The sequence below is a fragment of the Ambystoma mexicanum genome, chromosome 10 (assembly GCF_040938575.1).
Source record: "Ambystoma mexicanum isolate Mex_15411 chromosome 10, UKY_AmexF1_1, whole genome shotgun sequence".
NCBI lineage: Eukaryota > Metazoa > Chordata > Amphibia > Caudata > Ambystomatidae > Ambystoma > Ambystoma mexicanum.
The window spans coordinates 1,453,242,136-1,454,395,568 of NC_090932.1; the positions used below are offsets into that span (position 1 = coordinate 1,453,242,136).

The window sequence follows — 1,153,433 nt, forward strand, 5'->3', positions numbered from 1 at the left end:
AGATGTGGGATATGATGCAACAATCTGAGGAAGTTTTTCCTGTTTAGTATGAGACCATCTTTCTCATACACCAACCGTTCTAGCCGTAACAAGAAGTTTGCAGATGTTTTTGCCTTCTTCTTGGTTTGTACATTCCGGGTATTAGCGGGGACTGCTTGGTTTTGTTCTGCGCTTTTCTTCCAACTATTGCGGTTGGTTAGATCAAATATCACTTTACTGGGTTGCAAAGCATCAGTCTTAACACATTCCTGGTCCTGCACATTCAATCTTTTTGTGGACACTATTTCGTTGGTGCAGATTGCACTTTGGTAGTGTGGGTTGCTTCAATTTTAGCTCTCTTCTCGTCCAGGGTAAGACTAATTCTAACATTACCGGCCTCAGATATGTCTTCTTGTGATTCACGGTTTTGCAGGGCTCTGGCTCTCACAATGTAGCATCTTCTACCACTTGAACCCTGATCTATAGGTTTTACAATCAGAGGACTAGGAGTGGGGTGGTTTTGCGGTTCTTCCTCACACACCATCCCAGGGTCAGGGGCGGATTTATTTTCATCTTCAGAATCACCTTCACTTGAGTCATATGTTGACATACCCATTAAATCAATTGAGATGCATTCTGCAGTAGAAGAGCTTTTATTCTCATCTTTTGTAGTTTCATTGGTAGCACTGGGTACGGCAGCTAAAACCGCTGGCTTAGTACTTGGCTTTTGCTGTGTGTTATCCAATAAGGCCCTGGCAGTGAATGCTTTAATATTTCGTAAGAAGGGTCGGGAGTTGTTCCTTTGAGTCATACGCCCCCTTTTCTGATTTTTAGTTTTCTTTAGAGGCACGTTGTTCGTAACAATTTTTTTATTAATCTCGTTGATCTTAGAATTAAAGATGGAGTATAGTACACTTTCAGTTGAGATACTTTGTTCATTTGAGCCTATTTGCTCTGCAGCCTCTAACAAGCTGTCAGTTGGAATAGGCAGTCTTTCAGAGACGTCCGTGTTTCCCATAAATCCCTCAGCATTCGCTGAGGTTGAGGGGATAGATTGGCTCCCGGAAACGTCTGGGTTTCCCACAAATCCATCACCATTGGCTGAAGTTGAAGGGATAGCAATTTCATCAGCTTTATCTCGCTCTTTCTGGGTTCTCTGTATGTCTCTTTTCTGCTGGTTATTAATATTCTCATTAATTTTGAACAAACAGTTGTATTTTTGAGTTGCAGTGTCACTGGATTCTCCGCCAGATTGTAAGTCATCTCTGAGATCAATTGTTACATTATTGGTTGGAGCAGTTTGCCCATCATTTTGATTAGCTCGGAAATCGTCATGCACAAAGTGTGAATCCACTGGCTTTCCACCCGGTATTGCTGCAGCCGTTCTTGCAGTTGGTTCATTGTCAAATTTTCTTGATTTCAATAGTGCTAATGCCTCCCAAGCAACTTCAGCTAATAGACGGTTATCATCTGCGCTGGTTTTAATTTGGTCCATCATGACTCTTGAGCTCGCATCCAATCTATTGCTTTCAATCATCAAAGCCTGTTTGTTTATCGCTATTTCATGTTCTACTGACATCATTTTTGTGTTTAAAAGGGCAATCAGCGTGTTCTGATCTTTTAAGTTTTCATTTAATTGTTCATAAAGATTTGTGAAGGGTGCCATTGAAATTGACAAGGCAGCCATTATTAAGGGATTTAGATCTTAGTCAATTGATCGCAAGGTTTCTGAAGAAGCTTCCATTTTGTCTTTCACCATTCTGCTTCCTATCGTGATACATACCACGTCTTCTTGGAATGTTACTTTCTTGCGTGACATATGAAGAATCAGAGGCTGAGCTGTCAGATGAAGCAGAGAAGTGATTTTCACTTACAGTTCGCATTCCTTTCTGTTGTATATATATATTTGATAGGTGTCTTTTTTGTGAGTAGCTCACATAATGTTTGCTACTAGATTCGGCCCTCTTTCGTTTTAATGGAGGCATCGGAGGAGTCTCACTTAGACTTGAATGCTGCTTGTCCTCCATTGGCTGCAAGTCCTGAACTGTTTCAGTTAGATGTAAATTGTGACCCCCCCTGTTGAGTTTAGAATTATATTGTGTTCAGATTCAGGTTCAGTTCCAGGTGTTTGTTGTTTCCTTATTTTAGAATTTAATATAGTGAAATAACGCAGAACCTTTTCAGCAATAGCAACAGAGTCTTGTCTCGGTACTTCGGAAGTGCTCATTTCACTTTCATTTTGCGCACTCCCAAGAGCAGCTGTAAATAGACTTATGTTTGGGGAGCATTCATTTTCAATCGTCAGTCCAAAAACCTCTTTATTTATGCTATTTTCACTGTTTGGAGTGTTATCTATATTTTCCTGCATTACATGGGTGCATGCACCTATAGATGTCATGACCACTGTGAGGGGGCACAAGTTGTGCCACAAGCAGGCTCCCACCAGAACCCTGAGGGTCTTAAAACCACTGCAAAAGGGCTCCTGGAGCCAGTCCTGGCGCCTTTGGGACCAGGCTCATATGTAGGAAGGAAGGGCTGTTCAAACTAGGCCCCATTTATGTACATGGGCCTTTAAATCCAACATGGAAGCACCCACACAGTCTAGTTCTAAGAACCAAGCCATGTGGTCTAGTGTTTTGGATGTGGCAGGCCTGGAACTACTTTCCCTGGTACTACTTTACCTGGGCTATATAAACCACACCCTGACTGCAGAACACGCTTCATGTTATTCTGCAACCAGCAGCGTGACGCTCACTGTGTCCAGCTTCTGGTCTTCAGCATCTTCCTGTAATCCCGCAAGAACAAGTTTATTCTGTTTTACCTGAGAAAACACCATCCAGCATTCAGCCTCTCAACTGGGCTGCAATCTGTGGAAACCGAGAGAAGAAGAAACATCACTCACCTGTGAGTACTAGCTTAAGGACTTCCGGAGAACCGCTACCACAGCTGCTGTTCGAACATTACGACCTGCAATAACGAGAAAGGGAAAAACAATATTAGAACGCGCGCTTCCAAAACATCAAATTCCATCAGTCTTACCTGAATTCCATCGCGCTACGCCACGCTTCCATCCGGAGTACCACAGCAACATCTGCAAAAGAAAAGAAGAGAAGAAGAGAAGAGACTTATTCAGGTTTGCATTCAATAATAAACAACCACACAGCGCTGTACTTACCTTAACAGATTCCGGGGGCCTGTTTTTCATCGCGCTCTCATCCACTCGCAGCACCACAGCGGCCTGTGAGGAGAAGAAGAAAACACAGACAAAGACAATAAAAGTGCTGCGCTTCGCGCTTTCTCTTACCTAGAAACATGCCTCTACATCCGGCACGCCAGCATCAAGACCTTCGCACCTGAAAAGAAGGAGATAAAGACATTAACGAATTCTCACCATAAACAGAACAAAAACGTACAATTAACAAACCTACCTGCCTACCAGCAGATTCTGGGTCACAACAGGCCTGGGCCCAAGGAAGGCGTACTGCACCAGTGAAGCAACTCGGGCAGCTCGCCAATAAAAGTCAAGCGCCCCTGCACAAGAAACGCAGGACGGATAGCTCACCCTAAAAATAACTAAGGTGAGAAAAGAACGCAGTGGGAAGGGAATCGGTCAGAGGGAGGTGGGAGATTCACCCATTAGAGACAGTTATCACAAATCCTCCCTTCTGTAATTGCAGATTCATTATTCAGCACTGGGCAACTACGCATCCAGGGTTCCAGATCTCGGAGCCTTCCAGACGCCCCCGGGGATATCAGGTGAGTGTAATAATAGATTTAACAGTGATATTGAGGCTTTTTTCAAAGTTACTGTCGCAGTTATATTCGTAAGTTTCATGACATCTCGTTTTCATAACACTCCTTTTTGCAGTGTCCAAAATGGAAAGTGAGTCCACCACACGCCACGCAAGGACGCAAAGTGATGGTATTCTGGGGTGTAAGACCTCGGGTATGAATAATGAGTCAAGCACATTAGAATTCAAAATACATCTTTTTGAGTTGTTTAGACTCAAGACGTTAGGAACATAGTTTTTTTTTTTTTTTTTTTTTTTTTTTTAAATTTCTTTATTGGTTTTACAACTTCAGAACAATCAATCATTAATCAGTGCAATATTCGTAGGCCTGAACAGCAGGTCTTAACTATCCCAACTATCCCGTCCCTCCCCCCCCCCACCGAGACCCCATTGGAACTCTCAAGAGGAAAGCGTCTCAGGCTCATATCTCGTCAGGGCCACTTGGACTGTTCGGGGTGCTATCCAGTGACACTGGGTGGAGTAATGGCATCGTTAAAGCCACCCATCGGTTCAAATCTGCGCTAGAGTCCAGTCTCTGTGTTTGGATTGCCGTTTCCCAAGCCGCCGTCTCAGCAGCTATCCATTTTTTGAGGTCATTCCACCAGAGGGCCCTGTTCGGTCCCCTTGCACTCTTCCAGCTCATGGCGATACGTCTTTTCGCTGTTATATATGCCAAGTCCTTGAGTTTATTTAGGGGCTTGTTCTTGCTGGTCCGTCGGTAGCTTCCCAATATGCAGGCTGCCGGCTCATCGGTCACCAGCTCGATCTCAGCGGTCCCCATTTTTTCCCTTACGCCGCTCCAGAACTGCTGAACTATCGGGCAGCTCCAGAACATGTGGGTCATTCCCGCCCTAGGCTCATGGCATTTGGGGCATGTTTGAATTGTGGCTCCCTTGAAGTTCGATATAACTTCGGGCGTGAGGTAGGCTCTGTTGGTGACATATAGTTGTATGAGTTGGAGGCGGGCATTCCTAGAGATTGCCTTGTGGTAGTGTGTTATTTTCCCCCATGATTTGTCCTCAAATTCGATCCCCAATTCGCTCTCCCATCTACTCTTGCTTTTCAATACGTCATTTGTCGTGCTCTGCAGGAGAGTTTCGTATATTCTGGAGGTTTCATGGCCTCCTTCAGCAGCGTTTAGCAACAGTTCGATAGCCTCGTTTTCCTGAAACCGATTGGCGGCCTCCGGCCATCTTTCCTTCAGGGCTGTCATTACTGCTCCATATAGCAGGAACTGGCCCGGTGGCAGGCCAGTGGATTCGCAGAGGTCGCCGAAAGCCACAAATTCTTGCTCTTGGATGAGGTCCCCAAGCACTGCTACACCATATGGTTCCCACAGCGTGCGTGTGTCCACGTGACCCCATGAGGATTTCGCCATGACAGCTGCGATGGGGATCTGTGGGGAATACGGGTCCGCTGCCCCTATTGCCTTGCAGGCCCTTCTCCAAAGCTGAGTCCCAAGTTTGATCAGGTAAGGGAGGCGTTGCGTGTTTCCCCATCTAACCCAGAGTAGGTCCCTGAGTAGCAGTCTCGGCAGGGCTGGCTGGAGGAGTCTAGTGTCAGCAGTGGTCTCATCTGCCATCCAGTGCATTACGTGCCTTAGTTGGCTAGCCAGGAAGTACAGCTCAAAGTTGGGGATTTTTAGTCCCCCCTTCTCGTAAGGCCTCTGGAGAATGTCTAGTGCCACCCTGTGCCTGCCGCCCTGCCACAGAAATCCCCTGCAGAGCTTGGACAGATCTCTAAAGAAGGTAGAGGGGATGTTAAAGGGTACATTGGTAAAGCAGTGCAGTAGGCGTGGGAGCGCCACCATCTTGAGGAGGCCCGCTCGCCCGGCCATTGAAAGTGGGAGCTTCCCCCAGAACCCCATGGATTTCTCTAGCGCGTCCTTTGCCCTAACCGTATTAAGAATGTGTTCAGTGTTTGGGTGGCGATGGATGGTGATCCCCAGGTATCTAAAGGACGTGGCTTGCCATTGGAGGGCTAGCGGAGGCAGGGAGCCGTACCCCTCACTGTGGAGAGCAGCTAGGGGGTAGAGACAGGACTTGTCTTTATTTATCTGTATGCCCGTAAGTGTGTGGAAGCAGTCTAGTGTCTCTAGGATGTAGGGCAGGCGGAGCTCGGGATCATGCAGGTAGAGCAGCATATCATCTGCGTACATAGAAATAAGGTGTGATACCCCATCTAGCTTGATGCCTCCGTCCCCGTACTCCTGGCGGAGGTACGCGGCCACCGGTTCTGCGGCTATGATGTAGAGCATGGGGGACAGGGGGCATCCTTGCCGTGTACCTCTGTGAAGGGGCCATTTACCGGAGTAGGTCCTGTTAGTACGGACCCTGGCAGTGGGGCGAGTGTAGAGCAATTGGGTCCATTTAAGGAAGGCAGGTCCAACCCCCATCTTGACCATGGTGGCGTACAACCAATCCCATCTGATCGAATCAAAGGCCTTAGTGGCGTCGAGTGATGCCACAGCGTACTTCTGGGGCTTCCCTTCGGTGCCATGTATGATGTGGTGCAATCTACGTAAATTTTCGGTGATGGAGCGTCCTGGCACGTATCCCGTCTGGTCCTGGTGGATCAGGAGGGGGAGTGCTCTGCGCAATCTGCTAGCTAATAGTGCCGCGAGTATTTTGCTATCGACATTTAGCATAGAGAGCGGTCTATACGCTCCACACTCCGTCCCATCTTTGCCAGGCTTTAGTATAGGAATTATTATTGCCTCGCTCATAGAATCCGGGAGGGAGCCCCGCTCAAAGGCCTCGTTGTATACCTGTGCGAGCAAGGGGGCGATGGTCTCCTCGTATGTCTTATAAAATTCCCCGGGAAGGCCGTCCATACCCGGCGTTTTACCCGAGGGTAGTGTTCTGATTATAGCCTTCACCTCGTCAGGTGTAATGGGGTCGTCTAGGGCTTCCGTCATCTGTGGATCTAATCTGGGCAATTGTATGCAGTCTAGGGCGTCTTCGATTCCGGTGGCCGACGAAAGGGGGGTCTGGGAGTAGAGGTCACGATAAAACTCGGAGAAAACCTCATTGATCTCTACCTGTGTGTGCGCAGTGCCGCCATCAGGTTTCCGCACGTGACAGATAGGGGCGCTGGGGGTCTCTCTTTTATATAGCCAGGCAAGGAGTTTGCCAGGTTTGTCTCCTAGGGCGTGTGACCTTTCAACGTGCTTAGTGTAGCTCAGTTTCCCGAGTGTCTCCCAGTGGGTCAGACAGGCCTGTCGCAGTTGAATCATTTCTCGCAGGCTCTCGGGGGTTACGTCCGCTTTGCTTTCTAGCTCGCCCAGTTTCCCCTCTGCCTCCGCCAGGGAGTTCGCGACAGTTCTCTGGGCTCCCCCCACTGCCATCAGCATGTCCCCTCTCATGACCACCTTATATGCCTCCCACGCGGTACCAATGCTGTCTACGCTACCCAGGTTAACCCGCCAGTATTCATCTGTGCTGTTCTGTATATGGTCCCGGAAGGCTACATCTAGCAGGGCCTCAGCTCGTAGTCTCCACGTGGGAACCGGGGGTCTAGGCGGGTGCATCTCCCATGTGACCATTAAGGGGGAGTGGTCCGACAGGACCCTAGGCAGGTACTGTGCATCGCTGAAAGTGGCCTGCCACTCGCAACTTACCATCATGTAGTCCAGCCTAGTGTAGACTTTGTGTGGTGGGGAGTAGAAAGAGTACTCACGCTTCTCCGGGCCCAGCTCCCTCCACAGGTCGCAGAGCGAGAGTTGAGTCATTAGCTTAAGCAACACTTTGGCTGGGGGGGACGGGCGGGAGTGTTTGGCATCAGATCTGTCCCTGAGCGGGTCGAGGGTGCAGTTGTGGTCCCCACCCCAGATCACCGTGGAGTTTGCATGAGGGCCTAGTCTGGTGTATAGGGAGTGGAAGAAGGGGGTGGCATCATGGTTTGGGGCATAGGTGCTAACCAGGCACAGCTCCCTCCCCTCCACCGTACCCCGCACCAGGGCCATCCTACCTTCATCATCCGTCTTGGTGTCCGTTATCCTGAAGGGGACGGTCGGGTCTATCCATATCAAAACCCCCCTTGCGTATGAAGAGTAGGAGGATCCAATCAGGGTCCCTCGCCATGTCTTGGCCAGGGCTTTTAGTTTCTCCTCTGTTAAATGTGTTTCCTGGATCATGGCAATCCTGACTTTACAGCGCCTTAAGTATGTGTGTATTCTGCGTTGTTTCACGTAACTGTTCATGCCTCTGACGTTCCACGTCATTATTTTAATCGTTCCGGCCATGAGCATGGTTGGGTCCAATGTTCCCCCACTGTCTCGGGCGGGGGGTTTAGTTGGCAATGTATCTGTGATAAGGATGTCCTGGGGTCTCGGCGTTTCCCTTTCAAAGTCCCAACGTGGGTGCAACTCCTCCGCAATTCCCTCCCCCCCAATAAACTTCCCAAACAAAAAACTGGTCTAACGGAGGGAACCCCGTCATGACTGTCCCGTTTCCGCTCCTTAGGACCAAACATGGTCGTCGGGTGCCCTACGGGCGGGTAAACGTACCCTAAAAGAGGAATAGAACTCCAGGGGGTTGAGGGAGCTGGTGCTTCGGTGTTCCGCGTGGTATGATCCGTTCAGTTGCTTGTAGGGCGCGATTCCGTGTCGTTGTGCATCTGTGGAAGAGCTCTTTTCGTTATAGTTACGATGGGTGGTTCAGTTCTGCTTACGTCTCTTATCTTCGATGTCTGGCAGTTGTTGCTCGTCCATCCAGTCACGAGCGAGTGCCGGGGTGTCGAACAGGAGGGCCCTGTTGTTGTGTAGTACCTTTAGCCTGGAGGGGTACAGGAGCATGTATTTCACCCCGGCCGCTTTCAATCTAGCCTTAGTGTATATGAACTGGGCCCTGTTCATCTGTACTTGGAACGTATAATCCGGGTAGATCGCAATCTTGGCCGAGTTCCTCTGGATCTGTCCTCCCGAGCGCGAGAAGGCCAGGATGACCTCGCGGTCTCTGTAATTTAGCACCTTCGCTATCATGGGCCTGGGTGGGGCGCCCGGTGGCGGTTTCTTAGCGAGTGATCTGTGGGCCCTCTCTATGGTGAATCCCTGTGAAAGTTTCCCCGCTCCGATCTCTTGTAGCAGGAGATTTTCTACGTAGTCGGTGGGGTCTGAGCCCTCTATGCCTTCAGGTAGGCCTAGCAGCCGGATGTTATTTCGGCGGGCCCTCCCTTCGGCCTCCTCCGCTCTGTCTTCCAGATTCTTAACTCTCTGCCGTAGGCCGTCTACATCGTGTAGGAGTTGGGCCTTTGCTTCAGTATTTTCTCGTACCTGGGTCTCCAACGTCTCGGTCCTGTCCGCTAGCGCACGGACGTCTTGGCGCAGGAGCCCCAGGTCGATGGCCACGGCATCTATCTTGTTCACTATCGTTGCTTGGAATGAAGCGATGGCCTCCATGAGTTGGGTATTGCTGGGTTCGGTCGGCGCCGCGGCGGGGCCCGGGTCCTTATTAGCCGTTGTTGCTTCGGGGCACCCAGGGGCTGGGTGGTCGTTAGCCGCATACACATCCAGGGTGGTCTGTCGCTGTTTAGATTTGGCTCCCCTGCCCGTAGATCTGTCCAGGCTGGCCATGTTTACAGGTCCCCGGCGGGAGGGCCGCGCGCCTGTGTTTTTCCCTCGTCTCAGCGGGCGGGCCCGGTTCACTCTCCAGTCCCCGTCGGACCCCACCGCGGGGCCACTATATATGCCCTCGCAGGGACCGTCTCGAACCCGGTGAGGCCTCCTTCGATCTTCCTCCGGAGCCTCTTCTCTCTCACTTGCGATGGGGGCGCGGATCTCCAGGCCAGCGCGGGGCTCCACGGGCTTAGTAGGATGCGGCCGCCATCTTGGTCTCAGATTACGCCGTTGTTCGCAAGCCGCGTTTAGGTCTTTTAGGGCCGCGATTTCCTTGTATGAGAAGTCCAAGGGCCTCCTGCAGGCTTCCACCACTCCTTCGATGTTTCTGCGGGCTCAAGTGTTGCTTAAGTGTCCCGTAAAGCAGCTTATCGATGTCCTTCGAGCGGAGCTCACCAGAGACGCGTCCACTCTACATGGCGGTTAGCCACGCCCCCCGCAGGAACATAGTTATTATCGTTCTGTGTCCACACATAAAAATCAATATGTTTACTGGAATCATTAGAAGCAGTTAGTGGGGGGACAACCAGGAGGCACGGATATGGCTTGACGCACCTTCGTCGGCTCCTCCACTGGGCCTGGATTATTGGGACTTGAGTCCACCTATACCCCCCAACAAAAGGTTGGTGACCCCTGGGGGTGTTGAGCAGAGCCCCCGCGCATCTGGTGGCCAAAACCCCAGGCTTCTGAGGTGGCGTAGACCCGGCAATCCGGACAGGTGGCCATTGGCGGTGTGCAGCGTAATGAGGCTCCCGCCAGCAGCTCCACGGTGACTGGGCCTCTCCCGCGGTGGGGGAGGGGTCCGAGTCCCGGCCTTCGGGAGCGTTATTGTGAGAGCCTGAGGGAATTCCTGCGAGGGCCGTGGCCGCTGCCTCCTCCCCAACCTGGTGGGATTGTGGGCCTCATGGGTTGTTGGGAGGGAGGCAGAGAGTGGTGGAGGCAGGAGCCGGGGCAGCGCTCTCATCTCAGAGCTCGGGCCGTGCTTGTGACAGGTCTGTGGTCTTCCGGCTTCCCACGGGTCTCTCTCTCCCCCGCAGTCTTGCCGTGCATGTGACTCTAGTGAGCCGATATACACAGCTTGGAGGACTTTGTGCCTTGGGAAGGTGAGCAAACACTGCAGCTCCAAGGTGACTGGGCCTCTCCCGCGGTGGGGGAGGGGTCCGAGTCCTGGCCTTCGGGAGCGTTATTGTGAGAGCCTGGGGGAATTCCTGAGAGGGCCGTGGCCGCTGCCTCCTCCCCAACCTGGTCGGATTGGTGGGCCTCATGGGTTGTCGGGAGGGAGGCAGAGAGCGGTGGAGGCAGCAGCCGGGGCAGCGCTCTCATCTCGGAGCTTGGGCCGTGCTTGTGACATGTCTGCGGTCTTCCGGCCTCCCGCGGGTCTCTCTTTCCCCGCAGTCTCGTCGTGCATGTGACTCTAGTGAGCCGATATACGCAGCTTGGAGGACTTTGTGCCTTGGGAAGGTGAGTAAACACTGCAGCGCTCCATGCTGGTCATATTAGCAGTGTGTCCTGCTTTCTCTTTCACCGCCCCAGAACAACAATCCTTGGAAGCCCATTACTTCCCGGAGGGACAGCTATTACAGGAGAGCGGGCTAACTGGACCGATGGCCCCTGACTCTCTTCGCGGAGCTGGTGGAAGTTTGGGGAAGCGAGGGGTTTTGTTCTGGGGCCTTGATGCGGGACCAATAGAAGTTTATGCAAACCCCTCGCTGGTTCAGGTGGTCGTGGGCGCTAGCTTGGGGGGTCAGACCGGCCCGATCTCCCCCTGCGCTACCGCTGGAGTTATTGGTTGTGCGCCCGGAGGATGTGGCCCTGTATGGTTCTTCTTGCCTGATTTGACTCTTTGAAGCTTTTTTGGGTCTCTTTTTGGTCCCGCCTCTGGTCCCAAATTGTGTGCCACATCTGCTCGGGGTCCCCTAAGAGTGTCTGGACGGTGTTCAAGAAGAGCGAGAGTGCGCATGGACTGGTTGGACTTCCTGCAGAGATTTCAACGCATTCCCCCTCGCTCTACGGAACGCGCTGAGATGGCGTCCTCTACTCAGTTGGAACCGGCAGATGCCAGTTCGGTCACCAAGGGTATGGCAGCCCTCCTGGAAGAAATCCGGGGCTTTGGAGCTGATATTACTGTAAGATTGGACTCATTGGATAAAAAGGTTGACTCCATTGATGACCGGGTACAAGCTCTGGAAACCACGTCAGCTTCAATTGATGTCCTTGAAACTCATTTCGACATGCGCCTGGCGGAGCTGGAGAGAAGAGAGGAGAAGTGTTCCCTGAAGCTGGACGATTTAGAAAATAGGGAACGCTGTTGTAATCTGAGATTTTTGGGTTTTCCGGAACGAGAGGGCGAAACGCAAGCAGCCATCACCAAATCCATCCATGCTGTTATAAGAGCTCTCTTCCAGGACGCCAATACAATTCAACCAACCATTGATAGAGCGCATAGGGCCGGTGCTTCAGTAGAGGACCTAGGTTGGTTCTCGTGCGATTCCACTATTTTACAGAGAAAAGTACAATGCTAGAGTTAGCCGACAGGAGAGGCCCGGTGGACTGGGAGGGCTCCCGCATCTCGATATATCAGGATCTGACAGCCTTTACTCTAGCAAGACGCCGGCTCTGCTCCCCGCTGACCGAGATGCTTCAATCCAAAGGTGTGCGGTATCTTTGGGGATATCCCTTTTTGCTCTCCTTCGGACTTGAGAGCCATGAGTATGCTCTGGTCACGGAAGATGACATCCATAGGGTGTCACAGGAACTCTTGGCGAACCGGCCAGGGAATCTGCTGATCACGATCAGGCTCGAGCTCCAGTTGGCTCTGCAGGGTCTAAGGCCTTAACGGAAAGGCGTATGGTTCGAGGCCATCGGAAATTCAGGAAGGTTGCCCCGTCATCGCCTAGCTCATCTAACACCTGATGTTTGTTTCTTATTCTAGTTTTGTGTTTGAAATCAATCTCCGTGCCTGGGGAATCCCAAGTTACTGTTCAGATTCCGTGTTTTTTGGGGGGCTGGTGTGGGTGGCTCTTTGTGGTTCGTGGTGAGAGTTGCATGAGTTTTCGGTTGCTCCCTGACCATGCTTCAGTTTTGGGGTGGGTGGCTCTTGTTATTGGTGCCATCGAAGAAGTATGTTGCCCGGTGGGGGGAGACACTGGTGGCCTGGTTCAGCGACGAGATGGGGTTGTTTGGTTTCCAGGCATTCAGGGGGTTAGAGGGAGGGGGGTGGGGTGAGTTCTTTGGATTGGTCTGAGGGATTTATGATTTAGCCACACTAAGTTATCAGGGAGTTGTTTGTTTTGCTGGATTCTTTGAAGGCATCGTTTGGGTGCGAAAGCGCAGTGGAGGAATTGTCACAGAAGGCCCCTTGAGGGGGTCCATGAGCCTTTGTTCACTGTCTTGGTGGATGATAAATCTAGTTTTATGACGGTGGGGTCATTGGCTTAATTCCCCCACTAAAAGATTGATGGTGGTGAGAGAATTTGTGAGGCTCAAGCTCCATTTCCTATTCTTGCAAGAACCTCATTGGGTAAAGGGCAAAGGACAGAAGTTCAGGGCCAAAACGGTGAAGCAGGTGTTTGGTTCCCCTTTTACTGCTAAAAAACTTGGGGTTGCCCTTTTGGTCTCGCCTAATGCTCATTTCACTCTTAAGGCCCAAAGGTCAGACCCGGAGGGACGATACATTATGGTCAAGGGGAAGTACAGGGCAGACTGTTCACCCTGGTGTGTATATATGCTCCCAACGAAGCACAAGATGCTTTTTGGGAAGGGATGATAGGGAGAATTGTGGCTTTCACAGAAGGCACTCTATTGGTGGGAAGGGATTTCAATATGGTGCTTTCTCCGGACCATGATAGGAAATCGACCAACCCTAGTCTCGACTCACGTCCCCAGAAGAATCTGGCTTCTGCCTTCCAGGGGATCAATGAAGAGCTGGGCCTGAGGGACTCACACAATTTTGAACAGGGACATGATCTGCACTTCACCTATTTCTCTAAGCCACATGCAACGTTTTCTCGGATTGATAGATTCCTCTCTTAGGGATGAGGTCACTGAGTCGGGGGTAGAAACTATACCGTAGTCAGATCACAATATGGTTGTGATCAAATTGGGTATCTCCCCTCCCCCCTCCTCCAGGACTCAATGGAGATGTAACGACTTTTTGTTGCAGGACAAGGAAGTGAGGCAAACGCTCCTAATTGCTATAAAAGAGTATTTCTCTATCAACGATAATGGGAAGGTGGGTATCATGGGAGTATGGAAGGCGTTCAAGGCCACTATTAGGGGTATCCTTATCGAAATGGGCTCGAGGAAAAAGAGGGAAAGAGACTGTGAAGAAAAAATATTGAGGGAGAACATTGGGGCTATTCAACCAGGTGGGAAACAGAAGACGCAGATGTACCCAGGTAGGTGGGAGGAGTTATAACAGCTGCGATCTAAATTAGCGACCCTTCTTATAGGGCGGACGGAAAGGAAGTTGTCCTTCCTGAAACAAAAATATATGGAGAGAGGGAAAAAAGGGGATAGAATCCTTGCTTAGAGGCTCCGGGAACTTAGGAATAGTAGGCAAGTGAACTCTATTCGCTCTTCTGAGGGGGAAAAGTTCCTGCGAGACGTAGCGATAGCAGAACAATTCAGGCGATATTATGAGCGCCTATACTCTGTGGAGTATCAAGGGGACAGTGCCGATGTTGAGCGGTTTCTGGACCCCCTCCCCATCCCCAGCCTCCCTCCTGAGAAAGCTGGCCTCCTGGAGCTTCCTATCACCCCGCAAGAGATAACTGATACCATTTCTTCCCTGAAGAGTGGCACGTCGCCCGGAGACAACGGTTTCACAGTTGGTTTCTATAAAGCTTTCCGCTCATCGTTGGCCCCGTTCATGTCTAAAATGTTTAACTTTGCCTTAGAAACAGGCTCTCTCCCGCACACTATGATGTCCGCCCTCATAGTGGTCCTCCCTAAGGAGGGGAAAGACCCATCCCAGTGCCAGTCCTACCGCCCTATTTCCCTTCTTAATACAGATGTTAAGATATTGGCAAAACTTTTGGCCAATAGATTGGCGAAGAACCTCCCATCCCTGGTGCATGGGGACCAGGTCGGTTTCATCACTGGTCGGCAGGGTTCAGATAATGTGTGGAAGACCCTGGACCTCATGTACGAGGTTTCGAGGCAGGGGGTGGAGGGCTATCTTCTTTCGTTGGACTCTGAAAAGGCCTTCGACCGTGTCGAATGGCCTTACATGGGAAGGGTACTCCGGAAAATGGGCCTGGGGGATAGATTTAGTGGGTGGTTCTCGGCACTATACAATGGCCCCAGGGCTAGGGTCCTGGTTAATGGCTGCACCTCAATCCCTTTGGCTCTTTCCCGATGTACCCGTCAAGGGTGCCCCTTGTCCCCTCTGTTATGTGCTCTGGCAATAGAGCCGCTCGCCATCGCGGTTAGGCTGGACAATGAGATTACCGGTGTGCGATGTGGCGATTGTGATTTCAAACTCTCTCTATTTGCCGATCATGTTCTAGCTTACTTGACCAACATTCAAGTTTCCCTTCCTCGGTTGCTTAATCTCATTGGTCTGTTTGGTTCCTTTTCAGGGCTTAAAGTTAATGTGTCTAAGTCGTGTATAATGCCAATGGGTGTCGGGGATGTTGAAATCGGGGAAGATTCCGAGATGCAGGGTATGAGAATAGAGTGGGAAATTACCACATACTTGGGCACCAAAATTCCCAGGGACCTGACGAAATTATTTCAACTTAATTTCCCCCCGATTATGTCTAGAATTATTAAGGATCTTAAATGTTGGGCCCCCCCTTACTCTTTCATGGTTCGGGCGAATGGTTACGGTAAAAATGAACATCTTGCCCCGTCTCCTTTACCTCTTCTCGGCTTTACCCGTGGTGATCCCAGAGGCCTTTTTTGATGGTCTGCAGTCTCAAATTCTCCACTATATCTGGAATGGTAAAAGGGCGAGAGTTAGGTATTCTACCCTAACTCTGCCGAAGTTATGTGGAGGCTTTGGCCTCTCCGACTTTAGATTATACCATAAGGCGGCTCAACTTTGGGTGATGTTGGAGCACATGAAGAATTAGTTGGGAACATACTCGACTTACATAGAGGACGTTCATTCCCATCCGAAAAAAGTAAGAGATTTACTATGGGCTCCCCCTAAATCTCTCCCCATGCATCTTAAAACTCACCCTACTCTCGCTGTTCTGTGGGCTTCTTGGAAACCGAATAAAGACAACAAGCAGCTCTCCTCCTGGCCGTCTCCCTTAACGTCGCTCTGTGGTCCCCCATTTAAACTGGGTTCCAGTGGTTTCCGTAATACCCAGTCGTGGTCAGATGGGGGCCTTGAGAGGGCAGCTCAACTCTTTCGCCAGGGAGTTTTCATCAATGTGGGCAAATGTCTGAGGCATTGGGGGATAGCTCTCCTCCTGTCTTCGAATACTAATGCCTGAAGGTGATTCTCGCTCACCCTCGTTGGGTCTCTGATTTGGTTCACCCTCTCGCCCCCTTTGAGAGAATCTTGGTTGAATCCACAACGAGGAAGGGCTCCCTTTCGAAGATCTACAATGTTCTTATCAAAGCTAACTTGGAGGGTAGGTAATCCTTTAGACAAACTTGGGAAGAGAGGCTGGGCATGTCCTTGGAGGAGTCGATGTGGAGGGCAGTCTTTAAATCCATCTTTTCCGGTTCACTTTATACCTCGGCCATGGAACACAGCTTCAAGGTTCTCCATTCTTGGCACCGTCCTCCAGGATACCCTATCCAAAATCTGTGTCAGAGAACCCCCTTTAATCTCTGCGGTACAGCCGTGCACCTATCCTACTTCTGGACCACGTTGATATGACTTTGCAGGACCTCTTCCCGATAATCGGCTTAAATATCACTAGCTTATTTCTGGCCTTTCTATCCGCTGCGCCATCAGTCTTCAGTCCAACGGAACTTGGTGTGCTTATGTGTTGGGGGGGCGGGTTTAGGAGGGGGGGAGAGTTTCAGTTACCTTGTTATGTTGTTGTTTCTATGCCAGAGGTATCTGGCTATTGTTTGTATACTCATGATGTTCAATAAAAATAAAGTAAAAAAAAAAAAAAAAAAACAAAGAAGCAGTTAGTGAGTTTCGATTTGTCATGGATATAGGGCTACCGGAAATGCAGTCCAAGAAAACACTGTTAACAGTGGACGCAGTGGAGCTACAAAGCCTGGCGCGATGCGCTTCTGCACTTACAGTTGGACGAGGTGCGGCGGCGGCGATCTTTTCCTCAGATCTCGCTGAAAGGCAACGTCGCTGATGCCGAGTTAACGGATGAGTTCCAGGCAAGTCGGCGGTAGCGGGCAAGGGAGAAGGGGGGGCAAGAGCAGGGCCAACAAGGCTTCGGATCTCAACCTGGCTCCTGTTAACGCTAGAGATAACGCCAGTTTTCTTTACAGGCAAACGGTCAGCCATAATTTTGTGTTTTCAGCCATTGTCGCCTTGCAGCACGTGCACCCCGAGCAACACGATCAACACTCCTGCAACTCTGCGACGCTGCTCGTCAGGAGCAGTCGTTTTGAATAGTTGGTGAAGACAAGCTCCTCCTCTCAAACAACGAGGTCGGGTGCTGCACAATCCACATTTCAGGATACAGTTCCACAGTAATTACAGGCAGTATCTCCACACAACCCACACTCCTGCACAATCCGTGCGCTCTGCGTCGGGAGCAGTCATTTAGAAAAGTTGGTGAAGACAAGCTCCTCCTCTCAAACAACGAGGTTGGGTGCTGCACAATCCAAATCAGGATACATTTCCACAGTAATTACAGGCAGTACCTCCACATGACCAACACTCCTGCACGCTCTGCGTCATGAGCAGTTGTTTTTAATAGTTGGTGAAGACAAGCTCCTCCTCTTAAACAATGAGGTCGGGTGCTGCACAATCCACTTTCCAGGATACAGTTCCACAGTAATTACAGGCAGTATCTCCACACGACCAACACTCCTGCACACTCTGCGACGCTTCGCGTCAGGAGCAGTTGTTTTGAATAGTTGGTGAAGACAAGCTCCTCCTCTCAAAGAACGAGGTTGGGTGCAGCACAATCCATGTTTCAGGATTCAGTTCCACAGTAATTACAGGCAGTATCTCCACACGACCAACACTCCTGCACACTCTGTGACACTCCGCGTCGGGAGCAGTCATTTTTAATAGTAAGTGAAGACAAGCTCCTCCTCTCAAACAACGAGGTTGGGTGCTGCACAATCCAAATCAGGATACATTTCCACAGTAATTACAGGCAGTACCTCCACATGACCAACACTCCTGCACGCTCTGCGTCATGAGCAGTTGTTTTTAATAGTTGGTGAAGACAAGCTCCTCCTCTTAAACAATGAGGTCGGGTGCTGCACAATCCACTTTCCAGGATACAGTTCCACAGTAATTACAGGCAGTATCTCCACACAACCAACACTCCTGCACAATCCGCGACGCTCTGCGTCGGGAGCAGTCAATTTGAAAAGTTGGTGAAGACAAGCTCTTCCTCTCAAACAACAAGGTCGGGTGCTGCACAATCCACATTTCAGGATACAGTTCCACAGTAATTAGAGGCAGTATCTCCACACGAGCGACACTCCTGCACACTCTGCGACGCTCCGCATCGGGAGCAGTCGTTTTGACTAGTTGGTGAAGACAAGCTCCTCCTCTCAAACAACGAGGTCGGGTGCTGCTCAATCCACGTTTCAGGATACAGTTCCACTGTGATTACCGGGAGTATCTCCACACGACCAACACTCCTGCACACATCTCTAATGGGTTTTAGCTTACTCACACTGAGAAGGCTAGTTCCCATTAGAGAAATGGCCCTTTTTACCCCTAGTGGTTAAGTCCTGCATAATGATGGGTTTTAGATTATTCTCACTGAGAAGGCTAGTTCCCATTAGACGAGAGGACCTTTCTGCCTCTCCAGGTCAGAGGACTGTTTCTCTAATGGGAAATAGCTACTTCAGTGTGAGTGGGCCAGTTCCCATTAGACGAGGGGACCTTTCTGCCTCTCCAAGTCGGAGGTCCGTTTCTCTAATGGGAAATAGCTGCTTCGATGTGAGTGGGCTAGTTCCATTAGACAAGAGGACCTTTCTACCTCTCCAAGTCAGAGGGCAGTTTCTCTGATGGAAAATAGCTGCTTCAGTGCGAATAGGCTAGTTTTCATTACACAAGGGGACCTTTCTGCCTCTCCAGGTCGGAGGGCCATTTCACCAATGGGAAATAGTAGCATCAGTGTGAGTGTGCTAGTTCCCATTAGACGAGGGGACCTTTGTGCCTCATCAGGTCTGAAGCCGTTTCTCTAATGGGAACTAGCTGCTTCGGTGTGAGTGGGCTAGTTCCCATTAGACGAGAGGACCTTTCTGCCTCTCCAGGTCGGAGAGCAGTTTCTCTGATGGGAAATAGCTGCTTCAGTGTGATTAGGCTAGTTTTCATTACACAAGGGTACCTTTCTGCCTTTCCAGGTCAGAGGGCTGTTTCTCTAATGGGAAATAGCTGCTTCCGTGTGTGAGTGGGCTAATTCCCATTAAACAAGGGGACCTTTCTGCCTCTCCAGATCGGAGGGCCGTTTCTCTAATGGGAAATAGCAGCTTCAGTGTGAGTGGGCTATTTCCCATTAGACAAGAGGACCTTTCTGCCTCTCCAGGACGGAGGGCCGTTTCTCTAATGGGAAATAGCTGCTTCAGTTTGAGTAGGCTAGTTCCCATTAGACGAGGGGACCTTTCTGCCTCTCCAGGTCGGAGGGCCGTTTCTCTAATGGGAAACAGCTGCTTCATTGTGAGCAGGCTAGTTCCCATTTGATGAGGGGGCCTTTTGCTCTCCTGTTGATCATCAATGTGTCCCAAATGTACTCTTTCTGATAATGTTCAAAACAACACTTTATAGCCAACCCTCACAGTGGGCCGTTTCTCTAATGAGAAATAGCTGCTTCGGTGCAAGTGGGCTAGTTCCCATTAGACGTGAGGACCTTTCTGCCTCTCCAGGTCAGAGGGGCGTTTCTCTAATGGGAAATAGCTGCTTCTGTGCGAGTGGGATAGTTCCCATTAGACGTGAGGACCTTTCTGCCCCTGCAGGTCGGAGCGCTGTTTCTCGAATGGGAAATAGCTGCTTCAGTGTGAGTGGGCTAGTTCCCATTAGACGAGAGTACCATTCTGCCTCTCCAGGTCAGAGCGCTGTTTCTCGAATGGGAAATAGCTGCTTCAGTGTGAATGGGCTAGTTCCCATTGGACGAGAGTACCTTTCTGCCACTCCAGGTCGGAGGGCTGTTTCTCTAATGGGAAATAGCTGCTTCAGAGTGAGTAGGCTAGTTCCCATTAGACGAGAGGACCTTTCTGCCTCTCCAGGTCGCAGGGCCATTTATCTAATGGGAAATAGCTGCTTCTCTCCAGGACCTTTTGCTCTCCTGTTGATCATCAACTTGTCCCCAATGTACTCTTTCTGATAATGTTCAAAACAACACTTTATAGCCAACCCTCACAGTGCGCCGTTTCTCTAATGGGAAATAGCTGCTTCGGTGCGAGTGGGCTAGTTCCCATTAGACGAGAGGACCTTTCTGCCCCTGCAGGTCGGAGCGCCGTTTCTCGAATGGGAAATAGCTGCTTCAGTGTGAGTGGGCTAGTTCCCATTAGACGAGAGTCCCTTTCTGCCTCTCCAGGTCAGAGGGGCGTTTCTCTAATGGGAAATAGCTGCTTCGGTGCGAGTGGGCTAGTTCCCATTAGATGTGAGGACCTTTCTGCCTCTGCAGGTCGGAGCGCCGTTTCTCGAATCGGAAATAGCTGCTTCAGTGTGAGTGGGCTAGTTCCCATTAGACGAGAGTACCTTTCTGCCTCTCCAGGTCGGAGGGCCGTTTCTCTAATGGGAAATAGCTGCTTCAGAGTGAGTAGGCTAGTTCCCATTAGACGAGAGAACCTTTCTGCCTCTCCAGGTCAGAGGGCCGTTTATCTAATGGGAAATAGCTGCTTCAGTGTGAGTAGGCTAGTTCCCATTAGACGAGAGTACCTTTCTGCCTCTCCAGGTCAGAGGGCCATTTCTCTAATGGGAAATAGCTGCTTCAGTGTGAGTAGGCTAGTTCCTATTCGACGAGGGGACCTCTTGCTCTCCTGTTGTTCATCAACTTGTCCCGAGTGTACTCTTTCTGATAATATTCTAAACAACACTTTATAGCCAACGCTCACAGTGTTGTAACAAACTCCTCAAACGTCTCGCAATATTTCTGTTGTCTGATGGCAAATTGATAACAAGCCAAAATGTTATTCCCCTTCATCTCGTAATGCTTGTCCATCTTGGCTATGTATATATGAAACTGAGTCGGTTGCCTCTCGATGCATTCAAGTAGTTTTAAGAAATTGTTGTCCATCCCGACCTCGACAATGAAACAGTGCCTCCTTCTTTTACTTAAATAATTAATACCATATACTGCCAACATATTTTTCTGGAATCTTTCTTTCCATTTAATAACCTAGGAATAACCCAGTGCCTGGTATATTTGCCATAATCTATTAATTTGTTTCTTTAATCTGTAATCTCCCTTTTTAGGTGCAATGAAAAAAACCTCTTAGATTAACAGCCAATTGTGCTACGGCATGCTCCCTTCTTTATGTGTGCAAGTGTTTCTTTCGGTCGCTATACTGTATGTGGAACGGGCACAGCATGGAGCGCAGTGCCCACAATGAAGGCCTTCAGCTTGTTACATAGCTAAGCAACAGACATGTCAACTCCTTATCATGTCTCAAATTGCCAGGTAACAACTTGCTACCGGGCAGTGTGTCCTTGGATCATGTGTTCTGTGGTGTGCATGCACAACTATGCTGCTAGGGGGCTTCCTGTGTTCTCATAGGCTCACGCACAGCCCAGATACTCCCCAATAAAGGCCTGGAGAGTCCCAATGAGCCACCATTCAACTGTGCAATTAAACCTGAACCTGCTCAGCCAGGGCAACCACAATCAATGGGAAGTGCAGGCTCTTTGTCATTGCCGCAAATATCACCAGTTAAGGAATTGAACAAGTATGTGGGACTTAATTTCTTTTTGGTTCATCTTTATGCGGTAATAACTCTCTCTGTCCTCACCCTTACACCAAACACTGTACTACTTGCCTTGCATTCTCTTCTAGTGTTCTCAGTTCACATTCCACACTCATAACATTCCCTGGCTGACATTCCTAACACCGTGAGGAGGCCCCCTTTCTTCTAGAGGACTTTATTCCCATGGCCACTTTCTGTATTCTAATATTACTCAACTAGAGTTGTATTGGCAAGTGTGAATGTTTCAGTTAGTACCCCTCTAGTGCTCTATATGAGCATGGGTTGACCTTCCTAGGATTGACGACGCATTGGTCCTATTAGGCATGAAGATTTGTTTGCTCTCCTGGCCAAAAAGACCATGTGTCTGTCCCGGGCATGAAGACGCGCTGGCACTCCTGGGCTTGAAGACAAAGATAGGCCCTTTCAGGGGCCGGAAACTGATGATGTGATGCATTGGCAGGGTCAGAAACTGAAGAGAAGCACCACTCAACTTGGAGTTGAGAGTTAAACCATGGTCAAGTTGGTTTACCCAGAGTGCTGCACTCCTCCTCGTCTTTCCACTACCGCTCTCTACTTTTGATGGGCTAGTTATTAGGTTAAGATGTACAACCAGGCATCAGCTAGCATACTTCTTTTTTTTTTTAATTCTCTTTATTGAGTTTTTCAACAACTTTAACAATTCCCATAACTCCCTCTCCCCTCGCCTCCCCCCTCCCTCTTGGTGCTGCTTTAAAGTTTCCCTGGCTCCCTGTCACCACAAAGTGTCTACTCGAGGTCATTCCAGGTCCAAAAGTCTTAATCATTGCAGGCGCCACCCGATCCTGAAATCGTCTCTGAGAAAGGAAAGGACTTCACCCCACTCGCCTGCAAAGTTCTGTATTGCATTGTTCATTGCGTAAGAGGCCCATTCCATTGCTACTATCTCCCAGACTTTACGCAACCAGTCTTGAAACATCGGTATGTTCGAGCTCTTCCATCTCTGGGTGATGATTGTCATTGCTGCCAGAGTGAGCATCACGCTCGCTCTTTCCCTGCCCCTTGAACCCGCCGACCCTTCTGCTGGCCTCAGGCCTAATAGCGACCATTCCGGGGGTATGCCTCCCTCTGACCCAAACACTTGTTCCATCGCCTGTTTAAAGTCTCCCCAGAACGGGGCTATTTTTGGGCATCTCCACCAAATATGTTCCGCAGTGCCCTCCTGGCCGCATCCCCTCCAGCAAGTTCCCAACGACTCTGGGTATATCCTACGCAGCCGAGCTGGAGTATAGTGCCACCCATACAATATCTTATACCAGGCCTCCCGGGTCTGCAAGGCTCTTGCTAGTTTAGGGATCTTCCTCCATAGACTTTCCCACTCCGTCTTCTCTATTTCCCTGCCCAGAATTTTTTCCCACCTTCCCATATATGCCCATTGCGGCCTTGGGGTAGCCTCATCCAAGATCTTATAAAGCTGCGAAATAAGGCCTTTCGAGCCATCGTTGGTCATCAGGAATTTCTCAAAAAGGGTTGGTGATCTAGTAGCCGCCTCCTTGTTTGTGGGGTATAGCAGCCAATGTCGCAGCTGTGAGTATCTCAGCCTTTCGCCTTCCCCCAGTGTGAAGTCCCTTTTACATTCTACAAAAGAGCTGATCTCCCCTCTTACAAACATGTCCCGCATCCAACGGCAGCCTCCCTTGAAAATGGGGGTGAAAGGGGATGGGTAGGTTGTGATTTCTTTGCGTTGGACCAGTCTGTCCCAATTATCTGCTACTAGTTTGGTGATAGAGCTCAGGTACATATGGCCCGGCCGGTGCTGTCTGGGTAGCCACAAAACCTTCCCCAAGTCCCCCAAGTCGTGTTGCGTGACCGCTCTGTCCATCTGAACCCAGTGTTTTCCTTCCCCCTCCCGCAGCCATTCCCTAATCACCCTTAGCTGAGCCGCTTCGTAATATTGACGGAAGTTGGGAAGAGCTAGTCCGCCCCCTTTCCTCTGGGCCATGAGTTGCTGCCTACTCACCCTTGCCCTTTTTCCCTCCCATATAAACTTGTTTGTTACCCCCTGGAGCTCCTTAAAGAAGCTGGCCGGAACTGCTTGAGGGATAGCCTGGAAGAGGTAGAGCAGCCTCGGCAGGGTGACCATTTTAAGTGCCTCTAGCCTCCCCAACCAGGAGATCCGCAAGTTCCGCCATTTAAGGAGGTCTTTTTAAATTCTTTGCGGAAGTGGGGGGTAGTTTGCTGCATACCATCCTCGAAGAGCCAGAGTGATTCTCACCCCCAAGTACGTAATTCTCCCCGTTCGCCAGGCAAAGGGCGTCATCCCCTTTAACTCCTCCCTCTCCTCCCTTGCCAGCATCAGGTCCATCAATTCGGACATATGCATGTTAATGCGTATTCCTGATGCTTTCCCAAAGTCCTCTAGTAATAGCCTGCATTGCATACTCGACTCTATGGGATTGGTCAGGGCAAGGAACATGTCGTCCGCGAAGGCCGCCACCTTGTGCTGCCTACCTCTAAACGGTATTCCCTGTATTCCTTCAGATTCCCGAATTGCCTGCAGGAGGGGCTCCAAGTAGATTGCATAGAGCAGGGGTGATAAGGGGCATCCCTGTTTTGTACCTCTTTGGAGTGGGAATTATCTAGACAAGGTCCCATTAACCACCACCCTCGCTCACGGACCCTCATAGTTCGCCTTGACCATCTGTAAATAAGCACCTCCTAACCCCATTTTCTCCATGGCCTTGAAAAGGAAGGACCATTCTACCCGGGCGAACGCTTTTTTAGCGTCTAAGGACAGAAGTGCTGGCGGGGTACGAGTCTTTTCCGCCTTTTCCACCAGGTGGGCCACCCTTCTAATATTGTCCGCTGTCTGTCTCCCCTTCACGAATCCCGCCTGATCCTGATGGATCAGATCTGGGAGAAGCCCCTCAAGCCTATTCGCCAGGATTTTAGTGTAGATTTTAGCGTCTACATTAATAAGCGCTATTGGCCTTCGGCCTATAGGAGGATCTTTAGAGAGGGTCCTTGCCCGCTTTCAGAATCAGAGAGATCTTGGCTTCTTTCATGGATGGAGTGATTTGCCCACTACCTATAAATGAGTTGAAAAGGTAAGTCAGCTGTGGAACCAGCACCCCGGCAAAGGTCTTATAAAAGGACGCAGTGTACCCATCAGGGCCAGGGGCCTTACCAGCGGGCAGCTTCCGAATAACCCCCCTCACTTCATCCTCCGTTATCTTTTATTGTAAACCAGTCTGGGCGTCCCCCTCAATTTTACACAGGTTAACCCTTTCCAGGAATTTCTCCTGGGCCTGGCCGCAGGGGTGCTCTGAGGCATACAAGGTCTCGTAAAATTCAGCCATGGCTTCATGAATATCTTCTATTCGAGTAACCCTTTCCCCCTATCTGAGTTTAGAACCGTGATTGTGTTCCTAGAGGCAGCTCCCCGAAGGAGGCGAGCCAACAGGGCATCCGCCTTATTCTCTCTTGCATAAAATGTTTGCCTCACGAAAAGCAGGGCCCCCTCTGCTTTTTTAGTCCGTAGGATCTCCAATTGTCCCACCGCCCTCCTGTAATCCTTCTGGTTAGTCCTACTGGGGTTCGCCGCTACCCTGTCTCGCGCCTCCTCAACTTCCGCCTCTAGCCGGGACTCCAAGGCCTGTAGCTGTTTCTTTCTTTGTGCCTTGACTGCTATAATTTCCCCCCTCAACGTGGCCTTAAACGCGCCCCATCTTATATCCTCACCCGTGTCCCCTCTCTTGTTGTTATCAAAGAACTCTCTCATCTTACCCTCTATCTCCTCCCTTATCAAAGAGTCCCTCAGCAGGTGTTCCGTGTATTTCCAACCTCACAGCCCCCTCCTCCTCTTTCCCAATTCCAGCTGCATTGACAATATTTTATGATCTGCTATTCCCATGGGCCCAACCTCTATCTCTTTGACTTTACCCACCAGATTAGCCGAGATCCAGATGTAGTCAATTCTGGACTGGGTCCCATGAACTTCGGAAAGGAATGTGTAGCCCTCCTCGTCCCCTTTCAATTCCCTCCAGACATCCCTGAACCCTACGCTCTCCACTTTGTCCCGCAGTCCCGCCGAGGCTACCGCCCCTCCCCCACGGCTTCTAATCCCCCCTGACCTGTCTTTAACCTTGTCCCATGCTATATTCATGTCCCCCATTATGATTATCTGGCCTCTTGCCCAGTCACCTATTGTCCCCATAAGGTCGCAGAGGAAGGAGTCCTGCCCTGTATTGGGCACATAAATAACCCCTATTGTATACATCTCCTCCGCGATTGTGCCTCTTACCATCACAAACCTACCCTCCTTGTCCTTTAGGGTGTCTCCCAAACGGAAGCTCACCGTGCCCCTGATGGACAGCGCCACACCCCCCGATTTCGTGGGACCCGACGCCTGAAACACCTGATCAAACCCTCTCAACCTTAAGCGACTCTGATCCTTGCGAAGCAGATGTGTCTCTTGTAAACCCAGAAAGTCCAGTTTTCCCTGCTTCGTAAATTGCTCAAGCTTTTTCCTTTTCAGCAGGGTGTTGAGGCCCCTAACATTATGCGTTACCCACTTGAATTGTGATTAGACACCCGCCCCCGCCATTCATGTCCCCCCAGCAGCTCCCCACCTCCACTCATTTGCCCCATGCCAGTTACCCAGGTGCATGGACCACTTTTAACTCGCCCCTCGGGCAGCACCTGAGGATCCCTCCCCCTCTCGTCCCCCTTTCCCCCGCCCCCCTCCCAACCCCTAATGACCTTAACACTAGGTCTTCCTGCCCCCCCCCCTAGGCTTCCTCGCCCTTGGTGATCCCATGATGTTTGCTCTTAGCACCCTCTCTCCTCCTTACGATCAAAAACAGCCTTTGTATCCACCACCCCCAAGATCACTCAAATACCAGATCAGTTCTCCTCTGCTCCGGATTACTCCACCGCTGCTGGCTCCACATCAACTCCCTTCCCGTCGCGCCTTGAAACACTTGTGTATAGGCGCGTTACAAATGCCATATCATATCATATTCCTCGGAGGCCTCCGCCGTGCGGGTCTCCTCCTTTTCCCCTCGCTGACCAGTGACCATTCCCATGGCCTGGTTCGAACCCCACTTCCCACCTCCGAAGAGCCACTCGGGCCCGCCACCCCCGATTCCCCAGACAGTTCTTTATCCAGTTCAATTTGAAGTATGTCTGCTCCTTCTTGCATCGTGGTTATCCGCTTCTGAGAACCGGCCCACTCGAAGACAAGCCCAACGGGGAAGGTCCACTTGTATCTAACCCCCTTTCCTTTAAGCTTCAGGGTGGGGGGGGGCTCCATTGTTGCCTCTTGCGCAGGGTACAGCTGGCGAGATCCTGGTACAGTTCAATACGTTGGTCATTAAAGGATAACGGCTCTTTTTGTCTAGCGGCCTTGAGTACTGCCTCTTTCTGGGCATATCATGTGAACGCAGCTAACACGTCCCGCGGACTAGACTTCGGATGCCTATTGAGGAAGCCCACGCTGTTAACCCTGTCCAGCTCGATCCAGTCAGGTAAGGGCTCGCCCAGTAGCTCCGCAAAAATCCCTTGAACCGTTTCCTTCAGGTCCCTATCTTGCACCGTCTCCGGCAGGAGCTTCAATCTGATGTTGATCCTCCGAGACCTGTTTTCCATGTCTTCCATTCTTATTTCTAAGTTCCGCGTTGCCGTGTCGAGCCTCTCGATTGCTTCACTATTCTCCGTAGCCTCTCTGCCTACCTCCTGCAGGCCTTTTTCAACTATGTCCGTTCTCTCCCGCAACGGACTCACTTCCTGCTTGATTTCGGCCAACGCCTGGTTGATGTCAGACCTCATTAATTGAAATTGCTCTTGGAAGGTTTTCCCCACGGATGCTTGAAGTGAGATCAGCTCCCTATGCAGATCCTGGCATGAGATTTGTGTGGGCGCTTCCGGGGTCTCAGCGTGCTCCTGCTCCATACTTCTCCCCCTGTGTGTCCCTGCGTTCCTCGGCTGCGTCCCGGGCTATGATGGGGCCTGGAGCGTCCGCCTGAGACTGACCGCTTTTATTCGCCTTACTCTTGTTTTAGTCGCCATAGTGGTGGATTATAGTCAGGAAGGTCCCCTCTGATCTTGCCCGTGCCTCCCCAAGGAGCTGCTCCTGACCAGGCCCGAGTCCCTTGCCTTGCTGTTCCTGACCAGGCCTGAATCCCTTGCCTTGCAGTGCTTAACGGTGCCTTAGGGCCTGGAGAGGTTGCGTGTTTTAAGTCAATAATTCAATGAGGCCGCGCGGGCCCGGGCCGGGCTCGCCTGGTATGTGTTGCCTGGCTCTGCATCAGATGGGGGGGAGCCGATGTCAGCCCAGCAGCCTAGCATACAACAGAGCCGCAGTCCACTGAGTCACTGGATGTTGCCGGGGAAGAGGCCTGTCAGGCCAGGAGAGGGTCCCCCCCCTTGAGGCTCAGCTCCAACAGACTGTGGGGGACCCCCCTGGTGCCCCTTGGGACCCCCGGGGGCCGATGTCACCCAGGGCCCTCCCCCCGCCGCTCACCGTACTCCACTGCTATTGTCCTCTTGCTGCCCGGGGCTGCACCCTCTCCACGGGCCGCTGTTCCAGCCCGGAGCTCGCCGCCGCTCCAAAGGACTTGTGTGGGCCTCCCGGCATGCACCCGGCTCCCGCTCGATGCTCCGTTGCTGGGCGGCACTCCAGTCCATGGCTCCGCAGCTGGGCCGACAGCTCCGCCGGTGTTCCCCGAGGGTGCCTCCTCTCCTAGGGGCCAGCCACTGGATCTCCTCCTCCTCCCTGGCGGGCCCGATCTAGGCAGCTCCCGAGGGGCACAGGCTTAACCAGCCGCACCCGCCCGATGGTCGGTGGGGGAGCCCGCTATACAGCCAAGAGCATGTCCTCTCCCCCGAAGCCGCACCACTCTGTCCGTCGCCCACGGGGGGACAGGATCGGGGCTGTGATCCCGTCCCGCCTACAGCCGCCCCCTCTCCTGCCCAGCACAGTAGGCCTGATGCATCTCCTTTCACCTGTGGGCCTCCGATGCGCACCGCAGTAATTTCCCCTTCTCCTGCTGGGTGCTATAACAGCTACGGGTGCTCAAAAGTATGGGGAAGTGCAGACGGCTGTTTTCCCGAGTTCCTCAACACATAAGGGGTGGTGGAACCGCTTAAGTGAGTTGGAGGTCCTGGAGCGCCGTCGACACACGTCTACCTGGTGTCGGCGGCCATCTTGGAATCCATATCAGCTAGCATACTTCTTAACGGATACAGGCCTTCTTCCACACTATTTACCTTATTTTCAGGGTCCACCTTCTGCACTTCTTCCTTCCTTCCTACACCTCCCTTTTCTTCCTCAGTACCTCTCCCCAAATATTCCTCCATCTGTAGCCCTCATCTTCCTACACCGATTTCGTCTGTACCTTTCAAACTGTTCTCCAAGTAATTTCCTGCTTTCTCTTGTGTCTCACCTTACATCTCCTTTTACCCCTTGCTAGTTTTCCCCTCTTCATGCTGCTCTCCCTTTCCCTTCATTGTGTGTTTGGCTGTGCAGGAGGCAATCAGGGACACAATGGGTGTATGTGGGTGGGTACGCTTGGGTGGTGGGGAGGTCCATTAGTGTTCTGGGGCCTGGTTGGGGATGGGAACGTGTCATGATGCCTACCCCCGGGGACCCAGACCAAGTCCAGCAACCCCGGAAGCAGGCATCCAGTTACCCAAAGCAAACCAACAACCCCCGCTAAGGGCTATTTGGGTGCAGTCCTGGCGCCTATGGCGCCAGGCTCATCTGGAGAGTCAGTCCTGGCGCCATAGGTGCCAGGCTCATAGATTAAAACTTACCTGATGCAGACCGTGCTGCAAGAGCTCCAAGCCAAACGAGGCTTGGAAGGGACTATTTTACCTAGGGACTATTTTTTTTACTCGGGTGGGGCTGGGGAGGAATACTTGCCTGGGACTACTTTGGAGGCTATTTAAATCACGCCCGAAGAGCAGCACACGCTTCGCGTTATTCTGCATCCAGCAGCGTAACGCTCACCGTGCCTGCAAGCCTGCATCCAGTCTTCTGCCACGCCCGCCTCTAGTTTGGAGCTCCTAGAAAAAGGGAGAAAGAAGGAGAAATGGTTAGAACAAGAGCAATACCTTTGATCCTTACCTGAATTCCCGATCCATCGCGCCTTCGAGCTGGAAGAAAGAAGTTATTTTATGCGCGTCGCCTCGCCTGCTGCAGCGCCGCGCTGAACTCACCGGCTTTCGCAGCATCTTCACATTTCACTGCATCCTCCTGCATGTTACCACCGCACTCCGGCACCTAAGGAGAAGACAAGAACAGCAAGGTGAGCCAAGGGAATACACAGAGGAATACCCCCCATAGACTTACCTGATTTTACCACAGGGGGTACTATTCTTCTTCACGGGTCGGCGCAGCTTCCACTGCATCCTAGCCGAACCCCGGCCCCTAAGGGGAAACAAAAGGACAGCAAGGTGAAACAAGGGACTAACAAGGGGAACCCTCCTCACCACAAAAGACTTACCTAATTTTCCCGCCGGAGGCATTATTCCCCGAGACTTCATACTTTCTCTCAGCGCCTGAATAAGGGAGAAAGCAACAGGTTACATATGGACATTATTTTATCGAACTGTGTTGGATAATACAAATCCTTACCAGAACATTACCAGTTGCCACGAGGAACTCTTCAGTAGGGTCAAGCTGCAACCTGCAAGGAATCGGACAAGAGTGAAAGTCAGGCATTTGAACTCTTACGAACTACATACTTACGGCGTCTTGCCGGGAATATCGGAGTCAATATTGTCCTGGAACTCACCAGTTCCTTCGAGCCAGTGAAGCAACTGGTTATCTACGCGCCCCTGTGCTCAATGCAGGATGGAGAGCTCATCTTTTCAAATCATCAGGTGAGACTATAAGAGGGAACATCCAAGGTGATCAGTGGGGAGAACAGCGGGGTGGGGGGATTTACGCTCAACTCCACGGGTGGTTAATTCCCTTTCTCCACTTGCAGAAGAATATTCCTACGGGCCAAGCGAATGAAGCTAGGTGGGCCAGTCCAGTCTGTCATCTCGGCCCTACGCGTCACATTGGTGGAGACCGCAGCAGTCCAGTCCAGATCGACACCTCTGTGGGAGCCAGGTGAGCATAACAGTACGTTTGAGTGGTGGGTGGGCATGGGTGTACAGCTTCCCTACACAATGCACCTTCTTTCCCGTTTTGTTTAAATAGATCACCTTTGAAAACTCTATAATGAGTGGACATCCGTCATTTCATTTGCAGTAAATCCATTTATTAACTGGCATTGTCATATCCATGCAATGGTGTCATTGTGCAGTCTCTCAAAAGTAAATGCAAATGAGTGTATCCCGTGCTTGTTGGTCATCTTGTGCACCCCTGGGAGGGAGTGGTGCCATCCCATCCCCCATCCCCATCCACATCTTCAACTCCATCATCATCCTCTGTGTCTGGGGGCAGCAAAATGTTCCTGCGCATGCACCGATTGTGCAGCATGGCACACACAAGCACAATTTTACCCTTCTTCACTGGGCTGTAGAGCAGTGATCCGCCAGATCTGCTCAAACAACGGAACCTGGCCTTCAGTAGGCCAAATGTCCTCTCAATCATGCCACGTGTGCAGACGTGTGCCCTGTTGTATGGCTCCTCGTGCCTGTTCCTTGGCCTCCGTACAGGTGTCATCAGCCATGGCGTAAGTGCATATCCAGCATCACCTACATGGGATATAAATGTGGGGGACATGTCAGTGTTGGTGGTATCATGTCTTGATCAGATGCAGTGCAATCTTGTGTCATCATTCATTCATCCATATGGGCCAAGCAGTGGTCGGACCGGTGGGTGGTTACCATTCCTGGGTCATTGTTGTCGACGTTGGCATTTGGATATTGCCCAAAGACTTGCTGCGCATATGTAGTTGCCCTTGCGGACAATAGTGGTTGGTAAGTATGGCATTGTGCAGTGATGTACACTCATGGAGGAGTCAATCAATAGACTGTGTTGATGTGGTCGATGCAGGATGTCTCATGTGCAGGCATCATGTGCATTGGGGGGCAGTGGTGCATAGTGTGGGTGGATGTATTGAGTGGCAGGAGTTGTATGGGCTTGTGGTGGTATTGGTTGTGTGTCTCATTTGGCAGGGTGTGTACGGGCACACTGTGGCAACTTGTCATATGTAGCTTTATGATGTGTGGGTTGTGCTGACTGTCCATTACATGGGCCGGGGGGGGTGATGCATGTGCAGTTGTAGCAGCCCACTCACACAGGTCATTGCCCTGGACACACACCCCCCTTCCACAGGGCCTGTGCATTGGCAGTTGTACTCACCCAATAGCCATGTGCTTTGTCCAGCGTAGTGTTCCATGTAACGTGGCAATGTCGAAATACGCAGTACCATTGAGTCATGTGTTGACCCCGGGTAACGTGCGCAGCAATGTGTTATCACTTGTCCGGTGTCACATACCATCTGTACATTCAGTGAGTGGTACAGTTTCCTATTGCCCTAAACCATCTCCATTGCACGTGGTACTGCCAGCTTTATGTGGGTGCAGCCTACTGCACCTATGCAATTTGGCATTGCCACAATGGCATGGAAGGCCAACTTGGTGGCAATGACCTGGGCAAGGGTACGGGGTAGGGTGATGTGTTCTGACACCTGTCGCAGCAGGACATCCAGTACCTGTCCCAATATTTTAGAAAAACAGGGTTGTGAGAGCCTGTGCAGTTCACCAACTGTGTGCTGATAAGTTCCCGTGCCAAGAAAATGCAGTACCGACACCACCTTCAGGAGGGGGGATTGAGGTCAGAATGCCAATGTGGCTGCTGATGTCATCCTCAATCATGGTGGTGATGTACATGATTGTTGGACGGTCCAGCCGGTATAATGTGTGGATTTGTCCTGGAGTCAGGTTCCAGGGTGAGGCCCTGATGCAGGGTATTGCAGGCTGCCTGCGGGGTTGTGCCAGCTGCACAATTGGGTTTGGCATGGGTGCAGGGTTTGCTAACTGCCGCCTGCGCTCCTCCTCTGCACCATTACTGCCACCATGTGCAGTGCTGTCTGTAGGTAAAATAGCCCCAGTCCCAATGCTGCTACAGCTGCTGCCTGCATAGTTGTGTTTGGAGTTGGTCTGGGTGTGGGTGTGGGCCTTTTGTAGACTCCCAGTGGCCTGCTGGGTCCATCTGGGCTCATTTGGTGCACCTGTGACCTGATTCAACTCACCAGGCACTGTTTAACGTCATGTTCGCGGTGGCGGCGATACCGCCACCGTGTCCACGGTTTTTCCGCCATTTTCATGGCAGTGTTTCAATGTCCGTGATAATCGTAATGCGCACGATGTTAGGTATTGCCGGTAACTGGAGGGTTTCCCTGGCGACACAGTTTACGGGTGCCTTAACTCCCTGGTGGCGGTTTATGGTGGTGGTATTTCTGGGATCGTAGGTCAGAATTTGTCGATCGCGGAAATGGTGCCGGTATGGTTATACCGGTAATGTTAAGTCCGGACCGGCGGACTTGTAATGAGGCCCATTGTCTCTTCTGCGTAACTCACCATCTTCAGATCTAGTGATTTGTATCAGTTATAAATTGTCAGCTGCCAACCTGAAATCAAGCAGCGCTATTAAGGTAGCTGCCTGACCCCACTATGGTGCCTCCTGCAGGCAGCTGCACAATAACTCTGCCTACCTCGAACCTCCTCATCTGCCAACTTCCTTGCATACCCTCAAGCTCAGGTAGGTCAGTCCAGCCTAGACTGTGTATTCAAATGTACTTTTAGTGGGATCAAAGACAATATCCACAGACCTTTTGGCCTTCTAATGCAGAGTTGTTCATTCTTCAAAATTCTACCAGTTCTTGAATTACAGACTGGTACCTGGCAAAGGATAAAGTGGGTATGGTAGACACCTTGGGAATACCTTATACACTGGCTATTATCTTTCTCAAGGTACTGGCCCCCAGGGTCTCGTAGCTCCATTCCCATGTGTCCACCTAGAAACATGGTCACAGTTCTCTCCTTTTTTGGGGGTTTGAGTGTTTTTTCAATCATTTTTGTTGATCAGTGTGTGCTATTGTGGTGGGTTTCTCTAGTGTTTTTGTGGCTTCTGGCCCTGTTTTTCTGTGCTGGCCTGCATCTAGAGTGTGCAGTCCCTGCGGGGTAGTCCTTTGTTTGTGTCTGGCCATTTCCCAGTCCCGTCCTCCACCTCCCCTGATTGGTACGTCCACCTGGTCATAACTGACCTTCCCAAGGCAGCCCTCTGCCCATGCAGCCTCTGCGGCTAAGGGCCCCAAGGCAAATGGCGGCTCCCACAGAGGTGACTACAGATTGTGTCTGCAGGTATCAACAGGGGAGGCCAGCGACCAGCCGTCGACCAGCCGCAACCACCAAGGTAGGTGTGGTCTAGGCAGGGAGTAGAGCAATCACTCTACTCCAGAAGCCCTGCCACTCTACCTGCCCTCAGACCATAGCAGACCAGGGTATTAACACTAACCTGCTTAACAACTAGACAGAATTGTGAACATTAGCCTAGATAGAAACACGATTATTAGCCATTGCCACATCTAGATAGAATAGCAAATATTAGCCATTGGCACATTTAGATATAATTGTGAATGCTAGCTACTTCGCATCTAGGCAGGATTTCGAAGGTGAGCCAGTGCCACATTTGGGTATAATTGTGAATATTGGCATGCGTCATATATAGACAGGATTGTGAATATTAGCCAGTGCCAGATCCAGATAGAAATGCAGAGATATTCATGCGCCACATATCACTTCTAGATAGTGAGGCCAATAACCAACCCACTAACAATTTCACCCCTCTGCATACACCTCTCAAACTATAACCAAACACAACCACAACCCTAAAGCACAACAAACCGCACAAACTTCAGTACACCACAACAACAAAACTAACCACACATCGCTTCGCACAACAGCACACGAAGGCTACTGACCAGAAAGCACCCTCAAGCTCAGCGAACAGTGTTAACCAAACTGAAGCTGTCAACAGCACACCACTGCCCTCTTGCACTTATCCCACTCGTTCCCACTAACTCAACCCCTGCCCCCTTTCCTTTTCAGATCCACCAGAGCACCAGGGGACCACTCCGGTGGTGATAGTGCGCGGTACAAATATCCTTTAACATTAACATAACAATCCAATATGACCTGACCCCAACCTACCATCTACCTTTGGTGGTATAAAGAATGTAAAGAAATTGAGAGAAGGGGCAAGGGATTTTCAACCAGTTTGGGTGGGGTGAGGGTCGGCCAAAATTCATGAACCTAAAATTATGCTGTTAACTGGTGTTATGGTCACTAATAGTCTTAATAAAAATATGCCCTAGGAAGGGGCAAATGTGTTTTTACTGGGGTGTGTGGGTCACTAGATCACCAGGGATGGCGGGGGTGGGGATGGTGATCAGAGCGTGATAGTTATGATTTGATTTTGCTGGGCTGAACATAGGTAATTCATGTTTTTTGTTTTGATTACAGGTTTTTTTACGCGAGGAGCTGCAACGTTATGCAAGTCTTTTTTTTTCTACAGGATTGGGCGGTCTGGGGAGGTATTTTGGTGGGCTGGGACACAAATGCAGGATCAGGACACAAATTGCACCCATGCCAGCAAAACATTGGTGTTTCCCTGGGAGCGGCTGTCTCCCATGTGTGTTGACTGTCCGCAAGCCCAGGCTGCACCTCTGGCTGTGCTGTGTTACAGATTTCACCTCCGGGGAGGAATAGAGATGCTACCGGGGCTCCTCGGAATTGCCACTGGACTAGGGGACATCACCCCCCACCTTCCTGAAGCTCTGGCTGGCCTGCGTTACAGCTTCTCCCTCCGGGAAAGGACAGGGACCCTGCCAGGGCTCCCTGGGACAGCCACTGTGCTTGGAGATGGTAGACCCACATGGGAAACGAATGCCCAAGGCCAGGGACAGCACCCCCAACCGTGCTAGAGCTCTGGCTGGGTTGAGTTACAGCTTCCTCCTCTGGGAAGGACGCAGACCCTGCCGAGGCTCCCTGGAACCGCTGCTGGGTTGGTGGACAGTCAAACCACATGCGGGACAGCCGTCCAAGGCCAGGGACAGCACCCCTGACCATCCTAGAGCTCTGGGCTGGCCTGCATTATACAATTTCGCTCCGTGAAAGGGACCCTTCCGGGCCCCCTGCGGCTGCCGCTGCACTTGGGGATGGTAGACTCACATGGAAGACAGATGCCGAAGGCCGGGGACATCACCTCCAGCAGTTCTGTAGTTTTGGCTGGGCTGCGTCACAGCTTTTCCCTTCGTGGAGGTATTGGCACACTGTCTGGGCTGCCTGGTGGGGAAATGCTGCCAGCCAGAGCTCCAAGGTGGTCGGAGGTGATGTCTGGGCAGCTGTTTCCCATGTGGGTCGACCCTCCCAAAGCATAGCAGCAGTCCCAAGGAGCCCCGGCAGGGTCACCAACTTTTCCCAGAGGGAGAAGCTGTAACGCAGGGCAGCCATAGCTCCATGATAGTCAGGGGTAATGTCCCTGGCCTTGGGCTACTGCCTCCCATATGGGGCAACCATCCATAAGTGCAGCGGCAGTCCCAGGAAGCCCAAGGTCCCCATCCCTTCTGTCAGATACCGAAGCTTCCTCCCCCAACTCCTCACCTGTTTCTTCCGGAATGGGTTCTGTAAGAGTAGCCTCTGATCTCTTCTGATCCCTCTTCCTTGTGGGAGTCTTGTCCTTTGGTGCTCGGGCCTTTTTATCGTACAGATAGGGTCTGTCCCCTCCGGAGGCCACCTTGGCAGAGATAATCCCTGACCGCGGGGATCCCCAGGGGGCCAGTCCTAGATTCAGGGAAAAAGCACTAAGGCAGAAAAAACCCTGTTCCCAATTGGGTTCTGCTGGGTGGCAATTAGAACTCCTCTCTTCCAATTATGAAAGTTCCATTTGCAGCAGGCAAGGAAGTCCGATAGACTTGAGAACAAACTCCTCCGCTGATGAATGCTCAGTGTATCCAGGAGAAGTGGAATAATAGAACAGGAGATATAAGAAGCTACTAGAACCAGTGGTTAAGACTAAACAGAATGACAGAGAAAAGTATTAGAAAGGATAAGTAGGTAAAGAATGAAAGAACCCATACAAAGCAGACCGCGAAGACGAACCATTAGGAAGAAGGAAGAAGTATAGAAAGAAACCCACTCACCAGTTTAGAAATGCTCCTTAAGGTCCCAGTGAGCAAGGCTAGCTCGCAAAAACAGAGTGACGGCACCGGTAGCAATATACCCCCGGTACCTACAAGAATTGAAAAGACCAAAAGTGCTCAAAGAATAAATGCAAGAGTAAGTAAGCACGGCACGGCCCAAAGCAAGCCGATACCGCGTATAGTGCAGTAGAATTTGGGCTGAGGAATACAGAAGGGAATCACACAGAAGGCGAAAATAGGAAGCCGGAACGGATGAATTTCACGAGAGAATCTCCACACGAACCGAGCGCTGGTAAACAGATACAACGCGTCGGTTTGTGGGAGGAGTCAGCCTATAAAGGGTCGGCGGCCATCTTGGGTGAGATCGGCGGCCATCTTGGGTGAGGACTGGAGAGTGATCGATCGGCGGCCATCTTGGGTGAGGACTGGAGCGTGATCAAAGCTTCCAGCGCTTCCACAGCCTCCAATTCCTGACAGTATACCCCCTCTTTCTCGGGGCGCCCCCGGGTTTGCCCGGATGGAGTTGATGGAACTTCTGCACCAGACGCGGGGCGTGTAAATGACCCACAGGTTCCCACGTCCTCTCTGCTACTGGATAGTTCTTCCAATGGACCAGATAGTACAACCGCCCTTTGCGGTACTTAGAATCCACCAGATGAGACACCTCGTATTCTTCAGGTGTTGGTTTCACTCGGGCTCGTGTACGGATTACAGGTCTCTTGAAAGGATCCTCCTTATGTTCTTTGAGAAGGGAGACATGAAAGACAGGATGTATCCTTCTGAGGTATTCTGGCATCCTGAGTTTATAAGCAACTGGATTGATTTGTTGTATGATGGAAAATGGCCCAAGGAAACGAGAGGAGAACTTCCCCCTATGAACCCACTTGGGTAGGAATCTGGTGGATAACCAGACTAATTGTCCCACCTTCCAGCTGGGATGGGCTCTCCGACCTTTGTCGGCCCATCTCTTTTGTGAAAGTTGACTTGCTTGGTGTGCCTCCTTAGCGAGTTTGTGAGCTTCTTGCAAGTCCTGTAGAATCGTATCCAGAGTTGGAATCTTGGTTGAAGGCGGACTGAGCCCGGGCAGGTGTTGAGGATGGTAGCCATAGGTACAATAGAAAGGACTCATCTGGATCGAGGTGTGAAGTGAGTTGTTGTAGGCGAATTCCGCTTGCGGGAGAAAGCGATACCATTCTTCCTGCTGGGGACTACAAAAACACCTGAGATACTGCTCTAGATTGGCATTGAGTCTCTCAGTTTGGCCGTTGCTTTGAGGATGGTATCCTGAGGAAAGAGCCTTATGAATCCCGAGAACCTGGCAGAGGGAAGACCAAAATTTTGAGGTAAATTGTGGTCCTCTGTCCGAAACTATGGTCTTAGGTAGACCATGTAGACGGACTATGTCTTGGAGAAATGTTGCAGCCATCTCTGAGGCCGAAGGCACTTGCTTGAAGGCGGAGAAATGTGCCAGCTTGCTAAAGGAATCAACCGTCACCATGATCGTGGTCATTCCGTATGAAGGAGGCAGATCCACAATAAAGTCAGTGGATAAGTGTTCCCATGGGCGATCCGGTAAGGAGTGTTGGTGTAATAACCCCAGAGGTTTTCCTGTTTGATGTTTGTTGGAAGCACATATTGAACAGGTAGAGACATACTGACCTACATCCCTTCGTAGGGTAGGCCACCAGAATCCTCTCCGGACCAAATCAAAAGTCTTCCTAATACCAGAATGCCCTGTCAGGGGGGTGTCATGACACCAAGAAAGTATCTGTTCTTGCAGCTTCTTTGTGGGGATATAGAGGGCTCCTTCATGATAAAACAACCCGTCCTTTTCCTGTTTAGTAGATAGCGGAAATTCCGCACACGTCTGATAATGAGGGATTAGATCTTGAAGAAACGAAACCGTAGAAGCCAACACAGTGAGATGTGGTAAAACCAGTTCATGTCCTATATAGGATCCGGATGGATCTCCTAGGCTTCTAGATAAGGCGTCTGCCTTCTTGTTTTCTGTGCCTGGTATGTAAGTCATCATGAAGTCGTATTGTAGGAAAAAATACGCCCATCTGGCATGTCTGGCGTTGGAACATTCCAATTGTTGTAAGACCCGTAGGTTGCGGTGGTCAGTTCGAATAGTGAAAGGATGTGTGGCTCCTTGCAGGAGGTGTCTCCATTCTTGGCAGGCCAGCTTTATTGCCAAAAGTTCCTTTTCGATAACCGAGTAGTTTCGCTCACTACTAGTTAAAGTCTTGGAATAGTATGCGATCGGATGTTCATAGCTGTCTTCTGCCTCTTGAAGTAATACTGCCCCTACTGCCCCCGTAGAAGCATCAGTTTCCAGAATAAAGGGCTTAGTCTGATCTGGTTGAACCAAGATGGGTGCTGTAGAAAAGCAATCCTTTAAAAAGTCGAATGCTTTTCGAGGTTCGCCGTCAAAAGCAAATCTAACACCCTTCTTCAACAAGGAGGTCAGAGGGAGTACTTTTTTGGAATAATTGGGAATGAACCTCCTATAAAAATTTGCCAAGCCTAGAAACCCTTGCAGTTCCTTGATGTTGGTAGGATCTTTCCAGTTTCTTATGGCCTTTACCTTATTAGCATCCATTTCAACGCCTTCCTTGGACAATACGAAACCCAAGTAGGACACCCTCTTGGATTCAAATGAACACTTCTCTGGTTTTACTAGCAGATAGTGAGACTGCAAACGTTGTAAAACTAGTCGGACCAATGATCTGTGCTCAGACAAGGACTTGGAGTAGATCAGGATGTCGTCCAGGTACACCACTACCGACACAAACAGCATGTCAGCGAAAACCTTGTCCATGTACCTTTGGAAGACGGCTGGTGCGTTTACTAGGCCAAAGGGCATCACACAATATTCATAGAGCCCGAATGGGGTGCGAAAAGCCGTCTTCCACTCGTCTCCTTGTCTGATTCGCAAGAGGTGATAGGCGCCTCTCAGGTCAAGCTTCGTGAAGTACTCAGCCCCTTGTACAGCCTCCAAGACGTCCCGAATCAAGGGCATGGGATATCTATCCCGGACAGTGACCTTGTTGAGACCCCTGTAGTCTATACAAGGACGAAGTTCTGTCGAGTCCTTTTTTGGAATGAAGAAAAGGGAGGCCCCACATGAAGATTTGGATTCTTGAATGAGTCCGTTCTGCAAATTTGCATCTAGATACTCTCTTAACGCCTTCCTTTCCGGTAGTGACAAAGGGTACATTCTTCCGAACGGTACTACTGCTTCCGGTATTAGATCGATACAGCAATCCTCTGTTCTATGGGGTGGTAGTTGTCTAGGAATTATGTCCATGAATACCTCTGAAAAGTCCTGGTAATGTAAGGGTACTGAGGCCACTGTGACTGGCTTCTGGATACTTCTCCTGCGGTCTATGGTGTGGGGAGCGTTACACAAGGTCATACAGTGTTTTTCACAGAACTTAGAATTGAAAGAAACTCGGTTTGCAGTCCAATCTATGTGAGGGTTGTGTCTTCTTAACCAAGGAATCCCTAATACCAATGGAAAATGAGCAGCTCGGATCTGATCAAACACCAGGAACTCTTCATGTTGACCTAACCTCACCCTTAATGGAACAGTTTCCAATGTGATGGGTCCGGAAGACAAGGGTCTACCATCAACCCCTTCTACCGGAATCGGGGTGATCTTGGTTTTGGCGGGTACCAAGTGCTCTGTAGCCCACTTGGAGTCGATGAAGTTTCCCGCTGCTCCACAATCCAACATGGCGAACACCTCTGTGGGAGCTTCTTCTGTTAACCATAGGTCCACTCTGAACACCATTAAACTGTTATCTTCCGGGGTATTCACTGCTCTTGTGTAGCTGCAAGGGTGCTTGTTACCTCCCCCGAGACTTCCCTTGCTAAAGATCGGGGGCGGAAGTTTCCCTGTCGACGAGGAGGGACTTCAGTGCATTCTCTCAACAAATGTGTCGAAGAGCCACAGTACATGCATAGACCTGCCTCTCTCCTCCTTCTTCTTTCTTCTGGCGTCAGAGGACCACGGGCAGCTCCAATCTGCATAGGCTCATCTATAGCAGGGTTGGCTCTAGGTGGAGGAGTAGGGTTAGGTTGTGAGAAGCTTCGGTTTCTTCTTCTCTCAGATCTTCTTTCTTGCAGACGAGATTCAATCTGAAGGGACAATGTCACTAGCTCCTGAAAAGATGCAGGACGGGCTACTCTGGCTAGTTCATCTTTGATCTCGTCCTGGAGACCTCTTCTGTAGATGGTTTGCTGGGCGGAATCAGGCCAATCTGCCTTGGCTGCTAGCCTCTGGAAGCGAGTTAAATAGGTTTGGACGTCTGTATTTCCTTGTTTGATGTCTAGGATTGCTTCCAAGGATGAATAGAATATTTCTGGCCTATCAAACCTTTCACTGAAAAGTTCCGTAAAACGGTCATAATCACTCAGAAGGGGATCGTTTCGGGTGACAATGGGTGTAGCCCATGAAAGAGCATTTCCGGTAAGATTGGCTATAATGAACCCAACCTTTGATCTGGCTGTCTCAAAGGCGTGAGGTCGGAAGGCGAAATACACCCTGCAAGCGTCAAGGAATTCCTTCAGATCTCCTGGATGTCCGTTGTATTTGCCAAAGGAAAAGGGCATCGTAGGCAGGTCCCCGCGATCATCCCGATGTAGCACCACTTGCTGTCGGAGGGCTACGTTCTCTGTTCGCAGGGCCTGCACCTCCATAGTAAGGTTCTGCAGAGCAGCTACCAACTCCTGATACTGCTCGAGCGACGCCATGAAGGATCTTGGGCGTTGTATTCTGTCAGATACCGAAGCTTCCTCCCCCAACTCCTCACCTGTTTCTTCCGGAATGGGTTCTGTAAGAGTAGCCTCTGATCTCTTCTGATCCCTCTTCCTTGTGGGAGTCTTGTCCTTTGGTGCTCGGGCCTTTTTATCGTACAGATAGGGTCTGTCCCCTCCGGAGGCCACCTTGGCAGAGATAATCCCTGACCGCGGGGATCCCCAGGGGGCCAGTCCTAGATTCAGGGAAAAAGCACTAAGGCAGAAAAAACCCTGTTCCCAATTGGGTTCTGCTGGGTGGCAATTAGAACTCCTCTCTTCCAATTATGAAAGTTCCATTTGCAGCAGGCAAGGAAGTCCGATAGACTTGAGAACAAACTCCTCCGCTGATGAATGCTCAGTGTATCCAGGAGAAGTGGAATAATAGAACAGGAGATATAAGAAGCTACTAGAACCAGTGGTTAAGACTAAACAGAATGACAGAGAAAAGTATTAGAAAGGATAAGTAGGTAAAGAATGAAAGAACCCATACAAAGCAGACCGCGAAGACGAACCATTAGGAAGAAGGAAGAAGTATAGAAAGAAACCCACTCACCAGTTTAGAAATGCTCCTTAAGGTCCCAGTGAGCAAGGCTAGCTCGCAAAAACAGAGTGACGGCACCGGTAGCAATATACCCCCGGTACCTACAAGAATTGAAAAGACCAAAAGTGCTCAAAGAATAAAGGCAAGAGTAAGTAAGCACGGCACGGCCCAAAGCAAGCCGATACCGCGTATAGTGCAGTAGAATTTGGGCTGAGGAATACAGAAGGGAATCACACAGAAGGCGAAAATAGGAAGCCGGAACGGATGAATTTCACGAGAGAATCTCCACACGAACCGAGCGCTGGTAAACAGATACAACGCGTCGGTTTGTGGGAGGAGTCAGCCTATAAAGGGTCGGCGGCCATCTTGGGTGAGATCGGCGGCCATCTTGGGTGAGGACTGGAGAGTGATCGATCGGCGGCCATCTTGGGTGAGGACTGGAGCGTGATCAAAGCTTCCAGCGCTTCCACAGCCTCCAATTCCTGACACCTTCTCTGAGGGAAATTCTGTAACGCAGCCAGCCAACACTCCAGGATGGTCAGGCGTGATATCCCTGGCCTTGGGCACCTGTCTCCTATGTGGGTCGACTGTCCCCAAGACCAACGGCAGTTCCGATGAGCCCCGGCAGGGTCCCAATTTTTCCTCAGAGGGAAAAGTAACGCAGCCCAGCCAGAGCTCCAGGATGGTCAGGGGTGATATCCCTGGCCTTGGGTGGCTGTCTCCCATGTGGGTTGATCGTCCTGCAGCGGTTCCAGTAAGCCCCCGGCAGGGTCCCACTCCCTCAGCGAAGGGGACCCTACAGGGACCCCCTGGGACAGTCGCTGCACTAGGAGATGGTAACCCCATATGGAGACAGTTGCCCAAGGCCAGGAACATTACTCCACAACTATCCTGGCGCTCTGGCTGGCCTGTGTTACAGCTTCTCTGTCCGGGAAAGGTCGGGATCCTGCCGAGGCTCTCAGGGAGTGCCGCTGCTCTTGGGGATGGTGGACCCACATGGTAGAGTCGTCCAAGGCCGGGGACATCACCTCTGACCATCCTGGAGCTCTGGCTAGGCAGCATTACAGAATTTCCGTCAGGGAATGGATGGGGACCCTGCCAGGGCTCCTTGGGACTGCCGTTGGACTTGGAGACGGTCAACACTTACTTTTTCACCCAGGTAGGTACACCCACACATGAGGTACTGTTTTCATCTGGACACCTGTGGGAAGGTGTCACGCTTACCTGAGTCTCTGCAGGAGCAATGGAGTCCTCCGGTCCCTTCTCTGGTTCTACACCACCCCTTGGTTAATAGGAAATCTGACCTGCCAAAAGAGTAAATGGTTAGGATTGTTTAAAGGTACTGTCTAACCATCCTCCTTCCCACAACCCCACTTAGATGCCTGATGTACTACAGTGCGTGTCCCACCTGTGTGATTAATGTGGTGCGCACTCCATCCTGCTCGTGCAGGGGCGCTAATCTCTAGGAGATGCCCGGAGGTTGCTGTTCTTGAGAACTGCCTTTAGCAGTTAGCGATTTGTGTCCACAGAGTTCGTGGTTGCCTAGTTGCTGCAATGGGTTTGTTTTGTTCAGGTAAGTGGTTTTGTCGCACCGTCGCTGCTAAAGTTTGTAGAGTCACCAAGTCTGTGACATCCCAGTTACCGCACTGGGGTTGTTTAATGCAAATATCTCTGTTCCGCTGTATCGCTTGCTGACTCGTGAGCCCAGTTACAGCACTGGATTGTAGCATTGGCTGTGAAGCGGAGATGACAATCGGAAGAGTTCTAATTGCTTTTCTCTTCCCTTGCAGGGTCCCCAGCATCGGGTGGAATTGTTGCAAGATATGATGGAAAATCTGGTTCCTGCTCCGAGCGAAGTGCAAGATAAGTATTTAAGTTCTGTCTTTAAGCGCGCAGGAGCGGGGATCTGCATGCGTGCGGAAACTCACTGCTAGACTGATTTGCCTTTCTCTCTTCTTCTCATTCCAGGATAAGAGCAATAACTTCAGCCGCGGAAAGAAACTGAATCGGGATCTGAATACTGGGAACTGGACGGCGGTAAGCATGTGCTGCAAGCTACAGAAAGCACACGAAACATGGGTTGATCTCAGGCGTGGCTTTTAAAGGCAGCCACGCTCGAAGACTAGAACGCACTGATTGCTTCAAAATGGCACACAATGTCCATATTAGAGTGGCAGGAAGTGAAGTAACCTCAAGATATAGAAGGAACCCCGGGTGTGTACTTAAGTGAGCAAATATTTAAGTACTACCTCTATGTAATTCCGGGTAGGGATTCAATATTCAAAACAAAGAAGATAGAGGCAAGTCTATTTAGGGGGGCAGACTGAACGTGAAATCACTTTCAGAGGTTAAAAACCCTTTTCATTTTTATACAGTTTAATACATAAACAAAGACAATTGACAAAAAAATGAGTATGTTAAACCACAAGCAGCAACATAGAAAATGCACAACCCGTACTATAGAAATCCAGATTGACATAAAGAAGGCTGCCCTCGAAGGAAACGAAGCCGACACAGTGCCGTGAGATAGAGAGATATGTGGGAAACGTGTACACAGTGCAGGTTAGTCCCCCGAGACAGTTATGTAGCGCATCATCTACCGGCCCAAATAGAAATAATAGATCTTATTGGCTACTTTTTCCAAATCTATTGCAGTTCAGCACCGAGTCGAGCGTATAGACGCTAGGAGACAACAGATTAAGGACAATCTCTAAAGGAAGCCGGGCAGCCACACACTTCCAGAATGCCAAGAGGAGACGAGAGTGTCCCAATACCAAGGTAATTCAAATTGCTGTATGTCTTTAAGAGCAGACACATAAGAGTTGAGAACCTTTGGTTTAGCCTAATGATAACAGACCTTTCCACACAATGTTCCTCGCTCCATCCATTACAGTGTAACATCACAATCTATTCCGATAAGCCTTCCACACCCCAATCGGCACCTTTTTCTGCGGGTGCACCACCAGGGTCCCCACCGCGATCCACACCACCTCGTAACAATAGGTCAGAACCTTTTCTATATTAAGCACCAGACTAATTGTTAATACGAACATTGGAGCCCAAAAAAAGGACATTATGACTATACATTAAAACTGAGATGTTATCACTCTAGTCTGTTTTTAGCGACACTAGAAGTATTAAAACTATATGCTTTTCTATTTAATAGGCCCAAGGAAGATCGCCATGAGCACCTCCCTCTTTGTTATATTGAACAAGGTCGCCCTCTCCTAATCCTACGCAGGTAATATTCCATACCTAAGGTAGGATTTCTTTCCCTCATTTAATTGGGAATACCTGGAAATCTGAGAATCCATAACTCACCCCAGTGCTTTGTGTTTTGTTTTTGTCTGTTAGGGGTTGACAGCACAAAACGTTTCTTCGACAATACATTAACACATGCCAGAAGCTTGTACAAATAGCAGGGTTTTACTCCTGATGAATGTTCTGGAATAATTACCATTAAGAACTGAAACATGTCGAGATGTTAAACTGTGTAATGTAAATATCATTGACAAAGTGGTATGCAGAACCTATGGTTGATAAAACGAAATGATTAACCACAGGCAATTAATTTTTAGTTTCAAAAACAGTTTGTGATTATACTCTAGCCACTAAAGTGGTCTTTTTGTACTTTTAAGTGTATTTGAGTGTTTTGATTGTTTCAACCTACACTTTGGTTTTTTAACATACACATTTTTTTGTCAATTGTGTTTGTTTATGTATTAAACTGTATGAAAATTAAAATGTTTTTTAATCACTGAAAGTGATTTCACTTTCAGTCTGCCCCCTAAATAGACGTGCCTGTATCTTCTTTGTTTTGAATAAGGAAGTGAAGTAAAACATGATTGAACAGGTAACAAGGTGTGTACTTCCCATGAAATAGAATTGTCTGTTCTGATTAGCTGATGTGAATGTTTTAACTGCCAGGCTTTCACCCACATGCCCCCTACCTGATTTCCCCACCTGCCCCCACGTGCTTGTGCTAAAAGAGAGGGGGGGGGTTCACATGGGAGCTCAAAGTTAGTAATCATAACAGAAGGCAGGAGATGTGTTGTTGGCAGTATGTTTCAGTAGTTTCCAGGTGGAAAATGTCTGAAAATTGCATTTTTCCCCTAAATGTCAGACTTTGACAGGCTTTAGGGTGATTTGCGCAAGTCAGACCTCTGTGGGTTCCCACAGCAGCCTGCTCTCCCGAAACACTTGGGTTACCAGTGGTTTAGCCTTTTCCCTTTGCACCCAGGTAGGTGCACCCCCATGTTTTATTTATTTATTGTATATAGCACACAGCGGCCCTGGGGCATCATGGCGCTTGTTACAGAAGGCTTAAAGATTGCAGTTTAAAAACATACAGCACTTGGTCAACATTTCCAGGAATACGGAGAAAGGTGCACGTTCCTTGGTTACAGTGGAACATTGAGTTAATAAGTATGCATACAGGCCATTTGAGCATAGACAGGTTATTTGAACAGATTTGTTTTCAACATTTTGCGGAAGACAGAATAAGACTTTTCATTTCTGAGAGCAGTGGGGAGGGCGTTCCAATTCTTGGGTGCTAGGTGTTGGAAGCTGGCGCCTCCTCCTTTTGCTCTTTTAAAAGAGGAAACGCAGATCTGGTTGGTGAGATGGATTCTCTTGGGTCTAGATGATGTATACGGGGTGATCCTTTCGGAAAGGTGGGGGGCATTGAGTGAGAGGCACTTGTGTGTGATTGCCAATGTTTTGAAGAGAATATGCTCTTTGACTGGCAGCCAGTGGGTGTCTTTTCTAGCTTGGGGTATGTGTTCCCTTTTGGGAATGTTCAAAGCTGCTCTCAAAGCATTATTTTGAGTTATTTGTAGGTTGTGAATGTTTTTTGCAGAGGTGCAGAAATATAATGCGTTGCAGTAGTCAAGTTTAGTGTCGACTGTGGTTCTGGCAATGGATAGGCAGTTTTGGGTAGATAGGAATGGTTTGACTGCATTGATGATTTTGGTGGTGAGTGCTGCGGAGGAGGCTATGGCATTGACCTGGCACGTCATGGAAAGGAAGGAGTCAATGTACACCCCTGGTGTTTTTACTGCTGAAGATACTTTGATGATGGTGTTGTCGACGGTAAAGGTGCTGTATTATGGCGAGTGTTTGTTGAGTGTTTCTTTCGTGCCAACCACAAGGATCTCTGCCTTATCCCCATTGAGACAGAGTCCATTGGCTGCCATCCAGGTTTGGATGGCAGCGTATATATTGTTAAGGGCTGCAGCATCTTGATCATGGATGCCAGTGAGGGGGATCAAGACTTGCGTGTCGTCGGCATAGTTGGTGTAGGCTATGTCACAACGGGTGAATTTGTTGTAAAGGGTGGGGGCAGTGCAGGAGCCTTGAGGAACTCCACAGTCTATGGTGGTGGGGCACATGTTGAGTCGGAGAATACTCTCATGAGTCTTCCGCTGAGGAATGAGGCGATCCAGGCTGCGGCTTGTGGAGAGAAATGTGCTGCGTTTTTTAGTTGCATGCTGAGAATGTTGTGGTTAACAAGATCAAAGGCAGCTGACAGATCTAGCAGGAGGAGGAGCGCCGGTTTGCCTTTGTCCATAATATCCCTAAATTGTATTTTTAGGTCGAGGAGAGCTGATTCTGTGCCATGACCAGGACGGAAACTGGATTACCTTTTCCCAAGAATTTCGTTTTCTTCTAGAAATTGCTGGATTTGGGTGTAGGCCACCTTGTCCAGAATTTTGAGCAAGAAAGGTACGATGGTAATGGGCCTGTAGTTATTGGCTAATTCAGGATCTAATATAGGTTTCTTCAGTAGTGGACGTACCCATGCTTCTTTTAGGCTGTCAGGGTCTGTGTTGGAGTTGAAGGAGGCATTGATAAAGGTTTTGATAAATGGGGAAAGGGTTTCGGCGCAGTCTTTGACTAGTTTAGCCGGACATGCATCCCCTTTACAGCTAGAAGGTTTGATTCTGTTGAATATTTCTATTACTTCTGGTATAGCGACTTCCCTGAAGGAGAATGATTTTATTTTTGGTGTGTTAGTCTTAGTGTCAGGGTGAGAGGTGAGGTTGATGTGTTTAGAGAGGTTTTTGTGATGTTCGGTAATCTTTTCTTGTAGGTGCTCAATTTTATTTATTAAGGCTGCTTGCACACTGGTGCACCAGGCTTTATCTTTGATGATATCTTGTGATTTGGTGGCTGGGGTAGATAGTTCCCTGAAAATGGCGAAGAGTTCCTTAGATGCAGACGTTGGTAATTCTGTTATTGTACGAAGAGGATTTGGCTGTAACTATAGCTTTTTTATAACTGGCAGCAATGGATTGTATGGATTGTATGCGGAGAACGTGGCTTGGTGTGGGGAGCCTTGCCATTTACTCGGTGCCTTCCATTTCAGTGTACGGAGTTCCTTGAGTTCAGTAGAGTACCATGTGTTGTGTTTGTTGTTTTTAGCTTTTTTGTTCTTTAGTGGTGCTATGGCATATATGGCAGTTTACATTATGGAATTGTAGGTTTCGGCCAGTACTAATGGGTCAGAGGAGGTGGGTAGGTGTAGTGTGGATATGTCTAGATATGGGAGGATCTTTTCCTTTGTGAGGTTCCGCACATTTCTGGCTAGTGCAGGGGGATGGGGTTAGGATTTTTAGGTGTGGAGGTGCAGGTAGGGATGAAGAAGTGGATGAGTAGATGGTCGGAACATGGAATGGGGGTATTGGAGCTGATATCTACTTCGCAGTTGTGGTCTACTACCCAGTCAAGGGTTGCGCCTTTTGCAATGTGTCGGTGTAAGGTTTCTTTGATGGAAGCCGAGTTCTGTAAGAGCTTGTGCTAGGGCGTTAGCTGAGCTGTCTTTGGGGTCATTGAGTCCCAAGTTGAGGTTGCCTAAGAGGAGTGTTTTGAGGTTTTCGCTTAGGAGATGCAATAGATTGTTATGGAAGTCGGCTATAGGGTTTGGAGGGTGATATATTAAGTGTTTGGTGAGGTGGCGATCTTGAGGTACCCTTTTCATTGGGACACCTGTGAGAAAGTAGGACATTTGTTTTCTCTTGGTTTTCATACATTTGCTCCTGCACTTTGTCACACAACCCGTTCATTTCCCAAATGTGAACTACATTTAGTTGCTGATTTAGGCACTGTATGCTTTTGTAACCTGCACAAGTCACCCACCCTTCAAAAATTGTACGCTTGCAATTCCTCACATTTATTTTCCTTATTTACACATGCTAAGTATGTCTGTTTAGGCCATCGGTATAAAAATCCTGTGTACCAATGGCTGTTTTTGGCTTGTAGTATTGCTTGTTTTGTGACACAATACAAAAAATGTGCGATTTCCTAACTGGAAGAGTCGCAGGGAATGTAGCGTGGCATTGCTTTTCTCAATATTCCCAGAAGCCATTACCTTACAGGTCCAACCATATCCTGCACATAACTTTGTCATTTTTCCAATTTTTCCCCAAACCATGGGAATTTTCCCTACATAGATGTTGCCTGATCTGTGCAAATCACCCTTTCCTAAACCTGGAATTTTGTCTACTTTTCAGAAATGTATGCCTTTCTGTCTTCCCATTCAGCTTTCCTACCCTCCTCTTCTATTCCGTCCACACATGGAATATTGGGAAAAAAAGGTAAAAATCACAAAATTGATGTTATTTGGTTTCCACTCAACCTGTTCTGGAAAGCCTGGAAAATGGTGAATTCAGCACAGCAAACCATTTGTTCCTAGCTCTTACAAGGAAAATAAACCACAGGCTTCTTTGTACATAATTTTATTGGCATTTTCTGAAAAAATACAAAATGTGCTCCCTTTTTGGTTATTTTCTCACACCCCATACAGCAAACTCGGATTCCCTGGTGGCGTTATGACCGCCTACATGTGGGAAGAAAGGGGGCCAAATTTGGCAGAGATATCACATGTAACAAAATTGTTACAAGGGATTGAATAGCAACATGCCAAAACCACCAAAAAGGGCTTGGCACAGGTGGGGGGGGGCATTAGCAGTTAAGGGGTTCAAAACGAATAACACATTAGCTTAAAGAAATAGACAAATGGGTAATCGAAGTGTTTTATTATGACAAGTCCTTACACAGTAAAGCAACAAATAGTACACATACATGTGTAGACTGGATACATACTATACATTACACAGTACATTTGGCAATTGCCTTTTTAAAACCAAAGATAGAATTGATGGAGCCATAGGGCGTGAACCTGCTTTACCTGGGGAGATTGGAAGAAAAAGAAGCCGAATAGTGAAACATTTGGGGAAAACCTATTCTCATAACTGCATATGAAAAGCTGCAAGAATATGATAACAGAAAAAGTAAACTTTATTATTTCAAATGTTCACAATCTTTTGTCACAATATATCCTGTAAGGGCTCAACAGATATCACAACTTTAATTCTTTAGCAGGGGCACGTTAGTACACAGTGCCAGAGGTTTGTGACACAATTATCGATCTATAAATTATTTGCTTTGCATAATGGTGCTGTAGTCTGAACAAGTACGTGTAAACTATAGACAATTTATGATCTCAGAAAGAACATTTCCAAGTTAAAAATGTCACTCGAGATATGGATTTATAGGACAGTGAGTTAAAATAACATGAAAAGGAACTCACACTGCCTAAAATTTAAAATGTGATTAGAGTGGAAGGAACTCAGAAACACTTGACAATTTTCTGAAGTGCACCTGGCACTTTTTGAATCCGTTATACTCTTTGGACTTTAGTCGGGCATTTCCAATATTTATGATTTGCCTTGGTGAAGTAATATGGTTCTGCGTTGACTTTATGACGCATTTTGTACTCAGCACATTTATATCGATGTATAATGTATTAGTATGTACAAGGCAGTTTTGTCAGTATTTAACATCAGGCATTCGCCAAGCGGAGTGGCCGAGCAGTGTACAGACAGAATTTGGCCTGTATATATACTGCCCCAGTTCCATAAAAGGCATGATGAACTAGATATTAGGCCTTGACCTGAACGGGCTTGGCCATGGGTAGCCAATGAAGATGTTGCTTAACTGGAGTAATGTGATAACTAGGTGTGTAAGTGGCTACTCTGGCTGCAGAGTTCTGCAGGACCTGAAGGTGCCTAAGAGGTAGACAGGTTGTGCCAGAAATAAGGTGTTGCAGTGGTCCATGGAGGACATAACAAGTGAGGACACAACAGGGGCACGTAACAGAGAAAGGAGTAAACAAAGAACCGTACTAAGGGTTTTCAGTTGAAAATAGCCCCTTTGACATACTGAACTTATCTAAGATTCCGCAGACAGAAAGCAAATATATTTACCTCTAGCAACGGCCTAAAAGAGGGGGGTCCAAAAGAGTATAGGAAGGAGAGCCCACCACCAACACCTCCATTTTTTCCCCATTCAACTTGATCCAGCTATTACACATCCATGCACCCACAGCGTCAAGGCAGGCTCTAAATCTGGTTGCTGTCTCGACACGAGAGAGCAATCTAAATAGACCAGGATCTGTGTCATCTGTTAAGAATAAAATTGGAAGCCGTGAGAGCAGATAAGCTCGGTAAGAGGTTGCATGTAGATGTTAAACAAAACCTGGAAGAAGGAAGAAACCTGAGGGACTCCACATGTCAAAGCAGTGGGCACAGAGTGAAAAGGGGGAAGGAAATTGACTGTTCGGTCAGAGAGAAACAAAGAAAACCAGGAAAGAACGGCACCAGAATGGCCGGCCCGGAAGAGCAAGATAACATGGTCAATGGTCTCAAAGGCAGCAGATAAGTCAATTAACAATAAAGCACTGACGCCGCCCGAGTCGTGCAGCCAAACCACATCTTCAACGTGGAGACCAGCACCCCCTCTGCGCCACGTCCTGGACGGAAACCGGATTAGGAAGTGTGGAAGAAGAAAGATTACTCAAGAAAGGGCAGACGAAGGCTTCAAAAAGCTTCATAAGAAGATTCAAGATGGCCGCCGTGACCACTCCACTGAGGAGTGAGCTCCTCCCCAGCGACCCGAAAAAGGAGCAATAAGCAGCATTAAAACCAAGACCCCAGGGCAGCAACAGCAAAGGGGACGACGGAGAACCAAGCGGTCCCCAAGAAAACTCCAACTGGAGCATTTGAAGGCAAAGAGGGGCCGAGTGAGAGGACCCGAGACCACCAGCAGCGATGCCTGCATGGGTACTCTGAACCGGAGGAGATCAGAGAGCAGGTGGTGCAGAAGATGCAGGGTGCCCGTTCACCCACGGCAACATAGGCGAGACTGGGGAGTGTGAGCAGACCACCGCAGATCCCCGTTGGCCGACCTGGGGGAGATGAGGCTGCCAGACCAGTGCGTCCACTGGAGCGGGCTGGCTAACGCACCGCCGCAATCCAGGAGAGCCGGCACGGCCTGGCCACCCAGATACAAAAGTAGAGAGGGGGGGCGGGTAGTATTCCCCTGAAAGTCTGCGCCCGCCACAGCCCCACACACCAAGCTCGGCTCCGTGCGGTGCAGGGCCCCCCCACCATGAGCTGTGATGCGCCCCAACTGGCAGAGGGTAAGCAGGCATAATTAAGGGAGTCGGCAGCCATGAAGCAAGTGCACGCAAGCCGCTCCCCTCCCAAACAACGGACATGGAGATTTATGAAAGCATCTGCCCCAACGCACCATAACCTACACTTGGAAGGGGACCCCCTACGGCAGGAGACCCGCAGCATATCCGGATCCAGGCAAAGGCCCAAACCCATACCATTTAAAAAAATATAGCAGGCACTCCTCTCCGGAAAGAACATGGCATGGTAACCTGTTCTGAGATGAGTTTGCAGCACAAACCCATACCATTCAGCATCATCAGATGCAAACTGCAGTAATAGAAGGGCGACAGTACCAAGTCTCCTGCAGCATCCCCCCCCGGCCTACGGCCAGGGAAGGAAACCGAGGGGGTGGCGAATGCTCCCAACCCCAGCATTATACTCTGCTGGAGAGCGCTGCTCTGCTCCACCGCCCACTCTCATGAAAATTCACCTTGCCATGCAAGATTAACCGAGAAGGAAACTACAGGGGGACAAGAGCATACCTAGAGGCCCAGGAGCGGTGGGAGCACGGAGGGCACCCCAGGAAGAAATTCAAGAAGTTCCTGGGCTCCGGGCCAGTGTGACACTGCGGCCTTGAGCACTTCAAGGTCACCTTTGAGCATACTAGCCCTACGGCCCCCAGGGGTCAACCAACCCACCTCTAAAGGGGAGCTAGACCCCTGCAGTGCACAGGAGGGAGAGAGGAGCATTCCCTTCCTACAGAACCGGCCAATACCCCGGGGTCAAGAGGAACCTCAGAGGCCTGGGGAGAAGCCCCCACAGTAAGGTTCAGGCAGGCACTCACCATCACCCGGCAATATCGTGCAACAGGCCCAAGGAGGCCAAAGAGGGCCCCCCCACCCCCAAGGGCCAAGATCGCAAAAAACCAGGAAGGGACACTCAAAGCCATGGAGAAAGGAGGTGGAAATTCTGATAGAATTCACTGCGTGGGTCCGCAGCGAAAAGAACCCGGGGCCAGGCCAAGAGAAGTGGCGATGGCTTTACAGCGATACGACCAAAAAGAAATCTATCCTCCAAGTGGCGAGGAAAGCAACCCTGATAAAGGTGAAATGGGAGTTCCGAACTTTCAAATGTACTACCGAGCAGCTCAATTGAGGGTCATCCGAGACTGGTTCAATGGGAATCCCGACAGCATCTGGCAAAGGATGGGTAGGGCAGTGGTGGGAAGGCCCCTGGATTCAAGACTTAGCTGTATTCGGTAGGGTGTCTTCCCATCTCCCTTGGATTCTTGGATTCAAAACCTTCCCATGGCCCTCTCCTCACCTTAATTCTTTAGAAGGCGTGCTCTCCGTCCTGCTCTTCGTGACAGGGGTGCGTAGTCTCGTGTGGGCGTGAGCGACCAAATTGCTTCACTGGTGCAAGCCCCTTTTGATAGTCTTTAAGGTAGGTCTTGCCGCTTTACACTCTTTGTATCCTATTTTGTTCTTTCCTTCCTTCCTCTTATTGTTATTAATGGCTTATTCCTCCTCTTTTAGGTGTGCAAGAGATTCTGGCCTTTTTCATGCTGGTTGGAGTTAAGCACGAGCCGGTAAATGAAGGCGCAGTGTGCGCAAAGCTGTCCGATAAGTAATGCACGATACGCAACGCTGTTTTGCCTTGTATATGCTAACCTGTGTCTTTCCCCTTCCTTCGTAGGTCGCGGTACTTTTCGCCGGTTGTAGTGATGTTCCGGAGCGATGCAAGAGGCGACTCACCAGGTATGAATCTTGTGGTTTTAGCTGTTGGCGTGGATTCGTGAGTATGCACTCACTTATGCTGTTCTTCTCTCTTCTTTTCAGGTTGCAGTGCTCTGGGAAGCATGCGGTGCCCTGAAGATGGAGTTCGCTGGATCGATTGTCTCCGGGTAAGCAGAATCAGGAGCTGACGATGGGCTGAAGACAGGATGCTACTCGCAGGTAAGATTCCAATAACGATGTTCTTTATCTCCCTGCAGGCACGCGGTTCCAAGAATAGCTGGCTCCAAAGAATGCTGCAGGCCCGACGGGACACGGTGAGCGTTACGCTGCAAACAGCCAAATAACGCGAAGCGTGTTCTGCTGTTTGGGTGTGGCTTAAATAGTCTTCAGGAAAGTAGTCCAGGTAAAGTAGTCCCAGGCCAATCACACCCTAAACACTAGACCGCATAGCTCAGTTCTTGGTAACTGAGCTATGTGAGTGTCTCCATGTTGACTGCAGCCCCAAAGAAAGTAGTCGAAGTTAAATAGTCCCAACTTAAAGGTGTTCTCCATGATGACTATGAGCCTGGTGCCAAAGGCGCCAGGACTGTCTCCAAGAGACTCTCAAATGAAGTTTTAAGGCCTTTGAGGCCATAATGGAACCCCAAAACCCGGCCCTACCTGGCAAGCTGACTTGCCAGTGGTGGTCAGGGATAGGGGTCACGACAGGTACTTGCTAACAAATTCCGGTGATAGACAAATGATTAGTAAAAAGGTAAAAATTATTCACTATGCCAGAGGCACAGGTCCAGTGGCCCTATATAAAACAATGGGCAGACACGCTGCCCCTCCCAAACTCTGACGAACAGTGGTGGGATGTATGGCAGCGAATCCCCAAATTGATAAGAGGGATGCAGATCAGGAAAATGAGGACCAGGATACTGGTGCAGTTCTACCCAACACCAGAGAAGCTACATAAAATATACCCCTCAGTATCACTGATGTGTTGGCGGGGCTGCAAAGTAGTAGGCATGTGGCTCCATGTCTGGTGGTCCTGCCCCATCCTAAAACTGCTCTGGGAAGTGGTCAACAAAAAAATGAAAGCCATCTTTGATCTCCAAATATGGGGAGAATATGGAGAAGCTATGCTGGGTGTTAGGCAGAAACCTGTGCAGTTCCCTTAGGGAACACTGCAAAAGATTTAGGACTACAGGTGTTAGCAGTAAACCCACTTGGTAGCAGTCTGTACCACCCAGATTTACCTGGTAGCTGTGGCTGAGCAGTCAGACTTCTCTCAAGAAGAGTTAGGCAGTATGCAAAGTATACACAATAGGCACTCAGACACACCAATACAAGCAAACACTGACCAGAGCTTTGGTATCAAAGTATATAATTATTTATTTAAAAACATACTGTTTGAAACACTCCAGCACTCTTGTTGTAAAATATTCTAAACACAGTTACTATTGTAATATATACACCCCTTTTTCCTTATCAGATAAGTCTTAGTAAAACACCACTTATTTTCATACAGAGGTGAGCGCTTAACTAGATGGCAATCCAATAAGTTTGTGAGAAAGGGAGGGAAAAAGACAGAATATGGAAAGGTACACCACTCTAAGATTCAGGAACACTGTTCGCAAGGCAGAAGAGCAAAAGTCACTGGTGAGCCAAAGTCCAAAGGCTGGGCCCACTCTTAGAGAGAGCAGAGCACAAATGCGCCCAAGATCACACAGTTACACTAGGCTTAGAAAGTCTTGCAGAGAGTTCAAAAAGAGTTTAGAGAGGCTCAGGAAAGTTTAGCCAGGGTGTCCCAGGCCAACCCAGGTTCGAAAGCCGGGGGCTAAATCTACCCCGTACAGTCGGTGGCAAGGGAAGCCAGGCGGGACCCGGTACCTTAAGTGGGAAGGATCCTCCAGCGGTGGCAGTTGTTCCTGGCAGTGGGTGCAAGTCGCGTCGTCGTCCAGGGGAAGAGAAGATCTCGACTTGGAGGAAAGATGAAGGTCGTTGCACTGCCAGGGAAGAAACCAGCCGCAGAGTTTTCCGGTTAAAGGTGGTACCTTTTTTTCACGGTCGTGGTAAAACGTGGTATCCCGGTTGCCGGGGTGCTTGGCACAGGCAAGGCGGCCACGAGGTACGTCGGGAAGGCGAAAAGACGGTGAAACTGGTTATCCCCACCAGTCAAAGGAAGAAGACTCTCCGGCGGGAGATCTCCTCTGTCGTTGGGAAAAGTGGTGAGACGGTCCAGCAGGGCTCCACCGGTGGTGTCGTTGTGGCAGGTCGGCTCAGCTTCTCCCTCGTCGGATTCTTAGGTCCTGTGGCGACTTCTGAAGTTCCAGTCCCCAAAGCCCTGCTTTTATGCAGAAAACCCCCATTCACTCAGCCTAGCTGTCACTCAAACATGCTAAGTACTTGGGCCAATCAGGACGGAGTGCGACTTGAGTTGCCTAGGCAACTCAGTCCAGGGTGCCTAAATCCCCCTCCACCCGTCCTGAGTACCCCAGACAGAGTGGCACCACTTTGGAGGGCTTCTGTGGAGAAGCCTGCCAAAAAGTGGAACAAAGGGCTCGACTTGGGTTGGAGTCACAGAAGAGAACACAAACGCCATTTTAGAATCAAGTTTTGGCAAAAAATACCAACCGGAGAATTAATATTAATTAAATAAACCGGCGGTATGTTTGAGGCTACCGTAAATAATTAAATAAAGATAGTAGCCTAAAACAATGGGAAATCCCATAGGAAAATATTCGCGGTTGAATATAAAAAGTAGGATCCACTGCCACCAGCCAAAACTCGATCAGGGGGGACGGAGACGTGCCCCCTCGACTAACAGACCACGGGGCAATTGAATTGCCCCAGCCAGTACTTCCACAATATGATGGTTTGTACTGGTTCTGTTCAGAATTTAAGACTAGTAAAGTCAATGGTGACTTTACATGCCCTGGGAGACAGTAGTCAGTCCCAGGGTATGGAGTCTATACTGGGGGGGTCACTATGACACCCCTGTGTTACTGCACTGAGGGTGCTGTGTAACACACATCACAAAAACACATGAAGCCCTATGGGGTAAAAGACCCCATAGCCCATTAAACACATCTAGATTCAAAGAAACACACTCAAATCATGCCCAAGAGTGAGGGTAAAAGAGTCTCACTCTTGGCAGGAGAAAATAAATAAACCCCAAAAATCCAGCAAAGCTGCTGGGGGGCTCACTAGGTTAGGAAATTCAGCCTAAACGGAGAATTCTCCCTAACACTGGGCCCGAGTGACATGCTCGACACACTCCTGACTAAACCACAGAGGAAAGCATATATGGTCCTAAGCGTGGCGGCCCTCTCCCTAATTACGCAAAAGGGGAAACAAACCATGATCCCCCACGAACAGGAATGGATAGCAAATATTTGGCATTACACTTCACTGGAATGGGTAACATACACTATCCAGGGGATTCAATAAATTCAATAACGGGTGGGACAGCATCCTGAACTTACTGCACAAAGACTACCGTGAACAATGGTGTCCTGAAAGGCTAAGACTATTGGATATACTATATACTACGACCCGTTAACCCTGTACATTCGCCTAAGAAGATACGCAGCGCAGTGATCCAGTGGGGGATTAGGGAGGGGGGGGAGGTCATCGGGGAAGGGGATTGTTAATGTTAATGTTCTAAACTTTAAAATGCCAATAAAAAAAGAACGTTAAAAACAAAAAAAAAGCTTCATAAGAAATTGAAGCAAAATGGGATGAAAATTAGCAAGGACAAGAGGCTCTAAAGATGTCAGCCCGAACCTGCCAGTGCAGGAGAGGCCAGGGGAAGAGGCAGTGCTCTTTGTCCTGCCTGCCGCAGTTAGACAGCCGAGCGCCCCGTCTAGCTTCCCCACTTGGGAGTTGGCCGAGACCATATGGGTTTCAAAGCAAAACAAAAACAATCCAGGCAGGCAGCACAGTGACAGGGCTTCCCACTGTGCTGAGGAAGGCCGCTCTGCCGCCAGCCCACCTGGCCTGATCCCGCTCATCCTTCCCCGATCCCCTCTGCTGCTCCCCTTTCAGGGGCCGGATGCAGAGGGGGGCCAGAGACAGCACATGCTGGGGGGCGGGTGGGATCGCTAGAGTCTTCAAACCCCAAACCAGCCGAATTGGGGCTGAGTGCCAGGTACCGGGGCAAGAGGGAAGGTTGCCTGCTGCGCTGGCGGGCCTGGCCATCGCTCTCCCAGAGAAGTGGGCGGCCGGAACCTCGAAGAGCGCCTGCACCATGGCTCAGGGCTTGCCCGGCATGACGGACCCCTGTCTGCCTGAGGAGGTGTCCCAAGAGAACGTCCGGGCTTCCCTCGGCTCCTGGCAGCTCCCACTCGGACTTCCCTGCCGACTGGGGTGCGCTCATCAACGCACGCCCGCTGGTGGGTCAGGGTGGAGGAGCGTGCACCCATCTGGGGCGGCAGCTCAGGGGCCAGCTCGGTGAGGATGGGGGCTGCTCGGGGCTCCCTCTCTACGGTGGGGGGGCGGGTGGGGATGTCCCCGGCAGGTTAACCCAACCCGTATGACTTTCACTTCCTCTAGATAGTCAAGTTTGATTGTCTTCTTGCCGCTCCGCCAGGGCAGTTGCCGACCTCAGCTGGGTTGTTCCCAGGACCTCACTAAACCATCCAATCGGTAGTAGCAACGGGCGGTGTGTACAAAAGGCAGGTACTTAATCAACGCAAGCTTATGACCTGCACTTAATGGGAATTCCTTGTTCATGGGAAATAATTGCAATCCCCAATCCCTATCACGAAAGGGGTTCAGCGGGTTACCCGCACCTGTCAGCAAAGGGTAGACACACGCTGATCTGTTCAGTGTAGCGCGCGTGTATACCCAGATATCTAAGGGAATCACAGACTGGTTATTGCTCGATCTCGTGTGGCTGAATGCCACTTGTCCCTCTAAGAAGTTGAACGCTGACCACTGGAGGTCAGGGGAGGGCGTGGGTTGCATAACTAGTTAGCATGGAGGAGTCTCGTTCGTTATCGGAATTAACCAGACAAATCGCTCCACCAACTAGGAACGGCCATGCACCATCACCCACAGAATCGAGAAAGAGCTATCAATCTGTCAGTCTTTTCTGTGTCCGGGACGAATGAGGGTTCCTGTGTTGAGTCAAATTAAGCAGCAGGCTCCACTCCAGGTGGTGCCCTTCCGTCAATTTCTACAAGTTTCAACCATACTCCCCCCCGGAACCCAAAGACTTGGCGGGTCATGGGAATAACGGCGCCAGATAGCTAGTCGGCATCAATTATGGTTGGAACTACGACAGTATCGCATCGTCTTCGAACCTTTGCTCTTGATTAATGAAAACATTCTTGGCTAATGCTTTCATTTTGGTTCATCTTGCGCCAGTCCAAGAATTTCACCTCTAGCGGTACAATACGAATGCCCCCAGCTGTCCCTCTTAATCAACGGCCCAGTTCCGAAAACCAACAAAATAGAACCAGAATCCTATTCCATTATTCCCAGCTGAAGTATTCAGGTGACCGGCCTGCTTTGAAAACACTACTTTTATCAAAGTAAACGCTTCAGACCGCCCTGGACACTCAGTCAAGAGCATCAAGGGGGCGCCGAGAGGCAGGAGCTGGGACAGGCGGTAGCTCGCCTCGCGGCGGACCGCCGGCTCGAACCCAAGATCCAACTACGGAATTTTTAACTGCAGCAACTTCAATATACGCTATTGGAGCTGGAAATTACCGCGACTACTGACACCAGACTTGCCCTCCAATGTGTACTCGTGTCATGCCTGCGCCATGGGCGCATCCATTTACGCTCAATTTGGACTATATGTTTATCATTTATTTACAACAGACTCTTGGATCCATCTATATTTACTTTGGGAACTTTATTTCCCATTTGCGAGACTTTGGTGCTTTATTATTATTTCCAACAGACTACGCATACCATAATGCTCCTGGCTACAAGCATCGATTCCTGGCTGTTCCTATTGGTTATCAAAGGAACTACACCCCCCAGAAGCCCTACGGACTTGCCCTGCTTCCTCCAGCTCAGGAACAGAAAGGGAGGTGGCCGATTGCCTGCAGGTGTGCTTCGCCAGGTGCAACCAATTAGCCTGCCTCTGTGCTAGGCTAGACAGTATAAAGGCTGCTGCCTGCAGTGGCTCGGCCTCTTGCATCTGAGAGTTCTTCCTCCACCTTTTGCATCTTTCTACGGATCTTGTATGCTGCTTACCTTCACTCCTGCTTGGACCCTGCCTTGTTGCTTGCTCCACCCTGCTGCCTCCAGCCATAGCCTTCCAGGCTCCCTGCCTCACAGCCCTGCTCCTCTGGGCTCTCCACACTGCAGCTGATCACGCTCTGCTGCCTTCCAGTCTCCGCCCTTGCCCTGCTGGGCTCTCCACATTGCAGCCGATCACGCTCTGCTGCCTTCCAGTCTCCGCCCTTGCCCTGCCGGGCTCTTCACATTGCAGCCGATCACTCTCTGCTGCCTTCCAGCCTTCGCCCTTGCCCTGCCGGGCTCTCCACATTGCAGCCGATCACGCTCTGCTGCCTTCCAGTCTCCGCCCTTGCCCTGCCGGGCTCTCCACATTGCAGCCGATCACGCTCTGCTGCCTTCCAGCCTTCGCCCTTGCCCTGCCGGGCTCTCCACATTGCAGCCGATCACGCTCTGCTGCCTTCCAGTCTCCGCCCTTGCCCTGCCGGGCTCTCCACATTGCAGCCGATCACGCTCTGCTGCCTTCCAGCCTCCGCCCTTGCCCTGCCGGGCTCTCCACATTGCAGCGGATCACGCTCTGCTGCCTTCCAGCCTTCGCCCTTGCCCTGCCGGGCTCTCCACATTGCAGCCGATCACACTCTGCTGCCTTCCAGCCTCCGCCCTTGCCCTGCCGGGCTCTCCACATTGCAGCCGATCACACTCTGCTGCCTTCCAGCCTCCGCCCTTGCCCTGCGGACCCTCTACATTGCAGCTGATCACGCTCTGCTGCTTTCCTTCCTCAGCCCTTGTCCTCTGGGCTCCCTGCCCTGCAGCCTGCCTCACTCCGGCTGCCTTCAGCCATTGTCTTCTGGGCTCCCCTGCTCTGCAGCCTGCCTCACTCCGGCTGCCTTAGCCCTTGTCCTCTGGGGCTCCCTGCTCTGCAGCCTACCTCTCTCTGGCTACCTACAGCCCTTGTCTTCTGGGCCTTCCTACTTTGCAGCTTATCACGCTCCGCTGCCTACTATCTACCTTTTCTGCTGGGTTCTCAGCCTAGCAGCTCTCTACAGTCCTCTGCTACCTTCTACGTTCAGCGGCCCTGTCCCTCAGGGTTCACTCCTTACTGCCCGGCCCTTACGGGATCCTTGCCGTGCAGTCTGCTTTACTCTGCTGCCCTGAGCCCTTTTTCCTCTGGGCGTTCTATCTTACACTCCTACTCCTGTGGGCTTACTCATTGCTTTCCTGCTCCTCTGAGCTCTCAACCTTGTTCCTTATTGTCCTCTGCTATCCTATCCTGTTACATGACTTTCCCTTCATTTCCTTCTGCTAGTTTGCTATCACCTCCTTTCCTGGATTTGTCTGTAGTATCTTCTCTTGTACTGTTTGTAGACCCTTTTGTACAGAGCTTGACTGTTGGTTCCCATCAGTCAACCTCTGCCCCTTCCCTTGTCTCGTTTCTACATTACAGACACCCATAGCTGCTGTTCCAAGTCACGAGCAAACAGCGTGGGCCTCTGTTATAGCAAACTGTGCAGAAGGCTAGAGTATTTCCAAGGTTCGTGGACTACTCTTTTCCTATATCTGCATACACCCCAAGAGGGTATTCATTCTGTATCTTTTCCCTTGCTACTCTTGCCTACTCTTCGTTCTCTTTCCTTTCCGCTGTGTGTGTTCTTGTCTGTCCACTTTATTTGGCACAACCACCCAAACCCTTTCTGGGTGTCCTGTGCCACTCTTAATAGAGTGCCACTCCTGACAGAATGCAAGAGCCAAAAATTTCTTGTTCCATAGGCCGGAAAGGCACACACAGAACAAAGATGCTTTCCTTTCGAGTTAAGAAACCTTTGCATTAACCTATGGTTTCCCTAAAGACGGCAAATAAGAACCTTATTCTAAAGGACAGTCTCGCCTTATTAAACAAAGATTTACAAGCACGGTACTATACTCACTGGCTACCTGACCCTTCTTCCATGTACAATTGTTATGACATTTGCGACTATGACCCGCAGTCCTTATCTGTTGCAGAGCTACAGCAAGATAATGAATTCTTACAGATCTTGTTAAACCAAACAGTGAAAAACACTCCTGCGTCTTCTGACAAGCCTTCTAATACCGCAACAGACAAGGATATGGCACTCATTGTGGGAGACTCTAAACCAGAATACGCTGTTGCCAGAGTGATATGCGCAAGATCAGCTTGGCAAGCTCCCCAGAATGCTGGAAACCCTTATTTTACAGGACAAGGCAGTCATTATCCTGAGGTTTGTGCATCTGGTCCTGGGTACAAAAGACCTATACTAACCATCGGTTGTCTTAATGCTTCCACAGTATCTACTAACCACAATAACCCTAAGGTCAGTCTTCCCATTGCTACAACCGAATTTTCTGCCACACCAGCTTCTGAAGCTTTAGATCAAACTAATGATACTTACCTGCTACACGAACAACTCCTACGCCTTAAAAGAAAGACCGAAGACCTCTATGATGACTTTGTTTATTTGCATTATAAGAATCTTATGAAGGGACACAAGTCACCAGACCATCTGACACAATGTCCAACACCTGACATCTTATCTTTAGAGATTGACATGATAAGGCCTGGAATGGCCATACAGAAAGGTATACAGACTTATACCAAGCAGATTGAAGACCTAAATATAGCATATGTATCCCTTCTAAAGACTGACACAGCTCTTTCACCATCCAGCAACAGAAACTCAGGTTGTTGTACTGACAGAAAAGAATTAACTCCTCCGGGGGGTCAAATCACACACAAAGCCATTACACCACAAAACAAGGGTGGTCTTCTGATTGGAAATCCCTCTGAGTCAAAGGATGGTTCCGCCCTCACCCTTGCCTATTGTCCAGTACTCACACTTACAACCTCTTCTGAAATGACAATGGCAGCTGAAGAGACTGGCGCAGTTCACACCGAGCATGCGGAGTTGGCAAGCGGGGCTTGCCAAAGTGTGGCTGTGCTATCAGACAACACTCTTGAGCAATCAACATCTTCAGTTTCTTCGATACCCCCTGAATCGCCAGTGGTTGTGGTACCCGATCCAGCAGTAGTTGCAACACCTGAACTGTCTGTAGCTGCTACAGCACCCGAACTTCCAACTGCAATTCATGATCTTCCTGCTGCTGTGGTTCCTAAACTCCCTGCCACATTTGAGACTCCTCAAGTCTCTGCTGCAAATCTTGAGGTTGCTATAACTACTGTGATTCCTGAAGCTACTGCTAATTCTGATGCTCCCGATGCCCAGATTTCTACTTCCTTCGCAGCTGTGCTCGCTGCAGCAGAATCCTCTGCTACACAACCTGATCCCTCAGCACCTTCTCTTCCTGATCCTACATCCGCCATGCTAACTGTTGCAAAGTCAGCAAAGGGTTTTCCTGTTAAGACTACTGCTCCAGTTGTTCCTGCTGGTGTATCTATGGCACTAAGACTGCCAGACTCTACTCTACCAGTCTCAGGTGCGTTCCAGCCCGCTGGCTCTCTCATGACACCCACACACCCAGTTGCTACAGGCTTGATACTCTCTACAGCCATTCAAGATCTCACTGCTGCTGTAACCTCTGATCTGTCTACTAATCATGGGAAAACCGCCGCTGTGACTCCTGAACTCTCTGCGGCTAACCCTAACGTTGTCATTGCTGCTCCGGATGTCTTGGAAAGCCTTCCTAAAGCTACCAACTCTGCTGTACCTATGGCTCCACTTTCCAGCACCATATTGTTGCCCGTCAAAGCAAAATCTATCATGGAGACTGCAGCAGTTTTTCGCAGTTCCTCTTTTCATGCACACACAGTTGGGGTCTGTGTTCCAAAGACTTCGTCTATTCTGATTGCTACATCAAAGGTTCTGAACATTGGTACTATCTCCGTCATTCAAGGCTCTCACCTTGCAACCCGTTTCTGGTGCTTCATGATGTGCCTTTTTGGATTAAGACTCTTGTACGGTGTGACAGACATTCTTCCTGTAGGTCGGTCTTCAGGGAGCCTGGAGAGGGGCCTGGAGAGGGGCATACTGTCATGCCTGCGCCATGGGCGCATCCTTTTACGCTCAATTTGGACTATATGTTTATCATTTATTTACAACAGACTCTTGGATCCATCTATATTTACTTTGGGAACTTTATTTCCCATTTGCGAGACTTTGGTGCTTTATTATTATTTCCAACAAACTATGCATACCATAATGCACCTGGCTACAAGCATCGATTCCTGGCTGTTCCTATTGGTTATCAAAGGAACTACACCCCCCAGAAGCCGTAGGGACTTGCCCTGCTTCCTCCAGCTCAGGAACAGAAAGGGAGGTGGCCGATTGCCTGCAGGTGTGCTTCGCCAGGTGCAACCAATTAGCCTGCCTCTGTGCTGGGCTAGGCAGTATAAAGGCTGCTGCCTGCAGTGGCTCAGCCTCTTGCATCTGAGAGTTCTTCCTCCACCTTTTGCATCTTTCTATGGATCTTGTATGCTGCTTACCTTCACTTCTGCTTGGACCCTGCCTTGTTGCTTGCTCCACCCTGCTGCCTCCAGCCATAGCCTTCCAGGCACCCTGCCTCACAGCCCTGCTCCTCTGGGCTCTCCACACTGCAGCTGATCACGCTCTGCTGCCTTCCAGTCTCCGCCCTTGCCCTGCTGGGCTCTCCACATTGCAGCCGATCAAGCTCTGTTGCCTTCCAGTCTCCGCCCTTGCCCTGCCGGGCTCTCCACAATGCAGCCGATCACGCTCTGCTGCCTTCCAGCCTTCGCCCTTGCCCTGCCGGGCTCTCCACATTGCAGCCGATCACGCTCTGCTGCCTTCCAGCCTCCGCCCTTGCCCTGCCGGGCTCTCCACATTGTAGCCGATCACGCTCTGCTGCCTTCCAGCCTTCGCCCTTGCCCTGCCGGGCTCTCCACATTGCAGCCGATCACGCTCTGCTGCCTTCCAGCCTCCGCCCTTGCCCTGCCGGGCTCTCCACATTGCAGCCGATCACGCTCTGCTGCCTTCCAGCCTTCGCCCTTGCCCTGCCAGGCTCTCTACATTGCAGCGGATCACGCTCTGCTGCCTTCCAGCCTTTGCCCTTGCCCTGCCGGGCTCTCCACATTGCAGCCAATCACACTCTGCTGCCTTCCAGCCTCCGCCCTTGCCCTGCCGGGCTCTCCACATTGCAGCCGATCACACTCAGCTGCCTTCCAGCCTCCGCCCTTGCCCTGCGGACCCTCTACATTGCAGCTGATCATGCTCTGCTGCTTTCCTTCCTCGGCCCTTGTCCTCTGGGCTCCCTGCCCTGCAGCCTGCCTCACTCCGGCTGCCTTCAGCCCTTGTCTTCTGGGCTCCCCTGCTCTGCAGCCTGCCTCACTCCGGCTGCCTTAGCCCTTGTCCTCTGGGGCTCCCTGCTTTGCAGCCTACCTCTCTCTGGCTACCTACAGCCCTTGTCCTCTGGGCCTTCCTACTTTGCAGCTTATCACGCTCCGCTGCCTACTATCTACCTTTTCCGCTGGGTTCTCGGCCCAGCAGCTCTCTACAGTCCTCTGCTACCTTCTACGTTCAGCGGCCCTGTCCCTCAGGGTTCACTCCTTACTGCCCGGCCCTTACGGGATCCTTGCCGTGCAGTCTGCTTTACTCTGCTGCCCTGAGCCCTTTTTCCTCTGGGCGTTCTATCTTACACTATCAAGCCTGTGGGCTTACTCATTGCTTTCCTGCTCCTCTGAGCTCTCAACCTTGTTCCTTATTGTCCTCTGCTATCCTATCCTGTTACACGACTTTCCCTTCATTTCCTTCTGCTAGTTTGCTATCACCTCCTTTCCTGGATTTGTCTGTAGTATCTTCTCTTGTACTGTTTGTAGACCCTTTTGTACAGAGCTTGACTGTTGGTTCCCATCAGTCAACCTCTGCCCCTTCCCTTGTCTCGTTTCTACATTACAGACACCCATAGCTGCTGTTCCAAGTCATGAGCAAACAGCGTGGGCCTCTGTTATAGCAAACTGTGCAGAAGGCTAGAGTATTTCCAAGGTTCGTGGACTACTCTTTTCCTATATCTGCATACACCCCAAGAGGGTATTCATTCTGTATCTTTTCCCTTGCTACTCTTGCCTACTCTTCGTTCTCTTTCCTTTCCGCTGTGTGTGTTCTTGCCTGTCCACTTTATTTGGCACAACCACCCAAACCCTTTCTGGGTGTCCTGTGCCACTCTTAATAGAGTGCCACTCCTGACAACTCGTTAAAGGATTTAAAGTGTATTAATTCCAATTACAGTGCCTCGAAAGGAGTCCTGTATGTTATTTTTCGTCACTACCTCCCGGAGTCGGGAGTGGGTAATTTGCACGCCTGCTGTCTTCCTTGGATGTGGTAGCTGTTTCTCATGCTCCCTAACCGGAATCGAACCCTGATTCCCCATTACCCATGGTCACCATGGTAGGCACAGAAAGTACCATCGAAAGTTGATAGGGCAGATATCCGAATGCATCGTCACTTTCACAGGGATGTGCGATCGTGCAGATGTTATCTAGAGCCACCAAAGCGGCCAGGCGAGCCCGATTTGTCTTGGTCTGATAAATGCATGTATCCCGGGTAGTCTGCGTTCGTCGGCATGTATTAACTCTAAAATTACCACATTATCCAAGTAACAGATGGAGCGATCAAAGGAACCATAACTGATTTAATGAGCCATTCACAGTTCACTGTACCGGCCATGTGTACTTACACGTGCATGGCTTAATCTGTGAGACAAGCATATGCTGGGGCATCGCGTGGGGCACACCCCCCACCCCCCGGCCGGCCAGGGGAGGTACAGTAGTTTCACCCTGGTTCCTCTCACCCCGTCTATAGGCATCCGGAGGAAGGTGACTAAGCTTTCTTATAATCTGTGTACCCAGCGTGACAGAGGGACCGCTAGGCAAAAGCGTCCGGGCTGCTTATAGACCCAACTGGAGAAAAATTTCAAATGGACACCCATCGGGACTTCCAGAGCAGCCCATCCATCTGGTCCTTGCAGTCATTCCAGACCCACACCTAGATGAACCATCCCTCACCTAGACACAGAGCAATGTCCCCCATCCCTCCCATGAAAGCCACACCAATGTGCCCCCATCCCCTCACCAATATGCCCCATGCCACCCTCCAGACCAACAGATGCCCCATACCTGTCTCAGACCAACACCAATGTGCCCCCATCCATTGCAGACTCCACCAAGATGCCAACATCCCTCCCTCCAGACCCACAGCAATATGCCCCATCCCTCCCCAGACCAATGTGCCCGTCCCTCCCATCAAACCCACACTGATGTACCCATCCAACCAAACCAGGATGCCCCATCCATCCTGCAGCCCCACACCAATGTTCCCTGTCCCTGCCCAGACCCACACCAATGTGCCCCATCCCTCCCATCAAACCGACACCAATGTGTCTCCATGCACTACCTCCAGAGCCACACCAAGATGCCCAGGCGGTCGTGTTTTACAGGGGTTTGAGTGACTTTATAAAGGACGCTCCTGCTGTGGTACCGTCCCTTCCCGCTCAGTATCCAGACCTAGTAGATCTAGCCCTTCAGGTAGACGCCCGACGGGCAGAATGCAAATCCGAGATGGAGAAGGGATCTGGCTTCTCAATTCCTCCCAGTCTCTCCCATACAGACACTACAGGGGAGCCCATGCAAATAGAGGGTGTTTGCAGCCCGATCACACCCACTGAAAGGGAACAACGAAGGGTGTCCAACGCCTGTCTTTACTGTGGGTTAAACGGCCACTTTCTGAAGGAATGCCCCAGGTGCCCGAGTGTCCCGATTGGGGCGTTCTCGCCCCCCTTCCTCCCTGCTCTCCTCACCTGACGAGATGATCTCTAGGTCCTCCGGGACAAAGTTCCTCTGGGTGCGGTAATCTCTATATTTCTTTAGCGGTAAAGACCTGCCGCGAAGGGAAGCCACAGTGACCGCTAGATGTACATAGCAGTCCTGGGACCCTGCTTCCGCAGACATGCGGTTAAGAAAGGGAAAAAGCCGGAAGGCGTAAAAAACCCTTTCGTCTGGATCGAAGCCTCGTAGAGGATGTTGTGGAGGTTCCGAGGGCAGGTGTGGTCCGGAGAAGAAAACTTCCGACAGCCAGGCGGGCGGAGATTCCGAGAGGGAGGATGATAGAAGTCAATGCAGGAGATTCCACAAAGAGAAAGGGGCGAGGAAAGGTAGGAATATGCTGGAGCAGGATCCCGGCCAGAGAGAGAGAGAGAGAAGAGACCACTCGGAAACGGTAGGCAGCGAAGGAAAAAGTACGAGAGAAAGAGTGAGGGAGCCAAACCAGCAGGGCGAGAAAAGAGTAGAGGCAGGGAGCGGCACAGAAAAAAGGCCGAAGAGGAAAAAAAACGTAGCGTCTTACCCAAAGGAAAGCAAGGCAATCTAAGGGGGTTGCAACGCAACGGCACGCCGGAAGTACACGGCATATATACTTCCGGGTAGCCGTTGGAAGCAACAACTAGACCTGTAAGCGGAGCTAAAGCCGCATCCTACCATGACGCAGACGCCAATGCGGAAGTAAGCCCCATCCGACGCGACGGATGACAGTATGCCCCCCTCCAGTGCGAAGGCAACCAGGTTTACCAGGGTGAAGCCTATGAAAACGACTCACCAAGCGGGGTGCATGGACATGAAAGGCAGGTTCCCAAGAGTCCTCCGACTCGGAGTACCCCTTCCATGAAACCAAATACTCCAAACGTCCCCGGTAACACAGAGAATCTCGGATGTGTGAAACCTCATATTCGTCCTATCTGCGAGTCTGAGTGGGGGATTGATTGGGAATCCTCCTTCGGAGGTCATCAGGGACATAAGGCTTGAGAAGAGAAGAGTGGAAGACCGGGTGAATGCGTTGGAGGTAAGGAGGAAGGTCAAGCCTGTAAGCAACAGGATTGATCTTAGAGCGAATGGTAAAAGGACCCAAGAAACGATTGACAGTTTAGAAGGATGAACCCATCTGGGCAGATATTTGGTAGAAAGCCACACTTTATCGCCTCGCCCCCAAATAGGACAGTCCTTGCGATGCCTGTCTGCTTGGTTCTTGTTTTGTCTTCTACTTTCCTCCAGGCATATTCTAGCAGAATGATGAGTCTCGCGAAGAGATTGAAGAATAGCTTCGGCTGTGGGAGAATTGGTAGGCCCAGGAAGAGAAGGAAGAAAAGATCTGGGGTGAAACTCGTAGGTACAAAAGAATGGAGAGTAACCTGTGGCAGAGTGCCTAGAATTGTTATAAGTCAATTCGGCAGTAGGTAGTAACGAGACCCAGTTGTCTTGGTATTTGTTGCTGTAGCATCGTACATACTGTTCTAAAGTGGCATTTAGCCGTTCAGTCTGGCCGTTTGACTGAGGGTGAAACCCCGAGAATAGTGCTCTTTCGATACCTAACCGAAGACAAAGGGCTTTCCAAAATTTAGAGATGTATTGACTTCCTCTATCCGAGATGATCTTCTCAGGAAGACCGTGGAGTCGAAATATATCCTTGGCAAAGGTCTCAGCCATCTCGGTAGCAGTGGGAAGTCCGGGTAACGGGGAGAAATGAGCCATCTTGGTGAAAGTATCGACCGTAACCATGATACAGGTGCAACCATTGGACACCGGTAAATCGACTATAAAGTCCGTCGATATGAGGCTCCACGGACGAGTGGGTATCTCACTTTGGGTGAGTAGTCCTAATGGTTTACCTGAGGGGTATTTGGCAGTGGCACATATTGGACAGACTTTGAGATACTCCTTGACATCTTTTCTGAGACCAGGCCAAAAGAATGATCTAGAAACAAGATCAGTAGTTTTCTGTTCTCCTCTGTGTCCTGCAGTTGGCAGATCGTGACACAAACTGATAACCCTACGCCGCCATACTCCGGAGGGAATGTACAATCGAGCTCCGTGAAAAAACAGACCCTCCTTCTCGGTGTAGGCACCGTCTTGTTGCCGTAATAATCGAGGTCTTTCAATAGCGAGAGCAGTCCTCATTTCCTGAAAAAAGGTTGCAGTAACCCCCAATATCCTGTTTCTTTGAAATATAGGCTCCCGATGGGAAGTCTCTTCTTCTTTAACCGTCATCTTTCTGGACAAAGCATTGGCAACTTTATTGTTAGCACCAGGGAGGTAGGTAATGAGAAAGTTGTATTGAGCGAAGAAGTACGCCCATCGTGCTTGTCTTGAGTTAACACACTCCATATTTTGTAGAACTCGTAAATTCTTATGATCAGTGTGTATGAGAAACTGGTGGCGGGCACCCAGAAGCAGATGTCTCCAGTCTTCACATGCCTGCTTGATGGCAAGTAACTCTTTTTCTACCACTGAATAATTAAGTTGACTGGGTGCCAGTGTTTTGGAAAGGTAAGCTACAGGATGTTCCAAACCATTGTTCTCTTGAAGCAGAACAGCTCCTATGGCTGAGGCAGATGCATCAGTCTCAACTATAAACTGTAGCTCCTGATCAGGATGTCGAAGAATGGGAGCCGAACAAAACATCTGTTTGAGCAAATTGAAGCTGCATTCTGCCTCTGGTGACCAACAAAAGGCTCCTGCACTCTGCTTTAGAAGACTTGTGATGGGTAATACAATCTCCGAGAAATTTTGAATGAATCTCCTGTAGTAATTTGCTAATCCCAGAAACCTTTGAACCTCCTTTATGTTTGTGGGTGAGGCCCATTCTATGATTGCTGATACCTTGCCTGGATCCATGGAGATACCATCCTTGGAGAGGATGTAACCCAAATAGGGTACTGAAGACACAGCAAACCTGCATTTTTCAGGTTTGACAAGGAGCTGGTAGTGACGTAGACGTTCCAGGACTTGCTGAACATGGTGCGTGTGGTCCGCTATGTCAGATGATAACACCAAAATGTCATCAAGGTATACGATAACGGAAACTGAAAGCAGATCCGAAAAAACCCGGTCCATGAACCGCTGACAAACCGTTGGAGCGTTGACTAGCCCAAAGGGCATGACTCGATACTCGTACAACCCGAATGGGGTACGGAAAGCTGTCTTCCATTCATCGCCCTTGGCGATGCGTAGCAAGTAATAGGCGTTCCGGAGATCGAGCTTGGTGAACACCTGGGCGCCTTGCACCGCTTCGATAATTTCAGTTATCAAAGGCATGGGATAGCGGTCACGTATGGTGACCTTATTGAGGCCCCTATAGTCGATGCAGGGCCGTAGTTCGTTGGAATCCCTTTTTTTGATGAAAAATAAGGATGCACCTGCCGGGGATCTCGAAGGTCTGATGAGACCGTTATGTATGTTCCTTTCCAAGTAGTCCTTAAGAACCTGCTTCTCTGCTTGCGTTAATGAAAACATGCGCCCAAAGGGAACCAAAGCGTTTGGCTCTAAATCAATAGTGCAGTCTTCTGGCCTATGAGGAGGCAAAGTAGCAGGAATCTTCTCCAGGAACACTTCTTGATAGGGAGCGCAGAACTGTGGCAAGGCATGTATGCCTACAAGATCGCTGGGGATAGTCTCAATACTAAGGTTGTCTTCTTTAGCTGTGGCTGGGAAACCATGCAGTCTGCAGTAGGGAGAGCTGAAACTGAGCTGATTGTTCGTCCAGTCTATCTGAGGATTATGTCTTCTAAGCCAGGTGACTCCAAGGATGATGGGGAAATGTGCAGCTCGGATGTCGAACTTGATGGACTCTGAATGTTGGAAAATGGTGATCGTGAGTACTTCTGTAGTATGTGTGATGAGTCCCGACGAGAGGGGGGAGCCGTCCACTCCTTCCACCTTTTGATTTTGATTGCGGGCCATTCGGTGAAGACCTATCTCCTCTACCCACAAAGTGTCCACAAAGTTTCCTGCTGCTCCACAGTCCAGAAGGGCTAAGGATTCTATGGATCTAGCGGGTAGCTTGATGAGCACCGGAATAACCATCAATCTGGAGTCTTCTTTAGTGTTAGGAGCTGTAACTGAGAGTGAAACATAGGGACTGAGTGAGTCACAAGGTGTACCCCGGTACCAAGTCCCTACTGGTACCGAGGATGACCGTTTCAGTGCCGCTTAGTTGGGACTTCCTGACAGTCCTTGATGAGATGCTGCTCCGATCCACAGTATGCGCACAGTCCCTTCACCCTCCTTCGTCTCCTCTCAGCTGCCGACAATGGACCTCTGGCGGAACCGATTTGCATTGGTTCGTCGGTGGAGTGGGAGGAAGAGGGTGTTGACGTAGGTGCAGCCCTGGACTCGGGAACATTGGTAACGATACGGTGTCTGCGACGTTCCATATGCCGCTCTTGTAACCGGTATTCTATTTGTAGAACTGAGGAAAGCAAATCAGGGAAAGTGGGAGGTCTCGCAGATCTGGCAAGCTCGTCTTTAATCTCTTCCCGCAGACCTCTTCTGAATATGGCATATTGGGCCTGCTCTGGCCAGCCAGCGCCTGCAGCCAAAGTCTTGGAAGTGTGTTATGTATGATAGAACGTCAGCAGCCTCTTGCCGTACATCCAGTAGATCTTCACAGGCGGTAAACGTTAATTCTGGCCGCTCAAACGTTTGTTTCAACAATGTCTGAAACCCCGTGAAGTCAAGCAGGATAGGATTAGCATTGGTGACCAGAGGTGTAGCCCATGACAGCGCGTTACCTGTCATATTAGAGATCAAAAACCCCACCTTGGATTGGTCCGTGGCAAACGACCGGGGTCTAAAGGTAAAGTACACAATGCACGCTTCCAAAAACTCCTTAACTTTTTTGGGTGAACCATCGAATTTCCCAGAGGGAAGAGGCATAGCCGGTAATTCCGCCAGATGACCCTCTCGTGCAGTAGCCATCTGTTTAAGGATGGCGTTTTCGGCTTTGACAGTCTGTATTTCTTGTGATAGGCCTTGCACAGCCTTCCACAATTCTTGAATCTGTTGTTCTGCAGACATCTTGTATTGGCGTTGCAATCTGTCCCGATTGGGGCGTTCTCGCCCCCCTTCCTCCCCGCTCTCCTCACCTGACGAGATGATCTCTAGGTCCTCCGGGACAAAGTTCCTCTGGGTGCGGTAATCTCTCTCTTTCTTTAGCGGTAAAGACCTGCCGCGAAGGGAAGCCACAGTGACCGCTAGATGTACATAGCAGTCCTGGGACCCCGCTTCCGCAGACAGGCGGTTAAGAAAGGGAAAAAGCCGGAAGGCGTAAAAAACCCTTTCGTCTGGATCGAAGCCTCGTAGAGGATGTTGTGGAGGTTCCGAGGGCAGGTGTGGTCCGGAGAAGAAAACTTCCGACAGCCAGGCGGGCGGAGATTCCGAGAGGGAGGACGATAGAAGTCAATGCAGGAGATTCCACAAAGAGAAAGGGGCGAGGAAAGGTAGGAATATGCTGGAGCAGGATCCCGGCCAGAGAGAGAGAGAGAGAGAAGAGACTACTCAGAAACGGTAGGCAGCGAAGGAAAAAGTACAAGAGAAAGAGCGAGGGAGCCAACCCAGCAGGGCGAGAAAAGAGTAGAGGCAGGGAGCGGCACAGAAAAAAGGCCGAAGAGGAAAAAAACATAGCGTCTTACCCAAAGGAAAGCAAGGCAATCTAAGGGGGTTGCAACGCAACGGCACGCCGGAAGTACACGGCATATATACTTCCGGGTAGCCGTTGGAAGCAACAACTAGACCTGTAAGCGGAGCTAAAGCCGCATCCTACCATGGCGCAGACGCCAATGCGGAAGTAAGCCCCATCCGACGCGGCGGATGACACCGAGACCCAAACCTGCGGTTTTTCAGAAGGCTCGCCCCTAGACCAGGGGGCACGGGCGAACCTGATCCCGACCTCTCCTGCACCCGCTACTAGCCTCACCAAGCCTATGGCTGTACAGGCACTCCTTTGCATTTCTGATGGGGTAAAACACTGCATCCAACTGGTAATTGACTCAGGGGCCACGTGTAATTACATAGACATTTCTCTGGCTGATACTCTCAACTTATCCCTACAGAACAAAAAGCACCCGGAACCCGTACAGGCAGTGGATGGGTCGTCACTGTTATCAGGACCAAAAAGGCAGCAAACGGCACTTCTCACCTTGACCATGTTTGATACCCATACTGAAGTAATTTCTTGACTTGATCACCATGCCACAATTTGGCCTCATCCTGGGAATCCCTCGACTTCGGGTGCATAATCCTGCCATAGATTGGGCTCTAGGTTGTGTTTTCTTTGAGTCTTCCTATTGCCAAACTCATGGCCTTACTCCTTCAGCAGGTGTTCTCTCACCATCCCAAGTCTTAGGTGGGCTCGCACACATGCCGCTTGATGACTCACAAGACATGGATCTAGACCCCCCCCAGGCCATGTCATAGGGGCAGTTACTACTAATATCCCTGCAGAATACCACAACTATGCCAATGTCTTCGATAAAGGGTGGGCTGAACACCTCCCGCCACATCGTCCATACGACTGCCCCATAGACCTGGTCCCTGGGGCAGTCGTGCCCCGTGGACGTGTTTATTCACTGTCTCCCACTGAAGATCTGGTTCTCAAAGAATACTTACAGGCCTCTCTTAAAATAGAGCACATTCGCCCATCACAGTTACCGGCCGCCAGTACCATTTTTTTGTGCCCTAGAAGGAGGGTGATCTGCATCCTTTGCGTGGACTACCGGTGGCTTAACCAGATCATGATAAAGAATAGATACCCCATACCCCTCATCAACCCTCTTCTTGACAGCTTCACCCATGCCTCCATCTTTAACAAGCTTGACCTGCGCGGAGCTTACAATCTAATCCGTGTCCGGAAGGGTGATGAATGGAAAACCGCTTTCTGCACCCGACACAGGTTGTTGGAGAACACGGTCATGCCCTTCGGCCTGTGCAACGCCCCAGCCACTTTCCAGTGCTATTTGAATGAGTTGTTCCATGACATCATTAACGTTTACCTTGTCGTCTACCTTGACGACATATTGATCTACTCATCAACGAGGCAGTCAAATATCACCCACGTCCGTGAGTGAGGTGCTTGCCCGCCTACAAAAACACTCCATATATGCCAAACCCGAGAAATGCCTCTTCCACATCTCAGCAGTCAATTTTCACATCACTCGTGGGGGTTGGGGTGGCTCTTCAAGAACTCCACGAAAGTCCACTGTACTCGATTGGCCTGTTCCTACATCTCTGAAATCCTTTCTTGGCTTTGCCAATTTCTATCGTAGCTTTATCCCTGGGTTCTCTACCATTGCTGCTCCTTTAACCAGGCTCACCAGTCCACGTAACCCGTGTCTCTGGTCCTCGGAGCAGCAAGAGGCGTTTGATGCCCTGAAAATGGCTTTAACAACTGCCCCCGTGCTCCAACACTCGAACAAGGAACATGCCTTCATAGTTTAAGCAGATGCTTCCTCTTTTGCACTAGGTGCAGCATTATCCCAGGTCTATCCGGCTACCGGTTTGCTCCATCCAGTAGCCTATCATTCCCGCTAATTCACTCAATGTATCGTCACCGAGAAAGAGCTGTTGGCAGTGAAGGACGCCATCATTTGCTTGGGGCGAAACACCAGTTCACAGTTTTCCGGTTCATCGGAACTGCCAGGATCTTGCGTCCTTGAAATGCGCCAACAGCTGACAAGTCCGTTGGCACCTTTTCTTCTCTTCTTACGACTTTGTTATCTGGCATCACCCTGGCACTATCCATGGCAAAGCTGATGCCTTATCACGCCTACCAGGGGGGGTTTGGCTCCCTGTCTTTCCGGAAACCATACTCGAAAGAAAACATGTGGTGTGCTTGTGCATACCGCCCACCTGCATGCTTTCCGACATCCGACAGTGGGTATCTAGTCATGAACGTGAATGGGATCCAGTCTTTCACGACGGTTTGCCCTTTGTACAGGGTAGATACTCCTGCCCACACACGATATCAGAACCCGCGCCATGGAATGGTCGCACGATGCCCCCATCAATGGACACCCAGGACAGAGACGTACTCTGGCCCTACTCCAGCGGTGGTGTTGGTGGCCTTCCATGCGTAGGGACGTAAACAACCATGCCAATAACTGTTCTATCTGTGCCCAATGCAAGACCTGCAAGGGCCGACCCTTGGGCCTCCTTCAGCCTCTACCGCTTCCCACTAAACCCTGGCACACGATAACCATGGACTTTGTCACTGACTTGCCAAGAGTATAAGGTTTTGACACTATATGGGTGGTAGTAGACTCCTTCACCAAGATGGCACGCTTTATACCCTGCTCTGGCGTTCCTTCCGCTCCTACTCTCGCCAATCTGTTCTTTCGCTCTGTTTTCTGTCTCTTTGGTCTTCCTTCTATTCTCATCATGGACCGGGGTTCCAAGTTCACTTCTCGGTTCTGGCGGGTACTCATGGCCCTATTAGGTATCAACGCCCGTTTGTCTTCTGCTTACCACCCGGAGACCGATGGCCAGACCAAGCGTGTCAACCAAACCCTTGAACAGTACCTTCGATGCAGGTCTCTGCAACATTCCTGGGTTAGGGTTTTGTACCTGGCTGAATTCGCTTATAACAACGCTCCTCATGCCTCCACAGGCTTTTCACCTTTTTACATTCTCTATGGGCAGAACCCACGGGTCTCACCCTTCCCTGAACTGCCTGCTTCGCCGACACCTGCGGCGAACGCCTGTCTTAGGGATCTAATCTCCATCCATGGTCAAACGATCACTCATCCGTGTGAAGCAAAGACCGTGATGCAGCTTGCTGCAAACAGAAATCGCTCCCAGCCACCATCGTATGTTGCAGGGGACAGGGTCTGGTTGTTCACCAGACATCTCCACCCTGGTTTCAGGAAGCTGCTTCCCCATTTTGTTGGTCCGTACAAGGTGGTGAAGGTGATAAACCCCGTCGCCTATCGTTTGTTTTTGCCTGTCTCATGGTGTATTCACCCTGCGTTCAACTCCTCCTTTCTGAAGCCCTGCCTTGCCACCACTCGAGTTATCCTGCCCCCGGCTCCCGTTTTGAGGAACGCCTCTGATTAATACGAGGTCAACGAGATCCTCGGGTCTCGTGTCATCAGGGGTAGCTTGTTCTATCTGGTGGACTGGGTGGGTTTTGGTCCCGAAGAAAGGTCCTGGGAACCAGCCTCTAACATTCATGCCCCAGCCCTTGTTTCCGTTTCCACCGTTCATATCCCCTTTGTCCACGTGGACGTGGGCCTTTGAGGGGGGGGCTCTGTCATGCCCTCTTCTGTCACACCCCCTCCAGGTAGTCATCTTGCTCCCATGCATACATCACACCCCGATCGTCAACACACTGGGTGGGATACATGTAGTATAAACCATTCACATCGAAAGACATATGCGGTCCAATCTCACAAGCAAATGCCTTGGCAGCTATGGCCACGCTGGCGGTTGCCGTGGTGATGCCAGAGTCACATGGCACAGGTCCGCCCACGTACGTCCGCCGTGCTGACGCGGTCCCATTTGCATGACGTGTCTCCATGACAACCGCATAAATGAACGCACTGCTAAGCGTTTGTTGCTTCTCAGAAGTGTTACTTCCTGGCGAGTGGCGTTTCTCTGTTTCCTAACACATGGATTTTGAAATTTTGCTCACGAATTCTGGACTGCTTTTGTCTCAACCCTTGGATATTATACACGTGGATCAGTCCGACCTTGGCCTTCTTTCACAGACTGATTGTGTTTTCTCCTTTGGCTACGGCGCTTCAATTCTTGCTCACATGGAAGACACTGACCTCGGCATTCATCACGGACTGTTATTGCTTCTAACCTCGGCCACGTCATATCCTGGACTACCAGCATCACGCGCAGTCTGTTAACCACACGGACTTCTGGAAATCTTGAACTTCGTTTTTTCTTATTGGATATTATCCGTCATTGTCCACAGCATCAATACCAAGAGGTGACACCCTGAGAGTGTCTCCGGGGACCTGCTTCATCTGGCTCCTCCCACACCAACACCTTTACACAGGGGGGAACAGACCAGCACCACACAGAGGGAACAGGACACATCTACTCCCTCAGGTATACATGCTCCCAAAGACCCATGGGTAGGTGCCTTTTCCCTATTCTGTATTATTGCATATTCCGATTGGTTTTTACTGTCTAATCCCTAGTGCATTACCCGTTTCCTTTGCAGCCACGGGAGTCCTGGTGTCCCTGTTCCAGTCACCTGTGGCCCCAATAACTGGTCAGCAAGTTATTTACTACCTCTCTGACTGGTACTTGGGGACGGAGGCATTCATAGTCATAGCGGATCTCGAGTCTTGACAATGGCCCATGCCACCCTCCAGACCCACACCCATGTGCCCCCATCCCTGTCCCCAGACCAAGCTGTCCCATCCCACCCTCCAGCCCACACCAATGTGCCCCATCCATATCCCCATTCCCACACCAATGTGCCCCAACCCTTCCTCCAGACCCGCACCAATGTGACCCAACCCTCCCTCCAGACCCACACCACTGTGTCCCTATCACTCCCTCCAGACCCACACCACTGTCCCTATCCTTCCCTCCAGACCCACACCACTGTGTCCCTATCCCTCCCTCCAGATCCACACCACTGTGTCCCTATCCCTCCCTCCAGATCCACACCACTAGGTCCATATCCCCCTCTCCAGACCCACACCAATGTGCCCCATCCTAAAACACGCCCTCATGAAACATGAAATTACTCTATTAGCCCCCTTTGATCAGTTAAACACCACCATCCACTGTCCCTGTTCCTTTTCTCAGCCCTCTATACCTTTCACATTGAATAGCTGAACATGACTTTTAAAGTAAATGAAATGCAGAGTGCTGCAGCCTGGCTACCTGGTTGGAGTGTTGCAGAGTCTGTTTACTCTGTTTATTCAAGCTAGTGGGTGGAACCACTACTAAAACCCTCCATATCTGCAGAGGTCTGCAGTCTGGCAGTCATGGCAGCTCTAGCAGCACCAGCGACGGCAGACCCCCGTTTACAGAGTTCCAAACAAGCTTCAAACAGCAAGGGGGGGTAGGGGGTTCAGCCGACTACGGGTTCCAGAAACCACCCTTTTGACTAAGGATTCTGCGGAAGAGGGAGGTAATGACGACCTTGGCAGCCCCTGCTTGACTGGTCTACCTTCTTCAGCTTTATCACTGGTTTGCTCAGACCTTAAGAAGCGAGCCATTCATCCGTTGAAAGATTCAACGGACAGTAAGCTAACTAAAAAAACTCAGAAAAGACAAATTGCCAGGCTCTCCCTGCCTGCGGAAATCCCCCTAAGCTTACCTGGGGCAGCGACCTCAGAAATAAGAGGGCTTGAGGTGGTGGGCGAACCGACTCCCTTGTCGAGGGTGGATTCAGCTCGGGTCGATGGGCTGCTTTTGCAGTCAGGCGCCCGGCTTTGCGACAAGTCAAGACAGGTCGCGACTAGCGCAGCCTCATTGGAGGAGGGCGGAGCTGGAGGAGAATGTTCCCCCGGTCTCCAGCTCACACCCCCTGCTTGCGAGGTCCCTGACAGTAGAGGGAGGAGCGGGATACACCTCCAGCGGGAGGGACCGTTGCCATCGTCTGATTTACAACTAGATTTATCACAAGCCGCACAAATCCCACAAGTCATACAAACTCAAACAAAACTAATAATTGAAGTTCACCCAGTAGTGGCGATTGATGATTTAAAAGAACCCTGTCGAGGATCTTGTGAACTCACCTCAAAAAGATCATTGCGAGGGGAACACGTTTGATTTTGGCGAAAAACACCTGGAGCTACTGATAACACTGCAAACTGACTTTCCTGGAAATAGTACTAACATGAAAGTACGGAAACCAGAACTAGTAAACTCAAAGTCAACTGAAAGTGTAATTTCTACACCAGAACCAAGGCTACAAGAACCCTCACAAATGCATTGCGACTCAGACGTAACATACAGTGACTCAGGAAAATGAAAACATAACACAAAAAAAATGGTTTATAGTGATTTTTTCCACAGTTAAAGTTTCTACATACAAAAGTTTCGACACAAAAGCATCGAAAAAAAAAGTTTTGATTGCATTTTTTTTTAATTTCTTTTTTTAATGGGGGGTTCCTTTTAAAAACAAACTTTTTTTTCTATACGGAACTAAAATAAAACCTGTAACATGAAAAACAATGCATTCGAAAAAATTATTTTTTGAATCTTTGTATTCAAAACTTTTGTATGTAGAAACTATTTTTTCGAAAATATAACTGGACACCCTAAAAAAAAAAAAAATCATACACCAGGGCGAGGACAGGTCTTCAACCTAAAGTTAAAAGACTTAATGTTAAAACAACTCGAAAAGCTACTGCTAGCTGTTGACTTTGCAAGAGGGAGGGGCCCCATAGGGTGACCAGGCTCGACGAGGCCGAATTTTTGGAAAAGTTTTTTTTAAAATGCCTTATAACGGGCACCAGCGGAAATTACATTTCTGACGCCAAAATCCTCAAAGGCAGGAAACTGCCCCCAGATTGTGGTGCCCATTGCGAAAAAGGAGACGCCAAAGGACATTGTTTCCTTGGTAGTAAACCCAAAAACAACGTTAGGAAAAACCTCAACTCCTATTAGATGGCACTTCGGGAAAGGACCATCCATCATAACAGCAAAACTGGCAAACCTGGATCAACACAGCCTTTGTCTGGACTCCAACTTGTTATCAACAACACTGTCGAAAGGAGAGGTCTTGAACGGCCACGGACTTATGGAAAAACATCTAGACCCGCCACCACCTGTCGCTATGACGGAGGAGCAAGGGAGAGTTGGAATGTTAGAAGTTCTAACGCCAACAGCTCACACTCCAACTACACAGGGGCCAAACACCAGATTAACAGGCCAAATCCATCTAAACGTATTTAAACGTGAATCAAGAGAAATACCACCTCGGCAACTAAACAAGAGGGATCAATTCAACTTTCCAAAACCACCTGCCATCCCAAGCACCGCAATTCAACTAAAGAGACAAAGCGAAACAATACTACCGCTAAAGAAAGAGACACCACAGAAAAAAGGACTTAATGACCATCATGTCAACTGTGACAATCGCTCTGACCCAGTTCAGCAAACTTTACAAGGCTCTCAACGAGCCATTGAAAGATCAGACAACAATGATAGCCTACATGCACACAAAGCTAATGTTTCTGGAGGGCTATATAACGGCCAGTGAAATGGGAAAGAACGATAAAAGAGATCTAACTCCGGATCCTCGAAGCAAATACACTGAAGAGTCGATCCTCAAGAAAAGTCAAGCACGTAATGTAAAGAGTTGTCGTATCTCAGTAGGACAACAGACAATGGAGGAGGAGCCAATAAAGAGGAGTGAATTGGAACTGCAAAACGGTGTCCAGGGGTCAACAAAAAATCTGTCAACCATCCTCAATAAAGACCAAAGTCATTCAAACTCAAACAGAGGACCCTCAGGGGGAAATCGAGCCACCTGAGGTAAACAAAATAGACCTAACGGCTGCATTATTATCGACTCCTTAGGATCTTCACTAGAGATGATAAAAAACGTTGAGTGTGCTGATAAACCAGGAAGCACAAACCCGAGAAACCCGTTTTGCTTAGGCATATTTAACCAACAAAAACCAGCCACAATGGGATGGACCATTTTGAAAATGACTAACAAGTCTAAATCACATACCAAATTAAAGAACCATGAGAAAGGATCGACCTATAGGAAACATTACTGTTGGTAGGAAATGAAAAAAAATAACCAACCTGAAGGAACCACCTATAGTGCCAAAGCAAACCATCACAGAGAACAAAGAGCCCCCTTTGACATTTGACCTGGGAAAAGACGACTCCCTAGACCTGATAGACCTCAGCATATTCGGTGGAAGCCTCAGAAACCAAATTGTTAAACTCCTTAGGCCTGAATAGGAAAATAGAGGACCTGGAGGGGAGCAACCCACGGAACGAGCAAAGTTCAAAGGTCGTGATGATTGACCATCCTTCCCCGACATTCGAAACACTTCAGGACAAGAGAGAAAAAATAACGCAGATTTTCACACGCAATCCTCTACTTGGTCCTCACCAAGAATCGTCACGAGGAAAGCACCAAAACGAGGATAATAACCCAACCACGTTAGACTTAAAAAGAAGTCTCCAACCTCAACGCATCGAAAGGTCACTGGGGCAAGACCTATAAGATCGAGCCCAAGATCAAGAGACCAAAATCATAGTGGAAAGATAATAACTCCTTCACCTGCCCGTCGAGACAGAAGCCATGATGCAAAAGCGAGAACCAAAAGACCCACCACAAAGCAAATCGAGAGTGCTTGTACTCAGACATAAATGTGACACTAACTACAAAAACTATGATCACCTTTTTCAGACATATTCCAAGCCTCGGACAATTGAATAAAGATCTGAAGATTGTGGAGCCAAGCGAAACGGTCGCTCTGACTGCTCGTATGTGCATATAGATTGAAAAGTCGTAAGAAACCTATTCTTGAAGGGAGCAGAAAGTCTCCTTATCCTGGGCTATGACTTGAGTGAAATAAAGCAAGAGACGTCACAATCAAAATCCTCTGACCTAAGAGAACCCAGACACTGTTCTGAAGCAAGCCCCGATAGGGACACTCGAAGGCCGAGACTTAATTATGAAAAGACAAGGAACCAATTAGCTTCCAAGTTGCTCCAGGAAGCAAGCCCAAACAAACGGAACAACAAGGCAAGAAAACTTCATCTTGATTATGCAAGGTCCGTCATGCTCAAACCTGAAATTGAAACCAAATGAACGGTCCATTGCGTGGAAGAAGAACCGTATTTCGATGACTCAAGAGATCCAGATAGGAGACCGCTTGGACCATTGAAGCTGAGAATATCAATTAACACAAGGAGTGACCCAAAAGATACAACTCAAAAGCAACGGACATAGATTTCATCGGCCCCCTCTTCAAACCCTCAGAATTAGCAATTAGGGAAAAAGTTGACAAACACACTCCCAAATACCAACTTGGCTTACCCCCCATTGACAGACAGGAAATCCATTCAAATGGGTCCTTGGAACACCAGCGGCTTTGGCCATCTAGCTGCAATAACCAATGTCAATTTGGGGAGGTTTGACAACTTGTGCTTACAGGAGGCTTGGCTGACCAGAAAACCACATTTAGATGGTTGCGAAATATCTTTCACCCCAGCGAAGAAAGGACTCAACTGGTCGCCCAACCGCTGGCCTATTGACGCCGATACGCTCAGGGAGTGACCTAGGGGTCTAACGGTACACCAGTATAACGGTATAATTACCATGAATCTCCTCGTTTAATCACAATAACCTTGACCTTGTCCATACCGGTTTACTGTGTGTTCAGCATCAAAGCACAGTTTTGTTTGTTTAAACGGCAACAGATCTGTCCACACAGACAGTGGAAGTTCTGACCACTTTGTTATTTTGTTTAGATTGCATGCAGCTGCCTCGCACCTTCCAGTAAGCTAGCACCCCCACTTAGCAAGACAGATCACCCTGAGTCAAAGTCGAAGCTGCAGTCACGAGGCTCCAGTGAAAAATGCATTGAAAGCTCCAGTGAAATATGCATTGCATGGGCCCTCTAGCACTGTGCTTTTATCTTCCATACAAAAATAAACACGTTCTGCGTAAAAAGCCTCCCATGTGCAATGCGGAAAGGGTTGTCCAAGGAGTGGGGCTCGGGATCCCAAATCGTCATGTTCAGAGCCGGTATGTGTCGAAGGTTTATTTTTCCCCATTTTGTTTTTCTTTCGTAGCTTAGTGAAAGAGACAGACAGCCAGGCCCTTTGCATAGCAACCACCCTGCTAGCAGGATCATAAAAGTTTCAATTTGGTCCAGGCCTTTTGAACACGCCACAAAAGACATTAGCTCCTGTCCTGCAGCAAACTTTGTAAAAGCACTTCAGTGCAAAAGCTCTCGAGTCAGAGTCTTCATTTTATAGCGATTTTGTGATTTGCAATAAAATCGCAAAATCAGCTGCTTGCCGCTACTCCTGCTAAACATGTGAATGGCTGCGAAAATGTACACATCAAACATTCCCCTCCAGGCTCTCTGGAGAGCGAGGGGTTAACAACTGCTTGCCATGTTTAGCATCTGCCTGTCTAGCTTCATTTGAAATTCAGTGCTACTTCATGTACTCTGAAAGGCAGCTCTGTGGACACATTCTTTTATTTGAAAGGTTAAGCGGCCACACAAAGGCCTTTGGTATTTTTACATTTCGGACGTAATCCAGTCTAAAATTCCCATGGTTTGAAACTTGTATGTGGTCACCTTGAAAAAGACGTTGGTAAATTATTTACACCAATGAAGCAAGTCTGAGTGTGTGAGTTTATGGGGAAAACCCCTGCCATATTTCTGAAATTACACACTCTATCACTTCAGCATAAAGGTTGACAGTGCATTCTAAATACGAATAAACGGCTGCCTACGGAAATAAAATACCCGTCAATGTCAACAACTTTCAGAGAATAACTGAAAGTATTCAATCTGAATCTGCTTTGACTCTGTTTTCAGCAGACCTCTGCTGACACAGGTCAAAAGTGAGCAGCCCCTCCCAGGCCTGTAAATCATATTGCTGGAAAATTCTATTTGTTTATTCCTCTGCCTGCTACACCTGCCCTCATCTCATCCTTTTGCATAGTCATACCCTCTCTCTTTCTAACAGTCTCCTGCTTACTCCTTTCCATCACATGAACACAGGGTCCCAGATTGTCAGTGTTGTCCATTCCCTTTGTTGCCACTTCCTTTCTTTCAGCTACCCTTTCCCATTTATTTCACACATTCTTCCCTTCACCTCCCCCCTTGCCAATATGACCCCCCATGTGCCAATTACGACACCTTACTGAGCTGCCCCCCTGTCCCTTTTTGCCTCCATCCTATGTGAGCTCCCCTCCCCAGGCCTGCCCATCCCATTACCAGCAATTTCTTGGCTCTTTCCTCTGTGCAATTTCCGTAGCCCTCACTTCACCCTGTTTACCTGCTCAAAGTCTCTATTCCCATATCACCAGTATCTATTTCCCCAACTGTCCCATATTCCTCTTGCTTCCCCCTTCGACTTTCTCAACCTTTCACTGTACTCCCTGTTGCAAATCTGAATGCCCATCTGCTTTCTAGCCCGTGTTTATTTTGACTCCCTTGTTTCTCTTCCATCGTGTCCACTTGTAAAAGCGAGCACTCTCGCACTGGCTCAGCATGCACACTGGCTCAGCATGCACACACACTCCCATTGCACTCACAATCTCTCACACCTTTGCACGCACACTCATCCTCTCAAACACTTGTACACACTTGTTCCCGGTGTGTAGCATGCATGTTCACTCACTCACATCTTTGCACGTACGTACCTGTTGTCTGCCACCATCACACACACCCTCACGCTAGCACTTTACACTGGTCCTCACTGTCAGAACTGGACCCATCAACACCACCACTCAGGACTGCAGTGGCCGCACCAGCACCCCTGGCAACAAAACCCCCACCACCCAGGGCCCAGTGCAACTAACACCATCGCCCAGGGCCTTACACGCTGCACCACCCCCAATCATGCCCTCCATGACGGTGCTACTGCCACAAACCATGCCCTCAGCAGTAGCACTGGCCTAACCAACATCACCTTAAGAGGAAGCACCACACTCACCAATCATTCTCTCAGCAGACATCACTCCCACCAACACTTCCACCCATGCGCTCTGTGCTAGCTCTAATGCTACCATCTTGTTCTACAGAGGCAGCACCAGCCCCACAACCAACACCACCACTGGATGCATTGCTGGTAGTGAAGCCAAACCCATCACCTTTGGGTCTAAGGAGCGTCACACGCCCCAGCCACACCACTACCCTGGACGTCGGTGGCAGCGCCAGCCACAGGATCAACACCACCACTGCTCCCACCCAACCTTGCTGTGAGTGCAACCAACACCAACAACCCTGAGAAGTAGAGGCAGTGCAACCCCCTCAATAATCACCACCAGGCAATTGAAAATGCGGCAATAAATGCAATTGTCTGCCGCAGAATTGGCATTTTTGTGCTGCAAAATTTGCATTTTTGTGCCACGATATCCTGGAGGGTCTGTCGAGTGGTGGTCCGGTGGCAGACTGCTTTGTATGGGCAAATGCCGTACAGCGAGTCTCGGTACTGTTGCCAAGGTTTGGAACGTGAACATTGCAGAGTAAAGTGCTGCATATAGGTTAAAAGAATGGTCCTATAGGTGACAAACCTAACAATAGTTCTTTGCGTCTGTCGCCCAACTAGCATTCTTGTCTACATTGGAGTGGGCTTGATGTGCATGACGGTATGTGGGTGGGGGAGTGGGGGTGGCTCAGACCTGCATGCCATCAGTTTACACCTATCAGAAAAGTCCAATGGAACACCATTTGCTGTATTGGCGCATTATAAATACCAAATAAATCAAATCGTACTGAAAAAGGCTTCTTTATAAGCGATCATGAGCTATGTTGTGTTCCTTTTAAATGGCAAACGTCTGCATTTCTCAGAAATTTCTGAAGTGCTGTTAAGCCTACAGCCTACTTCTATGGCATGCAGATCATCACAAAAGAGAAGTATGCGATTGCACAAGGTCCTTCCAGAACCATTTTAGTAAATAGAGTATGTCACAGTTTTCACCGGGGCTGACAGAGCATGCACTAAAGATTTAAAATGTTTGTGCGCATTCACACTTTCTCTGGCCCCACTTTTGAGATGATTGAGTGATTACCAGGAACTTTCCATTTACCAACTGTTTTGCTTTGGGATCTGGTTGAAGATGCACGATTGCCCAATTCAAAATGTTATTTGGGGAGCCCCATTCCCTACATCTGGAAAAAGTAGCCTGCATATGTTTTTTGGGCACACACAGTTTCAGGTGGTGCAGTTTGTACCTTTTCAAGCACATACCTGATCACAAAATCAGTACATTGTAAGGAATGAGAAGGAACTAGCTTATGCAGTATGAGTGGTATGTAAATTATTATAGATTATATAAATTACATTTTAGATTGTAACAGATTATAACGTAGAATGTGTTTTCTAATGCATACTACAACGGGTGAAGTCTCTGGTTTTATCAATGAATTTGAATAATAATCCCAAAATGTATCACTGCCCCACCACACCCACTAGCTGAAAGGAGGGTAAAATGGTCTGTGATTATTGATCACCTTTTGGAGCGATTTATATTTTGCCACCAAATATACATTTGAAGTGACACAGCCTCACCCTGTGCCTTATTTTGTGGTGTGTAGATTATCAAGGGAAGTTACCTGTCCTCTCCATTTCCGAAAAAAGAAAAGCAGCCTAGTTGTGGAGCTGAAACCCTAAATGACCACTTAAACAATGCTATAAGCTTTCTTTTAAATATTAACAGTGCCCCCAAAGACTTGGGTCGGGGAGGGTCTACTTCAATAGAAAGGGATGAAGTTCCGGCCTACCTATACTCTCGCTCAGACATTTGTCCAGCATGGGCACAGGGCTTCTTTTCCCTGGTGATATGTAGTCAGTGTTCGCTATGCACTCAGTGCGGCCAAAGTGTTCTCAGTAAATGGAGAAGGGAGTTTGGTGTTCCCAATTAACAGTCCTAAAAGACAAAGTGCCCACTTCTGTCACTTCTAGTAAAACACATTTATATACAAAAAAAGACTTCTTGTTTGTGGTGTAAGTCTGTTAAGAAAAGTAAAACACTGTGTCAAAGTATTATTTAAAGTTACTTTAATATGTGTGCTATACCGCGATAACCGTGGTATACCGTTACTTGGCAAGAAGGTTATCATATCGTCCAAAAATCCATACTGTGACACCCCTAGAGTGACCTTGAACTTATGAGTCAGTTGAGTTCATCATTACTGTTACAAGCTTCTTTTGGTCAACTGGAAACACCTAACGGGGCCAAATAACGAGGAGCTTGTGAGACCATCCTCGTAATTAACACATACTGGAATCCAAATGCAGTCTCGGATGATCAGTATTTGAAGTTAATGGAAACGGTCCTGGACGAAGCATGTACGACTCATCAATGTAATTACATGATAATCAATGGTGACTTAAATACGATATGTCTCGAGAAAGGAGACCAAAAACTACATCTACCAAGATCATCCCCGATTTTTGAGAGAGGCAGGAGATGGGAGGCCTTAGTGGTCGAAAGAGACCTGCATAATCTCCACTGGATGAGACAAAAATCATATCTATTGGTCCCAACCTGAGAACGACCAGACCAAAGCGGAACCATAGATCATACTTACGTCTCGAAAGAACTTCTAGCCCTGATGGACAATTTTGAAGTTAAAAAGGACACAAAACAGTGACCATAACCTCTTAGTCACCTCTTGGATAACGACACAACCTCCTCAACAACAAATAATTAAAGACATAGAACTAAACATGGGTGGCAACTGTGTAAAAATAGTGGCAACCGTGTAAAATGATCTGGGAAGACAACAACTGTCCTAACAATAACGACTCGGAAGTGGACTATGTCCCCCCCACTGACAACCTACACTATGAAGAAAACAAGCAAGGTGAACCAGACGTACTCTCATACCCACGTATATAACGTTCAGCTAGTAGAACAAAGACGAATTGTACGACAAAACAAAAAGGGCACTAAAAAAGATAAACTCACTGGAAACATTTAAGAAGATTCAAGGCAGCAAACATACTTTATAAAAACTGACTGACACAGCATCGCCTTGGACTATACCAGCAGGATTCAGAAACAATGCTACGAACAGTCTGCGGAAGGAATATAAAGGAGTTTTGTTCCTTAATAAAAGGAACTGCTATTAAAAACAATGACCAACTCCAAAATAACGTGGGTGAGTCTCAATGGGTTGAACACTTTTCAAAATTGTTCCAACTACCGACAAAAGCAACCCAAACACCTCAAAAAGACACCTCGCCAGTCGACACTTGGGAAATTCCGTGTGATGCCGAAGCCATCAGGATTAAAATCTCAAAACTGAAGAACTTGAGAGCTCCCAGCCCGTACGGGATTTCCAACAGGGACTTAAAACAATACACGGAAGACTGGGCTAACTTGATCTGCAAAATCTTCCACAATTGTAGTCAGGGCAAAACAATTCCACTGATGTGGAAGACTGCGAACATTGTCCCAATCTTTAAAAGAGGAGCGAAAGAAGATCTGCACCAATATTGGCCCATAGCACTCCTGGACGTCATTGGGAAAGTCTTCGGCTCTTTTGCCTTAGGCGCTTTCCAGACCGGGTTGGAAGATGCTGAATATATCAACCTGTTCCATACAGGATTTGTCAAAAATACAGGAACGACAACAAACATCCTCTTACTAAGTAGCTTAAAGGCCAAAGTCCAGCAGGGTGGACCCTCGATTTACATGCCCTTTGTTTACCTGGTCCAGGCGTTCGACTGGGTTGACGGGGCCCGTCTTTGGGAAAAACAAAACTATCTGCCACTCGTAACGGGAGTCCGAACAGCTAGAGCGGTTAAACAGGGGTGCCCCTTGGACCCTGCTCTGTATAATGCCTACATCGCCGATTTCACTGAATCTGAAAAAGACTTAAGAAGTTTCCCACCATTACTAGGAGACACAAGGATCTTGAGACTTGTGTACGCAGACGATATAATCTTGCTGGACTAGACCTCTGTCGGTCTGCAAAGGCAATTGAATAATTTGCTGATCTACATAGAGAACAACAATTTAGACTTGAACAAGTCAAAAACTAAAATCATGTGCTTCGGAAAAAACTCAAAAGAAAACAGAAAAATCAAAATGGTATAGCGAAAGGAGCTGGAGACGGTGACGACTTTTAAATATTTAGGAGTAATGTTAAACAACATACAGGAAACGCTGATGCAAGATTCGCTGTTTAACACATTGAAAATACTAACCAACCAAGCGATGGCGATTGATTTCGGTCGCTTCTCCTTGATCCCGGCAATTAAATTCTTCAGGGCCAAGGTGGTGCCTACTCCACTATACGGTACAGAAGCCATGCCACAAATTCCAAAGCAAGTGTGGACGAAATTTGAGGGATATTTCTGGAGATGAGTCCTTGGTTTACACCAGTCAACTCCAACACCTCTCATTAGGCGAGAATTATGCTTGACATTGCTAAAATCAACAAACGCCAGAAACTCACTGATGTTATAAAGAAAGGTCATTTTACAACCAAGACCAAAAATACTTGACATAGTAAAGAACAAAATTGACAGTGGCAAGAACCAGATGCTGACAAGTTGGGCCGTGGAAAATAGCAAACTCTTAGAAGATTTATGGATCACTGAAGAGAACTTGCTAACTAATCCAAACAAGGTCTTAAAGAAACGGATTGGAAAAAGACCCTAGAGTTAGCAGAGACATAAAATTTAACTAAGAACTTTCCAACGGCTCCAATGAAAGTTAACGAAGTGAGAGGATACCTGGGAAAATTCCCAGACAAAAACCAAGGCAAACTATTTCTTTGCTTCTGCCTGAATCTACTGAAAATCAATGAAATAATGCCAATACGAGGTCAATCTAAATCGAACAAATGACGCTTTTGTAAAGACATAGAAAAAGTAGAGACCAGCCGACATTTACTGTTATCATGCAGAGGAACACAGGTGATGAAATCCAGATACCTGGGGAAAATATTAAACTCGTTCACAACCAACACGACAAGGCATGGTGGTACTTACTAACAAGCGGAGAAAATGAGCACTGGGTCCTTGGAGTGGCGCTATTCATTAAACACATTAACTTGGAACAATTTAATAATTGAGGAGATGTATCTAGGAAAGGAAGAAAAAATAAATTAAAAATCTTTGCTATATTTGTAAAAATTGTTATAGAATAATCAAATAAAAAAGTAATTCCCCACCCTCCCCCTCAATCTGGCGTCATACAGGAAGGTTCACAGTATCCCGAATAAAATGCAAATTGTATTCTCAGCCAGCCAAGAGCACATAGATCGCTGCTGCTCCTGCAGCCTGGTAGCCAATGCCTTCTCGGTTCCCGCTCAGAAAAATGACGATGGACAAGATGAAGTCGGACTCTTCAAGGTCTTGCAGAAACGTTAGCGATATCCTGAAGAAAATGCCCACCACAACCGCCGCAAGCCAAAGGCACGCAGAGTCTGATTGCACTTGCACAGAAGCCAAAGCCTTCCCTCATCCCGCTCAATCCTGCTCTTTGAAAGTGCTCCGGATCCGCTTCATTGCTCCGGACAATCACACGGATGAGGCAAAAGTCACGTGAAGAAGAGTGGGAAGGCCGTTGCTATGGTCGGTTTCTGGGATGCGACCTAGTCACTACCGTTTCCGATTAGCGGATTGAAGATTTTGACGCGTCACATGACAGAGGTTTACGTCACGTTGAGCTTGTAGCACGAGGACGGAAGTGCTGTATACCACTGATAATAACAAACAGAGCCTCAGCACAGGTCTATAGCCCCCCCCCCCCCAAAGCAGTTTACCCCTTCACCCTTCTGTAGTTGGCGTGGATGTAGCCCGCCCTTGTAACTGCTCATTTTACTCCTTCCCCTTTTTTGTGGTAGGTTTCCCCCTCGTCCTGTCTAACTTATGAGTGTATCCCTGGTGGTGATTCGGCTGGAGCTCGCCGCAAACTCGCCCTTCCCGGTCGGCTTCCAGTACTGTGCAGGTGAGTGTATTCGGGAGATGAGGCGCTAAGAGGTGGGGCGATGGTACAGGAAGTAAAAGGCCAGCAAAGGACCCAGGAGTTCACCAAACTGGTGATAACACAGTAGCTCCGAGTGACCGCGTTCATCGGTAAGGAGAGGGGAGGGAGGCAGAAGCGAAGGTCACATATAGAATGGTTACTTCATGACAGTATACCCTTTTTGCAATGCAGGCATTTGTTACTGGTTTAAACAATGTTCAAGCCCGAATGTGCTGTATACTTAAGGGCCTATAGAGCGCAGCAATCTCAATTGACTAGAAATGCTGCACACTGGTGCCTTGCAAGTGCAACCATCTCCATGGAGAGCCCTGCTTTCTCTTTGTGTGGAATTTGGAAGTGCTGTTATCCTCAGGGACCGAAACTTGTACCGCTGTAGTGGCTGGTAGCGAGCTCCTCTAGATCCCAGGAAGCAATCTAGTGCCTGGAAGAGAAATCGTATCTCAACGCGGAGGGTTGGGGGTTAGGGTAAGACCGGGGGTTACTTATGTACAATACCCAAGAGTGCCATTTCCTACAGAGAAAGCAGATTTAAGTCTTGCCTTGCTAACATGCGCATTGAGCTGATCTTGAGGCTCATACTTGTCATTCCAGGCACTAAAATTCTTAGCCTCACTTAATTATCGTACATCTTAGCCTTAACTTGGCAACATAATACTATTTTTTGTTAGCGTTTTACATTAAATGAAATCGTAGCAGAGAAATATCAATTAATTGCTCCAGATAAGAATTTGAAGTTGGAATATTGTACTCCGTTTTTTGAAGTTTGAATTAAATTGGTTTAGAGCAGTAGTCTTCAAACTTTTTTGGCCAGGGCCCCCCTGAGCAAAATTTGGGCAGGTCGGGACCCCCCAGAAATGCCAAATGGACAGTATATATTGCGCGCCGTCACCTGCTCCCATCAAAGTCGCTGGGCTCCCTCATCCCACTCCTACCCAGTCGCTGGTCTCTCCCCACCCCATCACACACCCAGGGCTCTCCCCACTCTGCTCCCATCACTATCCCATGGTTCCCGCCCATTGTGCTCCCACCATAGTCCCTCGGTTCCCCCATCCCGTTCCCAACACAGTCTGAGGGCCAGTGGCGGCTGGTGAATCTTTTTTAAGTGGAGGGGCATTAAGGGGAGGTTAGGGGGGGGTTTCCCCCTGTGAATTTTTTTTTAAATAATAGGTTAAAATGTTGCATTGTAGAGCATACTTTTAACAAAAAATGGGTAAATAGCCAAACAGTTTGCAATTGTTGCTGGGAGTCCAGGGGGCAGGCATTGATATTTTATTTCTATCGCGCTCGTACACAAGTGTTTCAGAGCGTGACAAGGCAAAGGAGGGGAACAGAGGAGAATAAAACAGCGATCTTACTAGGCCCAGTGACATTGAGAACGCAGAAGTGTGAGGGGAAAAGTGCATGGAAGGGGGGAGAAGTGGAAAGTGCGAAGCATAGGACAAACAGATAAATAACAATAAATAAATAATAAAGGCAACAAACAGTGGTAGTGCAGCCAGCAATTTGCAAGTGCTACGTTTAAGGCAGCAGACAGGGTAGGTCTGATAAGTGCAGGAAGAAAGATGGTTCTCCTCAAGTTTTAGAGTGGCAGGGCGCTGTTCCAGAGGGAGGCCCCAGCCGAAGACGGAGATCTACCCCCAGCTCGTTTCTTTGATAAACGACTGACCCTGAGGGAGTTGGAGGTAGAGGAGTGAAGAGCTCGAGAGGGGAGGTATTTGCGGAGGAATAGCTGAAGGTATTTTGGACCGAGGCCCCAGAAAGCCTTGTGGACAAGGCAGAGGGTTTTGAATGATAGATGTCCGGTAAAAAGATACCATCCCTGTCCCCTGGGCCCCACTGGTCCTAACACAATGAACATGATTATGTGTATATGCAAGGCACTGCACATTCATACAGCAATCACTCTATCATTCACATGAGCATCCATCACCATACACTCACTCATAACGCATCCATACACATGTTTAAATAAAAACAATGAACATAAACGTACCTTCTGCATTGGCCTGTGTGTGGGTGCTGCTCCAGCTGCTCTGTCCGTATGTGCGAGGAGGCGCAGGAGCTCCCCCTCGGACATACAGACATGCAGTGCCCCAGCCAGCATTTCCAATGAGCTATGCAATGCTGGCGAAGCAAAACGCCCCAGCACTTGCATGGCTCAGTGAGCATGTGCGGCTGGGGAACTAAACTGAACTGTCAAAGGGAAACAGTGTTTCCCTTTGACAGTTCAGCCAGCCCAGGAGCACTCCATTAGCTGGATAAAGCAGCTGAGGGAGTGCTCACTGTTTCACTGGGCTGGCTCCTTAGCTCCTCCATAATGGGTGAGGGGCCACTATGCAGTTAGTAATGTTGACCATTGTTGCTGAATATATCACAATTTACTTACATTTTAACACAAAGCACCCCTTTGGGTACTATTGAAACAGTGGGCTTCATAACTACTCTGGCGGTAGCTGTGCCGGTAAAACCGGCACGGCTGCCACTGGAGTTGCATCCGGGTCTGGCACCCGCGAATGGGCAATTACTAGGTCATGCCGAGTTAGGCGGACATGATAATTGCCCTTTCGAAGGTGCCGGTAGATCCCCATTCCCATTTGAGCCCCATATGGCTCAAATGGGAAGGGGGAGCTCGGATGCACCGGCACCGTTAATAACGGTGCTGGTGCATCCGACGAGCTGAGGTCAGACCTGGCGGGGGCTGTCAAGCACCCACGAGCACAACTCTTACTATGGCGGAACGGTAGCAACGGTGCCGGTAGCTTACCAGCACCGTTGTTACTGGTCCGCCATAGTAGTAATGAGGCCCAGTCTGTGACTAAAGGAATGAATATCCATTTACAACTGTGGGCCACTTTTTCATTGTTGCCTGAGACAGTTTCATGCTTCAGCCCGCCCATGTGGGCCACCCCTGCCCATTTCTTCCAATCAAACAAAAAAAAAAAATCTTTTTTCATGCTGAGCTCTCAGGGCCCCCCTGGGATGCACCCGCGGACCCCTAGGGGGTCGCGACCCACAGTTTGAATACCACTGGTTTAGAGAGAACAACATTCCTGTTCGTAATGCGGATTTTTGTGCTAGTCAAATATATTTTAACTCTAAACGGATGTTTTACTGTAATCTAAACCACTTTCCCCAGCAATTCAGACTAGTTAAGATACAATGTTACCTCCTTGAGATCACGTCTTCTCATATTGGAGCTCCTTCCTGTGGCTTGTTTGTTCCACAGATCCAAACATATCCTTGGAGCTGTGAGTATAATCAATGGGCAGGCTTTTTATGTGTGTGTTGTTCCCTCCTTAGTTATTTTTGTATAGGGAGTATTTGCTTAGTTTTAGGGAGTAAAGGTGTCTGGTATGCAGTGGTCGAAGTGTACAAAAGAAGTAGTGGAACTATGTTCCCTGCTGACCTGCACCCACTCCCCACAATCCCCATCACCACGTCCCCTCCCACACACAATACACACACCCAAACACTTGCACCTGGTGTTTAAGGGAACGTGCAGTGCACTGAAAGTGCATGTTTCTTCTTTTCCTTCTTCCTTTTTCCTCCTTCCTTCTTCTCCATCTAAATAGATGATGTTCGCCAAGACTTCCCACAAATGGCGCTACAGACCTACCACTACCAATAAACCCACACCAAAAAATAGCCATCACACCTCATACATTCCCTTTACCCATTCAAATATTCCCTCGTAAAGCCAACAATACCCAAAAACTTCTCTGCCGCCCTAACTATAATCATCATTTTCTCAGTCTTACTCGGTGTCTGAAAAGAACAATTAATAACCTCAATCATGAACAACAAAAACATCTCCTTCGTCAACACCAATAAATCACCCACCACCAATGGCTGCACAACACCATCCACAGGAACAACTGAAGGGGGCAAGAGCCCATCCCCAGTTAGACAAACCTTCTCAACCTGATCCACACCAGCAGCTGGCAACCGCGCAACAGCCTCTGCATAAGACAAATTGTGGGACACTCTCACGGACTGTACTTGAACCTCTCGAACATACACAGGACACCCCTTGAACATAACACAGTGATCTCCACCACAGTTCCTACATACAGGTACCGTCTCACTTAAACACTCCTTGATATCATGTCTACCGTCACACTTCGCACAACACTGCTCCCCCCTACAAACACCGGCTACATGACCAAACTTCTGACACCGAAAACAATGCAAAGGAGGGGGCGCATATTTTGCCACTTGGAACCTCTCAAATCCAATCCACAAAAACCGGGGCACCTCCACAGACTGAAACAACACCAAAACAGTAGTCGAAACTACAACCCCATCCCCATTCCTAGGACCCAACCTACTTACCCCAACCACACCAACACCCTTAAGCACAGACATCAATAGGTCCAAATCAGTACTAGCCGGAACACCATGAACCACCCCTTACCACTAACCACACAAACAGGCGGAACAGAACACACCACCGGAATCCCCACCACCTTACGCAAACGCAATACGATCTCCTGCTGCTCAAAAGACACACAGCAAACTAAAAGCTTACCTCCACTCACTTTACGGATAGATCGAGGTGAATGAGCCCACTCCTCCACTGAAATCGCAATCTCCATCAGGCACACCTGCCTGAAATCCCGACCCTCCACAGTACTGGCCACAAGAACCACAAAAGCCCTCTCCTCCGAAGCATCAACCCCCTTACTTGGTACACAAGAACCAACATCAGACACCACACCACCACCCGCAACACCCACCACCTCAGAACAAAGAGGCTCTGCCTCTTCCTGCTCCAACACAGAGAACCTTGAAGACACAGTGACACCATTGCCAACACCCACCCGATCCACAGGAGACCGACTTCTAGAACACATCCCATGACTTACCCCGCTTCCTAGCAGGGACTGACTGCCACTCAGAACCAGAATCACTAGACCCTGAATCCTCCATCAACAAAAAATTTAGAATGCAACCCGACCTTTGCTGCGCCCATCAAACTCCTCTCACATGCCCCACCTGAGACTACCACTTGCCCAGTCAATCCATCCCAATTACCACTCACATACTGCGATAAATCAATTCCTGCCACAAAACAGGCATTCCTCCATAACTGCCTCACACGCTTCCCCCCATTCTCCGTCCTATGCACCCTTCATCCCTGCCGCGTCGCAAACATCGCACCCGACTGGCCCTCCTGTAGCAAGTTCCCCCCTATCCACCCCACTTCCTCAATGCCTTGCCTTCCGGCTTGAGCACAAAAGATCAGAGGACCAGTGCAAGTTTCAACTTCTTCCTACACTTTTATTTTAAAACGAAACCATTCCGGAACGGTTTCTTTTTAAAATAAAAGTATAGGAGCTGTAAAAGGTAACTAAAAAAAGTAGAGGAGCACCGCTCTCGCTCACTTCGACCACTGCTGGTATGGTGCTTATCTGTTGGTTAGCGATGGGATCTGCTACAGACGCGGCTTGGGTTTTGTTGGGACAGAGGGGGGATAAAACATGGCATATTGTGTTTGGTGCGAGCAGGCCAGTGGAACCCGGGTTTTGCTTGTAGGTATGCGTTTAGGTGACTTGTGGCAAGGGCACTACAGGTGTCTTTCCAGAAGGGGAGCCTTGTGTGCTTATAATGTGAAGAATGCATCATTTGGGATGGTTATCCAAGCTATTGGAGATATGTAGAGTTGTGTTGATTTTTGGTTGTGTTGGCAGGGGATGTTCAATTACTTTGTGTGAGTTGCTTAATCGATGTCCACAGTTTAATGTTGAAATCAGAATGTAAGTATGTTAGTAAAGGGAACAGGAGCAAAATCACTTTCACACGCTTTATAAATAGTGGGGGAAATAACCATAAGTAGTGGCACATTTTTCATATCTTCCCTTCTTTAGAGTGGAAGCCGAGTGCTTGCCGGACAGAGTTGGGCCTTTCTAAATGACTTGCTGTCATAGCTTCTCAAATGTTGTCTCAGTCTAGGAAAAAGATCTTACAGGTGAGGATAGTTTGTTGGGTTATACCTTAATCCATCTTTGTCTTACTTTTCCTTTAGCATAATACCTCTACTTCTCAACGAGGATTTTAGGAATCCCAGTAACTTCCATGCTATAAGTGGTTTCTTTGCCTTTAATAAAAAGATCAGAGCTGGATTACATTGTCTAAAATGTAAGAACTGCTGATGAGGCTTGTGTAAGCCGGTAAAAGAAGAACAAGTGTACCAGGCATTCCTTTGCTGCATTACAAATCCAGCATCTTTGATTATCATGTTTCTTGTCCACTTCGCAAAAATCCCATTCAACCAAATATTGTTGAACCTAGCTCTGGTGATAAGCACACGCTAATTTCTTGTCTTTGGTAATAACCGGACAAGGACCATCAAGCAGAATTATGAACATCCTATAGGCAGGGTTCACATTTTCCCAAAATTCCCTTTCAATGTTACTTAAACTCTTAAACGCATGTCACAAATCATTCTACCTGCCAACGTTTTCAAAAGTAACTTCCACTTACAATGGATCTTACAAACCAGTATAATAATAGAATCGGTTATTTCAACGGTTTAACCAGCCTAATCAACTGCGCCCCATTTCTGGGCTAAAAATAGCTACACAAAATGCAAGTGAACAGGCTTTAAACCGCGTCTCTTAAATGAACAGGTTAAAGAGAATCAACTTTTGAACTTAAGAACTTCTCTGTCTATAATCTTTTCCAAGTCACTGGCTGTTCTTCAATCCCTTATTTTTTTCATTTTTTTATTTATTTGTTTTGGTTTAAAAAAAAAAAAACCTTTACAAAGTTTACAGTCACAAAGCAGACAGGTTCTCTCAAGACACTGTATAAAACTTCAGGATGAGCAAAAGCCGATGTTAGAAGAAAAGGCAGAAGAAGAAGAAAAGAAAATGAGAAAAGGAAAAAGAAGAGTCCATATTATAAAACTTAAACAAAATCTTAGCCTTCAAATTGTGTGCCCCACTTCCAAAATGTTTAGAAATGTGTGTGCAAGCCCTGCCCCCACTCCTCAGCCGAGCCCGTTACTAGACTATTTTCAGAGCTGGCTCTTAACAAAACAATCCTTGCATCTCAGTTTAGCTCTGCTCCCTTCCAAGCTTCACAAAATGAAGAAAAAAAAACAATAATTGGGTTTTGCTCCATGTATCGCACTTTGCAATAATACTTCCGTCATCTGCAGATGGACTTGCCTCTCCTTGTGTGGCCTCGCTTGCCACAGCAGGATTACCACCTATAACGAAGTATCTCATTATCTCAGAAAAAGTGAATCTCTCTCAGTAAACAGAACGCTTCTTAATTTGTGTTGCTAATCGGCTAGGGGGCTGGCTTCTAGTGCCACTCTCCTCTGGCTGACGAGGAGTTTGACAATTCCAATGAAATAAAATTGGATTGACTGGAAGGTTGAATTTAGACAACTGAAATGTTCTAATAAAACACGTCCTTCCACCTGCGTTCTTTCTTTATAAAGAACGGAGTACACTCCTAGATATGTACAAAATCTGTGTTTATATCTGGCTGCATGAACCCTCGCTGACTTCTCATTATAAATTCAATTGGTAGTTGGTATCTGGCTAATTACTATCCTGCTTCCACGCTCACATACACATCCGATGACGTCATTAAAGGCTCCTCTCATTCTTTCAGTGCTTTATCCACGATTTGGAACTCTGGGACGAGCATCAATACTTATTCTAAATTAAACCTACTTCAATAGAGCGAATTGACCTCCTGAATCTTGGGTCTGTCTCACATTAAAATGCTGGATTTGTTTGCTTCTTGGAATTGCTACAGTGTTTCGCGTTTTTAATAAAGACAAATAAACTCCTAATATGGTTTCTAACCATGTGTGTTTTGATATAGAGGATCTTATTGGTTTTCATTTACTTTCTAAACCCCTCCTTCAGCAGTTTCAAAATAAGGTTGTAGAGGCTGTATGTATGCGCTATACTATTTTAATAATTCATTTCCTACACAAGCCACTGAACATGCTCTGCATTGAGGCAAATAATTTGTTTGCAGTAATAAAAACACGAATGTACACACATTAGCTTATTGTTTAATGAGCTTTCCAATAAATAATGGCATGAAGTGGTTGGTTCACCTACAAAATTGGCTGTGACGCATCAAATTACACGACGACAGATCAGTGGGGAGGACATAGGAGCCAATCGGACATGCCCATGTCCTAGTATGGGTGCAAGTAGTAGCAAAGTTGCTGAAAACAGCATTCAGGAGCAAATTGTAGTGGGAGAATCGCAGTGACCAGATCTAGGGGCAAATTGGTGAAAAGACGTGTTGGAGCAAATTAACTCTGGGTGACACCTTACAGTGGATCCGGTATTAATAGCGCTGCACCTTAGGACACGGTCCATTTAAAAGAATGCTGTGCAAGTTTCGTCTAGGGGAGGCTGTTTGTCTGGTTCTCCTTGGTTGAGCTGCCTCAAGCTGCCGTCCAGGGGAAGGGGTGTGGCGTGAGATTGTCTGAGGGAGATTCTATTTCTTTGTCTGGTTATCAGTAATCGACCTGACCTACCCTGGGGCTGGGGTTCTAGCTTGCAGTTTGGGGATCCAGTGGCCCACATGCTTTGGGTGCCGTCCAGGAATTAAGATTATTTGGTTCTGTCCAGCTCTCAACTGTAGTTGGATGGATCAGTTTGGTGTCAGGTTGGGTTGTTCTTGTTCATGGAACTGCCAGTGTTGTCCCGAAGTTTAGATGGTCTTGGATTATGCAAATTATCATCAGAGGTGAGTTCCAGAGTTCGGCTGTAACGTTGGAGTAAGCAGAGCTTCTATGCCTCTTTTGGATGCACTGTTTAATTTTTAGCAGCGTGTTTAGTGTGAAAATTAAGATGCAACTGGATACCATTGTGAATCACTGCATACCTTAAATTTCGAAAAAGGAGGGTATATCGTGTGTGTGTGTGTGTGTGTGTGTGTGTGTGTGTGTGTGTGTGTGTGTGATGACTTCAGCTCCGCTGCCCTGTCGGTGCATGTATGATGCTAAGCTCTTTAAAGTGTATTCCTTTCTTGGTTGGTAGCCAGTGGTGTATCAAAATTCTCAGTAAGATCGTCCTTGGTTGGTTCAAATCCTACCTTGCTAATCACCACCAGTCCGTACAAATGGATTCCTCCAAATCACCAACTCTACCAGTCACCTGTTGAGTCCCGCAAGGATCCATCCTCTTCCCCTGTGTTTTTCAATCTTGAAACCACTGTGAACTTTCCTTGCTCCCCACAACGTCCACATCCACCAATATTCAGATGACACACAAATATCCTCCTTCAAAGACCTTCACAGGCTCAAGGCCTGCCTCACGTTGATTCAGTCGAGGACGTCAGGAGCCAGAAATGAGACTCTGCACAAGGGGTACATGGTTTTGACCAAAGACTTTTATTAAAATAAAAGCGGGTTGGAAAATACCTCACTGTTCCTGCTCTAAGAGGTGTTTCCCTATGTAAAATCAAAACCTAGGGTCTGTCAATGTCCAAAGCAAAACCGTCCCTTGTCCAAAGTACTATTCTGGCCCTTACACTCTAAAAATCAACTGTAAGGTGAAAAGGGAAAATGTCTTTGGCCTTTTGTGTACACATGTTCAAAAAGGAAATGTTTCACTACAACACAAAAGTTCCAGAAGGATATAGTTAATTGTTCCAGAGAGTGATTCCCTCCCCCTAGATTTCTCTCTCAACAGCGCAACTGGTACTTAAAACAACTTGACTGTTATTCTTTATTTTGTTAGGATACCTGGTATACTCTTCTGCCAGGTTTTCTCACCCCTGTAATGGTTCCACAGCCTTGGGAAATGTATATTCCTCTCTGTGCAATTTGTTCTGCCTAGTATGTTTTCCTGCCTGGGCTTTCTCGCATGCAAATCTTCATAACTTGTATCTACATGGAACACTCTCACATATGCTTGGTACGTACTCCTGCCAGGGCTTTTCTCATCTGTGCTCTGTGCATACTCACAAGCTCGGCAGTCTCTTAAACTTGTTTTGTCTTCCCTTGAAAATCAGCCTGGTATACTTTCCTGCCAGGGCTTCTCTTAGGTGTACTGCACACACTCACAAACGTGACAGTCTCTTATGCTTATTCTGCTTTGCCTTTTTTTTTTAATCAACTTTATTTATTTAGGTTTTCAAGAGCATTGGTTACAAACATTTGAAAATACCCCCCCCCCCCCAAACAAAATATCCCAACATTCGGATGCGGTGTTGCATGTTTCAGCATCATGAGTCCTTCGGGCTGAATCACCTTCCAGCCCAGAATATGTGCTTTCAAAAAACCGGTATATTGCGGAGTAGTTTAGGCTTACAGTACATTTGTTCTTTTATCATCTGTAAATTCATGTAGTGGCATCCAGGTGTTCAAGTATTTTGTGTAGGAGCCGTAGGATAATGCAGTTATCTTTTCCATGGCCAACACCCCCCATAGTCTTACCCACCACATGGCCAGTATCGGCCCTTGTTTGTGCCAGGGTTATTCTAGCAGCACTCAGCATATGGGTAATGAGGCTAGCTTTGGTCCCTGAGTTTGCATAGCGTCCTTCGACTGCCAATCCCAGTAGGACCACCATTGTACCCCTGTTACCTCCTTGATGTGGCTCAAGATCTCCCTCCAATATATTTCTGCCACCGGGCAAGACCACCACATATCAATTAGGTCACCAGGGTGACCGCAGCCTCTCCAGTAGGAAATGGGGTAGTCTGGATTAATGGAGTGCATGCGTGCTGGTGTCATATACCACCTCAAACACATTTTTTATGCTGCTTCTTTGATTAAGGTGCATTTGGAGCTTTTATCGGCTCTTTTCCTTATTTTGCTCCACCAGAGATTGGCCACCATACATCAGCCTCCCACTTTTGCATATACAGGAGGGAATCCTCAGGATCTACCGCTCCCATTAAACTATACAGTTTCGGCACCCCTTTTTCAGAATTGGCCTTCTTTTATTGTGAGTTCTAGCCCCACTGGATCCCGGGTTGCCCCTTCCCGGACCCTCCTATTAGAAATCCAATGCCTAATTATAATTATGGAGTTGATTATAATGGAATCTCTCACTTTCGGGTATATTAAAGTTAGCCTTGCATCTCTCAGATGTTAGGGGCTTGCCCTCTTCATAAAGGTCTCCCATTGTCAGTGTCTTCTCACCCCCCCCCCATTGTGCCCAGAAGTCAGTCCGCATTCTGGAAGTAAAGTCCGGGTTGTGGGCAACCGGTGCTAAAGGACCCGCCCCCTGATTTTTACCTTTCTACCCCTCAGCTCTTTGTCCCAGTACCATAAGGTGGCCTTAGTTGATTTAAGTAATGCACCCTCTTTTCTTCTGTTTCGTTCCGCAAGGAAGACCAGGCTTCCCAGGGGGGCCTTAGTTGCTTCACCTTCGAGGGCAGCCCAACCGTTTTGATTATCTCTGGGTGACCATTGTAACATGGGAGCTATCTGCGCTGCCCATAAGTATCTACAGTTTTCCAGGACTCCCAATCCCCCCCGCCCTAACCCTTGTGGTCTAAACAGGACCTTTTTTGGGACCCTCGGTTTTTTCCCCTTCCAAAAGAAGGCCATCACCTCCCTCTGTAATTTTTGAATTGCTGTATTTGGGATGTGTATTGGCAGGGCCCCACCACGTATAGGAACCTGGGGAGCAGGGTAATTTTCACGGCTGTTATCCGTGCCAGCCATGACAATTCTTGCACCTCCCAACGTTTTAGGTCTCCTGCCAGTTCCTTCAGTAATTCCGGGATGTTGGCCCCATATAGTTTCCCATATCTGGAGGTCAGCTGTATTCCTAGGTATTTTACCACGTTCTGTTCCCATTTCAGCGGGTACCTATCCTCCCATTCTATCACTTGTTCTGCTCTCTCGGTAATATTAAGTGCCTTAGATTTAGAATAATTAATGTGGAACCCGGAGGCCTTCGAGAACTCATCTAGTAAGTCTGTTGCCCTTGGGAGGGAATGTATTCTATCTTTTAGAAACCTGAGAATGTCATCGGCGTAGAGAGCAATTTGTTGGGGCCCCCCAGCGCCTACCTCTACCCCCTGGATCTCTGGGTCATCGCTGGCTTTTTGTGCCAACGGCTCCATGGCCATGGCAAAGATCAGAGGCGACAATGGACACCCCTGCCTCATGCCCTTCTGAATGGGGACATTATCTGTGAGCCGTCCATTAACCACTAGCCGAGTCGATGGATATGCGAAATTGGCCATTACCATACATGTGAAGATTGGGCCACACCCACACTTTTCCAGAGTCAGCTGTAGGAAGCCCCAGTGTAAACTGTCAAAGGCTCGGAAGGCGTCTAACACCAGTACTGAAAACCGCTGTCCTGTTCTACGGCCCCAGTCAATTGTGTCTATGGCTCTGCGAATGTTGTCGTATGTGTGTCGCCCGGTACAAACCCCGCTTGATCAGGATGGATTATCCCTGGTAGAACCTCTGCTAGTCTGCGGGCCAGTACTGTTGAATAGATTTTTGCATCCCCGTTTAATAGCGATATGGGGCGATAACTCGCGCAGTCTATAGGGTCCCTGTCCGGTTTTAATAACAATACTGTGGTTGCCAGGCTCATGTCCCCAGAGATCCTCCCGAAATCCCAGATGGAATTAAACAACTTCGTTAGGGGGCCTGCTAGGGTGGTTCTAAATGTTTTGTAATATGCATTACTGAGCCCATCTGGGCCTGGGTATTATTCCTTTTTAATGCATTTATTACCTCTCCCACCTCTTCCTCTGTTATGGGTGCTTCTAGCATTTGCCTATCTAGATTGCTAATTTGTGGCAGGGATATCGTATTAAGGAATGCCACCTGCTCCTCTCTCTCCAGGTCCTCCCCTTTCAGGTTTTTGGTAAAGTATGAGTGTATCACTTCCTCTATTGCCTTTTCCCCCCGCACTAGGTTCCCTTCTCGATTTTTAAGTTGGGTTATGCGATTCCGGTTTCTCTGCTGCCTCAGTTTGGCTGCGAGGAATCGATTTGCCTTATCCCCTTTAATATAATAGAATTGTTTAGGTCGCATGAGGAGATGCGCCACTTTGTCCGCCAGGTGGGTTTCCAAGACCGCCCTGACTTTTTTCAATGCCCGCCATGCTTTTTATATTCCGCTTCGGCCTCTGCCACTTTGGTTTCCATGTCTCGTCTCACCCTTTCTTTTCTTTTAATGTAATTTGTTGTGTGTGCTATAAATTCCCCTCTTACCACTGCTTTACTCGCGTCGAAAATAGTGCCCCAGTTTATTCTGGTAGTAACATTTTCTTGGAAGTAATTCTTCAAGGCTTGGGCTATATCTTTCAAGAGGACCTCATTTAGACGCCATTGTTTGCGGGGCTGATACTGTGGGCTTAAGGATTCCATCGTTAAGAGAACTGGGGCATGGTCCGATAGGCACCTCACTCCAATCTCTAATCCTGTGACTTGTGGGATCAGTGAGTCCGAGATCAGCACCATGTCGATCTGGGAATGACCTCTATGCACCGCAGAGTAATGGGTGTATGCTTTATCTTGTGGGTCAAAATAGCGCCACATTTCAATTAGTGGTAGGTCTCTGAGGAATTTGGCTATGGCCTGTCTGAATGTGTGGTCGTTAGAGGAAGCCGGAAGAGTTTTGTCCATCCCAGCGTCCATTCCCCCATTAAAATCGCCCCCTATCAGGACCTGCCCCCTCCCCCACTGTGCAATGACCGGACGCACCTCCATCAGAAAACGGTCCTGCCCTTCATTTGGCGCTTAAATCGATACCAAATTTACCTGCTGCCCCATCAGTTTCCCTCCCACCAACAGATAGCAGCCCTCTGGGTTTTTCTTTACGAATTGTTTCTTTGTTCCACTAGAGGCAAAATATTGCGTAGGAAAAGCACTGTGCCTTAGCCTGTGTTCATCCTCCCGAAGTAGGTGCGTTTCTTGCATGCAGACCACTGAGGCCCGCATATCCCCAAGTCTAGTCGACATAGATTTGCGTTTAATTGGGGAATTAAGCCCCTGGACGTTTAGTGTAACAAATGTTTATTCAGCCATTCTTATGTTTTGATCTTATGCTTCTCTCAAACTACTTGAACCTTTCTGTGCCTTCAGGTAGCCTCTGTATGCCATATGTCACCGTCACCCTTGAAATTAAACTTTCTCCCCTTAGCCCACTAACCCCAAAACTTAAACTACCCCCCCCCCCCACCCCCTTTGAACACTCATGGTGGATTTACCACAACAGATGACCAGGTGCAGAATTTACCCAGGAAATTGGGGTCTGGCTCCCACCCACCCCCCTTCATTCTAGTGCTCGTAGACATTTTCAAGTGTTCGCCCTTACTGCTGTGAACAGTCCCTTGCACAAGTCATTGTTCTATTTAGTTTTCCTTCCCGACAGGGATCTCAGAGGAGCTCTTTGTTAACCTCACAAATAGCCTCTTCTTTGGTGGACTGATGTATGGTTCTGTCCATCTCCCTGATTGTCCTTAAGGCCTCCCCTGGTTTTGTCTCTCACCGGAATTAGTAATGGGTCCAGCTTGCATCCCCCCCCATACCAACCCCAGTCCCAGGACCCCATATTTACCCTCCATCTTGTTGGTGCTCGCCGTAGTTCGAGACCAAGCGTTTGATACCCGCCACCACTCTTCAGATGTGCCCATCGATGCCTTGAAGTCAGTCGATCATGTAGGATCCGTGATGTTGGCCTCCTTGTTGCGGCCCCTTGGGTGGGGGCGCACAGGTTGCCATTGTTCCCTTTCAGATGCGTCCTCCCTCCTTTTGCCTGCAGATGGAGTGCCGTCCGCGCCAGAATTTACTTTGCCTTTGTTGCCTCTCATAAGGTTCTCAATTTCTTCTTCTTTTGTAATCGTATACTGCTGGCCCTCCCATTCAAACCGGTGTCCGGTCGGGTATGCCATCGATAACGCACTCCTTTAGCCCACAGCTAGTTTGTTGCAACCCTTAATCGTTTCCTCTTGAGGAGGGTGGCCTGTGCCAGATCTTGATATAGTTGAATGGTTGCGGACCGGAAGTGTATAGGTTCTTTCTTTCTAGCGGCCCGCATGATGTCCTCCTTCAGCTGGAATAAGTGTATCTGGGTTAGTACATCCGGAGTCCAGATTTTTGCTGAGTTGATATGTCGAGTAGACCCTATGTGTCCGGTCCAGCACATGTCTCTGTTGTCCTCGGTATCCAGGATATGTCGAAACAGATCTATCACATATTGTTGTAGTTCGGGATCTGCCAGGGATTTTGGAATTCCCCAGATCCTTATGTTTCTCCTAGACCTGTTTTCGGCATCCTCCTGCCTGTTCTGAACTCGCTCCATCTGCTGTTCAAGTTCCTGCACCCGTTTTGTTAGTTCTTCATGCTCTTGCCCCTGTTCAGCCATTGTGTTCTCCACTTCGTCAAGCCTTCTTTCAACCGCTATGACCCCTTTGTTGAGATCCGCTATGGACTTGGCTAAGTCCGAGGCACTATCTTTAATGTCTTTTTTCAGCTCCTGAAGCAGTGCTAGGAGGTCTGATTTCCAGATTGGGGGGTCCACCGGCTCAACTGGGTCTTCCACCGGAGAAGGATGTATTTGGGCCGTAGCTTGAATCTGGCCACGATTTAGGGTCTCTGCCGCTTGCATCATCGCTTTGATATCTCCTGATGCTCCACCTTTCGATTTAGCGGACTGCTTGGACATATTTTGAGTAGGGGAAGGAGCGCTCTCCTCAGCTGTTCCAGGGCTGCACTCCGCCCCTGGTGTGCTCCAAATGGGAGCAAAATGCTATGATAGCAGATATGGGGAGTCATGCGATGGTTCCTCCTGCTACTTCAGTCAGCCCCTCTCCCCTGTGGTATTCGCGTCATCCGCGCTGGGGTGCGCCACTCTCCCGGGAGTCTCAGGCGGACCACTGCATGGGGCCACGACGCAAGTTTTTGTCGCCTTCTCAGCCTACTACCGGTCTTGCACCAGGCAGAGGCGTACTGGGATGGAGGCCCTACCCCAGCCGAGAGGAGGGGGGGAGAAGGCACGCCCGACCCGGCGCTCGATGTTTTGGAGCGCCTTCCCCTCCCTGCTCTGCACGTCCTCCGCTACCACTGCGGGCAGCTGCACACATTGTTCCCTCTCTCCCTGCACCTTCGGCCAGCCTCAGGCCCCACTGATTTTCAACGGGATGACTGACGCCGGCCCCAGCGCAACTCCGCTGCTGCTGCCCCGGGCGGACGAACATGTTGCCTTTCGCCCCTTATGCTTCACGCCAGCTCCGGGTCCTGCTAGTCCTGCTGGCCCTCCCATGGTCAGCGGTCTTGAGATGGGCCCCACCAGCCGCCGCATCACTTCGCCGACACTTCCCGGGGCGAACACAGCCAGCCCCAGTCCTATCCTTGCTGCTCCTCTCCAAATGGTGTTTCGTGGCAGCTTCCACCCGCCGCTTCGCTCCTCCGCCCTCACTGCTTCAGGTGGACGCCCTTGTTGCTCTCTACCTTCCGTTCACCGGGCAAGCTCCACTGTTCTCTCCGGGACCGGTGGGCATCAAATTTTCACTGTGGTATGGGTCGAGCGCCGATGCGTTTTGCTCGGCAGGGGCATTCCTCCCCCACCGCCTCAATCCTGGTTGGTGTGCTGCGTAGGGCGCCCGCTCTTCAGGGCCCGAGCCGCCATCTTGGTGGGAGGCTTGGATCATGCCGCTAAAATGTTCCGAACTTGCACATGGTGGCATCTCACTGTCTCCTCTTTCCCCAAATTCGCCCACTTTTAGGGGGAATCTGGGGTTCGTTGGGGAAGGGGTTCCCAGAGCCTACCTAGGAGCCATCCGTTCGGATCCTCGGCCGGCCACGCCCCCTCTGCTTTGCCTTTTTACAAGATATTAATTTAGTCGTTCTTCGTTATGTTATTTGGTATTTATGTAGCGCTCTATATATCATTGGTATGACCTCAAAGCGCTGGTAGGGTGAACGCCCTCGGGACCGTAGTCCAGGTCAGTTGAGAGAATACAGTGTTGTAGGGTTCTTGGGTGCTCCAGTATGTGTGCAGCTGGTGTGATTGCCTGATGGTAGCTGCTGCCTGATGGTAGCTGCATCCTAGCATGTAGGTGTGGTGTTCTTTATCAGTTGAATGTGTGCAGTCTGGCGGGTGGACATCAAGACTGTGTTAGGCATGTAGGACGCTTATGTGTGTAGCTAGGCCGGTTTGTCATGGGATATTGCTGCGTTTTATTAGAATGGTGAGGTGTTTATGGGGTAATGTTCTTATGTGAGCAGCTAGGCCGAATTTGATTGAGGGGTATAGCTGTACTCTAATGAGTGATGGTGTAGAGTAGAGAGTAAGCATAGTGATATGGGGGTGAGAGTTTGGGTTGAATTATGATCTAAGATATAGGTGTGGCATTTACAATTCTATCCAAGTGTGGCATGTGCTGACATTCAGAATTCCATCTAAGTGTGGTACTTGGTAACATTCATAAATATATATATAGATGCCACTCAGGCTAATGTTCACGGTTCTATCTAAATGTTTCACTTGCTATCATCCACAGTTCCATCAAAGTGTATTAATTTAGTATTGTATTTCATTTAGGATTATTCTGTTTTGACAGAGTTGTCTAAATGCCCCAGTGTCCCGGCTTCCCTTGGGTGTACTAACGGGTTCTTGTTGGCGTTTTTTGGTTCTTCTACTGAAAACCTGTGACGGCCGTACGTCTCTCCGCTCCCTCTCACTGTTTGTGGTTTTCAGCCTCTCTGTGTCTTGCGGCTCCCGCTCGCCTATTCCGTGTCTTCCCAGGCTTACTTGAAGTGGCGGTTGCTTCCTAATACTAGCGAACGCCCAGAAGCCTTGTGTCTGCTTCTGGTGTCCTCACCTCAGCAATCTGCTCCCCGCTTCTGTGTCGGTGAGCCGGTTGGCTCAGTGAACTTTGTATTAGCCCCACTGTATCTCGGACAGCAGAAAGAGAAGCAGCGTTCTACAGCCAGCATCTCTCAACATATTCAAACTTCCCACTTTGTTCTGTATTTCCCCAGTGAGAGAGCCTCCAGCTTTTCTCTGGCACACTACTGGTGCCCAGGGGTTCCCCCAGCGGTCTGCAGTTCTTAACTAGCCATTGGGGTGCAAGGGTTCCCCTTGCTCTTCTCTGGGATAGTAGTTCAAGTCAACTTATTCTGCTACGAATAAATCCTGCAGCCATGTCCTCCAGGGAAGGGCCTCTCGCACTTCCTGAGTCTTTCCTTGCTTTTTATATTGACTGTGGCCATCCTCACCTCCATTCTTCTACCCTGTCACAGTACCGATCTTATAACTCCCTTGTGAGTCATGGGGGATCTTCCTTGTCACAGTACTGGGAAAGGGATCTTTATTTAGGTAACTTCCCAGTAATTTTTAGGGGAATGGCAAGTTAAGTATACACTATGAGTCCATTAGGGAAGGGATTGTCCCTAGGTTTGTAGGGAGGGGTCTAGGGTCTCTTAATTGGCAGGGATACAGCGTTCCATCTAGCGAACCCCCTTTACTCCCTTGAGGGTTTTCTCCCCCCACGACCGATGTGGTCCTCCCTTGGGCAGCCACCCCCAGGGTTGGGATCAGGTAATGTATGCCCTGTGTGGTACATTTACCAGCCCCAACAGAAATTCCTTGCATCACAAAACTGCACTTCAGCAGTAAAAAAAACAAAAAAATAGAAAAATGTCTGCGCTGTGTCTGCTGAGCACATATGGGGCGAGAGTTAAACACAGCCACCCCAAAAATGGCAGCATTTTGTTTTCTACATGTGAACCCAAAGAAAATACCTTAAAGGCAGAACGGCTCTGCGCTGCTGGTCTGTCATCTCAAAAACTCAAAGCTGCACAAGAAAATGTCCTGTATTTAAAACGACCTCGCACTGGTACTATTTTCATTTTTAAACATCACACAGTTTTGTTCTAGTAAAAAACAGCGACCTCTTCAGACTGTCCCGCATTTCTACACCAAGGGGAACTAGCCCTTTCACAGAAAGGTTTGATTTCCTTTGACCCACTCCTCCGCTTCAACTGCCTAGGATCAAAGGGCGCCATAGTAACCCTGCTGGTCAGACTGACACAGAGGGGGGGCAGGCTGGCTGTAGCGATTTGAAGGACCGCTCAAACAGTGACAAATGCCATCCATAGACTTGAAGGAACTTTTTACATTAAGACATTTATTTCAATAATCTGAATAAGCAGTAATGTGAGATTGACAGTTTTAATGTAAATTTTGGACAAGCAGAATAAGACTGTGTGTCTTCCTGGCATGTGGTGGACATGAATGACAGTAAAAAGGCATTTCTGGGGAAAGCGTAACTGGCACAGATATTCAATTTGGAGGAAATATGCCAGACACTATTATGCTTATGTGTAGCCATTTGTAGAATTTTAGATAAAATGTTTCTTCTGAAAATGATGAAATGGTGCCCAAAGGGAGAAGCAGCATCGCACAGACTTGGTGTTTGAACTGGCATAGTCCTTGTGAAATATGGGATCTGCCTATCTAATTTGTATAATGGTGACGATTGTAAATATAAAGTTGTACTCCATAACTCCTTTTTCTGAAAAATTAGGCTTGTTGGACAATGGCCTGACCTGTCCTAAATCAAGAGGTATGTCTAGATTATTTCCGCCCACATTGTAAATTCTATGCTGTCATTCTGCCTATATAAGAGCTAGGCAGGGAGGCATGAGGGATTCATCATTCCAAATTCACCCTGCCAGACTCCAAGACTCCAGAACCAGGTCCAGAGGTAGCTCATCCAGATCCAGGCAGAATCTCCTATCCAGAACCTCCTATTAAGAACCATATTCATCCCAATAATTCAGGGAGAAAGGAGGAAAGGCTGCTGATCCCTTGGGGAGAACCCAGCAACTAGACCCTTTGCCTAGCTGATGCACCCCGCTGACATGATCTGAAAATATTCACCTTTCACAATTCCACAGCCCATAGAAATGGGCCCTTTCCTGAAAACATCAATGATGCTACCAATTTAGGCTGGCTGAGAACACATCATACTATTATTTTTATTATCATTATTGTCATCTGAGTATTTACTAATCGTCAACCGACCTCGAGAAGCAATAGAGCGCTTTACAATAATATGGGTGAAGAATACGGTGAAGGAAGCAGAGAAAGAGGAAGCGGGGAGCCAATAACAGGGAAGGGGAGGGGAGGGTGGTTCATCTGGCAGCAAGTAATCTACAAGCAATCGGGAGAGAAACAATGGGGAGCAGATAACCCAGCCTCAAGTAGGGTGGGGAGTTGAGAGTGTGCGGATTTAGGTGTTACAGAGGAGTCATGCCTTGAAGAGGAGTTTCCCGAGCTCCTTACTGAACTTTAAAAGTGAGGGGCATGTGGTGTTGATAGAGAGGAGGTCCCAGGAGTCTTGTGGCATAGACAGAGAAGACCTGTCTTCTGGTTATGATCTATTTTATTTGTATTGCGCTCATAAACAGGCGTTTCAGAGCATGACAAGGCAAGGGAGGACAAAACAATGATCTTACTAGGCCCAGTAACCTTGAGAACGTGCAAGTGCAGGGGAGAGGGGAGAGGGAAGGGGGAAAGTGTTAGGGGCAAGGGGGGGGGTGTAAAGTGCTGAACACGTGATGGAACAACAGGTAGTGCAGCCAGCAGGTGGTACATGTGAGAATAAGGTGTAGACAACAGGTGTCTAAAGTGCCGAAATGGGACTGTAGGGTTGCAGATACAGACCCAAGTGCAGGCGTTGCCTGGAGGCAGTGCGGGTGTGGGGCAGGGATCTGGGCCTGAAATCAGGGTAACCAGGTGCCCGGTGCCAAAGCAGACAGATTAGCAGGGGAGAGGAAGAGCAAAGACAGAGGCAAAGAGGAAGGTCTTGAGGTGCTTCGGAACTGAAGATGGTTCTCCTCAAGTTTCAGAGAGGCTGTTCCAGAGAGAGACCCCAGGCGAGGAAAGGGGTCTACCCACAACTTGTTGCTTGGAGAAGCAACTGACCCTGGGGGAGTTGGAGGTGAAGGAGCGAAGAGCTTGAGTAGGAATGTATTTACAGAGGGAGAGTTGAAGGTATTGTGGACAATACAAAGGGTCTTGCAGCCACTGGGAGCCAATGAAGAGATTTCAGGGCTGAAGAGATACGACCTCAGGGCTTGAGGCCAAGGATAAGTCTTGCAGTCCTGATCTGGGTGAGCTGTAGAGGACAGAGAGTGGTTGAAGGCAGATTTAGAAAGAGGCTGTTGCAACAGTCCAGCCTAGAGAGACCCAGAGGTATGGAGACAGTGAGCTTCTGGGGGGGAAAAGAGAGAAAAGGAAGAATACCTCTGAGAAGGTGCAGTTGGTAGTTAGACTTTTTTAAAACATCAGAGATGTGAGGAGAAAAAGGAAAGTGTGGAGTTAAAGATAACCCTGAGGTTCTTAGCCTCGCAAGTGGGACTGGGGAGAGGGCCATGGGAGGCCGGCCAGAGAGTGACAGGAAATGAAGGTGCCGTTGTGCCGATGAGGATGATCTCTATGAATGGCATTAAGGAAGAGGTAATTGGCAGTGCACCACTCCTGGATTTCAGACAGACAGAGATTAGAGAGGGAGAAGAGGCGGCAGAGGGGATCCTGAAAACAAGGTGGGTGTCATTAGCATAGCATTGAAAGTTTGAGCAGAGAGCAGCAATGCAGTGGGCGAGCGGTGCCAGGTATTGATTGAAGAGCCAGAGAGAGAGATTAGACCCCCGGGGGACACCACAGGTAGAAGGTGAGATAGAGGAAAGGGAGGACACAAGTCGGACCTGGGAGGGTAGGTTGGAGAGGAAGGAGGTCAGCCAGGCCAGGGCCTGATCTGATATACCCAGATTATCATGGAGGAGATTGAGTGGGATGACATAGTTGACCGTGTCAAAGGCAGAAGAATGATCGTAGGATGAGGACAGATGAGATATTAGAATCAAAGGTTGGAGAGCAGTTCTTCACGGATGTTCAGGAGAGCAGTTTCCGTGCTTCTGGCAGCTCTGAAGCCACACTGATCATGGAGACAACCAACAGAATCAGTGTGAAGATTAAGCTGGGAGACTGACAGCTTTTCCAGGAGTTTTCCCAGGAAAGGAGTGATAGAGATTAGGCAAGAGGGTTCCGCTGTGGGGTTTTTTAGAAGAGGGTGCACAAGAGAATACTTCAGAGGGGAGGGAAAGACTCCAGGGACAATGGAGCGGTTGCAGAAGTGGGCCAGAGCAGGAGCAAAGGCGTCAATGTAGTCCTTGATGGTTTTGGACGAACAGGGAAGAACCTGTTTTGACAAGACTTTCATAGATTGGACTTGTCTGGAAATCTCGTCAGGGGAGAACAAAGGAAAATATGAGAAATAGGGAGGAGAGGTGGCTGCAGGGGGGCCAGAGGCATCAGAGAGAGAAGGCGGAGTAGGAGCGGAGGGCAAGAGGGTGCACAGGATATCCTGGGTTTTTTAGATGAAATGAGAGGCAAGGGCCGTGCAGAGAGTCTGGGGGTTGTGACAGGAGAGGCAGAGACTGCAGCAGGGTTGGCCAGCTCCTTGCAGATTTTAAAGAGCTCGGCCAAGTCGTTAGATGCCATAGAGACGCGGGCTTGGATATAGGCTCTCTTCTTAGTGCGGACAAGGAGCCGGTATTGCCTTTGGAGCAGGTGGCATGGCATGCCAGTTTGTCAGAGGATGCACAAGAAGATCGCCATTTCCTCTCAGCCACCCTACACTTGTGTTTAAGGGTAACTAGGTCAGAGTCGTACCAAGAGTTGCACTTGGCTATGGGCTTCGAGCTGATCCTCATGTCAATATTTGTATTTTTATGTGGTTTGAGTTTCGGGTTGTTTCTGCTCATACATGAGATCCCTTGTGCAAGGTATCTTGTGAGGTCTGCGTCATTGTTGGTTGTGAGTCGGAGAAAATGAGCTTTGTCTCATCTTTGTAAATGTAGCAGATGATACCATGTCTGTTAAGTTTTTATTTTGATGTGCCGCCTATGTCCTATGTTGAAGAATGCATATGTTGATGAGGAGGTGTGATGGACTTTATCCTTATAGTGCACCACCGTTTCCCTGTGTTTGCTCTGTAGGATCATATCTGCGATAGCCTGGTGGTTTCTGCTTGTTCTTTAAGCTATGAGGTCATCCATTTTAGCACCATTTTCCTAGAGTCTTTGATTAGTGATGGGCTGGCTCATTGTGTTGAAAGATGTAGAGAAGACTGAGTATAAGGACTGAAGTGATGTTGCCATCTGCATTGGTGTTTAGGTCCTATATGCGTTTCTGGCCCGATCCTGTTCTCTCATTGATCTAAAGCTTAGTTGGGTGTAGTTTGGGATGTAGTTCGTCTCAATGTGTTCGAGAGATTGATTGTATACATGGCTCACCTTGATTTAAAGATTAAATGTTTTCTCCCTTGCTTGTCTTCTCAATTTTCGTCATGTTTTTGAGTAGTAGTTTGATAAAGTTTTTCTTGTAGTCTCGTGGTATTACTCAACATTTCAGACATCTTGAAATTTGAACTCTTCTCTAGTCAGAAATGTGTGCTGTGTTCGTGCCAGGGTGTGAGTAACTTTTTTTGTTCCTGGGTGCAATTTTTCTCATGCTGACAAACATTAATGACACTATTTCCAAATCTTTATATTTATTTTTCATTAAAAACAATCAACAAACATTTGATAACAAAACAATTAAAATTAGATAACCAATTTATTACGAGTGAAGACAAGGTGAAACCCAACATCTCTTCCCCACATTTCATGCTCCTTTTGGTCTGAGAGTCTTTACCTTTTTTGCGAATAAAAGTATGTGTCGGTTCATCTGAAAATTAAAAGAACTCAGTTTCTCATTAGTACTGGTGTGTGGGTTAAGTGTTCATGATGCATTAAGAAGTTTGTTACTGAGAGCCAAGAAGTATAAAAGGATTGATACTTGTCATTTATGAGCACTGCAGGGCCCGGAATTAAGTTTAGTAAATGTGACAAATCGCAGGATTCAGTCACTTCTCTCCAGGGAGGAGCCTTTTCCTGTGAGGCTAGGGAGGTGAGCCTGCTACGCGATACCCTTCCTCTGGGTAAAGGCAAGCAGGACCTCACTGGGAGAGTTCCACCCCCACCCCCCAATCCCTTTGGGGACAAGGTCTCCTGTTTCGAAGAGGAACTCCTTACGTTACTTACCCTCAACCTACAACCAACAACTTCTTCTATCAAAAGAAGACATGAGAACAAGTTGATGTTTGTTATTGTGATGTTGAAACCTTAAATCAATATGAGAAAGAAAATGAATACAAACTGAGAAGATTGTCTGAGTACTCAGACAACAGAGATAAAGACTTTGATGCTCTGCCACGGAAGATCCAGCTACGTGTCATAAATGTAGAAGGAGAAATCCTGTTGGAGGGAGATGCCCGGGAGGTTTGAATCGGCTGTGTGAGGAGAGCTGAACCAGACCAAGACACGCAGCTTCCAACAGTGTAAGAAAGCTGGTGATTGAAGGCGACGCATGGGAAGCTTGAAGTGAAAAGAGCTGATTGAAGGAAACCTGACAAGTTACTGAGTTCTAAGTGGTAGTGTGACCGAGAATCGGTGGACTGCTGAGTCCAACAACGAGGCCGAGACCACAGACCTGTTTACTGCATGTAGCGGTGTGAGAAACCTGAAGGTGTCTCCCTTGCTAGTCCCCGGGGTTCTGTCATCCAGGTGGCCAGGACATGGCCATCGCTATTGGATCCAGTTCCTGGGGGTGGACAATTGAGCGAGGATCACCTGCATGTGGGGTTCTTTTGGGGGGGGGGGAGTGGAAGTGGGACACTGACTGGTGAGACGCGGTATTCCCCCTTCTTATAACACCTTTTCCCCAACCTACCACGTAGGATAGTCCAACACTCTGCCCCCTCCCTCCTTTTCCGATGCAAACACTTTCACATATCACGAAGGATGACGGAAAAACACCCGAGCCATTTACCCGACAGGTCCCAACACAAAGGTCAGGCAATTGACCAGAACCGCACACACCTGATGGCCCTTTCCCTTCCCCACAGGGATAAAAGGTGGAGCACGTGAGCACAATATGAGCAAGGCAGATCGCACAATGAGAGAGCTACCTCAGCATGGCCTTTCAAGAGGAGAAAGGCAGCGCAAACCGAGGGGGTGACAAGGAGACCAGCAACATTGCCCTTTCTGACCAAGGTCTGTGAAACCTCAGCAGAAGGAATCGTAAAACCGCGAACAATAGCCAGCTGTGTTGTAGCAGATGTCAACGGTACACAGGACCCTCCTCTGCTGATAACGAAGCCAGGGAGAGACTCTTGTTTCCGTGGTACCAGCCTTGACTCCAGAGAGAAGAAAAGCCAAGCAGTTCATCACAACCGGTGAGTCAAGGTGAGAGTCGATAAGAAACCAAACTGTGTTGAACAAAAGTAGCCAACGGCTAATTGAACTGTGAAAGTACAAAGCACTGTTGATACTAGAAGTGGGGGGGGAACCAGCAACAGAGAGACGGGCACGAGGTCTCGGGAGGATCGCTCAGGGGCAACGTGCTCACCTTGGAAGCAAGACAACACGGAGCAACACAGGTTCGATCCCCAGGTCGTGCTTACAAACCACTGCGCGTTATAAATAACCAATTGAGCATCCACGTGGTGTAATTGTAATCAGGGAACTCTGGGCGATTACCCGATTGTTGAAACTACAATTACCAGAAGGCCTTGGGGAAAGGCGAGAAAGGGGTCAAAGTGGTCATACAGGGGTCCAGTAAAATCCCCTGTACAGTAAAGTCTTTGACCGACGGATGATTGTGAAGCTAAGGAAAGTGACTGCCGCACCGTAAGAACTTATCGAGAAAATGTGTGATTAGCAAAGTTGGCAAGAGTGAACCCGAAGGAGGGATCCTCATAAACAGGGGGTGAAGTCTAAAGTCCCGATATGTACAGTGTGTTCACCAGAGTGACCCTGGCAGAGGGATGTCCTCCGGGAACTGTTTAAAAAGATATTAAGATTTGTGAATGTCAGAGGAAATTGTGTTGAAAGCAGCAGTTAACCCGACAGATGGACGTTAACATTCGAGAAGGGTCTGAACCCAGAAAAGGTGGACCCAGGGGTGAAAAGGCATCACTCATCGTACAAGCAGAAAGTAATTTTTGGGTTATTTTTTTAAAATATATCTTTATTGGCATTTTCAAAAAACAATATCAACAGTATCAAGTCCCCCCCTAATACACTAAGGATGAGGGAATGGCCCGGCTGACTCTAAACCCATCATTGTATGTCCAAAACCTGTATATTCTGTGGGCACATAATCGCTTTTTTAATTTATTTTTTTTAATTTTATTTTTATTGGTTTGTTCAACCTTTAAAAGAAAAAAAACAATATGTATACAAGCCAACACATGCGTCTCTCTCGTGTAGATCCTTCTCATGTAAGTTCTCCTCTCCTCCATTCCACACTCCTCAATGGTAAATGATGTCAGAGTAAGTCAGCACATAATCGCTTTTCAAAAAAGGAGAGCACCTCTCCCACTTCTTTATGGAACTTCTCAGAGTCCCCTTGTATCTTATATGTAATCCATTCCATGGCCAGAATGTCCCATTTCTTTTTTATTTTGTTGTTTTTCTTTCCGTAGCCAGCTAATTTGCAAAGCTGGGTGCTTTGCAAAGCTGGGTGCTTTTGCTTCCAATTCTTTTCCTGCCAGGCCACTATAAGCTAAGTCATCAGAGCTCTCCTGCGGCTTCGGGGTGTCTTGTGGCTCCAGGTTGACCAGGCCACACATTTTCTCACCTAATGTAAGGGGGCAGATTTCTGGGGCCATCTCCTGCAAGGGCTCAGTGACTTCTTTCCAGAATTCCTTGATGTTGGGGCATCCCCACCAGATAAGTTCCCAGTCCCCAACCCCCCCTACCCTCCCAGCCTCTCCAGCAATCCCCTGAAGTGGATTTAATTTTTATTTTGGAGTTTGCTGGGGGTATAGTGCCATTGAAGCATCATTTTGTACCATGTCTCTCGGGTTTGCAGGATCCTGGTCATTTTTGGGATGTTCCTCCAAAGCCCCTCCAAGCACCCATCTGAAACCGCTACACCCAGCGTGCCATCCCAAGCTAACTGATAGGGTCACCACTTTTTATCTGCGCACTCTAATAGAATATAGATCTGAAACCAGGTGTTTATCCCCCGAATGCGTTGCCGTGAAGGACTCGAATTTAGTTAGAGGCTTGGTTGTTTCCTGCCTAATCTCCTTCTGACACAACCAGTGCCTCAACTGGATATATTCATACCTATCTTTCTCCAAGAGCCCGACCTGTGTCTTACAATCTTCAAGGGTTGCAGTTTCTCCTTCCCACACCATGTCTCGGATTTACACGCACCGACTTTCCTTGCACTGTCTAAACACTCCTCTTCCCATACCTGGGGAGAAGTCTGTGTTGTTAAACATAGGTGTAAATGGGTAGGGCATGGATGACTGGTGTCCCATTCTGAGCCATCTGTCCCAGACGTTGCACGTGACCTGGAGTACCCTACTATGCCTTGCACTGGGGGGCCTTTCCGTCCACAGCAGCCACAATAGCCCATCCAGAGGGCACTTTGCCACCGCTCTGTCCATCCAAGCCCATATTTTGACCTTGCTACCGGAGAACCATTCCTGCACTACTCTCAATTGGGCGGCTTCGTAATACCGAAGTAGATTGGGCAGCCTCAAGCCCCCCCTCTGTCTTGGAGTCATCAAGAGATCTAAAGCTATCCTCTGGCGTTTACCTTGCTAGATATATCTGGAGATTATTTAATTAATAGTACGGATAAACCCCTTTTGGGACCGCAATGGGGAGGGATTGAAACTTAAATAAAAGCCTAGGGAGGGGGTCACCATCTTTAGCGTGTTTTATGCGCCACAGCCACGATATTCGCAGCAGAGACCATTTGGCCAGGTCTGCTTGCGTCTTTTGAATTAGATCCGGGAAATGTGCCTGGTACAGCGCTGAGCCTACTGGTTGATTTAATACCTAGGTATGTTATACTACCTTCTGCGGGGCAAAAGGGTGAGCACCGATGAAGGGTGGAAGCCATCCCCTTGGAGAGGTGAACCTCTAGCAGTTCAGACTTGCCCATGTATATTTTTAGCCCAGGCACCCCTTTCCTGCTCCCTCAGCATTTCGACTAGGATTGGGATGGAGGAGACTGGCTCTTTCAGTGTCAGAAGCATGTCATCTGCATATGCAGCCGTTTTGTGCACCTCTCCTTCAAATGCGACCCCTTTAATTTCTTGGGATTGTCTGATTGTGGCCAACAGGGGTTCAAGATAGATGGTGTATAGATAGGGGGATAGAGGGCATACCTGTCTGGTTCCTCGCTACACTCTTATGGTATCGGAGATCCGTGCTTTCACTGCCAGCCTGATCGAGGGGTTTCTATAATTTGCCTCTACCATTTGTATGTAATCTGGGCCAAACCCCAACTGCTTCATCACCTGGAATAGATGGGTCCACTCCACCCTGTCAACTGCCTTTTCAGCGGCGAGAGAGATCAGGGCGGTCTGGAGTCGGTTCTTCTCTAGTTTCTCTTAGAGGTGAATCGCCCTTCTTGTATTGTCCCACGTTTGTCTCCCAGGGATAAAGCCTGATCTAGCCCGATAACTCCGGGCGGTACTCCTTTAGCTCTTTCTGCTAGAATTCCAGTGTGCATTTTCACATCTGTTGAGTAATGCAATGGGCCTGTATGATCCGCAGTTAGTGGGATCTTTGATTGGTTTTTCAAACAGCACTACCTTTGCTTTGGTCATTGTGCGGGTTACCTCCTCCCCTTCCCGGAATGAATTGTTTAGTCTTGTGAAGGAAATATTTTAACTCGTTGCAATATGTTTAATAAAAAATCCCTGAATAGCCGTTGGGGCCGGGTGCTTTGAGTGGGAGGCTTTTTATCATCCTTTCCTCCTCTTTTGAGATTTTCCCTATCCAGGTTTCCCTCTTCTCTGTTATCTTGTTGAGCTTCACCCTATCTAAGAAAGCCTTTATCCTAGACACATTTGGGTGCTCTGATGAGTAGAGTTGTTTGCAATATTTGGCAAAAGCCTGTAGCATCTCATCTGAGTTGGTGTTTATGGACCCATCTGGTTGCTTGATACCCTCTACATGGTGTTGCTCCCTCTGTTGTTTTAACAGCCTTGCAAACATCTTATTAGCATTATTGGCCCCGATATAGTAATGCTCCTTAAGACTCGGCTCTGACGTATCTGAATATGTTAAGTTGTCTTTAAGCTTCTTTCACTTGTTGGCCTTCTCCTTGCTCCTACCTTCTGCTAATTATTTTTGGCCCTCCCTCAAGTCTGCCTCAAGGTCTTTTTCCAATATCTTTCTCTTTCCTTTTTGCTGCTCTAATGGAGATTAGCTCCCCCCTTAATACAGCTTTAAAGGCATCCCAAACTGTGCACAGGGGGACTCCTTGCATGTCGCTTAATGTGAAATAGTCTGTAATTTTGTTCCTCACCGCTTCCTGTAGTACCTTGTCTCTGAGCTGCTCACTTGGAAATCTCCAGGACCTTAATGGGCTATTCGGTTTGAGTCCCCCGAGATAGATCTGCATGGGTATCGGATAGGGCGATCACGTCTACCTTAAAGTCTAAAAGTGCTCCTAGGATTCCCACGGAACCCCATGCGTAATCTATTCTGGAGAATGTTCGATGCACATGGGAGTAGCAAGTGCATCCCGATGCCCGCCCCATTTTCTCACGCCAAAGATCTCTCATTGCCATATCTGCCAATCAATCTCTTACTGCTTTAGATGGGTGGTGCCCTTTAGTTATGCCCCAGCTGCTCCTATCCCCTTCAGGCTACCAAGCTATGTTGAAATCCCCTGTAAGAAAGATCTCCCCTTCACTTTCTAGTTTCCCTAAGGTATGATGTAAGAACCCGTCTTGTCCCGAATAAGGGGCGTAAATAGTGCCTATCGTATTCGCTTTCCTCTCCAACGGGACGTGCAGAAAGATGAATCTCCCATTTGGGTCCGCTACTGTTTCCAGTACAGTAATCCTTCAAACCCAACAGTACCCCCTGCCGCCTTATTCCGCACGTTCGCCTGGTAGATTTGGGAAACTTAATATATATGCAGTTTATGGCAGTCCCCTTTCTTAATGTGCTTCCTGCAATGTTATGTCCACCCTGTAATGCCACCTTTTTCCTCCTTACAGGGGTGTTCAATCCCCTGACTTTGCGACAAGATTACAATGGTTTCACTGATAGTTTCCTCTCCTACAACTTATGCCCTTTCTCAAGTCCATCTTTATAGGCACACTTTCACTCCTGTGTTCTAGGAGGATGTAACCTTTCCCAGATGTGTTCCCAGGCCGTCTTCCCAGGTTTGCAAATATGAAGGTTTCTCTGAACAATCAGTAGTAGGGTCTAGTAGCTTGTGGCATCTGGCTGGCCGTCCTTTAGTGGACCCCTCTGGCACAGTTAATTCTACAGGGTTAGACATTGCTGGGAGCAATGTAGTGGCTGGTTATTGCTTAGGAGACTAAAGTTTTGCAACCAGCAAAGCTCTCCCTTGCCGCCAGCTCCTAAAGCAACATGGTTGTCTGCATGAGTAGATGCAAAATGGCTGCCTTACGCACCAGGAATGCAGTGACGCCGCCGCGCTTAATTATGTTACGCGTGCCGTGATGACGTCATCGCCTAACATAAGGACTATATATACCCCATTATTAGAAACAAATGTTGCGCAACACGGCCAGTTGGATCGACGCTTATCGGGGCACTCAGGACCACATCAGCTACATTAAAAAACTTGACAAAATAGAAGGTAAGCCACAACTAAAACCCCTTATATATTTAACATTCGAACTGCCACTGTTTCGAAGCCTTCTTTACAAAATACCTTGGTCACTATCCTAACATAGTCTTCTTTTTGCATATAGCTACTAAAATATCATGACCTTGAATTAATAGAAAAAAACCTATGGAAGCAACATAGTGGGATAAAAATCTTTGTTCCAAAACTTAAGTTGTATTAACAAAAAGGAAACAAAAATTAAGGCAATACTCAAATTATAGAGAAATAAGAATTTTGCAAGCAAGAACAGGGTGAGTCAGAACTTTTCCAAAACAATATCAGTGTTTGGCATGAAAGATCCTGATAAAACCGTTAGGATAATATGAATTATGGACACACACAGACCTGTTTATTAAACATTTCTATTTTCTTTACTTTCTCTTGTCAGATACACTCAATGGGGAAACGTGTCGAGTATTATCTGTGGAGCATTATTTGGATTACTATTTGAGAGCAATTAATATCATTTGAGGGTGATAAGAATGAAATGGTGTGATGCTAACACCAGCAATCAAACAAATATGTATGAATAAGAATTAAATGATTGTCAATGGCGTGAGGTTAACACCAGGAAAAATATGATGTGAAGCAAAGAATTCATTAATTAAAACATCATTTTTTTACCTTCAACATGGAGTCAAGTTTCTCGGTTTTCCACATTTTTTTCTAACAAGAACATTACTTTGTTGAAAGTACATTTGACTCACCAACCAAGCATTTTACAGTTTAGGTTTGGTGCATTTGAGTAACTTTCATTGCCTAGGAGAGCCTGGTTTGCTTGACACTAGAAGCTACCAGGAGCTCCTTTTGACTCCTAGGTCATCTGGGTCCACACATACATACCGACCGGACATTAACTCTTGTTAGTTTGCAAATGTTTATAATGGAACACTGTGACACAATATGCATAAAACATTAATAACATAATGGGTCACATGTAGTGAAAATAAAATTACGATTCCGTTTTGCATCACATGTAGAAGTTTAATTTGCGGCATAGTAGGTAGTAGCTCCTGCACACTCTGTGATCTGGATAACCAGGAGCTGCGTTTAGCTCCTGCTCATCAAATCCTTATTTCAATACCTGTTCTAACTCTTTAGGTTCCCTTCTTCTTGATTTCAACAGCGTTTCAGACCCAGAGTCTAAATTGTGTGTAATGAAATCTTTCAGCTTCAGTAATGGTAAATTTGGCTTTTTATTCCCCAAACGGAAGGGGGATTACGTTCCCACTCTTAGGGCCCACTCTTACTTTACCATTGCTCCAATGGTTTGCCTGTTCTGCTCTGGGTAAAGTTGGGGTTTAGCAGGACTGGGGACAAGGGGCCCAGTTCTATTATCGTGAGTCCTCAATCCCAGTGTGTGAGCAGCTTTAGCAGGGTTCGAAACTGAGGGAAGCTAAGAGCAATTTAGCTCCTAGGTATAGCCTAGAAGAACCTGTTAACTTGACACCAACAGCTGCCAGGAGCTGCATTTGACTCCCTATGCCGGCTGATGCCTTACAAGTGTACCTACGTGCATGGAGTGCATTAGGTAACCTCTAGCAGGTATTTAAAGCATACTGACTCATGTTTACTAGACACAGTCTTATAGTTTGCATCTCAAATGCAATTTTGCTTTGTGGCACCCTTTGTATTGGCCCTAATTCTGCAGCAGAGAAAGTGAGTGTTGTGGAATCCCGGAAAAAGATGTGACAGAGATACAAATTTGGCTGTAAAGAGACAGCAGCAGTGATTGAAAAAGTAATAGAGACGGTTGCAGTGGCAGAGTTAATGCAAATATAAGAAATTACTAAATTAGAGGTAGCAGCATGACAGAAGAATGACTAGAAAGAAATGGCAGGGGAAGTAAAAGTTAAGAAGTATAGAGCAACATGGCAAGAGACTGAATTAATACAAACGGGAATAAATCGAAAGACGCAATCTAGCAATAGAAAGAGGGATTATGGTGTATGCTATACAAATGCAGGCCAAAATTGAGGTGGAGCAAGCACGTCCAATCATTTTTTAGGCATTCCAGAGTGGCTAGTCTGACTTATGTTTTTCTCAATGATAACTCGTTCAGCAAAGCTACTTTTTCAACTTCTGAATTTCTTTTAACCTAGTTTTGCACTCATTTTATTTAAGTGTACTATTAACTAGTATCATGACACTAATCACTCCTTGGTTGTGATAACTCCTGGTGAAGAGGACATTCTCAACACCCAGGAGCTTCTTCCAGCTCCTCCTCCATATATATACCAATTACGCCCCCTGCTGCAGAGGGTTGTAAAAGGGGGCTTGCTTCTAATATAGCTTTGTGTGATAAAAAGGGAAGCTTCCTATAGGGAGGGAGGAGGCTCTGTTCTATGCAGTCACATTTCTTTGTGTTTATGATTCCAATTAAATAATGCATTTATCTGGGCTGTGCACAAGCATCTCTTTATAGGGGTAACTCCAGAACCTCCTGCCATGGCGAACAAAGGAGTGTTTTCTTAGCCACGCTTGGGTAGCTTTTTGCCCCAGATAAACTAAGCTGTTCTTGTAGTTTGTCAATGCCCTTTGATGGGATTTGTAGGGGTTGAGCATGAAAAGCATACAGCAATTTTTAGATATCAAAGGCATTTTTATAGTGAATATTCTGACTATCCATGAGATCTGTTGAAGATCCCATCTTTTTAGGTCTTAACATTCTCTGAGGAGGATTCGGACATTTGCTTTCTATACAGCTTTGTAGGTCGGTGTTGGAAGTGATTCCTCGATTATCTAATGTGTCTTTGGTCCACATAAATTAAAAGTTGGATCTGATCATGGCCCATTTAAGGCTGGATGTATTCGTATTCATATTCATGGCCACTGACGTGTCATGATTAATTGTAAAGCACAATATCTCCCCAAATCTTTGCCTGGTGGATACCGACCTCGGGTGCAAAGTCAATGTGTTTATGAGAAATAAAAGTATATCATCTGCATACAGAGCTATTTTAGTTGCTTTTCTTGACAGGTTATGCCATCTATCTTCCCTGAGGGTTCAAGTACCATGGCAAATATCAAAGGAGAAAAAGGACAGCCCAGGCAAGTTTCTCTTCTAATTTGAATGGGATCAGTGTAGTTTGGTTAACTCTGATTTTTGTGTATGGGAACCTTTGGCAAACCTGTAAGCGAGCAGGACATTTAAGTGAGATCAATTTAATCTATCGAATGCTTTATTCGCATTGAGTGATGGGATCACCACTTTCTGACTTTTTGATTGATATTTTATTTCTATCGCGCTGCTACACAAGTGTTTCAGAGCGCGACAAGGCAAGGGAGGGAAACTGGGGAGAACAAAACGGCGATCTTACTAGGCCCAGTGACATTGAGAACGCACAAGTGCATGGGAGAGGGGGAGGGGAAAAGTGCATGGGAGGAGGGAGAAGTGGAAAGTGCGAAGCAGAGGAGAAACATAAATAACAATAAATAAATAATAAAGGCAACAAACGGTGGTAATGCAGCCAGCAATTTGTAAGTGCTAGGTTTAAGGCAGCAGACAGGGTAGGTCTGATAAGTGCAGAAAGAAAAGGGGGGGCTGTATGGGTACAGATACAGACCCCAGTGCAAAGGGTGGCCCGGAGGCAGTGCGGGAGGGTGGCAGGGTTAGCAGGTACCTGGGCCCAAAGGACAGAGGGTGGCCAGGTGCACAGTGCCAAGAGAGAACAGATCAGCGGGGGAGCGAAGGCAGAAGAAAAGAGGAAGGTCTTGAGGTGCTTCCGGAACAGGAGATGGTTCTCCTCAAGTTTTAGAGTTGCAGGGAGGCTATTCCAGAGGGAGGCCCCGGTCGAAGACAGAGATCTACCCCCAGCTTGTTTCTTTGAAAAACGACTGATCCTGAGGGAGTTGGAGGTAGAGGAGCGAAGAGCTCGAGAGGGGAGGTATTTGCGGAGGGATAGCTGAAGGTATTTTGGACCCAGGCCCCAGAACGCCTTGTGGACAATGCAGAGGTTTTTTTTAATTTAATCCTTGCATCCACAGGGAGCCAGTGGAGAGATTTCAGAGCTGGAGAGATACGATCCCAGGGCTTGAGGCCAAGGACAAGTCTTGCAGTCCTGTTCTGGATTAGTTGCAGAGGGCGGAGAGTAGAGGCAGGTAGATTTAGAAAGAGGCTGTTACAATAGTCCAAGCTAGAGAGAACCAGAGCTTGGGATACCATGAGCTTGTGGGGGAAGGAGAGGAAAGGCAGAGTACCTCTGAGGAGGTGCAGTCGGAAATGTGACTTTTTAGAGACCTCAGAGATGTGGGCCGAGAAGGAAAGGGTGGAGACATAGATGGCCCCGAGGTTCTTAGCCTCGCAGGTGGGGGTAGGAGGAGGGCCAAGGGAGGCCGGCTAGAGAGTGAGGGGAAAGGATGGTGAAGGTGTGCCGATGAGGAGGATCTCCGTCTTGCTGGCATTCAGACAAAGATCATTGGCGGAACACCAATCTTGAATGGCAGTTAGGCAATCGGAGTTGAGAGAGGGAGAGGAGGTGGCAGAGGGCAGCATGAAAATAAGTTGTCGTCGGCGTAGCACTGGAAATTTGAGCAGAAAGTGGCAATGCAGTGGGCTCCTCTACCTCCAACTCCCTCAGGGTCAGTCGTTTTTCAAAGAAACAAGCTGGGGGTAGATCTCTGTCTTCGACTGGGGCCTCCCTCTGGAATAGCCTCCCTGCCACTCTAAAACTTGAGGAGAACCATCTCCTGTTCCGGAAGCACCTCAAGACCTTCCTCTTTTCTTCTGCCAGGTATTGGTTGTATAGGAGGATAGGTCCAAGAGACCCCCCCCCCCCTGCAGCCTCCCTCTTGTAGAGTCTCTGGCTCATCGGGGGGCACCCCTGCCACCAGGGCCCAGGTGGCGGGTGGACCACTGGCTGACACATTGACCAAACGTGCTGTATTAATGTAGCACCTGGAAACCATTTTTTACACCAGAACGACATGAGCCCTTGTACGCTGCAGCACGGCCCCCACCTTTAGAGAGTCCTCGCTTGTCCCTGTGGCCTTAGCTCCCTGGCAGATCCACTGAGAGCCCGTTCCCACGATCAGACGGACATGAGCTAGTGCTAGAAGCAAACACTGTAACATTCATCTTCCGCAGTGTATCACTGTCCACAGTATGACCCGGCCAGCAGGGCCGGGGTTGAAAATAACTGTAAAATGGTCCCCCGACAAAAGTAGAGACCCTAAATACCAATATGCAAACTGCCTGTGATGAAACTCTTTTCTCCATGACCTTTTGATAAAATATGTAAACCCCATGAAGATGGCAGAATGTGTGTTCATGTGGCATCCTAGTTGAAATGCCCATATCCCCTTAGCTATGCGCAAATGGTAGAAGTGTCCCAGGTTTTATGTATATGTTTCTCCGGGAAGAATGTACTCCAAGGCCCTATGCCATAACTGAACTAATGCTGCTAGAGTGCAACGGAAAACAAGTGCAACAGCATTGGGAGCTCATGTAAATTGTGTAAGGAAACGCATAGAATGTATTCGAATGTCCAAGCTCACCATGTGTCACTGCCATCAGTCTTATTGGCTAGTTGTTCCTGTGCGCTCCACCAACCTTAATACTACCTCGCTTATCGTGTATGCATAGAGTGTAACAAAATGTCGTGGTTGTTAAATACTATATAGTTATCAATAGCAACATTGGTATAGGTAACGCATTTGAAATGGCCATGTAAAGGCACTAACAATGTAGAAATGTAAGCTTTTAAAAAACTCATTGAGTATTGTACATTATATGAATGTTTATGCCTTTTCTATATCTGCAACACACAAGGAGAATACCATTGTGGGCATATCCAAGGCCATTTCCCCTCCCTCCCCATTGAAGCCTGCCAGACGAAAGGCAGAGCCGCTTCAAGCATTCACGTTCCCCCGCAGCTCACATGGCCACGGCCAGCCACCTGAATTATTTACAACCCAGCAGTAAACCCTGGCCATAAACGCAGGCCTGAGGTGCCCTGTCTTAGGCTCCACGACCCACCAGCTCATCCCAGGTTAATGGCCCCTGTAAAATTAGGACACCCAATATCATAGCAACACTGTAGGAACACATTCATAATGACTTCTAACGAGACATGAAAACTTGGACAGCTCACCCCTTGCCCTGAGACCCAACCTCGTGACCTATGATACCCGGCCAACAGGATGATGGTAACCATGTATTGATGTATCACCGAAGGACCCCACTCTAGGTGCATTCCTCCTGTGTTGCATTAACCTGTAGAATAACCTATTGTAGGATTTACAGGGAAAGATAATATTGCAGTATTGAATGAATGGGGTGTGCGTGGCCCTTAGGGCAGAAAGCCAAGGAAGACGTTCATCAATGACACTGGCCATGCCTGGCACCACAGCACCGCCCGGATGAGCCCAGATGACCTGCCCGCCCCACGTTGGCACCCAGTGACGTCCACCAACCATGGCGTAACACATTACAGCTGCACCTATAGTTAGTCGCCACCACCCAATCCCCTTGAACATGTGCCCCATATAGTGTGTAGGCTCTTATGACGCGTTTTGTAAATATATACGCCTGTCTTTGCTAGTGTCAGACAGAGCGCTCTCGGAGTTTGCAGAGTCCTTTGCATGCCCTATTTTTGACTTATATAAACTCCCATTAAGCTCACCCGCACTTTGTCTTAGCCTTATTCCCATCTTGGGAGAGTCCATTACTGCCTCTCATTGTGGGGAGGGTCATGCTGTCTGGGGACGCTCGCCTTCATGGTTGAAAAACCAGGGCGAGAGGTTAGACCCCCTGGGGAACACCACAGATATAGAGGAAGATAGATGAAAGGAAGGACCCAAGTTGGACCTGGGAGGGTCGATCTGAGAGGAAAGAGGTCAGCCATGCCAGAGCCTGATCAGTGATACCCAGGTTTTTACGGAGACTGTTGAGCGGGATGGTATGGTTGACTGTGTCAAAGGCAGAAGAGAGATCGAGGAGGATGAGGACAGAGGGAAGGTTGGAGAGCAGATCTTCTCGGATGTTCAGGAGAGCAGTTTCCGTGCTTCTGGCAGCTCTGAAGCCAGACTGGTGATCATGGAGACAGCCAACAGAATTGGAATGAAGGTTAAGCTGAGAGATGGCCAACTTGTCCGGTTGCCCCATTTATTGATCATTCGTCTGATATTCTCAAAGGTTGAACGGCTGCAAATGAAGCCTGTTTAGTCAGGATCTTTTACTTTAGGAATGATCTCTAGCAAGTGGTTGGTTAACATGTTAGTGAAGATATCTGCATCACTATTAAGCAGTGCAAATCTGTATTTGCAGTCTACAGAGTTCTCTTCACGCTTTAGGGCAAGTTTTCTTGGATTCCATCTTGGACTCCTACAACTTTCCTGATGTTGTGAAGAATTTAAGCAACTTTGTGAGGTGGCGAACCACGACTGAACAAAATGTTTTGTAAAAGAAATTTGGGAATGTGTCTGGGCCTGCCACTCAAAGTCTTGGAAGGGAGCAGATCACACTATCTACTTGATGTGATTGGCATTTCCAGATTATCCCTATCCCTATCCCTGTCCTGGCCTAGGAAATCATCGCATGCTGATTGAGTGCATTTGCATCCCGCCAGGAGGTTGCAGTAGAATGTTTATGCAGTATGGATCTTCTCTTTCTCATTGAAATGAATCATGCCTTCTGAGACTAAAACTGAGATGAGCTTACTATGTATATGTGTACACTTTTAGTTTTGCTTGCAGTAGCTTGTTGACTTTGTCCGCTTTGTGTAGTAAAATTGCTTGGTGTGCAGGAGGGATTGGGCTTATCGTGTGCTAAGTGTGTCTCTAACTTAGTCCCAGCTGTTTTTAAAGGCTCTGAGATGTTTTAGTGTATTGTTGTTATAGTCTTTCTTTTTCTTGAGTCTCAAGATCTTTTCCTCTCGCTTTCATACGTGCTACAGTCCTCCCATTAGTTCTCCACTGTATTACCGCCTAACCCGCGTCACACATTGGCCCCAGGTCTAAACTGCTCAATTCATTTACACTGAAACAATTTGTGATGACCTCTTTATGTGGTGTTTGATGGACAGGTCTTTTAGTGAAAGGCTATTCGATTTCCATTGCAATGTCTTTTGGGTTGAGGGGACGCGTTAGATCCTGTATTGTCATTGAGACCAGAGCGCGAACGGATATACTTGGGCTCTGTTTCTATCCAAGAGATTTTGGAGACTCGAAAAAAGGCTGTTAAAAGCATGTCATGTCTAGTCTTGAAAAGACCATATGGGCTCCAGAGAAATATGTATAGTTACTCACTCACCGACCTTAGTGGTAGAACTGCCAAGGCTGTAGGTTGTACGTGTGAGGTTTTGTCCATGTAAGGGTCTGCTATGCAATTGAAGTCTACCCCCAGGATCCTATCTCCCTTCATGAAAGATCTTCTAATCTGGATTAACTGAAGTAGGAATTGACCATTATTTTCGTTTGGCCCATACATCAACATCTGGGTATTCTTTATTCCAGCTAGAGTACTCTTAACCACAATATATATACCGTCCACAGCCACACATTTCCCCTTTAACCCAAACTGTATTTTGTTAGATAAACGGATGGCAACACCTCTTGTCGCCTGAGCTGGCCATGTGTTTGTGGGAGATAGATTTGTGCGACAGACGTTCCTCATCTTGAGGGACTAAATGTGTTTCCTGTAGCGGACCAATTACCCACTTTTGCTCTATTCATCTTTGTAGAATCGACTTTCTTTTTATACCTGATTTGATGCCCTGGACGTTCCAAGAGTAAACATGCATCTCTCCCATTAAACTAAGCTTTTACCCCTCTGCCAGGGGTTGCACTGTCCCTATGTAGTGTGGAGTTGTATAGGGTTAGTGGTTTGTAGTATGTGATGATGGTTATGAATTGAACTTGCAAATAAAATTATGCAAAATGTGAATGTGACAACAAGGAAAGGCATAACAAACCCCAGATCGTTTTCTAACCTACTTTTCATAATCTACCTTTTGGGCTATTTCCCTTTTTGCCAGAGCAGGCTGTAGGCATTCCGTGCCCTCCCCATCATCTATCATATCCCGCTGGGGCAGCCACAGTAACACTTTCATAATGTTTATCCCTAATGGTCCTCACTATACTAATTGGTAAATGCCACATTTCGTTTCCTTTGGACAGTTGGGGATCATGGCTGCATTGGGAAGTATTATCATCATTGTATTGTATATTTATATAGTGCTCTTTCCCCACTTGTGTGGCCTCAATGCGTGTTTTCCTTGGTTGAACGCCCTTGGTGACCGTAGTCGATGTGGTTGTAAGGTTCTAGGGGGTTTCATTTAGGAGATGGGTGTGTGCATGTTGCTGTTCTAGGACTTGGGTGGCTGGCAAGGCGCAACTAAGCAGCCTAAGAGAGGTCAGACACATGGGTGGGTGCTGGTGAGGGTTAGAGATAGCTTGCTATTGTTGAAAGAGTCTATGTGAGACCAGCTATACCAGGTTCCTTTCGGGTGGTAGTCGCTGTATGCTAGTGGCAGAGGTGTTGAGGTACGTCTGGTGTTTGTCTGGACAGTTATGTGTGCACTAGACTGGATGTGCTTAGCCGTAGGCATGTTCTATCGTGCATGGATGCTTGGCCGTGTCTGCAGCCCATATCAACGCTAGTGGTGTGAGTTATGCGTACCTTAGGCTATGATGTTGCCCCAGGTCTATACCAGAGGGGCCTGGCTTTCATAAAGTGGTAGGTATCTGCATATATTAAGCCGTGACAGGGGTTGCACCTGGAATTTGAGAATCCTGTCTATGGGAGAGAGGCCTGCCCCAACAGTGCATATTTGGATACAGGCAACATAAGAGTGTGCGACTAGACAGGGCCAGGCCCTAATCCTGTCAGTGTTATTTGTGTACAGGACTAAGCCAGGCTGGAGACCTAAACGTAACAGTGTAGATATAAGTACAAGACCAAGCAGAGCTAGAGCCTACAGCCAACAGGGGGATTGATTGCCCGTCCAAGGGCTGCTAGATTAGAGAGTCCTGCACAGTAGGATAGAGGAGCCGCAAAACCATGGAGCAACCTTTGGACACGACTCCACTCATATAATAGCAACAGATGGAGGCTACGTCTTGAGTTGGGAGTCCTGTGGAGTGGTTTCAATGCTGTCACCTGTTCACGATTCTGCCCACGTGTGGCACATGCCAAAATTTGCTGTTATGTAAAGGTGCGGCACATATCAGCATTCATAACTCCGTCCAAGCGCAGCACCTACCAATACTCCCAACTCCGCCCGAGTGAGGCACACACTAGTATTAACAATTATGACCATGGGCAGGACCTCCTAGTTTTTTACTGTCACATCTAGATGCGACGCAGGATGGTGAACACAATCATGCAGCCTTAGAGAATAGGGGCTAACGTTAATAATTCTTGATGCAATGTGGGACAAACTAGTAGTCCCAGTTCTGGGGTAGGGCAGTACAGGGTGGCAGGGCTTGTGTGAGTCGAGTAACCGCTCCAAGTCGTGACCATGCACCCCCCCCCCCCCCCCCGTTTGTCGGTTGCAACTGATTGATTGGTTGCTAATGGTTGATGAATGAATGGAGGGGACTACCCTTAGATTTGTGTCGGTGCATGGTGCTATGCTTGAGAGGCCATCCGTTTCAGCCTGTTGTATAGTAGATATCCGTGATGTCACAAGAATCGATGGTTTGTTGATCCTGGCTTTCGGAAGTAGGTTTGTGGGGGGCCACTGATCTCATTGTCATATGTCTCTCATGTGGTCTGATGGGCAGGGTCGGGGAGAGTTGGATGCGAGTGTCACCACATCGAAGGCTGCTGGCTTAGCACGGGTGCTTGATGTGTTTGGAATGTTGCTGTGGGTGGGGTGATGGTGGATCAGGAATGCCACAACGAAAGCTGCTGGCGTACCTGGAGTTCTAGTAGGCAGGCAGAGATGTTGAGCGGCGTTAGGTGGAGGTGTCAGGTGAGACCAATGCAAGAGCTGCCAGCCCCTGAAATATGATCGAAAGCAGTGGATTTTATTAATGGTGTATTAGCTGGGTGGAGGGGTTTAGGAGAGTATTGGGAAGAGCCAGGTTTTAAGGGCCTTCCTGAATTTCAGGTGGTTTTCAATGTTGCGAATGTGTAGGGGGATGGCATTCCAGATGATTGCCGCTTGGACAGAGAAGGAGGAGCTGCCAAGTCTTGTTGAGTTGTGCGGTGGGATCACTAGGCGAAATGATTAGCGAGATCTGAGGTTCCTGGAAGGTTGGTAAGGGCCAATTTTGTCTCGCAGGAATTCAGGGCTGTGTTGTGGATTGCACGATGGGTGATGCACATGGCTTTGAAGGTGTTGCGTCGAGCAATAGGGAGCCAGTGGAGGACTCTCAGGGTAGGGCTGATGTGCTCCCTGGGGGGCAGGTCAACGAGAAGGCGTGCTGCAGCATTTTGGATTCTTTGGATTTTCTGTAGTTCGGATGCGGGTGCTCCTATGTAGAGGCAGTTTGCGTAGTCAAGGCGGGAGAGAATGATGGAGTTGATGGCCGAGAAATGGTGGGGATAGGAGAGCTAGGGGAAAATCCTCCTGAGGATACTTAAGTGAAAGAAACAGGGTTTGGATACGCTGGAGGTGTGTTGTGTGAGGGATAGATCTGAGTCTAGTTGGCATCCAAGATATTTAATAACTTTATTCGCAAATTAATTCCATAAAAGTTATACATTGTGTCACAATAGAGAATACTACAAAAAATGATTGACAACATACAAAATAAAATACATCAAGAAGAGCAATACATATAGAAACCTCATGTGCAAACAATGCAGACATTCTCATAAAACCTTTTTATTGTGCTATCTTCAGGGGAGAGTCTCTCTTCTTCCTTGCGCGGGCTGTAAAGGCGGAGACTGCATAAATAACATAAGTGAATTTGGCACTTTTGCAAAGCTATTCAGCAGCAAACATTGTTATCATACCCTGATTTTGCAATCTGCGATTGTATGAAATGTCTGCTTTCCAAGGTTCAGGAAGCACTGGTCTATTTGGAGCGATTACGGTTTTGAGACAGGCATTACCAGGTTGGTCAGCTCCTATGTCCAATAGGCCTTTAGGTTTACCCTTTTTCCTCGATATTTTCTTTGTGGTTAATGGACTATTTTTTGGGTTCTCCTGCTGACCAGGTCTAACGTTGCTGTCATATTTCTTCCTGTTGAGTTCAAACATGAGTCTGCATGTGAACCCCCTTTTATAGGTGTTCTTTCTGTCTCTCAGCCACAAGGTAACCAGATGCAGGCATCTCCTTTTGAATGTAGTGGTTTGAGAAATGTCTTGGTATACTGCCAGATCCAGGTCTCTGAAAATGTTTCTCTGCATCCTAGCTGCCCGCATCATTTGCTCTTTTTGGCAGAAAAATTGACCCTTGTTTAGGATGTCTGGTAGCAGTGTATTCTTGTGTTGGTAGGTTGTAGAGACACTATTAGTGTGGTCAAGGATCATCTGTCTCCTCATGGCCCTGTAGGAGATGAAGGAAAAGGTCTGTTATGAAGCTCTCCAGTTCTTGTTCAGGGATATATTTCGGGATCCCTTGGATACTGATATTGCTATGGCAAGCTTGGTTTTCTGCGTCTTCTTGTTTCACCAGCATGCTTTCCAGTTGACGCTCTAGACTGTTCATTCGCTCTGAAAGGACCACTTGTTTTTGGGCTTTTTCACGTAACACATTCTCAGCCTCTTCCTGTCGAACCTCCTGCCTCACTGATGTGGTTGATCAGTTCTGTTTAAGATGCTGGCAGTTTCACACTGCTGTCTTGAATGTCCTTTTTCAGCTCTGACAACATAGATATTAAGTTGGCAATGGTTGCACGGGGGTCCATGGATTCTAGATGAGCTTGTCAGGAGGTCGGAGCGTGGACTTGAGTGTAAATCTGCAACGGCCGTTTCCTTTTTGTTTGCAACATCGTTTTGATGTTCTCAGAGCCTGAGCCCTTCGCTTTCGAGGATTGTGCCACTGTGTGTAGCGCTTGGGGATCTACGTGATCCGACCGCGGCTGATTTTACTGCGCCCGAAAGTTTGCATGTGAGATGTACGAACCACAAAAGGTTTGTACATTTGCCATGTGAACACACGTACAAAACCCCCACATACCCACACCCACGACACACCCCCAAAATATACAAACCCAACTTACCGTCTCTTCACGCTGTCTCCCTGCGGCGCCAGTTCCCTTTCACTTCCATGATCGGGAACCAGCACCGCAGGGTCCTTTTTACGGGGCCCCTGCATTTTTTTTTAATTTATTTATTTTTTTATACTTACCTACAATGCTACCACCAAAGGTTCGAACTTTTGGTGTTCTAACCTTTGGTGGTAGCATTTTCCAGGCTTTTTGTACGGTCAGACCTTTTTTGTTTTCGGTCCGATTGTACAATTCCAGTGCTTTCTGCTTCTTATGGCTAGTGTTGAGACTATCGGACCTGTGGGTTATTGCCACATACTCTGGTTTTGCAGGGATGCCTTGTTATTCACAAGTTTGTCAGAGGGCTGGAAAGTGTGTACGGCGAACGTAGTGTAAGGAACGCATGGTGGCAATAGTAAGAGACACAAGTGACTACATTTCAAGGGTGTTCATTGAACTTTTGCAAGGGTGTGAATCTAAACCTAAATTTACAGATGAGAGCAAGCTATGGCCATCAAATAATAATAATAATGCAGTCCTAGTGGAGTCTTGAAAGGGCCTATACTAAAAAGCCTATTGCCAATCCTTACCACTAAGTTACAAAATAATGTCTGGTAATGTTCATGAAAAAGAGAAGTGTTCACAGAATAATATGTCGCAGTGCTCGGGTTGTTTGCCTCCCTCCCCACGTTTTCAGCATGGGGCAAGGCGGGTCACTCGAGCAAAGCACACACTCTGGCTTCTGCTGCACAAGGATACAGTTCCATTTTCCCAGTTCAGGACCTTCTGTGTCCAAGTCTCTTACTTCTCGCAGGTCTCGACGCAGAGGGCCTGCTGTACCAGAAACAACACATCAATGTTCTCTTCAATATTCTGCATGGATGTTCACCCTGAATCCCCCTCTGCCGGTCTCATATCTGCTTCATAAACAAGGTTTAATCTGTCTCCCTCAGCTGGGCTCGGACCAATTTGGATTTACTTAAAACTATCGGAGACCTATTGCATGACCACTTCGATCTTAATATTTCTCTCCCACTCAGCATCAGTTGGATACCTAACAGACTTTCAAATGAGGAACCAAGTGATGCTGGACTACTCTGTGTATTGTATCTTTTCTCCGTTTCCCAAAGTTCAGTTATAAAGTTCAACAATTTCTTTTGGCTTTCAATTGTATTCGTGTCGCTTATCCCAAAAGCTTCACACACGGTCCTCTTTATACAATGTTGCCACTTGTAGCCTTGGTTCAAAACACAAGCTGGTTTGGTATCTGTCTCCGCCCCCCCATCCCCGACTCAGTGGCTGTGCTTTCTTTTCGGATGCCTCTTTGTTGTAGGAGCCAAGGATGGTACCACTGCGGCAATCGCTCCTCTCTGTCTTGGTTATTGATGCAGGAGAGCCCCAGGTATCTCTGACACAGTGTGCAGATTTGATCAGCTTTCGTTCCTGGTCTTCGGTTTCTTACTTTCCAAGATTCATGAAAGTAACGGTCTTTACAGGTCAAGGGTGCTTCCCTCCTTGCAACCCTCTCCGGTCTCGCTGTCTTTCTCCTTGTATTAAACTGCTGTCTTGGTACTGCTGTTTCCTTGTGTTTGTGTTTTTTTTTTTTTTTAAATATAGTTTTTATTGGCATTTTTTAAGGTTATTACAACAAACATATAATTTCAATTCAGTTCCATTCCCAGAAAAAACGTTCAATCAATAACCCATTTCCCCCCCCCCCCCCCCCCCCACCCTCCCCTAGCCAGTGAACAGGTGTCAATTTCAAACTTGTCATTGCAGGGACAGATTGTGCATTTTTTAAGTTCAGACTGTCAAATAGACTAGTGCACACAAAGTCTAGGGCTCAACCTAGCAGCACCCCGTGAGGGGGCGCGTGCCTCGTACAACAGATACCTATGAGCTCCCCAAGCTCCTCCTGGCCCAGAACCCGAACAGGCCAACAGATCAAGGGCTCACCCGTCAGGTCGGCCGCTCGTACTTTTCAAAGAAGGGGAGCCAGAGTTCCTCAATGTTAGATCTGGATTCATCCAGGACATGGGTTAGAAATTCCATATCGTATATCGCCCGAACCTTTGCAACCCATTCCTTCTCCTCAGGCATGTGTGGGTTTCTTCATTTCTGGGCCAAGCAGCACCTGGCCGCCACGAGCATGACCTGTAACATATGGCCCTGGGTGTCCTCCTGGTCATCTCCCACCTCAATGCCAAATAGAAGCAGCCAGGGGCAGAGGGGCCTAGTAATTCCGTCAACCCTCCTGATCCAGGATAGGACCTCTCCCCAATATGACTGCACCCTAGGGCAAGACCACCACATGTGCATGTAGTCCCCTTTTTCCTTTCGGCATTTACAACAGCGAGGGTCGTAACCCGGGCTCATTCTGGCTATCAACTGTGGGGATTAGTGCCATCGGTGTAGAACCTTTAGAGCTTGGTGTCTGTACTGGGGGAGGTCGTTGAGCGGTGGGCCCGGATGCACATTTTAGTCCACCTATTGTCATCTATTGCCATGCCCAAATCTTTTCCCCATTGTGTCCGTGCTGGTGGGGGATCTCTAGGTATCGAGAGCAAGAGGAGCTTGTACAAACGGGATATGACCCCCCTGGAGCCTCGTGTGGAGATGATTGTTTCCTCGAAGTCCGTGAGGTCCCTCCTGAGGGTGTCACCCCATGAGGGTTCGGAAAGGACTCCTTTCAGTTGAAGGTAGCGGAAAGGTGATAGCTTGCCCAGCCCCAGGGCTTCCTCCAGATCCAGAAGGGGCATGAAGGAGCCGCCCACCCACAAGTGGCATGCCCTAACGAGGCCCGCCTCGTACCGCCTCTGATATGCGGCAGGCTCCGCTACTTTGGCCAGGAATGGTGGCGCCCAAATACAACTCAATGGAGAGGGCCAGGTTGTGAGCGATCTGTAGTAGCTCCCCTCCTTCCAGACAGACCACAGAACACGCAGTACCGGGTGGTCCAGAACCCGCCTGGGGATGTGTGCTCTTGGGACCCACAACCACTCGTCGAGCGTGACCGGGGCGAGTAGCCTATTATCCAGTGCCACCCATTGCTTTTCTGACCCAGGGTTGAAATGGTCGACCAGAATCCTCAGCTTGGAGGCCCTGTAGTATGTGTCAAAATCTGGGAATCCCACCCCCCCGTCTTCCTTAGGCCTCGTTAGGACGTCGTAGGAAATCCTATGTTTCTTTCCTGCCCAGAGGAACCTGAGCAGGGTGCGTTTCATTGACTGCATGAACGCGGTGACGACCTGAGTTTGGAGCATCTGGAAGAAGAATAGAAATTTGGGAAGTACCACCATTTTGATCAGGTTGAGTCGTGCCATCCATGAGAACCCCGAGACCGCCCACCTCTCTACATCTCTCTTGACCTCTGTCCAAAAAGGGGCGAAATTGCTCGGGAAGAGGTCTTTTGGGTCAGGTGTGATTTGAATTCCCAAGTGTCTAAACCCCTCTCTCTGCAATTGGAAGGGGAGACCCTCCACATACTCCTTTTCGGTTTCTGATAGTTGGCCCCCCATGAAAGCCACAGATTTGCCCAGGTTAACCTTGTACCCCGAGAGGTTCCCATAACGCTCCAGTGCCCGCAACACATGAGGGATTGTCTGTGATGGTTTAGTGACCTAGAGGAGAGCGTCATCGGCGAACAAGCTGATCTTACAGTGAGAGCCGCCCATCTGAACTCCAGTGATAGCCTCATTATTACGCACCGAGATCGCCCAGGGTTCCATGACCAGGGCGTATATCGGGGGGGGGGGGGGGAGTGGACAACCCTGTCTCGTTCCTCGCCCTAGGGGGGAAGGCCTCTGATTCCTTCCCATTGGCGGCCACCCTGGCCATGGGGGCGGAATATAATGCCGCCATCCATCCCAACCACCTCTGGCCCATCCCCATTGCCGAGAGGACCTCCCCCATGAAGGCCCAACTCACCCGGTCGAAGGCCTTTTCTGTTTCCAGGGACAGCAGGAGGACCTCCTCGTCCCGGGTTTCCCTTGAATGCAGCACATGAAGGGTTTTGCGCATGTTGTCCGAGGCTTGTCTATTTAATATGAAGCCCGTCTGATCTGGGTGAACCAGGCGGGGCAAGCATTTCTCCAGGCGAGTGGCCAGGATCCTGGCAAAGATTTTAGCATCGAGGTTCAAGAGAGAGATGGGTCTATGGGTGCCACACTCTGTCTGGTCTTTTCCTGGCTTGGGGATTACCGAGATGAGGGCCTGCAGGAATGTGGGGGGGGATTGTCTCTTTGTTACGGATTTGGTTAAACAATTTGGCCAAGGGTTCCATCAGTATGGGCTGGAATTGTTTGCAGAAATCGGCCGTATACCCATCTCCCCTCGGGGCCTTCCCTGCTTTAAGTCTCTTGATGGCTGCCTCCACCTCCTCCACCGCTATATCCCCCTCCAGGCCCTGCAACTCAGCCTCCGTTAAGCGGGGCAGCCGGTGTTCCTCCAGATAAGCCCGGTTCGAGGGGATTGGGTCCTCCGACGTATTCCATATCTATGACATGTAATCACCACAGTGTGCTGCTTCGGAAACTTTTTTCGGCGTCTGCGTCCTGCGTCGATGCGCCGTCGTCGAGGACCTCCTCCGACGTCATCCGATGTGATAAGTAGGACGCACGACGCCCGTAGCCTCAGTTCTGTTTTTTCCGCGAACGTGTTGCTTCGTGTTTCTCGGTTAAACGCCTCGACTCTTTGGAGTTCTGTTCTTCTCGGTTCTTCGAACCTGTTCGTTTTTGTGAAAAAATCCTTCGTGTGAAGATGTCTTCTACTTCGTCTTCGACCCCGCGTCCGGGTTTCAAGAAGTGCGGGGAGTGTGGGTCCAAGATGTCGGTGACGGACTCGCACGACGCCTGCCTCTGGTGCCTCGGGGAGGCCCACGACACGGATGACTGTATCGGCTGCCAGTTGCTCACGTCCTAAGCCTTACGCGAACGTAAGAAGAAGTTGTCGGTAGGTCGGGGCTTTCGACGGATGATTCGAGGGGTGACTCTCCGCGTCATCGTCGGAAGTCTCGTGGGTCTCCTTCTAGGAGTCGGTCTCGCCACTCCTCGGCCTCTTCGAGGCATTCTCGGAAGCGCTGACACCGGTCGTCTTCCAGGTCCTCTTCGGAGGACTCTGCCCGGCACGTCGCTTACCCCACCAGCCGTGCGACGCCGGAGGAATGGGCTTCCTTCGGGAAGAAGATGCTGGCGATTCTTGAGTCGCAGGGTACTCAGCCGTCCGCGCCCCCGAGTGGGGTCGGTCGTGTGAGGTCGAGAGACACCGCTCGCAAGAGTGGTCGGCACGAGTCACGGGAGAGGTCCCGTTCGGACAAGGGGGACTCGTTCTCGACGTACCCGTTCCAGGTCCCGGTCCTCGACGCGTTCGAGACTGTATGCCCCTGTGAGGTCTTCAAAGAAGGCATCGACAGGCTTTCTCGAGGCTCCGGCTCCGAGGAAGTCGTCGGTGCCGTCGACGCTCAGGTCGTCGAGGGACACGCTCGGGGCTCCGGCCTCGAGGGCTGTGTCGACGCCGCCAATTCTGGAAGCGCTGCATCTGACGTCGACGCCGATTTCCTCGACGCCGATCCTCTCGGCTCCGATGCCGGTTCTCTCGACGCTGGCACCGATTCGCTCGACGCCATCAATGCCTTGAGTGTCGGAGGTACCCCGTGGCATGGGTGAACCCCCTAGGAAGGCTCTGGTTAAGAGCAAGCACTCTAGGGTGCCTTCTTTTCGCCACCTGGACTATATTTCAGAGGCGGTTGAGGATTCTGATGGCCTGGTTCCTAGTCAGGTTCCAAATGAAATTGTCTCGGGCCATAGTCAGTTTGACGAGTTGAGACAGTCACTGCATGATGCCAGTGGACTGGACACCTCTCCGGAGGTGGAGTTTTGTAGGCCTGAGCCTGGCTCTCCTGCCGATTCCTCGTACCGGCGCCTTATGGCTAGGGTTTCTGAGTACTTGGGATGGTCTGCTCCCCCAAGGGAGTTTGTGCAGGATGATCTGACGGACATCCTTGATGTTGGTCCCCCAACTGACCCGGTACTGCCGTTCCATATGGCTTTACAGAGAAGGGTGGCGGCGGCTTGGACTGCTCCGGAGAATCTCCCGGCGGTGGGCAGATCCTTGTCGCGAAAATACCGTCCAGCCAGTAGCGACCCCTGCTACTTGACCAGGCACCCCACTCCGGAGAGTTTGGTGGTGCAGGCGGCCACGGCCCCGGCAAAGCAGGCGTCGTACCCTACCATCCCTCCTGATAGGGATGACAAACGTTTTGATGGCTGGGCGAAGAAAGTATTTTCTTCTGGTGGTATGGCGCTTCAGGCGGCCAACTCCATTTGTGCCTTGTCTCGTTTCACGCACACTCTGTGGAACTGTGTTGCGTTAGCGGCTGAACATATTCCCGAAGGGGACGAACGGGATGGTTTCCTTGCTATGGTCCAGGATGGTAAGGATGCCATGTGTGAGTCCGTTCAGTCGGGTTTGGACTTAGCTGAATGCGTCAGTAGGTCCATGACGGCGAGCACCGTGATACGCAGGTTTGCGTGGTTGCGGAAGTCGGGGTTTGCTCCGGATGTGCAGTCCCGGCTCCTCAACATGCCCTTTGACGGTGAACACCTTTTTGGCAGCAAGGCTGACGAGAGCCTTGAGAGGTTGCAGACCTCAAAAGCTGCAGCGAAGTCGTTGGGCGCTGCAGTTCGCCAACCTCCGCCTTTTCGTCCTAGGGGACAGCAGTGGAGGGGTGGTTCCTTTCGCTATTACTCGTCCTTCAGTAAAGCGAGAGGAGCTGGCAGTCAAAGAGGCCAACGCAGGGGTACCAGAGGTGGACGACAGGGTACCCGTGGTGCCAAGGCTGCTCGGGCAGTTGCCTCTTTGCCCTCAGGTAACGCCGCAGCCGCTCCCACTCAGTCATGAGGCCATGTCCCATGGTTCGCCGGTTGGGGGAAGGCTGGCGCAGCATCTTGTAGAGTGGCAAGCCATTACTTCAGATGTGTGGTTTCTGGAGATCATAAGATCATAACCCACGGCTACTGTCTTCCCTTTCGGCACAGGCCTCGCGACAATCCACCGGGGAACCTCTCTTTGCGGTGTCCGGATCCGCTCCTTGCGCAGGAAATTCAAGCCCTGCTGGAGAAAGGCGCCATAGAACTGGTGCCTGTAGCGGAGAGGAACAAGGGATGGTATTCCCCTTATTTTTTGATTTCCAAGAAAGACGGGGGATTGAGGGTTTTCACCAAGCTCATGGTGGTGGTGGCAGCGCATCTCAGGCAAGGGGGGGATTCACGTCTACCCCTACCTGGACGATTGGTTGATCAGGGGGAGCTCTCCCGAGCAAGTCCTGGATCATCTATCCGTCACCTGTCACTCCCTTCACAGGCTGGGCTTCTCCCTCAATTTAAAGAAGTCCCATTTGACGCCAACACAGCGGCTCCAGGATATCGGAGCAGTGCTCGACACTTCCCTGGGGCAGTGTTTTCCTCCCCAGGTGAGGGCTCTTCACATTCAGCAGATGGTGCACAAGTTTCAGCATGCCCAGACGCTCCCAGCGTTCGAGTTCTTGAGGTTGCTCGGCCTCATGGCATCCTGCATTCTTCTGGTGCCAGAGGCTCGCCTGCGGATGAGATCTTTGCAGTGGGCACTCAAGACGCAATGGTTGCAGTCCTCCGGCAGGATGTCAGACTCGATTCAGGTGCCTTCTTCGGTCGCCCGGGACCTTCTGTGGTGGGCCGTCAAAGGCATCTTGATGAAGGGGGCTCCATTTTGGCTTCCCTGGCCGGAGGTGACGATCGTGACGATGCATCCCTCACGGGATGAGGAGCTCATGCCAACGGGCTGACAGTCAGCGGTCGTTGGTCTCCGTCGGAGTCCAGACTCCATATCAATCTGTTGGAGCTGAGGGCCGTCAGGCTAGCCCTGAAGGCTTTTCTGCCGACTGTTCGAGAGAAGAATGTCCTGATCCTGACGGACAACACAGTGGCCATGCACTACCTCAACAAAAAGGGGGGGCAGGGTCACTTCCTCTGTGCAGGGAGGCGATGCAGCTCGAGTTCTGGGCCATCCAGCAGGAAGTTTCGATCTCGGCAGTTCATCTGGCCGGAGACGAAAACGTGACGGCGGACGCTCTGAGCAGGCAGAGCGCGATCTCTCACGAGTGGGAGTTGGCTCAGGAGATTCTCCTGGAGATCTTCGCCCTTTGGGGGACCCCTCAAGTGGATCTCTTCGCCTCCAGTGTCAACCGGAAGTGCGAAAGGTTTTGCTCGCGGGAATTTCCTCCAAAAGGAGCCTTAGGAGACGCGTTCGTGGTGGAGTGGTCATTCCCGCTGCTGTACGCGTTTCCTCCAGTCCCCGTCTTCCCGCAAGTGCTGCGGAGGTTACGGAAGTTCGGTTCCCGGATGATCCTCATTGCTCCGGCGTGGGCTCGGAGGACGTGGTACCCGGACCTTCTCGACTTGTCCATCTGCCCTCCACGTCGTCTTCCCTACCGAGACGATCTGCTCTCACGGGAGGGGGGTCAGGTTCTCCATCTAGAGGTCAGATCCCTCAACCTTCACGCTTGGCTTCCAAGAGGTTGAGGTATAAGGATTGGGACCTCCCTGAAGACGTGATGGAGGTGTTGCTTTCGGCCCGAAGGCCAGCAACAAAGTCTCTGTACCGTTGGCGTAAGTTCTGCGACTGGTGCAGAGTTCAGAATGTGGATCCTTTTGCATGTGACATCCCCATGGTTCTGTCCTTTTTACTTTCTTTGGCCCACAGGGGCTTGCAAGTGGGTACCATTAAAGGTTACCTGGCGGCGCTGTCCGTCTTTAAGCGCTCGTCTGAAGAGTGTTCTTACTTTAAAATCCCTTTAATTTCACAGTTTCTGAAAGGGCTCACTAATGTGTTCCCTCCGTCACCTTTCCTGGTGCCCGGTTGGGATTTAAACCTTGTTCTTAGGTTTCTTATGGGTGCTCCGTTTGAGCCTTTACATTCTTGCCCTTTGAGGCTGTTAACTCTGAAAACTGTGTTTTTGGTTGTGGTTACTTCCGCTCGCAGAGTGAGTGAGTTACAGGCACTTTCAGTTAAGCCTCCCTTCACTGTATTTCACAAGGACAGGGTTGTCCTTCGTGTTCGTCCTTCTTTTCTTCCGAAGGTCGTGACGGAATTTCATTTGGCCCAGAAGGTTGTTCTTCCGGCATTCTATCCTCCTCCGCATCCTGGTAAGGAAGAGGAGAGGCTCCATAGGCTTGATCCTAGGAGAGCTTTAAGCTTTTATGTTTCACGCATGTCCCGGGTCAGAGTGGACGATAAACTCTTTATTGGTTACGCTGGGAAGCGTTTGGGGCAAGCTGTGACGAAACAGACTTTGTCTTGCTGGATTATTTTAGCCATCTCGGAGTGTTACCGCTTGGCGGGTAAGGACCCACCGGCTGGCTTGCGGGCCCATTCTACCAGGGGTGTGGCTGCATCTACTGCCCTGCAGAGGGGTGTTCTGATTCGCAACATCTGTGATGCAGCCACCTGGGCTTCAGTACATACATTTGTACGTCACTATTCCCTCGATTCCATCCGAGGGCAGGATCTGGCCTTTGGCAAGGCGGTCCTTTGCTCTGCTATTTGATTGGCTATTCTAAATTTTGATTCTAAATTCTTTCCCTCCTCCTTGCTCTGGTACTGCTTTGGGAGTCTGTCATAGATGTGGAATACGTCGGAGGACCCAATCCCCTCGAAGAACAAGTTACTTTCTTACCTGGTAACGTTCTTTCGATGGGATGGTCCGACGACGTATTCCATATCGCTCCCGCCCTGCCTTCCCCGCTGCAGAATTTCTTTTGCGATTGCAGCTTACGTTCCGTAAGGCTTTGTGTCTGACTGGCAGTTGACTTATGTCACACGTTCTGGGGGAAAAAACTACAACTGAGGCTACGGGCGTCGTGCGTCCTACTTATCACATCAGATGACGTCGGACGTCGGAGGAGGTCCTCGACGACGGCGCATCGACGTCATCGACGCAGGACGCAGACGCCGAAAAAAGTTTCCTAAGCAGCACAGCTGTGGTGATTACATGTCATAAATATGGAATACGTCGTCGGACCATCCCATCGAAAGAACGTTACCAGGTAAGAAAGTAACTTGTTCATCTCCACCAATGAGTCCCCATCTTGTTTTGTGTACTGGTCCCTATAAAAGTTTGCAAAGGAGCACACTATCTCTGCCTTTTTATTGAGGACCATACCCTCCCCATCTTTAATAGGCCTGACCCTCCTCTCCAGTCTGCAACCCCTGGCTCTACGTGCCAGTAAGGTCCCCACTCTATCCCCATTTTCGTAGTACCTTTGTCGCGTGTATCTCCGTTTCTTGACCACCTCCCCTATGAGGACCATGTGTAGGGCCTGGCGCTTCTCACGCATTTCCGATGGGAGGGATTCCCTGTCAGCCCCCTCCTGGGTAAGCCTTCCCCCGCAGGCTCTTGAGTTCCGCCCGTAACTTGGCCTCAGTGAGCCCCCTTTGCCTCTTACGCCTGGAACCCTCGGCTATGAGGAGACCACGAAAGGTAGCCTTCGCCGCCTCCCACACTGTCACCATAGCCGTCTCCCCATTGTCGTTCGTCTCGAAATACGCCTCCATTTCGCCTCTCAGGAAGTCCTTGAAGACCGGATCCCTCAGGAGCGTATCATTGCACCGCCACCGGGCTGACCTGGGGGACAGGGGGGAGCGACCAGTCTGCCACAAGAAGCTCATGGTCAGACCACAATATTGCCTCAACCAATGTTCCCTCTAAATATTTTTCTCCATGTGCGTAACTGGTTTGCTGTTCGCACATAATTTTCCATGTGCACAACTGACTAATGAGGTAAGCCACTTTGTGAGCATGCATATTTAGTGAACTACCATTGCAGAAGAGAGTTTGGAAAGGAATGTCCTATTCTGAGCCACTGCAGTTCTTGACAAATCCTACAACACCTTTTCCAAACACATAAGCTAAAATAAAATGTCATGTGATTAAACAGAAAACTCATAAACCAGTCCAAGACTTCAACATCTGCCACAGTACCTTTCAAACATTTTATGCCACTGGAAAATCACTAATATGTACTACAAAACACAAATATCTTTTGTCATACGCTAATGTGGCTGTCAAGAAATTCAGACAGAATTCAACATTTGCCAATGGATTAATGGCAATTAAAAGCAATGTGTCAAAAAACATGCTGATAGGAGGTCAAGTGCCACTTTACAGAAGTAATTCAAGGGCCAGGATACCATACTTCTAATAATGTGTGTAAGGATAATTGCATCAGAATAACTGCACCTCAGAATATGATCATCAAAAATTCATGTGCCTCTTCTTACTATCCACAGTACGTTGTCCTGTAGGTAGTGATAAAACCAGCCTTACAGCTAAGAGACATATACACCATCCATTTTTACTCCCTAAAAAAATGAAAATGTCCCCAACAAAAACGAGAAACAATGAAAATGTTGTTAGTGACAAGTAGAGCTCTAATAATATTAATGCCTGATCTTAACAGGAATTTTAAGGGGAAGAACATCTTTTAATAAGCAGAAAGTATCCCTTTTGGCAAAGCCAATTACTTTTTTACTCCCTAAAAACGCATTTGACTCAAAGTAGGAAGCAAAATTTGATTAGAGCGCTGCTTATACCCCTGACATAGGAAGTTAAATGTCATGTCACATAATAAAGTCTTACGTTTTGCCCACCCTTCCGCACTGCAGCCTAGATAAAATTAAATAAGTGCCTTAGTGAGGTTTATTATGGAGCTGTGCTGAAGAAAATCACATATATATGCCTTTTAATAGCATCACTTCATCAGAGATACAACTGATTGAGTGCCTTCTTCTGTAACTATGGAACCCTCTTCTGTATGTCTTTATCTGTTAAATAAGAGGCAGAGGGATGCTAGAGACGATACACACAGAACACATGGTAATATTGAAAAGCCTTCAGCAGCTGAGCATAGAAAGAAAAAGAAGGTGCTGTTGTCTAGATGGGTACTAGAATTTCCTATCCTTTAGCAAACAAGCAACACATTTCCTTTAGTGTACTGCCAAAATGTCTGACTTGATTTTTGAAATTTGATGCTTTGTTAATCTCCCGCAAGGAGTGATGACCTATGCTCTTCCACTCATACCCTTCACCCGCCCCTGTGCTAGCCGCCAGTACTGGTTGATAGAGCACTGTAAAAAGTGAGGGATTGTAGCAGTAAACACTCACTGCGATATTTGCAGATCCACAATACTTTGCAAGCAGGGCATATTTAATGCTTCAACATATGTGCATTTGAAGAATGTCATGACTCTACATGTACACAATTCTTTTGCAGTGCATACAAGATTGTTTGCAACATACCCCACCCGTATATCATTGTGTAGGATTACACAGTGCTCAGTGAAACCGTTTTTGTATAGCAGCGAGTTACCATATAATGTGTGGAGGTCTATGCCCAAGGGAACTCTGAACACTTGAAAACGAGGCAGTTTGTTTGAAAAGCATTCTTCTGTCTGAATATCCAGTGCCTTGATACTATGGACAAGTAATCCCAGGCATAGTCCATACCCATTATCTCTTGTTGGCAAAGTAAATGATATTGCAATGTTGCTCTCCACTTATAGGGTAAGGTTAGTAAAGCAACAGTAGGAGACACTGAGCATCACATTGGTCTTCTCAAAATCCTTACAGGGCAAATTTATATTGGTTTTATAATGCGTTTACTTCCAAGGGGGCTGGTTCAAAGCAATTGTGTGACATATGTACAAAGAAGAGGAAGCATGGGATAAGATTACATATCCAGGTAGCCTGCTTACTTACAGTCAGTATCCGATATTTGAGCTGGTAGTTCGAGTGTATTGTGTGGGTGACGCTTTTAGTAAGGCACAATGAGTTACAGAAATTCTGGCATGTGAACGTTATTCATATTACAACAAACATAAAACAAGTGGATCTAGGTACACGTCTGCTAACCTTTTGCAGAGCCAATAGAGGAAGAGTCAAGGTTGTCCGATACTATCTTAACGTGTTCTGGGGCAGAAGTTCGAGTGAGAAGGTAAATGTGTGGTAGAATCAATCTTAGGAGTCATGGGTGGGGAGGGAACATTATTTGGTTAATGTGTGCAGGCATATCTTGGCTAGATTCTTCTGTTCATGGAGCCAGTTTTTCATGTTAGTTTTTAACCTCTTATGTGTGTATTTTGCTGCTGTTCGGGATTTTAGGTGTTTACGGCCACCTTTGCATAGTAGTGTAATGCAAATAAGCAGAATATCAAGACAAGTTGCTTATTTTAAGAGAATGACAATTTCAAGTAATTGCTGTGGCTAGTGCCTTTTACATCTTTTTGACTAGGTGAGAATTGTCTGTGTGCGCTGCTAAAAATCTTCTGAGCGGCACCCAGAAGGAAGCTGGGCAAGCGCACATGCGCACAGCTTAGAGGCAACACTGGCCTCTACCCTTGGGGCTGTAGCTACCCCATTCCCCTCTTTAGAAGTTCAAAGGAAATCAATTCTGGTGTAGGTGTCGTGTAGGGGGGAGAAGAATGTGTATCCCCCGGGCTCCGGGTGTGTCACTCGCCAGACGTCCTCCCAGTATTGTTCCCTCAGGAGGGTCTGAAATGTTAGGTTATCTTTAGTTATCCCTTTCGGTTGCGTTGCCCTTGCCGTCCACCAATCCAGCCCGGGGTCTATTATAAGATTGAAGTCGCCCCCCAGTATCATGGCCCCTTCAGCCCATTCATCCATTACCCCTAGGATCTGGGTCAGGAAACCTATCTGGCCTGAGTTGGGAGCGTAGAGGGTGGCCAGGGTTATGCGTTCCCCTTCGTAAGTACCCCTAATCCCCAGGAACCTCCCCCCAAAGCCTCTCTTGGTTTCTGTATTAGTAAGGTGGAATGTTTTGCTGAAGACAATCCCCACCCCTTCCTCTTCGAGCTTCTGTGGGAGGCCCAGAAGTTGGCTCCAATTTCCCTCTCCCTGATCGGTGATTCCCTCCCCTGTCTGTAATGGGTTTCTTGGAGGAACAGCACCATTAGCTGTTGTTTGCGGAACATATTACTGGTCAGTGACCTCCTGTTTTGAGAGTTGAGGCCCTTGACATTGAGTGTGCCTATCTTGCCTTCTACCATTGTCGTCTTGGTAGTCCATCTCTAACTTCACCGTAGTGTAATGCTTGCGTGCGGCCTGCTGTAAAATAGAAGATTCTTGTTCAAACTGGCTAGTCCCCTCACCCCCCCCGCGTAAACCCCTCTAGGTGTTACCGTTTCGACCTTGATGATGGTCGTTCTCCCCCCTACCCCCCTGTACCTTTCCCCCTTCTCCCCCATCCCCCCCGTCTTGAGGCGTTTGTCCATGTCTCCCGATCTCCTTCAGTGACGGTCAACGAACCACCAACGACTCTACCCCAGCCCCGGGTAGTGTGAACATGTGAATAACCCATTCTCTTCAAATCAAAGTGTACATGTGTGAACCTTTAAGCAAACCTGTGGGGCATGACCTTGCTCCCGAGGTCCCCCACCTCCCCCCGTGCCCCCAGGCACGGACCCGACGCTCAGCTCCATCGAACAAGTCAATAGTCAATAAACATTGTGGAAAGAAAAACAGTGAACAGACCCAAACCCCCCCCCCCCTTCCTCCCCCGCGGGCCCAGCTCCTCCATGTGGCCCCCAGTCACCAGCCCTAGAGAGCCAGCGGCGTAGCCCCTCGCGACGGTGGTCACTGGGGAATCTCATGCTCAAGCGATGAGGTGATGTTGCTGTCACATCAGGTGGTCCTCGGAGGCCGATGATGGGTGCCTGTTTTTTTAGAACTTGCGCGCCCCCTTGTAACGCTCACCTGATTCCCACAGAGGCGCCGACCTGTTCTGGACTGCTATGACCTCTTCTAAGGTGATGCGCAGGACTCGGAAGAAGGACTGGACCGGACCCCCAAACCTCGCCTGTCTGGCCCGTAGAAGAATCCTTCTGTAGATGGAAAAGGGGATTAACTGTCTGCTGGATAATGTGTCGGATTCCCCCCTTCCCCCTCTCACACTCCTCGAACGCCCTCTGCGATTCCCCGTAGAGTCTCACCTTAGAGTCTGAAAGGACGAGCTCTCCATCCTGCTTCCGATGAAGGGGCGCGTTGATTTCCAGTTACTTCACTGGATCTCGGGTTTGGTGATTATTCAACTCCGCTTGACTTTTCCGATATGAGGCCGTAAGTATTCAGTTGCAAAAGTTCAAGCCTTAATTGTCTGTTGTCCTTTTCTCTATTTCAGATGCAGGATGAAGAATCCGCGTAGAGGAATGGATTCGCCGAAAGGTAAACTCTGGTGAGTCTTTTTGATGGATGGTTCCCTTAGTGATCTTGCTTTCACCCACTAAGGCGTGTGTCTTTTTCCCCTTAGGGGCCGGGGTACGAAAGTGCCAAAGAAGCGGCGCCGACCCGAGGTGAGGAAAGATTGTCCCAACAATAATCAGGTAAGTCTTAAGGTGGAAGAATCGGGCCTTCCTCAATCTGTTCCTTCGCTCATCTTTGTTTTGTCTCTTTTTCTCCTTAGGCGCTGAAAGGCGACGGATGGTGCCAATGGTCGCTGAAGAGCCCGAGGGCGCCTCGTGAAGGTGAGTGGAACGTGGCGCTGCAGCGAGCGATGTGATGCGCTTCTAAAAATAATGTCTTTTCTCAGGATCGTCGGAGTGATGGTTCCGGACTCCGGATGGAGGTAGGTAAAGTTCAATTATTCACCTTTCTCTCCTTTCCTTCCTTTACAGGTGTTCCAGGTTGCAGGCAGGCGTGGCTGGAGCCAGGATGCAGGAGCAGACACGGCGAGCGTCCAGCTGCTAGATGCAGAACAACGCGAAGCGTGAGCTGCTGTCTGGGCGGGGTTTAAATAGCCCCCAAAGTAGTTCCAGGTAAGTATTCTTCCTCAGCCACGCCCGAGTGGTAAAATAGTCCCTTAGGTAAAATGGTCCCTTTCAGACCTCAAGGAGGTCTGGATCCGGCAGCATGGTCTGCATCAGGTAAGTCCATCCAAGCACTCCCATAATGAGCCTGGCGCCTATGGTGCCAGGACTGATGCCTTCTATGAGCCTGGCGCCAAAGGCGCCAGGACAATATCCAAAGAGCCCGTATAAGTTGTTGCTGGGTCCCTCCCTGGGGACATGTCTGCTTTCGGGGACGCTGGGCCTGAACTGGCTTCCCGGGAGTAGGCATCATGACACCCCTTGACCCTGGTCTTGCCACTGGGTTGCCCCAGTCTGTCGGGGCCCCGCGGTGGGTTCCTGGCCTCACCCCCTGTCCGCCGGACGGACCAGCACTGTCTCCCACCAGGTCACCAGTGGCCCGCAGAATGTCCTCCTCCGTCACCAGGTGGTGTCTTTCCCCCGACCACTCGAATACCAAGTAGAAGGGGTGGCCCCAGCGATACCTGACCCCCTTACCCTGTAACCATCTGGTGAGGGCTCCGCATTTCTTTCTCATTGCGAGGGTGAGGGCTGAGAGGTCCTGGTAGATTGCCACCTTAGAGTCTCCATATTGGATATCACCGAAGTTCCTCGCTTTCTCCAGGATCCTGGCTTTGTCCTTGTAGTAATGCAGTCGGGCCAGCACCGACCTCGGGCCCCTGCCTCCTCTGCCGGCTCGATGCACCCTGTCGAGTTTAATCTCGGTGTCGGCCTCCGTCCCCATGACGACTCTTATAATATCATGAACCTTGCCTTCCAGTGCTTGCGGGCTCTCCCCTTCGGACTCCACAAGGCCAAAAATATGCAAGTTGTTCCTCCTTTCCCTGTTCTCCATGTCGTCAACCTTGAACCATAATTCCTCCTCCCTACGATGTACCTCTTGGAACCCGGCCTCCATTTGCGTCTCCAGGATCGCTGTGTAGAGCTGGTTGTTCTCGACTCCCTCCACGCGGTCTTCCAGGGTGGTGACTTTAGTGGTAAGGTTAGCCAACTTGGCACCCATGTCGGTCTGAATCCCACGTTTCTCCTCCAAGATCATCTTGATGTTATTTTGGATGGCTCCCAGGTCGGGAGGCGGCACTGAAGGAGACCCGGCGGCCATTTTGTCCCCTCCGGCCGCAAACTGGTACTTGGAAAGGGCCTCCTTCCAACTCATGGGGTGCTGGTTGCGGCAGAGTATGGCAACTATCCGCCACGGGGCCCACCGCCGCGATGTAGGGGGAGAGACCGGGAGAATCTGGAGATATCTACGGTGGGGAGGTGCCCTCGCAGTGACTGTCTATGGATGTGCCAGCCGAGTAACTCAAGGATTTCAGTGCCAGTGTGAGAGCGGGTATATCCCCCCCCCCTGTGGTTAGGGAAACCACTAGATGACTGGTCGTGGTCGGTGGGGTCCCCTGAGGCGGGGCATGGGGGGGGACCCTTTAGTCAAGCGGCGCTCATGGGGGCCAATTCATGAAGTCCTGGCCCAAGGGCCTCTCACCTGAAACGAGCCGTCTCCAGTGGCCCCCAGTCAGATGTAGTGTGGGCGCGCTCCCGCGACGGCCCGGGCTGGGGAGCTCTGGTGTGCGTATAGGCGGACCCGTCCAACTCTGCCTGTGAATGGGTAGAGTGCCGGGGCGATGCGGGTCCGCATTTAGCTCCTCCGGCGTCTTCGTTCAGTGTCGAGCGCATCCTCACGCCAGCCCCGCGCCTCCTTGCCACGTCCGGAAGCGGGGCACAGAGGCCTCGGGGCGCGGCGGAACCTCTAGGGTCCCCTGCCCCCGACTTCTCCTCGCTCCAAGTGGGTACGCCCCCCCCGCAGGCAGCCGCGGTGTTTCCCCGCTCCTGTACTCTGCTGCGGCCTTGGTGTTCCTTGGCGCGCACCGCCTGCGTGTTGCTCGGAACCGCGGGGGGAGGGGCCGTGGAGAGCCCGGGCAGCCGAACTCGGCCCGCGGGTGTCGTAGAAACTCCTGGTTTGGACCCCCTGGGGGGGGCAAGGGTTCACACAGCCTTTTTTGAGAGGCTTGTGAGGAATGGGCTGCTTCTTCCTGCTCAACTCCGCAAGTTTCCCGGGGCTGGGTGCAGAGCTATTGGCTCAGGCGGCCAATTGCCTGCGCCCCCTGGTGGCCTCTCTGTTTGTGTTTTGCCTTGCTCAGAGTGTGCTTTCATGCTCCGCTCTTTATCTGTGTGGGGGAAGTGTGATGGAAGTCAGGTTTGTGTAATGATGCAATTGCCTGACCAATGTGTTGGGACATGTCGGGTATACGGCTCTTGTGTTAGTCCGTTGTCGCTCAGGGTGAACTGTCCGTGATAAAGTGTTTGTGTCAGAAAAGGGGAGGGTGTTCAGTTCGTAGGTATCCTTCCTGTTAGGATACAGAAAAGGTATTTCAACGAAAGGGATACAGCGTCTCACCCTCGGGTGTCCCACTTACACTCCCAGAGGACACCTCATCCAGGTGATCCTCCTGCACTGGTCGACCCCCAGGAACTGGATCCAAAAGCAATGGCCGTGTCCTGGCCTCCTGGATGACGGATCCCCTGGGACTAGCGGGTGAGACCCCTTGAGGTTTCTCGGGGTAGATACCGAAGATTCAGCAGAGGTATGAGGAGTCACCTAGCAAATGCACCTTTCACTTGCAGCAGGTACTGCTTGGAAGTGCTCACATTGGTCCGTAAACGTAGATCCAGCAAGGTGTTTTTGCCCCTCACCTTTATCCGTGGGTCATTTTAAGTTTACTCTATCCAAGGGGGGGGGTTGAGGAGGCTAGTTATTTCTTCCTCTGCCAGCTGTATGTATGCTATGCTGGGGGTTCTCAAGGCCTCACCCCTTTCCGGATGTTATCTGCCACAGCTTCAGTTCCAGGTTCCCACTGCAATCTTGCGAGATCTCAGCTTTGCTCATGTGGCACAGGTCTGGCAGTAGAGACTCTCGGGACATCGACAGCAGGTGATCCGCTCCCGCTGGATATCGTCCTTTTCAGGGTTCATGCTGTGTGCTGATTGTTGGGGCACTCCATCTCTAATTCACCGCCATAGCTCATTGCGGCCGCCATCTTGGGAGCGTTGCTCGCTTTCCCATGCCGCCAGTGTTTACTTCCCGGTGTCTGCAGCGGTTAGGGCATGACTCCCTTTCTCCATACCGTAATTTGTGATGAAATCCGGGGAATTATTGCGCGCCATAGCCCTTCGCACTCGTTAGTCAAGAGCTCAGGGGAGCCTCGTCTTCATGTCTTGCAGCTTGGCCGTGCCCTGTCTTATTTATACTTTAACTCTCTGGTGTAGTTGAGGCAGACAGACCGCATGACACTACCATGAGAATTATGTAAGCCAGGAGCAGCACACTTGTCAGTACACTGAAAATGGTAAAAGAAGTAACCCATTCAGCCAGTCACCACATGTTACATTTTGTAATCAACACCACAAATCGCACCTTCTCAGTGCCCAACAAACATGCACCTAACGCCAGTCTATCTCTGGGAGGGTCTCAACACGTTAATGGAGGGTTACAAACCAAGCCTAGACGTTCTCCACATGTGGCCAAAGAAAGAAGTGCAGGCTTTTCACTAGTGGATTATGGACGAGACTAATATAGGGTGGAAGTTGATACTAATATCATGGTTCCTGGAAGTTACAGGGTTTGCACAACACACTAGAATGCCATTATTGGTTGGACTTGGTTAATGGTTATGAGCATCAACGTCTACAATAAACATGGACCTTGGAACCCAAACCCCTCCAGGGTTATGAAGCGTTTAATACTATAGCATGAAAGGGCAGGGGGTGAAAGACGCAATGGGCGGTCGGGGGGGGGTTAATGACGGGGGTGAAGGTCAATTTAAATGCTAAACGTACCTGCTTGGTGGTTGATTCACTAGATATCTTGGCTCTTAGAATGCAATTGCCATGCGACCTTAACGACCTTAATGCAGTTACCGGCGTGGTGGAGCCAGGAGGCTCACCAGCAAAAGATGAAGAGGCTGCTGTGCGAGAAGGTCACACTGCGGGAACGCCGGGAGCTAGCGAGAGACTCCTAGGCGTTTTCAGGTGACCGAGATCAGCGATTTACTTACCAGAGCCCGGAAAGAAGCAGACCTATTGAGTGGAAGCCGCAAGAGCTGAAGAAACCAAGAGGAAGCGGTCGTGAGATGGAAACGCTTCTCCGGTCGACCGCAAGAGCCAGTGAGTCCGCCCAGAATCAGTGGGGACCCCAGGGCGTATATCGGTGGCCACGTCGAATGCAAGTAAATGAACAGCAAGTAAGCGAGAGAATGCATGAACCCTATTAAAAGGGGAATTAAGTTGCAAACAAAACCCTTAAAAGCAGATGAATATAAATTGTGCTGACATAGGAGAAACCAGGACCGAAGGACCTATTTACAAACCAAGTATGTGTGCACTTTTGGGGAAGTGCAGAGAGCCTGTGTGAATACAAGAAGCCTTGGTAGAAGAACGTACCAGGCAACTAAACATATGTGTGATAAAGGTCCTGAGAGGAAAGATCAGGACTAGGAAAGGGATTAGAGTACATCATTGCAAGCCAGACAAGTTTGTACGTCAATACTGTTGTGGGCCAAGAAAGGCACAAGGAACGTGCCTTTATGTGAAACTTCAGAAAACAAAGAGGAATCCAGGTGAAGGTAACCATCCTCTGGAGCAATGACCTTTTTATCCTTGAGCATTTGTGTTGAAGCCATTCATTCTTCTTTTGAGAACACTTTTACAAACCTCCCAGGGTTAAATACATTTTCTGTTTTCACTTTCGAGTTTAGTTTTAGTGTATGGGTTAGAATAGAACTTTCGACACAGGACTTTTTTTTTTGTTTTGTTTTGGACATTCTGACACCGAAAGATCCTACGTTTTGGTTATAGGTCAGGAAATTCCTCTTAAAGCAGGGTCAGAGAGGCGTTTTCCCAAGTCTTTAGCCATGATTTTTGTTAACTTGTGTCCAAGTTTCATTCCTGACTCCTGCCTCAACAACTTGGACTTTTTTTGTGTTGGGAGATCTGAGCTTCCAATTGGAACCACATATCGGTTTAGGCGACCGGATTTAAAAATTAAGGTCCGATCTGGGGAATCCCAGTTCTGGTAATGCATCCTCCACGCTCCACTTATAGGAACACAGAACGGGTAGCCTCACTTTTGTTCTCTGAGGTTAAGGGCGCGCAATGGAAGATGGGTTGGTGATTGCCTTGCACACTATACCTTTAGAACCCAATAAAACATTTAATTGATAGACTAGATCCTAGTGGACATAGCTGCTACAAAATATATAACTGGTTTGACGGTATTAGAATGGCCAGAGAGTGATTATGATCCTATATATTGTACCCTACTGTGTCCAATGGGAGCCTGCACTAGTGAAGAAGGGGAAGTTGACCATATCATAAGACTTCTTGGTCTTCTAAATTGAATAAAAACAACCTCCCGTTTTCGTACACTGAACTATCACCTTGGTTAGAAAACTCTGCCCAAAACATTTAGGACATTGATCCTATGGCTTTTTACAATCCGTTGGTTAGCTTTATTTAAAATAAAAAAACAAGAGCTGCTCCAATCAAAATGAGTGGTCTGATGATGAATGCATATTGGCCAAACGTTTACTTTTTAATGAACTCAAAAAGAGGGAGAGCAGAGATTTTGACTGTCAAACGATTGAGGGGGGTTTACAGGGAACTAAATAAAGATTATTATTATTTTTCTTTTTGTAATCAAAATATTTGGATAGCCCTAAACAAAGTCTAGAAATACGGTAACAAAGTATTCTGGAAACTGGTGTATAGAGGTATGGCAGAGGAAAGTAATGCAAATGCAAATTATATATCAGAACACCAACAGGTGGATTACTATGAAGTCATTGTTCTGGATAGGCATCTTCCGTCTGTTATCAACTTCCTCCCTTCTCCTGCCACTCCTCCTTCTGCCACTTCTCTGGCTCCTCTGCCACTTCTACCGGGTGTACCACATTCCTGTACCACTCCTCGGAAGAGCTTCAAAAGTAGCAACCCTCTCCACTTAGCTACGTTTAACTCTCGCTCTGCCGTTACACACTCCTCTGACATCTGCCACCTCCTTTAAAACCTTGGCCTTGATGTCCCCGCTCTCACTGAGACTTGGTTCATGGCTAGCTCTGTCACAAGTTTTGACTTTCTCCTCTCGGAGGGCTACAAGATCATCTCTAAGCCCAGGCCTAAATGGTCCGGGGACTAAGTGGCCCTGATCTTTTCTGAATGGATCCCTGCTACTATCATACCCATTCAGCCCTACTCCTCCTTTGAATGACTCGTCTGCAAGCTTGATGTCTATCCTATCCTCTCGCTGACTCTTGCCACCATCTACAGGCCCCATGATCTGGTATCCCTCTCCCTCTTCTTCTGTGTGGTCTGTCCTCACCTCTTCTCTCCTGGTCTCCACCTCCAAGCGCTTCCTCCTCGAAGACTTCAATATTCACCTTCACTCCCCTGATGTAGCCTATGGACTCATCCGCAACCTCTGACTCTTTCCCTCTCCATTCTACCTTCCGGTCCCACACTCAGCCGTACACACCTTGAATGCTCTCATCTCAGCAGACATCCCAGACATCCCCATCTCCAACCCTCTCCCTACACCTCTCTCCTGTCCTCTCACCTGAACCTCTTGGATTCCCCCGGCTAAGCCCCCATCAGCACTGCCAGTCTGTTTTTTGACCAATGAAGCAAGTGCCCATTGCTGCTTTTGCCGCCACCTTCACCCCTCCCACTCCGGCCACTGACTCTGACACTGCCCTTCAACTCTCCATCTCCAGCACCTTGGACATACTTGCCCCCACTATGAGGCTCCGCATGAAGCCTGACTCCAAGCGCAACACCTGGTATGAGTCCGACCTAGCCTGTCTGAAACTCAAGTGCAGATCTGCTAAGCGGTAGTGGCAGGTTTCAAGCTATCCTCTGACGGGCCTGCCGCCTGCTCCAAAGGCAATACAGACTATCCTTCCACTCGAAGAAGAAGGCCTATATCCAAGCCTGCATCTCTAGGGCTACTAACCACACAGCTGAACTGTTCAAAATCTGCTACGAACTTGCCAATCCTACTGCAGTTTGCATTTCTCCTTTGCCTTCCCCAACCCTCTGCTCTGCACAAAGCCTCTCACTTCATTACTAAAACGCAGGACATCCTGTCCTCCCTCTGCTCTACACCACTCCCTTCTCCCTCATCCGCTCGCACGCCTCCCTTGGCCCGTCTTTCCCCTTCCCCTTCCCATCTACTCATCTTTCTCTCCCATATAACTTTGTGAGGTCTCTAGACAAGTCGACTCTATGAAAGTCTCATCCAAACAGGTGCTCCCCTGCTCATCCAGACTATCAAGGACAACATTGCCTCACTTGCTCCAGCTTTGGCTGATTTCTGCAATCACTCCTTCCCGCTACTCCTCAAGCACTCCCTTGTCAACCCTCTTCTCAGAAAGCCTTCTGCCAACCCCTCCTGTCTGGCTAACTAGCACCCGATCTCCCATTACCCCCCTCCTGTGCAAACTCTTGGAGAAGCTGGCCATCTCCCAGCTTATCCACCACACTGAGTTGGTTGTCTCCACGACCACCAGTCTGGCGTCAGAGCAGCCAGAGGCACGGAAACCGCTCTCCTGAACACTTGTGAAGACTTGACCTCTAATCTTGATTCAAACTCTCCTTCCATTCTCATCGTTCTTGACCTTTCCTCTGCCTTTGATATGGTTGATCATGCCACCATTATAAATCGGCTCTCTGATGCCGGCATCGCAGACCTGGCTCTGGACAGTTTGACCTCCTTCCTCACTGACCGACCTTCCCAGGTTCAACTGGCCCTGTTTCTCTCCTCCATCACTCTCCATCTGTGGTGTCCTTCCACATCTACCTTGCCCCTCTAGCCCATTTGATCTCTGCCTTCTCTTTTAACTTCCAGTGTTGCGGACGACACCCAGCTCTCCTTCAAGCTTCCATCCACTGCCTCCTCTTCTTCCTCTCTCATTCCTGACTGACTGTCTGCTATTCAGGCATGGTGCACTACCAACAATCTGCCTTAATGCCAGTAAGACTTTGATCCTTCTCATTGGGACTCCAGCTCCTTCCTTCCCTCCTACTCTCTGGCCACCCTCCATGGGCCCCCTCCCCTCACCCACCCGTGAGGCAAAAAACCTAAGTGTCATCTTCTCTCATTCTCTCCTCACATCACGGACCTTGCCAAGAAGGCCCACTTTCAGCTGCACCTCCTCAGAGGCATTCTCTCTTTCCTCACCTTCCCTCAGAAACTCAATGTTTCCACAGCTCTGATTCTCTCCAGGCTGTACTACTGCAACAACCTCTCCTCAATATTCCTAATTCCCCCCTTCACCCCATTCAACTAATCCATAATAGGACTGCAAGACCTATTCTTGGCCTCAAGCCCGGGGACCACATCTCTAGCTCTAGAATATCTCCAGTGGCTCCTGGTTGCTGTGAGGATCAAGTTCAAGACCCTCTGCATCTTCCACAAGGCTTATTGGGGCCTCGGACCCCACTACATTCAACCCTCTCTCCCCAAATACCTCCCTGCAAAGGCCTTCGTTCTTCTAGCTCCAATTCTCTGCAGATCAGACACTTTTCCAAGCAGAGAGTGAGGGTAGATCTCTCTCTTCTGCAGGAGCCTCCCTCTGGAATGGCCTCCCTGCCCCTCTCAGGCTGGAGTTGGATCTCCTTAAGTACCGGAAACCTCAAGACCCTCCTTTTCTCCTCTTCCTTCCCCCTCCCACTCCCCCTTCCATGCTTATGGACCCACCCACCCCCCACTCTGCCGCATTGTGTCTGGCTGTTTGGTTCTGTGTGATTCATACAGCATTACCCCAGCACTTCGTTCTCCCCGACACCCCCCACCACCCTCCCCACCCAACATCCCCAACCAGTGCTTTCCATCCCGGGCTCCCTCCCCTGCACTAGCCTGGCTGGGCCTACAGCACCTTGAGCCCTTTCAGCCCCGTCCTAGCACTTGCTTGTGGACCTTCACTCCCCTGCACTTCTGCATTCCCCTGCCTCTTGTCCACATTGCCTCTCCTTAGAGTTCGCCTAGTCCTGGAGCCCTCTTCCCCCCCCTTCCTATTCCTCTTCCCTCGCCCCCCACAGCACTTGCGTGTGCCCTACATTCTGACCTGCACTTCCTTTTCCCTACTTAGCACTAACACTTTCTACTCTAACCGACATCCGTTTCTTCCCCCCCACCCCTGCACCTATTTTGTTGTGCATTGAAACACCATTGCTGTATAGGCAACTATAAATACCCAATAAATAAAGTACTAAACCTCCTCCTAACAACATACTTGAGTGTTTGAATAGTATCCCTCTAAGTTCATCACCCTTCCAGGTATCTGAGGTTTTTATGCCCCTACATGCACAGAAAATTAGGAAAGCTCCAGGGCCTGATTTTTATCCACATTGTTATTTTTAAAGAACAACCTGATATATGGACTCCCTATTTAACTAAATTTTATAATTAACTCCTTCTAGTGGGACAGATCCCTCGTAGCTAGCTGAGGTAATTTTAATACGATTTGTAAGGGCTACCGTGATCTTCCACAAAATGATTACCCAATTTCACACATGGGAAGGTTTTCAGCAAATTGATTTAGCAAAGGTTGGAGTACTGGTGCGGGTTACATAGGCGGCTTTCCACTATGCATGCTGGTTTTAGAAAAGGTATTGCCAATATTGCTCAATCATTTAGATTATTATTAGTGTTGTAAACATTTGTGCTACTAAAATGGCAGCCAATCTATTTGGCATTTATGGATCTACCAGAGGCCTTTGACTTCATTCCACAAGTTAAGCTATGGCAGGCATTGGAAGAGCTCTTAACTCCAGGCGGGTTAGTTGCTTTTACACTGTTGATGACTACGCAGCAAGCGGACAAGGGAGAGGGTTTTACAACACCATTCAATATTAGAATTGGTGTAAGGCAAGGGTGTGTATTGGCCCCTTTTACTATTTTCAATATATATCAGTGGTATGATAGACGTCATCTTGAGGCCAGACACACCAAGTATGCAGGTGTATAAGATAGCAGCCCTCCTTTTTGCTGATGACGCAGTCCTGATTTAAAAAAATAAAAAAAAAGTTCACAAAAGCTAATTACGACCTTATGTAATGCTGTTAAGGATAAAGGTCTGAAATTGAATATTAACTAAACAAAGGCAATGGTATGTCACACACCAAGGATGAAGGGCGCCCGGCAGCCGTCATTTAAAGTAGATCATGTAAGGACGGCATGGTATCAAACAGTGAAGACAGACACAAGTGATCACAGTTCAATGGTGTTTATTGAACTTCAAATCGGTTGGTTGAACGCCTATCTAAACCTAAATCTAAGGATGGGAGCAAGCTACCAAATCAAATAATAATGCAATCATGTGGAGTCTGGCAACATAAAAGGTCCTATACTAATAAACCTATTGCCAATCCTTACTTCTAAATACAAAATGGTGTGGGACAACAATGTATGCAAAAGAAAAGTGTTCAAGAAATAGTATGTCAGGATAGTTGAGCAGTTGGTTTCCCTGCCGCATGTTTTCAGGATGGGGCAAGGCAGCACGTGTTAGCTTTACACACACACACACAGTCTGGCTTCTTGGCCACAAGGTAACCATACAAATAATGGGCATCAAAGCCCTCTGCCTAAATATCTCTCCCAATGACAGTCTCTTATTGCAGAGCGCCTGATGTAACAAACAAAATACAAACGTTTCTTTCCTTTGTCAGGGTTTTAACATTCCCAAGTTCACAATTGGTCTCCCTCGTTCCGACTCATATCCTCTTGATATTAGACTTGAAGACTGAATGTGTGATGGGTTTTGCTTAAACCATGGCAGGACCACTTCGCTTCACTTAACAAAATTGTTTTTCACATCAATCTTCTATTTTAGTTTCTCTTGGCAGGGTACCTTACAGAGGTCTTCGATTGAGCACATTCACGGTGCCAGACCACTCTGAACTTGAGAAGGAAAGATACAATACTGTTGACAAACATTCATCAGCAATTTAGCTTTACTCACATCTTTCATCACACACGTTTTAACAATGTTTGTTCCAGCGTTCGTTGTATAATGTTGCCTCTTGCAACCTTGACTTCAACACAGAGCGGTCTTGCATCGGTCTCCCCAACTCACCGGCTGTGTTGATCTTTGTTGCTTCTTTGTTCTTGGAGCCAGGGATGATACCAAGGCGGATGCTGCTCATCCCCGCCATGTTCAGAAATGCGGGAGGGTCTTCGGTATCTCTGACACAAAATGTAGGATTCTTCAGTCCATTTTCCTGGCCTTACGCCTTGAAGGGTTCTTGAAAGTAATAGTGTCTTGTCAGAAAGGATAAGGATATTTCCATTCTTACGAACACTGTGATCTGCCGTCTTTCTCCCCTCGTTCAGCTGCCGACTCAACCGCTGTTCCTTCGTGTGCTTTGCCTCGCACAGATTGTGCTCTTGTGCTCCGCCTTTTGTCCGTGTGGGGAAGTTTTTGGAAGTCAGGTGGGAGTGATTGTCAGTAATTGCCTGACCAAAGTAGTGGCCCATGTTTGATACACGGCTCAGGTGTGAGTCTGTTTTTTCCCAGAGCGGGCTGTCCGTGGGAAAGTGTTTGTGCAGGAAAAGGGGGTTAGGGGGATGAGTTTCTAAATATCCTATCTGGTACAATAGGGTAAAGGTGTTATAGGGATGGGGATACCACATCTCGCCATCTGGTGTCCCATTCCCTGAAGACCCCCTCACCCAGGTGATCCTCACGCTCTGGTCCAGCCCAGGGTCTGGATCCAAAGGCGATGGCTGTGCCCTGGGGGATGGGGTGGAGAAGAGATGTCCATCCATCTATTTAGATATCTCCGGGGACTAGCGGGTGAGACGGTTTATGGTCATAATACCGAATTTCGAAATCTCGAGAAAAAAAAATCTCGAAAAAAAGGCCGAAAAAAAAATGACAAATTTTTTTTATGACGTTTTTTATTCGAAATGGGGGGGTTCCCCCCAAACCCCCTTTTTTTATTTTTTTTTTATTTTACCCCCTTTTTTTACTTACCTGACCCCAAAAACACATATAAATAAATAAATAAATAATTAGATATTCTTTTTTCCGAGATTTTCTCGAGATTTTTGTAATTCGATCTTATTTTTTCGGCCTTTTGACTGACCACCGGGTGAGACACCTTCTGGTTTCTCACAATGGGTACCAATTAAAATGGTACATGCGTACGATTTATCTAAGCCCAAGAATAAATGGCTGTTTGCTGGAAGTCTGAAGTGGAGGAGAGTGGAAACATTTTAGTACGCAGAGGGGAAGCAGTTCTGAAATTCTCTAAAACACACGTTGAAAGGATTGCATCCAGTGCTATGCAGTTCTACAGGGTCCAGGCAGTGTCTGCTTCACTCTGACACTAACTATGTGGCCACTGTAAGCTAAACACACTGTAAATTAAAGAAAACAAAATGTTAGATATGTCGTGGCTTGAGGAAGTTCAGCTCCCCCTCAATGTCCTTAAGGTTGGAACTAGGGGTATTTGGTATTCCTTTTAGTGCTAGACTGAAACCCCTCATTTTATTTGACAATTTCTATACAGTTGTTGGCATCTTTAGTTACTGGAATTGTATTATCCTGGGCGTCTGCTGCTTTTCCATTTTTTTGATCGAAGAGCTGCTGTCTGTTTTTTGTCCTTCTAGCCTTCCATCTTACAGGTTTAAGCTCTCCCTTGGATCTTGAGTGATTCTTGTCTGGTCTTTCTGTGGATGACAGAAACTATAATCTTCATCTTCATAGTTGAGCCTTGGGAGGTGCGTGGTCGGGAAGGGGCATCACCATACATACATTAAAGAATGATTGAGCTTTGAATTTGACTCTGAGCAGCTGGCAAGCAGTGTAGGGTTTTTAGTGGTGGAGTGATATATGATATGAGATGGGATGTTAGCCAGAATCTGAGCGGCTGCATTTTGTATCACTTGGAGCCTTTGCATTCTCAAATGCAGGTGCTCCCACAAGCAATGTGTTGCCATAATCAAGTTTGCTCCATTAATAGCCCTAGCTATTGTAGCAGCATTAGTTCGAAATAAATGGTATTCTCTGACAAAGATAGTAGGGACTGGAGCTGTCAGTTGCTGAAACCTGTGCATGCATGTTCATCACAGTATTGCGGTAGTTACCCAAGGATTTAGCGTTTCTTCATGCTATTGGGGGTGACCAGCAGCAGTAATTCTGTCTTTTGATCATTCAGTTGTCACTCATCCATACGCTGATGACATTAAAGCTGTTGTTAGTATGATTGATGTGTCTTGGCGATCTCTCCAGATAGAATGAACTGCTGAGTATCATTGGCATAGTTTTGAAACATGACCTCACTGTTCTGCATAAGATCATAAAGCGGTTTTATGTATAGATTAAAAAGAAGGGGAAGCATACATGCTCCCTGGGGGACTCACTGCATTGTCAATCGGGAATGAGATGAAAACTGGGCCGACATCACTGAGACAGATCTTCCCCGTAAAAAAGAACTAATCCAATTAATGGCGAAGTGATCAGTGTTAAGGTCCCGTACAAGTCGTGACAATAAAATATCATGATCAAGCACATTGAACACCGCTGAGAGGTCCAATAATATCAGCAACCCAGCTTTGACATTCTGGAGGAGGGCAAATATGCCGGACTAAAAGTCCATCATAGAGGTGTCTGTACTATACGCTGGTCGAAAGCCCAACGGGTAAGTGCCCAATAAGCTATGAGTGCTGACAAAGCACTTCAGCTGTAATTAAACTATTTTGTCCCAAGATTGTAAGAAGGAAACTCACGTTGGAATAGGCCAATAAGTTACTGGAATAAGACGCTCCAAGTAGACCTTTTTTTAGGATCGGGTAAAGCAGGGTCTCTCAATGAATAGGGCATAAAGCCAGTCGGAAAACTCTCATTAACTATTGCAGTGATGGCTTGTACCAAAAGTCTGGCACGTTCTTTAGTAACTTAACTATAACCTACATCATTGGCACGATTTGAGGCTTTATGCTCCTAGATAACTCGATGGATACACGGGAGAACGTAAAGTGTGGAGTAGAGCTGACCGCAGCTTTCAAGGGCCCAGGAAAGAGCCCTAAGGGGAGCCTCAGGAGACCGTTGAATAGATCATTTAGCCCTGATATCCTTAATCTTGGTGATTTTTAAAGATCAAAATGTACCAAGTTTATTGCAGCTGTCATAATATGCAGTGGGGCCAGTAGTTATAAATATGACCATTCTCAAATGTGCATAATGGGCAAAAAAGTTAGTGGAATTTTTCACTGAGGATTTTATTGTTGTAGCTCTCCTTCTTGGCGGCAACACAAGCTGACCTATATTGGGCCTGTGCAATAGCCCAGTCTGTTTGTTTGCACATCGAGGCCAGACTTATGTAATTTATTTTCAACTTATTTGATTGTATGAAGATTTCTAATAGTGGGGCTATCCGTGCCTAGATTTCCTTATTTGCTGAACTCGGTTTTTAGCTTAAGTGGGGAAACTGTATCTAGGGCGTATGAAAACAAAGCATGGTAAAAGTCAACCTTCTGTTCCAGGGATTTTCTTCAAAAAGTGTCTTCTAACAATGGATTAAGCAAGGGGTCATTGTTTGAGGTGTAATTTTACTAAAATTGCAGCATAGGAATTTGGACGTGTTGGTGGCAATCGCCTTAGTATTACTAGACATTTATAGATTGAAGAATATAGTAGTCATCTGACAATGGACCAATAATGGGACAGTTATTACCAACTAGCCAATGAATAGTGCAACCCGTCTGATGGTGGGGCCTACGTCTAATTCAGAAAGGTTACGCTCAGCAAGAGTGGTTAAACACTAAAGTGACTCCTTGGGTCCGAGTATCATAATTTAGGATTCCCCAGGATAATATTAATTGAGGTATTAGTAAGGAAAGGTTCAGGTGCTTCGATCAGTGCATTTATAAACTTGGGCATATTGTTGGGAGGATGATATATGCATGAGAAATGGTATACCCCATTAGGATTTAAAGTTTAAAGGGTCTTAAATAATGGACACAATTATATCCTTGCACCTTATTTGGAAGTTAGATTTGCAGAACTCTTATGTACTACCTCCTTGTTGCCTAGTGGTAGCTCATGGGCATTGGTTGATATGATATGGCATTTATAGTGTGTCTAGGCGCGATAATGCTAGATACACAGGAGCTGCTTTTACCTCCTGCTTATCCAATTTGAATTTCGGTCCCTTTGTAGCCATGTCTTCGTCAGAACATAATTTCAATTCCGGATTTGCAAATAAGATCAGTCACTTAAGTGGAATGTTTCACAAGGGACGATGTGTTCAGAAGTGCACATTTTATGCGCAAGCATTTGTGCATTTTCTGATCATTATTAAGAGGAATGTTTGAAGAACAAGACTCAGCAATATCACCTAAGGGAGCCTCTAAGGTGGCAGGCATTATGGGTTCAATAACGTCGACTATAACGGTAGTAGTTGAATGATAAAATTCATAGTGTTTGGGGCACAGGGCTCAACAATGTCACCTGTAGGAGCATCTGGCATTGTAGTCATAATGGGCTCAATTGTATCAACTATAGAGGTGCCCATAGTAGTTTGTGTAGTGGTGACTGTATCGGGTTGATGCAGTACTTTACTGTCAAACGAGAAGTCAGGTTCAATAGATGGATAGAGTGTCTGATCTATGGGAGTAGTTGCCGGTATAAGTGATGCCACCGAGGCCATGGCGCACCTAGTAGTACTTATTTATTGTTGGTGTGTGAGGCGCTTATACACCTAGTGGTAGAATCAAGCTTTAGAATAGGCATGACTAAATTATATGCAGTCTTTGTGTATGGCAGTATCGGGTGGCATAGTGGATAAAGACGTTGGTGCCACACCAGGGCTTGCGGTATCCATTAAATCCAGCCATAAAGCATCAGAAAAATTAGTATCCAGGCATTCTCAACGTACCGTGAGAGGCTAGCCTTGTGCTTTGTCCTCTGCCTAGCTATCAAGGCTTCCAGTACGCCGAGTTCAGGCATAACGGAGCATGGATTTAAGTCAAGGGCCAAACTCATGGAACTGATAGTGCACCGACAGCCTGTCGGACAACTTTTGACAGTTGCCCAACCTCCCAGGTCGGAGCTGCGAGAGACTCAGCTGTGCAAATAACTTGCTAAAGGGAAGGACCTAATGACGACTGGCATCAAGCTGACACCATGCTCCGACGGCCGCTTCTGATACCACAGGAACAATGAGACCCTGTAGTGGGTACACATTTTTCTTTGCAAGGAGATTGCTCTGTTATGGTTGGTGCCATGAGCCCAATGATCTTGCTCTGTATAATGGGTAGGCTTGTATTGCATTGCCTTAGCCCTTTCCCTTGATTTGAGAAGTTAGTTCTGGCTCTGCAAATTTACTATAAGATGTTCCCTTTTCCTGCTTTTTTTTTCTTTTTGTTTTTTTCTAGATCCTTCTCCTGTGTGTCTGCCGAGATGATCTCTACCTAGACACTTGGTGTAGCTGATAAAATGTATCCAAGTTGGATCTTCCATTCTAGTTCATTAGAAAGTAAAGACTGTCTCCCTGCAACATCTCGCTTAGCAAGTTGTCTTTTAAGGAGTGGCACTATTCTCTCTTCTACCATGGTATCGTTTTCCCAGCTATGGCTAAGCCTAAACCCATTGCTGTGGATGGCCCAAGCCTGTTTGTTTGTCCAGGATATTGGTTAGTGCTGTGTTTGATTGGCGTTCTTATAACTATAACCAACTAGCTTCAGTTTTCCAATGGTGGACTGCATCCTGCTGACATGATCATGGAAAGTGATGTATGTCTTTTTGTGAAGTGGCCAGAGGAAATTCTGACTCAAATTGACTCTGTTTAATGGAGTATCATCTCGGTATCTCAATTTCCTTTGTTTTTCCTGAACCAATCAATCTTTTGGGGTACAGAATGGAAGTCCAACTCCCTCACTAGCTACAGCATGATCTGTTGCTGCTCCTAGAGTTGCTATCTCCATAACCCGTGCTCTGACTGTGTCAGTCTCCTTAAGATTATTTACTGTTGTCTAGTATAAGGATCCAGTATGCTTTATGTTTGAATAAACTCAGGCTTTCTAGTGCCAAGCCTTTTGATGTGAAAGGCCCATGTCCGTCCTACAAGTGCTGTTAATCGCAATTTGCACCCAAGCCAATTTTGATCGTATGTGTCCTTAGGCTCATTCAGTATACTTTCAAGGTACATGTGCTATTGGCTCTATATCGTATGCAAAGGATTTCAAATAAACGTCCTACTTCTGCAGCAGGTGTTTTCATGGAATGAAAAGTGTCCCCCAGACAAGCGACATGGTTGTGCCACAGTAAAATTAGTGTTAAAATTCATATCACCTGTCAGTTAACTAACTATACTCTCAATATGATGTGGTGGTTCCACCATTCTCCAGCATTGGATCTTTCATGGATTCACATGCTTAGAATATTCCCCGTCGACAGACTGGGAACCCTCGGTACGCTTATAAAGCCGTTTCCTATAGGAAAACTTTCGACACTTTTGTGTCCTATCTACGTCGTTTTTGGGGCCGCACACGCCTGCCCCACTAGGACGTAGTGGTATAAATGCCACGTCCCCGCGGCTCCCTTCAGATTTCAACCGTCTCCAAAGTAGTGGGAGCACCTTGTGTAGTCTACTATTTTGTCTAGGTTGTGCTGTTGGAGTTTCTCCTGATGTCAGGGAAAGCGCTGTTCCGCCCGTGCGCTACGTGCAGGTTGAAGTTGTATGAGGGGGACGGACATATGGATTGCATATATTGTCTACACCCTCATCATTCTGCAGACAAGTGCGACACATGTAAGGGCTTCTCCCAGAAGACTCTTAAAGATCGAAGACTTGTGGCATGGTTAAACGATGGAGCGGGGGAATACCCGCCTTCGGAGGTGGGCTCCACGCGCAGCGTGGCCTCAGTGTCAAAATCTTCAGGGGTCCCGGGCCGCTCGACATCGTCGGAACCCCTGGTGAAGAAATTACGACCGGCGGAGAAGAAATCATCGTGAAGCCATTCTAAGGAGTCTTCGCCGAAGAAAGCCTTGTCATCCTCATCTTCGACGAAGAAAGACAGAAAAGAAAAATCTAAATCCTCCTCGGGCGATCATCATAGATCGACCTCGAGTCGAGATGCAGAAAAGCGTAGGTCGAGTTCGGAAAAGGCGGGAACGCCTCAATGACCTGCACGACCACCGTCAACGGCAGGGCAGTCGTCGACCACTTCTCTGCCACTGACACAATTGGTCTCAACTGTTCTTGGACCGCAGACAGTAACGACGACGTCGAAGACGACGGGGCCAGCTTTAGCTTCGTCGACGGAGATCCCGCAAGAGGCCTGGCGACCAGAGGAATACGACCCAGTTTTGCCAGAGACACTACTGCAGCAAGAGGCCTTGCCAGTGTCCTCGGGAGATGAGGATGTGAGAGTAGCTGGCCCTGCAGACCTCGGGTTACGAGGGATTACCAGGCCTCTCTCCGGGAGCGTTCTGGGGTCTATCCCTCTTCTCAATCCGCAGTCACTCTTGTCCCTGGAGGTCTTATCCACGTTGCAAACGTTGCTGAAGACACTGGACGAGAGACTACCTCAAGCAACTCCGGCTAGGTTGGCCATCGACGACCTGGGCCCGTCTCGTCGGCCACCTCTGTCAACCCCCACGGCAGTGCCAGTGGGTGGAGACCTCTCAGCTCCACGCCACAAGGAAGGAGAGCTGATAGATTCGGACAGTAGGAGGGAGTTACAGACCATGCGCCACCCTTTCTCAGAACCTGCGATAAAAGGTCGTCTGGAGAAAAAATGTAAGGCCCCAGAGGCTACCCCCAAGTGTCTCTCCTCCCAACCAACTCCTGACTCAGTGGTGTCGTCAGCGGCGGCGAGAAAGGCGAGGGCCCAGCACAAGTGCACGACCCCCTCGGAAAGTGATGCCAGAAGACAGGATGCTTTCGGCAAAAAAGTGCTGTCGGTAGGTGCTACCACAGTGAAAGCGTCCAATTCTCTGGCCATAGTAGCCAGATACGACAGGGTGATGTGGCACCGACTGGCTCCTATGCTGGAGCATCTTCCGGAAGAACATCGTAAGGCCGCGATGTTACTGGTCACGGAAGGTGAAGAGGCCTCAATCATGCCATAAACATCGCGGTGGACCTCGCGGAATCAGGGTTTAAGTAGGTGAATAACCGTGTGGTTCTCCGAAGGCAAGCATGGCTGAAATGCACCAACTTCCGACCAGAGGTGCAATACAAGGTGCTGGATATGCCTTTTGAGGGGGACCTTCTGTTCGGCGAGAAGGTGGACGAGGCCCTGAAGGGCATGAAGGAGGACTCGGACACGGCGCGTTCCTTGGAGGCCCTCCAAAGTGGTCGAAATTTCCGGTCTTTTCGTCCCTTCAGGAGAGCATTGGGAAATTCCAGATTCTCGGCATCGAGAGACAGATCCTTCAGTAGGCCAGCATACCCCTCCCAGGGATACAGACAGGCTTCTCAAGCGGCGAAACGACGCCGGGACTACCAGGCCCCCAAGAAGAGAACAGGTTACTCGTCGTCGAGGGATAAGCAGACCAAGGACCAGCAATGACGGGCATCGGAACGTTCTGGGAGGCAGGGTATCTTGCTACGTCAACGAATGGGAGCAAATAACAACGGATCAATGGATGTTGGACACTGTAAGATACGGACATTCCCTGCAATTCAAAAGGAACCCTCCGCACATTCCACCAGTGTTTGTAGCTCAACCCCATCTGAGCGTGTTGCAGCAGGAAGTAGCACTTATGCTACAAAAAGGTGCTATAGAATTGGTTCCGTCGTCAAGGAAGGGTCAAGGGGTTTATTCCCGATACTTTGTGGTGAAAAAACCAAACGGAAAGTTGCGTCCCATTCTAGACCTGTGCGATCTAAACAAAACGTTGAAAAGCCTAAAATTCAAGATGCTCACGCTCCCAAGAAGTGATCCGTTCAGTTCAAGAAGGGGACTTTCTGGCATCTCTGGACCTGCAGGACGCGTACTTCCACATATCGATGTGTCGGTGACACAAAAAGTTCCTAAGGTTTGTGGTAGGGCGGACTCACTACCAGTTCACAGTACTTCCTTTTGGGCTGAAATCCTCTCGCAGAACATTGACGAAATGTTTGGCCCTGGTGGCGGCCTGGCTGAGAAGGCAAGGCCATCATGCATACCTGTATCTCGACGACTGGTTGGTGAGGGGGTTCTCCCCTATGTCGACTCGCACAAGTTTGCAGGCCACCATGCACCTCTTACAACGGCTGGGGTTTGCGGTAAACTTTGAGAAATCCTCGTTAACGCCGTCGAGAAGCTTGGTGTTCCTGGGCGCACAGTTCGAGACCCATTCAGGGTTAGTGAAGCCATCCCTCGACAGAATCACCAAACTCAAATCGATTGGCAGGTCAGCTGAAAATCAATACCAGACTGTCAGTGAGAAAATATGTCAATTCTGGGTGCTATGGCGTCCTGCATTCCTCTGGTGGGCAACTGCCGCCTTTTCATGAGGCGGTTCAAGAGTTTCTGGCGCACCGGTGGACGCAGGCCCAAGGGCTCCGGTCGGACAAACTGACCGTCGATGACGACGAGCTCCTACTAGCTTCTCAGTGGTGGCAGAGCTTCCAGAATGTATCCAGAGGAGTACCCCTACAGGAGCCGGAGTTTTGGCTAACCATAGTGACGGACGCGTCCCTGACAGGCTGGGGAGCACACATGGGCACTCTACAAACGCAAGGTTGTTGGTCTCGGAGGGAATCTCTCCTGCACATCAACATTCTGGAACTGAGAGCAGTGCGCTGGGCCCTGAAGTCATTCCTGCCGCACATCAGAGGGTCCATAGTGAGAATAGTGACAGACAATACGACGGCGATGTTTTACTTGAGGAAGCAAGGGGGCAAGCAATCCAGAACCCTTTCCACCGAGGCTCAGAAGGTGTGGCATTGGGCTCTGAAACCCGATATATCCATCGTAGCTCATCATCTTCCGGGTGTATGGAACGAGCAAGCGGACTCACTCAGCAGATATATGGACCAAATTCACGAATGGGAGATAGACAGCGTTCAGTTGGGTCTTCGAGAAATGGGGACGGCCTCCGCTGGATCTCTTTGCTACGAAGAGGAACAAGAAGTGCGAAATGTATGCCAGCAGGTGGCCACAGGAAGGCCCTCTGGGGGAGGCGTTCTCCTTCCCGTGGACGGACAAGTTCCTCTACGCCTTCCCTCCGTTCCCTCTAATACGGAGAACTCTGCAGTGGATATGCAGGTACAAGTGCCGGGTCATCCTAGTGGCACCGGGTTGGCCGAGGCAGCCGTGGTTTTCCGACCTGCTTCACCTGTCAGTGGATCAACCAATAACGTTCCCGAAGGTTTCCAATCTCCTGTCCCGGGACGAGGGAACAGTGTGGCATCACAATACAGACCGTCTCAGTCTCATAGCTTGGCTCCTGACTTTTCAGAATTTGGTGCCTTGAGCATTTCCTCAGACTGTCGGAAGAATCCTGCAAGCAGCGCGAGCCCCTTCCACCAACAAGTCGTACAAGTGTAAGTGGAGAAGGTTCTGTACGTGGTGTCAAGGGCAGATGGGAGTGCAACCTCTAAGGGTCACTTCGGAACAGCTTCTGCCGTATCTGCTACACCTAGCGAAGAGCGGATTATCTTTTTCATCATTAAAGGTACACCTGGCGGCCATCTCCAGATTCACGAGGAGAAGGAAGTCGTCTCCCTTGTTTAGTGACAGGTTGGTGAAACACTTCATGAGGGGTTTGTTCCGGACGTTCCCTCCGGTTAAACGTTTTCCACCAATGTGGAGCCTTAATATGGTGCTAGCAGGGTTAAGGAAACCACCCTTTGAACCAATGGCCACATCGTCGATGAAGTTCTTGTCATGGAAAGTGGCCTTTCTAATAGCTATAACATCAGCTAGGCGGATCACGGAGTTGCAAGCGTTGGTCATAGACCTAAGTTCTTTTAAGGACAAAGTTGTTCTGTCAACGAATCCTCGTTTCATTCCAAAAGTTCCTACGGCTTATCATAAGCACTCATCCATTGTCCTGCCCACCCTTTTCGCGACCCCCTTATCGCCTGCGGAAAAAGTCCTACATACCTTGAACGTAAAGAGAGCTCTTAAAAATGTTACCTTCATCGGACTCAGCAACTTAGATCTACGCAACAACTCTTCGTTGCGTATGGTCCTTCGGCGAAAGGAAAAGCAATTTCAAAGCAGGGACTGGCCCGATGGGTCTCGTCGACGATTGCCTTCCGTCATTCCAAAGCGGGAAAACCGCTACAAGGGCGTCCGAGAGCTCATTCCACAAGGGCAACTTCGTCGACGGCGTTGTGGGCAGGAATCCCGCTGACAGACATTTGCCAGGCGGCGGCATGCTCAGTGCCTCACACATTTACCCGCCATTACTGCCTCGAACGGTAGCATGCGGACGAAATACAAATGGGAAGAGCAGTCTTGCGCCATCTGTTTCAATAAGGTAAGCCCTTTTCAAGAAGGGTCTGTGCTTATTTGGACATGCGTACATATGGATGTATATAAGGATGTATGAATGTATATGTATATGTATATGTATATATATATATATATATATATATATATATATATATATATATATATATATATATAGCTATTGATCTGTGCATGTACTGTTGCGTATTTTAAATTGGCATCCTATGTAAGCGTGGTTTGCATTCACACCTCCTCTTTTTCAGGATCACTGCTGTGCTTTCTATTCTAAGCATGTGAATCCATGAAGGATCCAATGCTGGAGAAGGGAATAGTTTCTTACCTGTAACTCCATTTCTCCAGCATTGGTATCTTTCATGGATTCACATGCGCCCGCCGGCCTCCCCGGAATGCATTCGTCTTGTATATCTAGGTTTCACCCCATTCTGCTTTGCAGGGGTCGAAATCTGAAGGGAGCCGCGGGGCATCTATACCACTACGTCCCAGTGGGGCAGGCGTGCGCGGCCTCAAAAACGACGTAGATGGGACACAAAAGTGTTGAACGTTTTCCAATAGGAAACGGCTTTATAAGCGTACCGAGGGTTCCCAGTCTGTCGACGGGGAATATTCTAAGCATGTGAATCCATGAAAGATACCAATGCTGGAGAAATGGAGTTACAGGTAAGAAACTATTCCCTTCTAGTATTTCTCTAATGGACTTACTTTCTCATTCATTGTCAAGCTTGAAAACCCTAGTAGTCCTTCCAACCCTCTCCCTCAACGTGTTTTGGGAAGGAAAAAAGCAGTTTTATTAGTAGTTATAGATTTTAAGCTCCAGATATTTGTCTTCTATTTTATGGGTGCAGACTGCCATGGATACCCAAATCACATAACTGCTTTTACATGCAATGAGCACCAACTGTCATCTGTCATGGCAACTGTGGTAGGTCAGAAGAAGGAGACAGACCCGTTTTTGGCATTTCTTGAAACTCTTTTTATTAAAATAAGCGGAAAAGGCCTCACTATCCCTAATCTATTTATGTCCCTACCTTACCACACTAAGGTGCTCGTTGTCTTTTGTGAAGTCAAAAGGAAACAGTCTGTCCTCCGTCCAAAGCTAAGCTGCTCTGTCCCTACCACTAAGACAAAAATAATAAAAGAACAGGAGAGCGACTCCCTTCTCCTCGATAGGCTTCCTCAGCCTTAGTAGACAATCTTGAGGTACTTTTTGGCTATCTCTTGGATTCATTTATTTAGATCTTTTAGGAGCCTTTTACACATCTTTGGTTCCTCTGTTTGTTCTCTTTGTCCACTTCCTCTCAGCATTATGACCTTTGGAAACCCTTGTACAGTGGCTTTTTTGAATGCCTCTGAAAGTCTCTCATTCTCTCAGATTACTATGGATACAGAATCCCTCTTTATGTGGTTCTTGTTCTCTGCATTCCTGTAGTTGGTTAACTCCTTATAAATAAGACCTTGGATATCGTGACCCTCCCCCTCTGATCCAGTGTCTTTCTCCTTGAGATAATTATAGCAGACCCAATAGTTATTCTTCTTTTTCCAGTTCTTATATTACTGAGAATAAAAAGTTTTGTACTGGTTCTTATTCTTAACTTCTGACCAGTCACTGGGATGAGTAGATGGTGCTCCCAAATGTTTATCAATCTTCTTACTTTCAGACTTAACTGGGACAGTAGGCTGATGGTACTTTTTATCGCTGTGTTCCCTCCCGGGGTCTCCCCCTGTCCCCGTTACCTTGCCAGGGAAAGGCCATCGCTTTTGGATCCTGACTCCGGGGGTGGAGATGCAAGGAAGGATCACCTGGGTGGAAGGTCCTTAGGGATTGCAGAGAGGATGTCTGCAGATGAGCTGTGGTATCCCCCATTTTCCTTTTGAGCACCAACCTTAGCCTCCCCCTGCCTTTATAGACTTTTGCCAATCACTTCCCTTCCTTTCCCCTCATTCATACCACTATAGTACTGGGACGAAGAAGAAGCGACTACGAGTGGTACACACTAACATGTCATTTTACCACTCGGTACTGAGACAGGGAAGAGGCCTGCATACTGTTGGGTCAGACATATCCGGAGAAATCCACTAACTATGGTCCGGCAATGGGGCTTGAGGACTCTCACCTGCACCCTGTTATATGGTTGCAGATGCATAAAAGGTGGAGCCGACCATCCGAGAGCGGAGACCAGCAGGAGAGAAGCCATGCTGAGCATTTTGGGCCTGGTAGTGGAGAAATCCTGTGGAGGAGGCGCAGCAGAGGAGGGTCCTGTCTGGAGGCCAGGACGCTGGTAAATGTCCCAGAGGGACTGGCACCGAGGCCCCAGAGGGCTGTAAGAGTGCCACAGTGGTCGGAGCCTCCATTGTTGGGTGCCCACCGCAGGAGCTGGGGGGGCACGGAAGAAATCCAGTTGTGACTGCAAGCTACCAACAGCGTCCGCAAGATGTGAAGGGAGCTGCTGGCAACTCGCAGAAATAAGACCGGAGTGTGAGCGGGTCTTGCAATACGATGTGTGCGGAGCAGAAGAGCAAAGCAGCCACCGAGAGGCAGGGACCGGCGAGCAAACCAAAAGCAAAACTCGTACCGGTCCGCTCTTGGGGGGGGTATAAGGGGGGTGATATAGCAGGGCCAAAATAAGTAGTGAAAGGTTATAGTGATTAATATGAACAAGATGAACTGTGAGTGAAAGAATAAGAAATAAGAACTGTTGAATACCGAAACTAAAGGAAAGCTTTTGATATTCCTATGAATGGACGACAAGCTTGTGTGAAGATCACGTAATATATATTGAAAAGCAAAGAACAAATGTTTTGAAACACAATGAAAAGCAAGTAATTAATATTACGGAAGAGTGTGAAGGTAATGTGGTGAAGGAAAGGAGCACTACAGAGTGAACTGTATGAAGGAAAACATTGTGGCAAAGCCAAAAGGCTGGTGAGGAGGAAGCCAAGTGGATGTTTATCAGAACACAGGTGTAGTGACAGAAGAACCTGTGTGGACAAGAAAGCCTAGGGTTACTGGCTGCGTGACCTGTTATGGGTGGACCGTTTGGTCCGACAGCTGTGCCTAGACCGGGGATACCCCATCTGTGAAAGTAAAAAACGCAGAGAGCAAAGCCAAATTTATGAAAGAGATTGCTGAAGTGAAGCAGAAGAAAGTAATCTGTATAAAGCTGGCAAGGAATCGGAAGGATTGTAAAGCTGATCTGGTACTGGTTTTGAATCTTAACAGACTGAAACTGTCATGCCTGCCGGACATACCTCTGGACCAGGAACACCTTCTCCATACAAGATGAGTTACGCCCATAGAACCAGTAGACCTTTTTACTCAAAATGGAGGTTGTTCGATACATTGCCTGGAAAACGACGTCTGCATTTTTCACGTCGTTAGTTTTCACGTGACTTAGGTCCGCCACGTGTATCACGGCAGTGCATACATAAGCAGCGTGGAAACTCCATTCGCTGCTTCTGATTAAGTCAATTTTGGCGTTTGTAGCTGAACTCCGGACCTGCGTTCTCGCATTCCTTTCAGCAAACTTCTTTGGCCTAATTTGAGCTTGCTTTTCTCCACACGCTAATTCATGGGTTGCGTGTATCCTGTTCGCGTTCCAAATCTCCACGCGGACGCTGTCTGCAAGCGCGGCTGTCCTGAGCTGCGTGAATCCTATTTGCGTGCCAAATCTCCACGCGGACGCTGTCTGCAAGCGCGGCTGTCCTGAGCTGCGTGAATCCTGTTCGCGTGCCAAAACTCCACGCGGACGCTGTCTGCAAACGCTGCTGTCCTGAGCTGCGTGAATCCAGTTCGCATGCCAAATCTCCACGCGGACGCTGTCTTCAAGCGCGGCTGTCCAGGGCTGCGTGAATCCTGTTCGCGTGTCTAATTCTTCACGCGGAAACGCTGTCTACAAGCGCGGCTGGCTTGGCTGCGTGTATGCTGTCGCGTGCAATCCTGCACATGTTTTTCTGAACTACTTCGAACTTTTGGTACCTGTGACAGTCAACAGGTGAGATTCTTATTTTGTTCTTTGTGGGAAAGGAAGTATTTCATGAACTATTGGAAGGTGAATGTGCACAGTACATTGGACGCTATCCTGTGGTGCACCAACCCAGTATCTAGCGAGAGCCTCGTGCCGTTCGGGATAAGTCTCCCTTACTAATCTTCCCTTCCTTTGTCGTTGTTCAACTCTTGGGACTCTTCAAGAAACTGTCCTGGAATTCTTCAGTTTAGCCTTAAGGTCAGTGTCTGAATTAATCACAATTCTGTGTTTCTTAGTATTTAACTTGGGACAGTGTCTTACGATACTTATCTATTCTAGGCATACTTCCTGTACAATTCCCACGCCCTTTCCAGTGATCCATCTCTCTGCCTGTTTTATTCAGTCAGAGAGTTGTATCATTTGGAAGGTCTAATTTGACCTGCCTACAATCAAGTCGTGTGAAGATAGGATCCGGAAAAGCCCTACCAAATTGTATCCTTTTGTGGTTACTGTATCCTTTTCAGTTGATACTTTGGTGATTTATGACAGAATCAGAAGCCATGGAGGGTACGGATCCTATAACTGTTTTGACTCAGTTAATTTCTGACTGGAGAAATGAAATGATTACGGCACAGGATATGCTACGGCATCGAATGGATGTTATGCAAGATGCCATGCATGTCACTCCTCAGGGAGTACAGATTCCAGCGGCCATTGCATCTAGATCTGGGACTACGACACCATCATTATCACAGGAAACTCTTAAAGTGGTTATGCCCACACAATTTCCCTTGGCTCCTCCGGAAAGGTTCACAGGTGATCCTAAAACCTATAGAACCTTTGTTAATCAGTGCCGACTTCATTTCCTTTGCCGGCCTAATTCATTTCCTGATCTTACTACTAAAGCAGCATTCGTGCTTTCTCATTTGGGGGGTACAGCTGCTGCTTGGGCAAATCCTTTATTGGAGTCAAATAGCCCCTTGTTGTACGATTGCGATGATCTTCTGGAGGCTATGAACAAAGTCTTTGATATGCGCTATGCTACTCAAGCCACAGATCTGGAGTTGTTGAATTTACAACAAGGTACTCAACCTCTGTTGGCTTACATTGCGCGATTTAACCAATTAACGGCCGAAACCCGATGGCCGGAAGACAAGAAGACGGCTGTTTTCTACAAGGGTCTTTCAGAAGAACTCAAGGACGCTTTGTCCACGGTTCCAGTGGTTCCTACAGGTTTTTCAGAATTTCTTGATTTAATTTTACAAATTGATGCCTGAAGAAATGCCCGCAAAGGAGAGAAAAAAACTTTTCTTCCGGCACCAGTTTGTTCTGATACACCGGCACATTCTTCGAATGATCCTGAACCAATGCAAATTGGCGCGGTGAGAGGGCGATTGTCTAAAGCCGAAAGAGAAAACCGAAAGAGAAATAACTTATGTATGTATTGCGGTTCCTCCGATCATTTATTGGCGGCATGTCCTAAAAGACCAAATAAGCCTTTGGGAAACGCCAAAACTCGACAGTAGCAGGAGTCCCTGTGTCGAGTGTTACATCAGACTCCATTACATTTCCAGCTCATGCTCCGATAGCTGTTGAGATGATGTTACGTTTCAATGATCAAGACTTGGCTTCCAAGGCTATGGTTGACTCGGGAGCCACTAATAATTACATTGATATCACATATGCCAAGAAATGTTCTATACCCCTTATAGACAAGAACAAACCTGAAACTGTTAATACAGTGGATGGATCAATCTTGATTTCCGGTATGGTAACTCAGGAGACTGTACCTATTCAGATGACTTTATCAAATGGTCATTCGGAGGAAATAGTCTTCGATGTCATTGCGGCTCCTCATTACCAAATAATACTTGGACTCAATTGGTTGACTCTTCATAATCCCGCCATAGACTGGGTTACGGGATTGATCCAATATCCTTCAGTTTTTTGTAACGAACATTGCTTTACCAGTCAGGTGGTATCAAATAAATCACATATGTTGGCCTCTATTGAGGGAATCTCTGCTATCAATGTGATACATCAGAAAGGTACGCATATACCAAGTGAATATGCAGATTTTGCCGATGTGTTTGACAAAGGTCAGGCAGAACAGCTTCCTCCACATAGGCAATATGATTGTCCAATTGAATTGATTCCTGGAGCTAAAATTCCTACTGGTCGAGTTTATTCTTTGACTCTCAAAGAAGATGCTGTCTTGAAAGAATATATCGATAAAGCTCTGGATATGGGATTCATACGGCCATCTCAATCGCCGGCTGCTTCTCCTTTATTCTTTGTTCCAAAGAAGGAAGGAGACCTAGGGCCTTGCATTGATTACAGGGCTATTAATGACATCACCATAAAGAATCAGTATCCTTTACCATTGATTAATGTCCTGTTAGACCAATTAGGAACTTCCAAGTACTTCTCTAAATTGGATTTGCGCGGCGCTTACAATCTGGCTCGCATTCGTGAAGGAGACGAATGGAAGACCGCTTTTAAGAGGCGGTACGGCCTTTACGAATATTTAGTGATGCCTTTTGGTCTTTGTAACGCTCCCGCCACGTTTCAGTTCTTCATGAACGATATCTTCAAAGATATGATGGATCAATTCGTGGTGATTTACTTGGATGACATTTTGATATATTCATCATCCTTTCCAGAACATTTTAAACACGTCTCAGCTGTCTTAGAGAGAATAAACTTTTTGTTAAAGTCGAGAAATGTGTTTTTCATACACAAGAAGTGGAATTTCTGGGTTATGACATTACCAATCATGGTGTTCGAATGAGTCATTCTAAAGTGAAAGCTATATTGAATTGGCCTATCCCACACAATGTCAAGTCACTACAGTCATTTCTAGGATTTGCGAATTTTTATCGCAGATTTATTCGTTCTTTCTCCAAAACAGTGGCCCCATTGACCGCTTTAACTAGCTCTAAAATTCCATTCTGTTGGAACCAGAATGCTCAAGCTTCCTTTGAGAAGTTAAAAGAAGCATTTACAACTGCACCTGTACTTCAGCATCCTGATCCGGATGGTCAGTTTATCATTGAAGCAGACGCATCCAGTGTCGCTACAGGAGCGGTACTCTCGCAGGTTTGTGCAGAAACTAAGGAGGAGCATCCAGTTGCTTTCTTCTCACGTAAACTTACCCCTTATGAACAGAACTATACTGTCACTGAGCGTGAGTTACTTGCAATCAAAGATGCTTTCCGAGAGTGGAGACATCATCATCTTGGGGCCAAACATCAGGTGATGGTGTATTCCGATCATAGAAATCTTCAGTCATTTAAAACTATGAAATGTCTCACAGCTAGACAGGCCAGATGGCATGTTTTCTTTGCTCAATACGATTTTCAAATTACTTATCGCCCTGCCAGACAACATGTCAAATCTGATGCTTTGTCTCGCATCGGTGAAGAGGTGAAAGAAGAATCATCAGTACAAAATAAGCTGTTGGCAGATCATGTGATATGTAGTTGTTCTGCACAACCTTCTCTAAAAAACGACTTACAGGAGTGGGTGAAACTAAATCCACAATTGATCCAAGAATTGAACATTGATTTATACAATGGTTTGCCTTTTAAAAAAGGAGTACTTTATCTACCAACTGATACCATTCAGAAAAAAGCCCTCAGTTGGGGTCATGATTCTTTGATTGCCGCCCATCCTGGACAGAAGAAGACTCTAGAGCTATTGAAAAGATGGTGTTGGTGGCCGTCTATAACACAAGATGTTATAAATTATGTTTCAACATGTTCGGTATGCAGTCAATGCAAGACTACGCCTGGAAAACCAGTGGGTTTACTCCAGTCTCTACCAGTTCCCAAAAAACCATGGGACATGATATCAATGGATTTTGTGGTTCAACTTCCAAGAAATAAAGGCTACGATACCATATGGGTGGTGGTGGACTACTTTACAAAATTGGCGCTTTTCATTCCCTGTATTGGTGTACCAACAGCTGCTGGTCTGGCTGATCTATTCATCCGGCATATATTCCGTTTTTTTGGTCTACCTTCAGTGATCATCACTGACAGGGGATCCCAATTTGCGTCACGTTTTTGGAAGGCACTAAATTTGGCATTATTAATTGATGACAGGTTGTCTAGTGCTTATCACCCTCAAACGGATGGACAGACTGAGAGAGTCAATAGCACTATGGAACAATATCTGCGATGTTTGTGCTTGCAGTTTCAGTCAGATTGGCTCAATGTTCTGCCGGCAGCAGAGTTCGCCTATAACAATTCCCATCATAGTGCTATAGGTACTTCACCTTTCTATGCTTTGTATGGGCAACACCCACGTCCCATTCCTTTTGACTCCAGTTTGTCTTTGGATACTCCTGCAGCAGGACGTACTTTTAGGGATCTTAAAAGTCTACAGAAGAAAGTTGAGCAGCAATTGGAACAAGCTAAAAAACGAGACAAGTACTATGCCGACGCTCATAGAATTCCTGCACCTGTCTACAAAGCAGGAATGAAGGTATGGCTGTCCACAAAAAACTTGAGAATACCCGGCAAAAGGAAATTGTTACCTAAATACATTGGGCCATATGAAGTTCTCCAAGTTATAAATCCGGCTGCTGTCCGTCTGGCTTTGCCACAACGGTGGCGAGTGCATCCCGTTTTCCACGTATCGCTCATCAAACCGTGTTCGGATGCTACTAGATTACCTATACGGCCTGTTGCTATTTCAGTGAAAGGGTCAGACGAATATGAAGTGCATGCCATTCTGGACATTAGGTTACGGTCTGGAAAACCGTTTTATCTGGTATATTGGAAAGGTTATGGTCCCGAGGATAGATCCTGGGAACCTCTGTCAAACATTCATGCTCCTGCTTTATTAAGGCGATTCCACTCGAAAAGGGGAGAAGCTGCTCCTTTGGGGGGTGGCACTGTCATGCCTGCCGGACATACCTCTGGACCAGGAACACCTTCTCCATACAAGATGAGTTACGCCCATAGAACCAGTAGACCTTTTTACTCAAAATGGAGGTTGTTCGATACATTGCCCGGAAAACGACGTCTGCATTTTTCACGTCGTTAGTTTTCACGTGACTTAGGTCCGTCATGTGTATCACGGCAGTGCGTACATAAGCAGTCAATTTTGGCGTTTGTAGCTGAACTCCGGACCTGCGTTCTCGCATTCCTTTCAGCAAACTTCTTTGGCCTAATTTGAGCTTCCTTTCCTCCACACGCTAATTCCTGGGTTGCGTGTATCCTGTTCGCGTGCCAAATCTCCACGCGGACGCTGTCTGCAAGCGCGGCTGTCCTGAGCTGCGTGAATCCTGTTCGCGTGCCAAAACTCCACGCGGACACTGTCTGCAAACGCGGCTGTCCTGAACTGCATGAATCTTGTTCGCGTGCCAAATCTCCACACGGACGCTGTCTGCAAGCGCGGCTGTCCTGAGCTGCGTGAGTCCTGTTCGCGTGCCAAATCTCCACGCGGACGCTGTCTGCAAACACTGCTGTCCTGAGCTGCGTGAATCCAGTTCGCGTGCCAAATCTCCACGCGGACGCTGTCTGCAAGCGCGGCTGTCTTGAGCTGCGTGAATCCAGTTTGCGTGCCAAATCTCCATGCGGACGCTGTCTTCAAGCGCGGCTGTCCAGGGCTGCGTGAATCCTGTTCGCGTGTCTAATTCTTCACGCGGAAACGCTGTCTACAAGCGCGGCTGGCTTGGCTGCGTGTATGCTGTCGCGTGCAATCCTGCACGTGTTTTTCTGAACTACTTCGAACTTTTGGTACCTGTGACAGTCAACAGGTGAGATTCTTATTTTGTTCTTTGTGGGAAAGGAAGTATTTCATGAACTATTGGAAGGTGAATGTGCACAGTACATTGGACGCTATCCTGTGGTGCACCAACCCGGTATCTAGCGAGAGCCTCGTGCCGTTCGGGATAAGTCTCCCTTACTAATCTTCCCTTCCTTTATCGTTGTTCAACTCTTGGGACTCTTCAAGAAACTGTCCTGGAATTCTTCAGTTTAGCCTTAAGGTCAGTGTCTGAATTAATCACAATTCTGTGTTTCTTAGTATTTAACTTGGGACAGTGTCTTACGATACTTATCTATTCTAGGCATACTTCCTGTACAATTCCCACGCCCTTTCCAGTGATCCATCTCTCTGCCTGTTTTATTCAGTCAGAGTTGTATCATTTGGAAGGTCTAATTTGACCTGCCTACAATCCAGTCGTGTGAAGATAGGATCCGGAAAAGCCCTACCAAATTGTATCCTTTTGTGGTTACTGTATCCTTTTCAGTTGATACTTTGGTGATTTATGACAGAAACTAAGTATAAGTTGGCAAGCTGGACAAGCTGATGTCTTGGGGAAGGGAAACCAAAGACCTTATTTGTTGCCTTGAGGAAGGGACCCTCGAGGCCCCTTTTTTTGATCTGTGTTGTCTTCTTGGGGAAGGGAACCTCAAGACTTTGTGGAACTGCCTTGAACTTGGCTTGCTTTCCAGCTCCCCTTTCCCAAGAGCTGGAAGAAGCTCAGAACTTTATTTTGAACACTCTTTTATTGCTGACCTCCATACACATTGTTCAGCTTTAGTTGTGAGGGAAAGTATAGGTTTTGGACACAGACCGGCTTTTAAGTTGAACTTACTGACTCAGACTATCCTTAGTTTCTTTAGGTAGGGAAATCTTGGCATTTAAGTTAATACACTATTTTTCTTTGAACTTTAAATATGTTGTCTGTGTCTTTCTTCACAATGCCCTCAGTGTGTAGAAATTGCGGCACAGTAAAGCATAAAATCATTCTCTCAATAGTGGTGTTAGGATTAGCAAGACGGATGAGGCTATACATAGCCCCTGTAAATCCCATTCAATGGAAAGGGTTAAAAAGTCTGTGGCTTTTCAGAGCAGTTAACTAAGAACAACCTAGAAGCAATCTAAAGCCACCGGGATGAAGATCGTATCCTGCGCTCTTTCTCCTTTGCGCGCTCTTTCTCCTTTGCGCGCTCTTTCTCCTTTGCGCGCTCTTTCTCCTCCTTCCTTCTTTCATAGCGCGCAAAAGAGCAGAAAAATCGAAGTACAAGGCAAGACCTAATCATTACATTAATATCCCTTCCGAAGCTACCGAGAATAGACAAGGAAGAGCTTAAGGAAGATATTAGTGGAGGAAGTCATTGCTGCCATAAGAGAACTCCCATCGAAAAAGGCCCTGGGACCTGATGGCTTTACAGCCATATTTTATAAGAAATGTTCGCCCCCCCCCATTTGACATAATTGGGGATGTTACTGCTTCAATGGATGAGGTTAAATGGATGGCATTCCCAAAAGCGGGCAAGGACCCATCACGGTGTGGGTCATACCATCCATCTGCGGTAATGGATGCCAAAATATACACCAAGATACTAGCCACACGAATGGAGGATAGACTCCACGTGTTTATAGGGTCTGATCAAGCAGGGTTCATAAAAAACACCAGACCTTTTGATAATCTTAGAAGGGTTTGCCACCAAATTGAGAAAGTAAAACAGCGTGGGATCGCAGTGGCACCCCTCGCATTAGATGCCGAAAAGGCATTTGATCTGGTAGAGTGGCCCTTCTCTTTCAAACAATGAAGAAAATGGGGTTTGGCAAGCACTCTTTGCAGGCAAAATATCAAACCTCAACCCTCCTATCAATGGACAATTGTTGGGCCAGATTTTCATAGAGAGAGGTACCAAACAGGGATGCCCGTTATCCCCCTTGCTTTACGCAATATACATGCAACCTATCCTGCAACGCATACGGGAGACTCCGGGAGTGAAGGGGTTTCACTTTGGAGCGTCAGAACATAAAATAATGGCATTCGCCACTGACATGTTGGCCATATCGGACCCCGCAGAATCCATGAAAGTGATGCTTCGGAACTAGCATTATTTGGGGGCAGTCTAGGGATTCAAAGTCAATCCACATAAATCTAAAATACTTAGCCCCACACTGTCATAGAAGAAAACTGGGGATCCATCCAATTCCTATAGGCAGAAGAAAATGTTTTATATTTAGGGGTTTCAATTCCAAAATCTATGGTAACGCTGTACGAGGCAAACTACCCTCAATTGCTCAACGCTTTGAGAGGGGACGTGCAAAGATGGAACCCCTTATATATACCATGGCTGGGGCATATGGCTTTGATAAAAAATGGTGACTGTACCACGCTTTCTTTATTATTTTCAGGCTTTGCCTGTGGCTATTCCTAGGACTTCTTTAAAGTCACTCAATCGCATCCTATCCACTTTTATATGGCCGCATAGAAGACCCTGGGTGGCCCTGCAGACTTTAATGGCCCTTAAAGAATAGGGGTGGAATGGCCTCCCCAGACTTTAGGACCTGTTACTGGGCGGCCCAGCTGAGGGTATTGAAACAATGGCTTGCAGGAGATGATAAGTAAACATTGGTTTGCTATGGGTAGGGCAGTGGTGGGTGCTTCACTAGATGAGTTTCTGTGGCTACCTTGGGACAACCGCCCTCGGAGTATGAAGGCACTGCAAATAACGGCACTTGTGGACAGTGTGGGACGAAGTGTTGAATCAAAATCGCATAACCACGATTCCGGGTCCCTTCACACCAATATTTGGGAAACCCCAGTTCACTCCAAAGACTGAGACTAGAGCTTTTGGTAAATGGAAGGTGGGCGGTTGTACACGGCTAAAACCTCATACTAGGTCAAGAAATTAAAGCCTTTGAACAATGCAAACAATCCTTTGCACTCACGGAAAGGGACCGACTCAGCTATCGGCTTTGGCATAGGGTCTTGCACTCTTCGAACCCCCCCCCCCCTGGCAGGCAGCTTACTGCATTTGAGAAATATATTATATCGCACACAGGTGACACCCATCTTATTTCAACATTGTATGCCTTGTTTAGTGAGGGGGGCCCCCGGGAAAAGTGACTATATATGGTCAAATGGGAAGGTACCTTAGTTCATCAAATAGTTGAAGAGGAATCAGAGTCACTTTAGTATAATATCACAAAATTAACACGATCTATCCAACTAAGGGATATGTCGTTTAAAATTCTCATTCAATGGTACTGTACACCGGAGAGACTTAGTAAGATGTTTAAAGGCATGTTGCCGGACTGCTGGTGTAACTGTAGGGGGTTGAGTGGATTGGCTTCACCTATGGTGGTCCTGTCTTTGGCTTGCTACCATTCTGGGGCCAGGTCAAATAAATTCTATGGGCGGTATTTGGGGCTAATGTATCTGTGGGGGCAGGCAAATGCCTTCTGGGCCTTTGGACAAAAGATGTGACTCCACGAGACCGGGCACATAAAAAGGCATTTATGGTTTTAATTATGATGGGCCAACTTGTGATTGCATGGTACTGGAAAAAGGAGGCAGCCCAACTCGCCATGAGTGGCTATGCAAACTCTGGCAAGTCGTGGCCATGGAATGGGTTACGTATAATTAACAAGGGAAAATTGGAAGTTCAGGACTTATTGGGGTACACTGTTGGACTATTTGAAGGATGACTACCGAATTCAGCTGTGCCCACAGCATGTTCTGATTCTGGACATTGCCTAGCGTTGCATTACTATACAAAATTTAGGATGAATGCATTACTAATGTTTTATTTATTAAAGGGACTGCTGATCGAGCGGGATAAGGGGTGGGTGTAGGGGGTCAAGAAGTGGGGGAAATTGTTATGTAAACTGGTGAGATGCTAATGAAAAAGCAATAAACGCCTCCCGCCATGTAATGCGTGTGTGAAAATGAGTTAAGAAACAACATGGCGCCGGTGCACAGCCATTTTGGACATTCACTTCCAAACCGCAATGAAAGTCTACGTTTCTGTGAGCTCAGGTTGCAGACATGAGTTCTGCCACGGCTGCAATATTATATTATGAAGCAGATGAGCTCACTGTGGAGGATAGCTGTCAATAGGCATGAATGTGCATAGGTTCATTGCGTATGTATCTTGCTGTGGATTGTTCAGCTGTTGCATCACCAGTATGTTTATGTACAGTGTGTTTATGTAATCTGCGACAACAGGGTGGCATTTTAATTGTGACGGGTGGTTGGGTCAAAGACCTGATGATTTAACACAATAGCTCTTTCCATGAAAGTTGCCAAGAGTGGGTGGTGATCAGGCATTAGGTAACACCTTCTGCACTGAATGGAAGAAAGATCCTTTTCAGAGAAAGGGGCATACTTGTATGTTCCACCCCCTTTCCTCCATCCTTGTGGGTGTCCCCTCAACAAGGGGATGGTACCAGAACCTTTGGCAACAAAAAATTGAGCGGCCCATTTAAATTTAGTGTAACGCGCGGGGGCGCAGGAACGCCACACCCCAGTCAGTTTTTCCGCACGTTCGATGTCGGACCTGGCAGCCAGCACAGAGACCTTTTTAGCTTTCCGCTTGCTCCCCGTTTCGTATGTTCAATCTTATTTAACTTCCCTTTGGTGTCTCAACTCCCCGGCGCATGTCGGCTGCAGGAAGATTCACAAGATGTGCCTCATGTGACCGCTTGTTCCCGGCCTCAGATCTGCATGCACTCTGTTTTGAGTGGTTGGGGCCCGACCACTGCTGGGACACATGCTCTGCTTGCAGCGCTCTCGGTCACAGGGCATTGAAAAATCTGTTGCTGTGGACGGAGATCTTCCACACTTCTCCTCTGCCTCACCTTAAGGACTGTCTCCAGGACCTCTCGTCAAGACCAGATAGGCTCTCTGTTCAGCACGGCTCCACAGCGTGGTGACTCCTTCCCCGGGGTTCCCATGGATAGGTCTTCCGCAATTTCAGGTTCTGGGAGGCCCGAGGTCTGTAAGGCTACTGGCTCCCCAAGCCCAGTGTCCTGGGAGCTCTTGTGGTTGGTGCGGGGTAGACCTGAGGCCATCCAGGCTACTGGCTCCCAAGCTGAGGGGCCTACCAGGCTGTCTTCGGCAGGGCAATCCAAGTTTGTCCTCTTCTTAAAACCCAAGCGGTATGGGGATTGTCATGCCACCTCCAAGAGTCTGTCCTCGGCTCGATCCAGCACAGCTACTGGCACAGGTGCCGAGAGCGTCCAGCCTACCGGAGCTCACTCAGAAGTCGTGAGTCAGGGCGTTCCGACTACTGACCAGCCGGCCGAGGGCTCAGTGCCTATCAGAGGGATCTCTGAGGTCGAAACTTAAGCTTTGTGCAGGACCCGAGCAGTATTCCACTGTGTCTGAGGCCTCTTGGCGCAGGGCCTTCGTGGCCCTCCCGGCCAGGATGTTTCACAAGGCTTCAAAATGGCAGAGAGGCACGTGACGGAGCGTTCCAGGCTGACGGGCATCGTGGATCCAACTCCGGGCCTGCCCGTGCTTTCGCCCATTAATGTGCTTTGCCTGATGATCACAGTCCCCTCCCCTCTGGAAGCAACAGCAGATTGTACGGTACAGGCATCTGGTCTCCTGAGGGATACATCTACCCATCGCAGCCTTACGGCAACATGATTCGGGGCTTTGAGCAGGAGCGGAGGCCCAGTGCCTCGGAGAGCTGGGCACCTAGGGACCCAGCAGTTTGCGAGGACTGTTTCTTCGAGCGCTTCCTCTTACTCATGCGTTCCCCTCAGATGAAGGGGCTCCTGAAGAATATAGTGAAGGAGGTCATCCCGCAGGTGGCGCCTCCCCGGCCCTCTCCTCTAGGTACTCCTCCCACCCCCTCTGGCTCTGCCTGTTCCTGTGCCGGTCCCTCTCCGGGTCCAGGCCCTACCGGTTGTTCAGACTCCTCCTCCTCCAGCACCTCCCCACAAACAGCTGTTGGGGCGGTCTTTGGTGTTGCTTAGGGGAGGGAGACCCATTGGCACTTGTGTCCCATGGCCCGGATACCCATCTGTGAGTGGGGGACGATGACGACTAGGACTATGAACCATCGGCATCCGTTAAGACCTTTCATGACGACTTTCAGGGCCTGCAGGAGTTCTTGGGGTCCCTTTTTGTGCTAGCAGAGATCTTGGCTAAGCAATCCGGTCTGGCATCCCTCTTCAGAAGGCTGTCCTGCAGGTTGCGCGAAAGGTCTGGGAGAAGCCCAGGGCCAATGCTCAGATGTACAAGAAGTTGAACAGCAGGTTTAGGCTGACCGACTGGGAGAAATCCTCCTGGTATCCCACTCGCAGCTTCATTCTTCAGTGGTGGCTGCGGCCTCCTTGTATTCTAAACCATTGTCTTCGTCCACGGGAGCCACCTCCAGTTGTCTTTCCAAGGAGTACCAAGTCCTCGAGTCTCTGAGAAATCACTGTTAATCCATCTCAGGACTGTGTCTGCGGCCAGTCACGCTGACGCCCTCTTGGCTGCTGCTAACCAGAAGCTGTGGCGGGAGCTCAGGGAATTTCTACCTGCCCGCTCTTCGGACAAGCAAGCCAAGGCCGGTTTGGCAGATGCCCGGCCATTGCGCAGGTCCTCATTGAGTCTTTAGTCCCCCACATCAACACAGCCAGCAGAGAGCTGTGCCTTGGCATTGAGATGAGAAGGACGGTGTGGATGCACACCACCAAGTTTTCATCTGACGTGCAGGAGCAGATCCTGGATCTGCCCTTCGCGGACATGGACCTTTTACATTTGTCAACCGATGATGAGTTGACAAAGAAGAAAACCTCCACTCTAACCGAAAAAAGCCTTTGGCCATCCTGACAAAATCTGGACAGAAATCCTTCCCTCCGTCCCAGAGCAGGACCGAGTTCAAGCCCCACACTTTCTCTGGCTTAAAGAGGTTCTGGCACCGTGCCACACAGAGGCCCGACAGGTCTCCCAACAACAACCGGAGGTAGCAGCAGAGGACGTTGCACAGGTTTTCCTGCTCCCCCCTCCTCTGCCCCTGCCTCCGCCAAGAAGTAGTGACGTCAAAGTAGGGGAACACAACTCACCTGTGGGGGGCCGTTTGGCTTTGTTCCAGGACCTGGAAGCGTCCTTTCAGCAACCTGTGGATCCTATCCGTAGTCTCCACGGGCTTCAGCCTTCCTCTTCCTTTGCCTCGACCATCTTCTCTTTGTCAGATCGGGTCCCTGGCTCTTTTACGGGAGGTCCCTTCGCTCTTGGAGGTGCAGCCGATAGAGACGGTTTCTCTTGTAGACAGGGGCTCTGGGTACTATTCCAAGAATTTTGCAGTACGCAAGAACAACCAGGCTGGCCTGAGGGTTGTCCGGGATCTGTCATTTTGTCTTTACCGCTGGAATGCTTCATATTCCTGCACACATAGCCGAGACTCTGTCAGGGGTGCACAACAGATTTTGCCAGAGGGCCGAATGTACCCTACGTGCTGCCTATAGTGGGCCGAAAAGTAAATGCGGGAGGAGCAGGAGTGGTAGGAGTGTTTTTCAACCCTCCATTTTTATTAAACACATGGAAAAAGAATAAATGTTTAGGTGTGCCGGTCTTTTTTTGTATTTCAAACGTACATTTTTGTACTACAGATTTTCCATTTTTATAATTCATTTCTTTCATAAGGATATATTGGCAATAGTGGACAAAGTAGACAAATCAGGAGAAAAAAAAACTGCGCTCAAACATTTCCTGCATTATGCCGCTTTAGATTTGCAAGACACAAGCTTGTTATTTTGGACTGCTATACTTTGCTGTTTGAGTTGGCCATACTCTTGGGAATATGGCCTTCGTTAAGTCAGGTTTCTACAAAAGGCGGGAGGTACATCTCTTAACTGTGCCCAATTTAGCTTTATGATTGGGTTCACTCTTGACTGTGACACTGTGCCCCATGGCTCCCACCCTCCAACCAAACACCATGCCCCATTGCCCCCACCCACCAGCCAAACACTATGCCCAATGGCCCCCACCTACCAACCAAACACTATGCCCCACAACCACAATCCCACAACTAAAAACGGTGCCCCATGGCCTGCACCCCCTCACAAAGACAGTGAGCTAAATAGCATTGGCATCAACAAATGAAACGGTCTGCATCTCGGTTTCACTACTAACCAAAGTGTGTGATCCTGGGCAAATCATGTAATCGCACTGTGCCTTATCTGCAGTGATTCACTTCATAGTTTGTTAACATATCATGAGGTTTTAAAAAAACAAATTCTAATGACTATAGAGTTGCTGAAACATATAATAAGAATGCCATTTTACGTATTTTGCACCACAAAATTATTTGCCACTTGGCTTACTTATGGAGACCTATTCTAAAGTCGCTTCCATGCTGCCACCAAGTACCAAAGACTGATGATGCTCCTTGCAGCGTCCTTGTCTGTGAGGTCACTTCTGTTGGTGCAATCCGTATGCAAGTGTAGGTGTTAACATGCCATCTGCCACTAATGTTACCAACAAAAAGTTGATGGGAGGGAAAGCTGCTTAAATGAGGCCGTATGTATGGAATTGTGCACCCTGCATTTGAGGGTGGGGGGTGAAGTAGCAGGACTTTTTTTGCACCTCACCCAACCCACTGTTGCAGTGCTGGATACTCCACCGCCCACCCCCCAAACTCCTAGCACACACACAGCAAAAAACATTAGCGCGCCCCACTTAGCACCTGGATGTCGTTGCGCTGCAGCTGGTGTGGCAAGGCTGAAATGCCTTCCAGTAACAGTCCACGCCACGCCAGCTGCAGAGCTGACCCTCTATTGGTGGAGCACATGTACTAAGTGACTCGTAAGAGCCACGTAGTAAATGCAGTCCACCAATAAAGGGTCAGCATTTCCCGGCCCGGCAAGTAAAAAAAAAAGGCTTTCCTAACAGAGGACGCTCTAGCTGCTTGCGGGTGCCCTCCATTAGGAAAGTCTTTCATACTGGCGGGCCGGGAAAATCAATATGCCGGGCCGCACTTTGCCCGCGGGCCGCATGTTGTGCACCCGTACTCTATGTGCAGGGGACTGAATGTGTTCCCTGGACCGCAAGGATGCGTGCCTGCATGTTCCCCTCCACCAACCGCATCAGAAGTTCCTGTGGGTCACGATTATGTCATACCACTTTCAGTTCAAGGTGCTGATCCCTCTTGCAATGTTGGCCTCCCTCAGACGGGTTCACTACGGCCTTTCACTCAAATCGTATTGTTCAGAAGTCTCAATGTCTTTTTAAACCGCTCTCCATTGTGGACATCCCTCAGCCGGGTTTACACTTATCATAATGTTCATGGGTACATCACTGTTTCCTCTCAATTCGCAGGTATCTCTCTTGTCGGCTTCACGTTTGCCAGTTTCACAGTTCATTCACCTTTTTCCAATATGTCATTCTTTTTTTTATTTTTTTAATTCTTTTTTTTACTTTTTTTTTTATTGAATTGACAGTTTACCAGAAAAACAGAGGGAGCCACACGGCGCCAGCATTAAAAACACAAGCAGTACACCTATCATGCAATGCATATTGAGTAGGCCGAGGCAACATCGAGAATAGGCAATATACAAAGTATTAACAACTGTACCAGAGGAGTATGCAACTACGGGGAGCCCATCGGAGAGGAAGGGGCAGAATTTGATGGTGAAGCCATGGCAGTCATATCCCAGAATCTACGCCAAATGTCCCTTGGCCTGGAATGTGGATGTTGCATTGCGTTCCAGGACTGCTCCGTGTCATGAGCCCATGTGATTGACCTGAGCCACTGTGTATAGGTAGGCGCCCTAGGGCGGAGCCAGCAACGTAATATGCAGTGGACTGCCAACAGCATGCAGAGACCTGCTAGTTTCTTAGTCACGGGCCTATTGAGGGAAGTCATGGAACAAGCAGTGCAATGGGGTGGGAGCGATGGTGTTCCAGAAGGTCTGACAGTGTGGAGCAGATATCCAGCCAAAATTGGGTTAGGCGGGGACAGTACCATAGCATATGGATATAGGAAGCTTGATCCGCCACACCTGGGGCATGTGTGTAACGCTCACCTGAATCCCTCGGAGGCGCGGGTCTGGTCTGGGTGTTCTCCGAACCTTCCAGAGTCACTCGCAGGTCTTTGGCACCACCCTGGAAGGGCCCCCTCCTTACTGTGATCTTAATCCGGAGAGTGAGATGTCTGCGGGCAGAGAGGAAACAGGGGTTAACGTCTGCCTGACGGGGTTTCGGCCCTTTCCCCTTCCTGACACTCCTACGACTCCCCTAGGCCGCACGTGCTCACCTTAGGTAAGTAAAAGCGGCGCTCTCCATCCTGCGTCTGTGCAGGGGCGCTGTAGCCAGTTACTTCACTGGACGATAGTTCAGCCTTTTATTGCGGAGGTAGAGTCCAGAAGGCAAGACCGTCGTTAGCTGCACGAACGGTAAGTGCCTTATTTGAGTCTTTTATTGTCCTTTCAGAATCTTGCCTCTTTGCAGGTCCGGTATGTTGATCCGGTAAGTGGAAAAGTCCGGAGTTTTTTGCAGGCAAGCAAAAGGTTCATCTGAAGTTAAATGCACTTTTAAATGTCTTTTTCCCCTTTTCTTTCAGGTCGCGGTGCAACCGGCGATGAGGACTGATGCCGAAGGATCGTGCCGGAGGACCACTTGAGGCAGGTGAGTAGAAATGGAGTCCTGAGCTCTAATAATGTCCTTCTTGTATTTTACAGGTGCGGACAAATGGCGCAGAACGGAGCTCGCGGAGACCTTGGCACAGGTAAGCAGATATCATGGAGTTATCACTAACCTGTATTCTTTGTTGTTGCAGATGGCTGGAGAACGAAGAATCGCGGCACGGGGCCTTGGAAGGCGCCGACGGGTGGTAAGAGCAGCTCTGGTATTTTCTCGTGCTACTCTAATGTTCTCGTTTTCCTTTTCAGATGTCCCGGAAGGCTGGAGCTGGATTTCAGGAAGGTAAGTTGAAGATTGTCCTGTTTTCAGGTGCAGAAGAAGAAGATCAGCTGGAGCCGACACGGTGAGCGTCCTGCTGCTATTGCAGAATAACGCGAAGCACATGAAACCAATCGGGTGTGGTTTAAATGGCCTTCAGTAGTGCTTAGGCGTCTTCTTCCACAGCCTCCAGAGGTAAGAAAAGAGTTCCAGTATGTGGTTCTTGGGAGTGGTGCTGGCCCCACCCAGCAGTTAAAGTAGTCCGAGCAGGATTGGATGAAGAGTTCATCCTGCAGGTAGGAAGGCAGCATGGTCTGCAGCAGGTAAGTCCACCCGAGCACCAATCCCTTTTATATGAGCCCGGCGCTTCCAGTGCCGGGACTGGGTCCCTTTATGAGCATGAGCCTGGCGCCACTGGCGCCAGGACAAGGTCCAAAAGGCCCCTACGGGGGCCGGCTGGTGCCTGGAATGAGGATCATGACCCTGCTTCCAAGGATGTTGGGCTAGGTCTGACACCTTGGGGCCAGTGGTCATGACAATGTGGGAGGGGTGGTGTGGAACATGCAGTGAAGTCTCATTGGTGTATGGTGGTACCTGTGTAGAACCTTGAATTGGATTAGTTTAAATTTGGTGTTCTAGGACACCTCATGGGTACGAGCACACATTCGAGACCATCTCTCGTCAGTAATTTCAATCCCGAGATCCTCCTCCCACCTGCGCCTCAGCTTGGTGAAGGGGGGGGGCTGCTCTAGTCTGCAATAAGGAATAAAGTCTCAACACTTTGCCCCTAAAAGAGAGAAAGGAACAAAGCTCAGCGACTATAGGCTCATCAGGTGGCAAGGCGGGGAAATCGGGATACCTGGATTTGAGACTCTCCCGGAGTGAGGAGTATTGCAGCCACACCGAGGGCCGGCGTCTAAGTAAAGGAGGGAGATTAGGCCACTCGATAAAGCTTCCCTGTTCAAAGGCATCACGGAGCATGAGAAGGCTAGCATCCGCCCAGTGAGAAACCATTGATCGTGGAATGGATGGGATATCAGGGAGAAAGTTCCATAATGGAAGATCCCTGTGAAATGGATGAGGAGCGTTGACCGTTACCCAGAGTTTGGTTAATGCCAAGGATGTGCTAGGAACAGTGTCCATGGAATTTGAATCAGGGGGGGGATTGGCTTGAGGATCAGAGATCCAATCACTTGATCACTGACCGTTGGCTTCTCCAGGCGGACATGTGGGGGGGGGGTCAATGGTGTTGAACCAGTGTGCAGCAAATTGAGACTGGGCCACCACCCAGTATCTGATGAAATCGGGGGTGTTGAACCCACCCAACGCCTTTGGGGCGGTCAGTTTGGACAGTTTGAGGCGAACCGCCCCCGAGTGCCAGAGGAAGGTGTTGATGATGGAGCGCAGCGTTTGAAAAAAAGCATCACCAGGCCACACAGGCAGATTGGTAAATCGATACAGTAATTGAGGTAATACCACCATTTTAAGTATACCAATTCTGCCTGCTAGTGATACGGGGAGCCTAGACCAGTAGGAGTTTTTTGCCACCAGATTAGTGAGGTAACTCTGGTAATTGTCGTCCCGCAGCTGTGCCGTGTGTCGTGAGACCACCATCCCCAGGTAAGTGAAACCAGACGGAGACCAGTTGAACCCATGCAAGTCAGAGGGGGACGTGTCGAGTCTGTGAGTGGGAACAAGGTAGATTTTGAGCAGTTTACTTTCAATCCTGATATATCTCCAAAACGAGCCACATCTGCCAGTATGGGAGCAAGGTTGGTGTCAGGGGAACAGATGTACAGGAGGGCATCGTCAGCGTAAAGGGAAACCATGTCTGATTGGCCGGCGGTGCGTAATCCCCTGTGCAATTGCCGAACCATGTCAGCAAAAGGCTCTATGGCTACGGCAAAGATGAGTGGGGAAAAGAGGCATCCTTGGCGTGTGCCTCTGGATATCTGGAAAGGGACGGAGCATCTGTCTTCCGTACGGACCGTGGCCGATGGAGCGGTATAGAGCAGCTTTATCCAGGAACGGAAATTGGGGCCGAACTTGCATTTCTCGAGGACTCGCCATAGATATTTCCACGAGACCCAGTCGAATGCCTTCTGCATGTCTAGAGTAGCTGCAACCGCCTGTGTGGATGGGCTGATCCTTCTAAGCACATTAAATAGCCTACGCAGATTCAAAGATGTGGATCTACCAGGGACAAATCCAGACTGGTCAGGGTGGATGATGTGGGGCATGTATGGGGCTAAGCGGTTGGCTAGCAGTTTCGCATATATTTTAACATCACTGTTAATCAGCGAGAGTGGTCGGTATGAGCCGCACTGTGTAGGGGGCTTGCCAGGCTTAAGGAGAACTGTGAACAGTGCCTCACGGAGGGATGGGGGGGGGGGAAGTATCCCACTGTCACAATATTCCTTCCACAGGGCTAGCAAGTGTGGTGCTAGGAGAGATTTATATTGTTTATAGAAGTCCATAGGGAGACCATCCGGGCCAGGGGCCTTCCCAGATGCCAATAACTCAATGGCCTCGACAACCTCCAATGTGAAGGGTCTCTCAAGGGAGCTGCTTGCATCGGAGGACAGGACGGAAAGGGGAAGACTCTCTAAGTAGGAGTCAATCTCGGAAATCTGGGGCCCGTCAGCCTCCGAATACATGGAAGTGTAGAACGAGAGGAACTCGGAATTAATGTCCTGTGGGGAGGTAGCAAGTGAGCCGTCCGGTCTTGTTATGGCCGGGATATTGGGGGCTCCAAGCTCTCGGCACAATAGTCTAGCCAACATTCGGCCAGGATGTTCTCCTTCACCGTATTACCTTGCCAATTGGGGGGGGGAGTCCAGGAACTTAACCTCACGCTCGGCAAGGTCACGGAACTTGTCCAGCTCGGTGCCCAGTGCCGCTAGGGTGGCTGGGGAGTGATCTTCTGCATATTGGGATTCGTGGGCAGCCAGGGCCGATTCGCTGGTGGCAGTGTCGGCACGGATACCTTGCAGAATACCACAACTTTTGGAGATGGCGATCCCCCTCGCGTGTGCTTTGAAGGATTCCCAGAGTACAGCTTGTGTGGACACAGAGTTTGTGTTGATCTCAAAATATTCCTCCATAGAGGAAGAAGCGAGTAAGGACTCATCCTCCACTGCCTGGTTTTATTGACATCCGGTCCCCAGTTTAAGGAGATCAGCACCGGTGAATGGTCTGATGGTGTCCTGGGGAGTATAGCGAGGTGAGATAGGCATCTGACCAGCATGTCTGTAATGAGCCAGCTGTCTGTTCGAGAGTGGGAATCATGTACTGAAGAGTAAAAGGAGTATATACGAGATTCAGGGTTCATCAGACGCCAGGCATCCACCAGTGAGAGACGGGGGAAGTATGGTAAGGACAGCATACGCCGCCCTAGACAGTTGGCATGGTCTAGAGCCCGATCTATCCAGGGTGACGTCCAATATTGTATTAAAATCCCCACCCCATAGAATAGGGATACAGGGGTATCTTTCGAGTAGAGTGGCCAGGTGCAGGTAGAACTCGGGATCGTCAACATTGGGGCTATATATATTCAAGATGGCTACCTCCTGATGCTGTAGTGTGCCCGTGATCAATACATACCTACCAAGTGGATCTATATGAGCGTGGTGACATGTGAACTTCAGGCTCTTGTGTATTAAGGTGAGGGCGCCACGGCTTTGAGTGGAATAGTTAGTATAGAATCTCTGGGGTCCCCACTGTCTAGCGAATCGCTCACATTGCTCAGAGCGAGCATGGGTTTCCTGCAAGCATAAGATTTTAACTCTGTGACGCTCAGCATGGAGCTGGATCTGCCGCATTTTTTTGTAATTGCCTAGCCCCCGGACATTCCAGCTCATATAGGTTAGGGCAGCACTAGCCATACTGCAGGGGTGAGTGATAGAAGTGCCGTGACGGGGTAGTCAGCAAGTGAAGGATGTACAAACTGAGTGTGTGTGGCCTCATATCTACATATGTCAGATGGTATGCTATGGCGCGTGTGGCGCCTCCGGTGGCTGTCGAGACTTTTTTTTAACTATAACTTCCCTTACCCCCTCCCCCACCCACATCCCTCCCCCAAACAGAGGGATGAAACCCAACCCATAACCAAGCACAAACAATCAACTCGGCATCAGCACCTGGGGGGCTGTTAGCTGATCTAGCCGTGGCGCGACAGTCTTGACGAGGGCAAGTAGTGTGCAAATGCAGTTAGAACAGCAAGTATGTTTAGCTCAGGTTACATGCGTGGAGGAATTATGGTGGAGACGGATGGACTGCAGTCAAATGTTCATGGATTTCCATAGACTCCAACCCTGAAGCATCATAATCACAAACAGTTTATCGGCGCCGGCACACCAGCAGGGGATCCGGCCACAACCGAGCAAACCATAGAACCGGTCCAACTGTAAGGTATTGTTGATAATTAAGCATAGCAAGATCCTGTTACACAGTCGGACCAGGTAACAGGATTCAAACAACAAGAACAAAAACACAGATGAACAGCCAGCGTCGATGTGCATGTCATGGAGCATCATGAATGAGACTAAAACGGACCAATACTGACTTAAAGTATCATATGAGGAACCTAACAGACTGGGCCCGCGGCAGCCGCGGATCAGCCAGGGAAGTGCTTGTCAAGGAACTTAGAAGCCTCCTCAGGAATCGTGAAAAAGAAAGTTTTGTTGGAGTGCTCAATACAGAGTTTTGCGGGGAACAGCATGGAGTATTTGACTCCCAATTCACAAAGTCCCCTCTTCACAGCTGTGAAATATTGGCGCTCCCGCTGTACTGCCACAGAATAGTCCGGATAGAGGTGGATTCTATTCGCTCCAAGGAGAAGTTCTCCCTTGATCCTGGCTGCTCGTAAGAGGGCATCGCAGTCCCGGAAATTTAGGATCCTGGCTATAATGGGCCGTGGTGGAGCGCCCTGTCTGGGCTTTGCGGTCAAGGCTCGATGCGCTCTCTCTATGGCAAACTGTGGGGAGAGCTTGGGGGAATCGAGGAGTGTCATGAGGATGTGTTCCACGTAATCCGCCATGGGCTCTGTGATATTCTCCTCGGGAATTCCAGTTCCGCCTCGAGCGGGATTCAAGATCATCATTTTTCTTTTCCACCGCTGCCACCCGATTGGTGAGAGTGGAGACTACTGCGTGAAGCGAGCCCAGGTCATCTTCAGTAGCTCCTATCCTGGTTTCAACCCCAGCTACTCTACCGTCCGTCTTTTCGATATGGGCTTTTATGGAGGAGATTGCCCCATTCATATCGTCCAGTTTCGTGTGGAGTATAGTGAAGCCATCTCGTATGTATTCCAGCATCTTCTGAGAGTCGTCTGAAGCTGTTGAGGCAGAGGCAGCAGGTTGCTCCTCCGAGTCATCAGGGGCGGGCTTGGATGGTGTTTTAGTAAACATATTCAACTAGCTTTGCTTTTTCCCAACTCCAGTTCCCTTAGTCATGGTGAAGGACGGGCTCCAGGTCCAGGATCACAGGCAGAGGTAGGTAGTCCGAGGTAGAGAAGTGCTATCGCTACTGACCGCAACTCGGAGACATCTAGGGGTGTGGTATGTGGCCCACCGGGTCTGCAGGACGGCGTCTGACGTACAGCATGTTGTGCCCCCTACCTACAATTTAAGAGTTGTGTGCGCACCTCAAAGTTGAGGGCTAGTTACCTTGGTGGCCGCAGTGCGTGCATCCACCTCCGAGTAACATCGGCAGAGCCGAAGGCACCGATGATACAGCACAGCAGGTTCGGTATAGTAAGACACAGCAGGTCGGGCCCAGGGCGGCACCCTCCCACAGCGAGCAGGCGTTTAGCAGGTACCCAGGTGAGTGCTACACCAAATCTACAGGGAGGAGTTAGCCGACCCGGCGAATATACATTTCTGAGGGGCGCACACAGATGGAACCAGCCACAGGGGGGTCCACGCCACTCACAGGTCTTCCAGCAGAGCAGGGATCGCAAGGCGGGGAATCCAGGTCCGGGCACAACAAATCAGGAAAGGGATGAGTACTAAGAGGTGGTGCAGCTCTCCCAGCAGTGGCCGCGGACCAAGAACTGCCAGGTTTATGGCTGTGAAGCTCTATGTGCCGGCAGGACGCTGTACAGTTCGTGCTCACGGTATAAACCAAGCAGTCTCGCTAGGCCGCACAAGTGACCTATAATGTGCAGGGATCACACCAGTGGCGGCAACAGCGGGTGCACCCCGTGAAGGTGATGTTAGGGGATGAAAGCATCGCCGGCACAGGCGCAGCAGGACTGGTGTAGAATAGGGGGGGGGGAAGCAGGGTACCAGGCAGCACCTCCACCCCCAACGTATACACGGGTACTAGTCTGCAGCGGCACAAGGATGTGCAAGGCCAATCAGCAGGCCCGCCAGCCTTGAAATCCAGTGGGAGCCACCACAGCACAGGTGGAGCAACACTTAGTAGGATCCTCCGAAAAAGCAGGGAATGTGTCCTGAAGGACTCCCACGTAGGTACATCAAGAGGGATTTAATGTATGCAGCCTGGCGAGATGGGGGGGCCCAAAGTATGATCCAGATGGTGAGGGCGCTGGGTCCGGTGCCGATCCAGCAGGGCGCCCGGTTGGCGCAAGGCACAATCCGCTGCGGTGACGAGGCCGGCTGCCGCGGCCCGAACCACCCCGCAGCAAGGAGGAGAATTCCAGGGAAGTCCGTGGCCGCAGGGGCCAGATCCCAGTCACTGGGGAAGGAAGCTCACTCCCCGCTTCCCGGCCCCTTACCTGAAGCAAAATGCAGACTGGCCACCACAGGAGGGGGGGGATGGGGGAGGAGGGCAGGTACCGAGCACAGCAGCGCGGAGGCAGCCGCGGCAGACCGGGACGCCCATGGCTCAGGCCCCAACAGTGGTGAGCACAATCTCCGGTCCGGACAGCGGTCCGGGGCTGTGCAACACTGGCACAGGTCTGCAGGCTGATTAGGCGGGCAACACAGACGCGTGGCCAGCACACGCGCCCCAGTGCCCCTCCCCTGTACAGGCCGCCTGCGCTGGGGTGTCGAGTGGAATCGGCAATCCGAGCCTCACAGGGCTCAGTCACAGGTCGGGCCAGCAGTACACACCGACGCACTGTTGGTGAGGAAAGTGGGGTCTCTGGGTCCCAAAGTCTGCTCGGGTGCAGCCTATACACGGACCCCACCGCCGCTCCAGTAATAGATGATCCAGCTGCATCTACTGAAGTAAAAAAGGATTATATGTGCCCTCGTAGTCCGGAGCTGTGCACTCAGGCGGCCATCTTGCTTCGGCGCAACAGCGCCCCCCATGTCAAAGACATTCAAGTGTACAAGGGGTTTTGCTTCATCCTCGTAGGACCACTTTGTCACTTCTCTCCAGCGTCTCTTAAGGCCTCTTGGCTTTCGTAGTTTTGACAAAACAAAAAGTCCTTTGAATGTGTGCCCTGTGATGCCTGACCACTCAGCTTTTGAACCTTTTACTGGAGTTTCATTATAGTTCATTTACACAAGTTCTTTGTTCAACAAGGTTGCTGCCAACCACCTTGGGCCCAGCACATTTCAGTTTTACTATCCATCTTCTTCGACTCATCGGCTGTGCTGAACTGTGTGAGAATGTTCTTGTCTTGTGAATTAAGTAAGGCACCACGGCAGCAAGAACTTCCAACTTTGGCTATCACCTGTCACACCACATGCTGGCTGGTCTTCCCGGTCTTATGATTTCCCCTTTGGAGGCTTTGCGGGTCGGAGTTGAAAAGGGCAAGGGCAGTTCCCCCTTCGTTGTCCGTCCCAGGTCTCTTCACCTTTTTCGTCTGTTTGAACTGCTAGTCCGGTGTAGCTGTTTAATTTTGTGTTCGGCCTTGCTCAAAGTATGCTCTCTTGTTCCTCCTTTTATCCCTTTGGGGAAGGGAAAGGGCCGTCAGGTGTGCGTACTTAAGGTCAATTGCCTGACTCTACCTGACATTATCCAACACAACAGTCAGGCAAACTGCTCTGGTATTAGTCTGTTGTCTTTCACAGTGTAGGAAGTGTTTGTCGAAAAAGGGAGGGGGGTGGGGAATAGAGCTTCTAAGTGTCCTATGGGGTAGGATGGGGGAGGGGGGAAGGTGTTATAGGGAAGGGGTACTGCGTCTCGCTTATCAGTGTCCCACTTACACTGCCCGAGCAACCCCCCCCCCCCAACAAGGTGATCCTCCTTCCTTTGTGCTGCTGCTCTCTCTAGGTGAGTTTGCCCCCATGTGTGCTTGACCTTTATTTAGTTTTTGAGTGTATCTGCACCAAAAAGCCCAATCCTCCAGCCCCAGGCCCTGAATTCCACTGCCCGCAATCCTCGCTACCTCCCGCTTCCTGGTGCTTTCCAATCCTGCCTCCCGACCCGCCTCTGTACCCCGATTGGTCCTGACAAAAGATCATGCATTCATTGCTAGTCCTCCCTGGACAGCCCTCTGCCCGGCAGCCCCTCGGCTAAGGACGGCTCCTACAGTGACGGCTCCAGGTCGTATCTGCAGGTATCCGCAGGAGAAGCAATAAACCGACAATAAGTAAGTGTGGCAAGGGCGTGGACAGAGGCAATTACCTCTTGCCATACTACCCTACCACTCAGCCTAGGAACTAAACCATTGTAAAATCTCCATAGTGTGTTAGCATTACATTCTGAAGACCGCGTTTACAAACATGTCTGTGATATAGTTGCATTTATAAAGCACGAAAATAACCATTGAATCTAAAAGTGTACCCAATAGCCTCTCTGTCCTCTAGCTGACTTTAGAAGTCTGACTAATTAGCGTGCCCTGGCGAATTTAGAGGTGCACCCAATAGCATCTCTGTGAGAGTTGAAGTAGAAGTGTGCCCAATAGCCTCTCTGTCCTCATGCTGATTTTAGAAGTCTGACTAATAGCGTGGCCTGGCGAATTTAGATGTATGCCCAATAGCATCTCTGTGAAAAGTTGAATCTAAAAGTGTACCTAATACCCTCCCTGTGAAAAGTAGCATTAGAAGTGTGCCCAATAGCCTCTCTGTCCTCATGCTGATTTTAGAAGACTGACTAATAGCGTGGCCTGGCGAATTTAGATGTATGCCCAATAGCCTCCCTGTGAAAAGTTGAATTTAGAAGTGTGCCCAATAGCCGCTCTGTGGAAGTTGATCTAGAAGTGTGCCTGATATCCTCCCTGTGTAAAGTTGAATTTAGAAGTGCCCCTAAGAGCGTGCCTACCTGAATTAAGAAGTATACCTATTAGCGTGCCTACTTGAATTTAGAACTCTGCCTAATGGCCTCTGTCTGCAAGACCTGATTCCAGAAGTGCCTGCGCCCGATATCCTCCCTGTGTAAAGTTGATTTTAGAATTATGCCCGATAGCCACTCTGTGTAAAGTTGCATTTAGGAGTGCGCCTATTAGCATGCGCACTTGAATTTAGAAGCGTGCCTAATAGCCTCTCTGTGCTAAATTGAATCTTGAAGTGCGTCAAGTATCCTCTCTGTGCAAAGTTGAATTTAGAAGTGTGCCTAATTGCGTGTCCTAGCTGCATTTAGAAGTGTCCCTAATAGTGCGCCCTGGTGAATCTAGAATTGTGCCTATTATCATCTATGTTCAAAGTAGAAGTTAGAAGTGCGCCTAATAGCGTGCCCTGGTTGAATTGACAAAGTGTCCCTAATATCCTTCTGTGCAAAGTTTAATTTAGAAGCGTATCTACTATCATCTCTATGTAATGTAGAATTTAGAAGTGTCCCTAATAGTCTAATATCCCCCCTGTGGAAAAAATTGAACTTAGAAGTGTGCCTAAGTATCCCCTCTATCCAAAGTTGATTTTAGAAGTGTCCCTAATACCCTCTCTGCGCAAAGCTAAACTTGAAGTAGACCTAACGGCGCACCTTGCACAAATCTACAAGTGCGCCTGATAACGTGCCCTAGTTGAATTCACAAGTGTCCCGTGTTAGGGAGAATTCTCTGTAAAGGCTAATTTCCCAAACCTAGTGAGTCCCCCAGCAGCTTTGCTGGATTTTTGGGGTTTATTTATTTTCTCCTGCTAAGAGTGAGACTCTTAACTCCCACTCTTAGACATGATTTGAGGTGTTCCTTTGTCTTTCCATGTGTTTTATGGACTATGGGGTCTTTTACTCCATAGGGTTTCATGTGTTTTGTTGATGTGGGTTACACAGCACCCTCCGTGCCGTAACCCAGGGGTGTCGTAGCGACCCCCAAACATAGACTCCATACCCTGGGACTGACTACTGTCTCCCAGGGCATGTAAAGTCACTATTGGCTTTACTAGTCCCAAATTATGAACAGAAACCAGTACAAACCATCATATTGTGGACATACTGGTCGGGGCAATTCGATTGCCCTGGGGTCTGTTGTTCGAGGGGGCACGTCTCCGTCCCCCCTGATCGAGTTTTGGCTGGTGGCAGTGGATACTACTTTTTATATTCGACCGTGAATATATCTCTATGGGATTTTCCCATTGTTCGAGGCTACCGACTTTAATTATTCAATTCCTATAGCCTCGAACATACCGCCGGTTTATTTATTTAATATTAATTCACCGGTTGGTATTTTTTGCCAGAACTCTATTCTAAAATGGCGTTTGTGTTCTCTTCTGTGACTCCAACCCAAGTCGAGCCCTTTGTTCCACTTTTTGGCGTGCTTCTCCACAGAAGCCTCCAAAAGTGGTGCCACTCTGTCTGGGTACCACAGGGGTTGTGGGAGGGGGTTTAGGCACCCTGGACTGAGTTGCCTTGGCAACTCAAGTTGCACTCTTGTGTGAGTGGCCCGGTTCACCACTTAGCATGTTTGATTGACAGCTAGGCTGAATGAATGGGGGTTTGCTCCAAGGCTTTGGGGACTGGAACTTCAGAAGTCGCCACAGGACCTAAGAATCCGAGGAGGGAGAAGCTGAGCCGACCTGCAACGTCGACACCACCGGTGGAGCCCTGCTGAACAGTCTCGCCACTTTTCCCGACGACAGAGGAGATCTCCAGTCCGGAGAGTCTTCTTCCTTTGACTGGTGGGGATAACCAATTTTGCCTTCTTTTCACCTTCCTGGAGCATCTCGTGGCCGCCTTGCCCGTGCCAAGCACCCCGGCAACCGGAATACCACGGTTTACCACTACCGCGAATAGAAGGGGTAGTACCTTTTAACCAAAGAACTCCGCGGCTGGTTTCTTCCCTGGCAGTGCAACGACCTTCATCTTTCCTCCACGTCGAGACCTCCTCTTCCTCTGGACGAAACACCGACTTGCACCCGCCGCCAGGAACAACTGCCCCCGCTGGAGCGTCCTTCCCACTTAAGGTACTGTGTCCCGCCTGGCTTCCCTTGCGACATATCGCTCGGGGTGACATTAAAGCCTCGACTTTCTAACCTGGGCTGGCCTGGGACAACCTAGCTAACTTTTCCTGACTTTAATTTCATTCTTTGTGTGCGAACTATCTACAAGACTCTTTGGGCATAACCCCACTGTGTGAACCTCGACCCTTTCTGCTTGCTCTCTCCAAGAGTGGGCCTTGCAATTGACTTCCTTGCTCTCCAGTAGAACTCTGCCTATCCTGCCTTACTGTGGTTCTTTGAAAAGTATTGAAATTTGTGTGCTTCCATAACTCTGCCTTTTTCCCTCCCTTTTTAATAACTCACCTCTATCTGAAAATAAGTGTTGTCTAATAAGTAATTAGGGTTGTATATATATAATAGTGACTGTGTGCTGAATTTACTTACCTCTTTGTGCTAGTGTAATTTACAAGTGTGTCTTTAAATAATTATATACTTTTACACCAAAGCTCTGGTCAGTGTTTGCTTGTGCTATATACTGCCTAACTCTTCTTGAGGGAAGTCTGAATGCTCAGCCACAGCTACCAAGTGAATCTGTGTGGTACAGACTGCTACCAAGTGGGTTTACTGCCAAACACCTGTAGTCTTAAATCTTTTGCAGTGGTCCCTAAGGGACCTGCACAGGTTTCTGCCTAACAAAAACAGACACAGCATCTTTGACCTCCTCGCCTCTGACAAACCAGACCTGGTTTTCATCACCGAGACTTGGCTCTCTGACGACTTCGCCCCAATCGCCAATGAAGCCTTCCCCCCTGACTACCCATGAACCAACCCTCTAGAGGAGGGGGAATAGCATTCGTCTTCAAGTCTCACATCCACGCCTCAATCATAGACAACCAACCTTCCATTCCGTCCTGCGAATCACTCCTCGTTAAACTACCCCTCTCCCCGTTAATTTCACACAGTTTTCTAATAATCTACAGACCCCCTGGCTACGATAGACAATTCTCTAACAACCTCTGCGACTCTATTGCCACCCTTCAACTAAACCACTCCAACCTCAACCTTCTTGGAGACTTCAACATATGGCTTGACATTCCCACCAACCCTATGACTCACTCTCTGGTTGACGGTCTAGACGCAATTAACCTCCAACCCCACATAAACGGCCCTATTCACTATAAAGGACACACTCTTGATGCCATTTTTAGCTCCCACAACCTGATGCATCTAAACCCCTCCCCCCTACCCCTATCATATGGTCCGACCACTTCGTTTCTTTCGCCATTCGCTCACCTGACCCGCTTCCCGTACTCGAACCTGAACCTACGCAAATGCTGGAAAAAAACTAAAAATCGTTCCTGACCTAGCCGACGCACTCCTCCAGTCTCCTCCACCTATCTGCCAACTCAATAAACAACTAACCCCTGATGCCTTCGACTCATGGCTCAACACCTCAGTAATGTGGCTCACACCCTCTTGCAAACCAGCAGCACGACGTGGCCTCTTCCCTAGATGGTTCACACCTGATTTGAAGACCACTAAAGAACTATATAAATACCTAGAACGCAAGTGGCCGAAAGACAAAACTCAAGAGAGCAGAGCCACCTTGGCCTGACACCTTCATCAGTCCAAGGCCAAAATCCGGAAAGCAAAAAAAGCCCACTACAAGTCCAGAATCCTAAATTGCAAAAACCCCAGCAAAGAACTTCACAAATTCATCAATGAATTCACGAAACTGGCATGCACTACCACCGTCCCGACCCCCTCACAATCACTGTGCGACTCACACTCTCTCCACTTTTACGCCACGGCTCTCGAAAGAACAAATGCACTAACCACCAAACTGGCCCTCCTACATCCACCAGGCAACCCTCCCCCCCATACCGGCCAACCCACCACCTGCGACCACTGCGCAACCAACGTTCGACTCCTTTAGTCCAATATCACCCGACCAATTTCACAACTTCTCTCAGCTAGACCCCTGTCCGGCTTCAACCCTCAAATAAATATTCACCTCTTCCTGCGCAGGAGAACACGCAAGATCCATCATAAATGACTCCCTTTCCTCGGGTATTTTTCCCGATGCATTCAAAACGGTTCATGTCAAACCTCTAATAAAAAAAACCTTCTCTCGCGCCCAAAAACTACCGCCCCATTTCAAACATCAGGTTCCTTGCCAAACTCTTTGACCGAACCGCCTACACCCAACTAAATGCCTTTGTCGAAGCCAACCATCTCCTTGACCCCGCACAATCAGGTTTAGGAGCCCAGCACGGAACTGAAACCACCCTAACCTCAAGCTGGGATGACCTTAAAATCACGGCAGACTCCGCGGGATGCGTCGCATTAATCCTTCTCGACCTATTCGCCGCCTTCGACACGATCAATCACTCAATCCTCCTTGACCGCCTCCACTCCCTAGGAATTCGTGGAACCGCTCTCAAATGGACAGCCTCATTCCTCAAAGATAGGTACTAAATAACTATACTCTCCACCTATTCCTCCCAAGCCCGACCAGTCGACACGGGAGTTCCACAAGGACCATGCCTATCTGCCCTCCTGTTCAATCTCTACTTGAACACCCTCCCACCAATAATTCGCTCATACAACATCCTGTGGTACAACTATGCCGATGACACTCAACTAATTCTAAAACTCTTGAACTCAAAACCCAACCACCGACCTGACCTCGCCTCCTGCCTCCTCGACATAGAGCTCTGGATGACCCAAAGCCACCTCTTGTTAAACCCCTCCAAAACTGAAATCATGGTATGTGGCAACTCTGAACTTCTTCCACACCCACTACCCTGGCCACCTGCCCATGGGCAACTCACCGACTCCCTCTAACTCAGTAAAAAACCTTGGATGCACCCTTGACTCTGACCTAACTCTCTCGCGTCAAGTCAACGTCTCAAAGTCCTGCAACTACCACCTTAAAACTCTTCGGCGCATCTCTCCATATCTCTCCTTCCCCAACAGACTCTCTGCGGTCCAATCAGTTGTTATATCAAGACTGGACTACGCTAACCCTCTCTACCTTGGAATCCACACTTACCAACTGAATAAACTTCAAAGAGCACAAAATGCTGCTGCCAAACTACTTCTAGCGCTCGGCCCGAGCGACCACATCTGCAGCCCTTAAAACTCTGCACTGGCTTCCAGTTACCCGAAGGGTAACTTTCAAAACCTTATGCATTTCTCATCGAGCAGTGCATAGAACTGGACCTCAATATCTTCAAGATAAGCTAAAACCCTATCACCCTTCACGTACTCTTAAGATCAAGCTCAGCCGGCCTCCTAGTCATACCTAAAACAAACTCAGTCAGGTTAGGCTGATCATCATTCTCAGCCTTGGCCCCCACGCTGTGGAACGCACTCCCACCCCACATCCGCTTAACTGAAGATCTAATGTCTTTCCGCAAACTACTGAAAACTTGGCTCTTCCCCCAAAAAGCAACCCGTACGCAAACTAACCCAAACCTAGTATGAATAACAGCACCTCAATGACACCATCCCAACAAACTACTAGATCTTGAATAACAATAAGACAGATAACAATACAACATCAAGATCCAGGCGAGAAAGCGACAACTAATAACCTGCTAATGTAAACTAAAATGACAAACGGAATAAAACTACTGAAGTAGATCAAAGCAGTGAAGCGGATAAAAAGAATAAATCGTACAAAAAACAGTAATGAGACTTTAAATGGATGTAATGAATGCAATGGACAAATGAACAAAATGAATAAAGAGAAGAGGATAGAAATATGAATACAAAAGACTAATGAGTGCAACGGAAGGGATGAGTGCAACGGAAGAGATGAGAACGGATGAATGCGTTGAGCAGATGGATGTCGTGCCCGGATGAGTGTATAGAACGTATGAGTATGTTGTGTGGATGAATGTGTTGACCAGATGGGGGTAGAACGGACGAATGCATAGAGCGGATGAGTGCGTAAGTGTTGAGGAGTGTGTAGAACGCTGGCGTGCATAGAGCAGACGAATGTGCAGTGGGGACGAGTGCGTAGAGCGGACGAGTGCAGAGGGAACGAGTGTAGTGCAGTCGAGTGTGTAGGGCGGATGATTGCGTACGTGCGAAGGAGTGTGTAGAATGCAGATGAGTGTATAGAGCGGATGAGTGTTTAGAACGTGATAGGTGCGCAGAGCGGGAGAGTGTGCAGAGCAGAAGAGTGCACAGAAGAGGCCGCAGAGCAGAAGAGTGTGTAGAACGGAGGAGTGTGTAAAAACGATGTAATGTGTAGTGGATGAATGCGTAGAACGGACTAGTGAATGGAGCAGATCAGTGTGTAAGAGCGAATGAGTGCGTGAGAACGGAGGGTGCCTGCGTGCGAGAGGAGGGGTACATGAGCGTGCATGAGTGTGTAGAGCGAGTGAGTGCGTAGAGCGCAAGAGGACATAAAGCAGATGAGTGCGTAGAGCTTGCAGAGCGGATGAGTGCTTAGAACGGACGAGTGCCTAAAGCGGATGAGTACGTAGAGCGGATGAGTGCGTAGAGCGGATTACTACGTTTAACCATTGAGCGCCTTGAGCGGACGGAACGGGTGGAGTCTGTGGATGCAATAGGTGACGTATGTAGATAGAACAAGTGATGTATGCGGATAGAACAGGTGACGTATGTTGTTGGGATGTGCGATGTATGTGGATAAGAACCGGTGACATATGTGAATGGAACGAGTGACGTATGTGGATGAAACGGATGAAATATGTGGATGAAAGGGGTGAAATAGGTGGATGGATCCGATTAAGTACGTGGAACGGATGAAATACGTAGATCAAGTGCATAAAACAACTTAGAAATACTCTGGACGGATCAGAATGCATTGAGCAGACTGGAGGGCGTGGAGCAGACTGCAGTGCATGGAGCGGACTAGAGTGCATAGAATTGTGCAACTTTCATGGAAAGGTTTGGGATGCATAGAACGTCTGAAGAGCATGTAACCCACCATATCACATCACCACGCTTACTCTTCTTTACACCACCAGTCAACTAGAACACAGAGATATTATGACACCATTCGGTATAACTGTTCTCATACCAACATCTGCCTCATACGGCCCATCACTCGAACTAAACACTGCAGGCGTTCTCCTCAGGCCTAACACAGCCACAATCGGTCTGGATAAATCCTGCCAGAAAGAACACATACTCTTGATCTCTCAACCACCACACCTACCACTAAGAAGCAGCCATTACATGAATATCACACCAGCTGCACCCATATCCGGTGCTCACACGCCCCTTTTGACTCTTTACTCTCTCAACTGACCTGAACTTCGGTTCCCGAGGGCGTTCAATCTACCAGCGCCTTCAGACCATACCAATGGTATATAAGGCGCTATATAAATGCAAAGTAACATAACATAACATAACTTGTCCACCCCAAGGAACTGGATCCAATAGCGATGGCCATGTCCTGGCCACCTGAATGACAGATCCTCGGGGACTAGCGGATGAGACACCTTCAGGTTTCTCACAGCGGAGAAGCCCAATTACAAATCCCTGTTGAACATATTGGGAGAAGAAACCTTGAATAGTGGTCATGTTGTAGCCAGCAAATTCCATCTTCATTGTCCTTAAAGAAGACTGCGTGAAAGTTCTGCCATTTTAGCTTAAAAGTTGGGTTTGTGATTAATAGCTTCGGGCAGTTTTGGGTTCCTGTATAGTAAATGATGCCATTTAGGATATAGTTGGGAAAGTTAAATGCATTGTTACAAAGTGTTAAAAAAACAAACTTACTTTAAAAACGAATGATGCGCGTTGTGTTGAAAAAGGAAGCTTTCCAGGGTTTACTTATAAAATGTTGGTACTGGAATACTGTAATGGAGCTATTCATGTGTCCTTGGGAGGACAGTGTGCGGTTTGTGCCTTCAGTTTGATAGAGCTTCACAAATAATGCATGTTTCTCCCTAGCCTCTGAAATGTCTGATGAAGAAATCGAAGAAAAAACACTATGTTCCGCAACATCTGCTTTGGCTGGGAAGGCACCTGCAGAAAAGGACGCACTTTTGCATCAACACCTTGGCCGGAGGGAGATGACCGATGTGATCATTGAGACCATACACTCCAGTCCAGGTAAATATATGGAATCCTGAGGAAATATCTGCAAGTTACTATGGTGCTGATTTGTTTGCAAGATATCATGAAAAGAACCATTCCCATTCCAGCCTTTTCAAGCCTGTAGATGTAGCAGGTCGGCATTAGATTCCACAAAGGGTTGTGGCAATTGCATTTCATGGCTGCATCCAATAGATTCTCAAGAGGCTCTCGGGGATGCCCCGAGCTGCAGGAAGAGCTTCCCGGTGGTGGTACACTGATTGCCCAGAAACCCTCCACAGTTTCCATGGTGTGGCCCCTGTCTAGCACACCTGTGAGGTGGCATAGCGGGTTACAGTAGAGCACGCCTCTTAAGTGTTTTCAGGGCTCACCACTGCCGACCTTCTTGGAGTCAGAAGCTGAGGGATACAACTATCCTAGTGATCCAGGGAACCTCGCATGCAAACTCTTGAGCGAGCGCCGCTGTTTCGGTGCTCCAATATCTTTTCCTGCACACAACTGGAAAAGTGATTTGAAGCAGCTAGTTTTCATATAAGTTCACCCAGTTCCATCCTCAATACTTGCTGGTGCTGGAGAAATGGCTTTTGGATCACAAAGACCTTGTTAAAACTCTACTGCAAAACTGGTCAGGTCAGACACCTGGAACCTGTGCTGATTACGAGGCAGGCCGGGCACTTTCTTGTGTTGGCAGACTGTGACTTTAAGCCCTCGGCCAGCTTGCAAAGTCTTAACACTGAACCCTTTTATAAAATGTGTACAAACAGCTTGGGTAAATATAATGGGGTAGACACCTTGGAACGGCTAGTAGGGGCACAAAGCTGAACCGATTACAAGCCAAGAAGAGAAGGGGGGCACCAATCGTAGACCTTATTAGTTTATCAAGTCAAGCAAGAGTACTATGAAGACACACCATCAGAAGTGCAGAGCCGGTTAATGACCTGAAGGCAGGAGGAGGTAAAACTTTCTGAGAGCTATATCTCAGACACCAGGCGATTATGGAGATGGGGAAGAGGGACGGACAGCGAGCACATGGCACATGGACAGAAATTAACTGGGAGAGGGAGAAGGGTAAGGGAGTGAGCGAGTTGGAAACCAGGCTTTTTTTGGGTCCAAGATGGGGCGAGGGTTTGGGCTGCAGATGGATGGGATGGGATGGGATGAGATTGGGTGTGAGAGAGAAGAAAGCTTGCTGATGGTTACAGTGCAGACCTTTGGGAGACTAGTCCCAAAAGAGCGACAGCTGAAACCCTGTTGGGGGCAGTCTCAGATCCAGAAAAGAGAGCTGACAGCCTGGTAAGGGTTGTAAAGCAGACTTTGAGAGGTTCCTTGGTCTCACTTTAAAATAACACACCTTGACAAATACCCTAAGCAAGGTGGTGGGGTATGGTGGTGGAGACAAGATCTTGCTGGTAGGTATGTTAAAAGGTATCACTAATTGGCCCAGAAGGGCACTCCACAACCAGAAGGTGAGGATATTGACAAGGTAGTATCCCCAAGGCAAAGGTGCTGTGGTGGTGGGTTAAATACTGGTGCTGTGGTGGGTTAAATACCTGCTTTGTAGGAGTTGGTTTAAACACATGCTAGACTCTATCTCCTCCCTCTCCAACCAATACTGTTAAAGTAGGCAATCTTGAAATGTTGGTGGCCCAATAAATAGGCACTTGCATCTGTTTAAGTAAATTCCTCTTGCTATTTTTTAAAAATGTCATTCTTACTTTTGACTTTTAGGTGGACCCCAGTGTCCCTGTACATACAATAGGGGTTTGTCCCTCCCAAACCGTGGTTTCTATAAAAGGTGTGGAACTTAATTACTCCTACGTCTCGTCCCCTTTCCTCCATACTTGCCGTCCTGTGGGATGGGACCGGAGCACTTTGTAAAAAAGCATCCAATTTTTTTTCAAAAATATATCCCCCCCCACCTCTCTTTCCTGCGCGGGGCCCGGCACGTGGCCGTAACCCCGCCCACCTTGGCTCCACCCCGCGCATTGCCCATCAGTCCTTTTCTCCGCTCGATCGGGCCGGACGCACTTGCATCCTCGGAAGATTTTCTTCCCTTTTTTCCTCTCTTGCTCTCGCTAGCGTTCGTTTACTAGTCTGTCTATGTCTTTCAAATGAGACTTTCTAGATTGTTCATCGTGTCACCGTCGCTTCGCGAGGGTGGATCCCCATCCTCTTTGTTTAGAGTGTTTGGGTCCGGAACACGGTTGGGACTCCTGTTTTTACTGTGACTCCCTCGGTCCGGGCACTTCAATGTCGGTTGGAGCGGTGGGAGGTGTTCCGACGAATTCCTCCTTTGCATTTTCAGGCGTTCATTGACGAGAAGAAGAAACGCCCGGTAAGTTCTTTACTTTTCAGAGCACCTTGGCCAGGGGATACCTTTCCGGGTTCCTCTCGGTCCGGGAGGGGTGTTGATCGCTCTGTCACCGGGGTTCGCCCTGAGGTGCCCGTTGGGCCTAATAATTCTACCTGAGTTTTTTCCGAGGGTCTCCGTAAGGGGCCTGTGAACACCAGAGTACGCTCCGAGGCCCCTCCTGTGGGGGCTGTTTGTAGACCCAGTTCTACTGAATCGTGGGGTACCGGAGCTCGCTCTTAGGCCTCTCTGTCGGCTTCCTGCAAAAACAAGACCGAAGTGCGCCCCGAGGCCTTGGCTGTGCTGGTGGTTACCGAACAGATGTTCGAGGCCCGTGCAGATAAGGCTGTTACCGGGCCTGGGTCCGAGGTCCCTCGTTCAGAGGCTAAAGCTACCAACAGTTCTGAGAGGCCGGACAAGTCTTTGTCGGAGAACGTGGTTGCTCACTGTTCCCGCTCTTGTGGTGACACCGGATCTGTTGAGGGGGCAAAGAAGCAAAGTTTTTTTTTATTACCGGCAGTGCCGAGGTCCTTCCTTCGAAGGCTAATTTGGCGGTTGGTATGTCACAAAAACATTCCAGGCCTCATAGTACCGGCTCGGCCGAGGTTCCTTATGTTAAGGCTAAGATTAAGACCCCTGATCCATCGACGGGGACCCCTGCCTCACTTCCTCACGTGCCGCAGTTCCCCTCAGATGAGGACAAAATGGCGCCACTTCCCGCCACGACCACGGCGTCCATTTTAGGTGTTACCCCTACAACTACGCCATCGGCCTCTGGTGTAGGGCTCAGTCCCTTGGGTGAACCTAAGGTGTCTTGTGCGCATCCTTACCGGCCGGTTTATGATTGGAACGCCCGGATGCCTCTTCAGCACAATGTTTGGTTGCCCGCAAGGGTGGCTCCTTTGATTTATGTGGATACGTCGGTGGAGGGGCCGGTGTGGCCCCCTTCCCCGTTACATCCCTGGATTTGTCCACCTCATGAGAGGCCTCCTCAGGTTCCGAAGCAATCTCCTGAGGATGCTTTTTTAGGTACTTTTCAAGTGCTTATGCGCACTGACCCCATGAGGAAATATTTCAAAGGGCTTTTCAAGGAGATCTGTCCACCTGCGCCTCCGGCTCCACCCGTTCCTCCGGTGGTTCCGCCGGTGCCTCCCTTGCCTGTGGTGCCTCCCCCGGCTCTTCTGCCTGTGCCTCCATTGTCCCCAGTGGACAAGGCAGTGCCTGACACGGCTCAGCAGGATCTTGACCTGTCAGATGACCCTCAAGGCGATCAGGACAACGAGGACCTTCCCCGCTCTATCAGAGCCTTTCATGACCGGGTACTGGACATGATGAGTTTCTTAGATGTTCCGGTGCCCGAGGCACCCGCTCCGCAGGAGGGTGTGCTTTCTGGGGTGTTCACCCTGTCTCCCTTGGAGCGTACCGGCCTGTTCCTGCAGAAGGACGTTCTGGCCGAGGTCCGAAGAGTATGGGAAAAGCCACACTCGGGACTTTTTGTAAATAAAAAGATTGACGTGAGTACAGGCTGCATTCTTAGGAAGAGGTAGCCCTGTCGTCTTGTCTGCCTCCCTCCTCCACAGTGGTGGCTGCGGCTACGTTGCAATCCAGACCTGCAGCATCCTCTTCCACGACGGCTACTCAGGTCTTGGGAAAGGAGGATAAGCTCCTGGACTCCTAGGGAGGAAAATTTTGCCAACTCAGCCTTGCAGCTCAGACAGGCCAACGCTGAGTTGATATTGGCGGGAGCTAACATGCGGATGTGGCAAGGTCTGTCGGAGTTTGAGGAGCACATCCCGGTCGAGAAGCTGGAAGACTTCAAAGGAGGCCTTTCCGATGCCAGGGTCTTGGCCCAGGATCTCCTGGAGGCTGCGGCTCACCACATAGACACCTCTGCTCGGGGCCTGATGCTTGGGGTTGATGCCTCACGGCAGGCGTGGCTGCATGCCACAAAATCTTCTAAGAAAGTGCAAGACAAGGTGTTGGCCATTCCATTCGATGATAAGGAGCTTTTTCATTCTACTACTGATGTAGAGCTCACCAAGACCAAGGATAGCACTCAGACGGCTAAATCATTGTCTGTTCTGGTCAAAGCTCCTTTCAAATCCCAGAGACCGTTGTCGCAAGGTCGACCCTCCTCTGGTTTTAGGGGCTTCCTCGACCGCAAATCTCGCAGAGTGGATACTCCTGCAGGGAATAACCGCCGTAGACAAAAACGCACGCGGTTTTTCTCCTGCTCCTCAGCCTCCTCATCAGGTTCAGGTGGCACCGCCACCGATAAACCTGCCAAATGAGGGTTTTCAGCGCTCGCACGAGACCCCAGTGGGAGGACGCATTGCGTCTCATTGGGAGGCGTGGCAGACCATCACAGAAGACAGATGGGTCTTGTCAGTCTCTCGAGCGGGCTTCCGCTTACCTTTACCCCCTACCCACCTCTCAACCCTCTTTCAGCTGTTGCGCTCACCCTCCCTCAAGGCCGAAGTTCAGAAACTTCTCGACCTCAGAGCTGTGGAACCCCCCCCACCCCTTGGGGAGCGAGGGGAGGGCTTCTACTCCCGGCTGTTTAGTGCCCAAACCCAACCAGGCTGGTGGTTCCAGAGGCTTCTGGGCCTCATGGCCTTGTGCGTGCTGGCTCTTCCTCTTGCTTGTCTCAAGATGAGACGGACCCAGATGGCCCTTATGAGTTCATGGCGTCAGGCAGTGGATCCGGATTCCATGCGGATAATGATTCCGGATTCCATGAGAGTGGACCTGGATTGGTGGTCATCTCTCAGCAATCTGTCTGGGGGCGCGGAGTTTCAGGACCCGGTCCCCATGGTGACGATCCCGACGGACTCCTCCCTTCTAGGGCGGGGTGCGACGTTCGATCTTCTTCAAGTTTCGGACCTCTGGTCGCCTAAGGACAAGCTCCTGCACATAAATCATTTGGAGCTTCTGGCGATCTTCCTAGCAATCAGGGCGTTCAGACTGCTCATCGTCAACAAGGTGGTCCGCATAAGAACGGACAATGTGGTGTCAATGTATTACATAAACAAACAAGGCGCAAATGCTAGGGACCGCTCGCTTGATGCGCAAGCATAAAGCGGGCAGACCACAAAGGAATCTGTTTTACATGCTCCCTGCCATACATGTATGGCAGGGAGCGTGTACAATGACCATTCAAACCCTCCCTGACATGCTCGCTTGTCGAGGAGGGTTTAATTTCAATTGGGAGCAGGGTAAGCAGTATTACCAGTTGAAATGAAACTCTTCCCCCGAAGTGTGACAAACAAAAGTAAACCCTACCTGGTATGCCGGCAGGCAGCATTTACTCACTTTTTACTACGCAGTTCAAATGTGAAGGGCAAAATGCGGTGTACACATTTGTACGCCGCCTTTTACTCTTTACTTTTCCACCCCACAGTGCAAATGATAAAAACTTTGTGGCTACCTGCCGTCAAATTACTAATTTTGTAAAAAAATATCCACCTTTCCTTTTTTAAATCACATGACTGTCCTAACCATTTAAAAATAACACACATTTCCATTTCCCTTGATAGATCACAATAAAACCTCAAAGATTCAAGACACATTATCCAGTTCTGAGCAAAGTAAGAATGGTGATCAATGCGACCGACGGATGGGGGCTGCACCAGATTCTCCATCGAAGCAGCTCCCTGACCAGATCTCGTTTTTCAGTGGAAACCCATCTGTGGAAATTGTCCATGGGATTATGCACCTTTACAAAACAAAGTAAGGATTGATGGGTTCAATGTAGACAACCGCACTATTTGGGTTGCCTTGTTTTGGGACTTATCATGCATGCCTTTGACCTGGATGGTTCGTGTCATGGCATGGATTCTGATCAGTGAGGTGTTGGCATGTGGTTGAGCGATGCAATTTGGATTGCTGACTTAAGATGCATGCATACATGAGCTGTGTGGGTTGTTTTTTTTTCTTTTTTGGGAGCACTTGTTGGGGTTGCTGGCCTGGTAGTAGATGTGCAGGCGGGTATCTATTGGGGTGTATCGTCATGCGCCTACTTATGGTTTATTCCTAATTACAGGTAATGACAATGCTTCATTTTTAGTACTCGTGATTCCAGAGTGCTCTATAGTTCTAAAATCATAACAGATTGCCTTTTGGAAGCTATTCGTACTAAACCATTTCCTTTAGGCTTTATGATTTGTTTGGGACCCTTTGCTCAAGTCACTGATACACATTTGGCTATTTATGTAAATTATCTGATATTGTCATGCAGCAAGCATTTGAACATCTGCCTGAAGATAGTATGAAGTTATTGTTTGAGCACTAAATACATACCATTCCTGACAAATGTCTCTGGCACACATAATGCCCGCTTTACTCCCTAAAAACAGGCTGATATTCCTTAAAATGGAATTTCAGAAATGTAGGGGTCTTATCGCCTCAATCTGCATGACTCGTCTAATCTATTTAGAACAATGGCATTAACAGCACCGCTAGCCATAGAGGAGCGCTGCAATATTTGCTACTTGAAAAGAAATTGTCTTTTAAGGTAAACTTTAATTTCCTTGTGTAACTTAACTCTTGCAAAGAAAGCTTGTTCTTGTTCAAATAAAAAAACATTTTATTCAACTTCCAACAGCTTGAAATAGTCCCACTTCAGAATCCCATTCTGAGTGCTCTGTAAATGTTCAATTGTTTCGCCCTTCTTGTTGTTCTGCCTGAATTCATTTATTTTGAACAACGTTGTTACCTAGTCTCGTTTTGTGTCCCAATTAGATTGGAAAAAGAGTTAATGTGGTGTGTTATACTTGTCGATTAGTCGTGTTTTGATCAACTAATAGCGACTTTATGACAAATTAACCATTGTTCGTCTCTGTAGCAAGATGACCTCATTAAAGGATGATGTTCGGCGCAGTGCCATGCTGTGTATACTCACAGTCCCAGCTACAATGACCAGTCATGACCTCATGAAGTTTGTGGCACCATTTAACGAAGTCATCGAACACATGAAAATTATCAGAGACCCCACACCAAACCAGTACATGGTGCTGACAAAATTTAGTTCACAGGTAAGGAAAGAATTATGCGCTTCTCACTACCAGGATGCAAATAATATTTCATGTTCCACATTATGCACAGGCCCAATATCCTACAGGACCCATGATTTTGAGAGAAGGTGGTTCACTACACCCCAGGCACAATTCATTTCCAGCTGTCATTCTGTTACGAGCAAAACCATTCAGAAAAAAGTAATCAACCTTAACCTGCAGTTCAGGTAACATATTTCTGACTCAAACTACACTTCATGTGGAAGATTGAGGACCACGTAGTATTTTGCAAACAGAAGTCCTGCCTGTTCTGCAATGAAGTGTTCTAAAGTGTGACTTATATAGGTTGTCCAAAGGTCTGGTCTGGTTTTTTTTAACACAGAGAAACCATCTTTTGTTTGCACATTTTTTAAAAGACATATAAATAACCGATGGCCTACATTTACAAATAAAATGGTTTTGCTGCTACCAATGTTTCAGTTTGCAGTTGCTTCCTGTGACACTAAAATTGGCATAACTGGTTAAACGTATGCCTCTGGGGTCTCTCCTCCTCTTCTATCTTTACTTTTGCCACACTTGGCCAACATTAAAAAGCATATCTCTCAAATGACCTTCATCTTCAGCAAGAACATTTCCAAACGTACATCTGGTCACTGTATGTCACTGTAAAAATTGTTAGACCATAATTGATCAAAGTACCTTGACTCCAAAATCTCACAAACTTCACTACATTGCAATAACAAAACAAAAAACACACATAGACTCGCACAACAGTACACGACGACTACCGGCCGCAAAGACCCCAGGCCCAGCCAACTGACCCACCGGGCTGAGGCTGCCAACAGCACATCACTGCTCTCTTGCACTTTTCCAGCTTCTTCCCACTAACTCACCCTTCCTTTCCCCTCTTTCAGAGCCGCCAGGGGACCACTCCGATGGCGGATAGTGCGCGGTACAAATGTCCATTAACATTAACACACCCACTATGTATTGCATATGCACCAGGTTCTTATAATGTACCATTTAACTCATCATGTATTCCAAATGTGGGTGTAACTTAAAGTAATGCAAACGCCTCAATTCATGTAATGCCCTTCTCCTGCAATGCATTGTGCTGTTTATCATATATGTTTGGACTATGGTCTTGTAATTCTCACCCTGCAATGACCAGCCTTGGTCTACGGGATATGCATACAATATAACAGTTTGTCTTCTAAATCCACCTATACAGTGAAGCAAACATTGTCTGAGTCTCTGCTGACGATTTTTATTTATTTATTTTATTTATTTAAATTTTTGTACCGCGCACACAGGCCTCAGGGCGCACGATGTGGAGTGAAGCTTTCATCTAACGCTGCATTATTTCTGCCTAATCCTGTGTTCGGTGACCGTGTCGCCTGACTGCCTGAGCAGTTGCCTACAAAAACGGAATGCAGCTCATCAGCGCATGCGTCGAAGAAGTGTGGCAGTTAGTGTACAGTTGAGCCCACAGTGAAGCAGACATTAGCTGGGTCTGTACCGACGGTGCTGCCTAGTGAAACCATTGATGAAAAAGTAATGGAACATGATTTTCAGGCTGCTACCCTTGCAGAGGATGATTAGCTCAAAGGGGGAAGATCACTGCTTTCCTCCATGTTACCTCTACGGCAAGGGATTGTAAAATAATGCCTATGGATGACCCTGTAGTGGGAACGTCACCATCATTTGTGGAAGACTTACACAAACAATCCAACTTTGTTGATATTGATAACCATTCTTAGAATTATGTTACTTGCGGCAGCATTCTTAGAATTGTGTTACTTGCTGCAGCAGAGTATTGAAGCTGTTGTCGGCGTGCATGTGCTGCCTAGTGTGACTATTTCAAATGATGCAGAGAATTAGACCACGGGCGAGCCCCCATTTCCGAATGTTCTTATTCAGATTGTCAGCCTCTTTCCTCAGACTCGATTGATGTGTTAGATAACATGTGTGCAGGAAATGAGCCTTATGCTGAAATTCAGCCTTTTATGGTAACCATCCAATTCTTTATGAAGGTTTTAATTAAATTATGTGAAAAAATCCATGAGAATGTTAAAGATCATGCTTTACCTTTTTTTATTTATAATTGCCTGATAATTTGCCTGATAATGCGAGGATAAAAACACTGACCGTGCCCTCTGATAAATTGAGAAATACGGGCCCTACCAATTTAAGTGAAGGTGGTTAATCAAATACAGGTTGATAAAAATGTCTCCGTGGAGTCCGATTCTTCTGAAATTTACCTGACGCACAAACAGAGGAGGTTAGCTTCGCAAAAGAATCTAGCCTATTCCCAAGTGAAAGGAAACTTAATCAGTATGGTGAAAGCCGTGGTCCATACGAAATTGCCTGCTCTCGAGAAGCATTAAAAAAAGTAAGATGGAGGGAAAATCGTAGGAAAAAAAGATTGACAAAGAAAACTGGGACCTTGACAAGTTGGTTGTTAAATGAAAATGGGTACGAACCAGTATGGCCCAATTGGTTGATTCAGAGCAAACAATGGTGGAATTGGAAAATAAAAGGGTAAACCCAATGGAACACTGATCTACCCCTGAACGCTTGTACAATGACGTGGTTGGTGTGCAGGATGTTGCCAGCCTGCCTAAACTTGATACATTAAATGGAAATGATGCATTATTAAAGCTGCTGGTAATGCGCTCACAATAAAATGGTTAAACCAAAAATTTTGGGAATAGTGTTAATCATTCTGATTTAATGTTTCTGATGCTTGTTAATCTACTTAGAATCACATGCTGTGCATATGGTCCGACATCCAGTGGTAACTGCGGAGTATTGCATCTTGTCTTTCGGGAACCGAAAGAGGATGTGGGCATAGGCGTGTCTGTAACACTATCCCTATCGTGACGTGTAGTGTACCCAAAACCCTCACGTGCCGTGGTCCCTCAGATTGTTTTTTTCCACCCAGATAACTGGTCGCCCTATAGCGGAGTTCCTACATAAGAGACCTTGTTTATCTTATACTGACTTGGCGGTTATTCTTCGTTAAGTCACTTCGGTCACAAGAACAACTTCGACGAAGACTGCGGGGGGATTTGTCTATGACAGTGGATTTCACCGCCTAAGATCCGGCAGCCGGAGCTTCCACGTGGTCGAGCCCTCTGGCCAACCTTTGCAGTAGGGAGAGTGGGGTCGGGGTGACCATATTTTCGGTAGGTCTTTCCCCCTCTTTACCCTTTAGGTCTGGTCATCTTCCCCTTTTGCTATGGAAAGGACTCCTTTTAGGTTCTGGCCTAAGTGTATGGTCAGATATCCTTGGAAGGATGAACACAGGACGTGCAACGCCTATCTCCCCTTAGATCACAACGAAAAGCAGTGTGCGGCCTGTAAACTCCTTCGGCCTAAGACCCTTAAGGAGCACTGTGTAAAGCGGTGGGCCGCGTATGGTATGTCGCGGGTGGAATCCCCTTCACCCCCCCCACTGCCACACCCGCTGAGAGTGACAGGGTGTTAGGGAGAATTCTCATTTATGGCTAATTTCCCTCACCTAGTGAGTCCCCCAGCAGCTTTACTGGACTTTTTGAGAGGATTTTTTGAGAGCTTTCCCCCCCACTCTTACCTGTGTTTTGCTATGTGTTTCCATCTGTTTTTGTGATTGTGGACTCTGAAGTACACCACTTCAGTAGCTCCCTTCTTTGTGTGTGTCACACAGCACCTTCAGTGCCGTGGCACAGGGTTGTCTTTGAGACTTCCCTCAACTCCATTTATGAGGCGACTACTGTCCCCCAGAAAAGGGTAAAGTTACCATTAACTAAGGCGCCTGGGTGTCTAGGTGGGCTGAATGTGAGGGAGGGATGTAGTCACCCCCTGCACAGGGTATCCTAGGAAACCCAAGTCGCACTGTCATGATTAGCCAGGGCAGTTGTCTGGGCTGGACAACCCCCCTGCTGGGTGATTGACAGCCAGGCTGTGTGAATGGGGGTTTTTCGCATAAAAGGCAGGTCTCTTGGGCTAGAAGTCAGTCGCCACTGGAACTACAAGGAACGAAGAGTAGCGGAGAGAACGACGGCTGATGCAACTACCCCGTCCCGGTGAAGCCCTGCTGCAGTCCTGAGCTATCTGCCCTTCAACGACTGAGAGAAGATCCAGTCCGGAGTCTTCTTCCCTTGAGCATGGTGGGGATAACCAGCTCATCATCTTCAGCCAGAGGATCCTCTTACATGGTCGAAATTGCTGCACACTGCTGTAGTGGTCCGGATAGCCACCTGAAGAGCCTCTCCTGTTTTTAAGGAGCACACCTTTTATTCCGTGTCACTGCTGCCGGCCTCATCCCTGTCTGGTGCAGACCCCCTTCAGACGTCCTTTTTGACGAAGCTCCAGGAAGCGTGGGTCTGCGGGAAACCAACAAGAACAACTGCCAGGGCACCAGCTGGGTGAATCCCTTTTTCTTCATTTCCACGGCTTGACCTTGTCTTCCCTCCTTCTTATAACTTTTGCTTCCGAACATTGACAATATCGAAGTACTTTTGGCTCCGTTGAATCGTGAACTGTTAGACCGTGTGATCTTCGGCAACTGGCCCCGGTGTCTTTCGACCCTGGCTCCGGCCCTTTGACTTTTGAACTCCTGTCTCTGAGTGTTTCTTGATTCTGCCTGCCTAACCAAAATAGTGCCTGTGATTTTTTGCCTCCAACTCCCTCTCGGTATCTCAGGTGCTAAGCGAGTTTTTGCCCCGGTAGCATTTCATGTCACGGATACGCGTTTGTTTAGTAGACCGAACTGGCAAAAAGTGATTGCAACCGAATTCGCGGTAACGTGTTTTGTGCCTAACAACAGTTCATTCAAACACAGGGTACTTACCATGAGACTTACTGTACTAAGTGAATTGGTGTAGTATATTTAACGCGTGGTTTTATTGAAGTTTAATAGAAGTGTTGTGTTTATAACGAATGGTTTAAAAATAAATATACTTATATTTTTCTACCTGAAACCTTTAGTCACTGTTTGCTTGAGTCACAGTAATTGTGGTCCCTTTGTGTAATCTCTGCTACTGCTCATATACTCTTGAGATAGGCATGGCTGCTCCGCCATTGCTACCACTATGACCTATTAGTACAGGCTTGTACCAAAGGTAAAACTTGTATCACCACCTGTAGTCTTAATTGTGTGTAGTGGTCCCTAAGGGCACTGCACAGGATTCTGCCTAACACAGGGGCACCTCCAATGACCAAACATCCATTGCGGATGTGATAGACCTCGAGGTGGACACTTCTAGGTCCGCACGCCCGTCCCCGACCATTTAAGGCCTGACTCTGGTCTCGCTTCAGGGACAACACCCGGCGACTTGGGCGTACAAGCGCATTCCACTAAGCACACAACCCCTACACCTATTTCGACGGGCATGTGGAAAAAGGTGAAAACGCCAGCTGGGGCGTTGAAAATTTTGGCAGATTCCTTGGATCGTACAGATCCAAAGCCTTCACCACATCCGCAGCAGCGTCTTGCGACTGGGCATTCAAAACAAACAAGGGCGCTACCCCTAAAGGTTTACATGTCGAAGCGCGGAAATCCGACTGTCCCGAAGGCCGCGGAAGGCCCAAAGATCACGACTAGGCCTCAAGTCGAAAAACCGACTGGCAGGTGCTTTCACGCCACGGAAGGCAACAAACCTACCGATAGACCATCGGAACCACTATCTCACGCCGATTTGGCGATTATCGAAGACGGCATCGAGAGACTTACTTTGGCAGTTGGACTTATTCCTTTTCTGCTGAAAAGCATGGGGCAGGCCGCGGACAAATCTTTGGATACACCATGGTCCCCCCGATTCTCACAATACTTATGAGGACAGTCGAGAACTTCTTTCCAACACCCTGAGAGACCTATTTCGGCGCCGTAGGGCGGAAGACGACGTTTTTCCACCCGTAGGCCCTTCTGGGTCCTCTAAATGCACAAGGGAGAAATTTGAAGGGTGCATGGACCGTTTGGAAAGAATTCAGTTTTTCTGAACATCCTTCCCCGAAAAGGTAAGAGACTAACCTTCAATCTACTTCACATTTTCAAGAAGATCAGTCTTCTGTCCCCGTCCAGCATGACGACATCGTCCAGATGGACACTTAAAGGGACATTTACGATGAAGAGGAAGAAACTTCCTTTCTACAGAATTACAAAGAGGAACAGGCGGATGCCACGGACAATTGGGAAGAAACCCAGCAAGAGGGAACAGACCTATGGGTGCTTTCTCCATCAAGATCAGGACACAGATGTATTGTGCCTGGATTCCCCTCTGTCCACCCCGGCTCGCCAGGCCTCGCCTGTAGATGACCAGATGGCATTCAACTCCATGTTAAAGAAGGCAGCTGAACATTTTCAAATCTCTACTTCAGAGGCAGTGCCTGAGCAGGACTTTGTAGAAGATATTCTTAAGGAGAAACCTCCATCTAGCCAGGCCATTCCCCTCCTTAATTCCATCAAGAGACGATTGGCACCCTCCTTGGCATCACCAGCTCAAACCCGGGCAGTGAACCCAAGAGTTGAAAAGTTATTTCGGCCAGCTTCGGACCCACAATACATTAAACGACACGCCACCCCCAATTCTCTGGTAGTGACTACCACCCGGAAAAGGGCAGGAGTACCCCTTGCCACGGGGGAGGCACCTCCGGATAGGGAATTCAAGAGGCTGTATGCCTTATGCAAACAAGTCACCTCGGCTGTCACATATACCACGCGTATAGCAAATAATACTATGCTGCTGGTCGAGTTATGCTGACGCTCAGTGGAACCTACTTCAGGAAGGCCTCCAGGAGGTCCCAGAACCTGTCAAGTCCAAGCTTCTCTCTATTGTAGCCGAAGGAAGGCCAGAATGTGATCAAGAACACTCTGGACACGGCTGAAACAGCAGGCAGGTCTCTGGGCTCTATCCCGCAAAATGGGACGTCCGTCTTCTGGTCTCCTAACCCTGATTAAAATCGAAGAAAATATACGTATGGTGGATAGCATCAATATTTCACTGTGGATCCAACAAACCGTTATAGAAATTCTATCCACTAGTACGATAAATGGATGCGTACATCGAGGAACCACACAGAGGTTAGCGATATTTAACCTTTATTGGAACCAGGCGGCGATTGAAACAGATGAATTTATTGACATGCTGTTCTCTGCGATAGATAACCTTATTTTGGAACTGAAGGAGATTGAAATAATAGTATGTGGAGATCTCAATATCCATCTACTCGACAAGCAGGGTCGATTTAAGGACAAAACACAATTATCAGCGAGTGCAAGGATTTGGACCAAGGAAACCACCTTGAGGCAGCTCAACTGCTCTTACAAGTTGAAAGCCAGTTCTACATATATTACTTGGACGAATGGAAAATAAGCAGGAATTCTAGATTACATTTACATCTCGTCTAATCTAGCTCCTAAATTACAAGCGCAAGAGAATACAAGTTCTGTTAATAGTGACCATCACATTATCAGCATCCCCTGGAAAGTGCCGCACAGAGCAGGAGACAAAATCAACTTACCTCAGATGGAAACCAACATGGCAGTTGCTAGATTGCGCATCAATGATAATGAAATGGAAAAAATAATAACATACTTGTCCAATACACAGACTGACGGAAAACTAATAAATTACGAGTGGATACTCACTCCTTTTTCTACGGAAGATACACAATCAAGACCGCAATAGGAATACACATACGCACGCATACAATCCCCAACTCAGAGAAAAGAAAAAAGAAATGCAGAGAAAGATCTCGGAATGAAAAAAAATGAAATGTTTGAATATAGAAAGTGACATCCGCAAAGTTAAACAACGCTATAGGAATTGGACAAAGAACGCAAAAGCTTTGCTCGCTCAACACGATGCAGAAGCCATGCTAGCACAATTGAAAACGAATAATACGAGAGGATTGTGGAATCTCCCAAATCCGCAAATGGATACCCACCATAATATCATTCAAGGGATTTCTGAAGGTGTATGGATTAGTCACTATGAGTCGATTTACAAACTGTCTGCGAGTAAACAGCAAATTGGTATGAACCAGAGAGAAATGTCCCCATGGACAAATGCCTGGGCATTCGAATCCATCATCACAATAATAAAAAAGCTAAACACATCAAGAGCGCCTGGCCCTGATGGCCTGAGCAATTTCATTATAAAGAAATATCCTGAGGATTGGCCCAGATTCTGTTTACATCTATTCACCACCGTCGAAACCTGGAAGCAAATTCCACTTACCTGGACGAAAGCCATCTTGATACCAATATACAAAGCAGGGGATAGAAAACTGCCATCGTATTACAGACCGATCGCCCTTCTGGATCCGATTGGAAAAATCTTTGCAACACTTAAACTTAATATATGGATTAAAGAAAGTAAAAAATTTGACATCAGACAAACGGGATTCGCAAAAGGCACGGGAACACATGTAAACCTCATGATTTTGAATCTATTGAAACATGAAGCAATGGCTAACAAGTACAACACATATGCAGCATTCATTGATTTGCACATGGCTTTCGATATGGTGAATAGAACAACACTATGGGAAAAACTTAAAAAGTGGAATTGCCCGTCGATGGTACTAGAGCCAATTATACAATTTTATATAACAATACAACATTTAGAATTGGATTATCTCAACAAGGCCACTTATCGGCACCAATCAACGCTGAGAATGGTCTTAAACAAGGCTGTCCGCTTGCTGCAACACTATTTAAGCTCTATACCACCGACTTACCTGATGCTCCTCACTTTTTGAGGGCCAATCCACCTGAACTGAACAACCATCGGATTCAGCACCTAATGTATGCAGTCGATATTGTCATCCTGGACAAAACTGAGATAGGGTTACAAAGAAGCCTAGGGGAGCTTGAAAAATACATGATGGAAAACAAACTAGAGATAAATGTTGAGAAAACAAAAATTTTGGAACTAACGATAAGTAAGTCAAAAAAATAAAACATTTTCAATTCCATATGAATGACAAAAAATTGAGCACAGAGTCATCAATAAAATATCTGGGCCTCATAGTGAACCAGTCGAAAGTAGAAATACACTGGATAAATCATTTAAGAGCTAAAACTTTGTCATTGGCAATTCAAGGTTTATTCCTACACAGAAAATTTGGTCAATATTCGTTAAAACCGATTGTCATCTTCTATCGACAAAAAGTGACTCCCATTTTAACCTATGGTAATGAGTCATTGATAAACCTTGATCAATCAATTTGGGACCGGCTGGAGGGTTTTTTCTGGCTAAAAATCATGGCTCTACCAAAATCATTTCCAATCATAAGAATTAGACACAAGGTCGCCTTGCAATCGCTGCGATCAATAGTTGAGTGGAAAAAAATTGAGTTGTACAGAAATATGATTAATGAGGAAGACATTCCAGCATATCGAGTCTTTGAAGAAAGGAACGTCACAGTGGCTAATACAGTCCTAGCAACATGGAAAAACTCATTGAGTCCCATTAACAACATATCTTACGAGATGCTAATGAAGCGACCGCAATATGCAAAAAAAAGCATACAGCGAAATGATTGGATTCGCACTATGGCAGGAAAATCTCAATATCAGATTAATTTGACTTGCGAGATAGATATTCGTGCAATGAATGAACTGCCGTCATATCTCAAACCATTTCCAGACAGGAAAATCAGGGACCAATTTTTAAGATTACGATTGAATCAATTATCCACACGAGAACTCATGGCAAAAAACAGACTAATCTTGAAAGAAGCAGCCTTCTGTAGATTTTGTGAGAACAAACAGATGTTGGAGAATCTACATCATATCATAATGATCTGCCCTGCGCTAACAGACAAGAGAAATTGGTTTCGAGAAATGATCTCTACGACGGGGGATGAGCTAAATAGCGGTGATAGATGGAACCTCATCCTGTCGGGGAACAACAGGAGTTTGACAACAACCATCGTTCAATTTTGGAACTAGACCAGCGTCATACAAATTTCAGAGACAGAGGGCAGGTTGATCTCATAGCAGGAAGGTATACTGCAGCAATGAAGTATGAAGATTAACAGATTAAGGGAAGACAACATTTAAATTTAAATGGAATGTATTTTGCAAATGAAGGAAAGCATATTTGTTTTTTTTATATGTATAAATGAAAAGTTTCTTTGTAAAAAAAACTAAAGCATTTTAATAAAAAAAAGTCTCTGGGTCTCCTCCATTCTGTTCTAGATGTAGGGGGGACTATCATTCTGAAATATATTGAAATATCAGGCATCCCAATTGTGGGCGCTGCAAAACTTGAACAATCCCTTCTCTTCATAGACTGGGAGGGAGATGGAGGAGACCATTCAGATATGACATGACACCCACAAACGTTTTGACCGAGTGTGTTGTATGAACTCTCCTCCCTCAGAGCCCGTTTGGTGACCTAGGACTGGACTGTAACTGAATTAAATGTGACCACATACTCGGGCCTTCTTGCTCGATACCTTTTGAATCCAGATTTCTGCCAGGCTAATGTCGTGAACTCATTTAAGATTTGGAGGGATGTTGTGAGTTTGCAGTGCACCTGTTTCATGAGGGAAAATGGAGATTCGTTGAGGGTCACTGAAAGAGACTGCCTTATGTATTTGCTTGGGGCATTGGGTCCTATATGGGCCAAATGGAGCAGCTGCCTGTCACACATTTACTGCATCTAAAGAAAACTATAGTTACATCCTTCACATCGAAGGGTACAATTTCCAACTGCAATGAAAATCTCCTTGCTCAGTCTGATCAAACACCCCTCTTCCTACATGGAGGCCTGGTGGAGATATCTGGGAGGAAGCATTTCGGATGAGGCCTCGCTGGACATCAGAGTGTGCCCAATATGCAGAGCAGGGGTTTACGTTGCTATCTAGGTGGCACCTGATGCGGGACAGTGCTACGTTTTATTCTAAGATGGGTTTAGGGCTATGTTGGTGGGGTTGTGGGGGTGATGGCCTGTGCATGCAAATATGGTGGCACTGCCCTAAATCCTATCCTGCCAGGCTATGGGCATTGGGAGGGCTATTTAACGGTTTGTACATTGGGGATTGCATTGGCAGACTTTACATTAGAAGCCTAAAAGGTGTCTACTCTGGAAGTGGTTGATCCAGACAGATACCCTTAGTGGTGAGTGGTCTTATTGATCCACTTCAATGTTATGAGAAGATGCTCATTGGGTGCGGGCCACGACTGTGTTTGGGGGAGGGAGGTGGATGAGGAGGTGTGTTGTGTTTTTGTTTTTGATTGCTAATTTTACTTTTACATTAGTGTGGGCTTAATTTGGAGACATTGTTGTTCTAATCAATGTGTAAAATCAATAGAAATATGTAGGTTTAAAAAGAAGTAGAAATACAAGGGTTTAACAGGGTTAGGGAAAGGTGTAGTGCGGAAGGAAGTCCAAGTCCAACAGGAGTGTGTGTGAGTGTGGGGTGAGTACCCCCATAAAAGCGAAAGGAAGGGGTTTAAAAAGCACAATTCAATGTTAATGTTTGAGGCAAAGAGACATTTGGGAAGAAAACACAGATCTTCATAGCATAACATTCTAACCTGTCGCAACACTTGTTCTAGCAAGCTCTTTCTTGAGTAAATAAACAAACACAAAATTTGCAAAACTGAAAAATGCATTTGGGTACAAAATTGTACATGGGAAGGAAGAATTGAAATAAAACTGAAGGTTCGAACAGGGTTAAGTGTATATACTGTACACGAGGAATTGTAAGTCTTTGTGGGGATAGGATGGTGGGTGGCACCTCTACCCCCCACCCATTCCCCATCAAATCAAAAGGGAAGGATGTACATTGAAAAGCACAATTTCACTGTACGATTTCTGGCAAAGATGCATTTGAGAACAAAAGTCTGTAAAGAGACAGTTGCATAACATGTTGCAGCATGCACAGACGCATGTGCGTGCACACATGCCCATACTCTCGCACATTCGCTCACTCACTCACACTCATCTCACTCCAGCCTTTCCAGATTTGGAGATCTACTCCGCTACAGTTTGGCCGGTGGGAACAGAACCTATGCAAATATTTGTTTAGCCATCTTAAGTTGTTCACTGCAAGGGCCTCCTTGCATGTGTGCAATTTATTCTTTTTTGGGTTGTAGATGGTGGTGGATGATGGTTCACGTAGGCATGACTTTTTCATGTTTTTGGGTTCTAGGTTTTAGATCCATACATGTGAACACAAAGGTTAAAAGATAAAACTGATGCAGTGTGTTGGGCCTTGCATGCCACTTAAGATTGCTCATCTGATTGTAGGGATTTTGAAAAGACAATGTAGTAAAAAAATAATCTGAAAAGCATAGGCTAACCTAATAATGCAAAATTACCTCTGTTTTAAGTATGGAGAAATTCTTCTCCAATTTTGACATGTGTCTCAAAGTCATTGCCGCACTCTGAAACACTTGTGTACGAGTGCGATATAAATACAGTTTTAATTCAATCCTAATCTGCTATCCAGTCTTGCATGTCCCACCCCTTTAAATATGAAGTTCAATGTCATTCTTATTCTTTGGCATGCTTACTTAAATTGTGTTTTTGTTTGTCCAGACTGATGCTGATAGTTTCTACATGGCATGCAATGGGCGCCAGTTTAACTCTATAGAGGAAGACGTTTGCCAACTTGTGTATGTGGAGAGAGCCGAAGTGTTCAAATCAGAAGATGTAGGTTTTTCTTTTGTTTTTTTCAGAAATTGCTTTTCAAAACAAATGTACCAATCATTGTTCAACTTATTTCTATAACCAGAATTATTATGTGTGCTTCTTGGTAAGATTTTAAGGAACGTAGTTTGAGACTGTTGTGATTTCACCCCGTCCTTCTCACATTTGAGGTCTCTCTTAAAACCATTATTCTCAGCTTAAGTTTCATATGCAACAATTCTGTACTGTATGTAATTACTACTTCTTGATTAAATCGTTGCCTTGTAAAGTTTATTGGAAGAATAATGTTGGAAGTTAGCAACCAAAGAACAGTCCATGAACTGCACCTTCATTGTACAAAGGCACACACCAAATGTTTTCAGAGTAGAATATTGGATTTAATGTTTGCAGTTGTACATTATAAATTATTTTCTTGCCTTCTAATTTGAAGGGTGCCAGCTTACCCGTGATGGATCTGATTGAACTTCCTAAGTGCACCGTATGCTTGGAGCGAATGGACGAATCTGTCAATGGCATTCTTACTACACTCTGCAACCACAGCTTTCACAGTCAATGTTTGCAACGCTGGGAGGATACAACGTAAGAGTGAAGTTTGCAATAATTGAACAAAATTACTTGTTTGAGATGCCATGACCTTGCTTCTGTTTTGTTTTCAGTTTCCTTGAGTAATTACATTTCTATCGATTTTAAAAACTCCCTTTTTTATTACAGATGCCCGGTCTGCAGATACTGTCAAACTCCTGAACCTGTAGAGGAGAATAAATGTTTTGAGTGTGGAGTTCAAGAAGTAAGTAGGTTGCATTTGGTGATGCATAATAGACTTTTGTCACTTTTTCCTTCCTTTTTACTTAATATTTTTCGGTTACAAAAACATCTAAGCTCCAGCTTCCAAACACAACTGTCACTTGTTGTGCTTGCTTCATTTTCTATACACACAACATGTGCAACAGCGAAAAAGGCCAAAGTGCATATTAAACTATGACGTCTTTCCTGTTGCAAGCTTCCTTATTGAATTTGCATTGTATTGTAGACTCAGATATGTGTTAAAGTATACCTTGATTCAAAATCCTTGTTTAGTAAGCCATTGTTTCTCATCACATTACACGGTTTGCTTTGGTAGAACCTTTGGATTTGTTTAATTTGTGGCCATATTGGATGTGGACGATACGTGAGTCGGCATGCTTACAAGCACTTTGAAGAAACGCAGCACACATACGCGATGCAGCTGACCAATCATAGAGTCTGGGATTATGCTGGAGGTAATTGCTGATGTGTGAATTGTTTTTGTCAGATTGCCTAGTTTTTCAGTAATCTGTTGCACCCTATTTTGTGTCCATCACAAATCCTGTGATGATTGCTAACGCCTTTTGTCAAATTAAATGCATTTGTTTCTGGTCCAATTCAGAGTATAATTACGTATGAAGACAAAGTATAAATAAAATTGAAAAAAGCATTGATCAATAGTATTTTCTGTAATAGCTCTTTATCTCTCATTTGCCTTTGCTCTTTTTTTTTTAAACATCTCTTTATTGAATTTATAACATGAATATAAAATCCGAAGAAAAAACAATCCCCCAAACCCTACCACCCTGGGCAGTTTTTCCCCCCTTCTTTTCAGGGCCTCTCTTGCCTTAGGCCAGTATGTGAACCTTACTGCACGTCCAGCAGCCTGAGGTGTTGGGGGCACCAGATCACCCTACAATCGTTTCTCAAGAAGGCCAGCGTCTCTCCCCAGTCCCCGGCAAATTTCAACATTTCCCCGTTCATAGCATAGGTCGCCCACTCTAGGGCCAACCTATCCCACACTTTCCGCAGCCAGTCCTGAAAGGAAGGGACATCGGCACTCTTCCATCTCTGGGCGATTAAAGTCATAGCCGCGAGCGGCAATCGCCCTTGCTTGTTCTCTACTGCGAGGTTCTCCTGCTGCCCGGCCCTCTTGCATGGCCAATAGCGCCTGTTCTGAAGTTCTACTCCCCCTTTCTCCAAATGCCTGGTCTTGCGCCCGCTGCACTTTCTCCCAGAACGGAGCAATTTTCGGGCACCTCCACCAGATATGCTCAGCTGTACCCTCTCCAGCATTTCCCTAACACCTCTGGGTACATCCTGTGCAGAGTTGCTGGTGTGTAATGCCACCCATATATTATTTTGTACCAGGCTTCCTGTATCTGTGAGGCCCTAGCTAGCTTGGGGATTTTTCTCCATAGATTCGACCAATCCTCCATCTCCAAAGTTTTCCCCATTATCCGCTCCCACTTTGTCTTGAAGGGCCAGCGCTTGCGAGGGGTAGACTCCTCAAGGATCCCATAAAGGTTAGAGATTAGACCTTTAGCACCGTCATTAGTTAACAGAAATTTCTCGAAAGAGGTGACCTTCCTGGTAGCCGCCCGTTTATTTAACGGGTGTAATAGCCAGTGGTGCAACTTGGCATACCAGAGCCTCTCCCCTTCCCCTATTCCAAAGGCTCCTTTGCACTCTCTGAATGAGAGGATCTCACCCTTATGGAACATGTCCCGGATTCTCTTGCAGCCCCCCTCTTCCCATTTCCTGAAAGATCCCTTCTCAGTTCTGGGGGTGAAATCAACATTGTTAAATAGCGGTGTGAAGTGGGACGGGAAGGAAGTCGGTCCGAATTGTCTGCCATTAAACTCGTAATGGAGCTTTAATACATGTGTTTGGGCCTGTGTTCGTTCCTCAGCCATAATACCTCCAAAAGGTTAAATTTGGTTACCGCCCTATCCATGCCGACCCATATCTGTCCCCCCCACCCCAAACCACTCTCTAATAACCCTCAGCTGGGTTGCCTCATATTACTGTCTAAAGTTTGGAAGGGCTAGTTCCCCCTCCCTCCCGGAAGCCTCTAACAGGCATCTAACAATTCTGGCCCGTTTCCTTCCCAAATGAACTCCTTCGTCAAGGATTGAAGCTCCCTGAAGTATTTTTCCGGGACCGCCTGCGGTATGGCTTGAAAAAAGTAAAGCAAATGCGGTAGTGTGACAATTTTAATAGCGGCAATGCGACCCAGCCAGGATATGCACAGAGACCGCCATTTCCGAAGATCCTTTTTGATCCCTCCCAAAAGGGGGGGATAGTTTGCTGCGTACCAAGCCTTAAGCGTAGGGATAATCCTAACCGCCAAATACCTAATTCCCCCTGGAGACCAGACAAATGGAGTCTCATTTCTAACCCTGATGCTGACCTCTCTGCTCAGGGATAGGCTCAGTAATTCTGACTTTTCCATGTTAATGCGAAGACCTGAGGCCATGCCAAAAGCCTCCAAAACTTCCTTTACGGCACCTATTGATTCTACGGGGTTAATGACGGAGAGTAACATATCATCGGCAAATGCCGTAACTTTATGTTGCTTTCCCCCAAATGGAATGCCCTGCACCCTATCCCAATCCCCTATCGATTGTAGGAGCGGCTCCAGGTAAATAGCGTAGAGCAAAGGTTAGAGGGGACAACCCTCTTTAGTGCCCCTACTCAGACTAAAGTAGCGTGAAAGAGACCCGTTCACCATGATCCGAGTTCTTGGCTTCTGATAATTAGCCCTCACTATTTTTAGAAAGTTACCTCCCAGCCCCATCCCTTCCATGGTGCGAAATAGATACGACCACTCCACGCGGTCAAAAGCCTTCTCGGCATCCAAGGAGAGTAGGACCGCGGGAGTGTTCGTCTTCTGTGTTTTCTCCCCCTGGTGGGTAACCCACCTTATATTGTCCGCCGTCTGCCTGCCCCCAATGAACCCAGACTGATCTTGGTGGATTAAATCCGGGAGCAGTCCCTCTAGTCTGTTAGCCAAGATCTTTGTGTAGATTTTCGCATCAATATTGATCAAAGCTATTGGCCTATAAGACGTCCTTTCCAAAGGGTCTTTATGAGGTTTTAGAATCAGGGTCATTTTGGCCTACTCCATAGAGGGGGTTATACACCCAGTGAGTTTGAAAGAGTTATAAAGGTGGGTTAGGTGCGGTATCAAAAAAGCTGCAACTGTTTTGTAAAATGCTGCAGTAAAACCATTGGGGCCCGGGGCCTTACCCGGAGGGAGACTAGATATCACCCGTCTCACCTCCTCCTCCGAAATCTCTTGTCCTAAGGCTTCTTGGGATTCCCCACTGATTTTGCGTAGGTTGACTTTCTTGAGATACTCCTCTTGGGATTGTGCTGTGGGGCACTGTGATGTATAAAGCTTCTCATAAAATTCTACTAACTGCTCCTGAATATCCTCATTGCTCGTTACCTTCTCTCCCGCCTCTGACCTAAGCGCACCTATCACATATTTCGCTGCTTCTCCCCTCAGAAGTCGAGCAAGGAGACTATCTGCTTTGTTTACCTTTGCGTAAAATTTCTGCTGCACTGCCAACAGGGCCCCTTCCGCTTTCTTAGTTCAGAGGATACAGAGCTGCCCCTCAGCTCTCCTATATTCTCTCAGGGTGGCTCGTGTTGCCTCAGCTTTTCGTCTAGCTGTTTCTAACTCCCCCTCTGCCTCTCCAGCTCACCCATTTGCCTAGCTCGGTTGGCTTTCAATGCATCCCATCTTATATTCTCTGACGTATCCCCCCCTCTTATTTTCCTTTATGAATTTGTCAATTTTTCCTTCCACTTCTTCCGTGATCACCGGGTCCCTCATGAGAGCTGCAGGGTACTTCCAGCTCCACATCTCCCTTCGTCTCTCCCCTAGCTCCAGGTGCATGGAAATCATTTTGTGATCCGCAAAGCCGAGGGGGCCCACCTTAATGTCCTTTACCCATCAAAGGAGGGTTGCTGATACCCATATATAATCAATCCTAGATTGAGTCCTGTGTAATGTATATCCCTCCTCTTTCCCCCCCCCTTAGTTCGCGCCATACGTCCTTCAAGCCTAACCCCAGCATTCTTTCCCGGAGACCCGCCGAGATCGCTCTCACCGGACCCAGCAACCTCTTCCCAGATCTGTCCCGAGCCCCATCCCATGCCACGTTGAAATCTCCCAATAAAACCACAGGGCCCCTTGCCATTTCCCCTAAAATGTCCAGAAAATGTCTCAAAAATGCTTCCTGTCCCTTATTTGGGGCATATATAACCGCTGTTGTGTATACGGTACCCAGACACATGCCGCACACTATAAGGTATCTGCCTCCCCTTGTCTCGGACTTCACATTCTTTCCTGAAGTGCACTGAGTTTTTAAAGGCCAAGGCCACTCCTGCCGTTTTCGTGCTCGCTGAGGCGTGCAGAATTTGGTGAAAGCCCCTAAACTCTTTTGGTCCTTGGACAGTAAATGTGTTTCCTCCAAGCCTAATATATCTGGCCCCTCCTTCCTCGTAAACATCTCCAGTTTTTTTTCCTATTGAGGGGAGAATTAAGCCCCCTCACATTATGGGTAATCCACTTGAATTGTATTGACTACTCACAAGCGTATAGTAAACCCCCTCGCATATAGCTGCTACCCTTAGCCCTTCCGGCCTTTTAGCCCGCTTCCCCCAATGGTCAACCAAAATCTCTCGACCATACCCCTGTTGGTCCATGATGCCGCCCTTCTCATTCCCTGAAAGATACCGCCCTTGCCCCCCCCTTTCCCGCAACTGCCTCTTCCCCCCCCCTCTCCCCAACTATGGTTTCCCCTCCCCCGTCCCCTCTAGGGTCTCTTCTTCCCTTACCAATCCCATGATGTTTGCTCTTTGTTGCCCGATGCTCTTCTGAACGCTTCAGGGCCCACCACCCTTTCAAATCAGTACTTTGTCTTCAGGGTTTTGTGACTTTGGCTGTCAGCCCAACTCCATCAGATATTTCTCTGCCTTCACCCCTCCTCGGGGAGCCTCTCGGGGCGGGCCTCCTCCTCGTTTTCTCTCCTACTGTGGACCATTCAAAAGCTCTGGGCCTCTGGGGGTGATCCGCCCCTGGTGAACTCTCCAACCTCCCCGCCGGCTCATCCTGGTCCAGGTCCAAATGCAACAGGTTCACCCCCTCTTGTGGAGAGGCTATCCTCCTTTGTACTCCCTGCCAGTCAGAGAAGCCCGAAGGGGAATGTCCATTTATACTTGAGGTTCTTGGCCCTGAGTAGTGTCAGAATAGAGGCCATCTGCCGTCTCTTCACCAAGGTGCTGCTAGCCAGATCTTGATACAATTCTATTTTATGGCCGTCATGAATTAGAGGTTCCCTCTGCCTGTCTGCTCTCAAAACTGCTTCCTTCTGTGCGTATCTGGCGAAGGCGGCTAGTACGTCCCTTAGTTTGGCATTTGCTCCTTTGTTGATCCGGGCCACACTGTGGACTCTATCCAATTCGACGGATTCCGGGGGAGAGTTCTCGAAGAGCCCCGCAAAGATGTTTTGCAGCGTGCCTTTCAAGTCCCTGTCCTCAACCTCTTCCGGCAGCCATTTTAGCCTTATGTTGACTCTTCTGGACCTGTTTTCCATGTCCTCCATCCTCAATTCCAAATTCCTTGTAGCTATGTCCAGTCGTTCAATCGCTTCACTGTTCTCTGTCACCTCCTTGCCCACTTCCTGCAGACCCTTCTCGAGAACGTCTGTCCTCTCTTCTAACTGGCCCACCTCCTGTTTCAGCTCAGCCCGGACTTCGACCTCTTTCCCGGGCGTTAGCCTGCTCGTCGCTCTCCTCTCTGTGTTGCCATAGCGTCGGAAGGGTTCCCGGAGTCTCCGCTTGCGGCAGACCACCCTTGGTCTGTTTACCTTTATTATTTGAAGAGATTCTCGGGTGGGAGATATTGAACTATTGATCCCCTCTTCCTGCAAAGGCCCCAGGCCCGCTAGATCCGCAATGGTCCCAAGTCGCCAGGCCCTCCACTCCACCAATCCTCCCTGGCTGTGGTCTCCCCCTTCCGAGGTCTTCCTTTTTGGTGGAACAGGGGTCCGCCATGGGCACCCCACTTATAAGTAGCGCGCGTGGGGGATGCCAGACACTGCCACTTATACCCCTTTACTGTGTCCCACCTCTTCCGAGGTCGTTCTGCAACCCCTCCTCTCGCGCCAACCCTGCATCTTCAGGCTTGCCCTCCATGGCTCCTGATGGTGCGCCGCTGCCCCAATGGACCTCACTGATTCCCTTGGGGGGGCAGTCCCCTGGTGCCCCTTCCTCACTCAGGGTGATCCGGCTGAAGACATGGGGGGGGGCCTTGTCCCTGTTCCAGGGGACCATGTTCTGCCTCGATGCTGCTCCACGCCCCCTGACAGCTCCCGAGGGGGTAGGGGGGACCCACCGCTCCGCCCGTACGAGCGGGCTCCCACATCCCGCTCTCCCCCTACCGCAGACCTCTGGCAGATTCACCTCGTGGCCTCCTGGTTGCCGCAGCTTGCTCTGGCCGCCTGCTGCACCGAGAAGCTCGGGAGCCTGGGGTGTCTTCTGGTCTTCTGCTTCCGCGGCCACCAATGCACTCCTGTCTGCTGTCCTCCACGGAACAGCGGAACCTCCTTCTAGATTGCCGCTCTTCCTTGCTTGCTGAATGGGGGGGAGCTACCCCCTCTGCGAGTCGCTGATCCCCTGGCTAGCTCTGCTGGGAAGCGCGGCGTCACTGACGGGCTGCCACTTCTTCGACCCACGCGGTCTCCCTCCTCTGGTGTGCTCTGTTCGGGGGGAGGAGGTGCTACAGTTCACCCAGGCGCGCGTACTCCAGCTCAAACTATCACTCCGCCCAAATATACACCATGGGCTCCTTGCTGGCTCAGTGAATTGCACATTGGGTGGTGGGGCCGTTAAAATCTGCTAATGGGCTCCGGAGCGCCGTCAACACGTCTATCTAGTGTCGGCGGCCATCTTGGAATCCCGCCTTTTGTTCTCTTAACATGGCGCATTGCCGTAGTGGTTATAGCGAGTGAAGGCTGTTATTTTTGGTGGAAGCCCCTTTTTTGTGCTCTGGCTTCTTCATTATTTAAGCACATGTTTCTTTTCCTGTTATTACCTGGGAATAGTCTATGCTCAATTATGTGCTCAAATGTTAGGTCTGAACGGTTTTGTTTGCTTGAAACCTTTTTTAGGAAAGTGTGAATGACCAATCGCATCAGAGCAGTTTACATATACTTGAGGGGGTGTTTTGGGACTTGTAGTGCATACATCACAGCTTTTTGGTCTTGAATATGAAGAGAGCATATAATCAATTTGCAGTTGGCTATACTTTGGCCACCCATTTATTTTCCATCTCGGCCAACGTTTGAGGATTAAGTATATGTAATAACATTGTTTCTTGATATGATATGGCATTTATAATGCGCCTATACACAAGTTTTTCAAGGCGCGACGAGGCAAGGGAGGGGGAACAGAGGGAAGACAAAGACCACGATCTTACTAGGCCAGGTGACATTGAGATTGCGCAAGTGCAGGGGAGGGGGGAAAGGGGAAAATGTGTGGGGAGGAAGGGCAGTACAGTACATAGGATCAACTGTAAAAAAAATAGAATAAATAAGAATAATAGGTAAAAAGTGCAACCAGCTTGTGGCAAGTGCAGGGGTCTGTGCAGACATCAAGTGTCAAGAGCTGGTAGGGGACTGTAGGGATGCAGAAACAGCCCCAAGTGCAGGTGTTGCCCCCGGAAGGCAGTGCAGGTGTGCAACTGGTGGGGGAGAGGACCTGGGTCCGAGATCAGAGGGTAGCCAGGTGACCAGTGCAGTTTCAGCCAGGAGTTAAGCAGGGGAGAGGAGGGGAGAAAGCAGAAGCAAAGAGGAAGGTCTTGAGGTGCTTCCGGAACCGGAGATGGTTCTCCTCAAGTTTCAGGGAGGAAGGGAGGCTGTTCCAGAGGGAGGCCTCAGCCGAAGATGGAGATCTACCACTAACCCGTTGCTTGGGGAAACGACTGACCATGAGGCAGTTGGAGGCAGATGAGTGAAGAGCTCGAGAAGGAAGCTATTTAGGAAGACAGAGTTGAAGGTATTGAGGCCCCATGCCCCAGAAGGCCTTAATGCAGAGGGTTTCAGTCCTGGAGAGATACGATCCCTGGGCCTGAGGCCAAGGACAAGTCTCAGTCTTGTTTTGGATGAGATGCAGGGGACGGAGAGTAGAAGCAGGCAGATTTAGAGAGAGGCTGTTGCAGTAGTCCAGCCTGGAGAGAACCAGGAGCTTTGGAGACAGTGATCTTCTGGGGGAAGGAGAGGAAAGGAAGAATACATTTGTGGAGGTGCAGCTGGTAGTGTGACTTCTTAGAGTTCTCTGAGATGTGAAGAGAGAAGGAGAGTGTGGAGTTGAAGATGACCCTAAGGTTTTTAACCATACAGGTGGGAGCAGGAAGAGGGCCAAGAGAGGCTGGCCAGAGCGACAGGAAAGGAGGGGGCGGGTGTGCCGATGAGGAGAATCTGTCTTACTGGTATTAAGGCAGAGATCATTGGTGGCAAACCACACCTGGATAGCAGACAGTCTGAGATGAGAGAAGGAGAAGAGATGGCTGAAGGGCGCCTGAAAATCAGCTGAATCCTCCACATAGCACTGAAAGTTGGGGCACAGACCGGCAATGCGGTGGGCAAGAGTTGACCGGCATTGGTTGAACAGCCAGGCAGAGCGGGTGGAATCCTGGGGAACACTATAGGTAGAGATAGAGGAGAGGAAGGACCCAAGTTGGACCTGGGAGGGTCGATCGGAGAGAAAAGCGGTCAGCCAAGCCTGGGCCTGATCGGTGATACCCGGGTTATCACAGAGACGGTTGGGCAGGATGGCATGGTTGACTGTGTCAAAGGCAGAAGAGAGATCAAGTAATATGAGGACACAGGGGGGGGGGTATTGGAATCAACGTTGGAGAGCAGGTCTTCACAGATGTTTAGGAGAGAAGTTTCCGTGCTACTGGGAAATCTGCAGCCAGACTGATAGTCATGGCGACAGCCAACCAATTCAGTGTGTAGATTAACCTGGGAGATAGCCACCTTTTCCAGGAGTTTGCCCAGGAAAGGCGTGATGGAGATTGGACGGTAGTTAGCCGGGCAGGAGGGGGTCAGCTGAGGGTTTCTTAAGAAGAGGTTGCACAAGGGAGTGCTTAAGGGGGGGTAGGGGAAGACTCCAGTGGCGAAGGAGTGGTTGCAGAAGTCAGCCACAGCAGGAGCCAGGGTGTCAGTGTGGTCCTTCATGGTTTTAGAGGAAAAGGGGAGAACCTGGTATGACGAGACTTTCATAGATCAGACTTGTCTGGGGAGAACAGGGGAAAGGCAGAGAAGGAGGGACGAGAAGTGGCCACAGAAGGGCCAGAGGAAGAGCGGGGAGTAGAGGGAGGAGGAGCAGAGGAAGAGAGAGAGCGGACAGGATGTCCTGAGTTTTAGAGATGAAATGAGAAGCCAGAGCCGTGCAGAGGGCCTGAGAGGGGACAGGAAAGGCAGAGACTGCAACAGCATTGTCCAACACCTTGCAGATTAAGAGTTCAGCCGAGTTGTTGGATGCCGCAGAGACGCAGGCTTGGATGAGGGCTCTCTTCTTGGTGCGGACAGAGAGGTGGTATTGCCTTTGAAGCAGGTGGCAGGCCAGTTTGTCAGAGGTTGTACAGGAAGCGTGCCATTTCCTCTCAGCCACCCTGCACTTGTGTTGAAGGGTGACTAGGTCTGAGTTGTACTAGGAGTTGCACTTGGTTTTGGGCTTCAAGCGGATCCTCATGACCGGGGCAAGAACAAAGGGCTGTGTCAGGGTGTGAGTCAGCCAAGGGAGTGAGGGGGGCGGATGAGTTTGGCGGCGAAAGGCTCAACTGACACAAGCTTCATGGGTTGGATAACCGAGAAGGTAGGTGGCAGTGCTGGAGTTGGCTTGGCCTGAGGGGTGGAGAGAGTGAGCTGGGATTAAAAAAGAAAGTGATCACTCAAGGAAAGAGGAGTGGTGAGAGGAATAGAAAGGGAAAGGTCTGTAGGGATCAGAACATCCAGCGTGTGCCCTGCAGAGTGAGTCGGGCCAGTGAGGAGAGTTGGCCACAGAAGGGCCAGAGATTTATTCCATCTAAATAACACAAACCAGTCTTAAATGGAATTGGCAGTGAGTCACTTGTCCTGAGGCACCTAGCATGGTTGCACGATATTGTCTGCTTTCAACACAAACTCACAAGATAGTTTTGGTAACTTTCCAGCATGCACTTTCTTGTACATTTCTTTCTGCTCAGACTGCATTACACTCCTGCAGGCCTATACAACCAGTGACCTCCTTTATGCAGTTTTTTCATAGAGAATTCTTGTGCGTGAGGCAAGAATTCACTTATAATGTTTGGATCCATACACAAGTCAAATTGAACACATGCTCCCACTCATGTTTTTTCTCTCCTTTAGGGCTTTTACACCTGTGGATTTTGTCATTGTGCAATGTTCTTCTGTATATTTAGTGGCTTCATATCCAACCAGCGAGTGGTGACTTGGTGTCCATTGTCAGATATGCATTTGTATCATTTGAATGTCAAGAAATTGCCATTTCTACTGTTTTACATCTGTGACATCTCAATTACCTCAACGTTACCGTCTTGGAGCTCTGAATGTGATGGGGAATCTGAGTGCTACTGAAAACTATTTTGAAATCCGTCTTCACCCAGTGGATGATGAAAGGGTGGTGAATGTACCTGTTTTATCGGGGACATGATTGCCATAATCCTGAGAAAAAAGCGAAAAATACAGCCGTACCCGAACTCTAATTTAGCCTTAATACAATGGAGAATTACTTTCTTGCAAGCAGTGATGATGGGGTATCTGGTGTTAAGTAAAAGTTCATAATTATGATCTTCCTGACCTGTGTACATCCCAGCACCTTTTGCTTGGACTTGGGGATTATTTTCCCTAGGTGAATGGGAATCTTTTTCCCCTCTGACCTATTCTTATACTCTTTTTGTGGGTGAATCTGAGATAACAAGTGGGTTGTGGAGGAATGTAATAAAATAGGGGTTTGAAACTGTTAAGGGGCGATTGAAGGGGGGGCACGGCCAAGATGGAGCCCTGATCGTGCGCTCCCTGCTGCCCACTCTGATTGTTGTGCCAGCGACAGGTATTTAAGGCACCCAGACACCGCGGTTGGGGGTGAGTGCTAAGAGAAACCCTGACTGGGGTCTTGAGAGAAAGCCTGACGATGGGCTGGAAAAAAGGCAAGTGAATCCATCAAGGTGTTGCAACTAAGTGAACTGTGTTAAAATGTGAACCCGGCCTCAATATCTCGCCCACCTTAGAGAGGAGTTTGTGCATGTCTACCCATGCCCATATAGGTGGGGCACTAAATCGGTAAAATACCTGGGAGTACTGATCCTGCCCAGGCTATCGGCTCTATTTGGGTTTAACTACCCCTTACTGCTTCAGGGAATCAGGATGGACTTGAGTAGGTGGGGCCACCTCTACATCTCATGGTTCGGTAGAATGTCCGTAATCAAAATGAATATCCTGCCCAGGTTACTTTACCTTTTCCAGACCGTCTTCATACCCAATCCTAGGAAGACATTGGAGAAGGTACTGCTGCACCTCTTGTGTTTGGGGGTGGGGGGCATGCCTAGAGTTAACAGGAGCACCCTTTAATGCATCAAAATCAAAGGCATGGGGGTGGGGGTGGGGGAGTGTCTGTCCTTCCCTCAGTTTTGGAACTACTATAGGGCTGCTAAACTGCACCCCTTGGTTGACTTTGTCCAGGAGAATTCAGAGAAGAAATAGATGGAAATGGAGCAGGTGGTGGTGGGGCGTCACTTGTGGCCACAGATATGGCTCCCGCAGAGCATGAGGGCGCAGAGCCTGTACGTGAATCCCCAGACCTAAGTTTCACTGGAGATTCGGGATGGACTAACTAACAGCGCTGAATTCATGACATTCCCCTCGCCATTCACGCCTATAGTACACAACAGATTTCACTTGGGGGACTTAAGACAAGGGGTACCTGATCTGCACTCCTCATCTGCACAGAGGGCAGGAAGATGGGGGACATGTTTGTAGAAGGGAGGATTTGCACGTTTGAGGAGAGCAAGAAAAAAGGGGGGCAGGAGGAAAGTGGTGGGTTCTGCTATATGCAAGCCAGCCATTGGGTTCTCTGCAACCCTGCCCGCCCCAACCCCGAACGCAGAGGCTGCAATCGGTGAACTGACGGCCTTGGAGAGCATATTCCAGCTAGGGGCTCTCCAAACTCTATAAAGTCATTAACCTCACCACATCCCAACGCATCATATTGTGATGGCTGGGACGGAGCTGGGGGATGCATTTCAGATAGACAACTGCGACGAGGTCTGGGATTCTGCAACACAACCCCCAAGCCCACTATTTGCTGAAATCCAGCCAAAGATAAGGGCAAGGTGGTATGGGACGCCGGCCAGCCCGCATGCATGCAACCCCAAATTGCTGGAGTAACTGTGGGCGAGAGGGTACCCTATTGCACATTCTGTGGGAATGTCCAAAGATCCGGGGATTCTGGTTGGAGATTAGGTCCAGACTTAATCAAATCCTGGGGGTACAGATCTAGGACAACCCTAGAATTTATATCATAGGACTACGAAACTTGCATGGTTGAGAACTGCCAGGTTAGAGGCTTTAAACTGTTGTTAATATTACGGCGTGCTGCTAAATTGGTCATGTTGAGATTGTGGAAGAGCCCAGACTCTCTGACAATATAACAATGGTTAGGTAGGACCTGGATAATCCTAGCACTGGAGAAGCTAACCTCAAATATGAGAAGCCCCACAAATAACTGGTTCAATGTGTGGTCCCCATTCCTGGATTATATGAAGAAAGACTTCAATGCACTGTCCTGCCTGACAATACCGAAAGCACTAAACCTGATTCCCACCTCGTTGAAGGGCGAATTACAATTTGGGAGGCATAGTTGGAGCAGATTGGGAGATCCAAAAAAAGGCTGACAAGAGCGAGTCGGGCAGTGCAAAGGTCTGCTAAATGGAACTAGATAGTAACTGGAGGTTTCAGATGGTCCAGTCTGGCCCTAGGCATGCATTGGAGGTGGTAGCAGGAAATTGCTAGTGGCAAAGGGGGACCATTTTGTAAAGATGATTGTGGCATGGGTTGCTAGAACCAGGGAAATCTGTATGTTAAGAAAGATTTTTATTTTGCAACTTTCCCTCCATAGTTTTCCATGAAACCCCATTATTTTTGCCTTCATTTGACCCTGACCTGATTTTTTTTTTTTTTTCCCAAGTGTAGTTAAGTCTTCAAGTTCACTTCCCTTACTATGGGGAAACCGACTAGTCCTTCAGACTTAGTCCTGGGAAATGTTGTTTTCCTCTTGAATGCTTATAGTGCAGTGCAATGAGTATACTTTTGTATTGCCCTAGCTTTTTACACATGGGATATTTTGTTACTTTTATATGTGCTTAAAGACATGCTGGTGGCAGCAGTTATATTTTTACAGCTATATTGGTTAATTGGATTCATTAGCATGTGTCTGTAATCATTAATGTATCTCATGAAAATGGGGTCTGGCTGATGACTCTAAGCATTACAAAATTAATTTCACAGGATTTTAGTTCAAGTGGTATAGTTTTAAGGCGAATTCGCTCACCCAAACAAAATAATGATTAAGGACACATCATGCTAATGGACACATGCTAATGAATCCAATTAGCTTATATAGCTATATATATCAATTGCAATCTTATGAAGAAAAAAGATTATACTTAACTATAATTGTGGTTGCAAGTATAACTAATGGAGGCTTATACCTTTTTTTTCTCTTGTTTTATTGTTTTGAATTTCTTCCTTCTCTCAATGTCTCCTCATCTATTAACTAACACAACTCAGATTTGAAATGGTAATATCAATGGACGATTTATTTGTTCTCTATTTTATTTTGATGATCATGTTACTATTTCTCCATAACAATATTGTTAATTGACTGTATATAGAATAGCCTCGAACACGACTAGAGGCCGAAACGCGTGTCGGCGGTAGCAAACAGTCAAGAATATAATAAATGTGTGTAAATTTAACTTAAGGATAAGCGCATAGCCTAGAAAGTGTTTTCATTATACTTTAAACTTGTCTAGATTTAGGGGATAATCTCTACTTTCAAAGGTGTGCAGCTATCCAACCCTTTTTGAGATTATGCAACTCATATATATATACATTAACACCAAAGCACCTCTACAATCTGGTTTTTCCCTACTATACCCTTGCCTGTTGTTTCCAGATAGACTCATCTAGGTGACATAATTGTAATTAATTCAAAGGAATATAAAATGGCAGGATACTTATTGAATAGGGAAGAAGATTGTGCAGCATTACTTCGCCCCTAGAGGGAGCACTAGTAACCCATTTAGAACTGGTGCAAATACATCAGAGACTTTACGTCAGAAAATCCTAAAACTGGAAAGACTCTCCAAAAAAGAATTGGGAGAAAGCATCCATGGTCAATGATATAGAAAATGATAAAATTCCTAGAGGCCCGAGGGTCTTAATTTGTACGCACTTTAACAATAAAGAGTATCAAGATTTGGCCCAGAAATGGGAAGATAATTTAGTAAAAAGTTCTAAAGTGATGATGCAGTTGATAATGAACAGTGATTGAAATAGACCAAACCAAACATGAAATAGCAGAAATGGATGGTCTAGAAAGCACGAAGCAGAAGAATTTTATACAAAAATGTATTTTATTCTTAAAGAATATCAAGATGAGATGAAACTTGCAAAGCTGTCATGATGCATACTCCCGGGCATCCAGACCACGTCCATCAGCCCCGGGAGCAGGCATCATGTCGCCTTGAGAAAACCCAGCAATCCCTGCTAGGGGCTGTCTGGGTTCAGTCCTGGCGCCTATGGCGCCAGGCTCATAGGTGTACACTTACCTGATGCAGACCATGCTGCAAGAAGATCAAAGCCCATGTGAGGACTGGAAGGGACTACTTTACCTTAGGGACTATTTTGTTACTCGGGTGTGGTCGGGAAGGAATACCTACCTGGGACTACTTTGGAGGCTATTTAAACCACACCCGAAGAGCAGCACACGCTTCGTGTTATTCTGCATCCAGCAGCGTAACGTTCACCATGCCAGCAGCAGCATCCAGCCTTCTGCCACGCCCGCCTCGAACCTGGAGCACCTAGAAAGAAGGAAAGAAGCAAAGGTTAGAACAAGAGTATTACCTGATTTCTTACCTGATTCCGGATTCATCGCATCTTCAAACCAGAGGAAAGACTTTGTTTTAAACGCGCCGCATTGCCAGCAGCAGCGCCGTTCATATTCGCCGTTCCACACAGCATCTCTTCGATCAGGCGATGTCTCCATCTTTACATCGCCAAATCCCGGCACCTAAGGGGGACAAGAAACAACAAGGTGAGCAGAGAGAACAGACGGAGATAATTTCTTTAGCCGCCATATGCTTACCTGATTTTACTGCCAGAGGTATAATTCATCAGCACGCCACATCTTCTTTTGCCGCACCTGTAAGATAAGGAGAAAGCAGCAAGTTTAACCCTTGGCATTATTTACCGGACAGTGTTGGGTAACACAGACTTTTACCGGAGCGCTTTCAGCTGTCAATCTTCTTATTGGGTCAAAGCTGCAAGATAAAAGAGGAATTGGACAGGAGTGAATTCCAGACATTTTGAACTCTTACGAGCTATATACTTACGGCTCTTCGCCAGGACCTTTTGGAGTCAGGATTCGTCTACAACTCTTCCAATATCTTCAGGCCAGTGAAGTAATTGGTCATCAACGCGCCCCTGTGTGCTTCGCAGGATGGAGGGCTCATCCTTCAAGAATATAAGGTGAGATTGCTGAGAGGGCGCTTCAGAGGTGATTAGTGGGCAGGACAGTGGGGGTGCTATCACTTGACTCCACAAGTGGCTAAATCCATCTCTCCACTTGTAGGAAAATATTTCTACGGGTCAAGCTGACAAGATTAGGAGGGCAGATCCAGTCAGTCATCGCTGCACTACGCATCACGTGGGTGGAGGCCGCAGCAGTCCGGGTCCGACCGACGCCCCTGTGGGAGCCAGGTGAGCGTAACAAAGTTCAGGAAATATTTCAGGGATGACCTAAAGTCATGCTGGTGGCAGAAATTACATTTTACCATTTTTTGCTATATTTTCATTTGGCTGTGTGAAGGCATCCTGAAGTAACGCACAGACAACAGATTCACTTTTCTAAAATAAAAGGTTTTATTTCTCAAATGTCAGGGTCGAGTAAGGCCTACATTTCGCTATGCTAAGGTGAGATTTCCCTACCTAAAGAAACTAGGATAGTCTGTGTCATTAAGTTCAACTCAAAAGTCTATCTGTGTCCAAAACCTATACTTGCCCTCACAACTAAAGTTATACAATATGTAGGGATTTCAGCCACCAAAGAAACAGTGTTCAAAATAAAGTTCTGAGCGTCTGCCAGGTCCTGGCTTGCTTTTCAACTTCCCTTTCCCCAAGTTCAAAATTGTTCTGCAAAAAAGACCTCTGGGTTTCCTTTCCCAAGTTTAACACAGTTCCAAAAGGTCTTGGGGTTCCCTTCCTCAAGGAGGCAGCTCTCCTAGCTTCACAATTGCAGTTAATTCAACTTTCTCTGCTTTCACTATCGTTTCAAAATCCATTTTGTTGCTTTTCAGGCTTTTCAACAATTTACTTAGGTTGCTTTTCTCTAGCCCCTTTAACACTTGTTAGGCATAACTGATTTAGTCGCTTGACTTCCCTTAGTAGAGGTGACTCGGTCTAGGCGCAGTTGTTGTGCCACATGGTCCACCCATCACGGGTTACGCAACCGATAACACTTTGCACTTTGTAATGCTCATTGGACTTCCTTGCCAACACAGGCTTCCTCTCTGCACCTGTGTCTATAGTCATATATACTTTTGTTTCTCCTTGGCAGTCTCTTGACTCTGCCAACACGTTGACTTTCACACGACTCACTTCGTCGTGTTTTATTTCTTGTTACCACCTTGCTTTCACACTATCCAATATTGCTCATTTGCCTTTCACTTGCTTCACAGGCTCATTACTAGCTTTCACTTGACTTGTACTCTCACATTGTCCATGAATGCTTTTTATTGGTTTTCTCTTTATTCGTAAAGGCTCATCACTTTAATTCCACTTGTGCGGTATTTTTATATATCTTTTCCTTAGTTTGGTGTCCAATAACTCATTAAGTACTTTGCAGCTTGTTCGGTATTCAATATTTTCCATTCGGTCTCCAGACCCATTCATTACAAGTTATCACTCGATTGGCATCTTCCTTTGCCCACACCAAGCCCCTGGAGTGCCCCGGCATGAGTATTCCTTCTGTCACTCATTGGTGTACGGCCACTCCTCCGAGTGCTTTCGCTTTCCTCTCCAGCTTTCGCTCGCTCCTCTGTCATCTGGAGTTCTGGCGAGCAGCGCTCGCCTCTTCCAAATCTTCTTGCTGCTGCTTGCAACGTATTGGAGACTTCTGTGTCCCCCAGCTCCAGTGGGGGGGGCACATGGCTCGGGTTTTGCAGTGCTCTTGAACCTCTTGCAGATCTTTCTTGCTCTGCCTCTTTCTCGCTCTCCTGCAGCCCTCAATGTCTTTTTCACTAGTCTCTCTCCAGCCTACTCCACTTCGATCTGGCTTCCCAGGCGGTTCTCTCTTCCCAGGCGGGTCTCTCCTTTTTAATATGAACCTGCGGAGTGGCGGCGAGTGGCAGTCTCAAGCAGTCTATGGCTGCTAGGGATGTGGGGGATGCCGCCCCCCCTGCCTGTGCCTGTGTCCAAAAAGACGACTTGTTTTAATCCTCCGAGTACACAATTTTGATGTCATATCACCCCCCATTGACAGTCTGCCCTGCATCGATGTGTTGGTATGTAGCAAAACGATTAAGGCCACCAAGGATGACAGACAATTATATTTAACCAGTTTATTGTATAGAAGGAGCCGATCAATAGAGTCAAACGCGACCCTAAATTTGACAAGGGCCAAATATAAGGTCTGCTTTCGAGAAGCATGATCAGACAAGAGCATATTCAGGGTAATAATATTGGGGATGGTACCCAAACCGGCCACAAAAACTGACTGAAAGGGGTCATTATACTGAGCCAGTGAGGACCACTTGTGTATCTCTCTGGATTATACGAGAGAAAATCTTCCCCGGGGCGTCTAAAAGCGCTATTGGTCTGTAACTAAAGGGCTCTTTCCTGTCCCCCTTTTTATAAATGGGGACAATGATTGAATGAGTCCAAGTAGGTGGTAGGGTTTGCGTCTTGTTGATGATAGTAAAGATGTTAAACAAGATTTGCGCCCAAGTTTCAGGATGTTCTTTCAGCATTTTATTGGACACCCATCAGGGCCGCACGCTCTTGACTGGCTAGCTTTTTTGATGAATAATCGAATGTCATTTAAGTCAAAGTGTAGATGAAACTTGGAGGGGGTTTTGATGGATTCAAATGAAGCTCCCCCTACTGCTACTTTGTATAGATTGGTGAAATATTCGATCCAAGAGGATTCGGATACTTCATTTGCTTGGATGGCAACTTGAGGACCCACACTGGTTTGATTTAAGTAAAGACCAGATATTCGCTACATTCTTGTTTTGCACATTAGACAAGAGCAGCTGGCTATCTGTGTGAAATAGCTTAGCGCGCCTGAACTTGAGCCAATTTTTATATTTGGTTCTGATGTTTGAGGGTTCTGAATCTGATATTAACTGGAAGGTTCATCGTTTCCCTCTTCTGCAACCTATACAAGCTTTTCCTGTTTCTTAATTCCAGATCAAACACATGCAATTTGGCCATTCTGTCACCAGTATTTAAAGTGGTAGCAGGCACTGATGTCCGGAAAGCTTGCATCATGTCAGAGTAGAATACCTTATTAGACCCATTATCTGAGCATATTCTTAAGGCTTCATAATTCAAACGCGTCTGAAAATGATCCAGTGCCTTATCCGACCATCATAGTCTGTTGCCCGCATTGTTCACAATCAGATGACCTTGCGCGAGTTTGTCTCTCTAAATAGGGAACACTTTGATACAGCCATTTGGCTGTTAGTTGTTTGTGGTCAGTTGAATCCACAATTTCAAAATCCGTAAAGTCAGAGAAGAGATTAACATTAGTATACACATAATCAATGATGGACGAAGAGGCACCTCTCTGCCACGTCGAACCCGGGGGGATGTCGGACTTGAAGGCTCCATTTAATATAATTAGATTATAAAGTTTTACAAATTGAATCTATTTTTTTGTCCAAATTAATTATTTTTGTTACAACTGGTAATGCAGTCAAAATTTAAATCCCCTGCAATCAAATGTTTTTCTACAGAACCATCCAGTAGGATTATATTCAGCATATCGTTTAGCTCTTTTAAGGAAGCATTCGTCTGTGATCCCCACCGGGTTCCAGTACACATTTACAATGGCATACGATGTTACATGCAATTTCAAATGAGTCATTTGAATGTAGGCATTAGGAGAAGCCCATGGTGTAATGCTGATGTTAGTATTGGCTTGGATCGCTGTTAATAGGCCTGCAGAGGGTCGGTCTTCCACATTGTCCTTTTCCTGCCGAAATTATAAGAACATCATGACCGTCCCAAATGGGAACAGAAGTAACCATGTCTCTTGTAACAATATTAACTTGTATTTGCCTAGAGAGCTATAGTCGTTATTTAGCAAATGAGTGGCCCCTAGTGTTCCAGCTAATCAGGGTAAATTTGCTTGGGGCCGTAACTTGGGCTAGTTAGGGCTGAGCATTCGTCTTTTTTACGAATCGATTCCCTTTTTGACCATAGGATAGACTTTCGTAAGTGATTTGTTGGAGTAATTTAGAAGGGTTCTGTTGCTGTAAATCTTGAACATTGGAATCCGCTTCCACAGATGGCTCAAATCCAGTCAAAAAGATGTTTTTTTGAGAACCACAAAACATTCTGGATGACTCGAGATTGCATCCAAATTCTAACAGCATAAGGGTTGGATTAATTAAAAAACTCCACCAATGATAAGTCATGTGAACTGATGTCCTCCAGTTCAGGCACATCAGCAAAAATGGCCAGAATTGTATTACGATTTAGTACATATTGTATATGTGGTGCCGGTCGACATTTCAACAATAAAGAGTTAGAGTAGTTGGCCGGACGTTTTACTATGGGTCGAGTGATGGTAAGACCTTTTCTAGGAACAGATGGCACAGATGAATTGGAAGGTGCTAATTTAGAATCTTGGTGCATAGCAACTTGTAGCAACTCAAATAATGCAGGTACAAATTCGGCCAAGAGTGTCCGATGGTTCTCACAAGGAATCTCTTGGATCGAGTGCTGTTGTGTAACTTCAGCACTTTGTTTAGTTGTATTCAAAGTGGATTGTCAGGTTTAGCCATAACAGGCATGGGGGCCTGTGGCGCCTGTGTTGGGTGCCGTTGTAGGCGGTTCGCTAGATCTCTTATCGATCACACCATGACCTGACCTGTAAGCGTCAACAGCCTATCGAATTTCTTGACTGTGCAACTCAGTTATTGAACGTTCAGAAAGATCGTTTTTGGATTTGATGCTTATCCGAGGAACATTCGATGATGGGGAAGACTGAGAGGAACTGGATCACGCAGCTGCTTCAATCAAAGCATCAAGAGGAGCATATGGCAATGCAGGATTCAAGCCATGAGGGTTGTTTGATGGGGTACGGGAGTTAGCTAATTGATGATATTTTTCATACACTGCCGTTGAGGCAATAAGGGCACTTTTTTCGGGATTTTGAGATTACGAAGGACATTTTTGGTTTTCGAGGAATTATCCTTCTTATTAGCTTGTTGATTTTTCAGCCTTTTGCAAGGGTTCTTAGAGGAACATTGTAGGCCAGCTTTTTGAACATTTTTAGTAAAAAAAGTGTGTACGGAATACTCAGAGGCGTGGATACCTCCGGTTGTAAATCCGAGGAAGAAGCTATTGACACAACAGGGCAAGAAGGAACTGAATTATTCTTAATAATTCCTTCAATGAGCGGAACAGCCGAATTTGAAGAAAACCTTGGAAGAGAAAAGTCATTTTTTGGCTTGCTCTGGGCTACCTGAGCATCAACTGAAGTTTGGGTACCCAGAGACACCATTACAACTGGGGACCTTTGAGTGGGGTCGATGGGACAGGGGCCGGTCAATTTGTTTTGTAGCAGTAAGCTTGCATCAGCTTGCCAAGCTATAATTTTGACCAATTGTTGTGTCTGGACAAGAAATGTGTTATTCAAAGATTCAAAGAGCTTGAATAAAGTTTGCAAAGCTATATTCATGGAAGTCAGAGTAACATTTTTTCTCCACCACAGTATCTCTTTTACAGAGTGAGGGAGAGACTTGGAGGCGTCGAGGGTTTGGGGCAAGATAGGAGAAATCTCAATGGCAGGGCAGTTAAGTTCAATGTCTGAAACCATTATTGGAGATTGTGACAGATTTTGAGGCAAACCGTTAGAAAGTAAATGTTGTGAGAAACCAATTTTGCTCAAATCCAAATCAATTATTGCAATATCTGATGGCACACAGGATTCCACACTGATCTCCACATTTCAGGGGCCGACGCCGGCATATTATGCAACAACATACTATCAGACATAAAAACATGGGTAACAGAGCCAACATAAGGTCTGACGGAGTTTGCTGTTACTTCAACCACTATCGGGATTACAATCGCATCATGCATGGGCAAAGGCTTGCCCTTAATGCATTCACAAGGGGCACAATTGGACTGCATTAAGCTCACAGGCGTCCCAATATTAGGAACTTTGAGCAGATTTAAAGGGCAAACCTTAGAGAACTCCTTATAAAAATGCCAAATGCCAAGCAAGGGAGGACCTTTAAAACAAACCTTGGAACCTTTGAGCCCTCTACCCATTACCAGCGTGGAGCATAAAGCCCAACAACTGTTTCTTCTGGGCGTTCACCGACATGGAATTTCGGGAAAGTTTGTTACGAACAGGTAAAAAGTTTAGCAGCAGTCCCGTTTTTAATGAGGGGAGTAGGGATTGCATCTTAGAGCCTAGTAGAAAGGGTAGATTAGGTTAATAAGTTTTACAACCAAAGGATTTACCATTAAGGGAGTAGAGATCAAATTGCGGGGCCTCGCTGCTTGCTAGAAAGCTAGACAGCAACTCACTTCCGCAAGTCGCGCGCGCATTCGCGCGTACCAGGAGTTTTTAAAGTACGTTGTGTTGCCCAATGGGCGTTAACAGCAGGCTGTACAAAAACACATAAGTGATGGAATCAAGAAAAACTCGTCTTCAAAGAGTGTCCACTTTGATAATGTTGCGCTAATGTTGCGCTTCGCCTACCCAGTGAGGCCAATCCAAAGGAGTCAAGGGGGGAGTGGTTTAACACATAGCACGTCGCCCGAGCAAATGCACCATGACAGAAGAGCTGCTCACGATAGTCCCACAGCGAGACAGCAACACACTTCTGCAACTCACTTCCGCAAGTCGTGCCTAGGGAGCCTTTAACGAAGTCCCTGAACGCTTTCTACTAATTCTAAAGTGTGTACTTGTTGGACGAGACATCCCTGGAACTCTGACTTTGCTGCATCTGTACCTTATCCAGACCTGTCTACCAGTGCTCCAGATAAGATTTTGAGGTGGGAGTGTGTTACTTCCTGTTTTTAAACTTTGAGAGTAAATGTGATTTTAAGAGTAAAAATGACTGTTCTCCTTTGTAAGAGAGTAAAATGTATGTGACATCCAGCCAACGTGTGCAAAAACTGTATGGAAATCATTACTATGTGACAGATTTCTGTATTGTGACAGAATACACCTTTAATTTTTTTCTAAGATCTGCCCATTCTATCTCTCCAGTATATATTTAAATGTTGAAAACACAAAAACCTAGCCAAATAGATAGTAAAGAAGCATGAATTGTTTTGTGTGTTTTTGAGGTTCGAAAGCAGAATTGTCTTTTGATGTTTAATGAATGTCCTCATTTCCTGTAACTATTACTACCTAATGGTATGCCAATGTTATGATACAACAGTGCAGAGAGGCAAGGGCGCCATGCTAAATTCTATATCTAATCGAGGTCAAATGGAGATATATATATATATATTTATTAGATAGCGCTTTTGGCAAAACACTGTACATAGTACATATTTATCACAATTATCACCAAACCGAAGTCAGTACTCCTTTATCGACCTTGAAAGGATGAAAGGCTGAGTTGGCCTTGCCGGGATTGGAACCTGCAGCCTATAGATCACGCACGTATCGCAGCAATGAGTGTTCAACCGGCTGAGTTATCTTATTGTCGAACAACCTTCAGAGGTCGGTTAACAGAGTATCGACTGAGGTATAATAATCGCAGTTCCTAGATGTTGGACGACCCATGTATGAAACTCTACATAAAGTTAAATATCCATCTGAATTATCACAGGGATAGTTGCTGAGTTTCTATTTCAATTAGGAATGTAACTTACATTTTGTTTGTTTTTGAACAGCGCTTGCACTTCCTGGAGAGTCAGGTTTTGGATGTTTTAATTGTAGTCTTGAAGATTTGAGAGGCTAGAACACCTGTGATTTGTGTAATAACAATCACTCACCCTTGAACAAAGACTCTGCTGCCACTGACCATTTATAGTAATGCACCCCATTGACTGTATGGTTGAATGGATGGAAACTAGACCGTGCATAGTATCATTTTACATTGTTTTTATAATTGGAATGTAAATTAGCAGTGTAAAAATAACCTGCCTCTGCATGATTATGCACGCAGCACAGGAACTCAGAAAAATACAATTGTGCTATACTGGCTTGCTTTCACTTGGGAAAAAAACATAATTTGTTACAAACTATTAATTCTCAATTGCAATTTAGTGTTCCATATTATTAATTTTACAATCCTAAAATGCTAGAAAAATAAATACGCACAGTGCTTCTGTTTGCTCCATGAGCAGCAATACAACAGAAGCTGAATGGAAATAAACCATTCCTTTTATCACAATGTGCAGTTTCTTTTTTTGAAAGGCTTCAGAGAAATACATTTTGGCTTCTGTCAAGTAACCTGACCTTTGCACTGCCCTCTGCTCTAAACTGTTGTGTAAATGTACACAGTAAAATAAAATAAAAATAAAGCTGTCATCTTTACAAGATTCTCGTGTAAAAAGGCCTGGTACGCACCTTATCTGAAGGCATGTTGCCTACTGTTGGCCGCTGGACCTCCAGTGTCCCCCTTCTACCTCTCAGATCCCTCATGCCTTAGAATGGGGAAGGACATTTAAAGTATAGGACCCTGACTAGAAAATAGAACACATGTTGCAAAGTACTTACTTGCTATGTGTTAGTGCGTTACTAGTTATCTCTGAAATAGAATGTTATTGTGTTATTACAAAATTCTTACTTAACTTTGAAGTGTACACTGCCATTCTGAAAAGTAATTCATAAGTTATTGTGTTGCACTATTCTAAAAAGTAGCATAGGTGTAACTATATCATTGTTGGAAGAGGAATAAGTTACATATGTTAAGTACTTCATTGTAACTTTGGTATAACGATATTATTTCTGAAACTGAGTAAGTAACATAGTTAACTACCAATAGGGTCTGCTTACCGTGAATTACATACTCATTCTAAAAGGCTACTAATAGTGCTTTTACTCCCCTTGAATAGCGTACAGCCTTTCTAAGTAAGGTTTATACTTTGGTTTACTTGCCAACCTTTGGTTTACAATAAGTATTGTTTGTTTTTATAGTTGTTTCGTATAATAAGAAAATTCTGTTTACCTATGTACATATACATTAACCATTATTTTTACAGTAAATCAGTATATAGGTGTTTCTTTGGACCAAATCTACGCTACAAGTTCTTTGTATCTCTCTACAGCCCCCTCTCCCTCCTAAATTAAGCCTGGATGCTCTGTAATTGCTAGGGAAGAGTTTTCTGTATGCCCAAGGTATCGTTTTATAAAGTACCTTTGGCTGGACTTTGGAAAACTGTCCTAGCACTGAGGACAAATCCTGAAGAGGCCTAACGATCAACTCTTGCTGCTGCGCCAATGGGGCCTTGTCTGGCAGCTGATCATGGAAAAACCTTGCTGGTTCTTTGACCTCTTCCCATGGTCCTGCAACCTGGAGTCTTCAGAAGCATCCCTGGGCCATCCAACGGACTGACCCACTCAGTTTTAGGCTACCACGCCAGAAGCGTTGGCGTTCCGCGTTTTCACCAAACTTTGGTGGTCTCTAGCTAGTTCCATAAGATGGCTTTCTGCAAAGTTTCAGCGTCCCAGCATCAGAATGTCCTGCACTGCAAGGTTTTTGTTGAATGTGACTACTGAGACGCCTGATGTCGCTGTGTGCTGTGACTGTCGCTGGAACCGACCATCCCCTGTTTGGTAGAGTGCCTTGAAGAATCCGGCGTCCGTGCCTGCTGCGTTTCTTCACTGCAAAGGGTTGCACTCTGGTCCTGGACCTAACAGGAACATTGCTTGCACCCGCAGTTCATGGCCATCTGCTACTGGAACCAACAGTGGGAAAACCTACCCCAGCCACCATCATCCGACCTGCCAAGTCTGGCCGTAAGTTGGAGTACGTATGGTGAGTAGTCAACATACTTAACCTGTGCCCCCATCTCCTCCATCATAACGTTTGTGAAGACCATTAATTTGTTTTACAATACTTGGCTTTCACAACACTTCGGTGGTCGCCAGCTTGTGCCATAAGTCTCCGCCTCCTGAATTACCAGCTTCCTAACATCAAGGGAACCTGTCCTGGAGTTGCTTCTTTGACGGTGACTGGAAGGACGCCCGTCATCGCCTGCATTTTGACCTTCGCTCTTACCCTCTTTTCTCCATCCCATGAAGTGCCTTGAAGAGATCAGAATTTCTTTGGCTGGGCTTGCATCTTCCAGTTGCACCCGCCCGAAAGAGCTCTCGACCCTGCAACCCCTAGGCATATCTCACTTGAATAAAGGCCTGCGCTCCCAGCAGACATGGCCCCCGCCCCACACCCCCGCTGTTCACAATTTTTGCATTTTTCTGGTGTTCATTCACTTTTACTGCATATGGCTACTAAACGTGGCTATTGCCCTAAAATAGAGGTGCCACAAGAGTCTTCACTTGTTCTTTGGCCATATTATTGTTTGGCTTGCTTCCTGCCTTCTCAAGTCAGGAAAGCTGCTGCTTTTACATGCTAGTGATGCCTTTGTGTGTTCTTGGCCAAGGAAGCAGTGGGACTGTCTGATCCCACGCCACATCCGTGGTGCCAGTCTGGTTGGTTGTGTGGCATGAGTAAAACACACAGTTGTACCTCATTGAACCACTGCTGGCTGTTTGAATGGTGCAGATCCTTATTATTGGTGGGCTTCAACTTGCTTTTAGCCAGGTTTTAGGATAAGAGGACCCCTGCAGCCATTTCATCAGATTAACGTTGAAGCCAAGTATCCTGTGAAGACTAGGAGTCGTCCACAGATCTTCAGTGGGCTGCTAAAGAGTCCCCACATCCCTTCCTGTGTTTGGGAATTTGAAGCCCTGCTGGACTACCTGATCTGCGAAGGCACGGAGCTGTGCTCCAACCCTTGGACTGGTAGGACCAACAAGTCAACGCATTCCTGAGGATCCAGCCATCCTGAGCCATAGGAAGTGTCCTTGGACCACCCGGTGGACTGACCAGCTCTGCAGTGGGATACCTCGGTAGAATTGTTACCAGAACTTTGGTGGTCGCCCACTCGTGGGATAAGTCGCCTTCCTGCCTAATTTCAGCCTCCCAGCTTCAAGGGGTCCTGCTCTGGAAGGTCTTCCTCAACCCTGTGACTGTAAGGACACTGGCTGTCACCTATATGCGGTAGCTATTGCTGGAAGTCTCCTTTGCCCTTCTAGTGAAGTGTCTTGAAGATATTTGCATTGGTGCCTTCTGCATTCTTTCTTTGCAAAGGTTTGCACTCTGCTCCTGGATTTGGCCGGAAGAATCCTGTAGTACCTGGGCACCTCTCACTGGAACAAACGCCGGGAAAGCCTACCTCCAGAGACCCACAGTCATCTGAGAAAATCGGAGTTGGTGGTATTTGGGGTGTAAGTAATTGCAACACATTTACTCCCCCTGTTCTCCTTGGAATAAATGTTGGTTATTCCATTCCATCGCTTTTTGATCGTCTGATCTGAAAGCTTGTAACTGAAAGATAGCAAAATAATTGTACCTACCTATAGCTTTTTTGAACATCTTCTGAAGCATTTCACTGCCACAAGAACTCTTTCCACATCAGATCCCTCTCGTAAGAAGAAGCTTGTGACTTTTGGGCACAACACCTCATACATCCTAGGGATTAGATTTACAAAGTTGATTAAGAGAGATTGATCCGGTAAGGGTTTCAGGCAACCAGTCGACTGGAAGATCAGAGTGCCCCCTCCCCCCCCTCCCCATAAACACATCTAGCCTAAGGTTTGAGAAGCAGCAGGCCAGGAAGGTTGCAGAGGGAGCACAAGGCCCACTTCAGTTAAAGGAGATGAACAGTACAAGAGTAGGTTTCAGGATCAAGACTAGGGACTCTGCAGCTGCGACGGGAGCCCTGCAGAACTCAACACAGATCACAGGTCAGCCTGGGGAAGGAGGGTAGAGCTACCACAATAGCCAATGGCTGAATGTGACCCATGATGTCCCACAAGGGAGTTGCTGCAAACTACTGTGATTTCCAAGTCAGGACGACCAGGGGAGATCACCAATCTTAAGCACATTTTTCAGAAGGATGTGACCGGAGGTTCAGCATCTTTGGGCAAGGAAATTGGAGCTAAGACCCCTACGAAGAGGTGGATCCCGCTGAAGACCCAGACCTCGTTGTGTAGGGGAGGCATGGTATCACAAGTATGACCATCAGTCTGGCTTCAGAGCTGCCAGAAGCACAGAAACCGCTCTCCTGAACATCTGTGAAGACCTGCTCTCCAACCATGATTCCAACACCCCCTGTGTCCTCATCTTACTTGATCTCTCTTTTGCCTGTGACACGGTCAACCATGCCATCCTGCTCAATCGTGTCTGTGATTACCTGGGTATCACCGGTTAGGCACTGGCTTGGCTGACTTCTTTCCTCTCTGATTGAGCCTTCCAGGTCCAGCTTTGGCCCTTCCTCTCCTCTATCTCTATATGTGGTGTCCCCCAGGGGTCTAATCTCTCTCCCTGGCTGTTCAACCAATACCTGGCACTTCTTGCCTACGGCATTGCCGCTCTCTGCCCCAACTTTCAGTGCTATGTGGATGACACTCAGCACATTCTCAGGCTACCTTCGGCCTCCTCTTCTCCATCTCTCATCACTGACTGTGTGTCTGCTATCCAGGAGTGGTGTGCCGCCAACGATCTCTGCCTTAATGCCAGTAAGACTGAGATTCTCCTCATCGGCACACCTCCTCCCTCCTCCCTCCTTTCCTGTCTTTCTCTGGCCGTCCTCTCTTGGCCCTCTTTCTGCTCCCACTTGCGTTGCTAAAAACCTTGGTCATCTTCGACTCCACACTCTCCTTCTCTCCTCACATCTTGGACATATCTAAGTAGTCACACTACCAGCTGCACCTCCTCAGAGGTTTTCCGCCCCCCCCCCCCACAAATCCCCCACCACCAAGAAGCTCACTGTCTCCAGAGCTCTGGTTCTCTCTAGGCTGGACTATTGACTGTTGCAACAGCCTCTTTCTAAATCTGCCTGCCTCTACTCTCCGCCCTCTGCAACTCATCCAGAACAGGACTGCGAGACTTGTCCTTGGCCTCAAGCCCAGGGATCATATCTCTTCAGAACTGACATTTCTGCACTGGCTCCCAGTGGCTGCGAGGATTAAGTTCAAAACCCTCTGCGTTGTTCACAAGGCCTTTTGGGACTGCAATACCTCCAACTCTCCCTTCCTAAATCTCTTGCTTCTCGAGCTCTTGGTTCATCCGCCTCCAACTCCCTCAGGGTCAGTCGCTTCTCCAAGCAACGAGTTGGTGGTAGATCTCTTCGGCTGGGGCCTCCCTCTGGAACAGCCTCCCTGGAACTTGAGGAGATCCATCTCCGGAAGTGCCTCAAAACCTTCCTCTTTGCTTCTGCTTTCTCTCTTCCTCTCCCCTGCTGAACTCCTGGCTGAAACTGTACTGGCTACCTGGCCACCCTCTGATCTCGGGCCCAGGTTCTCCGCCAGTTACTCACCTGCACTGCCTCCCTGGCAGCCACCGCACTTCGGGACTGTTCTCTGTATCCCTTCAGTCCCCCACCAGCACCTGACACCTGATGTCTGCACTTACCCTTGCACTTGCCACCAGCTGGTCCTTCTCTCATTGTTTATTATTTTTTTACCATGTACTGCACTGTCCCCACTCTGCACTTTTCCTCTCCTCCCTTCCCCTGCACTTGAGCGATCTGAATGACACCTGGCCTAGTAAGATTGTTTCTCTGTCTTCCCTCTGTTTCCCCTTTCCTTGTCGCGTCGCGCCTTGAAACACTTGTGTATAGGCGCGTTATAAATGCCATGTCATGACACTGACACAATGGGTGCAATTTGTAAAACCTTTATTGAAATTGTTGGGGTTGGAAAAACTCTTACTTTGCCCTATACCTGAAATGGGAGCAGTCTCGAGCATCAAATAATAAATAACGCTGTCCTAGTGGAGTCCGTCAAATCAAAAATGACTTATGCTAACAAAACCTAATGCCTGCCCTATCTCTTGTACAAAAAGTGTAAAAAGAAGAAATGTATGCAAAAGGAAAAATCAGTGTTCAAACGAATAAATGTGGTTGAACAGGCTGTCCCTGTAGGCAGGATGACATACTCTGGCTTGGCTTACAAAACAATAAACCGTTCCAGACTGTGGATTGAGGCCGATCTGGCCTTCCACGTTTAATTCTTTTCTCTACTTCCAAAATAATGTTTCAACCAAAAATGTCACAAAGATCGCCCTCTGCTGGGCTCAGACCTACTCACAATAAGGTTCAACGCAAACTTGCAAAGGCGCTCCCTTCCCCAAGCTTCAGGTCTCACTCTGTCGGGCTCGCACCACTTTCGGATGTCGAAGACTTTTGAATGTGTGTGGTTTACTTTTCAGAGCAATGAAGGACCACTTTGATTTATAGTTCTTCTTTCACTTTCCCCTTCTCTAGGAGTTAAACTTCTTTTTCAATTTTGCTGTTCCTACACTTTATCGCTTCAAACAAATTACTTTTCACAGAGACTTTCGAGTGGGCTCCTTCCTTTCGCCGGACCACTCTGTTACTTAGTATCGCTGATTTCGTAGCTATCTTTTACTTCAAAGTTCATTCACAGGTCTGCCTTTCCTCGCGTCTCATCCACATGCGTTTGGCCTTCACTTGCGATATAATGTTGCTACTTCAAACTTTAACACACACTGGTCTCTCAGGTCGCTTGCCAACTCACCGGCTCCGTGCGTCTCTTTCTTGGTTTTGTGACATCCAATTCACGAGTCAAGGTTCATACCACAGGCTTGGCCTCGCCTCCCCAACTATGCCATTCACTCAGGAGGGTCGCTGGCGTCCTTGAAACGCAATGCAGTCTTTAATTGTGGGATCTGGCCTTCTCCACGTGTTTGCCACAGCCTGTTGGAGACAACGACCTCCTGTCGGGAACTTTTGGGGTCCTCTACCCGCTGCTCTCGCCCCTTGATCTGTCACTCTGCTCTGGTAGGTTTGCGGTTGTCCCGGAAGGGGTGCTCGTACTAGTGTTCCTCCTTGCTCAGTGTGTCTTTGGGTTCTGCCTTTTATTCGTGTGAGGAGAGCTAATCTGTATCGGGTGTATGCACTAGAGTCAAGTGCCTGACTTTGCCTGACTCCATTAGCGGGACATGTCCAGCATGATGTGTGAACGTTAATGTTGTTACTCTGTCACCCTCTTCCTCTGCCCAGTGTTTCTGTAAAAAGGGGTGGGGGGGTATTTGGGACCACGGTGAATTCTAACAAATAAGATGTGTTGGATAAACAGAATAGGTGGGAATGCCGCGTCTCTCCATTGGCTGCCTTAGTCCCACTCCCTGAGGACCCTTCACTCATGTGATCTGCACTGGTCCACCCCCAGGAACTGGATCCAAAAGCGATGGCTGTGTCCTGGCCTCCTGGATTAACAAGTCCCAGAGGACTAGCAGGTGAGACACCCTTTGGTTTCTCGTTTGTTACAGCCAACAAGCATTATCTGTCATCTGTTCTGACAAAACCTTGCACCTTTGCTGATCTCCAGAATACCTTTGTCAGTGCTTCGACCCTTGAACCGGTGGGAAATATCACTGTTAACCACAGCTTGAGGGTCATCGTGCCCTTGGAAGCCTTCGGAATTGTCCTGTATCCATCATGTGTGCTGGTCAACTTCTTTGTGGATTATCTTGCTACACCAGTTGTTAACCTGATTTCAGACTTGGGACTCTGCAGATCCTTGACTAAATTGTGAAATAAGTAGCCTCCCCGTTGAGTTGCAGCTCTCCAGAACCAAGAGGGTTATATAAGAGAGAACTTAACAACCAGTTCAAGATCTCAAGATCTGCCACAGTATCTAGCAAAAGTACTCCTGTGTAGAAAGAAATGTGTGCTTTATGTCACTGGAAAAACACTTGTGTCTATTACAAAAAACAAATATCGCTTTTCATAACTGATGTGGCTGTCAAAAAATCAGACGGGATACAATATTTGCAGATGGAATAGTGGCAAACAAAAGGAATGCGACAATAAAACATGCCAATAGGAGTTCATGTGCAACTTTAATGAAGTAATTCAAGGGCCAGGAGAACATACCTATCATAATTTTTGTAAGGATGAATATTGCATCACAATAACTGCATCATTTAATATGATGATCAAAATTCCCTGGCCTCTGACTACTAGCCACATTACGTTGTCATGTGAGTTGTGACAACGGTTACTCAAAACTAGCCATACAGCCAAGAGACACATACACTATCAGTTTTTACTCCCTAAAAATAGAAAGATTTGCCCAACAAAAACGGGAAACAATGAACACATGTTAGCCAACCTCTGGCTTCTGCCCACAAAGCTCCTCTGATATTCTTTCGAATCAGTGATCTGCATAGCAGTGGCATAGGAAGGAACTCTAATATTTTTGCCCAATCTCAAGATGGATTTTAACGTGAAAGAACATTTTTAATAAGCATAAAGTATCCTGGTTGGCAAAGCTAATTACTTTTTGACTCCCTGAAAAATCATTTCACTCCAAGTAGGAAGCACATTCTTATCGGAGCCTTGCTCATTACCCTGACATAGGAAGTAAAATTACAGGGCACATATTACTGCCTGTAGTTTCGCCCGCCCTTCCTCACCAAAGGCTAGATAAAAATTCAAAAGAGCCTTAATGGGGTTTCTTACAGAGCTTGGTCGGAGAAAATCACATATATATGCTTTTTAGGTTAATAGCATCAATGCCCAGAGGTACAGCAGCTTGAGTGCCTTATTCTGTAACTAGGGACCCCTCTGTTATTCATTTTTATCAGTTAAACAAGATGCAGGGGGATGCTAGAGTCAACATGTTTATATTGAAATGTCCTCAGCAGCTGAGCATAGAAAGACACAAAGTGCAGTTCTATAGACTGTTACTAGGGTTTCCTATCCTTTAGCAAACAAACACATTTATTTCACTGTACTGCCGAAACAACTGATTTGCTAATCACCCGCAAGGAGTGTTCTCCTGTGCCCTTCCACACATACCCCTCTCCGGCTCCCATGGTAGCCTCCATTACTAGTTGATAGGGCACTATAAAAAGGGAGGGGTTGCAGCAGGTTTGCAGACCCATAATACTTTTCAATTAAAACATATTTAGTGTCTCACCATGATATGATATGCATTTTAAGAAAGTGTAATAAATTTACATGTACACTATTATTTTGCAGTGCACACAAGATTGTTTGTCGTTTATCCCACCCTTATATAGTTGGGTAGGATTATACAACTGATAAGTGAAATGGTTTTTGTATAGAAGCGAGTTACAATATCATTTGTTGATGTCTATGCCCAATGCAACTCTAAACACTTGGAAAGGTTGCTCTACTACTATAAATTAGTAATACCGGGGTTAGCCCATACCCATTATCCCTTGCAGAACAAGTAAATGATATTCCAATGTTACTCTCCACCTTTAGGGTAATGTTAGCAATGCTAAAGTAGGAAACGCCGCGCGTGACATTTGTCTACTCCAAATCCATAGAGAGAAAATTCATATTTGTGTTTTATAATGCATTAACTTGCAAGGGCACCCGTTCAAAGTGCTTAAGTGACATATGTTCTAAGAATGGGATGAGGTTAGACATACAAGTAGCCTGCTTACTTGCAGTCAGTATACAATATGTAAGATGATAGTTGGGTTACATAGGGTAGGTGACACTTTTATTATTATTAGGGTATTTATTGAGCACGGACCTAGCTTCGGGAAGCAACCGAACGCTTTACAATGACAGTAAGGGAAGCAGAGAAAAAGGGAATGGGAGGTAACGGGTGGGCAATTTGCAACAAGGGATCTACAAGCAACCAGACTAGGAGACAGTGAAGAGCAGATCACAGTGTCAGTACGGTGGGGAGTGCAGGGTGTGTGGACCTATTTGTTACAGAGGAGTCATTCCTTTAAAAGGAAGGTCTTGAGCTCTTTCCTTAAGGGTAGAAGCAATGGGATGACTGTCTCGTTCTTTTCTTCCTGCGTCTTTGGAGTTCAAGTCTGCACATTTCCTGACTTCTAGTGGATCGCAGGCCTCTGGAGACACAGAGTTTCTCAGTGAGGTAACTTGGGGACTTCAGGGTGACAGCCTTGTTAGAGGCTTGCAGCAGGAGGCAGTTAAAGGAGGGTCAGAGTCGAATTTCCACAGTCCTTTTATGAGTCGTGCTGCAGCATGCAGAACACATTTTAGGGGTGCCAGTATAGTCAAAAGGGCACTTTCGATAAGGCACCCTTAATAATAGGTCTGTTGCTTGAACGTTATTTAAATTACAACAGCCATAAAACAACTGGATGAAGGTACAAGTCTGGTAATCTTTTTCAGAGCCAAGAGAGGAAGAGTCCTGGTTGTCTGGTAATATCTAAATAGGTTCTGGGGTAGATTTTAGAGGTCTGAGTAAATGAGTGGTAGAGTAAAGCATAGGAGTTATGGGTGAGGAGGGGGGACAGTATTTGGTTAATGTGTGCAGGCATATCTTCGCTAGATTTTTCTGTTTATGGAACAACTTTTTCATATTAGTTTTTACCTTTTGTGGCTGTATTCGATTTTTAAGGTCACGCTTGCTTAGTAGGGTAATGTAAATGAGCTAGACCAGAATATCATGACTAGTTTATTATTTTAAGTGAAAGCAAATGTAAGGTAATTACTGTGATTTACGCTTTATTAAATCGTATTGCACAGGTGAAAAATGTGTGCGCTGCTAATCTTCTGAGAAGCACCCAGAAGGAAACTGGGCAAGCGCACATGCGCACAGCTTAGAAGGAACATTGCCTACTACCATCAACTACTAATCATGCCACAATTTCAATATTCTTGAAAAAGGGAAAAGATCAGAATTTGCCGTCTAGCTACCGCCCTATTAGTCTGATCAATACAGATAACAAAATCTTGGCGAAAGCTCTGGCTATGGGAATTGAACATTTGTTGCCGACTTTGGTACCTGACAATCAGTCTGGTCTTGTTAGAAACCGAAGGACATCAAGTAATATACGGAAATTGATTCTAACAATGTCCCAGGCCCAAGACTCTATTGAGGATATGGTGATCTTTTCACTTGACGCTGAGAAGGCTTTTGACCGGGTAAACTGGGAATACCTCTTTTCAATTTTACATGATATGACCCTAGTTGAAAACTACATCTCTTGGATAGCTCTTCTGTATGCGCACCCAACAGCTGATGTTAGAACAAATGGATTAAGGTCAGAATCTTTCAATTTAGAGAGGGGCACCAGGCAAGGCTGCCCTTTATCTCCACTGCTATTTGTTTTAGCAATAGGGCCTTTGGCGATTGCACTTTGATCTGATCAAGGATTGAAAGGGGTTGGTTATCGTGGTGTTGAAAAGAGAATTTGCTTTTATGCGGACAATCTTTTATTGGTTTTACAAGATCTTGAAAGTTCATTAACTGTGTTGATGGATGTCTTGGACAAATTTAATGAGATGGCCGGATACAAAATTAATTGGCCCAAGTCAGAGGTTATGCCTATACATATAATAAGGCTTCTATCTTGGCATAGGGTTTCAAATGGTGCGGGAGAAGACTATGCTATCTGGGTGTTTGGTTAACACCAGTGGTCAGTGATATTGTGGGTGAGAATATGAGTGAAATTGTAAAGATTTCAAGATAAGTTTGGAAAGATGGGCTTTGTTGAACTTGTCACTTTGGGGCAAAGTGAATGCACTAAAGATGACCTCGGCCCTGAAAATAAACCATATTCTAAGCATGCTTCCACTGAAGATTAGACCTCATTATTGGAAAGAATTAGACGTTTTTTAAAATTATTTATTTGGGATCAGAAACCACCCAAGCTTAAGTTGCGGAAACTTCAACTTCCATTGAATAAACAGGGTCTTGGCACCCCTAATTTCCATGCGTACCACTTGGTGTTCTATAGTCAGTTTATTGTGCCATTTCTGAAAGATTCGCCAGATGACTGGACAATTGCTGAGATGAGTCTTACTGGCCCACTTACTCCCAGGGCGGTTTTAACAACGAAGAATTCGGTTGGAAGGAATGTTCCTACGATGGATTTCTTGCGAGATACTTGGCGGAATCTACACGGTATGTTGGATGCGGATGCACTTAAACCGCCTAATGCTTCTATTTGCTTTAATCCCAAAATTAAGGACGAGGGGGAAAATGTTGTTTTGGTCAGAATGGTTTGAGTGGGGTAAGCTGGATTTGAGATATTTGGAAAGACGGGAGATGGATTCCCGGGACTGACTTGAAAACGAAATGGGAAATTACACATTTTTCTTATGCAGACTATAGACAGCTGAAAAAAATCATTGGACAAGTTGAGTGGAGTAATTATGTGATTTCGCTGAACCTATGTGAGAGACTGAGGCAAATCAAAATAATGAATAGTCTACTGGTGCCCTGAACGATTGGAGAAGAGAGGTATGTCTGATTCGAGCAAATGTTGGGGTTGCTCAGGAGAGGTAGGAACATTGGAACACATGCTTTGGAATTGTGTGCGTGACTTTTAGTCTGAAGTATGCAGCGTTTGTTTGAGAATACTTGGGGAACATTTTGGTCTTGATTTCAAGACAATGATACTTGGTTGCGATGAAATATTGGATGAATTGTTGATTTCTCTGAAGAAATGGCTTCTCAGGGGAGCTATGATCTGTAAGAAACTATTTCTATATGGTTGGAAGTCTCGAGCTGCACCACAATTAGAAGATTGGTTTGAGGAGATGTATAAACTTGCGGACATGGAAAATACAATTTACAGATGGAAAATGATGACTTGGGGTACATTTGTGAATATGTATTCGTTCAAACTTGATGTTTGGTGTTAAGGGAAAGAGGGGGGGCTAGGGATGGGGCTTGAAAATGTTTTTGCATTAGTTTGATTTCTGATATGTCATTATCTTTATTTCAAGATGTATTTGTGTGTTTCTGTTCATTACTGCAGTTCTCATGTTATGTATGTTTTTGGGTATAAATAATCAAAGAACATTTAATAGGCCTTTGAATATGCTCTAAACATATGAAAACTTCAGGTTAGCATTTTTACTATTCTAATATCAAACTACATATATACATTCCCTGTTGGGGGATGGAGGGGTTCTGAATAGGTATCTTTGAGACCTAGAATTGGATGCCCATCCTTAGTATGCCCAGCCCTGATATGAAATGGCTCAGAGTGCCCAAAACTCACCCGTTCCACAAGTTATATTATTCAGATAGGTTTACTATTGGATATGAGCAATGCCAGTGGTTGTAGTTAAAAGTTCCAGACATTGGGAAAAGTTTGTCTCTCCCAGTCCCACCATGCTAGGAAAGGCCAAGGGGGGGAAATCTGTGAACAGGCCATCACCAATCTTAGTCGGGCAAGGGAAAGATGGGGACAGGACTTTTCGCCCATGCAACCTTATGGAGGGTGGACAGGAATAGGTAGTATAACTTTCCCACCCTTACTCCGTATCTTCCAGTGCAGGGACCGTTTCAGGGGCTGCTAGATCTGCTGGGCCCACTTACTTCCTCTTTTGGCTTTGAGATTGGGTCGGCTAGTACAAGGTTCAGGCTCCAATGATATGGTTCTGCAGACTATACCCCCTTGACACAGAGATACAGACTTCTACAGGTCACCTCAGGACGCCTCCAGGACACACAGATGGTGGGATTCTGCGACCAGGCAGCGACAGGCGATCTTGGATTGGAGAGCAAAGACTGGATGGCTGAAAATGGAGAAGCAGGCGAGTTGTAGCACAAGTTGAAGATCCTTCCAGTTCTAAGCACTCAGACCAGCAACAGCTGCAGCGTGGTAGGTCAGGAGAGAGCTGGTCAGTCCGCTGGGTGGTCCAGGGCCACTTTTGAAGGCTTGCAGGTGCAGATTCTCAAGCAAGTGTCGAATTGGTGTTGACCCTAGTCCAGCGGTACAAGCACTGATGGGTTTCTTCTTGGGAGCAGGCCTTCACCCGGACTGCACTGGAGTTAATGCTTGTCAAGTGCAACAGTTGTCCACATGTCTTGAGCGGACTTCCCTTCTTGTGTAGGGGCATTGGCTCCAACAATCTGTTGATTTGGCTGCAGGAGTTCTCCTTTCGTCCAGAATTGGATATGTTATATGATAAGTCATTTATAACGTGCCTGTACACAAGTGTTTCTGGACTGGAGAAGTCGCAAGGTCCACCAATGTCAAGGATCTGCACCATTCAAGCTGGCAGAGGCTATCCAATTATGCATACCCATGGGCCAAACATACTGCCTAGCAATACAAACCGTGGCACGGAAGTGCACAAGTAAAACATTCAAAAACACAAAAAAATATCTGCAGACATTAGCCCATCCTGGACATATTGCATTTGTAACCACAAAGTTTCAAAAGAAAGTTGTAAGGATACAAAGTACCCTAACCGCACTTGAAGATGTATGCAGCTTTCAAAATACAAGAAATCCACTAAGTGTGACCTAGTTTTAAGGGCTGATCAGTTTCCCACAATGCATGAGCAAAAAGCAAGAAAAATAACTTGGGGCTTCACTTGCCTCCAAAAAGTCACATCAGCCAGTGAACTATATAGCAAAAAGGGGTGTCCTATAGAAGTCTATGGGAGGAAAGCAGTAAAAAGAAAATCTTTCCTAACATAGTCACTCCAACATATCTGGTACATGAGGTAAGGCTGGAGTACCTACTGGCCTGCACAGAAATACCCTGGCATGCGGGGAGAAGAAATTGGGCCCTCTCTGCCACCTTCCACCTCTGGGCTGGAACTGGCTCTGGATCTTTTTTTCTGGCAGATCTCTCACCCCTGTCTATTCGTGCGACCAATCAAATCTTGACAAGGCCAGGTTATTGGCCTTGTCACAACATACTCCTCCAGAAGCACACACTGGCACAAGCAGTTCTTCTATGGTGCAGGCACCCCCAAGCGAAGGCAGAGACCTGGGCCTCACCCTACCTGAGGCAGGCATACAACTCCCAGACACAAACGGAAAGTCCAGGCGCAGGCAGACACCGTTCCCACTACACAGCTCCCACTGCCCCCCTAGACCCCCCACTACTAGATGCAGGCAGACACTGCTCCTCCCCCCACTAGATGCACGCACACTGCTCCTCCCCCACTCGATGCATGCAGACACCACCCTTCTGCCAGATGCAGGAAGGGCCCCCCCACTTTTCGCGGGCAGTACCTCTTCTCCCACAGCCACCCACTGATCACAACCATACCAAGTTGCAGGCACACCCATTTCCAGGCACACAGAGGGATGTGCAAGGTGTGCATATGAGCCACAGGCATGCACATGCTAAATGTAGATTGGGGAGTTTGGAGACCTTTTAAACTGGCGTAGGGAGTCCATGTCAGAAACCTGGAATTTTTGCCATGCCTTGTGTTAGGAACTTTTTTTTTCTTTTGACAATTTTCCCTCCATATTTTCTGGACCTCCAAACATTTTGCTTTTGTTTTTGCACCATGCCCTGACTTTTTACAGTGAAGTGAAGCCTTCAACTTCGCTCCACTGGCCTTTTGCTCATTGGTATGGGGAAACTAACTAGTCCTTCAGACCGTCAGTACTGGAAAACTTTCTCTCTAAGCCTTTTGACTTTTGTTGCCTGTTTGGGTAACCTTTTAACCTTGCACAATGCATTTTCCAATGCAGTGCAATGGGGTTTCTTTTGTATGCCCCTAGACTGCACTCAAAGGGATTTTTTTGGTTATCTAACATGTGCCCAAGGACAAATTGGTGGCAGGAGCAGCTACTTTTTCATATTTGTTACTGTATTTTTCTGTAACCTTACTCAGTGCTCCAGATAATATTTGGAAGTGGGAGTTTTTTTTAAAACTTATTTTTATTGGAATTTTAAGTAACTGAACACGCACACATTTAAACTCCCGCCTCACCCCATCCTGTCCCCTCAAACCTCCCCCATCACGCAATGAAGTAGAATACATGCATGTGCTGACTTCAGTTGTTGCCCAGAATGTGTAACCTTTGAGGGCAGTAGGCGTCCTTCAAGTCATCATGCAAAAAGTACTGGTTTGTTAACCATTCCATACAAAATTTGACTTTGTTCCCCTGAAGCGAATACGTAATCCTTTCAAGGGAGACCACATTCCAAACCTTGGCAAACCATTCCTGTTTGTGCAGAGGCTCCTTCGGCTTCCAGTTCGGCGCAATCACCAGGAGCGCTGCTAGACTCAAAATACTGTAGGCTTTCTGCCTGTGCTGTCCGGTACACAGATGCCCAGCAGACATTCCCTTATTCCACTGTTAGTCTGACTGCCAAAGATATGTATATTGCCATTTATTGACCTTCAATATCCCAGCAGTTTTGGGCAGCCACATCAAATATGCGCCCAGTCTCCTATCCTCTGACATTCTCCCCGTCAGCTCCAGCATACCTTGTTACTCATAAAGCGCAGGCGTGCTGGGGTGTAGTGCCATTGAGTCATCACCTTATACCAAAATTCCCTGATTTGTATGGCGCGCGTGAGTTTTTGAATATCCACCAATAGCTGCTCCCACTCCTCAAGTGCCAAGGCCATCCCCCAGTGTCTGTTCCCATTTGCGCATATAGATATACTGTGTTTTAGGGATGCTGACCACCAGTAGCTTGTGTAAGCTGGAAATAAGGTGTTTATCGCCTGGGTGTGAAATGAGATACATTTCAAACTGCGTCAGGGGTCTAGTAGCAGCCAGTCAATTGGAAGGGGCCATCAGCCAGTGTTGGAGCTGGAGTACCTCAATCTGTCTTCTTCCCTCAGCCTTAGCTCTACCTTGTATTGATTGAATGGTTTGATCTCATCCCCCTGGAACAAATCCCTCATCTTGATACATCCCGCTGCCTTCCAGCGATGAAAGGCGATACCTCTCTTCCCCGGAGTGCATTGCGGGTTGCGAAATAGTGTGAAGGAGGTAATTGCATATCGTGTGACCCCCTTGTGCCAAATGTCCTCTACCAGCCTCGTAATCGTTCTTGTGTGCATGTCTATTGGTCTATCCGGTCTGCTAAGCCATAGGACCCTCCCCCAGAGGAGCCCCCACCACCGCCCTATCGCCCTGTCCATTTGAATCCAGCATTTCTCAGACTCCCCAGTAAGCCAGTGTTTGATAACCCACAGTTGGGCCGCTAAGTAATAACAATGGAGGTTTGGGAAGCTCAACCCCCTTCATCGGTGGATGCCATCAGTGTTTTGAGTGCTGTCTGTGCAGAGATTTGTTATTCCATATGAGGGTAGAATTGTGGGCAGAACAACCATCTTGACTGAGTTTATTCCCCCCCCCCCCCCCAACTCCCAGTGTTTGTTATAGTCACCCCTAATCATCTGAGGAAGTGGGAGTATTTTAATCCCTATTTTTTTTTAAGTTGAGAGTAAAATACATTTTTATGGAGTACTAATGTAAGTCGAATTCCCAATGAGAGTATCTTATAAGTGAGTAAAAATATGTTTTAACTGAAAAACCGAAATGTTTTTGTACTCTTATTTTTCACCTAGTTATTTGTGCACATTAAAAGATGCCTGTTTACTTCTTCTGATCAGGCAGTTCTTCCTGTGGTACTATGTGCACTACGGGTCCAAACATATCCATGGAGCAGCGTGGGTGTAAAGAAGGAGCACAGGGTCCTTTTTGTTGGGAGTATTTTTACTCCCAGTGTTCTTTTGGCGAGTATTTGCCTATTTTTAGAGTAAAAGTGGCCAATATAACCCTAATCTGTAAGGCTGGCCTTACCTGGTTTACCACGCTTGGCTATGAACAATGGCTAATGTCCCAACATGGCTGTGCTACAGGGTTTTTCGTGTGTTCCTTGGCCAATTTGTCTTTTTGCCTTCTTCCTGCCCTGTCAGAAAAGTCCTTTTATGGCCATGCATTGGCTGGTAAAAGTAGTAATTTTCGTGGGCTAGTGCCTACATTGTGTGGTGGTTCCCAGGAAATGGGCTGGGACTGTCTGGTCCCAATCCACCTACTGCTGCCTGAATGTCTTGTGTGCATGCATGAGTCAGACTCAGTGCATGTGTGGGGCAGATCTCGCCATTGGAGGGCTGAGGCTGATCACTCACCTGACTTTGGGATATAGAGAGGAGCCCTGCAGCCATAGCAGCACATCTGAAGAGTAGCCAAATATCCGGAGTAGCCTAAAATCCGTGGAAGCATCCTGAAGAGGTCTGGCGACCAACTCTTGCTGCAGTCTCCCTGACTGGCTACTGATCTGTGAAGACCCTCTGGACCGGTGAGAACAACTGGTCCTGGCTGTGACCAGCTCCAGATTGGGCTACCGTGTTAGAAGTGCTGTCGTTCTGAGTTGCTGGCAAACGGAACAATATGACCGACTTTTTCAGGTCATAACTAATTTGGTCATTATGGGCCAATGGGGATTTGTGTAAAGCAGGGCTAATAGCGTGAACCTTGGAGAAACGTTTAGTGCCCGCATTAGGATGGAGATAATAAAATATTCCTTGGCAAATAAAGCATTGGATTCTGAAAAGGCTTTAAATTACATATTTTCTCTGGAAAATGCAGAAAATGGGTTTCGGGGACTACTCTCCCGTGTATGGGTGATCTATATTTGAACAATGAGCATCTATCAGGAGTATTCCTGCTGTAGCATGGCACAAAACTGTGCCCGTTTTCCTAATGTGTTTTCTTGCACTAGAGAACCCCTGGCTGAATGGACCTTCAAGCACCTGGGCATTCAAATTACTAGGGATAGACTGGAATTCTTCCATTGCATGCCTAATACCTATGATCAGAAGGTTCTTGGCTGTTGTGGGGCACTGGGAAACTTTGCCACTTTACATGGATGGACATGTGGCGATATTCATAATGTTGACAATTCACACATATTTATTGTTAGTACAGTGTTTCTGATGTCCAACTAAGGGCTTAATAAAACCTTACAACTGAGACACTACAAAACTCCTCTTGGTATAAGGCTGTACCACCCAAGTAAATGGTAGCGTAGACTGAGCAGAAAGGCTCATTTTAGGAGGGAGAGAGGGCTGTAGCTTGGCACAAAGAAATTGTAGCATTGATATGGTCCAAAGAAACTCTGAAACACTATGTATTGTAAAGATACATGGTTTATTAAATACAAGTAGGTCAAGATGAATCGTGGGTAAATCAGTACTATCACATTAAATATAAACACAATTCTAAAAACACAATGCTTTAAAGTACACAGACCAAAGCATAGACCCTGTTCAGAAAACTAACCGTATTTCTAGGGAAGTCAGGCTGTATCAAACACATTTAGCATAGGATACACCTATTCATGGGGAGTCAAACCATCAGTTTCTTTTAGATCATTTTACAGTAAGTCAAAGGTAGTAGACCCTGCCTGACAGTCATGCAGTGACACTCAGTTAAGGAATCCCTTAGTAAACCAACCCTGTTACCATGATATTTCTCTGAATAGTGGAACACAAATTCATGAAGCAGTATAAGCAAATAACTACCTTCAGGAGAACACAGTTATACCAGGTGAGTAAGACCTTCTGATGCAATACATAATTACAGTTGCTTTTCAGATCAATGGAACACAGACTAAGGCAAGCAATAACTCTCTAACTTAGTTTAGGATGGCCCAAGGCAGACCAAGGCAAGTAAAACCTATAATACGCTTAAGAATTGCACACGGCTATTCAAGGTAAGAACTCTGAGTGGCAGTTACCAACCAACTCTTTCACAAACAACTTTTAAACACTTGTAGGCAAAATCCTTTTCTTCTCCAGCATGGGGTCTGGCATGGATTCACATGCTCATGAATATTCCCCGTCGTCAGGCTGGGAATCCTCGGTAAAGAAAAAACCAGTATCAGTTTCGTTTCTGATCTGTCTTTCGTAGTAATAACCAATCACTGGTCTCTGCGTCATACTGACCACAGCCAATGACTGCCCTCTACCTAAGCACCGCCTCTGGCAGCCATCTTCAGATTTTTACCGCACGTTCATGTGTTGGGATCCTCGTGCTATTGCTCTCGAGCGTTAGTGCTATTTTTCACGTTTTTTTCTCAAAACTTCATTTTTTCCGGTCAAAAGAGCCTCAAGCTCCACCGACTCTCCATCCGATCAACGGGGACCCGTGTCGGATTCGTCTGCGCCCCTCAAGGGTGAAGATTTCGTCGAGCTACGTTTTGGAGGACTCCAGAAGCTTCTCCGGCCCGGACATGGCCCAGGAGAAGGGACGGTCGACGCCCGGAAAGCTGTTCAGGGTCTGCCCTGGATGCCAGCTGCAGAACGTCTTTAAGGAGGACGAACACTCCTTTTGTCTCTACTGCTTACATGAGGACAAGACGCACGTGGAGAAGGACTGTGCGTTTTGCGGCAATATGTCGGAGCGGACCATGAAGGACCGCCACCAACGCCTCGCCAACTGGCTGGAAGGAAAGAGCCCGTCAGGCGAGAAGAAGAGGAAGAAATCCGAGCGGTCTTCTAAGACCTTTGAGGACGCCCCGGCGACGGGGGTCCAACACAAGGCCAAGCACCGCGAGTCCGCTGGCACCGGGAGCGCCGAACGGTCGGGCTCTACGGGTGCCAGGCAGGGCGCACCCTCCCCGGCACCTTCAGCCACGAGCCAACGCTCTGGTTCGGGTAAGAGGAAGGGCGAGCACCCGGCGAAGCTCCTGGAGAGGCCCCGGTCGAGCTCGAAGGCCCCATCGGAGGGGGAGCGAGGCAGTGTCCCCCCCCCCCTCAAGGATAAGGCGGTGAAGGCCTTAATCCATCCGGCCAAGCCCTCTATCGATACTGTCGCGGCGGCCCTGGCTCAGCCTGTGGAGGCTACACCAGTGGTGGCGACCTCGGGGCTCAGAGTCTCCCTGCCACCTCGGAGGGAGTCCTCTTTTGTGCCCATCGATAGGACCCCCGTGAAATCCTTGGCGGGGAAGAAAAAGGGGGGGCAGGGCGTCGTCGTAGATTCGGCTTCAGAGGAAGAGCTGATCGAGGTCTTAAGCCACGGCCTTGGCGTGGATGAAGACCGGCCCGTCGGGATGGATCCCGACGCAGGTGACGACGACAGCGTCGAGGGTGCCGACGGGGCCCCTGATTGCCCGTCGGATTCCCCTCTGCCAGCGCCGCAAGACAACTCGGCGGCCATTTTGTTGGCTATACAGTCCTTATGCTCAGAGATAAGGACGAGACTACCGTTGCCGACGGAGGAACCTCTCCCGTCGGGGGATCCTGAACCGGGACATTCTGGTGTTCCCCCTCCCAAGAAAAGAAGGATTCACCCTCCACCTCCTTTTCAGCCGTCGCGACCCGTCCAGCCCTCCTCTCCGTCCACCCGAGGGGATGATACGGGGACTGACACGGCAGCGACGGGTACAGACGACGAGGTATACGACGAGGGTCTCCCGTCGTCACCTCCCACCAGGGCCTCTCCGCCCGACGAGATTGGATCGTTCCACTCCATGATCGCCAGGGCATCCGAGCTTTTCCAACTCTGCCCTGAGGAGAAGAAAAAGGAAGGATTCCTTTATCAACGGCGCGAGGCCAAGAGGAAGACGGTCCTCGCGGTGCCTCTACTGTACGACATTTGGGATGAGGGCCTCGCCCTCCTCAAGAACCCTTCCACGACGCGAGCTAGAAGAGACCGGTAGGAGAAGAAGTACCGGGTCCCGGACGCGGCCCCCCTGTGCCTCCGGGCGCAGCCTACCCCGGACTCCGTCGTCTCCGCGGCGGCCAGGAAGAAAGCGGGGGGGGGGGTGCGGCCTCCACATCGACTTCCCCCACCGGACGGCGAGGGAAAGAAATTGGACGCTATGGGGACGCAGGGTCATCTCGTCTGCAGCGACGACGATTAAATCGGCCAACGCCTTGGCTATCGTGGCCCGCTACGACAGGGAGCTATGGTACAAACTAGCTCCCCTGCTGGACTTCCTACCGGACGACAAGAGGGCGGATGCCCTGGAGATCCTACAGGAAGGTGAGGTGGCGTCGGACCACGCCATCACTATTGCGATGGACATCGCCGACACTGGGTTTCGCCAGTTGGGCAACGGCGTGTGCCTTAGGCGGCGTGGATGGCTCAAGGCTACGGACTTCCGTCAAGACGTACAGACCAGAGTCCTGGACATGCCGTTCGATGGGAACAACCTGTTTGGGAAAACAGTGGACGATTCCCTTCAGGCCATTAAAGCGGACAATGAGACGGCCCGGGCCCTTGGGGTTCTACAGCAACGACGGACGCCCTTTCGGAGCAGCGGAGGCAAGGGCGCCTCCAAAGGTTCCGGCGGCGGTTTCTCTACCTACCGTCAAGCGGCCCGCTCGTCGTCTCAAGAGGCCTACAGAGGACGAGGCAAGTCTGGAAGACCCCGCCGTCGTCGCCAAGGAGGTCAAGGCGGCAAAGCCTCGTCGAAACAGGATTGAACCGGCCGTGGGGTCGGGCCCCCACCGAAGCACCCCGGTGGGAGGCCGGCTGGCGAGCTTCGTCAGCGTGTGGAGTCCATCTCCACCGACCGTTGGGTGCTGGACGCCTTAGCCCGGGGCCACGCGCTCGAGTTTCAAAGAAGGTGCCCGCGCGTCCCCCCCGTGGCCAGGAGAGAGCTTCACGTCCCTCAGCTTCTCCTGGAGGTAAAGGCGTTGCTCAGGAAGGGCGCCATCGAACTCGTCCCAAAGAGGCTTCGGGGCTCCGGATTTTACTCGAGATACTTCCTCGTGAAGAAGAAGACGGGAGGATGGCGCCCCATCCTAGACCTGCGACGTCTGAACAAGTTCATCAAGGCGCAGAAGTTCCGGGTGGTCACCCTCTAGCACGTCCTGGGTCAGCTGGAGGAAGGAGACTTCCTGTCGTCGTTGGATTTGGAGGATGCCTACTTCCATATTCCCATCCTAAAGGGGCACCGAAAATTCCTCAGGTTTGTGGTCCAAGGGCGTCACTACCAGTTCAAAGCCCTCCCCTTCGGACTACGGTCGGCACCCAGGGTATTTACCAAGTGCCTTGCACCGGTGGCGGCGCAGCTGCGCCGCGAGGGGATCCACGTCTACCCCTACCTGGACGACTGGCTCATCCGAGCCAAGACGAGGGAGCTCGCCGTGGAGCACACGGCAAGGACCGTCCAACTTTTCACGGACCTGGGATTCTCCGTGAACTACGCCAAGTCCCACCTGGTACCCGCGCAAAACGCACTGTTTCTGGGAGCGAAGCTCGACACAGTGTCCCTTCTGGCCTCCCCGTCGGAGGAAAGGACCAGGTCCATCCTGGGCAAGGTACAGCGGATGTTGGTTTCCGACGCGGCCAAGGTGAGGTCCATCAAGTCCCTCCTCGGAATGATGTCCTCTTGCATCTACCTCATTCCCATGTGCAGGCCCCGGATGCGCCCGTTGCACGAGTTCCTGGACGCGCGCTGGATCCAAACGACGGGCGGCTTCGAGGAGAGGATCACAATCGACGAGAGTTTCCGCCGAGTGGTCCGGTGGTGGGGCACCCTTGCGCATCTGACGGCGGGCATGGACTTCCAGACCCCAGACCACCAGGAGACAGTGACCACGGATGCCTCCCTGGAAGGGTGGGGAGCGCACACCGAAAATCTGCATGCGAGAGGCCTCTGGCTCCCGACGGAGAAGTCCCCTCCATATCAACGTCCTGGAGCTCCGTGCAGTGTTCTGGGCCCTCAGGTCCTTCCTTCTGTCCCTCAAGGGCAAGGTGGTGAGGATCTTCACCGACAACACCACCACCATGTTTTACATCAGGAAACAGGGCGGAACCAGGTCCCCAGCACTGTCCAAGGAGGCGCAGGACCTGTGGCATTGGGCAGTCGCCCAAAGGATGTTTCTGGTGCCGTTTCATCTGGCAGGGATAAAAAACACCATCGCCGACTCACTCAGCAGGGAGCTGCGCTCGTGCCACGAGTGGGACTACGGCAGGATCTAGTGGATCGCCTCTTCCGACGGTGGGGCACACCCCAGATCGACCTGTTCGCGACGGCGACGAACTCCAAGTGCCGGAGGTTCGCCAGCAGGTTTCTCCAGGCGAGGAGCATGGGCGATGCTTTCTCGTTCCCCTGGGAGGGCCTGTTCCTCTACGCGTTCCCTCCTTTGCCACTGCTAATCCGGCTCGTCAACCAGCTCAAGAGGTCACGGTACAGGATGATCCTCGTCGCACCTGCATGGCCGAGGCAGATATGGTTCCCGGACCTTCTGGACTTATCAGCGTCCCCGCCAATCAGGCTGCCGGTGGACGCAGATCTACTCTCCAGGGAAGGAGGTGCCATCCTCCACCACGACCCAAAATCGCTGAACTTGCAGGCCTGGCTCCTGCAGCGCTAGAGTTTGGAGGATACGACATACCGGCCGACTGCAGAGAGGTTCTTGCAAAGGCCAGGGCGTCCTCGACTCTTAAATGCTACGGACACAAATGGAAGAGGTTCTCTGTCTGGTGCCACGCACAGAAGATCAACCCGCTACGGATTACGGCTCCCCAGGTACTGCCGTACCTGCTGGCGCTGGCCAAAGCTGGACTGGCACACGCGTCCATCAAGATTCATCTTGCTGCGATCTCCCGATACACCAGGACCACGGGCCGGACGTCCTTGTGGTCTCATCGTCTGGTGAAAGAGTTCATGAAGGGACTGTTCAGATTGTTCCCGCCGGTGAAGGCGCCGGCCCCGGCGTGGGAGCTCAACGTGGTGCTGACCAAGCTCATGGGACCTCCGTTCAAGCCTCTGCACTCGGCCCCGTTGAAGTTTCTGTCGTGGAAAACAGCGTTTCTTGTGGCCATCACCTCCGCACGACGGGTGGGAGAGATCCAGGCCCTTTCCTGCAAGGCCCCGTACTTGACTTTTCACGACACGAGGGTAGTGCTCAGGACGCACCCCTCCTTCATGCCCAAGGTACCGTCGGACTTCCATCTCAACGAACCCTTGGTGTTGCCTGTGTTCTTCCCGTCGCCTTCGTCGCCGGCTGAGAGGACTTTGCACTCGCTGGATGTGGCTAGAGCGCTGAAGTTCTACGTGGACCGCACGAAGTGTTTTCGGAAGACGTCACAACTCTTTGTGAATTTTGGACCTGTCAATCAGGGGAAGGCTCTCTCGAAGGCTTCCATTTCCAGATGCCTCTCCGGCTGTATCATGTACTGTCATCGGTTGGCAAACCGACCGCTGCCTGGCCGTCTGAGAGCCCATTCCACCAGAGCGATCGCAGCCACCACGGCGTTCCTTTCTGGTGTGCCCCTGCTGGACATATGGAGGGCTGCTACGTGGAGGTCGACGCACACCTTCACGAAATTCTACTGCGTCGATCGGGATTCCAGGGAGGAGTCCAGGGTCGGCCAAGCAGTGCTGCGCAACCTGTTCGCCTGAGGTGAGCCTGGTGAGGAGGTAAGATGCTTAATGTTGGGTTTGATGTAATGCTTAATGTTGAGCCTTTGCCACCTCCCGTGGTTGTGCATGTGTGTACTGCTATGTATTCTTTATTCATGAGCATATGAATCCATGCCAGACCCCATGCTGGAGAAGGAACAAGTTACTTACCTGTAACTGTTGTTCTCCAGCATGGGTCTGGCATGGATTCACATGAGAACCCTCCCGCCTACCCCTCTGCGGCTCTTCACTTGGTCATACTGCCACTTCATGTGCTTCCAAATCTGAGGATGGCTGCCAGGGGTGGGGCTTAGGGAGAGGGCAGTCATTGGCTGTGGTCAGTATGACGCAGAGACCAGTGATTGGTTATTACTACGAAAGACAGATCAGAAACGAAACTGATACTGGATTTTTCTTTACCGAGGATTCCCAGCCTGACGACGGGGAATATTCATGAGCATGTGAATCCATGCCAGACCCATGCTGGAGAACAACAGTTACAGGTAAGTAACTTGTTCCTTATCCAGTCCTTCCCTAGTGTATTGCATGAATTCAACTGAGACTAAAGAGTGACCCTAGCGGTCTGTGCCAGCTGTAGGCAGGGTGAGATAGGGTTCAGTTGCAGGGAAAGTCAGAGTTCCAGAGTTGCTGAAGTCTCTTCAAGCAAGGTTTTCACTTTAGAGTTAGTTTAGATCCAGGGACGTATGTGAAGACACCCTAGGAGATTCCAGCAGTGGGGCTGGAGGAAACTGGATGAAAGGACCCTCAATCACAAACTCCCCAAAGCTACACAGGAATCACAAAAGGCTTAAGGTGAGTAAATACCCCAGCCAACACAGTACCTCTGCTCTGAAGAAGATTTGCAGCAGGAAGACTTCAGGATTTTCAGCCAAAAACCTGGTCGATGGATTCCTTCGTCATGAAGGCTGAAGACGGGACACTGGAAGGGATGTTGCAACAGGGATCAACGGGATAGGCTCCAGGGAAGAGTTTCTTTGCAGCTGGATGCAGCTCTGTGGTTTTGGCACCCTTTTCAGGAGCCAGGAGAAGATTGAATATCACTGGTCGGATTCTCATATCTAATGTGGCCCACTCTGTTGAGGGGACTTCAAGGACTTAGATTGTGTCCCTGGAGAGCCAGGAGGAGGCCACCAAAGTTTCAGCTCGTCTTGAAATTGGGAGACCCATGCACTGCACGAGGGGTCGAGATCTCAGGGTATTGGGGTATTGCAGCCCCGCAAGGTCGCAGGACGACTTGGGATTTCTCAAACTGCAAGTCTTCTTGAGTCTAGTGGATCATACCCAGGTTCAGGGTCAGGGTCATCCTTTTCGGGATCCCTAGGTACATTGGAAGGAAGGTTACAGCAGGCTCTGGATACACAGCAGGCTCTCAAGTCGCTGTAAATCGCTACATCTGTCTTTTCTTCATCTTCCTCTTTGGTTTCTGCTCCAGTGGTCGACTTGTCAGCAACTTCCAGGTTCTGAGTATTTACCAGGAACTACAGCAGAACATCTGCAATCTCTCCCTGCAATTTACAGAAAGGGGTGGTGTGGCTGTCCAATTAGGACAGCCAGCCCCCCTTTGGGAGGGGGCTCCTTTCAGGCCAGGTGAAAGACAAGGGGCTGCAGAGTTTTGGACGCTTCCCTCACTTCCTGCCTTTTCAGCTACTCTGGATCCTTGGCAGGGAATACAAAGGATTCAGCCGAAGACAAAACTCCCACTGAGGTTGTTCCTTCATAGAATGGCAGGGGGGAAGACCTCAGAAAATGCAAGCAAGAAATGGTGAGAGAAGAAGGATCCCACTGTTTTAGAAAAATTGTGGCCCTTCTGTGCATTACCGAGGCTGAATTAATAGCCTGCAAGTAAAACTGACTAAAAGTCATAATGGTAAAACCACTCCCACCAGCCATTCAAGCAAACTTACAATTGTAACAAAAATGTTGTAGGTAAGTAAGAAAGGGGATACAATGTATACCCCCCCACCCCCTCCAGCAATTCATATAAGGTGGGATGTGCTGGTTCACTACATAAAATGTAAAGGGAGATGAGAATTCCTCTTTACTACTTGGAAACTGTAGTTCTCTCATGTACATGCAAGGGAAATTAACTGGTGAGCCCATAGGGGCAACTCTGCCTAAGCCCAAACGTTGTAGGAAACTATAACTTCAACCATACAATATGGAGAGCCATAAAAAGGTCACACTTAAAAATAGTAAAAGGATAGGTGAGAGGGGAAAGAATTCCCCTTCACCTAAGGAAAGGTAAAATAGTTACCTAGTCAAAGCAAAACGTTCTGCAGTTGACACAGGTCTGGAAGATTTATCATAAATATGAAAATCTTACCTAACAGTCATTCGGAATCTGTCATCCAGGTGGCCAGGACACGGCCATGGCTTTTGGATCCAGTACCTGGGGTTGGACCAGTGCAGCAAGATCACCTGGATGAGCGGTCTTCAGGGAGTGGAACACCGGATGGTGAGACACGGTATCCCCTTCCCTGCCAGCTGGATGACAGAACCCTGGGGGACTAGCTGGTGGGACACCTTCAGGTCTCTCAAAGATGTCAGTGAAAGATCATCTTTGAGGTACCATTCTCTGGTAATTCAGACATTCCCAAGGTAGATGACATAGGGAATACATTAGTTTGGAGGCAAGGCAGTTGAAGCCTTGAACGATCTTCTACAGGAGGGTGGACTCCTTAAAAAAAAAAAAAAAAAAAAAAAAAAAAAAAAAAAAAAATTTCTTTTAGGACATTAATGAGGATTCACTCCTTTGTTGTTTGCCGTTTTTATTTTTTTAAATTTCATTGAAGCAGTTTTGGCATGCACTACATGCAGTTCCACCAGAATCTTCATTTACTGGAATACATTCCGCTTGGGGCGAGTGTCATGGATGGAATGGCAAGAAGCCAAGGAGCTTCCAGACACAAACCGTGCAGACTGAGCATGTGGTGGGGCTCAGGCCTAGCAAAATGTGAAACTATTTGATTCCACTGCAATCATGGTAGGTAAAGGAGATTTGCAACTAGATGGGGGCTCATCTATGCTTCAATAGATTAGGATTGTCCAGTTTGTTCCTTGTAATAAGATTTTCTGATGCTTGTTAATCTGCTTAGAATCACATGCTGTGCATATAGTCCGACATCTATTGGTAACCGCAGAGTATTGCATCTTGTCTTTCGAGGATCGAAAGGGGACGTCGGCATAGGTGTCTGTATCACTATCTCTAACGTGTAGTGTACCTAGAAATCCTCGCGTGTCGAGGTCCCTCAACCGCCCTCCCAGCCTAAACACCTTCCCGTAATGCCGAGCATCAGCAAAAGCCTTGTGAAGATTGTCTCAGCGGCTGGTAAACACAAAGATAGTTCGAAAGACATATCATGACGCCCGGAAGGGCGGGATAGGCCCAAGAATACGTCGAAGGACACGCCAGAACGCCCAAAAGAGCGGCAGGACTTTACAGAGAGTCCCCAGCCTTTGTCTAAGACTCTCAGTGAACAATCTTGACGTTCTAGGCTACAGGATCCTCTAGAGGAATCCTTTCCCCCTTACCTCTGGGTAATCTAGAAGTACTAGGGAGAAATTTGAGGTTTGTATAAACAGGCTAGAAAAATGTCTAGATTTTTCAGAGAGTTTCACTTCAAGAAGGCCTTGTTAGGAGATCCCTTATGATTTACCCACAATAATTAAATACCAAAGGACCTCAGACCCTCTCCATGAGGAGGCCTTCGACCGATGGGACCCTAAAGAGGTTCCTCCTGACCCTTATGCACAGGGGGTTGACCCTTATGCACAGGGGGATGATCTTTTCGATGATCACACCCTGGATTGGGGAGATGACCAACCTATTGGTGAGAACCCACTTTGGCTATCCCCTATCCCTACCCCAGACCCCAATGCCATTTGCCTGGACCCTCTTGTGTCTACCCCTCTGCGTCAGGCTTCTCCTGTGGACGACCAAATGGAGTTTAACGCCATTCTTAGGAAGGCGGCTGAGCACTTCCAAATAGCCACACAGGAGACAGTGGTAGACTCAGATTTCGAGAAGCCTCCGGCTAGCCAAACTATTCCCCTTCTCAATTCCATCAAGGGGCGTATCGCGCCTCTTTGACACCCTCTGAAACCAGAGCTGTTAATCCTAGGGTGGAGACACTTTTTCCACCCTCCCCAACCGATGCCCTATTTCTGATGCTTGTTTATCTGCTTAGATTCACATGCTGTGCATATAGTCCGACATCCAGTGGTCACCGCAGAGTATTGGATCTTGTCTTTCGAGAATCAAAAGGGGACATCAACATGGGCATGCCTATAACACTATCCCTAACGTGACGTGTAGTGTACCCAAAATTCCTCGCGCGTCTAGGTCCCTCCAGATTTCTTTTTCTTCGACCTTTGGTTATATAATATAATTATTTCTGAGGCGTGTGGAATCTGCTTAGATTGCATGCTGTGCATAGGCCGACATCTAGTGGAAGCTGCAGAGTATTACAGTTTGTTTTTTCGAAACTCGGAAAGGGGCGTCGAACCAGGGCGTGCCAGTAATACTTTCCCTAGTGTGACGTCCCCTGTACCCATAATCCCTCACACGTGTAGGACCCTCAGATTGGTTTTTTTCGCCATACTAGTCGGACGCATGTTGCAGAGTTCCCTCAGCTCTTAGCCGTTTATACTTACAATTAGCGTTAAATACTTCCCCGTTCACTTCCACCGTACGCCAAGATCGACGCCAGTGAAGATCGAGGAAGCCAGCCGTTGAGGACTGCCACGACGGACTTTGGGCCTTGGAAGGCCTCTGTCCTCGGCCATGTAGAGTAGGGCGAGTGGGGGTGGTCATACAGGCTTCTTTCCCACCTTTTCATACATATACCCGCCCGCTGCTTTTTTGTAACATATGGAGAGTACTCCATTCAAATTCTGCCCTAAGTGTAATAGGAAGTTTCACTGGGTGGATAAGCACAATACGTGCAATCCGTGTCTCCCACGAGACCATCCCGAGGCTACCTGTCGAGCTTGCAAGCTCTTCAAGCCGAAAACCCTTAAGGACCGCTCAACTAAACACTGGGCCCACTACACCAGGCAGCTAGAAGCCATGGAAGTGGAGGGGACATTCAGCGATGGCAGCAACGCCGCCAAATCGGACGGCAAGGGCAAAGGGGTGACTTCGGACACCCATGTGCAGGCCCCCGACTCAGAAGTACTGGCCGGTGGCTATGTTGTGGGGACAACACCCGGCAGCAAGAGCGCTACACATACTACCTCCACTAGGCACATCGAGTAATCGGCAATGGAAGACACCAAGAGAGCGGTCCAACGAATCTGTGTCCTCTGGGCGTTCCTGTTCGCCTCATGACAAAGGCCAACTGTCTTCGGTTGATAAAGGTGTTGCACTACCAATAGTCCCCGAGGCCCGATCGTCAGATGACGATTCCACCCTCTATCCTCCACAGGCAAGCCACGTAGCGTCTGACTGTACACCCGAGATTCAACGTCCTTCCTCGAAACCCACCGCCAAAACTCGATGCGAGGCGTCAAACCCCTCGGAGGCCCCTAAAAACTCTGGGAAACACTCCTAGTCATGGGAAGGGGGATAAACAACATAAAGACATCTTCAGAATACCATGTTCATAAGGAGAAACATAAAGACCCTAAATCAATAGGTAAGTCCAAGGGCTCAGATCCTACCACTAAGGGTAAACTCATTACTCCCACTGCTCAGGATATGGGCACTGATGAGGAACCAGAACATGTTGTTGTTATTCCTAGCTCTAACGAATGGAACTCAGCTGACATTGATAGGGTCATGAGAAGGATGTCATTCATGGCAGACTTCTATGAAAAGGACCCCAATTACTCTCATAGTTACTCCAATACCCATGCTACCTCTGCCCCTTCGGGGTCTAAGGCAATACCTAAGTCCTCTCAGCCCCCTGCTAAGAAACTCTGTTCTGACGCCCAGCTCAGGACTTAGTCACAGACTCCTTTGTGGTTGAACCTTACCACCCTGATTCATATTGTGATGAAACAGAACATCAATTGGTGGATGACCAGACAGGGGTCTCTTATTATGGGGATGACGAGGACCAGGAAGAGGAGGAGGAGGAGGAGGAGGAGGCTGAAGCCTACAATCTTGACTCCCCGATTACTAAAGACCCCCCGGTGCATGAATTGCCTGTAGATAACCAACCACTCGTCAATGAGCTACTGGCTAAGGCAGCTGCCCATTTTCATATCAACACGCAGGGTGTCCAAGAAGACATGGATTTCGCTGAAGAAATCCTAGGATACAGGAAAGTAAAAGACTATATGCTCTGGGTAGAAAGGTTTCCTCCACTTAGGCCTATCAGGCAGTATTGCCAATAGTGCCACTCTTTTGGCAAGCTACAATTGCCATCAGTGGGAGGAGGTATTCGCTTTGGTATCCTCCGCACCCGAACCCTTAAAGAGCCAGTTGGCTCAACTGGCCGCAGATGGAAGGTCCGTATCAGAATGCATACTAAAGACAAACTTTGATGCAGCAGATGATGCTGGAAGGGTAATCGCCGAAGGCACTGTTATAAAGCGTCACGCTTGGCTAAGGCAGTCAGGGTTTAAACCTGAAACCCATGCCACCCTCATAGATATGTCTGTGGAGCCGAACGTACTATTCGGCAAGGCAGTGGAGGAAGCTTTAAAGTTGGCTAAGGATGAGTACAAGACATTAAAATCTCTTGGCCAACTCACCAATAAACCCTCTGGACAGAGGGGAAACAATTTTTGCCTCTTTCTGGGCGAAAGTTCCTGAAGGGGTTCAAACTATTACCAGAATCTGGGAACCTCATGGGGCAGCAATCGATCCCAATCCTCACAGGGCTTCCCCAGAGGGCAGCGCAGGGCCCGCACTAGGGGTAGAGACAGCCCTGCCAGAGGTGGTACGCCACCCAACAAACAGTGACGTTCCGCTTCAGTTCCCCTCCAATGCATCCCCAGTAGGGGGCACATTTCCATCTTCACCCACGGATGGGAGGGGATCACTTCGGACAGATGGGTGCTGTCCACAGTATCCGGAGGATACTAGGGCGCCCCAACGACCATCCTCCACGACGGAAGGTACACTCGCTGGAACATCAGAAGATCCTCCTCGAGGAGATCGCCATTCTGCTAGCAAAGGACGCCATAGAAGTCATCCCGGTCAGCCAGGTAAACAGGGGTATTTATTCAACCTACTTCCTTGTGCCAAAAAAAATCTGACAATGCGCCCAGTATTAGATGTGCGCCATGCAAACAAGTATGTCAAGCCACAAAAACTCTGCATGACTACACTACAAGAGGTAATCCCCCTACTAAAAAAGGGAGATTACATGGCAATATTGGATATGAAAGATGCCTATTTTCATATTTCAATGTTCCCAGCGCACAGAAGATTCTTGCGTTTCAAGATAGACAATCAGCACTACCAATTCAAGGTGCTGCCCTTTGGAATAGCCACGGCTCCAAGGTTGTTCACCAAGGTACTGACGGTGGTGGCGGCGCACCTAGGCAGGGAGGCAATCCCAGTGTACCCTTACCTGGATGACTGGCTCATTACAGAGGAGTCCCCCTTAATTTGCAGACTAAATATCCAAAAAACAATCGACCTCCTCTTCCAATTGGGCATCTCAATCAACAAGAAAAAATCAAGCCTGGTGCCAAACGCCTCAAAACAGCTGTCCTAAATACCCAAAAAAGGTTGGCCTTTCCATCAGAGGAAAGAATTCGAAATTTGTAGCTGTAAATTTCTCAATATCAGGCCGGTCGCCGAATAAGTGTGCGCAAAGCTATGCGTTTGCTAGGCACGATGGCATCCTGCATTTACCTGGTTCCCCACGCGCGCCTGCGACCCATGCAGGAATGGTTGGTGAAACAGTGGTCTCAAGCAAGTGCTCAGTGGGACGATCTAGTGGTCGTTTTACCAACACTAGTACAGAGTCTTTGCTGGTGGACAAGAGAGAATCTTACGAAGGGGAAACCCTTCTACGATCCAGAGATACAGGCCGTTGTCACAACAGATGCCTCCCTGGCAATGTGGGGAGCCCACTACCTTCACCGTACAGCTCAGGGTCTCTGGTCTCACACAGTGGCTCAGAACCACATCAATCTGCTAGAACTTCTGGCAGTCTTCAGAGCGCTTCAGGCATTTGAACCCCTCCTATCCAACCAGTCAAGTGCAGATCCTAACAGACAGCACGACTGCAATGTTTTACCTAAACAAACAAGGGGGCACTTGTTCTTCCAATCTATCCAAGCTTGCCCAGAAAATTTGGAAATGGGCACTCAAACGTAAGATTTACCTGTCATCCCAACATGTTCCAGGGGAACTCAACCCGCTAGCAGATGCTCGGAGCAGAGATCCCCTCCCAGAGGAACACGAGTGGTGACTACACAAAAAGGTCATAGGAGACCACTTCTCTCAGTGGGGTTTCCCCACTGTAGACTTATTCGCCACAAGCGAAAACAGGCAATGCCCAGACTTCGCATCCAGGTTCCCTCAGCCAGGCTCCAAGGGGAACGCCCTATGGATGAATTGGTCAGGGATATTTGCCTATGCTTTTCCACCGACCCCTCTGATGAGGAAAGTGGTGAACAAGATTCACAGAGAACCAATGACGCTCCTCCTGGTTGCTCCTATGTGGGTGAGACAACCATGGTATCCACACCTACGCAAACTGGCGGTGTGCAACCCCGTCAAACTCCTGTGCCGGTACAACCTACTATCCCAGCATGAGGGGCTAACGGCGCATCCTCAGCCCAACTCGATGAACTTGGCAGGTTGGCTCCTGAAGTCAGAGTTCGGACATCTCAATTTACCTCAAAGATGTATGGATATCTTGAAAAAGTCAAGAAAAACTAACACGAGGCACTGTTACGATGACGAATGGAAACGATTCATAATTTGGTGCCAGAATAAGCAAATCAACCCTGTTGATTGTACTCCTTCTAATGTTGTCAACTATATGCTCCACTTATTGGATCCAGGGTTAGTGTTCAACTCACTAAAAGTGCACCTGGCAGCTTTATTAGCCTACACCACTTCCCATAACAAGGTGTCATGGTGGAAAGTTCCAGTCGTCAAAGCATTTATGGAAGGGGTCAAGAGACTCCACCCTCCAATTTCTAACCCCCCACCAGGTTGGGACCTTAATGTGGCACTTGCTAAGCTCATGGGACCTGCCTTTGAGCCCATGCCCAAATCTAGTCTCAAACACCTTATTTCTAAAACTGCCTTCTTATTAGCCATCGCCTCCATAAGAAGGGTCAGTGAAATTCAAGCTCTGTCAGTGCAGGATCCTTTCTTTACTATTCATAAGGATAAACTGGTTTTGGGCACTCGCCCTAGGTTCTCACCTAAGTTTATTTCCAAATTCCATGTCAACCAGTCTATTGAGCTACCGGCCTTCTTCCAAGAACCCAAGAGCTCTGCTGAGGTGAAACTCCACACACTAGATGTGAGCAGGGCGGTCCTCTACTATGTAGACAAGACAAGACTGCTAAGAAAGACGGATCAGCTATTCGTCTCCATAGCTCCAGGTAAAGAAGATCGCATCTCTAAAAATGCCCTCTTTAGGTGGATAGTCAGATGTATCCAACTGTGCTATTCCCTTTCAGATAAACCACTGCCTTTTACGCCAAGGGCACACTCTACAAGAGGTACTGGAGCCACTCTTGCTTTCATTGCAAATGTACCCCTTGACAGCATTTGCAAAGCAGCTAAATGGAGCTCTATTCACACCTTTACTCAGTACTACTGCATTGACACTTATTCCAAGACAGATACTCAAGTGGGACAAGCAGTTCTAAGATATTTGTTCGCTCATGACCCTTCTCACATCCCACCTCCTTCTTCTAACACTGCTCGCTAATCTTTGCACAGCATGTGATCTAAGCAGATTCCACAAGCCTCAGAAGGGATACCTTACCATAATCTTATTTCTGATGCTTGTATCTGCTTCGATTCACATGCTCCGCCCTTCCTCCCCTCTGAGAGAAGGCGCATGGATGCTTGTAGGCTTATCTATCTTATCTGCTTGGATACTCTGTACTCGCGCTACTCCGCATGCTACCTCATGTCAGAAAAATTACAATCTGAGGGTCCTACACGTGGAGGGATCATGGGTACAGGGGACGTCACACTAGGGATAGTATTACTGGCACGCCCTGGTTCGACACCCCTTTTCGAGTTTCGAAAAAACAAACTGTAATACTCTGCAGCTTCCACTAGATGTCGGCCTATGCACAGCATGTGAATCTTAAGCAGATACAAGAATCAGAAATACGATTACGTATATATATATATAATTAATTTTTAATTTACCCTACCATCTCTTCCATTGACGGCTGTTTCCAGTTCTCTGCCGAAGACTGCTCCACAGATCTTCGACAGTGTTCCGGTCGGCGCTGCTGACCACGTGGCGAGGACTTCTGGCCGGCCTATACAATAGGGAGAGTGGGGCGGGGTGGACATTTAATTTCTCGGAGAAATCCCAAAGTATGTAGCCAGTCACGAGGTGATGTTACGCAAGGCCATGCGACTGTTTGGTATGATGGTGTCCTGTGTTTACTTGGTTCCGCATGCGCGTTTGCGGATGCACCCCATGCAAGATTGGCTAAACAGCCAATGTTGTCAGTCCAGCGGATTATGAGACGATCTAGTGGTTGTCTTGGTAGCCCTCGTTCTCTCTCTGAGGTGGTGGTCGAGGGAAAACCTCTTGAAGGGGAAAACCTTCACCACCCCGCAGTGGAAGCCACTCTGACGCATCCCTCACCTGGTGGTGGGCTCACCTTCTTCAATAAACAGACGGCGCACAGGGTTTGGCCCCCAGTGGTAGCTTCCAACCACATAAATCTGTTGGAGCTACTAGCGGTGTTTAAAGCACTGAAGGCCTTTCAGACGCAGCTACAGTGAAAGACTGTACTGGTCCTTACGGACAGCTCCACCACCATGTACTACCTGTAGCACTCATTCTCCAGGGCTGTCCAAACTATATCAGAACATTTGCAAGTGGGCTCTCCAACACAAGATGTTTCGGGTGAATGCTGCGCTCTACAAATTCATATGACATATTGTCTCAACACATTCCAGGGAACTCAATCTTCTGGCAGACTTGCTCAGCCGAGACTTCACACTGCCCTTAGAGTATGAATGGCGACTACAGGAAGACATCGTCTCCAACATTTTCGCCGAATGGGGTTTCCTAGAGATCGACTTGTTTGCAACTCTGGAGAACTCGCAATGCCCAGATTACGCCTCCAGGTACCCTCAGAACCAATCCAAGGGAAACGGTCTCTGGATAACATGGTCAGGGAGATTTGTTTGCGCTTTTCCCCCAACTGCTCTACTCAACAAGATTGTGCACAAGATGCACCAGGAACCAGTACTATGATTTTGGTGGCCCCATTATGGGCACGCCAACCCTAGTTATCCCTTCTGATGGAAATGTCTCTTTCCTCCAATGAAACTGCCTTTCCCGTACAACATTTTGTCTCAGGACAGGGGGGAAATTCTCCATCCATGCCTCAAACTCTCAACTTAGCGGCCTGGCTCCTGAAATCATAGAGTTTGGAAATCTCCAGCTTCCTCAGAGGTGCATGGATATACTTAAAGAAGCAAGGAAACCTAACACCCAGACATTGCTACTCCAATAAATGGAAACTCTTTGTCATATGGTGTAATACCAAGGGCATCAATCCCATTGAATGTTCTCATACACATATTGTGTTATACCTGACTCGCCTGCTGGACTCAGGTCTTGTATTCAATTCCCTGAAGGTTCACTTAGCTGCACTTTCAGCCTACACTACATCCCAGCAGAAAGTGTCATGGTGGAAGATCCCAGTAATTAAAGCTTTTATGGAGGTGGTTAAGAGAATGTATCCTGCCATTTCCAACCCGGCTCCCGGATGGGACCGAAATGTGGTATTAACCAGATTTATGGGGACTCTCTTTGAACCTATGCACAAAGCAGGCCTTAAAGACTCACTTACAAGACAGCCTTCCTAGTGGCAGTCACTTCCATACGAAGAGTTAGTGAACTGGACTCTTTTGTCACAATTCACAGAGATAAGGTAATTCTGCGCACTCACCCAAGGTTTGCGCCTAAATTAATTTCAAAGTTCCATGTGAACCAGTCTATAGAACTGCCTACATTATTCCAGAACGCTACCAACATGGCAGAGAGAAGCCTACACACATTGGATGGAAAGAACTAAACTCTAAGGAAAACAAACCAGTTTTTTGTTTCAGTGGCATTTGGTAGAGAAGGGGACCCTGTCTCTAAATCAGCCATCTCTAAATGGATTGTAAACTGCATCGCGCTCTGCTACACTTTTGCCAAGAGAGAATTGCCCTTCAAGCCTAGAGCACACTCTACTCTGGGCATGGGGGCTTCCATAGCATTAATTGCAAATGTTCCTCTTGAGTCCATTTGCAAAGCGGCAACCTGGAGTTCTGTACAAACCTTTACAAAACACTATTGCCTAGACAGTCACTCTAGGTCTGATTCTCGGGTGGGACAAGCAGTACTAAGACATCTTTTCACTACTGTTCCTTCTCACATTCCAACTCCGGGTACTGCTCGCTAGTCTATGCACAGCATGTGATTCCAAGCAGATTAACAAGCATCAGAAGACATGTATTACTTAACGTGATTGCATTTCTGATGATTGTATCTGCTTGGATTCACATGTGCCCACCCTTCCTCCCCGCTCGGATGGAAGGAACATAGATGTCTTACTACTTTTCTCTTTGTGTACTCACTCACGATAGTCCTAGGGCTCCCTCAAAGCAGAAAAAATACAATCCGAGGGACCTCGACGCATGAGGGTTTCTGGGTACACTACACGTCACGTTAGGGATAGTGTTACAGACACACCTATGCCGACGTCCCCTTTCGATCCTTCGAAAGACAAGATGCAATACTCCACGGTTACCACTAGATGTCGGACTATATGCACAGCAGGTGAATCTAAACAGATACAATCATCAGAAATGATATTAGGGTAAGTAATGCATGTCTTACAAAGGGTCAGCATTCAAGGGCTGGGTAATGACCTTTTCTTTTGATCACATTGAAACTGTACTCCACAGCAAATTAAAAGTGGAGAATCGCTGTGTACAAAGCTAACATAGCAGCTGTAGTATTTGTTCAGTGTTTTGTATTAATATACATAAAGGATGACAATCTGCAACAATCTCAACCTCTTATGTCCTAAGGCCAAGAAGAACATATACAGAAACAGAATAAGAACACACAAATACAAATGAAACCTTTTCGAAAGTGAATGCAGACCCAAAGCCCACTGCTTATAGTGTGAGAAACCTGAGGGCATTCTCACAATTAATCCCTGAGGATCCTTTGTTCAGGTGGCCAGGGGAGGGCCATCGCTCTTGGATCCCAACCCTGGTGGGGGCGGGAGAAGCGGGGGAGTATCATCTGGGTAGGGGGTCCTTGGGGGGGGGGGGGGGGGGGAGGGGGACTCAGGTGAGAGCGCCTGAAGGGGACACATGGTATTTCTACATTTCTTGCCACAATCCATCCTACACTCCCTCTACTTTCATGTGATATTGTCCTCCAGATCCCGTCCTACCCCATGACTTTCCCTCAAAAGGAAGGAAGATAGAGAAACCTTAATCTAAAAATGAACCCAAACATTTTTCCAAAACATGACGCTAACCTTTTCTTTCGTCCCTCAAAAGCTAGAGGGTATTCTGTAACACGATGTTCTCCTTCCAGGTTATCATCCTCTAATAAGACTCTTAAGACTAGGGAAACTGGACCAAGCACCCATTCATTACAACTACCCCAATACTCCCAATCAGAAGAAATTGGAAACACCACTCATTCAATATCATACACATTACTATAATTCAGAGGTGGTAAAGGGAGGCAAGATGTAGTATCCCAACAGGACAATAAGTGAGGAAGTAGTAGTTCCGGAAACATTTATGGGATATGTTGGTTCCAACATCCCTGATCCAGGCCTCATTAGCCCCCGAGCCAAGAGAGGACAAGAAAGGATATTATTATAGGAAACTAGGTGAGAAAAAAGATCCATTAAGACGAAGACATGGTCTTAAGGGAAATGTCCTTTCACCTGCCACTACTCTAGACCACAGGGATTTCTATCAAGTCCCAGGCTTGTATGCAAGTATGTCAGGGGTACAGAGTGACCTACCAAGAGAGGGAAGGCTATCCCTTTAAATAAAACCAAGGCTAGAGGACGTTTCTGTATCCCTGTCAGTCACCTACTGATGTTTCACCAGATACATCTAATCTACAGTCACATTTCATCTCCCCCTCCCATTTTCAACAAATGCTGAGAATAAGAAGATGCAACCAAGAACAATGAGTGATTACCCATAGGAAATAATATTGTGAGGCAGGACAGGGCCTACTACAACCTACCACTAGGCTGCCCCATTAATATAGCTAGGCAGGGCCAGGCACTTTATTCTGACTATTCACAACTGACTCCACTTGACTGTTTACACCAGTATAAAAGGTGTTATGTCAGAGTATGAGCGAGCTGGTGATGCTGACTGGACCAGAGGAGCCAAGGTGCAGTAAGCGGCAGGTAGAGAAGCATGGAGAGCCCAGAGGGGAGCGGCCTACCGAGAGGCTTAAAACCATTGTTATTGTTTTTATACACATAAACATTCCACTTTATTTTATTTATTTACTTATATAGCGCTCAGACAGCCCATGGGCATTGTGGCACTGTTACTTGCAGGAACTTAGTTACAGGGGGTGCAGGATCAGGATTGGTAGCAGTAGTTGGCACATTATGATTGCTACAAACATATTAGTCATTACAGCTCATGCATCTTTGGTTATTACATTACAGTTTATTGGCACACATGGTGCTGCAAAGACCTTATGTGAAGAGGGTGGTTTTCATAGCTTTCCGAAAGGCAGTGAGGGAGGGCTCGCCTCGGATTGTGGGAGGTAAGGCATTCCAGTGTGATGGTGCGAGATAAGGGAAGCTGGAACCTCCAGCTCTGGCTCTTTTTACTAGTGGTACTCAGAGCATGTTGGTCTATGGTGACCTGGTTGGCCTTGCAGAGGATACAGAGTGGATTCTTTGCGAGAGGTAGACCGGGGCGGTGAGTGGATGCACTTGTGGGTCAGTGTCAGAGCTTTGAAGACGATTCTTTCCCTTATTGGTAGCCAGTGGGCTAATTTTCTGGCCTCAGAGATGTGTTCTCTTTTCATAATACCTTGGGCAGCGCGGAGGGCATTGTTCTGTACGATTTGTAACCTTTCCAGGTTTTTGTTGGAGGTTCCTAGGAAGAGTACATTGCAATAATCTAGCCTAGAGCCGGTGATTGCTCTGGCTATGTTTGTGCAATTCTCTTTGGAGAGGAAGGGTCTGACTGCGTTGATTAGTTTGGCGTGGTACGCAGCTGAGGAGGCTATTGCGTTGACTTGTCTGTCCATGGAGAGGTTGGAATCCAAGTAGACACCAAGAGTTTTGACCGAGTCTGAGACAGGTATTTTAATGGAGTCGATGGTGAAATGACTAAATTGGGACTCTAGCTTTTTTAGCGTGTCGGGGGAACCTACCAGGAGGAGTTCTGTCTTGTCAGAGTTGAGGCATAGTCCATTATCTCCCATCCAGGCTTGGATGGTGTTGTAAAGGTTGTTGAGGGTCAGTGAGTCAGTGTCATAGTTGCCAGTGAGGGTGAGGAGGATCTGGGTATCGTCAGCGTAGTTGGTGTAGGAGATACCCATGGCGTCGAGGATGATGAAGAGGGGTCGTGTGAAGATGTTGTAGAGAGTGGGGGAGAGGCAGGAGCCTTGGGGCACACAGAGGATGATGGTGGGTGAGGCGGAGGCTAAGTCAGAGAATACTTGCATGGTTCTGTCTTGTAGGAAGGATGTGATCCATGCTGTGGCTTCAGGGGAGAATTTAGCGGTGGCAGAGAGGTGGTGGCATAGGACGTCATGATCTACAAGGTCGAAGGCTGCTGATAGGTCGAGAAGTAGGAGGAGTGCTGGTTTGCCCATGTCTCTGGCGTCGTCCATCTGGTTTTTCAAATCAAGTAGCGCAGTTTCAGTCCCGTGTTTGGGGCGGAAGCCAGACTGTCGGAGACCTAGGAGTTTATTCACTTCAATGAAATGTTGAACCTGCAGATAGGCTGCTTTGTCCAGTATTTTGAGGAGGAATGGGACAGTGGTGATTGGTCTATAGTTGTTGGGGGAGGTGGGATCAAGGGTTGGTTTTTTTAATAGAGGGCGGACCCAGGCTTCCTTGAGGGAGGCAGGGACTTTTCCGGTGGCAAAGGAGGCATTGACAAAGGCTGTAAGGAAAGGAGCTAGTGCTTCAGTGCAGTCCTTGAGGAGGGTAGCTGGGCATGCATCACCTTTACAGTTGGAAGGTTTGATATTCCTCATTATGTTGATGATGTCTTTCCACTGTATGGGTTTGAAAGAGAAAGGTTGGGGGGGGGTCAGGGGCTGGCGGGGGGGACAGGGATGTTTGTGTTAGGCATGGCTTGTTTAGTGGTTGATATTTTCTTTTGGGGATGTTCAGTTTGGCTTGCATGGCTGTTTGTATTTCGTCGCACCAGGCTTTGTCTTTGGTGAAATTCTGGGGGGCGGGAGTGGGCGTCTCTAGCTCCCTGAAGATAGCAAAGATTTATTTAGTGCTAGATTGGGCCTCCGAGATTCTAGATTCGAAGGATTTGGCCTTTGCTTGGGTGATTGCGTTTTTGTATTTGGTAGAGAGGGCTTTGAAGATTATCTTATCTTTGGCCGAGTGGGAAGTTTGCCATTGTGTGAGTGCAGCCTTTTTCTCATTGCGGAGTGTGAGAAGGTCTGGGTTGAGCCAGGAGTTGGAGTGGGTGGTGGGTTTGGATTTGCGAGGTTTCAGTGGGGCAATGGAGTTGATGGCTCCTTTGATGGCACTGTCATATGCTGTTGCAAGTATTTCTGGGTCTGTGTAGAAAGGAGGTCTGAAGGCTGGGCCTTGGAGGAAAGGCTGTAGTCTTTCCTTGGTGAGCTGCCGGGAGCTTCTTGCGAGGCAGGGTGGCAAGGGTTGGGGTGCCGCGGTGGAGGGGCAGGTGGTGGGGATGCTGAAGGTGATGATATGGTGGTCAGACCATGGGGTGGGCGTGTTACCAATGATGGTAAGTGGACAGTTGTGCTTTGCAATCCAGTCGAGAGTTCGTCCCTGGGTGTGGGTAGGGCTGAATCAGCTGATCCAACTCTGGATCAGTACAAACATTACAGATTCAGTTAAATGACTGTTTTCTCCCCACCCCCCCAACTCCCCTCTCCATCCCGGCCCAAGTCGCAACCCTCCTGTCTTGCCTCCCATCCTTAAGAACTACTTGCAACGGTATCATCGGTCTAAAGGTCTCTCACAATTCCTGAGCCCCCTGTACCGAGATGGCCAGATCAGCTACCAGTTGCCTCTAAACTTCCAATCCTCCCTCCTCCTGTTCTGTGTTTCTACCTCTCGCTTCTTGCCACACCACCGACTCCGCATTTGCCCATTTTAACATATCCCTCCGCCATACTTCCACTGCCGGTCGCACTTGTGCTTTCCATCCCATCGCTGTTCTGCTTTTTCCTATTATATATTTTGAATCCTTGAGTTTGCTCACATGTTTAGCTCTTTTAGGTCTCGGGAACCCTCCTAACAGACACGCCTTAGGGGATCTCACATCCAGGGTAATCTCTGCTTTTGCCATTGTCTGGGCTACTTCTCCCCAAAATCTGCCAATCTCCGCGCACGCCCAGAACAAATGTACCAAATCTGCATTTACCTCCCCGCACTTTGGGCATGTCCGTACTGTGTCTTGGTTGAACTTGTCTCTTTTGTCCGTGGTCAGGTATGCTCTGTGAGTAACGTACAGCAGGATCTGTTGTAGCCACGCATTCCTCGACGCCTTTTTGTGGTACCACCCCTTCGCCCTTCTCCACAACTCATCGGACATTGGCTCCCTTAATTAGGCCTCCCAAATCTGCCTAGTCTGTCCCATTCCATCTCCAACCCTAGACCTCAGTAGCTCATATATACGTGAGACTTTGTGCCCTCCTTCCGACACATCCTAAAAAGTCTCTATACTCATCGAGCTGTAGGGGCAACTCGGTCTCTGGCCACCTCCGCTTGAGGCTCTTCAAGAGTCGAGAATACGTGAGGTGTTACCCCCGGTGCTCCCGTGTGTCACCCTTCAGCTCCTCAAACTCCTTGGGCCTCACTTCTTTTACTATGTCTCCCACGGTTGCTACTCCCATGAGCTCCCACCATCGCCTCACACTCAGCCTGAGTTGATCATCTACCCCTTCCAGCGCCACTAGGGGTATCTGTGGGGAATACAGTGTTGTATTGAATTGATTGTTTATTTGTATAGCGCCTATACATAATGTGTTTCAAAGAGCTTCAAGGAGGGAGGGAACATGGGAGAAATACAGGCCTATTCTTAAAAGTCCTTAAAATAATTCAAAATGTGAAATAATAACTATCTTAATCAGGCTGGCAACATTTCAGTTAGTGCAAGGAACAACTAAGGTAGTCGGGGGTGGGGGGTGCGGGGGAGGGAATGAGACAAAACAAGCGGTTAAATTATTATGCCTGACGACAGTTGATGTAGTGCCGGAAAATTAACAGGAGCAGAGGAGGAGGGGGGAGGAGTGAGGGAGAAGAAGACCACAAGCAACTAAACATAATAGGTCTGACAACGATTCAGAGTAGTGCTGGAGCAGGGAAGTAGGAGGAGAAACAAGAAGGGATGGGGAGAGACAAACAAGCTGCTATCATAGGGTCAGGAGACAAATGATGGAGTAAGTGCTAATGAACAGTAATAGGGAGGGGGTGTGGATGAGAAAAAGACAGGCGGCTACAATTACTATGCCTGACAGCAATTGAGGAAGTGCCGGAATTTAACAAGAGGAGGGGAGGAGAGATGAAGGATGAGGGGGGAGGAGAAGGGCAAAACAGGCAACCAACGTATTCAGTCGGATGACCTTTCAGAATAGTGCTTGAGTGGAGGGGTGAGAGAAGCGCAAGAATAGGGTTGGGGCACAAGTAGGCAGCTATCGTAAGAGGCAAGTATGAAAAGCAAAGTACTAGCGAACGGAGAGGGGCGGCGAAGGGGGGTAACAACACACAATAAAGACTTTCCATAATAACTTACTAGAAAGTCTTAATTCTATTAAAGACACGGAGGCGAGCATTATGCTTCTCTTCCTTTATTACATATAAGGAAAAGCTCAGCAGCAAGATTATTTGTGCACCTTATACATTAAACATACTCATAATGAAGGTGCATCAAACATATAACAATACATTATAACAAAAAAATGTATCTCGTCCCATAACAGTTCCATAATAACAAAAAAACTCCATTCACATGATGCTCCCCAAAGGTCATCTAGTGTTCGTAGCCATGTGACACCAGTCCTCCAATGGGCCTATAGTTATCCCCATAAACTGTCCTGAACAAGAAGTAACTTCCTCTTTTGAGGCTGCGAACTTGGCTGTACATGAATGATGAGTAGAAAAACAACTGCGTTGAACCAGAAGAAGAGGCGTCGAGCTGTGTATTGAACAGACTTGTCTGTAGACGCTGTCAAGAGAAAAAATACATCATTACTTCATGCATATGGTAACCCTAGTTTGCGGGGTGGGAGAGAAAAGGGCATTATATTAGTGTACAACTGTGCATGGATTTCCAATTAACAAGTTTATTGCAATGCTTAAAATTACTCTAGACAAAAAGGGCTGTTGCGCAACAAGATGGCCGCCTAAAAGTGGAACTCCTCTCCGGCAAATAATCCTGTAAAAAAATATTCTATTTTTGGATCCCCCCGAACAACGAATATGACTGGACTGCCTTTGTGAGACATCCGGCGATCACCTGCCGAAGGAACGGGAGAAATCGGACACTGCACGCCTTAATCAGTGCGAGGGTCGCAGAGAAGCAGATACGGGCCGATCCACAGCTCCAAGAAGATCAACGCGAGGGCTGCGGCTCCGAGCTGTGCACAGGCCTCTCCGTGGGCAGAGCCGACCCTGCAGACGGCACGCATCGGAGACGACCGCGCCACCATCCTAGACCTCCCCGGGAGCTGGTAGCGCCCAGGAGCGGGCAACAGATGTTGGTGGCGAGGCCGGAGTGAAGAACGCACTGGTAGGAAACTGCCACCCTCCCGGGGCGCTCTCCCCAGCGAGTAACCGACAGTGCACCCCGGTCCGCCCTCCATCGGTGGGCTTCTCGTGTCCCCCTGAACGGACCGTTCCAAGTGCAGTGAACCCGCGGGGCATGGGGGGAGGCGATTCACGGAGCGGTGTCGGGCCGGGGTGGCCGCAACACAGCTGATCCCAGCCATGCCTCACTGGACCGCCCATACACCGTAGGTAGAACGCCCATACGCCAGCCACACACGCCACACATGTGGCCCAAAATCCAGCGGCGTCGCAGCCCGACAGTAAGAGCAGGACGCGGAAGGGGGGGGGGGCCCATACAGTACACAGCACTCGCGATACGTACCAGGCAAGCGGGCAACATACGCCCAGCAGACATTACTGAAAGGAGGAAGTGCTTTTTGGGACTCCGGGGCCCTGGCGGGTGTGACTGCCTAGGGGATGACGCTCCGATATCCTTGCTGAGGAGCGTGGAGAGGAAACTAGGTGACCCCCGCCCTTATTGTACCAAGATCATCAGGCCCCCTGCGCGCCAACACACAATGGACATACAGTGACACTGTGCAAAGCCACAACACATCCTGATCCAAACCCTTGGAGATACAGGGAAAGCCCACACCACGACCCCACCCCACCCCCCCCGCACGAGTGTGGAGACCACTGGCACCTGTCGGCAAACTGCACCTCCAAAACGGCCTGCCTCTACAGACATCATCACTGAGAAACGAATTTGTTCCCAACTTCAGTAAAATAAACCACAGTGCAGTACCTGCAGAGGACTTCGCATGTCCCTGTAAAAACACAACCCTAACAATGTGAGGACATGTGGGAGAGCACAGTCCACTCCAGCAGACACTGGCGGGACCGATCAAGCGAACTCCCTAGATACCAGTCAACACCATTTCAGAACTTCCCGGGACACCCTACCCTGGAGCCCCAATTGACCCGGTCATACCACCTTAAAGTCGTGACTACAGAGAAATTAATTAACTACCAAAGACCAAGAAAGGAAGAGAGGGATACGGGAACCCGCACTAGGGCACAGTCGGCCTGGAGCCCACTCCACTGACCAACCGGCACCCACGTCAACCCGCATCTTAGGTTGGACATCCCTGAACCTAATAGAACATCCGTGCTTAACATTTCAACCAAGAACAATCATAGCAAATAACCCTGAAATGCCCGGAATAAACGTAGTCAAAAGCAGGGAAACCGGAACAATGGATTCTTTCACGAACTCACAATCACCCTCCAAACGCCCAGACCCACCGATAGCCGGCACATCCTAATCTACTCATGACACGAAATTCAACCACCTCCTTACTACTGTGCAAAATGGGTTCCTGGCGATAAATGTTAAGTTGGATGCCATTGTCTCAACAATAGGCTCTCTCAAAGCCCGAGTAGACAAAGTGCCAGGATCACAGATACCGAAAACAGAATCAGTGCGAACGAAGACTCAACCCATCAAAACACCCACAACATCACACTCCTAAAAGGGGAAATGAATAAGCTCCGAGACAAGTGTGATGACTTGGAGTCGAGATCGAGACGGGACAATATACGCATAGTTGGACTTTCAGAATCCTTTTGTAAAGGCCCAATGGAATCTCAAATCAAAACTCTGCTTAAGTCTCTCCTGGGTGAAGACTCATTCTCCCCACAATTTCTGGTTGACAGGGCACATCGCAATCTTGCTCCACCACCCAAACCTGGGGCCCATCCCTGTACGATCATCATCAGACTGCTGAACTATATGGACAGAGATACATCCCTGAGGCTGGTACGGGAAAAGGGTCCCCTGAAACACAGTAACGACAACATCCATATATACCCCGACTTCACGGCAGGAGTCCAAACCCAGAGACGTTCCTATGAATCCATCAAATGTCAGCTGCGACTAAGAAAAGTGCCCTACTCTCTCTTCTTCCCAGCAAAGTTACGCATACAACATGGCGGACGGGCGCACTTCATTGAATCTCCCACAGCGGCACTGGCATACATAGAGGCCTCAATTCCTCTCCCTCTTGGAAGACATGAACATGATCAAAATGATCTGCAACAACCAGTATAAGCTTCTAAGACGTCCATCGTCTGATTACAACTCCATTATATCCCCACTTTGAACATATACAGTTAGTGGCAGAAAGGGGTATCACAGCCTCCATACTCCAAATGAAGCCGGATGAGATGCGCTAGACTACAGCATTGCAGCACTTGTCCCCCCCCCCTTCGGGAGAACCACAAGTTAGTAACAAAGGGATCATTGTCAAGTTGGGGCCGATGGTGTGGGCGGGGGGTGGCACGGACAACATGGGACTGTTCTATTGTTCAAAGACTCTGTTACTCCCTGTGGAAGCCCCAGTTGGGCACAAGGAGAAGTTGTTAACCGGTTTGTTTGAAGTTAAAAATGCAATCACTGTAGCACGTGCTGATCCCCCCGAAAAGATGATCTCCCCCCTAAAGCTTTGTTGGAACCCAGCGAAAGGCGCAGAAAAAAAAACACCTGCTGGATTAAAACTTAAATTGCTTACCTGGAATATCTGGGGCCTGAACAATAGGGCAAAAGCCAATAAAGTGGGAGCATACATCAATAGACATCGCCTGCACATTGCCATGCTCCAAGAGACTCCCACATTGAAGGGAACCAGTGAAAGTGTTTTGCGACAATGGGGTAACAGACATTACACCGAATATTCATCCCAGAACAGAGGTGTTCTTACGCTAATACACCCCTTGTTGGGATTTTCCACTGAAAAAAGCAAAATTGATCCACAGTGCAGATATGCTGTGGTCTGGGGCACGTTGGCTGGCAAAACATTGATACTGATCAACACCTACGGCCCAAATCTAGATGACCCCGAATTCTATGTCCATCTCTTTGTTGAAATTGGTTTGACAGGGGATGCATGGGTGTTGTGGGGAGGGGAATTTAACAGGATCCTTGATGTCTCATTAGACAGGTCTTCGAGTAGACAGAGGACCCTCACTAGATCGGCCACCATCATACAACAAGCCCTAGCGGAACTAACCCTGACCGATGCCTGGAGAGGGATGCATCCAACAGACGGGCAATACACGTTCTACTCGTCAGTACATGACACAGAATCCAGAATAGACTACTGGCTCATTTCCTCGTCCCCGATTAACACAGTAGAGCGTTGCGATATACTCCCCCCGCACCCTCTGGGATCACTTTCCGGTCATACTTAAGGCATCACTGCATAATATTAAACCACCATGTCAGCGATGGAGAATGCCTCTGAATATTTTAAAGGACCCAAGTGTGGCAGAGTCACTATATATTGAAATGGAGGAATTTTTCCAACGGAATAAAGTGTCAGTAGACAAGTGGGCCACAATATGGGAAACATTCAAGGTGTGGGTAAGAGGCAGCATAATGTCCAAAACCACCGGACTCCTTAGAACCGTCAGAGCTGAATTAGACAATACTGAAACACATCTAAAAACACTTGAAACCCAATATAGCACGACACATAATAAGCAAACGTTGGCCGACATCAACACACACCTCCAAGAATGTAATGACTTAGCAACTAAAGAACAACAATATATGGCCACGCCAACCAGGGCACACAGATACGGGGAGGGCAATAGGGCGGGACATCACCTAGCGCGTTTGTTGAGGAGTGAATATAACCATAGCCCAATCACAAGCATTTTGACAGGCGATGGAATAGCTGTACACGGGGAGGAGGGAATCAATGCTGTATTCACTGAATATTACAACAAACTATACGCAAACCAGGACACACGCACGCAGGAAGACATAAGGAAATGCCTGAATAAGATCTCTCTCCCTAGGCTCTCGCTAGAAGATAACTGGGCCCTCGAGCAGCAAATAACTAGCAAAGAGATTGCTGAAGCGATCAAATCACTGGCGGCCAGCAAAACCCTGGGCCCAGACGGCCTGAGCTCTGAACTCTATAAAGAATATTCCACAATATTAGCTCCAATACTAACTCTAGAGTGGGAGGAAGCCATGAGCTCTGGCTCACTTCCGGACACAATGACCGAGGCAGTGATAACGGTTTTACTGAAGCCCAGACGCCCCGCCATGAGCTCTCCTCCTATCGCCCCATCTCCTTGATTAACACAGATGCCAAGATTTATGCTAAAGTACTTGCCACTAAATTGTTACCCAAAATGACCAACCTAATACACCCCTACCAGTGCAGCTTTATTCCAACAAGGTCTACGGCCTTAAACCTGCGTAGACTATTCAGAATCATGGCTCAGATTAACCCAGAAGTACAGGCGGTAACTGTATCATTGGATGCGGAGAAAGCATTCGATTCGGTCTCATGGGCATACCTGTTCGAAGTGCTTAACAAATTTGGATTTGGCCCGTACTTTACACAGTGTGTCAGATGGCTTTATTCCTCTCCCAAAGCTAGGGTCCTAACAAATTGTACCCTATCCAAACATTTCACTTTACATAGAGGCACCAGACAGGGATGTCCCTTCTCTCCCATCCTTTTCGCTCTAACTGTAGAACCAGTAGCGGCCAGTAGCGGCTGCAATCAGATTGGAGCAAGAACTAAGGGGCATAAGAATGGCAGGTGTTTATCAATCCATTTCATTATATGCAGATGACGCACTGCTGTATATACGAGAACCAGAAAAGAACCTAGCCCCCATACTAACAGTGATAGGAGACTTCACTACACACTCGGGCTATAAAAAAACGCCACTAAATCTGAAATCTTCCTGTTCACACAAGTCTCTCTCTCTTTCTCTCTCTCTTTCTCTTTCTCTCTCTCTCTTTCTCTCTCTCTCTCTCTTTCTCTCTCTCTCTCTTTCTCTCTCTCTCTCTTTCTCTCTCTCTCTTTCTCTCTCTCTCTCTTTCTCTCTCTCTTTCTCTCTCTCACACACCCTTTTTTGAAAACCGACTACCTTCATATGGAATGGCGGAGCCAACAGGCTGAAATGGGATAAACTGGTGGAACCCTATGAAATGGGGGGGGGGGGATTTGCCGTGCCCGACTTTGAGCTATATTATCAAGTGGCACAGGCACAATACGCAAAATACTGGCAGGACCCCAACAGACAGAACACCTCATGTCCCCATTGAACGACACTCGGTCCGCCCAACAGACCTGAGATCCATAATATTCGCGAAGTCTCATAAAGATGATTGCAAATTCAACCCAGCATCCTGTACAATCGCAGCATGGGCTGCAATCAGTAAGAGGCTCCGCATAGACACTCCCTGCGATTCACAGGCCCCGCTATGGAACTTCCCGGGCATTAAGCCAACATACGAGATCAGCAGACAGAAGGCTTGGATCCCGGAGTATGAAAGCCATGTTCCCAAATGGGAGATTCGTAACCCCAGAAGACTTTGCGGACACAGAAGGGGGAAACCAACTTGTCACATTGCAATACCACCGTATGAAAGCGGCATTCAAGAAAAGATGGCCAACATTCCCAGTAGAACCGCCTGAACATGCATGTTATCAGTCTTTGTATTCACAAACTGACACAGGAGTATCCAGATTATACAACATAGTCCAAAGGCACACAAAATCATTGAACAACATCAAGGCTCCATGGGAAAAGGACATGGACACTACAATAGAAGAGGGGAAATGGGTCAGATACTGTCTCCTCTCTAAGAAAGTCTCCCTGAATGCGGGCCTAAGACTAATACAGTTTAAAATGCTGAACAAACTCCACTACACTCCAGTCAAAACGGCAAAGTTTCATAATTCCTGATCTGGAAATTGCTGAAATGCAACAACCCCCATGCAGACGCTTTCCACATGTACTCGGCCTGCCCCCTGATAGCCGGGTTCTGGAGTGAGGTGCCGATTATTTTGGAAGATAAGACACAAATTCCAGCACAGCTCAAACCCCAGAAAAACCTGTTCGACGACATGGGTAAAACCACAGAAAAAACCAGGAGACTGTTCAACGTCGCCTGCGCAATAGCCAAGAAGTGTATTCTTCAAAATTGGAAGAACAATCACGCCCCACGCATGGAACAATTTTTCGCAGCTCTAACATATGTCAATGAAAGCGAGGAAACGTACACAAGGATGCTGCCCACACCGTGCAGACCAAAAGACATCTGGTCCCCGTTCAGAGCATACCTACGTGGCACTCCTTCGGACATGGAGAACTCGGATACTGATTGAACTTACCATGAATCCCTGGTGCCCGGGAACCCTAATACAACCAAAACAATGCAAATTTACAAAGATGGAGTACGGTATGAACTATGAGGGGAGGAGGAAAGTCACTCTTTAATAAATATTTGTATTTCAATGTTGGAGGAAATTGAAGCGTATGTGATGTGATATGCAAACCAAAAATAAAGTAAATAAATAAATAAATTACTCTAAAGCGATATGCGCCCCTCTTTTCTTTCGCTTGGTGGGATAATGCTCGCCTCCATGTCTTTAATAGAATTAAGACTTTCTAGTAAGTTATTATGGAAAATCTTTATTCTATATCAAGACCAGAGGCTAACATTATGCTCGTTCAAAGCTTGCTTACCACAATCGAAGCAGGCTGTTCTACCAGTTTCAGGTAGAACTCTTTGAATATGGACTCTCCTGCCCAGTCCGCCATCCTTATGATGTCCTCTAGACTAACGCCAACCTGGAAGGCTTTGGAGGCCTTGGCTCCCCTCACAGAATGGGTGCCGAATTGAAGAGTATCTATCCCTGCTTGAGCTAGGGTCCAGCGCACCCAACGTGCTAAAGTAGGAGCTGAAACTGCTTTGTGGGGTTTGCGAATATCTATGTGAAGCTGACTGTTAGGTGAGGTCCTGAGGGGAGCAGTCACCACTTTGTGGGTTTTCAAACATTGTACTAAGCAAAGCTTGGGTTGTTCTCTGAAAGCTAGGTACGAAATCACTTTCGAGTCGCTCTTAGTTCTTCGTATGTGGAAAACCATACCATCAGGGGAAAAAGACCTGCCCGCTAGGTCTAGAGCTCTGACGTCCGAAACTTTCCTGCAAGAAACTAGACAAAGCAAGGTAATAAGCTTGCTGGAGAGAGCCATACGTGATCGCTCCTCGTTAGACAGCCACGAGAGAAAGAGATTGAGCACTTTAACATCCCACAAATTGTCATAATGGGAAGGAGGAGGCACTGTAAGTCAGACACCTTTAAGCAATCTGCAAACAAGATGATGCTCTCCGGCTGGGGCCCCTTGTATGAGGTCGTGGCCTGTGGAAATTCCAGAACGATAAGCGTTCACTGTTCTGTAGGCCAGTCCTCTCTCCACCAAAGAGGCTAAGAAATTGAGAATTTCCTCTAAAGGTGCTGCAACTGGGTGAAAACCCCAGTCGTGGCACCAGGCTCTCCAGGCGCTCCAGGAATTGGAATACCTCTTGAGGGTTGCAGGGGCCCAGCTCTCTTCAATGAGATGGACTGCTTTGAGGGACATTCCCGGAGTCTTCCATCTTGCCCTGAAATCCTCCACGCTGCCAGAGTCAGGTACCCGGAGAGGAGGAGGGGATGTGCTTGCCTCCACGGATTCAATAGAAGATCTTGCAAGTGGGATTAGAAGGATTGGAGAATTCATAGAAAGTTCCAGAAGAACTGGATATCGGGTGTGAGAAGTCCAGACTGGGGCTATGAGAACTAGTTCTGATTGGTCCTGACAGGCCTTTGCCAGGGTCCTCGCTATCATGGAAAAGGGAGGAAACGCGTAGTGAACGCCCTCTGTCCAGAGCTGTAAGAATGCATCTGTCGCTGATGCTGTTGGGTTGGGTCTCCAGCTGTAGAACACTGGGAGCTGAGTGTTCAGACAGGAGGCAAAGAGATCCTTGGACATTGGACCCCAGATCTGTTGCAGGTGGAGAAAAACGCCTCTGTTCAGTCTCCAGTCTCTGGAATCGGCATAATGGCGAGAATGCCAGTCCGCTATTACGTTCCTGAGACTTGGAAGATATTCTGCCATGACAGAAATCCGGTGATCCAGGCAGAAATGCCAAAAGTCCTTGGCTAGCTCTGCTAGTGGACGTGATTTGGTACCACCCAGATGATTGATGTATCTTACTGCGGATATGTTGTCCATCTTCAGCAAGATACAGCAGCTCACTTTGCTCCTGGCATAAAGAGCAAACTGCGAATGAGCCCGCAAGAAGCTCCAGACAGTTTATATGCAACTCCAACACCTGTGGGGACCAAGTCGCTCCCGTGGCTACTGAGCCACATCTCGCTCCCCAACCGGAACTACTGGCGTCTGATTCGATGATGTCTGGGGTGGAATGGAAGATGGCTCTGCCGTTCCAGGCCTCCATGTGCGTGAGCCACCAATTGAGTTCTGTTCTCGCTTGGGGGTACAGAGTCAGGCGCTGAGAGTAAGAGAGACTGCACCTTAGATGTTGGCCTTTCAGTCTTTGCAGTTCTCGGTAATGAAGGGAAATATTGCTTGGATAGACGAGGATAGAAGTCCCTTTACTCTCGCTAGTTCCTACAGAGAGATTCAATCCCTCTGTAGAAGCCTATGAATCTCCCGTTTGGGGGAATGTATTTTGGCAGCAGGGAGACAAAGTTGTGCACTTTGGGTGTCTACTACGAACCCCAGAAATTCTAGCTCCCTGGTAGGACAAAGAATTTACTTCTCCCAATTGATGAGAAAACCGAGACTGTGCAACAGGTCTGTGGCCAGTCTGCCTTGTTCTTGTACTAGCTCCTAAGATTGAGCCATAAGAATAATGTCGTTGTCCAGGTAGACTATCAGCCGGACGCCTTGTTCTCTGAGATGAGCCACCACTGGTCTCAACAGCTTGGTAAATGCCCAGGGTGCTGAAGAGAGTCCGAAGGGTAGACTCGTGAATTCCCATTTTTGTAGCCCCAAGAAAATCTTAGATAACTCACATGTGCCTGATGAATGGGCACTGCAAGATAGGCGTCCTTTAGGTCCAGGCGCACAAGCCAATCGTTGGGTCTCAAGATGTCCCTGAGCATGTGAATGCTTTCCATCTTGAAATGACGGTATATTACAAAATCGTTGAGCGCTCTAAGATTTTTTACGGGTCTCATCTTCTCCTTCCTGCGCACTAGAAAAATTGGGCTGAAGAAACCACCCGGACTCGAGCAGGGGCGAATCGCTTGCTTCTGATATAGGCTGTGAATTTCGTTGTCTAGTGCCCTGCAATCTATTTTGGACAGCGCCAAAGGGGCGGGGTCCCTGACCCAGGCGTCCCCTGATAAGACATCCCAAGCATTTGTAAAGAGCGCTACCCCCCCCCCCCCCAATGGGTATATGCGGTTCCTGCGCTGGTATGAGTAGACTGACCTGCGGGTTGGTGCTGGGCTGCGTTCTTAGCGGCTCTCCTCCAGACGTGGCCTCTGCCTCGTCCTCTTGACGGAAAGAAGGTATCTGTACGCTCCTGCCAGGCGTTGTGTTGCTCCTGCTGGTATTGAGGTCTTCTATCGAAAGAATGGTGGCCAGAAGAGTGACCTCGACCGGCCCTTGAGAACATTTTTGATGCAAAGACCCTCTTAATGGAGCCCTGGGCTTTGTCCAACGCGGTAAAGGTACCGACAAACTTAGACATTTCCTTCATGAAAGGATCCCCAAAGAGCAGGCCTTGAGCGGCAGCACCAGACTCTGCGTTTGCCAATTGCATAAGCTTTGAGTCAATCTTAAAGAGGATGACCTTACGACGCTCGGTAGAAACAGCGCAGCTTGCATTGCCCAGTAGACGGATAGCTCTCTGAGCCGGAAAGGATCACTGGGTCAATAGGGTCTGAAGAGTTGGAGGCTTCTTCTGCTAGATCTAAGAGCTTTGCAAGAGGACCGGTGACGTCCAGAAGCTTATCCTAGCAAGACTTCCAGGCTCGGTCGATGCCTTTCCTAGGATCTTTTACGTGCTTGCCCAAGAATGTGATCATTTTTTAATAGAGTTTCGGAGTCTGAGCCACTCCGTCTGGTATCTCTGGATGTGGGCATTCTGCCCGGAGTCTCACTCTGATCTCTTTGTCGAGTGGCTTGCGCAGCCTACTAAAAATGTAATCGGTCGTTCTGGCTGATGGCTCCCAGTCAGTGGATGTGGGGTGTATTAAATCTTCGGGAGCGAACATCCCCTTTCCAGGTGGCTGTTCGCCGGTGTCTTTCCTGGGGATGGGGGCTGCCGCAATCCCCGAGGTTGAAGGTTTCGAACCCCATATCTGAATATCTTCATCTGAGTAAGAGTGTGATAGATCACCATCGTATAATGTAGTACTTTGCTCATCTTCCATGCCCTGTTCATCTCCCTCTGGGCTTGAGGGTCTAGTACCCCTGTTTCCCTCCTCAGAGTTAGAGGGCCCTTCCAAGGAAGGGGTTACCTTCCTACTCGTAAAGGCTTTTTTCAGCTTGGAGAAGGCGTCGGATATGGCAGCAGTGGCAGGAATCGATTGGCTCGGGGGACTCAGAGAGCTTTTGCTCTTGCGAGACGGACTACATCCCCCTTGTGTAAGGTGCTTCCTCTCTGGGTCTTTTTTCTCCCTGCTGCAGATGCCCCTCACCTGCGCTCCTCCATATTGTCCAGGCGTTGTTGTATCGGCAGGAGCATGCCTGTCACAGCCTTCTTAATACTGTTCTCAACAGTAGATCCTAGTACCTTTTTAAGGCTTTTCTCCATAGCCACTTCGTCAATAAAGCATGAATCCGCCTTACCTTCATACCAAGCCTGATCTGATTGAGGGGAGTACTGCACTGCCATGATTATCGGCACCTTTTTCTACTGCTTTTGTTCTTTGTTTTTTTCTTACTGGGCTCACTGACCAGCTTCTCTCTCAGCCCAGTAGTTGTTAATGAATATATATATATTTCTGAGGATTGTGGAATCTGCTTAGATCACATGCTGTGCATAGGCCGACATCTAGTGGAAGCTGCGGAGTATTACAGTTTGTTTTTCAAAACTCGAAAATGGGCGTCGACACAGGGCGTGCCAGTAATACTATCCCTAGTGTGACGTCCCCTGTACCCATGATCCCTCACGCGTCTAGGACCCTCAGATTGTTTTTTTCCGCCATACTGGTCGGAAGCATTTCGCGGAGTTCCCTGGCTAAGCCATAATTTTGCAAAATATTGATAATTTTACCCCTTTCTCCACCCCAACGTCGAGATACCGAATTTCTACACTCGACGCCGGATCGGAGAGGATTTCGACCGTGGGCTGCACGACGGATTTGGGCCTCGAGGCTTCCGTCTCGGCCTGGGCCTGGGCCGCTGGCCTCGGCCTTGCAAGTAGGGAGAGTGGGGGGTGGTCATTATATATATATATATATATAGATCTAGAGAGATACACTTATATATTCCTACATTTACCAGCTACAATCGCAAATACCCTTGGGTCGACAGGCACGCCACATGCAACTTCAGCTTGCCGAGGGACCACCTCGAGGCAAATTGCAGAGCCTGTAGTAGGTGTAAGCCTAAAACACTTATGGACCGTTCAATCAAACATTGGGCCCACCACGCCAAGTGTCAAGAGGCCATGGCAGCGGAGGGCACCTTCAGCGATGCCAGCGACGCCGTACTTTCGGACGGCGAGGGCTTCATGGCGTCGAAAGACAGCCTAGCGCAAGTCCCCGACCTCGGATGGTCGACCGGCAGGCCGGCTATGGGGAACACCCCCGGCGGCACGAGCGCTTCCCATGACACTTCCACAAAGCACATAAAGTCCAACCGAGACTCGACGCGCACGTCGAGTTCTCGGAAAGAGGCACGTAAAGAACGGTCCGGATCGGCATCCTCTGGGCGCTCTCGATCTAGATTTCCGCACGACGCCAGGCAACCATCCACTATTGCCAAGAGTGCCTCGCTCCCTAAGGTCACGGAAGCTCGATCGTCGGAAGACGAAGCCGACTTCCACCCTCAGGCCGCACTCCAAGAGTCGGCGCCCGCAGACCCCATTACTATGGATCCCGAACCCCTACCTCCACGCTCGAAGGATAGGGTCAATACCCCCGAACCGCGACGCCAGGCGTCGAAAAGCTCAGAGGGCCCTAAAACACACGGGAAACACTCCTCCAGTCACGGGGAGGGAGGGAAACAGCAAAGGAAGCCGTCTCTACCCACTTCCAAGCCCATAGAACACTCCACTCCTCAAAAACAGAAAGACAAGTCCACGTCTTCAGATAACACCAAAACCCCTGCACAGGCTACCAAGCCTAGTCAGGAAAGGTTCGAAAAACTTCCAGAAAGGGTCATTCCCAGTTCCAGAGAATGGACCAGTGTTGACATAGATGGGGTAATGTCAAGAATATCATCTTTGGCAGATTTTTATACAAAAAACCCAGAACACTTTCTGGCTTATACTCCCGACGGGTCAGCACCTTCTGGCTCTAAGGATCCTATACCTACAAGGTCCCACTTTGAGACACCAACAGGGTCTTCAGACCCCTTCTACGTCCAGCCCTACTCTCGTTACCAGGGAGAGACATCCTTTGTTGAGGATCCAGATTTGGGCATGGTGGAGGAACAAACTGGGAGAGGCTACTATGGGGATGATGAGGATCAAGACAAAGAGGAGGAAGACCCCTACAGGGTAGATTTCCCAGTAGAAAGAGAGGCCCCGGTTACCGACTCCCCTGTCGACAACCAGCCGCTCCTGAATGAAGTGCTGTCTCGCGCAGCCGCACATTTCCACATTGACACCCAGGGTGTCCAGGAGGAAAGAGACTTCGCAGAAAAGTTAGTGGGGGAGAGGAGGCCTGTTGCTCAGGCCATCCCTATCCTAAAATCTATTCAAAGAAGAATAGACCCGTCTCTCTTCAATCCTAACCTCACCAGAGCAGTGAACCCTAGGATTGAAAAACTTTTCAAAGCGGCCCAATCAGACCCACTATATATAAGGGGGCATCTGAAGCCGGACTCCCTGGTTGTTACTAACACCCGTAAGAGGGCTGGAACACCCTTATCATCGTCCGAGGCTCCTCCCGACAAGGAGAGCAAAAAACTGTACGGGTTAGGCAGGAAAGTGGCCTCCACTTCCGCCTACCAGGCAAGGATTGCCAACTCCACCACCCTGTTGGCCAGCTACAACTGCCTTCAGTGGGAAGAGGTCGCGGCACTCATAGACTCTGCCCCAGAACCCTTAAAGAGCCAATTGGCACGAGTTTCAGCGGAGGGAAGAGCCGTGTCTGGTTGCATTTTAAAGGCAACCTTTGATGCCGCAGATAACGCCGGCAGATTAATAGCAGAAGGAACTGTTATTAAGAGACACGCTTGGCTACGCCAGTCTGGTTTCAAGGCTGAAACACAAGCGTCATTATTGGACAAACCGGTGGAGCCGGATCTGTTGTTTGGTAAGGCGGTCGAGGACGCACTAAAGAATGCTATGGACGAGTATGAAACACTCAAATCCCTAGGCCAGCTAACCACTAAACCCCCAAATCAGAGAGCGAATGGCAATTTTCGTCACCGATGCGGCCAAAATTCCCAGAGAGGTTCGAACTATTCCCAGGGGCAGGGTACACAGTGGAACAATAATAACCAGCAGTCTACCCAAGGTTACGGCAGGGGTAAGAAGAGAGGACGTGGTAGAGGTAGAGGCAGCCCCAATAAAGGAGGCGGCACGCCTCCACCGAAACAGTGACGCTCCGTTCAGGATCCCTTCTCACGCAACCCCAGAAGGTGGACGCATTTCCAACTTCACCCAAGTTTGGGAAGGGATCACATCAGAGAGAAGGGTGCTGTCAACAGTATCCGCGGGGTACTGTATAGAACTACTAGAGCGTCCCCGAGACCATCCTCCACGACAAAAAATACATTCTTTGGAACACCAGAAGATCCTCATAGAAGAGATCATCAATCTGCTAGCAAAGGACGCAATAGAACTCGTCCAGGGACACCAGGTAAACAAGGGTATTTATTCAACTTACTTCCTTGTGCCAAAAAAAGATTTGACAATGCGCCCAGTATTGGATTTAGGGCCTGCCAACAAGTATGTCAAGCCCTAAAAGTTTCATATGACAACTCTCCAAGAGGTAATCCCCCTCCTAAAAAAAGGGGGATTACATGGCAACATTGGACATGAAAGATGCCTATTTTCATATTTCCATGTTCCCAGTGCACAGAAAATACTTGCGCTTCAAGGTGGACAGTCGGCACTACCAGTTCAAGGTACTGCCCTTCGGGATAGTTTCGGCCCCAAGGGTATTCACCAAGGTACTGGCGGTGGCGGCAGCACACCTACGCAGGGAGGCAATCCCGGTGTACCCTTATCTGGACGACTGGCTCATCACAGGGGAAACCCCAGTAATTTGCAGAACAAACATTCAACGGACAATCGACCTCCTCTTCGAATTGGGCTTCTCAATAAACGAGAAAAAGTCAAGTCTAGTGCCAAGCACATCCAAACAGTTCTTAGGAGCTATCCTAGACACTCAAGAGGGGTTGACCTTTCCTTCAGAGGAAAGAATTCGGATTATACTGCTGCAAATTCCGCAATACCAGTCCGGTCGCCAGATAACGGTACGCAAAGCAATGCGTTTGCTGGGCATGATGGCGTCATGTATTTACCTGGTCCCCCACGCGCGCCTGCGTCCCATGCAGGAATGGTTGGCGAAACAGTGGTCTCAGGCAAGTGGTCAGTGGGACGATCTAGTGGTCGTTTCGCCAACACTGGTACAAAGCCTTCACTGGTGGACAAGAGAGAATCTTTCCAAGGGGAAACCCTTTTACGATTCCGAGATACAGGTGGTAGTCACAACCGATGCATGCCTGACGGGATGGGGAGCTCACCATCTCCACCACACAGCTCAGGGTCTCTGGTCTCACGCAGTGGCCAAGAATCACATCAACCTGCTAGAGCGTCTGGCAGTATTCAGAGAGCTTCAAGCTTTCAAACCATACCTGTTAAACCTGTCAGTGCAAATCCGGACGGACAGCACTACAGCCATGTCTACCTGAACAAACAAGGAGGGACTCGCTCGCCAAATCTGTCCAAGCTTGCCCAGAAAATCTTGATATGGGCACTCAGACGGAACATCTTCCTGTCATCGCAACATGTTCCAAGGGATCTCAATTCCCTAGCGGATGCTCTGAGCAGAGACCCCCTCCCAGAGGAACAAGAGTGGTGTCTACACAAAGAAGTCGTAGAAGACATCTTCTGTCAGTGGGGTTTCCCCACTATAGACCTATTCGCCACAAGCGAAAACAAACAATGCCCAGGATTCGCATCCAGGTTCCCACAACCAGACTCCCAGGGGAACGCCCTGTGGATGAACTGGTCAGGTATGTTTGCGTACGCTTTTCCACCAACTCCTCTAATCAGGAAGGTGGTCAACAAGATGAACAGAGAATCGATGACGCTCGTCCTGGTTGCTCCCATGTGGCCGAAACAACCGTGGTTCCCACACTTACGCAGACTGGCGCTGTGTGAACTCATCAGACTTCCGAGCTGGTACAACCTATTGTCCCAGCACCAAGGTCAAACAGTGCACCCTCAACCCAACTCAATGAACCTGGCAGCATGGCTTCTAAGGTCATAGAGTTTGGACATCTCAAATTACCAAAGAGGTGTATGGACATCCTAAAAGAGGCTAGGAAGCCCAACACGAGGCACTGCTACTTTAACAAATGGAAGAGATTTGTAATCTGGTGCCAGAGTAAGCAAGTCAACCCAGTTGATTGCACTCCTTCCACTATCGTTACTTACATGCTCCACCTGCTGGATGCGGGATTGGTTTTTAACTCACTGAAGGTACACCTGGCAGCCCTGTCGGCATACACCACTTCCCATAACAAGGTGTTGTGGTGGAAAGTACCAGTAGTTAAGGCCTTCATGGAAGGAGTAAAGAGACTTCACCCTCCTATTTCTAACGCACCTCCAGGATGGGACCTTAATGTGGTGCTATCTAAGCTCATGGGCCCCCCATTCGAGCCCATGCATAAGGGCAGTCTCAAACACCTGACTTATAAAACTGCCTTCTTAGTAGCTATTACCTCTATAAGAAGGGTCAGTGAAATTCAGGCTCCGTCAGTGCAAGATCCCTTCTTTACTGTCCATAAAGATAAACTGGTTTTACGTACACACCCTAGGTTCTCACCTAAATTTATTTCTAAATTCCATGTAAACCAGTCCATCGAGCTTCCGGCTTTCTTCCAAGTCCCCAAAAGCTGGGCTGAGGAGAAACTACACACACTAGATGTGCGTAGGGCGGTCCTCTACTATGTAAACAAGACCAGACCGCTAAGGAAAACAGAACAGCTGTTTGTCTCCGTAGCCACAGGCAGAGAGGGAGATCGCGTCTCTAAAGGTGCCATCTCTAAGTGGATTGTTTACTGTATCCAACTGTGTTACTGACTTTCTGAAAAGACTCTGCCTTTCACGCCTAGGGCCCACTCCACAAGAGGCATTGGGGCCACCCTGGCTTTTATTGCAAATGTACCCCTTGACTCCATTTGCAAAGCAGCTACTTGGAGCTCTATTCACACTTTTACTCAGCACTACTGCATTGACACTCATTCCAAGACAGATACACAAGTGGGACAAGCGGTTCTAAGACATTTATTTGCTCATGAGCCTTTTCACATCCCACCTTTTTCTTCAGGTACTGCTCGCTAATCTATGCACAGCATGTGATCTAAGCAGATTCCACAAGCCTCAGAAGGGATACATTACTCACCGTAATCGTATTTCTGATGCTTGTATCTGCTTAGATTCACATGTGACCCTCCCTTCCTCCCCTCTGAGAGAAGGCGCATGGATGCTTGTAATCTTACCTTTCTACCTTCTATCTGCTTGGACTATCTGTACTCGCGCTACTCCTCATGCTACCTCATGTCAGAAAAAACATCTGAGGGTCCTAGACGCGTGAGGGATCATGGGTACAGGGGACGTCACACTAGGGATAGTATTACTGGCACGCCCTGTGTCGACGCCCATTTTCGAGTTTCGAAAAACAAACTAATACTCCGCAGCTTCCACTAGATGTTGGCCTATGCACAGCATGTGAATCTAAGCAGATACAAGCATCAGAAATACGATTACGGTGAGTAATGTATCATATATATATATATATATTTCTTTTTTTCTGCAGGAGTATTTGATTTCACTCCTGTATTCTTACTCCTTTCCTATATGTGCTCCTTAATCAGGCTGGAGCAGCATAAATAAGAAGGATCCCTTCTCCGGTGTTTTTTTTTTTTATGTATATATCTCAATTTCAGGCACAAAGGTGAGGAAAAGGACTCCTGCACTTGCATCAACCGTTATTTTTGAACGGAAATGCTACCCGAGCGCCGGAGCCTAAAGAAAAGGACCAGGGAGAGCAGGAGCTCCCCCTGGTGGCTTGCAGGCGGTGCCGCACGCTTCCACAGGCTGTGCTGACTTCCCCGGAGCCCGCGGGACGCTTACCCGGGCCGGGGAAGGCAGCGCAGTCACAGCGGTATCCGCTGCAGCGCGTAAACAATAACGCTGCAAGCGGGAAAAACGCAAACAAAAGGTTCACTATCAATGCGGTCTCCGATGTCAGCAGGAAGTAGCTGCCTTCGGGAGAACAAGGAGAAACGCTCCCATCAAGAAAAACAAGTTAATTGCCAACAACACTACGTGATAGCAGATAAGCATCAATTACCATATAAACAAGGATATAGACAGATAACAATTAAGTTATAAAATCTACTCCAAACTACTACATAAACAGTAATGAACAAGAAGTGAACTTATCTCTTGCTGTGAGCAGCAAAGAAAGAGGAAGTTACTACTTGTTCAGGACTGTTTATGGGGTTAACTATTCCCATTGGAGGACTGGTGTCACATGGCTATGAACACTGGATGACCTTTGGAGAACATCATGGGAAATGGAGTTTTTTTGTTATCATGGAATTGTTATGGACTTGGGATACATTTTTTTGTTATAATGTATTGTTATATGTTTGCACCGTCATTATGAGTATGTTTAATGTATAAGGTGCACAAATATTCTTTCTGCTGAGCTTTTCCTTATATGTAATAATAAAGGAAGAGAAGCATAATCTGAGCCTCCGGTCTTGACATAGAATCAACATCACATTACCTATCAATCAACATGCCCTGTGCCATATCGTGCTCCCCAGGCGCAACAGTTGACTTTCACTGGTTGTTTGCGAATCAGGTAACCATATCATTTCATTCAAAAAGAACTGAGCACATTATGTACGTAGCATACTTGATTCCGATGTCTGTCCGTCTGCAAGCCATTTGGCCACAAATTGCAGCTGACTGGCCATAAAGTATACCTCGAAATTGGGCAACTTTATACCTACTCGCTCGTATGGATTCTGGAGTTTCCCTAGTGCCACTATGCGCCTTGAATTGTGCCATATGAAGCTCCCGCATAAACTATGCAGTTTCCTGAAGAACTTCTTAGGTATCGCAAACGGGACATTTGCAAAGTAATGTAGGAGTCTCGGCAGTACCACCATCTTCAATAAAGCTGCCCGCCCCATCATGGACAATGGTAGTCTAGACCAAAATGTCATGCAGTTCTCAATTTTATTCACCGCCTTCACCGTGTTATGGTTATGTTCTAGCTGTGGGTCGTAGTATATATCTACCCCTAAGTATCTAAAGGTCTCAACTTCCCACTTAATCGGTAGCACCGGGAACCTCTGTACAGGTTTCCCCACGTACACTCCCAGGGGGTACATACTCGACTTCTGGGAGTTAATGGTTATAACCAACAGTGCTGCATATCGTTCCATCACGTCTAGTACATATTGTAGGTTCTCCTCTGGGTACTGTGGGTATAGGAGCATGACATCTGCATACAGCAAGATCAGGTGCCTACCCCGCCCTTTCGATATTCTTCCCATAAATACACCGCTAGTGGTTCCAGTGCTAAAATAAAGGACATCGAGGACCATGTACAGCCCTGTCTCGTGCCCTTACTAAGCTCCCATTGCTCAAACTGCAGAGCCCGTTTTGACTCTTGCTATCGGCTCATTGTACAACAGTCTCACCCATTCTATGTATATGGTCCCCATACCAAATTCTTTCAGGACCGCTAGCAGCCGCGGCCATCTGATGGAGTCAAATGCTTTCACTGTATCCAGTGACACCACTGCCATCTCCTGTGTATCCCCCGTGTATAATCTATTATATGGTGTAATCTCTGTAAGTTATTCGTAATATTCCTGTGCGGGACATAGCCTGTGTGATCTGGGTGTATAAGTTTACCTTTGACCAGCCTGAGCCTCTTTGCCATGACTGCTGTAAGGATCTTGCCGTTTTGGTTCAGCAACGAAAGGGGCCTGTATGAGCTACATTCCGTATCGGGCTTATTTGGTTTGAGCAGTGGGATAATGCTCGACTCCCGCAGAGACCCTGGCAACTTACCCGTATCTAGTGCCTCTTTTAGCATTGCTAACAGTGGGGGGGGGGGAAGTATTTCGCCCATATATTTATAAAATTCTCCGGGGAGCCCATCCGCTCCTGGGACTTTAATAGTTGGTAGTTCTTTAATCACACTCTCCATTTCTTCTGCCATGATTGGGACTTCTAGGCTATCACTTTCTGCTTTATTTAGTCTGGGAAGATGCATCTCATTCAGTGCCTCTTGTATATTCACCCCCTCTACTTCCGCAGATTCATTATGGAGGTGCCTATAATAGTCATAAAAATATTTATTAACTCCTTGGGTCTCCCATAGCTTCCCGTCCATCCCCTTCACGGCTCTAATTGTTTGCCATGTGGCCTCACTCTTATACAGCCATGCTAACAATAAACCTGGCTTGTCCCCTTCAGCGTGTTGTCTCTCAATGCTTTTCTTGTAACTTAGTTTGCCTAATCTTTCCCAGTGTTCCCTGCACTCCTGCTGTAGGTGGGACACTTCCTTGGCTTCGTATGCAGATCTCTTTCCTGCTCGCATTATAGTTTCTAGCTCCCTCTCCACCTTTTGTAGATCCTGTGTTATATCCGCTTGCATCCCCTTTGATTTGGCCGCCCCTCTTATCACCACCTTAAAGGCTTCCCAAAGTGTACCGGCCGAATCTACACTGCCAGTGTTCTCAAAATATTCTCTCACCTCAGTCCTCAAGTGTTACCAGAATCCTATGTCTTTCAGTGCTTTGATCCTAAGCCTCCAGGTCACAAGTCACAATTTTGGCCCAGGAAGGGCAGGGGGATAGAGGGGGAAGAACCTGCCATGTAACAACTAGCGGGCTGTGAGCCGAGAGGACCCTCACCTCGTACTTGGTCTATCTACACTCATTCAGCATTTCCTCTCCCACAAACACATAATCCAGCCTTGTGTATAGGTTCTTCAGGGTGGTATAATGTGAGTATACTCAGTCTTGTGGGTACAATTTCAGCTAGCTTAAATGTATGCAACAGCGTGCCCAAAGCATTGGCTGAAGGGGTTGGGTAAGCAAACTTACTATCTGATCTATCCATCGTCTGGTCCAAAGTGCATTGAAAATCCCCTGCCCATATCACCACCCCATCTCTGTATGGACTAATTTTAGGATACAAAGATCTAAAGTAAGCTGCAGTATCTTGGTTTGAGGCATACATATTAATGACACATATTTTCTGCTTTCTACCAATCCCTTGATAATTACCATCCTGCCATCTCTGTCTAGATAGGTCTGGAGGAGCTTGAATGGGACTGTTGGTGCTAACCAGATCAGGACCCCTCTAGCATATGCCGAGTATGTTGAGCCACACTCCATTTTCATGGTATCATGGCTTGTTTCTCTTTGGTCAAGTGAGTTTCTTGCAGAAGCGCTATATCTATTTTCTGCCTTCTCAAATATGTCATAACCTGATTCCTTTTAATATTACTGTTCAAACCTCTCACATTCCAGGTTGCTATATTAAGTTCCCCCATATTTTCCGATCTCATCCCTTCCTGGCTCTCTCCTAACCCTTCTACTCTTACTTCCCTGTGTTTCTCGTAGGTCAACCTCTTGTAACTACCCCAACTCCCCTACCCTCCCTCCCTCCTCCCCAACTGTTCCCAACATTTGCCCAGCTCTGGTACCGAATCTCGGGCATCCCCGCATCTCGTTCCTTTCTCTGCCCATTGCTGGTACTCTGAGTGCAGCAGCGGGATACTGAACTACCAGTATCTTAACCAATCTAATCTAATGTGGGTTGTAGTATGATTCCTAGTGCAGCTTCCCCCTGAGCCTCGCCTATGTCTCCTGCATTTAGCTAACCGTAAAAAACAAATGTGTTGGTCTGCTTAAATGTCTCTATCGGATCGTTATGTGTCGGTCCCCATGCCACCACAGAGTACGTTAATCACAAAATGCAGCTTCACTCATCACTTCCATCTCCCGTCTGGTCCTGCTTCTCCGTCGACATATTTTGCGAGTCCATCCATTTGCTCACATCTTCAGGGGTCTCAAAGAACACAGCTCTATCTTTATGCAGGACCTTCATCTTCGCTGGATACAGCAACACATATCTGAGATTGGCGGCCCGTAACCTCCTTTTAACTGCTCCGTAGCACATCCTTTGTTTCTGCACTAAAAAAGTGCAATCAGGATATGCTATGAAGGACGCTGCTGCACGGTTGATCGTTCCACCTTTACGGATGTGTTCTAGGATTTTCTCCCTGTCTTTGTAATTTAATATCTTTGCAATTATCGGCTGTGGTGGGGTTCCAGGCAGCGGTCTCCTTGTTGGGGCTCTGTGCGCCCTTTCCACTGTAAATCCCTGGGTGAGGGTTCCTGCTCCTATTTCCTGCAAAAGCAGTTGGTTGGGTTCGGACCTTCCTCACCCTCTGGGAGTCCAATTATCTGTTATTTCTCTGTGCGTGCCCCTCTGCTGCCTCAACTGTTTTCAAGAGTCTGCACCTGTTGCTTCAGTATATAGACTTCCTGGGAGTTTTCATTCCAGCTACTTGTATTAGCCTTCACTTCCTTCTCCAGCACCCCTGTGCGTTCTGACCGTATTCCGACATCCTGTCTCAGGAGATTCACATCAATATTCATTGCATCTGTTTTAAATTCTAGTGTCGACTTCAGCTCTGCTATAGCATCCAGTATTTGCTGGTCCATTCGCCCCGGTATTTCTCCTTCACGTGCTCCTTGTGCTGTTGTCTTCGCCCCGTCCGTCATCTGAGTTGGTTTGGCAAATGCATCTATTGACGACTGTTTCCCTTTACTTTTGTTTGCTTTAGACGTCATTATAGTACTCCTCTGTTCCACTGCATACTTCCCTGCTCAAGTTAGTGTTACCGCTTGTCTCTCTCAGTGCTATGTTGGGGGAGTGTTACTTCTGTTAGTGTAGCATCCCGTTCTGCGTTCACTGTCTGCCGGGTCTTGCCTTTCGCACTCTTGTCGCACTCTTTAATCTGTGTCTCACTCTGACTTCCCTCGGGTTAGGGAGCTTTTGTAGTGCTGTATGCTTTGCATGTTCCTTGACTTTCAGTCTTTGTCTCGCGACTGGTGCTCCTGGGTCTGACGGTGGGTTCTCAGTATGTCATATCTGCCACTGCTTATCCTCTTCTTCCTTACGCCTGAGCGCCCCTCCGTGCAATCTATATGGTTACTGTATGTTCCAAACCGTCCAGACCGTTGTCTTCATCCAATTGTCTTGCATCCAGGTGGCTACTGTGCGTGCCACCAACTGGTCTGTGCTCTCGTACAGGCTGGACTGGCCTATGTCAGAGCTGGCCAGTGTTATGCAAGCTATGCCAGGTTCCTGCATTTTTATTTTGTATTCTCACTCCCCCTTTTCAGTTTCTTGTCGCCTGGCACCATGGCCGATTGTCAATATCTGGTGCTGTCGGCCACTTGCCTTTGTGGGTTCTGCGGGCCACTTAAGCAGTTGGGGAATGTATGGGAAGAGGTGCAGCTCGTGTCGCCACACGCCTGCAGGCATGCTTCATTCAGTACCTGTACTACAGCATCAGCAATTCCAATGAGCCCTTTTACGGCTTTTGGATTGTATTAGTCCTTCAGGTTCTTGGTTACTGCCCTGACATGGCTCAGGCCCCCTGTGTCGGTCCCTGCTGGCTGATTTCGTTTCATCTCCTTTAATTACTTGTCTTTTTCAGGGCCCTATTAGGTCGTTGCCTTCCACACTCTAATTATTAGGCCGTATTCTGTGACCTCATTTGCCCGTGGGTTGGGTTGTCGTGCGTTCCGTGGTTCTTCAGCTACATACCCCTTTTCAGCCCCCGCCGGGTGACTTTTTCGTAGCCCTCACGTGTCCGTGCTTCCCTGCGTGCTTCCGATGTCATTGCAGCTTGCCTGTTCTTACCCTTCTGTGGCCAACCTGCCCGTATTATGCATTAGATCTGCTTCCGTCGTACCAGAGAATCCTTCTCCCGCTGTTTGTATGTCAATTTCTCTGAATTAGCTTGCCTGCTCTCTGCGGCTCCTAGTTTGCGAGCATGTTTCCTCGCGCATAATCTGCTACAATGTCTCCGACATTCCTAAAGCATGCCACTTCGTAATCATCCGGCAACACCGTCATTGAGCTGCTTCTTTAGAGTGCTCCCAATTCTGTACTTTACTGTGTCACTCTCAGGCCTTCTAGAGGGTACTAGTTCCCCGGGGGCCGTACCCTGAATCCGCAATCGCAGTTTTACTTCTGGGCGATTTTGTGTGCTTATAAGCTCATTCTATTCTGCTGCCATTTCTTTCAGCGTTATTCAGTCTTTGTTCACCTTCCAGCGCATGGGCCTCGCTCTCCCTGACCTCCTGTCGCCGATGCAACGTATCTTCCAGCCGGCTCTCCACCTCGTCATAGCAGATGTCCAGTGTTCTGCAGATTTCCGCTTAGCCTCTGTCGCCTTTCCTCTCCCTCCGATTGCACTTACAGCGACCAGGTTCCGCTCCTGTTGGGCTGCAGCGCATATCTTTGTTCTCTGCCGGGCTTGCACACTTTTGCCGGCGGACAATCTTCTTCAGCTCCCAGTTTACTAACTGTGCTGCAATTTTCACCGGACTTCCAACCACTGTATGCTCCCGACAGTCATAGTCCCATGGTTTCAGAATGGCCTCTCACAGCCGGTTCAGAGCGCTTTCTATCTTTAGGATCGCTGGAGGATCAGCAGGAGCACATGGTAATCATGTCCTATTCTGTGGCCATGTAGCCCCACACCCTCGGTGCGGTTGAGGGGCTGCAGCGTGGCTAAGGAGCTGGCTCTCCAGAGAGCCGGAGTGAGGCAGACTGCGACCTGGTGGCCGAGTCAGGAGAGATTCTCATTCCCTTGGGACATGTGCCGGTCCCAAGGGTGCTTGAGGGGCAGGTGGTGAGACCCTGACCTCGACTCGTGTATTCCGACAAGACCGCTCGCTAGCACCACGCTACCTGGTGAGTTTTGTGAAAGTGAAGAGAGAAACTCTGGAGCGTGTGGGTTGCGGGAAAGGGAGTGGAAACAGACAAGATTTACAAGCGGCACAAAGGTAAAGGAAGCAGAAAACAAGAGAGAAAGTAAAGAGCGGACGTAAAGAGACATATGAGGATAGTGAACTTTACAGAATATAAGGAAAAGAGGGTGTGAGCAACCCGGCTGACTGAAAGTGAGTGAGAGAAAGCAAAGACAAGGCACAAGCAACCCGAAACAGGAAAGTGGGTAAGAGCGACCCGAAGGTTGAAAATGCAAAGTGCAAGTGACACAATAAAGAGAAAGGAAGGTGCAAAGGTGCACAACCAAAGGAGCAATGTGTGCCAGGGTCACAAAGATCAGGAGTGTGCAAGAGGCACTGCAAGATGAAGAGGGTGCAAGTGTGCACAATAGAAAAGGGGTGCAGGAGGCACAGAAAAGTAGAAAAGAACAGTCGAAGAGGCTTAGAAGGTAAAATGTGCTAGAAGAAAGGTACAGAGAATAAGGAGAGCGATTAGAGGTCAGAGTGGTTGCGCCTGGCAGGAGCAGAGTCCAGCATTTTCGAAAGTCTCTGATACTCCCCCCCCCCCCCCCCACCCCCGCCCATGTAACAACTGTACACTGAAAGGTACACCCTGACAAGGAGAACTTTGTTTGTTTGAAGACAAAAGGGGCCTAGGCTTGGAGAAGGGAACCCTGAGAGGCCAAACCAGAACTGTACAAGCGATTATTGTTGAACTGTGTAAAGAGAGGCCTAAACTTGGGGAAGGGAACCTCAAGGGACCCAGAAATATTGTGAACTTTATTGATGTACTGCAAGAGCCTGCATGGAAATATTCTGCACAGTCAGAACCACACCTATTGATAAGACTATCTGAAACCAGCTGTGGTTTACATTTCCTTGTTCTTGAACCACTACTTTCCTTTAAGAAGACTTCCCTTCACATTTCATTTTTTCAGAGAGTGAGGGCAAGCATAGGTTTAGACACACAGATTTTGGTTTTTGACTTGCAGACATCAACGGCCCTTAGAAATATCAGTTGAGGGAACAATCGCTTTAGAGTTGGGGCCGGTTAGGTACTTCACCAACCCCGGAACTTTATTAAATAAAGGTTTTTAAGACTGTTACCTTTTGAGTCTGTCTCTCTCTCTTGATACCATACCCGTCTCACAATAGTGTGAGAAACCGTAGGGTCTATTACCCACTAGTCCCCGGGGATCTCTCTGAGGTGTCCAGGCAACGCCCATCACCTTTGGATGCAGACTTTTGGGATATTACTAATACCATCATGCACCCCAATGTGAGCGTTTTGATAGCATCATTGAGTAAGTTGTTTGGGTCGACCATTTTAAGTTAATCTATGCAACGATTGAAACCAAAAAGACACTTTATTTTATTTTTTAATTGTGTATATAGTTATAAAAACTTTGACACAAGCAGAACAAACAATCATTACAAATATTTACAGACCAAAAGTATAAAGTACACAGACAGTCTATTATTCATCAAACAAATTAAAATTCAAATGAATCAAGACAGTTTAGGCTCACATCTAGTATAGGTAGACCTAAAACGAGCAAGGTTAACAAAACAAAAAAGAGTTGCAGCACTGTCCCATCCAAGGGCTACAATTTAGAGCTCCGCTACCAATTTTACATCCTCCTCAAATTATCTCAAGTGTTTATCAGCACACTTTCAAATCTGTGTGATGGCTATAGTCAGACTTCTATTTCCTGACAGCGCAGCCATAATGATTCAGAAGTTATGCATTTGAGATCTTCAACATGTTTTTAAAAATAGCATTCATATGCAAGCCTTCTGTATGAGCATTTTGTCAGAACGTGTCTTGCGGACTCCACTTCTTGTCTTATCAAGACAAGATTCTACATGACCTTTCATTTGCTGGCAAGCCAGTCCACGCACCTCTGATTTCCAGAACATTTAGACGGTTCAGTCTGATATTCATGAATATTCTTCTCGTAGTTGGTGAGGGTAAGAGCTTTAGGTATGTTTGAGGTTGTTTATTCATAAAAGAAAATCATTCAAGGTTTGCAAAGAACTCATGCTGGCCACTTTCTCTTGGCTGATTGAGTCATATTTTTGGGCACTGTTTTTTTTGTCATTTAAGTTTAGCACCTTCACCATGCTCCCAACGGGGGGGGGGGGGGGGAGTCCAACACAGTTTTACAAAGAATGGTTTATTTCTTAAAAGTTATTCATTACTGTGCATGTTCCACTCACCAGTACCGATCGGAGGACATACAGGAGAGAATTGGGTCCAACATGCATGATCTTAATATAGAGTTTAGCTCTATTAAACTGGATTAATGCAGATAGGGAAATTAGTCCCAGCTCCAGTCTGTCTCAATAGGTGTATAGTTTGTTAAACCCAATATTCTCCTCCAAATTAGTCCCTCAATTTTATCGGCCCAAGAAGACCAGTCACAATAGGAGGACTCTAATGCATAGAGAAAGGCTGCAGATAATTTCTGTGTGTAGATGTTACGAATACCATGCAGACTGTAGCCTGCAGTCCTTTTTGAGAAAGACAGAACGCCCATAGTAGACCTAACCTTGGTCTTCCTGTTAGACTGTAATAACTCATTCACACTTGCCTTCCCTGAGTTGACTTCATATCCCAGGTATTTGGAAGAAGACACCATTTTGATGGTACTCAGCAGCCAAGATATACTAGTCTTCTTACATTGCTTGCATCCAAAGTTGGCCATAAACAAATGCACATCCCTGTCTAACACCCATCCTAACTGCAATCGGGTCAGACATAAGGCCTTTATTATTCAGCCTAAGCCTTGTACTGTTGTCTTCTTACATCATCTTGCAGGCATACAAAAGATGAGCTGGCATACACATACATTCCAGTTTACCCCACAGCTTGATTATGTCTACTGTATCGAATGTGCTAGAAAAATCAACACATAGAATATACAAAGGAGGATTGCCAGAGCATTTAGCCTGTTCGATAAAGGTTCAACCAGTAGGATGTTATCATTGATAGCACATCCCTTTCGAAACCCAGTTTGGGCTCTATCCAAGGTGACATTTTTAGCTATCCAAACATTGATTTTGTTAAGGATGTGGGTACAGAATATCTTACTGGGCACATCTGTGAGAGCCAATAAGCAGTAGTTCTCAGGTAGGTTACGCTGACCATTTATAAACAAAGGAATGTTAACTGAGGTGCTCCATGACTTGGGAATAACTCCAGTATCTATTATTTTTTACCAAAGATTGTTACAAATAGGTCAGCACAGATATTGCAGATATCCTTAATAATGTTACAAAGGCCGTCAGGACTGGGGGCTCTAAGTTTTCAGTTTTTTAATAGTGGCCAAGATGTCAGCCTGATTAAATACAAGGTTTTTTTTTCCAAATATATTTTTATTGTGATCAACATGTACATCAACCAAAAAGCTTGAGAACAAGTAACAAACATGCCAATTTGATCAACAATTTTATAGTAATAAAGTTAAACATTGCAAGAAAGGAGTAGGAAAAAGAAGAGCGACCCCCTGCCACTTGACTGCTAAAAGCAGAAAATAGGACAGGGGAATGGAGAAGCAAGATTAGAAAAGGAAGAATGAGAGGGAACTAGGTAACAGTCAGAAAGAGAAGAGAAAGAGAACAGAAAGAAGAAGGGCCGCAGTCCTTATGCGGGCTTAGCCGAAATATCAAACCACTATCCAATGAGGAACGAGAGAAAGCCTCGTCTATTGGGGGCCTTCAGCTTGCTTCATAGCTAAGTCTATGCCTATTGGCCAAATTGCATGATAGGTAAGGTTCCGCAATGGCTGATGGTCCCCGATAGACTTGGGTGTGCCGAGTTTCGAGGATGTACAGGACGCAAGGACTTAAACTGTTGTCTAACTTCTCCCTCGACAGTAGCATTGAGATGTATGTCAGGCCTGGGCTATTCAACCCTTACTGATATATTGCAGGAACGGGAGCCAATGCTGGTATATGTGCATGTGGGACTCCATCATTAGAGCTGTTAGACTCTCCATGTCATAGATTTCTTTAGCTTTGCTTAACCAGTCCAATTTTGTAGGAAGGGTATATGCTTTCCACTTGATGGTGACACGGGCAGCTAATAGAAAGTTTCTCGGCATATGTGGGAGAAGCAGATATCTGTTTTAAATCTGTTCAATTCCAAAAAGGACCAGGAGGGGAGTTAATTCTCTGTGAATACCTTCAATCCTGTGGATCCACCCCAGAATGTCCTTCCAGAACAGCTGGATTTGGGGACAACTCCACCATTGGTGCCAGTATGAGCAGACCTGAGTACACCCTCTCCAGCAGTAAGGGGAGATGCCCTCATACATTTTTGCTAAGGGTTGTGGGGTCGGATGCCACTGAGTCAGAATTCTGCAATTGTGCATTTTATATTGCATCGCAATCAAGGACTTCCAGACTGCTCTATATAAGGCGTCCCAGCCTGCTTGGTTATCCTCCCATCCTAGTTCTTGGTTCTATTTGGCCTTGGTGCTTGGGGGGGGGGGGGGGGGGGAGAGAGATGGGCCCTGTCTATAAGCGCCCTGTACATGCAAGTTATGAGCCCCTTGGTACTAGAGTGCGTAATCAATACATTTTCAAATGGAGTCAAAGAACGCTTTAGCTGATCTTTCCATTTAAGATCCGTGAGGACTCCTTTTAACTGCAAGTATGGCAGCGGGTTGATGGTCAGGCCCTGCACTACTTCGAGTTGTTCTTTAGTCAGGAACAAGCCGTCCCTCCACAACTGCCCCGCTCTGACCAGTCCCTGTTCATTTTGGGCATTGGAACCGAAGGGGCTCCAGGATAGAATCCCTAATTGGTGGGGGCCAGATACAGCTAAGTGGGGAAGGCCGTGTCGTTTCTCCCACCATGCCCGGGTTTCTCCTATCCCATAATACCCAGAGTGCCTTGAGGACCGGATGTTCCCTTGCCTTACTCGGGATGGCCTTTCAGGGAGCCCACAAACATTCTCCTAGTGTAACTGGGGCAAAGAGACCATTTTCCAAAGTAACCCATTATTTGCTATTGTTTTCACGAATATGATCTACCAGAACATGGAGCGGGGGCGCAGCATAGTATGAGTGAATTTCCTTTGCAAGAATGAGAGTGCTGTATGCAATACACGGTCCCTTGTTGCCCCAGAGGAATGACAGCAAGGTTTTTTTGGCTGTGTTCAAGAAGGCACTAGGGAGTGCGATGGGGAGTGACTGGAAAAGGAGCCGTGGCAGGATGTTCATTTTGATAGCTGTGAGTCTACCGGCCCAGAAGAGATTGCGTATGCCACTCCTGAAGGTTCCTCGTGATTGTTAAGCCTAGATAACTAATGCTCACTTGCGCGACTCGGAGACCCCATGTCTGTGAGTACAGCGCAGATGACGGATTAGGATTCCTGAGAGGAAGGATTATTTTTTTTTCATATTTTTGCCAAACCTTGATTGCGCTCCTTACTCCTCAATGTCCTGTATAAGTGCTGGGATCGAGTGCTCAGGGTGGGAGACATAGGCCAGCACATCACCCCCAAATAGCGCTAGTTTATATTCTACGCCATATCTAAGGAGACCTCTAATTTGTGGATTCTGCCTAATATTTTGAGCTAGTGGTTTCATAATTAAGACAAATACAAGCGGGGAAAGGGGACACCCCTGTCTCGTACCTCTAGTTAGTGTAAACTGCCTGGAAGCAACTCCATTCACCACTACTTTCGCTCGGGTATTCCGATATAGAGCCTGGGCACCCCTGATCCAGCTTGGGCCTAGACTCGCTTTACACAGGACCTCCGACATGAACCTCCACTCCACTCGATCGAAGGCCTTTTCGGCATCGACTGACATCAGTGTAGACCCTACTTCCGAGACTGGGATGGAGGCCATGAGATCTAGAGTCTTGCGCACATTGTCCGAACCCTGTCTACCGGTGACATAACCTGCCTGATCATTGTGTACTAGACAGGGAAGAACAGCGCCCAACCTCTTAGCCAAGATGCTAGCATAGATCTTTGCATCTACATTTAACAGTGAGATAGGCCTATAGGAGCCACAGTCCATTCTGTCCTTCCCCTTTTTAGGAATCACTACAATCCTTGCCTCTGTAAACGAAGGTGGGGCAAATCCCGACTCCATAAAACTGTTACAGAGCAAAGTGAGGAATGGTGTTAGAGCGCCTTTGAACCTTTTGTAATAGACTGGGGTGAATCCATCTGAACCCGGAGCTGAGCCCGCCTTTAGGCCAGAATTGGCATGCTCTGCCTCCTGTGTAGTTATCGGGCTATTCAATCTCTCTCGGTCTTAATCGGTCAGTGTTGGGAACGCTACTTTTGACATGTATTTCTCTCTGCTCTCAGGGGTGGAGGGAGAGTCAGAGGTATAGAGCTCCTCATAGAATCGAGCAAATCTGGCTGATATGTCTATTGGGTTTCTCAGTACGGAACCAGAAGAGGTCCTGACCCTCAAGACTGCCCTATCCGTGCTCTCCCTTCTAAGCCTGGCTGCTAAGAGTGTATGCGCCTTATCTCCTTTCTCAAAATATCGCTGCTTTCCGAATCGAAGACTCGTTAGCACTTTACTTTCCCAGATCTCTTTTAGTTCTTTCCTAAGGGCCCTTATCTCTTCTCACGTCTCTGCAAGGTCTCCCTCCTCTCTAGCGAGGTATCCCTCCTTCTCAATGATTAAGCGCCTGACTTGTGATTTCTTTAGCATTCTCTGTCTCTTAACTGAGGAGCTTTGCGCTATGATTAGACCTCTTATCGTACCTCCCAGACGGTCTGAATAGCGATCTCACCAGTGTTGTTTCTCTCATAAAAGATGTGTATCGCTTCATCCAGGCTTTCCCGTAAAAGCCCATCTCTAAAGAGTATCATTGGATGTCCACCTTTTATCTACCACTATGTTCTGCTCCAGGTCTAAATCGAGTGTAACCGTGTCGTGATCTGACCATTCCACAACTTGAATGGACGCTTCAACGATCAAATGTTCGAGGCGCTCGAAATATATTGAAATATATAATCAATACGGGTAAAGGTTTGGTGAGGTGTTGAGTAAAATGTGTAAGTTTTGCCCTGTGTGTGTGGCTTTCCACGCATCTATAAGGTGGCGTGCTGCTAAAAGCTGCTGAAAAGCTCTGTTGTCTAGAGGAGGCAAAGCACCCGTGCGGTACAATCGCCAATCAAGATCTGAATTAGTGATTTGGTTAAAATCTCCACCACAAATAATGGTGCCACCCCCCTCTCCTTCTAGAGTCCTCAAAAAAGCCTCGCAAAAAGTGAATTGCTGTGTATTGGGACCATACACTGAACACAGCGTGAGTTCCGTGGAACCGACGATCCGTGTATAATGAGAAATGAACCCTTTGGGTCTTTGTGCAAACGTATTATTTGGAGGCCTAGGGAGGCATGGTACAGTGTGCCCACCCCACCTTTCTTATCCGGCCCCGACGTCCAAACTGATCCCGCTATACCTCCCCCTCTAACCTCAAAGTCCTCCCGTTGCCTATACTTGGTTTCCTGGGCAAACAAGATGTCGAGGTTGGCAAGTCTGAAGGAGCGTTTTAACATAGTTATTTTTTGGGGAGAGTTTAACCCTTTTACATTAAGGGAACCCAGTTTAATCGCATCACCCCCATCCTCCTTCATCAACAGACGTGCTATCAGACTTCAGGCCTGTTTCTTTCGTGCTTGCGACCCTAATCTGTTCATTATCTTAGGCATTTCTCTCATGATCTGGGAGCTGCGGTCAAGCCCTCCCTCCACCCCTCCTCCCACCCCTCCCAAACCCTCCCCCACCCCTGAAATGAGTGTACGGTAGTAAGAAAATGGAAAGTACAAAGGTACGTTGAACTGTGTTTTCTTTAACTGTGGAGACACCCTGAATGTTAACATGGGGTCACACAACGGGTGTTATCCCCGGAACCCTTCGGCAATCAACTACTTTGGAATGTGAATTCTAAGCAATCACTAAATAATCATTGTCAATGACGCCCAGCCTGGTTTCAGCTTGAGTTGAAGCTCTGTCAGGGGGTATTTAATCTTTGAAACTTCTTGCCCCTCTTGGACTTTTTTGGCACCAGGGGCCTGAAGGTGTTCTCACGAGCTCCGATGAAGAAGGCACCTCTTCCCCCTCTGTTGTATGTGACCTTGCTTGCAGGCTCTTGAGGACCCCCTCCGCCTCTTCCCTCGAGGTAACTCTATATTCTTCGTTTCCATACGAGAATGGTAAGGCAAATGGGTTATTCCACCTGTATCTTGTGCTCTTTTCTGGCAGCCATAGAGTCAGGGGACGGTATGCTCTCCTCTGCGCTAGGGTGGCGGCTGAGAGATCCTGGTATATTCTTACTCTGGAGTCCTCAAAGTCAATTGATTTCCGCTCTCCCGCTTTCTGGAGGATATCTACTTTGTGCTTGTAATGGTGACATCTCGCCAGGACTGATCTTGGTCCACCGGGGGGACCACCATCTCGGTGAACTCTCTCAAATTCAACTGGGGGTTAATAGGCTAGGGAAGCATGGAAGCTATGAAGGCTTCTTTGAGGCCTTATATTCTTATATTCGCCCTTCTTTTACGGTCCTCCAAATCTCAACTTTCGCTTCCAAGTCCCTTTTTTTCTGTTCAAGCTCTTGGAAACGGCCCTCCGTCCTCATTTCAATTATATCCACTGACTGCTGGTAGTTCTCCAAGGCTTCAACTTTATCTTCTGTCTTGTGAATCTTCTCTTGCAACACGCTGACAGTTATGGCCATGCTCGTCCTGAACGCACAGATTTCCTCCAGCAGAAGGCGAATATCGGCTTTGGTTGATAGCTCCTCGTCCCCAACTGAGATTGTGGCGTCATCTTGAAGCTCAGGTGAAGCCATATTTACGGACTCCCTATGGACTTTCTGCAATTTTTGGACTGAGGTGAGGCTTACTGCTAGCTGCATACGGGGTGGGGCTGGTGATTCATTCACTGCCGGGGTGCGAGCGTACACCCTACTCAAAGGAGGCGTTTCTCTGCTGATCACTGCTCGACAGAAGTGCTTCACCAAAGCTTTGGGTGGGGCTGCAGACCACTCAGTATGGTCCCAATCTTGCCGCCACTAACTCTGTTCCCCACTTTAGCACCTGAGGCTATAATTCTGTAGAATGGGCTCTCCAATCCTGAGTCTCCTTCTTAATGTGGCCCAAATCTGGAAGGAGAGTATTGCACTCTACTTGTGGACCAGACGCCGCTGTTGGCTTGCTTGTGGTGCATTCTTTTGGGAGGGGGAGGGTGCGAGAGCTCACCAGGTACCCCTGTCTTCACTGCAACGTGCTTGATGCTCCTGTAACAGTTCAGGGACTTTACGCCGCTGGTGCCCACTTCGCCTACTGTAGTATTGCAGCCGGGCTCACTTGATTATTCGGCGCTGCAATGCTGGGCCCGGATGACGGCACCACCAAAAGGCCTTTTCACGCTCCGTTGTCAAGTGCGCGTTGCACCCCGCCCCCCTACCGGCCACCCCCACCGTGATTCCCGAGGTGGGGGAGGCCCCGGGCACCACCCCCACTATCTCCCAATGCGGACGCAGCTCTCCCGATGGGCCACCGCGGGGATAGACACTCCATTCCTCTAAGAACAGGTCACCCTGCTGCAATCTTCACCGCAGACTCCTCTCCTGGGGTGCTCGGCCCGGCAACAGCAGTGGCGGCAGCTGGCTTCCAAGAAAGCTGATCATGGGCTCGCCTGCTACTGCGACCTCGGTGAGGAGGGCAAAAGCACCACCCCCAGTATTAAGATATACTGCAGAGACTGCAAGCTCCGCGGGGCTCAGGATTCACTTCCAACTGTACTCCGCAATCAGCCCTGCCTCCGATGGAGCGGCGCCACCAGGCGACTCAGTGCGGCTACCGTGCCTCTCCAATGGCGATCTCTTCTTCTGATGGGGGTGGGGGGAGCTACTTGTTTTGCAACGTTTTCAGAGTATGCCAATCCAAATCCCCTGGTAACTCGAGCTGGCAATGCCTGACTCCCTTTACTTCACTAGCATAGCGTTTTTAGTCATTAGAAGGCTGGGCAGACTTCCAAATTTCGCCATTTGCCGGTGGTTCACCGGGAGCTGAGCCTTCAGGCTTCCACGCAGTCTGCGCCTCCTGGTGGTCTCCTCCATTACAAGGTTTTTAATAGGCTTTTTACAAAGACTTACTACCACACCTTTAAACTTCTCAGACAGAAATGTAACCCAGATTTCACTGCCAATAGAGCAAATGAGTTCATGATTACCCCGATTTGTTACAGACCTAAAATGTGCCCAAACTTTTTTTTGTATCAGCTTCAATAAGGATACTCACCATATTTTGCCAGCTGGCATTATTATCTGAGACTCTATAGATACAAAGCCAATTCCTGTAGATGTTTTTAATCATACGCTTCTTAGAGCTCTATGCATTTTTTTTCTTTTCAAAGCATATTATCTTGTCAAATGGGGAACCATGGTGTAGGTCAGATTTAGAGGGAAGCAGTTGTTTTCCCATAGGCCTCATACCATGCATACACGTGGAGACCCACTCAGTGATTTCATCCGCAGAACATTTAACAATAGTCAAGATGAAAACCCCTACTCCAAGCATTTGCTTTGACTAAATTCCTGTCCGTCCAGCCCAGGCGGTTCCCCTTTCCAATCGTAACCACGTCCCTTATTTTATCATACAGTGACCCTGCCTTTGCGTTTAAAGCTTCCCTTACATTTTGAGCTAGAGTACAGGTAAGCAGGGAATGGTCACTGAAGGAATTAGGTTGTATGTGGAAATCAGCCAAGGAACCAAAGAGCTTATCACTGAGACCTACATAATCAAGAGCGGAGGAATACATTCCATTAGACCATTTTGTGCCCAGACCGGTCTTCATATTGCTCAGATGATTTAAAACCTGAAGTTCCACATCATAGAAGATCTTCCATCTCTTCTTTTTAGTATGACCTTTGTAACTGGAGTCATCCTTATACAAGTTAACATTAAGGTCACCACCTGCTATAACATTGACCTCAGCATAGGCGGCATACAAATTCAATTGTATATCCGCCGTACATTAGTCGCCTGGAGGGTCATAGATGTTGACCAATATTATTTTTAGGTCGCCCTCGAGCTGTATTTCTACCATAAGCACATTTGGGTTACTAGACCTTTCAAGACATTCAAACAAACAGATGTTATTTTTAACATGTGTGGCTCGTCCCCCAAATGGCCTTCCGCTCCCCCTTTCTTGGCATGGTTGAACTATGCAGTGTATCCATCAAATAAGGCGGAATGAAGAAGCCAAGACTCATGTAAAAAGATAATATTGATGCCTGCAACAAGACTATAGGAACCCGATGGTCCAAAAAAAATGACCACGGGTGTTCCACAAGACTATTGTTAGTTCTCCTCAATTGGGGTTTATAATTGGTGGCAAAAATTAGCACAACCATTCCCAATGGGACTTAACAGTCACCTCTTTGACCATAAGAGTTTTAGATTTGGCCTGTTGCGGAAACTCCATGATAGTTTTCCCTGTCACTTTTATTGAGCACATGTCCACCGTCTACTTCATACCCATTCTTTTTTAGTTCAACTTTAGAGTCTCTAATAAGAGACCAATGCCTCAGAAAAACAGTGTACCTTGGTTATTGCCTGCGAGCACTGCTCTACAAATTTAAAATCACTGCTTTTCACAATACTCGGCGATAATTGAGAATGTAATATTTCAAGCAGCCTGCTTCAATTAATTGGCTTTTTACATTTATTCGAAGCAGCCGAGATCGTGAATAGTTTCCTAGGCAAAGACCAATTTTTATTTCTTGGATTCATCTCTCTGGCCCTGCTTGGCTTCGAATTAGTAACAGGGAAGGACGACATTCTAGTCCAATCTTTGTGAGCTTTTTGAGAGAGATTATACTACTTTCGAGCATGGTGTTCGTCATCTCATTGGAGCTAGTACTGGACTCCTCATCCGAAACCAATGTAGCCTTAGCAGGCTCACTGGCCTTCCTCTTCTTTGACGACAAGCCCAGCAGCCAAGTAGTATGATTACTAGTTTTAAGGGTATGTATTTTTGCTTTTCTGGCAACTCCTTCTCGCTCGCTTGGAGGGTCGATGTTTAGAAGGGGGAACGGGGGGGGGGCATTGCAGGGCCAATCTCCTCTTCTAGGGGCAGATTAACTCTCAGATCAGAGGTAGGTTTTTGCTTAGTCTCTTTTGGACAAATGACACTGATCAATTCCCACCTCCTCATCTCCAGCCAAAATCTCAACCAATGTAGATTCATGGTTAATGGGAGGTAACCCTCCCTGACCAGTAGAGCTAAGCTTGTTAGTCAAAGGTGGCATTGACAAAGCCTTAGAGCCCTCTATATTTCACACACATACCTTTTAGCATATCTGAGTTCTTCTCTAGTATGCAAACAATATTATGAGACAATTTTAACAGAATTTTCAAGGCAAGGCTAGTGGACATATTGTGTACTTCCATGTCTTTAAGTTTGGTACTACAGGTCCAATTCACATTTGCATGATCGTCTGACAAAGACGATTACTCTTTACTTTCAGAGCACGGACCAATCTTACAATCCACCAGGGCCATGAGCCTAGGAGAACAAAGTCTATCAGAGGCAGGTAGAGCAATGTGTTCAGGTAGATCAATGGGAGCAATAAGCTCCTGACTAAGGGCAACATCACCTCCTATTGCTTCATCAGACAGACGGGCATCTTCCAGGTTAGATATTTGCCCTTCAGGGCTGTAACACAGATTAAGCAATGAGTTATCAAATTCCACAGGTGTAGATGTGGCTTCATATAATGCCCCAGCAAGGGCTGCTGATTCATCATGAATTTCGACCACCACAGGTTGTCCAGGGAAGAACTGTGTAATCTTTTGGTCTTTTACAGGCAAAGTCTGAGTACTTGCTTCACCGGTAATCATATTACCATTGTCCAATCCATGCTTTCGATTAGCTTTCAATTTACTTGGAAGTTTCATAATTCTGGAAACTGATGCAGGCATATGGCTCACAGTAAATCTTGCCTGATCTCCCTTGAGGCTCAAAGAGAAACTATGCAGTCGCCACTAGGGAGAAGAATTATTACCCACGAGGCTCAAAGATCACATATCCACAGTCGCCAATAGGGTAATGCAATGCAAGGTACTGCCAAATAACAATCATTAAACACAGAAGTACCCCTGATTGCTCAAAGAAGCACATTCCACAGACACCAAACAGGAGTAAGAAGTGTATATGTTGTGCCAAATAGATGCCAGGACAAGTCAATTAAGGCAAAACGTCAAGCAAAGGAAAACGTGACCATTTCTCCACTAACTCGGAGGGTCATTTCTTTAAATGTCCTTAGTAGATGTTGGTTGTGTTTACTCCCACTTAAACATATTGCAGCAACAAATCCAGATAGCTGAAATGTTTTAGGTATGGCCACAAAGTGGAGCGTAGACAGAGGCATTTACAGTAGATTGCAAATGCAGTATGGAATGCAGATGTAAATAAAAGGGCTCTTACCTACGGGATGGTTAACACTGATCCCCCGGCCGCCGCTCACCAAACACACTACAAGCACACTGCTCATGCGCAGTGTATTTTATCAAAAATGCCTTGCAAATGCAGGACATAGAAAGAGGACAAGCAAGAAGTCCTTCAGCTATGAATGGGTCCAGAGCTCGCTCAGGCAGCACCCCTCCTCACTGCCTCACCAATCACACTGCGAGCACACCGCACAACACACTTTATAGATTCTGATATACCAGTCTGACTAAATGGGAAGGGGGTTTTGCTAGGGGTGACATTTTGAATGGCGTTGTGAAGTCCAAAGCTTTGAGAGCACCGGACCCTCACCAGATGGTGCCAATTACTATTAAAAACCATGTTGAGCTCTGGTCTTCCATCTTAGACATACTATTTGTAAAACAAATATCAATGAGGATATTATTCCTACATCTAGGCACCTTTCATATATTATCCTTTTGTTTAAAAAAGGCGAGAGAAGTAACACAGCCAACTACCGCCCCATCGTGATAGTAAATGCTTCAAGTAGGATCTTCGCATCGCTACTTCTAAAGGAACTTGATCGATGGGTAGAAAAATGGGCCCTTATTCCTAAATATCAAATAGGAATTTGCAGGAGGCTGGGAACTTCACTCAATGGCCTAATACTTCATCTGATCTAAATGTAAATTTCATAAACTATTTACTAAGCATGGACGGGTCAAATTCTTTTGACCAAGTAGACAAACACTTTGGCACCAACCTGTAATGGGCTATACCTGAGGGATTGCTTAGGCTTATGTTACTTCAGAAGGGTACTCCAATTCAAGTAAGACCTTTGTGCACAATACCCATACTAAACAAAGAAACAGATGTATCCTAGCTCCAGTGCTTTTTAGTTTTTATATTGCTGATTTTATTGAATAATGGAATGATGTTAATTGTTTACCAGTCAAATTGGGACCATTAAGTCTGCTTTGGCTTGCGTTTGCATACGATTTAATGTATTTTGACCGCACTCTTCTTGGCCCACAGGGGAAATTGAATGCCTTGTCCTCCTATGCTCTTGACGACAATTTACAAATAAACTGTTCCCTATCGGAGATCTTTACCTTTTCTAATAAAGGAGCACTGGAAATTATTAATTGGTTAGTCAGTAATATTAATTTGGAAAGAGCTAATACACTTGTGTATTTGTGACTTCACTCTAATACTGCTAGCCATAATCAAATTATCTAGAAACTACAGGCCAATATTAAGCCACGCTAGGGCCAACTCGGACATATATGCACAAGCCTGTGTAAATTCTCATTACCTACCCTAGAGTTCTATTGCATGAAAATACTATCTGCCATAGTATATGGCTTGGACAGTCTTCTCTGATTTGAGTACATTCCTAAATTCTTTGGAGGGTAAGGTATGAAAAATACTTTTGGACCATCACAATCTATTCCCATCTGTGTTCTGCGTCATAAATTGGGCTTAACATAATTACATTGTAGGTTAATTTGGGAAAAACGGTCTTTGTACATGAAAATATTAGATCCCCCAGCTTATTCCTTTTGGTGATCTTAAATAGGCCATCATTGATACCTCTGTTCCTCTACTTTTAGATTTTGCCATGTCCCAAAATCAGTTGTTGGCCTAAATTGAATCAAGACATGTTGTTGCGTCACTGATCCAAGGTGAAAAAAGAAACTGGTTTGCGTGACTGGAGACTCCCTAAAAAAAACTGGTTCGAGTGACTGGAGACTACCTATTGAGCAATTGAGCTTTTACTCCCTCTACTTGGAGTAATCTAAATTATTTTTTAAAAAACAGGATCATTTATCCAAATACTTTGTTTTCTTCCTAGTTCTAATGTTAGAACAATATACATGGGATTCAAGCTCAATCCGGTCCTAGTTTGGAATGCCTAGGACCCAGAGCTGGACTAAAAAAGGAAGAATGTAGTCTTTGTATACCAGATACAGTTCTTGAAACTATAAAACATATACTTTTTTTCTTGCCCTGGAACGAATTACCGGTTTTAAAGTTATCTGATTTTTTTTTTTGTTTTTTTTGTTTTTCTTTTCACAATGCTTGTGAATGCTTATGGATTTGTTTTATATGGAGGGTGATAACATGTCTTCATTGCTTGCATTGGTTAGTTTTTTAAGAAACCTATATTAAAACAGGCCAGATATTGTTGCAGAAAAGATGTGGATTAATTAATTTAAAACCAATTCACAATACATAAATAGGTTAGAAAATATTTAAGTATACAAAGCATCCTAACTGCGCTTCACTGTAACGTGATGTGTGCAATTGTACAAATAAGAGTTCATAAAGATGGTCAGTTTCCCCCTAAAAATTATTAAAACAGGCCAGAGAGTAAAGCAGAAGGCTTTACTGATCACCAAAGTGCCAGGGCAGGGTTCAGAGTAAGCAAAATGAATTTGGCCCCCATAGGAATCTATGGAGCGAAATGTGCAAAAGGGAAATCTTCCCCAACACTGTTTTTGAAACGTTATTTGAAATGTCAAGTAAAATATTTATAGAAATGTATCGATACAATGTTAAGCATTGGCCAGATAAATGCTTCATAGGATTTAACCGGGATCAGTGCTAAAGGTGATTTAGTTCAGTGCACCTTATAAAAGATCCCATAACCACAAGCCTAAGTTTAGATAATCTTTTAGGAACTTAAAACTGACAAAAGGTGTACGCTAACTAACTGTGCAGGTTTTAAACTCATTACATAATAAAGCAGTTGGTATCTAATACAGTTACTTTATTTTTAATATTTTTTTGTTTTTTACAGATAACTATGTCCATCGACTAGTTGCAAGCAAAACAGATGGAAAGATAGTTCAGTATGAGTGCGAGGGTGAAACTTGTCAGGAAGAAAAGATTGATTCTTTGCAGCTGGAGGTAAGTCATGTTTGTATCGTCTGTTCTTTTGGATTCATGTTAGAGATGGGCTTTCAAGGTAATGCCAACAATAAATGAGCAATTAACAGCAGCTTTGATTTATTCTATTTTGTTTCTCCGTAACTACATTATCCCAATTTACTATGAGCTGATATATAGCTAGTCGCTGCCTGCGCAATATGTGACCTGGGCACAAATAGTATTTGCAGTGTCGTTATTCATTAAAGTAAAAAAATAAAACCATCTTACTGTTTTTACTATCTGTAGGCAAGTGCTAGTTCAGAAATAAGCCACTTAACCAATGTCAAACCTTTGCACTTGTAAAACCCCTGCCTTATATAATCCGGATTTAAGGAAGGGGGTGCTCCACTCCACCTCCCCCTGGAGAAGAAAATGATTATAACAAAATGCAGCCATTGTGTTTGCTGAATGTGAAATACGCCTTGTAGGTACCAAAATAAAAGAACAGGAATAAATGGAAAATGTAATGTTTTGATTTTACAACTTTTAGCACTTTTGTGACATGGCTTATTCTAAAGTAATAGTAGGTCACCCCCAATCCCTGAGAACCTGGACACTTCTGCTGCTCTGTCATCAGCTGATACAGGGTTGACGTATACCAGCATTTTGGCAGTAAAGAACGTTGCTCTAGATGAGCAGCATTTGTGAAGAGAAAGGTCTCCCGTCTGATCTTGGAATGTCCCTTGCCTCGAGGTCCTAACCCTTCCACACCTCTGTCTAGACATTACTGCCCTACTTCAATTTCTGTAATCTTGCCTGACACGTGTGCCACTCCGAGCTGTATCTCCAGGGGTTAAGCGGCACGACTGTGAGGGAAGGAACTGCTTCACCTGGCTTTCCAGCCTTTTTCTTGGTCTCACTCTGGTACCCACTGGTGAGATGGGAGCCAATCCACAGGGAAAGAAGCCAGAGGGGCATCCGGTCCGCATAACACTGACCGACGACTGACACAATGTTTCCTGAAGCACAAGCGCAGTCTTGCCCATTACCAGAGCCTGCGTTGAGGCACCACCTTCAGTTCTGCCAAGAAGTGTGACATGAGGTCAGGCTTAAAGGATGTCTTTCTGTGGGACCTGGAGCTGAACTAGTAAGCCAGCCACTGTATCTTACTTGGGGACCAACAATTTATTTCCAGGACCATGGTTGTCTGCCATCTACCATCTGCACTGTTTTTTCAAACTTAGATATTAAAAAGAGACACATGAGCTCTCCTACAGTAAGAGGACTGGAGTGTTAAAAAAATGGCTTTCTATGTTAATGCAGATATTTATAATAGTTTCACAGCAATTTCTGAGGAAACGGTAAACGGGAAATACAAAAGGGTTCTAATGTAGAGCGGATTTGTTTTAAAATAGGTGTAAAGGTTGTGAAGCATCCCTTTTTAGAAAGGTGTGTTCGTGTAATAGGTTTCTGACGGACCAACAGGTCTACCTGGTGTTTTAATTCCTGTGATCTAGCTGTTGTTTTTGTAACTTCTTTAAGAGACGTCGAAGATCCCCTTCCTCGTCTTCTGTTTCTTCGGAAAGAGTCACCTGCCCCACAAAACATAGCTCTCAGGCTGAGTGGGAGGAATTCCGTAAAAGGATGCTTAGCGTCTTCGAGAAAGCTGTCTCGACCCCCTCGAAGACAGCTGAGGGTGATACCCTCGGTGAAAGACCCGAAAAATTGAAACGCCGCGAGTCGTTGCACCCGGCGAAACAAACTACTCGAGAGCGTCACAAATCCTTGAGCAAAGGCACTGTGCCATCGTCGAAAGTCCCTTCGACGCATAAATCTGTGTCATTGACACCATTATCGAAGGGCTCATCGACGCATAGGTCGATCGAATCGACGGTCATGATGCCTACCCCCAGGCATCCGGACCAAGCCCATCAGCCCCGGGAGCAGGCATCTAGACATTTAGTAAAACCTCAGCAGCCCCGGCTAGGGGCTATCTGGGTTCAGTCCTGGTGCCTAAGGCGCCAGGCTCATAGTCATTACTTACCTCAGGCAGGCCATGCTGCAAATGACTCCAATCCAACATGAAGCCTGAAAGGGACTATTTTTCTACAGGGACTATTTTTTACTCGGGTGTGGTTCTCGGGACTTCTTACCTGGGACTACTTTTGGGGCTATTTAAACCACGCCCGACCAGCAACAACACGCTTCGCGTTATTCTGCATCCAGCAGCGTAACACTCACTGTGCCTGCAGCCTGCATCCAGTCTTTTGCCACGCCCGCCTCCAGTCTTCTGCCACGCCCGCCTCGAATCCGGAGCTCCTAAAACAGAGGAAAGAAAGGGACAAGGTTAGAAAACGAACTTATTTCTATTCCACACCTGATTCTGGATCCATCTTGTCTCCGGACCTGTAAAGAACAACATTTCTGCACGCGCTGCACCTCCAGCTGCAGTGCCGCGCCATACTCACCAGTCTTCACAGCATCCTTCGGGTCGGCGCTGCCTCCATCATTTCTTTGCTGAACTTTGGCACCTAGGAGACAAAAGAAAACCACAAGGTGAGCCGAGGGAACCAACAAATATAATTCTTAACACCATAGACTTACCTGATTTAGCACCGGAGGCATCCTTTTGTGACTCTCCATATTTTCACGTGCCACATCTGTAAAGAGAGACAAAACAACACGTTTTCCTTGTGCAACATTTACCGGACAGCGCCGGGAAATACAGACTCTTACCAGAGGGCCACAAGAGCATCTTTTCACAAGCCAGCTGCAAGACAAGAAAGGAAGGGGGGAACAAGAGTGAACATTGGACATATTGAACTCTATGAACTTAATACTTACTGGTCCTCACCAGGAACCTCTGAGTCAATACTCTCCGGAACTCTCCCGAGCCTTCAAACCAGTGAAGTAACTGGAATCAACGCGCCCCTGCAAATCCACGCAGGATGGAGAGCTCATCTTTCAAGAATATAAGGTGAGATTGCTGTGAGGGCATTTCAGAGGTGATTAGTTGGGGAGGACTGTCGGGGTGCCATCACTTGAATCCACAAGTGGCTAAATCATCTCTCCACTTGCAGGAGAATATTTCTACGGGTTAAGCAGACAAGATTAGGAGGGCAGATCCAGTCAGTCATCTCTGCACTATGCATCACGTGGGTGGAGACCGCTGCTGTCCGGGTCCGACCGACGCCCTTGTGGGAGCCAGGTGAGCGTAACATCGACGCCATCTTCGACGCTGACGTCGACGCCGAAAAAGAACAAACCCACGGCTCTCACTACCTCACAGCCAGTGGTCATACCCAGGGCCTCTAACATGACTTCGAGAATGTCATCGACAACCTCGAGTAGGATTCCGATCCTCTCGAGCTCTTCGAGGCCTCTTCCGATCTTCTCGACGCCTTTTTCAGTGTTTTCAAAGCCTTTAACGTCCACGTCGACGTTTTCTCAACCAATTATGACAAAATTGGCCCCTTCTGCTCTGGAAATGGGATTTAAGCCATTTCCAAGGTCTTATGATTTCAGACCTTTGTCTTCAATCTATGAAGAAGGTGAGGATTCGGATCAAGAAAGACCATTTGGGTTGCAGAGAACGGCAACACCTGAACCAGAAGAATTAACCTATGAGGAAAATAGGTCAAAGGATCTTCGAGAATCCTTAATTGAGGCAAGTGGGTTAGATACTTTCCCAGAAATAGAATTTGCCAAACCAGACCCAGGGGAACATGCCGAGACCCCTTACAGAATTTTAATGGCAAGGATTATAGAATTCATGGGTTGGTCTACACCTTCACCTGCATTCCAACAGGATGACCTTACAGACATTTTATTTAAAGGCCCACAGGAGGATCCTGTGGTTCTATTTCACGCTGCATTACAAAGAAAAATATTGGCTAACTGGGAAACTCCTGAGGTTATCCCGGTGGTTAACAAAAAGTTATCAGCCAAATATAGGGTATCTGCTACTGACCCTGAATTTTTGTCTAAACATCCAACTCCAGAGAGTCTGGTTGTTCAAGCAGCAACTGCATCAGGCAGTAGATCGGCATACCCTACTGTTCCACAGGACAGGGATGACATTAGATACGACTCTATGGCTAAAAGTCTTTTCTGCATGTAGCATGGCGTTGAAATCTATTAACGCTACTTGTGCGCTCGCAAGGTTCAGCCATACACTTAGGGAGTGTGCTTCATCAGCGGCTGACTGCCTCCCAGAGGGATAAGAAAGGAAAGCGTTTCTAAACCTCATTAAGGATGGTAAAGACGCAATGTGCGAATCCCTTAAAACTGGCATTGATTCTGCTGACAGTATCAGTAGGGCCATGACGGCATGTACTACAACCCGCAGATTTTCGTGGTTGCGAAAGTCTGGGTTTGCTTCAGATGTACAAGCCAGACTTTTAAATATGCCCTTTGACGGCTCTTCTTTGTTTGGTAAGAAGGCGGATGACAGCCTAGAAAAGTTAGACATCCAAAGCAGCAGCAAAATCCCTGGGAGCTGCAATCCATCAAACGCCATATCGCCCCTCAGGAACCTCTTGGAGAGGTAAGTCCTTTCGCTTTTATTCCGCATTCGTAAAAGGCAGAGGACAGTCGGTTCAAAGAGGTCAAAAAAGATTATATTTCTACCCCGTCCGAGGTGGACGGGGTAGAAATACAAAAGCCGCAGCAGCAGCAGCAGGTGCCTCTTTACCCTCGGCATCTGCATCAGCCACCTCTAAATCACTCTGAGGACTCTCCTCACAAGACATCAGTAGGGGGCAGGCTAACTCGACATCTGACGGAGTGGCAGGCTATTACGTCAGATGCTTGGGAATTGGAGACAGTTGCCCAAGGTTACGGCCTGCCTTTTCTACGCATTCCTCAGTCATCCACCGGGGAACAGCTCTCGGAAAGTTCCAGATCCGCTCCTCTTGCAGGAAATTGTAGACCTGCTGGAGAAGGGTGTCATAGAACCGGTACCTGTTGCGGAGAGGAACAAGGGCTGGTACTCCCCCCCCCCCCCCCCCCCCCTAGTTCCTAATACCGAAGAAGGACGGAGGACTGAGACCTATCTTGGACTTATGAGAATTGAACAAGTTCCTCTGGAAGGACAAGTTCAAGATGGTAACTCTCTCTCGGATCCTTCAGGCCCTCCAGCTCCAGGACTGGCTGGGATCTCTGGACCTTCAGGATGCTTATTTCCATGTGCCAATCCATCTCAAACACAGGAAATACCTAAGGTTCGCAATTGGCGGTTCTCATTATCAATTTCGAGTTCTGCCATTTGGGCTGACCTCCGCCCGAGGGTCTTCACCAAGCTAATGTCGGTAGTGGCTGCAAGTCTAAGGAGGGAAGGGATTCACGTCTACCCCTACCTGGACGATTGGCTGATCAGAGCTTTATCTCCGGAACAAGCTCAGATCCAGCTAGATTATGTCTGCCACTTCCTTCACAAACTGGGCTTCTCCCTCAATTTAAAGAAGTCACATATGATACCATCACAGAGACTCCAGTTCATTGGAGCGGTCCTGGACACTTCCCTGGGAAAAGCCTCGCCACCAGAGGTGAGGGCTCAAGATATTCTGCAGATGGTCACCAAGTTTCAAAATGCCCAACGTCTCCCAGCCTTCGACTTTTTAAGGTTGCTAGGCCTCATGGCATCCTGCATCTTCCTTGTGCCAGAGGCTCGCCTGAGAATGAGATCTCTTTAGTGGGCACTAAGAACTCAGTGGTCGCAATTCTCCGGGAGAATGACAGATCTCCTTCAGGTTCTGGACAAGGTGGCTCGAGACCTTGGGTGGTGGGCCTGTCAGAAGAACATTTTGAAAGGACAACTGTTTTGGCAACCATGGCCGGAGATAACAGTAGTCACAGATGCCTCACTCACGGGGTGGGGAGCCCATGCCAACGACTTGACCATCAGCGGTCGTTGGTCTCCATTGGAGTCCAGACTACATATCAACCTGTTAGAGCTGAGAGCAATCAGACTAGCGCTGAAGGCTTTTTTGCCATCTGTACAGGGGAAAAATGTCCTGATAATGACGGACAACACAGTGGCCATGCACTACCTCAACAAAAGAGGAGGCGTAGGATCACTGCCTCTGTGCAGAGAGGCGATGCAGCTCTGGTTTTGGGCAATCCAAGAAGGAATCTCTCTATCGGCAGTTCACTGAGCCGGAGAGAAAAACTTGCCGGCGGGCGCTCTGAGCAGGCAGAGTACAGTCTCCCACAAGTGGGAACTAGCTCAGGAAGTCCTTCAACAGATCTTCACCCTTTGGGGAACCCCTCAAGTGGATCTGTTCACCACCAGCATCAACAGGAAGTGCGATCAGTTTTGTTCAAGGGAATTTCCCCCGAGAGGAGCTCTAGGGGACGCGTTCGTAGTGGACTGGGAGTTTCCACTTCTGTACGGGTTTCCTCCAGTCCCTGTCATTCCTTAAATGATCAGGAGGTTGAAAAGGTTCCGGAAAGCCATGATCCTAATTGCCCCGGACTGGGCCAGGAGAACGTGGTACCCGGTCCTTCTGGACATGTCCATCTGCCCTCCAATTCGTCTTCCACTCAAGGAGAATCTTCTTTCGCAGAAGGGAGGTCAGGTTCTCCATCCAGACATCAGAACCCTCAACCTTCCCACTTGGTATCTGAAAGGTTGAGATACAAGGATTGGGACCTCCCAGATGACGTCATGGAGGTGTTGCTTTCGGCAAGAAGGCCAGCAACAAAGACTTTATACCGCTGACGTTGGAACAAATTTTGCAGCTGGTGTAGAGAAAAGAATATCAACCCCTTTTCATGTGGTACACCAACGGCGTTATCTTTTCTACTCTATTTGGCAAATTCGGGCTTTCAGTTTGGCACTATCAAGGGCTATCTCGCAGCGCTATCGATCTTCAAGCGCACTGCAGAGGAACCATCGTATTTCAAGTTGCCCTTAGTAATACAATTTCTGAAGGGATTAACCAATGTCAATCCTCCAAGACCATTCCAAGTTCCCTTATGGGACTTAAATTTAGTCTTACATTTCCTGATGGGTACTCCTTTTGAACCACTCCACTCTTGTTCGCTAAGTTTTCTCACCCTTAAAACTGTCTTATTAGTGGCATTGACATCTGCTAGGAGGGTGAGCGAATTACAAGCTCTATCTTGTAAACCTCCCTCATACAATTTTTCATAAAAACAAAGTTGTCCTATAAGTGAAGCCTAATTTCCTCCCAAAGGTGGTTTCTGAATTCCACATCACTCGGAAGATTACCTTACCTTCATTCTATCCCCCTCCCCATCCGGGGAAAGAGGAAGAAAGGCTACTTAGACTGGACCCAAGGCAGGCTTTGAGCTTTTACATCAGCAGACTTGCTAGGATTAGGCAAGCAGACCAACTGTTCGTAGGTTACTCAGGACACAAATTGGGATTACCGATAACAAAACAGACCATTTCCAGATGGATTATTTTGGCCATTCTGGAATGTTACAAACTGGCAGGGAAAGAGCCTCCTCACAATCTTGGGGCTCATTCAACCAGGGGTATCGTAGCCTCTTCGGCCCTTCAGAGAGGGCTGCCGATTCAAGACATTTGTGCGGTTGCCACATGGTCATCTGCACATAACTTCACAAGATTTTACAACCTGGCTTCCTCCTCTAGCCAAGAGACTAGATTTGGCAAAGCTGTGTTGCACTCCGTTCATTCTTGAAGGGAAACATGGCAATTTTACTCCCACCTCCAGTTACACCCCACTGCTATGGGAGTCTATCAAGATAAGGAATATGTTGGAGGACACAATCCCTTCGAAGAACAAGTTACTTCTTACTTGGTAACGTTCTTTCGATGGGATGTTCCTCCGACGTATTCCTTATCGCCCCTCCCATCCATCCCCTCAGTAAAACTTCCCTTGTGGTTACAACTTACGCTCCTTCAGGGTCAATACCCAATTCATGTAAAGCAACTGTTAACGTCAAAACGGAACTGAGCGAGTCTATTTATACGCATGATGACATCGGCGCCGATACGGAGGCTGTCGAGGGACATAGGCTCGAGGGACGTCGACGCGCAGCGCCCTCTACTGAAAAACAATTTCAGACGCCAGCAAGCTGGAGACGATCAAGATAAGGAATACGTCGGAGGAACATCCCATCGAAAGAACGTTACCAGGTAAGAAGTAACTTGTTTGTCTGTTGGAAGCCCTCCCTGTGCTGCTAAACCCTTCTGCTCCTTTGCCCTTCCCCCACATCTACTGAACTGCCCGCTGCTTTCTGCCATGCCTGGATCCAAAACATTACTATCATGCCTGCCTTCAAATCTGCCCTGAAATGTTAACTTCTCCAGCACCTAATTATTCCCCTATGCTCCTCCTACTTTCCTTGTCAAGTATAGTCCCGTTAGTTGTAATTGACACATTGTAATTACTGTATGTATCTGTTGATGTTGTCCCTGGTTAATGATACTCTGCTGCCACCCTGCTTCACCATCCAGATTTCACTCTACTTATGAACCATCGAGTCCTTATGTTGGCAGCTGCATGATGGCACTGCTCCAGTCACTTTTCTCGGGTATAACACGTTCAAAGTTCTACTTATTAATATTAATATCAATAGAAATATTGAAGACTGTTTCTTCAAAAGTTCTGAATTGTGGCTCTGGTTTGAGCCCCTTATTCTTTTTCCTTGGCCTAAATGGTTCAACAGATGTTTACTCTACTGATTCCTGATCCAAAGCCTCAGTAAGGGTGCAAGTCTGTTTATTTTGCTCCCTCTAAGACGGTGAGCTACTTCGAGTAGAGTGCCAAATACGTTCCCTGTAATTTCTTAGTAACCTGGCCTAGTTAGCCTCATTTGCCCCACCAATGATAAAAATAAGAATAAGTGGCAATTTGCCTAGACAAATGCCAGCCATTTTACATTAAAAGAGTACCTGATCCCTAGCACACAGGTGACGCTCGTGCATTGGTAATGCTGAAGGAGTTCCAAAGTTCAACTTGATTTCTTGTGTGAAAAGTAACTGATGCAGCCTTATATGGTATTGGCTATTCAGATTTTCAGAACCAGCCCTAAGTTAGTTTTCTGAGATTCCACCATTGTTGATGAACAGGGTAATAATTGATACATGGGTCTAGCCAAACTCTGTCAAAGTAGGTATGCTGAGCAGTAAGCCAGACTTCAGGAGCTATGGGGTGCTGTAATAGTACTACGAGAACTCAAATACCGTTGGACAGAGTTTCTAGGCTTTTAAGTTAAATCTAGGCAGGTAAAGTTGAGGGTAAAAAACTATTCTAAAATACCCCTATGAACACATGCTTACCCATTTGGTGATATCAGAGGGTGATCACCCACACTTAATAATAATAAACAGTAAAACAAAGTCATAATCAACAGGCTTTTACTTAACAGTTTGTCATTTGCCAAAATACATGCCAAACACCATCCTAAAATACACATGTAGAATCAATAAAATTGAAAAACATAGGAGATTAAAATACACACCACAACAGGAAAAACAAGAGGCAGCAACATCTGTAAGTGCATAAAATATGTGACCCCCAGGTTGATAAATTTTAGCAATACTGAATGCGGCGAGGATGTAAACATCCAAGTCTGTTTGAACTATGCATGATAGGATAACTACAATACTATATGGTACTAATGCAAATTGTGCAAAGATGTAAACATTCAAAACTTTACTAGCTCTGCATTATAGAGAAGGTACGGAATACACAATGCTTATTTTACAGATGTTCTAGTATCAAAAGGACTTGTGTCCGCACAACATTAAAATTGGCCCCAGCGCTGAGTCAATGATTTATTGTATTAACACTTGCTAATCTATACAAATGCTGCAGTATAATTTAATACAGGGCTGGATACAGATTTTTGGAAGTATAGGGGGTATCATGAGTCAGTATTTAAACCTCTGTCCACAAACTTCATTAGTCTTGATCTTTTGGGCCATTTTGAGCCAGGCCTGGTGAATGTAGCTGGCTACACAATGTATAATGTCATAATAATATGGCTGCCTTATCAGCGCAAGGGTTTGAATAACATGGCGCACATTCTGGGCAATACAGATGGGTTTCAAATGCCTCGATCAGATGATCGATGCCCTGCACAAATGAACAGGAAATGGCTTAATGTTTCTTTTGTTAAACCACATACTGGGCACAAGTCACTTCCGTCCGCAGACCGTATGTACGGCTTGCTGTGCTCAATTTATTTAGCTTCATTTTCAAGTACAGGTAGTGCACCAGAGGGGGAAATACAACGTCCAGGTATTTTTCAAATCCTAAGGAGTACTTGCCAGTTAAATAAAATGTGCCCTTGTGTAAGGTGCTGCAAGCATCAACAAGTTTGACGTCTGCTAGCTTGTGGGCCAATGTCTGGACTATTTCCACGCTTTCTTTTTTTGATCCTGGAGGGGTCATCCCATAGGTGGATTAGATTTAATTTGTCCTCAAATCATGGGCAATGATTTTCCACCCTCCAAGCATAGGACATGCTCTACTGCATTGCAATAGATCGCTCTGGAACTGTCCATACTCTCAGCCAGTACATTGCTGGGTGGAGGCCCACAACTCCATGATGGGCCTTAGACCCAGCTCCAAATAAAGGGGGGTGCTAGGACATGCAGAAGGCATTCCTAGCAAGTGCTTGAAGGTTCTTGTCGCCAACCGAATGGAAGCCTGATGCTGCAAATGGTGCTGCAGTACTGTTGGGCAGGTGGGAAGGATACAGGACACATGGACTACGGCATATGTAAGTTAATGAATATGTGCGAGTACACTTGCTAGTTGATTCTGCTGGTCAAGCAGCAATTGCCGCAGAAAATCTGCTCTGCGGTGTGCACTGCTGTGTGTTTTGCATGTTTTGTGCTTTTTGAGCCTCTTGAAAGTTGGGGGCTTCTTTGAAATTACGTACTGGAATGGACAACGAAGTTAGGATTATACGGCGGTAAGACAGGGAAGCTGGGTCCTCCCTCTTTCTTTTCCCATTTCTACAAAGAAGAGTTACGGTTATCACTACGATACATGCCTTTGAACCTCTGGAAAGTTAATCTTACTCTATTCAGCCTGGAACTCATTTGGAGTATTTACTACAGGTGCCGTGTAGCTTTCTACTTATTTACATAAAATGCTTGTTGCGTAGGACGTGACTGTGGGCAGTGGGAGGCCTCTGAATTCCACTGTGTTTAAAACATGGCCTGGTGTTGATGGCAAGGCTTGTACTATAATGCCATAGGAGTAGAAGGAGCATGTACCTTTCATCAACTGACAGGCAGTAACCACGCCCTAACCAGATGTCCCGCCTCTCTGGGGTGTCCATGGTACCGGAAGTCCTTCCTTACCGGAAGTCCCTCCTTACCGGATGTCCCTGTGCTGTAGGGACGTCCTATGTTGTGTTCAGGGGTGTGTAGGCGTAGGAAAGGGCGTTTCCCTGAAGTGATATCGTGGGTGAGCTATGATTTTGGGGGCTAGGTGTGTCCCAGCAGGGATGATGACATCACGGGTGTGGTCCTGTAGTTTCCCCTAAGGCCTAACTTAATAGTGACATCATGCGTTGTGTTGGGGGAAGGGCAGGCATAGGAAAGGGCGTTTCCTGGCCGTGATGTCGTGGAGTGAGCTATGATTTTGGGCTAGGCGTGGCCCAGCAGGGATGGTGGCATCCTGACTGTGTCAAGGTCCAGGGCTCTGGGGAAATGATGTAGGTATGAAGTATTGATGTCAGGGGGGCAGTCCGGGGGGTCATTGTGTGGGTGATGTAGTTATGTGCCCTCCCATAGGGGCGGAGTGTGGTGTATATATAGAGAAGGAGCTCTGGAGAGAGGTAGACGGCGCTCTTGGAGTCTGACTGTACTATTTGCATAATGCTAGCAATTACCCTGAATCATGAAGCGTTACAGCTACTACTCTAAGAATACCATAGGGAAAGACGCCTGCAACACAGCTGAAAGGTCCGATAGTCCTAGAAGTCCGACAACAATAATTCCTGTAGCTGATGAGGAATCGCAATGCCCCACTGGTAGTGGGATGGCGTATGAGGAAGTGTTGAGCCAGGGCCTTTTTTTTAATGAATCTTGGTGATCTGACACCTTCTTACCCTTTTATAGATGTTGATGTTGTAGAGGCTGGTATAATGGATGCAGACTATACAGAGGCTGATCTGAAGGCTATGGACGAATCTATGAAGACTCTTGAAGAGCCCTTGTATGCATATCTGGGGGTTTTGGACAAGCTGTTTCCAGAGGTGGCCATGACCCCAGAGTTGGAAACCAGTCCCGATGAAGATAGGCTGTTTACGGAGACAGCTGGTGCTGTGGAGGCCGGATTGTCTATGGATGCTGTTGTTGCTATGAGGTGGAAGCGGAGGGACCTGTTCTGTGCAATTTGGTATGTAGGAAAAGGGTGTGTTTGTGTGAACTATGTGTAAAAAAATATATATTGAAGTTACATTTCTTTCTTTTTTGAATTGCAGAAAACGGCAGATAAAGTTGACTGCGCAGAAAGTCAGCAGTCTTCATTTAATACCGTCAATTTTTACTGTGTGTGCTGTTAAAAAATGATCGAAAGTCCAGCAACACAAGCCCGTAATAAGTGTAAAAAGTGTGTTTGTTTAAAATGCTTTGAAAGTTCTGATGAAGAAGAAGAAGAAGAGGAGGAGGAGGAAACTATGACTTTTTTGGAAACTTCAGCTGTTCAGGCTTTTACGGGCTGTGTAGTGAAAATATGCTTGAAGCGTGATTATTACCGCTGGTGCTATGGACATAAATGCGATGACCCGCAACAGGATGCTCGTGACTGTTTACTTCCGAATTATCACGCTAGAGCAATACGTCGGATATGTTTTATGTTGAATTCATATAAAGCTTTTCAGTTGCTTAAAGCTGTATATAAAGGCATGGGCATGCGCGCACATGCTAGTGTGGAGAGTGTTTTATCTAAAACATGGATAGAAATATACCATTACTGCAATCCTGAGAAAAAATGATTTTTGTGACCTATACACTTTTGGGAATCCCCTGAAGCTTTGTGTAGCACGCCGGAAACTGTATTAAAGAGAGAAGAAATATCCTGAGTTTGTTTCTTATATGTGTATATTTGTTTCTAGGATAAGATTTCTGAAGGGCCAGCAAGGCGTGTGGATCGTAAACTGAAACCTGGCCGGCTATGTGTGGAAAAACTGTTATATGCTATGCTGAAAGAGCGGATATCGGAAATTGCCCCAGATACCCTGAAATATCTACAGATACCTAGCCCCCGACCAGAGCCGTTTTGTAAAAGTTTGATGTGTATAGATAACATATGTACCAACACTTGGCTCCCGGTATTGGATGAATACTGGCACCTGTACAAATATGATATGGGTTCTTTATACCTACACCCTAGAGAGGTATTGCATCAGCTTTTGGAGCAATTGTATGAACATTACTTTAGCATTGAAGGATACGTTTTACAGGACCGCGAATTGTATGAACTTTTAAATGCCTCAAGTGTTGTATGCATACAGAGTTATATGCGGGGGGAACGGGGGATTTTGTATAATGCTATTTATAAGGCTGCAGAAAAAATATCAGAAAGGGTGACGTTGTGCCAGACGCTATATGTTTAAGAGTTGTAATAAAATCATCTTTCACCCATTAAGCCTTTGTTTATTTTTTGAAGTGTTTCAGCGTTGAACAGCTCTTATTGAAGCATGCATGAAATCTATTATGATGAAAGCGGTGTTGGCAGTTAGGGGTTGTTGATGCTCTTTATACAAAACGACAACATGACAAGAAACCTATCACACGCGGAGCTGTTAAGGAGTGGTTATTTGGTGAAGAGGCATATAGTCGTCATAAAAATGCTAGAAAACGTTTTAAAAGAAGAACCATGGTTTCCCAAAGAGACCAAAAGTGGCAGTGTGATTTAATAGATATGCGCCCTATGGGAAGCAGAACGATGGGGCTCAGTACATCCTGACGGTTGTTGAAATTTTATCAAAATACGCCTTTGCCAAAGTTTTGAGGGATAAGACCGGATCAAGAGTGATGGCTGCTTTCAAGCATGTTTTTAGCAAAGGCCGGGTGCCTGTAAAATTACAAACGGATGCCGGCAAGGAGTTTTTAAATAGACCCTTCCAAAATCTTTTAAAACAACATAATGTGTATCATTTTATAAAGTACAATGAGGTTAAGGCTGCTATTGCTGAACGCTTTAATAGAACCTTAAAATCTTAGATTTGGAGATTTTTACAGCAAAGAATACGCATCGTTATGTGGATGTATTACGTTTTATAGAGGTGTACAACAATGGCTATCATCGATCTATAAAAATGACTCCAAATTCTGTAACGCCTGAAAATCCCCTAACTGTTTGGAAAAACTTGTATGTTGACATGATAGCGAAGAAGGTAAAAAAAACCATCCTTTCACGTGGGGGACCATGTCCGAGTTTCCAAGCTTAAAGGTGTCTTTACAAAGGGGTATCAGCAGTCATTTGCTGATGAAATATTTATAGTGACCAAAGTTTCTGTGAAAGAGGGGATTTACATCTACCAGCTGGGTGATTATGATGGTGAGGGCATGAGCGGTAATTTTTACACTGAAGAGTTACAGAAGGTCACCAATGAGCCCCAACGCTTTTATAGGATTGAGAAAATTCTTCAGAGTAAGGGTAAAGGAAATAAAAAACAAAGTCTGGTAAAATGGACAGGGTGGCCTGAGAAATTTAACAGGTTAGCGGCTCATCTCTTAAGGATCTACAAAGCAAAGGTGCTCCCTGAGAAGATGGAAAGCAGTGGCTTTTAGATCACCTTACCCAGTAACGCTTCTCTCGATACATTCCCCAACAATGAAATATCAAATTATTGTGTTAAAATGGCCAAACCCGTTGATTTACAAGGATTGTGGGAAGCGGGTCTAATCGAGATTCAATACCCCCATACCTGGGACACTGTGTCTAGAAGAGAGGCCAAATTTACCATCAAGTGTGAAGGTCCTATTGAACTGTTAAACGCCGGCTTTCCTCCTGGATTTTACAGCAGTATACAAGCTTTGTTAGAGGCTATCAATAAGTCTTGCAAACATTGAACGCTATTCTGATATACGGTTGTTTCTGGATAAGGTGCAGAGTAAAATATTTCTAAAATAGACTGATCTTACCACTGAGTTTATATGTATTGGGAAACTTTTTCGTGTTTTGGGAACCGTTCAACATGTAAAAAGTACTAAAGATTTGGACCAAAAACGTGCTGATATTGATGGGGGCTTTTACAGTCTTATGATCTACAGTGATATAGTAGAATATCAAAGGGTCGGTGACTCCTACGCCCCCCTAATGAGAACAGCCCAGGTGAAAGGTGAAAATGGCATTGTTAATATACAATATATTAAACCTGATTATATACCGGTTTCTAAGGGTCATTTTGACACCATCAATATACAGATAAGGGATGATCAGGGGGAGTTGGTGTCATTTAAATACGGGAAGGTCCTAGTTGAAACTACACCTCCGTTCTAGGAGAGAAAAAGACTATTAAAAACATGTTTTTTAAGAAAAACTATGGGGAGCCGTACATTTATAGGGATTATTACCGCGGACAAGCTGGTTATGGCAATCAACCTTACTTTCAAGGGACGCCCGTTATGTATGGTGCGGTTTTAGAAAGTATTTTTAGAAGCCTTATTCGAAGGGCTATGCCATTTCTACAAAAGGGGTTTGAATTAGCTAAACCACATGTGAAAACGGCAGCTACAAATATTGCTAAGGATGTGGTGTCTATGGCTACAACCTCCATCGCAAATCGTTTTAACCAACCACCGCAAGAGGGTTCTGATCTGGTTTATGTGAAAAAAAACACAAACAAAAGAAAAAGAAAAACATCGCACAGATGGGGGGCCTCCAGGGCCATATAAAAAACCAGGATCAGCAACGAAAACTGCTCAGAAGAGAAAAAGAACTCGTAGGAACAGATCGACCAAGAAAAATATAATTAGCCCCAGCATCAATATTTTCTAAAAGATGGCCTTTATTCATTGTGCGTCAGGGGAAGGTGTCAAATCTGAACTCGATCTGTTTGCTGTACCCCTATCTGTTTGCTGTAGCATCGAAAACAGCTTTTTCATGGAAGTGGCTCCCCTTGCTGCACTATCTCCGCTAGGGCCTATAGAGTTTTACATATCAGGCTCAACAGAGATTTACCTGGATTTAAATGACACGTTACTTTACCTCAATTGTAAAATTACAAAGGCTGATGGATCAGCTATCCCAGCAATGGCTAAAGGTGCTACAATTGGTTACCCCGTGGCTACCCTCTTTAATCAGGTGGATGTTACTCTAGGCGACCGTCTGATTACACAGAGCGACAACATGTACGCCTATATAGAAAGCATTTTGAACTACAGCAATGCCGCTTTGGACACTCAACTTACAGCGGGGCTTTTCTATAAGGACACAGCAGGCCATATGGAGGATTATGCTCTAGATGGGGCTAATGCCGGTTTTATAAAAAGAGCGGCACATGCCACAGGGAGCAGAAATTTTTATTTACTAGGCCGTCTACACTCTGATCTATTTTTCCAGGAGAAACTATTGGTAAACGGCGTTGATCTGAAAATTAAACTTTCTAGAAATAAAGATGCTTTTTGCCTCAACAGCGATGATGCTGAAGCCTACAAGCTGATTATAGTATCAGCTAGTTTATTTAATAAAAGGGTGAATGTGTCACCCACGGTCAGATTAGCTGATGCTCTACAAGTATCAAACTTAAAATATCCGGTGGAGCGGACATCTTTGAAAATGTTCAGTGTTCCAGCGGTTAGCCGTGTCGCCAGTCAAGACAACTTATTCCTTGGGCAGTTACTGAAAATAATCCTCATTGGTTTTGTGGACAACACAGCTTTTTCTGGGGCTTACGCCAGCAACCCTTTTCATTTTAAATATTACAACATCAACTACGCAGACCGGGTCGTTATGCCGTCTAAAGCCTACAGCCCCAGTTTTCAACAAAAAAATACAATTAGCGAGTATTTGGGACTTGTCTCCATCAGCGGTAAACACTTGCATGATAGAGGTTTAGTGATACCCTGTGACGATTATGATTTGAGACATGATAGTACATCAACCGGACATTATAATCTTTTTAGGAATGGTAATCTACGCATAGAGGTACCCTGCAAATTTACCCAACACTGTGAATCTAATTATTATGGCTTTATTTGACTTGGTTATGGAACTCAACAATCAATGACAAGTATTGTATGACTTGTAATGGATACTTACCAGATCAAACATTTTCTAAGTAAAGACAAACACGCTAAGAAAACATTCAAGGGTGTGTATTCATGTGATAACCTTCCAAGAGACATAAGTAATGAGCGACCCATTAGTCTTGTGGCGAACACCGATCCCCAAGATCAGGAAGGCACCCATTGGATAGGTATGTTTATAAACAAGGATACAATAACCGTATTTGACAGCCTGGGGTGTTTCCCAAGCCACCCCATCCAAGCCACCCCATATACAGAGGCGCAATCCTGGACTATGTGAAGGATATAGCTCCTGTCATACATTATAATAGAACACCTGTGCAACATCCTGAAGACATCACGTGCGGACAGCACTCCTGTTACTTTGTATCTAACATGTCTGAGGAACACTCTCTGATAACAGTTATGCAGACCTATTCACTGGACCTCCGGCAAAATGATGTCATGGTTACTGCTTTTGTGAATAAGAACAGCTTTTACGGAGATCCCCTGTAAATGTTTTTGATCATTGGCAAAAATGTACCCTTGTTACTAAACCTTAAAATTGTGTACACATAAAAATGGACACAATTTCATTTTAATTGAAACAGTCTTTTTTGTCTTATTTTTCATTTATTTAATATTTTATAAGCATGTTAGGCATGATCGAAATGATTAGACGTAACGCATTTGAAAGTATGAATAATGTTTTTATTGTAATAACCTTTTTTTTACAGAATGGAAAGGTAAAATTATTTTTTTTTAAAACATATACATGTATATACATATTTTATACATATTTTACAAAGGTTAAAGAATGTGTTAAAGAAAAAAGAGGTTACACGTTAAACCAAGTGGCGCGTTTGCTGGATTTTTTTTTTTTGATTGACATTTCAGGTGATTCAATAGCTGATGTTAAGGGTTTGATCTCAGAGTCTTTTAAATTTTCCAACAGTTCGCAATGTCCCATATTTCCAATTAAAGTTGCGGGCAGGTTCACATCGGCAGCTGCTTGCATAAACCGGTCCCACCCTCGAGGTTTTGTGTGTCTTCCAAAAGCCTGGGGATTGGTAATGCTGCGAACTAAATCGTGAACATTTGATCCTTTAACAACCGTTTCTTTATAAACAAATTCTCCCTTATTGTTCCATGTTGCCACATTTTTTTCACTTCCCATTTTGTTCAGCAAAAGTTCTGCATTTTTCCGATAACAGGGGTTAATGGTGTCCAAAACTTCCATTACAATAGCATCCGGGGCAGAGGTAGATGGGGAGGGTTTAGAGCTAATTGCAGGGTCTTCGGGGGTATGTACAACGTCAGTTTATTTTTCTCATTTTCGGCCTGTCTAAAGTATGTTAAGTATTTTTGTAGAATAGTTGAATAGAGCCCCACCTTATCATAGTCTGATAAATCATGCCATTTTAAAACCTTTGCATTTCAGAGTCAAGCCTTAAAGTGACGGATTTTCGGATATCTGCTTCTTCCAGCTTCGGAGTACTTATACCCTTCAACTGGTGTTTGTCAACCAAATACATCTTTTGGGCATGCTCCATTAACCACCCCCTAAAAGCCTAGTAATCAGAGGCAATTCCAAACCTAGTAGAGCGCCTATAAAACGCCCAGATTGTTTTAAAAGCTTTCTTTTGGTTTTTATAGACAACCTCTTGTTACTCAGCTTTTTAAGGAGGGTTTTTTCTTTTTTAAAGCGCCTAGCTGTTGGGTGGATAACGGAATGTTACCCTTGATAGTGTTGAAGGCAACCTCTGCTATAGCTGGTACTAGATCATCAGAGGCTGAGCACAAAATGGCCTTTCATTGTTGGGGTGGAGCTGTTACTAGCATTTTAAGAAGAGCAAAGTTCCTATGCTTACGGGCTGTCATGGTAGCTGGTCGCGGTCGCTAATGAGGAAAGATTGTTTTTCACCAGGGTTTTCTAGACGTCTTCTGTACGTAAAACACTGGTATACCCGGAGGGAAAACACCGGCCCTCAATCTGTAGTCTTCTGTTTGTTTTTAGATCCACCAAGAGTTAACCGTAAGGTTTTAAGGTAGCGTCTTCAAAAGCCTCCATTAAAAAAAAAAGTATTACCCGGGTCCATTTGTCTCGCTAGGACGGTTAGTTGGTGTTTATTTCTAGGGTTTTTAAGCAACACTATATAACTGGCGTTTAATGTTATCGAGCGGTTGCCCTTGCCGTGGTAGAGTACATTTTGAACAATGTAACAAATGCTAAGGTTCCGATGATGCGAGTATTGTGTAAAGGCTTTTTCGATTTCTGAGCTATGCCCTCCTTCCATCATAAGATCATCTACAATAATCATATGAACAAGATTTGGTGGTAGCAAGCGGTCGTCATTCAAAGAATTTGGTAAGCCCTCCACAAACTTCAGATGTGGTATTTTAGATGCCAATTCATTATACAAGGGCTGCCAGCAAGAAAAAAAACAGATCACATTTTCAGCAATCGTATTCATAACAGAGGGTGCATTTTCTAATAGCTGTTTAATAAAATAGCTTTTACCACAGCTAGAAGGTCCCGCTAACACGCATGAAAAAGGGTGTTGTAACCGGGTATCCATCGTATACGATGTTCCCTTTTCAATAACCATAAGGTAATGTCTTGTAATTAGCAGTGAGCACACGCTTATCAAATACTACCCTCAAGGATTTTTGTAGCATTTCACTACTAATCTCCCATTGTTTCTTTTTTCGCACTATTGAAGGTTGTTGAACTGTGATATTTCTGGTTATATTGTTTAAAGAGTACTCCTGCACCAGCTCCTTTAAACTGTCAAAAATTATTTTTATACTGTTGCTAACATTTAAAGTGAGACCCTCTACTTTCATACAGACAGCACACCGTTGGATGTCCTATAGGAATAGGTTTTGGGACCTGCAGAAACAAATTCTACAATGTGTTCGCCCGGAGCTAGTTTGCTTGTTAAATTACCTAGATAATCCCCCAGGGGCGGCTCCTCGTCACCGGGTGAGCTCACAAAAATACCAGGCAGTATTGTGGTACAAACGTTCTTGGAGGGTATCCATGACTTTATAGAGCTCCAAACGGGCAGGGGCTGTTGTAAAACATGCAATAAAAATGTTTGTTGTTGGAGCACGTTGGGTACTCTTTGCCATACTTCCAACAAAGACACGTTGTTTCCTCGTCTATAAACTGTAAGCTCAAAATGTCATACCCCAGGTCAAAAAGATAAGCAGTCAACTCTTCGGGGTCCGTTATAATGGTTGTGTTTGGAAGGTTGATTCTTTGCGCAAATCTACCCCATAAGGAATTTAAACACAGTTTAGCTAACTGGCGTCTAGAGGGATTGTTTTCAATAAACTCAGGTCTTAACCATATCCCTTGGTGTTTGTAATACTCGTCTATATATCGTTGCCGGGATTCAGCATCCTTGAAACTCTCGGGGTAACCCGACGCTTCCCGTTTGTCTCGAAGAAAAAGACAAATGTATTTTGTTAACAGCTCTACTGTAGCTTTCCCAAAGTGCCATATTTCATAAATCCTACCCAGCCGGTATCCTTTCTGCAAGTCCACTTGTAGCTCAACAGTGCACCAGGTACCAGTAATAGATCGTTCCTCATCACTGTGTGTGCTTTTTTCAGTTTGTTTTGTAGTGGCACAAGTCATACATAGCGGGAACATTAGTTTTCCAGAAACTCTTTGAGGTAGCACTGGAAAATAAAGTTTAGGTGGGTACACCTGAAATTTAATCAGCCCAAAATATTGTTTAACATCTCCAAAATCTTCATAGATAATTTGTGGGTGCCCTAATGGGTATGGTTTTGAATTTCTAACAAATGGGTAGAGACTGGTATAGTCCAAGTAATGTATCTTTTCACCAGGAGCGATCTCGTGGTAAAGTTTAACAGCATTAGTCCTTCCCCCAAAAAGAGCATTACGGGGTTCTAAGGGTTCTGCTAGATTTGTTTGTTTCAAAAAACTGTTTAGCCCCTCATCATTTTTTAGCATATCTGTCCATTCATGCTCTCAAAGTGTAATAACGCACAAACCACTGTTTTCAAGAAAATTCTTTTTAAAAGTGTTCTTTTATGTAGATGGTCATTAGTACAGCCCATCATGATGTTAGTCATTTTCCTTATAGCATCGGGGGCACCCATGAAAAAAAGAAAACGACCATTAAATTCGTAGGCCAATTCTTCCCCATTTAGACACGCATGACCATCTAAAAAATAGAGACCAATCTTTTTTCCCCCTCCACGCTGGCATTTTGTATAGGTATACCGTCTTGATGGGACACATACATCAACCACTGTATTGAAGGGGTAGAAAAGCGTTTTTGTTTTACATGGTACATGGGCTATTGTTTCAGGCTCTACAAACAGTTGCTTGTATATATGCATACACATGCTAGCTAGTGTGATAAAAGTGAATGGATCTACATACGTCACATATTTTAACTCCTCAGGAGTATCAGGTTTCAAAATGTGCTCCTTTTGGGTTAGCTCAATGATACCGTTTCTAAAAATGTTACAGGCTGTTCTCAAAATATTGACATCTTCGCGACAATACATTTTTAGCTCCCTCTTAAAATGAAAACATCTTTACGGGCCTCTGAGTACCATTTTAGAAATGCCTCCTTTTCTTCAGACATCATAAATTCTGGACCATAACACTCCACAGGGGGGATAGGGCCCACATAGTTTTGATTCTGCTGGGTATTAAAAAAATGTGGAAAATAACCTTTCGACCCTGGAAATCCAAAAGCTTTAGGCAACTTAAATTCATAGGCAAGAAATTCAAGCTGTCAATAAACCGAATTTTAAAGTCCATTACCTCTAGAAGTTTTAGTTTTGCACCTTGCATTATCAGTTTGACTGCTACTCGTTCTTTAATCATTTCATGTATCAAAAAGAAAGAATCATACCCTTGACTGTTGTGTGCCAAAAAGCTATACCCCCTAAATTTTTGATCCAAGAAATTAGTAATAAAACGCTTAATGCAGTCTATACCATAAACGGACCACGTCTGATCACCCGTCAAATGTTTGGCATAAACATAGTTTGGGATGTGTATGCCTGTCTCTTGCATACACTCTATATCAAACACAATGTAATCCTCAGTTTTAGCCACAGCTTTTGGAATGGTCATGTAACACAAATGGTCCTCCAGTAAAACAACTTAAATTTTACATCTAGGACATATCTTACCACGGCATTCATGATTAGCTTTTATAAAGCGACCGCATGAAACACAGTCAAAATTGGGCTTATCCCTGCACTGCTTTCTCAATGTGTTTGTCAAGGCATTCTTTAGACTGGGCAAAGTTTTTACACTTGGGACATTTAAACTTCGATTCATCCATCACAAGACACCCGTCTCTTTGACACATGTGACAATGAAATCTATATTTGTGAGACATTCGATTGTTGTATATATGACAAAAAGGGCATACATTCTGTACCCCTAGAAAACCTTGTAGATTTAAAATACCGTAATGGTGTTTCTCACCATCACTAGACAGTCTTTTTATTAAAAGTGTCACCCTGGGGAAAATATTTCCAAATCCGGTCTTCATTACACAAAATTTTGATCGGCACCCCAAAGTAATCTTCAAATAGACACACTTCATTAAAACCAACCGTGACATCGGGGGGTATACCCAGAGTCTGGTGAACCTCTAAAGCCTTTCTTTGTATGTAACCGTCAGTAACAGTTCTAGGCTCCAGCAGACCTATGATACTGGCAGCCATACATATATTTAAGTCCCCATCGTTAAAATCCAAAAGCCAACGCTTCTTCTTAGCCACAACCATACTGTAGAGTGTTTTCTTTAAAGGCCTGTACACGCCTCCCTCTCTAGATCTAACAATCACAGTTACAATTCATAAGAGCTCCATTACAAGAAGCTCCGCCTTACTTTGTAGAAAACGGCCAATGTTTTCTAAAAACTTTAAAACATCAAACACCTGGCGGTGGGATCATCTGGTAAAAAGAGGTCTGTTTAAAGTAGAACTGTCTAAACGGATCTGGACAAAGTTATTAGGACCAGCTGATTGCAAAATGTGGGAAACAAGCCTCTCAACCGATTCTGTTATCAGTAATAGTGCGTGACCTGTTGAGGTTATCCGATCTATATTCATAAAACGAAAAACTTCATAGTATTCAACACTTTTATATTTTGGTATATCATGATGGTATGTTGCCAAACTCTGTAAAAAAACAGTTTCTTTATCAGACGTGCCAGGTGTATTTGGAGAGTGAAGCTCTAAATCTTTCTTTGGCGGCGGCTAATGATAGCTTTTGCTTTTTTTAAACGTTTCAAAAACATTTTCCTCTGCCTTCTAGAGGGAAGCCATTTTAAACACAAGGCCTCTGTACCTTTTACAGGTAAATGTCGTAAGTCTACAGGCTGAGGGGGTGTATGCACATCTTCCAAACCATGCCCTGTGGTGCTAGGGGATGTCATTACATCTACACTGTTTGTGGACTTCCCAAGACCTAGCCCAGTCCTTAATGCGGTTATGGGGGTTGTCAACTGTTTTGTAGCAATCCTAGCTTTATTTTTTAAAGGCTGCTTTTTATAGTCTAGAGTCAATGCATTGGTTTTAGATTTCATGTTGAAAAAAGGATGTTTAGCTTTACCAACACGTCTGCGCATATCAATTAAAGCTTTTTTAGTACACTTATGCTTTAATCTATACCTCTGGCATCATAGGTTTACTTTCTTATGTAAAGCTGGTAAATGTTTTCCTTTTTTACTATTTAATACATTTACCTCAAATAACCGCTTAGCAGCGCCACCCCTTTTTATAGCCGGGAACCTTCACCTGGTCGGATGGCGTGTTAACATCTTTAAAGGTATGTAGGTCAGACAATGGTTTATTATCAGTCTTGTGAAATTGTTCACTGCACACACCCGTTTGTTTACACCATTTGGCCCTGTGCTTGAAAGATCTAGCGGCTTTGGGGGATCATTTAACCTACAAATAAGAGGCATATACAAATTCTTCACAATCTAATTTTATGTAGGAGTCTGAGTCGACTATAACAGGCTCTTTTATAAGGGATTTTACAATAGGCTCTTTTACAGGGGAGTCTATAATTATTATAACAGTTTCAGAAGCAGGGGCTGTTGGTATATCTGGTACCAACGAGCCCTGTTTTAAATTTTGGGAAATATCAGCATACCGCTCGCTGTTGGGGATTGTAGGTGAATACGAATAGGGTGGTGTATGGTCTCCACAATCCAGAGACCGCTGCCTAACGGTGTCCGGTATTGGGTCTAAAGCAGAAAAATCTCCAAGAGGTTCTTTTATAGTGGAGTCTATAATTATGATAACAGTTTCAGAATCGGGGTTATTGTTACGCTCACCTGGTATCCACAGGGACGCCACCCAGCCGGGTTACTCGCTGGTATGCTTCTCAGCTGTGCCCCGATGTGGTCTGCGGGGAAGCTTCTGCCTTGTGGTAGAATTAGGCGTGCTCTCCATCCTGCCTTCTTTGCAGGGGCGCGTTGTCTTTCATGGGCGAGTGCGGTCTGGTTACTTCACTGACGCCGGCCCGTTTGATATTGTTCAGGTAGGTCTTATTGCTGTTCTTTAGTTTTGTTGCTATCCTGCATGCCTTTCTTTGTTTAAAATTTCTTTTTTCTCCCTTAGGTATGCGAAGCTTCAGCGCGGCGAACTGGCTTGGTTGAGCCTGCTGGTAAATGATGGCACATTAAGAGCGCTATGATGCGGTAAGTAAGCGCTACGTGCAGCGCTGCAAAGTCTTGCCTTTGCTACCCTGTGTTTTCCTTCCTTGTAGGTCGCAGTGTTCTTCAGCGTGAGTGGAATGTCCGGAGTGGTGCCAGCCGAGAGGCGACCAGCCAGGTAAGCCTTTTGAGCAGTTCGTAATTTGTAAATGTCGCTACTGCTTTCTTTAATGTTGCCTCTATCTTCCTCTTTCAGGTCATTCTGTCCGGGAGGCGTGCAGATTCGAGGAAGCTGTTCTCAGTAGCTGCGAGTGTTTAAAGATGAAGACTTCAGGTAAGATGCTGCTGCTAATGATGTTCCTTTTGTCTCCTTGCAGGTTCTGCTTCTCCGAGGTTCGAGGGAATAGCTGGACACGGTGAGCATCACGTTGCAAGCTGCAAAGTAAAGCAAAGCGTGTTGTCTTGCTCGGGTGTGGTTTAAATAGCCCCAACAATATAGTCCAGGTAAAGTAGTCCCTAGGCTACCACACCCAAAAAAACTAGACTGCATAGCTTGGTTCTTAGCAACCAAGCTATGTGGATGGCTCCATGTTGGCTGACAATACAATAAAGTAGTTCCCAAGCACATTGTTTCTCATGGTGTATGAGCCTGGCGCCATAGGTGCCAGGACTGGCCCCATGAGAGCTTTTGAAGAGGATGCCAGGCTCTAGAGGCCCGAGTCCTGACTCCACCTGGCCAGTGGGTTTGCCAGAGGGGGTTTTGGGCGAGGGTCGTGACAGCTACACCTGGTATCACCGAGGCCTGTTTTAAATTTTGGGGAATATCCACATACCTCTCACTGTTGGAGATTGTGGGTGAATAGGTATGGGGCGGTGTACAGTATCCATAATCCGGAGACCGCGCCCTAGCGACGGCAGGTATTGGGTCTAAAGGGGTTCCGCCTTTAAAGATGAAAACGCATGAGGTGGGGTAATCTCGCCACAACCTATACTCTCCAGCCGCGAACTATCAGCTAATGGGTCGATTGGTGTTATAGCTTTTACCCGGGACTGTATATTTTTATCACAGCTAACAAACCGGGGCTGAGGGTTATCCGCCGGGGTGACCTGAATACTTGGAGCTTCCACAGTTTCAGAGTTAGTAACATTTAAAACATGTTGAACCCCTTTAAACCGTACATCTTTTTTCAAACTTAATTTACATTTTTTTTTCTATAAAATATTTTGGAGCCCCACACATTACTCATAACCCGTATCTGTTGTGTCACAGTGTTCTGTGTAGGGCTTCCCTGTTTTCTTCACACGTGTCGTTGGGGGGAACCGCAAAGGTCGTAAGCGCAACACTAGACCCTAAAAAGAAACATAATTTTTAAAAAAATAGATGCATAAAAGCAAAAGCCTATTCCTTATAAACATACACCATCCTAAAACCTAATACATGTTTCCTTTTAAAACATCCAAAACCTATAATAAAATACACCCTAGATACTTTTATATACCTTAAAGCTGCAAAAATATTTTGTTAGCAAACATAAATAACATACTGTGCGTAATGTCCCCTGAATAGGTCCTTTTCAAAATCCCCTCAAAACGCTCTAAGGTCTGGCCTGTTTTTTCACACGATCCGCTGCCTTGCCTCCAGAGGTAGCATGCACTAAGCCTTTAGCCTTCTGCACAACACCAGGCCCTAAAAAAAGGACCATAACATAATTAAATACAGATTTACAAAACTAGAAGCATGAGTCTGATTCCTTATAACCATACAACCTCATATACATGTTTCCTTCTAAATCATCCAAAACCCATAAAAAAACCTATAATAAAATACACCCTAGATACCTTTTATAAGCCTTAAAGCTGCAAAACTATTTCGTTAGTAAACATAAATAACATACCGTGCGTATCTGTCTCCAAACGTTTCCTTTTGAGCTGACCCTCAAAATGTTCTGCTCGGCCCACCATTTGTAAATCTATATAAAAAACATTATAAAATGAATCCAAAGTTACATAACACACACACACAAACACATGCACACACAATAAAATAAAAATGTTATTACATTTGGCACACTCAACTATAGCATTCATATGCTTTCTCTGCTTTGAAGCCTTTTTGCCATAGGCATGGTCTACTGTAATGTTAATACAAAAGCATATATTTTAATTCCTATGTCATTACACCTTAAATCCTGATGCCCTAATGCTCCAGGTGTTCAAAGAAAAACACTGTAAAATAGGATTTACAAAACGCCTTGTGTATTTACACAATAGAATAGCCACAGCACAACCCTACGCAAACTAAAAATGCCCTTTAAAGGTTGCACCAGCCTCTTTAAAACAAACCCATGTTAAACATCCTTGGTTCTACTACCGTTTAAAAAATCATATTTCTGCTCCGCTTCGAAATTAAAGAGGCATATTTTTCATAAAATCCAAGCATTTTGTAACCACAATAATTCAACTTAAAAGGTTTCGTAGTCCCTGTACATTTATACATTGCTGTACAATATTTATCCACGGTGTCCTGTTCAAAGAAAGAAATCAATATTATAGATTGGCTAGACAAATACCTCTTCTTTTTTTTTTTTTACATAGCGCGGGTCACCAGACACATGTTAAACCTTATTACTTCTAAAGTGTCGTATTGCTGCTTTTTGTTTGTTCATTCATTTCTAGAATAAATATATATATATATATATATATATATATATATATATATATTTTTAATAGGCTCAAAGAATCATCTTTCCACCCCTGCATTCAAATCTCTCGAATTCACGAGTCTAAAACATTTACTGCCTGGATCCTTTAGAAAAAAGCTCAAAGTCCTTTACGCTCCACCGCTGGTCTAACTAATCAATATTAGAGATTACCTATACAAATACCTTTTCCAGGGCGCCAAAGCAACAAACACATGTTAAACAGTTAAATTACCGCAAACTTCCTGATCTTTCGCAGGATCTATTATAAATAAAACCTATAGTGTAGCTTTATTAATCGCCATAAACTCCTATTCAGCCCCTAAATACAACTCTTTTGGTTTTGCAGACCCTTCTACGTTTACATTGTCTTTTTTTATCCACGCGACTCTTTTACGAACAAGTTAAAGTCCTTCCAACTGTAACATTAATTCAACACTTATGAAACAAAATACACATACCCTTATCTAATATTTTTTTGAAGTCAAATTCATCGTAAAAGGACGGTGCTTCGTATCTCTAAATAAAAGGAATCAATAATGATACACCTTAAAGCATTTTAAAACATAAAAAAAAAGAAAATGCTCTTACTTCGTTTCCAAATTCCATGACCCCTTTCTTTTAAAAGATAGGCGTAAAAGTGTAAAAAGAAAAGCGCACTTCCCCGTTACCGTTATATTTATATACTAGCCTGTTTAATATTTAGCCAGTCACCCCACATAATAACTATTTACATAAAAACGTATATCGTCAGAGACACTCACCTAGCCTCTTACATCTGCCGACGTGGCCTTTTCCAAATGGTACACGTACACTCTACAAATGTATACAATGAAACATCTTAAAATTCCATGCTCTATTCGAAGCGAAAGTAATGCTTGTTTTACAAACATGAGCCAAATGCTACACATCAGAGCGCAACCAAAATATTGATCGTTCCCACAACGTCACAAAGCTTCTATAAATACCCCAGTTAACTCTATAATGCCAGGCTGTTCCTTCCATAAAGCACCAAACTATTGTCACACATTTTACCACAACACAGCTCAACATTTATAACTTTTAAACTTTTTATTTTACCCTGCCTATCTCCTAAACACACACCTACACACACACACACACACACACACACACACACACCTACACACACACACTTACACTTTTAATACCCTATACCAAAACGTACACGTTATGGAAATATATTTATCAATTAAAAAAAAAAGCTCCACAGTCTACCCAAGCATATGGTCAGACCATGCATACTAGCGCAGACTCCAAGAGCGCCGTCTACCTCTCTCCAGAGCTCGTTCTCTATATATACACCACACTCCGCCCCTATGGGAGGGCACATATACATCACCCACACAACGCCCCCCGGTCTGCCCCCCTGACATCACAACTTCATACCTACATCATCTCCCCAGAGCCCTGGACCTTGACAGTCGGGATGTCACCATCCATGCTGGGCCACGCCTATCCCCAAAATATTAGCTCACCCACGACATCACCACCGGGAAACGCCCTTACCTACGCCTACACACCCCTGAACACAACACATGATGTCACTATTAAGTTAGGCCTTAGGGGAAACTACAGGACCACGCCTTACCTATGCCTACACACCCCTTAACACAACATATGACGTCACTACAGCACAGGGACATCCGGTAAGGGGGGACTTCAGGTACCATGGACACCCCAGAGAGGCGGGACATCTGGTTAGGGCGTGGTTACTGCCTGTCAGTTGATGAAAGGTACATACTCCTTCTACTCATAGGTACTGTTACACGTGGGGTTGGTACAATTGGGTTAAATCATTTAAAGAAGCTCTTTAGACCAACCCACCACTGCGCCAAAGTAGTTACACAAATGATTTGTACATTTGGCAGGAAAAAAATACCAATGAACCAAGAATTCCAAATTAAATATGTATTTAGTGAAGCAAACCAATATAAATGGGCAAATGCATTGAGTATCAACAAACCAATATGTACAGAAACAAATACAGAAAAAATGGGTTATTGGAATAATCTGCATACAGATATACAAATAAGTGATAAACTACAAAAAGGATAAGCAAGTAGAGAACAAGAAAAAAAAGTTATAAATTCCAATTCATTTGAAAGCCTAAAATAAGGAAAGAAACAAAAAAAAAGAAAGCAGCCTGTATGGCTGCTTAACAAAGGTATACATTATCTTGGTTATAACCTTTAGTCCTTCTAATATTATGAACGTAGGTTTATACACAAAATTCAATTCAGAATCCTACTGTCTAAAAAACATTAGTCTTGCAAGGATCCAATCTGTCCATATGCCTTCGAGTAAACCTTATCTTCCGAGGTGTGGTCTGCTTGTACTATAATGCCGGCAGCAAATAGAAGATATCCTCTTTGCACAAATGATCGTGCGGCATTCTTGTGGGTTCATACAGCTAGCTGAGTGTTAAAAAAGAAGGAAAACACTATTAAGCCAAACCAGCAATCGAAGGCAGTATTGGTTGGAATTGCTGATTCGATCCTGGATATTAATGAAATTGAAGCTTTAGAACGTGGTAAAATCACAGCACTTCTCAAACCCACAAAACAATTATTCATGGTGAGCTGACTGAGAACACTGCTTTGAAAGATTTTAGCGGTGTCATGAGTATTGAAAATAACGAGTCTAAGGAAAATCCTCTTGACAAAAATTCCGTGCTCCATTTGTGTTTAAATTTACAGGCAGTGTCTAACTCTAACTCGGGCGACTAGCATAGCGAACCAAATAATAGGGTATAAAGATCCTTGCTCTATTCCATCTACGGATTTAGCTAAATCCCCTAATCTAACTGTTCGTGCTATTAACGCTTTATTCATCTTCACCGAAACGCAATGTGAGCTTCTCCTCAAGTGATGCTTCCTCCTTGGATGACCCAACCATCGAACCTGAGTTCTTGATTTTGCTCAAAGCCTTGTTCTCTCTTTGCAACTCAACAGGGATCAGCAATTAATTAAAAAAAATCTAAATGAGATTGCAGAGATGTTATTCGCACTGCAGACCGCATTGAAGCCAGCATGGAATGCAGAGACTAATAATCCAGACATTAGTTATTACCATCCAGAATATGCAGGATAAGGAATGCATCGAGAACACTGCGGCCCAGGAGGTCAATAATGTGGCCACTCTATCGCGAGGAACAGGGGGAACTTGACATGCATGTGAAGAAGATGGCGAATAGCAATAAATGTGCAGCTAAAACCAAGAATTGTGTTGCAGCAAAGGAGAAGGCCCCTTGTAAAACAGGAGTCAGCAGACAAGCTCTGGCAGCAACCTTCCTCTAAGAACTTGAGCTGTCAAACAGTGAAGGGTTTCCATATTATCCCTAAGAAGGTCCAAATAAGCAGGAAGAAAACTATGCAGGGATATAGTCCTGGTTTTCAGTTGGAGAATGACTTGCCGCTCAAGCAAGATAGTTTGGGCATAAAGTCAATAAGATATACTTTTTTTGCTCTATAAATAATAAGAAAAAAGATAATAAGCTGCCTACCTAGTCAGTGGGGATTGTGCATAGGGGACCAGACTATGAATATGATGGGTATGTTATTGATGGCATAGATATTTCTGCCTTGATAGAGGAGGAAACTTGTGATATATTGGATCTCGATCATCTGTCTTCGCAAACAATTAATGTTGCCTCCTGTAAGATAAAAATAATTGTTTTATATGCTACATCTGCAAGCCCATTTCTAAATCGCTCAAATGTATTAGAATTATTCCATCAAGTGGCCTGACTGATAATGATCACTACCCATGACATAAAACAAGTTGTAATCCTGTGCCAAAACTGGGAATCTAATTGGGCAGTGATTGATTTTGTATCGCCGGCTATTACTGAAATAATTATGACGCAAGTCAACTACTTTTTGCAATTAGGATGTGAGATCATTAAGGAGATAAAGGTGAAACCTAAGGTAAAGAGTGTGTTAAAAGAAGCTAATGGGGGCTATTTTGTACCAGAACATGTAATTCATGATTTAGTGGCAAAGATATGCCACTATCTCCAACTGAAAAATCAAGCGGGTGTACAACATTCCTTTAAAAACATGGTTTCCTCGAATATGGAGGGGGCTGAGTGACTAAGGTACCCAAAGAAGCTATGAATTACATCCTGGAATTCTAGGGGACACCATTCCTTCTTGGATAATCCCTTGGGTATATTCTATCTAACAACGGCAGATAGCTTTCTTTTACAAGAAACCTGGTTAATGCCAGATTTGATTTTATACGGTTTTATGTTGTTTCAAAGGAAGGCCCGGAAGCATGAGAAAGGCCGTGCCTTCGGAGGACTGATTACTGTGGTTGCTAACCATTGAAGGGCTAAAGAGTTTCTTCCTCTAAAGTAATCGGAACAGGTCCTGGCAGTAGTGGTGGAATTGTCTTTAGAATCTGGAAATGCTCCTGTTCTTCTTTTGAACGTGTACAATACAACAGGAGATGACAAGCTAAATCAGATAATAGACAATTTGGAACTCCTGATTTTAGCATGGAGAGCGATCTACCCGGCTGGATTGTACTGCGTGAAAGGTGACCTAAATTTACATCGACCAAGATATAATGGAAAAGAAGTAACTGTTTGTCAAGATTACGGCTCTACAGTGAATAATTATGATGTATGGGCTTTGGGGTCCTTTAAGGAGGAAAGGTACACCATACTAGCTTCTGGCTTTTTTTCTTCCAAGCACATCAATGATTGCAAATAGTGAATGTTAATGGAGAAGAGGTATATTATACCTACTTGATTTTGTCTTATCTACTAATGATGGTTTTATGAATATTGGTAATTTTATTCTTTTCCCTAATGATCTTAGTGACCATGTTATTAACTGGAAAGTTTCAGATCAATAGCAGAGGAAATGGAAATTAGGTGGACGGAAAGTAATGTGAATCAGATTGGTATGAAGTTAATATCTCTCCTAATGAAAGGAGAGGAATTGAATTTTGAAAAGAGGCAAAAGCTCCATTTGGCAAATAAAACACATCACAAAGTGTATGATCATGAAGTTACGTTAAAGAAGAAGCAACTATCAAAATATATTCGCTGGATCAAAAGAAATGTTCAGGCGGAGGTGGTACAAATGTGTAGTATTAAAAAGCTAAGAGCTTATTTTTAAAACTGGTTCAAAATGCATAAAGTTACTATTACTTCTGCTCAGTGGAAAACTATGTGGGCAGTCCTTAGTGAAAAAGATACCAAATAGCTTTGGTATACCTTTAATAAATGTAATAATAATCATGCTGTAGTGAAAGAAATTAACCCAATATCGTCGGAAGGATGGATGAGCTATATATTAGCTGTTTATTTTAGAGAGAACGTAAAGGAACGGGACTTGTTTTATGAAACCTTGGAAGACAATGATGTTTTCAAATTAAAATGGATATTTAATTATTTTAAAAAATCTGAACCCCTCCAGAGCCCCGGTCCAGACAGCTTGCCGAATGTCCTATTTAAAGCTCATTCTGAAACATGGGCTCACATTTTGTTTATTATTTTTCAGAATATCTTGGTAACGGGCCAAATACCAGATTCTTGGAAGCAGTCCCAGTTAATACCAGTATTCAAAAAAGGTCCTAGAGATCTTCTGGGCAACTATAGAGTACTGGCCATGATTGATTCCAGTGCTAAGATGTTCTGTAAGCTACTGCTACAATATATTAATGCATGGCTAGATGAAGAGAATATCCTCAGCATCCAACAATCTGGAGTTAGAAGGGGTTTTAGTTCTAATACAAATTTATGGATTTTGATATATTTTATTTGTAGCTCTTGGAGGGTCTTGCTTCGATCACTCAATCTGTTTTATTGATTTTATGAAGGCATTTGTAACTGTTGACCATCACATTTTATGGGAAGAAATGAGGTTGGGGAAATTGCATAACCAGATTTTATTTTTGCTAAAGCACTTTATATGCATAACAGAGTAAAAATCAGAATAACTCAGGAAGGGGATTTAAGTGGGGATATCTGAGCCAATCATGGTTTAAAACAAGGTTGTACTTTGGCTCCCACCTTCATCAATATCTTTTTAGCTGACTTGGGTACTCACCTGCATAATTGTAATAAAATTCTGCCATGAATTGCGCAATGCCCTGTGGCTTGGCTTTCGTATGCAGATGAGTCATTTTTGACCAACCTGCATTGGGCCTACAGAATAGTTTAAAGGCTCTTGAAAGGTTCGCCCTGGAAAATGGTCTGTTCCTAAATTTGGGGAAAACCAAGATTGACGATTAAGTCGAATAGAAGAAATATAAAAAGATACAAATGCACCTTACAAGGGGAAGAAATTGTGGAGGCATTTAGTTATGCTTTCCTTTGTATTCTTGTCAATAATAACATGAACAAGGAGGCTGTCTCCAAATCTATTTCTGACCGGTTAACAACTAAGTTCAAAGCAATTGAACCTTTATACAAGGATCGGGAGGTCAATCCATTGACGGGCTGGTAGAGTGGTATGAATCTTGTGTGGTTCCAACCATTCTTTATGGTTTGGAGATATATACCTCTAAAGAAACTGCCTGGCTAAGTATTTTGGAGGGAAAATGATGGCGTATGGCATTAGGCCTGCTGCAGTGTGTCCCATTAGAAGCCATATGTGGTGAATTAGGCATTCTCTTCCTAGCTACTAGGAAAATGTTATTAACATGTAACCTTTATATTAGAATCCTGATGAGTCAGGATAGAACAAAAATTACTATATTCATATTTCTTAAATCAGCAGGGCGCTTTTATAAGTACAGCAGCTTTGAAAGAATGGAGAAAGGATATTAATGCCTTTCCTATGAATATAGGATGTATGTGTGAAGGCAGTGAAAATCCTGCCAACAAATTTAAAGAGTTAAAAAGTAAGGCTGCTACTTTGGGCAGCAATGAAAGGTGGATTTATCTCTCCAGGGAACATAGCTATGCGGAATTCTCAAGACAGGCTTTTCCTGTTAGTACTCCGTGTGCTTACATAAAAAATTTGCAAAACCAGGATGTTAAGATGCTTTCTAATGCTGTTAGTTAAATCAACACCCTACTCTTGCGATGTGATGCTTAGAAAAATATACCTTATGGGTAACGTAGCTGTAGAATTGGAAGTAGAAACTCCATGACATCTGCTTACTAATTGTTATAGTGGTAGAGAGAAAAGATGCTGGGTTCTAGGTAGTGAACACTCCTGTGCTGAGCTCTGTGAATAGCTTGCTTGGCATCTGTTTCTGCAAGGTCACAGGTTGTAGGAGGCAAACCCAATGCCTCTTGATAAGGTGGTTAAGCAAGATGTCTTGGTTATCTTGCAGGGAAAATATTATGACCCTTATATTTGAAAGGATCTCACTAGTTTCTGCTGTGGGTATTACATGTGTATTTTTATTTGCATTGGAACATAGTTTAGACCCATTGTCTATTAGGTGAAGGTCAGCCGACACGTGTTTCTACCCCTGAGGGTCTTTTTCAAGGCATTTGAGTAATGTTGTTGGGGCATAGTGCTTCATAATAGCCAATGGCTAAGAGGAAATCCAATTTGCATTAGGATTTATTAGGCTGTTTTCGGTCAGTTGTGCGTGCTACAAACGACGCGTACGGATCCACATGCATGAATGCCGGTGAATATACTGGCATTCATGCAAGTATATTCATTTTTAGCACGCTCAACTGACCGAAAAATCGTATAGAGTTCGACCAAGCATTATAGCACGTCGAATTTGAGTGACCACCTACGGCAAAACAAAGAAATATTTCCATTGCATGTCACCTCACTTGAATTACCAGCTTCGTGAATAGCAGACATAGTATGGTCTTGAAAGAAGGTAGGAAGCAGGTTATCATGCATGTACTATTGTGACTCAGTCCTCTCCTTACGAACCCCTAAATAAAAAAAAGAGGACATCCTTTCAATTGGCTCACTAATTTACCCTAAAGTGGGAGTAGGCCTGATGGTAATCTTAGAATCAATGGGTGGTTAAGTACGAAGCTTGATGATCAATAACCCCCCTCCACCAGAAATGTGTTTTTCAGAAACACCTCAATCATGTCTTCACCATAATCTGGGATTCTCCGTCTGACACACCTCACTATATTATCCCAGATAATGGAAATACACTCTTGTATGTGGCAAAAATAGTGTGTACACTTATTAATTAATGTTTCCGAACGTTCATGGATGTTACTGTGTAACCTAGCAACATTGTGTAGGGTTATGGATGGAAATTTCGTGGTCACCTCAGCAATGAAGTGGCCACTTAGCCTACTTTAGTTAAACCTAGGAGGATCACTCATATGCCGTGGTAAAAAGGGTATTCTATGTCCCAGTGCTGTGGAATTAACTGAGCTTACCCTAAATGAACTAGTGCTTAGATCTGTTGATTCATTTGGACTGAAACCTCTTTTATTCAAACTGATTCTTCCCTGATGATTAATAGTAACCCTACTGTGTACTAACGTAGCAGAGTCCTATGCCCTGGTTTGGCGGTCAATAAATCAGTTTTAAATGGACTGGAATTTAAATTTTGTGATTTGCATATGCTCTGGCCTCCAGTAATTTTGCCAGTTTTTTTGTGTTACTAAATAGAATTTTGTCAGTTGGCAGCACTTTGGTGCATCTATCCGCGCTAGCTGCGGTTTCTGTCTGAGGAGCTGGTGTACATTTTGAACAGTTTAAAGGATTCAATCAAGGTCCTTAGTTCCCCTCTAAATGCTTTAATGCCTTCTCCGTCTTTCTGTGTCGAACCCAGGGATGGCTCACCCATAAAGTCCGCCTGGGTCCCTACACTTATCCCTTGTAGCATGGCGGCCCCTAGTGCCCCTTACCCCCCCCCTCATGGGTGATGTTTGCACTTAATAACTTAACCTGGGTTTAAGTTTGTTTCGGGCATTGATGGCTTTTCTCCCGAAACTTGAAATATATATATATATATATATATTAGGTACATTCATTTGGATCGCATAGTCTTTCTCTACTCCAATAAGCAATGTGTGCTCAGTGGAATGACCAATCAACTCTGCCTGGTCTAAGCTTGCCAATTTAACTTCAGTGTTTCCATGGGCGGTAAGGGGACTCTGTGTTAGGAGTTTCAGTGCTAATACGCCAGGGTGGCTTTGATGTAACTCTACAATTTGGTCCGCCTCTTCATCTGGGTTTGTAGCTGGAATAAAAAAGGCTCCCCCTGGCCATCAAACTTCCCCATTTCATAATTATCCAAAGGATCTTTTAGCTTCCCATTGTGCTTTCCCAGATTTAATGTGGGGGTCTGATTAGGATTATGTACTACAGGGTCAGCAGATGTAATTTCCTAATCCTCTACCATGAATGCAGAGTTATAACGAGCAGTAGCCTGTTGATTACCATCAGTTATACTTAATTTATTAATACTCAACCCATCTTTATCGCTTATAAATTCTTAATCTCTGTTATGAGGACATTGACGTCCTTAATGGTTTCAAATAGTTTATGAACCCTTTACTCCCACCTTTTGGTGAAATGGACTGGGCAGCTTTCCTTTTGGAAATGTCAAAACACAATAGTAAAAAGTATGGGAAACGCAGTATCAAACTGTCTATTATAACCTGGGATAGACAAAGTTATACTATCTGCTGCAGATGAATTATCAAGCTAACTCCTACCTATTACAACAGCGTAAAATTCGTTTGGATCACTGGATTTTGTGCATAGAATAATTTCATACAATTTTAATCAAAATCAATGCAAATATTTTTTTTTATTTTGCTTTAGCCGATTCTTTTGACTTTTCACATACATGAACCGAATTCAGGACTGAGCGAAACATAAACATTTTCATATGCAACAATTTCTTAACATTAGATACTTCTAAAAGAAAAAAATAAAACAAAACCTAACACATTCAGCAAAAAAACAACATAAAAAGATCATAAAACGGAGCATAATGGAGAGACCACCAGTTTAGGGAAAATAATCACCACCCCACACTTAATTCCCGTCACACAAGAATCCAAGAGATCTGAGGACCTCCACAACCTGAATAGACGGGCACGTTTCATGACCAGAAACTAACCTCTCCCAGAAAGAATCTGAGCATGTCCATTCCACAAACCTACCCAACAGTCTGCACCTTAGTTCATAAGTTCTATTGCAGTCTAAAAGAATATGCCTCGATGTTTGAACAACCTTTTCTTTACAAATAATGCACCTGGTCTCTTTGTGCTGCTTTGTTCCTTATGGTTTTATTTCCCCAGGATTAGTAAAGTTCAGACGCAACCTTGATAAATCCATCCTCCAAGCTTTATAAGGGAACCTGGTCAAGTACTTTGGTATATAGCCACATGGTTTGCTGTATCGGGACAGTAACTTTGCTAGAGACAATTCTCGCAGCCGGTCGATTGTTTCTATCCAATCCATACGGAGAAGAGCAGTCTTAACAGCCATAGGATTGGTACTGGGGTCTTCACAGGATTTGCTACTTTGTTGTAATCTCACAGTAGCATAGTTTTTATTTTGGACTAGAGCGGGGCTTGTGCCTTTGCTCATCTCCTTATTGATTACTTCATACAGGGAGTCCCTCTGAGGGGTTATAATTTGTCTAAACATGAAAATAATTTTGGAATCCAAGTACACTTTCAAAAATTACAGACCAACTCTTATCTTAGACTCACTATGCACGCTCATAATCAAATTCAAAACTCTTTTCCAGGCCTTGCCCAATGTACTGCCTGTGAGTGTAATGATGTATCCAAGCCATAAAGTAGTGAAGGAACGATCTTCAATTTATAATCTCTTATCACAGGCATCATTGAGAACTTCAGACAAGAATTGAGGCGCTTTCTCAATTGTGCTACCAAAGACACCAGTGTAAATTATATATCCACCTCCAGCTGTTTAAGAAACATGGAGGAACATACTCTCAAACCCAAGTACGTAATTTCTTTTACACAGGGAACTGACAAACCCAAGAGTTGCCAGTACATTTTAAGAGCCATCCTTGATGGGTGTTTAAAGATAACAATGCTAGGTTATTTAGGGTTTACCAACAGATCATTTACAAGGGCAAATTTACAAAATGTTTTCAACAGACGTAATCCAATTTGAGAATGATAGAGTAAAACAGTATCATCTGCATATGATATCCAAATCCCTGATTGTCTGCTGATGGTAGGGCTAATCAATGAGATTTTAACAAAGGTCCTAAGTCAGCCATGTATAAGTTAAATAATGTTGGCACCACCATACAGCCTGGTCTGACTGCTCTTTTAGTACAGACCGCCCCTAATAAGGCTTGACTTTAAGATTAGAATTTGTGTGCATTCGAAAAAGTATGCCCAAAATGGAGCTGGGCATAACCCAACTTTCCAGTTTCCACCACAGCTGTTCCCTGTTAATAGTGTCGAAGGCCTGTGACAGATCTAACCAGACCCCATATAGTATGGGGCCTTTTTTTTCCCCCCCGAACACATTCAACACTACAGACATGATCAATCGATTTTAAAGTGGTGGAAAGACCTTTCCTAAAAGCAATCTGCTTTTTGGAAAGAATCTTGGCCTTACACGCCCAACTTTCCACCTCACGCAGTACCGCCCCAGCAAAAATGTTACTATCTGCATCCAACAAGGCGATCGGGCAGTAATTAGCAGGGACGGCTCAATCGCCTTTCTTATAAATTGGGATAACAATTCGCCAACCTTCCGGACAGTGGAATCATCCTTCTGTCTAGAATCTCTTTGAACATAAGCAGCATAATCCTTAACCACAACTGTGGATTGAGCTTAAATATGGAATTTGTCAGGCCATTAGGGCCCGAAGCTCTAGATGAGGACGATTATTTTATTAGATCTACAATTAGATCCTCATCCATGGGCAGTTCACATTTTACTTCGCAACTGCTATTAAGTACGTTCCCTGGAGTAGATTTGTACATATATTCCATGTACTTTCACGAAACTGCTTCTTGAATGACATTACTTTGCACTAGATTTTAAGTGTCATTTGTCGTATTAACTAGTGCCCAGAAACATTGCAAGTTTTTATCTAGCAGAGTGCTCATCGTTAATTCAGCATGGTTCTGCAGTTGAGAGTATTTTCTAGAACAAGCCCAACCTGTATAATTGTTCCTTTAGTATTCTAGACTCCCTATCATATTCTAAAGAGGTTCTGCATAGGAATTTCAGATTTCTTAACTTCTGTCTCAGTTCACACTTTTTTTGCCTAACCTCTTCGTTATAGGCATGACTACGGTTCTTTTACTTGGGGTTGTATAGGTTAGCTAGTGGATCTAATTCCCAAGTATAATTGATGAAATTCAATTGACTGCAAGGATCTCTAATTCAATTTCCAAGAGGGACTCGGTAGACCCTGTCACTTTTGCATTTAGACAGGTACTATTCTGTCTAAATTTCACAATTCTATTCTTATCCTGCGACCCTTTTATCATACACACCATGCACAATATTTAAATAGCCCACCAGAATTTCACTAAAGCCCTTATCAAGAACCCAAAATTCAAAGCTATCTGCGAACAAACTTCCTGAAAGTAGTCAATTGTGAACCCAGAATTCAAACAGGACCAGGTGAGTGAAGGCGGAATATATCTGCACACATTACCATTTGCCATCTGTGGATCCCAACTCGTCAAAAATGTCAACCACCTTTCACCAGTGGCGTTAGGATCCTTTGCAAATTTAAATCACCCTTAAGTATAATTTCCACAGGGCTATGCAACATCTTTAATCTTTGTGAGCAAATCGGGCAGGTCTGACTGAAATACAGCTAGATTGGACGAGGCAGTATTCCAGTAGACATTCATAATCGTACAGTAGGGCAAGGTGGTCCAGAAGGCCACTATGAACGACCAGCGCTAATGCCGATTGTTATGAATAAAAAAGGCAGCGTTCAACATGAAATTTTTGAGGGTACCTAGACCAAGAGCCCTCAGTAAGAAACAAAGTAAATGTGATCAGTGAACTGCGCCAATTTGCAATAAATACATCAAACAGTTGAGTTATATATAAAAATATAACTCAACTGTTTGATGTATTTATTGCAAATTGGTGCAGTTCACTGATCACATTTACTTTGACATTCATAATCACTAGTGATCCTATAAAGCCTAGGCCCTTCAAAGAAAACCAAACTGCCAATAAGCCCTCAGCCACAGATGGTATTATCTCATAACTTGAGGTTAAGGCTGATTTAATTGCTATAAGCAGTCCACCAACTGGGTGACCACTTGCTCCTCCAATATTAAAATTTGACAGAGTAAACAATAAGATACATTTGGAACCAAGTGGTAGCAAATGGCATACTCACTCTTAATGAAATACAGATGCTGATGAAATTAAAACACACAAGTTTGCTATAATACTGGAATGAAAATGCACACTATAGGAACTGTGCTCATAAGAAAGTGAAAAGGAAGGCCAAGGGAACACCCAGACTGCCTAGGTGGGCTGCCAGAGCCCGACTCCCATCCCCACTCCCCTTCTACTACCCTCCAATTCAATAGACCAGCAGGAAGGCTGCAGAGTAGCAAAAGGCTCAGGAACAAGCGTCCTTCACCCTTCTACTTGCTTTAGGGTTCGCAATTCCGCAGTCCTGAGCCAGGCCAAAGGTCATCCCCTTCCAGCTGCTTTCAATAGATCTCAGTTGTGAGAATCCCACAAGCCACGGATCTCAACCTCCAGGGTAGCTGAAATTAGGCACCGACACCCAACCCTTAATCCTTGCTGACAACAGCACTACCTCAATGTATGAAAGGCACTGAGACGGCACTGAAATAGGCTCACAAAAACTCTGGCATAGCCCTGTCACAGCTCACCCCACAGGGCACCACAGATGTGTTAATGCAAGCAAACGCAGGCTAAGCCAAGGAGCTACGACAAATACTCCAATCAGACATTAGAGCCGTGGCTGAGGCTAAGCACCATGGAAAAGTAAAATTGCATCCAGGAAAACACAGTAGAATTAACACAGGGAATTGCTCACTGTTAGGCAAAGTTTGAATGCAGTACGCTCTGGGAACACTATAAACAACTATGACTACAGTTATAGGCAACCCAATCTTTGGTATAAGCTTGTACTAGACAGTTTTTTTTTTAATTTTTTTTTTAATTTAACACATAAAAATTCTTCACAGGGAGAAACTGAAAAACGACCTCCTACATATTCACATTTGTTACACAGATGAAGGCTGCTCTTCCAAATGGTTAGATAACTTTGGTGCACTGCACATGGGTCAGCTTCTGTGAACACAACAATGTATGAATAAGGTTTACAAACATACTTTCCCATTCCCTTTATTCAATTTTACTCCCCTCCCCCCTCCAAGGACTAGGGAATCGTCACACAAGGGTGTTGTGGTTTCATGCTCTCGGTTTCATTGTTGTCGTGGGCTGAAGGTTTCCTTGAAGCATCTACAGGGTCTCATTGTAAGGGGGGTGCTTCCTTATGGTTCTTCTGCAGACTGAGAGGCAATAGGGAGTCGTCCTTGGAACACAAAGGTGAGCAAGATGACGAGCGGGGGGGGACCTGTTTGGGTTCTCTGCAAAGTGGGCGTCATTACTACACTATCTCCGATGAGGGTTTGCTTAGGAAGTCTGACCATAGGACTTCTCACTGGGTCGCTCTGCCGTGTAGCGACGCAGTAATCTTTCCATGGTGCATATATTCATTCATGACCCATTCGTTCTCAGTCGGGGTTGTGATTGATTTCCACTTGGTGGCTAGTAGAGCTCGGGCTGCGAGCAAAAGATGGAGGGGCTAGACCTCAAACTCTTTTCCACTCATCCTCGAGTTTCTCAAGGCCGAACAGGACAAGGTGGGGATCTGCTATTCTTTGGATCCCATCTAGATCCCTAATCCACCCCAGTACTTCATCCCAATAAACTCTGATTCGAGGGCAACCCCACCACATATGCCAGTAATCTGCAGTCTGTCCACATTCACGCCAGCATGAGGGGGAAGATGTTTGGTACATTTTAGATAGTTTATAGGGGTCATACTGCCAGCGGTGTAGGAGTTTGATGGAGTGTAGTTTGTATTGGCATGATATAGAGGTGCGTGTTGCCATGCGACACATTTCATCCCACGTGTGTTCGTCAATTTCCGCCCCCATGTCATTCTCCCATCGTGCCCTGAGATTATCCGTATTCCCTCTGCCCGCCTCTATCAGTAATTTGTACATGGCAGATATCAAGCCTTTCCTGTCAGTCTTAGAGTCCAGCAATTTTTCAAAAGGGGTAAGATCTCTACTCAATTTGTCCCTCCATTTTGCTGCCGTTAAGACTCCTTTGATCTGTAAGTAGTGGAATGTGGACAGTACACCTATATTTAGGGCCTCTGTTAGCTCTGAAAGCGTGATAAGAGTCGCTCCGGAGGAGTTGGCCTACCCTTTCTAGCCCTGCTTCATACCACGCTTGAAATCTCTCGACATTGGGGATGTGATCGTTTATGCCCGGAGACCATAATTGGCTCAGGGGAGACGGCCATGTTGTAATCTTTCTCATCTCTGGACCCTCTCTCCATATTTCCCAAATGGTGGCAAAGAGCGGGTGCCCCTTTGTCGTTTACAATATTCTCTTTCGTCCGACTCATAGCCACTCCGAAAGTGTTGCCGGGGTCAGGTAGTGATTATCCATCGCTATCCACTGTGGCTCTTTGTGATTGCTCAAATGAGGGATGAGTACCCGTAATTGGGTAGCCCTATAGTACTTTCTGAGATCTGGGAGGCCTACCCCGCCTTTGTCTTTGGGCAACGTCAAAATGTTGTAGGCAATCCTGGCTTTTTTCCCCTGCCACAGGAATTTTAGGGTAGCGTTTTTGATTTCTATGAAATATTGGTCTGGTATTTTGATAGGGAGCATCTGAAAGGGATACAGAAACCTTGGGAGACAAGTCATTTTTATTGCGTTGAATCGTCCGAGCCACGAAATTGTCAATTTGTTCCACCTGGCCAGGGCCGCATGAAATTTTTCTAGGAGTTTCGGAAAGTTCGCCTCGTATAGGGTACTTATTTGTTTCGTGATTCGTATCCCCAAATATTGTAGGGCGTCATGTTCAAGTGTTAGGCCAAGAAAGGAATATTTGGTTTCGTTTACCCCTGGGGACCCCTGAAGGGGAAACAATATCGATTTGGTTCGATTGACTTTGAATCCTGACAACTGACCATATTCTTCAAGGAGGGATATGTCTCGGGGAATGGATCTTTCTGGGTTGGTCACATATAAGAGTATGTCATCAGCATACAGGGCTATCTTGTATTCTATCTGCCCCAGGTGCATTCCTTCTATCCCAGTGTCTGTTCTTATCTTGTGTACTAGTGGTTCGAGCGACAAGGCGAACAAGGAGGCATCCCTGTCTGGTACCACGCTTCAGTTGAGACCACCTGGAGTATTCCCCGTTTACGAATACCGAGGCTTTAGGCGTCGTATAGACTGCCTGAATTCCTCTTCTAAGCTTAGGGCCCAAACCAATTTTGCGGAGAACGCTCATTAAGAAATCCCAGTCGACCCTATCAAATGCTTTTTCTGCATCTATGGAGAATAGTGAGGGATCGGTGTACAGATTGTGGGAAGCATGCACTAGGTGCAAAGTCTTGCGCATGGTATCGGCTCCCTGTCTACCCAATATGAAGCCTCATCAGGGGTGGATGAGGTGGGGCATATATGATTCGATTCTGGCAGCCAAAACTCTTGTATGCATTTTTGCATCTAGATTGAGCAGAGAAATGGTGCGATAGGATCCACATCTTTTTGGGTCTCTCCCCTCTTTCGGGATGACCGTTATAAGTGCCCTGACGAACGAGTCCGGAGGTTTTCCTGTTTCTAGGATTTCATTGAACAGTTTGACAAGAAAGGGAGTGAGCTGTGTGGCGAATGTCTTATAGAAACCTGCCTCCCGGGGATTTGCCAAGTGAGAGTCGTTTTGTGGCCTCCTGAATCTCCTCCTCAGTTATCAGGGCGTCCAGGCTCTCCGATTTAATACCCGTTAAGTTGGGCATGTTGATATCGGTTAGATAGGACTGGATGCTAGCCGGGTCTGGGTCTGCCTCTGGGGTACATAAAGCTTCGTAGAAGTCTGCGAAGGCTTCGGGGATGGTGGTCCTACTTATTTCTGTATTGGGCCCTCCAACAATTTCCTGAACCCTACGTTCTGCTTGCTGTTCTTGTAACCTGGCCGCCGGTAGCGCGTCCGCTTTGTCTCCTTTCTCATAAAATTTCTGTTTTAGCAATAGGAGTTTGCGAACTATGTGGTCATGTTCTAGGAGGCGGAGTTCCTCCCTCTTTGTCCTAGCTTCGCTGACTCTCACATGGTCTAATGCGTCCCCTTTTTTGGCCTCATTATCTAGTTGGGTGATTTCTTTACGGAGTTTGTTTTCAATCGGAGTTCTCTCTCTTTTTTTCTTGGCTCCCTCCCTCATGAGGATCCCCCTCCAGGTCGCTTTGCCAGCATCCCAAACCCCCTGTTTAGAGACTTCCCCGGTATCATTTAGTCGAAAATACTCAGTGATTTCGATTTCCATCTCAGACTTAAAGACGGGATCTTTCCATAAGGTCTCATTGCATCTCCATTTCCTCCCTCTGACTGGTAAGGATTCCCATTGTATGTCGGCGGTTACCATGTCATGATCAGACCATGTGACCAGTGTGATTTCTGTATGTGAGTGCGTGTGGGATAGGTCTTTAGTGAGATGCATTCGTCTCCACACATCATTCAGTCCATACAGTTCCATCATTTCCCTGAATTGAGTGTGATCATCTCCAAGTTTATCACATGTTCCTGGATTACCAGGTTTCCAGTCTAATGTGGGATCAGCCCATATATTAAAATCTCCCCCAAGGATGACGTGACCAGAAGATTCTAGCATGATTTTGGGAATTGTTTTGGAGAGGAATCTATCTTGACTTACGTTGGGGGAGTAGATTGTGGCAATCGTAGTGGACACATTTCCAATGGATCCTGAAACTAATAAGGCTCGGCCTTCTGCATCTGACCAGACTTTGGTAGTCTTGAGGCCTAACCCATTTCTGATGAGTATTCCCACTCCCCCTCTTCTCAGTGGCCCCGAGCCCCAAAATTCTACCCCCAACCGCTTCCTCAAGACTATCCTCTTATCCCCTTTCATATATTTTGTCTCTTGCACTAAAAGAATGTCAAGTTGCGATCTCCGGAATTCTCTTAACACCAGGGATCTCTTGGTCGATGAGTTGAGGCCCTTGACGTTCAGCGTACCCACCCTTATGGAGCCCCTGCTATAAGATTCAGCGGTCATCATAACAACAGAATCTGGGATTATACATCGCATTTGACCAGTACAACCCGTCCGTTTGTTGTTGAGTTGAGCATGATACTCCGCTACTTTTCACAATTCCTGATTTCGCCCTTGCATAAACAAATACCCCTGTCCTACTAACCCCCCCACCCCCCTCCCTCCCTGAGTTCGGTGGCATCCGATCGAGCCCAGTTGTATGCACTGGCCCGAGTTCGAACCACCAGTGGAGACCGTTACCTCACAGTCCCTTTGCAAAGATATTCATCAAAATAACCAATGAGCCCCCACTAACCTCCCCCCAGAGGGAGCACCTATCTTCAAACTGTGTGGAGGATTCAATCATGTCCCAACAATAAACACCCGTATTGTTCCTTCAAACAAATACCAATTCAAGCAAAATACGGCATACTTGTCAAGTGTCAACTACCCCCTTCAGGAGAGCCGTTGCCTCTGCAATATTTTCTCGAGCCTTTCACCTTCCTCCTCTTTGGGCCCTGGATCTGCCATTCCCTTCCATCTCTGGGAGCATTTTCTCGAACCTCCTCCTGGTCCTGTGGGCCTAACAGTTCGGATATGCATGCTTTAATTTGTTTCTCAGAGTTCAGTCTGATCTTTGTGCCTTCGTGTTCGAAAGAGAGGGAGAAGGGGTATCCCCATCTGTAGCGAGTATCACGTGTTTTAAGCCACGACGTAAGTGGTTTACACATTTTCCTCAGGGCCAAAGTCAAGGAGGAGAGATCCTGATATATCTTTATTTGGGCTCCGTTTAAGGTGATGTTGCCCTCACTTCTTGCCTTCTCCAACACCCTCGTCCTGTCTTGATATCGGTGAAACCGTGCCAGAACTGATCTCGGGCCTCCAGGTGGGCCTCCCGCCCTATGAATGCGCTCAGTCTTAGGTTCATCAATGTTTTCATCCGCCACTAGCAGTTTGATGATGTCATGGAGTGTCGTTTTGAGATCCTCTTCTGTTTCTCCTTCTTTCTCGGGAATCCCAAAAAAGCATACGTTTTTTCTCCTCTCCCGGTTTTCCAAATCATCCATCTTGAGTTTGAACTCTTGCTCTCTCTGTTCTAGATCAGATATTCTGTGGGCTAATTGTGTTTCCAAAACGTCAATGGAGGCTTGGTTGTTCTCAACGCCCTCGACCCTATCCTCTGTTATCCAGGCGCTGTGTCAGTTTGTCGATTTTTTTTTTTTTTATTTTTTTATTTTTTATTTTAATTTTTTTTTTATTTTTTTTTTCCCCCCCTATGTTGGCTCCCATGTTTCTTATTTCCGCCAGTAAATTTGCTATGTCCCCTTTTGTGGCAGCATTTTCTGTATTTGTGGTTGAGGTCGAAGCTATTTTGGGGTCAACTGAGTGTGGGGCTATTGGATCGTATTGGATCGTATGCGTAGATGGCAAGTTTCTGTTGGACGTTCATGCGCGTGCATCTTGATTTTCGACGTGGTGGGTGATACGGGTTTCTGCTACCACTGAGGAGGCACACGCCCCTTCTACCTCTTTCCTTCTTTTGCTTTGTTTTCTGAGGCAAATCTATTAGATTTGTCTCTGGGGGGCCTTACCCTCAGTGAGGTAGATGTGTCTGTCGTCGTGGCCTGTAGAGAGCCCTGTTCCCATGAAGAGGCCTGTAGATGGGCCTGTTGGAGACTTCGCCGTGTTCTATGGTTCAATTGTGGAGCTTGTCTTTCGCCCTTCGCCGTCTCCTTGGAGTGAGCTGTGGCTTCAAGTTTCCAGGGGGGTCGTGGCGACCCGGGGAGGGTGGGTTGGCTGGAGGCTGAATGGCCCTGCAGGGGTGATTTTTTTTTTCTTTTCTTTTTTCTTTTTTCTTTTCCTGGAAGGTGCACAGATCCCCTCCCTATCTTCCTCCTCACCGCGTTGAAGCAATGAAGTGTTTGCACTCTGCAATGTAATGTCAGCATGCAGTTAAGCTTGCACCCTCCTCCATATGTCCCTTTCCCATTGCAATGTTCACTCCTCCCTCAAGTGATCTTATGCCCTTCCTGTGTAAGATGGGTTCAGGAAATTGCAGAGAATATCCCCTGATTCCCTTGTGCGGGGTATCCAGTGATTGTGTACTGGAAAAGCACTCAGCGGGCGTGCTGGTTGCGCGCAGGGGAAGTTGATCCTTATGCGAGGGAAACCATATGTTCAATACGCGGATGTGTATGAATCGTCATGCAGCCGCGGCCCCGATCTCTCACTTTTCGGGATCTTGCCCTGGAACCTAAGATGTAAGCAGCGTGTGGGCCCCGCTGCGTCCCGCACAATTGGGGCCTCAAATTTGGTTAATTATTCGGGGAATATCGTCAGGGGCCACTTACTTCCATGCTCCCGGGGGAGAGTCAGCGCCACCTCTTGTGCCACCCAGGCTGCACCCCGGTCCAGCGCAGTCACCGCTCTGTCCGAACCGTCAGGGGTGCTGGATTAGGCTTGCAGCAAAGTCCTTCTTTTCAGGGAGGGGATGGGGCCCGTAGCTTCATTTCTCTCCGTCACGGATTAGGATGCCGGTGAAAGTGTTGCAGCTGTCGCGTGCGGGCACTGAAAACGTCCAAAGTACTCTTGCTGCCCTTTTGGAGTTCTACTGATTCACCGCCGGGTCCCCGTGCTTGAAAGCAGCATTGGGTGGACACAGGGGCACTGCCTCCAACATGCTAGTCACGGGGTCGTGGCGCAGTTGCTGTTCCTGGCAGTCTGGGCTTCGGGCCGCAGCCGGGTTCAATTCCAGTTTCGTTTTTGTTTGAGGGTTCTGCGACGATATTCGTGGAAAGCCGGGGCCGATTTAATTCGGGTTTTCTTCCGTGCGTGGCGGAGACCTTCACGCACTGCTGGTGTGAATTTGTTCCCTGGGGGCGTCTAAAAACAGGGGCTCATTCCGTTTTTCCGGACCTCAGGACGGGAGCTCACGCCCCCTGGTGGCCACCCTACACAGTTTTGTTAGCTTGTTGAGCAGCTAGGCTTATCTCAAGAGGGGAAATGTGAGCTGTAGTGGAGTTACACAAAGATTCACAGTTACAGGTATTCAAATAAACTCTTACACTCAGGGTTTCGTGCATAAACAATTATTAATTTATCCGTCAGTTATAAAGTCTTTAGAAGGGAGCAATTTACTGGTAACATATAAGTACACTTCAATACTGTACACTCTTGAGTTTCTGAATCAGACAAGACCCTTTTGGGATGGCCCACAGAAACAAGCTACACTCACAGGTGACTTCAATGACAAGTGTGCTGGGGTCATTAATATCTTACTGTTGGTATTCAGAACACTCTTAAAAAAGTGGTAAAAGGCAAAGGGTATTACACAAGAAATTACAAATATTCATAAGTAAGGCAAATACTTTCAGTGACCCTATTGTGCACAACCGAGACTGTGAATAGTCTGCAGTATAGGATAGCACAATAGTTGGTACAATGCATCCACTAGGTTGTCTATGTGACTAAAGAGTCACAGGAGCAGAGAGAAGGGGGGCTACTAGGTATCCCCTTAGCTCTCAACATAAGGCAGTGTGTGCTAATCTCATAGTATAAGGTTTAGGAATGATACAAAGTATCCCTCTATCCTTAGTAACTGTAGTTACTCAGGGATATTGAAAGAATCTCAAAGGAGAACCCAAAGGGCTTCCAGCAACACTGCACATAAGGTGCTGTGTGCTGCAAAAGTTAAACGGATACCGTTAAAGAGATATGGAGGAAAGCAGACTCTATAGCAAAGATAAAACACAGATAAGAGTTCCAAAAGTTAGAGCAAATATGAATGAGGGGAAAAAGGCTCCCCTCATTCATGATAGAAAAAAAAAGGTCCAGAAGTCCAGCAAAAAGTGCTGGTGGTCTCACTAGGAGAGGTGTTGAAGCATAACAATGATAAATCTCCCTAACACCTGGCCTTCCAAGTCAAAGTCCTAGATAAGTACCTGCTGCCGGGGTTTGAAAGTCTAGAAATTCACAGAGCAAGTATTGGCAAAATCAACAGGTAAGTGAATGTTCCAGAAGCAAAGCACTTAAAAGGGTATGAAGGTAAGTAAAGGATTTTAGGGGCACTCTCCCAATCCCACATTCTAGAGCTTAGTCTAGTTGGGGAGGGGATCCTTAGTCAGAACTCCATTGAACACGACCAAGCAAGTCTATTACGGAGTGGACTTAACAGACATATAATCCCTACAATGGGTGGTAGCGGAGACTGGGCATGCATCCTTCCACTCCTTTCTCCAATTCTCTGGGGGAGTCACCCCTTGGGCCCTCTGATTTGCTGAACGGTCCAGGGGCTGCGAGTGCAGTGGCTGTTCTCGGCTCTGCAATTAGGTCTGCCTAGATGGCAGTTATGTACTCTTGAGACAGCTCCCGATGTCTTGAAGCAGGACATCTAAGGCACCACAAGACAGCTGCCAGAGCAGGACCCACAACATCAGCATACCACCAGGGACAACAGACTGGCAGCAGCAATGAAGATCACCCCAATCGGGTAACACTCATGACGAAGAAGGCACAGCTCAAGGAAGGCCCTACTTCATGTAGTAGAGCAGCAGCTGCATGGATACGGGTGTTAGGCCATAAGTTGATTTCCTGCAGAGTTCCAAATTGCAACTCAGAATAGAATGGCAACCGATGCTCCAGAGATTAATTGGTTGAAGCTGGTAAGCCCACAAGATGGTCATGTGACACTTGAAGGCTTCTAAATGCAGATTCCCTGTGCAGGGTTTGATACTGCCCAAAAGCCCATTGTTGCAGGGAGGCAGCACTTCACAGGGACTTGGCTGGAGGCAATGCTAGGCATGTTCAGTGGCAGTCTTTGGGTGTTCAACGTATTGCTCTTCTTCATAGGGCTCTTGTCTCCAAATGAAGATCTGAGAAATGGCTACGGGACCTTTTATCTCAAATACAGCCTAGGAACTGCCACAGCCCACCAATGGGAAAGTTCAGCACAATACAAACTAGCAAGGGCTATCCAATCTTGGACTACCTCTTGTCCCTCCACAATTGTGCATCAACAGACCTCCCCTTGCATGGAATGTATATTGGGACAGCATAGATTCAACCCCCAGATCCAGCCAGAATGCTCACACTGCCACTTTGCCCAGGAAACTAGAGTACTGGGAAAGGGCTGACCAGGTAAGTTGGCCAAATGACTCAGTGAGAAAATGTGTGGCACGACAATTGGCATTATGCGGTAAAGCATAAAAGTGAACACAGTATAAAGGAAAAACATAGAAAAATATCCACTGCCACCAGCCCACCTTGGACTCATCAAAAAATAGAACAGTGTTACAAAGGAAAAGGGTCACAAAGTACCCCTACAGCATTTGACTATTAGGTTATGTGTGCTGCGATAAAAGAACAAGGGAATCTCAAAGTGGACATGGTTCCCCTGCACAGGTAGCCATTTGGCTGACCAGTACCCCCACAAGAGATTAGTCGAGCAAAAGTATCTGAGGTTGGGGTCTAGGCTCACACACTCACTTGTACCAATGCCTTCCTTATGTAACTTAACTTCGATAGGCAACTTAGTGCCTGCTTCATCATTCCCTAAAACGATGTCACTAGTCAAACCTAAACTAAATAACAATACTAAAGCTAACCCTAACAGAGACACCCCCTCGCCTAAACCAACACCTACCCGAAACGACCTCCAGACCAAGAAACTAACTAATATCAAGGGGGCACTTATCAATGCCAAATCAATGGTTGCCCATGCAACTGACATCGCTGACCTCATCATTGCCAATCAGTTAGACTTTCTGGCCATAACCGAGACCTGGCTTCACCCAGCAGCAGGACCTACCTTATCTCTAGTGGTACCTGAGAACTACTCTATCCTTAGGGTAGGTAGAGACACCTCTAGAGGAGGAGGCATTGCCTTTGTGGCCAAAACTAACCTGGGCTTAATCGCCCAACATCCTCCATTCCCGTCTGGTGAACTATTGTCAGTTAAACTCTCTTTAACAGCATCCCGTACCATTACCATGCACCTACTCTACAGACCGCTTGGCCCTAGCTCTACTTTCAATGAAGACATTACTACCTTACTGACCTCTAACAAAACCTGGCTCGGAAGTTATTATACTTGCAGACATCAATTTGGGTCTGAATGATCCTAACAACACTGCTGCCACTAGTATTTCCGAGATAAGCCTCACCCTTAGGATTAATGTGCCTACTCATACTAAAGGTCACACATTCGACTGGCTGGCTGATTTGAATTGCACAACTTCCGTAACCTCTGTCGAGCCATATGCTTGGACAGACATCTAATCTCCTGTAACATTCAAGATCGGCCCCAAATGAACTCTAGATCTCAAATGGCCCCCCGGCCATGGCTAGAAATAAACGTAACATAACTGTCAATAAGCTACTAGCTCTTCTCCACCCCATCACCATCACTTCCAATCTTAGCTCAGGCCCAGTAGCCCTAGTTGCGCTATATAATTCTACACTCAACCAGGCTATAGACAAAATCGCCCCCCTTAAATTTCGCAAAGAAAAACCAATAGCTCATCTGGTTTACTCCTAGACTCAAAGCCACTGGAAATGAAAAAAGGCAGCTAGAAACACTCTGGAAAAATAACCCAACCACCCAGAATAAAGAAATGGCAGAATCGCAAATGGGTACAAACTCGAAATCCTTCAAACAAAGAGACCCCTTCAACGATAGAATTGCCAAAGCCAACTCTTGGACAAGGGAACTCTTTACCATCTTAAGAAAATTGGAATCTCCTGATACCTATATAAAAAACAAAACTTGGTGCACTAACATCCAGGATGTTCTATACAATAAAATCTCCATGTTACGAGAAATAATTGCAACTAAAAAAAGCCACCCTTTCTCGTAAGGACCCAAATATCCAGGAAGCACCAGACCTTCACACGCAGCTAACCAATCAATTTCACTTCTCTCCTGTCACTATACCTGAAGTAGAAAAGCTCATATCTACATTTAAACCCTCTAGATGCCTTGGGGACTTCTGCCCGGCGACTACTCTCGGAGGCTGCTAGGGATCTAGCGCCTTTCATTACTAGGCTTATCAACTCCTCTTTTAAGACTAGCACAGTCCCCACTAATCTGAAAGTGTTCTGGGTCCTCCCTCTCTTAAATAAAACTAATCTAGACCCCACCGTCCCCACTTACTACAGGACAATTACAACAGTCCCTTTTTTTATTAAAAATTCTAGATAAGGCAGCCTACCTTCAGATTCAGGCCTATCTGGAAACTAATAATGTAATAGGACTCCGCCATTCAGGATTCAGGCTAAGACATGGGACTGAAACGGCACTGATTGATTTAAAAAAAAAACAGATGGATGCACTGAAGGACAAGGGGGAATTAGCCATCTTACTCCTCTTAGATCTGTCTGCCGCCTTTGATTTGGTGGATTACAAGGTCCTCTGAAACCATTTTACATCAGCCACACATTTTTCCAAGGAGGCAACTGCCTGGATCCAATCCTATTTAGACAACCAATCCATGAGTCGTCTCCTCCACAGATTCAGCAGACCCAGTACCTGTGACTTGTGGAGTACCACAGGGTTCATGCATCTCTCCCACTATGTAGAACATCTTCACTAAGCTTCTGTTTGACGACCTTGACAATCTGGGTCTCTCCTCCACTAATTATGTAGACGACACCCAGATTCTCATTCCAATCACAGGCGATTACAGTACGGATGTGGCTTGGATAAACAATCTACTGCGTCATTGAAGCTTGGATGGTGTCAAGATTCCTGCCCCTCATGTCCCCAGTCCTCCAAGATGTCAGGCTAGAGCCAGGCCACAATCGCCTACATGGCCCTCAAGGGCCTCTCCATCCCTCCAAAGACCCACTTGGAGTCAGACTTGGCGCTTGTGGCACCAGACTCACTCACTCCCATAGGATAACATTGGGGATTGGACTTGTAGTGCATTGATGGGGACAAGATGGATGCCCCCACATATTTCGGTTCCCAGAACTGCATGTGCAGTCTAGTCTTTTGGGTGTGGTTCAACCCAGAGACACCTGGGATACCCAGAGACTATTTAAGCCACGCCCATGCTGAGAAACATGCTTTGCGTTTTCTGCACCTGCAGCGTGACACTCACCATGTTCGGATCGGTCTCCAGTAGGCCTGCATCTTTCTTCTGTGCTCAGCTCCTGCAAGAACAAGAACACTGTTAGGAACAGCCTTACCTTGCGGCGCTTCTGCCCATCATTCATCGCTCCTTCTGTCCTGCGGGCATCTTCGGCGATGTCATTCCCATCCTGGCACGCCGCTTCCTATGGAAAAGAACAGAAAAAGGCATTAGTAAGCATTCAGACTGTACAAGCTTCAAACGCTCACCTGAATCCCAGCCGCTCTTTGGGAACTCTGTCTCCGGAACTTCTCACCCATCTGCAAGAGGGAAAAGACACTCCAGGTTAGCGTGGAAACATCTAGAGGCGCCGCATACCGCGCTTACTCACCACATTTCCTCTTCATAACCGGCATCTACGCTGAAAACATCGCGGCACCAAAAAGACACAGAAGAACCGCTCAGTTCAATACAGATAAGAAAGGGTCACATCGTGCTCTCACTCACCTTCAGCGCTACTCATCTCAGCAGCACGTCACCGTCCCCAGACGCCGGCCATCATCTAAGGAAGGAAAGGAACTAAGTTAGAGAACTGTCCAAAAGACTCATTATAGTTACCTGTCGGACTCTTGCCAGTGAAGTAACTAGGCAGCAACGAGCCCGCATCAATCAACGCGCCCCTGCACTGAAAGCAGGACAGAGATCACACCTCCCAAGAAAACAAGGTGAGCTGTGGATCAAAGGGAAGGGTTGGACCCCAGGGAAGAAGGGGTTCAAGCACATAGACACAATAGGGAGTTAAACTCTACCAATCCTATGTTTCAGGCCCAGTCTCCAGTCGAGTAGACTCCAGGGAAGGGTTTGAGGTTGTAAGAGGTCAGGACAGGCTGAGTGACGTCCCCATGGATACCAGGTGAGCGTTACAGATGGCTACACATGGGCTTTGTCCCAATGATGACAAGACGGAGCTCCTGATCATCGGCCCATCAACTAAACTTAATAAACTCAACAACCAATATACGATATTCAACATTGACAGCTTAAACATAGTCTCTAAAAGGGTAAAATCTTTAGGCTCCTACCTAGACACAGAAAAGGAAGTAGCAGACTTTCTCCAACACTTCAAACCAACAGTAAAGGAGACATCCGGCCCCCCAGCCATAATCAAACACTGCTCCTAAGCGTTAACCCCGATCATCACAGTATTTATCAAGGCTTCCTTCTCCACAGGTAGCGTACCACCGAGCATAAAAGTGTGGGTTCGCCCCCTCATAAAAAAAGCTGTCCCTAGATCCTACCTGCCCTAACAATTACCAACCCATCATCACAGTCCCCTTCCTTCTCAAACTCTTAGACAAAGCTGCCCACTCCCAAATCCAACACTACCTCGAATCTAACGCCATCCTAGGAAAAAGACAATCAGGCTTTCACAAAGGCCCTGAAAACGCCCGTTTAGATTTAAAAAAACAAATCACCAAAATAATACACAGGCAAACCAGCACTCCTATTACTCCTGGATCTCTGCGCCGTGTTTGATCTGGTTGATGACAACATCCTGACTTCCCACCTCTCCAACACAGCCCACTTCTCTACTAAAGCCACCTCATGGATAACTTCCTTTCTAGAGGGCAGAGCCATGAAGGTCTACTCCGATCAAGCTAATGCACCTCTCACCACCATCCACTGCGGAGTGCCCCAAGGGTCATGCACAGCACCTACCCTTTACAACCTATTCACGAAGCCTCTCTTCGACAAACTGGATTCACTCGGCATAGCCTACACGAACTATGCTGACGATACACAAGTACTTCTCCCGTTCTCTGTTTCATACGACCAGGACGCAGCAGCCCTCCTTCAAATCTACTCTATCATCCAAACCTAGATGGCAGCCAATGGACTCTGCCTAAATGGGGGAAAAAAACGAGATCATCCTCGTAGGCCCCAAGGAAATACTACCCAAACTTTAACAAAAATGACAATTTCACCATTGACAACGCCATCATACCTGTCTCCTCCTCCGTAAAGACTCTGGGAGTCTATCTGAACTCAAACCTCTCAATGACTCGTCAGGTCGGCGCCATTGCTTCAGCCTCTACTCACACCACCAAACTCATTAATAACATAAAACCCTTTCTGACCACGCAAAACTGTCTCTCCATTGCCCGGGCCACAATAGGAGCTAAACTAGATTACTGTAATGCTCTCCTTGCAGGCACCTCAAATCATAATCTCCACAGACTGCAAATAGTACAAAACAACGCACTTCGCGCAGCCCTCAGCATCCCCAAAACGGAACACCTCACCCAAGCTAGGCGAGCCGCCCGCTGGCTCCCAGTTAAGGAAAGGATCAACTTCAAGATACCCTAACGACAAATGCATCAACCTCACTGCCCCATCATCCTTAGCAGACACCATTACTAAAGACCCATCTACATGCCCCAAACAGTCATCACGCCAATCAACTCCGCATACCCCACCATCAAAAGAGCCAACGCAGGAGGCATCAGCTTCCCACACATAGCTCCCAAACTATGGCATGCCCTACCCAACGCACTCAGAGCTGAACCCGCACTCTCCACCTTTCGCAAAACCCTCAAAACCACCCTGTTCATATAGCCCTTTTAGCCCCGCTACCTCCCTCCTTACCCCATCCCTATCCACCTTGCCTCCCCCCCACCCCACTCTTGTAACTAAGTTAGGTATATGCATACTCTGTAAACAGCAGGATCATGTAATTAAGTACTGGATCTATACATACCCTGTTAAAAATAAGTCCTATGCTTTTCCTATGTAACCAGCAAGTATTCTCTGTAACAGCGCCACGATGCCTAAGGACTGATATGCACTCTATAAATGCTAATAAATAATTAAAAAAATAAATAGACTCAGCTCTCAACCTGAACAAACAAGTTAATGCTACAGCGTCCGCTACTAGTTACACATGCAAACTTATCAATGCATGTAAACCATTTCTATTCACCGACAGCTGCATTACATTAGCCAGAGCTCTCATCCTGTCTAAGCTAGTCTACTAAGTACAAGGCAGAGACCCAGTTGGCTACCCTTGGATGTAGCAATAGTCGGGGACTTGTAATCAAACCAGTAATGTGGAAGAAACCATCTTTCTAAACATATATCAAAGACAGTAGAAACCAGAAATATAGAAAAATACAATTTATTAAGAAGCAAAGTAAAAAGCCACCAAATAGTGGTCTTCAAAAAAGGATCAATTGGAGAAAATCAAACAAATATTTCATGTGTAATCAAATATACAAGGGACACATCCATTATTTTCATTTTTGTACAGTTGATCATATCATACAGTACTGGTCATAGTTGGTGGACGACACAATCCAATTTTTGTCAAATCCCACATCTACAAAAGTGGGTTTCTACCGTCTTTGATATATGTTTAGAAAGATGGTTTCTTCCACATTACTGGTTTGATTACAAGTCCCCGAATATTGTTACATCCAAGGGTAGCCAACTGGGTCTCTGCCTTGTACTTAAATTTTTTGTCCTCTCCCAGGTTGACCCCCTATATAAAAAAGAGGACCCCCTTATACATGCTTGTTTAAGCTATCTACTAAGCTAGACTACTGTAATGCACTGTACCTAGGGTCTAGCAAACAGAACATCAGTAAATTGCAAACCCTTCAGAATAACGCCTTCAGAACTGCATTAAGCAACCCTAGAATGCAGCACATCTCCAACGCTAGGCGCTCTACCAAATGCCTCGCCATTGAAGACGGAATTAAATTCAAAGCCCCCAACCTGACTTTCAAATGCATCTCTAACAAGGTTCCGAAATATTTGTTGGACAAATTTACTATGCACAACTCTGAATGCCTCATCGGATCCCTCTACGCACATTGCCTTAACGTACCTAACTATAAACTCAAGAAAGTAGGCGGAAGTAGCTTCCGAGTCATGGCAGCCCAACTTTGGAATTCCATGCCCGCAGCCTTAAGATCCGCTCCCACACGCCACACTTTCAGAAAATAAACTAAGACATGGCTTTTTTCACTGGACTGCTAAGTAATATGGCCGTCTAGTTTGGTGTACCAACATCTCTAACTTTTATATATGTATAGAACCTGGTATTATCTTGTCAATCTTACTTGAACCACTATATTTGGTTTGCCCTCATTGTATATACCTGCTCTTTTTGTAAAATGTTAAATAACCTTGTGGAATGTAATGCGCTCAGATACCCGTGGGTTAGGTGCGCTATATAAGTCAAATAAATAAACAAACACAAATACGTTACTTGCCTTCAAATGTCAGGAGAGGGTTCAAGCCATAACAGAAGTTGGGAGCGGGTTCTGTTAATGTTAATGGAGGGAAATCTGCAAGAGGAAGCTTTCCCAATGGCTGTCTTGAGCCTAGGAAGCCTGTGGCCAGAGCAGCCAACACCAGATCTGGTGACTTTGAGTAGGATTTCTGGATTCAAGGCTGAATCCACATAGTGATTTCTGTGAAAAGCTTGAATGTGGCAACCCCATTCGAAGGTTGGGCAGTTACCAAATGTTTGAAAGAATGCATAATTTGGATTAGAAGCAGAGTGCGCACTTTCACCATTAAGCCAGACTTAAAGCTATAGTTATGGTTTAAATTGTGTACGTTTCTAGTAATCTGACACCCAGATGTCTTCTATACCTAATGTGGTATCTTGAACAAGTAACTTAATCAGTTAGTATAGTTTTATGTAAGCATCAATTTTTTTCTCCTGGCCTATTCGATCGGCTGTTCACTGTAGCTGAATGATGCAAGGGGTTTGGAGCCCATTTATACTTTGCAGTAAAATGTAGTAATGAAACAATTAAGAGTGTTTAAATGAAACTATTGTAAAGGACAGTCCTCTAGCCACTTTGCCCAGTAATTTTGAAAGGTTGAAAGGTTGTGCACAATCTCAAGAATGGATCTATAAAATAGGAAAAAACCTGTAGTTTTCTTGGCTTGCCTTAATTTTAACTGGTCATATGAAACGTGGTCATTTAGTTATCGTTCAAACTCCTGATTTGCATTTCAGCATTTCACTCCACAAGATCAGCAGAGGACATAAGCCCTTGAATTCTCCAACTTTGATATTTGTGTTTTCATGTTTATTAATGATATACTTATAGCAAAGTTGGCTTTGTATATAAATATTACATTACAATACTTCATTAGCAATCTAAACAGTCCCGTTCCACAGTACCAACAAAATAATAGCACGTGGCGTTCCACTTTACTGGCCTACATCCTACTTTACACTGTATAAATAAGACATCAGTTGAAAGTTAAACGCCACCTGACAATTCATTTAAATTCTCCATGAAAAGTCACCTTAAAAGAGAACGTTTTTATCATTCGTTTCCATAAGTGTATGTCACATATCTGCTGTCTTAGTGCGGTCACATTTGTTACTGTAGGATTTTATCCATTTTACTCACAGGATGTTCAAGCTTTCACAGTCAACTAGGACATGCTCAGCAGATTCTATTATATTGATGCTGCATAGATGACGCAATATATCTGTTCTCCTTATGTGCGGCTTTTTGGGAATGCCATTATGTAGTTTGGCATTGAGACATGCCGCACGATATAAGCTATGAACCGTTTACTATTTACATTTGTTGCTAATTTAACAAGGTCTGCTTCATAGCTATAGGAGGACACTCTGTTTTAGCCACCTTTTACACGGCCCAAGGTTATTCATACTTCTATCACTCGTAAAACAGGTAAACCAGCTATTATAGATCTTTCAAATTTTCACATTTGAGCCCATGAGGGAGTACGATTCAATCAATGCATATGCTTTAAAGTAGCTCACTGTGATGGTTTTATTATCCAGTGTCAATAGTTTTGCGTACCAAAGAGTTACTCTAGATATCAATATTGCTCTTGTGCCCTTTATATTGAATTCAAGTCTGAGATATTCCACTGGCAAACTCATTGACATTCGAAATAGTTTCAAAATAAATATTTGCTTCAAAGCAGTTCATGTTGGATGTAAAATCATGGCCCCACACTTCGACCCATCCCAAGTACTGGGATTATCTTTGCAGTGTATAACATCATGACTGCTAGGATTGAAATTCCGGCCTGCCCACCAATAAAAGCGCTTAGGGCATGGATAAGACTCATGCATTTGTTTTGGGTTTCAGTCCAATGACATTTCCAAGTTAGTGTATCATCTATGGTCACCCAAGATATTTATGTTGTTTCAGACATTCAAGGGGCAATGAATCATAATTCCACACATAATTAGTGCCTATTTGGGAGGATTTTCCTCTGAAGACCATAGTTTTGGATTTACTTATATTCACTTTAAGACCATTATTTTTTGCATATTTATTCAGTCTAGTAGGTTTTGCAGCCATTTGGAGTTTGATCTAATAGTAATAGATCATCGGCGTAGCCCAGCCAATTTATTTTCTGCCTCCCAGTCTTAATTGGGACATTTTTAGAATCGAGAAATGCAGCTGGCTGGTTTGCTAAGTAAAGGTTGAAGAGTGTTGCCGCCAGAATGCAACCCTGCTTGACTCTTAGGTTGCCCTCGACATTCAAGCGTACATGTATACTAGTATCACGGTACAACAGTACTATCAGATGGAGTAAACCTCCAAGGCTACCCCACGCTATTTGGACCACAGCTTATTACGCATTAAAGTGTGAGTTTTGTCGAAAGCCAATCTGATTTAGGAGGAAGAATATTATTGGTGACAATCCATTCTGTGTGTTCAACTAAAATGACTTTTGCAAACAGTTTCGCTGGGATGTCCAGCATTGCTAACATCCTATAATTGGCAGGATTCGTCCAACCTTTCTTGTAGATTGGGAGAATTTTGCTTGCCCTCCACGAGGAGGGAAGTGTGCCGCTTCTCCTGATCTCCATAAAGAGTAGGCGAAGCACCTTGACCCAGAGCAATGGCGATTTTTTTAAAATTAGATTACATGTTCCGTCAGGGCCAGTTGCATGTGAAGATTTTAGTTTGCTAATAATCACTATGAGCTTGAGTTGGAGGTTCAATTATCATATCTAATGGAGTCCGACTATTCAGGGTAGCAGCAATGTGCTCAGACCATACATTCTCTGCTATGCCCTGTAGGGGTAATGCTCGTTTTGCAGCTCCTCTGATTACTGCCCAGACACCATAAGTATTTCCACTACGGGTTTGGATTGCCAACTTTTGCCAAATGTCTCTTGCACAGTTGAGATGGATTTTAGCCAACTCTTGTACAAGTTTTTCGCATTTCTGAAAGACATGTTTATTTCCCAATCTGCATTTGTTCTTGCAGATTTCAATATGTTTGAGATCTTAGCCCTCAGCTCTTTTTTTCGCCCTGTGTCTCTCACAATCAAAATGCACATTTTTAGTGCCTGACGGGTTCCAACGCTCATGAGGACTCTGTATTAGTGAGGTCAGCAAAATCTGCTATGATGGTGGAAACTCCTCTCACTTCACAGGTCTCATGTTGGGCAATACATTTCGGCAGTAGCTCCTCCACCAGAGCATTCACTTTTTCAAGGTTCTCCGGGTTCCACTGAATCCGATTGTTACCGTTATTGATATTGCCCATTCTTTGTCATAATCTTTACTTCGTGTTGGATTGATTTATTTCCATAGTGACGCAAAATGACATGTAATCGCTTCTTCCCGTGATATTATGGCCATGTCCAACGATATCAACATAGCGGCTGGATTCACAAGTACTTAATCAAGAGTGGAAGCACTTTTACCACCAATATGATATGATATGATATGGCATTTGTAACGCGCCTATACACAAGCTTTTCAAGTGTTTCAAGGCGCGACGAGGCAGGGAGGGGGAAACGGGGGAAGACAGACAATGATCCTACTAGGCCAGTTGTGCAGGGGAAGGGACAAAGCGCAAGGGGAGGGGAAGGGGCAAGTGCAGTACAAGGTAAGTATATATAATAAAATGAATAGGGCCAGCTGGTGGCAAGTGCAAGGTAAGTGCAGACAAGTGCTGGGAACGGGGGCTGTAGGGATACAGAGACAGTCCCGCAGAGCAGGGGTTGCCAGCGAGGCAGTGCAAGTGCAGAGTGGCTGGGCCCAGGACCGAGGTCGGCGAGAGTGGCCCAGTTGCAGATTCGGTGCAGATTCAGCGAAGAATTAGCAGGGGAGAGGGAGAGAGAAAGCAGAAGCAAAGAGGAAGGTTTTGAGGTGCTTCCGGAACCATAGATGGTTCTCCTCAAGTAATATGTGTGGAGGCTTTGGTGGGGTCACCACGGCAGTTACCATTAATTTGAGTTAGTGAGTAAGAGTGAAGAGTGACGGCCAGGCCTTTCCTTGGCGCTTCATTGCCTACAACTTGACAGGAGATGAGGCAGCTAGCCTATCAATAACAATTTCACTATTTTCTATATTGGCATTAAAGTCGCCTACAATTAGGAGAGGAACATTCAAACAAACCCGTAGCAGCTTTTGTTACGGTATTCACATTGTTTGTTGCCACTGCTCCTAGTGGATCATAGATATTTTATTATATTAAACACTTTGTTCTGATAAGATGCAGTGAAAGCCAACACCATTGAGGATGACACAGATAACTTTTTCAGGACCCACTGTAGGGGAGTGGATATCAACAGGCCACCTTTAGGTTGACCAATTGGGCCCTTAGTTCCTATTTGATGGATTGTACTTTGTCCATCAAATTCAACTGGCTCAAGCAGCCATGTTTCTTGCAAAGCCACTGTCCAGAATACCTCAATAATGGCTAATAGTCCTTCCTCTGTGCTAAGTGTGAATACCCCTTGTGTTCCAAGAACATAAGAAGCGTCATCGGGTTAGACTTGCAAAATTAGTCTTGAAATTGGCAACCACTGCCAACATCCTTCACCATTGGACTCCCTCTCCATTTTGGCATTAACGTTGTGAACTTCCTGTTGATTATTAGTATTTACTTCAGCAGTTTTTACACACTGGGGGCTTATTTCTTTTTCCAACATGCTTTTGCACAGCCTCTGGCTTGAGGTTGGATGGTTTAAGGGTTTTCTTTTTTTTTTTTTTTTTTTTTTTAGACTAAATTGTCACAATTTTACAACTGTAGCCCAGTATGTTTAATTCAGATGCATAATTCATTATATACTTTTAGGTAGCATCTGAATTGAACCAGATGTTTGAAAACGGATACTGGCGAGTGTTCATGCTGATCGACAATTTTGATGTCCTCAGAGCCGACTACTCTGAGGGCAACTACAGATTGCAACAGGGCAAGGATATATGCCTGATTCAGACGAGGAGTATATTCAGAGGTGGAAAAGGGACAAAGCTGTAGGGCTTTGATTTCATCCGCACCCATCACATCATCCCTATGTTTAGTAGTGCTATTGTTACTAGCAACGTCTTCTGTTATTCTCACTAACTGGATGTTCTATGGTATCATTACTTAACACCTGACTATCCTCACTCACAAGTAGGCATTCAAAATCTTCCAATGCACCATCAGGGTTAAGACTCAAACTGCTTTTATGTGTGTGTGCAGCCTGTTTTAGAATGCAATTTGGGGAAGTGCAGCTTCTGCTGTTTCATCTTTCCTGATGTAATATTTGTCCTAGTTACATTAGTAGTAGTCATCATGTGATCTTATTCATGTTACTTTGGCCTCCAGTAATAGGCATGTATTTGTAAGCCTAGTCCATTTTCTTCTTGCGACCTTTTTTCGCACATTTATTACAGCGTTGTTTATGAAGAGTTAGATCATTAGAGACATCCACATTCTGTATGCTGATACTAGCGTCGGCCACTAGTATATTAGCTGCCTCATTGGTGTTTATCCCTTGCTCTCTGTAAAATGTACACCCCCTATTAATGCTTTTGTGGAGTAGATTGTACTGAATATCAATTCTGTTTTCTAATCTTTCAACAACTGTCATCAGAAGATTTAAAAAAATGTTAAACATTGCAGAGCATGTCATGCTCACATTCACAGAGTTGTTACTATCGACATCTAGATCGACAGTCTCCAAAGGATTGTAAGGGTCTGTTGTATTGATAGACAGAGTGCTAGGCTCTTGGAGCAAAGAGACATCAATCTTGTCATTGGTTTCAGGTATTACTACTTGTGTCGATCTCTCTGTAGTGCATATTTCGTCAAGATAAACTTCATACATAATAGAGGACTCAGAAGTGGTGATGTCCACATTCGCTGGGGCGCTAGCGAGTGTTCTAGTAGTTGACATCAGGTCAGTACCATTTACCGTTTTTAGAGCATTAGGGGCCAACATCATATCCACTAGGAGCACACAGGTCAAGGGGTTGTGTAGCATAGCTTGAACACTAAGTACCTTATTGAGAGCAGTGTATTAAGCAGTTGACACAGCACTGCCAGTCCCTGGTTCCGGCTGTGCTGTACTTTTTCGGTACATGGGTAATGGGTAATTGCTGGGTACCGTAACAGCCATAGTTACGTGATCGCCTGTGATGGGAACTCCCTCTGTAACAAGATCATCCACACTTGGCTTGTTCACTGGTGACATAATGGGTCTCAGGTATTCGTCATTTGTCACAGAGGGTGTACCATTGAATCTCGTATCATTTGTGTCTTGCGGTACAGTAATAGTACTGATTACCTGGGCAATGAGCTTTGTACCCACATAACCAAGCGCTGTGTTAAGTAGAGCTACGATTTCGTCCATTGCTTCACTTTTTTTTATCTAAGAACTGCACATTTTTGGAAATAGGTTTTTATTTTCTTAGATTTGGTCGCAGGTTGAGGTTTTGCTATAATTTTGGGTGTGCACATTCTAAGTTGTCTGTGAAGATGACTGCGGTCTAAGGGAGTCTGGACGGCTCGGGAGAAGAGCTGGAACATGGAAGGTTCCTGTTTCAGCAGGTTACACCACGTTGCGGTATATTAGAAGAACGTAATCGCGGTTCTTGTGTGGCACGTGGTCTAGATAGGCAGACAAAGATTGCATACAAAGCTCACGAGCAGCAGGGAGGGGGGATATTGCTGGCTGGCTGGCAACTAACACGTGTTACACACTGCCTACACCGCTGCGAAACGAGGCGTGTACTGGGTTAACTCTGTTAGACCGTTAAAGCTACTGGCAACGGCTAGCTGCTATTGAAATGGAAACTAGGAACAAGGAGAGGTGAGGCACCGGACAGGGTGCCTTGCTTGCACACTGCTTACCGCAAACAGCAAAACAGCGTTCGATGCTGCACTCGCTTGATGCCCGCGTCCGCTGCCTTTTGTACACATCCGGGTCGGGGGCGTTGCTAAGGTTCTGTAGAGGGACAAGAAAGATAATTTTAGTTAAAATAATTGGTGGTAGAGAGTTGGAATAATAGATCTATGGCCCCTAGTGTGCAGTCATACCGCAATAGTCCAATGTAAAGTCCAGAAGAACTGGCAGAGTATCCTCGGCAGACAACAAAACCGCCCTCGATGCTGCACTCGCTTCCCCAAATGGTAGTTTATGACACACTATTGTATTTTGCCAGCTGCAACATTTTGTATTCCCCAATATGTTTGGCTTTCGTGTTTGTAAATGCATTGTGGCCAAGAAGTATGAAACCTAGTCCACAAAAAATAACATTCCCATTCATGTAGTAACTTTAATGGTCATTTCTTGAGCTCCAGTGTGGTCAAGAGGTTTTGCTTTAAAGTAGTTCATAGCTCCTGCAAGATTGGTTTTCTTTTGGCACTTGTAATATTGTTGAGAAATGTGTGTGCATAGCTGTCGTTTAATTTCATATTTTTCAAGTAATTGTTTTTCTTTTTTGTTTACATGGTTGTAGTATTCCTATTTATTAACGAGCCAGCTGGAATCACAACGCATCTACTGGGAAAACAAAATAGTGCGAATAGAGAAGGATACCGCTGAGGAAGTAAGTTATGCTTCCGTACAAAGGAGATTTTGATGCCTCCTATATTTCATAATAAAGGAAGTGTCCATTGTAATTTGCTTTGTACAGGTTGTGCATACTTTTGGTTACATCTACCTAATATCATTTACCCAGTTCCAATTCTTTTGGCAACATGTTTGTAGCACTCAACATTTGAACAAAGGCCTGCAATTTAAATTTGATAAATGTTTTGAATCTAACATTTGTCTCAAAGAACAGAAAATAATCTGTTATCTACTTGATAAAACTCCCCCCTGTTTTTGGGAACAGAATTACTTGGCCTGTACAATGTCTGGACAACTGCTCGTCCATCTGTTTCCACTGTGAGTTTGAAAGCCCTAAATCATACCCATGGCGAGAGGCTCTCCTTAGCTTTGATTCCACCTAGCCCCACTTGTTTACTGACCATTTTCCCTAATGAGTACTAATACAAACATCCTAAAAAGTACTAATACAAAGCCCCCATGTTGTTGGCCTCTGACGTGCCCCCTAGACCTCTCAGGGTTAGGTTGTGCCAAAGATACTCTGTTCAAGTAAGTTCACACAGTTGGCTATATGGACTACAGTGGTTGGTGGCAGACAACTCCTTTTCAATTGGTGAGAAACATCCTACTGCACCTTGAGGGTCCTCCTACATTTTTGAAATGCGGTACAGTGTTTCTCATTTTGCCTTAATGTATGAAATATTGTGTTAGGACAAAGTCTTATCTGCAACTGTGTCCCCTGTTAAATACATTTCTTCTCATGCTTAACCAAAAGAATCTAAATATTTCTGTTTTGCAAATAAAGACTGGGCTTCCTAAACCCTCTGCAGCGTTGTGCATGGGCCAGCACTTACCCATTTCCTGACTCATGCACATCCATGTGAAGGATTGGGGAGACCTACCATGATGTCGCAGCCTTCATTGTTCTAAACAGACGCTTGAAAATCTGTCCTGAGGACATTAAAACCAAGCTCCGGGCATGGTCAGAATGCTGCTGCTGCCTGATTCCTTAGCAATGTGATGTTGAAGGGAGTCCCCTGATCTGAATGCTGCTAATGATCACACATCCGTGACTCAAGCCGGGGTGTTTGCCAAAAAGGTGTGTTGTGCTCTTTTGAATAAGGGCTCACGTGTGTGTCTTTGAGTTGTGTATCAGGGGTTGAAATTAAGTTTAGGTAAGCAGGCGCTAAAGGTAGCTCCTGGGTATCCAGCATGAACTAGTAACCAGGGGAACGTGAAGCTAGCGCATGGGGATCTGCAAATCCAACTTTTCACCTAAGATGCAAACGGACCATTTTGTCGGTTATTTACGACCACTTGTGCTTTGAATGTTGTGAAGATCTGCCCTAAGGATCATTTATAGATTGTCTCTCATGCATGAGTTAAATTCACATGTGTGTGTATGGGTCCCCAAGCCTGCAAGTACCAATGTAGCTACTGGTAGCTCTTGGTATCAAGCTTACCAGACTTTTCTAGGCTACAAGCGGGAGTTAAATAGCTCACAGCTCCCCTCAATTTCAAACCTTGCAGTTTCTGATCTTTCCATGGTGTGTGGCAAGCCCCCACTTCTGCCATGAGTTTTGCGGGGAGCCTCATGCAGTTTGGTAATATTTTTCACTGACATTACTGAGTCTTTGGTATACTCTTACGTCCCGTCCCCTTTCCTCCATACTGCATGGGCGTCCCTTCCAAGGGACGGGAGACGCAGCCTTTTGCACCAGAAAAACATCTTCTTTAAATTTAGAGGCATGCAGGGGTGCGGCCCTGGGAGCCTGCGCTGCCCTGTCTCTGCCCTCCGGTGCCACACCGCAGTCCCCTTTTCAGCGTAGACGGAAACGGGCCGAATTCACCAGCGCTCCTGGGTTTGGCTTCGGCCATGTAATTCCACGCGCGGATACTTCTTCTGTCTTTTTATCATACAGGTACTCTGTCCTCAGCCGTCATGCTCCTCCCCGGCGCATGTTGACTTTCACAGGGTTCAGCAGGTGTCCATCCTGCGATGGGTTCTTCCCAACTTCAGACCCCCACGCCCTATGCCTATGTGGCCCAGACCATGGTTGGCAGGCTTGTACAGCGTGCAACGCCCTGTCATCGAGGTCTCTGAAGAACAGGCTAGCCAGGTCGAGGGAGCTCTTCCAGAAATCGCCTCCAGAGAACCTGAAGGACTTCGTCAAACATCGTTCCAGGCCCAAGGTAGGGCCTCTGTTCTCGATCGCACCCCGCAAAGGAGACTCCTTCCCAAGGATTCGCCTGCGCGGGACGGAGCGGCCAGGTTCTACTACCAGCACGTGCCCTGAGGCCTTCCCGGCTACCGGCTTACGGGTCGAGGGATCCTCCCGGTGACAGTGCTGAGAGACTGGAAGGTTCTTGTACCGGGTCTTCACCCGAGGGGCTATGCCCTAGTACTGGCAATATGTCCGAGGGGCCATGTCTTAGTACCGGCAATATGGCCAAGGGGGTGCCTAAACGCAGATCTACCGGCCACCCGGCCGAGGGTGTTATGCCTAACAGGCCTCGGTCTGAGGAGCAGGGTAGGCCTCATGATCCACACTCAAGAGTGCTGGAGGAGGCTGGGCCCAGCGAGCTGAGCAACACAACGCAGGCACGTGGAAGGCAGCTCGACAAGATAGTTGCCGTGCCAGACCTCAGCACCCGTCCGACGCTGCACCAGGAACGGGATTTCGGTGAAGAACGAATGTCATGGTGGGACCGGTGTCAACCAGGTACGTGGCCTACAGCCTATCCTTCATTTGCGCAGGGCAGGTTCCCGCTACGTCCATATGGGCAGGGTATGCAGCGCCTCCAGCAGCCGCCCACTACTATAGCCTCTATTTATCCTGTATGCTGTATGCTAATAACCCTGTACTGCACTTTCCCCTCTCCCTTTCCCCCATGCACTTTTCCCTTACCCTCTGCCCTTGCACTTGCGCGATCTGAATGAGACCTGGCCTAGAAAGATAGTTGTCTGTCTCCCCTTGTTCCCCCCCCGCCTCGTCGCGCCTTGAAACACTTGTGTATAGGTGCGTTACAAATGCCTTATCATATCATATCATACCATACCACCCCTCCAGCCTGTGAGGACAGGTTCTTTGAGAGGGTCCTCGGACTCATGAAGTCCCCTCGGATGGGGGTGATCTTCAGGCATGCCACCAGGGAGGTGCTCCCACCAATGCTTCCAGCACCTCAGGCTCCTCCAACGGCACTCCCGGCGCAGCCTTTGCCACCAGCTCAGGCCCCCCAACCGATTCCTCAGGTGGTTCTGTACCAGCCTCTGCCACAGCCTCCGGCTTTGGTCCCAGTACCCCAGCCTCTGGCTCCCGCCACTCCTCCACTGGTGCAGGATCCTCCTGACCCCCGGCGGACACGGCCGATGAGGAGGACCCCGACACGCCATTGACAGCCAAGGCCTTCCATGAACGTCTTGCAGGGCTGACTGAGTGCCTGGGCCTTCCTCAACTCGAGGTCGAGCAACCAGCAGAGGGGGGTCCTCGCAGAAGTCCTCATGCCACGCCCCTCTGCTAAAACGGAATTCCACTGCAGACCGATGTAGACGCCCTGGCCAAGAAGGGTTGGCTCAAGCCCCACTCTTTCTAGCCTGTCAATTGACGCTATCGGTCAATCCTCAGCCACACTCCTCAGTGATCGCTGCAGCATCACTATACTCCAAGCCTCAATCGTCCTCAGCCGCCTCCTCTGCAGCGCTGCTAGGCAAGGAGGAGATCATCTTAGAGGCATACAGGAAGAAACTCTATTCCAACGCGTCCTTGCATCTTCGTCAGGCTGATGCCATGCTGGCGGCCACTAACCAGAGGTTGTGGCGGGAAATTATTTCCTCGGAGCTTCCTACGCAAAGCCAATCCTGTTTCAAGGCGGGACTGGCTGAGGCCAAGCTGGTGGCGCAAGACATGGCCCACCGTGGCCCACATTGACACCTCGGCCCAGGCCATCTGCATCGGCACGGACATGAGAAGAACAGCCTGGCTCTGCAACTAAATTTAACCCAGACGTCCAAGAACGCATGTTAGACCTGCCATTCAAGGGGAGTGACCTCTTCCACTTCACCAGGGAAGAGGAGCTGGACAAAAAGAAAAACAGCTCCCAAATGGCCAAGTCTTTATCCATCCTGACAAAGACCACGCCCAAATCGTACACCTATTTACAGCAGCGTTCCGACAAGGGGCATACAGACGGAGGGTTCCGCGGCTTCCAACAACAGAGGTCCAGGCAGCTGGACCGCTCGCCGACTCCAAATCGCCGCAAGCAACAAAAAAGGGTGTGGGGGGGGGGGAGTAAGGGCTTTTTCCAGTCCCCCTTCCCTCTAACAGCCTCTGAGGGAAAGAAGGAATAACACGCTCCCCGGGTCCATGTGTCTCCAGTGGGGGGCAGGCTTGCTCTACATGCACATTTCTGGCGCCAGAATTTCATGGACCCCTGGATCCTCTGTAGAATCCACGTGGTACTGCCTACCCATCCTAGCCTCTCCTCCTCCCTCCTCCCCTCCACTCCCTCAAGTTGGGACAGCAACTCTTCTTACGGAGATCCGATCGCTCGTAGAGAACCAGGCCGTGGAGGGAGTCTCAGCCTCCCAGTGAGGACTGTGCTTCTACTCCAGGATTTTTTCGCCATTCAGAAAAAGAACCAGGCAGGCCTGAGAGATGTGCTGGACCTTTCCACCTTCAACCTCTCCTTACCTCTACAAAAATTCAAGATGGTTATGCCAGCTTTTATCGCGGAGACAGACTGGATGTGCTCCCTGGATCTGAAGGACGCGTATCTACACGTCCTGATATGGCAGCCCCATCATTCTTTCTTACGATTCAGGATCATGGGCTACCATTTCCAATAAAAAGTACTTCCGTTTGGTCTCAACTCGGCCTGCAGGGTCTTTACCAGACTCATGAGTCCCTCCTAAGGGCCTCCATATCTACCCATACCTCGCCGACTGGCTCGTCAGGGCTACATCGCCATAAGCAGTTCACCAAACTTCCCTGGCTCTTATGAACACACTGCACGATCTGGGCTTTTCGCTCAAGAAGTCGCAGCTGCAACCCACGCAGACTGACATTCTTGGGCTTCATCTGGGACACATGTTCCGAGAAGGTGTTTCTGTCGGAGGACAAGATCACAGCCATTAAGAGGGCCATTACAAACTTCCTCGGCAGAGAGGTGGTCTCGACCTGGTGGTACCAGCACCTCCTGGGTCTCTTGGCAGCGGTCCTATTAGCCGTCCCCCACACGAGACTCCGGATGAGGAGGATACAGCTGCACTTCGCGGCATCATGGAACCAGGAGCGAGTCTCTCAATCCGAGATGATCAACGTTCCTCCATCTCTCCATCAGGACCCCACATGGTGGTCCATGGACTGCAACCTATGGACAGGCAAGCCCTTCCTCCTTCCCACCCCGCAGGTCACCATGACCACGGACTCCTCTCTCGAGGAATAGGGAGCCACGCTGGACAATTTCTCGGTCCACGGCACCTGGACCCGACAGGAGCAGGAATACCACATCAATTGGTTGGAGGTGAACACCATTTGGCTAGCGCTCAGAGCATTCATCCCACTTATCAGGGGCAAAGTTGTCCTCATTCAGACAGACACCTCGACCAGCATGTACTATGTCAACGAGCAGGGAGCCACCAGATCCCCTTCCCGGTGCAGACTAGAAATCAGCATGTGGGAGTGGACCCTGGAAAACCTCTACCTCACAGCAGTCCACCTTCCTGGGGAATCCAACCTGGATGCGGACAGGCTCAGCAGGTTGGGAGCGGACAACTAAGAGTGGCAGCTAAACCACCTAGTTACTAAGGAGATCTTCAGCAGATGGGGTCGTCCCCAGGTGGATCTCTTTGCCACCTGGCACAACAAGAAGTGCCCTCTGTTCGCCTCTTGGCAGGGACAGGGCCCCGGCTCCCTCGGCGACGCATTTCAGATTCATTGGAACGGCATGCCAGCTTACGTCTACCCGCCCACTCCGCTGATCCACAGTGATTTACAAGATCAAGGAGTCTCGCCAGCTCAACGTCATTCTAATAGCTCCATGGTGGCCAGCCAGGCCATGGTTTTCGGAGCTGCTCAGCCTCTCGGAGATGCCACAGATTCACCTTCCGATGGGCCCAGCACATCATCAGGCGCAGCAGGGGGGCAGGGTCAGTGACGCTAAGACACCTCGGCCTCTTCCAGACTAATCTGGAGATCGTACACGGCGCAAGGAGCTAGGCTACCAGGGCCCAGTATAAAAGTAAATGGACCAGGTTCTGCCACTGGGCAGCCTCCAAGGAAATCAACCCCCTGGCATGTACTCTGGATGGTGTGCTCTCCTTCTCGGCACCTCACCCACTCAGACATGCAGGTGGACAACTGCTGCACTTACTTCACAGCCATCGGGGTGTACAGGAACTCTGAGGAGGGGGTCTTCTCCTCCTCTAATCCGATTGTCAAGATACGTTTGACGGGGTCGCAAGACTATACCTGCCCATCAAGATGCCACACCCCATGTGGGATCTGAACATAGTCGTGGGCGCCCTGGCGCACAAACCATTCAAACCAGTGGCATCTGCGGACATCGGCCTTGTCACCCTCAAGACGGCCTTACCAGTCGGCCTCCCCTCGGCTCACAGAGTCAGTGAAATCCAAGCGCTGGTCGCCTTAGAACCATATACTAACTTTCACAGGGACAAAGTAGTCCTGCGGACACACCCAGAATTTCTGCTTAAGGTGCCATCTGCTTTCCATTTAAACGAGGACCTAGTCCTTCCTATGTTTTTTGCCAATCCCAGGGATGAGGCACAGAGTTCTGCATTGCCTGGATGTCAGGCGTGCCCTGAAATTCTACCTGGACAGAACCTAGCGCTTCCGCAGATCAGACGCCCTATTTGTCACTTTTGGAGGTGCAAGACCAGGCTGTCAGGCCTCCATATCCTGCTGGATGGACTCGCCAATCAAAGAAGCATACAAGGATCAGCACAAGCCTCTTCCGGCACACATGCATGCCCATGCAGTCAGGGCCAAGGCAACGGCCATCGCATTCCAACGTCATCTCCCTTGGCAAGTCACAAGCATGGGCCACTCCCTCAGCTTTGTGCAAACATTACTATTTGGACGCTGGCTCTAGATCTGATGCGGCTTTCGGGCAGGTGGTTCTCAGGAACCTATTTGCTTAAGGAGGTTCTCCTCTATGCCCTGGGGCTATATTCAGTTGTAATCGCCCATGCAGAATGAAGGAATGGGGACGGGACATAATATAATTTACTCACCGTAGTGAAGTCCCCTTTCCTCATACACCCCACCATCCTCCCCCCTCTCCACCCCCTGATTATACTGGTGTCATTAGGCAATGTTAATCTATTGTTGACGTGGTGCCGGAGGGCGGAGTCACGGCAGCGCATGCTCCCAGGGCCGCATCCCCACGCGCCTCTAAATTTAAAGGGGAAGATGTTTTTTTCTGGTGAAAAAGGTTCCGTCTCCCGTCCGTTGGCGCCCATGCAGATGGAGGAAAGGGGACTAAGGACGTTGAGTAACAGATAATTTTTCGAATAATTGAATCCCTGTTGAGACTTTTGGAGTTAAGTAAAGCCTTTTTTGCTTTCCTTTCCTTGCTCGATCACTTATTTTGAGGGCGGTGGTCAGTCCCTAAGGTTACCAGAGCAGGGGGCTCTGTCTCCTTTTATAATGTCCCTGCATTGTTTAATGCAGCACACATTGCGTTACAGCAGGGGTCTGCAACCTGCGGCTCTCCAGATGTTTTTGACTGACTTCTATGAGCCCTCACCATTGGCTATGTGGACTAGGACTGATGGTAGTTGCAGCCCAAAACATCCGGAGAGCCAAAGGTTGCAGCCCATTGCCTTACAGTGAAGTGCTGCAGGGCTACTTTGTATCACTTTTTCTATAATAACATTTGTGTTACCTTGTGAATGTGCCTAGAACACGCTGGTGACTGCTTTTTTAAAATTTGTGTGTGCATGTTTGTCACCTCATATTGCCATTTTGAGTTCCATATATTAATAGTTGTATCATGTGGCTCATGCCCTGTCCTTTTGACCATATTGTTCTTTGGCCTTCTTCCTAACCTCTCCGGTCGGAAAACATCATATATGACATGCACTGTTACGGGATTCAGCTTGTATTGACTAGCAAAGTTGAGGGTGTGTGTGAGACATGGCTTGAAATGGGGGCTGGCTGACTGGTACCAAACCACACTTAGGCAGTGGGATCTCCATTGCCTGGCAGATGTGGGCTTTGAGGCTGTCCCTAATTGGACATTGATTACCTGTTTGATTGGTGCACATCCTTGCTATTGTTGGGATGGGGCAGTCCCCATTCCCAAGTGAGCCCTTATGTTTTTATGATCTTCATCATTGGGGCCATAAAGATGTTAAATGAGCAGTCAGAGGCTCTATTCTTGAACCCCACTAGATTTTGGTTTCAACTGAAGGGAGCAAGCCAAGGTATATCTTACCAGGGTTTTCAAATCGGACTGATGTACTGATGTATGAGTGTAAAAGTGGTGGGTTTTTTCTTGTGGCTATTCTGAAGTTGTCCCCTATGGATACCAGTGCTGATTCGCTGATCATAGGTCTAAAATAGAATTGAGCTAATGGGTGATTAGATTCTACCTTCTCCAAAATGTGCTGTATATGTCGCTTACTAGAAATGTGGTTGTGTTTGTTATGTTTGAAAGAGGTTGGTAATTGTAGGTGCCTTCTGCGTCTCCAGCTGTGTTTTCTTAAAAGTGGTTTGGTGAAGGCAGTCTTAAATTATTTTGATAAGATTCCTGTTTGAGCGAGTTCAGTAGTTTGCGTGCAGGTGTTCTTTTGGTGAGGTCTATTGATAACTGTGTGGGGTGGGGGTAGGGTGTTTTCATTTCTTTCTTCTGTGTTGATTGACTGCTGTATATTTGATACTTTATTCCTGAAGTGCTTGGTGAGCTGTTCTTAGATTTTCAGTTAGTTGGCGCTGTTCTGAAAAAAGAACGGATGAAGGGCCTGACCCGGTCAGAGTACTCAACTTTCTTTGCTTTAAGGATTTCTACTTTATAGTTGCGGAGCTGTCTTTTAGTATGCACGTTTTGCTTGTTGTTTAGGTTTGCTCCATGTTTTTCCAGCATTGGTTTTCTTTTTTATAGAGTCTTTAGGTAGGGTATGAACTGTCTTACTGCTGACTTTTTGTTTTTGTTTTTTTATTGTTCTTTTGAGATAGTGATGTATTTTGGTGCTGTGAGCATTCTATGTGCCTCATTTATCCAGTACTGTATTGTCGCAAAGATTTCTATCTTTAGTAACCAATCTGATTCATGGCGGTTGGGCTTAATCTTATATTCTACATACCTTCCACATTCCCACCAGCCCCCATCAAAATAAAATCTTTAATTCTTGACATGGCGCAACATCTACTAATGTTGAAACAAGGGTGATAATTCTAGTCTCAAGAGAATCTAGAACCATACAAATCTTAGGTGGCTGGTGTCGGTAGGAAGGGTTTACTCTGTAGGCCATTGGATCACCCAACACTAGAGAAGATAAGCAGGTGGGACTGAACCTGCTTACCAAGTTTTTCCAGTAGAAATAAAGCTGACTGCAAAAGTGGGCAAACAATGAACTTTCCACCTAATCATTTTCTGCTGCTTACTTTTTCACTGACCTGTTTAGAGGTTGCATTGTCTTCCCTGAAAAAGCAATGCAGTCAACTTCTGTTTATTTCTGAATTGTGGCAGCAACCTTGTGGCAGTGCTCTCATCATTTGCTGAACAAAGGGGACTACTTGATATGAGACGATTGAGCTTGGCTAGGTAGAGTAACTGCCATGGTATCCTAGTTTGCTGCGTCTTCCTTACTGGCTGAAGGGCCCCAGCTGCAACTCAAAGGATGATTTAGGTCACTTAAAGATCAAATGTATATGAACTTTGTTAGGGAAAATCAACTGGAATAAATACCCTACATTTCTAGTACTAGGTAATTTTTTTTTGTATTCCTACTTTTTATTTTCCATATAAAACAATTAATTTCACAGTGCAGTTAGAAAAATACTCATACAGCAACATATTACAACATATTTCTTGACTCATATATGTGCTCAACATGTGATCTTGCCATTACCATGGGTGAACCTTCCCTAAATGATATCACTTACAAAATATATGCTTGTGCTGGACCCCTTGTCGTTGCAAGTGTGGTCTAAGCAATGAGTAACTTGATCACCCCAGAGTGATCTATAGTTGGAGTGGCCCCTATAGCTCCAAGGACCTGTCAAGATCACTATAATTTGTTACCTTTTAGGACTTGACTACTGCGTTAAGTGTGATCATGCAACAAAATTTGGACGAATAGAAAAACAAGTTTACAGTAATTTAAAAGAAAGTGGCCAGACCGCTAGGGGATGCAGAGTTATGAGCTTCTAAGTTGTCTGCTCCGTCATCCCCCATGAGTTATTGGCGAGTATGCTGGTGGTGCGCGTCCGATTTGAGTGACATAAGCCTGCCTGCAGGAGTGTCGGAGGCTGTGCAGGGCTGATCTGTTGGCTTGGAGCCTGGGGCTGCCAGATCCGTTGGCCGTGGACTCGGGAGGCCTGGCTGGGACGAATGCTGGCAGACCCTGAGCTGGGCCTCCGTGGAGGGACCGCAGATGCGCCCGAAAAGGTGGGCTACCCCGAGTAAGGAGAGGGGGAAGGCTTGAGACACTGGGACCTCCGCAACGACCATGAGCTGTGTGGGATAGGTGACGGATCAGACTGGAGTGCACCTGTGGTGTGGGCGGATGCACTTCTAGCCTGCCACCGGCTGTTGCTGAGTGCTCCGGTGGAGGACACTGCATGGCTGTGGTGCAGGCGGGCTGGAACTGCAGCATGCAGCCAGGGGAAGGTCTGGAGATACGCATATGAGGTGGACAGTCCTAATTAATGAAGTGGGCTGCTTGGGTTAAATTGATCAGAAGTGCATGGAGGTGTTATGATATATTTTATTTGTATCGCGCTCCTACACAAGTGTTTCAGAGCGCGATTAGGCAAGGGAGGGGAATAGGGGAGAACACAACACAACAACGATCTTACTAGGCCCAGTGACATTGAGAACGCGCAAGTGCATGGGAAAAGGAAAAAGTGCTTGGAAGGGGGAGCGTGGAAAGTGCGGAGCAGAGGAGAGCAGAATAAATAATAATACATAAAAATAAATAGAACATTGAGGCAATAAACAGTGGTAGGCAGCAGACTAGGTAGTCTGATAAGTGCAGATAAAGAAGAAAAATGGGGGGGTGTATCGGTACAGATACAGTCTCCAGTGCAAGGGGTGGCTGGGTGGCAGTGCAGGAGGGTGGCAGGGTGACCAGGTACTTGGGCCCAGGGGACACAGGGTGGCCTGGTGCACATTGCCAAGAGAGAGCAGATCAGCAGGGGAGAGGGGGAGCGAATGCAAAAGCAAAGAGGAAGATGTTCGCCTCATTCATGAACTGGGCAGCCTGGGTGAAGGGCCCTAAAGCAGGTGGAGGTGATTGCCTCGTCCATGAGGTGGGCTGCCCGGGTGAAAAGCACGGGAAACTCGCAGAGGTGACGGCCTCCACCATGAAGCGGGCTGTCTAGGTGAACGACTTGTGATGCACAGGATGTGGTGATGGCCTCATGGTGGGAGAGAACAGTCTGGGCTAAACACACACTGAACTCAGGGTGGTGAGGGCCTCCCTGAGGAAGCGGGCCGCTGGGGTGAATGGCATGTGCAGTAGACCCCGTTATAAAAGAGAAGAGCGCGTGAGCGGCTCAAATCGATGGGCAGAACCACCTAGGTACCCCAAGAACCTACAATCCCTGGATAACCAGCGGTGAAGGCACCTATTAAAAGCAGCCCAAATTGTGTGGAACAAGGGTGTGAGTGGTACGGAGAGGGGACTGCCCCGAATCTCAGGTCAGCGACACCCTGGCATTCGGCTGATTCCTCCCTGTGGAATGTCACGGCCAGGTACACAGAGACCACTGAAGGGTGTGTCTGGCCCTACCAGCTCAGCTCGCTTGGTGGTCCGGCTCTGTGGGGGAGTAAGTAATTAAACACTGTCGGGCATTTCAGCGGCAAAGAACATTTCGAAGGGCAGTGCGAGGCTGAAGACTGGGTCGGGTGACATCAAGGCACTACTGGGGATCCAGGAAAGGGAGAAGGAAGCTAACCCCAAAGAAACAGTGGCTGAGGTCCATCCACCCCCAGCAGGAATGGCGACGAAAGAAGAGCTTGTGGAGATTCTCTCCCTGCTGAAGCAAGCCCTCACTAAAGAGATCAAGGATACAAAAACGATGCTGAAGACAGTGTTGGGCCTAAACTCCCATATGATGAGGCTGGAAACTAGGGTAAATAAAGTCGGGGACAGGCTCACGTTGGCTTAGAGGAACAAATGGAAATGATGTGGGCCAAACAGGAGGACCTCGTGAACTGCCCTCGATAACATCAGGATCCATGGAATACTGAGGGAAGTATCAGACCAGGACCTGGGGGGCTACGTGAAGGAACTGTTCCGGACACTGTTAGACATCCCAGAAACCGCAGTGTTGGAGTTGGACAGAACGCACAGTGTGTATACTGCGCAATAGCGTTGCAACCTCCTACCCGATGTGCTCTCTCGTGTCCACTTCTTTCAGCAAAAGGAACAGATCATGGCGGCGGTGAGGAGGATGGATCTGGTACATTTTCAGGAGAAGCAAGTCACACTATTCCAAGATCTGGCACCTCGAACCCTGGCAAATGGGCGGAAGCTGCACATTGTGACAGCCTGGCTGCAGGCACAGAGGATCAAATTTAGATAGGTGGTGGGGGTTCCCTTGTAAGGTAGTGTTTGAATACAAGAACCAAAAATACGCAATTGGATCTGTAGAGGAGGCAACAACATTAATGAATGGGCCACAAGAGGACTCAGTTCAAGGAGAAGTGCCCCAGAGCCAAGATGAGACTAACCGAGACAAATCAAGAAGGCTGAGACGGACGAAGTTCTTGGAGGCGGCACTCATCGCAGGCAAAGGTTGAGGGGGGACTCAAGTGACGACATAATTCACATCACCTGGGTGCTGGGCAGAATCTAGGGCCTTGGTTCTGGGCCTCTCAAAAGGCAAGGCCACCTCTGCACAGGGCATATGGGTGAGCACATACTCCACTTGATGAAGAACATTGGGCACGGCGAAGGGGGATGATATCGTGAAAGACGGGGGTCCAATTAACTGTCATCTTAACTGATGGATGGCAGATTAGTTAGTGTGTAGATGTAAGGACCTGTGCAAGTATGGTTGGTGTTTTGTTGGAGACATAACTTCTGGTTCATTGTTTTTTAGGGTTATTGTTTCTGGTTAACAGTTCACAGCCTTTCTCCCTGTGCACGAAAACAGAGTAAGAGGTTCTCTATCCACTGCCTTGGGTGGGCGCACCCGCACTTCACCGCAAAAGGGCACGGCCCACACAAAGGACACAATACACAATGGCTAACCCCAGTATAAAATGTTTGACCCTGGATTTGAGGGTCCTAAATTCCCCCCTAATGCGGAAAGCTATTCTCCAGAAGCTCACCTCCATGGAGTTACATATCGGATTTATCCAAAAGACCCACTTACTAAAGGAGGATGAAAAACGTATGATTGGGAAGGGATACACACAGGCATATTTCACAACGAGTGGGCAGAAGAAGCGGTGGGTGGCTATCATGATCCGTAAGGGGTTACTGTTACGAATACGGGACGTGTTGAGGGACACACAGGGGGAGGTACCTGTTCGTCAAAGAGGACCTGGGAAATCGGAAAGTCACGCTTGGGGCGATTTATGGGTCGAACGAGAAACAGGGGGGTGGGCGGGGGGGCCTGGGGGGTGAGTTCTTGAAAGGGCTTAATGGGACTGTCGGGGGGGGGGGGTTCATGGAGGGTGAGGTAATACTGGGAGGGGACTTTAATTGTGTGGCGGACCCAACCATAGATAAAACCCTGGGCCCGACCAACAACGACAAAACAAACTTTTATGCCATGATTACTTCATTGAGGGAATTAACACTGATCGAGGCATGACGGTTTGCTCATCAAGGGGAAAAGGTAAACACTTTCTTCTCAGCAGTACCTGGGGGGTTTCTCCAGATTAGATGTGTTTTTGGTCTCGCCTACCCTCATACTACTAGTCACCACTGTAGAGATCCTGCCGGGAGTGCTTTCAGATCACTCCCCGTTGATACTGGAAATGGACCTGGATTTAGAGACCCCAGGGGAAAAACCCCCCGTGGAGACTCAACAAGTGTATCCTTAGGGACATGGTTGGGAGAAAGGTGATGGAGAGAGCAATATCCCAATATTTCCAAGAAAACAAGACGTGGGGATGGGGGGGGGATAGACACCTGCACTGAATGGGGCACAGGGAAGGCAGTACTCAAGGTGGTCATTATTTGGCAGACAATAGCCTGGTACAGATACCAGTGGTTAATTTGCAATGTACTAGAAGAAACTGGACCAGACTGGTTCACCAATACATTTTATAAAACATTCACATGACAGTTGGCCCCACATCTCAACACTTTTTTATTCATTTTCCATCTCGGGAAAGGTGACAGAGTCTGTGGCGGAATCTACAACCACTTTTTTATTGAAGCCAGGGAAGGATCAGGAGGATTGCTCCTCCTTCCGTCCAATAGCTCTTTTGAACACGGACACTTAAATGTATAGCAGAATTATTGCGGCAAGATTGAAGGATGTTTTCTCACACCTTATAGATGTGGATCAAATGGGGTTTATTAAGAACAGAGGTGCTCATGACAATATTAGGAGGGTGATTCATTTAATATCTATGGCCCTACTGATATTCTGTGCATTCGACAGCATGGCCTGGGATTTGCAAGCTCTCTTACCAGTATATAGCTTTGGGCCGAATATGAGTAGGCTAATCTTCGCGAACTTTCATATCTGCTCCACTATGGTCGGGGTTAATGGGTACAACTCTCCCCCGATACCTCTGCGCAGGGGAACAAGGCAAGGGTGCCCATTGTCATCCTTGGTCTTTGCAATGGCCATGGAGCTGCTGGCACAAAGGATCTGAGATGGGACTCACATACAGGGCCTGGAGTGGGCTGGGAATACACATAAAGGAGCACTTTATGCAGATCATGTCACCTGCTTCATACAAGACCCCAAACAGTTGTTGCCTCCCCTGATTGACCACCTAGCAGAGTTCCACGGGGTCTCTGGGATCCACATCAACCACAAAACGTCAGTGGGCATGTAAATAGGTATACCGCAGGATGTTCAGTTGGAACTCTAGTCGGCCTTCCCCTTTAAATGGGTGGAGAATGAGTTTACCTACCTGGGGGTAAATATCGATAACGCATCTAGAGCCCTCCATGGGGCCAATGTCCCACAACTTTGGAAAGAAACAAAAGCCACCCTGAAAGGCTGGGAAATTCAAGAAATCTTGTGGCTTGGAAGGGTGACCGCAGTCAAAATGATGATCTTGCCCAGACTCTTATACACGTTTCAGGCCTTGCCAATCAACATCTCTGACAAAGAGCTGGTAGACCTGCAAAGGGCTATAGGGCAGTACATTTGGAAGGGGAAGCGTTGGGGAATCCCGCTTCAAACACTCCTCGGAACAAAGGAGCTAGGGGGACTGGGGATTCCCTCCCTGCATAGGTACTACCAAGCAGACCCGATTGCTCCTTTGTTCGCCTGGGGATCAGATGAAAACAAGCCATTATTGAAGGGGATAGAGCAAGGTTTGATTGACTTTCCGCTAGCCAACCTGCTCTTCTTAACTAGACAGGCCAGGGAGGGAGTTCTTGAATCCACAAGCACATCACTAGATATCTGGGATAGTGCCCGTGCAGGGTTGGGAATCAAAGCTGAGGTGGATTCATTAAAACCGGTATTGCAGAATCCAGAGTTCTCACCAAGCCTGGTAATGGAGGCATTCAACTGCTAGGAATCCCTGGGGCTTCTAAGGCTTAGATACTTATATAAAGATGGGCACCCCTTAACATTTATAAAATGCAAAACTAAATTCACACTCCCGGAATGCTGCATTTTAGATATGATCAGATTAGACATTGGGTCTCTAATCGGAAGATAAAATAGGCGAGTGCACGCCCTCCAAGGGAAATCGAGCTTCAACTAGCCGAAGGGCAAACTACTAGGAATTCCCAGTGCTATTGCTTACTTGACAAAGCCCAGCTGGGAGACAAGCTCTCCTATATGGAACAATGGGAGGATGATGTGGGGGCAGAGATTCCATCGGACTCTTGGCAACGCATATGGGCCCGAATCACCAAGAGTTCCAGGTGTACTGCACGGGGTATAAAGAATGTGTAGTTAAATGTTATGTTATGTTATTTTTTCTTATACCATGCCAAAACCCGTAGGCATCCATTTGGTGCTCTTTGAGATAGCTGTAACGTGAGCATCGCAATCTAGACTACTCTCCATGAACGTGCCTAACGTTTTAACTTTCTGCATGAATTTTATGTCACTGCCATCAATCCTAAAGCCTGAGTACACCTGGTCCAGTTTGGTTAATGCCTGGCGGAGTCCGAATAGCATGAACTCAGTCTTTGAGGCATTTATGCAGAGCCAATTAGTGGACATCCACTTTATCAATTGATACACCATGTGTACCAGGTATTGGTCAGTATCATGATTACCCGTGATGTCAAGGACCAATTGAAAATCATCCGCATAATTGCAAAAGAAAATCTGAAAGAGTTCCAATTCATTGCAGAGGGGAGGATGTAAATATTAAACAATAAAGGGGAGAGACATGCCCCCTGTGGAACTACACAGGTCAATAGTTGTGGTTCAGAGTCACAGTCCCCCCAGTATACCTGGAATCGTCGACCCTCTAAAAATTATCTCAGCCAGTCTATGGCATTTGCAGAGAGGCCCCCGACCGACTGCATTCTGTCAAGAAGGATGTTATGATCAAGCAGGTCGAAGGCCGCTGATAAGTCCAACAACATCAGCAGCCCAACCTACTTTTTTCAAGCTTGGAAAGCATAAAGGTCTGTAGGTCTAAAAGGGCACTCTCAGTGCCATGGTGACTTCTAAAACCTGACTGCTTAGTGTGAAGTATATCAGCCGTCTGTACATAGTCCTGCAGTTGGATGGTTGCTACCTTATCTATAAGTTTAAGTAGAAACTCTGCTTTAGGTGATACATGACACCGCAACGCCTACATGCAATATCAACATACTACTCGGGCCGCTGCTGGCATGGATGTGGCCCAGTGGGACTCTTTTTCACATGTGGTGGCAATGTCCAGCTATACAAACTTATTGGCAAGAAATTAGTCCAAGAATTAAGGACATTGCAGGAGGCTCGCTCCTGCTGTACCCCTGAGTCATGCTCCTGGGGGAAGTACCAGAAGATGGATTATACCCAGCATCAGGCTCTAGCGCTGAACTAATTACCCAACTTTTACTGGCAGCGAAACTTAATCGGGCGCAATTTTGGAAAACTAAGGAGGGGCTGGTGGCATCGTACTGGTGGGTTAAAGTCTGGGACATTCTTGCAATGGGGAAACTAACAGCACATGTAACAGGAAAGATGGTATGGTTCTCTCGCACCTGGGCCCCATTCTTTGACGTTGTGCAACATAGGGAGTAGAGATTCTTTCACCCACAAAGTCAGACATTTGCTACAGTGCTGATCGCCTTTGGAAAGAGTGCTACCGAAGCGGGAATGTCTGGGGAGGGGGTGGAGTGGGGAATCGCAGAATCTTGCTGAAGCTATCTGATGGAACCGGATTTTGATTCCTTTGGTATTGTATGTCTTTATTTACTCTGTTATGTTTATGGGGGTGTTAAGATTCATGTAATGCAAATGAGATTCTGTTGATTTATGGTAGACTTCTTGATGGCACCACAGTTGGCATTGTTAATTGAAATTCTAATAAAAAGATATACTGCAAAAAAAGAAAGTGACCATTCAGATGGATATTCCCAACCAGCTCTATGGGGGAGATTTTGAGTGGCCAAACTGGTATGGAAACATGTTTTTTGACACTTAGTCTAACCAAAGTCAATCTAGGTAATGTGAAACTGAGCAGTAAGGTTGATTCATTAGCTGTACGGGGTGGTTTCCAAGTGCAGTTAGCCACACGTTGACAGTCAAGTATTCCACACAAGTACAACATACTCATTTATTAGGCCTTAAAACACTGGGCGGGTAACATTTAAGAGAAGCTTATATCCCACAACACACTTGAATAAACTTATGTACACAGTTGGTAATCGAAGTGAGATTAACTAGACTTTATACTAAAGTACAGTAAAAGCAGTTCAGCAAAGGAAAACAAGGAAACAAGCAAGTAAAGTAAAAATAAATGCATTACCATAAATCATGTACCCTAAATATAATTCAGACTCCCAACTTTAGCAGTCCATCTCTATCACGCAAGTAGGACTGCTGCCTCAACAGCCAAACATTCGGGTAAGTACCTGAGGGGAAGGCGGGCAGGAAGTCTCAAAAGTTCCCCTATGCAAGCTTTGGCAAAACCAACAGGTTGGTAGAAAAATGTAGCTTAAATTCACCTTTTGGTTTTAACAAGTAAGAATTTCACTGGTAGAATCTCAAAGAACAACACTAGGAGTTAACCTACCAGGGATGCTTGACTTGGTCTCTACTGAACACCAGCAGGCAAGAGTGTTAGGGAATGATCTTTAAACCCATACAATGCCTATAGCATTGGGGGAGCACAAAAACAAGTGTATACTCCTACCCTTCCTCCTTTTTCTTTGAGTGGCCTCTCATGGGGTACTCTGTCGCTTGGGAATCTTTTTTTGCCGTTGGTTCCAGGGTTGCAGTGTCTGAAAGTGTGTGGCTTTTGATTCTGCTCTGCAGCTATTCTGATCTGAAGTTGGGGACTGCTGACAGACTTACAGTTTTACTATGATGGCATGTTGTTAGACTGGATTCCTGAAATCTGGCCAGGTGGAGAGATGTTTAGGAGGTCACCCTAGTTCTAGTGAGCAAGGGAACTCTCTTAGGAGGTCACCCTAGTTCTAGTGAGCAGGGGAACTCTCGGAACTTGGCCAAACCAATCCAAGGTAGCATGGAGACTGGTCAGGGCTGAGTCTCAGGAGAGGTGAATGTGGTCATGGGTCCACAATTAGTCCACACAATGAAGCAATCAAGGATTACACTTAGACAGGTAAAATAAAATACTCTATTACTGGCCAAAACACACGATATGGAAAATTAGTAATAACTGGTAGTAACATCACAGAATACTAAATAATAAAATATATTTCTGAGCCTTCTGGATCTGCTTAGAATCGCATGCTGTGCAGAGGCTAGTGGTAGGTGCAGAGTATTGCATTCTTGTTTTCGAGTTCCGAAAAGGGACGTGCTTGTGATGCTATCCCTGTCTGACGTGTATTGTACCCATGTTTCTTCAGATCGGAGTCCCTCAGATTGTTTTTTTTCTGCCATCGTGGTCCCTCGCATTTGCAGAGGTCGTAGCCTAGCTACAGAGATTGCAGTTTAACGATTATTACTATTGTTTGTATTTCAACAGTTGCCTCGGCAATCGATCATCCAACATCCAGCGAGTACCTTCTGAAGCTTCGACAAACGCCTCCTTGTCGACTGCCAGCTGCAACCTTCACCATGCTTTGTCCTTGCAGTAAAGTGAGGCGGGGTGGTCTCTATATTTACATTTCTTTATAGAATGCCTCTTTCAGCTTTCTTCTCTACTGATTTCTGTCTAGCTACAGCTAAATTCATACAATATTATGGACCGGATGCCCTTTAAATGTTGTCCTTAATGAAACAAAACATTTCCCTGGAAAGATACACACTTAGTGTGCAACAGTTGTCTTCCACGCGGTCACACCGAAAAGGGCTGCAATTCCTGTAATCTTTTTAAACCGACAACGCTTGAGGACAGGCACACCAATCGGTGAGCGGCCTACGCCATGCAGGCCAAATCCCTTTCCCCCACCAGCGCTGTTGGGTCGGACTGCTAGGCCATAAAGACCGCATTTGGAAACTAAGGCACAATAACCATATACTATAATGACACGTCAGACGCGAGGTTCATTTTCCAAACAAGTCTGGTTTTATTCAAAGTTTCTCAGCCGGCCGACTGGGTCTCAATGCCTCACGAATTGTGTTCCCATAAACCGTGAGATGCGAGAGAGCGCGAACGGCGCTCAAGCAGCAATATATATATACATTATACAGTATCTTTTGTTAAGGCAATTCGACCCGCCCTCATACATGTCATACAGGCTAGGGTTCAGTGATTGACAATTATGACAAGTCTTCATTCAGTCTAAACATAGTTATTCTAGCAAAGGCAGCAGAGACAGCTTTCTGTTATGGGGAACATGGAGCTCTGGCTCGCTAAGGATATCTTGTTTTTAGCAAAGAAACGTTCCATACATTGTTATCTGTGTGTTACGGCTCACAAGCTAAGGGTCAGATAGTTCTAAAGCAGAGAATACCTTCTACGCAAAGGAGCACTGCTAGGAGAATATAATTCATGTTTAACTGCCTTTTACAACAGTGCTTGCAAGACAAACCGGCACCTGGACTACTGATTAGATGAGGCTTCTGCTTGACTTCCAGGACTTGGTGAGAGAGAAAAACAATGTATTTCTGCACAGTTCGACATTCCTGTCTGCGTTAGCATTTCAGAGTTCAAGCCGTGGCCTCGCACTGTGTGTGAATCTAAAGCATAGAATATATTTGCAAAGCGTTTAACAAAAAAAGCAAATGGCCGACATTTCATAGAATGGACGCCCTTTGGTTATTTTGACGATTCTTGGATTGCGATGTTTGTCACATGATGCGATTTGCTTCTGGCCAACATACTATACATATATTTCGACTATGGGATAACTTTTCTGGTCTAACAGGACGAGGAAGAGCTTAGCAGCTACGGCTCCATTTCAGGATGCCGAAGACCTTCTTAGAGGAGTTGGTAGACTCCCGCGTGTCGGGTCCCAGCCCCACTAGGCAGCCCTAAAGCTCTTTATGGGGAGGTCCACTGGTGACAAAGGCACATACGTGCACTCACAAAAACATACAACCCCAGGCCAACATTTGATGGGAAAGTTTCATCGAAAGAGGTTGAAAACTCGTGTTCGAAGCCTGCTGCACATTCGCATTTGCTGCATGGCTCTAAATCTATGGAAAAATCAGTTGCCGGTCATAAGCACTAATCTACCACCAATTTGAACACATCGAAAGGGCTGTCAAAACCGGTTTATAAACGTAAAGAAAAACTCACTGAATCACCACCACCACCTCCCCCACGAGTCTCCCAGACTCGATCACTCTCCATCTCATGTCATCTGAGGACATTTCTAACTTCTTTCAAGATCATCAAGGTGATCTCTATTTGTTGCAAAACCAAGGTGATCCGGAGGGCACAGTGCGTACCTGTATTGATTACAGATCATTGAATAATTTGACAGTTAAGAATTGGTTCCCACTTCTGCTCATGTGATCCGGATCAGATTCTTTTGCAAGGGGATGCTGATCAGGGGGAGCCAGCCGTTGTTTTTAGCGATGGTGATCCTCTACAGCAGCCATGGGACTCCTTGTCCATTGACAACCAACTTCTTTTTAATAATCTGCTTCAAAGAGCAGCAGAGCATTTTCAGATGCAGTCACAGTGGAGTACTTCAGACCTTGACTCTAAAGGAGAAAAAGGCTGTGCCCCTCCTTCAGCACAAAAAACATAGGAGAAGAAATCGGAGATTTGGCGTGCCTGATGAACCTGCATGCCAGCATGCCATCAAGATATTTCCTTAGATGTTGGTTTTCTTCTTCAAGGCATAAATCCGACTACATGGGAGCTTTGCTTGTGGTTCGAGGTCAATGACGCAGCTATATAATCTATGAGGTGGCAATGTCTCAGCCTTTCACTTGTCAAACACCTCAGCAAATTCTCTGTACATAGCCCCCTCCACTAAAAAGGTAGTTGACCCAACCAAATCTTTTAAATGAGTATCACACTGTGTTGAACCAAAGGCTATCGTGCGTTCAACCCAATCGATAATAAGGTTATGCTTCACTAACTAGGGCATTCCAAGTATCGCCCCAAACTGTGGAGCCACGATCAAATCAAAAGTCAATATCTCCTCGTGTCCTGGTAAACACATTTTATTAATTGCTTGCTTGTTAGGTGCTTATACTGGAAGTAAATACGGTTTCAAAGCACCTACAGGGCAACAGGTAGGGACAAGGGAATGTGAAACAATAAATACATAAGAAATATTATATACAGTGGGTGGGAGGGCGAGCCTACTATGCCTTGTTAGTGTTCAGAATATGCTAGTGCAGAAGGGAGGGGTAATGGAATAGGTGCTGTGGTGCTCATGGGTGAGCAACAAGTGAAGTGTAGTGCAATGCAAGTTAAGTGCGAGCCTCCAGGGTGGAGGGTGAGCTGAGGCAAGTGCTGAGGATGGATAGAAGCTGGGGGAGATTTGGTGTGGGAGGTCAGGGCGCAGAAGGTGCATAAGGGCCCTGAACACCAAACAAGCAACTGTGCGATTAGCAGAGGAGAGTGGGGAGTGAGGAGGAAGTAAAGAGGAAAGTCTTGAGCTTCTGGAATATAAGAAGGTACGGCTCAAGATGGCGAGAGGGGGAGGCTCTTCTACAGAAGGGATCCAGCTGAGGAAAACGATCGACCTGCTGCCCTCTGTTCAGCAAAACGCTTTATACACAAAGAGTTAGTGCCAGAGGAGGGCAGGGGTCTAGAGGGGGAATATTTAGTAAGAGAGAGTTGCAGATAGTGTGGTCCCCAGCCCCAGGCTGCCTTGTGGGTGATGCAGAAGGATTTGAATGTAATTTGTGAAGCAACCGGGAGCCAGTGAAGACTTTTTATGGCAGGAGAGATACGGTCCCTGGGCTAGAGACCAAGGATAAGTCTTCCTGCCCTATTCTGAATTATCTGTAGAGTTTGCAGAATGGAAGAAGGATGATTTGGGAGGAGGCTATTGTAATAGTCAAGCTTAGAGAGAACCAGGGCTCAGGTAACATTGAGCTTCTGGGGGAAGGTGAGGAAAATGTAGAATTCATTTGAGAAGGATGAGCTGAAAGTGGGAATTCTTGGCAATGTCCTGAGTGTGAGGGAAGTAGGAGAGAGAGGGGTATTCGAAAGGGGAACAGCCCATGGGGGAAGGTCAGAGTGAAGAGAAGAAGCCAGGAGCAGGGGTCCCAATGGGAAGGATACTCGTTTGCTGGCATTGAGGTAGATATCATTGGAAGTGCACCAGACCTTGATGGCAGAAAGGAAGTCCGGGATGATGTAAGGTACAAGAGAGTGAGCAGGAAGTTTGAAGATGTGTTTACCGTCGGCATAACACTGGAAGTTGGGGGAGGAGGAGATGAGGAGTGCCAGCGTAGTAAGGTAGATGTTAAAGAGCCAAAGCGAGAGAATAGAGCCCTGGGGACCCCACACGTGGAGAAGGAAGTAGGAGAGAAGGTGGTACCCAGGATGACTTGAGGAGCAGTCAGTAAGGAAGGAGGTCCGCCAGTCCAGTGCCCGCTCCAAGATGCCAAGGGCGTTGTGGAGCCTTTGTATGAGGATGGAGCAGTTGACCATGTCAAATGCACAGGAGAGATCGAGAAGGATGAGGACAGCTGGGGAGTTTGAATCCAGGGATGCACGCAGTTCTTCACGGTAGTTCAGAAGAGCAGATTCCATGCTTCTGGATGCTCAGAATTAAGATTGATGGTTGTGGAGACCACCAACAAGACAGGGCCAACTTCTCCAGAAGTTTCCTCAGGATTTTCCCCAGGATGGGCGTTGGGGCGGTAGTTGGCTGGACAGGTAGGACTCCGCATAACGGAGTGCTTGAGGGAGGAGGGGGGAAAGAACCAGTAGCAATGGAGTGGTTACAGAGATCAGCAAGTGCAGGGGCAAGAGAGTCAATGTTGTCCTTGATGGTTCTTGAAGAGCAAGAGGGAACTTGTTTGGAAGAGATCTTCATGGAGCGGACAACTCTGGTGACTTCATCAGGTGAGACAAGGATGAAGGATGAAGGAGGAGGAGGGTGAGTGGCCAAGGGAAGCAAGGGGGTGAGGGATGTGGTGAGGTGAGTGGCAAGTGTGTTGCAGAGGGCCTGAGAGGGAGTAGGGAGGAGGATCCTGCAGAAGGGTTGGCTAGTTCCCTGCATATTTTGAAAAGTTCAGCCGTGTTGTTGGATGCGCCAGATAGCCGTGCTTGAACTTTTCCTGGTATGGGTAGAGAGTCTGTATTGCCTTTGGAGCAGGCAGCAGTCCAGTGTGTCAGAGGGTGCGCCTGAGGCTTGCCACTTAAGTTCTGCAGCTCTGCACTTTCGTTCTAGGGCTGCAAGTTTGGAGTCTGGGGCAAGAATGTCCATGGTGTTGGTGGTGAACCGGTGGAAGTTGCTGAGAGCAACGTTGGTGGTAGTCTGGGTTGGGGGTAAGGGAAGATAAAGGTGGAAGTGAAGGCAGCAGCTGACACTCGTTTCATCGGGCGGATGTTTGTAAACGAGGCCCTAGGGACCCAGGTGGAAGGAGAGAAGGGAGTGGTCTACCCAAGATAGAGGGGTGACCATGGGAGATGAGAGAGAGAGGGAGGTCTGAGTGGATGAGGCCGTCCAGAGTGTGTCTAACAGAGTGGGTTGGACCAGAAGGGAGAACTATAGAGCGGTGCAGAGGTCAATAAAAATGCTGGGACCGTCTGTGTAGTAATGGGACCTGAGATAAGGCAGGACCCATCCACTGGTTCAATCACTGCCCTGCCCTGTGTTGGAACCCCTAGCTTATGGACTAAGGCGATGTCCAAGAAATCCCATGTGGCTCTTGAGTCAACCATGGTGGATACTGTTTCCTTACGATCTGAAAAGCATAATGCCACCAGTATGTACACATGGGGTATCTTATTCTGTGTTGTGTTGGCAATGGAATTTGGGATCTGCTGTGCGGATGGGCTTGACAAGATAGCTCCCTCTACTGTCGAGCCATCTCTTTTCCCGCGTCCACCTTTCTGAGTGGCGTACGAGCGTGTTGGGACAGTTGTGAATGTAATGCCCTGCCTTTCCACAGTATAGACAGGTTATTTATTTTGTCTTTTCTCTCTCGGCCAACAAAGGACCTCTGATGCTGCCTATTTGCATAGCTTCACTTTCACACACTTGCAAACTTGTCTCTCTTCCCTTGTCTAGACAGGCAAAAGGAGGCATGTCAGGTTTTGTTTTTCTTTTTTTTTCTCCTCTCTTCACTCACTTATTCTGTGGTCTAGGCACAGCTCTAGATCTATCAGGGCACTACAAGATTCAGGTTGCCGTTCAACATGCGCTATTGCGTCTTTCAATTCCTCCCCAAGACTCTGGTAGAAAATGACCGCTTGCTTAGGCTGCGGCCAATCTGTCTCCACCACCAACCTATTTAAGTGGGTCACATATGTCACCAAATCTTTAGTACCCTGTTTGTGCTAACAATTCCTTATCCTGTGCAAGAGTGACTGTCTGGCGATCAAATATCCATCCAAACTCCTTTGTGTGGGATATATTGACCCAACTCAGCTGTACTTCCCCCACATCAACAAGCTGCGTTTTGCAGCGACAAAAAGATGGCTGCCCATCTTGCCAAGCACATATTGAGCAGGACAGATCAAGAGGGCACACTGAAGGAGCGTGCCAGTGTTCTTACATATACAAAAGAGATAGCGTGAAAAGGCAGCGCTGTTTTGCTGCCAGCCCCAAAGTCCCTATTGAAAAAGGGGTATTTTACCTTAAAATGATGCTGCTCTGATGCTATTTTGATCTGTTCTTCCTCAAACTACTGTTATTAATAATGCCCGGCCATGCCCATTCATATCCCCATTGTGCTTCAGCAAAACCAAATAGGACCCCTGAATGACGGGCTCTGTCAAACCAAATCTGACAAAAATCAACAAAGAAACTTAATTTTCCACCGCACGGGAAAAGCTTCACTTTTTAAGTTACAAAGTGTCAATGATCAGTAATTTAAAGAAACTCCATCTCTGGGCAATGGCAATTTTAGTGCATAGGTGGTTCAAATAAACTACTGCCAACAAGAAAATAGCTATGGCTGCAAAACAGTGTGGGAATCCAGATGGTAAGTCAAAAACCGAATTTGAAAGCAAAGTGCTAGCAGCTTCCACCACATGTGTAAAAGTGGGCTTTGCAAACTAAAGAAGAAAATAATTGTTTGAGAGTACTATGTTGAACAAAAACTCCCTCTTGCCTAGCAATGTGAAAGAGGATTGTACTGTGAAAATATAATGTATGAAATGGTTCTATTCAGCAGGTTTTCTTCCAATTCAGAACAAAAATAAATACTATTAAATCCAACTTCAGTGGCTGCAGGGGGGGATGTCCGCCAAAAACCGGGTTCCACTGTGAGGATGACAGAAACAAAAGGGGCCCTCTCAGTAGATACTAACACCCCAGTGATAATTACTAGGTTGGACAGAATCTGGTCTGGTGTGGTCTGGGCTGAGCCCTTTGACAATGGAATTTCCAGGACACGGAAGTGTGAAGTGGAGAAGGGGCAATAAACCTTCAATCAAGCTGGGAATCCCCCACCTTACTCTGGAGGAAATGACAATTGGTGGTAGCTGAAGACAAAAAAAATGGTCCAGTGCAGGACAAAGGACTGTTTCTGTTCCAGAGAGTATTTTATAAATACACTTTAAAGACTTTTATCTTTGCAGCGGGACTTGCCAAAAATATGAAAATTTAGCGATTTTAAATGTGATTTTTGTGGCTTTCAAATAAGAGGTCTTGGCTGTCAATAGCATGTATGGGACACGAACGCCAGAATAATGTGAATCATGGGGAAAGGACATATGATGGAATGTTAAAAATTAACAGAAATAGGCCCTACGATAGTATGTACGCCTGTGTAAAGTTAGAGTTTTAGGCCGAACATTTCACAATGAAAATGACCAAAGATTATTAAACATAAAAAAACGATGTCTCACAGATTGCAGAGTCGGACTGCAATGGTCTGCATAAAATATGTAACCTGTTTATGTAATTTGCTAAGAGATTTCAACTGTATAAATGTACCATTTGTGGCAAAATCACATTTTATCTAAAGTAATTGCGGGAGGCTTTTGAACATTGTAAAACTCAAAACATAAATCTGCCATCCTGCCCTTTCGACCCTACCTCTTGAGAGCGAGTTGAGAACTAGCATCTCTGGTCAATCCAGTGGGTTAGAGGTGTGTTTAGTTAAGCCTACCCAGCCATATACTTCTATGATGTCACTATGCATTATAAATAAGAGTCCATGACAGGACTATAGACACACATTCCTGAATTTCCAGCGCCTGCGTTCCTGATTTTCCACATTCAACCTGCCAGACTCCAGATTCCACTACAAGGCCAAAACAAAGCTGACCAGATTTCACTGCCAGGCCAAAGCATAGCTGACTCTACTCCAGCAAAGGCCTAGATTAAGAAAATCCCACTAAAATCCTATTAACAAAAAGGGGAAAGCAGTGGTACCTTTTGCAATCAGACAGGCTTGCTGCCCACTAACTGCTCGCCCACTGACTGCATTCAGCGGTACCTGTGCCATCCAATGACCCGAATTGCCCAGCTGTTCACTACCCGGTGACCAGACCTTGCCCAGCTGAATTTTGCCAGGTGCGCCGCCGTGTGGTGACCAGACCCTGTAGACTGTCCAAAAACCCCAAAACCAAAAAGTGCACTGAGTATAATCCCCACCCCATAGAAACACATAGCCTATCTTGTATTGCCTTTGTCCTTATCCCACTCTCTAAGTATTCATATTTATACCCTGGTAACTTGTTGAAACTGTTAGAATTATCCTTGCATCCTGTCCTTAATGTTTAAGTGCTAGCGTCTTCGCTTTTCAATTTTGTCTGGTGTAAATTATAAGCCCTTAGTTATATTTGGAGTAATCAAACTCATTTCCATATATTGTATTGTTGGGGTTGAGAAGTGGGGAGACAAGGTTGACCTCGCGAATCAACCTTGGAGTTTACTGTGCTCCTATTTAACAATATAGTCTAGATCATTTCTTTTTAAGTAAGCTTTGCCTTTCTTTTAAAACAGAAGTTTTCATTTTAACTGCTCTATTTCCTTAAAACTGAACCCCATTCCATCCCAGAAATCTCATCCAAATATTAAGCTACTACCATCCTTTCACTTCAGTAATACCCTAGTGATATACATCTATCCCCGAGCCCAAAAACCGCACTACAAATCAGAGTATTTTGCTCGTTTTTATTAAAAACCGTTTGGGTATTTTAAAGTGGGAATTGAGAAAATTGCAAGTTTTCCAACGTGTCCTTTGGCTGCAGCATGTTTGAACTTTCCACTAATTTTCGAATTGTATGCTTCTTGACCCATTGCCTTGTGATTACTAGCGTTTGTGCATTGTTGCCTTAGTGAGAAATCCTACCTACTTCAAAGTTTTAACCGCATATTAATTATTTGCCATTTCCGAGTGTCTTTTCCTGCTATTGCAAAGGGTTTATTTTGTGAGGGAAGTTCAGATTTTTATTCTGTTTTCTCCCCCTTATTCCCGACTACTTGCTGCTGCTGGTTTCTATCCACTCAGAATTTGATTATTGGTGGGTTGAGGGAACATTGCAGGGGGAAACCTTAACTTGGTTGCTATTTATCATAATTCAAAAAGTGCTCCTATTCATTTGTGCTTTGTATATATTTTACTAGAAGGTTAATCAAGCATATTGCTTCCATTTTCATTGTAATTATCACCCTATTGGTGATTTCTGCCCCATATTCAAAATTGTATGATTTCTTTTTTTTAATTTTAAAAATAAATAAAATATAGTATTTCACCAACTGGCCTGGTTCCTGGTCCATTGCGACCCAGGGTATTTGAAAAAAGGGTGTGTGATAAGAGTTGTGTACATCTCAAATTGAATTCACATAAAATAAGGAGAAAGGCATCTTAGTTGTGCGCTACATGCTAGGCTGAGACCAAGGTATGTCGCCTGATTGAAATCCTTAACATTTGAAAAATATCCCAGTTAAACAACGGTCATCTTTCTGCACCAAAGGTATCGCCCAGGCTGCTGCATCCCCTGACAAATAAAAAAGAACAAACACAGTTCTAGCCTGCGCTGCCTTAAATGCAGTCAGCTTGCAAAGAAAATGTAACTGGCACTGAGTTAAAAAGGTATTGGAGAATTCCAAGATGCCCGCTGTGACCACTCCACTGAGCAGTGCGCTCCTCCCCGGTGACCCCAGAAAGGTGCAATAAGCAGCGAGAAATATTGAACCCCAAGGTGGCATATGCAGGGGGAATAGTCGGGAAGACGATTGCTCCCCAGGAAGACGCCAACCAGAGCGACCTAATGCAGAGCAGGGCAGGGCGCGTCGAATGAAAAGCGTGGCGAGCTGTGCCTCCGTGGGGGCCGGTGGTGCGACGGTGAACCAGACCAGAGACCAGAGGGGAGATCCGACCTCCTACAACCGCCGCAGGAAGACACAGGTGGTGTCCATCCATATGTGACGACCCAACTGGGCAAGGGACCGCATGCGAGTCACGGCTGTCAGCCGCGCAGTCCAATCCTGGGGGGCTGGCGAGGCGACTGTATCCCTCACGTTCCTCAGGGCCCGCAGGCAGCTGTGCAACTTGCAACTCTGCAGACAGCTCGAAAAGCCCTGGGAAGTCGGCAACACAAGTAAGGAGGGGGAGTGGGCAAAGCTTCCTTCGGCATACCGGCGCCCCGGTCACCCCCACAGTAAAACTCAGCATGTCACAGTGCACAGCACCCAAAGAGCGGTGCCGCTCATCATCCGGCCAAATAGGCGATCCCTGGAGCAAGTGCTGCGGGACATACGTAGAGGGAGAACCGGGGTAGCCAAAGGAGCCGGTCCCCGCAAGGCATGTGCGCACAAATCTTCCCCCGACCTCCTGACATAGGGGTTCCAGCAATCTCTAACCTCAACGCACCAGGGCCTACACAGAGGAGTGGATCCATAACGGAGAAGGAACCAGCGCATCCGTACCCCGAGAAAGGGGCAGGCACATAGCACAAAGCAAAAACAAGACCGCCAGTAGCAAACTGAACTGCCGTCACATTAGGCCTCTTCCAACACCTCCGAACACTTTCTCAGGAGGGTGTCGGGGGGGTTGGGGGCTGGCGCTGGCAGCTGGGTCTCAGCATTGGCTCCCTCAGAAGTGCGCAGGTTCATGCCACCGCTTTGTTTTCCCACGAGAACTCGAAGCTGTTAGCACAAGGCAAGCGGGGAAGCACCCCGCACCGAAGTGCAAGTAGGCATTAACTGCCACCCTGCAATGTTGCGAAACAGGCCTAAGGACAACAAAGGATGACCCCCGGGGGCCAGGCCGTCTAAAAAACAGGAACGGCCCTCCAAATGTAATGGAGAAAGGAGGGGGGGGCCCTGGTAGAAGACGACCTAGTGTCGACAGAGCAGCAGGGGATGGAGGTACCCCCAGTGCTATCGCAGGAACAAGAGATCACGAACGAGGTGCTCCAACAATGCTTCAACAATGCTTCATGGCAATCAGCGACCAAATGACGGCAACCCTACAAACGCAATTAAGTCAAATACGCACAGAGCTGGCACAATCCCTGCAGGAAATCAAAGGCGACATTGTGGAACTGGAAAATAGAATTGACACCAATGAAACCACCATTCAGGAACTTACTGAAGACACCTGTAAGATGGATGCACTAATGTCCGTCCACACTAGCCCAAAACATATGGAATTGGGTGCTGAAATACATGTTCGTCCTGTCCAAACGTGTTCCAGGGGAACACAATCTTCTAATCCATCAGATGTCCTCTGCAGAAATGTACAACTTCCTGTAAAGCATGAAAGGCAGTTGCACAGCGACATTTTACACGTCTTCACAGAATGAGGATGTCTTTGTTGTCCTCAAGTCCAGTTTACATGACTGTTAAGCATGCTGTCCCCAGATCAGGGTCAACACTGCATCCATGTCTTCAAACGCTGAATTTAGCGGCCTGGCTCCTGAATGCATAGAGATTTGACCTTTTGAATCCTCCTCAAAGATGTACTGACATTCTTAAAGAGGCACTTAAACTTAATACCAGACACTGCTATTTCAATAATTGGAAACGCCTTTGTCATTTGATGTAGATCACGGTGCATCAATCCTATTGACTGCAATCCTTTTCACATTGTTCTATACCTACTTTACCTTCTCGATTCAGAGCTTGTCTTTAATTCACTAAGAGTACATCTAGCTGCTCTTTCTGCTTACACCACCTCGGTGAAAAGTCCCTGTCATTAAAGCCTTTATGGAAGGGGTCAAAAGATGACACCCTCCGATTTCAAATCCAACCAATGATGGGACTTGAATGTAGTCCTTAATACATTTATGGGCCCTCCTATTGAGCTAATGAATAAAGTGTCTTAAGTGCCTCACATATAAGAGTGCTTTTCTCATGGCCATTACTTCTTTAAGGAGGGTGAGTGAACTGCAGGGGCTCTCAGTTCGAGATCCATTTGTCACCAAGGAGTGGTTTTACACACACTTACAGGTTTCTCTCCTAAATTCATCTCCAAGTTCCATGTTAATCAGTCTATAGAATTCCTGGCTTTTTTTCCGAAACCCTACGTATTTAGTGGAGAGAAGCCTCCATACATTAGATGTCAGAAGAGCTGTAATGTATACTTAAATAAAAACTAAACCACTACGGAAAACAGACCAATTCTTTGTTTCTATAGCCACTGGTAGAGAAGGGGATCATGTCTCAAAGTTGGTTATTTGATAATGTATTGTAAAATGCATCCAGATGTGGTGTTCTCTTTCAAAGAGAACTTTATCCTTTACGCCAAGCACACACTCTACTTGAGGAACAGGGGATACTTTAACTTTCTTTGCAAATGTACCTTTAGATGCCATTTGCAAATCCGATACCTGGGGTTCAATTCACACCTTTACCCAGCATTACAACTTAGATACACATTCTAAGAGTGATTCACAGGTGGGTCAGATGGTGTTAAAACATATTTTTGTCGCTGTACCTTTCAACATTCCACGACTATCTCCTGGTACTGCTCGCTTGTCTTTGCACAACATGTGATTGTAAGCAGATGCACAAGCCTGAGGGGGGCATACAATTCTTACAGTGATCGTATTTGTGATGTTTTTATCTGCTTAGATTCATATGCGCCCGCCCTTCCTCCACTCTTGGAGTTGGATGCATGTGGACGGTTAACACCTTCTTTATCCTCTGTACTTGCACATACTTCATGACCCACTTGTCAGAAACAAATCAATCGGAGGGACCTTGACGCGAGAAGGTTCATGGGTGCAATACCTGTCGCACAGGGATAGTATTACAAGAACGCCCTGTGGACCTCCCTTTTCAAACTGGAAAACAAGAATGCAATACTGTGCATCTACCACTAGATGTCGGCCTATGCACAGCATGTAAATCTAAGCAGATACAAGCATCAGAAATACGATTACAGTAAGTAATGTATGCCATATACAGTCAGTTTGTCAGTGCCAAATAATCAGTTCATCCCCCAAAACCTGAAAGGGAAGGGAAGTAATTAACATATAAATTCCAACCCTAATTTGACTGGGGCTTTGTGCCCAAAAGTTCACAAGGTTTCCAAGAGTTTTAAGAGTGGGAGAAAGTTAGCAGGATGGTCCTGTGGATGTGTAGATGAGTCCAAAAGTCAGATGTGTTGTGTTTTTCTCTTTGAAAAATGCCAGATAGCTAAGGAATGCCGAACACCTACAGGGAGTACCCCCACCTGTAACTTTAGTCACAGAAGGGCCCTGGCAGCCTTCCTAACGACAGGCAGCATGGATTATAGAACGCAGATCTGAACAGACGTCTGTTATAAGCATAAAGAGGTTGTGCTCCCAGTAAAACTATCATTTATTTCATGGGTTCTTGAAGCCAGTCAGCATGTTATTGTATTTTCTCATTACTCATAAGGGTTATGATATCTAGCCCACCTTAAGCACATTCATTCAACCCGAAATGGGCACTATCCGCTTCTGACGGGCCTTTCACAATGTGGTACATCATTTAATATGCAGTGCGTTAAACGTGAACAACATAAATAGGATAAGATGGCATTTCAATTTCTCATTGCAGCGTAACCACAAATCTGAACTCAAGAAAATGGGCTGACTATTATCATTGTATTTTAATATATTTTATTATAAAAAATAAAGCATCCACTTCTCAGAAACCAAAATCCACTAGAGTCCAAGAAACATTTCTAATTCAATTAATTAGTTCACAGCATGCTAAACACAATCATCAAGCATAAAGCTTTCTCATCTCTTTAGCGCATATATCTTTCACAGTGTTAAATACAATGCAAAAGAAAACAATTATGACATTGTATAGTTCATAAGGCAGTTGCATTTACTAGTCAACGTAATAAACACCTAAAGCATCAACAATGATAAACAAGGTTTGTGCATCGCTTTCTATATCAAGTGTTTAGCAAATAAACAATGCAGGTTAATGCAAAAGCATTCAATATGTAAGGCAAAAATGCATTCACTAACATAACCAAAGCCACAGCATTGGAAACTAGAATCACTGCTCTGTTTTAGACAAGTTCTATTCAGAAATACAAAAATACAGGTTCATAATACAAAACTAATCTGTCGCAAGATAATGCAAATGAAAACCATTGCATCTAGTTAAAAATAAAGCTATAATATTTCCAGGAAATATGTCAATATTAGACATAGAATGATCCACTGATCCATTCAAGAACTACCCAACACTTAATGGGTGTTCCCAGATCTTATGCCAGGAGAGCCCTTAGGACTTCTTTGACCGATAAGGTCAATCCCTCTCAACTCGCCTGCCAGCCTCCAGAATGGATCTCCTGTCCAACTGTATACCTTCTTCTCCCCTCCCCCCCAAAACTGTATTTCTGATTAGTTGTGGCCGAAAACTGTCTGCTCCTGGTATCCCAATACAAACCGATGTGGCAGAAGCTCTGGCCCCCTGCCTTGTCCAAACTGTTACGCCCTTAATCCCAATAATTGCCCCCTGTATTTACAGTTTTGTTGTTTGAATCTCACTGATGTCACATCAGCTGACGTAAGCTCTGTCTGCACTTTTAGCCAGAGACGCCACCAAAGAATGTTCTGTATCCATGTCCCTGAAGAGATGTGTCGGGATGATATTGGATAGTACATGTTATCACCTCGCCACTCATTTTTCTTGAACGGAAGCCCAGGGCTAGGTCACACTGTTCCCTCTTGCTAGCTACAATAGAAATCCATTTTAGAAGGAATACATTAATGTTTTCCGGTTTCTGACAAGTGGGCTGCATGTTGCACGTTTTAATATTGCAGTGCAAAATGGACATTTAGAATGAAGAATATTTCATAAAAGGCCCAGGCTATTTCAGTGTGTGAAGTACTCTTCCAGAGTATAGCGCTTTCAGGGTTTTCCAGTCTGTGCATGCCACTATGGTACTTGTATTACTAGGCTTTTGATGTGCATAAATGATATGTTGATACAGATTTAGACACCGTGGTCATTCATTAGAAATGTTCAAGTCTGGTTGGGTGCAAAAAGAAGGGAAGGAATCCAGGAATATCACCTCATGCGCTCATTACCCCTCTTTCGGGCTACACTGGGTCAAATTACATGTCAGATGAAGATGTATACTGGTGAGTAAGAATGTTTCTAGCTTTAGGAGGGCTCTCTGCAACAAGTATTGCCAAAGCCAAACCCTTGTAAAACTATTCAAAAGTTTCTTAACTTGTTAAAACAGAGATAGGGGAGCAGGTAAGTACCACTGTACCTTACCCCCATACTGTGATTTTTCTCCAGACTTGGCAGGTCATTGGAGGTTTGTCTGAGGTAGGTTTTCCCGCCATTGATTCCGGTCAAAGAAGCCCAGGAGCTGTGGGTGCAAGAAAAGTTCCGGTTGTGTCCTGGAGCTGTGTGCATCTTCTCGTGGAACAATGCAGCAAGCACCGTAGAACTCTTCAGGATCTTCCCCTAGATGCGGGAAAGCCGATTTCACCGACAGTCCCTGATGCACAGTCGGCCCTGTCGAAGCTAGGAGTCTGAGATTTAGTTGCAGGACAAGCTGACAACCCCCGAGTTTCAAGCTAAAACACAGAGCGATGACTCTTCTACGGCTAGAGACAACACTGGATGGCCCAGGAATGCTTCAAAGACTCCCAAGTCGACAGCTGCCATGAAGAAGTCGAGAATGGTTGTTCCACCACTGCTACGGGTCGAATCACTGATGGAAGGTCTTCTAAGATCACTAGCCAGACAGGGCTCCACTGAGACTGCGGCAAACCTTTGTTGCCAGGCCTTCTCAGCATCGGTCCGCAAGTTTCTCGAAGTCTTCACAGCTATGTAGAGTACTTGGCCCCTCACAGGATCTCCGGAGAATGGCTGCAGGACTCCTCTTATGGAAAAACTCAGGTGGACACAGAAATTCAGCCCAACCAATGAAGATTTGCCCCTCACGCACCCCGCCAGTGGTAAATCGGGGACCACTGTTGGTGAAACTCATAAATGCACTCCAGACATACAGAAACCAGTTTGTGTATTGGGACCAGCCAGTCCCAACCCGCTTCCTGGCTTCCAACACACAGGCCCTGCACTAGCCCACGAAAGTACAGCTTCCCCGGGCAAATGTATGCCCATAAAGATTTTCCTTACCTGAGGAGAAAGCAGGAAGAAGGCAAAAAGAAAAGATGGCCAAAGAACAAGTGAAAACCTTGTGTCATGGCCATGTTAGGACACTAGCCACAGTTAGTAGCCAAACGCGGTAAACGTGAGTGAACTAAAATAAAAAAAAACAGTAAAAATAGTGAAAAATTAATTGCTGCCACCAGTTATTCTTCAGGGACATCTGAATGTAACCAAAAAATCTTCTGAGTGTAGACTAGGGTCATAGAAAAGTTACCCAAAATGGATAAGTCAAAAGACATACAGTTTCCCAGTACTGACAGTCTGAAGGACTGTTTCCCCATAAAATATGAGCAAAAGGCCAGTGGAGTGAAGCTGACGACCTCTGTGTAAAAAGTCAGGACCAAGTGCAAAAACAAAAGCAAAAGGTTTGGGGGTTGTGAGAAACCAGAAGGTGTCTAGTCACTGGGGGGACACTCTCTCTCAGGTGGCCAGGGCACGGTCATCGCCTTTTGATCCAGAGCCTGGGGGTGGACCAGTGCAGGAGGATCACCTGGGTGAGGGATTTTTGGGGAGTGGGACGTCTTATGCTATGATATGGCATTTATAACATGCCTATACACAAGTGTTTCAAGGCGTGAGATGTGGTATCCCTTTCCCTGCAACACCGTTACCCCATCCTACCCGGTAGGATATATGGGAACTCTGCCCCTACCCCTTTTCCTGCACGAACACGTTCACATGGACAGCCCGCTCAGGGAGAAAACACTCACACCCGAGCAGTGTGCCAGACATGTCCCACTACTATGGTCAGGCAATCACTGGTAACTATTCACACCTGATTTCAATTAAGCTTCCCCACACGGATAAAAGGCGGAGCACAAAAGCACACTCTGAGCGAGGCAAAGCACACGAAGGAACATCGGTTTCGAGATGGTAGCTAAACGAGGGAAAGAATGGCAAATCAAGAAGGGAGCGCAAGGAGGAACATAACCTTGACCTTTCCGACAGAAAACTGTTACTTTCAAACATACCGATTTTAAAAAGCATGAGGCCATGAAACCAGAAGAATCCTGCATTGTGTGTCTGAGATACCCGGGGCTCTCTTGCTCTGTTGACCGAGTCGGGGAGAAGCAGCAGCTGCTGTGGTACAGTCCTTGGTTCCATGATCAAAGAAAGATCACACAGCCGGTGAGTTGGGGAGACCGATGCAAGACCGGTCTGTGTTGAAGGCCAAGTTGCAAACAGCAACATTCGATAAATAACGCAAAGATTATAGATTGGTAACGCGTGTGATGAAAGACCCGAGGAAAGCCTAAAGGCTGTTGGATGTTTGAACTGTAGCAAAGAAGATACAATATTTGTGAGAGATTGTTCCGGCATCGTGAGTGTGCTCAATCGAAGGTCTCTGTGAGGTATTCAGCCAAGAAAGGGCAGAAGCGAAAGTGAAAGAATGAAAGATGAAGTTAATCGAAGTGGTCCTGCAACGGTTTAAGCAGAACCCATCGTACAATTGAGTCTTCAGTTTTTCGATAGAAAGGGGTATGATGGCGAATGCGGACGATCCGTGGTCCTAGCGAGGGAGATCAGTTGTGAACATTGAGCCAAAGGGGTCTGATCCCGAACGAGGGAGACCTGTGGTCCGAGCCTGAACGAGGGAGGTCAGGTGAGAACCTGTGAACTGTGAAAATCCTGATAAGAAAGGAACTTTGGTATTTGTTTGTCACGTCAGGCCCTCTGCAATAAGAGACTGTCATTGTGAGAGAGACGTTGGCAGAAGGCCCTGATGCCTGTGCTTTGAACTGTTTCCTCATGGCCAAAAAGTGTGTGTGTGTGTGTGTATTTCTTGAACACTTTTCTTTTGCCTACATTGTTATCCCACACCATTTGTATTTAAAAGTACGGATTGACAATAGGTTTATTAGTATAGGCCCTTTTATATTGACAGAGACTCCACTAGGACTGCATTATTATTTGATGGTCGTAGTTTGCTCCCTTCCTTTGATTTAGGATTAGTTAGGCATTTAAACCAACCTAATGAAGTTCAGTGAACACCCTTGAACTGTGATCACTTGTATCTATCTTCACTGTTTGATACAATACCATGCCTTCCGTACAGGGTCCTTAGAATATGGAAGCAAAGTTGCTCCAAGAAAGCTTTCTGAAGACATGGCTGTTGCTAGACATGCCTTACACCTCGGGCCAGCTGTCGCATCGGTCTCATGATGTAGAAAGATCTTCAAGACTCAACAGAAGCAGAGTGGCAGAGAACAAACTCGGGTTAGTGGGCAGGAATCGTGGCAGCGGTTAATATTTGGCTTTAGGGATGTAACACTTCATCCAGGAGAGCAAGAGCAGCAGCAGAGATAATCCTGGGCCACAAGTCGACGACCTGGGACAGTGACTGGTGCAACAGCAAGGCTGTGTTCAGATGGGCAACCCACAGGATGGTCCAAGGGTTGAAGCACCAACCAGAGTAGGGCTTCATCGGGAGAGGGGTTTGGCAATGCTGATTATCCTTTGCAGCAGTCTTCAGTGCAGGAAATGTGGCTCCAGTGGGATAACCTGAGATACGGTGGCAGGGCTTTTCTTCTTATCCCAAATTCAGGCCGGGGGCTTCCTTAGCCCAACAACAATGGCAAGGGCCTGCACCATTGAAACATGTAAGGGCTTTCCAGTCTGGACCTTCACAGACCACATATCTGCCCAGTACCAGACGTTTCCTGGCAGGGATGTATTTTGGCACCAGACAATCTCAAACTCATCCCTGACCAGTTCTCGGGAATTGTATTACCTTTTCTGAATCACATGCTGTGCATATAGTCCGACATCCAGTGGTAACCGCAGACTATTGCATCTTGTCTTTTGAGTGTCGAGGTCCCTCAGATTGTTTTTTTCTGCATGGTATACTGGTCGCCTTATGCGGAGCTCGTCCAGAGACATTTCTATTGTTATCCTCGACCTTTGGTCATATATTATTAGTTATTGAATTTTATCCTGCCGTCCCTTCCATTGACGGCTGTTTCCAGATCTCCGCCATAGACGGTTCCACAGATCTTTGACAGAGAGTGTTCCGGTCAGCGCTGCCGACCATGTGGCCGGAATTCTACCCCTCGAGGTTCCCCGGCCTCAGGCCAAAAATGACCCACAGATCCGGGTCCCCTCCCATCCTGCCCCGGTCCCTGCCAGCTAACATAATTTCTTCAAGCATGAGAGATAACTACAGACCAGTGGGTCCTCAAAACTGTTGCTCATGGGTACTGTATAGATTTCAGCCCCCCACCCCCATTCAGACCACCACGAGCAAGACGCCTGACGCCAGAACATCTGCACATCCTGTTACAAGAAGTCGAGACCCTGCAGGAAAAGGGCACCATAGAAGTTGTGCCTCATCTACAGGTAAACAAGGGTATTTATTCAGTATACTTCCTTGTACCCAAAAAGGATCTAACCATGCGCCCTGTACTAGATTTGTGCCCAGCGAACAAATTTGTCAAGCCCCAAAGGTTTTGCATTGTCACTCTGCAGGAAGTAATACCCCTGCTCACACAGGCAACATTGGGCATGAAAGATGCATACTTTCATATTTCAATGTTTCCGGCGCACAGAAAATAACTCTGATTCATGATACAGAACAAGCACTATCAGTTGAAGGTACTACCCTTCGCATTAGCCTCTGCACCAAGGGTGTTTACAAAAGTGCTGGCAGTGGCAGCAGCACACCTGCGCAGGTTATCCATCCCGGTTTATCCTTACCTCGATGACTGGCTCACAACAGGGGATTCCTACGAAAAATGCCTGTTAAATACCCAAAAGACAATAGACCTCTTATTCAGCCTGGGATTCTCCATCAACAAGAAAAAGTCCAGCTTAGACCCCAGTTAAGTCAAGCAGTTCCTAGGGGCTCTAATTTGAACAAAGGACGGCCTCGTCTTCCCCTCCAACGAGGGTCCAAAACATGCTGTTTCAGATCCCTCAATATGTAGCCAGTCGAGAGGTGACGGTACGCAAGGCTATGCGACTATTAGGAATGATGACATCAAGCATTTATTTGGTTCCTCACACGCGAATTTGCATGCATCCAATGCAGGAGTGGCTCAACAGCCAGTGGTGTCAGGCCAGCGGACAATGGGTCGATATAGTGGTTGTCTCACCAGCCCTCGTTCTCTCGCTATGGTGGTAGTCGAGGGAGAACCTCTTGAAGGGGAAATCCTTCACCACCACCACCGCAGTGGAGGCCACTCTCACTACAGACGCATCTCTCACAGGGCGGGGAGCTCACCTGCTTCAACAGACGGCGCACAGAGTTTGGTCGTCAGACATAAAATCCAACCACATAAACCTGTTGGAACTGTTAGCAGTATTCAAAGCACTGAAAGCTGTTCAGGCACAACTGCAGGGGAAGACGGCCCTGATCCTCACAGACAGCACCACAGCTATGTACTATCTGAAAAAACAGGGGGGCACTCGCTCCCCAGGGCTGTCCAAACTGTCTAAGAACATTTGGAAGTGGGCTCTCAGACACATGTTCCTGTTATCACAACATGTTCCAGGGGAACTCAAGCTTCTGGCAGACATACTCCGCAGAGATTTCCCACTACCAATGGAGTACGAATGGCGATTACCCGAAAACATTGTCTCCGTTTTCACAGAATGGGGCTTCCCAGAGATTGACTTGTTTGCAACTCTGGAGAATGCTCATTGCCAAGACTACGCCTCCAGGTACCCACAGAACCGATCCAAGAGGAATGGTCTCTGGATGGCATGGTCAGGGAAATTTGTTTATGCTCCCCCCCGCCGACTCAACCAGATAGTGCACAAGATGCACCAGGAACCAATCATCATGATATTGGTGGCCCCCATGTGGGCCGCCAACCCTGGTTCGCTCATCTGATGGAGATGTCTCTATCTCTCCCAGTGAAATTACCTTGCCCGTACAACATGTTGTCTCAGGACAAAGGGGTGACACTTCCCCCATGCCCGCAAACATTGAACTTAGCGGCCTTGCTCCTGAGGTCATAGAGTTCGGACATCTACAACTCCTTCAGAGATGCATGGACATACTTAAGGAAGCGAGAAAACCTAACACCCGATATTGCTATTCCAGTAAATGGAACCGCTTTATCTGGTGCAATACCAAGGGCATCAATCCCATTGACTGCTCTCCTACTGACATTGTACTGTTCCTGACTCACATGTTAGACTCAGGCCTGGTTTTTAATTCCCTTAAGGTTCACGTAACTGCTCTCTCGGCCTACACTACGTCACAACAGAAAGTGTCATGGTGGAAAATACCAGTTAAGGCTTTCATGGAAGGGGTCAAGAGGGTATCTGGTCATTGCATCTAATGCCATTCCATCAAATTTTCTCCATCTAAAAAATGCATCGAATGCATGTTTTTGGGGGTAAAGAGTTAATTTCTGTTCAGGAGGATTTTAAAGGGTAAAAAACAGGGTTTAGGGGGGACCCCCCCAAAAAATGCAGGAATTCGATGCAATGACCATAAACAGGTCATGAGGATTCACGCCCCTCCCCCATTTCTAACCTGCCTCCCGGATGGGACCTGAATGTGGTATTAACCAGGATTGGTGAACCTCAGGCCCTTTCAGTTCTAGACCCTTTCATTACAGTTCAGAGATAAGGTGGTTCTCACCCTCGTTTTGCACCTAAATTGCACCAAGTTCCATGTTAACCAATCAATAGAACTGCCTACTTTCTTCCAGAACCCTACTAACATGGCTGAAAGAAGCCTACACTCATTAGATTTGCGTAAGGCAGTCATGTTTTACCTGGACAGAACTAAACCACTGAGAAAGAAAAAACATTTTTCGTTCCAGTGGCAGCTGGTAGAGAAGGGGATCCTGTCTCTAAATCGGCAATCTCTAAGTGGATTGTTCAATGCATCACACTCTGTTACACTCTTGCTAGGAGAGAACTGCCCTTCAAGCCAATAGCACATTCTACTTGGGGCACTAGGGCTTTGTTAGGCAGAAACCTGTGCAGTTCCCTTAGGGACCACTGCAAAAGATTTAAGACTACAGGCGGTTGGCAGTAAACCCAATTGGTAGCAGTCTGTACAACCCAGAATTACCTGGTAGCTGTGGCTGAGCAGTCAGACTTCTCTCAAGATGAGTTAGGCAGTATATAGAGTATACACAATAGGTACAGAGATACAGTAGCACAAGCAAACACTGACCAGAGCTTTGGTGTAAATGTATATAATTATTTATTTAAAGACACGCTTGTAAATTACACCAGCACAAAAAGAGGTAAGTAAATTCAACACACAGTCACTATTATATATATATATATATATATATATATATATATATATATATATATATATATATACAACCCGAATTACTTATTAGACAAGTCTTGGTGAGAAACACCACTTATTTTCAGACAGAGGTGAGCGCTTAACATAAAATGGCACTCTAAAGTTATTTAAAAAGGGAGGGAAAAGGGCAGAGTTATGAAAGCACACAAATCTCAATACTTTTCAAAGAACCACAGTGAGGCAGGTTAGGCAAAGTCTACTGGAGAGCAAGGAAGTTCAAATGCCAGGCCTACTTTTAGAGAGAGCAAGCGAAATGTGTCCAGGATCACACAGTGGGGTTATGCCCAAAGAGTCTTTGTAAATAGTTCACCAAAGATTGAGATCAAGTCAGGAAAAGTTAGTTAACGGGCCCCAGGCTAACCGAAGTTAGAAAGTCGAGGATTTACTGTCACCCCGAACGATCTGTCGCAAGGGAAGCCAGGCGGGACACAGTACCTGAAAATGGGAAGAACGTTCCAGTGGGGCAGTTGTTCCTGGCAGCAGGTGCAAGTCGGTGTTTTGTCCAGAGGAAGAGGAGGTCTCGACGTGGTGGAAAGCTGAAGGTCGTTGCACTGCCAGGGAAGAAACCAGCTGCAGAGTTTCCCGGTTACAAGGTACCACCCTTTTCTTCGCGGTAGTGGTAAACCGTGGTATTCCGGTTGCCGGGGTGCTTGACACGGGCAAGGCGGCCACGAGATGGTCCAGGAAGGCGAAAAGACGGGCAAACTGGTTATCCCCACCAGTCAAAGGAAGAAGACTCTCCGGGCTGGAGATCTCCTCTGTCGTCGGGAAAAGTGGTGAGACGGTTCAGCAGGGCTCCACCGGTGGTGTCGTCGTTGCAGGTTGGCTCGGCTTCTCCCTCCTCGGATTCTTTAGGTCCAGTGGCGACTTCTCAAGTTCCAGTCCCCAAAGCCCTGCTTTTATGCAGAAAACCCCCATTCATTCAGCCTAGCTGTCACTCAAACATGCGAAGTGGTGAGCCGGGCGGCTCACCACTTGGGCCAATCACACAAGAGTGCGACTTGAGTTGCCGAGGCAACTCAGTCCAGGGTGCTTAAACCCCCTCCCACACCCCCTGTGGTACCCAGACAGAGTGGCACCACTTTTGGAGGCTTCTGTGGAGAAGCCCGCCAAAAAGTGGAACAAAGGGCTCGACTTGGGTTGGAGTCACAGAAGCGAACACAAATGCCATTTTGGAACCAAGTTTCGGCAAAAAATACCAACTGGTGAATTTATATTAATTTAATAAACCGGCGGTATGTTCGAGGCTATTTTTAAAAGTGGTAGCCTCGAACAATGGGAATATCCCATAGGAATATATTCGCGGTCGAATATAAAAAGTAGTATCCACTGCCACCAGCCAAAACTCGGTCGCGGGGGGGACTGGACAGTGCCCCCTCGAACAACAGACCCCCGGGCAATCGAATTGTCCCGACCAGTACGTCCACAATATGATGGTTTGTACTGGTTCTGTTCACAATTTAAGACTAGTAAAGTCAATGGTGACTTCACATGCCCTGGGAGACAGTAGTCAGTCCCAGGGTATGGAGTTTATGTTTGGGGGTCGCTACGACGCCCCTGGGTTACTGCACGGAGGGTGCTGTGTAACCCACCTATCAAAAACACATAAAACCCTATGGGGAAAAGGACCCCATAGCCCATAGAACACATACAAAGTCAAAGGAACACCTCAAATCATGTCTAAGAGTGGGAGGAAAAGAGTCTCACTCTCAGCAGGAGAAAAAATAAACCCCAAAAAATCCAGCAAAGCTGCTGGGGGACACACTAGGTTTGGGAAATTAGCCTTTACAGAGAATTTTCCCTAAGTGGCTTCCATAGCATTCATTGCAAATGTTCCCCTAAAGTCCATTTGCAAAGCGGCAACTTGGAGTTCTGTACACACCTTTACAAAACACTATTGTCTAGACACTCATCGTAGGTCTGATTCTCAGGTGGGACAACCAGTACTAAGACATCTTTTCAGTACTGTTCCTTCTCACAACCCACCTCCAACTCCGGGCACTGCTCGCTAGTCTATGCAGAACATGTGGTTCTAAGCAGATTAACAAACATCAGAAGACATGCATTACTTACCGTGAAAGCATTTACGATGATTGTATCGACTTAGATTCACATGCGCCCAACCTTCCTCCCTGCTGGGATGGAATGAACATGGACGTCTTATTACTTTCTCTCCCTTTTCTGTACTCACTCACGATAGTCATAGGCTCCCTCAAGGCAGAAAAAATACAATCGGAGGGACCTTGGTGCATGATGGATTTTGGGTACACTACACGTCACTTAAGGATAGTGTTACAGACACGGCCATGTCAAAGTCCCCTTTCGATTCTCGAAAGACAAGATGCAATACTCTGCGGTTACCACTGGATGTCGGACTATATGCACAGCATGTGAATATGAGCAGATACAATAATCGGAAATGCTTTTACAGTAGGTAATACATGTCATATAGAGATTCCTGACCCTAGCGGGCAAGATGGGCATAGAAACTACAAAAACATGGCACAGGCATTTTTGAGTATATAGCAGTCTAACAAAAATTCTGCCATGAGAAAAAGATGGTGCACGGTAGTGCACTCAAGCAAAAATCTGTACACTGCCACCAGCCTGGTTGTAGCCACAGCCAGACGGTAAAAACAATTTTGCAGAAAGCAAGTGATAAAAGGATATTAAGTACCCATGCAGCAGTTGACTGTAAAGTGATGTGTGCCACATCAAAACACAGGAAATCATGAAAGGTGACTGTCCCCCTGGACCGGTAACATAAGGGGCTGACCAGTGCCCCCAAAATAAAAATTAGTTGACCAAGTTAAGTGAAGCCAAAAATGGAAAAAGAAAACTCTTCAGTAACAGCTATTATAACCGGATGTTCAGGAAATGTCTCTCCTTTCTATTCTATTCTATTCAGTGAGGGCATCGGGACCGAATTGGTTTGTTTGTAGGCCTTTTTTATCTTGAGGCATGGCCCATTTTATGGTAATAGGTTCACAGAAAATCTTTTATTTGTATGGGCTGTTTTGGTGTTTTTGTTAATAAAAAAAATATATACTTTTAGGTTCTTTTCTTCAGATTTGCTGGTGCTATTTTTGACATGATTCTGAACTCATGAACAACTTCCAACCTTTTGTATTGAACATCAAATCTCTTTTTTTCAAAATGGTGATATGATGGCGGCAATAAGGAATCTCTCCTTTCTCTATAAAAACTGCTATCTTTAGGCACACATAGAAAGAGTCAAGTTTTTGCCTCTTAAACTGACACAATGAAAACTCAGATCAGGATCTTCTGAAGGAAGGAGTTGAAAATGCGAGGATACCTTCTTTCTCTGACAGGATTTGGACTGTGCTAAAACCTAAGAAGGGGACCAGTGGTGGATCGTACACTCACTGGTTAGCAAGGATGTACCGGAGCCTGGAGGGAGGACGCTGTGGCTGGCAGGTCAAGTAGAACCGGCACCAGAGCCGCCACCTGTGGGACGGATACCAAAGAGGACACCACCTAAGGGACAGGTACCGGAGCCAGTGAGGACACTGTCCGGAGGACTGGTTCCGGTGCAATGGAGGATGCTGCCGACTGCCAGGAACAAGCTAATGCGGCAGTCGCAAGAAGAGGAGGCAGCCAGTGAGGACAACTGCCTCAGCAGTCTTCCTTGCCATCTGGAGTCTATGGACTCCAAATCTTTTTGCTTTATTTTTTAACCTGTGTTGACTTTGTGAGGGGAAGTAAAGCGTTCAGTTTGAGTTCCCCCACCTTTTGCTCATTTTGTTATGGGGGGGGGACTGATCCTTCAGGCTATCAGTACTGGGAAACTTGTATTCCTTTTGTCTTTTATACTTTTATAACTTTTAACATTGCACACAGCATCTTACAATGCAGTGAAGTGGCATACCTTAGTATCACCATAGTCTTTTACACTTGGGATTTGTGGTTACTTTTATATGTGTTTAAAGCCAAGCTGAGGGAGAGGGAGAGAGACTAGGTGTGGCTCATGAGTGGACAACTACTGGTTGTGTGAATGGTGCAGAAATGGTGGATAACAATAGGATTCCTGCAGCCGTTTCTTCAGATCAGTGTTGGAGCCAAGAATCCCTCGTAGAAGAACAGCCAACTGAACATGACTCCCGGAGGGGCCCAGCATCCCTTCCTGTATCTGGCCCAGTGAAGTCCTGATGGACTACCTGATCTGTGAAGGCCCTGTGCGGTTCTCCATCCCCTGGACTGGTGGGACCAACCAGTCTGTGATCTCGAGGATCCAGCCTTCGGCAGTGTCCCAGGACCACCCAGTGTACTGACCTGCCCTCCAGTGGGCTACCTCCATAGAACCTTTTGGTGCGTTTGCAGCTGGAACTTCGCTGGTCGCCAGCTCGTGGTACAAGTTGCTTTCCTGCTGAATTTCAGCCTCCCAGCTTCAAGGGATCCTGCTCTGGAAGAACTTCTGCGACTGGACGATTGCCAGCCGTTGTCTGTGGGCGGTTGCCGTCGCTGGAACTCTCCTCCTCCTGTGAAGTGTCCTGAACAGAGCTGCATTGGTGCATGCTGCATTTCTCCATCCCCAAGGGTTGCGCTCTGCAACTGGACCCGGCCAGAAGAATCCTTGTACCTTCACCTCCTGGCCACCTCTCAACAGAACCAACGGTGTGAAATCCAACCTCCAGTGAAACCCCCCCGACGACCCCTCCTCCAAGTCCACCTATTCAGTCGTTCTGGGAATTTTAGAGTCTGGGGCAAGTAAACACCAAGCATTTGTCTCCTGTATGCAACCTGAAGGCGTCCTCTCTTCTTTTTCCCCAGAATCCCCCTCACAGGTGGGCAGGGAAAGGCCATTGCTTTTGGATCCCAACCCTAGAGGTGGATATGCAAGCGAGGATCACCTGGGTGGTGTGAACTTGTGGAATGGGAAGAGGATGTCTTTGTATGAGACACGGTATCCCCCTTTCCCCTTTAATAATGAGCCCTCTACCCCTAAAGCCTTTGTGGGATATCATCAACCCTTTCCCTTTTCCTCCTTCAATACTGGGTCCCCAGAAACAACACCTTAGTACTGGGCAGAGCATGAGACCAACTATGAGGACACATCCTCATTTCACTAACAGACACATGTATCGTAGACCAAACAGAGGTATAAATGCTTATTTTATTAAATTTGACAGTACCAAACACCACTCTGGTACTGAGACGAGGAAGAGGGCTATGGTGGCATACCAGAGGAGCAACCAGGCACGTCTGCCTAATGGAGTCCTCCAAAGTCAGGCAAGAGAATTCACCGAACCACACCTCGGGTCACTTAACAGATCTGAGGAATATAAAAATGCCTGCTGTTCTGAGACACGACAAACAGGCAGGAGGAAAGGACGCTGGAGACCCAGGTGGCTGGAGCAGTGCTATGCAGGAGAAGGGCACACCATAGCTGTGGTCAGCTGTGCGAGGGTCCAGAGGTAACGCTATCAATCGGAGCGGGTCTGGTGGGGAGAAGCCGCGGAGCTCCCTGTGAGAGCTTACTGTTGAATACTGGAACAAGTTATTGTCAAAAATTGAAAAAAATTGAAAGCACTTGTGAATGCCGTACAGAGTGAAAAGTCAATTGAATGCTCAGGAAGGGAGCGAAAGCCAATAGTGCATGATACTGAAGTCAAGGAATACCGTTTTTGAAACAAGTAGTGGCAAAGCCAAGAGAATACCAAGGAGAGTATACACTTTAGAAAATAAAGGGTGGTCCAAGTCAATAGGGGCCCCAGCATTGCAATCTAAAGACATGTGTTGGCAAGAGCCAGAGGAATACGAACAAGCATAATAAAGTGCATAGTGGCCCAGCTCGCCACGGGACAGTCTCTAAAGAAAGTCATACTGTGGAATCAACCAAGCATCACAGTTGGATGGAACCAGTGTATAGCTTTTGATGGAAGTAGAAGGAAGGGGTATCAGTTGCGTGACCTGTAATGGGTGGTCCGTGTGGTTTGACAACTGCGCCTAGACAGAGTAGCCTATTTGGAAGAAGCCAATGAAAGTAATTTTGAAGCCAGGTTTGTGTTGCCACATTCCTATATAAGAAAGTGAAGTTAAGAAACATAACTATGTTGATTGTGAAAGCTGGTAGACTTGAACTGCTGGGGAGGAAGGAAATCCCAATATTCTGAGAACCATTTTGAACTTTGGGAAGGGGAAGCTGATCTTAAGCCGAGAGCTAGAGGGAGCTCTGAACTTTCTGTTAACTATTCTTTTGAGGCTGACATCCCTACATCCCATATTGTATACAGTTAGGTGTGAGGGCCAGTTTAGGTTTTGGACAGATACTTGATTTGGACATCCTCACACAGACTATCCTTTTCTTTAGGTTGCAAAATCCCACCTTGGCTTAGCACAAGGTAGGCCTAACGCCATCCTACCTTTTATGTTCAATAAACATGTTTGAGTACGAATTTAATCTGTTGTCTGTGTCTTGCTTCATGATGCCCTCACACTTCCCATGTCCTCCATAGGATAACATTGAGAACAAGTCTCTTTGTAGGCTTCCAATCCACTGCTTTTTGTTTGTCGCACCTGAGCAGTAAAACCTGAAAGTTAAGAACACATTTTACTTGCCCAGTAACTTGGTTGCATCTCTCCTTTTGAACAATCACCAATACCAGTAACCTAGCTGCCTCATATAAGCTCTGGGGAAAGCATTGTGACTTTTGGGCACAAGGCCCACTAAGACTGCTGAAGCTAAAGTATATAACTTGGGACTTGGTTGCATCACGTTACTTGCCTCTTTTGTTGATTTAAGTCATTGAATGCCTTTGAAGAACCTATGGTGACTATATGTTTATTATTGAGTGTTGTGCCATATCACATGCTTGTTTCATTTTAGTGTGTGTTGGAGGCCTAGAATGAATACTGTATTTTTATACATTCCTGTTGAAATGTAATTGTGTGCTTCACTTTGTGGACACATTGTGGATCCCTGGCCCCACCCACTCTCCTGAGAATAGCCTTGACTGCTCAGTTGGTACCCTGATTGTGTTTTGGCTAACCTCGAAGTTCCGCTGTTCACTATACCTAGAGTGGCCTCCTAAAATCTGTCCACTGTGCCAAATTCTAGAAATTCATCCTAACAAATTGGAAGGTCTGGAGACAAGGAGGCCCGGGTCCCAATCAAGGAGGAATGAAAGGCGATGGCGGGGGGGCATTCTTTCTGACTTCGCGATGTTCCACAAGAGAGGCACGGCCAGGAAAGAACACAATTGGTCCACGAATCGGATCAAGGGATGAGTAGGGAAGGCCCATTGAGGAGAAAGGGTGGGTGATAAATAGGAGTAAGAATTCTAAAGAGTTGTTCATTATTCTTCTGTGTACAGGAGGCAGAGGAATGAGAAGAGGAACCAGAGTGTTAAACCTGGGTTTATGGAAAAGAGGAAGAGAGCCTAGAGGGACCAGAAGTGGAAGTCTCTTACCAGAATCTCACAGGACAGAAGGAAGAAGCTCCTTATCAAACCCCAAGGAACACAGGCTGGTTAAGAGGAACAAAAAATGCATTCTGACAAACATAAAAGAGAAAGACACAGGAATAGGTCTTAGGAAAGCCACAATCCCTCTTAAAGAAAATAATAAAAGGGTAATACCCTGCTCTCCCCTTGCTCAGAGGTGTGATCAGAAGAACACCATGGAAGCCCTCCAGGAGGGGTAGCAGCAGTTACAAAAAGCAGTCACACTGCATAACCAACAAACCTAGGCAGTCAGGCCTTTTCTGAGGCCTTCCAGGTGCAGCAGGCTCATCTGGCCGACTTTACCGCTAACGCCCGAAGTTATCCACCGGTACCCACCTTGGTTTTTAGATGTTTATGTCCGGAGAAGAGACCTCTCGTTTTTTTGTAAGCTTCGTTGGGGAAGCTAGAAACGCTCTTGCCACATGAAAGATTGGGCCGGTACATCAATCCTCTGATACCTTTCAGGCATCAAATCCAACCGGTTACGCACCATATGTGGACATTAAAAAAAAGCCATCTTGGAGAGGTTAAACCATACTGGATAAAATTGTGAGAAACATGGCTCAACCCCAGATGGACCCTGAAAGATCTAGCAGACAGGTGGCTACAACCAGGTGGCCACAACCAGCAACAACCACTGTGCCAGAATTGACAGACCGGCTACCAATAGGCACCACGACAGCAAGTTTAGGCAACTGGAGGGCAACCCCTCTTGCTGTTGGCGCACCCCCCACCACATTATTCAGCGATTGCTGCGGCTTCGCTATATTCCAACCCACAATCATCATCGGCTACATCAGCTTCTGCACTCTTGGGTAAGGAGGAAGAGATCTTGGAAGCCTATGGAAAGATCTATTCCAATGCTTCCCTCCATTTCTGCCAGTCCAATGCAGACGCCATATTGGTTGCTGTTAATCAAAGGCTCTGGCGAGAGATCGCTGATTTACTTCCTGAGCTTCTTGTGCAGAGCCAGACGCGCTTCAAGGCCTGGGCTGGCTGAAGCCAAAATAGTAGCGCAGGACATAAAAGGGTCTACGGTAGCTCACATTGCCACCTCAGGTCGTGCCATATGTATTGCTACCGCCATGAGGACGGGCTGGCTACGGGTGACCAAGTTCAACCCTGATGTCCAGGAGCGTATACTGGATTTTCCATTCGAGGGTGGAGATCTCTTCCATTCTACCACGGACAAGGAACTCGATCAGAAGAAAAATAGTTCAGACTTCCAAATCCTTATTGATCCTCACAAAGTCCACCCCCAAGGCCTATGGCCAGAAACTCCAGCGCTCGGACAATGGTCGGTCCTTCGGCGGCTTCAGGGGTTTCCAGGAGAGACGGTCCAGACAGATCACATGCCAGCACAGGCGCAGGCAGCACAAGGCGGCTCACAAGGGCTTTTTTCCAGTCCTCCTCCTCATCCCCAGCCTCAGGATAAAAAGGCATGACACAGCCATCCGGATACACAAGTCTCTGTGGGAGACGGGCTTGCCCTTCACTCTCAACGCTGTTGGACATGGTTCACGGACCCATGCATCCTCTCAGTAGTATCCACAGGCTTCCAGCTTCCCATCCCTCCTTCTCCTCTCTCCTCTCTCCTCCCCTCCGCTCCCACTGATTGGGACAGCAACTCTGTTGGCGGAAATTTGCTTTCTCGTTGTCATGATGCCTACCCCCGGGGAACCAGACCAGGTCCAGCAAACCCAGAAGCAGGCATCACGTTATTTTGAGCAAGCCCAAAAACCCCTGATAGGGGCTGTTTGGGTGCGGTCCTGGCACCTTATTTACCGTCCTCCAGGACCCATCTCCTCTTTTATAGAGGATATTGCATCATTTATAACCATAAATACCAAACCTAATTCCCAAACCATCTTACTTGGGGACTTTAATCAGGGTTTCAACGACCCTAAGGACTCTAACGCCCATGACCTAGCCAACACCTTATCTGAACTGGGTCACACACACATTATCCATGAACCCACTCATATCAAAGGCAGAACACTAGACTGGCTCTCCCACCTCAACTGCTCCATTGACGACCTATCCAATGACCCTTGCATCTGGTCGGATCATCATAAATTAACCTTTGCTATCAAAGCCAACACACCCCTCCCGGTGCTTATCATCGTCCCTGCCACCTGCACGAGAAACCAGAAAGATATTACTCCTGACAATCTCATACCTATACTACTCCCTATCTTGAATAATATTGATTCAGATGCCGACCCCACAGTCTTAGTGGATACCTACAACCAGGCTATACTCAAAGCACTGAACTCCATTGCCCCTCTAAAATTGCGGAAACCTAAACCACAGCGACACCTCAACACCTGGTTCACGCCGCAGTTAAGAGAATTACGCAAAACTAAAAGAACCGCTGAGGCTCATTGGAAAAAACACCCCACAATATCCAATAAGACTGAGCTAACCCTAGCCTCCTCTAGCTACAAAGAAGCCATACTTCTTTCCAAAAAAGATACCTATAATAAAAGGATTACACAAGCGGTTTCCAACACAAAGGAACTCTTTAAGATTCTGGAAGAACTAGAATCCCCCTTCGCCCCCATAGACAAATGTGTTACTGACACACTATGGTGTAGCAATATTCAGAAGGCATTATTAGATAAAATAGCTCGCCTACAATCCAAAATCAACGCTAAAAAATCCTTACTACTAGCTGACCCGGACTATAAACAACTACCGAACAAACCATCTACCTTTAAATCAACCTGTAAACCTTTCAGCTTTTCACCCCTCTCAACCTGGGAAGTAGAAAACATCATCAGGAAACTTAAACCCTCAAACTGCCAAGGTGATGCCTGCCCTGACCCGATCATCAAAGCGGCCGCTCACGACCTGGCACCATTCATTACCAACCTCATCAATGCCTCCTTCAAATCTGGAATAGTACCTGACAACCTTAAAGACGCTTGGGTCATTCCACTTCTCAAAAAACCTACTCTTGACCCAACCAACCCGTCTAACTATCTATAGGCCTATAACGACTGTACCGTTCTTATTAAAAATATTGGACAGAGCAGCCTATTTACAAATACAGGCCTACTTAGAATCAAATAACCTCCTAGGACTCAGGCAATCGGGCTTCCGACCGAGACACGGTACAGAAACTGCATTAATAGACCTTACTACCCAGATCCAAATCCTGAAAGACAATGGCAAACTCACACTCCTCTTACTGCTTGACCTGTCAGCTGCTTTCGACCTGGTCAATCACCTAACACTCTGTCACCATTTGAAATCTGCAGCACACTTTTCAGACGCAGCCACGGCTTGGATCAGTTCCTTCCTGGAGAACAGAACCATGAGGGACTTCGCCAGTACCCTGTGGAGTCCCGCAAGGCTCCTGCGTGTCCCCGACACTTTATAATGTATTCACAAAACCCCTCTTCGATATCCTTGACTATCTGGGTGTCACGTATACCAATTACGCAGATGACACCCAGATACTCATTCCTATCACGGGTGATTACGAAACTGACAGCACCACCCTTAATGAAATCTACTCTGTAATACAAGCATGGATGGCACACCATGGACTGTGTCTCAATGACGTAAAAACCGAGTTGATCGTCCTGGGCACTCATGCCAAACTCAAAAATCTTAATCCCTCATTCAAAGCCTTTACCATTGATGGCAATCTCATCCTTGTGTCAAATAACACTAAAACCCTTGGTATCTACATCGATGCCACCTTATCCTTCTCCAAACAAACCAATGCAGTAGCATCATCAGCCGCATACACCTGTAAGCTGATCACTGCTTGTAGACAGTTCGTCTCTGCACCCAATTGTATTACTCTTGCCCGAGCATTAGTCCTATCCAAAATAGACTACTGTAATGCTCTTTACTTGGGCACTAGTCACAAAAATATCAACAAATTGCAAGTTGTCCAAAACAATGCCATCAGGGCTGCCCTCAACATTCCCATAAAGGCACATATATCAGAGACCAGACGTAAACTACGCTGGCTCCCTGTAGAACATTGAATATCCCTTAAAACGCTGGCCCTTATACACAAACCCAGGGCCAACCTTGCGCCAGCATACCTTACGAACCAACTTACACCCCACACCTCTTCAAGACCACTCGGAGCAGCACAAACTAACACCATGACCATACCGAGATTCAAACTTCATAACTCGGGTGGAGCTGGCTTCCCTGTACAAGCTTCCAAATTATGGAACACTATCCCTGCACCCTTGCGTGCAGAATCCTCATTCAACCTATTCAAACACAACACAAAGTGCTGGCTTCATAATTTGGACTCTATGACAGCCTAACCTCCTGACTGCCGCCGGCACACCTTGTAATTTAATGTATATTTGTACGCACTTGCAATACTAGGTTTGTACCTATCTGTAACTGTAACGTAACCATTGTTGACTGTTTTAAATTGTAACTGTAACCAGATCTTACTTACACGCCCTTATGCCCCTGGGCCTGGCTGCGCTTTATAAATAAATAAAATACAAAATACCTATGGCGCCAGGCTCATAGAGTGGAGCTTACCTGATGCAGACCACGCTGCAAGCTTACCTGATGCAGACCATGCTGCAGAGCATCCAAGCCAAATGAGGCTTGGAAGGGACTGTTTTACCTAGGGACTATTTTTTACTCGGGTGGGGCTGGGGGAGGAATACTTACCTGGGAATACTTTGGAGGCTATTTAAACCACGCCCGAAGAGCAGCACACGCTTCGCGTTATTCTGCATCCAGCACAGTAAAGCTCACCGTGTCTACAAGCATGCATCCAGTCTTCTGCCACGCCCGCCTCGAGTCTGCAGCTCCTAGAAAAAGGAAGGAACAGAAGGAGAAAAGGTTAGAATAAGAGCAAAACCTTCGATCCTTACCTGAATTCCGGATCCACCGCACCTTCGAGTTGGAAGAAAGAAGCATTTCACACTCGCCACCTCGCCTGTTGTAGCGCCGCGCTGAACTCACCGGCCTTCGCAGCATCCTCACGATCCACCGCATCCTTCTGCACGTTCCCGCTGCACTCTGACACCTAAGGGGAACACAAGAACAGCAAAGGTGAGCCAAGGGAATAAACGGAGGCAATAGTAACTACCCCCATAGACTTACCTGATTACCGCCGGGGGTACTATTCCTCTTCACGGGTCGGCGCAGTCTCCATTGCATCCTCGCCGTACCCCGGCCCCCAAGGGGAACAAAAGGACAACAAGGTGAGACAAAGGGACAAACAAGGGGAACTCTTCTCACTGCAATAGACTTACCTAATTTTACCGCCGGAGGCATTATTCCCCGAACTTCATATTTTCTCTCCACACCTGAATAAGGGAGCTAGCAACAGGTTACATTCTGGCCTTATTTTATTGAACTGTGTAGGATAAGCCAAATCCTTACCTGAACTTCGTCAGCTACCACGAGGAACTCTTCGCTGGGGTCAAGCTGCAAACTGCAAGGAATCGGACAAGAGTGAAAGTCAGACATGTGAACTCTTACGAACTACATACTTTTCGGAGTCAATATTGTTCTGGAACTCACCAATTCCTTCGAGCCAGTGAAGCAACTGGTTATCAACGCGCCCCTGCACTCAATGCAGGATCTTTTCAAACCATCAGGTGAGACTATAAGAGGGGACATCAAAGGTGATCTGTGGGGAGAACAGCGGGGGTGGGGGGATTTACGCTCAACTCCACGGGTGGTTAATCCCCTTTCTCCATTTACAGAAGAATATTCCTAAGGGCCAAGCAACCGAAGCTAGGTGGGCCAGTCCAGTCCGTCATTTCGGCCTTACGCGTCACGTTGGTGGAGACCGCAGCTGTCCAGTCCAGATCAGCGCCTCTATGGGAGCCAGGTGAGCGTAACACTCGTAGAGTTAGACAGTGGTGGAAGTCCCAGCCCTCCAGCAGGGTCTGGACTTCTATTCATAGATTTTCGCTATACTCCAGAAGAACTAGGCTGGCCTGAGAGTTGTTGGACCTTTCCACCTTGAACCTTTCCCTCAGTCTTCAAAAGTTCAAGATGGTTACCCCAGTGCTTATAGCAGAGACCATGTGCGAGGGAGACTGGATCTGCTCCCTGGATCTGAAGGATGTTTACCTACATGTCCCGATCTGGCAGCCCCATCTGTCCTTTCTGAGGTTCAGAATAATGAATTTTCATTTCTAATACAAAGTTCTACCTTTTGATCTAAATTTGGCCCCCAGGGCCTTCACAAGTCTGAACGCAGTGGCAGCCCTGCTCAGGGCCCAGGGTCACCACGTCTACCCATACCTCAATGACTGGCTTGTCAGGGCAAGGTCTTCGAAGGCAGTGCACCACACCGCCTCCGCCCTCATGAACACACTACATGAGCTGGGATTTTCCATCAATGTGAAGAAGTCACAGCAGGAGCCCATGCAGAGTCTAACGTTCCTGGGCCTCATCTGGAATATGAGCACTGAGAGGATTTTCCCCTCAGAGGACAAGATCACAGCCATCAAGAAGGCCACAGGGCTTTTTCTCAGCAGAGCAGTGACCTTGGTGTGATGTACAAAGACGTCCTGGGCATCATGTCAGCATGCCTCCTCGCAGTGCTGCATACAGGGCTCGGGGTGAGGTGCTTGCAGTTGCACTTTGCAGCCTCCTGGAACCAGGAGAAGGGTTCTCAGGCAGAGCAAGTCAGCATCCCTCATCTGCACCAGGACCTGGTCTGGTGGAGCGGGAACAGCAACCTTCGGCTAGAGAGGCCCTTCCGTCAACCAGCACCTCAGATTACCATAACTACGGATTCTTTCCAAGAGGGCTGGTGAGCTACCCTGGGCACCCACAGCGTCCAGGGTTTGGTCCTGTCAGGAGCAGGTGGCTCACATCAACTGGCTCGAATTGATGGCCATCTGGCTCGCTCTTGAAGCCTTCCTCCCGATCTGCGGCAAGACGATCCTCATTCAGGCTGACAGCTCCACCAGCATGTATTACATTAACAAGCAGGGTAGCACCAGGTCTCCTCCCCTCTGCACTCTTAGCAGTGGACATTTGGGAGTGGGCTCTGGTAAACGACATGCACCTGGCAGCAACACACCTCCCGGACAGGCTCAACTGACTGGGTGCGGACAACTACGAGTGGCAGTTTAACTAACAGGTCCTTCAGGGGATCTTCGACAAGTTGGGTCATGCTCGGGTGGATCTATTTGCCACCTGGTACAACAGGAGGGGCCCCCAGTTTGGGTCCTGGCAAGGACAGGGCCGGGCAGGGGTTCTCTGGGCGACACGATGCAGATCCAGTGGGACGACATTAATGCGTATGCCTTCCCTCCAACCCCTCTGGTCCACAAGGTAATCTGCAAGATCTGGAAGGCCCGGCACCTTCGTATCATCCTGATAGCTCTGTGGTGGCCAGAGAGACCATGGTTCCCGGAACGAAGCCTGTCATATCAGCCCCCGGTGCACCTCCCACTGTGCCCAGCTCACCTACTCTCTCAACAGGGCGGGACGGTCCTCCACCCCGCCCTCCAGAAGTTAGCCCTCGCGGCGTGGTTCCTGAACAAGTCACACTGAGGCATCTGCAACTGTCGCAAGCTAACCAAGACATTATACAGGGGGCTAGGAGCAATGCTACCAGGAGCCAGTACAGAAGCAAGTGGACTTAAGTTTTGTCACTGGGCAGAATCAAAGGAGGTCGATCCATTTACCTGCACGTTGGACGACGTGCTATCCTTCTCTGCGCACCTCACACACTCAGGGTTACAGGCGGACACATGCCGCACCTATCTGGCGGCTATTGGAGCCTACAGGAACTCGGAGGAGGGATTTTCATATTCTAACCCAGTGGTTAAAAGACACTTGGCAGGTCTGCTGACCAGGCTTTATCTGCCCATCAAGAAACCACACCCTGTGTGGGACCTCAACGTGGTGTTGGGTGCCCTGGTGCACAAGCCATTAGAACCGAAGGCATCCAAGGACATAAGGCTAGTCACCATCAAGACGGCCCTCCTGGTGGGCCTCACCTCGGCACGCCGGATCAGTGAAATCCAGGCGTTGGTGGACTCAGAGCCGTATACTACTTTTCATAAGGACAAGGTGGTGCTGAGAACTGGCCCGCATTCTTACATAAGGTTGTCTCCTCTTTCCACCTGAATGAGGAGATAGTGCTACCAACTTTCTTCGCATACCCCAAGAAAGACGCTCCGAGGGGACTGCACAGACTAGATGTCAGGTGCGCTCTGAAATTCTACCTTGACGGGACCAAGAGCTTCCGCAAATCAGATGCTCTTTGTCACCTTCGGTGGGTCAAAGCCAGGCTGTCGGGCCTCCAAAGCTTCCATAGCTTGGTTGATGGCTTAGGCCATCAAGGGAGGCTTATGAGGGGCAGCACAAACCTCTTCCAGCGAACATGCATTCCCATGCAATCAGAGCCAAATCCACGGCTGTCTCATTCCAAAGGCATGTGCCGTGGCAGGTTATTAGCAGGGCGGCTGCATGGGCTACGCTCTCGGCCTTCTGCAAGCACTACTGCTTAGATGCCGGCTCCAGGTCGGACGCGGAATTTGGTAAGGCATTCTTAAGGAACTTGTTTTCTTAGGGGAACTCTCATCCCTGGGGCTACATTCAGTTGTAATCGCCCATGCATTATGGAGGAAAGGGGACGGGACAGGACCTAGGAGCAATTATAAGTTACTCACCGTATTGACTAACGTACTCCTAGTCCATAGTCCGCTTTCCTCCACATGTCCCACCATCCCCACCCTAATAAAACTGGTGTCATTAGGCAATGTTAATATTGTCCACGCGTCAAAGCGGACTGAGGAGTGGCCCTGGTGGGCGGAGTCAGGGGAGCACAGGCTCCCAGCGCCACGCCCCCGCATGCATCTAAATTTAAAGGGAAGATGATTTTTCTGGTGAAAAAGGTTCCGTCTCCCGTCCTTAGTGAGGGATGCCCATGCAGTATGGAGGAAAGGGGACTATGGACTAGGAGTAAGTTTAGTCACTACGGTGAGAAACTTATAATTTTTGTAGGTAGTTTGTTTCTAGATTGGAGTTCAATGGTGTCTTGACATTTTTTAAGGAAGATCAACTCTAGAAGTGTTACCACGGTGTAAGTCAGTATGTTGTTTTAGCCACTATATAGATTCTCCCACCATGCTTCACCATCGGTTCTGCAAATTCTGAACAACCGGTTTTAGAAGTATACGGTCCTCATCGATTTTAACTCTAGGCAGAACAGAAGTGGGTGTTTTTGGGTTTCTGTTTTGGGGTTTCTACTTGGGTGTTGCACAGTCTACATTTGATATTATTCAGTTCCATGCTGTATCTTATAATGGTCACCTTGGTATGTAGTAGATTTAATCTAAATGTAAGCAACAAGTCTCTGTATTTCGCATTTGGGAACCTACACCGGTACTGTGGGGTTACATTCGGTAGCGAATACAGGTTGTTTGAAAAAATGTGCAATTAGGTCATTCTTTTTCCCTTCCATCACTCTCCAGTCATCAGCCCCTGGTGTCATTTTTACATGAGTTGGATTTCTGCATAGCATTGGTAAACCCAAGTTTACCAGGGTATCACTACATCTGCTGAGCCATAAATTGAGTGACCAATCTGATGTTATTTTGTTCGCAAGGATCTTAAAAGGGGCGGGGCAGTCAGGAATGTGCAGTTTTCTGAAAAGTAACTGCTTTCCAGACCTCTCTTGCATGTAGTGACAACAGGCCGATTTCGTGTCTTATAGTGGCGATCAGGACAGCATTCGGAAGGTGCAATATTTTTCTCCAGAAGCGTCCTCCTAGTCTCTTCCATGTTTCTCATGGTAGGCCCAGACGGGCTTCTGCGGCATAGGTGAGTGTTGTAGTCACTTTTTGATTGTAGAATTTTATTATCTGTGAGAGTGAAAACTTGCTGTATTTCTGGCCAATCAAGACTCCCTGTTTGATCTAACTGGTTTAATTTATTTTCAATGTGTTCTCTGCATGGTGTTTCAAAGGCACTTCCACTCATCATGGTGCCTGGATATTTTTTTGAGTTCACTGGTCTGATTCGATTTCCGTTAATGATCCATCTCGGTAATCTCGATTTATGGCCCCTGTTATTTAAAAAAAAAAAGAAAATCGTGATTTCTGTTTTTGTGGCATTGATTTTCAAGCCATTTTGGTCTACATACCATGGGAAGATGTCTAATTTCCTTTGCAAACCGACCGGCGTTCTGTTTAGAATGACTAGATCGTTGGCTTACAGAAGCCACTCTACCATTGAGGCATTGATTTTCAGGGAACAGGAAGGTGATGGGTCTAGCACAGGTCGCACGTCCACGATAAAGATGTTCAGTAGCACAGCGGCTAAAGGACATCCTTGCTTTAAGCACTTATAGGTCGGGATCTTCGTAGTCATGTGCCCCTTCTGATCAAGCCTTTGTAGAGAGTTGTTAGGGAGAATTCTCAGAAATTTGCAAATTCCCTTCTAGCTTAGAGACCCCCAGCTCTTTTTGCTGGACTTTAGGACTTTTTAATCTCTCATGTCATTTTAATGTGATTTATTCTGTTTCTTTTGACTCTGGAGTCTGACAAACTCAATAGGCATCATCTTTTACATTGTGACACACAGCACCTTCAGTGCAGTGGCACAGGGAAGTCTCTTAGATTTCCCAAAGGTTTAAATACCTTCTCTTGGTGAAACTGTTTCCAAGAGCAGTGAAGTGAAATTGACTTTACTTAGGTTTTGTAAATTTCTAGACCCAGCACACTATCTTACCATAGGGTGCTGGAGGGCTTACTTAGTATCCCCTTTGTCTAGTTTCTCATGTAACAATTTAATGTTACCCTTTCTACAGTTAATGGTTGGTGGCAGTGGTTTACTTTTTACTGCCATTGTGGGGTGTTTCCGTGGGCTACGTTCGCAGCTGCAGTAAAGCACCCATGGGTGCCCATTTTGTCAAAATGGTCCCGGTCTTCTTTTTTCACCATTTATTTTTGGAAAGGGCCTTCTTGAGATTTACTCTACGTGCCAAACCAGGTTTTTGGTGCCTTTGTTTGTTTTGCATTTGGCGGGATTAACGAGTGAAGCCCGCTTCTGGCTCCAGTATGTCTGGCAGGGGCAGGAAGTGAGGGAGTTGCCCGAAACTCCCTGTGCTTAATCCCCTTTGTTACAGGAATGCGCCCAAAGGTGATTGGCCGGCTGGCTGTCCGGCAAGGACCGCAACCCTGCTGTGTGATTGACAGCTATGCTGGAATGAATGGGAGAAACCTGCATAAAAGGCGAGGCTTTTTGGCTTGGAAGGCAGAGTCGACCACTGGACGAAGGAATCCGAAGAAGAACTTGGAAGAGACGTCTGCTGCAACTCCTGGACCGTTGGTTTGCTCAGTGAAAACATACTGCTGTGCTGAAGCTCCGAATTCGCCTAAACTAGAGAAGCCCTGCAAGGACGACTTCTACCTTTTGAGTTGGTGGGACCAATCAACTCCAAAGTTAGCCGGTCTGGACATCCTCTTGGAGCTGGCTTTATTTCCACTGTTGCTGCTGCTGGAACCGAAGTGCCAGCGAGAGGAACACCATATTGTGTTGTTCGCTTTTAAGTTGGACCCGAGCGCTAGGAAGATCCTCCGGACTTCCCTGATGCAGGACTGACCAAGCCTGAGCCACCTCAACAGAGTGCTGGACCCCAGAAGCAAGGAAAGTCTGAAGTGGTATCCGAGAACCGCAGTGTTGCTATTGCAGAAGCGAGGAGCTGAAACACAGAAGGACCGCTGAATTGAAGTTTGCCCATTGCTGCCACTGACCTTCCCATTGCAGAGCAGAAGTCCCCAGACGTCGGCCCTCTTGTCCGCACGACTGAGGCTCAAGAACCACAGGATCTGCGGAGCTGTATAGGAACAGAAGCCAGCTGGAACCATTTCTTCTAACAAGAGGTACTGTAAAGTCTAAGAGAACTTACCTCTTGTTGTGTAGCCTTGCTTGCTCTCAGTCGAGACCTGTCTTGGATACCTTGCAGAGTTGGTAAAGCTTTGCCCCTCACAAGCCTGCCAGCTTGTGACCCTTCAAGTGTTCTATTTTCTACAAACATTTCTAAAAACATTGTGCAAGACTTTTTACCTACCTGCAAAGAAGATCTTCAGCTCCCATTGACATTATGCAATTAACATTGGCTGTCCTGGCTCCCTGAGAGACTCTTCTTTACCTCTGACTCTGTGCTTTATCCTTTCCCCAGGAAAGAGTTAATTTACTGAAAATTGGAAGGTTTCAAAAGTACTTAACTGTTTATGAATTATTTGTTAACCTTTCTTATTCCTCTATTCTATCTTTTGCACCAAACTAAGTATTGCTCTAAATGTACCAGTGATAAATCAATGTCCAGTGTCCTAGCTATTTAAGTCGCCTGAGGGTGTAGCTAGTGTCTGTGTGCCATCCCCAATGGGTGACATCTGATTTAGAGAAACTGTGTTTTGAAGTGTATTTTAATTGTTACATATATATATTGCTCCCTTCTGTCTGAAGAAGGCTAATATAACTGACTGTGAAATAAATTTGTTTTATCAAGAAACCTCGAGTGTAAGAATTTATTTGAATAACTGTAATGTCAAACTGTCACAACATTACCGCTCACATTGACCTCTCTTGAGATACGCCTGGCTGCTTAGCCACACTACCAACCTGTGTAGTTCAGACTTATGCCAAAGGTTGGGTTCCTATTGCCAGGAGGTCAGGGTTATAGTAGTGCACCCAAGGTGCACTGCATACAATCTTGCCTAACACTAGTGGCTGGCGGTGAGGATCCATTGTAGAGTTGTTACAAAGTGTTTGCTTTACTTTTGTTCAACTACAAACCTTCAGAAGGCTAAGGTCCCCTAGAATATGTAACATGTCTAATATGGATAACTTCAAGCTGGAGGGGGCGCTGTTGAGCCCGCATCCAAGATGGACGCTCCTGCGTGAGGTCCCGAGGAACCTCGAGTGTGGAGTGTCAATCCGGGACCCATCGGTGCCCAAGTGAACCCAACGGCTGCTCCAGCACAGTTAAACACGCCAGGATTTGGCTGGGGGAATTTGAGCTCCAGAATTGCCGTGGCTCTGAAGATCTGTAGGTTCGGAGTGGAGGAGGGAGGCCCGGGCGCGTGGCACCCATACAAGTGCTAGTGCGCCGCCTGGGACCTGGCGGGTAGTGTCGCAACCCGTTCGAGAACAACCACCGTGCTGAGACGGTATGGCGTGAACGGGCGGTCGCGCCCCTACTGGAACACAGGGGTGGGCCAGAATGTGGCGGGCCGTGTCCCGCACTGCTAGAAAAGCCGGGAACACACACTGGGCGGTCCTGAGCGGGGCCGGGAGAGAAGAGAGGCGGTTCCCCTTGCTCCCCGTGGGAGGAGGACAACGTGGATACCCGCAGCCCAGCGGTGAGGAGCCCCACCTGCTTGAAGCACGAGCAGGGGCTGGGACGAGGCGAAACTCCGAGCGATGCACTCTCCGGAGACCTGAGCGGCCAGTTAAGTAATCTCACATCGAGGGGTGCTGGCCTTCTCCCCTGATCCCCTGCGGGAGGAAGGCGGTGGGGTGACCAACGACCAGAAGGGAGGCGAGGAGCCTATGGTGAAGGACCGGACAGACGAGGATCATACCCCTGGGAGGGGCGGCCCCGGGGCCTGGAGGGCCACACAGGTGCGTGGTGAGGCACTTGGCGGAGGAGCTGGAGCCAGATCTCAATTGGGGCAGGGCTGTGAGCCACCTGTCGATGCCCCGGGGCTCCCCAGCTCACTTGATGACAACGTGGCTGAATGCCCCCCCTTGTTTTACTGTTGGTTTGGAAAGCGGATGTCCCACTATTGAGTGGGGTGTGACCTGGGGGCTCCTTGTATCCCATATTAGCCAAAATACTCCGCGTCCAGGACAGAGGCTGCAACCATTAATAGCGAGAATTCTGAACTATCGGGACTGAGGCGCGTTTCTACGGCGCACAAGGGAGCTTGGAGACCTTACATTTGGGAATGCCAAGGTGTCCTTCTACCCGGATTTTACACCAGCTGTGCAGAAAGCACGTATTTCCTTTATAGCAGCTAAGAGGGTACTTCGAGAGCGACAGATCCAGTACTCTATGCAATACCCAGCCAAATTGCGGGTTCAACATGACTGGAGAGGTCACTTCTTCACTGACCCAGAGGCGGTAAACCAGTTTATTGAATCCTTGCCAAAGTGAGCGGTCCGCTGGATTGTACACATAAGTGTCCATGGTGGGATATGGCGGACTGGAGCGGCCCCCTTGAAGGGGTATAGACCTCGGCTGTCGGCTGGTCAATCAATGATCGTGTATATAATGGCACTGATGGGTCTCATCAATCCAGAGCTAGATATGTAACGAATCAGTCAACTGCATGTGAAAGTAATGTTTTGTTATATGCCCACACCTCGGGGTACCAAAATTCTAGGGGGCACCTGGGTTGTGGCGTCCAGCGCCCCCCGGGCCTTTGCCCAAGATAATGTGGTTGTTGTGGGTGTAAAGATGGGGGGGGGGGATCCATTCACTGCAAGTTAACGGTGGGCAGTGTGGGTGGGGGGAAGAGGGAGCCTGCCCTTAGGGTTTGGGGGGCAGGGGGAAGTTGCGGTTCGAGTCGTTGCCCAGTTGGTAACCCTAATTTATCTCAAAAAGGTTCACAGCTATTCGGGATGGTCACAGGTCAATCCACTGTAGCACCGGGGACGCTGGGAGCGACAGCTTTTCTTTTCAGTCCTAATCCGAGCGCTTTCACATAAGTTAATAAGTTGGAATGTACGGGGGCTCAACAACCCGCGGAAGGCCTGCAAAGTAGTCCAGTACTGTGAGAATCATGGGGCAAAGATAGTTATGTTACAAGAAACTCATCTCAAGGGGAAGGAGAATGAAGGAGTGGCCAAGCACTGGGGTGATAATAAATATTTGACCACCTATTCAGCATACTCAGCAGGGGTGATGACACTAGTACACAAGTCAGTGGGGCTTCGAGTCAGTGAGGTAGTGATAGACCCCGCGGGGAGGTATGTCATTGTGTCTGGATGTGTAGGCACCACGTTGCTCACGTTGGCCTATATCTATTGGCCGGATGTGGATAATCCTGAATTTTACCATGCTCTCCTAGGGCACTGTCCTTCATACCAGCATAGTATGGGCCGGGAATCTCAATATTGTTCTCGACCCGTTCAAAGATAGAACCGGGGGGAGGAAGGGTAGATCCAAAGCAGCTGAAGCTGTCGAGCGCTATGACTGTCCTTGACTTGGGAGATGTATGGAGATTGCTACACTTAGAAGAACGTGAGTTTTCCCACCACTCCACGGCTCACAATACATCCACACGATTAGATTACATTCTAGCAACCCCATATTTAATACACCGCACAGAGGACTGTATGCTACTGCCCAGGACCCTCTCGGACCACTCTTCTGTATTGTGGTCCATATACCTGGAAACCCCCCGCTCCCACTGGAGGTTTAAAAAGGCAACCCTATCGGATATAGTGTTCAAGAGTGAGATACTTAGTATGTTTAAGAACTACTTTCAGGAGAATCAAGGCACGGTAATGTGGTGGGGAAAAAAACGCTATGGGAGGCATTTAAGGTAGTGCTGAGGGGTGGGTGTATGTCCTTGGAGCTGGGAGTATTAAAGCTGATACATAGGCAGCTGCATGAAACAGAGCTTGAAATTAAGAAATGGGAGCTGGAGGTCGATAAGGGGTGCACCCCAGACACACTTGCCAAGCTGAAGGATGGACTAGACTGCTTGTTGATTAAACTAGTATGGCACCCCAAAACCCCACAAATAGCCTGGGAGACTCTGACCATACCATGGGAAAGGGGAGGTATATGCGCTCCAGATGTAGAGGTATACTTTCTAGCAGCCCATTTGTCCTTTGCTCAGTTTTGGATGCTGGGAGCACCCACTCTTCCGCATGTACGCATTGAAAGGGGTTCGGTTTATCCAGCCTCTCTCCAGGGGATGCTGATATCTGGTAAAATAAGGGACAAATTCAGATTCGACCCGTTGGCCTGCACGGTGCATGCCTGGAAACGTACATTGGTGAAGTTGGGGGTGGAACACCCTTTCGACCCAGGGATCTTGCTATGGCACATCGAGCCACTGACCTGTGACAAATCTATAGTACAGAATTGGGGTGGAATGGGTCTAGCCAAGCTGGAGGACATGCACCCTGAGGGGATATTTGTTTTTCTGGGAGGGTTTGTTGACAAGATGGAGACCATTTTTGACGCAAACTACAGTACTTTAGAATGAGGGTGTCTTTCAAAGACTGTTCCCCGGTATTCCCGGTGATCCCGACAACGACCCCACTACTACAATACATCAGGTCCTCCCCAGGATGCAGGGGGGTGGTCTCAGCAATCTACAAACTGATCTAAAAAGCCCCCCCCGCCCCACCCCCCAGGTCACCCTGCAATGCAAAGTAATGTGGGAGGAGGATTCAGGGGTAACATTCATAGAGAAGCAATGGGAGACTATATGCAGCACCACACACAGAGGGGCATTCAACTCCAGATTGCACCAAATTCAGCTTACGACCCTCCATAGGGCATATGTTACACCAGCACGCATACACCAGTATGACAACACTAAACCCGCTACATGCCCACGATGTAGAGCAGCCCAGGCGGACATGTTATGGTTTTGCACTAGCTTGCAACCTTATTGGGAGGCGGTGATCGGGGCCATGACAGAGATGCTGGGGCAGAACGTTCCCTGCACACTGTTGTGTTGTATGTTTGGGTGGTGTCCATGGGTACCTAAACAATATCGTAAGCTTCTGGCGACTTGTATGATTGTGGCCAGAAGGTGCATCCTCGTGAAATGGACGAATGCACCCCCCCGAAAATGGACAAGTGGTTGAAGGACCTAATTGGGAGTAGGCATCTCTCAGTGGCCCCTTAAACCGGCCTACAAATATATGGCGCCCCCTTATGGCGTACCTGTTATCCAGAGAGGATGCCTCGTTCTGAGTACTCTGGGGGGCGAAGGATTAAACCCAAGACTGCAAACCCATACTGACTTAAGGCCAGGAAAAGGGGACTTCAGTTTTCTTGTGAGTTGTACCTGCTTATGTGGTTCCTGTGCAAAGAATGTATTGATTGTGTACAGTTGGATAGTATGATGTATACAGGCGGCTGACGCCAGATTGATGTGAACCTGTCAATAAAGAAATGTTTAAAAAAAAAAAAAGAAACTTCAAGCTGGAAGTCCTGATCATTCTAACAGTAGATAAACTGAAAGATGTGTAAGATCAGGAATCTCTGTTAAAGGAAAGAAAAATGAATTGATTGCAAGGTTGTTAGATCAGCAATGGTTGAATAGTAGGCCTGTAACTCCTACTAATTCAGAAAATGTGGAAAATTATATTGGGATGATAATTCAGAGTCTAACTCTATTGTACTAGAAGAGCCAGAGGAGGGAGAGGAGCCCCAGGATAGGAAGACCTCTATGCCTCAGCCTGCCCTTTTTCCTCAACCTTTGTCCACTGGGACTCCACAAGGTCCATCACTTAGTTCAGAATATGTGTCTCTTGAAGAAAATGCGACTTGGATTGGAATTAAAAAGAATACAGGCTCAAGCTGAAGCTAAACATCAGGACATCAAACTCTGGGAACTAGAAATGCAACATGCTCTTGAAATGAAAAGATTGTCTCTTGAAAATGTTTCTATCCCAGAGTCCTCTGTCTTCCAGTTCAAAGAGGCCTTGTCTGCCCAAAGAAGCAATGAGTATGTATGATGCAAAACTTGATATTTTGGATTGGTTGAGTGCTTTTGAATACAATCATGGGATCCAGGGTCTCTCAGGAAATCAGTTGATTCCTTGGCTTTTGTCTAGGCTCCCCCAGGTTGCAACTGACGCTGTAATGGAGGTGGGGGCGGGGAGGGGGGAATTGAAAGACTGGAGTATGAGAATGTGACGCTGGCTTTGATAGCCAGATTTGGGAAAACTCCTTCCGAGTACCTTAAGAGGTTTAGGACCCACAAAAAGACTGATGGTACCTCTTGGGCTACTTGGGTGTGTGAATGTTTGAAGAACTTAGATGGATGGGTTAAGGGTTACAGAGTACCTGCCTTTGAAGGAATTATATCTGTTTTTGTTGGAAACTGTTTGTGATGCATGCTCTCCTGAGCCGAGACAGTATTTGGCTGACTCAAAAGAGATTGATCCCAAGAAGTTAGCAAAGCCTGCTGACTTGTGGGTTGCCAACGGGGCTACTCACAAGGATTCTGGGCCGCTCGCAAAAAGGATAAGGGGGAAGCAGCACAAGAAAGATGACAAAGAGAATTCTAAATCCAACCACCCAAAAGAGGGCCACAAACAGAAGAAGGGTAAAAGTAAAACATATAGGAAACTAGGTCAGTCTAGTGAAACCTCTGGTGCCAAACCAGAGGGAGGCCAGCGGAAGGCCCCATTCCAGAAAACATTTGGTAAATGTTATGCTTGTGGGTCTACTGACCATGTGAAAGGGGATCCCAGATTGAAGGGTAAACTTTCAGGGGTCCACACTGCCTCCTTAGACTTCATCCCTGAGGGAGAAGTACATATGGCAAGTGGAACTTTCATCTATTGGCTGAAGACCCCAATGAAGTCTCAGCCAGTGTTTCTTTAGTGTCCCTGGGCTGGGTCTGTGGGAACAGCAGAATGTAGATGGGTATAACTCTATTCCAGATAACACCAAAGAATATTGCAAGGACAGTGTACTTGTTAATGGTCAGTAGACCCCTGCTATTAGAGACACTGGGGCCAGCATTACTGTAGTGGATGAAACCCTTTTCAAACCTGAGGATGATGCTAAGGCACCCAAAGGTCCCACTAAGCTTGCTGGGGGCCCTGTGTTAGGCAGACACCTGTGCAGTTCCCTCTGGGACCACTGCAAAGATTTAAGACTACAGGTGTTTGGCAGTAAACCCACTTGGTAGCAGTCTGCACCACACAGATTCACTTGGTAGCTGTGGCTGAACAGTCAGACTTCCCTTAAGAAGAGTTAGGCAGTATACAGAGTATTCACAATAGGTAAACACTGACCAGGGCTTGGTGTAAAAGAGAGATAATTATTTATTTAAAACCACATCTAGAAAAACACACATGCACTAATAGTAAGCAATTCAAAAACACGGTCACTAAAAGATATACACTCCCTTAGAAGAATATTAGACAAGTCTTACGTAAAGCCCCACTTATTTTCAGACAGCGGTGAGCGCTTAACGCAGATGGCACTCTAATAATTTGTTTTAAAAGGGAGAGAAAAGCAGAGAATAAATTGAAATGGGTCCCAACACTTTTACAAGAACACAACAAGAGAAGAAGGCAAAGTAAAACCGTGAAGTTAGAGTTCAGTAGGCCGGATCCACTTTAAGAGGATCAAAACGAAATGTGTCCAAGGTCACACGGTTGCAGTGCACAAAAGTCTTGTAACGGTTCAAAAAGGAGTTGGACCAAAGAAAGGGACCAGTTAGAAGGTCAAGGCGGCCAGCCCAGTCCAGAAGGTTAAGGGGTTATTATTACCTTGTAGCAATCTTTAGAAAGTGAGGCCTGGCGGACACGGTACCTTAAAGTGGTGAGAATACTCCAGCGGGGGCAGTTGTTCCTGGCAGCGGATGCAAGTTGGTGCTTCGTCGGGGAGGAAGACAGGAGTCCGTTGCACTGCCAGGGAAGAAACCAGCCGCGGAGTTCTCAGTTAAAAGGAACGGTCCTTTAGTTCGCGGTCCAGTGGTAAGTGTCTGTCGGGTTGCCGGGGTGCTTGGCACGGGCAATTCCACCACAAGCCGGTCTGGGGTGCGAAGAGAAGGTAAACTGGTTGTGCCCACCAGTCAGGGGAAGAAGCGTCTCCAGCCGGGAGATCTTCTCTGTCGTCGGGAAGTGGTGAGTCGGTTCCGCAGGGCTCCACCGGCGGTGTCGTCGTGGTAGGTCAGCTCAGCTTCTCCCTCGTCGGATTCTCAGGTCCTGTGGCGACTTCTGAAGTTCCAGTCCCCAAAGCCCTGCTTTTATGCAGCACACCCCCATTCACTCAGCCTAGCTGTCAATCAAACATGCTAAGTGGTGAGCCGGCTGGCTCACCACTTGGGCCAATCACACAAGAGTGCGACTTGAGTTACAAAGGTAACTCAGTCCAGGGTGCCTAAACCCCCTCCCACACCCTCTATGGTACCCAGACAGAGTGGCACCACTTTTAGAGGCTTCTGTGGAGAAGCCCGCCAAAAAGTCGAACAAAGGGCTCGACTTGGGTTGGAGTCACAGAAGAGAACACAAACGCCATTTTAGAATCGAGTCCTGGCAAAAAATACCAACCCGCGAATTAATATTAAATAAATAAACCAGCGGTATGTTCGAGGCTATGAGAATTAAATAATTAAAGTTGGTAGCCTCGAACAATGGGAAAATCCCATAGGAATATATTTGCGGTGGAATATAAAAAGTAGTAGCCACTGCCACCAGCCAAAACTCGATCAGGGGGGACGGAGACGTGCCCCCTCGACTAACAGACCCCGGGGCAATCGAATTGCCCCGACCAGTACGTCCACAATATGATGGTTTGTACTGGTTTCTGTTAATAATTTGGGACTAGTAAAGCCAATGGTGACTTTACATGCCCTGGGAGACAGTAGTCAGTCCCAGGGTATGGAGTCTATGGTGGGGTGTCACTATGACACCCCTGTGTTACTGCACGGAGGGTGCTGTGTAACACACATAGAAAAAAACACATGAGACCCTATGGAGTAAAGGACCCCATAGCCCATAAAACACATTAGCAGTCAAAGGAACACCATAAATCATGTCCAAGAGTGGGAGAAAAAGAGTCTCACTCTTGGCAGGAGAAAGAAACAAACTCCAGAAATCCAGCAAAGCTGCTGGGGGACTCACTAGGTTAGGAAATTCAGCCTAAAGAGAGAATTCTCCCTAACACCATGGCCAGATGGTTCCAATATACAGTGCAACACAATGACTGTCAGAATACCTGTAAGTTTACAGAATGAGGTGCCTGGGAGAGTCCTGTTGGGGAATGACTTAAAATCTGTTGGAGTTGTATCAAGTACCCCTAGCCTCATATCAAGCACCCCCAGGCCTCCCAGTAAAAGGAAGCAGGAGCAGACTATGAAGGCCAGAGAGCTCACTTTGGATGACTCTCAATGGGTTGTTACAGAGGTACCTATAACACCCAGTCCACAAGAAGAGCCAACTTCTAACTCCAAGAAGAAAGAAACAAAGGGGAAACCCAAGGTCTCAGGAAGAAAGAGGAGTATCACCCCTGTGCACAAAACAAGGACATCCCTGATAGGACAGTCCAAGGTCACACCTGTGACCCCTCCACCAGCTGAGACTGAGTGGGAGGACCAACCAGAGGATGGTGAAACAGTTACTGGTGAAACAGTTACTGGTGAAACTGAACTGGAAGAAGACCTTCCCCCTGTTGGAGATCTGGATCCTAAAGACTGTCCTGAGCTGCAGACTTTGCTTGTAGAAGGTGACCCCTATAGGGCAGACTTCAGCAGAGGTCAAAGAGAGTGTCCTACTCTTGAAGGACTTCGCCAAAAGGCAGCTTCCTAGCTGGAAGGGCAAGAGCAAGGGAAGCACAGGCTGTACTGGGAGGATGGCCTCCTTTACAGTGAGCCTTTAGAGTCTACCCGAGGGGACTACAGAAGACTTGTAGTGCCTCCGGAGGTGAGACCACAGTTTCTACAGTTAGCCCATGAGATTCCTTTAGCTGGTTACTTATGTTTTAAGAAGACCAAGGAAAGGATTTCTCTTTATTTTTACTGGCCTTAGATGGGGTGTGATGTAGATGCATTTTGTAGAAGCTGTCACACTTGTCAGACATCTGGCAAGAGTGGCGCCAAGAATGTGGCACTGTTGGTACCCCTCCCTGTGGCGGGAGTTCCTTTTGAGAGGGTAGGGATTGACATTGTTTGTCCCCTAGACCCTCCCACATCTTCAGGCAACTGATTTTATATTGGTTGTGGTAGACCATGGTACCAGGTATCCAGACTCAATACCTATGAGAACGTTTACTGCTCAGGCAGTGACTAAGGCCCTACTTGGTATTTTTACCAGGGTAGGTTTTCCTAAGGAGAATATCTCAGACAGAGGGACCAATTTTATGTCCTGCTACTTGCAAGACATGTGGATAACTGCGGAGTGACCTACAAGTTCTCAACAGCCTACCATCCCCAAACCAATGGGTTGGTGGAGAGGTTTAATAGAACTACGAAGACCATGATAGGTGCTTTAGAAGAACCTATTAGAAGAAAGTAGGACCGTCTACTGCCATGCCTTATCTTTGCTTATAGATAAGTCCCTCAAGAAGAGGTTGGCTTCAGCCCCTTTGAGCTCCTCTATGGTCATACGGTTAGAGGTCCATTGACCCTGATCAAGGAGGGGTTGGAGAGTGCTCCTTCCCACAAGTCAGTGAGAGTTACTGACTATGTGTTAGGTCTCCGAAGAAGAATGACGCACATGATGACAGAAGCTTCATATAACTTGAAAGCAGGTCAGGCTCTGGTGTCACATTGGCATGACCAGAAGGCCAACATAGTTGAGTTTACTCAAGACCAGCTAGTTCTAGTTATGGTACTTACAAGGCAGAGGGCCTTACAGGACAAATGGATTGGACCCTTCAGGGTTGTGGGCAAACTTGGAGAGGTCAATTTGTGGACTTGGGCAATCCCAAGGAGGCCCCCAGTGTCTTTCACACCAACCGCCTAAAGGCATATGTATCTAGACCAGAAATGGGAGCTTTGCTCTTCGCATCTGATCAAGACGAGGGGAGTGAACCTCTACCTGACCCTCTCAGGGGACCGCCCTTAGATGGAAAAATAGGAGTTAATCTCTCTTCTGATCTGACATTGAACCAACAGAAGGAGTGCAAGGTTCTGTTTAATCAGTTTGCCTATCTGTTTTCATTGACACCAGGCTTGACCCTGTGGGGCCAGTATGATATTCTCACTGGTGACTGTCTACCTTTTGACTAAAAGCCAGGGTTACAGAATGTCAGACCATGTAAGAACCCACATAAATGAAGAGGTCAAGAAGATGCTTGATCGGGGCGTGGCCAACTGCGGGGCAATGCGGATGTGAGTCTCCTCGGCTCCCGCCACCGCTCTATACATCCTGCATTTACAGCCTGTTTTACGATCGCCAGCAGTATAACAAAGAGACCTTCTGAAAGCTGAGGCTCTGCGGTGTACACACAGGAAGTTTGACGTCTCAACGTGCCGGCAGTCCTGAATCCTGGCGGGTCTAAATTTGGGATGCGAGCAGTGCCCTCGGCACAAGATGGCCGCCAACTGATCTTCGCGCCAACGATCTGGGCTGGGAGACCTGGTTGGAGGAGATCCGGAGCCGCAAGCCCGTCCCGGCTGTGAGGTGCAATCCGGCGACTGGAGCGGAGACCACCCTCGGTGCCTTCTGTTTGGAACCGAACGGAACTGCCTGGGCTGCAGGGCGTGACGAGGGCTGGGAATCGGCACACCCGCCGCGGCCCTCCTACACTGCGCGGCTCACCATAGCCGCGACCCGCGGTACCCGGTGGCCTTTTGGGTGCGTCAGAGTGGCAACCATGGGCAAAGAAAAAACAAAGAATCCCACCTTGCAAAACAGGATTGAGCAATACACTGTCCCTCCATCGCAGCCCGCCGACTCCCAACCGCAGCCCTCTGCAGACTCTGAACCCACGCATACGCTCTCCCTTAAAGACGTCATGGCGGCCATAGCCGACTCTCTGCTCATCTATGGAGCAGAAGATAGACCAAATAAGCCTGGATGTGTCCCTCCAGGTATGACTTACAGAAACTGTCCGCACGCACTGGAGAAGCAGAACATTGCATCTCAAATACAGAAGATGGCCTACATACCACGCAACAACAGCTACAGAGGGTCTTGACTAAGCTCAAGTCTCTGGAGGCAAGGGTGTAAGAGGGTGAAGGAAGATCCAGGCGGAATAACGTTCACATACTTGGCATCCCCGAAAAGGAGGAGGGACCGTGCATGGAACTGTTTCTGGAACAACTAACAACGGACCTGTTTGACCTGCAATCCTTCTCAAAATGTTTCTCTATAGAAAGAGCACACCGGATGCCTACGGGACGACCGCTGCCTGGTGCTCCTCCACGCACGGTGATTGCACGGTTCTTAAACTACCGAGATCGGGATGCACTGTTACAACTGGCACGCTCGAAGGGCACGATTACTTTCAACGGGTCCAGGCTGGCCTTTTTCCCCCCGACTACACGAGGGAGGTACAGAAGGCGAGGCAATCCTTTGGAAAGCTTAAAAAACAATTGCAAACGCTTGGTGTTAAGTATAGCTTGCTTTTCCCGGCACAGCTGAAAATGTATCACAAAGGGACAACGGTCCACTTTGATGATCCCGGGGAGGCATGGCGGAGCAACACATCGAAGGAGACTGGTCGACATCCCGAGGCCCTAAAGACAGAAACCCTGGACCACCACCGGAGCAGCATTGAATACCAGACCAGCCACCACCGCTCGACCGACCAAGAGATTGGGATGAGGGAGCCCGCCCTGATCCCTGATGTGGTTTCACCCTCCAGCTGGCAAGCGGTCACTTTATGGACGACACCGTGGGAGGCCCTGGGTGACCCACACACGGCGTTTTACATATCCACAGGGCGGTAAGCGGGGGACTGATACCCTTGCGTCTGAGTGCCACCCCGCCTCCAAACTCTTGTTTTTTGTTGAACTACAGTTGGGACTCTTAGTGCTGGCACCGATCTGTTTTTGAATGTCAGCAAGGTTAGGGCGACAGGTACTTCTAGTTGGGGTGGAGTTATGGGGAGGGGGAGGGTGGGAACAGTTGGGAAGAGTTTTTAGTTACCCCAAGGCCACTTTACTCCTGATGGTTTCAAGGAGTGACAGGGTACCTGCCAGTTGGGACCGTAGCATGCTCAAACAGCATTTCAGTCACCAGTCACTGTCGATTCTACACCATACCGGCACACACTGGGATTCGACCCCCATATTTCACTCGCCAACCCTTATGTTCTTGCTAGATGGCACCTGACCAATCTCAACTCCCGGTGACTACACGTCCCAAATCCCTTAAGGTCCTCACCTGGAATGTGAACGGGATGGGGTCCGCGATTAAGCGACGCTTGGTTAAACAACTGCTCAAGAGATATTCGCCCGATGTGGCCCAGCATTTGGTGCAGGGGAGGTGCTATGTTATTACTTCCTAACTTCTGCCAGGTTTCGATCGGGAACCCATTAGGCCCCGAGGTTTTTCCCGATTGCAGTTGCGCTAGGGGCTCTGCTTCTTCGGCTTCCGTGAGCTCAGAGTCAAGTACCTCCTTCTGTTGCTCCGACAGGGTGGGGATTCCTATGTTATCAAGAAGGGTTGGGTCAAGGGGCAGAGTCGGCGCCTGATACAATTCCGCATAGAATTGGGCGAAGGTCTCTGCCATGTCAGTGTCTGACTGGCATCTCTCTCCCCTTGGGGTGAGGATCTCCCGGACACATCGCTGTCCTTCGTCTCGCCTCTCCAGCCAGGCCAGCAGTGTCCCAGCCTTGTCCCCAACCTCATATATCCTTGCTCTGGATTCCCAGTGGGCTTGTTTGGCGTTGTCTAGCATAAGGTTCCGGAGGCGTTCGGTGGCCCATGTGAGGGAAGTGTGGGTCTGGGGGGTTGGATCAAGGATATGGTCGTTCTCCCGGTGGGTCGCCTCTTTCTCCACCTCATCTATCTTCTGAAGTCTTTCCCTTTTCCTATTCGCCGTCCAGGAGATTATTTCACCTCGCAGCACGGTCTTATAGGCCTCCCATATCACCACTGGGTCGCTTTCGCCAGTATCGTTAATCTCGAAATACTCCGTTGAGATTTCCGTGAGGCGATCCACCAATTCCGGACAACCCAGACAATAATTGTTCAGCCCCCACGTCCTGGGGGGATCGTACCCTGCAGCCGCTTCTCCACCACCAGAGGCGAGTGGTCAGAGATCCCCCTGGGAAGTAAATCTACCGAGATTACTCTGAAAAGCTCAATATACGGAACAAATAGATAGTCGAGCCTAGAAAGGGAGCCATGGGCACCCGAGTGGAATGAAAACCCTCTGGTTTCCCGGTGCAGTTCCCGCCACACATCACAGAGACCCAAGGCGGATGCAAAGTTGGATAATGGCGGGCCCCACTCCGGGAACAAGACCCCCGGGTCACCTCCCGACACAGAGTGTCGCCCCTCGAGTCATCGATAGAAACCCCCTTAGATGATTTAGATTTTCGGGACTTACTAGACTTAGAGCCCCTACTTACCTGGAGCTTGCCCTTCCGCTCCCGCAAGGCCTTGGCAGTCAGCGACTGGCATTTCGAACAGTCGTCCGTGTCGTGCGACTCACCCAGGCACCACAAACATATGCAATGCGGGTCGGTGATCGACATTTTCAACTCACAGTCCTGGCAGGTCTTGAAGCCAGACCGCGGAGTCGGAGGGGTCAAAGAAAGACATCTCAACGATAACACTAGGCACGCCGAGTTTCACGAAGCAACACATTCTTGGAAAAAACAGAACTGAAGCTACAGGCACTGTGCATCGTATTTATAACATCCGGTGAGGTCGCCTTCGATGTAGGCCTTTGAGGGACATCGACCCAACGTCATCGACACAGGACGCCGAGTGCTGAAAAAGTTTCTGAAGTGCAAAGCTTGGACATTACATTTCAAAGATGTGGAATACTTTGGAGGACACAATCCATTCGAATACTCCTATTTTAGATATAGGGCAGAATAGGAGTTTCATCAACCCCAACATTTTCAATAAAGGCTTCACAAATTGTACCAATTGTGTCAATGTCAATAGTTACCATGCCTTCCACTTCTCCGTTTTCCTTGGGCAGAGTCAGGGTCATACAGCCAATCCTTGTTTCCTACCCAACCAAAGGAATCTGAGCAGTCTAGTCTTCATTTCCATCATTGATCAAACAGGAAAATCCACAGGGAGCATTTGCAAAAGAAATAAGACTCTAGGGAGTATATTCATTTTTATGGAATTAAGTTTTCCAAGCCACAATATATCAAGTCTTTGTAAATCTTATGCAAAAGTGGAGGTTAGTTAGCCACATATAGGCGGCCTTCCACCTTTCTAGTGAGGGTGATCCCCAGGTACTCAAACCCCTTTCTGTACTTTTAGGTTAATTATCTCAAGGTCCCACGTGTCCTCCTCTAATGATCTTCGTATGGGAACAATATCTATTTGTGTGTATTCATCCTGAGGCCTGCGAGGCCACCATATTCATTAATCTCTCTAAATGTTTACCGGATTGATGAGGGTAGTTCTGTTAAATGTAATAAAAGGTCATCTGCGGACAAACGCATTTTGAATTTGCGACCCCCCCCCCCCTATAGGTTTGCCCTTGATGAGGTACAGCCTCATCTTTGTCACCAAGGGTTCAAGTACCAGCCTAAACCATGCAGGTTTATTTCCGTTCACCACTACCTGCTTTGGTGAACCAGAACAAATTGTCAGACTAGAGCTTCACATTTCAAGGGTTTTTATTTGAAATTAATTTAAAAAACGCCTACCTGCCCCTATTGCAATGAGGGATTTTTCCTGCCTAAAAAAACTAAACTAAAGGTGCTAGTTAATTGTCCAAACCAAAAATGTCCTAAGTCTGAAACCAAATTCCTATCTGGTCCTACCACTTTGAGAAAAAACTTGACATCAAAATTAGCCAGAGCAGTAGCCTTTCAACTTGGGGTTCTTCTGGTCACAGCTATTTGGGTTGCTCCAAAGGATTTTTAATAGATTCATGATTTCCACCATCTTGGACATTGTCTTTCAAATTCTTTTTGATTTAGGATTGAGTAATTGAACCCTCCAGGTGCCCTGTTTTCCAAGTGTTGAAAAAACATTACTCATTATTCTAGGTCTGCCCAAAGCCTTCTGGCCCTCTGATTTGCTCAACTCTACAGGGTCTCTCTTGAGTATCAGGCTGTTTCCAGCAATCTGATTTCTCTGGCTCCCATAAACCTTTTGGCTTCTCCAGCTACTGGTCTCGCTTTCTTTAGTCAAGCCCCTTCGGATATGCTTAATTCCGGGACGTAACTTTCCATCCATCTCCACCTTGTCGGGATCGCTCGTTTCCCTTTACCTGCCCAACTCAACAGTTGTTACAATTCTCGTACAGAGATTGGGGATTTGGTTTCTCTGTTGCCGCCTGTCTCGGCATCTATTAACATGCCATAGGACCACCACGGCTGCTGTGTGATCATGCCACCAGGTGAGACATTCTCTCTACTGTCCCAGTCTTTGTCTCAGCTTCAGCTTTGTTGCCCTACACAACGCCAGCCTTCCAGTGTCTATTTCGGTCTGTTCTCTCTCCACACTTCCGCTGGCTCTGTGGTATAGCATGTGTAAGGGATCAAAAGTAAAAGTCAAACACAGTGACATTATGTTTTTGGTCATAGACTTTTATTAAGATGAAATAAAGAAAGGATTGGGAGAAAATACTACCTTGCCCCCACTCTACGAGGGGTTTCCCTGCCTCATCAAAACTAAGGGCCTTCTCCGTCAGGATGTTCAACCAAAAAGTCACCGTCCTGTGTCCAAAAACCCTAAACTGACCCTTGTACACTAAACTCAATATAATGTGTAACTCGGGTATTTCTGTAAGCAATACACTTATATAGTTCTTTTAAAGTTCCAAAACGAAGTTCTAAAGTGTAGAAAAGAAAAGGAATAAAGTTCCACCAGAAAAAGGGGTCCTCTCTTCCCGTTTGTTTCTTTTGGTCTTCCATTGTCTATTGACTCTTTCCAGAAGTACCGGATACTGTTCCACTGCTTCACAGGGGGACCACTCTTCCCCTGCGTTTCTCCTTTCATGCAATGTTTTACTTCACTGTTTCAAGGGAGACGACTCCTCCCTTGACTCTCCCTTAAGAACAAAGTTCTTTTGAATGTTCCAATCTCTCATTCTCTGGATCTCAGTTATTCTTAAAGGGGTATAGTTCTTCCCTTTTTCCATTGATGGTCACTGTTGCACAATTTCAAGGAGGGGTTTTGACCCCTAAGCTTTCTCAATCCTTGTCCTACTCCTGGTGTACTCACCTGCCAGGGTACTCGCAGCTTTCTTACTTCTCTTGTTCTCTGGATCTCAATTATTCTTTTGAATGTTCCAATCTCTCATTCTCTGGATCTCAGTTATTCTTAAAGGGGTATAGTTCTTCCCTTTTTCCATTGATGGTCACTGTTGCACAATTTCAAGGAGGGGTTTTGACCCCTAAGCTTTCTCAATCCTTGTCCTACTCCTGGTGTACTCGCCTGCCAGGGTACTCGCAGCTTTCTTACTTCTCTTGTTCTCTGGATCTCAATTATTCTTTTGAATGTTCCAATCTCTCATTCTCTGGATCTCAGTTATTCTTAAAGGGGTATAGTTCTTCCCTTTTTCCATTGATGGTCACTGTTTCACAATTTCAAGGAGGGGTTTTGACCCCTAAGCTTTCTCAATCCTTGTCCTACTCCTGGTGTACTCACCTGCCAGGGTACTCGCAGCTTTCTTACTTCTCTTGTTCTCTGGATCTCAATTATTCTTTGGAATGTTTCAATCTCTTAGTCTCTGGATCTTAGTTATACTTTAAAGGGGTATGGTTATTCCCTTTCCTATTGATTGTCAATGTTGCACAATTTCAAGAAGCAGTTTTGACCCCTGAGCATTCTTAATAATTTTTCCACCCCTGGTGTACTCTCCTGTCAGGGAATTCGCTACTTTGTTACTTATCCTAAAAAGGAGTATGGTTCTTCCCTTTTTATATTAGTTATCACTATTACATAATTTCAGGATGGGTGTTTTTACCCCTGATGTTTCTCACTTCTCTTCTTACCTTTTGTGTGTGGGGCACCAAACTCGCACATTGCCTGGTTCACTTAACTGCCAGGCCTTTTCCGTTCTCTAGTCACCCTCTCTTGCATCCAGGAAATAATGCTTTTCAAGTACTGAGTCACTGATCCTTTCTTAATGCTCGTATTAACTATTGCAGTTCCTTTAATTAGGCTCTCTTGCGCTGTCAATGGTACACAGATTTTGCCCTGAAGTGCCCCGTTGTCCCATTCGCTTTCACTGGGTTTATCCGTCTTCTCTGGCGGCTTTGGCGCTTCTTGGGTCTCACCTTCTTCTTTGCTGATGGCCATCTAACTGGGAGTGCGTCCCGTTAGCCACTTGGTTCCCGCTTTGCCCTGCTCTGCTTTTGACGGCTTCAGCTGCCTGTGGCAAAAATGCATCAAACTTCTCTCAGATCAGTTTCTGTACATGCCGTTCTCGTCAGCCTCCGTGCCGCGTCCTGCTCGCTTCCAGTGTCCCAACCAGCTTCCGAACAAGTTGGATTCAGCAGCAGCCTGTCTCTGTCTCTTGGTTAGCATTTTCCAAAGGCTAGAACATGGCGTTAGCTTACTGCTTCTAGTTATCCACATTGCTCCATCCTTCTTCCTTGTATATACAAGGAGGGGTGAAGGTAAATAAGGTTCTTGGCCATGAAAACCCAGGAATTCTCTATCTACATCACAATAAGCCATACAGGAAGGTTGCAAAGGCACATGGGTGTCATGAACAATTACAGCTGAGAGATTATTAGTGTTCAGTATGTTTCAGTCTCCCTGGAGTTGTTCTCCCCTACAAGGTCCTCCCACAAATAGCCAACCCCAGGGTCAGAGTTGGGTAACTTCTACCTTTCCCTGGCTATGAAAGAGAAGCTTCCTTCCAGGGAATCAATGACAATGGTGCTAGATTTGTTACACATGGCTCTGCCCCTCCAGGACATTCTTACGTCAGAGGCTCGCCTCTGCATAGGATTCTTCTTCCTCCATCCCAGCTTCCTTGTCTCTTTATTCTCGCCATTGTATTTCCATGGGGCATGTTGATCTGCATAAACTGTTGACTTCACAAGGAACCCAGCATTGCCTTCAGCTAAATATCTGGGAGTAATGTTAGTATGCTGGGAATACCAATCCACAGCAATAATATCAGTCTTTTCTATTCTCAAATAGGCAGATACAGTGTTCTTGTCCCCTATAGGGGAGTCACTCTCAGCGAGGTCCCACTTTCCCAGACCTCTAGAGAGGGTTTTGCTTTGCAGCCCACCTCCCTAGCCTCAGAGGGGGTGGCTCCCCCCTGGAAGAAGGGATAAATTGGCCAGGTTCATCACACTGCGCTCCTGGGAACAAGTAGCACGCCTCTATCGCCTGTCTGAGACATGGCCCAAACCAAAGGTGCTCCAATACTGCAAACAGGAAAGTCCATTTCATATGGTCAAAGGCCTTCTCGGCGTCCAAAGAGAGTAGTGCTGGCTCCTCTCCTCCCTTTGCTGTATGTTCAGTTAGATTTAAGGTTTATCAGACGGTATCCGCTCCATATCTTCCCCTGATGAATCCCACCTGATCTGTTCAAACCAATTTCAGAAGTTCAGCTTCAACTCCGGACGCCAGCACCCTCGTGAATATCTTCTCATCAATGTTAAATAGGGATATCGGGAAGCATGATGCACATTCTAAGAGATCTCTCCCTCCTTTGGGATCACTACAATATCCGCCTTTCTAAAGGACTGTACAAGTCCTTTTTTCAGGATTCCATTGAACAACTTGGTCAGGTGCAGTGTGAGTGTAGTCGCCAATTACATGTAAAAGGTCACCCGGAACTCATGTTCTCCCGGGACCTTTCCCGATACCATTCTGCATATTGCTGCCAACACCTAGGGTTGCCATATATTCAAGAAAGTATCCCCTTGTGGTCATTGCCCTCTTCTTTGTAGAATTCCTTTATAAAATCTTGCTAAGCCTTCTGTTATTGCTACTGGAATATTGACAATCTTCTCTCCCCCACTCTTATTTTATCTGCTCGTCTTTTCTTGTTTTTGGCCCCTCAATCTGATTGCCAACAGTCTGCTTTGTCCGTCCCCCTTTTTGTTTTGATAAACAGATTTAGCTTTTACTGCTTTATAGCAGAGGTAGGAGCTTCCCTCCGGTCTAATCCTCTCATTCCCTGATCCTACAGTTCACTTAATTTCTTTTTTTGTATTCTGTTTATTCAATTTCGTGGAGCATACACTACTCCTACATAACCATTGAACATCTACATCTGTCTACAAATAATATGCCCCTCCTACCTGCTCCCCCCGACGTGACAAACAGAACACTGCATATTCTGGGGGCAACATTACATCAGGTCCAAGACTTTCATTCACTGAGAGCACCACTGCACTCTATAATCACCCCTGAGAAAAGTTAATACCCCACTCCAATCTTTAGCAAAACGGGGCACCTCCTTATTGATAGCATATGAGGCCCTTTCAAGGGTCACAAAGTCCCATAATTTTTGTATCTAGTCTTGAAACGTTGGAACATTCGCCCTTTTCCACCTTTGAGCTATTGAAAGCATTGCAGCGAGTACTAGGATTATACAGGCTTTTCGCTGGGGTCTACTTGCACCTGTAGGAACCCCCCCCCCCCAGTCGAGACCCAGCAAAACATCTTCTGGGGGCCACGTCAAGTCCCCCCCCCCAAACACCTGGGCTTGTGCATCCTGTACGTCCCCCCAGAAGGGCTCCATTTTGGAGCACCTCCACCAAACATGGGACCAGAACCCAATCCCTCCGCAACCCCTCCAACATCCCTATGTGGACTCAGGGAATATCTTTTTGAGCTTTGTCATCTGTATATGACTATATACCACATTTCCTGTAGCTGTGTGGATTTAGCCAATTTGGAGATGTTTCTCCATAGCCATTCCCTGTTTACCCAGGGTATTTTCCTCCCCAGGGTGTTTCCCCATTGCCCCATATACGGCCACGTCTTCCGTGGGCTCGCCTTATGCAATTTCTTGTACAGGCCTGAGATCAGACCCTTGGATCCGTCCTGGGTAGTGATATACTTTTCAAGTGGCGTTAGGGTGCTGGTGGCTGCAGCTTTTAACTCTGGATTTGTTAGCCAGTGTCTGATCTGGAAGTATCTTAACCTCTCCCTTTCGTCTAATCCAAAGCTCTGTTTACATTCTACAAAGGACAAGATTGACTGCCCTTGATAAATGTCTCTCAATCTCAGTCATCCCCCTTTCTGCCACATGTGAAATGCTCTGTGCTCCAGTGAGAAACCAGAAGGTGTCTCATCCACTAGTCCCCGGAGATATGTCATCCAGGTGGCTAGGACACGGCCATCACTTTTGGATCCGTTTCCTGGGGGTGGCCAGTGCCGTTGGATTAACTGGATGAGAGGTCTCTGGAGTGTGGGAGACCGGATGGTGAGACACTGTATCCCCTTCCTTTTAACATCTTTACCATATCCTACCAAGTAGGATACTTGGGAACTGAACCCCCCACCTTTCAGAACACAAGCACTTTCTCACAGACAGCCCGCTATGAGAGAACATGGACCAAAACCTGAGTCGTATACCTGACGTGCCCCAATACAATGGTCAGGTAGGATCAGGCAATTACTGTCCATCACACACAATTGACTTCCATTACACTTCCCCACACGGATAAAAGGCGGAGTACGAGAGGACACTCTGAACGAGGCAAAGCACATGAGGAAACAACAGTTCCAAGATGGCAGTTTAACACAAAGAGGAAGATGGCGAAACCGAAGGGGATCACAAGGAGGGAAGTTTTCGAAAAAGCCCACTACTTTCATTAAACTTCGAGAATAGAAAGTGTAAGACCAGGAAACCAGGCTGAGGAATCCTGCATTGTGTGTTGGAGGTACCCGGGGCCCTCCCGCATCGATAATCAAGGTGGGGAAATCGCCAGCTGCCGTGGTACTGTCCTTGGCGACAACAAGAAAGCAGCATAAGTGAAATCAACACAGCCAGTGAGTTGGGGAGATCGACACAAGACCGGTCTGTGTTGAAGCCAAGGTTGCAAACAGCAACATTGTATGGCGAGCGCTCGAACAAAACGTGTGTGATAACCAGCGCAAGTAAAGTTGAACTGCAGATGAGCGATTGAACTTTGAAACCAAGATATACCATACTTTTGACAGAGAGGTCCGGCACTGTGTGCATGCTCAATCGAATGTCTCTGTAAAGTGTCCAGCTGAAAGTTGACAAAAGTGAAAGAGTGGCAAACGATTGTGAATCAAAGTGGTCCTGCAATGGGAGGAAAATCCCATGCACAATCGAAAGACTTCAATGTTGATACATTAAAGAAATTTGATGGCAAAGTAGCTAAAGTTGGTCCGAGCCCAGCAAAGGGCGATCAATTGAATACTTTGTGTTAAAGCAAGTTTGTGTTACAATAGATAAATTGGTCCGAGCCCGGCATAGGGAGAATGATTGAAGATTTTGTGTTCAAACACATCTGAGCCCAGCAGAGGGGCACCCAGGGTGAACGGTGAATCACCAGAGAAATTTGATACGTGGAAATCCTAAGAAAGTTGTGTGTATGTGAAATACGAACTTTGTGTTCAAGTGGATCTGAGCCCCGACAGAGAGGGATCGGAGGTGAACAGCAAATCCCCTAGAAAAGTGTGCGTAGGAGAATCCTGAAAGGAAAGGAACCTTATTATTTGTTTGTTGCTTCAGGCCCCCTGAGAGAAGAGACTTTAAACAGCTAAGAGAATTTGGCACAGAAGGCCATGATGTTGGAAGTTCTGAACTGCACCCTCGTGCTATAGAAGCCAGAGACTGTGCTAAGCTCGAGTGTGTCGCCTTATCACGTGCTGAAAACGTGGGTAAAGGAAGCCAATGGCTTGAATATCCTGACATATCATTTCTTGAACACTTTTCTTTTGCATAACGTTGTTTCCCACAGTATTTGCATTTCGAGGTAAGGATTGGTAATAGGTTTATTAGTATAGACCCTTTTATTTTGACAAGACACCACTAGAACTGCGTTATTATTATTTGATGGTCGTAGCTTGTTCCCATCTTTAGATTCAGGATTACATAGGCGTTTTTCAAACTCCATTGAGGTTCAATAAACACCTTTGAACTGTGGTCACTTGTGTCTGTCTTACAGTTGATACCATGCCTTCCTTACACTCCATACCCGGGGTGAACACAGGGTTAAGGAATAGCAGTGTGAAGGGGGAGGGAAATAGGCCTAGTAAGACTTTGGCCTGGGCTATTCGCAGGGAACACCCATCCACTGGTATTGCTGAAATCATGGGCTGGAATGGGAACTGTATGCGGGATACTGATGGAATCAATGATGAATTCTGCCTCTTCTATGAGCAGCTATATATGTCCCGGCCCACGGCTGGGCATGATGCGCTATTGCGGTATCTGGATTAAGTGGCCTTGGGTTGGGTAGACCCCGAACAGGGGGGCGCCCTTAATGATCCTATTACGGAAGAGGAGATTTGAAAGGCTATAGAATCGCTCCCCAATGGGAAGGCCCCTGGCCTTGATGGAATCACAGCCAAATTCTACAAGGCATACGCCGAACGTGTTACTCCTCATCTTCTCGCAATGCTCGACGGTGCCATGGCCAGTGGTATCCTTCCAAATTCTACAAGATCCGCTTTGATTACTGTGTTGCTCAATCCGGGTAAGGACCCCCTACATCTCTCATCTTACCGGCCCCTTTCGCTTATCAACACGGATAATAAAATATTGGCTAAGATCCTTGTAAATCGTTTACTACCTCACATGTCAGCATTGGTGCTTCTAGATCCAGCTGGGTTCATCCCTGGGCGCTCCACTCAAAACAATTTAAGATGCCTGTTTACCCTTATGCATAATGTTAACCCTGAGATACCGATGGTACTAGCGGTCTTAGATGCTGAAAAGGCATTTGATTTGGTTGAATGGTCCTTCCTCTTCGAGGTGCTTCGCCGATCTGGCCTGGGGTTGACGTATATCAATTGGATTAGGCTTCTTTACTCGACCCGAGAGCGGCGATATATACTAACGTGCTTATTTCAGCGCAGATATATCCCATGCGTGGCACAAGGCAGGGATGCCCCTTCTCCCCGACTTTGTTTGCTTTAGCAATGGAGCCCCTGGCGTGTCAAATACGGGAGCTACATGCGCAGTGCGGAATCTATGCAGACACACATCTTTCCATCATATCACCATATGCTGACGATGTTCTTATTTACGTTAAACACCCGCCACAAAACCTTCCTCAGTTGATGCAGGAGGTGACCAGGTTTGGGGAGCTATCCGGGCTTAGGATCAACTGGGAAAAATCTGAAGTCCTCCCCCTGACCCCGGGAGTTCAGAGAGCTGGTTTGGGCAATGGTTTCCAATGGTGCCCGGCGGGCATACGGTATCTGGGGATAGTGGTGTCCACAGTAAGCGATAAGCTATATGAAGATAATTATATCGCTCCGCTGGAACACCTGGAGCTGAAGGTGGAGGTGTGGATATGTTTGCCACTCTCACAGGCTGCTCATGTAGCATTGTCAAAAATGGTGTTACTCCCTAAACTTCTGTGTGTGTGTGTATGTGTATGTGTATATGTATATGTATATATATATATATGTTCCAATTTGGCCCCCTTGCTAGTTACTGGACGTGCGTTGGGAAACTGCTAACACAGTTGGTATTGGCGGGTAAGCAACCCAGGATAGCCTATGACACTCTTGCCCGGCCATATGAAATGGGCGGCCTGGTATACCCTGATGTATATTTGTATTATCTTGCTGCACAGGCACAATACATATCTGGGTGGAATCCCCCCAGCTCTGAGTCCCCGCATACTATGTTGGCAAAAGCTCTTGCATACCCGGATGCTCTAATGGGTTTGCTGTGGGGTGAGAGAGTACCGGTCCTGAGGGGTGAGATTCAACCTTTGGAAATAACGTGTAGGGCCTGGGGGAAGCTGGCCCAGTTGTTTCAGTCCACGCCTCACTTTCTTCCAGGGCTACCCTGTGTATGACGTGGCTGTGATTCCACTTACACATGAGAGGTCCTTTAAGGACCGGCTCCAAGCATTAGGAATACAAACTCTGCGAGATGTAATACAGGATGGGTGTTTTATACAGTGGAACGAGCTGAGCGCTGGAGGGGGTACAGATGATGCAACACTTTTGCACTATTATAGGCTACGGGGCATTATTAGGGCTAAATGGCTGGAATTTCCTCGACCCCCTTCTATTTCACCGGCCTTGTGCTATATAGCTCGACCTATGTCTGGCGGGAAGCTGTTATCTAGCATCTATAAATTGGTGAGGAGCAGGAAGGTGATGCAGAAATTGGTCTGTAAAAATGCATGGGAGGCTGTTCTGGGGAAAACCTTAAGCGTGTGCAATGGAAAACCGTCTGCTTGCAGACACGATATATCTCCTTGAATTCTCGATTTAGGCTGGTTCATTATAAGTACATCCACCGGGCATACTATTCCCCAATAGCGCTCAGTAAATTCTTTCCAGATCGATCAGCTGTATGTAAAAGGTGTGGTACGGACCGAGCTGACTTCTTTCATGTCTGCTGGAGTTGCCCCAATATTAGATCCTTCTGGGGGAGGATTGAAGAGGTCATGTCTAAAATATTGCTGTCACCACGTGCATACACACCTGAACTATGGCTATTGCCGTTGATTGAGGTTGGTACACGGCCAGAAAAAAAACTATTGGGCATGGCATCAGTAGTTGCCAGATATCTGGTGGCTAGGTCATGGGGGAAGGTGACCCCGCCCACCTTTTCTAGGTGGTCGGACTGCATGGACTGCTGCGAGCGACGGGAGTCTGTTTGCTTCAACGCTTCCAAGCTCCAGCCAGCCGTTTTACTATTGGGCCCCATACAGGCAATACCAAATGGACAGGATGAACGCTGCACACTCCCCCCCCCCCCCCCCCAAACCCCCCCGGATCTTCTAATGGTTAAGGAGAAGAGGAGAATGTACTTGGTTGCCCCCGAGGATTGGCATGAGTAATGGTCACTTTCTTTTAGACTTGGTTGTGGACAGTGTGGAGCCCTGTGTTCGGTAATAATAATGGGAATCAATTGGGATGATGAGTTGGCAGTCTCGTGTTGGGGGGAGGTCGGGTGGGTGGGGTTGGGGATTATTCTTGTATGTTGGTTTCTAATAAAAACAATAAAGAAAGTTTTTTAAAAAAAAACAAAAGAAACAAGAAAAATCCTGCTTTGTAACAAAGTTCCAACACAGTTCTTAATGACTCCAACTTGACAAAAGAAGGTTTCGACACTCCAGTGGTTCACCAAAAAGCTTATTTCTCTACCTCTTGCAATAGTAAGATTTTGTATTGTATTCACATAAATAAAGAATATTTCCTAAATTCATTAGTAGCAACATAAATTCTTTGTCAGAATGTTTTGCCACAACTTATTATTTCTGAAGATCTAAAACACTTCTGCCACAGCTTTATACATTTCTTTTGTTAGCAATGAAAGTCTGTCAAAATAATTTGTTACCACCACTTCACAGCACTTCATCAACCTTTGCCAGGTTTACTCCCATGCCCAGCCTACTACCTCTATTGTATCGGGTTTACTCCCATGCCAGGCCTACTACCTCTATTGTACCTGGTTTACGCCCATGCCAGGCCTACAACTTCAAAGGTTCGCCGATCGGGTATACTCCCCTGCCCGAACAGTAATTCACAAACCAGTGCTTCTGTGGTTAAGATCAGCTTCCAGCAGCTTTGCACTTTTCATTACTTTACAACCACAGACTTTAACCAATTCTTCATAACAAGCAAGATTCAAATTGGTGCTCTTTAGTACTTGTTAGGGAGCATTTTCATTTGTGTTTAATTCCTCCCAACTTGGAGACCCCCAGCTCTTTTGCTTAACTGAGGGACTTTGTACTTTGAATCCTATGTGCTATCTGTGTTTGTTTTTGGAGTCTGACAAACTCCATGGGCATCATCTTTTAGCATTGTGACGCACAGCAACTTCAGTGCAGTGTCACAGAGAAATCCTTTGGATCTCTGCTAAGGTTTAAATACCTTCTCTTGGGTAACTGTTTCCAAGAGCAGTAAAGTGAAATTGACTTTACTTGCCTTTTGTAACTTTGTAGATCCAGCACACACTATCTTCCATAGAGTGGTGGAGGGGTTACTTAGTATCACCTTTGTCTACTTTCTCATGTAACATTTTTATGTTATCCTTTCTACAATTAATGGCTGGTGGCAGTGGTTTACTTTTTCCTACCATTGTTTGTTTTTACCACAGGCTGCGTTCGCAGCTCCAGTATAGCACCCATCGGTACCCATTTTGTCAAAATCGGCCCGGTCTTCTTTTTTCGTCATTTCTTGTTGGAAAGGTCCTTGTGATTTACTCTGCGCTAAACCAGGTTTGGTCCCTTTGTTTGTTTTGTCTTTGGCGGGGTTCGCTGCTGAAGCCCTTCTCTGGCTCCAGCGTGTCTGGCAGGGCAGGAAGCAAGGGAGGTGGCCGAAACTCCCTGTGCTTAGTCTCCTTGGTTACAGGAATGCACCCAAATGTGATTGACCGGCTGGCTGTCATTGGAGGACAGCCCCCCCTGCTGTGTGAGTGAAAGCTAGGCTGCAAATGAATGAGAGAGGCTTGCATAAAAGGCAAGGGCTTTTGCAAGGAAGGCAGTCGACCACTGGACGAAGGAATCCAAAGAAGAACTTGGAAGAGAAGCTTGCTGCAACTCTTGGACCGTTGGTTTGCCTGGTGAAGCCCTGCTGCAGTGCTGAAGCTCCGAATTCGCCTTGACTAGAGAAGCCCTGTTGACCAAGCCTCAGCCACCTCAACAAAGTGCTGGACCCCCGAAGCCAGGAAATTCCACAAGGTGTCCAAAAACCGCAGTGGTGCTATTCGTGAGAAGCTGAAACCGCGAAGTGCTGCTCATCTAAACTTCGCCATCGCTGCCGCTGACCTTCGAATTGTAATGCACGAGTCCCCAGACTTCCTCCCATTTGTTCCCACGACTGAGGCCCAGGAGCAACAGGATCTGCCATACTACAACAGGAACAGAAGCCAACTGGAATCATTTCTTCAGACCTAAGGTACTGTGAACTAAGGGATACTAACTCTTGTTTTGTAGCTTGCTTGATGTCAGTTGAGGCTTGCATTCGCTGCCTTTTGCAGAGTTGCTTGCAGCTTTGCCCTTCACAAGTGTCCCAGCTTGTGGCCCAGCAGCGATTTCTTTTACAACAAACTCTCTATAACATTGTGCGAGGCTTTTGCTTACCTACAAGAAGGGCCACAGCTCCCCTAGAAGTTACTGCACTTTCATTGGCTGCCCTGGCTCCCTGAAGAATATTATAACCTCCAACTGGGTGTTTAACTACCCCTCCAAAACATCATACATACCTTACTTGTACAGCTGGGAAAGGGTGAATCTACATTTCATCGGGGGTTCAAAAGTGCTTACCTGTTTGAGAAACATGTTAACCATTGTTTCCTTCCCCAACCTGTTCCTTTTTGCCACAACTTAAGTATTACCATTAAGTGTGAAAAGTGATATATTAATGTTCAGTGTCCTAGCAATGGAAGTCACCTCAGAGTGTAGGAATATCTTTGTGCCATCCCATAAGGATATCTACTTACTATATTGAACTGAATGAGTGTATTCAGAAGTGTATTTTTATTGTTGCCAATTGCTCCCTTCTAAATAAGGCTTATTTTAAAACTGACTGTTAAATTAATACATAATTATTTTATCAAGAAATCTCGAGTATGTTATTTGAATACTTGTCACTGTGAAACTATGTTGCAACCCTACAGCTCACATTTACCCCTCTTGAGATGAGCCTGGCTGCTTAGTCACACTAACAACTTGTGTAGTACAGGCCTATACCAAAGGTTGGGTTACCTATTGCCAAGAGGACATGTTTTATGTAGTCTCTGACACGATTACTCCATGCAATCTTGCTTAACAGTACTCTTCACTTTCAAAAATCTCTGCAAGATATGCTCCTCTCCTTCTGAACAATCTTTTCCAGAAGGGCAGCCTTCTTGCCACTCTTGGTTGCCCCACTTTTTTTTAATCAACCAAACACTGACAAGGATAGGGATTTATTCTGCTTCTTCCTTGGATTTGGCAATGTGGGTTTATACCAGCTTTTGTTATCTGCTTCTTCAAATATGGGCAATAAGCTTTACCACCTTTGGAACTTTCATTAGTCCTGCCTTTGGCAATATCGGTTGATTTTAAATTGCCATGATTTTGCTTTATTTTGGCTTGGGTAATGGCTGCCTGAATTATAAGTATTGCCTCATCTTGTTGTTGGATTCTCAATAACCTTGCATGCTTAAGGACTGTCATTGTGTTTTGAAAAATGGGATTTTCTCAGGTTTCTCATAGTGTGGTGTTCAAAATTGCCTTTGGTATTATTCCGGGGTCACTATCAGCTTGTGAACTCACCGGCTAAGATGTGCGCGTCAGATTCGCTCGCTGCTTAGAGGTGCTCTGCTTCAGTGGTTCTTCTTGGTGCCACTTGTAGAAGGAGCTTCCTTCGCTGCAGAAGCTCTCTGGTGCTCGCTGGCCACCGGAGACAGCCTTGTTGGGAAGAAAGCTTTCCACACTTTTGCTTCCTGCCTGCAGCCTCTGCAAAACAGGTCTTCAGAGCTTAAGCTTCCCTCTTTCATGCTTTCCGCTGCGTGACCTCTGCAGTCAAGGTTTCTGGAGGCAAAGACTCTCTCGGACCGACTACTGTTTTCTGCTCAACAGTGTTCCCGGCGTCTTCTCCCTCCTCCAGTTTCTGCTTTTTAGTCTGCTTACTAATGGCCTGCACCCGAGGGGTCTTTTAAGCCTCCCAATCTCCCTCAGGTATGGGTCATTTACACTAACAAGCTGACCACTCCCTACAATTTTGTTAATGTTTAGCCCTCTTTGTCCCAGTACTTTGGGTATTATGGGACTTTTAGTCCCTAATGAAAAAGTTTATTTTTCTAACTTGTTCTGTTTTGCAATAAGCCATTAGAAGGTCTCTGGGAAGTTGAAACATGGGTTTTCCCATTCCTCCTGACCTGTGCCCCCCCTTCATATGATCCTCCCGCAGAACACTAACCCAGGTTTGGGGTCAGAAAAAGACTCTGCCTTTCCCTGGCCACATGAGAAGGGTCCCAGGCCGGGTTTTCTGGGCGAATCATCACTGAATCCTCAGAGGCCACACAGTGAAATACACAATGATTAGACAGTAGTACAAACAGTACTGTCTAATCATTGTGTATTTATTATAGGCCCAAACGCACACTAGGAAAATGAATCACACAGCACTCTAAATACAAAACATATATGTAGTCACCTTTGGTTGTAGCAATGCACGCAATTCACCTATTTACCTGTAAGCGAAGAGAAGTAGTTAAACAATTGGATAACTAGTCCACAGGAATAGGGGACCTCGCTTTATTAGTCCAGCCATAAGTTGAACCTGGCCTTGTGCCCAAAAGTTTACAAAGTCCTTTAGAAGGGGGATACAGTTAGAGCATGTTCCTGTGGGGAAGAACAACTGTAAAAGTCCTCAGAAGTCTTCTGGAACATTAAGTAAAATACTTAAACTATCTTTTAGAACAACTTTTTAAATAAAGGTTTAAAAAGCAATGGAAAGGAATATAAATCAAAGTTCTTCACAAACTTTATAATGGAGAAGATGGGGCCACAGGTAAGCATTGCGACTACTCACTGCCCTTAACCTTATTTTTTCCCAAAGGCATTGGCAGGAAGAATGTGTGTCCCTGGAGTTAGGATTTCCTACTGTTTGATCCAGTAGAAGATGCCCAGGAATTTCGAATTCAAGAAAGTTTGTTGTCGGTCCCAGGAGCTGAATGCAACCATTTCCAGCAAAGAAATGCAGTGAGCATCGATGCAGGGCTCTTCAGGAAACTCTCAGATAGGGAATCGCCGGTTCCAGTAACAGTCGCCACACACAGTGACAGCAGGCGTCTCCAGTCGCGAACAAAGGAAGCCCCCCAGAACAGGATCCCTGGATACCGAGATACTGAAACTTGCAGTAGGTGACTTGTAGGACTAGATGGCAACTACCGAAGTTCAAGACGGCTCCGGTAGTTGCTGGAAGTGGCTGCGGGGGTCCTTTGTCAGAATCTTTTGTCCAGTGATTGACTCTTGAGTTACAGTTCCAGGACGCTTGGATTTATCCAGGAACACTAGCTGAGCACCAATCGCCATTCATGCAACATTCAAACTTGGTGGATGGGGTGGGGGTGTTGTCCAATGGCGACAGCCAGCCTCCCAGTGCAAACTGCTTTCACGCAGGCATACTGTTCTCCGTGAACTGCATTTGCTGAGAACTGCCGCTTTAAGAAAACCCATATCTGCCCAGAGCAAGAGGGAGCGCCTGTGTGGAGTCCCGTGTAGAGTCCAGTCACTCGCCAGTCAACCGACTGTCTCGAGTGGCTGGAACGCTGGCGGAAACTAAAATGGTACGGAGACCTGGAAGATGTGACCCGCCGGACACTGGTGGGCCTAAGGCAAGTATACAGACTCTACGAAGCAGAGCGCCCTGCCTACTGTCAGAGAGTAGTGAATCAAGGTTGACGCCTACGCCCGATATTGTGGACATCGTATTTGAAGGTGCAATCCCGTCAGTGATGGCAGGTAAGCTAGCAGAAAATAGGGACGATACCAAGTTCCTCCCTCCCACCCCCCCCCTGGATACTTCTGGGAATTTGGCTGGACACCCTCCCTATAATGCCTCAATTCAACTCGCCAACCTTTCCCCCGGCCCAATCCAACCCCGCTCCATGGCCCCCGTCAATGGAGAACTTGGCCTCGACAGAGCAAACGCCGATCACACAGGAGGGCGAAGGGCTATGCTACGGCTTACAAATCTAGACCTTTAACAGTTCTCACCCAGCAGTCAAGATCCCATTAGTGCGCTATGTCACGGAACAGAGCCCAACCCCAGTCATTGGGGGGGCAGGGGTGGGAGGGGTGGATCCTATAGCTCACACTTTATCCATTGAAAAAATACCACAGACTCTTTCAGCTGCAAATTTTCAATGTAATACCTGAAAATAAATGAACTGTAACCCCTGCTGAAACATCCGTAGATATATTCCTCTTAACCAGCGCTAAAGCTGCCACAGTGGTTTCCATTACCTCAGAGATTGAAGCCCTTGTCCACTCAGAAAGGTCAGGCAGTGATCCTGAAGAGGGTCCAACAATTGGCCGACCAATGGGAGTGGCCTCCTTTTCATTGAGTTCCAGAACTACTGAAAATCAACTTAGCCCATCGGAAGGCACCGTAATGATTCGGGAAGACTTGCAGGCAGCATTACCGCTGCTGAAATGGAAATGCGCAGGTCCAACGAGACAGGAGAAATGCCTTAACGCTCCCCTTATGCATAATGGGGGAGATCAGATGTCAAGTAAACCACATATGTATTCAGTAACTCCATCGAAGAACGTGAATTTGAATGAAAAGACCAGTGAGCAACTTCCGCCAGATTTAAGACGCTAAATTGCCAGACGATACTAGGATGAAGAGGATTTTCTACCAGTCTCCCTGCTGTCGATAGGCCTATACAACAGCCATCCCATTTCAGAGCAACCTTTAGAAAGAAACTGACAAGCGCACAATCGGCACAGGTCATTGTCCAATTCCTCTGTATTGGAAAGGCAGGAAGAAGATTTGATTAATTGGATCATGGACCCGTCGCATGAAGGCCCCATCGCAAATATTATTAATACACCAAGGAAAGAATCGCCTGTTAAAGAGCGGCGGGAGTACACGACCACCATGATAGCAGATGTGCAATGAGACATGGAGATCCTGAGAGCAAGGATCGTATCCTTAAATAACACAAGGATGGAAGAGGCGACTGGAAAGACTCTATGGAAAGGTTTGAATGCTCCTGTTTGGGTGCCAGTAAGAAACGAAGTACCATTTGCTGAAAGGGATAGCCTCCTTCTTGAAAGGCAAGTCGACAAGGAGCGGAGAATGAAGAATACTCTACCAGGCCATTAACTCGCCTAGTCGCCGCCCCCCCTTCCACCACGGGATCCAAACCTTCCCAGTACTATCCATCACTGTTCCACCACAGAGGCTACAAACGGTAACAAGACACGTCTATCTACATCAACGCAATCAGATGCTAAACATTCCACGCCATCTTAACAAGATTCCTTGGCGCAAATGTCCATGATCACCATCGCCATGGCTACCTTCATGAAGCTCTATGACGATATCCACAACACATTGGCTAACCACACCACCCTCCTAGTGATGATGTACTCCAAAATGATATTCGTGGAAGGCTATATTACTGCCCAGACCCATCGAGAGGCTGATAACACACCAACCTCTGATACACCTCTCGCTGTTTTTTCTTTTTATGATATGTTTCAGTGTATCTCAACCTAAACTGAGAACCAACAACGGTAATCTCCATCAAGACCGCAATGTAACCCGTGAGGAATCTATCCAATGCCATACCGTCCCTTCGGAGATTACCATTGGTGAAGCTGGCCAGCAGGAAGGCATTATAATGGTTAACATTGATAAAGAGACAGTGGTGATTATGGATCATGAATTAAATACGGCCTGTTACGAATCCGCACAGGATACCAATAACATTCAGAAGATGGAGGGATAAAAATCAAGCAAGTCATGTGAGGTCCCACTCTGAAACCTGCATAACAACGATGGAGCCAAAGTTAGTCCACAACATCTATTCCCCAGAGAACCACCCACTGCTCTCGTGGTAATGATGCGAGAATCTTCTTAAAATAAAAAAAACGATCACTGCCTTTGAAAGTCAATAAACAGGAGAGGATTTAAGCAACTAAATTGAAGAAATCGACTATCAAAAAGAAGGTCCAAGCTCCCCAAAAGGAAGATGTAAATCAGACGATCCAGAACGATCACACTCCCCTCCTTCATCTTTTGGTCTATTCGATTGAAGCAAGCGAGACTGATATTCCTCCATGAACCGAAGAAGACTCAGTAAGGGAATAATTAGCAGGTGAAGTGACCGCCTTACCTGCTAGAAACGAGATGGAACATAGCAGTACAGCCGTCTCTGCCGATGACGACCTAGGGGACTCACCTCTTTTAATGCTAGCTGAAAAATGAGAGCGTTTTATCGCTGAAGTTAAAGCACAGGAACTTAAAGCTGCTCCTAAAACAATACCACCAGAGCACAATGAAAGGAGTCGAGAGACCCCTACGCGCTCTGACTCCCTTAATAAAAACTCTGGTTGCATGGCTGATGGTGACACTAAGACCAAAGGCCCCAAGGAGTATAACCCCATTGGTCGTGTCCTACAGAAGATATACAGTAGCCAGGACTGCAAGGCTAGAGAAATAAGATCAACCCGCAATCCGCTATATAAAACGGAAACGGACAAAAATGTCGCCCTCATTTGTGAGCCCCCGCAGTCACTGCCACTTTGGGGCAAACAAAATACTGACTCCCATTACTGCGCCCAAGCAGAGCAGGGATGAGGGGGGGGTTGCGAGGGTGCCTCCTTGGGCGCAGTAACATGAGGTAAGCAGGAAACAAGACAGTAAAACCATTTTTTTTAAAAGCACCCTGCGGCATCAATTACAGCCCACGTATGTGGAAGGAACCGACACCACAGGGAATAGCGTGGAGTCGGCGGCACACACAAGTGTGCGCCGCAAAGCTAAGTGGTGGGGGTGGGGTGTCAGGTAAGGGAGTGCGGGCCGGGGACATGGGTAAAGTGACCTATTTGATCACTGCACCCCGCCGTAATTGCCATCGAAATCTTTGTCACTGCATTGATCACATAGATTCTATAAAACCACTGACGAAAACTTACAGGCAAAATGTAGTCGGACTATGCCACTGCATCCCTCAACTGAGGCAAATCACCAGTGAAGATTTCACAATAGAGTTCCGAAGAGAAGAGACATCTGATATAGTGCATCTACACCTGAACTCTGTAATAGTAAAAAATCTGCTCCTGACTGTAATGTCAAGCTTTCTGATGATGGTCTTCGACCTGACTGACCGTTCGAAGGGGTCCAAAGAGTGCAGCAACCCTGACAGACTGAGTCAAGTTGGAGTCTGCCAACGACCCTCAACTGCCCTTGGCAACAGAGGCTACGCCATCGGGACAACAAGAAGCCTGCCAGAGGAGCCCCAGGATTTAGATCTCCCAGAAAAGAATTTAAGACTAACATCGAAGGGTCAGACCTCTACAAAATCTCTGAAATCTAGTTCTGACCATTCCATTGGAATAAATCAGACAAAGACGATGTCACAACAAACTCAGTCCTCAAATCTAGCATAGAGGAGTCATTGTGGGCTTGGCTTCCCCCAGTTTTGGCAGCCAAAAAAAAGCAATAGCGGCCATCCCTCAGAGAATACCCCCATAATATTGTAACTCTTATCGTGGAATACGAGGGGTTTCTCTCACCTGCTAGAGGAGGGAGCAGTTCCCTGGGATGACATGGACTTTGTCTCCTAGAGACATGGCAGTACACGCCCCTGTTTCGTCCCTGGATGGCTTTACGCCAATCTTTAACCCGGCCACAAAGAGTGAGGCAGGCATACCCTGTGCCAAACTCAAAATCCAACGTGGAAAAGAGGTGTTCAATCCTCGGGTTATTGACTACATCTTTATCTCAAGAAACCTAATTAAAGATGTTATGTTCTTGGATGTTCTTTCCTCCCTGCGAAGCGATCACAATTGGTGAAAGCTTACTTGGCGCGAAGAGTCTATAAGACCCACAACCAAAAACAATGCTCAAGTTGAAGTGTTTAATAACGGAAACAGACTAAGAATGAACACTAGCTGTTGAGCGAACTATCAAATCCTTCTCTGAGCAAATAAGTGAAGCATACACAGCGAGGCCTGGGAGTTTAGTAGATTATACTACCACTTTGACGCTCTACCATGATAAAAGTAAATCCCAGTGCCAAGGAATTCTACACCAACATATATATGATGTTCTGGTAAAAAAAAGAAGAGATGAGACACGCTCTGTGAGCACTCAAGAAATCTCTGAACACCACATCTGAGGCAGAAATCAGACACTTAAAGGCCAACTACAAATCCTGGTGTATTAGTAAATCGGCCAAGACCTGGTCTTTGATTAGGTCACTAAATAAGACCCAGCACTACCTACAAGAGAACTGTGTGACCGAGGCGAATTGGACTGTTTTCTTTGGTTCACTCTTTGCAAATCTGCCCACGCAGAATGATGTATCCATAGTACCATCCTCCACCTGGCTCCTGCCATACGACCAGGACGATCTCTTCACCATGATTAAAAGATTAAGGTCCTCTCGAGCCTTGGGGCGGATGGGCTATCAAATTACATGTTAAAAGAAAATCCAGAGCAGTGGGCCACTATGCTAGTCTGGGTGCTCCAGAATGTCCTCTCCAAAATCCACCCCGTTCTCCTGGAAAACTGTGCATATAATTCCAATATTTAAAAATTGCATCCGCTCTGACCCCAACAACTACAGGCTGATAGCACTATTGGATGTGCTAGGAAAAATATACGCCACACTGCTCCTAAAAAGACTGATCCAGTTGGGCCCAGACGAACGGTCTAAATGACAAGTTCCAGGCTGGTTTTGTCAAGGGGCTGGGGACCCCATCCCTCCCGATCCCCCCCCCCCCCCCGGGCCTTTCCGATCAACCTACTGAAAGCAAAGACCATTGAGAACAGCAGCAGGCTAAATTCAGCCTTTGTTGGACATTTCTAAAGCGTTCGATAGTCTAAACCCGAAATCTCCTTTGGAAAGAACTAGCGGAGAAGAACTGTACAGCTGATTTACCGGAACAAATACAGGGGCTTTATATGAACATGAAAATAAGAATTCGTCTCGCCACCACCGGGTCGTTAGGTGAAGAAATCCAAATAAAAAGAGGTGTTAAGCAGGGCTGCTCCTTATCACCTGCCCTCTATAATTTCTACATTGCTGGCCTGGAGGAGTTTATGGAGCAAATTAGAAGTTTTCCTCCCAAGTTCGGAAAAATTAGTCCCACACCTGTTGTACGCCAATGACTTAGTCCTACTCGACCATACTGAAGTAGGCCTACAAATAAAGTTAAACCGACTACAGGAATATGCAGAGGAAAACAACCTGGAGATCAATATACAAAAAAACAAAATCCTTACCCTACAAAAAAGGCTCTGAAGCAAGGAAAAAGTCCTTTAGATTGCCAGGGTACCATGCTTTAAATATTTAGGGATCTTGATCTCAAGGAGTACAGTGGAGATCAAGATTTCTGAATACCTAGAAAAGAAGGCAGATGCACTTGTGAGTCAAGCATTGATCCTTAATTGCAAATACTTGCTCAAGTCAATCATGGATTTCTATACCGCTAAGGTCATTCTGGCCCTAACCCTATGGTCCTGAGGCTCTTTTTGGATCTACCCCCTAAAGTCTGGGCATTTATAGAGGGGCTTTTTTGGAAAGAAGTTCTTGGTCTACCTCGCTCAATTCCTATTCAGGTTGTCAGAAAGGAACTTGGGCTAAGTTCCTTGAAATAGATATCCCAATGGAAAATGCTCAGCCTGCTCAGGAAATTGAGATATTTAACCCCCCCCCCCCCAAATGTGATCGAGGGGATTATACATGAACTTACAAAGGGCAGCAACAAAACCCTAGCTGCATGGGGGAAACTAATGTGAAAACCTACTCACAGCAACAGAGCGTGCAATCCAAAACCTCTTGACCAACCCGACGAGAACTGGGTTGGATATCCACAATAGAAGAGGTAAACAAGCTGAAACTTCACAGAAATCTGTCAACACAGCCAAGAAAACAAGGAGATTCAATCCTACTTAAAGAAATGCCTAGACTCGAAAATCCACACATTCATGAGAAGATTTAATCTATGCAGGTCTAAGCACATTATAGCACCAAGATCCAAAGAGGAAGCAAGCCACATTTTGTGCAGATTCTGTAATATTGAAGAGTCGAAAGAAACTGTCACCAAATTACCATCAGCCCCGCTTTTAGTTTGGAACGGACTCACTATTTTTACCATTTCCTAGATACAATTCGGACACTCACTGTAGAGGATTGGTGAAGATTTCTACTGAGTGGAACCCAAACCTCAGTGACAATTGCATTGGTGAGATTCTACTGGAACGTTTTGGAGAACCCTAAGCTCGCAGTGAATGGCCAACCTATGTGCATGTAGACTGTACAAAGAAGTAATGGATTCAATTGAAGTAACCCTATGGTGGGTCTGGGGGTATCTTTTTCTAGGTGTGTCAAGCTTTGCTGAAAGTTTAATGTAAACTGAAAATGCAAATTAAATACATTTTTAAAAATACATGAGTTTCGATCCCTGTTGAGATGGATTTCTGAACTCTGACCTGGCGGGCAGAGGTTCAGAAGGCCAGCCTAGTTTCTTGGAACAGGGTAACCTCTGGACAAGCCAGACCAATCAGGGTAGCTATGGCAGGCGGTCAAGACTGAGTCTCAGGAGGAGTGAGGATGACTGAAGGACCTCAATGAGCACACAAACAAAGCAAGGACACTTAAAAATTACTCCAGACAGGTGTTCTATCAAAGATATAGACTCATTTATTACAAGACCTTTGTAACATAGACCATAGCAAAATAATCACAGTAACACCAAGTAAACCAACACAACACTATCAATACAATGTATATACAAGACCATTGGGGACTTAAGGGTTAAATGCACAAAATGTGTCAACAACCTAGTGGGGAAGGAAACAGGCAGTGCAGATAGTCTTTAGGCCCAGTTTAACTTCAACAATACACCTAACTAAGAGCAAGTCTAACTCCTAAGAAGAGAGGAGACGTGTGCTCAATAGAACATGCAATGCCAGTGCACGCGGTTGTGCCAATGGGCAGAATAGGGTCTCTTCATGGGTCTCTAGCAGCTCGGGAAGGTGGATGAGGCGATGCAGAACAAGTTCCCACTATTCAAGGAGTTCCTCCACTTGAAGGCAGCAGCAGAATGGAGTCGCTATTTCGCAATAACAGTGGAAAGGAGAGGGACCCCAGGGGCCATTCGTGCATAAAAATGGGCCCTTGTGCTAGGGGACACCGGTTCGGGGTATGGAGTACTTAACGGTCCCTGACGCAAGCAGACCCAAACTTTGCCTATTCAGTCCACTTTGTAGGTTCGAATGCGGCAAAAAGGACGTCTCGACAGCTTTCAGTTCCTGAGATACAGCGATGATTCACAAACGGGACAGTGGCGATTTCTCTGCTCCGGGTGGATGAATCGACCGAGTTTCACAGCAGCAGGCTTCAGAGGCAAGAGCGTCACAAATGCAGCGGACTTGCAAAGGACGTTGCAGCGGCAGGGCAACACAGTAATCGCGTTTACTCCGGTCCTGGTACACTCGTCTCACTTAAGACCTGGGAACGGCAAGTGTATGAAATTCGGTGTGAGGGTGCCGGGGACACAGAGCTAACAGGGTACCAAGTTTCGAGGGCCTCCTCGAAACAGTGGCGGTGACCGAGCAAAGCAACTGGGTAAGCTGGTCAGTCCACTAGTTGGCCCAGGGACATTTTCGAGAAAGCTTACTTGCAGGGTTTGATGAAGGTGCCGAGAATAGTTGGTCCCACTATTCCATTGGGTTGAAGCGTCTTCGCAGACCTTCTAGGATGACCAGATGCAGAGGGGTCCCACGGGACGACAGCGGGCTCATGTTGCCAAACCTTCCAGCGGGTCACCAGCGGTTCCTCGACTCGGTTTTGTGTTGCAGGATAATTGGATCCTATCCTTTGTTCAGTGAGAACTCGGGACATCGACCTGGTAGTGGTGTTTTCAGCCTCCTCTTAGCCAAAGTACGCTTTGCGCCAAAACGGAGAGGGCCCAATGGGAGATCTGCTCACATACACACACTCCATACGTGGACCAATCACGGATCACAGTGGTCTCAGTAATTCGTGGCACTCCAGACTCTCTGGCACCCAGGATGTGTATTGGAATCAGACGTTCCAGCCCACATCCTGGAGGCATTCACAATGCATGCAGAAGCCCGCGAAAGCATTGGGCTTTGTGGGAAAGTGCATGACCAAATAAGGACTGACCCGGGTCGACTCGACCTGGGGAAGGTGAAGGGGCAAGATGGCCAAAGGACAGGACAAAGAACTTTGTGGCATGGCCATTTTGGAGCCAGGCCACCTATTCATACCAAACGAGGTTAACGTAGTTAACATGGCAGGACAGGGTTAAAAATAATGTGAAAAGATAGCTTCCACCAGTCCTGTCCATGACACATCTGCACAGTTCATAAAAAGTCCAGCGAGAGTATCTAAGCCCTTTGGAAATGACTATAGACCCAAGTGGTATGGTAAGATACATTGCACACTTGTTACATGTTGCACAAAAGTTGCAACATGAGGAAAGGACTGAGGGAAACAAAGTTTCCCAGTACTGACTGTCTTAAGGGCATGTCAGTTTCCCCATAAAAAGTGAGCGAAAGCCCAGAGGAGTGCAGCTGCAGGCTGTGCTTCTCTGGCAAAGTCAGTCAATGGTGTTTAAACAGCACCAAAAAGTTTGGGGGTTGACACATGGTGGGAAAATTACATACAATTATGAAATCTTTCCTAACAATCCCCTACCCTCAAGAGAGTCTTTGCAGGCTTTCCAAGGGAAGCCTGCCAAAAGCAAAAGAGCCATCAACGGCCCCTAACCCAGCTAGTTAGAAGAAGGCTCAAGAAAGGACAAGCGATTGAGAACAGGGCTTAAGAAAGTTCAGCCATCATTTTAGGCTAATGGTGACTCTTGTGTCCCTTACCGCAGCTGCAAAGCCTGCAACAAAAGTTCACATAAATTTGTGTCAAAAGGTAAACTGCCACCAGCCTGTCAGAAGATCACGTCACAGTAACCAAAAAGTTACTGGCGAGTGTAGAAAAGAAAGACCTTGTTTCACCTCAGCACTCCACTTAAGGTGGGGTGTGCTGATCTCGCAAAATAAAATATAGGTGGCACAAAGTGTCCCCTTGACCTTGTAGCATGTGTTAGCGCAGGTAAAAATAAAATGGTAGCTATAGTAATTCCCAGCAACACTGCTCAAAGTGCTGTGTGCAGCAATTGGAAAATGTAGATGTCAGAAAAGTTGTAGGAAAGCAGAATTGCATTAAAAAGTAACAAAAAGAGGTAAAAGGGGTTCCCCGGGTCAGAGTAAAGGGATGTGTGAGTGTGGGAAAAGGTTCTCACTCAATCACTCCAAAAATCCAATAGTCCAGCTGAAAAGTGGAGAGAATTTCACTCAAAAGGGAAAATCTACCTTTCACTCCTCCAAGCAGGGTTGATTTTGGAAATCCATCTTACCAATGACCCACGACAGAAGAGTATCAGCAAGGTAGAGTATCGGCAAGATAAGGGGGGGATCCTCCACCTTATGATCTTGACCAGAAGGGTGTAACCTGGGGGAGCAGCAACTGCACCCAAATGTCCAGCAAGGACAGGCACTCCAACCAGGTAGAAGCATGGCAGAAAGCAAATGGAGAACCCTGGCTGGGATTCCACCAGCACGGAGGAGCCGGATGCACAGCATTGTGGCGTCATGGTCCAGCTAGTATGGCCAAACCTATCTTCCAATAGCTTTCAGTTAAATGTCACGACCAGATCTGAGGAAAGTACCGGGTCTCCCATTGTCGCATTCAGTCAGGGGCTGGTCACACTACAGGCAGCACAGTCTGGTTTTGCCGGTCAGGTAATCCAGCTGATCCTAAGAATCGGGAAGCACACAAGCATGTACGCACTGGATGTAGATTGGGAAGTCTGGAAAACTTTAAAACATTGATTGTGTGTCTTTATGTCATTGTTTTTTCTGTGTCGCTTTTGTGGTATGGGTCTTGTGGCAAGCCAGCAATAGGAGTTGGACCACTGGATATGATTCAAATAGAAGATTTTGTATTAACTTAAATGAAAACCTGCTTAATAAATCTGGCCCCAATGCCACCGTGGGGTTCCCCATCTGAAACTGAAAGCCTAAAGTGCTTGTCAGAACATCTCGTCGGCGCAGTCTGTCCTCAGTCCGAAACCTAATATAACTAACTGCCCCTACCACTTTATACAAATTATACGACCAAAAATAAATGCATGTTAGGCTTAGGATCTTGTAGCTGACCCCTCCTTGCTTAATAATTCTTGAAAAGAAATGTTGCTTGACAGGAAATGTTCAACTCAGTTCTCTGTATTTGGCCTTTGCCAACAGCCTCTTGCACAGAGTCACTTTGAAAGCATGATTCGTTTCTTAATCCTTTTCAAATGAGCTGGCATTCTTTTTCAGTCCTTCACAAACTTTGAAACTTCACTGAAGCAGAAAAAGGCTAAATTTTATCATCCCCTTCCAAATACTTGGGATGCATCTTGATAGCCCCCTTTCCAGGGCCCCTACGCCTTAGGGTTGTAGATGGCACTTGTGTTATGGTCAACCTTCTCTCATGGACCTCCTGGCCTACCTTGTTAACCATGTCCTGGCTTGGTCGCCTTTACTGGGCCCTGTAGCCCCTTGGTTTACACCCTGCTCGAATGTTTCTTCTCCTAGTCTGGGTTAGCATCTGTTATCTTGTTGTTTATATGCATCTCTTGAGGACTTTGGTGACTAGCACATTCATAGACTTCACCCCCTTGGATATCCTGGCATTTTACACTTTCCGAGCTTCATTTCAAGCTTGGCCTCCCACCTCCATTTCTCTGGTCCAAACCATGTGCCTGTTACTCTGTGCTATTCTTCCCTGGGTGGGTCGGTGGCTCTGGGAGTGGCTGTACTCCCTTGCATCAGGCTGCTTTCTGGTGTTTTCCTGCAGCTTCTCGGTGGGGAGAAATTCCTCAGTCTTTACTGCCCCGCAGCATTCTTTTCGCTCGATTGGGGCGGGGAATGGGCCGCTGCCATCCTGTGTTTGAGGGGGTTCTTCGCTCCCCTTGCATTCTGCTCTGTGGCTACGTTCCTCCTTTCTGCACTCCACCTTCGCTGTCCCTTTGCTGCTCCTACCCCAATTGGAAGTAGTCCCAAGACAGTGTTGCCACTAGCAGCCCAGTAAACACCCACACTGCAAAGTTGGCACTGTTAATTCCAGCTGTCCTTATGGCAGTGTCGGAAAGACTGGGAATGAAACCAGCCAATGCTCATTTAAGCTACATCCAAGGGTGATTTTGTGGTCTCAGGAGGAGCCCATGTCAGAATAACAGCTGATTTGACTTTACTTCTTATTACACAAAGGCATGACAAAAATAAAATGGTTGTAAACAGGGCTTCAAGAAGAGGCAATAGTACCCCTCTATAGGCGCATTGAGCTACCAATGCAAATTGCTGGCTGCATTACCACTGTTTGTTGCCTTTATTATTTATTTATTGTTATTTATCTGTTTCTCCTCTGCTTCGCACTTTCCACTTCTCCCCCCTTCCATGCACTTTTCCCCTCCCCACTCTCCCATGCACTTGCGCGTTCTCAATGTCACTGGGCCTAGTAAGTTCGCTGTTTTGTTCTCCCCTCCCTTGCTTTGTCGCGCTCTGAAACACTTGTGTACGAGCGTGATAGAAATAAAATATCAATCAATCAGTGCGGTAAAAGTGGCTGCAACTCATGTGTTGCAAAAACTAAATCACGTCTGTCACCATCCTACTCCACAAGAGACTTTTAGGGTGATAGGTTTCCCTGTAACCAAAAGGGAGTGCTTAAAAAGGACCCTTGCCCCGGTAGCCTTATGGCTACAAAGGGCAGCACATGATAAAAAGCACTGTAGTGATAGGAGGACTTCAGTAAAAGTCCTTCTAGTCACAAAAGAAAAGTACAAATAAACACGGAAGCCAGTGAAATGTTTATAGGGCCCAGAAAGATAGTGGGTCAGAATCCCAAAAATCAAATTCTGCCCCAAGACTCCCTCCCTCACCTGACACCAACCTGCTTTGTTATTAAACACTTCCCCCCCCCCTCATAGGAGTTAAGCCAAACCCATTCTGACAAAAGTATGAAGTGTTGTTTGAAATGGAAACCTGATACCTCTGCTATTTTGATCCTTTGTCACACACCCCACATTTCTCCATCTGTCCTTCACAGCCTAAGCAATGAAAATCATGATGCAGGCAGAGAGTCCATTTAGAGAATCTAGGGTTTGAAATAGTGGTACAAAACCACCAGAAGGAATGCCATCATGGCTCAAAGAATCATCTATTCCAGGAATAGTTTTTTTGTGGGCCTTTCCAGAAAGGGATACTAAATCACAAGTAGTCCTGTAAATTACTCTAGGGAAAATGAGAATTCTTTTTTGCATGTACACTCTGTTCTCGGCACAGATGTCTTACCACTGTGGGATACATGACGCCATAAGACATACATTTATGCAGCACTTAATTTCATGCCACCAGTCCCTACCTCAAAAGAACATCTGTACCACAGAGCATTGTTGCATTTTCAGTTTGTTGCAAAATGATGGCGAAAAACTACTTTTTATGCATTAAGTTTTAAACTACCAGAATATCACATTCTCCTAAGATTGTTTCTTTTTTATGGATGTGTTTTAGGATCAGTTTAACGGATTCTGTTGCGTTTTGTAGATTAACAATATGAAGACTAAATTTAAGGAAACAATTGAAAAGTGTGACAGCCTGGAGCACAAGCTGAATAATCTGGTGAAAGAAAAACAAGCTGTTGAAAGAAAGTAAGTATCTGTGTGCTGGCTCATTCTTTAAAAATAAAGTTTGTAACCTCCTCCTTGAAAAGTAGGCACTATGTTAAATGTTTGTAGCACTTTCAATAAAACAAAACACATCCCACAAACAGGCTATTGACGAACAAGCACAAAGAAGAGGACCCAAGATTGGAGTCCTCCCGTCCCCTGCACACTTTGGGAATACACGGTAAAGGCGTAAAAAAGCAAAAGCAATATAAACAGCAGCACAATGTTTACATCATCACAAATAACAGATTCCACTGTGGTAGGCTGAGGCGTTTCGAGGTTCATCCTCTTCTTCAAAAGCCTTTGTGGAACTGATGTTGAGCATAGTGTAACCAAAACGAAACAGAATGAAAAAAATCTTATTAGATCTAGCCACCTCAAGCTAGTGAAACCTGTAATCTAAGACACATAAGTAGTATATCCATTGTGACAAGGACAATCTATTTATTTGAACCCAATACAAACACTGAGAATCTATGGACCAATGTACATTCTAGCAAATAGCCAAAGATGAGACAAATGTTGCAATATAGTCAGGATATATGTAAAGAAGTCTATTGATCATCTGCAATTAGGGGAGTGGTAAAAGTCAACTACCATGGGGGATCATGGAGTATATATGGCCACTATTGGATTGTAGAGACATAAGAACTAAGAGTAAGAAGGCATCACCTATATGGTTGATTGTATCAGAGCACTTCAGTATGGTGTCCGTATATGTTTAAAACAGGAAACTAGATCCTAGAGAAAGGAGGGTTAAATGCCCAGGATTGCTAAAGGGAAAAGAAAAACGTATATTTTACTAATGGGTAGTAATGGTAGCAAATGTGATAAACCAAAGTAGCATGCAGGACCAGAGAACGTGCAAGTCACTAAGAGCGGAGAAACAATAAAATAAGAACCAAAATGGTGGTGGTTATATAACATTAGCCTACAAAGGAATACTATAGAGATTAATGAATACACCTAAAGTGTATGATCAATAAGTAGAGAACTGTGCTGTGTACAGCTCGAAAATCAGCGGACAAGCAAATCAAAACATCTGGGGCACAACAACAACAGAGAGTGTGTGTGTGTGTGTGTGTCTGTGTGTCTGTGTCTAAAGGGGCTCACTTTCCAGGGTGCAGGCTACCTGTGGATAATATAAGAACAAGCAATCACCTAAAGAGGTGGAGTTGTGTATATCAGGATATTGCCTAAACTTGTAATGAAAAGATAGTAAAATGCGTGTCGTGATGATGTGAAACTGACCTTGTGTCAGCCGGTGGCAGACCCCGGGGCCTCCTATGGCTTAGTGTAGTTCCCAGGTACACAACTAACCGTCCTGGAGTAGCAATCGACTTCAAGGAAGCGGGTGGCAATACGGAAGTAATGACTCTCTGTAACAGGGAATCCGTAGCAAAAGAAGATTTGTGTCAGTATGAAACAGGTAGATGAACAAAATTAATGAATTCGGAAGGGTAGAATGCGTACCTAATTTCTTTGACTTGCGCAGCCGACAGCGTTCTGCAACGAGCACCGTGTCCATGGAGACAAGGGATCGTCGAGAAACTGGTGGTGTTCAAATGCTTACCTAAGTTCACTGCTTAACGCACAACATGTGGGAAAAAATAGATGAGGGACTACATAAGTCACGATCATCTGGCAGACCTCTTGAAGAAGAGTAGGTGTCTAGCAAGCCCAATAGTGACGTATATAAACCGGCATGTGTAGCATGTGGACCACAGTTGGAACTCTGTGTATAAACATTCAGAAAGGGTTTGTGTTCAAAGTACAAACAAGTTCCGTAATTCAGCCAATTAAATACATGTATGAACATAATCATTGAATAAGAACTGTAAACACAGTGCGCTTGCGCATACACATGTGGATCCCGGTTGGAACCACGTGATCAAGCTTACAGCAAGGGCCTCTCGTTTTGTTCAGAGTACCATTAATTACAAGTTCCGTCATTCAGCCAATTGAGTACATGTGTGAACATAATCATTAAATGAAGACTGTAAATACAGTGCGCTTGCACATATACATGGTAAACGAGTCAACAGAGGGTACTGTGCTGCTGACTTAATGCATTTATCATGTAATACTCAAGACAAACCAGATAACTTACAAAGGACATACATTATAGATGTAAGTTATTAAGTGTTCTGAATGAACCTCATATTTGTGTGCCTAGTGCAATCTATTGCAGGTACCATGATTTAACCACATGGATATACATACGACCATCAACATTAAATGAAAACTGTACATATTGTGCGCATGCGCGCCATTACTGTGTTAACAAAGAGAGCTATAAAGTAAACATAATTCGTATCTAAAAAGGTCCTCGCGGTTAACTAGATGGGGTATTCATGGCATATAATATTTTTCCATTGTACATTTGTAAACGAGAGGGTCATCATTTTAATCAGAATGTACATTATTACATAATCCACGGGCTCAACCTGTTATACGATCGAAAATGGACCGCAAGTACTATGTGTCAACTCATTCTATTCTTTGAGGGTGTGTATATATCATACTATTTGGACTGGTGTATGGCTGTCTATACAAGGTCAACGATGCTTCTGCTGTATGGGTGTGCATTGTTCAAATAAAGCAGTTCAAAGATGTTTCTTCATTAAGCCCCAGAGGATATTTTGTGTCCAAAAGGTATATCCAGTACTTTTCTCTTTGAGATAATATCATTGGATAATTAACCCCACGCTGTGGTTTTTTGACAACTTCAATGGCCTGAAATCTCAACTGAGCAATCTGTGTCTGGCGCATGGGCATTTCAAAGCATATATAACGCCTGGTGTCATGCATGTGGCAAAACACTTGATCTTGAACTTTTTACCCGTTTGTGGGTGAGAGATTGTGCCCCCTTTAATCGCTTTATTGCAACTAGTGCAGTTAAGACAAGGGAAGGTACCCATCTTTTTGGTCTGGAGACGTTTTTGCTTATCTTTGTTGGGTCTTTCCGCCTTTACAAGTCTATCTCTGAGGTTCCGGCCTCTCCTGAATGCCATCATCGGAATTCTTGGAAAAAGATTTTTTAGATGTTCATCACTTTGGATAATATTCCAATGTTTCTGTATTGACTTGCTAATCTGAAAGCTTTGTCGCAAATATTTAGAAATATACATTAGAGTAGTTGAGTCGCTTTTCGGTTTTGGTGTCAAGATATCATCCTGTGTTAGGAAGTTGGATCTCATGTTAGCATCCTGTAGAATGTCATCTGGGTATCCTCTTCTTTCAAAGCGTTCAATTAGCTGGGAGCACTCAACATCCAAATCAGCTGGGTCAGATATCCTTTTTAATCTCAATATTTGGCTGTATGGAAGACTCTTCAACATGGGTTTTGGATGAAAGCTGGTAAAGTGTAGCAGGTTGTTGGCATCTGTGGGTTTGTGGTAAATGGTGGTAGTAATATTCCGTTCATGTATCCTCAGTCTGACATCTAGAAAGTGTAAGTACGGTTCTCCGATCTCTATTGTAAATTTAATTTTCAGGGTGTACTGTGTTCATATGAGTCAGGAAGAGGTCCAGCTCTGCTCTCGTGCCACACCAAATCCCAGAGATATCTATGAACTGTTTCCATTGAATGATATTGGTGTACCAAATTGGATTGTTTAAGACATGATCTAGCTCAAATTTGTACATGAAAGAGTTCGCATATACTGGGGCCATAGCAGACCCCATTGATGATCCTGATATTTGGTTGTAAAAAGTTCCTTGGAATCGGAAGTAGCTTTTAAGGATCAGTGTGAGAAGTTCAATGATAAATTCCGGATTGCCTCGAGTATGTTATGAATTTGAGAGGAGTCAGTCGACAGCATTGATGCCTTCATTATGAGGTATCGATGTGTATAAGCTGCATACATCCATGCTAAAAATCAGTCACTCAGAATCAATAGCTGAGATTTCCATCAGGCAATTCAAAATATCTGTGGTGTCTTTGAGGTACGTGGGAATATTCTGAATCAAGGGTTGTAGTAAGCGATCCACATAAATAGCCAGGGTGTCAAAGATGCTATCTGATCCCGCGACTATTGGTCTCAATGGTGGATTCTGGTTGTCTTTATGAATCTTGGTGAGACCATAGAACACAGGTGTTATAGGGTGCTTGTTGGTAAGGTACTGGCTTGTTTTAACACTGATCCATTCATTGTCCAGTGCATTATTAATAGATGTTTCAATTAAGATCTTAATGCTTTGTAGAGGATCACCATTCAGTTGAGTGTATGTTGTGGGATCATTGAGATGTTCCAGGCGTATGTTGGTATAGTACCTTGTATCCATCATAATTATCGCGCCTCCCTTATCTGCCGGTTTGATCGTAACTTCTTCATCCCTTGCTAACATCTCGATGTGTTCGAGTTGGCAGTTCTTAATGTTGACCGGAGATGTTTTCTGGTAATTAATTTGTCTGAAGTCGTTGAGTACTTTTCTCTCAAACATGTCAACGATGGGATTTTGTATTGGTGGGTCAAACAAACTCTTAGGTCATAACTCAAGGGTTTCTTCTATGTCGTCATCTTGTCTTGGCTCACTCTTGAAGAACAGATTTGTTCTTCAAATAAAGATGCGTTACAAGTTGGGACAGATGAAAGGCCTCTATTTAGGATGAACAATTGGTCACTCGAGAGAGGTTTGCTTGAGATGTTAACTAGGTTCTCCGTTATCTGTTCTTTCCCTTTTGTTGTTTTTTTGCCTCTTCTGGTCTTTCTCTTGGTCTTTCTCGTAGGCCTAAAAAAGCCCCAGAGGGTGTTGCAGTTGACCCATGCCTTGTTCAGCCAGTCTATCGGTGTGAGGATCACCAGTTTCACTCTGTGTCGCTGGTGGGTTTTGTCTTGATGCTTGTGGTAGAGGATCCCCTATACTACTACTACTACTGCTGTCACGCCCAGAGTTCTGGGAATTCGAATTTTGTGGTCTATTTCTGTTCAGGTTTCGGTGATGGTGGAACTCCTGCCAAGTATAGACAATGTCATTTAAATAGTCAAAGGTGTCTCGTTTAAACTTTCTTAATTTTCTTTGTTCAATATCAGCTTTGTAGTTATTGAATTTATCGTTGATGTCTTCAAGCAGATCCTTAAGTTCATCGGCTGATTTAAATTCCGATAGCTTGGATTTCAAGGCCTCAATGTCTGTGTCTATGGTGGTTAATGACTTTGATAGTTCTTCTATGGTTAATAGAATGAGGTCAAGGGAGCATTTGTTTAGACTCTGATCCCATTTGGCAACAAATGACTTGCTTTCACTACAAAGGGTTGGTCTAAGATACACCCTTAGACCTCTAGGTACCCTCTGTGACTTTTACGGGCTTATTCATGGAATAAATGTGCGCCGAAAAGGGGAGTGCAAGCAGGAAAATCGCAGCGCAAACATGAAAATCGCAGGGCATGCGTGCCAAAGCCGTGCACATCGATTCATGGAATTCAGTGCTTGTGTAAATCCTGGGATGTGCGCTAAAATCGTGGGTGGCGCACACGTCCACAGGGAAAGCGCACGTAGCGCAGCGCACAGAACAAAAGTGGGCGGAACACAGGGCGTAACACGCGGAATGGGGAACAACACGCAAAAATGTGGGCATTACGGGGGAAGTACAGGAGGTAAATGCTCACAACGCCCACACGCGTGCCAACAACACGTATTCATGGAATCGAACGGGGGAAAGGCGTGCGCCAAAAAAAGACGTGCTAATCCGGAAACACGTACGCTAGCAGGAAGCAGGCTAAGCGGCCCCGCGCAGCATAAAAGTGTGCGCAAACAACAAACAAGCTCAGATGCTACGATGAATATACCGTTCCTCGCAGCAGTGGTTGTGGGACACCGCGGGAGGAGGAGGATAGCCAGGGCCCGCATTTTTTTACCCAGGACCAGCCTTTTTGCGATTCCTGATGACCAGGTGTATGGGAGGTACAGGTTTCCACCACACATAATCCTAGAACTGGTCAGGGAGTGGGAGGATGACCTCACATCACCCACCCTGTGCTCCCAAGCACTGAGCCCCTTGGAAAAGGTGCTGAATGTACTGCACTTCTTGGCTACTGGGTCATTTCAGCAGACAAGTGCCATAGTGGGGGGGGTCACAGGCCATGCAGTCATGCTGCCTACACCAGGTGTTGGCCATCATGACTACACGCCCCTCAGTGCGCAGGCACATATACATGCCCAGAACACCTCAGAAAGGCAGGCTGTGGTCCAGGACTTTTACGGGGTGGCACACTTCCCCAAAGTGCTAGGTGCCATTGATTGCACCCATGTGGCTCTACGTCCTCCCAAGGCCACTGAGCACATATATCTAAACTGCAAGCACTGGCATTCAATCAACGTGCAGGTTGTATGTGATGCCAAGGGAATAATCACTTCAGTATATCCAGGGTCAAGCCATGATAGTTTCATTTTCAGAATGTCACCCCTAAACCGGGACCTGGAAGCTGGGCGGCATGGAGACACATGGCTAATCGGTGAGTATAAATGGCTCTGCACATGCATGCATATCAGAAACTGAGAAATGGGAAAACCCCACTAATGAGAACTATTATCACCTCCCCATGGGACAGTGCCTACTCTCTGAGCACCTACATGATGACCCCAATGCCCCCACATCCCCAACCACATGCACGGCCGCTGTGCATGGGAGGTGAAAGGGCACGTGGTGAGGCAGCCCGTACCCAGCTTTTGGCAAATTACTTCACCTAAAATCCCACCCCTGCGGAATGCACACAGCCCTGGCACATACCAGCTGACAATCAATGATGATGGCAAAAGGGACAGTCAACTGTCACAACCATACCAGCCTGAGATTGTTCACCTGGAAGTGTTACATTGTGTGCATCCCTCAAAGACACCCAATGCTGTGTCACAAAAAGACACACATTCATGCAGCAGGAAAGATTACCTCCTTGCAAAATACCACATCAAAATAGTGCCATATCACCCAACCCCTCCCCATCTCAGCTACCCAACACACCATGTCATGGCATGCAATGTGAAAGCAACTAAATGAATGGAGAACACATGACACAAGTGTCACAAAGTGCAATGTTCCTGATGTAAACAGTCATCAGACAATATGCTCTCAGCAATCAATAAGAAACACCACACATGAACAAATACTTACCAGCAACAGAAAACATCAGTACAGGAAGAAAGCGTGGCAACATAAGACAGGAAAAAATGTAAGTAGTGCAAGTCTCACAACCTGACCAAGGCAGCACATCGACCCCTTCCAACTGCAGAGTGTCGCTGTCAGGCAAATGTGTCAGTGTACTGCATACAACATGAACTGCATCTGCAAAGGAGACGGCCTTCTGAAGACATGAATAACCTACATGTATATAAGGAGAAAGACATGGATGCACAAGCACATATCAATACACCATGCATTGTAGAATCCGACAACAATCCCCACACAGTGGGATGTACACACAGTTATGATTACAGACTTCCCACACAACTCATGGGAGCCCAATGTCACTGTGTAAGTTACTGTCACTTGGTCACACTCTTTGCAAGCCCATGGAAAGGGGAAGCAGGAGGAGTGTGTGTCAGGGAACTAAGCATCTAACCCAAAGACAGGACAAGCCTGCATGTGCCCGGCTGGAATACACAGTGGATGCCCACGGGAGCCGCACAAAGCAACACACTGTAAAAAAAAAAAATGGCCATGTGTGGACTGAGGGGTTGCGGGGGCGGGGCCTGGATGTTGGAGAAAAAAAAATACCTCCATGGGCTCATGGCCTGCACGGCTACGCTACAGTGGGGGAACTGCCGTCGCTCTCTTCACCCTCTGCTGCTACATCAGGAGGTGGCAGTGATATGGGAGGCAGCCCACGCAAAGCCCTGGTATGGTCCTCTGTGGCAGCAAGCATGCGGGTCTGGAAGGTTTGGTTCTGCAGGATGATGGTACGTAGATCCCCATGCAGCACCTCGGGGATTGCCTGCATTTCTGCCTGCATGGCTTCGCGTGATGCCCGGATCTCCGCACGGGTTGCCTGGAGCTCAGCTGAGAGTGAACGTGTGAGCTGCTCCAGCTGCTGTTCTGACCTAAAATTCCGGGAAGCCTCAAGTTCACCCAGAGTATCTCTGAGGAACCAGTTTTCTAACCTCAGGGCTTCCCTGTGGGCCTGTGACTCTACAGATATGACTTCGCGCAGAGCCTCCAGTCCAGCCCGTCGGTTCTTGTTGGACGCCAACATGTCCTCCCTTTGTGAGTTGCAAATGGAGTCTGTTGCCTGCTACTGGAGCTCCACCGGCCCTTCAGGGGGGGAGAATGGAAGTGGCCACCCTATCCATTGCCTGAGCCATCATTTCACACGATGCTCCCTGTTGTGCTGCAATACTGTAGATGGAGTTCTCCCACACTGTATTGCCTGGTGGCGCATTGCCACCGTGTTGACGGGCACCACACCGGTTTGGAGCAAGGCGATCTGCACCTTGCTGTGCTGGCACTGCCTGAGGCTGCAGTACTGCATTCCTCCTTTGATCTGCTGACCCAGGAACACGAGCAAATATTGTGGAGTGTGACCCTGCATCCGTAACCGCCACAGGCGGACTTTCCAACACTGACATTACCATAGAGGGGTCTACCCCCGTTGTAGGTGGGTTGGACAGAACAGCATCCCTGCCAGAAACACTCACCTGCCATGGCACATATATCACACTGTCCGATTCAACACCTGATTCATAGAGGTCTCCGGAGGTGTACCCAGAGACACCCGTGGACAGTATGGTCTGCAGGAGGATTGGGTTTTCACCCACCACCACCCCACGTCCTCCACTGGTGCCCGGTTGTGGCTGAGATCCCTCCTGGGTCTGCACCATCCCCTCCTCCTCAACAGCATCAAGTGCCTCATCATCTGCAAAAACATGAAAGACAACAAATGGAAACAGGCATGAGCACGATAGCACACACATAGGCCTGACGAGACCGAGATCCAGTACATAAATTGCACATGTACCCACATGAATATAACTCTGGCATGCATGCACTGTCAATGAGTTGGAAGGGGAGGCAAAAAGCACACACTGAGTACTCCAAGATGGAAAAGCAACACATGTGCAGCATGCTGGATCGCACTGGCAGCGCACATTAGCCTGTGAGTGGCATGTCCAATACACATACATGACACATGCCATCACACAGATGTCACATAGCATAGCCATGGTACATTTGACAACTACAGCCATATGGTAGTGAATGAGTACTGTCACCCATCCATGTGAGATGGAGATGATGAGATGAAACATGCAAAACAGTGTGACAAAATACGCATGTGCCACACGCTGCAACACATCCAGTGTTCAATTACACTGTGATGGCAGGCAGATGGATACATCAATGGTTGGTCACTTCAACATGACAGAAGACAACATTCATGTTTTACATTCGGACAGGGCCCAAAAATGATTGTGTGCAAGCCATTACTCAATCAGCCTGAATTGTTAAATCATTCCCATAAAAAATAAATGTGGGCCATTGTGGGGTGTAATCTATGACAGAAGCATGTCCCATATGTGGCAGTAGGGCAGAAAAATGTGTCGTGAAAATGGCAAGGATTGAAACAATCAGGCTGAATGAACAGGAACATTTTTTGAACAATGTTGTTGCAAGATGACAGTTGAAGGGCAACTGCAGTAATCTGGTGCAAATTGTCTAATGTGGTCAGAAGGGATACTGTCATACCCAAAACCAAGGCCGGGGAATGGTTTGGAGAAACCACATGGGTGACCCATACCAGTCATGACTACACACCCTCACCTGGCACTCAGTCAGAACACATCACCCAAGCAACATACACATGGATTACACACGCATGCATGGGCACTCACCGGACAATGCTTCAAGATCTGGTAGGTCTCCCACGCCTCGGATCTGTTCCTCTGTGACAAAGGGTCCAGTGACAGACTCGTGTTCAGTGAGTTGGTAGTCCTCTGGTGGAGACCCACCGCCAGTCACCAGAGTAGAGGCATGATTGGAAGCCAGCTTGTTCTTTGCTCTGCGTTTCAGGTCATTCCACCGCTTGTAGCAATCATCAGCTGTGTGCCTCACAAATCCAAGGGCACCAATGTGGTCCGCAATGGTCTGCCAGTGGGCCCTACGTTGAGCAGGCGTAGTCTTGCACCCTGCAGTCACCACCATTTTGCGGCTATGTGCCAACACATAGGCCACAAGTGCATTTAGAAGAGCACCCTTCTTCTTGGAAGGTGGTGCGGATCCTGAGTGGCTTATGCCGCTCTGGTTGGTAGGGGCAGAAGCGCAGTTGGACTGGGTACTGTATGTTTGCGAAGGCACAATGACCAAAGGTCTCGGTGCAGGCATTGGCTGCATGGTGATGTTGGCAGGACCAACGTCTGTGTGATGGACTTGGACCGACACTGTCCCGGCTGGGAGACTCGGAGCTGGGGTGGATTGAGCTGCAGCTGCCCCTGCAGCCTCCTCACCCTGGCTACTTGGGGCAGCAGATGACATTGCTGCCCCAGATCCACGTGGCCTGGTGAAAGCAACTTTCACCGCCACACGTGGCTTGGACTTGGTGACCTGGAAGTCAGCCTGGGAGTCATCCTTTGACGGTTCAGTAGACAATATGTGCCGGTTTAAGAAGGGCTGAGCTGGGATGGTGTCAGCTACATTTCCCACAACATTGGGGGAGGGGGACATAGGTGGTCCCGATTGGTCCTCCACACACTGGCCTCTTGGGGCACCCTGCACATCCTGGCCACGTCCCCTACCGCGCCCACCTTTTGGAGGTCGGCCACCTTTCCCTCCCTTACTGCTTGGTCACCTCCCAACCATGGCACTGATGTTGTTGTGCGTATGGGAGTTGCAGTAAACAATTGTCCTGGGTAATTGGGGTACAAGGGGTAGGGTACTAGATGGAATTCGTACCCTAGTGCTCTAGCAAGGCTGTCTGTGACCCTGAGGGAAGATGACGGGTCACGCAATGCACAGGCACCCCAAAAACAAAAGTAAACGTGCACGCAACCCGTGGTAGACCACGTGCATGGAAAAATGAACCCGCACTACGCTGTGGCACCCAGAAACACAAAAATAAGCGTATGCGTGTTCCACGCATCCTACAATGACCTCTGAAGGGGTACGCGACACACGGGGGCAACCACAGTTGGTAAATACGTGTGCCACTCACCGTCTGCCTGGAAAAACAATGTGAAAAAAAAGCGCGTGTGCGCGTTGGCACACCCCCGCCAAAAGAAGAAATGAATGCAGTCTGAGGAAACGGGGAGTACGAACTGGAACCGTTGTGAAGTAATCGCGTGTGAACCGACAAGAAGTACAAGAATCACCCGCTCGCTCCCCACAAAAAGCACGTACAAGAAAATGGCCTCCTACACGTACCTTTTTAAGCCAGCCCACACATGAGACGTCACTTAGGCGCCTACGCGCTAATGGCCTTTCCTCCAATCACACGCAGTGACACCCGGACGTGCAGTTTTTTCACGTGTACAGTAAACATGCACCCGTGTTGTGGGAAACGCCCGTGCGTGTAACGTCACAGGCGCGCTTACGCGCTAAGGGCCTTTCCTCGAATTACACTCTAACGTGCTGTTTTTTCACGTGCCAAATCACTCCTTATCAAGCTGGCCACACAACAACACACGGAAGACCACGCTCCTGCCCTGAAGGCCGAATTACTGCCCCCCAGAGCCCCGATCACGCTCCCACCTCCCACCTGACATCTGCTGCTGCCTGCCTGCTGGCCACTTGCCCTGCTATTTGGTGCCTGCATGTCAGCCATCTGCAGGGGCCCAGTTGCTGTGACCACCCCTGCTGGAACAGAAGACTCCCGACTTGAGTACCATCTTGCTCCACATCCCAGCCCCAGGACCCAGTTGCCCACCCACACCTGCCTCGGGGGTTGCCATGTCGGACACACCGCCATCTGGCACCACTGGCAACCCCCAGCCAGAGAGGCAGAGGGCTACCAGCTTCAGTGCTGCAGAAGTTGGTATCCTAGTGGTGCAAGTCCTGGGGCATGATGATGCCCTCTTTGGCAGTTCACACGCCGACAATGAAGGACGGAAGAGGATCTGGGTGGACATCGTGGCTGCCATCAACGTGGAGGATGTGGCAGCCCGCGACTTGAAACACGTCCAGAAGCGCTGGGAGGACTTCAGGTCCAGGACCCTCAGCAAGGCCCGGCGTCTCCTTAAGGCAGAGCATGCAAAGGGCGCCGGGTCCGCCTTACCAACATGCAGATGAGGGTCCTGTAATGCATAGATCCAGCGCTCCACCTCCAGGTCCTTGGGAGGCAGACCCGTCCGGAGTCGAGCAGTAAGTGTGCATGCGTACTGATTGGATGCTGTGCATGTTGAGGTGTGGCAGGTGTGTGCAGGTTGCACATGTCTTGGATGGCCCATGTATGGATGTGTATGTACAGGGACATGAACCTGCCGCATGAGTCCAGTCATGTGAGGCACATCAACGGTGTATGTGTACAAAAGCATTATGGCCAAATGCATATTGGGGTGCACACATGTTGACATCTGTGTATGTACCATGGCATGGTTGGGGTGTGACACATGGATGCAGGTTCCACCTTCATGTACGTGCATGGTGTACATGTGTCTCTGAGGGTATTTGACATGTGTGCCACTGTGATACACCATGGATGCATGTGACACTGACATGTAGGAGGCTGATTGGCAGATGTGACATGGATGCCGAGGATTTCACTGCAACAGGTGGTGTAGATATACAGATGCATGTACGTCTGGTGGCGTGTGTGCATGTGTTTGCCAATCCCTGTGTTGCATGTGACGTCAGGCTAACCTTCGGATGGTCATGGTGTTGTATGTGTATGGATGTTGCTGGCTGCTGCAACATTCCTGTTCATTTGCGCGTGTGTGTTGCTAGAAATGATGTATGTTGGGGAGTGTGATGCCACGTGTGAAGTTTGAGACTGCCACTCATCTGCAACTGTCATGTGTGTATCAGACCATTGTACAGTGCCCTGATGCCTGTGTTCTGTCTCTCCCTGTCTGCAGCTTCAACTGATGGAGAGGGTGCTTTGGAGCACACAGGCAGGGATCCCACAGCCAGCCGGCGAGGCAAGGCCCAGCTCCCCTCCCAGGTTGCCATCTCGTCGGGGAGTGAGGAGTCTGGTGCCGCCTCCATGGCCACAGCTGCCGGGGGTTTGCCCACGAGGCGGAGGTCGGAGGTGGACTCCTCGGCAGCAGAAGGGGCGGCCGAGACCTCACAGGGGCCTACGGAGGAAGATGGCACGGAGTCATCCAGGTTGGTGGGGGGGTTTGGTTGAGGAGGAGGCCGTGGAAGTCACACACACAGGGCCTGGAGGGGGGGGGGGAATTCCACTGGTGCGGTCCAGGGGAAGGAACAGGAGGCAGCACAGGCCACCGCGGAGGTGCCTGTGTGTAATCCTGTTCCCGATCCTGTGACTGCATCATCCGGCACCAGAAGGGATGCCTTCGTCCAGACCCGTTTTCAGGGAGGGAATAGCAGCACAACAACTGGCCTTCCTCTCCCTGCAGACGTGCCAATCCGGGACCGGCTTGAGCCTGTCGTTGGGTGGGGTTGCGTTGCGTGTTCGTGCCATACGGAATGACGTGTGGGGTTCTCGCGAGGACAGGCACGTCATTTCGAATGTCTCGAAGACCGCGTCAACCTACTGGGCGGGGTCACCAGTGCTGGGTTCCTCCGTGTACTGGACCTTCTGCCGACCCCCTCCTCAACTGAACTCCCTATGCGCCGGTCGTCCTCCATGCCATCTTCCTGCTCAAGTGTCACCCGGGCACCTTGTGGAGCTGTCCCTGACCCAGGGGCCAGGCTGGTGGAGGACACATCCCTGCCACAGTCGGGAGTCGGAGGTCCAGCAGGGGTGGCCACCCCAACAACTGGACCCCAGCAGCTGAATGACATGCAGGCAACAACAGGCAGGGCACATGCACGGCAGCATCAGGCTCAAGTTGGGAGTGATGATGTCTCGGGGCCAACAACATCAGAGGGGCAGGCATCGGCCAGAGGGCAGGAGGACCCTGGATTGCAAGTGTCTTCCGTGTGGCAGCGGTTGGGCCAGGCCATAGATGCGGAGCGGGGGCGGGCGGAAAAGGCACGCCTCGCAATGGTCAGGGCGGAGAACTCCATGCGCAGGGCGCTGAGGCGGGCCGAGTGCCTCGAGGCAATTCGCAAGGAGTTGGAGTTGAACATGGCATTGTCCCTGCGAAACATCGGGGACATGGAAGAGGCCTGCCTCCAGGACATAGACCAGGAGTTGGATGATGCCCTGGCCCGGGAAATCGGAAAGTGAGCCGTCGGACTAGCCTGCCCCCATTGTATATAGTTTGTAGTGTTAGGTTTCATTTTCCTCTATTTTGGGGTGATTGGACTATGCCCCACACTTTTGTATATAGTTCTTTTCTTAGGTAGTTTTTTGATAGGTTTCATTTCTTTCGTTGGGCTCATGGACCCTGGATGAAATCGGTGTACATAGTTGAACAGTGGATTTATGAGAGGATTTTATTTTTGTAAATCACCATGGATCAATGGATTTTACAATTTACGTTTCCTTTGAATTTGATACATTTTCTTTTTGATCACTTTGGATTGGTTCTTCATATGTTTTTTAAATTCTGTTTTGGGCATGCATTTCATGTTTGAAATATTTTTCATGTTTTCATTTCGTTCATAATACATTGTTATTTCTTACTTCCATGTGTGGTATTTGCTCATATGAGAGAGAGAGAGAGAGAGAGAGAGATATATATATATATATATATATATATATATATATATATATATATTTCTGAGGCTTGTGGAATCTGCTTAGATCACATGCTGTGCATAGGCCGACATCTAGTGGAAGCTGCGGAGTATTACAGTTTGTTTTTCGAAAGTCGAAAATGGGCGTCGACACAGGGCGTGCCAGTAATACTATCCCTAGTGTGACGTCCACTGTACCCATGATCCCTCACGCGTCTAGGATCCCCAGATTGTTTTTTTCCGCCATTCTGGTAGGAAGCACTTCATCGGAGTTCCCTGGCTTTGCCATATTTGCACTTAAAATAATTCTAATTTGCCCCGTTTTGTCACCCTTACGTCGATCAGCATCTCGACGCAGAACCGGGGAGGAGATCAACGTCGAAACCCGATGGATTGGGCCTTGAGGCTTCCGCCTCGGCTCGGGCCTGGGCCGCTGGCCTCGGCCCTACAAGTAGGGAGAGTGGGGGGTGGTACACTTCCACACTCGGTTATAGACACCTTCTTACCTACACACACTTGCCCGCTGCCCACAGGCGCGTATGGAGGGTACGCCCTTTCAGTTTTGCCCCAAGTGTAATAAGAAATACCCTTGGGTAGATAAGCACGCTACGTGCAACCTTTGCCTGCCCAGAGACCACCCCGAGGCGGGTTGCAGGGCCTGTAGCAGGTTTAAGCCCAAAGCTCTTAAGGACCGCTCCACCAAGCGTTGGGCCCACCACGCCAAGCTAGCAGCTATGGAGGCGGAGGGTACCTTCAGCGACGGCAGCGACGCCGGACTTTCGGACGGCGAGGGCACCAAGGCGTCGAAAGACAGCCTAACGCACGTCCCCGGCCTCGGAAGGTCGTCCGTCCCGGCGACTATGGGGAAGTCCCCCGGCGACAAGAGCGTTACACATACACACGCTAAACACAAAAAAGCCACCCGAGATTCGACGTCGTCGAAACCTCGGAAAGAGGCACAGAAGGAGCGGTCCGAAAGGACGTCCTCTGGGCGGTCCCGGTCGAGGTCGCCGCACGACGTCAGGCAAGCCTCCACACTTGCACATAGTGCCTCGCCCATTAACATCACGGAAGATCACTCGTCCGGAGACGAACACGGCTTCCATCCCCAGCCTGCACCCCAGGGAAAGGGTACATCACTTGGGAGTAAGGAGGGCCCAGTTTCGAAGCCTAGTTCGAAACACAGGGATTCCACCTCCGATCCTCGACGCCAGGCGTCGAAAGATAAGGGAAAGGGTAAACACACTTCCACCCACGGGGAAGGGGGTAAGCAATAAAGGAAACAACCCTTACAATCCCCCACAACAATAGAACTGACTTCCCCGTCCAAGTCTTCTCAGGGACAGTCCTTAGAGAGTTCCAGCAAGGTCACCCCAAGCTCAAAACTCTGGTCATGCGAGGACATTGACAGAGTAATGTCAAGGATGTCCTCCTTAGCAAATTTCTTCGAAAGACACCCTGACCAACTACTAGCTTTAAACCCTCAGGAATCTTCTCCCTCAGGTTCAAGGGACCCTATCCCTTCAAATAAAAGGCCCCGGGTCGAGACGCCATTAAGGGCTTCAGACCCCTTCGAGGTCCAACCCTATTCTTGCCTTTTCCCTACAGGCCAAGGAGACTCTTCCCTTATAGAGGGCCAGGATTTTGAGACACCAGAAGATCTCGCAGTGTCAGATTATTACGGGGAGGACGAAGACGAGGATGAGCCAGAAAATAGCCCAGATATTTTCAGAATGGACTCACCAGTCGAAAGGGAAGCCCCAGTGTCTGATTCCCCAATAGATAATCAGCCCCTCCTGAATGAACTGCTCTCTCGGGCAGCTAACCACTTCCACATAGACACACAAGGTGTCCAAGAAGAGAGGGACTTCGCGGAGGAACTAATAGGGGAAAGGAAGACAGTAGCCCAGACCATTCCCATCCTGAAATCTATTCAACGCAGAATAGCACCATCCCTTGTCAACCCAAACCTGACAAGACCTGTAAACCCGAGAGTAGAGAAGCTGTTTAAAGCAGCCCAGTCGGACCCTCTATATATTAGAGGCCAACTTAAGCCAGACTCTCTAGTCGTAACTAACACCCGCAAGAGAGCTGGAACCCCATTATCTTCCTCGGAGGCTCCCCCCGACAAGGAAAGTAAGAAACTCTATGGTTTTGGTAGAAAAGTAGCTTCCACGGCAGCCTACCAAACCAGAATCGCGAATTCCACCACACTGTTGGCCAGCTACAACTGCCATCAGTGGGAAGAAGTGGCAGCACTAATAGATTCCGCTCCCGAACCCCTTAAGAGCCAGCTATCTCGCATTTGTGCAGAGGGAAGAAACGTCTCAGGCTGCATTTTAAAAGCAACTTTAGACGCTGCAGACAATGCGGGTAGAATTATAGCAGAGGGGACTGTCATCAAAAGACATGCTTGGTTGAGGCAGTCGGGATTCAGAGCAGAAACACAAGCTGCACTCTTAGACAAACCAGTGGAAAGTGATCTCCTGTTTGGAAAGGCAGTCGAGGACGCACTAAAAAACGCTAAGGAGGAATTCGACACCCTCAAATCCCTTGGCCAGTTAACTACAAAACCACCTAACCAAAGAGGGAACGGCAATTTTCGTCGCCCCCGCGGCCAAAATTCCAATAGAGGAAATAGCTATTCCCACACCCAGGGTACACAGTGGAACACCAACTCACAACAGTCTACCCAGGGGTATGGTAGGGCTAGTAGAAGAGGACGTGGTAGAGGCAGAGGCAGCCCCAGTAAAGGAGGTGGCACGCCTCCACCAAAGCAGTGACGCTCATTTCAGGGTCCCTTCCCATGCAACCCCAGTAGGGGGACGAATATCCAGCTTCACCCAGGCATGGGAAAGGATAACATCCGACAGATGGGTGCTGTCGACGGTATCCAAGGGGTACTGTATAGAACTACTGCAACGTCCCCGAAACCACCCTCCAAGACAGAAAGTCCACTCTTTAGAACATCAAAAGATCCTCCTCGAGGAAATCTACAATCTGCTCCTAAAGGACGCGATAGAACTCGTCCCAGGACACCAGGTAAACAAGGGTATCTATTCAACTTACTTCCTTGTGCCAAAGAAAGATTTAACAATGCGCCCAGTATTGGACTTACGGCCTGCCAACAAGTATGTCAAGCCCCAAAAATTCCGTATGACCACGCTACAAGAGGTAATCCCACTCCTAAAGAAGGGGGATTACATGGCAACCTTGGATATGAAAGATGCCTATTTTCATATTTCCATGCTCCCGGCGCACAGAAAATACTTGCGCTTCAAGGTGGACAGTCGCCACTACCAATGCAAGGTACTGCCCTTCGGGATAGCTTCAGCACCAAGGGTATTCACCAAGGTACTGGCGGTGGCAGCTGCACACCTACGCAGGGAGGCAATCCCAGTGTACCCTTATCTGGACGACTGGCTCATAACGGGGGAAACCCCAGGAATCTGCAGATCAAACATTCAGAGGACTATCGACCTCCTCCACGAATTAGGCTTCTCTATCAACGAGAAAAAGTCAAGTCTGGTGCCAAGCACCTCAAAACAGTTTCTAGGAGCTATCCTAGATACTCAGAAAGAATTGACCTTCCCTTCGGAAGAAAGAATTCGGAATATACTTCTGCAAATTCCGCATTATCAGTCAGGTCAACAGATAACAGTACGCAAAGCTATGCGGTTACTGGGCATGATGGCGTCATGCATTTACCTGGTCCCCCACGCGCGTCTGCGCATGCGTCCCATGCAGGAATGGTTGGCGAAACAGTGGTCTCAGGCAAGTGGTCAGTGGGACGATCTAGTGGTCGTTTCGCCAACACTCGTACAGAGCCTACACTGGTGGACAAGAGAGAATCTCGCAAAGGGGAAACCCTTTTACGATCCCGAAGTACAGGCAGTGGTGACTACAGATGCATGCCTAACTGGGTGGGGAGCTCACCATCTCCACCACACAGCTCAGGGTCTCTGGTCTCACTCAGTAGCCAAGAACCACATCAATCTGCTAGAGCTTCTGGCAGTATTCCGAGCGCTGCAGGCGTTCGAGCCCCATCTACTGAACTTGTCGGTGCAGATCAGGACGGACAGCACGACAGCCATGTTCTATCTGAACAAGCAAGGAGGGACTCGTTCGCCAAATCTGTCCAAGCTTGCCCAGAAAATATGGATATGGGCACTCAGACGGAACATCTTCCTGTCATCGCAACATGTTCCAGGGGAGCTCAATTCCCTAGCGGATGCTCTAAGCAGAGACTCCCTCCCAGAAGAACACGAATGGGTCCTTCACAGAGACGTAGTAGAAGATCTCTTCTCTCAGTGGGGTTTCCCCACTATAGACCTATTCGCCACAAGCGAAAACAAACAATGCCCAGGATTTGCATCCAGATTCCCCCAAACGGACTCCCAGGGGAATGCCCTGTGGATGAACTGGTCAGGGATGTTTGCGTACGCTTTTCCACCAACTCCTCTCATCAGGAAGGTGGTGTACAAGATGAACAAGGAATCAATGACGCTCATCCTAGTTGCTCCCATGTGGGCGAGACAACCATGGTTTCCACACCTACGCAGGATGGCGGTGTGCGAGCCCATCAGACTCCCAGCCTGGTACAACCTTCTGTCCCAGCAACAAGGTCAAACAGTGCATCAGGAACCCAACTCTATGAACCTAGCAGCATGGCTCCTGAAGTCATAGAGTTTGGACATCTCAAATTACCACAGAGGTGTATGGACATTCTAAAAGAGTCCAGGAAACTAAATACAAGACACTGTTACTTTGACAAGTGGAAAAGATTCGTTATCTGGTGCCAGAATAAACAAATCAACCCGGTTGATTGCACTCCTTCCAACGTTGTAACATACATGCTCCACCTGCTGGATGCAGGGTTGGTTTTTAACTCTCTGAAAGTACACCTGGCAGCCCTCTCGGCTTACACCACATCCCATAACAGGGTCTCGTGGTGGAAAGTACCAGTGGTTAAAGCCTTCATGGAAGGAGTAAAGAGACTTCACCCTCCTATTTCGAACCCACCGCCAGGATGGGACCTCAACGTGGTGCTAGCTAAGCTCATGGGCCCCCCCCTTCGAACCCATGCATAAAAGTAGTCTCAAACACCTGACTTATAAAACGGCCTTCTTAATAGCCATTACCTCCATAAGAAGGGTCAGTGAAATTCAGGCTCTGTCAGTGCAAGATCCTTTCTTTACTATCCACAAGGACAAACTGGTTTTACGCACACACCCTAGGTTCTCACCAAAATTCATATCCAAGTTCCATGTAAACCAGTCCATCGAGCTTCCGGCTTTCTTCCAAAACCCACAAAGCTCGGCTGAGGTGAAACTACACACCCTAGATGTGCGTAGGGCGGTCTTATACTATGTAAATAAAACCAGACCGCTAAGGAAAACAGATCAACTGTTTGTCTCCATAGCTACAGGCAGAGAGGGGGATCGCGTCTCTAAGGGCGCTATCTCTAAGTGGATTATCAACTGTATACAGCTGTGTTACTCTCTTTCTGGAAAGACTCTGCCTTTTACGCCAAGGGCCCACTCTACTAGAGGCATTGGGGCCACTCTGGCTTTCATTGCAAATGTTCCCCTCGACACCATTTGCAAAGCAGCTACTTGGAGCTCTATTCACACTTTTACTCAGCATTACTGCATTGACACTCATTCCAAGACAGATACACAAGTGGGACAAGCGGTTCTAAGACACCTGTTTGCTCATGACCCTTCTCACATCCCACCTCCTTCTTCTGGTACTGCTCGCTAATCTATGCACAGCATGTGATCTAAGCAGATTCCACAAGCCTCAGAAGGGATACATTACTCACCGTAATCGTATTTCTGATGCTTGTATCTGCTTAGATTCACATGCGACCCACCCTTCCTCCCCTCCGAGAGAAGGCGCATGGTTGCTTGTAGTCCTACCTTTCTGTCTATCTGCTTGGACTATCTGTACTCACGCTACTCCTCATGCTACCTCATGTCAGGAAAAACACAATCTGGGGATCCTAGATGCGTGAGGGATCATGGGTACAGTGGACGTCACACTAGGGATAGTATTACTGGCACGCCCTGTGTCGACGCCCATTTTCGACTTTCGAAAAACAAACTGTAATACTCCGCAGCTTCCACTAGATGTCGGCCTATGCACAGCATGTGAATCTAAGCAGATACAAGCATCAGAAATACGATTACGGTGAGTAATGTATCATATATATATATATATATATATATATATATATATATATATATATATATATATATATATATGAGACATGTGGGCTGGCTGGGGAGCATGCCCATGGTGGATGGGCTACCTGTGGGACATGACCAGGGGTGCAGGGTAGTCCCCTGTGGTGTGGGCTACCTGCGGGGGGGGGGGGGTAGAGGGCACACCTGGGAGGACCCACACTGCCAATTCACATGTGAAACACCCCGCACACCCCTCTGAATTCACGTACCCCGCTCTGCAAGCGAAATCGCGTGTGAAACTTCCCGCTCACCCCAGAAATACACGTACCCCGCTCGCACAAGGCCTATTGCGTGTGAGACTCCCTGCGCACCCCACTGGATACACGTACCCCGCTCTGCAAGCAAAGTCACGTGTGATACTCCCCGCGCACCCCAACAATACATGTACCCTGCTTGCCCAAGGCCTCTCGTGTGTGAGACACACCGCGCACCCCACTGGATACACGTACCCTGCTCTGCAAGCGAAATCGCGTGTGATACTCCCGGCGCACCCCAGAAATACACGTACCCCGCTCGCCAAAGGCCTATCGTGTGTGAAACTTCCTGCGTACCCCAGAAATACACGTACCCCACTCGCCAAAGGCCTATCGCGTGTGTAACTTGCAACGCCCCCCAGGAATACTCGTTCCCCGCTCGCGCATTTGCAGTGTAGCGGTCCTGTTAGCTGGTCCAGGGTTTGCGCGGCCCTTTGCGCTGCATTGGGGATTTCAATGGTTTTTCCTTGCGCAAGGGGCGTTCTTGGGGGCGTAACTGGTGCTGCGGGATGTTCTCTGCGCCAGCGCTCAAAATAGCTTGGCAATTCCATGAATATGCGGTGCGCCAGAATGCTGTTTAGCGCACACGGCTGGTGCACGCTCCCTCTCTGCGCTGAAATCTATGAATTACCCCGATAGTATTCTACTAGCGTTGTGGCATGGAGTTTGTTCTATTTCGCGTCTGAGTTTTTCTAACTGTGAGACTAGTCTCTCTGGATTTGTTGTAGTTGGCAGATTTTTCTCTGTGCTTTTGATGAGGGACAAGATGCGCTTTGCTTCGTCAGCACCAAAGACTAAGGTGGTTGCATGTTTATCGGTCAATTCATTGATTTGAGAAAATGACATATTCAATGGTAATATTTCTAGAGGGTGCTACCACCTTGTTGTGCCAGACTGGAGGAAAACCAGTGAACAACTAACACGAAACAAGGGAGGAAGTCGGTGCACACCAGAGTAAGGAATGTTTCAAGAGAATGTGTTTAAGGATAACACCAGGAGGGTGTTAATATTCATATATTATGAGGTGCGGGGGAGGAAAGGAAGGTTTTGGCACACAAACCCTATAGTAGACACGAACAAAGAACAAGCTACAGATTGGTTGTATAGGAAAGTTAGAGTTCCTTTTCAGCCGTACATCAGAGATGTGGCTGTTGAAGGTACGTCTTTTCCTGGGGAATCTTTGGTGGCTTCTTATGAGGCGGAGCGCTAAGAGCCTGCTACCATCACAGCTACAGGTTGAGTTCTCCCTTCATGGATATATAGCAGACTTGCTACGATGACAGATGAGACTGGCAACCAAGGCCTCTCACTGTTTGTGTAGTAACTGATTAACTGATGGGCGACTAAGTGGAATGGAGAACACTGACGCGTGTGTTAGGGGGATTTGTCAGGTTTATTCTTAATCCCCTTGCTTAGTGAGACCCTGTTATGTGGGCACAAACCAGGCAGGAGAAGAGAGAACTGAGTTGATTCAGTTTATTCAGAGAAGGCATACAGCCCCCAGCCAGGGAAGCAGCCAATAACCTCCACCAGTGGAAGGTCCACAATCTCAAGCCAATACATTCCACCGCTGAACCTTATGATGTAAATGCATGACAACAGTAACCATAATAACTATACTAGCAACCTATGAACAGTAATGTAATGAAGAACTCTAATGTGCATTGTCAGTAATAACATACAAGTACCGACTCTAACACCTCCCTTCCTAGCATTCAACAAACCGACCTCTCAAACCTCCCTCCATTCATCCTAAGCACAGCCAATCTCTCTTTGTTCCAGACACCGCCACCTCTCACCAACTCCGAAGAACCCAAATCCTTCACAACCTGCTTGGGTTCTGAAAATTCCTCTGGTCATAGTGCGTTTTAGCCTTGCGACCAGACAAGGATATCTTCTCTTTTAGACTCAATTTGCCCTCCAACCTGGACACAAATGCGAATTAGGTCTCCTCCCACACAAGACTTCAAATGGGGATACACCTGTGACGCTGTGGGGGCGCCAACCTGTACTGGAAAGTTCTTTCCATCACTGTTCTTATCCAGTCACCCACAGTGGTGACAGCGATTCTGTCGCTCTTCCCTCCAAAACAATTGCTTCAGAAACCTGATAATGCTGCCACTGGAAATGTCTTTTAGCACACAAACTTCAGGCCATTTCGATAGTAAATCAATTACCACTAACAAAAATTCTCTCCCTCCTCCAATGGTAAACGGACCCAAAAGATCTAATGCGACCTCATCCCTGGGCACCCTGGGATATTTCCTTACCACCATGGGCACCTTCTGCACCCCCAGTTCCTTATCACCCTCCACACACTCAGTACATCCTGTCACCTGCTCCTCAATATCTTTATCCACTCCAGGCCACCAAAATTCGGCTCTCGCTAATCCCTTTGTTCTGGCTACACCCAAGTGTCCAACATGAGCCAATTCCACAACTGATATCCTCATGTTGCATGGCACCACCAACTGGTGTCCCCTATGCAAGTAATTATCCTGAAACCACAATTCATCCCTTGATCTAGCATAGCCTTGCATGGCTCCATTATACCTCCTGATGTCACTTCTAATGACCATTGCCAAAAGTCTTTGATATACTGCATCTTCTAAACATGCTGCATCCCAATCCTTCCTCAGAGTGGTGTGAACCTGAAAAATTTCCCCCAACTCATCCGATTCTTGCAGCAGTTGTTCAGTAGTCAGTGGTTCCCTCTACACAGATCTGGATAAATCGTAGCCGCTGCAATGCACTCACCCACTTCATGATGCATCAAGAAACTCCTTCTAAACCACCTCTAGTGAAAATACCAACCAATGGTTTGTGGTCTGTACAAATAGTGAATTCTCTTCACCAAAGATAACTTTTAAATTTCTCAATGCCCCACACACAAGCCAGAGCCTCCTTCTCAACAACAGAATACCTGCTTTCTGGTTCCTTCAAAGATCTGCACGCAAATGCCACAGTATGCAGTCCTACATGATCCTCCTGCATTAACACCGCCCCAATGCCATAATCACTGGCATCCAAAAACAAAGAATGTTTACCTTCCCCAAAAATCTTCAATATGAGCGCATTTACAATGGCCCTTTTAATCTCCTCAAACTCTGCTTTGCATTTATCATCCCACTCAAAGGCCACTCCCTTACATGTGAGAATTTTCAAATTCCTCGACTTGTCTGAAAGACCCTTGATGAATTTCCCGTAAAATTCCACTAGACCCAGAAATGAAAGTACATCACCCTTGCAATCGGACGCCTTCATCTTTTTTATCGGTTCTAAGGCATCTTCCTTGGCTTTCACACCACCCCCCGCCGAGATTTCATGGCCTAAAAAGACCACTCTGTTCGCTTTAGATGTGCACTTCTCCATGGAGATGGTTATTCGCGCTTCCCCCAAAATCATCACCCTCTTCAAACGTTCATCATGCTCCACCTCATTGCGTCCACACACCAGCACATCATCTTGGTAGCACATGACCCCATTCTCACTTTCAAGTAACTTGTACATAATGCTCTGGAAAACACTGGCCGCAGACACTAAGCCAAACGGAATGCTTATGCATCCGAACAGTCCCGCTGGAGTAATAAAAGTCGTAAGATCTCTAGATTCCTCATGCAATTCCACATGATGGTATATCCCGATTTAAGATCTAAAATTTGAAAATACCTTTCCCCCAGACATCCCCACCAGCAAATCTATCCTTGGCAAAGGAAATTTGTCAGCCACCACCATGCTAGTCAAGTGCCTGAGTTCAATACACAATCTTATCGACCCATTGGACTTTCTAACCACCACTATGGGACTAACCACTTAGATGCCTCTACCCCCTCAATAACTCCATCCTTTTCTATTCTCTTCAGTTCATCCTCTGCCTCTTTTCGTAAAGCCAAAGGTATGGTGCGTAATTTTGCTACCTTGGACACTGCACCCCTCTTAAGTCTAATTTTTGTGCAGAAAACCTCTCAAACACCCTAGCTTATTGGTATTGTGTTCCACACCACCCCTTCTGGTGTCGCCTTCATCCACATTCATGCTCACACTCTTCACCGACAACACCTGTTCAGGGTGACTTGGATCGAGTCTGATTTTTAATTCTGCTTGATCACTCCAGGAGAGCAATTCTCCACCTCTATTCGCAACATAGATGGTGCCCATGGACTTCCTCTCCTTGAATTGTAGCTCTCCTTGAAAACTTCCCATAATGTCTTTAGGTACATCCCCAATACGCATTCGCTTTCACACCATCTTCCCAAAGTGTGCAACAATGAACTTCTGGACCGTTTTCTTTCTATCCTGAATGCGGGGAGCCTTTTTCCCCGTCATTCATTCTTATTTTAATCTCACTTTGGGGAACTCTCTTCTTTCCGTTTTACTTTATTCTACAGAGTGTGCTTTCCTCCATATCTCTTTAAGGCATCTGTGTTTAACCTTTTCAGCACACAGCAACCTATGTGCAGTATTTCTGAGGCTTGGGGAATCTGCTCAGATCACATGCTGTGCATAGGCCGACATCTAATGGAAGCTGCGGAGTATTACAGTTGTTGTTTTTGAAACTCGAAAAGGGACGTCGACAGGGCATGCCAGTAATACTATCCCTAGTGTGATGTACACTGTGTACCCATGATCTCTCACGTGTCAAGGTCCCTCAGATTGTTTTTTTCTGCCATTCTAGATGGACGCTTATAGCGGAGTTCTTCTTTCAGCTTATAGCCATTTATTATTATTCAATTACCGATAGTTTATCCTTGGAAGGCCGCTCCGACCCACACATTCGGGAGAGAGAAGAGGTTATTTTTGAATGTATATGCCACTTTTCTTACACTGCATTCGCTTGGTTGCCGTATCATTCCGTTATGGGCAAGACCCCCTTTAAATTTTGCCCCAAGTGCAATAGGAAATTTCCGTCGGTCGATAAGCACCTGGTCTGTAACCTGTGTCTCCCAAGAGACCACATTGAGGGTTCTTGTCGAGCGTGTAGGCTCTTCAAGCCCAAGACTTTGAAGGACCGATCTACTAAATGCTGGGCCTACTACGCCAGGCAGCTCGAGGCCATGGAAGTAGAAGGTGCTTACAGCGACTGCAGCAATGCTGCGGTTTCTGACGGCAAAGGCGACTGGGTGACTTCGGTTACCCAAGCGCAGGCACCTGACCCCGGAAGACAGGCCGGAGCCGGAAGCGCTATCACCTCATCCTCCACTAAGCATACAACCCAAAGCCGTGACTCGACAACACACGATGTCCAGGGAAAGGTCAGTTGAATCTCTGTCCTCTGGGCGTTATCGATCGAGAATGCCACATGACAGGTCCCGGCCGTCGAAGGACGGTACAGATGTCGCGTGAAAAAATCCCACCAAGGGCCGATCGACCGCGGACGAGGCTCTGGTTCAGCCTGCACCCGAAATTCGACATTCTGCGTCAAGTCAGTTACTAGACCCCAAACAGTTGGGGAAACATGCTTCAGGGGGCAAGGGTAAAGAGGGAGTCCAAGAAAAAGACCCCTCATAGAGATAAGATCCCTCATAGGGAGAAATCTCAGGATGCCAGGCCCTAAGAACCTGTATCTTATGATTCTCTGTTTTCCACCCTGAAAAAGAAGGCTCCTCCTTCTACCTTACTTCCACCAACAGATGAAGATTTAGGGCTCCCTTCTCAACCATTGGTCATCCCTAGTTCTGCCCAATGGTCGGCTGAGGATATGGACAGGGTCATGAGGAGGATGTCCTTCATGGCCAACTTCTATGAAAAGGACCCTGCCTATTTCAAAAGTTTCCACTCCACTCCCCCCACTACAGCACCCTCTGGGTCACAGATCCCTGCTCAACCTACTCAGCCCCCTGCTAAGAGGTCTCGCCCCGAGAATCCAATGCAAGGCACAGTCATCGACCCAGACTCCGACCATGAAGACGTCTCTATACAAGAGGCAGCAGACCCTTATTACGGGGATGATGCAGCAGACCCTTATTACGGGGATGAGGACCCTGAGACAAATATGTATCTCATAGACTCACCTGTTAATCAGGACCCCCCGGTCATGGATTCACCCATTGACAATCAACCCATACTAAATGAAGTGCTTGTCAAGGCGGCAGAGCATTTTCAGATAGAAACTCAGGAAGTACAACAAGTTAAAGATTTTGTAAGAAGACTGTTAAGCAGTTTATCAGCGAAAAATACAGCCATCGCTGAAGACCCCTAATTTTACGCAGGCAGTGAACCCCTGCATAGAGAAACTGTTTAGACCTGCCCCTTCTGACCCACTGGATATCAGAGGGTAACTGAAGCCCAATGCATTAGTTGTCACTACAACAAGGAAAAAGGGCTGCTGCTCCACTAGCTTCCTCTGAGGCCCCACCTGACAAGGAACGCAAGAGTCTTTACTCGATTGGCAGAAAGGTAGCCTCCTCGGTGGCGAATCAGACCAGGATTTCTAACTATTCTACCCTGTTGGCCAGTTACAACTGCCACAAATGGGATGAGATCTCGGTCTTACCAAAATCGGCCCCGGAACCACTTAAGTCTCAGCTTACCCAGGTGGCCACAAAAGGCAGGGCAGTGTCGAGCTGCTTACTAAAAACCAATCTTGAGGCTGCGGACAACGCAGGCAGGATAATAGCAGAAGGGACTATTATCAAGCGTCACGCTTGGTTGCGCCAATCGGGTTTTAAACAAGAGACTCAAGCTACCCTTACCAACATGCCAGTTGAGCCCAATGTGCTCTTTGGCAAGGCTTTGGAGGATGCCTCAAAGATGGCCAAAGAAGAATACGATACTCAAGTCATTGGGCCAATTGACCAATAAACCTACTGGCCAGAGGGGAAACAGGAACTTTAGTCGCTCACAAGGCCAAAATTCACAAAGGGGTTCCACCTATAACCAGAGCCAAGGTACTGCATGGGGAAACAATCGGGGTCAGTGCTCCCAGATTTACCCTAGAGGAGTGCGCAGATCCTCGGTCGTGGTTGGGGCAACTCCTCCCGACGTGGCTCCCCTCCTTCGAAGCAGTGACTATCAGCTCCAGGTGCCCTCCCATGCCACTCCAGTAGGTGGGCGTATATCCATCTTCTCCCACGCATGGGAGGAAATCACCACAGACAGATGAGTGCTGTCCACCGTAACAGGCGGATATTGTATAGAACTCCTTGACATACCCCAGAACCACCCCCCATGACAGAAGACCCATTCCAAGGAACACCAGCACATCCTCCTCGAGGAAATCGCCACGCTTCTACTAAAGGACGCCATTGAAGTCGTCCCGGCCAACCAGGTAAACGGGGGTATTTATTCAACTTACTTCCTTGTGCCAAACAATGCGCCCAGTATTAGATTTGCGCCGTGCAAACAAATATGTCAATCCACAAAAGTTCTGCATGACTATGCTACAATAGGTAATCCCTCAACTTAAAAAGGGGATTACATGGCAACACTGAAATATGAAAATGGGCATCTTTCATTTCTAATGTTCCCAGCGCACAGAAGATTCTTGTGTTTCAAGATAGCGAGCTAGCACTACCAATTCAAAGTGCTACCCTTCGGAATACCATGTGCTCCGAGGGTTTTCACGAAGGTACTGGTGGTGGTTGGCAGTACACCTGCACAGGGAGGCAATCCCAGTGTACCCTTACCTGGTTGACTGGCTGATTACAGGGGATTCTCCCCTAATTTACAGGCAAAACATTCAGAGAACTATCAACCTACTCTTCCAAATGGGCTTTTCCATCAACGAGAAAAAATCAAGCCTAGTGCCAAGCACAGCCAAACAAGTCCTAGGAGCTGTCATAAACGCACAAGAGCAGTTGGTCTTTCCGTCTGAGGAAAGAGTCCAAAATATGTTACTGCAAATAACACATTATCAGGCCAGCCGCCAGATAAGGGTGCGCAAGGCAATGTGTTTGCTAGGCATGATGGCATCTTGCATTTACCTGGTTCCTCACGTGCGACTGCACCTGCGACCCATGCAGGAGTGGTTGGCGAAACAGTGGTCTGACGAGTGGTCAGTGGGACGATCTAGTGATCATTTCGCCAACACTAGTACAAAATCTTCGCTGGTAGACAAGAGAAAATCAGTTGAAGGGGGAAACCCTTCTACGATCCGGAAGTACAAGCGATTGTCACGACAGACGCTCGCTGGGTGGGGGGCTCATTACTTTCACCACACAGCTCAGGATCTGTGGTCTCACGCAGCAGCACAGAACCACATCAATCTGCTAAAACTACTGGCAGTATTCAAAGCCTTCAGGCATTTGAATCTCACCTAGCAAACCAATCTGTGCAAGTCCTGACAGACAGCACTACAGCGATGTTTTACATCAACAAAAGGGGGGGGCACACGTTCTCCAAATCTGTCCAGGCTTGCGCAACAAATTTGTAAATGGGCACTCAAACGGAAAATATTCCTATGGTCACATCACGTTCCAGGGGAACTCATCTCTCTGGCAGACTCATTGAGCAGAGATCCCCTACCAGAAAAACACGAGTGCCAACTACACACAGGGGTCGTAAACACCTCTTCCCTCAATGGGGTTTCCCCACAATAGACTTGTTCGCTACAAGCGAAAACAGGCAATGCCCATACTTCGCGTCCAGGTTCACCCAGCCAGGCTCCAAGGGGAACGCCCTATGGATGAGCTGGGTAGGGAAATTTGCTTACGCTTTTCCCCCTAACACCTCTAATGAGAAAGGTGGTGAACAAGATCCACAAGTAACAGGTGGCGCTGATCCTAGTTGCTCCTATGGGGGCAAGACAACCCTCGTATCCACATTTGCACAAACCGGCGATGTGTGATTCCATCAAACTCCCATGCCCGTACAATCTGCTCACTCATCACGGGGGACTAACAGTGCACCCTCCACTTCACTCAATGAACTTGGCAGCATGGCTCCTGAGGTCATAGAGTTTGGATATCTTAATCTGCCACAGAGATGTATGGATATCGTAAAAGAATCAAGAAAGCCTAACACTAGGCACTGTTATTTTGACAAGTGGAGGAGATTTTAATTTGGTTGCCAGTCTAAACAAATTAAACCCATACAATGTACTCCTTCCTGCATTCTAACTTATATGCTCCACTTGCTAGATGCAGAGTTAGTATTCAACTCCTTAAAGGTCCACCTGGCGGCTTTGTCGGCCTATACCACTTCCCACAATAAGGTCTCATGGTGGAAGGTACCCGTCATCAAAGCATTCATGGAGGGAGTAAAGAGACACCATCCTCCATTTTCGAACCCGCCGCCAGGATGGGATCTCGATGTTATACTCGCTATGCTCATGGGACCCCCTTTCGAGTAGATGCACAAGTCTAGTCTCAAACACCTGATTTAGAAAACTGCCTTCCTAGTGGCCATCACTTCCATAAGAAGAGTTAGTGAAATACAAGCATTGTCAGTGCAGGTTCTTTTGATTGTTGTACACAAAGACAAGCTGGTTTTATGTACTCACCCTAGGTTCTCCCCTAAGTTCATCTCTCTATTTCACGTAAACCAGTCTGTTGAGCTACCGGCTTTCTTCCAGGAACCCACCAGCTCAGCTGAGGTAAAACTCCACACGCTCGATGTGAACAGAACAGACCGCTAAGAAAACAGATCAATTTCAAAGAATGCCATCTCTAGGTGGATAGTCAGATGTATACAATTGTGCTGTTCCCTATCAAACAAGACACTGCCTTTTATGCCCAGAGCTCACTCCACAAGGATCACGGGAGCCACTCTGTCTTTCATTGCAAATGTCCTTCTAGACAGCAATTGCAAAGCGGCTACTTGGAGCTCAATACCCACTTTAACTCAGCACTACTGCATTGACACTCATTCCAAGACAGATAAACAGGTGGGACAAGCAGTTCTAAGACATATATTCGCCCATGAACCTTCTCACATCCCACCACCTTCTTCTAGCACTGCTCGCTAATCTATGCACAGCATGTGATCTGTGCAGATTCACAAGCCTCAGAAGGGATACATTAATCACCGTAATCGTATTTCTGATGCTTGTATCTGCTTAGATTTGCATGTGCCCACCCTTCCTCCCCTCAGAGAGAAGGCGCATGGATGCTTATGAGATTGTCTGATATGTATCTGCTTGGATACAACTGTACTCACGCTATACCTCATGCTACCTCAAGTCAGAAAAATAACAATCTGAGGGATCTCGACGCCTGAGGGATCATGGGTACAGTGGACGTCACACTAGGAATAGTATTACTGGCAAGCTTTGTCGACGTCCCCTTTCTAGTTTCGAAAACAACTGTAATACTTTGCAGCTTCCATTAGATGTCGGCCTATGCACAGCATGTGGATCTAAGCAGATACAAATATCAGAAATACGATTACGGTGAGTAATGTATCCCATATGTAATATGCAAAATGTTAGATACTCAGTGTGTCCAGGACCGCACTCTGGCTCCGTCTTCTAAGAAGCCCCAAACTCGCACAGGAAAGTAAAAAGGTACTTTATTCATTTAACACGAGTCTGCAGCAGAGGCTGCACGTAACACATTTCTCCATCTTCTGGTGGCTTCATCAGTCGTTTGAATATTAAGTCAACACCTATATATTTTCTCCAACTCTATGATCCACATACATTAGTCCTCTTTCAATTTTTCTGCCACATATTCTTTCGTGTTAGCTACGTTTTCCATGGTCACCATGTTTTAACGTTGCCCAGTGTGCTAAAGTAACTAAATTCCATACCATGAAGCATCCCTGATTTGTTTTAAGCCCAGATTACAACATGAAGTCATGCACTTATACACAATAAAAATGGTTTTACCTAATGGCATTTCATCATCTGGATTATATACAATGTAACAATGAATGTGAGATTATACCACATTGTGCTGTGTGCACACATTCTGTCAAAGTGACTAAGTGCTGTGCAAAATTATAATGTAAACATGGATTCAACATGGATTACACCCACTCTTGATTCTGCAAAGAAGCAAAACAGGTATTCCATTTAAAGTGCCTGTGCATGAATCCAATTCTAACGACAACATAGGTTTACTTGCAATGTTTCTCCAATTGGATTGCATACCACGTTGGATAAATCCCAAATTGTGCAACATTACGCTACGCATATTCATAATGACTGAAATGCTGTGCAAAATAGCAATGTAAACATCAATTCGGCATGGATCGTATTCAATGGTAGTTTGTGAAAAAAAGCAAACAAGTTAGTCCTTTTAAAGTGCTAGTGAGTGGCTTCAATGCCCAAACTATTATCCAATGGCAGTTTGTGTAATGTATATTTATATTTCTGAGGCTTGTGAATCAGCTTAAATCACATGCTCTCCATAGTCCGACATCTAGTGGTAGTCGCAGCGTATTACAAGATTTGCTTTCAAAACTCGAAAATGGACGTCGACTGGGCATGTTAGTGATACTATGCCTAGTATGACGTCTACTGTACTCGTGGTCCTTCAGATTGTTTCTTTCGCCATTGTGGTTGGTCGCAACTTGCAGAGTTCCTTTTCAGACTGCTGCCTTTGATTAAAGTTTATTTGTTGACTTCTCTTTTTGTCCTTTACCGTCCGCCTATTGCCGCTGCATCATTACTGCTCGAAGACCCTCAGCGGACGGCTCCATCGTGATGCCTGACTGACTCGACAACCAGACACTGCCGCCTTCACAGGCCTCTTGGGGCCTCAGCCCTTGCAGTAGGGAGAGCGGGGGGAGGTTTCATATCGTTGCATCCCGAGAATGCCCCTATTTTACTTTTTGTTGCCGAACTGCCCTTTCTATTTACTATGGAAAATACCCCTTTTTCATTTTGTCCTACTTGCAATAGGAAATCCCTTGGATGGATACGCACCGAGTATGCGGCTACTGTCTTCCTAGGGACCACCCACAAAAGTCTGCAAGTTCTGCAAACTTTTCCCCCGTAAAACCTGTAAAGATCGCCGGACCAATCGCTGGGCCGTTCACGACATGCTGGCCGAATTCAGTGAGGGTAGTATCTGCATCCAAAGTGACGCCAAAGGTAACCGAGGTTCGTCGGAACCCCATGTGCGGTCCCCTGACTCCACTAAGCAGGCCCACGGCTATGTGACGGAGACTACACCGAGCGGCTCAAGCACAGACACTACTAAACACACATCCGATGGCCAACCGTCGTCGACTGTCGAAGCCCACACAGTGCCCGGGGTAAAGCCTCTAAACCTTCCCTGTCCTCTGAGCTATCGCTCTCGCCGCATGACAGGCTTCCTGAACTGGCGTCAAAAGCCTTTTTGGGCACCACATATAAAAAGGCCCTCCTTATGTGTGCTGAAAACCATACAACGAAAAGTGCATCAGTTTCCCCTAAGTCTACGGCAAAAATGCAAGAACTTATTAAAAAACTTGTCCCTGCTACCCTTATAAACACAAAGCCGCTGTAATTAGTTAAATCTTCGGCACCTTTGCCACTCCAGCCCCCACTGTCTCTCTGGATGATGGTTCCTCCTCTGCAGGTAGACTCACAGGGGCAATGCAGAATAAGGATCCTGGCGCCTCTCTACACACATCTACCCCCTCAAGTATTCCAATCACCACTGAGCGGACCCCTGAACAGTTGAACTGAATAATGAAGAGGATGTCTTGCTTTGTAGATTTCCTGGACAGGCACCCCCGTGGGGAGCCCTAAATCCCCAAATGGGAAAGCAGATTTAGGCAGAAACACAACGCGCTTGTGTTTGAAAACGCTGCGGTTTTTCTTTCTAAGCGACCGCAAACATAAATACGTTTTTAGAGCTGCGGTTTTATTTCCGGGCTCCTACAGCCCGGAAAACGTAAAAAAAAACGCAGCTAGTGCTTATTTAAAAAAAAAAAAAAAAAAAAAAAAAAAATAGCACTTACCGAGATGCAGCTGCAGCTTTTCTGCCTGTAGTCTCCTGTCCGCGTCCTCCGAGTCCTGGCACCAATGAAGGAAAAACCGCCCAGCGGTAGCTTTTGTTTACTACAGCTGGCTGGCTTTTCCTTCATTAGTGCTGCAAAAGCCAGCACAGGCAGGCATCCATTTCACAAAATGGATGCGCCCCATGTGCTTGCTTTTTCAATTTTTGAACTTGAATTGCTCAAAATTTTACATAGGGACTTCGGAAAAACAAAAACACCTATCTATTTTTGAAATAAAATTTTTTGGGCGAACCATTCCTTTAAGTCTCTCAAACTGAGCTGCTAAACACCAACTCCCTGCCAAAAAGCCTCATCTTGACATCTCGCAGCCCAGCACTTCCGCACGGGGCCTGCCAGCCTCCCTTTACCATGACCCCTCTCTGGACATGTACATTATCGATTCTTCAGGGTCTCAAGACCATGGCCCTCTCGGAGACCAGGGAGATCAATACAACCAAGACCAGTACTATGATAACTTTTATGTCATCCAGTCGCCTGACCACCAGGATCAGCCCGTGGAGGACTCAACTGTAGATAATCAGCTACAGTATAACGAGCTGCTGGTAAAAGCTTCCCAACACTTCAATATTGATTCCCGGGAGACCCAAGGACATTCTTGGTGACAAGAGGACCGCCACTCGGTTCATCCCCCTTTTATAGTCCATCCAGAGGCTTTCCAGCCTTCCCTGCTTATGCCTACCCTCACAAGGGCGGTCAACCCTTGCATTGAAAAATTATTCAAGCCAGCGCCTACAGACCCCTTGCACATTAGGGGTCAGCTCAAACCTGACTCATTTGTCATCACCACTACTAGAAAGGGGGCTGGCACTCCTCTGGCATCGGCTGAAGCCCTGCCAGATAAAGAATGTAAAAAGATTTTGGATGCTTGTTAATCTGCTTAGAATCACATGCTGTGCATATAGTCTGACGTCTAGTGGTAACCGCAGAGTATTGCATTTTGTCTTTCGAGGATCGAAAGGGGACGTCGACATGGGTGTGCCTGTAACACTATCCCTACGTGTAGTGTACCCAAGATCCCTCACGTGTCGAGGTCCCTCAGATTGTTTTTTTCCGCCCAGCATACTGGTCGCCTTTTGAGGAGCTCGTCAAAGACATTGCTTATTCTCTCGACGACCTTTGGTCGAATAGTTATATAAAATAATTCAGATCACCCTACCCGTCCCTTATTTCGCCGGTTGTTCCAGATCTCCGCCGAAGACCTTCAGAACTTCGACGGGCAGTGATCCAGTCGGCACTGCCGTCCACGTGCCCCGGCCTTCTGCCGGTCTACACAGTAGGGAGAGTGGGGTTGGGGTGGGCATTTCTATACTATCTGAGAATGCCTTTCCCTTTCCTTCCTCTTTCCCTTTTGGTCTTCGTCACTCTACCTATCCTCAGCTATGGAGAGGACTCCATTTAGGTTTTGCCCCATTTGTAAGAGCAAATTTCCTTGGAAAGATGAGCACAGACGGTAACCAGTGCTTGCCCCTCGATCACCGTCTGCGGAGGAGACAAGGGATACTACGGAAAAGGCCAAGGATCCGCCGAGGTCCAATGATGGCCTAAGGGGAGTACCGGAACCCATCCATAAGCTGAAAGAGAGGCACAGGGACGTCCCACCTCTGTTGGAGGAGTTCTCTGAGGGCGAAGAAGGGCTATCTTCGACATGAGACAAAAATCTCGACATTTTACGACGGAAGAGCGTATTCAGGACCTCTTTCCACCTCTGGACCATTTTAAGTCTTCGGTTTGGACTAGGGAGAAATTTGAAAACTGCATGGAAAGGCTGGATAGGTTTGTTTCCCGTTCAGAACATCCCACACCAAGAAGGCCACGGGAGGAGAGCCCTGTGGACCCCAAACCAAAATTCCCAAGGCTTTTTAACCCCTCTTTGGTAGAGGATATATGCAACTATGACCTAACCGAAGAAGACATCCCTGCAGACACTCGGGATGAGGACCAATTCTCTAATCCTGAGGACATTCATGATCCCATAGAGGGCTGGGAGGAGAACCCGGATATGGGTGACCATCAACCATGGCAGTCTCCAGATCCACAAGATCCGATGCTCTATCTTTGGATTCCCCCATAACCCCTCACTAGACAACCCTCGCCAGTGGATGATCAATTGACGTTTAACGTCATGTTGCGTAAAGCAGCTGAACACTTTAAGATTGCCACAGATGAAGCAGTCCCTGAAGCTGACTTCGTGGAGGACATCCTCAAAGAGAAGCCGCCGGCCAGCCAGGGTATTCCTCTCCTCAATTCAATTAAAAAATCTCTGGCTCCCTTCTTATCAACACCTGCTCTCACAAGAGGTGTTAACCCAAGAATAGAGAAACTCTTTCGTCTTTCTCCCTCGGTCCCTCTGTATATCAGAGGTCACTCCACCCCAGAATCTCTGGTGGCGACTACTACAAGAAAGAGGGCAGGGGTCCCTCGGTCAATCGGCGAGGCACCCCTGATAAGGAAGGTAAAAGGCTTTACGCCCTTGGGAAGAGTGTCACCACCGCAGCAGCATTTTCAACACGTTTTTGTTACGCTCACCTGGTTCCCACAGGGGCGCCGATCGAACCCGGACAGCTGCGGTCTCCACCAACGTGATGCGTAGTGAAGAGATGACAGTCTGGACTGGCCCGCCTAATCTTGTCTGCTGGACTCGTAGAAGTATTCTCCTGCAAGTGGAGAAGGGGATTTAGCCACCCGTGGACTTAAGTTATGCCCCCCCCCCAACTGTTTTTGTTCTCCCCACTAATCACCTCCGATATCCTCTCTTGGTAACCTCACCATATGTTTTTAAATGATGAGCTCTCCATCCTGCATGGCATGCAGGAGCGCGTAGATACCAGTTACTTCACTGGTTTGAAGGTACTGGAGGAGTTCCGGAGGAATATTGACTCCAGTGTCTATAAAGTTCAAAGAGTTCAATATGTCCGATGTTCACTCTTGTTCCATTCCCTCGTTAGGTTGCAGCTGGGTCCAAAAGAATATTGCCTGGAGGCAGCTGATGGCGTTCAGGTAAGAGTCTGTATTACCAAACACTGCCCGGTAAAAGTTGCATGAGTTTAACTTGCTGTTTTCTCTCCCTTTATAGGTGCGGCATAGAAAGATGCAGCGAATTAAACGATAATACCTTCGGTGGTAAAGCAGGTAAGCCTATGGTGCAAAGAGATTGTCTTTGTCGGTTTTCTTGGCTCACCTTGTTATTCCTTTTGTTTTTCCCCCCAGGTGCTGGGTTTCGACGAAGAAAATGATGGAGACAGCGCCAAGTTGAAAGATGAGGTGGACTGGTGAGTATAACGCGGCGCTGCTGCTGGCGAAGCGACGCGTGCTGAAATAATGTCCTTTCCAGGCTCGGAGGTGTGCTGGGTCTGGAATCAGGTAAAGAATCAAATTATGTCCGTGATCTAACCTCTTCTCCTTTCTTTTCCTTTTGTCTAGGAGCTCCGGATTCGAGGCAGGCGTGGCAGAAGACTGGATGCTGACTTGCAGGCACAGTGAGCGTTACGCTGCTGGATGCAGAATAACACGAAGCATGATCTGCTGTTCGGGCGTGGTTTAAATAGCCTGCTAAGTAGTCCCAGGTAAGAAGATCCCCAGAACCACACCCGAGTAAAAAATAGTCCCTGTAATAAAATAGTCCCATCCAGGCCCCACGTTGACTTGGACTCATTTGCAGCATGGTCTGCATAAGGTAAGTAAAGTCTATGAGCCTGGCGCCTACGGCGCCAGGACTGAATCCAAACATCCCCCAGCCGGGGCTGTTGGGGTTTTAATGAGTATCTGGATGCCTGCTCCCGGGGCTGATGGACTCGATCCAAATGCCCGGGGGTAGGCATCATGACAGTATTGCCAACACCACAACTTTATTGGCCAGCTACGCGGACGTTCAATGGGCCTTACTACAAGAAGGCCAAAGGAGTTTCCCAAACCTCTCCGAATTCGTCTACTGACCACAGTCACTGAGGGCAGACAAGTGAACCAAAGCTTTCTTAAGAACACTTAGGATTCTGCCGAGACAGCTGGTCAATCCATGGCTCAGGGCCCACTGCTGAAGACATGCGTGGCTACGGAACTCTGGATTCAAGCCAGAGACGCAAGCGTCACTTATAAACAAACCCATGGAAGAATCCAACCTGTTTGGGAAGGCGGTAGATGAGGCCCTCGAGACCGCAAAAAAGGAGCATGACACCTTAAAAACACTGGACCAAATTACACAAAGACCCTCTACAAGACAAGGATCTGGGTCCAAAACGCTTTTTCGTGGCCAAGGCTTCCCTCAACAATAATACTCCTCGGGAAACAATTGTAACTCTCCACAGGGAACCAGCGGTTACAACACCACATATCCCCAAAGGGGTCAGTGTCGTGGGACACCCCTATAGGTGCCCCGGCCTCAGGTCCAAAATGACCCGAAGATTCAGGTCCCCTCCCATGCCTGCCCGGTCGTGGGCCGGCTATCATCGTTCCTTCAGGCATGGGAGGGGATAACTACAGACCAGTGGGTATAGAGTTCAACTGGTACCCAACATTCAGACCCCCACGAGCAAGACGACTGACACCAGACCATCTTCGCATACTTCTTCAGAATGTCGAGACACTACAAGTGAAAGGAGCCATAGAAATCGTACCTCTGTCACATATAAAAGAAGGTATTTATTCAGTGTACTTCCTTGTACCCAAAAAGGATCTAACCATGCGCCCTGTTTTAGATCTGCGCCCAACGAACACATTTGTATAGCCACAAAAGTTCTGCATGGTCACTCTGCAGGAAGTAATTGCCCTGCTAGCACAGGGGATTACATGGCAACACTGGACATGAAAGATGCATACTTTCATATTTCAATGTTGCCAGCGCACAGAAAATACCTCAGAATTATGATACAAGACAAGCATTATCAGTTCAAGGTATTACCTTCGGCATAGCATCTGCACCAAGGGTATTTACGAAGGTACTAGCGTCTGCAGCAGCACATCTGCGCAGGCATTCCATCCCGGTCGATCCTTACCTCGACGACTGGCTCATAACAGGGGACTCTTACGAAACATGTCTGTCAAATACCCAAAAGATGATAGATCTTTTATTCAGTCTGGGATTCTCTATCAACGAGAAAAAATCCAGCCTAGATCCCAGTCAGTTCAAACAGTTCGTAGGGGCTCTAATTCGAACAAAGGACGGCCTTGTCTTCCCATCCAATGAGAGGGTTCAAAACATATTTCAAATCCCTTAGTATGTAGCCAGTCGAGAGGTGACTATACGCAAGGCTATGCGACTGCTGGGAATGATGGCGTCATTTATCTACTTGGTTCCTCACACGCGCTTGCGCCCAATGCAAGAGTGACTTAACAGCCAGTGGTGTCAGGCCAGCGGACAGTGGGATGATCTAGTGGTTGTCTCGCCAGCCCTTGTTCTCTCGCTGCAGTGGTGGTCGAGGAACAACCTCTTGAAGGGGAAATCCTTCACCATCCCCGCTGTGGAAGCCACGCTGACTACAGACGCGTCTCTCACAGGGTGGGGTGCTCACCTGCTTCAACAAACAGCGCACAGAGTTTTTTCGTCAGACATGGCATCCAACCACATAAACCTGTTAGAACTGTTGGCAGTGTTCAAAGCACTAAACGCTTTCCAGACACAACTGCAGAGGAAGACGGGCCTGATCCTCACAGACAGCACCACGGCCATGTACTATCTGAACAAACAAGGGGGCACTCACTCTCTCGGGCTGTCCAAACTGACCCAGAACATTTGGAAGTGGCTCTCAAACGCAACATGTTCCTGTTATCACAACATGTTCCAGGGGGAACTCAATCTTCTGGCAGGCGTAGTCAGCAGAGACTCCTGTTGCCCATGGATACTTATGGGGGCTCCTTTCGAGCCCATGCATAAAGCAAGTCTTAAAGACCCCACCTATAAGACTGCTTTCCTAATAGTTATTACCTCCATCAGGAGAGTAAGTGAACTACAAGCGCTATCAATCCTAGATCCCTTTGTAACAGTTCACAAAGATAAGGTGGTTCTACACACTCGCCCTAGGTTTGCACCAAAATTCATTTCCAAGTTCCATGTGAACCAGTCGATAGAACTACCAACATTCTTTCAAAACCCTTCAAGCCTGGGAGAAAGAACCCTTCACACACTGGATGTACGCAGAGCTGTCATGTTCTACATGGAAAGAACTCGACCGTTAAGGAAAACAAATCAGTTTTTTGTTTCAGTAGCGGCAGGAAGAGAAGGAGACGCAGTCTCCAAATCCACTATCTCTAGATGGATTGTCAAAGGCATATCACACTGCTACAGTCTTGCTAAGAGAGAGCTGCCCTTCAAGCCTAGAGCACATTCTACTCAAGGCACTGGGGCGTCCATAACATTAATTGCAAATGTTCCCCTTTAGTCAATTTGCAAAGCGGCAACCTGGAGTTCTGTGCACATCTTTACAAAACATTATTGCCTAGACACTCAATTGATTCTCAGGTGGGACAGGCAGTACCAGAAGACATATTTTCACTACTGTTCCTTCTCACAACCCACCTCCAACGGGTACTGCTAGCTAGTCTATGCACAGCATGTGATTCTAAGCAGATTAACAAACATCAGAAGATATGCATTACTTACAGTGAAAGCATTTCTGATGGTTGTATCTGTTTAGATTCACATGCGCCCACCCTTCCTCCCCGCTCGGATGGAAGGAACATAGACCTCTCTTTTCTGTACTCACTCACAATAGTCGGAGGGACCTCGATGCATGCAGGATCTTGGGTACACTACACATCACATAGGGATAGTGTTACAGGCACGCCCATGTCGACGTCCCCTTTCGATTCTTGAAAGACAAGATTCAATATACTGCGGTTACCACTGGATGTCGGACCATATGCACAGCATGTGAATCTAAGCAGATATAACCATCAGAAATGCTGTTATGGTAAGTAATGTATATCATACTTTCATATTTCAATGTTGCCGGCACACAGGAAATATCTAAGGTTCATGATATCGGACAAGCACTACCAATTCAAGGTCCTTCCCTCAGCCCCAAGGGTGTTTACAAAGGTACTGGCAGTGGCAGCAGCGCACCTGCACAGGCTGTCCATCCCAGTTTATCCTTACCTCGACTCTTCAGGGCTATCCAAACTGTCCCAGAACATTTGGAAATGGGCTCTCAAACACAAGATGTTATTGTTGTCTCAACATGTTCCAGCGGAACTCAATCTTCTAGCGGACATGCTCAGCAGAGACTTCCCACGGCCCGTAGAGTACGAATGGCGACTAAACTCCCTCATGGCAGTAGAAAGTACAATCAGCGGAACCTCGACGCGTGAGGGATTTTGGGTACACCACACGTCACCTTAGGGATAGTGTTACAGTCCCGAATATGTCGACGTCTCCTTTCGATCCTCGAAAGACAAGATGCAATACTCTGAGATTACTACTAGATGTCGGACTATATGCACAGCGTGTGAATCTAAGCAGATACAATCATCAGAAATGCTATTACGGTAAGTAATGCATGTCATATACCTTTGGAAAAAAGGTTGTTCTCAGCTGCCTATCAGACAAGAATTGCTAATAACACCACCCTCATAGCTAGTTGCAGCTGCCATACGTGGGACAATTTGGAACACCAAGTTGAGGTGGTCCCAGAACCCTTAAAGTCTCATCTACTAAGCACCATCTCAGAGTGAAATTATCTAGCTGCATTCTTAAAAACAACCTTGACGCCGCAGACAATGCGCGTTGCATCATTGCAGAGGGCACACTTATCAAACTCCATGCCTGGCTTAGACAGTTTGGGTTTAAACTGGAGACACCGGCCACCCTGTTTAATATGCTGGTGGAGCGGGTTGGTTGTAGAGGTGCACACGTGAGTTACTAAAAAGAGTAAGAGAAATTGACTAATTAACTCAAAATTAACGGTGCTCCCTATTAGATCTGTGCTACCAGATCAAATGTATATGCAAAAAGAAGTGGTAGTTTAGTTTCTTTATTTATACCGCGCGCCGAACCCTGGGGTAACCGGGCGCCGGAGACTTAGATGCAGTTACAACATGGCAAGACTTAGATGCAGTTACAACATGTCAAGAATATACAATATACAATAATACAAGACTGTGAAATAACAACAATAAGTGTGGAAGACCAGGTTACAAGCTGGTCGGCAGGGACATGCGGAGAGGAAGTACATTAGGCAGAGTTTATGTTGGAAAGCCATGTTTTAGTTTTGGCTCTAAAAGTCCAAAAGGAGGGTTCTGTTCTAAGGTTTAGCGGCATAGCGTTCCATAGTTTGGCAGCTAGGACCGGGAAGCTGGCGCCACCGGCTTTTTTTAGGGCGAATTTGGGAACGGAAAGGCAATGCGAGTATGGCGTTCTGGTTGGTCTAGTTGAAGTGTGGTTGTGGAACTTGTCTGCCAGGTATGTGGGTGCATCATTGGAGCGGCATTTTTGGACAATGACGAGGGATCTGAGGGTGATTCTGTCTCGTACCGGTAGCCAGTGAGCATCTTGCCTGATGCTGGAGATGTGGGCGTGTCGTGGGATACTGAGGGCGGCTCTGAGGGCATTATTTTGAAGCACCTGTAGTCTGTTCAGGTTGCGTTCTGACGTGCTGAGAAAGAGTGTATTGCAGTAGTCCATTTTTTAGAGCACTAGTGCTCTGGCTAGAGTAATGCAGCTGGAGGCAGAAAGGAAAGGTTTGCAGGCGTTGATGAGCTTATTTATGTAAGCTGTGGATGAGGCTGTGGCATTTACCTGTCTTTTGAGCGAGAGAGTGGAGTCTAGATAAACCCCAAGGGTTTTAATTTCTTTGGCAACTGTGATTAGGTACCGTCTATGTTGATGGACGCGTAACGGGGGTCTAGTTTGTTTAGCCGTGGTTGGGAGCCGACAAGAAGGAGCTCAGTTTTCTCATCATTGAGGCATAGCCCGTGCTCTGCCATCCAGGCTTGGATCTCCAAGTATAGATTGTTGATTCTGGTGGAGTCCTCATCATAGCACCCTGATAGGGTGATGAGAACCTGGGTGTCGTCAGCATAGTTTGTGTATGTGACACCCAGGTTGTCTAGGCGGTCAAACAATAGCTTAGTGAAGATATTGTATAGGGTCGGCGAGACGCACGAGCCTTGAGGGACGCCGCATGTGATGGGGACAGGGAGTGCTGAGGCCCCCGGGGAGAAGACCCGGGCGTTTCGGTTGGTTAGGAAGGACTGGATCCAGGCAGTGCCTGGTGAGAGAAGGCCGCTGACATCATCAGATGTTCCGTGAGGATCTGATGGTCGACGAGGTCGAAGGCTGCTGATAGATCTAGCAGCAAGAGAATGGCTAGATTACCCTTGTTCTTTGCCTCGTCCATCTGGATTTTTAGGTCCAGTAGGGCTGACTCTGTTCCGTGCCTTGGCCTGAAACCGGATTGTCTGAGACCCAGGAGGTTGTTGTCTTCCAGGTGCTTCTGTATTTGCAGGTAGGCCACTCTGTCTAAGATCTTTAGGGTGTAGGGAACGGTGGTGATTGGCCTGTAGTTGGTTGGGTTATTGGGATCTAGATTATTTTTTTTTAGCAGTTGCATGACCCAGGCCTCCTTGAGGGTGCCAGGCACTGAGCTTGATTTGAAGGATGCGTTGATAAGGGCTGTTATGAAGGGGGCCAGCATGTTGGCGCCTTCCTGGATGATGGGAGCTGGGCATGTGTCCCCTTGGCATCTAGAGGGTTTGAGGCCCTTAATGATGCTTTCTACTTCTTTAGTGGATACTGGTGAGAAGGAGAAGGGGGGGCAGGTAGGTGTTTTGGGAGTAGTGGGCAGTGGATGGTTTGTTTTTTTGGATAGGTTAAGCTTTTTCTGTTCGATTTTTGGATTGTAACATGGTGATTTTGTCTGCTAGTGCTTTTTGAATCCTCTCACACCAGTCTGCATCTTTCACGCAGGTTTCTGCCAGAGTGGGGGGGGGGATTCGAGTTCCCTGAGGATATTGAAAAGCTCTTTTGCTTTGGATTTGGCGCTCTCAATTCTGTTGTCATAAGTCTCTTTTTTTGGCCTTGAGGATGGCAGTTTTGTAGGTGATGGCTGCTATTGAGAGTTGTGTTTTGTTGGAGGGGTTGGGCGTTTTTCTCCAGGTGGCTTCTGCGGCTCGTTTGGAGTTTTGGAGGATTTTTTAGCTCTGGTGTGAACCATTTGTTCATGTGGGCTGCCGGTTTGGCTTTGGTGAGTTTGAGTGGGGCGATGGTGTCAACTGCTGATTCTAGCGTTTTGTTGTATAGGTCAGCAAGTTTCTCCGCATCTAGGTTAACATAGTTTGTGGGGGTAAGGATGTTGTCTAAGAGTGGGCTGAGGTTTTGTAAGGTAATGTTGCGGTTATTTCCGGTGAGGGCTTGGGGGATGATGGGGGGTAGGAGTGTTTGGTTGTGGTTTCCCTTGGATGGAGAAGGAGATGGCGTGGTGGTCAGACCATGCAGTTTGCTCGTTTTTTGTGATGGCCGTAGAGCAGTTGAGATCCGCTAGCCAGTCCAGGGTCCTGCCTTTGTTTTGGGTGGGGTCTGTGATTCTGAGCTTGGACCCTAGTTGGGAGATGGTGCTTTCCAGGGAGAGTGCATTGGCATCGTTTGGGTCACCGAGACCGAGGTTGAGGTCGCCAAGGAGGATAATTTGCGATCCTGTTTTGGTTTTGGTGTTGGTGGTCAAGAGGTCAGATATCTCTTCCTCGAATGTGGTGATGGGGCCTGGGGGTCTGTAGAGGAGGTGTAATAGTACGGTTTGTGTAGCTGAGAGTTGAAGCTTGGCTGACAGAAGTTCTGCAGACCGGAAGCTAGGCGGTGGGGTTAATCTGAGGCCAAGGGATGTTTTGGCGATGAAGGCTACTCCTCCTCCGCCTATGTCCCGGTCTTTCCTCAGTATTGAGTAGCCTTCTGGGATGGCGAAGGATAGCGCAGGGCCTGTTACTTGGTGCAGCCAGGTTTCAGTGATAGCCAGGAAGTGCAGGTTGTTGGCAGAGATGAAGTCAGCGATAATTAGCGCATGGGCGACCAGGGTACGGGCATTGATGAGGGCGCCCTTGATCAGCGGCTGTTCGGATGTGCTCAGGGGGGCTGTTTGGGTGATGTTCAGAATTTGAGCGGTGTTAGCTTGGTTGTGCGTGGGAAGAGGGGAGTGTTTTTTGGTGAGTGGCGTAGGGGTTATGAACTGAGAGCAGAGTCTCAGGTTTCTGTCTTTCAATGTTTTTTGGTACCTCAAAAAACATTGAGATACTAACAGGGGCACAACCAGTACAACCAAGAGTTGTAAACTTAATTCTCAGACAAGTAAGCTTAGAGAAGGGCACATTCTTTTCAACAAGCTAGATTTCCAAAATTAAAGTACAGTGTTCCTTGGCACAATTATATGTACAATGAATAATTCAAGGTTTCCATTTTTTTTTATATATACGAACCAATAGTAATATTTGCATTACATTAAACATCAGTTACATCAACATGTTCATAACTACTGATTTTGTAATAGTAACTAAACAAAGATTGTTTACTCCTGAATTTCCTTAATGGTATTATCTCTATCTAGACAGGGAATCACTATATGGATGGACTTAGGGATACCCCGCCAGTATAATATTACACGTTTCGGGCATTGCGCCCTTCTTTGGGTATTGATATCGTAGATATTCCTTCTGAAATTTCAACAGAAATAGATACATTTTAATTTTTGATTTGTAATTACTGTTTTTCACGAGTTAAATAAAAATTATTGTAAATAATAATTCGTCATAGGTCTGACTAGATACAAGGAGGTTCTATTCACTAACTTGTAAGATACATTCAAACAATGTGAAGATGTTGATCGTTCACTGCCAAAATATAGTTCAACTCCTAAGAATAAGAGTAGAAAAGATTGGAAAGTAGGGAGGTGTAACCATCCTATACACAATGTCTAAGGCATATTTAACTTAATTTGCCAAAAGTACTTCACGCTTGGTCTGAGGCGGGACAAATCGCTCAAAAAGCGTGGTGTCCCGCTCAACAAACAGACCTACGCGAAGACTGGGGACATAAAAGATTTTGTTCCAATAATTAATAAGTTCGACTCACCCAAGGAGTGAATCTTACCTTGTTGGAATGAGCAGTTAATGAAGTCACATGCTGATCTTCAACTTAATGGTCTCCTTTGGTTTAGGTGCACTTGCTGTAATAATAAACGTATTATGATCACTCTCTAATTGATTATAATACTGTTTTCTGAATCGCATACGCTTAATAGCTATGCATACCTTCATGTGAATCCACTATCTCCCAATAAGTCCGCCACAAAGAGTCTTGGGTGGTATATACAGTTAGTAGCTCCACACTTGTTTAATTCGATTGATTCAAACGTTTTTCATCCGTTTCCTGTAAGGTAAACGGAGACAAATGTTCAGATACACCGACGCAACCGGTTACAGGTAGCGTGTTTATCACTGTCATTAGCTGCACGATTTGTAATAATAATAATTGCTCCCCGGGTAACACAGCTTTGGAATTGCTGTCCAAGTGAGGAGTTGCGAGGATATTCGGAATCGAATGCTAAATGTTAGCGCGTTTTCCAATGTCCCTCCGCACCGTACAGTAAACATTAAACCATACGTCACTGTCACTAACTCGCGTGGCTCAATGATTACTAAGATTTCCTTTTAAACTAGCGAGAAGCAAATGTAGGGATTTTAATCTACTTACATCTACGTATGTGCTATTCCTGTTGGATCATCGAACGCCAACCTAATTCCACTCTTCCTGTTCATTCGAATGTCGCACTGCAAAAGGACCAACTAGATTCTTTTTATAAAGACTAGACTCAGTCTATGTTTGGTGCCGCCATCTTGGAATAAAAAAATGGCCACATAGTAAACTTAATGTTGTTGAAGCGGCACTACTCCAATTTATGGATATATTGTTAAGTACCCATTATTAATCGTTTTTTCAGAATTTACTGAATCAGATCTAGATTCAGGTTTTGCCTTGTCGGATAGATGTTGGTAAATCAATATGTACAAACCCACTTCCCAGGGCAAATCAAAATGGGACAATATTCAAAATCCTTAATTATGTTTGTCGTATTAATGTGATGTAAAAAGTATTTGGGGAATGGTAATCTCAATTCAAACACAGACTCAAACTAGTCAAGAAAATACCATATGTCACATACATTTCATATAGGGAATGTACAGCATGTTGACAATCTCAATTACAGTTACACAGATTCAAAAATGATCCGAAAGATACTGTATAAGTTCTAAAGCATTACGGTAATTTTCATAGTTGTGCTATATTCTTTGAAGGCCATTCAACAAACATATGTTTCAATCATTATTCATAGAACAAAAGCCTCAATGTATGTCATTATAGTTCACCAATACTTCAGGTCACAGATAACAATATGAATCCCATTCGAGATTCATTCCTCTCGGGTACATAGAGTCCAATCGCTCAATCCAAAATATCTCCCTTTGTTGCATTAGTCTTGGAAGGTTACCACCTCGTCTTGGTAGTAGGACATGTTCTAAAATCACAAACTGCAATTGAGCTACAGAGTGATTTAAATCTTTAAAGTGTTGTGCAACTGGGGACTTGACAGAATCTGTCCGTACATTAGATTCATGATCAACCCATCTCTGCTTAGCTTTTCTCCCAGTGAGACCTACGTAATAAAGCCCACAGGGACATTTTAATACCATAAATCACATTCTTTGTATCGCATGTTGAAGTGTGTCGCAATAAGATCTTATTACCTTTATCTGGGTGATGTATGTAGTTCCCTTTAATAATGTTATGGCAACAATTACAGTTATTACAAGGGATAGTACCCTTGAATGTAGTTAATTGAACTTTAGTGAATCCAAAGTCCGATTTAATCAAGTAATTTCGTACAGATTTGCTTTTGCTATATGCAAAGAGAGGTGGGGTCGGGAAAAGATTTTGCAGCTTGGGGTCCAAACTAAAGTCTCCCAATTCTTCTTGATAATCTTCTTGATAAGTCCGCTTTGTTGTGAGTAAGTTGTACCATATACAAGCTCATCGGCTTTCATGCTTGCTTGTAATGCATCCAATCTTGGTATGCTCTTCACCTTTGTGGTGTCCTTCCATATCTTGTTTGGGTCATAACCTCTCGAGGGGAATTTCTTTGTGAGTTTGTTGGCTTTTTTTGTCAAATTCATACTCTTCTGAAACAATTCTCCTGTACCTCAACAATTGACTCAGTGGTATACTTTCTTTAGTCTTTTTAGGGTGGAAGCTGGATGCTAAAAGCAGGCTGTTCCTATCAACATGCCGGTGGAGCCTAATGCCCTCAATGGGAAGGCAATCGAAGATGCCCTTAAGAGTACAAAGGAAGTGTATGATACTCTTAAGTCTCTCGACCAATTAACCAATAAACCCTTCGTCCAACAGGGTTCCCCTACCTCCAAGAGGTTTCAGGGGCAGGGCATGCAACGCTCCTCTGGTTCAATCAATGCGGACCATCTGCGTCATGAGGCTATTCACAGGGACAGTCCTCTTCTAAATTTTCAAAGGTAATAAAAGATCCAAAGAACTCGTCCCATGCAATGACACACTGCTCCAAGTCCACTCCCATGCCACTCCAGTAGGGGGGTCACATTTAACCCACGCATGGGAGGGAATTACATCAGACAAGTGGGTACTGTCCACAATAGCAAGCGGGTATTGCATAGAACATTTGCAAAAACCACCAAACCACCCGCCAAGACACAAAAAGAGGATGCCAGAAGAGCAGCGCATATTACTGGAGGAAGTAAAGGCTCTGCTGGAAAAAGACGCCATATAGATTGTCCCAGCAAGGCAGGTAAACAAGGGTATTTATTCGACGTATTTCCTTGTGCCAAAGAAAGACCTATCCACATGTCCAGTGCTAGATCTGCGTCCAGTGAACAAATGTTTTGCATGACCACGCTCCAAGAGGTAATCCCCCTCTTAAAACAGGGGATTACATGGCAACATTGGATATGAAAGATGCATACTTTCATATTTCAATGTTCCCAGCACACAGATAAAATCTGCGATTCCAGGTAGCGGGAGTACACTACAATTTCAAGGTGCTCCCCTTCGGCATCGCCTCAGCCCCAATTGTGTTCACGAAGGTGCTAGCACTAGTAGCAGAACACCTCTGCAGAGTCCATCCTTGTGTACTCTTATCTAGATGACTGGCTAATAACCAGGGAGTCTCCTCAAATCTGCAGACACAATACCCAAAGAACTATTAACCTTCTTTTCCAATTGGGGCTCTCTATCAACTAGAAAAAATGAAGTCTCGTTCCCTGTCCGATAAAACATTTTCTGGGAGCCATCCTAAAAACAGAAGAGGAGCTGGCTTTCCCGTCAAACGAGAGGGTACAAAACCTCCTGTTGCAAGTACATCCTTTCAAAGCCTGTTGCCAGAAAACTGTACGCAAAGCAATGCACTTACTTGGGATGATGTACTCATGCATACACTTGGTTCCACACGCGCATCTGCACATGCGCCCAATGCAGGAATGGTTAGCGAAACAATGGTCTCAGTTAAGCAGTCAGTGGGACGATCTAGTCGTTGTTTTGCTAACCTTGGTACAGGCTCTTTGCTGGTGGTCCAGGGACAACCTGCTAAAAGGAAAACCGTTTCACAAACACAAGTGATCCCTCTCTCGCCAGATGGGGAGCCCACGGCCAGTGGACCGGCAACACAGCTAAAAATCACATCAACTCCCTAGAACTTCTGGTAGTTCTCAAATGTCTACAAGCCTTTCAGCAACATCTTGCAGGTCAAACAGTGCAAGTCCTCGCTGTCTGCACCACTGCCATGTTTTACATAAGCAAGCAGGGGAAGGCACATACTCTCCAAGTCTGTCCAGGCTATCCCAAAAAATCTGGAAGTGGGCACTCAAGCGGAACATGTTCCTAACCTCTGAACACCTTCCATGGGAACTCAATGCTCTGGCAGATACTCTAAGCAGATACCCTCTACCAGAAGAACACGAGTGGCAACTCAACCTAGACATTCTAAATGGAATATTCTCCCAATGGGGTCACCCCCCCCCTTTAGACGTGTTCGCCACAAGCCTAAACGCACAATGCCCAGACTGGGTCCAAGGGGAACGCCCTGTGGATTAACTGGCCAGGGAAATGTGCCTTCCACGCCTATCTTCCCCTCCACCCCGTCCCCCGCTCCCTGACACCACTCCTCATCAGGGAAGTGTACAAGATGCACCAGGAACAAGCTACTCTAATCCTGGTGGCTCTGATGTGGGTGAGACAACTTTTTGTTTCCATATCTGCTTAAAATGGCGATATGTGACCCAGTCAAGCTCCCGTGCCCATCCAATATGCTATCACAACACAGGGGGCAATCGCTCCATCCTCGTCCTGAATCTATGAACTTGGCAGCCTGACTTCTGAAGTCATAGTTTGGTCATTTAAATCTTCCACAACTGTGTATGGATATCCTAAAGGAAACACGGAAACCCAACACCAGACACTGTTATTTCAAGAAGTGGAAAAGGTTTGTGATATGGTGCAGATCACAATCCATAAACCCAATCTCCTCTTTGAGGCGTGGGGGGGGGGGGGGTAAAGTGGTGGAGCTGGAGAGGGCGCACAGGGGTAACAGGCCATACAGCAATGGCCCACGCTCCATCATGGCAAAGTTCCTACACGACAAGGACGGAGCGGAAGTGCTGACCAGGGCACGAGAGCGAAGGGAAATAGATTTTGATGGATATAAGATTGATATATCAGGACCTTTCCTCAAGGAGGAGAGACTGCAGACCCCTAATAAGATGGCTAATGGAGAAAGGGAGAAGATGTAGATGGGGATACCCGTTTTCATTGCAATTCAAAGTGGACGCAGTGGACTACCGAATCACTTCAGCAGTAGAAGCAGAGCAGGCGCTAGGTCACCTAACATCCGACGTGGCGGCAGACACTAGACTGATGGACAGACAGGAAATGAATAGGGCCCAGCAGCTACCAGCCCTCGGCCCGCAGCGAAGGGGCAGGCAGGGCGGAAATGCATGTGCCTGAATGGTCTGTTCCCGCGCAAAACAACCTGAATGCTGCAAAAGTTACGGTATGACCGGAGTAAAGAAGGGAGAAGGGGGGACACCTTTGACGGGACATTGAGGCAAAGGGCTTGGTTGATATGTGGCGCACGAAACACCTGAACAAAAGGGATACACCTTCTCACACCTGCATTTAGCATATACCTGGATAGACTACTTGCTACGGACTCGGGATCAGGGGGGTTAGAGTGCTGGACTCAGACATTAGACCTGTGGGGTGGATGGACCATGGTATGGAACGGATGACCTTAGATAAAGAGGGAATATACAGGGCAGACAGTAATTGGAGGTGTAATGAACTCCTTTGGAAAGACCCCATATATGCAGACCAACTGACAAGGGATATAGCGGAATATTTTGAGATAAATGACACTGGTGAAATCAACATTAAAACAGTCTGGGATGCTGGCAAAGCCACATGGCAAGGGCTCCTGATCAGAGAAGCGGCACGGAAGAAAAGGGAGAGGAAGCTCAGAGAAGATAAGCTTAAACTATAAATAATGGAGGGGTAGGCACAGATGCATGCAGAGGGAGGAAATGGAGAAGGGCTAGGGGAAGGAATACTGGAAAGAGTTGAGCTAAAGCTGGGGAAAACTGTGCAAGCTTAAATATCTTAAAAAGTACTATGAAAAAGGGGAGAAGGCAGACGCACTCTTGGCTGCGAGGCTCCTCGCATAGAGGGCAGAAAGATGGGTTACCACTCTGGAGGAGACAGGGGGGGCCTCCAGGACCACGCCAGGGGAAATAGCAGAGGGCTTCACAAATTATAATGAGGGCCTATACAAGACGTACTGTCCAGGCATGGAAGGAGAAGGGGACGCAAACTTGGAGGGGATAGACATGGTTCGACTTACAGAAGTAGAGGTTGTTCAGCTAGAGGCCCCAAATACACCAGAGGAAGTTCTGGGGGCAATCTCCCGCCTCCCAAATGGCAAAGCTCAGGCTGAAGATGGCTACACTACTAGGTTCTACAAAAGGTTCTCCGGTGTCGTCGTAGGCCACATGGTAAAGGTATACAACAACATACTGGAGACGGATACTGCCCCTGCATCCTTTAGCAATGCACTGATAACTGCGATACCCAAGGAGGGGAGGTATTCAGCACACTGCTCCTCATACAGCCCCATTTCCCTACTAAACATGGATGAAATCATTTTTACTCTAGTCCTGGCCACACGCATAGAGGGTAAGATGCCACGCTTGGTGCATCCAGACCAAGTCGGATTTATTGCAGGAAAACAGGGAGCAGATGTGATAACGAAGACACTAGACCTTGTGGAACATGTCTCTGGAGACTTGAGGTACTCTGCGCTCCTGAGCTTGGATGCTGAAAATGCATTCGACAGAGTCGAATGGGGGTTTCTGCCGGCGGTACTAAGGAAAGTGGTCTTTGGGAAAAGAATACAACGGGCTATAGAGGCGCTGTATGCAGAACCCACCGCGCAGGTGGTGGTGAACGGGAAAACATGTAGGGTCATTACACTCGAAAAGGCACTAGGCAGGGCTGCCCACTCTCCCCCTTGCTCTTTGCATTAACTGTGTAACCACTGAGCATTAAAATAAGACTGGAAGAGCGGATTACAGGTAAAAGGGTGGGGGGAAGTGGAACATAAGCTCACTATGTACGTGGACGATGTCCTGCTCCATATCTCGAGTGTGGGTTACTCGACTAAGAATGTACTCCAAACCATAGAAGAATACGGGCGAGTATCAGGCTTTATGGTTAATGTAGGTAAGTTGGCCGTATTTCACATAGACAAAGATGTGCAGGGGCGTAAGGAAGAATGGCGGAGCCTCGGAATCCCGGTAGAGGAGGGCAATATTAAATACCTCGGAGTGCAAATAACCAGGGGCCTAGGCGAATTGTATGAGGTTAACTCCCCCCCCGCTACTGTGAGGGCTATTCAGAGATCTAGAGGTCAGACTGGGCAGACTAAACGCGGTGAAAATGATGTTGCTCCACAGAGTGCTCGAACTATACCATACGCTGGCAATGCCTGACACCCACTTTGCAGAGCTGACACAGGGGCAATTTAGAGTGCTGATTTGCCCCCCCTCCACTCCCCACCCCTCAGCTGAGGGTGGACCGGCAAAAGCAATGGGTACAGATTGAAAATCACCTATGGAGACCAGCCACCTTGGGGGAATGGCTTTGGGTGCCACCAAATACTGTACCGAGTATAGTCAAAACTCATCACATAATGGGCCCGCTACTGACCCTTTGCAGGCTGGGGTCACCACCTGGCCATTCCCTTTGAGCCACATATGGGCCCCCCGATTAGGGAGCATATAGCGGACCATGCTCGTTCCAGGGTTGGTTTGGAGCAGGCTTGGAGAGGGTGGGCCAACTGGTGAATGGGAAACATTTTGTGGACACAGGGGAGCTGGAAGGGTCCCTCGGAATAGGGTCTCTCTGTGTTCTTGTACTTACAGCTCAAGGGGTGTTAATGTCCCGAAGGTGGAAGGAGGTCCTGCAGAGGAAGCTGACGACACAGAAAAGGTGCTGAGCACTGTGGTACTGACAAAGGGGCTTATATCTAAACTGTACCAGGCACTGTTGACAACACAGATGGGGCAGGTTGACACGTATAGAAAAATATGGGAAAGGGACATGGGTACCGACCTGTATTCTGGACATGAAAAATGTGTGTTAACACCCACCGGACATCAATAGCATGCCAATATAAACTCCACAGCATAGAGCTACTCTACAGATGGCAGTGGGACCCTATCAGATTGTCAAAGAGGTTTGCAGGTATTCATCCCAGATGCTACGGAGGTTGCGGCCTGAGGGCCGACTATTGGCACATGTGGTGGGCTTGTGAGAGGTGCAGAGATTCTGGAAGGAGGTCCCGGGGTGGATCAGGGCCCTCGATGTAATGGACAGTCACATGGACCTGGTGCTCTTTGCGATGGAGGAAATAGAGGGAGAATGGAGACGGTTACCCCATATGCCCACTGGATACAAGCAATGGGCAGCTTCGAAGACAGGATCCCTCTCAACGAGACCTTCCGTCGAGTGATCTGGTGGTGGGGCACCCGTGCTCATCTGGCGGCAGAAACAGACTTTCAGACCCCCGCCCACCAGGTGACGGTGACGACGGATGCCTCCCTGGAGGGTTGGGGAGCGCACACCGGAGATCTTCATGCGAGAGGCCTTTGGCTCCCGGAGGAGAAGCCGCTCCACATCAACATACTGGAGCTCCGGGCAGTGTTGTGGGCCCTCAGGTCCTTTCTCCCGTCCCTCAAGGGCAAGGTAGTGAGGATCTTCACCGACAACACCACCACAATCTTTCACATCCGGAAGCAGGGCGGAACCAGATCCCCAGCCCTATCCAAGGAAGCCCAGGATCTGTGGCATTGGGCCGTTGCTCAAGGGATTTTTCTGGTGCCGTTTCATCTGGCAGGGATAAAAAAACACCATCACCGACTCACTCAGCAGAGAGCTGCGCTCGTGCCACGAATGGGAACTACGCCAGGATCAAGTGGACCGACTCTTTCAGCGATGGGGCAAACCCCAGATCGACCTGTTCGCGACGGCGACGAACTCCCAAGTGCCAGAGGTTCGCAGCAGGTTTCCCCAACCGAGGAGCATGGGCGATGCTTTCTCGTTCCCCTGGGACGACCTGTTCCTATATGCGTTCCCTCCATTGCCGTTGCTGCTCCGACTCATCAACCAGCTCAAGAGGTCCCAGTGCAGAATGATCCTCGTCGCACCGGCGTGGCCGAGACAGATCTGGTTTCCGGACCTTCTGGACTTGTCAGCGTCACCACCAGTCAAGCTGTCGACGGACGCATATCTTCTCTCCAGAGAAGGAGGTGCAATTCTTCATCACGACCCAGAGTCGCTGAACTTGCAGGCCTGGCTCCTGCAGCACTAGAGTTTGGAGGATATGTTATCCTGGCCAGCTGCAGAAAGGTTCTTGCGAAGGCCAGGGTGGCCTCAACTCTCAAGTGCTACGGACATAAGTGGAAGAGGTTAACTGTCTGGTGCCGGGCACCGAAGATTAACCTTCTGCGGATTACGGCCCCTCAAGTATTGCCGTACCTACTGTCGCTAGCCAAAGCTGGACTATCTCATGCGTCAATCAAGATACACCTGGCAGCGATTTCCCGATACATCGGGACTACAGGGCGGTCATCCCTGTGGTCTCATTGCCTGGTTAAGGAATTTATGAAGGGACTGTTTCGATCATTCCCGCCGGTGAAGGCACCAGCCCCGGCGTAGGAGCTCAACGTGGTGCTGACCAGGCTCATGGGTCCGCCATTCGAGCCATTGCATTCGGCCCTGTTGAAGTTTCTGTCGTGGAAAACAGCATTCCTGGTGGCCATCACCTCTGCACGACGCGTGGGGGAGATCCAGGCATTATCCTGCAAGCCTCCATACCTGACCTTTCATGATACGAGGGAAGTGCTGAGGACGCACCCCTCCTTCATGCCCAAGGTGCCGTCGGACTTCCATTTCAACGAGCCCTTGGTGTTACCAGTCTTTTTCCCGTCGCCTTCGTCGCCGGTCAAGAGGACTTTGCACTCGCTGGATACGCTAGAGCGCTGAAGTTCTACGTGGACCAAACAAAGAGTTTTCGGAGGACATCACAGCCGTTAACTTTGGACCTGTGAACCAAGGGAAGGCTCTCTCGAAGGCTTCCATTTTCAGATGGCTCTCCGGCTGCATCATGCACTGTCATCGGTTGGCATTGCCGTCCGAGAGCCCATTCGACCAGAGCGGTCGCTGCTACCACAGCATTCTTGTCTGGTGTGCCCCTGCTGGACATCTGCAGGGCTGCTACGTGGAGGTCGACGCACACCTTCACGAGATTCTACTGCGTCGACCGGGATTCCAGGGAGGAGTCCAGGGTCGGCCAAGCAGTGCTGCGCAACCTGTGTGCTTAAGGTGAGCCTGGTGAGGAGGTAAGAAATGCTTAATGTTGAGTTTTGATGTAATGCTTAATGTTGAGCCTTTGCCACCTCCCGTGGTTGTGCATGTGTGTACTGCTATGTATTCTTATATTCATGAGCATGTGAATCCATGCCAGACCCCATGCTGGAGAAGGAACAAGTTACTTACCTGTAACTGTTGTTCTCCAGCATGGGTCTGGCATGGATTCACATGTGAACCCTCCCTCCTACCCCTCTGCGGCTCTTCACTTGGTCATACTGCCACTTTACGTGCTACCAAATCTGAGGATGGCTGCCAGAGGCGGGGCTTAGAGAGAGGGCAGTCATTGGCTGGGGGCAGTATGACACAGAGACCAGTGATTGGTTACTACTGAGAAAGACAGGTCAGAAACGAAACTGATACTGATTTTTTTCTTTACTGAGGATTCCCAGCCTGACGACGGGGAATATTCATGAGCATGTGAATCCATGCCAGACCCATGCTGGAGAACAACAGTTACAGGTAAGTAACTTGTTCCTTTTCGCTTGTAGCGAACATGTCTATTGTGGGGAAACCCCATTGAGAGAATTGGTGTTTGACCCCTGTGTGTAGTTGCCATTCGTGTTCTTCTGGTAGGGGATCGCTGCTCAGTGAGTCTGCCAGAGAGTTGGGTTCCCCTGGAACGTGCTGTGACAATAGGAATATCTTCCATTTGAGTGCCCATTTCCAAATTTGTTGTGCATGCCTGGGCAGATTTGGAGAATGTGTGCCCCCTTGTTTGTTGATGTAAAACATCGCTGTAGTGCTATCTGTTAAGGCTTGCATAGATTGGTTTGCTAGGAGAAACATGAATGAATGCTTGAAGGGCTTTGAATACTGCCAGTAGTTCCAGCAGATTGATGTGGTTCTGTGGTTCTGTGTTGAGACTATAGACCTTGAGCTGTGTGGTGAAGGTAATGAGCCGGCGAGTGAGGCGTCTGTCGTGTCAATCGCTTGTACTTCCGGATTGTGGAAGGGTTTCCCCTTCAACAGATTATCTCTTGTCCACCAGCGAAGATTTTGTATTAGTGTTGGCGAAGCAACCACTAGATCATCTCACTGACCACTTGCCTGAGACCACTGTTAAGCCAACCTCCACTCCTCCATGGGTCAAATGCGCAGGCGCGCGTGAGATACCAGGTAAATGCAAGATGCCATCATGCCTAGCAAACGCAAAACTTTGCACACCCTTATCTGTTTTGGATTTTCCTCTGATGGAAAGACCAACCCCTCTTCTGTGTTTACAACAGCTCCTTGGAACTGTTTGGTTGTGCTTGGCAGGTGTGCTGCCACCACCACCAGTACCTTTTGTGAATACTTTTGAAGCAGATGCTATCCCGAAGGGCAGCACTTTGAATTAGTAGTGCTGGTTCGCTATCTTGAAACGCAAGAATCTTCTGTGCGCTGGGAACATTGAAATATGAAAACAGGCATCTTTCATATTCAGTGTTGCCATGTAATCCCCCTTTCTTAGCAGAGGGATTACCTCTTGCAGCGTAGTCATGCAGAACTTTTGTGGCTTGACATATTTGTTTGCAGAGTGTAAATCTAATACTGGGTGCATTGTTGATTTTTTTTTTTTGGCACAAGGAAGTAAGTTGAATAAATACACTTTTTACCTGGTTGGCCGGGACGATTTCTATGGCGTCCTTTAGGACCAGCATTTCCTCGGAGGATGCACTGGTCTTCTTTGGAGTGGGCTTTCTGGTGTGGAGGTTGGTTGCGGGGCGCTCAAGGAGCTCTATACAATATCTGCCCGCTACAGTGAACAGCACCCATCTGTCTGAGGTGATTCCCTCCCATGGTAGGGTGAAGTTGGGAATGCGCCCTCCTATTGGAGAGGCATGGGAGGGCACCTGAAGCAGGATGTTACTGTTTGAGGTCGGGGTACCACCTCTGGAGGAGGGACCCCTTCCCCGACCAAGTGATCTGCGCGGTCCTCTGGTAATTCTGAGAGGCTTGTCCTTGATTGTTCCCCCATGCTGTTCCCTGGGTTTGGCTATAGCTGGAACCTCTCTGGGAAAATTGTCCGCGTTGGCGACGGAAATTGCTGTTTCCCCTCTGGCCAGGAGATTTGTTGGTCAATTGACCCAATTATTTCAGTGTATCATATTCTTCTTTGGCTGTTTTCAAGGTGTTATCGACAGCCTTGCCAAAGAGTTCATTGGGTTCGGCACTGCCTTCTTATCTCCCAAGATCTCGTCAACGAAATCTTTGTCCTGCAGATCTTCTTGAGTAGATATTTGGAAGTGCTTGGCTGCTTTAATGAGTACTTTGTTTAGAAGAGGCAGATTATCTATGGGTGAGTCTACAACAGGGGGGTTCTTATCAACTGGGGATTCACTGGTTCATGTCTGTATCTGTATCACCCTCATCGTCCTCCTGTGGCCTCTTGACTGTAGAGGTCTTTATGATCAGTGTCTGGGTAATATAGTTCAATGATAGTGGGATCTTGCACTGGCTCACCGGGGCGAGACCTTTTAGCAGGGGATTGGGAGGTGGGAGACCTAAATCTTCTGCAGTGGGTGGGGTTAAAGTAGGTGTATCCTTTTTCTTCAAGGCTGAAGACAGGGAATCCTGTGACTGAGGTACCTTACTCTTGTGAGGGGACCCATCCTTTTGTGATTCATCCCTATGAGGTGTCTTAGAGGAACTCTTCTTAGACTCCTTTGATTTATTAAGGCCTTCTGGGACGTGTTTTTTTTAACTAACTGGGCTAGTCCTGCCTGTATGGGCTTTTTTACTGCCATCAACACAGAACGTCGAATTTTGGCTACAGTCAGATCCAAAGTCTGGTCAGTAGACTCACGATCTTTGGGAATGTCTTCATCTGTGAGGTCTATTCTGTCTTTCGACAGTCGGGGCGTGTCATATGGCGATCTCAATCTGGAGTGCCCCGAGGACAATGATTCAATGGCCTCTCCCTAGACGTCGTGCGTGCCGTTTCTTGACACGTGTGTCGAGTCTCGGCGGTGGGTTGTGTATTAGGTGGAGGGGGTAGTGATAGCGCTTCCGCCGCCGGGTGTATTCCCCGTAACAAGGCCGCCAGCCTGTCTGTTAAGGTCAGGGTCTTACGCTTTGGAAACCGGAGTTACCCTGACGCCTTCGCCGTCGGATACCGCAGCGTTGCTGCTGTCGCTGAAGGTCCCTTCAACTTCCATGGCCTCGAGCTGCCTGGCGTGTTGGGCCCAGTGTTTAGTTAAGCAGTCCTTCAATGTCTTGGGTTTGAAGAGTCTACACGCTCGACAGATACCCTTGCCGTGGTGCCGCGCGAGACAAAGGTCACACGCAAGTTGTTTGTCGAACCACAGGAAACTTTTGTTGCACTTGGGGCACAATTTAAAGGGGGTCCTATCCATAACGGAATGACACAGCAGCTAGGCGAATGTAGTGTACGAAAAAGGATGTATACATTTTAAAATGTCTCAACCCCCCCCACCCCTCTCTCCCTACTGTGTGGGCCGAAGCCTAGAGCGGCCTTCCAAGGCCGGAACGGACACATCGATGCAAGTCTTTCGACGGTCATTTCTCATTCTTCACCCCCGTCAGATTGACTCGCTAGTCGGTGAATATAAAGGATAGTAAGAAAAACTATCTGTATTTGGTAATAATGATAAATGGCGATGAGCCGAAAGGAGAACTCTGCTTTAGCGTCCATCTATGATGGGGGACCTCGACGCATGAAGGACCATGGGTATAGTGGACGTCACACTAGGGATAGTATTACTGGCACGCCCTGTTGACGTCCCTTTTTGGAGTTTCAGCTACTAGATGTCAGACTATGCACAGCAGGTGAATCAAAGCAGATACAAGCATCAGAAATGCGATTACGGTGAGTTATGTATCCCATATTGCTTTTCCATTATCGCTAATTCCACTGCTTGTTGGTGGTCCGATTGCACTCAGTGACTTCTCAATGTTTGACGCTTGGTACTGTCTACCGACGTTCCACCCGGGCTGCTCTGCGACTGTAGGCATAGTGGGACCTTGTTCGTTCTTTCTCCTCTGAGAATGCCTTTCTTTTACCAATTTGCTCCCTTTTCTCTTCATCTGGCTGCCGCTTCCCTCTGCTATGGAGAGGACTCCCTTTAAGTTTTGCCCATCTCGAAGGGCACCAATCGCGGATGCAATAGGTGTCTTCCTCATGCCCACGACGAGCGCTTGTGTAAAGCCTGTAAACTCTTTCGGCCTAAGAACCTGAACGACAGGTGTACAAAACGATGGGTGGCCTACGCCATGCAGGCCGAGAGTCACTCGCCCACTTGTTTCGTTGCCTTAGATGAGGAATCCGTCGGCAGCCACGGCTCCGATTCGGAGGCCATTGACCTTACTGTGGAGCCTCTGCTCCCCCATGTGCCCGTGTCCGGTCCCGTCAGGCAGTGCTGCTGGCAGTGCTAAGGCGAAGTCACGCGACGGGGACACTCGAGCACCACATGCTTCTAAGCAGACAACCCCCAAACTGTCCCCGGCGGATCCGTTGAGTTAAGTTTCAACACCTGCAGGCCTGTCAAAGTCTTAGAATGGGCCTTCCGAATCTCACTGTTCAGCGACCTCTTCAAACTGCCTATGTGTGGGGCTAAAACTCTTTCTGTAGCAGGCACTCCCTTGAAACCTTTCACTTTCAACGCGTTACCGTCAAAAGATGCAAAAGCGCAGACGACCACGGCAGCATCGAAAGATGTGCCAAAACTTATCTATTCAGAAAAAACGCTCCCGAATCTTCGGGAGAAGCTTTGTAGGGAATCCACTCTTCCGGTACCCAATTGTCCTCATTAGTGGAATCCCATCAGAAACCCCACCCCACTCAGTCAATGTCTTTGGGGATGACCCAGATGATCCTAGCCAGGATGTTTCTTATGGCCCGGACCATGGCCAAGTTGGCCAGGATCTCATCTACCAAGTTCCAGACTGGAACCATGATAATGACGTGGGCATGTGTCACACCCCGCCACATGACACTGACATCTTTCTGGATGTGCCCTTTGCGCCTCTACCTAGAGACTCATGACCAGATGATGTTCTACACCCTCTTGAAGAAGGCTGCTGACCACTTCAAGATGGCCCTGGTTCCGACTTTGTGGAAGATATTCTTAAGGAAAAGACACTGGTCAGCCAATCCATCCCCTTGCTGAATGCCATCAAGAAGCATCTGGCCCCTTTATTATTCACAACATCTCTCACATGCGCAGTGAACACCAGTGTAGAAAAAAATGTTTCGCCTGGCTCCTTCGGAACCCGCTCTACATTAGGGGCCACGCTACCCTGACTCCTTGGTTGTCACCACTACTTGCAAGAGGGTGGGGGCACCACTGTCCTCATCAGAATCTCCTCCTGACAAGAACTGCAAACATTTTTGCAAGTGTGTTACCACCTCTGCAGTGTATTCCACCAGGATTGCCAACACCACGCTCCTCGCGAGCTACAGTGACGTTCAATGGGGCCTTATGGTGGTAGTCACAGAAGGCTGGCAGGTCACCCAGAATTTTCTCAAGAACCCTTCTCAAATGGCTCGCCTGGTTGAAAAACGTGGGATTCAATCTAGAGACTCAAGTTTCCTTAACCAACAAGCCAGTGGAGGAGGCCAACCTCTTCGGGAAAGCGGTTGACAAAGCCCTGGAGACAACTAAAAAACAGCACAAGACCCCCCCCCCCGCCCCAGTCGCTCAGTCAGATCGCAGCTAAACCCATTGACCAACCTGGCAAATCCAACGCCCGCTGGACATTTTGTGGGCAGTCCTTTTCCCGCTCTCCCCATGTACAATATGGCTTGGGAGGTTCCAGCTGGGACTCAGGACAGGGCTCCTCAGGCAACTTCTAATCCCAACAAAGAGGCTTTCTTCTGGGTAAGCACAAGGGCAGAAACTCTGCTTGCAGAGGCTCCCCAGCCTCTGCATCCAAGTGACTCAGTATAGGTCCCCTCCGACACTTCCCCAGTGGGGGGGACGTCTAACTTCATTTGCCCATGCATGGGAGGGGGAATCACGTCAGATCAGTGGGTACTCGGGTCCGTTGCCCACGGATACTACATAGAGTTCCTCTGACCACCCCGCTATCATCCACCCAGAAGCAGACGCCCGTCATCAGACCATCTGCGCATCCTGTGGGAAGAAGTTCTGGTCCTTCTGGAAAAGGGCGCCATCAAAGTCGTCCCTTTTCTCCAGGTAAACAAGGGTATTTATTCAGTGTACTTTCTTGTACCCTAAAAGGATCTAACCATGCGCCCTGTTTTAGATCTGCATCCTGTGAACAAGTATGTTAAACCACAAAAGCTCTGGATGACAACTCTTCAGGAAGTAATCCCGCTACTGCGGCAGGGGGATAAAATGGCCACATTGGACATAACAGATGCATACTTTCGTATTTCAATGTTGCCAGCGCACAGAAAGTACCTCAGGTTCATAATAGATGACATGCACTATCAGTTCAAGGTTCTCCCCCTCTGCATTGCCTCAGCCCCAAGGGTGTTTACAAAGGTACTAGCGCTACCAGTGGCTCACCTGCTCAGGCAGTGCATCCCCCTATATCCCTACCTTGACGACTGGCTCATAACAGGGGACTCATACAGAACATGCCTGGGGAATACCCAGAAGACAGTAGATCTCCTATTCAAACTAGGATTCGCTATCAACGAGAAGAAATCATGTCTAGTCCCCAATGGGACGATCTAGTGGTTGTCTTGACAGCCCTTCGTTCAGTCTCTGCAGTGGTGGAAAAGGGAAAACTTTCTGCAGGGGAAAACCTTTACCATCTCTACAGTAGAGGCCACTCTCACCACGGATGCATCTCTGTCAGGGTTGGCGGGGGCGGGGGGGCTCACCTCCTTCAACAGACTGAGCATGGCGTGTGGTCATGATCAGTAACGTCCAATCACATGAACCTGTTCAAAGCCCTGAAAACCTTTTAGGCACACCTTCAGCGGAAGGCAATTCTGGTCCTCACAGACAATACCATGGCCATGTACTATCGGAACAAACAGGGGCGGGGCACTCACTCGCTAGGGCTATCCAGACTGTCCCAAAATATCTGGAAGCAGACACTCAAATCATGACATGTTCCTCCTCTCACAACCTGTTTGGGGGGGAACTCGATCTTCAGGCAGACTTGCTCAGCAGAGACTTCCCTTTACCCGTAGAGCATGAGTGGCGGTTACACAAGCACATTCTAGTCAATGTCTTCACAAAATGGGGCTTCCCAGAGATCGACGTGTTCGCAACTCTGGAGAATGCCCAGATTACATTGCCAGTTAACCACATAACTGCTCCACAGGGAACTGTCTCTGGATAACATGGTCTGGGAGATTTGCCTAAACTTTTCCCCTGATTCTCCTTCTCAACAGGATAGTGCACAGGATGCACCAGGAACAAGTCATGATGATCCTGGTGGCCCCAATGTGGGCCCGACAGCCTTGGTTCTCTCATCTCATGGCAATGTCAGTCCCCCCTCCCAGGAAGCTGCCATGGCCGTACAGGACCAGGGAGAGAGACTACATCCATGCTCCCAAACACTCAACTTAGCTACTGAACTCATAGTTTTGGTACCTTCAACTCCCTCAGAGATACATGGACATACTCAGGGAAGCACGACAACCCAACACCAGACACTGCTACTCCAACAAGTGGAAGCGCTTTATCTGGTGCAATGCCAAGAACGTCGATCCCATTGACTGCTCCCCTAAGATATTGTCCTTTATCTAAAACACCTATTAGAATTGAGGACTTGTTTTCAATTCCCTAAAGGTCCACCACGCCACTCAGTGCGTACACCACATCCCAGAGCAAGGTTTCATAGTTGAAGATTCCTGTCATTAAGGCCTTCATGGAATGGGTAAAGAGACTTCATCCCCCTATTTCCAACCCAACTCCCGGATGGGACTTGAATGTTCTCCTTACCAGATTAATAGGGCCTACCTTTGAGCCCAAACACAAGGCTATCCTTAAGGCCCTCACCTATGAGACTGCCTTCCTAGCGTCCCGTATTTCAATAAGGAGGGTTATTATACTGCAGGCCCTTTCAGTTCAAGATCCCTTTGTGACTATTCACAAAGATAAGGTGGTTTTGCTCACACACCTACATTTTGTGCATAAAGTCATCTTGAAGTTCCATGTGAATCAAAACATCGTACTTCCCACTTTCTTCCAAAACCCCACTAACGTGGCAGAAAGAAGCCTCCACACATTGGATATGAGGTAGGGTAGTAATTTACTAACTTGAGAAGATGAAGCCACTGAGAAAGATAAAACAATTCTTTGTCTTGCTGCACTCAGGCCTGTAACTATGGGCCCCAGGGGCATTTCCTTATTCTGTAATGGCCCACTGGCTCGGGGCTTATTGCCTGATTCTTGCATTTAAGTAAAGTTTAAATATACCAGTGCATTATTTTTGGGCCTGTTAATCGGGGAGATGTGTAGGCAGAAAACCACTCTGAGCAGTAATCCATAGTGGCATTTCTTGTCAGGTTTCCATGTGGAAGAAGTGCGGTTTCTTCAGACTCCTTGCACTCAATCTCTCCATCTTCCCCCTTCCCTAACATGTTACTTGTCCCAGTGTAATAGAGCAACTAAATTAAAAGTAAAATGAGAACAGAAGCAACGTCTTCCGCGACGTGGAGGTTGTGGGTCTCTTGCATGAATGTAAGCATCACACTGCATTATCTGAACGGAGTGACGCGAGCAGGGTTTGGCTACGCTCTGTGGGAGGAAGGTGGGGTCCTTACGTTATTACAGACATAACTTGCCAGAGGACCAAGCTGCAGATTCCACAACTGCGCTTAACTTCTATTTTTATTTACATAATTAGTTGTGCATATTCCTACCAAATGCGCTGTTTCAGTAACACCAATGGATCAGTGACCAGCATGCAAAAATAAACATTGTTTTAGTGCCCACAGATGAGATCATTGATTTAAATCCCTTTCCAAGAAGATGTTTTGAGAGTCAAAATGTTATCATCTGCCCAAGAGGCTATTTTTTAAAAAGGAAATTGTGAATCGTCAGCTGCTATGGGCAAAACTCAAAAAATGTCAATGTCCATCTAACATACTGGAACCCATCAAATTACTATACTCACACAAAGATCCAAGTAAGACTAATAAAACAAGAAATATACACAACCTACATAGAGACTTGCAATGGCCTCAAAACGGGATGCCCGCTGGCCGCTACTCTATTCCACCTATACATAGCGGATTTCGAAGTGGAGATGAGATCAACAAAATTAAATCCACCGAAAATAAACTCTACAGCGCTCCCACTCATACTGTATGCGGACAATATCGTCCTTCTCGATAAAACTCCCCGAGGCTTTCAAGAGTCTTAACTTGATGGGAAGCTATATGGACACGAACAAATTAAAAATCAACATAACGAAAACCAAAATTATGGCGCTGACAAAGTTTTCGAGAAAGGCAAAGACACTGAGATTAAATATAAAAGGAAATCTACTAACAGTAGTATCAAAGTTCAAGTATGTAGGCATGGTAATTAATCTATGGACTGATGAAAAAGAAGGCGAAAATCAAGTCCTCCAAAAAAAGGCATTCATTAGCACGACAAGGGAAAATGTTACATGGAAAATATGGAAAGTTCACTGTTAAACCAATAGTAGCTTTCTATTGAACAAAAGTGGTTCCATGCATCTCCTATGGAATGGAATCGATGATAAAAACGGAATCCAATGATATGGTCAAAAATGGAGGCGATCTTCTGGCGGAAGATAATGATGTTACCGGCTTATTTTCCCATATCGAGACTTCGTTCTGAAGTGGTGATACAATCCCTGGGATAACGTGGAAGAAATTAGACCTATATCGAAAAATCGTCAACGAAGATCAGATACCAGCATTTGAGATTTTAAAAACAAAATCTAATGCAATATGCACAAAAGCACTAACTGAATGGAATAACCAACACAAGGAAATATTGGGAAAAGAGAACATAACTGAGGAAATGTTAACTATCGCCCACAACATGCAAAACGAAGATTCATGCAGAATGATTGGATACAAACTTTGAGAGACAAGACTAAATATAAGGAAAATTTAACATCTAACTATGATGTTCGTGCAGTAAACAAACTTCCGAACTGTCTTCTACTTTTCCCAGACAAAAAAATAAGAACTCTATATGAGACTTCGATTGAACATATTACCCACAAGAGCAAGACTTGTCCAAACAAAACAACTTGAGGCATCACAAAAATGTTGTCGCTTCTGTATAAATAGCAAAACATAGAGACGATTTTCCACATTATAGTGGAGTGCCCAGAATTACAACAGGAGAGACTTTTGTGTAGGAACTTCTTCACGATCAAGGAAATAAATACAGACTCTGAAACTAGATGGGCACAGAATCTTTTAGGACAAGATTACAAGCTGATACATACAATTATACCATTCTGGATCAGAATTATGAAAATTGACTCATTCGAGACAAAGGAAAATGCAAAAGCTTAAACTTAAGCTTTTCTTGTCATTGAAATAATTTTTAAAAGAAATTAAATGAAGTTTAATTTAAACTGTAACATTTTAATTAAAAAGAAAAAAGGAAATTAGTTAATTGGTCTAACATTGTAAACTGTTTCTAAAATATTACAATATTTGTTTTGAATTATCACTGAGAATATGCATTATTTTAAGCACATTATCAAAACCTAGAATTAATAATATAATTTTCTGATAAAAGTAGTTACATTGATTTTATTTGGTGTTCTTGAAGCTTTGTTTTACAAACGAGGAAGGTTATCATTCTGAGATGAACACCCTAGTACACTTCTGTTGAATGTTTTTGGTGACAAAAAGGTAGTCCTTATTCCAGGGGCAGGAGATGTTTCTTTTTCGCTCGTTATGCCAATATTGTTGCCACGAGCAACCAGTTATTTTATGTGATCAGAACAACAATGGAAATATTTGGGGGAATAAAATCTTTTTAAATGTGTACACAAATGTCAGTAAATTGAAGCAGATTTTTGCCTCTTGTCTAGGCGAAGCTGGCCATTCCGGTATGGAACTTTCGACGCTGCTGTTGAGGCGCAGGTCGCTTTTAGGTGCCCTGTTGCCACAGCCAGCTGGTCCCAGGGACATATGCACATGGATATTTGTTTGCTTAAATATATTGCCATGTCATGAAAAGCAGCTACAAATGGAGTGTTTTGAAGTAAACACTAAAGCACTGGAGTTGTACTGTGAGTGAACGCTCCATGACAAAACATGTTGCTGTGTCCTGCAAATAAGACATGCACAACACAAAAAACGATTTGTTCATGGAGCATTCACTCTCACAGTACAGCTCCATGTACTGAGCGGCTAGTGTATGCTTAACTATACGGTCTTCCAAAGCACTGCATTTTTCGATGCATCGGTTGACCATATATTTAAGCAAACACCAATGGACGCATAGGTCCCAGTGCCCTACTGTGTGCCTACAAGGGCTGCATCTAGTCATTACACACGGAGCCTGGAGGTGTCCTCTAGTACGTGAATATAGTCAGCAGGTTATTCAAGTAATAGGTCATATCTCAGAAATACACATCCAGTTTTGCCCAATTAGTATGGCTCTTCAGTTACACTGTGGACATCTGCAGGGGATTGGAAAGTTTTGCTCTATTCCTAGCTAAGAGGTTCATAGTGATCTCCTTATTTAAGGGCCCACTGCGGAAATGTCAGGCATTGCAATCTGTTATGAGCTTGCAGACAACTGTCATCAGAGCACAATCTGCATCCAGGCCTAAAGACTTAAGTGCAGACTATAAAAACTATTGAATTGGACTAAACTCGTCCAACCCTCCCCACCCCTGTGCTCAAATTGAGCGGTGCCTGAAACCGAGTACCACTGGAGTTGAAGGGGGGGTGTGGCCATTGTTTTTCCTTGGTACCAACTAGTTTAAATCGAGGGTTATGGCTGTTTGGCACTGTTGACTAGTACGTTGCACAGCTGCCATGACTGCTTAAAGGGGAAGTTCGCTTAAAAAAGTTACTGTCCTGATCGTTCAGGTATTTATTTTTAAGAATACTGTAATCAATCTTACTTTTTTTCCCTATGCATCTCACCTTAGTTTTACTCACTTTTACACATGCGAAAACGTGTTGGGCGCCATCATCTTGTGCTAATCTTATCCCTTGATGCGTCGCCCTAAGTTCAAATGTCCTTGCAGCAAGAATACAGATCGCCCGCCCCTGAAACTGCCATCAGTAGATGCTTACGCCCCTTTTCACAACGCCAATGCATGTCTCGTGTCAACGTTCTCTCTGCGCAAGCTATTGACGTCTCCATGAAAATTCTAGGACGCCTCTTTCCTTGACAACTATAAACAGACACTTTATGAGAAGACAACATTGCAGTTTTTTTTATTTTTCACTGTATTTGGTTTCGATCAGCCGTTACTCGTTTCTGCTCTGTTCAGTTATCTTCTTAGTACAACGCCCTGCGAACAGGTACTTACACTAGCCGAACTGATTTAACTCAGTACTTGCATTTTATTGAAATATTTCTCGTATTATCTACCAATGTCTTCACCAAACCTTATTTAATGTCTACTTTAACATGTGAATGTGAAATGTCATAGTATGTGCCGATTGTTCATTTATTTGCTCTATGGGTATTTGTAACATTGCAATGTAGTTTCTTCTTCTTTAACAGTAGTTGCTGCATACAAACAAAAACATAATTTTGCCTACTGCGGATTTTGTACTTATTCAATTTTCAGGAACTATAGCAACAATACAGCCCTACCAGTACGAGCTGGAAAATACTCAGAAGAGGAACTAATAGAAAGAGAAAGAAGCGGAAACGATGGGGAATCGGACAAGGGTTGGGACGATGAATCGCTGGAGCCAGAGCCTTGTAAGACGTTTCAACCTGGTGTACCTGCATTTGTTGCAAGGTCATGCCAACTGAGTTGGAGAACTGCTGCTGCCAAGAAATCTCTGGATGCTTGGTCTACATAGCCGAAGAAGGCACACCACCTCTGCTTTACCGAGCTGCATGACTTCAGGGCAGCCTGCCTCACAAGGTCTGTGTTGCGGATCATGGTGCTTATGCACGTACTTCGCGCAACACTTAACCCTCAGAACCCCCAAATAACTAGTAAGTATACTCTAGATCCGATGTAAGTTTGACCACTGGGACGACTAACATTTCATGTTGTTCTCCTACATTGTCATAACTTCGATCGATCACTGACGAATGAGTTTAGTCTACAAATTGAATACATTTCTCGGCAAACCAGAGTGTTCATCCGAACAATTGCGTGTATTTCACTTTCAACTTAAAAACAGTATTTCCTTATGGTCCAAACCGTTCTGGCTTGAATGGGTGTTCACATTTGTAATTTGTCGATACTTCAAAGCTCAAGTACATTTTTTCTGAAAGCTACTTTCGAGTGGATTGTGTCCTCCAACGTATTCCTCATCTTAGATGTATTCCATCCAGCTTTGCTGCTCTTCGGAAATTTTTTCGGCAGAGGGCACCATGCGTCGATGTCGTCGAGTCGATGGTCCCATGAAGGCCTCCGTCGAGGGTGAAGTCATCGGGTGTTTAAGTAGCAAGCGCGGCGCCCGTTGGCTCAGTTCCATTTTTCAGCAGTTACGTTGCTTCGGACATTCGGCGCGCCTCGAGTTCTGTCAAGAAATATAATATAACGAGAAGTATTTATGTCCTCGTCATCATCGCCGACCACGACCCCGAGATCGGGTTTTAAGAAATGCAAGTCGTGCGGCTCAAAAATGTCGATCACGGACCCGCACCGCAAGTGTTTGTGGTGTCTCGGTCAAAGGCCACGACATGCAGGCCTATTCAAAGTGTCAGGCAACGACGGGGAATGCCTTGCGAGAAAGGAGAGGAAAGCTACAGGTAGGTCGGAAGGATCGAAAAGCCTCTAGCGTCGAGTCGAGACCCCATGGGGAAAAATTTCCTCGACGCGAAAGGCATCGATCTAGATCCCGAAGCGATTCTCATCGCTCGTCGTCTTCGGCGAAAAAAGTCGAAGCAACGACGCCATAGGTCTCCCTCCACCTCGTCGTCAGACGAGTGTCCGAAAATGAAATGCCCCACAAAACATTTGTCTACCGAAGAGTGGGAAGCATTCAGGGTCAAAATGATGGAGGTGTTTGAGAAGGCGAAGCCTTGGTCCGCGCCTTCTTCGGAAGCCGGCCGGGAGCGTCATCGCTCTGACACTCGCACGCCCTCGAGCACGGGTGATCGTAAAAGGAAGGATAGGGAACCTTCCAGGACGCCGAGCGATAAACGCTTGAGTTGAGTCGACCGCTCGAGGTCACCGACCCTGTCCGAGACCTATCACACCTCGAAGGGGAAACCGTCGAAGGCCGCCTCAACGCCCTCGAAGCAGACCCTGTCGACGACCACTATGTCATCCACGCCGTCGACACATTTATTGACGCCGACGCTGAAACCCTCAGCGCCAAAGGCTCCAACCAAGCCAAGGCAGCCAGAAAAAGAGAAGGAAAAAGTTAAACATGTAATACCTTCAGAGCCTGGTACTACACCTCTTCCTCCTCCTCTCCCAGAGGAGGTTTTCAAGCCTCTCCCTAGGAAGGAGTTTTTCAAATCCTTGACCTCAATTGTTGAGGAACAGGAGAGATCCGAGGAGGAAAATGTACCTTTTGGATTGGAGTATGGCACCCCAAATGTCCCAGAATGCTTGATCTCAGAGGAAAGCACAATGAGGGATTTGGTGGAGTCTTTACACAATGCAAGTGGCATTGACACCTCTCCTGAGAATGACTTCGGTAGACCAGATCCAGGAGAGTCCATCTTACCGTCAGTTAATGACCAAGGTGGTAGATTACTTGGGATGGGCTAGACCACCAGCCCAATTCGTCCAGGACGATTTAACAGATATATTGGACCATGGTCCCACTGAAGACCCAGTACTACCTTTTCATGTAGCCTTACAAAACAGGGTGGCCAAGAATTGGGAAACTCTGGATTCTATTCCTCCGGTAAATAAATCCCTCGCATCAAAATACCGCCCAGCCAGTAGAGACCCCGGCTATCTGTCAAAACCTCCAACTCCCGAGAGTTTGGTCATACAGGCAGCCACAGCTTCCAACAAACTTCCGTACCCGTCTATCCCTCCAGACAGGGACGATAAGCGGGTGGATGGTTGGGCATGGAAGGTATTTTCAGCCGGGAGCATGGCATTAAAATTTGCCAACTCCACATGTGCCTTGGAAAAATTTTCGTACTCTCTATGGGAGTGCATCGCAATGGCGGCAGAGCACATACCAGAAGGGGAAGAAAGGGAAGGTTTCCTAGCCATCGTTGGAGATGGAAAGGAGGCCATGCAGGAATCCCTTCAATCTGGATTGGACACTGCGGATAGTGTAAGCAGGTCCATGGGCACTAGCACGGTAATGCGCAGGTTTAAATGGTTACGGAAGTCGGGTTTTGCACCGGACGTACAGAACCGCCTCCTGAACATGCCTTTTGATGGGTCTCACCTTTTTGGCAACAAGGCTGACGAGAGCCTTGAGAGGTTGCAGACCTCAAAAGTAGCGGCAAAATCCTTAGGAGCTGCTATTAGGCAACCTCAGCCTTTTCGTGCGCAAGGGCAATCATGGAGGGGACGATCCTATCGTTATAACACTTCATACAGGAAGAAGAGAGGAATGGCCAGTCAAAGGGGCCAAAGAAAGGCCACTCGTGGTGGACGAGGAAAACGTGCTAAGCCAGCTCCAGCTGCAGCCTCTTTGCCATCAGCAGCTGCAACGTCTGCCACAAAACCACTTTGAGAACTTGCACCACAAAACACCTCTAGGAGGCAGGCTGTCGCAGCATCTGCAAGAATGGCGAGCCATTACTTCAGATGTTTGGGCTCTAGAAATAATAGCCCAAGGCTATTGCCTTCCTTTTCTAAAGAACCTCAAAGCAATCCACCAGGGAGACACCCGTTGAAACTTTCAAACCCGCTCCTACAGCAGGAAGTTCTAACCCTGCTGGAGAAAGGTGCTATAGAACCAGTACCTGCAGCGGAGGGGAACAAGGGTTGGTACTCCCCGTATTTTTTGATCCCCAAAAAGGACAGGAGACTGAGACCCATCTTGGACTTAAGAAGCTTTAACAAGTTCCTCAGGAAGGACAAGTTCAAGATGGTTACCCTTTCTCAGATCCTTCAGGCCCTTCAACTCCAGGACTGGTTGGTGTCATTGGACCTCCAGGATGCTTATTTTCATGTGCCGATTCATCTCAAACACAGAAAATACCTGAGGTTCGTAGTTGGCGACTCACACTATCAGTTTTCGAGTCCTGCCATTCGGGTTGGCGTCCGCCCCGAGGGTCTTCACCAGGTTAATGGTAGTGGTCGCAGCGCACCTCAGGAGAGGGGGGGGATTCATGTCTACCCCTACCTGGACGATTGGTTGATCAGAGCACGCTCTGCCGAGCAAGCACTGGATCATCTGAAAGTCACCTGCCACTTTCTCCACAAACTGGGCTTCTCCCTCAATTTCAAGAAGTCTCAAATGACACTTTCCCAACAGCTTCAGTACATAGGAGCTGTACTAGACACATCCTTGGGAAACAGCTTTCCTCCCAAGTTGAGGGCTCAAGACATTCTTCAGATGGTTTCCAAATTCCAAAATGCCCAAAATCTCCAGGCTTACGACTTTTAAGGTTGCTCGACCTCATGGCATCCTGCATCTTTCTGGTGCCAGAGGCACGCTTGAGGATGAGATCCCTTCAATGGGCCCTAAAGACTCAGTGGTCCCAGTTCTCGGGTCAAATTACAGATCTTCTTCAGATTCCGAACAAGGTCAGACAAGACCTTCTATGGTGGACCTGTACAGAGAACATCCTAAAAGGAGAACCTTTTTGGCAACCATAGCCGGAGATCACAGTAGTGACGGACACCTCACTCCTGGGGTGGGGAGCTCATGTCAACGATTTGACAATCAACGGTCGTTGGTCTCCATCGGAGTCCAAACTACATATCAACCTTTTAGAGCTGAGGGCAATCAGACTAGCGCTGAAGGCCTTCCTGCCATCTGTCAGGGGAAAGAATGTCCTGATAATGACGGACAACACAGTGGCCATGCACTACCTAAACAAAAGAGGAGGCGTGGGGTCACTACCCCTGTGCAGAGAGGCAATGCAGCTCTGGTATTGGGCGATTCAGGAGGGAATCTCTTTAACAGCAATTCATCTAGCCGGGGAAGAGAATATGACGGCAGATGCTCTAAGCAGGCAGAGCACCGTATCCCACGAATGGGAACTGGCTCAGGAAGTAATTCAAGAGATCTTCGCCCTTTGGGGAACCCCTCAAGTAGACCTGTTTGCAACCGGAATCAACCGAAAATGTGAAAGGTATTGCTCAAGGGAATTTCCCCCTAGACGAGCCCTGGGGGACGTGCTCGTGGTGGAGTGGAATTTCCCACTATTGTACGCGTTCCCTCCGATTCTCGTCATTCCTCAGGTCATCAGGAGGTAGAGAAGGTTTCGGAGCCGCATGATCCTAATTGCCCCAGATTGGGCCAGGAGAGCGTGGTACCCGGACCTTCTAGACATGTCCATCTGCCCTCTAGTACGTCTTCCTCGGAGAGAGAACCTTCTCTCTCAAATGGAAGGTAAGGTTCTCCATCCAGAGCTCAAAACGCTCAACCTTCATGCTTGGTATCTGAAAGGCTGAGATGCAGGGATTGGAACCTTCCAGATGACGTTAGGTGTTGCTTTCGGCAAGAAGGCCAGCAACAAAGTCTTTATACCGTTGCCTTTGGAAAAAGTTTTGCAACTGGTGCAGAGAAAAGAATGTCGATCCTTTTCTATGTTCTATTCCGGAAGTATTATCTTTCCTTCTGACCCTAGCACATAGAGGTCTGAATATTGGAACAATAAAAGGTTACCTTGCAGCGCTTTCCATTTTCAAGCGCTCATTGGAAGAATGCTCCTACTTCAAAATTCCTTTGATAATACAATTCTTAAAAGGACTCACTAATGTGTTTCCTTCTCACCCATTTCAAGTACCGATCTGGGATCTAAATTTAGTCCTAAAATTCTTAATGTGTGCTCCTTTTGAGCCTATGCACATGTGTCCATTAAGATTACTAATGTGGAAAACCGCCTTCTTGGTTGCTCTAACATCAGCAAGAAGAGTGAGCGAATTGCAGGCACTGTCTTCTGGGCCACCCTATACTGTGTTCCATAAGGACAGAGTTGTGTTGAGGGTAAAACCATCATTTTTACCGAAAGTAATATCTGATTTTCATTTAAGTCAGAAAAATGTCTTACCTGCATTCTATCCTCCACCCCATCCTTCGAAGGAGGAGGAAAGATTACACAGGTTGGATCCGAAAAGAGCTTTAAGCTTTTACATCTCTAGACTTTCCAGACTTAGAGTGGACAACCAGCTGTTTATAGGGTACACAGGAAGGAAACGGGGTCAATCAGTGACAAAACAGACAATTTCACACTGGAGTTTGCTCTGCATTTCAGAATGCTACAGACTACCTCAAAAAGACCCTCCGAAAGGGTTAAGGGCTCATTCCACCAGAGGCATTGCCTCCTCCACGGCCCTTCAAAGAGGTGTTCCAATAAGATCCATTTGCGAAGCAGCAACTTGGTCTTCGCTACACACCTTCTCAAAATTCTGTAATCTGGATGCTTCCCAGTCTAGGAAACTAAGCTAACTTTTGGAAAAGCAGTACTATACTCAGCCATCTAAGAGTATCGAAAAATCTACCCCCTCCAGAGGAATTGTCCATACTGCTTTGGGAGTCTATCTAAGATGAGGAATACATTGGAGGACACAATCCACTCGAAGAACAAGTTACTTACCAACTTTTAACGTTCTTTCGATTGGATGTTCCTCCAACGTATTCCTCATCGCCCTCCCAGCCTACCCCTCTGTAAAGTTTTCCGGGTTATTGCCATCTCAAATCTCGCAAGGCTCATGCCTGTCTGCCGGCACAATCTACACAGTACAAGATCAAAGATAAAAAGGGGAAAAAACAGAACTGAGGCCAACGGGCGCTGCACGTGCTACTTATACACCCGATGACGTCACCCTCGACGGAGGCCTTCGAGGGACCATCGACTCGACGACATCGACGCACGGCGCCCTCTGCCGAAAAAATTTCCGAAGAGCAGCAAAGCTGGATGGAATACATCTAAGATGAGGAATACATTGGAGGAACATCCAATCTAAAGAACGTTACCAGTTGGTAAGTAACTTGTTCTTTTTAAGGGCAAATATGCTATCGATTTTAGGATGCATTTTCAAGTAAATGAGTACACTCATCTGGCTCATTCAAGTAAAATATTGCTGGTTCTCTCTTTCACAGTTGGTACAGGCTGGTTGTCCATCGTGCATTTACATGATGGCTTCATGGGAGGCCTGGATTCCGCGTTCCATGTGTAATAACTGCCTGTGGTGTTCGAGTCATTCGCGCCAAATTCCCCAGTGACATCGGACAGTACAGGGGATTTTTAAACACTGTGTCGCAACCTCATGTATACAATGTGTAATTTGTTTGTGCCATCAACATCACCAAACTGAATAAAATACAAATGAGTTACTATGAATACTTGTTTGAATTTTTCAGTGAGGCAAGAACACGCCCAGTCATCTGAGGGTCATGAAAGAATGGTTGGTGCCCTTTTGCGATCGCCTCATCCCCATCTATCCCAATCGCCTCATCCCCATCTATCCCACCTCCAGTATCAATGGCAGTTCGCACCTGTGACTGTGTGCTTGCGAGGGGGCTGGGTGGGTGATAACACTCAAGTTGCCGAACACCTTGTACACCCCAAAGGGTTCTTCCGCACAGGTACCATTGTTCACATGACCTCCCCATGCCTGGTGTCTCTAGATTCCCCTCTTCAAGACCCGGTCCCTGCAATCAACATAACTTAGTGTCCAATGAGCAGTGTTCCGGGACTATTGCGCTCGCCTCATCCACATCCATCCGCCCTCCATTGTCAATAGCAGTTCACACCTGTGGGCGTTTTCTCGCAAAGGGGGATTGGAGGATGGACCGCTCAAGGTGCCAAACACCATGTACATCTGAAAGGGTTATTTCCCATAGGGACAATTATTCACATTGCCTCCCCAGACCTGGTGTCTCCATGCTCCCCTTTCAAGTCCATCCATCTCCCTCCCCAGTATCAATGGCAGCTGGGTGGGTGTGAACGCTCAAGGTGCCACAAGCTATGGAATAGCTAGCCTATGTGTAGCATCTTATCTGCTGAGCACTCTTGCGCTTGATGGCCGCTTCCTTTCAGGCCCATGCCGCCACACCTGAGTGGGTCCAGGGCCGCTTGGCTTCACCCAAAAGACCCTTGCTCTCCTACAGCTCTATTTACATCCTCTTGTTGCTAGTATGTTTAAAATCCCTGTATGGAATAATTCCGTCCCATTTACTGATCACTGTGTTCCATTTTTGTCGAAACGCCCTGGGGCAGAATAGACTATGCTGCCAGCAGGATGTGGTCATGTTTTTAAATGATAGTTTGCTTATTGTCTCTTCGGTCCACTTTCCTTTCCTACCTACAAAGGAATGTCCCACGATCCATGCTGATTTATAGGGTTTCTCTTTATCTGTTAAAGATATTGCTTATGTTAGCACTGGTCTTGTATATCTTGTGAAACAATTTGATTTTCAACCTCCTATCTTGTTGACTACTTGTGTCCCCATGCCGCCATGCTCATGGGGACACATGCGCCCATCCTCAAAGAATGCGTCCCATATTATGCAATATCTGTTGTCCACCTGGCCAGGCCAGACCCAGTGTCTCCAGATTCCCCCCTTCAAGACCCTGTCCCTGAAATCAACATATGTTTTTGTACCTTGAGCAGTGTTCCAGGCCTTTTTTGCGCTCACCTCATCCCCATCTATCCTCCTCCATAGTATCAATGGCAGTTGGCACGGTATGCAGTAATAGAATCGCGGCAAAAATGTCGCCTTTACAAAACATTGCGGCAAAAATGCTATGGTTTGACCCGGTAAAAAGTGTAATCCATTATACCATTTAAAGGGAGCGTGTGTGTCCCCTGCATCCTTTAAATGGATTGCGGAGGCAAAACCATGGCCTTTTTGCTGCGATATTTTTTTTTTGTGTAAACGGCCATTTTTGCTGCAATTATGACACATGGAACCGTTGGCACCTATGAACAGGGTTGTAATGCGCCATAAGGTTGTCTCGGGCACCAATGATAACGTGGCCCACAGTTCTAAATCGCTATTCATTCCTTTTCGGGACACTGTTGGAATAGTATCCAAAGGGGAGTATTTTGATAAAAAGGTGATGCGAATTGTCCATTTGAATAAATATATATTCACCAACTGTGTTCACTACTACTAGCCGCATATTAAAGTAACTCACCAAAATGGCCCACATTGCCCAAAAAAGTTGTCCACTTTGATTTTAAAAAATGGCCCACGCAAGCATTTTGCGTTTGTGGTTCAACCCTGGCCCTATTGCCCTATAGGCAGTACGAGTAGGCCTATACCTGTGCGCTCCCAAGGGGGCTGAATGAGTGAGTATGGCAGATTTGAATCATTGGCATCGAGGCTGAGTGGGTGTCAACGAACAAGTCGCAGATTCACATACACACCCACTTTTGTAAGCCTTTGTAAACACCTTGACATTTACCAGGAGAACATTTCTGCAATCCACAAGGTATATCTTCATCAAGCTATCTGTTCCCCGGCTACTTGTTCCCCGGCTTGCTGAATCAGCTCATCTGTTTGTCCAAGTAAGGGTAGGTCACCGATTTGGTTCTGTATGTTCCATCAATAGCTGCTCTGAAAGACTTCACCATTATGGAATGTTGTATTTTGATCCCTGTAAATAGCACATTCCATTCAGTTAGAATGCACAGTGATGCAATGTTTTTCGTGGTCCATGTTTGAAAGCATGTTTTCTTTTGGCGTTTGAAAGTTCGTTCAATGGACGAGTAATAAATTAGAATTTGCGGTATAACAATCAATTCTGTAAGAAAGTGATTGCTGTGTTAATTTGACTAGATTACACAAACTTTCTTTATTTAAAACAAACTTTACAGACAAAGCTGTGTAATAGTTGTTAGGCGCAATATGTATGTAGTAACCCTGTGAGAGACTACATTAACCTTGTCCTCTTGGCAATAGGCAACCCAACCTTTGGTATAGGTCTGTACTACACAAGTTGGTAGAGTGACTGAGCAGCCAGGCTTCTCTCAAGAGGGGTCAATGTGAGCTGTAGAGGTGCAACATAGAGATTTGTTGTGACAGGTAGTCAAATAACACTTATACTCAGGGTTTCTTTTTTATTTTTTTTATTTATTGAATATAGTTGAAATTACATCAACTTTTTCAATTTATACAGATTAGAAAAATTCATAAGCATAAAATCCAATTAAGAAAACCATATAAATTCATAACATGCTGTACAATCATCATTCTAGGTTCAAGGCCTGTAAAAAATTAATCGTTGCAATTCTTATACTCATACATTCAGTGTTCTTATACTCATACATTCAGTGGCTGCCAAGGCGACCCATCTATTTTTTGGATCAAGTTGTGCAAAGTATGCAAAATGATTAACAAAGTGCAATTTTCTTAAAGTACTAAGTGCCGGACATTCCAATATTAAGTGTTGAAGATATTCTACAATCATAACATTTTTACAGAACCGACACCAGTTAAGGTCAGAGGAGATTTGTTTCCTTCTTGTTTTAACCTCACGGTTGGGCCAGATGTTAAACCTAAAACGAAGAATGGCAGTTCTTAAGGCAGCAGATGGTGCTAAGCATAAATAAGAAGCAATGTTTTTAAAACGTTTTGGGCCAAAGATTGTGGAATCAAAGTCTTTATAAGTTAGACACTGAGTTCTGGTGTCAGTCCAGTCCATCATATACACCTTCTTCTTTGCTTGCTCTGGATGAGCATTAAGGAGTTCAAGTGATATGTCGGCATGCACCATGATTGTTAATATTTTCGTAGACCAGTATTTCGGAAATATTTCTGTAGAATTGAGCAGATAGCTTGAAATGGTGGATAATGTGGAGTTACCATATGTAGATAATAGACATTTGCGAAATAAGGCACATAGGCGCCAGTTATATAATGCACTTAGAGAAATTATTCCCAATTCATATCTTATTAACACACCAGGAATACATTGAGGTAAATTTAAAATTGCACGCCAAAACTTGGCTTCTAATAAATTAAGAAACCCTGAGGGGACAGTTAGTGTTTCCAGACCATAAAGGATGGTTGCTACGACATTCTGGTCCCAATAAGTAATGGCAGCTTTGATGGAAAATTTACCATATTTAGAAGTGATTACTCGTCTCTGACAGATTGCCGTGGTTAACTTCTGTTTAATTTTATTTAGATGTGAGTCTAACGTTGGGCTGCCCTTAAGATAAGGCCCAAATAAACATAATTTGGTACCGTCTTTAAGGGAGTCCCCTCGATCTGCCAGTTCATTAAGTGTTTGCGTGAGCCTTTAGGAACATACGCGACAAGTTTTACTCGTGTTTACTACCAATTCATTTTCTTTGAAATAAGAGCATAGGGCTGACAGAAGATTGCGTAAACCACTTGAAGTTTTTGATACCAACACAAGATCGTCCGCATACCATAAGGCACAAATTTTTACATTGTTCATTTTATGAGCATCAGCGATTACTTTGCAAAAAATGTCACGTACATCATTAATGAAGAAATTGAATAGGGCAGCCGCTAAAATGCACCCCTGTTTCAGCCCTCTATACGTTGGAATTGGGGTTGATAGAAGCCCCTCAGAGTTTAGCCTTACATAGACTTTGGTTTGTGAGTGGAGGCCAAAAATAAGGTCAATAAGAGTGGATGGGCAGTTCGCTTTGATTAACTTATCTATAAGTTTTGGTCTTGAGACCGAATCAAAAGGGGAATGAAGATCTACGAACGCAAAATATCTGGCTTGCTTCTTATGAATTGCTTGTTGTTTTATAGCATTTCAAGTAATTAAATTAACGCCCGTGCCTAGACCTGCCACAAAACCAGTTTGTGCTGGGTCACGTTGATTTACTTTATTCGACCAAGCATTGAAATCTCTTAGCACCAGTCTACAAAAAAAATGTTCCCGGCACGTCTAGTAACGTTATTGGACGATAATTTTTAGGATTCATTCGATCACCTTTTTTATAGACCGGAATGATTACAGAAGAACGCCATGATTGCGGAATATTTTTAGTTTGTAATATATGATGAAAAGTATTATTCAAGATTAGTGCCCACTCTGTTATGTTTTGTTTGAGCATTACATTGGTCAGCCCATCCAGGCCTGCCGCTCTAGATGATGAAGAAGCTTTGATAAAGGCTTGAATGGCAAATCTTGTACAATGTAAAGACCAACTGTTCACAACGTAACTATTGTAATTATAGTAATTCATCATAGGATCGTCGTATAAGGACGAAAAATGTGTAACCCACATCGATTCAGGTACGCCATTGAGCTGCACATGATCTTGGGATGAGATGTTACATTTATTCAACAGCTCTCCTTGCTCGAACCCAATTTCGATATCTCGAAGAAGCAACTTTAACTGCCTTAATTCGATCAATTATGGGTAATTTCTGATAATTTCTGATCTTTCTTCTGAAGGCTTTCTTTCATTCACAGAGAGCTAGATCAAAGCCATGAACACGTCTTTTAACTGGTTTACTACAAACAGGATAAAGATTCGCGAAGGTGCTTAAGATATCTATATAAGAACCAGGCTTGTGTGAGCTTTGATTTTTTAGAATAGCATCATTCAAGGCTAGTAATTTATTGGCAGACCATTTGAATCGATTTCTGCCATTGTTAACAGATACAGTATGTTTATAGTACAGTGCAGTTTTCAGGTGATCACCACTTTCCACCGCCCAAAATAAGGCTAAGAGGTGGTGATCACAGGATATCTGTTTGATTATAACAAATTTGCTAGTGTTCGTAAAGATGGAATTAGATACAAAGATATAATCAATGGTAGATTTGGAGGAGCCTCTTTCCCAGGTATTCATAGGTGGGATATCACCTATGATTGCACCATTTACCAACTTTAAACCATGATCTTCCATAAAGGAATTCCATCTTGCACCTTCCCGAATCCAGTTCCTCTTGTTCGAATGAAAACAAGAAAAGTTCAAATCACCCATTAACAATGTTCCTGAGACATTATTTTGATTTGAGATATGTTCGAAAATACAGGAAAGAGCATCATAAAAGCTGTCATCGGTAATGCCTACTGGGTTTCTATAAAGATTAATAAGTGCATATGTCTGTGAGTTGAAAAGGATCTTAACCAGTTGCATGAATTTATTTGGTGTTTGCCAGGGGGAGATTTTCAAACCCCTGCTCACTTTCACTGCGACTAACAAACCAGCTGTGGGTCTACCTTTACCACCATGGGCTGCTGGCAGTAAACTAATCTCATGATCGTCCCATATGGGGGGATTTAATAACCACGTTTCTTGTAGGGCTACAATATCGTAACTATTCAAACCATTATCTAAATTCCACTGCAAATGAGAGTAACCTCTGGTATTCCAACTAGCAAGTGAAAGTTCGTTGGTGGAGATGGTTGCTCGTGGTTACGAACGGATGTTGGGTCCCGCATTTTGATCTGATGACGATTGGTTGATGCAATAATTGCAGGCACATGAGGGTTCGAAATTAGTGCCACCAATAGACTTATTACCATCGATCTCCTCAGATTGCTGTCGTGCTGAATCTTGAGCTAACAAGAAACCAAGATTAAACAATTCCATTCTGGCATGCCATAGTGTATTACGAACAATACCAGACTTTATCCAAAGCCTAACGATGGAAAGATTCTTGTCGCAGAGAAACTCAACTTGATCCACATCTGATGAAGAAATGGCTTCCAGTCCCTCTATATCTCCAAATATATTGAAGACACTGGCACGACATAAATCGTACTTTGGGAAGGACCCATCGCGACATTTCAGGATCAGAGTATGATACTGGTTAAGTTTCTTTGAAAATGCAGCACTATCGTCATTTGTGTAGTGTTTACTACTGCCATTGCGTATATTCATGTTACTCCTGTTTCTATCTTTAGGTGGATCTTGAAGGCGCTGACTATTAGAAGAAAGAGGCATGAATTTCTTGCAATTATCTGATCTGTTTTTGAAAGCTCGGGCATCATTTTGCGAGTTTTTATTAAAATTATGTATATGAGGGGCATGTTCAAGGACATGTGGAGCTTCAGGTAGCACTTCTGATATTCTATTAAGTAAATAGGAATCCACCGCAGTTCTTAAAGCACTTAAACGATCTTCAACTTTCGCCATCGGAGCGAGAGGAGATAACTTGCCCGCACCTGTCGAAACTACACCATTTTGAACAGCTAATGTCGTTTGTACAATCGGGCAAGATTGTTTTGTATGTATATTATCAGGTTTGGATGTTAAGAGAAGTACCAGCTCATTCAAAGGATCATAATTAGGGGATGACTTGAGAACTTCTTTTGGGATACCTTGAGGGGGAACAACCTGAGAGGGAGGAGAGATGTTATGCAAAGCTTCATCTACACACGAATTGCTGGCTATATCGACTAAGTCGGTATTAGTTATCTCATCGCCTATAACTGGTGAACCAACAGCACTGTGAGTGAGAGATTTCGTGACATCTGAAGAAAGATGTATTTGAGGTAATTTTTTAAAATCTGACAGAGCTTTTTTATTTCTTTGTATAACTTTAGATGACAGCAATTTTATTTTTCTATTATTTAACAAAGATCCTCCTATTTTTTGTACATTTTGGTTGACGCCCCCACGAGATTGACAGGGTATAGATCGACCCACAATTCTCACAGGAGAATCAACACTAATCCAAGATTCGTTATGTTTTACTGTGTCATCTTCCTCACATTCAATAGGTCGAATAATTTTAGCAAACATTGGTAAAGCTGGCGTAATTGTTATAGGATCTTGGATCATACTCTCTAAGTGTGAGAGACGCTGAATAATAGATGGTACTGAGTGTACGTTTGAACCTTGATAAGCTGACAAATTGGATTCAAGCTGTACAATTCTTTGCTCCAGATTTACTAAAGAAAGCTCTTTAGAACATTTAAGTGAGGTATCTCTCATCCAGTCACTTATATGATTTATCTTGTCGGTTTGAACAGCTAGCTTCTGATCCAAAGTGTTGAAAAGCTTGAATAGAGTAGACATAGTAGTGTTAATAGCCCCCAAGGTGACTTCTAATAGGATAGGATTTGGTAAAGTTACAGTTGATTGTCGTTTCTTATCAGAGGTTTGACAGCGACGAGGGGTAGGTTGCAAAAAAGAGATCTCCTCATCTTGTCTTGTTGAATCCATGGAGCAAGCTTATGCATAGTCAGTCATGATTGAAACTCTTGAGCTTTCAAAGTCTCTACATTCAGGGGGATTTTGTGAGGGGGATGAAGGAGACGTGTTATTAGAGACTTGTCCCACGTCTTCAATAATTACTGAAGCCAATGTAACATTCCCAGACGGTGAATTTTGTGCTGTTTTTTGGTTTTTATTTGTCATCGCATCAGAGTCTAGAGATGACTCTTCTAAAACGGTGGAGAAAATTTGCATAGGTTTAATAATTTTAATAGGCGAATGAGGTACAGTTAATAAAGTTTGATCTGAGATGGAAGAGCTCAAAAGAGGAGCAGATGCCTCATTATTTAAATTGGGATTTTGTATTGGGATCAAAACATTTACATCACCGTTGGGTAGTAAAGGCTCTGCAGGGATCAATACAGAAGAAGCCAAATCAGTCAAATTGGAGATTATTGAGACATGTGATTTTTTTACATAAAAATTACGAATGTCATTTGGATTTTTGTTAATTGGAGTTAAAGTGATGTTTTTTTTTGATGTGCGAGTGCGACTTTTGGTCTTTTCCTGTGATTTAGGAATGTTTTGATTAATGGGAGTTTGGGGAAGCAGAGCTGAGTCTGGTATATTAGGCATGATAGATGAAGGAGTGATCATCGGGTCTCTAGTTATCTCTGATGGCATGCCTGTTTTTAGGGTGAACATAGAATGTTATATAAAAACACTTTCTTTCTTGAGTTAAAACACTATGTGGTCTTTAAAATATGAACCGACAACCTAATATATTGATGACCTTGATATCTAGAGAATTCCAAAATTCGCCACAGTGCTTGGTTTGGAAACCTGGAATAATTGATGACGTTGGTATTGAACAGTACCTTAGGTGAGGGATTCTCACTTGTGACCATCCGCCTAACAGCCGCACAACAGCCAAAGGGCTTGTCCCCGCCGGGCTTAACGCCGCAAGGGTGGTTAGTCCGTGAATAAAAGGACCTTCAAAGTCACGTGGTCCGTCACGTGACCGCAGTCAGGTCCGCCTCCTCCAGGAAGCAGTAGGGACCTCGGCAAGAGCCTCGCTCGCAGTGCCGAGGGAGCAAAGTATGCTGGAGTAGCAGCCGTGGAGCACGAGCGTTTAAGCAGGAAAACGCTCCTTCAAAGCAGTATGTAACACCGCGCACGGGCGGTCAGTCCGTGAATAAAAGGACCTTCAAAGTCACGTGGTCTGTCACGTGACCGCAGTCAGGTCCGCCTCCTCCAGGAAGCAGTAGGGACCTCGGCAAGAGCCTCGCTCGCAGTGCCGAGGGAGCAAAGTATGCTGGAGTAGCAGCCGTGGAGCACGAGCGTTTAAGCAGGAAAACGCTCCTTCAAAGCAGTATGTAACACCGCGCACGGGCGGTCAGTCCGTGAATAAAAGGACCTTCAAAGTCACGTGGTCTGTCACGTGACCACAGTCAGGTCCGCCTCCTCCAGGAAGCAGTAGGGACCTCGGCAAGAGCCTCGCTCGCAGTGCCGAGGGAGCAAAGTATGCTGGAGTAGCAGCCGTGGAGCACAAGCTTTTAAGCAGGAAAACGCTCCTTCAAAGCAGTATGTAACACCGCGCACGGGCAGTCAGTCCGTGAATAAAAGGACCTTCAAAGTCACGTGGTCTGTCACTTGACCGCAGTCAGGTCCGCCTCCTCCAGGAAGCAGCAGGGACCTCGGCAAGAGCCTCGCTCGCAGTGCCGAGGGAGCAAAGTATGCTGGAGTAGCAGCCGTGAAGCACAAGCGTTTAAGCAGGAAAACGCTCCTTCAAAGCAGTAAGTAACACCGCGCACGGGCAGTCAGTCCGTGAATAAAAGGACCTTCAAAGTCACGTGGTCTGTCACGTGACCGCAGTCAGGTCCGCCTCCTCCAGGAAGCAGTAGGGACCTCGGCAAGAGCCTCGCTCGCAGTGCCGAGGGAGCAAAGTATGCTGGAGTAGCAGCCGTGGAGCACGAGCGTTTAAGCAGGAAAACGCTCCTTCAAAGCAGTATGTAACACCGCGCACGGGCGGTCAGTCCGTGAATAAAAGGACCTTCAAAGTCACGTGGTCTGTCACGTGACCGCAGTCAGGTCCGCCTCCTCCAGGAAGCAGTAGGGACCTCGGCAAGAGCCTCGCTCGCAGTGCCGAGGGAGCAAAGTATGCTGGAGTAGCAGCCGTGGAGCACGAGCTTTTAAGCAGGAAAACGCTCCTTCAAAGCAGTATGTAACACCGCGCACGGGCAGTCAGTCCGTGAATAAAAGGACCTTCAAAGTCACGTGGTCTGTCACGTGACCGCAGTCAGGTCCGCCTCCTCCAGGAAGCAGCAGGGACCTCGGCAAGAGCCTCGCTCGCAGTGCCGAGGGAGCAAAGTATGCTGGAGTAGCAGCCGTGAAGCACAAGCGTTTAAGCAGGAAAACGCTCCTTCAAAGCAGTAAGTAACACCGCGCACGGGCAGTCAGTCCGTGAATAAAAGGACCTTCAAAGTCACGTGGTCTGTCACGTGACCGCAGTCAGGTCCGCCTCCTCCAGGAAGCAGTAGGGACCTCGGCAAGAGCCTCGCTCGCAGTGCCGAAGGAGCAAAGTATGCTGGAGTAGCAGCCGTGGAGCACGAGCGTTTAAGCAGGAAAACGCTCCTTCAAAGCAGTATGTAACACCGCGCACGGGCGGTCAGTCCGTGAATAAAAGGACCTTCAAAGTCACGTGGTCTGTCACGTGACCGCAGTCAGGTCTGCCTCCTCCAGGAAGCAGTAGGGACCTCGGCAAGAGCCTCGCTCGCAGTGCCGAGGGAGCAAAGTATGCTGGAGTAGCAGCCGTGGAGCACGAGCTTTTAAGCAGGAAAACGCTCCTTCAAAGCAGTATGTAACACCGCGCACGGGCAGTCAGTCCGTGAATAAAAGGACCTTCAAAGTCACGTGGTCTGTCACGTGACCGCAGTCAGGTCCGCCTCCTCCAGGAAGCAGCAGGGACCTCGGCAAGAGCCTCGCTCGCAGTGCCGAGGGAGCAAAGTATGCTGGAGTAGCAGCCGTGAAGCACAAGCGTTTAAGCAGGAAAACGCTCCTTCAAAGCAGTAAGTAACACCGCGCACGGGCAGTCAGTCCGTGAATAAAAGGACCTTCAAAGTCACGTGGTCTGTCACGTGACCGCAGTCAGGTCCGCCTCCTCCAGGAAGCAGTAGGGACCTCGGCAAGAGCCTCGCTCGCAGTGCCGAGGGAGCAAAGTATGCTGGAGTAGCAGCCGTGGAGCACGAGCGTTTAAGCAGGAAAACGCTCCTTCAAAGCAGTATGTAACACCGCGCACGGGCGGTCAGTCTGTGAATAAAAGGACCTTTAAAGTCACGTGGTCTGTCACGTGACCGCAGTCAGGTCCGCCTCCTCCAGGAAGCAGTAGGGACCTCGGCAAGAGCCTCACTCGCAGTGCCGAGGGAGCAAAGTATGCTGGAGTAGCAGCCGTGGAGCACAAGCGTTTAAGCAGGAAAACGCTCCTTCAAAGCAGTATGTAACACCGCGCACGGGCGGTCAGTCCGTGAATAAAAGGACCTTCAAAGTCACATGACCGCAGTCAGGTCCGCCTCCTCCAGGAAGCAGTAGGGACCTCGGCAAGAGCCTCGCTCGCAGTGCCGAGGGAGCAAAGTATGCTGGAGTAGCAGCCGTGGAGCACAAGCGTTTAAGCAGGAAAACGCTCCTTCAAAGCAGTATGTATGTATTCAAGTAATTATCCATTTAACAGTCAGTTTTAAAATAAGCCTTCTTTAGAAAGGGCAATAGGCAACAATGAAATACACTCTTTCAGTTCAGTAAGTTGATACCCTTTTGGGATCTCTCTCTCTCTCTCACTCTCTCTCTCTCTCTCTCTCTCACTCCACCCTGAGGTGACTTCAATAGCTAGGACACTGTGGACATTAATATATCACTTTAACACTTAAATGTAATACTGAGGTTTGTGGAAAAAGGAAAAGGTTTGGAAGGAATACAAAGGTTAACAAGTTTCTCCAAGCAGGTAAGCACTTTGCAATCTCCCAATGAAATGTAGGTTAACCCTTTCCCAGCAATACAAGTAACTTATGTATGACATTTTGATGGACAGATCAACACAAGAAGGTAAGGTGAGTCTTCAGGGCGTCAAGATCACCCAAAAGGGCTTATCTTGACTGGTTTAAAGACATATGCACTCGTACCTGGTGTTCCTGTCCCCTGGCACTCGGTTGCAGCAGCAACACAGAAGTACATCCAGCAGGGAGAGGGATTCCAGTCAAGTTAGTTTTGGGGTCAGTTGGTTCCACCAACCCAAGGGAAGAAGTAGTCAGTTCTGGGCTTCTCTAGATGATTCAAAAATTGGAGCTTCAGCACTGCAGCAGGGCTTCACCGGGTAAACCAATGGTCCAGGAGGGTGTAGCAAGCTTCTCTTCCAGTTTCTTCTTCGGTTCCTTCGTCCAGTGGTCGACTCTGCCTTGCTTGCAAAAGACCTTGCCTTTTATGCAAATGTCTCCCATTCATTCGCAGCCAGCTGTCACTCACACAGCAGGGTGGCTGTCCTCGAAGGTGCATTGGAGACTAAGCACAGGGAGTTTCGGGAACCTCCCTCGCTTCCTGCCCTGCCAAACACACCTGTGAATCCCGCCAAAGACAAAATTAACAAAAGGACCAAAACTGGTTTGGCGTGCAGAATAAATCTCAAGAAGGACCTTACAAACAAGAAATGGCAAAAAAAGACAACCGGGCCATTTTGAATGGACACACATGGATGCAATACTGCAGCTGAGGATTCAGTCTGCGGTAAAAACGCACAATGGTAGGAAAATTAAACCACTGCCACCAGCCATTGATTGTAGTAAGGGTAACATATAAAATGTTACATGAGTAGGTAGACAAAGGGGATAATAAGTAACCCTCCAGCACTCCACAGAAGATGGTGTGTGCTGGGTCTACAAAGAGAAAAATGTAAGTAAAGTCAATTTCACTTTACTACTCTTGGAAACAGCAGTTTATCCAAGAGAAGGTATTTCAACCTTAACAGAAATCCAAAGGACTTCTATGTGACACTGCACTGAATGTGCTGTGTCACAATGCAAAAAGATGCCGCCTATGGAGTTTGTCAAACTCCAAAACCAAAAGAGAAACGGGGTCCAAATCCGAGAAAAATACTTGGAGTGAGAAAAATGTCTCACTCATTCTAGGATAATAATTAAAAGTCCTAAAGTCCAGCAGAAAAGCTAGGGGGTCCCTAAGGTAGAGGGGAATTAGCACAGAAATGAGAATTCTCCATAACAGTAGTTGCTTTAGTCACATTCATACATTATTATTTGTAATCATTATATTTTTTTTATACAGATTTTACAGACTTTTCAAGAATGCCTTCATGTATCATTTTCGGTTGCCCTTCTGTGAGCCATGTCAAAACTCCAGGCACAGTCCTGCATATGTTCCCAACGGATATTGATTTAATAAAAAGATGGATTTCCAGTGGACGAGATTGAAAGTAGAGCGCAGGCTGTCTTGGGAGACGTGAGGGCCAATCGATTCCACATCTTCAGCCTGCACTTTACCGACAGTTTGTACGAACTCTCAAAGTACCCAAAAAAACGGTTGACCCAGAATGCTTCGTAAATTGCTTTCAAATGCAATTCCGACTCAATTTCGGCACACGCTGGCTCAGGTGAGTAGTGGATGATGAATTTGCTATGTTTGTTGGTATGTAGGACAGTGGTATGTATAAATGTCTTCAGGGACCTCATGATCAATTTAAATAGGGTACTGAAAAGGTAACTGGATGAACTGTTTAGAGTTTCTTGTGTTTATTTCCATCAATTTTGTACTACACAAGTTGCCCTTGTTACCAGAATTAACGAACTTTTAAAATGTTTCATTTTAGACTACTTTCTCTATACCTGCTTTTGGGACACAATAATAAATCAGTGAAATGTGATCTATAGTAAAAACGTCCATAGTGCCCTTCCTTTAAAAGTAACCTAATGTTTTGGAAATGTATTGGTTGACATGTCCTTCTTTTCATAGAGCTCACTGAATGAAGCACAGACCCTCACCAGTGATGAAACCACCGACACCTCTAGTATCCCAATGGTGAGCCCAACCGACATGCACGGAGTGATATTTTACAGCGTTGGATGTGGGCACATTTTTAATACAAATGTACCTTTTCCATTGTACTCTTTTCTGACAATGTGCTGAAAATGAAGGAGCAAGATCCTTCATCAATTACTTTTCCGGAGTCAACAGCAACCTCACTCGCCTATCAAGTAATTATATTGTACAAGTCCATCATATGCGACTGAACAATACATGGATGTGTTATGCTTGGAATTTAAACATTGAAAATGATTATGTAGTATGTTATTTACACAAAGTGGCATGTATGGGTGTCTCTCAGTATGGCCCATCGTCTGCCTCTCATGTTTTCAGTTTAATTTTGCTTTTACATCCGTATTAAAACAAGTACTATGTTACAGGGGGATGCTGGATCTTCCACTACAATCACTTCTTCATTTGCAACAGGTCCAGAGTATGAGGTATGTGTACTTAGTTTCCTTGCTACAATGAAAGTAAATCCTACAAAATATATACTTTGAGACTGAAATGCATTCAACCTTGCACTATTTTAAACTTTTCTGTTTTTGATACTAACATTACTCTTCCTCCCTAATTGAGAATATATTCAAAAGGAAACATTACAAAGCAAACTACTTTTGAAGGCAACATTATAATCACTGTTTTGCAGACTGATCACAAATCAACTCCATGTGTCATCTCGGAAGGTTATCAGGTGAAATGTATATTGTGACCAAATCAAGTAGACCGTTTTCGAGGTTATGTTCGTAAGAATGTTTTATTTGTTTTTCAACAACAAACCGTTAGTACAAGGTTTGCAATCATTTTAAAGTAGTTTGTGGACAAGTGCTATGTGAGATGAAAGAGTTTACATTTAATTTCAATTGCCATTTAACTTTTTTGTAGGATTCTTCTCTTCAAGGAATGTACTGAAGATGTTGAAATTGAAGAGACACCTGGACCAGAGGGATACACAACATAATATGAAATACAGTTGAAATACAATTGAGCATCACATTGGATTGTGATGTCATTTTTAAAATGTAATGTTTTGACGTCCGTCAAGTTGGTTCTGTTTGTAGGTGTTTGAGTCGAAAAGAAATTTGCTTGATTTATACTGTATAAAAACGCTCTTTTTTTCAGCTTGGTGGTGTTCGGCAAAGCGAAGTTCACGGTTTCGAAGCAAATTAAAAAAACGAGGGCAAAGAACAAACCAATTTGTTTTGGAGAACTTTTTAAGCAGATACTTGAGTCATATTATGTTTTTAGTTGGAAAATCATATCTTCTGTATGTGTACTATACATTGAGCATGTTTTTTCTATACTTGTTAAGAGGCCCAGGAGGAAGAGCAATATAAAGACTCGAACAGCAACTGAAACCAAAAATGTTGACAAACGGATTTCACAAAGGAGCAAGTACTTTTTGACGCACAGCGTGGTCCAGTCAATATTCAGAGTGGTGATGTATATGTCCAGTGGCCTGAAAATGAATGGACTCTCACCTGCAAACCATATAAAGTTACCATGGACCATTGCTACTTTGTGAAAAGTCGCCCAGATGAAACTGAAGATGCATTGTAATTGCTTGCAGACCCATTGACACAATCTACACCCTCTAAAAATGTTCCATCCACCAAACATTCAATGTTGCCCATTTCTCCAATTCCTGCAAAACTATCACAGCCCGAACTAACAGAGGCTGAAGCATCAACGCAATTGACTGACTAATCTGTTCAAGATCTTGACTTCAGTATGCCTAGTTTGGGGGGCTAGTCCACCACCATCGAGTCGCAAAACACAGTCCTGCAGGACGATTGGCTATTAAAAGGAGTAGAAATACATTGTATTTGACTACTGCCTGCTAGAGAGTTTACAAATTATTAAATGTGATGATAAATTAAGTGGCAGCATATGCAGGGACCCATTGGTGAATTTCTCTCGTGTATTCCAAGGCACCAACCTGAGAATCCAGGCCAGCTGTGTCCACCTCCATAACACATTTTCATGGTCAGCTCAGCCGTTGCTCGTTTAAGTGCCTACTGGAAATTTACTTTGTTCAGCAGCTTTACATTTCAGCGGATCGACTTTCAGTAAGATTTCCAGTTTCTGTCAATTTGTGGGACTTTAGTTCCTTGCTAAAACCCAGTACTACAAATATCGGAGGGAATTCTTGTTTCCCGTTATTAGTCATGCCTGGAAACTCAAACCAATGTCAATGGAAAGTACACTCTCTGGCAAAAGGGTCTGGCCAACTGGCGATGAATACTAAAAAGGATGTCATTGCATCCCTAAAATTATCCATTGGCTTCAGGTGGCTACAAGGATCAAATTAAAGACCCTCAGCATCAATCGCAAACAGTACTGGGGCCTAGGACATTCAATCTCCCACTTTCCTTCCCTAAATACTACCCCTGTACAGACGTATGCTCCTCTAATTCCAACTCCATGACAGTCAAATACTTCTCGAATCTGAGAGTGGGTGACAGGTGTCTCTCCTCCACAATTGCTCCCTTCCCAACAGGATCCATGAGACTCTGGAGCACCCGCTTCAGTACCTCAAATTGGTAAAAACTCTACCCTTCTATACCTCTTTCCCTTCACCGGTAATCACCCCACTGCCTCTGTTACCGGTGGTCTGATCCTCATGTATCCCACAGGTTCCAAGGCTCATCCTCCATGCTAATGCTAGCAACATCCACCCCAGGCCAACACTGCACTGCCCTGAGTGCCTCCCGCTTGATCGCTACACATACCACCCTCGAGAGCTGTCCATACAAGCACTTAGCACCTCACTGGCCCTCCTCCAGCACTGGTACACCCACAGGCTCCTCCTTCCATCCCCTTCACCAGCACTTCTCCCCTATGCACTAGCATGGCCGATTTGGCACACGGCCTAGTCAGAGCAGGAATGTAACTTGCCGTTTTTGGAATTATTTTTCCCCAACTTGCGTTCTCATTTCGCTTTGTGTTGCTTTGAAATAGAATTGTGTTGTAGAAAGCGTGGTATAAATGTTCACCTCATGCTTCGTGTGGCAACTTGACATGAGAAGGAACACACTAGAGACATATTTAGTATGAGCATGCAATGTCACCCTTTCTTGCATGATGGTAAACGGGGCTGCTTCAGGTGCGCAAGCGAGCATGAACGGACATGCATGAATTATAGTAAGAGCCATACAATATATGCCAGACGTGTAAGTAGCAAACAAATGATTCAAGAGTGGAACAGGGACATAGTAATGAAGGGCAGTATGTATATAGGAGACTAGGAGTAGGGGTTTGCTTTGTGCTATGAAACAGTGCTGGACGAGGGAGAGGTTCCGATATTCCTACTGCGTCACATATTTTACATCGCTGTTTGTAACTGTCCTTGGTTTTCTGAACCACTTGCCCAAAGCAGCGTCTTGTCCAGTATGTCTTTTTTTTTAAAAAAATGTTTGTGGCATTTTTTCCCAAAATCGAAACCTACCCGTCTCTGGCTTCAATCACTGAAAACAGACTGGTATTGTTATTTGGCCTCGAGCGAAAATCAGCAACAGTTCGAAGGACACAATGTGTCGAATACCCACAAAAACATTTACTATATTGAAAGTGGACATCTAAAACTTTAGTTCTCCAGCATGGGGTCTGGCATGGATTCACATGCTCATGAATATTCCCCGTCGTCATGCTGGGAATCCTCGGTAAAGAAAGAATCAGTATCAGTTTCGTTTCTGATCTGTCTTTCTTAGTAGAAACCAATCACTGATCTCTGGGTCATACTGCCCCCAGCCAATGACTGCCCTCTCCCTAAGCCCCGCCTCTGGCAGCCATCCTCAGATTTTTACCGCACGCTCAAGTGTTGGGAGTCCTCGTATCTAGCTCTCGAGTTTTTTTACTGCGTTTTCAAAATTCTTTTTTAGGAGAATTTCTCTTTTTTCGGTTTAATCGAGCCTCAAGCTCCACCGTTTCTACTTCCGATAACGGGGACCCATTTCGGAATTCTTCTACGCCCCTCAAGGGTGAAGTTTTCATCGGGTTTACACTTCTTGGAGGAATCCGGAAGATCTGCGGCCTACCTCAACGGACATGGCCCAGGACAAAGGGAGCTCGACGCCCAGATCCAAGCTGTTCAAGAACTGCCCTGGATGCAGATTATATAACGTTTTCAAGGAGGACGAGCATTTGCGATGTCTCTACTGCCTCCATGGGGACAAGACGCACGTGGAGAACGACTGTGCGCTCTGCAAGAACCTTTCGGAACGGACCAAACAAGATCGTTGTTCCCGCCTCGCCACCTAGCTGGAGAAGGGCACAGCAATTGAGAAGGCGAAGAAGTCGTCTGGGCGGGCTTCTAAGTCCTTTGAGGGCGCCCCGGTGACGGGGGCCCAACAGAAGGCCAAGCACCGCGAGTCCGCGGGCTCTGGGAGCGCCGAAAGGTCGGGCTCTTCGGTTGCCAAGCAGGGCGCTACTTCCCCGGCACGTTCGACCACGAGCCAGCGCTCTGGTTCGGGGAAGAGGAAGTCCGAGAACCCGGGTAGGCCGCTGGAGCCGACCCGGTCGATCTCGAAGGGGGAGCGAGGTGTTGACCCTACCCACAAGGCGAAGGCCCAGGACGCACCTAAGGTGGTGAGGGCCTTGATCCACCCGGCTAAGGCCTCTACCGAAGTGGTCGCTGCGACCCTGGCGGAGCCGGCTGAGACTGTGCCAAGGGAAACGGCCTCTGGGCCCAGAGTATCCCTGCCGCCGCGGAGGGAATCCTCTTTCCAGCCCATCGCTAATACCCCCGTGAAGCCCCCGGCTGAAAAAGAGGGGGGGCGGGGTCCGTTACAGACTCTGAATCAGCCTCTGAGGAGGAACTGGTGGAGACCGAGAAGGGCCTCAACGAAAGGTCCATAGGCCACAACGAGAGGTTCATAAACCTCAACGAGAGGTTCGAGAAGGTTCGATCCCAGAGGACAGTCCCTGCTGACGTGATTGAAGGCCCAGTGGAGCGGCCATCCCGTCCGTTGCAGCCATTGCCCGAGCCCCAGGATAGCTTGGCGGCCATTTTGTTGGCAATCCAATTCTTATGTACCGAGATAAAGACGAGATTACCACGCACCCCAACGGAGGAGCCAGAACCAGGCCCGTCGGGAAGCCCTCCGAACAAGCGGAGGAGAGTCCATCCCGCTCCGCCCTTCGTGCCTGCGAGACCGGTGGACCCCTCACCCCCCTCGCCGGGAGAGGATACGGCGACGGATACGGCGACGGGGACGGACGATGACGGCGGCGAGGACACAGCAGACATCCCGTCGTCGCGCCCCCCACGGGCGTCCCCAGCCGACGAGGTTGGCTCTTTCCACGCCATGATAACCAGGGCATCCGAGCTCTTCCAGCTCTGCCCTGAAGAACAGAAAAAGGAGGGGTACCAATGACGAGAGGCTAAGAGGAAGACAGTCCTCACAGTGCCTTTACTCGACGACATCTGGGACGAGGGACTTGCTGTCTTCAAGAACCCTGCCACGACACCTGCCAAGAGGGACAGGTACGAGAAGAAGTACCGAGTCCCCGATGCCGCCCCCTTGTGCCTCAGGGCCCACCCCACACCGGACTCGGTCGTCTCGGCATCGGCTAAGAAGAAGGCAGCGGGCGCGGCGGCTTCAACTTCCACTTCCCCGCCGGACAGCGAGGGTATGAAGTTGGACTCTGTGGGACGACGAGTCATCTCATCGGCGGCGACGACGTTTAAGGCGGCCAAGCCTTAGCGATCGTGGCCCGCTACGACAGGTTGCTCTGGCTCAAGTTAGCTCCCCTGCTAGATTTCCTGCCTGATGACAAAAGGGCGGAGGCCCTAGAAATTCTGCAGGAGGGCAAGGTGGCGTCGGATCACGCCATTACGGTGGCAACGGACATTGCCGATACCGGATTTCGCCAACTGGGCAACAGAGTTTGCCTCCGACGACGAGGATGGCTCAAGGCGAAAGACTTTCGCCAGGACATCCAGACCAGAGTGTTGGACATGCCGTTCGACGGCAACAACCTCTTTGGTAAGGCGGTGGATGAGTCTCTACAGGCCATCAAGACCGACTCGGAGACGGCCCGGGCCCTTGGGGTGCTTCAGCAGCGATGGCCCTTTCGGAGCACTGGAGGCAGACAGGGTGCCTCCAAAGGATCCAGCGGTGGCTCCTCCGCCTACCGCCAGGCGGCCCGCTCCTCTTCCCAGGAGGCCTATAGAGGTCGCGGCAAGCAAGGGGGTTCCTGCCGTCGTCGCCAAGGAGGCCAAAGCGGCAAGGCCTCTTCCAAGCAAGGCTGACCCGGCCGGGTTGTCGGGCCCTCACCGAAGCACCCCAGTGGGAGGTCGGCTAACGAAGTTTGTCAGGGTGTCGGAGTCCATCTCCACCGATCGTTGGGTGTTGGACACCCTGGCCAATGGGCACTCGCTGGAATTCCTAAAGAAGTGCCCTCGCATTCCTCCGGTGGTCAGGAAGGAGAATCACGTCCCTCAACTGCTGTTGGAAGTAAAGGCGATGCTCAAGAAAGGTGCCATCGAGCTCCTCCCCAGGAGGCTCCGGGGCTCTGGAGTATACTCAAGGTACTTCCTCGTCAGAAAGAAGACAGGCGGTTGGCACCCCATCCTAGACTTGCATCGGTTAAACAAATACATCAAGGTGCAGAAATTCAGGATGGTCACCCTCCAGCACTTGCCTTCCTCCAGCTGTCCCAGCAACTTCCTATCGTCGTTAGACCTGGAGGATGCTTACTTCCACATCCCCATTCTAAAAAGGCACAGGAAGTTCCTCAGGTTCGTACTTCAAGGACGCCACTACCAATTCAGAGCCCTACCATTCGGATTAAAGTCGGCCCCCAGGGTTTTCACCAAGTGCCTGGCACCAGTGGTGGCGCGGCTGCGCCTGCAGGGGATCCACGTCTACCCCTACCTGAACGACTGGCTAATCCAGGCAAGGTCAAGGGAACTCGCCGTCGATCATACGGCGAGGACCGTCCGGTTGCTCACGGAGCTGGGGTTCTCCATCAACTACCCCAAATCCCACCTGGTTCCATCGCAAGTAGCACTGTTTTTGGGGGCGAAGCTCGATACAGTGGAGCAATTGGCCTCCCCTTCAGAGGAGAGGACCAAGACCATCCTGGGCAAGGTACGGCGCCTGTTAGCCACTGACGTGGCCAGGGTGAGGTCCATCAAGTCCCTCCTCGGGATGATGTCCTCATGCATCTACCTTGTACCCCTTTGCAGACTTCGGATTCGTCCGCTACAGGAGTTCCTCGACGCCCGCTGGTTTCAGGCGTGGGGCTGCTTCGAGGACAGGATCCCCCTCTACGAGGAGTTCCGTCGGGCGATCCTATGGTGGGGCACCCGGGCTCACCTCACGACGGGCACAGACTTTCAAACCCCGGCATTTCAGGAGACAGTGACTACGGACGCCTCTCTGGAGGGTTGGGGGGCCCACACCGGAGATCTCCACGCAAGCGGCCTTTGGCTCCCGGGGGAGAGGTCTCTTCACATCAACATCTTGGAGCTCCGTGCTGTGTTCTGGGCGCTCAAGTCGTTCCTCCCGTCCCTCAAGGACAAAGTGGTGAGGGTCTTCACCGACAACACCACCACGATGTTCTACATACGGAAGGAGGGGGGCACCAGATCCCCAGCCCTATCCAAGGAGGCCCAGGATCTGTGGCACTGGCCGTCGCCCAGGGGATGTTTCTGGTTCCCTTCCACCTGGTAGGAATAGAAAACACCATTGCCGACTCACTCAGCAGGGAGCTGCGCTCGTGCCACGAGTGGGAACTGCGCCAGGATCAAGTGGATTGACTCTTCCAACGATGGGGCAAACCCCAGATCGACCTGTTTGCGACGGCGATGAACTCCAAGTGCCAGAGGTTCGCCAGCAGGTTCCCACAGCCGAGGAGCATGGGCCATGCTTTCTCATTCCCTTGGGACGGCCTGTTTCTATACGCGTTCCCTCCATTGCTACTCCGCCTCATCAGCCAGCTCAAGAATTCCAGGTGCAGGATGATCCTCGTCGCACCGGCGAGGCCGAGGCAGGTCTGGTTCCCGGACCTTCTGGACTTGTCAACGTCCCCGCCAGTCAGGCTGCCGGCAGACGCGGATCTTCTCTCCAGAGAAGGAGGTGCCATTCTACACCACGACCCACAGTCGCTGAACTTGCAGGCCTGGCTCCTGCAGCACTAGAGTTTGGAGGGTACGATATCCCGGTTGATTGCAGAGAGGTTCTTGCAAAGGCCAGGGCGTCCTCAACTCTCAAGTGTTACGGTCATAAATGGAAGAGGTTCTCTGTCTGGTGCCGTGCACAGAAGATTAACCCTCTGCGGATTACGGCCCCTCAAGTGCTGCCGTACCTACTGTCGCTGGCCAAAGCTGGACTGGCTCACGCCTCCATAAAAATACATCTGGCTGCCATCTCCCGATATACCAGGACTACGGGACGGGCGTCCTTGTGGTCTCATTGCCTGGTAAAGGAATTTATGAAGGGACTATTCCGATCATTCCCGCCGGTGAAGGCCCCTGCCCTGGTGTGGGAGCTTAATGTGGTGCTGACCAGGCTCATGGGAGCCCCATTCGAGCCTATGCATTCGGCGCCTTTGAAGTTCCTGTCATGGAAGACAGCGTTCCTCATGGCCATCACCTCTGCACGACGAGTGGGAGAGATTCAGGCCCTATCTTGCAAGCCTCCATACTTGACTTTTCATGACACGAGGTTGGTGATGAGGACACACCCCTCCTTCATGCCCAAGGTGCTGTCGGACTTCCACCTCAACGAGCCCTTGGTGTTACCAGTTTTCTTCCCATCGCCTTCGATGCCGGCCGAGAGGACTTTGCACTCGCTGGATAGAGCTAGAGCGCTGAAGTTCTACGTGGACCGCAGGAAGAGTGTTCGGAAGACGTCACAACTATTTGTGAACTTTGGGTCTGTGAATCAAGGGAAGGCTCTCTCGAACACTTCCATTTCCAGATGGCTCTCCGGCTGCATCATGCATTGTCACCGGTTGGCAAACCGACCGCTGCCCGGCTGTCCGAGAGCCTATTCGACCAGAGCGATCGCTGCTACCACAGTGTTCCTGTCTGGTGTGCCCCAGCTGGACATCTGCAGGGCTGCTACGTGGAGGTCGACGCACACCTTCACAAGATTCTACTGCGTCGATCGGGACTTCAGGGAGGAGTCCAGGGTCGGCCAAGCAGTGCTGAGCAACCTGTTCGCTTAAGGTGAGCCTGGTGAGGAGGTAAGAGATGCTTAATGTTGAGTTGTTGTATTGCTTAATGTTGAGCCTGTTGCCACCTCCCGTGGTTGTGCATGTGTATACTGCTATGTATTATTTTATTCATGAGCATGTGAATCCATGCCAGACCCCATGCTGGAGAAGGAACAAGTTACTTACCTGTAACTGTTGCTCTCCAGCATGGGTCTGGCATGGATTCACATGCGAACCCTCCCACCTACCCCTCTGCGGCTCTTCACTTGGTCATACTGCCACTTGGCGTGCTACCAAATCTGAGGATGGCTGCCAGAGGCGGGGCTTAGGGAGAGGGCAGTCATTGGCTGGGGGCAGTATGACCCAGAGATCAGTGATTGGTTACTACTAAGAAAGACAGATCAGAAACGAAACTGATACTGATTTTTTTCTGACGACGGGGTATATTCATGAGCATGTGAATCCATGCCAGACCCATGCTGGAGAACAACAGTTACAGGTAAGTATCTTGTTCCTTTCTATTTCTGCGATCTGTTGTTCACTATAAAAACCGGAGTGCGGAACTCGCGGTTTGTTTATCTGTCTAGTAATGATTGTTATTTGTGTATACTTTAAAGAGGTGTGAATAGAGGTATGACTTTTTTTGACGTATTGCTTACTGGCCTTGCTCACTGATATATTTTGGGCAGAGTTATGGGTTGTTAGCTGTGCCATATTGTGAGAATTATTCCTCCAAAAACCTGCACCCCACAACCTGTATGCAGGCTAATGATATCTACACTGCTTCGTCCTGTGGGATATCCTGGTGTGCTGGCACCGTTGCATCCTTGTGCAACATAAAGTGGCGGGAGGGTGGGGCAGAACCTTTTCAATCGACACTTGGTTCTCTTTTTGATCACTACTCTTACCACTCCCATTATAATGCCATCTGTCTGGTTCAACTGAAAACGTTACTATCTCTGTCCTTTCTGGTAGGGCCCTCTATGTAAAGCAGGTGCATCTGGTTCTCCCTCCCATTGTGAGGTATAACTACTTCACGGCGCTAACCTTTTTAATGCACGTCGTAGTCTGACCTACTCCCCCGTGTTGACATGTCGTGTGTTCATTCTGTGTGGTTTGTGCTTATGATTAGGTCTCATCCGGTTCTGAATTATAAGGTAACTTGTTATTTTCGATTAGAGAACGGTGACTAAAATATATTTTTATTCTGTTATCTACTTGGCTATATTTTAATGTTCTGCGCATGCCATAGTTTCCAGCTACCATCGGATAGATTCTTCAATCAACATTGGCGGATAATCATCAACGGTGCTTATTTGATAATCATTATGTGGGACCACCGACGGGGACCAGTCTGCCCTTTAGCGGTACCAGCTATAAGGAGCAACCTGTCAGCTTTTATGATATGAAAACGTGCTGATGTGAAAAGAATCCATATCTTAGAAGGTTTTTGTGGTGTAACATAAGGACACACAAGAACTGAAGTACAGGGATTGATTGATAACTGAACACAATCGGCGTATCATGAGGAAGGTATAAAAAACATTCAAAGCATGCAATATTCGCTAGCTATAACTTGGATTGCAAAAAGATAGCGTTCATTTCGTGAACTTAATCTTCTCTTGTGATCGTTCTTTGCAAAATAAAAGTACTTGTTACATTGCAGACTATGGATGTTTTCTTAAAAATAAATGTTTTGATCCCCTATTTGGGACAAGAAAGAAATGTTACACGCTGTGAGAGGATGTGTGTGTTTATCTTCCTGGTTTTGCGTGAAGTAACGTTATGGTGTGGGTGATGACTGTGCACATTTGGCTACGCTGGCCACGAACGTCATGAAAATAGGTGGAGCAGATCGTTTGGACTATTGATGTCAGTTTGTGGAGCGGGCGATCTGTATTCTTGACACGGGGGCACTTGAACTTCGGGCGATGCATCAACGGGTAAGATTAGCAAAAGATGGCGGCTCACAATCCTTTTTCGCATGTGGTAAGATGCATAGGAGATTTTTTAAAAGATTGATTACAATATGCTTAAAAATACATGCACTTATGATCTGGATAACATTTTTTAGCACACTTCCCCTTTAAGGTTTTTAAGTGACTAATGCCTAGACTTTATTATTTCTGCTTTTTTTGTGTGTGTGGTTGGATGGTCTGTTAATCTTTTGTAATTCATAAATTAACCAATTATAAAATGGCAATATACCATCATTTAAAGAAAGTGCACTCATATAATCATCACATGGAGAATAGCAGTGATTCGGTCATCCACCATTCTTCATAGCAATTGATATATTCAAAATCAGAATTTGAAAGATATGACCAGTATATTAATTGATGAACGTAAACACTGAATATCATAATCCTGCTATAGCAAGCTAGGACCACCGGCTGAGGCATTACAACTTTGAGGTTTGTAAGCATGCATACTTGTGCTATGTGCAGTATAAGCTATGTACTCTCAATAGGATTTCCAATTTTGCACAGATCCAAGTGGTAAGCAGTTCCAAAGTTGAATTGGGCTATACTTGACCTGCCATCTCCTCTGGATTTGCGTACGTAAGGGGCAGTCTTGGAATATTTATGAGAATCTTTATGGGCGACTAAATGTATACGATTTTAGATGTTTCTTTAGATAGATGGGTGAATTTATAGAAAGCCAATGAAGAGTTTTGAGAGCTGTAGAAATGTAGGCATGTTTAGGAAGGTTCGTGACTATCCAAGCAGCAGTGTTTTGAAGAAACTGTAAGGTGTACTGTTAACAGCGAAGGGAAGTAGTTCCAAATATTGATCCTCTGGTGGCTAGAGGCCGAATAACTGTTTTAGAAATTGAGCTGTGGGCTGTGCTTTTCTAAACAGCATGGCGAAACCCTGCATATTTGCAGAATTATTTACTGTTTGCGCAAACATGGATTGCTGCTTTATACGATTTTGGAGCTTCATCTTCTGCTTATTAGCTAAATAATTTCTCTTCCCTACTATCCCGCCCACCGTCTCCCACACCCCTGCCCCTTTTTATTATAAGTGGGCTGGTGGTTGTACCAGATTAAATTTTGTATGCTTGACTGCTTAAAAGGCAAAACTGAAGCAGCAGTACCCAAAACAGTGATGGCCCTTTAAAAAGGAGTACTTTTAAGACGCTCCCAATTTAGTGAGAAATCTGCTTTATCTAGCATTTCCTTTTTGCAGGAAGATCAGGAGCCCTAGAGTGTGGATGTCTGATTTAACTTGGTTGCCACCCACAAGCAGAGGGGCTGAGGATCCTTTTTACTTTGTTTGCAAATTTTGGTCCTGTTCTGAGTTGTGTAGGCTGTGCAGAACGGCCATCTGTCATTGAAGTCGGCGTTTTGAACAGGTTTTGTGTGTCTAGGATGGGACTTTAAGACGGATGGATAGGTATTTTTTACTATGGCCTTACAGATCTTGATCTTGATTGTCCTTCGTCGTCGTTATCTGTGCATAATAGTCCCGTTCTTGATCAGCTCATATTAACCACACGTTAAGTACACCTTGGGCTGAAACCATTCGTGTTCTAGTTCGTTTTCGAGCACCTGTAGACCATGGCAGCGGTGCACAGTATAAATCTCATTAACATGACAACATTCAGGAGAAGAGTACTGTCTACTGTTACTTTGAGCATGTGATGAACCTTATGTTTTTTTCTGTTTGTATGATTCCTGCAATGGGGTAGGAAAAACTGACACGTGAATGGCAATTTTTCTAATGTTGCCAAACGAAAATATATTTGCATGATATATTAATCGTCCGCTTTCCTTGAAAGGTATCACATTGGATGTTATGGAAGGTATCGTCGGCAGACTTTTTAGTCAGACCTCTACCAGTTATACTCGGGGGTGGGATAGGTAACGAGTTAAAATAGACTTTTTTCAAATAGAAACAATGTTAAATGAACACCTTTATTTCTGTTTTCTAACAGGTGTACCCAATTAAATGCAAAACTGACAAAGATATCGACAGAGCTCAAAGAGGAGCAGGAGATGAACAAGTGTTTGCGAGCCAATCAAACTGTGCTACAGAACAAACTGAAGGACGAGGAAAACCAGCGTAAGGAAACGAGTGAGCAGAAGGACCTCCAGATCACTGAAATGCAGGAGCAGCTGCGGGATGTGATGTTTTACTTGGAGGCACAGCAAAAAATCAATCGCATGCCTGCTGATGCGAGGCAGGAAATCCAAGAAGGACAGATTAACATTGAAGTGGCTTCCTCGACCAGTTCACCCCCAAGTGGGGGGCCAGGAAAGCCCCCATCTAGAAGGGGCCGGGGTAAAAGGGGTAAATAATCCTTCTGAAAGTCTTAGTGACTGGACTTCTCCTGTCTCTCTATACACTTAAGCTTGCAGAAATACATGTGGCCAGTCTGGGCTAGCTGTACGGAAGAACACTCTGCTTAAACCATTCTCTAAGTAAATCCAGTGAATTCACATTAAGCTATTCTTCCTCAAAGCTCTACGCCTTTCTGATACTTAACTGTAAAGAAAATAGCTCAATATGGGTGGTCTATGCGCACCTGCTGAATTTTCCAGATGTGTATGTATAGTGCTATTATGTGGCAGTATGTCGCATAAAAGAAGGAAATGACTCCTTACGCCTTAAACTGTGCCAGGCTTTGCATTACCCTGCTCACAATAGTTCAGTTTATTCTATATATATATATATATATATATATATATATATATATATATATATATATATATATACACATCAATATTTATCTGTATATATGGCCTTATCTGAGGAACGCTACTCGTTCTGAGACATGGATGGGAGTCTGAACTCAATTATTGGCAGGTGGAAAGCAATGCTTGCTGTATAACAGGCAAAATAATTAATGAATGTCTGCATATGATCGATCCATCTCTTGCAGATGGTTGCAGAATGTATAGTAATTGGGAAACAGTGTAGTTTGCACAAACAATGTCTGTTCAATTGTCCCCCTGCTGCTTTAGGAGCGGAAGTTCCTTCTATGACAATGAATGGAAGTCTGGTACATTTAATTGCTGCTGCTTTTTCTAAAGCATTGACATTGTCTCATTGCAGATATATACATTTTAAGCAAATTTTTCTCTGAAGCAACCAAAGCACTTCTTATGGTAGTATTATACATCTGGTTCACATTGGAAGCTTGCAAGTGCTTCTCCTGTCTCCGCTTTCAATTACGGTTCAAGAATTCAGTGTCTGTGTTGATATTCTTTGGTCTGGTTAACAGAATGGATACTGTTTATTAGATTGGAAAGTTTTTATTTGCTGCTGTTTTTAGAACATAGAAAGCTAAGCACTTAAAACTCTCTTGCCTCTTTTTATTAGTTATGTTGTTAAATATGTCTACATTTGCATATACATGTGTGGAGGTAGTTTGCTCTGTGAGCTGTATAATTGTTGATCAATGCTCGCATAGAGATAAGAAAAACTAATAAGTCACCTCTGTGTGAATGAAGTCTGGTCTTTTTTTTTATTGTACCAAACTAGAAAGCACTTATGGGAAGAAAAGTGAACAAAGGTTTGTGAATAGTCACAATTTGCATTTACTCACACCAAATGCATTTGTTTGGGAGCCAGCAGCATAGCTTGGCCCCTCATTTAACCCCTTGCTGTTGATTGGCCCCTCCTGCGACCTCCCCCATCCCTCTCTGTACCTCTGACATCGGAATGGGAAGGAATTGAGCATCCGAGAAAGTGTGGCCAGGGCATAATGCTGTCTAAATACAAAGAGTAAGTTGACAATGGACTTTCTACACAGTGAAAATATGAAAGTAAAAAAGTGAGTGAAATCATGCCCCAGCGGGTCCGACACTTAATGGATATCATTTAGCCTGCTCTGTTACTGGCATTTGTATGGCGTATGATTGGTTGAGTGATAGTGCAGGATAGACCCACCAGTACTGAATATGTGCAGATAGCATTTGTGCAAGCACTAAAAAGATAGCTCCGAAAATTAAGTGATTGCTTCACGAATCTGTGTGCATCCTACTGGTGCAGGTTTCAATCCGAGCACCTCTACAACTTCAGTGCTTAGAAATGGGATTGCTTTAACACTTAGCCCTATATCAATATGTGGTTCTATTGCTGTGCAAAATACAAAAGACCTTACCCAGATATAAAAGTAGGTGTGTCTAACAACAAAAAATGCTCAACCCAGTACAAAAGTATATCTTTAATTAAATAATTGTCATATGAAATACTCAATACGTGTACATGAAAACATCGCCACCAGTGACATGGACTCAACAGACCCACCACCAAAACAGGGCATTATACTGTATCACAGTTATTAGATATGCCTTCACACGCTTGTATTATATACTAAAGTGTGACAATTGATGAGAATGTGGCAAATTAAAACATAATTGTAACAACTGCCCGACAGGTTTCATCCCGTTTGAAAAAGTTTTGTTAGAAACCGGTATTTCTTAAGGGGGACCTAGGGAACAGGCAGTGGTACGGTGATACTTGATAACAATTAATCAAATAAGACAACACCTACAGAACAAAAATATACTGCTTTTAGAACTATGAATATCAAAAATAGTCACAAAAACAGGTTATTACAACTGATTTGTTTTTGCTGTTATGTGGTAACTTAACGAGTATTTCATAAATGGGTCATACATTTCCCTTTTTAGTGGCGCTTTAATGGTTATTTCCATAAATATGGTAGTTTTCCATTATTCTACCCTGGGCGGTAGATAGAAAATTACTGGCAAAACCAGAGAAAATCACGTTGAAATGTTGTTAAACTGATATATTCAGTGTGTTTTAAAAGGAGGCACCATTCATGATATTAAATTAACATTAACATGGGCCTACCTTAAGATGAAGAACGGCAAGTTCTGTTGATTTGATGCATTCGTTTCATACGGCCCAGACGTTATCAACAGATGAGGTTTTCTGGTATCGGAAAAATATATATATTTCTATCAGTTACCGTATATTGACAACAGGTATCAAGGAGACCTGTAATAATCTTGTTGTCCTCTATGCCAGGATAAAGTAAACACTTAGGAAGCGTTTTTCAGTTCTGAAAGCAAAGTGCAGATGTGGATTTTTCCAAAATTCGCAGCATGATGTGTTAGACAGTTAACGGTCGTCAGTCCTTAGCTTCAACCTAATATCCCCAATGCTGGTGCATTGATAAACGTTCAGCCTTCTCTGGAGGGGAGCAATGCAGAAATAACATCATGCTGATTTACTTGTCCATAGTTCTGTGTGAGACCTTAATGGATATGGAGACTCTGAGCAAAGCACTATCTGTACAGATAGTCATAAATGTTAAGACAGGTACATGTGTCTAAATGTATGGTGGGCACTGTCATAAGCCAGAGTGCGGACTAGAAAGGAGATCAGATGCCAGGTTGGGTGGAAATTGTTTTTTATTTTCAACAGATCAGAGCCTCTTTGCGGTTTATCAAAAGAAAGCGAAAAATGCACACACAATTAGTATGGTCTCTTTCCAAAGGTCTTAGTTAAAGAATTCTCTCCTTCACTAATAATAATAATTTCGTATTTTATAGCGCTACGAACCCTCAGGCATCTGAGCGCTGCTCTTTTTTTTTTATCACCCATGGTGTGTGGTGCTCATTTATCGACCTCGGAAGGATGAAAGGCTGAGTTTGGCCCTGCTGGGATTCAAACCTGCGTCAGCAGGCTCTGCACATATGTCAAAGCGAGCGCTCTGCTCGCTGTGCTATCTGACCAAAATGAAACTTGGTCTCTCAAGGACTGCCTTCCCAGCTCTCTGTCTCTTCGCATGCACGTTGAGATTACATTTGTTCAGTTTAAGATGCTGTAAATGTTGCTGGGTTTATGTTATCAGTTGCAACAGTAGCTGGAGTTTAGCTTCCAGAAGCAGTTGGAGACAGGTCGGCTCTCCAACCCCGTTTTCCACAAGGGGGGGCCTGAAGGGTCTTCTTTTATCCTCTTCCTGTAGTCCTAATTGTATCCCTTTTTCTGCTCTTGATTCAATGCCTTCTGAGTTTCTGTGTATTCCTCGCAGTGATCCACCCCTGGATTCAACCCTTTCCGATTGAGGCACTGCACCTCCCTACCTTGGGATATGCTTGATATGAAATGGCATGTATAACGCGCCTGTACACAAGTGTCCTCTTATGTTTCTCTATGGCTGGGCTCCCTCGCCCTAGTTGCTTCTTCATCCTGTTCGCCTCCCGCAGTCACTTGCTACTTTTCTCCTGTCACCACCAGATGTTTCCCTTCTTCTACCTCGTTCTTGTCTACATTCTCCTCTTTTTTTGTCCTCCATCTCCAACTCTCGTCACATCTCTTCCACTTTCTCATCTCTGCCTCCAAACAACAAATTTATTAGCAGCATGAGTGAAACTGGGTGGCACACGGGCTTAGCATACATGTCTGGCACTTGAAACGGGGAACAGGTTTTGGGGTTATTCACAACATATATTATAAATGCAGGGGTCTGCGAGAGGACAGGACAAATTTTATAGAGGCAGCTTTGTTTTTCTCAGACCCCAGCTTTGGCCCATTCATCGTCAGCTCAATGATGTACTGCGGAAGGTGAAAGATACAGTGTTTGTAATGTAGCTTGTTCGCGCCTAGTCTCCCGTGAGAAAAGGCCTTCAGCTGAGCCGCCAAGGGGAGGAAGGTGAGGGAAGTGCTGGCTCGTTGTGCGCAGTCGGGTGGGGAGACCTGCAGGCCGCTTGTGCCACTGAGACCTAGATTATTATGTTCAAAATGGAGTCTGTATCATGCTTCAGGATGAGCCGTGCAGCCCCATCCGTCGACCCGCAGCTATCCCGCATCCCGGGCCCAGGTGCATAGATGGCTGCCGGCGAGTCATAGGCCTCACGTTGGTGAGAAATGTAGGGGGAGAGGGGTACTAGAGACCTTAACTCCCATACAACACTTTCAATTTAAGGTGCTTCCTTTAGGAATTGTATCAGCACTGCTTGTCTTCACCAAAGTGCTCGTAGTGGTTGCAGCTCACCAGCACCGCAGGACTATTCTAGTACTCCCTTATCTGCGTGACTTAATGATGGGAGAGAGCACACCAATTTGTCACAAACACATGCTGGAAACTATAAACATGACCAATTTTGTCACAAACACATGCTGGAAACTATAACCCAAAACCCAAATGATTAAAAACAATCCCAAATAGGCCAAATAATTGATGCACTCTTTGTAAGGAAAACAATGTTTTATTACATGCAAAAATATCAGATGGTCGAACCGAAACGAACATGGAGCTCGCTCCACCCAAAGAAGTAACCTCTTTTATTGCTGAAAAATGCAAATTAACAGAAATGTGCATAATACAGATTACAACATTATCCTGCACTCCCCATTGGCTAACACCGATTCACAATTCTAATTATCTGATATAGTCCATTACCTTATTTGGTCACACATTATCTAAAACACATTCCCCTAAACACATGACTTACTACATTGTCACTATGAAATTTAAGAGTTGATTGACTACCAGGTAAATGTTTACAATAATACGTTTCTTTGATGAGTAGAACATTCTTGACCATCATGTGATGTGCACCCTCTCCGTTTGGTCCTGATCAAACTGTGAATAGCAAGGTCAACTCTGCCTTGATAACACAACGGGTCTTCTCATTATACCAGACACTGTGACACGCACAAACATCTCCCTGACCTTGTAGATACATTTATTGACATATGCTTTGCTCCTCCCATCCCAAATCACAGCACAGCCCTAGCACGCCCCCCACGCCCTTCTTATCTATTGCACTTCTTCCTGCACTTATCAGACCTACCCTGTCTACTGCCTTAAACCTAGCACTTGCAAATTGCTGGCTGCACTACCATAATTTGTTGCCTTTATTATTTATTTATTGTTATTTATCTGTTTCTCTGTTTTGCACTTTGCACTTCTCCCCCCTCTCTCATGCACTTGTGCGTTTTCAGTGTCACTGGGTCTAGTAAGATCGCTGTTTTCTTCTCCCCTGTTCCCCTCCCTTGCCTTGTCGTGCTCTGACACACTTTGGTCCGAGCGCGATAGAAATAAAATATCAAGATCAATTATCTCTCTCAGATGCCCATGAATTATGTGATTGGGGCACCACTCTTATGCCTGAATTTTGCTTATTTATCGCCTGCAGTTCAAATAGTATGACTGCTCTTCTTGTGAGGGCATTAATGCTCTAAATCTTCACCAGGCTCTTGGCATCAGGCCACATGCCCTGCTCACATGAATTTAACCTTCAAAGGATGCATCCCTATCCTTCCTCCTTGGACCCAGCATTCCTTTCCCAGCTCCTTTGAGCTCTGCAGCTTGGCTCAATTAACTGTTATTGGCACAGCGTGACTGCCTTGAGCTTGACATAACCTCTTTGGGGGAAGGATGGGGTCTTGCATCAGGGCTAGCTGGACAGAGCTCCATGTTGAGCCTTTGGGGCTGATTCATGGAATTTTTGCGCCTAAAAACAGGGATTTTTGTGCCATTCTGCCCGCAAATCCCCATTTGTCAAAAAGGGATTTGCGGGCAGAATATCGCACAAATCACCATTTTCCGGTGCAAATAATTCCATGAATCAGCCCCACTGTCTCATCAAAAACGCATCCTGTAATGTGTCCTAAAATCCAACATGTTAGAACTCTTGCTACCCTGGTCCCCAGACCACGCCTGTACCTCAACACTTCTCTGACTCCATCTCCTACACTTACCCATATCGGCTACCTACCCGCACATCCCTTAAAACAACACTGTGAACTACCGCTAAATGCAAACTGAATCACCCTATCTATAACCCCTGCAACCACAATGTGAATACATTGTTGCTCTTTCTGTATGGCTATGTGGCATTTCTAATATGTGTCAAAGCTAATTACAAATGGTTACATGCGCACTCTACCGCGCCCCACAAGAACTGCTAGCACAAGGACACCTACTAATATATTTTTTGCAGTCTAAATCTCTTTCCCTGTCTAGGACGTCGTACTTGCATCCCAGCACCATTAGCAACAAGACAAAACAAATAATTCCTAGCTGCCGTATCAATTAAATCAAAGAGCAATTGCTTATCCCTCTCAAGAATGTGCGCATGCATGAATAGCTCAGATGCCTTGTTAGAAAGCCGATCAGCTGATAAGTCCGAAATGCCATGAAACTGCTAGGCATGGCATCATCATCATAAATTTACATAGTTCCCCATGCACGTGTCAACATGCTCTCAATACAATAATGGTTTGCTGGCCACTGGTCAAAATGATCAAGTGAATTAAACAATCTAGTAGTGGTGTCACAAAATGTGGTAAACCACTTAATTGGTGAACAGAATAAAACCTGTTAAAAAAGGAAACCGTTCACCAATCTGTCCATGCAGGTAACTGGTTGAGACATGTATTGTTGATACCTCACCACACAGGGTAGATTGATAGTACAACATGTCACACAAAACATAAATGTGCTAGTGCTCCTGGCAGTCAAGATGCCAATATATTCTTTTCAAGCGCTCGTCACAGGTTCTTTGTGATCTGGTCGAATTCATTTCGTGTAAAAAACAAAATTATTGGGGGGGGTAGATTTTGCTGCAAATGTATGCGGGGGAGACCCCCTGCAGCTCCCACCATAAACCCCTCAAATGTATTACCCTAGCCCCCCGCCCCCCACATATATATATATGCTGCAAAATGTGTTGAAAAAAACAAATCAATGGATTCTCCAGCGCAGTAATCTACCTATGCCTTTGTCACACACAAGTGTGCTTATCAACAGACAATATCACATCATGTTCTCTATCAACAAAAGTTAGAGCTTCCTCACAAAAAACGTATGACTTTGGCACATCAAGAAAAACATATTCGTCCCAAGAGGACACAAATTCCTCACAGCAAATCTGAGCCGTGCACTAGTGCAGTAACACGAATGGGAACATGACACAAGCACACTCAAACAGATCCTTGCAGTGTGGTGCCAACTAACGGATCTCCTTGCAATAGCAAGGAAATCCAAATGCTCAAGAGTTGTAACAGGGGTCTTTGGGCAACATGCTGTGTATGGACTCGTCCTGCAGGATAGTTGTGTATGCTTTATTCACCCCTCCCCCTCCGATTCCATTACTTCAAAAAACGTGTAAAAACCTGACTTTTGGATGAATATGAATAACCCCTGCATCTACTGTACCTCCTATGATTTTCTAAATAATTCTGTATCATGTGTACCTCACGTTCTTCTATGTACCAAACGCTGTGATACCCCCAGGGTCAGGAAATTTAAAAAATGCTATAAATAAAAAATAAATAACTGCAAAAAGTAGTACACAAACAATTTCAGAAGCATGTAATAATGATTCTCATTGTGTCAATATGGCCGAACATTACACAAAGAGAGGGAGCCGGTTAAAATGTGCGACATCCCGGCTGCAAACCGTACACTTATCACAAAAAAGGTGCACATTTATATTTGGGATAGTCAGCACACTTTACATATCTGAATCACTAAATTCATTATTTTATTTTCAAAAAATGCATTGCAAAAATATATATTGTGTGATTGCCATTCCCTGCATATAACAATACAGTTAATACATTCATCTATTTACAACCAGCATGAGTGCATTCAGAAAATGCTTTAAAAAATAAATGAATTGCATATATTTTAACACCAGGCATTAAAAGTATGATGGAAATGCCGACATATGTTTCATGTTCTTGATTTCTTTTGAACAATTCATCAGGGCAACCCCTTGTTGAAGAAAATGGCATTTCAGGATTTGTCTATGTATAGCAATGCACTCTTAAGTCCCATATTTTGCAGGGTTAAACTTCCTGACATAGAATAGCTGAGCAGTCATCTGTAAAGCTCTGCCTTACTCACTGCATTAACAAGACATCAGTTCTTGTGTTGGCGGTTTAAAACATTTACTCCTCTGCAGTGTTCTGTGCTGTTCAATGGTGAAACTCAGTTGTATCTGCCTCTCGGACTGCAGACACTCCTTTTGCAAGCTCAGGAAGGGAGACAGAGGAGGTACACCCACCCCCTAAACATGCAGGTATGCTCACCAATCAAGCTCTGCCCAATCTGCTTGCTTCTTGCTCGGAAGAAGTGGAAAGTAACGCATCCATACTTGTGCATGTTAACTGGGGAACTTGGCTCCCAATATTAGTGACTTGTATCTTATAATTTGTTCCCACGATGCACGGCATCTTGTGAGTGGCAAGTAAACCTAACACGAGGGACTGTTACTGCAAGAAATGGAATTGCTTTGTCTTTTTTTTGTGAAAAAAGGTGCATCAATCCATTAACTGTTTTCCCACAGATATTGTCACATACTAATTTATTTACTTAACTCTGAGCTAGTTTACAACTAGAACAAGGTGGACTTTGCTGCATTGGCAGCATGCCACTACCTCACAACATAAGGTGTTATGGGGGAGAGTACGTGTAGTCAAGGAATTGATGGAAGGCGTAAAATACATTTGCCCACCAGTCCTGCACACACTGCCTCATTGAGACCTAAGTACAGTCCTTCATAAATTAATGGGGCCCCCGTTTCAGCCAATGCATAAGGACCCTTTACAGGAACTGTGCAATGAGGAAGTGGATTTTGAAGCAGTCGCCTCAATTGGGATGATGTACAAACTGCAGGCTTTGACAATCACAGAAGCCCTTGTCAAAACTCACAAAGATAAGGTGTTTTTAAGAATGTGAGTCCAATTGAATTGCTAGCTTTCTTCCCCAACCCACAGAGAAGTAGAGAAAGCAACATACCCATTTATCATTGAAAGGGTGGGCATGTTCTACCTTAGCAGAACAAAAGAACCGAGGAAAGTAGGCCAAATCTTAGTTTCACTATCCACGGAAAGAGGTCATCCAGTAACCAAAACACCATTGCAAGATGGATCATTACGTGTATACGCCTTTCTTATACTTTAGCAAACAAATATCTCCCGTTGACCCCAAAGCTATTCTACATGTTGCACTGTCCAACGTTGGCCTTTATTGCAAATGGTACATAAGGCAGCCATATGGAGTTATGTATGTACTTTTACACTGCATCACTGGGTAGACACACACAAGAGCAGGTTACCAAGTGGGACAGAAGTTTTAAAGCAGCTCACCCGCCGTCTTTACCTAGTTCTGCTTGCTAATCCTTGCAAGGCATGTGAATCTAACCAGATTCAAACGCCTCAGAAGACTAACATTACTTACCTAGTGGTCTTTTTCTTTTTTGTCTTGTGTCTGCTTAGAATCACACATGCCTACAAATCCTCTGCATGGGGCGAAGGCTCAGTACAAAACACATCTGCGCTCATGCAATACATATATGCTTCATGTCACAAAATAACCCATCTGAGGGTGTTATCGAGTTGAAGGATCATCTGAAACTACTCGTAGGATAGGGATAGTGTGACGGGGAAGCCCCTGTTAACACCCCTTTTTCAAAATTCAAATAAGTATGATGCAATACTCGTGGCCAACTGCTAGATGGTGGCTTCTGCAAAGCATGTTATTCTAATGAGATGCAAGACTACAAAGATGTTTACTGGGTAAGTAACAGTATGTATATATTTCTGAGGCCTGTGGATCTGCTTAGAATCTTACGCTGTGCATATAGTGTGACGTAGAGTGGAAGTTCTGGAGTATTGCATCTTGTTTTCAAAGTTTGAAAAGGGACGTCGACTGGGGGTGATTCTAACCCTATCCCTACTGTGATGTGTAGTGCACCCATAATCCCTCGTGCGTCGAGGGCCCCCAGATAATGTTTTTCCGCCATTCTGGTTGGTCGCATTAATGCAGAGCTTATATACAAGATATATTGCTATATATATATTTAATATTATCGGTTCTTCGCATGATTTTGACTTTTCCTTTGACAAACATTTCCAGACTACTGTCCAAAGACTTCCACGACTGAACTCTCGATGATGGCCTGCAGCTTTCTTCAGGCTTCGACCTTTGCAGTAGGCAGAATGCGGGGGGTTCTAAAATTTTACAGACATTAGAGAATGCCTTGTCTCACACTTTCCTTTGTCTGACTGCCCTTTCGGTTTCTATTAACCATGCAAAGAACACATATAAGTTCTATGCTTCCTGCAACAGGATTTTTCCTTGGAAAGACACTCCTAGGGTGCAATAATTGGCTTCCTTGGGAAAATGAACTGCATTTATTTTATTTATTGGACATTTATAAGATGCTTATACAAGACAGTGGTTCAAAGGTCCACAAGGGAGCAAATAAACAATGAATTTGATAATAAATAAATAGAAACAGACAACTGTCCTGCTAGGCCTTGTGACATTCGGAGTGTGCAAGTGCAGTGAAGCAAGAGGGGGAAAAATGGGGTGGTGTGGGGGCAAGTGCTATTAGGATCCCCTAGGGGAGGAAGTGCTGGAGGTGCCCGTTTGTAGGGGCGGGGGTGCGGGAACAGGTAAGTGCATGGGCAGAGACAACTTGTGGAAAGTGGGAGGTCTACTGCCCAACAGGTAAGTGCAGAGCTGAGACAAACCACCCGACATGTGGGTGTGGGTGCAGAGGGTAGTGCAGGGGGTGGGTGCTGGGTGCGATTGGGCCGAAGGCCAGGACCCTATTGGACTCTTGAGGGTCCTGGCTGCCAATCTCAGCGACAGAGGGGATGGTTCGCATGGGGGGAGAGAGGGAACGAGGAGGAGAAGAAAAAGGTCTTAGTGTTTGCAGAACTTGAGCTAGTCCGGTTCAAGACTGAGCGAGAGAGGGGGGCTGTTCCATATTAGGGAGCCAGCTGAGGACAGGGATCTCCCCCCAGCTCTCTTCTTGGAGAACCGTTTGATCAGCAGAGATTTGGAGCCAGAAGTTCGAAGCTATCTGGAAGGGGAGCATTTAGTGAGAAAGAATTGCAGGTAGCGTGGTCTCACACCCCAGACAGCCTTGTGGATGATGCAGAGGGTCTTGAATTTGATACTTGTATAAACTGGGAGCCAGTGGAGAGATGTTACAGCTTGAGAGATATGGTCCCAGGGCTTGAGGCTAACGATAAGTCTTGCAGCCCTATTCTGGATTAGTTGAAGAGGATGGAGTGAAGAAAGAGGCAGCTTGAGGAAGAGGCTGTTCGAGTAGTCTATCCTGTAGAGGACCAGCGCTGTAGAGACATTGAGCTTCTGGGGGAAGTTGAGGAAAGGGAGAATGCTTCTAAGGAGGTGAAGTGGAAAGTGGGCCTTCTTGGCAAGGTCCAAGATGTGGGGAGTAAAGAAGAGGGCAGAGTCGAAGATGACCCCCAAGGCTTCTGGCCTCAGTGGAAGGAAAGGGAGGTGACCCCATAGAGGACGGCCAGAGTGCAGGAGGGAAACTGGGAACAGGTGTCTCGATAGGAAGGATCTTGGTCTTACTGGCATTAAGACGGAGGTCATTGGAGGTGCACCAAGACGGAATAGTAGACAAACAGTGAGGGATGATCGAGGAGGAAGCAGAGGGGAGCTTAAACAAGAGTTGTGTGTCATCAGCGTAACACTGGAAACAAGGAGAGAAGGCGGAGATCAGATGAGCAAGAGGTGCAAGGTAGATGTTGAAAAGCCAAGGTGAAAAGGATAGATCTCTGGGGAACACCACATGTAGAGATAGTGGTGGTGGAGAAGGAGCCCAGGAGCACCTGGGAAGGGCAGTCAATGGGGAAGGAGGTCAACCAATCCAGTGCCGGTCTGAGATGCCAAGAGTATCTTATAGCTGTTTTATGCAGAAAGAATGGTTGACCAAATGAAGGAGAGTGAGAACAACAGGAGGGTTATAGTCAAGATTTGCAAGCAGTTCTTCACAGGTGTTCAGGAGAGCAGTTTCCCAGATTGATGGTCATGTAAACAACCAACGAGCTCAGTATGCTGGGTCGTTTGGGGGATGAACAACTTCTCCAGGAGTTTCCCAAGGAAGGGAGTAGTAGAGATAGGGTTGTAGTTGGCCGGACACGAGGGGTCGGCTGAAGGCTTTTTTAGGAGAGGGTGCACAAGGGAGTGCTTGAGAGGAAAGGGGAAAGGGCCAGATGCTAGTGAGTGATTGCGAGACCCGGAGCGAGGGACGAGGTGTCCTAATGGTTCTGTAAGAACAGGCAGACACTCGTGGGATAAGGCTTTCATAGAGCTGACTACTCTAGAGGTCTCATCTGTTGTGATGGATGAGAAGGTGGAGAGAGTGGGAGGTGGTGGAAGAAAAGCAAAGGGAAGAAAAGCAGAGGGGGAAGAAGAGAGAGAGAGGTCAGAATCTTTTGAGTTTTAGAGGTAAAATGGGTGGCCAGGGCAGTACAGAGGGCCTGAGGAGGAAGGGGTGATTGCAGATGGATTGGCTAGTTCTTTGCAGATTTTGTAGAGAAGAGCCGTATTGTTCGAGGCGCCTGAGATGTGAGCCTGGATGTGAACCCTCTTCTTGGAATGGATAGAGAGACGGTATTGCCTTTGGAGTAGGTGGCAGGCCAGTTTGTCAGAGGATGAGCCCGAGGTCTGCCACTTCCATTTGCAACTCTGCACTTGCATTTCAGATCGGCTAGATCTGAGTTGTACCAACTTTTATGCTAGGAGGCAGGTTTCAGACAGATCCTCATGGCAGGGGCGAGAATGTCAGGAGTGTTGGTGATAGCACGGTGAAGGTTGGCAAGGACAGAGTCAGTGGTAGAATCAAGTGGAGGGGAAGAAGGAGAGATGATGGTGGAGGAAAACGCAGCAGCTGACACTAGTTTCATTGGCCGGATGACTGTGAAGGAGGCTGGAAGTGCTGGTCAAGGCTCTGTCAGGGGCCCGAGAGGTCCCAGATAAGGAGATAGCAATCAGACCAGGAGAGCGGGGTAGTGAGAGGGCTGGAGAGCAGGAGATCAAGAGGGATGAAAGCATAGAGAGTATGTTTGGCAGAGTTGGTAGGGCCAAAGGGGAGAATAGTGAGGGGGAGAGAAGTACAGAGATCAAAGAAGAGAGAAGAGGCAGAAACAGTGGAGTCAAGGTGGATGTTGAAGTCTCCAAGCAGGGGGAGTTTAGAGGTAGAGGTCAGCAGAGAGTAGCTGGAGTCAGCCCATTCCGAGAGGGAGGGGGACACAGGGCCAGGGGGCATGTAGATGTTGGCAAGGGACAGAGTCAAAGACACCAAGATTGCAGACAAGACTTTCAAAGGAAGAGTACTGGCTGGGTGGGTAGGAAAGAGGTAGGGACCCAGCCGGAAGATCAGGGCTACTCCACCACCAGGTCAGTTGGGCCGAGGCTTGGAGAGGATCTTGTAGCCGTCCAGGAGAAGGGAGTCCAAAGCAGTGACTGAGCTGGCATTGTATCACGTCTCGTAAGAGCAAGGACGTTGAGATCAAAGTCATCAAGAAGGAGGCTGATGTCAGAAGAATGTTTGACAGCAGATCGAGTGTTCGGGGTGGCTAATTGTAGTGGGTCACCTTCTTTGAAGGTTTTACAAGTAGAGGGTACAGTGGGGTGGTACACCAGTAGGGGGTGGTGAAGCAGGTGCAGAGAGTGAGAGGAAGGAGGAGTAGCAGGAGAAGGTAGGAAATTGATGAGGGCCGGCAGGCGTCGGTTGAAGAGAAGTTTGGATTGAGGACTCTACGCCAGGAGAGTGCCATTGTGATAGACATTAATGATGCACTTAGAGGATGAGAAGTATGCCAAGGGTACTTCCCATCTAGTGCCGCCATTAATGGCTGAAGAGGAAAAAGGGGAGAGTGTAGAGATCAAATGGGAGGTCCATAGGTCTGGAGAGGGGACGAGAAGAGGATATCAGTGATGTCTGTCTGAAAATAGCACTAATGTAGGTGTCAGCAATGGGTAGGCCACGATTTGAGGCCAAGAGATCCTTTTTGAACTTCTTTCTTCAAAACTTTGTGAGAGAGGAGGAATAGGTGATAGAATAACAGAATAGATGGGGGAGATGGAGAGTGCCATAGAGTTGGAGGAAAAGAGGGACAGTTTAAGAGGCTGCACAATGCACAGGCAAACTCCCCAGGCGAGCTAACAAATGAAGGCGGCAAGAAGGATACGTAAAGCACACCTACATTCGAATTAACCAGAAAGCACACCAATGCAGTACAAAATGAAGTTGCAAAGCCTGTAAATTATTTAAGCTGAAAACTCTTAGACAGGTGCACGGAACAGCCTTCGCCATGCAGGCCGAATTCCTTTCCCAAACCGGTGCGGTTACTTCAAGCGAAGACTACCGCAGCAGCGGCTCCAGTTCGGATAGTAAAGACAACCCGGTGGAGTCTTTAGTCTCCCGCGTGTCGGTCCCAAGTTGGCATGCCGAAAGCATTGCTATTGGGGTGTCTTCTGGTGACAAGGCACACACCTGCACGCACAATCTCATAAGCACACAACCCACGGGCACTCATTGACAGGATCATCAAAAAAAGCCAGCAGCACTTAGGTGTACAACGAAAGCTTTATTGAAACCCAGAAAACCTCCACATTCTCAGCCCTCTGTGCTTCTGCAACCGCGTCCAGTGCATGGTTGCAAGTCTATTAATTTGCAAGGTGCCTCCCCTAAAACTTCAAGGCCATTTCGGATACGTCTAAGTGTACATCAAAACAGTATTCACATCCCAAATTAAGCGCAAAACACACTAGAAACACCTCAACAAGCTCCTACACAGTCTGCTGGTACTGGGACCCAGCCTACTTCTCCCCCTATTTCCCAGGGTTATGTTTAAGCTACTGAAACCTTGTCTCAGTCCCTGCAGAGTAGGAAAGGTCCCTCTAACTTAAATAACTAGTCTTCCCTCTTCCACAGATACCTAGGCACACAGGGACCTGGAATAGGGAAAGGTTTGAGCAGACTATGAACCTATAGGAGAGGGGGCTCAAGTACCTAAGTCTCCTAGGCTTCAACCCTCTCCTATTCAGATTGTTTCACACATTGCTGATGAATCCTCTAATATTTTTCAAGATGATCTATATCAGGATGATTTTTACTATGATCACGACCAAGGGGACAAAACTCAAGATTCAGACAGGTGGCTTAAGGGTACTACTGATCGGGGCACATGGCTAGCTACTACACATCATGAGGCTGAGCCAGATGTAGTGTTTGGGGATACTGATCAGCTAGGGGATTCTTCCCCAAATTGATGAACGATTGCCTTTTAACAGCATTCTAATGAATGCTGCAGAACATTTCAAAATACATCCACAAGAAGCAGTGTCTGACCCTGACTTTGTAGAAAACATTTCAAAGGAAAAAGGGCAGTCACTATTCCATTATTCAATTCTATCAAAAAGAGAATTGTGCCTTCTCTAGTCATGCCCTCTCTCACACGTGCAGTAATCCATGGGTAAGGATAATGTTTGAAATATCACCATCTGACCCCCTTTACATTCGGGGTCATGCGGTCCCAGAGTCATTGATGGTCACTACTAGTAGAAAGAAGGCGGGGGTTCCCCTACATACTACAGAAGCACGTCCCATCAAGGAGTGTAAGAAACTTTATGCCCTGGGGAAAAGGGTTACAACTTCAGCTGCATATTCCACTCGTATCGCTACCAACACCACTGCTTGCTAGTTATAGTGATGTTCAATGGGGCTTAATTCAGGGCGGCTTAAATAACATTCCTGAACCTACTTAATCTCAACTGCTATCTATAGTTAAAGATGGCAGGCAAGTGACACACAATATTCTTAAAAATACTCTGAACTCTGCAGAAACGATGGGTAGAGTTTCTGGCAGAGGGCACCTTCCTCAAATGTCAGTCCTGACTACGTAACTGGTTTCAAGCTGGACATTTTGGCAACTCTCATAAATAAAGTCAACTTTATTTGGCAAAGCACTGGAAATAGCAACAAAGAGCATGAAACTCTTAAAACCTTAAACGAAATCTCCAATAAACTGTTTGTTCAGCGCAGTGTCTTCAACACCTGGCGATCCTTTCGATCCCAGACGTTCACAATTAGGTTTTCCTAGCGCCCCCTGGTATTTGGCTCAAGGGGCTTTGGCTAGAAATCAAACCTCCCAACAGCGAGGATTTCGCTGTTGCAAGGGTAGAGTTAGGAGTGCACCCGTTAGAAGCTCCCCTAGTCCTGCCAATAAATGACTCACCCGTCTGGTTCTCTTCCAGGCAGTAGGCGGCCAAATAAGATCATTCACCCATGCATGGGAGGGAATTACATCAGCTCAGTGGGTGTTAAAGACTGTGGCCGAGGGATACTGTGTAGAATGCCTTCAGAAACCCCTGTACCATCCGCCAAGAACAAGAAAAATGACACCAGACCTTCTCCTGATTCTGCAGTCAGAAGTGGAAAGTGTGCTACCAAAGGGAGCAATAGAACTCCTCCTGGTTGTAGAGGTAAACAAGGGTATTTATTCAATATATTTCCTTGTACCCAAAAATGATCTGAACATGCTCCCTATTTTAGATCTGTGCCCTGCAAACAAGTATGTCGAGCATCAGAAATTCAGGATGACAACTTTACAGGAACTAATTCTTCTCAAGCAAGGGGATTGGATAGCAACATTGGATATGAAAGATGCATACTTTCATATTTCAATGTTGCCAGCGCATAGGAAATACCTAAGATTCAAGGGGGAAGAGACTCACTATCTTAGCCTCAACACCCAAAAAAATCACCAAAGTGCTAGCAGTGGAGGCTGCGCTGCCAGTCCATTTCAGTGTACCCTTATCTGGATGACTGGCTAATAATAGGAGACACCCATCAAGAGTATCTACAGAATACCTAGAGGACCATAGACCTACTTTTCCAGTTGGGATTCTCCATCAACAAGAAAAAATCAAGTCTCGTCCCCAGCCAAGTAAAGAATTTTCTTGGGGCTCTCATTTGTTCAGAAGACGGCCTTGTCTTCCCCTCTGATGAGAGGGTACAAAACATGCTGTTCCAGATACCTCAGTATGTAGCCAGTCAATAGATAACTGTACGAAAAGCCATGCGCCTTCTTGGTATGATGGCTTCCTGTGTTTATCTGCTGCCTCACCCGGGTCTGCGCATGCAACCCATGCAAGAGTGGCTCTCGAGCCAATGATTTTAGGCAAGCGGTCAGTGGGTTGATCTAGTGATTGTCTCGAAAGCCCTCGTTCTATCACTACAGTGGCGGACAAGGGAAAACCTTGTAAAGGGGCAGTCATCCACCACCTGTGCAGTGGAGGCAACTCTCACCACAGACGCATCCCTTTCAGGGTGGGGAGCACATTTCTCCAGAACATGGCACATGGTCACAATCGGTAGCCAACAAACACATCAACCTGTTGAAGCTACTCAGTGTTCAAAGCCCTGAAAGTGTTTAATCAACAGCTTCGGGACAGAACAGTACTGATCTTAACATACAGCACCACAGCTATGTTTTATAACATGCAGGGGGTGGGGGGGGGGACACGCACTCTCCAGGGCTGTCCAAACTAGCCTAAAATGTATGGAAGTGGGCACTCAAGCACAACATGTTCCTCCCATCACAACACGTTCCAGAGGAACACAATCTTCTGGCAGACATGCTCTCAGCAGAGACTTCTTTATCCAGAGATGGTGCTTTTCGCAACTCAGGAAAATGCACAATGCCCAGGCTACGCCTCCAGGTATCCCCAAACAATGTCCAAGGGGGACGGTTTCTGGATCAAGTGGTCAGGGAAATTTGCCTATGCTTCCCCCCCACCCCCAACTCCTCAACAGGATAGCTCACAAGATGCACCAGGAACAAGTTACATTGGTCGTGATAGCACCAATGTGGGCTTGTCAACCATGGTTCTCACACTTCATGAAAATGTCACTTTGTCCTTAAGTCAAACCTCCATCCCCCTGCAACATGTTGTCGATGAATCGGGGAGCAACACTACATCCATATCCACAAGCGCTAAACTTGACAGCCTGGCTCCTGAAGTCAGAGTTTGGACATCTTAATCTACCACAAAGATGTATGGACATCCTTAAGGAGGCACGTAAACCAAATACTAGACATTGTTATTTGAATAAATGGAAACACTTTGCCATTTGGTGTACGTCTCGTCACTTCAACCCAATTGATTGCACTCCTTCAACTATAGTGCTTAATCTAACGCACCTATTAGACTCGAGACTTGTCTTGAATTCACTAAAGGTTCACGTTTGTGAGTATAGCACCTCTCACAGTAAGATTTCTTGGTGGCAAGTCCCTGTAATTAAATCCTTTCAGGGGTTGGGGGTGGGGGGTGAAAGACTTCACCCCCCAATATCTAATCCAACTCCCGGATGGGACTAGAATATTGTCCTTACTAAGCTTATGGTCCCTCCTTTTGAGACAATGCTAAGACTGCTTTTCTAATGGATGTTATTTCTACTAGGAGGGTAAGTGAACTGCAAACCCTTTCAGTTCAAGATCCTTTTGTTACCATTCATAAGGACACAGTCGTTTTGTGCACACATCCACGCTTCTCACCAATATTCATTTCTAAGTTCCATGTAATCAATCCATAGAACTTACAGCTTTCTTTCAAAATCCTACAAATTCAGCTGAGAGCTCTCCAGGCACTTGATGTTGTAAGAGTAGTGATGTATAACCTCGATAAGACAAAACCACTGTGGAAGACAGATCAATTTTTTGTCTCCATTGCTGCTGGTAGAGAAGGGCATCCTGTTTCGAAGTCAGCAATCTCTAAATGGATTGTAAAATGTATCCAAATGTGTTACTCTCTTTCCAAGAGAACTTTATCTTTCACGCCTAGAGCACACTCTTCTCGAGGCACAGGGCTACTTTAGCTTTCATTGCAAATGTACCTCTAGATGCCATTTGCAAAGTAGCTACCTGGAGCTCTAGTCCTACCTTTACACAGCACTATTGTTTAGCTACACATTCTAAAAATGATTAACAGGTGGGTCAGGCAGTGTTAAGACATCTTTTTGCCGCTGTACCTTCTAACCCACTACCTTTTCCTCGTACTGCTTGCCAGTCTATGCACAGCATGCAATGCTAAACAGATCCACAAGCCTCAGAAGATATACATCACTTACTGTAATCATATTTCTTATGCTTGTATCTGCTTAGATTCACATGCGCTCACCCTTCCTCCTCTTGGAGTAAAAGGTACATAGACGTCTTTGACCTGTCCTTTCTTTTCTGTACCCACTCACGCATTCTCTTTAGGTGTCACGCTCACCTGATTCCCACGGAGGCGCAGGTCTGGCTTCGAGTGCTGATGCTTCTTCAATGGTGAAGCGCAGGACTCTGAAGATGGACAGGAAGGGGCCCCTCTACTCTGGCTCGCAGGAATATTCCCCTGTGCGTGAAAAGGGAGTATTACCTACTGACGGAATAATGCTCAAGCCTCCCACCCCTTCCAACTCTCCACGATACCCTTCCATGATTCCCCGTGAAGTCTCACCTTAGGGTCTGGAAGGATGAGTTCTCCATCCTGCTTCTGATGCATGGGGCGCGTTGAAACCCAGTTACTTCACTGGATTGAGGTTTGATGCGAGTTCAAAATAAGCTTGACTATTCAGGTAAGGCGCTGTAAGAGTTCTGTTGCAAGTTCAAAAGTTCAAGCTTAATAATAATGTTCATTGTCTTATTGCAGCAAGCGCTAATGCTTATGTCTTTTTCCCCTTAGGGGCCGGGGTTCGGAATGCCGGAGATATGGCGCCGACCCGAAGTGAAACGTGCTGTTCCAGTGAATGACAGGTAAGTTCTGGATGAGCGTTCAGGTAATGTCTTTGCATTCGCTCATTCAATGTCTTTGTCTTTTTTCCCCATAGGGGCCGGGGTCCGGAATGCCCGGAAGCGGCAGGACCCGAAATGAAATGGGAATGATCCAATAGGTAAGTTTTAGAGGGAAACTGAGCTTTTCCTATTCCCTTCCTTCTCTCATCTTGTTTTCTTGTCTTTTTCTCTCTAGGCTCTGGGAAGTGGGTGCGGATCCGGATGATCGCTGCTGAAGATGGAGGCGCCCAGGAAAGGTGAGTGAAATGCAGCGCTGCAGCGATCGAAGCGAAATGCTTTTAAAATGATGTCTTCCCTTTCAGGATCGTCGGTGTGATGTCTCTGTGATGCAGTTTTAGCAGGTAAGGTCTTCTTTCTCTCCAATTCCCTCTTATCTCCCTTTGCAGGTGACCCAGGATGCTGACAGGCAAGGCTGAAGTCCAGATGCAGGAGCTGACACGGTGAGCGTCCAGCTGCGAGGAGCAGAACAACGCGAAGCGTGAGTTGCTGATCGGGCGTGGTTTAAATAGCTTTGGAAGAAGTTCCAGGTATGTATCCTTCCACCGATCACGTATGTATCCTTCCCCGACCACACCCAGGCGGAAAGTAGTCCCACAGGTAAAGTAGTTCCATTCAGGCCTCAAGAGGGCCTGGATGTAGCAGCATGGTCTGCCTCAGGTAAGTGCACATTAAAACACTTGAACACATGTCTTGCTTTATGAGCCTGGCGCCAGGACAGGGGTCCAACATGAGCCAGGACTGTGTCCAAAGGGCCCCAGCTTGGGCCCGCTGGCACTTCCCTGGGGGGGAATGATGCCTGCCTCTGGGGTTGCTGGGTCGGACCTGGCTCCTTGGAGGTAGGCATCATGACAGTAGGCTCCCTCATGGCAGACACAAACAATCTGTGAGACCTTGACGCATGAGGGATCATGGATACAGTACATGTCACACTGAGGATAGTGTTAGATTCATGCCCAGTCGACGTGACTTTCGAACTTCGAAAACAATATGCAATACTCTGCAACTTCCATTAGATGTCGGACTATATGCAGAGCATGTGAATCTAAGCAGATGCAAGCATCAGAAATATGATTACTGTAAGTAATGTATGATATATATATTTCTGAGGCTTGTGAATCTGCTTAGAATCACATGCTTTGCATAGGCTTACATCTAGTGATTAGTGCAGAGTATTGCATGACCTTTTCTTTTGAAAAGGGATGCCAACAGTGTGTCTGTAATACTATCCCTAGTGTGGCGTGTACTGTACCCATGGTGCTTTACGTGTCGAGGTCCTCAGATTGTTTTTTCCGCCATCATAGTAGGTTGCTTTTTGTTGAGTTCCTACCTTCGAGCTAGCATGATATATATATATTATTGGTAAGGAGTGTGGGAGGCCCTCTACTGAGAGTGAACATGGGTGAAATACCCTGTTCTATGGAATTTATTCCACTCAGGATTGTCTACAACTATGGTTTAGCTCACTGCACCCTTCACAGAGGAGAAATACCCAATTGCATATTAGTCTTGGTGCCACTGGCAGTCCAGCACCAAAATACTAGGCAATTCTCCTCCACATCATTTCTTTTGTTTTTATGGCATTTAAACGAAACCTTAAAAACTCCTCACGATGATGTCGGGACGGGCAGTGTTTTAGGTAGTTGCTTGTAACATTTAGCTTGAGTGCCCCAACTCCAGCGTCTAAGGTGGTCGGTTTCAAAAGACGTGAATCATTGTTCAAAATCCAGCACCATTGTTCGAACTTTTATTTTACTAGTTAGGGTCTCTCTAGTAGATCGTTCAGGTTGAGATCAGCAGTGGCTAGAATTGTCAGCATGATTTGCTTCCACTCATCGAGAAGTTTCGAATTCCCTGTGTTGCTTGTCACAGAGAAAATCTGGAATGCAGGGGCTGTCGGAGACAAATTCATCTTTCGCATTACTGTTAAAGACTTCCACATTACATGAGAATGTAGAGAATTCAGTGAAAGTTCGTATCTGATTTGAGTCATTGATATATAGGTCGGAAGCTTCAGAACACGCCGCCAGAAGATTCCTTCCAATTTTTGCCAAAACGAGACATCTATGTTCCAACCGGATTCTGATCCAAAGGTGATTGCTGGAACTACCTTTTGGATATATGACAGATCCTTTACAATGATTTGCTAAAGAAAACCGCAGATCATTTTTCATATTCAAGCACATGAAACAGTTGAAAATGCAGATATTTTTGGATGACCTATTGAATGGAACAGTCTGTGGGACATTATATCCCATTGTTACAATCCATTAAGAGAAGAGTTTTGCCATCAACAACTCCATCTCTCACTGGAGCTGTCAATCTGGGAATTGAAAAGCACTTTAAACCAGCTTCACCCCTTTATATATTAGGCGACATATAAAACCAGACTCTGGTTGTTACTGTCAGGTCTTGATTTCCTCATCCGCAGGAGATGCTGAACCCTACAGCCCTCCTCAGACGTTCAGGCAACTACTGATCTAAAAACAGCAGAAGTCTCAAGGCCCCCGGGGAAAGTTGGAGTGGATAAAATAAAAAACAAAGACTTCAATCTTCAACTTGGTTTAGAATCTGTAGATGGGGAAGAAACAAAGCATAGGTTACATTCATGCAACTACAACACTCCCTTCAACTCTCAGACGCTCACCCTTTGTTAACTTTCAATACCTGTTCGCCTCCTGATTTCACTGCGAGGAGCCATTTATTACAGGACAGGGGTTATACCTCCTCTTCTGAAAATACTGCACTGAAGGATAACTTTCAAGTTTTTATTTTCTCGTTAGACCGTCAAAGTAACTTTTTCCACATCTACTCTGATAAATTCCTGAATACTTTTTAAATTTACTTTTGATTGTCAAGTGTTATTGCACAAAGGAACTGATGCTGTTGAAACTGGCGAGTTCTGATTCCTAGTGTTAGACCTGTGTGTTTAGAGCATAACTCTGGAGCTTGAAACATGTATTCAGTTCAATATTTATATCCTTTCACTTTGTAGATTAAAGTAGTTTCAACCTTCACAAAAAAAGCTGAAACAATTTCTCTAGTGCGCAGCACACAAATTCCTTTGTTCCTTCTAAACCCTTGTTGCTACTGTGATAAGTTGAGCGTGGGCACTCAAGAGAACAGCGTTTTAATTCTGAAAGCGTCTTCTCTGTCTGACAGGAAATCATATCCTTCGAGCATGTGTACGGGAGTTCAAATGCGCAAATTGAATAAAGATCCTAACGCCTATCTTTTGTCATGTGCTGAAGAAAAGAAAGTATTATCGCCTGAACGCTACTCCTTTCACATGCGCATATAACTCAGTGACGCTTATCCTTTGCCATGCGTTGAGGGAAAGGAAAGATGTTATCATGCGCTGAGAGAGAGATAGGATTGTCGCATTAAAGCTACCCCTTCACATGCGCATTTAGCTCAGTAATGGAAAGAGAAATTGAGCGATCGTGCGTGCGTACAATCTGACTAAAAACAAACTTTTATTTCAAAAATATTGCACAATAAAGGTTGTGCGCAACCTCAACTGAGTAGATTCTAACTAATTACCTAAACTAAATACTTTTTATTTAATAAAGCTTTTTCTCTGATAAGGAGTTTACTTCTCCAACCTAATCCCGTCACAAATCAGAGCGCTGCCCTCCTACTGGAAACTCTGGTTGTCTTGTAACACGTGGATGTTGATATTCATACTAGTTCATTGAATGATCTTCCTGGTTAGGCCCAAAAACACAGCCCCTCCTTCTTGAGATGAAAGATTAAAGGCAAGTCCAGGCTCCAAGTTCAATTGTCCCCCTATCAACTACACTGTTCAACCTGGCCAATAAACCTCTCCATCACTAGCAGCCATGATGGCTTGGGAAATCCTCTGTCTGTAAATAACAGTTAAGGACCAAACAAATATGAAGAATCACCCAATCCTAGAAACCTCAACCCCACCCCACACTCGATCTAATGCCCCAGCCCAAAACCTGACAGTTACTACAACACGTAAAAGAGCTGCTATCCAATTGGCAACAGTGGAAGCTCCTCCAGATAAAGTGCATGTCAGACTATTGCTTTAGGAAAGAAAGTTACAACCTCTGCAGCGTACCAAACCAGAATAGACAACAACACAACGTTAATAGCTAGCTATACTAGAGCCCAATGGGAACATAGTATAACAACAATTAGACACTGTTCCAGAACCTTTGTGTTCTTAAATCTTTAAAACCATTTCCGAACGGAAGCAAGTTGCCAATAACCATCATAAATTCACTGGTTGCCACAGATACAGCAGGGTGATCAGGGGCAGAAGGCACACTACTGTAACACCATTCTTGGCTCTGAAATTCTGGTTTCAAGCCAGAAACCAAAGCCACATTAATGGATATGCCTATAGAAAACGAAGCTGTGTCAAAGCTGTGTATGACGCCTTAAAAAATGCTAAACAAAAGAGCATGAGACTCTTATAACATTAGGTCAAATTACTAACACCCTTACAATCAGCTTGGTAATTTCAATACCTGTTGCTCCTTTCGAAGTCGTGGGTACCCAAAAACATCTAAATCAAATTTTGGGCAAGGTTCTGCATCCTCCAAGTGGTACTTGTCTCGGGCACAAAACACATCCCTTCAGTCCTCATTTCAGAGGGGTTATAAGTGAGGAAAGGGTTGGGGTAGAAGTACAACCATTAGAGGCACTTCAACCCCTTCTAAGCAATCACTCAAACATTCAGGTTGCCTCCCATGTTTTTGCAATAGTGGCACGCATATCACAATTCACCCACGCATGCAAGGGGATCACAACAGACCAGTGGGGGCTGTCCACCGTGTCCAAGGGCTATTCAATTTTTGGAAGTACCACGCCACCATCCACCAAAATCCAGAGCAATGTCACAAGAGCATAAACAGATACTCCAGGCAGAAGTCAAGTCTCTTCTAGAAAAAGGAACTGTAGAGCTGTTTCACCTACATAAAGTAAACAAAGGTATTTATTCAGTGTATTTCCTTGTTCCTAAAAACGATTTAACTATGTGTCCTGTGTTAGACCTGCGTCCTGCAAACACAAATGTCAAATCCCAGGAATTCAGAATGGCAACCTACAGGAGGTAATTCCTCTGTTACAAAAGAGGGATTTTTACATGGCAACATTGGACATGAAAGATGCATAATTTCATATTTCAATGTTGGCAGCACACCAAAGGTACTTGAGGTTCAAGTTAGGATCCACTCATTACCAGTTCAAAGTGCTAACCTTTTGCACCTCTTGTAAAGACCGGTAGGGGGTGTCTGTACTTCCGCTCTCTATATGGTAGAGGAGAGGCACAGAGGACCCCAGCCAAGATTCTCTATTATTGGTACGTGGTCGAGCAATCAAGGCCTAGCTTCTCAGGAGGTGATGCGGGCTGGTTCTTAAGTAGTGTGTAGTCCCCGAACCCCCACAAAGGAATGCCCACACACTGTATTACTGAAAACACAGTCTTTATATAATTAATATTCAAAGGTATGTACATGATCACAATAACGCACTTTGTACTTGGAAGTCAATAATGATAAATATATACACGTCTAGAGTGGTACCACTAATGTTATCAAATCTCATTAAAATGCATCAACTGTACGGTTAAAATGTCACACAGATCAATAACGAGTAAACCAGCAATAGAGATAGGCAGGAACGTAAGATGGTTGAAACAACAGGCAGAATGCTGACCCCTACCACTAGGCACAGTTCTGTGTGGAGATCCCCCCCACCTGGGCAACCTGTAAATAAAGATATATAGCACAAGCCCAGTCCATATATTGTTCGATAGTTTTACTTCTTCCTATTAAGGTTTAACCCCCCCCCCCCCCCCCATGTACCTGGTGGAGTAGAGTTCTCCGACGATGCACTGACCGATCCTTCTTGAGTGCCTGCCTTTCAGACGGGAGCCACGGATCGTCGAGAGGTGTCGAGGAATCGACGGCCCTTCTTGAGTGCCCTCCCTTTAAGGCGGGAGTCACGGGTCGTTGAACGTCCGGCAGTGAACAGGGTGAACTACAGCAGGGAAGTGACAGCTTAGTTCCTAGCGGTGCTCGCCGACGACAGAGCGCTGGCGTCCTGCGAGTAAGAGGCGTGCGGGGCACCTCGGTGACAATAGTTCTGGACCGCAAAGAGATGATGAAGAACTGTGGCGCAGGAAGGGCGTCGAGTCGGCGTCTCTGCGGTCTTTTTAGGTGCCGGGAAACCCACCGGTGGATGCTCCTCGGCACATCAACGGTCGGGCCTTCTCCAGCGGGAGACAAGCGGGTGACGATGCAGACAAGAGTGTCCGATGATCAATTGAAGTTCTTAGGCAAACGGGAGCACGGCGGCTCCGGTTGGCGACGGCGGTCATCGACAGTGGCAGACAACAGTCCGAGTGCTTCTCCTTGGAGTTCCGCAGCAGTCCCAGTATCGGGTCGGCAGCCTATCGAAGGTCTGTCTACCAGGGAGCGTTGGCAAAGATCAGCTGTGCACGATGGTCCCTCGTAGCTCGGGAAGAGGGCGCCTTACCAGGTCCTCTCTGGATCAGTCCTTGGAGGCACAGCAGCTTTCAGATTGTGAAGGAGAGCAACAGCAATTCTTCTCGTCCAGCAGGGCTTCAAGGTCAAGCGTCAGTTAATCCAGTTACTCGTCGTAGTGGACTTCAGCTTCTGAACACGATTCCTAGCAGTGAGAGGTCCCCAGATATAATGTTGATCTCCCATTTATTCCGCTGGGTCACACTCAAGCAACCAATCACGACTACGGGCATTCATGCAGGCAGGCAGCCAATCAGGCACACAAGGTATTCAGGCCATTCACTTCTCTCCTGACACTCACAACAAGTTATGTGTATTGGGACAAGTACCGAGCCATTCAACACTCCAAGCTGCATTCATACCGGTTTCGGGCAGGGTTGTCTCTGTCATTGTGTCAGCCACCAGATACTAGACACCCACAACACAGAATGCATATTCGTCACACACTCTATTCACCCATGTCCCACCCACAGGAGGTACCCACAACATACATCACCGGGAAGGCTCCAGCTAGTCTGACTGGGCCTTCACAACAACACCATATATGGCACTTCCATCCAACAGCCAGTCAGGGGGAAGGGACAGAGTCAGGGCTTCCCAGGACTTTGGGAACACAAGGTAATGGGTAATAGAAAGCAAGAGGCCACCGGGGCCATCTTGTTTTCCATTAGGGATCAACTGATCCCAATGGCAGGGCCGGGGTATCCCAAAATGGAGGATAATCCGCACACCTGTCAAATTCAGCATGGAGCTGCCACCAGCCCATACCCTGCTCTGTGGCCACCCACAGGTGCCCAAAAACATACACTAGGGGCACAGGGTTGTACCCCCACCCATGGGTGCCATAAGGGTATCCCACGGGTCCGTTCACCAAACCAAAAGAAAGAGAGCTGCACCGCCAGGAGTCCCACATGAACTCCTGCGCGGAAAACACGACAGAACACACAATAAAAAGCAGTAAAGGACAAGGATATGGAGGCCCTGTCCCTCCGATGCATTTCCAGCATCACACCTCTGTATTCACCAAAGTACTACACAAGCAATCCATCCCAGTGTACTCTTATCTAGATGACAGGCTCATTATGCGATACACACCACAGATGTATCAGCAGCACGCTCTGGACATAATCAACCTTCTGTTCCAGTTGGGGTTTTCAGTCAACGAGAAAATAATCAAGTCTTGTTCCCAGCTAAATAAAACAATTTGTGGGTGTGATAATTTGAGCAAAAGACACCCTAGTCTTCCCTTCCAACAAAAGGGTCCAGAACATGCTACTTCAAGTTCCTCAGTAAACATCGGTCAGATAACTGTTCAAACGGCAATGTGCCTTCTTGGAATGATGGCTTCCTGCATCTTTCTGGTACCACACGCAGGGTTGTGCATGTGTCCAATGCAAGGGGGGCTAGCGAAACAATGGTTTCAAGCAGACAGTCACTGGGGCGCTCTAGTGGTCATTTTGCAGGTTGAGGTCCAAGCACTGCAGTGGTGGTCAAAAGAAAAGCTATTAAAGGGCAAACCCTTTCTCAGCCATGCAGTGGTACCCACACTTTCAGGGTGTGGAGAACATTATCTCCATCAAACAGCGCACAGCCTGTGGACACAATGTCAAAAAAGCATGTCAACCTTCTAGAATTGCTGGCGGTTTTCATAGCCCGACATGATTTTTCAATACCAACCGCCAGGGAAGACAGTGTTAGTCCTCACAGACAGCACAACGGCCATGTTTTACATAAACGGTGGCCAGTACACACGCTCCAAGTCTGTCCAAACTATCTCAGAGGATTTGGAATTGGTCTGTCAACAAGAGCATCTTCATCCTGTCACAACCTAATCCAGGGGAACACAACTGCTAGCAGATGTTAAGCAGAAGAACGCAGCTTTCCACAGAACACCAATGGGAGTTCCACTCAGACATTGTACACAATGTCTTCAAAGACTGGGGACATCCATATATAGATCTCTTTGCAACACAAGAAAATGCAAGATGCCACGATTACGTATCCAGATTTCCCCAGTCAGGATCCAAGGGGAACACACTGTGGATCAATTAGGGAGATTTGCACACGCTTTTCTTCCAACACCTCTTCTCAACAAAATAGTCCATGAGATGCACCAGGAACATCTCACTATGATCCTAATAGCTCTAATGTGGGCACATCAAACATGGTTTTCACACCTGCTCAAAATGTCCCTTTGTGTCATGATCCATTAGATGAATAACTACTGAATTACTGTTCGTTTTTCGAAGGCTAGGAATATGAACAGTAGACCGAAGACAAAATAAACCTTCCCCCCAAGATCACAGCTTGCAGGACTAAAAACACCTCACAGGCCGAGCTTTTGGGTGAAAAGTCAGGAGCAGCAACAGAGCTAAGGAGAAAACACAAAGATTACAAATACCGTAAGTGAAGGTTCAAACCAATGTCTCCCAGCCTCACCACCCTCAGCAACCCCATTCTTACCTGCAGTGGTGATGAAAAGAACAGAGAACCTACTGAATTCCAGAAGTGAAGCAAGCAAGAAATGGGTAAGTGTTCCACAGTTACCAGAAGAGAAAAAGGTCCCACACTAGCTAACCTGGGCGGCACAAGGGCGCGACTAGCTAGTCAGTTCGAATCCCAGGTGAACAGCAGAGCGTCCCAGAAAGAAACCCCAAAAAGTGTCCTTATGTGAATGCCAGAAATCCTCAGCAAAGCGTCCAATTAGTGTTCGCGGAAAGTTGAAATCCAGGAAGTGACAAAATATCAATGCAGCAGAGCGTCCCAAAGTCACTTAGAAGAAGGCTGAGTAGTGTGGTGTAGAGGTTGAAGTTTGTGAAGTGTTTACTCAGCATGTACCAGCAGTGAGAGAAATAACGGAATTCTTAAGTCAAAGAAAAAACCTGCAAAATCAACTGTTTGTATGCGGTCAGCAGGACCGGAGTTTCCAGACACAGCAGGCTGCACTCCCACGGAGTAAAGAAGGAGCCAAGACGTAGGGCAGAACTTGGCAGCGTTTGGCTGACAAGAAAAGGCATAGGCGAAAACAAAGTCAGGTGGAAGCACCAGAGTTCCGATAACCAGGTACGCAGCAGGAGGGGAGGGGAGGGGACTGGGCGTCCAGAAACAATGAAGGGCAATCCAAGGAAACGTAGTCAAAGTGGAAAACAGGATTCAGATAACAGGAAATCAGGATACAAAAGAGCGACTTAACAACACGAAAAGCACTTGTTAAGGAGCACTCGAGCGGTGTCCCAGAGCCGCATATAACGCTGCAGAGGGACGCAGACGTTTCCTTCGGATCACGTGAGCTCTCTTTTTCCTGGAATGCTGGGAAACATAGTTTCTTCTGTATTGGCGCTGTGCAAAGGTGCCAGGGCAACTTTCATGCCTTCCTATGGGCGGTAGGCAAGATGGCACGGGGCATGACAGTACCCCCCGTAAAGAGCGACCACCCAGGGGACCTTGAGAACGTTGTTGCCAAAACTGACGCAAGAGGCGAGGGGTATGTAAATGAGAGGCAGGTTCCCAAGACCTTTCCTCCGGACCGTAGCCCTTCCAGTCCACCAAGTAGAACCGCCTACACCGGCGAAGGCAAGTATCCAAAATAGCCTGGACCTCGTACTCATCCTCACCCTGTACTGAAACAGGAGCAGGGGCAGTGGGAAGGCGAGCCCTAGGAGTACAAGGACGGAGCAAGGAAACATGAAATACAGGATGTACTCTTCAACGTGCCGGAATATCCAACCGGACAGCAACCGGGTTAAGACAACGTGTAACTTTATAAGGGCCCACATAACATGGCAATAATTTGCGGTTACCATGTATAGATAGGTGTTTCGTAGCGAGCCAAACATTGTCAACAGGACGATAAGGAGGAGCCGGAGAATGGTGTCTATCAGCCTGATCTTTTGCCTGTGATTGGGCCGTGAATAAGTGTGAGAGACCGTTTTCCGAATGGACACTAGAGCATCCTGTATATCTTGGTCTGCCGGAACTCTCTCCAAAGAAGGCAATACAGGTGGAAGAGAGCGAGGATGTTGACCATATAGCGCATAAAACAGTGAACAATCTACAGAAGAATGTCGCGAATTGTTGTAGGCAAACTCAGCAGCACCAAGTACCGATAGCATGTTGCAAGCACAGAGGTCGAAGTGGGCGGAAGCGGTCGGGAGTGGCGCTCCCATACTTTTTATTTTTAAGTTTCACAGTTCCTATACTTTTATTTTAAAAAGAAACCGTTCTGGAATGGTTTAGTTTTAAAATAAAAGTGTAGAAAAAAGTTGAAGCTTGCACTTCAGTGCACTGGACTGCACATTCCCCTAAATAGCAGGTGTATTTGTTTGGGTGTTTGGATTCTGTGTGGAAGGGGGTGCAGGGATGGGGTTTGTGGGGAGTGGGGCAAACCAGCAGGGAACATAGTTCTACTACTTCTTTTGGTACACTTCGACCACTGTGCAAGCATAAACAACTGAGGTATTGTTCCAGCGTGGCATTGGTGCGCTCCGTTTTCCCGTCAGTTTGTGGGTGGTATGCTGAAGAAAGACGTGCATCAACACCTAATGACCGGGTCAGGGCCCTCCAACAACGAGACGTGAATTGTGAGCCCCGATCTGAGATCAAAAAACAAGGTTGCCAACCGGGCGGCAGAAGGAATACTTTTACAGGGGATGAAGCGTGCCATCTTCGTGAAGACATCAACTACAACCAGAATGGTCGACACATTCTTGATTACAGGTAACTCAACTATGAAGTCAAGAGTTAGTGTGTGCCATGGGTATGGAGGAAGGGGCATTCTCATAAGAAGACCAACTAGCCTACCGGATGGTCTTTTACACTGCACTCAAACCGCACACTGGGAAATATACTGGTTGACATCCTTTTTCATACCTGGCCACCAGCACCAGCGATGTAACAGGTCATATGTTTTCGATTGACCTGGGTGTGCAGCTAGTCGTGCATCATGTGACCATTTCAAGGCCATACCTCTGGTATGGAGATAAGGTAGGTATAGCCTATCCCTCACGTAGGGAAGACCCGAAACGAGCCTGACCCCTAGACTTTCAAGAGAAAGAACATGATCATTGGCCCACTTTTTTAGGCAGTCCAACAGTGAGGGGGAAACAGAACAAACACACACCACGGACGTAGGTAGAATAGGGGACTTTGGTTTTGGTGTGTCCAGATAGACCCCAATGTGAGATAAAGCATCGGCCTTACCATGTAATGGACCTGGCCGATAGATGATGGTGAAATTGAACAAAGTGAAAAATAAATGCCAACGAATCTGTCGGGCATTGGTACACTTAGCATGTGATAACACCTGCAGATTCCGATGATCTGTATAAACAATAACCGTATGCCCAGAAGATGATCCTTTGAAAGCTGCTTGGATGGCCAAGAGTTCTCTTTCCATGATGGTATAATTGCGTTCAGCTGATGACAAAGATCTAGAATAATAGGCCACTGGATGTAATTGTCGCGTGGCAGAGCACATTTGTGAAAGGATGGCCCCTACCGCAATGGCAGATGCGTCAGCTTCCACAATAAAAGGGAGGGAAGGATTGGGATGGTGTAGGACCAGGGCGGGGCAGACGTAAAAGCCTCCTTTAAGGTTTGAAAAGCTGATTGGGGTCGATGATCCCAACAGAAAGGGACAGATGGGCTAGTGAGACGAGTAAGGGGGGGGCAACAATTTCAGAAAAGGAGGAGATGAATCGCCTATAAAAGTTTGAGAAACCAAGGAAGGATTGCAATGCCTTCACTGAAGTCGGAACAGGCCAATCCAATACTGCTTGCACCTTAGAAGAGCACATGTGCACCCCTTCTGTGGATATACGAAAGCCAAGGAATTCCACCGAAGGAGCATGGAAAACATACTTTTCCAGTTTAGCGAATAGTGAGTGTTCTCGAAGACGTTGTAGGACAGCGATAACATGTTGCACATGATGTTGAAGGGTGTCAGAAAATATGAGGATGTCGTCTGGATAGATTACGACATATAAATCCAGCATATCCCGAAAGATATCATTGACAAAGTGCTGGAAAGTAGCCGGGGCATGACGCAGTATTCATAAAGACCAAACTTGGTCTTAAAAGCGGTCTTCCATTCATCACCGCGCCTCACCCTTACCAGATTATATGCACCTCTTAAATCAAGCTTCATAAAGATAGTGGAAGAAGAGACGCTGTCTAACAATTCCGAAATAAGAGGCAAGGGGAACTGGTTCTTGATCGTGATTTTGGTAAGGGCTCTGTAAGCTACACACGGGCATAGGTTCCCCTCCTTTTTAGGCACAAAAAATATAGTAGAGGCTGCAGGAGACTGAGAAGGTCGAATGTGACCCAACCATAGAGCCTTGTCGACATATTCACTCAAATGTTCCTCCTCTTTTTGGGTCAGTGAATAAATACCGCCATGCGGAACAATGGCTCCAGGTACCAAGTCAATAGGGCAATCGTAACTGCGGTGAGGAGGGAGCTTTTCTGACAAACCCTTGTCAAAAAAATCGGCATAACCGGCGTACTCTGAAGGCAGTACAGAAGTGGAAACCTGAAGTGTGGCACTAATCGAAAGAGCACTGGCCACCAAGGCGAGGCAAGGTAAAACGTTTGTTAGAAAAACGCATGCATAAGTATATATGCATTGAAGACCCTTCCGAACCATCCAAAGGCAGACTCATCCTCCCAGTTCGGTTCAAGGATGAGTCCCAGCGTTTCCCACCGTTTTCTGGGGTCTTTTGGGGCACATCCAAATGAAATGCCGGGCTTTCCACAATAGAAACATAATTTGTTTACTAACTGTCTTTCTCGCTCCAACTTTGTCAAGGGACCTCTTACAGCCCCGATTTGCATTGGTTCAGGATCTCCGGGCGAGACGGAGGAAGACGAGTCAGGTCTAGAGGAACGCAATTCGGGTATTCTGCGCTCGCCCCGGCGTTGTCGCAGTCGAGCATCGACTTGCAGGACTAATTCCATCAATTCTGGAAACCCCGATGTAATTGAGGGCACAACGGACAGAGAGTCTTTTAGTTCCTCGGACAGTCCTTTATAAAACACAGCTGCCTTTTTCTGTTCAGGCCAGGTTGTTTCTGCAGCTAATTGATTAAACCGGGCGAGATACTGCAAGAGGTCTTGCTTACCCTGGCTGATAGCTAGGAACTCCAAGTCCGAGGCCTGGGCCTTATACCTAGCATCAAAAACTAAGTTCATAGCTTGTAGGAGGGCCTCCAAAGCATATAATGCAGGGTCATCGGCTTCCTATAATGGTTTGGCCCAGGCTGCTGCTGTCCCGCCTAAATGGGATAGAACAAAAGCAGCCTTCGTAGTGTCATCAGGAAAGGCCAATGGGCGACACAAAAAATGCAGGCGACATTGATTGATAAATGTCCGGTAAGACTTGGGGTCTCCCAAAAAATGCTCAGGGGGAGCCAAGGAAAAGTCCCAGGAAGAACCACCGGCGTAGGGGGAGGAGATGGTTGTGGCGGCTGCAGCATCTCCAAACTCCTCATCAGGAGGTAGAGGGTGCACAAAGCTCTGTAGGACATCCATTCGTTGATGGAGTGTCGCATGTGCAGATGCCATATCGGTGTGTAAAGCAGCGAATGCTAGCATAAGTGCAGCCATGGAATCCACCCCGGTTTCCATTCCGATGGGCAAAATAAGGGTCCTTAATCTGTCGTGATCCAGTAAATTAATAACTACTGAACTACTGTTCGTTTTTCGAAGGCTAGGAATATGAACAGTAGACCGAAGACAAAATAAACCTTCCCCCCAAGATCACAGCTTGCAGGAATAAAAACACCTGACAGGCCGAGCTTTTGGGTGAAAAGTCAGGAGCAGCAACAGAGCAGAAAACACAAAGATTACAAATACCGTAAGTGAAGGTTCAAACCAATGTCTCCCAGCCGCACCACCCTCAGCAACCCCACTATTACCTGCAGTGGTGATGAAAAGAACAGAGAACCTACTGAATTCCAGAAGTGATGTAAGCATGAAATGGGTAAGTGTTCCACAGTTCCCAGAAGAGCAAAAGGTCCCAAACTAGCTAACTCGGGCGGCACGAGCGCGTGACTAACCAGCCAGTTCCAATCCCAGGTGAACAGCAGAGCGTTCCAGAAAGAAACCCCAAAAAGTGTCCTTATGTGAATGCCAGAAGTCCTCAGAAAAGGGTCCAATTAGTGTTTGTGGAAAGGTGAAATCCAGGAAGTGACCAAATATCAATGCAGCAGATCACCCCAAAGTCACTTAGAACAAGGCTGACTAGTGCAGTGTAGAAGTGGAAGTTTGTGAAGTGTTTACTCAGTGTGTGCCAGCAGTGAGAGAAATAACGGAATTCTTAAATCAAAGAAAAAACCTGCGGAATCAACCATTTGCATACGGTCAGCAGGACCAGAGTTTCCAAACACAGCAGGCTGCACTCCCACGGAGTAAAGAACGAGCCAAGACGTAGGGCAGAACTTGGCAGTGTTTGGCTGACAGGAAAAAAGTCAGAGTGAACAACAATCCGATTGAGGCATAGGCGAAAACAAAGTCGGGTGGAAGCACCGGGGTTCCGATAACCAGGTAAGCAGCAGGAGGGGAGGGGACCGGACGCCCAGAAACAAGGAAGGGCAATCCAAGGAAACGTACTCAAAGTGGAAAACAGGATTCAGATAACAGGAAATCAGGATACAAAAGTGCGACTTAACAACACGAAAAACACTTGTTAAGGAGCACTCGAGCGGTGTCCCAGAGCCGCATATAACGATGCAGAAGGACGCAGATGTTGTCTACGGATCACGTGACCTCTCTTTTTCCCGGAATGCTGGGAAACATAGTTTCTTCTGTATTGGCGCTGTGCAAGGCGCCAGGGCAACTTCCATGCCTTCCTATGGGCGGTAGGCAAGACGGCACGGGGCAATATACTTTGCCCAACGATCAAACTGCAGAGCCCTTTCAACATGTTGTCACAGCATCAGGGAACAACCGTCCATCCACAGCCTCAAGCACTGCATTTGGCTGCTTGGCTCCTGAAGTCATACAGGTTGGACATTTAAACATACCTCAAAGATGCATGGACAACTGTTATGGTCAGACGTACTTTTAAACAGGAATAAATGTATCCCGCAATAGAATTGACACTAACCTGGGCAGTCAGCCGGATCCAAAGGTGCAACTCTGCAGATAAGGAAGATCTCCCGGAAAATCCTGTTCCCTCCCCACCAACGTGTACTGTTCGGTGGAGGAAGAAACACAACTCCCAGGGAAAACCCTCCGGGGAAGAAAAACCCTGAATGGAAGCATTGGAGGTGTTGATCAGTCGGTTGTTTCCTGGAAATCGGGCTCGTTGAGACTGCTGGATGATGATGAGAGCCGTCTTATGTAAGAGACAGGAGAAGTGAGTACTCCACAGGGAGAGCGAAATGACTGTAGATAGAAGGTGGTGATAGATTTAACTTACTGCCAAGAAGGAGGGAAATGGTTTCTTGGTTCGAAGAAGAAATAATCCGTTCTCTGCCTCAGAAGCTGAAAACAAATCACTGATAGGATGGCAAGAAAGGAGGTTAATATGGTAATAGAAATGGACTGAGAAGAAAGAGGTAAGAATGGATACAATCTCGGGGAACTCACTTTTCAGCGGTAGAAGGGAAACCTGCAAGAGGGAGTGAAGATGGAATGAGAAAGCGGGTTGGCGCTTTAACAAGTGGACGAGGTCTAAAGAGGGAATTGGAAAGAAGAGGATAACGGTGAAGTTCCTGACGAGAGGAGACAGTAACAGACTATAGAATTCACAAAGTCTAGGTGCGAACTTACGAAGCGCTGCGTAGGAGAGTAGCGACGCATTTGCTTGACTTCCTAATGTCTGTATATGGGGACACGTGACTTCGTTCATGCGTGCTCAGTAGACGTTCATCGGCAGCTCCATTGTTCCGAGTACAGATCACAGAGTCGTCGGCTATGTTAGGTGAGCCAAGCAGAACGGTATTGCACAATCGCCGGCGCTGCCATAATGACCAGCGGCGAAAAGGTGTAACAACATCTTGAAGGCAGCATGCAAACCAAACACAAGGGATTATATTTCCAAAAAATGGAAACGCTTTGTATTATGGTGCAAAAGAAGTAATGTCAACCCCATTGACTGTTCACCCTCTGATATAATACACTCACTACCTGCTATACTTATTACACTCAGGATTAGTGTTTGATTCTCTTAATGTCCATCTTGCTGCACTCTCGGCATACACCATCCCACAAAGCAAGGTATCTTTGTGGAGGGCTCCTGCGATTAAAGCTTTCATGAGGGGGTCAAAAGACTGTATCCCCCAATTTCAACTCCACCCCCAGGGTGGGACTTAAATGTCATTCTTACAAAGCTTATGGGGCCCCCTTTTGAACCTCTGCATAAAGCTAGTCTTAAGCATCTCACCTATAAGACTGCTTTTCTAATAGCAATCACTTCAATAATGAGATTCTGTGAACTGCAAGCTCTATCAGTTCAAGATCCTTTTGTAACCATACATACAGACAAGGTAGTGTTAAGAACACATCCATGATTCTCACAAAAATGTATTTCCAAATTTCATGTCAATCAGTCAATAGAACTAACAACATTCTTTCAGAACCCACATAACTCAGCAGAAAGAGCCCTCCATACACTAGATGTCAGGAGTGAGGTAATGTGCTATCTGTTACCAGTTATTTGGCTCCTTGGCTGCTGGAAGAGAAGGGCATCCTGTCTGTAAATCGGCTACTTCAAGATGGATTGTAAATTGCATCCAACTTTGCTACTCTGTCCAAAAGAACTTTACCATTCATGGCCAGAGCACACTCAACTCGTTCTACTCTAGCATTCATTGCCAATGTTCCATTAGAGGCTTTTTCCAAAATAGCAACTCATACAAGAAATGATTCTCAAGTGGGACAGGTGGTTTTAAGACATCTTTTTGCAGATGTACATTCTAAAAACCGGCGTCCTTCTCCAGGTGCTGCCTATGCAAGGTATGTGATTCAAAGCAGATCCACCCCAGAAGACAAATATTACATACTTGTAATCATCTTTCTGATGCTTGTATCTGCTTAGAATCACATGTGCCCACCCTTCCTCCCCTCTTTGGTGACGAAGGTACATGGACATCTTTCACCTTTCTTCATCTTCCTGTACTCGCACACACGTCATGCTCCTCATGTCACAAACAAAACAATCTGAGGACCTTGACACGTAAAATACCATGGGTACAGTACACGTCACACTAGGGATAGTATTGCAGTCGCACACTGTCGATGTCCCTGTTCGAATTTCGAAAAAACAAGTCATGCAATACTTCATACTAACCACTAGATGTCCACCTATGCAAATCATGTGAATCCAAGCAGATACAAGTATCATAAAGATCTATCTCTCAAACACCATCAAAGTTCTGACTGTAATGTGAAAGTAGAATAAGCTGTTGGAGCCATGAGCCATGTCACACATGCAACAGTGCCACCCAGCAGCCATCACACAAAGTACACCTCCAGTCAGAGCCACATGAGCAAAGCTTTGTGCGTGTGCAAATTATCCAAAATGCAAGGCTTGAGCTCCAGAAGATTTATTCTTAGAGGGCAGTGCTATGGTTTCTTCAAACCAAGCCAGACACTTCTCAACTCTGCAGCCTTGAGAGCTGTCTTGTGTTGAAGAAGCTATGTATAAAATAGCACTGTCCTGTAAGACACATTTTCTGGCGCTAAAGGCTTGCAGTTGGGCATATTTACATACCCACAATGCTTAAACTGTGTGGCTCTAAATTGTGAGGTGAATTTCAGTGTTGGCTATGGGGTGGTGCTGTGGTATGTGTGACTTGGCTGAAATGGCTTATTATACAATATCACTTCTGGAGCTTGTATTTCTGTTTAGATTTACATCCTATACATGTTCCGTGATCTAGTGGTTGGTCCGAAGTACTCATAATGCTCCTTCAATCAATGCCCTTAGATTATTTCAACAACTCACTGCGACCAGACCAATGGCTGAAAATACAAATGGAATGCCAGAAAATATTAATTTTTTGATGTGGCCATCCAACTGGCCCTGACCCTGAAAGACATTGACTTGCAAAAGTCATCATCGAACTGGCCCACCATGGACATCTGTCCAATGCCTAGTGTGTTTAGGGGAAGGTCATATAAAAGGAACAACACAAGCTGTTAATGTAATATTGTGGTCCCAGTTCTCTGGCACTGCCCACTCACATATTAATATGCTATTATACTGCAGCAAAACACAACTGTAGTAGTTTAGCATTTAATTCTGAGGCTTCCAAGCCTGAGCCAAGAGTGCTGTATCCTAGAATAATGTTTAAAGATGTGACGGCAGGCGCTCTGTTACCAGTCTTTAGCTTCTCTTCCTAACGCACGTTTTCATGACTTCATCAATCTTCAGGGAGGCTGAGTTTCTGTGTTTTTTCAGGCAGGTCTGCATTTCTGTTTCAGGTGTAACAAATTAATTAGCTCTGAGGATTCTGGTACTTGTATTTTTCGCACTTGATTTTGCTGGCAGGTGACTGGATACAACTCCCTCCATAGCACAAATCTTCCCCTTGATGGGGGCAGGGGGAAAGCCATGGTTGTGGCTCTCCAATGTAAGGCATGATGGCCCTGCTGCACTGCCTTGTGAGCCCGGGACTCCTGGAACAATGTTTAAAGATGTGAAGGCAGGCGGTGTGTTACCAGTCTTTCGCTTCTCCTCCTAACGCACGTTTTCATGACTTCATCAATCTTCAGGGAGGCTGAGTTTCTGTGTTTTTTCCAGGCGGGTCTGCATTTCTGTTTCAGGTGTAACAAATTAATTCGCTCTGAGGATTCTGGTACTTGTATTTTTCGCACTTGATTTTGCTGGCAGGTGACTGGATACAACTCCCTCCATAGCACAAATCTTCCTCTTGATGGGGGCAGGGGGAAAGCCATGGTTGTGGCTCTCCAATGTAAGGCATGATGGCCCTGCTGCACTGCCTTGTGAGCCCGGGACTCCTGGAACAATGTTTAAAGATGTGAAGGCAGGCGCTCTGTTACCAGTCTTTAGCTTCTCCTCCTAACGCACGTTTTCATGACTTCATCAATTTTCAGGGAGGCTGAGTTTCTGTGTTTTTTCAGGCGGGTCTGCATTTCTGTATCAGGTGTAACAAATTAATTAGCTCTGAGGATTCTGGTACTTCACACCTTTAAACACTGTAGCCTAGAATAGACTATGTATAAAGGTGAATGTTTCATAAAAACGGGTAAGACAATTAGTGGTCAAAATAGTAAGGTAATATTGAAAAAGCCTGGCCCCTTGGTGTCATAAACGTTATTATTAAGAGTTTGTTCTGTCTCATGTCATGCTAGACTTTATTTTAGTTCATGGTGAGATTGGATGGTGTTTTATTTGGCAACAGGCTATATCGACAGACTTCTATAGTGAGAAAATCTACCCTGAGCTCCCTATGCAGGCTGTGCTTGTTAGACTACATGAAAGGCAGATATGGATTTACCACAAGTAGGGTAGTTTGGGAGAGAAGGGCCAGATGTACAAACATCTGTATGCTATGACAGTTTAGCACACTTCTGTTTGAAATGTTTTAATGATGGGAGTATGCCTTTGGCTCATGGGTGGTCAGGCTTTAAGCCTTTCACAACGTCAGGGTGTCACTGGGATCCTCAGTGTGTTGAAATCATGCACAAGGGAAGTAGATGGCAAAATACCCTTCTTACTCTTTTGACCACGAACTGCTAAGATCTATAGGCAGGGAGCTACTAAGTGCATGCCTAAATGAGGGTGGATGTTGATCTTTGGCTCCTCTGGGACCAAATACCTGGAATTGACTCAATTGGAGTTTTTCAGGCCGGATAGGAACTTCATAAGGATGTTTTATTGATATGGTAAGTAGGGTTCCTCTTGGACTAAGGCTGTGTTCTTCTGGCAGTTAATCTGCATAATCCAGCCTCATTTACCATTCCCAATCTGAGCTGCAGTTACCTTGTCCTGTGATATAGAGGGTGTCATGCAGATCTTACTTGTGGTGTAGAATCTGCTTATTTTTGTAACTGCTTTGGACGTTGCCCTTTTTTTTGTAAACTTAGTGCCACTCCTGTGTAATATATATTTATTTGGGTATTGTGTGGAGTAATTTCTATTTCTTTATGGCTGTTTAGAAGCATTTGACATTGTGAAAAGACGTAATGAAAAATGGCACGCTACATACCCTTTTTAAATAGATCGGGTGACCTGACATTATGTAAAGTGTGGTGACAATGCCTACTTATAGGGTAATATAGACAATATAAACACAAAAAAGCAATTTGACATTGAGTAGTGCCAAAGCATACAACAAAATTACAAAAAAAGTTATTACACAATACAAAAAATGTAAATCTCATATAAATCATCACAAAACATAAAACATGATAAAAAACATTTAGATATACAATTTAGGAGTGTCCAAACTGCTAGCGAATGACATCAAAGGAGACCCTACCATCTAAAATAGCACTTTTTAAACTGACAATCTATATCTCTGTTTATGATATGGCATTTATAACACGCCTGTAAACAAGTGTTTCAATGTTAACGTCAGAGGGGCACCTGATATTTGGATTTTGATGTTACAACAACGTGATCCTATTCACGCCTATACCCAACATGTTTCTGTCATCAACGCACTCTGCTTGACATTCTACAGGGTTGTTACACAATTTCATCTCCTCAGCATCTTAACCCCATACACATGGAAATCTCATATTGGGGATAAGCTCTACTGAATGCTTGACACGTATTCACAGATTATCACAATCTTCACTGCTTTAATACCAAACACTGTAATCTCTCAACATTCATTCATGACACCATGAGTGTATCTACTCCACAGTGGGGGTCATCTAAATTCTACATATCTCTCATGTGTGGAACTTGGCTCATGAATCCTCACCAAAATTCTGGGTCAGAAGCCAAAACAATTGGTTTGGCAGATCCCAATGGCTCAACACATTGTTAACTTTGTCCTTAGATGTCTCTTTAAAGCTACTAAAACAGCATGGGTTTTCGATTTTAGTACCACCGTCGCAGAGCCTTGCTTCACTGCCTCCATGGGATATTCAATTTGATGGGTTCGGCGCTAAGGGCTCCACCTCAATGTCATACTGGTTGCGAAACATGTTGGCGAGCCGAGTCGCAACTAATAGTGCTCCAACACAAAACACAGGTCCACCAACAGGAAGGACGCTGGAGAGCGCAGACACTCAGTCACACCCTATATGCTATATATACTTACATAACATAACCAGCTAGGCAAACCAACAAGAAATGTTGTCACAAAGAATTAGTTGTAGGGGTGAATAAATGAAAAGGGAATGAAAAATGATTTAAATAAAACAAACTTGGTGACACGATCGAAATTGGGAAGTGAGAGAATTATCAAAAAGAAAAAACATAATGGTGGAGCATGGTTATATTTAGTTGCTGTGAGGGAGAAAGTGGAAGTCCAAACAGGGGTGAGGGTGGCTGTGTGGGAGGGGCACCCAGCTCAACGCAAAAAAGGTGCAGATCAAAACATACATTCTAAGTAACCTGCATTTAGATTTGGGAATACAACATGGATCTTAATAGACCAACATTGCACACCATGGCCCTGCAGCTTAAATGTGATGTGTCATACCTAATCGAACAAAGTATAGCATTCCAAACCTAAGAGAGCATAGTATTTCAAAGGAGGGTAGAGCATGTGTCATACCTAATCGAACAAAGTATAGCATTCCAAACCTAAGAGAGCATAGTATTTCAAAGGAGGGTAGAGCATAGCACAGCCACATAGAAAAACATTCAATAGCTTAGCATAACAAATAGTGTAACCTAACAAAACCCCACCACTTATGCAATGTTCTGATGTATAATGTTTGTATCAAACCTAATAAAAAATAAATAGAAAAGACCACCACCTCTTAGATAGCATGTCCCAAAAATTGATAGTCGAGCCATGCGTTTACCTCTGCTCCAGAACCACTGCTTCTAGATTGGAGGCCTGTTCCTCTGGAGGTTAACTGGCAAGATGGGAATGGAAAGCTGTTTTTGGAGAAGAAAACACTTAACTTCTACCCTAAAAGTAATTCAAAGTTTGTGTTGTGATGCCCACACGGACAATGCAGCAAAAGTTTATGCAGCATGTAAGAAATGTAAGCCTAATAATCTGAAGGGTCAAAAGGAACAACTCTGAACATGTAGGCTGCTAAATCTGGTGCCTCTGAAGAAGGGGTGTGAAGACATAGTTGAGGTTGAGTTTCCGGCAGAGGGAGAAATGTCAGTCCACTAAAAGATGGTCAACCAGACTCCAAAAGAACTTGTGGAGTTTCAGACCAGCCGACCCCTATCTCAGAAGGGCTGCTAGGAGCCTCCACATGGTCAACAGAAGGCTGGAGTGGATACATTACCCAAGTTGGTGCTAAAAGCTACCAAATGAGTGAATACACCCAGCCAATGCCCAAAAAGAATGCTGAGGCCTTGCATCGGAAGTCCCATAAAATGGGGGGAGTCCACAATTCATGGAGAGTCACAAAACAGACACATCATCCAAACACGGCCCAAACAAGTGGTAGCCAAGAAACCGTGCTGAGAAACAAATCACCAAGAAAATTGCAGCAGAGAAGACCGCTACAGAGAAAGTGGGTGCCAATAAAAGTAGTTGTTGAGACCACTATTTTGTCAAATCAGTCTCCGTAGGGGAAATTGGCTAAACATGGCATCAGACATTAGGCACCTGAAGCACACAAGTTGAGAATAAAACAGTTTTGACACCAAGCACAACAAATGATTGCCTTTCTCATCCATTTTTTTAAAAATCCACTCTAAAGTATGCTGGAATAAGACACGTGATTTACATACCAGCACAGACCACCATCTTGCGTGCCTTTTGTAGAATAGGTATAGTGGAACCAGAGTTTATCCAGGCCGAAGAAGATGATGATCAAGAGAGTATTTACGATACCACAACAAGTTCATTGCCCCAATGGCAAGGCAAGCTTTTGCTCCAGCCATGGCGAATGTTGAAATCTTAATGAAAGTGAGAGAAGCAAGAGGGGAAAAAAAAAGAAAACCGATAAATCTCAGAGATTCAAGTAATTGACTCTCACTTCCGATCACCACCTTATTGCCATTGGTGACTTCAACCTCCCCCTTTCTCTGCTGCTCCATCCACTGACTTTAACTCTCTTCTACTTAACCACTCACTCTATTCTGTCTACTCTCTATGCTTCCATTCAAATGGAAATTCCCTTGGCCTTATTCTCATCTCCTCTCAACTCTCCGCCGCTAATATCTCCACCAATCCTTCTCCATCATCTATCGTCTTTGCCTCAATCTCCACTACTGCTTCTTCGTCACTCATCTACTACAACTGTTACTAAGCACAAATTTCCCTCCTCCAAACTCCCGACTATCTCTCCGATCTACACCACTCTTTCTCCTCCTATGCTGAGCTCACCTTTCCATCCAATGAAGAAGCCTTCACTAACTAACACTTCTCTTACTCATAGGTCCCGTCATCTTTCCTCCATCCTTGTGGCGGCCCTTAACATGGGGATGGTACCAGAGCCTTTGGAAGCTAAACAATGAGCTTCCCCTTAAAATTTAGTATAGTGCGCAGGGGTGTGGGAATGCCCCACCGAGTCCCGGCCCTCTGGTGCCTCACCTCAGTCCCTTTTTCCGCACGGACAGTGTCAGACCTGGCAGCCAGCGCAGAGACTTTTTCTTCGCTTCTCACATGCTCCCCTTTTGTTTTTCAATTCTTACTTCACTTCCCTTCAATGCTTCTTCACCTCCCTGGCGCATGTCAGCCGCAGGAGGATTCGCGAGATGTGCCTCTTGCGACCGCTCATTCCCACCCTCAGACCCCCATGCACTCTGTCTGGAGTGTTTGGGCCTGACCACCGCTGGGACTTATGTACAGTCTTCATCGCTCTTGGTCACCGGGCATTGAAGAATCGCCTGCCACAGTGGAGGGAGATCTTCTACACTTCTCCTACACCCCACCTTAAGGACTTTGTCTCCGGGATCTCTTGTCAAGACAATGTAGGACCTCTGTTCAGCACGGCTCCACAGCACTGAAACTCCTGCCCCGGGGTTCCCACGGATTGGGTTCCTCGCATTTAGGTTCTTGCAGGCCAGAGGCCTCTAAGACTACCGGCTCCCAAGCCAAGGGGGCAGGGGGCTCTTCAGAGCACTCTGGAGACAGACCTGAGGCCTTGCAGGCTACCAGCTCCCAGGCAGAGGGTCTCAGGGGCCCTACCAGGCTGCCCATGGAAGGTTGATCCTCATCCTCTTCTACCCCCGGTGGTAAGGGATCGTCGAGTGCCACCTCCAAGAGTCGTTCCTTGGCTAGATCCAGCATGGCTACCAGCACAATTTCCAAGGGCTTCCAGCCTACCGGAGGCCGAGGTCCAGGTTGTTTTGACTACGAGCCATACGGCTGAGGGCTAAGCGCCTTCCAGAGTGATCTCCTGAGGTCGACACGTCTGTTTCGGGTGCAAGAGCCAAGCTGTATCCTCTCGTGTCTGAGACCTCTTCTAGCTCAGAGCCTTCGCACCCTCCTTCCCAGGGCATGGCGCAAGGCTTCAAAATGGCAGAGTGGCACGTGGCAGTGCCTGCCAGGCAGACAGCCATCTTGGATCTGGTTCAAGGCACACCAGTGATTTTGCCCATCGAGTGGGCTTTGCAGGATGATTCCAGCCCCCTTCCCTCTGGCAGCGGCAGTGGATCCTATGGTGCTGGGTTTCGAATCCCTCAGGGGTACATCTACCCATCACAGACTACATGCACCAGGCATTTCGGTGCTTTGACCAGGAGCGGAGGCCCAGCGCCTAGTGAGGAACGCTTCTTCGAACGCTTCCCCTGCCTCATGCTTTCCCCTCAAATGAAGGGGCTCTTGAAGGCCATTGTGAAGGAGGACATCCCCGAGACGTTGCCCCCTCACCCCTTCCCCTGGGTACTCCTCCCATTCCGCCAGTGATTCTGTTGCCTCCACTGATGCAGGCCCTATCAGTCGTACATACCCCTCCACCTCCTCCTGTACCACCAACACATCCCCCTCAAGAGCCGTTGGACTTGTCTGCGACTCCGGGCCTGTGCCTCAGCCTGTGAAAAAAGGGGGGTGGGTCGATAACATTGACAATGACGCCCAGGACAACAAGCCCTCGGCTTGGGGAATTTCTGCTTCACCGCCCTTCGGACAAATAAGCCTCCTTCAAGGCGGGGCTGGCAGATGCCTGAGCCATTGCGCAGGACCTCATGGAGTCTGCGGTCTCCCACATCGACACAGCCAGAAGAGGGCTGGCCTTGGGGTCGAGATGGGAAGGACGGCATGGATGCACGCCAAAATGTTTTTGTCTGATGTGCAGGAGTGGATTCTAGATATGCCCTTAGAGGGCGCAACCTTTTTTCATTTGTCCACCGATGACTAATTGATGAAGAAGAAAACATCCATTCAAACCGCAAAATCCTTGCCATCCTGACAAAGCCAGGTCAGAAATCCTTCCCTCATTCCAAGGGTAGGACCGAGTTCAAACCCCAAACATTCTCCGGCTTCAAGGGGTTCAGAGACCACGGCATGCAGAGGCCTGGCAGGTCGCCCAGCGACAGCAGAAGGAATCAGCAGAGGACGGTGCACAGCTTTTTCCGCTCCCCCCCTCCTCTGCCCCCGCTTCTGATGCCAAGAAGCAGTGATGGGGAACACAGCTCACCTTTGGGGGGGCATTTGGCTCTGTACCAGGACATCTAGAAGCATCTTTTCAGCAACCTGTGACTCCTATCTGTAGTCTCCACAGGCTTCAGTCTCCCTCTTCCTTTGCCTCTAACATCCTCTCCTCCTCTGCGTCAGATCGGGTCCCTGGCTCTTTTACGGGAAATCCTGTCTCTCGTGGAGATGCAAGCAATAGAACCGGTTCCTCTTGCAGACAGGGGCTGCGGTTACTATTTCCAGGATTTTTGTGGTATCCTAGAACAACCAGGCTGGCCTGAGGGTAGACCTGGACCTGTCATTTCTAAACCTGTCTTTACCACTGGAACGCTTCAAGATGATTACTCACACATAGCCGAGTATCTGTGAGCAGAAGACTGGATATGTTCCCTGGACCTCAAGGATGCGTACCTGTATGTACCCATATTTTTATTGATTTATTTATTTATTTAGTGTAGTTCATTTATAAACTTTTTCATTGTGCGAGGAGACGTTTCAGAGGGATTAGAGCAAAAAAGTCTCAGTCAGTTCTTTTGTTAAGTTCCAAGATGGTTTGAAGTAATAAGGATATTGTATAGGTGTATTTGTTGTTTTGTCCACTCAGAAAGGCAGACCATCTTTCTTCTGTGTCCATTTGCTGCTCTGAGAGTTCGAACAAGGCACTGAATTGTTTCCGTTGAGGCAAAAGCAACAGGCATTCCATTACAAGGTGGAATAAGGTTTCAGTGGTTGTTTGAACATCGCAAAATCGGCAATGTTAATCCTTGAAGGGTATCTGTCTAGTAGTGGCGAGATTTGATCTTGTAGGTAGCGTGTTCAGACTTGTTCTGAGGAAGGTTGTTCTGATAGACAGGTCTGGAAACAGCACAAGGTATTTCGGTAGCTCGTGTATTTTCCGAATGTCTGATGTATACTGGAGGTTCTGTTGGTAAGTGTTTTTGATTTGTGTGGTTTCTATCCAGTCGTTGAGGACACAGCGTTAAGAGTTCTTCTTATACGTCCTTGTTGGCCATCTCTTGTTGGAGGTTCTGTTTCCATTTTTGGAGTACTGTATTGTTAAAGGCGTTTGGGTGGTGTCTCAGGATTTGTATAGCTGGTGTTTTTTTGTCAGTGAGCAATTTACGAAAAATGTCCAGTTGCTTCCACAGTAAAATGGAGGCTAGTGATTGAGTTGCCATCTCATATCTTATTCTTGGCATCGGGAATGACGGTGGTAGATGTAGAATTTTGCGCCAGAAGATTGCCTCGAACTTCATCCAATTTATTGTTTTTGCGTTGAGCATAGCTTCTGTGCCATAAGTTACAATGGGGATGAATTTCTGCATGTAGTATGCTATGATTGGCTTGAAAGAAAATGTTCCATATTTGTGGTGTATCAGACAGCCTTGTCGTGCTAGTGATTGCGATTTCTGTTCAATTTTGTCTAGCCATTGATCTTCTGATTTGGACTGGTTTATCTGAACACCAAGGTATTTGAACGAGATAACATTTTCTAGTTGGATCCCATCGAGGATGAATGTGGGTTGCTTTTGTTTCTTGAATGGGATCTTGGCTAGCGTCACTGTCTTGGTTTTTGCGGTGTTAATGGCAAGTTCGTTCGTGGACATGTATCTGCTCAGTGGTGTCAAGGCCGTTTGCAGTCCTGATGCTGTCTTATCAAGGAGGATGATGTCATCGGCATATAACATAATCGGAACTGAGATGGAATTTATCTTTGGTGGTTTCGGCTGGTTGCTCATTGTCATGCCTGCGCCATGGGCGCATACATTGGTGATCAATATGGACAAATTGTTATTCATTTATCTACAGAAAACTCTTGGATCAACCGCTATTCACTATTTGGACTTTATTTCCCATTTGCGAGACTTTGGTGCTTTTTTATTTTTCCCAAAAAACTACACTTACCATAATGCACTTGGCTATAACCATCTATTCCTGGCTATTCCTATTTTTCTTCATCAGAACTGCAATCCCCAGAAGCCCTAGGGATTTGCTCTGCTTCCACCAGCTCAGGAACAGAGAGGGAGGTGGTCGATTGTCTGCAGGTGTGCTGAGCCAGGTGCAACCAATTAGCCTGCCTCTGTGCTGGGCTGGGCAGTATATAAGCAGCTGCCTGCGAGAGCTCAGTCTCTTGCATTGAGAGTCCTTCCGGCACCTTTTTGCTTCAAGCTACAAACTTTGTATGCTGTTTCCTGCTTTCTCCTGCTTTTTGTTCCAGTGTCCTGGCAGGCTCCTGCCTTGCAGTCTGCTACACCCTGCTGCCTACAGCCCTAGCCTTTTGGGCTCCCTGCCTCAGCCCTGCTCCTCTGGGCGTCCTGCCTTGCAGCCTGCTACACCTTGCTGCCTACAGCCCTAGCCTTTTGGGCTCCCTGCCTCAGCCCTGCTCTTCCAGGCTCCTGCCTTGCAGCTGATCACGGTCTGCTGCCTTCCAGCCTCCGCCCTTGCCCTGCCGGGCTCTCCACATTGCAGCTGATCACGCTCTGCTGCGTTCCAGCCTCCGCCCTTGCCCTGCCGGGCTCTCTACATTGCAGCTGATGACGCTCTGCTGCTTTCCAGCCTCAGCCCTTGTCCTCTGGGCTCCCTGCTCTGCAGCCTGCCTCACTCCGGCTGCCTACAGCCCTTGTCCTCTGGGCTCCCTGCCCTGCAGCCTGCCTCACTCCGGCTGCCTACAACCCTTGTCCTCTAGGCTTCCTAATTTGCAGCTTATCACGCTCCGCTGCCTACTACCTACCTTTTTCCACTGGGTTCTCGGCCTAGCAGCCCTCTACAGTCCTCTGCAACCTTCTACGGTCAGCGGCCCTGCCCCTCAGGGCTCACTCCTTGCTGCCCGGCCCTTCTGGGTTCCTTGCCATGCAGCCTGCTTTACTCTGCTGCCCTAAGCCCTTTCCCTCTGTGCTCTCTACTTTACAGCCCTGCTCCTGTGGGCTTGCTCATTGCTTTCCTGCTCCTCTGAGCTTTCAACCTTGTTCCTTACTGTCCTCTGCTATCCAATCCTGTTACACGACTTTCCCTTCATTTCCTTCTGCTAGTTTGCTATCAACCTCCTTTTCCTGGATTTGTCTGTAAGTATCTTCTCTTGTACTGTCTGTAGACCCTTTTGTACAGAGCTTGTCTGTTGGTTCCCATCAGTCAACCTCTGCCCCTTCCCTTGTCTCGTTTCTACATTACAGACACCCATAGCTGCTGTTCCAAGCCATGAGCAAACAGCGTGGGCCTCTGTTATAGCAAACTGTGCAGAAGGCTAGAGTTTTTCCTAAGGTTTGTGGAATGCTCTTTTCCTATATCTGCATACACCCCAAGAGGGAATTCATTCTGTACCTTTTTCCTTGCTACTCTTGCCTACTCTTCGTTCTCTTTCCTTTCAGCTGTGTGTGTACTTATCTGTCCACTTTATTTTGGCACAACCACCCAAACCCTTTCTGGGTGTCCTGTGCCACTCTTAATAGAGCGCCATCCCTGACACTCATTATGTTCTTTTCAATGTCAGCAGTAAAAAGGTTGTATAAGGTTGCGGCAAGTGGGCATCCTTGTTTTAGGCCGTTTTCTGTGGTGATGGAGTTTGTGGTTGCACCTTCTTTCGATAGTCTGATCTTGATTGATGTTTTGGAGTATAGAGGTTTGATTGGCTCCAAGATGTTTGTTGGGCATTTCCATGCTTTCAATTTTGACCAATTTTGACCAACGTTTGTCTCTGGATATTGCGTCAAAGGCCATGTGTAGGTCTATGAAGGCAGTATGTACGGTGGTGTGATTTTTGATGGCCTCATATTTGAGGCCTCAATATGAGGTTGATGTTGGTACCAGCGTTCTTAGTAAAGCCAGTTTGTCTGGCACAGAATCTGCCCGTATCTGTTGCCCAAGCGGTTAATTGTTTTAGAAGGATGGACGCAAACAATTTTCCCAGGGGATCGAGGAGGGCGATCGGGCGAAAGTTCGCTGGGTCATCCCATGCTCCTTACTTGTTTATTTGGTCAATACTTGCAATCCTCCTTGAGTTTGGAATTTGGTTGAGGTCGTTGATCAAGGTTATGAGTTTGCACATCAGCTTCGCCCATGCGGGGGGATCTTCTTTAATGATGGCATTGGAGGTGCCATCTGATCCTGGTGCCCTTGAGGCGTTTAGATTTTTGATCATCAGAAGGAAGTCGTCGTAGTGTGTGTTTACTTGCCATTTTGTTTTGTTGGGAGTAGTTCTGCCGGTTTCTTGTGTTGGTCGGGCTTTGTAAATATTTGAGAAGTGAAGGGTCCAGGTTTCCTGAGAGACATTTGACGTTAATTTAAGTTGATTCTGAGAGTTGTTGTTGAGCAGATTCCATAACTCTCTTGTGTTATGGGATTTGTAGGTCTTCAGGGTGAGCTCTGCATCTAGTTGTTGTTGGATTTTCTTATGGGATTTTCTCCAGTTCGAATATTTTTGTTTAAGTTGTTTTGCCGTTGTCATGTTCTCCTCGGTTTTGTTTTTGTTCTGTTGACGGAGTGATTTCGGTAGGAGTTTTTTCCTTTCTGCTGTTTCTTGGTTATATGCATGCTGATGGTGTTTCCGGGATCGAGACTGGCCCAGTTGTTGGAAGGGTGGTAATATCCATTGATAATTAAGTTTGTCCTCAGCTTTCAGTGTAGCATTCTGAAAGGCAGTTGGTAGTGTGGACATCGCTTGGTGCGAAATGTGTAATCTTGTTGATGTGCTGGTCAGTTCCACAGCACATTGTGGAGAAGGTTTGGGTTGTTGTGGTAAACCGCAGCCATGTATGATCAGTTGATTGTGATCACTTTTATCAGTTTGTACCTTTGATACTAAACCATGTAGATGTTGTGACATGAATATGTAGTCAATTATTGCGCTGGAGTTGCCTCTGGACCATGTTGGGATTAATTGGTTTAAATTGTCAGTAGCGTGGTCGAGTAGGATGAGATTACGGGTGGAAATTTCTTTCATCCATCTTCTGACTTGTGTAGATAGTTTCTTTTGATTTATGGGGATGCCTTCTTGATCGTATAGGTGGATATTTAGATCTCTGCAGATTATGACTTCAATTGACTGATAGTTGGCAGCGAGTCTGTCGATTGATAAGAATACCCCGTCAATTAATGTTTCGTTCATAATGGCCACTGGGTTCCAGTAAAGGTTCAGTATTGCTATTATGGAGCCATCTCTTTTTGGAAGTAGATTCACTTTGGTGGTTACATGTATTCCTGTGGTCATTATTGTGGTGATTTGTATCCAAGGGTTGAATTTTCAGTGTTTAGTACAGTCCAGTGTGGGTTGATCTTGATCAGAGTAAGAAGCCCAGATGCCGGTCTCTCTTGGGTTTTTGTTATTGATGGATTCAAGAAAGTGAGAAATCCCTCGCAGGCGGGTGTCGCACTTAGCCACGTTTCTTGTAAACATATAATTTGGTGGTTATCAAATTTGTGTGAGGGGTTATTAAAGAGATGAGAATTTCCTCTGGTGTTCCACGAGCACAAAGACCATGTGGGTTCAGAGTTGATTAATGGTTATGAGCTAGTGGTGGAGGAATTTTCTGCATATGACGTTTCTGTGTTATAGTTCCTTCTTAATGGTCGGTCGCACCTGGTGGGTTGTTCCAGTTGTTGAGGATGGGTCTGGATGACCACTGATTCAGCTTGGGCTCTTGAGATGTTCTGAGGACTGGTTTTTGTGTTTCCTGATTTTCGTGTATTGGTTATGCTGCTTTCAGTAGTTGACCAGCAGGTGAAGCCCAACTTTCTGAGTTGGGTATGCATTGTGAGTATCAGTTCTAGGTTTGTGGGATCCACTAGCTCCATGTATATTTTGTCCAGATGAAGGTCTTCTTTGAAAGTTACCAATTTGATATCTCGTGTAGATATCTGGGCTAGTTGTGGAATCAATCGGAAAAGACGTAGAATGTTTGTTCTGTTTAGAATAAGAGGAACTGGTCTATTCCAGATGTTTTCAATGCAAATTATGTGTGGTTGTTTTTGTTGTAGAGGATTAATGAAAGACAGAAAAGTACAGGTATCTTCCATGTTGCTGTAGGATGACGACGCAAGTGTGTCATTTGAAATTTGATCATATGTTACGGATGGTGTTTGATCCGTTGTTACGTCGCTCAAAGATGCGTCTGAAATATCTTCGTAGCTGTTTAGCAGCAAAGGAGGAGGTTCAGAACAATATTCAACTATGATTATAAAACTTGTACCCATATCTCAACTGAATCAGAAGTTTCTTATTTTCTGATTATGTTGTACCACGTTCAGTACAAAGTGCTGCCCTTCGGCCTGAATTCGGCCTCTCGTGTCTTCACGAAGTTGATGAATGCTGTTGTGGGCCTTGTCCAATTGGAGGGCCACCACCGGTACCCTTATTTGGATGACTGGCTGGTAAGGGCGGGGTCACCCAAAGCGGTGGTGCACTCCTGCCAAAGATTGGTGGATATCAGCTGGGGTTTTCCCTCAACCTGAGTAAATCTGAGTTTTGTCCTTCTCAAGATCTGGTCTTCCTGGGATCCCATTGAAACACTACTGTTCAGCGGGAGTTCCCCACACCCAAAAGGCTTACGTCCCTTAGCAAGGCAGTGGGACACTTTCTGACCAACTCATGGTGGTTCCAGCACATCCTCGGCCTGATGGCCTCCTGCGTGCGGACTACAGCATACCTGTCTCAAGATGATATGCCTCCAGCTCCACTTGGCGGCCAATTGGGATCAGGAGATGAGGTCTCAGTTGGACAGTGTCCATATTCTACTGCTCCTTTTGCCAAATCTTCGCTGGTGGCAGATGGATGGCAATGTTTCAGTAGGAGCCCCCTTCACCTGGCTGGAGCCTTCCCTGGTGGTGACGACAGACTCCTCTCTTTCCGGCTGGGGGGCTACTCTGGAGGGCTATGTGATTCATGGAGCATGTTCAGGGCGAAAGCCCTCCTACATATCTGCTCGAGCTCCAGGCAGTGGGCCTGGCCCTGAAGGCGTTTTTGCCCTAATGAGGGACAAGTTGGTTCTTGTTAGGACGTTCAATTCTACCACTATATTTTACTTGAACAAGCAGGGTGTCACCTGTTCCCCTCCCACCCCCCACCCCTCCCTATGCACAGAGGCGGTTTCGATCTTGGAATGGGCCCTTACGGAGAGGATTTGGAGATAAATTGTCTTCTCAGGGAGAGGTACCTGAAGGTGTGGGCAGTCGCACGATGAGCTGTTGTCAAAAATGTTAAACCGTCTCTCCACCATCAAATATCGGATGGTATCTCACTCGCTCATGCCCAACTCCACCAAGACTGATGTTCTCTACTTCCCAGCCGAACATGCCATCTCTTCCTCTCCTTCCATTTGTAACCTTGGTGTCATCCTAGATCTACAACACAACTTCTCACTCTTCATTTCCAAATTGCCACTGCAGCCAGACTCAACCTGCTCAATATCCAAATCTGTCATCTTCCTTTCAATACTGTTGAACAGCTAATCTCCTACTTATTCGTTTCTAGATCAGTCTACTGTGCCAGTCTCCTCTATGGCCTTACCAACTATTCTTTTTTTAACCTTTCTCGCTTTACCTCTACCACCTCTGCACGTCGCCAAATTGGCCTATCTATGAATCAACGGGCTAAGTATAAACTTCTTCTCATCTTTAGAACGATCCATGGACTCGCCCCACCATACCTATTTGCTCATCTCACTCCTTTCTCCCTACTTGCTTGTTAGGATCACCCTCAGCTCACCTCCTTGCCGCCTCCCAAGTCCCCTGCGCTCCCTCTCATTTCTGCTCTCTCTCTCCTCTCTTCCTTACTCTGGGATGCTCTTCCTCTCTCTCTCTCCATACTGCTCCACCTCTACCACTATTTAAATCCAACCTCAAAGCTCTCCTTCCTTATGAAGAACCTGTTTCCTACTACTCTATGCTACTGCATCACTCGATTTTCCTCTCTCCCTACCCTTCATGGACAACCCTAAAACACATTTCCATTACCCTTCCATCCTTAATTCAGCACTTTCTTCATCTAATTCCTCTGTCACTCTATCCTGTCCCCGTCCCTGGTTTGTTTTAACCTTCCCCTGCAACATCTGGTCTTCAAGTCACATTCTTTCACCCCATTGTAAATTCTCCACTCTGTTCTCAATGGTAATTTATGTACGTATTTGAGTGCCAAAATGCATTGCTTTCCCTGTGATTTTATTTAAATTATATTGATAAATGAAAGAGCAAAGAGGATGAAGATCAAGAGGGTATTTACCATACCAAAACAAAGGAACTGCAACAATGGCAAAGCAGGTTTTTGCTCCAGCCATGGCCAATGTTAAAATCTTAATGCAAGGGAGAGAAGCAAGGAGAAAAAATGAAAACCGACAAATCTCAGAAAGGGTTATCTGAGTGCCCATCTCCTGCAGGCTGTCTGGGTCGATTTAATGCACCCATATGATGTCATAGAAGAGAACACAGACAGATGAAGAAAGGTTGCAGGATAATATAGACCTCAGGATTATATGAGGAATTCCCCTCATAATATTGAACCTCCCACAGATAAGTGTTCCTATGGGGCACTGTCTTCCTAGGTTTACTTCCAAAATGCACTACAGCCCTTTTTAAGATTTTGTGGAGACTTTCCATGAACCAAGGCTTATCACCAGATGTGTTCCATTGATGAACAAATAAAGAGACAAATGAGACTAACTGGCAAGGCTCCCCTACTACCAGATCCATAAACCCACAGACTGACAAAGTATAAACCTTTGTTGTTAGACCGTGCCATCGTACCTGGTGACAACTGCACATTAACCTGGGATCCCTGCTATTATGTTCCTGCCTCAGGAAGCAACGCACTACGTAAGAACAGCACACCACAGTCTTACCATATATATTTGCTGTCCAGCCATACAGAATGTTCGTGGCTGTCCGATGGGGGGGCATGGCCATAGGGGCCAAAGTCTCCTTAAGCTTGAAAGTATTGAAAATGGGTAAGCCCTCGCTGCACTTATTGTCTGCTGTTTAAAAGATGAAATCCACCTCCTAGCTCCCCTGCTACTCATAAACATATACAAACCTCCTGGGGTGGTGCACTTTAATAGCATAATACAGAAGAAAGTGATTGAGACATTAGATTATTGGTATGATCGACATCCCTGAGGCAGATAATTAGTTGCAGGGGACTTTAATGAACACATCCATGGTAAGGCTGGTATGCCTATTTTGCCCCTGAAAGTGAAGATAATGAGTCAGTGCTTGGAGGTGTATAACTTGAAGTGCCTTAATTTGAAAGGGAAAGCCACTAGTATTGTTGAAAACACATGTACCATTGGGAAGTTTGCAAGTTGCATTGAGTATGTGTTTGTTAGCCAGGATTTAGCATAAATTGGAAAAAAGATGTTCGATTTGTTGCATACCAATGATTAAAAGAAATTATGGTTCTTTTTAAAACCCGTTTGGCAGAAATAAGGCCCTGGAGCTCAATCCAATTACGGAGACAGTGTGGACTTCATATTTGAGAACTCTATACTATGACTCTAATATAGATTGTGCATTCCCGAAAAAATTGCAGAAGAAATGGGAGCTATTAAAATATTTCAAAGCCAATGACATAGAAGCCGTGATAAAAAAGGTTAAAAGTCTCTAGTGCCCCTGGCCCGGACAATGTCCCAAACGTACATAAATCTAATCCTGCACGTTGGGCAGAGAATTTAGTAAAATCCTGTCATCTGGTCAGATCACAGAAAGTTGCAAGGGATCAATTTTAATGCCTATGTATAAAAAGGGGGGCGAAGCAGAGAACAAATGATAGGCTTCTAGCAATGCTGGACACAAGTGCTAAGATATCTGCCACGCTTCTTTTGAGAAAGCTAACTCAAGGGGCAGAAGATACAGGTCATTTGCACAAGTGTCAAACTGGCTTTCGAAAGTCCCACAGAATGAAACATAATAATTGTGTATTGCAATATTTAATAGCAGACGCTAACCTACGAAAAGGAAAATTGAATGTGTGCTATGTGGACTTTTCAAAGGCGTTTGACAGTGCCTCGCTCAAAGCTCTGGAGCAAGCTCATGTACTGGGGTCTGGATCCGATATTATTACACTTTGTGAAGGCCTTATATAGTGGCACAGTGGTCACATTACGGCTGTCTCAAGAAGGGAAATTAACTCGTCGGATTTGGACTAACATCAGATTAAAACAGGGATGCATTTTGGCAGATGTTGATCAGTGCCTGGCAAAAGTGACAAATGTCCCCCGACCCGGATCGGAACTGATCCAATCCCATGGATAATGTATGCGGATGACACCCTACTCACGAATTTCACACGTCTCGAGCGTAGCATAGATGTGTTGGCTAGATATGCTAGTGAGAATAATTTGTCTGTTAATTCCTCAAAGACAAAAATTATGGTGTTTGGGAGTAGAGGACACAGAAACAAAGGATCCTTTACTTGGAAACTAAACCATATTAAGCTGGAAGTGAATGATTATTATATATATTTAGGAATATCAATCAGTGTGGCACCCATTAAATCATACTATGGTGACCACATATATAGTTAGCGCAGGAGGTAACAACTTGGAAGGTGGAGCATTGGCTAATATGGATTTTCAGCTAGAGAGGATCTGGGAAATCCCAGATTTTGAGAAACAGTTTAAGAGGAAGACTTGGGCATGGAACAGAGCTCACTGGAGCAAAAAACTGTGCATGAAGAAATGATATTTGGAATATAACCAACAGGTATTTAATATTTACGGGCCCTGCACGTACTTGTTAAAACCTTATGATAGGAAAATGAGGGACTTTATCATCTCTCTTCATCTAAACATTCTTCCAACATTGGAACATACGGGTAGTTGGGTAGGTGTCCCCTATGAGGATAGAAGATGTAGGCTGTGTCAAAGTTTCATTGAAACTAATCGACACATATTGACACAATGCCCAAACCTGAGGGTCCATTATGAGAGGGCTTTTGCCTCTTTTGTTACTGAGATTGGTAATATAGAAAAAAAATAATTCTGGGGCACCCTCTATGGCGCAACCTCCATGGTTGTAGTGGGTGCAGGGTTTTTTGTATGAAAAGAGGCCGTAAAATATATATATTGCACTAAACAAACCCTCTAAAAACAGGATGGAGCTATTGGTTGACGTGAACTGTAGATTACTGAATAGGGCTAGACCGAATTTTAATTAGGATATTAATTAAATGTTATTCATGAATAGTGGATGAAACTGGTTTACATCGCTTTCTTTTTACAAAAACGTGTGTTTTAGATATTTAAATGTCAATTGTAATGGTTAATATTAATAATATTGTAGATGAAATGAGAAAATACTGGTTTTGTTATAATGGGATAGGCAAATCAGAGAAGTTGATATTTAAAATGTGCTATTATGGATTAGGAGTGTAATGTTTAGAGATTTGTATTGTAATCTGTGTGCTTAAGGTTTTATTTTTTTGTAACCAAATTCACAATAAATTAATAAAAAGAAATAAAAGAAAATATCTTTATTGTTGTAAATTAATTTCATGATAGCAGCCCCATAATGCCTTCCTGCTCCTTCCAGCTTCCCTCAGCACCTCCCTCCTGAAACTAAAAATTCCAAACTCTCTCTCCCTTTCATGGCCACTTCATTCTACATTCTAGCCGAAGGCTCTAAAAGTAAACCAGTTTAATAACTTAAATGCTTCCTACATTTGCTTAACATTACTAACTGTGGTATTTTATGTTTTACCACATATAAAACACCTCCTTCTCTTACTCCCACGCACTCCTAAAACTATATAACACTGCCACGCTATCCTTACTCCATTTTTCACCATTGCTCAACCGCATAGCATTAGCCAGTTCGTCTCTACCTTCAGAGGCCATGAATACTTCATCAGTCCCTTATCCACTCGCCTTCCCAGATTCACCTTCACCATGGTTCCCCTCGCCATCACCACTTGTCTCACACAATTTTTACAATCACATGTTTCCTTAGCCCTAATCTGCATCGATCATCCCCCTTTTCACATTGCCCTCCGATATGAATCGCTTCTCACTCCTGTACTTATTAATCCACCCCGGATTCAACCTCGAGTTAGGTGACTGCCTCCTCAAAAGGCGACGCCCCCATTGTTTGATCATGTGCCAACCTGTACTAGAATACCCTCTCCATTACCGTGCGTGTCCAATCCCCACTTATCACAATCGCAGTCCCCCTGGGATAATATAAAGCAGTCGTGGCATGCTGCACCCCATCCTCCTCCAAAAATTCCTCCATTTCCTTAGCTACAAAATGCGACCCATTATCAGACACAATTTCTCTTGGAAATCTGTCTTTCCAGAATACGGATTCCAGAAACTGCACAACTCTTCGTTCACTGATGTCTTCAACCACACACACCTCCAGCTTTTTCAACAACATGGCTACTGCCACAATCACGTAATTGTCTTGGCCACCTCTCACAGCAATTGGTCCTAAAATATCCACTGCCACCACATCCCACACTGAACTCTGAGGTTCCACCACATTCATTGGCAGCACTCTCGTAATCAACACTTTATCACTGTTAATGTACCCCTCACAGCCTTTCAACAACTGTTTTGTGTTAAACAAAAGGCATGATTCGTCAAGAGTATCATTATCCATGCCTGCCCACCAATACTATTTGCGATTCATGCCTTTTGTTTTACACATCCTTAAATTACCCTCATGGGTAATCAATATGACATTTTCTCTCAATCCTTCTGGAACCACCAAGCAGTACCTGTGGTCAGCACACCGTTTTCTACACTCAATTCATTTTTTACTCTCCTAAACATCTTGTACGAGTCATCAAGCTCTTCCACAGGCCAACCCTTCTGCACAAATTCTGCTACTTTCTGATAGATCTCATCTCCAGCACATCGTGCATGCCAATATTTTTCATCGCCCACCCAGCTATTCACGTAACCTTCTTCCACATCTCTAAAACAAAGAGGTGATGGCTGGAAGGTTTAGAATGAATCTTAACCACTGGCAATGCTCTGGGCAACCCTCCAGACCACCATTCTTCGCCTGCCAAGCCATTACAGAAGGGGAAAGACCATATGCAAATCAGGCTTGGCCCCACCCCAAAAGGAGCAGTCCAGCGCGAACTGCTAGGCCACATCCCTTCTGCACGAGACCACAAGCATCCCCAAACATGTTTCGCCCTTGTTGGGGCTCATCAGTGAGAAGTAGCTTGGGTCTCTAGGCCCAGCAGGCACGGGACCCACGTCTGGGCATACCCGTCCCACTCAGGGTGACAAAGCAAAAACAAAGAGGTGATGGCTGGAAGGTCTAGAATGAATCTTAACCACTGGCGATGCTCTTCCACATCTGCCACGTATTCTTCAATGTCCTACACCGCATTGCGAGATAACGCATCTGCAACCACATTGTGTTCTCCCTTTATATAACAAACCTCAAAATCCAGTCCTTGCATGGCTGTTCTCCACCTGATTATCCTCCTGGATAACCCGCCTAAGCCTTTCCTACTGAAGATGGCCACCAATGGTTTATGGTCAGTCTCTTCCCCCAAACAAAGTTTTTGAACGTTCTACTCTCCACACGCAAGCTAATGCCTCCCTTTCCACAAATGCCTCCCTTCCCCTCAGAACACGCGAGGGAAATGCTACAGTTTGCATTTCGCTTCCCTTTTGCTGTATGCCCACACAAGATAGTCTGTATTCACTCGCATCTGTATATAAATGAACCTCCCAATCCTCCTTGGACCCATTCAGGATTGGAGCATACATTAAACTTGTTCTTATATGCTCAAATTCCATTTGACACTTTTCACTCCATAGAAATGTAACACTACTTTTAACAATATCTCCCATGGCTTTTGTCCTTTCTGCTAAATGTTTCATGAATTTTCCATAAAATTCAACCAAACCGAGGTAAGGAGAAAATGTTGCCTTGTTCTTCAGCGGATTCATGTTATGTGGTTTGCACCCTAGAAACCTTGAATCTAATGCCCTGAGCAGACAGTTCATGCCCCCAGTATTCAACCTTGTTTACCCTAAACTTGCATTTTTCCATGGAAATGGTCAAACCAGCTTCACACAACCTTCCCAATACTTCCTTTAAGTCTTGAATCATGAATCCGAGTGATTTGCCCGCGGCTGAAATTACCGCAGGCAAATTGTTCGCATAAGAAAGGTGCGAACTACCAAAAGTTTGCACCTTTCTCATGCGAACACACATACCCACACCCACACACACAACACACACATAACACTCCCCCACCCACACCCTCAGCACACCCACAGCCCCAACATAAACAAACCCCACTTACCTTCATCTTCACGCTGGGTTCCCTGCAGCGCCAGTTCCCTTTCACTTCCGTGATCTGGAACCAGCGCTGCAGGGTCGTTTTCTTCTCTCTTTTTCTTTGTTGAAACGGAAGGCTGCAGGGCTGTCCCCTGCAGTCCCCGCTCACTATACCATAAAGTATAGTGAGCGGGGTGATGAGGGAGACACCCCCGCAGCCCCTGTTTTTTTTTTAATGCTACCACCAAAGGTTCAAACTTTTGGTGTTCGAACCTTTGGTGATAGCATCTTTAGAACAAAAGGTTCTAGCGAACCTTTTGATTCGGGAAAATCGCCCTAAACATTGAATCATGTTCCTCTACATCATTCCCCCACACTAAAATGTCATCCTGATAACAGAAAACTCCTTTGAGTCCCGTGAACAATTTGCTCATTACTCTCTGGAATACACTAGATGCAAATATTAAGCCAAATAGCATCGTCCTACACCTATATAAACCAAATAGTTATGAAAGTCGTGTAGTCCTGAGATGCGGGATGCAACCAAACCTGATGATATGCTACCTTTAAATCTATTGTAGCGAATATTCATGCACCTGTTATTTCTGCCAACAGGTCACTTATCTTCGGCAAATGGTATTCTGTCCGAACCCACACTTTTGTTCAAGACCCCAAGGTCTATGCCTAACCTCACACTCCCATTGGGCTTTCACACATCCACCACAGGACTGACCCATTCCGCAGCTTCCACCTCCTCTCTTATACCCTCACCCAGCATTTGTCTGAGCTCACACTATATTTCTGATCTCAAGGCCAGCGGAATGGTCCTTGCCTTAGCACTGACCGGTATAGCTCCTGTTTTTAACTTAATGAGGTGTACAAATCCCTTTAGACAGCTAGTCACTTCCTCAAATGCGCTTGGGAACGATTCTTCACATCCAACTTCCTCCAAGCTGCCTCGCTCTCCTGCACCAGCAAGTCTAACCTTATCCCCTAGTCCGCCTGTGTTTCCCAAGACAACAGATTCACTCCTTTGCTTGCCACTCTCGCAGTGCCCATAGCGCTATGCCCTTTAAACCCAAATTGCACTTGGAATTCTCCCACTATATCTATGTGCACCTCCCCATACACATGTGCCGCCGCAGTGGCTTCCTGCAAGTCACATCAATGGAACTTATTCCTCCATGTACTGATATTCATTAAGGTATAATCAGCACCAGTGTCTACCAAGAGCTTGATCGGCAGCATATTAACCTCGGTTTTATGTTACTATATGGCATTTATAATGCGCCTATACACAAGTGTTTTAGCATGTGCTTTCACCCTTTTGGGTGTGCATCCATTGCATTCACCACGCACAACTCATTATCTTGTTCATACCAGTCATTCCAGCAAGAAAAATCATCTTGCACACATTTCACACTTGCAAATTTGGACCATTATTTACAACAGCGCACAAGATGACCTTTCTTTCCATGCTACTTACAAATCACATGTTGGGCAAAACACTGTTTATCATTCACTAAATGGTATGTGCTCCCACAACGATATATTTTGGAATTCTCATCTCCGGCTTCCTTCTGACAAACTGCTGTCCTTCCTATACTCCTTATGGTCTTTTCCACGCTCAACTTGATTTGCACCAGTTCCAGCCATCTTTGTGGCATGAGCATCAAGTTCCCTTATACAAGTCTGTGTGCTCAACTATTTTTGCAATTTCTATTGCTCTCTCCAAACCTATATATCCGCCACTTCCACCTTCACGCCATAGCACCTCCCTCACCTTGTGATTACTGCATCGTATCATCTGTTGATCCTGTAAACGTTAATCTCTACAGTGGTCAAAATCTGTCTCTCCGATTTTGTTATGCTTATTTCAAAAGCATTCAACCCATCCGCGTCTGCCGCAGATAGTTCTGGTAACCTTCTATAAATGGCCTGACCTTCCTGGCCCAAACAGTGATACAGGAGCGAATCCTTCCTGTCCGCTGCAAAAGTAGCATCATACACTCCATGCAAATATGTGTGAAAACCCTCTCTCCAGACCTGCTATTTTATTAACGGCTAACCTGCAGCAGGTAAAAAGAGGGCTGGACCCGGGATATTCGTCGTGGTGTCACTTTGTTGAAAACCACCAGCACCTCAGTTATTTGTCAGTTATCCTGTTTGATGGCTGCCCAATGTTCCTCCATGCAATATCTGAATGGCACCTGGCCCCAATATGGCGTCTGCAGGCACGTCATTAGCGCTCAACTTGACGGTTGCAGCTCAACATTGTGGCCCAAATCTTGAGTTCTATACGTGTACCCCTCTTTTGTCATAGGGTGTATGGAAGCAGTGGTGGAAGCAAGCAGGCGGCTCTTTACCCACTACAACAGCTGTCTCCATGCAGAGTGCAACACAGTGATCACAGCACCAGGGCTCTTACCGAGGGATCTGTGGCTGGGGCTGCCGATGTAGTAGATGGGGCCACGTCGCCAGTATTGTATTACTGCTTCAGGAAGCAACGCATCATGTAAGGGTAGCACACCACAGTCTTAGCATATATCTTCTTTATTGTTGTAAGTTCATTTCATGATAGCAGCCCCATGTGCCTGCCTTCTCCTGCCAGCCTCCCTCACCTTCTCTCTCTTGAAACGAAACATTCCAAACTCGCTCTCTCTCTTCCTGGCCACTTCATTCTCCCCCCCGGCTCTAAAAGTAAACACGTTTAAATAATAACATAAATGCTTCCTACAGTTGCTAAACATTACTAACTGCAGTATTTTATGTTGACCACACATAACTTTATACTTAATAAAGGGAAACCAATGTGACCACCTTAGTAGTAGCTCTAGCTTATATTGAGCTATTCAAACTTCTGATACAAAGAAGGTAGTTAGCTTATATCAACATTCACAGTTAATGTTCATTATACTCAGAAACTATGCAGTGTTACAAAAACAATTCATTTTATTCATAGTATACACAAGTATAAAAAGACAAAACATTTCAATTGTCTGATTTAGTTATATATTGAGAAAAAGTCTGCAATACAGTAATCCCCCTAATAGACTAAGGGTTTGATGTCACAAGTTTTTCCGTCTGTTTTTAGACATATTTTTATATTGATCACCCATTGCGACAACACACAATTGAAATGTTTTGTCTTTTTATAATTGTGTATACTATGAATAAAATGAATTGTTTTTGCATCACTGCATAGTTTCTGAGTATAATGATCATTAACTGTGAATGTTGAGATAGCTAACTACCTTCTTTGTATCAGAAGTTTGAGTGACCACATATAACACCTGCTCTAACAGCAAGTACACTAGCCGATAAAGTAAATGCTCCACTCTGTGGGTAGGGAAATCCCCACTACTGCAGCTTATAATGTTCGTATTGCCAATGCCACCACACTAACCAGTAAATATGATTGTGTGTAATGGGGCCACATGCAAGCCCTATTTGAAGGATATGCCTGAGAGGTTAGACACAGCCACAGGCCGTTACAAAATAGAGACAATTCACAGCAAACCCAGTCATCAAAATCAACCTGGATGCAGCTGAAACTGTTAGACGCCAAGCTAATGCTGCCTTCTTAATAAGAGATATCTGGTTGCACCTTAATAGTTTCTGGCCGGAGGCGCAAGCAATTGATATAAATAAACCACTTGTTCGGTAACTATTTTGGAAGGTCATTGGATTTTCCTTTAGAGGAAGTAAATAAGGCACAGGAAGTCTTACGGTCTCTAGGCCTGCCTACCTGGCTGCACCTTTTCACAGAGAAGCTTTGCCAGCACTAGAAAGGTCTGGCACAGCATTACACATCCTACCATTAGTCATAGCAGGTTGTTCAAGACAGATGGCCACAGGGACAACATTTGGTTTAGACAAACCTATTTTCAATAAAGCCAGTATTGCCAGCAGAGACTAGACTGATGAGCACAAGAAGCCCCTGCCAAATGTGGAACGACCTCTAAGTCAATGCCACACCGGTGGGGAGAAGAATACAACAGTTTGCCCATGCATTGGAGGCAATCGTCACCGATCAGTGGCAGTCCCTCTGCTGTATATGAAACTAAGGCATTTACTCAACATACTTCCTTGTCCCAAAAAAAGGACATAACACTGACTCCTGTTAGGCTAGCAAAATAGTTTGTACAGCCATAAAAAACAGAAAGCGTTCACTACAGGAAGTGATCCATTTATGCAACCCAGAAGACTTAATGGCAACACTAGTTATGGAAGATACATACTTGCTTACTTCAAGGATTGAGAAACACAGAATATAACTTTTTTTTTTTTGGGATAACATCGGCACAATGTATATTCACAAAGGTTTGTCTGTGGTCTCAGGCACAGGTGTATATTTTCTTACCTAAACAACTGGCTCATAAATGGAAACACGGCCACACAGTGCATCAAGAACACCCAAAGAACATGTCCCCTTTATCAACCCACCGAAAAGATCACAAAATGCAAGCTACATGAGATGATGTCCTGCAACTGCCTAATCCCATATGCCAGACAACACATGAGACCAGTTCAGGAGTGTCTCACCGCATACTGGTCACTAGTAACGGGGCACTGGAAGCAGTCCTTGAGATGTGGTGTGTATAATATCTTTGATTCACTTAAATCTTCTGAATAAGGCACGTTTCTTTTTTTCCATGCGTTCCATTTACACAGAGCTTCCTTGGCAGCACCCACATAAATCACAGAGTCCACCGATGACAGCTGTGAAGACTGGAGGGGGTATCTGTACTCTTCCCTATATGGCAGAGTAGAGGCAAAGAGCACCACAGCCAAGATTCTCTATTGGGTAGCGAAGGACAAGCAATCAAGGCGTAAGCTCTCAGGAGGTGATGCATGCTGGTTCTTAAGTACAGTGTAGTCTCCAAGCACCCACAAAGGATTGCCCACACACTATGTTAGTGATAACACAGTTCTTAATATAAATAAGCTCAAGTTATGTACACAATCACAATAACACAATGTGTGCTCAAGTTAATCTGAAATGGTAAATATATATACAGTTTCTGTGTGGTACCACAATTACTCTTTGATTCCATTAAAATGCATCAACTGTACTCAGTTCAAATGTCCTACAATTCAGTTAATAAAGTGAACCAACAATAGACATAGGGGGAAAGAAGGTTGGTTAAAACAATATGCAGAATAAAAGGCCCCTACGGGGGGGCGCTGTTGCGCACAAGCAAAATGGCTGCCTGATTTCGGCGCTCCCGCTCCACCGTAGTATCCTGTGCTCATCCATCCGTCCTGAGGCTGTCTAAGAGGCCGGGAAGCTGCGCTGCCAACGACCCAGGTGCTTGTGCAGAACGAGTGATAATCCTGGTCAACTACGACCTGAATCCGCCAAGATATGGCCGTGAGGAAACTGGCCGACGCCTGGCACTGAGGGGACGCAGGAGTGCTGCGGGCCACAGGTGGGAGGAGCCTGCTGCAGCGGTTCGCGCCTAGGCTAATCCACTGGCTCGGACTGATACGGGCTGAGAGGACTGCGGCTCCTAACACTTACCAGAGGTCCCCGTGCTTGTCTGACACCCTTGTGGTGCTCCAGCTGGAGAGACACAAAGGTGGGGGACAAACAAAAAAAAATAACAATAAAAGAAAACGCTCTTCGCCCTCCCGTACACGGCGTCCGGACGAGATTCAAGGCGGATCCTGATCAGCGCGACGGGCGCTTCAACTCCCTGGCCCACGCTCATCCCTTGGTGAGATACCGGAGGGGCGAGGTGGGGGTGGAACATCGTGTGGCGGGCTTGGCCCTGTTGTGCCTGGGTCTCCCGTCCTAACTGCAGCTCGGCTGCCGCGGCAACAAATACTGGTTGCTGGCCGGGAGGGCCATCACTGTTGCCGGTGGGGAGAGACATCCTAGGCTCCGTACATGCGGGCCAGCCAGGCGTTGCCGAGTGTAACAGCATCCTGCCGTGAGGCGCACTGACCCCCGTGGAGGACTCGCACGGTGCAGCCAGCACTCAGGGGCATTGCGGATCGAGCGGGGGGAACGCACTATAACTTCATGGGGTGCTGCATCTTGATCATCTGTTGTGCACTACTCCATGCCTAGGTACTATGGTCTCCAACTACCTGGAGACGCGTGGAAACTGCTCCCACGGCCTTCTACCACTGGGAATTAAAGAAAAACACCTGTTGCGTGCAGTAATCAAGACTGCAATTGAGGCCACGAGATACTACAACCATATAATAAATACGTGGAAGGGCACAGTCCATTCGTGCTAACACGCTCTGGAGAAATAAAACATAGAGAAAGCCACAGATGCACCTAGGACCCCATTCCTACCTGGACAGGCAAATCACGGGGTGACGATGTGAGCACCTATAGAAATCACTGCCTCAACATTAACACTGGAGCAAGTGGAAACGGCACACTGCTCTTCGCTGCCATGGGGGAACCACATAAAGCGGGCAAGACATCCAAGACCTCTTGTAGCAAAAAGAAAGGCCCAATGGACACCTACACTAGCAGCCAGGGCCAAACTACTGCAGCAGACATACACCCAGAACCCACTGTGACGGGAGAACATGAAGGAGGGGAACGTGAAGACAAACTGGCAACGCTAGTGCAAAATGGGTTCTTGGCAGTAAATATGAAGCTGGATGAAATAGTGGCGACTATAGGCTCCATGAGGGCCAGAATAAACAAAGAGAGTGCACGAGTCACAGAAACTGAAAATAGAATAAGCGCTAATGAGGATACTATTGCTCAACACAGTCAAGACATTTCCAAAATGAAAGAAATGATAAGCAAGCAGCAAAACAAATGTGAAGACCTCGAATCCCGATCGAGAAGAAACAATGTGCGAGTGGTTTGCGTAGCGGAATCATTTGGAAAAAACCAAATGGAGAAGCAACTGGAAGCGCTGTTCAGTTCCCTATTTGGTCCTGTTGCATTCTCTGATCATTTCCTGGTTGAAAGAGCTCATTGTACGCTAACGCCGGTTCCCAAACCTGGTGAACCACCACGTACGATAATTGCATGTCTCCTGAACTACAGGAACAGAGACACAATCCTTCGCCAGGCAAGGGAGGCTGGCACGCTGCAATTTGAGGAAAACCAAATACATATATACCCAGGCTTCTCCTCTGCGGTTCAGGCAAGTAGACGATCATACGAACCTGTTAAGAAACTCTTGAAAGCGCAACAGATCACATACGCCTTAATGTTCCCAGCCAAGATGAGGATTCAACATGTAGGGAGAGCGCATTTGTTTGAAAATCCAACTGAAGCCTTAGCCTATAAAGAGTCCTCTATACCCCTTCTTCGCAGAGGGTGCAGACCCACGCAGAACAATAGACCCTGTCCAGCGGATTAAGGTTACGTACTGGGTGCAAAAGTGGTTTGGCTATTTGACCCTTCTCTGACCTGAAACGAGGCTGGGGGCTTCGAAGACGGCCCCATGTTCAATGGATAGGTGGGATGGTGAGACCCAGAGTTGGCGGTCATGTGGAGCAACATGACTACCCCTGGAATACTCCACAAGTTGAAGTGGGAACATCGTCAAGTTGGGAGTGATGATGAGGGAAGGAGGGTGGGTAGAGGATATACAATGTTTTGTTGTTGGTATATAGACTTACGTTTTGAAACAGTGACTGGACCCCATGGTATGGAGCCCCGGCCTGAGGAGGGCATGAAGGAAACAGATTGTTTGTTATTAGTTAAATCAGTGGTCACACAGATGCTAGCACCACCCACACTATGCGTAAATTATGGTATCAGGATACGACATACAGGTGGAACATTGCCCCATGAAGCATCAGTGACGGTCTAAAGGTTAAACTACTATCGTGGAATGTAAGGGGTCTGGATAAGCGATTGAAGACTAAAAAAGTTTGCAACTATATCTCTAGACACGGCCCCCAGATCGTAATGTTGCAGGAAATACACACAATAGATACGAACAACCTGCACATATTGCCCAAATGGGGCAAGCTGAGGTTCCACACCAATTACTCATCCTAGTCCAGGGGGGGTCGTTACTCTTATACATCCTGGCATAGGGTTCAAACTGTTGGGCCAGAAAATTGACCAGCTCGGCAGATATGTACTGGTTTGGGATGAAACTGCTGGCCAGGAAATGTTATTGGTTAACACGTATGGACCAAATGTTGATGACCGAGTTGACTGAAACTGAGCGCAGATTGGGGGAACTTGAGAAGACCTACACTCACACACAAGACAAGGCAATACTGGCTCAAATCCAGAATTCAACGCATTGGCCACCAGAGAAGTGAGCTATATGGTGGCCCCGGTACGCGCCCGCAGATATGGTGAAGGGAACAAGGCTGGGAGGACACTGTCAACCTACTCAAGCAAGATAGGCAACCCAAACAGATTACGGGCATACAAACATCACAAGGGGAGGTTCTTCTGGGTGAAAAGGGGATCAATAACGAATTTGCCAAATTCTACCAAGAGCTATATAGGAACAAAGATACCAAAACAGACACTGAAATTAAGTCCTACCTGGAGGCACTCTCCATGCCAAAACTGTCTGAGGAGGCCCGATTGGCAATGGAACAGCCTGTGACCACTGAAGAAATTGCTGAGGCAGTTAAAGCATTGGCGTCGGGTAAGGCTCCACGGTCGGACGGATTGGGGGCCGAATTCTGTAAATGTTCTGTGAGGTGCTGGTACCAGTACTGTTGCAGGTTTAGGAGGAAGCCCTCCAGAGCAACATACTACCGCCGACAATGAGAGAGGCTGTAATAACTGTGCTCCCTAAACCTTGGCGGCCCCCCCAAGACATATCTTTCTATAGGCCCCTTTCCCTTATAAATACCGATGCCTAGATATTTGCAAAGGTGCTGGCCAATTGGCTTCTATCGGCAGTCCCGAAACTTGCCCATTCAGACCAAAACAGATTTATCCCCACAAGATCTACGGCCCTCAATCTCCGTAGACTTTTTGGCATTATGGCACAGATAGACCCTGGAAGGAACACAGTGGCCATATCTCTGCATGCCGAAAAGGCCTTTGATTCTGTGTCATGGGCTTATTTGTTGGCGGTTCTGGAAGCATTTGGGATGTGCCCTCATTTTATTAGATATGTGAAGTTGCTATACACGGAGCCTGTGCTAGGGTGTTAACGAACAGATCCATCTCTGAATTATTCCTTCTGGGGAGGGGCACTAGACAGGGGTGCCCATTCTCGCCTATACTATTCGCACTCACAATAGAGCCAATGGCAATCGCGATTAGACTCAGACACTCAGACAAAGGAATAAACCTGAAGGGCGTTACCCAACTAATCTCCCTATATGCGGGTGATATGCTCTTATATGTTCGGGAACTAGAAAAAAATATCATACCCATAATGGCGGAAATCCAGGAATTTTCAGTTTACTCTGGATACACCATAAATAATAGCAAATCAGAGAAATTCCCACTCACGCCGGCAACTAAATGTCCAGATACCCGGTGTGGACTTAAATGGTCCGATTAAAATATCAGATACCTGGGGGTTCTTGTCTCCAAAGACAGACATACATTATATACAGACAATCATGAAAACGCTTTACACACGTTAAATACCAAATGACTGATGTGGGGACGCCTTCCGATCTCATTTCATGGCAGAGTTGCAGTCCTTAAGATGATAGTTTTACCCAAGTTACTTAATTTTTTCACAACAGGGAATATGTATTTGGACAAGTACCCAGCCATTCAGCACTCCACACTACATTCATACCAGTTTCGGGCAGGGCTGTCTCAGTCTTTGTGTCACATACCAGAAACCAGACACCCATAACAAGAAGTGCATATTGGTCACACACTCCATTCACCCAGGTCCCACCCCAAGGGTGTACCCACAACATACAGTCACTGGGAAGGCTCCAGCCAGTCTGGCCTGGACTTCCAGACAATACCATATATGGAACTTCCACCCAACAGCCAGTTAGGGGGAAGGGACAGAGTCGGAGCTTCCCAGGACTTTGGGAAAAACAAGGTAAGAGGCAATAGAAAGCAAGAGATCATAGGGGCCATCTTGTCTCCTATCAGGAATCAACTGATTCCAATGGCAGGGCCTGGGTATCCCTAAATGGAAGATACTCGGAGCACCCGTCAAATTCAGCATGGAGCTGCCACCAGCCCATATCTTGCTCTGTGGGCCACATACAGGTGTACAAAAACATACACTAGGGGTACAGGGTTGTACCCCCACCCATGGGTGCCGTAAGGGTATCCCGAGGGTCTGTACACTAAACCAAAAAGAGGAAGAGCTGCACTGCAAGAAGTCCCACATGGACTACTGGGAAGAAAATAATACAGAACACACATGAAAAAGGACTACAGGACAAGGACAGGGAGGCCCTATCCCTCCAATGCATTTCCAGCATCACATCAGCCACCTGGCATAAGTTATGTGCTGTTTATTTAACACTTTCTTTTATTTATATTTCTATTTGGCTAATACTATTGGTTTTGGTTAAGCTGTCTGCTGCTCAGTCATTTAGAGGACGGGGAGAATGTGTAGTAATTGGAAGTGAGTTTGTTTGTGTTTTTCACTTTGTTCAACTGCCTACTTTTCTGTTTTGCAATGTTAAGCAAGCATTTATCGTCAATAATAGGCTTTGCACATTGCTTTGTGATACTTTAGTGAATAATAGTAGAATTTAAATTCTTCTTGAACTTCATTTGGAAGAATGGTGTAGTACTGTGTAAAACTGTGTTTTAGGCAAGTGCTGCATCTGTGTTTTGTTTACTGTTGTTGCTCTCATCGGCTTTAATAGAAGCAGCTCTGCTGCAGGAACATAGTTTGCCCAGATTTAGCAGTGATCTTGCAGGGGCATTTCATACTGTGTTTACACTTTGTCTCCGAAGCACATCAATGGCATTTGAGGTGCTTGAGGTGTTAGATGTGTTGGAAGTTTTATGAAACCATGCCAGCAAGCAGGTGTTTGCTTTTGTGATTTTGGAAATGCTTTTGATGTTAAATATTAAGATGTGTTTTATATAGTTTTAAAAGATTACATCTACATGTTTGTGTGCATGAAAGGGCACCACCAATTATTAGAAGTCACAGCATAAAGAACAAGATCTGGAAATGTGGTCTGAACTAGTTTAACCGTTCCGTCGACCAACCCCACCCCTCCCCCATATATATCACCTGAGCAGTTATAATGCACACAGGTGGCAGTGGAAAATTGTCCTTCTCATCATGGCTAGCCAACATTTTTAAATTGGACAGGGTCAACAGTGCTGTATATATTGTTAGTGGGATTGACTGTACCATTGCTTCTTGGCAGTTGTGATATATATTTAGGCACAGTATCCTAACTGCTCATTGGAGCTGCCAAAACCTTTTCATGGGACAATGTCAACTATTCACAGCAAGGTTGATATACGTATAGTTGCATCATACCCACATTGGTTAGCAGTATTGCTATGTTTTGGGACAGTATGTGAATTTCTCAACAGTTGTAATGATACTGTACCAATGTATGGTGGCAGTTTCAGTTGTGAGCTAAAGTACTGAAGAACCACATCTGAGCTCTTCTCTCCATTCTCCTCAGCTGGTGCGATGCACACAGTTGGACAGTGTGAGACAATTTCATTGCTGTGGTATACTGCATGACTTCTTGCTTAGTATTGTGCTTTTTATGACTTCTGACAGTGCCAAAAACCTGGCACCAGCCTGATTATAAATCTCCTGATTCTAATGTAGGGTAGTCTGTTCAAAGAGGCATAGAACCTAAGACGAGCCAGTCCTGTCCTGTCAGTACCTCAACCATAGGGGCCTTTTCAGAGTCAACAGCTTGTCAGGAAACTTTAGTTCAATGTGTTAATAACCCTGATGCATAGATCAATGTTTAACCTGCTGGTTCCAATCACGTTGATAGCTCAGTGAGTTAATAAACCTGTGTGTCTAAGATGGAGATAACCGGTTTGAACTGTCTTCGCTTTCCAGGCGGCAAAATGTTTAGGGGTTCAGAACACACAGGTCTCATCAAAGCTTCTATACTGGTGTATACTGCTGGTACAGTATCTGCAATGAAGCAAATGCAGCATCTGCTGAGGTGAAAGTCTAAATCTGTAATCTCCAGTCTAACTCCCAAAAGCATGGTTCAATAGATTTAAAAGCATCCCTTGCAATGTTCAAGCTTGCTATGTGGAAAAGGCATTTTCAGACAAATAAAAGAATGAGAGGAAGAGCAATTCCAAACCTAAGAGTCACAGGGCACCAAAGGGGAGAGGAGGCGACAGAACAACAAGAATGTAATTGACTTGCGAAAACAGGAAGAAGAGCAAGAGCAGGAAGATAGACTGAGGAGCTAGACGATAGACCAGGAAAGAAACTAAGCTTAAGTAAACAGAGGTGCATAATGGCAGAGAGACATACACACCAGCAATAGGAGCAAAGGATGGACATTGAACAAAAGAGAAATTCAGAGAGCGAACAATAATGAAATGAAGACCAGTAACATAAGATACAGTTAAAGAAATGGATCAACAGGAGAAGAGACTGCAATAGAGAAATTGAGAAACTAGGCCAACTAGGCACTTGCCTATGGTGGGCATAGCAGGGGGCGCAAGTGTATAAAAAGAAGGGGCCTGTCTGCACGTACCATCAAAGTCACACTATGTTGATATATTAATTCACTTTGCAGAGTTTGTTTTCACAATTGTCTTCATAGGTATATTTGCACCGCCGAACACATTGACGAGAAGCAGACCTTTCCATTTCTTTGCTCGGGCAGAGTGCTTGTGAATACATTGTGCAGCTGCTGTCATGTGAGCCTAGCAATATGTTTATGGATAAACAATTGGCAAGAACCAAAATTGTAGCACAGGTGCCTTTCTGTGGTTTGGAGGTGCTGTCTGGCTCCCAGGCCACACCCACACCCAAACCTAAGCCCAGTAGGTACGCATACAGGCAACTAAAAGTCGCTGTTCAAAAACCCAGCAGACCAGACAGAAGCAAGGCTGTTATTGCATTTTATTTCTCAGAGGGCCATCCTTATAAATATCAGAGACAGCAGTATACATTGTTTTGGTTGTGCATATGTTTAGATATGTATAGGCTTGCTGTGACGAATCCGAGGATGTCATCCTTCTTCCATAGGGGGAGACTTTTCCCATGGGGCGGGGTGGTTTGTCTGCAGTACAATAGTCCCCCTGGGGCTGGTGCACTGAGGGAGGATCACATGGGGAAGGAATCCCTCTACGTGATTGGGGCCGACCATCATCAGAGAACGTGGTATGACCCTGCTTCAATACACTCAACCCCTTCTCCAACCCTAAATCCTCCTTCCCCTTCTCTAGATAAAGCCAATGTCTTTTGTTGTCAAGTCAGTCAACCTAAGATCAATGACAAGAATGAAAGACCAAAAAGTACAATGTATCATGCATATATCGGTTTAAAACTGGTACTATGAAGAAGATGACTGGAAGTCCAAGGATCACTCTAGAGAAGCCGAGTGAGCAGTCTAGCTTATCAAAGAAAGCAAGTGATTGGCCCAAAGCAGTACAACAATCCCACGTGGGAGTTTGAAAGTAGCTCAGGTGGGACACTGAGGAGGGGGAGTGATCCTCTGAGGGGGAACAGCGATCCTCTGAGGAGGAACAGCGGGAGCCATGCACAGGAGCAGCTGGCGTGAGCTGCACAGGAAGCCTTAACTAGAGGAAAAGGAGAACCCGAATGCGGTCTACGACAAGGGGACTACTCAGGTTACTGCCGAGTGAATCCTTTGAGTTCCCCAGGCCCGGACGAAATGCACAAGAGAGAGAACGCGCAGCCGGGGAGAGTCGGAAGACTGCAAAGCCGCTGCAGAGCCCACCAGATACCCAAACCCTACTGACTGGAGTCTCAAGAAGGAACGCAGCTGCCCAGGAACCGCTGATACCTATATGAGAGAAACAAACAAGTATGCAGGTTACCTCTGAGGTGCTAGTGGTCCGGGGAACCCAGAAGCTGACAATTTCACTTTTGAGGTAGGGAAATCCCTCTTAGCTTTCAGAATAGCGAGGGTTTTTTTCAATCCTTTTTTAATTAATAAAAGTTTATATCCAAAAATATGTCATTGTGTCCGAGCCTTACATCTGCACCCTTCCATTCCTGAGCTATAGCTTGCCTTCTGCAGCATGCAGAGTCTTGGGTTTGATTTTTTTGGTGGCCCAGGTGAGCGCCCAACTCCTTTTTCCGTAACATGTCCCCTCTGGAATGCAAGTCTAAACTTCCAACCCAGGTTATGTGGGGAAGGAGAGTGGTGCAGGAGAGCGAGGTCAGGGGAATGCACATGGCATCTGGGCTTCACTGCAAGAAGGGTGAATGGGTGAGCGTAGAAAGAAATGGGGTAAGGAAAGGATGGGGAGCAGATGGATGGAGAAAGCATGAGTGGCAGAGAAGGGGAAGGGGAGGAGAGGGAGAGAAGGGTGTGGAGGAGAAAAAAGGCTACAGCAAAGAGAAAGTGATCAAAGGGTTTAGGAGTGGATTAGAGGAGAGAGAGCAGATGGGTGGAGGATCAGAGGAGGGAATAATGGCCAGGAGAGAGGAGGAACTCGCTGAAGAATGCCACAGAAAGGTAGGGTTCAATGAAGAAAGCTGAGACTATCTTTCTTGTGGTCCCATATCATTTGTGACAGTACCCGGCAGGCCTGGCTTTTCATCCAACATCAAGAACACTGGATTTCGGAACTTAATAGACCTATAGATTTTGAAAGCCTGTATTTTAGAATGGAAAAATTAAACTACAACTCCCAGAATGGAATGTGCTATTGGCTGAAAAACGATCACTGCATGAAGGTGTCACACACAATAAAGGGGCACTTAGCAGCTATTTGAGGAGAAAAAGCATGTGCTGAGAGAGAAGAATTGGGGAGGGGAAGGGTTGTTGGGAGGAGGATGAAGGGGAGAGTAAAGACTATTGGGAGGAGGATGCTGAGAAAAAGGATGTTGTGGTGGAAAAGAAAAGGTGCTTGTAGGAATACAGGTAGGTAAGGTTTGATGGTGGATAGTGCAGAGCGGGCTGTGTTCTGTTGGCTAAGGAAAGGAGCATCCCAGTGCCATTCTGGCATATAGACCTGCTGAAGTAGAAAGGGTAGACTTACAGCTCTAAACCACTTTCATGTAGTAAATTATGTTATGAGAACTACTCCAAGAAATGCCATGAATCTTGTAAATAGAATTTTAAATTTGAAACTGGCTTCCAAGCACTTCATTTAGTCCGAATTGGTGCTAGGGAAACATGATAGTCTGTTCCTGAAACTATTGTCCTCAAACTATTTAGAGGAGAATATGTAATAAGAGGATAAATATGGTACAGTGGCTAGAGACAAGCGAATAGAGAGAGTGTGGTGGAGACTGCTCAACGGGGTGATTTGTGTGTTGCAAACCGATCTTGCAAGGACTGTTATAGCAGTGATGCATTTTCCAACATTAAACTTGGACAATTTCTGGATCTAATAATCAAATGAGGTCTACATTTATTGAGAAGCTCTTTCAGGTGAAGTGTGGGCTAAATGGGTGGGAGAGGCATGTGAGGAAGAACTTTGGCATGCCCACCGCAACAAAATATGATGTTTGATGTTCTCTCTACTGGACCCTTTCTCCCATTTCTCATGGATAATCATACAATAGCTCCATCTTAAAATTTCCCAACGAACTCCCCAAAACCTGAATTTTCACATGAGTGCTGCATGTACAAACAAGGGGGGTCCTGGGAGTGTCTCTCTAGCGGCCTATATCCCAGGTTAGAGTCTCAACCACAGTCCTTTCACAGAAGAGGAATATCCACTACAAATCAGTCTTTGTCCTGCCCCACTAGGTCAAACCAGACGTGGAACCCTTGTTCACTGTTCATAGAGAGGCACAGCTCCACCTCACTGACGAGGCCCAACCAGGCCGAAACACGTCTGGGGTTGCTGTTGGTACTCTTGTTCAGAAGAGAATTGCCTGGCATTTCATGTGCTGGACTGCCCTTGGACAGGACAAAGACTGATTTGTTGTGGATATTTCTCTTCTGTGAAAGGGATGGTGAACTAAAGAATCTGGTTGAGACTCTCCCAGGATATAGGCCGGCTGAGAGACACTCCCAGGACCCCTCCGCCCCCCTTGTTTTGTGCATATTAAGTAGCTTTGGATTTTCACCCTGAGTTACTAGGGTAGCCCAGACGTGAAACCCTTGCTCACTGTTCTTACAGAGACACAGAGACATAGCGCCACCAACCATGCCGAAATGTCTGGGCTTGTTGTTGGTACTCTTGTTTAGAAGAGAATTGCCTGGCATTTTATGTGATGGACCGCCCTTGGGCAGAACAAAGACTGATATTGTATGGATATTTCTCTTCTGTGAAAGGGATGGTGAGTATAAGAATCTGGTTGAGACTTTCCTGGGATATAGGCCAGCAGAGAGACACTCCCAGGACCCCCCCTTGTTGGGTGCTGCGTGTAGCCTGCACAAGTCGGATCAGGGTGTGTGCTGCAATGCTGCGCTCCATGCTGTGTCTGTGATCTTGCTTGGCTGCTCATGCTATATGTTTTTTAAAATGTGAGGGGAATTTCTTCTGCTGCAGCCGATGCTACATATTAACTGGCCTGTACTGCTACTGTTCATTCTGTACCTGTAACGTGTTTAACAGTATGTATAAGGGAAATATATGGTTGCGGCGTGTATTCCACCTCTCCAGCGCCTGGGGTGATTTTGCATTGCTTTCTGTGCTCTACTTATTCTGTATATGCGAGGGAAGCCTGTGCTGTACCTCTTCTGCTTGTGAAGGAAGCTTGCACTGTGCCTGACTTGCTGTGCGTTCTGTCTGCATGAGGGAAACATGCACTGTTACAATCAGTTTGACCTTCTCTGTGTGTGTGAGAAGTGTGGACTTCATCTTGAGTGAGTGAAACTTGCACTGCAAGTGCTGTGTTTGGTTAGGGTGTTAACCAATGGTACAATTAAGGCCCCATTTTTTCTGGTGGTTTCTATTTGTAGTGCTCTCCTAGTTACTGAGCAGCGGTGCAAATGAGGAAGGCCCCCTTGAAATGTGGTAGTGGAGTCAGTAGCTGCCTGTTAGATAGAAGTAAAAGGTCATAATAAATATATCAAAGTGCAGCCAGTAGCTATCACCATGTACGTATTTATACCCATACATGATGTCAAAATGTACCTTACAAACACCATGAACGTGTGCCTCACTTGCATTGTTATTTGTTTGATACAACTAGATATGTGTTATTTCTAAACTTGGAGACATCTGTATACAATAATGTAAGGGAATTGCCCAAAACCTGTTGTTTAATGCAACTGTAACAGCTAGAACATTATGCAAGTTGGCTCTATCTTTTAGCATACAACGTCCAAGAAATATTTACCAGAAAAATATTGCTTTGCATGAAGGGTGTTTTACCAGCTCTGCGTGTCAAAACTGCCACAGCGCCTGCGCAGCAGTATGGAGGTGCTGTAGGCCTTCAAGGGAGTTACTAACCCATTTGTGAGGGTGAGCAACCACATCATCAACAACTCAAAGTAAGGTGTCACAAGGGCAATCACCAATGCAATGGTTGCTACAATGCTTTGCACATAGTACCAATACCCGGGAGCATCAGTGCAGGCAATTGGACTGACACACTATGACTAGTGGTAAAAGGTGAATGCCCCCAGTAGCGGATAACTTTGCTTGGCCCTCTTTTCCAGTCTCCCACTGCGCACCAACAGACTCAAAATCAGAACATGGTGTGTCTGTGTGACCTTTTGGTAATAGTGTGCCTGGTGTTAATTGCTTCTTATTCTGCTTGAGGTGATCATTATTTCTAATTCTAACAAGTTATTTTAGAAACTGTCTGAATGTGAGAGACATGTAAGAGTGTGAATACATTTGATAGGGTTTTATCAAAATTATTAAAAGCATGAGGTATGTCTATGTTTTTCCACATGGTATGTGAGACCTAGTCAAGCATGTGAAGTGGTGCAACACTTTGAAGCAGGCTGGTCAAGGTAAGGGGAGGGGCTTTAAAAGTGTCCTAACATCAAGGAAAATGCTTGTACCGGCCCTGAGTTACAGCAACGGAGACTGCAAGACAGAGGAGAGAAACATGAATAATAGTACTCAGAGACGGCAGAGGCAGGGCAACATAGAGCTACAGACCAAAACAGTTGACAAACCAACATAAAGCAAGGCATACCATAAGTGCTATTGCATTGCAACTCACGATACATTAATGATTAATTGCTTTTCTTTTTATAAATCATCTCACACTAACTGCAATGTGACTTCAAGGAAGATGAGCGTGCTTATTATTCTGTGCACCACGCTCCGAGACCGCACAGGGCCTATACCGAGGAAAGCAGAGATCCAGGCTGCAGGCTGACCCCAACACTTACTTTAAATAAGCACTTTGGCAGATGCAAACTGCAGATAAGAGTGACTGCTGTGTGGGAACTTGTAAATATTGCTTCCTCAATCAATTGTCTTCTAATTCGCCTCTCCTCTCTGCCCACCTTTGCTGAGCTCTACATTCCATTCAGACTGCTATGTTGTTAGATATGACAGGCATTCACGTGTGCATGCAAAAGGATGTGGAGTGCATGCATGTAAAAGGCGTGAATCTTTGGTGTTCATGCATGTGAAAGGATGTGGAGTGCATGCATGTGAAAAGCGTGAATCTTTGGTGTTCATGCATGTGAAAGGATGTGGAGTGCATGCATGTGAAAGGCGTGAATCTTTGGTGTTCATGCATGTGAAAGGATGTGGAGTGCATGCATGTGAAAGGCGTGAATCTTTGGTGTTCATGCATGTGAAAAGATGTGGAGTGCATGCATGTGAAAGGCGTGAATCTTTGGTGTTCATGCATGTGAAAGGATATAGGGCCTCATTACGAGGCTGGCGCTCCCCTAATGAAGGGTGCCGGTACCGGACCGGCACCCTTCATTACGGGATGCCCTATTATGAGGTTTCCTTGCGGGACCCGGTAAGGATGCCTGATAAAACTAGGCATCCTTAGCGGGTCCCGCGAGGGAACCAGGGAGCTAATAACGGGCCCGTTATTAGCTCCCTCCCCATTCCCATTGAGCTCTATGGGGGCTCAAACGGGAATGGGGATGGGTTTTTCCAATGAGGACTTATCGGGTCCTCCAAGGTTAGAATGGCCCGGTAAGTCCTCATTGGAGGAACCCGATACTGGAACCCGGTATGGAGGCAGCCATGCCCTTAGTAAGGGCATGGCTGCCTCCATACTCGTAATGAAGCCCATAGTGTGTTTGTGTAAAGCTATGCTGCATGTGAAAGGCTGGGTGTGCACATGTAAGGCTGATGTATGTGTGCATGTGAACTTCTGCATTGCTCATTCAAAGATGTGGTGTCCTGGTATGTGTTGCGGCAGTTATTGTACATGTTACCAGCACCATCTTGATTCAATGACAGCACCAAAAGCTAAGCGTATGGTTAACCCTGCAATTACCAGGGTCTATAGTCCGGACCAAGCATGCAAAGCACAGGCTAGTCTTTTTTAATTAATGTACATGCCATATGGTAAGAACCTGATAGAAAATGTGCAATCTGACATCTGACTTTCCTGCCAAACGTGAACTTTGCTTTCCATTCATTGAAAGTTACAAGGTTTATAATTTGCGTGACTATATGAAACAATATGTGAAGCCTCCCCTAATTTGCATATCTAGTCACATCACTGGAAGTGATACCTCAGAAAATTACGTTGTCCGTAGTTTTTGACACTCAATGGGATGATGGTAAGTTACATTACAAAAAATGGCTAGAAATAAGCCAAAAGTCAAGTAACTTGGATTTGCAGACTAGCAAGTGGCATTTTCATTATTATATATGAAGAAATACCTGAGTACCTTGGCATGTAACACACAGTGAAATGAAAAAAAAATCCATGGATCACACACTTTAGTTAATTGTAAAGCTGGGATTTGACACCATTCTGCAACATAAGGCATTTAACCAAATGTCTTCCCAGCTTTAGTTAGTATAAATAGTTGCTTGGTTTTAAAGAATACTCTGTTTTGTAGGGTTCCACGTTAATTTGCTGTTCATTTTTTGTGGGGAGGTTCCCAACCATTCACCCTCTTCTTCACTACTACCGCAACCCCAAACCCCTCCCCACCCCTTTGTACCTCTTAACCCACAACTAGGGTATATATATATATATATATATATATATATATATATATATATATATATATATATATATATATATATATATATATATATATATATATATATATATATATTTCGAAGTCATTTCCATTGTTTAAACCACAGGGTACCGTTTTGTAGAGATGACTTAAAACTTACAAAACAATCATCAGCCCATATGTTACGAACTATTATATCGTCATAGTTTTATTTTCCCAATCTTGAATGGAAACTACAAGAACGAGTATGCAAAGTAATGTGACGAAAGCATCCTCTGAGTGTGGGAAATGTATGCTAAAGAGACACACATTCACTACCTTCTTGTAGTCATTGTTTGACAAAATTATACTTTGTATTACATATCATGTGAAGGAAAAGTCAAGGGAACACTTGTCAGAAACAATGGTTCATCAGTGATAAGGAGCTTTCATTTAAATGCTCTGTGGATAACGGAGTGTTTTAACTATTTGCGAGGCCCTAATCGAAAGCCTTGGTGAATTTGCAAGGGTAGCTGTGTCAGAACACATGGCCAACAAAAGGCATCCTCCCATCACAGAAAGCCTTTGAGGCCCTAGACCCTCTGCTGCTTTACAGTGGGTACATGTCTTGCAACGGCCCTAATTGAAAGTAAAGCTATAAACATTTGCTAATCGTATACGTTGGATTGCTACTCAAAATATTTATTTAGCAGTGTCGACTAATCAGTTTTGCAAGACTAATTTGGGCCTTGTAAAGTGAGAGACTTAGTTGCAATGGGAAAGATAGAGGGAGAGCGTGCACAAACATGATGGAAAGTCTTGAAGCAGAGGTAGTGCCAGGCAGCAATGCTAAGAGTGAGAAGCAGAGGGACTTGATTTATGAATACCCGCTGTTTGTACCTCGTATTTGGTTAAGTATTTGCAGTAGTTCTTAACAAAATTCATGTGTACATGTGCGATCATTAAGATGCAACTGGTTAGTACACACTGACAAGTTATTGTGTGGGAAAACGTTGTCCACAAGGGTAATACATTATTTGAAGCCAGATAATTTGATATACAGCTGTTTTTTTCAGATGGTTTCAAACCAGTTTTAACTTTATGCACACATTGGATGGGTGTCCAGTAGCTTTTACTGTCTTGTGAAGAAGAACACTTATTTAGACTCTCTTTAATTTGTATTTTCTCTCTAAATCAAAATATAGGGTGTAAAATAGTCCCACCCCAAAGTCCCATCTTGAGCACTGACTTGGATTATCTAGTGGTGGAGACACAAAGGTCATAAAGTCACCAGTGGGTGGAATTCACAGAATGAGGCTGGACACATTTGCATGCAATTTCACTTGCTCAGGTGGTCCTCACAGCAGAGACCGTCTGGACAGAGGGGAGGACATCTCAGTGTTTAAAGTCACATGATCACACACCAATGTGCTAGAACTGAGGGCAATGTGCTTGTTGGTATGCAGTTTTAAAATGAAGATATAAGTGAAAGGTGTTCTCAGAAAAGCAGTGAACACTGCAGCAATGTTTTACACACAGAAGCTGTGGGGGCGCTCATTCCCTGACAATACCCCAAACCACACAACTGATTTGGTACTTGTGTGTACGGCAAATGATTTATCTTCAGTCCGTGCATGTTCCAGCCATGGATAATTGATAGCAGACTGTTTCCGCGGACAGATTCCACAGAAACACGAGTGGGAACTGAACACACCTTCCCTCAAACGCATTTTCAAAATAGGGGGTTCTCCGGGTGTAGACTTATTTGCCACAACTGCAAAATGCCAAAACTTTGCATTCATGTGCCCAGAAGCAGGATTGCTTGGCGATGCACTATGGAGGACATGGTCTGGCAGATTTGATTGTGATTATGGTACCCACACCACCACCCGACACCACTAATACACAGGGTATTGTAGTACTTGCAGCATTAGACTTGACCAATTTTAAGCGCACCAACATGGTGAGACAAGCATCATTCCTGCATTTACTTCAGATGACAGTGGAGCAAACAATAAAACAACATCTGGTTCACAACCGCCTAACACCAAAAGCAGAGGTTCACACACGCAAGCCCACAGTCTCTGAATGTCACCTGCAGCTGCCACAGAGATGCATGAACATCCTTAAGGAGGCTAGTAAAACCAATACACAACCTTGCTACTTTAACAAGTGGGAATAGCCCCTCATCTGCTGTATAATCAACCCAGCTCAGTAACGGACCTTTACCTAGCTGTTTTACTTGTTAGATTCAGGCCTGGTGTACAATTCACTAAAAGTGGATTTGGCAACATTAACCACTTACAATGCCTCCAAACATAAGGTGCCATGGTGGACGGTCCCAGTGGTGAAGGTCTATGAAAGGCATCAAGAGAATAAACCCACCAGTGGCTAAGCCAGATTCCTACTGAGATTTAAACCGTTATTGAGGAGACCACCAGAGGGGCACGTGTATAAACACAGCCTGACCGGGCTTCTCCGGACCCCACAAGCCATAAAGGGAGCTGAGCCCCCACTTTGACACCCCCACCCCTGCAAGGTGCATCCAAAGAACAGGTGGTCCTGGCCACTTTGGGCCACACTCCGGTCCAAAAACGGAGTGAATCGGGCACCGGGTGGCCGAGATAACCCTGGTGTGTAAGCCAGAGCGAAAGTGAAAGTAATCCCGCTGGCCAGAGTCAAGATGCCATGACGGCCCGGACCACGTCAGGCACGCCGAGGGCCGCCCAGAGGTGAGGAGGCCCTTGGGAAACAGGCCCGAGCACCTGCAGTGACCGACTCCCCTCCCTTCCCCATGCCCCACAGAAGCACCTTCGGAAGGCGGGAGGCACCGGGGAAAGGAGAGGACATATGCACCAGGGGTCCGAGAGCCCAGAAGGGGCCCAAATAGGAGAAAATCTTGCCCGGAGAGGGCACTGGCAAGAGGCCCGTGAAACACGGGGGAGCCAACAGTGAGGGACTTGACCCCACGGAACAACAGCAACTGCGAGGGACTGTGATAAGGTGTGGGCCCCCAAGTAAGAGCCTGGGGTGTGTGCCCGGCTGGAACATGATTCCCCCCCAACCCCATCAGCAGAGAACCTAGGAGGGGAGTGGAACTGGGGAGAGAACACCACGCACGGGGAGCCCAAAGTGAGGGACTTGGCCCCCCCCTGGCACCCCAACCAAACCACAAGGGACGGAGATAAGGTGAGAGCCCCCAGGCCAAAGCCTGGCGTGTGTGCCTGCCTAGAAGAGGATTTCCCCCCCTGACACCAGAGAACCTAGAGGGGGAGTGGAGTTGGGGAAAGAACACCACACAGCCCTAGAAAGAGCAGCGAGCATCAAAGGGGCATACGCTGAGGCCAGTGGAGATCTGGGACAGACAGGGCCCGGGAAAGGGGCCTCTCAAGGGCTGGGAAGCAGGTGAGAGAGGTATAGATACCCAGAAGGAGAGGCGGGGTGTGTGCCCGCCCCACTGTGCCCCTGCCATTTAAAGCCCTTGGGGCAGGGCACAAAACAACTGCAAAGGACAGTGATTAGGTGTGATCCCCTGGAGTAGAACCCGGGGCGTGTGCCCACCTGGAAGAAGGCCCTGAGAAGAAGAGTGTGGTAACGGACCTCAGGGAAAGGTGGAGAAACCAATGGAAGTTCCCGACGTACAAAGAGGAAAACAGGCCACCTTTGGTGGCCCCAGGGGGAGTGCTCCCAGGAATCACGTGTGCAAGGAGGTCCGAGTTCACAGCCCCCACCCGTGCAAAGGGTGTAGGCTCTGAGGAGATGTGGAGGCGCACAGAGAGTAACCTCAAGGATGCAGTGTGAAGTAGGGCCCTGGGCATGAAGTGGAACCCCATCTGCACCATGGAGGGTCACCAGAGATCCCGGTAGGGGTGAATCCAGAATCCAGAATAGAGGACTGGAGGGAGAAACTGAATTCCAGAGGCCGAAGTCGGACAGTAACCCAGCGGACACCAACATGTCGGAGGTGGGAGATGACACCATGTCCACTAAGAGAGATATCGCCTCCCTCCTGGAGGAGATCAGGGGGGTGAGGGCTGACATTGGAGGAAAAATGGATAGAATAAATGTCAGAATTGACAGAATGGCCAAGAGACACCAAGCAGTTGAGAACAACCAGACCTCCCTCGAGACAATGGAGACTCAAATAGAAATGAGGTTGGCAAAGTTGGAGAGAAGGGAAGGGGAGGTGGCCCGGAAAATGCATGAGTTTAAAAACGGTTTTAGTATTTTTTTTATTGTGATTTAGTCAACATACAAAATAAAAATTTGACTTTTCACAAAACTTCTTAAAACACTTCAAACATCAATCAAAAAAAAAGAAACAAAACAAAAACACAGTTTTCCATCAAACGATATACCAAGAAACGAAAGAAAACTGGGAAAAAGAAAATCATCAATACACAAAAATATTAATAAGAATAAAAAAAGAGAAGATCTCTCTTAACAACAAACAGTGGAGAATTAAACAGAAGTAAATCTATCGATTAGGCAATGTTGGCAAATTACACTTCCTCAATAGTTTTACAACTTCTACCATTAGGAAAACTTAATTCCCCGAAGCCATTCTATTCCAGAACAAATCAGTTTCCAAACACCAAACCTGATGGGTCAAACGCTCCAACTCCCAAGTCCCGGGACATTCACTCAAATGTGCCTCAAATTCTGAGTAACTATGCCCCCACATTTTGGCAAAGTTGGTAAGAGATTCAGCCTTACACGCAAAAAGTCACCTCTCATCACTGGGTCCAGAAATGTATTCAAATAAGTGGGCAATGTGGACCTATATTTATCCACCAATGTTAGGGAGGCACACTCATTCGATTAATTGTTCTTATCCAATCCATTCTTTTTAGTAACTTTTTTGCCTTATCTGGGTTATTAATCAGAATATCTTCCGTACACACTGCTTCCTTTAGAATAGTAATACATATATTTTCCAGGTCACTCAAAAATTGATTAGAGTAACCTCTCAGTGTGACCAGAAGATCTTAATACATTGAGAGAGGTCGAGGGGACAAGATCAACCCATACTGAGTGATCCAGCTCCATTCAAGACAAGCCCGCAGTGATTTCCAGCCCAGCTCATATCTCAGCGAGGCTATGGGCACACAATTAGGCAAACTCAGAGCACGCCTCCCCATTCTCCCCTCCAACCTCTCCCAATCGATATTAAATGATTGAGGATTCGTCTCAAATCCAAAAATCTGAGCTGGGATGATCTTACCATTATAGAATTTGATCAGCGGTATCATGGAGAACCTGCAGCATTTGTGTAGAATTCTTTTCATCTGGGACCCCGATTGCAAAATCTTGGCATCCAGACTAGAAGTAGAAAGACCCTTATTCGGAAAAGCTCTAACAACCGAACCCAAATAAGTTAACTATTTTACTATAGGGATTCTCGAATTATCTAAACACCAATTAAAGGACTTAACCATCTTCCGTGGATGTTTAAAAATCATAATACTCGATTTCTCAGGGTTCGGTTTTAGGCCATTCTCCTCCGCATGTAGCCGAAATGCTGCAAGCAATCTCTGGAGGCCCACTGGTGTCCTGTCCAATAACACAATGTCATCGGCGTACGCCAGCCAACTAATAATGGATAAACCTAGTTTCGGACTGGCCGATTTCAATAACCATTTCACCAGGTCAGCCAGATATAGATTGAACAAAATTGGGACCAATAAACAGCCCTGTCTGACACCCCTGATGATCATGATTGCTTTTTGAGAGATTCCCTGATATATCCAGTCTCACCTGCATATCAGTGTTTTTATGCAGTTCGATCAGGATTGCAGGTAGGCCCTCAGGGATACCCCATTCCCTCAACTTCCACCAGAGGCAGTCACGATTGATAGAATCAAATGCCTGGGTCAGGTCAATCCAAGCCCCAAACAAAGGTTGACTGCCCCTAGTGAAGGCCTCACTACTAACTGCACTTTAGACCAGGCCATTAAGAGATGTTGACAGGCCTCTCCTAAAACCGGTTTGGTGTCTAGAAATAATACCTTGTGAATTTTCCCAATTCTCTAAGTCTTTAAGGACAAACCCTGTAAAGATGTTCCCATCAGCAGTTAATAATGATATTGGGCAATAATGTGCAGGGCCATACGGTATCCTTTCTTGAAAATAGGAATGACCACCTCCCTCCTCCAGGCATAAGGAATTTGTTTTGAAATTATAATGTTTTTAAATAAGCATCTAATGCCCGGGACCTGATATCAGGGTCTGTCTTCAAGATCATGTTACTCAGACCATTGGACCCTGGGGCTCTAGAGGAGGAGGACCTCATTTTTAAGCCCTTTATGTCATCCACCGTATTGACCAAGGCCCACTTTGCCACACTTTCAATGTTCCAATGTTCTTATTCATTGACGAAACCTGCCCATAGAGCCCAGAGAAATAGTCAACCCACACCTTCTCTTGGATAATTCCATCTTATTCTGAATCATAAGGCTTTTCAAGAGCACCTACTATCGACCAAAAATCACAGGAGTTATTCTGCCCAACAGCCCTTAGCCTGATTCCTCCTAAAGTTTGGGAACGTTGGAACCAGTAAGACCTATACCAGTTCCTATAAGTATTCTTTATAGCTTTGATCTTTGTAATTGTTTACCCTTGTTCTTTCCCACCCTCCTTACTTTTTCTTATGGCTTGCCTCATCGCTCTTTTTTTTTTCCCCAAGTTTGTTTATCAAAAGGATGAGGATGTTCACTCGGCACAGCAGCTAATGGGGTGACAGGGGGGTGGATATCCCAGAGAAAGTCAACAAAAGCATAAGGTTGACCTTTTTTCATCAAAGCCCCTTGTGTCATTGGTTCTATTGCCGCACCCAACCGATCTGCCAACACCCGACCATTATGTTTATACCTCGAAACTCTGTTCCCATCCCGATTTACAGACAGTTGTTCTCCATAACGATCTGTCACCCCCATTACTTTGATCATAAGGACCGCTTTCAATACATCATGGTCACTAGGAGACCCATCTGTAATAGTAAAGTGGGGGCAGAACCCAAAAAGATGCCCGAACAGGAATAAATAATCTATTGTCAAGAAACTAGGGTCCTTCCGCCAACTTGGGGCAGAAGGAACATCCCCTTTGATCGAACCATTAGCCATCCATACATCCCAGCCTTTTAAAAACATTCCCACAAGATCCCATTCCTAGTGGGTATTTTAGTACTCATTGAACCTGGTAGTTTAGTTTTTATACATTAGGCATTAAAGTCTCCCATTACCAACAGTTCATAATCTGGGAGTCGTTCAGACCAAAGAACAAAAAGATCGGACAGAAACTGATGAAAACTCGACAAGTTCAACATCATTGGATTCCAGTATATGTTGACCACAATCCATTTAAGGTTGCCCTTATCAATATTGGAATTCAGCCTTATGGCCAGGATACCCAACATCTCGTGTGAAAGAATAATTGATTGTCAGAAAGCCTCGTTCCTACAGGCAATACACAATCCTAAGGATGACCCACACACACCCTCACCCACTGCCATTTGTTGGAAGACCGAAAAGCCATCCAAACCAAACACTTCCTGCAGCCAGGTTTCCTTGAAGACAATCAGGTCAAATGATTTGAAGATGTACACTCCTCTAGTACTTGTTCAAAATGATTTGTGACCCCTTGTGTTCCAATTCAATGAGGTAAAGGACTCTTTCACTATAACAAATTCACCACCCACCCCAATTTGTACGACATCACTTTGTGGGGGGACAATGTGGTCTTCTACTAGAGCTGCTTCCCAGGCAGTCCCAATTTAAGAAATACCTGGGATACAATCTCCGGAACCATAGACCATACGTCGGGAATTTGGTCAACTTTTTGGGGAGTCATAGGCCTAGACTGTTCACACAGGGTCCTGTCAGGCAGGGGTTGTGGGTTTGCCGGCAAATCCATTAATACTTCAAACCCTTTCTTTCTCCATTCCAGACCCGATCTCCATACTGCATACATTACCAGTCTGGATTTTAAGCCCAATTCCACCACATTCGATGATGGTATAAAAGGGAATCGAATATATTTCATATTGGTTGTGGTAAAAAAGCGCAAATCCAGAATTTTTTTCATAATGGCTAATATCGTAGATCTATTTAGATGACTACGCATAGGATTGGAAACATCTATTCTAGATATATAGACCTTCGCAAACCTTTTATGAAGCAAACCCATGGGTCTTCTTGATTGCTCCCTTATCGGGCACCCAAAACAGCCTTCTGACAGCCACACTCTGAATGCAACCCCCTTCAGGAAGTTTTGACAATGCCCTTCCTGCCGATTCCAAGTCTTGGCATCATCTGTGGTTTTATCGTCTCAGCAGAGGTATTCACAATTGGAGACTGTAATATTGGAGAGGGCTGTGTTTGACCATTTAAGATGGTTGCTCTCTGACCCCCAACTGGTTGCAAATTCCCTCCAGATGCTATTGGAGTATTCCTATGACATTTGCCTCTTAAGAAAATTGGGGCAATTTTCATTGGTTGACCAGGGGCGTCTGTATGGCTCTCGACTTTTGTTTTACTGGATTTGGCCTTATTCGGAGTAGACGGTAAAGCAGCTATTTTTTGCTTATTTTTCCTCGCCATATTTGTCCTTGATTTCAATTTTCCAGCTATTTGCAATTTTTTCAGAAATTGATTCGTGTCTGTATTTCTATTCTTTTTGGATCTCACATGCTTCGTTTTCTTAGACTCCACTGAAGTTTCTTGAATTTCCACGTTGGAGGCCAAAAGGCGTCTTTTCCTTTTTTTGTTAGTTTTTCCTTTCTCTTCATCTGTTTAGCATCACAAGGTCTGATCTCACCAGCTATATTTGTATCACAAGAGTTTCCATTTAATTGGTCAAACTCCACTTCATCGGCCAGTTGTGCAAGGCAGACAAATTCTTCCAGAGTTGATGCCGATAAAGGTGTGTCATCCAAAGGAAGGATTTGTTGCTCTTGAGACAATTCTTCCTGCCTCCTATTATTAGCCAGGTTCTCATTTATCGGGCCAAGACCTCTCGGAACCCCTCCCACTGTCCTTGCAAAAGCTCCAACTTTTCCGACTGTTTTGCTGTTTCCACACGTGTCTCCTTCAAGGTTTCTCCCAACACACCATCTATTACTGAATTTACTGCCACCAATGAAGACTCATTGATTTATAGATATTTAGTGATTTCCATCAAGGTACCCGAATGCTGGTACACCTCAAATTTTAGGGCCTCAAAGACCTTCACCAACGAGCTTAGCACAAAGTTTAGTGCTATCAATGTTGGAATCTGTTAATCCATTAAGGGCTGCGTGGTCTTATGATTGTAATAATCACCACCATCTATTTCCTTCAAGTGATCTTCCATAGCCGTATTAGATACCTCATGCAATTCCGATATCACATTAAGTTCAAACGTCAATTCCTGAGATCTCTGAGACAAACTTGATCGCAACACATCCACCTCACCTTCCTGTGTCACAACATTTCTTGATTTATTCTGAGAAGTTGGTACTTGTTGTGTCAAAGGGGAACTTTCTGTCATAGGAGAAGCCATCTGAACTAAACTTCCCACAACATTTTCCGGAAAAAACCCTGCAATAGTCTCTTTCAGTGTATTAGTTGTAAGTGTATATTCCATGTTTGCCGCCCCAATCCCTTTCATCAAAGGGTGCGAGGGTGTAGAGGCAGCTGGGACCCTCCGTACAGAGTTAGACAAGTTATTAGATTTTGAACCCATTGGGACTTGAGAGTCTTGTACAAATACACTTTCCGGGAGGCAAAAACACCCTCCCCCTACAGGATAGGGCTTGAAGATAGAAATTGCCACGGGACTCCGCCCGCCCCCCCCCACCCCATGTCAAATTCAGGTGCAAACAAATCATCTGTAAAAGCTGTGCTCCGTAGATTAGATGACAGAGACATCATTTCCAACAAGACACTGATCGCAACCTGCGCACAGTCAAGGCAAGCTCTATAGGATCGAGCAAAGATACAAGTTTCAATGACTCAAATGGCACTTACTTCAGAGAGTCCAATGTCAGCTTCAATTAATGGAGGGTCACACAAGAAATGAAAAAAGAAATGGAGCTACCTTTCACAAAGCACGCTGGATAGAGTGAACACTGGATAAACGCTGGATAAAGCGAATACCAGGAATGTCAGCAAAGCGTGGTGCGAAACAGTAAAAGTACAGTCGTTGCAACGTTTGGCTTACTTGAGGCAATAGTTTCCTCTGAGTTTCTTCCGGCCTTCCACCTTCTGTTTGCCTCCTATCGGCTGCGCGTGGGGTTTGGCTCCCAATCTTGCTCACAGAACCACAGCCATAAGCCAAAGAAAACAAGAACCAAGTCCGCAAAACAGCACAGTGAAAACAAAAAAAAACATGTCAACGCCGCTCGCAATGAAGCGGCCTGCTTCCCTGCTCCCTGTTCACGGAGTTGTGGGAGTTGTTGGAGGCTAGAGGAATGGACCTCTTAGCGTGCTCTCTGGATCGCCTTCACAGCAGTATTCCTCACTAATGGATGAGTTTGAAAACCGTGAGAGGAGAAACAACTTGACATTTTTTGAATCCCGGAGAACGGGGGAGAATCGGAAAGATACCTAAGAAGAACCATCCATGAGGGGGTGAAAGTCTTGTTTGGAGATGAGAACATCGATGAACCTAGAATTGACAGGGTCCACAGAACAGGGGCGGCGGAGAGGGGGCCACGATCAGTCCTCGCACGATTCCATAATTACCCGGACAGGCAAAAATTCCTGGAAAAAGCTAAGGGGCAGGGCTCTGTAGCCCTGGGTAATGTGAAAACTGTGATCTACCAGGATCAGTCTTCCCTTACGCTGACAAAGAGGCACCTTTGTGCACCCCTTACAAAATGGCTTAATGGGAAGGGAGTGAGATACAGATGGGGCTTCCCTTCTCCATATCCTTTGAGGTCGATGGCTACAGCTACAAACTGGTGACAGAGGACAACATACAAAGGGTCATGGGAGAGCTGATGTGAGGGGGAGCACCAATGGTGGAAGGGGAGGAAAAAGGTCCTGCAGACAGGCGATGGTGCATAAAGGGGCTGAAGAGGCACATAAAGGGGCTGAACACGCGCAAAATCCCAGGCTCAAGGAAATTTACAAAACTCATTACCCACCCCCCTTTGCTGTGCTGTCTTGAGCTTGAGAAAAACAGCTAGTTGATTGAATAATGAAAAAGAGCTTAGTTATGCTGGTCCAGGGTCTAGGAGGACATCTGGTGATTTAATTCTATCTGAGGTGAGGAATCTAGGCGGGGTTGGATGCCAGGGCATGGTTCAGAGGGGAGATAAGGAAGGTTGTTTTATGTAGCGTTCAGGGTGTGTTGTTTCATGAGTGTGTGTATACAGTATGGGCCCAGGCAACAGGGGCTCATCGATGTAATGGTCTCAGGGAAAGGGGGTGTTATGTGATGCTCCGGGAGCAGAGCAATGTCTGGCCCTGGTGAAATGATCTTTGGCTCCCTCAACGTACAGGGCTTCAACTCCCAGAGTAAGCGATCAATAGTCCTTCATTTAAGAGGGCACGACTTGATTGAATGTGCCTCCAGGAAACTCACTGGTCGAAGGGTGAAGAGCCCCGACTACGATCCCGGGAGGTGGTGGAAGCGATCTTGGCCTCTAATGTGAGAAAAAGGCGAGGGGTAGCAGTCCTGATTTCATCACGGCTGAGCTTTCTGGTGGAATTGGTATTAGCCGACCCAAATGGGAGGTATGTGTTTGTTAAGGGACAGTTGTATGGCTCCAGGCTTACGCTGGGCTCCATGTATGCCCCAAACGTGGGACAGTGTGCATTGTGGGAGGGGGTCAGGGACAAGTTGATGGAGTTTACTTAAGTGCAACTGTTGGTAGGGGGGAATTTTAACATGATGTTAGACCCAATAAGAGACTGCAAGAGAATGGGTGAGCAACCAGCAGCCAGGGCGAACAAGGGAGACTCGGAACGCTTTAAGCAGGTAAATGAGTCTTTGGGCCTAAATGACTCTCTCACACCCCACTAGTGGGTGATAGGCTGTACACCTTTTTTTCGGCAGTAAATGACTCCTCGCATATAGACCTGGTCCTGGTAGACTAGACCTTGAAGACACAGGTTTTAGACTCCCAGGTCTCCCCAAACCCTTGGTCTGACCATGATATAGTGAGGGTCTCAGTGTAAATAGGGAGGACAGCGGGCCTCGGGGGGGGGGGGATCTGGAGGTGCAATGACTCCTTGCTAAAGGATAAGGAAGTGCAGCAGGAACTACTCATGGGAATCCACAAATACTTTCTTATCAATGATACGGAAGAGGTGGAGATCCAATCTATCTGGTAGGGGTTTAAGGCTACCATCCGGGGGTCCTGATAGGGTTAGGCTCCAAGAAGAAAAAAGAGGGGGTGGGGAGAAGGAAAGCTTGCTCTGTCAGAAAATAGCACAAATACAGCCAGGAGTAACCCAGGGAAATCTCTGACGGAAGCAAAGGAGCTCTGGCGGTATAAAACACAATTGAAGGCCATTCTCATGCAGGACAGAGAAAAAAACAAAACCCCTGTTTCTGAAACAGAAATATCATGGAGACTGAGGGAGGAGAGGAAGCGGAGAACCATTGGAGCTATAAAAACCGAGGAGGGAGGGTTTTTGACACTAGAAGCATCAGAAATGAATTTGCAAAGTACTACAGTAATCTCTACGCTTCGGAATGGAGCGGGATGAGACACAGATAGATGCATTTTTGAGGGGACTACCCCTTCCGGGACTCCCCAAGGGGGTCATACTGGCCATCAAGGGGATGAAGTCAGGGTCAGCGCAGGGGGAGGATGGTTTCACAATGACATTTTATAAACTATACAGGTCACTACTAGCCCCATAACTAGTGAAGGTGTTCAATGCATGCCTGCGAGGGGAGGCCCTACCTGCCACGATGTTGCTGTCAACGATTGTGGCGATCCCTAAGGAGGGAAAGGATCCCACCAGGTATTCCTCTTACTGACACATCTATCTGCTAAACGGGGACGTAAAGATCCTAGCGAAGGTTCTGGGAACAAGACTAGAGGTGGGATTACCGCTATTAGTGCACAGAGATCGGGTGGGCTTTATAAGATGGAGGCATGGGTCGGATAACATTTGGAAGACAATGAACCTGATTCACGGTGCCCAATTGAAGGGTCAGGAGGCCTGTCTGGTGTTGCTGGTCTCAGAGAAGGCCTTTGACAGTGTTGAATGGCCTTTCATGATGAGGGTACTGATGAGGATGGGGCTGGGGACAAACTTCTTGAGATGGGTGGCAGAACTTTACAATAAGCCAAGGGCCAGGGTCCGTGTCAATGAGGACCTCACAGGGACACTCGAGCTAACAAGAGGCACAAGACAGGGGTGCCACCTACCCCCATTACTTTACACCCTGGCAATGGAACCGCTGGCAATTGTGATTTGGACAAATGAACAAATCAAGGGAATGGGGCAGAGCGAGTGCAAACTCTCGCTCTTTGCATACAACATATTGGCATACCTTACCAACATACAGCTCTCCCTCCCGGCACTCATGACTCAGATCCCGGACTATGGCTGCCTCTCGGGGCTCAAGATTAACATAGGGAAATCTTGTATAATGCAGATACTTGAGCAGAACCCCCTTCACGATCCGAAAAGGAGATGCCAAGACATGAGCATTGACAAAAAAAGAGTATACAGTATTTGGGTATTCAGGTAACTAGGGACCTGAAGGAGATGGTTCCCGCCAATTATGACCCCTTCCGGACACAACTGACGGCTGACCTGAAGAAATGTGACCCCCTCATACTGTCATGGTACGGCAGGATGATCTCAATAAAGATGAATGTGCTCCCCAGGCTGGTATACCTATTCACAGCTATCCTGAGACAGCTCCAGTAGAAGTTCTTCTTAGAAATAACAGGAGAGCTCCGTAGATTTATCTGGAAAAATAAAACACCTAGGGTAAAAATGTTGACACTAACACTCCCGAGGGATAAGGGGGGGGAGGGTTGGGTTCCCTGACATCTGCCTGTATTACAAGGCGGCCCAATTTAGGGTGATGCTAGAGGCCATGAGGTACGACCTGAGAACCCACTGGACTTTCCTGGAGGACTTGGTGGCACACCTGTTGAAGGTGAAGGACTATCTTTGGTCACCAATCAGGTCCATCCCGGAACAGCTAAGATCCAATCCCACTATGGGGGTGTTCTGGTCAATCTGGCACCTATGGTCGCTCAACATGGCCCTCTCCTATGTCCTCGGTGCAGGGCCCCCATTTGACTTTGGGCACCAGGGGCTAGCCCTCTCGCAGATATGGTTGGATAAGGGACTTGAACGAATGGGACAACTATTTTAAAACGGGGTCTCCCTGGGAGATTGGCCATAGCTCAGTGTTGGAAAAGTGAAACGCTTCCGTCAAAAGAAGTCTGGGAGGGGAAAGTACACAACCTGATGATAATGGAGAGGTTGACAGCGACAGTGAACGATGGGATGAGTGAGTTTCAGGCAGAGTGGAGTGCACTGTTGTTCAAGTGGGGGCTTAAGGAAGGAAACCTTGGGGCCGCAAATGCATATGAGGGGTTTTTGAATCCAGGAGGGGAGGGCTGAGGCCCCGAAGTGAGCCGATAAAGAATAAATGCAAACACAATGAGGACAGAGCCTCTAAGACATTGGTTAAGGGAAAACAACACCACTGAACGAGTTTGGTTGTGAGGTGGGTAAAGGTAGGTGGCTAGAGGCAGAGGGGGGTGTAGGGGTAGTATAGGTGGGGTCTTTGGGTAGGAGTAGGAGGCCAGGATTCTTGTTAGCAATGTGGTTTGTGATTGGAATCTTTATCTTTGAAATGTCTTGTTCTCTTAACAAATGAAAATAAAAACAAAGTAAAAAAATAAACAGTTAATGAGGCATCCGCATCTTGCCTAAATGTTTGCTTTTTTAGTGGCTGTCAGCTGAATAAAAAGAATCAGTGTGCTACAGGCTCTGTAGATGACCACGTAGTTCCACATAAACCAATGAATCGAGTTGCCCTCCTTTTTCCAAGTGCCATACATTAAGGCAAAGAAAAGCTTACATTGAAAGAAATGGCTGAGTTTGCAAGAGAACAGCTCTGCAACCATTTAGTCTGTCTTTTGCCCATGGTTAAGAAGAACGTTTCACAAGCAGATCATGAACCATTGCAAGATGCATTGAACGCTGCATTGGCAATGCTACAGTCTTGCACAAAGGACTTAGCCCACTGCATCAACAGTGAATTCCATATAGTTAACAATGCCTATAACTGCTTTATTAGCTAATATTCCTCAAGGCACAATATGCAAAGTAGCAACACAGAATTTAGCATACATCTTCACACAACACTATAGCTTAGATACTTGAACCAGTGTAGATTCACAGGTGGGGCAGGCAGTATTACATTTGTTTTCAACTGTACTCTCTGTACGCTCACCTCCACAGCTATACACTGCTTCCCAACATATGCATAGCATGTTAATCTAAACTGATTGACAAGGCCCAGAAGACAAATGTTACTTACTCAGTAAAAATGTATCTGGAGATCCTGTCTGTTAAGAAGCACATGCACCCTTTCAAATGCGAGGGACGGGAAAAGGAAATGATGTGGTAGTCGCATTGATCATATTTTTTTATTTGGGTGCTTATTGAGCGTGGACCTAGCTTCGGAAAGCAACGTAGCGCTTTAGAAAATATAATGGCTAGCTTAATAATAATAATTTATTTAATGTGATACAGTTTACTTAATAAACTTTACACATAAAAAAGAGACAACACTTAAACATAAAATAATGCTTAAGATCAAATAACACAACATAACAAGATAACATAATAATCAAGTATCACATCAAGCAAGAGCTAACATATAAATAGAGATAGCAGTAAAAGATAAACCAATTACACCCACAATGATATACCACCTTAACTGCATAGAAGGGCAAAAAGATATACAAAAATGCAAAAATTAGAACATTCCTCAGAGCATTAATGCTACTCAAGTCTCAACAGTCTGTATCGACCCAAGGCGTAGACAGTAACTATTGTTTGATGTTAACACTGTATTCAGATCTTGATGCCCAATATTTCTTCAATCGATAGCCAGATATTATAAAAAGCAATCAAAGCCCGCAAGCTCTCGGAATTTATGCAATGATGCCAAAATAATGGGTCACTGATTGTTGCTAGTCATGGGTGTACCTCCCAATATAGTGATGGATAACGTCTATCATGCTGTCACATTCTGTCAAAACATGTCTGGCTGACTCTAATGCATTGCTTGCTTTGCACAACCGACAGATATGTTGTTCCATTGGTATCTGCTCTCTTCTGCCCATGACCAACAAGGTCGGAAGCTGGTCCATCCTTAATAGGAGTATAAAGCATTGCAGCCTTTTAGAGGGGCAGAGGTTGAGGTACGCTTGTGGTTTCATGTATGCATATAACCTATATTGCACAAATTTGTAACTTTTCAGCGTGCTGAGGTGGGCAAAGTTCTCCAACCAATCCCACATTTCAACACGCTTGTCAAGAGCATTCTGAACCCGCTTAGCGTACCCCCCCTTCTCGCCAAGTCCAGCCTATATCCGCTTGATAATTTGTAATCTTCACAGATGGTGACAGGGGATTTTGTTTCTTACACAGTTCCTGATAAATTGTTGTCAAAAGAGGGTTGGTTATTCCACTATGCATTTTCAGAAAGAACCCAGACCTCTTTTTCATAACAATGGCAATCAGGGCGGGTAATCCCAGTTCCAAACGTATAATGGCTATTGGAACTCCCAGAGCTAGGCCAAGTACACGCCGCCAAAATTTCCCCTCGACGACCTCGAGCCAGCTGAGATCTAAGTCAAAAAGTGCTTCTAGGCCATAGGTCATCATGGGGATAAATACTTGCAAATAGAGTTGGCGTGTGCCCCATAGCATGAAGCCTCCTTGCTTATTTGTGAAACTGGCAATTAGAGCTGTTACTTGCGCTGCGCACGTGATATGGGAAAGTTTACACGCCACATATTCCCTACTGGGCTCAAAGTCAATACCCAGATAGTGATATTGTGGCGCGTAAGGGATCTTGACCTTATCCACCATAAGGTTGACACAAGAGACTCTTTTACTGGTGAATCTCAGAACCTTGGTTATGTCAAGGTTAATGATGAGACCATTACATTTGGCATATTCCCACAGTGGCATGGCAGATCTAGGGAGACCACTGATAGTATGATCAAAAATGACCAAATCATCTGCGTATGCCAAGACAGAACTAACAGCATGCCCAATTTTAGGAGGGCAATTACAGGCGGCAGTTATAGCCAATGGTATGTCATGGACATATAGGTTGTATACCAGAGGTGCAGTCACACATCCCTTTTTCACCCCCCTATTCTGTTGCACTTTGCCAGTCAGGTGCCCCTCTTGATCTAATTTTAACCTAACTGTGGTGTTATAGTGTAGCAATCTGAGATAGTACAGTATGCCAGCAGGGCAACCCAAAGCGGCGAGTTTAGACCATAATCGTTTTATAGGCACCAGATCAAAGGCCGCTTTAAAATCAATGTAAAGTGCATAAAGCGGTGGTTCATCACTTCTGCGAGCCCTTGATCTCAGCAGATTCATAACCATAAGATTATGGCCAGTAGAGTACCTTTTTCTAAATCCGCATTGGAACAAAGTATCAGCCTCGTCTACCCATGACTGGAGCTCATTGAGCATTAAGGAGGCAAACAGTTTGCCTGTCGTATCCAGCATGGAGAGTAATCTATAATTATTCAGATCTAACCGGTTACCCTTTTTAAATACCGGTATCAACACGGCCGACTGCCACGAGCTTGCAATTAACCCCTACACCATTATCTTCTCATACAAAATAACCAACAAACTATCCCAGAACTCAGGCTGACTTTTGATGACTATGTTAGCTAAAACGTTGGGTCCTGGGGCTCTAGAGGATTTTAGAGTCTTTATCTTGCTGAATATAGCCGAATAGGAAATATCAAAAGGTAAAATTGGTCTAGAAGCTTTCGGGGGGGGGGGGAGATCTCCCCTATCTGCAATATAGCATTACGATTCTTTAAAGAAATTTCCCATTCCAAAGCTTTAATAGGGTTAGTCAATTGACCCTTAACAGTCTCCCTTGCTTCACCAAGAAGTGACCAGATGCTACGCGCATTTTTAGAGCAGATGGTCTTTACTAATTTCTGATTTGCCAAAGATATTTCAGCTTGACGTATATTTTTAATATTGGCTCTGTATTTGTTTTTAAATTTCCTCACAATCGCCCTTAGATGTTCTGTAGACCCATGCTTTTTGTTGCTGATACGCAACTCTCTTCTCAAGTCCCTCTTAGCATCTCTAATCTTCTTGTTGAACGGGAGTACCCCACCCTCTGGTGTAATCATACTCTGAGTAGGGGCCGAGGCGTGGGTGCCAGGGAAAACATTGATCCGATTTTCTATTGAGTCAATGGACATGTCGTTAAAGTTAGGTAGGTAGGGCCATTTCTCAATCTCAAGTGCTTCTGAAGCCTGATTTATATTCTTGGCTGACCACCTTGAGCCTATTTTATTTACATATAATGTGCCCATATTACTCTTCTCTAGTACTCTTTGTGAGATAGTCAATACACACCGGAGTGCAGAATGGTCACTCCATTTGTTCGAAGAGACTATCAAATCATCAACGTCCAAAAGTATGTTAGGGTACATGAATATATAATCGAGTATACTGCAGGGAAACCCATTAGACCAACTATGATTCCCAGGATGGTCACTAAAAGTGTAACCGTTCAGCATTTCCAAGTCCCATTCATCAAACAATTGGCGCCATTGCGGCCCCTCAACATCAGTTTTAATAATCAGTCAATAAACGTTTCATTCTTAGCTTAGGATTTTGTGGATGTATCCCTCCCTCTCCAGGTATGCAGCAGTTAAAGTCACCCACTACAATTACCGCTCTGTTTCCCGATATGACTGACTAGGAGGCTAATAGCTCATGAAGGGCTTCTTGCAATGACTCACTTATCAGGGCGTGAGGAGGATTGTATAAAGTTGAGCAAAACATTTTCCCCTTTACCCTTGGGTCCGTACTCGACCTCCACTGCCAACAAATTATTATCTTGATTGCAGAATATCCGCCTGGATGACAGAAAGCTAGCCACCCCTATCAGCAGCCCACCAAATGGTCTACCTTTCTCTCCCATTTTAGCAAAGGATTGATAGATCACATAGCCATCCAATAGCAATGAGCCAATCAGGTCTCTTGAAGACATATTAGACTACGTTTTACAATAAAATTTACTGAACCCTCTGAAGTCAATAGATGTGCAAATCCTCTGCAGTTCCAGGATAATAGTCATACATTTCAGTGTTTGGGTAACACCTCAGGTAGAGATTCCACTAGCCATTTAGAACAAGTTGGATATCCGCAACTTCTACTTTCTTTCCCTTGGGTACAATGGGACACACCACCGAATTAGCCGGCCCACCTGTTTCCTCATATTCGATACTAGGGTCAATTTCATCCAGATCTGCATCTATCTCAACATCCACTGCCCACAACTCATCTCGATATTTCCTGATCATCTGTGCAGTGGATATGAACTTACAATGCAAGGCGGAGACACAGGGATTCAGGCCCTTCAATGGTTTCACAAACTGAAAGTCGTCAGACTTCAGGACACATAATTCCGGGACTGAGTATAGTCGGGTCAGAAACTCAGATCGTGGTAGCCATCTGCGTTCAACATTTTTGTACAGGTTCTTGATCAGACAGATCCTATTTGCTGAGATGTCTGGCCCGACCTTTGCTGATTTAATAGGAGGATTAATGGCTTTGGCAGAGGGCTGCAGGAGATGGGATAATTTTTCCGGGCTCCTAGGTTGACTTTCCTGAACTAATTGGTCTTCGTTCTCAAGTCGTTCCCACTCTTCTGCCTGCTCCTCCAATTCATCAGCGGTCGGTATCCATCCTTCCTCTATCCTCACGTCCTCCCTTGCTGGTTGTTCCAACTTAACCGGCTGATCTTTGCTCTTATCTTGATCCGTTATCAACCAGCTGGACAGACAGCCACCTCCCGAGCTAATCTTTTTCTTAGCTCTGGCTGCCCTTTTTTTGGCTTTCTTTGAACGGCCACCAAAGTTTGCAGTATCTCCCTCTGAGGGGCCCAATGTCAGGTTTTTCCTGTTCTTTTGCGCCTTATTTGCCAATTTCCGTTGCTTACATGAGAAAAAGACCACCTTGCTCTGATTCATAATTACTGAGGCTTCTTTATCTGGTGTAGTGTTTATCTCCTGAGCCATAATAATGGTTTCAGATAAATTGATTTCTGCCTACACTTCCTCATGATTTTCATATGCCCGGGCCGTGGTCAGTGAGTTGGTATTTGCTAGAATACACCCTGTCATTTGGAGCAATATTTATTTTTAGGTCAAATTGAAGAGAGGCCACAGAAGATTGAATCTCTGCCAATTTGTTTGCCCCAGGGAACGGAGAGGAAAGGTCTCCTTTCTCTGTGTCCGGCACGTCCTCCATTGAGACCATTAACATATTTGGGGAAGCAGACAATCTGCTCATCGGAGCCAAATGGCCCAAAGCACTTACTGGTGAGGATGAGGGATTAATACCCTGTGTCAGGCCTTTACCTCCAGACAGCTTGGGGATCTGTGGAGTCATCCCTCGTTGAATGCTCACACAGAGTTCTAATAACGAGTTGTTATCAATGTCGTTGAAATTAGTAGACCTCATTAGATCCCCCCTCCACCTCCGGGGGGTACAGTTTCCTCAATAATCGTGGAATTAATTTCTGGAATAGGGTGGAGAGGGAAAAAAAACAGTAATTACCCCTTGATCAGGAAGGATGGGCTTTTTAGGATTCTTATTATTATTTTCCTTAGGGCTTCCCATCTCTTCACTCCGCAGTACATCTGCCTCCAGTTGTTTCTTCGTCTTGCGTAAACTATATTTGCTTTGTGCCAACTTTTCCCCTGGAGGCATTTTAAGTTGATAGCTAGACCAGTGTACAGAAAAAAGTTAGTTTATACTAACTCTATCTGGCTAAAGGCCCATCTCACCAACTATTCTAGGCGCTCGTGAGAATATGGAGTAAATGACTCCAACACACCCCAATCAGTGCCTTAAAAACGCCCTTGCACTTGATATTAGACACTCTGGCCTTAGTGACAGACCAGATCCAGTCTCCAAAATATGCTAACAGGCCCCACACAGTACAGAAGTGTATACCGTGGGTTCAGGCTGTGGGACCACTAGACAGGACAAAAAAGGAGCCAACTGCCACCATAGAAAGAGCAACAGGGGACTGTAGAGCAGGGCAATGGAGGGCGGAAAGATGTTGAGACAAGGCGTACAATCAGGCCGCACTGCAGCAGGGTATCGCTAGCAGCCACTTCCGACTGCACAATAGCCTGGTGCGTTACTTTGCAATCCCAATGACCAGTCCTCAGGCTTAAAGTACTTGGACCGAGCCAATATCACTGGACACTTTCAGGCTCTCCCACCGTGAAGACCCAACAGCAATCAATGTGCGCTGCGTTGCCCACTGCTTTGTTAGTGTGTTTTACTTGCGGGCGGCGGGGCGTCGTACAATCATTGCCCCCCTGCAGTCTCACCTCTATCTCAATTTCAATGGAGTGCTACGCGCCGCTGCTCGCATTCACTGTGGCCCAGTTCATCCAAGTCAGAGCTCCACAGCAAGCCGCCCGCCAGCAGCCGCCTTTCGCCGTTCAAGGAACGCCACACCAGACACCGCAAGCGCCCGCGGTCCTCAAGCTAGTAGAGATTCCCGTTGTGCCGGCCGTTAGAGTAAAGGACTCAAAACGCTTGACGACGTCGCAGTGATTGTATCAAGCCGCACCTCCGCCCATGTCAATTCACTCAGGGTTTACAGAAGCCGCCTCTGATACTCCGATAAACAAAACCCCATGGCTATCTTAATATTTCCGTTTGTTGTCGGACAAGGGTACAAAACTAATAATACTCTCTCTGAAACAAGTTTCACAGCTCCTGGAAAAACAGTTGCAGGGCGTTGAATAGAGGAGATTTATGGATAGCTGCACATGTAGGAGTGTATGACAGGAATGCCTTTGTTGATGCCTACTTTTTACTTTTGAAGTAAACCACTTGTAATATTATGCATAGCAGTTGATTCTAAATTGATGCAAGCTCCAGAATAATTAATACTGGGTAAGTGATTGCTCTTCCTATAGGGTATTGAAACTTGCCATAACTAGAATATCTATTGCCCACTCTGTAATAAAATACATTTGTAGAGAATGTGGTTTCATTTGTTTTTTCCTTCTGAATCACTTTTCTGTGTGAAAATGCTGTAATAGTGTCAGAGCGGCGAATTGCAGGCAGCATACTGTGCTGGATCGCTGCCATCTCCCCTGTAAGCGTGCACAGTAGAGATCCTGTTGTGGCCAGGCAGGGACTTTAACATCCCAGGTTTCCTGTGGATGCCCGCTCCGTCACACGATGATGGCACGTCCTGCCGTCCAAAGCCACTATATTTTCTTTTTTTTTTAACTTTTCTTTATTGGCATGGTGAGAGAACAGAAAATCAACACAATGTACAGTATAACAAGGGTATCAGATACATAAATGGTAATGCAATACATGGGAAATGCCAGCAAAGGACAGATAGAACCATAATTCGAATTTATGTGGCGCAACAATGGGTTAGTTTACTTCACCAAGAGGGGGGGGATAATAGTTCTAAGTCATCTTTGTTCTCCAGATAGGTGCAAAATTCCATCCATACATTCTTGGGTCGAGAGGTCAGCGTGAGGGTATTGATATAGTCCTCCTCTCACGCATGAGTCCAGGTGAGGGCCCCCAACCACATCTCAAATGAAAGGGGAGATCAGCGCTTCCAACATTGTAATATGAATTGTTTTGCTATTATAGTGGCAACATTCAGAAACCTAGACATCTTCCTCAATTCAGGGCTATCCCACAGGCCGAACAGTATAGCTAGGGGTTATGGAGGGATATGGGACTCTGTAATATCTGAGAGAGCGTCAATTATGGCTTTCCAGTATGGGCCCAGCGCATCACAGGACCAGAACATATGAGTATGATCTGCAGCAGGAGACTTACATTTAGGGCAGGTGCGAGCCTGGGTGTGTGCAAACCTGTCCAGTCTTTGCGGCGTGTAGTATAATCTATTCAGGAGCTTGTATTGTATGCACCTATGTCTGGCATTCAGAGAGGTGGTTCGGGTGTGTATGCACATTTTTCCCCACACTGCGTCAGTGATGGGGAGGCCCAGCTCCTCACTCCACGTATCCTGTGCCTTAAGTGGCACATCCGTGGGCTCGGCCATCAGCAATTTGTACAGCGAGGACACTATCCCCCTAGCTCCAGCCGAGTTGGATATGTAGTGAATCTCAGGTGAGTCTGGGGGCTCATCAGGGTATGAGGGCCACCAGGCGTGGAACACCGCCCTCAACCTATAGTATTGTAGTAGTTCCAACGCAGTACCCAGGTGTCCGGGGCGCCACGTCTGCGGAGTGATAAACTTCCCATCGGGGTAAAAGTCGGTCAGGGCCCGGTAGCCCAAGTCATGCCAGTGTTTCATTAAGAGTTTATCATGTGTAGGTCTGAGCCCTGGGAACTGCCAGAGGGGCAGCCATTTGTAGTATGGGTGGTGGCCGGGTTGTGTCTGCAGGATGTATTTCCAGGCCCTGATAGTGGCCGCTACAGGGTCTGCCGGGGTGTCAGTGTGAAATGTATGATGGAGAATGAGACTCCGGTGTGTATTGACTATCTCACATGTATGATGGAGAATGAGAGAGAGGGTGTTGACACTCTCGTTTGCTAGTTTCACGAGCTTCACATGCGACGGGGGGGTCAGAGAACATGTACCAGTATGTTGCGCAGCTGTCCAGTATTTAGCGAGGTCGGGGGCGGTGAAACCCCCGTTTTAATAGGGAAGAATCATGTGCTGCCATTTCTTACGAACTGCGCCCGAGTGCCATAAAAATTGTGCACATACAGTGTGCAGGTTCCTGAAATATCGTTTTCTGGGCCAGGTCGGCACATTAGTGAAGACGTAGAGAAATTTTGGGACCATAATCATTTTGATTAGAGATAGTCTACCCGACAGAGAGAGTGGAAGACTGCGCCATTTCAACATTTGAGCCTCAGCAAGCTGCGCCACAGCCATGTAGTTGTCAGCCAACAGTGAAGCTTTAGTGAGGGACACCTGCACTCCAAGGTATCTGATGCCCCTCGGTGACCATCAGAGGGGGAATTTGCAGGGCGGTTGTGTAGTGGATGGGGTCAGCGGGAAGATTTCAGATTTGGTGTAGTTTATGGTGAAGCCCGTTAAAGTGCCAATTTTGGTTATGTCTCTCAATATCGGGTCCAGGTGGGCAGCCGGGTCTCTAATATATAGGAGCACGTTGTCGGCATATAGAGAAATGATCTCGGGTGTATCACGAAGACGTATACCTTTCTGCGTGTGTTTGTCCCTAACGTTGTCAGCAATGGGTTCTATAGCGAGTGCAAAGAGTATCAGAGAGAACGGGCAGCCCTGGCGAGTACCCCTGTGGAGAGCGAAGGGGGCCGAGGCCCTGGAGTTGACTAGAACTCTGGCTGCAGGGCTTGTGTAGAGAAGTTTGATGTACGATCTCATGTGTGGACCAATTCCCATTTTGTGGAGCACCGCCCACATATATTGCCATGACACCATATCAAACGCCTTCTGGGCATCAAGGGTGACCGCCACGGCATGTGCGTTGGGGTCAATTCTAGCCAAAACATTGAACAGATGACGGATATTGAGGGCGGTGGATATGCCGGGAACAAAGCCACTCTGATCGGAATGAACTAAGTGGGGCATAATGGGGAGAAACCTATTGGCAATAATCTTGGCAAATATTTTCGTGTCAATGTTAATCAGGGAAAGGGGTCTATAGGAGCCACATTCGTGCAACGGTTTACCCGGCTTGGGTAGTACAGTTATAAGCGCCTCACGCATGGATTGGGGTAGGATGTTTAACTCTAAGGATTCGTTCCACACCTCCAGGAGTCTGGGTGCCAGAATGGCTACATGTTCCCAATAAAACTCTGAGGTTAGGCCGTCCGAGCCTGGTGCTTTGCCCCTAGGGCAGTTTGAGATGACCGTGGTTATCTCATCGAGGGTGATAGGAGCTTCAAGTAGGTCGCTGGTCGCGCGGGAGAGGAGGGTCATAGGGATTTGGTCTAGCAGGGTGTCAGTGTCTTGCAGACTGTGTTCTTGCTGGGGGCCATACAGGGTTGTGTAGAACGCGGTGAATGTCCCAAGGATATCATGGTCGGACCAGCACAGGGTGCCTCCTGTGTCTTTGACGCAATCAATGCGGTTCCTGCCCCCCTCAGTGCGGACCAGTCTGGACAGTGTCCTACCCGGCCTATCCCCCTCACCATACTTCCTGGCCGCTACGGGACGGGCAAAGTACCGAATTTCTCTTAGAGCATGAGACTCAAATGTTTCTAATTCCGCTCTAATCTGTGCCAATATGGTTGGGGAAGGGGCAGAGGCATATGCCCTCTCAAGCTCTTTTAATTTCGCTTCCGACTCCTGCAAGCTATTTTTTATGGCTTTGAGGACCCCAGCCTCCCTAGAGATGCACATCCCTCTGATGAAGACCTTGAATGCCTCCCAGCATACCCCATCGGAGGTGTCATGCCTGTTATTGCACTCAAAGAAGGTGTTGATGTCATCTAGGATATCAGCTTTGAAGACTATGTCTAGGAGGGCCTCTGACTTAAATCTCCAAGAGGAGTGAGGGGGCTGGTCGTGTCCCAGTGTTATACGAAGTGTTACCGGTAAATGGTCTGATAATGTGCGCGGTAATATCTTGGTCTCTGTGACCCTGCCCATCATGCAACTCGATATGAGGAAAAGGTCGATCCTGGAGAGGCTATCGTGTACCGATGAGTAGAATGTGTACTCTCTAGCCTGTGGGTTGAGAGCTCTCCATACATCCCTGAGATCAAGTGTGTCCATATGGGCGTGTAACCTATGGGCCGCGCGTGATGGGGCTCTGCGGGCCGTCCCGGACCTATCCAGGTCTTTATCTAGGATCAGATTCATGTCCCCGCCCCATATGATGGGAATACCAATATATTTCAGAAGCGTGGTGGTGATGTCATCAAAGAACTCAGGGGCATCAAAGTTAGGGGCATATGTGTTCACTAGGCGGCATTCCATATTAGCGAGTGAGCAATGGAGGATCACATATCTGCCCTCAAGGTCAATGTGGCTGGAACGCAGGGAAAACTGGACTGATTTATGGATTAAAGTTAGGACCCCCCTGGATTGGGTGGAGTACTTCGTATAGTATCTATTGTTGCCCCACGTGGGGGCGAGGCATGTTGCTAGGCGCCCAAGGGCATGGGTTTCTTGGAGAAAGAGGATTTTGGCGCCATGACGCTGGGAATAGGCAGTTATCCTGCGGGCCTTAGTGAAATTGCTCAGACCACGGATATTCCATGTTACAATGTTCAGAGCCATAGTGTCACATTGTGGAACATCCCAGTGGTAGTATTCATTAGCAGTCGACCTTTTGCATTTGCCGTGTGCACAGTAGTATTGAGTCAAAGTCATGTATCTCTCAGCCATGTTTTTAACTGTTAACCGAACCCCAACTTCACCACCCCCCACCCTCACTGCCCAACCCCAACATGCAGTGCAGACCTCCCACCCCAGAACACACATGTCGCCCTTTGGGCCTGCTCCAACCGGAAACCAAAGGTCAGAGGACCAGATCCAACGTGGATAGGGCCACCTCCCAGCCCAACAGGGGCCAGTCATTAAAAGGAACAAAATAAAATTGAAAGCAAACCGTACGGCTGGCATCTGGAACTTGGTGCGGGGCAGCATATGCTGTCCCGAATGTGTTGCTGCGGTAAACGGATATCACAGACAGCCTCTGAGACCAGAGAGTGCCCTCTGCTTGGTTGACATCGTAGGAGAGAGTAGGACACAGGGATAGCTCTGAGAACTAAGTGGGGGGGAAGGCAAAGTAAACAGTTTAGGAGCTAGCCTGTGGCCCGCATACATATGATAAGAGGCCGCAGTTGCTGAGTGGACACGGTGAGGTTGCCATCCGCACATCATACGGCAAGGATCTGTGGACACTTTATAACATTGTGGGCTGTGCAGTCTATGGCGCGTGGTCGCCTCGCGGCCCAGGAAGAGGTATATGTAACTCAATGAACTTCACTGCTTCGTCTGGGACAGTGAAGAAGAAGATCTTGCCATCGTGAGTGATCTTTAGCCGTGCCGGGAACAGGATGGCGTAGGGGACGTTGCGCTCCCTGAGCAGCTTCTTGACTCCTAAGAATTGGCACCTCTCCTGCTGCACCGCCAGCAAGAAGTCCGGGAAGATTCTGATGGTATGGGCCTCAAATCGCAGGTCTCCCTTTTCCCGCGACAGGCGGAGGATGAGATCTCTGTCGCGGTAGTTGAGTATCTTGGCGATAATGGTTCTGGGGATGTCGCCGGGTCTGGGGCGCGGCGATAGGACCCGGTGAGCCCGCTCGACTGTGAAATATGGTGAGAGGGCAGGGTCATCTAGCAGGTCTTTGAGTAGTTTCTCCACTGCATCTTCCATCCGCCCCTTGAGGGCATTCTCGGGGACCCCGATGATGCGCAGGTTGTTCCTACGAGAGCGCGATTCCAAATCGTCACATTTCGCCTTGACACTTTTCATGTCACGCGTTAGGGAGGCCACAGTGTCTTGGAGCGCGTGAATACCATCTTTGTTTACTGAGATTCTATTTTCGGCCTCGGTGATCCTCGATCCCGCCTGGTCTACTCGAGTCTTTAGCGAGGCGACATTAGCGTTGATGTCGTCTAGTTTTTCATGGAAGGAGGCGAAGTTTTTAGCCCTAGATTCCATTAGTAGGGTGAGGTCAGGTGCTCCGACCACTTGGTGCAGGGTCAAGTCTGGCTCGTCCTGAGGCAATGATGTGCAGGCTGGCTCATCTCGAGGGACCGCTTTAGCGTACTTGTCCATCGTGCCCCCTTGGGCCCCCGCCTTGGGTCTGCTAGGCATTGTCACTGTAGTGGACCCGGGTGCAGAGAGGGCCTGCTTATGAGTAGGATGAAGAACTGGGGAAGGCAGGGGCCGACAGGAGCAACCGTGGTGTATTTTGTGCCGTCAGGCGCCACGAGGCGGCTGGGGGGCCACCGCAGATAGCAGAGAGTTACCTGCGGAGCAGCGAAGCTGAGATGGCTGGCGTTCGTGGCTTCCACATGTGTTCAGGTTGCACGGGGGGGCCAGCGGGATCTATCTCAGGGGGGCCCATGCGGAGGCAGCGACAATGCCAGCGGGAAAGTGGGGTCATCGGCACCCTCAGGCGGGAGAAGTCCAGGCGTAGTGCAGGCTCACAGGAAGGATGCATTGAAATTAAGCAATCCCAGGGCGCGGCCTGGTTTAGGGATGTCAATTTGATGCTGTAGCAGCTGGGGGGGCAGTCGAATGGTTTGTCAGTTAGGCGGGCAGGCCGCAGACAGTACGGTAAGGGACACTTCCTTATGGCAGTTCTGGCGCCCAGCAGGGGCCCGCAAAGTCGCCCACAGTGGGCAGAGGCCTCGCCGCCCACGCGCTCCAGCCCCCGCTCACCTGGTCCGTCGCGGCCAGGGGGCGAATAAATCCTCCGTGTTGTCGGCGCTGGGGGAGGCCGCGAAGATCGCCGACGCAGCAGGTAGCATTCACAGTGTGGTGGCGTCTGCAGCGGGACTCTCAGGGGGCCGTAACAACTCCTCAGAGCGGCGGGAAACAGGAGGCCGCTGCCGCCGCCACCCCAGGGCCGAGGGGGGGATCCGGGAGTCAGGCAGGCCAGGCGGAAGGGCCGGATGTTAGGCAACTGCCGGGGCCGGGTGGAATGCGAGGCCCAACTCCAACAAAGGTGCCAGCCGGGTCCCGGGAGGACCGATCGAGTCCAAAATTGCACAAAATGTCCAGTGCAGTGGCGAAAGCAGCACGGCCAGCCGATGGTCCTTCACAATGTCGGGGACCGCAGATGGGAGCAGATGAACGCCGAGGCCGCACAGAGCTGAAAAGCTAAGCAGCCATCTTGGGTTGCTCCACAGCGCCACCCCTTCACTATATTTTCTGTGATGTGCAGCGGCGCTGGTGCTTTAGACTGCATAAGCAGTGCGTGGCTATGGGATAGTGTTCTCTGTCTTGTTTTCAGGTTTTCCAGATCTTTGGCTTGTCCTTTTTGTTTGTTTATTTATTTTGTATTTTTAAAGCGCTCACACAGCCCGCGGGCATCGAGGCGCTGGTACAGGAATTGTTTATTTTTTTAGTTGCGTAATTGTTTTTTTGGTCTTAGTTGCGTATTTATAACGCGCTTAAATACCCAGAGGTTTCTAAGCGCGGATCCGGGGATCGAACCTGTATTGCTTCGTGTCGTCTTGCTTCCAAGGAGAACACGTTGCCGCTGAGCTACCTCCCGGGATTTGCTTCACTCTTTATACCTACTTTCTTTTTTGGAACTGAATTACTGGATATTCAGGATACCCTTCCATGTACTGGATTCTGCTCTGTGAATTGCCCTTTTGTTTTGGTGTTACTGTTTTTTTGTGCCTCCCTGGATATTGTGGACTTTAATTTGATTTTTCTATCCCCATTAGAGCGTCCTCATGCCATTCAGGGATAGGTCCATTGCGTCCCCTGGATTTGGTTAGGGGCTGCACCCTTGTGCCATTCGGGTAAGTGTGCTCTTGAACTTTTTGGGACTTCCTGGACTTCTTTTGAAAAATTGGCAGCTGGCGTCAGTCAATTTTCTGGTCTCTGGACTCTTAACAACTGCCAAAGGCACACTATCATTTAGGTTCAGCGTTCAACAGCTGATGCATACAGGTAGGATAAGGCTACTTGCGGTCAGGGGGGATAGAAAGAATTGGGGTACTGGTTTTCGTATGCTCAGTAATTTGAGATTTTCTTTTTCTTTCTCTGCAGTCTGTTTGTGTGACCTCCTGCCTTTTCACCTGAACCTCTGGCCCGTTGGTATTACATAAATCCACAAGCTACGATTTCAGTAGGAAAGTCTCCCTATGATAGGAGACCGTTGTTACCACCATTGAGTGGGGGCAGGGTTCACAACAGATCTAGAAGCCCACACTTTCTCCTGTCATGGAGGACGGTGGTGATCCCATGACTGCCTTATTACAGGCCTTTGAGGCCCTCCGTGCTGATATGCGAACAGCGCATGAGGCACTGCACCAATGGATTGATGCCGTTCTGGTCCTCATACATCCCTCGCCCCTTGATGAGGAGTTTGGGGGTGCCGCAGCTGCTGCACCGTTCTTTGCAGTTCAGCCTTTACCACTTCCTATTGCTCAACCATTGGTTCTACCTGTGCCTTCTCCTTTGATGCCTCCTGAATGGTTTTTGGGCGTTCCCAACCATTATTGCACGTTTAATAATCAGTGCAAGTTACATTTCCGATGTCGGCCGTCTGCATTTCCTGATGCAACTGCTAAGGCTGCCTTTGTTTTGTCACACCTGGGTGGTACTGCTGTGGCATGGGCCAACCCACTCCCTGAGGCCATCGATCCTGCCCTTTATGATTTTGATGCACTCTTGAGTGGCATGAACCTAGTATTTGACACCAGACACAAAGCTCAGGCTTCAGATCTGGAGTTCCTGGCTTTGGCCCAGGGGAAGTCTTCATTATTGCAGTATTTAGCATGCTTTAATCAACTTGCCGCAGAGACAACTTAGCCGTCGATAAAATACAGCTGTCTTCTTGTTTTCAGGCTATCTGATAAGCTAAAGGATGCCTTGTCAGTGGTTCCTTCTCTTCCGTCTTCTTTTTCTGAGCTTTTGGATCTTGTGCTTCAGGTGGATGCTCGTCATACGGAGAGGAGGAGAACATAAGAACCCTGAACTGTGGTCAAGTAAGACGGATGCGACACCTTCCTCTGCATGAACTGATTCTGAACACATGCAGATAGCGGCCACTCGTGGTCCCTTGACCAAAGAAGGAAGGAAGGGGAAAAAGATGGTCTCAGAACCTATATCTGTATTGCGGCCAGACCGGTAATTTTATTCGTGTCTGTCCTAAGAGACCGAGTAGGAAGTTGGGAAACACTAAAGCTCGACCCTAGACTGAACCACTGGGATTAGTTCAAAAGAATCGGCCCCCAATACAGAAAAGTCTCATATGCATATATATACTCCAATGGTTTTTGATATGCCCAATACGCAGAAATTGGCAGTTCCCATAATGATAGTTTCAGGTGCTACTGAAAACTACATGGACATGCGTTTTGCGGCAGAGTGGGGTATCCAGACTCAGTCTAAGAAAGTGCCTGAGTCAGTATGGGCTGATGATGGCACACTACTTACTTCCAGAGAAGTGACAGAACAGAGGGAAGCTGTTTCTATGAGTATACATCAGGGACATACATAGTTCATTTTGTTTGATCTTATTTTGGCTCCTCAGTTCAATAGGATGTTGGGTGTACCATGGCTCCATGCACATAATCCGAGCATTGATTGCTGTAAACAAACTGTTGCCTTTTCGTCTTCTCAATGCCAGGGTCATTGTTCTGATTCCTCAACAGTTCTACATTGTTCGCCTTGTCTAGCTCTACTATCAAGTGTACCCGGAGTAGGTACTCGTGATCCTGTCCTATTGGTTCCTGAAGAGTATAGTGCCTTTTTGGATGGCTTTGTTGTTAACCAGACTGAGCAGTTACACCCACATCGGGAATATGACTGTCCCATTGATTTGGTGCCCAACGCTGCTATTCCACATGGTCGAATATATTCCTTAACCCAAAAAGAGGACCAGATTCTCAAAGAGTATATTGATCATGCTCTTCATATTGGGCATATACAGCATTCTCATTCTCCTGCTGCCTCCCCCATCTTCTTTTTCTAGAAGAAGGATGGTGGGTTTCGACCATGTGTTGACTATCAGGGTCTCAATGGCGTTACTGTTAAAAACCAGTACCCAATTCTGTTAATATCTGAACTCTTAGAGCAATTGCGGTCTACTACGATATTCACGAAATTGGGTCTTCGCAGGGCTTACAATCTAGTGCGGGTTCGTTTGGGCAATGAATGGAAAATGGCTTTCAAGACCCGTTATGGCTTCTACAAATATCTGGTCATGCCTTTCGGGCTGTGTAACGCCCCAGCTACTTTCCAGTATTTCATGAATGATAGCTTCTGGGATATGTTAGATCAATTTGTTGTGATATATCTTGATAATATACTGGTATTTTCTTCCTCTATTGAACAAGATAAAATATATGTGCAACGTTTACTTCAGTGCTTACGTGATATTGCACTCTTCGCTAAAGAAGAGAAGTGCTTCTTCCATGCACCAGAAGTAGAGTTTCTTGTTTTTCATTTGGCATCTGGGGGTATTCGCATTAGTGATGAAAAAATCAAGGCTGTGCATGATTGGCCACCTTGCACGTCCCTTAAAACACTGAAGTCATTTTTGGGCCATGCCAATGCTTATATGCGGTTTATTGATTCCTTTTCCGACATTGTGGTACTGCTTACTCATCTTACAAGCCCATCAGTTCCTTTTGTTTAGACTACAGAAGCGCAAACAGCCTTCCAGACACTCAAGCATGCTTTTACCACCGCCCCAGTACTATAACACCCTGATCCTTCTTTACCGTTTCTTGTAGTGGCTGATGCCTCTGCAATGGTAATAGGGGCCATTCTTTCACAAACATGTCCCACCACTCATAGGTTGCACCCAGTGCCCTATTACTCGTATACGCTTACTTCCCATAAAAGAAACTATACCATCAGGGAATGTGAATTATTGGTCATCGGGGCTGCATTTAAGGAATGGCGACATCATCTTCTGGGAGCCAAACATCAGATAACGGTTTACACAGTCCATTGTAATTTCCAGGCATTGACTCATGCCACTAGTACTAATGCACGACAAGTCAGTTGGCATTTATTTTTTGCTATGTTTAAATTTATAGTCACCTATCGACGTCTATTTGTACCGACATCAGCCACCTGATTGTTGGCTTTATGATATGTTCATGAGTCTAAACTAGCTGCCCATCCTGGGCAACATACAACTCTGGATCTGTTACGCTGGTGGCCACAAATGAGAAGAGACACTATTGACTATATAGCGACCTGTGCTGCTTGTGCGCAGAGTAAGTCTTCTACAAGTCGGTTTACTTCAGCTCATGCCCATTCCACATAAATCTTGGGTTTCCATTTCCATGGATTTCATAGTGGTAATGCCCCTGTCAATGGTTTTACCGCCATATTGGTGGTGGTGGATTATTTTACCAAAATGACCCGTTTCACACCGTGCCAAGGGGTTCTCACAGCTCAAGAACTAGCAACACTTTTCTTTGACAATATAGTGAGGTTTTTCAGCTTACCATCTACAATGGTGTATGACTGGGGTACCCAATTAATTTCCAAGCTCTGGCAAGCTCTAACTGAAGCATTTGGTATTGATGCCGTTTCTCTTCCTCTTATCACCCTCAGACTGATGGACAGACTGAAAGAACCAATGCTTCTCTGGAACAGTATTTACGTTGCTTATGTCTTCAATCTCAGTCTACCTGGCTGCCATTGTTGGGGGCAGCTGAGTTTGAATATAACAACTCCTGTCATTCGTCTACTGGATGTTCACCGTTTTAAGCCTTATATGGTCATCATTCCCATATTCTACCAGCACCTCCTCCCATCCCGGAACGGGTGCCCACCATGAATGAATGGCTACAATCACTTCTTAGCCTCCACAAGACTGTATTTGCACACCTCCACGCAGCCCACGAGACTGTATTTGCACACCTTCACACATCTCAGAAGTATATGGAAAAATATGCTGATCAACGTAGACAACCCGCTCTGGGTTACGTTCCTTGTGACAAAGTGTGGTTGTCTACTGTTCATTTGAACATACAGGGCAAATGCAAACTCTTGCCCAAGTACGTTGGTCCTTACATGATTCTTTCTTGTGTCAATCCTGTGGCCATGAAGTTACGGATCCCTGAGAGATGGCACATTGAAGAATAAGTGACATGCCCCGAATCCGTCAGCCATCACTATCTGTGGGGAAGGCGAATATGAGGTGCAAGCAATATTGGATATGCGTGTACACAAAGGCGTCCCACAGTACTTAATAGACTGGAAGGGTTGTGGTCCGGAAGAACGTACATGCAAACCACTTTCTAACATCCATGCACCCGACTTTTGACGGCATTCCATGCTTCCTAGTTGCCCACCCGTGGGAGATGGAATCCTTTGTGGGGGGGAAGGAACTGTCAGGGTGGCGGATTGCCGGCAGCTTTGGCATACTGCACTGCCGTGCTGGCGGCTCCCATGGAAGCTCCTACAGCGGAGATCCTGCTGTGGCCAGGTGGGGACTACACATCCCAGTCCAACTCCACCAGGTAGCACTGTGAGCTTGTCTGCACTATATTTTCTGTGATGTGCTGCGGCTCTGGTGCTTCTAGACTGCATAAACAGTGCATGGCTCTGGGATCGTGTTCTCTGTCTTGTTTTCAGGTTTTACTGATCTTTTGGCTTGTTCTTTTTGGACTTTGTCGTTTGGACCTGAAATTACTGGATATTCAGGATACCCTTCTGTCTACTGGATTTTGCTCTGTGAATCGCCCTTTTGTTTTGGCGCTACTGATTTTTTGTGCCTTCCTGGATTTTGTGGATTTCAATTGGATTTTTCTATCACCATTAGAGCATCCTCGTGCCGTTCAGGGTAGGTCCATTTGCGTCCCCTGGATATGGTTAGGGGCTGCGCCCTCGTGCCATTCAGTTTAGTTTGCTCTTGAACTTTTGTTTACATCCTGGACCTCTTTTGCGACGTTGGCAACATGCGTTGGTTGGTTTCCTGGTCTCTGGACTCTCAACTGGAAAATGCACACTCTCATTTAGGTTCAGTGTTAAACAGCTGCTGCATACAGCTAGGATAAGGCTACTTGTGGGGGCTTGAAAGAATTGGGCTACTGGTATTTGTATGCTCAGTAATTTGAGATTTCTCTTTCCTTTCTCTGCAGTCTCTTTGTGTGACCTCCTGCCTTTCCACCTGAACCCCTGCAGTGGTAATACACATAACACAACCTGAACAGTTCTACAGGAGTATGAAGTACACAGGTCACAATAGTGACATGCAGAGCAAAATGACAAAACAAATGGGAGAGACAGTGGCCTGGCTGACCCTCAAGAAGAACACCCTAGCCCTAGCGGGGGTGCCTGTCCCTAGATGGCGAGTGTCGCAACGCCTATCTAAGAGGGATAGATTAAGGAAAAATATCCCTAATTCTCATCAATTGTGTGGTCAGTACATGCAACATGTCAGAAATTGTAACATAGAGCAAGCAAAGTCAAGCATAAACCACCATTTTGGGTTGTCAACAACCAATCATATGATGAAATCGTGTGTCGAAGAGCTGCAAAGGCTAACATGTATTAGATGGTGCCGGGGGAATTTCAGTACTACATTTATTCACCCTAAGGCTGCAACTAAATCACACGTTGGTGGTTTATGCTTAGAACAACATATACAAATTAAAAGCACCAATCTGCGTTGGGTATCCTTAAGAACTCACTCCACGTAAGATAGTATACATTAGACACAAGGAGTACCCCCTCTGACTCATGGGGATATCTCATAGGGTTATGTAAAACACCATAATCGAGAAGGTCAATCGGTTTCGATGGTGCCAGTGGTTCAGACCATCTTCTTCAGGACGGATTAGTGAGTCGTAACTGTATTACATGTTCCAGTATATCTCTCCCTTGGGCTGACTGGACGGACTGCTCCGGTCCATCAGAATGTTGCTAGGCTGCACAGTGGAGGAATGTGCCTCTGTGCCGAGTGGAAGCACTCAATCAAGGCCAGCACTGCCCATTTGGCTTCGATTGAGGATGATAACTCCTCATAAGCATCCACCAGAGCCGAAGCTCCAGGCTTGTGTATGTGGCAGCGGCGTACGCGTATGGTTGAAAAGGCGTATGGTGGAGATTTGATATTCCGGTAACGAATCCCATGGAAATGGCAACAGTGGTAATACATAAATCCATGGTCTATGATTTCAGCAGGAAAGTCTCCATATTGAATTGAATTGATATTTTATTTCTATCTCGCTCTTACACAATTGATTCAGAGTGCGACAAGGCAAGGGAGGGGAAACATGGGAGAACAAAACAACAATCTTACTAGGCCCATTGGAATTGAGAAAGCGCAAGTGCAAGGGGAGGGGGAGGGGAAAAGTGCAAGGGGGGAGAAAGTGGAAAGTGCAGAGCAAAAGGAGAACAGAATAAATACTTAAGAAAAATAAATAAATAGATAATAAAAGCAAACAAAAGTGTTAGTGCAGCCAGCAAGTGGCAAGTGCTGAGTTTAAGGCAGTTGACAGGGTAGGTCAGATAAGTGCAAAAAGGGGGGCTGTAAGGGTACAGATGCAGGCCCTAGTGCAAGGGGCGGCCCAGGGGCAGTGAGGGAGGATGGCAGGGTGACCAAGAATCTGGGCCCGAAGGCCAGAGAGTGGCCAGGTGCACGGTGCCAGGAGACAACAGATCAGCAGGGGAGAGGGGGGGCGAAGTAGAAGCAAAGAGGAAGGTCTTGAGCTGCTTCGGGAACCAGAGATGGTTCTCCTCAAGTTTTAGAGTGGCAGGGAGGCGTTTCCAGAGGGAGGAACCAGCCAAAGACAGAGATCTAACCCCAGCTCGTTTCTTTGAAAAATGACTGACCCTGAGGGAGTTTGAGGTAGAGGAGCGAAGAGCTCAAGAGGGGAGGTATTTGCGGAAGGTAGTTGAAGGTATTTTGGACCCAGGCCCCAGAAAGCCTTGTGGACAATGCAGAGGGTTTTGAATTTAATCCTTGCATCCACTGGGAGCCAATTGAGAGATTTCAGAGCTGGAGAGATACGATCCCAGGGCTTGAGGCCAAGGACAAGTCTTGCAGTTCTGTTCTGGATTAGTTGCAGTGGGCGAAGAGTAGAGGCAGGTAGGTTTAGAAAGAGGCTGTTACAATAGTCCAAACTAGAGAGAACCAGAGCTTGGGAGACAGTGAGCTTCAGAGGAAGGAGAGGAAGGGTAGAGTGCCTTTGAGGAGGAGCAGTAGGAAGTTTGATTTTTTAGAGACATCAGAGATGTGGGCAGAGAAGGAAAGTGTGGAATCAAAGATGACCCCGAGATTCTTAGCCTCGCAGGTGGGTGTAGTAGGAGGGCCAAGAGAGGCCGGCCAGAGAGTGAGGGGAAAGGATGGAGAAGGTGTGCCGATGAGGAGGATCTCAGTCTTACTGGCATTCAGACAAAGATCATTGGCGGAACACCAATCTTGAATGGCAGTAAGGCAGTCAGAGATGAGAGAGGGAGAGGAGGTGGGATAGGAAAGGTATAGGAAACTCTTGCTGCCATCATTTGGGGGGTGTCGGGGTTCACGACAAATAGCTTCTAGGACATCTATGAAACATATAAAAGGGACTTTGTTTTATCTATTTATATAAAGGAGCATGGCAAACTTTTGATGTTTTGGGGATGTTAGCGGTTGTAAACCTATTCTTCCATATGGTCATTGATACAATTTTTCTCTTGGATTTATTTTTGCAAATAGGGCTTGCCGTTTTTTCAGAAATCCAGAATGTTACTTTCAACTACATTTATTTTTTTGACTGAGGCTTCGGTTTTGCTAATTAGATTTTGTTGCAAGAGTTGCTAGCACACCTGAAAACCAATTGAAATGCCTGTGGGATTTCTAGTACAATGTAACCTAAAAAGACTGGGCTAATGTATGGTTTCCACGGCACTGCATTTCAAAATGGATGAAAAAAATATAACTTCAGTTACTTAATAGCAGTGCAACAAAAAGGAAAGACTAGTTCATGAGGTCATTCCAAAAGGTTGAAAGAAATCCGTCACCCATCACTTCTTGGCAGTATACATAGCAATGAATGCATTTAAAGTCGCAAGACCGCTCTATCCTTATATATAAAGCTGAATGTATGTATGTATGTGTGTATGTTTGCCGACCAGAGGACAAGAGCACGTTTCTCCCGGGCAAAAGAGATGCCAGAGCAAACTGAAGCAAGACTTGCTGACATGAGAACAAGAGCAACATCCTCCAGGGCACATGAGACACCACTCGATCAGGACACGGCAATGCCGGGTACCCCAGCTAGTGCTTGATAAAGGTGTATGGACAATTAGAAGGGTAAAAATATTAAGAGTACCCTCGGAAGGACTTGATGAGAAGGGGATACAGAGTCAGTGTACACAGAACCCAGCTGATATTTCCGATGTGTGTCTCTGACTTGCAATGAAGATTCCTTCTATCTTTCTACATATACAACTGAAAGGACAAGAATCTGTTCCAGCTTTGAAATTGGTGTACCTCACTTTAGGTCTTGACTGATCACACCTCATCGAAGCTAGCATTTGTAAGACCATTCTCCATTGGAGACAGCCACAGATCACTAATGGGTGAATTAGTGCACACAAAAGAAAGTCTTATTAGAGTCAAGGAGTTATTGTTCTAGAATTTGAATCATTTTTGAACCTCATTAAAGAGTTGATTTGGTTAATGGCATACCTGAAGAAAGACAGATACCAGGATGGGACCAGGCTTTGTACCTTTGCATGGAAACCACACAGTTTCGGGCCAAGAAATACAGAGATGCAGCAGTGCACCACCAGGACAAGAAAAGGTTTAAGCAAAGGCACCACCTTGTAAAGATTGTGATAATAAAAAATGTAATAGGAATGTTTGTAAGGACTGTTCTTCTAATGAAGACCTGCAAGGGTACACCTGCATTTTGAAATATGAATAAGTGACTGCATCCCGCTCAAAAACAGAATTGGAAACTGTGGCAAGTCAGAAGAGTTAAACTGACTCACTTGAGGACACACTGTCTAATGTTTTATTAAAGTAAAAGGATAAAACCTATCTTTTCCTGTCACTATGGGTGGTCGTCACATATGTTATTAACTAAAGTGCTTGTCAGTCAGTCGTAAATGTTAAAAAGTAATATGTTTGCTGCCCAAAACAACTATTTTCTGATCCTATCACTATGAAACTAACTTAGGTCTGGAGAATGATTCCCTTCTCCTGAGGGTACTTCTAGGAACATTCTTTTTTAGTACATAATCTGCAAATAGTCTCTTAGGACTTCTTGGATCAAACTCGTCATTTCCTTAATTAGGTTATTGAGCTTTCTCTTCTCTTTCGATATCCCTCTTGGGGTTCTCTTATTAGTTCTCCTTTCTTGTCTTTGGTTCTCAGTGTATACTTGAAGGTTAACTGAGCTTTGTTGGGCTTTACTTGATATGTGGTTCAATTGCCTACTTTCTCCAAGCTCTTTTGAATATCTTCCTTCCTCTTCAATCTTATATTAATTTTGTACAGGATGTCTAGTTACTTTACCCTTTACCCAGGGTATTTTTTCCATTCTTCTCTTCTCTCATTATTTAGCTGCTCAATAGTTCTTTCTCCAAAGTTACAATACGTGTACTTCCTTTGTTTCCAGTTTAACTGCATTCCAGTCTTTATACTGGGACAAGTTAATTGTACGGTATATAATCCCCTTCGATCCTCCCGGACCTCCCGTTCTCCCTGTTACCTTTGTTGCGGTAGGAGAACGTCTTCGGGAGCTTTCTTCCTGGGAGACAATTATTTGGTTCACGGCTCGGCAACACCTTTTCCTCTGTGGCGTGACTCTACTTACGGTTTCCTGTATCTTCACTGTGTCTTGGTTCTTCGTTGCATGACCCTATACCCTGTAGCCTTCTCATGCCGGTGGTTATCAGTGATGTTTCCTGGACCTGCTGTCCACCTCGAATTCTCCTGCTTCAGCTTTGCCGTCACTCTGGCGTACCGTATTGCAAAGTTAAGCAGGCTTCCAGGTTTCCTTCTCCGTCAAGGTTGACATAGCTTGGGGCCTTCCCCAGCTGACATACATGGTTCTCTCTCTCTCCTTCTCATTTCTCTCTCTTTGAATGCACATTTATCAACATACTCATCTCAGTTTATTAGGCATCCTGATTTAAAGGGACAGGACCTTTTCCTATTATAAGATAACAGTATCTATTAGGAGTTTGTTCGTCCCAGTTGCAATACTTCACAGTTTTTGGTATTGTAGTTTCTTCGTCTCAGTCATGGTATTCTACAGGATCTGGGATTGTAAAACACCCCATCTAGGCCATAGTAGGCACCACTTGAGAGAGTTCCTCATGGGAACGCGAGTCTTTGTACCCTAAGGGGCAGTCTCTCTGGTCAGATACCACTTGCCTCTACCAGTAAGGGAGAGCGTTGCAGAGGGGGCTTACCTCCCTAGCTTCACGGGGAGTGATGGGGGGAATTCCCCATTGGGGAGGCCAGATTAATTCCCTCAATTCATCACAAAATGCACTCCAGGAAGATGCCTTCCAATTGTAGAGCGTTCCAATATCTCCTTCTGTACCTAGCATTTGCTCAGGATTTCAAATAAAACCCTAAATGTGGCTGTAATTAGTGGATCTGCCGCCTGACTGGAGGAAAGTAACTTGCTATATTGTCTATTCATTGACCGATTACATGTCTTACAATGCTGCCACTATGGAGCGTGATTTGATCTGGAGAGGGCAGGTCTATATAATATGAGTGGCAAAGTGCAAATTGAGAGATCCTGGGGGGGGGAAGAGCCAGAGCAATGGTGAAAGAAATGAAATGGAGTAAGAGGGATGTCAAGGAAAAGAATGTGATTGTGGGGTCTCCCCTGCTCGGATGATGAAAGGAAGTCAGGCGGGTGCACGGAAGAGGAGTGAAGTTGTGCGAGTCTCCACTGCATGCTTCATATAGCCATGTAAAGCCCAAGAGAAAGAAAGGGGGATGTAGATAGGTCAGTGTGTGGCACACAGTTCAAGTGCTGAGGGGGGTCACCCAAAATGACATACTGCTCTGAAGGGGGTGACAGAACAAACTAGGAAATGCATAATATCTTTGAGTCAATGATGCAAATCATAAGCCAGAGTAAGTAGAATCATATTTGTATATTGGGGGTCATTTCGCTAATTCCTAAATAAACATAGACTTGTGATGAAACTACTTCCAAAAATGTGTGTGCATTTTGGCTACTTTAAATGTTCAGCCGTTCAATACATGTAGAACCAATTTTGACAGCATTTAGCAAGATCAGTCTAATGCAGCACCTAGCTCTAAGCCATGTTGCTTGGACTCTTGCATTAAATGTTTGCTTTCTCTTGCAATTCTCATTTGTAAATTTAGCAAGATTTCTCCAGAGAAACTGAATTCAGGCACCGTTTTTTTTAACATATTTAAGTTTATTTTTGTAGGAGAACGAAACATTACAACATTACAACTGTGCTGTCCCAAGAAACATCAACCTTCAGAAAAAACAACCCTCCAATTCCCCCAATTCCGCCCCCCCACACCCCCCCCACCTGGTACTGTGTGCCCCCTCATTGATTGGGTTACAGGCCTTAGTCCGTTGGATAGCCTACGTTGGGCACCTTTTAGTCCACATTCCCACATTGTTCTTTGGTCATCCTCTGGACGGTCCTCAACCTCTCCGTAGTCCCCCTTCGTTCCCGCAACTTGGTTTGCAATCCCTGCAGGGTCCCCCTCCCGCCACCCCGTCTGCGCATCAGAAGATATGTATGTGGCGATGAAGGGGTGCCACTCCAACTTTGTGGGTCCCGCCCTTCCATGGAGCCCAGCCGTGATTCTTTCCATTAAATAGATGCTTTTGGCCACATTGGCCCATTCTCTCTTACTCAGTAAGTATTTGTTTTTCCATTTGGTGGCGATACATGCTCTAGCTGGCAGCAATAAGGTTGCTGCCCGTTTTGGAAGCCTGGAATATTCCCCCTCCTCCTCTTCCATCCCAGAAAAGACCAAGAGAGGGTTTTTCTCTCTGGATATCTCCTCCAGGTCTCTGATCCAACCAAGGATCTCGTCCCAGAAGACCTGTGTTCTGGGGCAAGCCCACCACATGTGCTAGTAGTCAGCCCTGCCTTCACAACCCCTCAAGCACTGAGGACTCTCAGGCGACGCAGCCAGGAGATTGTTAACTTCTCCCATTTCCCCAAATCTGCATGTATTTTCTGCTTTAGCAGGGGGAAATTAGCATCAAACAAACTCTCCAAGTCCCTTGTAAGGTTGACACCTAAATGCTTCATTGTGTTCACATTAACCTCCAGCCCTATCGGGGTGAACCTCTCATCTTCCCCATCCCTGCCTCTGTCGAGGGGGAATTCTCCCTATTAATCTTCAGTCCGGCCATTTTACCGTATTGCTCAATCAGCTGGAGGGCCGACAGAAAGAACTCAGAGGGTCTCTCAAATGAAGCAACACATCGTCTGCATATAATGCAACCTTATATTCCATGGCACCCATCTTAATGCCCTGCACCCCTGGGTCATCCCTGATCTGCTGGGCGAGTGGTTCTATCGACAGAGCGTAAAGTGTTGGGGAGAGGGGGCATCCCTGCCTGGTTTCCTCCTATTTCCACCACCAACCTGTCTGCTCGCTGTCTTCTCATCCTTGCGGCCTGAAGGGAGTCTGCTTTATCACCTTTTTTGTAAAACTTTTGTTTCAGGGTGAGGAGGCTACGGATGACCTTCTCCTCTTCCAAGAGTCTCAATTCCTCCCTCTTCCCCCTCGCCTCCTGTATGTACTCCTCCCGACTCACGGAAGGGCTATGGGCCTGTGCCTCCAAGTGTCTTATCTCCTCCCTTAATCTCTTCTCGACAATCGCCCTTTCCCTCTTCTTACGGCCCCCCTCCCGAATCAGGATCCCTCTCCACGTTGCCATACCCGGCTCCCATATAGTCTGCACATCTACCTCCCCATTATCAATGGCCTTAAAGTATTCCACTATTTCCTAGTTCATCTCCGAAAAAAACACAGGGTCCTTCCAGAGCAAGTCATTGCACCTCCATTTTGACCCTTTGGGAGAGATATCTGCCCACTGTATATCCACCGTAACCATATCATGGTCGGACCACGAGATCGGGACGATCTCTGCGCCCCGCGCCTCTTCCCAGATATATTGCGAGATGTACAAGTAATCGATCCTCGTGTAGGTCCTGTGGGGGGAGGGATAAAAAGGGTAGCCCCTTATCCCCGGGTGCAGGTGTTGCCATATGTACCTCAGCCCCCATGCCCCATTGAGTCGTTGAACTCACGGTACCCGGTGGCCGGCATCTCTCGTGACACCTCCCCCCCCCACTGCACTCCCTGTCAATGGCTGGGTCTGCCCATGTATTGAGGTCCCCCCCTATAATTAAATGCCCCGAACTCTCTACAAGGATTTTAGCCATTGTGTCCTTCAGAAACCGTAACTGCCCCTGGTTGGGTGTGTACACAGTGGCAAACGTGAACCGCGTCTCATGATATCCCCTGAGACCAAGAAGGCTCTCCCATTTACGCCTGACCAGACCTTGGTGACCTCCATCCTCAAACCCTTCTTTACCAGGATGCCCACCCCCACCCTTCTCAGAGGGCCGGTGACCCAAAACTCTTGGCCGATGTGTCCATTCTTAGCCTCCCCCTTCCTGGAGAAACATAACATCTAATTACGACCTCTGGAATTCACTTGCCACATTGATAATTTGGTTGGAGAGTTCAGACCTTTCACATTCAGGGTGCCGATCCGTAGGCAACCATACCCTGGTCTATTTCCCACTGTAACACTCATGTTATCGCTGTCCGAGGATGGCCAGAACTCCTCCTCTTAGCCTTCAAGATGTCTGCCTGAACCCTACACCGACAAAACTCTACTGCTTGAATAGCTAGTACCAATCGACATCCCCCATCCCCCTTCCCGCCCTCCACCCCTGACTCCCCCATCTGGCACCCGGCTCCACCTTGTTGGCATTATTGGGTGAAAACCGAACCACCTGTGGGGTCCCATCTCCCAAAAGGGGCCCCTTCTTTTCACACCTCATATTCTTGAGCCCCTTTACCGCGGACCCTACCGCCCCTCAAACATTGGGAAAACTTAGCATATGATGCCCCCGTCCCTCGGTTCAGCAGATCATCCCCCATTAATTGCACCACCACCCCCTGGTATACGGCCAACACATGTGCCTCAGGTCCCCTCCACCGGGGGAGTGTTCAGCTTCCTGAACTTCCTTGCGCCCCTTACTCACCTCTGCCTTGCAGCTGTTGATTTCCAATCCCCCCGTCTGCCCTCCCTTCCCTTGAGGTGTGGGGAGATTCTCCCTCTCCTTCTCCCATCAAGTTGCTCATGGCCCTCTTAATCTCCTGCTGTGAGGTGAGTCTATACCTATACCCCTCTGCATCAAAGGATATGGAGAAGGGGAACCCCCACTTGTATCTGACTCCCTTCTCAGCTAGCCACTTAGTTAGAGGGGCACAGAGCCTTCTCACCGAGAGGGTGTGGGATGACAGGTCCTGGAAAACTGTCACCTTTGCTGAGCCGTACATCACAGAGCCCTTCTTTCTTGCCTGTTCCAAGATTTGGAGTCTGTCACTGTAATTGTGGAAGCGCACCAGGACTGTTCTGGGGCCATTAGCCACCCCCCCAGCCCTGTGTATCCTATCTATCCTGACCTCGTCAATGGCGTCATTGTCAAAGATCAATTTGGTGATGGCAAAGAGGGCACTACGCAGGTCTTTCTCGGGAACCCCGAACAAACAAACGTTGTTGCGTCGTTCCCGATTCTCCAAGTCATCCACTTTTAGGTTAATTTCCTCCTCCCTCCTTTCTACCTCTGTGAGGCACACATCAATCTGGTTCTCTAACGTGTTAAGGGAGGACTGGTTATGTACCACCTCTATCAGCCTTTCCTCCATCTTGTCATTTCTGTTGGTGATCTTGTCCACTCGCCCCCATGTCCGCCCTCATGCTTTTAATCTCTTCCAGGAGGGCTGCCACATTCTTTTTGGTGGTGTCCGCATCGTTTCCCATCGCCGACCCTTGGCCCAGATCGAGCATTTTCCTCTCCAGAGCTTGTGGGGTATATCCGAAGGGGGGAAATTTCTGCCTCATGTCCATGCGCCTCGACTCCTCTCTTCTCTGGTGCCTTGGGGTCAGCCAGTTGGCCTCTGCAAGCTCGGGCCTCTCTTGTCACATCCCCAGGACCTAATGGTGTCCCTCTGTGCCGCCCCTCCACTCGCATGGGGGTGCCCTTGGGGGCTGCTCCAACGGTCCAGGCAATCTGTGGTGGGGGAAGGCAGGCACACGCCCCTGTTCTGTCCCAGGGGGCCCACACCTCTGTCCGCAATCTCAAACTCCTGCTCTTCCTTTCTGGTGAAACCGATCAGTGGTCACCCCTTCCCACCCCGTCGCTGTCGGATAGTACCCCAGTGCGACTCTCCTCCCCTACTGGGAATGGAGCCCATCTGCTGGCTCTACTTCAGTTCCCCCCAGGGGTGTGGGTCTCCCCCCACTCATTCGTGGGCCCTGTGCCCTGAGGGCCGCACCGCACGGTGCTGGGTGGGACGTGGTCCTACCTCGATGGGAACGAGCCCTCCCCGCCTCTGTTTGCTGGGGCTGTAGGTGGCCAATTCCGCAATGACTGCCGTGGGGAGGTAGTTCACCTCTTCTCTTCTGGGGGCTCAGGCGTTTGCAGGCTCCGTACTCTCAGCCTTTCGGTGTCTTGTGATCACCTTGCGATGTGTCCAGGACCCTGGGTGCTCTACCAGGGCTCCCAATTGCCTCCCCTTCCTCCTGCAATACCGGGGCCCATACAAGTAGTGTGTTGCCGTGGCCATTGGGGCTGCTTGTGTGCAAGCCAAGGGGGGCCCACACCCGTCTCTCCTCTTGAGTGTCCAGATGTGTCTCCCTCTCCTGATTCTGTTGGGGGCTCTGGGTTTCAGGGATCCCTGTCGCCTCCCTGCCGCCCCCTTGTCCTCCTATGAACGGGGCCCACAGTGCTTTTCAGGCTGTCTTTCTGTCTCTGGTCGGAGTGAGGCGGACACACACCCCTGTATGAACCCGGGGGCCCACACCTCACTCCCGTGCCTCCAGAGGCACTGGATGGATCCTTCCCCTACCTCCTCTGCTACAAGTGTGCCCTGCTAGCGTCATGTCTCTTCTCGCTGGAGTGCCCTAGTCCCCCTCCTAAGTGGCGGGTAGGGGGCAGTGGCAGCTCAAACCGCCGGGGGGGTGGCTTGCCATCCTCTTATTATGATGGGCACGTACCTGGTGTTCCCAGCGCTACGAATCCGCTTCTCGCTGTGCCCACTCCAGCAGTGCTTTATCCTCTCTCCCACACCCTCAGAGGAGGGGGTGTCCGATGTCCACAAACAGTCCCTGCTCCACTCTCAGTGTCTCTGGCGTCCCCCCTGCCGGAGCGCAGCCCGCTCCTTGAGTCCTGCTGTGTGGGGGGCATGGGTTACTGCCGCATACTCATTGGGGGGCCTCCAGCCCAAACCGTAAGCTTCGCTGGGCAGGGCCCGAGCTACTCTTCTCCAAGGCACCTCTGTGATCCATGACCCCCTCCGGGGCTCCACGTCCTAACGGCAGAGGGCACCCGGTGAGTCAGCCCCTGCCGATGTGTACACTGGGGGGGGCAGCCGCTTTCCCTCCTGGGGCTTCCGAGACTCAGGGAGTGAAGGGGGGATGCTGGTATCCCCTCAGGGATCGGGCGACCTCAGCCTGTGACGTGTAGTACTGCCATCCTGGTACCCAGCGCCGGCTCCTAGCTGGTCGCAGCTTGCTGCAGCCTCACGTGGGCTACGCTCCCTTTTCCTGGCACCTTCCGATCCGAGGATTTGACCTGGGGGTGTAGCAAGTCTTCCCACGTCCCGTGCCTCCAAGACTCATGGGATGGAGGGGAGATGCTGGTATCCCCTCACGGACCGACCTGCCTCAGCCTGTGCCACATAGCACTTCCGTCCTGGTGCCCAGCGCTGGCTCCTAATTGCTTCGCAGCCCGCTGCAGCTTCACGCAGGCTGTGCGCCCTTTTCCATGCACCCTCCGATCTGAGGATTGGACCGGGGGGTGCAGCAAGTCTTCACATGTCCCGTGGGGGATGGGGGGGGGTCAAGCTCCTCTGATGGGGGCTTCTAGGGGGGCTCAGTCCACTAAGAGGCCCTGTTGGGAAGAGACCATAACAGAGACATCCACATCTCCGCACCCCATGGCGGCTACCATGAATTTGCTTTTAATGTAGAGTTGTAAATCACATTCTTGTAGCCCACAGGTTTGCCATTGTGACCAATTTCGGTATTGGTCTGTAAAGTGGGCTGTTGGCCATGCTGCACTCAGAAAATTGTTTTGTTGCTGCCATTGAAGTATATGGAGACCAGCAGCTGGTTTGGGAGAGTAACCTATGTTTGGTGTCATCCCTTTTGTGTACTGACACATGTGAATATTGGCTGTAAATTAAGAAAAATGTAGGTATTTCCAAAAAAGGTTGCCTAAAACCACTCAAATTCTGTATTCTCTAGAAAAGAGGTGTGCTCGTGTGAATGTCTTTGCATTGTGAAGCTTGAAAACACTTCCTGTTACCCTGATGTTGCCTTAAAAGTAAATATTAATATTTGAGTTCTTGCAATGCCACTATCGGCTTAGGTTTGATTACTCCTCTTTTAGCACTATTAAAATATTTCATACTAAAATCACAACAGTCAGTCAATGTTGATTTATTTCGGGACAAAACCAGCAAAGTTACAATCACAAATCATCATATCAGTATCAGTGCCAGGATCTGGGTAAATGGTGATCTTTCAGCTTCTTTTAGATTATTTAAAGGTACGTGCCAGGGATGTCCCTTATCGCCTTATCTGTTTAATGTGGCTCTTGAACCATTTTAATATACATTCGGCAGTCCTACTGTTTGTCAGGCTCTTAAATTGGCGAGATTAAAGTTAAAATTCTGGTTTATGCGGATAGTGTGACAATTGTTCTTGATAATCCTGAAGTAGGGGGTGGCATTTTACAGAACATGATTAATTAAGTAGGTAGACTCTCGGGTTATAAAATTAATTGGGAGAAGACTGTTGTGTTCCTGGCTCGGGATACTCTGGTGCGTATACAGTTATTAGATTGGAATTGTAAGTGGGAAAATAATCAGGTGAAATACTTGGGAGTATATTTGTCCAGGGATATGAAAGGAATGGCTGGGCTCAATATTGAAAAGGTTTTTGAAACTACTAGGAAGATTGTCCATAAATGGAACAGGCTCCCGTTATCCATCTGGGCAAAGATCAATGCTATCAAAATGGTGCTCTTACCCAAAGTTCTATATATTATTCAGTCTCTACCTTTAAAATTCACAAAGAAAGTTCTGGGTCGTGTAGGCCGTGTCTTTCAGGAGTTCTTATGGGGTATTGGGAAAAGACCGAGGATACCTCAGTATTTAATGATTAGAAGTGTACATGACAGGGTTTTGGCTACCCTATCATTGAAAATTATTAAAAGATTTTTTTGAATAAAAAGTCAGTCTTCTATTCTTCTGTGAATGATCCAGGAGTTCCAATATGGGCTCAATTAGAAGAATTTAAAATGAGACCCTTTCGAATTGAATGCTTATACTCGCTTGGTAAATTACCTAGATTGGTCAGTAATTTACAGGCTGTACTCACTACCAAAGATGCAATAACATCAATGATTGTAGGGGGTGGGCAGGGCCTATATTTATATGAAGAGGCCTCCATCTGGCAGAACCCAGGGCTACAGATCGATAATAGGATGATATGTTGGAAAAGTTGGATGAAGAAGGGTATATTGCTTATAAGAGATGTCTGGTGTGAGGAAGGAATGCTATCCTTTGAGCTTCTGAAGGGGAAGTATGCACTCCATAACCAGGAGCTAAGGAGATATAACTTGTTATAGAGTTTGATATCCGAGAGATTATCAATGCTTGATAAACCTTTGTTACAAAGACCGGAAAGGTGTAGTTTTCTTGCAGTTGCTCTTCGTGTAGTGTCGAGTTATTTGAAGCTGTTCCCGGAAGAGGAAAAGGTTAGAATATCATGGAATATTTTACGTATCGCATGGTGTGAAGAATTGGGTGGGGAAATTATGATGAAGGATTGGTAAAGTCTATGGAAAGTCCCAGTTAGGATGAAGATTGATCTGAATCTATGTTATATTCAGCAGAGGATCTTGCTGTCATGATCTCTGCTTCCAAAAGATCAGGACTTGCCCGACTCCCTTGGAAGCAGACCCATAACCCCGGTTCCGAGTGCCAGCCAGTCCCAATTGGTACCTTTTGGACCCTGTCCTGGCGCCAGTGGCACCAGGCTCATAAAGATGCCCAGCCCCAGCGCTGGAAGCGCCGGGCTCATAATGCTTGGGTGGGTTTACCTGCAGCAGACCATGCTGCTTACTTACCTGCCAGTTGAACCCCTGATCCTCTTCTGTTTGGGACTACTTTTCCTGTTGGGTGGGGCAGGAGCCACTCCCTAGGTTCAGAACACTGGAACTCTTCTGGAAAGCAGGAACTCTTTTCTTACCTAGGCGTGGCTGTGGAAGGAGACACCTAAGCACTACAGGAGGCTATTTAAACCACACCCGATGGATGAATCTTGCTTTGCGTTATTCTGCATTCCCTGCAGCAGAACGCTCATCGTGTCTTCTGCTTCTGATCCTGGGCCTAAGGGAACAAAGGCTTACCATCCTGGAATCCAGTCTTCAGCAGCACCTGTAAAGACAAAGAAAGAACAGGTTAGCACTACGGTCTTCAGTGGCAGCGCATCTCTTACCTGGTCCATCGGCTGTCACCAATGCCTCGCGCTGCATTCCGGCATCTGAAAGACAAAGGCTTACCGGCATCTGAAAGACAAAAGCTTACCAGCTCTTCGCACGCTCCGGAGGCCTTCGGCGCTGCATCCCGCATCTGAAAGACAAAAGAAGGTGCGTTTAAAGACATTGGGCAACTTTATTACTCACGTGCCATTACTCCTTCCCACGCCGAATCCAGTGGGTATTCCAGCACCCTTCAGCTTCTCTAAAGCTCCGAACTTGTACCTGCAAGATAAAAGGGACAGTTAGTGCGCATCGTGAAGCAGGCTACAAGCGCTTACTTACGTGCTTCCAGGCGCTTCTATTCCTCACGCGGGTTCGATCCTCAACTCTCATCAGCCCGCCATCCGCCATCGCCGGAACCCTGCAAAACAAGGGATATCATTACAAAAGACTTTTAAGACATTTGAAATGCCCAGAACTTACCGTTCGTGCAGTTAACGACGGACAGCAGTCCTCTGAGGTCAAGAGGCCTGCACCCTTATCCAGTGAAGAAACTGGTTACGGCACCCTGCCCCGAGGCAGATGGAGAGCTCGGCGTTCACTTACCTAAGGTGAGGGCGTTAACCTTTGGGGTTCTACAGGAGAAGAGAAAGGGAAGAGGATAGAGGCACCCAATAACCCCAGTTCATTAATCCCATATTTTCTATCTGCAGACATCTTACTCTTCGAGTCAGACATACAGTGCACAGAGGTCCAGCCCAAAGAGCCAACCGTGTGTTACACATCACCTTTGAAGATACGGCATTCACCCAGTCAAGACCGGCGCCTCTGCGGGAATCAGGTGAGCGTTACAATCTTGGGGCGTCTCTTTTGGACCCTGGTTAAGATGCACAGATTAGGTTTAAGAGATGATAATAAATGCTGGAGTTGCTCTAAGGAAGAAGGCACTATTCTTCACATGTTATGGGATTGTTTAACGGTTTGGGGTTTCTGGAGTGGTATTTTAGATAGGGTGGACTTGGTTTGGAACATATCCTTCCCAAGGACACCGTTATCGGTACATTTGAGATCTCCAATTGGCACTCATCATCTGAGTTATGCGACTCTATGTTGGGCTACTAAAGTGTTTCTGGTGGCGACACAGCAAATTTTGGGCTTCTGGAATACAAGGAAAAAGACATGTATTGAGGAATGGGTAATACAGGTGAATTTGCTCTCACGGTTTGAAAAGATTACATTTCATGCATTAAATAGAGAGGAGTCTTACAAAGAGCAATGGAGTGCATTTAATGAGTTCTATGCTTGACATTTGTATTAACAGGTTCTGATTTACTTTAAAATCAACTTTAGAGTGGTTAATTTGATGAGGTGGTTTGGTGTTCGTCTTGTCTCGTATGGTGTTGTGTTTTGTGTTTTTGTATATAATACTTTTACTTATTTTGATTCTGTGTCATCTCAAAGTATGATTGTTAAACTATAATTGGTGGTATTTTAGTAATTTTACAAGTTGTTTCTGTTCTATCTGTACAAATTTGTTTAACGTTGTAAAGTTGTATTCATATTCTTATTAATACTTTCATATATTTTGTGTGTTGAAATTATGTAATTTTTGAAAATTTAAATAAAGTTTAAAAATCATCACATAACATCACCATATTGCCAATTCAAGTTTTATCATAAAAGTAAATGTAAAAACAATACTATTAAAACAGAACAAAACAACGCAATATAGTTAGTTAGAGCTCTTATGGGTTATAGTCAATGTAACTTAAACCAATTTTAAAATTAGGAAGATGTAGCTGATTTTAACGATTTGTTTATTAACCACCAATCTCTTTTTATGTATTGACCCTGAGCCCATAGAATAGTAATTTTGCAGGTACAGGAAACAGCATACAGCATGTCGTACTGTATTGCTACTCAAGTTCCTATAGATGGGGGAAAACCATTTTCTCCTCAGTTTCAAGAATAGTGGACAGACATTTTTTTCTAAATTTCCCATGGTCTACTTCTCTGTAAAAGCTAGCAAGGGTAAATTTCTCAATCGTAGCTTCATGTACAGAACCTTTGTTTCTCTATCGTCTGTGCTATCTAAATAAAATTTGAAACCAAAGAATATTTGTGGTCTAAGTATCTTGTGATCATACCTGTGGCCCTACCCTTCGATATTGTAGTTTTATAATGTCAGTCGTTATACTTTTGGGTAATTTGGGGTATGCCATCAACGGACAGATCATTGAAAGCTATAGCGGCTATATTTAAATTCGGTTTTGATGCCGAATCTCAAACATAACTTACCCTGGGGAGATTTTCGGCTCCATTTTGGGAAAGGATATCCTCTAGTGCTGACCAGTGTGTTGCTTAGTTGATACCAATAAATACAAAAATGTTTTAGTTTAGCTTCATACACTACACCCTCCCATAATCCCTAGTTCTAATCGTAAGATTAGCCATGGAGTATCTTGGTTAGGGATCAGAAGATTGGATTTTGAAAGCAATGCACTCTCTGATCTTCAAGCAGTTTTTAGAACAGGTATCGGCAACTTAGACCAGGTATTCAGGTTATACTGCTTGGCTGAACTATTTATAAACCTTCAAAATAAAACTTATATCTAGTTTTCGTAGACCTAAGCATGGCCTTTGACTCAATACCCAGAGAATTATTATGGAATCCTCTGTGGGAATTAAGAGTCCCAAGAGATTTGCTGGCATCTATTAGAAACCTCTACTCTGACAATTATGGGCAACTTTGTTTTGGTTCTGTGTTGACATAACAGAACCGTTTCCAGTAAATAGAGGAGTTAGACATGGCTATGTCCTTGCTCATACTCTTTTTCATCTATATATCAATAAATTGGTGTATTAATTCGAACAATTAGAGATGGATGATCCTGCCTTAGGAAGGAAAGACAGGCATACTTTTACTTGCAGATGACGCTGTCTTGGTTAGTAAAACCAGGAGTGTTGAAAAATCTGTAAATGCCTTCGCAAGTAAATGTAACAAATGGGTCTGGAAATAAATGTCCTTAAAACTAAATTTTTTATTTGGTCAAAAAAGAAAATAACTACCTACCTCCCCATATACCTAAATGACTCTATAATTGAAAGATTTGACTATTATTATTACGTGGGCTTTAGATTAGATGACAGAGGTGTCTGGGGAAAAACAAGTAAACAAGACTACTCGATACTCAGGGGTGCTGTCCAAGTTTTGTCCACATGATTTGGAAGCAAGACAATTTCACAACCCATGTGTGTTCTGAGAGCATGTGCAAATTCACCTTTGCTCTATGGAGCGGAGATATGGGGTCACATTAATCTTGCACACCTGGAGACAATAGAGATAAAGCCATCAGAAAAAGTCCTCTGCCTGGTTCTGCGGACTTCTACTTGGGTAGCCAAGGAAGTCATCCATAAGTTATAGGGTGTTAGGCCTGGGGGTCTTGTAAGAAGGATACCCTGTTCACCCTTACTTTGTCACCACCATAAGGCTGGGACCAGTCAGATGGGATATAATATACAGCTCTATCCTTTGAAAAGACCTAGTCACCAATGGGAAACCGCATCCCTAAGCAGTAAGATTAGCGCAGACCCTGTCACTGCTTTCTCATTAAAAGGGCAACACATATTGTGCCCTTAGTAAGAAGGAGGGGAAGCTGGTGGAAGTTTTCACGAGTGAGGATGTGGCTCTGCTGCTTGGCCTGACCCAGGCTGTTCAAGTCTTGGTCTGCTCTACGCGAGACTCCTTGCCACACATGACCAAGGCATCTGACAGAAAAAATCAATTCTGGAATAGCCAAAACCAGATAGATGAGGCACAGCCATGGTGGCACAAGATGTGTGTGAACACAACCCAGGTACTGAGAACTACAAATCCCATGTTCCCCTTGCCCAGCCTACACACCAGAACCAAATAGGCAGGAAACCCTATCGGGAGGCTGGGCAAGAGCATCATAAATGGGAGTTGTAAAAAAGGACTGTGAGAATTAGTTCGTTTGGAATTGGATGGTGGAAGGAGAAAAAGGAGCAGGAGCAGTAGTTGAGCTTGGACCAGGAATCTGGAGACTTGAGGAGAGGCCAAATCGGTGACAGGGACTGGTGACTGAAGGCTGTAGAAGAGACCCATGAAACTGAAGAAAGAAGCAAGCAGAGCAGGTGCAAGAGATGTGGCATTGAAGTTTGATAGCCAGAGAAGGTGAAGGTATTGTTTTACTTTGTATTTCTCCATTAACAGATAACAAATTTAAAACTAGAATCTCAAGCATAAAAACAGATATAAAACAACATAAACCCATCTGATTAAAAGACCAAAAACAGAAACAAACAAACAGCCCACCCCCAAAACACAGCCTATCCAACCCCCCTCTGCCTGAAAATAAAATAGCAAAATTAGCACATTTCTCGTCCGCCTGGACAGAGCCAGACTCACGTAATTAAACAGTTAATAAAAGAAATCCATATCCGTACAGTTCAGGATTAAGTACAAAGCTCCCTCACAGTGCAGCACATTGTTTCTTTTTTAAAAGGGGCCTTAGCAGACCCCTCCGCAAGTCCAAATACCATTTGCAGATCAGAAAAAATTGCACAAATCCTCATTTGCTGCAAACCCACAAGAGCAAAGTTTTACTGGGTCATCCTTTACCCAATTCGGGCAAGCCTTCAGGGGCAGCATATTTAGGTGAATCATCAAAATCATGCACCAACAGTTTGGTGATGGGATTGTGCTCATCCCCCCACCACAGTACATCTCAAGGAGGAGATCAGGCTCTGACAACCCAGGGAATGGGCTCCTCAGGCAAGCTTACACTTTTCAGCATATCCACCACGTCGACCCCACGTTTCCTTAATAGATTGAAATCTTCATAAAACCACCTAAACTTCGGGCTGGGTTTGGATTTTACCAGTTCCTCCAGGTGAAGGTAGACAAGATGAGGCAGGTAGGAGGCAACACATTGAAGGTGTTACTGTGTGTTGGGAAAGAGATCAGGAGAGAAGGAATACCAGAAGGCAGGAGGAAGGTCCATAAAGGGATGCTGAAAGCATGGAAGGCAGCAGACGGCTGAACATTATTACTTGCCAGGGACAATGTACCAAAAGGGGTGGAGAACTCACCAGAAAGCTGGAGGTTATTAATTGGTAGAAGGAACATTTCCTTGGGGTGAAAAAGGTGTGGGTAGTAGAAATGAATAGAGGATAGTCATAGCAAGAGAATAGAGGGACTGTGAGCAACCCACAGGTGGGAAAAAGAATAGGATAGAGAGCAGACCAATAGACGGGAGAGGTAGCGAGGGTGCAGTACCTCAAAAGGTAGAAGTGGAGAGCATTGTTTGGGAAGTGGGAGTGTAGAGTGATACAACCCCAAATGCAGGGAGAAGCTGCTGTCCCTAGGAGGTAGGCTACCAAAAGAGGGACCCTGTGGCTGGGGTTTTGCCCATCCTCGCAACTTACTAGCCACTCCTGGCCCACATCCAGGAATGTGGGAATTACCTCACAATCATCCAGGGCCCTCATTACGGTGGTCAGGGGTGATATGCCATCCGAGCATACGATCGATGCAGAGTCTCTCTACATCTTGCCCAAGAGAAAAGACTTCTGAGCCTAAAAACACCAAGCCACAGAGCAAAATGGCAAAAAAGGAAAGAGCATCATCCTGAGAACAGTATGGAACAGTGGTCTCCAAGAAACAAGACCAGGGTGTTGGGCAACCCCCAGGGACTTTACCTGGGATGGGAACCCTGGGAGAAACTCAGAACTGAGGAGCTATAATTTTGTACTTTTTGTTCACCTTTTTAGTTAGATGTGATCAGCTATACATGTTTTTTATTTTGTCCCTCAGTGTATAGCTCCCTTTTTTAAAGTGCACTGGAATTCAGTTACATGTGTGGTTTGGTTAATGGGATCCCTGGCAGGGATGCCACAAAGCCTAGAAAGCGGTAACTAAGGAAGTGGATGCAAGATTGCAGTTGTATGTTCAAGTCACTGGATAATGATAATGATGAGTCTGAAACACATCAATACGAGATTGTTAGCCTACTAACACGCTTACAAGGTTCCCAGGACAAAATACTGTATGATGTAACCCCAATACGTGTAAAATTGTATTGATTTCTTCCTTCAACCGGAGTGCCCTCTTTTAGGCCAAGCTTTTAGTACCTTGCTTTTTGGAACACTTTGAGGAATCCTCAAACCCCCTTTTATCTTTCCTGCTATTTATATCATCGACCGCCCCTTGAATAAGATCCTGCAGAATATCAGCAAGATCCTGAAACCCAAGGAATGAACCTTTCCAACACTGGGTGAGTAGGCCGAGTTTTGTCCTGTGGCTATGAGCCATGTGAAAGAGGTTTGAGGCTTGTTGGAAACACTGGTGTAGATTTCTGAGGAAACCAACCAGGGATTCTGGCCTTTCATCCATCACTCAATGTATACCTTGCCTTTCGGGTGTTGTCTTGATGGGCACATGTCACAGTAGGGACCCACTGAGATGACCCCTGTCTACTTAGAAATGAAACTGGAGACCTGTGTTTCTCATTTCTTGGGGTGCAATTTCACAAACCATAGATGCTTGTCTCCCATAACTCCTAACTCTGCATTTAGGGAAAAGAGGTGAGTCCATAGTCATTCCCCTGCCATTAACTGCCATCTCCTGATCCTTATTGCAACCTGTCTACAATGTATCTATTTCAGAGAAAGAGGGGAGGAGAGAGAGAAAATTAACAATAGTAGAATGAAAGAGTGTGATTGCAAGCAGTCTGTAGAGGTGTGAGGAAGTTGTGCTTTTTCATGACTTTTATATATTTTCAGTACTTCATAGGCATTATTATGTGCTGTTTGGTCATGTCATTGTCTGAGCACGCTATGGCAGGGTATGAACTTGGGCCTGTAATTTGTAGTCAATTGGCTGGGGCCTACCTTCTGACTGCCCACTGACACCTCACAGATATTCCAGCTGCTGTGATGATTTAATGTGATTTAACCACACAGATCAAAGGCACCAGTGCCTTGTGGCGTGATGTCGCCTTGCCCAAAGCCCATACTGTCAACGTTCCCAGCCTTATCGGCACCACATCCCTCCACCCCACCATAACTTCATAAACCATCCATGTCAAAAACCGTTGACAACAACCCCAAAGTACATGACATGTACGCATGACTTGACTGGGTTACCACACAAACCCACACTTCATACCAAGCATGCTCACCCCATGCTGTACCCAGGCCTTGTCTCATTGTGCACCAGGCCTCCCAAACACCTCAGAGATTGCCCCACACTTAGGCTGGTAACCTCTGATCTGCAGGCATCAATACTACAACTACCTTGATTTCTATCCAGTGGTCGAAGTGTACGAAAAGAAGTAGTGGAACTATGTTCCCTGCTGCCCTACCCCGCTCCCCACAAACCCCATCGCCACGCTCCCTCACCCACGCAATCAAAACCTCCAAACAAACGCTCCTGCTGTTTAAGGGAATGTTCAGTGCACTGCACTGAAGTGCAAGTTTCAGCTTCTTCCTACACTTTTATTTTAAAACGAAACCATTCCAGAACGGATTCTTTTAAAAATAAAAGTATCGGAACAGTAAAACATTTTTTTTAAAGTAGAGGAGCACCGCTCCCAACCACTCCCGCCCACTTCGACCACTGTTTCTACCCTCGACTCCTACTGGCTTTGGCAACCTAACCAAGACCAGCCATCGCCTTCTAATAGGTCGCTAGAAAATATAAAAGTACCTGATGTACCCATTCCTCACAACTTATTAAGCTTCCAACGTGGGTGAAATCCATGTTATTTGCTTTAGGTGTGCAAGACCCCAATGAAGTATAGGGGTGGCATGAGGCCTGCCAAGCGTGTGCACTTGGTCCAGGGTGGGTAACACCCACCAAATGTGGGTGAGTTGCGCTGCATGCTATATCAGACCCAATAGCAAGGCTTTGTTGTTTCGGTCTATCCATTTTTTATTTGTATTTTTCTACGATTTGGAGAGAGTGTCCCACAAAAACACTCATCTTTTGTTTATTTGATTCCAAGGGCCATTATCTGTTACCAATTTTGTATTAAATTACCCTTGGTGTTTGGTGCGTAGTGTCATCTCCTGGTTGTGTGCAGAAACTGGTATGTGTATTCTCCAGTCTTCTTCTTTCCTCCTGTGAGGTTCCTTGTCAACCTGAACTTGCTGTCTTTGCAGTTGGTAGGTCTTCAGATGTTATAAGTTACTGTATTCTTGGGCACAGTAGGGTCAGTAGCAATAACTGGTTATTTATTTCTGTTTCTCCTTTATCCAGGCAAATGACCATGTAAGTATGGACATCAAATCTTGGGCATAGAGCTAACAGTTCCGTGTGTCTGCCATTCATGCTCTCCCACTGTGCCAATGAATCTTGTTGGATGGCTAAAATGACCACTAGACCCTATCAGATAATTGCAAGTGTCTGAGGATTACTATAGCTAACTACTGTCGCATCCAGACCCTCGATTATGGTTACAGTCACTAACTGACCAAGGCCGATAGCTATGGTCACCTCAGATCATGACAGACAGCTATGATCACTACTGAACACTGACAGATATCTACAGTTGCTTCCAGTTCTAGTTATTACTGAGCTCTAGCAAATGACTGCAGGTGCCCCCCACACTCTGATAGACAGCTAGGGTCACCACTAAGCCCTGACAAGAATCTAAGGCCTCTACCAGATCCTTTTCACACAACACAGGAAAAAGTTATTAGAGATTTGTGTTCATAACTTCTATATCTATGGTGGCCTGCAGCTCACTTGATCACCCTATTAGAAGAAACTAACTGCCCCTAAATAGTACTCAATATCCCTAGTCAGCGCTGCTGTGCCACCTATCTAGGGTAGGGGATAGAGAAGAGACTGTGATCGTATATGGGAACTGGGTGTCACGTATACAAATTATGCTGACGACACACAGGTCCTCATTATACTCACTGGGAATTATGAGGAAGATGTTGCCTCTGCTTAAACGACGATAAAACAGAACTGCTTATTGTCGGATCCCAGGCCCGATTTAACAAACTTGACCCTAGATACCAATCCTTTATCATGAATGGCAACATCATAAAAGTGTCTAAAGAAGTGAAAACATTGGGTGTGTACCTTGACTCCACCCTCTCTCTTAAAAGACAAATCAACGCCACCATCTCATCTACAGCATACACTAGCAAACTTATCAATGCGTGCAAACCATTCTTATCCACCAGTAGTTTCCTCACCTTGGCCAGGGTACTTATACTGTCCAAACTATACTATTGCAACACACTCTTCCTCGGCACGACCAACCACAACCTGAACAGACTACAGACGCTACATAATAACACCCTCTGATGCGCACTTAATCTCCGCCGCAAGGCCCACATCTCGGCCGTCAGAAAAGAATCGCACTGGCTCCCCATCCGTGAGAGAATTAAACTGCAAACTCTGGTTATCACTCACAAATGCCTCCATCGGACAGCACCCGATATCTTTCAGACAAATTCACCAGACACAGCTCCACTAGACCAACTAGATCCCCGTACTTACACCAGCTTAACATCCCAAAGTTCAATCTAAAAACACCAGGGGGAGCAAGCTTCCCTGTATTAGCAGCGAAACACTGGAACGCATTGCCTATGACAATCAGAGCAGACTCATCATTTTGGTCATTCAGAGCGAAGGTAAAGGAACTACTCACCTCGCACCAATAGACTATTATCCGTACCTAGCGAAAGCCGGCATCCGGTATTCCTGAATCTTTGTTAACAGCACTGCATTGGACGACTCTGTAACCTGTCAATTTACCACTGAATTCTGCCTCTTCCCAGACCATTCTGTAACCTGGTCCACCGCACTATACCTTCTCTAATATTGTACCCAACCTTTGTATGTGCAACTGTATGTAACATATGACTTGCCTAAGCCTAAGCGCCCATCTACCCCAGGGTTTGGCTGCGCTATATAAATAAACAAACCAAACCCAACTGTCCCTTAACTCACTCACTACTTTCCTCAAGCTAAAAAACACACTTCTGGTAGTTATTCTTTTCTTTTAATACTTCCTTCGAGTGTACCATAAACCATATTAAAAAGGTTTCTTATTATTATGTATCAAGAATCCTATGCAGATTTAATCTGCTACTGTAACTAAAATGATGTACTTCAAACAAGCTCTCATTATAGCTGAAAGTCTTGGGGGTTCAGGTAATCAGCCTGAACCTCCACCAGGTTGACCGGTTTCAGCGGTATTAGCATTAATCTGACCACTTTCTTCAGGACTAGATCTCAACCGAGTCGTTGGGATCACTAATTACAAAGGAGGTAACGTTGTTCTCTTTGTCAAGGGCTCCATCTTTATTCTTTCAGGAGGTTTTCTCTTCTTTAGTCTTCTTTTTGTCTTTGTTTAAACCCCTCCAATCTGTTCTTATAGCTGTAACGGGAGGACGCGAGCAGCATTTCCTGACGCAGCATAGTGAATAACTGACGGTCCGGAACAAAGAGGAGATGAGAGATGCAAGAGTTCTTGTGCAATTGATCAGACATACCGGCGGAATACAGAAAGCTGGGCAACTACAGTATAGTTAGAAGAACAGATTGGAGGGGTTTAAACAAAGAAATAAAGACAAAAAGAAGACTTATCTCTAGGACCTTTACAGATTGATACAGTGAAGCTATACGTACAGACTGGAGGGGTTAAACAAAGAAATAAAGACAAAAAGAAGACTAATCTCTAGGACCCTTACAGATTGATCCAGTGAAGCTACAAGAACAGATCAGAGGGGTTTAAACAAAGAAATAAAGACAAAAGAAGAGTCATCTCTAGGACCCTTACAGATTGATACACTCTCCTGCAGACCCTGGCAGATTTCTGATGTTACCACCTGACCCAAGCAGATAGCTAGAGTCACCTCAGACCCTGGGCTATAGGTATGTTCGCCTATAGGACCCTTGCAGATTCCTATGCTCTCCTGCAGACCCTAGCAGATAGCTAGAGTCCCCTCAGATCCTGGTTTATAGGTATGTTCACCACTAGGACCCTTATAGATTGATACACTCTCCTGTAGATTGCTGCTGTTACCACCAGACCCTGACAGATAGCTAGAGTCCTCTCAGACCCTGGCTTATAGGTATGTTCACCTCTAGGACCCTTACAGATTGATATGCTCTCCTGCAGACACCGGCAGATAGCTGGAGTCCTCTCAGACCCTGGCTTATACCTATGTTCACCTTTAGGACCCTTACAGATTGATACGCTCTCCTGCAGACCCTGGCAGATTGCTGCTGTTGCCAACGGGCCCTGGCAGATAGCTAGAGTCTCCTCAGACCCTGGCTTATAAGTATGTTCATCTATAGGACCCTTACAAATTGATGCGCTCTCCTGCAGACACTGACAGATAGCTTGAGTCCCCTCAGACCCTGGCTTGTAGGTATGTTCACCTCTAGGACCCTTACAAATTGATACGCTCTCCTGCAGACAATGACAGATATCTAGAGTCCCCTCAGACCCTGGCTTATAGGTATGTTCACCTCTAGGACCCTTACAGATTGATATGCTGTCCTGCAGACACTGGCAGAGAGCTAGAGTCCTCTCAGACCCTGGTTTATAGGTATGTTCACCACTAGGACCCTTATAGATTGATACCCTCTCCTGCTGACTCTGGCAGATTGCTGCTGTTAGCACCAGACCCTGGCAGATAGCTAGAGTCCTCTCAGACCCTGGCTTATACATATGTTCACCTCTAGGACCCTTACAGATTGTTACGCTCTCCTGCAGACACTGGCAGAGAGCTAGAGTCCTCTCAGACCCTGGCTTATAGGTATGTTCACCACTAGGACCCTTATAGATTGATACACTCTCCTGCTGACTCTGGCAGATTGCTGCTGTTAGCATCAGACCCTGGCAGAAAGCTAGAGTCCTCTCAGACCCTGGCTTATAGGTATGTTCACCTCTAGGACCCTTACAGATTGTTACGCTCTCCTGCAGACACTGGCAGATAGCTAGAGTCCTCTCAGACCCTGGCTTATACCTATGTTCACCTCTAGGATGCTTACAGATTGATACACTCTCCTGCCGACTCTGGCAGATTGATGCTGTTGCCACCAGACTTGGCAGATAGCTAGAGTCCTATCAGACCCTGGCTTATAGGTATGTTCACCTCTAGGACCCTTACAGATTGATATGCTGTCCTGCAGACGCTGGCAGAGAGCTAGCGTCCTCTCAGACCCTGGCTTATAGCTATGTTTACCTCTAGGACCCTTACAGATTGATACGCCCTCCTGCAGACCCTGGCAAATTGCTGCTGTGTCCACCGGACCCTGGGAGATTGCTAGAGCCACATCAGACCCTGGCTGATAGGTATGTTTACCTCTAGACCCTTACAGATTGATACGCTCTCCTGCAGACCGTGGCAGATTGCTGCTGTTTCCATCAGACACTGGCAGATAGCTAGTCTCCTCAGACCCTGGCTGATGGGCATGTTCACCTCTGCGACCCTTACAGATTGATACGCTCTCCTGCAGACCCTGGCAGATTGCTGCTGTTGCCACCGGACCCTGGCAGATAGCTAGAGTCTCCTCTACCCTGGCATATAGGTATGTTCACCTCTAGGACCCTTACAGATTGATACGCTCTCCTGCAGACAGTGCCAGATAGCTAGAGTCCTCTCAGACCCTGGCTTATAGGTATGTTCACCCCTAGAACCCTTACAGATTGATACGCTCTCCTGTAGACACTGGCATATAGCTGGTGTTGCCAACAGACCCTGGCAGATAGCTAGAGTCCTATCAGACCCTGGCTTATAGCTATGTTCACCTCTAGGACCCTTACAGATTGATACGCTCTCCTGCAGACACTGGCAGATAGCTAGAGTCCTCTCAGACCCTGACAGGTAAAGATGGTCACCTCCTGGATCCTGGCAGATAGCTGGGATCAAGAAGCAAAAACATTCCTGTGCTCAAGCTTGACACTAGAGTATGTTTTGCACAGATAACAACCATCTATACCAGAGTTGGAAGAGTGAGAAGTGCAGTGTGTAAAGTAAGAGATCACGTAGAAGTGAGAGAAAGAACAAATCTAGAGGGGGTCAAAAAACGTCTTTTCTTTCATATGATTCCTCTCATGGGCGTAATTTTAGGGGGGACAGGGGTGTTTGTCCCCCCCTAACTTTTTCAGAAAAGTTACTCCACTGATTCCTCTTGAATGCATGGGGATGATTGGAGGATGGAAAAAAGCAAAACGAAAAACGGCGAAGAGGACAAACTTTGCACTCCGCCTGATGAAAAAGGATGATAAAGTAACTCGGTCAACACATTTTATCAAGCTTCTGCACACACGGAAGTCTAAAGTCTGCATTGCTTTGGAAAACCACACACAATAAAATGGACAGAAGAGAAACGCAGATATAGGTTTTGTACTGTGAGGGCCAATGTCGCACCTTTCACAGGGTATGAACCAACCCCGAAGCGCACCCTAGACTCTGCCCTTGCTGGTTAGGCATAAGCCATGATTTCGAGGACTTTCTTCTTTTCTATAGAAACATGGTGGACTTCAGAGTAACATACAGCAAGCCGATTCTGATCCAGTTAGGTTCTGCAAATAGGTAAAGTGTGGTTTTCATGTTGGACTCAAAAGAAACCGACAATACTTATGCTCTCGCTAACGGTTCCCGTGTGGCTATCGAAAGACGTCAACAGCATTTTAATATTGGATGGGCTCTCGACCTATTTAATGTATTATTTTTTAAGTGTACTTGGATTGTACTTTACAATGTATGTTTGTATTTTTAAAGATTTTTTATTGGTGACAACCAAAACTCCCCCAGATTTGAAATCTGTCTGGAAAAGAAAATGAAAATTGGGCTTTTCTTTAGTACATTTTAAAATGGGAAACCTTAACAGAAGTAACGTTCCAGTCAATATTGAGTCTAGCATGACCAGAGAATGATTTCATTCTCAAGGTTGAGGTTTGTAAACTGTTAACGTAGTATTTAACATGGCACAAATGTTTTTTAGAAATGTTAATGTTCCCTATCGTGAATTCCATGCTAGCATGGGGCTTATTGCAGTGACTGGATGTGCTGAACTAACTCTCACCTTGTTGTGCTGAGAAGAAAAAAGTTACTTCCATGTTACTACAATTTTCCAGCATTGGTATCTTTCATAGATTCACATGCTGTTGAATATTCCCCATCGACAGGTTGGGAATCCTCCATGCAATAACAAAGCAGTTTTAGAGTAAGCTAAGTGGTCTTGTAAAGTGGCCACCTGCCCAGTATCGTGGGACTGTTAGTGGGATAGAGGGACAGGAAGGTGCAGAAACCTGTCCTGTTGATGAGTGGGGCTCAAGAGCACCCTTTACTGCATTCAGGGAGAGAAAGTTTGCAGGGTGGGGTTTATCCATAAGGGAGGCCTTAAGGTTGGACAAGCTGCCTGGCTGTGGTGCGAGTGTTGATAGCAACAGGGGGAGGGAAGGAGTCTGTGATTTGCTCATTAGCCTTTGAGGGCCGTCTGAAAATGTGCAAGGTTTCAACAGTGGGGATGTTAGTGGGGCTGTAAATATAGGGAAAATTAGCACAGGCAGTGAGTGCTCAGGAAAAAACGTCCCCATTGTAAGGTGGGGGTCCTTTGTTGGTTGCATGGGTTGTGGTCCAGTTTGAAAATTGTGGATAGGGGATAAGCTTCCAGACAGAGTTGTGAGTTGTGGTCCGTCTATTTATAATGTATAGTATACTAATTCCTTGATCAGTTATTGATAGGTGGTTGTAGCAGTCAGCTGAAGAGCCATGTCTTGAGCTGTTTGCTGAACATGAAAAGCATGATGCGTCGTAGAGTGCGACATTGGAAAAAAGCAACGTCTGTCAAGCGTGAGGCTGCTGTCCATTGTGGTTCTGACATTCTTTACGGAGTATGATGCTATCTTGTCTGTCAAAGGGATTGAGGTGGAGTTTGATGTAGCCCTCCTGCAAATTGTCTGTCAACTCTGTTGGAGGTTGTTTTTCAGTTTGTAGATTACCTGTGTGTCATATACATAATAGTAGCAGGTGAGCACAGCTAGGCTTGTGAGGTCCAGTAGGGGAGCCATGTAAATATTGAACAGATGAGTGAAAGGGTGGATACCTATGGTATTCCACAGGTTAGTAGGTGTGGCTGGGATCTGCAGGGAGCCATGATGCTGGTCTAGTTCTCCCCATGAGAAAGGAGGTGTTCCACCATAGCGCAACTTCTTTTATTGATAATGATGTGTTATTTATATAGCGCTTACAACTAAGCACTTTGCATAGAACATATATGCATACAATATCACCCAACCGGAGTTGGTACTCATGTATCGACCTCGCAAGGATGAAAGGCTGAGTTGGCCTTGCCAGAATTCGAACCTGTGATCTGCACATCACACACAGATCGCAGCAGCGAGCGTTCAACCCACTGAGCTATCTTGCCGGCTTATTCTAATGTCTTCTAGTCTCCTTAGATGAATTTCATGACTGATGGTGTCAAACGCTGCTGAGATGTCCAGTAGGCCGAGAGCACTCTGAGTTGACATCTGTGTTATTTAGCATGTCCCAGATTGAGCAGAGGATCAATTATTTTCCCCCCATTGGCTTAAAACCATGCTTAAGCCTTGCAAAATAGGTTGTTTCTGTGTATGGGCTTCTTTTTTGGAGTTCTCTTGTGAGGATGTCCTGTCAGCAGTGAATCACCTTAAAACTTTATCTCCTTTGGACCAGGTGCCTTTGGGGGTAATGCAGGAAATTATGCCTTCTATTCTATTTTGGTTCACCAAGGCTGTCAATTGGTCTTGTCAGACCGGTAATATCCGGTCTGTGTTGAAACAAGCTTCTGTGATCCCTCTCTTAGAAAAACCTTCACTGGATACCTCTTTTCTATCTAATTATCGTCATATCTCTCTCTTGCCTTTTTCTATGAAACTTCTTGAATCTCTTATCTCACCTCGTCTTTATTCTTTCTTGGAATCTTCTTCTGTTTTTGATCCCTTCCAATCTGGGTTTCGACCAAGGTGTGGGACCGAGAGTGTCCTGGTGTCGGTTTTGGGTAATCTTACCCTGCTGGTAGATAAGGGTGGTGTGGGTGCAGTAATTTTACGTGATCTCTCTGCGGCATTTGATACTGTTGGCCACGCCACTCTTCTATCTTGGATGGCGGCAGCTGGCCTCTCTGGTCCTGGTCTGTCCTGGTTCTCTTCTTTCTTGGAGGATAGATGTCAATCTCTCTTGCTTCTTCCTTTTCTGTCTCCTACTCATTCGCTGTCCTGTGGTGTTCCTCAAGGTTCTGCCTTATCCCTAATTCTTTTTACCATCTACATGCGGCCACTGTTGGATCTCATCAGCTCTCGTGGCTTCCGGTGCTATGCATATGCTGACGACACCCAGATCCTGGTGCGTCTAGGTCTAGACTAGGATGGCATGTCCTTGGCTGTGTGCGACTGCCTGGGAGCCGTGAAAGTTTGACTGGACCTCAACTGGCTTAAACCTAATGGGGGTAAAACAGAGATCATGGTGGTGGGTTCAACCTCTGACTCTATTTCGTTTTCTCCATCTTGGTGATTTCTCTCATCCAGTGAAGGAAGTTAAAATTCTGGGAGTCCTACAGGAAAGCGGGAGTGGGCATTCTGATACGTAAGGCACTCAGGTGGTGATATTAAGGGTTTGGCCAGATGTGGAGGGGAGGACTTTTCTGGTTTCAGGGAACATCCCGAAAGTGAACTTTACGTTTGCCACCATTTACGCCCCTAACCATGGGCAATTGAGATTAATGAAGGCTCCCTAAGATACTGAGTGGAAACCCAGGACATTTGGTTCTGGGAGGCGATTTCAACACCTGGGAGAATGTTGCTATGGACAGCAGGTAACGCACAGCACAGAACAAGTGCCCCAAGACCAGGCTATGGGGAGATCTAGGAGACACTAGAATTACATGCTCTATGAGATATCTGGTGTTGTTACTTCCACCCATAGGAGAGGGGCTACACATTCTTCTCACCCCCTCACAGAACCTTCACGAGGATAGATTACCTGTACATCTCTAGGGACTTGTGGTACGTGTCCCAGGGATCCGAGATTCATACTATCTCATGGTTGGATCATGAACTGGTCACGCTGGACCTGGGCTGATTGGGGATGAACCCTAAGGGCTTCAGATGGCGATGCGATGAATCCCAGATAAAGGACCCAGTGGTCTGGGATGAGCTGCAAACAGAAATTAAGGAATTATTTTTCAACACAAATCACACAGGAGAAGTAGCAAAGAGAATAATTTGCCAAGCGGGGAAGGGTATACTGATTAGAGAGGGAATGCGGAAAAAACAGGGAGCAACTCTCATTGAATGCAGGTTGCGGGAGGAGGTTCAAAGACTTGATAAGCGGGCACAGTCATCACTGGAGGGAAAGGAATAATACCTTGCGGAGGCTAGGGGGAAGAGGGCAGAACTGAGACTACTTGAGGTAGGGAAAATAATTCTGAACCTGCAATTCCTCAAGCAAACATTCTATGAGAAAGGGGATAAGGTGGATGCACTTTTGACAGCCAGTTTACAGGGACAGCAAGCGGAGAGGTGAGTTTCTGAAGTCATGGGGAAAGATAATGTGCCAGTGTCTTCACCTGAACAGGTATAAAAGGCCTTTCCTGCCTTCAGTGATGCTCTGTATAAATCAGAGTCTACATACGAGGTGGGAGTTATTGACTCATATCTGGCAGATATCACCTTGCCCATGTTGTCCGGAGCTGACTACAGGGACCTGTATCACCCATAACAGAGGAGGAGATTAGGAGGGCAGTGGTCCGAATGCCACTGGACAAGGTGCCAGGTGAACATGGGTTCTCTGCAGGGTTCTACAAATCATTCCTTGAAGTTTTATTGCCCTTCATGACAGAACTTTTTAATGATATACTTGAGATGGTTGTGGCCCCCTATTCCTACACTCGAGCACTCATTACGGTAATATCCAAGTAGGGCAAGGATCCTAGGACGTGTGGGGCGTATCTGCCCATCTACCTCCTTAATATTGATGCCAAAATATCTGCTAGGGCTTTTACGGTCAGGCTTGAGGGGTACATGCCCTGATCGATACACCCTGACCAGGTGGGCTTCATCAAAGGCCGGCAGGGGGCAGACACAATGAGGAAATCATTACACCTATCATGAAGCAACAAGTGTAGCAGGCCACTCCCCCTTCCTCTCAGTGGATGCCGAAAAGGCATTTGACAGGGTAGAGTGGGACTTTCTGAAAACAGTCCAGGTTAAGTGTGGTATGGGGCACAGACTCCTGCGGGGGATCATGGCAGCATACTTTTCACCTAGAGCATACGTCACTGTTAATGGTGGGTATTCACGATAGTTCGGTTTAGTGAGGGGAACTAGGAAGGCCTGTCCCTTTTCACTGACTTTTCTGGCGATTTCATTGGAGCCTCTTGCACAGAAGATCAGGGGGGAACCTTGAGTCGAGGGGTTATGATATGATATGATATTTTACACAAGTGTTTCAGAGCGTGACTAGGCAAGGGAGAGGAACAAGGGAGAACACAGCACAACATAAAAACGATCTTACTAGGCCCAGTGACATTGAGAACGCGCAAGTGCATGGGAAAGGGAAAAGGGAAAAAGTGCATAGAAAGGGGAGAGTGGAAAGTGCAGAAGCCGAGGAGCGCAGATAAATAAAATAAATAGAAAATTGAGGCAAACTGTGGTAGTGCAGCCAGCAAGTGGCAAGTGGCAAGTGCTGTGTTTAAGGTGGCAGACTGGGTAAGTCTGAATAAGTGCAGAAAAAGAAGAGAAATGGGGGGGGGCTATACGGTTCTGTATAGGAGGCTGGAATACAAAGTAGCATTATATGCAGACGACATGTTGTTACATGTTACGAACCCCTTGAGCTCAATGCCGATGGCGGTCCAACTGATCGAACAATATGGCAGCATATCAAGGTTCAAGATCAATAGGTCTAAGTCAGTCCTCCTCCCCTTGGACAAGAATGAAGACCGATATATAGCCAGGTACGTTCCTCTCAGAATGCAGGTCAGCTTTGGCCCGCTTAGGTACTTGGGGATTCATGTTACTAGGGACCTCAGAGATTTATATGAGAGTAATTTTACCCCACTGATGGCCAAACTAAGAAAGGACCTGGAGAAGTGGAGTAAGCTCATGGTCTCCTGTCTGGGGCACCTTAACACCCTTAAAATGGTCCTCCCTCCAAGGATCCTCAATTTGTTCCAAATGCTACCTATTCAGATCCTGCACTCGTACTTTAGGGAAACTAAGGGCACCATATTGAAATTCCTCTGGCAAGGGAAAAAGGCTAAGATCCCCGCGGGGACCCTCCCCCTTCCAAAAGAAAAAGGATGTGTGGGTCTACCAGACATGAAACCGCCCAATATAGAGTCTTGATACCCCACCTAAGAGCGCATCAACATCTCCAATGGATTGCCCTAGATAACATACACATGAGCCCGGCGACAGTCAGGGAATGGCTGTGGGGCTTCAAAAAATAGGATCCCACGTAGGATTCGGAAAAACCCGATTTTGGGGACGGTCTGGTGTATTTGGTAACAGTGCGCTGAAATGGAGGGAGTAATGACCTGGCCCTCACCGTTGGGACATATTATGGTACCGGGAGTCAGAGATGCCATACAAAACTCCGAAAGATTACAGTCCTGGTTTGAGGTGGGCTGGAGAGAGTTGAACAGCTCTGGAGGGGAGGTAGATTCATTACTATCCTAGAACTTGAGGAGGCTCTGGGCATAGGCAAACCTCTGGTCTTTCTATACCTCCAACTCAAGGGGGCACTAACGGGGTAGGGCTGGAAGGAGCAGATCCAGGGAGGCCTCACCACATTCGAGAGACTCCTAGACACCAGAACAGAGGGAAGGGCTATGATCTCGGCCATGTATACGGCCCTAGTGGAGTCAGGAAAGGGGTCCACGGACAAGCTAAGGGAACAATGGGAGCGAGACATGGTGGGGGCTGGACCTAACTTTGTGGGATAAACTTTACAGGGGTGTTTCTCGGACCTCGATCTACTGCCAATAAAAACTCATGCCATCAAGCTCTTGCACCGGTGGCAATATATGACCCGATTAGACTCTCAAAGATGTATCAGGATGTCAGCCCCTTATGTTGGCGTGCATGTGGTTCAAGGGCAGACTACTGGCACATGTGGTGGGGGTGTCCTAAGGTGCAGGTTTTCTGAGATTAAATCCTGGGGTAGATCGAGGAGCGTGATGGGATCACCAGAGAGAAGGCCCCACTGCTGGTCCTGTTTGATCAAGAGGAGGTGGACGGGGAGTGTTTTAGACTCCCTCCCGATGGCAGCTGGCTTACTATTAGGGGCTACGGCATGTCTAACGACAAGGTGGACAAATTTACAACCCGTGGCAAAAAGGAATGAATAAGTGTGGCTAAAAACATGTATGCTATGGAACGAATAACGGCAGGGCACCATGGGGTTGGGGGATCACTGGAGCAGGAAGTGGGAGATTTTGTTAATAAATATGTAACACCTGAAGTAACCTGAGTCGACACACCACGAGGAAACTGAACTGAGAGTACCGGGATCTCTAGGGGGAACACAGCATGCCAGACTGAGAGCACATATGGTCAAACTGGATAAAAGGGACCACCCGAAAGGGACAATGATATTAAGTGACCTCAACAGACGTGGACACTGTCACTGTTCAGCCTACTAAGGGATTTAATGAGGGAAAGGGTCAATGTTCGTGGGGGCTGGATGGAGGGGAGAGGGAGGAGGGTTCAATTTGTGTTGTCTGTGCTCAGCGGCTGAAGACCACAGGCTGTTTTGAGTTTACCAAAAGGTGTTACGACCTTCGTACCATTGTTTAAATCTTTTCTGTTGTTTTTATTTGTTTTTGTTGGTTGTATTGTTAAAAAAAACATGAATAAAGTCTCATTTGAAAAAAAAATTCTGGGAGTGATCCTTTCGGCTTCTCTTTCCATGGCCTCACAGATTGGCGCAGTATGTAAAACCAGTCACTTTATCCTGATAACCCTTCGCAAGATACTGCCTTTTCTTCCGGTCCATCTCCGCCCTTTGGTTGTTGCCTCTTATCAATAGTCAGATTGATTATTGTAACGCTCTCTATCTGGCCCAACCAAAGAGATTGGTTCACCGGCTTCTGCTCCTGTAGAACACGGCTGCTCGGATGACCGTGGCTACTCCATATGGTGCCCACATGAGCCCTGTGATTAGGGCTCTGCCCTGGCTTCCTGTAGCGCAACACATTAAGTTTAAATCTCTCTGTATATTCACTGTGCCTATTACCATCAAGGCACAAATTATCTTCAGCAGAAGTTTGTGCACTATGCTCCTGAGAAAATGCCACCCTCAAATCTTGCTCATCTATTAGTGATCCCTAAACATTGTCGTGTAAGGCTAGGTGGACGTGCATTCTCAGTAGTGGCCAGTATTCTATGAAACGAACTGCCTTACGCACTGTTGGGGGCACCTCCCTCACTGGTTCCTCCGCATTCACACCAATGATGCGCAGAGCCACTGGTACTAGGAACCTTCTTTATTCATAACTAACTATCGAACTGAACTTCCCTCCCTTGTCCCTCCCCTTCCGCCCTCTTCCCGCCCTGGTGTGTGTCCCTTCCCTTAAAGGAGCTGTGTCCCTTTTATTCACGTACAACACGCACTCAGAAGCATGGTTAACCATCTTCAATTCAGACTTTCCCTCAAAACTCTACTGTTTCAACTTTTTGCTCATATTACCTTGTCATTCCCGTGCAAAGATGCCTTTTGGTGAACGTGCGCACTTAAAGTGTTAACAACATAACATATGTAGTTCCAAAGCTGGCGGTATATGATTTTTTTCAGAACCTCTCCAATGAAAAGCGTGTTTGAGTTGGGGTGGTAGCTTGTCGGGTCCTTCAGGTCAGCCGTGTGTTTTAGAGAAGTGGTCTAACAAACGCAAACTTTAGAGCAGGTGGGACACACGGAGTAGTGATCAAGCCATTGAGGAAGGATATGATGACAGGTGTCAGCTTATGTTGGTTCATGATTGCTTTTTTATAAGTTGGTGGAGCACAGGTCTTCTGGGGATCCTGCTAGTTTGCATGAGTCAACATCAGACAGTAGGTCTTGTATGGAGAAGAGGTGGTATGATGTCAGATGATTGGTGATTGGTGCAGTGCGTGTTGGTTTCTTGGTGGGGCAGAGTGGCAGTGTTCCTTTACTGCCCAGTGCTTTAGGATTTGCATGATCTTTATTCTAAAATGGACGACAATGTGTTTGCATAGTTCTTGAGTTGGTGTTGAGGTTGTGCTACAGGCTGCTAGGTCTTTGACTTTTTGGATGATCGTAAACATTTCCTTTTGCCTGTTTTATGCTGCTTGTCTACACACAGAGCAATGTGCTTTCGAGGCTTTGATGTTTCGACTCTGTACAACCATAACTGCAATTCTTGATTTTCTTAGCACATTTCTTCTTCTGTGTGCTTTTAAATGAATTTCTTTGGTACTTTGCTGTCCAAGGCAAAGTTTATACAGCTGTGAAGGTTGCAGAGTTGCTCTTCTTGTGCTGTAATTTGAGGATTGTCTGTCATGTGTTTGCTTTCTAGAAGATTCTCTATTAGGGTGTTAGGTTGTATGTCTTTCCAGATTCTAATTAGTGCAGTGGGTTCTTTAGATAGTTCCACAAGCACCTTTATGTGAATTGTAAAAGGGATGGGTTGGGGCTCTCCCCAGGGAAGGTCAGCTGGGGGAGCAGGCAGTAACAATATTCTCACAAGAAAGAATATCATCCAATATGTGACCAGCTATACGGACCGGGCCTGTGATCATTTCTTTGAAATGTAACGTGGCACGGTTGCTGTAAGTGACCTTATGGAAGGATTGTCCTCTCTCTAGAGCCAGATCTTAAAGTAAAGTAATTTTTAATACTGTTGATTCACAGATAGGTTTACAACCACCTTTGCAGATTGGTCAGCAAAGGGCAGCCTGTAAAATGGTGGTCTGTAGATGAGAAAGAGGTTTAGTGGTGAGGTCTTGGAGATTGAGCTAACAAGGACGAGTGATTTACATTCTGGTAAGTTGACAATAGTAGACATTGAGACTTGGAACAAATATCTGTGTACTAGTGCTATCCCTCTCCTCTCGGCACGATTTGCAAATGTTTTCTTATAGCCTGGCGTGATCCTTTCATGAATAACTGGTGACTGATTGTCAGAGAACCATGCCTCACTGATGAAGAGTAGGTCTGTTTGGTTCTCTAAGAAGAGATTGAAAACATGCCAGAGACATGTTCTGCAATTGAGCGAGTGTTGATCAAAAGGCATCTGGTGCCAACCATTACCATGTGGTTCTTAGTGGTATCTGGAATGTGGATGGCCTGCATGTTGTTATTTTCAGTGGCTTCCCAGGTCTCTTGGTTAAATCTTTCAGTAAATCATCCTCACGTCCTCAGGGGTTGGTTACCGCTTTCTCTGTCTTGTGATGAAAGATATAATAAAAAGAGAGCCTTGTGTCCAATCTGTTAGTTGGTGGAGATTTCGTGACCAGGCTTGTTGGGATAAGGTTGTAACCTGATGCTCCACTTACTATTTCTATCTGGAGTATGGTGGCCTTGTCAAAGAAGTTTGGCTCGGGTGGGTGTTTTTGGAGATATCTGGATATATATGTTGTGACTGGTCTTTGAAGGTGCAACACTGGGTAGCCACTGGGGTGTCTAGTTGGCTGATCTAACAGGGTTGCCAATGTGGGTTCCATTTCTCTCTTTCTCCATCTGTTCTGATTCAACTGTCTTTGCGAATTTCTTGGCATGTTTGTTATGTCTTGGGGGCAGAGATGTGGAGTTTGGTGCCAAACAAGGTGGGCACAGGGCGTAGATTAGTTTTTTGGGTTGATTAGTAGTTAGTACTCACCTTTGTATATGGCTTAAAAGAATGAGCTGTGGGCTCATTGGGTCAGGAGGAAATATAAACGACTCTACATAATTTATCTTACTGCTTGAGGATGCCCGGCAGTAAACTAAATCAGTCAACCTGTGCAGTGTAATTCAGTTTAATTCATAAGACTCAAGGATCGAAAGAAATTAGACTGCACGTTCAAGGTTATCTGGCAAAAAGATAACCTAGTCAACCTATGTAATGGAACCCTAAGGCTGCAGTCAATAAATCAGTTTGGTTATGAAGGCAGATGGCAAGCAAAGGTATGATGATACAAATGCAATTGGGAACTTTGGCTGTAAATAGGAGACGTTATATCTAAGGGTTGCACTTTCCTGTCAGTACAGTGAAACAAGCTGTCAATGTGATAAGCATCTTAGGCCTCAGCAAAGGTAGATCAGTCTATCCTTATAGAGAGGCTATTCTCCAGTATGATACATCAAAAAGAATGCATGATTAATGATAACATAGGTTTGCCTCACAATTAGAATTCAGGTGCTGCTATGTTTGGGAAGTTAAAGGAGAATAACAGTATATAACAGACAATGGTCTTGTTTGGCACACCTAAAAAGAAACTCACAATACACGGAAAAGATGTCTTGTGTACGAGAGCCAAGTTTAGCATAAGCATAAGCTATCTATATATGCAGTGCCCTATATATACATCAATCACAATATAAAAAGTCTGACAAGGTTAGTGTGCGATGTTAAAAAGCAAAACACAATGTAAGTCAGGGGATTGTGTTTGACATGTGGTATTTAAACATAACCATGGGTGAATGCACCAACCCAGTGTTCTGGCAGAATATCTATATGTTATTTGTGGGCCTGCATTAGGTCCATTCTGGGTAGACGTGTATAATCATTTATTTTTACATGTTGCACACTACACATGCTGCATCCCAGGCCTGGCAGGTTTCTGCTACAAGCTCATCAACATACCATCAAACCTCAGTGTGGTAATTCTCCTTTTTATACCATTACCTTATTGTGTATACATTAACTGTCATGTTTTTTCCACAGAAGAGATATGCTATCTGAAACCTATATTATGAAAGGTTACAAAGATATATAAGATTGCCATCCTGTATAAATCCTTGGAGATACTTCTGGAAACGCAATGTGACTTGTTGTGAACACTCTCTCCAAATCTCAGCTGCCATTTGTAAACCTCTTTATTTTATGCATAATAAGAAGCTGTTTATCAGCCCTGGCTCGTCGTGTATTATTGCTCAGTTGTCCTTCATGCAATTCTTGTATTCTTTACGACCACAACAACAGGAAATACAATGTAATGAGCTCTTCATGGGTTGTAAATGAAGCTACATATTGTAAGCATTATAATGTGATCAGGCTATGCTATTTGCAAATTCAGTTCTTTGTGAGGGCAATTTCTGCTAGTTGCATAATCAAGGATACTGGTGTCATTACAGGCGGGTCTCTATTCCTTGGTACTTTCTCGATGACTTGGAGGGTTGCCATTTGTGGTATCTTCGTGTAAAGAGATTCGATTTCTAAGGTCACTAGTAACTGTGACTCAGTATTGAACTGCTGATCTTTAATTAGACACAGGACAGCTGTCGTGTGTTTCAGATATGAACGCATTTGTATGATCTCTGGCTTTAAGAAGAAATCAACATATTGCGATAAAGGTTCAATTATGGATCCTATCCCAGACACAATAGGTCTGCCTGGCGGTGGGTTTTTGCCTTTATGGATCTTTGGCAAGGCATAAAATGCTGGCCGCTTAGGTGTAGTTGTAATAAAGAATTCACCTTCTCTCTTACTGATATAGCCTTCGGCCAATGCTTCCTCAATAATGGGGCTGATAAGCTGGTGTATATTTTCCGTAGGATCACTGCCCAGGCGCCTATAGCTCTTGCGATCTCCCAGGAGATCCATCACCATTTCTTATACTTAGAAGAATCCATTATCACTGTCACGCTGACTTTATCGGCAGGTGTTATCTCAATATCAGCAGTGTTGGCTAGAGTGTTTAAAGCCACTTAAGCCTTTTTTTTAGAGAAGTTGTTGAAACTTGATGATGGACTTTGGTCCAATTCATCCCGCCCTTTTAACAGGGCTTTTTCAGCAGTATTCATCTACTCTTATTCAGCTGGTTAATCAAATTAAGAAGGATGTACTCAAGTTATGGCCTATTCTGAATGTAGGACGTTCTCAAATGGAAATTCCCAGGATTGTGATGAAAAGGAGACGCAATCTGCGTGACCCCCTAATACAGACATACAAAGAGCCCAAGGAACAAGTATTGAACACTTTATAGAACCAAGCAACACTGGTATGACATACTCCATTTGGCCAATGCAGTGAATGCCCCAACACATTGAGATCCACATCGATAGATATCGGGTGGAAATATCTGTGGAAACAAAAGACCCTGAGAAACTGAAATACCAGCAATGTAATATACCTTATTACATGTCCCTGCAAGTTGAGAAAATGTAGGAATGACTTCCCATCCAATAAAAGTTAGATTGGGCGAGCAGCGGTCCTGCATTAGAACAAAGAAACCGACGGCTCCAATGGTGGAACATTTTGTTAAAAAAAGCATTGTCCAACAGACTTTACATGGCCAATCCTGGAAAAAATGATGGTACCACGTAGAGGTGGCAACCTACATAACCTCCTATTTAGGAGAGAACAGCTATGGATTTTCTGCGTGGGTACAGACCAGGTTGGCCTCAATGAGCGCACCAGCTAGCAGACATTAGCTACTCTTTGAGACCTGGGTGCTAGTATAACATCTCACATTGATTACAGAGAACTGGTGTCCTACAAAATGTCAGACCACTGCAAGTGATATGACGAACTGAGACCACAAAATCAGCCGTGTACCTGGCATTACAGCTTGCGCCCATTAGCTGCCAGTCACTGGATGACATACAGTACCCGTAGCAAGAGAATAGAATCTGATCCACTACTATGATGACTGTCAAGAGAGCAGTCTTGGTACTCGTTTCACCACAATTCTCTGGGATATCACGCCAGCGAGAATCCAATTTGACAGAAGCTGTAGAAAACGACAGCATGCAACAAGGGCCACTATGAGCAGGATGAATGTTAGCTACGTGCCCATGTTTGAATACCGGTGATATATTAAACGAGACATAAAAAATATATCAGGCAGTACCAATATGGGATGCAGAAGTAATACAGTGTTGGATAAACATTTAAATAAACAAACAAACAAATAAACATTGGACCGCAATGTAGGAATAAGTCCACATACAACTAGCTAGATCTTGTTGTTCCACACAACTGACTAGCTTTTTGAACGCAAGCCACACATGCGTAGTACCGCGCTGTGACGACTGCGGAAGAAGCAGAATACAAGCACCGAAGGTGCAGACGATAGCAGCTGAAGCGTTGCAAAGTTGCATCTGGCAGAAGGATGCCGGCACTAGGACACCAACTAAGTGAATCGCCCGGTGCATTGTTAGACATATGAAGTACTTTATGCTCTTGGATTCAAGATACTGTAAACCCTGGACACGAGTGGCTTGAGAAGTTGTCAGCCCTCTTAGATATAGACTGTTACGAATAGAATATAGATGCTTGAAATAAGTAGCCTTCCATTGCACAATGAACCTGAAAGAGAAACATGGTGTGCACTTACAGGTTCCAATGGGACGATAAGAACATAGCGCCCGTTCTAAAAGAAAAAATAAATATTTGCGGTCCTTCTTTATTTGGCTGGACACCCAAGTAGGGTAGGAAGTGGATTTTAATTACCATGGGGTAATGTATAAGCAAATTCACAAACAGATATACAGGATAAGAGATATTAAACAACTACCGGGTTCTTCTGCCTTCCTCTACTCCATCCCCCACCCTTCCCTACCCTGCTCTTTCCATGCACAGGTGCAGTGTACAGTAAACACTCTCCATTTGTCTTTTTGTGACAGCACCACATGAGTGCTGTGGCCCTGAATAAAGTGGTATATCTATCACTCCACCTGTTTTAGTCGTCTTAAAAACAAAGGACAATTCGTATTTCCCAGAGGTTGTCACCAGTAAATAGTACAACAACTGTGTGAGAGAGATTCGATGCTTGGGCAACGTTTCATCATACCATTTTTTGTTTGGAACATTACAAAGCAGAATTTAGATACTAATTGGAGTTTTCAATTTTTGAAAAGGTTTTTTAGTTGTCTATGCAGGGAAAAACAATAAGTATATTTCACCTGAAGGCTTGATGCACAGAATTGGGCAAATCACCATCGTTTTGCTTTTTAGATGTGATCAAAAGAGCAGTGATTGTACCCAGATAGCTATGGCGTAAGTCTCTCTTTCTATCCGCTAACCCTAGATAAGCGGCTCATCAGCGTTTTCTAGGGCGAGTCACCACACTAGGGAACAGATAGAATGTTGGAGGGCAAGCAGTTACAAGAAGGGTAACTTTACACAGGTAAAGAAAATAATTTGTACAGCCTGTACCATTATCCACTGTGGTAGCAGTAGGAGGGGCTTTATTTTCAGAACACTTATAAGCATCCACAGTGAATCGGCCCACTCCTTTAATTCTAATATGGCGGAAAATATGAGCGATGCATGAAGCAGGGACTTACAATTAGTTATGTTAACCTCTCAATTCGCGCTCAAGCTACTGCTTAAGTTAAGCAGAAAGATACACAATGGCACCTCAGTGTGAAGATGGAAATTTGAGGGCTACAACCTCAAACGAGGAGTGTACAGTAATTGAAGCTGGCCCTAGTGAATCACAACAGGTAATTTGTGGGGGTAATTACCACTAAATCAACAAGACCAGTCTAAAAATAACACTGCAATTCATAGTGGCCGGACGATCGATCAGGATGACCATGTGTTGGCGCGCTCTAGGAAAGAAAGAAGAAAGGCGGCCCTGCTGGAAGAAATTAACTCAGTTAAGTCCCTACAGCCACAGACCATGATTGTGAAATGCAAGCCATCGAATCGTACCAGAAAAAAAGTGACCCGAGCAAGAAAACGTCAGTACATGCTGGGTGGGACATTAACTAGTTAGTTAATACATGATGAAAGCAAGGTTACAGACTCTAATCCTCTAATGGATGAGGAAATGCAAATGGTTGACCCAAGTGCAGCTGCCATTGTAATTAACAAAAATAAATGATATTCTACCCCCGAAAAGGGCAATACAGCTGTGCTGGTGAGACGAGGGCCTCGAGAGGTGTGTCCAGATCAAGGAGACATAGTATCGAGGAGCAATGCATTCGATATTACTACTAGCAAGAATCTAAATCAAAAACAAAGGACAAGGTGGGACAATCGTTCTGTCATCTTGAAAGCCCTTAACTTGATACCTCAATTACGGGTATTGCTTACGGAGGACTTTCATTTTGTAGAGACCTTAAAGTGCTTTAATTCTAACCTTTCCACAGTCCATTGCTGTAACGCCCCAACTGCCTCGATATTACTTGCAAGCTAATGGAATTGGGCTGTATGTGGACCCTGATCAGGAGGATCCTGTATTGCCAAAGGAAGTGGTTGAGTCTAAGAATGGAACAAGGCCAGCTCGGTCCGATCTGGCGGGGGAAGGGGAGATCACCCTGCCGGGGGTTCAGCCAATACTACAATGGCTAATTGAGTCTCTAGCTACACTTCCAGTGGCTCAGTGCTGAACTATTACTATTATGACATGGAACGCTCTGGAAATCTCACATCCGTTGGGTTCTAAAGTGGTTGCAGATATATTGACTTCTAATCATATTACTGATTGAGGGATATGTTGTTTTTCAAGCTATGTCTAAATAAGGGGATAGAGGCAAGCCCTATGATGGTCTGCCCACAGGTGTGAAACATCCCTTGAAGGCCTGGAAAATTGTTAGGCCACTATGCCCAGACTATGTGTTAGCAGTAGAGGTCGATGATGTTAACCAATGCTTAGGAGGTAGAACGCTCATTATTAATACCTACAATACCCCTGGGGGTATTATGAGTGATACATTGCAAAATGCAATATTTGAAATGCTGTGTGAATGGTCAGAGGGGGATGTAAGAGATCTTGTTATATTGGGAGATCTAAACTGCAAATGTATCTGCAGTAATGAAGTCCCCCCTAATCCCTACTTGGACAGATAAAGCACAATGCTACAAGTGCGTGCCTCAATTGATGGGAATAGATGGGTGGAATTGTTAAGTGAGTGTGACCTAAACATGCTAAATGGACATACTGTGGGTGATCACCCTGCCAATTATACATGGAAATTGGATAATAACCGTACCACGCTGTACTACTTCTTCGTTAGTTCTGTTCTGCTCCCTAGGGTGGTAGGGATGACCGTAAAAGAGAACAATTTTAGTGATCATTCTACAGTTAACATGCAATGCTCTGTAGGAAACATGCGAGATGAAGTTACCAGAGGGATTGCAATAGAAGTTATATCATACTGGGAACATCATTAAATGTCTCATAGAAACATCATAAGGGCTAAGCTGACAATTCAGGGGAGCATTGTACCCTTGTTGACTAACATTGAATATAGCACCAGTGAAGAGATCGAAGTATGGATCTCGAATTTTACTAAGAAATATGGGCTCTATGTTTGCCCGCAGATCGTATTTGAGGGTAAAGCTGTAAGAGCAAATGATTGTGCTATAAGAGATAAGAAACGTGAAATGAGAAGAGAGATACGGATGCTCAAGAATAGTGGCAAATCGAATTCTATGATATTAGCCATTTCTAAAAGAATTCAAAGTAAATATGGCAACTATATTCATTGGTGGAAGAAAGAGAGTAAAATAAAGGAATGGCAATGGTTGGTCATAATATTGAATGCTAAGAATGGCTGTGATATATGGCATATGCCCGGAGAGGCGAAGGGTGCTAGGAATTGGAAAATTATTAATCCCATTGGTGGAGAGCAATGGGTCAAAGCCCTGGGTAAACCAATGCGGAGTGTTGAGCAGCTACCCATGGACACTGGTAGTGCGTATGTGTATGGAAATGAATTCATCATGGATGAGGATGATATTATAGATGAAATAATCCGAAATACCTTCCTTGCCGAGCCCTTCGCTCAGCTACCTTCGAGCTCTCTAAGGGTCAGGCGCTTCCCCAGGCAGAGAGTGGGGAGTAGATCTCTATCCTCTGCAGGTTTTTCCCTCTGGAATGGTCTCCCTGCTCCTCTCAAGCCTGAGCCGGACCACCTGAAGTTCCAGAAGCAGCTCAAGATCTTGCTTTCTCTCTCTCCCTCCCCTGCTGACCTACCTGTCTGCTGCACTGACTGGGTGCCTGGCTACCCTCAGAGCCTTGCTGGGTACCAGGCTCCTCCTTCATTAGTCTCCAATACACTGCCTCAGGGCCTAGCGCGCACTTAGGGGCTGTAACTGCAACCTCTGCAGTCCCCTGCCTCCTTGCACTTACCCAGAGCTGCGCTGCCCAGGCTGCACTTACTCGTAGCAATTGCTGACCTGCTTGCACTTCCCACCTCCCTCTCCCTGCCACTTCCCCCTCTCCCTTCTCCCTGCACTTTGCGCTGTCGCACTTGCACGATCTGAATGATACAAGGCCTAGTAAGATTGTTTGTCTTGTCCTTCCTCTGTCTTCCTTACCTTGTCTTGTCGCGCCTTGAAACACTTGTGTATAGGCGTGTTATAAATTACATATATCATATCATAAAGAGATTAAAGACATCGCAAGCACCTGGACCTAATGGATTGGCTAATATTATCTGAAAGCAAGAACCAGAAATTTGGGCTAAGATCTTGTGTAGGCTTTTCGAGAAAGTCTTGGAGAGTGGGAATATTCCTAAAGCACAGCAAACAACCATACTGGTCCCAGTTTATAAGAAGGGAGCTATGCAGGAAGCAGGAAATTACAGATTCCTTTTAATGTTGAATATTACCAGGAAAACGTTTGCCTCTCTTTTATTGCATTGACACGGAATGCCATATTAGATATTAGATAGATTCCAACCTGGTTTTAGAGCGGGATGCTCTACGGTGGTAAATATAAGAGCTGTGGAAATGCCGATTGAAAGAACTTGCATGAAAGGTAGCCCCAGTCTATATGCCTTATATATTGACTTCAAAACTGCTTTTGACTCTGTTAATAGAGTCAAGCTATGGTCTAAACTGGAAACTATGGGATGCCTGAAATCCTGCATTATGTGAGATTACTGCAAGAGAATAATGTGCTACAGGTGAGACTGGATGGTGTGGGGGCCTGGATCAGCCCTGTTAATGTGTGCTGTGAAACAGGGCTGTGTCTTGGCCCCATTACTGTTCAATCTCTACCTGGCTGACTTATCAGGGGTATTAATCAGGGCAGGTGGTTGCCCTCTGAAGATTAATGCTACGGCTTTCCCTGTAATGGTATATGCAGATGATCTGGTCATTCTTGATCATACGCTTACAGTGTTAAAAAAGATTTGCGGAAGCGCTATGGGCCTATGTACAATGAAATTAACTGACTATCAACATGGGTAAAACCCAGGTAATGTTCTTTGGTAAAGAAAGGCATAACTAGAACTGTCTTAAGTATCGATTGTGACTGTATTGAATATACTAGCCAATACAGATATCTGGGTGTTTCAGGAAAACCCCTCTGGGTCTCCATTATATGTATTGGAGAACATACTATGAAGGCAAAACAGTTGCCTGCTCTGATCTCACAGTATGTAATGAAGACTGGTGGTTTCTCTATGATGGTTGCAAGAATGTTATATCTCCAATGTTTTATCCCAGCCGTGATATATGGTTTAGAGGCGTTAACCATCAGCAATTGGGGTTTGTGCTACACAATCACCATTCAGTAGAGTGCCCAGGGCCCAACGAACCCTCCCCCATTAATACCGGAGGGCTCAGCCAAGGGCAAGTTAGAACTGTGCTTTATTTTCCAAGCAGACAGGGATCATACAGGAAATCAGAAATCCCCAGCAAGCACAGCTCCTGAGCACGTGTCAGGAGTTTTAGTTGGCACATGTTGTCACACATTGGGGCTCTTCCCCACCATTGGGTAGCTAGGGTGGTAATGTCTATCGAAGACACCTATAGAGGTTAGCTGACTGGCCCTTTTATGTCAGATGGTTACGCCTGAGCCTTCCCCAAAAACTATCTATTACATTGTTGCAGGGTCGCAGGACTACCATTGGCCCTTGCCCTTTGCCAGCCACCCCTGGATTTGTGTTACCTGATTGGCTGGAGCTGGCCTCCTTAGGACTTGACCCTGCTTGGTTCTCAGCACTCTGTGTACCTTCCAAAGGTGATGAGAAAGACTATGTGTTCCCATTGTTGCCACTGGGGTAACCACCTCGCCTTAGAGAGTGCCTGCAGGTCACAACGTTGTAAGACAACACAGGTATCAGTTCTTGTGCGCTTCACTGGCAACTGCTCCTCTTCCCACTGCAGGTAAATAGCCATTGTTCTGCTTGGCCAGATTACGTGGGTAAGGACTGCAAAACTGTGCTTTTTGGCCTGCTTTTAGTGAGGATTTATTCTGCTATTTTGAAGGTGGCTCTGTGTCCCTGGAGCGAGGAATGTTCTGCTTGCCTCTGTCCTTAGCTGCAAGCACTAGTTCTGAGCAGCGTGCTGCAAACTCTGGTTTCTTTTGTCTATTATTCTGAGACCTGTGGCTTCATGTAATTCTACTATATTTATGCTATGATTTCTATGGGTTTACATTGTACTATTTTACTTATAGGTTAGAGGTAGTTGGCTCTTCCAGGTTCCTTATACAGTCATGTAGTTCCATATGGTTAGTTGCAATAAGTGGCTGCAAGCTTGCTCTGCATCTCTTGCTTTCTTGCGTTTCTGTGTTTCTGCCTTTTGCTAATGAAAAGGAAAGGCTCCTAACAATATGTATATGTATCTCTCCTCTATCTACAGAACTGTGTAAGCATGCTCTTCGTGTATGCACATGTATGTCCGTGTATCTTCATGCAGGGATGCAAGTTTGCTTCGTGGCTACCGTTACTATGCCGGGGTGTCTCTAATGACGTCAGCCCAGCTGGATATTTATCATTAGTCAACCAGGTCCAGTGTTGAGGCACCTGTATCCGCGAAGATGTCAACTGGATAGGGTTTAAAAGGTTGTCTAAGAGAATATTTGCTCGCTTATGTAGAATTTACTGGCCCTCCTGGGGGCTGGCCAAACAGTGACTGGCATTTCTCGTTTCTTGTTCTACAGGCTGCCATGCGGATGGGGCTCATGAGGGCCATTCCAGGGACCCTCTCTTCAGTTCACCCTCTGGTCGACCTGTTGACCACATCTCTGAATCTATTCACTGTCACTCTCAAGAGCCAGATCTTCATTACTCCTCCAAGATGTCCACAGTAATTGCCATGGTCATCCATACTCCACGTCATGTAACTCCAGTCTCCTTCTGGGTTTCACCATACACATTTCGCCCAGTATTTTTTGTTGTTCACAGGGTCATCGATTGTTATCATCTCGGCCGGGAACAATGGGCACTCCTTTGCTGTGTGCTTATTTTCTTTCTTCTACTATATTGTCTGCCTCATCATTTGTATCTACTAGTACTTTCATCCCTACTGTTTTCTCTGTCATTTTGCAGCATTGCGTGATGCAAATCTTTATCACACATAGTGCTACTAGTACCAGTATTAGTGCTCCTAGTAACACCTATAGTCCGTCCTCCATCCATGTTGGAATCCATGAAAATATGTATGACAGCCAGCTTTGATCTTTTCCTGCCCCTTTCGCTTCCTCCTCCATTTTGGCATGCATTTTCGATAATCTGGTAACTGTTACGCTCACCTGGCTCCCACAGGGGCGTCGGTCGGACCCGGACAGCTGCGGTCTCCACCCACGTGATGCGTAGTGCAGCGATGACTGACTGGATCTGCCCTCCTAATCTTGTCTGCTTAACCCGTAGAAATATTCTCCTGCAAGTGGAGAGATGGATTTAGCCACTTGTGGATTCAAGTGATGGCACCCCCACAGTCCTCCCCAACTAATCACCTCCGAAATGCCATCACAGCAATCTCACCTTATATACTTGAAAGATGAGCTCTCCATCCTGCGTGGATTTGCAGGTGCGTGTCGATTCCAGTTACTTCACTGGTTTGAAGGCTCGGGAGAGTTCCGGAGAGTATTGACTCTGAGGTTCCTGGTGAGGACTAGTAAGTATTAAGTTCATAGAGTTCAATATGTCCGATGTTCACTCTTGTTCCTCCCTTCCTTTCTTGTCTTGCAGCTGGCTCGTGAAAAGATACTCTTGCGGCAGCTGGTGGCGCTCAGGTAAGAGTCTGTATTACCCGGCGCTGTCCGGTAAATGTTGCACGTGGAAAACGTGTTGCTTTGTCTCTCTTTACAGATGCGGCAAGTGAAAATATGGAGAGTCACAAAAGGATGCCTCTGGTGGTAAATCAGGTAAGTCTATGGTGGTAAGAATTATATTTGTTGGTTTCCTCGGCTCATCTTCTGGTTTTCTTTTGTCTCCTAGGTGCCGAAGTTTGGCGAAGAAATGATGGAGGCAGCGCCGACCCAAAGGATGCTCTGAAGACTGGTGAGTATGGCGCGGCGCTGCAGCTGGAGGTGCGGCGCGTGCAGAAATTATGTTCTTTACAGGTCCAGAGACGAGATGGATCCAGAATCAGGTGTGGAATAGAAATAAGTTCGTTTTCTAACCTTTTTTATTTGCATTTTTAAAGCGCTCACACAGCCCGTGGGCAAACCGACCTTGTCCCTTTCTTTCCTCTTTGTTTTCGGAGCTCCGGATTCGAGGCGGGCGTGGCAGAAGACTGGATGCAGGCTGCAGGCATGGTGAGCGTTATGCTGCTGGATGCAGAATAACGTGAAGCGTGTGTTGCTGGTCGGGCGTGGTTTAAATAGCCTCAAAAGTAGTCCCAGGTAAGAAGTCCCTAGAACTACACCCGAGTAAAAAATAGTCCCTGTAGAAAAATAGTCCCTTTCAGGCTTCATGTTGGATTGGAGTCATTTGCAGCGTGGTCTGCCTGAGGTAAGTAATGACTATGAGCCTGGTGCCTTAGGCGCCAGGACTGATTTCTACTATGAGCTTGGCGCCTAAGGTGCCAGGACTGAACCCAGATAGCCCCTAGCCGGGGCTGCTGAGGTTTTACTAAATGTCTAGATGCCTGCTCCCGGGGCTGATGGGCTTAGTCCGGATGCCTGGGGGTAGGCATCATGACAGTAACTACTTCTGTTAGTGTGCCCTTTCCTTCATCGTTTGCTGGCATGAATGTGCAGCAAGAAGACACGATCTTGGTGCAAACTCCTACTTCCATTGCTGTGAGAAGGTCCAGAACATATATATTCTGAATGGCTTCAACCTTACTGCTCAGAGCTCTTCTTTTATCGTGTTGAAGCCATTTACCATTGAATTTATTGTCTGCATGAACTCCCATCTCATAATCTGGAGCCATTTTGTGTTTGTGTATGTCTGCACAGCTAGAACTACTGATGCAAAAAACATTTATGTCCTAATAAACCATCAGCATTCAGTTGGTATGTCGTCCAGAGATGCTTCTGATGCTGACGACAAGTAGTTCTGCCTCTTCACTCTACTCACTTCTACTGACCTCTTCTTTCTTTTGGCATCGTCCATCTTGGGGAAGCCTTCTGTTTTGATGTCCTTTTGTGCAACCACTAGTGCTGGCATATTGATGTGCTCTAACAGGCATACTCCTCCCAGTTAGGTGGCAGTTTTTCATACTTTAGATATGCATTCCCAATAATGATCCATTAGTACTGCCGTCGCAACCTTGATGGCTGAAAGCTTCACTGTCTGCTTGCAGTCTTTGTTCTCTCCAACCTTTACTGCACCATCATTCAGGAAACATAATGCTGCTTTCTTTAGTGGGATTATAGGCATTGGTCCAGCTTCATTCTCCACCTAGGTTAGTAATTTTGCACTTGCATCCCATTCTTTTAGGCATTTGTTGTTCTCCGCCTTTACTGTGTTTACTAGAACTTGTAGGAGCATATGTGCTTTGCTACCTACTACTCCTTCTTTCCACCCTTCAGCCCTGTATATCTGGCCGTACAGAAGTATCTGTGGACTTTCTCAGCATCCTGATTCTCCTCCTATTTCCCTGGGTCCCTTCTTGGGACACAGTAGTTCTTTCAGTGTTATTGTTTTCATCTCTCCTTTCTGTGGGCTATCAGTTATGTATTGTATAGCTTGGTCCTTTTTCCAGTAACTAGCCATTGTTCCAAGTGTTGTTATATAGCTATCTTCATAGGGGAATGTTGCTTTGGACATCCATCTCAATGTTGCCCTTCTCCCTTGGAGTCTTCCGCAGGTAGTAAACATTGGGCCCCATTACGCGGTACGCGGTATGGGAAAACAATGCTGGTAAGGGATTACCGGCATCGCTTACCGCTCCAGCCTATCACGACCCGCCTACCCGCTATTAGCAGCACCGCAAAGAACGGCGCCTCTAACAGCGGCATGGGCGCGGGCACGCAACCCTACATGCCGGCAATAGCGGCATGGTGGAAATAGGAGTACATCACAAGTCAGGCGGACATGCATATATCGCCATGAACCAGGTGTAAAAAGTGGATACCGGCATGGCGGAAATACCGCCATCGCGTACCACCCATAAACGGCCATGTGCAGTGTTCTCAACTGCCACAGCTGCACACAATCAGCACAGGTGGAGGCAGTAGACTGGGCCAGCACAAAAGGAGCACAGCATACCCCTTCCCACACCCATTCACACACCAAAATGATTCCAATACTAGTAGCAATCCTGGGGCTGGAGGACATGCTTGCATTGCAACAACAACAACAGGCAGCACAGAGGGGACACAGGAGGAGAAGGAGGGTGAGACAGGCACAGCATGACCCACCAGTGCAGGCAGTTGTACCACAGAGGCAGCCCCCAATCCCTAGGATCAGAGCCAGTCCATTCAACCTAACCCCTGAGCAGATCCACACCCTGTACCGTCTGGACCGGGATACCATCACCACCACTGTGGACATGATACACAACAACATTGTCAGCCTCATAGACATCCGTACCGCCATCCCCCCTCTACTGAAGGTGGTGTCAGTGCTCCACTTCCTGGCCACAGGCAACTACCAGCACACGGTAGGGCAGATGCATGGCATTTCACAACCATTATTTTCACGCACGCTAAACCAAGTGCTCGATGCCCTCCTGAAGCACACAAGTAAACACATATCCCTACTACGGACTGCCCAGGAGATCTCCTACAAAAAAGTTGTCTTCCATTCACTGGCAGGCATCCCAAGTTACATCGGTGCCCTCGACTGCACCATTGTGAAATTGGTGGTCCCACGTGCCATGGAGGTAGTGTACCGAAACCGAAAGCAATACCGCTCCATCAACGTGCAAATGGTATGTGACTCAAACAAGATCATCACACATTGTTGTGCCCGATATCCAGGATCAACCCATGATTCAATGGTCCTGCGGAACTCAACGATACCACGCTACATGGAGGGACATGCCGGACAATGTTCCTGGCTACTTGGTGAGTTGCATGGCACATGGCAGTGTGATGTGGGGAGTAGACTGGGGGAGAGATGCACACTCCAACTGGGTGAGATTGGGGGGGGGGAGATGCACACTCCAACTGGGTGAGATTGGGGGGGAAGCACACTCCAACTGGGTGAGATGGGGGGGAGAGATGCACACTCCAACTGGGTGAGATGGGGGAGATGCACACTCCAACTGGGTGAGATTGGGGGGATGCACACTCCAACTGGGTGAGATTGGGGGGGGGAGATACACACTCCAACTGGGTGGGATTGGGGGGGACATGCACACTCCAACTGGGTGAGATTGGGGGGGGAGATGCATACTCCAACTGGGTGAGATGGGGGAGATGCACACTCCAACTGGGTGAGATTGGGGGGAGAGATGCACACTCCTACTGGGTGAGAATGGGGGGGAGAGATGCACACTCCAACTGGGTGAGATTGGGGGGGGAGATGCACACTCCAACTGGGTGAGATTGGGGGGAGAGATGCACACTTCAACTGGGTGAGATGGGAGGGGGGAGATGCACAATCCAACTGGATGAGATTGGGGGGAGAGATGCACACTCCTACTGGGTGAGATTGTGGGGGGGAGAGATGCACACTCCAACTGGGTGAGATCAGTTGAGAGACTGAACAATGGCCATACTGCAATACACCATCCCCAGAGCAGGCCAGACTGAACCTGACACATGAAAACCATATGTAAGACGTAAGCTGCACAACAATGACAACAAGCCATTACTGCAACCATGCCATATCCATCCACATGTACACTGCACATCATCAGACCGTACCCTTTACAACACAATGCAGCGACATGCTGCAAATTTGGCCAATGCAAATGACCGCTGAACAGCATCCCAACGGAAATGAGTCCGTGAGTGGCTACTAAGGAATCACATTAAGGTAATATACAGATTCTCACTCGTACACCACCACAGAAGTGTAGCATGCCAGCATGGGGACATCAAGCGTGGAATGGCAGATCACTAAGAGTCTGGTTCCAACGGTGACAGGACCAAAGGATACGAATGACTACACAACACCTAGATCATGGCAACAACTGCCGTAGGCATGCACAGTGCATGAACACTCGCAAGGAATATGACACCTTCACACATTGCAGTTACTCTGATTACCTCCATGCATGCAGGGATATGTGATCAAGGAAACAATGCTGGCTTATGTGTGATAGGTACAGGTTCCATTTGCGCCAGCATGTGATAGGCCAATGTCTCTAATACACATGGATGAAGAGGGTGCAATGGATGTGGGACTCAGGGCACTGGGTGTTGTGGGTAAATGAACACTGTGCACTGTTCAACAATAAAGCACACATGCACAATAAAGAATGTCCACTCATGTGATTTTTCCTGACACAACGGGTGTATTAAGCATAATGTGATTTTGAAGTGTACAGACCCTTCACCCCAAACACCCTATCCCCCCTCCCCCCACAAATGCCCCAAACACCCTATCCCCTCTCCCCCCACAAATGCTCCAAGCACCCTATCCTCCCTCCCCCCACAAATGCCCCAAATACCCTAACCGCCCTGCCCCCACAAATGCCCCAAACATGGCATGCACTTCAGTGCAGCATTAGTGTTCAAGAGTCACCAACATCAGGCTGCCCTACTTCCCACCTCCTCTACCAGCATTGGGTGGTTGCAAGTCTGTGCGCCTCATGGACTGCGCAGACCTGCGCAGGGGGCTGGTCTGCCTGGAGCTGGCAGAGGAGGAGGTGCTTGGTTGGTCCTGTCCCTGTGCGGGGTGCTGGGACTCCATTGCATCTGCGATGCGGGTGAGGACCTGCCTCACAGCTGCCAACTCGTTGCAAATGCGTGTAGTGCTGGATTCTATAGCTTGTTTTATTCCCTTGGCATATTCCCGGCACTCGTCCCTCGCCAAGGCACCCTCGCTCACGTGCTGGCCAACCAGCGCAGTGAGCTCCTCCTGGTGCTGTTTTATGATGTGGATTCCCTGGTCTCTGGGCCTGTGTTGAGTGTTTTTTTTCTTTTTTTAATCAAAGATTTTATTGATTTTCAAATTAAAATAACATTACATTCACCTCTCTACGTTCAGGTAGGGGACATGGGAAGGGGAAAAGATGAGGGGGGGAGGTGGGGGGAAGGGGGGAAAGAGGGATAGCATGGAGGGAGCGAGATGGACAAGAAAAAAACAATAACATTAACAACACAGTTTCAGGAACCATGGTGCGACAGTCCGTCGGAATCGACATCGGATGTCCTTGTGTCACAGGGTGCGCTCAACAGAGTCAATATTCCCCTTTGGTGGGCCTCCCACCGCCTCAGCGGCTACAGTACTTGCCCATGGTTCTCAGTCATCCTCCTCCCACCTTTTCCATATTTTTTTGGCTTTTTGCGGGCAACCCCTTGCTTTGTACACACGATGCTCCATTACTGCACATATGTCCACATCCGTAACCCACTGGTCATAGCTGGGTGTACGCTCCGACCCCCACAACTGAGCAATGTTCCGCCTGAGAACTGCCATCGCAATGGACCGTAGCAGTTTCTCATAGCGGGAGAGGTCCGATTCCCTGGAGATCCCCAAAAAGCAATTGCTTCGGGCACCTCTGTATCGGTTTACCCAGAACTCTGGACAGTTTGTCACAGCATTTCTGCCATAGCTGCTGGATATTACCACAGTCCCACAGTATATCACAAAAATGTACCTTCCTCTCGCTTGCAGCGCAGACATCTTGCATTCAAGGCCCTGCCCCAACAGAAGAGGGCCACTCTTGGGTAATAGGTGCGGTGCAGTATCTTCAGCTGGACCAGTCGGACCCTTGAGGAGATAGTTGTTTCTCGCGGGTACATCAGGGCCTCCACCCAGTCTTCTGGCAGAAGCTGGCCCACGTCGCTTTCCCACTTTGCTTTCAGACTGAATAGCTCCGGTGTCGCAAATGAGGTTATTACGTTGTACATTGTGGAGGTAACCTTTCGCTCCACCCGGTCTTGGACTATGTTACGCTCTAGTGGAGAGCTCTCTTGCAGATCTTGTATGAGCTGTCGATGGGCCGTCCAAGCATGGACCAGTTGCATATGGTGGAATCTTTCTGTGTCTGGCAGGGAGAATTTCCCCTGCAACGCCTCGAATGTCGCCAGGTTATCCTCATGCACGACGTCGCTGACATTGGAAATTCCGCGTTGGGTCCACTCAGGCCATCTTGGCAGCTTTCGTATTTCGGGCAGTTTGCAGTTATTCCACAACGGTTGAGCCAGAGTTATTTTCCCTCCCCGGCTTAAGTATCGCAGCGCCTCCTTCCAGATTCTCATTATGTGAGATACCATGTCCGGTTTCGAAGGTCTGTCCACGTCTCTGTAGAGGTGATCTATTGGTTTCGCCTTGTCGTTACAATGGAAACCCTTGATGTGTGGTAGGCTCCCGTCGCCGTGGAGCATATCATTCACCACCTCCATCTGGGCAGCCCAGTAGTATGATTGCAGTCTGGGCAACCCGATTCCCCCCCTCCCAGATGGACCTCTGAAGAGTGGCAAGAGCAATTCTTGGGTTCCCTCCTTTCCAAAGCAATTTCCGGAGGATGCATTCAATTTTGTGAAAGTCCCGATGATGGATGTACAAAGGTGCGTTTTGCAGGATGTATAGGAATTTGGGAAGGGAAATCATTTTGAACAGAGCTGCCCTACCCAGCAGCGTCAGTGGTAAGGAGATCCAATGGCGGGTGTCCTCTGCAAATCTTGTTATCAGGGGGGAGAGGTTCAGTGCCGTGTATTCCATGAGTTGCGTTGTGATATGTATTCCCAGGTATTTGAACTGCTCCTTCTCGATCTGGTAGGGGCCCAATGCTAGGCCTGCCACCGGGGTGCCTCCTATAGGGAAAAGGATGGATTTGGACCAGTTCACGCGTAGTCCGCAAAATACCTCATATTGCCTCAGTAATTGCACAACCTTGGGGCAAGAAGCGTTTGGGTCCTTTAGGTAGATGAGAAGATCATCTGCAGAAAGAGAAATTCTGTCTTCCCAGGTCTCGGACCATCGGAAGCCCTCCCAGGTTTGAGTGTTTCGCAGTAGGATCGCCAGGGGTTCGATGGCGATGGCGAAGATCATGGCCGATAGTGGGCAGCCCTGCCTTGTACCTCTTCCCAGCCTGAACAGTTCTGATCTCCAGCCATTGACCCTAGTCCTGGCAACCGGGGATTCATACAGCAGTCGCACCCAACTCATGAAGGTTTCACCGAAGCCCATGCGGTGCATTATGGAAACACTTGTGTATAGGCGCGTTACAAATGCCATATCATATCATATCAGACAGATTCCCATCTCACTGAATCGAAGGCCTTTTCAAAGTCGATTGCTAACAGGGCTAGTGGTCCCTGTATGTTGTTGGCCCTTTCCAGCGCTGAAAATAGCCGGCGGAGGTTCATTCGAGTTGATCTTTGTGGCATAAAGCCGCATTGGTCCGCGTGTATCAGGGTGGGAATTACCTTCTGTAGCCGATCTGCTAGCAGTTTTGCGAGTATCTTAGTCTCAGAGTTAATGAGTGAGATGGGCCTGTACGAGCTGCATCTTTCTGGGGGCTTGTCCGGCTTGGTTATCACTACTATCGTTGCTTCTCGTAGATCTGGGGGGAGAGTGCCCTTTTCTCGTGCATGGAGGTACATTTTCAGCAACTGGGGGGCTATCACGTTAGTGCCTACCTTACGCCATATCTCCACCGGGAAGCCATTTGGGCCAGGGGTCTTACCGGACTGGAGACCAGAAATGGCACCTAGGATCTCATCCTCTGTGATCTCCCGCTCCAGTTGTTGCCGCTGCGCCTCATTTAGGGCAGGGATTTCAATGTGGTCCATGATCGTAGCGTCCATCGGAGTTGTGGGTTCGCCGTATAACTCAGCATAGTATTCCGCAAAGCCTTGAGTTATTTCCTGATCTGTTACTCCTGCATATGATCCTCTTAGTTCAAGTCTTCGGACATTGTTGCATCCCTGCTCCTTCCTTTCCAGCCATGACAGCATCTTGGCGGCCTTATCGCCTGTGTCATAAATCCTCGCTCTCATTGCAGTGTGTGCCTGTCTAGCGTTATCCATCGCAGTGCTTTGCAGTCTTTTTTGTGCTAGTAGCAACGCCCGATTAGAGGCTGGCGTATTTTCGTTTATTTGCCCCTCCTCTGCCTCTTTGACTTGTGTCTCTGCTTCAAGGATCTTGCGCAGGTGCTGCCTCTTTTTGGCCGCCGTCCACGATATCAGCTCGCCTCTTAGGACCGTTTTATAGGCTTCCCACAACGTTTCAGGGTTCGTTCCCGCCTGTGTGTTTAGCTCAAAGTAAGTATTGGTAGTTTCCTGTAGTTTGTCGACCAGCTCAGGGTCTCCCAGATGATAGCTATTCAGGCTATCACCAGCACTGTGGTGAGATTTTCCAGGATGTGGTGAGTAACATTTCAATCGGAAAATGGTCAGAAATACCTCTGGGCAGTATGCTTATTTCCTGTGCCCTGTATAGGTCGGTTGCAGGGGTGAAAAAGTAATCCAGTCTGGAGAGCGAACCATGTGCCCCCGAGTGGAAGGAGTACGCTCTAGTGTCTGAGTGTAGTTCTCTCCACACGTCGCAAAGGCCGAGTGCGTTAGCGAATGTGGCCAGCTTGGTGGGGACGTTGGGGTTCCTGTTACGTATAGGTGATCTATCCAGAGTTACGTTCATGACCTCATTAAAGTCACCAACTAGTATCATGTAGTTGGAGGTATCATTGGCGATTAACGGGGTGATGTCAGTGAGTAGTGGCTCTAGTAGGGTTTGTGGTGCATAAATTGCTATTAGATCCACGGATTGTCCCCACAACTCACCCGTCACATATATGTATCTGTCGCCTGTATCATGGGTCACCGTGTGGTGGTGGAGGGGGAGGTTTTTGTGTACTAGGATCATGACGCCTCTTGCGCCCACCGTGAAGCCGGAATGGAATGCTAACTTATAATTTGTACGTCTGAATAGGGTACATTCTGTGCCTGCGAGATGTGTCTCGGACAGGAACACTATATCAGCCCCCCCGTCTATTCAGGAATTGGCGTACCAGACAACGCTTGATGGCATTGCCCAGGCCATTTACATTCCAAGACATGAGCCTTAGTGTTCTGAGGGCGTCCGTCTTACTGTTGTCCTCTGCCATATGAGTATTTATTGGTATTAGCCCTCAATGTCTCCAGCGGCGATATACGCCCGTTGGAGCCCTGCCCATGGGATCCCGACATCCATTCCAGCCGCATTCCCTTATGGGTTCGATTGGTCCCAACTGAAGCTGTCCTTAACAAACCTCTAACCCCTCACCCTATACTCCTCCCAACTAGAAGCATCGGTCGCCCGAACGACAATTCTATGGTGTCAACCGGACACTTAACATGTACTAAACTTAATTTCAGGTGAAAGTGACTTCCCCCTAGATGGAGCCCCAGGGGGCGGGTGCTACTCCTCTAGAGGAGGTCCCCGTGGGAAACTACCCGTGTGCAGCACGTGGAATTTGTTTCACTCCCCGGGGGGGTTTTCTCCTCAGCGTCAACTGGACACCTTAGATGCGCTCAATTTAACTTCCAGTACAGGTGGCCTCCCGTTGCCTAGCAAACCAGGGGATGGATACTCTCCTCACGGGGTATGCCCAGAGGGGAGCAGTTACGTGTAATGTACGTGGGATTCGATTCAGCCCCGGGGGGGGACTCTCCTCATGTTGCGGTTTTAGGGCGTACCGCGGCCGCATCAGGTATGTGTGTGTTGCCTGGTGTTGCGTATGAGTGTGTAAACAAATGGTTCTGTATCTCTACCTGGGTGACCCCACGGGGCTTCAGGCATCTGGCTAATATTGGGGCTGTGGTCAGCCCCCCATGTCCTCCGGTGGGTCTTGCGCTGGTGGTCGGCTGGCCTCTCGCTGTTGGTCTGGTAGAGACCTACGGTTCCTCTGCCCGGCGTCGCAGGGGGTGGACCAGTCTCTGTCTATGTTTTGTTCAGCCCATCGCCAGGCCTCCTTGGGGTCGTTAAAGTGGACAGTTGTCCCTTTACGGTATATCTTGAGTTGCACCGGGAAGAGCAGGCCATACTTCACTCCCATTGTTTGCAGTTGTTTTTTGAGATGATCGAAGGATTGTCTCGCTTTTTGGACTTCCCTGGCGAGTCGGGAAAGAAGGCAATTTTGGAGCCGTTAAATGTGATGGTGCCTTTCGCACGCGCATGCTGTAGTAGGGCATCACGATCCCTGTAGTTCAAAAACTTTGCAATTATCGTGCGTAGAGGTGCGCCGGGTAGAGGTCTGCCTGTGCGTACTCTGTGTGCCTTTTCTATGGAGAAGAACTTGGAGAAAGCGTCCGGCTCATACAGGTCGGTCAGCCATTGTTCCAAAAAGAGCTCCATGCAGGGGCCTTCGGCTCTCTCGGGTATGCCGAGAACGTTGTTGCGTCTGGATCTACCCTCTCCGTCTTCAATTCTGTCCTCCAGCACCTTCAGTTTAGATGTGACATTTTGGAGCTGTTGTTGCACGTTATTCATTCTATCCTCAGTGTTGGATATGCGATGTTCGGCCTCCCCGGTGCGTGCCGTCAGTTTTTGGAGGTCGTGCCTGAGGAGGGACACATCCATGCTAATCCCTTCCATTTTTTTTTCCATTGATGTGTGGGAATCCGCTATGGCGGCCATTACATCCTTCAGGGAGATCATATGTTCTGATTCTGCATCCTCTGAGGGTAGCGCATGTAAGTCGGGGGCCTGCAGTGGGGGAATGGTGTATTGATCCATTCTGCTTTGAGTGGGAGGCTTCCTGGATTTGTCTTTCCCCATGGTTCTCGTTGCACCTTGTATCTGTCGTCTTTGCGCGATGATCCTTTTGTGGTAGCTGGGTAACGGTATGCTTTGTCCACACACTTTTGGTCTGTTGGCTCTGGGATTGCGTTCGGAGGCCTCTGCGGAGTATGATCCGGTCGTGACCCCCGTGTCTTATCTGGCACCAGTGAGCCCTTCTACTTTGGGTCTGATTGCCTCGCGGTTGGCCTGCAGTACTTAGTCCCTGGCCTTGGTCCTTTCTTTCTGGTGTCCTGGCGGTTGGAGCGGTGCGTGCCGGGCCCGCACCGTATGGGGGGCTCTCTCCAGGTCTCGGTGTTTGCTGGTGGCCTTTGTTTGAGTGGCGTACTACCGCTTCATAGCCACTGCATGTGGGGCTGCAGCCCTCCAGCTATGGGTGCGACCCTCCCCTGCTGTGGGCCCCCTCGCCGCCCAGGCCAGTGTGGGTGGTATGGCCGCCAGGTGGCTACGCAGCCTCACGGCCTCCTCCGAGGTCTGGTCCGCTCACTTCTGAGGTGGGCCTATTTGGGCGCTGCAGTTCACCGTGGGGGCTCCTGTCCCCTTACCTCCAACAGTGTGTCCGCTGCTTGCGTGTGGCGCTCAGCTGCCACAGGCCTCCCCCGGGTGGAGCCGATAGTGTCTCTGCCTGCAGGTCGCAACGCGGCGTCGGCCTCCAGGCCCCACTCGTCGGGCGGCGTATGCGTCGCTCTCCTCCAGGCTCCTATGAGGTCTGGCTGTTGGCGGGTTCTGGTGCAACACGCAGTGCCACAGCCGCCCACCGCAGGTCCTCCGGGCCTCGGCTCGCAGGCCCCGGTCAGTCTCCCTGTCACCAGCAGCCCCTACCGCGGCACTGCTTGGGAGGGTGCACGGTTCTCCTTTCCGACGCCGAGGGCGTCTCACCACATCAGGGGCACGCAGGTGTGCCAAGGTCCGTCCATGTATCGGAGCGCCGCCCGAGCCCCCCCAGGGGGTTCGCACTTCACCTCCGCCGACACCAGTGGGCAGGCGGCGAGCAGGGCACCGCTTCAGTGCAGCTCCGCTTCCCGGCTTCAGTGTGCGAGCATACATCTGCAGGCGGCCATCTTGGAGGCGGGATGGTTTGGCGCTCGTACAAAGTTCTTCGAGCTCCAGCTCGGGGATTCAGTCGCATTTTGAGCTGCTTTCCTCCCAACTTGTGCACAGGGGTGTCCGACACCAGTCAGGAGTGTTCTGGAGCCTAATTTTGCCAGAATTCAGGCGTTTTCCTCAGGATGTGTGATGCGGCCGCGGGAGCCGGAGAGACTCACGTCTTTCCCAATCTCGCTGCTGGCCATGCCCCCCGTTGGGTGGTTTTTGACGCGGCTTGCGGCATGTGTCCGCCATCAGGTGAGAACTCCATGGGATTCCATCTCCCTGCCAAGGAGTCACCACCAGACAGCTAATGGCTGCTGGCATTGGATGTGGGGCGTGGGCTGTGCAGGGCTGACAGCTGCGGGCTGGGTGTGCAGTGTCCCTCGGGTGTAATGCATGGTTCCTCGACATCAGACAGGGGGGCCGTCGCAGCAGTTTCGCCAATCGAGCTGTTGGCGGCAGACAGTGAGCCTTCTGCCACTGGCTCCTGTCTAGTGGGATTGGCAGGTGTGGGTGCTACGACATTGTCGGCCACTTTTTCATGCCTTGGTGGCGTGGCTGCATGTGCGGCTTTGGCCCTCTGCGGCAGTCCAGCTTTCCCTGTGCCCCTTGATGTGGTAGGCCTTGTGCCTTCCTCCATGCCCTTGGCCTTCTTCTTTGGTGTTGAGGCCTACACCACGGAGACCAGCTCCTCACTGTCAGATTGTGAGCCTGTGGGGGACCAGGAGAGGGATAGCATTGGTGATGGGTCAACGTGCATAATGCATGTGTTGTTATTTCTGCAGTTCTGTTCATTTTGACTTCGATATCTGACATGCAGGTTTCTTGCCATATGGGTGGGTCATACAGCCATGAGTCTGGGTGTCACATGTCTGAGGTGCAGCATGCATGGGGTTGTGTGGGGATGTGCACAGCATATGGGCATGGTTGTGTAAATGTGTGTGTGATGGCCCATGCATTAGCTAGTTACAAGGTCACATTTGGGGGAGAACTTCATGCTTTGCATTGCAGTGTTTCGTTTGGACACTCACCTCCATCTGCCGATGATGGCATACCGCGCTCCATGTCCCCCACTCCTTCGATTGATTCGATGCCAATGGTGCTGGCACATGTCTCCTCCCACACTTGCATATTGATTGGGGATCCCCCTCCGCCTCCTGTACCCGTGGCCAGGCTCCTGTTGGCGGCAAGTATGCTCCGGACACGGAGGCGCAGGTCATCCCAGCGCTTGCAGACGTCCTTTACAGTGCAGGGGGTGGTGCCCACCGCACTGACTTTCCGTGCCACCTCGGCCCAGATCTCCTTTTTTTATCTGGGCGGAACGCTGCATGTCCACAGCACACACAACTTCTGCATTGGCAGCTCGTGTGTCTGCTAGCATGGATAGTTCCTCATTAGAGAAACGTTCCTTGCGCTGGCGCGCTGCACCTTTCTTTAGGGCCTTGGGCATTGTCAAGTGTTGTTCGATGAGGTTTGGACAGCTGTGGTGTTGCTGCAGGTCCTGGGGAATGAAGATGGAAATGGATTGTGATTTTAATGATGGCCGTCGTGCTCTTTCCCATTCCTGTGCGATGACGCTACTTCCGGTTCTGCTTATTTACTGTCACCGCTATTAGCGGTCGTCGTTTGTAGCGGTCACCGCTTTTAGCGGTTCCCGCTAATGCCGGTATCAAGGATGGCGCTGGTGCTATCAGCGCTTTACTTGATGCCGTTAAGGGACTTTTTGGGGACTTTAACGGCTTGGCGGTAGTGTCCTTCCCAGCATGGCGTAAAGCTTGTGCCTGCGTACTCGTGATGCCACGCAATTAGCGGGCTGGTTACTACACAGGCACGTTATTTCCTCCATGCCGGTAAGCACGGTAACTTACCACATACCGCGTAATGAGGCCCATTGTCAGGTACATAAGGCATTGTGCTCTTGCTGCTGGTATATCAGTTGCTACAAACGGTCTGGTGGCTCTCATGGCATAGGGGATGAGTGAGTAGTGTGAGAAACCAGAAGGTGTCTCACCACTAGTCCCCAGGGATCTGTCATCCAGGTAGCCAGGACACGACCATCACTTTTGGATCCAGTTCCTGGGGGTGGACCAATGCGGGGGGGATTACCTGGGTGAGGGGTCTTTGGGGAGTGGGAGTGGAACACTGGATGGTGAGACAAGGTATCCCAGGATAGCTCAGGGGCAATGCATTTGTCTTGGAAGTAAGACAACGAGGTGCAACACAGGTTTGGATCCCGAACCCGCGCTTAGAAACCACTTGCTGGTATTACATGTGTTATAAATAAACAATAAAATTAAAAAAGGATACTTAGGAACTCAACAACTCCCCCCCCCCTTTTCACAAAATAAACACTTTCTCACGGACAGACTGCTATGAGGGAAAACGGACTAACACCTGAGCCGCATACATAATATGTCCCTAAACAATGGTCAGGCAGGGTCAGGTAATTACTGACCACCACGCACACCTGACTTCCATTACACTTCCCCGCATGGATAAAAGGCGGAGCATTAGAGCACACTCTGAGCGAGGCAAAGCATACGAGGAAACAGCAGTTCCAAGATGGCAGTTTAACACGAGGAGAAAGATGGGGAAACTGAAGGGGATCACAAGGAAGGAAGTTCCCTTGACCTTTTCAACAAGGAACTGTTACTTTCATGAAGCCTCAAGATTAGAAAGCGCAAGACCAGGAAACCAGGCTGAGGAATCCTGCATTGTGTGTCGGAGGTAACCAGGGCCCTCCCGCCTCGATAATCAAAGTGGGGAGAATCACCAGCTGCCATGGTACTGTCCTTGGCTCCAACAACAAACAGTGAAATCAGCACAGCCGATGAGTTGGGGAGACAGATACAAGACGGGTCTGTGTTGAAGCCAAGGTTGCAAGCGCCAACATTATACGGCGAGTGCTTGAATGAACATTGTATGAAATCGCGTGTGATCACCAACGCAAGTAAAGTTGAACTGTGGATGAGTGACTGAACTTTGAAATCAAGATATATACGATACCTTTGACAGAGTGGTCCGGCACCACGTGCATGCTCAATCACAGGTCTCTGCAAGGTGTCCAGCTGAGAGTTGACAAAAGGGAAAGAGTGGCAAAGGATGTGAATCAAAGTGGTCCTGCAACGGGTCAAGCCAAATCCAGTGCACAATCAAAAGTCTTTGATGATGATATAGTAAAGAAAGTTAATGAAAATAGAGTGAGTGAGCGAGTGATACAATCTTTATTTGAAAAATGTAAATTCCCAACAAAGAGCAGAAATAGAAATGCTACAACAATAAAAACATTTAGATACAATCCAAATCATGTAGTCCACAAAAGCATAACATAAGTGCCCGTTCAGTGTACAAATACACTTTATGAGCCGTCGGCAAATGTGGGGCTGACAATAAAAATGTAATTGCCGATTGTACATGTCTAATCTTGGAGGTTCTTAGTGCTGGGATTATAAAACACTTACTTAGTTTTGTTAGGGTTGGACAAAAAAAATAAAAAATGCAACAAATAATTTTTGTCACTCTCTCAGCTAAGACAGTTTCTTCCCACAATGTGATTTGCTGAGGAAGAGGGCACCCTTTCTCCAGTGATCAAGATTTGATCTGAGGGTCATAATGACTGCCTTTTCCCTTGGGGTGACAAACCATTGGACATATGCTGGTGTTACCATTTTAAAGGCTATGTTAGGATAATAAAATTGGATGCTTTGGTTCATTTGTATTCCTTATTCTTGCTCTTTGAGGGTAGAAGGCCTCTGTTAGCTTTCCCCTGGTGGTATTACCTATCTGTGACTCATCACCGAACAAAAGACCAAGATCTTGTAGAGAAGATTGTATATACTTTAACCAAGACAAGGCAGCCCAAGAATTTGTGGTCATGAGATGCTTCACTAGGGCCCTAGTCATTGATACTTGGGGCCTCTCCCATAGAAGCAGCTAATAAATCAAATGTTGTATTGCTATGAGGGCTTATACATTGGTCAGTTCGAGTTCTTTATGTAGCATGTGCCCTGGAAAGCCCTGTGGTAAACCTATGATGTTCCTAGGAGGTGCGTCACCGCCAGAATGGCAAAAAAACCCACGGCCATTCTGGAAATCACAATCCTCCTAAAATCGGAGCCCCTGGAAGCCATCCACTCCAAAAACCTCAACAAATTTCTCAGGAGTGTCTGAGGGGCAAGTCTGCCATGGACAGGGTGCGCAAACCTAGGTTCTCTAACTCACAATACTGGTGGAGGAGGTTATTCCCAACCAGGATGAACTCTATGATTCCCTACAAAAAAAGACGGGCTCACAGAGACGTAACCACATCTTGGCAGAGATCAGCCAGAAGGTCACTGCGGTGGGCCATGTCCCCAGGGATTGAGTGGACTACCGCAACCAATTTAACGACCTTCGGGTCCGTTTCCGGGGCATCCTGGCACAGCACAGGAGTGAGACCATGGCAACTGGTGGAGGGCCACAACCACCACTACTAGAGCTGGCACCATGGAAGGAGCAGTGCACCGCCCTCATTGACATGGCATCCATTGAGGGAGTGGGGGGAGCAGAGGCAGGCACCGGCACCCACGAGGATGGAGGTGTGTCCACCCCCACTTTCAAATTGCATTGTAAATAGGCCACCACTCCATCCCTAGTGTGAATGCCCGACAGCCGGGCACTTTGAGTGGGTGCAGTGCATGTGATAGACCACAGCCACCCATGACTGCACCCTCGTACCATTGCACATAGGCGACCCCCAGGGATCCGGAGTTGTGAGTAGGGCAGCCAACGGACAAATGCAAGCACCATGGCACACACATCCATGACGGGGGCACAGCAATGCCAGGTGAGCATTTGTAGTACCAACTCATCCCCTCAATGACAGCGGCATGCCAGCTGTGCATTTGCCTCATATACATGAAAAGGCTATGCCAACAATTCCGAACTGTGTCTCCGAACTGTGCCTCCCCACACGTAGTATTCCGCAGTAATTCCAACATCGTGAATACTAAACAGGTCAAGCCCAAGCATGATTGAAACTGTCCTGTACAACCCCCTCCCCTCCGTAAGCCTTGAAATGCATGAAAATAATTTGAGGTGCTCTGTCCTCATGCCATACCGTATGTCCCCTACAGTCACGCAGGCATCATCCGAGTGCAACGTGGATGATGAGAAGGCAGGCCCATCCAAATGGCTGCCCAGACGCAGCAGCACCACCACCCCGCGAAGGGCCTGGCAGGACACGCCAAGGTGCAGGACCCACCCTACCACACCAGGGGCTCACCACATCATTGCACCAAAGGCTCCAGGGGTTCACCACCTCGGCGCACAAAAGCCACCAGGGGCACACCACCTTGGCCCACACAAGCCACAAGGGCTGCCTCACTAAGCCCATCCCAAGCCACTGGGAGCTCACAGGATGTTGATGTTGCCACAAGTGCAATCATCCCAGATGATGCCTCGTCCAGTGAGTAGCAGCATGCTGTACCTGTCATAACGCCAATACACAGTCCAATCCACCAAATGGACACATCTGAAGGGACCCCTGAGCATTTGGAGACTCCCAGCTACAGTCCACATGCCTGTGCACGCTGCCGCCACGCACACACACACCAGTGGCGGATGAGGATACACCCTCATATGGGTCATCTGCTGGCAACCCCTCCATCCACAGCAGCCTCACCAGACAGTCCAGCATCACAAGCAAGAAACAGCAGCCCCACAACCGCACACAGCCTTGCCAGGCAGAGCAGATCTACTACCCAGTGTAGACCTGCCAGGCACAGCAGCCCCACTAACCCAAGTAGACCTGTCAGACACAACAGCCCTGCACGGGAGACAGGAACAGGTCCGGCCAATGCAGTCATGGCACGCCTGGATGTGATGGAGGCACTGGGCGTGGCCTGGGCCCATGGCATGAGGCTGCGTACGCTTTGCGCTCCTGCCGAGATCCTGCATGATCCTGCATTATCTAGACATGAAGGTGACTTAAACTACAAAAAAGAACATAACTGGACGCAGAAACCGATTCACACACCTCGGAGCCAAGAAACGATGAAACCCGGTGCCAGACAACTATAGGAGGCGATGTTGAAAAGGTCCCCCCTGCGGCCCCAAGATGGCGGCCATGATGTCCCTGCAGTGAGGAGGAATAACGGAGACGCGGAGCAGAACGGGGAGCCCAGCCACTATAACACACCAGTGGCTGTGGGCAAGGATACGAATGTTTCGGAATATACTGGACCCAGTGAGGAGGCGGCTGGGATGCCTGGAGGGAGACCCAGCCTAAGCAGATGGAAGAAGGTGGTGAGAGCGGGGTCCAACCCATGTGCGTCGGCGCTGGAAAGATTAGCAGGGGCAAGGCGAGGCCAACGAGGAGACACAGAGCCAAGTGTGTGCGAGAAGCGGGTCCTGATACCCTTGCTACGCGACTGCTGCCATGAACCAACCGGAGCCCGTAAGTAATGCAGCAGGACTAAAGAAAGAAGTGCGAGCTGGCTGGTGGGTGGCGATGGAGTACATGGGATGCAGTGAGGCTAATCAAGACGTCCAGGAGCTACGAGTGGGCGGAAAAAGGGAGACAGCTGCCTGCAGCCCACATGGAACCAGAGAAAGCAGAAGAGGCCTGAGGCAACGGCTGAAGGGCAGTCCGCCTACGACCGAAGGTATGGTGAGGGGAGCCCAGGCGCGGGAAAGGGGGCCAGATAGAAGCCTGCTATGTACCGCATCGGCGGATGCCAAGAAGGCAACTGCATCGCACTGGGCCCCCCAGTGGAGGCAGGTGGGGTCACAGAGGAGCACTGGAACATTGATGGGTCATCGCCGGCACACGGCTGAACACAGCGCAGGCCACCAACTACGTGGTGAGACCCAGCAACGTATAGCTGGGTATCTGATGGCAGCAACCTGAAATAGAAGACACGAATATAGAAGAGCCGGGGCAAACAACAAGGTAATAATGCGCAAACAGAACCAAGGTTTCTGCGCACCAGGGAGGCAACAGCGCCAACCACCCACTGCGTAGGTTAGCCGCAGCAGGAGAGGGCGGTGAGACACTCGCCTACAACACCTCGATCAGGGCGGAGAGAAAATAGAGGCGCACCTGGGCCCACGGCCCGCTACTACCTGTAATGCACTAACAGCAAAACAATACGCAGAACGGAAAGTGCGCTGGCTACACGCAGCACGGCACCCAACAAATGAGAGTAACCTATAGTTGGCGCCCAAACAAGATGAACACATAAACCCTAGGACGCCTGAGCTGCAACATCACAGAGAAACCACCTAAATAAGTCTGAGGGACCCCCATATGTGAGGGGCAGTAACATGAACTGTAGGTGCGCCGCATGACAGGTTGATCAAGCGAGGTCTGGGAACTCACAGTGCCACTGACCAGGGTCTTAAGAAAGCCCACTGAGCCCACATGGTACCTGCAATGCACCAATAAACTGGTGAGGTGAAAGACGCACGTAGCACAGCTGGGAGAACGGTGACATCATATAGCAGGGCGAAGGCCCCGATGCCCAAGATCAGCCCCTAAGGACTCACACATTAGAGCACACATCCATAATTTCTCTAAAACAGCCACGGGACAGACACGCGAACACCTGCAAGGGAGAGGCACTACTCGGACCAGAGGTGCGCCCACCACCGGCAAGACACTCGGCACACAACTGGGCGTATGTGCGGAAATGCCCTCAATAAAGAATAAGAAAGACACCATGATCATGGACTCTTTTCACGCCGCCAAATAGAAAGGGCAGCCGCAAAGCAACCAAGACGCACCAGCAACACAGACCAATAAGGAAGCCGCTACGAACGATGGCCAAGTGCTGGAAGCGATTGCAGCGCTCAGAGCCTTCATAGACACTAAGATAGAGGAGGTTAAGTCTCATGTGCAACTGATGAGGCAAGATGTCTGCAACCTCATTGAGAGAGTCACAACAGCCGAAACAGAACTAAAGGAAACAACAGGAACCACCAAAGAATTAGAAAAACGGCTGACAGAGTTAGAAAAGAAAGATGCGGCACTAGAAGCCCGAGCGGAGGACGCAGAAGGACGTGCCCGGTGCAACAACATATGCCTACTGGGGATTCTGTAAGGAATGGAAGGACCCAACCCAACAGACTTTGTGGAAAACTTGATCCTACAAGAAATTGGTGCTGAAACACTGTCACAAGGGTTCGTGGTAGAAAGAGCACATAGATCCCTGCAGAAAAGACTGCCACTGGGCTCACACCCTCGCCTCATGATAGCAAAGATACTGAACTTTCGCGACAGAGAAACCATCCTAAAATTCTCTAGAGATGGAGGGGAGATCTGCCAAGACAATTCCAATGTGGCTATATACCAGGACTACACACCCGCAATGCAAAGAGCAAGAAACGAATTTGTGCCGATCAAGCTCAAACTCCGGAAACTGAACCTCAAGTACATGCTAATGTACCCGTCCAGACTTAAGGTGATACACAAAGGACAAGCTGTTTTCCTGGAAACGCCGCCAGCAGCTATGATGTGGCTGGAGCACAACAACTTAGACAATGGTCAAGAGACACAAGAGTGAGGAATGGCTGATCCAAGAGAAGAATGGAACGCAGGAGGGATGCGTCAGCAATAAACTTGAAGGCTAGCAACATGGAACAATGAAATGCTTTGCATCACTAAATGTCAGGAGCAAAGCCGAACTCTCGAACGGAGCAGACAGACACACCCCACGAAGAGACAAGCGTTGGCCAGTTGCTGACGCACCACAGCCCGCACGTTGAAACCCGGATGGGCCAAGCAGATGCAAGGGCACTCGAGCACCACAGTTGGAAAGTGGCAGCTGAGTGCAGTTTAGAAGTCTTAGTTTGGTTTGAAGTTTGGAATGGTTGGAGTCCTACATGGAGTAAGGTATGTGTCAAGAAGCGCGTGAATGAGGTCCTACACAATGGTACTAGGGCGGAGGTTACCTGGGGAATGGAACGAATGGGACATTCGGGGGGAAAACTTGAGGCTCCGGGGGTGAGGGGGAAGAGGTGACATCCACATACAGAAATAGCCAACGAAATCAGAATACTGACCTAGAACGTCCGAGGTCTGGGAACATACATGCACAGGAATCGGGTGAAATCCGTTATGAACAGGAAGAGGGTAGCAATCGCACTATTGCAAGAGACCCACCTAACCAAGGAAACATGACCACAGCAACGGAGCGCTGGGAAGGACAGTGCTATGGCGCCCCATACTCTAAATATGCCAGTGGGGTACTGACATGGATAAGCCCGGCAATCCCATTTAAACTACTGAACTGGGAGGCAGACCCTGAAGGCAGGTACCTAATTGTAAGAGGGTGCATTGAGCTCACTGAAATCTGTATAATAAACTCATACTTCCCCAACCACGGGATCTCAAAGCACCTAGACACACTGTGGCCCAAAAAAGCCCTATACCAAGAGAGCTTCTTCATATTGGGCGGGGACCTCAACTACGTTCGGGACTGGGAGCTGGACAGGTCTAAACCGACGGCACCCAGACATGACGCCACAACAGGGACGCTAAACACACTAGTAGAAGCACTAGATCTGGTAGATGTATGGAGGGAGCTACATCCCACAGACAGAAAGTACTCGTACTTCTCATCACTGCATTCTCCACACACGAGAACTGATTACCTATTTGTGGCCAAGGGACTCCAAACATAGACAGAATCGTCAAAATACTTAGGCAGGTCGATATCAGACCACTCACCACTGATGATGAGCTGGAAGACACGAGGGCCCAGACCACCCATACCGTTGTGGCGTATGGCGCCAGATGCCCTAACGGACCCACCCTTCACGGAAGAGCTGCGAGATAAAACAGAGGAATATATGGAAAAAAACATAGGCAGCGTCACACGATGGGGCACAATCTGGGAAGCAATGAACATAGTGGTGAGGGGCGAGGCCATTGCGGGAGTGGGAGGCATACAGAAAACACTGAGAGCCGAACTGGAGAAACTGGAGGACGAGATGAAACACAAAGAGTCCAACACAAGGGGAGCAAGGGAGGAGGAGGTGGAACTAACACAGATACGAGGGGTTTGCCAAGAGGCATGGAGAAGGCTCGCCACGTTCGACTATTCGGTAAAATCTACGAAAGCACATGCCGAGGGTGGCAAGCCAGTCAGACTGCAAGCATGTCTATGCAGGAGAGAATGTCCACGATCTCAGACCACGGAGATCAAAGACACAACAGGCACAACACGTAAAACCCAACAAGAAATCAATGACACTTTCCGAGACTTCTACTCCCATTTCTACAGTCACGACCACCAGGTGCCACAAATAGACATACTAAACACACTGGACGAAAATGTCCTTCCCAAAATAGATCTGTCACAACAGGAATCCTTAGAGGCCGAAATAACAGTGGACGATATTGCGGAAGCAATAAGAACACCAGGAAGCGACAGACTCCCCACAGAGTTCTATAAAAATATGAAGCAACCATCACACCAGTACTGCTTGAAGTTTTTCGGTAGACATATACCAAAAGGGAATTGCCGGAATCCATGAGGGAGACCCTAATTATTCCAATACTTAAACCTGGATAACCAGAGGACGAATGTCACTCGTACCGCCCACTGCCAATGCTGAACTATGACGTCAACATTTTAACCACAATACTAGCCAGGCGCCTGAACAGGATAATGGGGAGCTTGATACATAGTGATAAAAATGGTTTTATACCAGGGCGCAGCTCTGCACTAAATTTATGCCGACTGCAACATATACTCAAGCAAACAGCGGCGTCCCAAGAACATTATGCTATACTCCCCCTAGACACCACAAAGGCATTTGACTCGATATTTTGGGAATGGCTAGTGGCAACACTGAGAGAATTTGGATTTGGGGAAGGATTTATCCGATGGGTGCAGATATTATACACAAACCCAAAGGCCAGGGTCAAAACAGGGAGGATGGTGTCTGCAATTTGGGACAATTTGGGACATTAAGAGGTGGACGAGACAGGGGTGCCCACTATCCCCAATGGTATATGTGCCTAGACTCGAGCCCGTAGCATTATACCTCAGGAAGCAACACCTGGATGCTGGCCTCTGGGTCGGGGGTACAGGAGACCTGCTATCACTCTACACAGACGATGTGCTGTTGTACGTTGTGCTACTGTATGTTGAGGATGACCTGAATGTTCCGGTGATCCTCAACATACTCGACAACTACGTGAAGGTGTCAGGGATCCACTTCAGCAAATCTAAATCCTGCATATTTCCGTTGGCAGGCCTGAGGGAGAACAATGCAGATGAACTCCCTGCGGTGGGACTCAACTGGGCGGTGGACACATTCAAGTACCTGGGGGTGAACATTAGACACACACTGGAACAAATGCATGAACATAATACGCAAAGGTGGTGCTGGGTTTGAGGAAGTCCATGAAGTTCTGGTCGAAGCTGCCACTGTCACTGTTAGGTAGGGTAGCCGTCATCAAAATGATTATCCTCCCGAGGTTCCTGTACTTCTTCAATAACGTGCACTGCTATGTAAGGGCATCCTTTTGCAGCTCCTTAGAAGGGTTGCTCTGAGATTTCTTATGGGGCACCAACCGCCACAGACTTCCACTAGTGATTCTATACCTACCATATGACAAGGGTGGGACAAAGTTGCCTGATCTTGAAAGGTACTACCTGGCAGCACTGCTTAGTCACGTAACTAAATGGCTAGCGGATGAGTCCACTTCGGAAACAGACCTACTGCAACACCTAGTGGCTCCCATCAGACTGAAAGAAAGTCTGTGGGTAAAACAGGAAGACCCGAAACACACTCCACTACTGATAACACTGGGTAGGAAGGTATGGAGGAGAGCACTCAACCTATTGAAACTGGCAAATCCCTACTCACCGGAGGTGCAGATAGCAGCTGGCACATGCAGGGACAGCATAGACATGGCAATAGTAAGAAAATGGGAAGGGATAGGGATATGCACATGGGAGGACATATACGAAGATGGGGTCTTCCGGGAATTCGACTCATTGCAAGAAAAAGAGGAACTGCCGAGCGGACAATTCCTCTGGTACCACAGAGTCTGGGAAACAGCCAAAAAAAGATGGGAGGACTGGCCATAGGAGGAGCATGCGTGTCCACTGTTGACCCTGATGTATAATCTGAATGGCGGCTGGAGGCCGACTTCTAGGCTGTACAGCATGCTGATAGATACACTTAACCCCAAGGGCACGGCAATAAAGGAACAATGTGAGAGAGACCTAGGGGCAAACATAACGGTGAAGGAATGGGAGAGAGTACTGGGCTTCCCTAAGGCTGTATCAAGGAACCAACGTTTCGAATTAATACAGCTGAATGTCCTGTACCGCACTTACATGACTCCACACAGAATAGCTATGTTCAAAAAGGAAGCAAGTTCCCAATGCCTGTGGTGCAAGGGTGAGAATGCTAAGTAACACATGCAGGTGTAGGAAGTTGTTTGTTTAACTGTTGTTTGTTGTTGTTGTTGACTAAGTGCTGGCCTGCAATATGGAAACTGAAATGCAAGATTGTAATTACACAAATGCCAATAAAAACATTTAAAAATAAAAACTGGATGTAATGGAGGCACGCCAGATGAGTTTAGCGAGCATGGCCAGCGACCACAACTGCCAAATCAAGGCAACTAGCAGTGCAATTAGGGGTTCTGCAAAAACCATGGCGCGCAACAATGCCTGCACATGTAAGGTTGTAGAGGGATGCACTGCAACACTCACAAGGTTTGGCCAGCGAGTACTTGAATTAGGCGAGGTGCAATGTGCGCATGCCAAACAGATGCGTGAGGCAAATAATCTCCTCTGCCAGCAACTGTAGTTGGCTGCATTGGTGCCAACCAACTCAACCACCCCCACAGAGGACTCCCTAAAGGGGTCACCCAGGCGTAGGTCACTGCGTCATTCACAATGGCACTCACCTGAAGGAGGAGCATGTGGGAAGCGACAACGTCCATGTTAGATGGACAATGCACTGTTGGCCTGCAGGCCAGGCACATGGACCCATATGCACTGTGTTGGGGGTGGGGGGGTATGTGTGCTGGGGGATTGTTGGGGGAGGGGGGTATGTGTGCTGGGGAGTTGGAGGTGGAGGGGTTAGTTCCACGTTAATTAAAGCCTGTTCAAACATGACAGAAAGAAAGGACATTCATGATTGTGTACAAGTGTTATTTATTTTACAAGTGCTCTTCGTGACATATGCCCATCCACCAATTTAGAAAAATTCTCAGTCTGGCCAACTTCTCCTCCCTCACCCCATCCCTGTGTGCATTATCCCTGGCAAGGGCACATGGTCATCGTCACTCCCATCCCCTGGGTGTTGCCCGTCAGCATCAGGGGTAGTGGCACATTCCTACGGCAGCAGATGTGCAGCATGGCACAAGTGAGTACAATCTTGCCAACTTTCTTTGGCGCATACATCTGTATGGTCCAGGCACTGGAACCATGCCTTCAACAAACCAAATACCCTTTTTACACATATGCAGCTCTTACTGTGGGCATTGTTGTATGCCAGCTCTCCCAGAGTTTGTGGATTCCGCACAGAGGTCATCAGCCAGGTGAGCTGCGGGTTTCCTGAATCACCTGCATGGGATGACATGTGCACGTGAGTCCTAGGTTGCTTCACTGGGTGTGCAAGGAATAAACATCAATACACTATGCATTGTGGTCATCTTAGTGTGCAACAGGGACATGCAATGTGAGTGGCTGATTGGTATACATCCATCATAATTCAGGCCATGAATCATCTGAACCCTACATGCACCCTGTGTGATTAAGTGGGCTGTCCTGTGGCAAATAACATCTGCCTGCACATGGGATTACTGGACTTGCACCGGTGGATGATGACCTATGTTTATGGGATTGTGTATGACAATCATGCTCAACAAGTACCGTCATGTAACCACTTGTCCTTTGAATATGGTGTATACATGTTCCATGGGTTTGCTCTGCAATGGGCGCCATGTCCCTTGTAGCCCACTTCCTACATGCACCGCTCCCTGGGATTGATTGGCACAGTGGTGCATCTTTACCATCAGGACAAGGCTCCCGTCATGACTGGCTGTTCAGGGCCAATGGTGATTTGTATTTGGTTGTGGCTGCCTCAGTGGATGGTGGAACATTAGCTACATGGCAACAGATTTTGTTTTGTTTCATATGCATGTAAAAGTGCATTCATGGGTCACTCTCTCAGGGATGTTCATGTTCGGATTTCATCCTGATTATCTACAGTGGTTTAGTGGATGGGTATTGCATTCCTCTCATTTTGCATCCCTGTGTGGTGCCCTGCGTGAGATTACTCTTGTGTGTCAGGGTGTATAGAGCACTCTAACACAGGCAAGGTAAATTCTATTTGTTGTGGTCCCATGTGTTATGGTGTTTTGAGAAGTGTGTGGCAATCACCTTTTGTGGGTCCGGGTGTGGTGGCCATGTGCAGGTGTCCTTGTGTGCCACACGTATATGGTACTGTTGCTGTGATGGTGCTGGCTGTGGCTCCTGGTGGCATGCAAGGCTTCTGTCCCCTACATTTGTTTTACTTTGGTATGCATTTCAGGCATGGTTTGTTCTCACCCACTATCCATGTGCATTGGGCTCTGTGCCTCTCCATGTAGGCTGGCAGAGTGCTGTTGCGCAGCACCATGAAGTTGTGGGTGGATCTAGGGTAGCGAGCGCAGCAGTGGCTGATAGTCAGGTCTCGGCTACATGTCCTCTGCACATTCAATGAATGGAAATGCTTCTGATTCCTGTACATTGCCTTATGGTCCCGGGGTTGGGAAGGGTGTTTGGGGCCTGGGTGGGTCTGTGTGCACTGTTTGCACCTGTGCCTTTATTGCTCTCCCCTCCCTGCTCCTAATGGCAGCATGGTGTTGGGAAGGGTGTTTTGTGCATGGGTGGGCCTTTTTCCACCTGTGGCTTTGTTACTCTCACCTGTGTTTTTTTACCTCCAGCATTTGGCTGAGGGTATTTTCAGCGCTATTAGCGCCTGTTTTGCGGCGATAGTAGCGCCAATACTCTACTTGTGATAGCGCGTTGTGTTCTTGCCGTGATTACAGCTGGCGCGATTACAGCTGGCGCAATTACAGCTGGCTGGAATAGCACTGGCTGGACTGCAGTCGTGATCCAGCGGAGCAGTATTGGCAACGCTAATACCGTTAAAGCCAGATTTGAAGGCTACCGCCCAACTCGTGATGAGACCCCAAGTATTTTTTTGCATCTTGAACTCGCCTCGCTCCGGCCTCCCTCTGGACTCGAACAAGCCTGGGGCCTTCTGACATGACTGACTGAGGCAAAAGAACAGAAAATGCATGATCTCCATTGCTCCAGTTCCACACACGCACAAACAATCCAACAATTGAAGGCCCCTCCAAATCCCCGCTTTTCTTTCTAACAGTAATTGCCCCATACGGGTGCCTATAAACATAGACCTGCATTTAAAGTTGCAAACCAAAGAGCGGTAAAATCCCATCCCATCAAAAGTCCTAGGTTCCATGTAGTTCACAGATGTTTTAGCTTCCATGAGGCATACCTCCTGTCTACCTTCCCAGCATGTTCCCTTTAACAGCATCCCCCCTCTAGCTAACCTTACGATTTACACACAACCTATTGAGACCTAGGCTCATCAACCCTGTGCTTACATACTTCAGCCATTTTAAAGAGCTGCTGCCTCCAAATTCTGCACATCTTTGACTGTATCCATATATACGGCTGTTTTTGATTCAACCAAATCCCGAGTCATATCAGAAGTGGTCTAAGGCTAATTCTATCGCCTATGCAGTGAATGCCCAGCTCTGAGAGCACAGAAAACATGGGGGTGCCTTTCAGGACCACTAGAAGATCCCCTAAGAGAGCATTCTCCTTCATGATTATCTCAACAGGAGCCCTTGCTCCCCTACGAACCCGCTGACACTGCCTTGGTATTATAAATCCACTCGACTTAGGCCGAGAGGGGGCTTTCCGAACTTCACACCCACATGGTATAGGTAAGATAAACCTTAGATCTTAAGTGTGATCTGAAAATGCTGTCTGCTCCATCTGGAATACCCAACAACGCTGAGCCCAAGTTCAAACAAAGTGAAGGACCTAACAGGAAGAATTGAAATGCAGCACACAGTAAGTAGGGTACGGTGTGCTCGCCTAGAGAACTTATATGCAAATCAACAAAATGAGCGATGCAGTGGGCTAAATCTAGGATAACTAAATGCAGAGTGACATTATGGGCAATATACAGGCCGATTCATGGAATTAATGTATGCTGAAATTTTCGGCGCAAGCGTGCGAATCGCAGCGCAAGTGCGAAAATCGCATCGAAACCCACGCACAGCGATTCATGGAAGTCCGTGCGCGTGTAAATCCCAGGATGTGTGCCAAAATTCTGCATGGCGCGCGCTGGCGCATACATCTCCAAACAGCGTGCGCTATGCGCACAGCGAAATCGCACATAACGAGGAGCAGACAACAAAAGTAGGCGGAACAGGGGGTGTGACACGCGGAATGGGGCACAACGCATGAAAATGTGGGCGTCACGGGGGAAATACAGGAGGCAAATGCACGGAACGCCCAGAGGCACGTTCAAAACGCGTATTTATGGAATCGAACGGGGCTAACGCGTGCGCCAAAGAAGACGCGCTAATCCGGAAACACGTACGCCAGCAGAAAGAAGGCGTACGTGGACCAGCGCAGCATAAAAGTGCGCGCAAACAACAAACAAGCTCAGACGCCAGGATGAATATACCGTTCCTAGCAGCAGTGGTCGTGGGATACCACAGGAGGAGGAGGAGGATAGTCAGGCCCAGAATTTTTACACCCAGAACCAGCCTTTTTGGGATGCCTGATGACCAGGAGTATGGGAGGTACAGGTTTCCACCTCACATAATACTCGACCTGGTCAGTGAGTGGGAGGATGACCTCACATCACCCACCCTGTGCTCCCAAGCACTCAGCCCCCTGGAGAAGGTTCTCAATGTACTGCACTTCTTGGCCACTGGATCATTTCAGCAGATAACTGCTATAGTGGGGGGGGGTGTCACAGGCCACGCCGTCACGCTGCCTACACCAGGTGTTGGTCATCATGACTGCACGCCCATCAGTCCGCAGGCACATATACCTGCCCAGAACACCTGCAGAAAGGCAGGCTGCCGTCCAGGATTTTTACGGGGTGGCACAATTCCCCAAAGTACTAGGTGCCATTGATTGCACCCATGTGGCTCTACGTCCCCCCAGGGCATCTGAGCACATCTACAGAAACAGCAAGCACTGGCATTCCATCAACGTCCAGGTAGTATGTGATGCCAAGGGAATCATCACCTCAGTATATGTCAACTATCCAGGGTCCACCCATGACAGTTTCATTTACAGAATGTCAACCCGAAACTGGGACCTAGAAGCTGGGCGGCATGGCGATACATGGCTGCTTGGTGTGTATAAATGCCTCTGCACATGCACGCATGTCACATACTGAGTAATGTCACAACCCCACTAATGATACCCATCATCACCTCTCCAGGGGACAGGCCTACCCTCTGAGCACCCACATGATGACGCCAATTTGGAACCCCACCACGCCACCCGAGGTAAGATACAACACAGCCCATATTGCAACCCGGGGCATAGTGGAGCGAACATTCGGAGTGCTCAAGTCACGCTATCGCTCCCTTGACCGTTCTGGTAGGCAGCTACTATACGCTTCCACAGTAGTGTGCAGGATCATAGTGGCAGCATGTGTCCTGCACAACGTTGCAACACGCCGGGGCCTGCCGGTGGACATGGTGGTGCCCCCACATCCCCAACCACATGCACGCCCGCTGCGCATCGGAGGGGAAAGGGCACATGGTGAGGCAGCCCGTACGCAGCTGGTGGCTAATTACTTCACCTAAAATCACACCCCTGCGGAGTGCACACAGCCCTGGCACATACCAGCTGACAATCAATGATGATGACATAAGGGGCAGTCAACTGTCACTACCATACCATCCTGGGATTGGTCACCTGGAAGTGCTACATTGTGTGCATCCCTACCTACTTAACGACAACCAATGATGTGTGATAAAAAGACACACATATTCATGCTGCATGAATGACTACCCCCTTGCAAAATACAACATGAAACTAGTGCCATGTCACCCAACCCCTCCCCATCTCAGCTACCCAACACACCATGGCATGTCATGCAATGTGAAAGCAACCAAATGAATGCACAACACATGACACAAGTGTCACAAAGTGCACTGTCCGAAATGGAAACAGGCCACAGACAATATGCTCCCAGTAATCAATAAGAAACAGCACACATGAACAAATACTTACCAGCAACACAATACAGAAACACAGGATGAAACAGTGGCAAAATATGACAGTACAAAATCAAAGTATTGCAAGTCTTAAAACCTGAATACGCCAGCATATCGACCCCTTCCAACTGTATAGTGTTACTGCCACGCAAATGTCTCAGTGTACTGCATACAACATGAACTCCATCTGCAAAGTAGATGGCCTTGTGAAGACATGAGGAAGGAACCTGCAAATTAGGAGGAAGACATGGATGCACAAGCACATATCAATACACCATGCAGTGTGCAAAACAACAACAATATCCACTAGGAATGTCTACACAGTATTGACTACAGACTGCCCACACAGCTCATGGGAGCCCAACGTCACTGTGTAATTCACTGTCACTTGGTCACACCCTTTGCAAGCCCATGGAAACAGGAAGCAGGAGGGGTGTGTGTCTCACGAACCCAAGCATCTAACCCAAACTCAGGACAAGCCTGCATGTGCCCAGCCGGAATACAGTGGATGTCCACGGGGGCAACACACTGTAAAAAAAAAATTACAAAAAATAAAAAATGGCCATGTGGGGGCAGGGGGTGGGGGAGGCCACCCAGGAGGTTCAAGGACAGGGTGCACACCAACACCCACCTGCGTGGATGTTGCGAGAAAAATAAATACCTCCTTGGGCTCATGGCCTGCACGGCTTTGCCATTGTGGGAGAACTGCTGTCGCTCTCCTCACCCTCTGCCGCTGCATCAGGAGGTGGTGGCACTATGGGAGGCAGCCCACACAAAGCCCTGGTATGGTCCTCCATGGCAGCAAGCATGCGGGTCTGGAAGGTCTCATTCTGGAGGATTAATGTGCGGAGATCCCCATGCAGCACCTCACGGGTTGCCTGCATTTCTGCACGCATGGCCTCGCGTGATGCCCGGATCTCCTCACTTGTTGCCTGCATCTCAGCTGAGAGCAAACGTGTGAGCTGCTCCAGCTGCTGTTCTGCCCTAAAATTAGTGGAAGCCTCAAGGTCAACCAGAGTCTGCCTGAGGGTATGTAGTTCTTCCCTCAGGGCTTCCCTGTGGGCCTGGGACTCTACTGATATCGATTGGTGCAGAGTCTCCAGTGCCGCCCGTCGGTCCCTGTTGGACGCCAACATGTCTTCCCTGTGTGATTGGCAAATGGAGTCTGTTGCCTGCTGTTGTTGCTCCATCTGCCTTTCAGGGGGCAGCATGGAAGTGTCCACCCTCTCCATTGCCTGAGCCATCATTTCTACTGATGCTGCCTGTTGGGTTGCAATACCATACATGGAGTTTTCCCATACAGTATTGCCTGGTGGCGCACGGCCACCGCGTCGACGGGCACCACACCTGTTTGGGGCAAGGGGATCTGCACCTTGCTGTGCTGGCACTGCCTGAGGCTGCAGGACCTCATTCCCCCTTGCTGTGCTGGCCCAGGAACAGGATCAGATGCTGTGGAGTGTGACCCTGCATCCGTAACCGCCAAAGGTGGACCTACAACACTGACATCCCCATAGAGGGTTCTACCCCTGGTCCAGGTGGGTTGGACAGAACAGAATCCCTGCCAGAAGCACTTACCTGCGACTGCACATAAGTCTCATCATCCGACTCAGCACCTGAATAGAAGTCTCGGGAGGTGCACCCAGAGGCACCCCTGGACAGTATGGTCTGCAGTAACATTGGGTTTTCACCCACCACCACACCATGTCCCCCACTGGTGCCTGGTCGTGCCTGAGATTCCTCCTGGCTCTGTACCATCTCCTCAACCTCAACAGCACCAAGTGCGTCATCATCTGCAAGAACATGAAAGACAACAAATGGAAACAGGCATGAGCACCATAGCACACACATAGGCCGTGACAAGCCAGAGATCCAGTACATGAATTACACATGTCCCACATGACTATAACCCTGCCATGCATGCACTGTCAATGAGTTGGAAGTGGAGTCAAAAAGGCAGACACTGGGGAGAGCAATATGGATATGCAAAACATTTGCAGCATGTTGGGTAGCACTGGCATCACACATCAGGCTGTGAGTGGCATGTCCAATACACATACATGACACATGCCACCACACAGATGTCATGTAGCATAGCCACGGTAAATTAGAAAACTACAGCAATATGTCAATGAATGAGTAATGTCACACATCCATGTCACATCCACATGATGCGAAGATTGATGCTGAATAGTGTTGCAAAATATGCATGTACCACACACTGAAACACATCCAGTGTCCAATAACACAGTCATTGTGGGCCGATCAATGGTTGGTCCGTTTGACATCACAGGAAACACCTGTCATCTTCCACATGTAAACAGGCCCTTATGAAAATGTTCTGCAGGCCAAGACTCCATCGGCCTGAATGGTCTAATCATTAACATAACAATGTGAAAATAGTGCCCCAGTGTAGGCTGTGAACAATGACCGAAACATAGCACATATGCCCCAATAGTGCAGAAAAATGTCTAGCAAAAAGGGGAGAGTGGAAACAATCAGCCTGAATGAACACTTACAAAATGTGAACTATGTAGTTGCAAGATGAAAGTTCAAGGTAAAGTGCACTAATGTGTGCCTAATTGGCAACTGTGGGCAGAAGGGATACAGTCATACCCAAATCCAAGGCACATGAATGTATGGGAGGAAGCAAATGGGTGACCCATAACACTCAGGAGTACACACCCCCACCTGGCACTGAATCAGAACCCGTCACCCAAACAACATACACATGGATTACACACACACGCATGGCCACTCACCGGACAATGCTTCGTAATCAGGTAGATCTCCCACACCTTGGATCTGTTCCTCTGTGACGAAGGTCCCAGCAACAGACTCATGTTCAGTGAGTTTGTTGTCCTCTTGTGGAGATCCACCGCCAGTCACCAGAGTAGCGGCATGATATGAGGCCAGCTTGTTCTTTGCTCTGCGTTTCAGGTCATTCCACTGCTTGTAGAAATCATCAGCTGTGCACCTCACAAATCCAAGGGCACTTATGCGGTCCGAGATGGTCTGCCAGTGTGCCCTACGTTGACCAGGTGTGGTCTTGCACCCTGCAGTCACCAACATTTTGCGGCTATGTGCCGACACATAGGTCACAAGTGCATCAAGTTCTGGGTCATTAAAGCTAGGCTTCCTTGACGTGCCGGAGCGTGTAGCCGGTTCTGGGGTCTCAGCCTGTTGTGCCAGAGCACCCTTCTTCCTCTTCTTCAAAGGTGGAGCGGAGCCTGAGTGGCTTACGCCGCTCTGGTCAGTAGGGGCAGAAGCGCAGGTGGACTGGGTACTAGGAGTGTGCGAAGGCATTGGTTGCAAGGTGATGTTGGCAGGGGGAACGTCAGTCTGATGGACCTGGACTGACACTGTCCTGGCTGGGAGAGTCAGAGCTGGGGCGGATGGCACTGCAGCTGCCCCTGCAGCCTCCCCACCCTGCCTACTTGGGGCAGCAGATGACATAGCTGCCCCAGATCCACGTGGCTTGGTGACAACAACTTGCACCGCCACACGTGGCCTAGACTTGCTGACCTGGAAGTGAGCCTGGGAGTCATCCTGTGCCAGGTCAGGTGCCACAATGGGCTGGTCCAACAAGGGCTCAGCTGAGATGGTGTCAGCCACGTTTCCCTCAACCATGGGAGTGGGCATGGGTGTCCCTGATTGGTCCTCCACACATGGGGGTATAAGGGCACCCTGCAAATCCCAGCCACGTCCCTTACCGCGCCCACCACGGCCACCTTTTGAAGTTCAGCTACCTTTGCCTCCCTCCCTTACCGCTTGGTCGCCTCCCACCCATGGCACTGATGTTGTTGTGCGTATGGGAGTTGCAGTAAACAATTGTCCTGGGCAATTGGGGTCAAAGGGGTAGGGTACTAGATGGAATTTGTACCCTAGTGCTCTAACAAGGCTTTCTGTGACCCTTGGGGGAAGATGACGGGTCATTAAACGCACAGGCAGCCCAAAATCAAAAAATAACGTGCACGCAACCCCTCGCAGACCACGTGCGTGAAAAAATGAACCCGCACTACGCTGTGGCACCCAGAAACACAAAAATAAGCGTACGCGTAATTCACGCAGCCTACAATGACCTTTGAAGGGGTACGCGACACACGGGGCAAGCACAGTTGTTAAATACATGCGCGACTCACCGTCTGCCTGGAAAAAGAACGTGAAATATACACGCGTGTGCGCATTGGCAACACCCCCGCCAAAAGAAGAATTGTACGCTGTCTGAGGAGACAGGACAAAAGAAGAAGTGAATGCTGTTTGAGGAAACAGGCCCAACAGAAAATCAGAAAAAAGCTGTCAGAGGTAACAGGGAGTACGAACTAGAAACACTGTGAAGTAATTGCGTGTGAACCGACAAGAAATACAGATTTCACCCACTCGCTCTCCACGAAAAGCACGTACAAGGAAATGGCGTCCTACACGTAACTTTTAAACCAGCCCACACGTACAAGTCACATACGCGTGTACGCGGGCCCTTTCCTCCAATTACACGCGATGACACTCAGACGTGCAGTTTTTCCACGTGTGCTCTGTCATCACGTGCTATGAGGGAAATGCCCGCGCGCATAATGTAACTTACGCGCTTACGCACTAAAGGCCTTTGGTCCAATGAAATCGCGCATATGTGTGCTGACGCGCTTACGCGCTAAGGCCCTTTCCTCGAATTACACGCTGACGTGCAATTTTTTCACGTGCCAAATCACTCTGTATCAAGCTGGCCACGCAAAAACACACGGAAGACCACGCTCCTGCGCTGAAGGCCGAATTACTGCCCCCCAGAACCCCAAGCACGCTCCCACCTGCCATCTGCTGCTGCCTGCTGCCCACGTGCCCTGTCATTTGCTGCCTGCACGTCAGCCAGGGGTGAAGTTGCTGTGACCACCCCTGCTGGAACCGAAGACTCCCGACTGGGATTCCATCGCTCCACAGCCCAGCCCCAGGACCCAGTCGCCCACCCACTCCTGCCTCTGGGGTTGCCATGTCCAGCACAACACCATCTGGCAGAACTGGCAACCCCCAGCCAGAGAGGCAGAGGGCCACCAGCTTCAATGCCCCAGGACTTGGTGGAGCAAGTCCTGGGGCATTATGATGCCCTCTTTGGAAGTTTGCGCGCCGACAGTGAAGGATGGACCAGGATCTGGATGGACATCGTGACTGCCATCAACACGGAGGGGGTGGCAGTCCGCGACTTACATCATGTCAAGAAGCGCTGGGAGGACTTCAGGTCCAGGACCCTCAACAAGGCCTGGTGCCTCGCTAACGCAGCAGATGCCAAGGGGCGCCGGGGCCAGCTGTCGGACCACCAAATGAGGGTCCTGGAATGCATATGCCCAGAGCTCTATGTCCAGATCCTTGAGTGGCAGACCCGTCTGGATTTGAGCGGTAAGTGTACATGCATGCTGATTGGACGCTGTGCGTGTCGTGGTGTGCCAGTAGTGTGCAGGTTGCACATGTGTTTTTGTAGGGCCATGTAGGGATGTGTATGAACATGGGCGTGAGGCTGCCACATGTGAGTCCTCTCAGGTGTGAGACACATTGATGGTGTATGTGTTGGTAAGCATGCTGGGCAAATGCGCACCCCAGGAATACACATACCCCACTCGCACAGGGCCAATCCCGTGTGATACTTCCCGCGCACCTCAGGAATACACGTACCCCACTTGCACAGGGCCAATCACGTGTGAAACTTCCTGCACACTCCAGGAATACATGTGCCCCACTCGCACTCGCACAGGCCCTTTCGTGTGTGAAACTTCCCGCGCACCCCAGGAATACACGTACCCCACTCGCACAGGGCCCTTTCGCGTGTAAAACTTCCCGCGACCCCCAGTAATACACGTTCCCAGCTTGCTGTGTGCTGTGTGGCGGCCCTGTACACTGGTCCAGGGTTATCGCAGCCCTTTGCGCTGGATTGGGGATTTTGATGACTTTTCCTTGTGCGATGGTGCGTTCTTGGGGCGTAACTGGCGCTGCTGCAGGGTCGCTGCGCAACTGTGCGCCACGTCTGGTTTTGGTAGCTAACATCCATGAATACGCTGTGTGTGGAAATGGATTTTAGCGCACGCGGCTGGCACAGAGATTCACACGCGCACCCTGTGCGCCAGCCGTGTGCGCCACTTGTGCGCTGAATTTTATGAATTACCCCCTTAATGTAGAGGGCACTCTAATATGTGCAAAGAAATGCAAATAATGTAGCATGCTTTACAGGAATTCACCAGAGAAAGACACTGGGACAGATTCTCAAAAAGTAGCGCAATGAAAGGAGCGTAGAGAAGGCGCTCCGCTAACTTTAGACATTCACAGGTCACCTTATTCTCAAAGGTTGGGGCTTTGTAGTAGTGCAAAGATGTGCAATCCAGCCCCCTTGCATACATTAGTGTCAGGGGAGCAGGAGTGCATTTCACAGAGAGGGCTGTCTCTGTGAAATGCAGAGAAAAAAGCATTTGCATCCCTATTTGGTTGATGGAAATGCAGGTTTGACAGCTGCGGTTTAAACTACTGCTGTCACACTTAATGAACAATTCATGACAGGTACAGAAACGACCCTGTTATGATTTCAGCCCCCTCCCTGTGCCAGTTCCTAACAGGCACAGAGGGATGACCCTCACTTTTGTGCATTTTAAAAAGCATCATGTATGTGTATAAGGGATTCACTTTTATAAAACAGATTTTATTGATTTTCATCTCAGATAACATATACAGTAACTTAAACCATTGGAACTCCAGGTCGATCCTTCCATGTTCAAACACATAATTTACCCTGGCTTCTCTTCCTGTACCCTCTATCCTGCACCCCCTCATCCCCTCACTCACAGCATTTGTTCCCCCGATTAAAGCTCTTCCTACGCCCACCCTCCCGTTTATTCCCTAGTCTAGTCCCCTACCCATGATACCCTATCCTGTCTCCAACCATCTATCTCATATTTTGTGAAACATTTGGGGGCACCCCCTGTCCCTGTATTCCCTTTTCTCAAGTTATGCACAATAGTCCATTCCCTCTAACCATTGTTTGTAGCTAGGAGACGCAGGGGAACCCCATTCTTTCCCCAACATCTTTTTGCCCAATGTCAAGCCCGTCCTGAGCAATGTTTTGTCCCTGGCGCTAAAGCCAGATTATCCCCACACATTTAAGAGGACCAACTGAGGGCAGTCCAATACCATTTCCCCCACTATCCCCAACAGCCTACCTCTCACCTTGTCCCAAAAGGAATTTACCATGGGGCATTCCCAAACCAAGCGATAAAAGGAGCCCACTCCCGACCTACACTTCAGGCACATGGGGTTGGCCGCTCGGCCCATCGGGTGCAGGCGGTCTCTACTATAATATACTCTATGCAAAACCTTATATTGTATCATTCATAGTCGTACTGTAATGCTCAACTCCCTCATTGCCCCCAAAGCCTCCACCCAATCTTCTTCATCCACTGGTCCCAAGTTCACTTCCCATAAATCTCTCAGCTTCGTCAGAGCTCTGGCGGTGAAGCTATTGAACATCTGGTATAGTCGTGTGATCCCCTTCTCCCTGATCTCCCCTTCCATGAGGTTGGCCTCTATTGGTGATCTATCTGATATGTCCTGTGTGTCACGCCCTTCCTGGGACATTGCATGATGAAGTCGAATATGTGTGTGTTGGTCTCCCTCCCCCCGGTTGTATCATTCCTGCAACTGCTGGATTGGGATGAGTTGTTTTGTGTCACAATGTCTTCCAGTCATGCGATGCCATTCTCCTGCCACTTCCGTTGTTTACCCAATTTCTGGACTTCTGGGAAGTCTGCGTTGCCCCATATTGGGTGCCTCCTTGGTCAACCGTCCACCCCACCCCTTGCCAGTTTCAAGAGCTCATGCTCTGCCCTGCTACCATATATTACCTGCAGACGGGGAACAGAGCCCATCGCACCCAGTTCCCGTTCTATGTGCGGCCACCCTTCCCCAGCAAGCAACCATTCGTTAATCACCACTAACTGGGAGGCATAATAGTAATGTTGCACGTTTGGGACCCCCAATCTCTTGTCCCACACCAATCTAGTCAGTGTTTTCAATGCTACACACGGGATCGTATCTCCCCATATGACCCCCTTCTGCAAACACTCTATGGTCCTGAAAACCCCTGGGGGAACTGGTGCATTTTGTAAGGACATATAAAAGCTGTGGTAGCGACATCAACAAGGATAACTACAGCATCGCGCAGTGTTTCGCATCATTTCTCAGCCTGTCCAGCACAGGTTCCAGGTTATTCCTGAAAAACTGTTCACTCTCTAATCCTACTCTGATGCCCATGTATTTAAAGGAAAACCGTTCTATCACAAGGGGGCATCCTTCTGGGAACGCTGCAGTCCCCTTCCTTGACCGGCAGTAGGATTTACTTCTCCCAATTGATTCTAAGACCACTAACCTTGCTAACATCCCACGAGACCTCCATGACCCGAGGACCGGTGCACCTGGGTTCCTTCAAGTAAACAATTACATCATCTGCATATAATAATTTGCAGACTCCCCTCCGCCCCGGCTTCTCAAAGCCCTGCAACAGGGGGTCAGATCGAACTTGTGAAGCTAAGGGCTCCATTGCCAACAAAAATAATAATGGTGACAGCAGGCAGCCCTGCCTCGTCCCTCGCTGGAGTGGGAAGGCACCGTACGTCCACCCATTCACCTTCACCTTCGCCTCCAGGTCACTGTATAGCAATTTCACCCATCTGACAAACCTACGCCCGAACCCAAATCTGGCCATGCCTGTCCACTGTCCATAGGTACTCCCACCCCAAAGAATCAAATGCTTTTTCAGCGTCTATCAACATAACTGCGTGTGGACTCCGTAGGGTGGGGGTTGTGTCTCATGCGCTGTGCAGGCGCCTGATGTTCATCCTGGTTGCCCTGCTCGTTACAAACCCGCACTGATCCGGATGAATGAATTTGCCTATTAATGGCAGCAATTTGTTGGTAAGCACTTTTGCAAGGATCTTCGCCTCCCCGTTGATCAATGATATGGGGCGGTATGCACCACATTGGGCTGCAGGTCTCCCCTTTTTATGTATCACCACTACCAGGGCTTGTCGGAGAGTCGCCAGCAATATACTGTCTTCCAAGCTCTCCAGAAACATTGCCCTAATTTCCTCTGCCACCCTTGGCCTACTAGCCTTCAAAACTCTGCCAGGAATCCATTCGGCCCCCAGTGATTTACCTACCTGGAGCTATGATGTAGCCGCTTGAATCTCTTCTAGGGTTGGGTTGAGTTCCAGCTGTTCCCGTTGCCCCTGACTCAGCTGCAGGCGATCAGTTTCTTCTACATATTGTAAATCCTAGTTCTATCCCCCGTGGAAAGTTCCCCATATAGCGGTCGATAATAGTCAATGAATGCTTTTGCTATCTCATCATTCTCCCTAGCCATGCCCCCTCCAGGCAGTTGGATTTCCGTCACCCATCTCCCTTCCTCGTCCCTCCTGTCCAGCCATGGCAGTAGTCGTCCACACTTATCCCCAGTATGGAACACCCTAGCCTGCTTATCCCAATGTGCCGTCCGAGTCTCCTCACGTGCCACTGTACTGTATAGACCCATCACTTTGGAAAGTTCCCTCCCACTGTCAGACGTATTCATTCTAATGTGCGTAGCCTCTGCTTCTTCTACTGCGCGCTCAAGTTGGTCCAGTCTCTCCCTATGCCCTTCGAGATACTGTTGAACAATTTGCATCACCTTTACCCTTACTACCACCTTGTATGCTTTCTTGTCTATCATCCCCCCTTCTTTCAGAAAATATGCCTCTGATTTCTCCCTGAGGGCCTCTGTTATCTTGATGTCCTTCAGGTAGAATGCGTTGCGCCGCCAACATCCCCTCTGCAGGGATTCACAGAAACGCCCCCTTATTTTGCAAAAATTAGCAAAGGAGTGAAAAAAGGCATTGGAGGGCCTGAATCGAAAGGTCTAAAAATAGAAACGTGTTGTTCCAAGGAGGAGCAACACTTTTCCTAAAAGCCCCATATTCTGAGAAAGAAAGAATGTGGTTTACTGGCATGAAAGCCTTGGCTCATGCATGACCCTGATTGACCGCAACCGCCCTAGTGACCATCGTTAACGCCAAATGGAATTAAAATACGTGATCTGTGGGGTGTCATTAACATACACTGCACACAAGGGACATTATGGATGTAAGGGACGTTATGGTTAAGTTGCACTAATAAAAAACCTATGAAATTCAATGGAAAAACATTGTTACAGGGACGTTATGGTTACAGGTAAAACCGCAAAACCCCAGAAGTTCGCCAGTTGTGGTAAGCTAAGCAACCATTACTCGCGCTACCACTGTGCACTGCAAGGACTAACACCCATGACATCAACAATGACATCACAAATGTCATTGATGACATGACTGATGACATCACATGTGTGGCTCCCTCTTTTTTTGTTCAGTGACATATGTACACCGGGTGCTTTTCTTCACTGGGAGTCAGGAACTAAAAATTGAAAAGGTACTATATTTGTTGACCTTACCCTTCTCATATGGTCTTACACTACTTTCCTTAGAGTTCAGGCACATGATATGATACATATACATAGGGGAAGAAGTAAGACTAAAACACAGCAAGCATTTCTGTGCATGAAGATATTCAGTTAGGGTATGAACACTTTCTGGTGGTACTGCTACTGTGTTGCTAACTGTACTGTCCTTGTAGATGCTCATATTTGTAAGCGTTGTTGTCTCTTTATATTTTGTGTATAGTAGTCCCATTATGTAGTTGGTGAGGCATTCTTAGCTACTTATTACATGTTGCAATGTTGCACAGTACACAAAACTTTAAAACTAAAGCATTCATCATGCCAACTTCTTTTCTAACAAAGTCCTCAATATTCGCCAAGACATTCTCTGCTCCCCTTCATACTCTCCCCCATTACCTCCTCCCTCTCCCCACCCTCTTACATTGTCCTCCTTCACTCCTGTTACTCAGTCAGAAGTTTCCCTCCTCGTATCTAAAACTCACCCTACTGCCTCTCCCTCTGAACTCATTCCTACCTCCCTCATTCCTTAAATGTACCCCCTCCTTATTCCCTACCTTACCTCCTTCTTCAACACTTGTCTAGCTACATCTAACTTTCCTTCTCCCTTCAAGCATGCGACTATCATCCCTATCCTGAAAAAGCCATTTGCCAACCCCCACCTTGCCTCCAATCTTCGCCCCTTCTCCCTCTTGCCCTTTCTATCTAAACTCCTTGAACGTATTCTCTATTCTAAACTCTCCTCCTTTGTCTCTACCCTTTCTCTTGTCCCCCCCAGTCAATCGGGTTTCCTCCCTCACCACTCCACGGAAACGGCTCTCACCTCTGTCCTCAACTCTCTTCTTTCTGCCTGCTATTCTAAACACTCCTCGATTCTCATTCTTCTCGACCTCTCAGCTGCCTTTGACACTGTCGATCATCCTCTACTCCTTAATACTCTGTCATCCTTTTCCCTCAAAGACTTTGTCCTCAATTGGTTCACCTCCTTTCTTTCCAACCGCACCTTTGCAGTTTATTGGGGTGGTAGTACCTCCCATATCTATCCTCTTAACCACGGCGTCCCCCAAGGATCTGTCCTTGGCCCCTTTCTCTTCTCACTCTACACTTCTTTCTTAGCTCCTATCATCTCCTCCTTTGGCGTATCTCACCATTTCTATTTAAATGATACCCAGCTCTTCCTTAGATCAAGCATTGATTGATGTTGGCAGCACAGTACTTAAAGAAGGCATGAGTTAAGTTGCACGGTCACGGCTACATACACTGGAAGGACTGTATCTAGTGAATTTTGATGCAACTGCAGTCAGCGCAGACATTCCTTGCATCATAGAGTACAATAGACAACATGCACTGTATACATCCCATCTGAAAATGTACCCTATTCTTTAGAAACCAAATGGTTTGAAAAGGAGACTCATTCAATCAGAAGTTATAAATGATTTGGCAACAGTATCACCAAAGAAATTGAAATCAACTCATACTAGATCAACTACCAAAAGCACATACAAAAGGAGTAAAAAAGACAAGACATACCCAACTCTACCCAAAATAAAGTGCCTCTTCAAAGAAACCACAATGAATGTTCTATTCTAAATGCCAGCAATTGTTGAAAACATTTATAAATGGCGGAGACCAGTTGTGTTTGCAAATGCTCGTCCTTCACAGAAATGCAGCAAGTAATCCTGACACCAATTACAGTGTCTCAGGAATAAGGCAAGAATTGGACTACAGTGTTGGAATGGTGAAATTCACTTTAAAATGACAAGAAGATCCACAGGAATTTCTAATGTGCTCACTACAAATACTGTAAAGGAAAAACATATGCATACATGAAATCTTTCACATTTCCTACATGTGGAAAAATACATGCAGTCTGTGCAACCATGTCATTCAGGAACAAGTCCCTAACGAATGCTTAGTGTATGTATCAATACCTAATTGTGACTCCATTCCATTTCAGCAACTGGTACAAAATGCAAATCATAGCTTATTCTGCACGTCGTGCAATTCTGATAATCGTTCGACGCTACATATACACTCACATATTCAATATGTAATATTAATGCGCCTAAGATACAATGCCAATGGAACCAAAAACAACTGCAAACTTACTGCCTTCACACACGGACATGTTTCACTTGCCAAGAAAACCTTCACAGCCGTAGCCATAATCGACCACATAGGCGACTCAACCAGTGTAGGCCACTATACCGCATACATTAGAAAGCAATGCTCATGGTGAAAATGCAATGATACTTCCATCATTCCAAAGCAGAGATTACCTGCAAATCTTGCAAATGCCGACTTAATATTCTTGAAGCCTAAATGTACTCATTGATGTACAAACCTACTATACCTTACTCCCCAGCAACAACCAGTACCTTTGTAAGTGGACAAAACATTTTTTTCCTTCCACACTGTCGACCTAAAGCAATTTAACATACAGCAAGCATTGAAGAAATGCACTTGAGTGTGTGTTGCACAATTTCATCTCCTATGGACCCAATGAATACACTCACACAAACAATACATGTGCACAAATCACAGTAGCAGTATTTCCCACGGAATACGTCAAAGGGAAAGTACTAAGTATGAGGGTTCAAAACTATCCACAGTAACCTATAAAACCACCATGTACGCAAATTAGTCACCAGCTGTCTAAGAATAGTCATACAACTGCAAGACATATGGACCTATCACTACATAAACCCATAATAGTAGACTACTACTTCAGAATGTACACAGATGTGCAAGTAGCAACAGTAATGCACAAGCTTCTAAACGTACCCTTTAGGAATGGGACACTGTAAACAGTTAGAATACGCCACCTGGTATCTAACTGCAACCAGAATACTACAATGTTATTTGCAGCATTAAAACTACCCAACTCAACCTTCAACAACTATTGTGCTACAAACATATCCTGAAACACTTCCAAAATATGAGCAGTTACAGTTCGCCAACAGGTATGTAACTACGTCACAATTCTGCAGTAGCACAGTATAATGCCACAATACTTGCATGCCACCAGCAGAAACCAAACGTGTAGAGAAACAGTGGTACAAAAAGGAAGCAGGTAAACATTTACAAAACACCACCTGCTATACCACGCCACCCAACCTACCAACAAGTATAGGCCAGAAATCGTAAACCATTACATTTGCTCCTACTTCAAGAGTACACCTTAAAAAGTGCAGCAACCACTCCAAACGTGACTACAACTCATTGAACATCATAGGAACAAAGACATTTTGAAGGTTTTTTTTTTAATCCAGCATGGATTTTTTTTCCCCACAGACCCAATGCTTATGCAAAGAAGCACAGGAACTGCGCTCATTGCACAGTGCACTGGTTCAAAGCATAGTACTTATGAAGTAATAGTTATGAGGGTCGACAAAGTAAATAAATATATGAAATGTAGTGGACTGCAAAGTAACAAAATACCTGATCTAACATGTTCTGTTCTCTTTTCCCACAGATAATTCAGCAACGAGTACTACAACATTTCAAATTCGGTACACAAAAAACAGAACAGGTCCTCCTCAATCCAAACAGTAAGCATACAAGTATTGGTATCATACTTCTCTATGGTGTCCACAGTGCAATGTCTGCACTAAAATCTGCAATACACATAGCAATGCCACCATTTGCAATATAGCTCGGCAGCCATATTGCAAACACTGCGTTACTGCTTACGTTTTTAAACTTCTGTTTCCCTTTCTTATTGTGTAAAGGAAACAACATTTGAACACCATAACCCCCTTACAATGTTTCAAGGATGTACACAGTAATTCCTTTTCTTTGACCAACGACAGCCCCAAACATGTTCATTCAGCAATACACCAAAGTGCGTACGATGGGACAGCCACCCACAGATGCTGAGGCAGCGAACACACAGTCTGCCATTGTCCACCGTTGCCTCATAACACACTGCACATATAAATGTTCCTTAGGGACTGTATAAGCACATTTTATGCATGTTGCCACCTGTGCATTCAGGGCTGCATGTGTACGACACCATCATTTCTACTTATACGTCGTACTACCTTCACCGTAAATGCATGCTACAATCAAAACACGTTGCCGGCTGAATCCTTTTTTTTTCCAGCATCATCTTTGGAAGCTTAACTTAACATACCTCTCCTTGAACAGGACAAACGCTCATTGTAAAACAGCCTTGAGTGGGAAGCATGTTTAGCTCCAAGGTCAGACATTGTATGGAATTGTAGCAAAAAAGGATACATAACTTACAGTGCAGTTGCTCTGGCGATGTGTCCCAAAGGTAGTCTGCAACGATTCCATACACCGTACACAGCAATTTGTCGCCCACCCAATGCAAGCATGGAAGTTGACACAGTTATGTAAGTACAACTTTACATCACATGTATATTACAAATAAAAAGTATTCAGCTGCAGGTCTGTATGCATATTTATAAAGTTACTTTACCGCACACTTTCTCTCTGTACATTGTACAGAAGTTTGTGACGGCACTAGGCACATGCCGTTACAGTGCCATGCCTGCACCATTCCCTGTAAATTGAAACTGTGATTGTACTTTGTTTTCTTGCCATTCTTCCCCACTCCCTGAAAATCCACACATAAAGGACAAGCCGAAAAGGGAATACAATTTGTGCACTAAAACAGCACACCTTCTGCTCACTTGTGCAGTGCTACATTCCCTGTTTTGCCCTTACCATGGCCTTTCACACAATTACCAGTTCTACGCACCCTCAGTGTATTGAAAGTTATAACGCCCACAGGTGCACGCAGCAGTCAACCGGCACACAAACATTGACAGCTCACATGTGATTGATGCATTGTTTAGCAAACCAGCTCCTGCATTCTCATGCACTCCGAGGTGACCTCCATGAGGGTTCTTTTTTATTGATTTATTTGCAAACACACAGACATATTGTGCCGTGGGTCAAACAACACTCGCAACCACTGTCATGTTTTGTAAAAAAGCCACACATGAAAACAGCGTTTGGTGGCAACATTTGAAAGACATTTTACTTGTGTGGAGCCCTACAATCACAGTATTACCTACAAAACAGAGAGCAAGGCAGTGGGTTAGCATATGCCGCTACTCAATAACACACAGTACATGGTCCAGGAGGCAGCCACCTATGACGACATCCTTCCCGCAAACTCTTCTCCTGTACGCTGCCAGTAATAAGGGCTACTTATAGCTATTCATATTCCTCTTTCTTCTCAGATACCTAGCACCTTACTGCGCTTGCCACACCTTTCATGTTCCAACAGACGGGTGGTGGACCAAGCATTGCAAGATTACCATAAACGATTTCTTTTCCGTCGTTATTATCTGGGCCAACCGATACGGGCCTGTATGGCCATTAGAGGGTCCGGCAGTACGAACCAACCTGCAAACGTTTATGCTGTACGGCATCCCAGAGCCAACAGCTGTTACCTTGTGTACCTTGCAAAGAAAACATGTTCTTCTACACGGGCCACCAAGCACCACTAACTACTCCTTTTCCCACTTTGCTAGACGAGAACAGAAGTACAGAAGTGCACAGACGGCATTGCTCACTGGATCTTGTTTGCGAAATAAAAGAGTGATGATTGCAGCTGCCTTAAACGATCTCGTTACCAATCTGTAGCAAAATAAAGCACTTGCAACAATTCACTGTGTGGTTGGTAAACTATGGGAATGTTCTGGAACCGAACGCTCTGTGTGCATATGTCTGCTTTTGCTTTTGTTTATTTTGTTCCTTTCCGGAGCTAGGTGCTCACATGACAGAGTGTGCTAGGCTTGGCGCACACATAACAAAAATATCTGGAGTGCACGCCGTGAGGAACGACTCTCCACAAGTACAGTCAGCGACGCCAGTGACTGGTGCAATGGTGAATGCCACGCACACGTATAAGTAATGGAAGCGATGCACACATTACAATTACACACAATAGAAACGCCAACCACGTTCATTGGCCAACTCAATTGCTACACAAAAGAAAGCTAAGGGTCAGATGGCCTGTCGTCCTGTATGATGTTGTCGGCTGCAAATGTATGTGGGTCGGTCTGTACATTATGCAGACTTTACATGTGCAATGCTTAGTAATGCATGTCATATCGCAATATCTTCCTTCACTCTCAAAGCACAGGGTATTATCAGGGTCACACCATACCAAACATAAATGGTGGCATGTCAGTCCATGAACAGCAACAAGTCCAATGATGTACACCATATGCAAGTGCAGCCACTTCACACCACCTCTAGTGGTGTACCAACTGCAAAATGTCCTCCACAACCATTCTGTAATGGTGAGCTTCCACAGGAGACATGCAGATTTCCAAGAGTGTACTCTTGAGTTACATATCAGTATAGGAAGGGACCCAAAGAAGGCAACATTATGAAACCTACTTCCAACCAGTATCCAGACTGTTAGGTCAAAGGGCCCTAGCCATGCACACAAGGCAGTAGGGGCTTGCCACTCCCAACACAACATAGTACACCCATTACAAATATCTCAATATCATCTGCAATAGCCTCCCGATCCCCACTGGGCTCTGAAGGTAGTCGTCTGTGCAGCTACCCGACAATGAATTATATGTCATTAGCTACGTACATGGGCCATGTTGAAAAAGTTACGTGGTAAAAAAATCCTTTCATGTCCCAATTTCTTACTACACTCCCTGACGCAAGGCTCTGTTCAAGGCCACAACATTCCAAACGCAAATGGTGTCTTATCTCACCAATACTGCTGGAGGAAGTATGACATTTCCTCCACAATGATTCTACACAGACACATACCTTTGGATATTGACATATTTAAATGTGTGTGGGATAGAACAAGGTATGGGTATATATGGTTACAAACACTTACCGAACTTAGCAAAGGCAAATGAAATCCACTCTGTATACATATGTGTGCAATCGACATACCATTATCACAGAGCTCCCATGCATGTCCCAATGTCTTACTGCACTCCCTGAAGCAAAGCCCTCTTCACGACCACACCATTCCAAAGGCAAATAGTGGCATATATCACCACTGTGGCTGTAAGAAGTCTAACATGTCCTCCACTGTGAATCTGCAAACGTGAGTACCTTAGGACACTTACATATTTAAGTCTGTGGGATGTCACAAGGTGTGGTTATAATAACTTATCCAAATGAGCTAAGGCAAAGGGAATGCACTCTACATATGTGTGCAATCAACATACCAATATCACAGTACTCCCCTACATGGCTGCATTGCGTTGCAGGGTTGTGCCCAACAGCCTAGTCCTTGGACACACCCACTAGAAGGCAATGGAGCCATGCATGGGAACATGTGGCCACGTAGCTTTCCTGCCTACAGGTACGTATGGGTAAAGTAATGAACCCAACCAAGGCAACATTCTAAAACCTACTTCCAACCAGTGGCCAGACTGACAGGTCGAAGGGCCCCAGCCATGCACACAAGCCAGTAGAGGTTTTGCAGGCACAACACAATGGTAAATTGTAATAAATTCCGTCCATGTGCCAATGTCTTACTGCCCTCCCTGAAGCAAGGCTATGGCCAAGCCCTTGCCTCTTGGGTACATGAGGAGGCCTACGGCCTCTGCCCATGCACCCAAGAGCTTAGTCCTTCAACACACCCAGTAGAAGGCAATAGAGGCATGCATGCTACCATGTGGCCACGTAGCTTTCCTAGGTACAGGTGCGTAAAGGTACACTAACTGACTCAAACAAGGCTACATTCTCCAACCTACTTCCAACCAGTGGCCTAACTGTTAGGTCCAAGGGTCCTAGCCATGCACACAAGCCAGTACGGCTTTGCAGGCACAACACAACATAGTAGACCGCCTGCAAATATTCTCATATTGTCTCCAACGCACTCTCCATCCCCAATGGAGTCTGTCTGCACTCACCAAAAAAAGATAGTCCCCTGTGCAGCTACCCGCCAATGAAGTATAAGTGAGTAGCTGCATAAAAGGTCCATATAGCAAAACTGTGATGGTGAACAAATCCTTCCATGTGGCAATGTCTTACTGCCCTCCCTGAAGCAAGGCTGTGGCCAAGCCCTAGGCTCTTGGGTACATGCAGAGGCCTATGGCCTCCGGCCATGCACCCAAAAGCCTATGCCTTGCCCACAATCACTGCAAGGCAATGGAGGCATACATGGGAACATGGTGCCACATACCTTAATTGACAAACGCACAACCACCGACACTCCTACCCACCGCCACAACACAATTGGACCCCACAATGTCAACATAACCACCGGCATCAATAGCCAACAGCGAGATGTCAGAAAGTATGGTTATAATAACTTATCCAAATGAGCAACGGCAAAGGGAATGCAGTCTTCATACATATGTGTGCAACGCACATACAATTAGCACAGTGGTGCCAACCATGCCTGCATTGCTTTGCGTGGGTTGTGCCGAAGACCTAGGCTCTTGGGTACATGCGGAGGCCTATGGCCTCCACCCATGCACCCAAGAGCCTAGTCCTTGTACACCCCCACTGGAAGGCAATAGAGGCATGCATGGGAACATGTGTCCACGTAGCTTTCCTGACTACAGGTAAGTATGGGTACACTAACGTATGCAAACAAGACAACATTCTCAAACCTATTTCCAACCACTGGCCAGACGGTTAGGTCCCAGGGCCCTAGCCATGCACACAAGGCAGTAGGGTCTTTGCAGGCACAACACAACATAGTACACCAACTGAAAATATACTCATATTGTTTCCAATGCACTCCCCATCCCCAGTGCAGTCTGCCTGTACTTAACAAAGTATGATAGTCGGCTGTGCAGCTAACCACCAATGAAGTATATGTGAGTTTAGTTTTAGTTTAGTTTATTGCATTCATATTGAGCACCAATAACCCGAAGACGTTAGGGCGCAGACGAAACAAACAACATAAATACATGTACTCTCTTGTGACATAGTAAAATCAGGATGGGTTAAGTCATAGAAATCACCATCAACTGATAGCCATAAATCAAATGTTGGATATTCAAAGTCATCATCTAAGCAGAAATCAGTGGAAAAAAGAAACAGAAAGACTTCCCTGAAAGGATCTAAATTTTAAACAATCAAATTGCAGTTCGAAGTCCCTTTGGGCAAAATTTTACATCGTCTGAGAAAAACAGGTAAAGTGCTAGCCCCACAGCCCACTAAAATACAATCACTATTAGGTTACGAGCACCAATCAATCAGGTTTATCCTCCAAATGATTATTAAGTCAATAAGTCCGACCACACCAGGATCTGTTCTCTGACGCAGCCAGGCAAGAACGTTGTTGCGCAGAGCTCCTTTAGTCTCTTTTTCTTTGGCTTTCGGTATGTTAGATATGATGAAATTTCTCTGGTGCATTACAAAGTTATAAGAGTTCGAGTCCTTTATCATTGGCATTTGGGACTTTTTTAGTTGTAGATTTTGTAGAGATATACTCTAAGTTTGGCGTTCATGACTATAGACTGTTTAACCTCTTTATAGCCAGCATTCAACTCATGTAGATATGCGGATGGAACAGTTTCCTGTAATGAGTCAACACTGGGAAATTTTGCCTTTTCACTGCATGCCGAAGTTGGACCAATGGAGCCCACAGCCTCCCGCTCATAAGCGTCAGTTTGAGTGGCTTGATCTATCATTTCCCTTTGTATGAGGGTGTGACAGGCAGTGTTCACCTTAGATGTCTATGGCAAAACACCCGCACTTTAGGGCCAGTGTATCTGGGAGGGAATATTCACTTTAGGCGACCGTAAGTCTGATACCCAAGCATTTAGGGCATCCACCAAAAAGCCAAGGTCAAATGGTTCCTTGCATAGAAGTACTTCTTTAGCAATGTTAGCCATAAGCGCGGGCCTTTGGGAGAGACCCAAGTGCTCAGGTAAATCTAAATTGGGTATACCCCTACCTGAAGGGCAGGAGGTTATATGGTTATAGGTATCTCTGACCTTATCGAAGATGGAGCTTTTGAGGTCAGCTCTGGCGCTGTACAGTCCATAACGCTGTGTGGACTAACCAGGGGTACCTGTGCTTTAAGACCCGCCTTCAATAAAGGACTATCCAGATCCTGCATTAGGTCTAGTACTTTATATGGAGCAACAGGGTTTTCAGATAAGATTATTTTTGTTACAGGAAGTTTACTTTGTTTATTTTGCACTCTCAGTCTTCTGCGCTCACTGAGTACTAAAACCACCAAGACGCAATCTCTGTTAATCGCAGGAGAGAGGGCCATAGAATCTCCTAGACCCCCTATGGCTGACTTTGAGGTTGGCTTAGCACCCATCTTCTTGCGTGCAGCCATAATAATGGTCAAATTAGTGGTAGTTTTAAGCATGATCATCATAAACAACGGGCTTAAAGAAAAGCAGAGCGGGGTCAAAAGCTACACCTGATAACTACGACTCTCATAGGGAGAATTATCACAACAGTAACAGCATAAATGCGGGACTCCAGATGGACTCTGGACTCTTACCACACCAAAATACTCCAGGATACACCGGGATACTCACCACCATGTGGCCCTCGGCGGCCCCCCGCATAACCCCCACCGGGGCGTTCAACGCTCCCGCCAGGCAACCTCAGGACTGTCCACGTGCCGGGGCTACCAGGGATAGGTGGCGAAAGGCTCAGCAAAGTTGCAGAGCCCCGGAGCCATGAAGACTCAGCCACCACCGAAACGCCAGCCACAAGCGTAGCAGGTTAGAGGAAAGGACCTAACATTGCATCAAGCCGCACAAGGAGCTGCGTCAATGGACCATATTGCAAAAGTGTGCTGGTAAAAAATGCTTCCATGTGGCAATGTGTTAGTGGCCTTCCTTGAAGCAAGGCTGTCACCAAGCCCTAGCCTCTTTGATACATGCGGAGGCCTATGGCCTCGGCCCATGCACCCAAAAGCCTAGTCCTTGTACACACCCACTAGAAGGCAATAGAGGCATGCATGGGAACATGTCGCCATGTATCTTTCCCGACTACAGGTACATATGTCTACACTAATGGACCCACACATGCCAACATTCTCACACCTACTTGCAACCAGTGGCCACACTGTTAGGTCCAAGGGCCCTAGCCACGCACACAAGGCAGTAGGGGCTTTGCAGGCACCACAAAACATAGTACACTGACTGAAAATATCCTCATATTGTCTCCAATGCAGTCTGCCTGCACTGACCTAAATATGATAGTCGCCTGTGCAGCTACCTGCCAATGAAGTATATGTGAGTTGATGCGTCAATGGTCCACATTGCAAAAGTGTGACGGTAAGAAATTCATCCATGTACCAATGTCACCCATTGTCAATTTCTTTTCATCATCTACAATCCAGTCCCCATTTCCAAGGCACCGTCCACGCCGTCACAACAGAATACAGTCGCCTGATGAGCTACCCGCAAATTGCCTCACTTCTCTCCCATGCATGGAGGCATTGCATTGCGGGGGTGGAACCCAAGCCTTAAGCTCTTGGGTACAAGGGGAGGCCTACGGCCTCTGGCCATGCACTATAAAGCCTACGGCTTACCCACAACCACTACAAGGCAATGCAGGCAAGCATGGGAACATTTTGCCACAAACCCACCGCCATAAAACAATGCAAATGCACAAAGTCAACATAACCACCACCACCCCTAGGCTACAGCACAACACATTGTCAATGGCTTTGCATCCCCCTCTGTCACCCACCCGATCCTGCGAACTATGTTTAGCAACCCCTTCCGTCGTGGCACTATAATCCGATACACCAGGACAGCGTTTCCCAAAACCTTTGACGCACTGCACACTTCCCTCCAGCCAACCACTGGCCACGTCCAATATTCCCCAACATCATGGCGTACTGCAAGCCAATGAGTCTTCGGTCCGCGGATCGAACAGGGAAATGGATCCGCAGAGCAGACCCAGATATCACTCATTTTTTTAGATGTACATTTCAGTTCTTTGCAACAAAAGTACTGGTCAGATTTCCACCAAACACATGAAAGCATGCTTTCTGACCCAAATTTGGTGAAAATCCATCCAGCCGTTCTGCCTGTAGCCGTGTGTAATCTTTTTCCCCATTCAGTCTATGGAAAAAAATTAAATAATTTGGGACCTCCTCCTCCCCCATAACATTGCCCCCCCGGCCCGAAACCTCACCCAACATGGGGAAAACATTCTGGCCATATACTTTTTTTGCAAAGTTTGGTCAGGATTCCTCCAGGGGGAGCGAAGTTATAAGCAGACGAAAAAGTGGTCTTCCTGTGGGTTGAGCAACTTAACCATAACTACACGGCAGCTACCGCGGGCCATGTAATACAGATTACAGGGCCAACAGCAGCAGCCCTGTAGTTATGGTTAAGTTGCTCAACCCATAGGAAGAGCACTTTTTGGGCTGCTTATAACTTAACCACCCCTTCTGGACGAATCCTCGCCAAACATTGCAAAAAAAGCATATGGTCCCTTCAGAATGATTCTGCAAAGTTTGGGGTGGCGGTTTCGTCCAAGGGGGCAAAGTTAAAGGGGGATGCCAAAATGTGTTGAAATCCTCATAGACGCAATAGAAACAAATTTTTGCTCACGCCTACAGCCCAAACCATTGGATGGATTTTCACCAAATGTGTGCCAGGAGTGGCGGCTTGGTCCCAAAAGCATGCTTTTGTTAATTTGGAGTAAATCCGTCCAGTCATTTTATTTAAAACGGCCAAAAAGTAGGTAAAACAAAATTTGTGATATCTGGGTCCGGTCCCCGGACTCACTTCCCTATTCGGTCCGTGGACACCCCTCTGGACCAATAAGAGCCCTGGATGATGTCTGCGTACATCGGACACGCCCGCTTATTGGATGGTGAAAAATGTGAGCTGCGTCAGATATTTTTAAATGGCATGTTGGATTCATGTACAGCCACTGTTGTCCGCGGACATTGCGGTAAAATCATATTAAAAAACACAACATTGCACGTGTCAAACTAATGAAACAATCTCTGGGGAGTTGAGGGGTGATGAGGATGGGATGGGATATGGCCATAAAAAGTCAAAAAACAGCTGCATCTCAGATGTTCGGGGCATCCATGCTTATTTCTGAATTACAGAGTTGGTGAAAAGCAGTTTTTGGATGGCTTATAACTTTGGCGCCACTCAAAGAGACTGCATGACATTTTGCAATACCATTTAAGACCTGACCCTGAATGGTTCAAACTTTGGTGCTGTTTTGCCATGAGGGAGCAAAATTAGAGGGGTGGTCCCAAAATATTTGAAAGGCTTATAACTTTGGTGCCATTTGACGAATCTGCACAAACGTCAGACCCAGGTTTGAAATGTTTTTGCAATGTTTGGTGGGATTTTGTCAAGAGTGGGCAAAATTAGAGGGGGGTGTCTACATTTTAGAAGGCTTATAAGTTTGTAGCTGTTTGACAAATGTGCACACACTTTTTCAGAACGATTATAGACCCAACCGTGGATGTTTGTGTAAAGTCTGAATGGATTTTGTCAAGTGGGGGCTAAGTTATATGACTATTTTATGTACGTACATTTTGACACTTTTCAAAAAATAAAACATGGACGGACTTACAGCACACTCATGCAAGGAGCATTGGCAAAGACCTGAGCACCGACAAATGTGTACTTGGATTTGCTTATTGGGGGATGCAGCCTGGAGGAAGCCCTACGTTTGAATGGGAAAAAATATTCTGCTTGCGGCTACACCCTGAAGTGCTGCACTGGATTAGAACAAACCTGCACAAGGAACATCAGCAAGGACCTGAAAGTCCTGTGTTTAACTTTTTTTCTTTTTTTTTCAAACTTTATTTCTTATTTTCAACAAGAAAGAAACATATCAAGTACAAAGCAAATGTTACTAGGCCAACAGGCTATCATCCAGGTAACAACATAAACCTGAATCAAAGAAAACAATAACCTTGAAATGCATATTAACCGCAACACATTTAAAAACGTAGCCATGAGCGGTGGCCTGACATTTCCAAACATAGCAGACAACACAAAACAAGAGAACATAACAACACAAGCACCCTCCCCCCCAAAAAGTATCCATTAGACGTGATGCAAACCTATTCTATTACACAATTCCGATCGAGAATGTTTACCCATAAAAATCATTGAAATTCCCCCATTGTTCATCATAACGTGCTTCTTTGCATTGCTTATAAAACATAGTCTTCTCATATTTAGATAGATCTTGCACATCTAAAATCCATTCCTCTACTGTTGGTTTCTTTCTTGTCTTCCAGACCTTTAATATCTGTTTAGTAGCTACTAACAGAACTTTGGCAATCCAACACGATATTACACAATCATATTTGGAACCATTCCTTGGTAATTGCAAAATGATTGCTAATGGATTCCGTGGATAGGTGATGCTCCAAACCTGGTCAATCCTATCAACCACATCTCTCCAGAAATGTGTCACTCTTTCACAACTCCACAACATATGAAGCAAACTACCCCTCTCTTTCCCACAACCCCAGCAACTGTCACCATCCACCATTCCTAAAGCATACATACGGGCCAGGGTCCAACAGGTCCTACTCAATATTCTCTGATGAGTGTAACGCAGTTGTAAATCTGCTTTAGCTTTAACCAAAACTCTCCAGACCCTCTCCCATTCATCTTGTGTCAGTTCTGTGTTTAACTTTTTTGAAAGTGTCAAAAAGTACAAAGCATAGTGATATAACTTTGATGCCTGGGCAGTGGGCCTGGCCCTTGGCAAAGACAAATGTCTATGCTGTTTTGCCTATTGGGCAACGCGGCATGGCTTTTGCCCATGCCCCGTGGATTGTGGAAACAAACTGGCCATGGCTGCAAGCCATGACCACTGGCCATTGGTCACATTATGAGGGTATAGTTGACACTGAAGTAGGTTGCAGGGTAGGTGCAGTGGATAACGGGGGTGGTTTGGTGGGGCTGGGATCCTGGTCGAGCCTCATGCCCTAGACAATTCAACCATGACTTGCATCCCCAGCATGCGCTGTTGATAACGACACACATCAGTATGCATTGCAAAAATAATTATGCATAATTTATATACAGTGATGTAACATCATTAAACATTTTCACTCATAAAAACCTATATATATATATGTATATATATATATATATATATATATATATATATATATATATATATATATATATATATATATACATACATTACAGCAGCACCACTTTTCAGATTTACTGAAAGCTCAAGGCCACTTTCGTTAATCAGAAAGTTGCAGACTTTTTAGAAATTAGAAATCCTCGCAATAACGCTGGTGCACAAGTTGGTTCCACAATGATAGATTCCACCCACCTCAGAATGGTGGTGCTGGAAACTGAAGGGGAGAATGTCGGCTTTCCACACTACTTTTCTCACAAGTTCATGATTTTGACCTGCATGAGCGCATCAAGATTAGTTCAGTTAGGTGTCTTTTGTGGATTGGGCTGCTCCTTTGCTTGCCACAAAAGATGAGATGTGCTTGATTCTTGAAGTGCAAACTAAGCGAATGCAAGATGACTGTATCCCTATGAGGGATTTGTAAGAGTGAATCTTTCTGCCAGGAGGGCGCCTTTGGCAGGAGAGCCAGCTTCCGGTGGTTGGAAGGCCTTGCATTTTATGTCATGGTCAGCCGAGTGCCTAGATAACCAGCGTGCTGGATGACTGTTAAAATGATTTTTATTTTTTTTAGTTTACTGAAAATCGTATTAATGCCATCATCTCCTGTATCATCACTGTTGCCTGATGCGTCAGTTTCTCCATTGCAGCTTATATCAGCTAATTAAATAAGTCAGATAAACATGTAGCCCCAGTTTTCTTAGTTGAGCAGCTATCATGGACAAGCAGTTCGTGAAGATTCTTAAGGCTGACATGAGGTCGACTGGAAGGCCCTTTAACTGATAGCGGTGACCTCCAACCACAAACAGGAGTAATCAGTGCTTTTGATGAACTGGATTAACTGGAATGTGAATTTAGGCATCATCAGGTTTGAGACAGTTAAGAAACTTCCTAGTGGTGGCCTAGGATTTTCTGGACTAGGGCCATCTGGAAGAATTGTGACCTGAGAAATGTGTCGATGAACCTGAGATTCAGAATGGGTCCCCAGCCCCACACTTCTTTCTGATCAATAACTATATGGAAAGGACACTTTAATTTCTTTGTGAAAGCGGAACCTTTTGTATTGCTTCTTTGAGCAAGATTGCCTTGACCTCAACGTGGAGAATATCAAGGTGGTTTTCCCTCTTGCTCTTCAGAGGTGTTATCAGAGGACTTTGCAGAAATTCTAATATGTAGTTGGATGCCAGAACTAACAGCACCCAATGGTCTGATCTTACATTCTACCTTTTCAGAACAAGATAAGGCAGCCCTGCATCTGCTGGGGTATTGAAATATTGGGTTGCTGAAGTAACGAGTCAAGCATGACCAATTTCCCTTAGGGCTGGGAGGAGCCCTTCTTCTTGGTTCCCTCGATAGGCTTGAGAGTGTGCCTTATAATGGTCATCGGTTGAGTATGTATGTTGGCCCACTGTGTGAGTGGGAGTGATAAGAAAATGAATGTCGTCCTCCAGATCTTCCACAGCTCCCTTCATGACAAAAGGACTAGTATGGACGTCTTTGCTGAAGGATGCCAAATGACCTGCTTTAGTCTGTAACTGTCTTTTTTGCCAATAGTATGTCGTTCACCTTCTTGCCAAAGAGATCTATTCTGTAAGTGGCATATCACCACAGTTATCTGTATATCAGGCTTGGAACTCGTTACCTTGAACCAACCCTGCCTCTGGATGACTCCCAAATTGCCTAACTGTCGGAATCCTATATCGGCAATGACTACTGCCACCAAATGGCATGGTCCCATGCAAATCCTCCTTCGAGCAGTAATATTCTTTTTTTTAAACTCTTTTTATTGATTAACAGTGGTCTCAACAGTTACAGCAGCTTCATTCCCATAATATACTCAAGTCAACAACCAGATAGATCTCTTACATATACTGTTACATGGAGGTTTCAACATCGGAGAGCATTTCACACAAATACATGCGGAAGGGACCCCATATGTCCTTTGGTCGGCTTGCCCCGGGCTGGGCCAAAACGTATTGTTCCTCGCATTCATTAGCATACGGCAGTTCACAGACGAAAGTGGTCATGCTCGGTGGTGTAGGACTTTTCCAGGCTAGTAGGATACATTTCTTAGCCACCGCACATGAGACGTTAAATAATCTTCTGGTTTTCTCGGAGCACTTACCAATGTCTCTGAATAAATATTTATTTGAGCTGTTGGGGTTACTGCGTGATTTCCGTCAGCACCTCTGCCACCTTTTCCCAGAATCCCACCAGTGCTGGACACTCCCAGTACATATGAAAGGAGCCCACCCGTTGGGACCCGCATTTGGGGCACTCACCAGTGCAATCCGTTACAAATTTAGCCATCTTAGCGGGTGTGTAGTGTATTCTATTTAGGAATTGGATCAGGCGCAACCCCGCATTTAGTGAAACTTTTTTCGTAAGTGCACAATATCTATTCCATTTATCCTCCAGGATGGGCATCTGCAGGTCTGTCTCCCATTCGTCTTTGACCCGGTTCGTTGTGGGGGTGTGGGTTTGTACTGCCAAATACAATTTAGAGATACCCAGCTCTCCCTTAGTGGTAATGAATTGTGAACAGGGGTGTGGGGGGGGGGCTCGTCGGAGAAAAGTGGCCATCTTTTCTGGAATGCAGCTCTCATCCTATAATATTGTAGTGTTTTGAGTGGCCCACCACCCAATGCTCTCGTGAAGTCCTCCGGGGTTGCAAATTTACCATTTATAAACATATCACCCACCCTCATTTCCATATTGGGGTCCCAGGCCACTTGTATACTCGTACCAAATGTCGGGGGGATACCCAGAAAGTTCCACAAGGTGACCTCTGGGTTATAAGGTGTCTCCAGCCTCAACATTTTAAAAATTGCGCCCCAGGCCCGGACCGTGCAGCTAACTGGATCATATTCGCATGTGTCTTTGTGTCGTGAGTTGAATATAACTGACTTTATGTCTGTCGGGATGTGGTATGTGTTTCTACCCACGTGTGTGGCGCTCCATCAGCCTCCTCGTACCAATACTTTGCAAACTGTGCCTGGGCGACTAGATAGTAGAGCTCAAAGTCCGGGGCATTTATACCTCCGGTGCAGTAGGGCTCAGTCATTTTTTCCCACCCTATTCTGGCCGTTTTTCCGTTCCAGAGGAAGGTCACTACCATTGACCGTAATTTGGAGAAAAAGGCCCTGCCAGGCCATATGGGTACATTTACAAAATAAAATAGTAGCTTAGGAAGGGCTATCATTTTGAGGAGTGCTATCCTTCCAAGTAGGGATATAGGGAAGTATCTCCAAATCTGTATTTGTATTTGTATTTTATTTATTTGTATAGCGCACCAGGCCCAGGGGCAACCGGACGCATCACTTAGTTACAACATAAGAAAAACAGACAGAACCATAATTACAAAGTTTACAAGTATAATGCAGAATTTACAGGTATAATAATAGCAATGAGAGGACAAGCAGATTATATATACATGTACAAATTAAGCAGAGAACCCAGAGCTAAATGTCCTGGGCGGCCAGCCAGGTTTTCGTAAGGTGTTTGAATCTCGGGAATGAGGGTTCTGCTCTAAGCTCATTAGGAAGCGTGTTCCAGAGTTTAGCTGCCAAGATAGGGACGCTAATTCCACCTGATCTTTGGAGATTGAAACGTGGAACCTCAAGGCAGTTTAAATGAGCCATTCTGCTGGGTCTAATGGAGTTGTGGAGGGCAAATCGGTTGGCCAGGTAGCAGGGAGCTTGGTTATGAAGGCATTTGTGGGTAAGAGCCAGGGTTTTCAGGGAGATACGGTGTGGGACTGAGAGCCAGAGAATATTGCGTCTGGTGTCGGATATGTGTTGGCGCCTGGGAATGTTGAGGGCAGCTCTAATCGCATTGTTTTGGACAATTTGTAACTTGTTTAGGTTGCAGCAATTGGTGCCTAGGTACCGTGCATTGCAGTAATCAATCTTGGATAATACAAGAGTTCTAGCCAGGGTGATACAATTGGTTGCGGAGAGGAAAGGGCGACAGGCTGTAATAAGCTTGCAGGTATATGCCGCTGCGGAAGAGACTGAGTTAGTTTGTCTGGTCAGGGATAGGGTCGAGTCAATGTAGATCCCTAGGGTTTTTGTGTCCTTGGCGTGTGGGATAATATTCCCATCGATAATGAAGGACTTGAACGCAGGGTCGAGTTTGGTAAGTAGATGACATTGATAGCAAGGGAGTCAGCCGTGTAGTCATCTGAGATAGGGATTAGTATCTGGGTGTCATCGGCGTAGTTGGTGTAAGTGACACCCAGATAGTCCAAGATATCGAAGAGAGGTTTGGTGAACACATTATACAATGTGGGTGAAACACAAGATCCTTGTGGCACGCCACAGGAGACAGGTGCAGGTGGGTCGGCTGCTAGTGGAGAGAAAACACGCATAGATCTATTGTCTAAAAAGGAGCTAATCCAGGATGTAGCTTTATCAGAGAAGTGTGCAGCAGATTTAAGGTGGTGGCAGAGGATTTCATGATTGACGAGATCAAAGGCTGCCGAGAGGTCCAAGAGGAGTAAGAGAGCAAGTATGTCTTTGTCTTTTAGATCTTCAATCTGTGTTTTTAAATCTATGAGGGCAGTTTCAGTGCCGTGACGTGGCCAGAACCAAGATTGCCTAAATCCCAAGAGTTTGTTAGATTCAAGGTAATCTTGAATTTGCAGATATGCTGCACGGTCGAGGATTTTTAGTAAAAACGGGACCGTGGTGATTGGCCTGTAGTTTGTGGGTATACTGGTGTCTATGGTAGGTTTTTTCAATAGGGGGATGACCCACGAGTCCTTTAGATTGTCAGGTACGATCCCAGAGCTAAAGGAAGAGTTGATGAGCGTAGTAATGAATGGCGCTAGGTCATGAGCTGCTTCCTTGATTATAGGTGCCGGGCAGAGGTCGCCTTGGCAAATTGGTCGGTTTAAGGCTGGTGATGATCTTTTCCAATTCGGAAATGGAGAGTGGAGAGAAGCTAAAAGGAGTCAGAGAGTCTGGGATGGGGTTGTTTAGGGTGGGGTTGGGGTGGTATAGGGTAGGGATAGGGTTGGGTTTTGGGTTGGATTATAGGCTTGATTGTTTGTTATTGATTTTAATTTGGAGGGTGGAAATCTTGCCGAGGAGAGCCTCTTGGATTTTGGTACACCAATTGCTATCTTTGATGCAAGTGTCTGGTGCAGTGACAGGGGTTTCAAGTTCTTTTAGGATTCTAAACAATTCTTTGGTGTTGGATTTGGCTTGTTCGATACGTTTATTGTAAGTGTCTTTTTTAGAATGGAATATGGCTTCCTTGTAGTTAAGGGTGGCCAGGAGGAGGCACGATTTGTTGGTTGCGGACTAGTTGCTTTTCCAATGTGATTCCGCAATTCGTTTTTCTTTGCGCAGGGTTCTGAGCTGGGGTGTGAACCAAGAGTTCAGGTGGGCTCGAGATTTGGGTTTTCTCAGTTTGGATGGGGTGATGATATCTAAGGCGTTTTGCATAGCGAAGTTAAAGGTGTCAACCATAGCCGTGGGGTCGGAGCATGAGCAAACCTGGTCATTGAGAGCCGGGAGGAGGAGGGGGAGGAGTCTGTTGCAAGTGATTTCACGTTTATTGCGGGTGGCAGTAGCTGGTGCAATGGTAGGAGAGAGGCTGGCAGCTATGGACTGAATGTTAAACGTAATTAAGTTGTGGTCGGTCCATGCATACTGTTGGTTAGAGATGATATGGATAGGACAATTGTGGGAGGCTAGCCAGTCGAGGGTTCTGCCCTTAACGTGGGTAGGTTGGTTGATAAACTGTATGAATCCTGCATTCATAAGCATATTATCAATAGTCATGGCAGCAGTGTCATTGGGTCAGTGAGGCCCAGGTTAAAGTCCCCTAATATCGAGGCTTGGGATTTGGTTTTGGTGTTATGAGTGATGATGTTGGAGAGGTTCTCAGCGAAGGTGGATAGCGGCCCTGGTGGCCGGTAAAGTAGATGGAAGGTGATAGAGTGGTTAGGAGTGACGGCTAGTTTGGCTGTCAGTGCTTCCATAGAGGAAAAGTGATGCACAGAGGAGAGGTGGAAGTTTAGAGCATTTTTATGGATGATGGTAATGCCACCACCTTTGGACTTGTTAGAGTTACGATCATGCCTGATAATGTTGTAACCTGGAGGGATGGCAAGGGAGAGTAGTGGGCCAGAGGCTACGTGAAGCCAAGTTTCGGTGATAGCCATAAAGTCGAGGTAAGAATAAGGTCAGCCACTTCTAGAGTGTGAGCCGTGAGTGATCTGACATTGATTAATGCACCCTTAATATTGCTAGTGTTAGGGAGGTTGGGGTGAGGGAATGATGGGTTTTTCAAGTGTGTGGATGCGGTGGAGGTCAGAGGCTGTTTGTTAAGATGCACAGAGTGATGGGAGGCGTGCGTGAGTCACGAGCCAAGTATGGCATTTCTCAGGGTGATGGAACATGGTATGTTTGGTGAAGGTCTGGAAGCAAAGTGTTGGAGCCATAAGGCTGGGTTGTTGAGGTAAGGGTTGGTGTGGTGAGCAGTGGACGGCATAGTCATGGTGTTGTGAAGATTGGGGTAGTGGAGGGAGGCGGTGGTGTAATTGGGTACTGTCCCACCGGTGTGCCATGTGAGGAAGAGTAGGGTGGGCAGTATTCTTGCAAATAAAGTAGTGAGGGTGGAGGGCATGTTGGCCTAATACAGTCTAAAAGCAGATGCCTACCAGATCTACAAAATGGGTGGTAGAGGTGCTGTTGTAGGCAATTGCACACAATGTTAAACAATAATAACAATGACCACCGTAGATGCAGTGGCGTGCACAGAAAGTAAGGCAGCAGTAACCACGGTAGCAGTGTATTAGGGTACAGATACTTAGATACCTAGATACCTAGATTCGATTTTAGCAGAGGGAGCCAAAAAGGCAGTCGATTAAAATGCAGAGAGGCACAAGTTCAAATACATTATCCAAACATACCTAGATTCGATTTTAGCAGAGGGAGCCAAAAAGGCAGTCGATTAGGATGCAGAAAGGCACAAGTTCAAATACATAATCCAAACATACCTAGATTGGATTTTAGCAGAGGGAGCCAAAAAGGCAGTCGATTAAAATGCAGAGAGGCAAAAGTTCAAATACATAATCCAAACATACCTAGATTTGATTTTAGCAGAGGGAGCCAAAAAGGCAGTCGATTAAAATGCAGAAAGGCACAAGTTCAAATGCATTAGTAACGAACACATAAATGTGATTTGTCTATGAGGAGAGGGGATAGTAGAGATGTCTACCAGAATGTAGAGTACATAGGTCCGACTAAAGGTGGCGCACTGTTGCGAATATTTTAAGCAACCTTAACGTCCAATGCAGTGACTGGGACACATAGCAGATGCCGGTAAGGTAATAAAGGGAGCAGATTGAGTGGATAAGGTAAAGGGCGCAGGTGGAGTAGGTAAGACAAATATGGATTACTCACAACCTCATAAGAAACGAGCAGGGGGTATGGCCCTGGGCTCTGGTCAGCTCAGGACAGTCTCTGGACAGTTGTTGGCCTTGCCCTCAGGGCCTTTCCCGGAAGGGCTGGCTTGCGCCTCCCGGCGACTGATGGGTGGAGAAGTAGGGTGGGAGAGCCAATCATCAGTCTTCTCAGGTCAGGTGAAGGAAGCACAGAGGAGGGGAGGCTTCAGAAGGCATGGGCGGCCATCTTGGAATGGATTCAGCCTCGTGTGCTGTAATGGTGGTCGAGTGGTTGAGGCTCAGTCAGAAGGACAGCCACAATTTTACAAAATTTGCAATGTGCAGCAAACGCAAGCGTTTGAATTGTAGTGCACAAACAAATCAAGAATCGATTGTAAATGGTTACCGCGCCTAACGCGCTAAGAATAACCCAGGGAGTCACAATTGCTAGGGCTAGGTGACATACCTTGGTGCAGTCCAGCACAAGGTGCAGCAGCAATGGGTCACTGCTCCAGCAGTGGCCAGGAGCACCTGCTCCAGCACAGACGATTTTCAAGCTTAGTATTCAGTGTTTGTAGGGCCTGCTCGTGATTGTCAGTGTACAGAGTGTGTCTGGTTCTAGATACTAACACCCCCAGGTATCTGATGTGTTGTTCTGACCATTTGAGTCCGCAGGTGATGGCTGGGCATTTAGTAGAGGAGGTGAGCGGGAATATTTCCGATTTGGCCGTATTTATGGTGTATCCCAAGTATTCCGCAAACTCATGTATATCAGCTAGTATGGGCGCTATATTTTTCTCAGATTCACGGACGTATAGGAGCGTATAATTGGCATATAGTGAGATCAGCTGGTTGGAGCCTTTCCTTTTTATTCCCTTGTCACCATGCCTCAGTCTGATGGCCGCGGCCATGGGTTCTATGGTTAAGGCAAACAAAATGGGCGCGAATGGTCATCCCTGCCGTGTGCCCCTACCCAGTTGGAATAACTGGGAGATGGTTCTGTTGGTGCACACTCTGGCCCCAGGGGCAGTGTGAAGTTGCCGTCCAAATCTGATAAAGCCAGGTCCCACCCCAAATGTGTCCAGCACTGTGAGGAAATAGACCCATGAGACAGAGTCGAACGGCTTTTCGGCGTCAAGGGCCACTGCGACTGCACTTCTGCCTGGATCTATCTGCACCATTACACCAAACAGCCTAAGGAGGTTTAAAGCAGTAGACTTTTGGGGGATAAATCCGTTCTGGTCAGGGTGAACCAATGTGGAGACTAGGGGTAACATTCGATTCGCCAACACCTTCGCGAATATCTTAGCATCAACATTAATAAGCGAGAGGGGCCTATATGACGACATATCACAAGGTGGGCGTCGGGGACTGGGTAGCACATTTATTATGGCTTCTCTCATTGTTGGGGTTAGTATGTTCCCCTCTAGCGCTTCCTCCCAGGTTTCCAACATTATGGGAACCAGTTCCACACAGAACTCCCTGTAGAACTCGGCCATAGCCCGTCAGAGCCCGGTGCCTTACCTGACGAGAGGCCCTTAATCGCCTCTTTAACTTCTTCCGCAGTGATCGGCTGTTTTAGAGCTATTTTATTTTCAAGCAGAAGCTTTGGGAGCTCCAGTATCGCCAAATAGGCCTTTATCTCAGTGGTTGTATTCCTGTCTCTGCATATAGTGATTGGTAAAATGTGACGAATTCCCCATTTATCCCCTCCTCGCTCGTCACCACGTTATTTGTTGCTGATTGTATACTGGTGATCGGGTGTGGTTGCCTCTCATGTTTAATCAGGTTAGCCAATGTTCTACCTACCTTGTTCCCCTCGCCATATCTACATGCTCTGGCAGGGGCTGCCATATATATCGTATTTCTCTGGCAGCCATGTCATCGAAGTCTCTTATGTGTTTGTGAATCTCAGTGAGGATGGCCTTTTCATGCATGTGGCTATAGGTTTCCTCAAGGCTGTTTAATGTATTTTATACCCCATTGAGCTCCCTTCTTACTCCCTTTAGGAGGCCAGTGGGCTTCAAGATCAGTGCTCCCCTAGCCCAGACCTTGAAGGTTTCCCAAACCATGGAGACCTGTCCCATCATCCCAATATTGTTAGTGAGGAACTCAGCTATTTCCACCCCCAGAGACGCCACCACATTCGGGTCACCAAGCATCCCACCCGGCATTCTCCATCTCCTAGCTGGTCTGGGGATGTTTCTGAGCCTAAGCTCCAGCAGCACAGGGGAATGATCAGACAGTGTGTGGGGCAGGATTTCACAGCTCTGCAGCACCTCCAATCAGGATTTCACAGCTCTGCAGCGCCTCCGATAGGCCCTGTGACACGAAAAAATAATCTATACGTTATTCAATGATGCCCCCATTGTTGTCACACTGCCTGCGCCTGATGCGCACACTGTTATTACTGTGCCTGATGCCCCCATTGTTGCCACACTGCCTGCGCCAGATGCGCACACTATTACTACTGTGCCTGATGCCCCCATGGTTGCCACAATGCCTGCGCCTGATACGCACACTGTTATTACTGTGCCTGATGCCCTCATTGTTGCCACACTGCCTGTGCTTGATGCCCACAATGTTATTACTGTTCCTGATGCCCCCTTGGACATCTGTACCGTTATGCCAACAACGAATGGTTCCTCTGTGGTTCCCCAAGCCCCCAAGCCTGTACACAGAACTGTACCTACCACCTCTCTGAAATGTGGTCTGGTCAATGCCCGATCTATCCCAGCCCATGCTTTGGATATCCATGACCTCATACTCAAGAATAAGACAGACCTCCTCATTATCACTGAAACCTGGCTGAATGAAACTTCGGGCCTAGCCCTCGCCCTTGCCATCCCTGATGCTACACTATCCACAGGCAAGATAGACCCTGCACTAGGGGCGGCGGAGTACCTCTCATTGCCAAAGAAAGCCTTGCCATTAGAAGAACAGTAGGTTTCCTTGGCCACAACTGCGACTACCTATGACTTAAAATCAATCGCTCCCCTAACATGACTCTGGCTCTCCACATCATTTATCGCCCCCCGGGGCCCATCACTGAATTCCATAACTCCCTTATTCACTCCCTTTCCGGCAACCTGAAAAAGACATCCAAAGTCCTACTCGCAGGTGACCTCAATCATGGCCTCATTGATCCCAATGACGCCCACGCAGCCACCTTGGATAAAGCCCTATCCACCCTAGGATTCGTGCAAGCCATCTCCCATCCTACGCCCTCTAAAGGACGCTCACTGGATTGGGTTAGCCACCACAACTGCCCAGTACTTATTACTGAGAACTCACCCATCCTGTGGTCCGACCATCATTACATCCAATTCAACCTCGATACCTCCAAAGAGCCCCCCCTGCCCACTATCCCCCTCCCTCCAGGTCTCTCCAGAAGCTCTTGTCAACTCACTGCAGAAAACATCACTCCATTCCTTAAAGTGCCGCACCCCAGGCTCCCTTCTCGCAGGACCCGGAAACTCTTGCCAGATCCTTCAAGCTAGCAATTACCCATGCATTTGACGCTATTGCCCCCTCACTCTCAGGAAAGCCAAGAAAACCAAGCACACCAACGCCTGGTTCTCCCAGGATCTGCTCCAAATGCATGCAAAAAAACAAGCCGCCCTCGCAGCTTGGAAAGCCAACCCCAATGACACAACCAAACTAGCCTTCAAGACCATCTCCAAAGACTATAAATTAGGCATAGTCCATGCCAAAGCAAACTCCCTTAACACTAGGATAGCCAACGCCAAATCTGGCACCAAGGAAATCTTCACCATTTTTAAAGGATGAAAAATGGTGCAACGACATCCAATCTGCCATGCTCAACAAACTAAATACCCTACAAACAAAAATCCTGGCTCACCAAAAGGCCCTAACTCTCCAAATTGCCACTCAGAATAGTAACCAGAATAAAGAGACCAAAATCAAATCCTCCCCGGTATTCAACTTCAAGGACATGACTGAATCCAAAGTCATCTCCCTCCTAAAAACCATGAAACCATTTAACTGTAAAGGCGACGCCTGCCCTGCTCAGCTCATTAAGGACTGTGGCGCGACCCTTGCCCCCTTCCTGACAGCATTGAATGCCTCCTTCCAGTCATGGCCACGTCCCATCCAACCTCAAGTAGGTCTGGGTACGACCGCTCCTCAAGAAGCCTTCTCTTGACCCCTCAGCACCAGGGTACTATTGGCCCATTACCACCGCCCCCTTCCTGCTCATAATTCTGGACAAAGCAGCCTACCTGCAAGTACAGAAATTCCTTGAGGATCACCACCTTCTGTGCCTTCGGCATTCTGGCTTCAGGCCACGACATGGCACCGAAACGGCCCTCCTCGACTTAAAAAATCAAATGGACGACATCAGAGATGCCGGCAAACCAGCGCTCCTTCTGCTCCTTGACCTATCGGCCGCGTTTGACCTCGTGGACCACAATACTCTCTGCCATCACCTCTCCATCGCAGCCAACTTCTCCCCTAATGCATGTGCGTGGGTCACCTCGTTTCTGCAGGAAAGGGCCATGAAAGTCTTCTCCGACTCAGCATGTTCCTCTCCTAGTCACATCAAATGTGGGGTGCCTCAAGGCTCATGCATTGCCCCCACCCTCTACAACCTATTCACTAGGCCCCTCTTCAACCTTCTTGACACCCTGGGCATCTCATATACCAACTCCGCTGATGACACCCATTTGCTCATCCCTCTCACAGGTGACTATGAGCCAGACAGGATCACCCTTAACTCCATCTACTGCACCATCCAAGCCTGGATGGCTGAAAATTGGCTGTGCCTCAACAGTGACAAAACCGAGCTTCTGCTCATCGGGTCACCAACCATCCTGGGTAACCTCAACAAGAACTATCGCTCCTTCACCATCGATAATATACCCATCGCTCTGTCCCATACAGTTAAAACTTTGGGAGTCTACCTAGTGTCAAGGAGTTCCCCCCTTCTTACCTGAGTTCGATCTTTGCTGGATTTCTTGGTCGATGTCTTCTTGCGAACTGATCGAGTCTTGAATAAAGCTGCACGAGTCTCTTCCGACTCCAGCGTGCGTTCAAGGTTCCGGGATTCAGGGATCCAGGAGTCCGGGAAAGTAACAGGGTGCGCAACAAGCACACAAGTCCAGGAACCAAGAAAGGAAGGAAGGGGACTAGGATGGGGTAAGCTGGAAGAAGCAAAGGATACAATACCGCGAGCTACAGAGCACACCTCTCAATAGCATTGAGACGCGTGGGGCCGCAGGGGCGTGGCACATTTATGGGACGTACAACGTCCGCCGTGAAGACTGGTGCGAGGCATGTCATGTGATACGGCCATGTTGGAAGAAACAATGAATACAAGCCCCGTCGCGATAAGGACCAAGAAGTCCAGAAGGGGTGCGTTCTGTGGGTCATGACAACATGCCTCCTCCGAAAATCTATTCCACCAGGTTTGCCCGGGTGTATAAGGTGAAATCTTCTGAGTAGTCGAGGGGCCTTGAGATTAGAAAGTGGCTCACAGGTTTTTTCACTAGGAGGATATCCTTTCCATTCAACCAGGTATTGAAGCTGACCCCGTTTATACTTGGAATCACATATTCGGGATACTTCATACTCCAATTGGTTGTCGACCAGTAGAGGAGGAGGTCGGCAGGGTTTCCGGGAGGATTGGTTGTCAGGTTTTAATAAGGATGTGTAGAATACTGGGTGAATTTTCTTCCAAGAGTCTGGTAGTCTAATCCGGTATGAAACTGGATTGATAATTTCCTTGATGGGAAATGGACCATAGTACCGAGGGGCCAACTTGTTTGGCCGTAGATGTCAGGGTAGTAATTTCGAAGACAACCAGACTTTATCACCGATAGCATAAGAAGGACCTGGTCTCCTTTTTAAATCTGCAAACCTCTTAGTCTGTGTTCTGGCCCTGTCTAAGTTTTCTTTGGCCTCCTGGTGAACGTTGATGAGGGTTTCTATCCAGGAGTCGACAGTAGGTACTGGTGTAGGATGAGGGAGAAGAAAAGAGGGTAGAACCGATGGATGGAAACCTTGGCTACAAAAATAAGGACGGGTCTTAAGTGCTGAATGGTCAGATTTGTTCTAGGCGAATTCAGCCACGGGTATCAGGAGCGACCAGTAATCTTGAACCTTGGTGGCGAAACATTGAAGATACTGTTCCAGGGTCTGATTAGTACATTTTGTGGCCCCATTGGTTTGGGGATGATATCCAGACGAAAGGGCGCGTTGGATTCCCAAAATGCGACAGAGATGTTTCCAGTATTGAGAGACGTATTGAGGTCCTCGATCAGATATGATCTTGGAAGGAAGTCCATGTAAACGAAATATGTGTTCCAGGAAGATTCCAGCAAGCTCGGACGAGGATGGCAGCTTACACAGGGGTGTAAAATGAGCCATATGAGTGAACAAGTCTATGGTTACCATGATGGTCGTGTATCCTCGGGAAGGTGGTAATTCCACAATGAAGTCTGTAGCAATTAATTCCCATGATCTTGTTGGCAGCGATGGTTGCAGTAGAAGACCCGCCGGTCTCTTGTTATCATGTTTGTTTTGACTGCAGACAGCACAAGTTTTGATGTACTGTTGTACGTCGGTCTTCATTCCAGGCCACCAAAACTGTCTTTGTATAAGACAGAGGGTGTTAGTTGTGCCACGATATCCGGAGTGAAGGGTATCATGGCAGAGGTTTATCATTCTTTGTTGTAATTTCTGTGTAGGAATGACCAGTGCATTGTCCTTGAATAAATATCCTTCCTTAACTCTTAGGTTCCATGGATTCTTCCTTGAAATATCCTTCCAGAGGTCAGAGGACTGGGTTTGCACTCGGATTTCTTCCAGGAGGTTGACTGCTTGAGCTACAAAGATCGTGTGGGGAAACATCTTAGGATAGGCCTTGTCTTCAGTGGTTACATAGTCAGGACATCGAGATAAGGCGTCAGCAATCATGTTTTGTGATCCGGGAACATGAGTGATTTGGAATTTGGTACTGGGCAAAGAAGTAGGCCCAACGCGCCTGACGACTGTTCCTGCACTCCAACGGCTGTAGAATTTGAAGATTCCGATGGTCCGTGCGGACCTGAACTGGATATCCAGCACCCAGAAGTAGATGTCGCCATTCAGTGAAGGCTTGGTGGATGGCTAACAGTTCCTTTTCCAGGACGGAATTGTGTGTCTCACTGGGAGTCAGGGTTCGTGAGAGGTAAGCAATGGGGTGTTCCAGTTTATCCTCAAGTACCTGTTTCAAGACCGCTCCTATGGCGTAGTTAGAGGCATCCATTTCCACTAGGAATGGGCGATTTATGCCGGGTTGGGCCAGAATGGAGGCTTGCGTGAACTCTGTCTTCAATCATTGGAATGCTTTATCTTGCGGTGTAGACCAGATAACTGGTGTGTCTTTCTTCAAGAGAGCAACGATCAGCTGAACGATCTCGGAAAAGGTAGAAATGAACTTCCGGTAGAAGTTGGCAAGCCCCAGGAAGGATTGAACTTGTTTCACAGATGTGGGAGTGGGCCAAGCCAGTATGGCTTTTACCTTTGAAGGGTCCATACCAATTCCTTCTGGGCTAAGGATGAATCCTAGGTAGTGAACAGAAGTAACGTGAAACAAGCATTTTTCAGGTTTGGATAAAAGTTTGTGTTCACAGAGTCGTTGTAATACTGCCTTTACATGTTCTTCATGCTTAAGAGGATCCTTGGAAAAGATCAATATGTCATCCAGATAGACAATGACGAAGAGGAATAACATGTCAGAAAACACCCTATCCATAAAACGTTGAAAAACTGCGGGGGCATTAGCTAGTCCAAAGGACATGACTAGATATTCATAGTGACCAAAGGGTGTTCTAAAGGCTGTTTACCATTCGTCTCCTTCCTGGACGCGGATTAAATGGTAGGCACCCCAGAGATCCAACTTTGTGAATATTACGGCGCCTCTCACAGCTTCCAGGATATCCGAGATCAGGGGCAGTGGGTACCGATCTTTGAGGGTGCATTGATTTAAGCCACGATTGTCGAGGCAAGGTCTGTGTTCCTTGGTGTCCTTCTTGTAAACGAAGAACAACGAAGCATCCGCTGGAGATTTTGAGGGTCTTATGGTGCCGTTTTCAAGACTGGTGTCCAGGTATTCTCGGAGGGCCTTTTTCTCAGGTTCAGAAAGAATGAACATTCTGCCGAAGGGAATCACTGCTGAGGGATCTGTATCTATGGCACAGTCTTCAGGTCTGTGAGGGGGTAAGGCCTGGACTATGGCAGTTGAAAATACATCAGCATATCCCTGATAGGCCTCTGGGACTTGTATGATATTGGAAACCATGAGTGGGGTTTTCTGGTCTCTTAGTGGTTCTTTAGGAGGTGTTGAGGAGGGATCCAGGGATAGACAGTGGGACATACAAAACTCTGAGCCCAGGAATAGTGATCCTGCTGTCCAATTGATATACGGATTGTGCTTTTGTAACCAGGGCATACCCAATACCATGGGGTAATGGGCTGACTTAATGATGTCGAATGTAATCTGCTCTTGGAGATGGTTTATGGAAAGTTGGATCTCTTTTGTCTGCAGGCTTATGGGTCCTGAAGAGAGGGGTCTTCCGTCGATTGCTTCCACCGGCTGCATGGTGCTTCGTGTCTCGTATGGAATATGATGACTAACAACCCAGTCTTGATTAATGAAGATTCCCATAGCTCCGCAGTCCACCAAGGCCAGAATGGGATAGGTCTTATTCTTGGAGGGCGACAGGAAGGCCTGTAGTATCACCAAATTGTTTTGTCCAGGAGAGTTCAAGGATGGAATTGATGTGGAGCAAACATCTCTCTCCCGAAGCTCTGCTCCATCTAGGATTGGGAGCTGGCATTTCCTGAATGCCGAGGATGGGCTAGAGGACACTCCCTAACCAAGTGTTTGTCTGAGGCACAATACATGCACAACCCCGTATGAATCCTTCTCATTCTTTCTTGCTGGGATATAGGTCCACGGAAGGCTCCTATCTGCATGGGTTCAGGTTCAGAGACTGAGCCTGGGTTTGTATCCGTCTTGGTGGTATTCTCGAAAGACAGCTTCGGAGGATTAGCTCTGGATTTCTTCTTCTCTTCCTTCCTTTCCTGGATACGGAAATCTATTTGCAAGGCAAGGTCCATTAGTGCCTGAAATGAGTTTGGACGAGCCACTCTGGCCAACTCATCCTTAATCTCCTCATTCAGTCCTCTCCTGAAAAGGGTAAAACTAGCCTCCGGGGACCAATCAGCTTCCTTGACTAATTGCTTGAATCGGGTAACATAGGTGAGCATATCCCGGGATCCTTGCTGGAAGTCTAACAAGGCGTTCCTGGGCACTATAGACCTGCCCTGGGTGGTCAAACATGGTCTTAAGGGCTTGTATGAAGCCATCATAGTCATCCAGAAGAGTATCGCCGGAATTAATGAGGGACGTAGCCCAGGTCAAGGCATTTCCTGAAAGGTGGGAAATTATGAACCCCACCTTAGCCCTGGGAGTTGAAAAGTAATAGGGTTTAAAAGTAAAGTGGACCAAACATGAATCCAGGAATCCACGAAGGGTTTTTGCTGAGCCATCGTATTTGTCCACTATGCCGCCCAGCAATACACTTTCTTTTGTGGCAGAATCACGGGATAGAACTAATTGTTTGAGAGCAGCGTTTTCCGCCTTTAGATTCTGCACCTCGGTTGATAGCTCTTGCATGCCACGCATTAAATCCTGGACAGCCGCTTCCATGTCCATATCGAGTTCGGTCGGGTGGCGTCTCAAACTGTCAAGGAGTTCCCTCCTTCTCACCTGAGTTTGATCTTTGCTGGATTTCTTGGTCGATGCCTTCTTGCGAACTGAACGAGTCTTGAATAAAGTTGCACAAGTCTCTTCCGACTCCAGCGTGCGTTCAAGGTTCCGGGATGCAGGGATCCAGGAGTCCGGGAAAGTAACAGGGTGCGCAACAAGCACACGAGTCCAGGAACCAAGAAAGGAAGGAAGGGGACTAGGATGGGGTAAGCTGGAAGAAGCAAAGGATACAATACCACGAGCTACGGAGCACATGTCTGGTCGCTACCTCGCAATAGCATTGAGACGCGCGGGGCAGCGGGGGCGTGGCATATTTATGGGACCTAAAACGTCCGCCATGAAGGCTGGTGCGAGGCGTGTCATGTGATACGGCCATGTTGGAAGAAACAATGAATACAAGCCCCGTCGCGATAAGGACCAGGAAGTCCAGAAGGGGCACGTTCTGTGGGTCATGACACCTAGACTCTAATCTCACCATGAATAGGCAGGTCAACGCCATCGCTTCCTCATCGGCATACTACTCAAAACTGCTCAACGCAGTAAGACCCTTCTTAACCGCACAGAACTGCCTTACCATCGCTAGAGCTACTATCGGCTCAAAACTGGACTACTGTAATGCTCTCTTCAGAGGCACTTCCAGCAAAAACATTGCCAAACTCCAACTTGTTCAGAACGCCCTTAAGGCTGTGACTGGATTCCCCAAAAAGGACCACATATCGGACCTGAGGAGACAGGTTCACTGGCTTCCTGTTAAACCGAGCATCATCTTTAAAATCCTCTCCATCACTCACAAATGCCTCCATGATCTGGCTCCCCCTACCTCGCCCAGCGCATCGCCTTGCCCACTTCCACTAGGCCATCTAAACTAGCCTACACCAACATGATCACCAAGCCCAAAACATGCAGAGTGCGTGCAGGGGGCTCCAACTTCCCAGCTATCGCTGCCACCCATTGGAACGCACTAGCTTCACACATTAGGGTAATCGACTCCCACCTGGTGTTCCGCTAAGCCATCAAAACCAGGCTATTTGTATGAAATGTCAGTCCTAGCTCTCACTTTGTACTCTACTGAAAACATCTTGTATGCCCAGCTGTACTCTGTAACCCAGCACATATGATGTAACCAAGTAACCGCATGTCCTAAATGTATTCCTGCCTGCATACTCTTTCTTGTAAATAGCGCCTCGATGCCTTTGGGCTGTAGTGCCCTTTACAAATGTAAAAAATAAATAAAATAAATTCACTGTCGTGGACAGAAGAATAATAGGTGTATCGCCTGGCATCAGGGTGTAATGTACGCCATGCATCTATCAATGCCATTTGTGTGAGGAGTTGACCCAGTGTTAGTGCCATTCTGGTGGGTGTCCTCATTTTCGTGCTGGATCTGTCAGACTTGGGGCCAAGAGCCATGTTAAAATCACCACCCCATATTATGGTCGACACGTCAAGCTTATTGAGGGTTTCATATGTATTTAAGTAAAAGTCGGGGTCGTCGATGTTGGGGCCATACGTGTTAACCAGTGTTATTTGTTTACCCGCTATTTCCCCCATACCATAACATATCTTCCCAATGGGTCTATCTTGTGCCCTTTAGTCTGGAACCCCAGTGAGGGGTGTATGAGAATGATAACTCCCCTGGACTGAGACGAATAGTTTGTGTAATATTGTAGCTTCCCCCATTTGGACAGTATATTCATGTTTACAGCTCCCAGTGCATGAGTCTCTTGTAACATCACAATCTGAGGGCTATGCCTGGTAACATAGTTCCCACCCTTCCTGGCCTTCATCGGGTTGTTTAGCCCTTGCACATTCCAGGATAACAGTGGTATTCTCAATCCATCTGTGACATTGCACATACGTGTATTGTGACCAACCATTGTGTCCAGTAGTTATCGTATTCACATGGCGGGAACAGCAACCGCATCTGCGAGACCACATAACTTTTAAACTCAAAACCTGAGTTGCCTCTCTTCACCATCCGCGGGCCCAACTTGCAAAATTTTCCCCATTCCCCCTCCCCCTTTCCCCATGTAGCTCAACATAGCTAAACATTTCCATGTGTCCTGACCCCCACCCGCATCATCTCCCTGAACTTGATGATGCTGCCCAATAACACTCATAACTTGCCCAGTGGGCTTTCTTCTGAGCTGGTGGACCTTTCCAGAGGGACAGCTGTTGCAACCATCTGGCTGCCCTTGTCGGAGGCTTCACGGCTCGATAAACAATAAACTTTGGTCCAGACCAACTTTATTAATGTTCCTTAAACATTGTCACGCTGCGGGAATGGTGTTTCTTCATCAGTCTGCCGGGTGCCTTCTCTCTTCAACTGGTCTTGGTCACGCATTTTGATCTCCCCTCCGGTCCCCGGGAGGAAGTGGGATGGAGGCCTCGACATACGCCATGGCCTCCGCAGGGTTCTCGAAGAAGTGGGCTCTTCCTCGATGTTGGATTCTCATTTTTGCAGGGAAAATTAGGGCGTATGGCACGTTACGCATTTGTAGCTGTTTCATGACCATCTCATAGGACCTTCTCTGTGTTTGTATGTTTGCTGAGAAGTCTGGATATATGTGTATTCTATTTTCTTTGTATTGCAGCGACAGTCGGAGTATTGTGTCCCTGTCCCTGTAATTGAGAAGACATGCTATTATGGTACAGGGTGGAGCACCTGGCTTTGGAGGGGGTGCGAGGGTACGGTGAGCTCTCTCAACAAGAAAGTGGTCCGAGAGGGACTCCGCCCCAGAACAGTCCTCAGCAAATTTTCCACCTGTCTTTCCATGGAGCCCTTGCCAAACGTTTCCAAAACCCCGACTATTCTGATGTTATTTCTCCGCGATCTAGATTCAAGATCCTCACACTTTCTCTGAGTTTTACGTAGTTCTGCTTTGAGTTGGGCTATATCACGGCCATGTTGCGAGATTGTATCTTCATTTGTGCTTATTCTGTTCTCGGCTTCCGTTATGCGCGTACTCTCCTTTTCCACTTGCGCTTTCAAGGATCCAATTGTCACCACTATGTCATCCAGCTTGACGGAATCCGTTCTGTACTATTGTTGCCAAGCGGTCTAAAGGATCCATCTCTTGGCCATCGGGTGTTTGTGGCATCCCCCCGGCTGCAGCATGCGGTTGGGAGCTGGCAAAGGAGTCCATTGGGCCAGTCTTTTTCCCTCCTGAGCCCTTTTTCTCGGTGCGGCCCATGTGTCACAGCTATCGCTTTAGGGTGGACTGTGCTCTCCCACATATATATGTCACTGGTGTCCGGTAAGAGAGTTCGGTAAATACAGAGGGGGGTGGTGTTGCTGCCCTTACATCCCCACCCAGCTCAGGATGTGTTGCAAGTCGAATAGGAGTTGGCCCCACCTCACCTCCGGCGAGCAGCCACCACTTCTGGGCCGCAACAAAGGGACTCCCGTGACCCTTAGAGGCACGTTGGTTGGGGCTGCAAGGTCTGCCGCTGAGCCACTATACGGGAGGGGGGCCCTCAGCTCCTCTTCACTGTAATGGAAGTGTAGCGTGGGCAGCTCATGTGTCTGTGTCTGGACCGCGCTGGCGGTATAAATGTATTTCTTCCCCGATTTCACTGGGGCTCAGGTATTCTATTGTCCCTTGGTTACTTTTGTGGCCCAGGAGCTTTCCAGCTGCCCCCCTCCGTGATCACACGTCAAGCATTACCCCAGGATTAGCTCTGATAGGGGCACCCCCGCAGCGTTCCACTTTTCTGGCATCGCCTCCGCTGCACAGCCGCCGTTGGGGTGCACCTGGTCTCCGGATACGATCACGCGTGAGGCTGTTTGCGGCTGGGGAAGCCAGGCCCCCAGGGTGTCCGCCGCGATTCCAATCATGCCCCCAGCAGGCACGGAGCGCCAACGCCAGCCCGCGCCTCTGGGCCTCCTTCTCCGATGCTGTCACAGGGATTTTGTGTGTGCAGCCGTCCGCCGTGCCTCCCACAGCCTCCCCCTCTTATGAGGGGACAGCTGTTATTAATGTTTCTCCACGGGGCAGGGCATCGGCACAGTGTGTTGTCTCCACTCCATAGCACCTTGCTACGGGTGTGATGCCCCTCCCCACACTCAGCCCGCCTGCAGTCCTGACTCCTCGGACCAGCGTAGATAACACGTGGAGCCCTCAGGCGGCCGCGTCGCAGCCCCTCAGCCGCTGCAGCTTCCAGACAGGATTTCTTCGTTATCTCGCAGTGCACGTGTCCTGTCTTTACAGGGCTTATTCCATGGACAGTCCGCCGCCGTATTTTGCAGTATTCGTTGATCAGCTTTGGTTCTGGCAGGATTTATTGCGGCAAGGATTTCTCTCGAGCCAGAGCTCTCCATTCAGGCAGCCATTTTCGATGCACGCAACAGCGCCTCCCCCACCCCCCCCCCCCGAGCAGTAATATTCTAAGAATCTACCAGCTTGCACCAAATCTCATGGTCATATTATGAAAAATGGCCAGGGAGCTAGCTGGCTTTATTGTTGCTTCTATTGTAGTGATGCCCTCTTCTCAAAGATGTCCATTTGCTTCTCTTTCTCGTCTGGTGGCACAGCACATGGCAAAGAACGATGAACCAATCTTTTCCTGGCTACTACGGTACTACCAATTCTGGGCTTGGTTGAGCTCTGACACATTTTTATGCATCATCCATGGCCCTATATTTTTTCACCTTACCATCCCTTCTAGTGAGAACCATCACATAGCCACCACTCCACCTTCCCTAATGACTTCCAGAATAGGTTTGGACATTATCGTCGTCTTTGGTTTTTCTATCCCCTGGTAGAGGAAATCCTTGTTAATTTTCTCCATAGGGATGAGGTCAAACATTTTTGCTGCTTTAGCCATGGTGGGGTGAATATCCCATATCTAATTTCTGGGGCTGAGTCCCTGGGCAGATACTCTTCTGGTTCCCCGTAATTGGGATTAGGTCATCCACCTCATGTGTTTTGGATGAACGCTTTGACAAGGTATTTGGGTGGATGTCATCTTGAAAATCTGTGTCTCAGAGGAGTTCCAGTTCCTCTTCTCTAGTCCTCTCCCTGTTCGTTCGCAAGGGTTGATCCCCCAATTTGGGTGGTTCTGGTGTACTTCTCCAGGATGGCTACTGAGGCAGAGATCTTGGGGGTGCATCAGGCACCCTTGTCTGAAGCTCTGTAACTGGTGTCTTAAGCATCTGGAGGATGTCCAAGGATAGGTAGTGAGGTTGTGGCAGCTGAAGCTCAATTATGAGTTGTACCTGGCTAATTACCCAAGGTCCTGATGGCAGAGCTTGAGGTTTTGACGTGAAATATTCCACAAATTATTTGTCATCTGGAAATATACCCTCTGGGCTTTCAAAGTCACTATCTATCTGGTATTCAAAAATGTTCTCAGGAAGTATTGCAAATGGGTCTGACTCGGCATAGATCATAATGATACCACTTGTTTTTGCTAGCCTAGTGAAATGCAGAAACGGTTGCATCTTTTGCCTAGCTGCAGTGGCATATGCCCTTTTGATTCAGGCACACTGTGCTCGTCAGTTCTAGGCTGAACTTTAAATGAAATGGGTCTAATTGCAATAGGCGTTGTTGATCGAGTAAATGTTATTGCAATTGACAAGGTCATGAACGGCAATGTCAGTGGCGAGATGGTCATTGACACAGGTATTGACTGCAAAGCTTCTCCAACGCGGTGGCTGTGGATGGGTTTATCAATGAAGTGACTGAGCACGCCGTTGAGTGGCGTAGTTATGAATGGCTGCGTCAACGAGGTGGTCGTGAATAGCTTCATCAACAATGTCCTTGAGGATGGTTTGGTTGAAGAGGTGCTCATGGATGGCTTAATGGACTCTTTGAATGTCACTGACTGAAACGATTGTCCCTGCACAAGATGAACACAGTGTTTGCTCACTCTGAAAGTCCTAGCGCAGCATTTGGAAGTCGGGAGTGATTGGAGGAATTCTAAGAAGCCTGGGCCGGACTTTCACCCTTTGCTTTCTTCTCCACTGGTATCTCCTGATGCGATCTGGCTCCCTTTCGAGGAGTAATCCTATCAGCAGAAATGCCAGGTTGCACAGATGGTAAACTCATACCGTAGGTTAAGTCCGAAGCTAGGGTTCCCTTATCTAGCCCAGTCTCCTTGAGAGTTTTATTGGGGAAGGACTGGCAAGTATCACAGGTTTGCAAATCATGTTCTGTCAGAGGTAGTAAAGGCACAGGCCAGTCCTCTGCATAAATGTTCTTTAAGTGAAAATAACAATTTCTGAAAAGACTCTTCTTGGATTTTAATTCTGTTCTGGGGAGGTAAGGGCTCTAAAACCCACAGTCAATCAACCCCCTTAGGGAGGAAAGGTGTGACATTCCCTCCCTTGCAGGGAGCACCCAGTATGTAAAAACTGTCCCAACCCCCCCAAATATGATTACGCTTATCTTTTCCTTTCTGTGGTTGTTTACTCAAAATATTGTCGCTGAAATGTAGCCTTAGAAAACATTGAGAAAAGTAAAGGTTTGGGGGGACTCACGATGATCAAATCTGCAGGAAAGAATCTGAAGAGTCACTCAGGGAGCGGAGCTTCGAGGGACTGCTGCCCATCTGCCAGAGGCCCAAAATCAGATTGATGGAGCACTACAGTGCACATGTACTCGGAAACACTGGCTCAGTGTGCTCGCAGGCTGCACAGTGAGGGCTCAGAGTTAAGGTAGCACTTCTCTCCAACACTTCCGTGGTTTTTCTTGCATTATTTATTTATTTATTTATTACATTTGTATAGCGCACAAACAGCCCATGGGCATCGTGGCACTGTTACTTGAGGGGAACTTATTTACAGGGAGAGTACAAGTGGGATAGGCATACAACAGGTTGTAAATTTATACATAATTGATCATAGGTTATGAATACACTTAGCAGGTTAACAGGAAATGCAGTAGGCACGTCACTTCAACCAAAGTGTTTTCACTGAATTTAAAGGGTTTAGTTGCCTTGAACTCTTTTGTTATGCTTTATCTCACACTACCTTTGTTTCCTTTTCACACCATCACGGATGTCATATTCAATGTTATCAGTATGTTTCTAAGCCACGCACAACAGGATTTTTCCTCATTACGGGTCCGTGACCCACTGTGGCCATGGTCAGTTGCCACTTTGTGATAATGAGGACTGGAAAGAGAATGGATGCAATATTTTGTGGTTTAGCATATATTTTGTTCTTGCACCACATTTAGAAAAAAAATGATGGACAGATTTGCACCAAACCATCAAAAGGCACATCTGCACTGCTCAGTGCCGAACCTATTTAAAATGTTAAGCAAATCCGTCCAGCGTGTTTAGGCTGTGCACCAATACTATGAATTCACATTCACAACTACAGGAAAAACAATACAAAAAGTGCAAAACACCCCTATTATTCAACCAAGCACCAATTATTTCCAGGGTTTTAACACAATTGATCTCCAATCTCATATAATCCCAAATGAGTGAGTTCCTGACAAAGTGATGGATATACGGTTGCATTAAATATGATGTGAACCTGCTAGAATTTGATTTAGTCGCAAGATTGAGCGTCAATTTCTCCACAGTCAATGATCCAATTAACGCTTTCATGGTTCGTTTGTAGGAAACCAATGACATGCAGAAAGGATCAACTGTGAGTCTGCCATTCTATTTGTCGGCCACCCTCTTTATTTGTCCCATAGCACTGGAGCGCATGAATACAATATTGCCAGAGAAAACCTGGAAGAGGCAGCCCATGAGCGAGTCCCTCGGAGCGGTTGCCATTTTCCATTAGAGGTTCAGGCAGTTCAGTTCTACTCTCGCTTTTATTGGTAAAACATTAACCACTTAACTGCCTGGAAAGATGGTCCTAAAGGGATTCCCCATGCACATAGGCCTTGGCACTTATTCCAGATAAGTGACACATTAATAAGTATCTGGTCATTCTTGGAAATCCAGTTCAGTCACTATCTGCACTTATCAGATATACTCTATCTGGCTAATCATGCACTTGCCACTTGCTGGCTGCACGACCACTTTTCACTGCCTTTATTTATTTATTGCACTTATTATTTATTCTGCTCTCTCCTCTGTTCCGCACTTTCAACTCCTCCCCCTTCCTCACACTCTCCCCCTTTTCCCTCTTCCATGCACTTGCGCGTTCTTAATGTCATTGGGCCTAGTAAGATTGTTGTTTTTGTTTCTCCCTTGTTCCCCTCCCTTTGCTTGGTCGCGCTCTGAAACACTTGTGTATGAGCGCGATACAAATAAAATATTATATAGGTCATTGGGTACAGGTTTCTAGAACTAAGAACAGTCCCATGGGTTCTTTCACCTTATTTAAAACATAGCATATGTAGCATTGCGCTTCTTTTAAAGCAAACATTTTCATTTTCAATAACAAAGTAATGTATTTTAATGAAAACCCATGACTATAATTCAGTTGTGATTTCCATAGAGTGTTCTGTGCAGTGGTCGAAGTGTATGAAAAGATGTAGTGGAGCTATGTTCCCTGCCGGTCTGCCCCGCTCTCTACAAACCGCATCGCTTCACCCCTCCCACTCACACTCGAAACCCCCAAACAAACACACCTGTTATTTAAGGGAATGTTCAGTGCAGTGCACTGAAGTGCAAGCTTCAAGTTGTTCCTACACTTTTATTTTAAAATGAAACCGTTCCAGAACGGTTTCTTTTTAAAATAAAAGGATAGGAACAGTGAAACTTAAAAATAAAAAGTATAGGAGCACCGCTCCCGACTGCTCCCGCCCACTTCGACCTCTGGTTCTGTGTATTATTTCCATATAGAGCACTGGAATCCAAATGGATTCTTCAGCTGACATCTTTCAATGGTGTCCAGTCAAAGGATCAAAAACAAAAGAATTGAATACAATAGTTTTGAGTCAAAAGGACTGAAAAAAAAGGTTGAATATCCCCGGTGCTGCAGCCTCTGGAGTCTGGATCTCCACAGATTACATGTAAAAACAAAAGGGGGGTGAGGCGCTCTCCAATTCCTGGCCAATATACTACCTGAAGAAAGATTTTTTTTTTTATATAACTGGGTTAAATCCCAAAAGTGTCCAATTCACGGGGTTAGATCCCAATTGTTGCCAAAATGTGCACAGTGTTGGATCCCTTCTGCTGCATTTGCACTGCTGTTCTCCTCCTCCTAGCGCTTTCGTGTCCCAACACTCTTCGGGGAGGCTGTGTTGCCTTGCTGTTCATGTGAATCCAATTAAATTGCTAATGCAGTCTCTAAGGATTATGGGAGCTGTAGTGAAAACATTTGTTCAGTTCAGGAGACCAAGGAAAGACTCCCCTACAGGAGCACACATCTTACCCTTAGCAGGGGGAGGGGGAAAAACCCTAACTATGGTTCTCCACTGTAGGGAAAAATATCCCCGGTGCTGCAGCCTCTGGAGTCCGGATCTCCACAGATTACATGTAAAAACAAAAGGGGGGTGAGGCGCGCACTCCAATTCCTGGCCAATATACTACCTGAAGAAATATATATATTTTTTTTATAACTGGGTTAAATCCCAAAAGTGTCCAATTTATTGAAGAGAACATATATCGAATCTTTTAAATCGAAAATGTTTATAGTGTATGTATTTTGGGGTCGGGTTAACGGTTAAATATTTTTAGCAAAATGGTTGGGGTGGGTTTTAAGGGGTCGGAAATGGTGGTTTAGGGGGAAGCCACCTCCCCCCAACAAAAAAAAGAAACTAAAAAAAGTGCTTTCATTATAAAAATGTTCCAAATATTCAATATGTTCTTTCAATAAATAATTTCTCTATATAAAGACATGTAACCGATTTCAAGCTTTAATTTTACATTCTGTTTTGCAAACGTAGAAAACTGCACAGAGGCGACTCAAAAACACATAAAAAGGAGTATTTCATGAGTGTAGGAACAGCCAATCCTTTGATCGTGTATGCACGGTTAAGGATATGACCTCATGTGTTTGCTCCGTGTACAGTTAACAAAGTATGAATGTTACCTATTGCAAATCACATGTTTGTGATGATGCATAAAAGGGTTTCTATTTATCTGTGCCATTTGTACAGGTTGCCTGATTTTCAAATAATGTATACGTCAGCAAGTGGATCCCATAGAAGCCAACTGATATATTTCAGCCTTCCTGTAAACAGTCCCTGCTGCCTCATGCTTTTCACCTGAAAGCAGGAAGTCTAGGTATGCATTCCAGTAACCATTCACAAATGGATCCAGTTGCCTACAGATGTGTGGTTGTACATGTCCTCAATTGCTATCAAGGGGCATTTTAATTTTATGATATGAATTGCATTGTTAAAACAGAAATGCTTCAACTGGATCAAAAACAAAAGCATTTCTCACATGTCAATGGAAGTTTACTCACAAAAGCTGACACAGAACTCCTTGCGATATTCCACCCTGCAGTAACCTGCCACTGCTGTCAGGGCCTTTTGGCTTGAAGGGAGAGTGCCCTGTTGGAAATTCCACTGCACTTTACTATTGCCAAATAATTTCTACTGGATCCAATTGTTGACATATATGATTTTATACCTCTACCAAACTGCTTTGAAGAAAGTTAGATTTTTGTGATGATTTCTGTCCATCACTGTGCACTGCAACCATACACCTGCAGATAGCACCACTCTTTCCCTCTTTAATCACGACCCCTCTTTCCCTTACTCCTCTTCACCTGTCTTTCCATCACCTCAGGTTGTCTCACTCTCACTCATTGCCTTACTTCATAGACCTCTTTGCAATACCTATACCAAAGTCAAAAAGCCAAAAGTAGTGGCTTTGTCAAGCTTGTTTTTGGATAGGACTTCTTAAGGCTGCCACTGTTTTATTGCGAGAGAGAGCGAGAGAAAGAGCAAGAGAGCAAGAGAGCGAGAGAGAGAGAGAGAGAGAGAGAAAGAGAGAGAGAATTAGATTGTCATTGATTGATTGGCCTGGAATCAAGAAATGTTGATAATGTGGAGAATCCAGTTCTCCTGTTTCCAAATTATACATGGACACCTAGAACAGTTTGACACAAATCTGAAGTTCCATATCACTCAAGCTTCCCACACAATTGTCTATTGTGTACTGGGAGGACAGGATGCAAGATATCTTTCATAAACCGTTCTCCGAAGGAATCTCCAGACCCACCAAACATTGCAGCTTATGACTTGATTGACTTTTCTGTGAAACAACCAGGGCAAATTAGTGAACCTGACAATAGATAGGAGGTGTTAGGAACATGTTAGGCACAATAAGAAGAGTTCACTTTTAGAGGAACGTGGAAAGTTGGGTTTGGAACCTCAGTTACAATGTCGCTGGATAAGGCAGTTGCCAATAGGTATAGTTGCACCCTGGTATGACATTCCAATGACTGTTGGACACAGTTGGATGATTAAAGTTGGTCAGATTTATTTGTGTGTTGGTCAAATCACTATAGTTGCTCAAGGTGAGCAAACATACTTGTTTGTAGTTGCATATTGGGTGTATGCCATTTGCATGCCATGAATTGCCAACACGTGTTTTGACCTATGGTCTTTCTCAAGGCATGTAAAGACAGGCCCGCTTGGTCTTGGAGTGAGTAGCTGAATAGCCTCTAAAGCCCGGCGGGGTTTGTAGATTGCATTGCAGGCTCACAGTGATTGTCTGATAATCATAGGTTGAAACACGTGTTTCATTAAATACAACACACTGTGACCAGACAGTATAAACTTCCACAACTTTACAACTCACAGCCCAGATCCTATCCCCGATTTCAAGATCACTGCAGCCATCGTCCCCTCACCACAGCTTTTCCCCTTATCCCTCATTGTCCGGTGAAAGTCTGTTCCCTCTCCATTTCGCAGTGTCCCTACCCGCCATCTCAGAAGACCCACTGTCCTGCTTTACGTCCCTCTACTCCACATTTCCCTTCATGTTCCTGTTGATCAGTTCATGGGGGTTTTAAGTCCGAGCTGGACGCCAGTTGGTTCAACAGTTGTCCCCAGGCCATTTTTAAATTATTTCCCCGCTCAGAGTCTTTCTGTTTTCTTAAGTACTCTAGCTCGTACAAACCCGACTGATGCACATCCTGGAGCCATTGCCTCAGTGACGGCCCGCTCGCCCCTTTCCATGAGATTACTATTCATCTCTTGGCTAGGACTAACAGAAATCTGGTAATTTTATTTCATGTTTTATGTCTCGTTTTCCCTGGTAAGAGGATCCATAAACATACAACATGAGTACATTCGTAATTACTCCCCAATAACTTGTTCAAACGTCCCACCACTCCTCCCAGTATCCAGCAATCACGGGCAGTCCCAAATCATGGGCCAGAAAGCTGCATGACCACATCCACATTGCGAACATTCATGTGTCATGGAAGGATCTATTGTGTGCAACTTCTCCAGCGTCAAATAACCCTATGTAATGGAATTGAATCCGTTGCAACTGTGCATTTCTGGATACCCTTTTAACCTGTTGCCACATCTTTACCCACATTTTGTCAGAGATCGGCGAACCTGTGTCTCTCTCCCACTTTTCCTTACCTTCAATTACTTATCTTCTTGTGCGGTTTGTAGGGCCATGTACACCGTGGAAATCCCTCCCCCTGTCTGCCCCGAGTTCCAACAACATTTGCACCACAGGGCTTGTCTCTGGCTCTTCCGGAATTCCCTCCCACAGTGCTGCTATCTCTGCACCACCTTTGCATATGTGAGGAAGTTTCCACTCGCTACCCCATAGTTCTGTCGCCACTCATCAAAAGTCAGTAGTTTGCCACCTGTGAAAAAATCCCCCAGTGTTGTGCAATGCCACTGCTTCAGGGTTGTCATCCCTATACACCTAAGTGCCGTTCTGATTGTTGCATCAAATCCAATGGGTAGCTCTGCACCATACAGTCCCTTAACCCTTATCTTCACCAAAAGCTTCTTCCACTCTTCCTATACCGCCCTAAAGACGTGTGTGTCTCCTTTACCACCCAACGGGATTCTGCAACAGATCCCTCCCAACAAGCCTGCTATCTCGTCCCCGGGGCCGTATTCCAGTGGGCTACCGACTGCAATTGTACTGCCATGAAATATAGGTCAAAATCTAGCATATTCAGTCACCCCATCTCACCCTTGCACCATAGCGTTCTCATGGCTAGCGTTCTCATGAACACTAGGGGAATCCATGAAAATTCCCCTAGTGTTTTATCCAGCATTCTGAAAAATACTTTTGTTGTGACATACAGGATATTGGTGAAAACATACAGCAGCCTGGGGAACACCACCATCTTACAGAGAGCCACCCTACCTATTAATGAGAGAGGCAGTTTCTTCCAAAATTGTACAGCATCCCCTATCCCAGAGAGCGCACGTCCTGTATTATAGAAATACATTTCCCTGATGGCGTGGAAGATCTGTATCCCCAAATATTTCAAGTACTCCTTTTCCCATCGGACCCCCAGTCCGGGAGAGTTTTATTTATTTATTTATTGCATTTGTCATACGCCCAAACCCGTAGGTGTTACAGCGTAGGTTACAGACAGCTTGATTTTATGGTTACAATAGGGAATGACATTACATTTCACAAATATTTGATAACAATTCAATAAGAAGCATGGCATAAAATACTTACATAATTAGGCTACGTACCACTTTACTGGTGCGAGTCAGCCGTTACAGTGCAGGGGGGTCCAGATATGAGGGGAGGCTGTATTTTGCATCACTGGGGGTTGTAGAGGGGAGGGCTAAAAATGAGTTAGAATTTGTTAAAGAGCCAGGTTTTTAGTGTCTTCTTGAAGTGCTGGTGGGATGGCTAATGTCTAGTGTGCGAGGGGAGGGAGTTTCAAAGTTTTGGTGCCATTACTGGGAAGCTGCTTCCCCCTGCCCTCGAACTTTTGAAGCGTGGGACAAAGAGTTGTGTGTTATTGTTAGATCTCAGAATTCTCTTGGTCTTATTCAGGGTGACGGTATTGTTGATGTATGTGGGGGCCTTATTGGCGAGAAATTTATGGGTGACACAAAGTGTTTTGAAGATAATTCTGGCTTTTACAGGTAACCAGTGGACTTCCCTCCTAGTGTTAGAAATGTGGTTGGATCCTTTTAAACCAAGGGCTGCTCGCAGGGCTTTATTTTGCAACAGTTTAAGTTTAGCCAGATTGGCGTTTGAAGAGCCTAGCAACATCACGTTGCAGTAATCTAATTCTGACAAAATGAGAGCACGGGCAAGAGTGATACAATTTTGCGGCGTAAGAAATTGACGGCTTAAAGCAATCAGTTTGGAGGTATACGAAGTAGCAGATGAGAGGGCATTGACATGTTTAGTCATTGTTAGATTTGCATCTAAGTGGACACCCAGGTTTTTAACCTGCTTGAGGACTGGGATAGGAGTTCTGTCAATAGTAATTGATGAAAAGTCAGCTTGGAGGGCATTAGTTTTAGCAGGGGAACCCACAACGAGAATCTCTGTCTTTTCATCGTTGAGGCACAGGCTATTGACAACCATCCAATTTTGAATTATAGCGTAATTCTTATTAATGGTGATTGTGTCCTGCTCATAGTTGCCAGTGATGGGGATGAGGATCTGGGAGTCATCAGCGAAATTCATATAGATTTCACCCGTGGCATCAAGTGCTGGAAACAGCAATTTAGTGTAAGCGTTATAAAGGGTGGGCGAAAGACATGATCTTTGCGGTACTCCTAACGGTACTGTAATAGGGTTCCACAGCTTCCTTTCCAATGGTGACTCGTGTGGCGCGTTCTGCAAGGAAGGATTTGACCTAGAGGGTAGCTTCATGCGAGAATTGGAAATTGTCTTACAACGTTGCACATAGTTTGTTGTGATCCACCGGGTCAAATGCGTCAGAGAGGTCTAATAGGACGAGGATACAAAGTTTGCCAGAATCTCTTATGGAGTCCATCTGGATTTTGAGGTCCAATAATGTCGTTTCAGTGCTATGGTTGGGCTGGAAACCAGATTGTCTGACTCCTAGAAGGTGGTTTTGTTCGAGGTGGTTTTGAATTTGTGAATAGGCTATTTTATCAATTATATTCAACAGGAAGGTAACAGTCGTTATGGGGCAGTAATTTGTGGGGACCGTCAGGTCCAACAAGGGTTTTATGATGAGTGGGGTAACCCAAGCTTCTTTGATACTAGCAGGGAGAGGGTTTGTGCTGAAGAGAGCATTTTCAAATTTGGTGACGATAGGTGTAAGTGTAGGAGCACACAGTTTGACTAAGTGCGCAGGGAAGCAATCTCCTTTGAAATTGGATGGTTTTAACTTAGAGATGGTGTATAGCACATGATCTTGGCTGACCGGTGCTAATTTAAATTGTGTGCCTGAGTTTTCACCAACTCTATCCATGATTGGTGGAGGTGTGTTTTTACTGGCCAAAAGCTTTCTTTTGGATGAGATTTTGTCTTGGAGCATGACTATTTTTGATGCCAGGGCATTCTGGATGGTGGTACACCAGGCTTTGCTAGAATTGACAGGGGTAGTGGACGCTGTGGGGTTTTCCAATTCTCTAAGTATAGTGAAGAGTTCTTTGGCATTCAAGGAAGCATTACTTATGCAGGTATTCAGGGTGTTAGCTTTATGCGCTATAATTGCAGATTTGTATATTTTATTTGCTTCCAGAAATGCTTTGACAGAGTCATAGTTAAAGATTTTTTTATGAATGTGTTCCTTGGATCTTTTGTTATGCCTGAGTAGCACAAGTTCCTCATTGCACCAAAAATTAGTGCGTTTGGCTGGACGCCGTGTTTTAGTTATGAGTGGGGCTAGAGAGCCAATAGTGGTTTTATGTGTTATGATATGTGAATTGTGATATGTGTCTGCAAGTCAACAGGGTTTAGTGTTGGATGGGGTGTTGGTGGAGAGGGCCTCCATCAGGACAGGGGTAAGGCTGTCTGCTGTAAGGTTACGAGTGTTTCTTATTTCAATAATATCCAGAATGGTAGGGGTGGGAATGAGTTCCTCTTTACTGGTTAATTTGAAACTGATTAAGTGATGATCAACTGCTATGATGGAGTCTATTGATAGATGGACGTTTAGTGTTAGTATCCAATCTAGTATTCTACCCTTGGCATGTGTGGGTGAATTAACTATTTGGGTGAAGTTCATATCCGTGAGGGATGCGTAGAGAGCACTAGCTTTGTGGTCTTGTTTAACGTTAAAGCCTAAATTGATGTCACCTAGGATTATGAATTTAGTATTGGGCTTGAGGTGGGGAGTAATGAGTAGTGGGATGTCAGATTCTGGGTGGTTGCCATTGTTGGGTGCTCTGTAGATGACAAGAATATTGGTTGTGGTTTTAGAGTCTCTTGTGATTTTAACAAGGAGTGATTCATAGACTACGATTGAATCTACTGGGAATGATCTAAGTTGAAGGCTAGTTTTGGCAATGATAGTCATGCCTCCTCCCAATGCATTTAGTCGATCGGCCCTAAAAAAGCTAAATCCAGGGTTCCACTTTCCTTTGAGTGATTTCTCTCTATTCATTTGGAACCCTGATAATTTCCGAAAGTTATCTAGAATTTCCAGGATGATCGGCATGTTCTCTAGAGAGTTGCCTACATATAGTGAAATATTGTCTGTGTAGAGCTAAATATTATGTGTCACTCTTCCCACCGTTATGCTGGTTTCTCGGATATATGTCAAAAAATATCTAAGTAGGGTCTCGAGTGTCATTGAAAATAGGATCGGGAAGACCGGGCAGCCCTGTCAGGTGCCCCGCTTCAAGGGACCAGTAAGACGATAACCACATGCCCATCATTATCCTAGCCATAGGGCTACTGTATAGTAGTCTCAGCCAGCTCATGATCTCATACCCAAAGCCAAAGGTCTCCAATACCTTGAACAGCCATGGTCATTCAAGCAAGTCAAACGATTTCCCCGTATCCATTGCGGCCAGCGCCATTTCCCTCTGAGAACCTTTGCCTAGATCCATCACGTATTGTAGATGGAGCAAGCTCATGCTGGTATGATGCCCTCCTATAAAACCGCATTGGTCCTGGTGTACTAGATTCATGGTTATCCTGACTAGATGGGATGCCAATACCTTTCCAAGGATTTTTTGCATCTACATTCAGCAAGGCCCTTTGGGTCGGGTCCTTGTTCTTTTAAGGAGCACAGTGATTATCGCCTCTCTCATTGTCTCAGGTAGTATACCCTTGCGGAATGTGTTGTCATATACCCTTTTCAGTTGGGGAACCAGAATATCTGCGAATTCCTGATAGAACTCCACTGGGACCCATTATTCCCTGAAGCTGTATTAGTGTGCATCAATTGTATCGCATGTATGTCTCCCCCTCCTCTATGGGCAACTCCAACCCCTCCCTGGCTTCCCCTCCAATTTGGGCAGCCTAGAAGAACTGAGGCATCCAAGTCTGAGTAAGTTCCCGCAGTCGAATACAGCTGTTTATAGTAACCATGGAACAACTTGTTTATCCCCTGTTGTGACAGCACCAAGTTGCCTGCTGAGTATTGTATTCGGGTTATCGTTATCTCAGGGTGTTCTTGTTTTAGTAGCCATGTCAGCAACCAGCCCGCTTTGTCCCCCGCCCCATGTATTTTCATTGTGTAGCGACTATGTTCAAATTGCGAACTCCTCCCCTACCTGCCTTCCCCTTGCTAAATCCTCCTCTAACCATTGAATCTCCTCCTACAATCTTTTCAATGAATCATTCAAGGTTTTTCTTAACCCCACCATCTGGGACATACATATCCCCCTCAAAGTCACCTTAGTGGCCTCCCAATGTGTCCCTTCATCTCCTACTGATCCTTCGTTCTATTCAAAAAAGGGAGTGGTAGATACTCTCAGTGATCATGAGCATGCCACGTCTTCTAGCATGCCTGACCACAGCTTCTACAGCCCAACTGCCGGTCTTCTCAGTGGGCCTCTCAAAGTGGCCACTAGTGGGGAATGATCTAACAGGGTTCTGGCTAGATATTCAAGATTAGCAAACCAGTGAAAGTGCTGCCGACCTACAAACAGATAGTCTAGACTCGAATACAAGCCATGAACCCCAGATTAAAAGGAGTATCCCTTTTCGACCCCATGCAACTCCTGCCACAACTCTACCAAGTACAGTTGCTCCATGACCTTGTGTATTGCTTCTGATGCTTGCTGTTTTATGGGGGCCTTCTTCTCTGACCGATCCAAATCCTGATTCAAAACACAGTTAAAATTCACCCCCAGATGTATAGGCCAGATCTGCAACCCTCTGCCAATTTCAATACAGAAGGGAAGTATTCCCTGTCGTCAGCATTCGGAGCATACAAGTTGACACACATATGTCTTGTCCTTCCAATTGACCTACAACTGCTATTGTCTCCCTTCAGTATCCCCTATCGTCCGTTCCACCTGTAGAGGAACCCCTGGAGCTGCCCATATCCGTACGCCCCTGGCAAATGTGGAGTATAAGCAACAGAACACCCTAGCCCCCTATTTGGAGTCCAGTTTCTTCAGGTCTGTACCTTGCAGATGGGTTTCCTGTAATAATGCCAGTGTAAAGCGTGTTGTTTCAAGCAGTGTCCCACCCGTATTCGCTTCCCGCTATTGCCTAGGCCCTGTTCATTCCATGTACCTATTCTAAGTTTGCTTGCACCCCTTAAACTTAGCAAGGTGGGTCTGTGCATATCTTCTGTACCTCCGAGACCCCGTCCCATAGTATCTGATATCATGAACTTTCGTGTGTCCTGGTCCGGTGATAACAATTCTCAACAACGAGTAACCCTGCCCCCCAAACTCCCAACTACCCTCCCCCAGTGAGCACCCCTCTCTTTCCCGTGTCCCCCTTCCCATCCCATTCCCCTCTCCAACACCCCATTCGCGCAACGCTCAATCAGTACCATCAGAGATAGCACTCCATCCCCCACCTTCCCTCAGGTGTGGACAGTGGATCTCAGTGTTAGGGGCAGACCAGTCCTTCCATCCGCTCCGACTGCCTTCACACTGTTCACATATTCTTGCTCCGGTCAGTGGGTATCCTGTCTGTGCTCCATTCAGGCAACTGTATGCTGAGGCTGTGCCTCGCCTCGTCTCCAATGTTCCGCAGCCACACCACCACAATCATCTTCTGCAGGCCGCTGCCCCCACGACTGAGTAGTTTGCCCCCAGTGTGGCAAGGAATGCAGTGGGTCTCCCCCAGCAGCACACAGCGTGCTGGTATTTGACAGGATCCTCCCCCCGTTGTCGCAGGCTCATCTGTCCCAGATGAATCAGTTGGTGGCCATCTTGGTGTCGCTATCATTCCCGCTCGCCACAACCATTGTCCAGGTCAGATGAGGACCTGGACTCACTTTCCGCCCACTGCCGCACGCTTCAGGGGCACATGATTTTCCGATCCCTGGTGCGCTGTTTCAGTGTATTAGAAGTCATCAGCTCTGGAGCGTTACTCCTGCATCTGTTGCTCGCCGGCCATGCCCCCCATATGCAGAAGCTTAGAAGGAAAGGACGTTTTGCCCCACCTCCTCTTGTGCTATAGACAAGACCAAAGTAAACCTTGGAAGGGCTTTGCATCTTTGTATGACATGTGATATCCTAAACTTCGATTCCATTTTTGCAGTTCCTTATTAAAAGTCTTAAAAATAACATGTGGAGGGACGAGGGACTGGCCCTGTGGGTTTAATGGATAGGATGAACTATGAGGAGGAAAAGAGCCAATTGGGAAGAACACAGATAGAGAAACTTAATGTAGTGAAAACAAGTATACAAGGACAAATAATGGAATAGAAAGAAAGAAGGAGCAAACAGAATAAAGGGAAGGCACAAAGAAGACTGATGGAATACAAAATCGAGAGAAAGAAGGAAGAAAAAAGTAAATAGTAGGAGGAAAGACCATGGGCCTCATTACACGGACAGCGGTAAGGGTTAATGGTCACCGTTAATGGTACCGGTGACCGTTAACCATTACCGCCTTACTACGAGGTCCCTTTGCGGGTTGGAGACTTTAACGCCTGCTTTTTGCAGGCGTTAAAAACCAACCCGCAAAGGGACCAGGGAGCTAATTACGGTACCGCAATTTGCGGTGCCGTAATTAGCACCTTCCCCATTCCCATTATGCCCTATGGGGCAAAAATGGGAATGGGGAAGGGCAATGGGGGAAGGGGGAATTACCGCCCCACCAACCTTGGAATAGGGCGGTAATTCCCCTTTCCTCCAAGGCGGTGCCGGTATTTTACTGGCATGGACCAGTGTGCTAATAGCACCTTGGTCCACCGCCGTCCGTGTAATGAGGCCCCATGCGTAAAAGGAAAAAAGGTGCATGAGAGGAAAGACAAAGAAATAAAGGTATAAGAAATAGTGACATGGAGTGGTGAATAAGAGAAAGAAAAAGGGTTGAGGGAGCAAAACAGGTAGATGGTAGAAAGGGAAGCAATGACAACAAGGAAAAATCGAACAAAAAGGAAGAAGGAAAAGAATAGAAAGAAGGGGACAAGAAGAAAAGAAGGAATGGAAGAAGGCAATGAAGGGAAGATGTAAGTAACACAGAATGAAAATAAGGGATGGAGAGAACGAAAGAAAGAATTAGAGAAAGAATGAAAGATGAAAGAAAGAAAGATGCAATAATGCCAAGGATGTAAGAAAGCAAGCAAGGACAGAATAAAAAAGAAATAACAAATGAAATGGGCAGAGATGAAGGGATGGGGGAAGAGAGATATACAGGAAGAAGTAGAGGAAGAAACAAGGGACAAACGAGGGGATGAAAGAAGGTAAGAAAGACGGTGAAAAGTTAAAAGGTGAAAACCTAAGAAAAAGAGTTGTACAAACAGAGAAGGAAAGTGGGGCTGAAAGTTGGAGAGAAGCATCATGAAGCTGAGATGGATAAACAATAGGCGACATGGAAAGGTAATGTAAAAGCTGAAAAAGAAGAGGAAGAGAAGGTCAGGCGCGCACTCTAGTTCCCAGTCATTTAATCCTGATGTGAGTAATAACAGGGTTAAATCCCAACAAAGTTAAAAAAATAACAGGGTTGAATCCCAGATGCAAATAGTCCCAACAATGTTAAAGAATTACCAGGGTTAAATCCCAACTTCTGCAGTTCAAATGCACAATAGTTCTACTCCTCCAAGTACTTTCAAGTCTCAAACTTTCATCAGGGAGGCTGTGGTGGCTGTGTTCCTTTTCAGGTGTTGCTAATTACTTTTTCAATTTCAGTCTCAGGGGATTCTGGTTATTGTAGTAATGGCACAAGAGTTTCATTCAGGAGACCAGGAACCAACTCCCCCCCAAACACACAAATCTTACCCAAAATTGGGGGAGGGGGGAAAACCATGACTATTTTTTCTACTTAATGTAAAAGCTGGATTTATCAGGATTATTTACAGGATTAGGTAAAATCAATGCTAAAATGCAACGTAAAGCAAGTTCCAGTATCATACCCACTGGATGACTTGTCCTTGTATCCAAACGTTCTAGGTCCATTCAACCACAGTCCAGATTTGCGTCCTGAAGATGCCAATATATTCAATCACTCACAGTCCCAGAGGTTCAGACATGTTTTTCTTATCTCTAGGGTTATTCTGTTCCTTTTTGTCAGGTCCTCATCCTCCTTATGCCAGAAGGCCAGTCCGTGTGACCTCCAGGTCCATTTGCACCCACTGCTAGGCTTTGCAAGGGACGTTACAGGGGCTTGAAAAGCACTTGCAACACCCCAAATCTTACCCCAGGGAATGGATGATCTGACCATCTCTACAATATATATATATATATATATATTTTAATTTTTTATTTTTTTATTGAAAAAACTTCAGTTTAAAACAGAGGAATTGTTACGCTCACCTGGTTCCCACGGGGGCGTCGACCAGAACTGGGCCGCTGTTATTTCCACCAGCGTGATGTGTAGCGCCGAGATGACTGACTAGACTGGCCCGCTCAGCCTAGTTTGTCTGGCTCGCAAGAATATTCTTCTGCAAAGGAGAAGAGGAATTAACCACCCGTGGAATTGAGTGTCAACCCACCTTCCCCACTCCCGTTGTCTTCCCACTGATCACTCTTGATGTCCCCTCCTTAGTCTCACCTGATGGTTTGGAAGGATGAGCTCTCCATCCTGCGTAGACCGCAGGGGCGCGTTGATGACCAGTTACTTCACTGGCGTAGAGGAATTGGTGAGTTCCAGTATTGACTCTAAAGTCCAATTGTTCATAAGAGTTCAAATGTCTGCTCTTCACTCTGTCCGATTCCTTGCAGGTTGCCAATTAATCCACTTGAAGATTTCCAAATGGCACTCGGTAAGATTCAGGTAAGTCTATTGTGTTTTTCCCCTTAGGGGCCGGGGTACGGCAATGAAGCAGAGTTGACTGTGCTGACCCGAGATGAGGTGAGACCCCTGTGGTAAATCAGGTAAGTTTTGTGGGGGGTAACTGGTATTGTCCTTGCTTTCTCCCCTTAGGGGCCGGGGTACGACGATGAAGCAGAGTTGACTGCGCCGACCCGAAATGAGGTGAGTATCTCCCGTGGTAATCAGGTAAGTCCTTGGGGGTAGCTTCTATGGCCTTAGAGAGTCCCCTTGCTCACCTTGCTGTCTTTGTCTCCTTAGGTGTCGGAGGGCGGCCGCGAGATGGAGAGAGCGTGATGGAATGCTGAAGTACCACCAAGCAGGTGAGTTCAGCGCGGCGCCGTAGGAATGCGAAGCAATGCTTCAAAGACTTCTGTCTTTCAGTTCCGTGGCGAAATGGATCAGGATTCAGGTAAGGATTAAAGTTAAAACTCCTGTTCTAACCTTTATCCTTTTTGTCTTCTTGTTTCAGGAGTCCCAGGACTGAAGCGGGCGTGGCTGAAGACTGGAGCTGCTGAAAACACGGTGAGCGTTACGCTGCAGCAAGCAGAATAACGCGAAGCACGTATGACTGTCCGGGCGTGGTTTAAATAGCCTTGGAAGAAGATCCAGGTAAGTATTCTTCCACAGCCCCACCCAAGTAACAAAATAGTCCCTTCAGTAAAATAGTCCCTCCTAAGCCTCATTTGGCTTGAGTCTTCATGCAGCATGGTCTGCCTCAGGTGAGTATTTAGCATGGTCTGCTTCAGGTAAGTTATCAATAATGAGCCTGGCGCCCATGGCGCCAGGACTGACTTTATCTTTATGAGCCTGGCGCCATAGGCACCAGGACTGTACCCAAACAGCCCCTAACTGGGGCTTTTGGGCATGCTCCAAGTGGCATGATGCCTGCTTCCAGGGCTGCTGGGTCTGGTCTGGTCTTCCGGGGGCAGGCATCATGCCAGGAATTAAACTTTTGTTTCAAACATTCTACCAATCGATTGTTTAAGTCTATTACCACAACAAAAGATGGTATCTTCGTCCTCATTCAAACTCATTCGGTCCAAAATTACGAATGTTCCTAGTGGAGTGTATTTCATAGTTCTCAGTCTATGTTTCAGTTTTCATGTTGGTTCCTTTGCCAAAATATTGTCCATATAGTCAACCACTGCACAAGATAGTTTTATATTGTTGCCTGAGATTATGTGCGACCACCAGGCATCCGTGTCTTCGTTTAGGGGTGCACATTTCCCAAGGTGTAAAGTATGTTGGTTGTAAGTGCTTTTACAGCCAATTATTAGGTGTTTGGATGATTCTGGTCCGATTCCACAAAAGCGACAGAGGTTATCTTTCACAACTTTTTCACGTCTTTGCCACAGGATTTCTTTCGTTTTCAGAGCGTTCATTCTGAGTCTTAGGAATTGTTCATGGTGATGACGTGATGGACAGTGGAGCAAATACCTTGGTTGGACATTTAATTTGTTTTCACCGGCACCCAGATACAGCGCAGAATGGAGTTTTGCACGTTGTTCTAGGTTAATTAACCAGCACCTGGTCTTGAGTTTTTTCTTTGCGATTTGCAGATGATTTAGCAAATCAGATTTCTTGATGTCGGCAGCAGAAAAGATTTCATATAGCCGACAAGTCCATGATTGTAGTAAGCCAGATTGAGTACCGTTGTTTCCATTTGCAAAGATCCGGTATGCCGGCATTGACGGGCTCAAAAGCATTTTTCGCATTGCATCGAACAATTTCCACAGGACCCTGGTATACAGGGAGTTGATAGACAGTTTGTATCTTAGAGCTGTCATTGAGGTGTGCCATGACAGATTCAGCACTCGGTGCCAGAAACGACCCTGTAGCATCTGCCAGGTGTTTTCTGTGATGTTCCAGCCAGCCTCGGTGCCAAATACAATCGCTGGAACAACCTTTTGCAAATAGAAGGTCAAGACAGGCGCTAAAGTGAATTTGCCGTGGTCTTTGTATATCTTGGCACCTTGCAAGGCGAACTTTGTCATCCAGTTTTTTAGATCAAGAATTCACGGATATTCACGGATTGAGTTATTAAACTGGATGCCTTTTATAGAGGTTACAACACTCAGGGTTTCTCCGGCAATCGTCCACCTGAATGATTTATCTTTCTTTTTGCCAGGCCCTCCGATTGTCAGGATTTTGGTTTTTGTTATGTCAGTTTCCCATGGTTTTTGTCAGTGTCCCATGATTTTTCTTGTAACCAGCTCATAACAAAACGATTATGATTAGTACTCATTATTTTCCTAAATCTAGTCTGGAATTTCTGTTAATGCCCGACAGAAAAAGCCCATTCTTCCAGCTCTTTTAAAAGTATGGAGGCAAAGATTTTGCTTTCATCATCTAGACGGGCAATTGGGCGATAATTTGACAGGTTAACCCGATCCCCTTACTTGTAAATCGTGATAATAATAGACAGTTTCCAAGACGGCGGGTAGGATTTTGAACCCTTAATATTTGAGAAGAGCAAGTACAATATGTTTGCCCATAAGGAATCATAATATTTCAATATATAGTTGCTTAAGCCATTGGGGCCAGGCACACTTTATTTATTGAGCAGACAGACATGATGTGTATCACATTTCACAATTATTGGCTTAACCGTGGCAGTTTTTATATAGGCATTACAATCCCTCCTTTCAATAATGTTCAGCTACGGTAAGACAAGTGCAAAATTGTCCCCTCAGGATACCTCCAACTCTGGGTTGTCCTCCTGTTGTGTACGTGCGAGATAGGCACAGACTGGACCCCAGATTTCCTTTGGTGTACATGTCCATTGCCAAATATCCCTCCTCCCGCTCATTGGCATATGCAATTTCCCTAAGCCATTCCTTACACCCAAGACTCGTTTTTTACTTTTTCCCCGTTTCTAGTAGTCTGGTTTCTTGCACCAGTCTATATAGTCTATATAGTCTGGAGACTAGTCGTCTGGCATCACCACCTGCCACTATTGCCTCTATGCAGTTGTGCGTTTCAAGAACCTGGGGAAACGAGGGCCACTTGCCCCGGACAGCTGCCCTAATTCGGTAATACTGCAACATCTTAATAGGGTTGTTACCCATCTTGGCAACAAACTCTTCAACTGTAAGAAATTGCCCACCCGGGACCAGGTCTCGTAGGACCATCTGCTTTACATCACCCAGAACACCTGTACATCTATATCAGAGGTAGGGTGGAGCCCGGGGACCGTCCATAAAGGTACTGCATGGTTGTGCGGACTGGGTCGAACAAACAAGAATCCACATATCGGTCTGTGAAAATAACCTATTTAAGGTCAATGGACCCTGCGCCATAATGCTCCAATCAACAGTGAACTTCTCCCAGATCCTAAGGGTACCAATGGCCAGCGAACTGTGCCTGTGCCACAATATAATACAACTCACTTTCTGGGGACACCAACCCCCCCCCCTGCTCATATGGTTCTGCTAGCCTCTCCGAGCTCATTCTGGCTGCCTCCTTCCACCAAACAAAACTCGCGCCAGGGATCGTAACTGATCAAGGAAGCGGCGTCAAGGCCATACAGGTACATTACTGAAGTAACACAGCAGTTTCGGGACCACAATCATTTTTAACATTGATACCCTCCCATGCAGCGACATAGGGAGTCCAGTCCAAAGCTGTATTTTGGTTGGGAGAGTGCCCAGATATGCCTCATGATTGTCAGCATACAAGGTATGGTGCACCCTGGAGATCATTATGCCCAAGTATTTAAAGTGTACCAGCGCCCATCAGAACCCTAGTTGTTCTTTAGGTACTGTAATCCCACCGGTAAGCGCAATCAGTTCTAACTTTGCACTATTGACTCTATAACCCGAATAATTTGTAAATTGGGTGACTTCCGGCAGTATAGGCCCCAGGTTCTGCTCCGGGTCTCACAAATACAATAGAGTGTCACTAGCATTTAGCGAGATTATCTGTGGCGGCCCCTGTATACGGATGCCCCTATGACCATGCTGCCCCCTTATGATTCGAGACAGGGGCTCTAACATGAGGGCAAACAGTAATGGGGACAAGGGACACCCCTGCTGCATTCCCCGACCCAATTTAAAGGCCTTTGATACCACGCCGTAAGTGTGAACTCGAGCCACCGGCCTCGCATAAAACAGCCGCACGCAGTTGATGAAAGAAAGCTCAAATTGGAGGTGCTGTAACACTCTGAACATGAACTTCCAGGAGACCCGTTAGTCATTCATGGGCTAGCAATTCCGACATCCTATCTGTCAAGCTTGCACTGTCCCCCAAAAACACCACCAACATACACATACTATATCGCCCCCCTGGCCTCCTATCAGACCTCCAGGGACACCTCACCCACCTACTCAGCGCTAACATCAAAGGCTCTACTAACACCCTTCTTCTTGGAGACTTAAACCTAGGATTTAATGACTCCAATGACAAAGCTGCCACCTCCCTCACTAAAGAACTCACTGATCTAGAATTCAGACAAAAGTCTCAAGCCCTACACACTCCAAAGGCTGCACCCTTGATTAGGTTGCAGACCACAATTGTTTCACAACTGTCACAGCCAACACAGCCTTGCCATGGACAGACCACAACTGTATTGAGTTCACCCTTTTCTTCCACGCCAAAAATCCTCCCACCGGCTCGCACTGCTGAAGTAAGAAGTTCCAAAAAACTCACACAGGATATCCTACGACCTTACCTTAACATCCCAGAACTCGCCCCTCCTTTCTCCAACGATCCGAACACCTTAGTAGACATATACAAATATACCCTCTCTACAGCCATCAACTCCATAGCACCACTTGAAAAGAAAAAGGAAGAAAAGTTGCTACATAAAAACTCCTGGTTCACTGAAGAACTACGGTCACTACGCTCCCTCAAAAGAGAGGCTCAGAAAAGCTGGCAAACCAACCCCAGCAACAATACTAAGAATTGCTTTAACCTCATCTCCCGCTAGTATAAAGATGCTATTACTAAAGCTAAAGCAAACTCCTTCAACGTCCAAATCTCCAATGCCAATTCATGAACTAATCTCTCCTCCAAACCCTCCAGATGAGATCATCAAAGATGAAGCATGGTGTGCCAGTATCCAAGCTGCCATGCTCAATAAAATCTAACTCCTCCCAAAAATGCCGAGCCTACACTATCTGACCCCAGCTTCCCTACACCAAACTCTACCAAACCTCTATTCACTTTCAGAAACATCACTGAACCCAAAGTCATCAGCCTCCTCAAAAACCTCAAACCCTCCATGTGCAAAGGGGACATCTGTCCAACTAAGCTCATAAAGGACTACGTAGACTTCCCCGCTCCGCTCCTGACAGCCTTCATTAATGCCTCCTTTAGAACAGGCACCATTCCCGCCAGCCTCAAAGAAGCATGGGTACGCCCCCTTCTGAAAAAGCCTACACTAGGCCCAGCACAGCCAAATAATTATCGTCCCATAATCACTGTGCCAAATCCAACAATTCCTAGAGTCCCACTCCATTCTTGGGACTAGGCAATCAGGGTTCCGCAAAGGTCACGGCACAGAAACGGCCCTGGTTGACCTAAAAAACCAGAGCACCCAAATCATGGACAAAGTCACTCGAAAATCGTCCATGCTGGTGCAGGAGCTCCTAGCCACTGTTGGAGCAGTGACCCATTGCTGCTACACCTTGTGCTGGACTGCACCAAGGTATGTCACCTAGCCCTAGCAATTGTGCCTCCCTCGGTTATTCTTAGCGCGTAAGGCGCGGTAACCATTTAAAATCGAATCTTGGTTTGTTTGTGCACTACAATTCAAACGCTCGCGTTTGCTGCACATAGCAAATTCTTTAAAGTTGTGACTGTCCTTCTGACTGAGCCTCAACCACTCGACCACCATTACAGCACACAAGGCTGAATCCATTCCAAGATGGCCGCCCGTGCCTTCTGAAGCCTCCCCTCCTCTGTGCTTCTTTCACCTGACCTGAGAAGCCGGATGATTGGCTCTCCCACCCTACTTCTCCACCCATCAGTCGCCGGGAGGCTCAAGCCGGCCCTTCCGGGAAAGGCCCTGAGGGCAAGGCCAACAACTGTCCAGAGACTGTCCTGAGCTGACCAGAGCACAGGGCCATACCCCCTGCTCGTTTCCTATGAGGTTGTGAGTAGTCCATATTTGTCTTACCTACTCCACCTGCGCCCTTTACCTTATCCACTCAATCTGCTCCCTTTATTACCTTACCGGCATCTGCTATGTGTCTCAGTCACTGCATTGGACATTAAGGTTGCTTAAAACATTTGCAACAGTGCGCCACCTTTAGTCGGACCTATGTACTCTACATTCTGATGGACATCTCTACTATCCCCTCTCCTCATAGACATATCACATTTATGTGTTCGTTATTAATGCATTTGAACTTGTGCGTTTCTGCATTTTAATTGACTGCCTTTTTGGCTCCCTCTGCTAAAATCAAATCTAGGTATGTTTGGATTATGTATTTGAACTTGTGTGCCTTTCTGCATTTTAATCGACTGCCTTTTTGGCTCCCTCTGCTAAAATCGAATCTAGGTATGTTTGGATTATGTATTTGGACTTGTGCCTTTCTGGATTTTAATCGGCTGCCTTTTTGGCTCCCTCTGCTAAAATCTAATCTAGGTATCTAGGTATCTAGGTATCTGTACCCTAATACACTGCTACTTCGGTTACTGCTGCCTTACTTTCTGTGCACGCCACTGCATCTACAGTGGTCATTGTTATTATTGTTTAACATTGCGTGCAATTGCCTACGACAGCACCTCTACCTCAACCACCCTTTTTGTAGATCTGGTAGGCATCTGCTTTTAGACTGTATTAGGCCAACATGCCCTCCACCCTCACTATTCTATTTGCAAGAATACTGCCCACCCTACTCTACCTCACATGGCATACCGGTGGGACAGTACCCAATTACACCACCGCCTCCCTCCACTACCCCAATCTTCACAACACCATGACTATGCCATCCATTGCTCACCACACCAACCCTTACCTCAACAATCCAGCCTTATGGCTCCAACACTTTGCTTCCAGACCCTCACCAAACATACCATGTTCCATCACCCTGAGAAATGCCAGACTTGGCTCGCGACTCACGCACGCCTCCCATCACTCTGTGCATCTTAACAAACAGCCTCTGACCTCCACCACATCCAAACACTTGAAAAACCCATCATCACCTCACCCCAACCTCCCTAACACTAGCAATATTAAGGGTGCATTAATCAATGTCAGATCACTCACGGCTCACACTCTAGAAGTGGCTGACCTTATTCTTACCCTCGACCTCGACTTTATGGCTAGCACCGAAACTTGGCTTCACGCAGCCTCTGGCCCACTACTCTCCCTTGCCATCCCTCCAGGTTACAACATTATCAGACACGATCGTAACTCTAACCAGACCAAAGGTGGTGGCATTGCCATCATCCATAAAAATGCTCTAAATACACCTCGCCTCTGTGCATCACTTTTCCTCCATGCAAGCACTGACAGCCAAACTAGCCATCACTCCTAACCACTCTATCTCCTTCCATCTACTTTACCAGCCACCTGGGCTGCTATCCACCTTCGCTGAGGACCTCTCCAACATCATCACTCATAACACCAAAACCAAATCCCAAGCCTCGATATTAGGGGACTTTAACCTGGGCCTCACTGATCCCAATGACACTGCTGCCATGAGTATTGATAATATGCTTATGAATGCAGGATTCATACAGCTTATCAACCAACCTACTCACGTTAAGGGCAGAACCCTCGACTGGCTAGCTTCCCACAATTGTCCTATCCATATTATCTCTAACCAACAGTATGCATGGACCGACCACATCTTAATCACGTTTAACATTCAGTCCAAACCTGCCAGCCTCTCTCCTACCATTGCACCGGCTACTGCCACCCGCAATAAATGTGACATCACTTGCGACTGACTCCTCCCCCTCCTCCTCCCGGCTCTCAATGACCAGGTTCGCTCATGCTCCGACCCCAGGGCTATGGTTGACACCTTTAACCTCGCTACGCAAAAAGCCTTAGATATCATCGCCCCATCCAAACAGAGAAAACCCAAACCTCGAGCCCACATGAACTCCACCTTCGCTGAGGACCTCTCCAACATCATCACTCATAACACCAAAACCAAATCCCAAGCCTCGATATTAGGGGACTTTAACCTGGGCCTCACTGATCCCAATGACACTGCTGCCATGAGTATTGATAATATGCTTATGAATGCAGGATTCATACAGCTTATCAACCAACCTACTCACGTTAAGGGCAGAACCCTCGACTGGCTAGCTTCCCACAATTGTCCTATCCATATTATCTCTAACCAACAGTATGCATGGACCGACCACATCTTAATCACGTTTAACATTCAGTCCAAACCTGCCAGCCTCTCTCCTACCATTGCACCGGCTACTGCCACCCGCAATAAATGTGACATCACTTGCGACTGACTCCTCCCCCTCCTCCTCCCGGCTCTCAATGACCAGGTTCGCTCATGCTCCGACCCCAGGGCTATGGTTGACACCTTTAACCTCGCTACGCAAAAAGCCTTAGATATCATCGCCCCATCCAAACAGAGAAAACCCAAACCTCGAGCCCACATGAACTCTTGGTTCATACCCCTGCTCAGAACCCTGCGCAAAGAAAAACGAATTGCGGAATCACATTGGAAAAGCAACCAGTCCGCAGCCAACAAATCGTGCCTCCTCCTGGCCACCCTTAACTACAAGGAAGCCATATTCCAGGCTAAAAAAGACACTTACAATAAACGTATCGACAAGCCAAATCCACCACCAAAGAATTGTTTAGAATCCTAAAAGAACTTGAAACCCCTGTCACTGCACCAGACACTTGCATCAAAGATAGCACTTGGTGTACCAAAATCCAAGAGGCTCTCCTCGGCAAGATTGCCACCCTCCAAATTAAAATCAATAACAAACAATCAAGCCTACAATCCAACCCACAACCCAACCCTATCCCCACCCTAAACTACCCCATCCCAGACTCTCTGACTCCTTTTAGCTTCTCTCCACTCTCCATTTCCGAAGTGGAAAAGATCATCACCAGCCTTGAACCGACCAATTGCCAAGGCGACCTCTGCCCGGCACCTATAATCATGGAAACAGCTCATGACCTAGCGCCATTCATTACTACGCTCATCAACTCTTCCTTTAGCTCTGGGATCGTACCTGACAATCTAAAGGACCCGTGGTTCATCCCCCTATTGAAAAACCTACACTGGACGCTAGTATACCCACAAACTACAGGCCAATCACCACTGTTCCGTTTTTACTAAAAATCCTCGACCGTGCAGCATATCTACAAATTCAAGATTACCTTGAATCTAACAAACTCTTGGGACTTAGGCAATCTGGGTTCCAGCCACGTCACAGCACTGAAACTGCCCTCATAGATTTAAAAACACAGATTGAAGATCTAAAAGACAAAGGCAAACTTGCCCTCTTACTCCTCTTGGACCTATCGGTGGCCTTTGATCTCGTCAATCATGAATTCCTCTGCCACCACCTTAAATCAGCTGCACACTTCTCCGATAAAGCTACAACCTGGATTAGCTCCTTTTTAGACAATAGATCTATGCGCGTGTTATCGCCACTAGCAGCCGCCCCACCTGAACCTGTCTCCTGTGGCGTGCCACAAGGATCTTGTGTTTCACCCACGTTGTATAACGTGTTCACCAGACCTCTCTTCGATCTCTTGGACTATCTGGGTGTCACTTACACCAACTACGCTGACGACACCCAGATACTAATCCCTATCTCAGGTGACTACACGGCTGACTCCCTTGCTATCTAGATGGAATTGTGAATGTTAGCATGTGCCACACTCATCTTAAATCTTAACCCTAGCATGCGTCACATCTAGATGGAATTGTGAATGTTAGCATGTGCCACACTCAGCTTAAATCTTAACCTTAGCATGCGTCACATCTAGATGGAATTGTGAATGTTAGCTTGCGTCACATCTAGATAGAAATGTGAATGTTAGCTTGCGTCACATCTAGATAGAATGGTGAGTGTTAGCATGTGCCACACTCTGCAGATATCTTTACCTTAGCATGCATCACATCTAGATAGAATTGTGAATGTTAGCTTGCGTCACATATAGATAGAATTGTGAATGTTAGCTTGCGTCACATCTAGATGGAATTGTGAATGTTAGCATATGCAACACTCAGCTGGAATCTTAACCTTAGCATGCGTCACATCCAGATGGAATTGTGAATGTTAGCTTGCATCTCATATAGATGGAATTGTGAATGTTAGCTTGTGTCACATCTAGATAGAATTGTGAATGTAACAATGTGCCACACTCAGCTGAAATCTTAACCTTAGCATGCATCACATCTAGATGGAATTGTGAATGTTAGCTTGCGTTACATCTAGATGGAATTGTGAATGTTAGCTTGCGCCACACTCTGCAGAAATCTTTACCTTAGCATGCGTCACATCTAGATAGAATTGTGAATGTTAGCTTGCGTCACATCTAGATAGAATTGTGAATGTTATCTTGTGTCACATCTAGATAGAATTGTGAATGTAAGCATGTGCCCACTCAGCTGAAATCTTAACCTTAACATGCGTCACATCTAGATGGAATTGTGAATGTTAGCTTGCGCCACACTCTGCAGAAATCTTTACCTTAGCATGCGTCAGATCTAGATAGAATTGTGACTGTTAGCTTGCGCCACACTCTGCAGAAATGTTTACCTTAGCATGCGTCACATCTAGATAGAATTGTGAATGTTAGCTTGTGCCACACTCTGCAGAAATCTTTACCTTAGCATGCGTCAAATCTAGAAAGAATTGTGAATGTTAGCTTGCGTCACATCTAGATAGAGTTGTGAATGTTAGCAGGTGCCACGCTTGATGCAATAATGAATGTTACCAACTAACCAATCCACTAACAATTTCATCCGTCTGCATACACCTCTCAAACTCTAACCAAACACAACCACAAGCCTTGAATGCAGCAAACCGCACAAACTTCACCACACTGCAACAATAAAACAAAGTGCTCATAGAATTGCACAACAGAACACAACGACTACCGACCGTAAAACACCCCAAGCCCAGCCAACAGAACCACCAGGCTGAGGCTGCCAAAAGCACATCACTGCTTTCTTGCACTTTTCCCGCTCATTCCCCCACTAACTCAACTTCCCCTCCTTTTTTCAGAGCCGCCAGAGCGCCAGGGGACCACTCCGGTGGTGACAGTGCACGGTACAAATATCCTTTAACATTAACATTTAACATTATCTCAAGATCATTGGCTTTCATAGCTTCGAGTTTTAGGATATTCAAGATTAACAAATTAACCTCTACTCCGACTCCCTCGGTGAAGCCCGGTTGACGAATATCCGAGATCATTGTTGATTGTGCCCAAGAAGCCAGCCTTAATTGCAGAAAGGAACCAAAAATCTATAGCCAATGGTGTCAAGAAGGGCAATCGGGCGATAGTTCATGGGATAATCCCGACTGCCCTTCTTGTATATTGGGACAACCACGGCCGTTGACCACGACTCTGGAAGCTGTTTGGTAGTTGATATTTGAGTAAACAGCTTTTCAATAAAGAGAGCCCATTGTGTCGGGTGCTTTTTCAGCATCACATTCGTTATTAAATCAGGGCCAGCTGCATGTGAGTTTTTCAACCCTTGGATAGCCCTTTCAATATCATGCAGCGCCATTTGTAGTGCCCATGGGGCACCGTGGGTCATGGTCGTCACAACAGGTTCTATTTGAGGCTTCATGTACACTGTGGCAAAATGCCTTTCCCAAACGCAACAGTGATTTAATTTGAAATGATATGATGGATGGACATTTTGTGTGACCAGCGTTCAAGATATGCCAAACGTCTCTTGTATTTCTTGTGACCAGTAACGCCAACATTAGTTCAGCTCGGTTTTGATCGATTATTATGGCGTGTGATTTGGCCCAATTACGATACTATTGACTTCTGCGTTTGACAGCTTCCTGCCATTTCTTTGTTGACGTTTTTTATCAACTGTCTCGAATGCTTTTAGTGTTTTCTTTGCACATTGGATAACATTGTTGTACAGATGCTTGTGGGCATGCCCTGTTGTTCGTGAAATGTCCGAAGGGATAATGAGTTCAGTTAGGAGGGGCCTATAATTGGCTCCCTGCATATGATCGAATTTTGCGAACTGAAGAGTCAGTGTTTGTATTTGGGCCGCATTAATGCAGAGCCGATTGCTGCCGGCATTTGTGGAAACTGGCACATGATATCTTTGAGAAAACTGCGCCCATTCCATCAGACAGCATAAGCGCAGAAGATTGTGATCACTGTTCTTCATCGAGAGTACTTGTAAGTCAATGACTTTTTTTGACCACATTACGTGAGGCCCAAATGTAGGTAAGTATACTCTGACTCTCCGCACAGTGCCAAGTCATTGCGGTGGCGAATCCCCTTTCACATTACCATTCAGCTTCATGCAATTTCTATTTGTCATTGCAGAAGGCCATATCTGTCCTCTTACAGCGACTGCATGGTCTGGTATGCGTCTGTAATTATGGAGATCGGTGTCTCGTTCGAACCAAGAAAAATTCAAGACGCAGAAGCATATATTTGAGAGATTGTTATGTGCCAAAGTTGCATGGTCTAGTAGCTGCATGACTGAGTTCACAAAGTTCTTAGTGTTGATCTTCGCAGGGTTGTAGTACCCGTTTATGATCAGTAAATGTTTGCGTTTGTTCTTCTCCTTGTCCTTGGTATGGATAATTGTCCCTTGCACAAAAGGATTCGGATTGACTGACCACCATTGAGTTATTTCTATCAGGGTTAATAGGCCTGATAATGGACGCCCACAATATATTTCTCTTTCTCCCTTACAAAGGGTACTACCTTTTTTCCTTGAAACTGTGTCGCTCTATATTCTTGATGATTTGCACCAGTCTCGTTCCTAAGGGAACCTCTCTTCCCTCTCTCACTCACACTCCTGCCCCACCTCCTGTACCTCCTGCGTTCAGGTTTCTCCGCCTGCCATTCTATCACCTTCTGCTCCACTGTCGTCTTTGCCACCTTCCCCCCCTCTTTCCACTTCACCTCCACTTTAGTTCTCTCTCCTGATTGCTCCTCACAATTCCTTATAATTCTCTTCTGACCTCCCGGATAAGTTTCTTATCAGGTTCCCTTTCCACTTCCCTACAAGTAACTAATGCTAATCTCCTTGTCAGAACCGGCAATCTCTTTTCACCCTCTTGACCACCCGGTTTCTCACTCCTTCTGCCCACCTCTTTCTCACAACCCGTGTAAAAATCCTGCATGCTCTCTCCAACCATTCGCCTACTACTCTCTACCCCCTCTTGTCTCTTCCTCCAGTCAACCTTCTGCCACTAGTCTCCTTCTGCATCCTGTCTTCTTTCCACCATTAGCTCCTCTCCAAGACCTTTGTACCTCTCCCGCCAAATCCTAATGTCGACATCCTGACTTAGATTCTTGCTGCTTTTATGGAGCCTTTGCCCCTCCACCTGGGCCACGTTTGCTATAATCAGGTGCACCCGTGAGTTGCAGCAAGCTTGTAAATGTGAATGGTTTGCTAGTGGGGCTTGGTTGTGAACTGGTAAGAAAACTGCAGACCCGCAGGGCAGCAGTGTATTGTGGACCGAGTCTTCATAATGCTTGTCCTCCACCTTGAAACTGACATGCGCAATGTGAGCATTGCTGGGCAGCTAACCCCACTCAGCATTTTACATCATACTGTAGTGGCATCTGCGTGTCTCTGCAGGTTCCTGAACTTTAGTTAACCAATTCTGCATCAATAGAAAGTCCCATGCTCTCCCTCTGTCCACTCAAAGGATCAGGACACGTGACAGTAAATACCAGGCATTCGAACATACACAATACATTGTGAGGCATCACATAAAAGGACAGGCTCTGAATGAGCCAAAACCTTGAGACAGACCCCTGCCACAGAGCAGTGGTGTGGTTGCTTGGTCCTGGGGCTCCACCAAAAACAGCCTCCCGACCCAGGCTCACACTGCGTCTGATGATCCCTGTGACCATCCTATCTCACCTTACCAGTGACAGGCAGGAATCTTTGCCACCAAGTTGATGAAATAATGGGGGAAATGAGGGCACAGATGGAGGTCAATGAAGCCAGTGAGAGAAATAGAGCTAGAGGTGGAGGGATGATGGGAGATTGTGAAGATTTGATAACAGGGTAAATCTGCAATGAAGAGAAAATGGGAGTGATGGTGGGGGCAAAATGAAATGGGTTGAGCCGCCTTGTCATTAATGACCAATGGGGTGGGATAGAGATGTAGAAACACAAGAGGCGACTGGGATGAGAATGATAGCCTATAGGAAGTGTGCATGGATCCCGCCGTAGATGTTCTGTGCATGAGTATTCCTATGCCTTATCCACTCATTAAACCTGGCCTGGTTTCCTTTAGCCAGATACCTAAACTCAGTCCTATGGTTCACTTCAACCTGGGGTCCCAGTATAAGGGCGATAACCTCTTACAGGACCTAGGTGCTGAGACAAGGAGGTTCTATTACCGAAGAGCCAGCATGGAGGAGTAAATACATCTGGTTCCTGGATGTCTTTTATGAGACCTAATGTTCTAGTCTGAAAGCACAGTTTCCTACTCCAACTCACAGGACCTCAGGTATGTTACTGCCTGGAATCCTATTACTGTACATTCACAGCCTCTGGGTATTTAAAGTGCCCCATGACATTTCTTTCTTGGCTTTGGTAATTAATGCAGACATTGTGTTGCCTCCTGGAATGTGTTGTTGTCACAGCACATTCCTTCTTGCGAAAGGCGTAATGTTTCACCCTTATTGCCTGAAGAACACCTTAAAGAGGAGGGGGCAGGTATTACTCCCTTTCTCCCCCCCCCCCCCGCTTAGTGCAGTTCCGACTTCAGCTATTATAACCCATCAGCCAAGGGTCTCCCTCCTGGTCTGAAACCCAAAATAGGCCCTTCTTCAATTCAGTTTTTTTCCCCCAACACCTGCCAAGCTCCAGCCTCAGCAGGACAACGATGTATCTGTCTCTGTCTCTCTCTCTCTTTCCCTCTATTTCTCTCTCACCCCCTCTCATTCTCCTTCTCTCCCTCTTTCTCAATTTTGGTGGCCACAGGATTACCATTTGGATCAAAGTGCTGCTCCTTCTTAATGGTACTGGCCATGGTCAGCCCAGGAGGCTCCCCACATCAATCTCTTCTTGAAGTCTGATCTTTCCAAGGGACTGGACTAGCTGGCTCAGCAATCTGCTTGACAACCCTGCTGTTACTCACGCTATCAACTCACAATTGTCAGGAATGCCATCCTAACTCCCTCACAGCTGGTCTCCTCATACCTCCTTTTATACTGTGTTATGGGATTCAAGCAGTTTAACAATGTTAGGGATTGGTTGTGCCCTCTAGGGGTAGTTTCAAATGGAACAATATGGGCTCCTCAATGCATAAGCCCTCATTACATGTTTGCATCTAAAACGCAGGTAATTCTGGCATGCCAGTATTACCGCCCCGGCAGGGCGACCGCCAGAAATGCCGGCGCAATACAGGTCTTCGAGCGCATGCACACCACCCTGCCGGAGACAGTAACATGCCCGAATTACCAGCGTTGGCAGCCATCCGCCAGTATTATCAGCTGAAATGTGCCATACCGGCACCCAAACTGCAGGAATTAGCATCACCGCCGGAACTGAAAACTTGCCGGCGGCCATTTTTAAAAACTCAATCCACTTTGAATCCCCCACTTCTAACTTCCATGCAACACAACAGGAGGTTCCAAAATGTCTTGGAGCAAAAAGGCAAGACTCCCTGACCAGTTCAGAGCCAGGTAGGGGAAGGGGGGCGGCTACCCCCTCCCCTGGCTCCACCCTGGTGCCCGGTACGCTCCCCTCGTTGGCTCCCGAGAGCTGGCGCAGCACGCTCCACTGGGACGGTCTCATCCGACATGAAGTTAATTTCAGTGCATTTATTTAGTTTAGTTTAGTTTAGTTTAGTTTATTATTTATAGGGCGCGCCATACCCTGGGGCATCAGGGCGCACAGGACAAGAATATGCTCAACTTAGTTACAGGTACATAATAAGTAGGAGCAGTACACGGGTATCATACAATATACAATATACAGTAGGCATATATATACACGGCCGGAACTAGGTCCAGAAACAACACAGTTTTACAGGTGTGGGTATACAATCGGGAGTATACAATAATATATACACTAGTAATATACAGGTATCAGGAACATTCCAGTGCAAGAGGAAGTTGATTTAGACAGTCTGGTATAGGGGTGCCAGTGGAGCTTCAGTTAGTTTGCCAATGGAAACAGTCAGGACAGGGTAGTTAGGCGTTGTTTGCTCTCAACCAATTGATCAAGTTCTGCCTGAATTTTGCAAAGGGCTGGGGTTCTCTGATGCCAAGGGGTAGTGAGTTCCACAACTGCGCTGCCTTCACTGGGAAGCTCTGTCCTCCTATAGTCGCGAGTTTAAATCGCGGGACTTGTAGGCAGTTAGCATTCGCTGTTCTTGTGGGTCTGGTCGAGGTTCTAGGGTGTAGCCTATCCTTGAGGTATGGTGGTGCTTTGTTGTTGAGGCACTTGTGGGTGAGGGAGGCAATTTTGAGTTGAATTTTATCCTGCGTGGATAGCCATTTATGTTCTCTTCTTACCGAGGATATATGCTCCTTTCTGCTAATCTTGAGAGCTGCTCTCAGGTCATTGTTCTGGAGGACCTGGATTTTATGAATAGTCTGTTTATTAGCCCCAATGTATAGTCCATTGCAATAATCCAGTTTGGATAGTATGAGGGCTCTGGCAAGCGTGATGCAGCTGTCTGTAGAAAGGAATTGTTTGCTCGCTCTGATGAGTTTGCATGTGTATGCGGTAGCTGAGGCTAAGGAGTTAACTTGTTTAGCAAAGTTCAAGGTGGCATGTAGGTAAAAGCCTAGGGTCTTCACTTCCTTCGCTACTTTTATGTTGTTCCCATCGATAATGAAATTGGCATAATCCGGGCTGAGTTTGGTTATGTATGTCGGGGTGCCTAGGATAATGAGTTCAGTTTTGTCATCGTTCAGGCATAGGCCGTGTGTGGCCATCCATGCCTGAACGATGCTGTAGATTTTATTCACTAAAGCCAGATCCCTGCCGTAGTCTCCTGAAAGCGGGAGGAGGATCTGGGTATCGTCTGCGTAATTGGTGTAGGCAATACCCAGATGATCCATTTCGTCAAAGGGTGGCTTTGTGAGGGTGGGTGACACACAGGATCCCTGAGGTACACCACATGTTATGGGGGTCGGGGGGCGCACCATTGTGTATCGTGCCTGTGTGCTATCACCCAGGCTTTGCTGCGGGCGCTGGGCATTGACACAGGTACCGTCCTTTGGTGTTAGTCAGATTGTTAGTTAAGTGCCCCCCGCCTTGGGCCCGGGTGCTAAATCACACTATGTTGTGATGTGCGGCTGTTGTAATGTGTTCACTACTTTTGATTTCCCTGGGCCCAGGCGCCAGGCCCATGCGCCAGGCCCAGACTATTTGGAGCCTGCCCCGGCCTCGGCCCTCAGCTCAGCGGGCCCACGCAACAAGATCAGGACAGGTCATCTATCATCCCTGCCCTGGTGCTGCAGGTGGGAATTGGATGGGAACGGGACGAATCCTGAGGCATTCGGATAGGTAAAATAGTGTGCGAATGCAGGGACGTCATTTAGGGGTCGCCAGAGGTCGCAACTGCGACCACTGTGGACTCCCTTGCGACCTCTAAAAAAAAAAAACTACAAAAAAAATGGAGTCTAACACTTTTAGCACTGACCCTAAATAAGAAAGAATAGGAATACCAAATAATGTGTCTTTCTGGAATTCTATACATAATTGCTAGACGCATTAAAGATTTATTTCAGGCACACTTCAGGGGGTGAGTCACTGATTTAGTCTGTTCTTAAACACCTCAACTCGGCCTTTCATCCTTCTGAGGTCGATAAATGAGTACCAACACAGGTTGGGTGATATTGGGGTATATTTTTTCTATATAAAGCGCTTAAGCGTAAGTGCTATATAATAACACATCATTATCATTTGGTCATGGACGTCTACCTGCATTGACAGTAATTTGGTAATATGGGCCTATACACACTGATCGTAACGATACATATGGTGATCCATTCTTGTATCAAATGTACATCACATAGTGATATTGTAACCATATTTTTCGTAGTGTACAATTCTAAGTGATGCCACTTCCTGTTTTGTCAAGAGGTGAAAGGTTGTGTTCCATGCTTCCCGCGATATCAATTCAGGGTGGGGCCAAATGACGTCACTTCCAGTGATGTCATCAGGGGGTCAAGGGTCGTGTGATGTCACTTCCGCTACCCCTGGCATTTTGGTGAAATGACGTCCCTGTGCGAATGGGCATTTCTCTCGGGCTGTCTGGGAAGCGGGAACTGTGCTTACGGGGATGGGAGTGTTGTTGTTCGGACACCATTTTGACGCCTGTTACACATCTGCTTAAAGGGCGCAAAGACACATTTTTCCTGGTGCAGTGAGCAGAAAAACAAGAAGTAGAACATGCAAGGGACCAATAACGGCTTTACCAGGTAATAATAAATAGCCACATGCAGCAGCGTGTGGAGTCATGCAGCCTGTTGCTCTACGCCCCGTGTGTAAGCGTGAGTGGTGAGAGCCCATGTTTCACCTGAATGTAGGACTTGCGTGTCAGCATTTACCGCTGCATTGGTTCATTCAATGTTTTCTTAATGTAAGCACTCCCAAAGCAAATAATGTGTGCGACTGCACAAACACACCGGTCGTGAATTGGGAGGTAACAGTTGCCAACTAATTTATGTGTTAGCAGCAGAGGCGGTGAGGGAGGCCGTGGCGTGCTTCTTTACTCAGATGTGTTTTGAACTCTGTATTAATGATGCATGTACAGTTTCTCATCATGTGTGCGTTTAATAGCTGTGTCGTGTTTCTCCACCAGTGGTTGTGTGGGGTGTCTAATGATGTGGTTGTGGCTTCATTTATCTGTGTGTGTGTGCTTGCTTGTGTGGATGTTTACAGTTCTTTGTCGGTCCGTATTGGTATTATTACTTTTCCGCAGTCCATGCATTGCTCTTCGTTAGTGAAATGCACTAGTATTTCTTTTAATGCGGAATTACAGGAAAAATTCAAACTAGCCCTGCCTTTAGATGGCCAACACAAGCCCTCACATGCTGTGTCCAGACAGGTGCTATGTGCCAAGGCCCTTCCCTTCCTAATTATAATTATTATTGTTCTTTCATAACGCGCTTAATACCAGAGATTGGTGCGCTATCTTACCTCCAAGACACACGCATTGCTCCTGAGCTATCCCCCTCACCTGTCTTGGAGGGTGCTGTAGGCCTGTCTTGGAGGGTGCTGTGCTCAGGGCCGACCTATTCCCCACTGTGGCGTTGCCGCCGCATGCATTATTAATAAAGGGGGCATTCCAGGCCGCAGCAGTGCGACTGGAATGCCCGATGCGAGCAGACGTGTCTGTGTGAGTCTGTTCGTAGTTGGGGGCTTACGGGCATCATGAGTGGGGGTCATGATACACTCCCAACAGTGGCAACGAGGTTGGTGTTATGCCTGGGCCCGGCGGTGAAAGTAGCTTAAATTTTTCTTCTTGGAACGGGGATCTTTGAAGATTTTCGTTTCATGCCGTAGGCTGTGCATCAACCACTCGGCAGGCGCCCATCTTGGATTTCGGGCCGCATACACTCACTGAGCTCCGGTTCGGACGATGAGAGGCATCCAGGCCCAATTTTTGGACAAACTGATTGCAGGCAGTTATACCTGCACATCCATGCCTGGATTCTGGGTTTTTGTTTTATTTCTGGGCCTCCTATGTCGAGTGAAGGCGAGGTGAAGGGCTGAAATGGCTGGGCCTGCTTAGCCCAAATCCTCCCTGGCTCATTTTATGGTACCTCTGTGCCTGCCGACTGCATGGCTGCAGCTGTGGACTTCGTCCTCTTCATCATCATACCAGTGGGTGGGGAGTACTGCCACTCATCATCTTCATCATCATCACCACCAGGTTTGGACTTGTGTTGCCTGGGTGTGTCTGGACTGGTGGCAAGTGGTTCCCAGGAGGGGACTGGACTGTGGTAGTGGGGGTGAGTTGCGGCCCCCCAAAGCCACGCTGGGGGGTGCCTGTGCACTCTAACCCATGAATGTGCCTGGTGACCAGGACGGTGGGCAGCCTGCAGACCTGCAACAACCTCAAGGGCAGCCACAACCTCAAGCGCAGCCTCAAGCCCTGCAGTTGCCTCAAGCTCCACCAGTGGCGCAACCAGTTATACAGCAGCCCCCTCCAGCCATGACGCAGATGCGGGCTCTGGCAGCCCTGCAGCCCATCCCGGAGTTTGATGCCTAGCGCCCACCATCCCGCCTTGGGCCCAGATGGAAAAGGTGGGTGGACCGTCTAGATATGTACTTTAGGGTAACAATGGAAACAGACGAGGACAGCAGGCTTGCCACTATTCTGTATGCGGCTGGACCTGCGGTGCAGGAGATTTTTGAATCGCTCCACACAGCTGATGGCACCTATGCGGCTGCAAAGACTGCTCTTCAGGCTCATTTCCTGCCCCTGGCCAATGGCGACTATGAGAGGTTTGTGATGTTGTCAGCTCGGCAGAAGGAGGAGGAGACGTTAGACACCTTTATGGCCGCCTTAAACGCCTATCTATTGCATGTGCATGGGGTGATGCAGAAGACATGATCAGGACTATGCTCATTCAGGCATGCTCATCTGGTAAATTGAGACGGCAGGTGTTGAGGGAACCAGGTATCACGCTCACTCGTATCCTCGAGCTAGGACGATGCCATGAGGTGTCCGAAGCATGGGCGTCCAGGATGGAGGCTGGCTCGCACCCGGTGAAGACTGAGGAGGTGTGTGCCATGTGGCAGGGTGGCAGAGGTGCCAGAAGACCTGGATCTGGCCTCCGTGACAGGGGCGGAAGAGCCGGTGAATCTTGCCAGAAGTGCGGATACGACTTACCCCACCCTGCCGAATGTCCTGCGGCTGGAAGAACCTGCGGGAGATGTGGTCTCGCGGATCACTATTCCCGGGTGTGTAAGGCAGCCCTGCCTGTGATGGTACCAAGAGGCCCGGTTCGGTCCGGGTTCCTTTGTCAGAATTGCCCCCGAATATGGCCCAGGTCGACCAGGGCGAGGAGGGCACCCCAGCGGAAGAGGGGGAAGAAGAGGAGGAAGAGAACATCTTTTTTGTGTCAATTGTGGGGGTCCTCAAGTCAAAGAACAGACGCCAGCCGAGGTGTGTGGTGGAGGTTAACAAGTCACCAGTCCCAGTACTCGTCGACACGGGTGCCTCGGTCAATTTGATGGCCCGTGGACACTACGACGCTATGGACACGCCTCCCCGATTGGTCAGCCCGTATCTTTGCTTTTGGGGGCTCGGAACCCATTCCCCTGGACGGTGCCTTTGTAGCAAAAGTGGAACAAGATGGCTCACAAATCACTGCCCGCTTCTACGTTACGCCGGTGAGCACGAATACTCTCCTGAGTTGCGCTGCAGCAGAGGCTCTCGGCATTTCCAGCTTTGCCTATTCTGTGTATCTCGAAGACATCAATGACCTCCTGGACAAATATTCAACTCTGTTCCACGGAATTGGGCAAACGACTGGTCGAGATACATAACCACATTCTCCACCCACCGCGGACTCTACCACTATAAGAGACTCAGTTTCGGCGTATCATCCGCGGCGGAGGTGTTTCAGAACATCATCCGAGGAGCTCTCGCTGACCTGGAGGGCGTTATAAACATTAGTGATGATATCCTAGTGTTTGCCAGAACTGAGGTGGATCACCTGCGCAAGCTGGCAAGGACTTTCGAAAGGTTACAATCGCTCGGCCTCACGCTCCATAAGGACAAAATGTGAATTCCTGCGCTCATCCATTGAATTCTTTGGCTTAGTTTTGAAGGTGGGAGGGGTGTCACCAGATCCAAGAAAGGTTCAGGACATTAAGAAGGCCCAACCGCCTGAGTCGGTGTCGGATGTGAGGAGTTTTCTTGGCATGGTAACCTACTGTGGACGTTTCATCCAGAACCTGGCCTCAAGCTCTGAGCCCCTGAGGGCCCTTACGAAGAAGGAAACCACCTGGCAGTGGGGCCCCCTCGAACAGGTGGCCTTTGACGATATTAAGAGCGCACTCACGGCAGAAGACACCATGGCGTTCTTTGACCCCACCCTGCCCTCAGAAATCATTGTGGATGTCAGCCCATTTGGCCTGGGGGCCGTGTTAACACACATCGATCGGGATGGCGGTGTCCGCCCAGTGGCTTACGCCAGCAAGGTGCTGTCCGACACCGAACAGCGATACTCACAAATCGAACGTGAGGTTTTGGCAGTGCTATGGGGCTGCCGGCACTTCAGACTCTATGTCCTGGGGCGCCCGGTGACTGTTGCAATGGACCACAAGCCCCTGCTTCCCATTCTGGAGGGGGCCTCATCAAAACCACCAGCGAGGATAGAGCGATGGATGCTTGCCCTCCTGGAATACGGGGTCACTCTCGTGTATCGGCCAGGAGTGAACAATGCAGCAGACTATTTGTCCAGGCATCCAGGCGTGACCGGAGGGGAGGAACAGGACACCTGTGCCGAGGAGGCGGACGATCACGTTCGCATGGTGGTGGAAGCGGCTACCCCAATGCCATGCCACTTGAGGAACTGGAGGCAGCGGGTGATGAGTGTTTCCAATCTTGAAACACGCCATGCAGCAGAGTTCTTGGAAGATGGTGCTGGAGTCCCTGGCTGGGCGCACACAAGATGCCAAGACAGGGCTAGAGCAACTGTGGAAGGTGCAGGAAGAGTTGTCATTCTCGGCTTCCGGTCTCCTGCTGAGAGGCGACCGCATAGTAGTGCCCCTGTCAAAGATCAAGGAAGTGATTACTCTGGCCCACCATGGACACCAAGGGGCCGCTAAGACCAAGGCCCGGCTGCGCCTCAAGGTGTGGTTCCCGGAGTTGGAGCGGAAGGTCGACGATTTTGTTGCTGCCTGTGTCTGGTGTCAGGCGGCGTCCCCGCTGCAAAGAGAGCTGGCGATTGAGGTCATGCCCCGAGGTACGAGGCCTTGGGAAGTGGTACATGTAGACTTTGGTTCCACCACGCTGGTCACCCACTTCCTGGTCATCGTGGACAAGTACTCTCAGTATCCGGAGGTGGAGTTCGTGGACTCAGTGGCCTTTGAGCATGTGGTGGTGGCCATCGAGAAGGTGTTCGCTGCCCACGGATTCCCCCACACCCTGTGCTCTGACAACGGGGCGCCATTCCAAAGTGAGCGGTTCTCAGAGCTGATGGATGGGTATGGGGTACAGCACAGGAAGATCACCCCACTCTGGCCGCGGGCGAATGGCGAGGCTGAGAGACTGATGAGGACACTGAACAAGACGTTCAGGATAGCCCAGGGCCAGGGACAGTGCCTGCAGCGGCCCTTTACCAATTTGTGCGTGTATATCGCACCACCCCCCATGCGTCCATTGGAGTGGCGCTGGCTGAAGCCCTGTTCAGCCGGTGCCCCTGAGGGCTGCTGCCAGAGGTGGGGGAGAAGGAGCCCGGGGTTATTGATGATCAGCAGGTGGAGATGGATCGCCGGCTGCAGACCGAACAGGAGAATTCCAGGAGAGGACTTCGCCCACAGCAGCTGGAGCCGGGATATGAGGTGCTTATCAGGAACAGACACCCCCATGGAAAGCTCTCTCTCCTCTACGAACCTGAGCCACTTGATGTGGTGGCCGTCAAGGGGTCCATGGTGACAGCCTCGGATGGGCGGTCGGCTGTCACTCGGAATGTGAGCTTCTTTAAGAAGCTAGGGGACCCCAGAACGGAGTCTCCCCTTGAACCGGACTGGATGGAAGTGCCTGACGACGGGGAGGCCAACCCTCCATGCCTGCGTCCCCTGCCCGGGGAGGGCCACCGGATGGACTACCCGTGCCGGAGGTAAGCAGGAGGTACCCCCAGAGGCCTGGGCGAGGGAAACCCGCTTACCTCAGCGATTATGTATTGGGACATGTTTCATGAGTGGCCCGCAGGCTCACAATGTTAGTTAATGGGATCCGGGTGGCTGTGAATAAAGGGGTGTGTGGGGGTTTGATGTTTATGTTGAAGTGTTATGTTGAAATGTTATTTTGTGATTGTGTAGGTTAGCCAAGTACTGTTGTTTGTCCTCATGGAAAAGGAGGAGTGTGGCATTGCCCCTTTAAGGGATGCGAACGCGGCGGCGTGACGTTGCACGCCGCCGCGTGCATTATAAATAAAGGGGGCGTTCCCGGCCGCGGCAGTACGACCGGGAAGCCCGATGCGAGCAGACGTGTCTGTGTGAGTCTGTTCGTAGTTGGGGGCTTACGGGCATCGCAAGTGGGGGTCATGATACACTCCCAACACCCAAAACTGATATCCTCGGGTCCATAACCCCAATGCCAGTGCATCCACCCAGACTTACTTACTGTTCTTGACCCCCAAACCCTGCATGCTTCCAGCAACAAGCAAAGCAAACCATGGTTCCTTTGTCCGTGTTCTTCACCCCTGCGTTCATCCCATCCCTCCTGAGTTTCCTGTTCTCATGGCACCTTTCAAGGGGACGGGCTATGGACGGCGCTGCACCAAGCCGTGTGCCCTACAATAGTCTAAACCAATAGTCAGGAGGTTAAGCCCGTTAAGTCAATCTCACTGGTGGAATTCAGTGCCAGTCTCTCAAACCGTATATATTTTACTGTTTTCATAATTAAAACCCGGAGGAGGTACACAGGTATTTTAGGAAGCAGGGCTACATTTTTCACACTGCGCACTGAGTCACTGTGCGCGAGATTGCATACAGTGGACTAGGCCCTACGCATGACCCGCCTAGAAATGCATGTGGGTGTACATACTGGCCTCTGCATCGTCTCAGCTAGTGAGCGCAGACACGGTCCCATGAGCCACGCCCTGCATGCTCGCAGCGTGCAATGTGCACCTCAGCATCATATTGTGCACACAGGCCCTGTATGGCTTCCCTGCCCTTAGCCAAGACAGAATCATTGTGAAAAGCTGCCAGGCCATGTGCCTGGGAGAGTTCAGCCTCAGCAGTAATGTTAGATTTAGCCACAGTCCAGTGACATGCCTTAGACCAAGCCAGTCTTTCACATAGTTGGACCTAATAAAACCACATCAAGGTTGGCCACTTAGATTAAGCTTCTTTAACAAAGATATTGTGACTGCAGTATTGGTTGAGCACCCTGGAAATTATAATTATGTTATTTCATATTCATAGAGTGCCTGCTGTCATTGATATGGCTTAGAAGCGCTTTGGTGGATGAAGGCCGTAGTCTGTGAAAATTGAAAATAAAAAGAGTATTGCATTCATATAGTAATTAGAATTAGGTGACTATTCAATTACTTGCATAGATGACTACTTTAAAACATTTTTTTACATGTATTTATTTTTATTGTATATGGTTCACAAAAAACTTTTACATCGCAAGTATTAAAATATGTCAAGAAACCATCTTTTACAATTTACATATCACCACGGGAATACCATTTAAATGAAAAAGAAAAGAAGAAAAAAGGAAACACAATAATACATAGGATTGCATAGATCACAAGATATATATAACATTTCTTATTTCAACCCTGTTGGAGAAAAAGGTTCAAAGGTCACATATGTCAAAGCAATATAATTTGAGAATTAAAAGTTAAAAGTGATATTCAGGTCCGATGCTATAATCGGCCCTAGTAGCAGTATTTGAGCTAAAACATGCAAGACGTTATCCTGTTCATGAAACAGATTCAAGGATTTGATAAATGAGGCTATTGCCAAACCCTCATAGGCATTCCGGATTGTGATACATTGAGACCATATATAATTATCATCCCACCTGAGTCCCCATTTTGCAAACTTAGCTAGATAGATCATTTTTTTTCACATAAAGCCGGACATGAAAGTAATAAATACTTTATGGTTTCAATTTCCCCCACCTTCTCACAGAATCGGCAGAATGTGTTAGTCGACGTTTTCCTTCTAAATAGCACCACACGGGTTGGCAAGATGTTCCAGGGTAGATTGAGGAGTGTCTGGAAATGTCGGTTAGGGAATTGCAAAAGAAGAGGTGGGATAATCCCATGTTTTTTATGCTCCCACTGTAAGTGGCTGAAAGAGGGATACAAATGGAATGTATCCATCGTTACAATCAAATCCTTCTCATACAACAGTCGCTTTACCTTATCAGGGTTTGTTAACCAAGTCTCGCTATGTGAGTCAAGATCACATAGAGTTTGGCTACAAACATCCCGAATAATAGCCATGTACTTACTGGGATCTTTCCCCGAGCCACACCGATGGACCAGTTTGCCCAAGTCAACATACAATGTATTCCGCAAAGGGGCAATCAGCCTGCGAAAGAGGGACATCAATCGTCATTTTACCCGAGCCTGTAACGAGGTTAAACCTAACTCATAACTAATTGCTGCCATTGGGATGTTGTTAAGCAACATCATTATTCGTCCTTCCAGTATCTCCCAGAAATGTTGAAGCTCAATAGTGCAGCTCCATCCCATATGTCAGTTTGGACACAATCTTGCCCTCGTAGAAGAAGATTGAGGGTTTCAACGAAAAGAAAATGACCAAACTTTTGGTCTAATTTTATCATCTGGCTTGATAGGGGTATGTCTTTCTGTTTAAGAAACGCACAGAGTCTGCATCCGGACGGTTGGGCCATTAAAGGGAAACCCAAATATAAAATATTCGAGGTACTCCCTATGGGCACACCCTCCATACTCCATGGCAGCTTTTTCCTTCTCCTTCCTCTCGACAGCCCCAAAATGTGGGCCTTCCTGGGGTTAACTATCAGTCAATTCTCAGTCACAAACTCTGCAAAATTATCAATCAAACGTTGGCGGCCCACCCCAGTGCGATTAAGAAGCAAGAAATCACCTGCATATGCCATCCAAGGAATGTGTAGTTCCCCAAGTTTCGTGATTACCAGACTCACCCCTTCCAAAAACTCTCCGATGTCAGAAACATACAAATTTAAAAGACATGGAGCAAGCCAGCATCCCTGTCTTAAACCTACACAGGTTGCAATCCGATGAGACAGGTTACCCTCCAGGTTAAGCCTAACTCAGATTCCTGTATTGTCGTAAAGGGCTATAATTGAGCTACACAGTCCACCTGGCAAGCCCCATTTTGCAAATTTAGCCCACAAATGGTTTGGGATGACACAATCAAAAGCTGTCGACAGATCTATTGATGCTACAGTGATTTCACCTCCATAAATACCAAAGGCAGATTCCTGAAGGGCCCTCATTACCAACCCATTTACATTTGTGGAATTACCTACTCTAAATCCAGTCTGGAATGTATTTAATTGATGACAGCTGGTCATCCATTCATTCACATGTGATAATAGGATTGAGGCAAACATTTTGCAGTCTGCATCAATTAATGCAATGGGTCTGTAGTTTCTTGCCTAATCTCTGTCTCCACGCTTAAAAATTGGGACAATAAAGACAGTTTGCCAGGTACATGGGAATGCACCACTTTTTACAATGTTCTTAAACAGCAAGGTAAGAATCTGGGCCCAGGCAGCAGGATTCCCCTTTAAAATGTTGTTAGTCAGCCCATTTGGGCCAGCCACTTGAGAAGCTTTAGCTTTCATTATAAGTTTCAACACTTCTTCATATTCAATTATAGGCTGCCAAACTTTAACACCCTTAGGAAACAAATCGACAGAATACTCTGATTCACCCCCCCAGGGAGCACCCCATAGAGATCATAGAAGAAACTGCCCCATTGGGCTTCAGGGGCCGCTTTCAGTTGACTAACTATTACAGTGAGATCATGTTCATTAATCAGCCTCCAAAATGCCCTAAAATCTCTTTTCACTAATGTTCACAACATCATTTCCGCATCTTTTTGCATCATGATTGCCTTTCGAGATCTACAGATGTTTTTATACTTTTGTCTTACTGATTTAATTCTGATATTTTTTTTGCAGTTGATCCCAACCAGAACAGCAAATAGATCTCACCTTTTGATGTATGGAGGCTTTCTCAGAAGCAAGTTTCTGATCAAAAATGTGCTTATGCCTAACTACACCCAACCTCAAATCGGGGGAAGCCTTATCGAACAGAACATTTAAAACATTATGAAAATCATGAACATTTAAAACATTATGAAAATCATGCAGCGCATTGTGCTCAGGTGCATTGATGACTGTTATATCAGTGAGTAGCTGGACCCAATTTCTCATGGGACTCAGCTGTATTCTATGGGTCATAATCATTGAAATATATATCAGGTAACAAAACATGCCAGTTTTGCCTTGAATTAGCAGTTTGCAGTTGCAGACAGTGAAGGAGAAAAATAATGCTGCAATATACACATTATAGAAACTGTTTTAATTTATAATTGAACACCAAATAAATGCTGCAACATACAGACATAATACACAAAAAAGTATGCCTCCCTCTCAACAGTTTCTAGTTATACCCGCAAAAAGTAGAAAAATGGTAGTGCCCCGACCCCCTGACCGGTGCCCCCTGAGGCGGAGCTGGTTGGACTGTCTGACACAGTGGTGCAGCATTCCGAGGCCCTCTTTGGGGCTGGCCAGAGAAGGACCAGCCGGAGGAGGAAGATGGCCTTCTGTCTAGAAGTGGCAGAAAGGGTCACGGCTCTGGGGACTGTCCCCCGCACACTGAGGGAATGTCATAAGCAGTGGGACGACTTGCGCCAGAGGGTCTGCAACCTCCTAGCAACATACAGTAGGAAATCTGCTCCCACAGGAGGAAGGACGGTGGCAGCCCTAAACCTCATGCCCTGTGAGGATGGGTGCAGGTCCATCTTGCACATGGAGGGATTACAGGGAGTCACAACAGCAAAGGCAGCAGCTGGGACCCAAGGTGATGCTGGAAGCACAACAAACCCCATGTAAATGCAAATGTTGAGTCCAAATACATGCATCCCCAGGCGGAGAAACACCAAATGGGCAAGGGAACAAGTCAGTCACAGCTAAGGGCCCGATCGCACACACATGCCAGGGGATGCGGGTAGACGTAGCCAGGCACAAGCACTGTTGCCAAAATTTACAGACCCACAGATGGATACATGATGAGAGCCCATGTATGCCAATAGAGCACAGGACAGTAATCATAGGCCCACCACACACACAACAACAAGCCACCTTGGCAGACCAACTGTCAATGTGCACTCCCACCACTCACATGTAGAAGCACACATTGGAGCCAACAGACCCAAAGAAGCCTGCATGACAAGAGCAGGAGACACACAATGTAGCATGACTGTAATGCAAGCTAGCAGATATAGCTTCCAGAAGACTAATAGCATGCTCATCTCTCCCCAACAGGCACACAGTCATCTGACAGTGATGTGCCTGGACTGTCAACATCAAGCCCAGCAGTTTAAGGCAGACCTGCAAAGACCCCAACATCTCCAGCTGTGCCAGCCCCACCAGCTCCAGCTGCAGCAGCCCCACCACCTCCAACTGGGGCAGTACCACCACCTCCAGCTGCGGCAGCAGAACCACCTCCAGCTGTGGCAGCACCACCACCATCGCCTCCAGCTATGGCAACACCACCACCATCATCGCCACCGACCACTGTAAGAGACACAGCAGCATTGGTGCAGGTGGCTGCTGCCATCACCACACCCATGGTCAGTGGCCCCGCTGTCCCTCCTGTACCCTCCACATCACCAAGGGCACAGCAGTCACCAGGCCATCATGGCAGGTACACCACGGATGAGGGGGAGGACAATGACACTCCCTACCCAACACTGTTTTTCAGCCCTGCAACACTGCACAACCCCCCTCCACTGCCACTGCCCAGCATCCGTTCCCTTGATGCACACCTACGTGCAATTGAGGAGTGCCACATGGAACTCACCGGACTTGCACGCCAGCAGCTGGATGAAACACGACTCATGGGTGAATGCATGCAGGCCTCCAGCCGCAGGAGTGCCCAGTCTAGAGGCCGTGCCACTGCTGCCCTCCTCACCCTTGCCCAAAGAGTGCATGAGGGCAATGAGATTGCCACTGCCACAGCCAAGGCCATGAGCCATGCCATTCAATTGACGGGGTCAAGGGTCTAACCCACTGACATAAGTCACACCCACCAAGAGCTCCCAGCATAGCAGCCCAAGGTGCTGCTCGCAGCGACTCCTGCCCCTAATGGAGTCTGAAAAGGGGTCCATGACAAAAAGGGGCAGCAGGTGAATGTACACTGACTGGGTGCTTCGCTGGTGTGTTTGGTGGGGGTAGGGTGGTGTTTGGGGAGGTAGGAGGGGGTTTTGTGGAGGGGATGGGGTGTTTGGGAAAAGGGGAGGGTGGTGTTTGGTGAGGGGACTGTACAGCTTGTGTGCATTTGCATTGTAAGTTAATACATAGTTGTCATCGTTGTCACCCTGAATCACTGACTGAACATTTCTTTTTTCTAAACAAGTGTTTACTGTGGTGGTACATGATAACTATAAAGGTGTACCCCGTATACCGAGAAAATGATACATTTTAAAAAAAAATCTCTATGAGTTCTTGGCAGGCCATGCACACATCCCTGACCTCTATGCACACGTGCATGGGCCCGGCTGGCACTGCGTCATCCTCATCCTCTGGTGGAGGAATGTCCAGATTTGAGGGCAAGGGTATGGTGCCTGACACAGATGTTGTCCAACATTGAACAGGCCAGGCATCTGAAACGTGCCTTCAAGAGCCTGAAGGCCAGCTCGATGGTTACCCTAGGGTAAAGACACAGGTGTGAGTAATGATGCTCGGCAGTGGTTTTGCCTGTGACAGCGGAATCTCAATGGTCAGTCTGTGCATGCATGTCCCATGTCTCATTGTGCCAAACTGTTCCATGTTACAGTCCTTGCATGAGTACTGCACTGCTCAGGGAGGTGTTGCATTCTGGTGCCTATAGTGCATTGAGTATGGGTGTCCTGTTGGGTTTGAAATGGCCTGGTCAGTGACTGCTACATCTCCAGTCATGCGATTCTCCTGTGTGTTGTGGCCTGTGAATTGAAGTGTGTGTCATGATGCCCGCTCCTGGGGAGCCGGTTCAAGCCCTGCGTCCCCGAAAGCGGACATCCAGTCCCCAAGGAAGGACCCAGCAACCCCATATAGGGGCCCTTTGGACAGTGTCCTGGCGCCTATGGCACCAGGCTCATAAAAGACATCAGTCCTGGCGCCATAGGCACCAGGCTCATTATGGAAGTGCTTGGGTGCACTTACCTGATGCAGACCATACTGCAGGATCCCGGCCTCCTTGAGGCCTGAAAGGAACTACTTTACCTGTGGGACTAATTTACCATCCGGGCGAGGTCGGGGAAGGATACATACCTGATTGGAGGAAGGATACATCCTGGATCACCTGCAAAGGAAGAGAAGAAGAGAACAGAAGAAGGAAAAATCCTTACCTGCTAAATCCACATCCCGGAGACATCTCGCCGATAATCCTGAAAAGGAAGACTTTTATTTAAAAGCTCATCGCGTCTATCGCTGCAGCGCCGCATTCCACTCACCTTTACAGGGCGCCTCCATGTTCAGCAGCGATCATCCGGATTCGCAGTCACGCCCCAGCGCCTAGGGAGAAAAAGACCAGAACAAAAGGTGAGAGAGAGAAGGGAATAAGGAAAGCTAAATCTCCATGTTAAGACTTACCTGTTGATTCATTCCCTCTTCATTTTGGGTCCGCGCCGCATCCTGGCATTTCCGGACCCCGGCCCCTAATGGGAAAGAGAGACATCAGCATTAATGAGCGAATGAAAAGACATTACCAAAAAACGCTCATTAAAGACTTACCTGATTTCTACAAGGATTTCACCTCTCATCTCGGGTCGGTGCCTGTTCCCCGGCATTCCGTACCCCGGCCGCTATGGGGAAAAAGACACCAGCATTAGTACATTAATGCATGGACACAAGGGGAACCTCTTATCGAAAAAACTTACCTGGAAGCCAAGCAAGTTTGGTTCTCACCAATCCGAAAATCCAGTGAAGTAACTGGATACCAACGCGCCCCTGCATCAGAAGCAGGATGGAGAGCTCGTCCTTCCAGACCCTAAGGTGAGACGCTACGAGGAATCACAGAAGGGTTTCGAGGAGGGTGAGAGGGGAAAGTGGGAGGCTGATTGCATTACCCCGCAGACAGTTAATCCCCTATTTTCGCCTACAGAAGGATACTTCTGCGAGCCAGACAAGCCAGATTTGGGGGCCCGGTCCAGTCCGTCTTCCGAACCCTGAGCATCACCTTAGAAGAGTACACAGCAGCGCAAACTAGTCCAGCGCCTCGGTGGGAGTCAGGTGAGCGTTACAGAACGCGAAGCCTTCCTACAAATTCCCACCCAGGGGCTATGGAAAGTTCTGAGACTGATCAGTTGGCCCAATTACTGGGGGAATTACGGGCCGAAGTACATGCCGCTCGTCAAGAGACTAATGCCCTCAAGAGGGAATTAAAAATATCAAAGGAAAGAACTGATGACCTGGCCAGACAGCTTTTGCAAGGTCAAGCTGGGCAAACTCCTCTACCCGGTTCCGGAGGGAACCCCGCTCCTGTGGTTTCCAATAACCCTGTGCAGATTAATTTACCTGGAAACATACCGCTGGCCCCACCCGAACGCTTTGCTGGGGACCCCAAACGATTCGCCGTATTCATGAACAGTGTCGTTTGCACTTCCTATGCAGACCTGGGGCCTTCCCTAATGATCAAACAAAGGTAGCCTTTGTATTGTCATATCTCAGCGGCTGCGCTGCCGATTGGTCAGTTCCACTGGTTACTCAAGATGACCCGATTCTCCGTGATTTTCAAAGGTTTCAAGCAAGCATGGAAAGGTTATTTGCTCGACACTCTCAGGGGCAGGCTCTGGATGACGAACTTCTATCCCTGCGACAGGGCAATCAGGACCTCCTATCCTATATTGCAACCTTTAATAGACTAATTGTGGAAACGGGATGGCCAGAGGATAAAAGAGTCACGTTGTTTTATCGAGGCCTACGCGGAGAACTTAAAGATGTCTTGGCCCAAGTTGTAAATCCGCCCCAAGAATGCACAGAGTATATAGACTTAGTGGTCCAATTGGATCACAGACTTCAAAACAGAAAAGCAGATCGGTCCAGGTTTGAGACCCGGGTGTTGGTCAAGACCCATGCTAATCCCAAGGGAGTTGATGTCTCTGAACCTATGCAAATTGGAGGGGTTAAAGGACCCTTAACTCAAAAGGAACGTGAAAGGAGGCGGCAGTTAAAATGATGTCTTTATTGTGGGAATTCTGGACACTTTCTACGAGATTGGCGGTAGGAGCCGCTGATAAAAACCATGAAGACTCTGTTTCGGGAAACGACTCCGCCCGACAAGTGTAGGGGTCCGCTTACCGAGCTTGAAAACTAACCCTCAGACCTCGCATTTCATTGTGCCAATGGTTCTCCTAGATCCAGAACAGCCTAAGCGGTTGCATGCAATAAAGGCATACATCGATAGTGGGGCAATTGGAAACTATGTGGATCGTGAATTGGTCTCTAGGATTAACCTCCCTCTCCGTCCTAAAACCAGCAAAGATGTCATCAACACAGTCGATGGAACTGAAATTGCCTCTGGACCGGTAACACATTCCACTACTGAGGTGACTCTTATTGGTCCCGACGGCCATCGGGAGGGTGTTGTGTTTGATGTAATCAAGGCTCCACAGTTTCAGGTTATTCTTGGAATCCCTTGGTTAGAGACGCATAATCCTCGAATTGATTGGCGAGCTAAGAGAATAACCTTCCCGGATTGTACATAAACCTGCTACCCAGAAAACCTGAAGATTAATCTAGCATCTGTAACCTCTGCCTCCATGCAACTACCTACGGAATACCAAGACTTTCAGGACGTCTTCCAAAAGGAACAGGCCAACACGTTACCTCCTCACAGATCGTACGATTGCCAAATCTGGTGCCCGGTGCACAACCCCCTTATAGCAGGATTTATGCCCTTACCGAACCTGAGAATCTGCATTTGAGACAATATTTGGATCAATACCTAGCTAATGGTTTTATTCGCCCGTCAAAGTCCCCGGCATCCTCGGCTTTGTTCTTCGTGCCCAAAAAAGAAGGCGACCTTAGAACTTGTATCGATTACCGCGCATTGAACCAGATAACGGTTAAAAACCGTTATCCTCTGCCTCTGATCCCTGAACTCCTTGACCAGGTGAAGGATGCTTGCATATACACCAAGTTAGATCTCCGGGGGGCTTATCATCTGGTACGAGTTAAAGAAGGCGACGAATGGAAAACTGCCTTCCGTACTAAATACGGATTATTCGAGTACCAGGTGATGCCTTTCGGATTGTGTAACGCGCCGGCTGCCTTCCAATACTTCATGAATGATGTCCTTCGGGAACTCATAAATGTTTGTGTTGTCGTATATATCGATGACATTCTGGTGTACTCCTCTTCGGAATCTGATCACAGAAAACACGTCAGGGCAGTACTTGAAAAACTGCGCCAACACAAACTATTTGCTAAATTGGAGAAATGTGTTTTCCATACCACAGAAGTCGAGTTTCTAGGTTTCATCCTGACACCCAAAGGAGTCCGAATGAACTCAAGAAAAGTGGATGCCATCCTCAAATGGCCATCACCTAGCTCTGTAAAAGGGGTTCGAAGCATGCTCGGCTTTACCAATTTCTATCGCAGGTTTATCCCGGAATTTTCACGAGTGGTACAACCCATTACTGCACTCTTGAGGAAAAATAAACGTTTTGAATGGTCTGAAGAAGCCGAGCAGGTCTTTCAGGATTTAAAAGCTAAGTTTACCTCTGCACCTATATTGAAACACCCGCATCCAGATCTCCCTTATGTCGTCGAGACTGCCGCATCCAGCATAGCCATGGGAGCTGTCCTGTCCCAAAGAGATCCCGAAACCAACCAACTGCATCCCGTAGCATTTTGGTCCAGAAAATTCTCGGCACCCGAGGTTAATTATGCAATCACGGACAAAGAACTGTTAGCTATTAAGTCCGCTTTTAAAGCCTGGCGGCATTATCTGCTTGGCGATCGACATACCATCACAGTGATCACTGATCACCGGAATTTACAGTATTTGAAAACCGCCAAGGCTCAGTCATCACGGCAGCTCCGATGGGCTTTGTTTTTCGCTGAATTTGATTTCGTGATTACCTATCGACCTGGCTGCAAGAATGGCAAAGCAGACGCCTTATCCCGAATTGGAATGGGAGACTCTGATACAAACTCAGAACCAGTACCAATAATTCCCGAACAGAGGATTCTAGGCATGACTTTGTTACAGACGCTTGAAGACATTCAAGCCAGAGTGAAACAACTCCTGGACCCTACAACCTTACAGGATTGGATACAAAAAGGATCAGACTTTACCATAGATAATGGTTTACCTTATTTCCAAGGACGCTTATTCCTGCCACATAAGGAATTACACGAACTAGTTATTTCCGGTTATCATGATGCATTAATAGAGGGACACCCCGGTATTGCCAAGACAGAGGAAAAGGTGAAACGACAATTTTGGTGGCCCTCTTGGCGAAAAGATGTTAAATCTTTTGTGATGTCCTGTGGTGTTTGTGCCCAAAATAAGAGTCAAAAGAAAAGACCAGCCGGTCTCCTTCAACCTCTAGACATACCGCCAGCACCCTGGATGCTATCAATGGATTTTATTACGGACCTGCCTCCTTGTTCGGGGTACAATACTATTCTGGTAATTGTGGATTTGTTTTCCAAAATGGCCCACTTTATTCCTTTGAAAGGTTTACCTTCAGCTTCTGTCCTAGCCAAAGAATTCCTCGAAAATATTGTTCGGCTACATGGATTGCCATCTGTACTAATCTCTGACCAGGGAAGCCAATTCATTTCCCACTTCTGGCGCAAATGTTGTCAAATGGCGCAGATCGACGTAAGATTATCGACCAGTCACCACCCTCAGACCGATGGTCAGACCGAGAGGACAAATCAGACCCTTGAGCAATACTTACGGTGTATGTTACAGCAATCTGAAAGCAACTGGAAAGACATTCTTTGGATAGCCGAATACGCATATAATAATTCGGTACACTCTGGAACTGGCCACAGTCCTTTTTATACTTTGTTTCGGCATCACCCTCGAACCTCAAACCTTGACTCACCTCAGAACCTCGGAATGCCTGCAGTAGAACATCTGCATTCTACAATTACCCAAGCCTTCAAAGAGGCAACTATGCATTTACAACAAGCCAAGAGAAAATACAAGGAGAATGCTGATCTACATCAGAGTGAAACACCTCCGTATCAGATTGGGGATCAAGTGTGGTTAGCTACCAGACATTTACCACTCAAAGGGCCTCGAACTTTTAACCCAAAATATCTGGGACCTTATTCTATTACGGCAATAATTAACCCAGTGGCTGTTAAACTTGATTTACCAGCTAGTCTGCGAATTCACCCTGTTTTTCATGTATCACTTCTGAAACCAGTGGTACCCGGAACCCGACTACTCAAACCTCCAGAACCTATTCTAATAGATGGGGAGCCCGAATTCGAAGTGAAGAACATTTTAGACTCAAAAATGTTTAGGTCAAAACTGTTCTACCTAATTGGTTGGAAGGGGTACGGACCTCAGGAGAGGTCGTGGGAACCCAGCCCAGCGACCATGTGCATGCACCTCGATTAGTCAGGAAATTCCACCGACTCTTCCCAGACAAACCAAAACCCCCGGAGGGAACAACCTTGGGAGGGGCCTTGGGGGGGAGTGCTGTCATGATGCCCGCTCCCGGGGAGCCGGTTCAAGCCCTGCGTCCCCGAAAGCGGACATCCAGTCCCCAAGGAAGGACCCAGCAACCCCATATAGGGGCCCTTTGGACAGTGTCCTGGCGCCTATGGCGCCAGGCTCATAAAAGACATCAGTCCTGGCGCCATAGGCGCCAGGCTCATTATGGAAGTGCTTGGGTGCACTTACCTGATGCAGACCATACTGCATGATCCCGGCCTCCTTGAGGCCTGAAAGGAACTACTTTACCTGTGGGACTAATTTACCATCTGGGCGTGGTCAGCTAAGGATACATACCTGATTGGAGGAAGGATACATACCTGGAACTTCTTCTAAGGCTATTTAAACCCCACCCGAACAGCCACACGTGCTTTGCGTTGTTCTGCATCTAGCAGCTGGACGCTCACCGTGTCTGCTCCTGCATCCTGACTTCTGCCACGCCTGCCAGCATTCTGGATCACCTGCAAAGGAAGAGAAGAAGAGAACAGAAGAAGGAAAAGTCCTTACCTGCTAAATCCGCATCCCGGAGACATCTCGCCCATAATCCTGAAAAGGAAGACTTTTATTTAAAAGCTCACCGCGTCGATCGCTGCAGCGCCGCATTCCACTCACCTTTACAGGGCGCCTCCATGTTCAGCAGCGATCATCCGGATTCGCAGTCACGCCCCAGCGCCTAGGGAGAAAAAGACCAGAACAAAAGGTGAGAGAGAGAAGGGAATAAGGAAAGCTAAATCTCCATGTTAAGACTTACCTGTTGATTCATTCCCTCTTCATTTCTGGTCCGTGCCGCATCCTGGCATTTCCGGACCCCGGCCCCTAAGGGGAAAAAGAGACATCAGCGTTAATGAGCGAATGAAAAGACATTACCAAAAAACGCTCATTAAAGACTTACCTGATTTCTACAAGGATTTCACCTCTCATCTCGGGTCGGTGCCTGTTCCCCGGCATTCCGTACCCCGGCCCCTATGGGGAAAAAGACACTAGCATTAGTACATTAATGCATGGACACAAGGGGAACCTCTTATCGAAAAAACTTACCTGGAAGCCAAGCAAGTTTGGTTCTCACCAATCCGAAAATACAGTGAAGTAACTGGATACCAACGCGCCACTGCATCAGAAGCAGGATGGAGAGCTCGTCCTTCCAGACCCTAAGGTGAGACGCTACGACGAATCACAGAAGGGTTTCGAGGAGGGTGAGAGGGGAAAGTGGGAGGCTGATTGCATTACCCCACAGACAGTTAATCCCCTATTTTCGCCTACAGAAGGATACTTCTGCGAGCCAGACAAGCCAGATTTGGGGGCCCAGTCCAGTCCGTCTTCCGAACCCTGCGCATCACCTTAGAAGAGGACACAGCAGCGCGAACCAGTCCAGCGCCTCGGTGGGAGTCAGGTGAGCGTTACAGTGTGCTGCGGTGGTGGGTCCTGCATGTGCAGGGTGCTCTCCGGACATGCATTTGTGATATTCTTGCAGCCCCCCTTTGCACTCAAGCTGCTAGGTAGATGGTATTGTACGTGTACTCACCCGACATCCAGGTCCTTTGTCCTCTGTGACGCCCCATGTAGACCGACAGTGTGCTGCTCGGAAGGACCATTGCATTGTGGGTTGATCCTGGGAATCGGGCACAGCAGTGTTTGATGGTAAGGTCAATGCCACAGGTGACCTGGACATTCAGCGAATGATACTGCTTCTGGTTCCTGTAGACCTCCTCTCAGGCCTGGGGGCACCAGCTCAATATGTGTGCAGTCCAATGCTGCCACCACATTGGGCATACCTGCAATTGCATAAAAGCGGACCTTGGTGATGTTAAACTGTGCCTGGCTGGTGGGGAGGGCGATGTCCTGGCCCACATGGCACAGGAGGGCCTTCAGCACCTGCACCAGCACTCTGGAGAAGGCAGGCTGCGAAATGATGTGCAACTGGAACGTGCCACTGGCCAGGAAGTGCAGGACTGACACAAGCTTTGGCAGCAGTGGTATGGTTGACCTAATGCAGATCCTGCTCTCAACATCCGTTTGGATGTGGGTGAGAAGGTCAAGCATGGTCACCCTGTTTAGGCAGTACAGGGTTGCCTAGTCATCAAGGCCACAGGGTAGGGCCCCTGTGCGAGGGATCACTACATGTCTCTTCCTCTCCACCTGCATCCCCATCGTCCTCCCCTTCTCTCCCTGGCGTCCTGTTGCCTCTGCTGGTACTCTGGCCCCTGCAGCGGTAGATTGGCATGTAGCTCCTCCAGCTCGATGTTTGCAACAATGAGTGGCAACATGTTTGTGTTGTGAAGTCTTTTTGGGGTAGTTGTGGCCCTTTTATACTCTTCCTGTGTGCATAGGGTGTACCTGGGTGGATTGGGTGCACCTGTGGTCTTATTTCCTTCACCTTTAGCCATTTACCGGCTGGTCTTATGTGTTGTTCTCTCTGCCTCGGATTTGTCAGTATTACCAGTAAATATCTGCTGGTAATGCCGGCAACTCCAATCTCGTCATATGCCAGTGATACAAATTTGCTGGTATTGCTGGAACAGGTTTCCGGCATTGCCAGTATTTTCATTGCTGCTATTACCGGCACCGGTAATTCTGGATGAGGTGATATCGGCACCAGTAATTCCGGCAACTGTCTTCCGGCAAACTCATACTTTGCAGGGCCAGTAAAAGTGCCAGTAAACGATATTACTGGCTCTTTTACTGTGTATCAGAAAACTTGTAATGAAGGCGATAGACTTTTAAATACACTGCCTTGTCTTAATCCTTAGGCACTTTCTTTTGGGTTATAGTGTTCTACCAAGTAGATGGAATAATGGGCATTACAGTTTACATTAGCTTTCTCCATAAAAATATTCGCATATCTTCAAAATATTTTGGAGATCTTTTTTTTTTTGCTTACAAACGTCACGGCCCAAAGCCATCCTCGGCAAGGTGGTCTGTCACGGGTTTAAGTTGAGTCCACAAGACTTGATGCTGCACTCGTTTAAATTGTTGCAAGTCACCAGTGGGTCCCAGTAGAAATAAATATGCGCTCCTTAAGTCAGAAGTCGGACACAGGGGTACCAGGTTTACACCAGAAATTGCTCGCTTTTATTGTATTGTTGTTCGCAATTTGCACAATTTTCTCAGCAGTCGATCATGGTCAAGGTCTCCAGTGGGGGCTGGGGCAGGGATATTGAGAACACAGTTCTCTACTCTGTCAGGGCCAGATCACAGTGAAATATTCATCATATTTGCAAACGCCTAGTGTCCAGTTTCTGAACATTCCCATAGAGGCAGGTTCAGATGCTGGGACTCACTGAACCAGCAATCTCTCCTAGAGGTCACGTACCACGGTCATGATTTGATAAGGGTGCTAAAGCATCACCAATGGGGAGGAGTTACCAGCAGGTTAATGCCCAGCTGGCCTGCACCATCAAAGCCTGCACAGCGGGTCAACTTCTGGTCCAGGATTGCCTTGCTGCACGTGATCAATATCCACCTCTCTTCCCCATTGGGCCAAGGGCTGCCTAAACAGAAGCAAAACAATACAGTCATGTGTTATTAGCGTAAACAAGGTATCTGCAACACTTGCTTTCGGTTGCACCTCCTTCCAACTGTTATCATTGTGAACAGATGCCTGGGTACTAGTCATCCGCCCAATCGGCTCATGCTGACTTGCAGTAAGGTAGCTCTAGAAGGGTCAACTCAGATGTTCACCCTTTTCGGTTGAGAACGTGTGCACTATTAAAAGTGCTAATATTAACCAGAGCTGTGAAGCAGGGGGAGCAAGCACTACATAAAATATACCATTATCAATGACCTCTTCTTTTATCATAGCCTGTGCACTGTGCCCGTGTACATTATCTAATTGTGAGAAAGCATGAATCTATTACCTGGGGAGATAGTTATTTAAGCACTAGTTGTAGCAGTATTCTTATCAGAGGTGGAAATCTAGTAGACAATCAGGAGCTTCGGCAAGGCACCAGTTGGGATGGTCAGCCTAATGGAGTTCTGTGGAGCGTATGAAGGCAATCCTGATCCCTAGACTGTTGGCGGTAAGGAGAAGACGTAAGCAGTTCATACCATCCTCTTTCTCTCATGGAGGTTGATTATAAAATCTTGTGCACAATACTGGCAGGTAGCCAAGACTGGTTATTGTGAAATGTGTGCACGAGGACCGGCTTGGGTTTATCCGATAAAAGAATTCAATTTCTAATTCGAGACTGCTGTTCATGCTGTTGGATAATTTCAAGGCTAGTAGGCCCTCACTGGCAATAGCCAGTTTGGATGTGCCTAAGGCCATCAATACAATCGACTGGCAGTATATTCTAAGGGTGTTAGTACAATTCAGAAATGAAGCAGGTATTTAACATGGTTTGATACATTGTATAGGAGACCAGTTGCTAGAGTCCTAATCAGTGACTTTATTTCAGAGGAATGGCCGGTAGAGCATGGTTCTCGACAAGGATGCATTCTCTCACTATGTATTTTTGCTATGATCACGGAACTCCTAGAGGGAGTTATTTGACAACGTTTCATCAGAATAGCTATCATGCTAAAGAGATGGGCCATATTATTGCAAACTGATAACATTTTGTTATACATTGGGGTCCCAGCAATGTTTCTATGCTTGATTGAGATCATCGAGGAATGTCACATGTTACATGGATTGAACATTAATTGGGAAAAGTCTGTGCTTTACGGCCTGATTTAGCTGGGCTAAATAATTTGGAGATTAGAATTGCCTGAGATGGGTTCAAGCATCTACAAATGCAAATATTTTGAGATAATAAGACTGTGTATCTTATCATTTGAATGCACTGGATGACCCAGTGTAATTCTGGCATATCTTTCCCTTCTCACTCATAGATAAGACTTCTATTACAAAGAAGATCATGGTCCCTTGGCTACCTTACATATTTTAATGAATGGCCATGTTAGTTGCAGATGATTTCTTCAAGAAGCGTGATGGCCCTCTGTTGTGTCTGCTGAAGGCTAATGGAATCCCTTAGATAGTCCTGGCTTCACTGTAAAGGCCATATGAGAGGGTTAAGATATGGGTGCGTTCCTGAATTTCAGGACCTGCTATGGACCCTCTACTCTACAATATGTGGCGCCATGGTTTTCAGAAGACCCGATAGATCAGGACAGGCACATGATGTAGAGTTTGCAACAGTGGGAAAATGTGCAGACAGATAGCTTCTATTGGCTGTGACAAAGATCTGTATGGTGTGGAATCAGTTGGTCAGAATAGAAGGGAACAAGGCCCATCTGAGAGCCTGGCGAGGAGAAAGGTTGTCGGTAGACCAGGTGAGGAATGGAGAACTACGGTGTTGGGTGTTATTGTACAACCCTCTGTAGAAGATAGATATAGATCAAATTAAAAGTATAGGGTACCAAATCCTGGGAATATGTTTAATAGAATATGCCAAAGTCTCAATAAAGGTCAGAAAAACCTGGATGGATTTCCTGCTGAGAAAAAGAAGATGCTGCAAATGTTGCATTGAGGAAAAGGGTGCTTGAAGGCAGGAGTGCCAACGCCTTTATTGCCATCAACCAGAGTGAGGGAGAAGTGGAATAATGACCTGGGATCTCAGTTAACACATGCAGATTGGGGCAGCCGGCCGGCTTCCAAGCAGGCCTCACCTGGCATATGAGACTCTACCAGTCACCAACAGGTCTTAATCTTCCTACAAGTTCCGAGTACATTTCTGTGAAGGTCAGCTCACATAGAAGCCCCTGCAGTGTGTTTTGACAAGCTGTCTTCTCAGACATCATTACTTCTTGTTGTGTTTAAATGAATGACTGTGAGAGGGCCCCTGCTGGCAGACAGAGCCTGCGGTATAAATTTACAGTTTGGCAGTCACAGGATCTGTGATCAACAATGCCCTATGGTCTCAAATAAGTAGATTTTTGCACGTATTGCGAGGGCCATTTCTTTTTATTGTAGTGTAGTGTGTTTACATAACAAGTAGGCTTGACGTTGTTTGTGAATTGCAGAATGCTGGTCACCATGGACATGTCTTTTGCAGTTATTTTGCACCTCCAAGCAGCCACAACCAGTGTTATTTCTGGGTACCAGTCCACGGACGTGACTCACTCTAATTCATGAGACACCTCTGTGTCCGGCAACATATTCAGCTTTCCCGGAAGTGACCATGTATGTATTCTCTGGCTGGGCACGCCTGCGTGCTGCTGACTGTGAGGTAAGTGTGGTATTGCACCCGACTCAGAGTGTCACGTGCTCAGAGGAGGAACCCGCTCCACGTGACATGAGAAGGAAGGGGAGGAAAGAAGAGAAATAAAGGGGCACGAGTGCTGGAAATGGGGTAGTGCAGAGTATGCCACTGATCTCTGTGGGTGAACATTATTGAGAGCTCCCGCTGTGCGGCGTAACCCTATAGAGGCCCATTCAGACCAAACACACATTCTTCTTTTTTTTTTTTAATTTGTATTTGGTTTATACAAATTAAACCTTTACACAATTTGACATAGATATGAAAGTTTGAGAATTAAAACATAATACAATATCGTTCCACATATAACCTATCTAAAATAAGACACAATAATATACACAATTCTCAGATTGGAAATGTTAAAACAAATATACAGTATGCTTTCGATATATACCCATCTATAACCGCATACAATCTCTTTTCATTGTTTAACATTTTGGAATTAGAACATCATATGGGATCCAGGGTGCCGAAAGGATAGAAGAAAAGCACCATTTCCACACATTTTGGTACACAAATCAAGTAAAAACTTCTACGGCACTTTACATTTTAAAGTTGTAAACATACGGTCAAAGCAGGCATAGGAAAAGAGACCCACGTCTTCAAGTATAATTGGAGATCCAGAGAGGGTTCTCGGTAGTGCTGGTTTGTTCTTCCTAAAGTTGCCAAACCACACACATCTACTAAAAATTTACCACAGCTATCTTCAGTGTGTTTAACTTACCATGGAGCATATACCACCATAATAGGTCAGTAAACACCCTCGAGGGGTCATGGACAAATTACCCAAACGAGGTTAGTCTCTGTGGGGCAATTGTTACACAGTGTAGAAGTAGGTGTTCAAGTGATTCAGTCGTAGTTTTACAATGGCAAAAGAGGCAGGGGATTTTTTGACTCGTCCCAGATCTAATTTCGAGTATTTCCCCCGTAAGGAGAGCATTAAAACGAAAACGCAAATAGATTGCTCTCCTTGTAGGATCTGGGAATTTAGTTAAGTAGGATTCCAACATGCCTAATTCTTTCCCCTTTGCAATCAATTGTTTATAAATCTTAGAGGCTGCCACCGTATCTGTGGTATTGGCCCAATCCAGCCATTGCAACTGTTTTTTCACACCCATTGGATTGGAGATTAACATTTCGTGTGATACATTGGTGGTCCCGAGGAGTTCTACACAAGGTGTAGAGGGAGTTGTTTTTTGATATTACCAAGTTTCGATAGAGTGCAATTTTTTTCCATTTAATTCGCAAATGTAATGATGTAAGACCTAGTTCATAACGAATTGCGGATATTGGTACACTCTGGGGCAGATAGAAGATGATTTTCCGCCATATTTTGGATTCCATTTTATGTACCATGTGCGATTTTTCAAAAGGGAGGATTTCAAGACCATATAATAATTTTGGCACAACTTTCAGATTATAAAACCTGATCAGGGGAGTGATAGAGAATTTGCAGTATTTGCCCCAGACCTTCCTCATTTGGAGAATAGGTTTATCTGCTTTCTCCAAATAGAAATTCCAGTAAGACTGTATAGAAGCGTTCCCAAATATCGGGAAACCCAGATAACATAAAGATCTAACTTTTGCTAGAGGACAAGCATTAATTCGCCATTTATATTTTGGAATCCTCGTCCTGGTAGTGAAAGATATTACAACAGATTTCTTTTAATTTATCACCAGTGCGTTGTCTTGCACATATGACGCCAGGGCCGTACGTTTTCAGACCAACGGTAGTGTTATCAACCAAAAGAAGGTCATCAGCATGAGCATTCCAGCATATTTTGATGCCCTCTATCTTTGTAGAAACAAGAGAAAAGGTCGTGAGAGGGACATTTGCTTCATCTGTATAAAGGTTAAAAAGGGTTGGGGCAAACAAACACCCCTGTCTGAGACCATTATGAGTTTGAATTGTTTTAGAGAGATCACCAGACATATTCAGTCTCACTTGAATTGCCGAGTCTTCATGAAGATTGATGAGGATTGTCAGAAGATGGGACGAGAGCCCCATTCGGGCTAGTTTTGTCCATAGTCTCACCCTGTCTACCTTATCAAAGGCAAGCGAAAGGTCGACTGATGCCAAATATATTGGGGTTGCAGTTTTTTTGCACGCTTTCTCTAATAGTAGACAAATAATCAGCCCCCTATCTCAGTTCCCATCCCCTTTCGAAAGCCAAACTGCTGGGGTGGTAAGATCTTATTGTAATCTGCCCACTCCTCTATTCTCTGTAATACCAACCCCGCAAAGATCTTTGAATCAGCATCCATAATCGGAATCGGGCGGTAGTTTGTCGGGCAGGTTCTATCCCCCTTTTTATATATGGGCACGACATATGATATCCTCCAGGACTGAGGAATTACTCTGAACTGTATGATGGAATTGAAAAGGATGAATAGCGATTTTGCCCAGTATTCAGGAGTCTTCTTCAGGGTATTATTTGTCAACCCATTGGGGCCGGCCGCCCTTGAAATCTGGGATTCAACATCATCAATTGAGAAATTGACATCCCAGGACCCCTTTTTTAGGAGCAGTAATTCCTTTGTCATTGCCATTTTGCCTTTATAGAGGATTGAAAAATGTTTTCCCCAAGTATCGGCCTGTACACTAACCGATTGAAGTATGACCTGACTCTTTTCCAGTGCATTTATCAAACCCCAAAATTCATGACCCAAGGAGCCCCTTAGAGCTGCTAACATATTAATGTTATTGTTGTTTAGCAGAGCAATCTTGTGATTTTTCATCCAGTGTTTCCTGGTTTGTTTAATTTGTCGAATGTGTCTTTTTTTTTCCATCTCATTCAGATTAGTTTTCAGAATTGATCTAATTTAGCGATTTTCAAGATTTTTTTTTGCCTTACCAAAGGATCATATGCATGTTTGTGAATGGGTTTCATAGTGCCATATTTACTTTGTTTTATGGATCTCCCAATCATGGCTTTGATGTGCTCTGTGAAATTCAGCACCGAAAAACACTGTAGTCTAGAGGACAGTGGCATTCTATTGTAATCTTGGACAAAGACGGTATTGAATTTATTAACATTTCCCTCATGCCAAATTATGCGTTTTCCACCACATGAAACTATCGGTTGCATCTGCATCATGTTTTGTTTAGGCGGTACCGTAAAGGATGCAATTTTAATTTCCAAGAATCTGTGATTGCTCATATTTGTATTGTTTATATTCAGTTCTAAACATAGGACAGATAGCGATTTGGACATGAAAATGTGATCAATATGCGATTTATGGACCTCATTCGACCATGTATGTTCATAGACAGAGGAATTAAACAAACCATTAATATGGTCCAGTCCCCAGTAATCAAACAGCTTTCTCCAGATTTCACCATTGCTAATCTTTTGCTTAATTGGGGAGGGACCCGCCTCCATAATTTCTGTATTCAGCTTAGACCTAAGTACTGAGGCACCCATCTTTTTCCCAATGCCTTGGCCATATTTAATTTCTGAGTTGAGATCACCCACAATTATAATATCCATTCCTCTGTATTTGAGCAACATGGCAGATGTACAATTGTCAGTTGCAAAATGACATTGCCCAATGGTACTTGGGAATTCCAGTAAATGTTTAGCACCAGCATCAGTTCAGAATGTAAGACACTTCCACATTCCAATACAACAGCAAGTGCAAAATTAATTAATTCCATAGATTCCAGTACACGTGTCCCCGATACTACTTTGACCGCAATGAGTAAACCACCTGCTGGTCTTCCACGTAGCCCCATTTTAGCTAAGAGGTGTTTACAAATAAAGCCATCAAGTTCTATAGGGGCGGTGAGCCACGTTTCCTGTATACAGAAAAAGTCAAATGATTTTAGTTTTGCGCAGAGTGCCCCCGAGTTCACCAAATTCAAGTGGCCCCTAGAATTCCATGAGAGCAATTTCCAGTGATCTTTTCCTTTAGTAGGACTAAAGCTTTTGTTTCATTTTTTGGATTTCAGATATTGACTCTCTGAGCGTTTGTGCAAGCCAAGTCCAATCCTGACCCTCCTCTCCCTTACGAGCCAGAGTATTATCCTTGCATGTGTCTGCTTCCTCCCTGGATTTGTTAAAGTTTCCTTTGACCGTCCCCTGGGCATTACCAGTCTCCCAGCCATTACTGAAAATCAGGATATCGTAACCCATTCTATTAAATTGGTCTGTCTCCTATATAATCTTGTCAAATATCTTTTGTGAGTTGGGAACAATACGGACATGATCAAGGCGTGCAGGATGAATGAAGTCCACTAGACAGATATCAGCAGATGCAATCAGCCTCAGTCTTAGAATGTCGTTAAATAATGACAGGACACAAGGTCTATTCATGGAGGGTGGTCCTCCAGTGTCATACAGATTATAGAGAAGGATAATTGGATATACTGGGAAAGAGACATTTCGCCACAATGTGTTCCTTAAATCACTATCCCTTACATGCAGGGGCTTTGTCGGTTCATATTGTAATGTATTCCTTGTTTCCTGTGAAACTTTGGAGTGGGACTTTCCTTGCTCGTCAGACAATTGTGTAGGCTCCCTTTCATATTCCTCCCTCTGTGGCCACTGATCATGATGTAACTGCACTTTTTCTGTGCCTTCTCCCCTAATTAAAGAGGAAGTGAGCCTTTCATTAGTAGCCCAAAACGGATATCCCTTTTTCTCATGGTCCTCTCCCACTGTATCCTTTTTTCCCAGCCGTGCCAGGTCGGGGAGGAGGTCCATCATGATACTTTTTATGGTATCAGGGAGCCTCACAAGTTCCCCTTCAATCCCTGTCAGGAGTTGTTGATCTCCCTTCAAGTGTGGTATTGCGCCCTCGTTCATAGCTCCACCAGACTGGGGATTCCCAGAGTTAGATTTCATTTTCGCCTCAATTACATCCTCCCCCAGGATCTTTAGGGTCCCTGTTGGTATGGGTGCAAAAGATTGGGCTGAAGGTAGGGAGGAGAAGCCCAGTCTATTAGATTCTGCTGAGGTCATCTGGTGTAATATCTGGCGAGATGTCGACTTCTCTAAAATCGTATAGAAGTTAGAGAGTTGTAACTGTTTTGGCTCCTTATTTTCCCCCTCCATTTGTTGTGGCTGTACTTTCTCACTATCAATTCCTTCTGTCTTATCATGTGTCTTTGATGTAGTCTCTTCCCCCTGTTTCATGTTTGTATTTTTTATTTTTTTCAGGTTTTTTTTGTTTTTATTATTTCCCTCATTTATTCCCAGGATAGATTTAAAATTATCAGCGCTGTTTAGTTGCAAGGCCATCCTACTTTCCTCATTAAGTTGTATTAGGTCTGATAGTGCAACTTCATTCGAGATCGCCTTGAGTTCTCTCTTCAAAATTTCTGACTTAGAGGTGGTCAGTCCCTTTTTCATCAACCTTTTTTTTGCCTTTAGGGCCAGTCGTTTCTATTTCCTTGAAAGAAAGAAACCATTTCCACTAGGACTTCCCTCCTCCTCTTGCTTTTTTGCTGAATCTTCTCTGGTCCCTAAACCGTCAGAAGAGTCAATTATTTTAATTAGGGCAGAAGGACTGTCTGGGGTAACGGAGGGGATGGTGTCCACTTCCTGAGCTGCCATTGGCGGTCTCCAAAGCATTGTGGGAGAGGAGTTCCCTATCAGCACTTGCATGCCTTTTTCTAATGTGGACATTTTCATTGATAACTCTTTGAGGGCCTCCATGATCCTTTTCTCCCCCTCTAAATCCGATTTTTGGGCGTTTCTCCCATTTTTATCCTTCAACTGATTCATCGCAATCTCCAGGGGCATCACACTTGCAAAACTCATAACTTCCATTCCACTAGCCAGGGTTTGGGATCCTTGTGAGTTTGTTGTTTTTGGAATTAGTGTGACATCTCTCTTCTTTGGGGGTACCTTGTTATCATCTTTACCCATAAGGAAACCTTCCACTTTGGTAAGTTTTAGTCCAAAGCAATCCTTTTCAGATCTCTCATCTCCCAATGGGTGAGCTCATGACCTTTATCTAAAAGGTTAAGTATTCTAGAAATCACTTCCTCAAATTTAGCATTACTGTCATTAATCGGGGAGCTTGTAAGGGACACCCCTGAGATTGGGGGATTGTTGATATGAGTAGGTAATGCAGGCTTTGGCGGAGTCTCCAATGATATGAGCCCCACCTGCACCTCCGTTGCATTATTTTGTTCCATACCCCAGCCCTCCTGTGTGTTTGTAAATATTGAGGCAGATGGTAGAGGGAATTTTGTGTTTACTGAGAAGACTCTATATGGTGTTTCAGACCTCAAATGTGGGAGTGTATTAAATAGATGCACATGGTCAATTCCATTTCTAGTTGCATTTACAGGTGTAGAAGGGCCCCTAGAGAGCCTAGCCCGCTTCCCCAATTCCATCCTCACAGCTTGCCCCATCATAGATACATTGAGGTTTATCTCCTCTGGCCTGTTTTCTATCTCCTCAATTGGTTTTTGATTTAATGACTCTCTTACACTGAAGAATCTTCATTGAATTGGGATTTGAGAGTCAAAGGACAAACCCGCAGGTACAAAGGATATATCTTCTTCCCCCGTAGAATCAGCGGCCATTTTTGTGTGTATTTGCGAGTGCATGTAGGAAAATTCCACTTCCTGTTTAATAACATCCTTTTTTGCCCTTTCATCCTCCTCCACATTCACCCCCATTAAATTCTCCTCTTGTGTAGTGTTAACCAACAGGTGTTCTGGGGCATGGCTTAGCTTGCACTGCTGGGCTTGGCCTCATCGCATTGGGCAAGGAGGACCAGGAGGCAGTGCTGGTGTAGTGGTGCTCCCTGGCTCCAATCTGACCTAGAAGCCCCCCGTCATGCCTTTTTTTATTCTCCTGTCACCACCCGTGCGTAGTGACATGTCAGAGGTAATCAGGGGGTCAGGATATAACATCCCTTTTCTTTTCCAGTCAAACAAAACAAAACATAACTCATTGTCATCTATACATGAATAAACAGTATTTCTCTTTATGAACAGAAATAGTCTCTGAGTCTCACCGATGGTGCTGGCCTGCCCACACGGGATACCTCTCATGGTGTCGGCCTGACACCTGTGTTTTGCTGTCCTCCTTCGTGGTCACTTCCACTTCTGGCAGGGACAGTTCCAGACCTGTCCACGGTTCTTCTTGGTGAGGTGCTTCTTCCCCTTGTGCAAATCCAGGCAGACAACATGGTCTCTGTGATCCTCTGTTGTGTCCGTCTGGGGTTCCTGATCACCCTTGATGCAGCAGTTTTCTTTAACCATGGTGAGTTCCTGGCGATGAGGTCTGGCCCCGACTGGGCTGTGACTAGAGTGCCCTGTCTATCAACCACTGTCCACGGAGAGTCATCAAATCAGAGTGTCATTATGATATTGTTGGGGTTGTTGAGGACCAAGATGTGGTCTCCCACTCGGAGGCTAGATGCTTTTGCGTGTCTTTTGTCACTCATTAGCGCATTGGCCTGTAGGTGTTTTGAATGTACCTGCCGTTGGACAATTGTTCTCACCAGGATCGATTTGTGGTGTGGTATGGATTAGTTCAATACCCTCTATGCATGAGGTCAGGCGGTGGTACTTACATGGACGTGTGTGTGGTAATCCTGTAGTTCCTCAGGAACTGGTAGAGCTCCATTTGCCAGGGTAAGCCTTGAGCTTTAGCAATGCGGAGGGTCTTGTTTATTCTCTGCATAAACCTTTCTGCATCTCCATTTGCCTGGGGCCAACAAGACATGATGTGGTGATGATGGATTTGTAGGTCCTCTAGATATTTGTCTAACTCTTTCCTGCAACTAGTCTTTTTTGATGGCTTGCGGGAGACCATGCATAGCAAACCTTTTCTCCATGACCAGAAGTACCACTTCACCTGATGTCGATGGCGCTATCTCTACCTCGGGGTACCTGGAGTAGTCATTGATGGCCACCAATAGGTATACCCACTCTTGGACCGTGCAGCAATCGCCACTTATTAGTACTAGGGGTAATTGAACCTTCCCTAAAAGTGACCTGGGAGTTTTGTGATTAACTGATTCAAAAGTCTGTGTGGGTATGAACCAGTGTGCCTGACCCTCCAACTACCACTTCCGCCCCATTGCATCCCTTCCCAAACGACATCTCCCGCCAGCACCCAAATAATGACTCTCACCTTTTTTCTATTTTCAGCACAAGAGCACTGAAAATAGAAAAAAGGGTTGCCATGCCAAGCAGGGGCCTGCCAGGCTCTAGTATGGTGGTGGGGCACAGTGTACCCATCTACTATGAAGACCCCATGAAAAAATGCACTCCCTTCCAAAGTTAAGAAAGGGAGCATTGCATATCTGCACCAACAACCTTTCGCTTTAGTTTTGCTGTGTGACTGGCAATGGCTTGTACAAATGCCCAAGCAGGCAGAGCACAGCTACATTGGGTTATGAAAAATCATAGTCCAGGAGAGCATTTGGAACTGTCACTAGAAATATGGGGCTTTTAACACAGCATTGCTTTGTTTTCAGCTAGAATTTGTCTCCTGGAGGTTATTACTTCTTTCCAAATGCAGCCTTACATGCACTTTGTTCTAGGTGTAGGGTGCATTTGAAGGCCCCAAACAGAAGTCCCTTTCACATGAATGGCAGGATTTTCAACACTGAAACAAAAATGGCCTGGCCTTTGTTTTTGTTTTTGAAGTAAATTGATTTTTGTATGATTTATATGTAATTTACAGACGATTCTGGGGATATAAAATGAATCTACCTGTAACTCTTGGAACTGTAATGGCCAGTTAAACTAGGTTTCTGGCTGATCGAAACATGCTCCAAATGTGAGAGTTGGCAAGCGGGTGGAAAACGAAATTAGGGATATGCTTAATAACTTAAATATTCATAACTGTGCTTTTTATGGAAAAGGCAGAAAGGTGCCACATGGCCGTGATATATGGTACAGATTTGGTGATCGGCTTATCTAATTCTCCATAATTAGCTGAATAAGAAAATATGTTTAGTATGGCGGTTGCTAGTAAAATTATGAAGTTGTGATACATAACTAGTTTTTACCACAAAGTTGAAAGGAGAACAAAGGGGTGATGACAAATGGGAATTGACATATGTTGCTCCAGACCCCTAAACCAATCCTGACTTGGAGGCTGGGTTTGGAAGGAGGGATTAGGGTAGCCCTCCTATTCTAGTGGCAGGAATTATTGCAGGATTCTTCCCCAAGATTGTAAAAGTGGTGGTGTCATCGCTGCTATATAAGGGGGACTGCACTAGGACAGGGGACACACAGGAAAAAGGAGAAATACAGGAGGACAGAGAGAAGAGACAGACCATTAGGAAGGCTGCAGAAACTTACCATCTGACAGCTGTAAGGAGACAACAGAGGAGATTGCTGAGAGTGCATCTTGGTGAGCCTTCTATCTCTAGGAAGGCCTCAAAGCTGACTGGGTTCTATGGTGGAGAGCGAGAGGCTATCTTTGAGAGTGGAGTGACCAGACCCCTGCCCTATCTTTCCAGAGTGTCCTGAGATGCAACTGGCTTTCCTGAACCTTAAACAGAGGCTTGCTATTTAAGTAGAACTGAGCCCTGGGAAACCAAAAGGTGGGGGGGTCTGCTTGCCTTGAATCCTTTCCCTTTATAGTGGGCGGGGGAAGGAGGATACATGTAGATCATTAGCCCATGTAACCAAAAATTAATTCAATTAATTCCCCATTTGGCAGAACACTGTGGGGTGAATTTTGTTACAATTCGAAATTAACAAAGCTCTCTTCCCAGTGTGTGCTAAAATCTATAGCCTATATATTAATTGGGTAATCCTTGTTGTCCAGCAGACCCCAACACATGCCTTTCAGTAAGGGGGCGGGGCTCTGAAATCTAAAATTCCCTCAAGGATTCCAATTTTTCAGTCTGACTTCCCAACATAGACCACAGCAAGGGAGATCTGAAAAACAAAATGAGAAATCACCCTGATTTTATTTTAAACCAAAAGTGTGGGCGAAATCATAATTACCAATCTTGAAATCCTACTGCTAGCCTTTTAATCCTGCAGGAAAATCTAAATTGCACACCATTACATTTTAAGTGCTGTTGTTATTTATTAGTATAATTATTTTGTGAAGTGAAATTTGAAGAAAGTGAATAATTGTGATTGTGGTTTTTTTAACTCACTTTTGTGATTCATTTATGCTGATAGAAGTTGGTTGTGTTGTGCCACAGATAAAGTGGTTTTTGATGTTTTCGTGCTAATTTATATTACATTTAATTTAAATAAATACCAATATATTTCCAGTACAATGGCCTGGTTCTTGGCTCATTGTTATCTCAGGGGAGAGAGATCCAGGGGCATGATATGTGTCTGAGATAGGGCTAAAAAAGAATCCGTTAAACAGTTTGTTGCATAACCGCTTAAGTGGGGAGGAAAGGAAAGCCCTGTGTTGAGGGTGGCTTCTCAATAAACCATTACATTGGCCATGGTCTGCAGGTAAAGGAGATGAAATTGTGGGCATTTTAAGAGCATGCAGTATGGCTGTCCAATGACTGTTTGTTGTCACCTTACATCACTGTGGCGGGAATAGCCTGCACTTTTGTAGACATGCTTGAAAACAGGTAAAGAAAACATTCCATCATGGCCGGCGCCGGGGATGTTGCGACGGTGACCCTGCTGTCCACAGGTAGCAGCTGCCACGTGTATATCAATATAGGGGTGTATTCCGCAGGGGTTTCCTTCGTAATTAGCCAATTTGCTCGAAATAAATGTTTGTTCGCATGCAACACTTTCCCTGCATACTTTCCAAAACACAGAACAGGGAGAGCAGGGGTTGCGGTGGTGTGCCTCGCTCTCCATGTTTGGTATTTGGGAGTGCGGGGGACCCCCGCTTCTTCAACACTGGCGGCGAGGGGACAAAAAAAGCATGACCGTTTAAAACGTGGGCCCGGGCAGTCATACTGCGGGCAGCTTGCCGCGATAAAAAAAAAAAAAGCATTCCCCTTCGGAATTAGCCAATCTGGTTGAAAATGTTTGTCCGCATGCAACGTTTGCCAGTTTTTCTCGCGCGTGATTTCACCTTTGGAGCACTTTGCCCGCATACTTTCCAAAATCCCGAACACAGAGAGCAGGGGTTGTTGGGGTGTCCCTCGCTCCCCATGTTCGGTGTTCGGTATTTTGGGAGTGCGGGGGTGCTTCTGCAACACTGGCGGTGGGGGACAAAAAAAAGCATAAACGTTAAAAAAAGTGGGCCAGAGCAGTAATACTGCGGGTAGTTTACAGCGATTAAAAATAAAACCAACAAAGAACCCCAATCCGTTTCTTCTACACACAGGGCCTTTCTTCCTCGAACACCGTGCTGATTGTATGAGACCCTGCAGACAATCATTACCCTTGCCTCCTTTTCGTGCCAGTACATTCAGCCAGACAGGTCCAACTGGAGCCTTAACACACTCTTTATCATGGCAGGGCCTTTAAATTGGAAGCACTTTATAAATGATGGTGTATTTGAGTAACAATTGTTTTCGACAAGGCCTCAATGTTTTAAAGTGTCTGTGATAAGAGCAGTAATGGGTACATGTTTATTATGAAAGCCTACACATAGAGCGCCAGTTAGCTACATTACATCTGCACCTTCTTTCAAAACAATTAAAATGTGTTGCCCAGAAGAAACACCTTTTCTCCCTTACTTGAATGTGTGCTTTTACGACACACATAAAGCATTTGTTTTTGTGAAGAACGTCACATTTCCTTGACATCATATATGCAGCATGTCTTTGTCAAACAAGTACAAGCAGGTGACATTATCACACACTGCCCTCATTAGGACCCAGGCGTTAAGGGGTTTACGGCGCCGTAAACGGCGCCGACCCTTAACGCCTGATTCCAAGGTCCCTTTGCAGGATGGTGATTTTAACGCCTGCTTTTTGGAGGCGTTAAAACCCATGCCGCAAAGGGACCTTGGTGCTAATTACGCCACCGTAATTTACGGTGGCGTAATTAGCGCCTTTCCCCATTCCCATTATGCCCTATGGGGCAAAAATGGGAATGGGGAAGGGTAAAATGGGAAATGGGGATTTACTGCCCCACTCACCTTGGAATGAAACGTAGTTTACGCCATGGTGGTAAGGGTACGACCCAGGCGGTAACTTACCACCTAGGTCGTTATGAGGCACTATCTTTTGTTGTCTTTCTTAAGTTGTTGAAAGTAAATTTACAAATCCCACGGTCCATTTTTGAGCATCAAGCTTAATTTCGTTTTGGAATTTGCAGGGTTTGATTCAAGACGGGGAAAATAGTAAGTATTTAAATATTTGTCTGAGTGATTTATCACATTTTGTTGCATTGGCAAGGCATTGGTATAAAATAGAGTATTGTTGAAAGCCAAACATATTTCTACCAGCTACAACTCCAATTATTTGTTGGCAAGTGCTTTAGTTGGAGCCTGGTTTCAAATCCCGGTTTCACCACTTAATTAAAGTGTGCGATCCTGAGCAAATAATTGCAACTCATTAAGCCTTATCTACCAAACAAAGAAATCCCTACAAGTTATTAATTTCTCACAAAAGGCTTCATTGGTGGTATGCATTTTCTCCTGCGTCACGCAGATAGCTGGAGCTCACAGGAGAGCTAGTAGAACCTTGAGCAGGTCATCAATGGGAAGGTTCTAGGAGCGGGAATTAAGGTCCTCAGTCCAAAGGTAAAGAAGGGGAGATCACTGATGGATGACTGTTGTATATAGTCTCCCCTGTGCTGCTGCTGCTGCTGCGTAAATAAACCGCCTTACATGAAAACTGCAGCCTAGGAGTACTCATAGCCGAAAAGAGCCACCACGCCCACCATTTACCAAGAACTAGTGGAGTCCCAAAGGCACTGACTCTTTCTCTTCTCCTGGTGCATCACGGGGCAGAGACAGAAGTACCACCCATGCCACTGAAGTGATTATGTGCATTGTTTGAACTCATTATTTAATTAATCTTATATAACTCAGTCCGGTATCTAAGCACGATACCAGGATTTGAACGTGTGTTGATCTGCGTGTCTTACTTCCACGACAAACGCGTTGCACCTGAGCTATCCTATTAGTGCTGCTTATTGTTTGGTACAGCACAGTGACCAAGTACGAAAGTGCTACATTAAAGACGTCAGTAAGCCCCAACATTGTGCATTTCCTCTGCACCCAGAATCTGCTATGCTTATTATCATTTCAAATGTGTACGCGTGGCCAACTGCGAGTTTCAAAAGAAAGACTGTACCTTTCAAATAGATCGCAAGACTCTCTTCAGCTCACCTGTACCCTGCACCACAAGTCCCAGAGTCCTGGAAAATCATGAGCTCCTCTAAAGTGGCCAGGATGTCTCAGTGTTCCGGCAACCCTGCGCGTGTAGGGGGAAATAAAATATGGCGAGCTTCTGCGGGTAGGGCGAAATAAAATAACCACTGTGTGAGTAACTGCTTGGCCGTGTGGTTGTAAAGCACCCAAGGACATTTTGACAGGCCTGATTACACAAGAATTGTGACTTGCGCAATGGACTTGTCCAGAGATAGAAGGACTGTAGAGCGTGATTCCACATGGCACTGTGCAAGCTCCGCACCACAGGGTGCCTTGCCAATCAATCGAAAGACAAAAAAGAAAAGTGATTAGCGAATCCGGTAAGTGATGGAAAGCGGGTCTAAAGCAAATCAAGCACTGGCAATTCGAACAGTTTGGGCTTTTGTGCAAGAATGGGAAAGCATTTGCCTGGCAATGCTGTAGAGGTATTAACTGGCTATTGATGGTAGCAGGTGCAAAATGGTGCAAGTACATTGGCATCTAATAGCAGTGCCTGGCAAATACCTAATACATACACAAGCCAAAACGGTTTGGTTTGCCAACGCTTATTTTTTTAACATAGTGCTTATAAATCGGGTGGCTGAAGGCAGAAGTGGTTAAGGCATTTTTATTACACCAGTAGCGTGTCCACAACTCCAATTAAGTAATTAACTCTCAGACCACTGCTTTGAAAAAACACTGGCAAACACTTTGGGCCTCATTACGACCCAGGCGGTAAGTTACCGCCTGGGTCGTACATTTACCACCATGGCGTAAACTACCATGGCGTAAACTACGTTTACGCCATGGTGGTTGGCGGACCTACCGCCCCATTCCGAGGTTGGCGCGGCGGTAAGTCCCCAATCCCCATTTACCCTTCCCCATTCCCATTTTTGCCCCATAGGGCATAATGGGAGTGGGGAAGGCGTTAATTACGCCACCGTAAATTACGGTGGCGTAATTAACAACAAGGGCCCTCATTACGACCCTTGCGGAAATTGGAAAACGATGGCGGAAATGCAATACCGCCATCGAATAGCGCTCGGTGCGACTATGACCCGTCACCGCAAAGTACGAAGCCATTAGCGACACCGTAGTGAACGCCAACGCTAACTGCACCAAGCACGCGCGCGCGCCATGCGAAACCGCAAACACCACCATGGCGCAAGGGTACGCCAATTCCGACCCTAGCGGACATGTACCTAACGCCATCAGGCATGGCGTAATGTACCATTCCGCCATGGTGAGAAGTACGGCATCGCGAATCAACCGTAAACGGCCCCACTGAGTGCCTGTACACCGCTCCCTGCCCACAAAGTACAACTCCCCGTAGGTGCAATGAAGTCACAATGCAACCATTGAAATGTACAAGTCACCCATGCATGCCAACGAACAAAAAAACACAACAGGGGCCAATGGGAGCTGCAGGGCACAGATGGCACGAATACAGAAGCCATCCCAATGGACATGACCACAGTCCCCCACCAAGAAACGCACGCAAACACAGGCACCTGTGACCAGCAATATTCCGAGAATCACATCATTCCACCAGTCCACCTGGCTGACCGGCATCTGTTACACAAAACCCAATCCCCCGCCCCTGAGCATGACAACATTCAAACTGTCATATAGGCAGCCCCCATCCCTGACCTCACGGGCTTAGTAGGCAAACGCGCCCAGTACAGTACCACGCAACTAAACCCCGAAGCTGGAACCCAATGCAGATCTCCTCACAATACATCGCCCCCCAAATAGGCATATGCCACATCACTTGCAAAGAAAAACGCTACACGGGCCAAATCAGAATAGAAATTTTATGCACATCAAAGTCACCAAGCCCATACAGCCATCAGGCCATGAACTCCAAAACACTAATCACCATTGTGGGCTGCATCCGCAAGAAATGACCAGCCACTACTTGTGTGTCGCCCTGTTCCCCCATGGTACACAGAGCCACATTCACGTACGAAAAGGCAACATGGAAGCGCACAGAACCGCAGGGCCGTCCCAATGGGGAGGCACTAGTCCAGCTGAAAGGCCGAAATGTTGCTCCGAGCCACCAGTACTGCGTAAGGGCATGTGGGCCATTGGCGATCGTCCCATAAGATCGTAATGCTGCTCCACTGATTAACACGAAGCAGCAGGTGTCGGGAGAAAAACCCATCTGCAGGAGTGGCATACAGATGGCAGTGGCAAAAGGGGAGGAGATACCTGTCAACCAAAAGAAAAGAAAAAGAACAGAATGGCCATCAGAACTACATTCCAACAACTCACTTCAATGATCACACGAAATCCACAGCCATATGCATGCTAGCCCACTCCAAAGGATCATCACCACCCCAAAACCACTTGCGACTCATAACCATCTATATCGAGGTGCAAACACCATCACAAACGAGTGTACCTGTGCATGCGTCTGTCAAAACAGAATCCATCAGATGGGAATGTTAACGTGCATGGACACAAGTGTCTGAGGGCGCGTCGAGACAGGGAGGGCTCAACAAGGCCAGATAGACGATGGTCCCACTATGGCAGCCCTGCATCACATAGCGTAGGGGAGGCGGATAGATCCCAAGAAGCCCTGTACATGGCAAACTCCGTATCAAATAACCTGCCCATGCATCCATTCATCATTCCCTCATCCCGGGATCAAAACGCCTGAATAATTACTCACATAACATTAGAAACATCCATTGAGTCTGTGCGTTATGCAGCCTGCAAAATCCACAGTGCCCCAGCCCGTAATTCCAGTGTTGTGAAGTAACATGTATTTGGGAACGGCCGGCCTCATCGCCCACGTAGCTATTGCGCATCCCAAACTATTCATATCAATCATTGCTTCCTCGCCATGGGCCCTGTCTCAAGGACATTGAACAATAGAACGTTATATTTGCAGTCAGACCTGTGGGCATCTCCTCGCCGCTAGCTGGAAACCGAAAGCGCCGCCCTTCGAATTCCTCATTTGCAACATCACGTCGAAAAGGCATCTGTGGCCGTTTGAAATCACTAATTATTCCATCGAGTGCGGCTGTGTGTGAAAATGGCAACTGCCTTCACCCACAAATGGGACGCCCCGCCCGTCGTTGCAACTCGGTACAGTGATGCATGAGGGCCCACCGTCACTCGAGTACTACGTTCCACTGACCCTTCACAAGTCTGTTCGCGACTGCACAGATAGTATGTGAAACAATGGGACCACAGCAGAATGAACATATCAACCAATCTTACACGGCCATCGGGTACAAATACATGATTGCAATAGCAAGATACCATTCCCCGAATTGCAGCGTTGTGCGCGGGACGTGCTCGGCCAAAGGGGAGAGCAGTTTGCACAGGTGAAATTAATCACCACAGGTGGAGGCCATACAGCCTGAAAACACATAAATTGCACAGCCAGTCTCCTCCCACAACCACACCGAAATGCTACCGGCAGGACTCGCGATGTTGGCCCTGGGGGACCTGATAGCACTGCAAGTGCTCCAACTCCAAGAAGAAGACGAACACCAACTACAACCAGCCGCACGGAGGAGACGCAGGAGGAGGAGGAGGCCAAGGCAGGGCCAGCAAGGCCCACCAGCACAGCCACGACCACCACGCAGGCAGCCCGCAATCCCACGCCTCCGAGCACATCCGTTCAACCTCACTGATGAGCAGATCCACACCCTCTACCGTCTGGACCGGGACACCATAGCCGCCATTGTGGACATGACACAGGCTGACCTTGTCAGCATGATAGATAGCCCAACCGCCATCCCACCCCTACTGAAGGTGGTGTCTGTACTCCACTTCCTGGCCACAGGCACCTACCAGCACACAGTCGGACAGTTGCATGGCATTTCTCAGCCACTGTTCTCACGGACACTATTGCAAGTGCTCGATGCCCTCCTGCAGCACGCAGACGACTACATCTCTCTACCACGCTCGGAGCAGGAAATTACCAACACAAAAGTGGGATTCCATGCACTTGCCGGCATACCGGGTTGCATTGGTGCCATCGACTGCACCCATGTGGAATTGGTCGTCCCACATGCCATGGAGGCCCAGTACCGCAACCGAAAACAATTTCATTCCCTGAATGTACAGATGGTGTGTGACTCCAACAGGATCATTACACATTGTTGTGCCCGATTCCCTGGATCAACCCATGATTCTATGGTCTTGAGGAACTCTACAATACCACGCTACATGGAGCGACACGCAGGGAACAGATCCTGGCTACTCGGTGAGTCTCATTACATGCATGATTATGTGGGGTATGTGAATTGGCAATGACCTGGCAGGAAGGGGGGGGGGTGTGCGTACGTATCAATGGCATTCCACATCATACGTTTCTCGTCCACATACAGGTGATGCTGGATATCCACTGAAGAGATGGCTCCTCACACCAGTCCGGAACCCACGGGACCAGCATGAGGAGGACTACAACCATGCCCACTCACGTACCCGTGTAGTCATTGAACAGGCATTCGGCCTACTGAAGACTCGTTTCCGCTGCCTCAGCAGGTCTGGCGGGGCACTCCTGTACCGCCATGAGAAGGTTGCAAAGATGGTCATGGCATGTGTCATGCTCCACAACATGTGCGTACGTAGAAATGTGCCCATGCCCCCTGACGCAGAACTGCAAGCACCTGATGATGGTCATGATGAGGGTGGGGATGTGGCAGCACCTCATGGAGTCTGCGAGGCACCGGAGGCCCGTGACATTCGTCAGCATCTCATTGATGTATGCTTCTAGCACTCACGCCTGGTGGCTGATACATGGACACGGGACTCGTGGCACTGCGTGTGTCTGGGACATGCACAATATGGACTGTACGCCTATGATGGCCTAGTACACAAAGATCAATGTCCACACATCTCATTGGTTGATCGTGCACTTTTTATGGCATATGTGATGTCATGTTGAACACCCTATCGACCCGCCACCCAAGTGAGCCCAACACACCCCCTCCACCCTCCTACCTCCCCCCCGAACACCAGTGTCCAAAGATGCTCATTGTCAGTGGGCTGTCGCTATAGCAAGCCCCCTCTGCGGGTATCAGGGGCACCCCTGCCTGTGGAGCGCAGGTTCCTTCCAGATCTACGTTGGGGGCTGCCCTGGACGGAACTTGCAACGGATGATGTGTCTGCCTGCTCACGTCCATGCATGTCCCTAAGGGTTTGCGAGAGCTCAGTGAGCACATACGTCTTTGGACGTCGCATGCAGTTCCCCCCTCAGGCTCTCGGTGCTTCTCTCCATTTGGACTCTCAGGCTCTCGGTGCTACTCTCCATTTGAACTCTCAGGCTCTCGGTGCTACTCTCCATTTGGACTCTCAGGCTCTCGGTGCTACTCTCCATTTGTGCCCTTAGCGTCTCTGTACCTCTCTCCATTTCTGCCCTAAGTGTCTCAGTTGATGTTTCTATGTCTGCCTTAGTGCCCCCACATTCATCGGCATGGTCCTTGAGGAGTGTGGCCAGTTGCTGCTGTTGTACGATTAACTGGTCGAGGGACTGTTGCCTCTGCTGGGCCATGGCCATTTGCGGGGGTGTCACAGAGTGGCTGTTCGCCTCATGTTGCCCTGCCACAGGGCTTGTGGGGGATGGCCAGTCGTCGTCTTGTGGGTGCCCCTGCGTGGTATCCTCATGTTGTACGGGATGGGACAGACAGGGGGATTGGGACAGGTCATGGATGGATCTGACTTCGACATCCCCGTTTTCTGTGTCCGAGCATGCTGCCATCAATGGGGTGTCACCTATGGTGCTGCTGCCACCAGAGGCAGTGCCTTCTGTGGCATCCATTGGGGGGACCTGTGGTGGTGGTGTTGTGGGCATGCTGGCTGCTGGGGTGCCTGTTGATGTTCCCTCCTCTGTGCTGCCACCTGATTTGTGCTGCTGCCGTGTCTTGATGCGTGCAGCTGAGGTGGAGGGTCTCTGGCCGTTGGTCTTGGCCCTCTTTGCAGGTGTGCTGGTAGGGGTGTCCTGTAGCTCGTCGTTTGGATCGGACCCTGTGGTGGAGTGAAGGAGGGCGAGGGTTATTGATGGGTCTGTGGGAATTGGAATGGCATTGTATCACATGCTTTGGGGTGGTACCTGAGGGTGATTTGGGTCGGGGCCTTGGAGGTGCTTTGATTTGTGTGTGGAGTGAGGGTGCAGTTGTTTGGCAGCCTGCAGTTAGGGTGTGCCTGCTGCACGTGTAGTGCGTGTATTAGGGGTTTTTAATTATTTATGTATTTATTGTGGGTTTTAACGTGCGCTATCAGGCCGATGTGTGTGGACGTTCTCCTGGACATGTGTTTCTGTTGCACTATGTGGACGCATGGTACTTCACATGGATGGACTGTGTGGATTTGGCATTGTTTTATCTGGCCCACCTACCTGAATCTTCGGATGTCTGCACTCCTTTCTCCATCCCTCCGACTCCCTCTATGCTCTCCATTCCGATGGTGGAGGCACAGATTTCTTCCCAGGGGGTCAACTTGATGGGTGATTCAGGACCTCCCCCGGTGGCTGTGGCAATGTTGCGGTTGGCAGAGAGTATGCTGCGGACGCGTATCCGCAGGTCGTCCCATCGCTTGCGGCATTGCTGTGGGGTGCGGGGTGCGGTCCCCACCGCACTTACCCGCTGTGCCACCAGAGCCCATATGGTCTTCTTGTTTGCAAGTGCCGTTCTGGTCATTTGCGTGGAGAAGACGACGGCAGCATTCTCCTGGAGGGTCTCTGTTAGCACAGTGAGTTCCTCACGGGAGAAGTGGACCTGCCGCTTGCGGTCGCACGCTTTCTTCGCTACTTTTCCCATTTTTCTTGGTTTCGCTAGGGTGGGTGACGGGTTGGGGTGTGTTTCAGGGTAGTGATTTTAGTGGTTGTGTGGTTTTAGTGGTTTTATAGGTGTACGGCGGGATGTTTCCCGTTCCGGGCCCATGTTTTTACTTCCGTTTCCGTATATTTCCGGTCACCGTACTTTCCGGTAGGCGCACACTGCGGTGACCGCTAAGAGGGGTGGCGGTATAGCACCTAGGGCGCCGTACGGCGGCGGTGTGGGCCGTTTTGGGGTCATTTCCGCCATCGCGGACTTTGCACTTCCGCCGTGGCGTGGTGCTCGTGCCCGATGGGTCGGAATGGGCCGCACTTTGCTCCTTCGTGCAATGGCGGAAACGCTATTTACGCTGTGGCGCTCCGGTCAGTCACTTTCCGCAAGGGTCGTAATGAGGGCCAAGGTCCCTTAGCGCCATGGATTTTAACACCTGCTAAAAGCAGGTGTTAAATCCTCCATGGCGCTAAGGGACCTCGGAATCAGGCGGTAAGGGTCGGCGCTGTTTACGCCGCCGTAAACCCCTTACCGCCTGGGTCGTAATGAGGCCCTTTGACTCCAAAGTTTGATGGTAAGGCTTGATTAAAGCGAGCTCAAAGAGTTCCCATGAGCTGTCAACTCTCCCTTTTGTTCTTTGCCTCTTTCATCTTCCTCCCACTCTCCCATGATTTTGCAGCAGTCTCTCTGTCTCTATCGCTCTCTCTCAACCGGCGGCACATCCCACCATGCCTGCAATCCTCACAGCCTCTCCATGGAGCCTTCTTGAGAGAAAGAGGCAGGGCAAAAGACAGAAATGTGGAGGGTATAAGCGGGAAGGAAGGTAGGGTGGCCAGGAGAAGAGCAAGAGCACAGGTAAGTGGGTGTGGGAAGAGAGATGAAGAAAGAATGAGGGAAGGCAGGGGAGTGATGTAGAGAGAAGGAGGGATAAGAAGAGGGGAAGACTGAGGGAGCAAGACTGGGGCCATTGGGGAGTGGGAGAGATGGAAGGAAAAAGAGGGAAGAGGAGGGGTTCTACAGCTATATCTTGAAAAATGAAAACTGTGCACTACAGACCCATGAGCAATTCATGCCCTAGGAATAAAAGGTATGTACCTTATATTCAACATATATGCATTGAGCTATAAGAACACAGTACAAACCCAGAGCAAAAGAGAATTAAGAAAAATAGTGTGGTAACATCAGTCTACTGGTCTTCCTATCTGCTCTCGCCTTTCTATTCCATCCACTCCTTCTCACTACCATTCCGGTTTACCACTACTCCCATACAAAACACACAGCCTCACCATATCTTCCTGGTCTTTCTGGGGGGCAATCAAGGATGATGAATTCACTGCTCTGTGAGAGCTGAGAAATGTGTCCCCATCCCTTATTCCAGCTTAGCTTGAGCAAGCTCCAACAATGCCTCTCTGAACGCTGTGGCTACTCTCAGTAGGTCACAGAGGAGCGGCATAGGTGCCTGGCACCTTGCTGTGAAAGACAGACACCCACACCTACCGCAGCATGGAATGAGACGTTTTGTGGGTTAACAAATTTCAGTTTGATGCACAAAATGTTACTTTTTGCAGCACATTTTTTATTGAGTTGAGTGTGTGAGTTGGTGCTAGTATGCAGGAGAGAAACAGGGTGCAACTGCAATTGGAAATAAAACCAATATTCTCAGGTTGGTATACACATTTGCAAACAATATCTCTTACTTTGTATGGTGAAAATGAAGAGTCTTTTATATATGGAGCAACACTGGTCTATTAAACCACGAATTAGGCTTTTTGCAATAGTGCAAAATGAATCACTTCTGGGGCACCTAATTTTGACAAGTAAGGCACAGTGAGACAGAAATATTTAACCCAGTATCACACACTTTGGTTTTGTGGTGGTGCCGGAATTTTAGACTAGGCTGAAATTTAGTTACTTGACCAGGTATCTCCCCAGTTCAATTTGCTACTAATATGTGTTAATGTTTGGGTTTGATAATCTGGTCCCCGGAGTATTATTTTAGGTTTAAGAGCTTTGAACTTTTGCAAATTAGTGGAGCAAACATATTTAGCTCAATTTTGCTGTTTATATAAAACAGAATGGAGCAAATGGTTTAGCTCCAATTAGTATTATCAAAAAATGCTTTCACCAGGGAAATGTTGAAACAGGTTGTTCAATCGTTTTTCTTTTCTTTATTTGTTTATGGTTAATAAAACCTTTATAAAATCAAGTGCATCGACATTCGACCAGTATAAGATCACTCACAATCAAATAAAATAGAAAAATACATTTCTGCTTAAAATCAATACATAAAACTCCTTCCATATCATTCCTAATATACACGAATAACCTTATTTAAACTTGGTCTAATTTAAACGTTCCCACTTTATTAACAGTGCCAAATGGAAAGTGTAAATCTATAAATTACTCACAATGTCCATAAAATTAGAGCCAAAATTGTTGCTACATGGTAAATTCTTTTACATCTTGCCAGAGCATAGTATGAAACATAATGTGAACCTTAATACATGTACTTTACAAACACCTCATGTATGTTACTTCCATTAGCTTCATAGCTAGTTACAAAGTTGACGCCAATTTGTCTTTGATAATCCTTAGTAGATGTACTAAGGCAAAGGTTAATGGATTGTAGTTTCCTACCATCATCCTTTCCAATAGAAATTCCAAACAGTCCACAAAATTTGGATTGACAAATTTCATCAGATTTGTCCAGGCTACTCTAAATTGAGGGCATTCCGGTACCAAATGCTTAAGAGTTTCCAAGGGCTCAAGACAAGTACCAAATCTACAGTTCGCCTGCTGCGAACTCGTTAATGCGCCTTCCCTGTGGCTACAGCGTAACTCTTGATCGGAATTGATTGAATTTAAATCGTATATAATACATAAGTGTGTACATGCAAGGGAAAATACTTATGTATGAGCAGCATGACGATCTTTTATGCATACATTTTGCGTATTCAGAAAACATAATATAGTTCTTAAACTGATTCAATGTACAAGTCCAATCCTTTTTTAACACATTTTTTTTACAAAGGCTGGTATGAAACAAAGATCGTTATTAGTTACAGAGAGGTCCTCTAGCACCCTCTGCATTCGTCTTTGAAATTGATTGAGAGAATCAACACTTTTAGACTCAATGCCTTCCTGCAGATCTTGATATGGGGAGTTTTTAGGTGGATTCAAAAGATTTGCATAATTCGCTAAAGAGCGCCACACTGCCCTACATGATAGCGAGACTAGGCCCAGTTCATGGCGAATTACGCAATTTGGGACATAGATTGCTAAGTGCAAGGCACACTTTATTAAACACCCCTGTAAAGAGTCAAGTAGTTGGCTGAGATCAAACAGACATATGTCCAAAGCGTATAGTATCACTGCTTGAACTTTCATTAACAAGAGGTCACACAGCGGATTAAAAGAAAATCGGCAATATTTGGCAAAGATCAACTTTAACTTACTTGTCAACGGTCGCTCTTTCTGATAAAGTCTGTCTTTCCACAGTTTAACAGAAGAGTTGTTACTCAAGTAGTAGCCTAAGTAGGTTATTTCTGACATTTGAAGAATTAACTCTCCCCCACCTTCCATTTGTAGACCTTTAACTTCCTTCCTACATTAAATACAATTGTTCAAGTTTTTATTGCATTAGGTGTTAAATTCTGGGTGTGGGCATATATCTTAAACGAATGGAGCTTAGCTTGAAGCCCTGCTGGGGTAAAATCTAGTAAAATAATGTCCTCAGCGAATGCTAACCAATGCATTGGCAATGCATCAATTCTCACAGTGTTCATTCCCATATCTTGCCACTGTTTCTCCAGGTCACACAAGTAGATATTAAAAAGTGTAGCTGCCAAATTGCAACCTTGTTTTAGGCCCATGTATGTCCTTATGGGCTCAGTGAGCGCACCCTTCCTGGTGACCCTGACGTTATAAGCTGTATGGTTGTGGAGCATAGCAATCCAGAAGATCAAGGCCTCCGGGAATCCCAATCCCGCCATTTTGATCCATAAAAGATCCCTCACTACTGTATCAAAGGCTGAGGCCATATCTATGCTAGCCACATAGACTGGGTACTCTCCCTTCTTTTTAGTTCCCGCCAATACATGTGCCAAGACAGTAGCATTCAATACTGTACCCATATTCCTCCTGAATCCTATTTGGTATTTGGACAGGATATTGTGCTGTACTACAAACGTATCCAAGTCGTATAAAAGTAAGATAGCAAATATTTTTGCAACCGTGTCTGTTAAACAAATAGATCGGTAATTATTAGGATTTTTGTGATCGCCTTTTTTATAAACTGGTACAATTATTGATGTTCCCCACTTCATCGGTATGTTACCGGTCTGCAAAACTGTATCAAATTTATCTTTAAGGATCCCAGCCCATAATGTTGGGTCCATCTTGTATGCACAAGGTGGAATGCCATTGGGGCCAGGAGCTTTAGAGTGGGTGAGTTTATTCATTGCCCATACTATATGCTGTTTAGTCCATTTAAAGCATTCCCTATCTACATCCATCAGCTGATAATATTTATTAGAAGGGAAACGTGCTGGCAGACTAAATTTCTCAGATATATACTTTGCCCACACATCAGGTGCAATAACATTCTCAATGGGTCCACTGCTGTCTAAGTTAGGTGTACGTATCACTGGCCATATTGTTCTTGAATCGTAGTTGCAAATTGCTCTAATCAGATAACAATTTATTTTGTTTGTCTTAATAATTTGAAGTGATCTTAGTTTATTCTTATAATGTTGTAGAGTATGCTTTTTTAAGTATGGGTACTGCTCATTGCTTACTTGTGCCTTTTTAAGGGATCGAAGTTCCTTATTTTTTCTGCATTTAAGAAACTTCACTTCACAATCAAACATATGCGATGTTACTATGGTTTTAGGTTTTTGTTTAGCCTGCAAGAATGTAATAGCATTGGAAACTATGTCAGCTACAATCTTTTCCCTCAAGTAACAGCAGAGTCTAGGTTTTTCTATCAACTATGTTTGCTGCATAAGATGAAGAGAAATGTAGTAAACAACTTTTGGTTTTGTTATGCAACATACCTTGTACAAACAATAGTCTGACAAATGTTTGTCCTCATGCAAATGTTTATTATATAATATGGATTGTGACAAAACCATTTTGCTCCCTTTTTCATTAGCAAAGCATTTGCTCACTTTTTTGCACTGGTGCATAGGTTAGATAATCAGGCCCCAAATAACTTTAAAAGTGCACAAGTCACACGATAATCCAACCTGACAATGTATATATATATATATATATATATATATATATATATATATATATATATATATATATAATTGTAAAAACGTGTTGATCAAAAATAGTATGGGCTAATTTTGTTTTGCATCTTTAATTGCACAGAATGGACATTTCTCTTTGTACTTTTGGGCAAAAGGGCCATTTGTTGCCATTTTAATTGTTTCCACTATATAGTGGAAAAGTACATAGTGAAAGGCAGGCAAACAGTCTTTACTCTTCACTTTTCCACGATGTGTCTGGAAGAGTGTAAATGCCTCCCACATTTAACGATTGTGGGAGCCATCTACGATGGATTCCTTTGAAATCTGTCTGCTTTTACCAGATATAAAAATCAGGTGAATTGCATAGGAATCTATCGATATTCTGCCAGCATAAAAATAGGTGCTGGCAGAAAACCAAGTGGATTTGGCAGGAGGACCTGGAAGAACAGGTGTACTAACTTCACCTGCTAAAACAAAATCCTACGGGCATAAAACGTTTTTACTGGCACTTTTTTCATTCCGCATTACTTGGAAATCGACCCCCTGTGATTGTAACTTTATTTTCCCCCTCTTGAATGTAAACCTACAAGTTCCAGCATGCAAATGAATAATGAGCTACAAAAACCTCCTACAGTCTCAAAGTGAAGACTTTTAATTTTACTTGTAACAATTAGTTATTTACACAACTTTAATTACAAAAATTAAGACAATAACTTCATCGTCTTTCCTTATCATCAGTCAGCTATCGTGTAGGTTCATCATTCTCCTACTGCTCTTTCAGATGAGAGGTTTGTTTTTAACATAGGGCTTTCTCCAAGATATTATCAAGAAAGTCTACCAAGGCACAGATTGATTTAACATTGTTTCCGGCTACCAGCATACACCATAGATGGTCGGTTTGTTGGAAAGTTGATGTTAAATGTGTAAAGAAAAATGCGCGCTGGGTCACCACATGATCACATTCAGATACTAGATGTTTAAGTGATTCTGTTTCCTTTTTACAGAGCCTACATTTATTATCATCTATCTCTTTGTAGTGTCTCAGGTACATCATCTCTTTGGTTTTATATATATTTAGCCGAAATCTTAAGAATTTGTTACGATGGTATCTTGATGGAAATCTTGTTAAGTATTTGGGTAACTTGTCTAGAGTATTACAGGTCAGGCCTAAATTAAGTGAAGATGGCATTGCTTCACGAAGTTCTTCATTTTTTATCCAATACCAAGATCTCAGTTTTCTTTTGGCAATCTGTGGTGTGTTACATACAGTCTCCCAAGCGATGTCCATAGTCGCTAGTGATTTTCTGATTTTCGTAGCCCAAATATGTATCATTCCTGAATATTGTGTGTCTTCTATTTGTTTTAAGATCTCATAGGCTGGAGCGACTATATTTAGGTTCATTTTTCGTAACAAGACAATGGATTTCCATAGAATCAGGCCATCTAGTGGATCAAGGCCTAATTCGTATCTTATTGCGATAATGGACACAAAACTTGGCAGGGCTAAAACTCCTCTCCAAAATTGGCCTTCCAAAACTGCCCAAATACGATTATCGATATTTAATCCTGCCTCCGCCCCATATGTCAAGGCAGGGATGACTTTTTGTCGATAGAAGGTCAAGACCGGAATCAAGGTAAATTTGCCAAATTCATTGTGCAGGTGTTTTCCTTGAAGGGTGAAAGCAGTCATACGATGTTTTAGCTCTAAAATCCACTCTTGTTCTCTGATTGATTTGTTTATTTGTATCCCTAGATATCGTATAGTTTGTACAGCCTCAATCTTTTCTCCAGCTGCGTACCAACTGAAATTCTCAGCCAATCTTTTCTCTGATGATCCGAAGGACATGATCTTTGATTTCCCAGCATTTATTTCCAAACCATTCGTTTGCAAATACAAAACCAATGCTTGTATTAGACGTTGTAGTCCGATTTTAGTTTGATCAAATAATACAATGTCATCGGCATATGTCGCATAACTAATAGGTTGGTTATTTACTTTAGGAGGAAAACAGCAAATGTTCACAAATGCCTCTGGTAAGTCAGCAATATATAACTTAAACAATAGGGCTGCCAAAGGGCAGCCCTGTTTCACTCCTTTGGTGGTCGGAATTTCTTTAGTCACGGTACCTTTGTTGTCAATGCAGACTTTTATTGAGGTTCCTGTATGTAGGGCCATAAGTGGATGAAGAATATTTGGAGGACATGCCCATGATGTTAATTTTTTCCATAGATTTGAGCGATTGATTTGGTCAAAGGCCTGCCGCATATCTATGAAAGCTACAAAAATGTTCCCCTTATTTTTCATTGATTCGAGTTTAAGTATGTTTACTATGAAGAGATTAATTTCAGTTCCAACATCTTTTGTGAAGCCTGTTTGTCGCTTATCCAATAGATTGTTAAGAGAAGCCCATTTGGAGAGTTTTTGTTGTAAACATGTAGCAAAGATTTTCCCTATTATATCCAAGAGGGCAATTGGGCGGTAGTTGGCCGGGTTCTCCCTATTTCCCTTCTTGAATATTGGCACAATAATTGCAGTCCTCCATGAGCTCGGTATCATCTTTGCTTCTGAAATTACTTCAAACAGGTCTACGATAAAGTCGCTCCAAAGTTCCTTTTTCTCTTTTAAGAGAACATTTGTTAACCCATCAGGCCCTGCTGCACGGGAATTCTTCAATTGTGTTATTTGAGTAATGATTTTTGCTCTAGATTCACATACATCCCATGTGACCGGTATAGTCAGGTGTGCTGGGATGCTCAGAGCTGTGGTATTTTCAAAAACTTTCCTAAAATGTTGTTCCCAGGTTAGCTTTGATATTCCATTGGTTAAACCAGATTCTTGAGTGTAATTGTTATTTAAAATTTTCCAGATATCTCGTGAGTTTCGCTGAATAATTAGGCCTAACATTGTTTCAGCCCGTTCTTGGTCTCTGATTATCTTGAAAGATTTTAACCAATTTCGATATTTCGTTTTACAGTTTTGAATTTCTCTTTTTTTCTCAAAAGAATTATTATCTTTCTTGTTAATTTGTCTGATGTTTTTGATCATTTGTTTCTTTTGCAAATTTACCTGTGCACTATATGTATATTTTTTCTGAGTTTGAAAGGATTTATGAGTTTGTTTTGTTGCAGTGCCAAGTTGGATTAACAGAGGTGCATAGTTTATTTTATCAAGAGTAGTTGTTATGTCATCCTTAAGGCCATCTCTCAGCTGACAAATATGATGGTTTTTAATTCGCAGCCTGCTCAGACCCTCATTTACTTCCAGTGGTAAACCATACTGCGCTGATGTTGTGCGCCGTTCTAGGATACAGAATAACTCCAATATGCTGTGATCACTTACTACTGTTTTACTTATGGACATTCTTGTAACTTTCGACCAAAAAGAAGCAGAGATCCAAAAGTAGTCTAATATTTTTCGACTTTTATCTCTATTCCAGGTAAAGTTTGGGGGAATGTCGCCTTGAATACAACCATTGACCATCTCGCAGTTTCTGGATTGCATCGCTTCCAACCATTTATCTCCTTTAGTTGGTACTACAGTTAATGCAGCCTTATTTTTGGAGGATTTTTCAAGCCATGAGAAGTTAAAGTCTCCACATATTATTATGATGGTCTCCAAATCTGATGTTAAGCAGGGATCGATAATTGCCGTTACTGATTTGATAAAGCTTGCAGTGGAGATCATAGCCGGGTTCCAATATAGATTAATAATCAGTAGTTGTGGGGAGAGTTTATTTTCCCCCAGACTCAGTTGTAATAAGGATCCAAGTACAAAAAGGTTTGGCATAAATGTTTGAGTGATCTCCCATCCATAGGCATTATTAACCATTGTGATTAAACCAGAGAAAGGTCTCCCACGCTGATGTTTTCCTGCTTTGTTTATAATAATGGTATAACCATCTTTAGATGGAACTTCTCGGAGCCATGTTTCTTGGAGACAGATGATAAAGTTATTTGCTAAGGCTTTGGGGAAATCATTAAATAAATGAAGGAATCCTCTGGTGTTCCAAGAGAGGATCCCACAATTTTCTGTGCCCATTTTTACTAATGGTTATGTTTGTTGATTTTTCTGTGATGCAGCTCGTTTTATGGTTTCATCATAGTTTTTCCAGGTGAGTTTAGTTCCTGCTTCACGTTCCCGCAGAGAAAATTGATTCCTTAATTTTTCGCAATAATGGTCATTTCTTGATTTTATTTCATCACTTTTCACATAATTTGATATATTTCTCTCTGAGTGTATTTCAAATCCATAGGATAGTAATTCATCTCGTGCAGTTAAAAGGGTTTTTTCTACTGCTGATGAATTAATATGTAAAAAGACTTTGTCAGTGGATTTCTCTGAAATATATTCAACAATTAGAATGTCTTCTGTAGTGATGGTACGGAGTGAAGGGATGATATGCAATAGTTTCATGACATTTCTTCTGTTTAAGTTAACATCTTTATCATCAGACAGCACGTTTTCCACTCTAATTCTCCAAGTTTGGTATTTGGAACTGAATTGACGTCCATCACTTTCATTCATTCTTAATGAGGTTTGTTTGTTTTGCTGCGCAGCAGTCATTTTAGGATTGAAGTTTTGAGGTGATTCAGATACTATTTTTCTGATTGGAATCTGCTGTATTCTAGATTGATTGAGTTCCAAGGAGTTCGTATCAGAAGTTGAGGGAAACATAGTGACCTTTCTAAGCCCTTTGACCTCATCACGTATTTGTTCCCTAGAGGGTACCTCACTTGGTCTGATTGACCGTCTTTTACTCAATGCTTCTACAGACAAGGTTGAGGAGGAACTGGCAGAGTCAAGTGAGTAGGTTGAGAGGTCACATAAGTCCACTGATTCCTAGTCTTGTGCTGTTTGTTCAGAGTTCGAGTCTAGACGTGCACGTTTATTTGGATTTTGTTTCTGCATTGAGGAAAGTTTTACATCATTCAGCTTACTCCGTAATCCTTTTGATTGCACAGTGATGACGTTAGCTGCAGACACCTCTTTTGTAGAGCGTTCAAAAAGCGCCGGCTTTTGTAGAATGGCTATGTTTCTTACAAACTGTTTTACATTGGAGTTACGTTTTTTTTCCGGATTGATTGCTTGATTTTTTGGAGCCAATCGTGCCTTTTTTTGGGACAGTATTGGAACCTTTAAGCTATCAACTCGAATGTTCTTAGCTCCACCCTTGAAGATGTCAAACGAATTTATGGGCCTCGATGTAGATGGTAAAATTTGATTTTCAGTTACACTATAATCTTCCAGTGATTGTAATGGTCCTACGATCTCTGTAGCCAAATGGGTCAGATCTGTTATTTCTGCAGCACCGGAGGAAGCCTGAGTGTCTTGTGTTTGTGCTGTTGAGGTTGTTCCTCTATCAGCAAGCGCCCCACTAATGTTTATAATAGGGCAAGACAGCGGGGCTACAGAATTTGGTTTAATTTTGTCTAATTGAACAGGAGTTTCCTGGAGTCGTGTATTATTCCCGTTAAGACAGGGGGACCCCGCTTGTAGAGTGTTCTTTGAGAGATGGACCAACACCGGTACGGAGTTTGTATTTTTGGGAGCAAGAGTAGTTCCATTTAGAGTAACAGATCCACTTAAGTGTTCTGGAATTTGTTCTGTATTTATTGGGATATTAAGCCTTACCCATTTCATACATTCAAGCGTTGCAGCCATTAAAGTGGAGTTATCCACATGGGTGCTTGCTAGAAGATCGCCAAGGCGATATTGCCATTGTGAGGACGTCTCCGCCTCTCTGTCCATTCTTTGCAGCAAGGCATTGTTCATATGTTCCATCGTGTCTACTTTTGAGATAAACTGATTAATTTGCAGATTCTGATCTTTTATAGCCTCATTTAGACTCTCATACAGTTTTACGAAAGGAATGAGCGCCAGAGAAGTGGCGGCCAATACGTTATTATGAATTTGAATGCCAGCTGCAACTGACAGGTTAGATTTATTCATTTGATCCTGTGCAGAAGTTGCAGATGACAATTTTGGCGCAGTTTCATGTGTTTGTTTGACTATAGACTCTCGTCTCCTCCTTCGTTGCTGTAGAGACTCATTTTCTAACTCGTCTTCATTCATTTGGTTTGAACTCTCCATCTCAACAGTAGTTACAACATTATTGTCATCAGAGGTTGTGTTATCAATAACTGAGCTGTGGTTGGAAAGGTTCTGGTCAGGAAATCCAAATCTGGAGTGATGACAGAAGTTATTAGAGCTACGTCTGCTTGGTGCAGAATTTGCATGTTTAGAGTTGGATTTTTCTCCAAAACTCTGTATCAGCTTTTCTTTGATGGCATTGTAATCAGCAGTTAGCCTCTCTGTTAGACGTGCCTCTCGTCCTACCGGATCAAGGGTTTTTATTGAGGTCTCCAGTGTTGTTATTGGGTTTGTTCCTGTATTGATCGAATTTAATTGAGGTGCTGTAGAGATTGCATGTGAACTCCAAGTTTCCACTTCATGTACTGTTCTGCCACTATTTGCAATTGTAAGTAGAAAAGAGTGTGACGGATTAGACTTTGTTAAGCTCTCTTTGCGACTTACGACTCCAATTTTTTCGGAAACCTCGAGAGGCTTGTGGTGACATTAACACATTAGATTCTGTACCATGAAATTTTGGTGTTGCCCACATCACAGACGTCATTGCTCCTTCATTTGTTTGAGATGTACTTTGTAAGGCATTTTTGTCTGCCTGGCCAATCAGTTGATTTAAAGGAGGCATAAATATGAGATTTGTCTCATGTAAGGTATTTGCAGGCACTTGGATTGACAGTAACTCTGAATCCGTTACATCAAAAGGAGACTGAAACGAGGAGGTATTTACCTCGATCGCATTGTCCTGCGTTCTCAGATCCGCAAATCGGGCCATAAAGCCAGTGGAGAGGGCTAAAGACCGGATTATAGAGATTTCGCATTTGTTGCATTTTGCCGTTAGTAATATTTTATCCAGAACATCTGATCTTTCATGTACTTGAGCATATTTAGTGTATGCAGCACTAAGAGAGCTCTTTCTTGCTTGCATCATTATACATGGTGCACAAGGCAGTAAGAGTATTTGTTGACGTGCTGCATTCGGATTCAGTTTCAATCGACAATGAGTCAGTAGATTGACATTGATGATAAAGTTTTCTGTCAAAGTAAGCAATGAGCTTACAGTATATAATGGCGATGTAGAACATACACTTTCAGGTTGTGTCATTTGAGGCAACGTAGACATATTTAGTGTGATAGTTCTTACCTCATTTGCTTCATTTACCATCGAGGTATTTTCCTCAACGGTACTTGACGGTGCCTGTGAGAGATGGTTCGGTCGCTCAGACTGAATTCGGATTTTCTGCTTTTGACGTGTTTGGGGGCTCATCTTATAGCGTCCACTGCGTACAACAGCCGTATAACAGCCGGTGGGCTTCTTTCCACCGGGCTTACAGCCACAAGGGTGGTAGCCTCCGGGTTTTAAAGTGGCGCCGGGTCACGTGGTGCAGTCACGTGCTGTGTGACACGCCTCCTCCAAGAAGCGTGTAGACTGCACGTATAAGCAGCTGCCTCAGCCGGCTCTTATTGCGAGTTCAAATAAGGGCTGAAATCTGCAGCTGCACAGCACACGAGCACACGAACAAAAGTATTTCCTTGAAAGTAAACGCTCATTGTTTCACACAGCTTGTAGCTTCTTCTGTACCACCATAATTTCTAATCACCCAACAAGTTACACTTGATTCTGAGAACAACAGTGCCACAGCAATGGTCACTGCCAATTGCATGTTTCCATCACTAATCACTTATCGTTGTAAATGGTCTGCTGCTGAGGTGTGTTAAAAAGATAAGACATTACTGGGAGGCTGTGTGCAGCTGTGGCTGTTTGTCTTTGAAGTGAGAGTGGAAGAGCTGGAGGAAGGAGAGTCATGGGCATTTGTTTCTTGTCTGGCTGTTAAGTCCGCCTCTGGCACAGAGGTAGTTTCATCCAATGTATGCAGGTCACAAGCGTAATTGAACAATGTCTCGATTTTAAATTGTCACTCTGATATTCTTGAACGTTTGGATATGAGCAATATTATGGCAGAATTTATAAGGCGGCAACTGCACATGAAAACACATTTGCACACAAGGATTGCCAGTGATAGTTGTAATTGAAATAAATTGTATTTACATTTGGCATGCTTAGTTTGTACTACTCTCCTTTATGCTCATTTAGACACCTTACAACAGAATCCTATGTTTTAACCAACTACCTTAAGGTGTTTACAATTTGTTAGTACACATCTTGATACTGTTACAACATTATAGATTAAGGATTCAGTATATGCAAAATAAGAAGTTTCGTCCCTCTAAGATGGCATCCATGCCCATGAGGATGTGTTATGGGCGGGGACGGGCAGGAACTGGGTGGGAATGGCCATAGGAATTATTAGTAGGGCCATGGGTAGTCAATGGGTGGGCAAATAACCAAACAACAAGCATTGTGTCCCTTCTCATATGCCATCTATCCCTATCCGTACTATAATGCAATAGTTTAGGCTTATAGGTGTCGCATAAAACATCTACTAGCCCAAACTAAAAAGGGGACTAGTGAATCACAATTATAATTGACGTTATAATATTACAAGGGAAATGGATGGAGTTGAGCATTATTTTTATATTATTTATTTGTGTTAATCTTTTAGATTTTTACAAAAGCAAGTAGAAAGAAGAAAAAGATGACATATACATTTGAACAATGCAGGTCGAAGAAAAAACGAAAGAAAATCACAGGATCTCCATAGTTCATTTCAGAGAAACTCCCTGGGCCTCATTACGACCCTGGCACTAAGGGGTTAACGGCGCCGTAAAAGGCTGCGGCGCCGTTAACCCCTAAGCACCTATTTACGAGGTCCCTTTGCGGCTCCCGACCTTAACGACTGGTCTGGACCCGCAAAAGGACCTTGGAGGTAATTACGGTACCGCAATTTGCAGTACCGTAATTATCGCCTTCCCCATTCCCATTGAGCCCTATGGGGCAAAAATGGGAATGGGGAAGGGCCAATGGTGCAAGGGGAATTACTGCCCCGCCAACCTTGGAATGGGGTGGTAATTCCCCATTGCACCATGCCGGACTCGTTACAATACCGGCAGCAACCATGGTGCTAATAGCCCCATTGGTTACTGCCGGTGTTGTAATGAGGGCCCCTGACTAAAGAATCCGTTGCTGGTTCGTCGTGTAGTCTGAAGTTGGGTTACTCACTACTGTGTTTTAATTGTTGGTAGCTTAGTTAAGAGGAGGGAGGTTTTCACGTACTGGAGAATTTTAAAAGTTGCCAGTAGCCATGAAGTTCTGTCGCCCACCATCATTTTGTCCCAGCAAGCATCTTGATCACTTAATAAGTAATCTGAAAAAATGTGTTTCAAATAGATGGTTCTAATTCGTCGTGTACTGGTACAAGAGAGAAGCAAGTGTCAAATGGACTCTTTCACTGTTGGTTCATTACAGAAATGACACTTGTTTGATTTTGACAAACCTCTAATCGCCAAGATTTCATTTGTTTGCAGTAGGTTTAGTCTAGCTCTCAATAATAAGTTGCGCGCTGGTCTAGATGGAAACTTCTTGATTTAAGGCTGCAATTCATTTAATTTTCTGATGTTGTGGGGAAGGTGGCATGTCAGTTTGTTATTTGCCGCTACTTCTTTAGTTCGTATCCAGTCAAGCTCTTTCAAATTTTTCTGGATTTTTACAGGGTTTGCATGCAGAGTCTCCTCATCGCTTTCAATTGAAAGTAACATGTCTAAGTTTAGTTTAGTCCAGGCATTGAGCATCTTGTTGTTTGCACCAATGCTTTCCTTGAGTATCACGTTGTAAATCGACAACTCCTAAGACATTCAACATTTTCGAATGAGCATGAGGGTGTTTATTTTAACCGTTCCTCCCAAAGACATCAGGCTGAGTTCCTGTCTTATTGCCACAACTGAGGTGGACCTTGACAAGCCCAAGGCCCATCTCCAAAACAGCGCCTCCAGTTTCGGCCAGAGTGACACAGGTAGGTTAGGCATGGCGCCCGTGCCGTATTTCAAGGTAGGCACCACCTTTGTTTTATAAAAGTCCAAGACTAGGGCTCAAAGAGAAGCAGCCAAATTTCCTGTCAATTGCCTTGCTTTGGGCCGCCAGATTTGTACTTGTTTTCAAGTGATCTTGCATGGCCGTTTCATGCCTGGAGCTGTCCAGAATCACCCCAAGGTATCTGAATTCCTTCACCTTTTCTACAGAGTGGCCGGCCAGCTGCAAGGGCACTTTTTCCCTTTTTTTTGTTGACGCTGAGATGATCATAAATTTTGTTTTCTTTTCGTTTATCTGTAAGTTGTTAGTAGTATACTCATGAAGGTTGGTCAACTGGCGCTGCAGGCCTATTGGAGTATGATCAAGAAGAATTAGATCATCTGCGTATAATAGTCTGATTATGTGGGTTTTACCCATTTTCGAGGAAAACATCAAACGTTTGGACCTGATTCTTGAAGATCACAGATGAAGGACAAAAAAAGGGCAGGGCCAAAGGGTACCCCTGCTTGACTCCTCTTGCCGTAGGTCTTTCAGATGAAAGTAACCCTTGTTGGTTTAACCGCACTCTCATACTGGTACCAGTATAAAGAGCTTTGATTGGCTTCAAAAAGTGATTGCGGGTTAGATCAATGAAGGTGATGAATAGCCTTGGACCCCCCTCCAAAACCATGCTCTTTAGGGCACTTATCATCAAGGTGTTAGCCGTAGTTCCCAGAACTTTCTTGAAACCGGTTTGTAAATAGTCTTTACATGGAGCGTTTTTGGCCCAGTCGTTGAATTCTCGGAGCAGTAAAGACCCGAAAAACCTTCCCGATACAATCGAGCAAGGCGATTGGTCGGTAGTTCTTCGGATCGGCCTTGTTTCCTTTCTTATAGACTAGCACAACTGTGGCAGTTTTCCATGAAGGCGGAATCGACTTTAAGTTTGCGCATCTGCAGAGGATTTTACTCAAGAACGTCGCCCACTCTAACGGAAAGGCCTTCAAGTCTACATTAGTTATTCCATCGGGGCCCGGCGCTCTGGAATTCTTCAATTTCTTAATCTGGGCCGTTATTTCTTCAATGCCGTCAAGACGTGCCCAGTTTGAAGATTCTAGGTCGGTGCTATCATGGCGCGGACTAGATGTCTTCTGGAATAAAGTCTGAAAGAAGTTGGCCCATGTTGTTTCTCCGATGTTTGAAATAATGAAGGGCTCTGTGGTTGAAGAGGTTGATTTTAGTAGTGACCAGAACTCTCGACTGTTATGGGTACTTATCGCCTTTAGTATACTCTCCGCGTCCTGTTGGTATAAGGTCCAGCAATGGTTTTTGAGGCAAGCTTTGTAGCAGCGAGATCCTTCATCCTCAGCCGATACTGCAAAGGGTGTCCCCACTGATTTAGCAAATCGTATTAGTTTTCTCATCTCTTTTCTTTTTTCAACCAAACTTTTGTCATACGTATGGTTTGTTGAACTCTGGGTACCCTTTTTATGGGCTTGATATTTGTAGGTCTTCAGGAGAGGCAGATAATCAATCTGTTTGTCTGCTTCGATGTGTGCCTGTACTTGATATTTAGACGTCAGGTCTCTTATTGCCGCAGCGGGCAATTTCAGTCTTGACCATTGGTTGTTCATGCCAAACTGACAATTAAAGCTAGCAGATGGGGTCGATTTAGCTGGCCAGGTCACTGAGAGAAGATTATGTTCACTGGCTGACGTGCCTATTACTTCAAACGTTGTCATGACTTGAAGTTACGAGTTGACACAAAGATATAGTTTATTGTGGCTTTTGAGGTGTCACGGTCCCATGTAGGCAAGCGGTCGATATCTGGGAACACTGTGTCTAAATTATGCAGTTCACATGAGTTCATCAACTTAGACCATGCAACTCCTCTTTGAGCTGCTGGTCTTGAAGTAAAGTGTGGCTTTTGAGAATTGAATTGAGTCTGACATGTTGCGTTGATGTCACCACATATCAAAAGGTAGGGGGATAGGTGGACAGCTAATGCCTCATCGATTGCTTCTTCCAGCATTTCTAAGTATGACGAGTCACTGATGACTGCTGGGTTCCAGTAGGTGTTCGCAATGATGAAAGATTAAGTATTTCCTTTTTCTCTCTTGATGTCTGGGTATGTCCATCTGGCTTTAACCATAAGGAGAGATGGATTGCTGATAAGCGTTGCTTCTAGTGTGAGGCCACTTCCTTGTCGGCAAGCTGTCAGAATGCCCGAAGAGGGTCGCCCCAGCAACCCCTTTTTTGCTGGCGATAAGGACATTTCGTAGCCCTCTAACGTCAGTGCTTGAGTGAGCCAGGTCTCCTGTAAACACAAGGGCCCTCATTCCGAGGTTGCTGCTAGTCATGATGCTATTAGCACCATGACTAGCACCAATACTGGTACCGCCACCGACTTGGTGGTATGGGGACTTACCGGTCTATTCCGACCATTGGGGGACCCGTAAGTCCCCATTTAAAAAGTCATTCCCCATTCCCATTTGATCCCCCATAGGGCTCAATGGAAAGGGGGAAGGCGTCAATAACGGTACCGTAAATTGCGGCACCGTTATTGACCCCGGTATCTATTTGCGGGTTCCTCCCTTAACGCCTGGTAAAACTAGGCGTTAAGGGAGGGACCCGCAAAGGGACCTCGGAATAGGGCGCAAAGGGATTACCCGCACCTGTGTCATTACCGGTGCCCGGTATCCCTTTGCGCCCCGGTCGTAATGACCCCCAAGATGTCATAATCCGATAGCTTTATGTCTCCTGGTTCCGTCAGATGAGAATGTCCCCTGGTGTTCCATGAGCCCAGCCGAACTTGAGTCTTAGGTGTAATGTCAGAGCTGAATGTTGGGCTCATGGTCCAGGCTTTGCCATCTTTTTGTCTGCCTTATTAGGGCTTTTGGTAGCCGCGACCATATTCTCTGTGAAGATGAAGACTTGACCGATGGCCCGGCTGATGGCTTTGAGCATTATCTTAATTAAGTGGGTCTAACAGTCATTACATGTTGTGCACAGGCCGTACCACCGTAGTGTGAATGGTAAAAATTATGTAACATGCTTGCAAACTATTCAACATTACACAGGAACGTGATAAACCTACCTGGTGATGAGAATTTACAGAGTTGTGAGAAGAAAAAAGCATGGGTAACACATACTGTGATATACTGGAGCACGCATTAAAGCACACAGATACATAACGTTCAGGTACAATGGGCATGCTGAGATATCAAGAATGAATGAATGAGAGTTGTTGACTGAAGTTAATCCGTAGGCACAATACATTTAGAAACAAATCACACATCGTCTCCAGGTACCATGGGCACTCTGAGGGGCTAATTTTGGATAAGCCATAACGTTAATTGAAGGTGTAAAAACCTTACATAAGACTTTTACACCATCCATTAACGTCAGGGCTCATTTTCATCAATTTGTATGGAAGAGTGGAGTGGCTGAATGCAACTTGCCTTTCCACTGCTCCCTTCCTCTCCACCATATAAATACTCCAGCATTTTGCGGCAGCATGCATTTTCATCAGGAAGCAAATGCCTGCAGTCTTTTTGCATAAGCAAAAAGCAGGAAAATTCCATAGGAATCCATTGTAAGCGCTGCATGCCATGACCTAACCGATCCCACTGTCAAAACACGGGCTCCACAAAATATGAGCGCCTGAGTATTTTAGGCGAGCAGCGTCTTTTGCACATAGCCTCGCAATGCTAGCACCAGGTCCACATTGCATGATATGCCATGCACCCTTACATTATTTGGAGGGGACACAGACAGCTGCCATACCTCACCTATTACGGTTTAGATTCGTGAACTCCAGGGAGACGTTTGCAGTGAGGCCTTACTTTTACCTTTCCTAAACTATCTACATATTTTAAAGCTGCGAGACAAAGTTTATGAAGAAAAGCGTCCCATTCCGTTTTGGCCGGCAGCAATGACGCCTCCTCCCTCTCCTCTGCACAGCACTGGAGCACAGGGACAGCCCATGTGGGAGAAACACATCTCTGTCAGGACCTGCACCGGCTCCCGTGCAGCTAGTGCTCTTCTGGCGGCAGATGCGTGGTCCTGCTTTAACCTACTTTCACCTACCACATCAGTGAAATGTCCGCTGGAGACCAGCTCACCAGCCAGCCTGACCTCATAGACACCGGAGAAAAGTTAGCTGAACATCAAGCAGCACATACATACGTTCACAAAATCCGGCCTCTTCGGGCAGCAGATCAGTGGAAATTTGCTTTTAGCACAATGTTGCTAATGTATGTGTGTTTTTAAAGAAGCATTTAGTTAAATGACCTGACTGGTCTTTGAACATACAATCAGCTCCTGGAAGACGGTCTTTTGACATTTGTTTTAGCATGCAAACTATGCACAGATGCAAAATCCTTTGTCTACGAGTTTTCTCACGTTACGATTACCACACACAGGCGAAGTGCAACTAGGTCAGGGACCCCATTTGCATTCCAGAGTTACCTAGATTTAACCCATTGAATTATGGGACAGCTTAAGAAGTCCTTGTTTGATTCCAGCCAATTCCCCACAACACTGTTGTGACACACTGCTGAAATGCTCTTTTATGTTGTTTGCTACCTGTGTCGGGGAAACGGAGCTCACAAAATCATTTTTGGAAGGTAGCAAAGACAGAGACAATTTTATTTTCTTGCAAGACAACGAACAGAGACAAATCAGACCTCCACCTCTATAGGTCATGACCCTGCGACCAAAACGGAAACCTATGAAGGAAATTTCGAGAACAAAAACTCACTGTCCAATCCCGAAGAGGCCTTCCTCAAGTTCATTCTGGAAGGTGCGCATGTCTGTTATCAATGCAGATGCCTCTTACACATTTATCATTGGACCTGGATCCTTCTGGAATGTTCCTAACAAAAAGCGACCAGGATTGTAATTTTCCTTATAACCATGCTAGAACATTTCCATGTTTCCACATTCAAGTACACCGTTCTAGCCAGTTTACATCACGTGGCCACAGAGGGGTCCTCTGCACAAAGCTTTGCCCAACAGTTCTCATGTTCCAATACGAAGAGATAAAAAAAAGCAAGTGATTGGTCATAGAGAAACATGATTCATGCCATATATTCACTTGCTGTGATTAGGTTCATACATATGAGCTGAAAAGGAAAGGTTTTCAGCAATGCCTAACTTGTGGGGGTGTTTGACAGGCATTATTTCTGAGCCCCTGCACTCATTTTCTCAGACTCATTCTGATTAAGATGTTGTGTTTTGGCAACTTTATTACTAAATGTCATTCAGAAGTTGTCACTCAACAAGCAACAACAGTGTGCACTGGCCACATTCTCTTCACCCTGTGTCAGTGCATGGTTATTCATGAACTTGATGACCCACGTAGACGGAAGAGTGGAAGCTATTTATTTTCAATGATAACAAAGCTGCAAGATGACAACTACTGGGTGCTTGTGCTGGCCCCGCCCACACACGTCTCCAGTCCTCCTGCATAACATTGGAGCTCCATCACTACTGCAATATGCAGCAAGAGTACAACATCTGCGTGGGTTGAAAACAGGAGGACAGTCACCAACCAGCAGCACCAACACAGGAGAAAGGCCAGGAAAAACGCCACTGCCTAAGAGGAGTGCCTTTCACGAATGTCAACCTTTACACAAAGGTTTGACTGCAGTGCTTCACAGACAAGGTTAATAGACAAGGTTAACAGCCAGTAATCATTTTTCCTGCATTTTGTAATCAATTAAACATAGTAGGAAAGCAGGTTTGCTCGTTCTCCTGTGGATAGATGGTCAACATGCTCCACTTGCCACCTATACTAACCGAGAAAATGTTAACAATGATGCTGTGTTTACAGAAGCACTTAAACATTTGTCTTACACTATGTTATCTTATTTTATGTTGTTTGGCATCTGTAAATTGCACACCTGCCATGGCTAGTGGATAGATGGTGAACATGCTCCACTTGCCACCTATACTAACCGAGAAAATGTTAACAATGATGCTGTGTTTACAGAAGCACTTAAACATTTGTCTTACACTATGTTATCTTATTTTATGTTGTTTGGCATCTGTAAATTGCACACCTGCCATGGCTAGTGGATAGATGGTCAACATGCTCCACTTGTCACCTATACTAACCGAGAAAATGTTAACAACGATGCTGTGTTTACAGAAGCACTTAAACATTTGTCTTACACTATGTTATCTTATTTTATGTTGTTTGGCATTTGTAAATTGCACACCTGCCATGGCTAGTGGATAGATGGTCAACATGCTCCACTTGCCACCTATACTAACCGAGAAAATGTTAACAACGATGCTGTGTTTACAGAAGCACTTAAACATTTGTCTTACACTATGTTATCTTATTTTATGTTGTTTGGCATCTGTAAATTGCACACCTGCCATGTCTGGTGGATAGATGGTCAACATGCTCCACTTGCCACCTATACTAACCGAGCAAATGTTAACAACGATGCTGTGTTTACAGAAGCACTTAAACATTTGTCTTACACTATGTTATCTTATTTTATGTTGTTTGGCATCTGTAAATTGCACACCTGCCATGTCTGGTGGATAGATGGTCAACATGCTCCACTTGCCACCTATACTAACCGAGCAAATGTTAACAGTGATGCTGTGTTTACAGAAGCACTTAAACATTTGTCTTACACTATGTTATCTTATTTTATGTTGTCTGGCATCTGTAAATTGCACACCTGCCATGGCTAGTGCATCCATAACTCAAAATAGACAGTGGGAGTTACATTGCTAACCCTAAGTATGCAGGCACTGTGGGGGAACAATCATGGGTTTTGGCAGCAGTAGGCTGTGAGTTGGCCACCCGATGTGTGCCAGGTGCGCTAGAAAATATTCGGGCCCTGGCACTTATTCTGTTACAAATCAAGCACTGGTTATCAGAACAATATATTCACGCCATCCGGCCTTTTCAGACAGCAGCTCAGTGGAAATTTGTTTTTAATGCACTTTTTCTATTGTTTTATGTACATTGTTTGTGAAAATAATCAAGCCATAAGAATCAAAACTTCATTTAAACACCTGACACCTGCTCAACCAAACTGACATTAAAACACTAGTAGTTGCCATTGTGCCATGAGCTTCCTGGTATCTAGTTTTACATGACTGTGCCTTATGTGTGTACTTGGCGCTGATGAGCGCAGTGCAAATATTGACCCAAGCCATTTCTCGCTCCCAACGGAGGTTGTGTAAAATAAGATCGAAAACTGTTACTTCTACACACATGTAAAGCTAGTGATCCCATGAGAAAAATAGTTCATAGATTGACAGCCATTCAACAGGCAATATACAATAGTGTTTTATGAAAGCTGCTCAGCACCTGGTAGCCACTTTGCATTATCGTCCCCACTGGCTATTCATTACGTCCTGAAAAAATCCAGCTGATGCATTTAATTTCCGAACAAGAAATCCACAGTGTTGCAGAATGAATTTGAATTAGCCAAACGATGTGCCTGATGATGGTTTCAACTTTCAACATGTGCCTCCAAGGTGATTCCAGGTAACATCAGGACTGTGCCGCATGAGGTATGGAGGGTCAGTTTATTGGAAGCGCTGCCCTGCATTGTAGCTGGGGTTTGTAGCTAGAGATCTGTTTTATAGTTATAACAAAAGCTTGCTCCAGTTCTGCTTTTGTTTTTAGTACTTTAGTACTTTTAGTATTTGGGAGAACAGTGGAAATTAATGGAAGACAACAGTCTGTGATAGTACAAAAACGTGTGTGCAAACACACAAATCATGGCACAAAACAAACATAATGTAATACAGCACAGAAGTGGAAACAACTTCAGGTTACCAAGTGGCATGGAACTAAAGAAACCCTGTAAAGCAACATTCAGCAAATCTCTCACCAGCTTAGACAGCTTCACTGTTCCTTACAAAATGACCACAGCTGTAACAGTCCTTTGGGCAGGATGCACTAATCAAGCACGATCAAGCCTCTCACCGATACTAGCGTCCCGCCGTCTATGTACCTTCATTAGCTCTCTCTGGCAGCAAGCAAAGTTCGATCCAGCCAAACTTAAAACCGGAAAGGTGGGGTAATGAGCTGACTCAGTAATTCACCATAATGCCAGGGGTAGCAGAAATTACATCATACACCCTTTGACCAAACCTATAGCGGACAACTCCCCTCCCCGATTACCAGACCACAAGACAGCCAGACCAAAGCAAACAAACAAAGACCAAAACAGATCTCAACCCAAAATGCCACGCAAGCAACCTGTACCGAGTGGAAGAAAAAGAGCAGAAAGAACACACACACCGGAACAGCAACAAAGACCCGCAACTGCAGAAAAAACTCTGACTCGCAGGAACAACACTCAAATCAACGCCGAGAGAAAAGAAAAATCCCTATACCTAACTCCATACCTCACAAACAACCAGTCACCAGAACAAACCAACCCAACGCAAGAATAAGCAACAGCAAACAACCAAGCACAACCGCGCAGAAGAAGATCAGACAACGCCAGATATAACAAAAACACAATCGATGCAATAACGCCCCACATCACCAAATCAGGAATTACCTCCACTCAACACTCACAATTTGTCAAAGAAGAACCTGAGGAAAACAACAAAAACCCAAGACTGAACCTAGAAGAACTTTTTGACGACACAGACACACCTGTACCAACACCTCAACCAGAGACTGACCTTAAAGGAAACCCTGACACCGATCAGAAGACGACCCCAATAAAAAGCCCAAACCAAACCACACCTCTAAATTCCACTGCAATCTTTTAAACGCAAGATCCATGTCAAAACATGTAACAGAGATCTTTAAGCTTCTCGATGACAACGGCATTCACATCCTATTAATCACAGAAACATGGCTGGATGACAACTACAAAATCACACTCCAAAGTTGCCTCCCAGTCAACTTCAAATGCCTCCAAATAAACATAAAACATAAAAAAGGAGGAGGTTTTGCGATAGCATTCAAAAATCACCTGAAAATAAAAACAGATGACCCTCTCAACATCAATAACTGCGAAACCATGGTCATACACCTATTAGCGAACCCAAAAACCAACATCACATTCATCTTGGTGTACAGAGCACTGTCATATGATGCAATCTTTGTTGATAACTTCATAGAAGCCATCACCAACTTAGCCATCAAGCACGAACATCTAATTATCCTGGGGGATTTCAACATCTGGTTTGAAACAAGTCATGCCAACTCCCAAAACTCACTGACCGGACTACTTACAAGCATGAAACTACGACAGCTGGTCAAAGGAGCAACATACTCGGCAGGACACACCCTTGACGCAATCTTCGCCCAGGGAAAACTTATCAACACGGCACCACCGATAAAAATACTGTTGAGCGACCATCTCATCATCCCTTTAACCAAAAACTACCTACTCCACTCTGCATCCAAACCCCCAAATCCACAACCACCACAAAAAGAAACCGGAAAACCGTCAAAACAAGCAACCTGTTCGAACAACTGGAGACAACCAAACCCTCAATTTCAAAACTAGAGCTGGCTGACCTAGACGGGAAAGCGGAGCTGCTACACAAATGGATCTCTGATGCAATCGAAAAGATCGCGCCTGAAAAACCATTCCCCCCATTAAAAAAAAGAGCAATGGCAAAATGGTTCACCCCACTACTAAGCACCATGAAAAAGAACAATAAGAAAATGGAGCTGGAATGGAGGAAAGAATACAACCCAAAGGAAAAAAAACTGTTCCAGAAACAAATCCGAGCATACAAGAAGAAAATACAAAAGGCAAGGAGAAGCCATTATGACGACAGAATCACCAATGCGACAAACTCACAAAAAGAAATGTTCAACATCATTAAAGAAATGAGAAACCCACCAGGCTGCGACAACACCCCAAACACTTCAGAGAAACTCTGCAAAGACCTGGCAGACCACTTCAAGAACAAAATCAATGACATCCGACAAATCATACAAAACAGACCAACCAACCATTGCATCCAACCAACCGACCCTAACACCGAACCACAACACAAACTCAAAAACTATTCCGAAATATCAGTAGAGGCTTTTGTCTTGCTGGTGAAACACAGCAAGAAATCAGGTTGACCCATGGATCCGTGCCCGCCTGACATCTACAAATTAATCCTCGCCCAAGGAACACCATCAGAATATTTCAGAAACCTCCTAAATCTCTCACTAGCAATAGGAACCGTACCAACAACATTCAAATCAGCATATATCAAACCACTCTTAAAAAACACAAGTCGCGACGTAGAAGACCTATCCAACTACAGGCCGATCTCAAACATTCCCTACCCAGCAAAACTCCTGGAAACCTACGTATACAAATTAACCCAAGAACACGTAGAAAAACATCACCTGTTGGACCAAGCACAAGTCGGCTTCAGACCCGCAAGAGGAACAGAAACAGCACTACTATCCATCTGGAATGACTTAAAAAGAAACGCGGATTCCAAAACAACCGCAGCCCCTATTCTTCTCGACCTCTCCGCAGCTTTTCACACAGTTAGCCATAAGACCCTAACCAAAAAACTAGAAGACGTAGGTATAACAGACACAGCACTACTCTGGATGAAATCTTTCCTAGCAGACAGAACAGAAACCATTTGATTAAAGCCCTGAAAATCCACACCACGAGTCAACGACTGTGGAGAACAACAAGGGTTGTCACTATCACCACTATACTTCAACATCTACCAAACTGCACTAATCAGAATCTTCAAAAAATACAAAATTACATGCTACAACTAGGCCAATGACACTCAAATCATCTGCAAAAGAGATTGAAGCTGATCACTCAACCCTAATAGAGTGTCTAAAAGAAGCCTTTAATTGGATGAATGCCAACAACCTGAAAATCAACCCAGGAAAGACAGAAATCATGATTATATCCAAAAAGAAATCTGGGAGTCCCGATGGACAACACCCTAACCTTAGAACCACAAATAAATGCAATAATCAAGAAATGCTTCTTCCTCCTTCACACAGCAAGAAGAATCTTACCTTTCTACTCCTTCACCCACAAAACACTCACAATCATCACCCTCATTATGTCAAGAATAGACTATGCAAACAGCCTCTATCTCGGGATACCAGAATACCTCCTGAAGAAACTACAACGGATCCAAAATGCAGCAGCCAGACTCCTCCTCAAACTATCCAGAAGAGACCACATCACTCCAGCCCTAAAAACACTGCACTGGCACCCAGTTAAACATTGCATCACCTTAAAAAACAATGTTAATAACACACAGGGAAATCAGCGGACGTTAAGAAATTAACAATCTATCAAAACAGCAAGACCCCTCAGATCAAGCAACGAAATCCATCTGGAAGAAAAACCATACCTTAAGAAAAAACTTGGAGGCTCCTCCTTCTCCCACTTAGCCGTAAAAACCTGGAACAAGATCCCGAATGAAATAAGAAACACCAAAGATCACATACAATTCAGAAAATTACTAAAAACCTGGCTCTTCAACATTCCAGATTCAAACTGAGAAACAATGAAAAGGCTGACACATTTATGACGCCAATGACAACATCCAGAACCTAATAAAGAAACTCTTACTACAACAAGAGAGACAACACTAAGTCTAATAGTACACAAGCTGTCCATGAGCACAGAATCTAGCATCCCTAGCCAACTCCCAGTGAACAACCACCACCCAGATAAATGCTACTATAGTTCATACCTATACACAGTTGGGTGAACATTAGCACCTGCCACACTAACTAAGCTGTGGATATTGGCAGGGCCAGGGACCCAACAAAGAAAATGTAAATAAAAAAAAAAGGTTTTGAATGAAGGCAGTCGCTGCGCCGGTATCAGCAGTAACATGAATGAGCAACCGAATAATAGGATGAATACAGAGCACCCCCAACACATGGAGGGAGAAAACCCATGCCTACCGATGCCACCCTCTTGCTAGACTAGATTGGGAATGGTCTCGGGGCTAGACTGCAAGGGACACACAAACGCCTGCCCACCCTGCATACTAACAAGGGCCACGTAGGCAGCCGATACACAACTTGGGCAAGGTTATACATATGAACGGATGCCATAGGGGAAAGGGACCGTGAGTGTCGTACAGCCCTGATCTGGACACAGACATGGTGACGCACCCATACACCCCACCTATTTAGAAATACGGAAATGTAGCACTTCACTTCAAGACAGCAATGCCAATTAACCAACCCACTAACAACTTCACCCTCTGCATACACCTCTTAAATTCTAAACAAACACAACCACAAACCTACAACACAACAATCCGCACAAACTTCACTACACTGCAACAACAAAACAAAGCACACATGGACCCACACAACAGAACAAGTCTTCCAACAGTATAACACCCCAATTCCAGCAGACGGAATTCCGGGCTGAGACCGCCAACAGCACATCACCGTTCTCTTGCACTTCTCTAGCTCATCCCACTAACCTCCCCCTCCCTTTTCTTTTTCATAGCCGCCAGAGAGCCAGGGGACCACTCCGGTGGTGATAGTGCATGGTACAAATATCCTTTGACATTAACATTAATAAGTGGGTACAGATTTGGGTGCTGCCCTCTGTCGCATCCGAGGCAGGCATCCATTGGGATGATCAGGATTGTGGCTTTGAATCCTATTACAGTGGGGTGGAGGAGCTGCCAGTGCGCTAGGGAAACCCTTTTTCCAGTTTCGCTGGGAAAAAATGACAATTTTCGAGTGGTGCAGACTCAAAGAAAAGGTTTGGCGTGCAGGCTATTCTTGTACCTGTAGCTCTTTCCAGCCAGTCACAGCTTGATCTGGAAGGGTAACTCTTTGAGGTTCTCTTCAGGGCCCCATGAACGAGGAAGGGGGTTATTTGCAATTTAAAGATTCTCTTCATTGCTGTGCTATCAGGTCTGCCTCTCTTTGTGAAGGCCTTTTTTCACTGGTTACTATGGTAATCTTGCAAACGCTAGTAGCTTTAAGTAATTGGTGAATCGTCCTACCCACAGGTAGCTCTGCAGTTTAAATCAAATTCAGGTCTGGGGTGTCTAAGCCTGTTTTGTGTTCTATATTCCTTCTTGCAGAAATCTGTTTGATCTCCAAAAGATTGTCTTGGTTTAAGTCTTGGAATATTTATAAAAGAATAAGTGACTGGGATAGAAACATCAAAATGGAGTAAAGATCTTGTTTTTGTGGAAAAAACGTTTGTGGATTTACATTGGAATTTGAGGAACATTTCCTTGTATGTCACTATTGGGTTGATGTGATAGCAGAACCTACATAGCAAAACAGTTAATGCATTGGACTACTAGCTCCACAGTTGGGAGTTCAATACCTACCTTAGGCTGAATCCTATGAGTAGGCTTCCTATTTCTGGCTGGGGGGGGGAATAGGACAAAACACACAGCAGAAATGTTTGGTTGATCAATGAATATTTCCTGACTATTGTATGAGGACTGCAGGGATTTAATGCAACTGTCCCTCTAAAAATGATGAAAGAATTTAGGATTCCAGCTGCTATCTGGCAGAAGGTATTGAGATAGCTGGTCTCTGAGCTTTTAACTAGTGGTATAGCCCCTGGGAGGATGGCAGACGGTCCATTCTTGTTGGCCCCTGTATCTTTCGTCTCTGTCGTCACCGTTGGAATGAGAGAGAATGCTACGAGTTCTCCCCAACCTCATCCCCCTCCATAGTGAGCAAAGCGGGTTGGACAGTAAAGGGGATGGACAATGGAAAAAAAGAAGAATTTGGGAAAAGGGTTCTGTCGAAAGGCTTTCATAGATTAAGTATTGAGACGAGGATGAGAAGGACTCCCAGCAAGTATTCACAGCATTTAAGTGGATGTCAGTTCTCATTGCACATGTTGATGAGTCCCTTCACTTTTTTATTACAACTTGTGCCCTGCATACAGTTTACTTGTACACTGCTTGCTTGTGCTGTGTTCCTTAATGGTTCGGCAGACCTCAACTTGACAAAGAAAATTCCATAAAGATTATTCGGGCATGTGCAACCTGTTAACAATGCAAAAACCTACCAATTTATTATTTAGCTGCTATCTTCATCAGCTTTAAAGTTATATTAGCACAGCAAAGGCAGCCTCCATTTATGATTACCAACAGTTATTAATAATGTCAGTAAATGATATAGAAAAGTGGATCGCTCCATTCACCACTGCCCATGCCACTGCTGTGACTAGTTTGATTCTCAAGGAAGGAAAGCAGAGCGTTCCCTACGATAGAACTATAAGAGATGCTAAGAGGGTACTCATGGCTTCAATTCAAAAAGCTAAAATGACTAGTTTCTCATCTGCATCCTATCATTTGACCTGTAAGGCACTAAAGAACAAATATAGAGCTTGGATTAAATCAAAGAGAAGCAGTGAGAAGATCAGTTGATGGTAGTATATGGTCCAAGTTATGCGTTAAAAAAATACGAGAAGCATCTGGGCATTGCTTGGGGAAGCCAGGGGATGCGGGAAAACCATTATGTTTAATCCCATTGGTGCCCAGCAGTGGACAGATTCTTTGACAAGTTGAAACATTCCACCTAGTGAAGAGGATCACCAAGCAGAGGAAACAGTTCTGCATGAGCATCCCTTTAAGATTACTATGGAACACCTGATCTCTAAGATTAAATGTTTAAAAGCTTTGCGAGTGCCAGGCCCTAATGATATGGCAAACGAAGTACTTAAGAGTAAACCTGAGTTCTGGGCATGTTTATTAAAAATCTTGTTTGAAAAAATAATGGTAGACGGACAAATACCTCTGTCCTGGAAAACTGCCATCTTAGTCCCAATATTTAAGCGAGGCAACATGCTGGAACCTGGTAATTACAGACTGCTATCCATGCTTAACTGCACGTGTAAACTGTTTGCATCAATATTGTCAGAAAAGCTGGAGGAATGGGTAGCTAAGGCAGGAATATTAAACCAGTTTCAAAGTGGTTTTAGGAAAGGATATACAACTACTCAGAACATCATAATAATGGACATTCTACGAACTAGAGCAAAGAAAATTGGAAATCCAGCACTCTTCTCTTTTTGTAGATTTCCGTGCTGCCTTCGATCTAGTTCGAAGGGAAAACTCTGGTTAAAATTAGAATCATTGGGGTGCCCTGAAGAATTATTATATTATTTAAGGCTACTACATCAGAACACTACTGTTACACTTAAGTTGGATTCCCAGGGGAATATGACCGATTCAATTATGCAGAACAGAGGAGTTCAGCAGGGGTGCGTGACCGCTCCTTTTTTTGTACAACTTGTTTACCTACGACCTACCTATGGCCATCTTGGCAGTCCATAATTGCCCCCTATTATTTTAGGAGAATTTTAGGCCTTCCCCCTTGTATACCCATGGTGATAGTCAGATTGGAGCTAGGTTTTGTCTCCCTAAAATCAATTGTACTGAAAAGGAGAGCAGAGATGTACTTAAAGATGAGTAATAAACCTGAGAACCTGCTAATGACATCCATCCACCTAGAAATAACAAAGGAGACCACGAATTTTCTCCTTGTAAAGAAAATGGAAACCTTCTATAAAGAGATATGCTGGAGCCCAAGATGGGGAGGAGATAGCGATTCTATGAAGATCTCCTTGTCTAAACGGGTGGATCTCTGGGACTGGTTAGAAAATGATGATCACTTGGGTAAATTTAAAAAATATTTGTGCACTATATATTATACTCATTTAAGCAAGCACAGACGTATATGAACCTTTGCCCCTCATGCAGGCTCAGATGTTTCATTCTCCTTCTGAGAATTGATCATTTACCTGTTTTAGCAAATAAAGGTATTAACAGACATTGGTCTCCCTTGGAAATATACTGTTGTGTGTGTAAAAACGTAGCAATTAATGACACAGCTAAACATATTTTGACTGACTGCACTGATATGGTGAAAATGTATGAACTCCATTATGGGAGATATGTACATGACTTGGAATCGATAAGTGAACCTACTTTCTGGTATTATTGTATCAATTAGCAAAATATCAATGTTCTCATAGAATTGTACAATGTTTGGTTGAAAAATAAAAATCTTTTAGGAATATCCATTTAAGATATCTGTATAATACTCCTACTTGGTCAAGCTAAGGTTGGCCTGAGAAATTGATATTGATTGTTTTCAGATCAAAGCCAATCATTAGTGACATTGACAGGCGAGATTATCTTGAGACAGACTATTAAGCTTAAATTCAATCATTCTATCGGATATGAATAACATCAGCAGAAATTGAAGATGTGCTGGGATGCTAAACAGTAGAGAAGCCATGTATTAGTAGGTCCATGCTAGGAAAGCTAGGAAGGCCTTTCAGCAGACAGCTCATAACAAATGGGCTGCAGGCTTTTTGTGACAGCAGTATGTATTTTTTGAACATTCAGGATAATGAGTGCACATAAATGTTGCAAGACTATATTTTCCCAGGAGAACGCAGTCCCACCAAAGACGCTCTAAGAGATACTTTCGGGGGCCAATGAGCTACGCACCTGGGTTTCCGAGAAGAATTTGCAAAGAAATAGGAATCAAATAAAGTTAATTAAAATCTAGCCATGGTATGGTATTGTTTTTTCAGACTACACTTGGCAGCAAGGCATGAGAAGGGATCTGCTGGGCCAGCGCAAGTGGTTGTGGACTGTGCGACAGGGAGCCAATCACCGGAGAGAGGTGTTGGTGTCCCTAGGGTGCAACATTGTAAAGTGTCCGTGCTGAAGTCCATGGGACACATGGTTGGTCAGAATCAGTGTGAATGTCTAGCCCCTTGCCATGTCAAGATGTTCTGTCCAATCAGTATACAGCAACTTATCAATTTATATTTATATATTGGGCATTGCCAAGCAATGGCAAACAAGTGTTTTTGACTGATCAGAACAAATGTGTCATTGCGGGGCGGTGTGGGAAGGTTTGTAACGTCACAGGGGTGTCAATGTGGTTTTGGTCCAATAAAGTTCATATAATGTACATATCCATACAGGGGTTCGATATAGTTCCACCAATCAGCTCTTACGACCAGCCCTAAAAATATAACTAAAATGTTGTATGGCAATTCTACACATTATGTATAAAATGTCTACCTGCAGTGGGCGGCCCCGAGAGCTCCTTTAGTTCTGTCTGAACCGTGCTTCCCAACTGTTTAGGTCCAATAGAGCTGAGGGTATTCTTGCAGCACTCCTAGGGGCACGGGGCAGGCAGGCTGAGACCAGTTCGAAGTGCGTTAACGAGCATCCTTGCAGATGCTGAGTTTGCAAAGGTCTGACTGGTCTCGAGTGCTGGCCGCGCACAATTGGGGGTGCAGGCTGTGGGGGAAGACTCAGCGATGAGAGGACTCGAGGATCTCTAGCGCACGAGAGTGAGCCCCTGCATCTTGCATTAACACGCACTGGGGTGTATGCGCAATGGTGTTTTTATGGTGTAAAGGACTCATCCTACACAGAGGAGGATGATCGGCTGTGGTAGTCATAGATATTAGTTCCAACCCTCCGATAGGGTGAGGGTGTGTGGCGGGCACATCTATAGCAGAATAGATGATTGCCTAGACGTTGACAGACTTCCATTCGATGGAGTGGTGCGTAGTGCAGGTGATTGTATAATTGCATCATTTTTTCTTTTTATGGGGATTAAGAGAAGGAGGTATTGAGATGTGTATTGTTTATTGTTAAGAAGTGCACATAGTAGCATAGAAATATTGTGGTATATTGTGTTGGCCAAGGTGGAAAGGCTGGCGCAAGAGCGGTGCTGTAAAAAAAGTAGTACTTAGTGTTTAACTATCTTGGTGGCCAGAGGAAGAGGAGGGGACAGGTTGTTGTATATTAAAATAGATTAATTTGTAGCTAGAATTGTTTGGGCCTGTGGAGAGGGCCATTACGATTTTGGGCCTGTGGAGCGGGCCATTGAGTGTTGTTTTGGTTTGTTTGATGGTGGATTGAATGTGTGAATGTGAGGAGAGATGGAGTGGGTATGAGGAAAGTGGGAGGTATCGTGTGTGTGTGAGGGAAGTGGCAGGTGTGTGTGAGGGAAGTGGCATGTGGTTTGTGAATATATTGTTGTGTGCAATGTTTATTTTTTTGTTAATAACTTGGAGCCTTGTATAAGTGAAACAATTGTGATTGACTTTTTGTATATATCTATATTGGGAGGGAAGCTAAATTGCACAAGGACAGAAGGGAGGAACTCTCGATAGTGGTTGGTAAGTGAGTCAGATTGAATAAGAGGGAGGAAGATGGTGTTTAGCGGGATTATGGATACACCTTTGGACACCTATGTACTAAAGTGCCAAAATATCGAGATAAGATACTGACATATTATTTTTGGTGGGTGCAGGGCAGTGTTTTCGAGAATGGCCAGGAGAAGGAACATTCGATAGTGACATAATAGAGAATATATTTTCCTTTTTATTGACAACATATAAAGGCACCAAACTGAAGAGTAGGCAAAATATTTTGGGCCTATGGAAGCTCAATGAAGAGAAAAAAGAGGAACCCACCAAAGAGGTGGAGAAAGGTAGTGATGTGGAGGGGCCGCCCACCACACCAACCCCCACCCTATGGGCTGTACCCCACGCTGAAGCCTGCAGTGGGCCCCATATACCCGCGACGGGTGTCCTCAAGTAGGAGCAAGACAGAAATAGGGACGGGAAAGCCAGAGGCTAGACGCACTACTACTGAACGAAAGAGCGGTAAGTAGTACTTAGCTGACATAGAAAAATATGCGCATCGGCAGTTAGAAACTGTGTTCAAAGCCACAGAGGATGAGACAGAGAAGGTGGTCTGGAAAAAGGAGGAAGAACAAGGGATGGCGGGAATGCCAGGTGGCTGGACGTCCAGAAAAATAATGTTCAAATTAGACAAAAGGGCTCTGGAGGAGGAGGGCTCTGTGGGGTCCAAAGCAGACTCTGAGGACACCGACGAGCAAGAAGGAGTAGGACCTGACAGATGGGCATGTGAAACAAAGGGGAACTGGGCAAAGACAGAGAAAAGGAAAGGGAGGAAGCGAGAAGGAGAGAAAGAGAGAGAGAGAGAGATAGAGTGGGGAGCAGTAGGGGCTGGTCCCAGCCCCTCCGAAACAGGACAGGAAGGATGGCGGTAGCTAGCACTGCAAAGGACTGGGCTGCCCCGGCACCATGAACAGAGTTGCCCGTTACAGGAAGGCAGGTTAGGAGTGCAGTATATACAATGGCAGAGCATGGACAGAGATCATTTGATGTATAGCCTGCCATCCCTTGCAGTGGGGCATGCAAATGAATATATACCCTTGAAAAAGAGCAATTGGCGATATGAAGAGCCTATTATCAGATTTATTGGGTGAACGAGGAGACAAGATATGGGAAGAGGCAGGATAGGACAGAGTTAAAGGGATAGTCCAGCAAAAAATGTTATTTAAAAAATAGATAGGCAACATTAAAAAAAAAACTAACAATTTTTTTTTTAAAACTTCCTATGTAAAATTTTGAGCTATTCAAGCTCAAAATTCGCAAAAGCAAGCACATGGGCGCATCCATTTTGTGAAATGGATGCCCGCCTGTGCTGGCTTTTGCTTTTGCGGCACTAATGAAGGAAAAGCCAGCCAGCTCTAGTAAACAAAAGCTACCGCTGGGTGGCTTTTCCTTCATTGGTGCTGTACGCAGAGGACGGGGACCGGAGACCAGAGCAGGAAAGGTGCAGCTGAATCTCGGTAAGTGCTATTTATTTTTTTTTTAAAAAATAAGCACTAGCTGCGGTTATTTTTCTAAGTTTTCCGGGCTGGAGGAGCCCGGAAAACTTAGAGATAAAACTGCAGCTTTAAAAACGTTGTATTTATGTTTGCGGTCGCTTTTGAAGCGACCGCAAACATAAATACAACGTTGTGTTTGAAAAAGCTAGTGCTTATTTTTAAAAATAAATAAATAGCACTTACCGAGATTCAGCTGCAGCTTTCCTGCTCTGGTCTCCGGTCCCCGTCCTCCGCGTACAGCACCAATGAAGGAAAAGCCACCCAGCGGTAGCTTTTGTTTGCTACAGCTGGCTGGCTTTTCCTTCATTAGTGCCGCAAAAGCAAAAGCCAGCACAGGCGGCATCCATTTCACAAAATGGATGCGCCCATGTGCTTGCTTTTGCGAATTTTGAGCTTGAATAGCTCCAAATTTTACATAGGAAGTTTAAAAAAAAAAGTGCTAGTATTTTTTTTTAATGTTGCCTATCTATTTTTTAAATAAAATGTTTTGCTGGACTATCCCTTTAAATTGAGCAGCATCATTTATGATGGTGTGCATTTCAACAACTGCTGTGCACACGTGTGGAAAGTATTAAGGCCCATAGCCAGACACATCAGAAATGCAGGCCATTTTGGCACACAAAATGAAACCAGGCGAAGACCCCAAACCACAGAATACATACAACAGATACAGGAGATGTAGACATTAGAGACATGATAATCATGGGATGTGAACATACCAATATTCTATCACATACTGCTGAGGGGTCTCCCGACGTAAGTGCAGACATCCCTAGAAAAGGTAGTTGGGATTGAGGCAAAGGGGTGGCCACAGATATAGATGCACATTGTACATTTTTGTAAAAGGAAACAGGAAAGGGAGAAAGACATGGCAGGTAATGCTGTTAAAGCAGAGGCGAAATTGGTGCAGAAGAAATTAGCAAAAAGGGAGCGCTCATAAACGCTAGATCCTTAATAGCTTATGCTCTTGACATTGCTGACCTCATAACCCTGCATGATCTGGGCTTCCTAGCTATAACTGAGGCTTGGCTTCATGCCGCGGCAGGTCCAGCACTCTCACTAGCAACACCTGACAATTATACTATCATTAGACTTGACAGAGAATCTTCCAAAGGTGGCAGAGTCGCATTTATTGCTAAGACACAGCTTGGCCTAAGGGCTCTACCTAAGCACCCTTTCCCGTCAGGTGAACTCTTCAGTATAAAATGACCACCTACGCCAGGGATGCACAACATGCGGTCCGTGGGCCCGAATGCGGCCCTTCGAGACATTTTTTGTGGCCCTCCAAGTCACATGAGTTTAATAAGGAAGTGTTGCCTGGCATAAAGTCAGTCAGTCACTAAGTGTATCATATCAAGTGTGGGAAGCCTATGTGGTTCATGTTCCGTCTTTGCCTCATGACAGGTGCCGTTTTCCTTCTATTTAAAACATGATTTCAGTCACGTAATACATGCAATCAAAGCAGGAATAACTTTAAAAGGCTATCCATCATTGGTTATAATAAAAGTTATAAACAAAATGTCCATCTTAAAACCCATGTTTTTTCACTCGAATCCGCACACCTATGCACATACCACTCGCTCATTGCCATGGATAGTGAGGCTCACTGTATGGGACTTGTGTGGTGCATTCGGCCCTCCAAAAATATTAGTTGTGCACCCTTGACTGACGCCATCGCGAACTGTCACGATCCGCCTCATGTACAGACCCCCAGGCCCAATAACTACCTTCCAGGAAGATATCACACACACGACTCCTCACGGCCAATACCAAACCAGATTCCCAAATTATGATCTTGGGAGACCTCAATCTTGGCTTCGCCGATACAAAGGATGACAATAACCTAACCCATGCATACTGTTTAACAGAATTAGGTTTCACTCACAGTATCATTTTGCCCACACACAGCAAAGGGAGAACCCTAGATTGGCTTGTCGACCTTAATTGCAACACGAATATTGTATCTAACGTCCCTTTGAGCCTAGTCTAACCACCATATCATCTCAGTCACCCTACAGGGTATTATCCAACCTAACCATGGTAACTCAACAGCACCACCTACACTAACCAGAAATTTACGTAATGTTTCAGCTGAGAAATTACTGCCACTACTTAAACCCATTATTAACCACCCTAACACTATCACAGACCATTCGTCACTAGTAGAGCTATACAACTGAACGCTACTCCATGCCATTGACACAGTTGCACCACTGAAAATGTAAAAAGCTAAACCATGTGTGCATTAAAATTCCTGGTTCACCCCCAACCTCAAAACCCTACGTAATAATAAAAGGAGGGTTGAAACTGGTTGGAAAAATTACCCTTCTACACCCACCAAAGAACTTTTCCTAAAAGCTCCAAATAGCTACAAAACTGTCATTCACCAGACTAAAAGTGACACTTATAATGATGGAATCAACAAAGCAAATTCATCCACGAGAGAACTATTCATTATACTTAGAGAATTGGATTCCCCCATACCACCACCGGAAACTTGCAGCAAAGACTTGACCTGGTGTACCAATATAAAAAAAGCGCTGCTTGATAAAATAGCGCTTCTACAAGCCAAAATTGAATTAAAAAAACAGGGTCTCGTCTCTGACTCACACATACATGCAGACCAGAATCCTGCCTCAAAATCTTGCAGCCTATTTAAGTTCTTCCCTCTCCCTATTAAGGAAGTAGGGCAGGGCTTTAAGTGGGCCGGGGCCTGCCGGGGCCGGGCCCCGGCAGTCTCCAAAAAGTGGGACTGAGCCGGGGCCCTGCCGGGGCCCCCGTCCCACTGCACGCAACATTAGCGGGATGCATTATCCCGTCGTGGCAGCAGCCGCGACGGGAGATGCGCCTGCCATGAAGTCAGGCGATCTGACAGAAGTGGCAGCCAACCACAGCGATGCTGTGCCTGGCTGCCACTTCTGTAAGTCATAGTAACTGCCTCTGGTGACCTCTTGCGCGAGGGGTCACCAGAGGCAGTTACTGGTCTCTTTGTTTCCCCAGGTCGCCGAGGCATCTTTAACCCTCGGCGAACCTGGGGATTCCTTGACATTTTTCGAGGTTTAAGAAAGATGGCTTGAAAAGTACACAATTCAAGCCATCTTTTATAAAGCTTTGCCAATGGACAATTTTGTCCGTAGTCAAAGCTTTATAAAAGATGGCTTGAATTGTGTACTTTCAAAGCCATCTTTTATAAAACCGAAATGTTTAAAAAAAATGGCCTGAAAAGTAGGCAAACCGTAAGGTATGCACACACACATATATATGCATGTTATATATCTGTGTGCGTACCTTACTATGGTTTGTGTACTTTGCAAGCCATCTTTTCTAAACATAGAAATAGATATTTCTACGTTTAGAAAAGATGGCTTGCAAAGTACACAAACCATAGTAAGGTACGCACATAGAAATACATATTTCTATGTTTAGAAAAGATGGCTTGCAAAGTACACAAACCATAGTAAGGTACGGACACAGATATATAACATGCATATATATGTGTGTGCATACCTTACGATTTGCGTACGTTTTAGGCCACGCCCCCCACAAGCCACGCCCCCAAATGAGCCCCCCCCCCTCGATTTCTTACCCCACTTAAAGCCCTGAAGTAGGGGACATAATAACTAGCCTTAAACCATCAGGATGCCAGGGGGACATCTGCCCTGCAACTATTATCAAAGAAGCAGCGAGGGATCTCGCGCCCTTCATCACCACACTAATAAACTCATCCTTTGAATCTAGCACAGTCCCAACCAATCTATAAGATGCCTCGGTCCCCCCACTACTAAAAAACCCAGCCTTGAAACAAACCTTCGCACAAACTACAGACCGATAACGACAGTATCATTTCTATTAAAAAATCTTAGGGCAGCATACCTACAGATACAGAAACATCTTGAAACCAATAATCTTTTCAGCCTGTGACGATCAGGCTTCAGACCTAGACATGGCACTAAAACAGCCATATTAGACTTAAAAACCCAGATGGACGATATAAAAGATAAAGGCAATCTAGCCCTCCTTCTTTTACTAGACCTATCGGCCGCATTTGATCTAGGTAATCATAAAGTCTTGTGCAAACACCTTTCAACAGCAGCCAACTTCTCAGCCAAAGCCATCATGTGGATACAATCTTTCCTGGACAACAGACCATCAGGGTTTGTGCACCGTCCGCAGTGGTCAAACCTGCTCCGGTCACTTGTGGAGTACCCCAGGGCTCATGCCTATCCCCAACGCTCTACAACATATTTACAAAGCCCCTTTTTAATAGCCTTGACTATTTGGGTGTCACCTACAATAACTATGCAGATGACACCCAAATCCTTATCCCCATCATCAGGAACTATGACACTGACACGAAACTGCTCAACAAAATGTACCTAATTATTCAAGAATGGATGGCCATACATGGCCTCTGCCTTAATGACGAGAAGGCTGAGTTACTTCTAATCGGATCCCAGACTAGACTAAACAAGCTAGACAGCAAGTTCAAAGCCTTCAAAATAGATGGCATTAATATAAATGTGTCCAAGGAAGTGAAAACATTTGGAATATATCTCGACTCCTCACTAACTTTGACTAGACAAGTCAACGAGACAGCCTCCGCCACAGCCTATACCTGCAAGCTAATCAACGCTTGTAGACCTTTCTTGTCAACAGCTAGGTGTATGTCCTTGGCAAGGGTGCTCATACTATCTAAATTAGATTATTACGATGCCTTGTACCTAGGAACAAACAAACGAAACAAAAAAAAAATGCAAATACTTCAAAACAATGCTATAAGAACTGCGCTTAACATCCCAAAAACTCATCACTTCTCGGAGGCGAGACACAACGCCCAATGGCTATGAGTCAAAGCTAGAATTGCATTCAAAACCCTAGCACTCACTCACAAATGTCTTTGTAATTCAGCTCCTAAATATTTGGCCTGCAAATTCACAAGAAACCTATCCAACGACCCACTAGGCCCTCACAATCACACTACCTTAAGGTTCACAGATTTAAGTTTGAAAAAGCAGGGAGCAGCAGCTTCCCCGTACTCGCAGCAAAATCATGGAACTCTTTGCCTGTAGCCTTAGGGGCAGAACCTTCTTACTACTGTTTCAGATTTTTTTTAAAACTTATGTAACAACATTTGGTAACCTACACAATGTGCCCAGATACCTGAGGGTTAGGTGCTATATAAATACATAAATAAATATGCATGGAGGGGGCGGTGCTCACAAACACTGTCTCAGGACAGCTTGAAGTAGCCCCTGCCCAACAGGGGTGGGGGGGTCATGCATGGGGCGTGCCACCAGGAGGAGTATACCCACAGCAAGGTGGAAGGTTCCAACAGCAGGAAGGGTATCCCCAACAAGGACATTATCAACAAGGGGGGGGTATAACCCACAGATGGGATATTATCAAAAGGGCATAGGATACTCACGGAGGGGAAGAGGGTATGGATATGGAGGAGTGGGGGCCCATGTTTTATATGTGGGCAGTGGGGACACTTTGAACGGATGTGCCCACCCAACCAACAGCAGCAGTATGGCCAAGGGAGGCCTCAGGTATATGTTCAACCCATGCAGCCACAGATGCAATCCATACAAAAACAGCTTCAGCCACCGCAAGCGCAGATGCCACCACAGCAGGGGCAGGCACCCTTCACACAGACAATGCAACCTGTAGGGCCCGTTGTTACCCAGACACCACAGGCAAACACCCATCAGCAGGCGACAGTGCCACAGAATGCCTTGCAAGCCCAAGCACAAATATACACGCAGGGGACAGCACATTATTGGCTCAAAGCACAGTACCACACTACACAGGAGTGACCGTGCTGGGAGGTAACCCGCTCCCATTTCTAGGACAAGGCCCAAATGCCCAATAGGTCAGTCCACAGAGGACACATGTGTGCCCAATCCTCCTTTCAGTAACTGACAGTAACTGAAGACCCTGATGAGGAACCCGAGGTAGCAGTGAAGATTGGAACAAAGATTTTTCATTTTTGGTCGACACCGGAGCCACCAAATCCTAGATTAAGGAAGGCGACTTTCCCCTGTCGGATAAAGTAATGGACACATGGGGCTGTTGTAACAGTTCCTATCACAGAAGATGGATGTACCACTCACAATAGGCACACAGCAAATACTAGTGTCTCTGATGTACTCAAAAGACACGCCCATCAACATATTAGGGAGAGGCATAATGAATAAACTAAATATGACCATTTCATTTTCAGAGAAAGACATTGCATGCGCGACGTTCGGTATCTTTTATGAGCGGGTCACAGCAATCATACAAGCATTTTGCACACACATCATTTACAGGGGGCACCGCACCACCCTGAAATTCTTCTCTACGGGGGGGTACAAGTATTGTTAGGGTGGGTACCCAGAATGAAAGACAATGTTTTTTGATTGGACACATAATTCTTGTTCAGACCAGCAGTATACAAAGACATGGCACCCCGAATGACACAACACACTTAGAAGCAACACTCACTAAGAAGGACATGGTAATATTGTACGGGACAGAAGAAGAGGGTATAGAGGGGCACACGGTCTGGCGCATTGACCCAACATTAAGATTGACAGACTTACAGCTGTTTTCAGAGGACGAATAGGAGGGGGAGACGGTATTTCATATATGTATCCCATGTCAGTCGAACATAAAGGAGAGACCAGTCCCCCAGAGAATGCAGATAGCGAGCAGGGCATAATCTCCCTTGCAGAATGATTTGAAAAAAGTGTAACGCTCACCTGGCTCCCACGGAGGCGCTGGTCTGGTCTGGGTTGCTGTGGCCTCTTCAAGCGTGATGCGCAGAATTTGGACCACCGATTGAACAGGACCCCCAAATCTTGCTTGTCGGGCCCGTAGGAATATCCTTCTGCAGATGAGAAAGGGGATTAACTGTCTGCTGATTATTGTGCTTGCTCCCCCCTTGCCCCCTTCGTTCTTCTCTGATTCCTCCAAAAAACCCCGGTTTAAGCTCACCTTATGGTTTGGAAGGATGAACTCTCCATCCTGCTTCTGGTGTAGGGGCGCGCGTTCGTCCAGTTACTTCACTGGTTTTCAGAATGGCGCTGGCACATCCACTTGACTTTTCTGAGCGATACGCCGTAAGTATGAAGATGCAAAAGTTCAAGTGTAAGTCTCCTTTTATGTTGTCTTTTCTGTCCTTTATTTCAGGTGCAGAACAAAGGCGATGCGTTGAGGGGTTAAATTGCCGGTGGTAAAGTCAGGTGAGTTAGTGATGAGGGCGACCCCTCTAAATGTCTTTATAATTCCCCAGTAATGTCTTTTGTCCTTTCCCCATAGGGGCCGGGGTGCGGTACCTGCCAAAGATGCAGCGCCGACCCGAGATGTGGAATGGTTCACCAAGAAAAGCCGGTAAGTAATATGGCTGAAAATGTCCTTTCCCCATAGGGGCCGGGGTGCGGTACATGCCAAAGATGCGGCGCCGAACCGAGATGTGGAATGGTTCACCAAGAAAAGCCGGTAAGTAATATGGCTGAAAATTCGGCTTTCCTCTTGTGTTCCCTTGCTCACCTTTTGTCTCTTCTTCTCTTCCCTAGGTGCAGAGATGTGGCAACCGGTGCTGAGAGCCGCGATGGAGCCGGGCGACGTCTCGGGAACAGGTGAGTGAAGCGCGGCGCTGCAGCGAGCAACGCGGTGCTTTTAAATGGAAGTCTTCCTTCAGGAATGCTGGCGTGAAGATTCCGGATGCAGGTAAGAAGGTTGAATAAGTTCTTGGTTTTCACCTTTCTCTTCTCTTATTCCCTTACAGGTGTTCCAGGTTCGAGGCGGGCGTGGCTGGAGTCCAGGTGCAGGAGCTGACACGGTGAGCGTTCAGCTGCTGGGATGCAGAACAACGCGAAGCACGTGTGGCTGTCCGGGCGTGGCTTAAATAGCTTTGGAAGAAGTTCCAGGTGAGTATTCTTCCACAGCCCCACCCCAGTAACAAAATAGTTCCTTCAGAAAAATAGTCCCTCCTAAGCCTCATTTGGCTTGGTTCTTCATGCAGCATGGTCTGCATCAGGTAAGTGTGCAGCATGGTCTGCTTCAGGTAAGTGCACCAAACACTTCCCCTCATAGGCGCCAGGACTGATGTCCAACATGAGCCTGGCGCCAACGGCGCCAGGACAGAGTCCAAAGAGCCCCTATAAAGGGCCGCTGGGCTTTTACCCGGGGGCGTGATGCCTGCTCCCGGGGGTGCTGGGCCTGGCCTGGTGCTCCGGGGGTAGGCATCATGACAAAAAGTACCAGAAGTACTATGGACCAGTGGGCCCCATGATGTACAATTGCTGAAGGGAACAGGGGTAGTCCGCATAAAACTGAAAGAAGGGGCACTGTTGTGCCATGTTAAACAGTATCCCCTAACAGTGAAACAGACGAGAGAATATACGACACACTCTTCGCACTGTGGTGACAGGGCATAATCAAAACATCACAATCGCCGTGTAATATGCCATTTACCCTGTCAAGAAATCAAAAGCAGGACGTGGCGATTCATTCAAGATCTCTGCCCCCTGAACAGCATAGTGGAAGCAGAGTTTCCACTCGTACCAAACCCAACCACCATATTATGTAACATCCCAACGGAAGCGACATGCTTCATAGTTATTGACTTAAAAAATGTATTCTTTTCCATTCCATTGTACCCAGAGTCACAGTACCTCACTGCATTCACTTATCGTGGACCAAGTTCCAACACACTCGTTTATCACAAGGGTATTGCGAGTCACCCAGTGTGTTCAATAGGTTGATCCAGGTGGACCTAAGCAAACTGCAAATGTACAGCACATTCATTGAGTATGTGGATGACCTCCTGGTGTACAGCACAACAGAGGACCAGTGCAGAAAAGATTCAGTTACACTTCTTACATTACTAACAGAGAATGGGCACAAGGTAGAGAAGGAGAAATTGCAGTACTGCCAAAAGGAAGTAATGTACCTAGGGCAGATAATATCAGTAGATCACAGGAGAATTACTCCAGAGAGGGCAGACACAATACACAGCACACCACGGCCACACACGGTCAAGCAGATGCAGCAGTTCTTAGGTCTTTGTAACTATTGCAGGACCGAGATCTTCGATTATTCCATGTTTACGAAGCCCCTCCTTCCAGGATCAAAAGAAGCACAGAAGGCAAAAGGCCCCATAAACTGGACATCTGAAATTATTGACTCATTTGTTGAACTCAAGAAAGAATTAGCACATGCAGCAATTTTAGCAACCCCAAACTATAAAGAAAACATATTTTTGTTTTCACAATCTGATGGCACAGTGGCTGTCATCACTCAGAAGAAGCTGCAGAGCCAAAGGCTCCTGGCCTATTATAGTTCTCTCCTAGATCCAGTAATGCAAGGTCACTTCCCATGTGAGCAGGCACTTGCCGCAGCAGCATTTACCATTGAGAAATCAGCAACAATTTCCATGGATTGTGCAGTGACACTCCATCTGGAACATTTGCTTTTTGCGATACTGTCCAAACCATCATTTGAGATAGTGAAGTGTCAGGATGTTAACCCAGCGACATTCATAGCACAGCCGGTGGAGGTAGGGGAGTATGTGCAAAACTGTGCCTCATACATGGACAAGCTCAGGGGCGACCCTAGATTACTGGAAGAGCCCATAGAAGGAGGAGAAATGTTCTTCATTGATGGGCTATCAACGATAGATTCAAACATGGGATGTAGACATACAGTGGCAGTGGTTTGTAATCATGAAGGAGAATTTAAGGTGTGGGCGCAGATGAGTTTGCCAATACACTATTCCTCATAGGCAGCTGAGTTGACAGCTCTATTAATGGCCATAGGTATGTCAGAAGGACATGCTGTCAGCATCTTCTCAGATTCCATCTACGTCACATCAACGGTGCACTCGGTGTGGCCTGGTGGAAAAAAGGGGGTTCCAGAGGAGCGATGGCACCCCGGGCAACATGCAGATTTACTGTCCCTCCTAATGGATGTACTGCACCTCCCAGCAGAACTGGCAGTAATAAAATGCACAGTCCATACCAATGGCACATATTTAATTTCAAAAGACAATGACAGGGCTGGTTCTGCAGCACAAGAAGCAGCATATTTGCCACTAAACACAACACTATTAACACCTTTTAAAAAGGATCAAAAGTCCTTGATGGCACTGCTGCAAAGGCATCCCTCCACTCTTGAGAAGCCATTCAACACATTACCCATCGTTCAAGTGATTGAGTTACACGGGGGTGAACCCCCAGCAGGAGTGTGGAAAAAGAGGGGCTGCTCACTGTCACTAACAGAGTTGGTGTAGAGACAGAACAGTACACGGAAACCGGTGATGCCCCAGGGGCTGCTCAAAACAGCACTTGATCAGCTGCGTTACGCAGCACATGTCTCAAAGGACATGTTGCTGTCGAGCCTAACAAACAATGGTTTGCACTCAATTTACAAGAAATGGTACCTGAGCTGGTAAATAATTATGTGAGGAGCCAGGAATGAGATGCGGACACAGAGGACGTATGGTTTTGGCTATAGACTTTTATTCAAAATAATAAGAGGTTGGGAAATGCTTCACTATCCCTAATCTAGGAGGTATTTCCCTACCTCAACCAAAAACTAAGGGGTCTCTCCTTTGTCAAGATTTCCAAAGTAAAAATACATCCTATGTCTGAAATCCTTTTCTGGCCCTCACACTCCAAAAATAAACTCTAGAGTGCAATTGATAGTGTCTCTGGATCTCAAGGTGCACAAATGTTCAACTTCAACACAAAGTAGTAAATCCAATGGAAAAGTTCCAAGTGGTTAATATTCACAGTTACAGGGAATGGCTCCCTTCCCCCGGTTTCCTTTACCAATATGAAAAGTTCAAACAAAGAATAGCCAGGTTCTTTAGAACCTCAAGAGGATAGCTCCCCCCTTTTGTCACAGTCACAGTTCTAGGGCGAATAGCTCCCTTCCTCCGGTTTCTTTTCATGTTTCAAATAATTTAGAATCCTAAGGGCATGTGATTTCGTAGGAATTTTCCTCACTCTAGACTACGGGCCTCATTACGAGCTTGGAGGTAAGGGAAAAACGATGCTGGTAAATGATTACCGGCATCGCTTAACGCTCCGGTCCATTACGACCCGCCAACCCGCTAGCAGCGGCACCGTAAATAACGGTGCCTCTAATAGCGGCATTGGCACGGGCACGCAACCCTACATGCCAGCAATAGCGGCATGGTGTAAACAGGAGCTGAACACAAGTAGGCGGACATGCAAATAACGGCCTACTGAAGCCCAAAAAGTCCCTTACCGGCATGGAGTAAATACCGGCATCGCGAACCACCCATAAACGGCCATGTGCAGTGTTCCCAACTGCCACAGGTGAACACAATCACCACAGGTGATGGCAATGTAGACTGGGCCAGCACAAAAGGAGCACACCCCACCCCTACACACACCCAGTCACACACCAAAATGATTCCAATACTAGTAGCAATACTGGGGCTGGAGGACATGATTGCAGTGAAACTCCGCAACAACAACAACAACAACAGGCAGCACAGAGGAGACGCAGGAGGAGAAGGAGGGTGAGGCAGGGACAGGATGCACCACCAGTGCAGGCAGTTGTACCACACAGGCAGCCCCCAATCCCTCGAATCAGAGCCAGTCCATTCATCCTAACCCCTGAGCAGATCCACACCCTGTACCGTCTGGACCGGGACACCATCACCACCATTGTGGATCTGATACATAACAACATTGCCAACCTCATAGACATCCATACCGCCATCCCCCCTCTACTGAAGGTGTTGTCTGTGCTCCACTTCTTGGCCACAGGCACCTACCAGCACACAGTAGGGCAGATGCATGGCATATCACAACCATTATTCTCACGGATGCTGAACCAAGTGCTTGATGCCCTCCTGAAGCACACAGGCGACCACATATTCCTACCACGGACTGGCCAGGAGATTTCCAACACCAACGTTGCATACTTCACCTGGCTGAGATGGGGAGGAGATGCATACTTCACCTGGCTGAGATGGGGGGGGGGAGATGCATACATCACCTGGCAGAGATGGCGGGGGGGGGGGGGAGATGCATACTTCATCTGGCTGAGATGGGGGGAGAGATGCATACTTCACCTGGCTGAGATGGGGGGAGAGATGCATACTTCACCTGGCTGAGATGGGGGGGGAGAGATGCATACTTCACCTGGCTGAGATGGGGAGGGAAGATGCATACTTCACCTGGCTGAGATGGGGAGGGGAGAGATGCATACTTCACCTGGCTGAGATTAGCTGAGAGGATGGACCATGCCCTTACCCCAAAGCAGGCCAGACTGGACCTGACACCTGACCCCTAAATGCAAGACGTAAGCTGCACTACTATGAAAATGAGGCAGTACTGCAACCATTCCATAGCCATCAACATGTACACTGCACATAATCAGACCATAGCCCCTGCAACACAATGCAGCAACATGCAGTTAGTATGGCCAATGCATATGACCGAATAACATCATCACAATGGACATGTGTCCTTTAGTGCGTACAAAGGAGTCACATGAGGCCAAAATACAGATTCTCACTCCTACACCACCATAGAGGTCCAGCATACGAGCATGGCTACATCAGGTGTGGAAAGTCAGATCATCAAGAGTCTGGCTTCAATGGTGAAAGGATAAAAGCAAACAGCTAGATCATGGGAACAACCGGCGTGGGCAACCACAGTGCATGAGCACTCATAAGGAATAGGACACCCCTGCGCCCACTAGACAATGCCACGCACACCTGTCGATCATATGAATTCACACATTGCAGTTACTTTGAGTAGCTCTATTCATGCATGGATATGTGGATGCAAACAGGAAATAAATGCATGCTATTGTGTCATTGATACAGGTCCCATTTGATGTAATCACTTACACATAACCATGGTTGCACACATGCAGGTGATGCTGGCTATCCCTTGAAGAGGTGGCTCCTTACCCCTGTCCGGAACCCGCAGAACAGGCACGAAGAGGACTACAATCGTGCACATACACGTACCCGTGTGGTGACCGAGCAGACAATTTGGGATTTTGAAGGCACGTTTTCGCTGGCTCAGCAGCTCCTGTACGGGCATGAGAAGGTGGGGAAGATCATCATGGCATGTGTCATGCTACACAATATGTGCATCAGACGGAATGTGCCTCTGTCCCCTGACGTTGAACTGCAACCACCTGACGAGGGGGATGAGGAGGAAGGAGATGGGGCTGCACATCAGGGAGCTAGCGATGCACAGAAGGGACGTGCCGTGCGCCACACTTTGATTAATCAATGTTTCTAACAGACATGGTTGCGGACTGTGCCATGGACTCAGGGCACTGGTTGTGTCGGGGACATGGACACTGTACACTGTTCACCAATAAAGCACATGTACACAATAAGCAATGTCCGGTCATGTGAATTCGCATATCACAACAGGTGTATTGAACATAAAGAACAATGAATGTGCACAAGCCGTCCACCCCACACACCCTCTCCCCCACCCGCTCCCCCCTCAACTTCCCCACACACCCTCTCCTGCCTCCCCCTCCCCCTCAACTTCCCCACACACCCTCTCCCCCTCCCACTCCCCCCTCAACTTCCCCACACACCCTCTCCCCCCTCCACCTCCCCCCTCAACTTCCCCACACATGGTGTGCACTTGCATGCACCATTAGTCTGCAATAGTTCGGAATGGCAGGCTGCACCTACACCCCTTGTCCACTGCCAGCATCGGGTGGACCCCTGTCCAACCTGTGCAAGTTCCGCACAGACCTATGCAGGGGGCTGGTCTGTGTGGAGCTGGCATTCGAGGAGGTGCCTGGTTGTTCGATCACCTGTGCGGGACGCAGGGCCTCCAAGGCTTCCACCATGTGGGTGAGGACCTGCCTCACAGCCGCCAATTTGTTGCATATGTTTGTGGAAGTTGACTCAATGGCAGCTTTGAGGGACGTTGCACATTCCCTGAATTCCTCCCTTGCCTGGCCACTTTCAATGATGTGCTGGGTCACCAGCGCTGTCAGCTCCTCCTGGCGCTGTTGGATGACCGTGATTCCCTCTGGCCTGTCCCGGACACCAGTGGATCTTGAAGCTGCATGCAACATGGTTGTTGCATCATGCATGCACCCCGTGGGGCTGGAGCTCCCTGGCCATGACTCCACAGCACACAGCTCATGGCTGCTGGCATTGTGTATGCTGGGTGGGGAGAGGTGGGGTGACTGCAGAGGGCCTGTTGCGGTAGGTGTTCCGGGTGTCGGACTATGTGCATCATCATATGACATGTGTGCCGTGGCAGCTGCCTCTCCGATAGTACTGCTGGCAGTGGAAACAGAGCTTGCAGCCACTGGCTCCTGTGTGGTGGTGGCTGGTGTGGGTGCTGTGGTGGTGGCCCTTTTGCACATTGGTGCTGTAGCATCGTGGTTTGTGTTGGGCTTGTGAGGTAGTCCTGGTTTCACTCTTCCCCTTGATGTTGAGGGCCTGTTTGCTCCCTCCGTGCCCCCGGACTTCTTCACTGGTGTTTCGGGCTGCTCCGTGGGGTCCTGATCATCACTGTCAGATTGTGTGCCTGTGGAGGAACAAGAGAGGGACAGCATCAGTGATGGGTCTATGTGCATCAGGCATGCATTGGGGTAGCTGCAGTTCTATGGAATGGCAGGTATTTGCCGTTGGAGTAGTGACATACAGGTTGCTTGCCTTATGGGTGGGTCATGCAGGGATGCGTCTGGGCTGACACATGTATGGGGTGCATCATGCATGTGGACGAGATGGTGCTGTGCACTGCCTGTAGGTAGGGTTACGTACATGTGTCTGGTGGCCCCTGCATTGCATCATTTCACTGTCAGTTCGGGGGGACATCTTCATGATTTCCATTACAGTGATTTATTTGGGACACTTACCTGCATCAGCCGATGACGGGGCTCCACGCTCCATATCCCCCACTCCCTCGATTGCCTCCATTCCAATGGTGCTCGCACATGTCTCCTCCCAGCGAGTCATCTTAATGAGTGTGGCACCTCTGCCACCTTTTGCCATTCCTTGGCTATGGTTTGCTGCGATGATGTTTCGGACGCATAGGCGCAGGTCATCCCAGTGCTTCCGGACATCTTTTACTGTGTGCGGGGTGGTGCCAACCGCACTCACTTTACACGCCACCTCTGCCCAGATCTCTTTCTTGCACAACAGTGCAGGTCGACGCATATCATTTGCAAAAACAACCTCCCCATTTTCGGCCATGGTGTCTGCGAGCATGTTGAGCTCTTCTTCGGAGAAGTGCTCCTGGCACAGGCGCGCAGCTCCTTTTTGCAGTGCCTTGGGCATTCTTATATGCTGTTGGTTGATTTTGGGACAGGTGTGGTGGTGATGTGGATCCTGGGTGCTGAGGATGGCAATGGATTGTGTTTTTAAAGATGGCCGCCGTGCTCTTTCCCATTCCTGTGCGATGACGCTACTTCCGGTTCCGCTTATTTACGGTCACCGCTAATGCCGGGTCCATCGATGGTGGTAGTGCTATCAGCACATCCCTCGATGCCGCTAAGGGCGATTTTTGGGTCATTAGCGGCATGGCGGTAAGGTCGTTACCGGCATGGCACAAAGCTTGTGCCCGCAAACTCATAATAGCCCTCTAATAGCGGGCTCTTTGCTACACGGACAAAGTATTTGCTCCATGCCGGTAAGGACAATTACTTACCTCTAACCTCGTAATGACCCCCTTTGCCTGATATACTCTCCTGCCAGGACTTCTTTGCAGTCTTTCAAACACTTATCTTCACCTGGTATACTCTCCAGCCAGGACACAATGGGTTTTATGACACTTTACAGTCTCAAGGGCATGGTTCTTCTCTGAGATACTCTTTCTTCTGTAACTTATTACACACACTTAACTTTACCTGGTATACTCTTCTGCCAGGGCGTTCACACAATGAGTTTTCTTTTTATCCAACAAACTATATTTGACCACTCTTGGAATATTGTTCCTTGTTTAACAGTGTTTGTTTCAATAATACATCTCTCTTTCATACAATGGGCCCCTGCCCCATTTCCCAGTGTGTTCACTTTTACTTGGCTTTCTTTCACAATGACTTTGCTTTCTCTTTTAAAGTGTGGGTTCAACAACCCCTTTGTGGCATAGCTTACAGGTATGTTAGCTTCTTCACAGATTTCACCTTGCTCCCGTGTTGCTTCTATGAAGCGGCGTACACTCTCAGGTAACTCGGTAACTCTTCCATTTTTCCTGGGCTTACCGGGTGCTTTTAGTATCCCTCACGCTTCTCTGCTTTGGTTCCCTTTGAGTTGCTGGCTCGGTGTGTGTCACATTAGCCGCTGCATTCACGCCATGTCTGTATACGATTCCTGCTGCCTTGCGCTCTCTGGCGGCAAGCCGTCTGCACTCCTGTTTCCTCTTCTGCTGCCTGAGTCAGCCTCAACACCATTCCCCACGGCGTCCTCTAGCTCAGCGTAATGGTTGGTGTCCTTGCAGGTTGCCATGCAGCTCAGCATCTGCAGCTCATTCTGCTTGCTGTCAGCTGCACTGGCTTTAAACTTCCCTGCATGATTGAATAGTTTCCAAAGACTAGATCGCTGTGTGGTCTTAATGGTCTTAGTGATTTTCATTGTTCTATCCCTCTTTCTCATCTCAGTTGTTATTACGTCGTTCCTCATGATGTTGAGGAAACTGGTATGGGAACCTTTTGGGAGTGATCATTACTGCTCTGTGCATCTTCCTCGTCTCAGTGGTTGATATATCTTTCTTTGTGCCATGTTGGGGATTATTTAAAGTAGATCTGGTATGTGGTTGAGGAAGTGTGTTGCAATAAGGCATCCATTAAGGCATGGGGAACGGAGGGAACATCCCTGAGGTTGAATGGGAGAGGTATGTGACTTTCCCCAATGATGTTGTGTTAACCACTTGAGGGCCGCCTACCCCCAGATGGTCCTCCCTCACATAGCCACCCCCAGTGTCAGGATCAGGTAGTGGCTGCCGTTCCCTGGCCACATAGAGAGAGAGACAATCTCAGGGAAAGGAGTGATGACATCATCAGATTCATTACACAACAGTTTTAAGTGTGTGACCTGCTGTAAACCTCTAAGGCAACATTACCACGCCTGGACAGGCCCTTCTGGCATTTGCATGCTGACTATGTCGATATGCAGGACAGGTGTAGCTCTTATAGAAATATGATAGTTGTTGCATGCCCTTTCTCACGTTGGCTTGAAGCTGGCCCATGTGCGCACAATGATGCAAAACGTGCAGCAAATTGTGAGTATGAGAAGTATACCCCAGGTGGGGAGTATGCAAAGTATTGAGGTTAGACAACGGACAGCACTTTGCCAAGGATCTTTTTAAGGATATAACCACTTTGTTGGGCATAACGCACAAAATGTGCTCTGCTTGCCATCTCCAAGCCAACTGCCTTGTTGTTCGCCTCATTGGCCTGCTTAAAGAGTGCATTGCCATGCTGTTAGAGACACTTGGCAAGAACTAGTTCCATTGTTTGTCTCTTGCTTTGTTTGCACTACGCAACACCCCTGGCGCGGATCACCATTTGATTCTGCACTAAATTGTTACAGGCATGAGAATGCATGCACCTCTCACTCCTGCACGTACAATCTCAGATGCTAACAGAGCTGCACAACTCCTGGGAGCCTGGTTTAAGGTGTATCTAAAAGATCTTACGAAATCTCTCAAATACATATCTCACCAAATGCAACCACATCAAGGCAGGCCTGCCAACCTGGCATCAAGCACAGATAATCTATCAGCACAGGAAACAGAGACTTTTGCAGCACAGTTTCCCCTTTATCCCGGTGATACAGTCTTCATCCAGAACTTCACGAGGTCCTGGAATGAACCGTGATTCACAGGACCCTACACCGTGACATACTGCAACCCAACAGCAGTGAAGGTGGCCAAGAGGCGTAGATGGATTCACCTTACTGACATCTGCCCAGAAAAAGGCTGGTGCTCCCCTTCTAGGAGAACAGAGGGGGGGGGGCAACTGATCAGAAGTATAACCCAGTTAACTATGACATTTTTTATCTTCCTTTTGCCTTTACAGAACACCAGTGAGATGTCCAAAGGAGCAGCAGCAAAATTAAGTATTGCGAAAAGAGAAAGGATTGCATAAGCTATGTTTTTGTAGAGTAGTGTTTTTGTATTTTGATTTTATGTTTATTTGGTTCTGAGCTGAAAGGGGATTGGTTAACCCTATTAGTAGTAGCAATGAAGGAATGTGCACTAAAAAAGAAGTGTTTAATTCTGAAATGTTCGAAGATGGCATTTGGAGCAGTCATGTTACTGCGTCTGGCACAATATGGTATGACCATATGAGATATGTCATTGGCCCTCTCTCGCCCCACCCATGTTATGTGTGCTCTCTCATTCCACATGTAACAGGGTTGCACCAAGCTATTTCTCCCTCACGATGTGTCAGCAGTCTAGGAGCGAGTTGATGGGCCTCATTCCGAGTATGGCGGTAAGGGATAGCGGCCACCGCTAACGAGAGCGGTGGCGGTAATCCCTTACCGCCATACTCCGAGTTCCCTTTGCGCCATGGTGGTTTTAACACCTGCTTTTAGCAGGTGTTAAAAACCATGGCGCTAAGGGACCTTGATGTAAATTACGCCACCGTAATTTACGGTGGCGTAATTGACGCCTTCCCCACTCCCATTATGCCCTATGGGGCAAGAATGGGAATGGGGAAGGGTAAATGGGGATTGGGGAATTACCGCCCCGCCAACCTTGGAATGGGGCGGTAATTCCGCCATCCACCAAGGCGCTGCCGGTCCGGGTACGGCGTCAACCAAGGCGTTAATAGCGCCATTGGTTAGCGCCGTACTCGGAATGAGGCCCGATGCATTTGGCATTGTGTAAAACAAGGGGTTTGTTCCTGGGACACGCAGTTACTGTCCAATAGATAGACAAGGGGGAGGAAGCGTATGCTGACAATTATATGAAACTTACAAAGATGATGAAGTAAGGCAGGGGAATTATTATCAATCACCACAATTAGAAGCAAGAAGAACTGGGCAAAGGAAATCTCCTGCACCACAAAAGAAGAGTCCAGCCATGTGACAAAAGGTTTACTGTTCATTCAAAAGCATTTCACAGGGATTGAGGCACTGACAATACAGCATTGTCCAATACACTCTCTCAATGATCTTGAGCCTGTCGTCCAGTTTTGATACTGTGTGACGTCATAAAAATAAAGATACACCCAAAAATCCTAACAGGGATCAGGATTGGCCAGTGACGAAAACTACATATATATTGCATGGGGCATTAGTACATTAATTGGATAAAACATATCTGGTGGCTCCTCCTGCGACCACCTCCTAAATGTTGCAACTGCAAATATTTCAGGTTAGTGTGCTGTGATTGGGTAATGCAACAAAGTGTAAGCTTAGAGTAGAAGGTGGATAGGGATTGGGCAAAAAGGGGCTTCTCAGCCTTGGAGCTCTGGAAAGTTACCAAGCCAAGTGCAACTATTCAAAGTGGTGAGAATGGACCTGAAGGTGCTGTATATTCTCAACACGTTACCATCTCCAATCTTCTAGGCCTTGAGACAAAACATTAGACTTTGAACCTGGTATTACCTTTGTATCATCCTGCCATTGGTTGGATGGGAACAGCTACCTTAGCCTGGCTCGATTGAATAGGCTTTGTCTTGCAGGTTCAGATCACATGTGTAGAGACTGCAAACTTGATTTCTCCTGCTTGCATTTATGAGGATTTTCAGTTTATTACACATGCAGGTGTCCTATCTCTTCTGTTAACTTGCAACTTTCCCCCCTCCGCATCCTTGGTAAGTGTATGCACGATAGCTGAACTGGAAGCCTGGTCTGCGCATCTCTGCGGGATCAGCCTGTGTGAGAAACCCAATGGCATTCTAACACCTATTCCTCAGGGATCTTCTATTCAGGTGGCCAGAGAATGGCCATCGCTTTTGCATCCCGACCCTCGGGTGGACAAGGGAGGGAGAATCAACTGGGTAGTCGGTTTCTGGGGACTGGGGAGAGAGTGCCAGAGGGTGAGACATGTTATTCCCCCTGTCCTGATGACAATCCTGTCATGATCTCTGCTTCCAAAAGATCAGGACTTGCCCGACTCCCTTGGAAGCAGACCCATAACCCCGGTTCCGAGTGCCAGCCAGTCCCAATTGGGACCTTTTGGACCCTGTCCTGGCGCCAGTGGCACCAGGCTCATAAAGATGCCCAGTCCCAGCGCTGGAAGCGCCAGGCTCATAATGCTTGAGTGGACCTACCTGCAGCAGACCATGCTGCTTACTTACCTGCCAGTTGAACCCCTGATCCTCTTCTGTTTGGGACTACTTTTCCTGTTGGGTGGGGCAGGAGCCACTCCCTAGGTTCAGAACACTGGAACTCTTCTGGAAAGCAGGAACTCTTTTCTTAGGCGTGGCTGTGGAAGGAGACACCTAAGCACTACAGGAGGCTATTTAAACCACACCCGATGGATGAATCTTGCTTTGCGTTATTCTGCATTCTCTGCAGCAGAACGCTCATCGTGTCTTCTGCTTCTGTTCCTGGGCCTAAGGGAACAAAGGCTTACCATCCTGGAATCCAGTCTTCAGCAGCACCTGTAAAGACAAAGAAAGAACAGGTTAGCACTACGGTCTTCAGTGGCAGCGCATCTCTTACCTGGTCCATCGGCTGTCACCAACGCCTCGCGCTGCATTCCGGCATCTGAAAGACAAAGGCTTCCCTACTCTTCGCATGCTCCGGAGGTCTTCGCACTGCATTCCGGCATCTGAAAGACAAAAGCTTACCAGCTCTTCGCACGCTCCGGAGGCCTTCGGCGCTGCATCCCGCATCTGAAAGACAAAAGAAGGTGCGTTTAAAGACATTGGGCAACTTATTTACTCACGTGCCATTACTCCTTCCCACGCCGAATCCAGTGGGTATTCCAGCACCCTTCAGCTTCTCTAAAGCTCCGAACTTGTACCTGCAAGATAAAAGGGACAGTTAGTGCGCATCGTGAAGCAGGCTACAAGCGCTTACTTACGCGCTTCCAGGCGCTTCTATTCCTCACGCGGGTTCGATCCTCAACTCTCATCAGCCCGCCATCGGCCATCGCCGGAACCCTGCAAAACAAGAGATATCATTACAAAAGACTTTTAAGTCATTTGAAGTGCCCAGAACTTACCGTTCGTGCAGTTAACGACGGACAGCAGTCCTCTGAGATCAAGAGGCCTGCACCCTTATCCAGTGAAGAAACTGGTTATGGCACCCTGCCCCGGGCAGATGGAGAGCTCGGCGTTCACTTACCTAAGGTGAGGGTGTTAACCTTTGGGGTTCTACAGGAGAAGAGAAAGGGAAGAGGAGAGAGGCACCCAATAACCCCAGTTCATTAATCCCATATTTTCTATCTGCAGACATCTTACTCTTCGAGTCAGACATACAGTGCACAGAGGTCCAGCCCAAAGAGCCAACCGTGTGTTACACATCACCTTTGAAGATACGGCATTCACCCAGTCAAGACCGGCGCCTCTGCGGGAATCAGGTGAGCGTTACAGAACGCAAAGACTATCGCAAAACTCCCACCCAGGCGCTATGGAAACCTCGGATACCGACCAGCTAGCCCAGTTACTTGGGGAACTAAGAGCAGAAGTGCATGCAGCCCGTCAGGAAACAAATGCTCTAAGAAGGGAACTGATTATTTCCAAGGAGCGAACAGACGATCTTGCTAGACAATTGCTACAGTCACAAGCCGGACAAACTCCGTTACCCGCATCAGGGGCAAATCTTCCTTCAACATCCTCTACGAACCCAGTGCAGATCAACCTACCTGGGAATGTACCTCTGGCTCCGCCCGAACGATTTTCTGGTGACCCAAAGAGGTTTGCAGTATTTATTAATCAGTGCCGGTTGCACTTCTTATGCCGGCCAGCAGCCTTTCCAACTGATCAAGCTAAGGTAGCTTTCGTGCTTTCGTACCTTAGTGGCAATGCGGCAGACTGGTCGATCCCTCTAGTTAATCAAGATGATCCGGTTCTCCATGATTTTCGAGCTTTTCAGCTCAGTATGGAAAAACTGTTTGCAAGACATTCACAGGGGCAGGCCTTGGACAATGAGCTCCTTTCATTGCGACAGGGTAATCAAGACCTTTTGGCTTATATTGCGTCTTTCAACAGACTGATAGTGGAAACTCGATGGCCTGAGGACAAAAGGATTACGCTGTTTTATAGAGGTCTACGTGGAGAGCTCAAAGATGTGTTAGCCCAAGTAGTGAATCCCCCGCAAGACTGTTCGGACTATATTGACTTAGTCGTTCAAATTGACCACAGACTGCAGAACAGGAAGGCCGATCGTTCCAAGTTTGATGCTCGAGTATTTTCCAAACCACCAACTCCTACCAAAGGAGTAGACTCCGGGGAACCCATGCAAATAGGGGGCCTGAAAGGACCACTAACACAAAAGGAGCGGGAAAGGAGAAAACAGCTGCAATTATGCCTCTATTGCGGAAACTCGGGGCACTTTCTTCGAGACTGTCCGGTGAAAACAGCCAAGAAGGCAGTAGGAGCTGCAGTTACCAGGGTCACAAACTCTGAGCAGGGAAACGACCTCGCCCGACAAGAATAGAGGTCCTCTTGCCGAGCGTTAAAACCAGTTCCGTGACCTCGCATTTCGTGATACCTATGGTCCTCATTAGCCCTGAACATCCGGATCGATTACATGCGATTGAAGCTTACGTCGACAGCGGTGCCATCGGCAATTATGTGGATCATGAAATGGTTTTGAGGATGAATCTGACTCTTTGTCCAAAGGCTGTAAAGGACGTCATTACTACGGTGGATGGTACGGAGATAGCCTCCGGACCAGTAACGCATACCACCCAAGAAGTGACGCTAGTAAGTCAAGATGGACACCATGAGAAGATCGTGTTCGATGTGATCAAGGCCCCCCAGTTCCAGATTATTCTAGGAATTCCTTGGTTAGAGAAGCACAATCCTCAGATCGATTGGCGAGCAAGAACGGTTCAGTTTCCAGAATGTGTCTCTACTTGTCACCCTCGACCTGGTGTTGCACTGGCAGCAATTTCCTCGGAGGCTCCTCAGTTACCTCCTGAATACCTAGAATTCCAAGATGTTTTCCGGAAGGATCAGGCTAACTCTCTACCTCCTCATAGGTCTTATGACTGCCAGATAGACCTGATACCTGGATCTACTCCTCCTTGTAGTAGAATTTATGCCCTCACCGAGCCTGAGAATCTTAACCTCCGACAATACCTGGATCAATACCTAGCGAATGGGTTTATTCGTCCTTCCAAGTCCCCTGCTTCCTCAGCTTTGTTCTTCGTTCCAAAAAAAGAAGGGGACCTTAGAACTTGTATAGATTATCGCGCCCTGAACCAGATCACCGTTAAGAATAGATATCCGTTACCTTTGATCCCTGAACTCCTGGACCAAGTCAGAAAAGCATGCATATATACAAAGCTGGATCTTAGAGGAGCCTACCACTTGGTACGAGTAAAAGAGGGCGATGAATGGAAGACGGCCTTCCGCACCAAGTATGGGCTATTTGAATATCAGGTCATGCCCTTCGGACTTTGCAATGCCCCGGCCGCCTTTCAATATTTTGTGAACGATGTCCTCAGAGAGCTCATAGATGTGTGTGTTGTTGTTTACATTGACGACATCCTTGTTTATTCTTCATCGGAAACTGAACATCGGAAACACGTGAAAATGGTCCTCGAGAGATTGCGTCAACACAAACTTTTCGCTAAGTTGGAAAAATGTGTTTTCAACGTGACTGAAGTTGAATTCTTGGGATTCATATTATCACCTAGCGGAGTGCGTATGGATTCAAAGAAGGTCGATGCAATTCTCAAATGGCCATCGCCATCCTCCGTAAAAGGTGTTCAAAGCATGTTAGGCTTCGCTAACTTTTACCGCAGGTTTATCCCCGAATTCTCTCGAATAGTCCAGCCCATCACCGCCTTGTTAAAGAAAAACAAACGTTTTGAATGGTCTACCGAGGCGGAACAAGCTTTCCAGAATTTGAAGACTAGATTTATCTCTGCACCGATCTTAAAACATCCTCGCCCAGAACTCCCCTACATCGTTGAAACTGATGCTTCGAGCCTTGCCATGGGGGCAGTTCTATCACAAAAGGACCCAGTAACCAATCAGTTGCATCCCGTGGCATTTTGGTCCCGCAAATTCTCGCCTCCTGAAATCAATTACACTATTACTGATAAGGAACTTCTAGCTATCAAGTCCGCCTTTAAGGCTTGGCGGCATTATCTTCTGGGGGCCCGACACACCGTTACTGTGATTACAGATCACCGAAACCTGCAATATTTGAAAACCGCAAAAGCTCAATCCTCTAGGCAACTCCGTTGGGACTATTCTTTGCCGAGTTTGACTTCATAATTACCTATCGACCTGGTACAAAAAACGGTAAAGCTGATGCCCTTTCTCGGATGGGAGTGGAAGAACATTTGATCAATCCTATACCTGTACCTATCATTCCCGAACAAAGAATTCTAGGTGTAATCGCCACACAATCCATAGAGGAAGTTAAGGATAAAGCCAGGCTACTGGTAACTCCAGCAGACATACAGAATTGGCATCTGCAGGGAAAGGACTTTACGGTGAAGGACAACCTATTATATTTCCAAGAACGGTTATACCTGCCCAGCACAGATTTACAGAAAAAGGTAATCTCTTGTTATCACGATTCTTTAATGGAAGGACATCCCGGTATGACCAAGACCTCGGAAAAGATCAAGCGCTACTTCTGGTGGCCGTCTTGGAAAAAAGATATCAGAGACTTTATAATGTCCTGTGGAGTATGCGCCCAAAACAAGAGTCAAAAGGAAAAACCAGCCGGCCTCTTACGCCCTATTGACATCCCGCCTCGCCCTTGGCATAAGCTTTCTATGGACTTCATCACCGATCTACCTCCATGCTCCGGATACAATACGATCCTAGTAATCGTGGACCTATTCTCCAAGATGGCGCATTTCATTCCACTCAAAGGCTTACCAACAGCAGCAACTCTGGCCCGAGAATTTCTCGAAAACATCGTCCGACTGCACGGTTTTCCTTCAGTTCTAATTTCGGATCGAGGTAGTCAATTTATTTCTCATTTTTGGCGAAGTTGCTGTCGGTCGGCTCAAATTGATGTGAGACTTTCGACCAGCCACCACCCTCAAACCGACGGACAAACCGAGAGGACCAATCAAACTCTGGAACAGTATTTGCGCTGCATGCTACAACAAACTGAAAAAACTTGGAAAGATATCCTTTGGATAGCCGAATATGCCTACAATAACTCTGTCCACTCGGGAACTGGGAAGACCCCGTTTTTTCTTTTATACGGTAGTCACCCTCGAACCTCGGAGTTGGATCCACTCCAAGATCTTGCAACACCAGCAGTAGACCACCTGCATTCTACAATCACCCAAGCCTTTAAGGAAGCCGTTTCTCACCTTCAAAGGGCTAAAGAACAATACAAGAAAGGAGCAGACCAACATCGGAAGGAAGCCCCCCAATATCAAGTAGGAGATCAAGTCTGGTTATCCACCAAATATCTACCTCTAAAAGGACCACGCACATTCAACCCAAGATACATTGGTCCCTATTCCATCACTACCATAGTAAATCCAGTAGCGGTCAAGTTGGACTTGCCCCCTCACATGAAGATACATCCGGTCTTCCACGTCTCTCTATTAAAACCCGTGCAACCTCAAACCCGACTAACTACATCTCCAAAACCTATTCTAGTTGATGGAGAACTCGAGTTTGAAGTCAAAAGCATCCTGGATTCCAAGATCTCCAAATCTAAACTATTTTACCTGATTGACTGGAAAGGCTACGGTCCCCAAGAAAGATCCTGGGAACCTGCAGAATATGTCCACGCGCCTCGTCTAATCAAAAGATTTCATCGAACATTTCCTAACAAGCCCAAACCCCCGGAGAAGCCCGGTTTGGGAGGGGCCTTGAGGGGGGGTGCTGTCATGATCTCTGCTTCCAAAAGATCAGGACTTGCCCGACTCCCTTGGAAGCAGACCCATAACCCCGGTTCCGAGTGCCAGCCAGTCCCAATTGGGACCTTTTGGACCCTGTCCTGGCGCCAGTGGCACCAGGCTCATAAAGATGCCCAGTCCCAGCGCTGGAAGCGCCGGGCTCATAATGCTTGAGTGGACTTACCTGCAGCAGACCATGCTGCTTACTCACCTGCCAGTTGAACCCCTGATCCTCTTCTGTTTGGGACTACTTTTCCTGTTGGGTGGGGCAGGAGCCACTCCCTAGGTTCAGAACACTGGAACTCTTCTGGAAAGAAGGAACTCTTTTCTTAGGCGTGGCTGTGGAAGGAGACACCTAAGCACTACAGGAGGCTATTTAAACCACACCCGATGGATGAATCTTGCTTTGCGTTATTCTGCATTCTCTGCAGCAGAACGCTCATCGTGTCTTCTGCTTCTGCTCCTGGGCCTAAGGGAACAAAGGCTTACCATCCTGGAATCCAGTCTTCAGCAGCACCTGTAAAGACAAAGAAAGAACAGGTTAGCACTACGGTCTTCAGTGGCAGCGCATCTCTTACCTGGTCCATTGGCTGTCACCAACGCCTCGCGCTGCATTCCGGCATCTGAAAGACAAAGGCTTCCCTACTCTTCGCATGCTCCGGAGGTCTTCGCACTGCATTCCGGCATCTGAAAGACAAAAGCTTACCAGCTCTTCGCACGCTCCGGAGGCCTTCGGCGCTGCATCCCGCATCTGAAAGACAAAAGAAGGTGCGTTTAAAGACATTGGGCAACTTATTTACTCACGTGCCATTACTCCTTCCCACGCCGAATCCAGTGGGTATTCCAGCACCCTTCAGCTTCTCTAAAGCTCCGAACTTGTACCTGCAAGATAAAAGGGACAGTTAGTGCGCATCGTGAAGCAGGCTACAAGCGCTTACTTACGTGCTTCCAGGCGCTTCTATTCCTCACGCGGGTTCGATCCTCAACTCTCATCAGCCCGCCATTGCCGGAACCCTGCAAAACAAGAGATATCATTACAAAAGACTTTTAAGTCATTTGAAGTGCCCAGAACTTACCGTTCGTGCAGTTAACGACGGACAGCAGTCCTCTGAGATCAAGAGGCCTGCACCCTTATCCAGTGAAGAAACTGGTTACGGCACCCTGCCCCGAGGCAGATGGAGAGCTCGGCGTTCACTTACCTAAGGTGAGGGTGTTAACCTTTGGGGTTCTACAGGAGAAGAGAAAGGGAAGAGGAGAGAGGCACCCAATAACCCCAGTTCATTAATCCCATATTTTCTATCTGCAGACATCTTACTCTTCGAGTCAGACATACAGTGCACAGAGGTCCAGCCCAAAGAGCCAACCATGTGTTACACATCACCTTTGAAGATACGGCATTCACCCAGTCAAGACCGGCGCCTCTGCGGGAATCAGGTGAGCGTTACAAATCCATCCTAACCCCCTCTGCCTTTCTAGGGCTACTGTGACTGTACCTTGCCCCTTGACAACATGCAAAGAACTGCGAACAGGCATCGCTGGGTGAGAAGGATTACCTGTGTATGAAACCATTATGGTACTGGGACGAAGAAGGGGAAGCCTAGAGGCTTTGAAAGTCAGACATGTCCCAGTGATTGGCTTGATTGGAGTCAGGGAAGCCCATCAAAGGAGATACACCTGAGAACCCTTAACAGGGTACAGGTGTATAAATGTCCAAGCTAAAACATAGAGAGCAACACACAAGGAGCAGCAGGAAGGCCCATCCAGTCTGAGAGTGTCCCAGTGAGAACAGAGTACCAAATTGCCAGAGGTCTGCATGGGAAAGCAGGCGGTTTGTATGTGGCGAGGGAGCCGGAAAGAAGGACCAAAAGGAGCCGTGTGAGCGGGCGGTCCCTTTCCTTGACGCCAGAGACTGCTTGTTACTCTGGCTGGCAGCACCAGCCCAGGGTTGTCCAAGGGGCAGGTGGAAGAGCCCTGCCTTCAACGAAGAACGACGAGAATGCCAGGTGTCAAGACGCCACTGCCAGTGAGTTTCAAAGTGTGAAAGAAACCTGGTGCACGTGTAATCTGCAGTGATACAGGGTAGCTGAGTGTTTGCGTACAGCATACTCTTAAAGACAGAGAAGTACAGAAGCTAACCTAACTGGTAATTAACAAACAAGTGAAGCACAGTAGTGCAATAGAACTCCAGAGGTCACTGAATGGAAAGGGAAGAAGCTGCTGAGGGGAGATGGCAGGGACGTCATTTGGGGGTCGCCAAAGGTCGCAACTGCGACCTCCGAGGTCTCCCTTGCGACCTCTGTGATCTCCCTTGCGACCTCTGTAAAAATAAAATCTTTTTTTCAAAAAAATGTCGGGTTTTTTTTACATTTTTTTTTTCTTTTCCGTTTTTTGTAATGCAAGGTCCTGGAGTGGCTGGCTCTCATGTTCAGACCCTTAAAAAAAAAAAAAGAGTGCCACAAGTCTAACACTTTCAGCACTGACCCTAAATAAGAAAGAATAGGAAACCAAATAATGTGTCTTTCTGGAATTCTGTACAATAATCGCTAGACTCATTAAATGTTTATTTCAGGAACACTTCAGGGGGTCACTCACTGATTTAGTCTGTTCTTAAACGCCTCAACTCAGCCTTTCATCCTTCTGAGGTCGATAAATGAGTACCAAGACAGATTGGGTGTATATTTTTTCTATATAAATCGCTTAAGCGTAAGTGCAATATAATAACACATCATTATCATTTGGTCATGGACGTCTGCTTGCATTCACAGTAATTTGGTAATATGGGCCTATACACACTGATCTTAACGCTACATATGGCGATCTATTCTTGCATGAAATGTACAACACATTATAGTGATATCGTAACCATATTTTTCGTAGTGTACAATGCTGTGATGTCACTTCCTGTTTTGCCAACGGGTGAAAGGTTGTGTTCCATTGCTTCCCGCGATATCACTTCGGGGTGGGGTCAAATGACATCACTTACTGTGATGTCATCAGGGGTCAATGGTCGTGTGATGTCACTTCCGCTACCCCTGGCATTTTGGTGAAATGACGTCCCTGGGAGATGGTGATTTGGGAGGAAAAGTACGAAAAGACTATAAAGAACATTAAAGAAACCAGAACTAAGCATGTGAGCCAGAAGAAAGTATGGGTCACAGAGAAAGAGCTCATAGGAGAAACTAATGATACAAACAGAACATTAAAAGAAGCTGGAGATCCTAAAGTATTAGAGGCGGCCAGAGAAGTGCCCGGAAACCCATGAAAGTGAATTGAACTGCCAAGTGAATGAAGAGGCCAAGGGCAGAGCTAGGGAGGCTGGTTGCATGACCTGTAATGGGTGAACCCTGTGGTCTAACATTGCACCTAGACGAGGAAGCCCTAATATGTCAAGAAAATCTCTAAGACCCAATGTTGTGCCAAGGATAAGGAGCCACTGGTTGCGCGACATATTATGGGAGGACAGTGCGGTCTAAAAACGGTGCCACGACCAGGTGGGGGCTCCAATGAAAGAGTTTTAAGGTGAGAGGAACCTCTGAACTTTGTTTTGTGAGCAAGACTGTGTTGAGCTTGGGGAAGGGAACCCTGAGCGAATACAACAAGACTGTTTCTTGTGAACTTTGTGAACTTTTGCCAAATGAATATTTCATGAACTGTTGCCTGAGGTTTGGGGAAGGGTGCCTGAACTTCTTATGAACTTTTGTGTTGAACTGAACTTTTACAATGTAACCTTTTGTGGATTAAATCCAGAGATTAAACTCCTGAGAGTTGAAGCCTTGCAAGATCCTGCTATTTGAACTGTATCCCAACTTTGGAAAGGGAACTAGCCAGTGCTCTAAACTTTATTTTATTCCCTTCTTCAGTTGAACCATCCCTTCACTATAGTTTTCTCTTAGATGTGAGGGCAAGCATAGGTTTGGATGTAGACAGACTTTTTGATTTGTACACACTGGGGGTCATTCCAAGTTTGGAGGTAAGTAACTGTCCTTACCAGCATGGAGCAAATAGCGTGTCCGTGTAGTCACGAGCCCGCTAATAGAGGGCTATTCCGACTTTGCGGGCACAAGCTTTGCGCCATGCTGATAAGGGCATCACCGCCATGCCGTAAAATGCCTGAAAAAGGCCCTTAGCGGCATCATGTATAGCACAGATTGCACTACCGGCATGAACCAATGCGGCATTAGCGGTCACCGCTAATAGCGGTCACCGCTAATAATGGTCCCCGTAAATAAGCAGAACCGGAAGTAGCATCATCGCACAGGAACGGGAAGGAGAACGGCAGCCATCTTTAAAAACACAATCCATTGCCATCCTCAGCAGCCAGGACCTGTTGGTTACTGCTGTTCATGAAAACTCATCCTCCAATATACCACTATGCCTAAGGCTGTAAAGAAGATCCGCCTGCGCAAGGATCGCTTCAATGAAGATGAGCTGACCATGCTATCTGACACCCTGCAAGAACATGCAGAATTCGTGTTTTCCCAGAGCATGAAGCGGGAGGCCATAATATGGAAAAAAGAAATCTGGGCACTTGTGGCGCAGAAAGTAAGCGCGGTCGGCAACACCCCCCGCGATCTCAAGGATTGCAGGAAGCGGTGGGACGACTTGCGGCTGCGAGTCCGCAACATACTCTCTGCCAACAGGAGCCAGGCAATGGCAACAGGTGGTGGAGCAAGCTCCCCTATAAAGCTGTCCCGATGGGAGGACATCTGTGCTAGCCTGATCGGGATGGAGGGCATAGAAGGTGTCGGACACATGGAGTGTGGCGCCACGACATCAGCTGATGGAGGTGAGTGTCCTAAGAAAACACTGTAATGCAGAATCTGATGAAAGTCCACCAATATGTCTGTCCAAAGAGGCAAGCCATGGCCCAACACACACACATTGTCGGACGCAGCACAGGCATGCAGTTGCCTGCAGCAAGGCAATGCCGTACCTGAGACATACCACACGAAGATGTAAATGGCATAAGTCACACTGCATGCAGGCCCCAACAAATATGCATGTCACATACCATACGTCTGCCCCAACATGAGTGACTCCGATGTATGCCTGCATCACCCACCCATGTAGCAAGCAACGTGATCATCCAAACTGAAATGCCTATTATCCTCGATTGTGTAGATGATCAATTGTACAAATGTATGCATGATGCCTATCAAACCATCACTCATGCCGTCCCTCTCTCCGACCCCCACAGGCTCAGACCATGACAGCGATGTGCAGGACTCACCCCCACAGCAAACCACACCCCAGAAGAGGGCACGGGATGAGGCCAACAGGCCTTCCACCTCAAAGGGCCAACCCAAGGCCCGCTGTGCACCAACAATGAAACCACCTCAAGTTGCCAGGGCACCGGTGCTGCCAAGGGCCGTTGAGAAGGAAGTGCCAACACCTGTCGCAGAGTCCCCACGGGACACAGCTGAGGCTCCACGCTCGGCAGAGTCCAGTTCGGTTGGTGAAGTGGCAGCCATGGCACCCCTGGATGAGGAGGAGGCACAGGAACAGGTGTGGGTGCCCGTGGAGGACGAATCCTCTGGACTGCCCCGCACACCCAGTCCACTACCATCCCCCCAAGTCACATCTTTGGAGTCTGACCACGGCAGCACCCCGGAGCAGTCTGGGGGGGAGTTAAATCAAGGGGCCATGAGTCCCATAGTGGAACGCATTGAAGCCGAACATGAGACCCAAGCACCGTCCACCTCCAAAGGTGCACCGGCGGGGCCACAGCGAAATGAGGAGCCCTTGTGCATCAACAGGCCAAAGGTCTGCTCAATGACCAAACGGGTACGGGTGTGGGATCGATAGTAGTCCTCCTCGTGCCTGTTCTGTGGGTTCTCGGACAGGGGTGAAGAGCCACGGCATCAAGGGATAGCCACTGTCACCCACCTGCATGGGAGGCAAAAAAAGGTATATGTCAGTCAATTGATGATGGACAGCTGTACTAGTCACACATGCCGGCCGATTATCGTTGGTCACATGCACATGTACTTGGTTGTATCCACGCCATTTTTAGGCCTTCAATGTGTCCTGTGCCATGGAATAATGGTGTGGGTTGCATCTTCAAGATAATACACGGTGTGCTCTACCATCTTGTGGCTCATGCATTGTGTCTGTGTCAATTTAGTGATGTTTTGTGTTCTGTAGGATTTTCTGATTGGGAGCGTTGGCAGTAGGCTCTGCAATATTAGGCATTCAGCGCTGATTTTTCCCATGATGACATGCACCATTCCCGTGGTTGTGGTGGCCCTGTGACAGACAGTGGATTCCCTTGGTGGTTCAGTCCAATGCTCTCCCATGGATGCTTGTCTTGTGTGGTGATTCGCAGGAGACAGCAACATAGTGCATATACCCTGTTTGTTGCTGGATGGTGTTACGGAGGGTGAGGTCCACTGATGAGTGGTGCACGTGTTGTGGGATGTGGGGTGGTTTACCGTTAGTCATGTTCAGATAGGTGTTGACCTTACTTCATTCCAATGGGATTTGGGTGTCATGTTCTGTTTGGGATGCTTTGGGGCACAGTGTTTGTCGATGTGCACATCGTGCTGTCACATCAACATTGACACCATGGTGGTGTGTGCATCTCTCCCCCCATTTCACTGCCATGTGCCTGTCATGCAACTTACCAAGCAGCCAGGCACGTCGTACAGCATGTCGCTCCGAGAAGCGTGGTAGCGTGGAGTTGCGCAGGACCATAGAGTCATGAGTTGATCCGGGATATCGGGCACAACAATGTGTGATGATCTTGCTGGCATCACATGCCATCTGCACTTGTGGTATTGCTTGCGGTTGCAGTACACCACCTCCATGGCATGCGGGACCACCGACTCCACGTGGGTGCAGTCGAAAGCACCTACACAATTTGGCATGCCTGGCAGTGCATGGAAAGCAACCTTTGTTTCAATAATCTCCTGGGGAGTCCATGGTAGGGATATGTAGTTCCTTGGGTGCTTGAGAAAGGCATCCAGCACTTGGTTCAGAATGCGAGACAATAAAGGTTGTGATATGCCATGCATGTACCCCACTGTGTGCTGTTAGGTGCCTGTGGCAGGGAAGTGGAGCACCAACTCAACCTTCAATGGATGGGGGGATGGCGGTGCGTATTTCAATAAGGCTGACAATGTCATCATGTATCATGTCCACGATGGTGGTGATGGTGTTCCGGTCCAGACAGTACAGGGTGTGGATTTGCTCCGGGGTTAGGTAGAAAGGACTGGCTCCGATGCAAGGAATTGGCTGCACTGGTGGGGCGTGCTGGGCCTGTCTCACCCTCCTTCTCCTCGTGCATCTCCTCTGTGGTACCTTCTGTTGCTGTTGTTGTTGTTGCTGGTGTTACAATGCAAGCATGTCCTCCAGCTCCAGTATTGCTAGTACTATTGGATTCATCTTGGTGTGGGAAGGGGTGTGGTGTGTGGGTGTGCTCCTTTTGCACTGGGCCAGACTTCATTGCCTCCACCTGTGCTGATTGTGTGCATCTGTGGCAGTTGGGAACACTGCACATAGCATTTTACGGTTGGTTCAAGATGCCGGTATTACTGCCATGCCGGTATGCTCTATTTGCGCCTTCATGATGCCGGTATTTGCTTGTCCGCCTGACTTATGATTTCCTCTCAATTGCGGCATGCCGGTATTGCCGGTATGGTAGGCCGCGTGCCGGCGCCCATGCCGCCATTAGAGGCACCGTTATTTACGGTGCCGCTAATAGCGGGTTGGCAGGTCGGAATAGCCCGGAGCGGTAAGCAATGGCAGTAATCCTTTACCGGCATCGTTTTTCCCTTACCGCCAACCTCGTAATGACCCCCACTGACTTTGACAGCCCTTAGTTTATTTAGGCAGGACAATACAATCCCGCCATAGCGATAGGGCCAGATAGGCATTTCACCCATCTTGATTCATTGAATAAAGGTTTTGAAACTGTGTCACCTGTGTCTGTCTCGATACGATGCCTGTCTCACACCGGTCAGCTTCTCTCTGTGTTCTCGAGTCCTTTCAGCTCCTTCCATTCACTCCAATGTAATCGTGGCTTCCATCTTGATTTACATGGCCTCCCATGTTAGTTGCGGTTAAGCATCAGCAAGCAGTTCATATGTATTCTTGTGCAACTTGCATTTTCTGCATAGCAAGAGTGTCTCTGTACTCTATCTAAGTGAGTCATAAACATGTTCTTCGTGTCTGCCAGCAATTAATCTAAGTTTCTGCGTAGCTTCATGCAGGGATGCCTATGTGCTTAATTTCTAACGGATCTATGTCATGGTGTCAGTCGTGTTGATCAGCTTTCTACGAGGTTACAGTCAGTCGACTTGCTCCATTTATTGCAAGCTCGCCTCTTCAACAATGTCATCAGGGTAGTGTCTAAATGTTTGTTTTAGTGAATAGCGTTTCTCCCATCTGCGATACATCAATGATGGGGATGAGGGACCCAGGAATGATGTACTCCTTTTGTTTCTCTGCTGCCAAGATGAGAGTGGGATAGGTGCAACGAGGGCCATGTTTTGGTCTCCCTCTTCAATCGCCCCCCTGGTCCATAGATCGATCACACTTCCTTGACCGTTCTCCCTGTTCAAGTGCGGCTTTGGGATCCATACCTTTGCCACTCCTCCCAAGTGACTATGGTACTTCACTTGTTCATCAAACTCCAGGTAATGTAGCAACAGTATCCATCAGGTTTGCACCATACCCATCTTCCCATATGGTTGCACGGATCTGGGGGAAATGAGAACTTTGTGCCTGGAGGAAACAGAGGACATTGCTTGAGGTATGACCGCAATACATCAAAAGTCTGTTTCCGTCTGTTTTTGTCTCTACGTCCAGAAATATCTTCATCCCTATTGTCTTCTCAGTGGTCTTCCTGCACTGTCCTATAGCTATTCTAATATCACGGAAAGCTAGCAGTACTATTACTAAGGCAGCTAGGAGTACCTTTAGTCCACTGGTCATCCATGATGGTATCCAGGAAAAGATATATGTCAGCCAATCTTCCTCTTCTCCTAATGGATTGGTTACTGCCTCCATCTTGGCGGGCATGTTTGATAATTGCAGTGTTGCCTCTGCAAGTGTTCCATTCTCTCCATCGTAGGAGGGCACATACGTGCAGCAAGACGGTCCGAACTTGGTACACACGCCTCCTTCCATGGCTGTGAGGAGATCCAGAACACACCTGTTCTTTTTTTTTTAAACAATTTTATATTTCAATAAGACCTTCACATATGGCAGTCATGCAATGCATCGTCAAAATCATTACAGTAAGTTCAACTTACATCTTTAACAAAGCATCAATCCGATCTTCCATTTTCAACATTAACTCCCTCATCCCTTTGATCCCGCCCCACCCTTCTCCTCCCCCTATTCCCCCAGTTTTAACCAAGAGTCTTCAATCAAGTTCCCGCTCCCTTCATTGGGCCCGGTTTTGGGACATGGGCGCTCCTTGACTCTTATCGAACATGTATCGTCTTGAGCCGGTTCGATTAGAAGAAATGGGCTTCGCTCTCTCCTACGTAGTCCTGGAGTGGATCCCATATTGCCAAGAACTTCAGGTATTTCACAGCTTTAGTAGCACAAATGTTTTCCATCGCCATGACCCACCATACTTTGACCCACCACCAGGGGGTGGTGGGCCCTTCAATAGTTTTCCAACTTTGGGCGATTGTCATTCTAGCTGCCGTCAGCAGGTGTGTAATCAGAGCTGCCTTGTTTCCTGATGCAGCATATTTACCCTCTGACACTGCACCCAGCAGAATTACTTTCGGGGACCATACATACCTGTTCTTTAGGGTCATCAGTCGGACAAGTCTGCTCTCAGTTCTTCTTTGATAGTACTGAACCCCTTGACTGTCAAATGTAGTTTCTTCAAAAGTTACCATCTGGTAGTCTGGAGCCATTTGGGGTTCGGGTTGGCCTGGACTCCTGGAAAAACTGATGCAAAGAACATTTCAGTTCTGCTGAACAGCCTGTGCTCTGATGGTATTGTGTCGAGTGCTTCTTCCACTTTGGATGAGATGTCATTTCCTCTTTTCACTCTTGTGAGCTCTACTTGAATGTCCTTTAGAGGCACCACTAATGCTGGTGTGTTCAGCTGCACTAAAGAGCATATTCCTCCCCAGTTTGGTGGTAGTTGCATGTATCCCTTGGACACACAGGCCCAATAGTGATCTATGATCACTGCGGTACCGACTTTCATACCCAGTATCTTTGATATTCATTTGCATCCATTGTTCACTCCAAGTTTCACTGGACCGTCATTCTGGAAACACAGGGACGGATTCTCGAGCCCATGTGTGCAGCTTGGTGCTTGCTGCCCGTACCTGGAGACAATCGTCATTTTCTTTTTGTACCACGTCTACTGGAACTGTCAAGAGAAGAGTGCATGTGTTTTTTTTTTTTTTTTATTTATTTTTGTTCAGGGAAACCCTGATAAATTTATCGAAAGCTTCGGTGCTTTACTGGAATTTCGAACCTCTCTTGTCGTCTTTTCGTGATTTTAAGACGAGATTTAAAGTTCCTCGTGTCATTTCTGGTTTCATCAATGTTCTGCCTTTGTCACTGAGTGTAGACCCCGTTAGCGAGACCATTTATGTGGGCGGAGGTCTGTCACCTATCTGTTTGAAGGTTATCTCAATTAAGTTTGCCATTGCCACCGACCACCTAGTGGAATCCCCTGATATTAATCTGTTCCATAATTCATTTTCTTGGAAAATCCATGGGTTTTCAATCAATGGTAGCATGTGGGCTGTTCTGTTTTGTTTGTTGTTACGACACTCTATTATTAGGTGTTTCAGCGTTTCCATTTTCTCTGTGTTTTTGCATAGGCGACATTCTGTTTTATCTAGGGCGCCTCTGATGCTCAAAATTTCTTGAGTCGGTAGTAAGTTTAGTCTTGCCTTCATGAGCAGTTTTCTTTTTCTTTTGTCGGGAAATTTTCTGCAGTATTTAATCGGAGATTTTACTTTGTTGAAAGTTGGCGGAAGGTGTGTGAGGAGTTTGTTATTTGTAGCAAGTTCGAGAGTTCGTATCCAGTCAATCATTACCATTTTTTCCTTTATTCTGTCAGGATTTTCTTTGAGCTCTTTTTCAGAACACGCTATTTCTTGGAGTTTCTCTTCTCTTTTCCGTCCATCTTTTCAGGGCTATGCATTTTGCGTTGTCGATCTCATCTTTGATGATGGTGAAGGCAAGCAAAGGCTCGTCTAGGATGGTTTTCCTGAAGAAGCTCATAGCGGCTTGGTCTATCATGGCTTCGAGGGATACTAGGCCTAGCTCTCTCCTGATTGCCGCCATAGATGTTGATTTGGGAATTCCTAAAACTGCCTTCCAGATAAGCCCTTCTAATCTGGTCAATATTTTGGGTGGAATACAGAGTGAGACTTCCATTCCATAGGTCAAGGCTGGCACCACTTTGCCTTTGTAGCAATTTATGGCCGGGATCAGGGAAAACTTGCCGAATTTTTTGTCGATGTGGTGCATTTGTGCTGTTAGTCTTTTGGCTTTGTCCCATAGCGTTTTTTGCATCGTCAAAGATGTACTCGAGCTATCCAGGTCGACGCCAAGGTATCTGATAGATTTTACTGATTCCATTTTTGAGTTTTCCAGATACCATGCTGGTTGTTTTGATTGCTTGTTAGGCGCTTTCTCGATCGTCAGGACTCTGTTTTTGTTTTTATTGATTAAGAGGTGGTTTTGGGTGATGTATTTAGCCAAATTGTTTAGTTTTCGCTGTAGGCCGATTCTGGTCTGATCGATTAAGATGACATCATATGCGTATAAGAGTCTCGGTATAGATGTTTTGCCGATTTTTGGCAGGAAGCACCTGACTTCATTTTCAGAGTGTTGGAGGTCGCCTAGGAACGAGATGAAAAGAGCTGGTGCGAGGGGGCAACCTTGTTTGACCCCACGGTTTACCTTGATCGCTTCAGAGAGGGTTCCTTGCTGACTTAGTTTCACTCTTACAGTGTTTTCTGAGTGGAGTGCTTTGATCGGGTCCAGAACTGAATTGGGGCACTTCCAGGTTTCTAGTTTGGTCCACAGCGTGTTACGGTCAATTTTGTCAAAGGCCTTGGATAGGTCAATGAATGCTAAGTGGATCTTTGGCACCCCTTCTTTCACCTTTGCCTTTAAAATGTTGATGATCATGATATTAAGCGAGGTGGATCCATTTATTTGGAAACCTGTTTGAAGGTTATCTTTCGATGGGCCACTTTTTTCCCATGCTCTAAAGTGGTCCAAAAGAAGGGAAGCGTAGATCTTGCCAATAACGTTGAGTAAAGTGATTGGCCTGTAATTAGCCGGATCTTCGCGGCAACCCTTTTTGTAAATGGGCACGATTATTGCTTTCAACCAGGACTCTGGGATTTGTTGTTTGTTCTCGCATTCGGCAAAGATTTTGCTGATCATCCCTGACCACTGCTTGGGAAATTGCTTAAGTGTCATATTTGTCAGGCCATCGGGGCCGGGAGCTCTGGAAGATTTTAGTTTCTTGATTTTGGCTTCTATGTCGTCTTGGTCAGTTAGGTTTACCCAGCTTCTGTTCACTGTTCCTGGAGCCTGGGGTTGCAAATCTTTTACCTCTTCAAATTCCGCCATTAGGTAGGATATCCATTTTTTCTCATCGACTGCGTTACATATTTGCGCATTCTGTGTGTGGGTTGACTTTTTTTATCAGAGACCAGAATTCGCTCAATTTTTTAGAAGCAAGTTTTTCCATCATGTCCTCTGCGTCATGTTGATATTGTAGCGCCCTATGTTGTCTTAACCAGTTGCGATACCTTTTCTCCTCCTGGTGCCAGATCTCCCAATCTTCTATGGTGTTAGATTTTTTTGCTCTTCTTTTCAGACGGCGGCTCGTTTTTCTTTGTTCGACCACTTCTTTGTCGAAAGCGTGGGGCGGTTGGACTGTTTTGTTATTATTCTTCAACGGTTTGGTGTAGAGTAGTAGAAGCAGTGTTTAGTCTGGTCTTTCTTTTATGTTGTTTTTCGTGTTGGAACACACTTTCTTTTCCCATTCGAGCCTGATTTTCAAGATGTCGTGTTTCGTTAGCCTTAGTCGTGATCTCTGAGTGTTGACTTCTGTTTCTAAAGGGTATATTGATTTTTTGCTTTTCAATACCTGCCAGGAGCAAGTTAACAGGTTGTGGTCGCTGTTGTTGGTTTTTACAACACAGAAGTTCATCATGTATTTGATTAGACCAGGCGAGATATAGATGTGGTCTAGTGTTGCGCTCGATGATCCACGTTCCCAGGATGGGATGTTTGTTTGGTATGTGAACAAGGTGTTGATATTTTGCATGTTTCTTCCTGCAATTAGCTCCTGTCAAGCTTTTCCTCGTTTCCTGGTGGGGTCTGAAATTGTCTGGTGCTTATTGCTGGCTTGAATTGTCTGTTGGAGGTGACTACAGCTTGCCTTGAGGTCTCCGCATATGATGATTTCAATGTCGTCGAAGTCCTCATAAAGCTTGTCGATCGTGTTGCCCATCTTTGAGCAAAACGTTTCAGTAGACATCCGCTGAGGATTCCAGTAACAATTGATGATGGCTAGCCTGACACTGTGGCCTCCGTTCTGTTTGGGGACCCGTCAGGGCCAGGTAGTCAGAGTCACCAACATTTCATACGCTTCTTTCCACTTTTCTGGTTCTTCCATGCCCAGTCCTGTTTTGATTGCCGTCAAAAGGCCCACTGATGGTCTGCCCAGCAAACCCTTTACTGCTGGAGAGATGTGGACTGTGAAGCCATCTATTGTAGGTTTGGCCATCAACCATGTTTCTTGTAAACATAATATGTCAAAGCTACCGAGGTTCACCTCGCTTGGCTGTGTAAGGTGTGCGTGGCCTCGGGTGTTGCAGGATCCCAGGCATATAAGCTTGTTGGTGGGCCGTTCCTCTTTAAATGGTGAAGCGTTGCTGTTTGTGAGGGCCGGCCCAGGTCGTTGCTATTTGCTGCTCTTAGCGTTCCACGTTGATCTCAGCCAGTTCCACGGGCCTTGTGGTTTGCCCAATTCAAAAGATTTTCCGGTGCATTTGATCTCGTCGAGCTTCACAGATGTCTCTACTCGTGGATAGCGATGGTGCTCGTTCTTGATCAGGCTTTTACCTCGGGTTTGGTCATGTTCCTTGGGATTGACTTCCTGAGATTTCTTGGGTGCCGGGTAGATTTCGGTTTTATGACTTTCCTGTTTTTTTATTTCTGTCAAAAGAAGGCCATCTCTTTTAATTCTTGGAACGCTTGCTGATTGATTTTTTTCCCACACTCTGATTCTATGTGGATAAAGGCTTTTGCTCTTTTGTTGCTGTGCTCTACTAGTTTGATGTCTAGTTTGATGTCTTCTGTTTTCAGGTGCCTTACCGTTTTGGCTCTGTGCATTATCTGGAGTATGGTCGGTCGGTTGAGTGGAGCGTGGTCTTTCTTAGGGTCTAGTTGTTCTATTTTGAGTAGACACGACCAGATGTTTCGTGGATGTCTGTCGTTTGCTATTTCCAGCGATTTCTTGCTAATCCTTTGTGTTTCCGAGTTTCCAGATGGTTCTTTATCTTTGGAGTTCTGCTGATCGTATCGTTTGGGTGAATACGAGTACGTTGATTCTTTACTTTGGTGACTCGTCGTGTCGGGGATGTAGTGCCTTTCGTGTCACGAGTATTCAGACCTTATTCGTTCTTGTGGTCTTGTGTCCGGTTTTCTCTCACCTCTTTCTGTTTGTCTGAGGATTTTAATTCTGTTAGAGAGAAACCCATCTGCTCGATTTCTTTAAAAGCTTGGTTATCGATATTTTCAATGGCTTCTGCTTTTACGTGTAGGTATGTTTTGGCTACGGTTCCGCTGTGGTAGGGCTCTACTCGCTTTAAATCTTCGGTTCCGATGTTTCTTAGGGATTTGGTTTTCCTCATTAACTGGGTGACGGTGGAGCGGTTTAGAATGAGGTACTCTTTGTCCCTTTCTAGTTGTTCGAGTTTGAAGAGGCGGGTTGTTTTCTTTGTTTTTTGTGTTTGGAACTCTGCCCTGCTTTTCCATCTGGTTTTCCGTGGAGTCGTTTTTTCATGTTCATTGTCTACGTTTTGTTCCCTATCCCTGGGCGTCATTGCGTGTTGTTTTGTTTGTGGTGCTCCGGTGTTTGATTCTAGGGGAGCCTTCTCTTTCACAGCTTTACTGCGGTCGTCCCTTTTGGGTGACTCTTTGGTTTTTTTTGGGGGCGTGAGGTCTTCTTCTATGCTGCTTGAAACATTGTGATTCATATGTTGTGATAGGTTCATTAGGACTCTGTCTAGCATGAACTCTTCTGTTGTTCTTGGGGAGCTGATTACAATGATTTCTTCCATTTTATTGTCGCTATGGGGTATTGTCGATTCCTTGGGTGTAAATATCGAGTGTGTCGTTTCCGCCCTTGTTTTCTCCTGGTCTCTGTTTTTATTTTGGACCATTTTATTTTGGCTTTGTTTTGGCAGAATTTTCATGTTAGATGTGTTGGTTTTTTTTGACAGCTGGTTCTGATCCGAAAGTGTTGTTGGCGGCGTGGCTTTTGACTTGGGCGGAGCGACAAGTAGCCGTTCCAAGTTGGTGATCTTTTTTTCCAACTCTTCAATTCTTATGTTTCTTGTTTGTACTTGCCCATTTATCACGTCTTCCATCGCCGTTAGATAGCTGTCGACGTGAGAAATGTTTGCAGTCATGTTAGTCAGGATTGCCGTATTGTCACAAATCTCTTCTTTTATTGCCTCATATAATTTGCAGAAGGGTGCTAATACCACTGACATTGCTGACATGATTGTGATCATGTCTGGTTTCTCGTTGGAACTTGCTTTCTGCATTCCTGCTGCTATGTCGCTGAGGCGACGATTTTTTGGCATGGAGTTGGTAATATCAGGCCTTTTTTGTGTTATCATTGGATCATGATTTGGATGTTCCGTCGACACACTCAGGTCGTGGTCTGCCGTTTTGTGGCTTTTTGAAAGTCTTTGTTTTGGGAATTCAAGGCCATGTTGGAACGCCTCTCCGTCCGAAGTCGTTGACGGCGGCAACTTTAGAGTGCCCATCGCCAGGTGTGGTTTAGTCCATTCATATCTTTGCTCATTAATGTTTTTTGGGGAGCTTTGACCTGGGACGTTATTTGGGCTTGGAGGCTGGGTAATCGTTTCCGTTGCTTGGGCTTTCTCTGCAGGCTTTTCTGGTACTCGATGCGCTGTAGGTTGAGGTTGTATTGCTTCTAGATTATCATTAGTTTTATTTGTCGGTAGTTCGTTGTTTGGTTGGCTTTCGCCCTGAACCAGGACATTGTCATCTATTATGTCAAATGTGTTACTGTTTTGGCCTTGGATGGTATTTTCCAGCGTTGCCGAGGGAGCAGTATCTGGTCCCGCTGGTACAGTTTTTTGCGTCCAGATCGAATCCGTGATTTTCTGCTTATTACAAGAGGGTTGGTCGAGTGCTATTTCCAGCATCTCCGCATCGGAGACTTCAAGTTCTGTGGTCAGTTTTCTTTTATATTGCTATGTAAAGAAGGCTTTTAAGGGGCGTGAGACAAAGGGGTTTGGTAACGTGTTGTTGGGCTTTCTCCTTCTTTTGATCACTTTAACCAGTTCGTACTCGTTAGGAGTAGGCTTCGGTTCATTCACCACCTTTCACCACCGTATTTAGATACAGGGGATACTATGTAACCCCTCCAGCACTCCATTGTAAGATGGGGTGTGCTTGGTCTATGAATTTGGAAAGACTAGTAAAGTCAATTTCACTTTACATTCTCTGGGAAACAGTAGTTTATCCCAGAGAAAGTATCTAAACCTTTGGGAAGTCTAAAAAGACATCCCTGTGTCACTGGGTGCTGTGTAACACACATGAAAAGATGCCTATGGAGTTATCTTAAAACTCCATAATCAAAGAACACAAGTGTAAAACATACATTAAAATACATCAAAGAGTGGGGAAAAAAAGGCTCACACACTTTCCAGGTAAAAAAAATCAAGTTCTCAAAAATCCAGCAAAGTTGCTAGGGGTCTCTAAGGTGAAGAGAATTAGCACATTTATGAGAATTTTCCCTAACACATGCCATGTACATGCACTTGTACTACTGGCATCTCCTTGGGTTCCAGTTCCCACCTCAGCACCTCCAATGCCCTCGATCCCCTCCATGTGGAGGATGCTGCTGAGGCGCTCCTGCCACGGCATGAGTCATAGGGGTTCCACGGTGCCCCCACCAGTGGCTGTGCACTCCCTCCTGTGCTTGGCTATGGCTGTGCGAACCTTGGCCTTGAGGTCGTCCCATCTCTTCCGACAGTCCTTTCTTGTCCGGGGGACAGTCCCGACAGCTGTCACATTGGCCACCCCATATGGCGCTCTTCCTCTGGCAGCTTGTCTTACGCTGCTTGGCTTCAAACAACTCGTCTGCATACTGCAGCACAGTGTCCACCAGGGCTGTGAGTTCAGCATTTGCAAACTTTGGTTTGCGTTGGTGGGAGTCCTTGCCTGGGGTGCTTTGCTCCTGGGACATCTTTTCCAAGTATTTCTGGACCTGGATGGCTGTGGGAAACAGTGGGTTCAGGTGGATTGTGATTTTGTAATGGCCACTGCACTTCTTCCGGTTTCCACTGCATTTCTGTTTAACAGGGCCTATATTACTGCCATTGCAGTGTTTCTGGCATTTTTTTTCTTCTAATTGAATTTTATTGGCATTTCGAAAATTGTGTTACAAACAATTGTTACATCTCCTCAAAACCAAACCCCACCACCCACAATCCCATCTTGTCCTCCCTTCCATTCCCCTACCTAAGCCCTCCACTCCCTCATGTAGCAGGTCCTCATTGGTCCACAAAATTCAAACTTGGGGTAGCCCCCTTTTTAGTGAAAGGCAGCTCCAAGGCCTACAGGACAGCATTACTTCTGCAATTGTCCATCTACCAGACAAGTTAGCTGGCCATGTAGGTGACACATCTGTCTATTTCGAGGCGGAGCATAGCCTGATTCGCATGTGTTTCATTTCCTCAAGACCTTCCTGTCATCTAACAGGACAAGGCATATTTCTCTCCCGGCCTTTCCAACTCTAAATCTTCATCGTCCTACCCGCTCTCAGTGCCCATATTTCTCAAAGAAGGTAAGCCATAAACTGTTCATGTTAGACAGGAGCTTGTCCAATACATGCTTAAGGTATTGCATATCATAGATTGCCCTGATCTTTGCCACCCATTCCTTCTCCATCTGATGTAGAGCAACATAATCTGCAGCATATGCCCCCCTTCAATCTCCTCCTCCTCCTCTAACCACACCACAAAGAGGAGCAATGGCGAGAGCTCCCTGTGGATCCCATCAACCCCCTCAATCCATGACAGGACCTCCCTCCAGTATGACTGCACTCTGGGGCAACACCACCACATGTGTATATAGTCACCCTTCACATGTTGGTACTTCTAGCAACGTGGGTCATATCCTTTATGCATCTTTGCTATACCAGCCAGCGGGTAATGCCATCTATGTATCAGTTTTAATGCTTGGTGCCTGTACTGCAGGGATATCATTGACTGCCCAACCCTTCTACAGATCTGTGTCCATAATGTATCCTCAATGTCTCTCCCCAGGTCCACACCCCACTTGGTCCTGGCCGGGAGTGGGTCCCTAGGCTCTGCCAACAAGATTGTCTTGTATAATCCTGCAATGAGTCCCTTAGCACCCCTCCCTGTTAACAGGAGCTGCTCAAAGCCTGTCAATTCCCTCCTCAGGTTCTCACCGCACCGGGTGTCCGATAGGACTCCTTTCAGCTGCAGGTATTGGAAGGGTGACAGTTTACCCATGTTCAGTACCTCCTCCAGCCTACTCAACGGGACAAAGGCGCCTCGTTCCCACATTTGTCTGGCTCTAGTGAGCCCCCCTAATGCCAGAGTTGGAAGGCTAGTGGCTTGCCTATCTGGATACAGGATCTGGGCACCCGCAGCCATTCTTTTATTTATTTATTTTTTATTTGAATCAGCTGAAATAAATCAACCTTTCAAAATGTATGAATAAAATACATACATACAATCTTGCAATATATAAAACAAAATAAAACACAAGGTAAAGCAGATTAATCATACAATGTAAGTGCAAAATAAAAAGCAAAAAATAAAGGAAGCAAGAAAAATGAAAATGATCAATCATTGTATATAACATATGCTGTCAAATTCATATTTGAGCTACTTGTATGGACACTGCTTTACACATCTCACAATAGCAACTAAATTGTCTGTCAATTCATCATGACTTCCAATTTCAAACTTGTCAAAAAATGAATAGTGGCAATTTGAATTGGCATGTGTGAGGAAGAAAGAACCAAGGACCAACATTGATCACCTTCTAAACCTCCAGGTAATTACAATGGCAAGAAAAATGTGTCTCTCTAAGACTTCTCAGTGGTACACATTGTTTCCTGTGTTTCCTCTTTCAAGCAATAACGGCAATAATTCTGGTGTAACAAAAGCAACTTTCGCCTAGCTTGAACATCCTTAGTGAGCCACAGATCAAAGCGTAAATGCAGTATTCCATAGCGATATTTCACCAAAGGTGCTCTCACCAGATACTGTGGAAGAGTGCGCACTTTTTATAGGAGGGAATCTGCAAACATCACCATCTCGATATTGCAGGCATAGATCTCTTGTCTTAATCCAATCCATCTCATAGATCTTGGCTTTGACTTTATCAGGATTGGGGAGTAACAGGTCGATGGAGATATTTACATCTGCCAAGACTTGATAGATTTTGCCCGACCATGAAATCACAAAGGGATGTTTAGCAGAAAATACATAGTTGGACAAGGTTTTTAGAATGACGTTCTGCTCTGTAGACATGAGACACTTTCTAAAGTGTACACATAGACGCCAATGATACAGTGCTTGGAGGGATATCAGCCCCAGCTCATATCTAACCCAGGCAGATGGGTCAATCGAATCCGATGCATCTCTTAAAAAATGAGCCGCAACTGAGATCCTTAGAAGTATCGTGATACCCAGAGACCCTGGGGTGAACTGCCAAACCGGATATATTAGACCTTGCAGACATCAAAGGAATAAGCTTAAAATGCACACACATAATGAAGCATAACACAACTTTACTACACAATTGGCACCAAAAAAAGCATCTGTGTATATATAATTAAATCCCTCCTGAAGAACCATGCCAAACTCGGTATGGGGAAACACGTGTAGAGGGTGCTAGCTCAGAGGGTGCTAGCTCATACAACTAGCAACAGAAGTGAATGGAAACAAAGATTATCCTTTTCTGATCTGAGAGCAAAGAAATGTGAAAGAAAATTAATGCTTAATTTTCTAACATTGAAAAAAAGTAGAAAAAAGAATTAAGTAATTCTGAAAATTCTTTATAACAAAATCTTTTTTGAAATACAATTTTAATTTGGAGCGCAAAAGTGGAGTCTCTGTGTTTCTTTTTCTACATGTTATTTCTGACACTGGTCAGTCGCAATGTCTCAAGCTCCACATGCAGCAAACAAATAGTGCATTATAAAATATAGATAATATCTTAAAAACCAAGGTAGCTTGCTGCAGTTGCAACAGACTGAACCTCCTTGATAATCATTTTGAATAACCCAGGCAGATGGAATGCATTGCGGCAGATGTAGAATTTGTTTCCAATATTTAGCCTCCCATTTATCAAACTGAAAGCAAGACTTGATTGCTAAAGTTTCGAGTCCATACAAAAGGCATGCAACTTCTTGATGGAAAATTTACCGTATTTATACATGATCATTTTTGCCTTTTTGCCATTTTGCCATTTTTCGATTTCACATGCTCAATCTGACTATTAGCATCACCGATGCCTTCAAAGGGTATGCCAAGATAAATATAATGTGGCACCACAGTCAATGGGACCTTGTTGTTGGACCACAGAAAGGATGAATGCCCAGATCTTTTTGGCGAATATGTCACGATCTGTTTTTTTTTTGTGTTTAGTCTGAGTTTGTTTTGTTGTATATACAGCTGAAAAGCTGATAGACGGTCCACCTAAGTTTTTGATATGAAGACTAGGTCGTCCGCATACATTAGAGTTTTTTTTGGCTGGTCATTGAGTTTTGGCGAATCTGAAATCACATTTTTGAAGGCATGCCTGGCATCATAGATGAAGTAATTAAACACTGCAGAGGCCAGTAGGCACCCTTGCTTCAAACCACGGCTGTCTGGATCTCATTCGACAATAAACCACCCAAGGACAATTTAATGTGGAGAGAGGTGTTGGAGTGCAATGCTTGAATAACGTCAAACAGTGTGGAGGGAACTGGTCTCTGCTCAGCTTTGATAGCAGAACGGAACAGGAGACCTAGTCAAACGCTGCATGTAGGTCTACGAATGCAATGAAGAGTTGCAATGTTTTGTTGACTGGCATTGGGATTTGATGGCATGTAAGCAGAGCAAGTTGATGTTGGTGCCCATGCCAGCAAAAAAGCCTGTCTGTTGGGGATCTCGCAGATTATATTTCAAAGTCCACGCATTAAAATCTCTCAGGATAAGTTTTGTGAACATTTTTCCTGGGGCATCTAATAATGCGATTGGCCGGTAATTGCATGGTAGACTACGATCCCCCTTCTTGAAGATTGGAATTATTATGGAGGTCTTCCATGATAAATGAACCATTCGCGATCTTAAGACTTCTCGGAATATTGTGTCAAGAATCTGGGCCCATGCAGCTGGGTTCGATTTGAGCATTGCATTATTCAGGCCATCTGGCCCAGCCGCCCTAGATGAACTAGCCTTCAAAAGCAAATCTTGGATGACTTCAGCGGAGAAGTCTACACGCCAGTGAGCCATTGCATGTTGAGCCAAAGGCATTTTGGAATATCGCTCATCGGCGTATAGATCAGAATAATGTTTGATCCATTGTGTACCTTGACGCCATTGATCTGGGCATCAGCTTGTGTATTACAAGAATTATTTTTTAGTAACTGCCACATGTCGGCCGAGTTCTTATTCAGCATGGTGGCTGCCATGGCTTCACTATCATTCTGGAGCATGAGAGACTTTCTGCTCCTAAGCCAATTTTTATAACGACATTTAGCAGATTTAATATCTTGCCAACAGGAATCTGAATTGCTTTGTAGGAGTATTTTTTTAGTTGCCCAAATTCACCACATTTGAGACAAATCTCAGGATCATAGATATGGTTGTGTCGTATACGATTTTTATATGGGATGGTGATGGTGTTGGTGAATGACTTCAGTAAATCAAGATATTGCAATGATTGATGAGTTGAAATATGTTTTTCAATTAATGTCTGAAATGCAGCGGGTTTGTTTGGGTTCAACCGTAGCCTAGTTCTTGGGGCATTAATGACCAACTACTGTTTGAGAACATGGGACTTTGCAACAGATGAGTTCCAAAGAATCTGTAAGGATAGAAGCCTGTGGGCACTATGTTCAGTGTCAGAAATAACCAATTTTTGGATGCAATGTAACAATCGTGCTTCTACATAAATATAATCAATGATGCTGGTGCTCTTACCTCTATGCCAGGTGTATTGAGGTGGGAGATCACCTAAAACTGCACTATTAACCATGTGGAAATTACGGTCTTCCATGTAGGAGGTCCAGATGGACACCTCTTTGGTTGCACGTTTTTTATGCCAACAATCAAGGTTTAGGTCACCCATGATGATAGTTTGGGTAATGTGTGCATGCATGTGTATCATTTCAAGAATTCTAGTTAGGCCAGTGTAGAAGGCTTCGTCAATCATAGCTGCTGTATTACAGTACAGATTCACCAAGACTATTGATTGGGTTTGATAAGTTATGTTAACTAGCTGAATGAAAGCACTCTCCGAGGCCCAAGGTGAGATCGCAAAGCCTAGTGATGAATTTACTGCCACTAGGAGACCGGAGGAGGGTACCGAGAGGAGGACACCCATGTCTCTGGTAATGCTACGATGTGATAAATAGAAGGAAGATTTTTAATGGAGGATTGTAAATGTGAATGGCCTCGGGTATTCCAACTCGCAATTGTTAGAACTGAAATTCCATCCTGAATTGATGGTTTATTGTTTGAATATTCAGGAGTTGGAACCCATCGGTCAGATGTTGACTGAGAATCTTGGTAGATATTGGGTTTTGTAATTTCCCGTTGAGGCCTGGCGGCTATGCGATCCGGATCCAGGGCAATTAAGAATCCCATTGCGAATAATCACATTTTGGATTGCCAGATGTTGTTTATGACCACTCCAGAGGGGATCCATAGCCTGACCACTGAGCACGTAGTATCGGAGATGAACTCGATTTGCTCCATATTGATTCTGGCTACATCTTCAAGTTCCACAACGTTGCTAAAGATGTTCAAAACACTTTGCCTATTAAGGTCAAAAGTTGGGAATTGTCCATCCCTACACTTCGTAATGAGAGTATGGCACAGAGAGTTCCAGGGGTGTGCATGTCTTGAAAGATTCTGAAGAAGAGACTTGTTTAGTAGACCTTTAGGGTGATCATCCCTTGCACTCAACGTGTCACTATAACTCCTGGGGCAGACTTTTGGCTTTGTTAATTGGTGTATGGACCCAGTTGTTTCTTGATCAAACAAGGAACTACTACCTGTGTGAAGATGTGAACTTGTGGGCCCTAGGGCCTTCATTTGCGCACTGGTTTAGTGTATATTTGTCCTAAACAGCCGTTCGGCCAGCTACTGGCCTACCATGTTTCAGAGCTACAATTGACTTCTGATTTTGATTGTGGTCAGCTAAAGAGGAGATTTGTTCAGGTATATCAAAGTTGACTGCTTTCTTAACCCGTTTAGGTTGGGGAGGGCAATTTCCAACGTCCTTCTCTTGCTTAATAGATTGGATAAGATCATTAAGAGGAGAGTAGGAAATAGGATGCACACTTTTGTCAGGCAGATTGGGAATCGTATCATAATTTTGGTTATTGATAGAGTTAGGTACGCTCAAAGGTGCATGTGGCTGTGGGTGTTGACTAGGATCCTTCTTATGCGTAAATTTGGATGAATTGTCCAGTGCTTGAAAAAAGGCATTCAAGGTACTTTTTAAAGGTTTGGAGCAGCCATGTTTTTAGTCTTTTTCAAGAGGGACCGAGGGCCTTTCAGTGGGAGCTTAGTGCTCTTGGGTTTTTGGTTTGCTCCATGCGCCACACTTGTGCTCCGGCTTTGTGATAAAGACGCCTCCGCAGGCATGATAGTGGGTGCACTCGGAGTCAGGGACGCGGAGGACGACCATGACTCGTCCACCAGCTGTGGAGCATTTGTGTCAGAAACATGTTCAATGGGGTGGATTATGCCGGCAATGGCTGGTATGTGGCAGGTGGAGTCAACCAAAGGACCCGATAGAGTCCCTGCAGTGGGCAACAAAGTCTGATTATTGCAATCTGAGAAATGATCAGATGTGTCGACTGGGATTTGGCCCATTAAAGGAGCATGTGTCATAGGAGCGATGGAGGGCACCTGATGTACATTTAGCTATTTGACTAGCTCCTCAAATTGGCTGGATTGTCTGGACAATTTTGTATCCAAAGTTTCATATAAAATCAAGAGACTTGTAATGGTGGTGTTAATTGCCACTAGGGTTGGTTGCAGCATGGTAAATTGGTGTGGAAAGGGCTCACTCATAGGCGGTCTAGGGGGTCTTGGGGTTGGCTGGATAAAGGAGTCTATTAAAGACTGGACCTGTGACCTGTGCCGTGGTTGAATTTAGCAACACACTGTTTCCCTTTACAGAGTCTAGAATCATTTTGTCAGAAAGTGGCTGAGGGTTAACTCGATCGCAAGTATCCACTACAGGTATGCCTAAGGTGTACTATAGGCTTGTGCAGGGGTAATAAGGAGTTTAATGGTAACGTTGGGACTAGTGCCAAAGTTGATTGAGGAACCTCCTTAATTTGAACTGTTGGCGAATGACGAGGGGTGAAGGATGTTCTAGCAGAATTTCGGGCACATATGGGCGTGATTGTTAGAGCAGAATGGAAAATATGAGAACCTGCAGTAGACGCTGCACTAAACGGTGCTGCCATTTTATTGAGTGGTTGACCAGGCATGGCAATTTTCAACGTATATGCAGCATATGCCATGCCATATGCCATGTCCACAATGGTTGCTCAAAAAGCTCTTTCTCAACAGTGATGATGGAACACTCAAGGGCTACAATAAGGGCACAACAGGAAGAAATAAGCAGCAGCAGCCTGCCGCCTCGATGCTTCGCGGCTAAGCGGGGAAGCAGTACTTAACCGTGTACTTCCATGTGTGCGCGTGCACACTGTGCGCGTGCAAGCCTGTATTATGGGAAGTCCACGTGAGCGAGGGGCGGGCCAGAGGCAGGCTGCAATGAAGGAAAAGAGACAATCAGCAAACCAGCTTCGCTACAAAAAGTAGCAATGAGTCACTGGAACAGTGAATCACTAGGAAACATCCAACTGCAGGCCCAATGGCCAAAGTCACCTTTGTAGTTGCTGCTGGAAAACCAGAGGCAGGGAGCAGCAAAGGCAGATACCGTAGCGACCCTCGCGGCGAAGCGGTACTTAACCGTGTACTTCCATGCCATTCTCCTAGTGAAAACTGGGCTAGTGTCACATTATCCATTGGCACCCACTGTTTATCGTTGAGCGGATTCAAGTGATCCACCATGACCCAGAGCGGAGCCGCTTTATTGTAGGTGTCTAGGTCTGGGAACACCCCCCCCACCCTCATCCTTTGGATAGACCAAGGTCCTGTAGACCACCCTATGCCTTTCCCCTGCCCAAAGACATTTTAGCATAGTCATATTCACTTCAGCGAAAAAGGACGGCAGGATCATTAATGGAAGACTCTGGAATAACAACAAAAAAAATGTGGGCAGCACCACCATCTTAATGGCATTTAGGCGCTCCATACAAGAGAGCCCTTATCTCGCCCACCTCTCCAGGTTGTTTCTTACGGCTGCCCACAACGGCAGGAAGTTCTTGGGGAAGAGATTACCATATTTGCGTGTCACTTTAATTCCCAGGTACCAGAAAGAGTCCTCCTGAACGAAAATGGCAATCTGCCTGCCACAGCCCCCCAACCTTGAAGACTACCAACTTCTCCAAATTAACTTTGAAGCCAGACAACTTCCCATATTGCACCAAGATTTCCAACAGGGGAGGCACCGATCACTCCGGCTCAGTAATATAAAGGAGTGCATCGTCTGCAAAGAGACTGATCTTGCACTCTTTTTGCCCCCATCCGGACCCCCTTTATTCTGCCATCCTCCCTAACCAATGCGTAATGCAATGGGGAAAGGGGGCAACCCTGTAGATTGCCCCACTGTAGTGGAAAGGCCTGCAACACACTTCCATTGACCACTAGCCTAGCCGTAGGGTTGGAGTGTAGGTCCACCATCCATCCCGTCCACCTCAGGCCCATCCCCATAGTTGCCAGGACCTCCCCCAAGAAGGGCCAACTCACCCAGTCGAAGGCCTTCTCCCCCTTTCTTCACTGCCTCAGCATTAAGAACGTGAAGTGTCTTGCGCATGTTGTCAGCCCCCTGCCTATGCATCACAAAACCCGCCTGGTCTGGATGAATCAGTCGTGGGAGGCAGGGCTCCAAATGTGACATGAGGATCCTGGAATTTTTTTTAGCGTCGACATTCAGCAGAGATATTGGTCTATACGAGTCAGAGCTGGTCGAGTCCTTCCCCGGCTTCAGGATGACAGATATCAAAGCTTGAAGAAACATCAGCGGAATCATACTCTCCCCCATGACTGAGTTAAACAACTTTGCCAGTGGTGTAGCGAGTAGGGATTGCTACTACCTATAAAGGTCCGCTGTGAACCCGTCCTCCCCTAGGGTTTTTGCAGCCTTTAGTCTCTGAATCGCCCGCAACACTTCTTCCCACGCCACATGCCCATCCAGGACCTCTAGCTCCACACACGTTAGCTTGGGTAGCCAGCGGTCCGCGAGATACCCTCTCAACTCATCCCCATGCTGCTCCACCCATCTGGTATAGAGCTTTTGATAGTACTTCGCGAACCGAGAAGAGATTTCATCCCGTGTAGTCCCCATACTCCCATCTGCACCCTGTATTCTGCCTATTCTCCTGTCCACCCTACACCCCTCACTCTATTTGCCAAAGTAGTTCCCACCTTGTCACCCCTTTCAGAGTACCTTTGCTTCATGAACCTCATTATCTTTACCACCTCCCCTATCAATGCTGTGTGGAGTTCCTGTATCTTATCCATCATCTCACCCAGGAGTGCTCCCCTATCAGCCCCCTTACGGAGGAGTTGTGACCGTAACACTTTTAGTTCACCCGGAATCCTGGCCTCATTCAGCCCTCTCTCCCTTTTCTTTCACGCGCCTTCAGCTAGGAGGAGGCCCTGGAACGTGGCCTTAGCGGCTTCAAAGACCATCATCATACATGTCTCCCCGTTGTCGTTAACCTCAAAGTATGCCTGCACCTCCTTCCTAAGAAAGTCCCAGAAGACCCTGTCCCTCAGCAAGGTGCTGTTACACCTCCAGTGGAATTGCCGCCTGGGGCTCCTTATTTTCCATTCTGCAACCACCAACTTGTGATCGGACCAGGTATTTGCCTCAACCGTAGGTGTCCCCACCTAAGCATCCCTGTCAAGCGGAGCCAGCAGCAAGTCTATCCTAGTATAGGTCTGGTGTGGGGGTGAAAAAAAACATTTAACCTATCGGTCCTGGGAAGTGTCCCCGCTACACGTCAGCCCAGTAATGGTCCTGGAGGAGGTGCTTGAAGGAGGTGTCCTCTAGGCCTGTTGTTTGGACCTTTGCCCTTAGCCAACCACCAGTCTAGCACTGGATCCGTCACCAGATTGAAATCCCCCCCCCAGTATTGTGGCCCCCTCTGTCCAGCCCTCCAACAACTCAAATACCTGGTGCAGGAACCCCAACTGTCCCACGTTAGGAGCATATAAGGTGGCCAGGGTAATTCGTGTTTCCCCGTAGAATCTCTTTACCCCTAGAAATCAGCATCCAAATCCCCTCTTGACATGTACCTGTATGAAAGTTGTCTCAAGTATGATACCCACTCCTTCCTTCTTGTGAACCCTGTGTGAAGCCCAAAAGTGTCTATCGATTTCCTTACCTCGTATAGCCGATCCGCCCCATGTTTATAGTGAGTCTCTTGCAGAAAGAGGATCGCCAAGCGCTGCTTATGAAACATATTGCTTGTGAGAGATCTCTTGTTTTGGGAGTTTAGTCCTTTCATGTTTAACGTGGCTAAGCGCACCACAGCCATAACCTTTCCTTACCATTGGTCAGTCACCCTTTACATTGCTCAAGAGGTACCCCTCATTACCCTTCCTAAGACCTGCTGCATTAAATTTCCTCCTGCCCCTCTCCTCCCCCCAGACCCACCCCCCTAACCACTAACTGAGGCGTCCAACCGTGCGCCGCTAGCATGTTGGTCACACCTGTCGAACCACCAGGAATGATGGCCCCCTACCCTTGCCACAGCGTTTGACATCCTTCCTATCACCCAAGACCCAGGTTACCCCCTACCCGCGTCCGTGACCACATCCCAACTATTATTCAGCTCTATTCCAAGTCTCCCCGGTTCCACCAACTGCCAAACCCCTGCGATCACAGGTGTCTTCCTCCCCTGGTATTTTACGGCCCCCTGCATCTGCTTCAGACGCCCCCGCGGTCCCCTTGAGTTCCCTCCTCCTGTGCCCTGCCATACCCCTGATTTACCCCCATGTTACTCAACAAACTCCCCCAAACGCGAACAATAACAACGAAAGAACAGACCCCCCAACTCCAACCCATTCACACCTTCTGTATCTCCCTCAACCCCTCCCCCAAGTGCAAGCAGACCATCCCAACCTATCCACAACACTGTATATCCCAAGCCCCTCATAAAAGAACAGATTTGCTCTGCATATCCATCCCCCAATGGTTAACTCCATCCTGGGGGACCATTTAAGGGGTATGTGAGGACCCGATATCAGAACCCGTCACTCCCTCAGAGCGATTTAACAGTGAACCAAGTGGTCTATGTCCCTCATGTCACTTCCCTTCTGGGAGAGGGGGTGTTCAGCTTCCGAAATGTCCTGGCTTCTTGCATTCTCCAACGGCCATGCTCCATCTGTGGGCCACAAATCCCTTGCCTCTCATGTGTCCCTTCCTTTCCTTCCAAAGTGACACCTTTCCCTCGGGATGCCACAAGACTCTCAGTGGCCCCCACAATATCTTCTTCCGACACCACTTGAAATCTTTCGCCATTCCATTCAAATATTAGTACAAAGGCACCATTATCGAACTCCTTTCTCTTGGCCTGTAGCCACTTCATGAGAGGGCCACGCCTTTTCTGTCGCAGGAGGGTCTGGGCCGAGAGGTCCTGAAATATTGTCACTCTGGAGTCCTCATATTTGATAGTTCCCATGCGCCTGGCCTTCTCAAGGATATCTGCTTTGTCACGGTAGTAATGTAGTTTTGACAGCACCAAGCTGGGTCCTCTGCTCCCTCCTCCCACCTGATGCACTCTATCCAAGTTCACATGCGCTCCCTCTTTCGACCCCAGGACCATCCCGATGATTTCCTGGATTTTCTTTTCAAGTCCAGCCGGGGATTCCCCTCCCTTTCTTTGAGGCCAAAGAACCAGAGGTTGTTTTGCCTCTCTCTATTTTCAATGTCGCCCATTTTGAGGCCCAACTCCATCTCTCTTCTCTCAACGTTCTGAAACCGGACCTCGATCTGTGCTTCGAGTATAGCCGTGGCGGCCTGATTCGCCTCTACCCCGTCAAGCCTTTCCTCCAGTATGACCACTTTTGCGGACAGGTCTGCCACTTTGGCTCTGATATCAGTTCTCATTCACACAGATCTCTTCCAGGATCATTTGGATATCGCTCGTGATGGTCCCTATCTCTGCAGAGCTGGGGTGGGGCCTGCGACCTCCTTCTCCCTCTCCATATCTCCACCAACACAGTTGTGGTACTGGTACTGGGAAATCTTCTCTCTTCAACTCATTGACCCAGCACACCCCTGTATCCTGACACCCCCTCACTGTCACACAGTCCTTCCACGGATGTCCTTGCAGTGCACAACTTTTCCATTTGACACAGGCCCACCACTGTCTCACTCCAGTTTCTGCTGCTCATCGGCACCCCAACCTTCCTCGTCTATCTCCACCAGTTTACCAGTCTCGGTCCCTGCACATACCACTGTCTCTCATGGACTCTCTGCGGCCTCTGCGGGCTCCCCCTCCCTACCACGGGGTTTCTTCCACTCCTCTTGCCCCTCGGTCCTCCTCATCTTCAGTTCTTCATAGCTGGGCCCGAGGTGCGGGCTACCACACCGCTAGGGCCTCCACTGGTATGCTAGCCCACTTCGGTGTGCTCTAATCAATGTGATGTGGGAGGTCTGCACTCCGGGGTGCCTTTGGGTCCAAATCCTGCCGGGCATTCAGTACAATGCTCTTCACTTCCTCCTGTAGTCACCCACAGAGGGACAATTGTGGAGGGCCTTCGCAACCCCCTCCCACTCCGCGGCTCCTTTCCTCTGCTCTGCCCCAGAGTGTCTCTTGCCTCACCTCCTCAGCAGGCCAGGCCCGCCAGTGCCAAATTGCTTGCTGATTTCTGTTGTGTACTCCAGGTGAGGTGGTGATCCAAGTGGCCCAGCCGCTTCTCCTCTGCAGGCTCCCAGTGGGACTCAGTCTCCCATGCACTCCCAGCTGGGAGCAGCCTCCCCCTCTTTTGTACCCCACAATGGGCTGCGTATATGGTGTCTAGAGGGCCACTGTCAACTGCTCTGTCCTCCTCTGACAGGCTGCATGGTGAGCGCTCACCCTTGCCGGAGTGGTGCACGCTCCTCCTCCACACCAGAGCTCCTCTGGGGGCCGCCTCTTCAGCCAACCATTGAGCCTTCCATAGCTGGGTCACCTCCCATCACGGCCCGCACTGGTGTGAACGCACAGTGCCTGCAGGGGCCTGTCAGCGGCCCGCTCCTCTGCTGACTTCACTGGGCCTCTTCCTAGTCTGCTTCTGCTGCAAGTCTGCCGGGGGCCCCCTTGCTCACCGGGATCACCGCCACCTCCTCACCTCCAGAGTCCACATGGACCCAGCACATAGTGCCTGGGGGGTCGGCGGGGGGTCGCTGTTAGTGGCCCGCTCCTCCTCCCTCAGGCCTTGCGGTGGCCGTTTACTCTTGCCGCTACTGCCGTTAACTCTTTCCGCTGCAGCGTTCTCTTCCCCCTCTTTGTTCCCAGTCTTTCCTGGGGTGCCGCCTCCTGTCACCAGCACAGGTGGTGCCTCACCTCTTCTGAAGCGTGACGACCCAGTTACAATGGGTCCCGGGCTCCCAACTCCACTAGAACTCTACAAAACACCAGGGCAGGGGACAGGGCACAGCGTTCAGGCTTCCACCTTGCCTGCGCCCCCTGGTGGCCTCTGATTCCACAATTTTTTAGGCAGATCCGTTAGTACCGCCACTTTTTGTCTGTTATTACCGGATGTTCTTCCTCTTCATCCGTTAATACTGTCAATCCGACATTTCCACTTCCGGCATGGGTTTGTGCATGCACCCGTGTATTCGTAGTACAGCAGGGATTCCTATGCATGGCCAACCGGAAACGGAAATTTATTAGATTTTTTAAATTTGGTTTTATTGAGCATTTTTCAATCAAACATTGGTACCATTCAAACATATGTTCATTAATAGAGCACAGCAATCGAACTGTCAGAATCAACACCCCCCATCCCCCACCCCAATGTCCTGGGGGCAGTTATCTGTAGGCGTCGAGGAAAGGCACCCACTCTATTTTCCTACCATGCGAAATGTCGAGTAGGAGACCAGTTATGTTTTGCATGTGATAGAGATCCCTGGCTTTTCTTGCCCAGATGTCTTCTGTAGGGAGGGCCGGTAACTTCCAGCTTATTGTGATTCAGGCCCTCGCAGCGAACAACAGGAAATGAGTCATGTGGGTAACTCTCAGTAAGCGATCGTCCTGCAGCTCTAGTCCAAAGAGGACCAGCCTCGGATCCAAGACCCTGTGGATTCCATCTATCTTCCTGATCCATCCCAAGACCTCTTTCCAATATGTTTGTGATTTTGGACAGGCCCACCACATATGCCAAAAGTCGGCCTGGTGTCCACAGCCTCTCCAGCACATGGGACTCGTTTGTGCGAACATCTTTCAAAGTCTCAGGGGGTCAAACTGCCACCTATGTAGCAATTTAAGTCTGTGGAGTTTGTATTGTGCCGAGATTGATGTCTTGTGTGCTGACTTACACATCCTGGACCAGAGGGCATCCGTCATCATAGGACCCCATCTCTTACGCAGCCGTTCGGTTTTGGGCCCTCTCACGTTGAGGAGCGCAGTGTATAGATTTGATATAAGACCTTTCGTGTGTGCTGATTCACTCAGGATTTTCTCGAATGGAGTGAGCTCCCGCACAAGTTTCTCCCTCCATTTTGCCGCTGTAAGGACTCCCTTTAGCTGGAGAAATTTCAGCACTTCCAATGGCCCTACTCGGAGACCTGTCTCCAGATCATGAATATCCCTACATCCTTGAGGCTTTATGAACTGACCCACTCTTTCGAGACCTGCCTCGTACCATCCCTGGAACCTTTGAGGATTAATGATGTAATTTTGGATCGGTGGGGCCCAAATGCAGCTCATGGGGGATGGCCACGTTGTGAGACCCTTCATCTCGACCCTGTTCCACCACAGACTCAACACCGAGCCCATGGCAAAATGCTTAATGACAGACTTCGGGAAGGTTTTCTTCGGTGCCCACAGCCATTCTCCCAACGAAACCGGTCTCATTCTGTAATTTTCTATGGCCACCCAGTGTTTTTGTTTGTCTCGTCACAAATGTGGGATTATGGCTCTGAGCTGAGCTACTCGGTAGTAAGCATACATGTCCGGAAGCCCCGTGCCACCCTCTTCCTTTGGTTGTGTCAGTGTAGAGTACGCTATCCTCTGCTTTCTGCCCTGCCATAGGAACTTGAGAATCATTTCCTTTATTTCCGTGAAGTGGGAGTCGGGAACCCTAATGGGGAGCATTTGATATAGATATGGCAACTTGGGGAGCACCACCAATTTTTATTGCGTTGAAATGTCCCAGCCATGAGATCGTAAGTTTGGCCCACCTCTCTAGGACTTTGGCTATTTCTGCAAGCAAGGGGGGCAGGTTAAGACCATACAGTCTGTCTGTGGATCTTGTGATGTTTACTCCCAGATATCGGAGGGATTGATACGCAATCGGGATACCACTCATGCTCACGGCCTCCCGGTTCTGCGGTTGCGTGGCTTTGTACAGGAAGAGGGTGGATTTATCTGCATTGACTGTTAGCCCGGCCCATTGGCCAAATTCTCGGATCATGTGCAAAATGTTTGTAATGTCCGATTCCGTGTTTGCTAGGTACAGAAGGATATTGTCTGCAAACATAGCCAGTTTGTACTCCGCCTCCCCTGTAGTTATTTTTCCAATTGGCTTCTCTCTCCTGATGTTATTGGCCAGTGGTTCAAGGATAGGACGTACAGGACCGGGGAGAGAGAGCACCCTTGCCTGGTTCCCCTGGATGCATTTATCTCCCTGGAAGTTTTGTTGTTAACCACGACCCTGCCCCTGAGGTTCCTGTATAGGGCCTGTATCCCTTGTATGAGAGTCTCCCCAAGACCCATGTTCCTCCGCACAGCCCAGACAAACTCCCACTCTACCCTGTCAAATGCTTTTTCAGAGTCCATGCTGAGGAGGGCATGGTTCCCTTGGATCCCTCCGGTGTGCTCCATTATGTCCAGGGTCTTCCTCATTGCATCCGCCCCCTGTCTGTCCTTTATGAAGCCCACCTGGTCTGGGTGCACCAGGCGCGGCATCACATCCTTCATAAGGGTGGCCAGGACTCTAGTGTATATTTTCGCATCAGCATTCATGAGTGATTTAGCTCTATACGATTTACAATTGGCGGGATCCCTTCCTGGTTTCGGGATCACTACTATGTGCACCATGAGAATGATGGGGGGCCTGGCCCGATTCTCGTATTTCATTGAACAGAGTAGCCATGTGAGCAGAGAGGGTGGTAGCAAACTGTTTGTAAAATCCCATGGTGAATCCGTCCATCCGTCCTCCCCCGGGGCGCCCCCTGGCGGCAGCCTCTTTATCGCCGCTTCCACTTCATCTGACGTGATGTTTGCTTCCTGAAGGGCTCTTTCTGCATCTTTGAGCCGCATCAGTCCCGCCGGCTCTATGTATTCTAACATCTTTCTACCAACCCTTATCCCCTGAGAGATATAGAGATCACCGTAAAACTCTGCAAATCATTCCACGATCTCTGCTAATTCCTTCACCCTCTCCCCCTCATCGGTCACTTTCTCTTCCACCCACCTGTCTGCTCTTTGGGCCCTGAGTCTAGCGGCCAGCATCCTGTCAGCCTTGTCGCCCTTCTCATAGAAAGTCTGTTTCAAGAACTTCAGCCTTCTAAGGACATTTCCCATCCCCTTGGCTTTCAAGTCCTCACGTTTCTTCCTAAGGGTAGCAAGGTGTTCCTCCTTGCATACCCCTTGGGCATGCATTCTCCCTTCTAGTTCTGCTATTTCATCCCTTAATTTATCTTCAAGTATTTTTCGCTCTCTCTTGCATCTTGTCCCCTCTCTCATGATATGACCCCTCCACACTGCCTTAACTGCTTCCCATAGTGTGTTACCATTTGCCATCCCTCCCATTATCATTAATTTGGAAGTATTACTTTATTGCTGATCGCAGTTCCTGCTCGTACACTTTGTCCCGCCATAGGGAGTCATTACACCTCCACCTGGCCTCTCTACGACTAATCCCCTCCCACTCTAAGGTGGTGATGACCATATCGTGGTCTGACCATGCTACTGGGCGTATTCTGCATTCCTGTACCCTTGATTCCCTTTCCCTGTCGATTAGTAAATAGTCGATCCTCGTATAGGTGTCGTGGACTTCTGACCTGAAGGTGTACCCCTTGTCCCAGGATTACAAGACCGCCATATATCTACCAACCCCTCGTTCTCCATTGTGGTCATAAATCTACTCGCCTCGTCCCTCAGAGAGCTTTTGCTTGTTACCCTTGTCTGCTGCCTGTCAAGGGTCGGCCCAGGTATTGAAGTCTCCCCCCACTATAACCAGATCTTCTCCCCTGCCCCTGAGGGAGGCCAGCACAACCTCATTAAATGGGCCCTGCCCTTGATTGGGCGTGTATATAGCTGTTAGCACTATGCGTGTGGACCCCCATTCCCCCTGAATTATTAGTCGTCGGCCTTCCAGTGATGGCTCGATTACAAGGTTCTCAAGCCTCTGCCGCTTACTCAGCAAGATTCCCACCCCTCCCTTCTTTCGTTCCCCGAGGCCCAGAATGACTGTCCCACCGCTCTCTCCCTGAGGGATCTTTCCTCCCCCGCCTTAATCCTGGTCTCTTGTATAAAGAGTATTCTCTGAAAGACACAGGAAACCCCACGCTTTGGATTGGAGTATTAATTAAGATTTAGATAGCGGAAAGACATCCAAAGGAAACAATTCAAAAATAAAGGTATCAAGGATTTTATTAAACCTGATACTAATTTAATATATCAAACAAATCATGATTAAATCTGCACTTGTAATAACAATTTACATAGCAGGAAACAACTTTTATTAAAAAAGACACATCTATATAATAAAAATCATCTTATTCAATCATCCAAGCATACAACCTCATCCATCCATTTAGACAAACCATTCATACTAAACACCAATCAATATACGACATAAAATCTATAAGAAAATTCATCATAATTAATTTATCTGAAAGATTTATAGAAAGAACATGAAATCAATTTGACGGGCCACAGCAGATGACATCAGTGGCCTAGGCAATTAAGATGGGTCCCAGAGTTTTCTGACCACGACCACGACCACAAGTGCAGTTCTCTTGTATAAAGAGGACATCCAACTACGCCCTTTCAAATTCCCTTACCAAAAGGGATCTTTTGGTGTGCGAGTTGAGCCCCGTCACGTTCAGCATCCCAACCCTTAACCCAAACCTCCTAAACTGAGCGTTGTTTCGCCCAGTTCCCTCTACACTGGATCCCATACTAGTGGATAAAGCTCACTGATGATCCGCTGGCGGTTATGCCTTCCTGCTCCCCCTGATTCACCTTTAGAGTTGTTATCCCGCTTGGTACCCCCCATCCCCCTCCCACAACTTTAACAGCAACTAACCCCATAAATCGAACCAAAGCCCTAACAGTGGTCTCAGGTCCTATGGTGTGAGACACCCTCGTAAAATCGAGGGCCACCCGGGTTGCAAACCCATGTCCCCGTGGGGTGTCAATTGTCTTACCCTTGGTCGTTTCCCCATCCGCTTGTGTCGATCTCAGTGTGTGCGCATGTAATATGTCCGGAGCCCATGTTTCAGTGTCTTGCCGCTCCCCCATCCCCCTACCTTCTCATGGTGGCTTCAGCAGTGAAATGGGATTCGGTTTGAAGTAGTTCCTTCCAGATTTAGCCCTTCTTTGCCTTCGTGGGGGGCCTTCTTGCTCCACCAATTGAGATGGAGGAGCCACGTGTGGGCCCGCGGGGCATCTGGGGTCCACCTGGCCCATTAGGCTATCAAAGGCTTGTTTGGCTTCCTCCGGCGTGGTGACCCTGTAGTCTTTCCCTTTATGTTCAAATGTGAGGTTGAAGGGAAAGCCCCATCTGTAACGAATTGCCTGTTCCATGAGCCACATCGTTAGGGGCCTGCAAGCCCTTCTCCTCACCTTGAGAGGTCCTGAAATATTTTGTTTTTTGATCCTTGAAATTCAATAACCTGCTTTTGCTTCGCCCTGACGAGGATCTCCGACTTCTCTTTGTATTTCAAGAACTTGACCACAATCGAGCGGGGGCCGCCTCCAAAAACTCTGCCCCCACTATGGGCCCTTTCAATCGTTACCTTCTTACCCTGCTCATCTTTGAACAGGAGGTCTACTATTTCCTGTACTTTCCTTTCAACCTGCTGCAGGGTCTCTCCATCTTTTTCTGCAAGGGCCAGGATTCACAGATTCGACCTCCTTTCCCTGTTTTCCATGTCATCCATCTTACGGGCCATTTCCTCTTCACTCAGTTCAATGTCTGTCATTCTGGCACCCAACTACATCTCCGGAAGGTCAATATTAAGCTGGTTATTTTCGAGGTTCTCCACTTTCCCTTCTATTCTGTCAACTTTTCCTCTTATTTCTGTGGTTGACGTCTGGGTGTCTAATCTGAGTGCATTTATTTCAGCCATGATCCCCACAATATCATCCTTTGTGGCTGCCACCGCCATCATGGACCTTTCGCCCCTTGCCGGCTCCCGGACCTCTTGCTCTTCTCTTCTATACTGCTGAAGTCTCTTGATAGCCCTCTCTATCTGGGAGCCCCCTTTTCTTTTCCCCACTTCCAGGGTCGTTACTACCACACCGCTGTACTCAGGGGTTCGGGGCTGCAGCGGCGGGACCAGGCGATCTCTCTTTCTGGGAACGGACCTGTCCTCCTTTTTGGATGCCTCTGTGATATGCCTACCTGCTCATGCAAGCTTCTAGGTGGCTGTGGCCTTGCTGAAGGTCAATTTCGATGCCTGTTCCGTGTCGGGCGGGTCCCTCCACTATGTCCCCTGCAATTTTCTTATGAAGCTTTCATTGTCTCTGCTCCCACTCTCTCTCAGCCAGGTTCCGGTTTGTTAAGGATTTCAATCAGGCTACACGCACAACATGGTCTTGGCCTAGTATGTAGTGCCTAACTGAGGTGCTTTTCTCCTTATTTATGTGGATTCAATTTTGGGATGATACACCACTCATATCACACGCCGTTTTCAGATACCCCGGGTCACAATGCACCATGAACCAGGCTGGTTGGTCAAATGCAATATTTATTTATTTATTTAAAATTCAAAATAAATCACACACTTTTAATATAGGGAGCATTCACCAATGGAGTGATAGTTACAAAGGAGAATGTGAGCAATGCACTGGGTTTGAATTTTTAGATGGGCATATACACAGCACAGCAGAATAGAAGCACTTTTGATTTAGGACAGATAGCACCCATGTTAGAATTTCCCCCTGCAAAGTTCCCTCAACCCACAAATAATGAATTCTGAATGGATATAAGGAATCAGCAGGTGATCAGGAATAAGAAGCTGAAAACAGAATTCAAATCCGACTCTCGCTCCCCAAATAAGAGGGAAAAACGGATTTGAAACCCTTGCAATGTTAAAAAGGACACTCGGAAATGGATGAATAAAATAATGAATGTGTGCAAAAACATTGAAACAAATACAGTTCCTCACTAAAGCAACAATGCAAAGATCCTAACAATCACAAGCAATGGATTAGCAAGAGCATACAGTTCGAAAATGAATGGAACATTTAAAACAGTTTACAATCAAAATGACACATTGGAAACTTTGCAAATATTTCCGTTTGCCGTGTAAATCTACTAAAACGGTTTCTTTGAAAAACAGATGAAATATTGTAAATCGCAATGCAGTATTTTGGTTGGGGGATAGCTATAGATCACAGGTACACTATGGAAGTGAAAGTAAGCCTCTAGCTGGTAAATTGAATGGGTTATGCAAAATCTAAGAAGGTGCACTTTGAGTAAATGAAGGCGCGAAAAAGGAAAGAAAATCAGTTGTGACAAGAATAGTTTTACTATACACTAGCGTATTCAGGCTAGGCCACCAAAGAGGGACACAGTAACCTCCAGGGTTGATTCGCGAGTTGAACCCTCTCGCTTCAGCGCCCAGCCTGGTGGAACCAGTCTGATCACTCGAAATAGGATTAATGGCTTAGGATTTCACAAGACAAAATTACTAAAGAGATGGCGCTAGCACAAGAAATCAATGGCAGGATTGCAAGAATGATTGTGACAGTTTGAACAAGGGATCAGGATAGGAATAGGGTGACTTAGAGAGTGGGATGAGAACAAAGACAAGATAGGCTATGGGTTTGGATGGGGTGGCAATTGATACTCCCAGTCCACTTTTTTAGTTTTTAGATTTTAGACAGTCAGCAGTCCTGGTCCCTACACGGCAGGGTGCCTGGCAAACAGCTGGGCAGTTCTGGGTAGCACTTCTGGACTGGCAATTCTGGTCACTGGATACCATAGGTCATCAGGGTAGCAGGATTTCAGCAGCATGCAGTGAGTGGGTTAACTAAGCACGCCCCTAAACTACTTGGATTGGACAGGGGTGCTAATCTCCGCCTTGTTCTCAACTGGTTGGATTTCCAAGGGAATGAAGTCAGATTTATGAGGTGAGTTTTACAATGTCCAAAAACTCCCACATTTACTTTACTTAAAATCCAATTTTGCCAAATACATACATTTACACCATTGCAATCTCTTGGCAAATTATATACACAGGTTACAAATTTTGTGCAGCACATATCCGTCCAATCCTCCAGTCTGTAGGACCTTGTTTCGCCCTTCTGATACATTTTGGTAATTTTTAGCATGAACGATTCGGCCTAAAATTCCATTACTTTATACACAGATGCGCATTCTACCAAGGGGTGTATGTACACAAATGTATGTTTGCAACATTGATACTTTTCTATTTATACTCAATACTTTGCCCTTTCTGTCCCCAAAGTGTCAGTGAGTTCTATCATGCCTCTAAAGAAAGCCCAAGAAAAATCATTTTTAAACTGCAACATTTTTATAATTTTTCAAAGTCTTGCTGTAGAGATAGGAGTCTTTAAAGTTTATTCCTGAAAAAGTCTTTGTGAACAAATGGAAATTCCTTTGTCCCTGGGTGGGGGTTTCTACCTTGATTGAAGTTATATTGCCACTTCACACTTCAGGCTTCCTTCCCTGGGAGCTTCATTGTCCGGGTCCCAGCAGAGACAAAAGTCTGTTCAACCCCGTAATGATCAGGGGGCTGTCAGTATCTGCTGAGAGAGAGCCCTGCTTTTGGTGCCACCCCTCCAAGCAGAAAACCTGTTTTTCAACTTGCAACTCCAGCCACCATAGTTTTAACCTTTAATTTCTGATCTTAGATCCAGAATTAAAGCAAGCTGGTTGCATAAAATAACCCATGTTAGGGGCGTGGCTTGGAGCCAAAATGGTTGGTACGGCTCCGTGAGAGCTCCCGGCTGTCGCCACGCATCCGCTGAAAATGCGTTGGTGAAGAGAGATCCGCAGCACACACGAGCGGTGTATCTGATGGCGGAATCCTCTCCGCATATTTTGCACTAGCCCCGGTCCCGCTGTGGGCTGGGGAACTGAAGCAATTCCGTGGGATCGGCGGTGAAGGGGGAAGGCGGGAGCCCGCACACAAGATGGCGGCCATCGGACCCTGGTAGTCCTTGGAACCGATGCGGCCGATCCTCGCCTCGGAGCACGGCCCCCAATACGACTGTCAGCCCCGCCCGCCCCAGCGAGAGGGAGCTGAGGGAGCGACTACATCGACGCCCGGCGGTCCGGCGCCCTGGAGGGAGAGCCGCGGTCAGGAGGCTAATGGAAAGGGACTCGATCGTGACGTCCTGGGCATGGTCCTGACTTATTTGGCACCCGGCGGCTTCCTGCTCAGCGTGGCAAGCTGCTCCGCGAGCCCCGTGGAGTACAGCAAAGCTGAGCCCAGCGAGCCAGGTGGGGAGCTGCCCTAGGGGTGAATGGTTCGGCACCTGGCGGCCTCCTGCTCAACGTGGCAAGCAGCTCTGCGAGTCCCGTGGAACACAGCAGAGAGAGCAGAGCGCAAAGCTGAGCCCAGCAGGCCGGGTGGGGAGCAGCCCTCGGGGTGACTGGTTCGGCACCCGGCGGCCTCCTGCTCGATGCGGCAAGCAGCTCCGCGAGTCCCGTGCAGCACAGCAGAGAGAGCGGAGCGCAAAGCGGAGCACAGCGAGCCAGGCGGGGAGCTGCCCTCAGGGTGACTGAGTCGGCACCCGGTGTCCCCCTGCACGACTAACACAGCGGGGGCTCCGGCTGCCTTCCCCCGGACCGAACATGGACACTGCCTGTTAGCCAGCAGCTAATAGAGGGTAGAAGCTGCGTGGAGAGTTCCGGGCCTGGGGTGACTGCGGCCTTGCTTCGATTCATTGGGGAGTGGGGGATCTGGAGAAGGTCCCCGGACATCTACCCCAAGGGAAGCAGGTAGGGCGGCACCTGCCGTAATCTCCATAACATTAGTGGAACCCCCATAAGCCCAGGAAGGGCCCAGAACAGCTTTGATCTAGGGGGGGGGGCGGATACGGTTCCCCGCCCTCCTCCTAGACTCACGGAAACACCAGAGGGGGGCCGGTACAGACCACCCCGAGCCAGCGTGATAGCAACTACGCATCTCCCCCGGCCTCACCAACGGCCCCTCGGGGGCACGATTTTACTACCAGGACTCAGCGGGTCTCCCACATCAGACGCAGAGGGAGACCAGAGTAGGGGCAGGGCTCCACCGGCCCCCACAGACCCACCCGGCCGCAGGGGGGGATCCAAACTTCCAAACTTTGAGGAGGGCCCTAAAGGGGCACTCAACCACCCCCTGACGGGGGTAGAGGGGAATCACTCAAGACTGTCCCACTGCCTCTACTAAAATACAGCGGCCACTGAGACATAATAAGGCGCAATAAGGCAGGGGAGTGCAGAAGCCCCACCCAACGCTTAGCAGCCATCAGGGCCCCAACAGCGACCACCCAGGGGTCCTACACAACACTTGAATAGCAAGAAAGGGAAAAACCCCAAGAAACCAGGTAACCGGAGGGAGGCCTGTACCTCCTAAGTCTCGAGGAACCAATCGCATCAACAAGCAAGCGAGCAACTCCAGGCCCAATCTACCGCAACCTACGCGGGACCCGCCAAACCAGGAGGAACCCTTCCCCAGGACAGCACAAGCGAGCTCCCCCCCTACAAAGATGGCGAAAGCGCTCAAAGCCACAAAACAAACAGATATCTCGGCTCTACTGGCAGCCCCGAGCACAGACAAGCCCAAAAAGGGGGACCGACCGATGGAGGAGACATCGACCGCAACCCAAACCTCTTCTGTGGATCCCGCCACCATGACACAGTCGGTGACCAAATCGGACTTGCAGGAGCTCCTGCATGCCCTCACAAAAGAATACCAAAGGGGCACAGATGAAGTCATGGGTAAGATTGCGGCACTAGACAAACGAGTGGAGGAAGTGGAGACAAGAACCGAAGAGGTGGAAGCGACCCTATGCGACCTCGGGCACGAGATCGGCGAAAGCTCGGACAGAATCACAGCTCTCGAGGCTCGATGAGAAGCAATGGAAGCAAGGCAGGAGGATGCCGAAAATCGCTCTCGCCGGAACAACATCAACTTAAGGGGAATCCCGAAGACAATCCCGGATACTGATCTTCCCCGCTATGTTGAGGACCTATTCCGATTCATCATTACCCTCCCCAATGACGCCCCACTGGAGTTGGATAGGGTGCATCGAACGAGATCCAGAACAAACACAGACACCCCACCGGATGTCCTAGCCAGAGTACACTTTTACAAGGTCAAAGAGGAAATCATGAGGGAGGCCAGGGACTCCCCTCGCGTCCTCTTCAGAGACGCCTCAATCTCCCTCTACCAGGACCTAGCAGCCGTAACACTGGCAAAAAGAAAGGCCTTACGACCCATCACGATCTGGCTCAGGGAGAAGAAAACCCCTTACCATTGGACGTTCCCCACAGCCCTCGCATTCTCTTGGGAGGGTAAACCCTGTCTGATCCGCACCTTGCAGGAGGGAGAGAGACTTTTAAACCCGGACCCGGAAGACGACAACCAAGCCCGAAATACCCCAGTGCGAACACCAAGTACAAGGGGGGCTGACTCCACCTGGACCAAAGTAGGTAGACACCGAAAACTCTGAGGCCCACCAACCAAAAACAAACTAAATGGCTAGGCCTGGGCTCATCTCCCAACATGGAATCAAAAGGGGGTCACCTAACTAAAGCACGAGAAAATAGAACAACACGATTTTATCACATCAGATCCACATCGCTTCACCAATTTACAGCTGAGGCACAGTTGCCTCCAAGAAGCAAGGATGCGTTGGCCCAGCCGGATGCCCCGTTGGCAGACGAGCTGACTTTCATGGCCCTAAAAACTCGATTGGTCAAGGTAGGGGGGAGGGGAGAGGGAGGGACTCAAAATCAGGGAATAGAAACTAAAGACTCAGCAATACACAAGGAAGTTAATGCACCGGAGGCATCACAACGAGAACAGCCCAATGAACACAAAAGTGACATCATCACAAGTAATGGAGTCCACTAAGGAACTATCCATGGTAACATGGAATGTTCAAGGGCTGAATTCACCTAGGAAATGGAAATCAGTGGAACAGAGACTGAGTCACTTAGAAGCCGACATTGTGTGCCTTCAGGAAACCCATCTACTGCAAACGGACGAAAAGAGAGTGAAGTACCGTCAAAACCCTACGAAGTTCTTTGCCTCCTCAGGCCAAAAAAAAAGGGGAGTAGCCATCTTCCTTAGCCGAGCTGTGCAGCTCACCCAAATCTCACTTAAGCGCGACCCAGCAGGGAGATATATTCTGCTCAAGGGACTCCTAATAAATCTACCGATCACAATAGCAGCAATATATGCCCCAAACTCCGGGCAGGAACGCTTTCTCAGCAACCTGCTCCCCACAATCACCGCCTTCACAGAAGGACGCCTCCTAATCGGAGGAGACTTCAATCTCACCCCAGACTCCAACACAGACAAGACACTTCCGCCCTCGAGAGAGGACTTCATTCGGGCACTGGGGATGGCGGATTTTCTGAGGTCTACGGGTACTATCGATGTCTGGAGACTGGCCCATCAGGGAGAGCGAGACTATACATTCTTCTTTCACGTTCACAAAGGTTACTCAAGAATAGACCTCCTACTCATGACTAGCGAACTCTTCCCCTGCATCGAGGACATCCAAATCGGCCATAGAGTAATATCCGATCACGCCCCAGTCATAGCCAAGCTGCTTGTGGAGGGCCTCCCAGCACCCCCTCAGAGAACCTGGAAGCTCCAGGATTACATTCTAGCGGGCATCGCATCAAGCTCCGAACTTCAGGAGGCCCTGGAGAACTACTTTTCAGAGTACGCGGACAAAGGCACCTCCGAAGCAATGGTCTGGGACGCAATGAAGCCGGTTATTAGAGGGGTGGCAATCAGCTGCTCGGCAACACAGAAAAGAAAACACCAAATTCAACTCACCAAGCTTGAGGCAGAAATGAGAGAAATAGAAGCACGATACAAAATCCACCAAAGCAGGCAAATAAGCAGAGAACTCAAAAGAGCGAAGACAAAACTGGAAATACACCTGGCAGACAAAACGGCCCGAGCACTAGCCTACACAAAACAATTTTACTACATAAATAGCAACAAGGCCAACCGTCTGTTGGTCCAGAAACTGAAAAACCTACACGCCCGAAACAAGGTGCTAGCGCTTCGAGACCAAAGAGGAATGCTTTACTGCACGGAAGCGGACAAAATGGAGATCCTCACCAAACATCACACAGGAATCATGTCAGGCCCGGCTACAAGCAAGGAAGCACAAGCCCAATATCTGCGCTCAATCCGGCGAGACCCTCGGCCCCCTCAGCTTGACTCTTTAGAACTACCAGTCTCGGCGGAGGAAGTAGCGGAAACAATTCGGCTCTTGAAAAATACAACCCCAGGCCCAGACGGCCTGACCGCCCAATTTTATAAAAAATTCTCCCATATTCTGGCCCCTCGCCTGGCCTCACTCTACAACTCCTTTCTGGAATCAGGTTCCATCACCCCATCTATGGAGGAGTCCCTAACGGTTCTGCTACTAAAGCCGGGAAGAAACCCGTAGCTCTGCTCCTCATATAGGCCTATCACATTGCTGAATAACGATGCGAAAATCTTCTCGAAAATTCTAGCAAGCAGACTGGCTAAACATCTCCCAGAGCTGATCCACCCAGATCAGACGGGATTTATTCCAGGGCGAAGTACCTTCAACAACACCAGGCGCACCCTAAATATCATTGAATCGGCAGGGAGATTGGGCGAGCAAAAGGCAGTCCTGTCCCTAGACGCAAACAAAGGGTTCGATATGTTAGACTGGGGATACATAGAGGCAACCCTCAAGTGTCTGGGCGTCGGCCCCAAGTTCCGTACATGGACCCTGGCTAACTACCAGCACCCCTCCACAGCACTAAGAATAAATGGCAACAAATCACCCAGAATTCATATCTCCAGAGGCACGAGGCTTATCTTTGCTCTGTCCATGGAACCATTCGCCAACAGAGTGCGCCAAAATTCTGCAATAAGCGGGCTATCGATCAAAGGAGAGGTATACAAGATAGCGCTATATGCTGACGATGTTCTGTTATCCCTGACCAAGCCAAAGTCATCACTGGAAGCACTCTGGATCGAACTGGCCAACTTCAGAGCAGCATCTGGATTCTTAATTAACCTCGAGAAATCCACAGCCCTGGGAATCAACATACCAAGTGGCACGATAAAATCTTTAGCTAGCAGTCACCCCATCCAATGGACTTCCTCACATTTCACCTACCTGGGAGTGAAGATCCCACAGAAAATAGAAGAAGCGTATAAGCTGAACTTCCCCCGCTACTTAAGGAGCTCCAAAAGGACCTAGTAAGATGGCAAAAGCAAGAGGTGTCCTGGCTGGGACGAATAACAGCAGTTAAAATGAACCTGGTACCAAGGTTGCTCTACTATTGCCAAGCCCTCCTAATCTCCGTCCCAAAGAAGGACCTTCTGAAGCTCCAAACAAATATCATGAAATTCATTTGGGAGAACAAGAAGCCGCGAATAGCGAGGAGGGTGATGACAAGAAGCAAGGCAGCGGGAGGCCTGGGGGCCCCGGAGATAGAAAGATACTGCCTGGCCGCCCAGCTGGCACCAGGGTTCGCCTGGAACCCATCCACCAACAGACCCCATTGGGTGAAATTAGAGGAGGACTGGTGCCAAAGCCCCCTAGAAGCGCTCCCACATATCATCAGACCGATTGACCCCCCCAGGGAGGGACCCCTAACAGCTACCAAGAATACAGTTGAGAGCTGGAGGAAAGCGGCCAGGCGATGGAACAGAGGAAACACGACCGGCCCTCTAACCCCAATCTGGGACAACCCGGACTTCACCCCCGGCATAACACCCAATAACTTCAACCTCTGGAAATCCGGAGGGCTAAAGCACGTGGGAGACTTCTACGAGGAGGGCAGCCCATTAACCTTCGAAGAATGCAAAGCAAAATTCGGGGTACCGGAAACAGAACGATTCCGCTATTCACAAATACGACACTGGTAACGACATCCCTTGTAACCACCATATCTCAGAAACCAGGTCAAAGTTAAAGTGGCTACCTGTCAAGCAAAGAATCTCCCTCAAAGCACTCGCCATTACGCACAATTGTCTGGCCAACAAGGCCCCCATCTATCTCAGCAGTCGACTATCGCGACACTCGACCTCCCGTCCTCTAAGAACTGCCCAATCCCATTGCTTAGCAATCCCTAGATTTAAGCTGCAAAAAGCAGGGGGCTCAAGCTTCCCGGTCCTAGCCTCCAAGCTCTGGAATTCTCTCCCTATTACTATCAGAGCGGAAGAGTCTTTTCACACCTTCAAAGCCAATACCAGATCCTGGCTTATCGACCTGCCTTAAGTCACACACAGCGCCTCTGTCTTATTCTCTCTGCCCTGCTGACTGTTTACCTGTATTTAATGTCCTGTTCATATCATGTAATGTCATTTCCATGTAAAGTCATGCATCTTGACTCCTGTATCTATGCACTTCTGTAACCTTCAAATTGCGCCCTGATGCCCCCGGGCCTGCGGGTTTTGCGCGTTATGAATAAAATAAATACAAATACAAATACTGGCTCTCACATGAGCCCATGAGAACTCAGGGCTGCAGAGAATTGACGGCGCTGGAACAAACGCTCACGACGACCGCCCCCCCCAGAGGGAAAACATCAGCCCTATACGGCCCGTTGGACAGAACGGATCCCGACCAAACAGAGGCATACATGAAAAAGTGGGAGAAGGACATTGGCAGACCGATCGATGGGGAGGAGTGGGGACACATCTGGACCAGAATGCAGAAGAGCTCAATATGTGTCACCAACAAGGAAGGGGCGATTAAAACCTGCTACAGATGGTACCTAACCCCAGAAATTCTGCACAAGAGCAACCCAACTATCTCCCCACTATGTTGGAGAGAGTGCACAGACACAGGCACGCTATTTCACCTACTCTGGTCCTGCCCAAGATCGATCAAATACTGGAAGGAAATACTGGACTTAATTAGGCAAATCACGGGACTAACGATCCCATGGGACCCAGGAATAGACCTGCTGGACAGCACAGGAGAGGGCCAATTCCCACTCTCCGGCAACCTGACAGGCCTGTGCACACAACTTCTCACGGCAGCGAAGATAGCAATAGCAAGATTATGGAAACACCCAGAGGGCCCAGCCGTGAGCATGTGGTGGTCCAAATGCTGGGACATCGCAGCCGCGGAGAAAATAACCGCAATCCGCCTGGGGAACAGAAACAAATTCTTCTACATCTGGACCCCCTTCCTAGATTACGCGGACCAGTACCCAGGAATGGCAAGAAGACCGCCCACCCTCCGCTGGATGGACAAATACGACTAAAATAACCCACAGGCAAGCCCCGCGACCCATAAGGAGACGGACCCCCCAATCCAACGGCCACCAAACCAGGCTGAAATACAGCAGAAGACAATACGAACTAGGTGACACTCAACCCAATCCAGTTCCAACTATCGCCTTGCTGCATAAGTCAACTGATCAGCTAAATAAACTCCCCAAAGAACTACCGCTTCTCCGAGAGACGGTCCCACGGGACTGCCCCCTCCTACCTCATTACTCGCACCTGGCCAGGTTCTGTTTATGTTTACAGGGTGGCGTAAATTGCTCACCTCATAAGAAACGGGCAATACTCCCCCGCCTAATTTTGTTCAGTTCATGTTTATGTTATGATTTCATGCTCATTTCGTATGATTATGCAATATGTAAATGAATGCATGTGAAACAGTATGTTTTTTGACAAAATCAAATAAAAAGAATGTTGGAAAAAAAAATAACCAAACCCCTTCATATTGTCAAATTCTGACAGGCTTTCATTCACCAGTGTACTGTTCCAACACAGGCATTTGTTTTTCTTTAGTTTGCAAAAGGCCATTTTTTTTAATGTGGTGCAGCTGGCCTTCCCTTTTAAATTCAAGTATTCATCTCAAGTAGATTCACACACTGTCTGCAGCTATAGTTATTCTCTTGAAGTGCTGGAGCTGGTCTGAAGCACGGATTCATTGAGACAGGCATGGCTCAGCTAGTTAGAGTATCTCTCTGAACAGCTGAGTTTTGGATACTTTTGCAAAGAAAATTTCCGTGTTTCCCGTGTGAGTAAAAGTAAAGTTCCCCCTGGTTCTGTCCTGGTTCCGTCCTGCCCGATGTGTGCTTGGCAGGACGGTGCAGCCATTTTTGTTGTTGTTGTAAAATGCAGTTTTGAGCCATGGCGCTCAAAGGAGCCAGAGCAACCCTTTTGTGGTTGTTTCTGCACAAATGCAGCTCAGTGATGTGGGTCACTATATCCCACACCTTACACTGTGCATGGCGCTTTCTGATCTGGTCCTTTATGTGTTTAAATCCCTCACAGTTTGCCATATGAGTCCTCAGTGTTTCTGACGCACTTAGAACAACCGCCCGATATACACCGCTATTCCTTTTTTTTCTGCTCCTGCGCTTTCTATAGCCCTCACTGGGGGTTCAAGAGTTTCACTTCTATGTCCTGTGGCCCTTCTTTGTGGCTCCTCTCTCTATGCATGAGAAGCCTTGCTGGTAAGGCGGTGCTGCGAGCTCCGTATCGTCCCAGTTGCACTAGCTCCTTTCCGGCGTTGTGTCTGCGCTTCGCTCACCAGCCACTCTAAAGATTGGGTCTCGCGGTTTGCGATCCCTGCATGCGGGGCAGACTCTTTTGCTACCTCTGCAGAGGTCCACTCTCGCCAGCTTACACGGCCCCTCTTCAGCAGGGCTCGGGGGTGCAGCCTCGCTGGGTTTCTCCCAGGCGGATAACAGACCCGCTTCACAGCACCAACACGGCTAAGTATTCTTGTTTGCAGACAGTCCCTTGTTTTCTCCATCCTCCGGCTCTGCTCCTTACCACATCTGAGTACACTTCAGTGCTGATGGCATCCAGGATCAGCCGTGGTCTCTGTGTCCCACGGGGGCTCCCGCAGGTGGTCTGTGTGGTGGTTTCCCCCCACTGTTGCTCTTTACGTCGGCCTTCCCCCAACCTTTCCACATCGCATTGGGTCTTCGCGGTCAGGATGGGATTTCTTTCTCCCCTGCAGGCTTATTCCGGGCAGCCCCCTCCTGGATTGTAAGGTGCGCGGGCTCCGCTTGTCCTCACTGCAGGCGACGCAGCTTTAACCAGCTCTTCATTCGGCTTCTTAGAACAGTTGACCGGCGGCTCCGGTCGCTTGATTCCACGTTTCACTGGACCGATTGGGGTCTCCTCAGTCTTCCCCCCCTTTGCCACTTCACAGCAGGTCACAGCATGGGCTGGTGCTTCATATATCACGCCCGTCCGCCATTTTCCAGAGCCCAGGGGAGGGATGGGACCATATCCAGCTTTCGGTGCTAAATTATACTTTCAACTCTCCATTTCACGACTGCTCATTCCCTGCAGCTTCCGACACTCACAGGTGGTGTTAATTGTTAATTTTTCACCAAGGTAGAGCTCTAACTCATCTCCCGTCGACCCCCGGGACACAGAGCTATGCTTTAGGCAGCCATTGCCATCTGTGCCCCTGGTGGACGTAATAACAGATTTTTAATAGAAAATTCAGAATGAGGCTCAGTGTGCCTACTCTAGCTTTCAATATACTCTTGTCTAGCTCTAGTTCTTGTTCCTGTTTGTATTTTCCTCTGTGGTTCTTCCTCTTCTCCTTGTTCTTCTTGCATCGCATCATCTACACGTTGGGCCAGGGGAGTCTCACCTCTGCAGGGTTTTATATCGCCAAGGTAGTTCCAAGCCTTTTTCCCTACTAGCTTGACAACCCTGTCTGTTGCTTGTTCTACAATGAAGGGGCTGCTGAATCGTGGCTTGTGCCACGCTCTAACAGAGTTTCTCAAAAGTACTCTGTCTCCGGTATAAAGTGATGGTTGCTTGAACAGTTCTGATTGTTCTACTGGTGTATTATCTTCATCATTCTTCTTCGACCTCCCCAGCCAGAACCTCAACTGTTGAGAGATTAAAGAGGCACTAGCCATCATCAAAGTGAGATATTCACACATTTCATCACCAAGAACAGTGACAGTATTTTGGGCATCTGTCAGCCCTCTAGTGGGAGGAACAAGCGGGAAGCGAATGCGTCATCCTGTCACCATCTCATGAGGGGTTAAATGGTGGGCTGATTGCGCAATGTGAATAATGCGAGGGGCAGGCAAAGGAGCCATCCCTTTTTCCCAGTCCCATGTAGTACTATCCTTTTCTTTCTCACTAACTGTCTCCAGCTACAGTGTAAACGCCTGTCTTTCTCGTCTAGGGGAATCTCTGCCCAACAAGTTTTTGTTCAGATCAAACAACGCAGTTTGCCCTGTATCCCTGGAAGCCATGCTAATAGCACTTATCACTCCATATTGAAAAAGTTTGGGGTTTACGGGCACCCCCCTCTGTACGGAAGGAGGCATTTGTCTTTTGTTGTGCGTGTATCACTGGGTGATGGTATATGTTCATTGCATCAACAATTTTGTTTAACAGTTGATACATGTATTAATGCACTGATGGGATACTCTCTCTCTGATGTTCATGTACATGTTTACTCCGCGGTACTGATTTAACTGAGTACTTTAGGAAATAGGGAGTGGTGTCCTTTCACCTCAGATTCCTATCTGGGGCCCTGGGTGGACTCGCTGTTGGGTGATGGGGTGTGGATCTGCACTGCCGCACATTACAGGTGCATTCTGGTAATTGTGGTCTGATGTGTTGTGTTTGCAGTGATTTTGGTCCATCCCCATGTGGGGCTGCCGGTGTGGTGGCCGTGTGCATGTGCCCTGGATTGCCCCCCCCTCCCCTTAATGGTGCAGGTGCTGCAGAGGGGCTGACAGTGTGCCTTCTATTTCCATGCAATGCTTCCTGTGGTGATACACCCCAACCCCCTTTTTTAATTCTGATCAAACCTGCATTTTTATCAGGGTTTATACGCACCCACTATCAAGGTCTGTTGTCCCCTGTGCCTCTCCATGTAGGCCGGCAGTGTGCTGTTGCATAGCACCATGGAGTCATGGGTGGAACCAGGGTAGCGGGCACAGTAGTGGCTGATGTTAAGGTCAGGCCCACAGGTCATCTGCACATTTAAAGAAGGATAGTGCTTGCGGTTCCGAAAGACTGCCTCATGGGCCTGGGGCACAACCAATGCAAATATATGCAGTCGATGGCTGCAATGACGTTGGGCACTTGTGCAATGGCATAGAACCGTGCCTTGAGGTCATTTACCTGGGCCTGGGTGGTGGGCAGTGCCATGTGCAGGTTCACATGGCACAGCAGGGCATCCAGCACCTGGCGCAGGCTGTACTGAATGTCGACTGGGCCGTGCCATGCGTCATGGCCACAAAGTGCTGGAAGGTGCTCATCCCCAGGAACTGCCGGACCGCCACCAGCTTGACCAGTGGGGGCATCGCTGTGCGGATGGCAATCCTGCACCCAATGTAATTTTGTATCGTGGCCAGCAGCTCTGTGATGGTCACCGATCCAGCCAGTACTCAGTTACTATCAGGGTATCACTGAGGACCCAGGGTGACAGCCTGGCCCTGGGGATGGGTGCATGCCTTGCTGGGGCTGGTCTCCTTTTCTTCCTCATCCTCATTCCACCCGTGCATCCCTGTGCTCCCTGTGCCCTGCCCTCGTTGTCCAGCATCTGTAGCTCCAGGCGCAGCATGTGGTACTGCATGTCAAAGCTCCCAGCCCAGAGAATTACAGCATGGTGTTGAAAAGTATGCTTGGGGCCTGGGTGTATCTTTTGTAGCCCTCTGATGTGCATAGTATGCATCTGTGTCTTTATTCCAGGCACCTGGGTTCATTTACCTCCAGCTGGAGGCTGGGGCTAATTCCAGCTGCATTATCGCTGGTTTTCGGGCGGTAATGGAAATGGGCTTTTGATAGGTCTGTGATAATGCGCTGTATTGTCGGTGGTGTTAACGCCGGCTGAAATAACATCAGATGTGCTACCGTCGGCTGTATTAACGCCAGTCCCTTTTGGGGCCAGTGCTAATTTTGCAGGGTTGTGATCTGGCAGAGGGATATTCCTGGCGTTAATAGCATTACCGCCAGATTTAAGGGCTACCGCCCCAACTCTTGATGAGGCCCAGAGAAAAGACACAAGGCTGAAAGTTGTTAAAAACCCAATACAGAGATGACAAGCCTCCATCTTGAGCAAAAAGTGGAGGAATATAGATATGTGCTGGTTTTAAGAAGACACACAAAATGATCAATTTAAAGTCTTCAAGAACAACAATTGTTCTTGGTATTCTCAATTTACAAACTGTAGGCAGTAATTGAGTAATATAATAATAATGAAAGCCTTGAAAAACACATGTTGGCTGTTCTGACAGAAAGTAAATGTAAATGAAAGAATGGCATATGTTTTATGTTATTTTATCCAATATTTATTATGAAATAAATAAGATGAAATTGGCTATTTCACATACTAATTGGAGATCTTTGAAAGATTATTGTGTGTCAGAAACATCTGGTAATGTGTGTAGGTGAAATAGTTTAAGTTTCTGAGAAGTCTGTTGAAAATTACAAAGCTCTCAAACAATCTAAGCATATCAAGATATATACATGGAATTGCTGTAATCATTCCATGACCACCCACACATCTTGCTATGCCAATGTGCAGTTGACACCCATCTGCATGTTAAAGTAAATTACTCTCATGACATAACTTGCCTCTGGAAATGCCTTGCCACCATTCAAACGTGGATAACAAAGTTGTATCTCAAACTCAACACAAACAAAACAGAATTTGTGCTCCTTGGCCACCCCTACAAACAGGAAACCATACAAGGGTGGCTGTATGAGATGCACCAGGTCGGATTCACCCCCCAACTTGCCTCATCTGCCAAATCACTTAGGGTCAATTGTGGACAGCAACATCATTGTGGACAGCAACATTTCCTTTAAGTAGATCATCATCAAGAAAGCTCAGACCAAGTGGTACATGATCAAGCTGCTCTGAAATATTAAGCTCCTTTTCCCTCCTCAGGACTATCGGATAGTGGTATAGGCTCTCATGATTGCACACATTGATGAAGCTAACACCCTCCTTGCCAGGCTCGCTGCAGTACACCTGGCTTCCTTCAATGAAATTCATAATGTTGCAGCCAGCCTTATCAACAGTTCTAAAAATTCGACCACATCCCCCCACCATCCTGCAGGATCTTCACTAGCTCAATACCCTGCCAGGATCCTTTTCAAAGTTGCCTGCATCACCTACAAGACAATCCAAAAATATAAAGGGTACCTGGTATGATCTCGGTCCCCCAGGTAGGCAACAGGTGTACAAACAAAAATGGACTGAGAGCAGGAGGATGGTAAACAACAGTTCAACAAAAATTCACAAAAATATATATTTATTTTCATACACTGTAAATATTCAGTAGTGGTAAACAAACCAATACGCTAAAAACAAATTACACAATTATCTGTGGTGGCACATACTCCATTCAATCTACTCCATCGAGCGTATTCATTCATGCATAATTTGCAATCCTCATTTACTGTATATTTCATATATCGGCCTTGTGACATACATGGACATTTTTTACACATATTCTCAAATTACCCTACACCCCATTTGTATACTAGTGTGTACACACTATTGTGCAACAAATGTTGTCAGATATTGTCGACACGTGTTTCAGTCGGAATGGGCTGGCCTTGGTACTATGGCCCTTGATTTTCTCCAAACTTCTTCAGGACGGAAGTGGATACCCTGCTCTGCACCACTTCTACGCTTATGGAGTTGAGAACATAATCTAAAAATTAAATGAGGATAACCCTGTTACCACCAGTTCTCTAACCACCCTCATTCATTCTACATAATGGCACATAAACTGGTGCATGTAACCACTACATTCTTACAAAACATGAACTTACCTCCAGAAGAATCTGGAAGGAAGTACAGGACAGTGGGAAAACTCCTAAATGCTCACGCAACTGGATCACTTCTGGCAGAGCCTGTCATAAAAGACAGCATAGTAAGGGAACAGGCAACCCTGGGATTCCCTACCCTTCATGGGATAATTATTCATATCCCAAATCTTACATATGTAGGAATGAAAAATGCTTACTCTATTGTCATTCAATAAATAGGAACACTCGGGTAAGGCATAGTCCCCGTTGTTTCCTTTACGCTATCCAAGCATGCTTGTAATCATGATACCGAAAACTAAGTATCAGCCACAGACTCTCCTTTTGTTTACAGAAAATATTATGTATCTGGGTGCTTACCAATGGAATTCCCTGTTGGAAAGTTGTTTTCCAAAACGATGGGTACCATATGTAAAGGTATTTTGCTTCCCTTTCTTGTGCAGTCTCTGATCTACAGCTAAACATAAATTGGGACACAATTACTGTAGGGAATATCCGCTAGCCCTGATGCATATATAGGGTGCAAAATTGCACATCAAAAATTGCTATCTAGTGCAAGCCTGTCTACACCACTTATAATGTTGTACACAAATACTTCCTGTGGCACCACTATTCCCTTGGAAGCACGAGGCAGGCATTCGTCGAAGCATTAAAAAATAACGCGGTAGCATGTTCTAATGAACCCACGTGTTCAAATGGTTCTAACAGTGCCCGGCTCTGATGTTATCCTTACCTGTCTGTCAGTGTCCTTCAGGCAGCACTACTCGCTCTGGGCGTCTCGTCCAGTGCCCATATTCAACTGTTAAGATATCCCACTTTAATGGAAATTGAAACAGGACTAGAGTCCTGATCATGGAAATGCTGCAAGTGAAGCTTTTTTCCCCTGCACCCATGCTAGAGTTTCGGACTGTCCTCCTCTTTTTTGTTTTTTACTTTTTGCTATCACATAAGTAGGGCACAGATCCCACTCGTGCAGTTCGAAGAATTTAATAAATGAAAAAACCTATATTAAATGGAAAGATAATATTGCACGAGTAGGTTCCCTAAATCCATCTAGCTGGAAATGGGGCATGCAGGATAACCATACTCCCCATGTAGGTGCCACTGGGGTATTCTCCTAACTCGCCTCATGGGGGTACTCAGTGGTTCTAGTCTCATGTCCAAAAACCCCTATGGAAAGAACGGGTGATGCATGGGCTTCTGGGACATGTAGTCCCACTATAAACCCCCACCTGGGGTACAGTTTCTAAATACTCAATGTATATATGAGTGACAAGAGGATCCCACCGACAGTGTGTGGGTCTCTCAGTGAAAAGATAGATAATTGCATCCATACCCCATTGTCCCAAAAGGGCATGAATTACTTGACAGATATATCTATTTTCAACATGTGCACATAAGGTTGTTCCACTCAACGGAAATATTTAACCCATGATTCACTGTGTCAAGAAAGCAGATCCACTTCTGTTCCGTTTTGTGGAGTAATGCGGAAACATTTCCACTGCAGGATTGCGGTTTGAGGGTTTGCAAAACAAACCACTGTATATCTTTGTCTGTGTGTCCCAATTTAACAAAATGGCCAACCAAAGGTTTATCGGCTACTTTATTCCTCATGCAGGACCTGTGTTCTAATATACGTTGTTTAACTTGTCTGATGGTTTTCCCCACATAAATCAAATCACAAGTGCATTGAATGATGTAAATAGCATTTTTCATCTGGCAGTTGGTGTGCTGCCTCAATTCCCATTTGATGTGTCCATGGTCAAACCAATGTCTTGTTTCAGTGAATTGACAGGCAACGCATTTGCCGCATTTGTAATGTCCCATGATGGGAGGAAGACCTCACTGGTTCAGGACAGTCTGTTCCCTGCTGGTATCCCTGTATGTGTATGTATAATATCCCTGTATGTATGTACAGGTTTTTGTAGCAAGTTGTTATTTCTTTTAAATGCGAACATCGGTTTATGTGCTAATGTCCCCTGTTGTTTCACAAGATGCCAGTTCTTATTGATGATTGTTTTGATGGTATGGCTTGTCGGACTAAATGTAGTTGCACAGATAAGTCCCTCATTAGCTGGTTTTTCACAGGTCGTCAGACATACATATCGATGCGTGTTTGATGCCCTCTAGTAATTGTTCTTGACCATTTTCTTTGGGTACCCCCTATCCATGAGCCTGACCTTTAATTGGTCTACATGTTGCTCGAAGTCTTGCCTTTCGGAGCAATTCCCCCGAATGCGTAAACATTTACCATGAGGTAGATTTAATTTTAGACTGGCAGGATTGAAACTAGTATAGTGCAAATAACTGTTAGGGTCTGTGAGTTTCCAATACAAGGTGGTATGTATTCCATCTGTTGATTTGAGAATTTTCAGATTAAGGAAATTGACTGTGTCCATGCTCCACTCAGTGGTGAATTTTATATTGACATCACGTTCATTCAACAATTTGTGGAACTCCATTAATGATGTCACCGTCCCCCTCTGGATCAATAAAACATCATCGATGTACCTTTTCCATACGGTAACGTGGTTCCCAAATTCATGGTGATTTCCAAGTTTGTTTTTGTTACCCTAAATGAACAGGTCTTCGAAATTAGCCATATATAAATGTGCTATATCGGGAGCAAATGTAGCCCCCATGCTTACACCCTTCTGTTGTTTATATATCTGGTGTCTGAAAAGAAAAAAGTTCTCTATCCTGGCTAGCTTCGCGCACTCCAAATAAAGCCCGTTGGTTGTATGTGTGGGATTTCCCGTAGGTCCAAGTTCTTTGCTAGAACACCCAGACTCTCCATCTAGGGGATGGACGTATTCAAAGCCTCTACGTCCATCGTGACTAGGATGTCCTGTGGTTCAATGATTATGTCCTGCATTAACTTCATCTTTTGTACAGGGGGGTGGTCCTGTCCTCAAACGTTTATGCTACAATAAGTTGTTGTAGAGATGATTCAAACAGACCTCCATATTAGTGCTAATACATCAAAATAAAGTATGCATTATTGGAAGAAGGTTCTGATCCAAATTCTGGAAAAACAATTGCAGTGTCCTTTATTACTTAGGCCACATATGTAAACATTCAACATCAAACATAAAAATTAGAAGATAAACCTTTCTCACCAACTATACAGATGGTATTAGAGAGGTAACATGTAATTTCAAATATTCAGTGCATATTGAATGAAGTTACATGTTCATTGATGACATGTGGTGGTCACTGACTCTGGCCTATATAAGTCTCTACAAACCAGAGTACTCGAGTGACATTTGAAAATGCACTAGAAGTTCAAAAAGGCAGTACATTTACCAAATTAGTGCGGTGTGTTGTCTACACACTTATCTGCATGTGCTGCGTTGTCTTGCCTGTGTACAGTTCAGCAAAGTATTACATCATATTTGCCAACTAAACAATGTATTACAACAGTGTAAGCAGTCGTCTGCACAACACAAAGCTTATTGCTTAATGATCAAGAAATCTAAAAATAGGGTCTGCTATAGGTGACGTCAACATAAAGGTAGTGGTGGAGATTCAGGTCATCGTTCTAAAGGTTTTCGGTCAGGGCACGATGACTTTGGACATTTCGGCTGTAAAGGGGTGGCAGCCTTCTTCTTGGGCCAGGTAAAGCAGGTCTCCCTATGGATAAAATTTCACTGCATTAACTTCATGTCTGTCGAATCTTTGATGTATGATGGCATTTTAACCACAAATGGCTTCAGAAGAAATTCCGTATAGGGGGAATCGATGGCCAACATAATAGACCTCCCCGGGGGTTGGGTCTTGTTCTTGTGCACTTTTGGTAATGTGTAGAAGGCAGCTATCTTCAGGTATGCCTTACAAAGAAACTGTTGTTCCTCTATGCTTAGCCATCCCTCATTGTTAGTGTGGTTGGTAAGACTAACAATCTCCTCTTGTAGTCGTTTAGTCGGGTCCAGATCTAGTTTCTTGTATGCCTGTTCTTCATTCCGTAACCGCATGCACTCTGTGTCAAAGTTCTGTGTGTCCATTATAACAATACCTCTGCCTTTATTGGCGGGTTTGATGGTAATGTTGCACAGATCTTTCAAACTAGTCATTTCTTCCGAACTCAAACTTTCTTTTTGAAAAATATGCTTTTTAATGGCTTCTAACGTTTGGTTAATCACAATGTTTTCAAAAGCCAAAAGTTCAGGAGGGCATGTATTTGTGGGGGGTGGAACAAAATTAGATATCAATTTTAGGCCTGTTGATATTCCTTATTTCTGTAGAGCTTTGTACCTCACTGCCCGATTCAGAGCGATGACGAGGCAGATATACTTCAAAAACATGCTTGAGACGGATATTGTGGAAAAATGTGTGCAACTCCATCTCACAAGTAAAAGGGTCAGCTTTAGCTACTGGGACATACGACAGTCCTTTGGCTAAAAGATCCATCTCAGGTTTGCTAAGTGCATATTGCGACAGATTGATGAAAGGTATTTTGTCATCTACTGTTGATTCGAGTAGCATTGCCTGGTCCGTATCCTTTGTGTGAACTGTGGTTGTCTTTGTCTGGTACCTGTTGTCCCCTTCTGAAAAAACCCTGTTGTTGACCTCTGCCGCCTCCTGTGCTCGGTCCTGCTGTCCCTCCAGACATTTGGTCCGAACTATGACACAGATTGCATGCGGTTCCTGTATTATGAACAGGCATACAAGAAACTAGATGTGGACCCGACTAAACGACTACAAGAGGAGATTGTTAGTCTTACCAACCACGCTAACAATGAGGGATGGATAAGCATAGAGGGAAAGCAGTTTCTTTGTAAGGCATACCCAAAGATAGCATCCTTCTACACATTACCAAAAGTGCAAAAGAAGACGACCCAACCAACCCCGGGGAGGCCTATTGTGTCAGCCATCGATTCCCTCGTGGAACCCATGTTGCTCTATACAGAATTTTTTCTGAAGCCATTTGTGGTTAAAATGCCATCATACGTCAAAGATTCGACGGACATGATTAAGTTAATGCAGGACATAATCATTGAACCGCAGGACATCCTAGTCATGATGGACATAGAGGCTTTATATACGTCCATCCCCAAATGGAGAGTCTGGGTGTTCTAGCAAAGAACTTGGACCTATGGGAACTCCCACACATACCACCAACAGGCTTTATTTTGGAGTGTGCTAGGCTAGCCATGACAGTGAACTTTTTTCTTTTCCAACACCAGATGTACAAACAACAGAAGGGTGTAAGTATGGGGCTACATTTTCTACCGATATAGCAAATGTATACATGGCTAATTTCGAAGACCTGTTCATTTTGGGTCACAACAACGAACTTAGAAATCACCATGAATTTGGGAACCACATTACCGTATGGAAGAGGTACATCTATGATGTTTCATTGATTCGGAGGGGGACGGTGACATCATTAATTGAGTTCCACAAATGGTTGAATGAACGCGATGTAAATATAAAATTCACCGTTGTGTGGAGCATGGACACAGACAATTTCCTTGATCTAAAAATTCTCAAATGAACAGGTGGATTACATACCACCTTGTATAGGAAACCCACAGACCCTAACAGTTTGTTGCACTATACTAGTTTCCATCCTGCCAGTCTAAAATTAAATTTACCTTATGGTCACTTTTTGCGTATTCGGAGGAATTGCTCCAAAAGACAAGACTTCGAACAACAGGCAGACCAATTAAAGGTCAGGCTCATGGACAGGGGGTAGCCCAGGAAAATGGTCAAGTACAATTACAAGAGGGCATCAAACACACATTGAGATGTGTGTCTGACTACCCGTGAAAAGCCAGCTTATGAGAGACTTCTCTGTGTAACTACATTTAGTCCGATAAGCAATACCATCAAAAAAATAATCAATAAGAACTGGCATCTTGTGAAACAACAGGGGACATTAGCGCCTAAACCGATGTTCGCATTTAAAAGAAATAGCAACTTGCGACAAGAACTTGTACATACATACAGGAATACCAGCAGGTAACATACTGTCCTGAACCAGTGGGGCCTTCCACCCGTCACGGGACATTACAAATGCGGCAAATACGTTACTTGTCAATTCACTGAAGCAAGACATTGGTTTGACCATCGACACATCAAAGGGAATTGAGGCAGCACACTAATTGCCAGACAAAAAATGCTATTTACATCATTTAATGCTCTTGTGATTTGATTCATGTGGGGAAATCTATCAGACAAGTTAAACAACGTATATCGGAACACAGGTCCTGCATTAGGAATAGGGTAGCCGATAAACCTTTGGTTGACCATTATGTGAAATTGGGACACAAAGACAAAGATATACTTTGGTTAATTTTGCAAACCCTCAAACCGCAATCTAACGGTGGAAATTTTGCTGCATTACTCCACAAAACGGAACAGAAATGGATCTACTATCTTGACAGTGAATCACGGGTTAAATATTTACGTTGAGTGGAATGACCTTATATGCACATGGTGAAAGTAGATATACCCGTTGAGTAATATATCCCCTCCCGGGAGAATGGGGTATGCATTCAATTATCTGTTCACTGAGAGGTCCACACAGCCTTGGCGGGATCCTCTTGTGACTCATATATTCATTGAGTATTTAGAAACTATACCCCAGGCGGGGGTTTATAGTTTGGACTACATGTCCCAACAGCCCATGCATCAGCCGTTCTGTCCATAGGGGTTTTTGGACATGAGACTAGAATGGCTGAGTCCGCCCACGAGGCAAGTTAGGAGCATACTCCAGTGGTATCCACATGGGGAGTATGGTTATCCTGCATGCTGCATTTCCAGCTAGATGGTTATAGGGTGCCTACTCGTGCAATATTATCTTTTCATTTATTATTAGTTTTTTCATTTATTTTATTTTTTAACTGCACAAGTGGGATCCTTGCCCTACTTATGTGATTGCAAAATGGAAAACAGTCCGGAGGACAGTCCGATGCTCTAACATGGGCGTGGGGGAAAGAAAGCTTCACTTGCAGCATTTCCACGATAAAGTTTAGTTTAGTTTAGTTTATTATTTGATAATGCGCTCCAAACCCTGGGGTAGCCGGGCGCAGTGGTAACAAGAATACTTAAGCTTGGTTACATACAGTGGATACATACAGTGACTATATAACATGTTATTGCAGTATTTACAGTACAAATATACAGAATGTGGGTGCAACGCATCACACCACACAGGAGGCAGTGAGATAGTCTATAGTACAGTTTTCAGGAGTATCATGGTAGTTACATGCAGTGATCCAGGCCCTAATGCCGGGGGTCAGTATGATAGTCGTCATTAGTCCAGAGCCAGCTTTTCAGGTTACATCTGAGTCTAGAATACGGTTGATCAACTCTAAGTGCAGTAGGGAGTGCATTCCAGGCACGGGCAGCTCTAACAGGGAAGCTTGCTCTACCCGCTTTTGTGAGTCTGAATCTAGGAATTTCTAGTAAGAGATGGTTAGAAGCTCTGGTGTGGTGACTAGAGGATTTTCTGGTCAGTCTAGCATAGATGTATGGGGGCGCAGTATTGCTCAGTCCTTTATGGGTGAGAGATAACGTCTTGAGGAGAATTCTGTCACTAATTGTTAACCAATGATGGTCTTTCCTGATATTAGATATATGCGCTCTGCGGGGTATGTCCAAGGCTGCTCTAAGAGCATTATTCTGCAGTATTTGCATTTTGTTTATGACAGTTTTGTTGGCACCTGCATATAGGGCGTTGCAGTAGTCCATCTTAGACATTACTGGAGCGTTGGCTAGTGTGATACAGTTAGTTTTGGAAAGGTAAGGTCTACAGGCCCTGATTAATTTGCAGGTGTAGGCTGTGGAGGAAGCCAAGGAATTGAATTTTTTGAGCGATAGTGTGGAATCAAGGTAGAAGCCTAGTGTTTTTACCTCGGATACCACTTTGATTATATTGCCGTCTATACTAAAGGCAGAATAACTGGGGCTAAGTTTTTTGAGGTTGAAGTCAGAACCCAGGATCAGTATCTCTGTTTTGTCATCATTCAGGCAGAGGCCGTGAGAGGCCATCCATGCCTGAATGAGGAGGTAAATCTTGTTTACTAGAGCTGTGTCTACGACAAAGTTGCCAGATAGTGGTATGAGGATCTGCGTGTCGTCCGCATAATTAGTATAGGTTACCCCCAGTCTGTCTACCATAAAGACTCTAGTCATGTTTCTATCTACATTAAAGTGGGATATCTTAACAGTTGAATACGGGCACAAGACGAGACCCCCAGAGCGAGTAGTGATGCCTGAAGGACACTGCCAGACAGGTAAGGATAACATCAGAGCCGTGCTCTATAACAACCATTTGAACACTTAGGTTCATTAGTAAGACACTATCGCATTATTTTTAAATGCTTCGGCGAATGCCCACCTCGCGCTTCCAAGGGAATAGTGGTGCCACAGGAAGTATTTGTGTACACCGTTATAAATGGGGTAGACAGGCTTGCATAAGATTACGATTTGATTTTTGATGTGCAGTTTCTCGCCCTATATACGCATTAAGGGCTAGCGGATATGCCCTACAGTAATTGGATCCCATTATATGTTTGGCTGTAGATCAGAGACTGCACAAGAAAGGCAAGCAAAATATCTTTACATATTGTACCCAGCGTTTTGGAAATTTAACTTTTCAACTGGGATTTACATTTGGTAAGCAAAGTGCCTAGATACATATTTTTTTCTATAAACAAAAGGAGAGTCTGTGGCTGATACTTAGTTTTCGGTATCTTGATTGCTGGCATGCTTGGATAGCGTAAAGGAAATGACGGTACTGCGCCTTACCCGAGTGTTCCTATTGAATGACAATAGAATAAGTATTTTTCATTCCTGCCTGTTCCCTTACTATGCTGTCTTTTATGACAGGCTCTGCCAGAAGTGATCCAGTTGTGTGAGCATTGAGGAGTTTTCCTACAGTCCTGAACTTCCTTCAAGATTCTTCTGGAGGTAAGTTCATGTTTTGTAACAATTTAGTGGTTACATGCACAAATGAACGAGGGTGGTTAGAAAACTGGTGGTAACAGAGTTTTTTAAAATTTCAATTTTAGATTATGTTCTCAACTCCATAAGCTTAGAAGTGGTGTACAGCAAGGTATCCACTTCCGTCCTGAAGAAGTTTGGAGAAAATCAAGGGCAATATAGTATCAAGGACTGCCTATTCCGACTGAAACACAGGTCGACAACATCTGACAACATTTCTTGCACAATAGAGCCACTAGTATACACTTGTGGCGTAGGGAAATTTGAGAATAAGTGTAAAAATGGTCATGTATGTCACAAGGCCGATATATACAGTAAATGAGGATTGTGAATGTATATATGAATGAGTACGGTTGATGGAGTAGATTGGATGGAATATGAGCCACAACGGATAATTGTGTAATTTGGTTTTTAGCGTTTTGGTTAGTTTACCATTACTGAATATTTACAGTGTATGAAAATAAATATATATTTTTGTGAATTTCTGTTGAACTGTTGTCTACCATCCTCCTGCTCTCGGTTAATTTTTGCTTGTATACCTATCACCTACAAGGCAACCACCGGCCGACGGCCACCTAACTTGTGGACAAACTTAACACTGCGGGTGTTACATGCTTTTATCGGAGCCAGATGACTACTAAGCTAGAAACCAAACTAGCAAACAGGCAAAAGACCTGGAAACACCTGCTATCATCATCTCAGTGGTTATCAGGACTGCTCTAATGCTCCTGCAGTTCAAGAAAGGAATGAAAATCCTGCTCTTTAGGGAATTCCTAGGTGTGACCTAGATAACTATTTTTCCCGTTCTTTCATGACTCCAGACCCATTGTAAAGTCCTTTCCTGTTCCTTAAACTCTTGTACAGTGCTCCATCACTTTCGATCTTGGTTTGTGCTATGTAAAGCAGAGATACAAATGCAAAAAGTACATACACAAAATAAAAGATGGTACTACCCTAACGGTTAATCTGTATTCCCTCTACGGATTGAATTTGTTACTCAGGGTGCTGGCTTTTAAGGCGATTGGCTGGGACCTTGAGTCTCTCCACCACAAGATAAAGATTCCTAAGAGCCTCTCCGCCTGAGGATACAGATTCCTAATAGTGAAGTTCTGGGGTTCCTTTTCTTTCCCCGTGTTTCCCTGCTTTAAGATCTCTTTATTCTTTCCCACCTCTTTTTCTTCCTTTCTTCCCTGTCGTTAGTGTTTCTCCTCCTATTTCTCTCTGCTTTCTTGCTCCCTTTTGCTCCCTTTAATCTCCTCCCCTCCTTTCTCTTTCCTGCTTGTTCCCTCTTGAGCCTCTCCACCAGAGGATAAAGATTCCTAAGAGCCTCTCCACCAGAGGATACAGATTCCTAATAGTGAAGTTTTGGGGTTCCTTTTCTTTCCCTGTGTTTCCCTGCTTTAAGATCTCTTTATTCTTTCCCACCTCTTCTTCTTCCTTTCTTCCCTGTCGTTTGTGTTTCTCCTCCGATTTCTCTCTGCTTTCTTGCTCCCTTTTGCTCCCTTTAATCTCCTCCCCCCTTTCTCTTTCCTGCTTGTTACCCTTTCTCTACCATTCTTTCTCTTCCACCTATCGTCCTCTCCACTGGTCTCTTTATTCCTGCTACTGCTCACCATACTTCTCTGTCCCATTCTTTTTCTTTTCTTCCTGCTCCCGTTCTCTCCTCTATTCTCTTTCGTCAGGCACTTCTGCTCTCCTGTGTTCTTTCTCCTCCTCTCTTTCACTTTCCCTCCTCCACTGCCTATCTTCCAGCTTTCCTCCAGTCACTCTCCTATTCTCATTGTGTCCTCTTCTACTGCAGTTTCTCTTCCCTGCCTCCTCACCAATATACCACCCCATTCTTATCTCCTGTACCTCCCCTTATCGTTCTCTCTTTTCACCATTTCCTTTCTGCACCTTCTTTTTCCCCTCCTCTTTGAAACTTAGCTTCTTCACTTTGTTCTAGTTACCTGCAGCATCCATCACTCCTTCCACTCCTTACTCTGTTTTCTAACACCCACACTAGACCTCTTCACTAGAATGCTGCATTTGTCCGCTTAAATAGGCCTGCAGGGCATGGCTGTATGATTGTGTGAAGGTGTGTATGGGGCGCATGAGTATCCACAGATTAGTTCTAAGAGGATCCTGTGCACAATCCGAGGGTCCTGCCACAAAACAAAGCTTTGTAGACCTACAACACCCAAGACCCTCCTTGCATCCTGCCTGCAAGTCTGGAAGCCACCTTAAAGGCATGGTCTAGTAAAAAAATTTATTTAAAAAATAGATAGGCAACATAAAAAAAAATACTAGCATTCTCTTTTTTAAGACTTCCTATGTAAAATGTTGAGCTATTCAAGCTTAAAATTCGCAAAAGCAAGCACATGGGCGCATCCATTTTGTGAAATGGATGCCCTCCTGTACTGGCTTTTGCTTTTGCGGCACTAATGAAAGAAAAGCCAGCCAGCTGTAGTAAACAAAAGCTACCGCTGGGTGGCTTTCCCTTCATTAGTGCTGTACGCGGAGGACGGGGACCGGAGACCAGAGCAGGAAAGCTGCAGCTGAATCTCGGTAAGTGCTATTTATTTTTTTTTTAAAATAAGCACTAGCTGCGGTTTTTTTTCTAAGTTTTCTGGGGTGGAGGAGAAACTTAGAAATAAAACCGCAGCTTTAAAAATGTTGTATTTATGTTTGCGGTCGCTTTTGAAGCGACCGCAAACATAAATACAACATTATTGTGTTGGAAAACGCTGCGGTTTTTCTTTCCAAGTTTCTCAGGCTCCTCCGGCTCAGAGGAGCCTGAGAAACTCGGAAAGAAAAACCGCAGCGTTTTCCAACACAACCGCGTGAGCACCGGAGACCCAAAGTGAAAGCCACAGCAGGCAGAAACACAACGCGGTTGTGTTTACATGCCGCGTAGTGTTTCTGCCTACAGCTGATTTCCCATTTGGGGCTCTCGGGCTCCCCGTGGGGAGCCCGAGAGCCCCAAATGGGAAAGCAGATTCAGGCAGAAACAACGCGGTTGTCTTCCGCAATGCCGCGTTGTTTCTGCCTCCGAGCCGGAGGAGCCTGAGAAACCTGGAAAGAAAAACCACAGCCTTTTCCAACACAATAACGTTGTATTTATGTTTGCGGTCGCTTCAAAAGCGACCGCAAACATAAATACGTTTTTAAAGCTGCGGTTTTATTTCTAAGTTTTCCGGGCTCCTCCAGCCCGGAAAACTTAGAAAAAAACCCCCAGCTAGTGCTTATTTTTTTTTAAAAATAAATAGCACTTACCAAGATTCAGCTGCAGCTTTCCTGCTCTGGTCTCCGGTCCCCGTCCTCCGCGTACAGCACTAATGAAGGGAAAGCCACCCAGCGGTAGCTTTTGCTTACTACAGCTGGCTGGCTTCTCCTTCTTTAGTGCCGCAAAAGCAAAAGCCAGCACAGGAGGGCATCCATTTCACAAAATGGATGCGCCCATGTGCTTGCTTTTTGCGAATTTTGAGCTTGAATAGCTCAAAATTTTACATATCTATTTTTTAAATACATTTTTTTACTAGACCATGCCTTTAAGAACTCCGATTGGCTCCCAGAGGGTTATTGGACACATTTCCTATTTGGTATTGATCTCCCCTGTGCATCCAGGCCGGACTTCTACAGCTGAAGGCCAAAAGTAGCAAAGCACAACTCCTTGTTTGTGCTAGTTGAGGCTGGAAAGGGCCTACGTTCAGAGCCCCTACTGATGTCAGGACTTCTCTGTGCAATTGAGACAGTTAAATTTGAAAGCACGTCATACATAATGGCTATGGTGCCAATATTGGCTGAGCAATTGTACAATAGGGATCCTGTAAACCCGTGAAACTCTTTTAACTGCAGTTCTCTATCAGTAAGATCGAAGGACCACCAATGTTTTGGCTGTGTTAACCGTCTATTGGTTACCTACATCCATATTCTAGCCAAACTCAAAACTTAAATCTATTCCGTCCTAGCCAACCTTTCCACCTTCCATTTCCACTCAGCCACTCACCCTCTCCCTCTTGCACTGCACCCTTTCATCACTGTCTTCATTTGCCTATTTCTTCTAGCTTCCATTATGTACCTTGACTTCACGCCTTTCCTCTTTGAACTCACTCATCTCCTCCTCTTCTCTCATAGTCTTTAGCCACAACTCTGTTTAAGCTCTAACTCAACCCCTCATCTCAGACTCGCCCCCTGCACCACTCAGACCAAACCCTCCCGTTCTCTGCGGATCTCCAAACTCATCTATCCCTTTTCCCTACTGCACAACACCTGCTCCTCTACGCCGCCTCCATCTTTTGCTTAGCCTCTGGAACACACAATCCCTCTGCAACAAGTCTTTCTACATCACTGACCACTTTGACTCTTATGAGCCTCAGCTTTCACTTGTTGCTATCACAGAAACCTGTTTATCCCCTCATGTCTCTGCCACAGTAGCGGCTCTCCACACCGACTCTGCTGCCTTCTCCCACTCTCCCTAAGCTGTTGGGAAGTGTGGTGTAGGGGGGGTTACTTATTGCCATCATCATCATCATCCAAGCTTTATTTCAACTGCTAGCCATAAAAGCATTTCAAAGAATACAAGATATTAAATGTACATAACCAATATATAAGACATAATCATTCAAATAAATCCATGCATATTAATAGACAGATTTAAAAAGAAATTGTTATTGCTTTTAAAAGTTACACAATTCATTCAAATTTCAATAAACTACCTAACTTAACTTCCAAACAGTGGTTCTGAGACAGTCAGGAAAATCAGTGCATTAATCCGATATGGGCTGTTTGACCTAAAAAACTTGACCGCCTTTTTGTGCAGGTACATCTCTCCATTAAGGACGAGATCTGCCATTTCAGGACAGTGAAAAGAATTTACCCTGGTGAGGAGTCCTAGGGCAGTGGTCCTGCAAATTGACGTAGGGTTAATATGGATGTAGATGGGTGAGGGTATCAGCCAGTGTGGCAGAGATCTTTTCTGTGTCCTGTCCATACCGAATTTCATACACTTTTTGAATTGTTGCAAATAGTATCTTATAAGCAGCAAAACAAGAGTAGATTTGATGGCACAAACCATGCAATGTCAAGCCTTTTTGACCCATTTGCAAGTTACAACCAATAAGGATACTAGTTACATCCTGAGTGTCTCCCCATGTGCATGTGCTCTCTCCTTCATCTTCCTCTGTGTCCCTCTGTACGTAGGGCCGAAGCACACCCAATAGTCTTTTGGGCAGTTATGCCTAGAGGCACACCCTCTTTAGACTTCTTCTTGCATGTGGCACCCTGCCAAATCTTTGAACCATTTGTGAGTTGTAGGAGTGTTCGCCGACTACCAGTTCAGGGCAACTTGGTGCGTAGCCAGAAGTAGTGCTATACCTGCCAGTCTGCAAAGTTTCTTAGGAATGGCTTTGACTAATCCAAATAAGCACGTTTTGATGTTTTGCTCAAACTCATCCCTAAACATCTCAAAGTGTGGTCACCACCTCCGTCCAGAAGTAGACCACTTCGCTGCATTCCCACATCATATGTATAAAGTCAGCCCCATATACTTTACGCTCTTGGGCAGAGAGATACAATTTTTTGTATATACTTAAAGTGGAGCCACCTGTGGTTGAAGTTCGTAGACACTTTCTGTGTGAGTGTGCACGTATACTCCCAGTTCTGATCGGTAATCTCCTTGCCAAAGGCCTTATCCCATGCTCTCTTGGCCACCTGTGATTTGTCAGCCCTCCAGTTCCCTACCCCTTTATATAGCTGTGAAACCAGATTACTCTGCGGATCCATGAATTTCAGTAGTGTCAGGACCGGGTCACTCTCCAGAGGCATCGGGAATGTGGGGAACATATCTTTGAACTCCTTGCGTATCCTAGTGTACAGCATCTGATACATGAGAGTGTAAGGAAGGTATTATTCCTAAACGAATCCTCAACCCGAATTAGGCCCAGTTTCGCTAGTTCCCTACGCATAACTCTGTCAAAGGAGGTCAGTATCCCTGCTATGCTTTCAAAGTATATGTTTGTGGTGCATGGGTGTGGCCTTTGCAATTGTTGTACACTTGCCAGAGTGCACTCAGAGCAATGTGATGGCCCCCATAACATTGCAGTGAGCATTATTGCATTATTGTAGCTATGATGCCTCTATATAGGGCCACATGTTGGGGGCGTGCAGCAGCTGTCCATACCAAGCCTTAATGTGGCTTATCTGTGCCACTAAATAGTAGATCTGGAAGTCTGGTACAGCCAGGCCACCCTTCTTGAATGGTCCAATGAGTACTTCCCACTTTATTCTAGCCTGTTTAGTAGCCCATATCAGTTTCAACATCAGAGTTTGTAGCTTATCCAAGAATTCCCCTGGATAGCAGAAGCTGAGTCCATGTGTTGAGTTTGTGTTCTAAGGACTTCAGCAGAGGGGTGTACTTGGCGGTAAACAGGGTGTGTGTATCTCTTGTTATAATTACTCCCAAAAATCCCCCTGAATCTGTGCATTGTAGTGGGCCTTGGTATTGCAGCTGTCAGTGGTAGAAGCTTGGACTTGGTCCCATTAATGATCAGCCCTGAGTGCTTGCCAAATTCCATAACTGCTGAAATTATCGGCCCTATGTTGCAGTCCAGATTCTACACGTAGATGAGGTCATCTGTATATAGGGACAGGAGTATCTTTTGAGTGTAAAACTGTAAGCCCCTGTGATTGTGTTCTGACCTAAGGATACAAGCCAATGGTTCAAACGCTGGGACAATCAATGTTGTTGACAGGGGACAACCCTGACGGGCACCCAGATGTATCTCAACCGTGGGCGATAGCACACTATTCATCATAATCTTGGCTGATGGCTAGTCAACGCTATAAAGTTTTCCCCTATATACCCATCCGTGTTAAGACAGATCATAAGAATGACCAATTTAGTCGAATGCTTTTTCTGCATTCAGGAACATCGCGGTGGCCCAATTTTAGGGTCAATTTGAATAAGAATAGTGAACAGACGTCAGAGGTACAGTTACGTCGCCCTACTCATGATAAATCATGATTGGTCCGGAAGCACGAGCTGCTCCATCAGAGGGTTAAGTCTGTGAGCAAGTAGCTTTGCTAATACCTTATTATATATATATATATATATATATATATATATATATATATATATATATATATATATATATATATTTTTTTTTTTATTTATTTTTTTTTTTTATTTGAAAAAAGCTACAGTTTTAACATAAAGAAAAAACTTTTGTTTCAACACAAGAAAAAAAGGATGCTCCATTTCTTCACATTAGATGTAGTAACTGTTGTTTGTCGATAGCAAACTCTTGAACTCTTCAAAGCTGGTATGCATACATCGGGTTAGAAAGGAAATTTCAGGAGTGCATTCAAGTAGTTCACAATTGCGCAGACATGTTTCATGTTGTTGCCAGATGTAATCATGTACTACCATGCTGCCATATCTCTGTCCAAGGGGGCAAATTTGCCCAGATGTTTAGAACGAAGGTCACAGATTGCGTGGTAGTCTAAAATTAGATGTTTCAAAGATTCCACCGAGTCAAGGCAAAAACGGCAGCAGTTGTTATTTGTGGATGGATTTTTCCTTTGCCATAGAATTTCCTTCGATTGCAAGATGTTTAGACGAAATCGGAGGAATTGTTCTCGGTGGTAACGAGAATAACATCGTGTCAGATATTGTGGCTGCGTGTTTAGTTTTTTTGTGCATTGCCTAGCCAGTTGGATGCAGCCAGCTTTTCACGTTTCTCTGAGTTGACAATCCATGGCCAAGCTTCAAATTTTCTTTTAGCGTGTTGCGGGCGAGAGAAAAGATCAAAGTTGCTAATTTCTGCTTTATCGATCCATTCTTGCACTCTTGAGTACCATTTGCTCAACAGACAGCCGTTTTTCGGTTCGTCATTGGTCACAAATATCTGATAAGCCGGAGCTCCACCAGTCTCTTTTATCTTTCGCATCAATGAGATGGATTTCCAGATTACATGACTAAACAGTGAGTTCAGTGATAGCTCATGTCGTATCAATACCATTGGTACACAGGACGGAAGGTTGAGTACGCGTCTCCAGAATTGACCCTCAAATTGATTCCATTTTTACTCGCTGATGTTCCAACCGGCTTCTGCGCCAAACGTTAGAATCGGTACTACCTTTTGTTGGTAGAACTTTAGCACAGGCGTTAGGGAGAATTTACCAAAGCCTTTATTTAGCTTAGCCGCTTGCAATGCTAATCTTGTGGATTTCAATTTTAGGTCTTTCACCCATTGATCTTCACAAATTGAAGTATTAAACTGGATTCCCAGATATCGGATTGATTTGACTGAGGTTAGGAGCTGGCTATCAACCACCCACTTGAATGCACAATCTTTTCTGCCGGTCACATGTCCGATAGACAGTATTTTCGTTTTATCTGTGTTAATGGTGAGTTCATTGATGGATAGGTACTCGTAGAGGCAGCATAGCAGGCGTTGTAGACCAATCTGCGTTCTGTCCATCAAGACCAAATCGTCTGCATATGCAATGTATCTTACCAAGGTCTTATTTATTTTTGGAGGAAAGCTGTAGGCCTGCTCGAGATAAGTTGGAAGATCCACCAGGAATAATTTGAATAAGTCTGCTGCAAGTGGGCAACCCTGCTTGACTCCCCTTGTTGTAAGGATGGTATTTGATAATTCTCCGAGCTTGTTGAGACGCACACGAAACAAAGTTTTCGAGTGAAGAGCCAGTATTGGATTAAGAATCCCAGCCGGGCAATTCCACTTGCGCAGTTTTGACCAGAGGAAATCACGATTGACGCCGTCAAAGGCTTGCTTCATATCAATGAAAGCTAGATGAATTTTAGATCCTGTTTTTATAGCATCAAGTTTCAGAGTTGTTAGTATTGCAAGATTGACATCCACTCCTGTTCCCTTCGAGAAGCCTGTTTGACGAATGTCAAGGATTCTGGCATGTTTCGCCCAGTTCACCAATTTCATCCTTAGGTTCGAGCCGAAGAGTTTACCGATTGAGTCCATAAGGGCGATGGGACAATAGTTTTCTGGAGATTCCCAGCTGCCCTTCTTGTGGATCGGAACCACTATTGCGGTTAACAAAGAATCAGGTAATTTCTTGGAAATGGCAATTTTCTTGAAGAGCCATTCGATGAAGGGTGCCCATTGCAGTATGTTTTTTTTTAGCATCATGTTACTAACCATATCTGGGCCTGCCGCACTAGAATTTTTTTGCAGCTTAATAGCTCTGACAATATCGGGCTGTGACATTTGTGCATCCCAGGGCATTATTTCAGCCACCGGAGCTGGTTTGATCTTGTTGCTTTTGCTGTTAAACACTGCCGAGAAATGTTTGCACCAAATGTCGCCAGAGATTGTATTCTGAGTTGTATTTAGGCTGTATGCGTGTCCCATATTCAGGATTTGCCAGATGTCACGTGTGTTCTTGGTGATCAGAAGCTTTGTCATTAGTTCCGCACGGTCTTGCTCCACAATGATTTTATGGGATCTTACCCAATTTCAGAAGCTCGCTCTTCTTGCTTTTACTTCTTCAAGAAGTTGAGAGTTGGGAATGTTTTTCTTCTTTTTTATTAGACGCACATCTCTTCTTAGCTCTTTCTTTTTATCATCCATCACTTTACTAAATAGATGTTTATGGCTTTTATGTTGTTGAGATGGGTCATTTTTATTTGTTACGTAGATTGACAAAAGGGGGACGTAATCCACACCATTTGGCGAGTTCAGTAGTCTTTCAGTTAGACTACCAATTTTGTTCGCGCTCAGCCGAATACGATTGCCGCTAATATTCGCCTCCACTGGTGTAGAATATCGCAGGGCTGAGTCAGAAGCTGCCAATAAGCATTCAAGTTTTAATAGCATATGGTCGCTATTAGGCATTTTCAAGGATTGAAGAGTAGTTACCTTCAGCTCAAAATTCCTGGACACCCAAAAATAGTCGAGGATACTATGCGATGACTGTCGGTGCCAGGTCGGTTGTGCTGGTATGTCACCTCGGACTGCCCCATTCAGCAGCACACAGTCCCGCATCTCCATTGCGTCCGACCAACTTTGCTCTTTCACGCCCAGTTCTTCATAGGCGAGTTGTCTATAGCTTTGGATGTTTGAATCGTAGGTAAACCATGTGCAGTTTAGAATACCGCAGCATATGAACGACAGGTTCTTATATTTGAGAATTGCCTCATCCATAAGAGCATAGATTGCAGTGGTGAAGACCTTTTCGTTTATTTTAGCAGGATTCCAGTAGCAGTTGATAATCAGCAGTGATGATTTTATCTTTGAGGTGTCGGTCGTTGAGTGCATGATTGAGACTTGAACAAAAGGATTTGGGTTTAGGCATGTTGGTGTGGACCAATTTTCAGACAGACGCACCATAGTCAATAGGCTTGCTCTTGGACGTCCTTGTGTGTTTTTGATTGCAGGATTGACTAGGATTGAGTATCCGTCTCTCATAGGAGCTTCAGAAAGCCAAGTCTCTTGTAGGCAGATGGCAAAAACATTGTCTAATGGTACGTAAAATCCTTGAAAGAGGTGATGGAATCCTCTCGTATTCCAGGAAACGATGGAGAAAGGAGCATCCTGGGGTTTCAATCATGGCTAATCTTGTACTTGCTGTCTCGGGCGAGTTCCTTGCTTTTCAAATTGATGACTTGTTTGACCTTTTCTCGCTTCCACCGTTAAACTACTGCGTAATTGGTTCACATCAACTGCTTTGTTTCCTGCTGTACTGAGGGCAGAATTCTCAGAGTTTTTGTTTCAATAGTGTTTTTCAGGTTCAATTGTGATATCGAATCCAAACATCAATAGATCATCAGCCGCTTTAAGTAGAGTGTTTCGAACTCCTGCCGCTTCGATATGTAGCAGAACAGCATCAGAGCATTGCTCAGTTGCATATTCAACAATTTTAATATCGTCGGAGTTGATCAGGCGCAGAGGTGGAATGTGTTTCAATAATCTCAATACATTTGCTCGATTTAGGTTCAACTCATTGTCGTCTTTATGGATGTTTTCTAGTCTTAGTTTGCAGTTGTACTCGGTAACTCGATGTGTTTGAGATTTTTGAACCTTCGATGTGAATCGGACTTGCTGTTTGAGTTGATTTATGGTTAATTTAGGATTCAAGCTCGATACTACCACATTCGATTTCATCTCCTCTTTATTGGGAGGGGCTGACCGCGTTACTTGAGCTACTTGTGAGTTAGAGGCAGAGGAAGTCATCATGGCATTTGTAGCTCGAGATGGGGGACGCAAGCAGGGCGGATTTTCTTCGCTAGAGATGTGAGACTTCTCTTCGTCATCTGAATTCGAGTACGTAGATATATCACATAAATCGGTTGATGCTGAGTTGACTGAAGTGACCGATGGACAGTCATCCGAATTTATGCGACGCCGTTTTGCTCCAGGTTTCGAGAACATCAAGTTGCCATTTTTTTGGGATGCTGGGAGCTCTTTATCGCTATCTAGGTGTCGCTTGAAAAGTCCCAGCCTCGGCAGCGTAGTAAGGTTTCGATGAAGCTTTTCGTGGACGATTGGTCGGCCGCTTTACTTTCTTCTCTGTTCTAACGGATTTCGTTTTTTTGGCTTGTGGCGGATACTTTACTTCTGTTGTGACAGCTGTCGTTTTTAAGGGGCATCCCACTGCACCTGTTTTTGCTGGGCCAGAGAAAATACCAAATGAAGAAAAAGCAGCTCCTTGAGGGACCATTGTGTTGCAACTTGTAGTGGTTGACTCTCTTCATTGGTGGAAGCACCTGCAGCCATGGTAGACAGGTCAATTACTGGCAAGACCTGCAGAGGAACACTGTCAGATGTAGTTTTTGTAGGTCTTTCTGCAGTGTTTTGAGTGCTTACGCTTTCATTTAATTGGACAAATAGGCACTCATTTTGAGCCGGTTTTTGAAGAAGGATTACTGCATTTTCCTCTGAGACTTGCGATCCGGAGAAAGTACTGGTGGATGAATCAGGAATCCGTGTAGCTCCTCCAGAATCGTTTGAACACCACTCCGTGGTTAGCAGGGGAGCTAGCTCTCTTAGCACCTCCAGGAGACATTTTATCTGGAGCTCATGTCGTTCCTGTTGAGTTGCTACTAAGTCGCCGAGGCGCGTTTGCCACTTCAAGCTTGTGTCCTTTTCTTCTTTCATCTGTTGATGTACAAGCTTGGTGAAATTGTCTATTTGATCTACTTTTGTTGAGAGATTTGATAGAACTGCCCCTTGGTCGCGGATCGTTTCGTTCAATGATTCGTATAGTTTTACGAAGGGAATCATCGCTTGAGAGGATGCCGCAAGCACATTATTGTGCAGCTGAATTGCGGCACCCACTGAAAGATTGATTTTTGAGTGTGATGTGCTTTGACAGTCTTTTCCTGGGCTTAGGGCAATTGACGGCTCAGTAATTGAAGTGGGAAACTTCGATGGAGTTGCTGGGAGGACTGCAGCAATTGACTTTTTTCCACTAGGACGACCTTCTGCCTGTTTTGACATGAACAACAAACTTGAAGCTTTGTCTTTTTCTTGTTGGCCATTTCGTGGCATTAACAGAGAGGTCGTTGAGGCTGGAGCTAACATTGTAGGTTGTGATTGCTCCGTATTCTTTTGGTTCCGAATAAGTTGAGGAGAGTTCGGAGGCAATCGCCCGCTCATTCGGTGTTGCTGATTCGACGTTATTTTGTGTACGTCATTTTGTGGTTGTGCTTGAATTGGTATTTCAAGGTGGTTGATTACACAGCCGTTTGCTGGCTTTCCTGACGTGTAGCTGGAGTTTTGGCTCCCTGACGCCAAAACAGCCTCATGTTGTAGGAGACTTAAACTTGGATTTTTCACGGAGCCGATGCCACTTGCTATTGCCAGACTTATTGGTAAGGAGGACACAGGTGGTCGCAGTTCCTCAGTCGGCGTGTGTGGCACTACTGACAAAGATATGGTTGAGGGCATAGGTCTACTGCTGATCGCTGTTTGCGTTGTCAGGTCTGCAGCGTCCTGGTTATAGCTGGATCGCGCATCAGGTTTTGCGGGCGAAATCACCCTGAGGCCCTCTGGTACAGTTGTAGCTAATTGCTCGCTTACACCTGAGGTTACAAGTCCAACATTTTTGCTGAGTGGCGCGGTTAAGCTTTCATCAGGTATCTCATCAGGTATCTCATGTGCATCAACCGAGGCACTTATAATTTCTGCATCCGTTAAGTCGAATGGAGAGAAATGTTTTTCTTGGAAAGCAATTTGTTTTGGTTGAGCGACCACTTCTTCTTCTTTGTTCGTAGCTAGTGTGATCGGCTCTAAATCATCAATAGAGAGCAGCACCAGAGGTCTTATCGAGTTTTCACATGGAACAGTTCTTGGTTGACTGACTAAAAGGTCAACTGCCTCCGGTGCTGTAGAGTTTGCAGAATGGCAAGAAGAGTCAATGGGAACGTTAGAGACATCCTGATGTACTTGGGCATTAGTCAAATTCAAATTCAGAGTCGGGGTAACCGACGCATCCGACACATCTTGCACAGCTAACTTGCTTACCTTATGGCCGGCAGCAGACGTGTCAGGCAGCGCAGTCTAAGGGTTTAGCATGCAACGCTGCTGCAAGGTCTTATGATGAGTCTGTGGGCCACTCAGTAGGGATGCTTTCAAAGGAACGACCATGCCGGCGTTCCGGCGCCGGGCACGCCTGGGCGAACTGGGCAAACTGGGACTCAGCCGGACTCTGCGCCGCGCTCTGCGCGGCAAAAGTGTTTTTAAACAAAAACAGTAGAGATAGAAACAGGACACAGAAACCAGTCGCTGCAGCTCCTCACAGGCACACACGAGGGGTTCTGGGCAAACTGGGACTCAGCCGGACTCTGCGCCGCGCTCTGCGCGGCAAAAGTGTTTTTAAACAAAAACAGTAGAGATAGAAACAGGACACAGAAACCAGTCGCTGCAGCTCCTCACAGGCACACACGAGGGGTTCTGGGCAAACTGGGACTCAGCCGGACTCCGCGCTGCGCTCCGTGCGGCAAAAGTGTTTTTGAACAAAAACAGTAGAGATAGAAACAGGACACAGAAACCAGTCGCTGCAGCTCCTCAAAGGCACACACGAGGGGTTCTGGGCAAACTGGGACTCAGCCGGACTCCGCGCTGCGCTCCGTGCGGCAAAAGTGTTTTTGAACAAAAACAGTAGAGATAGAAACAGGACACAGAAACCAGTCGCTGCAGCTCCTCACAGGGTTCTGGGCAAACTGGGACTCAGCCGGACTCCTGGACTAATGCTTTAGCCGCCCCAAAAGAACTTTAATACCTTATTATATAGGTTTAACAAAGAGAGGGGTCTGTATGATGAGCACAGTGTGCTGTCTTTCCCTTTTTTTCGGTAGAAGTATAATGGTGGCCTTTCGCAGGGATTGCAGCAAATTGCCCGTCTTGAGTGCCTCCTGGTTCACCTCAGCCTGTATGGGAGCTACTCTCTCAATTCTTTATAGAATTCAAAGAAAATACCATTAGGTCCTGGGGCCTTCGCTGAAGCCAGATCCTTTATGGTGTGTGCCACCTCCTGTGGCGTAATCGCCATATTAAGTGTGACTCCACTACTCATGCTAGTTCAGCTCTATCGAGATATTGCTTTATCTCTTGGAATGGTACCGCCAATGGGAGACTATACAGGTCTGTATAGATGTTTCACAAAGGATCTCATTATGTTAGCCTGATCGGTGTATCTCATTGTCCACGTATCATTTTGCTGTAACCTTGCGTGCCAAGAATGTGACTTCCCACTCAACTGCTTCCTGAAACTCCACTAACTGATATCTGCTAGAATTTTCTTATCATGCTGGGTTTCGTACTGAGTCTTCAACCTCCTTTGCGAGGTCTCAAGTCTGTCCAGCGAGCCACACAGGAACCTCAATACTACGGCCTCGCCCAGATACAAGCTCCTCCCCTTCCTCTCAAACCACCTTAAAGTTCTCCCAGTATGTGGCCAGCATTGACACCAAGCCTTCGTTTGTTTCAATATACAGTGTTAAGGCCTTATGGATGTTGACTTTGAAGGCTGTATCATGCAATTTCTCTGATTTAAACCTCCATTGTCTCACTGTTTTGAGTTGGTCACTTGTATGTCCAGGATCTTCGGCAAATGATGAGACAGTGTTCGGATAGGATGTTGCTGTCTGTGATTAATGGTACAAGTTCCCTAGACACATAGTTATATTCTAGATTGTGTGTCATACACCCCAGAGTAGAATCTGTATTTCATGATTGTGCTTTGGTGTGCCCTCCAGGCATCTGTTAATGCATATTTTTCGCACATTGCTATTAGGAATTTTGTCACCCGCTCAGTGGTCTGCCTGCCGTCGAGGATCTGTCCTGCCCCAGATCTGTTATTACACTAAAATCCCCACCCATTATTATCCTGTGATCCACTAGACTGTGCATCCTAATTGAGAGGGATCAGAGAATGTTGGATCGTCTATGTTGGGGGAGTATATATTGATGGGGGCAACCACCAACCCATCCATCTCGCCTGCAGCAATAACATACCTCTGGGTCCATAATCACACTTTGTAATTTAAACCCGGTTGAGACATGGACCAGGATGATGACCCCTCGGGCTTGTGAGGAAAACAATGCATATCGCTTTGTGATATTCCTGTTCTGCCAGAACCTCAATTGACACACGACTGTTAGCGGCATGTCTCTTTAGGTATGCAACCACTTTCTGTGCCTTGATAACATTATTAAGCTCTCTTACATTACATGTTGCGACTCTGATCGACACAGGGGGCCTCATTACGAGTTTGGAGGTAGCCATGCTGCTATTTGCGGCATGGCTGCCTCCAGACTCGGGTCCAGGTCCGGGTTCCCTGAATGGGGACTTGCCGGGTCATTCCAACCTTGGAGGACTCAGTATTTCCCCATTCAGGGAAGCCAACCCATTCCCATTCGAGCCCCCGTAGGGCTCAATGGGAATGGGGAGGGAGCTAATAACGGGCTTGTTAATAATGGACCCGTTATTAGCTCCCTGGTCCTTTAGCGGCTCCCGTTAAGGGCGGCTGGTTTTACCAGCCACCCTTAGTGGAACCCGCTAAAGGACCTCGGAATGCAGCAGTAAGGGGTTAACGGCACCGGCATCCTTACCGGTGCCATTAACCCCTTACCGCCTCACTCAGAATGAGGCCCAGGGTCTTTACCTATCCTCTGCATGTACACTTCATTACCACATCAGATGACAATATATTTACAACTTGTTTAATAGAGCCCTCCCCCGCCCCGAATCACTGCATTAGCTTCCCGGCGTGTCTGCTTTAACCTCTGAAATGAGAATAAACTGACCCTCGCTCACCCTCACTGGCCCACCCACAACTACTTTTCAGTTTCTGGCACCCTACCACATAATTGTTCAATTTTGTGTTGAGATGCCTACTACACCTTATACGTTAGTGTATCCATTTTCTGGTCCAGGTTCTGAAGTGTACTCTTCCTTTCCACCAGAAAGTGCTCAGGTCTGTATTGTGTGGCTACTCTTCGGGGGACAGGGGTCCACGAGCTGCAATAATGTTGCTGGGGATTTTACCAAAGCCTGAAAAGGTCTGAAGCTTGGCCTAAGAATTAAGTTTATTATTGGGCATAGTCCAGGGGCCACAGTCAGTGCACAGACAGTAAACCTGTGATAAGGTTATCTACATCGATGTTGCTCTGCTCATCCAACATAGCTGTGGGAGAGCACCTCCAGACTCATACCCAGGCGTGGTGTGCATACTCCTGATCGGCTCAGTTGGTCCACAGAATGGAACCTCTGTACACTCCTACAGGCCGCGCTGGACAACACAGTCTATGGCAGGCTGTATGCGGAAATCAGGGCTCACCAGGGCTTCAGGCACCGCCTAGCTCGTCACTGCCACTTCAGGTGCTCGCCGGCGCAGGCCCAGCCACCAAACACCTCATCTAGCAGGGCCTCGCTCCTCCAACGGCTGGCCCGCTCGCCATCAGGGAAGCAGCGCATCACCGGCCGGTGATGATATACAGCTGCCGGGCTCGCCCAGCACAGGTCGATAGCGGGGGCCCCTGGTTGCACCCTTGGCGACACCCGCAATGAAGGGTGGAATGCACTGCCCGTTCTGCAACAGCTTTTCCCATTGGCCCAGGCCACCGCTTCTACACATCCCCACTTCGCTCCTCACAACGGGAGCTGGAACGATATTCATGCTCCTTCCCCTGATGGTCTTTCTCTCCGCTCAGCTCCCCCACTTTAGGGTCTTTGCCAAGATATTAGTGCTGGAACCAGAGTCGTGGAGATACGTGGCTATCTTGGCTGGTGAATGCTAGACAGATTTGACAAAAACATACCACCTTAATTCCATTAAAACTAATTAAAAGTTCATCTCATCAATGAATAGTATCAATTATAAAAATATACCAAAATGAATTTTAAGAACACACGATTTTCAAAGAAAATAATAAGTCTTATCTAATCTTCCATGCTTTAATAAGGCACATCAAAATGAACCTTGACACACATTGTATGTTTGTCATGTACACATTTTTGAAGCACTATTCATATTTTTGACATCACAATATCTTACTATTGGGATCAGCCACTGAGCCCTAGGCCTTCTTTATAATGGACAAATGATTACGAAATTAATCACAGATATTTTCAAGAGTATCTAAATAGTCTGGCCCCAAACTAGTTCTAATTTAGAAACAGTGTGTGGTTAAAGGGAGTTGATAATCTTATATAAAATGCCCTTTAATTACCAATCCTTAAATGCATTTTTTACAATACTCATTTCCTGACCTAATAATAATAATTAGGCACTTATATAGCTACGAAACCTCATTTGTCGACCTCGGAAGGATGAAAGGCTGAGTTTGGCCCCGCCGGGATTCGAACCTGTATTAACAGGCTCAGACGGGTGTTAAAGCGAGCGTTCTACTCGCTGTGCCACTTGACCGGCTGTATGTGTAGGGATTTTCCCAAAGTTGTGACACACTGAGAAGGCCCAACATACGTTTGACATATCTTAACAACAGAATTTCATCTGCCTCTGAAGATAAAACACCCTGCAGCTTAATTATTCCAGTTCTTAACCCTATATAGTAGGGGTTTGATTTTAACAGCATGAATAATGCGTGTCAGTCCTAACTCCAGCTTAAATGGCATTGAAGGCACAGTGCATGTAAGACTTAATAAGGGATTATTGTATTCTCCATTTGCTCAAAAGCACCAATGTTCCCAATTAGCCTCATCTGCACACCATATAATGATTCTGATCTCACTGGGATAGCGTAAAAATTCTTAATTTGAGTGTGTTCCCTATTTCTGCATAGCTTCGAAAATGTAACTACTGAGTATCCCTTACTACATAATGTTAGGTAGCTTTTCTGAACTTGGGCCATCCACCTATCCACTTTATTCAACCTAATTCCAAAATAATCAAAGGTATCTACTCTTGCAATAGTCTTATCACAGACAAATATATTAGCATATCAAGGAATGTATGCCCCTTGCGGTCTACAAATCATCACTGTATTCTTAGAGGTATTTATACACAGTCCCTTTTGCCTTGCAGCAGAATAAAAAATATAGTAGCTGCAATTGGATCTATTTAGGTGTTTTAGAAATGAAAATAGTATGGAGCCTGCTAATTTTGGGGCATCAGCCAACGATTCATTAATTGAAATGTTCAAATCATTGATACATAATTAAAACAATGGTTGGGACAAGACACATCCCTTTGTCAAACCCTTAGTAATCTTAAGAGGAGCAGTACATTCACACTTAGAGCCCCCCGGACCGGACAACTACAAGATGATTGGTATACAAAGGTTTTAGTATGATCAATAACCATAAAAATGGGTACCATATTTTTACAATATTTCCCATAATTTCTCATGCAGGACGTTGTCAAATGCAGTTTTTAAATTTACAAAAGCCAGATAGATAAATTGTTTCTTGATTAAAACTAACATATACAAAATCCTTAGCAACCTAAATACCTGGTCCACTGTTGAGATTCCTTTTCTAAAGCCAGCTTGTTCTGATGATATTTTCTGTCCCCACACCATGACTCTAAACGTTTTAACATCAATTTAGAGAATATTTTCTCAAAGGAATCTAGAAGTGAGATTGGGTGGCAATTAGATGGCAGATCATGATCAGCCTTCTTATTCAAGAATCGGGCCCACATCTCAGGTTTTTCTTTAGAAAAGACTGGGGTCCACAAATTACCTGTTTTTAAAACAAAGATTGAAAGTGAAAAATTCAGACATTCTCTGAGATATTGTTAAACGTAAAAGATATAAATCCCAGGTCAGCCTTCTTCACTATCTGCCAAAACTCTAATGTGGTTCATTATTTTGGATGCATTCTTTAATGAATTCCATAGTTTGTCTGCATAGTGCACCTTTTTCATTGCACTAAAGTTGTTCAATGCTTGTCTCTTCAATGCTACTGCAGAGGTATTTTTGGTCTTCATTAATTTTATTTCTGCATTTTAAACTTTCTACACCCATCTACAATCGTTATCATACCAACCTTTTGTGATTTGATATTCCTGTAGTATTTAACGATAGCTTCAGCGTGTGAAGGCTCGCGGCTCTCCCAGCTCGTGGCTTCCAGCTAGTATGTGTGTGATAGAATGTGGAGACGGGTGACGTGAGAGAGACGGTTGAAAGAGGGATGTCGAGTGAGGTTGGAGGTTGCTGTGCGGGGCGCCGGATAAATGCAAGATAAGAAGTTCGTATGCGAATAAAGGAAGTTAACCAACCTTTGTCGTACGGCCGCATACTTCAAATGGCGACGAGGATGCCGGCGCCCTGAGAACCCACGGGCCGAATCGGGTGAAACAACAACATCAGCTGATTTATCGAGCTGTTACGTTGCCGGTTTTTTCAAAAAAAAAAAAAAAAAAAACTACGGAGAGCGGACGCTCCGAGCTGCTGCACCACGCTGTGCAGGCTTGTGCTGGAAAGGTGAACAGGATCGCCTTAATACGCAAGAGCGGACGCTCCGAGCTGCTGTGCCACACAGCGCAGGCTTGTGCGGTGAAGGAGAGCAGACGCTCCGAACCAACGTGCTGACATTACGTTGGTTTGTGCTGAGAATCAGGTCGTATTTCATGAATTGTGCCCCGCCCCCGTGTGACAGGTTGTGTATATAGCACAGAGAGGAAAGCAGAGGAAAGGACCTATATAAATTTACAAGTCACATGATATGTTTGACATTGAGACAGAATGAGGAGTAGACAGTGATCCACTCTTCCTCCTCACAGTGCTTGAAGATTAAATTTCTGAATTTAGCAATTTCAACAACTGTACAAGGAACAGCTGTATAACAAGAAAATACAATTAACGTTCAAGGATGCTGCAAGGCATCAGTATACAACCGCCGGCAAGTTTCCTTCCAACTCCTGGTCAACCAGTGGTCCTGTGGTCAGAATGGAAAGAGTTCTGGTTAAATTACATTCAGGCTGTAGAACAGGAGGAACTCACATCCCGGAAAAAGAAGTTACTACTGCTACACGCATTGGGGTTGGAAGGACAAAGGAAGTTCAGAGAATTGCCAGAATTAACTGTGGATGAAGCTGGTGACGCGGATGAACATGATAGAGCTATTAGGCAATTGGACAAATATTATGCTCCAGAAACCAATGTAGCTATAAACAGGTACAAGTTCTACACCAGAGTGCAGAAAGAACATGAGAGCATTGAAGAATATGTCTCTGCATTGAGAATACTGTCACGGACGTGCCAATTTGGCAATGGCATCACCTTGGACGAGTTAATCAGAGATCAAATCATTATCCACTCGAAAGATAATATTATTCAGGATAGGCTATGGATGGTGGGCAACCCATCCCTACCAGAAACCATAGCCATAGCAAAGCGAGTGGAACACACTCAATTGTGTTCGAGAGAGATGAAAAACAAGAAAGAAGAAGCTGCACAAAGCATGCAGAAACATAGCCAGGGCAGCAAGGAGATGCAAGAGAAGGAAACCGAGGAGCAAGCTCAGGTGAATGTAATTCGACCTAAAGACAGAGGTGGGACAAATATCAAGAATAAAGAGAAAGGTGAAATTAATGCAGGACGAAACAACAGAATGAAGAATTTAGAGCAGAAAGGGAACTCATACAGAGGAAAGAACTGGATGAAGAATGAAACCAGGGTTCAAAATGATCAAAGGGTTCAGTATAACCAACAGAGGGAAGGAGACAGATGTTATAGTTGTGGCAGAACTGGCCATTATGCTTATGCTAAACAATGTCCTGCATTGGGACAAAAATGTGGAAATTGTGGAATAAGAGGCCATTTCGCTGTTATGTGTAGAAGGAGGAAGAAAGTCTCTGCCATAATGGAAGAAGAAGAAGAATCGGATGAAGAAAGAGTGTTTCTTATACGAGAACCACCTGATGGAGAATTTAAATGCCCGAGTTGGGAGGTATTCCTGGACAATTGGAAACTCAAGGTGAAGGTGGATAGTTGTTCGCCATGGACAATTATCACAGAGAAAACGTGGAAAAATTTAGCAAAACGTGGCCTCAAAACCAAGATGGAAGTATCAGACATAATAAATCCTGGAGGATTTGAAGGATCCAGAATCAAGATGATTGGTTGGTTCTCGAGTATTATTCAATTCAGAGACAGACGATCTCAAGTAAAGGTATATGTTGCTAAAAAAGGAGTAGATGTTTTGGGGTGGAGAGATCAAGCTGGACTGAGAATCAGGTTGGATCCATCTAACGAAGAGCAAGTTTTGGTTGTCAATAAGAGTCAAGCACGAGAAACCAAGGCAGTTAAGGAAAAGGAGCAAGGCAAAGCGGTAAAATTAGGATTGTTAAAAGATTTTTCACACAGAATACACCTCAAGAAAGGAGCGATACCTGTTAGGCACATGAAATCCAGGCCCATTCCGTTTGCCATTGCTGGAAAGGTGGAGCAGGAATTGATATTATTAGAAACTGAAGGAGTTATAGAAAAAATTGAGTCATCAGAGTGGGGGAGCCCTATTGTAATTGCATTGAAGAAAAATGGCAAACCTAGGATTTGTGTGGATTTGAGAGATGTCAACAAAAACATTATAACAGATGTTTTTCCACTTCCCATCATTTCTGAGATGTTGAATCGCATTGACAATGCTGATGTATTTTCCACTTTGGACCTATCGAGCGCATATCATCAAATATCATTAACAGAAGACTGTAGAGACATTACAGCATTTGTTACACCTCATGGATTGTATCGTTACAAACGCATGCCATTTGGACTAGCGTCTGCAGCAGCAGTATTTCAAAGAATTATGACAAATGTGTTGAAAGGTCTGAGTGGAGTGCTGGTATATCAAGATGACATAATAGTATTTGGCAAGGGGTCGGTGGAGCATGATGGGAGATTGAAGGAAGTGTTGAAAAGGTTGGAAGAAGTTGGGTTGAAAATTGAGATGAACAAATGTAAATTTGGGGTAGAGGAGGTAGAATATTTAGGACATGCAGTAAATGGTAAAGGTTATAAACCCAAAAGAGATGCATTAGAAGCTATCAAGGAGTCACCAGAACCTAAAAACAAAGACGAACTAAGATCGTTTTTGGGTTTGTGTGAATATTACAACAGATTTGTGAAAAACTTTGCAAGTACAACGGAACCATTGAGGAAATTATTGAAAAAAGATGCAAAGTTTGTTTAGAATGATGAATGTAGTGAGGCAGTCAGAAATATAAAAGGAGGGATTTGCAATTCTGTAGAATTGGGAGGATTTGTTTATGGGAGACTCACCAAGATTACAGTGGATGCGAGTGGAAATGGTCTAGGAGCAGTGTTAACACAGATAGATGAAGATGCCAATGAAAAAACCATCAGTCATGCTTCGAGAGCAATCTCAGAAACAGAAGGCAGATATTCTGTAATCGAAAAGGAATTATTGGCATGTTCATGGTCAGTGAATTATTTTAGAAAATATTTGTGGGGAAACAAATTTGTAATTCAAACTGACCATAAACCGTTGCTAGAAGTTCTCACCGTGAGAGGAATGTGTAAAGCATCTCCGAGATTAGCTAGACTCAGTTTAAAATTGCAGGATTACAATTTTTCTGTGAGGTATGTGCCGGGAAAGAGGAATATAATAGCCGATTATTTATCTAGATTGCCGTTAAAGAATAATGAAGTGAATACAGATCCAGATGAAGAAATAGTAGCAGTTATTTTTGAGGTCACGTCCAAGGAGATTTGGATAGAAGAATTGGCTAAAGATGAGGAAATGCAAGATATAAGGAAGTACACAGAGTTTGGTTGGCCTGAAAAAAAAGTTATAAGCGAAGGTTGTAGGAAATATTGGGAGATTAGGGATGAATTGTCTATGGAAGATGGATTTTTAGTAAGAGGAGATAAGTTAATTCCGCCACACAAGTTTTGGAATGAACTTATTGAGAAGGCGCACCAAGGCCATCCTGGCATCACAGGCACTAAAAATAATGTGCGGTTGAAATACTGGTGGCCAGGCATGGATATCATGATTGAGAGGTTTATCAGGAATTGTTGGCCGTGTCAAAACAGTGATAAGAGTTGTAGGATTGTCAAGTCCAAACCAATTAGCATTGACAAAGGTGATGCGCCATGGGAGATGCTTGGAATTGACATCATCGGACCATATTTGAAATTGTTTGGAGAAAAAAAGTTCCTTATTGTGTTAGTGGATTATTACTCAGGTTGGGTAGAAGTCAAAGCAGTGAAGAAAATTGATACTTATGAGGTATCTAAGTTCTTAATGCAGATATGCAGAAGGGAAGGATTTCCTAAAATAATAGTAAGTGATAATGGAGTTCAGTTCAGAAGTAATGAAATGAAAGAATTTGCCAAGAGGACAGGCATTGAATGGAGGTTTTCGTCATTATAGCACCCACAAACCAATGGGTTGGTGGAGAGACACAACCGTGTAATCGTAGAAGCAGTAGAATTGGCATTGAGTAACAATTTACCGGTTGATGAGGTTCTTAAGGAAAGGATATGGAGTACTAGGATGTCAGTCAAAAGAGGAATGGAGGTATCACCTTTTGAATTAATGAGGGGGAGAGCTCCAAATACATTACTTAATCCTGAATGGGTTAATCGGAGGAAGGGAGTGTGTACTGGGTCACAAAGTCATGGGAAACATCAAGAATCACATAAATTAGGTAATATGCATGTTGAAAAGTTTAAGTTGAAGATACTGCCGGGAGACTTTGTACGAATCAAATTTGGAAGGAATGTTAAGAAGGGAGACTCTAAATACAGCAGGCCTGTCAAGGTAATACAAGTGTTCAAGAGAGCGGTTAGAGTTGCAGGAGGATCTGTATGGAATATGGATAGGGTTAGTAAATGGATGTGGAAAGGCGACAAGCAGGGACACATGCAAGTCAAAGCAGAGAGGCCAGTAAGTGATATATTTGGTGATGAAAATATTCCAAATAGAAACGATGCTGTGGATGGTAGTTTGGGAAGACATGCTGGTGAGGTTGTGGTTCAGCGACAACAAGGGGAGGGGGTGATTGGAAGCAGGAATGTACGCAATTCGAGAGAAAGGAGATTGCCGTTTTGGTCAAGGGATTATGACATGTAATATACTCCGTATTTATAGTCTTTCGCATTTTCTTTTGGTTCCCATGCAGCGTAACTTACGCATTCACTATTATAGTAATATCATTCTTTAAGTTTTCCACAAGTGTGGTATTTTCTTAGGTTATATTAGTTTAGTTGATCTTAAGTTTTCCTTATTCCTTAAAATGTTTAGGGGGGGGATGATGTAGTATTTAAAGATAGCTTCAGCGTGTGTAGGCTCGCGGCTCTCCAGGCTCGTGGCTTCCAGCTAGTATGTGTGTGATAGAATGTGGAGACGGGTGACGTGAGAGAGACGGTTGAAAGAGGGATGTCGAGTGAGGTTGGAGGTTGCTGTGCGGGGCGCCGGATAAATGCAAGATAAGAAGTTCGTATGCGAATAAAGGAAGTTAACCAACCTTTGTTGTATGGCCGCATACTTCAATTCCTCCTTCAATTTATCAGTCAGTATTGTCACAGACAGTCTGACACACAGAACTAAGTTCTTGTACAAATCTAAAGAATTAATTGAACATATTTAACTGCCATAATTAACAAGAAATGGTAATACCTGCTCATACAGTTTTGGGACAGAAATAACATTATCACATTTATACCAGTGTGACCATTTGTGTAAACCCAGGGCCTGTTAATTGGCCGAATCATGACATAGTAAGTTCAACGAGAATTCAAACCTAGCTATCAATGGATTTTGGTTGCTTTTAGATTGTTCTTCAATTGTAAATTCCAGCAAATCTATGTAATCAATATGGCATTGCACAGCATGGTTTCTAAAATGTACCTTATCTGGGGAGTCTCTACATGTTCTACCCTTACAATCTCTTCGGCCTTGTACAAACAAGCAGCTAGCCAAACGATTTCTATTAGAATAGGGACATATGGAGTATTCAAGAATAGTTGAAGGAGTATCCCAAACTTGGTCTTCAAGCTCTGAAAGACTAGGTAGATTACTTTCAGGTTCAAATTGCATATTAAAATCATCCAAAACTATTATAGAGTCAGAGTAATCAAACCTACCCAGTTCATAGAAAGAATTCAATGCTTTTTCTAAGTGGGTTAATGCCCCTAAGTCAGGACTTAAATACGCATTCAATATAAGTAAAGTAAAAAATTAGGGATCTCAATACATATTCCCATAATGTCAGATGTAGAGAAATCTAACACTTTACATCTATATTTTAGTCGCAGGAAGACCCAGATCAGGAGTCCTCCTTTTTATTGACCTTCTGCTTCTTTATGAGCAGTGCTGCAATACACTGAATATCTGGGAATATATATACTGGTTCCAATTCCCAGGTCTCCACTAAACATAAAACGTTTATTTTATTAATAAACTCCACCCAATATGTATCAGTAACTTTACACTTTCACCAATAAATATTCCAAGAGATAAAACTGAGCCCATTTGATTTTATAACAACACCCTGCTGAGGCTGGGGAGAGGGACTAGATCCATAATGTCCTCACCAGTTCCCCTCCTGACCACCTCTGTCATTACCTCTTCCTATGCTACTATTCAACTGATCCCCCTAGTTCTCACACTGTTTTGGCTCAATGTTCTTCTCAACTCCTTCTTCCTCAACCTTAACATTCTCCTAGAATCACCCCCCTCCCCACCCCAGCCCCCCTCCCGACATCCCTATTCTCATGCTGGGGGATTTTAACCTTCCCAAGTCCTCACCAGCTACCCGCCTTCAACTTAACTCATTCCTAACTGATCATGTCTTCTACTCCTGCCCAGTCACTCTATTGGGAAGATGCTTGACCTTGTCTTTCTCTCTACTTCTCTCTCCCCTTCTGACCTGTCAATTGACCCTGCTCCCTCTGATCACTCATTCGTTCACTTCAATATCTCGTGAATCCACCCTTCACTCCTCTCTCCTCTTCAATGACCAAGAGGAAATTTAAGCAGGAGTCTTTTACCGCTTACCGTGTTGATGTGAGAAACCTTTTCCTGTCCCTCTCTCATACTCATGGCTCTTCCATTAACTGTGCTTTTTGTGATTTACTCAATGCACTTATGATCAAACACTCTCCTGTAGGCACATTCACACCTTCCCAGCTCCATCCTGAGCCCTGGATCACCTCTGAGATGCTGGTACAAATCATGGAACCTCACCCTACTCCCATCCTACAAATATTATCTTGCTCCCCTCACTTCTGCACTGGATTTTGCCAAACCATCCTACTTCACTAACATAAGCTCCTCCCTTCACAATCACCCTCACAAACTTTCATCTGCCCCCCAACCATTGCTCACACATCACAAGTCAATACCCATTGGGCCTCATTACAACCCAGGCGTTAAGGGTTTAACGGCACCGTCGGCGCCGTTAACCCTTAACGCCTGATTACCATTTTAACGCCTGCTTTTAGCAGGCGTTAAAATGCAAGGCGCTAACCCGCCTTGGTGCTAATTACGGCACCGTAATTTACGGTGCCGTGATTAGCGCCTTCCCCACTCCCATTATGCCCTATGGGGCAAAAATGGGAATGGGGAAGGGTAAATGGGGAATGGGGATTTACCGCCCCACTCACCTTGGAATGGGGCGGTAAATCCGCCATCCACCATGGTGTAAACAGAGTTTACACCATGGTGGTAAAGCAGGGAACTTACCGCCTGGGTTGTAAGGAGGCCCATTGTCTCCTCCCTCTCTACTAATGACTTTGCTCACAACTTTTTCTTTAAAATCTCAAAAATGTGAGACACTAAAAGCCCTTCTCTCTGTCCCTTCCTCGACTTTCATATGTCTAGCACCTTTTCTCCTTGCTATTCTCGACTACTTTTTCCCTACCTGTCCTACTGAATTAGCACTCAGCCTTCACAGCGCCAGCCGATCTTGCACTCCTATTGACCTATTTGCTCCTCAAAGACTTAGGGCCTCATTACAAGAATCCCGCTAAAAACGGGGTCATTACCGGCATGGAGGAAATAGCGGTCCGTGCTCATTTGACACCGCTAATAGCGGCTGATTACGAGTGCGCGAGCATGCGCAATCCCCGATGTTGGCAATGGCCATACCACCATGCCGCTAAAGGCCCTCCAACCCCCCGATAGTGGCATCACGGTACCTGCCGATACCGCCTCCGCCAAGGAGCATCCCCTTAATACCGACCCGGTAATAACAACATGTAAATACCGGGCTTGTAATACCAGACCCGGAAGTAACGTCATTGCGTCAGAACGGGAAATGCGCCGGGGGCCATCTTTAAAAACACAATCCATTCCAATCCTCCCAATCCACCAGTGCTGCATAGGAGAGATCAGGGCCATTGTATACAACATGTCCAAGGCTACCCGAAAAATCAACCCCCGCCTGCGCAAGAAGCGCTTCTCTGATGAGGAGTTAAATATGCTCACAGATACCCTTGCTGCCCATGCCGATGAGGTTTTCACCCATAACCTCAAAAGGGAGGTGCAGCTGAGGAAGAAGGAAATATGGGAGGAGGTAGCACGCAAGGTGTCTGCGGTTGGCACCACCCCACGCACAGTCAAAGACTGCAAAAAAAGATGGGACGACCTCCGTCTCAGGGTCCGGAACATCCTGGCAAGCAATCGTAGGGAGGCCATGGCCACACACAGGGGTGCCCACACCTATTTTGTCTTTACATGATCAGAAACCTTAATAATACTGTTGTTCATTTTAAAATTAAGATACTTGTCCTCCAGTAGTTTAAGTCTCTGGGGGGTACCAAAAATCATTAACTCTGTTTTGGCTTCATTAAGAGCCAATGAGTTAGATGCCATCCAGGTTTGTATCACTGAGAAAACATCTCTTACTCTACACGCATCTTGTTCATAGTTTCCAGACAGCGTGAAACCCAGCTGGGTGTCATCAGCGTAATTAGTAAAACTGACACCCATAGAGCACTGCATGTCACATAGGAGTTTGGAGAAAATATTAAACAGAAGAGGCGACAAACAGGAGCCTTGCGGGACGCCACATAGGAGTGGGATGATTAAGGAGGAGAGATTCCCTTTGACGACAGCCGCTGATCTGGGGACTAAAAAGGATTTGAACCAGTCTGCTGTGGCCTGGGAGCATCTACCTACTGAGATAAGTCTTTCGGCCAGAAGGTCATGGTTGATCAAATCAAATGCCGAAGAAAGATCCAGCAAAAGAAGGAGAGCCGGATTTCCATGCTCTAAAATAGACGCAATGTTGTTCTGAAGGTCCAAGAGGGCTGTATCGGTGCCATGATTGGCCCTGAACATGGCGCATGCTCCCTGAATACCACGAGAACCTCTGTGAAGCAAGATCCTCCACGGCGGTGGCAAGCGTTACATGAAGGAATAAAGAACCCCTAAAACGCCCGCTGCGTGGGAGTGGATAACTGGCCCGAGGAGCATTTTTTGCATGAAGAGCCAGGAGGGATGTGCGGAGAGCATAGCACAATCGGTAAGCGAGGCACGCTTCCATTTGAGCACGGCCCCCAGACAAAAGCTAGACTGTAGACCTCATGGACCCCCACTTGCACGGGCCACATACACAGCACACAGGAGGGGTATTCTAGTTGTACTAAGCGAAGGCACTGGGACTGGGACACCGGCACGTTAATATATATAAGTGAATACGCTGCCATGTGCCACCCCCCTCAAGCCTTAAGTGACCACAAATGAGCACGCAGGCAACTGCCTGCAGCGAGATAACAGCGCAAGAGCAAAGGAAGGGGAAAAGCTTACACAGGCTGGCATATTAAAAGCAGCAAATCGATATCAGTGCACTGAAGGTCCATGATTTGTACTCAGCTGACGGTACAGTCAGCTGACGGTACAGCCACACAGCACTGGTCCATATTATATAATGTGTGCATGCAATTGAAGAAAAGTGTCCCAATATGCAGAGCCCCCCACACGAGACACAGTCAGCAGAGAAGCGCTAGGAAGGCGCTACAGTACTCTACTGAAAAGGGAAAAATAAAAAAAAGGATAACAAAAAATATATATAATGAAAGAAACAAAGGCCCTGCCCACAGAACATATTATTGTGCCCCAACACTAGTAGGAGAAGTTCGTATTGGGCCTTACAAGGAAAGTAACCACGTGAGTCACCATTTGTAAGAATACATACTTAATTCTTTGCCTATCGGAGTCCTAGATCCGAACACAGTAATACAGTTAAGGACATTTTGCTGCAAGTCAATAGGTATGGAGCAAGACCAGGAGCAGGCTTTGCCATAAATACCGGGGAATGACTGTGACAGTGCCACCAAAGCGGACATCTGACTCTTACTAGGGAAAATCTGCTTGATAAAGTGCAGCCTCCTGAAAAAGTCACTGACCTGCAGGCTAGAATGGTGAAAGTGGAAGATCGGATTGGGGCGGTAGAGAACAACCAGCTGTCGGGCGACTTAGCAGTAATGAACTGTGAAGCCAGGTTCCAGGACCTAGAACAAAAGGAGAGAGACATTGAATTGAAGCTCGATGATCTAGAAAACCGAGTATGAAGATCAAACATACGCATCATTGGCCCCAGCGAAAAACAAGGAGAACACTAGCCGGGTTCGAAAGTCGAGTGAAGGCTCTGGTGATATCTCTGTTTGACTCAGCGGCTGCCCCAGACTTTGAATTTGACAGAATACATAGGACTGGGAGTCCTCTGAATGGCCCAAGATCAGTTCTCGCCAAGTGTCATTATTACAGGCAGAGACAGGACATCTTATAAAAAGCAAGAGAGAGAGAACCCATTGAATTCGAGGGATCCAGTTCCAAAATATTTCAAGACCTTTCTGCTGCTACTCTTAATAGACGAAGAAGCTGCTGCTCACTGACAACCTGGTCACAGGAGCATAAAATCCGTTATCAATGGGGATTCGCTTTTCATTAAGTTTTGAACATGAAGGAAAGGGCTACCGCGTCACTTCAGAGGAGTAGGCTTCAGATTTTCCGGAGGGCCTACAAGCAGGCACACTAGGAGTCGACAGACAAAGCCAGAAAATCTGGGGGACCGATGCATAAAACCGCACCCTCTTCACCAAGGAGAAGCCGAGCCCCAGGAACCAGAAAATATATGCGAAATAATACGCCCTGAAAGTCTAGTCCCCCAGGTAAAGTTTGAAGTCAGCAGAAGTTTCTCTGCTTGTGTTTACACGCTCCCTGAGCAAGCACGGAATGCTTGACCTATTAATGTGGGCAGAATAGCTTATAAGCTTGCAACAATGGACAATGGGTTTGTGGCTCTTGTACAGCCACATGTGTTTGGATGATGTTAATGTTAAGTTACATTGTGGGATGGTTCTGCCATTAAATCTTTTAAATAGCTATAGTCTTTTACATCAGCCTGGAGAGCGGTCACCGGAGTATCTCACTTGTAGAGAAGTGCCAAAGATGGCATTTTTTGGGGGGTGGTGGAGGGTAGGGACCTGCATTGGATGAGAGGAGTGAAACACTTAAAAAGCATTAAAGTTGCACAAACTCAACCTCGCACACTAGTCAATCTCAGACATTTAATGCATACGACAATAACTTTCATTAGGACACCCCACCGTAAAGGAGTCAAAATGAGACAATTAACATACCAACATGGCACTACCTGATGGGATAAATTGTGGGTCCCTCAATGTCAAAGGCCTAAACTCACTGCAAAAGCGCTCCATGTTGGCTAGGAAATTGAAACTCTCGAAACTGGACGTTTTATTTGTGCAGGAAACAGTTTGCGCAAGGGAAAGAATTCAAGATCGTAAGTAGGGAAATAGGAGGTACACTGTGGGCCTTCGGGTGGTCATAAGAGAGGGGGTGTTGGAATTATATATAGGAAATCGGTAGGCCTTCAAATAGAGCAAATACATAGGGAGGAGTAAGGGAGGTATCTAGTATTAAAAGGGAAAATAAGATCTCGCACAGTCAGGCTCTGTTCTGCTTATGCACCTAACCAGAATCAGCTACACTTCAGTGAGTCCCTCTTTGACTTCCTAGATAGTTAGAAAGAGGGCACATTAGTATGTGGCAGCGATTTCAATATCATATCGGACCCCCGTTTGGACTGGGATTCTATGAGACAGGGGGCAAAGTCACTGTGGGGCTCATTGGGGGAAAGATATCTAGGCCTATTATGGGCAAACCATTTAATTGACACCTGGCGCACAGAACACCCCGAGGAGAGGGCATTCTCTTATTATTCCCCCCAACTCACTTATTCTCGAATAGATTATCTGTTGATCGAAGCAGAGAATGAGGGTACGATTTTAGCTGCAACCATTGAGATAGTAGCCTGGTCAGACCACAAACTATGGGCCTCATTACAAGTTTGCCAGTCCGGTAACAACGGTGCCGGTAAGCTACCAGCGCCGTTGTTACCGGACCGGCAAACTACGAGGTCTGCGAGCGGGTGTCTTTCAGCCCAGCAGGCCTGACCTGCAGGCGGAAAGGCACTCACTCACAGACCATGTCGATGCACCGCCCCATTCCCATTGAGTCCAATGGGACTCAAATGGGAATGGGGACGAATATTTACCGGCGCCCGGGAATGGGAAATTACCTGGTCTGCCGGGGCTGTAATGCCCCGGTAATTGCCCATTCCCGGGCGCGGGATAATTCATGACTCCGTGGGCAGCCGTTTTGGTATTTACCAGTATGGCTACCACCAGGGACGTAATGACCCCCTATGTGTGTTAGAATTAGACCTTGGCCCATCTATTTACACAGAGCGCAGATGGATCTGTAACGATACCCTCTATAAGGACCCATTATTTAAAGGAACCCTAACAGAAGCAATAAAAGTCTACTTTACTGTGAATGACACAGGTCAATGGCCACTGAACACGGTGTGGGAGGCGGCGAATGCCACAATTCGGGGAATACTGATTGCAGAAGGGGCACACAAAAACAGGATCAGGATGAGAAGGGAGAAAGAGCTGAAAACTGAGATTACACGGAAGGAATTAGAACTCTGTGCTCAGCCTGCAGATGGTGCGGAAATTGTAGCGCAGATTGGGGTGCTTCGAAAAGAATTAAGGGACGTTTGAAAAGGCAAAGCGCTGATGCAATTGCGCTATTTAAAGCAGAACTTTTATGAGAGAGGCGACAAAGCCCACACCATGTTCGCCAAATGCCTGCGAAAACAGAGGGCAGAAGGGGTGATCCCCAAAATTAAAAATGAAACGGGAATAGAGCTATTGGACACTCGCGAAATCACAAAGCGCTTCTCAAGATTCTATACCACCCTATATACAGCTAAGGGGGAGGGTAGAGGACAACATTACGCGTTATTTATAAAAATTCTCATGTACGCCAATATCACAAGTCAATCGAGATATATTAAACGGTCCAATCACAATCGAAGAAATCCAAACGCCCATCTCCAAAATGAAAGCAGGTTCAGCACCAGGACAGGATAGGTATACACCAGCCTTTTATAAAGCTAATAGCAACTCACTAGCTCCCTTTCTAGTGAAACTCTTTAATTCAATCTTAGAAACTAGCCAAGCCCCGGCGTCATTCACTTACTCTAGAATCATAGTAATACCTAAGGAAGGCAAAGATATTACAGAATGTGCATCCTACCGCCCAATATCACTTATAAATTAGATGCAAACATCTACGCAAGCATTCTCGCCAGCCATTTAGCCCAAATTTAATCCCAGTTAGTTCATACAGACCAGGTTGGTTATGTAAAGGGCAGGCAGGGCATGGACTTTGTCTGCAAAACCCTTGACCTTATTGCCGCCATCGGCGAGAGAGAAGACTGTCCCATTTTAATGTCCATCGATGCAGAGAAGGCGTTCGACAGAGTCAAATGGCCTTTTCAGCGCGCGGCTATGAGGTGGACAGGATTGGGTAAACTATGGATGTTGGGGGTCAGCACTATACCGAAATGCTACTGCTAAAGTTTTGGTCACTGGTGTTGCATCAGAGCTCTTTGACCTGACACGAGGCACGCGACAGGACTATCCTTTGTCTCTTCTTTTGTTCGCCCTGGTGGTGGAGCCATTGGCGCAGGCAATTAGAACAATGCTCAAATTCACAGGGTAGAAAGAGGTGGGAAGGAATATAAGTTAGCGCTATTCGTGGGTGATATTTTAGCCTATTTTTCCCGACCATTGGAATCAGTGCCTGTCCTTTTTGCTACCTTGAAGGAATACGGCACACTATCAGGATTTCGAGTGAACCTGAACAAAACAGTAGCGTTAACGCTCCAGCCGAATGCAGTCCTTCCAGCACAATTAGTCGTATAGTGGGACTTCCTATTACAGACAGAGGCAATAAAATACTTAGGCGTAGAGATTACGAAAGATTTAGCAAGTCTATTTGATGCGAACTATAGGCCTCTTTGGAGCACCATTAAAGCCGATTTAGAGAGATGTTTGAAATTGGAGCTCTCCTGGTCTGCTCGGTTCAGTCAATTAAGATGAATATACTCCCCAGATTCTTCTTTATCTTTCAATAACTCCCAGTGGTGATCCCGGAAGTATTTCATGCAGAAGTTAAGCGGTCCCTCCTGGCGTATTTGTGGGCGGACCTGAATCCCCAGGTATCATATGCGACCTTGATAACACCGAAAGACAAGGGGGTATGGATACCCAGATCTCTTTGCATCCCAATTTTGCATCCTAGCAGATTACTTGTGGTAAAACATTGAGAAACAATGGGTAGTTCTGGAAAACAAGCTATTTACGCCAGTATCCCTGGTCGAATGGCTGTGGGTCCCATACCGGACTATGCCACGTAAGATCCGGGAGCACCCAGTCTTAGTGGTACTGTGGTCTCTTTGGCGTCTCCCACAAACCATGAAGGGAGTGACATCCTGGCTATCTCCCCTCAATTGCATACGGGCCCCCCTATTAGAGATTAATAGATGTAAGTCGCTTTCAGCCCCAATATGAGGAAGGTTTGGTGAGAGCAGGGCAAGTGTGGAAGGAAGGTTCCTATATGTCAAAAGCAGAATTAGAGGAAGCACAGCACGGACCACGATAACACCACTACACTATCTGCAGTTGAGGAGTGTACTGCGAGATCAGCGCTGAGGGAACTCCCTTCAGAGACCGCTTACGGCATTTGAGCATATCTTGAGTGAACGCCCGTGTTCAAGGGAGATGATAGCTCAATTATACTGTGCATTGCTTACCAGAGGCCATCATGCACAACCAAGCACTCAGACCAAGTGGGACGCAGAACTAGAACTGCAAGATCAACCAGATACATGGGTAGTAATATACAAGGCAGTATGGAGCACATCTATATCCATGCAGTACAAGATGCATAACGGGAGGCTATTGATGAGATGGCACCCGACTCCACAACGGCTATCAAAAATGTTTCCAGGGATAGCACTGCATTGTTGGAGGGGGTGTGATGACTAACTATAACAAAATTGAGAAAAGGATTACCCCTCTCTCTGCCTATAGTGGTCAGGTTGGGTGATGTTCTATACTAGAAACTCAAGGCGTGGTTGCCTCATTGAATTGACACACACTTTCGACACAATTATGTTTTGCTGCTGCACGACATTCAAAACATTATCTTGAACCATCTATCTTATTAACCACTCATATCTGTACTTTATAAATATTTAATAAAAATTGTGTATGGACATAAAAACAATACATAGTATTTTCAACACATTTGTATAAAAACAAACACGGCTTTATCTGTGTCGGGGTTAATTGTAATCAATACAACAAACTACATCAGATTATAGATGTTCAACGATAGACTTCAGTTGTTCTTTAGTCTTTTAACAGTAGTCGACATGTTTCGGCCCTTAGGTAAAATTGGGCACTATCTCTAGTGCCTGTTGAACCAATCATTTCATGGCCTTCTTAAGGACAAATAAATGTCTTCAGTATGGTATTAATACTTTTGTATACCCCTTTACAAATTTGCACATATATCCAGTATAGGCATGAGTAGGAATCTGGCTCAATTGTAGCCATGAAATTTATAATTTCAAAAGAAATCTGACCAAAAAATGGCCAGTACAATTTCTAATTTCAATTGGATATAGGTTGTTCCACCCACAATTTGATTTTTTCCATCACAATCCCTAGGTGTATTATGAACCTTTGTTCAGAAACGCAAAGGATATTTCCGCAGGTTATTCACCTCAAATCACGAAAAACCCTGCTTATGAATGTTAGAGTCGAAGGCTCCTTTTCTTTTTCTTCTCATAAAACACTGGCTTGGCTTCATGATTGCAGCGATTGTCCTCTTCTCAAGAAACCCACAGCTGATCCTTCCTGTCCGACTAACTACCGCCCAATTTCCATTACCCCCTTTCTGGGCAAACTCCTGGAAAAGCCGGCCATCTCTCAGCTTAACTCCACCAGTCTGGCTTCAGAGCGGCCAGAAGCACGGAAACTGCTCTCCTGAACATCCGTGAAGATCTGCTCTCCAACCTGGACTCTAACATTCCCTCTGTCCTCATCCTTCTTGATCTCTCTTCTGCTTTTGACACAGTCAACCACACCATCCTGCTCGACAGTCTCTGTGATAACCTGGGTATCACTGATCAGGCTCTGGCCTGGCTGACCTCTTTCCTCTCTGATCGGCCCTCCCAGGTCCACCTGGGGTCCTTCCTATCATCCTCTTCACCTGTGGGGTTCCCCAGGGGTCTAACCTCTCACCCTGGCTCTTCAACCAATACCTGGCAACTATCACCCACTGCATTTCCATTTTGTGCTCAAATTTCCAGTGCTTCGCTGATGATACTCAACTCATTTTCCGGTTGCCCTCAGCCACCTCCTCGCCCTCTCTCATCTCTGACTGCCTAACTGCCATTCAAGATTGGTGTGCCGCAAATAACCTTTGTCTGAATGCCAGCAAGACTGAGATCCTCCTCATCGGCACACCATCTCCATCCTTTTCCCTCATTCTCTGGCCGGCCTCCCTTGGCCCTCCTCCTACCTCTACCTTCCTACTTCCTACTGCACCTCCTCAGAGGTACTCTGCCTTTCCTCTCCTTCCCTCAGAAGCTCACTGTCTGCCAAGCTCTGGTTCTCTCTAGGTTGGACTATTGTAACGGCCTCTTTCTAAATCTACCTGCCTGTACTCTCTGCCCTCTGCAACTTATCCAGAACAGGACTGCGAGACCTGTCCTTGGCCTCAAGCCCTGGGATCGTATCTCTCCAGCTCTGAAAATCACTCCATTGGCTCTCAGTGGATGCAAGGATTAAATTCAAAACCCTCTGCATTGTCCACACGGCTTTCTGGGGCCTGCGTCCAAAATACCTTCAGCTATCCCTCTGCAATACCTCCTCTGTCGAGCTCTTCGCTCCTCTACCTGTAACTACCTCCAGGTCAATCATTTTTCAAAGAAACATGCTGGGGAGTAGATATCTATCTTCGGCTGGGCCTCCCTCTCGAACAGCCTCCCTGCCACTCTAAAACTTGAGGAGAACCATCTCCGGTTCCGGAAGCACCTCAAGACCTTCTTCTTTGCTTCTGTGTTCACTCCCCCTCTCCACTGCTGATCTGCACTCTCTTGGCACTGGGCACCTGGCCACCCTCTGTTCCCTGGGCCCAGGTACCCCCTTCCATGCACTTTTTCCCTTTTTCCCTTTCCCATGCACTTGCACATTGTCAATGTCACTGTGCCTAGTAAGATCGTTGTGTTGTGTTCTTCCCTGTTCCCCTCCCTTGCCTAGTTGCGCTCTGAAACACTTGTGTACGGGCGCGATACAAATAAAATATCATAACATTTCATACCAGAAGATGGCTAGCCTGTGCTATTGCAGCAATTCATATCATAGGAACCTCCTGGTACTCTTAACCTTCATCTTAAACAGTCCCAAAAGCCAGCACAATAGTGATGATGGCATTTTACAGCATGTAGTTTTGGTAAGGATGTCTAGCACGTATTTCCAAAAGGGTGTGACAGAAGACCATACCCATGCCAGGTGTAGAAAGTCTGCACTAGGGGGCTTGAATCTGTTACACGGGCCTGGTATATTTGGTCCTATAGCATATGTGGAGGGAGCAGGGAGCCCTCTCAGACTGGATTAGGTGGCGTATTAGGGCATTTCCAGAGGCAGAGAGGGAATTGAGGGGGGCCTCAGTCCCTGGCTCTCCAGAGCAGCTACTGTTGGATGAAAGCATTGGTATCACTGTCCGATCCCCAATGCCTGGCAGCCTCTGTCCTCTGCAGATTTGGTGTGCTTTTCTTTAAGAACTATTTCCCCAGAAGCACCCAGGTAGCAGCAAGGATGTCCTGTACTGGAGCCACCAAAGCACCACGATGGCCAATCCAAAATATGTACAAGATAAGATACAGGAGCCCCAACCTATCACTGTTAGACAGTCCACTAGCGAAGTAAGAAGGATAACTTTGACTGCTTCAGAAGCCAACCCAGTGAAAATGAACGGTTTCCCAAAGCTGCAACTTAACGGATCCAGAGACCAAAAAGGGGGTGGGGTTAACAAAACTATTTAAAGAAACCCAGCCCTCTGGGGTAAGCACAGAAAGTGATTGCCCCCCACCCCCACCCCCCCAGGGCGGAGGCCAGAAAGGCCATTGGAAACTAGGAGGATACATAGAGCAAGAGATGCTGGGCTATAAAGTAGCGTGGACTGGGAAGGGGAGCAAGGGGGACATTGCTACCCAGGCTGTCTGGGTCTTAAGTCTCTGGGCCAGAGCTACAATGTATAAAACAACATTAAAAAGATCAAATCCTTCAACATCCAGCCTATCTCAAAGGAACCGATTGCAGAAAGGCCTGCTCGGCTTCAGTGTAGATTGGTTGAGACACTTGTCTTGATGTAAGCAATATTGCAGATGTACCTGACATGGGCTTCCACAGTGAGTGAATGAGAGGGAAGAGAGCATAGGCCACAGGCGCATGTTCATACCACCCAGCGTCAATATACACATTTTGAAAACAGATTCTGTGACCGTGGATGGTAATATTGTCACAACTGCAGCCCATACACCATTGTTCTGTTAGAACTTCAGCAGCTTATCAAGACTCCTACTTGCCAATAGAGTTGGGCGAGGCAGGCGTGGCTAAGGCTGTTGGAGGTCAAAGCTGGGGCCCTGGACAGACCCTCCTTTTGGGTCAGGGCCTGCCCAAAGCAGGGGACAACGACAAGCTGCGCCTTTGGCTCATTCTTATTACTTCATAAGGCTAACACAACTTTGTCTTTTCCAGAACGTATCATAGCGAAATGGCATGTAAGGGTGGAGTGTGCAAGGGCGCCTCTGTGCCGGGCAAGATACTGATGGCCTCCAAAGAAGTACACTCAGAACCCTGCCTTGCCCTGTTCCCGAGGAAAGGAGCTGACTCTGTGTCTCTGTGATAATGGCTGCATCTGCCCAAACAATTATGTGCTTAACACTGACTCACCTGCTTGCCCTCGGACTAGGAGTAACCTACTGAGTGATCTGTAAAACAGGATGTTCGCAGCTTAAGGAGGGTCTGGGGGTGACAGATGCCTCTGACTGCACCCTGAAGGTACGTGATGGTAAACAGACTGGCTTCTTAGTATTTATGATTAGTTATTATTAATTTTGTTTTCTCAATAAGTGGTGGACACACCGATGCACAACAGGTGAGTTTTGACATCTATTATTCTTGAGAGTGTGTACACTTTAAAAGGATTCAATTCACAATGTAAGATGACATGAGTGTACTATCCTGATAAACTGCTTATACATTGTTTATATCTATCGTCTACCCCCATGCTGTGGAACAAACCTTTGGTTCATGACCTGGTCAGTATTGAACATTTAATTTGAATGTTCTTATGTTTATTGGTACCATGTTGGTTGATATAATGTTTGTTTGGATGGTACATGAAATGTGAATACATTGTATGTATTGATGTGATGAAATGACAATAATATAACAGTGACATGCAACAAGGTGATTTACCAGCCCTGATGAAGACCTATCCATTGAGGTCGAAACACATGTTGGCAGGATTAAGAAAATCACTGTAAAGGAATAAAATCTGAAATTCTAAAATAGGTTGCTGAAAGAGCATTTCTTAAGTGTTAAATGGTACCAATAATAATAATAAATACTTTATTGTGATATAATCCACAAATAGGATTTTACACAACACATACATTTCTCAAACACATAAAGCATAAATATATATATGAACAAAATAGAAATATAGAATATAAGATATACAGAAAATACAGAGAATAATACAGAACATAAGTATATATAAGCTCTAAAACTCCATATGATCTTGGCATATACTGACTTGGTAATTGCAAGTTTTAAGTGGCACAATTCATGTTCTCATAGATGTAATAATTAATTGAGAATAAGAGAATTAGTCTACTGGCTCATACCCGTGTCCCATCTAATATGGTATCTACTTTCTTATTTCGAGTCAAAATTAGAATTAAATTAAATAGATGGGTAGGGAGTGGGTCCAGGGGGGAAAGTACCCAGGGGAAGAAAGGAGGAAGGAACGGGGGAAGGGTGGGGTGGGAGAAGGTCAGGGGAGGAGGAGATAGGATGGAGAGGAAGATGCAATATCAATATTATACCTGGAGTAGGGGCATGATTTGTGACCATACCCTAAATAGCGCTAGCTGAAGGCCAAGGGAGTCAGTATTCAGGCAAACAACCAGAATTCTTCCTCCTTTATCGCCTCATAATTATGGACCAATTTTTCCTATGCATTCATATATGTAGGGCCCAATTTGGGGCAGAGTGATAGTACATGTCTAGTAGTTTGAAGTACTCCTACCCCCTGGCAGATGCGGCAGAGCCTGGCCTTCCATGGGATCTTCAATCTAGGGCCTATGATGGTAAGTGCCAGTAGCTGATTAGTTCTCAATCTCAGTAGGAAATGTCTTACTTCAGGAGCCGGACAAAGGAGTAAATAGGCCTGCGGTTTTAGATATCTATGTATAACATGCAAGACTGCCTTATATCCCTTCAACTTGGACAAGTGGTCTGAGTTCACACACCAGTCCCACTTGTTCAGTTTTTCCTCAAAACCTTTTATTGGTGGATATACGGCAAATGCATCAGTCTTTCATGGGAGCATTCGATCTGTGATTCATTCAGCTCTTTATAAGTGCGGCCCGCGAATGTTTTTCTATATCATAGTTTTTCCCTGCCAGTCTCAAAAGTTTGCAACTGGGCTCTGTCCGAGATTTCAGATAGAAGGCGCCCTGCAGACGGAGTGCCATCCCCCTCAGTGAGATAAGGCCCAATTCCAAGCATAGATATTGGATCGAACAAGAGGGTGCCAGGCCAAACACCATACGTCAATAATGGACTTCCAGGGTAGTAAGCCATGCTAGATCTTGCATTGACAAGGCCTCCAGGCCATATAGGATTGCAGGTACAAGGCACTGCTGGTATAATTTCAATATACCAGCCATGCTGAATCCTGCAGAACCCTTTGCAAATGTACAGGCCTGGAGGGTGAGCAATTTTGCTCTCTGTATCTTATGTCTTATTATGGCTTCATAGTCTGTAGGTGCTTTAAAGTCCAATCCCAAGTATGAGAGGAGATGTAGCTTGCTGCGAAATTGCAAAAGCGACACAAGAACACATGGGCTCCAAACCTGGCTTTCCCATTTCATCACATTATATTATCCTGGTGAAATCATTTTACTATGTTTGTGTAGGTCCTCTGGGGCATGGGCCTCTAAGAAACCACATAACTGAAAGAGGTTTTATAAAAGGAAAATAATGCCAATAATGTCTACTATACATCATTGAGAATCTGTGGTTGGGGGAGAGGTTGGTATTGAGTTTGATTGTTCTGGATATTGAAGCTGCTGCATTGTGGGATTGAGCCACTGCACCATGGTTCACAAAATTGTACTTGCCACATACCAAATGTTGCCACTCCTGCCCTACACCACACCCTGTTTCCCCTGTGACCTCTTTCTCTGCTCCTCCCTGGTAGTTTTGTGCACACACAATGTCTTGTGTTTCTTTACATACCCGTACCTCTGCATTTTCTCACAGCCAACTTCGCCTTTCAGGCACACACCACACACTTTCAGGCACACACCATGGTTCCAAATCATTCATCTACTATATAAACCACTAGGTATTTTAAAGCCCAGTATTTCAAGCATAGACATTGGGCCTCATTACACGGAAGGCGGTAAGGGTTTACCGGTAACGGTAAGGGCACCGTTACCGGTAAACCCTTACCGCCTTACTACGAGGTCCCTTTGCGGGACCCGACCTTAACGGCTGGTGTAGACCAGCCGTTAAAGTTGGGACCTGCAAAGGGACCTTGGTGCTAATTACAGTACCGCAATTTGCGGTACCGTAATTAGCTCCTTCCCCATTCCCATTGAGCCCTATGGGGCAAGAATGGGAATGGGGAAGGGGCATGGAGAAAGGGGGAATTACCACCCCGCCAACCTTGGAATGGGGTGGTAATTCCCCTTTTCTCCATGGTGGTACCGGTATGGTACCGGCAGCAACCATGGTGCTAATAGCTCCATGGTTTACCGCACTCCGTTAATGAGGCCCATTGTTTTGCAGGTATGGGCATTTTTATTGACAATGTGTACACCTTCTCCAACCTCCTCCTTCCAGAACCAATTGCAGGATGGGATATCCTGACTGAAGTAGGGCATCCATAGTGGTCTGTAGGGAGGGGTTAAATGATGTTTTTCATGATTAGTAGTTTATGCGGCTCTTTTTCATGGTGTTCAAGAGTGGGCAGTGTAAACCATGTGCATAGCTTAGTCAGTAATAAGCTATGCAGTGTACCCAAGTAAAAAGGAGAGCAAGACGAGTTAGGAACTGTCCCTTATTTGTGTGACTGCCACCTAGATATTGAATCTTGACTCTGTAGCATGCCTAGTTGTTCCTAGGGACACCACCAGGGATCTGCTCTGTTTAGAATCTGTACTGTGAACTCTCTTCAGGAACTATTTTCACCCACTCTGTACTTGGTACCCACTGCTGCATGTTCTCTATGACTTCCACTCCACTCTGTGTCCCTCCACTATCACCCAGGGCCAGTCATTGCACACTTCCCACTGCCAGAGATACAAGCCTACACCAGAGTGCTTCAGAACATCTCCTCACAAGTACAGCTCTAAAGTAAACGCACTTATCACAGAAGCGGAAAATGCATCCTAGCCCCAAAGGCACGAAAGGCTCCACTGGACATAAATGCCTGTATGGTCTCAACACAGAACACCTAGAAACAGTTTTGCAGGGAATCTCAGGGTAGTGACCGTCTGTGGACATCAGTACAACAGTAAAGCTATCTTGCATATTTCGATTTTCTTCCTATCCCCACTAACCTAGCCCATCCCCTCTCTTTCCACAAGAGCCCCTAGAGCCTATGCAAGCTCCTGGAGCCCAGGAAAACAGCGCAAGAGCATGGTATAAAATCCAGTAGCATAACATAGGATAACACTCCTGTATTATATACTCTTGAAAAACTATTTCTTCTATTATTGCTGTGCATTCATATCTTCCTTTTAATTGCCTTAAATGTGTAGGATACATTTCATTGACACATACATGTATGCCTCCTACCAGGAATTCTGCATCACATTCTCCAAGTCCCTCCCCAACATGTACCCTCTAAACATAGTGTAATTTTGTAATTCTTTCGGCCCCTCTACCCCCAGCCAGAGAAACCAAACACTTTAGACACAGCGTTAGCACCACTCATACAATCCCCTCCTCACATGCACATCCCACCACTCTTCCTACCAATTACAACACCATCAGCAAGCAGGCACTCAGCGCAATCGCCCACTCAAATCACAAAAACCTGCAGCCACCACCATAAACCATGGTTCAGCAGCTCCGTCCTCTCTACCAAGCAGGAAACCAAACCCAAAACGAGACCACCAAAATAACCAATTCCCGGCTACCAGAACAACACTCAAACACTGCCGCAACAAATACAAAATAGCCATACACAATGCCAAACACACCCATTACCTCCAAGATCTCCACTCCACCACCAGTCCTACACAGAAACTATACAACATTGTTAAATCCCTCTCCAAAATGACGTACCCTCTGCTCTCCTGCCCCATCGACACAGATACTCTCATCACCCTTACTACCAAAACAAAACCTGCTACTTCCTGGATGATGTATGCCCACCTAAAGCCACATCCAATTGCATCACCATCCTTGGTCCCCACTGGCTCAACATCACCAACTTCTGTCTCTCACATGGTACTATCCCCTCTGCACTCAAAACTAAACAAATGTCACCCCTCTGAAAAAGTGGAAAAAAAAATATCTCTCTGCTCCACAGTCCCGAAAAATGACTGCCCCATAACTATCCTGCCATACCTCTCCAGAATCATGGGACACTTCGTCATTACCTAACTGCAACAACACATCACCACAAACAACCTACAAGCTACTTGACCCAATCTGACTTTCACAGCATTGAGACTGCTACATTTTGCATCCTCGATGACCTCCACAATATCACAGACAAAAGACAACCACAGCCTTCTACTGAAAATCATGTCCCACAGGATGAAAATCTCAGGCACTGTCTTCAACTGGTACGCCTCCTTCCTTACTGACAGAAGACACTTTGTCTCCAGACCCCATTTTAAATCCAACCCCAAACTGGCTATAGACAGGGCCCCACAAGGCTCCTCCCAGTCTCCATTGCTCTTCAACCTATATGTTGAATCCATTGGACAGACCCTTAGAAAACACAACGTCCATTTCCAACAATATGCAAATGACCACAAATATACTTCCAAATCACATCCCCATCACAACGCCACATCCTCAAAAGCTGTCTCTACACCATCAACAACTGGATGCCCACCCACTTCCTCAAGCTCAACCCCTTCAAATGGAATACCTCCTTAATTGCCCCCAGACACAAACCCAAACTCACCCCTTAGTGGGATACCTACTTGTCACCTGAGATGCAGCAAGAATCAGCCTTATTTGGAGTGTCAAACCCTCTACTAACTAAGCTCCAAAAGAGCTTATAGTTATTATTTGAAACCACTTGCTCTAACCTTTCCCACTGTTTTACTGTGTGTTCCCTCCTCTTAGTTTTCAACGGCTTTCTATAATCAGATTTAAGAGCATATAATTGACCAGAGTTCATGTCTCCACGTTTTGTTGCCCCATTAATACTCCATTTCAGGGTCCTACACTCTTGATCAAACCAAACTGCACCTGCACAGTTTGACACTCAGGCTGATTCCTACTCGGGAGCAGTTTCCTGCATTCGCCAACTAGTAGCTTTAGTAGTTCTTCATAGCTGTTAACACATGCTATACCATCCAATCAGGAGTCATAGCACTCTAGCAACTTATCTACAACCCTAGGTACCCTCAGAGTCTTCTCCCAGTGATCCTGATAATGATAATGATAATGATATGATCATTTATTTATATAGCGCCTATACACAATGTGTTTCAAAGTGATTCAAAGCAAGGGAGGGAACAAGGGAAAATACAACCACATTCTTACAGGTCATGAACAGTAAGGATGTGAAATTAACTATTGTACTTGGCCTGACGACATTTCAGATAGTGCAAGAGCTAAGACATCGATAAGGAAGGGAGGGGGAGAGTAGGAAGGAAATGGAAACAGACAGGCGACTACCGTACTAGGCCTAACAACATTTCTGGTAGAGCCGGAGAAAAACAAAAGGTGAGGGAGAGGGGTGCAGAAAGAGAGGGGAGGAACAAAACAAGCGACTATCATACTAGGCCTGATGACATTTCAGATAGTGCTGGAGGGGTGGTGGGGAGGAAAAAAACAGTAATGGGAGGGTGGAGGAAACAGACGAGGTTGCTATCATATTAGGTCCAGGGACAATTCTGATAGAGTAAGTGCATAGAAGAAAGTAAGGGGAGGAGATAGAAAAAGGGAGAAGGGAAAGGAGGAGAGAAAAGAGAGTAAGAAGTCAAAAGAGTGCCTTGTACGCGGTAGGTGCTGACATGCCCTCCTACCATTTTCCTCCCGCAAAGCAAGGGTCTGTCCATAGCCATAATCAGAAGGAAATGGTCACTGTCCAGGCAGGCTACCACCTAAATCTGATAAAATGTGCAAAGGAATAGCCGTCTACCAAACAGTAGTTTATAACAGATCCATGTTTGCCCCGACTACAGGTATGTTTTGGGGGGCGATCTCCTTTGCTTCTCCCATTTAACTCAACCAGATGGTGGATGCTCTGAGTAGGCAGAGCACAGTCTCACAAGAGTGGGAGTTAGCTCAGGAAGTCCTTCTACAGATCTTTTCCCTTTGGGCAACCCCTCAAGTGGACCTGTTTGCCTCCTATTGATATAGGAAATGCGACCTATTCTGGTGTACGGAATTCCCTCAAAGAGGAGCTCTAGAAGACATGTTCGTGCTGGACTGGGATTTTCCACTCCTGTACAGGTTTCAACCAGTTTCGGTTATTCCTCATGTCATCAGGAGGTTGAGGAAGTTCGGAAAGTCCATGATCCTGATTGCTCCGGATTGGGCCAGGAGCCGATGGTACCCAGAACGTATAGACATGTCCATCTACCCTCCATTCCGTCTTCCCCAGAGAGTGGACCTACTCAGAACTCTGAACCTTCATGCCTGGTTTCTGAGGGGTTATGATACAGAGATTGGGACCTCCGGAAGACGTGATGGAGGTGTTACGTTCGGCCAGAAGTCCAGCGACAAAAGCATTATATCACTGTCATTGGAACACGTTTTGCAGCTGGTGTAGAGCTAAAGATATTGATCCTTTCACTTGCAATACACCTGCAATACTTTCTTTTTGGCTACAACTGGTCCACCAGGTGCTGAGGGTGGGTACTGACAAGGGTTACTTGCCGGTGCTATGCATCTTTAAACACATATCGGGACAAGGCTCTTATTTTAAAATACCCATTTTAATTCAGTACCTCAGGAGACTGTCAGATATTTTCCCACCAGGGCCTTTCATAGTCCCGGCTTGGCATCTGAACTTAGTATTAAACATTTTTACAGGAGCTCCATTTGAACTTCTCAATTCCTATCCACTCAGGTTATTAACCTTCAAAACAATCTTTTTTATAGACATCACTTCTGCTCGCAGCGTGAGTGAGCTACAAGCTCTGTCATGTAAACCTCCTTTCACTATATTTTCCAGGGAGATGGTTGTTTTGAGGGCTCATCCCTCAAATGGAAGCTGCTCAAGACTGTCAATGGCTAGCCTTACCTTCTTAGGTTTGGTGTCCTTCGGAGAGAAGAGGTAAGGCCTATCTTTCCAAGCCGCCACTGTGCAACCCAAATGGATAAATCTGGGGATGTCCTGACTCTCTTAGCAGAATGTGCAACATAGATGCTTCAGAACAAGAGCAGAACAATGTCAGAATTAAGAACGTAGAGGAGCTTAATTGCGCTGGGATGCGGTAATGTCCAAGTAGATTGCAGAGAGCACTGCTAGGCAGAGAAGATAGCCCTGGGCACAGCACCCGTAGCAGGAAACAAGGAGGTGGAGCCAAGGACAAACTGGGCAGGCAGGAAGAGAGGCAAGTGGAGGGAATGAGAACACAGGGTGCCAAAATGAGTCGCGGACGAGGAGAGAGGACAACAAGAATAGCGAGAAGGCATAGGGAAGCACGGCCGAATCCGAGTCAAGAACAACAAACTGAACGTAACGCAACACGAAAGCAGTTGCAACGCACAGCCTACCTGTTCCGGAGAGAACTTATTTCCAGATCAAGGTTTTCCGTCCATGAGGCTCACGTGGTAATGTCAGTGTACTCTGTGTACGATTGGGTGCCATCTTAGCATGGGATGTCCTCTTCCACCATTTCCATAGAGATACTCGACTAAAGAGCCTTCAAGGCTGATGGATACTGGTTGTGCGTATTACATCATGCGCCCTTCTATGCTGGTATCCTCCCGACTTCCAACGGTTGCATAGTGGAACTCTTGAACCAAACGTGGGGCATGCACATTGGTTGTAGGTTTCCATGATCGTTCTGCTGCAGAATAAACTTTCTAATCCACCAAATATTAAATATTGAAGGACACCACAATGGAATCTGGAGTCGCATATCTTTGCCAGGATGTTGGTAGCTTGAGCTTGTATGCCACTGGATTAATGGGTATTACAACTGGGAATGGTCCGAAATATCTAGCCGAACATTTGCCAGGCTTGAGTCTTCTGGGTAGATATTTGGAGGACAGCCAAACTAGGCCACCTTTCTGATAGACGTCAGCTTTCTTTCTTCTTTGGTCAGCATATTTCTTATAACCCAACTGAGCTGCTTGCAGGGCTTGAAGAGTCCATTGGTGTATGTCCTGCAGGTTCTTTATGTTTCCTTCTACAGAAGGCACACTAGTGACAATGGAGGGAAGTTCTGGAAACCAGGTTGGATGAAAACCATAGGAACAGAAAAAAGGGCTTGTAGTCGAATGTATAGCACTGTTGTAAGAAATCTCTACCAGGGGCATACGTGAAACCCACTTGTCTTGAGAGATGTTGGTGAAACAGCAGAGGTACTGCTCAAGTGTTTGATTAAGGCGCTCGGTCTGTCTGTTGGTCTCTGGATGGTAACCTGATGACATGGCTCTGGAGATACCGAGTTGTTTACACAAGGCACCCCAAAACCTGGAGGTATGTTGAACTCTGCTATCTGTGGTAATCGAATCTGACAGACCATGTAGATGAAACACATCTTTAAGGAATGGTTGGTATCTTCTTTAAACAGGAGAAATTAGCCCATTTTGTGAAATAATCTACAGTCACCATTATAGCTGTACAGCCATGGGAATCTGGTAGTTCTACGATGGAATCCGTAGAGATCTTTTGCCAGGGTCAGGTAGGCAACAAGGGAGAGCAGAGTTGACCTGCAGGTTGACGACGAGGCGTCTTGTTTTGAGTGCACACTGAACACTCTGTGAGAAAGGTATTCACATCTTGCGTTAGATTGGGCCACCAGAAGTATCTCTTGATGTGATTGGCGGTAGCCTTCTGTCCGCGATGGTCAGCTACCAAGGAACGATGCCCCAACTTTAGAACTTTCAAAGGGAATTCTGGCGTGGGAACATAAATCAATCTCTTATAATGGTACAGACTATCCTTACACGTCAGACATGAATCCAGACTTGAATCCAGGGGATTTCTCGCACTTTCATTCTGCAATTGCTGTAACCAAGTATCAATGGTATGTATAAAGGTGGAGGTAGGGAACATCTTCCCTCAAATCAGTTCTTCCACAGACTGATGACCGTTTCTAGACAAGAGATCATCAATCACGTTCTTAGATCTGGGGAAATAGGTCATCACAAAGGTCATCACAAAGGAGTAATGAGAAAAGAAGCAAGCCCATTGTGCTTGTATACTGTTTTGGCAATGAAAGTTCTGTAAGGACATTAGGTTTTGATGATCAGTCCTTATTTCTGTAGGCTGTGAAGCACCGGGCAGCAAATGTTTCCATTCTTTGCAAGCCATTCTTATGGCAAGTAATTCGTTGTCCAGGACTGAATCGTTACATTCTGCAGGCGTTAAAGTCTTAGAATAATACACCAGAGGGTGTTCAACATGATCCTCCTGACGCGGTTTTAAGACAGCCCCAATGGCAGCATCAGAGGCATCTGTTTCCAAAATAAATTCCCGTTGGTAACCCGGTTGTCACAACAGGGGGGCCGAAGTGAAATGTTACGTAAGGAGTTCAAAGGCCCTTTGAGTGATTTCAGTCCGACTAAAAGGGACATTCTTATTTAGGAGTCTGGTCAGGGGTAGAACTAGAGACGAGAAGTTGGCAATAAACCTTCTGTAGAAGTTAGTCATCCCCAAGAATCTTTGGAGTTTGTTAACGGTACGTGGAGCTGCCATCTGGATTATGTCCTTTATCTTTCTGGAGCCCATAGTGATTTCATTGTCAGAAAGAACATAACCCAAATAAGGCACAGAGGAAACATCAAACACGCACTTCTCCAATTTGAGATTCAATTGTGCCTGTAGTCTTTCCAATACTTGATGAACGTGGAACTCATGTTCTTCCAGAGTGGCTGAAAACACTAGAATATCATACAGATAGGTGACAACTAAATGCATCAAGAGGTCGGCAAAGAGATGATCCACGTACCTTTGAAATACTGCCGGGGCACTGGCTAAACCAAAGGGCATTAGTTGATACTGAATATGTCCAAACGGGGTGCAAAATGTCATCTTCCACTCATCCCGGCTCTGATTCTTATTAGGTGATCAGCACCTTGTAAATCCAATTTCTTGAAGATTTTTGCAAATTGAACGTCCTCCAGTACATCTGGTATCAGGGGTAAGGGATATTTATTCTTCACAGTGATCCTATTTAATCCCCAATAGTCGCGACATGGTTTTAATTCAGCTGTATCCTTCTTCGGAATGAAGAATAAGTAGGCCCCAACAGCAGATTTGGACTCTGTTATTAGCCCGTTGTGAAGATGTTCATCAAGATATTGTCGGTGGGCTTTCATCTCTGAGGGTGATAGTAAATACATCCTGCTAAAGGGAACCATTGTACCAGTTATCAGGTCTATAGAGCAGTCGTCATCCCTATGTGGTGGTAAGGTCTTCTTGTCTTCAGTTCCAAAGATCTCCTGATATAGCTAGTATTTGACTGGTAACACGGTAGCCACCGAGGTAATTACTGATGATGCTATAGATGGGAGAACTGCTCTTCCCTCGGGTTCAAAAGACATACAGGAGATCATACACTGTTCTGACCCCAAAAATAGAGTTCGGGCTGCCCAACTGATATAAGGATTATGTCTGGACAGGTAGGGTATCCCCAGAATCACTGGATAATGAGCTGTATTGATCTGGTCAAAGACAAGACTTTCCTTGTGTTGTTGGATCGACATTTCCAGCAAGACCGTATGGTTTTCAATGGGTCCGCCACTTAATGGTAAACCATCAACCCCTTCCACTGTAATGGCCGATTCTTTCTTTCCATCGGTATCTTCATCTTGCAGGCCCAGTCTTGGTCCATAAACATCCTGGCGGCTCCTGAACCCACCATAGCATGTGTTACGATGGTGGCTTGCCCGGGAATGGACAAGTGAATCTTGACGACTAGCATATCTGTCCTTAAACTTCCTCCGATTTCCTCTTTCCTGGGACTTGTACTAGATTACCGAACTTTGCCCGTTGCAAGCTGTCAATGACTAGACTTACCTTCTTAGGTTTGGTGTCCTTCGGAGAGAAAAGATAAGTCTTATCTTTCCAGGCCGCCACTGTGCGACCCAAATGGATAAATCTGGGGGGCGCAGGGGCCACCCAGGGAGCTGGGTCTCAAGGAGAAAAAAACCCTCCAAGGGAAAAGAACCTGAGCAGTGGATGATGTGTTTACTCTCTTAGCAAAATAGCAACGTAGATGCTTCAGTACAACAGCAGAACAATGTCCGAATTGAAGAACGTACAAGAGCTGAAATGCGCTGGGATGCGGTAATGTCCAAGTAGATTGCAGAGAGCACTGCCGGACAGAGAAGATAGTCCAGGGCACAGCACCCATAGCGGGAAACAAGGAGGAGGAGCCATAAACTGGAAACTGGGCAGGCAGGAAGAGAGGCAAGGGGGGAATGAGAATACAGGGTGCGGAAATGAGTCTGCAGACGAGGAGAGAGAGCAACAAGATTAGCGAGAAGGCAGACGGAAGTGCGCCCGAAGCCGAGTGAAGAACAACCAACTGAGCGCAATGTAACACGAAAGCAGTTGCAATGCACAGCCTACCTGTTCCGGAGAGAACTTATTTCCGGATCGAGGTTTTCCAGCTCCGACGGTCTTTGTAATACGCTCCGACACTCTGTGCACGATTGGCCGCCATCTTAGTATGGGATGTCCTCTTCCACCATTTCCATAGAGATACTCGACTAAAGAGGCTCCAAGGCTGATGGATACCGGTTGGGCGTATTACAAAGACCTTCCTTTTCTCCTCTGCTTTCTCTCTCTCCCCTGCTGACCTACCTGCCTGTTGCGCCGACTGGTTGCTATCCCCAGAGTCTCACTGGATCCCAGACTCCTCCATGATCAGTCTCCCCTGCACTGCCTCTGAGCCTTCCACGCACGTAGGGGCTGTAACTTTGACCTCTACAGCCCCCTGCCTCCTTGCGCTTACCTTGAGCTGCACTGCCCTGGCTGCACTCACTCAGAGCATTGCTGCCCTGATTGCACTTCCCCTTTCCTCTACATGACACAAGGCCTACTAAAATCATTTGTCTTGTCCTCCACCTGTCTTCCCCCCATTGTCTTGTCGCGCCTAGAAATACTTGTGTACAGGCGCATTATAAATGACATATCATATCATATCTTCCTTCCCAAGGTGGTGTCCAAATTCCATCTGACACAAAAAAATTCGTTGACAGCATTGTATCATCCCCTCATCCTTCCAAGAAAGAAGAGAGTTTGCATAGACATGACCAAAAAGGGCTGGCAAATCTCAGGCAATATAACCAACTCTTTATTGGTTATACAGGACACAGACTAGGACAGGCCATCACTAAACAATCTTTGGCACGTTGGATCATTCTTTGTATTACAGAATGTTATTCTATAGCTGGGAAAGATGTTCCTGAAAATCTAAGGGCACATTCCACCAGAGGAGTGGCCTTTACTCCTGCTCTGCAAATAGGTGTACCGGTGCAGCTTTTTAAAAACATTTCTGTTTGCAAACCTTGTTGGGTCAGGACGCTAGGTTTTGGAAAGCTGTTTTGCACAATATAAACCAGCAAAAATAAAAAATCATCTGGTCCCACCACCTTCTATGAAACTGCTGTGGGAGTCTATCAAAGATGAGGAATCGGTGGGAGGAAACAATCCATTAGAAGAACAAATTACTTGCCCCTGGCAATGCTCTTTCTACTGAATGCTCCTCCCACTGATGCCTTGTGATTATTCAGGTTGGTTCTCTGACTTCTCCCACTGTCTTGGGGCAGCAGGTGTTCTGGTGCATAGTGCATCTTTGATGTATGACCTCTTTCCCAGTTCAGCTCTTCTAATTCATTGTTGGTTTCCTGTCCATTTGTAGGCCTTCCTGCACTGTATGGCCGGTATTTAATTGTAAGTACAGCTTGAATTAGTTTGTAGTACTGCGCTGCATAATTGTCTGTATTTGTTTGGTTTATGCATTCCAAATATGTTCTTTTAGGACTGTTTTTTCCTCCCCTGAAGAAGACGTAGCAACTAAACTTTTAACGTTTCAACCGATCGATTTATCTACTTTGGTCTCCCCTTGGGTACACATATTCATAATTTTGTGTTACTTGTTTTGGTTATGTAAGGAACTCATGGGTGCAACAATAAAGACAGACACAAGTGATCACAGTTCAAAGGTGTTAATTGAACTTCATAATTTGTGAGATAAACGCCTAATCTAAACCTAAATCTATGATGGGAGCAAGCTATGACCATCAAATCATTTTTTTTAAATTATTATTATTTATCATATGGTTTAGATGATTCAAACCTTTGCTACGTCAATTTCACAATTAGCAAAAAAATGAAAATGTTTCCTTTCACAGTCGAGTATTAGGGAGAAAGAAAGAAAGAAGAAAAAGTAAAAATTAAAAAAGACAATTCTAAGGAGCACCCTTAAGATTTAAACGAATAGGCTCCAAGATGGCCGCGATTGGGTGAGGACTTTGCGCCCAGGGCTCCCAACCTGCTGGCTCCTGCTACACTGCCCATATAAGAAATAGCCCTCCCCGGCATCCTGAGCAGGTTGAGCGGGCCACTGGCGTGAGGGCAATGACTGGTCCGTGGGGGATGGCCCCCCACTTGGGAGCTGAGCTGCCGGGGCCGCCGGTGGCGTGAAGGAGTGGAGGACTCGACGGCTGGCGACCGCGGCCTCGGCTGGGCGATTGGAGGCGGGGCCCGGGCGACGATCCCTGTGAGCCGAGCCAGAGGCCGGGGTCCGCCGGCACCGAAGACAACACACCAGTGTCCCCCGAATCGGGGAGGTTTCACAGGCGGAGACCCTCCGGCGGCCCATCGAGGAGGGAGCGCGGTCGCCCCCAGCTTGCATCTGTGAGGAGGCTCACCGGAGTGATTGTTACGGCTCCCGAGGCCGGAGGAGGTACGCGGTGTGACCCGGTGGGGGTGGGGGGATTTGAGCTGCACTGGACTTTTCCCTATGCACTGTGTTTGCGCCCCCCCAGAGGGGAGGCGTCCCTTCATCCTCAGTTCCGGGGGGGCGGCCGCCCAGGCACCTCCGTGGTGAAGTTGGTGTGGGGTGGCCCCTGGAGGGTCCGCAGAGCCTGGGAAGTGATGGTTGGCCCTGAGGCGGGAAAGTCATCGGCCCGGGCTGCCCCCTGTTCCCCTAGGGTCCCCCGGGGCCCACCTGGACAGGAAGGGGGTGCTGCTGAGTGCCAGTTCCGGTGGTGGGGGGCTGGCTGCATCCCTTAGGTGCCAATAAAAAAAAGGGAGACCCGTCTCGCACACTACAGTAAACAGCAAGTGTGCCTCAGCAATTAGGCCCTACCCCGCGCAAGACTACAAGTCCACATCGTGTCAGAAGGTCCACGCTTGCGTTGGACCCACTAGTTTCGAGGTGGTGACTGGCCAACTCGGCGCCACACATTCTGCCCGGCGGATTTTGTTCCCCCACGGGCGAAATGTCCAGAAATAAGGGGAGAGAGACTCCAGTGCAAGGGAGAGGTTCTAGGAAACCGTTAGAAGGCCCCCTCACAAACTTTTGGCCAAAAGACTTGGAGTTCCCAGGCACCCTAAAGGGGGCCCAAAGCACGGAGGATAAGGAAGCACCTGCCCCTCAAGATGATATGGATAGGCCGGTCTCCCAGGGGATGCTGTCACAGTTTATGGGCAAACTGGTGGAGAAGATCACAGCAGCAGGGCAAAAACAGATGGACAAGTTGCGGGAGGATCTGGCGGAGGGCCTAAGGGAAATCAAAAAAGACATTCACAAAGTGGAAGAGAGAGTGGACAATAATGAGCGGGCCATTCAAGAGTTGACAGAGGAGGCAAGGAAAGCTGACATCCTGCTAGAATCGCTGGCTGCGGCCACACAAAATCTAGAGTTGCAGGCGGAAGAACTGGAAAACAGGTCAAGAAGGGCTAACATCAGAGTCAAATCCTTGCCCGAGGACATACCGGACCAGGAGTTGTCCCAAATATTAAAGCAGATATTCGCGGACCTGCTGAGTTTAGAATCGGACCCAGACATGCAATTCGATTGGGTCCACAGAGTGGGCTCGCGAAGGCCGGAGCCAGGCTCGAGGCCGCTGATGTGCTGGTGGCCTTCCACAATTGCGCAATGAAGGAAAGGGTATTGGAAAAGGCGAGAAGGGCAACAAGCATTACCTACAATGGCCACAACATTTTTCTATACCAGGATCTGGCGCAAATAACGCTAATCAAGAGGAGGCGGATGGGCCCAGTTCTGTCCTTCCTGCTCTCCCAGTAAATTCGTTATAGATAGGCCCTCCCGTTCGGTCTGACCTTTCTCTGGCAAGGCACCCACCACAAGATCACAACCTGCGACCAGGGATTGGCCCTGCTGGGCCTGGAGGATCAGATCTCTCCCCCTTCTGTTGGGGCGGAAGCTCAGCCAATCGGACGCAAACCATGGGAATGGTCCACGATCAAGCCCAAGCGCGCAAGGAGGGGTGATCGGGCCCCTGCGCCCAGAAAATCTAACAACACGACCTGGGAAGGTCATCGGGGGGCGGATGGCCGCTCCAACAAATTTTGAAGAATGGAAGTCTGGTGACTGGTTCAAACGCTAGCACGGGGAGGGCGCTAGCCAATGTTGAACTGTTTTTGTTTGTGAGCGGTTTAGTAGAGGTTCATTAGAGGTTGTGTTGCCGACAGGGAGGTGGGTGGAGGGATGAGTTCTTGGATTGGGATTGGGAAATCCTGCGTTGGGTGTTTCTGGGTTCGTTATTGAGTTTGGCTCTCATATGGCCATCACGAGGGGGGGCTTGGTGCCAGCTGGACTCGCCTGGAATGGGGGCACTGGGGGAGCTGAGGGGTAAGGGGGGGGAGATCCAGCGTCCATGAACCGGGGCCCCATCTAGTGGGCCTCAGAACAAGAGTGTTCAACATAGGGCGGATGTGTGGGGTGTCGAGGCCAGATGGTCACGGTCGATCAAAAGTTAATCCCATAAACTCCTCTTATGGCTAGTATAGATGCGTTGAAGTTCCTTTCATTAAATGTGAATGGCCTCAATTCCCAGGTTAAGAGGAAGAAGGTGGAGAGGTTTCTTGGGAGGGAACAGCCCCATGTCATGTCTCTGCAGGAGACCCATGTGCAGTCAGATGGGTTCGACCTAACCGTCAAGGAACGCAGAGGGATAACCAGGGTAGGTACTTAGTGGTAATATTCGAGGGGAAGGAGGAGGCTTTCACGGTGGCAACTCTCTACGCTCTCAATCAGGCTCAGGACCCATTTATCCAGAATATTCTCACTCGTTTAGGGAGATTTGCTAAGGCCAATATTCTGTTAATGGGAGACTTTAATATTGCCTGGGACCCTACGAAGGATAGAAGTGCGGTTTCTTAGTGGGAACGGGGGGGGGGCGTCCGGGGACCTTGTGAAGAAGATGCAAGAGCTAGCCTTGTTCGATGCTTGGAGGCAACTTTATGGTGATGTAGAGGGATATACCTTTTACCCACACGTGCACAGGTCACACTCCCGTATAGATTATGTCTGGCTCTCCAAACCTCTAGTGGGAAGAGCCTTAGCTCTGGAGGTTGGGGCAATCTCCCTAGCAGACCACGCTCCTCTTACACTGACATTAACTAGGCCAAAGGGACCCCAAGGGATCTGGAAGTGGAGGTACCCGGCCCCGTTGTTCAAAGACCCAATCCTGGTGAGGGAGGTAGAGGGCGAAGTGGCGGAATATATCCACCATAATGACTGGAATGACACTGCCCCTCATATCTGGTGGGATGCCCTCAAGGCCACAATTAGAGGGAGGATTATAGCAATCAAGGTGAGAAGAGAACGGGAGTTGAGACTGGAAGAACAACGATTAGAAACTAGACTCAAAGAAGTTATGGACTGTATGGGCGGTAAACTGTCAGCGGCTATTAAAAGGGAATATAGGGCAGTGAGAGGGCAGCTCAACCTTTTGCAAACCAGGGCGGCCCAGCAGCATCTCCTTAGGCTGCGGCAAAGGTACTATGTTAAAGGTAATAAGTCAGACCACCTACTGGCCAGAAAGCTATGGAAGGAGGCAGGGGACAAGACTATTCTAAAAATAAAGGGGGAGGGAGGGATACTTTACACAAAGAATCCCGATATAGAGGCAGAATTTTGTAAATTCTACTCAGACCTCTATAGGTCGGGAAAGCCCACTCCTGAGGAACAGGGGGCCTTTCTACAGGGAGCAGACTGTCGACAGATTTCGCTGGATGAAAGGGAGGCGTTGTAAGCGGCAATAACTGTTGACGAAGTCAGAAGGGTAATTAATAATCTACCGACCAGCAAAGCCCCAGGTCCAGATGGGTTTGTATCGGAATTTTACAAGACTCATAAAGAAGTTTTCATTCCCATTCTTACCAAATTATTTAACCATATTGGCTCCACTGGGTTGCTCCCCAATTCAATGGACAAAGCAAAAGTCATCCTGATTCACAAGAAGGGTAAAGACCCAACCGAGTGTGGATCTTATCGTCCAATAGCTTTGATCAATGTGGATGCCAAAATCCATACCAAAGTACTAGCCAATCGCCTTGAGGCAATTTTCCCCAAATTAATACATCATGACCAGTCAGGTTTTATTAGTGGAAGGCAAACATCCGATAATGTCAGAAGATTGACTTACCTGGTCGAGAAGACACAAAAAAGGAACCTCCCGGCCCTCCTACTGGCAATCACCGCCGAGAAGGCTTTCGATCGAGTAGAGTGGGGGTTCTTGTTTGCCACCATGGTCAGAATGGGGTTTGGTCCGGGATTTATCTCTCGAATTAGGGCAAATTACCGAAACCCAACCATCCGGCTAGTAATAAATGGCCAAATCTTGGCCACTGTCTGGGTGGAAATGGGCACAAAACAGGGCTGTCCAATGTCACCTCTCCTTTATGCCCTTCACCTTGAACCCTTCCTGGCGTCGGTTAGACACAAAAGGAGCACACCACACCCCTTCACACACCCCTTCCCACACCAAGATGGTTCCAATACTAGCAGCATTACACAGGCTGGAGGACATAATTGCAGTGCAGCAGCAACAACAACAGGCAGCACAAAGGAGATGCAGGAGGAGAAGGAGGAGGAGGGCAAGACAGGCGCAGCAAGCACCACCAGGGCACCTAGCCATACCACAGAGGCAACCACCAATCCCCAGGATCCGAGCCAGTCCATTTAACCTAACCCCTGAGCAGATGCACACCCTGTACCGTGTGGACCGGGATACCATCACCAGCATCGTGTACATGATACATAACGACATTGGCAGCCTCATAGACATCGGAACTGCCATTCCCGCCTCTACTGAAGGTGGTGACTGTGCTCCACTTCCTGGCCACAGGCACCTACCAGCATACAGTGGGGCAGATGCATGGCATCTCACAACCAGTATTCTCATGCACGCTGAACCAGGTACTCGATGCCCTCCTGAAGCATGCACATGAACACATATTCCTGCCACGGACTGCCCAGGAGATCGCAAACACCAAAGTTGGCTTCATTCACTGTCAGGCATCCCAAGTGGCATCGGGGCCATCGACTGTACCCATGTGGAATTGGTGGTCCCACATCACAATGAAGTAGTCTACCAAAACAGAAAACAATTCCACTCCATTAATGTCCAAATGGTATCTGATGCTAACAAGATAAGCACACATTGTTGTGCCCGATTTCCCAGATCAAACCCTGATTCCATGGTCCTGCGTAACTCAAACATGCCACGCTTCACGGAGCGACAAGCCGGACAACGTTCCTGGCTAATTGGTGAGTAGCAGAGCAAGCACATGGCAGTGTGATTGGGGGGGGGGGGAGAGATACATACTCCAACTGGGTGTTGACTGTCGTCTGTAGGACAAATGGACATACAGATGTAGACCAATGTCCATCAGGGAAGACCGCAATGTCCTGGAGGAGAACCCACATGCAATTATGAGCTGGACAACATAGAGTACAATCCAGGTTTCCGAATATTGCACATCCATCCACATCCACATTGCACATCATGCCACACCACATACCACACAAATCAGCAACATGGCGTCAAGATGGTAATACAGAATCAGCGCAGCACAAAATCAAGACAGCAATGTGCCCTTGAATGCATGCAAAGGTAACACCCCTAGCCATAGCATTGAACCACACACCTATAGCACCACTGAAGTGATGCCACACAGCATGGCAACATCGATGTCAGAATGGCAGTACACCAGCAGTGTGGTACCAAATTTTCCTGGGCCCAGGGACACCTAAGACCTGGCCTCACCCAGGACATGTCATTTGCTGTCGGAGGCATGATTCGGGCATGTCCACGTGCAGGGTCAAGCTCACCTTTGCACATTGCAGTCACACAAGTCGTCTACATGCATGCTGGTAGTCGTGATTTTGAATCACAATGCAAAGTCGATTTGTGTGACATGTACAGGCCGCACCAGAGGTGAACGGTAACAGGTACCCATTCTTCACCCCATACAGGCGACGCCGGCTATCCCCTGAAGAGGTGGCTCCTAACCCCTGTACGGAACCCACAGAACCGGCACGAAGAGGACTACATTCGTGCACATACCCGTACCCGCGTCGTGATAGAGCAGGCATTTGTCCTTTCGAAGACACAGCTCTGGTGCCTAAGCGGGCCGGGTGAGGCTCTCCTGTACGACCATGACAAAGTGCCTAAGATAACCATGGCATGTGTAATGCAGCACAAAATGTGCATCAGACGGAATGTGCCTATGCCACCTGACATTGACATGCAACCACCAGATGAGGATGATGTTGATGGGGATGAGGATGGGTGAAATGGTACGCCAGGACATGCAAGAGGCGATGGCCAGGAGGGACACGATGTGCGTCAGCATCTGATGTATTAAATATTATGGGATACAAGGGTGAATTATTATGGATGGAGGTGGGTATTGTTGCCCTGATGTATGTGGTGAGGCCCACAAAGGACCCTGTCCCCAATAAAGTACACATACACAATGATGAAGACCAAGCCTGTGTTTCAACTTTTCAACAGTGTATTGTGATCAAAATGTGAACAAAAAGTGCATGGCCCCAACTGTGCAAACACCCTTTCCCCCCTCCCCCCACAACACTCCCAAAAACACCCTTTCCCCCCTCCTCCCACAACACTCCCAAAAACACCCTTTCCCCCCTCTCCCCACAACACTCCCAAAAACACCCTTTCCCCCTCCCCCACAACACTGCCAAAAACACCCTTCCCCCTCCCCCCACAACACTCCCAAAAACACCCTTTACCCCCTCCCCCCACAACACTGCCAAAATCACCCTTTCCCCCCTCCCCCCAGGACACCCCCATGTGAGGCTTATCGTGTGTAGGTGTCCTGCTCCACATGTGCCAGCTAGTTCTTGCTGGCCCTAATTCTCATGGCCTCCTCCGCCATTGGGTGGTTGGGATGGCGTGCGCCTCATGGTGCGCAAAGAGCAGCGTCGGGGGCTTGTTTGACGGGAGCTCGCAGAGGAGGAGGTGCCCGGTTGATCCTGTGGAGGGGGTGGGGTTGTCGCTCCATGGCGTCCACAATACGTGTGAGGACCTGCCTAAGTTCCTCCATGCCCTCTCTTGTCTGGCTTGCATACGAGCTAAGCTCATCCCTCAGACTGGCTGCCTCAGCCACATGCTGGCCAACCAGCGCAGTAATTTCAACCTGCGTCTGGCTGATGGTTGCCAGGTCATGTTGACTGCGTCCAGCTCTTGGGGTGGCTGCTGCGCCCTGGTCCATGCCTCTGGCATCAGGTGCAGACACCTGAGGGCTCCATCGCCCTTCCACGGTGTCGTTGCCTGATTCTGCATGGCTACCTGATTGTGATGATGGCCTTGGGCTTGGCTCAATGGACTGTGGTGGGCTTGGGGTCTGCCTTTGATTCTGAACGTCAATTGCCTCCTCCACGTCCGACAGCGGCGCGGTGGCTGCTGCCTCACCAGTGGAACTGGTGGCAGCAGAGTGCAGGCCCCCCGTGCTGGTTTCCAATGTAATGGGGTACACTGCCGTGGGTGCAACAATTGCAGCAGCCGTGGCCTCAGGCTGTGTAGAACTGGTGCTCTTGCTGCCTTTGCCCCTCTGCTGCTGCTCACTCCTCCCGGTGCCCCTTGAGGTGGTGGCGGTGTCCCCTGTCTCATGTGTCCTGGGCTTTATCTTTGCTGGAGGAGCAGGTGTCACAGTGCCCGGTTCATCAGTGTCTGTCTGTGATCCTGTAGGGGACACAAAAATAGGGAATATCATCGTTTATGGTTCTACGTGCCTTATGCAGAATGTTTACGTCATGCCGCTCTATGCATTGGGGCCTCTTTATTTTGGAATCCGGTAATGGGGATGTCGGGTGGGTCATGCATGAATGGGTCTGTGTTGCACGTGTATGTGGTGATGCGTGCATGTATGTTTGTGGCTGGATCCATGGTCTGATTATGGACTCATATTTGGGGGGCCCCTCACCCTTCACAGTGCATTGTTTGATATATACACTCAACTCCATCTGATGAAGTGGGCGCACCATGCTCCATGTCTCCGACACCCTCGATCGATTCCACGCCAGTTCTGCTGGCGCAGGTCTCCTCCCACTCCCGGAGTTTTATAGGGGAATCAGCGCCACCTCCTGTGCCCATTGCCAGCTTGCGATTCACAGCCAGAATGTTTCGTACACGGACCTGTAGGTCGCCCCACAGCTTTCGGCAGTCCTTGACAGTGCAGGTGGTGGTGCCCAACGCACTGACTTTGTAGGCAACCTCTGCCCAGATGGCCTTTTTCTTGACGAGGGTCTCCCGCCGCATGTCATTGGCAAATACTACATTGGCATATGCCACAAGTGTCTCTGTAAGCATGATCAGCTCCTCGTCGCTGAATTTTTCTTTTCGCTGCCGATCAGCGCCTTTCTTGACGGCCTTTGGCATCTTCGGGCTATTCAGGATGATTTTGTGTTGGAGTCTTGTGGAAAGAGGTCCTGGATGCAGAGGATGGCAATGGATTGTGTTTTTAAAGATGGCCGCCGTGCTCTTTCCCGCTCCTGTGCGATGACACTATTTCCGGTTCCGCTATTTGCATGTAGAGTGCGGGCGGAGGTGCTATCAGCACTTTCGTCGAAGCCTGTAAGGGACTTTTTGGGGTCTTTAGCAGCATGGCGGTAGGGTTATTACCGGCATGGCGCTATGCTTGTGTCTGCGTACTCGTAATGGTACGCTATTAGCACCCTCTTGCCTAGCGGACACGTTAATAGCACCATGCCGGTAAATGTCGACTTTTACCGCACAACGTGTAATGAGGCCCATGGTCAGCTGGGAGCAGGAAGTAGGGATGAGCATAGAACAGTCGTCATGGGTTACTCTGTGGTCTCTGATCCCGAAACTTACAAGATCCATCCGACTCCGCGAGACGTGGCTGAAATTGATGTTGAAGTGGCACCTGACCCCAGTCAGGCTAAACAAAATATATCCTAATGTCTCGCGGTTATGTTGGAGGTGGTGCGGTGCAGTGGGCTTTTGGGCTCATATCTGGTGGGAGTGTCCAAAGTTAGATCACTTATTGGTCTCAGGCACGGCGTGCGGTCATCTGGGTATTGGGGGTCAGGGTGGGATAGAATAGAGGGTGTGACTTATTAGGCCTTAATGGGACACTGACAACCCTTGCCTCCAAGGCTGACCGTAAGCTATATATGATAATGATGCTGTCGGCGGCTCTGGTCCTTGCCCAAAAATGGAAATCAAAGGTGCCCCCTCAGGAACACAAATGGGTCGCTAAGCTCTGGTCGCTGGTGGCCGTGGAGTGGCTTACCTACTCCATCCAAGGAGAACATTTGCAGTTTGCTTCGGACTGGTCCAACTTACTGGCGGGGACCCGCCGAGCCTGGTGCCCCAAAGCTATGGAACTTCTGGGTATAATTGATCCTCAGGAGGAGTCGGACTTGTGAGATCTATCACAACTATCCGCCCGAGCGGCGGGTTGAGACACTAGCGTATGGACCCACCGGGGAACCCCGCTGCTCTAACATGCAATATGTTTGCACATTCTGAGTCTTTGGTGATTACTTTATGGACGTTTTGGATCAGGGGGGGAGGGAGCAGGGAGGGGGGTTGCAGGGCGGAGTTATAGGGTAAGAGACTTGTTGGCTTGTTTCCTTGAAAACTGTTAATAAAAATTGATTTGAAAAAAAAAAAGATTTAAACGAATATTCTCTATGCAGCCTAGAGAGCAGAACCTGTTCAAATAAATATAAAAACGAAGCATCAATACTAGGGTGCTCCTGCTACGTTAGCCCCTGAGAGGACTAGTGATTTTACTTGGTTCGCCGGCAGTTCAAAAAGGGCTTTCAGAAATGCTAAAAAGGTTAAGTCATCCTTGTTCGTTCACTCGATATCAAGATTCCCCACATATCTTCCACTGAGGAGGTCGAAAAGTCAATTCAATATTTGGAACGTAGCTCAGCGCAACCCGGGCCTATTAAAGTGAGGTGCATCAGGGTCTCTCGATCACAGGCATAGAGGCGGCACTGATAGTCACGTAGATCTAGTGATTTTTTTACCTCCATGACTTCTTTTGTTGGAAAGATGCTAATTCTCTCTCTCAGAAAATTATTACGTTTGAAGTTACATGGGACTTTAGTTATGTAAGGGGACAAAGAGCCTCTTGCTCCAACTCCCACAGAGTTATTCCCATACAATTTGGAGTTTACTCTGGCCTCTAAGGAGTGGATCCAATCCAGGTCGTATAGTTTTCTTTTTATCCGCGCCTGGTTTACCTGAAGCGATTCAGTTGATTCCCCCAAGTCCAATAGTATGTCCGCACATAGGGACCTCAAGGCTTCCAGAACGTGGTCAGTTGTAAGTGTAAAAGCCAAGCCGATGGCCGCCAGGCCCCCCTCTCCTGCTACCACCGTACATTTCCTAAAAAGCAACAAACGTTTCCAAACCGTAAGGGAATAGAGGGACGTAAGTCTGAGTTCCACCCTAATCCTCTGAATTGGGTTGGACTTTGGGAGCTGCAGGACCCTACTCCAGAAGATTCCCTCGAGTTTGCCCCATACAAGCGCTGATAGAGAAAACAAAGTTTCTCTATCTATATGTTCTATTTTGAACATCTTGAAAGCAAAAGCAAAGGCGAAAATGGGCAAGAACTTTGTATAGCCTCAATCGATCTGGCACAAGCCTTCGACACTGTCAATCGACAGCGCCTATGACAGAAATTGCAGGAGTGGTGTTGCCCCGTAGACATCCAAGAAGCTTTGAGATTACTACAGTCACAGATATCTCTCTCTGTATGGTTAGACCGAAAATGCCTGGTGACCGACCCCATTAAAACCTTTAATGGACTGAAACAGGGTTGTCCGCTTGCCCCAGCAGTTTTTAACCTGTTTGTATCCGACGTGGAAGAGGCTTTCATCAGTGTAAGATGCTTTCTACCTTTACTTGCAGGAGTACTTATCGGAAGAATGCTCTTCGCAGACGATTTGATTTTACTTTACCGTACTGAAGTGGGCCTACAAAGACAACTAAATGCCCTGGAAAATTATGTAGAGTCAATGCAGAGAAATCCAGAATTCTGACATTTGGTATGATTACTCATAGGAACAGTCCTTGCGGAGTAAGACCAAAAATGTAGCCACCCAAGTTTGTATCATAAAGTCTAGATACTGTACATACTCTTTGATCCCAATGATCAATTTATTTCCGTCTCAAAGTGGCTCCAATTCTGATTTACGGGGCGGAAACTTTGTTTTCTCTATCAGCGCTTGTGTAATGATGACTTTCAGTTATCCAACATGAAAGGGCCTTCAAGAGGAGTGATGCAAAGATTTTACCGCACACGTCCAAAAGGGTGATAGGTCTATAATTGGTTGCCACCTCCCTATCGCCCTTCTTAAAAATGGGGACGATTGTTGTGGTAGTCCAAGATTCAGGGATTTTTTTTCTTGTTTTAATGTAATTGAACCACCATTCAAGCTCCAGCGTTCAAAACTGCGGGTCTTCTTTTAAGTGCATATTCGACATTCACTTGGGCCCGGCAGCTCTGTATTTACTGGCCTTTACTATTAGGTCATAGATTTCACTCCTAGTCGTAGAGAAGGTCCACGGCTCACTTGAAGTGTTAACATCTTGAGGTCCGTTTTCCTCAATACCAGCAAATAATGATTTGAAGTGCAATCTCCACTTGTCTTCTGAGATCGGATTAAGCAGAAAGGCTTCTTGAGGAGTCAAGGTATTGTTAATTAGCCTGCATATCTTAGTTGTGTATTTTGAAGACAGATGAAAAAGCATACTCTCTGCGTTCTGCTATATAATTAAGCATTTATGCGATTTAAGCCAGTTCTTAAATGCTTGTTTGAGATGTTTCCGACATTCTCTCCCCTCCTTTGAATCTGGTTTGGGAACTGATCTCAAGTTTTTATTCAGTGCCCTTTTCTTTGCAGCTACCGCTGGATCAAACTGGTGCTTAAACAAAAATCCAACTTTGTTTGTCATTGTTGTATTAGCGGTGAAAGAGTTAAACAAGGTTTGGGCCCCGTGCTGGGTTTGGCCTATTTCATTTACGGACGAGATCAGTGGAAGTCTCGACCTCAATCTACATCTGGCAGACTCCACTTCTATTAGGCCCCCTTGATAGTTGGTGGATCGAGTAGGCCAATTTGACGTTGTTGCTACGATGATACTGTGGTCGCTTCTGTTTGTTTCACAAGTCTCCATCGTTGATATATCCGTAAAAAGGGACTCAGTGGAAAAGATGTAATCATGAATTTTTAAGTCCAAACCCCTTTTCCAGGTTGGCAGAGAGGGTTGATCCCCTTCTATGTGGCTGTTAACCAGATAGATGTTTCTTTCGGACAGTTCCCATCTCAGAAGCAAGCCACGGTGCACTTGGTGAGATGACTCGATCAGTGTATCGTTAATCAGAGCATATGATGAATCAAAGCAATGTATATTCAAGACACCAACTATCAAGATTTCCAAGTTTAGATAGGCAGATCTTGCATTGTCAATTATTTCCAAAACTGTCTCCAAATATTTCACACACTTTTCCAAAGCTATATTCCAGTTTATATTCCAGCCGATTGGAAGAGGATCCGACTTAAAGTATAACTGCTTGGATTAATGGGGAGGGGTGGAATTCTGCAACAAGTCAATAGCCTCTTTCAGCACGTAAGGCTATTATAAGACCAGCCATTGGCCTGCTGTTCGAACCTTTTTTTGCAGGTGTAAAGATGATAGAGAAGCCTTCCAGTATCGGGGGGGACCTCAGCCACATTTCCTGTAGACAAATGATGTCTAACTCGTGCACATTTGGGATAACGACTCCAAAAAGATGAAGCCCCTTGTGTTCCAGCTACAGATTTTCACCTGGCCAGGTAGGACATGTTGAGAGCCCTCCCAGTCTCTGGAACACGCTATGAACTTTTACTTCTTCTAGCTAGGGCCCCTGCTAGCCAGCTCCAGTCATCCAAACCCAAATCACTGCCATCTGATTGTCATTGAGAATCTTTGTTCGACTGGTTTCTGCTAGCCGTTGGAGCTTGGCTAATGTGACGGAAGGATCTTTCTTCCCTATATCCCTCCATTGGGAGCTTGGTTCCGTCTAGATGATTTTGTTTCGAAAGCATGGGAACCAACCCAAATCTAGAAAACTCAGGCGCTGAGCCAGAACTGTGTTTTTCTTAGAGGCCGACGCCAGATGTGATAAAATCCTGTCGGGCCTAGAATCATCTGTGAATTCCACCTAGAGAATATCTTTTGACTTTATACTATTAAGTTCCAGGATGGATGTCAGCAGCCGCATTACATTTGTTCTGTTCAAGACCAAGTTATCCTTGAACAGTAAGGTCCTTTCCAGCGCGAGCCTGTAGGTTCCGACTTTATCTTCATTATGTCCTCCAGTGTTTCATGAAGCATAAAATTCGCCCTCGCTGTTTTGCACGTCAAATGTGACTTTCCTTGCCGGGGGTGACTTTATTTTCATAGCATTTTGGAGAATCTTCGAGAGGTCAGCTCTTTTTTTCTATCATTCAGAACTTTCTTCCGGCTAAAATCGTTCTTATCAGACTTTTCATCTGGTGTCGGAATATCAAGGTACCTGCCATTTTCAAGACCACTACCAGCAAAAGTTGTTTTTAATGGAGTTAGTTGTCTTGGAGGATCTGATACCAAGGTTACGCTCTCCTTTAATGTTTCTGGTTGCCGTTTTAAAGGCAATTCGACCACTCTCAAGGGCACCTCTCTTAAGGTCTCTTGATGTTGATCCAAGTATGGAGTGTCAGGTTCAGTGTCAAAAGCATCTTCGTCTTCTATGTAATATGTCAAGAGATTTATTAAATCAATCGACTGGTCCTCGACAGAGCCAACTTGCGAGGAAACAACAGACTGAGGATGAGTATTGGTCGAAGGTGCTTTAGAAGGCTTTGAGTACTCAAAGCATATACCTTCACCAATCCCATCCGGCACTGGAGGCTTAACAGGGAGTTTGCTACGAATACATTTTCTGGAACCAACAGTTTCATTAAGAGGCCCTTCTGCTACTCTCCTTTCTTTGACTTGTTCTATGTTTTTAATCCTTGGCCAGTCTTTTCTTCGATTTTACTCTCTTAGTTTGAGGACATTTAGAATTGTCTTTGTCAGAAGCAAAACATTTTGTAAAAATTCCATGTTTTCAAACTTGCTCTTGTGATTTTTCATTGCCACCATTCACACTAACAGAACTTGTAGCTTCCACATTTGAAGCCGTCAATTTCTCCTGCTGACGAGAGTGTTGTAAATAAATTTGTTTCCAGACAGTCAGACCTGGCTCAGTCCCCGATGGCTCAATACTCGTAAGGGACTGCGATTGGCCTGGGGAAACCACCTTAGGGGCCATCAATACCGTATGGGATGTAGCAACCTCATCTCCATTGTCAGATGTCACAGGGAACGTTGATAAATTAATTGTTGTTTCCAAAGTGTTGGGGACGACAGGCCTATGAAAAATATCACTCCTCCTATTTTTGTCCACTACAGCCGTTGAAATGATGGATTGGAGAATGTTTGTGATTTCCTCTTGGTTTTTATCCAAGTTACCTTGTATACCCGTGACAAACCCCTCCAAGGATATTAGTTTAGCATGCAACATTGCTATCAACGTAGACTGGCCCCTAATGTGCTCCCTCATTGATTCATGTAATTTCATGAATGGGGCCAATGTTAGGGTTAAGATTGCAATCCAACCAGCATCGATCGGTGGAAGAACGGGGGTCCTGGTGTTCCACTTGCTGTGCTGCCAGATCCAACAGGAGATCCTGGTCTGTCAAGGAGTTATTAGGAGCAGGGTAACGTTGGCCGACTGGATTTTCACTTTCATCTAGAGGATTCAGTTTTTATCTTTTTGTCCGAAGGGCATAGGCCTCAGTTATTGGGTTGGCTCTTCTTTTACAGAGAAGGGAACCTTCTCTAAGACTATATGTCCTGAATCCTTTGGGGTAGCGACAGTGTTAGGTAACTGTGAGGACTCTTCGCTGTGAGTCGTCACTGGGCGAGATTGCACTGCCCCTTGCACAGAACCAGTCCCGGTCGTAAGAGGCCCCATTTTGGGTAGCCAAGGAGTAGGCTTTTGATAAGTAAACCGTGCTACGGCCGAGGCTGTTTCGGGTAGCAGTCCTCTCAGTTTCCAGCACTGCTTAGAAGATTGGTGCACCAGAGTTTGTTATGCACATATTCCGATTGTCTTTGTTGAACCAAAAAGCCTTGGGGTTTAGAGGGCCATTTCCCACCCTTCTCGAGATTTGAAGTCTTAGCCCCATACTAGGTCAAGGCCTCGTCGCCCTTTACAGCTGCGTGTATATCATGCAGGATCTGATGAGTTGGGATGAGTGGATCAACTGCACTGGGCAGGAGCCATTAGTAGATGCCCCCAGCCCCCTTAGGGAAGACTGGGGCGGCTGATCCTCTTCCAGCACATTGCCCGCTGATTCATTCGAGGGAGAGGGTTGGACTATAAGTACAGAGCCACAGCATTCCGTTTGGTAGTTCACATCAGTACCGGTCATGCTCATTTGTGCTGTATCTGGGCATTCCAGTATGTTAACATTGGAAGTAGTTTTTGCCGTTATTTGGACGTGGACTTCAAGGGGACATTCTGGCATTTTTCCGTCCATTTGTTCAATGCGGGCGGTCGGGCTGGCACTTCCAGGTTTGTTAAACTGTCTCCCTCTAAGAGTTGGGAGCTCTCGCCCACACTATGTTCCTCTTGTGAGGCTGCCGGAACAGTCGATAGATCTTGGGCACCCTCGCCGATAGAGTCTGCCGTAGGGGATATTGACATATCTTTGTCTCCCCGGGGGTTGCCAATGTCACTGAATCAAATAAGAAACAAGGAATCACACCTTCCCAAAGTTAACTGCCAGGTGCAGTTTCAAAGTTTCAAAGTTTTGACGGGCTTTTCAAAAGTACAAAGGGAGATCAGTAAGCCCCTTATCGCACCCAGTAACAGGTACGTGCCGGCAATTCACTGTGGGGCTTCACTGGGCTGTATAGCTATATAGTTAGCCCCAATCAAGCTCCACAGGTGGCAGCGGATCACGAGCGGGTCACGGCTGATCGCGGGATAACACGGAACAATTCCCCCCGGCCACCACCGCTGCTGGCCTTCCCTTAGTTTCGGCTCCTTAATTCATCTCAGCTCCGCAGCACCACAGCTCTGTAGCTCTGCGGCACACACAGCTCAGGGCGTCTCGAGGGAACCAGCAACCAGAAGTTCAGCGCTGCGAGGAAAGGACCTGCCTACATCAAGCCGCACGTCAAGCCGCACCTCAGGACAACGAAGCTGCGAAACAGACAGAGGCCGCTTTCGACATAATTGTAATCAATATATCTGACATATTATTGCCATCAAATAATAATAAGGCAGTCCGAATGGTGTCTTGTCAAATAAAAAGGGCCTATACTATAAAAAAAACTATTGCAACCCTTACTTCTAAGTTACAAAAATGGTGTGGGTTAATGTTCATCAGAAAATAAGGAAGTGTTCACCAGATGATAAAGTATCTGCAAAGTATCTTGCCTTAGAAGGCTTAATCGATCAAAACAACAAACAAACAAAAGGTTCCTTCTGTAATCTCGTACCTTGGGCGATTGCTCTTTGCCGCTTGAATCTTCCTCTGCCGGGCTTGGATCCTTCTTGCAACTTGGGCCTCGATCCGTTGGGTTCACTACGCCCTCTCAAATGCAGCTTGCAACTTCCCACTGCAGACAACCCTCGGCCGGGTTCACTCTTGTCAAAAGAGTATTTACGGGTGTATTACTCTTCACCCCAACTAACAGGCATCCCTCAAACCGGGTTCACGTTTGCCAAATATGCAGTTCACTTTATGTTGTCACAATTCAGGATTCACTCTCCTTTAGCTTTTTCTTGGCAATGGGTCAGAGACTTTCGAGTGTATAAGGACTTTGACGTGACCCTTGTAGGACCATTCCGACACCTCATGCCGCCCTTTCCTAGGGCCTTCTCGTACTTTTAGTTTCTCTGCGGAAGGGCCAGCGAGAGTCTTTCGAATGAGCACTCCTGCATTCCTCCCAGTCTGTGTTATAAATGCGGGATGCCCCCATGGGCCGTTGACATTTGTTCCTCCACATTTCAGCTGTACTTACCAGTCTTGTAATTCCTTTTTTGGAGGCTTTGCAGGTCTGAGGTGAAAAGGGCAAGGGCAGTTCCCCCTTTGTCATCCTTCCAGGTCTCGCTGCCTTTCTCCTCCGTTTGAACTGCCAGTTCGGTGTAGTTGTTTCTCCAGCATAGGGTCTGGCATGGATTCACATGCTCATGAATATTCCCCGTCATCAGGCTGGGAATCCTCGGTAAAGAAAAAATCAGTATCAGTTTGGTTTCTGATCTGTCTTTCTTAGTAATAACCAATCACTAGTCTCTGGGTCATACTGCCCCAGCCAATGACTGCCCTCTCCCTAAGCCCCGCCCCTGGCAGCCATCCTCAGATTTTTATCGCACGTTCAAGTGTTGGGAGTCCTCGTGCTGTAGCTCTCGAGCTTTTACTGCGTTTTGCGTTTTTCAAAGAGATTTATCTCATTTGTTCGGTTAATCGAGCCTCAAGCTCCACCGTTTCTACTTCCGATCAATGGGGACCCGTTTCGGATTTACCTACGCCACTCAAGGGTGAAGTTTTCATCGAGTTACGCTTCTTGGAGGATTCCAGAAGTTTCTGAGGCCTACCTCGTGGACGAGAAGAACATGGCCCAGGAGAAGGGAAGCTCGACTCCCGGCAAACTGTTCAGGATCTGCCCTGGATGCAACCTACAAAATGTGTTCAAGGAAGACGAGCATTCAAAATGCCTTTACTGCCTCCACCAGGACAAAACGCATGTGGAGAAGGACTGTGCGTTTTGCTTTAACATAACGGATCGGACTATGAGGGATTGCTGGACCCGTCTTTCCAACTGGCTGGACGGCAAGCGCCCAGCAGGTGAGAAGATGAAGAAGAAGTCTGAGCGGTCTTCTAAGTCCTGGGAGGGCGCCCCAGCGACGGGGGCCCGACAGAAGGCAAAGCACCGCGAGTCCGCGGGCACCGGGAGCGCCGAATGGTCGGGCTCCTCAGCTGCCAGGCAGGGTGCACCTTCACCGACGCCATCAACCGCGAGCCAACGCTTTGGCTTGGGGAAGAGGAAAACCAAGAACCCGGCTAAGCTTCTGGAGAGGCCCCGGTCGATCTCAGAGGAACCGGCCGAGGGGGAGCGAGGCGGTGACCCTCCCCCTAAGGCGAGGGCCTCAAGCGAGCCCAAGGCGGCAAAGGTCTTGAGCATTCGTTGGGTGCTGGATGCGCTGGCCCACGGGCACACTCTGGAATTCCTAAAGAAGTGCCCCCAAATTCCTCCAGTGGCCAGGAAGGAAAACCACGTCCCTCAACTGCAGTTAGAAGTAAGGGCAATGCTCAAGAAAGGAGCCATCAATCGGTGAGGTGGGAGGCCATTTGGGACATAATGAGGCACATGGGTTTTGGCGCAAACTTTATCGGCTGGGTGCAACTACTATACGAATGTCCAATAGCCAGAACTAAGGTCAACGACTGGCAATCAGACCCTTTCAGATTGGGCAGAGGAACGAGGCAAGGTTGTCCCCTGTCGGCCATGATTTTTGCACTTGCCATCGAACCACTGGCCATCCTTTTACGAAATACCCCACTCTGGGAGGGCTTCCGGTGGTCAGAAACATGGGAGGATAGAGTGTCCCTCTACGCGGATGACTTGCTTATCTACTTGAAAGACCCACGCAACTCCTGTCAAAATGTTACCCAAATACTGAAAAGATACGGAACCTTCAGTGGCCTGCGCGTGAACTGGTCAAAATCCATCCTATTTCCCATAGGAAGCGTAGCTGCCACTTGCCCCATAGACTGCCCCTACCAAATTGTTACTGATCAGTTCAAATACCTAGGGGTGAAAATCACGAAGCCCCTCACAGACTACACAGCTCTGAATCTACAACCAGTCGTGGCGAGATTCAGTGAGGACACTCGCCATTGGAGCTCCCTGCCACTGACACTGATGAGCAGAGCTGCCCTATTCAAAACGATCGCCCTTCCCAAGTTCTTGTCTGTTCTGCAAAATGCACCGCTGCATATCCCGCAACAGGAATTCTTCAAAATAGACTGTATCCTCCGGAAACTGCTTTGGAGTGGAGGGCCCCCCGCAGATCGCTCTTTCCACCCTTCAGAGATCTGTCTGGGAGGGGGGGATCGGGCTGCCCAGGCTGCAAACTTACTATTGGGCCAACCAGATGGCGGTGGTGAATGACATGCTCCATGGGGAAAGGAACCTGCCGCATATCAGAAGATTTAACACCAACAGCAGCATAACACCCCTGGAACTTCTATACTGTTGCATGGGCCGCACATCAGCTCCTACCATGGAAACGCACATCACACGAATCTGGGCGGAAGCACACCGGCATGTAGGCTGGGAATCGAAACTGACGCTGCCCCAACCATTGTAGAACAACAGGCTTCTCCCCGAGTTACAGAAGCTGCCGAAATGGCCCGCCTGGGCCCAACGTGACATCACCAAAGTAGGAGGCGTAATAAAAGAGAAGAAATTGGTCCCCTTTGAAACACTGCGTTCGGAATTCGCCCGCCCATCCTCGGAAGGATACCATTGTACGCAACTGAAACACGCACTGCACGCCCATCAACAGATCATCAGCGACACGCTAGAATGTATCCCGCTGGAGCGTAACATAGTCCAGGACCAAATAAATAGAAAAGTCACTTCAACCATGTATAACGCAATCACATCCTTTGCTACACTGGAGCTCGTCAGCTTCAGGGCCAGGTGGGAGCGAGACGTTGGCCCTCTACAATCGAAAGACTGGATGGAAGCCTTGATGTACCCTCGTGATGCGATCATTTAATCGAGGCTCTGACTGGTCCAACTCAAGATTGTACATCGTATTTACTATCCGAGAGTGGCACTCTTCCGGTGGGGCAAGGTCTCGGACCCGCGATGCATACGATGCAGGCGCGAGGAAGGAACCTTCTTCCACATCATATGGGAATGCGACGAAATACAGCAACTATGGCGGAAATGCTGTGACAAACTGTTCAGAGTCTTGGGCAAGCCAATACAAAGGGGACCAAACCAACTCCTGTTAGGGATCTCCGATGAATGTGACCTGTCCCGATAAGAGAAACTCCTCAGGTCAACCGCTACAGAGATACTGAGAAGGAACATTGCGCAGCTATGGGGATCGGAAAGAACACCTAGCTATGATCAATGGATCACGGACGTGGACATCTGTGTAACAATGGAGCGCAGGGTATACGCAGCAAGGAGATGCCCGCAGAAAGCGAGCAAAATCTGGCAGAGATGGGAAGATGATGGCTAAGCCCCCAAAGCAGCGTCACTGGCAATGGGAGCGTTAAGAGCAAGGTGCCCATGGACTGGTGGGCCTGGCGCACGGGGACTGTGTCCTGTGTTCCCTCATCAAAGACTAGATGGTCCAAGGGGCAGAGGCCCCTCCCCAATTTCGTTTTGACCCCCCCCTTATGGTTTACCCTCTGTTTCTTCCTTCCCCTGCAATGCACAGTGTTATGTGTAATGTTTATGTATGTGTAGAAAATTTAATAAAAATGTTTTGATCAAAAAAAAAAGAAAGGAGCCATCGAGCTCGTCCCAAAGAGGCTCCGGGGCTCCGGAGTATACTCAAGATACTTCCTTGTCAGAAAGAAGACAGTAGGTTGGCGTCCCATCCTGGACTTGTGTCGGCTAAAGAAATACATCAAGGCACAGAAGTTCTGGATGGTCACCCTCCAAGACCTGCTGGGCCAGCTGGAGGAAGGCGACTTCCTATCGTCGTTGGATCTGGAGGATGCGTACTTTCACATCCCCATCCTGAAAGGACACCGAAAGTTTCTCAGGTTCGTAGTCCAAGGGCAGCACTACCAGTTCAAGGCCCTCCCATTCGGATTGAAGTTGGCGCCCAGGGTGTTCACCAAGTGCCTAGCACCAGTGGCGGCGCAGCTATGCCTGCAGGGGATCCACGTCTACCCCAACCTGAACGACTGGCTCATCTGAGCAGGGACAATGGAACTCGCCGTCAAACACAAAGCAAAGACCGTCCGGCTGCTTACGGACCTGGGATTCTCCATCAACTTCCCCAAATCCCACCTGGTTCCGTCACAGGTTGCGCTGTTTCTGGGAGCCAGGCTAGATATAGTAGCGCAGTTGGCCTCGCAGTCGGAGGAAAGAACGCAGGCCATCCTGGGCAAGGTACAGTGTCTGCTGGCCACGGACGTGGCCAGAGTGAGGTCCATCAAGTCCATTCTCGGGATGATGTCCTCTTGCATCTATCTGGTGCGCCTGCGCAGGCTTCGGATGCGTCCTCTGCAGGAGTTCCTCGATGCCCATTGGACGCAAGCGACGGGCAGCTTCGAGGACAATATCTCGCTCAACGAAGTATTCCGCCAAGCAATTCGATGGTGGGGCACCCGTGCGCATCTCGCCGCGGGCACGGACTTTCAGACCCCAGCATACCAGGTGACGGTGATGACGGATGCCTCCCTGGATGGGTGGGGAGCGCACACCGGAGATCTTCACACGAGAGGCCTGTGGCTCCCGGAGGAGAGGCCGCTCCACATCAACATACTGGAGCTCCGAGCAGTGTTCTGGGCCCTCAAGTCATTCCTCCTGTCCCTCAAGGGCAAGGTGGTGAGGATCTTCACCGACAACACCACCACGATGTTCTACATCCGGAAGCAGGGAGGAACCATATCCCCAGCCCTGTCCAAGGAAGCCCAGGATCTGTGGCACTGGGTCGTTGCCCAGGGGTTGTTTCTGGTACCTTTTCATCTAGCAGGGATGAAAAACACCATCGCCAACTCACTCAGCAGGGAGCTGCGCTCGTGCCACGAGTGGGAACTATGCCAGGGTCAAGTGGATCAACTCTTCTGGCGATGGGGCAAACCCCAAATCGACCTGTTCGCGACAGCGACGAACTCCAAGTGCCAGAGGTTCGCCAGCAGGTTTCCCCAGCCAAGGAGCATGGGCGATGCTTTCTCATTCCCCTGGGACGGCCTGTTTCTGTATGCGTTCCCACCGTTGCCGTTGCTGCTCAGGCTCATCAACCAACTCAAGAGGTCCTTGTGCAGGATGATCCTCGTTGCACCGAGGTGGGCGAGACAGATATGGTTCCCGGATCTTCTGGACTTGTCAGCGTCCCCACCAGTCAAACTGTCGACGGCGCCATTCTTCATCATGACCCAAAGTCGCTGAACTTGCAGGTCTGGCTCCTGCAGCACTAGAGTTTGGAGGGTACGATATCCCGGCTGACTGCAGAGAGGTTCTTGCAAAGGCTAGGGCGTCCTCAACTATCAAGCACTACGGACACAAGTTGAAGAGGTTCTCTGTCTGGTGCCGTGCACAGAAGATTAACCCCCTACGGATTACAGCCCCTCAAGTGCTACCGTACTTACTGTCACTGGCCAAAGCTGGACTAGCTCACGCTTCCATCAAGATACATCTGGCGGCGATTTCCCGATACACCAGAACTGCAGGACGGTCGTCCCTGTGGTCTCATCGCCTGGTGAAGGAGTTTATGAAAGGACTGTTCCGTTCGTTCCCGCCGGTGAAGGCTCCAGCCCCGGCGTGGGAGCTCAACATGGTGGTGACCAGGCTCATGGGCCCGCCATTCGAGCCCTTGCATTTGGCTCCGTTGAAGTTCCTGTCGTGGAAGACAGCGTTCCTTGTGGCAATCACCTCTGCACGACGCGTGGGAGAGATTCAGGCCCTTTCCTGTAAGCCTCCATACTTGACTTTCCACGAGACGAGGGTGGTGCTGAGGACGCACCCCTCCTTCTTGCCCAAGGTGCCGTCGGACTTCCATCTCAACGAGCCCTTGGTGTTACCAGTCTTTTTCCCGTCGCCTCCGCAGCCGGCCGAGAGGACTTTGCACTCGCTGGATCTAGCTAGAGCGCTGAAGTTCTACGTGGACCGAACGAAGAGTTTTCGGAAGACATCACAGCTGTTGTGAACTTTGGACCTGTGAACCAAGGGAAGGCTCTCTCGAAGGCTTCCATTTCCAGATGGCTCTCCGGCTGCATCATGCACTGTCATCGGTTGGCAACCCGACCCTTGCCCGGCCGTCCAAGAGCCCATTCGACCAGAGCGATCGCTGCTACCACGGCGTTCTTGCCTGGTGTGCCCCTGCTGGACATCTGCAGGGCTGCTACATGGAGGTCGACGCACACCTTCACGAGATTCTACTGTGTCGACCAGGATTCCAGGAAGGAGTCCAGAGTCGGCCAGGCAGTGCTGCGCAACCTGTTCCTTAAGGTGACCCTGGTGAGAAGGTAAGAGTTGCTTAATGTTGAGCCTTGCCACCTCCCGTGGCTCATGAATATATTCTTATATTCATGAGCATGTGAATCCATGCCAGACCCCATGCTGGAGAAGGAACAAGTTACTTACCTGTAACTGTTGTTCTCCAGCATGGGTCTGGCATGGATTCACATGCGAACCCTCCCTCCTTCCCCTCTGCGGCTCTTCACTTGGTCATACTGCCCCTTTGAGTGCTACCAAATCTGAGGATGGCTGCCAGGGGCGGGGCTTGGGGAGAGGGTAGTCATTGGCTGGGGCAGTATGACCCAGAGACCAGTGATTGGTTACTACTAAGAAAGACAGATCAGAAACGAAACTGATACTGATTTTTTCTTTACCGAGGATTCCCAGCCTGACGACGGGGAATATTCATGAGCATGTGAATCCATGCCAGACCCATGCTGGAGAACAACAGTTACAGGTAAGTAACCTGTTCCTTCCTTGTGCGTTCAGCCTTGCTCGTAGTGTGCTCCCGTGCTCTGCTTTTGTTACGCTCACCTGGTATCCACAAGGATGCCACCCAGCCGGGTTAATCGCTGGTATGCTTCTCAGCTTTGCCCTGATGTGGTCTGCGGGGAAGGTTCTGCCTGAAAATACAGAAGGACTGTGTTCAAGACTGACCGACTGGGGTAAGTATCCTCCCGCCACCCCCGTATGATTTCAGTCCCTCTGGCGCCCTCTCCTCAACTTGTGGTAGAATTAGGCGTGCTCTCCGTCCTGCCTTCTTTGCAGGGGTGCGTTGTCTTTCATGGGCGAGGGCGGTCCAGTTACTTCACTGACGCCGGCCCGTTTGATATTGTTCAGGTAGGTCTTATTGCTGTTCTTTAGTTTTGTTGCTATCCTGCATGCCTTTCTTTGTTTAAAATGTCTCTTTTTTCTCCCTTAGGTATGCAGAGCTTCAGCGCGGCAAACTGGCTTGGTTGAGCCCCGCTGGTAAATGATGGCGCATTAAGAGTGCTATGATGCGGTAAGTAAGCGCTAGGCGCAGCGCTGCGAAGTCTTGTCTTTGCTAACCTCTGTTTTCCTTCCTTGTAGGTCACAGTGTTCTTCAGCGCGAGTGGAATGTCCGGAGTGGTACCAGCCAAGAGGCGACCAGCCAGTTAAGCCTTTTGAGCAGTTCCTAATTTGTAAATGTCTCTACTGCTTTCTTTAATGTTGCCTCTATCTTCCTCTTTCAGGTCGCTCTGTCCGGGAGGCGTACATATTCGAGGAAGCTGTTGTCAGTAGCTGCGAGTGTTTAAAGATGAAGACTGCAGGTAAGATGCTGCTGCTAATGATGTTCCTTTTGTCTCCTTGCAGGTTCTGCTTCTCTTAGGTTCGAGGGAATAGCTGGACACGGTGAGCGTCACGTTGCAAGCTGCAAAGTAACGCAAAGCGTGTTGTCTTGCTCGGGTGTGGTTTAAATAGCCCCAACAAAATAGTCAAGGTAAAGTAGTCCCTAAGCTACCACACCCAAAACACTAGACCGCATAGTTTGGTTCTTAGGAACCAAGCTATGTGGATGCCTCCATGTTGGCTGACAATACATTAAAGTAGTTCCCAAGCACATTGTTTTTCATGGTGTATGAGCCTGGCGCCATAGGTGCCAGGACTGGCCCCATGAGAGCTTTTGAAGAGGATGCCAGGCTCTAGAGGCCCGAGTCCTGACTCCACCTGGCCAATGGGTTTGCCAGAGGGGGTTTTGGGCGAGGGTCGTGACAGCTTTTTATCCCTGTGGGGAAGGTCAAGGGCTGTCAGGTGTGTGTGATTATTATCAATTGCCTGACTCTGCCTGACCCTTGTGTTGGGACATGTCAGGTAAATGGCTCTGGTGTTAGTCCATTGACAGTCTCGGTGTAAGAAAGTGTTTGTGTCAGAAAAGGTGGGGGGGTAGAGCTTCTAAATATCCTACAAGGTAGGATGGGGAAAAGGTGTTACAAGAAAGGGGGTACCGCATCTCAACCTTTGGTGTCCACTTCCTCACCCCGAAGACCCCTCATCTAGGTGATCCTGCCCCACTGGTCCACCCCCAGGAACTGGATCCAATAGTGATGGCCGTGTCCTGGCCACCTAGATGACAGATCTCCGGGGACTAGCGGGTGAGACACCTTGAGGTGTCTCACAGTTAGGGAATTGTGGATGTGAATTTTCACACTTTGCCTTGTTTGTTTGAATTAGTTCATATGCATAGTATATTGTGGATGTGGTGTTTGTGCATATGGTATGTTTGGATGTGATGTATGTGATGTTGAATAGTTTTCAGGTTGAGTTTTTTTAATGACATTGTTTGCTGCTGTATGTATTGAATGGTAATTTTCTCATGAATTGTAAATAAAACTTGCAATTTTTTCGCTAAATATCTACAGATGCGGCAGAGCCTGGCCTCCCGTGGGATCTTCAATCGAGGACCTATGATGGTAAGTACCGGTAGCTGATTAGTTCTCAATCTCAGTAGGAAATGTCTTACTTCTGGAGCCGGACAAAGGAGTAAATAGGCCTGCGGTTTTAGATATCTATGTATAACATGCAAGACTGCCTTATATCCCTTCAACTTGGACAAGTGGTTTGAGTTCGCACACCAGTCCCACTTGTTCAGTTTTTCCTCAAAAGCTTTTTTTTTGGTGGATATAAGGCAAATGCATCAGTCTTTCATGGGGCCAATCGAACTCCATGAATAGTGATTCATTCAGCTCTTTATAAGTGCGGCCCCGCAAATGTTTTTCTATATCATAGTTCTTCCCTGCCAGTCTCAAAAGTTTGCAACTGGGCTCTGTCCGAGATTTCAGTGAGATAAGGCCCAATTCCAAGCGTAGATTTTGGATCGAACAAGAGGGTCCCAGGCCAAACACCAAACGCCAATAATGGCCTTCCAGGGTATTAAGCCATGCTAGATCTTGCATAGACAATGCCTCCAGGCCATATAGGATTGCAGGTACAAGGCACTGCTGGTATAATTTCAATATACCAGCCATGCTAAATCCTGCAGAACCCTTTGCAAATTTACAGGCCTGGAGAGTGAGCAATTTTGCTTTCTGTATCTTATGTCTTATTATGGCTTCTTAGTCTGTAGGTGCTTTAAAGTCCAATCCCAAGTAGGGATATTGCTCTACCACCGCAATTTTTCCAACTTTGTTGTCGATCCCAGTTCTACTGGGTCCCTTACGTGCAATTGTCATTATTTTCTTTTTATCCAAATTTATTACGAGACCTAGCTGCTAGATGGTACCAATAACTGGTCAGACATCCATTTTTTAGACGATTGTAACAAACTGCTTAAACTTAATAGTCATTAAAAGTCTTGAGGGATATGCGCAGTGGACAAACTAAACAATATTTTGTTATTTAATGTCTGGCGTCAGGCTTGTTAGGGGACTTTGATCCTGTAGTTGGTAGTCCTGGTAGCAATAACATCCCCCAACACATGGTAATCAGATAGGCATGGAAAAAGAGAATTAACTTAATAAGTGGTATGCACAGAGGAGTATCAGTTCATCTTTGTCTTGTTTTTGGCCAAAACACAGTGTTCTGTCTCCATCTCTTTAAATAAAGATAAGGTGGGATGGAATGGGATGAGAAGAGATGTAGCTTGCTGTGAAATTGCAAAAGCGACACAAGAACACATGGGCTCCAAACCCGGCTTTCCCATTTCATCACATTATATTATCCTGGTGAAATCATTTTACTATATTTGTGTAGGTCCTCTGGGGCATGGGTCTCTAAGAAACCACGTAACTGAAAGAGAGGTTTTATAAAAGGAAAATAATGCCAATAATGTCTACCATACATAATTGAGAATCTGTGGTTGGGGGAGAGGTTGGTATTGTGTTTGATTGTTCTGGATATTGTAGCTGCTGCATTGTAGGCTTCAGCCACTGCACCATGGTTCACAAAATTCTACTTGCCACATAACAAACGTTGCCACTTCTCCCTTACACCACACCCTGTTTCCCCTGTGACCTCTTTCTCTGCTCCTCCCTGGTAGCTTTGTGCAGATACAGTGTCTTGTGTTTCTTTACATACCCGTACCTCTGTATTTTCTCACAGCCAACTTCACTTTCAGGCACACACCATGGTTCCAAATCATTCATCTACTATATAAACCACTAGGTATTTTAAAGCCCAGTATTTCAAGCATAGACATTGTTTTGCAGGTATGGGCATTTTTATTGATTATGCATACACCTTCTCCAACCTCCTCCTTCCAGAACCAAATGCAGGATGGGATATCCTGACTGAAGTAGGACATCCATATTGGTCTGTAGGGAGCGGTTAAATGATGTTTTTCATTATTAGTAGTTTATGCTGCTCTTTTTCATGGTGTTCAAGAGTGGGCAGTGTAAACCATGTGCATAGCTTAGTTGGTAATAAGCTATACAGTGTACCCAAGTAACAATGAGAGCAAGACGAGTTAGGAACTGTCCCTTATTTGTGTGACTGGCACCTAGATATTGAACCGTGACTCTGAGCATGCCTAGTTGTTTCTAGGGACACCACCAGGGCTCTGCTCTGTTTTGAATCTCTACTGTGAACTCTCTTCAGGAACTATTTTCACCCACTCTGTACTTGGTACCCACTGCTGCATGCTCTCTATGTCTTCTACTCCACTCTGTGTCCTCCACTCTCATCCAGGGCCAGTCATTGCACACTGTCCATTGCCAGAGATACCAGCCTACACCAGAGTGCTTCAGAACATCTCCTCACAAGTACAGCTCTAAAGTAAACCCACTTATCACAGAAGCGGAAAATGCATCCTAGCCCCAAAGGCACAAAAGGCTCTACTGGACACAAATGCCTCTATGGTCTCAATACAGAACACCTAGAAACAGTTTTGCAGGCAATCTCAGGGTACTGACCGTCTACGCACAATAGTAACAGTAAAGCTATCTTGCATATTTCGATTTTCTTCCTATCCCCACTAACCTAACCCTTCCCCTCTCTTTCCGCAAGTGCCCCTAGAGCCTATGCAAGCTCCTGGAGCCCAGGAAAATAGCGCAAGAGCATGGTATAAAATCCAGTAGCATAACATAAGATAACACTCCTGTATTATATACTCTTAAAAAGCTATTTCTTCTATTATTGCTGTGCATTCATATCTTCCTTTTAATTGCCTTAAATGTGTAGGATACATTTAATTGACACATACATGTATGCCTCCTACCAGGAATTCTGCATCACATTCTCCAAGTCCCTCCCCAACATCTACCCTCTAAACATAGTATAATTAATTTATTTTGTAATTCTTTCAGCCCCTCTCCCCCCAGCCAGAGAAACCAAACACATTAGACACAGCGTTAGCACCACTCATACCACCCCCTCCTCACATGCACATCCCACCACTCTTCCTACCAATTACAACACCATCAACACGCAGGCACTCAGAGCAATTGCCCACTCAAATCACAAAAACCTGCAGCCACCACCATAAACCATGGTTCAGCAGCTCCGTCCTCTCTATCAAGCAGGAAACCAAAATCCAAAACGAGACCACCAAAATAACCAATTTCTGGCTACTAGAACAACACTCAAACACTGCTGCAACAAATACAAAATAGCCATACACAAAGCCAAAGACACCCATTACCTACAAGATCTCCACTCCACCACCAGTCCTACACAGAAACTATACAACATTGTTAAATCCCTCTCCAAAATGACGTCCACATCTTCCATACCCCCATCCACTGCAGTATGCACTCCCTCATGGTCTACTTAAACTACAAAATACACATTAGGCAAGCCCTACCCTCTGCTCTCCTGCCCCATCGACACAGATACTCTCATCACCCTTACTACCAAAACAAAACCTGCTACTTCCTGGATGATGTATGCCCACCTAAAGCCACATCCAATTGTATCACCATCCTTGTTCCCCACTGGCTCAACATCACCAACTTCTGTCTCTCACAAGGTACTATCCCCTATGCACTCAAAACTAAACAAATCTCTCTGCTCCACAGTCCCGAAAAATGACTGCCCCATAACTATCCTGCCATACCTCTCCAGAATCATGGGACACTTCGTCATTACTTAACTGCAACAACACATCACCACAAACAACCTACAACCTACTTGACCCAATCTGACTTTCACAGCATTGAGACTGCTACATTTCGCATCCTCGATGACCTCCACAATATCACAGACAAAAGACAACCACATCCTTCTACTGAAAATCATGTCCCACAGGATGAAAATCTCAGGCACTGTCTTCAACTGGTCCACCTCCTTCCTTACTGACAGAACACACTTTGTCTTCAGTCCCCATTTTAAATCCAACCCCAAACTGGCTATAGACAGGGCCCCACAAGGCTCCTCCCTGTCTCCACTGCTCTTCAACCTATATGTTGAATCCATTGGACAGACCTTTAGAAAACACAACGTCCATTTCCAACAATATGCAAATGACCACAAATATACTTCCAAATCACATCCCCCTCACAACTCGACATCCTCAAAAGCTGTCTCTACACCATCAACAACTGGATGCCCACTCACTTCCTCAAGCTCAACCCTTTCAAATGGAATACATCCTTAATTGCCAGTGTCAAACCCTCTACTAACTAAACTCCAAAAGAGCTTATAGTTATTATTTGAAACAACTTGCTCTAACCTTTCCAACTGTTTTACTGTGTGTTCCCTCCTCTTAGTTTTCAACTGCTTTCTATAATCAGATTTAAGAGCATATAATTGACCAGAGTTCATGTCTCCACGTTTTGTGGCCCCATTAATACTCAATTTCAGGGTCCTACAGTCTTGATCAAACCAAACTGCACCTGCACAGTTTGACACTCAGGCTGATTCCTCCTCGGGAGCAGTTTCCTGCATTCGCCAACTAGTAGCTTTAGTAGTTCTTCATAGCTGTTAACAAATGCTACACCATCCAATCTCGAGTCATAGCACTCTAGCAACCTATCTACAACCTTAGGTACCCTCAGAGTCTTCTCCCTGTGATCCTGCCTTATACGCGGTAGGTGCTGACATGCCCTCCTACCATTTTCCTCCCCCAAAGCAAGGTTCTGTCCAGAAAACTTCATAGCCATAACCAGAGGGAAATGGTTACTGTCCAGGCAAGCTACCACCTCAAATCCGATAATATTTGCAAAGGAATAGCTGTCTACCAAACAGTAGTCTATAACAGACCCATGTTTGCCCCAACTACAGGTACGTTTTGGGGGGCGATCTCCTTTGCATCTCCCATTTAACTCAACCAGTTGGTGGATGCTCTGAGTAGGCAGAGCACAGTCTCCCAAGAGTGGGCGTTAGCTCAGGAAGTCCTTCTACAGATCTTTTCCCTTTGGGGAACCCCTCAAGTGGACCTGTTTGCCTCCTATTGATATAGGAAATGCGACCTATTCTGGTGTACGGAATTCCCTCAAAGAGGAGCTCTAGAAGACATGTCCGTGCTGGACTGGGTTTTCCACTCCTGTACAGGTTTCAACCAGTTCCGGTTATTCCTCATGTCATCAGGAGGTTGAGGAAGTTCGGGAAGTCCATGATCCTGATTGCTCCGGATTGGGCCAGGAGCCGATGGTACCCAGAACGTATAGACATGTCCATCTACCCTCCATTCTGTCTTCCCCAGAGAGGTGACCTACTCAGAACTCTGAACCTTCTTGCTTGGTTTCTGAGGGGTTATGATACAGAGATTAGGAACTCGTGGAAGACGTGATGGAGGTGTTGCGTTTGGCCAGAAGACCAGTGACAAAAGCATTATATCACTGTCTTTGGAACAAGTTTTGCAGCTGGTGTAGAGCTAAAGATATTGATCCTTTCACTTGCAATACACCTGCAATACTTTCTTTTTGGCTACAACTGGTCCACCAGGTGCTGAGGGTGGCTACTGACAAGGGTTACTTGCCGGTGCTATCCATCTTTAAACACATATCGGGACAAGGCTCTTATTTTAAAATACCCATTTTAATTCAGTACCTCAGGAGACTGTCAGATATTTTCCCACCAGGGCCTTTCATAGTCCCGACTTGGCATCTGAACTTGGTATTAAACATTTTTACAGGAGCTCCATTTGAACTTCTCAATTCCTATCCAGTCAGGTTATTAACCTTCAAAACAATCTTTTTTACAGCCATCACTTCTGCTCGCAGCGTGAGTGAGCAACAAGCTCTGTCATGTAAACCTCCTTTCACTATATATTTTCCAGGCAGATGGTTGTTTTGAGGTTTCATCCCTCAAAAGGAAGCTGCTCAAGACTGTCAATGGCTGGCCTTATCTTCTTAGGTTTGGTGTCCTTTGGAGAGAAGAGGTAAGGCCTATATTTCCAAGCCACCACTGTGGAACCCAAATGGATAAATCTGGGGATGTCTTGACTCTCTTAGCAGAATGTGCAACATAGATGCTTCAGAACAAGAGCAGAACAATGTCAGAATTAAGAACATAGAGGAGCTTAATTGCGCCGAATTGCCGTAATGTCAAAGTAGATTGCAGAGAGCACTGCTGGGCAGAGATAACAGTCAGGGGCACAGCACCCGTAGCAGGAAACAAGGAGGTGGAGCCAAGGACTGAAAACTGGGCAGGCAGGAAGAGAGGCAAGGGGAGGGAATGAGAACACAGGGTGCCGAAATGAGTCGCGGACGAGGAGAGAGGACAACAAGAATAGCGAGAAGGCATAGGGAAGCGCGGACGAATCCGAGTCAAGAACAACAAACTGAGTGTAACGCAACACGAAAGCAGTTGCAACGCACAGCCTACCTGTTCCGGAGATAACTTATTTCCAGATCAAGGTTTTCCAGCCGTGAAGCTCACGTGGTAATGTCAGTGTACTCTGTGTACGATCGGGTGCCATCTTAGTATGGGATGTCCTCTTCCACTATTTCCATAAAGATACTCGACTAAAGAGGCTTCAAGGCTGATGAAGACTGGTTGTGCGTATTACATCATGCCCCCTTCTATGCCGGTGTCCTCCCGACTTCCAAGGGTTGCATAGTGGAACTCTCGAACCAAACGTGGGGCATGCTTGTTTGTTTGTTTGTTTGTTTATTTATTTATTTATAATGCACTCCAGACCCACAGGTTACCGGGCGCAGCAGCAAGCATATGCGAGACTTACAATGTTACATGAATAAGTTTACAGTATGACAATATTACATGAATGTACAAATAGCAGTTACAAATTTACAAGAATGTACAATTGGCAGTCACTAAAACATCTAGTACATTGGGTGGGCTTCACGTGTGAATGGCTCATAGCAGGTGTCTAGTCGTTGAAAGCGTTAATGTATTTAATGAAGTTCCTTCTGAAGTGTGGGAAAGGTTGGTCTACTCTTAGGTTAGGTGGCAAAGCGTTCCACAAGTTGGCAGCTCTCACAGGGAAGCTGGCACCACCGATTTTAGCAAGTCTAAATCTGGGTACTATCAGGCAGTTAGAGTTGGCGAGTCTCATAGGTCTACTGGATGTTTTTCTTTTTATTTTGTCCGTCAAGTAACTAGGAGCGGCATTATTTAGAGCCTTATGGGTCAAGGAGATCATTTTTAGGTGGATTTTGTTATCAGTGGAGAGCCATTTGTGTTGCCGCCTGATAATGGAGATATGTTCCCTCTTTTTTATGTCTAGTGCAGCTCTAAGAGCATTGTTTTGTAGAGTTTGGAGTCTTTGGGTGGTGGCTTTGTTGGCACCACTATAGAGAGCATTGCAATAGTCGAGTCGGGAAAGTATTAGGGCTCTGGCCAAGATCAAACAACTAGTATTGGATAGGAAGGGCTTGCCTGCTCTTATCAATTTACAGGTGTAAGCAGTGGTGGAGGCTACGGAATTGACCTGTTTGGTGAAAGACAAGGTAGAATCAAGGTAGAAACCGAGTGTTTTTACTTCCCTCGAGACTTTGATAACATTTCCATCTATGCTGAATGCCGTGTAGTCCGGGCCCAATTTGTTGATATTGGCTTGTGTACCCAGAATGATCAACTCTGTTTTATCATCATTCAGGCAGAGACCATGAGTAGCCATCCATGCCTGAATGATGAGATACACTCTATTCACCAACTCCCTATCCCTACTATGATCCCCAGAAAGAGGGAAGAGAATCTGTGTATCATCTGCATAGTTAGTGTAGGTGATACCAAGACTGTCCAGATCATCGAACAGGGGTTTGGTGAAAATGTTGTATAGAGTCGTGGAAACGCAGGATCCCTGAGGGACTCCACATGTGATGGGTATAGGGTCTGCGGCTGCCGATGGGGAAAAAACTCTCATAGTTCTCTCACTCAGAAATGATTCTATCCAACTGATGGCTTGGGTGGAGAAGTGAGCGGCAGAGTCCAAGTGTCTGCAGAGGACCTTGTGGTCCACAAGGTCAAACACAGCTGAGAGATCTAGTAAGAGGAGAAGAGCTGTCTTACCTTGATCTCTCAGTTCGTCTATTTGGATCTTTAAATCGATAAGGGCTGTTTCCGTTCCATGTAGTGGGCGGAAGCCAGATTGTCTAGATCTATCATGCACATTGGTTGTAGGTTCCCATGATCGCTCTGCTGCAGAATAAACTTTCAAATCCACCAAATATTGAAGGACGCCACAATGGAATCTGGAGTCGCATATCTTGCATACTTCATATTCCCCCTCGTGATCCACCAAAGGGCGTATGGTGTGCCTCTTGTGCGTTCCTCTAAAATGTTTCAGTAAGGAAGTGTGGAACACTGGGTGTATGCGTTGCCAGGATGTTGGTAGCTTGAGCCTGTACACCACTGGATTAATGGGTGTTACAAGTGGGAATGGTCTGAAATATCTAGCCGAACATTTGCCAGGCTTGAGTCTTCTGGGTAGATATTTGGAGGACAGCCAAACTAGGCCACCTTTCTGATAGACCTCAGCTTTCTTTCTTCTTTGGTCAGCATATTTCTTATAACCCAACTGAGCTGCTTGCAGGGCTTGAAGAGTCTATTGGTGTATGTCCTGCAGGTTCTTTATGTTTCCTTCTACAGAAGGCACACTAGTGACAATGGAGGGAAGTTCTGGAAACCAGGTTGGATGAAAACCATAGGAACAGAAAAAAGGGCTTGTAGTCGAATGTATAGCACTGTTGTAAGAAATCTCTACCAGGGGCATAAGTGAAAACCACTTGTCTTGAGAGATGTTGGTGAAACAGCAGAGGTACTGCTCAAGTGTTTGATTAAGGCGCTCGGTCTGTCTGTTGGTCTCTGGATGGTAACCTGATGACATGGCTCTGGAGATACCGAGTTGTTTACACAAGGCACCCCAAAACCTGGAGGTATATTGAACTCTGCGTTCTGCGGTAATCAAATCTGACAGACCATGTAGACGAAATACATCTTTAATGAATGGTCGGAATCTTCTTTAAACAGGAAAAATTAGCCCATTTTGTGAAATAATCTACAGTCACCATTATAGCTGTACAGCCATGGGACTCTTGTAGGGGAGGGGTGGTCCAAGGGACCCCCCTGGCCTGCATCTCCACCCCAGGTGAGGGCCATGGCTCATCGGGCGTCCCCTCCTTACCGCCAGGGCCCAGGTGGTGGATGGCTCACCTGCTGAAGACATTGCCCGCACGTATTAAATTTAGCTAGGCCTCAGAAACCATTTTTTGTCTGCTAAAGATGGTGTGAGCTCAGCGCGCTGTAGCGCGGCCCCCACCTTCGGAAAGTTTCAGTCCTCCCTGTCTCCGCAGCACCATGGTAGATCCGCTGCAAGCCCGTTCCCACGAACAAGACGGGCATGATCTAGCGTAATACATTAACATTGTAACAGTTCACCTTCCGCAGTGTATCACTGCTCCCACAATGACCCGGTCAGCAAGGCCTGGGCGATGGGAAGATCTGTAGAATGGTCATCTGCTGAAAGCAGACAGGTACCCAAATATGAATATAAGAAACCACTTTTAACACATGTATCCTCTCCATACAACCATTCTTACTAAAGAAACCTGTGAAATTGTGTAATTATCGTACATGACACCAGCCGTGAAGGACCCACACCCCTGCAGGGGTGTGCAAACGATAAAAGCATTTCCGGGGGATTATTCTTCATAAGTATCATTGAAAACCCCACGCCCCGCGGTCCCGCGCCACAACTGAACTGATGCTGCTAGGGTACACAAGAAAACGAATGTAACCATACCAAGGGCACATGTGAAGAGTGTGCGAGAATACACTCGTCACACATGTATGTCTAAGCCCCTCATGTGCCACCTCCGCCACGTACAGTGGCGGGTTGCTTTCTATGTACTCCACCAACCCCAATACTACCTCACTTACTGCAAATGTATATGCATATAACTAAATACTGTAGTTGTTAAAACATAGTGTATGAATAAGGTGCTCAGACTGGGTATAATCGAGACACATCCAGCAAAATTTAAATGCATGTTTCAAAATGATTTGAATAAGTATTATAGAGTGTTCAAAGGTTTGAGATGTTTTTACCTAAAATCGGCAACACACGAGGGAGATACCTTTGTGAAATGCATGCAAGGCCATTCCCCCTCCCACCCTGCGAAGGCTGCCAAGACATGAGAGCAGAGGCCCGCGCTGCGCTACTCCGCCTCCCCCAACCAGACTGGAGCCGCTTCAAAGATTTGTAGCCCCCTCTGCAGCACCCAAGGCCACGGCCCGCCACCTGCATTATTTACAGCACAGCAGTAAACCTCTGCCTGAACACACACTTCCAAAGGCGCCCCCTCGTAAACCCCACAACCCACCGCATCATCTTAGACCTATGGCCCTGTGCAATCAGGACACCCAACACTTTGACAACACACAGCGGCACATCTATAACAACTTCTAACAAGACAGAAAGACCTGTACCACCCGTCCCAGGCCCTGAAGCTTAGCACCTCGACCTATGGCCCCGGTCAACAGGACACTGGTAACCATGTCCTGACGTATTACCGCCAGACCCCTCACAAGGTACATTCCTCC

General features: G+C 46.8%; 1 protein-coding gene across 1 annotated transcript; it reads left to right on the top strand.

Moving 5' to 3' along the window:
- Positions 1–91,405: 91,405 nt before the first annotated feature.
- On the top strand, positions 91,406–616,765 carry BRAP (BRCA1 associated protein). The gene is made up of 12 exons (XM_069619516.1): positions 91,406–91,659; positions 211,656–211,817; positions 217,686–217,878; positions 218,993–219,182; positions 231,701–231,814; positions 232,242–232,390; positions 232,523–232,598; positions 232,932–233,070; positions 342,141–342,250; positions 407,829–407,918; positions 513,561–513,664; positions 616,242–616,765. Exons 1-12 carry the CDS (start codon positions 91,581–91,583, stop codon positions 616,603–616,605), a joined length of 1,770 nt encoding a protein of 589 aa, XP_069475617.1. The 5' UTR covers positions 91,406–91,580; the 3' UTR covers positions 616,606–616,765.
- Positions 616,766–1,153,433: the final 536,668 nt, after the last annotated feature.

Bases quoted from the DNA above. Each gene is read 5' to 3' on its own strand.
- BRAP (XM_069619516.1), top strand. From the start codon at position 91,581: ATGAGTGTATCCCTGGTGGTGATTCGGCTGGAGCTCGCCGCAAACTCG. The intron at 407,919-513,560 runs GTAAGTTATGCT...TGCGTTTTGTAG, and splicing joins AGAAGGATACCGCTGAGGAA to ATTAACAATATGAAGACTAA. The intron at 513,665-616,241 runs GTAAGTATCTGT...GTTTTCTAACAG, and splicing joins AAACAAGCTGTTGAAAGAAA to GTGTACCCAATTAAATGCAA.